This window comes from Ambystoma mexicanum, chromosome 5q (assembly GCF_040938575.1).
Source record: "Ambystoma mexicanum isolate Mex_15411 chromosome 5q, UKY_AmexF1_1, whole genome shotgun sequence".
In the NCBI taxonomy this organism is placed as follows: domain Eukaryota; kingdom Metazoa; phylum Chordata; class Amphibia; order Caudata; family Ambystomatidae; genus Ambystoma; species Ambystoma mexicanum.
In genome coordinates, this window is record NC_090933.1 from 1,268,614,956 (window position 1) to 1,269,585,398 (window position 970,443).

Here is a 970,443-nt window from a genome sequence, read left to right on the forward strand (position 1 = left end):
ACAAAGTCCTGCAGAGAATTAACCATTCAATAATTTTACAGACGCTCAAACGCAAGACAGACCAACTCATCATTGAACCGGGATATATGTAGTGAAGCCACCATTGTATAGAAGTTGGACATTGGTATCATGAATTTTAGTAAGCCAGGACCCATGAAGAGTAAAGACGAGAATTGTGTTGCAGCTAGAATAAGCCGAAATTGCAGAGCTGCATGGAAAGGCTGTCTGGCCTGGTTTCAAAACTGAAGCAGCCAAGGTCGGTTATCTATTCTTGAAAGGCGTGAACGTGCAAAGGATGAATCATCTCGTTAAGTTGCAAAGAAAGAACACCAAGTGTGGCAAGATTTTATTCTTTTAAAGACATTTAAAAACATGCAAAATGGACCCAATCGTGGTCTCCCGTCACGTGAGGCAAGGATGAAAATAGAGTCGACCGTAGAGTCCTAGAACTATAGTGAGTGCCTGCACTCCCATGTATTCCTAGAGACAAGGATACTTTGCAAGGCCAAGTTCAAAGACAATCTTCATGGCAGAAGGCTGGGGAGATGAGGGATGGTGGGCTAATTGAGTGGGGAGATGAGAAACAGGCCCACCTCCTTGCGCCTGGGTCTGGGTATATGTGCTGCAAAGTGAACCAAATGTTCCATACATGGCACAAGCGTGCCAACCAATTGTAGAGGTCCATATAATGAAGGACCTTATAGTTTGAAGACCAATTGAAAACTGTGTACTTAATGATTTTAAGAATGACATCTTTTAGAGGTAGGCATATATTGTCCACCTGACAGTGGGTAGACAATCACAATCCTCGTTCCTATGTAATTAGATGTTCCCCTTAAGCCTAGTAGGTTTTTAATTATTTACCACATAGTACGTCGTCACCGCTGACATATTTCTGGTATATAGATGTGTTTTTGTGAAACAATCGGCGAGAGAAAATTGAGCAAATGTCTGTCGAGGTTTGTTGCAACTCAGGGTTTTAAATATTTGTTATTAAAACAGTATCTTTGCCATCTTCCTGCATCGGTTCGGTTATTTGGACTCAGAATTACTCTGTGGACCCATCCATTGCATTCACGCTCCTAAAGGACCCTACGCTCACCCCATCCCATGACTATGCAGGGTAGGACTGATGGAGTTGTATTTCAAAACATCTGGACAGCCAGAGGTTGCAGGCCCTGCACTATAGGTACATGAGTTTCACATTTGCTCAAACATGGGAAAAACAAACAAATGATTTTAAAACCAAGTTTATTTACAAAAGACAAACAAGTAGCAACACTCCTGATGTTCCAGCTAAGACGTCCGGAGTCCATAAGTTCATTTTAAAGGAAACATGTGAGAAGCCAGTGCAGGAGAACCAACACACACATGCATTTGCTAGCGATGCACTTCCCACGCAACATCTTTGCACCAGCGCATGGGCAGTAGAAAAATCTGGGCATCCTAGAACAAGCTATTAAGTGCCTTCATAGAAGGACTGGGCAAACTAAGCTTTGGTGGCCAAGGCGGCTTTGCGGCACACTGTACAGATGCCCTAAAGATGGTCTTGTGTCCAGTTGGTTCACAAAATGGACTGCTTGTAGAGGAACATGACATGCCAATGTGTTGTCATTGGGCACAAGCAGTGAGGAGAACATATTTAATGTCATTAATCATATATCATCGCCAATAGAGATAAACTTAAATCCACCTAACCCCAGCAACCCTAGGCAGGATTACAAATGTTTAATCGATAGAGGTGGGCAAGAGGTTTTTAAGAGAAGATCCTGGAACAGTGAAGAGGAGGAATAGCTTGAAATGGAAACCTGCAAACACAACCATACAATAATTATTGAGTGCAGTGGCCAAAATATTACCGTACCAACCAATATGATCAAGCCAACATGGGTGCGGGGAGAACAAAAGCCACACTCGCCACAATGGTGTGACCATGGCCCAAATATGGGGCATTACCTCTTTCGCCACTTCATCGCGAAAGATAATTGGATAACAAAAGAATTCCCTCATCCTTGGCTGACACACTCGCTTAGGCTCAAAATGACAAATACCCGGTTGCTAGTAGAGATGCAGGATGGAAAAGGGTCTGGAACAAATGGAACCTCCGTCAAAGACTGCGAGGTTTAAGTTCCAGATGCGTGTTCGCTGGGGCGAAACCTGTTTAGCACGCCCAGAGTGGCAACTGGTACATGCTGTGTGAAAGACATGTGCACCTTACTTTTAGAACGTGGAAAGGGTTACCAGGTTCAGATGACAATTGCGCAAGTCCTATGGACCGTGAACGAGAGTCGAGACCAATTCCTTAGCAAGAGGTGGACTGCTTCATGATTACATTTAAAATTACCAACAGGTTTTAGTAGTAGGTCAAATTCACGGTTGATCACTATAATACTTTTTATATCAGCTTTCCTTCCTCTGAGAATATCGTTACTGATCTTGTATGAAGACTGAAAAGGTGCCAGATAACTCTACCCACTCAAATGCACATGCGGTCCTTCGTTCCCAACCAACCCATTGTGTGACCAGCAGCAACTGGCTAAAACATATATATAACATTAAAAATACCAAAAATATGCAATTCATGAGCCACGCAGCACCCACTTCTGAATTCATCGAGCTTCAAAACCAGGATTCTAACTGGTTAAGATTTTCATCCTTTGGGTGGCCTGGTGAATACACAGACTCCCACCCCCCCCCCCCCCCCACCCTCGCCCGCTTTGGATCGGAGCCTCGTACTCCTATGTCCTCATAGAAAAGTTATGACATTTCTTCAGCTCCTGTACGGTTTTAAAGACAAGTAAAGCTGCAGGTATCCCAGAATTTGACAACTTTTCCCCTGGGTTGGCCAGGTCAATGGTGTGCCTTATACAATCATAGGTCCCCGTTTAAGATACAAGTAGCAGGTATGCAAGCACCACTGGCGTCGGCTTCAGCGGCGTTGGTGCATATTCCATCTCATGCTACAACAGAACTTGTCTGAACTATGTGGGGAGAAAAAAACCACCCAAAGTGGGGTTTACCCACGACAGAAGCAGACAGGCAAAGGGAGTTGAACTATCACACGTTTGTGATCCACCCCAGAAATTGACAGAATTGAGAAATCCAAGACAAAGATTGCCCTTAAGACTCACAAAATCCATTCTAAGATGTTATCAGTTTGTGTTTAGGGTTTGCCCACCAATATTAGTGGGAATGGGGGCAAATTGTTGGTAGAAAAATGCTGGATGCATTAAATCCGCAGGGTGGCTTGTCCAGACATCATATATGCTTTTGTTGGGTGGAACAGACTGCAGCATGCTGTCCAAGCCGACTGGAAGTCGAGGCCGGAGCCCCTGCTGCCTAGGGCTTGACGGTGGAGGCATCACACTCCAGTACGCAGGAGCAACATAACTCACTGGCCTGAAGTTGTAGTAGGGAATGCTGGGAAATAGGACAGAAGGAAGACTGCTAGGTGGGGCCACAACATTGGGAGCCACGCACTTGGTATACGATGTGGGCAGTTCCCACGGCTGATGTTGGGCTCCGCGAAAAGGGTCAATTTGTGGTCGAACCATAGCATCTTCAGAATCCGATCCAGATGTGCCATCAAGATCCGTGTCCTCACTGGCGTCTTGTACTCTTGCTCGCTTGCCAGGTCTCTCGTGATGCTCCGTCTGCTGCACCTGGCTCCGACAATCTTTTTCATCATCGGATATTGAACTCAGGGAGATGGTCGACATGCTGGAGGAGGAAGATAATGATCTCGGATTAATTGGGGTGCTGGAAGAATAGGCAGGACTAGAGGGTGGCCTCACTGGAGCTACAGGTGGTCTGCATGCAGGGCTTTGCAACTCATTAGTGTTCAACACCGGTCCATTTGTGGAAAGACTGTTAAATGGAAGACCATAGTTCATAGACATATACTGGTATGGCTCAAGTGGAAGTCCAGGGCGAGTGCACATATATTGCTGAGATTCCGTAGATTGGAATTGATTCCAAGTAGTGGGCGGGATCCCTGGAAAACCCATTTCAGGCAAGTGATTGAGCAGAGACTGGATCATGAAGGGATTAGTGGCTTGCACATCATTTTTGTCAAAGTTGGAATCTTTATCCTGCATCCTGGATCGAAACCATGGATACTGTGGAGCTTGACTTGGCTGTATTTTCTCTCCCCAGATATACTTCCTCCCTTGGAGGATGTAGGGGGCAAGGTCATGGGCAAATGCAGCATCTTCCTTCCGTGACGCAGGCGTGTTCTGCAGTTTCAGCAACTCCAAGGGGATTCGGTTCACATCAACAGACCAGAAATTTCCTTTAGACTGTGGCTTTGCCGGATCTTTCAGCACCTATAGCAGAGAAATATAGAACCATTAATGCAGGGTGAAAAAATTGGAACATCTCTTAAAACAGATTATCGTGCACTTCAATATTGTTCTGCTAGAAAACAACCTTCAGGTACAGGTAATGCAGCTGCTCTTTTCTTACTAAGTCTTTCTGAATTTTTAACCTAGGAGCAAAAAAATCTCCTATTTTACACTCCTACCTTTTCACCCCATAAATCTAACAAAGATCCACCCGAATGCATCCTATCTGAAGGCACCGCCTGCTAATGGTGCCAGGACTTCCAATAACATTCAAAGATCACAGGTCAGATGGGTCGTATGTGACAGTCCCTTGCCGGAGGATCATGTATGCAGTAGTTATGGAGCCTCTCACTGTGCACCACTAGGTCCATAGGAGGTACCACAGGGGGAGGGTAGGAGGGATCTCCCGGAACACCTATCTTGTCCCGGGCATTACACTTCCCTTTAGGAAATCTCTGCAAGTTAATAGGCTGTTGCGCTTGTGACCCTGCAAGTTGCTGATCTACGTCCTGGCATGGCCACTAAAATCAAGCAATACAGCAGAAAGTCTTACGGATGATGAACACCATGGCGGCATGCCAAAGGGGTCTGAAGCCGTATCAGAATGCGTTAGTCTGCAAAGCAGTGAGCGTGGGTGCTCCCCTCTGCAGCAGGATGAACACACACGAGACATAAAAGCTGGTTGGCGAGTCTAAAGAAGGCTTAGTCCGTGCTGCCACACAGCACAGAGCAAATGCATCATATGGAGAGTAGTCTGGTCCACAATTCAGGTACTCCAATCCCCACACCACACATTACTGCCCTAGCCCCCTATCCCCAACCCCCCACCGCCCCCAACAGATGCAAACACTGCTACACAGGATAGCCCAATGTGACTGGCTAGAGCCCAAAAAAAAGCACAGGTAAGCAGATGAAGGAAGAAAGGGAGGAGAGGAGGTGGAAAAAGGCATTGACATGGAGGCTGGAGAGAGCAAAGTGTTGGTGGAAGGAGGAGTCTTGTTAAGAGTAACACCAGTAATGTAGAGAAGGTTGTAAGGAGATATGGGGAGGAAAGAAAGAAAAAACACCACCAAAGGGAGGGGATTGAAGGGAGACCCAAGGAAGACACCTTGACTCTACACCATGGTCTTTACACCAGAGTCAAGCGGTAGATACCCATCATTCCAGAAGGACTACCAAGCAGTCAGGAATGGCTATTCCATCAGGGAGACAGTTCATTTCAAGTCACCTATTCAGCAGATTAGGTGGGCATTATGGACTTAAAGGAAAGATCCTGATTTTTTTTATTTTATATAAAATGCAATTCCCCCCTTTGGTAGCAATTAGTATTGCAAAATGGGACACCAAATATTAATGTATGTTGTGCTTACAGAGCCCCGATCCATAAACGAGGCTCAGGATTCCCAGTGAATGGTAAACAGTGTCTCACATGAGCTTCAATTTCAGGATACGTCATTGCCACAGTCTGGCAGACCAGGTGGGGGAGCAGCCAGGTCTATTCCAGTGGGTGGTTGTAGCGACCCAGCCTAGGTAAGTGCCCAGATGTGGAGAGGAAATAAAAGATTGGGCCTATAGAAAGTGAGATGGCTTCTAAAGTTCTAGCCACATATTTCTCTTAGGAATTCCTGCAACAGAAGTTAAGGACCCATGTAAAGCTTGTGGCCTAGGGTCTCCTCCACATACCCAGCACGGGCCCCCTCCATTAGTACCATGAAGGGACCACTCTCTGCATTTGTAAATTATGCCATGAACACAATGGACCCTTGAGAGCCACACGAGAGAGGGATAGTTAGGAATTAGCTCTACAGGAGCCTCAGTAAGGACTGTGGCCTCATGGGACTAAGACAGCAGAGGGAACAGAGTGTTAACCCAAGGGTGTTCACTGGTGTTGTGGGGTTTAATCAAAGGCCCCAAACCAACAGAACTGAAGGGCCCAGTGGAAAAATTACCCGCCAGCCTTCAAAAACCTGCACACTAAAAATTGGCCTATTAAGGCAGATTATGAATGTGTGGTTCTGCAGTTCAAATCAAGAAAAAGGTGAAGAAAAAATGTAATCAGACTGCAGATTGGAAAAGCACATCACATGGCTGGCTGAGAGAAATGCAGCATGTTCATTGACACTGCCACCCATCAAAAGGTGGTGCACTGTGACAACTCCGAACCAGTGTTCAGGATAAAAACGAACAGCAGATAATTACAATTTATTTTGTTAATGACTGAAATAAACCACCCTGTACTTTCAGCTGACCTATTTGAAAAAAACAATGCTTTGTGAAAAGAAATAAATCCACCGATGCAAAAGCAAAGTGAACCCTGATAAGTGAAATACACAGTATTTAAGAAATAAAGGCTGACATCGGGAAATGTAGTATGCAAGTTAATTTCAGCCAAGGACAATCTGTGGGTCTCTGAGCAGAAATCACAAATGGCTTCCCCCACTGCAAGCCTGACTCTTGCATCCCAAGTATTCACGACCTGCAGACCACCCACTTCAAACAGGATGGCAAATAGCATAGCCAGTGCACGACTGGAATGTGGGATAGCTGCAATCAAGGGAAAATGAACTGTGAAAAATACAAGAAAAAAGGAGGTATTCAGATCAAAATGGTGGCCCACTTCAGATAACAGGCCAGGATGCCAGATGTCAGCAGGGCCTCGTGACATTGCAGGGCCAGCCTAGCTCATTATCTGCAGTGGAAGATCTCTGTGTAGCTCTTGCATCCCAAGTATTTACGACCTGCAGCCTACCAACTTCAAAAAACAAAGAGGGCAATAAAAACACAGTCCAGGAAGCTCTGGTCACATGCTGGCCAGGAATGCCTCGAGGCAGGAGAGCTCCAATTTGCATACACATGAAGATTTTCCATTATTTTAAAAAGGACTAGTATAACTTATTCATTTTTCTCAGCAACCACAAGTCGTACTACATTCATGTGTCATTTTAAAGATAATTTCCAGGCAATTCTATTGAAATAAAAGGTTTCCACCTGCGTCTTGAGGAACTCTAATGGCAAGCTAAAATGTTTTCCTGGCTGCTCTGAAAATTTCCCAAATGTGAGAGTTGGCGAACTGGTGAAGGGTAAACTTAGGTATTTGGAGAGTAAATTGCATGTTCATAACTATTATACTTCTCATATAAACAGTGGAAAATTGGCACCTGTGCAACATGGTACAGACCCAGCTGCTGTTTCATTGAATTCCCCACAATCAGCTGAAGCATATATATATCTCCTTAGAGAGAGGCTGGATTTACAGTGAGAAAGAAGGGTAACTGTCCAATTCTATTTCTTGCAAGGCACTGCCCAATATTGAAATCTTGATGGTGTCATCACTGGTATATAAAGTGGATGCACTATGAGAGCTGCTCAAAATTGCCAACGGACAGCCACAAGGAAACACCAAAGAAGATTTGCTGAAATTACATCTGGGTGGAGCTATGCATTGCTGCACAGTCCTGTAAACTGACTGGGCACAATGGTGAAGAGCTGGGGACCGCCCTTGGGACTGGTGTGATCAGACCCGTACCCCATCCTCAAAGAGGGTCCTGAAATGCAGCTGGCTTTCCTGAACTTTAAATCAAGGTTTTCAATGTAAGTAGAATTGAGCCATTGAAACCAAAAGGTGGGGGAATCCGTTTGCCTTAAATCCTTTCCCTTTATGGTGGGAAGGGGGAGGCGGGGGCGCAAAACTGTAGATCCTTAGCCTGTTTGACTGAATATAATTGAATTCATTCCCATTTAGCAAAACACTCCGGGGTCATTTTTGTTAACTTTCTAAATTAACAGAGATCATTACCAGTGTACGCTGAAAACTATTGCCTGTAATTAATTTGGGTAATCCAATAGGTCCTGTGTCTGACTTCAAGGAAAATGGGTGTCCTGCTCCCTAAACTAAAATCCAAATGTTTTGTCCAGCTTCCCCAACACAGGCCTTTAAGTGGAGGGGGGGGATCTGAAATCCCATATTCCTAAATCATTTCAGTTTTCTGTCAGACGTCCCCCAACACAGACCAAAGTAAGCGTGCGGTCTGAAAATCAAACAGTTAAATCACCCAGTGCAAAAGTGTGGGGGAAATAATGGCCATATGCATTTGCTTTATTTTTTTATTTTTTAATTAGGTATTTTGGTTCTACAGGAAAATAAATCTTACCAGAGTACCAAAGGAACGTTAAAAAAAACATCATTGGGCATTTCTGACACTCTCCCATACTCTAGATCCACTGGCATCAAGCTTATCGAAATCAGGCGTCCCATGTCATAACCGTACGCCCTTTTAAGTCTAAACAGACTTCATTTTGTCGTCCTCAATCCTACTAAAAATAGCTTTCCGAAACTTGCCTACTGCCAGGGTGACAGAGATCCGTTCTCCCGTGGTGAACACCATCCACCAGCCTTCTGCCGTCATTGAATCATGCTCGTTGATCTCTCCACCGAGGAGACTAGTTCTCATTTCTCTTAGAGCTGGGCAGAACAGTATCAGATGTTTCAAAGTTTCTTTCAAATCTTTTAACTGGCACAGTCTGCACAACATATCGAATCTGCTAGTCCTTGCTCTTGGTTTCAAAATGTCTTGTTGGGAACACTGTTCGACGGAAGCGCATGAACTGGGCTCTGATATAACTATTAGGGAACGTAAGCAAGTATTTTGGTAGTGCATTTAATCTCCTTGTCTCCTGTAGGAATTTACCGTACCATTTGTAGGCCTGTCTCTTTCCGAGTAGTGATCCAGTCCCGCGTATACAGTTTACTTTTGGTCCCATCGGAGTACCCAATCAAACTGTTATCTTCCGTCAGGATTGCCTGACAGATACTCCCCCATTCATCTAGGGTTCTTTCAGCATTTCCCTCTATCACTTTAATACCCCAAAGCCACCCAAGGGGTTGGGTGCTCTGCATTTTCGATACAAGGAGAGGGATTTCCATGCCACTGTTGCGTTCATTGAGGTTAGGCAGAGTTCCATCCCGATTCCTTAGACTAAGCCTACTAAGCCAGCGAAAACCAATCTTCATGTTTACGACTCGGAGCTTGCAGCTCTAAAATCCCTCTATAGATCTGATAAAAGAGCTGCCTGTCTATTTCTGGTCCCGAGTAGGTTATCATGACTAAGATCCCTTAAGTGCCAGTACAGGAATTGGTTAAAGGCTAGGAAAGCACTGCTTCTTCAGAGGGATGCAGAGTCAATGTTGGAGGCTTCCACTAATAAAAGCTCGGTTAGAGTCTGGACCCTCTTGAATAGGGCCTATGGTGGGTCGCAGATGGTGGCGCAAGTGAATATGGTACCAGAAGAAATCTGGATCAGCTTCTATAAAACTGTGTATGCTGTGACCCTACTGGGAAGTGCCTCTACTCATCCTTGCACTTCTGTGGGAGATCAATTAAGTTTTGACTTGGGTGACAACCTTTTCTTTATTTCAAAGCGGTCATCCTCTATAGCCCCGGGTCCTGATGGGCTATCGAATCATAGGATTAAGCAAAATCCTATGGCTTGGGCACATATTTTGTTGACCATCTTTGTTCAAAACGGTCAGGACTGGTCCGTTACCACCCTCTTGGAGAAAATTAATTGTTATACCGATTTACAAGAGGCCTGCCCATCGAACTATAGACCGATTACTTTACTGGACATTCCGGGAAAGCTTTTCACCAAAATTGTTTTGTGAGATCTGAATCTATGGTTGGATGGTTCCCACCATAGAGATCCTAATCAGACTGGCTTTTTGCTTGGTATGGGTGCAGCTGTGAATTTGCATACTTTGCAGGCGATAAAGGGCAGCAAACGGAATAAAGGGCAGCCAGTCTATTTAGCATTTATTGATTTTCAGGCCGCCTTTGATTGGTTTGTAGAGGCCTTTTATTTAGTAAGCTCACTAAGGCTGCTTCCCCGTCCTACCTTCTTTATTGGATCGAAGAGTTCCACTTCCAGACCTCAATCCAGATCAGAGTTCTTTGATGGCAATTTGTCAGAACCAGTGCTAACTTTTAGAGGGTTAAAGCAGGGTTGCCTATTGACTTGTACGTTGTTTAACTTTTTTGCTTCCGATATGCCTGATTTTGTTGAATTAGTCTCCAACCCCCCCAAGGTTGGAAGGAGTTGCGATCCCCTGGTTGTTTTACGCAGACGACCTGGTGTTGTTGGCGAAAACTCCCAGGGGGCCCGAGTTCCCTTCTCTCACAACTTGAAATTTATGTCGACAGTAATCTTTTGAAAATTAACCAGGCTAAGTGCAAGGGAAGTAAATCGTAGAAGAACACGGAAGGCACTCTCTTGGATCTTGCAGACTAAGAAACTTAAGTAGTGCAAGAATATAAGTATCCAAGCGTAACTTTGAGTAACCACCCTAGTGATCCCCCTTATCTATTGGGTCTTCATAAAAAAATTGAAGACCGGTATTGCTCAGGCACGCATCATTCAGGCGCAGTATGGTAAATTCTCACTCTCACCGGCAATTAACTTTTTTAAACAAAAGATAACGCCAATTCTTATTTATGGCTCTGAGACAAGAGATTGCATAGCCGAGTCCTTTTGGCAGAAGTTGTAAGCTCGCTTTTGGAGGGCTGGCTTCAGGGGGTGTCAATGTGTTTGATCCGACAGGAGATGGGTAGAACTTCATTATATGTGGCTTATTGCTGGAAACCGATTTCGTTGTATAGGAAGTATCTTATGATTCCGAATGTACCTTCTATCATTACTGTTTTGGCTAAATATGTGTGGGCTATGCATCATGTTAAAATGGTGAAATGGAAAGCCGGTGCTAAAAATATTTGTGAAAATGGGGATGTCTGAAAAAACACTGATTGTCAACCCGAATACGGTTAAGGGAAAACTGTTGTTACAGCATTCGATCCGGACGAAGTAAAGGTGTCGGCTTCTTAAATTATTCAGGGTGCAGCCCTTCGCGCCCTGAAGAAATTAAATGTAGCTGAACAATATGTGATCAAAATCCCAGATCCCAAACGAAGATCTTTTCATATGAGACTAAGGTTCAACCTTTGATACACTAGAGAGGTTATGTTTATTATAAATATGTGTGATGGTAATTGTCGTTTCTGCTCTGTCGTCACTAAAATAGAAACCTTAGGGCACTTGATTGCAGAATGCCCAGTATTAATGCCAACGAGAGTGAACGTTTTTAAACACTTATTCCCCGATTATCGGATCTTGGATTCGGGCACACTCTGGGAATTGCTCTACAATAGTTCCAACTGCAGAATGAATGTAGCAATGATACATTTTGTGCAATCTCTTAATTTGTTGGAGCATTAGGAAATATGCTCTTTCATGTATATGTCCTATTTAGAAGTGATGTGTTGTTTGCAGTTTATATGTTTTTGAAAAAATATTAAGTTGCAGTTTTGTTAGATTATGATTCCTGTTGTAAATAGGAAAGAGGTATTGAAATGAATGAATTAAAGTGGATTTGTATACTGTATTACTTGAATGTTTTAACATTTGAAAGGCTGTTTTTCAGCTAAATCTAATTAAGAAAAAGAAAAAGAAAAATAGAGTGCTTTTTGGTAGTCCCAGGACCCTCTTCCAAAACAGCCCTTCAAGTTTTGACCAAGTCTCAACTGGAAATGAGAATGATGTTTCCGGTCCATAGGTCAGAATTGGTAATAGCTTCCTACAGTAAAAAGAGACCAAGGGCATCAGTGAGAAACCACAGTACCTGTTCAAAAGAAGCCTTCCTTGTGCGGACAGATTTTTTGCTTTCTTTCTTAGGCCAATCTCTCTTGGAGCATCCCTGTTGCTGGTATTCAGACACACACCCTGGTATGTGATGGAGCTTACCTCCGTTACTTTCCCGCCACTGAAGTACCACAAGTTTCCTTTACCTTGCGTCCCACCTGGTTTCCTGCCGAAAGTCATGAGCCGCGATTCTGTAAACCAAAATGCTAGCCTTTTAAGCGCAGAGGAAAATCGAAATTGCACAGCACTGCATATGTACATTGATTTTGTTCATCGACCAGTGTTGATTATTCCTTGAAGTGACATCTGTATAAAGTACTGTGATTTGTGTTTCCCAAACCAACTTGTGTGAGTTGTTTATATAAACAAAATGTTTAATTGCATGCCACAAAGAAGGTGGAGTGTGTAGTTTTAGTGTGATCTCCATTACCCATCATTCGGATAGATATATTTCCTGTACACCAGCCTGGCTCTTGGCTCATTGGTGGCACAGAGGGGAGGGACCCAAGGGGCATGAGATGACTCGGAAATGAGGCTGAAAAAAGAATTGACATTAAACCATTTGTTTTGCATCTCCTTGAATGGAGATGGAAGGCACTCCCTGTGTTAATGGTGGCCTCTCTAACCATTGCAGCATTTATGCTCTCTGCCAGTACACTCTAGGTTTCCTCCACACACTGATGGGTCTCTGCACTGATTTATTCATTAATGTATTTATTTTTTAAAGGCCTGTCCATTAGAGGTCACTCACAGGGATCTGAACGCAGCAGTGCCCCCAGTTCTTTTAGAAGGGCCAGTCAGCACAGATCCTCATGTCTGAGCCTGTCGCACTTCTAAGCAGTCTGTAAATCTCCATTAGCGACCCGGTTAATCTGAAGAGCATTCAAGCTGGAACCTCTACCCATTCCCTCAAGTTTGTAGATGTAAGAAATGAGCACAAGAAATAAAAGGCTTTCAAATAATTATACTGTAGGGATAGAAGTTTAGCATAGGATAAAGATGGTAAATAAATCCTTTGAAGTATGGCTCTCCATTCGAATGAATTTCAGTGGGGTCTCTGCCCATGATTTTAGCATGATTTTAGGGTATAGAGTTATAAGGGAAGATTTACGAATCCAATACTGAGAGACAACTCCCCCCTCATGCGCCAAATCTTCTTGCAGACCACTGCCCACTCACTGGTATAAGCGGAGGAACTAGCATACATATGCTAGTTCGAACCACTAGACAAGATGTGTGCTCCAGGGCAGAAGGGCAGAGACTCAGGGTTTATGGGGTTTCCAGAGATGTTCAATGGCACACGCTGTAACTAGTCACCTCTGCCTCATCAACGGACGGCACCAAAATCCCACAAATGAACATAGCAAGGGTGACTAGCATAAAGGACCTACCCTGAATCATAAATTAAAGTGCTGTGAAGCGTGCCACTTGACCATTAGATTGCTTAACGGCACAGAGGGGAAAAATCAGTCCTCAATGCTAAACTCAAAGACTGTATTCACACAGGTTAGAAAATTCACTTTTAATGTTGCTGGTCCTACCCCGAATACAACTAGTCAATTTGATCAGTAAGATCTTTGGAAGTCCCAAGTGGATCCCAGAGGAGAGTCAGGCTTGATCCATAAAACACGTGTTCAAATTCTGCCTCAGGTGGAAGATAGCACAATTGCCATTGCAGGAAATGTTGGATAAAGGCAGATTTGGAAAAGGCACTGTATGTGAAGTTCTCCAATTAAGGCACAATCGTGGAGGTACCCCACAGACATTGCAAAGAAAGGAAGTCCACAGATTGCTGGTAGTTCTGCAAGTTCAATGTGTATGGGTTTCCACCGTCAGGCAATGTTTGGTCAATTCCCTTCAATAGCCCCAAGGTAGCTGTTCAGATGCCGGTCGTCTTAGATGAACGTTGCATCCACAGATGTCCAGTTGGTCTACCAGGTTTCGGGGCAGCTCCATATACAGATGAAGCAACATGAGAAACGCAATGGAATAGTCCCAGAGATGAGGAGAACTGGTTCGCATTTAGCCCTCCATCCATGTAAGTTGGCAGCAGAAGTGAAAAGTCTGGCTACAAGGCACATACAGTGCACTGAGGTGTTAATGACTGCTCTGAACCATCATATTTGAAGCAGATGGGAGATACAGCAAATTCAACAATTGGGCAGCTCTGTCATAAATATAATGATCTTCGAAGGCTGGGGAAGAATTCTCGTCATTTAATCCTCAAATCAACACCATTCTGAAAGGGGCCCGCTCAGTCTTCTTAGTCGTTTGAACGTTCTCCCCTTCTTAGACTCCCAACACAAAATGGAAACTCTTCCTGCAGTAGCCAGGTCCACATTGGGTTAACGTAAATGCCACAGTGTAGGCTTGCCAAAAAGCACACCGACCCCTAAGCAAAGTCTTAGGTCTATTGTCTTGGGTCTAAAAAGAAGGGACCACATCAAACAAGGCCTAAAATGCCACTACAGGCTCCCACAGTAATAGAGGGTTGAGTACAAGCGCCTCTGCACTTTCATTTATGCCAAAGGAATAATACAGAGAATCTGTCTAAAGAATTGGACGATTATATTTGCTAAAAAAAAAACGGAGATCCTACATTGGCTTCCATCAGATACCCAGGTATAACTGAAATTGAAAACAAGGAATCGGATTCTGGGTTTACCCCACAACCTGGATCAATCTTCCCCTTGAGCGAAGAATGAAGAAAAGCTGCCTTTGCTTCAGGAAAGGACTCCTCCTTTTCCAATATGATTCTTTTACCATATCACCCTCTCCTGTGACCCGATAACCCCTTGGTCCTTCCGTCTTGATCCTCTAGAAACCCTCTACCATTCCAGCCTATTCCACCCTCCCACAGGAGCTTTCACCCCTTGGTGTTATCCCCATTGAGTTTCCTAAATTGTGGTAGAAGCAGACCCTTTTTGCCCCCCTTACTGCCACGTATGTGCCGCCATCTCCTCACTCTTACCCCAAAACAGTGTAGCCTTGAGCTGCTCTCACTCCACATCCTTTGGCAGTGCTTCCAGCATTTCACAGCCCCCACCCATGCCTCACCGATTCTCCAGCAAGTTTTCACCATCGGGATACAACCAGAACCCTTCACAGCGATTAAGAAGGTCCTCCAACACTCACGCCAGAGTTCAGGAAATCCTGTATAGCTTGCCTCTCAGAGACTCTGAGGCCAATTCATGGAATTAATGTGCGCTGACAAATCCTGCGCAAGTGTGCAAATCGCAGCGCAAGTGCGAAAATCGCAGCGAAACCCACGCACAGCAATTCATGGAAGTCCATGTGCGTGTAAATCCATGGATGTGCGCTAAAGTCCTGCATGGCGCACACTGGCACACACGTCTTCAAACAGCGTGCTCTACGCGCACAGCGAAAGCGCACACAACAAAAGTAGGCGTAACACGCGGAATGGGGAACAACGCGTGAAAATGTGGGCGTCATGGGGGGAAGTACAGGAGGCAAATGCGCGGAACGCCCACACACTCGCCTACAACACATAATCATGGAATCGAACGGGGCTAACGCGTGCGCCAAATAAGACGCGCTATTTCGGAAACACGTACGCCAGCAGGAAGCAGGCGTACGTGGACCCGCGCAGCATAAAAGTGCGTGCAAACAACAAACAAGCTCAGACGCCAAGATAAATATACCGTTCCTCGCAGCAGTGGTCGTGGGATACCGCAAGAGGAGGATAGTCAGGCCCAGAATTTTTACACCCAGAACCAGCCTTTTTGGGATGCCCAATGACCAGGTGTATGGGAGGTACAGGTTTCCACCCCACATAATACTCGACCTGGTGAGTGAGTGGGAGGATGACCTCACATCACCCACCCTGTGCTCCCAAGCACTGAGCCCCTTGGAAAAGGTGCTCAATGTACTGCACTTCTTGGCCACTGGTTCATTTCAGCGGACAAGTGCCATAGTTGGGGGGGCGGGGGTGGATGTTCACAGGCCACGCTGTCACGCTGCCTGCACCAGGTGTTGGCCATCATAACTGCACGCCCATCAGTCCGCAGGCACATATACCTGCCCAGAACACCTGCAGAAAGGCAGGCTGTCATCCAGGATTTTTACGGTGTGGCACACTTCCCCCAAAGTGCTAGGTGCCATCGACTGCACCCATGTGGCTCTACGTCCTCCCAGGGCAACTGAGCACATCTACAGAAACCACAAGCACCGGCATTCCATCAACGTGCAGGTAGTATGTGAAGCCAAGGGAATCATCACCTCAGTATATGCCAAATATCCAGGGTCCACCCATGACAGTTTCATTTACAGAATGTCAACCCTAAACTGGGACCTAGAAGCTGGGCGGCATGGTGATGCATGGCTGCTTGGGGAGTATAAATGCCCCTGCACATGCATGCATGTCAGATACTGAGTAATGTCATAACCCCACTAATGATACCCATCATCACCTCCCCAGAGGACAGTGCCTACTCACTGAGCACCCACATGATGACGCCAATTTGGAACCCCACCACACCATCCGAGGTAAGATACAACACAGCCCACATAGCAACCCGGACATAGTGGAGCGCACATTCGGAGTGCTCAAGTCACGCTTTCGCTCCCTTGACCGCTCTGGTGGGTAGCTGCTATACGCACCCCAAGTAGTGTGCAGGATCATAGTGGCAGCATGTGTCCTGCACAACATTGCAACATGCCAGGGCCTGCCGGTGGACATGTTGGTGGCCCCACATCCCCAACCACAAGCACGGCCGCTGCGCATGGGAGGGGAAGGGCACGTGGTGAGGCAGCCCGTATGCAGCTGGTGGCTAATTACTTCACCTAAAATCACACCCCTGTGGAGTACAACAGCCCTGGCACATACCAGCTGACATCAATGATGATGACATAAGGGACAGTCAACTGTCACAACCATACCAGCCTGAGATTGGTCACCTGGAATTGTTACATTGTGTGCATCCCTACCTGCCGAAAGACAACCAATGCTGTCTCAAAAAAACACACATTTATGCTGCATGAATGACTACCCCCTTGCAAAATACAACATGAAAATAGCGCCAAGTCACCCAACCCCTCCTCAGCTCCGCCACCCAACACACCATGGCATGTCATGCAATGTGAAAGCAAACAAAGCAATGCACAAGACCTGACAAGTGTCACAAAGTGCACTGTCCCAAATGGAAACTGCCCACAGACAATATGCACCCAGTAATCAATAACAAACAGCACACATGAACAAATACTTACCACCAACACAATACAGCAAAACACCATGAAACATTGCAAAAACATGACAGTACTAAGTCCAAGTAGTGGTAGTCTTACAACCTGAATAAGCCAGCACATCGACTCCTTCCAACTGTAGTGTTGCTGCTACGCAAATGTGTCAGTGTACTGCATACAACATGAACTCCATCTGCAAAGGAGAAGGCCTTGTGAAGACATGAGGAAGGAACCTGCAAATTAGGAGGAAGACATGGATGCACAAGCACATATCAATACACCATGCAGTGTACAATACAATACCCACTAGGGATGTACACACAGTATTGACTACAGACTGCCCACACAGCTCATGGGAGCCCAATGGCACTGTGTAAGTCACTGTCACTTGGTCACACCCTTTGCATGCCCATGGAAACAGGGAGCAGGAGGGGTGTGTCATGAACCAAAGCATCTAACCCAAACTCAGGACAAGCCTGCATGTGCCCAGCTGGAATACAGTGGATGCCCATGGGAGCCACACAAGGCAACACACTGTAAAAAATTAATAAAATCAAAAATGGCCATGTGGGGTTTAGGGGGGGACCCAGGAGGTTCGAGGACAGGGTGCACACCAACAACCACCTGCGTGGATGTTGTGAGAAAAAAAAAATACCTCCATGGGCTCATGGCCTGCACGGCTATGCCATTGTGGGAGAACTGCCGTCGCTCTCTTCACCCTCTGCTGCTGCATCAGGAGGTGGTGGCACTATGGGAGGCAGCTAATGCAAAGCCCTGGTATGGTCCTCCATGGCAGCAAGCATGCGGGCCTGGAAGGTCTGATTCTGGAGGATTAAGTGCGGAGATCCCCATGCAGCACCTCACGGGTTGCCTGCACTTCTGCATGCATGGCCTCGCGGGATGCCTGGATCTCCTAACGTGTTGCCTGCAGCTCAGCTGAGAGCGAACGTGTGAGCTGCTCCAGCTGCTGTTCTGCCCTAACATTTCGGGAAGCCTCAAGTTCAAGCAGACTCTGCCTGAGGTTATGGAGTTCTACCCTCTGGGCTTCCCTGTGGCCCGGACTCTATTGATATGGATTCGCGCAGAGTCTCCAGTGCCACCCGTCGGTCCCTGTTGGACGCCAACAGGTCTTCCCTGTGTGATTGGCAAATTGAGTCTGTTGCCTGCTGTTGCTCCATCTGCCTTTCAGGGGGGATAATGGAAGTGGCCACCCTCTCCATTGCCTGAGCAATCATTTCTACTGATGCTGCCTGTTGGGTTGCCATACCGTACATGGAGTTTTCCTATACAGTATTGCCTGGTGGCGCACGGCCACTACGTCGGCAGGCACCACACCTGTTTGGGGCAAGGCAATCTGCACCTTGCTGTGCTGGCACTGCCTGAGGCTGCAGGACAGCATTCCCCCTCTGATCTGCTGGCCCAGGAACAGGATCAGATGCTGTGGAGTGTGAGCCTGCATCCGTAACTGCCAAAGGCGGACCTACGAACACTGACATCCCCATAGAAATTTCTACCCCTGGTGCAGGTGGGTTGGACAGAACAGAATCCCTGCCAGAAGCACTGACCTGCGACAGCACATAAGTCTGATCATCCGACTCAGCACCTGAATAGAGGTCTGGGGAGCTACACCCAGAGACACCCCTCGACAGTATGGTCTGCAGTACCAAAGTGTTTTCACCCACCACACCACGTCCCCCACTGGTGTCTGGTCGTGGCTGAGAATCCTTCTGGGTCTGCACCATCTCCTGAACCTCACCATCATCAAGTGCGTCGTCACCTGCAAAAACATGAAATATAAGAAATGGAAACAGGCATGAGCACCACAGCACACATAGGCCTGACAAGACAGAGATCCTGTACATGGTTTACACATGTCCCACATGACTATAACCCTGGCATGCATGCACTGTCAATGAGTTTGAAGGGCAGTCAAAAAGGCAGACAATGAGGACACCAAGATGGAAAAGCAACATATTTGCAGCATGTTGTGTAGCATTGGCATCAGACATCAGCCTGTGAGTGGCATGTCCAATACACATACATGACATATGTCAGGTAGCATAGTGTCATGGGCGCTACTCCCGAGGGGCCTGGACTGGCCCAGCGCCCTCGGAAGCAGACCCGTCTTCCACTACTCCGAACCCAGCAGACCCCTACAGGGGCCCTTTGGACCATGTCCTGGCGCCAGGCTCATGAAGGGTTTCAGTCCCGGCACCATAGGCGCCGGGCTCATATTGATAAACAGTGTAATAATGCTTGGGTGGACTTACCTGAGGCAGACCATGCTGCATATTTACCCAGAACAATCCAGTCTGGTTGAAGTCCCCAGCCATCAGGGCTGGGAGGAACTATTCCCTCCATTCAGGAACTCTTTTCTTACCTGGGTGGAACCGGTGGAAGAACACACACTGGAAGCACTTCTCTGCTATTTAAACCACGCCCGATGGAAAACACGTGCTTCGCGTTATTCTGCAGCAGCAGCAGGACGCTCACCGAGTCGGCTCCTGCATTCCAGGTCCAGAGTCATCTTCAGCTTCCGCGCAGCAACCTGTGGATGAAGAAAGACAAAGAACAATACATACCAGATCCCGGAATCCAGTCACCGGCAAAACCTGCAAAGAATAAACATAAGGTTAGAAAAGTGCAACTCGCTCGCAGCCGCGCCCGCTTACCTGATCCATCCGTGATTGCAACGGAGCTAACCGCGGCCTTCTCTTCAGCAGCTTCTCTGCACCTGAAAGGCAAAGGACATAATTAAAAAGGGGTTCGGGTGAAGGCAGTCGCATTCATCTTAACTTACCAGTTTTTGCACGCGCAGAAGCGGCCGCATCAACCGCAGCATCCCGGCACCTGAAAACTAGAAAAAGGACATTATTAGAGGTGCCATTAAAAGCGGCCAACGAACATTATACTTACGTGCATCGGCACGTGCAGCGGCAACGGAAAACTACGCCCACAGCATCCCGAGGCCTGAAACAAAGGAAAAGGGACATTATTGAGGTGCCCATCTTTTAAAGCCTAAAGACTACAGTATACTTGCAGGCATCCGCTCGTGCAGTAACGGCGGCATGGCTCTTCGGCATCCCAGCACCAGTGCCACAACTAAGGCCGCAAAAGACTTGAGCCTCAACACTGAACTCATCCAGTGACGTAACTGGAATCCACGCACCCATGCACCAGACGCAGGATGGAGAGCTCAGCATTTATACGCCTAAGGTGAGAGCTTGCCGAGACAAGTAGAAAGCTAGGCTGTGGGAGAAACTGGCGATTGGTGGGAGAAGGAATCCCATCAAACGGTGATTAACCCTTTTTCTTCCACCTGCAGAAAACTTACCCTGCAAGTCAGACATTCGATAAGAGGAAGCCCAGTCCTGAGAGTCGTCCGAGCTCTACGCTTCTCAATTGAAGAAACGATAGCAGCCCAGCCGGGATCAGCGCCTCCATGGGAATCAGGTGAGCGTTACACATAGCCATGATAAATTAGACAACTACAGCGATATGTCAGTGAATGAGTACTGTCACACATCTATGTCACATGGACATGAGAAGATTAATGCAGAATAGGGTTGCAAAATATGCATGTGTAACACACTAACACATCCAGTGTACAATAAGACAGTGATTGTAGGCAGATGTACACATCAATGGTTGGTCACTTCAACATGACAGGAAACAACTATCATGTTCCACATGCAAACAGGCCCTAAAAATACATTTCAGCAGGCCAATACTCCTTCCCCCTGAATGGTCTATTCATTCACATTACCAGGTAACTGAAGTGGCACAATGTGGGGTGTAAACAATGACAGAAGCATGTCACATATGTGGCATTAGGGATGAAAAAAAGCATATGAAAAATGGGATAATCTAAACAATCAGCCTGAATGAACACAGAAAAATCAGAACAATGTTGTTGCAAGATGATAGTTCAAGTGCAACAGCAGTAATGTGGGGCTAATTGGCTACTGTGGGCAGAAGGGATACCGTCATACCCAAATCAAAGGCACGTGAATGTATTGAAGGAAGCACATGAGTGACCCATAACACTCAGGAGTACACACCCTCACCTGGTACTCAACCAGAACCCGTCACCCAAGCAACATACACATGGATTACACACACATGCATGGGCACTCACCAGACAATGCGTCGTAATCAGGTAGGTCTCCCACGCGTTGGATCGGTTCCTCTTTGACGAAGGTCCCAGCAACAGACTCATGTTCAGTGAGTTTGTTGTCCTCTGGTGGAGACCCACCGCCAGTCACCAGAGTAGCGGCATGATTTGAGGCCAACTTGTTCTTTGCTCTGCGTTTCAGGTCATTCCACCGCTTGTAGCATTCATCAGCTGTGTGCCTCACAAATCCAAGGGCACTTACGCAGTCTGCGATGGTCTGCCAGTGTGCCCTACGTTGACCAGGTGTGGTCTTGCACCCTGCAGTCACCACCATTTCGCGGCTATGTGCCAACACATAGGTCACAAGTGCATCAAGTTCGGCGTCATTAAAGCTAGGCTTCCTTGATATGCCGGACTGTGTAGCCGTGTCTGGGGTCTCAGCCTGTAGTGCCAGAGCACCCTTCTTCCTCTTTTTCAAAGGTGGAGCGGAGCCCGAGTGGCTTGCGCCGCTCTGGTCAGTAGGTGCAGAAGCGCCGGTGGACTGGGTACTGGGAGTGTGCGAAGGCACAATGACCATAGGCCTTGGTGCAGGCATTGACTGAAGTGTGATGTTGGCAGGGGCAACGTCGGTTTGATGGACCCGGACAGACACTGTCCCGGCTGAGAGACTCAGAGCTGGGGTGGATAGAGCTGCAGCCGCTCCTGCAGCCTCCCCACCCTGCCTACTTGGGGCAGCAGATGACATTGCTGCCCCAGATCCACGTGGCCTGGTGACACCAACTTGCACCGCCACACGTGGCTTAGACTTGCTGACCTGGAAGTCATCCTGTGCCGGGTCAGGTGCCACAATGGGCTGGCCCAACAAGGGCTGAGCTGGGATGGTGTCAGCCACGTTTCCCTCAACCATGGGGGTGGAGAGGAAAGCATGGGTGTCCTTGATTGGTCCTCCACACATGGGGGTCTAGGGGCACCTTGCAAATCATGGCCACGTCCCCTACCGCGCCCACCACGCCCACCTTTTGGAGGTCGGCCACCTTTGCCTCCCTTACCGCTTGGTCGCCTCCCAACCATGGCACTGATGTTGTTGTGCATATGGGAGTTGCAGTAAACAATTGTCCTGGGCAATTGGGGTGAAAGGGGTAGGGTACTAGATGGAATTCGTACCCTAGTGCTCTAGCAAGGCTGTCTGTGACCCCTGGGGGGGAATATGACGGGGCATGCAACGCACAGGCACCCCGAAAACAAACAGTAACGTGCAGGCAACCCCTCGTAGACCACGTGCATGGAAAAATGAACCCGCACTACGCTGTGGCACCCAGAAACACAAAAATAAGCGTACGCGTGTTACGCGCAGCCTACAATGACCTCTGAAGGGGTACACAACACACGGGCAAGCACAGTTGGTAAATACGTGCACGACTCACTGTCTGCCTGGAAAAAGAATGTGAAAAAGACACGCGTGTGCGCGTTGGCAACACCCCCGCCAAAAGAAGAATTGTACGCTGTCTGAGGGGACAGGATAAAAGAAGTAGTGAACACTGTCAGAGGAAACGGGCCCAAAAAATTTTTTTAAAAAATGAACGCTGTCCTAGGTAACAGGGAGTACGAACTTGAAACGCTGTGAAGTAATCGCGTGTGAACCGACAAGAAGTACAGAATTCACCCACTCGCTCTCCACAAAAAGCACATACAAGGGAATGGGGTCCTACACATACCTTCTAAACCGGCCCACACGTACAATGTCACTTACGCGTGAACGCGCTTAGGCCCTTTCCTCCAATTACATAGTTGACACTCGGACGTGCAGTTCTTGGACGTGTACACATGCACCCGTGCTGAGGGAAACGCCTGCGCGTCACGTCACAGACGTGTAGGCCCTTTCCTCGGATTACATGCATTCACATGCAGACGTGCAGTTTTTTCATGTGCAATGAGCCACTATGCCCACGTCCCGAGGGAACCGCCCACGCACGTCGCTTACGCGCTAAGGGCCTTTGGTCCAATGAAACCGCGTACGTGTGCTGACGCGCGAAGGGCCGTTCCTCGAATTACACGCTGACGTGCAAGATTTTCACGTGCCAAATCACTCCATATCAAGCTGGCCACGCAACAACACACGGAAGACCACGCTCCTGCCCAGAAGGCCAAATTACTGCCCACCCCCCCAAGAGCCCAGAGCACGCTCCCACCTGCCATCTGCCGCTGCCTGCCTGCCAGCTGCCCACGTGCCCTGGTATTTGGTGCCTGCACATCAGCCAGGGTTCCAGTTGCTGTGTCCACCCCTGCTGCAACAGAAGACTCCCGAATGGGATACCATCGCTCCACAGCCCAGCACCAGGACCCAGTTGCCCACCCACGCCTGCCTCGATAGGGTTGCCATGTCAGGGCAAACACCATCTGAGTGAAGGAAGTTGGTGTCCTGGTGGAGCATGTCCTGGGGCAGTGTGATGCCCTCTTCGGAACATCACGCGCCAACAAGGAAGGACAGGAGAGGATCTGGGACGACGTAGCGGTTGCCATCAATGCAGAGGGGGTGGCAACCCACGACATCAAGCACATCAAGAAGCGCTGGGAGGGCTTCAAGTCCAGGACCCTCCACAAGGCCCGGCGCCTCGCGGAGGGGGGCCGGGTCAGTAGGAGTGACATCCAGATGAGGGTCCTGGAACACGTATACCCAATGCTCCACGCCCAGATCTTTCGGAGGAAGACCCGTCTGGAGTTGAGAGGAAAGTGGCCAAGCATTGTTGTGTGAGACAGGGCATGTTGCAGTGTGCTGGTAGTCGGATACTTGCCTGTATGTGTGACATGGGCCATGTATGGAGATGTGTGTGTGCAGGGACATCATGTTCATGCATGTGAGACCAGTAACGTGCGAACCACATGGTTGGTGTAGGAGTTACAATGCAACATGGGGAGCTGTATGGCAAATGCACACATGAAAGCATGCCAGTGTCTGTTCTTGCACATAGTGGGGGTGTGAGGGATGGGTGCTGCCGTCATGTACTTGTATGGTGCACATGTGTGTGTCTGAGAAGTGTGTCTGTGACTTTGATACACCATGGATTCATGGCACATGTCCGTGATGATGTGTACATTCACTCATGCAGTGCGGTCACCGTTGTATGCACTGTGTCTATCCAATGTGTCTGTGGTGTATAAGGCATGATGCATGACCCTCTGGTGATGTGTGTGCATGGGATCAGTGTGAGCCATGATGCATGCGATTTTGAAGGCAACATTTTGATTAATAGAGGCCCTTGTACATGGATGCTGATGTTGATTGCAGGCGCCGTGCCTGTTTATGCATGTGTGTTGCGTGCATTCACCCATGTGTTGTAGAGGGACAGGATGGAAGTGACGTTAGACACTGCCACTCATGTGTTATTGCTTCCTGTCTAGGCAAATACTGTACTGTACCCTGATGCTTGTGTTGTATGTCTCGCTCTATGCGGCGTCAAGTGAAGAAGAGGGCGGAGACGGCGCTGTGGAGCCAAGCAGCGGGGATGCTTCCACTGGGCGGCGACGCAAAGCCCAGCCACCCTCCCAGGACTTGCCATCACCCAGAGGTGAGGGGGCTGGTGCCGCGTCTGCCACTACGGCTGTGGCGGAAGGGCCGGATAAGCCCCCACAGGGGCTTGCAATGGCGGAAGACGGTACGGAGACATCCAGGTTGGTGGTCTCCACAGAGGAGGAGGAGCCCGCTACTGAGCCGCACATGGGGCCTGGTGGGGGTAGTACCACTGGTGCAAGTGGTGCAGTCCAGGGCCAGGGTCAGGAGGCAGCACAGGTCACCGTGGAGGGGCCTGTGCATGTCCCTGTCCTTGACCCTGTGACTGCACCACCATGCACCAGCAGGAATGCCCCCGTCCCAGGCCCGTCCGCAGGTAGGGGAGAGTGCCATGTCATCTGCCTCTCCACTACCTGCGGACGAGGGATCCAATGAATGTATGGGCTCCGTCCAGATTGGTGTTGCGTTGCGCACGCGTGACATTCGTGACGACATGCGTTCTTCCTGGGCGGAGAACGCACGCCATCACGAACAGCAGCGTCCCGGCACTGTTGGGAGGGGCCCTGGTTGGTGGGTTCCTACATGTGACGCGCACTCTGGCAGACCTCTCCTCCTCTGTGGAGACTATGCGCCAGTTGTTCTCCCTGCCGTCTTCTGGCCCCGATTCCACAAGGGCCCCCTGTGGAACTGGCCTGACCAAGACAGCCAGCTTGGTGGAGATCCCATCGCTGCCACAGTCGGGAGTCGGCGGTCCGGCAGGGGTGGACACCGCAACTGGAGACCAGCTGATGGAGGACGTGCAGGCATCATCGGACAGGGCACATGGACACCAGCAGGAGCAGGCTCTAGGTGGGAGCAATGATGGCTCAGGGCCATCGACATCAGGGGGGCAAGCATCGGCTAGAGGGCAGGAGAACCCTGGAATGGATGCGTCTTCCGTGTGGCTGCGGTTGGGCCAGCGTATAGGTGCGGAGCGGCGGCGGGCGGAAGAGGCGCGGCTCACCATGGTCAGGGCAGAGTTCTCCATGCGTCGGACATTGAGGCGGGCAGAGTGCCTCGAGGCGACTCGCAGGGAATTGGAACAGGCCATGAGTGCCTCCCTGCGAGACCTCGGGGCCAGGACAGAGGCCTGCCTCCAGCAAATAGACATGGAGTTCGATGATGCCCTGGCCGAAAACATCACTGAGTGAGCCGCAGGACTTGCCCGTCGCCATTGTAAATAGTTTATAGTGTTAGGTTTCCTTTTTTTCTTTATTTTGGGGCTTTTGGACTATGCCCCACACTTTTGTAAATAGGTTTGTTAGGTAGGTTATTAGATTGGTTGAATTTGTTTGTTGGGCTCATGGACCCTTGGAAATTTGATTGTACATAGTTGGACGTTGGATTGTTTTTGTACATGGATTAATGGATTTTTCTTTTGGACAATGGATTGTACATAGTTGGACAATGGATTATTTTGAACTTTCCTTTGATTTCACCATGGATCAATGGATTTTTTTTTACGTTTCCTTTGGATTTGCGTTGGTGGATAGAGAGTTTGGACTATTTTTCTTTTAGATTTCTTTGTATTGGTTATACTTTTCATATACTCTTCTTTTGCACATGCTTTTCATTTCATGTTTGCTATTTTGTTATGCTTTCATTTTAGTGATTTATTTTTGTACATAATACATTTTCATATTTTAGTTCCATGTGTGGGATTTGCTCATTGGGTTAATGCATGTGAAAATATGGGCTTACACAATCAATGCCAACAAGTGTGTGTCTGTGACGGACATGTGTTGATGTACATAGTTGACTTTTGGTTTGTGTCTTGAGATGGGCATGCCAGTGTGGGTTTTATTGGGAAATCATTGCATCTCAGAAAAGGGGTGGCGTGCTGTGGTAATTTGGTGTAGAAGTGGGCCATGATTGTGCATCTTTATTTCATGTAGGGGGGGGCATGAATGGGGGCCTGCTGGCAGGTGCCCCTCACTGCTGGGGTGTGGGGGTGCAGGGGGACATGTGTGGGACATGAGTGGGGGCCTGCTGGCAGGTGCCCCTCACTGCTGGGGGGGGGGTCGGTGTGCAGGGGGACATGAGTGGGGGCCTTCTGGCAGGTGCCCCTCACTGATGGGGGGTGGGGGGGTAGGGGGACATGAGTGGGGGCCTGCTGGCAGCTGCCCCTCACTGATGGGGGGTGCGGGTGCAGGGGACATGAGTGGGGGCCTGCTGGAGGTGCCCCTAACTGATGGGGGTGGGGGTGCAGGGGGACATGAGTGGGGGCCTGCTGGCAGGTGCCCCTCACTGATGGGGGGTGGGGGTGCAGGGGGTCATGAGTTGGTGATCACTAGTGCAACGTGACACGTGGCCTGGCTGGGGGGCATGGCCATGGTGGACGGGCTGCCTGCAGGATATGTCCAGGGGTGCAGGGTTGTCCCCTGTGGTGTGGGCTGCCTGCAGGGGCCGTAGAGGGGACACCTGGGAGGACCCACACTGCCAATTCACATGTAGGACTCCCCATGCACCACAATGGATACACGTAACCCGCTCTGACAACAAATTTGCGTGTGAAACCCCCGCGCACCCCAGTAATATACATACACCGTTCGCACAGGGCCAATCGCGTGGGAAACTCCACGTGCACCCCAGTAATGCACATAACCCGCTCGCACAGGGCCAATTGCGCATGAAAGTTCCCGCGCACCCCAGTAATACACGTACCCCGGTCGCACAGGGCCAATCGCGTATGAAAGTTCCTGCACACCCCAGTAATACACGTACCCGGCTCGCACAGGGCCAATCGCGTGGGAAACTCCCCGCGCACCCCAGTAACACACGTACCCCGCTCGCACAGGGCCAATCGCGTGGGAAACTCCCCGCGCCTGGGTGTACATGTATTCGGAGGGTTGCGCAGGGAGTTTTACTGGCATTTTCGTGGTTCGGGGCCTGTGCACCATGACCGGGATTTGTGCGCTGTGCATGGTGCATGGGGAGGGGTTGGGGCGTAACTGGCGCTGCTGCTGGGTCGCTGCGCCACTGCTGGTTTTGGATGCTAAAATCCATGAATACGCTGTGCTCGGAACTGGATTTTAGAGCACGCGGCTGGCGCAGAAAGTCCCACGCGCACACTGTGCGCTAAATTCTATGAATTACCCTGTCTGGTCTTTGAGCCCCTGCACTTACTATCCCGGTTAGGCTTGGTCCACAGCCACCAAGCAGAACAGTGCACCACAGCCTCAGATTTTAGACACACGGTCACACCTAGAGATTGAGGCTTAGCAAATGTTCATACTTACTGCCCCTCAACAGCCCAGTCCAACAGAAATGCAGCCCCTGCACTGCATCAAATGAGCAACCTGTCCTATCTCCTCCTTACCTTGGATTACCCACACCCCCCCGCCTCGCTTCTGTTTGGGCCCCCCTCCAGCCCCCAACATCTGTTCCTTTTAGAGGCTGCACATTTTAAAAAGCAGCCTTGCTGTTCCGATAACTCACTCTAGTTGAGATTTAACTAGGTTTATCCTTCTCAGAACGGGATATCAATAAAGAGCAAACACTGGTTGGTTCTGCCGATTTTTGTTCTGGGGTCTTACCCTACCCAATCGTGTGCACATGTGTTTTAACTACAATCATACATAAGAAAATAAAACAAAAAAGAAATTGTTTTTAAAAGGATTAAGCGGGTTACATTTTCAGGCTACAAGTGAGATCCAGTTGCTGCTCCATGAATATCATACTAACCTCTCCCAAGGAGACCGGGAGAAAGCGTCTTATCCCATGTGATTTCATCACAAGGAACATTGTCAGACTTTGCATGGTCGCAATATTGATTCGAATCACATTTTCTTGACAGAAACTTAGTTTGCTTTTTCCCCATAGAGTTAGAGACGCTTCTTCCAACTTTTTATTTTTTATAATTTGTTGCAGGATATGAAGTTTTGTATTAGAAATATCTGCTTCCAGACAATATTCCACACGGTAGCCTTAAACTCTTCCAGTTGTGTTTTTTAATCATCTACCAGGTAAATTAAGGGGTGTATGACTTTGGTCTCATTGTCCAGAGCTTCCTTAGCATTAACTCTAGCACTAAGTTAATGCCAAAGGCCATGACCCAGACAATCTGGCTACCGGCCATGACCACGAGAGATCGGCAATGGGGTGTGTTTTGAAATCGGGATATGTTTGAATGGGAAAAGAAATTCTGCTCGTGCCAGCAACCCGATGTGCTGGACAGCAAACGTTCGCGAGGAGCATCAGCAAGGACCTCAAAGCACAGTTTTGCAAATCTGAGCTGCGTTTTAAGGTGTCAAAATGCAAGTACAACAAATTTAACTGGTGTCTGGGCAATGGGCCTGGCCCTGAGCCAGGACAAATAAGTACTCCGATTTGCTTATTGGGGCATGCGCCATGGCACAAGCCCTAGGTTTGAATTGGAAAAAAAAAACATTCTGCTTGCGGCAGCTACAGCCTGAAGTGCTGGACTTGGTTACAACAAACCTGTGCGAGGACCTGAAAGCATGCTTGCATATCTGTCTTGCGTTTTATTTTGCCAAAGTATCAAAATGTAAGTACAAATAAATAGTGATATAACTTTACTGCCTGGGCAGTGGGCCTGGCTGTCGGCAAGGACATGTGTCTACTCCGATTTGCCTTTTGGGGAACACGGCTTGGCCGAAGCCCATGCAGCCATGGCTAGTCTCCACAATCCATGGGGCAAGCCATCAGCACTGGCCATTGCCCTCATTATGAGGGTATAGTGGACACTGAACTAGGATGCAGGGTAGTTGCAGTAGATAACAGGTATGGTTTGGTGGGACTGGGGTCATAGTCGAGTCTTATGCCCTAGGCAATTGAACCATGACTTGTATTCGCTACTGATAACGACACATCAGTATGCATTGCAAAAAATATATTTGTTAAAGGAGGTTAACAGTTCTTTCATACATGTTAAAAGAGGAATTAACAACATACAGTGATGTAACATGAAACATTTTAATTCATAAAAACCGATGAAATTCACAGAAACACGACAAGTCGCACTAATAAAAACCTATGAAATTCAGTGAAAAAAAAACTGTTAAAAGGACCTTATGGTTAAAGTAAAAGCAACCCCCCCCCCCAGAAATTCGCCAGTTATGGTAAGATAAGCAACCATAGCTCGCTCCACCTCTGTGTGCTGCTAAGACTAACACCCAGGACATGAAAGATGACATCACAAATGTCACCACTGTAATACGTACCACTGTTATTATGCTGCCCAAAGATTTCACACCACTCCAAGGAGGAAAACCAGTACACTGCTAATTACATTACACCCGGATGCAAGTCTTCTAAGGGTTTGTTGTACGAACCGAGAAAAAAATACATTTTCCAATACAGTAATCTGCAATAGATGTACAGAGGATCACTCTTCGGGGGTCTCCACTCTAGCCACCCCCCTCCTAGACCACAAGTCTTTCAGGGAAGCTCACCTTCTGGAAGCAGTCATTGAAGGACAGGTTATGCCTGATGGAGTCCTTCCAGCCTTGATAGTCGCCATTAAAGAAAGGGAAGAGTGTCGCAATGTCCTTCACAATCTGAAAGAAACAAATGCAAAGGTTTAATCCATTTACTCAAATTAGAATATGTTTAAAAGTGGCAAGAGGGGCGGCGGCAGAGGGTGGAATCATCTGGGCCAAGCAAAGATTCACAAGTAGATGGCAGGAGGGTGGAATCATCTGGGCCAAGAAAAGATTCACAAGTAGATGGCAGGAGGGTGGAATCATCTGGGCCAAGAAAAGATTCACAAGTAGATGGCAGGAGAGTGGAATCATCTGGGCTAAGCAAAGATTCACAAGTAGATGGCAGGAGGGTGGAATCATCTGGGCCAAGCAAAGATTCACAAGTAGATGGCAGGAGGGTGGAATCACCTGGGCCAAGCAAAGATTCACAAGCAGATGGCAGGAGGGTGGAATCACCTGGATCAGGCCACGATTCACATGTAGATGGCAGCTGCGTCTGAGAAGTCAGAGATCCAGACAGATCTGAAGACATGCAAAGTGGACCCCTTATAGAGATCATGATTTTGGGAGTGTCATTTTATCATCGACCCCCATGACAGTGAAATACAATCATATGTGTTGTTTAGTTTTATCTTGTCATTTCACGATGTTTACAGTGGGCTGTGGCATTACAATCCACGATACCATGTCACCATGGTGATGGAATGTTGGGTATGAAGAATAGATGGTTGAGAACTAGTGGAGGGAGCTGTTGATCTGGTGGCCCCCCAATTTACCCATGCACCTTTTGTTACTCAAGCAACACTGCGTTCGGTGGGCTTGAATGGCCGGTAATGGCCCGGGACCCAAGTTACGATTAACGCCAGTCCCAGTGCCGTTGCCGGGCTCTGAACACCGAAGGATAGATCCAACACCAGTGAAGCCCACAGAACACAGGATTATTGTCATTACCACCCAGAGGCAAACCCTAGATGTGCTAACAGCAATTCAGAAGAAGAAAATGCCTGTGCTGCTTCATTCACAGCAGCAGCCAGGTAGAGTCAGGGTTGCCATGGAAATGGAAGTCACAGAGCCCCTCTTTCATTTCCATGGCTTACCAGGAAGCCAAGCTGACAGAGTGGAGCGTGCTGAGGAACCAGGCAGAGGAACCCAGTTAAGTTCAGTTGGGTGGGGTAGGGTTTGGATTTTGAGGGCAGGAGGCAGGGGGAGGAGGAAAACAGTACCACCAATGGCGGACGGGTGCGCTGAACACTCGGGTTGCTACAAACCCGGCCTTGAATTAGTAGATTTAGCCCGGGTTTGGAGCAACCCGATTGGCTCCCGCACCCACAGAGGGTGCTAATTGAAGATAAAATAAAGCAATCTGTTGGAAGTCTCCCAGCGTCCAGAGTGCTTCATAATACATTCTTTTATAATAAATAGCAAATAAATCTACTTCCCCAACTTCATTCAATGCAATTCTTCACATGCATAGTCATTATGGATATCCACAAAACGTAACCAGATTAGAAAACGTGAGTCGCAATATGCACCCTCCCAGCTTCCCTATGAGGACTCTATAGGCCACCCTGGAGAGCCAAAAAACGTAGTTAGGATCCAGTATATTCACCTTCCCGATATGCATGAAAAACTCTACAGCAAATTTACAAAGTTGCAAGCAAGGTCAATATCGGACAAGGCACCGTTTTCAGATGGACTTGGGGGCAGGGCTTCAAGTGGGCCTGGGCTACTGGGGGTGGCCATACAATGTCTCCAGCAATGCGATGCATCCTGTACATGGTGGGGCTGGAAAGCGCTGGCTGTAATTACGAACTGCAGGGAGGGCGGGCTATTTGATTCATCACGTATGAAAAGAATGCATTTATGAAAATTAGTCTCGTCTTCTGCGCTGAAGCATCACCTCCGTGAACTGAGGTTGTCCCCCGATCCCCCCCGCCCCCGAGTAGTCGTAGGAGGAAAAAACATTTTTTAAAAATTGCGTTGACTTGCGGTTCCAGTAATAGTCCGTTGTCTACGAGTATTCCTAGGTTATTTACTACATTGGTAGTCACCCTCCCCCCGTCGAATCCTGCGGGTGCGAGCATTATTTCCGTTTTTGCTGCGTTCAGTTTGAGGTTCTTCCTGGTCATCGAGTTGCAGAGGTCTGTGAGGCGGTGGTTGATGTCATTTGGTTCTTGTGTTTAGTTTATTTTCACAATCAGCTGTGTCTCATCTACGTAGTTGTAAGTGGTAAGTCAGTGGGATCGATTGATTTTCATCAGTGGGTACATGTTGATGTTGAAAAATGGAGGGGAGAGGCAGGAACCCTGTGCGACTCTGCAGGATCTATTTTTGGGGTTTGAGGTGAACGGTAGTAGGTAGGTTCTTTTGGTTCGGTTTGTTAGGAACGAGGTAAGCCATTTTAGTGCGGATTGCTATATGCCACATTCCATCAATCTTTTTATCAGTGTTGCATGCTGATTGTGTCAAAAGCCGCTGTTATGTCCAATAGTATGAGGGCTGACTATGCTTCGTTGTCTGCATTTATTTTCAGGTCGTCCCATATCGATCGAAGTGCTGATTCTGTTCCTCCCATTGGTCTGAAGCAAACATGTGATCGGTCAAATGTTACATTTGTTTCGACGTATTTGAGAAGGATTTTGTACACACGATTCTCCAGGATCTTTGCTGGATAGGGCAAATGGGATATCGGTCTATATTTGCTAGGGTCTTGCTGCGCTTTCGCATTCCTTTTTTATCAGTGGTTTGATATATGCTGATTTGTAGGAGGACGGTACTATTCCTCTTTTGAGTGATGGATTCATTACTTCCCGGAAGTGTGTTCCTGGGTTTTCTGTGGTTCAGGATGCCTTTGAAGATATCTGGAGGCAAGGGTCCCTTGGTGATCCTGCAAGGTTGGTGTTCTTGAACAGTGTGGCGAAAGATTCCTCCGATTGGTTCTACGCAGCTGCGTTTTGCTGTAATCTGTGTTTCGTCCAGTGTCTGTGGTCCAGCAGTCGTGGTTGTATTTGCCCGGACTAGGTTGATGGTCTCCTGGATTGAGTTTATTTTTTCTCTCAAGTGGTTGATGTTATCACAAAGTGCTTGTGTCGGGGTGATTGAGATTTTGCAGGAAGCGTTTTTTTTTTATCTGATGATTTTGAAGTGTTCTGTGGATTGCTGGATTCTATTTTTGTGGCATAGTAGAGCTTTTTTGCTTTTAGTACTGTTGCCTTATATAGTTTGAGTTGGCTTTGGTATTTTATTTGGTCTTGTCGGGTTTTGTTCTTTCAGTTCTTCTGTGAACCATTTTGCTGCCCGTTTTCTGGTGCTGATTTGAATGTTTTGGCTCTGGCTAAGGGCCTTGGTGATCCAATTGTTGAGTGTCTTCTGCTGTATCTATGCTTGTTGGTGTGTTCCCTTTCACTTGGGGCAGTTGAGTTTAGAAGGTTTGTAAGGGTCCCTAGATTCAGGTTCTTCCAATTTCCTTTCTTGCTGGTATGAGTATTTCCTTCCCGGCTGGTAGGCGGGTTCGGGATGTAATGTAGAATGGGATCAAGTAGTGGTCACTCCATACCATCGGTGTGGGTGGCGCAGCTGCGCATAGTCCTTCCCTGCAGAAAATTGCATCCAGGTTGTGTCCGTCGTCGTGGGAAGAACCGTTTACCATTTGCTTGAAGTGCAAGGTTTCCAGGAGTGCACAGAGTGAGTTTGCTGTGGACTCGTTTTCTTTTACGAACCATATGTTGAAGTCTCCCAGTATGACTAGGTTGTCGTGGTGAGTTGATGGTATGGTGGCTTCGTCCTCTGGTTTCGTTTCAAAGTTGGGGTTGTAGGAGGGTGGTCTGTAAATCAGGAGAAATACTATGTTGGATTGGTTGTTGAGTTCTATCCTGATGAGGAGGGATTCAGAGTCATCAGCGTTGGTTTGGATTATTCACAATGCACAGACGTGTTTTATATGTATAAATGCGATTCCGCCTCCTTTTGGTTCTTTTTGTTGGTGTGTATTAATTTGTAATTGTCGGGTATTGCTGCGTTCGCGATGGCTTTATAGTGGTCTGATAGCCAGGTTTCTATGAGGAAGTGACAAAGTTAATTGTAGATAGAGATGCACACTACTACTCTTACATCTGTTCAAGAACTCGGTTTTCAAACTATTTCATATGGTGAAGCGATCACTTGAGTTTATACTTAAGGTGCATCCAGTCAGTAAAGTGCTACCTTCACTACAATAACTAAAGAATCTGGGTAGATTCACCGCTAATCACGGTGAATAAACTGGGGCACAGTAAACAAGAAGCAAGTTGCGCTAGTTTTATGCATATATAAACAATTTTAATAGTTCATGAATAGCACACAATCAATTTCTCTGAATGTATTCTGCTTTTAAACCATAATTTGTGTATTTCTAATTGTCATACACAGATTTTTCTTCAATGCAATTATAAACAAGTATTTAGGTACAAATGATTTTCTTTGATCACACAAATGTTTTTGACACATGAAATTCTCATAACACTTTGTGTTTTAAATTTCTAACAAAAGTCCCAATATTTGAGTAGGAATCAGTTATTGGACGTTGGTATAACGGTAGTCCTCTCATCTAACTATGCATTTTCGGGCCCGTTCCGCCCTTCTTCAGGTTTGAATATTGGTCGACTGTTCTTTCAATTACGCCTGTAATCAATAATAAAAAACTAGATCAGTATTCCTAGTTTCTGATTCTATAATTAATTTGTTGAATCATGTGTAGGTGCTAGATTACATTAACCTTAGTTCTGGATTAGAAGTTCAATCAAGGTACTTCTATTCGTAGAGATTATCTGAACACTGAAAAGTAAATACATATCGGTGTCAATGAGAGCTTTTAAAAATGTGACGCAGAGGGACCAGGCGCTGAAAATAGTGCTGGGTCGCCCTGTCACCGCACACAAATCAGTCTAACTTAATGCATTAACCTAAAATCCAAATAAACTTACACTCACTCACTTGTTGGGGTTTCACTGTGGGGGCCAGTCACGGTCGACGTATGGAATCCCGTCTTGTTTGAGAGTTAAGGAGATTCTGTCCTGAAAATATGCGGTAGGTTTAAAAAGTGATTTGCATGCTAACTAGTTATGCCCGTGTTCGTTTTACATTTCGATTAGGATTCCTACCTGTGCAAGGAGACACCTTCTACGTTCGTAGCACTCAATTGTCCTTGGACCTAGTATGATGGCAACAATTGTTTGTCTCCTCTTCCCCCTGCCACCATCCAGCACTATCTTTAATGTCGTCAGGCCTAGTACGATAGTCGCTTTTGTTCCTCTCCCTCCTCTCTCCTCCCCTCTCCCTCACCCTCACCTCTTGTATATTCCGGCTCTATCAGAAATGTCACCAGGCCTAGTACAGTAGTTGCCTGTCTGTTTCCCATTCCCTTGCACTATCTGAAATGTCGCCAGGCCGAGTAAGATAGTTAATTTCGCATTCTTATTTTTCATGGCCTGTAAGAGTGTCATTGTAATTTCCCTGGTTCCCTCCCTTGCCTTGAATCACTTTGAAACATTCTGTATAGGCGCTGTATAAATAAACTATCATATCATATGTCTGTCGTTTGTTGCTGGTTGTTTGTTAGGATGTTAGTAGTAGAGACCTCGGTTGATGGCACTTCGTTGTTCAGTTTATTTCTTTCTTTTTTTGTGTGGAACCTATGTGTCTTTGTTTTTTATGTTATGTCAAAGCATATTTATACGCCACACTATCACCACTTGAGTAGTCCCCTGGCGCTCTGGCAGATCTGAAAGGGAAAGAGGGTGTGGTGGGTTAGTAGGACCGAGTGGGATAAGAGCAAGAGAGCTGTGATGTGCTGTTGGCAGCATCAGCTCGGTTAACACCGTTCGCTGAGCTCAAGTGTGTTTTTCGGTTGGTTGCTATCACATGCTGTTGTGCGAGATGTGTGGTTTGTTTTGTTGCGGTGTAGTGAAGTGTTTCCGATTTGTTGTGCTTGGAGGAGTGGTTGTGTATGCAGAGCGGTAGGATTTTTAGTAGGGTTGGTTAATGGCATCACTAGCTAGATGTGGCGCATGCTAAACTTCCCGATTCTATCTAGATGTGATGCAATATTAGCCTCACAGTTCTATGTAGATGTGACGCATGCTAATCTCCAAAATTCTGCCTAGATGTGATGTATGATAATCTTCACAATTCTATCTTGATGCGAGTCCTGCTAATCTCCACAATTCTATCTAGATGAGACGCAAGCTTATCTTCCCAATTCTGTCTAGATTTGATGCAATGCTAGTATTACAGCCGTCTAGATGTGACGCAATGCTAATCTTCACAATTCTTCTATCGGAGTGTGACGCATGGCTAAATTTCACCTAGACACAGTGTGAACGCCTAAATTCGAGCCACAGCAGTAAGTGCAAAACACCTAGATTTGCGGTATCTCAATAGAGGGAGAATGCCCAAGTATGGGACACAACAGTGAATAACACCACTGAATGTTTGTTACACAGCAGTGAAGGGTATGCTTTACTAGCTGGCTGATTTTGGTATGCTTATGTTGTGTAGGTAAAGAGAGGCAGGGCCTTTTGGAATACAGTGATTGCTGTACTCCCTACCCAGACCACACTTACCTTGTCAGTTGCTACTGGTTGACGATAGGCTACGGGCATCTCAGGTGAACACGGACAAACACGGTCTGGAGCTGCTTCTTGTGGAGCTTTTGTCCTTTGCTTTGGGGTCATCAGCTGCTGGTACTGAACGGGTAAGCGGCTGCCCTGGGTGATTGCTTTAAATGGGTTTATTTCCACGAATCAGGGTAGGTGAGAGGGATGGAGGCGGGAAACCAGGAAGTTTTGCCGCAATAGGGAGCCTGGAGCATAGAGCTCTGGAAGCACTTTTTAAAATAAAAGCCTCAGGTTAGGCCCACAGGCCTGCTATGGCATTGGGGAGTTCATGCACTCAACTGCAGCAGCGAGATGGCAGTTAAGTAATAAAGGGTGGAGGGAGAGGTTGCAGGTGCAGCAGAGGCAACTAGGAACAGAGGGAACGATGCAGAAGGAAAACAAAGAAAGAAGGGGAAAACAGAGGGAAGATGCACAAAATGGTGGAGGGGGCTCAGGGGCTAGGGTGGAGCACCTACCTAGTCATGCGCAGGACGCTAGATAGGGAGAGTGTCCAGATCACTAGAGGTAGTTTGACCTTCCCCGGTGGGAGCAGTCAATCGTTGGCCACAAGGAGTGGGTGGGGGGAGGCAGAGGAGAGGTTGCAGGTGCGGCAGAGGCCACAAATAAAGGAAATAAATATCCAAAGTGATCAAGAAGGAGGGTGAAAGTAATCAAGGGTGGAAGGGGAGAGGTTGCAGGTGCAGCAGAGGCCACTAGGAACAGAGGGAAAGATGCAGAAGGAAAACAAAAAAGGGGGGGAAGACAGAGGGAAGATTCACAAAATGCAGGGGGCTCAGAGGCTACAGATTGGAGCACCTACCTAGTCAAGACAAAGACAGGGACATGCACTACAGCAAGTGAAAGAAGTAAATATATTTTTTACTCAAAGCTTAAAATGTTAAACCTAGTGAAGAAAGAAGTGGGTGGTGCCTGGTCCCAAAATATACCAGAATATATATAAGAGACAGAGCTAAAAGGACAGATTGTACACTAAACTACTATAAATAAAACAAATATATATAAATCAAATATAAATCTTTAATATCGTACACATAAAAGGATTCTAAAATCAACAAATAAACACGGTTTCGTACAATTGTAGTTAAGAACTAAAAAACAAGGATTTCGTCTAATTCCCTCAAATGGTCAGATGACACAAATATTCAGTACATTCAACAAACAAATGACAATGTACTTCAGTTTCTGATTAATATTTGATAACAGTTTATTCTAATCCTGTGCATATCCAGGACATTGTCTCGACATGTTTCAGTTCTTGGAAGGATTACTCAGAGAACATTCTTCAGGAGAATTTATCAAGATTACAAAAATCCAATTTAAAATCATCAGCTAAACAAGCATTTAACAACAACAGAGATGCCCTGCTGGAAGATAAATCCAAGAAACCCAAGGATGAAAGAATTATATGTGTAAACACTTTCACGGATCCTAGTCTAAAAATTAAGAATGTGATTACCAAAGAGTGGAAAATATTTAAAACTTCAAAAGCCTTGTTACCCACACCCATGTTTGCCTACAAAAGGAGTACCACCATTGGTAATAGAAATAAGTGGAAGCAGACTTCAATCACAACCCCAAAAGACTGAATTTACCTACTCTGTGGTGGGTGCCACCTATAAGTGGCCACTACCCATGTGGAACTTGCCGAGTTTGTAAACTGACCTGCAAAAGTAAAGAGATTGATGTAGGACTCTCCAAGCCCTGGATACAGAAAACCTTAAATTGTAACACCAACTATGTAGTCTACCTAATAAAATGCAGTTGTGGACTGATGTACGTAGGCAAAACTATACGCAAGATTAAAGTGCAGATTATGGAACATAGGAGCTGTCTCAAAAATAAAACCGATAATGCACCTATGGTTAAGCACTTTACCCAGGCCAAACATGAATATGAAGATTTTACCTGGGCTGTATTGTTGACACTTACAGGGGGAAACCCACAAACACTAGAGAATAGACTCTAGGAAGGAACAGGAAATTATTTTTAGATTACAAAGTGATACTAGGGGTCTGAATGATTCTGTAGAATGGCACAAAATCCACTAACGAGCATGTATAATTTTTCAACGTTTACAGACTGAATCATGTCCATATCTCTGAATATGTGGTTATCAACTTAATAGAGGACATGTTTTCCAGACAAGTAACACACTAATGATCAAGAGTTTATAACAGGGACTGGTGGTTTATGCATTGAATATCACGACCATTTGCATTTAATGTATTAGATATGAAAGAGTATTAGGTGTAAAAATAAGCGAACACCTATTCGGAGACAGGATGTCATGTTGTGTTAAATGGTTGCTAAGAGATGCTTTAACATGCTATAAAATGTTGCCAAAAAGTAGGCTGCCTATTGATGTTTGAAATTGTCAACAACTGGATGTGAAATGTTTGTTAAAAATACTGACGTTTCACCAGGTGTCCTATTATCACTTCCTGTATAACTACAGAGCACCATTACTAGGATGTAATTCTGGCACCATTGAAGGGTATACTTAGTTGTGATTTTCCTCCTTCTGAAGGTTTTATAACAGGCGGTAGACGTGCTGTATCACTTCACTTTTAGAAGTACGGGCATCTAGTTACTGTAGAATAGTCACATCTAACCGTATCAACACTACGTTACCCGGACGTTTCCAAGATGGCCGTCCTTTTTTCCAGCTCTTTCCGTAATCACTCACGCAGGCCCGCTAGATCTCCATAGTAACTTATGTAAACAAAGTCCGCGGCAGTGCGCGCTGGCTAGAGACGCTGCGGAGAACTCGGACTGGGCACGAAAGGCTCGCTTAGCATCTGCGTACCGATTGATTTTTCAGAAGGTACGTGTATATCTTTTCCAGCCGAGAATTGTAGATTATCTGCATAAAAGTTATTAGAAACGAGTGATGGCAGTGATATTTATGGCCACCGCATTCTCCCTTTTGTTTGCCTTTGTACAGACGTAGAAAAGACACTCGGTCACTAACCGAGTCTCTACAGTTTGCAAACACTCCACGAGTGACACAGGACTGGGTCCTACCAGAGTACCAGGCGGTTGATTTGTACTTTGCTTTCTCTCCACACGGGTGAATTTTTCTCATTAATGGTTTGGCATCTATTGGTATTTGGATGGTAGGTTGTGCTAGCTACTCTGCCAGACTTGGCCCCTGTGTGCCCAGTATTTTTCGGAGTTCCACCGTCAGACCCACACACATTCTCTTGGGCTTTATGTATTTATTTTATTTTTCCACTGTTAAAACTATCTAGCCCGCATGCACGATGCACTTTACAGATACTGTACTTGTATCCGTAAAAGTAGATGTTTACACGGGAGCTCCGTTTGACCCTTTTGTATTTCTACTTTTCTTTTGCAACTCTACACTTAGTGTCCCCTCCGACCGTAGAGGAGTTTTTACATTTCGACCTGTTCATACTAGACACCATATGATCCATGTTTTGTATATGATTGGTTTTTTAAGAGTCTTCGAATCTGAATCACGTCTCTACACTAATTCATGACGAGTAACCTGTCCCCCGTATGTGGAGAGAGTGGAATTACTTTTTTCGAGCTCTCTCGGCTACCACTTAACACACAGGACTACCAATAAGGTGAGCTCCACTGCATTATTAGACTTGGACTATTGATCTCGACTTACTAGAATGCTCGAACTCCGTTTTTTAAGCTCTTGTGAAAATCACTTAAGGTTTTTCATGTATTTATTAGTTATACAGCAACTGCTAAACTGTGTTCCAACTTGATTAACTTACGTTGTGAGCCCCCTGAGCACCACGAAAGGTACTTATTACCCGTTGTTTGGTTCTCCTAATTCCCCCTTCTCTGGGCTTATAGACAGATGCACCTTAGCTATTACTTAGCACCTTATCTGTCCCCTTTCTTTTTATGTTTACAGGTTGTACGTGTACACCATACTGTTATACTCACATAACAGTTGATGATTTTAAATTGGATTTTCGTAATCTTGATAAATTCTCCTGAAGAATGTTCTCTGAGTAATCCTTCCAAGAACTGAAACATGTCGAGACAATGTCCTGGATATGCACAGGATTAGAATAACTTGTTATCAAATATTAACCAGAAACTGAAGTACATTGTCATTTGTTTGTTGAATGTACTGAATATTTATGTGTCATCTGACCATTTGAGAGAATTAGACGAAATCCTTGTTTTTTAGTTGTTGTTCTCAACTATAATTGTAGGAAACAGTGTTTGTTATTTGTTGATTGATTTAGAATCCTTTTATTTGTACGATATTAAAGATTTATATTTGATTTATATATATTTGTTTTATTTATAATAGTTTAGTGTACAATCTGTCCTTTGAGCTCTGTCTCTTATATATATTCATGTATCACCCCTCCCGGGTATAGACAGAGTAGTTGGTTGAGTTCAACACCTGTTGTGGACCACTAACTACCGGGATTCCTTTTTGAATTAAGAGTCCCCAAATATACCAGCCACCATTGGTGGTTTGCGAGTTTTATTGGAGGGTGTAAATATTTGCCTTAAGTATGCGATTGCAACCAAGCACAGCGAGGGGGCCCGAACTAACGAAAATGAGAGGTTTGGAGGGGATTCTTCCACCTTCTGTGAGAAAATTATCATTTTTTTTTTGTACACACCCTGTTATACACACACACACACACACACACACGCACAAGGCCTCCCTTCACATTCATTCAAACTGCATTCACCACACAGACGTGCACCCACCCAGAACATTCTCTCTCTCACACACACACACACACACGCACACATTCCTACCCACTCACCCATCATTCACTCCCCATAAACCTCCCACGTTCACTTGCACTGCAATTTCCACACAGGCACACACCCAACCAGAAAACCCAAACACACATACTATCACATTTCTTCTCATTCACCCACCACTCACTGACACATAGCACATACATACATCCGACATGCACTTTGCACATGCAAAATACACATCACATTTTTTTTTAAAGCCTTCTTAGCTGTTTTTTCAGTTTCAGCAGTCACTCAAGGACACCCTCGGCTCCTCCATGCGGTCTGATCAAAAACAGGAACCATAAAGAGCTTCCTGGTTCCGGTATATGAGCGCAAGGAAGCCAGAAGAAAAAGGGGTTGGCGCTGAACGCGGCATGTGACACGCAACGCATATCACGGTCAGCTCCAACCCCTACTGGGCGCTTTCTTCTTGCGCTGCAAGACCTGGCCAAGCCTTCGCCTTTTTTTTTTTATAAATACGGTGGTAGCCAGGGAGACTGCTGAGGTAGCAAGGGAGACCACAGGGGTCATGGCTACAACCCCTGGTGACCCCTAAATGACATCCCTGTTAAGTTGTGCTTCCAAAGCAATACGAGGTAGTATTAACACTGCATATTAGTTAATGTTTGAAAGGATACTGAGCTCCAGCAGTTTCAGCCTGTTGTAAAAAGGCAACTGGGATTTGATTTCGCATACAGCTCTACATTTTTCTGCTATTAGGAAAGGAAATCCCCCACATAATGATGGTTTTGGAAACCTCAGTAAAAAGTAAGCCTTCAAAAAGATTGTTTTAATGTCTTGAAGGTCGCAGTCTTCTCTGGCCACCAAGCATATCAGTATTAACATTACCAACAACCAGCATCCATCATTGCATTATAGTGAATGGCAAAGCACATGCATGCCCACTTCACAGTGACGGGCCATGTTGTGACTACAGCACGTCACCAAGGGGTGCACGTGTGGTCACATGGTTGAAATCAAATAGAGGCAAGAAGCGTCCCCCTCACCAGTCAGCAACTCACTCCCGCCTCCTTCGCATCCGTTATCAATGGTCACGTATGGGCGGAAGAACCTGCCTCTCAGGCCACCTTAACATTGGGGACGAGGATGGGATACGGCCCTACCCCGAACCCAATCACCAGATTGACTACTTCCCACCACTGAGGGGCTCCTTCCGCCTGCTCCAAGAACTATGTGGTACCGGCAGCCGTGGCATGCGCACCGACTGTACAGGCATCGTGGGGGCCAGGGGCTTCCAACCTTCTGCTCCACACTGCCGGTCATCCTAGCAAACGCCAAAGCTCACTGCTGGCATCAGACGGCCGGAGTTGGAACGGCACAGAAGGGTGCCAGTGCCCTCACCACCATCGGGCCTCCCTGACAAGCACTCCTCCAGTGCCCCTGCTGCAGACACACACCATCAGCCTCCCTGACATGCGCTCAGCTGACTGGCTTCCCCGGCACGCACTTGCTCAATGCCCCTACTCCATGGGCAAAAGCCAGCACTGCCCCCCCCCCCCTCCCCCAGTGTGATGTGGTCACGTGGCGTGACGCCAACTTTCTGCCATCACGCGTAGTTAAGAATAAAGGGGGCGGTCCCGCACCATAGGCAGTGCATGCCAGGAGCCCAATACAGCAAGACCAGAGTCTGTGTTCCTTTCAGGGACGGGTGGGACAAGGCCTGCATGAGGAGGGGCCTGGGGCTATGTAGATCACAACATTGGCGACATGGATGCAGCTGGGCAGGGGGAAGGTTTTCAGACGTTGATATCCCTGGCAACCTAATCCGATGCCCGTCAGGTGCATCTATCATCGGGGTAAGGCAGACGCATTCATTTCATGTTCCTAACGGCAGCGGCTCCACACATGGAGTGCTCGTGCACCATGTGCAACGTTTTTTGGAACCCACAGGGCTATAGCTCACAAGGGCCACAGGGACCCCTTCTCAAAAACGAAATGGAAATATGAGGGAGACATTTTTTTCTTTTTCTCCCTCTCCTTTGTCCACCATCAAGATTTTTCAGTTCCTCCGAGTTGTTATCCGGAGTGGCAGACGTGTCTCACACCAAGGCGTGGCCACCCAGAGGGAGCAGAGTGTGCGTACCGCAGCTGTCGACGTCCCCGAATTGCGCCAGTAGGTGCAGATAGCAGCCTTCTTCCACATAGGAGGTGCCTCTGTGACCATGAGTGATTAAGATGATGTCCAGGCAGCTGGTCAAGGCGCTGCAAACCTCCCCTCGGGCAAGAAGGACTCCACACCAACAAGGGACACAGGCCCCCAATGCCAGAATGAGATACTTCAGGAAATCCCATGAAACTGGGACTGAAATGGTTACTCTGGATAGAGAAGTTGGACAATATTTTAGAGCAACTGGCGAGACAGATGAGGCAAAGATTGAGACCCTCATACTCCACTGGGTCGGAGGTACACAAGATCTTCAGGTCCCTCACTCCCATAGATAACTCGTATCAAACAGCGAAGGACAGCCTCAAAGAGCACTTTTTATGTGGTTATCCAATCAGGACTATGAAAGGTTCATTATGTGCTGCGAGAAGGAGGAGGAGGAGGAATCCCTGGACCAGTTCTATGGCAGACTCCATCATCTGGCAAGTACATGCGTATGGGAGAATGAGTATGCCATGGTGAGAAACCAACTGTAACAAGGGTGCACTTCATGGAAGCTGCACCAACGAGTGCTGTGTGAGCCTGGTCTGTCACTAGCCTGCATTCTGGAGATGGGCAGATCATACGAACTGGCGGAAAGCTGCGCAACTAAAATGGAGGCTGCAATTTGTTCGCTAAAAGTGCAAGACGCGTGTGCAATTGGGCGCCCACAGAAGGCTACTCCGGCTAGGCCCAGATGGAACAGAAGGAGAAATGAAATGCTGCAGCCCTGCCCCAAGTGTGGCTATGACCTTGCGCATGCTGGGGAATGCCCAGCAAAGATGAGTGTATGCAGGCACTGCTGAACAGAGGGTCATCGCGAGGATGTGTAAAGTCCCCAACCCCGTGACAATTCCCAGAGGGCCCAGCAGGATGCCCAGTGATGATACACGCCGACATAGGCAAGTGGCAATTGTCTAACAGGAGGCACCAAGTCAAGAACTGGAGGAAGAAGAGATCATCTCGAGCATAGACTCCATAAAGAAGAAAAGGAGACAACCCAGGTGTACATTATCTGTGGACAGAGCAAAAACGCTGGTACTTTTAGACACGGGAGCGTCGGTGTGCGTGATGGCGACCCACCGCTACCACTGTCGGAATCCAGGGCCAAGATTTTCACATTTGGCAGCACCCAACCAATACCGTTCAAAGGCATTTTCATTACCAAAGTGACCCATGAAGGGAAGGAGATTAGGGCTAAGTTCTGAGCTGCGCAGCAGCAGAGGCCCTTGGAATTGTGCACTTCGCCTTTAGCGTCTATGCCAAAGATATCAATGAGGTTCAGGACATTCTTCGAGGGTGTTGACATGCTACAGGGTGATCCCATCAAGCTGCACATTGATGAAACGGTATGACCGACTGCACTGAAACACTGTTGGATTCCTTTCCATCTCAGACAGCAGGTAGAACAGGAACTGCAGATCCTGCTGAGACTGGACATAATCGAGAGAGTCGAGGTCCGACCCCAAGGGTATCCCCATCGTTGTAGCGAGTAAACCTAAGCAACCCGGGTCGGTACGTATTTGTGTCGACATGAGACTTCCCAATCAGGCTATTAAGCGTGAGCGACACATTACCCAGACTCTGGACAACGTGCTAGGGCAGCTACAAGGTGTTTTCGAAGCTGGACATGCAGTCTGGGTACCATCAGCTTGAGCTCCACCCGGACTCGTGGCACATCACTTTCACAACCCACCAAGGCCTCCCTCAATACAAAGGTTTGAGCTTTGGGGTCTTTTCTGCAGCAGATGTGTTCCAGAACATTATGCGCAGAGCATTGACAGGTCTTAACGGGGTCATTAATCTCAGCAATAACATCAGGACTCAAATCGAGGGTACACGCAAGAGGACGGACCCACCCACTTTTTTCAGAAGGGGGGACTCAATCCCCCCCCCAGCTAAAATGAGAAACATTGAATGTCCTCTTTGAATTTATGAATTAAAGCTAACCTCAGGGATCAAACCGCAGTCGGCAGATTTGCAGGCCGGACACTTCATCACTAAACTATATAACCTGATGAAGAGACAACTAAAGGTGAAATTTTCCATTTCGGTACTGCAAGTAGCAGGGAAAAACATTTATAGTGGTTCTTGGAGTTTAAAAACATGCACACCTTTTAAAGTTTTCAAAAACACTATTCTCTTGGGTTTGTGCGTGTGTTGATTTTATGAAAGGCAAATGCCATTCGTCCTGTTCAATTTGGGTGGTTATGCAAAGCCAATTTAATGAATGTGCACATTTCACCTTGATATGCTAATTTCTGGTGACGTCACATCCCACTGCGTTTGTTGAGTCCCCCCACTTTATTTTTTAGGACTTGACCCCTGGATAACATCTTGCTCCATGTCACGTTGGAAGCTGAACACATGGCAAGACTCGAGAAGACACTGGAAAGCATTCAGCTTCTTGGGCTAACTTTACATCGCAAGAAGTGAGAGTTCCTGAAAAACAGCATCTCCCCAGATGCGCAGAAAATGTGTGACATCCAGGAGGCGAGCCCACCCAAGAATATGTCTGAAATCAGGAGCTTCTTGGGGATAGTGACGTATTATGGTTGCTTTATACCAAACTTGGCGACCCTCTCCGAGCCCCTCAGGCTGCTGACGAGAAAGGACAGTGTGGGAGTGGACTGCCAAAGAACAGGATGCCTTTGATACCATCAAAGGGGTACTCGCGGGAGAGGAGTCCATGCCATTCTTTGATCCAAGGAAAAAAAGTCAGAATTCATTTTAGACGCCAGCCCGGTTGGTCTGGGAGCGGTCCTGCTGCAACAGAATGCGCAGGTTCAGATGCGACAGATTGCATATGCCAGCAAGGCACTAACCAACACCGAGCAACGCTACTACCAGATTTGAAAGGGAGGCTCTTGCCCATCCTATGGAGGATGCCGCCATTTTCGTATATACATACTGGGCAAACCTGTTATGGTAGTGGATGACCACAAACTGTTACTGCCCATCAGGGTGGGGTCCTCATCCAAGCCGACCCAAAGCATCGAACGCTGGATGCTGGCACTGATGGAGTACGGGGTGGTGCCGATATACAAACCTGGAGGCCACAATTCCGCAGAACTACCTATCGTGGCATCCGAGGAGTGGGGGATGGGGAGGGAGGGCAAGAAGACAAGGAACAGGTGGCGGTGGAAGAGCATATTGGCCTGGCCATAGAGACCACCAGACCTGTTGCACTCAGCATTCAGGAAGTGGTGAATGTATCGAACAGTGATGGGTGTTTGGAGGTGGTCAAAGCGGCCATGTCTAGTGGTGATTGGAAAACTGTCCTGTCCAACCCCAAGAGTCTAAGCTCACAACAAGACCTGGAACAGCTGTGGCAGGTGAGACATGAGCTAACGGCAACTGAGGAAGGACCGATACTCCCACAGGAACTAGTAGGTAGGCCGATGGAGTTAGCACACTGTGGCCATCAGGGAGTGGCTAAGATCAAGTCGAGGCTAAGGCTGAAGGTCTGGTTCCCGGGTCTGGAGGCGAAAGTGAATGAGTTTGTTGCAAACTGCATCTGGTGTCAGGCAACCAGCCCAGTCAACAAAGAGCCGAGGATAGAGTCCATGCCTCGCAGCAACCAGCCATGGGATGTTGTCCACGCAGACTTTGGGTCCACGGGGTGGAAGGGGTCTTTCCTTGTGCTGATAGACCAGTGGTCTCGGTATCCCGAGGTCGAGCTGGTTGAGTCCACATCGTTTGACCAAGTAGTGCATGTCTTGGAGAGGATGTTTGCGACACATGGCTTCCCAAGGATAATGCGCTTGGACAATGGACTTCCATGGCAGATTGTGGGATCACACACCGGGCCAACGGGGAGGCTGGACGCTTTATGAGGACATTGAATAAAGTATTCTGTATATCGCAAGGTCAAGGTCTTGAACTAAGGAGAACTCTGCACCAATTCCTGAGGAAATACCGATCCACGCCTCACTGGTCCACAGGTGTGGCTCATTAAATGAGATAGATAGCTAGAGTTTACACAACAGTTATAATCATTAAACATCAACTGTTAGTTAAGACACATTAAATATTTTAATAAAGACATAAAAAATTACAAATTCAATTTTCACTTGATAAAACACTTTAAAAAGGTGACAAACTGTGACCATATAGGTAAGATTAACTTCAATGTAAATCTGATCAATAGTATTCCAGAGAGCCTAAGGTATTTAGTCTCTGGTCTAGTATTGTCCTTATCTAGACAGTTATCGTCTCACAGTGGTTGTATAAATAGCCATTGTATTGTCTCGACATGTTTCTGTTCTTTATCAATTAGTATAGAACTTTCATCAGGAGTATTGTCACTTGGATTAAAAACCCACAAAATATACTTTGAATCTAGTGAGCCGAAGTTTCTTCTGACTGATTGTGGAAAGTGTACACGCTAATTCTGGCGTGTTATCGGGTAGTTGTAACTGTTGGTAAAAAAACAAGAAAGAGAAAAGCTATTATTGCTATAGTCTCATACAGAGAATTGTCTCTAGAAAGGATAAGGAATACCAATTACCTTGTCCAATATGTGGAGTTAACTCAGAAGCGGGCTTGGTTAAAGCAGGATTAGTACTTCTGTAGATGTAGGTACCCAGGTTAGGGGTTTACACCCTGAAAAAAATTGCAATCAATTTAGAATTAGCCTGAGAGGTTGTAAGAAGCAGCCCATAGTGAAAGGGTCACTCCAGTGGTTTTTAAAATTAAGAATTTATTAAAAGGTCTCTGATGTATGATTACCTGCGGTGTGGCCCCAGCAGATGCACTCTTCAGGAGATGCCCCCTATCACTCCTCCCAGAGATAGGACGACCCATGGGAACCATTGATGATGAGAGAACATCAGAGAATAAACAATTATGAGGAAAGCCTCCGCAGGCGTCTCAGGCCTCCAGACATTGCCATTGGGGAGACTGGGTTGGTGCATGTTGGGGGTGGTCCAAATTAAAGGGTCGATGGTGACTGCCGCATATCGAAGGGGAAAAATGACTCAAAACTCAGCTTTTATTCAAAATATTTGGTGAAAAGGAGGGATTAGGAGAACGAGAAGAAGAAGTTCCCCGACTGGAACCTCAAGTGTGGATCTAACACCAGGAGGTAGAGCTGAAGACGTGATGCCAACGTCAGGCGGGGTGGAGGATCATGTCACCGAGGAGGCTGGCTAAGATATCCCAGCCGGGAAAGAAGAAAATGCCCTTCACGATTCAGAGACTATATAATGGGCGACCAGGCTCGAAACAGCCAGAATACGTCACCAGATGTTGCCCATGTTGGGCTGAATCCAGTTTCGTAGGTTACCATGTTTGCCAAGTTTAAGACGGTCAGGGTTACACCGATTACCTTGAAGGTGGTTTGTTTCATCGTCATGAAAAAGGAGGAATGTGATGTGGTCACATGGCGCGACGGCAACGTTCTACCATTACGCGCAGTTAAGAATAAAGGGGGCGGTCCCGCCCCACAGGCAGTGCGCGCCTGGAACCTGATACAGCAAGACCTGAGCCTGTGTGTTCCTTTCAGGGACGGGTGGGACAAATCTTGCATGAGGGGGGGGGAGAGAGGGGCATGGGCAATGCAGATCACAACACCCGGCATGATGTGCCAAACAAAGTACTCTCACCGCTGGACTCCCTGGTGCACTGCAGAATATTATACCCCACATCACAAGGCCATGCCTTTGCGTGGGGCAGAGGCTGCTGCCAGCTCCCCTGACCCTCTGCGGCAGCAAAGGGACATTGACAGCCCATGTGGTTTCTAGAATACCCGGAAAGAGAAGACGCCAACCTGACAAGACAGCACTGCCCAGTTCGTGCCAGGCAAGTGCTCCCCCGTCTGGCTTTCAGAAGGAGAGTGCTCTTGCAGCTGGGCATCTGAAAGGCCAGAAGACGTTACGTGCGTCAGAGGTGATTAACACGGTTCTGTGCACCGCTCCTATATAAAACACTAGGATGAAAAATGTGAAAGACTAGGCAGAAAGCTACGCAATTAATGGTCTCCCTCACATACCCATCAACTTGGGGTCCCCACTAACTGGTGCCCAGGATGTGGACTGAACTGCTGCCATCGCTGTCAGGAGTAACCAGTGCACCAGAGGCCATGACTATGAGCTCAGAGCAAATGGTGGAACAGTGACAAGTCAGGCCCCACCAGACTAGACGATGGACACGGCATGTGTCATATAGTCCTCGTTTTGTTGGGGTTGACAAGGGATGTTATGACTACAGCACATCACCAAGGGATGCACGTGTGGTCACAGGTTTGTAATCAATAGTCAGCGGCATCCTCCTTGCCAGTCAGCCACTGCCTCACACCTCCTTTGCATTCTATCACTGTTAGCGGGAGTGGCTCCCAGGCCACTTTACCAGACCGGAACCAAGATCCTAGTAGGTACATGTAAAATGGTGGAAAAACATCTAAAGTGTGGTAAGTCTATTGTAGAGGTGGAGCCAAGAACCCCCACCCAAAGCTCTGCCCCATGCTGCCTATATGTTGCGAGCCAGAGTGTGAGACACATGCTGTACCAGTGAAAATCTCTATACCACAAAGAATCATGGAAGTAAGCTTCCCATTGAGAAAACCCTATATGTGCACTCACTGATATATGATGGCCATTTGAATGAAATACCGGAGGAAGTGGGAAAAGCGGGCGAGAAAGAAGACTGGGGACGTCACACGAAGCAGGGTTGACGCACTCAGAGAAGAGGCTGAAGAGTATAAACCTTATATAGAACCAAAGGAGGAGGTGTTAAAGATTAGCAGAATTTCAGGCTCCAGATGAAGATGCTCATGCGACAGAAATAATGAAGATATCAAATCTTTTTACAATTGTACAGACGCAGTAACACAAGCAGACAGTATTCTGGAGGCTGGCCATGTTGTAAATAGATTGCAGCAATGCACCAATGTATATCCAATGTATATCCATAGGAATCTATGGACTATGGATGTTCCACAACACACTTTAGCAGAGTCTGGACCCCGTGACATGCTTTTTCAGAGTGGCGCAGTTGGAAAAACAGCGAATGACGGAGGTGAATCGAAGAAAGGCTTGGCTGGCACAGCACCAAGAAGTCAAGGTCACCGTGAGCTTGGATGTTCCTGCAGAAGCTACAAAACGTGTGAAAAGAACAAACTACAGTTTGAGGTGAGGTGCAAGAACATTGAAGACGTCAGAGGTTCTTCATTTAATACAGCAAAATGCTCTGAAACATGGTCTCCAGTCACATGGTCGGATGAAAATAGACAACGGGTTGAGCTGCAGCAAAACCAAAGAGATAGGGTATGCCTGTACTCCCTTTGTTCTCAAGCACAGAGAACATTACCAAGGTCAATGTTCAAAGGGCTAATTGACTGGCAGACGGCAGAGTGATGATAGCTGTCAGGCTAATTAGGTGGGAAGCTATGGTCAAGAGCAGCCCACCTGCACCTGGGTGCCAGCCTGCGTGCTGCTAGCGTGTGTGGAATGTTACAGAGGGGTTCCCTTTAAGCCTATCAATTTCCCAAGTAGGTTTTTGTAGTTTACCACGTAGAAGTACGTCAATGATGAGTTTTTACTGTATAAACTGTTTTTTTAGGAGACTCGTTGAGTGAGAAAATCTAGCGCACATTCATTGTACTCTCCGTTTTAGACAATTGCAAATAAAACAGACGCACTTTGCCAACTTCCTGAGTCAGTCTGTTTGAGTATATTCTGCATCCCCATCTATCACAAAGTATTGTTACCTCGTCTTAAAGGGCCTAGTGTTGGGTACATAGGTTCATTATCCATAAACATTATGCTGTTTGTATACTCCAGGATCTTCACTGCCTTAACATTGATAGCATGGAGTACAGATCTTAATCATTGCTAACAGTGAAGTAAACTGATACAGCCTCTGAACCACATCAATGGGACATTTACATTTATTTGAGATCACTGATAGAGTTGCTCATTGGACGGTGGAGCTCTCATGGTCATCTGACTGTGTATGTTTAGGATGAGAGAACAAAGAAAGATTCAACATATTTGTTGCGGTTAGAGAAGGGACACACAGCACAGCAAGCAGGCATCCGAGGATATTGTTCTAACGCATTAGCAGGCCGGGACCTAACGGGCATGAAGCACCAGTGCGTTGTCTCAGGGATCCATTCCCTGCTGAGCTGCTTTCTTCTTCTTGCAGACATTTTATCCATCAGCAGCGATTATTGGATACTGAGGCTTGAGCCTCATTACTCCATCCTCTCGGGGTGCGTGTGCAGTCGTGGGTTGGGTTTCCTCATGGTCTGTGTGATTGGATACTGAGGCTTGAGCCTCATTACTCCATCCTCTCGGGGTGCGTGTGCAGTCGTGGGTTGGGTTTCCTCATGGTCTGTGTGATTGGATACTGAGGCTTGAGCCTCATTACTCCATCCTCTCGGGGTGCGTGTGCAGTCGTGGGTTGGGTTTCCTCATGGTCTGTGTGATTGGATACTGAGGCTTGAGCCTCATTACTCCATCCTCTCGGGGTGCGTGTGCAGTCGTGGGTTGGGTTTCCTCATGGTCTGTGTGATTGGATACTGAGGCTTGAGCCTCATTACTCCATCCTCTCGGGGTGCGTGTGCAGTCGTGGGTTGGGTTTCCTCATGGTCTGTGTGATTGGATACAGAGGCTTGAGCCTCATTACTCCATCCTCTCGGGTTGCGTGTGCAGTCGTGGGTTGGATTTCCTCATGGTCTGTGTGACTGGATACTGAGGCTTGAGCCTCATTACTCCATCCTCTCGGGTTGCGTGTGCAGTCGTGGGTTGGGTTTCCTCATGGTCTGTGTGATTGGATACTGAGGCTTGAGCCTCATTACTCCATCCTCTCGGGGTGCGTGTGCAGTCGTGGGTTGGGTTTCCTCATGGTCTGTGTGATTGGATACAGAGGCTTGAGCCTCATTACTCCATCCTCTCGGGTTGCGTGTGCAGTCGTGGGTTGGGTTTCCTCATGGTCTGTGTGATTGGATACTGAGGCTTGAGCCTCATTACTCCATCCTCTCGGGTTGCGTGTGCAGTCGTGGGTTGGGTTTCCTCATGGTCTGTGTGATTGGATACTGAGGCTTGAGCCTCATTACTCCATCCTCTCGGGTTGCGTGTGCAGTCGTGGGTTGGATTTCCTCATGGTCTGTGTGATTGGATACTGAGGCTTGAGCCTCATTACTCCATCCTCTTGGGTTGCGTGTGCAGTCGTGGGTTGGATTTCTTCATGGTCTGTGTGGACTTGTCACCGTAAGGCTTTAAGGCTTTTTTCACAGGGTGTTCGCAGTGATGGACCACTGGTGGCAGTCAAAAGGGTTTGCAGTGCTGGCAGTGAATCTGTAGTGTTATATGTGATTTCACCGAAGGTAAAATCAGAGTGGTACGTTTTAGAGTGGTCAAAATACCGAAAAAAAAATGCAGATGTTTTTGTTTGTTTTATTTGGGGTGGGCGTTTCTCTCCCTGTCCCCACCCCCCTTGTTTTTCCCATCCTTTTAACCCCTTACCACATCCCGCCCATTTTAATACCTTACCCTATACAAATATATATATATTTCAAATTTTCTAAATATGTTCGGTAATTTGGCTTTTGGTTCAACTAATCACCGATTTATTTTCGGTAAAATGACTGGGTACCTGTATAATACATATAATTAACTTTTTGTCAGTTGTAAATCTTTGATCCACCGAGCGGTCTCCCCAAGGGACCTACTGCAGAAATGTGTGCGCAACCTGGTAGAGCATAGACTTGAACTCAGAGAGGGAGGGACTCCGCCTTTCATCCGTCTCAAGTCAATAAAAAGAGTAACAGTTTTAGAAGTTCTAATTGTGTTGCCAAGAACAAAGAATTTCATTTGTGGTGTGCGCTATATTAAAGATACCTTTGCACTGCTCTTTAATTTGTATATAGATACAGCTTAAGCAACTTGGTGTAAATATATAACCCAAGAGAAAAACAACTCTCTCCTGGAACTCAATAGGAGTCATGATCTTCAATAGGTAAGGCAATAGGAGTCATGATCTTCAATAGGTAAGGCAATAGGAGTCACGAAGGCCAACCATCCGTTTGGAGTCCCCACCACACAACCCGTTACATGTAGGGATTTTTGGCTCTATTGATTGCCTTTCTACTAGTCTTTATGAACAGAGTGGCGTGTTCCAAATTAAAAGGCGTAACATGAAACATATGACATTGCAACCTGTTGGGAGTTCTTGCCCCAACTCAGTGGAACACTGCATCCACTTTAGATGGGTGAATGATGGTGGCGCTCCAAAATGCAGCAGGTCTGCTCATCCTCTAAACTGCCTCACAAAAGAGAGAGAGGGAAGGAGGCTATAGACTCCACTATACCAATAGGAATTTACTTCGACAGTGAATTGGGTTAAAGGGGGGACAGCAAAGCTGTCTGTGCAACCTGAAAGCAGGCAGGGAAGGCTTTGGGAGTGTGTGAAAGGAGTTCCATTGGCTTAGGAAAAACCTCCTAATGGAAGAAACCATTCCGTCTGGAATCTGCACAGTGCCGACCACAAATGCAACTCTTGGCAAAACAGGGGGTTCTTGCCAACTCGGTGGTACTCATCTCAGACTTCACAAGACTAAAAGGCAGGGTTCTCAGTGGCAAATGATCTTGGAACAGAAGACAGAGTAAAAGATCGCTAGGCTGTATCTTTGATTGCATCTTTGGGAAAGGATGAGTTTCAGTTGTAATCTGTGATTTGTAATAGTAATTAATTGCAATCGAGAAATGATTTTTTCCCCGACTTTTGGTACACTAGGGAACAATTCACTGTCTTGTGTTGGAGGATGTTTTGTTCAGGAGACTGATTGCACTTTGCAAAGTCATTTACCACTGCCTTTTGGAGGTTTATACAGTGGCAACCTAGACATTTTGGAAATGTATACGTGGCAACCTAAAATGTGCACTAGTTTTGATTTATTTTGGTAATCTTTGTTAGGAATTGGTTGATTTTCAATTGTAATCATTCATGTTGAGTATTAGCTTTTTATTATAATTGTGGAGCTTAATTATTTGTACAAGCACTTTTATTAATTAATTCCAACCCTTGCAGCCAACCTTTGGAACAACCTACCAGACCACCTTAGACTGGAAACCAACTACACGCGTTTTCGCAAACAGGTAAAAACCCATATCTTCAAATAAACGGCCATCACGGCATATGCCTCAGTTAGCTTAATTCTATGTGACTGTCCCGTCTGCTCTGTCTAATCACTATCTGTTCCGTCCGTTCTCGTGTCCTTGTTTCTGCGCCCCGAGGCTCGCAAGCTACCAGCGCAATATAAATATTAAATAAATAAATAAAATAAATTAAATATGTCTAGCCGAGTGGACGCAGATTTCAAGCAAATCATTTTCCGTCCAGTAGAACTGCCTTGATGTTGGTTCGATTGTGTGTTTTCTATTCCTGCCTGTTCTTGTAAGAACATTTTCATGTATGCATATATGTATTTGTGCTTTAGTGACTGGCTTGCCCAAATAAAGTGATTTAAACTGTAAAACTTGAAGGCTTCTTTCATGGTCTGTACCACAAACGGTTGGCGACCTCAATCTCAGAAATAACTACGAAGACCGGCAGTATCTTAGTCCGGCTTCTCAGGACTGTCAAAGGAGGAAGGCGAGCCCGGCACTACCTCACTTCCTGGCTTGCCTCATGCTAAGGTGAAGCAGGAAGGTGGCCGGGCGCTACGTCACTTCCTGGCAGGCCTCATGCTAAGGTGAAGGAGGAAGGGGGCCGGGCACTACATCACTTCCTGGCTTGCCTCATCCCAAGGTGAAGGACGCCATCTCCTCTGTGGCACCATTTTCCTGCATCAGTCATGATTTTACAGTGGAACAAAATGGATAGTTCTCAACTAACGATGACCCAACTCAATGGTGGAAAAACATGGTTTACCAGGATTTCCTCAGAAAGGAGATCCTACATGCCTTGCGGATTGTGTGGGACTGGCTTTTATCCACCGCGCTTTAAGGAATAAAGCACTGAAAACAAGGAGTTTGATTTATGGTGCCAAAAAGTTGCCTCCTAATTGCTTGCATGCCCAATCTTGTATGCGGATCACAGCACCTGAGTTTGCCCCTGGTTTAGATCCCCTCACTAGTAAGAGAAAGGAAAACATTTTAAAAAATTCAATTAAAAAATACTCATTCACAAAATAAGAATAAATGTTTAGGCTGTTAATTTCAGCTGATTTATATTTTGTAACTAGCATTTCCTGTTATTCCTGGCTTCTATGCCAAGAAGGACCCCATATAAACCCCTTGCTTGCCCCTCACACCGCCCACCCCTTGCATCTACTTTATCCAGGACTTACTTGTTGCTACATCTCCTTGCTCCACTAATACACTCCAGATTCTCGTTATGTTATGGAAGGGTTGCATAGGATGCTGTGTATACAATAGGGGCTCCTATGTGTTAGTATCCATGAGCCAAGATCTCGCGGGAAGGACACTGGAGTAGTCCGGACTAGCATAGAGAACGGTTTCCAATGGCTTCATGAAGGTGTGTAGCGTTCCTGTCCTTGGCTAGGCCACATCATCAGATAATATGAATCGGAGGTAAAATGTTGATGTTAGAAAGAAATGCTGATAAGGCAGAACCCTGAGGGACACAGCGTGATAGTGGTTCCATGGAAAAAGGAAGCATCCCAAAAGGCTGGGCCGATTTGATAGAAAAGCATAAACTAGTGCGGGGTCTTCAATTCCCCCATTTCTGTCTGGATAAAAGTATATTTAACCGTTCGGCACCCGTTCCAAGGGCTGGAACGGGTGAGAATATCCCGGGGCCTGAGTTAAAGGCCAAAGCATATCTGGGGCATTTAACGAGGCCTCTGGGATCTTATCACCCGTTCTAGCCCTTGGAACCGGTGCTTAACGCTATAAGCACGCGGGTTTCCAATCCAGGGTGTTAAGAAAATTATATTTTTTTCAGCGTATGGGACACTGCGCTCATCCAGTTAATTGAATGAATATACTGGCACAAGATGGCAACCATAGATCTGGAAGGCGGGGCTCCATTTCTATCGCATAGATAAGTGGGGTGGAGGAGGGGACAGGTAAATTTAAAGATAAGGGAGTGTGTAGGGAAGATGGCAGCGTGGGGCGGAGGAAGCAGCCTTAAGGTTCCATGGAATGCAGTCTTGATTCAGTAGATTCAGCCTGCAATCCAAGGAACCCGATTGGCTGATACCCCGCCGCCCCCCCCTCCCCCATTGCCCCAGGTGCTAATTTGATTTACAGTATCCAATACTGCTGAGAGAGGCAACAGAATCCTGGGGGCAGTTCCTCTTCCCTTATCGAGTTTCAAACTGATGACTTCCAAGACAGCTGAACCACCATTTCTGTTCCTCCTTCACAGCAAGAGCACTCCTGGACGGCGTCCATGTTGTTTTGAGGCCGGACATGGATTGAACATTTGTAATAGATTAGAAGTTGGACAAGGCTTCCAGATCCCCTTTAGGAATTGTCAACACTAAGAGGGACCACTGCATGTGTGAAATAGGCATGATCAAAGCCATCTCACAAAGACACATTAATTGCATGTGTACATCCAGATGCTCTGAACAGGACTTGAGGTTCGTGTACATTTTTGGTAGACATGGATTATTTAGAGACCTTGAATATTTGCTAGAGTGCTTTAACTCAACTTAAATGTTACTCGATAGTAGAGTGAAATAATTAAACCGCATTGTGGGTAGATTTAAGAAAAAGGGATCATTTCAAAAGTCCCGTCCTTTCGTAAAGGAGCCAGAAGTCCACTTTCCGAATAGGTGAGCTTGAATACATAGACATTTATTTGATGGAAATAATGGGCCAAGTTGTCACAGCAGGCTTATATGAGAAACAGGACTTGGGAAATATAATCCCCACAGGAATAATGTGTGTGTAACAATTATTTAAACGGTTGTGTATAATTTTTTTAAAAGACCACCAAAGAATTCAATCAATGGTTTGGGGGCTCAGACAGTCCCGTTAGATTCCTGATCTCATTCAATTTTTTTTTCAAATTTAGCTCATTAATAATTTTAACAGGAATGTCCTTTTGCTGACTGGGAGCATTAGTAACGGTTCGTTTTTTAAAGAAGATTTGGCTTGTCCGATAGTTCTCTTTTTGCAGTTGAAGTATTGCATTTATGCTGATTTTGTACAATGCAAATATAATCTTTCCATTCACCTCAGGTTTGCTTTCTGGCCCCTTATTTCTATTGTGAACCAGTTTTCATTGGTTCTGGTTTATCCAAGCATGCAGAGTGAGGGACCAGTTTGTGCAGAATGTTACATTGTTTGAAAGAGAGGAAGGACTTTGCCAAGGAAAAGAGAGGAAGGACTTTGCCAAGGAAAAGAGAGTTGGCATGCACCATGTTGGGCCAAGACATGGTCCTACCACCTTTCCGACACATTTTTCTTAGAACCCAGGACCAAGAGAATAATGTGTTGCTACCAGTGAGCAGGTGGCCGACAAAGACTTAAAAATAAAAATTAGATTTAAACTTTTTTTAAAATACTTTACCCCGATATATCTTAAGAAACTATACATATAAATGATAAACAGGTTACGATCGAAGGCATTATGACCACATTATCTAATAAAGATTTAAGTAGTAAGTGGGTAACTAACAGGACATGTAGCACTGTACCCTCCCACCCCATTCACTTACCTGGGACAGCTTCAGCTTCTTCTCCGGGGAGTTCTGGATCACCAGAGCGATCATGGCCAGGTAAGTATAAGGCGGCTTGGCGTAGCGCTGGTAGGTCTTCTTCCTCTTGCTTTTATTGTTGTTAGTTTCTTCTCCTGGGCATTGGCATTCCGGTCCTTCCCCTCCCCCCGAGAGACCTCTCACCGAAGGCGTGTCCTTCTCGGAATCTAAAGTGCTTGTTTCTATGCGTTGCAAGTTCAGTGCCTTCTCCGTGGTGCAAAGTGCATGCTCTCTCTCGGGAACCATATAGCCTGCCTCCTTGTTAAAGTATGGATATCCAGAATGAACAAAGTGACACACATCGGGCGTTGAGCCTGGGGATGTTTTGAGATGCTGACGAGTACTCAGTTCTGCGAGGCTCTGGTGAATTTGCATGTGAAGGTTTTCACCAGGAAATCCTGGAGCCATGGTGGCAGGGTCTCTCATGCCGGTAAACGTCTGGGTCTAGGAGTGTTGATAACCAACACCCTCTATACCAAGAAGGTACTGGAGTATGGCGGCTCAAATGGACCGGTAGAGGCACCACACCCAGAGTTGACCTGTGAGTGATTCAAAGAAATGCACAACATTAGTACCTTGACACAGGTGAGGAAAAAGAAAAAGACTGAATTAACTGAGGTCACATCAAAGATAAGCATAGATTGCCTATGTCCAGAGCAAGAGATAGGTCACTTCCTCAGGATATAGGACCCTTGCCAGGTCAAAGATCGCTGCACATGTACCACATTGCGAGGTGGACACACAGCAGAGCGTACATATCGACTATCATCATGTAAGATGTCCAGGTATTTTGGTAGACTAAATAGTAAATGTAACAATAAGTAGGGCATACTTGTAAAGGTAGAGAGTCTCCCGTGTGCTACAGGGGTCTGCAACCTCCATCCCGCCAGATGTTTCGGACTACAGCTCCCATGATGCCTCGCCATTGACTGTGCTGGTGAGAGCTGATGGCAGTTGTAATGCAAAAACGTTCTGGAGAGCTAAAGGTTGCAGACCCATGTACTAAGCACTGTGCCCTGCCCCCAGGTCACTATGGTTGAAGGCTCTTATATTCACCTTTTAGCCACGTTTAGATTTGTCAGTCAATCAATATGTTTATTCATCAAATGAATCCATCAAACACATAAAATACAAAGACACACTACATAACAAAAATTACCATTTCTTCTTGCATATAAATACGGTGTCCCCATCTAGAAAGAACATTTTAAAAAAACAGCTCCCTATTTAAAAAAACAAAGAGGGAGAGTAACAAAATACAAACAATTCATAAAGTCCAATACATTTTCGATCAGTTAAAGTGCATACTGTATAATACAGAAATTATAAACGTGCATAAAAGTACTGAAGAGAAAAGAGCAGCCAATTCATAACCACCAATACGGATTCAGGTTAAAATGCACACACATTATCCTGATTTGAAGCATTCCTTTTAGTGCAGTTGGGTCAAAATCCCCTTTCTTTCACACAACTCTTTTCAGAGAGGCTAGTAATGCCCACGCTGTCAGTACAAAGTCGGCAGCCAAAAGAACAGAACTGCTGGTCTATAGGAACGCATGTTGGCCGACCCAAGGACCGGCAACAGAGTTGCCCGTCTAATAGTGCTATAAGCTGGGCAGAACAACAGGAGATGACACAGGTCCTCTGTCTGAAAAACACGCTGTGCATTCTGATACATCCATTTTGCTGCGGTCTCACTCAGTTGTAGACAGTCAAATCTAGCATGCGTGATCAGCCAGCGATCTCCTTTTTAAGAACCTCAGATGAGATCGGGCTGATCTCCTTCACCCGACTAATCACAGCGTGTACTTGGTGGCAAACCCCATGCGATCCATTTTCTCTTGTATTGCCTGGCCCAAGATGCTTTTATAGTATCTCATTTGGCTCATGGTCAGCAAATTGTCAGTAGGGGAAAGTACCCGAATGTTACTATGGGACAAAGCTTCATGAATGAGGACCAGCCACAGGATTTTCTTCCAGTTATCCCTTGCCATTAATGTCCTGATAATAAAGGGGCATAAATTAGCATGTTCATTCGCCCCAAAGGCGAAGCCAAAAGGTTATCTGTGCCATGGCCCATTGGTCCTCCCAGAAATCCGTTCACAGTTCCCTATGGATAGAGATACAGGGAGGGGATGCCCGGGAGTCACAAAAGCCTTCTAAGAAATGTATTCTCCTTAACCTGAATCTTGGGGGCTGTTTGGAAACCCCATAATGGTGCTCCGTACAGGGTCACAGCCTTCATTTGAGCCGAAGAGACTTTCAATGCTACATCCAGCGGCTAGCCCAAACAGCGAGACAGAAAGTGCGAGATCCCTCCTACTTGTTGGCTTACCTTTCTCGATTGTTTTTTAATGTGGACATTACCCGTAATGGACTCAGAGAATCTTACCCCCAGATAATCAAATTCCTTGACTCTGGGGATTTTCTCCCCATTACAAAGCACGGGGTGCATCTACACCAGTCTCTTTCGACGAACACATCCCATTACTGCAGATTTCATGGTGCTTATTTTGAGCCCCAGATTTTCCATAAAGGCAGCGTAGGCAAAGATCAGGATCTGAAGGGCCCTGGCTATTAGCAGAGTGTCATCCACATATGCCAGTACCGGAAAAGGCCTGCCCCCCAGAAAAGGATAATCCACCCTCGTGTCCACCACTACCTTTAGGAGCCCATTAATGTAAAGTGCGAGTCTCAGCCCTCTCCCCTTCCTCTTCTTCGCCCATTAATGGTGGAACCAGATGAGAAGCACTCTTGGCACACTTCCCATCTTCTAGGTGCATCATTAATGTCTACCAGAATGGCACGGTCATGGCCCAGGGCTCTCAGCCCAACCTCCTCCTTCTTGATAGGCATCTTCTGTCACTCAAACTTCCTCCCTTCGCCTGCCACTCCTTCTGCCACCCCTAGTCCCCTTCGCCACCACCGACAGGATGTACCACGTCCCTGTACCCCTCTGAAAACCTTCAAAAAGGTTGCAACCAGCTTCACTTAACTACCCTAAACTCTCGCTCTGCAGTTAAACACTCCTCTGACATCCATCATCTCCTTGAACACTTTGACCTGGACGTCCTCGCTCTCATGGAGACGTGGTTCGCTGCCAGCTCCGTCACTGTTTTTGATACATCCCTCCCTGAGGGCTACAAGATCCTCTTTAAGCCCAGGCCTAACCATTCTGGAGGCTGTATAGCCCTGATCTTCTCTGAATGGATCCCTTCTACTATCATACCCACTCCAACCTAATCTTCCTTCGAATGCATCATCTACAGGCTTGGTATCTCTGCTATCCTCTCGTCACCATCTACAGGACCCCTGGTCCAGTCTCCCTCTTCCTTTCAGAATGGTCTGACTGCACCTCTTCTTTCCTGGCTTTGGATATGCTCCTCCCCAGCGAAATCAATATTCACCTTGACTCTCCTGATGCAGCCACATGACTCTTCTGCAGCCTCTAGGACTCTCTTTCCCTCACCATTTTTCCCTCTGGTCCGAAGCACTCAGCTGGACAAACCTTGTATGCTCTCATCTCAGAAAACATCCCCATCTCCAACCAACTCGCTGCTCCTTTCTCCTGGTCTGACCATGTTCTCCTGTCCTCTCATCTGGATCTCTGGGGTCCCCTGGCTAAGACTTTACCCGCATTGCCAGTCTTCTTCTTAGTCATTCGACCGATGAAGTAAGTGTCATTTGCTGCTTTTGCTGCCACTTTCATTGCCCCTCCAGCCACTGAAACTCACACTGACAGCCCTTGCTAACCTTCACCTCTCCATCTCCAACACCCTGGACATCCTTGCTCCAGTCATGAGGATCCGCATGAAGCCTGCCTCCAAGCGCAACACCTGGTAGGACTCCAACCTAGCCTCTCTGAAACGCAAGGGCAGAGTTGCTGAACGGAAGTCGCTGGCTTCTATCACATCCACTGACAGACTGGCCTGCCGCCTGCTCCAAAGGCAATACAGACTCTCCATCCACTCGAAGAAGAGGGCCCACATCCAAGACTACATCTAAGGTGCCACCAACAACATGGCTGAACTGTTCAAAATCTGCAAGGACTTGTCAATCCTACTGCAGTTTCCACTTCTCCTCTGCCATCCCAGGTACTCTGCACTGCACTGGCCTCCCACCTCAACCAAAATGCAGGACATCCTGTCCTCACTCTCCTCTACTCCCCCCACCCCCCTCCTTTCTCACCTGCTCTCATGCCTCCTTTGGCCACCCCTCTCCCCTTAACTCCCCTCGCCCATAGCACTGGATGAGGTCTCTAAAACAAGTCCTCTCCATGAACGTCTCCTCCAAACAGGTGCTCGCCTACTCCTCCAGAACTATCAAGCACAACATTGCCTCCCTTGCTCCTGCCTTGGCTGATTTCTGCAATCATTCCTTTGCCATTGGCTCCTTGCCACTACCCCTCAAACACTCCCTCCTTAATAAGCGTCTGCGGACCCTTCCTGCCCAGCTAACAAGCACCCTATCTCCATTACCCCTTTCCTAGGCAAACTCTTTAAGAAGCTGGTCATCTCCCAACTGATCCACCACACTGAATCTAGTGGTCGTCTCCATGACCACCATTCTGGCTTCAGTGCAGCAGGAGGCATGGAAACTGCTCTCCTCACCACCCATGAAGACTTGCTCTCAAATCTTGATTCCAACTCTCCTTCCTTTCTCATCCTTCCTCTGCCTTTGATATGGTCAATCAAGCCACCCTTGTAAATCGGCTCCATGGACCTGGTAATAGACAGGGTAACCCCCTGCCCATCTAACCGACCTCTCCACCACACTCTCCACCTGCAGCATCCCTCAGGGCTCCATCCTCTCGCTTGCCCCTCCGACCCACTTAATCTCCACCTTCTCTCCTTATTTCTTACTTCGATAGTTAACAAAGGCGCTGGGGCATTACCAGACTCTGTAATGCCCTCACGGTGAGGGGCTTATTGCCATTAGTACCGCAGCCCGCAAGACCAGGGTACTAATAGCATTTTTTCTGTTCCGAACGCTGCAACGTTTCGGAAACACAAAAAAAATAAAATAAAATTCATAGAAAATGGCTGCCGGGGAAGGGCCGTTCCCATTCCGGCCATCGGGAGCAGACATGCAGGGAACAGAAGTGTTTCCAGCGCTTTTACTCCCGATAAAGCAGAAATTAGAAGGTAAGTGGGGTTGGGAGGGTAGGGAGGGGATTGTTTGCAAAGCAGGTGGTGGGAGAGAGAAAATCCCCAGTAGTAGAGGATGGCAGCCTGCAGCCGTGAGGAGGCTCAGAGCGGGGATGGCCCAGTTTGAGCCTTCGCATTGGCCGAGGAGCTGCCACGACCCCCGCCAGGAACAAAGGAATAGAATCCCAGCTGAGGGATTGGGTAATGGCCCGGCGAGAGCCAATCAGAATTCTGGTTGACCCTCTCCAGGTACTAAATATATATACGTTTTACTCTTCCAGCTACTATACTTCTTAGAAGGGGAGGTGGACTGTATCCCAGATAATAGAAGCTGAGAAACCCAAAATTCCAAATCTACCATTTTAAGAATAAAACAAGGATTAAGATCATCATCCAGGTGATTACTTGCTAAGAAACATGACAGATGTTAATATTGAGAATTTAGATGAAGAATGGTTGGTTGATTATATCTTCATATAATTTCTTTTAGATTTAAATCAAGTGAAAAGATTGAGATTCGAGCTCCTGATAAAGGGAACATACTCCCGAAACACGTTGAGCAAATTTATGTGATAACACAACACAAGGAATTATTGACCACAGTCTATGAAGATCCATTGAGGAATTGTATTGCTTTATTGACTTATTCTGAAAACGAATTGTCTGATTAAGGTATCAACTTGTTTTATGGTATATAAAATAGTTGCACATGGATACTGAAAACATATTGTAACAGATTGGAAATTGAATGTATGATGTAATATTATTCAGAAATAATTGTTTATGGTAAAATGATCATTTGTATTTTGCTATTCACATAATCTTTGTAAAAGGTTATTTGTAGTTATTTAACACAATTCAGGTTTGCGAGGGACGGGAGAGTTCCACAGACTTGTGGACATCATTTGTTCCAAATACCACCTAGTGTCAGGGTTGGTCAATCTCCCTTGCACCCCACTAATTTTCATAAAATATAAGCTAATTTGAACAGAATTTTAGGAGTGCTCCTGACCAACAGGAGAACAGTGCCCTCCATGTGTCCCCGCCCCTTACCCTCTTGTCAGGCTAAAAACCTTGGCGTCATCTTCGACTCCTCTCTATCTTTCTCTCCTCACATCTCGGACATCGCCCACTTTCACCTCCACCTCCTCAGAGGCATTCTCCCTTTCCTCACCTTCCCCCCAAAACTCACTGTCTCCAGAGCTCTGATCCTCTCTACGCTCGACTACTTCAACAGCCTCTTCCTCAATCTGCCTTTATCCTCCCTTCAAATAATCCCTATAATCTCTCCACTGGCTCCGGTGGCTGCAAGGATCAAGTTCAAGACCCTCTGCATCATCCACAAGGCTTTCTGCGGCCTGGGTCCCCTCTACATCCAATGCTCCCTCCCTAAATACCTCCCTGCTAGAACCCTTCGGTCTTCTAGCTTCAACTCTCTGCAGATCAGACGCTTCTCCAAGCAGCGAGTGGGGGGATAGATCTCTTTCCTCAGCAGGTGCCTCCCTCTGGAATGGCCTCCCTGCCCATCTCAAGACTAAAGCTGGATCGCCTTAAGTTCCAGAAGCTCCTCAAGAACTTCCTTTTCTCTTCCTCCTTCCCTTTCCCCCCCCTCCATTGCTAATGCTCCCCTCTGCCTCATTGACAGGATGCCTGATCCTGTTTGAGTCCTACAGGACACCAGCCCCCCCCTGCCCATTCTACCACAGCACCCCGGTCTCCCTGAAACCCCTCACTCCCCAACCTTGCCCTTTCGAGCCTCCTTTCCCCCCCCCCGACTAGCCTGGTGGGGTGTGCATCCCTACTGAGCCAGGTCCACCGCACACTTAGCATGTGGTCCTCTATCCCTGCATCCCGTGGCATTTGCACACCTGGCTTCCCCTTAGTACTTGCCTAGCTCTTCCGTCGCAATTGGCACTACCCTCGCCCTGCGCTTTTTGGTACTGCACTTGGAAGATCCAAATGACCCAAGGCCTAGCAGGACCAAACAACACCCTTTTTGCCTTGTGGCACCTCGAAACACAATTAGCTGTATGGGCAATTTATAAATGCCCGATAAATAAAAAGCCCCATTTAATCTTTTCAGTTACCTGAAGGTATACAACAATCTTTATACAATAATCTAGGATGAAAAAGCACAGCAATTTGTAGAAAAGTCAAAATATAATTTCGGCATTTTTCTTTACAGGACTGAGAATCAGCCTTTTACAATGAACAAATTATAACGTGGAACCTAAATTGACTATGTTACATTTGTACATAAAGCCAGCAACACTGGATAACAAGTAAATTGCATTTTTTGTGACCCACATCAACAATGCAGAATCCATAATGTTGCACCAAATGAGCACAGTTTCTCTTTGTTCCAAAAAAGCAGGCAATGGCAGTAAAACAGACGCTGCCCATTAACAACTTCCATTTGTTACTGGGTCCATTCAGGAATTCACTAAAAATAATTAGAAACATATTCTGAAACCTGGGCCCTCAGTGGACTTGCACAGATTATCAAGAGCCCTCGTCAAACAGGCTCTCCTTTAAGAGATGCCATGTCTTGCAAAGTCATGAAGCCTGGCATCTGTGACAGCCAGCTGGTATATTCACCAAAGAGACTGAGCTGTGGGTATCAGTATAAATAGGAGGGGTCAGGTGGTAAACAACGCTGAATGCGCCTTTACTGTGCATTTGGCACAGCCAAAATTCAGACTCGTAAGACTGAACAGAGGTCGCGGGGTTGTCCCCTGCTCCCCGTGTTCGGTATAATGGTTTTGGGGTGGGTGCTGCAGGGGTGTCCCCCGCATCCAATGGAAGCAGTGCGGCATGGGCGATTAAAAAAATGTACAGAAAAAAACAAGAAAAGGACCCTGTGACGGAAATCCCCACCCACTTTAAGGAAAGGAGACAGGCGAGTGTAGGAACAGTCGGGTGTGAAGATAAGTGACAAGAGGCAACGGTAAGTAGGGATTGAGGGGGGGGTCACAGGTAGGGGCAAAGCTACACAGTGTGATCCATGTGCTCAATGCACTCCGCCATTTTCAGATTAGACATATTCAGATTGGTCAAACGGGATGCACTGTGATCACTTAGATCCGAGCTGCATCAACATTTGCCTCCGAGCAGCCTGATTTCAAGAACCATCAACAGGCCATAGGCCTCTCAAGGGTCATAAATGACCCAGATCTGAAATCTGAAAGGAATGACATGTGCCCCTGCGACAAATAATAGGCCAGACCAGTAGATGGGCCAAAGATCGGTGGACAGAGCACAAATCGAACATTGGGAAGGAGAATCATAAATCACCATTCTATCGACATTTTAAAGAGGCATGACACACTGTGGCACAAATGAGGTGCGTGGTACACCCTCTACCAAGGGGAAGCGACCTATTGAAAAGACTCTCACAAAGGGAACTCTTTTGGATTTACCATCTAGATTCCATTAACCCACTGGGAATGAAAAATTCTTTCTAGGACCATATTTGTAATACAGCTATCCCAGATATTAAGGATTGAAGATGTGCGTTTGCCCCGTAACTGGAATCACTTATAGGGGCTCCATTAGAGTTTTCATTATGGTCTCAATTGTAATTCCGACTAGTGATTATGCTGTGGTTGGTTATTTCTCCACTTGGTGGGGAAAGCCAAAAACATATTTTGTTTGCCCTATTCAATTGTTCCTTTATTTGGTCTATTTCACATTATTTTGTATACATTGTCGTTTATTTTTTATTTTCTATTGTTTCCCGACATTATGGTTTTTCTGAAATGATGGCTTACTGGACTCGGAGGCAACTTTATGTGCAAACTCTTTACCAATCTTTCGTATAATGTCTTACTTATTAGTTTTGAAAGCGTATGTGCTATGACATTAGAACCAGATCTTTAAGCTATAATGATACCATTGGAACTAGGTGCTGCCATTCACGACGGATGTATTGTCCTGAATTTACAACTTACTTGATTTTGCAACATACTAACTGAAAATGTTACTTATGTAATATCTTAAATGTTGAAATGTACACATTGTAGCCCTGTAGAGATGGGGATTACATTTTACAGTATTCACACGCATGAAAATAGAATGCAAGATTATCTCTGTAAGAATCAGATGGCAATAACTTGTGCAACTCGAAGCTCGACTAACCCACATTCCCGACCGGTAATCATTGGATACTACCTTATCCTTTTACTTATGACAATAGGATTACCTATTATACATATTGCCAAGTAGGGTTTAAATCCTATAGACCTACATGACGCAGAGTTTGTTTTTGCTCATCATGACAATAGGATCCGGATACGCTGTCAATTACGGCTTGTGGTGATGTCATCATACCGTATGCGTACCCGGTTGCTACCAACTACTTTCTCTGACAACGCCGGTTGCCTCCCAGCAGCGGCAGTACTAGAACACTTACGGTTGAGGGGATGTAGATACAAGATAGGGGGACAACATGTCTTCATGTGAATTTCTTTTTGACATTAGGTCACAACATTCAGAGTAAAATAGCAATCGGCTAGTCCGCAGGCACAGACTGGAATAACTTCTTCCCCAATATCGACATGCAGCGCGCGCTCCTAGAGGAATGACAAATACATTTGGTTGGACAGTTTCCTTGACCTTCTTGGTTAACAGGAGTAGACAACAGATTACGTTACAAACATTCATGTCTTTAGCCTGTAGACTGAAGAGATCCTTTATTGTAGCGAGTGAAAATAGCTATGAGGGAATTGTTGTCCCCAGGGAACCACTTACATTAACATCCAGACGAGGTGAGAAACGCTCTGGAATCTATCTATCCAATTCTTGGTCAAATCACTAGTAACATACGACTCTAGATATCTACTTTTACAGGGTTACCTGCGACTTTCTGAATTCGGTACATCACTTACCGACAACTTAAATTCTGAGATTGAGGTGATTAAGCTTTAAGTGATCTTACAAATTGTGTATCTCATGAATATTCCTATGCAATAGACAAACATTGTGACTCACTGAATCATATTATCTGTTACACTACAGCAATAAGAAGTAATCATGGCCCCCTGATGAAGAGCATACCAGCTCGAAACACGTTGAGCATTTTATTAAAGAGAATATTATGGACACCACAGAATTGTGTTTGAAGATGCCTTGTTCAATAGGTTTCCATGTTTAAATTGTTTCCATGATCAGATTATGTATGTTAGCAGTCTCATTGAATTATTAACCAGAAAGTGTTACTATTCTACTTCACAAAAATGTTTTTCTTGAAATTATTTCTTTAACTTCATTAATTAATATCTGGCTTTTTTCGCCCAGTGATAGTGTTCAGGGGACGGGAGTTCTGGGGGAACTTTGTTATGTTATTTACCATATGGTGTGTTACCAGGCAATGGAAATATCAATATTTTGATAAATAAGGAAAATAAGTGCATTTTTGAATCTTACATATGGGATTATCTTTCCAGAATATCTTTTGAAAGGATTGACATTGCACTTAAAAAGAAAATCAGAGTGAAAAACACAATGAAAAAGCTCATTTTTATAGTATTCTTTTACTCATGCAAATTCTATTAAATTATATGAATGTAGATATTTCTGTACAGAAAAGACAAGACAAGTCAGTGATTCATATATCCTATTGTCCATGCCAGCTAGGCCAATAGTCTGAAATGGGAATAGAATATTTCAGTGAAATAATCAGAGAATATAAAAGCAAAGATCTGTCACAGGCACATCACATGCGTGCCAAGATTATAACGAGTGCATTTTAAATCTCTGTCTTGTGCACACGGTTTTCCACGCAGTAAGACCAGAGTATTGGCAGCTGAAGTTTCGGTCCTATATCCCTGGCCGCTTGATGCGGTCCAAGATCGCTTGCTTCTTGCTGTGCCTAGATTTTGATGTGTCAGAATTGCCTGCCGCTCATTCTCTGTGAGGGCTGCCAAGCAGGGACGTTGTTTGGGGGTTTCTTGGGGTCGCATCTATGACCCTGAAGTCTACCTTGCTAGCCCTAAATTTTTTTTTTTTTTTTTTTTTTTTTAATTTAACTGAAGCTTCTGGGCTGTGGCCAGTGCCATATGACTGTTTCTGGAGTGGCTGGATTTTGCCTCTTAAAAAAACATGGAGCGCCACAAGTGTAACACTTTGAGCAGTGACCCTAAATACGAAAGAATAGGAATAACAATAATTTGTCTTTCTGGAATTCTATACAATAATTGCTAGACTCAGTAAAGTGTTGAAAGGTTGTGTTCCATCGCTTTCAGTGATGTCACTTTGGGGTGGGGCCAAATTACATCACTTCCTGTGGTGTCAGAGGTTAATGATCGTGTTATGTCACTTCTGCTACCCCTGGTATTTTTGTGAAATGATGTCCCTGCTGCCAAGCTGTGGAATGCCATGCCTATTGCGCTTCACTCTACGGCTGCCCATTTGCAATTTAGAAGGGCCTTAAAAACTACTCTTCTAATTCTGGTCTACTATAGTGCTTGCTCAGTCTTTCAGCATCAGGTTGCCTTTTTGGTATCAGTTGCGCTGTACTTCGGAACAAAAATGTATAACAATCATTTGATTAACCTGAGAGAGCAATCTGGCAAACCAATTAGTACATCACATGTGTGAAATATAATGCTTCAGAAAATCACAACAATTTAATGCAATATATCCCACATGACATCACATGAAATGGAAGGGGAAACTGGGTTTAGAAAGGTACTCCCATTTGGGCTGTCCTCTTCATTAATGTGCCCAAACAAGGAGTACAAAGGGGATTGGTTTAGTGTGATATCACTTTTGGAACACTGTCCAAATCACAAACTGAATAATTAAAAATAGAGAAAGTATACACACCTCTAAAAAGGGAGTGATCTCAACTATAATTTTTGGGCATTTGTTAAGCGCTTATACAACAAATAAATAGCGTTTTAAGGCACCTATAAAAGTCCAAACCCATAGCAGTAAGGGGACAGACTCACAAAGAAGGATATAGAAAGATAAATTGACACCAACAGATAGGAGAATGGTGTGGCTTGCTTTCGCTTGGAATCATTTTGTATTGCTAGTAGACCTTTGTGAGAGGGACGGGGGGGATGTAACCAGTTCATGAGAAGGCAACCACCAGTCTGACAGCCAAAAGAAATGAGGCTAAGGGGAAATATAATTCTGATGGGAGGTATACTCCAAAAGGGCAATAGATTAAACCCCAGCCCTTCTCATTTGTGAAAGTACTGAGAGCGATGTATATAGACTGTACATCCTGGGAAATTAGTAAATATCTCAGAAGCTTACGTGCTACTGGAAAATTTCGATTTGATAAAATAGACCCGAAATGGTGTTTAGGAGATCACCGACTCCCTTTCTGTGGAATGGCCAAGCACAGACTGGGAGCCAAAATCAGTTTACACATGCCTAGTAAAAATCATAGGATTGAAGTCAGTCCCTCCTTAGATCACCAAGCAGAGCCCCGTTACTGGCTCTGAACCACTCAAGGAAAAAAAGGGACAGCATTTTTCAGTGCACTTTCTGGCCATTAGTGCAATCGAAAAATACCATACACGGGAACCTAGCAAACAAACTGAGAGTTTTCCTTTTGCAAGTGACTTAAACGCAGGAATGTCTAGTAACTGGTCTTTAAATTGAGTTTCATAAAATACTGACATCTATTTAATTTAAAAAGGAGTTATTTATTTTCAATAAATAAAAAGGTAGAGTTATTTAGATAGGCGGGGTGTTCAGATCAGATTAAAGTGTGTTTACTAAACGATAAAAGCTTTGTCCTGAACACTCATTCATTCATTCATTCATTTAGTGAATGCGCGCTCTGGGTAAATCAAATGTACATAGGGAGACAAAGTATATATCCAAGCTAAATGCATAATTGACAATTGAATTAACGATCATTGTAGTCATGCTTTATATTGTGATTTCATAGAGAATTATAAAAAGATGAATACTTTGTTTATATTTTAAATTGGTTTGATGAGTGCCACTTTTGAAAAATTGACCTTCTGTGCAGACCTGTGATATTTCTCGTCCCGAAAGGGGAGGGAGACTGTAGGGAATCGATACTATTAAACTAGCATCCAAGGCTCATGAAAGGAATCCCATTTAATAAACAATTGTGTGTGCCTGATTTTGGGTGGGTAGAAAATTTCCCCAAACTAGATGTCACCTGAGTGAGCAACCCGAGGGTATCCTCACTCCTACTGCCATCTGGATCCTCTTCTCAGGTGGCCAGGGAAAGGCCATTGCTTTTGGATCCTGGCCCTGGGGGTGGAGAAGCGAGGGAGGATCACCTGGGTGGAGGGTCCTTGGGGATTGAGAGTGGGGTGCCCACAGGCAAGACATGGTATGCCCCTTTCCCTATTGCTGGCCACCTAACCATCCCCCAGCCTTTATTGGCTACTGTACGACATCTCCCTTCAATTTCCCTATGTACTGGGATGAGGAAGAGGCGACAGAGTAAGGAACACCAACTCATTTCACCACTCTACTACTGGTACAAGGAAGATGCCTGCAGAGGACTATGAAGGCCAGGCATGTCCCTCTAACTATAGTCAGGTAAGTCCAATTGAGAGCTCACACCTGCAACCTGTTAAGTGGTTGCAGGTGTATAAGAGGTGACGAAAGGAGCAACAGAGAGAGCAACAGGTAGGCTTGTGCAGGAGAGACCAACAATGTACTCTTCTCGTACGGTGGCAGATGTGGTGGTTCCGAAGAGGAATCCTGGACACCAGCAGATGTCCCAAAAGACCTGTGGAGCCCAGGACAAGTTGGGCCGTTCGACTTTCACAAGTGGGGAAGCCTCCGCGGGTCGAGAGGGGAGCTGGAGCTGCTGACAAGGAAGGAAGAAGAGAGGACCCAGTCCACGTCCATGGAAATAAGCAGAGCTGCGGAAGTGTGCAAGGAAACAACCAGAGTGCAGCGTCGGACTGGGACAAGAAATAGGCCTGGACACCCAAGATAAAGTGGCCCATACCTTGCCCCAAAAAAGTAGCCCACCCCTCGCCTCACGACCCTTGACCTCTGATGACATCACCGGAAGTGATGTCATTTGACCCCACCCAAAAGTGACATGCTGGGAATCGATCAAACATGACCTTACACCCCTTGACAAAACAGGAAGTGGCATCAAATAGCATTGTTACTAAGTACACTACGAAAAATAGGGTTAGGATTTCACTAATGTGATCTACATTTCATACAAGAATGGATCACCATATGTATCATTAATATCTGTGTATATAGATCTATATTGTCAAATTACTGTGAATGCAAGCAGAAGTCCAAGGCCAAATGATAATATGTTATTTCATAACACTTACGCTTAAGCTCTTTTCTATAGAACAAATATGCACACAATATCACCCAACCGGTGTTGGTACTCATTTATCGACCTCAGAAGGATGAAAGGCTGAGATGGCCTTTCTGGGATTCGAGCTTGCAACCTGCAGATCACACACACATCGCAGCAGTGAGCGCTCAACCCACTGAGCCATCATATCAGCTATAGTAAAATGAGCAATTAGTCTGTAGTGGATACCATTAAACTGGTAACTGAGATTTAACAGAAGACCAGTTCAGTTCATCTGCAGGTCTGGTGCAAAGCGGCCGCATGCTGCAGCAGCATGTGAACGATGCATGCATCATAATTTATTATGCACCCATCATGCATGCAAATCAATCATCAAAACAAGGTAACGTGTTACCTTGCTTGGTTGAATTATGCCGTTGCGGGTGCTTATTTATTTTCTTTAAACAAACGCCCCAGGCGTGGGCAGAAACCAGCCCCCAGGGACTACACATGATTTCGGCCCGGCCACGGGCCGAGTGGCAATTGGGCCAATCCGACCCTGCCGGAGTGCAAGCAGGGCTTGCAGTGACCAGCTGGCGAAGCACAAGGGAAGCCACGGAGCCGCTGGAGGGAAACACCGAACACCGGTGAGTAGAGGCAAATGTCACTTGAGGCGCTACACATAAACAACGAGATGCCGAATTAATCAAATTGAATACCAAATGGAATGAAAACCTGAAGAAAGTTAAATCACGCATATGGAATAGCGAACTGACTGAAAACTTTGTGAGCAAAGCTATTCGCTGATGAAAGTTAAAAGGGAGAATGCCCATTTGAAAGCAACCTAGGAACTAAGAGTGCATGTATGCGAGAGCATGACAGAAAGGTGGGGAATAAATAAGACCACCACAGAGTGAACTTTACAGTGCGGCAATGCCAAAGACTCGCATGATGTGTGTGACACGTGATGGCAAAGCCAAGAGGCTAACCAGGAGAAGCCAGGAGAGTGTGAAACGGCACATAAAGCCAAGAAGCCAACAAGGAGAAGCAAAGTGAAAGTGAAACTGTGCACATGGGTAAATGCAGAAGGACCTGTGTGGGCTGAAGAGCCTACGGTTCCTGGTTATGCGACCTGTGATGGGTGGACCTTGTGGTCTGACAACAGTACCTAGACAAGGGAGCCCTACATTTTGAAAGCCAAAAACATTGTGAAACAAACCAAGACGGAGCACCAGAAGTGAACTGTTAATACCAATCAGAAGGAGGATCAAGCTGACCCAAAGTTATGTTGAATATTGAAAGACTGAAACCGGTACAGGTTGTTAGGATAAACTTTTTGGGAAGGGAACCCCGAGACTTGATTAACTGCAAAGAACCTTTTCTTTTGAACTATGTTGCATCGAACTTGGGGAAGGGAAACTCAAGGATTTGGGGAACTGTGTTAATTTATGAAAGGTAATCCAAGACTTTTGTGGAAGAGCTGGAGGAAGCTGAATTTATTGTGCTGATCACCATTTCATTTGTTATCGCCATCCCTACACATTGTTTAGCTTTAGTTGTGAGGACAAGGATAGGTTTTGGACACAGACATACGGTTAAGTTGAACTCTTTGACTCAGACTTTCCTTAGTTTCTTTAGGTAGGCAAGTTAGGCCTTCTACCATCCCGACATGGTTAATAAACCATTTTATTTCGAACTTTGATTCTGTTGTCTGTGTCTTGCTTCATAATGCCTTCACACCTGATCATATCACATTACAGAGCCATACAACATAGTCAAATTTAATTCAGATCAAAGCCGCCAACTTTATAGCCCTCCAAAGAGGCTCTGCATTCTCACATTTTACCAACACAACAATCCCTTTGTAGAGAGTTGCAGGATGTTGCTAAAGAGGTGATGTAGATGGTGGCCCTGTGATTTGCCAAACACTTTAGCAAACCAATGAAATGTAGCAACAGTCCTTTGAGTTCCTTTGGGTTACTGTTCAAAAGGTGTGGCTCTATTCAATGAGTAGCCCAGCACTACCAATAAACCGACTCACAAAAAGGCTTATTTTTCATTGGCATCCCATGCCTTTTGTGCAATACCCAAATGTAGCAACAATGTTGTTCAGATGGTGCTACGATATAGGAGCGGAGCCCTATATACCAATCAGCAGGTGGGTGGATACTCCTAAAACAGCCAAACACATACCTCCGAAACAACATTGACTGGTTTGGTTTTGTTGTTTTAACAAGTTTCAGATTTCTAAATCATTACTGTTGGCATGGTGGCAAAGAAACATGGGTGAACCTCAGAAGATCTTGCTGCAGTCCCAGTGAAAAATGTACTGGTTTCCATCATCTTCAAACACTCCACGCCACAGCAGGCCTCAGGGAGGTGGGAATTTCAGCTTTTAGGGCACACATTTTCTTGGAAGGTCAGCACAAGATTCTTGGTCACTGGACAGGGTCACAGATGCAACTGGCTGTTCTCATGAGGCCGGTGTCCTCACCCTCTCAGATCACAGCCTGTCATCTCAGGGTAGAGGTTCAGGAGAGACTTGCTTCTGGTACATGCGATTCAGGGGAAGGCGGCACAGGGAAAGTCCTCCCCTGCCCTGCAGCTTGCATAGGGTATTCCCCCGCTTCCTGAACCCTTGTATCTCCCCTGCTCACTCCCTCGGTCTGTCCCCGACCCAGATTGGGCACGTGGCCCATTGTTGTGTGGGTGGACTGAACACTGGTGCTCAGCTCAGCTATTACCATCTGCTAGCCGTAGCACACGGTAGGACTCTAGTGCTGCTTCCATCTGTGCTTGGCCCTAGATATTTTTTTGCATTGCTTAAATCCATCCAGCCACCGAACGGCTTGCAAAGTGTATTCTCCTGCTTCCTGACCCCTTGCTCCTTCCCTGCTCCCTCCCTCTGCCTGCCCCCTGACCCAGATTGGGAACTTGACCCTACTTTACTACAACATTCAGGGCTGCCCCACTGCCGTTGCTGCCCCGTTTGGCAAAGGACCCTGATGCAAAGGACAACTCCAAAAGAGGCAGCTCCAGAACGCGTTATCCTGTGAGGCCTGCAGCCATCAACCAAGATAGGTGCAGTTCGGGCAAGGGGTGCAGCCATACCGCTCCCCGCTAAAGATACCAACCAACCCACTCATCTCATCTTATTCTCCATTTTAGCATATAGTCTGAAGCATACAGCCCACAGTTTGTGCAGTAATCTTATCTCACATTTAGCCTGACTCTGTTGGTTAGATAAATCTCACTTTTAGCCCGAATGTGTGCATTAATGATATTTCGCATATAGACTGTTTTTGTTAGTCATATCTTGCATTTAGCCCGTCTGCTAGTTAGAACAATCTCGCTTTTAACCTCATGGATTTGGTAAACCATAACTTTTAAGTGTTACTGCATTTACGGTTGTACCCCATTTTAGTCCATTCTCCCTCGTTCTAGGTGTCCCAAATCTAGGTGTTACTACACTCACTGTTGTGCATTTACTGTTGTGCCACCATTCCAGGCCATTCTCCCCAACATCCAGGCGTCTCAAATCTAGGCGTTATTGCAGTTACTGCTGTGCCCCATTTAGGCCTCGAATCCAGCCTTAGCAACGTTTGCGAGGGTTTAGCCCCGTCGCACACAGCCCAGCCACTGTAGAATATTCTGCTGGGAAGGAGAGTTCTGCGATCCCTTTGGAGCAATAATTGCTAATTCTTTTAACCTTTTGCGTCTCTTCAAAGTAATTATGTAACCCATGAGCTGCCAGAGTTCCTTCCCACTCCCTGTGCAAGCTGCTTCCTGCTTCCACCCCCTCGTCCACGCCTTTCTCGCTCTTACCCTGTGCCCATGTGGCCAAGTGTTCTGGTAGCATTTATTGTGCTCTCTGTGTGTTTAAAGTATTTACTCTCCTTTTGATGCCGTCCGTGTGCTTTCCCATTCATTATTTTTTCACGCCAGTCCAGTCCCTCCTTGTTCTCGCCTCGCCTGTTCCTCATTGGCCTCTTCCCTATCCCTCATGACCAGAAACCCATTTATCTACAGTGCCCATAGGGCAGCCTGCCCGGGCAGCCCCTTGATTGGGCAGCTTGTGGACCCAGTTAGCCCCTGTTCGCCCAAGGATGCACAAAGGACCATCCCACAGTGACAGACAACCCCCACCTCAGTATTTACTTGATATCAGATATCTACTTCATTGCTGTCTAATATTGCATTTCGCCCAATTGTGCTCATTAGTGTTTCTTGCATATCACCTGATGATGTAATTTAGCCTAATATGAAATGTAATTAGAATTGTGAAGCTTAGCCTTGCGTCACTTTCTAGACAGAATTGCGAAGATTAGTCTTGCGTCACATTTGGATAGAATTGCTAAGATTAGACTTTGATGTTGTGGAGTGCAGGCTGCGTATGCATTGGACACAGGAATCCATTCTCTTGTGGCCCAAGCCCCATCTAGGACAAACTAGGCCCAAATGCTAGGTCAAGTCTCACTAAAATTGGCATAGGCGTTAACAGAGAATATCTGGTTGGCATAACAATGGGCAATGCCATGGCATGAAACTGCAAAATCACTAAAAATCTTTTTCCAAACTCCCCTGCGGTTCTACCCAATGAGAAGCTTTCTAAGAACCAAGTCAGTGCCAGGCTTTCCATTTCCCAGCTGCATAGTGATTTCATTGTGGGCTATTTTGGGCTACTTTATGCAGACACTTGGGCTACTTTTGACAGCAGGCCTGTGTTTTGTTCTCTCTGCCTTTCAACAGCCACCCACCCCATGTCCACTCTTTCTACCCATCACCCCCACTCTCTCTATCCCCACAAACGCCCATTATTTTATTTATTCATATATCGAAGGCACAATTGCTCTTTTGACCACAAAAGAGCATATAATAGATAAGAAATCAGATTTGATGGGAAGCAGTGAGCTTCTTACAATGGGGTGAGTTTGAGGGACGTTCTGACCAGGTTGTGGAGGGGAGTAAATGCAACAGTCACGGGCACAATACATAAGTGGACATACATAGATTAAGGGCAAAGCAACATTAGAAATGCTTAAGCTGTGCTGGAGATGGAGCCATGATGGGTGAAGTGCTAGAGTGGAGGCAGAGGAAGCGAGAGACGCAGACAGGTTAGAGGCATTGAAACAAAGGCTTGCTAGCAGGCAGATGAGAGGTAGGTTAGGATTACATTATTGTGTGTGCTGGCTGGTTGTTGACAAGTCCTCCGAGGTGGCTTTTTTCTTTGTGTATTTTGCCAAAGCCAACTACCATCACCCACCAGCCCTACCCCACCCTCTCCATCATCTGCGAGGTTATGAAAATGTTTTTTTTGTCCCCCCCCACCTTCTCACCACATATATATGTGGGGGAAGACACCCCACAGCTGACCCATAACCCCCACATTTATTAACTTTACCCATTCCCCACATATATATGTGGTGAACTTAGGATGTCGAAATTCAACATTTTCGTATGCGCATTAAATGTATGCGCAGTGATGAGGCGATACCCTCTACACACACTCATCCAACCCCCACTCTCTCTACCCCACCCTACTATCCCTGCACCCTCTACGCAAACCCATTCCCCCTACCCCCACTCTCTACCCACATCCACCTTCTATACTCTAACCCAATCCCCACCCAAACCCCCACCCCCCTATACCCAGCCTCTCTAACATTACCCCCACTCTCTCTACTCCAACCCACCCATGCCAGCCTCGCTCGATTTACCCCCACCTACCCTACCGCCACTCTACACCAACCCTACCAGAACTCTCCAACCCCTCCCACCTTACCCCACTAGCTCTACCTCCACCCACCCAACCCCCACCACTCTACCCTCACCCAACTCCCCCTCCACAACCCACCCACCTCACCCCCACTCTCTACCCTCTTGCATCCTTCCTCAATCTTGCTTTATTTCTTACCATCTCACTTTCAACCTCTTGCACTCTTATTTCCCCTTACTCATCATCGATGGCACCCTCTCAATTATTTCCTCCCTTGCTCTATTCTCCTTCCGTCTCATTCTCTCGCACACCCACATCCCTGATCGCATCCTCCTTTGAAACTTTGCACTCGTCACCTTGCACCCTTGTGCCTATGAAAGCAAAATGCAAAGAACAGCAGTAAACGGCAAAACTATTGGCTTTTCCAATGCTCCTTCATAATAGGAATTCTCCCGATGACTTTTCAAAGGGTCAAGAGTTAGTCATCTATATCTGTTTTTATGTGAATGCAGCATTAAAAATTAATGTAGATTTTATTTGTGTGGACTGTTAAGTCAAATCTGTCCAAGTTTCAAAACACCTAAACTCTACAACCATAAATCAGGGTTGCATTTATTTCTCTATAAATCATTAAAACCAGGGCTATTTTATGAATATTCATTTACAAGTAGCTTTATTCAGATAAAATCCAGTAATCAGGCAAATAAAAACATGACACAAATACATTCAAAATCAAAGTAAAAAAACAAAAAAGGTATCATGCAAAGCATACAATGATACTTCAACAACAGACAACAGCACACAAACTATATATATATATATCAAACATTTACTTTTAAAAACGGTCAATGGTCAACTAAAACTCAAGTTAAAATGTCCATCTATTGTTTACTAATTTTCATCGTCCTTCTGAGATGGGACAAGAACGCCCATGCCACACAAGTCAGCCATAAGGAGATAGTACAATGCTGGGCGACATTGTGCACATTTCTGTTGCCCAAGAACAGGAAGTATTGTTTGATGCGAGTGAGCAGGGCAGACAAAGATAAAATGCAAAAGATATTCTGCAATTTCACTGCACAAGAGACAGCTAGGATCATTAGGGAAGCCTTGCCAGTAGGCGGCGTTGGCTCTTAGCAGGAGACTATTAAAAACAAACTAGTGATCACCCAACAATCTAATTTCCTGTTTCTCAAAGATACTTTTGCATAGAGTTCACACTACAATCACAAGAATTCTATTAGCATTAATCAGAAGTTCTCTGGATTTGCGCTATTCCTTAACGAATAATGCAAAAGAGTATCTTGAGAGTATTCTTTTGTTCATTAGTCATTAGGCTACATCGTGAAAAGAGTGCTGGGGCGTTAATCTGAGACAGACTAATTATCACATAATGCAACCAAGAAATTTTGTTCTAGTCTTCTCTAGTTAAAAGGGCATCGATGATAAATTGAATCAGGGCCACCTTGGGGTTTGACCAATTCGTAGCCAGTGGAAAAGTGGAGCCAGGCATCATTCATCTTCCAAAAACCTGGCACCCAGTTCCACATGCACTGCACAAGTAGGCGCCAAGCTCAGAAGACCCAATCATATTTTCAAAATGTTGTTTTCTCCATTATCTGCGACCCAGAGATGTTCAGGTAGCCCCATAACAAGGCACCATAATGTATCGCTGCCATTGTCTGTGCCTTATAGACGGTAAGAAGCATAGGGAGTTGTTGACCTTGGCATGAGGCCCCAGGGAGTGGCTGACCTTGGCATGAGGTCACAAAGCAGGGGAACTCCCTCCCACCCCCCAGCGAATGGCTCATCCAGAGTTTATTTATATGGGCTTTGCCCGTCATCACTGATGTAAAGCGTATTCCAAGATGGTGAAATTCTTGGACCCTCTTACGACAGCCCCGTTGCTCAGAATTATATTCATTTTTATCATTCTATTACCCCCCCCCCCCCCTCCATAACCCCCACAAAAGCTATAACTGCAGATTTAACAGTGTTTATCTTCAGGTCCAAAACGTTCATAAATTCAGTGTGCACATTGATCAGCTTTTGGTGTGCATTGGGCAAACAGGCTGCAAGAACAGTATCAGCAGCATATGCCAAGATAGGAAAGGCTCGATTGCCCACTCTAGGATAACCCATATTGGAGTCCTCTAAACCCTTATATTAGCCACGGAAGCGGAGAGTGAAAAGGACAGGAGCCAATACACATCGCTATCGGACTCCCAGGTTTACGTCAAAAAAGTCTGTATATTGGCCCTGCTCCCAGTAACGTACAGATGCCCGATTATCCCTATGCACAACTCATACCTCCTCGGGACAATCCATGTTCACGAGCACCGTCCAAACCCCTCTCCTTACTTACCTTGTCGAAGGCTGTACTCCGGCCCATGAATGCCCATAAAATTGATTCACCCACGATATACACGGATTGTGTCACCAGCAAGTAGAGGTTGTGAGCTTGATCCCCAGTACCCACACCAGGTCTAAAGCCAAACTGGATGTCTGAAAATATGGCATTGGTTGATGAATACGTTACCGTCGTAATGAAGTATATACTTTTTATGAATGTATTTCACTGAGCTTAACCTTTTGTCTGTAGTTTGGCACTAGCTGTGGTTGAGATTTATTGGGAGAATGAGGTGTTTAGTCCAGAAACAACAGTAAAAACACACTGAGCAATCCTGTAGCAGGTGCCCCAGGGATCTGCAAACTTTGGCTTTCCAGGCGTTTTGTACGACAATTCCCAAAAGTCTGAATCAGCATAGTGAATGTTAGGGGAGTCGAAGTCCAAAATATCTGGTGATCTGCAGGTTGCAGAGCAGTGCAACAGATAGATAGATCGGTACTTGGTCACCGACTGTGGGTAGTACATTATACGGAGACCGGAGAGAAGTCCAAGGAGACTGAATATGTATAGCAGGAATGGTCTAATATATAGGGGTGCTAGATAAAGTAATCAAAGAGGGGTTGGAAATGAAGGGGACTCCCTAAATCCATAAAAGGTGGAGCGTCAGGGCAGATTGAAAGAAGCAGATGGTAGTTATGTGTAAAATTGAATAGTGAGGGCTCTCTGGGAACCACAGTACCAACTTTTCCAGGACTTAGTCGAGGGTGCAGCCTGGCACCCAGCGCATTTAATTTATTTTGGTTTGATTTTGTAGACTGTCTCCATAATAAATGTCCTCCAAAACGTGATCATATTTCTCTTCTGGTACTTCCATTTGCTGTCAATATTATTCTCCTGGATCAAACACAAGTTGGTCCTTCAAGAGCTTTGAATTGCTTAAATAATTATTTGAAGCATAATAGCTTATGCCTAAACCCAGTCAAATCCAAATCCTCCATTTTAATGAATTCGGGGAAAAGGATTAAACCTAAAATCTCATGGAGGGAAGTAAATTAAAAAGAAAGTCAGGAGCATCGTCTATCTCGGTGATCATATCTGAGACAGGTGTAGTTGGATTACCCTGGCAACTAAACTAGAGCCCAAACTGGCCCCATTATTTGCTTTGATGCAGAAGGTATATTTTACATATTGTAAGTATTCATTAGTACCAGGAAGGAAATATTATGAGAGGAAAGTCCTGCCTTCTATTCTTTATGGGTTAGAACTGTCTGTTCTTGATTGGAAAAAACAAATCCACACATTGAAGACACATTTATGAGAAGTTTGTTGTTTTTTCCGGTAACTATGTGGTCTTGAATTCCATCATAAAGGAGTGGGATTCTGTACTAAATTTGAAAAATCTGGCCCGTGGCTTACTTTTAGCTGATCCGGATGAACTGAAGAAGAAAATAAAGGAGTTCAATTGGCGTAAGGACCAGAACTTTATTGCTAAGTAGAAGTTGCAGCATCAGTTTGGCACAACTCAAACCTTTAGATGCGTTACCGTCATATGTAAACCTCTTTCCTAGCCCTATTTTCAGGTGTATTTGTATGCGATTCGGATTTAATCTACCTGGTACTCTTGATAGATGGGGCACGATTAGGAATATTGCTCAGTCAATGAGATTTTGTACATTGTGCAAAATGGCAGATTTTCAGGAAAACTTAAAAACATCTGTTAATTGTCTGTGAAGCTACTTTTAATATTCAGAGGTTTTTTGTTCAAGCGCCGTGTACATTCTGACAAGTCCCTCTCAACAGAGTTTTGCATCCGAATGTTTAATGGGAGTGAGACCTCGTTGACTTTGGCGCATTGTCTAATACAGATCCATTCTCCTTTGGGGGCAAATGTGTATTCAGTTCAGAAATAGGAGAGGGACTAGTGAGCCCCTAAAATGGAATACAATAATGAATTATTCTTGTATATATTTTAGTACGTCTTTGCGGTTAAAGATTGACGTTTTCATTTAATTGTATAGTTGCCATGATGAAATGTAGAACAATGCTATGTTTTGTGAAGGCATCATGGAGCAAGACACAGACAACAGATTCAAAGTTCAAAACAAAAAGGTGTATTAAAGCAAATGTCAGGATGGTTGAAGGCCTAACTTGCCCTATGCGAAGGTGAGACTTCCCTACCTGAACGAAACGTTTGAGTGAAAGAGTTCAACTTCAAAGTCTGTTGGTGTCCAAACCCTATCCTTGTCCTCGCAACTAAAGCTAAACAATGTGTAGGGCTGTCAATAATGAAAGAAATGGTGATCCTAGATTCCTCTTCGGCTCCCCTTCCCCAAGTTCAAGAAAGTTCCACAAATACTTGTGGTTCCCTCCCCACCTCTCCCAAAGTGCAAGGCAATACGGTTCCACACATCTTCTGGGTTCCCTTCCTCAAGCTTAAGACAATCAAAGGATCTTGAGGCTCCGTCCTGAAGATAGTATTGCAGTTCATAAGTCCCAGGCTCCCTTCCCCAAGACTTCAATGTAGCCACTTACACGGGTGTCAATTTTTCAAAGTTTAACAACTCCAGGCCAACTTGACACTCCTTCTGGAGTCCATTAACAGTTCATTCACAGTGCTCCTTTTTGATTTGTTTCACAATGTCTTTGGTTTTCACAATGGAAGGTTCTCTGATCTGGGTGCAGTTGTCAGACCACATGGTCCACCCATCACAGGTCACGCAACCAGGAACCTCAGGCTCTTCAGCCCACACAGGTTCTTCTGTATCTGCCCTATGTATAGATTCACATTCACTTAGCTTCTTCTTATTCACCACTTGGCTTTATGTGCAGTTTCACACTCTCCTGTCTTCTCCTGATTAGCCTCTTGACTTTGCCACAATATGTCGCACTTCCTATGCCAGTCTTGAGCCTTGTTGCACTGTATTTATTCACAAAGTTCACTTTGCAGTGATCTTATTTTATTCCCCACCTTTCTGTCATGCTCTTTCACCCTTGCGTTCATATTTCATCTGTTTTGAAATGGGCATTTTCCCTCATTTAACATTCATTACCCCTTACCTTTGCTCTCAAAGTTTTCACTCAGTTCGGAATTCAATATTACAAAGTTTTCATTCATTATTTACTTTACCACTTAATTTCCATGCCACCTGTAACTTTGGGTTTGTTCCAACTCAGTTTGTGATGGTCGGCTCACTCAGCATTCATTCTGCTTACATCCAGCCCCTCTGAGCACACGAGTCTCGAGTGAGGCTTCCTTTCACTCACTGGTCCCTGGCGGTCCCGTTGAGTAGTTGAGCTGGACTCTTTCTGCTCCGTTTGCCGGCTTGCCTTCGATTGCGAGCCCCGCTCATACTTTTGATGCCTCTCTGGGATCGCCGGCAGCTCTGCTATGCTTCCTCAGATGATGTGGGTGGTTTGCTTTCTTTTTTTCTGGAATGCAGCTCCAACTGCGTTTCCCGGACCAGGGAGGCTTCCCCGCCCGAGGAACTACAATGAGCAACATCTCCTGGGCTCCACAGGTCTCCGGGGTTGTCTGCCGGCATCCTGGCATTGCTGCAGGACCCACCACGGCTGCCTCCTCATGAGCAGGGTCCTCTGCTGGTCTCCCAAACACAAGCCTCCCTGTTTCTCCTTCTACTGCTGCTCTCTTGGTCTCCTTTGACAGGTTGCAGGTGTGAGCTTCTAATTGGACTTGCCTGGCCATAGTTAGAGGGAAATGCCAGACCTGAGAGTTGCTGGTGTTCACTACTCATAGTTGCCTCTTCCTCGTCTCAGTACTGTCATTGGAGATATATGGGAAAGGGAGGGGAGCTGTTTGACAATAGCCCATAAAAGCCATGGAGGGTTAGGTTGGTCTTCAATAGGAAAAGGGGGATACCATGTCTCGCCTGTAGGTAACACACTCCCAATCCCCAAGGACCCTCCACACATGTGATCCTCCCTCGTTTCTCGACCCCTAGGGTCGGGATCCCAAAGCCATGGCCTTTCCCTGGCCACCTGAGAAGAGGACCCCAGGGGGCGACGCCCTCTGGTTTCTCATGGATTGCATTTTATGAAAATGAAATGTGTGATCATATTTAAGCAATATGACCCGAGCGGCGGGCATTACCGACTCAGGTAATGCCCCGGGGCCCATAGTTATAGGCCCGAGCAAACATGGAATTTGTCATGATATGAAGGAGCCCAGGACTATGCGGTCCCAATGCAGGAATTGAAGCACTAAAGCAATTTGACATACAAGTAAAGATGGGAAACTACTAGCTGCACTGCATTATGGTGCTTGTCCACTTACATTTATGAAACTGGGTGGGATATTTATAGAGAGCTGCCGTAAGCAGCCAGTAGATGGTTTTGTTGCCACTGGTGCAGCTTGATGGCCACGTTTGGACGTTTCTGATGCTGCAAGTTCCTTTTCTCTGCACTCAACTGAATCTTTCGAACTGAAGCGAAGAAGAAGTAACCTGTGAGTGCTACGCGTGCCTGTCGGTGAAGGAGGGACCGCAGGAGGATCTGGTTGGGTCACTCAGCTTGCTGCCAACACTGAGCGCCATCACCTCCGAATCTAACCCAGGAGGTGGCGAGAGGTATGGTGGGCATCTCCCCATTTGGGGAGACTGAGTGACAGTCTTACAAATTCGAGACTGGTAAGGCTGGCAGCAAGCCCAAAGGGCTCTGTAGAGGGTATTGTTCCCGGTGTTGTGTGCAACTCGTTTGGTTTAGAGCAGCGCTTGTCCCATCCCATTTTATACGAGTGTTGTAACGTGGCTATGGCATACGCATTAAAAAGTTAAATAATGCAATGAGCCCAAACCCAACACTAGAAATTGCTTTTCCAGTGGGACAGCATAGCGTCCATATCACTGTATGTGGAAACTGTGACTTCATGCCTACTGTGGTTGAAGAACTCCTGTTGAACAACTGTGGTGAGGGTTGTGAACACTACGGTGGAGCTTGAGAGTTGCTAGAATCCTCCTCTGATGAAGCCCCGCCTGCTCTTTGGAGAATATTGATGAATTGGATTTAGAAAATCTTCCAAAATGTTTTTTTTAATCTCGGATGTCTCTATTTTGGCCCCAGTAGTCTCATATCAGCTCGCAAAAAGGGTTTGGCTTTTGCAGGACTGGAGATCTACTTTTTTGCCATTACGGGATGACAGGAAGGAGGCGACCCTTCACAGGACGAATCATCGCCACTGCTGTTTGGGAGGAGTAACGGCCGATACGGTTTTCCAGGCATTTTGCTGAGGCGAGGAAAGGCGGATTGATTGTTCTCCTATCTTGGGGTATGGTGGCCCCGGGCTGGGCATCCTTCAGGGACTAGCTCTGATGATGGTGTGTTTAATGTCAACAGTTCCTCTAATAATATTTAGGGGGGGGGGTGAACAGATGGTGGACCCCTTTTCCTTACCTGTGCTCTTCCACATTCACTATCTTATGGACAGGGGTCATGAAACCCTGAACTATGAAGTTTCGGGAGCTACGGGCAGCCTGTAAAGAGATGTGTGCCTACATTTGTTTTTCTGTGGCAACTGGCAAGGAGGGAACTACCTGCCGTGGACATGGGACTGTCAATGTTGGCACAGACCCTGGCCCGCACCCATGGTCCCCATAAGAGCCCAGTCTGTCGATTAGGCACGCCAAACAAAGGGGCCATGACGAGTCACATAATGAGGTGAAGGTGGACGATCAAGGGTCCGCTCTGGTTCCGTATGGACCATCAGGGGTGGCTGGAGTAATTCCTAGGCTTTCTCCAAAGACAAAGAAAAGGACAATTAAGGATGTAACAATGGTCAGTCCCCTGTCAGTACATCGTAGGGACTAACATCATGACTGAGCTTCCTGCTGGCAACTCAGGAGCAGTTATGCCTCAGTCGGAGGATAGTCCTGCGAAGCAGAGATCAAACATGCAACCCACCTTAAAAAAAATAAAAAATACTAAAAGAAATAAATGAGAAAAAAAAAAAAAGGAGGAGGAATAAAAAGTGAAATTTGTTAACACAGAGGAAGAGAACATTTTAGGGACTGGCCCTTCTGCGACAGCCGCTTCACAAATGCGGAAGGACCTTTAAAAGAATGTTTAACTCTTGGGAACAGTGCTTCTGGCAAATCTGGAGTCCTAGAGGACATCCAAGTTTACTTTGAGGACATCATGCTGGTTGACTTTCCCTAGGAGGATAGAACAGATATTGTAGGTTTGCACATTAAGTTGCCTCTTGGCTGAATTATTATACTTACTATTCTGAGACATTCTTAAAAGGAAGGCAGTGCCTGAATCCTGGCAACACGCACTTGTAGTGCCCATTTACAAGAAGGGCAATAGGGCGATAATTACAAAGAGAAAACCCATTCGCCCTTCTAGATTTGAGCAGTCAAATGTTTGCTTCAATAGTACTGAAGACCTTTAATGACTGGACTCGCGGGCTGATCGATATAATTTGAATCAATCAGGCTTTCAGAAGGGGATCGGCACGCTAGTAAACGCTTTTCAGTTGTCTATGTTGATTACTACAGTTCAGTCAAGAAACCTATGCACGCCACCTTCTTGAACCATTGTCAGTCTTTTGATAGGGTCGATAGTCGCTGGGTGGTAACCAGTGACCTGTTGGAGATACAATCATAAATAGAGGATCCAAATTCAGTTGAATGGTGAGGGATGGTTGTTGGAGCCCAAGCCCACACAACAGGGAGTTAGACAGGGTTGCGTGCTGTCTCTGGCGCTCTTCAACCTGCATCTCATAGACTTAGGGTCTTGGCTGAATGGGGAGGGAGTTTTCCCACCTAATCTGGGTTATGTGATGTATCGTGCAGAGTCATCACTGATCCCCCAGCCTAAGGTTTCCTCCCATGTGGCCAGGGGGAAGGCAGCTACTACCTGTTGCAGACCCTAGAGGTGGTATTACGAAGGAGGATCACATGGCAGGAGATTGCAGTCAGGGTGAAGTGGGGATTCCCTTAAGAGGCGCGGTAGTCATCCTTTTGTAAGGATGAAGATCCTATAATCCCCAAATATCTGATGGCATGCCGTCACTATGCAAACCCACCCATGTGGAAACCCCAAAGATAGCATACGAGAAACCACCTAAACAGAATACGTTTGCCACTCAGGGATATATGGGTCACATGTGGTAACTGCCGAATGCAATGGTTCCGTCTTGAGTAAAAATCCTAAACTTAATTGTTGTTGCACAGAATGTTCATACGGCACCTGCAGTTTCCTCTTAGCAGTTGAAACAAAGTGACTTGCTAAACCTAGAAACATTATGGACTTCAATGCTCAGCATGTCTATAGTACTGGGAAGAGGAGGGCCAATGGTGATGTCAAACAGACCATGCAGTCCAGTTGTTTCAATTCTGAACAGCTGAGCAGGACATTTACATCGAGAGCACAAATATTGCTGAGCAACAGAGTTAGGAGAAGGAGAGCGGCACAAGTAGAAGCCGAGGTCACCGCAGAGGTTGGCAGATGGAAAAGAAGTCGCAGGAGTTTTCAGAGTGTGCACAGCGGAAAGCAGATTCATAGAAGAACGCTGAGCTGCAAGAAGCCTCGAAGAGAGGAGGGAAGTGCTTCTGAGTGACCGCTCCAGCAGACCGGCGTACCTGAAAGCCCGTAGGAGCCTGGTGAGCTCCCGGTAAGTTCTGCCTGAGCAGCAGCAGCCACCGGAGAGCTGTCGGCAGCACTGGTGGACCGGAGAAAGACAGACAGTGGTGCACGACAGTGGTGCAAGACACTGCCTGCAGTGAGTCCACACCGCAACGCAGTGAAAACCATTGGAGACACCAAAGGAAGCCGTTGAGTTTACCTACAGATAGAGGGGTAGCCCTGGGGTGATCCGTAAGTGAAAAATACAATGCAAAGACAATTGTGAAATCTGACTAAGTAGGAAAGAAGGGCAAACAGTTCCAATTCTCCTCACATGGAACCTGGAACACCATTGTCACCAGCCAAGAGCCTATAAAACAGAGAGAAAATCAAAAAGGGTACAATTCTCCCTATATAGGATAGCGGTTTGGGGGAAACTGGAACCCACATGGTCATTGCCAAAGTAGAGAAACTATTGAAATTTGTGTGAAGTTAAAACTATTCCTGGCAGGCAAGTAAACCAGGAGAGAAACAAGGTGCAAGAAGTTGAATTCCATGCCTGGCAGGCGAGTAGACCAGGAAAGTAAAAAGTTACAGATGCTCTGAAATAGAAAATTCTGTGGTTATAAAGAAAGTTGTGTGTGAAGTTGTAGTCTATTCCTGGCAGGTGAGTAAACCAGGAAAGGAACAGTTGCCTTCAAGGAGAAAACACTGTTGCTATAAAGAAGAGTTGTGACATTCCTCCCCCCTCCCCCTCCTCCCCTAAGTAGTCATTTTTGCTACATGGAAAAACACTGTGGGAGAGACAGGTGCTTTAATTTTGAACAGGTTTTTTGTGGAAGAGACATTTTCTTTAACCATTTGAAAGAAGAGTTGGATAAGAGGAACCTTTTTCATTGAACTGAATAGAACATTGTTGAAACTGAACATTTGTAAAAAGTCTTCCTAAATTGATTCAGGGAAAGGGAACCGAACCCTGATGACAAAGATTGCTTTATGGGGGAGTTTGAACTTTTGCAAATTTTGGTTAATGTAAAAATAGACATTTACCTTATGCACTTTATTGTATGCTTTAGGGTGAGGGTCAGATACATATGGACAGAAGGGTATCTTTCTTCAGCGTTTAAGGTTGGAACATTTTGTTTAGGATATGGACATGTATGCGTTTATCCCATCCCCTTTTAATTTCAATAAATATGTCGAAAGTGGAAGAAACTACAACTTTGCGTCTCTCTCTCATTTCTGGCCCCTCACAGTTCGCAGTCCTTCCTTTATCTTTTGTACCCTGATGATCTGGTCATCTTCAATCAGGCACCTATTGGTCTGCAACGATCACTAAACAAACAGACTCTTTATGAACGCTCATGCTCTTCACATTACCATCAAAAAGACAAAGGTTTTGGTCTGTGGAATGAAGCGGAAAAAAGTCCCTTCAAATGGAGATTGAGAGGCGAGCTCTTGGAGAAAGTGGATAAAAACATTTATCTGGGCTTCACCACATATAGGAGTCTTCAGAAATCCAGCATCAGGAATTGGTGAATAAGAAATGCTGAATATTGCAGCGCAGCCAAGATGCATCTAGAAATTGGGGAAATTCTCCCTGTTGCTGGCAATTACTTACTACAGAGACAGGATTCTCCCTGCCTTGCTTTACAATACGGATATTTATTTGCCAACCCACTGGAACCTGTTCAAGAGCTTTATCTGGCGTAATGCACTTAGGCTCCCTAAGGGTGTACCAGTGATAGTGTCAGGCAAGAGCTGGGTTTAACATCTATGAATGCTTTCTTTGAATGGAAGCTTTTTTTTTTGTTAAAGAAAGGTCAGATACCCCCAGGAGGAGTCCCTTTCTTGGAAGTTGTGGAAGTTGTCGCTACTACAGATGGATAACTCATCCAGCTCTTTCTGCATGGCTGGGAAATCCAGTCTATGCTTATGGGTCTGGATAGATCTGTGGACACACTTGGTATTGAGCCCAGCCAAAGTAAAAAGAGTGGTCGGCGAGAGGGATCGTATTCGGACTTGTGAGGCCGTGTCCAAATATTCTCTCTTCCACAATACATTTTTAAAACCCCATTTACTCCGGAATTGTACGTACCAAAGTTACCATCTCCAGGATGCAGAATGACATTTATGCGGCTACACTAAAATCTTTATGCCATCCATAATATATTGGGGGCTCAAAACGGGATAGACAAAAGGTGAAAGGGTGTGCGGTTCACAGAACGATTGAAACTTTGAATCATTTATTGCTGAGCTCTACTGCAATTACCCTCAGGCAGAAATATCTGCTGCCTTTTGTTAAGGAACACAGACTTCTTCTTGATTTAGACGCATTCTGGGACAAATATTGGAGGGAAGGCGGATTTGATGACACTGGCTGTTTTACGTAGTATTGATGAGATTTTAGTTTTTTATTTGAAGATAACATTTTTTAATCTGTGTTCTAATGTTTGATTTTTTAATGTGTTTAATGTTTAATATTAATGAAACGATATATACACACACAATAGAATAAAAAACAGGAATGTAAAAATGACATGTGCTTTTAATGGCAGGTCTTAAACATGAGTGTTCTGTTTCAGCCCATCCTTGACGAAACAGAGTACCAATGAAAATGGAGCAGTGGTTTGTAAAATATATATATTCAGTAAAAAAAAAAAACTTTGTTAAAAGGGACATTATGGTTAAGTTGCACTACTAGAAACCTGTCAAATTCACTAAAAAAATAAAATAAATAAAATATATACTTTACAAACGTGACATTATGGTTCAAAGTAAAACCAAAAAACCCCTGAAATTCGACAGTTATGGTAGGCTAAGCAACCATAACTACCCGCACCACTGTGCACTGCTAACACTAACAGCCAGGACAAAGAAAACATCACAAATGTCATTGATGACATCACATGTCCATTTACTTTTCAGACAAAGGGATGAGAATGTAATTTTGGCAAAAAAGTATCAGGGGTTATCAGGACATGTGTAATAAAACTACATACTTCATCACGCAATGGAATGTTCTAAAGAACATTCCATTGCAGTGTTCTAGTGTTCTTTCTAGTACAGGAACCTACTCATACAGAATGTAGGTATTGGCTGCAGCATACACCACAGAGGTGCCATATTTGTACTTTCCAAAGTTGTACAATAGAACGGTGAATGATTCTGCATCAGACTTTTCTGGTCTGTGAAACATGTGCTAAGTAGCTAATAATGCATCACTTACAACATATTTCTAGTAACACACACAAAACATAAATAGACTACAATGCATACAAATATGGGGCTTATATATGGAGAGTAAAGTAAGCAAACAAGAGGCAGTATCATTAGCAACCGTGTATAATCTACATGATTGGATTCACGCACAAACATGATTGCTGTGTTTCAGGCCTGCTTCTTCCCCTATATATGTACATCATAAAATGCGATTAAATTCTAAGGAAAGTAGTGTAAGAACATGTGAAAATAGCAATATCTATACATGTAATACCTTTAGAAAGTTAAGTTTATGACTGTCAGTAAATAAACCCACCTGGCCTAGATATGGCAGTGAACAAAAACGAAGGGGATACACATGTGATGTCATCAGTGATGTCATCAATGACATTTGTGATGTTATATTTGATGTCCTGGGTGTTAGTATTAGCAGTGCCCAGTGATGCGGGTAGTTATGGTTGCTTAGCCTACCATAACTGTCGAGTTTCATGGGGTTTTCGGTTTTACTTTGAACTATAATGTCACGTTTGTAAAGTTGTTTTTAGTGAATCACAGGTTTTTAGTAGCGCAACGTAACCATAACGTCCCCTTAAAGTTTTTTATGGAATATACACTTACATCATGTGAATTTGGGAGATATGTACTATAATTCCCTTACTTTATATACATGTAAACATAGAACATACGGAACCCCCTCGCTTATGATATTTGGAAGGCACGGACTGAGCGCCTGTCTGCGGACGGACGCGGACGAGATCAACAAAAGCCAAACAATCAAGGGGTATCTGAAATTGTACTATTGTGTCATATAAAAAATGCACAAGTTTAAAAAAGAACACAAACACATTATAAGTACTAATAAGTAACCAATTCAACCCACACGTCTCACACATTACCCATGCATTTAATTACCATGTAGAATGAAATGGATGATACCATAATAAAAAAAGATATGCCTCCAACGTAATTACCTCACAGAAACTGTGCAGCCTGGAGCGACAGTAGACGCACACAGCACAACGAAGACAAATTACAAGAAAATAGTAAGGGAACTTCATTTTTCTTATAAGCATGTGTTCTTTTTTGCATGAGATGCAGAAAAAATAATGCATTTCTGTTTTGACACAGAAATGTGCAGTACTTTGGAGTGGCTGGAGGAGAATTTTCCACATGGGGAAATGTCGGAAGATAGCGATAGTAATGGTACATACTTCTCTGCATAAGCAAACTAATATTTTATGGGCATTTAACATATTTATTTTTAACAGACCAGGTAAAAAAAAAGAAGAAGAAAGAGGAAAGTCCACCAAAGGCCACAGAGCAAGACAGGCTGAAACAGATAGAAGAGAAAATGGACATACTAAATGAGAATTTTAATGGGTTACGGCAATTTGTGGAGGAATACGTGAGAAGAACAATAAGATCTCACTATCCCACCTGTACCTGTCCCCCTTCTCCATTTCCTAGTGAACCATCCCCAAACCCTCAAGAAGAACAAACGTTTTGACGAAACATCCATCCCTTCATCCCCTCACAATCAGCCCATGTTAAATCCTAATTCCCCTATATTCGCTTCAGTATCTGCTTCCCCCTCTTTCTCTTGATTGATGTAGGTGTGTGTTTTTAAAATTGTTTTACGTTAGTTGTAGTGGAATGGTTAGGATATAAAAAAAAAATGTTTTAAAGAGTTAAAATGGCCATGGAACTCCCTTCCACCTCCCTGTAGGGAGGACCTCCCTTACTGTCAATTCAGATCTAAGACTGTCCATTGGCTCAAGGATCATGATATATAACGCCCCCTGGCTGCGCCACACTACAAATGACTAATTATGTATACACTTGCTGCCAACTGATCGTCGCAGTTATAACACAAGATACTCCCTGTATTTGTTGTATATAGGACTGTATATTTGTATGCTCCAGTACTGTAACCTCGGTAGACCGAATTTGCTACTGTATGTATGTAAACAAGCTTTGCAATCCTCTTGATGCCGCTGCGCCTTGTTACCTTGGGTTAGGTGCGCAATATAAATAAAATACAAATCCAAAATACAAATCAATATAATATGGATGTTCTAAGGGCAATACACCTACCCGTACCAATCGCAACCAAGATGGAACGGATCTTAGAACAGGCGCGGTGTCCGGCATGTCCGTAGTCAAACAAAATGGAGGTGTCCTAAGGACACTGTACCTGGGCGTACAGTCCGCAGAACATATGCGCACCACACCCATAAGTACTGCGAAAAGCGCGCCTGTCTGTAACCGTTCGTCTCACTTGTGTTGCACTTTTAATTAGTTTCAGGACCCGAACACTGTCCGTAGAACACCCGCGCGCATGCGCAAGTCTGTTACTCTGCATTTTGTGTCCAGCGGGCACCCATTTCCTTCGCGGATGTGTTCACAACGTCATCATGCGACCGCACCCAAGCTGAGCGTGTGGCCTAATTTGCGCAGTTTGTGTGCTTCCGCAACATTTCAAAAGAACTTATACAGACATGGGAAATTATTTTACAGTATAAAAAAAATCCCCATTTCACATGTCCCATACAGTGGCCCTACCTTGCAACGTATTGTTTACAATTTTTGCAACGCCTTTGAGTGATCGATATAGTCACGAGGCACACCCCTCCACCTCTATAAAAGGCCACATCCCCGAACTCATCTTCATTGAACTTCTGGCTATAGCAGATAGAGTTTTGATTCCTTTGCTGCTGTAGCGAAGATTAGCCGATCAACCCTAATAGCATCCATGGCTGCTGTTGCTTCATTAGCCTCAGCCACATCCCCAAAACCTCCACCGCCACCACCTCCCCAAGGGCCTGCAGAGGGAAATACGTGTGAGGATGTAGAGCGCGAGGGAGAAGAGGAAGAAGAGAATGAGGTGGAGGAACTCTGCACTACAACTACTCGCCGGGAGTCGTGGGTGTGGTGGTTGTTTATCGTTTTTGGAAATGTACTAAAAGCACGTGCGAACCTGGTCAGGTGTAAACAGAGCAAGTTGGTGCTGAGTCGCGGGAGACCTGGTGCGTACAGCCTTGGTACGACAACCATGAAACGACACCTAACTTCGTTCCACAGTGCGGACATTTGCAAGGTGGTACCATGTGAAGAAATTAGTAGGTTGAGTTCCTCCGCAGCATCCTCTGTGTCCGATCCTCTCACCACGAGAGACACTCCTGTGGGAGAGCGCATCCCTCCAGCTGCCTCACAGCCCATTTGAGATGTTGTGGACCCTTACCTTGCGGTCACAATATTGTGTATTTACTGCGACGCAGTACTCTCCGGGGGGGTGGGGGGGACAGTCTTCAAAGTGCTTTTGAGACTACAGTCACGGAGCACCAGAAGAACTGCTCCCTACCAAAGTAAAGCCCACCCTACATCTTTCTCTCTCCATCTTCCCTTTCTTATCCCCATGGTTGGTGTGCCTTCTTACCCTCATTTACCCTCTCCTAGTGTGTTGTGTGTAAAGAAAAAAAAATGGAAAACTACAAAAAAGGCTCTTTTCAGAGCTGCCTTTCTCAGTTTAACAATGGAACTATCAAGTGACGGGTGTAGGCCCTCGCGGACAGTCGTAGGACGCACAAACATGGAGGGTGCAAGCCAAGCAAAACCAATGCACTTTTCGCTGGGAGCAAGTGGTGGCTCTGTAAAGAGTCGTTTGGTGGTGTTTTGTGTGTTGAAAAAACTTGATTAAAAAAAAAACAAATGCAAAATAGGTGACTATGAACCAAAAAAAGGTTGCAATGCATTTTGTACATTTCGAAGAAAAATCTGATTGCCAGCATATGTGAGATGGACTCCATCTCTGCGAAAAATGAAAGTGCTGTGAAACAAAATGTTTTCATTGTGGAAAGAGGCCATGCCAACATCTCTTAGGAAGGCACAAACAGCCTTATTGACATTGTGCCTCGCTTTCTCCATTTGTGGACCAAATGCAGAAGAACGCAGCCACATTTGTCGTTGTGCAATATATGCGAAAAAACTACTTGGCAATTTGGAAACATGTCCATGACCTTCGCAAGTCCTTCCTTCATTTCAAATTGCAAAGAAATTCCAGAGACATGCCCTAACCTGTTTCCTCCAAAATGAATGATAATTATATCAGGATGACGCTCTGTCTGTAAAGTAGCACAGAGAGGTACCAAGTCCAGCCACTTCATTCCACGCACTCCATGCCAGTGCACTTCCACATGAGAAAATCCAAGATCTGCAGATATACTGCATCTTTTTGCAAGCACCTTCAACCAATGTATCTATGAATCTCCCAAAATCCAGATAATCTGTTTGAGCACACGGAGCCATAGCATTCTCACTAAATTTCTCCGTTCAGAAAACACCCACTGAACTTTAGTGACCAATCCCTGCCTTCGCTCATCCTCATTTGCATGCCTCTCCACCCCAGAAACCCTTTTGGTAATACATGCTGCCTGCAGACTACTGCCATGTCCGCGGACACGTAGAGGATCTGAGCGCAACGACTGTACATTTAAATAGTATTCCCCTTTTCCCCCTTTAAGGCGGGCTCTGAAAAGAGCCGTTTTTTCTTTTTTGGGCAGATGCTTGACAGACACCTGTTATTTTGTATGTTTTTGATTTTTTTTCTTCTTACTTTACTCCTACAATCATTACAGAACCTTCTCCAAAGCAAGCCTTACATTCCAAAAGAACATGGCATTTCCCAAAAAAGATAACAAAACGCCATCTGCTTCAAAATAAGCTGCATTACTGGAAACAATGTTCTCGTGGCTGCAAAAAAACATACCAGCTCGTGACATGAAAGCACATATGCCGCAATTGATTGTACACCTCCCAATACTTTGATAAGGACAAAAAACAGAACTGTTGTCCCATTTTCCTCCAGGGAGTAAGCCAGAAAAAATTTTCGCAGTTGGAAAGAGGTTAATGACTGCTTGCACCAAATCTTCGAACAAAGTATGTGAACTCACGTAGCCCAAATGGCAAACACCGTAGTGCAAAACTACCACATGGGGACTGGTCATCCTACGCATATCTCTGCAAGCTTGGAAAATTTGCGCAACATTGCAATCAGTTGCAGCGCTCCACACCACCTCCACTCCTCTGACATCGAAATTGTGTGCCACATGCCTACTTTCAGAATATTGTTGTAAACCATGGACAAAAATATCTCCGAGCACCAACACCCTGACTGTCTCCACCTCTGCCATCTTCACTACATGCACGGTCTTTTGACACAAATGAACAAAGTGAACATCTGATTGGCTGATGCCTACAGTCCCCTTTCCATGCTGGATTTGCTGTAGAACCCCGTATGTGGCATGCCCTGGCCGCGGACAAGCATGGTGTCTGTGCGGCACGTAACTCTTAGCCTGTCCTTCTACCCTTTCCACATCACTCGCAAATGCATTCCCTCATTGGACACAGCTAAGCAGTCACACAACCATTCACCAATCACATCCAAGACCTCTACATCCAACTGCGTCAGAGTGGCGCACTTCAAATGTACTGTTCATCACTCTGAAAACAAGTCTCATATCATTTCAAAGCACCTACTACAAAAACTACTGTGCAAGTGTTGCGGATTTCTACTTACAGCTCCATGCATACCCACATGCATGATTACAAAGTACAGGTATGCTTTTTTTTATTCAGACTACATGTGCAACTGTTCTCATATCATTTGAAGAAATGAATACCACTAAATCTGCATAGCCAATACATACATACCAAAGCTCCCGCTTTAAGCGCAAGACTTCCGATTTTTCATTGAAAAAGCACACCATTTTTTACTATTTCCCACATAACGTATACGTACATACCAACCCTCCCGATTTACACACGAAACTCGATTTTCAATTAAGAAATGTCACAATTTTTTACTGTCTTCCGCCTAAATTAATGCTACTTCCAATGCATTCGTATGAGAAAGATAAACATTTCCGATTGCTTTGGTGACATCTCCCTCTCATGTGCTCCTGACTTTTTGCATTTCTACAATATGAAAGTATTGACATTTCCCCCCCCCCCCCCATCTACTATAATGACCTATCACTGCCAAACCTCTCTGCTATGTACAACACAGCTGAAAAAAAAAGATTTTCATGAACTTAAAAAATTGTACTCATTTGCGAAGCAGGTTCACTAACATACAGCAACATGTACAGGCTGCACAGTGACATTAAATGTATGCATACATTGTGGGGAGATATCAAATGAGAATTCTCCCACGAAAGCTGAAAAATGACTGTGCATTAACATCACTGCTTTAAACACACAAAATTACTAACGTCTTCCTTTTACAATTGCAGTGAAGACCACTCTCCTGAAAATCAACAGCATCTACACTGCAAACATATCCGAAGAAACCTGATCATTCCACAAAAAAAAGCAAGTACAGCACTACCTTTATATTCTTACCGTTCCTCCAAGAGACTGTGTGGGTTATTTATGTAATTTGCATTCCAAAAAAAAAAAAAAAAAAAAAACACAATAAAATCGATTTCTGAACCATTTTGCCCACAAATCCCCATTTATTAAACAAAGATTAACAGGCAGAATGGCACACAAATCCCTGTGTTTTTGTATCGCAAATGAAATACACCAGGCTTAGAATGTTAGTACTACAAAACAAAGAGCGGTTTTAATTTAATACCATTACGTTTACTATTAATGCTTCTCCTGTCCTCTAGCTCACTTTCTACGCTCATCTGAAGCACAGTGTAGTAACATCCAAATAGAAAAATAGCCTTCCCAACTCAATGCAACTGGCCAATGCACATTTACACACCACAACAAACATGTTCCCCATCAAACTCATACACACATGCATTGTAAAGTAGACCACCCATACCTTCTTTTTTTTTCAACAGACCTCAAAGAATCCCTACCAAAAAGCAAGTCCAGAGAAAGGAATGCAGAAATAGAACAAACGAAAATAAGTGTCCAAAGTAAGCATCCATCTCTACCAGAGTTTGTGCAAACAAAACAGCAAATGCAGTCATTTAGCGAAACAAAAGAAGCTTCAACTACAGAAACTTTGCCTCCTCTATCAAAATGAGGCACGAAACAGAAAACGCTTTATAAGAATTCGGCTACCACTACTTCTAACAATGCTCCTGTAAATCCTGATATAGTTGCAAGAAACCATAGGAAAAAAAAGTATTTTAGCAAAAATGTTTCGCCACAGAGTCCTTCAGAATCTAATAAGAGGAACGAAATCATCCTCAACTCTTAAAACCTACCGTAGAAAATTAATCCTAGAAGCTCTCGTAGACAGTGCAATTCTTCTCAAAAGGAGGTTATTTATTTTAGTGTTAAATAGGATGAAACCACTAACAAAACTAAGAAGTAAACTACAAAAGAAACTTCTCAATAAACAGAATGTCAACAAGAACAACTTCTTAAATAATTGTGGAGGTGAATGGAGTTACATAACAACCACAGAACCAGATTTTAAATGAAGAAGCGTACAAACAAAATCAAACAAACAATTGCCATCCATAGCAGTGGACGAGGATATGAAAAAAAATCAATAGTACTATCATGGAGCAAGAAACACTGCTTACAAAAGTATCACCAGAAAACTCTCCATTCGACTGAACCAGACCGCCCAGTATACAAATGGCCGCGCACGTCAATGTGTAACATTCCTAACAAATCTTTACGCCAGTTCCTCAATCAGTACGTGAAAGGTAAAGACAAAATGAAAGTTCTGCAAAATATGGATAGCTGTCCAGTGCGCAAATACACAGGACTACAAGGACATTCAGTAGCATGCATTTCTGGACCCATTTGTAAAAGCACCTTCCATTATATCAAAATATCAACACATTAATAGTGTATAAACTGTACTATGCTAAAAGTCCAGCATTAGAACTAGGCAATTTAAATACTCTTCTGCATGGTACACCCAAATGCCTACAAAGAGAAGTCGACTGTATCCAGAGAAAGTATTTTGGAAGTGAAAGCCACTTACAAAATGCAATAGTGTTAGAACAGACTAGCAACCGTTCTGCACATGGCAACCTATTACACACATACAAAAAAGAAATACTAAAATTTAAAAGAACATCCGCTAAGTACCAAACCATGTGTGTGTTGCCACAGAACTTTTTACAAAAGTAGCACAAAAAATGTAGACGTAACATACAAAATAGAAGACAATGCAGATTCCAAATGGTTTGAATTAGCTCTCTACCTTTTAGCAGAAAACAAATACGAAATAAGGGAAACCCTAATATGTTGCAGTTACTGCACTACAAAACTTAACAACCAAACCTCTTCACGAGCTATCCCAAATCATTTGGAATTATTCCCACTACCAAAACCCCTGAACAACTCAATTTGTATGAGAGAATCATAATTCAAACAGTACACCCATTTCAAGCAGTAATACGCCTTCAACCAAAAACAGCAAAATGACCTCCCTCTGAATTGGTGAAAGGCATTCGAGGCAAAGTAGTTTATTTGCCATTAGATCTGACAGAAAATGTGCACACTCTAGGAGTGCAACGTCCAATAGAGCATTCTTTAATTGTCTTTGTAAATGGTGTACAAACAAAAGACAAAAAAATGTGGCAACAACTCGTAGACTTACATAAAGTTAGACAAGCCTTGCATTATCTGAAAGACAATGAATACTACAAAGAAATAAATATTGAAGAAAGCTTAAGAGAAACAGCAGAAATAATTCAAGAGTCATCAGAAACTGGTCAATTTGAACTTTTGGATCCTGCTGCAGTATCCACTCTTTTGGACCATTATACAATTCATCCATTGCACTCAAATGAGAGCATAGATGATGCACTAGAAACTTACCAAATGTGACAAACCAAAGGGGCACCAATGAGCATATGGGAAAAAAGTATAGAAGCACGTGCTTTTCCACTGCCATTTCTTACTGGCAAAGGAGGAAGATACGATGATAGACCCACTCAGTAAACCGCATCAGAATACCGCTCATTACGAATGTATTCTGAAGATCCACATTTTGTCTAAATCTGGGAATACATATTCCACCTACTCTTTGAAAGTGAACTAGCAACCCTATGTTACGGAGTTGCACACATATTGAAACGTGGAACCCACTTTCAAAATATGTCAGCCTCGCAATTAATACAAAAAGTGCAACAAAAAGATGAGGTTTTACAATCAAGCATAACAAATCTGTTTGCAAACATGTGTGGTACGAAAGAATACTGGTTCCGACGGCACGTGGATGTACGTTGTATAATCAGAAACCTTGGACCACCCACTTGGTTTGTTACATTAAGTTGTGCAGAATATGCATGGGAAGATTTTCATGATTTCCTACGCATAGTATATCTATGTTAGTTTTGTTGTTTGCTAACACCTGGAGAACTTTTTTCTCTAGATCCTGTTAATGTTTCAAGATATTTCCACCATTGTTTCATTGCTATGCTACACTTTATTTGTATTAAAACTGTTCCTCCCCTTGGAGAAGTGAACACTTCTTTTGGAGAAAAGAATACCAAGCCAGAGGACCAAGCACCACATATCCACATGCTTTTATGGATTAAAGGTGCACCTACCTTTGGTGGGGACAGTGATGCCACTGTTTTGCAGTTCATTCAAAAATATGTCACTTGTGAAATCCCTTCACAAAGGACACAGTGACCTTCATGGCAGATTGTACAATTTCAAAGACACAAATGTGGCAAAGATTGTCGTCGCAAATACAAAAGCAAAGGGAAATACTACACCAAATGCTGCTTTGGTTTCCCCTAGACCAGTTGCATAAACAGGTGAAGTGAACAACAGTTTGACATAGCGGTAAAGGTAAATCACCTAAGAACACGTATTACATAAAAAGAACGGAAGAATCAAAATATATCAATGATTACAATGCAATCATTGCCCTCTTTTGGAATGCAAACATAGATGTGCAGTACATAGCATACAATTCCACTGCAGTTGCATGATACGTTACAGCCTATGGCCATGCACCCAAGACTCTAGGCCCTGGCCACAACCACCGCAGCATATCACACCCATGGTGGCTTATAAATCATTATCACACCCATAGAATGAAACATTTTAACTGCAGCATGTACTCAATTTGCACCCAGGACTCTAGGCCCTGCCTTCTCCTACCAGATAGATATTCGATTGTATGGGTGTGATGAATGTAATATGCAGCGGTGGTGGTGGCCAGAGCCTAGAGTCTAACCACCACAGCATATCACACCCATGGCGGCTTATAAGTCAGTACCGCACCCATACAAATGAAAACTTTAACTACGGCATGTACTCAATTTTACTATTCGCTAACCGCACGCGTGTCCTTACAATAGTTTCAACTAGCCTGCACACAGCACGGACGGAAGTACTACCCTTATGAGAACCCTTCATTTTCAGTAATTACAAACATCCCGGACAGGGCGGGCATGACAAATACATCATTAGCACCTACCGCCTAAACAAATACAGTATTTCACCCATCTCTTACTCTCTGAACCTCCCCAAGCACTCTGACACACCAAAACACTTTCCGAAACAGCATTCTGTCTCTGGTTGGCGGCGCGTTGTCGGCAGATACAAGATGTCGGGCGCATCCAAAGAAGCTGGCGCACATCACGCCTCACTCCAGCCAATCGGCAGACACGTTGCGAGTCATGACGCAAGCCCCTTAGCCAATCGGTATCTTTTCCGCGAAGCTAACTCGAAGTGTGACCGCGGAGCGTACATAGATATCACACATTTTTTCAGGCATACTTTTTGGTCGTTTTAAAGAAAACTACTAGACAGATTGCCATCAAATTTACAAAAGCATGCTTTCGGGACCAAGGTCCTCCTCCTGGCGCAAATTGGTGAAAAGCCGTCCAGCGGTTTGGCCTGTAGGCATGCGCAGAGTTTTGCCCACATTCACTCTATGGGGAAAAAAAGACGTTTTGGAAACCCCCCTATAACTTTTCCCCCCCTTGACCAAACATCACCAAACTTTGCAAAAAATTCAGAGTGGCCCATATACTTTTTTTGCAAAGTTTGATGAGGATTCGTCCAGGGGGAGCAGAGTTATAAGCCGCCCAAAAAGTGCTCTTCCTATGGAAACAGCAACTTAACTATAACTACACGGCCACTAACCTGGCCGTGGTGTAAAAAAAAAAAAATATATATATATATATATATATATATATATATATATATATATATATATATATATATATATATATATATATATATATATATATTGCACTAGCAAAAACCTATGACATTCAATGAAAAAACGTTGTTACAGGGACGTTATGGTTACAGGTAAAACCAAAAACCCAAAAAGTGTGCACTGCAAGGACTAACTCCCATGACAAAGATTCCATCACAAATCTCATTCATGACATCACTGACGACATCACATGTGCATGTAGTTTTAATAGGAACAAAAAAACAAAGGATTGTTATTGTAATGGTGGCAGAAAACTATCAAAGATTGTTGGAAGAGCTATCATGAGATAAGTAGGTCATGGAGGAATGCATTGCTATACACACCATTGTATTACACACTTCTTCACTGTACATGAAGGAACTCATGGGCAAAACATAGCCATTGTCTGCACCATGCCTCATGGAAGTGTAACCTTCAAAATCTTTCCATGTTACATAGTGAAATCATGAATGCATTAGCTTTAGAGTGTCGGTTACTGTAAAAACATGCAAGATGTAGCTACCATTGCCTTTATAACTGCATAATTGCACTACTGCACAGAAACCATAAAGACACCACAATGCATACAAACATGACCATATACAAGGGAATTAAAGTAAGCTAAAAAGGAGCACTATTACCAGAAATTGTTCATAACATAACTGATTATCTTCATGCACAGAAACCAGTGCTGTGTTTTACACTTTCCTCTTCCCCTATATGTATATTATCATATGATGTGAGTGAACTGTAAGGAAAGTAGTGTAAGAACATATGAGAAGGGTGCCATATAGAAATATAGAACCTTTTGAATGTTTTTTTCCTGACTCTTAGTGAAGAAAAGCACCTGGCCTACTTATGGTAGTGAACAAGACAGAGGGAGCCACACATATGATGTCATCAGTGATGTCATGAATGAGATTGGTCATGGGTGTTAGTCCTTGCAGTGCACAATGGTGGCATGAGTTATGGTTGCTTAGCTTACCATAAATGTCGAATTTTGAGACGGGGGTTCGGTTTTACTTGTAACCATAACGTCCCTGTAACAATGTTTTTCCATTGAATTTCATAGGTTTTTGCTAGTGCAACTTAACCGTAACGTCCCTTTCACAAGGTTTTTATAAGTGAATTTCATTGGTTTTTAGTAGGGCACTATAAGCAGAAAGTTGCTTTAGCATAGCTTTTTCTGTAAAGAGGATAGGTATTTGTTACGGCAACAGAACCATAACGTCCCGTTAACAACGGTTTGTTACTGATTCTTTGGCTGCCCTCATGATAAACGTGTGGAAAGGGCAAATTGTCTGGTGTATGTATGCGCTACCCCTTACTTTTCCGAATAGTGTTTGTATCGTAGCAATGACAGATGTACATAGTAAATGTTGTTTAGTGTGTCAGTAGGCTCTCTTTGTGTTAGCAGTGCATGGTAAATCTGAGCCTCACACTACTGGCCGAGAGGACTACAGATGATCAACATGGAGGTTTTCTGGGGAGACTGGTTTGCGTATGTGCAATCACACTGCAAGTATCCGTAGAACTCATTAGTGACTGCATGTCTGCATCTTTCGAATGCACTTTTAAGTGGTTGTGGAAACACACGTGTTTCCGTTCCACACCTAGGCCCATGCATAGGACATCCACTGTATGCTGGTAAAACCGCCCCTGTCGCCAGCCCTGCGGATTCATGCAGTAGTCTACCGCATTTAAAGTACTGCTGCCGACTTCGTGGGTGGCTGTGCAAACCTACCAATGTGTGGCTAAAGCACTCCTAACTGTATAACGGCCACTGGTAAACAAGGAACAGCAACCTGCAGTGTCATGTGGGCATGTTAAATGTCGCATTACTTGGATTTATCTGCTGCTTGCCTTTCCATGACGCGTGAAACAGATACATTGTGTCTGAACTCAGCACTGCGACAGAAAGTATCAAGAGGTCGCCTTCCGGTCGTACAGTTGAAGAAAACATGTAACTGCAGGTGGGACAGTTTGTAGTAAGTCTGCAAAATGGCAAAGCTGGTGCACCTTAGTCACGCACATACTAGTGCATGTAAAGGCAAGTAAGGAAACAGCAGAATATGCAGTGCAAACAATCTTAGTGGTGGTTAGAAAAGAGCTGAAGCTGCATGGGTCGCACAAAATAAATGGCTTCATTACGTGCAGCAAAGCGGTCTTTCACGTTGTTGTAAACATTCTTGTATTCCACAATGTATGTATATCCGTGAATGCTACCCCTACCACTAATGGCGTAACAAAGTGTTTGTACTGCATGTGACGACAACTGAAATGAAAGCACAAGGGACCAGTGGGCAGGCTACCGCCCTTCCAACAATTACGTAGGGTACTTTCATGTACAGCATTTGCCACATCTGCTGCGGGCAACAAGAGGGGCACTCTTGTATGGCAGCAGTGCTGTAAAACAACCTTTACAAACCATATGCCACACTACCAACCCTTACCCGGCAAAGAGCATTGTGCATGTACTGCAACGCGCTACTGTACAGAGGGAAGGTACTTGGAAGTGCGTGGGAACTGTCCTTACAGAAGCATTACAATGACTGGCGCCTATGTAGCTGAGGGCCACCCAAAAATTCTGTCTCCTGGTACGTCCCCTATAGTATCCATGCAGGTGCTGCCCCTTCTGTACCGGACCTTTCATGCCATTGCTTCTGTGGCGTGTGTGAGAACACCAAAATAAATGAAAATTAACTGGTAAAGGAAAAAAAGGTAAATAAAGAAAGCAGCTGCCATAGATCAACAGAATTGCCAATGCACGCATGCAGGACGGGAGGTGTGGCAGTGTGCTATACACTGTCGTTCAATCGGTTAGAAAGGGGGGGGGGGTCGCTGTACAAAGAGGTTTCGTGTTGCAGAGCGTTTTGAAGAGTGCCAGTGCCCAACCCTTACTACAAAAAAATATCACTACTTTCAAGAAAAGCACCAAGCCATTTTAGGTGGGGTGTGCAGAAAGCAGGATGGCAGGCATAGTAAGATGAACGTTATAGCTGGGGGAAAGTATTCGTGCTGTCAAACGTCATAGTCCCATGGGCGAAGTGTGCCATTGGCACATGTCGAACAAAGGTACAAATACACTTCTTTGCAATGTACCGCGCTGTCTGCATTCACTGACCAAATAAATGACGCTGCCAGATCGGTGGCTGCATAATGCGATAGAAAGTTATGCAAAAGATCAAAAACAAACACATGCCCTATGCAGCTGCCGCCTTCATCCTAAATGGCACTGAAACACGTGTAACATGATGTGCAATTTTCCATTCACAATGAACAATAACGTCAGCATGGTTGAGAGAACAAATGTCATTGTCACAGGAGAATATCCCAGCAGCACTCAAGAAGTCACAAATGCTTCTGTTGACGAGACCCCTTCCGACTTCTGGCTGGCGACAGGAGTCATTGGAATAGTTCCACACCATTCTCGGGGGGTATACACGAGAAAAGCACCTTGGCAGGGGGAAAAATCTGCTGCACTGCATTCATCATTTTCTTCAGTTGACGGTACACATGGGAACAAGGCATGGAACCCAAAAAGAAGACTCCAAAGTACACAACCACAACATGTACAGGTCCAGAAGTGGCCATGTGTTGACATTCTACAAGCAATCCGCCGAAACAGCACGCTTCTACACTGGGCCACAAAGCCTCCACTCCCTCCAAACCGAAATTGCCAAAAAAAAGCCTTCTTGGATGGAATACACAACCAGATCGTCCACAAAGGCATCACCCACTAAGAAAACTGAAAACTGTGTCCTGTCATGTTTGCCAGCCGCACTACACTAAGTAATGGAACAAATAATTGCTGGCCTTTCCTGTGACGTACACCCTGAGCACCTGATTGGCCAGAGGCCATAGTCCCATTTCCATTGGCCAGCATGGTGAGAAGCACAGAATGTGGCACGTCCCTTTCTCCAAGTACCGTGAGGGCCATGCGCCAATAAAGCAGGAGGAGTCCTTTATCCTATTGGCATGCTTTCCTGTGACGCACACTCTAAGCACCACCTGATGGGACTAGTCCCATTTCCATAAGCCAGCATGGTGAGAAACGCTAAATGTGGCACGTGCGGTCCCCAAGTACGTCGAGGGCCAGGCCTGAGTGAAGCAGCAGTCCATCTTCCTATTGCTTCACACCCTAAGCATCTGATTGGACAATGCCCACAGTTCCATTTCCGTGGCTTCTGCCCACAAAATCCCTCGATGTGGCTTTCGTGCTGCGTGCGGGCGTTGGTGAATAACTTGCAACCAGGGTCGGGGGGATTTCGTGGTAAGGGGTGGGGCTCTAAAAAAAAAAAAAAAAAAAAAAAAAAAGCCTTTTTTTACGTGCTTATACAGAAACACCTTTTTCGGTTTGTATTAGCTTTTGTGTTTTCTTGTGCTCACATTAGTACAGTAAACTCTTCACCGCCTCCTGTATATGGGCAAAGAAAACTGCATTAATAAAATGCCATTTTCTTGGAAAAACTGCATTTCCACAACTAATGAGGTCATTGTTGCCGAACAACATTTCACGAGCGGATAAAAAAGTATACATGCTTCTGTTGATGAGACACCTTCCTACGTCTGGCTCAGATCATCATCCATGAGCAGTGGCCCATACTCTTCGTGGTATTATGGATGAAAAAAGCACCCCAGCAATGGAAAAACGTCTGCATGACATCCAGCTATCCCCTCAGTCTACGGAACCAATGTAAGGAAGCCAGGTAACCCATATGCATGCCGCTGTAGTGGATGACGAGAACATTTACTGCTGCAAAAATGGCGAGGTCTTTGTAAAGTGCATGCATATCGGTGAAATTGCACTCATACACAGCGTTCCACAATGCGTCCACTCCTTCCAAACCAGAATTGCAGTCAAAGTGTCGTTGCAGGGCATAGGTGTACAGATCTATGACAAAGGGATCACCTATAGTAGCACAATACGTTCATCCACCTCAGTATGCACAGTATAATGAACAACAGTTTCACCTCCTCTTCCTGTTAACCACACCCACACTACCCGATTGGCTAATCCCCACACTGCCATGTCCATTGGACAAGGTGGTGTAAAGGGCAGATTGTGGCACGTGCGCCTCCCAAAGTAGCGCAAGGGCCACACCCCTGTAAAGCTGGAGCAGTCGTCCTTCCCTTTGCACTATCTTCTCTGCAGCTGTACCACATTAGGTTATGTGTAACTAGGCACACGCGCATCCACCAATCGCATCGAAGCCGCCATCATCCAACATGGTCACTCCTGTACAGCACTTGAAATGTACTGTTACACATTTACAGTACAAATGTCGTGCCATTTCAAAGCAAGTTCACTACAAAGTTCAATGAAAGTATGCACGATTTCTCCATCCGCATGCATCCACATAGCCACCCAGGATGTGGCACATGTAATCCTGAAAGTACCGCGTAATCCGCTACCTTTTCATGATAGTGAGGTGGGGGTGTGGGGTAAACAATATCAATCTGGGTAGGGGATTTGGTCTTCCATCGTAGATGTATAAAGGATTTTTTTCTTTTTATTGTACATGCGTGCAACTTTTTTTGTTTTTTCTCTTTATATGCGTTTCCGTTTGCCTCTCCTCACATTTTTACAACATTCTGGTCAATGCTTCTTGCACAGTGTAAAAGAAAACAGCATTGTCCACAAGGCCTTCTGGGGCCTGGGGCCTAAATACCTTCAACTCTCTCTTCCTAAATATCTTCCTTCCCGAGCCCTTCGCTCATCCATCTCCAACTCCCTCAGGGTCAGCCGCTTCTCGAAGCAACGAGTTGGGGGTCGATCTCTCGCCGTGGCAGGGGCCTCCCTCTGGAACAGCCTTCCTGCGTCCCTGAAACTTGAGGAGAACCATCTCCGGTTCCGGAAGCACCTCAAAACCTTCCTCTTTGCTTCTGCTTTCTCTCTCCCTCTCCCCTTCTAAATTCTCGACTGAATCTGCAACTGGGCCACTCTCACCGACCTCGGTCCTGGGCCCAGCCACTCTCCTCTTGCACTGCCTCCCTGGCAACCCCTGCACTGAGGGACTGTCTCTGTATCCCTACAGCCCCCCCCTTTCTCAGCACTTGTCTGCACTACCTTGCACTTGCCACCAGCTGGCCCCATTTATTTACTTACTTACTTGTATTGCACTTCCCCCCTCGCCCTCCCCCTCCCTTGCACTTTTCCCTTCCCCCTACCCCTGCACTTGCGCAGTCTGAATGACACCTGGCCTAGTAGGATCGTTGTCTGTCTTCCCCTTGTTCCTCCCTCCCTGCCTCGTCGCGCCTTGAAACACTTGTGTATAGGCGCGTTACAAATGCCATATCATATCATTGCTAATGGCGGTCAAATAAATGCCATTTCTATGGAACCACTGCATATTTTGCAACCTCATGATCTCATAGTGGGTGGAGAACATGCCAGCAGTCTGCATACATTCACACAATTCTGTTCATAGCACACCTTCCGACCTCTGGTTGGGGACAAATTACACCATCATGGACCCATACTCCTCTTGGTGTTATGCATGAGAAAACGACCTTGGCAGTAGGAAAAATCTGCATCACTGCGGTCAGCAACCTCTTCAGGTGACGGATTAATCGTCCACACGACATGCAACCCAAATGTAGACTTCCATTGTGCACCGCAACAAAGTCAACGTTTGTGACAGACGCCACATATCTGCAAAGACGAACCATCCCACCGAAAAGCGTCCACCCCTTCCAACCCGAAATTACCAGCAACACCTCTTTGCACACAACACCTGTGCAGATGGCGCACAAAAGGTATCACTGAGGACAAGCACTGTGCGTCTCTCCATCTCAACCACCCTTACGACACAAAATGGTACCGCCCCTTCCTGTGAACCACACCTTAAACACCTAATTGCCTATTTCCCATAATTCCATTTCCACCCTGCTCATAATGACAGGATGTGGCACATGTGCTCCCCCCCCCCCCCATCTACAGTGAGGGCCACGGCCCAGTAAAGCAAACAATACTTCTTCCCTTTGCACGGTCATTTTTGCAGCACTCACCCATTGCATGCTGTCAAATTTTCAAACACGCATGCAGCAATCACATATAAAACCTCTGCATTGCACACTGTCATTATTGTACACCACTCTATATTTACCGTTAAACACTCTCAGTACACGTTCCGTTTGATTGCAAAGCCCCTCCACCAGACACTTCTGCTAAACAATGCACGCTGCAGCATCCACAAAGATCCTAAGACGCACCCAGCACACCTTTAGCCATGCACACAACAGTTCAGCCCTTTCCACACCCACCACAACACTATACATCCAGGCAAGCGACCATGTGGGCAATTAACATTATGCACAAACATAACGATTATGTATTATAACATACGTAGTGGCACTTCTACCCAACTCCCCGACACCATAAAACACCCATTCACGAAAATGTGTCACACTGCAGAATCCACAAACATACCACATCCTGCACCACCCCTACGCACTGCCATTCACAAAGTATTGTGTCACTGTCAACCTATGCACAACGGCTTCACAACATTGGGCCTACTTAAATAAATGTGCACACAGCAGAGTAACCAAACCACATATAATCTGTTCTTCAACCATACTCTCTTCCATACTCACATTACGTACACACTGCACCCTGTGGCCACAATACACAACTGCTCACTGCACCATTTCCTGCCGAACACCAAATACTGTAGCATGTTGCAACTATCACCACAACCATGGAATGCACAATACACACTTTGCAACTCACTTGCGGTGCTGTAGCACGTCGACAATGAGCTCCACACCCATTCTCCAAAGATCACCACCCTGTGCCTGATGCACTGTCAAACCTGCATTACTGCAGTGGGTGTGTTATTTGCACACATTCCCCGCCCTGTAATGCAACCATGCATGTCAGCATGTCACCAACTACCACTATGCACATACGCACCACTAGCACCAGCACTCGTAACCAACCTCCACACCGCAATGGATATGCACAGCGTTACATGCAACAGTTACCATAATGTAAACTGTCTCCGCCACCCCTACACCCTCTCATTGACATACTATTGTCTTACCCACTTCCACTCAGAAAGTATTATGTCTCTGCCAACTCAACCACAAAATGTTTACAACATTGCCCATACTGCAAACCTTGTGCACACAGCAGACTATACAAGCACATATAAGCTGCCCTTCAGTCATACTGGCAGTATGCAAACACTGTGCCCAGTGCCCAAACTGGGTGACTTTTCACTGCAGCATCTCCAGCCACAGCGCACCGCCATGGAGCTATGCAGCAACAAATTGCAACAGTTACCATAATGTGCAAACAAAACACTCTCTCCTGCACCCCTGTGCACTTTCAATCATATACTATGGGCGTACCCACTTCCATTCACAAACTATTGTGCCACTGCCAACCTACCCATATTCCGTTTGCAACACTGCCCTATGACAGCTGAAATGAGCTCCACAACCATTCCTTACATGTCACCACCCTCTAACTGATGCCGTCAAAAATGCATTACTGCCGTGGGTATCCTCAAGTCCTAGGTTCTTGAGTGCATGGCCTACAGCCTTCGGCCATGCACCCAATAGTCTAGGCCTTGAAAACACCCACAGCAACACGTCACCAACTACGACAATCCACATACACACCACTGCTACCAGCACTCCTACCCAAACTGTGCACCGCCATGGATCCATGCAACAACAAATTGCAACAGTTAACATAATGTACAAAGAAAAGACTCTCCTGCACCCCTGTGCACTCATTCACATACTATGGGCATACCCACTTCCATTCACAAAGTACTGTGTCACTGCCAACCTACCCACATTCTGTCCACAACACTGGCCCTACTGCAACCAAGCTGCACACATCACACTATGCAAGCACCACCCACTACCTGATGCAGAGTCAAACATGCGGTCCTGCGGTGGGTATGTTGAAGCCCTACGCTCTTGAGTGCATGCCCTACACCCTACGGCCTTCGGCCTTGCACCCAATAGTCTAATCCTTTCACAGACCCACCGCAACTTAATTCACCCATGCATGCCACCATGTGCCCAACTACTGCATTCCATCCGCAGCACACAGCCACCCGCGCTCCCACCCAGCCTATTTCAAGTGCAATTCACTCCCATTCTGCAATTGACCTGCCACCACTAACCACAAAAAGATGTTACCGCAAACAGGTTGTGGCAGAAGCTATGGGGCTGTTATGACAGCTGCCTCCAATCACCACACAAAGTACTCGCCTGTCTAGGTACCCGCGAATTGGCGCAATATGCACGAATACTGCAGGCACTCCTCCGTCTTCTACCACCTTTGTACATGTCACATGAACCACTTCTCACTCCCCCACCCGTTCCATCCCTTATTGCCGCCAACACATTGCATACGGTACATTTTCCAGACCCTTCCGCCGGCGCACTGTCCTCCGAGACACCATGGCAGCTTTCCCAAAAAAATGTTGACGCACAGCACTCTTCCCTCCAGCCCACCACCAGCTGCATCCAAAGTTCTACAACAGCACGCCGCACCGCAAGCTAATGACACTCGGTCCGCAGAGCGAACAGGGAAATGGGTCCGCCAAGTGGACCCAGATATCACTAATCTTTTTGAGATGTACATTTCAGTCGTTTGCAAAAAAAAAGTACTGGTCAGATTCCCACCAAAGACACAAAAGCACGCTTTCTGACCCAAGCCCCCGCTCCTGCCGCAAATTTGGTGAAAATTCGTCCAGCCGGCTGTAGAAGTTCCCCCCACATCAGTCTATGGGGAAAAAAGGTTTGGGACCCCCCCTATAACTTTGCCCCCCCTCTGCACGAAACCACACCCGACTTGGCGAAAATATTCGGAGCCGGCCATATACCTTTTTTGCAAAGTTTGGTGAGGATTCCTCCTGGGGAAACGAAGTTATAAGCCGCCTCAAAAGTGCTCTTCCTATGAGTTTAACAACTTAACCATAACTACATATTATAGATAGGATTGAGATAGCTTAAGCCTAGTTACCAAGCAACAGAGCACTGTACAATAGAGGGTGGTGAATGCAGGGAGAGGACATTGAGGGGATCCATGGAATGGGAAACAATGAATAGAGATCCCCTTTGCTTATGTACATGAACCGGGAGATCTACAGAAATCTGAGAGGAACCGGTGTCCGGTTAAAGGTGCGAATACAAAAGGTTCGAGTCAATAGGGTCGGAAACAAAAAGGCTCGAATTTTTTTTTTTTATATATATATATATATATATATATATATATATATATTTTTTATTTTTTTTTTTGGGGGTTTCCGTATAGGTAAGAAATGTGGTTTTTACCACAGACACAGAGGTGGGGGGTGGGGGGGGACTCCTCCCGCCCCCCAAAAAGAAAAAAATATATTTTAAAAAAAAAACCTTTTGATAAATGACTAAATGGTATTGGTATTTTAGCCCGATGATTTACATACAACTGGATCACAGGGTTTCCAAGTGATCAGACACCTGCTGTTTCCAACAGGTAATCCTGAATTAACCCCTTACTGTGTGTTTAAAAATAATCCACATAGTATAAAAATATATAGTCAGACTATTTGCGTCACAAAAATCACACTTTTCCAAACCAAAATTCAGTGTTCATTATACATCGAAGTCCAAAACAAATAGAATTTCATATTTTCAATATTGCCAATTATTAACAACTTTTAAGGGTAGTGGGCTTATTTTTACTCGGCTGAACTCTGACCTGGCATGTGAGCAATGTGCATGAATTGCGGGAGGGCGCTAAACCGGCAGTGGCTTTTTTTGACAAAGCAGAAAGTGATTTTTTATTGCAATTGGTTTAAATATTTAACTAAATTTTAATGTTAAAGGATATTTGTACCGCGCACTATCACCACCGGAGTGGTCTCCTGGCGCTCTGGTGGCTCTGAAAAGGGAGAAGGGGGGTGAGTTAGTGGGAAAAAGTTTGAAAAGTGCAAGAGAGCAGTGATGTGCTGATGGCAGCCTCAGCCCGGTGGGTCCGTTGGCTGGGCTTGGGGAGTTATACGGCCGGTAGTCGTTGTGTGCTGTTGTGCAAGTCTATGTGTGGTTTGTTTTGTTGTTGCAGTGTAGTGAAGTTTGTGCAGATTGCTGCGTTTGAGGTTTGTGGTTGTGTTTGGTTACAGTTTGAGAGGTGTATGCAGAGGGATGAAATTGTTAGTGGATTCGTTGGTTGCCATTACTGTCCTGGCACATTCTATCTAGATCCGACGCAGACTATGTTAGGAATTCCATCTAGGTGTGGTACATGCTAACATTCAAATTTCTATCTAGATCCGGTGCAGGCTAGGTTAAGAATTCCATCCAAGTGTGGCACATGCCAACATTCACACCTCCATGTAGGTGCGATGCAGGCTAAAGTGGAGGATGACATCTAAGTGTGGCATATGCTAACATACACATTTCTATCTAGATCAGACGCAGGCTAGGTTAAGAATTCCATCTAAGTGTGGCATATGCGCATTTCTATCTAGATCCGACGCAGGCTAGGTTAAGAATTCCATCTAAGTGTGGCATATGCGCATTTCTATCTAGATCCGACGCAGGCTAGGTTAAGAATTCCATCTAAGTGTGGCATATGCGCATTTCTATCTAGATCCGACGCAGGCTAGGTTAAGAATTCCATCTAAGTGTGGCATATGCGTATTTCTATCTAGATCCGACGCAGGCTAGGTTAAGAATTCCATCCAAGTGTGGCATATGCGCATTTCTGTCTAGATCCGACGCAGGCTAGGTTAAGAATTCCATCTAAGTGTGGCATATGCGCATTTCTATCTAGATCCGACGCAGGCTAGGTTAAGAATTCCATCCAAGTGTGGCATATGCGCATTTCGATCTAGATCCGACGCAGGCTAGGTTAAGAATTCCATCTAAGTGTGGCATATGCGCATTTCTATCTAGATCCGACGCAGGCTAGGTTAAGAATTCCATCTAAGTGTGGCATATGCGTATTTCTATCTAGATCCGACGCAGGCTAGGTTAAGAATTCCATCCAAGTGTGGCATATGCGCATTTCTGTCTAGATCCGACGCAGGCTAGGTTATCATTCAATCGAAATCCTATCTAGATGCGACGCAGGCTGACGCTCACAATTCCATCCAGGCGTGGGCATACCAACATCCACAATCCCATCTAGATGCCACGCAGGCCAATGTTCACAGTTCTAAGTATGGTACATGCTAACATTCAAGTTTTATCTAAGTGCAGCGCTTGTTGACCTTGACAAGTATGTTAGTATGTAATGCACAGCAACTTCTACAATCCCGTCATGAATAGGTTCAGTCTGGTGGTCACAAATCTCTCGGAGTATGCCTGGTGCGAGTCTATGGCAGTCTAGGTTATTGGAAGGTAAGATAGGGTGGTTTGAGTTATACATGACAACACTGCCATGTACATGGTGCCCAGATCCCACTTTCCTTTCACTTAGCCCACATAGGGAGGGAGCGAAACTGCCGTTTCCATATTTTGAAAGACACACCCAGAGGGAAGGGAGCTGGGATGGTATTCCCTTCGTGTCCAAGGCATGCCTCAAGTGAAGGGAGCTGGACTACCATTGCTTGCTAAGGCACGCCTTGAGAGGAGGGAGCATGAATGGTGTGCCCTTCTAAGGTGTATAGGGGTAGACCCCCCCCCCAAACTGACTGTATAGGAGACAGACCCCACCCACCTCAAACCGAATGCAGGTAACTTGTCGGGTTGATCAATAACTAATACCGAGAAAATCAAAAATAAACCTTTACAAAAAGGAGAAAAAAAAATCAAGACATACATTAGAAAATATTTAATACTAATAAAATCATTTACATTTGATAGTAAAAAAAAGAAAATTCTAACTTTCAAAAAAATTAGGACACTGAGACCTAAAGAAAAAATAAATATAGCATAAACTTGATCTTAAAAATAGAATACATTGACATTGCATGAATCATGAGCCATAGCCAATGGAGTCAGTGGCCAAACATTTAGATACTTCAACTCTAAAGTTCGGACTTTTGATGAATCCTGAGAGGGCCAATCCCTCATGGATATTATGAATGTAGAGGCAACGCTTCCATACCAGCTCTTCATTATACGTTATACAACATCCAAGGGCGCCAGAAGTTTTACTTTTAGGCTCTGTAATAGCACACACTCTAGAACCCCGTGCCTTAAGGTCTCCAATGTCTTCATACAGAACCTACAAGCAGGCTGCTTCCACCAGAATGTGTGACCTCCTCGCTTGAATTTCCCTGGTGGGTAGCAGATTCCACCGTACCCGGATTAAAATGCCTCTATAGAATCTCTTTGGGAATTGAAGCAATATCTTCGTTAAAGAGCCTCTACATCTGTGCTCATGCTTCAAGTGGCTCAGGGAGGGGTAAGCATGGAAATCCTCGGTGGTCTGAATCCAGTCAAAGTCAAACAAGACTGGCCTTCATAGGATTCTCACTCAAGGTCTCCAAAGTCACACCAATCTCAGTGAGCAACTGTTGAGCGAGTGGTTCAGATTTCTTCCCATTAACTATTGATCTATGCAGACTTTCTTTAAAGAAAAAAACGTGTAACACATTGATTGAAATAATCGTCAGATTCTAGTTGCACATGCAGCCCCAAAAGAAACAAATAAACTATCCTTGATGAAATCCTGGATGCCGACGCACCATCCAACAAAAGGCAGAAGATGTACCATTCCATCCAGAAACAGATTATTTTTCTTCCAGAAAAATAAAAGAAAATGTCCATCTGCCAGGCTGTTATGCAAGTCTATGCAAAGGACGAGCATACTCATCCTTGGCACTTAAGGGGTTAATTTATGGTGTTAAAGCTACAGCGGGGGTGGTGGGGCAGGGGAGAAATCAGTATAACATTGAGTAGTATTTTGCAAAAACACACACACACACACCTCAAAGAAAATAATGTTCCCAAGGCATCGCAGACAGCTTCCTAAAAAGTAAGTATACTAAACACTGCAATACAACTGCCATTACAGAGGCATCCTTCAAGTTGCTAACTATCAGATGGTGCAATTGCGAAGGGTGCAGTGGCTCCTGTGGACAAGCGCTTTGCCTATCCCGACATGAACTTCCCGAAACCAAAACTTTGATCCCGTCTGAGACCATGCGAGTGCTGTTGCCATTTCAAGCTACACACCCGATTACGGAGCACAGGTGGATAGCAAGCAGTGTCCACCTTCACACTGAACGTCCAGATTGGTTTTTTTAGAAGACAGCTACACGTTTTTTGAAGTTATTAATATCATGGCAAATGCATACGTTATTCCTTTTTTAAACTGCCCGAACAACCCTTGGTACAAATTCTCACACTCATGGACATCACCACCCCAATAGTGCTCGCAAGTAGCTCCCACCTACTGGCCATCGACTACAAGTTACAAGTAGGTTTTGCCAACGTAAAGGTCGGAGACCCCTGCTCTAGAGAGTCCAGACCCAGCTGTTCCCGCACCAAACCCCAAGGATGCAGCTCTGTAAAGCAACCCCTGGCTTGTCTACTGAACTACCCTAAGGCCCTAAGAACGCAGCTCTAGAAACCAACCCCTGATGGTTCTGGTGCACTACCCTAAGGGTGCAGCTTTGGAAACCAGACCCTGCCTGCTCAGACACTACCCTAAGGATGCAGCTCAGGGATAGCCTGTAGAGAGGGAGCTAAGTTCCCCCACCTCAAGCATCGCGCCCAGGTTGCCTATATGCTGGGAACCAGAATGTTAAATACGTGCAGTGCCAGTGAAGATACCAATACCGAGAAGAATCCTGGAAGCAAGGTTCCCATTAAGAAAGCCGTACCTGCATACACAACAATAGGACAGCCATTTGTGTGAAAAGTGAGCAAAAGAGCAGATTGGAAGCAAGGCTGACGCACCCAGATGAGATGCAGAGACAAGAGAGCATAGATATTCTATAGGTATCAAGAAAGTAACAAAGATCAATAACATTTCGGGATCGAGGCGAAGATGTTTATGTTACAATAATGAAGTTATCAAGTCATTTTAGAAGTGTACAGATGCAAAGAAACATACGCGGACAAAGTGTTCTTAATGCAAGCTATGTAGTGAATAGATTGCGGCATACGTATAGATAGATATAGAAGTGAATGAACTATAGACGATTCCACTACGCATTTTAGCAGAGCTGGACCAGAAAAAGGAAGTCTTTTCCAGTGTGTCACAGCTGAAAAGCAATCGAATTACAGAAGTGAATCAAAGAAGGGCAAGGCTGGACCAGCCCCAAAAAGCCAAAGCTGCTATGATCAGACAGTAGCTACAAACGTGTGAAAGAACAAACTCCTGTTCAGATGACGGGCACGAAAACAATGGAGATGTCAGAGGTTCATCAAATAATAGTATTTTAAATACACCAAAGCCCAAAACCATGGTCTTCAGTCACGTGAATGAAATTGACAATCGTGAGGAGCTACACCTACGCAAGGAGACAGAGCATGCTATACTCCCTCGTATTCTCCAGAGCAAGGAACATTTCCAAGTTCAAGTTCAAAGCCTTAATTGACGTACAGACCACTGAGGTGATGACATGGCAATTGGTGGGAAGCTATGGGCAAAACCATCCCACCAGCACCTGGAGGCTGCCTGCGTGCTGCTGGCGTATGTGGAAAGGTACTGACGGATGTCAGGGTGCCAACCAATTATAGAGGTCCACGTAGTAAAGAGCTCTACAGTTTATGTAACCAATGGGACGTTGTGTATTTGATTACCAATAGGGAACTATCCCAGTAAATCATGTGTGCAGCACAGTAGAAGGTCAGGGTGTAGACAGCGTGGATGCCCTCACTGCGTGGCCTGCCTCGTACATGGTCAGACCTAGAACTATCTCCTAAATTTCATAAACTGTACGTTACATGCTCGAGCTTTACACAGCAGAGCCATCCCACTACATTACATCTCATGCACGGCACATGGTCAGGCTCTAGACCGCATTCTGTACACACGTGCAAGCTTTAGACAGCACAGCTAACCTCCTAAATCACATGCCCTGCTGGGTCAGGCTGTAGACAGCAGAGCTATCATCCCTAAATCGCGCAACCTGCAGCACAAATGGTCAGAGAAACATCAGAAGCTAAGTCGCATGTCCTGCAGCGTACATGTTCAGGCTGTAGACAGCAGAGAGATACCGCCGTAAAATTTCACATCCTGCATCGTATGCGTGGTCAGACCTCAGCCAACAGCACTTTCTCCCCAAATTGCATATACTGCACCTTACATGCTCAAGCTTTAGACATCAGAGCCATTTCTCTAAAAGAAGACCCCAGGCGCCGCCAGAGAAGTATTAAAGGTAGCCCACGTGGCCAAAACAAACGGCTTTTTCATAGCTTTTGGAACCAGTTCAAAGCTACTCAAACAATTCTCTGACATGCTTTCTCAGACATCACACCAACTGTATGTAAAGTTGTAAATGCAAGAGCACAATTCTGCAGAGAGTGGGTGCTCCGGCAGAAAGGGGGCCTTTCTGCTCCTTCCTCCCTTCTGCAATGTAAATAGCTATTAATGTGTGAGGCTGTATCTCTTTGGCTGCAGGAGGCGCCCTGTGGGGGGAAGCTCACACCATGTGCACATGCTAATCCAGGACGGCCCTTAATATCTGGATGAAAAAAGCATGGCCATTTTTGCCCAGGTTCCATCATGTTGCCGTGGCGCCAGTGTCTGCAGGGGCAGGCCCTTACCTAGCCAGAGAGAGACGTCAGTGGTGTTGCAATGCCCAACTTATTTCCCTTCCCACCCAAACCCCCTGTCACCATCAACATGCTACTCTTCACGTTCCTGCAGCCGCCCCCTCCCCCCTGCTTTTCCCTTTAGCAAAGGTGCTGCACTCTTGAGGGCTCCACACTCCACCATCTACCTTTTCATTTCATTGTGAAGAACCTGCGGCAGGGTTGCAGCATCACTGATACTGAACTCATGGTGCCACCTCAAAACCTGAAAAGGTAGGCCATTGGGGGGCAGGGGAATTTCATTTTGGCCTGTGTGAAAAAATGGCTTGTGGGAGACAGCAGGGTAGACCCCGATGGAGAAACGAGCAGGGACTACAGCCCCTGCCCAGACCGCCTTCTTGCCCTGCCCTCGATGGGTAGAATTCCCAGCAACCACCGAGTACAGCACCTGGGCATGCTAGAGTGAGGTTTGCAGCATCCTTTAGCTAAGAAAGGCAAAATGGGACACTGTGGTCCCAAATTTCAAGCAGCCCTTCCCCTGAGCCAAAGGGTCTTATCTCCCATAACCATTAGCAGGTCGTTTATGGTAATTGGGTGGGCTTTTCATATTGCCCCTTCCCCCGTCATCTGCCGAATCAGAGATGCTTGTTGTGTTGCAAATGGCATACAATGTATCAATTTGAGCAAGAAAGGGATTGAGAGCTGTAATGTGACCTAGTGAAATGACACCGCTCCCCTAACTTTGGACCGCGCCCCTAATTAACTGACTCCCCTCCAAGATCTCCTACCTTCCACTACGCACACATACTCTGCCCCGCACCCCAGACAGCCGCCACGAGCCGCGACTAAGCTCGCCTCTTTAGCCCCGTCGCACTCTCCCACATCAGCGGCTGCAAGCTCGCCTCTATAGCCCCGTCGCACTCTCCCACATCAGCGGCTGCAAGCTCGCCTCTTTAGCCCCGTCGCAATCTCCCACATCAGCGGCTGCAAGCTCGCCTCTTTAGCCCCGTCGCACTCTCCCACATCAGTGGCTGCAAGCTCGCCTCTTTAGCCACGTCGCACTCTCCCACATAAGCGGCTATAGTCAATCAGCTCTTGTGCTCTTCCCTATGGATAATACTAATCTTCTTCCGCCAAACCCATGGAAAGCAGATTGGCACTCAGGAACCAGGCACTTCCGCAGAGGCGGATTTGACGGCCAAAGGGCGAGCGGGGCCCTGTTGTGTCCTGATGACACCTTCCCAATCTCTTCACACCAGCCACACAACACAGGCCCTCATCCCTCCATGCTGGCAGTCAGCCACATTGGAATAACAAAGGGCAGTTTTAGCACTCGCCCGGCTAAACATTTGTTAGGGTTCGTTAGGGCCCATTTCAGTATGATTGGGCCCCCCTTGCCTACAGTTAGATGGGCTGGACACACTCTGTGGCACCCGTGGGTTGCTGAAATACGAATGGTTACAAATCTCTCTAATCTCGTTAAACCATCTCACGGCGCAGGCAACTACAGGGGAGCAGAAACACTAAACTGACACTGAAAGGTTAGTCATTTCTCTGTCAGCAAGGTGCTAACGCAGCAGAGTAAAAGAGGTGATAACACTGCTAGATGCTATCAAAGCCAGTCTGCAACCTGCTGCAAAGCGCACATTTAAAGGCGCACATTTAAAGGCAGTTAAGGTGACAGCAGCCAGAAAAGGGCAGCCTGTAACATGCCCACAAGGCAAAGTGCACATTTAATGCCATGAAAGTAAGAACAATGTTGCTGTATTTGGAGCCAAAATAGGGGCAGCTCCCCTTACCTGAGAATCTTGAACACATATCCTGAACAAAATCACAACAGTGTGGGACTGTTGGACTTACAAGGCGCTGATATATTCTAATTGGACTTGTCCATCAAAAGATATGCAGAACCCTCATTTGCACAATATGGATTGACATCATCAGAAGCGACATCACAGTAAATAACATTGCAAGCAGTGACATCAGTCTTCAGTACTCTAGGACACCATTGGTAAACACATAAGTCTTCACGTGTAAGCCAAGAGAATAACGTGCTGTGCAATATAAAACATATTCACTATTATTAACATGCAACAGCTCAATAGTTTAGTAAACAATGATGGTTTTTCTTCATAGGACCAATTCCAAACTCAATCACTTCTAGTAACACCCAATGTCAGCTGATCAGGCACAGTGAGATCTTTTACCTAGGATCACACATTTACAGTAGTGAAATCAGTTTTTGGACCCAGTCAGTGATTTAAAGCACTTGACTACATACATTACTAGTGATAGGTCACAAATATTTAATAAGGTTGGATTTTCAAAAACAAAATCGAACGAAAACGAAATCACTGAGACACTTGTATAGGTGCGTTATAAATGCCATATCATATCATTTGTTTTTTCTATCAATGCATTGAAAAGAACACAAATCACAGAAGAAACCAACCTGACATTATATACATCGTTATAGAAATAGGTCAAGCAAAAAGACATGTACAGCTTTATTTTCGCCACCCTGAATGCGCGATTGCAGTAGCAGCCTGCAAAGGAATGTGGGCCTAAAACAACATCATTTGGTTTTAAAAAAGGTATTCAAAATGAAAGAGAATTACATATAAAATCTGCCTGAACAATTATTTTACACAGCATGCAGCGTTATACTCCCTGCCCAATTCCCCTTCTAAGAGACAACATTCTTTACCCAGGCTCCCCCAAGTCTAGGTCATCAACCTCTAATCGCTTTATTGAAATGAGGTTGACACATAGCTGAAGCCAGGGCTGCCGGGGAAGCAGTGGCAAAGGCGCTGTACCCCCATGCGCTTTAACTGTCACACGAAAAGCGTGAGCTGGGAAGACTTGGACAGCTGATCCTGATTCAGAGGAGAAAAGTCAGGGCTCATTCCTCCCGAGCTGGATGGGTGCGAGACACAGCCTATGAAATGGGGACAGTACCGCAAAATGCGGGACGGTTGGAGACCCTACAGAAACACTCAGCCCTGCTCCCCGGCCTGGGGTTTCATCTGGGCTTGTTTAGCTGCCACCTTGGTATAAGGTGAACACAGCGAACTCGCACAAAGGGCTTTTTCGGCAACCATGTGGATCTTTGTGGCCCATTTCAATACCACCTCATCCAAGTGGCTGCATTTTAGATGTTTCCCTGTTAATTCGTCCATAGCAGCTGTGACTGCGTATAGGTGAGCAGCTAGGACAAGAACCTGTCCACCCCGCTTCACAAATATGCTCCCCTTTTACCACTTTGCCTCCCACACAGCATTCATTTTGCCCCCTTCCTCACCGGCAATATTCTCTCTACTATCCTACGCTTTTTTTAACACTATGTTATCCCCTGTATGTTGTCCCCTGTTCTTGCCTCATTCCCTTAATCCTTAATTCCTCGCTGAACATTTCCCTCCCTGGTTTAGCCACATCACACACCATTTGCCTTTACATTGCTGCCCCTCCGCTACCCATCCCTCACTCGCTTCCCTCCCAATTCATTTCTCCTTGACTCTTTAGAGCTCCATTATTCCCTATTCTCCTGAACCCCCTGCTCTCCATTTACCTGCCCTTTAATCCTCTTTACCCTGCATTTCCCCTCACTCTTGTGCCTTATTAACTATATTTTGCATTGTATACTTAGTCTTTTACAAAGGAGAAAGAAAATACATTTTTAAAAAATAATAATTCAAAAAACATACACAGCAGAGATAGAAACAGGCGACCTCCCTTAGACTTCGAAAGTCCAATCCCGATATTCAATCAGCTTTCGTCCAACATCAGGCGATTAAAAAAAAATAAAAAAATAACTGGTTCTTTAATAAAGAAAATAAAGCTGCTCATCAGTAATCCAGATACTAGATAAGAAGTCAACCGCATTGCCCATTCTCTGGCCCTCATTCATTCTCTGTGCCCATTCACCCTATTACCCTGACTTGGCTCTGTTTAATCACATTATCTCCCGCCTTCCATCAATCTCTCCCTCAGGCTTGTGCCCTCCTCCATTCTCCACCCTCCTTCCCATCAGTGTTCCTGTCACCTGCTGCTTCTCTACTTTTCCCCCCTCACTATCCTGCCCTTATCCCCCATTCCCATGCACTGCAGATCTGGGGGTAGTGGGTTGGAGTTAAGGGGACGTTCAAGTGCCACAAATAGCACCCAAAAAAAAGGGCAGCCCCGGGTATGTTTTGAGATTGAAAGGCGAACTTCTTTAAGTCTGTGAAGCTCAAGTACATTTCAAGTGTGTGGGTAAGAACCGCGGGAACAAGCACAAAATGGTTCTGCATGCTGTAGGAATTACCCCGTGATAGCACCTCCTGTAATGCCCATACCCATTGCCCATGTTATTGCCCATTGCATTTAACCCCATCATCTCCAACATTAGCTTCAGGCTTTAACAGTCAATATCACCACCATTGACAGCAAACCCTGGTGAGGAGGCCCATCTGTCTCTAGCTAGAACCAGGCCCCCAAACACAGAAAACTAAAACTAAAAAAACTTAAAAAGTTAATGTTTGTGCAACTCCGCCCACACTAGGCTCCATCTGAATGCCCCACGCACCTGGGGCCCTCCGTCATTTTGCCCACTAGGCCCTTTGCCACTGTACTTCAGACCTGCACCCATCAACACCATTTCACATATGCCCCTCTCGCTAGTGAGCCCCCCCCCTTGCTTGTTCTTACAGAGGGCCCTACACCAAGGCAACCGGTGGCGGCAGAAGGGCGCTATACAAGACCACTTAGATTACAATTCTTAATTCAATTGAAGTAAACCGAAACGACAACTACCACAATGCGGTACTTTGTAAACTGAAACCCTAAAACTGGAAACATGGTGCCCAGTGATGGACTTCTCCCCTGGTCGCCCTGGCAATTGAGGGTCGATTATAAAGCTGGGTGCCCCGCTTATCCTGCCCCTAAACACCCTTAATTCTGCAAACGCCACACAGGAGGCTTACAGTAGAAAAGGCGCCTACAAATCATTAGCGCGGGATGATCAAAGAGAAACCAGGCGATTTCCGTGACGGTTTCAGCGAAAACTCCAGAACACACCAGAAAGGCATTGTTTTATAGATAAAATCAACGTCTCCCCTTATATTCAAGTTCAAACATAGTTTGATGAAGCCGAACTCACCGCTTACTTAAGCAAGACACAAATAAGGCTTCTTAAAAAGGCGCTTTGCGAGCCTCGAATATTATAATGTATAATCCAGGGACCTGGTCGTCGGCTGTGAAGCAGCGCCTTAATGTACAGCGCTGCTACAGGCCACTTAGTGCCGGTCTCCTCCTACTGCCCTCCTCGGCACACCTGCATCCAGGGCGGGTTTATCGACCAAGCAAACGGCAGGTGGCTGCTCCAGGTGGCCTGGGAATTGCAGTTCTACTAACATATAGAGACTACATGTCCCATCATGCACTTGACCGAGCTTTCAGGTTCGTAGAGGAAGTCTCCCATCTCACCGGGGCATTCTGTTTTTCGGCATGGGCTTTGATTTGCAATCTTGTACTTTTGTTAAATTGGGTGAAATAAAGGGAATACAAATGACAGCTCCCATCATGCAGTTCGGTGTTATATAAAAGCCCGGGACGGGCAAACTGCAGCACCGGCGATGTCCCGTTATCTTTTTAAGGATGTGTTCAACAGAGGACATCAAAACTATTAACCCTCCCCATGCCACATGACTAGGGAAAGAAATGTTGGCATGAAACTGCGCGGCCCTACTTCCCATTTGTGGGCCCCTTTTATGTTCACCAGGGTTCTTTTATAGGGCAGCGCTCGAGGGCCCACAGCCGGGCAGCTCAGGTATGAGCCTTGAGAAACCGTGGAGACATAGCTCATACCGCGTTGCTTCGCAGCACTTGATCCTTACATTTTAATCGCGTGACGAGTAAAACTACGTATACCAGAATGCAAAGCGGTGTGAGCTTGGCGCGGGGAATCTGAGAGCCTGTTGGACACCAGTGATTCCGTTAAGGGAACCCAAATGCCTTGACACGGCTTTACATCCAATGGGATACAAGGTCTTGCCAATACAAACCTGATCTCGTTTTTTTTTCGTGAGAAAGTGTTGTTTGGGAAATTTATTTAATTATCGTCTGCACTTAAGTGACCAGGGTTGTTGTTTTTTTCTTGTCAACCCACATTTTGTGGAGATTTTCAGTGGTATTAATTTCTTAGCCACAACATATTCTACGACTGAAACAACATTATAGCGTCATTAGGCACTTTCCCCCAAATTACACCACTAACATAGAGGGACACGGGGCCAGATTTAGACACGTTTCCCAGTTCCATGTGTGAGAAACTCATCCAAGCCTCTTCTTCAGGGAACTCCGGGATTTGTAGTCCTCAATATAAAGTGGAAAAGACTACATTGCAAGTCCCAGAATTCCAAGGGAAAAACGTGACCAGATGGCTTTCCCACGCATGGCAAGCGTTCTCTGCCATAAATAAAAACCTAGACGGGTGTGTTCAGTGGCCGACTGCCCATAATGAAATAACAGAAAAGGCGGGAGTCTAGCTGACCATTAAGAGAACGCATTACAATCTAACTGTCCCTAGCAGCCCGGTACAGATGCATTGTTCCCTATGCGTCCCCATTCGAGGCCGCCTGAGACAACAATGGGGGAATCCGGTATTTCAAGGGGTGTGTTAACCTTTCTCTCTCCAGATCTGTTGGACTACAACTCCCATCAGCCCTGGTCAACACGGTCAGTAGTGACAGGTCGTTTGGAGAGTGCGCAGGTTACAGGCCCCTGAGGCAGTTGGGCTCCTTCCGGGCACAGCTTCAGAAACTTAGGTTTCCCTTTGATTTGAAGCTATGAGTGTAAGCAATGTGTTGTAAAGTGTCTTTTGCACTTAATTCTACCTCGTAGAATTCCACTCTTTCTCTGATGTCATGTTTACTTCTGTTCAGAGGGGAGATTCCATTAAGAGCCGTTAGAAGCTGAGTGAAGAGGTGCTGTGTAGGCTGTGTACTGCTGGCTCAGGCTGGTTACCAATAATGGAGCTTCACTCACCTGCAGTGTATGTTAACTTATTACACAATGGTTGCCATGTGTTGCAACATGCAGAGGCCGCTTCAAACCGGTCTCTGGTTTGTTCTTGCAAGGTCGGCCTCTAGAGATGAGCGTGAGGGGCTTCGGTTCTCCCCCAGCACTACCCAATAAGCACCTGATCCGCTGGCAGCATGGTGGTTAGGCATCCGACCTTTTATTTATTTATTTATTGATTGATTGATGTAGCGCAATACAGATGCGCTAAACATGACACACAACAGATGACAGAGAATCAGAATCAGAAAAGAGGGTCGGGACCAGAAATAGAGCAGCACAATAGAATCGTTTTCAGTCCTCGTCTGAAGATGGGAAGCAATGTACGAGCTTGCAGATCCGGGGGGACGAGCATTCCAGAGCCTAGGGGCTGCATGGGGGAAGGGCCCTTTGGCCACACAGGGGAGTTTGGTCCTTAGCGTGGCCAAAAGAGAGGTGTTATTTGCCCATAGGGTTCTGAGGGCAGGCAGCTCATTTGACAGAGGCATTTGGCCAAAAACTCAGGGCCCTGACCATGGAGGCGGCGATGGGTGATGCAGTGTACACGGAACAGTACGCAGCTGCTCACAGGAAGCCAGGGTAAGGCTCTTCTGGCCGAAGACACACGGTCTCTTCTGTGCAGCCCCTTCACAATGCGTACAGCATTCCTCTGAATGACCTGTAACTGGGAACGTTGCCCTTTGGCAATCCCTAGCAGCAGGCTGGAGCAATAATCCAACTTGGCCCCTATGATGGCGCGTGCGATCAGGGCACAGTTAGAGGTGTTCAAGAAGGGCCGTAGCTCTGCCAACAGCTTCAGGTAATAGGACGTTCAAGAGACCAGACCGCTCACCTGCACCGTGGACAGGTCTTGATCCAGGGTGACTCCCAGAGTCTTAACCTTGCATTGGGATTTAATGGGGGCGGCCTGCAATATCAAACTGCCAATACCCTTGGCTTAGTTTCCGCAGTTGGGGAGCAGTTCCTACCACCATGAGCTCAGTTTTGGAGTCATTGAGCCTCATTAGGAGTTTGCCGGTCTGGAAACAAGGGTGCCGATAAACTCACCAGCACCCTTTGTTTCCGGATTGGCAAAATCTGTGTCTGCCTGCTGTGGCCGCTGTGACCAACAGGTCTGGCCCTACCAGGCCCAGTCGCCACGGTAGGCAGACTTTTCACAGGAGCACCGGCACCGTTGCTTTTCCACCCCATGACGATGTCCTGTCTAGATGAATGGTTCATCGTTCAATCCAGCCGGTGCCAGTATGATCCGCTGGCCTTAGTCCAAAGGCCTTAACCCAATAACCTTACACGGCAAAATGGCTATTAGCAGTTGCTGGCACATGCGTGCAGTCCAGTCCATACTGGTCATTCGCATCCGGGAAAGACCGATTGACCAATCAAAATCTGTCTTTCCCGGGTGCTATTGTACTTTCACTGGCCGCACCACCCGCCATTAAAATAGGAAAGGGACTTGGTCCCTTTTCTATGAAGGTGGATATTTTAGAACATGTTTTCTTGGCCGCCGTCATCCGAAAAGGGACCTGGTCCATTTTAATGGCAGCTGCAATTGTTTTTCTTTCTTTCTGGGCTTGTGCTGAGTTGATCTTTGGACGGACCCAAAAAAATAGAAAACTATCCATACCCCGCTAAATCCCAGGGTGTGAATACCTTTGATGCCCCCGCGGGGGGTGCACATGGGCTTTAAGCTTGGCCTGGTGGGCCGGACCGTTAAAGCCCATGTCCGCTCCCCTGCCGAGGCGTGAAAGCTATATTAATTGTCCACAGCAAACCAGGTAAGGAATTAGTCTACAATAGTCTGCTAAAAGAAAATAAATCTTGGAAAACACTACGAACGGGGCATGGACTGATATCCTAGGAGGAAAGAGGGAGATACAATCTTTCTGAAAGGCATCCCAGAAAAGGGACTGCACACTACCACACACCCAATGCCAGTTTCGGAAGTCTTGCACAAACTCTTTCTCCAAACCACTACAACAACCCTTAACTCCTCTCCTTACCCTAAGGTACTTGCTATCAGACTACCCCTTTCCCTCACCTGCCAACTCGCAGGTGCTTCTTTTGTTGCACACAGAGTACAATGTATCTATTTGAGACAGAGGGAAAGGGGGAGGGGAGAGAAAAAGAGAGAGACAGAATGGGGAGAGAAAGGGAGGAGAGATTGACCAATCGAGCCACAATTAAGCTCACCTCTTTAGCACTATCATGTTCTCCCACATCAGTGGCTAACCCAAAGCACTGTAGGCTGTCACACCTTGGGCTCCAGCTTATCATGCTGTCATGTATCTCTGCCAAACCTGTGAAAAAAAGATTGGCACACAGGAACCAGGTACTTCCGACCTGCTCCCACACACCACAGGTTTCGCCTTTGCCTCCCCCACTGTCCCCACTTATGAACCCCCCCTTGTCGCCAAGCATGGAAGTAAAGGAGGCAAGACCCCTAGCTACTGCCAGGTTTCCAGAATAGAGCTAGTCCCCGGGCCATAGATTCTGAGACAGATCAGACCTGTTTAGTCAGCCACAGTGTTCCCGTCCACCCCAATGTCCATGAAGGCAAGACCCCTAGCCACTGCCAGGTTTCCAGGATAGAGTCAGTCCCCGGGCCATAGATTCTGAGACAGATCAGACCTGTTAATGTAGCCACAGTGTCCCCGCCCCCCCCAATGTCCATGATCCACTCTTGTTTACTTGAGCTCACTTTGCACCTTTCTGACAGTTTCCTCAAATAAGAAGCTTGTCAATATGTAAGAAAATGTCTGCATTACACACTAGGGGTGCTAGATCCCCCAAAAACGGATCTATGGTACTGTCAAAAATATCTGCTTGTGTACGACCCTCCCCATGGGATTCCCACAGGTTTTAACAAGGGTCAAACTCCAACTTGGGTCTCAGGGCAGGGTTAGAGTCGCGCCATCCAATTGCGATGCCCAAGACTCCTCCAGCCTATCAGAGGCCCTGAGCCATTCTCAAACCACTTCAAGGGCTTTTATAAGACCCAGCTTCTGTTGGGAGGCAAGTGCAATGTCCCAAACGTGGAAGGAGGTTCAGACAGCGTAGATTCTATTAGCAAGGAGAGCTGGTCAGTTAGTCTCAGCAGTTTCGCCCTCTGGTTTAGCATTTCTGCACACGTGCAATTTGTAGTGATAATTGTAGTTAGCTTTTACACACTTTAGAGAGCATCACCCAGTGAAATAAGGAGCAGCAACAATATTGTTTATTATATTCTGAGTTTATTTCTTCAAAATAACTATGGCCCTGCAATAACCAAAAAAAGACTCAACAGCTTCAAATGAGTTGAAAATTATTTATACTGTTCAACAATTTGTCAAAAACCTCGACATTCAATTCGTTTGGATTGCAAGCATCATATGTGATTTTACATTATCCCATTACACTTCGTCAAATCATTACAAATAACCCTAACAGTATAATGACACACGTTTGGACCTTGTCTACCAATTATTGAATGTTGACTGCCACTTGCCGCAGTCTAGTCATAGGCCGCACATAAATTAAATCAGTGCACCCTATGTGAACCTGACATTGTTTACAACTGATCATTGCTGAATCACAGCATATATAAATATACAATAAATATATCATCCGACATGTGTGAGGAAACAGAGGACATCCTTCCATCTACTCCCCTTGGGTCTTCCTCTCAAGTGACCAGGGAAGGGCCATCGCTTTTGGATCCCGACCCTGGGGTTAGATTTGGGGAGGATCACCCGGGTGGAGTGCCCTTAGTGAGTGGAGGAACAATGCATTTAGGTGCGGCATGGTATCCCCCTTTCCCTTCTCAGAATACATCCTACCCTCCCCTGACCTTTGTAGATTATTACCAAACTTCCCCACTGTTACACACTCCAACTGTCCCAAATTCACATCCCTTTAAGACAGGGAGGAGGAAGAGCAGCTGGGAATAATGTACACTTCCATCTGTGCACACCACTTTGATACTAGGACGAGGCAGAGGACTGTGGAACACCACTTTAAAGGTCCCGCATATCCCATTGACAGAAGTAATTGTGATCAGGCAAATGACTTACACCTGCAGAAACTTGAAATGGAAAATGATAAGCACTATTTGATAGTGTGAAAGTAAGGTGGTGACGAATAAACGCCACAATGTGAATTGTGTAAAAGTCACGTGTTAGCAGAGTCAAGAGACTACCAAGGAGAAACAGGAGTACAGATGGACTAATGTCACAGGTGCAGAGAGGAAACCTGTGTTGGAAAGGAAGTCCAATGAGAATCAATGAAAATTATACTGTGCCAAAGGTTATCGGTTGCGTGAACTGTGATGGTCGGTCCAACAAGTCAAGACAGATTAACCCCTATTTGGAGTCAGCCAAGCAAAATCAAGAGGTTTACCTTGTTTTGCATAGTGTTAAAGTGACTAAAGAGAAGTATACACCAAATGAATAGTTGAAAAGCCTGAAAGGTTACAAAGTGGATTATGAATCAATATTGAAAGCTGAGAAAGTTGAATTAACTGTGAACTGTGTGGAACTTGGGGAAGGGAACCCAAAGGATGTGTGGAACTGTTTTGAACTTGGGAAAGAGGAAGCTGAATGTAAGCCAGAAGGTGGATGAAGCTCGGAACTTTATTTTGAACACTGTTTCTTTGGTTACTGACACCCCTACACATTGCATAGATTTAGTTGTGAGGGCAAGCATAGATTCAGCACACAACAGACTTTTGAGTTGAACTTCATGACACAGACTATCCTTAGTTTCTTCTTAATCACACATTAGCATAGGGCAAGTTAGGCCATACTCCATCCTTAAGAAATAAAACCTTCATTTTTAGAAAAGTGAATCTGTTGTCTGGGTCTTACTTCATGACGCCTTCATGCAGATGACACGTTTTTTTTCGACCAAAGGTTTTTCTCAAGGATAAGATATATTCTTAGTCAATCAGTTTCATGGTAGTCCCATGGAGTGTTTTCCTACCTCTGGGTATTAAGCATGTTATAAATACCCCTTACAATTACAATTTAGTGTACGGAGTGAAAAAGAGAAATAGGAGAGAGGTAAACATAGGAGAAACAAACAAAAGACAGAGAAAAAAAATACATTATGAATGTTGACTGATAAATCAATCCATATTGTCCATTAACATAACCTCTTAGGCCTTCTTGTGTACATGCTCATTCTTGTGTCAACCCTGCTAGCAGACTTCTTCAAACAACCACAATTCATTATCAAAATTCCTAATAATTCTTTGGCTACTTCTCTTGGCCTGTATTGTATGCACATATTATTACTAATTTGACCTATATTGAGTGCCCATTGTGAGAAACCAGAAGGTGTCCCACTCGCTAGTCCCTGGGGATCTCTCTCTCAGGTGGTCATGGCACATCCATCGCCTTTGGATCCAGACCCTGGGGGTGCACCTGTACGGGAGGATCACCTGGGTGAGGGGTCTTCAGGAAGTGGGAGTGGGACACCAGATGGCGAGACGCTGTATCCCTCCCCCTGTAACACCTTTGCCCCATCCTACCATGTAGGATAGGGAACTTTACCCCTCCTTTCCCTTCACAAACACTTCCACACGGACAGCCCACTCTGGGAGAAAACGGACTCAAACACGCTCAGTGTACCTGACATGTCCCGCTTCTATGGTCAAGCGAAGTCAGACAATTACTGACAATCACTCACACCTGACTTCCATTAAATTTCCCCACGCGGATAAAAGGCAGAAAACAAGAGCACAGGCTGAGTGAGGCAAAGAACATGAAGGAACAGCAGTTTCGAGAAGGCAACTGAACAAGGGGAGAAACACGGGAAACCAAAAAGGGTTCACAAGGAGAGAATTACCCTTGACCTTTCCAACAGGAAACCGTTACTTTCAAAAACCTTGTAGATCCAAAAACATAAGGCCAGGAAACCAGGCTAAAGAATCCTGCATTGTGTGTCGGAGATACCAGAGGCCGTCCTGCGTAGCTGACCAAGTCGGGGTGGAGCAGCAGCCGCCGTGGTATTGACCTTGGCTCCAAGAACAAAATAGCGCCAGAGTGCTCATCACAGCCGGTGAGTTGGGTGAGGCCGATGCATGACCAGTCTGTGTTGAAGTCAAGGTTGCAAGCAGCAACATTGTATAACGAGTGCAGGACCGAACATTGTTAAACGTGTGTGATGAAAGACGTGAGTAGGGCTATTTTTCTGATGAATGTTTGAACTTTGAGAAGGAAAAATACAATACCAGTGGCAGAGTGGTCCGGGGCCATGTAGGTGCTCAATCGAAGGTCTCTGTAAGGGTATTCAACCAAAAGGTGGCAGAAACAAAAGTAAGAACATTGTGTGAAGTGAAAAAGAGTGGTCCTGCAATGGTTAAGCAAACCCCATCACACATTCAAAAGTCTTCAATCTTTGATATTAAGAAGAAAACGTAGAAAATTAGATTGCATGGTCCGAGCCCCAACGAAGGAGACCAAATGTGACTATTGTGCTAAGAGGATCCAAGCACGAACGAGGGAGATCCATGGTCCGAGGCGAACGAGAGAAACCAGTTGTGAACATTGTGGTAAAAAGGGGTCCAGGCCTGAAGGAGAGAGACCCATGATGAATGTTGAAAACGAGAACGTGTATATGTGAAAGCTCTGATAAGAAAGAGACTTTGGTACTTATTTGTTGCGACAGGCCCTCTGCAGTAAGAGACTGTTATTGGAAAAGAAGCTTTTGACAAAGGGCCTTGATATCTTTGCTTTGAACTGTATCCTTGTGTCAGAGAAGCCAGAGTGTGTGCGAAGCTTGAATGTGCTGCTTTGCCCCATTTTGGAAACGTGGGGAAGGGAAGCCAACTGCTCAACTATCCTGACATATTATTTCTTGAACATTTATCTTTTTGCATACACCATTGTCGCACACCATTTTGTATTTAGAATTAAGGATTGGCAATAGGTTTATTAGTATAGGCCCTTTTATTTTGACAGACTTAACTAGGACTGCGCTATTTTTATTCGATGGTCGTAGCTTGCTCCCATCTTTAGATTTAGATAGGTGTTCAACCAACCCAATGAAGTTCAATAAACACCCTTGAACTGTGATCACTTGTGTCCTTCTTCACTGTTTGATACCATGCCTTCCTTAAACCATGTGCATGCATTTGTTGCTGTGTAATTCAATCAATGTGTCATTCGCCTTGTACCAGGATTGTTATTGCATTAAGGTACTGTAAGGAATTTATGGTGACATGGGAGCAAAAATCGACCATCAAATGAAACTTAAGGCAGTTCTAGTGGCGTTGTGTCAAGTAAAAATGGCCTATACTAAGAAACCTATTGCCAAACCTTACAACTAATACAAAAAGGGTGCGGGATGGTTTTCAAGAAAAGAAAGAAGTGTTCTCAAATAATATGTCAGGATGTGGTAGCCTGGATCTCCCTTCCCCACGTTTTAGGCATGGGGTAAGATGGGATCTTGAAGAAAAGCACACATTCAAGCTTTCCCAGCATGAGTCAACAGTTCTGTTTGAGCTTATCAGGAGCCTCGATGGCCAAGTCTTGTTTCTCTTGCCTTTGAGGGCCTGACGTATTCAAATAAGAAATCAAATGTTCCTTCAACAAAAAGAAAGTTTGTTTCCTTGTTGCACTTTGGATGAGGTTTCTTCACCTCTGGGTCCCCCCTCTTGCGGGTGCAGACCCCCCTCAAGTTTCAGCCTCCCTTCACTGGGTTCACTATGGCTTCATTTTACTTTCGCGGATTCACTTCCCTTTACTTTTAAATGTCTTTTCAAACAGTTCATAGTGGACATCCCTCAGCCGGGTTCACTCTTATCAACACACTGTTTCTCAGGACCTTAGACTTTGCCCCTTTTCATCGGCATCCCTCGGTCGGGTTCACTCTTGCCACTTCATTAGCATCCCTCTTCCGGGCTCACTCTTGCCAACTTCACATTCACTTTACCTTCAATATTACGGTCTCTACAGTTCTTAGGTCAAAGGCTTTTGACTGTACAGGGATTTTCCTTAACCTCCTGTATGACCACTTTGACCTAACTTGGGGACTCTCCTATGGCCTCCTGGTATCTGTAGTTTCACTCAGATGGGGATCGACCAGAGTCTCTCGAGTTAGCACCCACGTGGTGCCGTGTTACGCTACGGCAGCAACAAAGGACATTACTAAAAAGATCGTTCCCACGGACTATCTCGCAATCAGGGAATTCACTCTGGCAGCGTTACAAGTTGCCTTGGAAACTGTTTGGGTCACGTAGATCTCCTAGTTATCTGATCAGACGTGCCTCGCTTTCACGGAAATCACGCCTCCTTGTTCCTTAAAAGCGGTCAGCCGCGGGAGCTTCGTTGCTGCTAATTGATCGTTACAGCGTTCCTTTTCGTAGCCTTCCTACGGCTTGTTCCATTCGGATCACCCTCCGAGTATCCTGCTTAGTTTTTGCTCTACCGTTACCATACCTTGGCTTCTGTCACCTGTTTTTGCTTCCTGGATTTGTCCTTCGGTACATTTGCCTTGGATTTGAATTCGCTCGCAGTCTCCTTACACTGCCGAGCTCCTGTTTGAGCTCCCCGCTCAGCCTGTTCTCCTGCCAGGTTTTCAGCACATCATTCCCCGCTGAGAACGGATTTCCAGTCTTCAGTTTTCTTCTTACAGCAAGAGCCTTGTTTCCAGCGGAATTCAGTTGTTTAGTCCTATTAGTCCTATTTCCAGCCCTGCCTACTAAATTAAGGATTTACCTTCGTATTTGACTGTGTTACATCCTGTGAAGATGATGTGTACTTTCCACTAGAGTGCAGTACGAACGCTTACCAGTTTTGCACCAACCCGGTCCTAGTGCATCCCTCGTGCCGTTCGGGTTATCCTACCTATACTAACCACCCCATTTCTTATTTTATCCTTTCGTTGTCATCCCTCATTTGGAACTCTGAACTTTCTTCTGAACTGATACGGGACTTCCTCTCAAGGCCTTCAATTCCACTACTTCAGGTACCAGTGATTCTATTGTGTTCAATAATTGTATACCCTTCACACCAGGTTGGCGTTATACTCAAAACAGTTTTTGTATTTTTTGCAGCATTGCTTGGTGGTGCGCTCAATTCCGCTCTTTTGCATTATAGACTACTCTGTCTTGTTTTACATAATAGCAGAGTGGTACGTCGTGAAAAAGAGCCCCTCTCTAAGAGGAAGCCTGATTCTTTTGAAATCAGGGGACCTGGGTTTTCTGAAGACTTCCACGGCTCGCCTCACATCTCGATCCAGGTTGGAATCAAGTACTCCTTCCGGTTCGGTGAGTAACATGCCGGTTCCTTCTGCAGCTGGTTACCCCTCAGTGTAACAAGACCACCATTGACCCATATACATATCTTTTACATTAGTCTAAATTCTTCACAAGAAAACCTTCATCTCATGTTCTGTGTTCAGACCTTTGAAAGTGCTTCGTAATCTACAAATACATTTGCTTTCATTTGCCTGAGCATTAGTCTTTGATCCTCTCCTCGTTTACCACATTTGGCTCTTCGTAAGCCTATACATCTTAAATCACCTTTATTATCCAATGATTGGCTAAAGGTAGTTTTGGGTCAGGGTTGGTGAGACTCGATAGATGCTCTCTGATCTGTATTCTTAGTTGACGTATCGTACTCCCAAAATAGATTTTCTTACATTCACATACTATTGCATATACAACATACTTGGTTTTGCAATTATTCAGAGTTTAGGCCTAGGATACCTAATGGCTTTGTAGCTAACATTAGTGAATGAAGTTGTGCTTTGTTTGTATTTAGGAGAACTCAGAATGTGTTGCTTTGGTAGTTGGTGAAAGGGTGGCAGAAATGCCACGTAAACATTTAGTAGGGTAGATATTGATTCTTTAGTAGCATAATGGCTGTCGGCCGCGTTAGCAAGAGCTCTGCCATCTTGAATTAGGCTTCGTTAGAGGTTGCACCGTCTCTTAATTGAGCATTAGGCAGCATCTTGGAGCTTCTGTTCTGTTCATAAAATTAGATTATTTTCCTCCTTCCTCCCGATGGGCGTTTAGACTGCCAAGGTCCCTGGAGGAAGGGGCAAGCACTGCACAGATAGTAGTTGATGGTGCAAGGCCAAGCTGTCCACAGGAGCTGGGAAGGGAGTCAATTATATCGGTTTCATTCATGATGATAAGATTAGTGCAGCAGCTGTGAAGGGCACATCTTACTGAAAACAAGGCCTGATGTTCAGACTATGCCATGATGTTGAACTAGGTTGTGGTTATACTGCCCCCATTGAGAAGTGGCAGGTCCCTTAGAATTACAGGTGTGAAACTAAATAGAGCAAATACATCCAAGAAATGAATCCCCAAGAGAAGTGTCTCGGCTGTGTTTTTTATAAAGCCACATGATTTCCAAGAGAGATGGGGGAAGTATATGTACTAGGAAAGCACTATCAGGGTCATTACAAGTGAGCTGGTCCGAACCGGCTCATTACGTGTTTGCTGGTAGCGGCTGTGAACTACCGGCAGGCCTGACCTGACCTGACCTGCCAGTAGTCAAAGTCCCTACCGATAGATAATTAACTGAAGCACTGGAACCATTAACAACAGTGCTGGTGCTTCAGTGGCTCCCATCCCATGGAGTCATATGGCACTCCATGGGAATGGGAACTTACTGTCCTGCCGCCGCCCGTAGTATCCCGGTATTACCGGGACATCGGGCAGCGGAACCAGTAAGCTGAGGTTGCCGGTAGGCCACTGGTATTACAAGCACTGAGCACCGGCTCCTCAGTCACTGGCACCCATGCAGCATCGACTGCAATGTGCATCGGACAGACCCCAGGAAAGAGGAGAGTAGGGGCCCTGTCACAACCCTAAAAATGAAAATCAGGCATGCAAAATTATTTCACATCAGAAAAGCAACAAGGTACATCTTACCATCTTCCAAATTATGTTGGGGCCTGAGAGAGTAAGTAGAAGGGCTTTGCCACGTGTGTTTTTTGGGCACGGCTTCAACATGCTAATACTCACAATGACACTGTGGAACGTTCCCAAGTCAGACTACTGATGAGCTAGAAACAGGCTTTGTGTACTTGATCACTTTGTACAAAAGCAGAAGCCTAGGGCCTGGTCAAGTATAACATCCTTGTGGTAACCACGGGATGCTGGTGGAGGGTAATGTCACTGTCGAGGTGATCTCGTCTATGAAGGCGATTCTTCCCCTCTTGCTGGTGAGGTTGATTAAATTAATCGGGTAGAACAGAGAGTAAACTTGTGCTGCCTTAAATGAGAAGTTAATAGAGGTTTTTGTCATTTGGACACCTTTATTTAGGAACGAAAGGTTAATTGGGATAAACGCAGATGAAGTCTATGGACTCCACCTAAAACTCAGAAAGGAGAAATAATTTAAATGTGTCCGTATGGATAACTCGGCGTGTTGCAGCAGCATAACAGTACGACTGAGGTCTCACCTACGATTCCCTGACTTCAGGAATCTTTTCTTGAAGAACATAAGACTATGATGATGGAGCTCAGGATGTCGGAAGGCAAAGGTTGCTAGGGCCTATCTAAAGACAACTGGTCCTCTCAGGATTCAACAGTCTAATACAAAGTTTCAGGGTTACGGTGCCCGGCTCCTTTTTGGCTCAACCTGAAGTCTAAGGGACATAGCACCCAGCCCCTACATAATCTCCAACCAGGAATTATTCGATCCCTCTTGCTCAGAGGTCCTACCTTGGAAAATATATTTTCACCCTTAAGCCGCAGGCACCCTTCTGGGGCTGATACATTTTGATACACTCCTACACAGAATAATGTACACCCTCCTTGCTTAGGGTACTGGCCTTCTAATCGCGGTTCTCTGTCTTGGGCTAATGACAATACCTTTCAGCACACTTCTACCAGTATGTGCTTTTTCACCCTTGCTGAGAATTCTTCAGGCTGGAATATTCCTCCCCACCAGCAACAGTTTGCGCTCCTAGGCCAGAGTCTTCATTGTCTAGTAGACACCTAGGTTGCTATCTCCCGGTTTCTGGCACCTGCCAGGGTTGTGAGATATAGATCTCGGAAAGCTTGCGGAAGGCTTCTTTCATCTTAACCTGGCCTCTGCATGTGACTGAGCTAGAGCTGTCAGTGGTCCTCCAGCTTCTTCTCCTAATCTGGATCTGGACCCTCTCCTTACTGTCTGACCTCCTGCAGCCTTTAGGTCAGTAACCAAGATGGCTGCACTCTCAGTTTCTAACTGCAAGGTTTCATGGCACTTTGATTGGTTTGGAAATCGAATAAGGTTCATGGTTGGTATTTCCTTTTTTTTATTTTTTCAACACTTTATTTATAAATGGTTGGTATTTCCTGATTCCCTTCTGCCTCCAGTCATTGGATTCAATCTGTCTCAATCCCCATTAGTGTTTACAGGGGTTTGCTCTCTCCAACAGTGTCTCCCCTTCTAGCTTTACTTAATTCCTCTTGCTCCATCCATAGTGAGCTAATTTATTCTAGGCTGGTGGAGACTGTGGGCATCAAGTGCCCGACCTCCACGCGTACACACCTGTTTTGCCGGCATTGCAGCTTAATGGAAACTTCCTGTGCCCGCTCCTCTCTCCATCCGTCCACAGTTTTAATGAGGTGAGAGTTTGGTATTCCTATCATGAGTCAAACTGGGAGCTGTTGCAGGCCTCTTGGAAAGGCCTGGTGAGTCCTCACAGATCAGGATAGGGGAGCAATGCATTGTCACCCAGATAACTGTGCTTGATGTGCCATTTGAACAAAAAGCTTTCCTGGGCGATGCATTTGAAAGAGATGTTGATCTCCGTCAAATTCTGGCTGAGAGAGAATGGCAAAACAAACCCCCCCCCGCGGCTTCCCGCAACAATGTGACCTATCCTGCTACTAATGCAGAAGACCTCCTAGGCAATGTCAAGGAGCTCCGGGGGTCCTCCATATACCATCCTGGGATAGCTCTCTACTTAGCTGATGGGTGACCCGGCCCATACAGCCTCTCCTGTTCCCAAAGAAGAATTACCATACAATGTGACTTGGTGACACACCCCCTTACACTTTACTTTACAGTACAGTGCTTCTGTGAGACTTCCAAATACCTTCTTCAAGAAGAGGATACAAGACCTGTCATAGCTGAAATCTCTGCTGTCCACAATTCATGAGTTTGAAGCCACACATTAAGTAATATACCGTGGGCAGACAGATCTCGGTGGGAAATGGTACACTACCATGTCTTAAGACTTTTGGTTTGATGCACAAATATTGATATATGATATGATATGGCACTTATATTGCGCCTGTACACAAGTGTTTCTTGGTACCACAAGACAAGGGAGGGAAAGACAAGACAAATGATCCTTCTAGGCCTTGTTGTAAACGGGTCGTGCAAGTGCGACAACAAGAAGTGCAAGGGGAAGGGAGAGGGGGAAGTGCAAGGGAGGGAGCAAGGGGAAGTGCGAACAGGGCAACTTGACTCTGAGTAAGTGCAGCCAGTGCAGCGCGGCTCTAGGTAAGTGCTAGGAGGCAGGGGGATGTAGGGGTTACAGCTTACAGCCCCTAAGTGCGCGGTAGACCTAGAGGCAGTCCAACGAAGACTGGTCAAGGAGGAGCCTGGTACCCAGTGAGACTCTGAGGGTACGAGGCAACCAATCGGCGCAGCAGAGAGCTAAGTTAGCAGGGAAGCGGGAGACAGAAGGCAGAGGCAAAAGGGAAGGTCTTGAGCTGCTTCCAGAACTTCAGGTGATCTGGAGCAGTCTGAGAGGGGCAGGGAGGCTGTAGAATACTGTGCAGTTGGTCATTTTCTTTCAGTCTTTAGTTAAGATTCCACAATTAGGAAACACAATTAAATCTGCTAAATGAGAGGTATTTAATGGAAGCACATGGTACTACTGAATCACAGGAAATAGTGCATCAGGTGTCTCCAGCAATTATAAATATCTGGGTGGACTGAGGATTGGGCATGCAACATGATGGGGAGGTACTTTACTTTGTGAGCACTGTTAATGTACAGTACAGTAACAATGTGAACTTGGCTCCCACCTATGATCTATGACACAAACAAGGAGAGGCAGGCTCTGAACAGGAAACACTAGTGCCATACAAAGGAGGATTCAACTGACATATTGTTCACCAATGAACCATCCATCGTGCTTGAACATTTCAACAGGATGATGTTTCAGAAGAGAAATCCCCCGTAGAGTAAGCCACATTCAACACAAGTCCATAACAGGGCAGGCATCCCAAAGCATTGTGCTGTGACCCACAGTCATCCTTGATGGGGTAGAGGTTGCAAGAGTTTTCAAGGACAACATTGTTTGAGGGGTGTTAGGCTCACATGAGAAAATGTTTATGCTATGGACTGGAAACCCAAAACCTACAGATAATTAAGGACGACAAGGCCCCAAAACATAACATGCCTGGGGCATTCATGGGGAATCGGTGGTTCTGTTGGGTCAGGATTCTGCTGTATTTGCCAAACCTAAAGCTGATTGAAATGGTCTGGGCACAGCTCAAAGGTTATTTGAAGAGTGTTCACAAACCTAAGAATCAAAGCTGAGCTGCGGGCCGGCATAAGAATCATTTGGGCAGAGGAATTTCTTAAAGAGCTCTTTGCATGACAAATGCCCATATGAAAAAGATGTTTCTAGTGGTCTGGACTGAACTGGGCTGCAATGAACATGAGGGACTAGATCCCCATAATTGTCCTCTGTCACATCCCATGTATAGCAATGGTAATGGAGGAGGCGTAGAAGGAGATTGTGTACTACAGCCCATGCCTCACCCAACATGGCAACAGAAGTGACACTCATCGCTGCAGTTTTTCCCTGTTCCCAGAACGGCACCCTAGCTCCACACACAATGATTCCGGACCACGGTTAGCAGCAGTGGTGGCTTTTGGAGCAGCACGTTGCTACTTTCCTTAGAGACGCTTCGTGAATTGAATACTTTATCTCAGTAGTTTATTTTGATTAACGTCCTCTCTCTGTATCATTAGGTTTTAACGTTCCGGATACCTTGCTGGCGTCCGGCTCACTGCCAATCCACTCCAACAACACAGGCAGACATGGTACGTGTAGACACATACGCGCATTCATCTTACATTCTCCCCGCTCACAGCTGTTTCTTTCACTTTCCATGTTCCCTTCCGGCAGAGCGGAAAGTCATTTCCTCGCCCCTCCGAGGCCAATCTACGCGCCTGCTCCGGACGGCTTCACGGAGCGGCAACTTCTTCCCGACCAGGTGGGCTTTATCACCATCTCGCAGAGGAACTCGTTTCACCCCTGTGCAACCGCAAATCTTCCCAGCAGCATCTAGAGAAGGAAGACTGCCACGCAAACCGAGGTTTCCAGCTCCCAGAGTTTTCTTCCCCAGAGGGTTTCCCTGGACGTCCTGTCCTCTCAGCTCCCATCTTAGTAGACGGGAAGGCAGGGTATCCAGGGGGATTTCTCAATGAAAACTGCTGCGGCCTCTGGACCAGGTCAGTGTCAGCCTCTTATTCCAAATTCTATCGTCTGTCTATGCCTTCCAATTATATCCTCTACCTTTCAAACTCTATATCTTTGACATGCTTAGGGCAACTGCAACACTGTATTCGAACTACACTCATTTCAGTTTCATCATCTCCAGTAATGTGCCTGTTACAAAGCAGCCTCCTTGGACACGCAGGTATGGTTCTTCAGTTAAGCTTTATTATAAGTTGCTTCAAGATGTTATCGAGCGAACCACTGGGTCCCATCACCCAGGCTAGCTTCTCCCAACTGACTCTAGCGAGACCCTTGACACGACATTCACACCCAAACATTCCACTGCAGCACTTAACATTCGCTTGGCTCATCCTTCACATACATATATTGCAAGCACTTCACAACACATCTCCCTTTCTTACACAGGCACCACATACACATGAAGCACATTACCACACATCTCCCTCTTTACACACACTCACAAAATCACACAAGGGAATACGTGGGGAACACACTATCTATGCATCTTTTTAATGAGATATGCAACTCGAAAAAATCTGGAGAGCGTCCCCCCCAACCTACTTCACATCCGTACGTGGAGGGCGACCCCCCCTCTACATTTGCTGACTTCATGCAGCACTCTTCAAACATCTCTGTATGTGCCTATATCCCTAGCTTGGTACGGACTACATTACTTACTTCACTTGTCAGACGGAAAGCGCATCCCTCCAATCCCTAAGGGACATCACACCCACATCCACGGGGACATATACCCTAACTTTACTCACGGAAGGCGCTACCCTCCAACATTGAGGGACACCATACACCCACACTCACACATGGACGGCGCTACCCTCCACTATGTGGGACACCATACCCTAACTTTACTCACGGAAGGCGCTACCCTCCAACATTGAGGGACACCATACACCCACACTCACACATGGACGGCGCTACCCTCCACTATGTGGGACACCATACCCTAACTTCACTCACGGAAGGGGCTACCTTCCAACTTTGCGGGACATCACTCCCACTCATCCAATCATGCCAACTTCACTTGAGGCATTTTATTAACTTCAAGCAACAATATGCTCCTACTTCATACAACCTTAATTCTAATGAATTGTTACTTCACTATTAACATCTGTTAAGTTCTATAAGTCCATAGGTGCTTTGCACCTCTAATCCTGCAACTCCTCAAAAGGTTACATCTAGCTCAACTACATATGCTCTCCATTTCACATCATTTCATGCATACTTTAAACCACTTGCTTCGCTTAACAGTTCTAATAGTCCACAGGTGCATTGCACCTCTAATCCTACAACTCCTCAAATGGTTAGCTATATGACATGTGGATCATCCATTAACCATGCACACATTCTAACTCTTCCTATGAATAAGTTAAACTAACCCACTCTTACTAACTTCATAACACTATGATGCTTAATTACTCTTTCCAAAGGAGAGTGGTATTGTATCATCAAACAAACATCCGGCAACCAGTATCTTCATTTTCTTCTGTGCTTCTCTTCATACGAGTCCGGGAGCTGGTAGCTTGAGCTTCCCCAGTGCTTCGTTTCCGCAGCACATTCTTCCTCTCTGCTTTGAGGTCTAATTCGCTCGTTTCTCTTATTCCCGGTCCTGAGGGACCCTTTATAAACTGTGTCCCTCTTCTCTTACTGACCCAAAATGGCCCTTCTCGTTCCTGCAATCACGCAGTCCAACGTCCCGTCCATGCTACAGGGTCCATTACTCTGACGAGGGACATTGGCTCTCAAACGGTAATACGTTTCACAGTGTTTCTCCGCCATGTTCGCTTCACAGAAGGAACGGCGTTCCTTTCATCGCTGGCTCCTTCAACAGGACGGTGGCGTCACCATTTGCTTCACCTTCGCAGCAGGGGCATCTTCCCTCCTGCTGCTAACGCTGTCCTGGGCAACTGCAGCCCACGCACAGCGAAGCCCAGCAACAGCTTTCACCGACTTGGGCTGCCCTGCTGCCTCATATACAGTCGGTAAGTTGCTGCGTTACTCGTCCCCACTCAGACAGTGCGTCCTTCATTACGGCATCATAACAATTGGAGGATTTGCCCACTCTATGAAATTTGGTCGAGTCTCTCTTCCTGAAAACTGGGAATGCCTACCAACAGCGTCCTTCAAAGCTGTTGGCCCATGCTCACATTCACTGCCTTGACCGGCCCCTACCACCAGTACTTACAGTCAATCTCAACGCAGGGGTACTGCACCCAGTCTTCATCAGCTCTCATTTTTCTCTTGTTCTAGTGACACCAGCACTTCTCTGTACCAAAACTGGTCCCCCACATTTCCTATTGTGGCTGGACGGGCACTGTTTGCCTTTCACTTTACTTGGTATTCTTCTGTTCTGGCTCTGCACTGGTGCTTTCCTTCCACCTCATGGACTATAGCTGGGCCAAAAGATCTATGTGCTGGGGCTTACTCTCACTTCTCTGGACTCTGTCTGGGGCTTATCCTCGCCTTCTTTTTCCCCCAGGTACCTCACTGGGAGTTCATCTTCCATTATTTTCCATTGGGTACCGTGTGTTGGGGACTTCCCCTTCTTTTTTTCCCTGGGTCATGGGACTTACTTCTTTTGGGGGGAAGTGGTTATTCTCCTTCTCAGCTGCTCCCCCCTCAGTAGACTGCTCATCTTCATCTTTTTCTTTGCACGCAATGCTTAGAAGAAATCCTCGTCACCATTGTTACAAAGCACCCTTCTTGGACATACAGGTATGGTTCTTCAGCTAAGCTTTATTATAAGTTACTTCAAGATGTTATAGAGCGACCCACTGGGTCCCATCAGCCAGGCTTCCTTCTCCCAACTGACTCTAGCTAGAACCTTGACACGACATTCACACCCAAACATTCTGCTACAGCACCCAACATTCTCTCAGATCATCCTTCACATGCATACGTTGCTAGCAATTCACAACACATCTCTGTGTTCTGTTATGCTACTGGGTTTTATACCTACTCAGACAGTAAGAATACAATTTCTAATTATAGTAGTTTTAGGGAGAATGGCGACAGTGGTGGAGGGCATGAGGGTATAGTGAGGTGGAGAATTCTCCACTGGTTACCACTGACAAATCCTTGCTATTGCTCAACTAGATTGCGCTGCCTCATAACTCCACCAACCTGGACAGTCAGAATCTCTCTGGTCTTTCTAGCTACTAGGGAGCCTGTTCTTCCTTCTCCTCCTCAGTTATTGCACCTCTATATCCTTATCTAGCATTTCTCCATCCTCCTCACCAGCTGGAAATGGTCCTCTCACTCGTCCCACCTTCTTAGATCCACTGCTCCATACAATACCTATTTCTCTCCAGTCACCTTAGTATGACTCTCTACAGATGGCAACTATCTCCCTCCAACATCCTCAGTATGACTCTCACCAGCTGGTAACTCTTGGCCTCCAGCCTCCTCCGTATGACTCTCTCCAGATGGTAACCCTACTCCTCCATTGAACCTACTCCCTGCAGTCTCCAACTCTATTCTCAGTAGAATTCTTGCTTGCCAATCTCCTCCAAATACCTTCACCAAACGCCTTCTCGAACAAAGTTGTAATTTCCTCAACATTCACCATGTTTATTAAAAATAAGAGGGGGGTGGGATCTGTCCCTATCCTAACAACAGTGTTCCTGCCTACCAAATTAATCTAAAGATGTGTGCAATGTAAGAAGCCTGAGGGTATTCTACCTCCTACTACGCTTGGATACTATACCCAGGTGGCCAGGAAAAGGCCATTGCACTTGGATCCTGACCCTGGGGGTGGAGAAGCAAGGGTGTATCACCTGGGTGGAGGGTCCTTGAGGATTGGGAGTGGGGTACCCCTAGGTGAGAGATGGTATCCCCCTTTCCCTATTGACGATAAACCCAACCCTCCCCCTATTATAAGCCGACTCCCCTCATTTCCCCACATGTGACCCTTAGCATTGGGACGAAGAAAGGCAACTAAGAGTAATGCAGATTACTCCCTTACACCACTTCATTACTGGGATGAGGAAGATGCCTACCAAGAGCTATGAAGGTCAGGCCTGTCCCTTTGATTAAGGTCAGGCAGGGCTTATCAAGCATCCACACCTGCAGCCTGTCAAGGGGACAAGAGAAGACACCAGGATGCTGGTATTTATCCCAGCGAACTTGTGGGTCCTGATACAATTGGGCTGAGTATTTTCCCCAAGGCAGGGAGCCTCTGTTATCCAGTGCGGGCAGCAGGAGCTCCTGAGAAGCCCGAAGCAGGGAGTATACCGTCCGCGTTGAGGAAGCAGCTTTGGAGGTGCCGCTGTGGATTAGGAAGCCCACAGGCGAGCAGGGCTTGTGCCGGTGGGTTTCCCGGCTATGGAAGCCAAGAGGAAGCTGTGGGAACCACTGGGAAGAGGCGCAGGACACTGTTGAGTGTTGGAGGGGCGCTCAGGCACTGGGACATGCCTGTGGGACCGTGAGAGAGCAGCGGTCTGTGAAAGTAAGCAAATATGGACATATTGAATACCGAACTAAATGAAAACCTAACACGGAAACAAATACATGCATATTGAATACTGAATTAAATGTGAATACAACATTGAAACCAATATGTGCACATTGAATACTGAACTAAATGAGAACTTAACATTGAAGCAACACAAGTGCACATTGAACACTGAACTGAGAACAAACAGAACAAACAATATAAAGTGCATGTTGCACAACAATGTAATTCCTAATCTTGAAGTCAAATACATCAAAGGCTGAAGTGAGTCAATCAGTGAACCTTTATAAGTGAATGCAGTGTGACAAGGCCACAGATTGGTGAGAGGTGTTTGACACATGGTGGAAGAACCACGAGGCTGGCAAGGAGAAGCCAGAGGAGTCCAGAAATACATATAAAACCAAGGGGCCAATATAAGGAACTAAGTGAAGGTGACTTGGTGCGCAAGAGTAAGTGCCAAGGAACATGTGTGGGCTGAGAAACCCAGGGATCCTGGTTGCGCGACCTGTGATGGGTGGACTGTGTGGTCTCACAACTGCGCCTAGAGCAGAGAGCCCTGAATGGTGTAAGAGCAGAACACTGCAAGACCGTCCAATAAAACCACTGCAAGTGAACTGGTGAGGGAAGCCAGAAAGAGGGTCAGGTTGACCTGGATTTTGGTTGTCTTTTCTTGTTGGAAAGACTGAAACAAGTATAAGTGGCAGAATGTAAGTCTTGGGGGAGGCACCTTTTGTTTTGAATTGTGTCACTTGAAACTTGGAGAAGTGAGCCCCAAGGATTGATTCTGAACTTTATTGCCTTGAACTGGAGGAAGGTAATCTTAAGACTTTTTCATGGAACCGTCTTGTATTTGGGGAAGGGGAGCTGAAAGAAAGCTATGAGCTGGAAGAAGCTCGGAACTTTAAGTTGAACACTGTTTCTTTTGAATTTGATATTCCTAGACATTGATTAGTTGTAGGGGCAAGGATAGGTTTTGGACACAGACTGACTTAAGTTGAACTCTTTGACTCAGACTTTCCTTAGTTTTGTTCAGGTAGGGAAATCCCACCTTAGTATAGGGCAAGTTAGGCCTTCAACCAGACTTGTTGCAGTTCCATAACATGTGGATCAGGTCCGCGTTATCAGCCCCGCACCAGGTACAGTTCGGTTGCATAGAGGTGTTGAATACAGCCAGTTTGCTTGGGGTTAGGTATGTGCGGTACATTTATCTGTATCAACCGGAATCTGTGGTTTCTAGAGACCTCCCTGGGGAATGATAGTGCTCTGTCCCATTCCTTATCTGTCACCACACGTCCCATGTCTGTTTCCCATTTGGACCTTAGTTCTGCGCTTCGGGGGTTGGGAGTGTCAATCGGGTGGCTATATATCTGGGCCACCGCCCTCCCGCCTTCTCCCAGATTATAAAGGAGTGTTATGTAGGGATCGGTGTCCGGTTCTTCGGGCCAGGTATCCTATTTTGTACGTGCTATTTTACAAATCTTCTGGTACCAGAGGTGTTGACCCGAAGGGATATCGTCCACCGCCCGTAACACAGAGAATTCCCGAAAGGTACCCTCGACATATAGGTCACCCAAGTGTATACTCCTTTCCTCTCCCAGAGCCTGATATTTTCTAGATCAGTATCAGCCTTATTCAGCCCTGAGATTAATGGCATTTCTGGGGAGTACGGTTGCTTCAGTTGCATGACTGTGCCATATGTTCCTGCCCAGGGTCGCCAGAGAGGGTGCATTGCTCAGTAGGCTTGGGGGGGGGGGGGGGCAAATCAGTTCCTTCAATCGTATCGGAAAGATCAGATCATGGACTGTAACAGAGGGGTCTCAGAAGTAGTCTCATCTGCTAGCCATTTGGCCACGAACCTCAGCTGAGCAGCAAGGTAATATTTCTCGGAATTCGGTAGTTGGATACCACCTAGTTTGTACGGTAACACCAATGTGGACAGAGCCACCCGGTGTCTGCCACTTACCCATAGGAAGACCCGGATTATCATGTCGATTAGTCGAAAGAAAGTTTTAGCAATAAAGAAGTGCACATTTTGGAACCCATATAAAAATCTAGGAGGAACAATCATTTTGACTATGGATGCCGTGCCCATCATAGATAGAGGCAACGTAGCCCAGAATCCTATAGATTTACGCAGTGCCGGTAGTGCTGCCCTCGTGTTATGTTTGTGTATCTGTTCTGGGGTATGCCTTATCTGAATCCTGAGGTATCGGAATGAAGAGGTCTGCCATTTTATGCCCACTGAAGGGAGTTCCTCAGCAGTCTTACCTTTCAGACCCGCTAGGGGAAATAAGCAGGACTTGGTTTTACTGAATTGTATGCCTGAAATCTTGGCATAATTGTCAAGGACCTCCAGCATTGTTGGCACATTAAGCAGAGGGTTATTGACGTATATCAGTACGTCATCAGCGTACAAAGAAATTATATGGTCCGTCCACCCCACCCACCCTTACGCCCGCATCAAAAAACTGCTGCATAAAGTAAATCGCAATGGGCTCCAGCCCCAATATATAAAGCATGGGTGAGAGTGGGCAGCCCTGCCTGGTTTCCCTGCAGATGTCCCATGATTCCGACACATATCTCCCGGACTTCAGCCATGCTCTAGGTTTATTATAGAGGATTTTAATCCATCTAACGAACCCCCGGCCAAAGCCGAAGCCCTCCAAAACTGCCACTAGCTATTCCCAATATATACAATCAAATGCCTTGATGGCGTCCAAGGACAATAGTGCATAGCATTCCTCGCTTGTGTCAGTTTGGGCTATTATGTGCTGAAGCCTGCGTAAGTTTATGGTCATATTACGACCAGGCACGAAGCCGTTTTGATGTACCATGTCTCCTATTACCCTGGACAGCCTCTTGGCCAGGATTGTTGTGAGTATTTTAACATCGTAGTTAAGCATAGCAAGCGGGCGGTAAGGGTCGCACCTATCTGCGGGTTTATTAGGCTTGAGCATTGGAACCACTAGAGTTTCCCTCATGCTTTCAAGTAGGGTCCCTCTTTCATAAGATTCCAAGAAGACTTTGTGTAATAGCGGTGTTGGGGAGGGTTCATATGTTTTGTAAAATTCCGGCGGCAGCCCGTCGCTGCCCGAAGCCTTACATGTCACCAGGGATCTAATTGCTTCAGTTATGTCCTCAGGTGTGATGTCCATGTCTAGAGCTTTGGACTGCGTTGGAGTTAATTTGGGCAGTCCAATCTCTTCGAGTGTATCTAATATTTGATCCTGGGGGACTTGGTGTGCATGGGAGTATAGTTGTGCGTAGAAACGTTTAAAAGTGTCATTAACACCCTGTTGAGTATTATGAGTTTCATCGGATTCATCCTGTAATGTAGTGGTTATGTGTCTGGGGTGTTCCTTTTTGCAAAGCCAAGCTAGCAACCGGCCAGGCTTGTCTGCTTCTGCAAGCACTCTATTTGTCCTGGTGACATAATCAAATTTTGTTAGTCTACACCATGCTTCAGCACAATCCTCTCTGAGAGTTCTAAGTTCTTCCTCTCTCTTCGAGGTGTCTATGGGGGCTGCTTCTAGTCTCAAGATTTCCTGTTCCTTCTTGTCCAATTCGCTGCGCAGTAGTTTCCTTATTCCACCTGCCTTTGCGATGACTTCTCCCCGTGTTACAACCTTTAGGGCATCCCATAGTGTACTGATGTGCTAAACACTCCCAGTATTCTCCGTTATATAGTTATCTATGGACTCATGTAGTTCTTCTTTAAATGCCGGATCTTTCAGGGCCTCCACCGGCATTCTCCACATGGGAATGGGAGGTTTTGGGCCTATAGGGTTCCATATTATTAGAAGTGGAGAGTGGTCCGAAATAGTTCTTCCCAGGTATTGTGTATCCCCCATCTGTGATAAGTGTTCCCTTCCCAGGAACAAATAGTCTAGCCTAGTGTGGAGGGCGTGTGGGGACGAGAAGTACGAGTAACCTCTTTCCTCTGGGTGTAATTCCCGCCAGACATCCGCCAGTTCCAGTCCTTCAGTTATGGCTTTCAGGGACGTGGTGGCCGTTGAGGGGCCCTTAGGTGGAGGCCAGGACCTATCTAATGTCGGGTTGTGGACACAATTAAAATCACCCCCCCATATAAAGAAACCGTCCCTGTATTGCGATAATTTAGTGCTTAGCTCTTTCAAGTGCGTTGGGATATTATTATTAGGGAAATATGAGTTCACAATGCATATTTCTATTTGTTCAAGGGTACCCCATAATACCACGTATCTGCCTTCCAGGTCTTTGTTAATCTTAGTGAGTTGAAACGGTACGTGGGGGCTGATCCAGGTGTAAACCCCTCTTACAAATCTGGAATAGGGGGCCCCAAAGCCTTGTCCCACCCAGTGTTCCCTAAGTTTGGCCTCTGATTCGGCCGTGCAATGCGTCTCCTTTAGCAGAGCTATATCTACTTTTTTTCCTATATAGGTAAGATTTAATTCTATTTCTGCGGAGATAGGTGCTTAGGCGCCGCACATTCCATGTTATTGTCCTAATTTGCACAGCCATGGCGGTTTCACAGGGAGTCCAAGATCTGTTCACCTCTCATAAGGTCCTTCAGTTAACATGGTTAAGCTCCCCCAGAGTCCCCGTAGTTGTAGGTTCAAACCCCTCCAGTTCCCAGATTTAGCCCTCCCATCTCTCATCTTTACTTTATTTTCCAGAGACTTACCAACTATATCAACTTCCATCACGACGGATGATTTAACCAAAGAAAACAACAAGTAACTGCCCCAAGCAGTTGCTTCAAACTCGCAACGCTCGGGGGCTCCCGAGCCTCTGGGGCCTCTCCAGGCCTTTCGGTACGGGTGGTGTGCAGGCATTCGGTCTGCACTGTGCCAGGTGGGGCGGGACGTTGGTGATCTCGCAATTGGGCCTTCGTGCTCCTGCCCAATTAAAATGTCTATTCATCGCGCCGTTAAGTAGGATTTCTTAGACGGCATCATGGTTACTTAGTACCGTGGGCACTCTCCTATGCAGTTCCAGTCATTTCTTCATCGGTTATTTCCTTTCATGGGTTCTTCAATGTCATCAGCCAGGTTATTGTGCTCAAGCCACATATTTGCGGCAGCTGGAGTCTCTCTGGAAGATTGCCTTCCCTTTGTACAATACCTTAAGTGTTGCTGGGTACAATAGCATATACTTAAGGTTGGGTTTCCGTAGTCTTGCTTTTATTGGTATAAAGGAGTACCTCGCTCGTTGCACCATGGGGGTATAGTCGGGGTATATGACTATTGTAGCATCTTTCCTTTTAATCTCTTCCGCCTTCTCTCGAGAACCGCAATATTATCTCCCTGTCGCAGAAGTTTAAAATCTTAGCTATGATAGGGCGTGGGTATGACCCCGGTGTTGGCCGTTTCTGGAGAGATCTGTGAGCGCGTTCTACTGAGAACCCTTGGGTGAGTTTACCTGCACCAATTTCTTGAAGTAGCAACGTTTCAACGAACTCAGTGGGGTTCAGACCCTCCATGTCCTCTGGGACCCCGAGAATTCGGACATTATTGCGGCGGGCGCGTCCTTCCGCATCTTCAGAGCGAGATTCTAATCTGGCCACAGTTGATTCTAGTTCCCGAACTTTTGCTTTCAATTCACGTGTGTCTTCACCAGTTTCTTGTAGGGAAGCTTCAGTTTTGGTCACCCTTTCCGTCAAGTTGCGGGTGTCTTGCCTCATCAATTGTATGTCCGACCTGATTTCACCTATTTTGTCCTCCATAGATGTACGTAAGGCTGCAATAGCCTGCAGTATTTGAGTGTCTCGGGGCTCCACTGCCATGGTTGGTGGCTCCATCTCTGGCGAGACTTCCTGCTGTGGTTGTTGCTTCGGCATGGCTGTCGTAAAGGCGTCCATAGTCGTCATTTTTTATCTGTTTTTTGGAGGCGACATGGCCCTGCACAATGGTTCCAGATTTATATAGTGTGTCACGAGTTATAGCTTTATGATCAGAACGGTCAGATGACTGCTGTGGGTGGCCTTTGTTGGAGTGTTGTGCGGTTGTAAATCAGAATCCCGGTACCGATCTAGAGTTCTTGGGTTCCCAGCCTACAAACGTATGTTTCAGCGTTCCACAATCTAGTACAGGTAGGCATGACGGGAGCCTTGCCTCTGGGCGCTAGTGTGGCTTTCCGGTTTTCCCAAAATCAATCCACACTTCTTATGTTCCAGAGTCGTTACTCCCCTAATGAGGTCTTTAATAGCTAGCACTGAGGAGCGGTATTTGGTGTAATTAGGAGTCGTCACTCACCACCCCTGCAAACCATAGTTGGCTAGGGGGTGGCCCCGAGGTGGTGTGCGGTCATGGGCGTGGTCAGGTTGATCCAAGCTCAGAGGCTCGCGCAGTGTATCGTGGTATCCACCAAGCCTCAGACGTGGGCCCATGCCCTGCGATTCTGGCACATTGCAGGTGTTCTGCTGTGTAAGGGCATCACTGTCCTCCTAAATTGACCCAGGCTCACTGTATATGAACCCACTCCCGCCGAGTCTCGGCTGGTCTCCTCATTCCGATCCACCACCTGTCCCCACGCCGGCAGATGAGCATCGTATGATTTGCGGGGGGGCCCGCTGTACTCACTCGCAGTCTTCTGGCCCAAAGTTCAAATATCCGGCGGTCCCCTCCTCAGGTGCCGGAGCTTCTGCCTGCCACACTGCTTTTGCGGGTAATGAACGGTCTGCTCTCTCGCCGCTCCCGTGATATGTTGGAATTCCTTGCCGCTTCAGGCGCTGGTCCGTGATCTCCCTTCCCATGCAGTTCGTCGCGTCTGCACTAAGAGTCCGACGCAGTGCTACTTTCCACTCGGGCAGGCGTCGGGTGTGTAGTGCTTCGGCTGCGTTCAGAAGGGCTACAGGGAGTGGTCCCATCCAGCAGGTCCGCCAGTTCTCTGTGTGTTCGTGCTGTCTCAGCGCTCAATTAGCAGTAGCGCCGGAGGCCGCCATCTTGGGTGTCACTGGTGTCACTGGGGGAGCCCTTCAAACGCTTCATTCATCGCCTTGCAAGTGCCGATTTCTTCTGGAAATGTGGTCGAGTGCGCCAAAAGGGTTCCTCTTCGTTCACATAAATTTATATCTTTGTGCTTTCAGGATAGACGCCGTTATATCTGCTGTTGTAGGATCATGGGCAGGAGCACGGGTGAATGCCAACTTCACTCCATGCGCGTGGCCACGCCCCCCTTATTACCCACTAATTGTGTTTTCTTTCACCTAAATGATTGCTTTAGGGCAAATAAAAATACACAATTTGGATTGGAATATATGTAGATACAATACCTTCCATCTTCTCAAAAGAGTCTGTTATTATAACATCCATAGTTGTATGTGATCTGGGTGTGTTTCCTCAAATTGAATATACGGAAGTAACAAGATTTGGCTCTAGTATATTATTTTAGTGCCTTTTTGAGACAGGGGCCTTTTATAACACCCTGATATGGAATTCACAGACAACCTGTTCAACTGTAATATGCATGGACATAATATTCTTTGTCCTATAGTTGGGTCTACCTAAAGTCGTTTTTAGCAAGAACTGGCTATTCTAAGAAATTCGATTTTTTTTGTATTGAACTTTGGGTTTTTTGGTAAATTAGAACATGTAAGAAAGCAATATTTTTTTAATGGAGTGCACTTTCTTGTACATTCTTTCAAATTGCTAATGAATAGCCTTGTGGTTTGTAGATTATGCCCAATAGAGTATGGCAGAAGATCTGACATTCAGTCCTCTTTTTGTTTCCATACTTGGGCGTATAAAGTAACTAAGAAGCGAGGCACTTTCCTGTAATCTTTTCGCGACGGCGGTGCTATTGAATACAAGTCGGAGAGAGACGTCCTGAAGGAAAGGAAGTCGGCGGCTGTAAAGGTAAGTTTATAATTTGATGCGCGGTATCCAGTCTGGTGCTTTCGAGTGCCGAAATGGGGATTTTAAAGGTTTTAAGATCTGAAGATCGTAGCAAGTACGTGTAATGACCGCGGTTGTTAAACCTTATGCACCATGTGCGGCAACCATTCGAGTATGCTGCATTTTGTAGAATGGATGTGTTGCATCGAGTTTTGCAATTTGAGTGCTGAAAAACTCTTTAGTGTATAACTATAAGAACTAAATTGTATATAACGCGTGCATTTTTTTGTACTAAGCCGCGTTTGTACCACGCAGTGTTTGCTGAACAATTTCTGTTGCGGATACAATGGTGGTGACACAGAGAGTCCTGTGTACCAACATAGATGGTGTATACTAATGGAAATGCGTGTATTCTGTGACTCATAGATATGGGTCTTTGACCAAATAAACGAGGTTGAATTAACCCCGTATATTTAGAATAATAGTAATAGAGTTGAGAATGATACATTAGCGTTGCGAGCACATAAATAAGAGAGTAATAGTTTTATCGGTATGCTTTGTGCCATCATAGGACTATTATTACATCACAGATTGATCTTACTGGTATGCTCTTTGTGTTACCACAAGACTATCATCATATTTTTGACACAGAGGAGGTGTGGCGCAAGCCAAGAGTATCTTTAAGGCGGCTTGCGACTAGCATATGACAAAATTCCAAAAATCCTAAGGAGTATGGTTGTAAGTATAATTATGTTATTGTAAATGGATCTCTAGTCAAGAGCCTGTTTTATGATTAAGTTGGTTGACAAACTATCCTTATGACAGGATATTAAGTGATATATAAGAAGATGATGGCCCTGTGCTAAGTGCCAAGATTCAACTGGGCTATGGAGAACCCCTCTCAATTTGTTAATGACATCTCTGAGTGACAAGATAGAGTGATTAAAAACGCTGTGTTTGGCGTCTGTCAGTAAGTACCCACAGTATTATAAATGGGTGAAACATGTTTCTAAAGAGATTTAAGAGAACTTAGAGTAAAAAAAAATGATTGTGCTTTTTTTTGCATTTCCTAAAGTAGGATGAGACAGGTTGATTCCTATGCCAAGAGGTGTGAATAGGAATAATCCAAATACCTCTCTATCTGCCGTGTATAGATACTACATCCAGAGATAGAGGCCTAATGATTACTTATTAGAATCATGCCTATTTACATTAATAGTACAAATCAAATAACTAGGGAATGGTTAAATGTGTATATTTTTAATATGGTGTATTGTATTTGTATATTTTAGGTGGTGTAACTCACCCTACTTGGTTAAATGGGAATGACTTAATTCCCATATGTGGTCCTTAAGAAGGTTGCTTTATCGAGTGGACGAATCTATGGCAGTCCAAATAGTCAACCGAAACATCTGTAGAGTTTTTGAATCTGTGGAATTGAATAAGGTGGAGGACCATTGTACTGTGAACGAAATCGTATGTTGACCAATGCATTAACAAACCAAGTGTGATTTATACATGTTTTAAGGTATTGAATGGATGGTAGGAGTGAATGTGTGTGAGTTGAATTTGGATAATATTTTGAGATGTTTTTAGAATTGGTATTTTATATTTGCATATGATAATAAATTAAATTTTAATTTAAAGAGTCACATTTATTGGTATTTATGAAAAGATACATGTATAATATGTACCATTCCCTATCCCACTGGTCCTTTTTCTGATTTATTATTAGCAATATAATTATATTCAGTTCAATTAAAAAATGTCTTTCATAAAACACGTCCCTCAAATTGGTAAAGTAAATGTATCTTTCCATATAACACTTGTTCAAAACCAAAACAACTGTTTCTTTCATAAAATATTCTTCTCAAGATGTCAAAATGATTACTTAGGAGGATGTAACAACAGTCTTTTCTGTAGAATACTTTTCTCAAGATATTAATACAAGTGTTTCTTTCATAGAAGGTTTTTGTTTCTCACAAGGTCAAAGTAAGTGTTTCATTCATAGAATACTTTTGTCAGAATGGCAAAAACCAATGTCTCTTGTACAATAGTTTGTCAGGATGATAAAGCAAATGTTTTCTTTCCAAAACACTGTTTATAATGAGAAAGTCTTCTCCTTTACACAACTGCTTCTTTCCTGGTTCACTCACCTCCCAGGAATGGTTTGTACTTTGAACAACTGTTAATATCTGCTTGCAACATATGATGAGAATTGTACAATAATTTCTAATTTCTTCTCTACTTGGTCAGTATTCAAATTGCCACCCCAAGTGTTCTTCAACTTTAAAACATGTCCCGTGGCCCCATCTCCTTTTGCTTTAGTCACTGGTTTAACGTGTATCGATAACGAAGGACCGTTGTTGGGCCAATCTCCCCAGTTATACAGAGTCTCTCCTGGATCCCGCGTCGGTCTCTCACTCCTCTGCCAATGGAACCTTTGCCGTACTGCAAGACGATGTCTCGTCCGGTCCTGCAGCAACTGACTGCCACTGGAGTCCTTCTCCTCCAGTACGTGATACCTCCGGGCGGGTGCCTGTGACCGTCGTCCTCCTTCAGCATGGCTCACCGCTGTGATTCTGCATCGGAGTTCGTCTCCCCCTCTGTGTTCTCTGGGTTTTCCGCTCCTTCTCCTTCATTCAAACTGCGACCACCACCTCTTCTCCTTCTCCACGGTGCATGGCAAGACACACCGTCTTTAAATCTCCCGGACAACTGATGATCCTTAAAACAACTAGCCTGTGTCTTTAGCTTAATGTTGTTCCTGTTACACATTGACTGTTCTGTCTTCTTCCTAGTCTCAGTATCATAGGTGTTATAGGAATTGAAGTCCATATTGTTTTTAAACTTTCCAAGGCTTAATTGTTTCAAAGGCTTGTTGGAATTGAGTTTGTCAGAAACAGGAGTTGTTATGTGAACATCAGTAGTTGTACTACTTGGCTCCACTTTACAATATGCCATCAGTGTTTCAGGGAGATTGGAAGAATCATGTGTTAATGGAGTTACCACTTTGCCCCGATATGTGTCTCCTCCCATTTGATCCTCCCTCATAATACCACCCCCAGGGTCGGGATCAGGTAGCGGCTGCCTTTCCCCTGACCACATGAGATGAATTCACATGAGTCATCACAGCAGTTTGCGAATTGAGTCATCATAGCAGTTACTGCTGCATTACCACAGCATTACTGCACTGCCTAACTATGGTTTTGGGGGTGTGAGGGAAAAAAAACCTCCAGGGAAAATCCTGGAAGTAATTCCAGTACATTACTGCCTAAATGAGTCATTTTGGCAGAAGTACTGCCGGCTGAATTTCTGCCGGTGGTAATTCCGTGAAAACCCCCATTGGAATGGCAGTGGTAGTCCCCCCCCCCTTTAATGGAGTCCTATGGACTCCATATCTAGGGGACTAACACCGCCATACCGCCACTTGTAATCCGGCGATAATTCCACCGGACCAAATGGCGGGAATGGTAATGGTTTGGCAATATTCTTGCGGTAAATCCAGCAGAACATGGCCAAACTCGTAATGAGGCCCTAAGTGAATTAATCCAGTCTTTATATTTAGAAGAGCTTTTTCTGAGTTTCGAATACTATCTGGAGCTGTGCCCTTGTCTGGGTATTATCAGGAGCCCAGGCCCAAATCTTGTCATTATCATGAATGACAAGACTTAGGTCTGTGCTCCTGATAATTACTGCATGCACTAATATTGAATTTCCCCATGAAGTCCTATGGGACACCAAAATGGGGAATACCTGAAGGGTCTGCATGACTATGAATCACATACGGTAACAGTAACTCAGTGCGGCGGTATTACCAAAGATTATACTGCCAAACTCTTAATGAGGGCTTCTATGTTTTAGTGTTGTAATCAAGAGCACAGTTCTAAGGGTGTGTGTATGTTTTTGCTACAGGGGATATTATTACATGTAGACCTCTGAGATGCCCAGGTTAGAAATACATTATCCTCTTTACAAAACACAAATGACCTATAATTAAATTCTGAGTGAGTTAAGGTATCATAAGAAGAAGAGCACTGAGCAACTCTAGGAATTATAGAGACTAAGTAATTAGCATTGCAGCACCAAATAGCAGTAACATAGCAAAAGCTTACAGTCCAAAGACTGGCAATTGTAACGGATCCTACACTGCACAATGGAGTAGACAGATTTATTTTAGAATACTCTTTATTGAACATCCCAAAAGAGGTGCCAAAGCGAAGTTTTACAAGAGCTGTTCTGGGCTAACACAGATGACCTGTTGTAGTTTGCTAGCAGTGTGGAAAAACAGTTTTTCTTTCAGTAGATAACAACGATGATTAATTCTGTGTCTAGTTAATTCTGTGTGCCACAATGTTCTGTGGGCATTGGCTTGGTCCAATATTCCACTTGGCGAAATGCGCAGGTCTTTTTATTCTCAAAGGTGACCTGTTCATTGCAGTGCGGCTGGCTCTCAGCACCTACACGAGTGCACTTCACAGTACCCGCCACTGTGAAATGGCAAAAAAGACTAAAAAAAAGCATCCTATCCCTGTTTGAAGCATAGAAATTCAAGTGGAACAGGACCAGCTAATACTGTTGCACTTTAGAAAAAATGCATGACACAATTAGGAATGGCACCGGCTCCATTTAAGCGCAGGGTGCCATTGTTTTGTGCACATTTTAAAGTGCACTCCAATCCTGGAAGCACTTTTAAATGCACAGAAATGACCCCTTACTTTCACAAATAGGAAAATGGGGTGGCGTAATGTGTGCATAGGGCAAATCATGGATGTGTGTGGGCATCTCATCACTTGCACCAGATTTGAGAATATGTGACCCTGTATATCGGATGGCAGTATTTTCTCTGGAACGGTCTCCCTTTACAGTGTTTTTAACCTATAAATGTTTTTCTGACAGCCATCCGTTCTGAAGAGAGGGTCCCTTGAATGGCCCTTATGACCCATATGCGACTGTCGACTCGCAGGATGAAGAATGAAAGGTGTTTGGCCAGTCACCGACTGCACCAAAGTATCACAGATATGACAGGAGTTATTCTCTCAGACAGCCATTCAAACCGTATCCAGTTGATGGTTTCGGGGAGACAGGGGTCTCATCAATGGATCAGATCGACTGAAAATAAAGCCAGGCACTGATGATGTCATTAGAGACATCACGGCATAGCCGCGTTAGCCATGAAGCAAATATGCATCCATGCATGAAGCTACACAGACATGCACTAGATTTATTACTTGTAGACATGAAAAACATGCGTATAACTCCTGTAGGTAGAAGATGAATACATTTACATAATGCTAAGAACCTTTCCTTTCTTTCGCCAAAGCCAAAACGCAAGTTGCAGAAAATACGTGGACCAAGCTTGCATATGCTTTATTGCAACTAACTTCAAATAGCCATGAAAACACATAGGGAACCTATAGAGTGCCTGATGTGAATCAGGTAGGAAAAGGCAGGCCTCAAATACATGGAAGGGGAGAGATGATCCCTGCAGCACGAGGCACAGAGTTAGTGTTCACAGCCAACAACAAGGGCGGTGGGAACATTCCTGGTTCCCGAGGCAACAAGCAACCTGCAAGAAGTTAGAATAAAATCCTCATAATTGCAGACAGAAAGGCTTTGTATTGCGGTCCACTCTCACGTGACCTGGCAGGACAGGACAATCCCCATTTACTTATGGTGGGAAGAGAAGCTGTTCCCAGCGAGATGGAGTGGAATGATACAAGTGTTGCCCACCAAAACTGCAACCTACAGGCACTCTCCCAGGCTAGATGATCAGACCAGTGGCAACAATAGGGAACACACATCCCTCCATAGTCTGGCCCATCACCTTCAAAAGGCACACCAAGCTCTGTGACCAGAAAGGGCCCCAGGCCTGGGGGACCAGCCCTATCCAATCCAATTTGTGTGGTGGCGTAAAATGTTGCATAGGCCATTGGTCTTCCTGCAACCCTGCAACAGTGTAGTTTGCAACAGTTGGTGGGAAGTCTCAGGCAGAGCCTGATGATACGAAAGGTCAGTAGAATTACTAACCTATATAATTTATATATGTAGTTAGCACAATGTGGCCAAAGACGACACTCCGAAGGTTTTTGGGGTGGACCTGATTTTTTTGACGTCGCCCATGCAAAAAATCATGTGACACAAGTTCAGGAGCTATCCCATGGTTGAGTCTTCCGTTTTTACATTGGGGAGTCGTTGATGGGCATGAGAATCTCTGCCAACGTGGGACATTGTTATTGCAAATCCCCAATTCCTCTGGTACACAACAGCTCTGTGTTTCTGAAAAACTAATATTCTGATAGGAATAATAAAAGTCTGACAAAAACAAAATGAATACCTGAAACTTTGTTTTTTATTAAAGTGTTTAAGGTTACAAAAACCTTAAAACAATACAAAAAGGATGAATACATACATACTATTACAAATGATAAGAGTAAAATGTACATTAAATTCATATCTTCCAATAATTAAAACCTAAAATCAACAACTGAATCTCATTAAGATCATTACTATATCTATCTTATATATATCTACTGTTAAAATTCAGAAAGAAAATGTTCATTATAATCTTCCAGATATAAAATACATTAAAATGTAAAACAACATTTTTTTCCTGACTAGATATATGTCCATGCCTGATCACTCCGTAAAAGAATCATATCAATATAATCTCTATATCCCATTCTGTACAAATCTTTAAGTTTGTCACATCCTGTCAGCAAATGCCTTGAAGTCTCTATATCTAGTTCACAAATTCTACAGAGACGTTCTTGTCATGCAATTTTTGCCCAAACACCTAATCTTACAAAGGTAGGTAGCTGCTCTAAGCGTAATTGTAAAATAAATCTTCTAACCTTAACTCGTTAACTCTGATCAAATAACTAAACGGTTTACCCGGCAAAAAGCCTTGTTTTATGTAATCCACAAATGACATCTTCTTACTCAGTTCATGCAGATTCAAATTTCTATCCCAAGTTAGTGCCTTTTGGCTTAATTTCCTTCTCATTCAAAAACATATGAATTTCTGACAGCCAAGGTTTTAAGATTTTATTAGGATGATTAGCATCTAACACCTCTGAAAAGTTAGAATATATATAGTTTCATTTTCTTTTTCGAGGAGTATTTTCAACATAAAAAGTGCTGCTGCCATCTTTTCCCTAGTCATCAAGGATACAAGGCCCAGCTCCGTACAAATGGCCTCTATCGGAGTTGAATTAGAAAGACCTAAAATAGGTCTCAATAACCTACCCTCCAATCTTGTTAACCATTGTGTTTCCTTATTAGTAAAGATTTCTAGGCCATACAGTATAGCTGGGACCATGCTGCTATTATATACCTTGAATAGCCCTTCCAACGAGTATCCACATCTCTGAGAGGCAAAAACTTTGATTGCATTACATTTCCTTTGGGCCTTCCCCAAAATGTCTTGCGCTAAGGTATTAATACAAAGACAGTCAGTAATCGGGATCCCTAAATAAGTATACTTTCTAGTAACTTCAACCAAATCATCTTTTACTGTCAATTTGAAGTTACATTTACGTTTATTCTGATTGTTAGCTATCCCGGTTCCCACTATCTTGTTTTTCTATTAATAACCAGATTATTTGTTTCAGCATGTTCACAAAAGGCTGCTAGCGTTGCAGGCCCATCAGCGTCCGGTCAAAATGGACCACATCATCCACGTACCACTGCCATACCACTGAGTGTGGACTCACCCGTGGGGGAAAGTTATGCATTTTGCCACAGTATCTTCCAAATCCACAATATATAGATTGAACAATACTGGTGCCATGGTGCAACCCTGTTTCGGGCCATAATTTGTTCTAACAGCCAAACTCAGGATACCCTCCTGGTTCAGCCTGAGCTGCACCATGGTATCAGAACATAATTGCCTGATTAAAAACAAAACCCCAGAATAAAGGCACTCCCTCTCTTTAATTTCTCGCAGAGCGTCTGACGGTTTACACTATTGAAAGGTCTACTATAGTCAATGAAACAAATATATAAAGGAATGTCCTTCATAAATATAAATAGATGAACGTCAGAAATAGTAGTAAACAGAGGTTTGCCAAAGTGCCAACCCCTTTTCTAAATCCTGTCTGCTGTTTACTAAGGATTTTCCTATCCATTATCCATCTGTTGTCACTTTCCAGCAAATATAATGAGAAGATCTTTGCCATGGAGTCTACCATTGCCAGCATTATATAATTTCCCGGCTCTTCACAAGCTCCCTTTTTGAATATTGGTATGAGAATCAATCTTTTCCAGCTTTTAGGAATATAACCTTTATTAGTAACAATGGTAAATATGTTATTTATTATTCTCGCCCATCCCAACGGATCCCGCTTCATCACAATATTGGCAAGACCATCCGGTCCCGGGGCTCTGGACGGTTTAAGTTTCTTAATTACCTCAATAATGTCCTAAATCATTAAAGCAACAAAGTTCTCCTCAGCTCTCATTATCTCTAACGCCGATATTTCTTTATGGAAAGTATCTTCAATGTACCTAACCCATGGACCCTCTGAAATAGGTTTCACTTCTTGCTTGTCCACTCGGGGCTTAGTTGGGATTTAGTATGCACCCCGACCTCGGCCTCCCCAGTACACACACTCTCCTCACCTGAGCTGCTGGAAGTGTCAAGGTCTTGCAGGTGGCGTCTCGCGAGGTAGTCCTTCTTTTTTTTGGGAAGATGGTGCTTGTCACGGAGGGAAGCCACAGTGACTGCTGTAAAAACAGCTGTCCCGCGACTCCCTTCCAGAACCAAGCCAGAAATCAGGGAAAAACCCCCAAGGGGAAAAAACCCTGCAGTGGAGCAGTGACGCTCTTCAATCCGGATTTCAGTTTGGACCGTTGGCAATGGTCGAATCCGAGGCAGAGTACAGTGTCTGTAGCGAAGGGATAGTCCAGATGCCAGGAGTGCAGGAGTAGCAGAGTACGGGTAGCTACGACCAGTATGAGGCAGGAAGGAAGGCTGGACCTGGAAATGGGACCGCTGGATGAGGAAGAGCCTCAAGGAAAGCAGAGAGGCCAGGTAAGGAGAGGGAAGGAGAGAAAGGAAACAAGCAGCAGGAGCCGCAGAGGAGAGAGAGAGAGACCGGCAGGGCACGGCTCTGCGTAGCGGGGGAAGGAAGGTGCCGACTGCGAGGATCCGGAGAGTAGAGAGGGAAGCAGAGGCACCAAACAGCACAAGTAGGAAAGTTTCTGTAAGAAAGCCGAAGCTAGAGGACAGAAACAACACCGCGTGTTAACCCGGAAGCAGGAAAACATCCAGAGGAGGGTTGCAACGCAGTGTCGTGCCAGAAGGCGGAGCCTTAAATACGACCGGCCGCGCTGCGCTGCATCGCTGGAGACGCGGAAACAAAGAGGGGACTAAACTCTACCTCGGCGTCTCCAGCTCCAACGCGGTAGCAACCGCCAATCTCGGCTGCGGCCGGCCTGGCGGATGATATTAGTATGCTGGTTAATTATTGCCCATAATTTCTTTGAGTCTTTTTAATGTAAAACATTGAACATAATCTGCCATTTGGCAGTATTCATAGAACCTGACACTTTCTCAAGCAACACCCAGCTGCTGTTCAGTGGGGATTTTACAGAATTAAAGGGCTTTTTCGTTAGTGAGCATGATCTCTGCAAGAGAACATAAAATACCACAAATATTTGGGTTGGGGTGGAATGTCTTTAATGCAACAATTAAAATACACCACTGAAACGGTTTAAAAGAAAATGTCTGTGTGGATCTTAACTAAACACACCTTTCTGCATAGTTCAGGCACTATACCCAATGTTGCCTCACACCAAGGTTGTTCACAACACCCATGATTTTCTTGAACAACTGCCCAGCATGCCCACTCTGATTGCTCCTTAACCACTGGATATGAATCGATGAAATGGCCTTTTCAGGTGAGAGAAAAGAGCTTGCTGTGAAATATAGCACATTAGTTTATGCATTTCCCTATAAATATAATTATTATGAAGGCTCGCTGATGTACTATGATCTTACAGTGAATGATAACAGTGATTCCATGTCAATAAACCGGAAGGACAGAGGCAAAGCGTTACCCCAGAAAACATACACAAGGAAACCTAAGACAAGAATACATAAAAAGCATATTGTCCAATTAAAGCCATTTTAGTCTCTTTCGGTTGTTTTTGCTTTTCACTGTTTATCAGAAGTTACTCTTTGCACCATGCAAGTCATTTTCTTTGGAGTGTTAAGCAGTCCACTGGGTAACCACAGGATACTCAACTCAGATACCAATAAAGGCCCCACTAATTTCTGAATGAGATTCTACACCGATCGAAGTCCAAGAATTCAAATCTTTGGTGTGAAGCAAATACAATGATGTTTTATGTGAACATATGCTTCACTGAAAGTAATTTTAAGAGGGATAGGGAGGGGAAGGGAAGAGAAAGTAGGGTTGGTAGGAGGATGAAGAGTAGGCAAGACCAGAGGGAAGACGATACAAGAAGGGGACAGCATTTCACAACATGGGATTGTTAATCAATGATTCCAATGCTGCAAGTAGTGTCTTTGACTCAGAATGTCTTCTGTTCACCTGAGAACCCTCTCTGGATTGACGAGTAGGCACGCCTCTTTAGGTCACCAAGAGAGATGGTGTAGTTTTGTTGTACTCGTGGATTGCCCTTTGCCTGGTCAGACGGTTTCTTGGGCCATGCGGTATTCATAGACGCTGCCTCTCTCTGCAAATGGTCTCTCTAACTCCTTGACTTCTTTAGTGGGCTCGCCATGTTTGCTTGTCCCATCGCTTTTTCCGAATCCACCTCCTCCGGGTGTCTGGAGACGGAAGGTGTCCTGTGTGGGAAGGAAGGCAGGAGGAAGGCCGACGATTAAACAAGGACACAAGCTTCTTTCTCAGTTCCATGTCAAAATATCACAGAACAAAATAAAGTTTACCCTAATAACCAAATCATAAAAATGAACCTCACAATTATCAAATGTAGTGCACCTGGTGCAAAATCAGAGTTTTGAACGCGTTGAGAAATAATTACATCACAGGATGCCAAACGTGGATGAACTTATTATTGTTTTTGTTATATATTTACCAGATCTATGCAATACGATTCTTTAAAACAAATTGATTTTCTGTATGAAGATAATATTGACGAACTAGTATTTTAGATCACATATCATTAGTTTCATTATATTGGTGCTGAAAATATTTTTGGGAGTTAAAGTGATTATTGTGTTGAATATCATTGATCGTTTTCATGAACATGTAAGGACCTTAAGTGGGGATTCTTCCCTTGACGTGTGCCACACATTCTTGACAGAGTTCTCTGCAGGACTGTTTTTGTCTTTGGTCTTATTTTGATCTTAAGCTGATCTTAAGCTAAGAGTTATTGTGTGTAAGCAACAAAAACATTTTTCTTAGAATGTTTCAAATTGGTTTACTAGATTCAGTCTACTGGTAAACTGCATCTATCTCAGAATGTCTTTCTCAAAAATAGGTCGTATCACAGAAAACTGTGCAGAAACTTTAGCTTTCTCTTCCGAAGAAGCTACTGGGATTTTATGACTCATTAAAAAAGTAGCATGAGTTATCTACTCAGGAGAAACTGGATAGGTTATAAAACAACTCAGATACCTTATCCAAAAAGATATCAGTCAGAAATTGAATGCTTCAACTTTAGCTCAATATTATACTGCACAGATAATACCAAGAGGCTTAAGGGTGATACTACAATCAACCCTCTGCAAGGATAGCCGTTCTTTCGTTTAAAAGTAGTATCAGAACTTAAATAAGTGTTTTTTAGACTTAATTCTTCTTACTATTGAAGAGCTAGCCACCAGTGTTCAGAAAAGTGATTCAGACATAGCTGCTTTCAAGAACACTTGAGTACAGATGTATTCATATGAGTAATTCACGTTTACATTAGAATCTATTCTAAGTTAGACACTTATAAAAAGGAATTAGCATCCAAGAAAATGTGAAAGTTTCGACGGGGCGCATTAGACAACAAATATGGCATTGAATGTACATGGCAGGCGTTTTATCAGAAAACTACACAACTTCCTAAATGGAACCGTTCTAGTAACACTTCATCTGATGTTTCAAGTAACTAAACAGAAGTAGCACGTAATGTGTCAGGAAGCACAAATTAAAATACTGGAGATTGGCAGGTTAGTCCCTTAGGTCTACTGGTAATGTAGGAGAGATCTGACTTACACTGACGCGCAAGTTATTTTTTTAGGAGAAGAAGGAAAGCCAGTGGGAAAAATAAATCTACCTCGCAGAATACCCACACAGAAGAAAACTTGATTGGTAATATTTCTTAATTTAAACGTAGACATTTCAAAACACACATTTCACAAAAGGGTCTTTCTTTTGTTCTGAGTGACAATTCGACAATGTACACTTTATTCGCGAACCAGACAAGTTAGTGCTGCAATCACTTTTAGAAGGTAGATGCAAGCAAGCATGTGAACCCCAGATGATACAGCCATACTTAATATTGATAGTGAATTGTACACGGTGTGATGAAGTCGCCTTCCTAGCCCTGGGGACCGATAGTGGGCTGATCTAAGGGTTTAATGGCCACCCCAAGCTAGTGGATGCTGGACCGGAAGTAGTTATATGGGGGATTCCCAGCCACCGAACGGGTCCCCACACTAAGACGGGGGGCAGTCACAGGAGAATACGACCCATTTCCTATGAAGAGGCTGGGTCCCTAAGGGGACAATCACAAGGTTATTCAAAACCTCAAGATTGTACATGTGGAGAACCATCAAGGGCATCATTTCATACACACCCCTATCCCAATTCCTATTGCTGCACCCCGGGCCGTGCAAAGGAAGAGCGGCAGGAGCCCCCACACCACACCTACTCCTATTACGGACCACCGCGAGAAAAGAGGGGGGGTTGAAGCTAACTCTTGAGGACACTCAACAAACTGCAGGGATTTCACTTTCACTTTTACAAATCACCCGCAACGAGGACAACACAAATGCAGTAGACATTTTCCCCTACTCATTGGAAGAATTGCAAACTTGCAGTCCACACACCAGAGGAGAAGGTGACCCAGACGCTTCTGGGCAATAACAGTAGTACTACCTGGGGCAGGGGACGATAATCCACACTACCATCTATTTGAATCCTAGATGGAGGCAGGCCTTTATGATTTACATCTGGGCCTCATCACGAGTTGGGCTGGAGCCCTTAAATGCAGTGGTAACGGTATTACTGCCGCATTTAAGGGCTGGCCCTATCACGAGTTGGGCGCTAAATCGGCTGTTTTACCTCCAGCTTTTTTCTGGAGGTGAAAATCCCTATTTTTGTCTATATTACAGCCAGCTGTATTAGCCCGCAGTATTAGCACCGAAGATTCCCCATTGGATCCAATGGACCCATTCAGGAATGGGGATTTACCGTTAAGGCCCAACCCGTGATCCGGTGGTAATACCGCCGGACCGGTCGGCGCTAGGGCTATTACAGTCAGCAGTATTACAGCCGGGAATACAGCCCAACTAATGATGAGGCCCACTAACATGGCATAACCTCACGCCAGCCCCCTTCCACAAGTTTCCTCAATTTCACTAAGAACCACCCTAGTGGAGGAGGGACCTTCCTAGGAAAAGGAGCAAGATCTGTCTAGCAGCGTTGGTTGTTTAAGTAGAGGTGGAGGAGTGAGTTTGGTGAATAGTGGCAAGAGAGAGGAGCACTGAGGCGAGAAATGGAATAGAGAGCTGGAGTTTGATGGGAGCAAGAGAGAGAGGTATCACCTAGGGGAAAAGAGGTGCTGGAGAGCGAGGAGGTTGGAGGAGATAGAATGAAAAGGAGAGAAAGTGGTACTAGGCAGAGGGGATGGCACACCATGAGAAGGAGAGAGAACATTTTGGGGAGGTTGGAAAAGAGATGCAATGAGGAACCCAAACCAACCAGGAAGGGGGAATGAGGTAGAGCCCTTAACATATGTGGCAGGGGGAAAGGAGCTAGAGGAGGAGATACCATCACTGCGCCATAGGAGGTGGGAGAACAGGAAACTCTTCTTACAAAAGAGAGTAAAAAGTTTCCAACAACTAGGTCGGACCAGGGCATGACTTAGAGAGTGTGGGATGAGGTAAGAGACATTGTAATTACTGGGTGTCAGGGAGCTTACATGAGGAAGGGGCAGAAAGGGAGCATCTCGGGGACCCCTGAGGACCCAATCTCAGAGTCAGAGCCTGAACGAGGGAGTCGGTCCTGGTAATGCTCACCCGATGTTTTGTTGTCTTGATCTGCTGGAGGAGACCTATCAACTAATTCATCCCAGAGGTTACCGGCACATAAGGCTCCCCCATCATACTAAATCTACGAGTGTCTTGGGACCCAATGAACCGCAATCTGAAGAGTAAGGCCAGGGTTATCCTTCAGGCACTCAACCTATGGTGGACAGACCCCATTACCGGCTCTCTTATAAAAGACACTCATTATGGGTTTTGACAAAGATATTGCTGGCTATTCATTTGTTTCTCTTGCACTTGTCAGAATAAACTCTCTTCTTCCCTGTGTCAGCCCCTTTGTGCATCCCACCAAGCTACCCTGTCACAATGGGTAACTATGAACAAAGGGGATGTATTTCACTGAAGGGTTCTGAGCACCATCGGATGGGGTATGCTTCTCTCTCATTAGCTATCGTGTCAGTCAGAATCCTAGGGTAAAGATCATCCTGTTGTTAGTAGGTGCTGTCACATAGGTGACAGGGGTCAACATAGGTGGACACCAAAATATCTCAGAAATGAACAAAGGTTTACTAGGGGTATGGTAGTGAACAGTAAGACTTTAAATTAAACTAACGTCAAGATGAGCTTTCTCCACTATCAGGGGCAGTACTAACAATAGTTTAATGTGTTCCTGCACCCTTCTGCGGGTCTACACCTGTGTTTGTAGTCTTAAATTTAAGGGGTTTGTGAGGGGTCAGTAATGCGAGGCGGACAACTGCTTGTGGGTTTATCAAAATATGCCATTCTATTAAGGAAAATATATAAAAGCAAAGCCTTGATTGGCCCACTCTATTGAGGAATTTCCTGCCTAGTCTAAAATCTAAGGGAACATTCTGTAGCATGGGATAACTGGCCCACACTAAACAACAAACACACAAAGAAAATATGTGGCAACGCAATATAATAAACAATATTAACACAGGGCCTCATTACGAGTTTTTGGAGGCAGCCATGCCCTTAATAAGGGCATGGCTGCCTCCAAACTCGGGTCCGGGTTCCTTGAGTGAGGAATTACCGGGCCATTACAACCTTGGAGGACCCAGTAATTCCTCATTCAATGTGCCCATCCCCATTCCCATTTGAGCCCCCATAGGGCTCAATGGGAATGGGGAGGGAGCTAACAACGCGCGCGTTATCAACGGGCCCGTTGTTAGCTCCCTGGTCCATTCGCGGGATCCGCAAAGGCCGTCTGGTCTGACCAGACGTCCAGAGCGGGTCCCACAAAGGAACCTCGTAATAGGGCGGAATGGGTTTAACGGCACCGGCACCTTTACCAGCGCCGTTAAACCCATTCCGCCAGGGTCGTAATGAGGCCCACAGTGTCTGAATGACCTTCTATTCTGGGTAAGGTCCTGAACCCAGGATTCAAAGTCAACTCAAAATGTTCAGCAAAAGAAAAGAAAGGCTTTGTACCAGCTCTTGATAATTCAAAGTCAAAGAAAAAGTTCATCAAACAAAAATCCACAAATACACTGCTATCAAATCTTTGTTCCTGGATGAAAGATCCACTCCCAACTTTCAAAAAAGAAATGGCGCCAATGTTAATCCTCGTTATGATAATTTGTCTCTTCTTCCAGAAGTTTGCCACAGTTCAAAAGAAGGTGTAATATTCCCCAATATCAATAATACACAACTCTTTAGGACTTCTTTAGTTACAACTTTACATTGGTATGGTCATGATGATTTCTTTGTGCTGCTGCTTCCACTTCAGCAACCACACTTCTACTGGTGGTACTATGAGAACAGTCACCTTTTTCCCACAGTACGTTACTAGTTTTAGACCACTGCAAGGTTACATCCGCTGAAAACTTAGTATACCACCACAGTTTAAGTACTACTACCACAGCTCCATACTTTGTATTGTTAGACAGGCTTTGACAAGATACACTTCAACCTCCTCAGGTGGGCAGGGCACTCTTCCTTTTAATTACTTTTTCAAAACGGGGGCAGCCTCTTTGTCTCACCTGTCTGTATGCCACAATAACAACCTATTTCTGCCCATAAGACTCACTTGTCTCTGGCTTCCACTTTATGTCTACTTAAGAATATTCTTTACACTCAGTCAGTTCCCCTTCCCCAGCTTTACTCACACCTTTCTGCCAGCTATCAGCCCAATTAGTATGCGGCACAAAAAATAAAAAAGCTACTTACCCATTGGTCCTTTTCCAAGCCTTACCTGCTGGTAATCCAGCTCACGTTGCACCGCACCCCTCACGCCGGTCCTCGCCTTTCTTCTGTGTTTCTTCAGGCTGCCATGGAAAGGGGGAAGAGACTACACGTAGTGCCTTCTCCCTGTTCCATGACGGCCATTTGTTTTGTTTACCTTTTTTTTACATGCGAGTCAACAGCGGCCATGGGAGAGAAGAAGGGAACTACACGTAGTCCATTCTCCCCTTCCATCATGGCCATTTTATTTCTTTACTATGGCCGCCACGGAAAGAGAAAACAGACTATGTTTTTCTGTCCGTGGCGGCCATTTATTTTTAAGTTTTAATTTTTTTATTTTTCAGCTGCGAAATGCAAAGCGTTTTGCAACCAGAAAAAAACCCACCATAAGTACCCCGGTCTAACCGGCCGGGGTACTAATAGCAATAAGCCCCTCGACTGTGGGCCATTACCGCCTGCGGTTATGCCTGCAGGGCCTTTATTAAGGCCCTCGTTTCGGTTGGGCCTGTAACTATGGGCCCCGGGGGCATTACCTCAGGCGGTAATGTCCCGCAGTCTCAGAACTTATTGCTAAAGTAATTACCTAGAAGCCTTGGTGCCACTCTCTTAACTCCAGGTAATACTTGCACACTTGCTCTTATGCTACTTGGTTGTTAATAACTTCACAGTGCAGCTGGATGGCTCTTTAACACTTAGAAAGACTGGTTTCACTATTAACATGGAATGCCTCTTGGCTTGGGTAATGTGTGTTCTTCTCTTCAACAGTTTATCATCTTTACTTTGTAGAAGTGAACGGTATATTACTTCTAGATACAGTATAAGATTCAGGGCCTCATTACACGGATGGCGGAGAACCATGGCACTATTAGCGCCATGGTTCATGCCGGTAAAATACCGGCATCGCCTTGGCGGAAAGGGGAATTACCGCCCCATTCCAAGGTTGGCGGGGCGGTAATTCCCCCTTCCACCATTGCCCTTCCCCATTCCCATTTTTGCCCCATAGGGCTCAATGGGGATGGGGAAAGCGCTAATTACGGTACCACAAATTGCGGTGCCGTAATTAGCTCCCTGGGTCCCTTTGCGGGTTGGTTTTTAACGGCTGCAAAAAGCAGGCGTTAAATCCCCCAACCCGCAAAGGGACCTCGTAGTAAGGCGGTAAGGATTTACCAGTACCGGTATTTTACCAGTACCGGTAAATCCTTACCGCCATCCGTGTAATGAGGCCCTCAGTCTTTCAGCTGAAAACACAATTACGCACCATGCAACCTCTCTTTAAAGTACATTTTAAGGTTTTAAAGATGAATAGGGAACTGTATTCCTGTGTAAAGGCAAATGATACTGCCGACTTCCTTTGGGACTCACATTTAGGCAATGGGCCTCATTACGAGTTTGGAGGCAGCCATGGTGCTAATGGCACCATGGCTGCCTCCAAACCGGGCTCCATTACCGGGTTCCTTCAATGAGGAATAACCGGGTCATTCCAACATTGGAGGACCCGGTAATTCCTCCTTGAAGGAACCATTCCCCATTCCCATTTGAGCCTCCATAGGGCTCAATGGGAATGGGGAGGGAGATAATAACAGGCACGTTATGAATGGCCTGTTATTACCTCCCTATTCCCCTCGCGGGACCCGGAAAGGAAGTCTGGTTTTACCAGACGTCTGTTCGGAGTCCCGCAAAGGGAACCTCGTAATCGGCACTCCTGTAATGAAGGAGGCCGGTCCCGTACCGGCCCCCTTCATTACGGGAGCACAAGGGTTATAATGAGGTCCAATGTAGGGAACTCCTGGTGGTAACAGTAAGACAACACACACAAGTGATCACAGTTCATGGCTGTTTATTAAAACATTATGCAGGTTGGAAAAACGCCTAACTAAACCTAAATCTAAGATGGGAGCAAGCATCGACCATCAAATGAAAAATAAAGCAGTCCTTGTGGAGTTGTGGCAAAATAAAAGGTCTATACTAAGAAAAACCTATTGCCAATTCCTTACAACTAAATACAGAAAGAATGACGGATAAGGTTTTCAATAAAAAAAGAAGTTTTCTCAAATAATATGTCAGGTGCGCTTTAGCAAAAAAGTTCCTCTCAAATGTTCGGTGGGTGATGCCTTCACCCCTGGGTCCCCCTCTTCCAGGCGCAAACCCACACGAGTTTTTATCAATATTAGGACATTCAAGGACCTGGTGTATTCCACAAACAAAAAGTTCTCTTCAACATATACGTTGGGTGATGGCTTCACCCTTGGATCTCCCTCGGCGGGGCTCGGATCCTCATTGACAAGGGGGGTCCTTCCTTTCCCCTTGTCTTGCAGTCCTTCATGTTTCACGAATCTTCATATCCTTTTAAACAGTATTGCAGGCTTCAGCCCTATGTGTCATCCTCCCTCTGCTGGCCACCTTTTCAAAACACTTCACTGTTTGCAGTAGAGTTCCCTCCTTCCTACACACTGTTCATAGGGCCTTCATGCTTCGCTCCTTTCCATCAGCATGCTGGGTTCTTTCCTTTCAACCTTTATGAAACAGTTCACTATGGGGCTTTAGAATCTGCCCCTTCTCGTTAGCATCCCTCCACCTGGTTCACTGTTGCCAACTTTATCAACTGTGCCTTTCTCAATCACCTGTCGGTCAAAGACATTTGACGGTACAGAGGATTTTGCAAGACCCCTGTATGACCACTTTGACTGTTCCTTCACTGCCTTCCCCAAGGCCTTCTGGTGTTAGTAGTTTTCGACAAACACGGGTTTGACCAGAGTTTCTTGAGTAAGCACCCCCATTGTGACAGATCCCTCTGCAGCTGGTCTCTCCTTTAGCTCTCTTACAGCCTTCTGGTCTTTGTACTTTCCACACAAAACAAATAGAAATCAGCCAGTCTTTCACACGAGCACCGGAGCACTCTGCTGCTGGTCTTGAAGGTTTTGATTGCGTCTTATAGCTTCACAACTGGGCCTCCGTCTGTCAGGCTCGGATCCCTTTTTAAAAAGTTACAATTTCTAACACAAACAAGGTTTTGGGAGTTCTAGTCCTAGAATACATTGGGGTCAATTTTGCTACCACTTTGTTGTTCCCCGAAATGGCACTTTCTGTCTTTGGGAGCTGCAGGAGCCAAAAGGGGATATCTGTAGGAGGTCCGAGTCTTTCCCTCTGCTCCCTCAGAGACCTGGGTTCACTTGCCTGGCCCAGGGGAGGTGTTTAACTGCCAGTACCGCTAGGCAACGCCAGCTGCCCCTGGTCTTGCCTTCTGGAGGGACAGTGTCCTCCCCCACACTGAAATATCCTCTCTGGTAGCAGGGCCAGTGTTTGTGCATTTTTCCTCTCCTCCTCTGGCCCTCCCAGGGTCTCTCCAGCTCACATGGGCTCTCTCCTGCTCTCCAGTACCTTCCAGCATCCCTGACTCGCTCACAATGCTGTTCCTGGCTGCTGCTTGTGTACTCCCAGCTAGAGTTAATTGGAGTAAGGTGTGAATAGTTGTCCCTCCCTGCCTGACTCTACCTAACCTCATTATCGGGACAACATGGAGACTGCTGTTAGGAAAGGTACACCTATTATATGTTTATTCCCTGCTTTACCCCTCTTCCTGAATGCATGCTGTGTGTCTGCAGGTGTGCAGTCATGAATGGAATGCCTGCAGTGTGACTGACTGGAATGCTGAGTGTATGAGATTCCACCCAGGGCAGTTGGTAATAATGTAGCCTGGGTGGTGGGAGCCAGTGGGCTTCCTAGTACTGTACTTCCTATCTACTTGTGATGAAACCTGATTAAAGTAGCGTGAAGATCACAGCTGACTACATGAGTATCCTTTATAAGTACCCTGACTACTGATCATAACAACTGCCCATACAAATCAATTGCCCATTGATTCCTATGGGTAATCTTCATGACTCCAATCCGCCTCTTCCTCGTCCCAGTGGATTTCAATGGGGGAATGGGATTATGGGAGTTGTAGTGTTGTGGAGAGGTGAAATTCGTTTTAAGTTTTAGATGTAATTTAGAGTTCCCCTGCTGTTTTCTGTGTCTTTTCCGTAAGGGAAAGTGCTGGGGGGATGGGATTTTGGTGACAACATCCCATAACATCTGCTGGGATATCGGGTAGGGGTGCATTGCAGTCTCCAAGGACCTACTGTCCAGGTGATCCTCCCTCGCTCGTCCACCCCCAAGGTTGGGCTCCAAGAGCAATGGCCCTCCCCTGGCCACCTGAACAAAGGATCCACGGGAATAACCTGCGTGAAATGCCTCAGGGTTCTCACAGCACACACAGCCTCTTTTTGATGTAGTTTTCAGACTTTATAAATTGTAACTCGTGTCTTGTCAAGGTTAGGTATTTGGAAATGGTTTAGACAGCATTCCCTCTCCTTAATTGGGGACACACAACCACTCCGTTAGACAACAACAGTCTTTAAACAAGAAAACAATAGTTTTCAGTAACTTTGCTTCTCACGCGAGTAAAAGGTCTTTCCAGGTATGCGTGAGTGCTACATTTCCATTGTTAACAATACTCTGAATGCCATACGCGAGTTAATAAGGGGCTGGATACAGTTACCGGCAAGGCTTGCGCAATGTGTTAGAACGTCGTGCTTCACTCACCGGCTTCTCAGACACTTGCTTTGCGGGTTGCACTGCTTTCCCGACTTCCACTAGCACTTTTACTCCTTCTGGCTCGCTGGGGAGCCACACTGTTCTCCTGCACGGCCACTCAGTTTGGGAGTTCCTTTTTCTTTCCGAGACCCTTAGCTTGCCTCTTGCTTCTGGCCTTAGTCTCCTGCACATTCACAGCTATGCAATCAAAGCAATCAGGCTCACATGGGGAAAACGTAGTCTCCTGCACATTTTCCGCTGCGCAGCTTCTGAACTTCAGATTTCTGGAGAACAGGACTCTCTCAGAACTTGCAGATGAATCTGCTGTTTCCACGTCCCAGCGTCCATCTTGTTCTTCCACTTCTGCGTAATTTGCCAGCCTTGCGCTTTCTCTCTGCTTCTACTGCTACAGCCTGCCTTCCAGCTCTCGTTCCAGCTCCTTCTACACCTTCCCTCTGTATCTCTCTGAGAGAGCCTTTTATGCCTCCCAGATTCAGTAACAATGTTCAGATGAGGGCTGTTAAGCTCAATTTGTATTTGTATTTTTATTTTATTTCTTTGTATAGCGCGCTAGGCCAGAGGGCAACCAGGCACAAATCTTAAAGCACAGGGTACAAATAATAGCATTGAAACAATTACAGACAGAAATATAATTCGCAGGTACATATCTTAGGTCACAGGTACACAATTAGCATAGAAGCAGGTACAGGGAAAGTTTAACTTCATGAGCAGAAAAAGTGCCAGTAATACGGGACTAGTGGAGCAGGTGGCTTATGCTGGTAGTAGGTGGGAAGTAGAGACTAGCCAGAGCTTGGCTTTGTGTTTGAAGAGTGTGGTGAAGGGGAGAGTTCTGATGGACAATGGCACAGAGTTCCAGAGTTTGGAGGCGAGGACTGGGAAGCTGACACCTCTGGCAGTCCGCAGGTTGTATTTAGGAATAGTAAGCGATTGTGTTTGGGCAGATCTTAGAGTCTGTGAAGGAATGTACTGCGAACAGCGGGAAGTTAAGTAGATAGGAGCCTGGTGGTTGACACATTTGTAAGTGAGAGTCAGTGATTTGAGCGAAATTCTTTGGGCAACCGAGAGCCAGTGTAGGTTCTTCCTAGTGTCAGAGATGTGCGCTGACCTGGGAATATTGAGGGCTGCTCTGATAGCATTGTTTTGGGCGATCTGCAGTTTGTTGAGGTTACGTTGGTTGGTGCATTGATAAAGTGTGTTGCAATAATCATGTTTTGACATCACCAACGTCCTGGCAAGAGTAATGCAGTTCTGGGTAGAGAGGAATGGGCGGCAGGTTGTAATCAGCTTACAGGTGTAGGCCGAGGCTGCGGCGACTGAATTTGTTTGTCGATTTAGGGACAGTGTGGAATCAAGGTAGATACCTAGGGTTTTGGTCTCTTTAGCCACTTTGATGGAGTTACCAACGGTGTTGAAGGTGCTGAAGGACAGGTCAAGTTTTCTAAGTTTTTGTTGGGTGCCAAGGATGAGGAGCTCTGTCTTGTCGTCATTAAGCCGGAGCTCGTGGTGAGCCATCCATGCTTGGACGACTTGCTATACATCGTTCAGAGCTTTGGCGTCTGCAATTGCCTGACGACTGCAACTGCTACTAGGCTTAATGCATATCTGTGAAAAAATGTAAAAATGAGAGCATTTTTTTTTAAATGTAGAGGGAAACCCTACAACCCCCCACCCCCATCATAACTATTTCCCTTACCCCACCCCAACCCTATATTTCCCAAAAATCTCCCAAAAAATAATCACTAAAAAGATGCAGTCATTTTTCCATTCTGTTTTTTCTCACGATTATTTCTACGGATACCGGTTTAATTGTCTGACTACTACATCTGCATGCCTCTTCCTCGTCTCAGTACCTCTAGGATTCTGGGACTTGTAGTCCCCTTCAACGAAATTAGTTCTTCTACCATTCAAGTTCCTTTTAAGGGTAGATTTAATTTCCCTGAACTGTTTGAGAGGTGGACTGTTAGAATGAGTTGTTATAGAGCAAAATTTCCAGATTTCTTTACACTATGCCCTTGGGAGTAAGGAGGGCGTTTGATCTGGGATACCCAAAAGATATTTCCTTTGGTAAGGCTACTTCAGTTTTTATAAGACTTGTGTCCACATGTCTAGTTGTAATGTGTGAGTCAGGGACATTACAACGACATTAAGCCATTACCACTTAGGTACATTGAGAAAAGTCTTCCTATCAGAGGAAAAACTACTGTGCCTTATCCCACGGAATCTCCAAATCACCCTGGGCCTTGTCTCCTCCCAGTTGATCCACCCGCAGTACACCACCCCCAGAATTGGGATCAGGAAGCGTCTGCCTTCCCCTGGCTACCTGGGAAGAGACTTTAGGCAGGGTTTCAGTGAGGGGTCCGTAGGATTCTTTACAGGCTAGTGTTGCTTTCTTCAGGCTTTCATGAGAGGGAGTCTCCTCTGGGAATCTCCTCTGGGGCTTAGCTCCATGCTGGAGCCTGTTAGCTGGCTCGAAAGTTGGTGCATTAGAGCTGTGCTTCAATTATGGCCTGCGGCCACTGGGAGACTGGAGGCTGCCCTAATGTTTTGCCAGGTTACACACCAGGCCTCTTACATCCTACTTGCCCCAAGGGTCCTGATTCTCTAGCCATCTACTCGGTCTCTCTCTCGCCATCGGTATCTCATGCCAAGGCTTGTTGATAAAGGGTCCTGCCCTAGACCTTCCTCTGTCTCTTCATGTGGACCTTATTCTACCACTCCCCGATGCCCCGCCACAATGTCATTCTTCCACCCTACTAAGGTGATCCCTGTGGTAATGTGGAGCCCACCACTGAATTAGTCTACTACTGCCTTTTCCCCTCTTTGTTGAGGAAAACTCTCCTTCCTGCTTAAAACTATTCAACTGCCCAAATTCTTTCTACCACCTCCTTCCTCACCTCTACTTCACTTCTTTCTACTAATTCCTCTTTCACTTTCTTGATGTCCCACCACTTCTTCTCTTCACTTCATTATGCCACCTCCACCTGCACCTTCCGGCTGTTTCTTCACTCCCCCACCTCTTTCAGCAACTCTGCCACCAACACCTTGACACTCCTTTACTATCTTGTATTCTTACCCACCACTCGTGGTCTGGTAACACTGCTTTCATTCCACCTTTGAGAGTTTCTTTCTTTACCTCATGTCGATGGCTTATAGGCCTAATGTGGGACATGGGGTTTGGCTTGTCCCACTCCTTGGGCAGCCTTCCTATGCCTGCCGAGCCCTGGTCCTATCCTCCAATTGAGTTCCTTTAGCCTAACATGTTATAGCAGTAGAAGCGTGGAGTCTAGAAAGGGGATTTATGGATTGCTCACGTTCTATCTCCTGGTTCCGGTCCTGCTCCTTCTTTCCATGAGTTTATATCAGGTTGCCGTACCCGGCAAGGGGAGTGAAGCATGCTCTGGGGGAATTCTGCTCCACTTGATTCCCTTCAAGAGAAGAAGAGAATAAGGAGGTAATCTGACAGGCCCCTGCCAGCTGCATATGCCATGGCGGTGTAACAGCTGCCCCATAAAGGGGCACATAAGTCACAAGCTTTCATTTAATAGAAGGGTTCCTCGGTGCATGTGCCACATGGTGGACCCTTCAAATAAAAGCATTCTAAAGGGTGTGTTCAGAGAGCTCTTTTGGCAGTCGGAAAACTTTCCGACCCTTACTCAGGAGGGTGGAACCCGGTGCTCATAGCAAGTACCACTTCACATACCTGGTTTATCCTGTTGCACAGTGCCCGGTGACCAAGAGTGGCACCACGCTCCTTGAGCTCACTGCCGAAGGCCAGGGTCGCTATTGATGCAGCGCCCCATTAACTACATTGATCAGCACTCACCGTGAGGAAGGGAAGCAACGCCTGCATACCTCTGCAGCCCAGAACTTCCTAGGAGCTCCCTGTGGAAAGGGGGGAGTGCGGCAGCAATACCGTCGGCTCTGGGCTCACCTGAGATAATATACACTGCTCCGCAGTGAAGAGGATGACTATTGCTGGGCCGGCCCCCTGTTATGGCAGGCCCATTCCGAATCCCCCGGCCGCTTCTGGCATACACTGCCTGGGATAAAAGTCAAGGCTGGGGTCCCTGTTGCTGCAATTAGTGCGGAACGTCTGTTGGTATACCCAGCCCTACAAGGACTCGCCTCCGGGGCCTCCACATGTGCCGGGCTGCCTCTGGCATAAGAAGCCCAGCTAGGAAGGACTTTGGAGCTCCCTCCATACTGTTGCTGCCCTGAGAAGACACCTTTCAACATAGGAACACATCTTTAAGGGGAAACCTGCAGCCAAGTGGACCTTAAGGTAGCCCTGGCCAGGCTGCCTTCCAAATAAGGAACTCTTTGCAAATATTTTTAAATTATAAAGTACACTTATTTATATGTTAAAGGACTATTTATGACCTATTTTTAGATGCAGTTGTTTGGGCATAAGAACTGGTCATAGTGTGCAGAGTGTTTACCCGTTTTCCATAAAATATAAACCTTCTGGTGCACAGGGACTGATTCAAGCCACATACATACGATCTGACCATTAAAAGACAATACCTCAGCCTTCCTTTGTCCGCCTTTACCTGTGTTGGGGTGTATTTAACTTAACCTAGTTTTCCCCTTATCTGAGTTTGCTGTATTCTTACACCTATTGCCTTTCCTGACCCAGCCTTTATCCCAGTCCGTCCCACCCAGAGTGATCCGAGAACTCAGGAAAGCCAGAGACGCTGGAGACAGTTAAGAAGCGGGATTAGGTAATAATGGGCTAGAGCATTGTTTTACTGTGCCTGCCTACACCTGTTTCCCACCATGTGCGAGAGAAACCGCACGCTGCTACAGTTTTAGGGAGGAACTGTTCAGATCACACTTTGGTGTGCCAATACCTACCTCCTTACCTGGTCATTCCTATACCCTTCAAATTCTGCATCTTGGGGTTAGTGCATGCATTTCCAGAGAGACTTTACGTTTTTGTATACAACAGTCATTTGTGCAATTTTTGTGATGTGGGTTTATTTGTTTATACGTACAATGATTGTGATGTGATTTTACCAGATTTGCCACCCACAAGACAATCAGGCTCATGGATCGGCTTCCGGTAGTTAGCGGGGTTGAGAGGATTAAGCCAGAACATTGATTCATGATAGGTGAAGTTCCCTGGAGCACATTCCTCCACCAGGTGCTCAGGTTAATGGAGTATCTAGAATCCAAGGAGTCCCGCATTTCCCTTTGACAGTTTGAGCCAGTCCAGGAGTGCTCCCTCAGCTGCAACAATCAGGTGAGGCAACCCGTGGCGTGTCCACTAGGCTGTAGTGGTTCCCACATGATGTGTGAGGGTTCTGGCAGGTCAGTGCCCTCTCAAACATTATGGATGAGCCACCCATGATCCAGGCACTCTGTGCCACGCATCTAGACCCCACTGCAGAGGATATAATGCTATGGAATCGGGTGCAGAGCTAATGGTGAAATATTACGCCGCCCGCTTCCAGCCAGGTGAGACTCTCAGAATACCAGGTCAAGACCAAGCTGATTCTTCAGCTAGCTTTCCAGCACAAGGGGGTTGAGCCAAACAGCCTGTACCTGGTCAGGCTGCAACAAGTCATGGGTGGAGAAGGATCCCTGCCACTGTTGCTGATACAGCTGCGAGACACAGAAACCACCTTCCTTTCAGGAACTTGCCGGGAGGTAATTAGCCTGGAAAGAGAGATAAAGCACACTGTGTACAGCCTACCCAGTCAAGTGGTCTTCCCATATACAACCCCAGAGTGTGACCTGAGACATCAAGTGGAGGTGTTGCACCAGACCATCCATCATCAGAGGGCACTGGCCAAAATGTTCTCTGGTATGTGGGGAACCTCAAGGATCGGCACTCTCCCCCATTCTATTTAATGACTATATCAGACTTCTTCTTCTTCTTCAATCCCATGGCTTCTGCTATTACTCTTACACGGACGACACCCAGATCATTGTCCGGCTGGACCTGAATCAGTCTGAGACTGCTGCTCGACTGAGGAAATGTCTGGAGGAACTGGGCAGTTGGATGTCATCTGGTTGAAGCTCAACACTAGTAAAACAGAGACGCTGGTTGTTGGTACCTCCTGCCCTCAGCTTTTCTGGATGGCCGATTTTTGGCCTCCCTCACTTGGCCCTCTTCCCACGCCTGTGTTGTCGGTCAGAAATCTGGGGGTTAAACTTTCTGCCTCCTTGGCCATGGAAGAGCATGTGGCGGCAGTATCTAAAACTGGTCTTACAGAAGGTTCTTCCTTTTATCCCCACAGTCTACCAAGCTCCAGTGGTGGCTGCCCTAGTACCGAGTGGCTTGGATTATTGTAATTCGCTTTATCTGGGGCAGCCTCTCTACCTAACCAAGGGGCTGCAACTCCTCCAGAATGCAGCGGCAAGATCTATTCTCCACCCCTCGTTTGGTACTCACATGTTCCCTTTGTTGAGGCAATTGCATTGGCTCCCCGTTGAGGCCCGTTTTGTGTTTAAATCTATGTGTATGGTTCATCGGGCCTTCTACGGTATCGGAGCTGAGTATCTACAAGCCAAATTGTGCCCTAGTCTCCGACCCGGCCCCTACGTTCACAATCAGCTCTTATAGCTGTTCCTCGGTTTAAGCTGGTTCGGTTGGGTGGCCGAGCCTTCTCTGTTGTCCTGTGAACAAAAATCCTGTGAACTACTATCAGGTAACTTGTCTCCATGTCGCACCGTGACTATTTACCTCATATATAGGCCTCCAGGGCCCCTAGGCTCATTTGAGGAGGATATCTCCAGTTTGGTAGCTAGCAATACTAAAGAATCTTCTCAAATAATTCTCCTAGATGACCTCAACTTAGGACTAAACGACCCTGACGATAAACAAGCTCAAGCAATAGCCTCCATGCTTAATGAACATGGGCTATCCCAAAAAGTCCTCGCCCCCACCCATGACAAAGGCACATCCCAAGAAGTCTAAATGAATCCTGGGTCCTACCCCTTCTTAAAAAACAAACCTTAGACCCCTTCATACTCACAAATTACAGACCTAGCACTACTGTCCCTTTCATCCTGAAGATAATCGACAAAGTGGCTTATTTACAAATTCAAAAATACCTTGAGACCAACCAACAATTAGGCTCGCGCCAATCTGGGTTCAGACTCCAGCACGGCACAGAGACAGCCCTAATAGACCTTAAAGCCCAAGTTGATGAACTTAATGATAAAGGAAACACAGCTATTCTTCTACTCCTTTACCTGTCGGCGGCTTTTGACTTGGTGGACCACGCAGTTTTATGCAAACACCTTGCAACAGCAGCCCACTTCTCAAGTGAAGCTATAGCCTGGGTCCAATCATTTCTTGACAATAGAAGCATGAGAGTCTTCTCCATGGCAGCATCTGCAGGCCCAGTGATAACAATATGTGGGGTCCCCCAAGGATCATGTGTCACACCCACTATGTATAACATCTTCACTAAGCCCTTATTTGACAAATTGGATAGGCTGGGTGTCACTTACACAAATTACGCTGATGACACCCAGTTCCTTATTCCCCTTATGGGCAATTTCACAGCAGATACAGCCTTAGTGAATGAGATCTACATCCTCATTCAGGCATGGATGGCCACCCACGGACTCTACCTGAATGACGATAAAACGGAGATCCTGATCCTTGGCTCAGCCAATAACCTAAAAAAACTTAACGACAACTATAGTGCCTTCAATATCGATGGCAATATAATTAAAGTTGCCAAAGATGTGAAGACACTAGATTTTTACCTAGACTCCACACTATCCCTAAAAAAACAAGTAAACTCCCAGGCCTCATCCACCGCCTATACGGGCAAACTCATCAAAGCATGCAGACCCTTACTCTCACCAGCTAGCTGTAGTATTTGAGCCAACGCCCTTATCCTCTCCAATTAGATTACTGCAACACTCTCTATGCAGGTGCTAATAATTACATCACCAACAAACTACAAACACTGCAAAACAATGCACTAAGAACAGCGCTGAACCTCCCCTCCAGAGAGCATATATCTAACTCCAAAAGAAACCATTACTGGCTAAAAATTACTGATCGGATGCTATTCAAAATGGTTACTCTAACTTTCAAATGCCTAAACAATGCAGCTCCTCCATCCCTAACGGAAAGAATTAATAGGAAATCATCTTCACGGCCAGCCAGAATAGCCAACTCCTTCTGTCTCCAAATTCCTAGATTCCGCCTACAAAAAACAGATGGAAATAGCTTCCCTGTAAAAGCAGCCCAGCACTGGAATGCTTTACCAGTTGAGCTAAGAAGGGAGCAATCCTACAATAGTTTCAGGCGCAACACCCGCTCTTGGCTACGCCTCAATTATAATAACTAACCCATTGCCTTACTTGCTCGCTTTCTCCTCCTCCTTCTCAGGCATCAACGATCTAGTAACTGTACTCACACTGTGCTCCTGTATATATCTGTATTTTTATAAATTGTAATTATATATATATATATATATATATATATATATATATATATATATATATATATATATATGCCTCATTTATGTCAAATGCAACTAAGCTATAAGTAATCTTGGCACAATGTGCACCCAGCTACCTAAGGGTTTGGGCGCCCTACAAATAAACATACAAACAAACAGGGAATGCCTCTTGGGTTGGGTAATGCGTGTTCTTCTCTTCAACAGTTTATAGTCTTTACTTTGTAGAAGTGAACGGTATATTACTTCTAGATACAGTATAAGATTCAGCCTTTTAGTTGAAAACACAATTAGGTACATGCAACCTCTCTTTAAAGTAAATTTCAAGGTTTAAAAGATTAATAGAGAATTGTATTCAGTGTAAACGCAAATGATACTTCTGACTTCCTTTGGGAATCACAATTAGGCAATGTATGGAACTCATGGTGGCAACAATAAGACAACAAACACAAGAGATCACAGTTCAAGGGTGTTTATTAAAACAATATGCAGGTTGGAAAAACACCTAACTAAACCGAAATCTAAGATGGGAGCAAGTGTCGACCATCAAATGAAAAATAAGGCAGTCCTTGTGGCGTCTTGTCAAAATAAAAGGCCTTTACTTAGAAATACCTGTTGCCAATTACTTATGTTTATTCATTTATATTGCGCGCCAGACCCGAGGGTATGAGGGCGCAGTAGCAGCAAGGTTATTCACAGCTTAGTTACAGTGTTCTACATTAATATACATTGTATGCATGAGTTGATACTGTTGCAAAGGATACAGTGATACACAGTATGTAGGTAAACATATTTACTTATATAGCAGTGGCACATATTTGAGGTGTTCTGAGGGATGGTGGTAGGGAGTTCCAGTGTTGGGCAGCTTTCACCTGGAAGCTGTTGCCACCCATTTTGGTTCGGTTGAACCTGGGAACTGTAAGAAGATTAGCATTGGTAGATCTGGTAGGCCTGTTTGGGGAGTATCTCTTTATTCTGTCGGCAAGGTAGCGGGGGGCTGCATTATTGAGGCATTTGTGTGTTAGGGAGGCTACCTTAAGCATGATTGTATCGGTGGTGGTGAGCCAATTGTGAGTTCTCCTGGGGTTGGAGATGTGTTCTCTCTTGGGAATGCTGAGTGCTGCTCTGAGAGCATTATTTTGCAGGGTCTGGTTTTTATTGGTTATCTGTTTGTTAGCTCCTACATACTAAATACAACTAAATACAGAAAGAGTGAGGGATAAGGTTTTCAATAAAGAAAAAAGTGTTCTCAAATATTATATCAGGATGGGCTTTAGCCAGGGGTCTGCCTTCCCTGTGTTTTGAGCGTGGGGTAAGGTAGTAGTCCCGTGCATAGCACACGCTTGAGATTTCCCAGCACGAGCGGACAGTTCCTGGGCAAGTATCAGGTTCTTCCTTGGGTACGTCTCTTTCAACAAAAGTCTCCTGCCTCCAGGACCTTGATGTGTTTCACAAATAACAAAACAAAAGTTACTCTCAAATGTTCGGTTGGAGATGCTTTCACTTCCGGGCGCAAACCCACCAGACATTTCTATCAGTTTTTGGAACTTCGAGGACCTGGTGTATTTCACAAACAAACAGTTCTGTTCCAGATATGCGTTGGGTGATGGCTTCACCCTTGGATCTCTCTCAGCTGGGCTCGGATCCTCACTGACAAGGGGGACACTAATTTCCCCTTGTCTTGCAGTCCTTCATGTTTCACAAATCTTAATATCCTTTTAACCTTTAAAACAGTATCACAGGCTTCAGCCCTGTATGTCGTCCTCCCTCTGCTGGGTTCACTCTGGCCAGCTTTTCAAAACACTTCACTGCAAACACCCCTCAGTAGGGTTCCCTTCTTCCTACACACTGTTTATAGGGCTTTCAGGCTTCGCCCCTTTCCGTCAGCGTGCTGGGTTTTGTCCTTGAAACCTTTATGAAACAGTTCACTATGGGACTTTAGAATCTGCCCCTTCTCGTTAGCATCCCTCCACCGGGTTCACTGTTGCAAACTTTATCAATCGTGCATTTCTCAATCACCTGTCGGTCAAAGACTTTCGCCGGTAAAGAGGATTTTGCAAGACCCTGTATGACCACTTTGACTGTTCCTTTGCGGCCTTCTCCAAGGATTTCTGGTGTTAGTAGATTTCAACGAACACGGGTTTGACCACAGTCTCTCGAGTAGGCACCCACATGGTGCCGGATCCCTCTGCAGCTGGTCTCTCCTTTAGCTCTCGCACGGCCTTCTGGTCCTTGTAGTTTCTATGCAAAACAAAGGGGGGTCAGCCAGAGTCTTTCACATGAGCACCCACGTGGCTCCGGAGCACTCTGCTGCTGGTGTTTAAGATTTTGATTGCGTCTTATAGCTTCACCACTGGGCCTCTGTCTGTCGGGCTCGGAGCCTTCTTGTAGTTCTTCAAGGTTCTCCCTCTGCCAGGCTCGGACACCTTTTCAAAAAGTCATCATTTTTAACACAAACAAGATTTTGGGAGTTCTAGTAACAAAATGCATTAGGGTCGATTTTGCTCCCACTTCGTTGCTCCCCGAAATGGCACTTTCTGTTTTCGGGAGATGCAGGAGCAAAAAGGAGATAGGAGGTCGGGGTCTCTCCCTCTGCCCCCTCAGAGGAGTTTAACTGTCGGTACTACCAGGCAACCCCAGCTGCCCCATGTCTTGCCTTCTGGAGGGACAGTTTCCTCCTCCACACTGCAATCTCCTCTCTGGTAGCAGGGCCAGTGTTTGGGTGGTTTTCTTCTTCTCCTCCTCTGGACCTCCCAGGGTCTCTCCAGGTCACATGGGCTCTCTTCTGCCCTCCGGTACCTTCCAGCATCCCGATCACAATGCTGTGCCTGGCTGCTGCTTTTATATTCCCAGCTAGAGTTAATTGGAGCCAGGTGTGAATAGTTATCCCTCCCTGCCTAGCTGTGCCTGACCTCGTTATCGGGACAACATAGAGAATACCCATAGGAATCCATTGCCCATTGATTCCTATGGGTAATCCTTGTGACTCCCATCTGCCTCCTCCTCGTCCCAGTCCTTGTGGATTTCAATAGGGGAATGGGATTATGGGAGTTGTAGTGTTGCAGAGAGGTCAAATTCGTTTTGGGTTTTAGATGTCAATTGGAGTTCCCCTGTTGTTTTCTCTGTCTTTTCGTAAGGGAAAGTGCTGGGTGGGGATGGGATTTTGGTGACAACATCCCATAAAGACTGCTGGGATATCGGGTAGGGGTGCATTGAAAAAAAGGGGATTCCACTCCTCCCACAACAGTGCTCCTCTCTCAGTCTCCAAGGACCCCCTACCCATGTGATCCTCCCTCGCTCGTCTCCCCCCAGGGTTGGGATCCGAGAGCGATGGCCGACTCCTAGCCACCTGAACAAAGGATCCCCGGGAATAACCTGGGAGAAATGCCGCAGGTTTCTCACAGCACACACAATCTCTTTTTGATGTAGTTTTCAGACTTTATAAATTGTAACTCGTGTACTGTCAAGGTTAGGTATTTGGAAATGGTTTAGACAGCATTCCATCTCCTTAATTGGGGACACACAACCACTCTGTTAGACAACAACAGTCTTTAAACAAGAAAACAATAATTTTCAGTAACTTTGCTTCTCACGCAAGTAATAGGTCTCTCAGGGTATGTGTGAGTGCTACATTTCCATTGTTAGCAATACTCTGGCTGCAACAAACAACTTTTACTTGCATAAAGCCATACGCGATGTAATAAGGAGATGGATACAGTTAATGGCAAGGCTCGCGCAATGTGTTAGAACGTCGTACTTCACTCACCGGCTTCTCATACACTTGCTTTGCGGGTTGCACTGCTTTTCTGACTTCCACTACCACTTTTAATGCTTCTGGCTCACTGGTGACCCACGCCCTTCTCCTGCACGGGTGTCTCCGGTCCGGTCACTCGGTTTGGGAGCTCCTTTTTCTTCCGAGACCCTCGGCTTGCCTCTTGCTTCTCGCCTCCCCTGCACCGTCACAGTTCTAGTTCTGCAATCACAGCAATCAGGCTCACATGGGGAAAACATAGTCTCCTGCACGTCTTCCGCTGCGCACCCTCTGCACTTCAGATTTCAGGAGAACAGGACTCTCTCAGAACTTGCAGGTGAAATCTGCTGATTCCACATTCCGGCGTCCATCTTGTTCTTCCACTTCTGTGTGATTTGCCATCCTTGTGCTTTCTCTCTGCTTCTACTGCTACAGTCTGCCTTCCAGCTCTCATTCCAGCTCCTTTCTCTCTCTGAGAGGGCCTTTTATGCCTCCCACATTCAGTAACAATTTTGAAGTGTGGGCTGTTAAGCTCAATTGCCTGACGACTGCAACTGCTACTAGGCTTAATGGATATCGATGAAAAAAACGAAATGTAAAAATGACTACTTTTTTTTAATGCAGGGGAAACCCCTGCACTCCCCTACACCCACCTTAACTATTTCCCTTACCCCACCCTACCCCTATATTTCCTAAAAATGTCCCAAAAATTGGGAAAAAAAATCACAAAAAAGATGCAGTCATTTTTCCATTCTGTTTTTTTCTCACGATTATTTCTACGGATATTGGCTTAATTGCCTGACTAGTACATCTGCACGCCTCTTCCTCGCCGCAGTACCTCTAGGATTCTCTGACTTGTAGTCCCCTTCAACGAAATGCGTTCTTCTACCATTCGAGTTCTTTTTAAGGGTAGATTTAATTTCCCTGAACTGTTTGAGAGGTGGACTGTTAGAATGAGTTGTTATAGAGCAACATCTCCAGATTTCTTTACACTATACCCTTGGGAGTAAGGAGGGTGTTTGATCTGGGATACCCAAAAGATATTTCCTTTGGTAAGGCTTCTTCAGTTTTTATAGGACTTGTGTCCACATTTCTAATTTTAATATGTGAGTCAGAACATTACAACGACAATAAGCCATTGCCTCTTTATGTATGCTGGGAAGATTCTTTCTATCAGAGGAAAAACTACTGTGCCTTATCCCACGGAATCTCATCACCCTGGGCCCTGTCTTCTCCCAGGTGATCCTTCCGCAGTATATCACCCCCAGAGTTGGGATCAGGAAGCATCTGCCTTTCCCTTGCTACCTGGGAAGAGACTTTAGGCAGGGTTTCAGTGAGGGATCCGTAGGATTCTTTACAGGCTAGTGTTGCTTTCTTCAGGCTTTCATGAGAGGGAGTCTCCTCTGGGGCTTAGCTTCATGATGGAGCCTGTTAGCTGGCTTGAAAGGTGGTGCAGTAGATCTGTTCTTCAATTATGGCCTGCGGCCACTGGGAGACTGGAGGCTGCTCTAATGTTTTGCCAGCTTACACATCATGCCCCTTACATCCCACTTGCCCCAAGGGTCCTGATTCTCTAGTCATCTACTCAGTCTCTCTCTCGCCCTCGGTATCTCATGCCAAGGCTTGTTGATACATGGTCCTGCCCTAGACCTTCCTCTCAGTCTCTTCATGTGGACCTTATTCTACCACTCCTCGATGTCCCATCACAATGTCATTCCTCCACCCTACTAAGGTGGTCCCTGTGGTAATGTGGAGCCCACCGCTGAATTAGTCTACTACTGCCTTTCCCCATCTTTGTTGAGGAAAACTCTCCTTCCTGCTTAAAACTATTCAACTGCCCAAATTCTTTCTACCACCTCCTTCCTCGCCCCTACTTCACTTCCTTCTATTATTTCCTCTTTCACCTCCTTGATGTCCCTCCGTTTCTTCTCTTCACTTCATTATGGCACCGCCACCTGCACCTTCCGGCTGTTTCTTCACTCCCCCACCTCTTTCAGCAACTCTGCCACCAACACCTTCACTCTCCTTAACTATGTTGCATTCTTACCCACCACTCGTGGTCTGGTAACACTGCTTTCATTCCACCTATGAGAGCCTCTTTCTTCACCTCACATGGATGGCTTATAGGTCTAATGTGGGACTTGGGGTTGGCTTGTCCCACTCCTTGGGCAGCCTTCCTATGCCTGCCGAGCCCATGTCCTGTCCTCCAATTGAGTTCCTTTAGCCTAACAGGCCGTAGTAGTAGACACGTGGAGTCCAGAAAGGTGACTTATGGATTGCTTGCGTTCTATCTCCTGATTCAGGTACTGCTCTTTCTCTCTATCGGTTTATATCAGATTGCTGTACCCGGGCAAGGGGAGTGACGCAGGCTCTGCGGGAATTCTACTCCACTTGATTCCCTTCAAGGACCAGAAGAGTATAAGGAGGTAATGTGACAGGCCCTTGACAGATGCACATGGCATGGTCATGTAACCCCTAGTTTATCCTGTTGCACAGTGCCCGGTGACCAAAAGTGGCACCACGCTCCTTGAGCTCACTGCCGAAGGTCAGGGTCGCTATTGACGCAACGCCTCATTACATACATTGATCAGCACTCACCGTGAGGAAGGGGAGCGACGCCTGCATACCTCTGCAGCCCAGAACTTCCTGGGAGGTCCCAGTAGGAAGGGGGGAGTGCGGCAGCAATACCGTCGGCTCTGGGCTCACCTGAGATAATACACACTGCTCCGCAGTGAAGGGGATGACTATTGCTGGGCCGGCCCCCTGTTATGGCAGGCCCATTCCAAATCCCCCAGCCGCTTCTGGCATACACTACCTGGGATAAAAGACAAGGCTGGGGTCCCTGTTGCTGCTATTAATGCGGAACTTCTGTTGGCATACCCAGCCCAGCAAGGACTCGTCTCAGGGGCCTCCACCTGTGCCAGGCTGCCTCTGGCATAATCAGCCCAGCCAGGAAGGACTTTGGGGCTCCCTCCATACTGTTGCTGCCCTGAGAAGACACCTTTCAACATAGGAACACATCTTTAAGTGGACGCCTGCAGCCAAGTGGACCTTAAGGCAGTCCTTGTCAGGCTGCCTTGCAAGTAAGGAACTCTTTGTAAATATATTTAAATTATAAAGTGCACTTTATAAGGACTATTTATATGTTAAAGGACTATTTATTACCTATTTTTAGATGCAGTCATTTGGGCATAAGAACTGGTCATAGTGTGCAGAGTGTTTACCCGTTTTCTATAAAATATAAACCTGCTGGTGTACAGGGACTGATTCACGCCATATAAATACACTCTGACCACTAAAAGACCATACCCCAGTCTTCCTTTGTCCGCCTTTACCTGTGTTGGGGTGTATTTAACCTTACCTAGTTTTTCCCTTATAGGGGTTTGCTGTATTCTTACACCTATTGCCTTTTCTGACCCAGTCCTTATCCCAGTCAGTCCCACCCAGGGTGATCCAAGAACTCAGGCAAGCCAGGGACACTGGAGACAGTTAAGAGGCGGGATTAAGTACTAATGGGCTACAGCATTGTTTTACTGTGCCTGCCTACACCTGTTTCCCACCAAGTGCAAGAGGAACCGCTCTCTGCTATAGTTTTTGGAGGAACTGTTAAGATCACACTTTGGTGTGCCTACACCTACCTCCTTACCTGGTCATTCCTATAACCTTCAAATTCTCCATCTTGGGGTTAGTGCATGCACTTCCAGAGTGACTTTACGTTTTTGTATACATCAGTAATTTGTGCAATTTTTGTGATGTGCGTTTATTTGTTTATACGTACAATGATTACAGTGATGTGATTTTACTGGATTTGCCACCCAACACAATCAGGCACCATCTTCATGGATCGGCTTCCGATAGTTAGCAGGGATCAGGGTGAGGGGATTAAGCCAGAACATTGCTTCATGATAGGTGAAGTTCCATGGAGCACATTCCTCCACCAGGTGCTCAGGTTAATGGAGTATCTAGAATCCAAGGAGTCCCGCATTTCCCTTTGACAGTTTGAGCCAGTCCAGGAGTGCTCCCCAGCTGCAACAATCAGCTGAGGCAACCCGTGGCGTGTCCACTAAGCTGGAATGGTTCCTACATTATGAGTGAGGGTTCTGGAAGGTCAGTGCCCTCTCAAACATTATGGATGAGCCGCCCATAATCCAGGCACTATGTGCCACGCATTTAGACCCCACCGCTGAGGATATAATGCTATAGAATCGGGTGCAGAGCTAATGGTGAAATATTACGCCGCCCGCTTCCAGCCAGGTGAGAGACTCTCAGAATACCAGGTCAAGACCAAGCTGATTCTTCAGCTAGCTTTCCAACACAAGGGGGTTGAGCCAAACAGCCTGTACCTGGTCAGGCTGCAACAAGTCATGGGTGGAGAAGGATCCCTGCCACTGTTGCTGATGCAAATGTGAGACACAGAAACCATCTTCCTTTCAGAAATTCCCGGGAGGTAATTACCCTGAAAGAGAGATAGAGGGCATTGTGTACAGCCTACCCAGTCAAGTGGTGTTCCCATATACAACCCCAGAGTGTAAACTAAGATATCAAGAGGAGGTGTTACACCAGACCATCCAGCATCAGAGGGCACTGGTTAAAATGCCACTTTCAATTATATTCAGGCCACCAAGCCATGGAAGAGGCTTTGCACTTCCATCCTCAAGAGTCATGGCAGCCACCAAGGTGCAACGATGAATCACATTTCTCCAGCAATGGCAGTCCTGTCAAAGGTGTGGGCAAGAGAGCCACACTTTTAATAATTAAAACATACCCACTGGATTACACCAAAGTGGGCGAGAGCTTCCAGGCCTTCAACACCCCAGCATGCGCAATGATGGGAAACGTCCGCAAGAGCCAGGAAGCAGAGCACCTGAACCCTCTACAATACTACGCTCTGACCGAATAGAGACAAAGAACATCAAGTCTGCATCACCAAAAATGGCGAAAGGTGCAGTGACACCACAGATGGACAAGTCATCTGGGAACCAGCATCCATCCAGACCGGCTGGTTCAACCCTATAATTAAGATGGGAGTAGTCTCGACCATCAAACGATAAACAAAACAGTCTGAGTGCAGTCCGTCAAATCAAAATGGCCTATGCTAACAAAAACCTAATGCCTGCCCTATCTCTTGTACCTATCTCTTGTACAAAAAGTGTAAAAAGGAGAAATGTATGCAAAGGAAAAATCAATGTTCAAAAGAATAGATAGTTGAACCAGCTCTCCCTCCTCACCCTCACGGAGTAAGGCTACCCTTGTAGGTAGGATGACTCCCTCTTTCCCGCTTTCTAACACTCTAAGCAATTTCAAACTGTGGATTGAGGCCCGCCTGGCCTTCCACGTCAAAGTCTTGTTCTTGACTCAAAATTGTAGTCCAATGTAAAGTTCACAAAGGGCCCCCTCTGCTGGGCTCAGACCTTGCAGCACCCAGTTCACTTAGGTCCTGCTCTGCCAGGCTTACAGTTCACGCAGGTCCCCCTCTGCAGACCTTACAGCACACAGTTCACGTACATCGGCCTCTGCCAGGCTCCGACCTCTCAGGTCATAATTCTACAGAAACGTGCCAGGGCTCCCTTCCCCAAGCTTATCATACTTCAGGTCTCCCTCAATCGGGCTCCGAGCTGTTTTCCAGACGTCGAAGACTTTCGAATGTGCGTGGTTCTTATAGAACACCGTAGGACTACTTCGATTCACAGTTCACGTTTACTCTTGCTTAATTCACTTTCGCTTTATAGCTTCAAACTATTTACCTTTCACTGAAACTTTCAAATAGGCTACTTCCTTTCACCGACCACTCCGTTACTTAGTATCGCTGATCTCACAGCTGCCTTGTACTTCAAAGTTCATTCAAAGGTTTGTCTTTCTTCGCGCCCCATCCACACATGTGCAGCCTTCACTTGTGATATGATGTTGCTACTTCATTCACTTTGACACACACCAGTCTCTCAGTTCGCTTGCCAACTCAGCGGCTGTGTGCGCTTCTTTCTTGTTTTGCTACGTTCAATTCAAGTCCAGGTTAGTACCACGTGCTTGGCCTCACCTCCCCAACTCTGCCGTTCACCCGGGAGGGTCGCTGGCTCTACTCGCTTGGTCCGTTGCTCTGCTCCAGTAGGTGTGCCTTCATCACGGAAGTTCTGCTCGTACTTGTGCTCTGCCTTGCTCTGAGTGTGTCTTGAGGTGTGGCCTTTTATTCATGTGAGGAGGGCTAACTGGTATTGGGTGTATGCACTTAGGGTAAAATGCCTGACTTTGCCTGCCCCTATTAACGGGAAATGTCCAGTATGATATGAGAGAGTTATTCTGGTTACTATCAGTCACCCTCTTCCTCAGTTCCAGTGTTCGTGTAAAACGTGGGGGAAGGGGAGTAGCGACTTCAGAAAATCCTTAAAAATAATAGGATGGGGTAGATGAACAAAAAAAGAGGGTAATACTGCGTCTCACCAGCCTCTGTCTCACCCTCCACTCCCCAAAGACCCATCAGCAAGGTGATCCTCCCGCACTGGTCCACTCCCAGGAACTGGATCCAAAAGTGATGGCCGTGTCCTGGCCACCTGGATGACAAGTCCCAGAGGAATAGTGGGTGAAACACACTTTGGTTTCTCACACTTGACATTTAGACATGCCAACCCTTACTCGCAACTGTCGGACCACTGCCACCACTCTTCCCAACTTCATCTTCCTGTTTCAAGCATCACATGTATGCATCAATGTACAAGCTACTTACACTGTATAAAGGGCAAGCTATTATGACCCTAAGGGAGCAACTTTTGGTAGAAAGGTACAATATGACCTCCAGTCAGAGACAACAGGCTATTTAGTGGTTGGTATTGGGGGAGCCTCAAATATTTTTTGCAATAGATCCTACATATTAATTATTTTTCTATATTTTTATCAAGCAAAAATACATTACTAGCTAAGGTTAAGTGTATACATATAATTATTCTGGAAGGCTAGTGGTGAATTTGGCATTCGGGACTGGGCATGCACACATTTCTTATGTTGCTAAAATGTGCTTAAATTTAATGCATATCAGCCTGGAACCACCATTTGTGCATTTCGTCCTTTTTTCCCTATCCCTTTTATCAGTGCAGTATTTCGAAACAGTAGATTAGGAGTTTATCTTGGAATATAACATATCAAAAAGTAATTTATATGAGGGGGCGCTGTTGCGCGCACACACACAATAGCCGCCTGAAACGTGGGTTCCTCTTGTGCGAAGATCCTGTTTCTAAATTAATCCTGTTTGTTGAGCCACCCGAGGTACCCACACAACGTGCATCTGGTCTCATTAGGTTGATGCACTCCTGGTGAAAATCCTGAGTGAAAACGGTTAGTCCATGGCTGCCCATTCGATCTGCCATTTTTAGCGAGTACAGCAGAGACGCTGCGCCGGGCGGGAGCACCACGCTGAGATGACTCGACCGCGCTGGTAGGAAAATGCATGAAGGCTATCGAGTGGATGGAGACTGTGCGAACGCTTGGAAGAACCGCTCAGGCTTTCCTGCTTCGCATCAGGCTGCTGCGCTGGGACCATTTGCGTATTTGAGAGGGCCTTTATTATCTTACACCACTTACCTGCTTAGAACTGCAACGTCTACTGCAGCGGCAACGAGATCCTGTTGATTGCACAATGAACACTGTGTGCCCTGTCCGGTTGCCGGCGTCGGCAGGGCGTGCTTGACTCTTCCATCGGCGGCCCCCCGACCTGCGGGCCAGCTGGGCGTTCTGGCTGTGGTCGCGCTGGGGCTGGGCGAGAGGACTACGTTCCGCTTTAGTCCTGCAGTGACATACCCCCTCCACCTGGCGTGGAGCAAGAGGCCTGAGACGGTGTAGAGGAGGTCCCAGATATGGCCTGAACCCCTGCCCCCCATTGCGAGTTGCCAGTAAAGTACTCGCCAAGGTATGTGACGTATGAGGAGCAAATGAACCAACAGAGAGCCGCACTGGGACTCTGCCCCATGAATATAAGAAGATCAGTACCGGTTGAAGCAGCCATTACACGACAACCCTGGGCAGCACGGTACCCTATCAGACAGCCGTACCAGCCACTGATGCGAAATCAGGAATACCTGCACATGGTCCATGAAGAGACCCCAAAAGCCATAATGGAAGGCCAGTGGAAATAAGACGAGGACCAGAGCAGCACCAAGAACGAACTGAATTGGCTACTGAAGGCATGCATGCCAGTACTAATAACTGCGAGGATAATTGTAATAGACACTGGGGAGAGACATTGTTAAAACGTAAGGGAAAGGTGCCACGAGACAAGATGGAAGCAACTCCCAGTCAAATGTGTGTAAATAGGCTTGAAACGCAAGATGCTAAGAAATCGATACTGCCTGCAATGCTTAGTAGAAGATAAAGCGGCAAGCTCCAACCATATATCTACCTCAATAAGTCACATTATACAAGTGCGACTCCATTTTGTAAAGGCAGAACCATACCCAGGCGGCCAAAGGCCTGACAGACCAAGTTTCGAAACTCAGCCAAAAGCAAGAGAAGTAGCGGAATCGAAACTCAACAAAGAGAGGCTCATGCCGGGGAATTCGAGGTCAACCAGAGAAGGGGAGGTGTGCATGAGCTCACGAGACTCCAACTACAGAGTATACCAGCCCGCCCGTGAAGGTCAAGATAAGAGAGGCCCATGCAGGTGGCTAAGCGAACAGAGAATTAAATGCACAAAAGGCTGGAAACTGAAGCAACACGTGACCAGCTAGGCGCGAAGATGTACCACCGCCTGATGTCATCCAGAACCCGAGGATGCCATAACATACAGATCCGAGGCCATACCCAGCCAACTAATTGACACATAGCCCTAAAACACTGATTGATGGAAAGGAGGAAGGGTGAATCTTGAGGCACTAGGCACCTGGGTGTCTATTCTGCATGCTGCTAATTAAAATTAAGATTTATGTTTAGGGGTGTAACTTGCCCAATCACAATGGACCATGTAATCTAGGGTCCTGTAGACACTGTAACCAATGAGACGTCGTACTTGTAGTGACGTCAATCACGTGTGTTGTAGAGGGATGGGCGTAGACGGCCATCCGATGAGAGTTATCCAATCCACATGCTTTATTTCCATATACAGATATAGCACCTATACTTAAGTTACCTTTCCCAACCAATTATATTGCGTGATGATTTTTTGTAGAATTAGACGTCAATGATTACGAATTTTGCCCATAAAAGAGGCTGTTTGACTGAAGTTTGGGGAAGTCGGCGCGAGGCAGGTGATCATGATGCTGCTGATTTCCATTTGCTGATGTATTTATCATTAAACGGACTTCCCTTTGCCAACTTATTGAGTCCTGGTTATTGAGTCTTGCTGGAGAATGTGAATCCTGCACTCTGTCCTCACATGGTGCAGCCATCTTGTATTACACGTTCTCGAGGGTGAGTACTGACCAATGGGCCCGTCAGTAATTTCCTCTCCTCGTCGACAACGGCACCCGACGGTGGGATACATGCGGTATACCTGCATCCCTTGAAGTGAGATCCACCTGCCGATTACCGAAGAGAATCATCCTCGAGAAGCGGCACGCTCAGCCATCTCTGACAAATTGCGGAACACGGAGCTGCATCCCCTGGCCATGACACGCCTGTTGAAGGTACTTTTGATTGATGCAGCCCAGGGGTCCTGCGGCTGTGTAGGCCGTGGCATCAGTTATGATATGATATGGCATTTAGTGTTTCAAGGCGAGACGAGGCAAGGGAGGGGTAAAAAAGGGAGGACAGACAACGATCCTACTAGGCCAGGTGTCATTCAGATCGCGCAAGTGCGTGGGAAGGGGGAAAGGACAGTGTAGTACAAGGGAATAAATAATAACAATAAGTAAAAGTAAGGCCAGTATGTGGCAAGTGCATGGGTAAGTGCAGGCATCAGGTGTCAAGGGCTGGTAGGGGGACTGTAGGTATACAGAAACAGTACCCAAGTGCGGGGGTTGCCAGGCGGGCAGTGCAGGTGTGTGACACTGGTGGGTGAGGCACCTGGGCCCGAGATCAGAGGGTGTCCAGGTAACCATTGCATTTCCGGTTACAGCCAGGAGGTCAGCAGAGGAGAGGAGGAGAAAAAGCAGAAGCAAAGAGAAAGGTTTTGAGGTGCTTCCGGAACCAGAGATGGTTCTCCTTAAGTTTAAGGGAGGCAGGGAGGCTATTCCAGAGGGAGTCCCCAGCCGAAGAAAGAGATATACGACCAACTCGTTGCTTGGAGAAGCGACTGACCCTGAGGGAATTGGAGGCAGATGAGCGAAGAGCTCAAGAAGGCAGATATTTAGGAAGAAAGAGTTGAAGGTATTGAAGGTAGTTAGCTGTGATGTGCATTATTTAATAGCAATCTCCCACAGATTACTGTGTTGCGGCGGAGCTGTACCCTAGAATGGGCCGCGGACCAGAGCAGTGTCACTCTGATGGGTGTTTGAAGCAGCGAGCTTGACAGTTTACGAGTGACACTATAGAAGGCCTGCTAGACCCCCACTGAGGGCACAGAGGCGAGCACAGTGCATTTGTATTACCTGATGTCAAGCAACCGATCAGGCCGACACTTCCCCAGAGGGCAGAGATCCTATAATTTGCATATCCTTAGTTGCCTGAACTACGTGTGAGAACGCTGCCTAATTCTAACTGTTCACAAAGCTTAATCCTTCTAGCATCTAGACGTTCACCCACATAGCTATGCCTAGACGGACAGGCGGTTGCGATCTACCATAATGTGGCCATAACGTACACTCAAGTCACTGGTGAAGTATTATACAAACGGTTGCTCGTGGAAGCGGGACAACAGACCCTGAATTCTTCTTATTTTGGCTATGTGGAAGGCCACAACCTATTCAGCTATTCTAATATCTCACGGTCTTGGAGACATGCGCAGGCTGATGAACTAGTGCCATTCACCCAAGACCCCCTAAACTTTGCGCTGTGAAACCTAATCCGGGTGTGGGCCAGACACGACTAGCCTGGCACCTCTCGGAAGCCGAACAAGATCACCTGGAGCCTCTTAGGCAGTGAGCTGGCAACCCCTCTCTGAAAAGTATGACATGCACCGCATGCTGACCTGTGGTTGCTACCTCATGGCCCTGGCCTCACACGTGTCTGCTGACAGTGCGGTTTTGATCTGAAGGAGTTGGACAAGTGGATGTGGTGAGTTGGAGCCAGGGGGGGGTTCATTGGGTGGTGGTGCACCGTATGTTTGGCCTTGGCCCCTTGCAGTCTTTTTTGGTGCCAACCGTTGCCAGCATTATTTAAGTGCCTCCCCTCCGATTGCCACTATACTATTGTTTACTTTAATGAGGCACCTTAGGCATCACCCAAGGTATAAGCTCCACACAACTTAAGCAACCCAGGCCTGCTGTGAACCAAGAACACCCCTCTAAGATACACTGCAGGGGGACGGCCATTACCTGGGTGACAGGCATCAGCGCCTAAGTCGAGCAGAGTTGCTTTCCCGCGAGAAATAAGTGGTGCTGTGATACCTGGCAGGGCACAGTCCATTCTGAGTGACTGTCAGCCCCTATATACTATGGACTGCATGAAGAACAGGGCAATCAGCAAAAACCATGGAAATGTGAGTACTGTGTATGGACCTGCACGAGAAGTTACTTTGACACGTGAAAGCACTGCAGCCCCCGATTTTGTATGCGGATTGGCAAACATTAACCTAATATCACTAACTGAATATGTGCAGATACTGACCCTGTGGAGGGAGTGGATACATACACTAAAACTCCTTTGGTGTACCCCAGCACATAGATCCTTTCGTTCCATGTGAAGTTATATAGGGATCTCGCACTGACTCCCGCTCCGAGGGGGTGCCCGCCGCCTGGGACTGCCAGGCCCTACTGTGTTTGCCAAACAATATCGACCACTCGGACAGCCGCCAACTTCCTATAACTTCTCTCTAGGCGATGCCAAGAGGAGCCAGCGCCAAGAAGAAAACCAGCCTGTGGCTGACCCCCCCAGGACATAAACCGAAAACACCAGATACGACCAACTCCTAACTACTGAACAGAACGGTTTCATGTCAGTTCAACGTGAAACTGGACGACATTGTCGCTACCATCGGTACGCTCAAGCCCTGCGTTGATAAAGAGAGCGCAAGGGTAACGGAGGCGGAGAGTAGGATCAGCACCAACGAGGACTCAATTGGCCAAAATACTCGTGATATTACACTCTTGAAGGGCGAAATGTCTAAACTACGTGGCAAATGTGATGACTTGGAATCCAGGTCTCGCCGCAATAATATCCGTATAGTTGGAGTAGCGGAATCCTTCTGTAAAGGACCCATGGAGTCCCACATGGAGGCACTGTTGAAGACCTTGTTTGGTGATGACGCCTTTTTGGAACACTTTTTGGTGGAGAGAGCCCATCGTACACTGGCCCCGGTGCCCAAATCAGGAGCCCCCCCCGCACCATTGTCGTAAAAAATTACTAAATTACAGAGATAGAGATACGGCTCTCTGTCTGGCGAGGGAGAGGTGACCCCTCCGCGATGAAGGGGACAAGATAACCATATACCGGACTTTGCTGCAGGGGTGCAGGCGCAAAGGAGATCATATGACCCAGTCATGAAACAACTCCGATTGAGGCAGGTCCCGTATGCACTGATATTTCCGGCGTAATTACGGATACAGTATGGAGGCCGTGCACATTTCTTTGAACATTCCACGGCGGCCATTAATTATATAGGTGCCACAATTCCACTCCTGCCACAAGGAAGAGGTCCAGATCAAAATGATCTCTTGCAGCCAGTCATAGACATGGGAGACCCTGACGACTGATTGAATGTAACACAATATCCTTTTTATGTTTGTAATCAGGAATGTGGGTATCTGGGTGGCACCAACCTATATTTGTTGTTAGCCCGATGAGTCGCGTTCGGTTTCGCTGGCCTGGGACGCCACGCACGCACCTCCGGAAAGTTCCACAAGTTAATGAGAGGGTTTCATCATCATGTTGGGGTTGATGGTACAGGTGGGGTTGGGGCACGGAGAAATGTTACCCTTGGCACTATGCCAAGATTTGTTGGGGATGTTAAAAGTTCAAATTTTACGTACCGAATATATCGATGATCCAGAATTTTACAGCACAATACTGGACATGCTGGTCACATCTGATGATGCACTAGAGGTGTGGGGGGGATTTCAACACAATCCGGGATGTGTCCTTGGACCGCTCTTCTGTTGTTCCCCGGGGCCCACAAAAGCTGCACTTGCTCTAAGACACATAATGCAACAAATATCCATAATTGACATAAGGCGTGAATTGCACCCGCAAGAAAAGCGGTTTACTTACTACGCATCTGTGCATGACTCAGAGTCGCGTATATACTACTGGCTCATCAGTTCATCCGTCTTGGATGCAACATCCAGTTGCGAGATTAATGTAACGCTCACCTGACTCCCACGGAGGCGCTGGCCTGGTTCGCGCTGCTGTGACCTCTTCAAAGGTGATGCGCAGGGTTCGGAAGACGGACTGGACCGGGCCCCCAAATCTGGCATGTCTGGCTCGCAGAAGTATCCTTCTGTAGGCGGAAATAGGGGATTAACTGTCTGCGGGGTAATGCAATCAGCCTCCCACTTTCCCCTCTCACCCTCCTCGAAACCCTTCTGTGATTCCTCGTAGCGTCTCACCTTAGGGTCTGGAAGGACAAGCTCTCCATCCTGCTTCTGATGCAGGGGCGCGTTGGTATCCAGTTACTTCACTGGATTTTCGGATTGGTGAGAACCAAACTTGCTTGGCTTCCAGGTAAGTTTTTTGATAAGAGGTTCCCCTTGTGTCCATGCATTAATGTACTAATGCTAGTGTCTTTTTCCCCATAGGGGCCGGGGTACGGAATGCCGGGGAACAGGCACTGACCCGAGATGAGAGGTGAAATCCTTGTAGAAATCAGGTAAGTCTTTAATGAGCGTTTTTTGGTAATGTCTTTTCATTCGCTGATTAATGCTGATGTCTCTTTTTCCCCTTAGGGGCCGGGGTCCGGAAATGCCAGGATGCGGCGCGGACCCAAAATGAAGAGGGAATGAATCAACAGGTAAGTCTTAACATGGAGAATTAGCTTTCCTTATTCCCTTCTCTCTCTCACCTTTTGCTCTGGTCTTTTTCTCCCTAGGCGCTGGGGCGTGACTGCGAATCCGGATGATCGCTGCTGAACATGGAAGCACCCTGTAAAGGTGAGTGGAATGCGGCGTTGCAGCGATCGACGCGATGAGCTTTTAAATAAAAGTCTTCCTTTTCAGGATTGTCGGCGAGATGTCTCCGGGATGCGGGTTTAGCAGGTAAGGACTTTTCCTTATTCTGTTCTCTTCTTCTCTTCCTTTGCAGGTGATCCAGGATGCTGGCAGGCGTGGCAGAAGTCAGGATGCAGGAGCAGACATGGTGAGCGTCCAGCTGCTAGATGCAGAACAACGCGAAGCACGTGTGGCTGTTCGGGTGGGGTTTAAATAGCCTTGGAAGAAGTTCCGTGTATGTATCCTTCCTCCAATCAGGTATGTATCCTTCCCCGACCACGCCCGGACGGTAAATTAGTCCCACAGGTAAAGTAGTTCCTTTCAGGCCTCACGGAGGCCGGGATCCTGCAGCATGGTCTGCATCAGGTAAGTGCACCCAAGCACTTCCATAATGAGCCTGGCGCCTATGGCGCAGGACTGATATCTTTTATGAGCCTGGCGCCATAGGTGCCAGGACACTGTCCAAAGGGCCCCTATATGGGGTTGCTGGGTCCTTCCTTGGGGACTGGATGTCCGCTTTCGGGGACGCAGGGCTTGAACCGGCTCCCCGGGAGCGGGCATCATGACAATTAATCCCTGCACCCTCTCAGACCACTCGCCAATATCCCTCACTCTCACCCTGCGAGACACTGCACCACGTGCCAAACGCTGGAGGATGCCCCCCACCATACTTAGGGATGTATGTGAATCACTCCACATTGAAATAGATGATTTTCTTTAATTGAATGAGGGGTCAGTAAATAATCACGCTACCCTATGGGAGACGTTCAAGGTGTGGGTGCGGGGTGCCATTATGGCAAAGTCCACTGGGCTGCTGAAAACTGTCAGGAGGGACCTGAGTATTGCGAAGCTAGATATGCTTGAAATTGGATATAGCATTACACACAGTAAGGGGACACTTTCCGATATCTATGTAACATTGAACGAGTTCAACAAACTAGCGGACTGAGAAATCCTGTATTTGACCACCCCAGCCCGGGCCCGCAGATACAGGGAAAGCAATAAAGCTAGTAAGGTCTTGGCTAGTATGCTTAGAGCAAAGAGTTACCATGGGCCCCATTGCCAGCATCCAGGCGACACATGAGACGATGATAAACAGGGAGCAAGATATCAAAAACAAATTTGATGACTTTTTAGAAGTCCCTGGGCCTCATTACGACACTGGCGGCCCGGTATGAATGGTGCCGGTAAGGTACCAGCACCGTTCATACCGGGCCGCCACATTACGAGTTTGCTCGCGGGTGGCGGTATGCACGTCTGGTCTGGCCAGACGTGCATACCGGCACCCACGAGCAGACCAGGATGCTAACAACGGACCTGTCATTAACGGGTCCGTTGTTAGCATCCTCCCCATTCCCTATTTTGGCAAAACCCTTGCGACCAGACTTTTTACCGTACATGCCCATCTTGGTCCACCCCGACCAAGCCGGCTTTATCCCTACCTGGTCCACGGCTTTAAATCTGCGACGGCTGTTTGGTGTGATGGCGCAAATTGACCTAAAGGCAAATGCGGTCATTGCGGCGCTAGATGCCGAAAAGGCTTTCGATTCGCTCTCCTTGTGCTACCTATTCTTGGTACTGGGGGGGTTTGGTCTGGGCCAATATTTTCTTAAGTGTGTTCATTTGCTTTATACGAACCCGGGAGCGAGAGTTCTCACTAACAGCACCATGTCATCTCTCTTCACACTAGGTAGGGGTACCCGACAGGGATGTCCCTTCTCTCTGATCTTGTTTGCACTTACTATAGAACCCATGGCGGAATTCGTGCTGAAGAACCATGCGCATAGAGGGCTCAGGATGACAGGACCCCCGCAGACAATATCCCTCTACGCCATGACACCCTGTTATATAGCTGTAACCCGAAACAAAATGTAGAACCTATTATAGCTGACATCCATGTATTCTCCAAATATTCTGGGTATAAGATGAATGTTTCAAAATCTGAATTGTTCCCATTAACCCCCAGTACCAGAGCTCTATCTGATATAAGCGGGTTCAAATGGTCCCCTGTGCATGTCCGCTACCTGGGAATAGTGGAATTCAGAGACAAGCACACACTATACACAGAGAATCATGGGGAACTGTTGCAGAATCTGACCACGAAACTACACCTGTGGTCTAAGCTCCCTATTTCCGCAGCCCACTTCTCCTCCCCTGCCATCACATGGATACAATCCTTCCTGGCTAACAGAACCATACGAGTCTTTTCCACCACAGCTGCAGCAGACCCCACCCCCATCACATGTGGGGTCCCACAAGGTTCCTGTGTATACCCCACTTTGTATAACATATTTACAAAGCCTCTATTTGACCAACTGGATCATCTGGGTGTCACCTACACAAACTACGCAGATGACACCCAGATACTCCTCACTATCTCTGGTAATTACCAAGAAGACTCCGCCCGGATCAACAAAATATTCTCCATCATTCAGGCATGGATGGCCTCCCATGGTCTCTGCCTGAATGATGAGAAAACAGAGCTCCTAATTGTCGGCTCCCCCAACACTCTAACTAAACTTGACCCTTGCTATAATAACATCACCATCAATGGTCATCCCATTCCCATAGCCAAAAGCGTAAAAACCCTGGGTTTCTATCTAGATGCCAACTCCAACCTCAGCAAACACACCAATATGATCGCCTCAGCCGCTGCCTATACCGGCAAGCTCATTAGGGCCAGCAGACCCTTCCTATCACCCAACAGCTGCCTCACCCTTGCCAGGGCCCTAATACAATCCAAACTGGATTACTGTAACAGCCTGTACCTAGGCGCTAATCAATCCGTACTCAATAAATTGCAGGTAATACAAAATAACGCCTTACGCGCAGCCCTCAACATTCCCAGACAAGAGCATATCTCTGCCACTAGGAAAGCCTGCAAATGGCTTTCCATACGCCAAAAAATTGATCTAAAAATCATCTGCCTCACGTACAAAGCCCTCAATCACCTAGCACCACCTTATCTAGCTAATAAACTCACCCTAAAACCTGCCACCAGACTCACCAGATCCTCCAACACTCTTTGCCTACTAGTGCCCAGGTTCCACCTAAAAAGAGCGGGAGGGGTAAGCTTCACAGTGCTGGCCCCCCAACTCTGGAACTCCCTACCGCTTAACATCAAAACTGTCGAATCCTTCCAGATCTTTAGGAAGCAGGTCATCAGATGGCTGCTAAACAAAGAATAACACCACTAACTCTAGACCCGTGCGGATACTGGCTTAGACACTGTATTTATTCTGCAAATTGTATATTGTACGCATTTCATATTATTAACCACTGTATATATATGTATATATTATAAAACTGTACGAAGTATGCCAACTTTAACCATATTCTTAAGCGCCCTTCTACCTCCGGGTTTGGAGCGCCATACAAATAAAATAAACAAACAAACAAATATGGCCGAATAGCCCTACTTAAGATGGTAGTCCTCCCCAAACTACTGTATTGTTTTGGTAACATTCCAGTTTGTCCCGGAAAAACCTTTTTTGCGAAGCTTCAAACACTCGCCACCTCTTTTGTGTGGGGTGGAAAGACGGCCAGACTGAAATGGGTCACATTGGTAGAACCATTCTCGAAGGGTGGCATTTCAGCCCCTGACTTCCCAGGTACAATTCGCTAAACATTGGTTTGACCCCGACGACACAGCCACACATATCCCTTTAGAGAAATATGCTGCTTCCCCCGTCGATGTAAGATCGGTCATCTTTGGACCTAAACATAAAGACTCTTGCGAATTTGACCATGTAAGCACCACTACACATGCGTGGTCCAAAATATATAAGAGGATCGGATTGACAACCCCTTATGATCCGGAAATTCCATTATGGAACTTCCCCAACATCACGCCCACGTTTCACAAGGCCCTTCAGATGTCGTGGGACCCAAGTAAACAATTCAAAATGAGTATATGTTCCCGTGGGGTACATACTTTGAACTGGGGGACTTTGTTGAAACGGTGGGAGATGGGCAGCTCAAAGGTTTTCAATTCCACCAAATGAAGGCTGCATTTGCTTCTAAAGGGCCATTGTTCCCTCTGGAGCCCTCTGCCTACGAATGTATAAGAGCCAGGACAACAGTTGGAGGACAAAAGAAAGGGGTCTCAATGTTGTATACCCTGCTTCAGTCACATTCTAGTTCATGTAACATCATTAAGGAGGTCTGGGAACGAGACTTGGGCATTGAATTAAATGAAACTCTGTGGCTTTGATGTTGTCAGCTCACTAGAACTGTACCCATGAAATCGAGACTGCGACTGATTCAATTTAAAATACTGAATCAACTCTATTATACCCCGGCTAAGTTGGCTAAATTTATGGGCGGCTGCACAGGAAAATGCCTAAAATGTGAATCACCAAAGTCGAATGCATACCATATGTACTGGGCATGCCCCCTAGTGGCAAGATTTTGGGGAGAGGTTACAGAAATCCTTGAGGAAATCACGACAATCCCTGCATCCCCCTCTCTGTTGAAATACTGGTTTGGGGACATTGGTAAGGGGGCAGAGACCACCAGGCGATTGTTTAATATTGCATGTGTTATCGCAAAACGTTCTATTTTGCAGTGCTGGAAGTCCATTGGTGTACCCAGTAGGGAAGACTTCCTTAAGGACCTTTCGATGGTGAATTAATGTGAGGAACAATTTGTATTGACCGTTTCGCAACCTGTCAACCTAAAGACATTTGGACCCCATTCCGACTCTAACTATGTAATATGCTATTGGACGGTGACACTACGCCTCCGACATCACCCTAACCTGTTGTATGTCAATGTGCAAATGTGTATCACAATTGTATCTGAAATGCTGATGCAATGTCTCTGTTGTGGCTCTGCTCTGATGTAACTCTCTTTGAAAATAAAAGTTAAAAAAATGTATATGGTCATTAGGGGGTTTTATAATATAATGTTCTTTGGTCAGTAAGATCAGTCAAACATTCTTATTATGATTACAATACATACCGGAGTTGATAGTAGAAGCCAGGGCAATGTTCAGGAGTGATGGATGTAAATAGTGGAAAGTGCAAGATACATCAGAGCAATGAAGATCACCAGGTTGCAATGAAAGCATTACCTCCCCATGACCGCCTATTCCCAGCCCTTATATACCTGAGGATATACCAAAGCAGGGCATCAAAGCTTTGATCTCTACCCAACAAGAACACCTTGAATATGTGTATTCAAATGCAACCTCATGTAGCTGAGAGACAAAGCACAGGTGCAATATTGTTGACACGACCTTGAATCAAGAGGACATATCTTCCAGATCGTATGTTTATTATCTGTAATAGAATTGGGATGTATTTTATTTATTTATTGGACATCTGTATGGTGCCTATTCATAAGCGTTTCCAGGCGCCACAAGACAGAAAAGGGAGGTGACATATGAAAAAACAGAAGTAACGGCGGTAAAAGGCCTTGTGACATTCTTACTGTGCAAGTGCAGCGAAAAGGAAGTGCATGGGGAGTTGGAAGTAGGGGAAAGGCTGGGAAGGGGGGGAGGGAAGGGAGTTAAGTCCCGTGGAGGGGGGCACAGAGGGCAGATCAAGTGCTGAGGAGAGCCACAAGGGCAAGTGCCTGCGGAAAGGAGGGAGAGGGAACAGCAAGGTGGACCAGAAAAAGGCTAGCCAGGAAGGAGAGTGCTTGGGGGAGACTGATAAAAAAAGGGAGGGGGGCTGGCCCTGGTACTACTCATAGGGGACCAGGCACCAGTCTCATCTGACAGGACATTAGCAATGGACAGGGAGGGTGAGGATGAGGAGAAAAGGAAAGTCTCGAGATGTTTCTGCAAGTTAAGGAGATCTGGCTCAAGTCTGAGGGGGGTAGGGAGGCCATTCAAGAGGGAGGCTTCTGCCGAGGAGCGGGATCTACCTCCCACTCTGTGCTTGGAGAAACGTTTGATCTGCCTACAGTTGGAGCTAGAGGACCAAAGAACTCTAGAAGGGAGGTATTTAGGGAGAGAAAGCTGGATATAGAGCGGTCCCAGTCCCCAGACAGCCTTATGGATGATGGAAATGTCTTGAATTTGATCCTTGCGGCCACTGGGAGCCAGTGGAGGGAATTTTAGGGCTGGCGAGATGCAGTCCCTGGGCTTGAGTCCAAGGGTCTCGCAGCCCTTTTCAGGATTAGTTGAAGAGGGCGAAGGGAAGAGAGAGGCAGATTGAGGAAGAAACTATTGCAGCAGTCCAGCATAGAGAGAACAAGAGCTCTGTAGAAAAAATGTTTTATGCTGGTGGCTTCTTTCTGACATTGGCTCTAGTGAAGAGATACTATACAAGAGAAGGGAGGACCAGCTGACCCCAAGAGTAAGACCAAGAAATGTTAGGCCTCTTCACCTGCCAGGGAAAGCTACTTAAGGCAATGGCACTCTGTCTGAACCTGTGAGTCAGCGAAAGGTCTTTTCATGGGCCTTCAAAGGGAAAACACTTCCTATAGAGGGAGAACACTTAAGGAGATAGAAAATGAAGGATTAGTAACCTGCCCGTTACCCCTGTTGCAGAGGTGAGGCATGAGGGAATCCAGTTGACCCCTCAGCGCAGCTGGCGAGCGACTCATCTCAAATACTTTGTGTGCAACTACTAGGTGTGAGATGATCAGCAGGTCGAGTGGTGTTCATATGCACTAGCGGTCATAAGACACCAAGAGGTCTGGACCAAGACAACCATTCTCTCACGCATACCCCCACACATTTAAGATATATGAACATCGGGGCTACAACAACAGTGATTGTAGGTAGTATTATACATGAATGCTGAAGGTTTGCAGGGTAACATTGCTTGTCTGGTTGCTTTTTACCCCTGGTAGGATCTGCACAGAAGTCTTTCCTCCCAGGTTAATGGACCGCCCATCATTGCGAATCAGAAGGTTGACACCTGGAGCTCCCGGCTCTCCACCTACAAGACAACGCATGGATCAGAAGGTCTTATAAAGAGAGGTAACAAAGCACACGCTGTAAAGGAGAGTGATATGCTGAGAGAGCAACCGCAGGAGCATATTAAAAGAAATGAGAGAGAAATTTAGGAGGTGAACAGAAGAAAAAAGGAAAGGCGAGTGATAGGCAAGCAAAAGAGTAAATGAGAGCACTGCCAGAACTCAAATCAAATATGTAGAGCGCTGACAATGTGTCATTAATAATATGTGAATCGCAAGACAATTTTACATAATTCTTCAATTTAAATGGAATTAGAAATTAAAACAAATTGAGAATTAATCAATAGAAAATATACACCCTCTAAATACTCCGCATTAAAATAATACCCCACATACCATGAATCCTGAAATAGCAATCCCACTTTTCACCCCTACAGAGTCTTTTTTTACCAATGTTTAAATCTCAACCCTATTGCCAAATGGGGTTAATGGCCGCCCCCATATCAACACAGCCATTACCTTTCTGCTTACATAACCCGACTCATTATTTCTAATACACTACATATTTTCTGATTCTATTTCTACATTTCCTATATTATTGATTAAGAAAACGTGTTTGCAGTGTTTTTGATGTAATATTTTAACCAATTTATTAGAAGTTACTCACCATGATTGGAATTGTGATCCTAGCCCTGATCCACATTCTTGCAGACTTATTGGGAAATCGATACCATGGTGCAGAGATTAAAGCAATTTTCTGCCGCAGCAAAATGGAAACCCAGGGTACATGTGTGGCTCAGCTGCAGGAAGGCCCTCCTCCCACGCCCATTTGAATTCCCTTCCTTATTCCTTTTCCTTTCTGTCAATACGATGAGGTGTTCTTTATGTCAGGCTATGAGGGGGATAGAAGGTAAGGTCTTCTGGCCACCGATAGACAGCAAAAGCTAGAAAGAACACTTGAGGCTGTGAACCTGGAAGCTCACTGAGAACCCAAGTCGAGAGGGCTCCCAGGGAACCTTAGGCTGCAAGGAAAGATTTGTAAGTACATTGAGACAGAGACCCTCTAAGTACATCAGGCATTGCCCATAGAAGGTGGCTATAATGACCGCAGCCTAAAAATCAACCCAGCAGGGATGAGATAGAAATAGATTATCATTGGTAAGCCGGTGCTTGAAGCCATGGAAGCTAGCCTATGCCCACTGACTCTGTCACTCTGAAGGCAAGGCCAAGAGACCTGTGAACGACTGTGCTTTACTTCTGGGAAGAAGCTGGTACAGTTGGAGAGCCATTTACGTGGAGGTAACAATCCTGATGAGGGGATTGAGATCCAGAGAGAATGTGGGAGAGGGGGGGTAAAGAGGAAGAGGGCCAGGAGATTGGAGATGGAGAAATCACAGTGGCTGTTGAGAAGGAGACCCGAGAGACTGGGGAGAGCGAGAATGGTCAGACATGCATGTGTGTGTCCCTCCATCACCCTTCCTTCTTTTTTTTGATGTTAACAAGCACATAACCTCGACATTTGGTTTTGTTGCGCCAAATCACTGAGAAGGATTAGGACCAAGCCCTAACAAAAACGGAAAGAACATTTGTTTTCCAAACTTCTCTTCTTGACCCTATGAGAATTGCTTTAATTTGTTCTTACGAAAATCCTAGCAAAGAGCAATTGGAATGCGTCACGTCTGGCCTTTGTTTGTTACTTGTGCGCTTCGGGACAAGTCCCTAAAGGCTCCTTACTTTCTCACTACTTTACAGTGCCTAAATGAGGTCACGTGCAGCTATCATCTGCTTCTTCTACCTGAAATTCCAAATGTAATAATTGTTCTTTCTTTTATAACGCGCTTAATACCAGCAAGTGGTTTCTAAGCACGGCATCGGGATTCGAACCTGTAAAGTCTTGCTTCCAAGACAAATGTGTTGCCCCTGAGCTATCCTTCCTAACTCCACTGGCACCCAACTGGCAGCGATGGCTAGTCATACTGTTGAAGATATACACAACACCCTCAGTCTGTCCTTTGACTCTTTCCCCACCCCTCTCAAGGTTTTACATAATTGCTTGAACTTCAGAAAACCTGCCCTTTAAAATGGACACTTCAAAAATCCTCATCCCAAATGGACTTCTTAATTCGGTGTACTCAGTTCTCCTTACAAATATATTTTTATCCTTGTCATTCTCTAGGATGACAAACTCAGACTACACACGATTAACTCATCAAATCCTATAACCTCCAGCTGAAGTTGGCCTGTAGCAACATGCCATTCCACTTTACTGCTCACTGAGTTTCTCGCCTAAGAGCCAGCAAAGTTATGGTGAAAGGCTATTTTCAGGTGGACATTTTAGGTGAAAGGATTTTTCAGGTGAACATTTTAGGTGAAAGGGTTTTTTTAAGCCAAGCTTTAACTGTGTTTACTAAACATGCTCCAATGCTCTAACCAAAAGGCTGTCAAGACTGTGCTGTATTGACGATCCCTAATAATGGTGAAACCAGGTATGTAGTTGTCTGGCAGTCTTGGCTTGATGAAGCTATCCATAAAGTAGCACTGGCCTGTGAGACAAAGACAATATTCTGGAGCAAAAGGCTTGCATTTTGGCCATTTTGCATTCCCATAATGACATGGTGATGTGCCTCTGAACTGGAGGTGAACTTCCAGCGGTAGGTTACTAGGTGGCGCACTGGCATGTGTGACTTGGCTCAAATGGAAAGCCACAAGGCTGATAAGTTTCTTATGCTCGCCCAACTTCATTGGCTACTGGTTCCTTCTCAAATCAAATTCAAAGTTCAATGCCTTGTCCACAAAACATGCACAAACAAGGACTCTCCTACTTCAGGAAATGTGTCAAGAAATACCAAGCTGCAACACCTCTCAGCAATCCTATGCATTGCAAAATGAGCAATGCATCGACCGGGAGGTTGACTGTTTGCTGTTCAAGCTTCCACCCTATGGAACACTCTGCCCTCACATCTTCCACACAAAAAGAGCTCCTGACACTTCCGATGAGCCTTTAAGATTATAAGGCTCTTTCTTGTATTTAATTCTTACCCCTTACCTCTCCCTGCTCCACTTGCACCCATCTGATCTCACTTCTCTGCTCTGAAGCGAAAACCTAACTGCATGGGTGCCTTTACAAAGATCACTTAATGAATAAACTATCATAAAGACAAGAGGGCGGGAACAGGCACATGAAACCACAAGTAGACAAGGATAAAGGAGGATGGCACAGCTCAAGTGTAAACGCGTAGACCTCATGATTAATATAATCTGATACTATTGAGTGAATTGAACTCCTATTTTGATTTTTGATTAAAAACATTCTTGATTGTATGTATCCTTGAATATTTTTGAAAACAATTGTCGCAACAAAAATTGGTTACCTAAAGACAAAACTGATTTGAATTACTCAAGCTATTTAAATATTGTTTGGAATTTTGATTTCCAATACCAATTGGTGTGCAGGGGACGGGAGTTCCTATTTGACAATAGGAACTTTGTTTGTTTCAATGATATATGTGACTTTCTGATACCAGAGTCCATTTTTTTCTCCCTGGCACCCTTTAAGATTGATAAGTTGTGTGAGCGTTTTTGGCTCCGATTATTTTGTAAAATTAACAAAATTACCTCTTACCCAAAGGTGTGCAGTCTCTCTCGCATATGTTCTATGACACAATCCCATTCATTTGGTGTGGTATCAATTTGAGATTAGCACCCTACTAACTACAGTCTGCCTACTTGTTTTTTAACCAGAAGATGTCATTTTCGAAAATAAAGGCACTTACTACTAAACATGCTAAAACTTTAGCTTTTACAGAAGAAGAAGCGATACGAATTTTGGGACTAATTAAAAGTACAGGCAAACCAACAGTAACACAGGCTAAACCAGATAGAATTATTAATAATCTGGAAAAACTAATCAGGAGAGAAATAGCGCAGAAACTACACGCTACAACCCTTACTGAATATTACAAATCACAAAAAATTCCAAGAGGTCTACAAATTTATTTGAAACCGACACTTTGCAAAGATAATATTGATTTTGTGGCCAGATGGGAACGTATTCTAAATAAATGTTCATTAGAACTAATCCTTCTTACAATTGAAGAATTGGCAGCATCTCTGACTAAATTGGTTACGGAAATAGCAGAATTGAAAGAGCAGTTAGTCTCATTAACTTCTGTGGAAGAACTTAAAAATATCTTGGCGTTAACTAATGAGAAATTAGACGCATATAAGAAAGACATCGAACAGAGGAAATTTCGGAAATACCGCAGAAACACTTTGGATTACTCAAGGGACATAGTATATACGTGGCAGGAATATTATCATCAACAGAATCAGCAATTTCAAAACTTCAAACCTAGAACACCAGCTCCAAAAACACCAAGAAGAGGTAGTAAAAGTACAGATCCCTCAAGTGACGCCTCCAGTGAAGGAAGAGATCCAACGTCCAGTCACCCAACATCATCACCACCCACAACATCAGGAATTATCCCAACACCACAGAGTGAAGAGAATCAATCAGGCACAGCCTCTTTTTTAGAAGACGGCGAACGCGACGGGGTAGGAAGAAAACTAAGAAGCAAAAAGAAAACTCAAACCTGATTGTAAATTTCTCTAACAAAACGTTCACTAAACAACAACTGGATCTCCCGAGTTTAGGATTATCCTTCGTGCCAACCAACTATATGAATCTCTTTCAAGAAGAAGTGAATCTATTCAAATTGATTAGGAAAATAAAATTAAAATTATTTTTTGATTCCGTACCATCGATACAAGAGAGATCAACGACATTTGAATCTCTAGAAATGAAACCAATGAGTACTTTTTATCGCAATGTAAAAAATCCAACCCTGGATTTGTTCTAAACCAAAATGAGAAAAGACTTGAGATCAATGAAATTTGCAGATACTAAACAACGAAACCTCAGGAAACATCAACATAGAATTCTGAAAGAATTATCAAATGAGAGAACGATTGAGATTAAACCAGCAGACAAGGGCGGTGCAATTGTGATAATGGATTCTGATTTTTACAAACAAGGATGCCTACTACTCTTGGAGGATAATAATACCTATATGAGTCTTGACAATGATCCCACAAAAGAAATCCGTCTAATGGTCCAGGAAGTATTGAATAGAACAGTAGAAGAAGGGTGGATAACTGAGAAAACTAAAGAATTCCTTATCAACAGAAATCCTATTCTTCCAGTATTTCATGGACTACACAAGGTCCATAAAAACCTGACAAATCCCCCTTTCAGGCCAATTGTAGCAGCAACAGAAAGTGTCTTCGATCCATTATCAAGGTATTTGGATAAATTGCTTCAACCTATCGTACAGTCTACATCAACCTATCTAAGAGATACTTGTTACACCTCATCGCAAGTGGTCTATATGGGCTCGAACCCGTCTGTGTGGTGCCTTGATTACTCATCCCGCTAGGCGGGTGGTTTCCCTTTCTCCTCATCCGACTAGCAGCGGTCTAGTTGTTGCACGCTCCCATACCGTGCGAACAGACGATCACGTGTGGCATGGAGATCATGTGACCCTTTATACGGAAACCAAGCGACCGGCAATTTGCGTCGCTTCTGCCTTTGGCGCTCCGTGAGTTCGCTACTGAATCTCTCTCTCTCCCTACTCACTTGTTTTCTCTTCAAACTAACAATTCTGATTTACCTGTCTTTTTCGATCCTCTGTAGAGTGTTCTCCCCGGTTTCTCCATCCCCGTTCATCCCGCTCGCCTTCGGTTCCACGGACTACTTTCCTTTGATTCCCGTCTCTGCCTCCCTTCCAGCTGAGTAAGTCTCCCGCTCTTTAGGGGCCCTCGTACCTCTACCGCAGTGTCTTATTCCCATTTATCCCGATCTAGATTCTCCCGAAGCCCACCTACTCCATTAACCTCCGGATATCACTCCTAATCCATCTTCGGATGGTGAGAAGCTTTCCATTACCTCTTTATTTCTTTTCTTACCTGGCGCTCTCATCTAAACTTCCCTCTGCTTCTTCCCTTGTTCAAATCGACAGATCAGATTTCTGAGGTTACCATTGAGGGTTCCTGCCGGAGCTGTCCTATCCACTGCCGTCAACTGGACCACCGTGCTTGAAAGTCGTCCAGGGTTTTCTTCCCATTAGAGGGTTTCCCTGGGAATCCTGCTCCCTCACCCGGGTTACACTACCTCGGGCGGAGGTGTCAGGATTTGTTCAGGGTAATCTTCCTATCTGCTTTGAGTCTTCCGGTTGGAGTCTACAATCGCCAAGGTAAGCGGATGGCTTAGTACCTCTGTGTGCCAAATTTACCATTTACACTCATTGTGAAATTGACAGTCGTGACAGTAAGCGACGCCCATAATAGATACTATCGGTATCGCTCCTGGCGATTGTTATTCCAAATGGAACAACAAATGCAGCAGTTAATGGCTGCCATGCAGGCCATGTCGCTAGAAGTCCAATCCCTGAAACAAGACAATGCTCAACTACGTAATCGTGTAGACAGAGTGTTTTCCGATACCCCTCCGTCCTCTGTGCATTCCCTTATGTACGACGGGGATCCCTACAAATTAAAGGAATTCCTTGACAGTTGTACCGTCTTGTTTACATTTAAGTCTCGCTTTTTTCCGACCGACAAAGATAAGGTTGGATATTTGATATCACGTCTTTCGGGACCAGCCTTGGCTTGGGCAACCCCTCTAGTTACGTCCAACAATGCAATTCTCGATTCTTACGCTGCCTTTACTAATAGCCTCAAAACCATGTTCGGAAGAAAGGAGATAACAGTTGCCACACAAGAACGCCTTTTAGATCTCAAACAAGGAAACAAAGAATTACTCTGGTACATCACACAGTTCAAACAACTCTCCTCTGAACTAGAATGGCCAGATGAAGGCCTACTTACATTATTTCGGAGAGGTCTTACAGACGAACTTAAAGATGAAGTCTCTAAAGTTCCTCGTCCTGCTAATCTAGCCGACATGATCACCCTAGCCATGCAAATTGACTATCGCATGCATGAGAGGGCATATGAAAGGAAGAAAGGGAAAGGAACAACACGATTTCAGTTGGAGCAGTCCCATTCGCTTCAAAAAAGTTTGTCTTCATCGGAAGAACCCATGCAAATTGGGACCATCCGTGGACCTATTATGGCTTGCGAAAGGGAGAGGAGAAAGTCTTTAAAGCTATGTATGTATTGTGGATCTTCGACTCATGTGTTGAAGGATTGTCATCTGGTTCCCCCTCGCCGTCCTTCTTTCCCTAAGTCGGAAAACTCCAAAGCCTTACCGTGAGGGGAAGACCGGTAAGTGCCAAACAACTTTCTTCCCCGTATGCGACCAATATGTCTCTTGACGATTCACTCACTAAACAGTCCATGGTGGTCGTCTCTCTTTCTATCCAGCTGTCTGAAAGGACTATCCCAGGTATTCCGGCGCTTATTGACTGTGGAGCAGCCGGTAATTATATCGATGTAGAGTGGGCTAAGATACACAATATCTCTCAGGTACCAAAGACGTTGATAACTCCGATACAGGGGGTTGATGGCACACCTTTGAGTTCTGGACCTGTTAAAGAACAAACCATTCCACTTATTTGTTCTATCTCGGGTCATATGGAAAGATTGGTTTTTGATGTCATAAGAACGGCCCATTACCCAATCATCCTTGGACTTCCTTGGCTACGACTACATAATCCATTCATAAACTGGACTGCTGGTACTTTATTTTTAGGATCGGATTATTGTGTTCATCACTGCCTTTCCCTCGAATCAGTAGGAATCCGAATACCTTCGGATCAGACCCTCAAACCCACTGTATCCTCCATCAATCATCTTGAGATTCCTGACTGTCATCTACTCTACCGATCCGTTTTTGATAATCCGGATTTTCCTACCTTACCTCCTCATCGCAGAGATGACTGTCATATTGATCTGCTTCCCGATCAACCTATACCTTTTGGCCGAATGTATGTACTTTCTCAAAGAGAAAAAGCCGTATTGAAGGACTATCTGCAAACCCATTTGAGGAATGGCCTCATTTCTGAGTCAGTGTCTCCAGCAGGGGCATCTCTCTTCTTCATTCCCAAAAAAGATTCAGAAGAGCTCCGTCCCTGTATAGATTATCGGGGTCTCAACAAGATAACAACCGCAGACAAGTATCCGATGCCACTCATCACTGATATTATCGAAGCTGTTAGAGGGGCCTCATGGTATACCAAATTAGATCTTCGTGGAGCATATCATCTCATCCGTATCGCACCCGGAGACGAGTGGAAGACTGCTTTCCGCACTCCTTTCGGACATTATGAATACCACGTAATGCCATTCGGGTTAGTTAATGCTCCAGCAGTATTCCATAGATTTATGGACCACTTATTCGCTGACATTCTATTCCGGTATGTGATCATTTATCTCGATGACATTCTCGTTTTCTCCAACAACAAGGACGAACACATCAATCATGTCAATACTGTACTCGAACGCCTTCAATCCAATCATCTCTACTGCAAGGCATCTAAGTGTGAGTTCCACCAAGGACAGGTCACTTACTTGGGCTTTGTTCTATCGTCCCAGGGAATCGCCATGGACCCAAGAAAGATCTCCGCAGTGATAGAGTGGCCCAGTCCAACAGGAGTAAAAGAAATTCAGAGGTTTCTGGGATTCACCAATTTCTATCGGAAATTCATCCCATCCTTCTCTGAAATCATCCTTCCTTTGACCCGTCTTCTCAAGAAGGGTGTCTCATTTGTTTGGGATGAAGCAGCCCAGAAAGCATTTGATATTCTGAAGAAACTGTTTACATCAGAGACCGTTTTGATCAATCCGGATCAATCTAAATAATTCATAGTGGAAACAGATGCTTCCCAAAATGCATTAGGGGCTGTGCTTCTACAGTCCTCTGCTCATGGCGAAGAGAGACCAGTAGCATACCTATCAAAAACCTTCAGTTCTGCTGAAACAAACTATTCTGTTCTCGAGAAAGAACTATTGGCCATCAAACGCGCCTTTGAAGAATGGAGACATTTGTTATTGGGTTCCCCCTTTCCAGTCTTGGTGCGTACTGACCACCAAAACCTCAAGGTTCTCCAAAACGCTTACACCCCTAACAGCAGGCAAGCACGTTGGGCATATTTCTTTTTACCCTATCGAATAGAGTTTGTTTACTGGCCTGGCAGACAAAATCTCAGAGCAGACGCTCTATCCCGCAAGGATTCCCCAGCTTCTTCCTTTCGTCCAGAAAAGATGTTTCCCAACGCTAGTTTTGTCGCAGTTCTGACTGATTTCCTTCAAGAGATACAATCAGCCTCCAGATGTAATAAATCACTCTGTGAAGACTTGGCTTCTCTTCACCAACTATCCAAGGAAGCAGAATATTACTTTCATGGTACTCAGGTTTTGATTCCTATTCCTTCACTACAACTGGAGGTTTTAAAATTCTGTCATGATTCACGTGCAGCCGGACATAGAGGAGTCCTTCCCACTTTGGAGCTCATCCAGCGACATTTCTGGTGGCCAAGTATGAGATCTAATGTCCAGGACTATGTTGCTGCCTGCAGGGTTTGTGCTCATGCTAAGACTCCCCGTTCCTCCCCATTAGGGCTGTTAGCAAGAATGCCTATTCCGGAACGACCGTGGCAGATAATTTCTACTGATTTCATTTCTGATCTGCCACCATCGGCGAAAATGACTACCATCATGGTCACCATCGACTACTTCACGAAATTGGCACATTTTACTCCTTTACGAAAACTACCCAGTGCCCCATCCATGGCCAAGATATTCCTCTCTGAAATCTTTTCTCGCCATGGCCTACCAGAGACAATTGTATCTGATCGAGGTCCTCAGTATACCTCTCTTTATTGGCAACAGATCTGTCACATTTTAGGGGTAAAACGGGCCCTTTCGTCTGGATTTCACCCCCAGACAAATGGTCAAACAGAACGATTAAATCAGACTCTCGAGGGATACTTACAGTGTTTCATCTCTGCAGCTCAAGACAACTGGGTGGAAATGCTTCCGTTTGCAGAATTCGCATACAACAATTCTCTACATTCTGCTCTACAAACCACTCCCTTCTATTGTACCTATGGGTATCATCCTTCATTTGCTCCATCGGTGTCTCCCTCTGGATCCGGCTGCCCAGGTATAGATTCTCTGGTTGCTGATATCCATGAAGGGCAGAAGATGGCCAGACAGTCGTTACAAAAAGCTCAGGATCGAGCCAAGAAGTATGCTGATCGTCATCGACGAGACATTCAGAACTTAACCGTTGGGGATTCTGTTTGGTTATCGTCCAGGTTTCTTCCCCGTCGTTTTGTTCCATCTAAATTGTCTCCCAAGTACTTTGGTCCTTTTCAAATCCTCTCCAAGATAGGCACTGCTGCTGTTCGTCTGGCCTTACCGGTTTCCTGGTCTCGGATTCATCCAGTCTTTCACCTGTCCCAGATCAAGCCTGTAGTACAGGATCGTTTTCATCGTGATGGGGAATCCTTACCTCCTCCAGTTCTCACGGATGATGGTCCTGAATATGAGGTTGCGGCTATTTGTGACTCACGAATCCATCGAGGTCGCTTACAATTTCTTATTGATTGGAAGGGTTATTCTCCTGCTGAGAGAACTTGGGAACCTGCCTCTGGGGTTCACGCTTCTCGTCTGGTACGACGGTTCTTCCTACTTCATCCGGGTAAACCCGGGGCGCCCTCCCGGAGGAGGGGGCATACTGTTACACCTCATCGCAAGTGGTCTATATGGGCTCGAACCCGTCTGTGTGGTGCCTTGATTACTCATCCCGCTAGGCGGGTGGTTTCCCTTTCTCCTCATCCGACTAGCAGCGGTCTAGTTGTTGCACGCTCCCATACCGTGCGAACAGACGATCACGTGTGGCATGGAGATCATGTGACCCTTTATACGGAAACCAAGCGACCGGCAATTTGCGTCGCTTCTGCCTTTGGCGCTCTGTGAGTTCGCTACTGAATCTCTCTCTCTCCCTACTCACTTGTTTTCTCTTCAAACTAACAATTCTGATTTACCTGTCTTTTTCGATCCTCTGTAGAGTGTTCTCCCCGGTTTCTCCATCCCCGTTCATCCCGCTCGCCTTCGGTTCCACGGACTACTCTCCTTTGATTCCCGTCTCTGCCTCCCTTCCAGCTGAGTAAGTCTCCCGCTCTTTAGGGGCCCTCGTACCTCTACCGCAGTGTCTTATTCCCATTTATCCCGATCTAGATTCTCCCGAAGCCCACCTACTCCATTAACCTCCGGATATCACTCCTAATCCATCTTCGGATGGTGAGAAGCTTTCCATTACCTCTTTATTTCTTTTCTTACCTGGCGCTCTCATCTAAACTTCCCTCTGCTTCTTCCCTTGTTCAAATCGACAGATCAGATTTCTGAGGTTACCATTGAGGGTTCCTGCCGGAGCTGTCCTATCCACTGCCGTCAACTGGACCACCGTGCTTGAAAGTCGTCCAGGGTTTTCTTCCCATTAGAGGGTTTCCCTGGGAATCCTGCTTCCTCACCCGGGTTACACTACCTCGGGCGGAGGTGTCAGGATTTGTTCAGGGTAATCTTCCTATCTGCTTTGAGTCTTCCGGTTGGAGTCTACAATCGCCAAGGTAAGCGGATGGCTTAGTACCTCTGTGTGCCAAATTTACCATTTACACTCATTGTGAAATTGACAGTCGTGACAATACTACTCATCTATTAAACATTTTGAATCTGGTCGATCAAATTGAAGAAGTTTGGATATTATTTCCATTAGATGTACAATCGCTCTATACATCTATTCCACATGAAGAAGGACTCGAAGCACTAGAATGGTTACTACTCCAACAGGAATACTTCCCATCAATAAAACCTTTGCTATTGAGCTTACTAAAATGATTCTGTACAATAATTACTTTAGATATGAAAGAAAATATTATTTACAGATATCTGGAACTTCAATGGGGTCAGCCATGGCCCCGGTATATGCAAACACTTTTTTGTTTTATTTTTAGACTCAACACATTCTAGAGAATCCAAGATGGTCAGACAAATTGCTGATGTGGCGACGTTACATAGATGATGTCTTTGCAATATGGAAACGCACAAAAGAACAATTGGCAGAATGTTTGGAGTATTTGAACACTCTCACCAACCGCGTCAAGTTCACTCTTGAGATTGGAACACCATCGGTACATTTTTTGGACACAAAGATCTATCCAGAAAATGGTAAATTGAAAACAACAACTTACAGAAAACCCAGAGATGTTAATAATACCTTATTTTTTACAAGTCATCATCCGGAACATCTGAAAAGAAACTTACCTTTGAGTCAATTGCAAAGGATTAAACGCATTGTCTCTAATGAAGCAGGATACGAAGAAGCTGCAAAAGAGCAACTGACACGGTATGAAGAGAGAGGTTTTCCACAACCAATATTGACAGAAGCCAAAGAAAGATGTCGCATACTAAAAAGGCCTGAACTCTTAACTCAAAAGAAAAAACATGATAAAGATAACCCTCCATTGATATATTTATCACAGTACTCTACAAGCAGCGCACAGATTAAGAGAGTGTTACATAAAAATTGGAAAATCACCAGGTTAGACCCACAACTCAGTACTTTGTTCCCGAACCCACCGCTAATGGCTTATAACACAGGGAGTACCCTACGGGACTCACTAGTCAAAGCGGAGAGAACGACTACAACACAACAAAGGCTATTAACAAAATCCAAGAAAGGGACATTTCCCTATTTAAACTGCAGCCAATGCAACAATGTCCAGAAAGGTCAAATACTTAGACAACCCTACACAGGCCAAAAAATTAGTCTACAACACTATGCAACTTGTGAAAACAAATGTGTGGTATATGGATTAATTTGCCCCTGTGGCAAGTATTATGTTGGTCAAACATTGAGGCGAGTGAAAGATCACATATCTGAACATAAGTCAAACATTAGAACTGGAAATATAAAATCACCAGTGACGAGACATTTTCGAGATCACCATCACACAGTTTCACAATTGAGATTTGTGGTCCTGGAGACCGTTACACGACCAGCGAGAGGGGTTAACCTACAACAAATATTGTCTCGCAGAGAGATGTTTTGGATACATAGGTTTGATGCCCTGGAACCTAGAGGCATGAATGAAGAGTACTCTTTGAATGTGTTTTTGTAAATAAATGACAATATGTAAATATCAATATGTATAGACCACTACATACTTAGAACTGTTCAAAACTGTTGAAATGTGTATATATATATACGTAGATCCCAGCGAGAATTATATTAGGACAACTTGAATTATGTTGTTTTGACTATGGGATAATGGAAAGAGCATTTAAATGTAACGAAATAGTGCTCACAATCAGAGGCACTACGTTTCCCAGAATTCTGTGTAGTAATGCGATTCAGATCACGTGACTCACTTAATTAAGCAATAAAGCAACATAAGGAATTATGGTGAAAATTCCGTGTAGTTAAATGAATAATATCACTTGGCCATTTAACATGACACTCATTAGTGAATTGTTTCGAGTGGAATAGAATTTAGCAATTTAAATCTATGACATGGTCACGTAATCTCTTTTGCGACAATTTACACAGAGAAACTACGCTTCCCATAACCCTGTGTAACCATGTTATTAATATCACATGACTACTTTAGGAACTACTAAGGTGACTACCGCGCGACACTTCACATAGAGAAACTACCATTCCCAAAACCTGTGTAGACATCTGATCAACATCACATGACTACTTTAGGAACCATGCGCGAATGAATTGCTTTTCACTGACGGGAATTAGAAAGAAGTACCAACGGCTAGAGCATGCAGGAGCAGAGGTAAGCTTTGTTCATACAACATTAACAAGATAGCGAATAACATCTAGAAATTATCACTGACTGACACATATTGGCATTCTTTAGAAAATCGAATACAAAAAGATAAGTGATTTTCGAAACTTGGACAACGTGATGTTAAATCCAATGAAAGAACAGATAGACACGAGAAGAACGTTGACTGTACCAGATAGAGCACACTCGCGAATAGGTGAGTGTATAGAACAGTCGATTCACATAAATGGTGATAATATGTTGAGTTTACACTTAGTAAATAAGAGAAACATATATACCGAATTTATCTACCTTTATAGGACAAGATTTTGCACAACCAAGCGTCTGGATATCTGAATTCCCTTGTTACTTGCTGTATCATCATACAGGTATTAACAACATCTTACCTGACTAACAGTAGAACTCCCACTGAGTTACACAATACTAATATTATTTATTAATATTATCCACAGATTCTCAGAGAATTGTGCCACGAGATGATGTTTCCATTACCCCACAGTCAAATGATCTTTTCGAAGACACACAAGACAATTTAGTTGAAAAATGCAATCATGTCTATATTAAATCTAAAATAGGCAGCCATTGAATTGCTAAAATATTTTTGTCAAAAATTCCTTTTTTCAAAAGAAACTTTTTAATTTTTTTGTTTAAAGCATTCTCACTGAAAATATTCTGTTAAAAATGTGATGTATTTTTTTATTTATTTTTTATTTACTTGTTTATAATCAAAAACATTTGATTTTACAAGATGTTGATACGAAAAGCAGAAAAAAGCACGTTTTGTAAAAAATAGATATCATGGATGCAGATAAAAAGATAAAGATAGAACAAAAAGTGGATAACAAGAAACAGAGGAATAATTGGAACCAGAAAACTAGGCACTTCACTGCAGAAACTTTGTGTCTCAACATAAAAGAAAGTCACTGTTCTTTAAATTGCACTTGACTAGTTTGTAGGTTCTGGTTTAGACTCCATGCTGCTTCTAAAATCTTTACTGTGGCTGTCGACCACTTAGTTCTGTCTCCAGCAATCAGACGACACCACCATGTGTTTTCCTCTCGGAGTGGTACGTCATACATCAAAGGGAGCAGATAGGCTTCCCGCAAAAATAAGGTTCTAGTGCAAGTCATAAGTAAGTGTCTCAGAGTTTCCACTTTTCCTGGGTCCAGACAGAATCTGCAAGTACGAGCGTCCGTTTTCGTACGGATTGCTATGATTTCCTGCGTTGGTAATTGATTGAATCTTATTTTCATAAAAGTTTTCTGCATTTTTTTGTTGGGAAATTTTATGCAGTAGCTCATAGGTTGGTTGAGTTTATTTGTTGTTGCTGGTAAATGAGCCAGGAGTTTGTTTCCTATTGTTTTTTCGCCGGTTTGGATCCAATCTGCTTGCGCTATTTTTGTCTTGATTCTGTTGGGGTTCGTGATCAGATCGTCTGCCGAACAGGCCAAATCTGCTAGTTGTTTTGTAAGTTTTTGAACCCAGTCCTTGGTTAAGCTCTATCTGAACCAACTTGTAAATTGGAATGGTATCTGGAAGAATAATTTTCCGAAAAAGACGCATTTTGCTTTGGTCTACTGATGCTTGTTATGATAGTAAGCCCAATTCACGTCTAACAGCAGCAATTGCAGAGGATTTAGGCAGCCCTAACACGGCTTTCCATAGGTAGCCTTCCAGTTTGGTCCATATGGTGTTATCGATGTTCAACGCAGCGTACATGCCGTAGATTATAGACAGAACTACCTTTTGTTTGTAGTATTGGATCACTGGAAGAAGCGAGAATTTACCAAATTTCCGATCTACTAATTTCATTTGGATTGTCAGAGTTTTGGTCTTTGTCCATAGCGCTGAAATGGTCGCACTTTCTGAACTTTTTGAAACTATCATGATTCCCAAGTATTTTATAGTAGACACGGATTCAAGTTTTGTGTTGCTTAAATACCAGTGGTCTTGATGGATCGTTGCTGGACGACTTTTCTCCATCGTCAAAATGTTTGACTTATAGATGTTTGTCTCTTGATGTATTCTCGCTGATGTAACTTGCCAGGTTCGTAAATTGGCGTTGGAGACCTATTTGGGTTTGATCCATCAGGATCAAGTTGTCAGCATATAACAATCTTGAGATTTCAGTATTGCCCAATTTAGGTGGAAAGGCTCTGACTGCTGGTTGCGTATGCTGGAAGTCTCCCATGAAGGCGATGAATAGGGCCGGAGCGAGCGGGCAGCCCTGTTTAACACCACGCTCTGATGAAAATTGGTCCGATAGCATCCCTTGCCGATTTAAGCGTACTCTTAGTTTAGTATCTGTGTGTAATGCGATCACCGGGCATAGGATCTTTTCAGGGCAATTCCATGTTTTTAATTTCGCCCATAGCCTTTGACGGCTGATCTTGTCAAAGGCTTATGTTAAATCGATAAACGCAATGTGGACTGGAGGTGCACCGTTCTTAACATTGTCCTTTACGATATTCAAAATCAAGATGTTTATGCTGGTACTTGCGTTTGTAACACAGCCTGTTTGAAATTTATCTAGACAGGGCGCCGATCTTGCCCAGTTTTGAAATCTAGTTAATAGAAGGGTGGCAAAGATCTTCCCCATGATGTCAAGAAGGGCAATAGGGCGGTAGTTTGCTGGAATTTCTTCATTTCCCTTTTTGAAAATGGGAACTATTACCGCCTCTGTCCAAGTTTTAGGTATTAGCCTAGTGATCGTACATTGCCCAAAGATTTTTGTTTTTAGGGCGGCCCATTCCTCTGGATGTTGCTGTAGATCGATGTTGGTTAATCCATCAGGGCCAGGCGCCCTAGAGGTTTTTAATTTCAGGATTGTTACCAGAGTTTCGTCGCGATCTGCCAGATCTTCCCAAGGTGATGTTGTGCAGCATAGAGATTTGTTTGAGGTTTGCGAGATAGAAGCAAACTGTGCTGAGAAAAAGGTTATCCACGCCTGTTCTGAGACGGCGTTCGAGGGTTGGTTTTTTGTCACATCGTTTTTGTCTTTGATCAGGGACCAGAATTCTCTTGGATTTTTTGTTGTTAGAGTTTTTAGCATTTGCTCTGAGTCATTCTGGTACATTGCTGCTTTATGGTGTCTCACCCAAGATTTGTAGGATCTTGTGGCCGCTTTACCGTAGTCCTTTTGTACCTGATTATTGGAGACTTTAGCCAGACGGTTTAATTTACGCATCTGATTTTTTTTCAAGGCAACTTCTTTATCATACTCATGGACTCCTTTTCCATTGGGTCGGTGACATAGACCCTTTTCCTTCCTATACGGCAACAACAAGGGCATGTAATTTGGTCTACTTGTTGCGTCTATCTTTGTTTTACTGAGTACATCAAATTGCTCGGCGATTTCCTTAATATTAGTTGCTGTAAGTTGAATTCGCAATGACTTTCGCGCTACCTCTACCTCAAAAGGATATATTTGCTTTGGAGTTGATTCGGTCTCGAGAGTCATTATCAGCGGATTATGGTCGCTGAATTTTGTTCTGTATACCTCAAAATAGTCAACAAAGGGGAGGAACGGATAAGAGATGTAAATATGATCCAGTGTTGCTGATGTTTCGGCACGTTCCCAAGTTGGAATTCAGGGTAAATGGCCTCTAGCTGGTGCAACATTGTAAAATGTTCTCGAGTCCATAAAGTCGGTCCAAAGCACACCTCTCAGAGCCGAGGGGCAGAGATTTGGTGCTGCAGCAGTTTGATCAACTCTTGCGTTAAGATCGCCACAGATTATGATGTAGTCAGTTTTCTCTTCAAGAAGAAATTTATCTATGGTTTCCGCGATGGTATCAAGAAATTCCATGTTACTTGTTCTTTGCAGGTTCCAATAGACATTGATGATTCCGAGGTTGGATTTTGTATTGCTTCTTGATATAGATTCTATATGGAGCCACTCAACTAGTAGAGCTAACATGCCATATGATTTAGCCACTTTCTTTTTACGAGAAATGCCCGATCCAATTTTAATTGCCATTAGGAGGCCCGATGATGGTCTTCCAAACAGACCTTTGACTGCAGAAGAGATGTGTATATCGTATCCATCTAGTACTGGTGGTTCCATAAGCCACGTCTCCTGGAGGCAGATAATATCAAAGTCACTCAAGTCAAAAGCATCTGGCTTAGTAAGGTGATCGTGACCCCTCGTGTTCCAAGAACACATGATACTCCTGTTCCGTCATAAACATTCCGATGTTAGAGGTCCCGTGGGCGTCGCTGAATCTTTTAGTTGTTATTCTTGCTGGTTTGGGTTCAGAACCTTTTTTAACCATCTCCAAGGCCCCGACGGTTCATGCTGTTTATTATGGGCCCACTCAGCAGTTTCGTCAGTGACTGAGTGCTTATGGATTTTCCCCCGTCTGGGATTTGAACTCCAGTTACCTTCATGTTGAAATTTTTTCGATGGTTTGTGTTGGTGTTCGACGAGTATAATCTCGATCTGAATCTCCCTCTGCTTAGTTCATGTTTCTCCCTGAAAGCGACTCTTCTACTGCCCACCGGCAGATCTGTAGTGTTTAGGTGGCGTTCCGAAGGGTCCACCGTCGCATTGCTTCGCAGAGGAACAGCCTTTTCCGCACCTTCAGACATCGGGACTTCCTCTATCGAGAAGCCTAATTGGATTAAGGCGGCGCTCACATCTTCGCCACCATCCAAGTCCACGAGATTGTTCCAGTGAAGGTAAGTTTTAGCCTTCCCGTCTCTGTGGTAAGGCTCCACCAATACAAGATCTGATGTTTTTAAAGATTTCAATGCCGGTATGCTGGTTAAGATTTTCAGGACCGTCTTTCTGTTCAAGACAAGGACATTTTTCCCGGCTGCGAGTTGTTGCATTTTAAAAACTCTGGTAGATGTTACTTTAGAATCGCACTGACGCCTTGTCAGGTCAAGAAGTGACGAATTCCCCATTGAGCCTTGCTCATTTAGTTTGGAATTGTCAAGTTCGATTATAGTTTGTTCCATTTCTGAGTTACTGCCAACTGGGGCTTGAGGTGGCGCGTGGGTAGTTACAATCTTTTCCTGAGTCGAAGCAATTGCTTTTGGAGTTTTAAACATTGCTGGCGTTTTTAGATGTTCTTTGCTTTTCTACCCGTTTTGAAGCATAGAGTTTGTGCTTTGGCTTCTAACGGCGTGATTTGCCTTTGCACCTTGTGTTTGTGGATCCTTTATGTTTAAGGACAGAAGATGTTCTAACTGGGGGTTTTGCCTGTTTTCCCCAAGATTTTTTGCAGTGGTTAGTATGGTAATTAAAGATTCAAGCCGGGTAAGCTTTGAGTCCCATTGTTTCTCTTTCTCCATGTTTTGTTGGTTTTGGGCAGTAATGAAACCTTCCAAAAATGTTACTTTTGTATTCAGGGCCGAAGCAAGAGTTAAAGAATCCTTCATTGAAATCGTTAATTGATTCATACAATTTTACAAAGGGTGCCAGCCCCACTGTTATGGCGGACATGATTGTGAGTAAGTCTGGCTTTTTTGTTGGCGTTTCTTTGGGAAGGTGGCCCACCATGTCACTTGATCTTCTATTTCTGACTGGTGTTGAGGTGTCTTTTAGAAAGTCATTATATGAAGACTGTCTTCCAGGTGGAGGGTCAGGTGGAAATATCTTTTGTCCATGCGTAACCAGCACAGGTGGAACGATTCTAGGAAGGGACTTATTCCCCAAATCCGGTTGGGCTGGTATTGGTGACAAAGTCTTTCTTTGGTTATTTACTTTCATTGGTGGGGAAATAGTTGATGGTATTAGAAAATGTTCCTCCTGTCCGGCTCTCTCCGAATGATGTGGGGGGACGTCTTCATCGAGCAGATTTATTGTCTCTGTTTGAGCTCTCCTTCGACAATGGTTGATCCTGTTTCCTTGCACCTCCCTGTCACCTCGGCTGCTAAATAGTGGGGTGGTGGGGTTGCCACACTGGGCCTCAACTGCACTATGAGTGAAATCCGCTATTCTTTCTCTTTGTTGCGCCACTGGAGGTAATTCCAGCGGAACATCGAGCATTTCTACATCGGAAAGTTCGGTGTCTGTTTGTGGTATTCTCTTTGTTTGTTTAAAAAAGAATTCTTTGAGCATGTGTGGTGTCGGAAGATTTTGAAAGGTGGATTTGACTGAGTCACATTTTTTTTGTTTCTGAATTGGAGCCCTTTTTAGTTGCTGGGAGCTATGCTCTAAATGTTCCCCCAGTTCCTTTCCACTCTTTCTTAATGAGGCTCTTTTTTTAATAGCGCCATTGCAATTTCTCTTTTCTGGGCAATGAGCTTGCCAGTTACGGCATTTTGTCTATTTCCCTGGGTTGGGCGATCTGGGGTTGCGTCCGTGAACCCATTCTCAACAACAGGCAAGGAAGCCTGTTGCTGCAAGTCTTGGCTTTGCCACGAGGTGGCGGCGGAGAGAAGCTCCGTAGTGGCGTCGCCTGCGTTTAACACAGGCTGATGTTTGGCAGCGACAGCTTCTGCCTATGAAAGAACTTGGTGGTCTTGGATATCTAATTTCTCAGCAAAAGTAGCGGGTGGCCCCATCACCCTCACCGATGGGGCAAGAGGGACGTGGGAGCCACAAGCAAACGCCGCCACCGGCGCGGCGACCCGCAAGCTGAGATCAGCCGCGCGGGGTCCTACGACTCCGCTTGGCTCACTCTCACTCGCCGTAGCAGAGGCCTGCGGGGTGCCGACGGGCGATGGCGGCGGGCTCGTACTGAGCAGCGGCCTCCCAACGTCCAACCTTGGGTCTGTTTCAGCGAGCCCGGCCTCGGATTGGGGAGGTAGCGGTGCCGGATACAATGTTTCACAGGAAACGTTAATAGAATCCTCCTCCAAGCTTTCACTCGTTGCGTTCTCCAAAGTACCGTAGGAAATGTCGTTTGATGTTTTCTGAGCGGTCCAAGGGCTTACGACCTTACAGGACGCTTTCTCAAGAGGGTTCTCGAGGTGGCTAAAGTTCGTTTGGATGGGGGGCACTGAGGGACCTGAAGGTAGCGCTTTTTTCACTGGCATAATACCAGAGTTAGCGTTAATTTCACGGTTTTTCTTTGCCGTGTAAATTTTACGGGATTCTTTCTGCTTCTCAGGGCATAGAAATTTGCTCCTCAGTACCCTACCAGATGGGCTTTTTACTTGGGGATAAAGAGTGGAAAGTTCTGAGTTATCTGTAACACTTTCAGGTCTAGGAAGTAGGGGTCCGCTTGCAAATCCATGCCTCTTTACCTCTTTGCTTCCGTAGACTGCTTCCTTACCATCCACCAAACAGCCGCACAACAGCCGATGGACTTGACTCCACGGAGCCTAACGCCGCGAGGGTGGATGGCTCTGCCTCTTCAAGGTGTTCAAAGTCACGTGATACGTCACGTGATTAGCACGGCCACGCCTCCTCCAGGCAGCACACGGGCACACGGGAACCAGCAAGTGCTCCTTCCTTGCTCGCAGTGCTGGTGCTGGTGTGCACAGAAATAGACGTTTGTTCGTAAGTAAAAAACTACTGCTTTGATGCAGCAACAGACGCCCCTCGGGCGGATGGCTCTGCCTCTTCAAGGTGTTCAAAGTCACGTGATACGTCACGTGATTAGCACGGCCACGCCCCCTCTAGGCAGCACACGGGCACACGGGATCCAGCAAGTGCTCCTTCCTTGCTTGCAGTGCTGGTGCTGGTGTGCACAGAAATAGACGTTTGTTCGTAAGCACAAAACTACTGCTTTGATGCAGCAACAGACGCCCCTCGGGCGGATGGCTCTGCCTCTTTAAGGTGTTCAAAGTCACGTGATACGTCACGTGATTAGCACGGCCACGCCTCCTCCAGGCAGCAAACGGGCACACGGGAACCAGCAAGTGCTCCTTCCTTGCTCGCAGTGCTGGTGTGCATAGAAATAGACGTTTGTTCGTAAGCACAAAACTACTGCTTTGATGCAGCAACAGACGCCCCTCGGGCGGATGGCTCTGCCTCTTCAAGGTGTTCAAAGTCACGTGATACGTCACGTGATTAGCACGGCCACGCCTCCTCCAGGCAGCACACGGGCACACGGGAACCAGCAAGTGCTCCTTCCTTGCTCGCAGTGCTGGTGTGCACAGAAATAGACGTTTGTTCGTAAGCACAAAACTACTGCTTTGATGCAGCAACAGACGCCCCTCGGACGGATGGCTCTGCCTCTTCAAGGTGTTCAAAGTCACGTGATACGTCACGTGATTAGCACGGCCACGCCTCCTCCAGGCAGCACACGGGCACACGGGAACCAGCAAGTGCTCCTTCCTTGCTCGCAGTGCTGGTGCTGGTGTGCACAGTAATAGACGTTTGTTCGTAAGCACAAAACTACTGCTTTGATGCAGCAACAGACGCCCCTCGGGCGGATGGCTATGCATCTTCAAGGTGTTCAAAGTCACGTGATACGTCACATGATTAGCATGGCCACGCCTCCTCCAGGCAGCACACAGGCAACGGGAACCAGCAAGTGCTCCTTCCTTGCTCGCAGTGCTGGTGCTGGTGTGCACAGAAATAGACGTTTGTTCGTAAGCACAAAACTACTGCTTTGATGCAGCAACAGACGCCTCTCGGGCGGATGGCTCTGCCTCTTCAAGGTGTTCAAAGTCACGTGATACGTCACGTGATTAGCACGGCCACGCCTCCTCCAGGCAGCACACGGGCACACAGGAACCAGCAAGTGCTCCTTCCTTGCTCGCAGTGCTGGTGCTGGTGTTCACAGAAATAGACGTTTGTTCGTAAGCACAAAACTACTGCTTTGATGCAGCAACAGACGCCCCTCGGACGGATGGCTCTGCCTCTTCAAGGTGTTCAAAGTCACGTGATACGTCACGTGATTAGCACGGCCACGCCTCCTCCAGGCAGCACATGGGCACACAGGAACCAGCAAGTGCTCCTTCCTTGCTCGCAGTGCTGGTGCTGGTGTTCACAGAAATAGATGTTTGTTCGTAAGCACAAAACTACTGCTTGATGTATTGCTCCTAAAGAAGAGAGGTTCACTCTCGAAACACATAGAGCTCATGATTAATATAATCTGATACTATTGAGTGAATTGAACTCCTATTTTGATTTTTGATTAAAAACATTCTTGATTGTATGTATCCTTGAATGTTTTTGAAAACAATTGTCACAACAAAAATTGGTTACCTAAAGACAAAACTGATTTGAATTACTCAAGCTATTTAAATATTGTTTGGAATTTTGATTTCCAATACCAATTGGTGTGCAGGGGACGGGAGTTCCTATTTGACAATAGGAACTTTGTTTGTTTCTATGATATATGTGACTTTCTGATACCAGAGTCAGTTTTTTCTCCCCGGCACCCTTTAAGATTGATAAGTTGTGTGAGCGTTTTTGGCTCCGATTATTTTGTAAAATTAACAAAATTACCTCTTACCCAAAGGTGTGCAGTCTCTCTCGCATATGTTCTTTGACACAGCTCAAGTGTATGAAATCGAAGCAAAAGGTACAAGAGTCAGGAAGAAGGAATTGAATAAAGGAGGAAAGAGAGGATTCAGCAAAGAGAAAAGAGATGGAAGGAGAGAAACCCCTTTAAAAGTACTTACCATCTATCCCATAGGGACGAAATGCACGGCGCTCAGTCAGGACTGACAGAACAACTTCCTCTCTGAACTGTAGTTCCCGGATCACACCGCTCCCTCCATGGAATCGTCCCGCACCCCCTGTTCCTGGTTTCAATTCAAATCGTTTCAGAATGACTGGATACCTATGTCAGAAGATGAAAGTAACAGGGCAGTGTAAGAAAATCCTAGAAGAAAGAGTACTATTCCAACTGGAAACACAGTAAACGGTTTAGAGAGCTTTGATGGAACAATGATTTGGGTGTTATTTGATGGTAAAGGACAGCCGAAGATCTGCCAAAGAACATATCAGATATATTTTTAGAATACACTTTTACTCCCTGAGGGGTATCTTGCCACTACTGACAGATAACTATGTTTGTTACCCAACGCAATAGTACTCATTTAATTGACTTCTGAAGGATGCTGAGTGGAGTTGCTAGGAACTGAAATCTGTGACTATGAGCTTAAACACAGGCACCTGTAGTGGATGCATTAGTGCACAGAGCCACAGTCCACATGATTGCAGTCAATGGTGAACTAGAACTAGCTCAGGGGACACCTTATGCATGCACGAGATTCTCTCACTTTGTCAAAGGTGGTAACAAATAACAGACAATTGTTTCAACTAGTACCTTAGTGGCCATAACCACTTTATTGTATGTGCAAAATGTGGCTCTTATACTTTCTGAGCTCAATATCCACCTTGTCTGGTACCAGTGGCTAGACATCGGCAGGACCTTCCACAGCACAGCCAACACCCTCCTAAATGTCATAATCCTTAGTAAAAGTGGCTGCTGCAAAACCATTTTTCTCCAGAGCTGTGACACAATGTCAGAAATCTGACTTATAACCCACTCTTTATGACTTCCAAACTCATCCTGATTACTTTCAGCCTCCTTCTTAGGATCTTCACCTCCCACCCCTGTCCTCTCTCTAACCTCTCTTCTCCGGTGATCCTTCTGTCTCTCTTGCCTCTCGCCTCCTTCTCTCCCCTCCTTGTCTTTTGTAAGTAACTCTTTCCACCACCTCCTTCTATAACTGCCAAATTGCGCCTAACTCCTGCCGCTATCAAAATGGGACAGATTCTAAAACATAAAAAAGGGAGCAAATCCGAGATACTGCACAAATGTGCCAGATATATATGCTGCTCATTAACAGAAGTGTGCATTGAAATGCCACCTTAGAAAAGGAGCGCAAAATGTGTACACAAGATGCACAAAGTGGGGGGAAGAATGCAAACACACCGAATTAAGTATGCAAAGGGAGAGTAACCACAGAAAGTGAGCAAAGATGGACCAAAACCCTAATTCAGAAAACCGGACCATTGGATTTGCTCCAAGAAATGCCCTTCAACGTTTGCTTCTTTCTCAATGTGGAGCAAGTGGTTCAGAAAAGAGTGCAACTGATTTTTCCAACCAAAGAAGGACAACCTGCACTCCAGCCCCAACCCACAGTAGAAGCCCAGAATAGAGAGACAGGAACACTTTCCTAAAATGGCCAATGCAGTAAGCATCATGCTGCTGCAACAACTGATTAGGAAGCAAATGATAAATGGAATGATCGCCATATTTTAACTGGCTCATGGAGGTCTGTGAGGGGTCAGAAATGAAAGCCGGACACTGTCATGTTTGGGCTATAGACTTTAATTTAACTTAAATGGGTTGGGGAAATGCCTCTCTGACCCTATTCTAAACCGAGGTTTCCTACCTAAAAACCTAAAAACCAAAACTAAGGATCTGTCTTTGCCAGGATGTCATAAATCAAAAACAGCCCTTGTGCCCAAACAATCTATCCTGACGCTCATACTAAAACAAAATAATAAAGTGGCAAAGGACATGTCTATAACCTGGTATTTGCAAAAAGTGTTCTGAAAAAAAGTAGAACGGCTCCAATGTAATGTTCTCCAAAATGGAAAAGACCTTAGTTCCAGAGAGTGATTCCCTTCCCCTGGATTCTTCACTCGTATCACAAAATGTCTCTGTGTCTAACAGTTACTTTGTGTCTTTCTTGGCCCACAACAATCTGTTAGACAAACACTGTTCAGCCTTGTACGTTCCTCTTTAACAAAAAGTTCCTTCTTGTGATACAAGTTCCTTCTTTGTTTAACAAACACTGTTTCTGCTTGACACTCCTTGTAGGTTTGCAATTTGCCTGGCATACTCCCGCCAGGACTCTTGATGCACATTCAACTGCCTGGTGTACTCTCCTGACAAGACTTCTTTCGCACTTACAATTGCCTGGTCTTACAGTTACTCTTATCTTCAAGTAGCATATACCTTTCTTATTGGCTTGGTGGTATATCTGCTTGACAATAAATTACTTTACTTTCCGTAATTTCACAATGTTCAAAATATTCTGCTCTCTTGATTTATAAACAATCTACCTTGTCATTTTTGCTTTCTTTAACTTGTTCTATTCTCTTTGGTGCAGTCACCCAGATACGCCCGTGGATTAATCACAGGTCACCCAGTTATCATACTGGAGATGATCAGTCAGAGAGAGGGCCCTTACCACACCTAGTCAAAGTACTGTTAGCCCTGTATTTCTTTGACAAAGGATCCTTCCAGATCACCAGGGGCGTATTGGTGGTCATATCATAATCCTTACAGACAAGGGCCCTATGCAAGTTCTTCAACATGATCTTTACATCTGCCAGGGTTTATATGGGAATGTACCAGGGCAGGAATAATGAGGGCAAATAGACAACATTGCTGGGTACCATGCGTTTGTGTTGCATTGATTGCACCCATGTGGCCGTCATGCCCCTGTGGCCATAGAACACTTGTACAGGAATGAGAGGACTTTAGGAAGTAGATCACTTTCATTTTATGTATAAGCAATACAAATAAACAATACAATACAATCCATGTGGCTGTCTAGCAATCACACAGCCAGTCTGTATGCAATTATATGAATGAAATGTATAATCCTACTCTACATCAACACAATCACAAATCGCTCTATGACAACCCTGAATTACATGGCAAAACTAACGGCCAAGGAATTTAAATAGTATACACTTACTCCCATGGGAAATGATCCACTTTACAAAGTAAACTCACCACACAGCTGAAGTTAAAAAATATGCATTATTGTCTTCTTATTCACAGCCTTATTACATACATAAGATCACGAACATTACATAAATTGTATGAAATTCTTTTCTTGATTTTTCTAGGTTAGATGCACTCAATTCTGGAAAAAAGGGATGCTCCTGTCAGCATCAGCACATAAAAAAGTGTGCATCTGACAGATAAGCAAGAAACATGCCCCCATCTCATCAGATGGGCCATTAAATGCTCACTTATTTATGCCTCTTTTTCCAAAACAATTTACGCACTCTTGCGCACTGGGCTTCTTTTGGTATTTTCTTTGTTATGTGATAAGTATTTGTACATGCACGTTCGCCTGAGTGCATCTTGGTGCTAGACCAGAGCAAGAGAGCTAAAAAAGGTAATAATCTAAATTAAGACAGGGAGGTTTTCAGTAGGCGCCGGAACTGATAATGATTTTCCAAGCTCATAAACAAGAGTGGCAAATTATTCCACAGCTTAGCAGCGGCGATTCAAAAAGAACATCCACCAGGACGAGGTAGACGGAACCAAGGGACTTTGACAAGACGAGCATCCATGGACCCGGGAGGGCAGCTTGGGACATAGGGAGCACATTTCTCCCGTAAATATTACCGCCCTTGTCCGTAGGAGACCCGGTGAACAATTGCCAAAGACTTAAACGTCACGCTCTTAGCTAAAGGGAGCCAGTGAAGTGCCTGCAGTACAGAGAGATATGTGCCCCATAAGAAGATCCAGAAGCTACTCGGGCTGCTAGGTTTTGGAGTATTTGCAACTGATGTATAAGAAAGAAAGTCTGGGCAAAGAGCATTACAATATGACTCAGCACTAAAGAGGTGACTACCAGAGGCCGTAAATGAACTGGAAGATAACCAAGGATTCTACGGAAAATCCTTAAATGGTAGTTCCCAGTCTGACAGATGTAACTGATCTGCACATCCATAGAAAGGGATGCAGAGATCTAAACAATCAGATTTATTACCTCTATGGGGGTCATCACAAGTTGGGCAGTATCCCAGCCGTAAAGTTGCCTGGATGCTGCCCAACACAAATAGCGTTACCACAACTCAGCAAGGTTGTAAATCCCCATTTTATTCTGAGTCCATAGGACTCGATGGGGCATTTTGCCACATGTACCGCAGCGCTAATTGCGCCATGGTAAATGCGCCGAAAATGGGAAGAAAGTCATCAGATTTACCTCCAGCTAAAAGCTGGAGGTGAATCTTCCGGTTTGGGTCTATTTGACCTAAAAGATTTGACCTAATCACATTTGATCAAATCTATTTGAACTTTTTTTCAGTCTAAAATGCGGAGGGAGACCCCCGGCAATCCCACCACTTCCCCTCAACCGAATCTATACCCTTACACACCCCATATATATTTCATTAAATGCAACCGAAAAAAAGGTTAAAAAAAATGTGATCAAATGTTTTAGGTCAAATGTTTTTAGGTCAATTATGCTAATACCGAATCTCCCAACATTCCGCCCAACCCGTTATGAGGCCCTATGACTGGTACAGAAGGAGTCCCCAAAGCAGAAGGACAAAAGGTCCATTGAGAAGAAGCAGATGGAACAGAAGCAAGGCCAACAACCAGGACCTCAGCCTTAATCCCCACTGAATTTGGGAATTTGCCCCCTCCAACAAGATGCGCAATGGCACATCTTTGCATCATTGTGCATCTCTTTGAGATGCCCATGTTTTTAAGAATCTGCCCCATGTGTCCAAGATGGGCTGCTGGCACAGGATATATTTCGGATTTGGATTGTTTGACCGTGGTAGAATCGTTCGCGGCGGAATTGACCGTAGTCAATTTTGTCACAAATATGATTTTACCATGGCCAAACACACCAAACCTGTGTCTCCCAATTCCTCAGTACATCACCCTACTCCCCCTACTTATCTTTTCTCTGTCCACCGCCTCTCCTGACCCTGCAGCACCAGTTCTGTCCCTCTAACGCTGGTTAGATCTAATGCCGCAGGATGCCCTTTTCTTTTTTTTTTCTTTTTTTTTTCTTCTCCCGCCTCCAATGTTCAGGGAACGGGGGACACCACTGCAGCCCCTCAAGGCCAAAAATACTGGACACCCCCGCTCCACATGTTCAGTATTTTTTATAATCGTTCAAATGGTACTGGTTGAATTCGGTGAAATGTACCATTTGATCGATTATATTATTGGGTAATACCTATATTTGTACCATGTTTTTTACTTGTGTACTTTTACATTTTACCGCATAATGCCATTTAGAGTGCCAGATACTCTAAAATGACCATGCCACAAGGTTTCACATGTCCTTTGACCATTTAAGATCCAGAATTGCTGTATATGGAACGCCATTTCCCAGACAAAGCCTCTGGTTTCCTAGGACAAGTGGCAGTCTGTGTGTGTGGCCAGTTGTGGGGCTGGTTCTGTCTGGACCCAGTCCACAATCAAGCCAAGGTGTGTTGGCCAGAGGCTGTCCATGAGACAGCCCTTGCTAGTTTATATGGTGCAGATCCTTGCCATTGGTGGGCTTGTGGATGACTCCAGTCCAAATCCTGGATAAAAGGAGGACTCCTGTAGTCATTTGACAGATCATCTTTGGAGCCAAGACACCTACGAAGAAGTGCAACCTACTGACGACCCAAGGACGACCTGTGCATCTGACCAGCATTGCCTCCAGCCAAGTCCTGGTGAAGCCAAGTCTCTTGCTATGTCCCTGCCTACCAGAACACCATCGGAGTGGCAATCCAGACTGCAGCAATGCTCTTTCAGTCCAGGAATGAGCGCAAGAGCTTACAATTCATTCAATGCCGAGGTGTTCACCTAGGCTCCTGGAGCTGCCACATCACATCCCAACACCATGGCTGGAACACCCCATGCTACATACTGTAACCTCCCTTCCTTACCTCATATGTTCCACAATGACATGTACAGCACTCTGTTGCTTCCTAGCTAGATTTGCATAATGTAAAATCGCAAATACAAAATGCAACTCAATCAATAAATTGCTGAAACAGTAGACTTCCTTGCCATCTCGGCGCTGCTAATAGGTAAATAAATGGCCAAGCTTTGTGGCAGAACCAGCGTGGTGTAAAAGCAACAATGCCTCATCCCACCCTTAACTGAAAGGATGCAAGCATACCGTTTCTCGAGGATCTCGGGGTCTGTGATCCGTGTGTTGGTCATGTGGGTGTGAATGCCGCTGCGTCCGTGCCAGTGTGGTCCTGCTCCTGCACCACCAGCCACCGTCTCATAGTAACCAACCTTAGCGTTACCAAAGGTAATGTTGTTCATGCACCCCTGCAACAAAGAACAAGAGATCAGTGGCAACCTGCAGAAGCGTCAACGTCTAGCTGGTATAGAGAAATGTAAATATGTATATATTTATTTAGTTCTGGATATACAGGGATGAACAATACTCTTTAGATCACAAGAGAATATACAACACATAAGAAATTAGTTTTGACGAGAAGCAGTGAGCGCTTTACAATGGGGTGAGTTTGAGGGACATTTGTCGGGAAGATAGCTCAGCGGCAACGCCCTCGCCTTGGAAGCAATACGATGCAGAGCAACACAGGTTCAATCCCCAGGTCCGCGCTTATAAACCCCTGGGTATTAAGCACATTATAAATAACCAATTACTATTACTATTACCATGTTGTGGAGCGTAGAAAATGGAACAGTCACCAGGGACAATACATGGGTGGACATACAGAGATTAAGGACAACCAACATTGGAAATGTTAAAGTGCAGGTAGGCAACACGGACAGTTATATCAGGCATGATGGATGGAGTGTTAGAGTGGATGCATAGGTAGTGAGGGGTAGAGGCAGTTAGAGATGAAGGAAAAAGGTTCGCTAGAAGGCAGGTGAGAGTTAGCTTAAGAGGGAAACTTGGAAGCAAGGAGGAAGGCTTTTAGTTTGGTTTTGAACAAATGGGTTTGGACTGTTTCTCAGATGTCAGAGGGAAGAGAATTCCATGCAAGTGGAGCAAGAAGAGAGAAGGAGCGGCAGTGAGATGAAGCACAGGGAGGGTGAGATGCCAAAAGGGTAATCGAGGAGGCAGAGCAGAGTTGGATAGAGGGGGATAGATAATGAGAGTCCTGGTAGCAAAGTTAAGATCTTGTTGGGAGGATAGAAAGCATAGCTTGAGAGAATACTGGTGAACAGCTGCTGCAAAGCCCAGCATAACTGCACAGTTCCAATGACCGCCGAATGCAAGGACCACATAAAAAAACAAGAATCCCACCATTCATTCAAACCAAAAGAAGAAGACACAATCTTGGATAGTTACAAAATGTGCCACATAGATACATTTAGGTCACTGTTGGAAATTAATGGCTGAGAATGTAGGTTGTCCATCATTTTAAAGGGTGTATGTTGGAATTTCGACTGGAGAAAATATTGCACATTTTTTTGGGACAAATTGTGGGGCGCCCCCCCCTCTCAGAATAAGAGTGACATGGTACCATGCAGTCAAAAAACATCAACTACAAATTGCCAGTGCTACTTTGAAAGTGAATAGTCTCACAAGCATTCAACAGGCGCGTCTTTATAACACTTGGTTAAGTAGGACAATTAAACTGCCGTACTAAGCCAGTCACAGACGACCAAGTGGCCCTGCCCCCTCCAGCATTCACCCCCCCCCCCAAGGAGGCAGAACCGGGTGAATTTACTGCCAAAAATACACCATACTCTAATTACCCCCATATATCTCACCCATATTTAGTTTTATATCAACATTCTCTGAAAAGTTGTCTTTCAAAAGCTACAGTAGTGGTATGTGTTCAATAAAGCTGACTTTGAAAGCACCAAACCACATGGCAAATCAACTGGATAGTAAAAAAGTATGGTTCCCTTTGGTAGTAAAAAAGATCACAACAGAGAATGTATATTTGCAAAATGATTATAAGGCAATCCAGCAAAACAGCAGGATTACAAATGTATGTCCTCCTTCACACTACAATAAAGGCAAACAATGTGAATGTATTAAAATCAGTGACCTACACTCATTTACCATAAGAAACTATTTGAGAAGTTAACAAACTTGGTGAAAACATCCAGACATCTACATATCATGAAGCGATTGAGTAGTGTACTTGTGAGGCCAATTAACAGTTAGGTCAAGTAATTATAGCATCCTTTAGTGCATCTCGATACAATAACAACTGTGGGCTTGTCATAATGTGCACAAACTCTGACACTACACTCTTGTCAAGAGGGCATGGGGACCCCTCTCAGCCTGGGGTGAGAGGCCTACTAGGGTGGAAGCCAGAGCCAGTTCTCCTGGGAAGGTGGCTGTTTGGTGGGCCCCAGTTCCTGTCTCTTCTTTAAGTGCCTCTATGCGTGTGTGCAGTACATCTCTTGATCCCCCTATAACTTGTGCATGAAAATGCTGACCAGTCTCTTTCTTGTATTTGCAGAAAACCACATATACCTTGACTCGAACTTAGACTTTGCTCAGAGTGGACCGCTTACCTGTAGAGAGTCCGTGGAGCGTTTCCATGGCACAAACCTGTACGTTGTTCAGTGGAGCTGCCATTAGCAAAAGCCGTGGACCCACAATTCGAAAAGGGGGGTGGGGGGCTTAGCCCCCTGCTTATGTATTCCCCAATCTGTGAACCCTTCCGGGTGGGGAAGATAGGGACTGATTAGCCCGTGGACCAAGAGTGGCGCAACCAGTGGGAGGAGGAGGGGGAGGATAACGTTAGGGACAGAAAAGTGGAAGGTGTAGGATGTTCGGGTGAGGTCAGAGAAGGAGCTGGCAGACAAAGAGGCTAGAAGGAGGAAGGATGGTGGAAAGGAGTGGGGAAGTGATTTGCAGAGAAGCTGAGGTATTGGTTCATGAGAGAGCTACAAGGAAGCTTTCACTTTCCACCTAAGCTACATTCCAACTCATGTGACATTGTAGTGTGTGTAATTAGTAATTGATATTGCAAACGTCAATACCCATTTAATGTATTGCACTCTAGCACTTTTGCATTCGTGTAGCATACCACTTTGACAAGCACATGTGTTTCATATGCAGCATCCTTCAGTACGTTTGGTACCTATATTTGTGTTAATCTGGGCCTTTTTTCCCTTGCGTCCTCTCAGCCTCCCTCCATCCCTACCCTGCCTGCACACAGCCAGTGATTGGCTGTTTGATCGGGTCATCTGACCCAGGTCATCCACCACCTGGTCCTCGCTGGAGGAATAGTCTCTTTCCTTGAGCAGTGGCACCACTGAAGAAGCATCTACTTCGGGCAGAACAGCAGTGGTGTGTAAGACTTGACTCCCATTGGAGCAGCCTTATTTCGGAGAATGCTGCCGAGACCATTTCTGGACCTTTTTCCCCTGCGTCCCCTAAGCCCTCCCTCCCTTGCCCGCCCCCAGCCTATGATTGGCTCTTTGATTGGGTCAACTGACCCAGGCCATCCACCACTTAACCAGACCCCAAAGGGCAGCCTTGCCCGGTCAGCCAGTTAAGGGACAAGGCAAAGGGCATCTCCCGGGGCACCTCCATCACCTGTTTGCCTGTTCGCGCTGGACGCCCCAGCCCAGCCAGGCACCAAGCCCTGTCTGTTGCACCCTTGATACTGCAAGAATCAAAAACATTTCCAAGGCGGACCCTTCACCAAATCTCTTCACCCTGTATCTTGTCCCACAGGGCTAGTGCTGTAGGCATGGGATTTTAAGATGTTCCTGAATTTTGAATCTAGCTATTGTTTTGTGCCACTACCCTGCATCTTTGACAACAGGGATAGTGCTGTTGGCCTGGGAATTTAAGAGTATCCTGTATTTTGAATGTAGCTACTGCTTTGTGCCACTACCCTGATTCTTTTCCCACAAGGATAGTGCCATTGGTCTACAATCTCGTATCTAGCCCTCAGAGCTGAGGCGGCTGATCAACCACCATGCCAAGCGGCTCCAAGGTTAGAGGGGCACTATGGCACACCGGAAACCTGGCCACCCCCTCACACAGAACCATCCCTACTCACCTCTGATCCCTCCCCATGCTCACCCCTCAGGGGACAAACAGCACCTACCCCGGCCTTTACAGAAAATCCCCCCGCCCATCCTACACAGGCTTGAAACAAGACCATTCCAGTTCACCCGCACCCCACCTAGTCCCCACCCAACTCCCCCTCCTGACCTCATTACCCCCCTAGCCTGATGCCCACTCCGATCCAACATTGTCTCTCCCTTCGTACCCCTAAGCGCTGCCCAGGCTACCTTAGCCAATACCTCTCATTCAGCTGTCCCACCGACCAGCACACACACACACACCACTGGACCGCAGCATCCATTAAAACACAGACACTGCACTTCCCCAGCCCTTTCATCCCTGCAAACTTCACCCTACCCCCCCAGATCCATGACATCACCCCTCACTTACACCCTCATGACCTCCCCCAATTCACCCAACCCAGTGAAATCACTCTTCAGCATATCTTACAACATTCCTGGCAATAACACCAGATACTCCCCTCCCTACTCCCGTGGAAATCAGCAACCTGATCCCATCTCCGACCATAGACCCCCCTGTTCTCTCCATTTCAAAACAAGAGTCAGTCCCTTCGCTCCTCAAACCACATCACTCTGGCCATCCCCCGTTTCAAACTTGCCAGGCAGGTGGCGTGAGTTTGCTTCCGCCGAATATTAGAAGTGAGCCCTTTTACCCAGCTTTCAATAGACTTCTAAAAACCTGACTGTTTGACAAACAGGATTAACATTCCATGAACTTGGTGCTCTTTCTATTTTATTTAACTTGTCTTAACCATTTTATACTGTGAAGGCAAGCGTCCCCACACAGCACGATCCTCCCCGCAATGAGAGACAATGAAGGACTCTCCCAATAACTGGGAATAAGGCCAAGACAGAGTGCGGGTGAGCGTAAACGGGAGTTTATCAATCAGAATAGGGCATGCAAAGGACTCTGCAAACTCCGAGAGCGCTCTGTCTGACAATAGCAAAGACAGGCGTATATATTTACAAAAAACGTCATAAGAACCTACACACTATAGGGGGTACAAGTTCATGGGGATTGGGTGGCGATGACTAACTATAGGTGCTGCTGTGATGTGGTTGGCTTTGGCTGGAAGACGTCACTGGGCAGCCTCGTGGGTTGGGCTGGGCCTGGCAGGGTGGCAGAGTTCATCCAGGCGGTGTTGTGGGGCCATCGCGGCCAGTGGCAGAGATGAATGTCTTTTCCTGACTTGTTAACCCTAAGCCGTGCACACCGCAGTCATTCAAACATTCTGGTATTATCTTCTTTAGTAAATCTTTCGATAGGTTATACAACAGGTTAATGCAACACAGGAGGAATGCACCTTGTGAGGGGACTGGAGGCAATACGTCAGGGCATGGTTACCAGTGTCCTGTTGACCGGGGTCATAGGTCGAGGGGCTAAGTTTCGGGGCCTGGGACGGGCGGTACATGTTTTTCTGCCTTGTTAGAAGTTGTTATGGATGTTCCGCTGTGTGTTGTCAAAGTGTTGGGTGTCCTGATTGCACAGGGCCATAAGTCTGAGATGGTCCGGTGGGTTGTAAGGTTTACGGGGGGGCGCGTGCGTTCAGGCAGAGGTTTACTGCTGTGCTGTAAATAATGCAGGTGGCGGGTGGTGGCCTTGGGTGCTACAGAGGGGGTTACAAGTCTTTCAAGCGGCTCCAGCCTAGTTGGGGGAGGTAACACAGCGCGGCGCGGTCTCTGCTCTCATGCCTTGGCAGCCCTCGCTGGGTGGGAGGGGGAATGACCTTGCGCGTATTTCACAAAGGTATCTCCCTCGTGTGTTGCCGGTTTAGGTAAAGACATCACAAACATTTGAACATTCGATAATACTTATTCAAAAACACTACAAAACATGCATTTAAACTTTGCTGGATGTGTCTTGATTATACCCAGTCTGAGTACCTTGTTTATACATTTATGTTTTAACACGTACAGTATTTAGTTATATGCATATATATATATATTTGCAGTAAATGAGGTAGAGTTAGGGTTGGTGGAGGACATAGAAAGTAACCCGCCACTTGTGCGTGATGGTAGTGGCGCAGGTGGGGCCTAGACATGCACCTTCTCATGCATTCTTCACATGGGCCCTTTGGATGGTTTACATTCGTTTTCTTGTGTCCTCTAGCAGCATTAGTTCAGTTATGGTACGAGCCCATGGGGTGTAAGTTTTCCAGTCATGCACGTGACAGCCAGATTCCTGGTGCGTGCCGTTATTATTAGTGCCCAACTGCAATGGTATATGCTCACCATCGCTTATATCATGGGGGCATGATCTCTTGTAATCATACATCCTACAGGCTTTTTGTAATATAAGGGGTTTTATGAAAGAGAAAAGCATCCTTTGCAAGTAGTCTCAGCATTAATATACAAAGATTGTCTGGCATATAATCGACCACTTTACTGTTCTTTTCATTTGTCTAGGCCTGCTGGCCGGGTCATTCTGGGAACGAAGATACACTGCGGGAGGTGAACTGTTACAATGTTAGGCTATTACGCTAGCTCATGTCCGTCTTGTTCGTGGGAACGTGCTCGCAGCGGATCTACCAGGGTGCTGCGGTAACAAGGATGATTGAAACCCTCCAAGGGTGGGGGCCGCGCTACAGTGCGCTGAGCTCACACCATCTTTACCAGATAAAAATGGTTTCTAGGCCTAGCTACGTTTTAATACGTGTGGGCACTTAATACGTGCGGGCAATGTCTCCAGTGGGTGAGCCCTCCACCACCTGGGCCCGGGTGGCAGGAGGGGACGCCCAAGAGAGCCATAGTCCTCACCTGGGGAGAAAGTGTAGGCGAGGGGGGTCGTCTTGGACCAGTCCTCCCCTACATTTCCCCCCTTTCGTTACTAAAGTAACGAATTCTTTAAACCTTCTATTCTCCTACATTCTGCCTCGTCCATCACCGCCTCATCCCATGCCGGAGTTCCTTTGATGGGCATCCATGCTCTGCATACCGCTCTTAAGCTCTCACCTCTCCGGGCATATTCATCTGGGGTACACGTTAGATATATGCACCCACCATCTGCTTCTAAATCTACCCAAACTTCCTCATACCATTCTAGTATACGGGGCTCTTTGATGGTGGTGTGCCACAACTTATCTACAATATCTTTATCGTGGTATATGGGCACCAGTTGGTACCTGGGCGAATTATCTATCCCTGTTTGTACCTGTGCTTCTTGCATTGTTTTTATTGTACCGTGTGAGTTGCCCATTGTCACCATCATCATTGCACCATTTGGTACTGCGTTAGCACAGACTCGAAGACCCACCTGGCACAGGCAAAAAAGTAGAAGGAGGAACACAACAGCTGGTATTAAAAATGTCACAGTTGTTCCAAGCCATGAGGGAACCCAGGAGAAGATGTTGTCGAACCAGGTACTCGCTTCTGCTCCACCTTCCATTTTCATTTTTTCTCCTAGGTTGTGGACTGCTTCAATCACATGGGACAGGGAGCCATTCTCTGCGTCTTCAGAAGGTACGAAAGTGCAGCAGGCACTTCCTATTTTTCGGCAAACACCACCGTCCATCGCTGTCAACAGGTCTAGAACATACCTGTTTTGCATGGTCATTAGTCGTAAGGCTCTTAGTTCAACTCTGATGATATTGAATCCTCCTTCAGTGTCGTTCGCCAGCTGAATCAATTCCCAGCGTGTTATCTGGAGCCATTTTGCGTTTGCCCGTGCTTGGACACTTGAGACGAGTGAGGCAAAAAATGTTTCTGCTGAGCTGAATAATCGATATTTGTCTGGGATCTGAGCCAATAGTTCTGATGATGCCTTTGATATGTAATTTGATGCTCGTCTGTTACGGGTCAGCACTTCTTCCTTGTTTCCAGAAGACAGGACATATATTTGTGTCTCTGCAGTTGGTTGAGCCACACTCTGCATGCGTTCCCGTGTCCCATCGACGTGGCTTTCTGGTATCACCATCAGGGCTGAGTGCCGAGTGGCCATTGAGCATCTTCCACTCCATGACTGGGGGAGGTGTAGGTATGCCTGTTTGCCGCACACCCAGTACGTGTCCATCAGGGCCGCTGTCCCTTTCCTTAGGTCTGGGATGGTGAGGGTCTTGTTGCAGTTCTTGTTTATTCCCATGGGGGTTCTCCCTTCTCCTTTAAAGCACAGTTTATAGTCCATTTCGCTCTGTAGTTTGAACGGCTTTTCAATGGCAGTTACCCAAGTTAGCTTTGAAATGTGTTCTCTCCATACTGGTGTACATGTTTCCACTATCCACTGTAATTTATCCGGCGCCACACCTCTTAGTGCTTCCGCTTTGCACAGTACTTCTTCATCCTTCAGCTTATTGTCAGAAAAAAGTGTCCCTTCTATCACAAAAAATGGTTCTTTCAAACATACTACTCCTGCCGTTTTTGGGTAACATGTTTTCTCGTTCTGCAGCATTTGAAAAGTCACTTCGTGTGCCTGGAAGGTGTTCTTAATCCTGCACAACGTGAGATGAAGGAGACATTGGGCATCCACAATAGGCAACTCTTTAGGTAACAACACTTTGGGTGTACCTGATGCATGGGGGATGAGGGAGCAGACATAACAGCTCTCGTTTGTTGTCTGTTTAGCTGTGGCACTCATGTCTGCATACCACTTATTTGTTTGATGGGGGTGTCGTGGGTCTTCCATCTCATCTAGACCTAGCCCATAGTACTCATCGTACTTTCTCCTCCCTGCTTCTCTCTTTCGTCTGTTGTTCTTGTTGCTCCTGTACTTCCCACCCCCCTGGGCAGTGGACCAACTAGACCCCCCTTTCTCTTTCCCGCCCCCCTTGACCCATTCATCATATAATATTTCGTGCATTTCTAGTAGCTTATCGTTTTCTTTCCTGACGTTATCTGGCAGATTGTTTTCTGGGGTGGGGGCAAGCTGGCTGGTGGGGGTGTTATACAACCATGATATGGCAGACGGGTTTCGGTCATTGAGACTGTGGGCATTGTAAGTGGATACCCCTGGTGGAGACACTGTGTTGCTCTGCATTCCACCCTGTGGCTTTTTTCTTTGTGAGGTCACAACACTGGATGGTGTGGTATGATACCCCCACACAAGTTTAGTTCCGTCCCATATCAAAAAATCACCTTCCTTGGTATTGACCCCTGCAGTTGCATTGGGCCCGGTGGTACTGTTAATTGGTTCAGTAGTGTTGTTACTCCCTCCCCCCTCGTACATCTCGATAGAGATGAACGCTATAAACCAATATGCAACCAAGCCGAACATTATCATAAAAAACAATGTAATGCATATTGATAATCCACACTCATACGAATATCTACATCTCTCATATACTAATTCTCTCATTCTATTAATTCTATCCGTTGCAGGCTGCCCGTTAGATGCCATGGAAGCTCCTGTTTGAGATATAAAAGTGCATTAAGTGCATGCATGTAAACGTTTTGCTGGCACCATCTGTGCCAATACATTTGACGGGGAACGGAAGCGGGTGGGGATGTGGGGGAGGGGTATTCACAGACAAGGGTATATACATGTTATAATATTATTATTTCATTAATTACATATCACTCAACAAGATAAAATAAAAAAAAAGAAAACACACACACACAAAAAATTTTTTTTTTTTTTTTTTTTGTAATATCCTTGTCAGTCATTATTTCATTGAAGTCCAGTGCTGACACACACACACACACAAGTCGGTATTTAGACATTTTACTCATTTGCATCGTTTGCTGTTGTCTGTGCCTCCTCATCTATTTCCTCTTGTACATTGCTGTATGCTTTTCGTACGTCGGTCAAGTGCACCCAGTACCTCAAGCCCTTCACCTTTACTGCCGTGGGCGTGCAAAATATTACTTCGTATGGGCCATGAAATCGTGGTGCATTCCACCGACGCACGAAACTTCTGACATAAATTGAGTCGCCTGGCATTAGCTGTAGCTGTAGCTTTTGCTCTGGCTCCGTGACAGATCCTGTTACATTTCCCTCTTCTCTAGTGAAGGGTGGGGATAGTTGCTTCGATATTGCGCGCGCTGCCCTTGTTAATTTTCTTAGGTAGTCTGTGAACTCATCTCCTAATATTGCGGCGCTCCTGTGAGCATCTGAGTGTTCACGCAGTGGAGAGTGTGCTGTGTTCATTCGTCTCCCAGTCACGATTTCGTGTGGGGACAAATGGTGGTCTTTACTTGGTTGATTTCTCAACTCAAATAGTGCCAGGGGTAGACAGTAAATCCAATTTTTCTTTAATGAGAAGCATAGTTTGGATAACCTGCCCTTTAACAGGCCGTTCATCTTTTCCACTACGCCATTACTTTGAGGATGATAAATCGAACACAATTTATGTTTTATACCCAATAACGTGGTAACTTCCTTGAAGAGTTCATTCACAAAGTGAGAGCCGTTATCTGAGCGAATCACGTCACAAATTCCCCAGCGCGGGAACACTTCCCTTACTAGGAAATTGGCGGCGCTTTTGGCATCAGGTCGCGCACAGGGTCCTGCTTCCACCCACCTTGAAAACGGGCACACAACCACGATCATGTACCGTGCGCCATTACACCTTTCCCCCATGTCCGCATAATCTATATGCAGTTCTCTGAAGGGGCCAAGGGGTTTGGGAATTGTTCCCCGGAGTGTGCGTAGGGTCATTCCTGAGTTGTATATTTGGCATGTTGTACATTCCATTGCCAATCGAGACACATGCTCCTGGAGACAGGGCACAAACCATTCTTCCTGTATTTCTGCTGCGATGTGCTGTTTAGTGTTGTGTGCGGGGAAATGTAGCTGTTGAAATGCTACTTCTAGTAGCTGTAGTGGCATTACAACTTTCCCTGAGTTATTTTGCCGCCATAATAGGTCTGTTCCTGATTGGCTGCATCCCCGTTTTGTCCACGTTAGTTTTTCTTCTGCACTAGCTCCTTCCTGCAATTCTAGAATTTGTGATAAGGACATCGTGTTGTACCCTTCTGACAGTTCTTCGTTTGTTGTGTTCTTCATCATGAACTCACCTGTGTCGTATTTTTGAAAATAGGAAGCCTCTTTGGCGGCAGCGTCCGCTGCCGCGTTCCCTAAAGACACAACGTCTGTATTGGATGTATGGGCCTGGCACTTCACTATTGCTACAGCAGTAGGGTTTTGTAGGGCCTCTATTAATTCTTTTAACAATTCTGCATGCTGCACTGGCGTTCCGTCTGCCCTTCTGAATCCCCTACGGCCCCATCTTGCTAGACCTCCATGTACTGTCGTCGTCATGTAAGCTGAGTCTGTGTATATTGTAACTGCACAGCCCTTTGCTGCGTGTAGTGCTTCTATGAGCGCAACCAGTTCTGCTGCTTGTGCAGAGTAATGTGACGGGAGGCGGTACTGTACTAGTGTTTCAAATTCACCTTCCTCTAATCTCACTACCGCCATGCCAACATGCTTTTCTCCCGTATCCATATCAATTGATGCGGATCCATCCACAAAGTACACCTCCCCCTCGCTGAGAGCGTTTTCACACACAACTGCGCCCTCCCCTCCTTCTCCTGTGTGGGTTGTGCAGTCGTGATTTTGCATATCCTCCAATGTGCACGCTTCTGTGGCGGGGTTCACTGTTTTACATCTCACTATGTGGATGTTGGCGCTGGACAATATGATCTCATATGCTGTTGCCCGCTGTGTGGTCAGCGTGCTTTTTGATCTTTCGAGTATTGCAAATAATGAGTGTTCCACAAACAATGTTACAGAGCATCCCATTACTATTGTGGCACTTTTCTCAATCGCGAATGCGGCTGCTGCGAGCGATTGTTCGCACGCGAAATGACCCTGCATCACGGCATCCAAAGTACCACTATAGTACGCCAGGGGCTTGTGTCCTAAGGAGGTTTTTTGTGTCAGTACTGCTGTCATAAGTGTTCCTTTGCAATGGGAAAATAGGTAAAATTCGTGTCCATAATCAGGGTTTGCTAGTACTGGAGCGCTTGAAATTAGCTCTTTCAGTAATTTGAATGATGTGCTCATGTCTTCTGACCATTTTATTTTTACATTCTCCTGTTGTGCTTCTTTGAGTGCTTGCAGGAGGGGCATGGTGTATGCTGCATAGTCTAGTATCCATGCTCGGCAATAATTGCACATCCCCAAAAATGTTTGCATGTCTTTCACCGTCGTGGGCTCCCCTACTGACCTTATTGCCTCCACCCTATCGGGAATTATTCTTTTTCCATCTTTTGATATGAGCTGTCCCAGGTAGAGGACCTCAGTCAGGCAATACTGTAGCTTCTCCCTGTCTACCTTGTAACCCTTGTTGGCAAGTAAAGTCAGGAGCATTGTTGAATCTTTTCTACATGTTGCTTCGTCTTGTGCACACACCAATAAATCATCCACGTACTGAATAATTGTACTCTCTACTGATAGGTTTCCCAAGTCTTCATGCAATATGCGGTTGAATATGCTCGGGCTCTCACAGTATCCCTGTGGCAGTCTGCAATGTTCATATCTTTTTCCCCCCAGTGTGAACGCTGTAAGATATCTACTCTCTTCAGCCAGGGGTATTGAGAAAAATGCGTTTTTCAAGTCCACTACTGTAAAATGTGATGCTGCTTTTGGGATGCTGCATAGTATTGACGCAGGGTTCGGGACTAGAGGGAACTCTTTCTGTATTACATCATTGAGGGGGCGTAAGTCCTGTATCATCCTCCAAGACCCCCCTTTCGCTTTTTTGATTGGATAAATACATGTGTTACATGGTGAGTTTGAAGGCACTATTATCCCTTGTACTAGTAGTGCATTTATCGTTTCTTTTATCCCTTCTTCAGCCTCACGGGACAATGGATACTGTTTGACTCGGGGTAAGATAGCTCCTTGTTTTAGTTTTATTATCACAGGTTGTACTCCATGCAACAGCCCTACATCATGGGGGCCTGTTGTCCATAAATTGTTTGGTACTAACCTCATGTCGTCATCAAAAAATGACGGTGGTTTTCCTACCACTGCCATCAATTGGACGGGGATCTCTCTGGCTTGGATCAAAATGTCACAGGGCATCGCTATTTCCATTACTATCTCACCATCTGCTTCTGTGTCTAAAAAGAGATCCTCATCTGTTACTTCGCGTAGGGCGAGGTTTGCGTTTGTACACAGTACTGTGCGCCACTCACATCCTTCTCTGTCCATTCCAATCACAGCGATTCGTTTCGTTGATACCTGCACAGCGTGCAAATCCAACGACACCACTGATCCTGGTGCTGCATTTGGACACACTATGGGGCGGAAGAGGAATTCTGCTGGAATCCTCCAATCCATGTTTTTTAGCTTTGGGACTATAAGGGCCAGAGTCTTTAGCCCTGCAATGAACATCTCTTCCTTTTGTGGCAACCCTCGTATTTCCTGTGTGGTTGTGTAGGCTTGCACTACCAACATTGCACGCAAGGGGCATATCCCGGGTGTGGAACACACTATTCCTCCTTCCGTAAATGATATGGTCATGTTAAGTTTACTCATAAGGTCCCTCCCCAGCAAATTTATCGGGGACTGTTCATAATACAGTAAGGGTGCTTTTACAGTCTTGCCCCCTATAGTTACATCCAAAACTTCTGTGTAAGGAACTTCAATTACAGCCCCAGAGAACCCCTGCGTCTCTAACTTCCTGTTAGATAACGGGAACCGGCCCTCCCTGACACATGATTTCTCCGCTCCCGAATCAACCATGAATATAAATTGCCTGTCTCCTATCTGCGCCCCTACCAATGGTTCCTCTGCTGCACTGTGGGAGGTAGATAGAACTGGACACGCAAGTGTTCTCTGTGGGCTGTCCTATGCGGGGTGTCTCATCGCCCCCCCTTCATTGAATATGTTACCTGTGACCACTGACATGCCGTTGTAAGGTGCTGGTGCGGGGGCCCCGTTAGCTGCTGTCGCGAAAGGGTTGCCTGGTGTATATTGCATGCTGTCGTTGTTATGCATGTTTTGTGGGTGGTTCTGTGTTCTATAATGGGGTCCCTGTTGCTGGCCCGTGTTACCCTGGCTTGGGTCTCTCAGTTGCTGTTGTCCCATCGGAAGGCCATATGGGCTTCCCGGGTGGGGATGGCCATACTGTTCCACCTCCTGGAACCCGTTGTTTTGTCTACTTCTGCACTCCCTGGAGTAATGCCCCCATCGTCCACAGTTCCAGCAACTCCCCTGAGGGCCCCTGGGACCCTGCCATCCACTTCCTCCCATTCCCCCGTACCCCTGTGGTCCACCTCCTCTTCGGCTCCTGTACCCACCTCGTCCCCCTCGAGGGGTCCACTCTTGCCACTGCGGACCTCCACCCTGCTCCTGCTCGTTCCACTGCCGCTGTCCTGTTCCCGCCCAATTAGTTGCCACCCTTCCTTGTATTGCTATCAGCCCCTCCTCCTCATCTTCTCCCTCCCTGCTGTGTGGGAGCGCGGCTACTGCTGCTGCAACCTTCACTAACTTTGTCTGCACCAACTTCGCCTCGTCTGCCAATCTTTTCTGTGCCACCTCCTTCTCCCTTTCCTTGATTCGTTTACAATGGTGTACTATTATGCTCTGAATTTCCGGCCATCCCTTTGCTTCTATACCTGCTATTTTGTCAAGCGCCTTCTGCACTTCCTTTGGGAGCCCCCTTTTTATAATAAAGTAAAATAAAGATGTCGATTGATACCAGGGCGTGCCCGTTTCCGCTCTCCACATCTCTTGGACCCGAAATATGTAATCCATAGCCTCCTCTCCGTCATTCATTGCACACTGCATCACGGACTGTAAGTCAGGTGTGTCTGGAAATGTTTCGCGTAAGGCGTCCCACACCCTAGCCCGCACTGTGTTAAAGGAGGCCCCATCATGGCGGTCACAGTCTAAGGTTACTCCCGGGAAACCGGCTTTAACCCATACTCTTTCAGCCTGGTCGCCCACCGCTGATACGAGCAGACTTTTCACATCTCCTACAGCTAGGGGTACCCCAGCTGTATGTTTTTCGAAGGCATATATCCACTTACTTGCCCCTCCTGATAACGGGGGCAATAGCTTTAATAAATTAGCTTTATCCATCTGTGCCCATGGGATATAGTTAGGCCTCCCTCCTCCCCTATGTATCAACGGGAGCTGTAGCTTTCCTTTCGTTGTTACCTCCGGACCCGTTTTGGCTGCTGATGTTCCCAGTGATGCCATCTTCCCCACTCTGTTCCTCAGTCGCCCCGCCCACTCATCATCTAGGGTTCGCATAGAACATGCACCTTCCTCCCCCTCGCTTCCCCCTCCTATTGCCATACTCAACCTGTCGCTTTCATCTAGCTCCTCTCTAATATCACATAGTAATTCCTCTCTGAATCCCCCAAGCCTTTCTTCGTTACCACCATCTTCCTCTCGGGTCCCTACTTCTATTATTCGCGTTGGTTCTTCCTCAATCCTAAACAAGATCTCGCCCTTTTTCCACCCCTCTTCGGGCCTTCTGCTTTCATCCGATGCTCTAGAAGTACGTCCAGCTCTGGTGGTATCTAGTGCTGTTCGTTCGCATATGTTTTTTATCCTCGAGATCTCATCTTTTGCTATCGACAGTCTTGATTCTAGATCATCTGTGAGTTTCTCTATGTCCACCCTTTGTGTGCTCGCCTGGCCTCGCTCCCTTGTACTTTCATATGGTGGGGGTGCAGTGGGCCGGTGGGGTGTAGCGGTTGTCGGGGGAGGTACGTACATTGGATCACTGTATCCTTCCGCGGGTACAGGTTTCTTTAATATCGGATATAAACTTATTACCTCTACTGGTGGCGCTACACCTGGCAATTCTTTGATATCTTTCTGTAACACCAGTGGATTGTCTGTAGTAGATGGGAGATCGGGATTTGGTGCTGGCGCTTTAGGCGGTGGTACCTCTTCAAATAGCCGCCAGAGATCTAATATTTCCCTCCTATTCTGCAGCTGTTTCCCTCGGTACTTCATGAAAATGCATGTCATCACCGTATCTAGAACGCTTTTGTCGAATGATCCTCCCTCTGGCCATATCTGGGGTAGCCCCTCTCCTTTCAACTCGGTTACCGATTGGTCGTGATATTTCTTAATCCGCTCCGCGTGCCCTGGAAGACTTTTACAAATATGTGATAAGGGTGTTTCAGCCCCCATCTCTGTGTCCTCCTAGTACTTATGTGTCGCTGTGTGTGTGTGTCTACAGCCACAATGTGAATGTAGTATCGATATTATTTTTTAGTATTCTACTTCACATTCAATGTTATGCTCGGTTGGGCTCTCCCTCCCTTGACTGCACAACACGGAACAGACTGTACACAGTTTCTAACTTGTTCTCTTTGGGGGACACATACAACAGCAACCCATCCTTTATTTTGACAACATCAACCCGGAAATCAAAAGGCACCCACTCACGTCGCTGTCTCAATGTTGCCTTCAAAACGTTTTATCCGGTCACACTTACCATGACCATTTAACAATTATATATTTATAGCCGTTTTACACATTCGCAACATCAAAGTCGTCCCTTGACACATACGAGGTGCACACACCTCTTGGTAACACTCAGTACACCTATTCACACTGTCCTCCCTTTCCTCCCTAGCCGGCTGTTCCTGTCTATCTTACTTAGGGCATATGCATATACTTATAGGTTTTAACCTGCTCTCCCCCCTCTAGTAGGACCTTTGTTCTCTTACTTTTCTCCCAAGTTCGTGCTAATTCCGTTTTTATTCTCCCCCTGCCTTTAAAGAAAAAGAAAAGAAGTAGTAGCGATCACTAATATATTCTCAGTGCCCCCTTTTGCTGAACACTTTTATCTTATATTTAACTTCGTCATACATTCCCAGCACTAGTCAATATAGCACTATGCGGCGCCGCCTTCCACCCCCTTTCGGAGCTAGGTTCCCGTCACTTCTATCTCTTTATTCACCTCGTAATCCTAATGGCCATATGCAAAGAAAAAGAAAGGAAATTTTAGAATGGTCTTTAGTATATCTTCGTACCCCCTTTTCGGTCCCTGTCCTACGCTTCTCTCCCCGCTCCCTTTACAATCGCTCACACTCAGTACTCACGTGCCCGTCTTGAACCGATAGTCTCCGAAACTGGGTCCGTCCAGGCAGTGTCGCCGTCAGCTCAACAGTCAGCCCCGGCTCCGGCGAGCGGTACTCAAAGGGGATTTTTCAACCGGGATCCCGTACCCTTTCTCTATTGAGTGCGCACTTCTTAGTGTACCGGTCGCCGTTGGCGGGCAGAACTCCCGGAGCCGGCTCACCGTGCGTATCCCTTTTCGACCGGAGATTCTCGTGCCAAAAGGGGACGGTTATAATGGGTTTAGGAAGAAATAAAATCACGCTATCGGGGTCACCACTGAAGGCAAGCGTCCCCACACAGCACGATCCTCCCCGCAATGAGAGACAATGAAGGACTCTCCCAATAACTGGGAATAAGGCCAAGACAGAGTGCGGGTGAGCGTAAACGGGAGTTTATCAATCAGAATAGGGCATGCAAAGGACTCTGCAAACTCCGAGAGCGCTCTGTCTGACAATAGCAAAGACAGGCGTATATATTTACAAAATACGTCATAAGAACCTACACACTATAGGGGGTACAAGTTCATGGGGATTGGGTGGCGATGACTAACTATAGGTGCTGCTGTGATGTGGTTGGCTTTGGCTGGAAGACGTCACTGGGCAGCCTCGTGGGTTGGGCTGGGCCTGGCAGGGTGGCAGAGTTCATCCAGGCGGTGTTGTGGGGCCATCGCGGCCAGTGGCAGAGATGAATGTCTTTTCCTGACTTGTTAACCCTAAGCCGTGCACACCGCAGTCATTCAAACATTCTGGTATTATCTTCTTTAGTAAATCTTTCGATAGGTTATACAACAGGTTAATGCAACACAGGAGGAATGCACCTTGTGAGGGGACTGGAGGCAATACGTCAGGGCATGGTTACCAGTGTCCTGTTGACCGGGGTCATAGGTCGAGGGGCTAAGTTTCGGGGCCTGGGACGGGCGGTACATGTCTTTCTGCCTTGTTAGAAGTTGTTATGGATGTTCCGCTGTGTGTTGTCAAAGTGTTGGGTGTCCTGATTGCACAGGGCCATAAGTCTGAGATGGTCCGGTGGGTTGTAAGGTTTACGGGGGGGCGCGTGCGTTCAGGCAGAGGTTTACTGCTGTGCTGTAAATAATGCAGGTGGCGGGTGGTGGCCTTGGGTGCTACAGAGGGGGTTACAAGTCTTTCAAGCGGCTCCAGCCTAGTTGGGGGAGGTAACGCAGCGCGGCGCGGTCTCTGCTCTCATGCCTTGGCAGCCCTCGCTGGGTGCGAGGGGGAATGACCTTGCGCGTATTTCACAAAGGTATCTCCCTCGTGTGTTGCCGGTTTAGGTAAAGACATCACAAACATTTGAACATTCGATAATACTTATTCAAAAACACTACAAAACATGCATTTAAACTTTGCTGGATGTGTCTTGATTATACCCAGTCTGAGTACCTTGTTTATACATTTATGTTTTAACACGTACAGTATTTCGTTATATGCATATATATATATATTTGCAGTAAATGAGGTAGAGTTAGGGTTGGTGGAGGACATAGAAAGTAACCCGCCACTTGTGCGTGATGGTAGTGGCGCATGTGGGGCCTAGACATGCACCTTCTCATGCATTCTTCACATGGGCCCTTTGGATGGTTTACATTCGTTTTCTTGTGTCCTCTAGCAGCATTAGTTCAGTTATGGTACGAGCCCATGGGGTGTAAGTTTTCCAGTCATGCACGTGACAGCCAGATTCCTGGTGCGTGCCGTTATTATTAGTGCCCAACTGCAATGGTATATGCTCACCATCGCTTATATCATGGGGGCATGATCTCTTGTAATCATACATCCTACAGGCTTTTTGTAATATAATGGGTTTTATGAAAGAGAAAAGCATCCTTTGCAAGTAGTCTCAGCATTAATATACAAAGATTGTCTGGCATATAATCGACCACTTTACTGTTCTTTTCATTTGTCTAGGCCTGCTGGCCGGGTCATTCTGGGAACGAAGATACACTGCGGGAGGTGAACTGTTACAATGTTAGGCTATTACGCTAGCTCATGTCCGTCTTGTTCGTGGGAACGTGCTCGCAGCGGATCTACCAGGGTGCTGCGGTAACAAGGATGATTGAAACCCTCCAAGGGTGGGGGCCGCGCTACAGTGCGCTGAGCTCACACCATCTTTACCAGATAAAAATGGTTTCTAGGCCTAGCTACGTTTTAATACGTGTGGGCACTTAATACGTGCGGGCAATGTCTCCAGTGGGTGAGCCCTCCACCACCTGGGCCCGGGTGGCAGGAGGGGACGCCCAAGAGAGCCATAGTCCTCACCTGGGGAGAAAGTGTAGGCGAGGGGGGTCGTCTTGGACCAGTCCTCCCCTACAACTGTCTTTTTACTATACTGCCATCAATTCTATTGTACAAACGCTGTGATACCTGTGGATTTGGGTGTTACAAAAATGCATTAAATAAATAAATAAAAAATTATCAATTCCCCACACGAGCGCCCCAGCCGCCGATCTGCACCCTTTCCCTCCCCCTCCCCATCCCAGTTTCCACACTCCTTTCTCCACCTCATGCAAGGGACACCACCATACTATCCTCTCACACACACGCTCCACCTTCCACCGCCACACCCGCCAACTCCCTAAGGACCCTCAACTCGTGGAAACCTCTTCTCACATATATCAAGAGCAATCCCTGCATCCTACCTATCTCCAAAACAGAGTCACTACACCCACCCTTAATAACCCCTCTCCGCCCATCAAACACTGCACTGTACCCCACCCAACCATCCTCCATTTCACACCGGCTTCATCCACAGGAGCTCCCCCAGGAGGTCTCAGCTCCAGCCCTCACCCACCCCCTCAGCCTGCCCACCTCTGCTGCCCTTTCCTGTGGCCAGCAACCACCGGCCCTAAAGTCGCCCCCCTCTTTCCTCCAACACTCACAGTAAATGCCCATCATAGCAGCAGACTCTCCTGCATCCTAATTTAGGCCAGATCTGTCACCAAAAATCGCCATAACATATACAACTTAGTATCCTCTGACATCCTGTTAATCAAAGAAACCTAGCTCTCCCAGGAATTCCGACCCACTGGGCACAAGGCCTTTCCTCCGGGCTACACCCTTATCGTGCCCAACAGAACCAGCAGGGCAGGCGGAATGGCCACCCTCTACAAATCCCACCTCATCATTTCACACGCAGACGAACAAGCCTGCAACGCAGACTGCAAATCTCTTCTAGTGACATTTCTCATCAGCCCCACTCTTACTCACAGCTTCTTACTCATATACAGACCCCCCGGGCTCAGTGGTCGAATTGGGTGGGAGCGCTGCTCCACTATTTTTTAAAATTAAGTATTACTGTTCCTATACTTCTATTTTAAAAAGAAACTGTTCCGGAATGGTTCCGTTTTAAAATAAAAGTGTAGGAAGAAGTTGAAACTTGCACTTTCAGTGCAATGCACTGAACATTCTCTTAAACAGCAGGCGCATGTGTTTTGGTGTTTGTACTGTGTGTGGGGGGGGTCGTGGCGATGGGGTTTGTAGGGTGCCGGCCGGGGAAGGCCGATAGGGAACATAGTTCCACTACTTCTTTTTGTACACTTCGACCACTGCCCAGGCTGCAACAGAAATGTTGCTGATACCATCAGCGTCTCCTTAGCGGCCATCCTGGTCACTCACCCCTCCCTCACCATGCTAGGAGATCTCAACATATGGTTCGATGTCCAGCATAACCCCATGACCTGAACATTCCTGGGCAACCTGTGAGCCCTCCACATGACTCAACTGGTATCAGGTGCCACATACTCCGCAGGCCACACCCTGGATGCAATCTGCATCTCTTTTTTTTTAAATTGTAATATGGTTTAAAAAAAACCTTTATAACAAGACAACAGTGAGTTAAAATAAACTTTCATTGACTAGATTCAATGCAATTCATTAGATCCTTTTACAATTCAAAAATACAAAGCGCAAAAATTAATAATCCACAATTCATTACAGTGTTAGCAAAGCGGGACGTGCAAGTGACAGTCTGCTGTACCTGTTCTACTTGCTTTACCTCTTTGCTGCTTGCTGTGACGTCATAAGTCTTTCTACACTTGTTGCACCTAACGCCTGGACTCTGCCTACATTCTTTCTTTAACCATCATTTTCCCGCGCTTCGCAAAGTAATTTTATATGCAGACGACCTAGAGACTGTGGGGCTGCCGATCCTTTGATCTGGGTGCTATCAATAACCAAGAGACTGCAGAGAATTTTACCCTTTGATCTTGGCTAACTGCTGCAGGAAAAGTATTTTGAAAAGGCAGACTTAATTCACGCTTTGGCCTATTTCGCGCGTGTCTTTTTTCTTACTTCTGCCCGCCGATATTTACCAACATGAGAGCAGGATTGAGAAGCCAGCCCCCTTGTGAGGACCTACTGGAGTTCACGGCCACGGAAAGTACGGGTTCATGCACCAATCTAGTTGCTTTAGAATCGCCCAACCAGCAACCTATATTGATTCCTATTGCAGCTTTAAATGAACAATGTGAGCCTCGCCCTGGTTATGGAAAGCAGCAACATTAAGGGCAAATTAGTGCCCCAAGGCGCAACCTCAGCAACTGGAGGGGTGGCGCTTAAGGGAAGGGGCAAAGGTAAAATCTTGGGCCCTCGTGTGAATGGGAAAAAGAAAGGAGCTGAGGCTAAAACCCCAGGCCGTTTACCTCCGTTTTCCTCTACTGCTGTCCAACGCTTTATGGGCCACTATCATGTCAAATCCATCGGATCAAGTCCTGAACTTAAGTCAGTGGCGCCAGTAAAAGGAATGGCGATATTGGATCCTTCTATTATGATCAACTAGAGACCTTCAAGCTGATGCCATATATCCCTTTGCAAGCCAAGCACACCCTGTGGTTCCAAACCCTTCATATACTGCAAAGCGGCAAACACTGTCAGGACAGGAAGCAGACAATAGCAAAAAGATAGGGGGTCCCATAGCCGTCTAGGAGAGGACAGCATCAAAAAGAAAGAATCATTCCTAACAGCTACGAGAGAAGGCAGCTTTATCATAGAACAGATGCACACACACCACACAAATCAGCTGTGACTTTGGTGGAATTAGATGATCCATGGACTGAATGCCCGGTTTCATCCTCATACATATCACCACAAGGTCCTTAGGTCCTCAGAGGGAATTCACAATAAACCACTTAGAAAGATGTTTTCTGTCTTGCTCACTGCAGCCCCCACACAGTATGCAAGATGGCTGCACCATAAAATCCCACTTGCCACCGGCTCCATCTAGATAGATGTCTAGGACTTCAAAGGAAAAAGAGTGTCCAATTTTTCATAGCAAACCTGAGTATTACATTTGCAACTCGAGCTGCAGCCGCCTTCATTTCCGGCTCTCTCCAGATTCCAGAGAGGAAAACATTAGATTCTCACCTGAGATGCAGCACAGACACCAAATGCTTTGAAGATGACATCAACAATTCTCTGTGATGTCAGCACATTGCCTCCCACCACTGCAGCATCCGGAGACGGGTCCAGAATAGAGCCCTTTGGAATGATAACTCTGACTGGTACCAGGCAGCCCTGCAAGGAACACGATTTGTATTCATAATTGAGCAGATACTAGGTTGGTTCAGGTGCCAGAGATCTGTGCAATAGTCATTTCAATAAAAAGAAAATATCATTTCCAGTTTTCATGCAAATGTCATGTGTTGGTGCTTTATATGGGTGCAATACATATGCTTGATCCTGCTGGTGTTGCCTTTGATGTCTACGTTAGGTGTATCTTACAAAATAGCATATATCTCGTATGCACTCGGAGGGCGATAAAATATGTTCCTGTGATCATTAGTTTTGTTAAAATAAAGATCTTTCTAAATTATGACTTCTTAATTCCTTTTTTTATATTGTGCTAAACCTTTCACAACATATAAAAAAGAACCACATATTTCATAATACATCATACAAATACAAAAGTTCAAAATGGAAAATCATCATTTGTTAACGCAATTCTATTTCATTTCTAAAATCTCAGATACAAATGAATGGGTAAATACACATTGAGATCTATCTTCTGCTCAAAATGCAACTCCAGACACTAGTAGGCGACATATTTTTAAAGAAATCTAGAGAAATGGAAAAAATGCTTAGATTGTAGAATAGGACAAAGCATAACAAGATGTTCCATGCTTTCCACGTTGGTTTCATCCCAACAAAATCTGAAAAAATGTGACATACTCGAGGTATTTGATCGGATACCGCTTATTTCTCATGTAGGAAGTAAATTCAGCCAGAATCTTAAGAAATTCTTCCTCCACTTCCTGTTAGGTGATTTCCTTAAATATAGCAAACCATATCTATATGTTTCTCACTAACTTGCGAGAACCTGAACAATTTATATTTCATAATTTGGCATCTATTATGTTTCCATTCCATCAACTGTAACTTCTTTTTAACTTTTGAAGGAAGCTCAACTGGCTCTTGCTCATTAGCATCTAGGTTTTTAAGTAGATTCTGAGCGGTCTACACTCATTTATTTAAAACAGGGCAATACTTACTTCATATTTGTCACAATTTAGAAATCCAAGAACAAGACATAGAATTTGGCACTGTAGTAAATAATAGTAAAGACTTCCAGTCAATGTGAGCCTGTAATGAGTTAAGACAGAGCTCAAAACGTATGATAGATACAGGTAATCCCCTAAGGAGCTTTAGGGGTTGTCTCCAAAGCTTGCCCTCCAATTTTTCCTTTATAAACGTTTGTTTCATATCAATTGTTTTCATATGCGATGAAAGAGCTAAGGCTTATCATGATGTTCTTCAAGAGCCCCCGGTAAGGAAATGTTTTGATTAATAGTACTTCCTAAACATTTCCAATTCTTCACCTGCTCTAGTTGCATATTATTCATAAACTGCCTACATTTGATCCATCTATTTTTCGCAGGATTCAAGATTAAAGGATTTAACTTTTTTTAAAATTAACATCTAAATCTAAATAAGGAGTCCAATAGGAGTTTGGTCCATTAATACAATATCATCTGCATAGACCAAGCAACGTTTATGCAGATGACTCAGTTTAGGAGGAAAAGAGTCACAGGGGGACAGGGCATCCCTGTTAAAGACCACAATAAGTTGCAATGGGTTCTGACAGGAGCTCTTATACTCCAAACAAACGTTAACCACCATCTCGGTATGAAAATAACGTAGCGTGTAATTTAAACCATAACCTAGTCCGATTTACCCTATCAAGTGCCTGGGTTAGGTCAACAAAGGCTACATAGCTAGGCTGCTGGTAATCACAGGATTGTTTTTTTATTTTTATTTCATGTATTTATAACGCGCAGGTACAAAGGCCCAGAGGCATAGCTGAGTGGACAGACGTATACCATATAACATAAAAAGGAGTTTCAGGCATAAGACTTCATACTGAAGACCAGAAATCAGGCTGAGATGGCAGGGCTCATTCAAAGCAAAGTGCTTTGAGTCTACGTTTAAACAATCCCAGGGATGCGCAGACCTTGATTCCAGAGGTAGTGCATTCCAAAGGCATGGAGCTATCATTGAGAAGCACCTTCCAATACCAAGGAGAGTTTAGCCCTGGGGACTAGGAGAAGACCAGAGTCATTGGCCCTCAAGGTACGTCTGACTAGGAGCCAGTTTAGCAGTGAGGAAAGATAAATCATGCTCTTTCCAAAGAGACATGCAAGCGCAAAGCACAGTGTGTGAAATATGATTCTTTTCGTTATGGGTAACTAATGTAGAGTTTTTCTGGCCAGTGAAACGTTGTCAGATGCATGCATGCTACAGACCACGCAGGCTGCATTATTGTGGACCACCTGAAGGCGATTCAGTTCACCCTGCCCAAGTCCTTGCAATAGGCTGGAGCAGAAGTCCAAACAGGATCAAATAAAGGCATGAGCCACAGTAGCACAGCTGCTTGTACTGAGGAAAGGATGAATCAAAGCTAAAAGCTTCAGATAATAGGAAGAGCATGAGATGGCATGACTGACATGGGCTTTCGTGTTCAGTTCCTGATCAAGAATGGCACCCGGAGTCTTAACCTTGGGTAAAGATTTAAGAATACAATCAGCCACTTAAAAAAATGTAAACACTGGGTCTAACTTGCACAGCCTTTAAATAGTGCCTATAACCATAATTTAAGTTTCTGAGTTGTTTATAGCTAGCCCATTGCATAACATCCATCTGTGAATATGGTCATAGGCGATGTTGATTGTTAAAGAATCAGTTGCGTGATTGCCAGGGAGGGGAAAGAGACACTGGGTGTCATCCGCATAGTTTGCGTACGTTATTCCCTTTGAATCCAACATCTCAAAGAGAGGGAAGGTGAAGATGTTAAACAGGATAGGTGACATACATGCACCATGTGGCACACCACATTGAAGGACAAATCCTTCTGTAGTCAACTTCTCACTGTGCACCCATGTCGTTCGATCAGACAGAAAGGACAAAGCCCAGCTAGCGGCTTCTCTGGAGAAAGAGGCTGGATCTTGTAGTCTGGTACTAGTGTGGCATGATCAACCAGATCAAAAGCAGCTGTGAAGTCCAGAAGCGTCAAGAGAGTGGACTGACCTTTGTCCATAGACTGCAAGATGTTCTTTTTTAAGTCTAATAAAGTAGACTCAATACTGTGATGGCTTCTGAAACCTGACTGCTTAGGGCCTAGGATGTTACATTAACTAAAATAAGACTGGATTTGTTGTTGTGCAATTTTGCTCCCTCTGTGCCGATAGCGCCTTTTCCTTCTTTCCCTGAGCGGCTTCCTTAAGCTTCCTCACCCTTCCGCTCCATGCCACTTTGTAAACTTTCTCTCACTTTTCCATGCCATGCCACTTTACAAACTGTGTCTTTCTCCCAATCCACTCCAATCAACAGCACGCTGCCGAGTTTCTCTCTCACTGACATGAAACACACCGGGCAGTGTTGCGTTGATGAGCGGTTTCTCTAGATACATAGGATTGAGGTCAGGGTCTCACCACCTGCCCCTCAGATACCCCTGGGACAGACATCAGTCCCAAGGGAATGAGCATTTCACCAGACACCAACAACAGGATGCAGGCTGCCTTGTTGCGGCTCCTTGGAGGCATGGCTACCTAGCCACGCTGTAGCCCCTCACCAACACCGGGCCCGCGTCTCAGCATGCCGTTCTCCTCCATGCTTCAAGTCCTGCTGCTCTCTGCTCCTTGGCCTCTCTGGTATGGACAATATCCCCAGCTCGCTCTCTCCTCTGTGAAAAACCTAACCTTTTATAGTGGAACAAACTGTCAAGTGGAGTCAGGTGTGAGCGATCATGGGACAACTGGTGTTCTCTGTATAGTAGGTTTCCCTCACTTTCCCCATGTTGTTTCTATGGGTAAACTTCACTGATCCTAGTTGCATCCTACTCGTCTCAGTATTTGCTGGAAATGGGGAGGGGGAGATGGGGTGAGATTGGAAATACCCCATGAAGACTGAAGGAGAGTAGGTTGGGGTATTATTGGGAATGGGGGAATACCATGTCTCGCCCATGCGTATCCTCCTCCCAACCCCTCATGACCCTCCACTCAGGTGATACTCCCTAGCATGTCCACCCGCAGGGTCCAAAAGCGATGGCCCCTTCCCTGGCCACCTGAATGGAGTATCCCGAAGGAGCAGGCGGGAGAATACCACCAGGTTTCTCACAGCAGGCACTTCCTTGAAAAGGCTTTACCTGCATGTATGTATTGTAGTTCCTTGTTCTCCCCATCCCCTGTTAATGTGTGATGGGTGCCTACCTGTGATAGCCGTCCCGCATAGAGACAGTAGGATTGGTTCAGTCCTTCTTAGATGCTTACTGTTGTTTTATAATATACTTGAAATCTTTTTATACTGTGCATTATACCATAAGTACTTATTTTTACAAGATAGATTTCTATGTATGTCTTAATAAAGAATATATGTTTTCAGTATATTGGGGTAGAGTATTTTCTAGAGATGTGTGTGTTTGTGTGTGTGGACCAATTGCACTTGGTATTAACCTACTACCTGCATACAGCGTGCTCAGATTTGGTTTCCTGCTTCTTGTCAGATGTGTTAGCCTCCCATTAAAGTCAAATGTTGTAGTGCCTTCAACAGAAGGAAGGACAAAAGGTGCTTTATCCCCTGAACAGTTCGGAAATTGAGCATGAAGTTTCTAATGGATCATAAGTCCACAGGTGCAGATAAATGTATCTAAGTACACTATCAAGAAGATGACATGTAGTGTTTCATGGGGCTCATTACCCACCACCACACCACTCGAGCCCCTATTGGTGTTTAATGCATACATATGGAACAATGTATTCAGAAACACAGCCTTTGTTTGCAGCTATCTGATGAGATGATATGCAAAGTCATATGCCAAATGGAGGGGGAGTTGAATGTCAAACCATCCATTCAGAGTCGAGAACATTTATATTAGTGGAGGAAAGAGAGCTTCTGATGCCTCAAAGGGTTTAAACAGAGGTGCTTGTGATATGAATAAAAACTATCTTTCTCATGGCCTTCGATTCTTAGGAATCTCCCATCTTCATCACAAAAGCCAACGAAACTAGGAATTATTATCCTATCCTTTTCCCCTTAAACCAACACATGGGTGAATAAAACTAACTTAACATGCTTCATAAGAACCTTTATCTCTAAACAAACCAATCCATAGACCTTGTTAGTGTTCTCGTTCTACCTAAACTGAACTATTGTAGCACTATCTTTTTAGGGGTATAAACAAAGAACCCTGAAACTATAAAGGATACAGAAAGAATGGAGCAGCCAAACTGAAGAATAACTGCCCTGAAAGTGCCCATTGGCCCCAGTTAAACAGAGTGGAATTCAAGGCAGCCAAAAGCACTACAAAGAATTCTGGAAAAAAGGACCAAGGACTCAATAACTGGCCCCTCCATATCATCAGCTCAGTCACCTAAAATGTAGCCACTCTGTTTGCCAACAAAGGGCTTCATTCCAAGTTTGGCTGTGTGGTAAAAATCTGGTGGTAACTCTGTTACCACCACATTTTTGGCAGTACAGGATTTACCACCAAAGTATGAATTTATCATTAAAGTGGAGGCTTTATCACTGGCAAAGTGCTGGAGGGAAACCCTCTATTTTAAATCCAAACATGTTACAGATTACCGCAGGCATAATTGGCATCCATAGTAATTCTTCCAAAGGTCCTATGGAGCCCATAAATGAAGACCAACATGGTCATAATGCAGCTGTAATCCGGCAGTAGGTTCCCTGGACCGGGTGACGCTAACAGTAAATGAGTTTGGTGGCATCAAATTCATAATAAGTAACAAACAGGAGAATTAATCCACAGAGGCAATACATTAAAATACCAAGGAACAAAACTCTGAGACATACTTCCTTGACCACTTAGCAAACAACCAAAGTATCCACCTATCAGAAAAGAGCTCAAAGTGATGATAACCTTCAGCCAAGATTTAGAACCATGGAAACCTACTCAATATGGCCAAATCCCCCTTCCCTTTTGCATTAGGAACCACGCCGGCCAGCCATTCTAGAATACAAACAGATCAAGTTTTCACCACCACTGTATTGTCTGACAAGTGACCACAACTAATGCAATGCAGCAGTGCTAACTAATCTTGGCTCCAAGATGATCCAAACTGGTCCACCAACAAGCACAGGCTTAAGTGGACTAATGGCAACATGTTTTTATCAAGTAATAAACAAAGAAATACATTTGGTGACAGTGGCTCTCAGGATGCACTATTGGCTGCAGTTCCAAGTTCCAGAGAAGCAGTGACTGGATGGCTTATCTGGATATGTGCAAGTGTGATAGCATTCCTGTGAAGATAGAGTTACTGATGCTACACAGCACCGTACTTGACCTCACAGAGGTCAATTCAAGTTTAGGAGGCACAGTGGGTGCTTGGCCAACAGCTGCAACAAATCGAGGGAATTCGCCCCTTCTTGCCCCTGTGTGGCAAGGACTCACATTCCCATGAAGAACTCCCTGATGCCCTCCATGTGATAGGATTGTCTTGGGAGGATAGCTCAGGGGCAACGTGCTTGCCTTTGAAGCAAGACGACGCAGAGTTCGATCCTCGGGTCTGCGCTTAGAAACCTCTGGGTAATAAAAACGTTATAAATAACCTATCATATCATGGCTTATATGGACTTACCTGACACATCTGGACGTTGTACGTTCCATGGTTTTGAGAGAAAATGTACTCGTATGATCAACAAACTGAAACAGAAACTATCCCTTTAAATCAAAGCCAGCAATGAGCTGTGCCGAGGACATTAAAAAGGGAGGAGAGAACAAAGAGTAGAGAGGGACAGGGAAGAGCTGTGTGCGTAATACGGCTGAGAGAGGTGGAGCTAGCTTGGAGCACAGAGTCTGCATAATTCAAAATGGCTCAGAGGCGGCTAGTCCAGAAACGCAGAGAGAAACGCTGGGAGACCGGTGTATGAAGAGAGGAAAAGTGCAGAGATACTTGAACAAAGAGCCTGGTTGTGGCTTAACCACGCGAGGATCGTGGTGGGCAACCCGCATGTACAACGACGCAGAGACCAAAAAGAGCAGACGCAGCAACATCCAGAAGGTGAGAACTGGAGAACTGGAGTTACCAGCATATGAAGCAGATGTGGTAGACAGTGCGCCGCAGAATAAGCAGGAACCGGCAGAAGATGCCACAACCCTACAGGTACCGAGGACGTTACCCCAGAGTACAGAAGGTAAAATGGGGAAAGGACTCATTCTAAATCCAGAGAAACTCATCCCAGTAATGATAAAAGAGGGGAAAACAAGTTGCTAAATCAGAACTGTGTTATTGGGATGCAGAGAAACGCAAAATTCTCAGAGACTGAGAGAAATGGAACTGAAGATATACTTCATTGGGAAAGGGGAACGATAACCCAGTACCAAGGAAAGAATAAGAAGGAGATATGAGAGAGAGACATTTGGGGACCAAAATCCAGAAAGGTTATAAGCATAAACGTTATACCTGAAACAACACTTTGGGAAGGAGTGTATGATAAGTATTTGAGAAACTATGGACAACCAGGAAAGGAGAATAATATACACAATACTTGTGAGTCCTATAAGATTGAGGGAAAGAATCCTACTAGGACCCAGAAACTATCTAAGAAAGAGGAAGGAGAAACGGACCATCCCCTAAGGCAGTGGTGCACAACATGCAGCCCTTTAGGACATTATTAATGGCCCTCACAGTCACCTGAGTTTTTTAATGATGTAGTGTTGCGTAGCCTAAAGTTAATCCGTCACTACGTCTGTCATATCAGGTGTGTGCAAACTCTCTAGTCCAGATTTTGACTTTGTATCATGATTTGTGCAGTTTTAAAAGGGCTATTTATAAAGTCTTGCAGTAAAAAGGTATTACATAACAATTTCAACTTTAAAAACTTGTGCACTGATACTCCTACCCCTTTTTCATTCGCATGGATAATAAGCTCAATGTTTGGGACTTGTTTGGTACATTCGGCCCTCCAGCCAAACAAGTTGTGCACCCGTGCCCTAAGGGAATCACAGATACTGATCAAAGGAATAACAAGAGATCATTTGAGAATGGTCTACTAAAGAGAACACTAAAGATCCAGAAAGCATCTGGGCCAAGACACAGTATTCAGAAGAAGGGAGTCATTCTCCTGAGCTCAGTTATTATAGTGGTAGGGTCGGTTCGGCTAGATTGGGACAGCAGAATTATTTATTTGGATTTCTATTCACGACTGGCGAGCACCTTAGTTAGTAAAGTAGGTAGGGAACACCCCATAGCGATAGGGATAGATGAGCCTTATTTTTATTCTTTAATAAAAAACCTTGGTAAAATGTCCCTACAGTGTCCGTGTCCTTCTGATCTGCCACATAGCCCTGTGGCGAAATGCTTAGTGCTATGGAATCCACAGAGTGATTGTGGTGCAAGGAGTGGGTTCAGCTGGTATGTATTTCAGTGCACTGGAGTCGGTCTTTGGGTTGCCACGATGGGTGCTCTCAGCAGGCGGAGATGCTTGGGTGCTTGAGTACTGTGCGAGTACGTGGCTCCACCAAGCTTGGGAACAGGGTTTGTGACAGTCGCTGTTGGTCTCTCAGCAAGTTTCTCAGGCATTGATGGGCTGCTGGATTTTCTCCCTCGAGGGTCCAGTTTTATAAAGCTGCTTGGCATATGGTGCAAGTCTTTGGTTGACATGGCAGAAGAAGGCTCCAGGATTCAGATGGTGTTGTTCCTGGCTATTCCCAATGGGAGGCAAGTGTGCACTTCCTCAAAACCCCACTCTGGAACTTCAAGGTTTCAAGGTCCATGTGAGCATTCAGTAAAGTTGTTCCTCGAAGCCTTGCCTTAGATCCTTAAGTGTGTCTATATGGTTATCTGAATGTGGGGAAAGTCATGGCAGACGCGACTGCATTTCTGCGCTCCTTCGTGGTCACTAAGTGCCAAGAACATTCTTTGAAACTTTAGAGTCAAACACCCAGATGTTTTGTGGTGTGAATCGATAGGTGTGGTGAAGTATCGCCTACTGCCCCTAATTAGTTAAATATGCAAGTACCAATTTCTGGCCCTAATCTTCACCATTACTGTACAGGTGAGAAGCAATACCAGCTGATGCAGCACTACTGCCCCATGAATCTAGGGGTGAGAGACGAGACAAACTAAGGCAGGTTGCAAGAAACAATACTTTATATAGTCAATGTCCATGCCTCTGCCATAAACAATTAGTTAGGTTGTGCGACACTAGTATGGATTACAGTTATATAGCAAAAGGCACAAGTAGTGTGCTATATATAGCATAGAAGGGAGGAGGATTCCGGAATACCAAGAGAGGGACTCACTACACTGAGAGGGCAGATGGAATTACAGGCAGGATAGATGCAGCACACACGTGCAGGGAAACAAATGTATGGCACATGCACAAGGTGAATGTAACATGAACAGACACAAATATAGGTCTCTAATATGGAGGCGAGAAGCGCAGAAATAAAGCCATTTTCCTAGCACAGGAGCCGCAGCAGTCCTAAGAGCTAGCAAGGCCTCGGACAAGATGCTGGATTCATAAAACCGATTTATTTTAGGAGCTTTGAAGCTGCCCAGACAGTAGTTCGTAGCAAGCGCCAAGGTCAGATCCCCAGAAGGGAGTAGTGGATGTGCAGAACACAAGGACTAGATAACCGTTCCCAGGACGAGAAGCAGTAAACTCCCAAGTTAATTAAGTTACAATAAGAGCACAAACAGCCATTGTTGTCTAGATGCATGGGATCAGTATGCCAAAAGACTCTATAGCGGATAGACGAAGTGTGTCTCCCGTGGCCACAAAAGAGTACAACATGCACGTTAGAATTAGTTAAAAGCCCAGTAGATAGGAAGAGCTTCATGCTCCAGCACGGTCCCCTAGCACGTGATCAAGGCATTGGCTATTCATTATAAGCCAAGTACAGATGAGACGCATGCTGAACTCCCTAGAAACAGAAACTATAAACAAGCATGTTCCTTCAACTAAACATTGCGAAAATACAGCTTTACATGCAGCTAAAGAAAAATTGAAAAATTCATAATTCCATTGTGACCTAAGGAGCAGCAGTTTTTTAAACATACAGATTAATTGAGTTAGGCACTGTTCCCAACCTTGTGCCCTGAAAAGCAAATGTCATGGTGGTAATTTATTTAATAAGTCACATCTAGGATAGTGCTGATGCTGCCTTAATAAAATATGGCTATGGTGTTTAAATGCACAGGACCCAGTTGCATAACTTTGCATGCCATAGGATCATTAGATAGTGCCTATGCCTCATCGCCTTTGTATTTACTTCAATATGATGATTTAGAGGTCACCTGTTTTGTGTTTATGGATGTCAGAATATCTGATTAGATAATATTGTGCTCCTTAACTAGCTCATATCAAAGGACATAGCAGCATGTTTCAGCTAGGTTATATATGTAAAGTATCCTAATGGTTTCCCTAGCATGTGATTGGCCATGGGTCAGCTAATATTTCCAGGCTCCCTGTTCCGTTCTGGATGTTCTTCACAGCACATCTAATTTGAATATCCCCATAAAATAAAGGCAAAGGTGCAGTAGAAGCTTTCTTATAACTGCGTTGTCCCTGTTGAACTGGCTTCTTGTGCTCAGCTTTTACTGTGCCTTGCATACCACAGATTCAACCGGGACTGCTTGGTATTCAACAGCTAAAACTGTACTATTTGTTAGTTAGTATAGTTGTATATTCTCGGTTTGGGGAAGTGAATCTGCCAATGTGAAAAAAAGGTTTACATTTCTAAAATTGGGTTTCTTAATATATTTTGCCACTTTAAGAGAATGTTACTTTACCAAGATGGCCCCGGCCTATTTTTTCGATGGACAGGATGGCCGACAATGTTTTAAATGCTTGCTCACAGCACTTAGACCTGAACCTTCCTTTTGTTCCTTCAGAAACAGAGTAAAAGCTTGGCTTTTCGCCCAGCAAAACTAAAACGTACAACTCCTTCCAGTTCTGCGTATCTGTACCGATTGATTATTGCCTCTTTTATAACTTTGTATGCTTTTTCTTTTTGTTTCTTCTCAGTTTGTATATGTGGCCACTGTCTGGCATGATTACTTGATTTATTTAATCTTACCTGTATCCCCAATTCACAGTGTCTACGTGTCTTCTTTCAGACATGCAGACTTGATATGTAACACAAGTCAATTGCTATTTGTTTTGTTTCTGTAACTATTGCTCAATTATAGGCGCCCAGATACCCGAGGGTTAGGCGCGCTCTATAAATAAATAAACTAAACTAAACTAAAGCTTCTCCTACTCTGTTCTTCCATTATTATTTAAAAGAATAGGAGACAGAGAAGGTGGGGTCTGGAGATATTTTGCTGTATGTGCATTTGGTAATGACAATTTGGTAATTGCCCCTCTGGAAGACAAAGGGCCTCATTACGACCCTGGCGGAACGGGTTAACGGGCTCCGCAAAAGGAGGTGGACCCGTTAAACCCGTTCCGCCACATTACGAGGTCCCCTCGCGGGACCCGGAAAGGACGCCTGGTAAAACCAGGCATCCTTACCGGGTCCCGCGAGGGGAAGAGGGAGCAAACGACGGGCCACTCGTAATCGGCCCGTTGCTTTCTCCCTCTCCCATTCCCATTCAGCCCTGTGGGGGCTGAATGGGAATGGGGAAGGTACGGGCCCGGGTTCCTGGAGGGAGGAATTACCGGGCCCTCCAAACTCGGAATGGCCCGGTAATTCCCCATTCTCGGAACCCGGACCCGGAGGCGATTTCGGCTGCAGCCATACCGCCAATAGGGGCATGGCTATCGCCGAGGTCGTAATGCGGCCCAAGCGGTCCTGCAGGGAAAATACAGCCCTGTGACCTCTGTCTGGCAATATCGACTTCCATCTGGGACAACCATATAGCCTTCCAGACCAAGGGAGGCATCATTATCGCCAGAAATTGACCTTCCCCGAAGCTACAGGCCTTAAGATGGAGAATGGTCATTATCTCAAGCAATAATGACGCCTCCTGAGTCTATAAACACATGGGGTATAGGTGCACATGGGGTATAGGCGCACATGGGGTATAGGTTTTGGAGTTGTGATGCACAATTAAAAAATATTAGTTTAATACCAAGGTAAGTAAATGAACAACGCATGATAATACATTAAAAGTGTTATTATTTTGTGGTACTTAAATAACCATGTTATCTTTATAAGGAAAGTATTTTAAGTGTGAGCTCAGCTGAACTTTAACCGTTTTAACATGAGCATGCATTGGGTGTAAAAGTAAACAGATTCACGAAATGGAAACATTGCTACATCCGTTCGTTTTCACTTTGGTGCATTCAGTTTGATGTTGCCTGTCACATTATATGTGCAGGTAAAAAAAATAAAAAGAGGGAGTGTCTTATTGAAACACATCTTGCTGGGAAACTGCATTGCTGATTCTTGAATGAATCGAGATTCTTTCTGCTGTTACCCTGTCTTGTTCTGGAGTAAGGTTGTTTGGAATGCAGTCAATACCAATAGTTATTGACTGCATTCTGATTGGCTTTGTGTACGCAGTCAATCATGATTTCCACGTGCTAATATTCTATATGAACGTCACCTGCAGTGCATATTTGCTATATGGATCATGTGGAACTACGTAGCCTCGATGTTTTACGTAGAGAATAAACAGAGGGCAAGTAATGATCGACAGGTGCTTTGGCTGATGTTCTGTTTGCTCTTGATACACATGCCTACATGCCGAGAGACAGGATGTATGCTATAGACATACAGATCCAATGTCAGGTGCCTAGAACAATATGATCCGGGCCCCTGCAGTCCTTCTGATAGTCATGAATAGGCTTGTGGTCCTGTGCAGGAATTAAGGCCCTGGAGCTCACCTGGTTGAGGGGGATATCCTGGCCCACCATGCAGCGCAGGCAGTATATGAGCGCAGAGAGCGTGATGGCGCGTGGGGCATTGCAGTTTCCAAACACCTCGTTCCCAGATCCGCTGAAGTCAAACAAAGCACTTCCCTGGAGGAAAGAGAAAGCAGTTGGTGATCAGACTTATCCGTGGCTTTTGTTGGGCCAAATGATTATAGTCAGTCTCTTTATCATACATGAAAATCTATAAAATGGGAAATCTGTATCAAACCTTGATCTTATGTTTCACATTTGAAATGCATGGAGCAAATTTGATTTGCTCCATTCTATTGTACGTTAGAAGCAGAAATAGTGGCATAAAGGAATAAGTTACTTACATGTAACTCCTGTTCAACAGCATTGGTATCTTTCATAGATTCACATGCTGTTTGAATATTCCCCATCGGCAGGCAGGAGTCCTCTGGAAGATTAAAGCAGTTTACCTTTACGCTGTTTAAACATAAACTGCTTGTCACTTTAGTGCTCTATTAGAGTCATTTCGGGTCGTATTGCCCACAACCAGTTAGACAGGTCCCCTTAGCACCACCCCTGGAGGCCATGTTTAGATGTGCCAGTATGAGCAAGAAGAACTGTATGAGTGTTTGGAGGGAGGTTCGCATGTCAATCTATGAAAGAGGCAAATGCTGGAGTAGAGAAGTTACAGGTAAGTAACTTACCCTTCTCCAGCATTGGATCTTTCATCGATTCACATGCAGTTTGATTATAAAGACGTACATACATAAACACCACAAGGGCAGAGGTACAGCTCAACAGAAACAGCCAACTCACCTCTGGAACACACAGCTCACGCGAACAGGTTGCAAAGCACTGCCTGGCAGACCTGGGACTCCCTCCCAGAATTCGCTATGAACGTAGTAGAACCGTGTGAAGGTTTTGGGCAGAACTCCGAGTGGCTGCCCTGCAGATGTCAAACAGGGGAACACTAGACAGGAACACTGTAGAAGAAGCCACAGCCCTTGTCGAGTGTGCTCTTGGTCTGTCCAGAAGGGGCCTGTCAGCAATACAATGACAGTGCGAAATATACATCGATAGCCATCTTTCAATGGAAGACTTTGAAAGGGCGTTGCCCAATGCTGGAAGGACCGAAAGCTGCAAACGATTGTGATGACTTACGGAATTCCTTAGTGGAAGCCACATATAACTTGAGGGCTCGGGCTACATCTACGGAATGCAAGGTTTGTTCTGCAGGAGACGAGGGAGAGCCAAAGAACATCAGCAAGATGAAGGGTTTATTTAGGTGGAATGAAGAAGAAAGGGTTTGTGTGAATGGCCACCTTAGAGTGATGAAAAGTCAAGTAGGGAGGCTTGCAGGAGAGAGTTTGTGGTTCACCTATCCGTCTGGCAGAAGTAATGTCAATTAGGAATACGGTTTTCTAAGAGAGAAACTTTTATGAGGCTCTCTGCAGACACTCGAAGGAAGGTCCATTTGTTTTTAGAGGATGACAATGAGTTCTCAGGCTGGAGCAGGAGCTCGGACTGCAGAGAAGGTGGAAACAGCCCTTTGAAGAATTATTTGACCGACCTGTGAGACCAAACAGAAGGAGTACCTGGGGACCGTGTATAGCGCAAAATAGCTGCTAAATGCATCTTTATAGAATAGTGTGCTAAACCAGCATTGGCCAACGAAATTAGGAATGGTAAGATGTCTGCTGCCTGAACGCGCAATGGGTCAAGATGTTGTCCTGTACACCAAATAGTGAAGCGTTTCCATTTTCTCTTGTAACACGTACACGGTGCCCGGACCATTGCCAAGATGTCCCAGCAGTCCAGAGGTTGCGGTACGTTTCCAAACTCTAAGGCAGCAGGAGCCAGGCCATCAAGTTGTGGGATGCTGGGTTGTGGTGTAGCAAGGATCCGCCATCTCTGGAGAGAAGGTCACAGAGCGGGGGTAACCTGATGTAAAGAGCCACTGACAGTTGAAGCAGGTCCAAGTACCTCATTTGCTGGGGCTACCAGAATCATCTTGCAAAGTTGCAGTTTGAGTGCACTGAGAACCAGAGGTACGAGCGGAATTGGAGGAAACCAGCATACCTTCCCACAGGATTGAGAATGCATCTCCCAGACTACCCATCTGAGGAGATCTACTCACAAACATTGGGCATTTCTTGTTGGTCACCATTTCGAGTAGATAGATCTCTGAATGTTGCCACTTGGAGAAGAGGCAGAGAATCTGGTCTTGCTGAAGGTCACAGTCGTGGTAGGATCTGATTTCCCTGCTGAGGGGGTCCAGTATTGTATTGTGGATCCCTAGTAGATAGAAGGGAATCAGGAAAATTGTGTGTGCCAGTGCCCACGACTGCAATGCTTGGTCCTCTGCTGACACAATCAGCAAGCGGGTCCCTCCCTGCTTGTAACTATAGAGCATGGTGGTGGTGTTGTCCATGAAGATGCAAACCACATGGTCCTGCAGCTGAGGTTTGAAGGACTTTAGGGCCTAAAACAACACTTTTCGTAGCTTTAGGACATTGATGTGGAGAGTCTTTTCTACGGGAGACCACAGGCCTCTGCCATGGAATCTGCCCGTGTGAGTTCACCAACACTCCAGAGAAGCTTCTGTTGTGACAGTGATATGATGGTCTGGGAATCAAAAGGGCGCTCTTCGAGTTAAATCATTAGAGAGTATTGCTAAAGGGACATGTGAGATTAAGCTGGTCCTCTCAGGATCCCAAAACAATCCAGAAACTCCTGAAACGGTCGCATTCGGAACCTGCAGTGTGGGATTAGTAGGATGCATGAGGACATCATTCCCAGGAGGGACTTGAAAGAGCGGACTGAAGCAATTGACAGGCGTGACAGCTGTTGGACCTTCGTCGGGATGGATTTCACCCTCTGCTATGAAGTCGTGGCGACACACGCTAGCGTGTTGAGATGTGACCCCAAGAACAGCAAGTTCTGAGATGGACTTAAGCAAGACTTTGCAAAGTTCACAGAGAAACCCAATGACGTCAAGCATAGGATTTTCTCCTTTGTATGTTGAGTTGCTAAAGGAAGTGCAGGTATGGGTAAACATGAATCCCAGAATGATGGAGGTGGGCCACAACTGGAGCAAGACATTTGGTGAAAACCTGTGGTGCTGATTTTAGGTCAAAGGGTAAGGTCTTAAACTGGTAATGTCTTCCTGCTACATGGAATCTAAGAAAATGCCTGTGTCGCTGAACAATGGGTATATGGAAGTGAGCATACTCTATGTCTATAGAAGGGACAAAACATCATTTTTGCAGCTGGCCAAGATGTGCTGGAGTGTCACCATGTGAAAAGGTTTGTGACTTGAGGAATTTGTTGAGTCTTCTCAGGTCTAGTATGGGTCACCAGCCTCCCGACTTCTTCTTTACCAAAAAGTATCTGGAGTACACTGCGGTGCCTCGCAGATGAGCTGGTACGATTTCCATCACTCCATTTGGTAAAGAGGGACTGCATGTCTTGCGGGAGCAAGGGCAGGTGTTTTTCCACCTTTGGAACGAGGGAATGCACGGAAGGGGGCCAATGAACTCCAGAGCGTGGCTGTGTTGAATGATGGATAACACCCATTTGTCAGTGGTGATGCACTCCCACTGCGTGACAAAGTTGGTGAGCCGACCCACTACCGGGGTGTTGAAGTTGTGGATCGGGCTGGAGGCTGATCAGGCTTGCTTTCGAACTTGGCATCTGGAGGACACTCTGCCTCTCAGCTGGTTTCCATGATAGGCCTGCAATCTCCCTTTGAAACCCCTCTTAAGTGTTGCCGGAGTGGCACGTCTGAAGACAGTAGGAGAATCTATAATCCTGAGAAGTCCAGAGAAATCTGGATTTTCCAGAACGAAAGGACTGGCTTCGCCGTTGCGGAGTACCTAATGAATGAGCTGTGTTTGTATCAGACTTGATGGTCTGCAGGGTCTCATCAATTTCTTGTCAAATAAACAATGCCATCTAATGGCATGGCCACCACCTTAGACTGAACTTCTGGATGAAAGTTGGTGGCCTTGATCCATCCCTGACGGCGCAACACAGCTCTGTTCCCCAAATGGTTGAATCCTGTGTCCACGATGTCCACTGCTATGGAAATGGCATGGTCCGACGCAGCCTCACCTTCACACAAAAGCATAAGTGCCTCCTTGCGCTTGTCATCAGGTAGAAAGTCAAGTATTGGATCAAGCTTGAACCAGAGCTCCGGGTCATAGCAGGTGAGCATTGCCATTGGGTTTGCTGCCTTGATTGTTCAAGTGGCTGTCAAAATGGCACATTTGCCAAATGTGTCCAGTGGTTTGCTTTCCTTGTCTGGGGTAGCAATACAAGGGGACAAAGGGTTTGCAGAATGTTTTCGTGCAGTCGCTGAGCAACAGGGTCTGGACTAGGCTGTGAGCGGAGGCATTTAAGTGTGGAATCTCGAGCCTTATATTTCTTTTCAAAACAATCTTTTTTTGGGTGGCGATCTTCCCAAATATCGTCCAGCACAGGGATGGCTACCACTGATGTTTTGATAAAGAATGTCTTAGAGGTAGATCTGCTGACTCGCCGTCACCTGGCACCAGGTCCTCAAACTCGTCAGTTGAGTTAGCGCCTGGAGAGCCATCTGACAGATAATCATCAGTGTCAGTATCCGTGAGGGTGGTAGCTGTTGGAAGAACTGGAACCCAGGAAGAGTATCCAGATGGTGGCAGAGTAACCAAGCCTTCTTCCACAGGAAAAGAACAAGTTTGCGGGCAGTAGGCAAAGGTGAAGTAGGGAGGCGTTGCTGAATCTCTAAAAATAGTGTTTGCGATGTCAACAAAATATCCACAGACACGTCCAGTGAGCCTGAAGTAGTAAGTACTTTGACAGGTCTTGAAAGTGTGTTAACTTGAACAGGTGCCTGCTCGGGACCAGTACTGGGAGAGGGTTATAGTTGAACAGGTATTTGCTTAGCCGGCAGCCCAGCGGGCGCTAACAGAGTTCATGGCGGTGGCATGCTCATAGGCGGGAGTGCATCGCCTTCCTCATCTGAAAAAAGAATCCTGAATGTCCACGTTGGAGTCTGCTCTATGCTGTAGCAGCTGTTCAACATAACATTCACATGCAAAGCAAAAGTCATTCAGTTTTTGATCATCATGGTTCCACATGAATTTTTACTTAACTGCTGAGTTTGGAAGTGATGAAACGAAGAGGTTATGAGAAGACCCTATGGAAGTGTAATTGGAACCAATGGGGCCTTGAAATGTGGCCCAAAATGGCACATTGGCACATTCATGGGAGACTGCAAACTGTGATGAATCAGTAATGATTCCTCCCAGAAACCTGGCCTGGGACTCTTCTCATGTGGACAGGTTAAGGCAGATCCTTCCTTATCCCAATCCTGGAGGTGGTGTACTGTGGGAGGATCGCATGGGGTGGGGGTGGGGACAGGCCAAGAAGACTGGGAAACCCCCCTGTGTAACTTTCCCCGTAATCCCACACTTTTGATGGCGGTTTGCCAAACAGCAGAAGTTAAAAGAACTCATTTTGTTGTTAAGAACTATAAGTCCCCTAATCCCATAAGTACTAGGACTGATGGTGGTTTGCCAAGCAGCACAAGTTAAAAGAACTAATTTTGTTGTTAAGGACTACAAGTCCTATAATCCCATAAGTACTGGGACAACAAAGAGGACTGAAGAGTTATGCTGTAGCAGTAGTCAGGCAATTAAGCCTAACGGGCCACATATGCAGGAACCTGGGAGACATAAAAGGCCCCCTCAAGTGCAGGCAATGAGGAAGAGCTGGAACTGTGAAAGGAGTGTGTGCAATAGCAACAGAGGGAGAAAGAAGAAGTCACAGTGTTGGCAAACCAAGCAGAAGTGGGAGTACCAGAGGGACGATGGAACATGGACACATTAGATTTCACCTGCTTGTTCTGAGAGGGTCCTGCTCTCCCAAACTCTGAAGTGCAGAGGCTGTGCAGCGGAAGGCGGGCAGGAAGACTGCCTTTCCCCACATGAGCCTGATTGCAGTGGTTGCCGTGCAGGAAATGTGTCGGAGACCAAGGCGAGGAGCTGTTGTCAAGCCGTGGGTCTAAGGAGCAAGAAGGGCTCCTTAATCAAGTAGCTGGGCCGAGACACATTCAGCGAGGAAGGGTGTGGGTTACAAGTGAGCCAGAAGCAGTAGAAGCTGTGCAATATGTGGAAACAGGATCACAGAAGCCAGTGAGTCAAACCTGGCATTCCGATTCCTTGCGCGAGCACTGCAGGCAACAGTATCCAGCTTAATGTTGATTCGTATAGAAGCAGAGGTGAGCTGAAGTTGTTCGTTGAGTTCCTAACAAGGGGACAATGGAAAGTAGCACTTGTGTGTAATCAGAAATATCTCTTTTACTCGTGTGAAAGCAAATGCTGCTAAAAGCCATTGTTAAACCCTTAAACCTATGAAGAAGTGGTTACGTGTCTCTCATTCAGCAGAACAAACATTGCAAAGAGTCATTGTTGAACATACAAACCTTGTAAAACTTGAGAAGAGGTGGTTTCATGCGCCCAATTTTAATTTCAAGTCAAGGGTGAACTTCACCTATTTATTAACGACGACCCATTGTTCATAAAAGAAGTCAAGTAAACAATGTATCTGCATTTAGAGAGAGCGCAAGCATTGCCCACGTCAAGAGTGTTCCCTTATTTAGATTGGAAGTAGCCTTTCTCAAGACCATCCAGAAAACGGCCTAACATTTACTGTGAGCCCAATAGAAGTTCAACCTTGCCTAAGTTACAAGCATTACCCGAAGCCATGAGAGTGACAGCAAGACTTCTAGGTAATTACTGAGGCTAACAGTTGGCAGAAGGTGGAGGCAACGCTGGGGAAGGGAAATTTGCTGCTTGTAAAGAATATTTGAAGTTGCCCGACTGTGAGAGAAAGAGACAAGTGGGTCATAAAGACAAACCTAGGACGTTATTATGGCAGGCAGATAAGAGAGGCAAAGAGGCTGCCCCTTTTGAAGAGAGAAATTCAGAGGAAGCGTGCCGTGCCTATTTGAGTAAACATGGACAGACAGCAGATGGACCAGTGAAAGTCAACCTGGACACCTAACAGGATAAAGAACAGTGTCCTTAATGGAAGTGACAAAGGACAGCATCTCGTTAAACGTGGCTGTTTCAATGGGACATTGTTGAGGTTGATGGCGTAATGTTACATTACAATGTGGTATTAACACCTGATCCGGTGTGCCGGATCGGGTGTTATCAGGCCGGAGCCCGCCGCAAGGGACTTTAAAGAGAGTCCTGGGCCGAAAACACCCAATCCAGCACAGCAAAGAGGGTGTTAAGGCCATTTGGCACCCCGGATTACAAAAACAGAAACCCATGGTGTTAAAAAAAAAGGCTTTTTCATTCCTTGAACGAGACACCGGGTGTCCCCATTGAATGAAAAAACTGTCCCACGATGGCCGCTGTCTGTATCAGAAGCACAGCGGCGGCAGCAGAGGGTCCGTCGTTGCCGAAGAAAACAGCTATGTGGGGCGGTGGGTCGGAGGGAAAAAAACATTAAAGTTAAGGGAGGGTGGGGGAAAGTTGGCGCGCGGGCAGGGGAAACAGCCTCCAGGTTCCATGGAACGTGGGCTGAGATTAACAGTTTCAGCCCGCGTTCCAAGGAACCTGATTCGCTTCTCCACCCACCCCGGGTGCTAATAAATAGGCTATGACCTGATCCCCGATACACCTCACTAAGCTCTCACCTGACTCTATATAAAATACTCACCACAAAGGAGCTACCCATCAATTACACATCCTTCTCTCTCCGTACACCATTTTTTGGCATTGTGCACATGCTCTTTGTTTTCTAATCCTCTCAGTATTAAACACTGAATGGTTCTCTTCCTGGTACAGACACATTGCTTTCCACCGCTGCCCATCTGTATATTCTTACTGTTTAGAATGGCAAACAACACAACTAAAAAAGAACATGGATGATTGAAATCAGCAGATCAACTTCTTAGCCGTGATATTCTCTACTGAAGGCATTTGTGCACATTTTGCCAGACAGTGCACTGATGAGCATACACTCCGCTGGTCCCTACTCACCTCCACCTTGTTGATCTGCACTCTTAACCTGATTGGAGAACCATCATCCATGTGATCCTCAGCCTCCACTTCAAGGCTGCCAGTCTGCTCCTGCCAGCGAGCGGCAAATTGCCTCAGCATGTCCCGGACTGCTACCTCTGCATTGGCCTGCGGGAAAGAAATGGGCAATCATTAGCAAATGGGAAACCTGTGTCAAGTTCTTTGCTGCAAAGGGTGTCTGTTCCTACTACAACTGCTGCTGTTACTTATAATAATGCCTACAATAATAGTAGCAAGTGGGCACATGTGAAACTTTCCTGACCCCTAAACTTGCAAGGACATACTGTGAAACAATTGCAAAACAGCTGCCTCCAATTTGTCATGCAAGGAGTAACCTCCCTCTTTCACTGTGGCATCCCCTCACCACCTTGCACTTGTAGTATAACCCTCTTGAGGACAATCTTTGCAGAGGATCCTGTGGGTTATCCACACATATCCAAAATATCCTTTGGGAACCTTGCAGACGCCAGTAGGGTTGTCGTATGATGCGTTACCGTCCTCAACCTTTGCACACTTACGTCCAGAACCATGAGTAGGACTGTGAACCGGTCCTGCCGGTGAGGTGGTGTTACAGTAACTTGAGCACTGCTCAAATAATACGTTAAACAGATCAATCTAGATGTGGAGAGGGATGTGCATCACCAGGTTAGCCTGATGTGGACACCAGTATGGTTCAGATTGGTGCAACCAAACAATAGGATTAAGATCTTGTTTGTATAAGAGTTTATTTGTATTTGGGACATTTTATAAAGCACAAGCATACACCCAAAGGCATCTTGGCGCTATAGAGAACTCATAGAAAGGTAAACGGTCAGTAATTTCAACTGCATATATCGCCTTTCATCGTACACTGGTTTAAACTGGGTTTTAAGCTGTCTTCCATGTACACCGTTTTAAATTTGGTTTGAAGCTGTCTTCATTGTACAATGTTTTCAACTCAGTTTTAAGCTGTCTTCATGGTACACTGTTGTATACTGAGTTTTAAGCTGTCATCTTTTTACACTGTTTTAAACTGGGTTTGAAGCTGTCTTCAGAAGATGAACATAGAAGATAAAGAGTGGACTGTCTTTGAGTTGATTTGGTGCCATGTGGCTGCCAAAATGGTAAATGTTGTGCGTTCATTCCATTATCTGCTGATCTGCCTTGTACAGCAGTAGCTGCGGCATGCGGCATACACATATAATAACTTCTTTGCTCTTTCCTAATATGTTAAGTGAAAGGAAGGTGGGGCACACCCTTGTGGTTGGCTCATGAGATTCCAGAAAACTGGTCTAATATGATAGAAACAACATCTACTCCTAGAGTAAGTACAATGACATGCCGAGATGTCACAGGCTGACTAGCAAGAAGATTAAGCAATGTGCACACTGCTTTCCTCCACTTCCCTCAGTGGAGGGAAATAGCCCAGAAAAATTAATTTCAAGTTTGTGGATAGGATGAGATTTGAGAACCAATGTGAAAGAATATCTTCGAATTGAGAACCCTGCTTTTGGAGTGCTGTTGTGGATGAGTCAGCGGCTGGTGTTGCAGCAATGGAAACTAGAAAGTAGACGCTCACTGGGGGTCATTACAACATTGGAGGTAGCCATGCCGCTACTTGCGGCATGGCTACCCCCATTCTGGGTACCGGGTCCGGGTTCCTGGAATGGGGAAATACTGGGCCATTCCGACTTTGGAGGGCCCGGTATTTCCCCATTCCAGGAACCCATCCCCATTCCCATTCGAGCCCCCATAGGGCTCAATGGGAATGGGGAGCATGCTAACAACGGCCCCGCTAATGACGGGCCCGTTTGTAGCATGCTGGTCTGCTCGCGGGACCCCCTAAGGACGCCTGGTAAAACCAGGAGTCCTTAGCAGGTAATGGGGCGGTAAGGGGTTGACGGCTCCGGCACCTTTACCGGCACCGTTAACCCCTTACCGCCAAGATCGTAATGACCTCCACTGAACTATACTCTACCCACCGGATTGTGGAAATACTTGCCGTGATCCTGACCATAATGTCAAAGGACATATTAAGATGTACAGTGACAAGACATAGCAGGAGCTACTTTGGACTCCGAGGTTGTCTGATGCCACACAGAGAGATACATACACACACCCCTACCGAACATTAACTCTCTGGAGCTCATTCTGGTTGAGTCATAACGGAAATAAAATGTGTAAAAGCCTTGCGTAAGGCTTTTAAGCATTTCATTTTAATTTTAGGTAATTTTCATTCATTTGTATAGCAGAGAGGAGGGGTGGATCTTAAGCTACGATTCCACCGCTCCCTTCCTCTTCTCCAGCATTTGAGCCACTATGCATTTTCAACAGCTGGTGGACTCTATAGGAATCCATTGTAAACACCACATGGCATGTGTACATGGCAGGCACCGTTTAATGTGTTTGCACGGCAGAGTGCAAAAGAGCGGCATACAAGCATATACCACCTTTTTACACTCAGCTTTTGCACTCCGCCGTGCAAACAAGGAATAGCTGTATGGCCAAAGACGAACACCTGGTGGTTTCTTTTGGAGGACCTAAACACAAGAATAGGCACATGGTTGGATGAGAATCCCTTAGGTGAAATCATTATTGCCGGCGATTTGAATGCTGATTGATCATCTCGTGTTTTTCTATATTACAATGTGTTGTCAAATTTTTGCTTGGGGGATCAAGTGGAATCCAGTAAAAAAATAAGAGGCTGTCTGTGGGTAGAATTTGGTTTATGCTGGGGATTATCCCCAATATACAATAGAATGCCTACCTGGAAAGCCAGAGGAGTTCAGTCAATCATAGACATTGGGCCTTATTACGAGTCCGGCGGTAACCGAGGCGGTAAAACCGCCTGGTTACCACCGGACTCGTATTACGATTCCGCCTCCGTCACTCCCGGAAATACCAGGGCATTACGACCCTGGTGTCCCCGGAATTCCGGAGGCGGAATTCGATAAATCCCCATTCCCATTGAGTCCAATAGGACTCAATGGGAATGGGGAAGTGGAAACCCCGGCACCATCTCGTGATGGTGCTGGAGTTTCCATGTCTGCCTGCAGGCGGGAGGTGTTCAACCCACCTGGTCAGACCTGGAGGGAAGATCACCTCCCGCCTGCAGGACTCGTGATCGGGCGGTCCGGAATTAACAGTGGCGGCGGGTTTACCGCCACTGTTAATTCCGGACCACCCGACCTGTAATGAGGCCCTATATCTTTGCCAGTAATCAAGTGATATCATTAAGCAACAACATAGAAGTAATTGAACAATCAACCAGTGATCATGCAATGTTGTGTTTGGTGTTGCCTTGGATTTTAAAGCATGCAGAGCTGGTATATTTTACTGAAGTGGTTGAAGTTACGAATTACTGTGACAGGGTAAAATGGACTCCAAAAAAGATTGTACAATTCAACACAGTGTTGATTCATGACTATGCCTGTTCAAATTACGATAGCAAAGTGAGTATGTACTCAGTAGAGATCGTCAAAGAATACATAGACACAGCAGTTCAACGAAGCAAGATTCTTAGTAATAGGCATTCTATTAATACAAAAGCACATACACATATTTATGATCTGCCAAAGCAAATCTTAGAAAAGATATTCGTGAGATAAAAAGGAGCAATGGTGATATAGAGGAGATAAAGATCTTGGTAAAACAACGGAAACAAACATATAGAAACTGGAACATAGCACTCAGATCTTCAAGGTTCCAAAAAGATGGTGAAAGTATGCTTATGGCAATGAATGAGAGTAACTCTAGGAGCTATTGGTCGATCATTAATAGGATGGAAGTAACACAATCTCACATTCAATCAAACCCGATAGATGGCATCACATGGATGGATTATTTTGGCAAACTGTATAAAAAATCTGCAGAAGTGTGGGATTATCAGAGAGGCTTAGAAACGGTATGGTCTTTGGATACATCCATTGAAAATATAGCGAAAACAATTAGGAAAGCAAAATCGACAACCACTCCAGGTCCTAATCTTCTGTCCTTTGCCAATCTGAAAAGTAATGCGATAATTTGGTCCACAATACTTAATATTTTATTCGGAAAAATATATGTGTAAAAAAGAGGATTCCGTTTTTTTGGAAAATGTCGTATGTCCTGTTGATCTATAAAAAAAAGGTAACAGGTTATGTCCAAATAATTATAGACCCATCAGTCTTATGAATACACAATCCAACATTTTTGATGCTCTGGTGTTGGAAAAGGTAACAGTATGGATAGATCAAAACTCAATTTTTGACTTTAGACAGATTGGATTCAGGAGTAAAATGGGAACAGACGAAGGTGGGCTCTTAATGATGCAACTATTGAGCCATATTAAAATAAAAACCATGAATAGTTTATACATAGCAGCAATGTATCTTACTAAAGCATTTGACCTGGTGGACCGTCCCAATTATGGCAAACTTTAATAGCGTTAGGCATTTATGAAGGGTTACTTAATATTATAATTTCTCTGTATACAGATACAGTCATGAGAGTAAGATTGAACAACAGGGATTTGATGTCAAACTTAATTGAAACCCAAAATGGTCTGAAACAAGGTTGTAGATTAGCCGCAATCCTTTTTAACATCTATGTATCACAGGCAGGAAAGTTATTAAATCAACAAGGTTTAGTAGCGCTGCAAATCGGCGGTGAAGCGATACAGTGTGTGGCATACGCAGATGATTTTCTTTTGATCGTAGAAAGAAAATGAGTAATTTAATCCAAGTAAAACTACTATATTCTTTGCAGGTAACAAAAGAGTAAGGCAATCTTCCATGTCATGGGTTTGCTGTGGTGAGAGAATCAGTCCACAAACATCATTGCGTTACTTGGGTTATTTCTTTACTAGTGTGAATTCTTTTATGGTCGAGAAAAATTTAATGATGGTAAAAGCCAAAGAGTCTATTCATCAAATAAGAGCAATAGAAAGAAAATACGGGAAATTCACACTGGAACCCTGTATTAAATTCTATAGGTTAAAGGTGATCCCTTGACTAACATATGGTTTAGAATTTTGGCCCATTGAGCTTAGTCCATATCTGTGGAAAATGTAATCAATGATTTGGCGGAAAATATTGTATTTCATCCCGAAATGTGTCCCATTAGAATTAATAAGATATGAACTGGGGCTACACTCTCTTCTCAGCATAATGTACACGAAGACATTAACTCTGCTGAGAAAACGTTTAATGGCTGAAAAGGACATTCTTTATTATCACTTAAATGTTGAGACAAAGGCCACTTTTGCGGTAACCTTGAAGGACAACTGTATGAAAATCCTCTCAGATATGGGCCTTTCATTAGCAACCCTGATTAGTAACCCAATAAAGGTGAAAGAAACAATTAAAGGTTATGATTGGATAGAAAACAAGGTAGTAATCTTGAATTCTTGCCTATACAGTGAAGCTATATCATTTTGGAAATGGTCACCAAGGCCCGAAGCATATCTATTAAAATATCCTTCGAGAGCATACAGAAATATGACGATGCGCTTTAGGTTTAATGTTTTAAACACAAATCAGATTTTGAGTATTCATCATGATAAGACGCTGAATCTGTGTTGTTTTTGCAAAGAAGAAGACTCAATAGAATCTTTATCACATCTAATTCTAGTCTGTCCAAATCTTCTGCAAGAGAGAATAAATCACTTTGCAAAATGTGTTAAAGATCAATCTGAAGTAGATAGAGAAAAGCTTTGGGGCGAAATGTTACATGGGAATTCAGTCTCGCTAAAAATAAGGGTAATTGTATATCTAACAAACATATGTTCTCTGACGTGAGTGTGTTTGCCCTAAATGTCTATTCTATTAATAGAGGGTGGGAACAGGGATCTATAATATTGTGAAATGCTGCAGTGACACTGTAGTATATGATTTTAGTTGTAAATGTGACTGAAAATTGTGATTAAATGGAAAAACTTGTAGATGAACAATTAAAAAAAGAGTGTGAAAATGGAAGAATAGTATTAATAAGAAAATGAATTAGATGAGTCAATATAGGTAGAAGAATTTACAAGGATACTAATGTTATGATGGAGTTTTATTTAGGCACCTGCAATAAGTGTAAATATATGCAAAGTAATGCTTATGGTATATTTTATTCTTGTATATAACAATTGTTTGTATTGAATAGCGTTTATATTGAAATTTTGTACAGTTTTTTAAAGGTTTATATAAACCAAAACAATAAAAAAAGTTATAATCATTTTTACTTAACATGATTACTCATGTACGTTTGGTACACACCACCTTTGTGATGACAAAACCATTTTTGTTATTTTTGTTCATGTTTTAATTCACTTGTACAATTAAACGTGACTGTGAATTTCTCCTTTTTACACAATTCCTTTATAAGTTCACTATAGATAGAGTGTGACTTCATGTAGCAGTTTTTTTTTAGTAAGAATTAGGAATATGTTATAGTGATCCCACACCAGATGTACTTATGTGGTAGATGATACTGTGTCCAGTGTTGTCATCTGGTGTATAGTTTCCTTCAAATAATATAACATTTCTGAACATCTCACTATTAAGATTACCCTGGTGTTGTGCACCTTATGTATACACAGCATTTCGTAAATATTGGTCCTCAGAACCAAGGTCAGCGGGTTGCAGCCGAGCCGGAAAAACTAAATCCGCCGCCTGACTTCCCGCGGCCACCGGGACATTACAAGTCCTGGCGGCGCAGGAAGTCAGGCGGCGGATTCGGCAACGTCCCATTCCCGTGGAGTGGAGTGGGGAGACGGAAGTACTGGCACCGGGTCTGGCACTTCCGTGAAAAGTCTGCCTGCTGGGGCCGTTGCGCCCGGCAGGTCTGACTGTGCCGGACGCAACGGCCCATGCAGGCAGACTCGTAGTGTGGTGGTCCGGAAACAAGGGTGCCGGTGAGCTTACCATCACCCTTGTTTCAGGACCGCTTCACACGGAATGAGGCCCATGTCCATGAAAGTTTGTGGTTTTTAACCAAAAATGATTACCATGAAAAACTGAGAATTTCATAAATTGAAGATATTTGTTTTCATTTGTTTATTAAGGAATCTATGTTAGCATTGTGACAGGCCATGTGAGGGGAGGGAGGGAGTCCACCCCAACCATTCCCTGGTGCTCGCACAAGTGTGTACAGACCCCCTCCCCACCTTACCTATAATGATGATGACGGCGAACACAGACGGGGGAAAGCCGCAGCAGGAGGGAGCAGTGGGAAGTCACCACGCAGCAGCGGTTCACACTTTTTCACAGCAGACAGCCGGCTGCCTAACACGCGAGAAAGGGGTGCAGCACAGCCTCCTTGGAACTACACGCCATTCAGAAAAGGAGGCCATATTAAGGAGGCACCCACCAGAGACATTAACACTGAACGGTCCAACAGAAAGACTTATAGAGGAGGGACTCCAGTTCCTCAGAAACTCACTTGCCTTGCCAGAGATGCTTCCAGGAAAGGGGGCGGGGCTTATAAGTCCTTTTTGACCTCCCTAAGCACCCCCCCCCCTTTGAGCCAGGTATGTGATCGGACAGGGTGAGTATCCAATCCTCAGAGGGGGTGGGGTTTTTAAAACAGTGCATGTGACGTGTGTGGTGTGGGTTAGTTGCATGAAGACAGGCGGGGGAGAAGAACGTCAAAGAGGCCAGAGGAGGCGAAATCACTGCAGAAGCTATTGGTGAAAGCGGGTTTGTTGAGTGTTTGTGTGAGAAAGGGAAGAGTGGGAGTAGGATAGAAAAAGTAGGAGGAGTGGAGTAAGAGTAGTGGTGGAGGTAGTAGTGTTAGTTGAGAGTAAAGATAGTAGGTGGCGGGAGTAGTAAGGGGAGGATAGAATTGGTGGAGTGGTAGTCAGTAGTAGAGGAGTGAGCAGGGCACCATATCACGAGAGGAAGACAGTGGTAGTAAAGAGGAGGTGGTAGTAGCAGAGTAAGGACAGTAGGAAAGGTAGAGTGGGAGCAACAAGAGGAGGCAGTGGAGTAGAGTGAGAGGGACTTCATCACCTTCACTGTTCTGGACTCCGGAGTGTTGGCCAGAGAGTCTTGGCCTATTTCCCCTCCCAGTGTCTTCTGTTAAAGACCTTGGGATTAAATCGCTAACTATGACCAATCAAATTTCTGTCAAAAAGCCCATTATAAACTCTGGTCCATTTGGAAAGTGTTGTCTTTTATTCCTCAGAGGTTCCATGCTCCAGTGGTCTCTTCATTAGTTATTAGCAACATTGACTACTGCAATGTTCTCTACCTTGCCCTTCCAAGGAATTTGCTTCACCGCCTCCAGTTATTGTAGAACTTGGCAGCTAGGGTTGTCTTTCGTCCTCCTTTTTTACTTGAGAGAATTGTGAATATTTGCAATCTGATTGCACTCTCAGGTCCAAGCCGGGGGACGGTGGGGCTCCCTGTAGCTGCATCCGTCTGCCCTTTTTGAGGTCATGGGCCACCTTCCCTCTGCTCTCAGTGGAGGAGACTGTAAAGGCCATGTCCATGCTTAAATCTTCATCAGCTTTAGATCCTATTCCTTTTCTGGTGTGTTAACATATAATGCCGACTATTGCCCCTTGGGTGACTCAAGCGATAAACCACTCGTGCCAGTCGGGGTCTATTCCTTCTCAGCTGAAACATGCACTGGTGGTTCCTATCTTGAAGAAGCCGTCCTTGGATCCCGCTTGCCCTGCTAATTTCCTTCTTATTTCATTACTCCCTTTCTTTATGAAGCTTTTGGAGTCTTTGATCTCCCCCCTCTTGAGCTCTTTTCCGGAATCTTCTGTTTTTCAACCCTTTCCAGTCTGGTTTCCATCCCGGTCGGGGCACCAAGAGTGTGCTGGTTTCTTTGGTGGATGACATGGCACGTCTCTCAGATCAGGGTGGAGTGGCGTCCCTAGTTTTATTAGATCTTTCAGCAGCCTTCGATAGTGTCGTCCACCCCATCCGGCATGCTCGTCTGGCCGGGCGGGGATCACTGGACATGTTCTATCTTCGTTCTCTGCTTTTCTTGTTGATCAGGCACAAACTCTTTATCTCCCACCTTTTCGTTTGGTGTCTGTTCCTCTGTCTTGTGGGATCCCCCAGGAATCGGCCCAGTCCTCTATGGTATTCAATGCTTACATCCAGCCCCTGGTTAGGCTCATCCAGTCCCACGGCTCACACGAGTTGGTGGGTGGGCATTCTCTGTTGCTGCAGCTAGATGCTGAAACTCTCTTCCAGTCTGTCTTTGGTCGACTATTGACCATCTATCTTTCCCCCGACTACTGAAGACATTTCTCTTCGTCTAAATTATTACAGAGGGTCTGGGCTTGTAAGCACCTTGAACACCATCATGTTCACCCATGATGCCCTAGGGTGAACATGCGCTTTATAAATTCATGTACGATACGTATAGAACAGTTGTGGACACAAGTGGTAGTAGGAATAGGAGTGGGAACAGAAGTAAGATTGAAGGGTGGAGGTGGAAAGGCCGAGTGAGAGTTTGAAAGGACAGTGATATGGTGGGAGCAGAACAGCGCAAGAGACCAGTATAGCGAAGGGCCAGGAAGGAGAGGGTCTGAAAGATGTGAGCATGATGCTGGGCGAAAGAAGGCACCATTTCCCGTTTCCTGAGACTACTAAGTGGGGATAGGAGAGGGAAAAGCTAGAAGTTCCCTAGGGAGTCAGGTAGCCAAAGTCTTAGAGTAAACTCCTGAAGTGTAGATAAGTGAAGACAGATAAGGGTTACCGATCACTAACAGCCCAGTAGGGACATCTGGGGTTGGGAGGTGGAACCCAGGTCCAGGCAAGACAATAGAGGAAAGGGTCAGCCCTAGCGCCAACCACAAAGGAGCCTTGAAAGCCCAATGAACTTGAGATCACAAGCCATTTTGACCATTTATATTGTAATAAACACCCTTGGACTTTTCTTTAAGAGTCAGTGTGATTTTCTGGGACAGTACTCCCCCTGTCACAGAATGAATGCCTCATTGCAAGGGCTATTATCCGGTTGTAATGGTCTTAAACCCATGTGTATGGGCCCAATCGAAGCAAGGGCCTTTAACATGGGTAAAGGAATGTTACCAGCTGGCAATCAGATGAGATGGGGCAATAATGCCCCAGCAATATTGCTATTGGAATATTCTACCCAATGAGGGTACACATTATGTTTAAAACAAGGAAAGACAATAGTGAAACATTGGAATATTGGGACAGACAACTTCTAATGGAAATGATTGCCCTCTGTAACTGCATTGTCTGCAAGGAGCAGCCAACTTTCCAATGTTCTGCTTAAGCTTTAGAGACCCTTGAAGGTATGGCAGAAGGCATACCTCCACCAATTGTGTCATAGTGCCCAGGTCATCCAATCGAACTCTGACTTGGGTTTTTAAATGCAGACCCCTGAGGATATTCAGTAACCACTCACAGCACCCCCATTTTTCAATTTTAGCCCGCAATTTTCCTCTGTTTACACCATAAGAAAACGCACGGAAATCTACAAAGGTAGCATGCAGCATGGCCCCCCCATTCGCGAAACAACACATCTAGAATCCTCATGTTATGTATCACACTACACCCCGGCATAAACCCAGTTTGAGTAAAATGCAGTACCTGCGTGTTTACCGCCCAGTTCTTTAACACATAAAGTGTAAACATGGAAAAGATTTTCCCCGTAACATCCAAGAGGGAAAGTAATCTATAGTTATTGGGCAGTGCCCGGTCCCCTTTCTTGTACACTGGCACCAGTACCGAATGCTGCCACGAGGTAGGAATGCTTTGCTCACTGCATACTTTGTCAAACAGCATATTAAGTGCAATAGCCCATCTACGTGGATTTTGCTTTAAGACCGCAGTAGACAGGCCATTAGGCCCTGGGGCTCTCGAATCCTTAAGTCTCGTTATTGCTTTTTCAATGTCTTTTTTCCCTTTGTTCAATTGCCAGCCCTTTAGTAAATAGCCAAGTGGTGGAGCATCTACTGCCTTTAGGTACTCTATCCACCTATGTTCTTGTATCGGGTTTATCATCCTAATACTAGCATCAGCTCTTGCCTTAATTAGATCGGCTAATTTTTCTTAAAATTACCCCCCCACCGCAAAGTGGTAATCATATGTTGCCAATGTGCATTCTGTAAAGTGCGTTTCCAACCCTTCAGCCAATGTTTATAATCCCTTTTAATCCGTGCCACCCCAGTCGACCTCACAGTTTCCGAGGTCTCAATACAGTGAATCCTCCTGAGTTTAAACCGCTTGGCCCGTTTTGCATCTCTTATGGCGCTATCATATTTATTAATTGGTTTATCGCAGTTAGGGAGAAGGGCTCTGGCACAGCTGCCTATTTTCTCTGCCACAGACCTAATCCATGCCCCAATATCATTCTAGCTGAGCTGGTTCAAGCACTCAACATTCTCACTAGGCAGATCTGCAATATACTTAGCAACCCTGGTTATTTGTCTGGGGGCTCAGCAAATGCGGTTACCTCCATGATTGGTCGACATCCCGGCTCGCTCATGGGTCTTAATATGAGGGGAGTATAAACCAAGGTCTAGTGCCACTATATGGTGGTCGCTATTATCATTCTGTATTACCTCTAGTTTCACCACCGCCACAAGACACTGGTTATTCCCGAAATAATAATCTATCGTCGACTGGCAATTATTCCCAGTCCACGTATAGGTAGGTGCCTGGGGTATCCTCCTTAGTCCTAGCGTTTAACATTACCAGGCAACACAATCTCATAAACTTAACCCACCTCTTGCCCTTTTCATTGCTTTTATCTTGTCTCATAACCACAAGACCACATTTTCACAGGGAGCACAAAGCATTTCATCTACACATTTAGCATTAAAGTCGCCTCCCACGAGGACTGAATGGTCAAGACAAGGACCGCTATTGGTAACAAGGACCTCTTATATCCGGTCAAGCATTTTGCCAATAATACTTGGCGCTGCAGAGATTATATATTAATAAGTAGCATTTTCCACTTGTTGCCAGGAGAGCCGATCCCCAACTCTATTGCCAACACATTATCTCCTACCCTCATGGGCGACTTACTACATGATCTAATTTTGTGGCTGACCACAATCCCAAGCCCCCCCGAAGGGCGTCCCCTAGGCAAACACTTTTACTGGCAAACACTTGATACACCTGGTAACCGTCCACTACCAGTGCACAATCCAGCCAAGTTTTCTGTAGCATAACTATATCATAGTCAGCCAGGTCACAACCTGTCCCCTTGCACTCAAAGAGGTGCCTAAACCCCCACGTATTCCAGTCTACAATCTTCTGTAGTCAATGTAACTTTAGTTGGTTTCCTTCCTGCCAGGCTTTATCCTGGGGTATGCTTGCCCCCTGTACAGCTTCATAGCCAAGGCGGGGATACTCAGTAACCGGATTAGGGGCAATACTGTAACCAATTTTGCTCCTAACACTATCATCAGACTGTCTAACTTTTCCTATTCTATGTACAGGTTCCGTATTAGGGTCAGGACGTCCAATCGGGGTCTGCAGATTGGTACATATTATTAACTTCAACCCAAGTGCAAACAAAACATCAGCATAGGCACATAGTAGTGAAACAGTGGATGTAGAGACAAAAAGAATCAGCACCTATTTCGTAGTGCTCCCCCATTTGGGTAGTTCCAATTGAGCCATATCAGAGGAAGAATTTGTAGATAACCACTCAGTATTTTCCCAGAGTCGAAGTAGGGTGGATCTGTTCAAGAATGGGCTTCCAACTGTAGGCCGGATCTCTTCCAACTTTACAGAGTTTCCCGGCTTAATAGGACGCGTCACCCTATCCCCTGTGGCTATACTGTACAGACCACATGTCTTAGGCACTCTGATCCCGAACACTCAGACTTTCATGGGTTTATGGTCCCTGGGCCTTTCCCTTTCATGGGATACAATACCTGCTCCCGATTGATATGAATATGGCCCAGGGGCCTTCTTGGGTGTTGCGAGGGGACCACATCCCTGCCTATTAGGGAGGGCTGATGCAGGGTTGCTGTCCATAGCAACTACAGGTATCTTCTTTACACTTTCATTCCCCTGGCTATGATTAATAGACACTTGGGCGCCGGAGGGATCCTCTTGTCTATAGTCCAATAATCCAAGGGGCCCCTATGTGTCACCGACCGCCTCGTACCATCAGCCTGGAATCTGGTTACTTTACGTGGTTTCGCACAGCTTACATTATAGGAATCTCTTTCCAGCGTCTCCTGAGAGTCGGGGCGAGTAGCATAGGGGAGTGTATTCGAAATGTTATTCCCCACTACCACTTTATGCATGGAGAGGGGAAGGGTAATTAGAGGTGTGGGAGTATTCTCCATCATTGAGATTTCCGCACACAGAGCGTCAAGTGCCTCCTCCTCATTCCCTGCTGCGATGTTAACTGAATCTTGAGAATTCCAGGACACATCTGTCCCCTCTGGCGAGTCCGTAATAAGTGTCACTGCCCCCACCCTTCCCAATGCGTGCCTGAAACAGGGGTACCTGGATTTCTGCCTAACGCAGTCTCGGTGGTAAATTCAGAGGGTAGATCTTATGTTCAGCATTAGCATCCATACAAATTGCCATTTGTTGCTTTAAGTTACCTTGGTCCACAGCAATTACAGAGCAGAGTGCCAACAGGGCATACAATTTAGAAGTGAGCTCATTAAAATATTGTATAAGTTCATAATCCTTCCAAAGAGATGCCCCATCACTCGTTTGCCCTACAGCCTCTGAAACACAATTGGTGGCTCCCGCAGACGCCAATTCTAGTGCTAGCGCAACCAAATTGAGGCTTGCAGACAAGTTAGTCACATTATCCGCCCTGTACACTTGCACATTGCTATAAGTATTCCCATGTAGAGATTAACCGAGGTTTAATAGCGACCCATTGTTATCCAGGGACTGCATAGAACATGACATCAATGCCTGAGATACGACCTCCACCCCGTGCTCCTAGTGCATTATTTGTAAAAACATTGGATTCTAAGGACAAAGTGGCAATATTCTGGGTCAGAGGGGTTGGGGAGTCCAAGGGCACTCTATGTGTCTGGGTAGATGTATTACCCACTCCTTAAAACCCCCCAGAAATGTTTGATTGACTAGTAACAGAGCCAATCCCACTTTGCCCCTTGTCTCTCTTTAGACCTTGCCGCGTCTCTGGGCGCTTTCCTTGTCAACGGAGGGCTGCGTCCTAGCTTTCCTCTCACCATCATATCACTCTGCAAACCTTACCTTAGAGCCAGTATAGGCTTCATAGGTCCAACTTAGTAGGTTGCCGGTAAATTGGTTTATAACAAAACTAATGTACCCGGCGTAGGCCCAGTAACCACTGTAGCCAATCAAGTTTCAACTATTTAAACACAGGGTCATTCTCTTTCAAGGTATCCTTGAGCCCGTAACCATTTGCAATGGACAATAAAATTAGTTCAGTTAGTTAAAGTTAAGATTAATCCCGAGGGAATTAAAAACCCCAGCGTTAGCAAACGCTTCCACCCACAGTGAACTGCAGGATTAAAATTAAAAGATAGCAGCCGGTTGTGAAACACTGTCCCACCTGTTGTGCAAACGGCAGAGAGGGGTCTGCTACTCTGGTACACCAGACCTTACCGGTATACAGGATCTGCTTTGCTCCACCACGACACTGCACGTGATCACTCTCAGCAGGTTGATGGTTCAGTTACGGTAAATGGCCTCTTGCGTAAGAAAAATTCAGCAACCCACGACGTGTCACACAGGTCATTAGGCAAAGCTGCCGAGGGCGTTGTCACCCACACCCAGACACCAAGACACTGAGCTGCACTCCGCCACCTTTAATTAATTTTAAAGACGTAATTTCTTTGTCCTTTCTTTTCTTTCCTCTTTTTTGTGAATTTTATGATTGTTTTAGGAGGATAGATTCTAAGAATCTTGTTTGAATTTTATGAATCATGAAACCTTTTTGAAAAGTCTTACTATTACATTTTGTTGAATCTTATTGTGTAGGATCTTAACATTTGTTAAAAGTTATTTGTTTAACCAAAAATAAAAAAAAATGAAAAGAATGCATTTCACTTTTGCAAAACCCTTCTTTTTCAAAGCTGCTTCTTATAGTCCGTAGCTTCTTAATTTATTTGATGAAACTGTACTTTCTTTTAGAGACATTAATAATGCCCCCCTCCTTGTTTGGCAGAGAGTGTCCAGTCATGTGAAACCATTTTATATCGATCCTTTCACTGTTATGCTACATAAAATCGTAATCAATAAACAGTAAAAGAATTTAGAGAATATTAACAATAGAACCTCAGCGTATACGTTAATAGTGGATATAATAGAAGACAATTAAGTACAAAAAAGTTCCAGTGCAATTAGCAAAGAATTCTGAGTACCATGCATCCGCTTGGTCCACAATATTTACATTAAGAACATAATCTTATCATGTAAAAAGTGTTGAACATAGAAAACCCTGCACTCCAAAGTACCGTCACAGTCTAAACAAATGTTGGGTTGTTACCAAATAATCTGCAGGTATGAATGCTCTTAGAATTCCCAGTTCTGGAACCAGAAATGTGGTTAATTTCAAACAGATTAAAACAATACCTCCTATAGGTTCCACATACATGTATTTTATCAAGAAAACAAGTAATATATTTTTTCGAGTGTGGCCAAATTTAGGAAGAATACGAACAAACGTATTAGTGCCAGAAGGAAAACCTACATTTTCACAATTATCAACCTTAGTATGTGTTTTCCTGAATAATCTACCAAACAACCTTATCAAATACTAAAATGCCTGTAATCTTGTATTACCTGTACTGCCATCAATCAGGCAATCCTTAATCTCATGTCTTCCCGCTATTAGCAATCTATCATAGAAGAGGACCATTTTAGTTGCCTCCATCCATCAAACTAATGTGGTTTAGGATGCTCTGACATATATTTTGGGCACTCCGGTGACACTATAAGTGTTCACCATCGCTTACAGAGTGTGATATAATTCCAGAGCTTTTACCATAATGCCATGGTTCTGCAGGCAGTAAAATATTGCCAATGGTACTTTTATAGCTACTGTTGTTAAACAGGTAGTTCCCTAGAATATCCAGTCCAGATCTCCAAATGAAAGCTCAAAAAACTGTTTCTACTAAGAAATGCCTTCACCACATGTGACCACCTTGGAGACCTGCCATGTGCTTAGGCAATTCGTTTGGTGAGCAACCTGTTTTACTCTCCCTGGTTTGATGGCCTCTTTACAGGAACTTCAAAATGGTGGCTCCTGTGTAGTTCTAAGACTGAGTGTATTTTGAATGGGGTGTGTGACGTTTTCTGCAGCCGTGTTCTGTCTGGGTGAGGGGGGGGCATTACAATGTGAAGGGAGTGCTGGGATGTGTTGTGCTGTGCCACATAATGGTGTTGGGTGACCCAGAAGCGAGGATTCATCAGACCCAGAAGTCTTTGTTGAAAACTGGAGGTGTGAAAAGGGTTCTCTCCTGCAGCTTGTCTGGGTCTTATCATTTGTGGATGGGCTCTGGGGAAACCCCTGTATACCGCCTATATGAATCTCAGCTTCCATGCAGGTCAATGGGACTGTGGCACCTAGATGATACACCAGGCTAGGGGGAAGGTGGATAGACTCTGGAAGAGCCCCCATTTACATCACTTAGTGGGCAGCTTCTCCAGGCCCCCACACTCTACGGGTCCTCCCCAACTGATCTGTCCAATGTGACTTTGTCACAGACCTACATATTATTTGGTGATCATAACTTTTCTTCATTTCATTTTACTCATCATGGATTGTTCTTTATTTTCATTTAATGCCCAGACGAACCACCAGGAGCTGTTAGGTGCCGACCCTGGGATAGAATCTGCCCACTCAGTGAGCGCCAAGAATTGGGCTAGTTATGAACAGTAGGCTCAGTGGTACCACTAGTAGCCCTAAACTGGCAATCCATAATTTGCCAAGTAAGCGCCCTCATGTCTATCTTGGGGTTGCCCCCACACAGCCCCGACCTGAATGAAGTACAGCAGTACTTGGACAACACATGCACTACAACGTCTGAAACAAACTGTGGGTGTGCAGAGGCTTGTCATGGTGAACTGGTCTGGCTAGGTGGAAAGACAAACACCTGGCCTGAAGGATAATATTCAAACATCTAGTAAGCAAGTGCAATGGCGGGACTGCATAACCATCACATCCTGGGGTACAGCAAAAGTAAACACAAAACAATTAACCAAAACAGATGACACAAATGAAAGGTACGTCTCGTGCAGACGGTTCTAAAATGAATCTGACAATTACATCAAATGCAGTGGGCTTTCCCAGCCGGTAATGCCCAGAACCCATGAGAGCTTTATTGCAACCCCTAGCAGTATTACAGGGCCGTTCTGGCAAATGCCGAGGGGTATATAGCTATTAGAAGCTGAGGCTAACTCCAGGGTGCCATGGTATTGTTTACAAAAAGAACCCACAGGCCACAGCAGCATGCGTCCCATGGTTTCATACAAACAAAATGGGCAAAATGGATATGGAAGCAGGATCCCTGCAGTGGGCACCTTTTCCAATTCCATGGCGTGAAGTGGTGGTGCCAGTGACAGAAGAGCAAACAGAATGAGACAGAGGGCAAGTGTTGTTCAGAGAAGGTAAGGAGCTATTAGTAGGTGCTCAGGCAGCGGGCTGGGGGGCAATCAGGTGGCATGAGGAAGCGGACAAAAGCATTGGGGCCCAGGTCAAGGCAGACATAGGGAGGCTTGGGGAGGAAGCCGTCAGCAGTGTAAGAAACCAGAAGGTGTCTCACCAACTAGTCCCTGGGGATCTGTCATCCAGGTGGACAGAACACAGCAATTGCTTTTGGATGCAGTTCCTGGGGGTGGACCAGTGCAGGAGGATCACCTGTCACCTGGGTGAGTGGTCTTTGGGGAGTGGGACACTGGATGGCGAGAGGTGGTATACCCCATCCTACCAGGTACGGTACGTAGGAACTCTACCCCCCAACCCCACACTTATTTTCCTACACAAACACATTCACACAGACAGCCCGCTCTGGGAGAAACAGACTAACACCCGAGCAGTATACCTGACGTGTCCCAATACAATTGTCAGGCAAGGTCAGGCAATTACTGACCGACACTCACACCTGACATCCATTAAACTTTGCCACGCGGATAAAAGGTGGAGCACGAAAGTAGACTCTGAGTGAGGCAAAGCACAAGCGGAAACAGCAGTTTCGAGATGGCAGCTGAATGAGGGACGAAAGACGGCGAACTACGAGGGGTTTGCAAAGAGGGAAATTCACTTGACTTTTCTGGAAAGAAACCATTATGTTCAAGAGATCCCGATACTGGACAGCTAAAGGCTCGGAGACAAGTCTGAAGAATCCTGCATTGTGTGTTGGAGGTACCCGCGCTCCTCCTACATGACTAATTGAGTCGGAGAGAGGCAGCCACTGTGGTACCGTCCTTGGCTCCAAGAACAAAGAATCGACAGATAATTCAACACAGCCGGTGAGTTGGGGAGACAGATACAAGACCAGTCTGTGTTGAAGCCAAGGTTGCAAGCAGCAACATTGTATACCGAACGCTGGAACGAACATTGTTACAACGCGTTTGATGAAAGACACGAGTAAAGTTGAACTGCTGAAAGGATACGATATTGTTGACAGAGTGGTCCGGCACAGCGTACACCGCATGCATGCTCAATCAAAGGTCTCTGTAATGTAACCAGCTGAGAGGTGGCAAAAGTGCAAGAGAAAGATTTTGTGAATCAAAGTGGTCCTGTGGCGGGTCAAGAAAAATCCTTCATGCAATTGAAAGTCTTCGATTCTTTTTGATATAGAAAAGGAAAGATTGGAAATTGAGATAAATTTATCTGAGCCCGATTGAGGGATATCAATTACATTGTGTACATTGTGGGTCTGAGCCCGGTGGAGGGGGGCCCGGGATGAACAGTAAATCACTGGAAAAATGTATTGTGCATGTAAAATCCTGAGAAGAAAGGACCTTTGTTGTTTGTTTGTTGCATCAGGCCCTCTGAAATAAGGTATCCCTACATATTATCCCCACCGAAAATATCGCCGTACATATGGTTGTTTGTCTCGCCATAGGCAATATTTTTTGGAGGATAATTTGTGGGAGCAGGGGTTGCGGGGGTGTCCCCCGCACATTTAAAAATAATCTGGGGGTTGCAGGGGTGTCCCCCGCAGGGACCATGGCTCAATATCGTCGCAAAAATATGGCAATATTTTTGGATTGTGATATTTTTGCGTGGATATTAACACATGGAACCCTGAAATAAGTGACTTTGGGCCTCATTATGAGGTCGGCGGTAAGGGTTGCCGCCAGACTCGAAACAATGAATCCGCCGCCTGGCTTCCCATTGCCACCGGGATCTTACAAGTCCCGTCGGAGCAGGAAGCCAGGCGGGGGATTTGGTAAGTCCCCATTCCCCAAGAGTCTCATGGGACTCCACAGGAATGGGGACTCAGAAGCACCGGCACCGTTTGTAACAGTGCCGTTGCTTCCATGACAACTCGGCCTACGAGGGCCGTTGCGCCCAGCAGAGTCAGACATGCCGGGTGCGGTCGCCTCGGCAGGCAGACTTGTGGTGTGGCGGTCTGGAAACAAGGGTGCCGGTAATATTACCGGCACCCTTGTTTCCAGACCGCCACAATCGTAATGAGGCCTTTTGAATGGCAAAGAGACCTTGGCACAGAAGGCAATGATGCTGAGGTTTTGAACAGCATTCTCGTGCAAGAGAAGCCAGAGTGTGAGTTAAACTCAAATGTGCTGCCTTGTCACGGGCTGAAAACGCGGGGAAGGGGAGCCAACAGGCCAAATATCCTGACATATCATTTCTTGAACACCTTTCTTTTGCATAACATTGTGTCCCACACTATTTATATTTTGTGGTAAGGATTGGCAATAGGTTTATTAGTATACACCCTTTTATTTTGACAAGACTCCACTAGTACTGTGTTATTATTATTTAATGGTCATAGCTTGCTCCCATCTTTCGATTTAGGATAGGCGTTTTACCAAACCATTTGAAAGCTCAATAAACACCCTTGAACTGTCTGTCTTACTGTTTGATACCATGCCTTTCTTGCATCAGCTGGGAGCGAACACAAGCTTTAGCTAGTAGATTCAGCCCACGTTCTCATGCAGCTTCTCTGGGGGTTGTGAAATACCTGAGGGTATCTCACCTAGAAAACCTCAAGAGTCCCTTATTCAGGTGGCCAAGAAAGGGAGGACATTCTCTTATCCCGACCCAAAAGGCAGATGAGCGGGAAAAGATCACCTGGGTTGGGGAGACCGGGGTTATGCTCAGGAGAATGCCCAAAGGGAGACACAGTATCTTGCAAGAGGAGAGGAGGGTGAGATATCCGAGGCTTTCATTGGCTGTACTGCATCTGCCTCCCCTCCTCCTGTTATAACTCTCCTGACCCAATCCAACATTCCCTCTGTATGTAATCAACCAAACCCGGATACACTCAAAAAGCATAACTCCCAGAAACACTGTTTCACCAGTCTCCATTCGAATACTCCTAATCCTTCTTCTTCCCGTACCTCGGATTATCATTTTCCGCATTCCCAACATGATCGGAAAAAACACTATGATTCCCACAATCCCCTTTGTTCATGTCACAAACCCTGCCAATTCCGCTTACCCAGCAAACCCTGTCAATTCTGTCCCTCTGTCATCTTTTGACCGCCCAATTTCCTATGACAGAATACTACCAGTGCCACAAATCCCTATGTTCTGTTCTGCATTCCGGACATTCTTGGCCATTTCGCAAACCTTCCCCATTCTACCCCATAGGACACTCGAAACCTCCAACACCCTCATTTTCCAATAGGAATACTTTTTGGTACTGTGATAGAAAACAGACTAACGATGAAACTGTTTACCTGACATGTCCCAACCCAAGGGTCAGGCAGAGTGAGGTAATTCCTGACGATAACCACACACACCTGACAGCCCTTTCCTATCCCCACAGGGATAAAAGGTGGAGCAAGATAGTACACTACGAGCACGGCAGACAGCACGACAAGACGGCTAAGGAGATGCGACAGTTCAAGAAAAGGAGAAAGGCGGCGGGAAGCGAAAGTGTGGTGAGGAGAGAAGTGACCTTGCCCTCTTTGTCCCAGACCCGCTGAACCTTCCTGGAGGAGATCCTAAGACCGCAGACAATAGCACAAGTGTCTTGCAAAAGATGTCAACGGTATACAGAGCGTGTCGACGCTGACAAGCGGGAGCCATGGAAACTCCTGCTACCATGGTACCGGGCTTAACTCCAGTAAAGCAGAAAGCCAAGTGGTTCATCACAGCTGGTGAATTGAGGGAAGAACCGATAAGAGCTGGGCTGTGTTGAATGAGCAATGCAAAGTGACAAGTTTGAACCTATCTTCAAGGAACTGTGAAAAACTGTAAAAGTGTTGAGGGGAGACCAGGTGCAGAGGGAACCTGCACCAAGTGGGTGTCACTCCGAGAGACTCTGGTCGATCCCCGTGTGAGCAAAACTACAGAAACCAGAAGGCCGTAGGAGAGCCATCAGAAGAGGTCAAAGTGGTCATACTGGAGGTCTAGTAAAATCCTCGTACAATCAAGACTTTGATCTTCAAACGTGAGAAAGTAAGGGAAGTGAATCCAGCATGCTGAAAGTAAAAAGGGGAAAGTGAATCCCGGGAATATTACAAGTGAAAGTGAATGTGAAGTTGGCGAGAGTGAACCCGGAAGGAGGGTGCTAACGAGGAGGGGCAAAGTCTAAAGTCCAGAGAAACAGTGTATTGACAAAGGCAAGGAATGTCCACTATGGACTGTTTGAAAAGCTGAGGAGGGGACTAGAGAAGTACACTGCCCCGCTGGTTGTTTGGAATCCAAGCCCGACCTAGGGAGAAAACTAGAGGCACCGTAGGACAGGAGAAGTACATTGTCCCTCTTGTCATAGAGGGTCCGAGACCGAACGAGGGAGATCCAGGGTGAAGTCATCAACGAAAATCCATACAGAAGAGGAACAGTTTTAAAGGGTCAGTACCAGAAGAGGGGGACCCGAGGGTGAAATCATCACCCGACATGAACTGCAAAGAGAACTTTGTGTTTGTTTGTTTTGCGAATACTTCAGGCCCTCGAAGGCAAGAGACTTTCAAGAAAAAACGAGACTTGGCCATCAACGGTCCTGATTGTTGCCATTGGAACTGTTAACTCGTGCTGGGAAAGCTTGAGTGTGTGCTGTGCTCCAAGATCCCATCTTACCCATGCTTCAAACGTGGGGAAGGAAGTTCCAAGCTACAGCATCCTGACATATTATTTACAAACATTTCTTTCTTTTCTTAAAACCTATCCCACACCCTTTTTGTGTTAGTTGTGAGGTTTGGCAATAGGGTTCTTAGTATAGGCCTTTATTACTTGACACAACGCCACAAGGACTGCCTTATTTTGCATTTGATGGTCAACGCTTGTTCCCATCTTAGATTTAGGTTTAGATTAGGCATTTTCTCCACCCTGTATACAGTTAAATAAACTCGCATGAACTGTATTCGCTTGTGTCTGTCTTACTGTTGTCACCATGAGTTCCTCACAGGGTACTAATACAAAGTAACCATAACAATGCACATTAAAAACATAGAGGATCAGGTACAAAGGGTCGGTGGCTTGGCTGAATAGTGCCAAAAGTCTATACATGTCTACAAAACTCCCCCACCTGTCAGATCAATGCAGGAACTAATAGCTTACTGAAACTACTGCCCAATTCTATAGATTATACTTTGCAACTAACGTGTGGCCAAGCATCTGTAATATACTCAAAGGGCACAATGTAATTCTTAACACAACTGAATTCAATCTCAAACATGACACATTAATAGATTCTGTTCTCCACGGATGTAGAAAGCATGTACACCTCCATTCCATAGGACGGAAAGGAGGCTGTTGAATAGATTATATTTAATGGAAACTAATAAGAGCATACTACTAACATATCATCTAACTTCTATACACAGTATTATATTATAGATTTTTTCAGATATTCCAACCAATATTATCTTTAAAGCTCCTGTTCCGTTAGGGAATCTAGGAGGGGCAAACCCTTGGAGCTGGAAGCATCTGCACACTCTCGTTCCCTTGCACAGGAGAAGACATGATATATAAAACTATAGTATGAAAGAGTAGCACCTGATCTAGGAGGGGCAACTTAAGCAGTCCCCAGTCACCTCACAGGGTCGCCACTCTCATACAGCTAAGATCAGTTAGGCTAAGGGAGACCACCCCAAGGACATGGCCATTGTGTGGCAAGCAGAGAGAGGACACCCATGGGGATGGAAAAGCCCACCCCAAGTCCCAGTACAGAACTGTAAGCCAACCAATAGGAGTTGGAGCCATCAGCCATAAAGAGATAAAGAGTTAGGGGCTTATGCACCCCATGCTCATAGGATATGTAGGTAAGGCCACTGAAGGAATGAGCATGTGTCAGAATGCTGAGGAGGTACGCCAGGAGTCAGAATAGCTTCTGAACAAATGATCGATGCTAGGAAACAGGTGCTAGGTACAAGCTTGGGGAGAGACTGCCAAGTGGATAGACAGCCAATGTAGGAGAGCAATGGACTTTGGATCCTGAGAGAGGGAGACAGTGAGAGGCCCAGTAAGGACCCCACAGACAGCCTAACATGGCCTCCTTTCTACCTATGGCTCTGGGCCTTAACGAAAGACGAGGTCCATCATGTCTCCCACAGCAGTCCAATAATCAGGCTTAATTGCAGACTTGAGAACAAGAAGAAGATGGCCTCCCATCACCCCTGAGCTGCACAAGGCCGTTGCTGAGGAAGCAACAAGTGAGAGAGACTGGGACTTTACTGAAAGTCTGAGGCCCAGAGAAGCAATGAGAGCTAATTTTATTTTAGGTTTTTATGTGGATCAACCTGCCACTATTCACGCCATCTGCTTTCTTGCATAAAACCACTAGTAAAGGTCATGTCCCATGCTTAACAAGAACCGATGAACTGGTTGCTTTGAACACTTTGGACTTCCAGAGAGACACTGCCATTTGATCTAATCCAGGGAACTGATCACATCCTGGAGAATGATCATCCAGATCATATTGAGATTGGGAAAAAGAAAAAAAGAAAACTAGAAACCATATGGCAACACTCCCCAACGGAAGAAAATAACTACAAGAAATGATCCAAACTAAAAAAGAAGTCTATAATGAAAGAATATCCAAAGCAGGTTCCAATACTAAGAAATTATTTGTGATCCTGCGAGAACTAGAATCGCCCATACCTCCACTGGATAACGTACCTAAAGACAAGCAAGGGTGCACTAGCATTCAATATGCCCATGCAAATAAAATAAAAACACTGCAAACTAAAATTGCAGTAAAAAAAGCCTCTCTTCCCTTTTTTTAAAATTCCAACTATTACCACTCCCATTGACAAGCCTAACCTAGCTCCATTTAAATTCACTAAAGTCTCCATTGAGGAAACTGAAAAAATGATTGCTTCCCTAAAGCCGTCAAACTGCAAAGGCGACAACTGCCCGGCCCAAATTATGAAGGATGCAGCCAGAGATTTAGCCCCCTTCATCTCTAAACTCATCAACGCCTCCTTCTCATCCAACACCGTCCCAAGTAGCTTAAAAGAATCCTGGGTTCTACCCCTTCTTAAAAAAACAAACTCTAGACCCCTCCATCCCCACTAACTATAGGCCCATCTCAACGGTCCCATTTCTCTTGAAGATAATAGCTAAGAGTGGCCTATCTACAAATTCAGAGGTACCTCGAGACCAACTAACTTTTAGGCTAAGGCCAATCGGGGTTCAGACCCCAGCACGGCACAGAGACAGCACTAATAGACCTTAAAGCCGAAATCGATGAGCTTAACGACAAAGAAAATACAGCTATGCTACTCCTCCATGACCTGTCAGCAGCGTTCGACCTGGTGGACCATACAGTATTATGCAAACACCTAGCATCGGCTGCCTACTTTTCAAGTGAAGCTATAGCCTGGGTGCAGTCCTTTCTAGACAACAGAAGCATGCAAGTCTTCTCCACCTCAGCATCTGCAGACCCAATTTAAACAACATGTGGAGTCCCCCAGGGCTCATGTGTTTTACCAACTATGTACAATATCTTTACTAAACCTCTATTTGACAAATTGGACAGACTGGGTGTCGCCTACACTAATAATGCAGACGACACCCTCATCCTCATTCCCCTTTCAGGCAATTTCACCTTAGATACAGCCTTAGTAAACAAATTGTACACCCTTATTCAGGCATGGATGGCAACCCATGGCCTCTGCCTGAATGATGATAAAACGGAGATACTGATCCTTGGCTCGGCCAGCAACCTAAAAAAAATTGACACTAACTATAGCGCCTTCAACATTGATGCCAACATAATCTCAGTTGCCAAAGAAGTGAAGACTCTTGGCTTCTATATCCACGCTATCCCTAAAAAAACAGGTAAACTCCCTGGCCTCATCCACTGCCTACACTGACAAACTCATTAGAGCATGCAGACCCTTCCTTTCACTAGCAAGCTGCATTACCTTAGCCAATGCCCTCATCCTATCAAAATTGGACTACTGCAATGCACTGCATGAAGGAGCTAATATAAATCATCAACAAACTACAAACATTGCTAATTAATGCGCTCAGAACTGCCCTGAAGCTCCCTTCGAGAGAGCACATATCCAAAACCAGGAGAAACCATAACTGGCTGAAAATTAGCGATAGGATCCTCTTTAAAACTGTTTCATTAACCTTCAAATGCCTCAACAATGCAGCCCCCCCATACCTAAAAGACAGAATAATTAGAAAATCTTCTGCATGACCGACTAGGACAGCCAACTCCCATTGCCTCCAAATACCCAGATTCTGACTAAACAAAACAGGAGGCAACAGCTTCCCTGTAAAAGCTGCCCAACAATGGAACGCACTACCAGTTGAGCTCAGAAGGGATCAGTCTTACTATAGTTTCAGACGTAACACCCGTACCTGGTTACGCCTTAACAACCATTAGAATAATGACTTCAGATGTCTGTTTCTGTGCCTTGCCTACCCGTACCTGCCAACATTTGTAACTTGCTCGTAAACATTCTCTGTACCTGTCTTTACTTGTAACTTGCTTGTAAGTATTCTCTGTACCTGTCCATACCTGTAACTAAGCTCTAAGTATTCTTGTCACGTTGTGCGCCCAGCTACCTAAGGGTTTAGGGCGCCCTATAAATAAATAAACACACAAACATTACTTATATGCGTGTAATTGGTTCCTGGGCATTGGTATGGTTTCCCTTGTAAGACATCACAAGGAAAAGGTGTTTGAAAGACCTTTTGGCGTCTGGCTAATGTCTGATCCTCGTATTAGAGGTTATAAGACAGACTTTAAACACTGCTAAAGAAAAAACATAATTGAGAACAAGAGGACATCTACACAAAACAAAACTAGTGCCCAAGACTAGCCCAGATCCAGAGTTTGTATCTCCTTCTACATCTTCAAAGCAAATTAGACACAACAAACTAAAAAAATTACAAACATTGGTAGGTACTGTGATGAATCGCAGGTATTCATACCTTCAACCCCTGTAGGAGTCTCCATAGGTGTCTGGACAAGTGGGACCTCACTGGGAGAGAATCCCTCTTAGGGGACAAGGACTTGCATTCCTGCAAGGAATCCTCTAAGCCCTCCACCATAATAGCACATATGGGACTATCAGATATTAAGAATATTGCAAGGGCCAGAGACTTGGATGAAGGTAAAACTGAAATAACCCATTATGCACAAGAACAAGGGTCTGTCTCCTTTAGAGGAGACACACAAAATAATGAAGATGAGTAGGTTGAGAGAGGAGAGCCAAGGTGCAGTACGAGCAGAGAGAGAAAGGTGTAAGCAAGGAAAGCCCCCTGACTTTCGAATGAGTCCCGAGGAGCGTAGTGAAGCATGTGCAGTCCGGCATTCACAAGAATCAGGAACCGGAAACGAGAAACAAAAAAATACACCTGTTGTGCCATGGCCACACCAAATCCGTAGTAAGCAGACCGCCTGTCTAACAACAGCAATACCACCCAGCACGGGAGTCTGAGAGATACTATGTGACTCTCAGTCATATGTGGTCGCCACGAGAAAGCAGATTGAGTGCAAGATACGAGAAGAGAACCGCAGCGAAAGCCGAGCAAGAAAGCATCCCCCTACAAATAGAGGTAACGGGAAGAACAGGGATAGTGGGAGGCCTCTGGGGGATCATTATCGAACAATAGAAACTCGTCCCATTCAAACTGGCAAAAAATCAGAGCCATTAAAGTCAAACTGTATTAACGTAATCAGGAGGATAACAAATAAGGCCCAAAGAGAAGTTATTGAGGAGTGGGCAAGAAGAGACACTCGTCCCAGTGAAATATATGAGACATTACAAATAGAAACCTTAAAATGGAAAGGGGACAGAATGGTCCCAAGAGTCACGAATAAGCATGAGAAGGCAAGTGTTCAAAAAGGGGTACAACCCCAGTAAATGGGGGACATAAAGACATTAAAGAGGAGTCTAGAATATCTAGAATTAAAATAATATTTACACCTGAATCAAAGAGTAATAAGGAATGGTACCAAGTCTTGTGGAATACGTACCCCTAGAAGGGAGACCAAGCTTAAGTACATTGTAAAGGAACTCTAAGATCTAGTCAAAAAGGTGGAAAGAGACTATTTGAAGATACCTCCAAGAAGAGAACGATCGAGTGAATAGAGGCATTGACACACCAGTATATTAGAATAGGGGAGGGAATCTGTTAGGCAAAACCTGTGCAGTTCCCTTAGGGAACACTGCCAAAGATTTAGGACTACAGGTGTTAGCAGTAAACCCACTTGGTAGCAGTCTGTACCACCCAGATTTACCTGGTAGCTGTGGCTGAGCAGTCAGACTTCTCTCAAGAAGAGTTAGGCAGTATGCAAAGTATGCACAATAGGCACTCAGAGACACCAATACAAGCAAACACTGACCAGAGCTTTGGTATCAAAGTATATAATTATTTATTTTAAAACACACTGTTTGAAACACTCCAGCGCTCTTATTGTAAAATATTCTAAACACAGTTACTATTGTAATATATACACCCCTTTTTCCTTATTAGATAAATCACAGTAAAACACCACTTATTTTCATACAGAGGTGAGCGCTTAACTAGATGGCACTCCAATAAGTTTGTGAGAAAGGGAGGGAAAAAGACAGAATGTGAAAAGGTACACCAATCTAAGATTCAGGAACACTGTTAGCAAGGCAGAAGAGCAAAAGTCACTGGTGAGCCAAAGTCCAAAGGCTGGGCCCACTCTTAGAGAGAGCAGAGCACAAATGCGCCCAAGATCACACAGTTACACTAGGCTTAGAAAGTCTTGCAGAGGGTTCAGAAAGAGTTTAGAGAGGCTTTAGGAAAGTTTAGCCAGGGTGTCCCAGGCTAACCCAGGTTCGAAAGCCGGGGGCTAAATCTACCCCGTACAGTCGGTAGCAAGGGAAGCCAGGCGGGACACGGTACCTTAAGTGGGAAGGATCCTCCAGCGGTGGCAGTTGTTCCTGGCAGTGGGTGCAAGCCTCGTCGTCGTCCAGGGGAAGAGAAGATCTCGACTTGGAGGAAAGATGAAGGTCGTTGCACTACCAGGGAAGAAACCAGCCGCGGAGTTAGTTTTCCGGTTAAAGGTGGTACCTTTATTCGCGGTCGTGGTAAAACGTGGTATCCCGGTTGCCAGGGTGCTTGGCACAGGCAAGGCGGCCACGAGGTACGTCGGGAAGGCGAAAAGACGGTGAAACTGGTTATCCCCACCAGTCAAAGGAAGAAGATCTCCTCTGTCGTTGGGAAAAGTGGTGAGACGGTCCAGCAGGGCTCCACCGGTGGTGGTGTTGTGGCAGGTCGGCTCAGCTTCTCCCTCGTCGGATTCTTAGGTCCTGTGGCGACTTCTGAAGTTCCAGTCCCCAAAGCCCTGCTTTTATGCAGAAAACCCCCATTCACTCAGCCTAGCTGTCACTCAAACATGCTAAGTGGTGAGCCGGCCGGCTCACCACTTGGGCCAATCAGGATGGAGTGCGACTTGAGTTGCCTAGGCAACTCGGTCTAGGGTGCCTAAATCCCCCTCCACCCCTCCTAAGCACCCCAGACAGAGTGGCACCACTTTGGAGGGCTTCTGTGGAGAAGCCTGCCAAAAAGTGGAACAAAGGGCTCGACTTGGGTTGGAGTCACAGAAGAGAGCACAAACGCCATTTTAGAATCAAGTTTTGGCAAAAAATACCAACCGGAGAATTAATATTAATTAAATAAACCGGCGGTATGTTCGAGGCTACCGTAAATAATTAAATAAAGATAGTAGCCTAAAACAATGGGAAATCCCATAGGAAAATATTCGCGGTAGAATATAAAAAGTAGTATCCACTGCCACCAGCCAAAACTCGATCAGGGGGGACGGAGACGTGCCCCCTCATCTAACAGACCCCGGGGCAATTGAATTGCCCCAGCCAGTACGTCCACAATATGATGGTTTGTACTGGTTCTGTTCAGAATTTAAGACTAGTAAAGTCAATGGTGACTTTACATGCTCTGGGAGACAGTAGTCAGTCCCAGGGTATGGAGTCTATACTGGGTCACTATGACACCCCTGTGTTACTGCACTGAGGGTGCTGTGTAACACACATCACAAAAACACGTGAAGCCCTATGGAGTAAAAGACCCCATAGCCCATTAAACACATCTAGAGTCAAAGAAACACACTCAAATCATGTCCAAGAGTGAGGGTAAAAGAGTCTCATTCTTGGCAGGAGAAAAAAATAAACCCCAAAAATCCAGCAAAGCTGCTGGGGGACTCACTAGGTTAGGAAATTCAGCCTAAACAGAGAATTCTCCCTAACACTCGCCCCCCCCAGACTAAGGGACAGGAGGATTTAATCCACTCCTGGATGAACCTCATACCTCTAATCGATGACATACATCCTAGAGAGTCCATCAGCATTTTGATGGTGACACCCTGACCTGTGCTCAATGGTGAAATCAAACCCTTGCAGGCAGATTGACCATCTCAATAGTTTTGGATTTTCTCCTTTCATTTGCATTAACCATCTCAAGGGTTGGTGGTCAGTCTGAATGACAAAAGTAGAACCATACAAGTATGGCCTAAACTTCTTCAGTGCCCACACAATAGCAAAGCATTCTCTTTCGATTGTTGCCCACCTTATCTCAGGATCCTTCAGCTTACGGCTGATGAAGCAAATGGGGTGCTCCCTACCCTTCTCATCCAGTTGGCTTAGAACTGCACCTATAACTACATTGGAAGCATCAGTTTGTACAATGAAAGTTTTTGGTGGTAGTCAGGAACTCTCAATACTGGAGCTTGGCAAAGAGCTTTCTTCAGTTTTTCAAAGGCCTGATTGCACTCCTCATTCCATTTGACCTTTTTAGGGAATTTTGGAGAGGAGATTACATTCAGTGGAGAAGCTATGGTCGCATAGTTCTCAATGAAATTCCTGTAATACCCAGTGAGGCCTAGGAAGGCTCTCACTTGGGTTTGAGTAGTAGGTGTTGTCCAATTTTGCACAGCTTCAATCTTGCTGAGCAAAGGCCTTATTTCTCCACCTCCTACCTCATGCCCAAGGTATACCACCTTACTTTGACCTATCTGGCATTTACTTGCCTTGATAGTCAAATTGGCCTGTCCAAGAGCCTGCAAAACATGTCCTAGGTGGTTCACATGATCCTCCCAGGAGGGGCTGAAGACTGCAATGTCATCCAAGTATGCCATGCAGAAGTCCTCCATCCCAGCTAGCACTTGGTTCACCATCCTTTGGAATGTAGCAGGTGCATTTTTTAAACCAAAAGGCATGACCTTAAACTGGTACAAGCCAACTGGGGTGGAAAATGCAGTTTTCTCCTTGGCATGGTCTGTCAAGGCTATTTGCCAATAGCCTGACGTAAGGTCAAATGTGCTGAGGTACTTGGCTGCACCATGTTTATCCACCAACTCATCTGTGCTTGGTAAAGGGTGGGCATCAGTCTTGGTTACTGCATTAAGAGCTCTATAGTCCACACAGAATCTCAAGTCTTTGGATCCTGCCTTTGCTACTAACACAACTGGGCTAGACCATGGACTAGTAGAGGGTTCTATTACCCCGAGATCAAGCATCTTCTTGACCTCCCCCTTGATATGGGTTCTCACATTTTCTGACATTCTGTATCCTTTGCTTTTGACTGGCAGACAGTCACCGGTGAGTATCTCGTGCTGTCCCCAAGGGGTCAAGCCTGGTGAGAGTGAGAACAGGGAGGCAAACTGATTTAACATAGATTTGCACTGCTCTTGTTGCTCAGGTGTCAGATCTGAAGAGAGATTGACTCCTTCAATTTGTTCATCTAAAGGTACACTTCTGAGGAGATCAGGGAGAGACTCACTCTCTTCTTTCTCTGCTGTTGAAGCTAGAAGCAAGGCCCCTACTTCAGGTCTGGAGACGTACGCTTTCAGTCGGTTGGTGTGGAAGACTCTAGGAGCTTCCCTGGGTCTGCCCAGATCCACCAGATAGTTGACCTCTCCAAGTTTTCCCACAACTTTGAAGGGTCCCATCCATTTGTCTTGCAAGGCCCTCTGCCTTGTTGGGAGCATAAGGAGAACTAGCTGGTCTTGAGTGAACTCAACCATGTTAGCCTTTTGATCATGCCAATGCTTGACCAAAGCTTGTCCAGCTTTCAGGTTATCACTAGCTTCTGCCATCATGTGTGACATTCTCCTTCGGAGACCTATCACATAGTCAGTCACTCTGACTGGCTTGAGGGGAGGAGCACCTTCCAATCCCTCCTTAATCAGGGCCAACGGACCTTTGACTGGATGGCCATAGAGAAGTTCAAAGGGAGAATAACCTACTCCCTCCTGAGGGACTTCTCTATAAGCAAAGAGAAGGCATGGCAGTAGAAGGTCCCACTTTCTTTTCAGAGGTTCCTCTAAAGCACCTATCATGCTCTTCCTGGTTCTGTTAAACCTTTCTACCAACCCATTGGTCTGGGGGTGGTATGCGGTTGAGAATTTGTAAGTAACTCCACAGGTTTTCCACATGGCTTTCATGTAGTGGGACATAAAGTTTGACCCCCTGTCGGATATTACTTCCTTAGGAAACCCAACCCTGGTAAAAATACCAAGGAGGGCCTTAGCCACAGCTGGAGCTGTAACAGTCCTCATAGGAATTGCCTCAGGGTATCTAGTAGCATGGTCTACTACAACAAGTATAAACCTGTTGCCTGAGGAGGTAGGGGGATCAAGGGGACTAACAATGTCAATCCCTACCCCCTCAAATGGGACTCCCACAACTGGGAGAGGCACTAATGGTGCCACATTCTTGGAGCCAACCTTACCAGAAGTTTGGCAGGTATGGCAGCTCTTGCAAAACTTATCTACTTCTGCCCCCATTTTTGGCCAATAGAAGGAGAGTGAGAGCATTTCCTTGGCCTTCTTGAAACTCAAGTGACCAGCCAAAGGAATCTCGTGGGCTAAGTGCAAGAACTGTTGTCTGTTTTCTTGAGGTACTACAAGGCGTTTGTAGTCTCCAGGTTCAGACTCAGTTGGTTCACTGTAGAAGAGGCCATCTTCCCAGTGCAACCTATACTTCCCAGGCTCTTGCCCATCAGCCTGAGCAGCTGCCTGGTGGCGGAGACCCTCCAGAGTTGGACATTCTCTTTGTCCCTTACGGAAAGCTGTCCTGCTGGGCCCACCTTCTGCCAGTAAAGACTGCAGCTCAGGATTGTCCTCAGGGTCTAGATCTCCAATAAGTTCTTGGCCTCCCACTAGCTCTTCTTCAGAGTCTAGTTCCACCATAGAGGGTTGTACCCCCCTCTCAGCCTCAGCTGGAGGTGGAGTTACAGGTGTAACTGTTGGAAGCACTGGAGTGCTTGCTGCTGACTTTTTCCTGGGAGTCTTGGGTTGCCCCTTTGCTCCTGATCTGGTAGTTACTGCAGTGAGTTGCTCCAGTGGTAAAGGAGTGATCTCTGTCATCATCTCCTGAGATAACCCTCGCAGGGTTTTCTATCTTGCAGGTTTTGTGAGCTCCTGTAACCTTTTACTAGGTGGTCTGGGGGTATGTGACACAACTCCAAGAGCTTTCAGGTCATTACCCAACAGAACCCTACCTGGTACTTCACATTGTACATTGACAGGTATTTTTACAGCCATGTCATTACACTGGATGAGAACTGGTAACTGGGGACACATCTGCACAGGCCCTCCAGCTAACTTGGTGAGGCATTTGGGTGCCTTAGCAACATCCTCTGCCTTGAAAAATTATTCATCAACCACAGTTATGCTGGCCCCAGTGTCTCTGATGGCAGGAGTCTCCCGACCATTCACCTGGACACTGTCTTTATAATACTCTTTAGTATTATCTGGGATAGAATTATACACATCTAAGTTCTGTTGTTTCCACAACCCCAGAGAGACTAAAGAAACACTGGCTGAGACACCAATGGGTTCATCAGCCATCATTAGAAAGTTTCCACTTGCCATTGGGACTTCCTCTTCTGGAGCGAAGGCTAAGGAGGCAAGTTGGGTCCCTGAAGGTTTACCCTTGCATCTGGGATCTCCTTTCACATGGTCAGTAGAGCCACAAACAAAGCATTTACCAAATGCCTTCTGGAATGGAGGCTTGTTCTGACCTCCCTCTGGTTTGGCACCAGAGGAGACACTATTCTGCTGTGGTTTCCCTGGTGGCTTACCCTTCTGGTTTTGTTTGGGGCCCTCTTTGGAATTTGCAGTATTAGAATTCTCTTTGGAGTCCTTTTTAGGATGTTTCCCCTCATCCTTTTTCTGAGTTACCCCAGAATACGTGTGAGTGGCCCTGTTGGCAACCCACAAGTCAACAGCCTTAGCTAGTTTTCGGGAATCTAATTCCTTTGAATCAGCCAAGTGCTGTCTGAGCTCAGGAGAGCAGGCATCATAAATTGACTCCAACATAAAAATATTCTTCATACCTTCATAAGTGTTCACCTTGTAACCCTTAATCCATCCCTCTAAGTTTTTCAAAACTTCACTCACCCAGGTAGCCCAAGGGGTACCATCATGCTTTTTGAGGGTCCTAAACCTCTTAAGATACTGGGAAGGGGTCTTCCCAAATCTAGCTACCAGAGCTAGTTTCACACATTCATACTCTTTCCTATCCTCCTCCCCCAACTCCATTACCACATCAGTTGCAACAGGGGGAAGCCTAGAGAACAACCAGGTGAGTAAGTCATTTCCTGTGATGTTCTGGAGCCCATGATTATATTCAAACAGAGACAACCAATCCAACACATCCAACTTAGGCTCATACATACCAACCAATTCCTTAGGCATCCGGGGTCTTTTAGGACTGGAACTTCTAGAGGAACCAGAGAGAGAAGCATTTTCGACAGATAATTTCTTCATTTCTAGCTCATGCTTGAGCTCCATTTCCCTTAGCCTTAGTTCTTGATTCAGTTCCTGATGTCTCTGTTCAGCCTGAGTATTCAGTCTCTTGAACTCTAGTTCAAGTTTCATTTTCTTTAATTCAGGATATTGAGGACTAAGTGTGGGACTTGGCAAAGGCCCAGTAGGTACAGCAGGTAGAGCAGACAGAGGTCTAGGAGGGACAGTCACAGCAGCCTCACCCTCCTCTTCTGACTCTTCCTCAAGATTATCAACATTTTGATCAATATCAATTTCTATACTGTTATCTACATTTTCTGGCATGGTAGGTTCCTCTGAACCATCATCCAGACTTTGGTTAGCTAACAACCTTTCTATCAATTTCATTTTCTTGCCTTTAGTCAGGGGATTCTTATACTTACAGAGAACTCTTAAACAATCAGCAGTTTTTTTAGCAAGGGACTCCTGACTATAATTTTCCATAGTTGACATGTTAGAAAGATTACTTTTTCAGTGCTAAGCTTTGTGGTTAGTTGTACTAGGGTATCCTAAGCACTCTAAAATGTATACTCAATACAAATCCCACCGCTGTACACCAGTGTTAGGCAGAAACCTGTGCAGTTCCCTTAGGGAACACTGCAAAAGATTTAGGACTACAGGTGTTAGCAGTAAACCCACTTGGTAGCAGTCTTTACCACCCAGATTTACCTGGTAGCTGTGGCTGAGCAGTCAGACTTCTCTCAAGAAGAGTTAGGCAGTATGCAAAGTATACACAATAGGCACTCAGACACACCAATACAAACAAACACGGACCAGAGCTTTGGTATCAAAGTATATAATTATTTATTTAAAAACACAGTTTGAAACACTCCAGCACTCTTATTGTAAAATATTCTAAACACAGTTACTATTGTAATATATACACCCCTTTTTCCTTATCAGATAAGTCACAGTAAAACACCACTTATTTTCATACAGAGGTGAGCGCTTAACTAGATGGCACTCCAATAAGTTTGTGAGAAAGGGAGGGAAAAAGACAGAATGTGAAAAGGTACACCACTCTAAGATTCAGGAACACTATTAGCAAGGCAGAAGAGCAAAAGTCACTGGTGAGCCAAAGTCCAAAGGCTGGGCCCACTCTTAGAGAGAGCAGAGCACAAATGCGCCCAAGATCACACAGTTACACTAAGCTTAGAAAGTCTTGCAGAGGGTTCAGAAAGAGTTTAGCGAGGCTTTAGGAAAGTTTAGCCAGGGTGTCCCAGGCTAACCCAGTTTCGAAAGCCGGGGGCTAAATCTACCCCGTACAGTCGGTAGCAAGGGAAGCCAGGCGGGACACGGTACCTTAAGTGGGAAGGATCCTCCAGCGGTGGCAGTTGTTCCTGGCAGTGGGTGCAAGCCGCGTCGTCGTCCAGGGGAAGAGAAGATCTCGACTTGGAGGAAAGATGAAGGTTGTTGCACTACCAGGGAAGAAACCAGCCGCAGAGTTTTCTGGTTAAAGGTGGTACCTTTGTTCGCGGTCGTGGTAAAACGTGGTATCCGGGTTGCCTGGGTGCTTGGCACAGGCAAGGCGGCCACGAGGTACGTCGGGAAGGCGAAAAGACGGTGAAACTGGTTATCCCACCAGTCAAAGGAAGAAGATCTCCTCTGTCGTTGGGAAAAGTGGTGAGACGGTCCAGCAGGACTCCACCGGTGGTGGTGTCGTGGCAGGTCGGCTCAGCTTCTCCCTCGTCGGATTCTTAGGTCCTGTGGCGACTTCTGAAGTTCCAGTCCCCAAAGCCCTGCTTTTATGCAGAAAACCCCCATTCACTCAGCCTAGCTGTCACTCAAACATGCTAAGTGGTGAGCCGGCCGGCTCACCACTTGGACCAATCAGGACGGAGTGCGACTTGAGTTGCCTAGGCAACTCGGTCCAGGGTGCCTAAATCCCTCTCCACCCCTCCTAAGTACCCCAGACAGAGGGCACCACTTTGGAGGGCTTCTGTGGAGAAGCCCGCCAAAAAGTGGAACAAAGGGCTCGACTTGGGTTGGAGTCACAGAAGAGAACACAAACGCCATTTTAGAATCAAGTTTTGGAGAATTAATATTAATAAAATAAACCGGCGGTATGTTCGAGGCTACCGTAAATAATTAAATAAAGATAGTAGCCTAAAACAATGGGAAATCCCATAGGAAAATATTCGCGGTAGAATATAAAAAGTAGTATCCACAGCCACCAGCCAAAACTCGATCAGGGGGGACGGAGACGTGCCCCCTCGACTAACAAACCCCGGGGCAATTGAATTGCCCCAGCCAGTACGTCCACAATTTGATGGTTTGTACTGGCTCTGTTCAGAATTTAAGACTAGTAAAGTCAATGGTGACTTTACATGCTCTGGGAGACAGTAGTCAGTCCCAGGGTATGGAGTCTATAATGGGGGGTCACTATGATACCCCTGTGTTACTGCACTGAGGGTGCTGTGTAACACACATCACAAAAACACATGAAGCCCTATGGAGTAAAAGACCCCATAGCCCATTAAACACATCTAGATTCAAAGAAACACACTCAAATCATGCCCAAGAGTGAGGGTAAAAGAGTCTCACTCTTGGCAGGAGAAAAAAATAAACCCCAAAGATCCAGCAAAGCTGCTGGGGGACTCACTAGGTTAGGAAATTCAGCCTAAACAGAGAATTCTTCCTAACAGAATCTCCCAATATGAATTAAGTTAGCTAACATGTAGGATCAGGTTTTGGACGGTGGACACTTTTCAGTTTGTACTTCCTGACGATTACCTTTAGTTATTTATATAGGCTGGGAAATCCATCTAGCACTAGGGAAAGGTAGGAATCATTATTATTATTATTATTTGAATAAACCAAATTCACAATGTCCACCAAGTGTTCACCGCCTTCTTCCAACCCACCACAGTACTCTCATTAAACAAAAAGTTAAAAACGAGTTTATCAAGCCTCCTAATACAATTACAGGTGAAGTAAAACCTGAGACACATGTTGATAAAAACAGAAAGGCAACGAAATGAACATCTTAGAGCAAATCAGAGCATGACCTTTTCATGTTTAAGTTTTCAACCATTATGATATGATATGATATGATAAGGCATTTGTAACGCGCCTATACACAAGTGTTTCAAGGCGCGATGAGGCAGGGAGGGGGGAACAAGGGGAGACAGACAACGATCCTACTAGGCCAGGTGTCATTCAGATCGCACAAGTGCAAGGGTAAGGGGGATGGGAAAAGTGCAAGGGGGAAAGGGAGAGGGGAAAGTGCAGTACAGGGTTAGTAATGAACAAGATAAATAATAAGGGCCAGCTGGTGGCAAGTGCAAGATAAGTGCAGACAAGTGCTGGGAAGGAGGGCTGTAGGGATACAGAGACAGTCCCGCAGTGCAGGGGTTGCCAGGAAGGCAGTGCAGGGGAGAGTGGCTGGGCCAAGGACCGAGATTCGTGAGTGGCCCAGTTGCTGATTCAGTACAGTTTCAGTGATTTAGCAGGGGAGAGGGAGAGAGATAGCAGAAGCAAAGAGGAAGGTTTTGAGGTGCTTCCGGAACCGGAGTTGGTTCTCCTCAAGTTTCAGGGGGGCAGGAAGGCTGTTCCAGAGGGAGGCCCCTGCTGCGGAGAGAGATCTCCCCCCAACTCGTTGTACAGGCCTTGTGGACAATGCAGAGGGTTTTTAACTTAATCCTCGCAGCCACAGGGAGCCAGTGTAGAGATTTCAGTCCTGGAGAGATACGGTCCCTGGGCTTGAGGCCAAGGACAAGTCTCGCAGTCCTGTTCTGGATGAGTTGCAGGGGGCGGAGAGTGGAGGCAGGCAGATTAAGATAGAGGCTGTTACAGTAGTGCAGCTTCGAGAGAACCAGGGCTCTGGAGACAGTGAGCTTCTGGGGGAAGGAGAGGAAAGGAAGAAATACCTCTGAGGAGGTGCAGCTGGTAGTGTGACTTCTTAGAGACATCAGAAATGTGAGGAGAGAAGGTGAGTGTGGAGGCGAAGATAACCCTGAGGTTTTTTGCCTTGCAGGCAGGAGCAGGAAGAGGGCCAAGAGAGGCCGGCCAGAGAGCTGCAGGGAAGGAGGGAGTGGGTGTGCCGATGAGTAGAATCTCGGTCTTACTGGCATTGAGGCAGAGGTCGTTGGCGGCACACCATTCCTGGATAGCAGAAAGACAGTCAGAGATGAGAGAAGGAGAGGAGGTGGCTGAATGGAGCCTGAAAATGAGCTGGGTATCATCCGCATAGCACTGAAAGTTGGGGCAGAGAGCAGCGATGCGGTGGGCGAGAAGTGCCAGATACTGGTTGAACAGCCAGTTACAATTACTTCATTAAAGGAAACTCAATTAAGTACCCAGAGGCTGGAAGATTCCACACTATCAATGGGTGGCAACAATTATGTGTTATTAAATGCGTGACTGATTTCACTGCAATTGCAAAGCGAGGACAGGTAGTCATTATATAACAGATGCAGAGGCACAAGAAAGAGGTGACATATTGAACTTCCTCTTACAGGAAGCAAGGGAAATCCACTGAAATGCCTTTAATCGGGCACTGTGTGGGCAATGTTTCAATAGGATGTATACTTGTCTGAAATAGACACACACATAAATATTACTGCCCGAGTTAAGACATTATTGGGGGCTGGGATCATTATCAGTTGGGCCATAATCGTAGAAATAAGCAGTATTTGGAATGGAGCTTATTTTCATTTACATCCTGATTACAGTGTAAGCGGGAACAGCAGAAGACAGACAGATCAGGAGACGACAGACAGACCAACCTGTGCTAATGAAGGTAACTTATTTCAAGAGCAGATTGAACAGATTTCAAATTCCAAAGAAACTGGAGTTTTGTGGGGCTAACGATAGAAAAAATGGGAGCAGATTCCAAATTCATGAGGCAAAAACTGTAAAGGTAGGATTGGAGGGGCCAAGAGAAGGCAGTAAAAAAGTTGTTATATATCTCTATAAATGACATGCAAGCAAAATGCATAATAATTGTACTCCTTATTGGGTGAAAGCAATAATATACAAATGGCCTCATGTCGGTAAATTATGGGAAACAATTCACTGGTATGGTATCATTTCTATGAATTTGGGGATTTGTGAATTACAGTCAGACAGGGCATTCACTGCACATAGTCACATGTGAACACCCTGATAAAACATTGGTGAGGCCCATGTGTACGCAAAGATAATTCTTGCGGAACAGGGCATCCATAATCATAGGTTGTAACTAAATCATATACATTTAATCAATTGCGATAAAAGTGAATTTTGCAACTCAGAATCTCAGTGATAAAAGTAATGACTTTCTGGTGTGAATGCTTCCTTTAACAACTCATTGCTCTAGATACGGTATGATGGCCCCCAAAGAGTGCTGCTCAATAATTTACAAGACTTTCAGCTGGAACTCAATCTTGCGAAACAGACTGTGTTTACTTTGTCACAAATGCCCTTTAACATGATATGATATGTCATGCAGACATTGACAGGCATGACTGGTCCATTCCTTCACAGTGCAGTAATTTGATCTTGTGATGAAGATGTTCTGTTTACCTGTATGTAAGTCATGTATGCCTGCACCACGTCCAACCCATAGACGTCAATTAGCTCATTCACAAGCTGGATTCCCTTCTGATTGGCTGCTACTTGGGCCCGCAGATCAGACAGGTTGTCATGGAGATTGCGGGTTCCACTACTTCCTGGGATGCGGCCGGGGGACATCAAGGCATCGGTCACAGCTAGAAAACAACATAGAAAGTAAACAGAGTGGTTGAGAATAATGTATATGTGGTAGGATGGAAAGCACAAGATTAGCAGTGACAGATGTACCTGACACCACAACAGTTATGCGGGGTAGAAGTGTGTAAAGAGGTTTTGATATTTAGACTTTTAATGATATCTAAATATACAGCTGTACTATTGTCATGCTCAACACCAGGGTCCTGCGATTCTGAAGAATGCACCCAGAGTTCATAGCGATCATGTGGTAGAATAATGAAGACACTCCGATTTCTTCTGCATAAGAAAATGAAAACCATATTGAGGAGTCCTTGATATGGGCTTAATGCCACTGAGGGCTGGACCATTGCTTCTTTCAGAAGGAGGAGGAGGAAGATTGCGCCCTGGAGGAATATTTGGGGAGACAAAGGAAGTGGAGCACTAGACTCCTCAGGTTGTTTCTAAAAGTGCGACCATTACCTCTATGAAAGGAAATTACCCCTTAAATTACCTATAATTTGGTCTTTACCTATACTCTATGTACAGAACCATGAGAAGAAGAGTTACCCTTTATTTACCTTTCTAAGAGCAGCTCTAGAAACATTAGGCATATATACAAACACCATTTTGAAAAAATAAACTAAAGCTATTTGAAGCTTACCTATTTGCCTAGCCTTCTGTTGATTTTGTGATTGAGTGTTAGACTTGGGTTCATACGAACCTGGCCCAGAGGTTCAACCCAGGCCAGTTTGTTCAATGAAGAGGACTCCATGAAAGATTGCTAAGATCTCAGACAGTGCTCACTTACCTACTTGTGTCACCTCAGAGCTATATAGCACTAATGATCATACCAGGAAAGGGGCCCTTGTGAAGACTGACTTAAGGAGTTCCATTTCACGTAGGACCAATGGCAGGCTAGTCCCATAGTCAGGTTTTGCTTATTTAGATCTAGGGGCAAAGCTAATAGACACAGATAATATAGCAAATGTCCAAATCCTGCTAATGAACTCTGGCAATACCACTGACCAGGTGGAGGTGGGTCAGTATATCACTCAGATGATATCTCAGAGGAGGAAACCCTGAGGTGTTGGAGGCATCATGACAGGACCCCAGAGAACGCGGGTAGCAAGATTTTGGTTCCACGTCTCGTCAGGAACAACCAACCATGAGGACTAGTGCAGCAACTGAATCTCAAGAGGGGATTTCATCCGAATTTACTGCAGAGCAAAGAAATGACCTGAACCTATGCAGTGCCTTCCAAAGAGTGAAGAAAAAGGAAGAGAACTGAGATGGCAAGGTGTCAGGGTTCCGTTCAGTTCTTCCTCATCATGTCTTGAACCTGGTAACACAAGAGGAAACATTCCCGTGCCTCCAGCAAATCTGCCTGTATTCCTAAGAACTTGGGACTCGAACTTCAATTACAAAACCCTCAGAAAACACGTTCATCCAGAAGGACGCGTTCCTTCAGAGAACGCTATGGGTTGCCGTGGAAACAATGGCTTCCATTGCATACGGTATGCCTTCAATATTATGGCAGCACGTTGTGCGTGCAGTCAGCTGTTCGTAATATAAACCCCACCCACTATGCACGGCGCTGCTTCTGAATTTGTTCTGAAAGCTTCTACGCATTGTTGTTACCTTGATTCCTGGTTTTTGATTCCCTGGTCTGTATTTCAACTTCCCTTGCTTCATCTCCTGATTCTGCTCTAACTTGTTTGCCTGCTGCCAACTCGGAACGCTTACTGGACTGCACCCGCTTAAGCACGCTACACTTAGCCTGCCTGTTGCTGACTCGGAACGCTTACTGGACTGCACTCGCTTAAGCCTGCTACGCTTCTCCTACCTGTTGCCAACTCGGAACGCTTACTGGACTGCACCCGCTTAACCCCGCTACAATTCGCCTACCTGCTGCCAACTCGGAACACTTACTGGACTGCACTCGCTTAAGCCCGCTACACTTCGCCTGCCTGCTGCTGACTCGGAACGCTTATTGGACTGCAAACGTTTACTGGATCGTCACAAATCTGGTATATTCAACTGTTCATCACATCTTCACTTCTTCTCCTGCCTGAAGACTTCAAAGAACTCTGTGGTCATTAGCATAATGGCACAAGGATCAAAAAACTTTGTTTAGGCGTCCTTGTGCTGGCGGGAATAGTCAAACAAGACTTTTGTACTCCCAGAATTACTTTGCTGCAATCTTCCTTCAGATACACCCCAAGGCACATAACATCCTTCTATCGGTAAACAAACTACTGTTTGAGTCTTTTGCTCTTCCATACCTTGTTTACCCTCAGTAATTGCTACTTAATAGTAATATCTCTCATTCTTTACTTGTGAGTAACAACTACTATTCACGTCTAAGTTCCATCATTGCTTTGAACTGTACATTAATCCTTGGTTTTTCTTTTTGCAGCCCGCTGTGTGGGTACAAGGGTGTACCAAATATTTTCGGCCAATACTCGCCTCAATCTGTCCTTTTGTACTCTTGAGGGGTATATTGTCAGAAAGACTCAATTGCTTCACGACGTGTCAAGCCACCACCTCTGATTTTAGCCCTTGGGCCTAAGACAAGGTCCTTTATTTGTGGAAAGACGTGGCTTACTTCACAGAGTGGACTCAAATGCAGAGAAAATCAGATACCAGCTGCTGGTACCACAAGCCTTTCAGTCCACAGTTATGGAGATTCCCCAGAAACACCTGCTCTTTCAAAAACAATTGAATCAAGAGGTGACTGTGATTAACTTATTCCCTACGTGTTTACTGAAAAAAAGTCTCCCAAGCTCCCATCTGCATTTCACCCTTCTGATGGTTCCAGGCGAGTGCCAGAGATGTCCTGGGCATTCTCCTGGTGAGTTGAGAAATATAAATGAACACCGCCTCATTTTTGCTGAGGACTCAGTAACAAAAGACATCTGTAAAAAGTCTAGTGAGAAACCATCTAGGTGAAGAACAGGAGACGTGGTAAACAGACTTGACCAAAAATGCTAAACTGAAGCCATTTAAAGTATGAGTCCAAGTCATGCTACCACTGATAATGAACTGTTGGCATGGTCCATCTACATTAATTGAGCAAATGAGTTGTTTAAGCTACAGAGTTAAAAACTGGACCAGCTGAAGAAGGAGACAATCTACTATATTAATTTGTACAAAGTGTGGCAAGACAACTGCAATCACACCATGATGACTCACACCCAAAGTTACAACCGAGCAAATCCTGTTGTGGCGTGAAAGATGGTTGGCGATCCCACCAGAATTGCTAGACCAAGCAAAGGAAGGGCTATAGGATTTCACTGTATATTTATTTCCAAGACTGATTTTCTGACCAAACTGGCAGAGAAAAAGAATGTTAACTGCTGTGAACGTGGTATGTCAGAGGGTCAATAGACTCCCTGAGGCCAGATAGAAGCCATCAAAGTGGAAATCACAAAGATGCTGAACTTAAGGTTCAATGAGTAATTCTATCGTGAGTGGACCCTCCCCTATCCTCCGAGTACCCAAGCCAGGTCAAACCTGGCTATTTTTATTGATTTCCAGAAGGTGAATGTATTATCTGAATGTGATGCCCCATGTCTCAAATAGATAAGTTGACGAAGAAGCTGGACACTTGAACCCTCATTTCTAACCTACTGCGGCAAGTACGTTTAGTCTTGGAGGACAATGAAAAAATGGCATTCTCCACTCTGAATTAACCAGCAGGTGGCTAGGGTTTAGGATTGGGGAGGTGCTATAAGGGGTTATTCCCCAGGCTCCCAATCCCATGCATAGTACTCTATGAAAGGGCACAAGTGAAATCACCTACACCCTTGTGTTAGCCCCTAGGAATGCCACTGTAACCCAGAAAACACTTCAAACCTTCCTATCCTTCACTCACCATGAACACCCATTTCCAATGCTTCTCCCTTATAAGAAATATCACATATATTCATGCTTTCATCAGCACTTAAATGCCCCCTAACTGCCAGCTCCTTTTGAATAAATTCAACCTTCCTCTTCAGGCTGATCTCTCCCCCACTCCCAGGTCACTCTCCAGTCCCTAGTAAATCACTACCCCGTCTCCCTGGACCTAGCCCCCATGTCTATTGCTGTTTTCTGTCCCTGGTTGATGTCCTTCAACATCTGGCTACTCATTTTTCAATGTAAGGCACCTGATCACATGTTTGCTAACCTTACTGTATGCATGTTCTGTAAGCATTGTCTTTGCCAACCAATAAATATAATGAGAACATTAGCAGAATTAATGATTTCTTTGGATATAACTTTTAATCCTATAACTTCCTGCTCACACATAAAAATGTATCTCATTTAGAACCCTTTTAATCACAGCAACAAGAACAGTAATGCCAAAACAGCTGTGAACAAATTACCTCTGGAGTTTGTTCCTATAGGCTTTAGGTCTGTACCAGAAGTAAACATGCTGTCCTCACATACTGAACAGTAGATGAAAGTGGACAAGGTTGACAAGAAGCCGAAACAGGCACGAGAGGTCTCATTCGAGAATTGACAGTGACACCACAGATCACATTTTAACCGATCCATGTGTCTTCCATAAAATGCCAAACCAACAGGTGCCATCAATAAATAGGCTAGAAGGTAGAGTTAAAACTCAATACAGCTAGCACGTACTCCACACCCCCACTCCCTCATCCCATCTCTCTCTCTCTCTGCACTTGCACGTTCTGGATGCTCACAAGGCCTAGTAGGTCCCCCTCTATCTTTCATTGTTATATTTGATTTTCTTTCCCATGTTCCCTCTCTGTTGCCCTGTGTGCTCTTTGAAACGCAATTTACTTGATGTATAAGCTCCCTTACAAAGGCACAATAAATAAAATAAATAAATAAAAGAGACTTCAACAATCAAAACCTAATCTGCATCGAGACTGCCAAACCTACCTTCTTCCTGGAACACACCGTCCTTGACCAGCTTAAAGGAGATGAAGACTGCCCCCTCTTCTTGCAGAGATTTGGAGTGCGGGGGCATCGATCCAGGTGTGATGCCTCCAATATCTGCATGGTGTCCACGGCTTGCCACAAAAAACACTGGTCTTGGAACCTCTTTACGAAACACCTGTGACACCCCAGAAAGAAGAAGACAGCACTAGAGCTCACCCCATGTAAACATCATAGTCAGTTCACACCAATTAAAAGAGATGTGTGTGTATAGGTAAAACATTTATTTAGTAATAACATAAGACTAATGTATATTTTGTATTGAGACCAGAGGCCTAGCTGGAACATTCGCATTGACGATTCTTAGGAGATGCTGTTATGCTGAATTAAGTATGTTGCTACAGCTATAAATTCCCAGTGGGTACGTTTAACAACATGGATAAAAAATGTATATTTAAGGATAAAAAAGAGTGCAGCTATTAGGTCATAAAGGATCAAAAAAACGTTAGTTTTACAAAACATAAGATGAAACAAATAGTATTTAGTTTGTCATTCACAGCAGCAATATATGGGTTTGAACATGTATCAAAATGTCACACATTTAGGTGGTACAGAAACAGATCCAAGTGAAACAATATCACCTCAAATTAAACACAAAATCCATGTACTCAATCATAAATGACATCAGTAAACAGGTAGACATTCACAACATACATTGTACTGAAAGAAAATAAACATCAATGATCACATTAATGTTACACTTTTTTCTATGGTCTTTGTTTTTTAGAGTTGAATGGGTAGGATCTGTATTTAATTATTTCTGTCCATTTTGAACTGACATGTTTTGACTGAAATTAAACAGGTACTTGTTTTGCCTCTACCAGGCTGTCAGGGATATAGGACTGTCGTTCTGTCCAGTTTTGGATCCAATCAATGAACAACCCAAACATGTTCCACTTAAAAGCTGCAATAGAAAGGACATGCTACATTTACGTTGGTTCTTCTATTTATTCTAAAAAAACATTTTGGTGAACCCCAAATTATAGACTTTACCTGAGATCCCTGCAGTGCTTCTTGATAGGTGATGTCAGAAGTGGGATAATACGATTAGACTAGGGGTCACCTGATACAGAAATAATAAAAGGTCAGATTCTGGAAAAAGGGGTAGATACTGTATTAGCTTTAGTTTTTTTCTGTAAGCATCTTTCCCTTTCTCCCCACTTATCATATTGGCTCAGAGGATTAGACTTCCAAGGTGCCAATTTTTATCTAAGGAATACTGGAGTGTTATACCCTAGCCCGCAAGCATATCCCATTCCTTCATGTGGTTTTCTTGGATCCTCAAAATCTGTACACCTGTTGGCTTTGTACACAGCGATAGGGACAAAGATTCAACTACTAGCATTAGTAGGTAGATCCAGTTAAGATGTAAATCCCCAGGGGGATCATCCACGGCTTCAAAAGAAAAGGTGAATCGTTCAAGAAGCAGACAAGGCAGAAGATCCCCCACAAGAAGTCTCCAGGAGACCAGAGGATGGAACAGGCAGACCCCTCTTCATCCTCAACTGGGGGTCCAGCAGAACCGACCCACCACCCACACTGGAACCCATTTTAGATAAACTGGTGATGAGACAAGTGGGAGTTCTCTAGCAATTAAACCGAACAAACCAAAACCAATATCCACCTGTCTCATTGCTAGCCAGAGAGGACCCAAATGCCTTCTTTAAGAACTTTGAATGGATAGTGGAGGCAGATCGAGAGGATAAGACCTGCTTGGCCAAATATGTAGCACCCTTTATGATAGGCGAACTTCAGGCAGGCAATCAGATCCTGAATGATAATGGACAGAGCCAATATTAATTCTGGGGATACTGAATCCTGCAACGTTTTTGGCATGATCAAGAATACCACAGACTGCAGTTGAGAGAAATGAGATTCTTAACCGAGGTGGTGGTGGCAGGAAGAGCAGAAGGTGAGCAAGACCTGAGGAGGAAGTGGAAACAGGGCAAGCCAAGAGTTGATGAGGATCCTGGAGAAGGCTCCCAATGGACACTCACACGTCAAGTCAACAAATTGTACGAGAGTGGGGGAGGAGGTAAGATCTTGCAGTCAAATGCTGAGGCGGTGTTTGAGGAGCAAGGGCAAACCAGTGCCTGTAAGCGAAGGTGGAGGAGTTCCCCTCAAGCATGTTGAGGCCGCAAGAAGGTGATCTGGGGCATGGGTGTGTGAGAAAGGCAGGGTGCTCAGAGGTAGACACAGACACAAGGATACAAGTTTCGAAAACCTTTATTTATAAAAATGGGTTTGAAGAATGTCTAACTGGTCCTATTTCTAAATGGGAGTAGTCTCGACCATGAAAATAAAGAAGAAAGAACAGTCCAAAAGTCTGTCTGTCAAAAGTAAAGGATCTGTCTGGGTCAAACCTATGCTTGCCCTCATGTTTTAACTAAACAATCTGTAGGGTAATGGATAAAGTATATAAATGTCTCAAAAGAATATCAGGGGTTTCTTCTCAACTCCCTTCCCCAAGCTTAAGTCACTCGAGATTGCCAAAATTTAATTTTGTTCCAAACAGTTTACAAAAAGTCAGTACAATAGTTTTCTTTTCCAGCACAGTTCATGTACTTCTCTCAGGCTTCCCTCACCTGATTCAATGCTTTCTAGCACACACAGTTCTACTTTAACAATGTTCCTGGGTGGATCTTTCCGGCTTTCCTCACCAGAGCTTAGACCCTCCTTACTCCTTACTTTCAACTCTTTAGTATTTCACATTACAATATTTCATCATCTTCATACATGGGGTTCCCTTCCCCAATCTTCCTGCTTTCCTCATGTGGTTTATGTCGAAGACTTTCAAAATGGCACAGCTTTACTCATTCCCATACTTGACCAGTCTGACACTATTGCATTCCGGTTGTAGTATTTTGTATACTCTGTGACTCTTTCCTCAAACGTGCCTTCTAGCACCACGACAACTTCTACTTTCTTGTCCTCAAGCATGCCTTCTAGCACCCCAACAAGTTCCACTTTCTTGTCAATTCATTTAATCACTCAGTTCTGTTTCATCCGATCCCCGATCCTCATCAGGATATTGCTTCACTAATATACTCTTCCGTAGCCTTTCCCGTCGGCTTTCACTAAAAACATGTCCTTTATTTTGATGAGACACTACACACATTGCCTTATTTTTCATTTGATGGTTGAAACTTGCTCCCATCTTAGATTTAGGTTTAGACTAGGCGTTTCTCCAACCTGCATACAGTTTAATAAACACCCTTGAACTGTGATCACTTGTGTTTATCTTTACTGTTGCCACGATGAGTTCCTTACAAATGGTGTCAGAGTGAGATATGGCTCAAGTGAAATAATTCGGGGACCCTACCACAATGGAGACCCGAGTTCTAGGAAAGACAAACCTGAGGACCCTAATCAGCCTCACAGGAACTCCACCTTTAGACTTGGGGTTATCTTCCACCCTTTAAAACCCCAAGCCATTTTCCCCGACCGGAAATCAATAGAGGGAAATGAGTATCACCTTTGGTGTCCCCAACACCATCTGGCACCAGGGAGAGATAAAATCATGGTCTCTCTAGACTTACAGATGGGTTACTCTACCACCTCAGCCATCTATGTGGTACCTCACAGGAAAATGGGTGTGGAGATATTTTGCATTCTATCTTGTGGAGATGAGATGAAATTCGTTATCCTTAATTTCTCTCATCCTCCTAGAGAATCTAATTGAGGGGAAATACTAGGGACCCTTATATACAGAGGCGTTGCTGGGGGGGTAAGGGGGCTATAGCCCCAGGTCTTTTGGTTGTAGCCCCGGATAGAATCTCAGGGTCTACAACCAAAAGTCTAGCTAGCCCTGAGTCCCGACAATCCCGACATTAATGTAACCCCAGATCTTTTCAAAACCTAACAACACCCCTGCTTGAATATGAACATCTGTGGGAAGCTACCTCTAAAACAAAACCAAAAACCCCAGGTGAGTTTGATAAGCCTCTGATAGAGCATCCCTTCCTCCTACCTGAAGTCCCAGATCCCGTAACATCGGAGTTGGAAACCCTAATGGACCACCCCCTTCCTTGGCAGCGGAAGTACAAAAATCCATTAACAGAGAATCTACTTGCGAATTCATTCCGGGGGAGAAGAAAAGATGTACAAGGTGCATCGAATCCCCACATATTTAGGATAGGGGAAGAGGGAAAATTGGTAGAGGTAGAAAATGAAACATCCAAGGAACCCGAGCTGAGGAAAATACCCAAAGAGAACCAAATATATGAGATCCTGGGGAAAATACCATCTCCTGAAACATCAGGAAAGGATCTTAAAACCCCTTCTACAGAGAATAACATCCCGGAACCCCATCCTTACCATTCAGAGGGGGAAATATAGGACGAACAAATAAGAAGAGGTAAGAAATTCAAATGGGAGGATGCAAGAAGGGCAAAAACTAGAAAACCATAACACCTTGGAATTTCTTTTACCCCCCTGAATAAGAACAAAAGAGGGTCAACATCTACTGTATCTCTAGATGAGTCGGAAACCTCTCATTCGGAACAGTGCCTATTCTGTGGAGAGAACTAATGGAAGCTCAAGAAAGGGAACAAAAGATAAAGAGAGAAAGAGAGGTGAAAGAACTCTTGGACCCATCTTCTGGGAAAACCCTGATTGACCAGGAAGGGGTTAAAAGTCCTAACGGTAACCATCCCCATTACATGCTGGAAGGCTTGGATCAGCATTCTGGATGTTCCATGGTGGAATCTCCACATAAAACACTGCAGTCCAACCAGCATGGGGAAAGGGCAACATCCCAAAAGAAATAAGAAACACCAAAGATCACCAAAAATTTAGGAAATTACTAAAAACCTGGCTCTTCAACAACACAGACTCAAACTGAAAACAGAAACAACAGAAAGGAAAAGGGATGACTAAACTGGTGCGGACACAGGCAACTCTCAGAACCGACTGGGAAGTTCCCACGGCACCTGGACGGGTGATGCCGGGTAGAGTGGAACACAGGCAACACCCATGGAGACAGAGTCAACAACCCCACCCAACACCCGCACTCGCCCCTTAGTTGCCACCAGGTGCCACAGTGTTGTGGAATTGCCGGGATATTGGCAATCACCACACTAGCTGAGTTGTGGTGCATTGGCAGGTGCACTGGCCATATGAGTGGGAAGGGAAGACAGGAAGGGCTGCGAGGGAGGCTGGTGAAGGAGGGGCCAGATGTGAAAAGGACCTTGAAGGCTGGATGGGCCCAGATCAGGACAGAGACGCAGGGGTGCTCCCGAACCCCATCTGTGGAGATTACACAAACCCAGCGCCTCAATTCAGGATAGAGATGCCAACTAACCAACTGCACTAACAATTTCCCCTTCTGCATTCACCTCTCAAACTCTAAACCAAACACATCCACAAACCTACAGCACAACAAACCGCACAAACTTCACTACATGGCAACAACAAAACAAAAACACAAATAGACTCGCACAACAGCACACAACGACTACCGACCGCAAACACCCCAGGACCAGCCAACGGACCCACCGGGCTGAGGTCGCCAACAGCACATCACTGCTCTCTTGTACTTTTCCAGCTTCCTCCCACTAACCCCCCTTCCCTTCCTCTTTCAGAGCGCCAGGGGACCACTCCGGTGGTGATAGTGCGCGTTACAAATGTCCTTTAACATTAACATTAACATGTAATAAACCTGAGTGTATTCACCCAAGCAGACCTCGAGAATCCCTTATTCAGGTGGTCAAGGGAGGGCTGGCACTCTCAGATCCCAACTCTGGGGATGGACGAGCGAGGAAGGATTACTTGGGTAGGGCAGCCCGGGGTTATGCTCAGGAGAATGCCCAAAGGGAGACGCGGTATTTTACCAAGAAGGAAGATGAGGGGGACGAAGTCCGTGAAGTTTTCCTTGGTTATTGCACATCTACCTCCCTTCCACCAAAGAAGCTCCCGTAACAAGGGCCTACTTCCCCTACACTCTGATAAACCAACTAGAAACCCAAACCCTGTTACCCCCAAAAACCTAAACTCCCAAAATCCTTGTTTTCCCGGTTTCCACCCGAATACTCCCCATCCTTCATCTCCACGTCCCTCTGGTTACTCTTTTCCGAACACCCAATCTACTATGATAGAACACTACAGTTCCCACATTCCCCCTTGTTTATTTCAAGATAGTAATCCCAGTCATTCCAGTTCACTTAAAAAACTTTACCAATCTCACCCTTCTGAATTTACCAACCCCCCCAGGATGAAGAATATAATTTCTCATGACATTTTCCCCCCTTTTGACACAAACACTCTCTTACCCTGTGGAAGACAGCAGACTAACTCTAGAGCTGTTTACCTGACATGTCCCGACAGAAGGATCAGGCAGAGTCAGGCAATTGACCAGAATCACACACACCTGACGGCCCTTTCTCTTCCCCACAGGGATAAAAGGTGGAGCAAGAGAGCACAGTACGAGTGAGGCAGACATCACGACGAGACAGTTATCCAGACCAGGCAGATCAAAAGGAGGAGAAAGGCGGCAAATATCGAGAGGCTGACAAGGAGAGACGCGACCTTGCCCTTTTCGACTCAGACCCGCAAAACCTCTGCAGAGCGAATCAAAAGGCAGTGGACAATAGCCCAAGTGTGTTGCAACAGATGTCAACGGTACACTGAGCATGCCCACGCTGATAAGCAGGACCGAGGGAGACGCCTGACACCGTGGTCCCAACCTTGACGCTGAAAAGCCAAGCGGTTCATCACAGCCGGTGAGTCGAGGGGAGAACCGATAATAACCAAACTATGTGCGCAAAGCAGAAATTTAGGAGAAGTTCAAAGAACTCTAACAATAAAGGGGAGACCAGCTGCAGAAGGATCAGGCACCACATGGGTGCTAACTCGAGAGACTCTGGTCAAGCCCGCTTTTGTTGAAACTGCAAATACCTGAAGGCCTTGAGAAGACTATAAAGGAACTGTTAAAGTGGTCGTACAGGGGTCTTAAAAATCCTCTGTACATTCGAAAGACTTTGACCGACAGGGGATTACAAAAGGCATGATTGCTAAATTTGGCAAGAGTAAACCCGGCAGAGGGATGCTGACAAAAAGGGGTGAAGCCTGAAGTCCCTGGACATTAAGATTTGTGAGTGTTACAGAGGACGATTGTGTTGAAAGCCACAGTGAACCCGGCGGAGGGAGGCTAACAGTCAAGAGAGGTCTGAGCCCGAAAGAGGGAGGTCCACGGGTGAAGCCATCACCCAAAGTTCATTGAGAAAAGGAACTGTTATTTGATTTGTGGAATATTTCTGCCACTACGATGAGGAAGATTTCCTCTCTGCTTTAATGTCTCTTTGTTGATGGCCCAAACCCTTTTTATATCACATGTGGTTTCCTCTTCCCCACTGTCTGCCATTGTGGACAGGATCACAGTCCCTTCCCTGGTGGTTAGTGGACTTATCTCTGCCACTGTCTTGAGGGTGACTCCCGCTGGTATTTGCTTGGCTTTGCTTCTGGTCCCAGACCCTTATCTTCTTTGGGTTCCAAACCCGTACTTTCCTCCCTTTTTCGCTAGGCCCACTTGGTTCACTCTCCTGGCAGGTACTGCCACAAGGAAGATTACTCGTATCATCAAGTTTGGTAAACTCGCATTCAGTATTTCCAATTAACTTGTATTTACTTTCAAGCTTTATGCCCCTATCGGTTCCCGCATTACACTGGTTACCTTTTCTGGCTTTGGCATGCTCTGCTGGTTTTTCCTGGGGTCTTGCTTCGTTCTGGAGCATTGTGCGGGCCTTCCCTGTCTCTGTGGCTCCTGCTCCACATTCTTTGTCCCCGCTCGTCGAGCCGACGGTGTAGGTGCTGTTGCAGGATTGCGTTGTCCACCTTCTCAAGGTCCCGCCACTGCTCCTCAGCCTCCAGCCACGTTCCAGACCAGCTCCACGCCACCGGGCAAAGGACTCTGCCGTCTGCTTCTTGTCTTCAGCGGATGACTGCTTACGGCTTCCCTCGAGGGTTCTCTGCTCCACCCTTTGATTTTTCCGGGCTGCATTATCTACCATGCGTCTTTCCTTCTCGGCTAGCCCGCATCCAGGACAGTTCTCTCCATCCCTCAATCCATCTTCGGTTTTTACATTGTTTTGGTCACCACTCCCCAGCGGAGCACTAGAAAATGTTCTCTCGTTCCATGAGTCACTCTTCAGGGCTCGCTGGAGCCACCCCTTTTCAGTACTTGCATTGAGGTTAACCTTTCCTTTTCAATCATGTTTCATTTTACATCTTGGATGGTCTTCTTCATCTCAGTTGGTGAAACTAACCTGATGTTACAATAGCGATTGGATGTGTCAGTCAGAGAGGGTGTGTGAAAGGGTGCTAGAGGTTTCTGGTAGGTTTGAATTCAGGTGTTGTGCCGTCTAACACCCAGGTGGTCCTCCTTATCATCAGTAGGGGAGTCCCTCTCGATGATGAGGTCCTCCCGCATCAAACCACACCTAGGAGGACTGGGTAGTGGCCTTACCTCCCTAGCCTCATGAGAAGGTGCTCCCTACTGGGGGGAAGTGATGGCACCTAGTGAACCGTCACAGGAGACAGCGACAAGGCTTAGCTCTCAGGTAGGTGTAGCAGGTGGAAACAAAGCCCACTGAAAATCTGATATACGGAAGAATATATATATAACTTTATTATGTTACACATATAGAGCTCTATCAGGACAAATATGTACATACACATAATACACAGTAAAAGTCTTGTGGGACTCTCCTCACCCTAATGCCTTTATGTTGGTCCATCTGAGATAGGCACCCAACAGAAAACTGAAGCGGGTGGGGGAGGAAAAGGGATCCACACAAAGTAGAAAAGCAGGTAAAATCCCCTACCGAGCTGCACTTTTAAGCGCAGCGTCCTATAAACACAACCCACCCCTGTTAACTATGGTGGATCCTAGACTGGTACCAAGACCTAACACATATAGGCAGGCATTAGGGAGAAAGAGGAATCAGACATTTTAACTTACCAGTAAAATAGCCCTGCATTAACTATAACCTTCTATAGCATAGTACTAAAAATAATAAAAATTAACACGTTATGTTATGTTATATGGCATTTGTATGGCGCCTATTGCCGTTGGTATGGCCTAGAACCGCTGTGAGAATTAACGACTTTGGGAGGACCGTAGGAAGGATTCTAAAATGCGTGTGTGTAAACATTTCAGAACCACAGCCACAGGCTCCAGGAATTCAGGATACATTTTATTAACAGTTACCTTTCCAATACACTTCAGAAAAAAATATATACACAGTCAACAGAATGAGCTATAGTGTAATAATATATTCACAATGCTAGAAGTGCAGACCGTGACTTAATAAAATCACGAGTAAGTTCTAAAATACCAGTTCTGTGTCTAGAGCTCACTGAACATCTTGTGTATACAGGAAAAATGCCCAGAGCAGGTACGTTTCCCCAGAATCACTTCAGGAGAGTTTCAAGACAGGTAAAAAGTTGTACAGGAATCAATGGGACAAAGCCAATGGCTCTCTTCTTGTATGTATCAAAGTCTTTTTTTACCCTACAGGTGGGGTGTTTGCGGAAAACAACCCCAAGGAGGACGAGAGGAGATTTAGGTCCATAGATGACTTATGTTGACACAAGTCCTACGTGTTTCGGGATATATAGTCCCATCATCAGGGAAAAACCCTCCTATATCATCAACAGTAATGGGAAAAAAATCAAAATTATTGCCATGCATATGTATTTTTAAGTCTCATAGTATATAAGATCTCCAAAGACATAATTAAGGTTAGCCTTACATCACTAACCAGTTTCTGTTACCCTCCTATGCAGGTGTTTCAGACAATACCAAGATTGTCATGCAAAAATACTGGCACGAACTGGAGAAAAACAGAGACAAAAGGCTGAACTTAATTTGAAAGCTTCTCCATGTCACCCATACAGTGTTGTGCTGATCCAATACATGAAAGTCCTCTGTAAACTGCTACTATAAGTTTAAACAAATCTAGAATGCTGTGCTCATGTAACCTTCAAAGTACGCTAAAAAGAAAAAACCTCTGTTAGGGTAGAGCTCATGGGTGCAAAAAAAGTACCTACCTGCATGGACAGTCACTTGCACATGCTGCACTCTCAGAATGGTTGCTTAAGGCACGCTCATCTGTGCTCGTCCGTGGCGAGTCAGGGAGCCAGGGTCATGACCCTAGGCCGGGTGTTCATACTTCTGCTCATCCTCGCATCTCCAGAGAGGAAATACTGCTGCTCGCTCCTTTCTCCACGATATTCCCTGTTGGCTTTGTGCAAGATGCCATACCTTTTTTGCTCCTTACTAACCTAACTAATCTTCACCTTAAGTGTGGAATAATTAATGCTCGCTCATTGACAGCACACTGTTCCAAATGTCATAAGCTTTGATATGATTATGCTCCTGATGTCCTGGTTGTCACAGAGACCCGGTTAGGGGTCTCATCAGACCCTACCATGGATCAGCTCCTTCCGCCAGGGTTTAATATTCTCTGCCTGGATCTGGGATCCCAGCACCGTTGTGGGGGAGTTGCCATTATTTTTAAATCCACGTTCTCTGTTGCCTGTCTCACATTAGATCAGAATATAACACTGGAGGCCATACTGGTTCGTTTTGGTTTCTCTCCCACTGCTGTAGTTCACATTTTGCTTGTTTATCGTCCTCCTAACACTGATTCTAAGTTCCTTGAACTATTCATAGAATTGGTTTCCAACTTGCAACTCTGCTTCTCTGATCTTTGAGTGCTGGGTGATTTTAATCTTAAGCCTACTTTGTCACTGAGCGCCCCTGGTAACAGTTTTATTGCTGCTATGCATGACTTGGCTCTTCCCCAATTGGTGAACAGCCCCACTCATATATTGGGCAACATTTTGGATTTTATTTTTGCATCCGATTTGTGTATTACTACGTTTGCTCCTTGCCCTTTATCTTGGTCTGATCATTTACTGATTCCTTTTTTGTGATAACCTGCCTCTCTGACGATTAGGCCTAACATCTTGGTGGCAGCTCGCCGCCGGTGGCGCGCTGTCCCGCAATGAGATTGCTGCCTCACTGTTGGCTCATTGTCAAGCCCATCCGCTAGTAGACCTGGATTGTATCTCTCAGGCATGTCTGGCAACAGCTGAGTGTCTCGCCCCTCTAAAGTGCTCCGTTGAAGAGCCCGTTGGTCAGAGCCTTGGATCAATGTCTCTCTTCGAGCACTCCATCTGGAGTAAAGGCAGGCCGAGCGGAGATGGCGGTCCACCTATAGTCCCTAAGATATGTTTATGCTGCAGCAGGCCTCTTCTACTTCAAGGCTATTTGTGAAGCTAAATGTGCTTATTATTCTTCAGAAATTGAGGACTCTCTTGATCAGTTTAGGGAGCTGTACATTATTGTGTGCTGCCTCTCTTTGATTCCTCCTGTGGTTGTGGCCCCATACCAGGTATTGTGTGATTTGCTTGCTTCATTTTTTGTGGAACAAATTGGCACCATCCGGAAGCAGATAGGCTCATCTGGTGTGCAGCTGATACAACCGTCCTGTACCTCTCTTGCGCCGGAGCTGGGCGATCAGTGGTCCTCTTTTCCTTCTTTCTCTGATCAGGATATTATGGCTGCTACGTCCAAGCTCAGCTCTGCCTCCCCCGTTGATGCAATCCCTCTTCAGGTACTGAAGAATATTATGCCTGCCATTGCGCCTTTTATTACTCAGGCCATAAATCTTTCTTTCAGTACAGGCACCATCCCTGCTAGTCTTAAACATGCGCTGGTTATTCCTCTCCTGAATAAACCTTTGTTGGATCCCTCTTGCATTGCTGGCACTGTTTTTGACTGGTTCGGTTCATTTCTTCCTGACCGGACTCAGTCTCTCTCTATACTCCCTTCCGTCCTGCCCCTGCCACTCTTACCTGTGGTGTCCCCCAAGGGTCTGCCATTTCACCCATTTTGTTTAACATCAACATTCAGCCTCTGGCCAAACTCATCTCAGCCCACGACTTCCTTTATTATTCCTACGCTGATGACACTCAAATCATTGTGCGCCTCTATCTTTCCTCCGAGGAAAAGGCATCTTGTTTTAGGGCAAGTCATGCTGAATGGTAGCAAAACTGATGTGTTGGTGGTAGGGCCCCCTCTACCAGTGCTCTTTGGACCCCTCAGTTCTGGCCCTCTTCTCTTGGTCCCTTTCCTGTCCCTGTTACCATGGTTAAAGACCTGGGCGTCAAGATATCAGCCACTCTCTCAGCTGATAAGCAGATTAGGGCGGTGTGTCAACAGGGCAAATTGAAGCTAAATATCTTGAGGAAGGTCCTCCCTTTTATACCTGAGCAGCTCAGGACTCCGGTGTTTGCATCCTTGGTGTTGTCTACCCAGGATTACTGTAATGCCCTATATTTGGAGCAACTGGCTTATTTGATTCACCAACTTTATGTCCTTCAAAACCCGGCTGCTAGGGTGGCACCTCTGCTCCCCATTATGGCCATGCCACTCCCATTCTTTTTTGCCTTCATTGGCTCCCGATTAACAAGCAGATCTCTTTTAAATCTATCTGTCTTGTCCACCAAGCATATTATGGTAAGGGAGCAGGGTATCTTCAACAGAAATGAGTTCGATATGCTCTTGCTTAGACGCTATGGTCATCCCAGCTAAGTTTAGTTGTTGTTCCTCTGGCTCAGTGCACTCGAATTGGGGACTGGGCTTTCTCTATTACGGCAGCCAGATTGTGGAACTCCCTTCCCTCCTCTCTACGAGTTATTGAGGACCATCTCCTTTTTAGAAGAGCTCTTAAAACACATTTGTTCTTATGTTCCGGTTTCTCTGCTGACTCCCAGTTCTGTTTTAAGCGCCAAGATGCCCTTGGGAGTACGTTGCGCTCTACAAATCCCATATCATTATCATCATGGTAATAATTGTGATTTTTTTCTATTAATGTTGCAGATATATGAGGGTTTTTCCCTGATGATGGGACTGTAAGTCCCAAAATGCATAGGATTTGTGTTAACATAACTCATCTATGGACCTAAATTATTTTGAAAAATATTCTTAGTTTTGTGTTTGTTTATTTGTAAAGATGTACAAGTTCACAAGGTTGTATGTCTATGTCCTGGGTGGTGACATAATATTAGGTGTACTGACAAGAATAATCATTTTAGTTTTTTGTGATATGTTGGATAAAGCATTTACTGACTGGTTTGTTTTTACCAATTTAGTTTAAACCAGGAGATAATGAATATGTGAGGTGACTATTTGTATTAAAATGTGATAATTTATATGAAACATTGTGCTGAAACATATTAATGGGAAGTAGGACCTTTGGTCCACACTATCTGTTAGTGTGCAAGTAGGGTTCTGGACAGTACAAGCCCAGACATATGTGCTGTGTTATGCAATCATGGATAGCCACTGGTCCCAACCTCTGCCCAGCAACAGACATTCAGGTCGCTGGATGTGAAATTGGACCAGACAATCCCAGCCCCCACATCCGGGCTCAAACACACACCTTCTCTTGGCCTGTGAAAGCAACATCTATACCTGGGAAAGGGATTTCCACATATGGCAATTCCAGACACGAGAGGGCAGAAAGAAGGTCAAAGAACAATATGGCCAAAGGACAGGCAAAAACCATGCCGCACAGCCGTCTCAGAGTGCTAGCCACTCTCAGTAGCCAACTGTGGTAAATGCAGCAGTGCATGAGTACAAAGCATAAAACAAGGTAGAAAAATATCCACTGCCACCAGCACATCCTAGACACATTGTAAATATAACCAAAAAGCCACTGCAGAAAAGGTAATGAGCATGCAAAGAATCCTAAATGCACTTCACTTTAGGTCGATGTGTGCAATTGTAAAAATACAAGAAATTCGTTATAGAGACATAGGTGCTCATTACAGGTTTGCAAGTATTCTGGTAGTAAATCTGCCAGAATACTGGCAAACGGAATTATCGTTACCGCCACTTGGTCCGGCGATATTACTGCCCGATTAAACCTGACGGTAGCTGGTATGAATCCCCATTTCATGAGTCCCATTGGACTCCACTGGGGTTTTTGCTGGTATTAATGGGGCCAGTAATACCGGCGCCTATACCAGTGATTTGTGACAGTAAGGTGGCAGAATGACCTCCAGCTTCCAGCTGGAGGTCATTCTGCCACCTCACTGGCAAACTCTTAGTTGGCCGGTACAAAAACGTGCCGGTATAAGTTAATATCAGCACATTATTACCATACTGGCCAACCAGTAATAAGACCCATAGTCTCTCAGTGTTGATAGTCATGTGGGCTGGTCAGTTTCCCCATGAGAATGAACCAGAGGACAACGGAAGTAAAGCAGAAGCCTTTACTTACCCCCGAAAGATCAGCTCAGGAGTCCAAAGAAGGCAAAAAAGAAAGGGTCTCCCATAGAAATCCATGGCAGTAAAGAGCAAAAAGAAAATCATTCTTAACATGTGCAGCTGATCATCTCGTGTGCTTTAGAGAACATTTTCATTTAGCAGTATTTTTTTGTTTTTTTGTTGTCCCTCTGACCCTAATGCACATGTATAGTGGCCTATGTTGGCTGCGTTTATGTAATATTTTTCATTTTGAATTTCTTTTTTCATTTTGCTTTGCCCCGGCAATCCTAATCAGCAAATAACACAGGGTATTAAGTGAAAATGACATTTTTAAATAAACTAATTTAAAAAAGACAAATTTAAAAAGACTACTTGGAGACCACCATACCCCGATTTCCTAAATATCCCGTCAGCGCAGGAGGGGGTGGGGTCGCCTTCCTGGCTTCCTGGAGATGGGGTGGGGTTCAGAATATTATATTTCTGCATTTTTAAGGCTACACAAAATTGACTAAAACAAACAGTATTTTTTGTTTTCGACCTTCAAAATGAAGAACTATAACACATCACCATACCACAGGCCTTAATCCTTGAAAAGTGTGCCACATGAACTTGTGAAATCTTTACATTTTCCAGTGTGGAATATATTTCATCCAATTTTGGTGTACGAGCATGTAAAAAAATGCAATCACTTTTATGGATTTACAAAGTGAATATTTCGAGTATTTGAGTTTGGCAGAGCTGTTTTTCAAAATGTTTGTGACGTACTATTTCAGGCAAAGGCGCATGTGTGTGGCAAAAATCTGAAAAATCAAAGCAGACAATTTTGAGATAGCATGAGCGAAATGTAACCCCCCTGATGGGTGCGGGGTTCCCTTCAACCATTATCTGGGTTGTGAGGACGCCCCTTCCTGGTGTACATCAAAATGCACGTGTCACAGCTCACTAGGGCTGAAGGTGTGAAATGCATTTAAAGTGCACTGAAAAGTGTAATACACTGGTTCCATGTTATATTTATTATTAGTTATGTGAATTGTATGTGAAATGTAAGTGTTATGGATTTAGGGTTGATGCAGTATGAATTATATGTACACCTATGTATTGTTATTAGCAATGTGGGCATCCATTTTAGCTCTCCTGGTGAGGTCTTCGCCACTACAATGACCTTTACTACAAAATGTTGCCCATTTGACTTTTGTGAGAACCTATCAGGGCTCATGGAATATTGAGGAAGTGGCAGTTGAAGGCAGTTGCAGAGGGGTTGGAGAGAGAGCAGCTGTGATAGTTTGTCCTGTAGTTAAGCTCACCACAGGCTATATGAATATCTTAATGCATATACACTCTGTAGGAGAAAACAAAACCTGTGACCTTTAATATAGAATGCTTTAAACCAGTTTTCTGCCATCAGCTTAGCCCTGTGTATTATATCAGCACCCAACAGTTACTGAGAAGAGATTTACATGGGGTAAAGTGTGTGGCTCCCCTGCCTCACATCTTCATTTCAATCTGACTTCAGTTGTGAAGAGCTAAGGGTTATTTTTTAGAGTTGTAAAAGTGCAGAGTGTTCCAAAGTCTGACTGGACGTCCTGGTGAGGAAAGCACCATTTGATTTGCCTTCAAGTCATGTGATTAGAGGCTGGTCTCAGAGGACGCTTTTTCTTTCTCGCTTCCTCTCTCTAGCTCAGGGGAGATGAGAATTGTAAACACAGAAGCTGCAGTCAAGTTATTTATGAAAGGAAGACGGACTTCAGTACAAACCCTGTTCATAAAAGGTACTAACATTTCTAGGGGATTCCTATAAATGAAAGGCTGCCAGAGACTTTTGATTATGCTTGTGGAAGTTAAGGAATATTTTTGTTCGCAGGGCAACTGTACCTCTATCCCCAGCACTGTGATGTATATGGGGTTTCAATTATTTATGACTTTTGAGCCCACACACCACCCTTCAATGCCAGCTGTATAAGCTATGTGAACAGTGTTCATATTTTCATGGGGCTGCCTGCACTCTCTCTTCCAATTCGTTTTTAAAATGGATTTCCAGACTTCCTTCTGGCAGCAGGGAGTATGTGATATGGTGACTGATTTCTGAACAATGCACGCTGGAACTGCATCTCCATTTTTAAAAACAGCCTGAGGAAGGGACACTTTTATAGGGAGTAAAACACTGCAAAGTACTGATTGCTCTGCTGATTCCTGAATCTTAAGGAGACTGGTATTTAAATGCTGAATGTTTCTTCAAATCTAGAGTCCTAGAAAACAAGTGGCGACAATACCATCTGAGATCACTGAAGCGGCTCCATGAACTTCAATCTGCGCTTAACCCAGGAGAGTGGGCAGTGAGCTATTTCATCCTTCCCTTTCAGCAACTAACTATAAGGCATACTATTTCTTACTCAGAACTCTCTATATCACATACACTGGGGCATTATTACTTGTTTTTTTGTCTACTTGGACTTTTTAATACATTTTATTATATAGGCCCAGTTTTGTTCCGTTACTGATCATCCAGATGTGAATATATTTTAGTCAGATTGATATTTCTATGATCCATATTTGTGTTTCTCCTAGAATCATCTCTCTAAGGAGAGGACAGAATATTATATAAAATCACCACTGTTATACCTGTGTATGTACAATTTATTCGGAGTCATCCATGTGCAACAGTGTGAACGCTGCATATTACCCTTCATGTGGAGGGGTGATTATTTGTATTGATTGGACTTTCCACACCGTGTCAGTCCAGAGGTTTGGTAGTGCTCCCAGAGTTTATTAAAATAATTCAGGCTATTAATTCTGGTACCTATGCTCCTATATGTGAGAGTTGAAGGGCCGGTTACATAAAGACTGAATTTATCTGCCTTTATGGAAATCTCATTTGGCATGAGTTTTTGTATGTGGCCAGATCAGTTGTATGCCAAACATGCTTAATATTTATGGATGAAATGTTACAGAGGAAAACATTGGCCAGTTTCCCTATAGAAAGTTCAATGTAGCCTTAACTATAGAGCAGTAAATGTGAGTTGACTCGATTGTATACATAGAAATGTATACATACATCATACCACTGCAATAGTGTCTGTATAGTTAAGGTTAAATTAAACTTTACATAAAACCAAATGTCCTCTGTAACTTTGTACTCATCCATTAAAATTCCCCAAATTTGGCATGTAACATACCACATGCCAAATTTGATGAAGTTTCGTCAGCTTTGTCATGCCCCAATGTATATTTGTAGTATGGCAACAATGGAAGCCAGCAGTAAATTAAATTGTATTTATTTTATAAGTAGACACATATAAAGAGCCCTACCTTCTCCCACATCCTTCAGCCCACCTTCCTGCCAATCGTCTCCCCGTCGCATTCTCACTTGGAACTCTCAGAGTGACAGAGGCTTCACGTGGCTCCTCTGATCTAAGTCAAACTACAATATGCCACTAGGGCCCTCAAAAGCTAATATCATTCATTTATATAGTGCCTCATGACGGATTACTCCTTCTTCTATGCACTGTATTAATAAATGTAACCATTACTTGATTTATTGGTACTTAATTTATCAACTTCAAAAAAAGGACAGCAGAGTCGTTCCTGCTGGTATGCAAACAAGTGATTGAAGATTGCACACAGCGTGCTGAGTTGAGTACTTCACTCGCTGAGCTATCCTACTGGCAATATTAGCCCCTCAAACAATACACGAGTACAGTACTCTCTGTTGTGCACCCCTGAAATCCCCTGCTATGTTTTAAGGTAGAATGACAGCAGAGGAATGTACAGTGAATGTGAATGTACATTGCAGGGTTACAATACAAACATTCTGGAGTGCATACTAATAATGAGGTTTGCTACTAGAACCACATGTTCCTCTAAGGAGAAGGCCCCTGCAGATAACTAACACTGGTAGATGATCTACTCTCCCTGTCCATCATCCCAGGATTATCTTCAGAATATGCACCCTTTCCTAGGGCTGTCTACATAATCACCGGAAACAATGAGGAGGCCAACTAGGAACATCATGAGCAACTAATCCATGTATCGGTCCTCCCCGGGCAAACAAGGATTCCATGGGAAATTTGAATCTGGAGAACACAGTCATTACAGATGCTCATTGTCACTGGGAGCGGAAGGGTACTCACCGGGGTGATGACAGTCAGATCGGGAAGGTGGCTCCCTCCTGCACAGGGGTGATTACTCAGGATCACGTCCCCTTCTTTAATATCATCACCGAGGTTCCTGATCTGCAAGTTTATATAAAACACAAAGAATGAGATTCAATGAGGAATAAATAAAGTTCGGGGGCTGGATAACATATTTCGGATGGCAGAATGGCAGTTAACACTGCGCATAGCCAGAAAGCTTTGCTATCCAGCAGTTTTTCTCCATGTTCTAGCTCTTTGCCAATCGGGAAAAAATAAATAAATAAATAACAATATTCAGTTATTCGCCAAATTATATTTTGCAATTAATTGGATTGCCATTGGTGACATATAACATAGCATGTACTGTATAAACAGAATAGTCGATTCATTTGTTAGTGTAAGCGCAGAAGGAATTTTCGGAATGTTTTTTGAAAATGTCTTCATGAAATTATTGTGATGAAGATGGATGAACAGAATACTCAAGAACTCCTAACTATTGTTAGACAACCCCAGCAGTTGAGGGTCTGATGACCGCTTCAGGGATCTAAGGATATCAGCTACACTGTCAGGATGGAGAACTCTACAAGGCCCCTTGCTCAAATTCCTACAGTCGCAGGGTTCTAGTACCCCGTTCACTTTACGGTACAACTGGCAGTTCCAGGTATAGCACCTAGCAGGCATCTTGACTTCCCGGTCACAGAGATATGACAGCCAGCAGGCTGCTAGACCTCTCGTGTTTGGTTTTAAGATTATTCTTGGCACAGATATTTTCACGCTCTTGCCGAAAGAGCATTCCTAGGCACCAGGGCTTAGGAGCAACTCACACCTTCTGGCACGTATTCATTTTTCTGCTTGCCAGGTTATTACAGGTTACTTCCTCTTATGAACCCTGCTTTTTGATCCCTTGCCCCAGGTTCTAAAATAAAGCCTCAGAAGACCTGCAACGACTGGCTCATACTTCTCTCTGACCTCTGCCATGGTCAGAGGTATCGCCCTTAGCAGTGTCATGAATAAGTCTATTTTTGCAGTAGAAATAGGTTTTACACCGCCTACTTTCTGCATTTGAACAGCTAGAGTAACACAGAATACATGGGTGGTTAGAATTATGAACAACATACAAGAAACGCCTAAGGGTGCGTTTTCCTATGAATAGATTGGCAAGGCACAGTTTGAATAGTAGGGTTAACATATATATCACTTTCCCAGCACTTAGATGCAGGTTCTATGGCGCCTACATGAAGGTTTGTGGAGTTGTATGCATTCACTACAAACATGTATACCTTTACTATTTTCCACACGTCTCAAATACAAGACCCTTTGCATCATCCACAAGGCTGTCTGGGGCCTGAGGCCACACTACCTGCAACTCTCTCTCTCACTAAATACTCTCCTTCCAGGTCCCTTCCATCCGATTGCTCCAATTCTCTGCTGGTCAAGCGCATCTCCAAGCAGAAAGCTGGGGGCAGATCTCTCTCCTCAGCTGGCTCCCTCCTCTGGCACAGTCTCCCTCTCTCTCTCCGTTTTGAACTGGATCACCTCAAGTTCAGCAAACAACTCAAGACCTTTCTCTTCTCCTCCTTCTCTCTCTCCCTCCCGTGCTAACCATCCCCTCTGTCGCTGAGACTAGCGGCCTGGTCCCTCAAGAGTTCAACAGGGTCCAGGCCCTCTGCCCAATCCCCCCCAGAAATCCCCCATGCACTGTCCTCTCGGCCCACACCCGCCTGTCGGGTACTTTCCCTCCACTTTGCACTTACCTGTTGGACGGTAGATCTCCCGCTTAGCCTGGGATGTGTCCGCCCATGCACTTTACCTGTTGCCTCCCCAACTGGCACCTCTGGCACATCCCTAGCGGACCCTAATTAGCACTTTTCCCCCAACCCCAGGCACTTGCATGCTCCCAATGTCTTAGGCCTAGTAGGATCACTGTTTCTAGTTTCTCATTGTCATTTCATTGTTTATTTGCTACCTTTTCCCCTCCCTTGTGCCTTGTGGCGCTTTGAAACACGGTCTTGGTGTATAAGCCCCTTATAAATATCCAATAAATAAAAGAAATAAATAGCATTTAGAAATAGCTTAGTTAGATATACATTATATTGGATTTATGATTTAGACATTTAACATTGAACACATGAAAGGCTGAGAGTCATTTTGCATTCGATGTAATTTGAAGTCAGGAAACTCCTTTTTTAAATATACCCTTTTCTAAGGTCAGAAAGCAATCAGAAGATGTTTAGCAAATTCAACGTAGATAAAAGCCCATTTCAAATACATGGACGTTTTGTGTTAAGTAAGGCTAATTAAGAAGGAGCTAATTAACACAGGACTCAAGGAAAGGGCCACGAATACCGCCGCAACTTGGACTTCAAGATTCCATTAATTAGCCATCTAAATGTACATAACTGGCATCCAATCTGGTTTAAGAACAGAGGCTCAGAAGCACGTGATCAAATAGCGCCTTGGCAGACAGGAGGCGGTGCAGGATTTGTGAGCGGAGCCAAGCAGATATTGAAACAGATGAAGACATGCTGGCCATGATGAAAGGGGTATGAAAAGCAATTTTCGAAAAGGTATTATTTTAATGCACCCCCATGCTAATTAATTTTTGACACATTTTTTGAAAAGAGAAACATGGAAGCACTTGAAAATTCTTATTTGATTGCCTGTTACACTAGGTTAGTACAGAGACAAGGAAATAACTGGGGATGTGTATTTAATTTGATTACCAAGGACACTAGGTTAGTGGGAGAGACAGACAAAGCTTTTAGCTATATTATTTTGATCAGTAGGTTTGGAACGCCTTACCTCTAATGAACCATTTGAGATGCGCCGGTGCAGGGCCACCTCCCCGCCCCTAGAGCGTGCTTTGCACACATCTGACTTTGCATTGGCACTGAGCAATTCCGCTTGCTGCACCCTTTTGCACGCCACCTACTTTCACAAACAACACTATACTGAACAGCATAAAAGAACACATACCTTGCATCGGTGCTTTAGATAAGATTTTGAGGGGTGGGTATTTTTCTTGCCACTTTTGGAAGTTGGGAGTAAGAGGGGACTTTGGGTAGTAAAAAAAGTATTCTCAGCTGAAGAATTTATCATCAAATATAAATGTATTTGCAATGGTAAAGGAGATAATTGTGTTGTGATCCTGTGAGGATGTGAAGGCGGATGACGGGGGAAAACGGGACGCACGGCCAAAGGAGCCCGCTGTGCCGCGGGCGTGTGCGGCGCCGAACGCGGGCGCTGGGAAGGCATCCCTGTTAAAGGGGGAGCCTTGTCGGCGTCCCGCGACGGTGCCGGCGTTGCGGCTGCGGCGCCGCGGGTGCTCGCAGCCGCAGCGCCGCGTGTGGCCACGAGGACCGGGTTCACTGGCGCTGCGGCTGGGAGACCCGCGAGCGCAGCATACCTTGGCGGCCTCCGGCGGCGAGCGGCGGCGAGGCTCGGGAACTGGAGAGCCCGACCAGTGCCGACCGCTCGGCGTCGGAGGTGCGCCAGACAGCTGGGCAAGGACCCATCAGGGGCACCCCACCAGAACCCCCTCCTTACCTCATGTGGGGCAGACCCTGAACGGTGGCTTGGGGCCTCAAGCAGGACGGGCCTCCGGGAGACATGTCTCGAGGGAGACACATTGTTGGGGGGGGCGGGGCCAATGGAGGGGGTGTGGCTAACAGCAGGGAGGGGAAGCTAGAACCAGGCAGCCAGTATAAAGGAGGAGGGGGGGAGGAGGCAGCACTATTCATAGAGGGTGGGTGCCTAGGGTCCCCACCAATCAGACAGGGGGGAAGGGAAGTAGTCCTCGATTGGTCCTTTTTCCCTCCAAACCCCAGGTATAAAAGGGACTGGCCTAATGGCGTTTTGGTTGCTTTTTGCCGGGAGAAGGAGAGGAGAGTGAGAGCAACTGGTGGGCCTATCCGGGTCCGTGAGAGTAGGAGACACTCAAAAAGAAGAGGAACTCCTGGTACCTTTTACTCACAGTGAAGTAACTGTGGGGTCAACCCTGGAGTTCAACTACCTTGGTTAAGACACGGTGTAATAAAGGTCTACAAAAACTCCACTTCGCCTACTGTCCTGATTTCCACAAGTGGCGTAGTCGGCAGGGTTAGGAGAACGCGATGGAGAAAATAATACAGACACTGTCAGAAGGGCAACAATAGTTACAACAGCTCTTCCAACTTCAGGCCCAGCAGGCGGCCGCTGATCGCCAAGCCTTTCAACAGGCCATACAATTGCAAGGATCCCTGCAGTCCACTTCTCAAGACCAACACCAAGAGACGATAAAACACCTGACGGATGCTGTTACCGACACGCGAAACCAGCCCATGGTCCCTTCCGCAGTGTTGCAAAAATTCAAGGAAGGTGAAGACCCGGCTTTCTTTTTCACCACATTTGAGAGAATCGCCCGAAACGCTCAGTGGCCGGTGGACCGCTGGGGCCAGTATGTTGCTCCCCTTTTGTCTGGCATCATGCAAGGTGCCTACCAGGCCGTTAACCCAAACGGAACTACGCCTTACGCTGAAATCAAAAAGGCAGTACTGGACCGGTTGGGACTTGACGAAGAGGCCTACAGAATGAGGCTGCGCGACACTAAACTCAAACCGGGGGAGAACCCCCGACAACTCTTCTACCGAGTTAAGGACCTCACCGAGAAATGGTTACAAGTACCGGGAACGGGCCTCCCAGATGTCTTAGATAAAGTCATCCTCGAGCAGTTCATTGAGGCCCTACCCCCTCCGATGCAAAGATGGGTCCGACAACATCACAGACCCACCTTATCTGAGGCGGTGAACATCGCGTCGGCCTACCAAAAGGCAGGGGGAACTGGTAAACCCTTCAGAGTCGGGTCTCCCATTCGCAATCCAATGCCACCATTGGAACCCCTCCCAACCAAGAGCCTGCGAGGAGGGTTTCCCAAGTGGAGAGCAACGGAAGGACGCCCGTCTGGATCCGAGGAGAAGAGGAGCGGTCCCGACCCGCGATCCTCCCAGTTTTCCACGGGATACCGACAACCGCAATGTTATGACTGTGGCGAGTGGGGCCATATCGCCCGGTTTTGTCCCCGGAAGAGAGGCACCGAGCCGATGTAGATCGGATTCATGAGGACCGAGCAAGGACCAAGATGCCAAGGTCTCTACGAGATGGACGTCCGGGTAGACGGGAACCAAGCCAGGGCCCTACTCGACAGTGGAAGTCGACAGACGGCGGTACTACCAACCGTAAGTGATTCTCCTTACCTCGCCAATGTTAGTATCCCGATCCGGTGTATACATGGGGATGTAAGGATCTACCCCATGAAATCCATAACAGTAGAGGTGGGCCCTAACATTGCAGAGATGAGAGCTGCCGTCCTCCCCTCCTTACCCGCCCCAGTGGTGATTGGGACCGATCTACCCCACTTCCACCAGACTATCAAAGCCCTAGACCAGGGATGGTGGGAAGAAGCACCCTTTGCCAGGGAGCCCATCCCCCCGAACACCCAGGGACGAGAGAGACCCACTAGGAAAAGAAGGGAATCTCGCCTTGCTCAGTGCGCATCCATGTATGCCACCCAACGGATAGCCTGGAACCCGGAGGACCATGAGGATTCCATCCGGGGAGAAACCCTGACGGACCCTACCTTAACATTGGCCCGCGAAAGAGCCATCATGAATGGGGACCCAGACCTGGCCAAGGGAGCCGGTTTTATATCTAGACAGGGCCTACTCTATCGGGTTTACCAAGAAGAGGGAGGTGCACGGAGGGAACAACTACTCCTACCCAAAACACACAGGGGCATTGTCCTCCAGTTGGCACACAATCACCCTTGTGGCGGTCACATGGCCTCCCTAAAGACACAGCAAAACATTCTAAAACGCTTCTATTGGCCGGGGTCTATGGGGAGGTGGCGAAATTCTGTAAGGAATGTAAAGTCTGCCAGTTGACAAGTGGGGAAAAGCCAGCCAAAGCGCCTCTACAGCGCTATGATCACCATACCCTTTCAAAGGATAGGTATAGATCTGGTAGGCCCGCTCGAGCCAGTCAGTCGTGGATATCGATACCTGCTGGTCGTGGTGGACTATGCCACCCGGTACCCCGAGGCCTTCCCCCTAAAGGGGACGTCGGCTAACCAAATATGTCACCAGCTCATCCCCTACTTCGCACGGGTAGGCCTACCCACCGAAATCCTCACCGATCAGGGTACCAACTTCATGTCAGCTGTCATGCGACAAGTCTGTGAAAGACTACAGATCAGACGTCTACGTACCTCAGTCTACCACCCCCAAACGGATGGGTTGGTGGAAAGGTACAACCAAACAATAAAGAAAATGATGAAGAGGGTAACAGGCCCAGAGGGCAAGGACTGGGATAGAGTCATACCCCTGATCCTTATGATATTAAGGGACACCCCCCAGTCCTCGACAGGATTCTCCCCATTCGAGCTACTGTTTGGAATACAGCCCAGAACGATTCTAGACCTGGTTAAGGAGGATTGGGAAAATATTAAGGAAACATCCCTCACCGAGTACGCTGAGGACCTTAAGAACCATCTGTCCACTTTAAGGGGACTAGCGGAAACCCATCTAAACATAGCCCAAGACCGACAGGAGAAAACGTACAACAAGGGCTGTCGCCTAAGAAAGCTAGAACCAGGGGATAAGGTACTGGTGTTACTACCCACAAGTACGAACAAAATGTTGGCTCGGTGGAGAGGCCCTTATGTGGTGAAGGACGTGGTAGGACCAGTAAATTACCGGATACACCAACCTGACCGAAGTCCATCATATAAGGTTTACCATATAAACCTACTAAAGAAATGGGCCGAGCCTGCCCCGGTCGATATTCTGGCCACCCAGGATACGGGGTCGTTACAAGCGACCGGCCAATTGGATGCGGTGCAGTGGGGTGAAACACTCACTGAACACATGAAGAATGAGATCCTGGAGACGCTCAAACCACACCGCAACACCTTCTCCCAATTACCTGGAAGGACCGACCTAATGGAGCATCGTATCGAAACCCTAACCGGACAGATAGTCCGGCTAAGACCCTACAGGATCCCAGAGGCCCGAAGGTTGATCATTAAGAAAGAGATCGAAGAAATGATCAGGTTGGATATCATTGAACCCTCAACCAGTGCGTGGTGTTCTCCAATCGTGCTCGTACCCAAGCCAGACGGGGCTGTACGATTTTGTATGGACTTTAGGCAACTCAACCTGATATCCCAATACGAAGCCTATCCCATGGCCAGGATGGATGAACTGCTGGAAAGACTGGGTGCTGCCCGTTATCTCAGTACCTTGGACCTCACCAAGGGATACTGGCAGATACCACTACGGGAATCTGACAAAGAAAAAACCGCATTTTCTACACCCCAGGGGCTCTTTCAATATAAAGTGCTACCATTTGGGTTGCATGGGGCTCCAGCCACCTTTCAGAGGCTGATGGACGTCCTCCTACAGCCCCACGACCAATACGCTGCAGCCTACCTGGACGACATCGTGATATACAGCGCATCATGGAATGACCATCTAACCCATCTACGCAAGGTGGTCGGCACCCTGACCCAGGCCGGACTCCACATCAACCCAGTGAAATCGGTACTAGGGTCCCAGGAAACCAAGTACCTCGGACATATAGTCGGTGGCGGCGTGATTCGGCCACAGGTGTCCAAAATCGAGGCTATTCAGGGGATCCCAGTACCAACTAACAGAAAACAAATTAGGGCCTTCTTGGGGTTTATAGGGTACTATAGGCGCTTTATTCCCGGGTTTTCTTCCCTGGCTGCGCCGCTGACCGAGGCGTTGAAAATCGGGGGTTCCCCAGACCTGTCAACCAATCACGCCGCCATATTGGCCGTTGAGGGGCTGAAGCACAGTATATCATCCCACCCTGTGTTGGTATGCCCGGACTTCCGGAAGCATTTTTTTCTGCAGACGGATGCCTCTGGCATGGGATTGGGGGCGGTCCTGACACAGGAGGTGGACGGGTTCCTGCGACCGATCTGTTTTGTCAGTCGGAAGCTCCTTCCGCATGAGTTGGCATATTCCACTATAGAAAAGGAGTGTCTCGCCATTATTGCGATACTACCTACTGGGGAGGAAATTTACATTGTATACCGACCATGCACCCCTGCAGTGGTTGGCGAGACACAAGGACTCCAACCAACGTGTTCTACGGTGGTTCCTGTCCCTCCAACCCTTCGACTTCATTACCTTGCATAGACCCGCCAGCTTTCAGCTGGTGGCGGATTACTTGTCCAGGAGTTCGATCCGGCCCGACCGGCCTGGATCTGTAGTGGGGGTTTGTGAGGATGTGAAGGCGGATGACGGGGGAAAACGGGACGCACGGCCAAAGGAGCCCGCTGTGCCACGGGCGTGTGCGGCGCCAAACGCGGGCGCCGGGAAGGCATCCCTGTTAAAGGGGGAGCCTTGTCGGCGTCCCGCGACGGTGCCGGCGTCGCGGCCGCGGCGCCGCGGGTGCTCGCAGCCGCAGCGCCGCGTGTGGCCACGAGGACCGGGTTCACTGGCGCTGCGGCTGGGAGACCCGCGAGCGCAGCATACCTTGGCGGCCTCCGGCGGCGAGCGGCGGCGAGGCTCGGGAACTGGAGAGCCCGACTCGTGCCGACCGCTCGGCGTCGGAGGTGCGCCAGACAGCTGGGCAAGGACCCATCAGGGGCACCCCACCAGAACCCCCTCCTTACCTCATGTGGGGCAGACCCTGAACGGTGGCTTGGGGCCTCAAGCAGGACGGGCCTCCGGGAGACATGTCTCGAGGGAGACACATTCTTGGGGGGGCGGGGCCAATGGAGGGGGTGTGGCTAACAGCAGGGAGGGGAAGCTAGAACCAGGCAGCCAGTATAAAGGAGGAGGGGGGGAGGAGGCAGCACTATTCATAGAGGGTGGGTGCCTAGGGTCCCCACCAATCAGACAGGGGGGAAGGGAAGTAGTCCCTGATTGGTCCTTTTTCCCTCCAAACCCCAGGTATAAAAGGGACTGGCCTAATGGCGTTTTGGTTGCTTTTTGCAGGGAGAAGGAGAGGAGAGTGAGAGCAACTGGTGGGCCTATCCGGGTCCGTGAGAGTAGGAGACACTCAAAAAGAAGAGGAACTCCTGGTACCTTTTACTCACAGTGAAGTAACTGTGGGGTCAACCCTGGAGTTCAACTACCTTGGTTAAGACACGGTGTAATAAAGGTCTACAAAAACTCCACTTCGCCTACTGTCCTGATTTCCACAGATCCACATTTTCTTTCAATTGAGCAAAGGATGTCTTTTTGTCTTTAAGGTTCTTTTCAGATCATGAATTACATGTGAGGGTTTCCTCTTTGTGTCATGTTCCATGGAGGCTACACATCCATAGTGCTGGCTGTCTGACTACTGAGAAGTCACTGAGATCTCAAACGCTTACCAATTAGTAGACACCGTTAGGTGGCCCCATGAAAGATGGGAGGAAGGTTTTAACTAGAATCAGACGTGTTTTGTCCTGGGAGTGTGCGGGCATTACCTGGAACTGGATGGTCTCCTGCATGGCCCCAAGGTGAACTGGAATGTGTGGTGCATTTGAGACAAGTCCTCCGTCTGGGCCAAACAGTGCACAGGAGAAGTCTAGTCGTTCCTTGATGTTGGTGGAAATGGCTGTTCGCTGGAGGATTCGCCCCATTTGCTCTGCAAAGAAAGAACCAAGAGAGAAACAAATAAAGTATCTCACTTTTAAGAGGCATTTATTTTTCTGGAAGCAACTCCATGCCCTCATGCAAACAGTGATGTATTTTGGTACACACTGGACGTGCTGGTACCAGAGAGTCTGAGCCTCATTCTCAGGCCTCGCCTCTACTTTATCGGTTTCAGAGTTCCTCCTTATAGAACTTTGCTATTTGATTAGAAGCTTTGGGCCACATTCTCAAACCTTTTTTGGTGCAAGTGAAGAGATGCTTACCAGGCCCATTCTCAAAGGGCATCTGAATGAGCGAATTGTTCAGATGCCTATGTTCACCCCTTTTGGCATTTGCACATCTCAGGAGGCGCTTCTGCGAACTTAAAAGCGCATCCCGAATCCAGAAATGAGATGTGCTTTAACATGTGCAGAAAGAAGGGTCATCTGAAATGGGGGAGGTGCAATTCATGACAGGGTCATGTGACGACTCCTATGGAGTCATCACTGATTCCCCCGACAAAGATCTCCTCCCATGTAGCCAAGGGACTGCAGACGCTACCTGATCCTGACCTCGGGGGTGGTATTATGAGGGAAGATCACATGGGAGGAGACGGCTGTCGGGGAAAGGTGGTGACTGCATCATAAGAGATGCTGCAGTCTTCCCTTCCAAAAGAAGAAGACTTCCTCATTCCTAAAATCTTGATGGCATGCTGTCACTATACAAGTCCTTCCCATTGTAAACCCCCTAAACCCATTCTTGGTAAAATCACTTGAGACAAAACATCATTCATACCTCATGCAGTCATAACACACATTTAGCTTCTCCGGTGTCGATTGGTTTTCTGAAGAGATTTTCTGAACAATACACATTGGAAATCATGGAAATACTGTGGATGCCAATTCCCAGAAGATCTTAAGTGCTGAGACGAGGAAAAGGAGAAAGGAGTTAATGACAAAGTCAAACATGCCGACTAGTTGTTTTGGGGAGGCCTGAGTGAGTGAGACATTTAAAGATGGTATCTGCATTAGGATCAAGAGAACTGGAGAAGAATGAAGCAGAGCCAGATATGAGAGAAGCAGAGCCGAGGCAGACAGCAGTGCGGGGAAGAACCGTGCTGGTGAAAGCAGGCACTTCTACTCCACTGCTCGCAAGTGTGACATACCAGTGTGGCGCGAGGCCAGAAGGGACACCACAGGCACAGAGAGAGAACCCTTGAGGAGCCGGCAGCAACGGCAGAGCTGTCGGGAACACGGTTGTGTAGACAAGCGATGGTCGTGCTGGCGGGTGAATGTAACGCTGGCCGGAAAACTGGAAAGAGGTCTGCAGTGCGAGAAAGGTTTGAACGAAGTGGGAGATTCACTGCATCAATGTGCCACGGGTCGGGAACGCTTCAATACACCGGTGAGTCTACCCTGAGCCACTGGGGATCGAGGGGCGTACTGACAGGGATGTGAGCAGTTAAAGGTATTTAAACACCAATCAAGAGAAATACAAAGTCAGAACGTAAACAAATTCCCATACATGAGATGTGATTGTGGGGAAAGTTGGAACAAGTAGTACCTCAAGCCGATGAAGTGGAGCACAGTGAAATATCACAACTTGGCTGAATTAAAGGACAGTGAACGCAAGAAGAAGGCCTGGTGAAAAGGAACACACCAGGCAGTGAACATTGGGAGGCAAGATACCTAGCAGGAGAGTATACCAGGAGATCCAGTAAAGTTTTATCAAGAGTGGAAAGATACCTGGCAGCAGAGTATACAAGGGGATCTGTAATAATCAAAAAGAGGATTTCTGGCAGGGGAGTATACCGAGAGGTCCATTAAAGTTGTATAAGGAAATGTATTTGTTTTTTTCAAAGTATATGGTAAAGAACTATTTCAGAGACACTTTTGTCATCTTAAAAGAACTATTATTTGAAATAGATATTCTTCCTTCGTACCTAAATATCCATGGGAAGGGACCCACCCTCTGGATTCAAGGATTTATATCTGGAGAAAATACTTTTGTTGGATGTATCTATTTATTTTTAATTATGAACACTTTTTGCCAAGCATAAGTTAGAGACATTTCATTTCACTGTTAGTTGATGATTTTAGTGTGACGGTCACATTAATATGGTTTTGGACTCACAGAAAGTATATATATAGGGGCAGAAAGGCCATTATCCAACCCCTTTTATTTTAATAAAGATGTCTGATGTTGAAAACATTACAACTTTGTGTCTGCCTCTCATTCCTGACCGCTCACAGTCATTTCTGACTGGGTCATGATTTGTTTGGAAAATGCGAAGCATTACACAGAGAGAGGCCCTTTATAGGTTTGTCTCTGTGAATTGAACCCCGAGCAACCACATGGTTGCTAGGATCCTGTCATACATTAGTGTTGTCAGGGAACATACTTCCAACACTAATGTATACATCTTTGCACCACCAGCCCCTCCTCAAATGCTCAGGTCACCTTTTAGAACAAGGTGACCTGAGCATTTCTGAAAGTAGCACAAATGAAACGAGGGCGTTCTCTGCGCGGCTTACATTTTTTAAAATCTTGCCTTTGTCTCTTTCACACTGCTGGTAACTATTATTCCCACCAAAATAGGCTACATTTCGTTTTTCTGCAGCTCATGTGCAACTGGCATGATACCTGCTCCCATTGTCTATGTCCCTCCCCAACAGAAGATGTCAGACTTTTGCTTTCTCCGGAGCTCATCGATACTCTTCAGAAATTCATCTGAATTTCCCAAAAGATGGGTACATTTTGTGATGCCCTAAATGCTCCTCGTTGATGGGCATTTCCAGGTATACCACAGCACTGAGAAGGTCTTAATCAAGGTGAAGTTGGTTTGATCAGCTATTGCTTTCAAGTTGAAGCCAAGTGTACTGTGGCGAATAAGAAGGAGGACTTGGACGATGTTGCATGTTAGTTGGTATTTTTATTTAAATAAAAAGAAAAAAAGAAAGCTCCTTTGTAGCCCTAATGCTATGAGGGAGGATGCTCGTCAAAGTCTGAAAATAAATAACCTCAGTCCAAGTCCTAATAGCTAACGGGCCCTACCAGTGAGGAAAACTTAACAAAAAAAAGGAGGCCGTAGCAATATCCTCTGTCTTCACTTCTGCCTGGCCCAATCACTTGGACTTCTTTCCAACAGATTTTAAAAGTTTGTCAATGTCCCAAAAAAACACAGTTCACAAGGATCTCCTTTCCATGGGTTTACAAAGTTCATCAATGACCCAAAACACAGTTCACAACCTTTCTGCAGGTTCTATTAGTAAAGTTTTGATATCTTTCATATGGTATCAATGTTCGATGACACAATTTACTACCTGCCTGCATTTTCTGTTTGTTAAACGTTAATATCTTCCATACGGTTTCAATAAACGATGACAAAGTTTCCAACCTCTGTGCAGGTTCTGTTTGTTATAGGTTTCTATCTTCCATATGTTTTTCTCTTCCTCAGGTAAATAAAGGTTTTATTCATATAATTTCTCCATATTAGACTAGGGGGTTGAAACCCTCCAGGTTATCTTTCTCTACAGTTGTCTTTATTAACGCTCATGGTTCTCAGACCCTCCAAAGTCCTCTGTTCCTCTGACAGGATTACTTTCTCAGGACTCTCAATGGGGCTATCCTAGTCTCGAATGGTACAGTCTCTCTGTTTCTCAAGACTCTACAAAGTCCTATGGACCTCTGATAGGCTTGCTTTATCTCTGTTTGGGTTTATCTGGCTCATGTAACCTTTGCAGATTTCACAGCCTTGAAAGACTCTCAATTTCACAGGACTCTACAAAGTCCTAAAGCCCACTGGTATGCTTGTTGCAACTTTATTCAATTAGGGCGTCTGTCCACTCAGGTTTATCAGGCTCCTGTACCCTTGTCTGCTTTCCCAGCCTGGATTATGACTGTTCATACCTCTCAATGGTGTTTTCTCCTCTGGAGCGTTCGCTTCCCTTCCGTTGCTCGTCTTGGCAGCGAATGCACTTCTCGTGCAGAGCCCAGGGATCTGGGCTCTCCTCTACCGTCTGGTTTCGCCATCAGTTACCGGGCCCCACGCCCACTGCGGCTTCCATGTGGTCGCGCCACCAGATGAGACAGTGCTTTCCGTTGTCGTCTCTTTCCTTAGTTTCTTGGTTGGTTAGGACGCCAGCCTTCTGGCATCCTGCTAGCGATTTGCTCGCTCTTCACGCTATCGCAGGCTTTGTGGTCTAGTCTGGCTCCACCCCTCTAGGACGTCTTCCTGTCAGAGGCTAGCCTCTGAGTAATATTCTTTCCCCTCCCTGCGTAGGAATTTCTACCTTATTCAAAGTTCCTCTTGGTTTTATATACACCATCACAAACAAAATGTGTGTGTCCTCCTTCTTTGACTCAAGTGAGATTCAGCATTACCTAAAGCCAAAGAGACTGAAGAAATGTCATTATTAAGTGGATTCAAAACAAAAGTTACAGCATACTTTTGAATTCTACAAGAGTATCAGAGTTCGGGAGGATATCTCGCGCTCACACCAACAACTTATTATAAGACCTATTATCACTGTTGCTAAATTTCCTCAGGATAGGTTCAAAAAATCCTCAAATTACATAACGCTTGTCAGTTCAACTTATTTTAATTCATCTTCCAAAGTAAAGAACAGCCGACACGTGTTTCAACCTTTGGTCGTTATCAAGGCCTCTCTATGTCAATTAGTTATACCTTCCATCCCTGTATTGTAGACCCTGAAGATCTATGTTCTTAATATACCATATGTTCCAATAGTCTTTATATTCGAAATAATTTAGGTCCAAAATTGGCTTTCACCTTTACATGGGCTAAATCCCAGAACCTCGTTTCGAATATAAAGACTATTGGAACATATGGTATATGGTATATTAAGAACATAGATCTTCAGGGTCTACAATACAGGGATGGAAGGTATAACTAATTGACATAGAGAGGCCTTGATAATGACCAAAGGTCGAAACACGTGTCGGCTGTTCTTTACTTTGGAAGATGAATTAAAATAAGTTGAACTGACAAGCGTTATGTAATTTGAGGATTTTTTGAACCTATCCTGAGGAAATTTAGCAACAGTGATAATAGGTCTTATAATAAGTTGTTGGTGTGAGCGCGAGATATCCTCCCGAACTCTGATACTCTTGTCTACTTTGTACAAACTTTGTGGGAAGTTTGAGGGAGTGATATTACTTGCTGCCGACCCCCCCTTATTTTTTCGAGAGTGGAAAATAGCGCACGCAATTTGATAGCGATCCCACAATAATTGGTATTTTACTTTTGAATTCTAATGTAGCCTTGTTGGGATGGAAATTAGTCTATCCCACTCCCCTAAGCGCTTTAGAGTGAGGTGAATCCCATAGGCAGCCATTTGATCTGCTAGGGCGGAAAAGGACAGTGTTAAGAAACCCAGCCCAAAAACAATATTGCGAGAATTATATATACATAGGTTTAGGGCGCGCATAAAGAGAATCCATTTTGTAGTTACGGTACTATAACGCTTACCTACAGCTGTCCTACAGAAGCGCCCAGTCTTCGGTCTCAAGACCCTTAACACCCCTCGAAGGCTGCTGGCTGGCAAGGACTATGTCTCACCTTCCGTGTACAACGGCGAGTTGTGAAGTGTGATGATCAGCACCAGGTCCAGTTGCTTCCGTGGCAGTTCATGGTCTAGTCCGGCTGTGACTCACGAGCTGTCCTGGTAAGTATTTATCTTGCATTGAGCAGGTAGAAATGCGCAGCGAGGCGCTAGTTCATAGCTGTCTGAGAGTCTTGCTGATTCTGTGCATAGCACGCGCGATGCGCTCGGAATGGTTCCTGCTTGTTCTGTCTCTGTGAGAGGAGCAACTGTGCAAATAATGTTCTTATCTATTATCTACCCTTGTTAGGTACGTTCACCTCTGGAATGCTGCGGGCGCTGGTAGATGTCACTTGTTCAAGGCGATCACGGAAAATGAAGGAAGCAGTCTTGTAAAGGGTTGGTTCAGGGCTAAAGTTCAATCTTAGTCGTAACACTGCTTTCTTTGCTTTCAGGCAGTGTGCAGCAGCGGCGTAGAACTGAGAGTGGGACTCGAGCGAGCGACCGGAATGAATGGGAACACCCTGCAGGTAAGCTGCAAAAGTCTGAGGATCCTGGGCTGTTCCGTGATAGCTGCTGAGGCCACGCTCAAGTGGATGATAAGTGTCACACTGCTGCCGTGGATGCAGACAAAACACTAAGCACGTGGTGCAGCCAAGGGCATTGTTTTATAGCCCTGGGCTGCACCCTGGAACACTAGACCACCAGGGATCTTTAAGTTCTGGGTTATTTGGAGGCCATCTTTGATACCAGTCAGCGGCCATCTTGGTGCAGGCCAGCATATGCCAAGTGTTGCCCACGCCAGCCAGCAACCCTCTGAGTCCAGACCTTACCAACCTGACTATGTGCAGATGTGTTTAACAGTCTAATTGAAGTGGCAGCATGGTTGTTATGTGTACTATGTGAGAGCACATCCTGTCTCCTACTGGGGATCATGACAGGTAGACACGCTCATCCCTTCATGGCCGTGCAGTAAAAAATAGGCTCAATGGAGAAGCCTAGACAGGCCCAAAGTGCTGAGATGTGATGTACATGCGCTGCTAATTCCCACAGATTCTTCCCCTTGTCCCTTCACTGTTGCAATTACTTAGTATCAAAGAAAGGCATGCGCCCTTCAAGGCCGTGAGACAACACCAGGTTTCTTGTGGCACCCATTCATCATAGCCAGGCCAACAGCGGGCCTCTAACCCCTACCCAGGCCACGGAGACTAATGGCACCCACCACTGACCCAGTCCAAGACCCTCTGCATTTCACGGTAGTAAGTGACTCCAGCCCACCAGCGATGAGACTAATGGCCATTGAATATCTGAACATGCACAACCATTTCTCATCTTCCCATAAATACACCCTTTGTAGTACGAGGAACAAGGAGGGATACATTATAGATTAAAACGCGGGTTGTAGCCTTGGGTGCGAGGAATGCGATATACACAGAGCGCAGAATGTGTGGGTGAGCATGATTGTATTTCTTCCCTTCCCCTGGTGCCAGTCCCCAAGCCTCCCAGGTGCTTGCCATAATGATTAAGTAGTAGCACTAGCTTACAATTGTAGCATTGGAATGGCCACATGTGAAGAGCCTGACCTTCACTCCCTGGAGAGATGAGCCCAGCTGACCCACGTGGAACCAGACAGACAGCAGAGATGGGAACCAATAATAGCCTGGCATCCCCTATGGAGCAGGATATTGTGTATGGTCTCACCAATCAGATTTGCGGGTTTAGACCCTATGGATGACGTCATTAGTGATACTGTGAACTTTTCTAATACACTGTACATGATGATTTAGGAATAACATTCTCAAGCAGCAGAGTCCTCTGCTGGTGCCCTTGTCTTTTGCACTATTAAACCATGTTATACTTGCAAGCAATATCTTGGCCTTTTTTTCCCTAGAGGGTGTATTCTTTCTGCATTGACCGTATAGGTACTTGCCTTCACCGGATAATGTAACCTGGACTAGGAGTTCCTTATCGTAATGGGAGTCCTTGTCCCAGAGAGGGGAGTCACTCCCAGTGAGGTCCCACTTGCCCAGGCCCCTAGGGAGCGTCTTGCTGAGTGGACTGACCCCCAATGCCTCAAAGGGGATGGATGGCTCCTCTCAGGGGAGAAGGGGCGAATTGTCCAGATTTGTCACAGTACCCTGCAGCTTTTATTGTGTGGCCTACTTGTTTCTTTTTGTCCCAGATTTACAGAATGTGCTGTCTGCCAATCAAACATGGACTTTCTTCACTACATTCCCCTTGGACCACTGCAGCCTGGGCTGGAGAAGGAAGGTAGGTAGTCAGAAGAGCCTCTGGATCTAACCTCACTCACCCACAGTACCCCACTTACATCACTCACTCACCCACGAACATCAATCACTTGCTAATGTGAGTGTGTGGACACATGCAGATCCCTTTCATGAAATATCCACAGACAAATATGCCCACCCTGCACCAATATCTGTCCCTTTTCTGGTTCAGTGACCATAATGTTGGGAACGCAAAGCCACTTCACTGCTTTGGGCGAGGCTGTATTTCTTGATGCTAAACACTGACAGCAAAAAGGGGACCGTTCCCGGGGTAGAGCAAACTTCGATTTCTATATCCCTGAAAAGAGGTAAAAAGCTCTATGGGAAAAAGGCTAAAAGGGACCCTGGCCCAAGGTCACAGAAATTAAACTGAAGAAGACGTGGTTTAATCTCTTTCAAACAGCGCTCACCTTGTTTTATATATGACCCAGTCTCCTAAAAATGTGGACTAATATATATGAGTTTTCAGATTTGTGTGTAATTGGTTATTGTTTATATTTATGTTGATCTTTGTCTCCTTTAAGGTTTGCACCTACAATTGCTTTACACCATTTTTTTGATTTGATCACAATATATATATATGTCAGGTTGGTAATATATTGAGTAGGTTATTGCCGTTTTTTCAAAGTGTTTGTGGTTTCTCCTTCATGGCGTGTGTCAAGCCCTGGGGATCCCTCCCGGATTTCCTCCTCACCTGTTTCTTCGATGGTGCGATCCCTGGCTTCGGAGTCCTTCTTCTTGTGTGGCTTTGAAGGTTCTTTAGACTTTTCCTTCTTCTGATGAAGGTAGGGTCGAGCTCCCTCGGAGGCCACCGTGACCAGATGAGAATCTCTGGACCAGGGGATCTCCTGGCAGCAAACCCCCAATGCAGGGAAAAAGCCTTGAAGGCACAAAAAACCCTGGATGGTAAATATTCTGGTTCTTCTCGAGAAATAGGTCTCTGGAGGAAAACCCAAAGGTGCTGGTTTCCAAGATAGACGGATTACTGTTGCACAGAAGTCTCTTTTCCAGAAGGATAGTTCATCCAATAGATGCAAAGCAAGTAATAGTCTCTGGATAGGGTGTATGCTCTTGATATCAAAAAAGCATTCCCTAACGAAATCCAGGTGAAAAAACACTAAACAGTGCCACAGAAAATGTAAAGCCTATTGCAGGAGTGCACGAGGAGCGCGAAGATAAGACACAGCGAGCAGTCCAGAGCGAACCGAAAGGAAAGGGTTGGTGCGTGAGGTGCACAAAGGTAAGTCACAGCGAGCAGTCCAGAGCGAACCAAAGAGAAGGTGATAGTAGAGGTGCGCGAGGTGTGCAAAGGTAAGACACAGCGATCAGTCCAAAGCAAACCGAAAGGAAAGGCTGAAGCCGTACAGAGCGCGGCGAGAAGGGTGACAGTGTCGAGAGAGAGCCGTCTGCCGCACCAAGGAAACTAGAAGCCGTATTTGGTACGCGCGCAGATAAAGGAGAGAAAACTTGAAAGAAGGTAAAAGTGAAGAAGCTACCACCCGAAGGCTGGGGTGAGCAGGTAACAGAAAAGAAAGGAAACCACCAGGAGCGGAAAGAGCCGAAGTGCAGGCGAGAGATATACAAGAACAAAGCGGGAGAAACGAAGGAATGGCCGTCTAAGATGGGACAGTAAGAACAGGCACAAAACTACGGAGAGTAATGGCAGAAGCGAGAAGGCTGGAACTCCAAAACAGAGGACAAGCAGGTGAATTCCCCAAAAGACGGATGCAACGCAAGGAATAATTGTCCCCGCCCACCTATATAACCAGACGGCCATCTTGATGGAAGACTAGACCGTTAAGGAGGACTAAGACCTGAAGTGCTATTACAGTTATTTCCACCTTTGCCACAAGCTCCAGGACCAGTGCATGACAGCGTGTGGTAGTTTTTCTTTGACATATAGATTTTGCCAGCATATCCAGTCTTGCTCAGGGGTGTGTTGTCGTAAATATTTTTTGTGGCAAGCCCTATTTAATTTTTGGGCTTCGCTTGTGATTATATGCACGTGGTGAGGTTGATATTTGGGTATATGCACCAGGTGGCAAAGAATGATGCATGGGTCAGCTTGGGATGCTTAGTGGTTGCTTGATTGACTGAATATCAGCATCAATCTAGCACGGTTTAGTTCACCTTATTCAATTAGTTTCAGGTACACGCAAGGGCTTGTTAGCTCAATGAACTTCTTCTTTTACAAATGACCAATGGCTAATGTTTTGTCATTATTAGAGATGGGAGTTTTACTTATGGTGAAGTTGTATACATTCCTTTGTAGCTTGGTTCTAACTAGATCAACTTGTTTTTTTCTCCCTCTTGATTTATACTTGTCATTTGTATCTGTGAATATGTCTTTCTATGAACTTGCTTTTGAATGAAATAATGTTAATTTATTTTTTTGATTTGCATTGTATCACTCACAATTTAAACAGCCTTGAAGAGGACCACATATGGTTGAAACACAAGTTGCCTGTAATCTTATAATAAATCAAACAGATTTTGTAATAATTCAATATTTTTTGGGATATCTATCTCACATATATTAGTCCACATTACCTTTTTTTGGGAGGATGTATGAAACGTACCTGACTGCATTCTGTTACTGTATTACGAATATCATGCCTCACCTGCAACTATGCTTGTAATTGTGTATCCATAAGACCTCTAGTCTCATGCATATCTGCTGAAGTAAGAATCTAACACTTGCTTGTAACAGCGCCTCGATGTCCATGGGCTGCAAGTGCGCTATACAAATGCGAATAAATAAATAAATAAATATATTAAATAAAATTGAGGGTTGGTTAAAAGAGATTAAACCAGCCAAGTCTTCTTCTTGTATTTCTTGATACTCAACCATCCCATCAATGTGTGACACCTCATTAACAACTCCCCTCTTGTCACCGGTATTTATGTAGGAAAGGTACCTACCCTTAAATGAAGCCTGTATATCAGTCAGTCAGTAAACTGTATTTCGAAAATACAATTTCATAAAAGTAAAGGAGCAAAAACATTAAGACATTGGGCTGCCTGAAAAGTGGGGCATTTTCAATAAAATTGTAAATATCAGGCCTTACCCAGCAATCCCATCAACAACATTAAGGAGCAGTCCATCCAACTGATAAAGAAATGGCACACGAGAGGATTATTAACGGATGATGAAGAAACATTTCTAAGAACTGATCACCCTAGGATCCCGACAATATATTTCCTCCCAAAAGTGCATAAACCTTTTGACAGCATACCAGAAGTCAGACCAATAATGAGTGTGATAGGTTCAATCAACGAGCCCTTAGCCAAATACAACAACAATGTTACTGAAAAAGAAGTGCTAAAATCCCTACCTATTTACGGGATACTATGCACACTCTGTCTGTCCTACAAGGAATCATATGGGAACCAAATTATCTATTGGTTACCCTGGATGTCAAAGCACTCTACACTGCAAGTGAACACCAACATGCATTGAATGCAATTGACTATGCGTTTGCACAAATCTCTGCATCTCACTACCAACATCTCACCATGGTCAAGGAATTTCTGGAATTTTCCTTAGCAAACAGCTTCTTTTTGTTCAATGGAACATACTACAAACAAAAGAAAGGCATCGCCATGGGTGCGACCTATGCACCAGCCATTGCAAATCTGTTCATGCACAAATACGAACAGATTCACACTTTCAGGGAAGAAAGATTCAAGAAGCACATCCTAAAATGGCATCGATTTATTGATGATATCCTACTAATTTGGACCGGTGAAAAAGAACTCTTGGAAGAATACAAGGCTTATCTGAATTGCAACAACTTCGGAACAGAGCTGATTGGGACAGAAAATGACCACACCATTGACTTTCTAGATATCAGGATCACCACCACAGATACTGGACTTGAAACCAGAACTTTCATAAAGACTATGGAGATTAACTCAGTCCTCTACTCCACCAGCTGCCACAAAAGAAATGTGATTGAGAACATACCAAAAGGAGAAATAATAAGGGATAGAAGAAACTGCTGCAGAAGCGACTCCTACAAGGAAGAGTGTGGACTAGTCCGCGACAGATTCCTTCAAAGAGGATACAAACTATCCAACGTCTCACAGGCTATTGATCAAGTATCAACGATCCCCAGGAATGAACTGTTGCAGGCTAAACAAAGAGGGAACACCACAGAACAAATGAATGACATCTGTTTTATAACAAAATACAACAGAGATAGCTCACAGATCCAGAGGATACTCACTAGACATTGGCACATTCTAGGAGTAGATCAAGATATAAAGGATTGGATATCAGAGAAACCCAAGATCACCTACTGCCGGGCACCAACACTTTAGAGCATGCTCAGTCCCTCATTCATGGAACCCCTGGCAGGCCCAGGTGAGAACTGATTGACCCACCGCGCTGGGTCTGTGTTCCATAAATGCGGAACCTGCACAATGTATCCTCAAGCCACCACAACCAATAGAGTGCACTTTGACAAGCTTTATGAAAAAAAGATTGAACAATTCATCAACTGTCGCAACAAATTTGTTATATATGTAATAATATGCATATGTGGTTTGAAATATGTAGGCATCACTATACGGGAACTAAGGACAGGGATAAGGGAACACCTACATTCCCTGAAAACCACAGAAGCAAGGTATCCACTGGCCACCCACTGGCATGAAGAACACCAAATGGACAACCAGAAAGATATCAGATTTGTTGGTCTGGAGACCATCAAGCTCGACTCCAGAGGAGGTAATCGAGCCCTGAGACTCCGGCAAAATGAAGCAAGACTCATTTGTAGAATGAGAAATACAGAGCTCGGTCTCAATACCGAGCATGAGCTTAATGTGTTCTTGTAAAATGTATTTGTTACCTAAGTTATACCAACCCCACTATGCCACCTGAATGAAACTATCAACCTAGACCTAGGTCACTACCGGGCACTAGTTCTCAGGACCTTCATCACCTGACAATACCTAATGGACCCCACCATGGACAAACTAGTATTAACTTGGTGACCCAACTGACACCCAGGCGCAAGTCTGGCACCATGACACCAGCTTTACGAACCAGGACCATATGTCTGGGATTTGCACCCCCTCACCTTGATTTAGTTACAGGGATCACTGACATTCTTGCACCAGCCCATATACCATAGCACAGCACACAGTCCACTGCAGAATCCATTGCCAACATTGAAACTCCGCTTGCACATGCCCTGCCTATGTGCACCAGATAACAACAGTTCTAATCCCCATTCACACTGGATGAACCAGGGACCCATGTCCATATCGCATTACCTTCGTTACTATGCAGGGATCACTGGCACATTACTACCAGCCACTTCAACGCAGCCATGCATACACATTTTTGCAGGAACTCCTCCCAGCAGTCAGGCTCCACTAGCCCATGTCTGCTCAATGCGCACTGAGGCGCCTCAGCCGTATTCAGCACCACCAGCAACCAATCAGAAACCACAGTCCAACATCCAATAGGGATGCCGTTTTTTAAACCAATAGACACAGGACTTTCAAAACTATATAATGCTAAGGGGTTTCACTTCTCATTTGTAGCTGAACCCGGAGGCATAAACACAGACTACAGGAGAGGTAACACGCCAACCTTGCTTTGCCTTAATGAATATGCAGGGGTTTTGCTTAAACTCAGTCCCGCACTATTTGGATCTCCGCTCTCGCAGGCAACTGCTTGGGAGGTCTGGCACGCCACAGTGGCTATACTTCAGTCAACCAAGGGGCAGTGGGTGGGTAGATGCCCAGACGCTCACGGCACCTCTGCCCCCGATCCCGGACCTATTGTTTAACTATTGGACCGCACTATGATGCAGAATAAACACGAGCGCCCAACCTACGCCGCTATTTGCACAATCCAATTTCAGACGCTTGCACAATTTGTGATTAGCACCATGGACCCTTCCCACATTTGTCCCCTCCTAGGGCACATTGAGGGAAGGGTCACCGGGCACCAGCGCCCTTATAGACAAACACCCACTTCACTGCCGCCTACAAGCCACGGCCAACACGTGGTTAAACAGGATCGCACAATCACCAGGCGCATGCAGTATGTAAAACGCCTTATGCGTATTAACAACCGCACTTAGGCACCAGCGCCCCCATGTTCAGAACCAACACGGGCACAGCCAACACCACCCAACGTGCACTTAGATCCAAAAAATTACCACATGGATCTGGACTATTTACACTAAATACACGCTCTGCACCACTAGCACATGGGCCCTTCCGACAACAGCCGCTCAAGGCCGTTGGGGGAAGGGTCCCTGGGCACTGGTGCCCTTATCATGCCAACCACCTCGGCAACCCAACTCCCAGTGAGCACCTTACCACTCTCGGGACCGCAAATGAGTAACTCTCCATACCAAATGTGCACCGAACCACGGAACCCCACTTTTTACTGTTTACTATGCTTATTAGCGCAGCCATTGGGCACGAACCTCCTCAACTGTTTACACCATCTCCTTATTCCTAGGTATTGACCTCTGTCAACCATATTACTGGGCGGACCCAGCCCTCGCCAAACTAACTACTCAGTACCTAACTGACTGGCCTGCACCAGCAGGACCCAGGACAATCCCGCTATAGTACCCACCAGGTGAGACCCTTTGCAACTGACTCAACCATGTCCAAATATCTTAAAACTGTTTAGGACCCTTTCCAACCAAACTTACGGAAATCTTTTCTTTTCTCTCCCTAAAACATGTACTTAATACTGTTAATTAAAAAATGTTTGCTTCAAAATGTATGAACCAATCTGCAAACTATCATGTAACTGTATACATATCGCTTTCACTGGGAATTGACTCACCCACACGTAATGTGTTCAAACACAAATGTCACACAATATCAACACAATCTGGTGAATGCCTGATCAGGGGACCACATTGTCACCAAATATGTATTCAATCCTTATGTATTCAAAACTATAAATGGTAGCCTAGAAAAAGACCTGTTAGGTCGAAACACGTGTCGGCACCACCTGGTATGCATCAATTGATGAATTCAAGAGAATAAAAGATCAAAATGGAAATTATAAGCTTTGTGCAACTGCATTTTTCAGGCGCCCAAAAAGCAATGGGGTAAATCCCAGTATAACAAACAGCACACGTGCCGAATGAGTGGAAACTATAACAATTCTCACTGTAAATATAATAAGCCACATGTGTACAGACAAGGGAAAACGGAAGCATCTTGGCAGTATTTAGTGTTCTATTTTCATATGTCCTAAAAATAGGTAAAAGACACTTTCTTCATAGGTTATTTAAGACTGAGCAAAAGAATGAAAAACAACGGGTCCGATTATCCACCATACTCCCATCACAGTAACAGAATGGAGTGATAGCATTTTGCTGGATGCTATTAAAGTGTAAAATGTTTCTAGAATTCCACCTAGCAACTACAGAGGCTAATGGTAAACGGTGGCTCTGAAATCAAATAAAATGCCACTCTAACCTGAAGCCTGTTCTATAGGTTAGAGCGTGAGATGGTCGCAGGGCAGAGAAGCGATGATGGAGAAGGACCAGTCCCCAGAGTGTGATTTGTTGGAGAGGGGGCTGGAGTGAAGATAGTTTGTAGGGGACATTCCTGGGAGGGGATTAGTGTTGGAACCTGTGTTGATAAAAGTTGGGGCTTTGTGGTTGAGAACCCAGTGGGCCATGTTCAGAGACTTGCATTTTATGCATTTGGGCACTGAAAGTCAGTGAAAGGAGAAAGGGCAGGTGTGATGGGTAAATATATTTCTTTTCAAGAAACAATAGGCTATCAATTTGGCCACCCTGGGTCAACATCAGTCCATTAAACCACAAAATGATTATCGAAATTGCAATGCAATGCTAGTTCACATGTCAGATGCTTTGTGAACCAAACCCAGGTTGAGTTGAAGAACTTAGATCCCACACAAAGCATTAATGATTGCATCAACAGTTGCCTCATATAACACCACAAAAGATACTTTTACTGTTGTTGTAAATGTCATTAAAAGGAGCTAGGAGAAGATATCTAACACTAAAATGGACAGACCTCCTTAGCTTGTGGGTAAATGCCAGAGGCGCTGCTAGGTGGGTATCAGGGGGGCTATAGCCCCGGGTCTTTTGGTTGTAGCCCGGGATAGAAGTCCAGGGGCTACAACCAAAAGGCTAGCTAGTCCAGAGTCCCGACAGTCCCGACATTAGCCTAGCCCCAGATCTTTTTCAGACCTAGCAACAGCCCTGGTAAATGCACTGACAGAAGGTAAATTGATTAGTCTGGAATTCCCTAATAGTTCACACTTGGTTTTCCAGCCCTATCAGGCTGCCTGTGTGTCGGGACGCTGGCAGGGTTGTTACCTATTATAATAATTCCAGTTATCCCATTGTACCTGCATTGTGGTCATTGCACTGGCGAAAAGCGAGTGTCCACACCAGGCATGGTGAGTCCCATTCTGGGTCCCCGAGTACGTTGACAGTATAGTGGTAGTGCTCATCTACTACACGGGACAAACAGGTTCTGCGTGGACAGCCCACTGAAGCAGTCATTGGGCAAAGGCTGTTTACTAGGGCTGGAGGCCCATCATGGCTTTTGTGGGTGGAGTGGCATATGCGAGAGGCTGTGATGAACATGAGGCATTACTATGAGGCGCCTCGCTCGACAAGATCAGATGCCTGTGCATGGTGAGCGTGTCTCCTAGCAACTGGAATGTGCTGCACCTGGGGTTTGTGCCAGCAACTGAGGATGTGGCCCCTGTGTCCAGGCATTGTATGCCGATTGCAGAAATTATTTATTTATTTATTTATTCACATTTGTTAAGCGCACAGCAGCCCGTGGGCATTGTGGCGCTGGTTACAGTGGATATTCATATCTTAGTTACAGTGGTCACGTAAATACATATATACAGCATGAGATGGCATTGTGGCTTGTAGCGCATAGGAGCAGATAACATAGTAGTGCGCAAGTATGTACAGTGAGCTAGCAGCTAGTTGAAGAGTGTAGTTTTTAGATTTTTTCGGAAGGCCTGAAGAGAGGTTTCTGCTCTGAGGGCCGTGGGTAACGTGTTCCAGAGTTTAGGTGCCAGATAGGGGAATCCTAGGCCTCCTGCCTTGGCCCTGGTGATTCGTGGCACTGTGAGTTGGTTGGTGTACTCGAGTCTAGTGGCTCTTGTGGATTGTGTTCTGACTAGAGAGTCAGATAAGTAGGAGGGTGCTGTTAGGTTGATGCATTTGTGTGCGATGGAGAAAATCTTGAAGGAGATTTGGTCTTTAACTGGTAGCCAGTGAGCGTTTTTTCTTGCTTGGGAGATGTGCTCTCTTTTGGGAATACTTAGGGCTGTTCTAAGAGAGTTGTTTTAAGTGGTTTGGAGTCTGGCTAAGTTTTTTTTGGATGTCCCCGCTAGGAGGGAATTGCAGTAATCCAATTTAGCTCCTATTGTAGCTCTTGCAATGGAGAGGCAGTTGTCTTTTGTTAGAAACGGCTTTATGGCATTGATTAGTTTGGTACTCAGAGCGGAGGCTGATACAATGGCGCTAACTTGCTTATCCATAGATAGTGTAGCATCAATGTGGACTCCGAGCGCTTTAACTGACGAAAGGAATGGGATGGGATGATACAGTTGACAATGCAGAAGTTTTGATAGGTTGGACTCAGTTTGGCTAGCGTGGATTTTTGTCAGAGAATGAGGATTTCAGTTTTATCCTCGTTGAGGCATAGTCCATTGGTGGCCATCCAAGCTTGGATTGTGGAGTAAATTTGTTGAAGGGTAGAGGCGTCTTTGATATAGCTCCACGTGAGAGGAAGGAGCACCTGGGTATCATCAGCATAGTTTGTGTATGTGATCCCAAGTGCATCCAGTTTATCAAAGAGAGGCTTTGTAAATAGATTGTAAAGTGTAGGGGCGGTACAGGATCCCTGGGGAACACCACAGTGTATGATAGTGGGTTCAGCGTTTGCTAAATTGGAGAACACTTTCATGGCTCTGCCTTCTAGGAAGGAAGTGATCCATGTTGCTGCGTGATTGGAGAAGTGCGCAGCATATGTGAGGTGGTTGGTGAGGGTGTTATGGTCAACGAGATCAAACGCTGCTGAGAGGTCTAGGAGCAGGAGTAATGCAGGCTTACCCATGTCAAGGATGGAAGTGATTTGGTTTTTCAGATCTAGTAATGCAGTTTCTGTTCCATGTCCTTTGCGGAACCCTGATTGCCTCTTACCAAGGATAGAGTTGGTTTCGAGGTTCAGTTGGATTTGCCTGTGGGCAGCCTTATCTAATATTTTAAGAAGAAATGGGACGGCTGTAATTGGTCTATAATTATTTGGTTGGGAGGGGTCTAATGTAGGTTTTTTTAGGAGTGGATGTACCCACGCCTCTTTGAGGCAGTTGGGGACTATACCTGTTTTGAATGAGGTGTTTATGAAGGCAGTGATTAGTGGAGCGAGCTGCTCCGCGCATTCTTTGATAATTTCTGGGGGGCATACATCGCCCTTGCATAGCAATGGTTTGAGATGTTTTAGGATGTCTAAGACGTCTATCTCAGATATTTCAGAGAAGGAGAAATTGGGATGGATGATGCCTGAGCGTTTGTGGTGGGTCTGCTTCTGGTGCTTCTGTTTAGGTAATGCTTTGTAATGGTCAGAGATTTTGTTCTGGAGGAGGTCTATTTTTTTAGCATGGCAGCTTGTATGCTGGAGCACCAGGCTGCATCTTTAACGATTTCGTCTGTGCAAGTGGGAGGTACTGTTAATTCTTTAAAGATGGTAAATAACTCTTTAGATTGTGAGTTGGCCGAAGAGATTCTGTTGTTGTAGGATTCTGATTTGGCTTTGAATATAGATTCTTTGTATTTTTTAGCGATGGTTCGGAAGATATCTTTAGTGGTGTCACAGGGGTTAGCCTGCCAGGTTTTTAGCGCCTGCCGTTTGGAGTTGCGCAGCTTCAGGAGCTCTTCTGTGAACCACGAGTTGGAGTGGAAGGATTTCTTTTCTTTTTTGTTTTCTAGAGTGGCGACTGTGTTGATAGAGTTAGTCAATGTGTCTAATTCCCATTCTGGGTCACCGAGTATGTTGACAGTATAGTGGTAGTGCTTATCTACTACACGGGACAAACAGGTTCTGCGTGGACAGCCCACTGAAGCAGTCATTGGGCAAAGGCTGTTTACTAGGGCTGGAGGCCCATCATGGCTTTTGTGGGTAGAGTGGCATATGCGAGAGGCTGTGATGAACATGAGGCATTACTGTGAGGCGCCTCGCTCGACAAGGTCAGATGCCTGTGCATGGTGAGCGTGTCTCCTAGCAACTGGAATGTGCTGCACCTGGGGTTTGTGCCAGCAACTGAGGATGTGGCCCCTGTGTCCAGGCATTGTATGCCGATTGCAGAAATTATAAGTTACTCACCGTAGTGACTAATGTACTCTTAGTCCTTACTCCTCCTCCATACTGCATAGGCGTCCCTTCCAAGAGATGGGAGACGGAACCTTTTTAACCAGAAAAAAACCTTATTCCCCTTTAAATTTACAGCGCACTGGGGTGTGGCCCAGGGAGCATGCGCTGCCCTGACTCCGCCCTCCGCCGCCACAACTCAGTCCCCATTGACACGTCAACAATAGATTTAACATTGCCTAATGACACCAGTATTATTAGGGGGGAGGTTGGTGAGACGTATATAGGAAAGGGGACTAAGGACTTATGTTAGTCACTACAGTGAGTAACTTATAATTACTCTTATGCCCCATCCCCTTTCCTCCATACTGCATGGGCGATTACAACTGAATGTAGCACCAGGGTGGAGAGGAGTCTTTCCTTAAGCAAATAGGTTCCTGGGAACTGCCTGTCCGAAAGCCGCATCAGATCTAGAGCCATCATCCAAACAGTAATGCTTGGAGAAAGCCGAAGGAGTGGCCCAAGTGGCAACCCTGCTTGTGACTTGTCAAGGGACATGGCGCTGGAATGAGATGGCCGTTGCCTTGGCCCTGACTGTGTGGGGGTGCATATTGGCCGGAAGTGGCTTGTGCTGGCCCTCGTAAGCTGCCTTGATGGCCGAGAGCATCCAGCGGGATATGGAGGCCTTGGAGGCCCGATAGCCTGGTCTTGAACCTCTGAAAGTGACAAACAGGGCGTCCAACTTGCGGAAACCCTTGGTCCTGTCCAAGTAAAACTTCAGGGCACGCCTGACATCCAGGCAGTGCACGACTCTCTGTGCTTCGTCCTTGGGATCTGCAAAGAACGTAGGGAGCACTATTTCCTCGTACAAGTGGAAAGCAAACGGCACCTTGGGCAGAAATGCTGGGTCTGTCCGCAGGACTACCATGTCCCTGTGGAAGGTAGTATATGGGTCAGAGACGACCAGCGCCTGTATTTCGCTGACTCTACGAGCCGAGGTGAGGCCGACTAGTAAGGCCGTCTTGATGGTGACGAGCCTGATGCCTGCGGACGCCATTGGCTCAAGCGGTTTGTGCACTAGGGCACTCAAGACTATGTTGAGGTCCCACACGGGGTGTGGCCTCTTGATGGGCGGGTAGAGCCTTGCGAGCCCCGTCAAATGTTTCTTGACGATAAGATTGGAGGAGGAGAAGATCCCCTCTTCCGAGTTCCTGTAAGCCCCAAAGGCTGCAAGGTATGTGCGGCAGGTGTCCACCTACACACCAGAGTGGGCGAGGTGCGCCGAGAAGGAGAGCACATCGTCCAAAGTACATGCCAGGGGGTCGATTTCCTTGGAGTCTGCCCAGTGGAAGAATCTGTTCCATTTGCTTTTATACTGGGCCCTGGTAGCCTTGCTCCTTGCACCCCGTGTGATATCCAGATTGGCCTGTGAGAGGCTGAGATTCTGCAGCGTTACAAGCTCAGGTACCACGCTGTGAGGGCTAGTTTCTGAGGAACGGGGTGGATGACCATGCCCCCCTGCTGCGCCAGAAGATCTGCTGGGCCCGTGGGGAGATGAATCAGAGGCACCTCCGAGAGGCTGAGCATCTCTAAAACCATGGCCTGGCCGGCAACCCTGGAGCTATTAGAATGATGTTGAGTTGGCGAGACTCCTTGATCTTGCAGATCACTATGTGAATTAGCGGAGTGGGTGGGAAGGCATACGCCTTCATGCCGTTCCACTGAAGCCAAAATGCGTTGCCGAGGGAGCCGGGGCACTGCCCCTGCCAGGAGGTGAACTAAGGGCACTTCTTGTTGTGCCAGGTGGCAAAGAGATCCACCTGGGGATGACTCCACCTGAATGACGCAATCGTTTAGCTGCCACTCGTAACTGTCTGCTCCCAACCTGCTGAGCCTGTCTGCCTCCAGGTTGGCTTCCCCTGCGAGGTGGACTGCCGCGAAGTAGATGTCGTTCTCCAGGGCCCACTCCCACATGCTGATTGCCAGACTGCACAGAGGAGGGGATCTGGTGCCTCCCTGCTTGTTGACGTAGTACATGCTGGTCGAGTTGTCTGTCTGGATGAGGACAACCTTGCCCCTGAGAAGTGGTAGGAATGCTCTGAGCGCTAGCCAGATGGCATTCAGCTCTAACCAATTGATGCGGCCGAAAGGGCTTGCCTGTCCATAGGTTGCAGTCCATGGACCACCATGTTAAGTCTGGGTGGGGAGATGGAGGAACGTTGATCAACTCGGATTGAGAGCCCCGCACTTGGTTCCATGAGGCCGTGAAGTGCAGCTGAATCCTCCTCATCCTCAGTCTTGTGTGTGGGACGGCTAATAGGACCACCGCCAGGAGACCCAAGAGATGTTGATACCCCTAAGCCGAGGGCACCTCTCTGCTGAGGAAGTGGGTGGTGGCCCTTGATTGCTGAGATGAGGCCCAAGAATATCAGAGTCTGCGTGGGTTGCAGAAGCGACTTTTTGAGATTGAGCGAGAAGCCCAGATCGTGCAGTGTGTTCATAAGGGCATGGGAAGAGTGGTGAAGCAAGTCGTCGAGGTATGGGTAAATGTGGAGGCCCTGCGCTCTCAGGAGGGCAGCCACCATATTCATTAGTCTGGTGAAGACCCTGGGGGCCGAGTTGAGGCCAAAAGGAAGGACCTTGTATTGAAAATGGTAGCCCATGATCCTGAACCGTAGGAAAGAACGATGGGGCTGCCCAATCGGGACGTGTAGGTACGTGTCCTTCCGATCCGGGGAGAACATCCAGTCTCCCTTGCACAATGTCTCCGCTATAAAAGCTGGTGTAACCATCTTGAATTTTTGCAGAGGTAGGGAGAGGGTGAGGGTGGAGAGGTCCAGCACAACTCTCAGGCCCGCCTGGTTCTTCTTATTAATGGCAAAAATCCTGGTAATCGCTGGGAGGCTGGGACTTCCTCCACTGCCTGGCTCTCTACGAGCGACCGGATCTCCGCCAAAAGAGTTGCTGTCCCAACCTGTGGGAGTGGAGTTGGGGAGGGAGGAGATGCTGGGATAGGGAGGCGGTACCCCGTGGATACTAAGGAGAGGATCCAGGGGTCCATGAAATTCTGATGCCAGAAATGTGCATGGAGAGCAAGCCTGTCCCCCACTGGAGACACGTGGACCCGAAGGGGCGTGTCATGCCTTCTTTCCCTTGGAGGCTGTCGCGGAGGGGGACTGGAAAAAGCCCTTAATCCCCCCCCCCTTTTGTTGCTTGCGCTGGTTCTGAGACAGCAAGCGGTCCGGCTGCCTGTAACTCCGTTCCTGGAAGACGCTGAACCCTCCGTACGTACACCCCCTGTCGGAGCGCTGCTGTGACTGGGTGTACGACTTGGGCGTGGTCTTAGTCAAGATGGATAAAGACTTGGCCGTTTGAGAGCCGTTCTTCTTTTTGTCCAGCTCTTCATCCGTGGTGGAGTGGAAGAGCCCCCCACCCCCTCGAACGGTAGATCTAATATGCGTTCCTGGACATCCGGGTTGAATTTTGTCACCCGGAGCGCGGCTGTCCTTCTCATGTCTGTGGCGATACAGATGGCACGACCAGAGGTGTCAATATGGGCCACGGTGGATTCCATGAGGTCGTGCACCACCAGTTGGCCTTAGCCAGCCCCGCCTTAAAACGTGATTGGCTCTGAGTAGGGAGTTCCGACAGGAAGTCCGCAATTTCACACCATAAACTTTGGTTAGCGGCAGCCAGCATGCCATCGGCGTTGGCCTGACGAAGATGCAAGGACGCAAGGGAATAGAGTTTCTTCCTGTACACCTCCAAGATCTTCTCCTCCTTGCCTAGCAGCGCTGTAGAGGAGGAGCCTGAGGACGACTGAGGCTTGGAGTATAATGATACTGCAGCGATCACAGAGGAATGTGTGTTACGCTCACCTGGTATCCACAGGGATGCCACCCAGCCAGCTGGTCGCTGATGCCCTTCCTGATGGTTCCCCTGTGGTCTCGGTGTCAAGGGATTTCTGCCTGGAAAATGAAGACTATGTCAGGACTGTGCGACCAAGGTAAGCAGTTTAATCCCCCACCTCCTTATATTTCCAGCCCCTCCAGGTTCTCTTCTCGCCTGGTTTCCGGAATCGGTGGGCTCTCCGTCCTGCTCTCTGGGCAGGGGCGCGTTGGCTTTTGTGGGCGCTGGCGGTCCAGTTACTTCACTGACTGCGGCCCTTGTAGTGTCTTTCAGGTAGGTCTTATTGCAATGAATGGCGTCATATTTCTTGCATGCCTTTTGTCTCTTCTAATGTCTCTTTTTATCTCCTCTAGGGGCGTGGAGTGTCCACTCGGAGAACGGGATGTGCTGGTTCTCACCGGGAGATGATGGTGCGCTATAGCGCTATGATGCGGTATGGAGGCGCTTTGCGTAGCGCAGCGATGCCTTGTCCTCACTGACCTGTGTTTTTCCCTTTTCGTAGGTCGCGGAGAGTACCCAGCGCAGATGGGGTTTCCGGGGCAGTGCCGGTCGAGAAGTAACCAGCCAGGTAAGTCTTTAAGCGCTTTTATGGTTGTAATGTCTCTAGTACCTCCGTTAATAATGTCTTTCTCCTTTTCTCAGGTCCCTCGATCCGGGCGGCGAACTCCTCCAACAGAGATGCCCAGGAGATGTGAGCAGAGATGGATGAAGATTGCAGGTAGGATTCTGCTGCTAACAATGTTTCTTAGTTTTTTCTGCAGGCCCGGAATTCGTCGGGTGCGCGAGAAGCTGGACACGGTGAGCGTCACGTTGCTAGAAGCAAAGTACCACGAAGCGTGTGTTCTTGTTCGGGTGTGGTTTAAATAGCCACTGTAAAGTAGTCCAGGTAAAGTAGTCCCTAGGCCACCACACCCAAAGCACTAGACCGCATAGCTTGGTTCTAGGAACCCATCTATGTGGATGCCTCCATCTTGGCTGAAAGCCTTAATAAAGTAGTCCCTTAAGCAGATGCCTCTCCCAACTGATGAGCCTGGCGCCGAAAGCGCCAGGACTGGCCCCAAGAGGGCTTGAAAAGTGGAAGTCTAGCCTTATTAAAGATCCAAGCCCTGATTCCACCTGGCTTGTGGGCTTGCCTGTGGGGGTCAGGGCTGAGGGTCGTGACAGTGTGGCTGAGGATGGGCCGAGATCAAGAGTGTATCCCCCTCCTTCTGCCTGTACTTGGCGTCCAGGCGTCGATTGACCGGCTGGGCCGACTGGGGCTTGAGCCAACCCTTCTTGGCCAGGGAGACTACATCGGTTTGCATGGAATCCCTGTTTTGGCAGAGGGGCATTGCGTGAGGACTTCAGCCAGAATCCCCTCTGCTGGCTGCTCAAACTCGGGTTGGGGTAGGCCCTGGTACTCCGCCAGACCTGCAAGGCATTCGTGGACGGCCCTGGCTAAGGATGGCATGTCAGGATCCCCGTCCTCGTCCGTATCCTGTGGATCACGGGGATCCTGCGGAGGTGGAGGAGTAGCTACAGCCGGAGGCTGGGGTACAGGGACCACGGCCAGAGGCTGAGGAGGAGGCGGAAGCTGGTGCGGAACCTCCTGTGGAATAGGCTGGGGAGCCGGAGGCATAGTCAGGAGGACCTGCCTGATGGCGTCCTTGAGGATAACTCCCATCCGAGGTTACTTCATGAGCCCGAGGAACCTCTCGAAAGAACCACTCTTCACTGCCTGTAGAGGTGGCAGGAGGTACTGAAGGGGTTGCCGGTTGATGCTGGAGCCGCAGCATACCCTGCCCGTATGGACGCAGTGGGAAGCAAAAGAAGGATAGGCTGTAGGCCACGTACCTGGTTGGGGCCAGTCCCACCTTGACACTCGTTCTTCGCCGAACTCCTGGAATGGCGTCAGACTGGTGCCTCTGTCTGGCGCGGCGGCCATCTTGTTGAGATGCCTGCCACGTGCCTGCGACGTGTTGCTCGGCTCACTGGGCACAGCCTCCTCCAAGACTCTTGCGTGTGGCTCATGAGGCCTACCCTGCTCCTCGGGTCTAGGCCCGGAAGGTCTGACACCCTCGACCCAGGGGTCGGTAGAGCTGCGCTTAGGCGCCCCCTCGGACGTATTGCTGGTACTAGGGCGTAGCCCCTCGGCCATATTGCCGGTACAAGGACAGAGCCCCTTGGATGAAAATCTGGTACAAGGACCTTTCAGTCCCTCAACACTACCACCGGGAGGACCCAAGGATCCCTCGGCCCAAAGGCCGGTAGCTGGAGCAGCCTCGGTGCCTCCCACGCGGGAGAGCCCTTGGGAAGGAGTCTCCTTTGCGGGGTGCGATGGAAAATAGCGGCCCTACCTTGGGCCTGGCTCGATGTTTCACAAAGTTCTTGAGGTCCTCTGGAGGTGACTTCTGGAAGAGCTCCCTCCACCTGGCTAGTCTGTTCTTCAGCGCTTTCGATGACAGCGAGCCACACGGTGTACAAGCTTGCCAACCGTGGTCTGGGCCAAGGCAATGTAGGAATGAAGTTGGAAAGAGCCTTTTTTGTAGGATGGACACCTGCTGAACCCTGTGGAAGTCGACATGCGCTGGGGAGTGTTAGGCAGAATCCTGTGCAGTGCCCTTAGGGACCACTACACACAATTAAGACCACAGGTGGCAATACAAGTTTACCTTTGGTACAAGCCTGTACTGCTATGTCATAGTGGTAGCAGTGGCGGAGCAGCCAGGCTTATCTCAAGAGTATATTAGCAGTAGCAGAGATTACACAAAGGGACCACAATTACTGTGAATCAAGCTAACACTGACTCAAGGTTTCAGATAGAAAAATATAAGTACATTTATTTTTAAACCATCAGTTATAAACACAACACTTCTATTAAACTTTAAACAAAACCACATGTTAAATATACTACAACTAACCAATTCACTTTGTACAGTATGTCTCAAGGTAAGTACCCTATGTTTGAATGAACCGATGTTATGAACAAAACACGATACCGTGGACACGGTTGCGATCACTTTTTGACAGGTCTACTAAATAAACGGGTATCCGTGACATGAAATGCTACCGGGGCAAGAACACACTTAGCACCTGAGATACCCAGAGGGAGTTGGAGGCAAAAATAACAGGCAATATTTTGGTTAGGCAGACAGAATCGAGAAACACTCGGAAACAGGAGTTCAAAAGTCAAAGGGCCGGAGCCAGGTTCAAGTGACACGGGAGACCTGTTGTCGAAGATCGCACTGTTAGTTCACGATTCAGCGTTAGCCAAGAGTACTTTCATACTGTCAATGTTGGGAAGCAAAAGTTATAAGAAGGTGGGAAGACAAGGGCGAGCTTTGAGGATGAAGAAAAGGGATTCACCCAGTTTCCTCAAGCAGAACACAGTACCTTATTCCAATGGTGCAGCTGGTGCCCTGCAGTTGTTCCTGTTGGTTTCCCGCAGACCCACGATTCCTGGAGCTTCGTTGTGAAGGAGGACGTCTGAAGGAGGTCTGCACCACACAGGGATGAATCCGGCAGCAGCAACAATGAATAAAAGATGCACTCCTTAAAAACAGGAGAGGCTCGTTAGGTGGCTATCCGGACCACTACAGCAGTGTGCAGCGATTACGACCATGAAGGAGACCTCTGGCTGAAGAAGATGAGCTGGTTATCCCCACCAGGCACAAGGGAAGAAGACTCCGGACTGGATATCCTCTTAGTCATTGAAGGGTAGATCGCTCAGGACTGCAGCAGGGCTTCACCGGGACGGGGTAGTTGCAGCAGCCGTTGTTCTCTCCGCTTCTCTTCGGTTCCTTGTAGTTCCAGTGGTGACTCTGACTTCTAGCCCAAGAGACCTGCCTTTTATGCGCAAAACCCCCATTCACACAGCCTGGCTGTCAATCACGCAGCAGGGGGGTTGTCCAGCCGGGACAACCACCTCAGCCAATCATGGTAAAGTGCGACTTGGGTTTCCTAGGATACCCTGTGCAGGGGCGGACTACACCCCTTCCCCACATTCAGTCTACCCAGACACCCAGGCGCCAAGAGGAGGGCTTCTCTGCAGAATCCCGCCAAAAGACGGTGAACAAAGAAGGCGAACCTAGTTTGCTGCGCAAAGTAAAACACAAGAAGGACTTTAACAAAAATAAAATGGTGAATAAACCCAACCGGAGCCAAAAGAAAGACGATTTGGTCAAGCAGGTTCAGGCTTAAGGCTGCTAAAATAGCCAAAAGCATTACCACGTTTATCTAATATAATCGCGGTAGAAAAGTTAGGGTAGATAACACTGTCACCAGCCAAGTCTAAATGTTAAAAGAGCGAAACAATGCTCAGGGAGGTACAGACAGAAAAGGGGTACAGATTAGCCCTTTCCAGTACTCCATGTAAGATGGGGTGTACTGGGTCTGTGTAAAAAGTGACTAGGTAAAGTAAATGGCAACTTTACCTTTCTCTGGGGGACAGTAGTCAGCCCCAGCGAAATGGAGTCAGAGGGCAGTCTTAAAGACAACCCTGGGTTACTACACTGAAGGTGCTGTGTAACCCACACAAGAACAGGGGCACATGGAGTGTTGTGCTCCAGTGCCCAAGATCACACAATGAGTAAAAACACATAGGCCAAAACACATGGAAGAGTGGAAAAAGGATGTACACTCTTACAAGGTGGAAAAAATAAACTCCAGAAATCCAGCAAAGCTGCTGGGGGACTCACTAGGTGAGGGAAATTAGCCATAGAAGGAGAATTCTCCCTAACAGGGAGGGGCATGACGCCTGAGGACAGAGTACCTGAATGATAAAAAGACAAAAAAAGACAAAGAGAACAAGTATTTGCGCGTGGAATTACATGGCCGAAGCCAAACCCAGGAGCGCTGGTGAATTCGGCCCGTTCCCGTCGACCCGGAAAAGGGGACTGAGGTGTGGCGCCGGAGGGCGGAGTCAGGGCAGCGTATGCATCCTGGGCCGCACCCCCGCGTGCCTCTACATTTAATGAGGAAGAAGGTTTTTTCTGGTAAAAAAGGTTCTATCTCCCGTCCCTTGGAAGGGACGCCCATGCAGTATGGAGGAAAGGGGACGGGACGTAAGAGTATAACCCATTTACGTAAATTGCACATGAATCATTCTGTTAGGCCCACTTTATGTTATATTAACAATGTGTCCAAGCACCATAATCACCAGGGCGAGAGCGACCATTGACTGGGGGCATAGAGCAGTGCAACCAATAGGGCTTGGATTTTATACTTGGGACAGAACAGACATGAGCCTCTGCACAGGCTACAGTCGTGACTGAGAAATCTTAAAAGAAAGGAGAGCATCCAGAACTCTCAGGAAGCCGAACAAGGAGTCCACATTTAGAGGATGGCTAGGGCTGAGGTTTGCAGTTGGTGCTGGCAGTGGCTGTGGTAATGATGGCAGCAGGTGCACACAATTTCTATGTGTGGTTTTTTGTGCGTGCATGTGTCTGCACGACTCTGCATGTACAAATGTGTGCGTGTGCATATTTGCAGTTCTCATGTTACGACTCGGGTGATTGTTTCAGGAAATCAACAAGATCAGCTGGAGGTATGGATGAGGTAAAAGATGCAGCAGATGTTGGATGATTAGCTTGTGTAGATGTTTAAAGAAAGGATTACATATGTATATATGTATGCACATATACCATTTCTATAGCAGAAATCTAGCAAGTAAGCAGCAGAGTACTGCACGAGTGAAGAACATATAAGATGAGAGAGAGTAGGATGTCACCTCTACCTACTGCTGTGTCTGAGGGTGGTCATGAGGACCAGATGCCACCACCCGCCGTGCAATACTTGGCCGCAGAGGAGGTGCACAGGGTACCCCCGACTACCCAACCTATCTCTGGATCTAAGGCAGGGAACTCGCTCAAGTGGTGCAGCTTACATACCCCTCCTTCTTTAAAGGGTACCCCATATCATGTATGATCCTCTACCCAATGTTACCTTCAAGATATGGTTGTACTCTGTGGTCGGTAAAAGAATGAAAGACATTGAACTGGATGACCCTCTCTGAAGCAGGACGGATGTGTCCAGAGCAGAATTGGCACCTCTGCTGTCAACTGGCGAGAAAGTGACTGTGTTGTACTAGGGACACCTATGAAGTGGGCATTGACACGATATGATCATCCAGGTGGGTGAGCACTAGGATTTGAATTATGGGTCTGAGGTGGCGATGAAGGGATAGATTGCGGGTAGAAGTGATAACTAGTACCAGACTGTCTCTGTCCTCCTTGCAATGTGTGTTTTGAATGCGATGTTGCAATCAATGGTGAAATGGAGGGACTTGCACTGGTTGTGATTTGTTGTTCCATCTCTGCCAGACAATTCTGGACTTGGTTGTTGAGTGCTAAGGAGGATGAACTCCATCTTTGTTGGGTTGAGTTTCAAGTATGCACTGAACATTGAGGCTTTAAATAGGCAGAGTTCAAGTTGGTGAATACTGTTGAATACTGTTGAGGCAGATGACCTCCTCCTCAAAGAGCTGTTAGTCATTCATTCATTTACTGGTAGATTTAATGTTGAGGTGTGTAGTTGATGGTGTTATCAGTCAGCACACAGTTGAGATAGTTATACTGGTTGACTCTAGGTTTTGGGCTGGAAGCGGATGCCCCAGTGATGCTGTCTTCTTCCAGTGTAGTTAGGAAATATGTTCTTTTTGCTGCTTTCCCTCTATAGACATCTATGGAAACCCCCAACTTTTTGCTATTGTTTTGTACCTGTCTCGACCTTTGAAGGCAAGTGAAGACTTTTTCTTCACTTTCCTTCTAAGCCCATCTGTTTTGAGGGCACTGGCCAGTCCCTATGACTATCACTCTGTTCCCTGTTGTGATATTCTCTGTTTTTTCTTAAATGGCGCTCTTTAATTTTGTCAGGATTAGTCAGGCGAGTACAAAGGCAGCAAATATGGCAAGGGAAATGTGCACCCAGGAACAACGACTCAGGTATGCTAGAACCCAGGAGTGCAAATAGAGTGTGACATCAAAACCAATATATGAAAAGGGATGTGGGGTAAGCACCTGACCGCGAGGAAAGTCGGCAAGCACCTTACCCCCAATTGCTGTTACAGGTACTGACAGCGCTAAACCCACGTGGAGGGCCAGCAATGACAGGATCTGTGTACTAACACTCTTGATGGTATTACATAAGGGAACTTAAGAACTGTACTCACGAGGACGAGATACACCTCTTGAATGTCAGCTAGCCCACGAATCCTGTTGATGAATCTGGGACCCAGAAAAGGCTATAACAGCAATGGGAGAAGTAGGGAGGTCCAGAGGACAAGGGCTGAAGGCAGCCGGAATGAGGCAGGCTGCCGGGCAGGGAGCCCAGAGGACAAGGGCTGAGGCTGGGAATCAGCAGAGCGAGATCCGCTGCAATGTAGAGAGCCCGGCAGGGCAAGGGCGGAGACTGGAAGGCAGCAGAGCGTGATCCGCTGCTATGTGGAGAGCCCGCAGGGCAAGGGCGGAGGCTGGAAGGCAGCAGAGTGAGATCCGCTGCAATGTGGAGAGCCCGGCAGGGCAAGGGCGGAGACTGGAAGGCAGCAGAGCGTGATCCGCTGCAGAAAACTAAATACCTAAGTTGGAATAGGGATTACAAATTAGTGGGGAAAACATAAGCATTCACACAGGAGCTAGCTACCACCGCACACCACACCTAATGATCAAATGGGAAATGGATGCAGAAGTGAAATGGAAAACATGGAATGGATCCTCTAGAAAGTAAGGATCAGGAGCAGGGAAAAACGAAATAACCTATGCAAACTTCTCCCTACCCCTTCAAGGAAAAGACAGGAAACTAAACTAAGAGGAAGGCTAAGGCAAATGGGTAACAGCAGCAAAGGACAGAGTCAAAGAAATATAGAACACAGACAAACTGGGCTGCATCTAAAAGGGGAAAGCACTGAGAATTGCTGCCTGCAAACAGGGGAAGACAAAAAGGGAAATCAAGGGAGCAGAAATCAATTAGCGCATGAATCCGAAATTCAGGGCGGAGGAAACAAGAAAACAGGAACAAGGAAGTAGGTACAAAGGCAAGGAACCAGGGACCAGGGACTAGTCAAAAACAGGAACACTGCAAACGATGACCAGCGCTGGACTGAAGTGAGACTGAGGCTTTTAAAGCTGTTTAACGAGCACACGCCTCAGGTGTGCTGACTGCTGCACCTGCAGCCACAGGTGTTGCCTATCCTCCACCCAACCTTGTCCTGCAAGGGTGGAGGTGGAGCAGTGGGCCAGGCATTCTGGGAAGCACAGTCATTTGGTTAAAGAAGCATGCTGGCTGCCAAAAACCTGGAATGGATCCGGAAGGGAAGTAGTTTGGAAAATAGGGATTTAGCGCTCCCAATTCATTACAGCACTGTGGCATTAGGTTCGGAGGAAATGTCCAGCAAGGAATAAGCCCCAAAACATGCCCCCAAGTGGCGGGAACGGGAGCGAAGGGAGCGAGTCGTGACAGTATACCCCCTCCTACGGCCCTCTTCGGGTGCCCGCCACCCGTACGAGACTTCTTCTTTCCATGATGGGAGTGCTTTTTCTTTGGAGGTGGCACTGATGGAAATGGTGGCATGTGGGCAAAGGCAGATGGGCTTCCATGATAGGAGTGTGTTGTCTTTGGAGGTGATACTGATGGAAACGGTGACTTCTGGTGAGGAAGAGACTCATGGTTCGAAGAAAGGCATGAAGAACTTGCAGGAGCTGGAGCAGAGTTGGAAGGTCCAGGAAGCTCAGTCACTGGGATTGGACCCTTGTAAGTCTTTGAGGAGGGAGGCAGGCTGGTGCAACTTGCCTTAGACGATGGTAGAAGTTCTGTTAGCCTTTCCGCCGAGAGCGGACATGCGGGAGGTGAGGAAGTTGCTGGCTTCAGGAAATGTTCATGTTCAGCCATTAGAGAAGGTGGCGGCTGAGGTAGAGGCTCAGATCCTTTTCTGTCATCCATCTGGGAAAAGGCTTGTGGTTGAAAATGATTAAGGTTTGACTGCACATATTCTACGCCTTGGATGCCTGGAAGTCCCATGGGTTGTACGAGGCTGGTACTCCTGGTGACAGTCGTGTAGCCACCTTGTTTCACGTGGGATACCACAGCAGGGATGTTTGGCATCCTGATAGGAGTGATAGACGCAGTACTTGGTATTTCAGGCAGACTCGCAGAAGGAGCAATAACAGACGCATCTTGAACTGCAGCAGTCGTTCCCTTCCTTTGGCTACTAGCACCCGACTGGTGCTTCTTGGCGGAATTCTGTTGCACAAGTCCTGTAGGTAATACGCCGGTCTGCACCACCCCTTGTGCACACCCAAGTGAGTGGTTCTGACTCACCACTTGGTCCAGCTTGATGACTCTGAAGCGGGAGCTGGCAAAAGTCTCAAACTCTGATGCTGCATCTTTAGGAGGCACTGATGCTAAAATGAAGCAGTTGGAAGAATCGTCTTGTGGAAAAGGCAGGCATTCTGGTGCTCCTCCTGAAGCAAAAGAAAGGCAGGCTAGACGTTCATCGACTGTAAATGGTAGGGATTCAAGAGGAATCGCTGGCGCAGAAGAAAACACAGCCGAATCTTTTGATGTAGACAGGTATGCCTCTGATATTGGCAGCGAGGCTATGCAGGATACAGGTGTCTCATGAACTGAAGGCAAATACTCAGTATACTCCGGGACTGAAGACATGCTCTTTTGATGGACTACCGGAGGCTCTAAAGCTGAAGGATGATCTGCAGGATGAGTCACTGTAGCTGAAGACAGGCAGGTCAGGGGAAACCTTGAGGCTGAAGGCATGCAAGCTGGAGCAATCTCGGTTGCTGGATACAAACATGTCCAGGTCTTTGGGACTGGCTCTTGAGTAAATGGCAGACATGGCTGCGGTTCATTGGTTGAAGACAGGTGTGCCAAAGATGACGGCAGGGCTGTGGATTGAATTATAGAAGAGTCAATGGTTGTAGGAGGACACACAGAAGTCTCAGGAGTTGATAGACACATTAGTGGCTCAGGAATGGAGGGCACCTTTAGGGCATTAGACTCCTTGGCTCCAGTAACCAAGGACTGAACCGTACCCTTGCGGTCCTTTTCTTTAGTGGGTGACACAGAGTCTCTTTCTTTGTGGAAGTCAAAATCAACCAGTGGAATCACCATAGTAAAGTCTCTGTTAATCAGGATTTCGTCAATTGTCCATTCCTCTGTCTTAGCTTCTGAAAGAGGCAGATTAACAATCAACAGTTCAGGAATCGCCTGCTGGTCTTTTGGTTCTGTATCCTGTGGAATGAGTTCATCAGAACATGAAATCTGTACTGTCTCTGACTGTTCGTATTGATCAGAATTGGCAGAAGGAAGAGTGAACCCAGAGGTAACGTTGTTTTCCACATCAGCTTTAACATCTACTTCAGTCTCAGCAGCTGTATCAAGAGCAGGGCCTAAGCCTAGGGTAGTGACTGAATCTGTGTATGCCACCATTGTGGATTGTGTTTGGGAATCAGAGGCTTGTATGTGTGCTAGCTCAGAATTATGAAAAACTGCTACACAGGGTATTTTTGGTAAAGGAGTGGCTTGTAACTCTTCGGCTAACTGCAATCCCTGATAAACAGCAGAACAATTGTTAGAACCCGTGCCTAGATTAAGCGCTGTGCTAGACGAAAGACCTTCACTCCCAATAGATCTAACATATCGACAAATATCATGGTTTACCAAAGTCTCTACACTCAGGGGCTGAACAGTGTTCACTTCCTCCACATCAACAGATAAAGTCTGAGGTGTATTCAGTAAAGAGTGTAAGGTTTTATTTTCCTCTTGTGCAGAAATGAGTTTTTGTCTTAACTCCTCAAGTTTAGCTCTTAGCATGCCCTGCATTAACTGTACATCACTATCAGTAGGCACAGGGGGAAGCATAGTGGCATCAGGACTGGATCCTGCACTAGCAATCTGAATATGCATCGATTGTACATTGTCCTCTACTGCTTGCAGGTTCTGTGATTTATAGTTTGTCTTTCCAACTTGGTCTGTGTTTCCCTTAAACAAACTATTGACTTTAGACCTCTTGGCATTAGGGACTACAGTCTGTACCTGTGCAACAGAGTATGCGTTAGACTGAGTGTAGAAAACAGAAGTTATGCAAGAAATCCCTCCATTCTTTATGTTGGTATCATGAAACTGTTCTATCTGAGGTGAAGCACAACTGGAATCATGGGGTTCAACAACAGAGGTACTCTCGTATAATAAGTCTAACAGTGTGTTGTTTTCTGCGGCTAAGGCTTGTGCTGACATAGAATCGGGATCAAAACCAAAGATAGAACTAGGAGCAGGCCATGTAGGATGTGCCATCCTATGGGAAAAATACTTTGCACGTAAATGCCCATTCGTGACAAGGAGTTCATTGGAGTCAGGACTAGTGATTTGATTGTCACAGGTAAATGTAGGGGAAGCTTTCTGTACAAACTTGTTAGAGGCCTTGCTGCCTTTCTTTCTTAAACTTGCCATATGGAATTTTGGGCTGGTCATACTGTCAGGATTAGTCAGGCGAGTACAAAGGCAGCAAATATGGCAAGGGAAATGTGCACCCAGGAACAACGACTCAGGTATGCTAGAACCCAGGAGTGCAAATAGAGTGTGACATCAAAACCAATATATGAAAAGGGATGTGGGGTAAGCACCTGACCGCGAGGAAAGTCGGCAAGCACCTTACCCCCAATTGCTGTTACAGGTACTGACAGCGCTAAACCCACGTGGAGGGCCAGCAATGACAGGATCTGTGTACTAACACTCTTGATGGTATTACATAAGGGAACTTAAGAACTGTACTCACGAGGACGAGATACACCTCTTGAATGTCAGCTAGCCCACGAATCCTGTTGATGAATCTGGGACCCAGAAAAGGCTATAACAGCAATGGGAGAAGTAGGGAGGTCCAGAGGACAAGGGCTGAAGGCAGCCGGAATGAGGCAGGCTGCCGGGCAGGGAGCCCAGAGGACAAGGGCTGAGGCTGGGAATCAGCAGAGCGAGATCCGCTGCAATGTAGAGAGCCCGGCAGGGCAAGGGCGGAGACTGGAAGGCAGCAGAGCGTGATCCGCTGCTATGTGGAGAGCCCGCAGGGCAAGGGCGGAGGCTGGAAGTCAGCAGAGTGAGATCCGCTGCAATGTGGAGAGCCCGGCAGGGCAAGGGCGGAGACTGGAAGGCAGCAGAGCGTGATCCGCTGCAGAAAACTAAATACCTAAGTTGGAATAGGGATTACAAATTAGTGGGGAAAACATAAGCATTCACACAGGAGCTAGCTACCACCGCACACCACACCTAATGATCAAATGGGAAATGGATGCAGAAGTGAAATGGAAAACATGGAATGGATCCTCTAGAAAGTAAGGATCAGGAGCAGGGAAAAACGAAATAACCTATGCAAACTTCTCCCTACCCCTTCAAGGAAAAGACAGGAAACTAAACTAAGAGGAAGGCTAAGGCAAATGGGTAACAGCAGCAAAGGACAGAGTCAAAGAAATATAGAACACAGACAAACTGGGCTGCATCTAAAAGGGGAAAGCACTGAGAATTGCTGCCTGCAAACAGGGGAAGACAAAAAGGGAAATCAAGGGAGCAGAAATCAATTAGCGCATGAATCCGAAATTCAGGGCGGAGGAAACAAGAAAACAGGAACAAGGAAGTAGGTACAAAGGCAAGGAACCAGGGACCAGGGACTAGTCAAAAACAGGAACACTGCAAACGATGACCAGCGCTGGACTGAAGTGAGACTGAGGCTTTTAAAGCTGTTTAACGAGCACACGCCTCAGGTGTGCTGACTGCTGCACCTGCAGCCACAGGTGTTGCCTATCCTCCACCCAACCTTGTCCTGCAAGGGTGGAGGTGGAGCAGTGGGCCAGGCATTCTGGGAAGCACAGTCATTTGGTTAAAGAAGCATGCTGGCTGCCAAAAACCTGGAATGGATCCGGAAGGGAAGTAGTTTGGAAAATAGGGATTTAGCGCTCCCAATTCATTACAGCACTGTGGCATTAGGTTCGGAGGAAATGTCCAGCAAGGAATAAGCCCCAAAACATGCCCCCAAGTGGCGGGAACGGGAGCGAAGGGAGCGAGTCGTGACAAATTTACAGTGAGGTGCGGTAGGGATACAGTTTTTGTAACGTTGTGGTTACCTGCATGAAGTTTCCACGACCAGGCTGGTGGCAGTGGATCTTTTTCTACTGTTTTTCCTTTAATTGTCTTGTCCCCTTTTGCATTTTACCACTTAATACCTTTAAGAGTACCATATACTCTAAAATGGCCCTGCCTTGAGATTTTTGCCTGTCCCTGTGCCATCTTGAATTTTGGCTTTCTTCCTCCCCCCCTGTTCCTCAAGGCCCGATTTGCCAAATATGGTAAGTTCTTTAATGGGGAAAGCTCTAGCTTTTCCATACAAAGCGGTCATGTTTGTTTGTGGCCGGATGTGGGGTTGGGACTGTCTAGTTCCAGTCCACATCCATGCCAAAGTGTGTCTGTTGCTGGGCAGATATGGTGGGAAAAGGCTATCCATGATTCCACAGCCTCTGCCAGTTTGAATGATTCAGGTTGATACCATTGGTGGGCTTGGGCGTGACTGCAGCTCGAATCCAGGATAAAAGGAGGACTTTTGCAACCATTCAACAGGTCGTCATTGAAGCCAAGACTCAAATGAAGAGCAGCATCCTGCATCTGTCTGAAGACCCAAACTCACTGTTGAAACCAACCACCATTGTCTTCTTCAAGCATCCCAGCGAGGCCCCTCTCCTTTGCTGATCACTAGAAGGCCTTCATCTGTGCTTCGACCCCTGGAAGCCTTCAGAAGTGTCCCAGAACTATCCTGGGCTGACTGGACCTCTTGTGGGATACCTCGCTGTATCGTCGTAGTCCCGAGTTCAGACTTTGTAAATCTTCATGAAACAAGTGGCCTCTCCCTACACTTGCAGCTCTGCAGCATGAGGAGGGGGCCTATAGGACCAGCTTCTTTATTTCAACCCTCAGGAGTGGTCTTCGGCCATTTCTTAGAAGTGACCATCGCTGATCTCCATCTGCATTGTATCCTGGGGGGTTCTCTGAGGTCGTCAGCAACATGGTGGTCTTTTCATCATCATGCCAGGGTGGTCCAGCTGTCCAGGAACCACCTTGCCACAGCGTGGAACCGCCAGATAGCCGGACCTTAAATCCTGATTTCGAAAGTGACCTCTGCACATGAAACCCCTGGACTTCCTTTAATGAAGCCAAAACACAGAGCAAGAGGCCCAGCTATTCCAGGAGCTACCAAAGTGGTCCCTGGGTAAATCGGAGTACAGGGGGTGGGTAAACATACCTGTTCCTACCCTCCTTCCTCCATAGGGCTTAAGTTCTTACCCTAGCTCTCCCTTGCCTGAGCCTGATCGGTGGAGATCAGGTCAAGGATCTTCCCCAGGGTTTCCCCTATAGTGGTTGGATTGGGGGAGGGTCTGTTGAGAAGTTTTCTCCAATTGTTCTACTACTTTGAAAACATACTTAAAAAAGACTTAACAAAAGCCTCATAGAACTGCATTCGAAACTGTGACTCCTCCCAGCCTAGCGAAATACTTTTTAAGGTGCAGTGCCTTATTTTATGAGCCTGTATGGGATACATTACTCACCGTAATCGTATTTCAAGGGGATTGCGTCCTCCGACGTATTCCATATCTATGACAGTGATGTCCACAGCTGTGCTGCTTCAGAAAACATTTTCGGCGTCTGCGTCCTGCGCCGTTGACGTCGATACACCGTCCTCAAGGACCTCCTCCGACGGCCAACGTCATCCGATGTTACAAGTAGGACGCACAACGCCCACAGCCTCAGTTCCGTTTTTTTCTGCGAACCTATTGGAGATCTCGGTGCGCCTCGACTCTTTGGAGTTTCTTCTGCGGTTCTTCGAACCCGTTCATTTGGTATTTGTTGTAAATCCTTCATCCTTGTGAAGATGTCTACCGCGTCTTCCACCCTGCGTCCGGGGGTTCAGAAATGCGGGGACTGCGGGTCCAAGATGTCGGTGACAGACTCGCACAACGTCTGCCTCTGGTGCCTCGGGGAGGCCCACGACACGGACGACTGTGTCGAATGCCAGTCGCTGACGTCCAAGGCCTTGCGGGAGCGGAAGAAGAAGTTGATGGTAGGTAGGGTGTCCAAGCCCCGGAAGTCGAGGTCCACGGGCCTTTCAACAGATGATTCGAGGGGTGACTCTCCGTATCGTCATCAGAAGTCCGGTGGGTCTCGGTCCCGGAGTTGGTCCCGCCACTCCTCTGCCTCTTCGAGGCATGCCCGGAAGCACCGTCATCGGTCGCCTTCCCCGTCCTCTTCGGAGGACTCCGCCCGTCACAGAGTCGCTTATCCATCCAAGCATGCAACGCCTGAGGAGTGGGCTTATTTCGGCAAGTCCATGCTGGCGATTCTTGAATCGCAGGGCACTGGTCCGGCCACGCCTCCGAGTGGGGTCGGCCGAGTCTGGTCGAGAGACACCACCTGCACACCTTCGGGCTCGGGTGGTCAGCACGATTCGCAGGAGAGGTCCAGCTCGGACAAGGGGAATCGTTCTTGCCATGCCCGTTCCAGGTCCCGGTCCTCGACGCGCTCGAGCCTGTGTGCACCGGTGAAGTCTTCTAAGAAGACGTTGACGCCGGTGGTGCTGAGGTCGTCGATGGACTCCCTCGAGGCTCCGCCTTCGAGGAAGTTGTCGACGCCGTTGAAGCCTCGGTTGTTGAAGGACACGCTCGGGGCAACGGCCTCGGGGTCTGTGTCGAAGCCGTCGATGCTGTCGGCGCCACACTCGACGTCGCTCCACTTGACGTCGAAGCTGTTTCACTCGACGCCCTCGATGCCTTTCGAGGCGGCTTTGTCGGGGGTTCCCCGTGGCACGGTGGAACCGCCCAGGAAAATTTTGGCTAAGGCTAAGCATGTCTCTGTCCCTTTGTCTCTTCCTCCTCTCCAACCTTTGGAATACATTTCTGAGGTGGAGGAGGGATCTGATGATGGGGAGGTCCCGAGCTTGGTTCCGGATGCCCTTGTGTCGGGGCACAGTCAACTTAAGGACTTGAGACAGTCGTTACACGACGCCAGTGGTCTGGACACCTCCGCAGGTGGAGTTTGGGAGGCCTGAGCCTGGCACGCATGCTGACTCTTCCTATCGGCGCCTTATGTCGAGGGTCACCGAGTACCTGGGTTGGTTTGCCCCACCTGGTGATTTTCAGCAGGATGACCTGACTGATATCTTGGATCAAGGTCCTCCAACTGACCCGGTGCTGCCATTTCACATGGCTTTGCAGCGAAGGGTGGCTGCAGCTTGGACTGCTCCGGAGAGTCTCCCGGCAGTGAGCAAGTCCTTGCCGAAGAAGTATCGCCCGGCATGTGGCGACCCCGGCTACTTGAATACTCACCCTACGCCGGAGAGTTTGGTGGTACAGGTGGCTACGGCCCCTGCGAAACAGGCGTCGTACCCTACTATCCCTGCAGATAGGGACGACAAACGTTTTGATGGCTGGGCGAAGGTCTTTTCTTCGGGGGGTATGGCGCTTCAGGCGGCCAACTCCGTTTGTGCCTTGTCTCTTTTCACACACACTCTGTGGAACTGTGTTTCGTTGGCAGCTGATCATATCCCCGAGGGGGATGAACGGGATGGTTTCCTGGCTATCATGCAGGATGGCAAGGACGCCATGTGTGAGGCCGTTCAATCGGGTCTGGACATGGTTGATTGCGTCAGCCGGTCCATGGCGGCCAGCACCGTGATACGCAGGTTTTGTGTGGTTGCGGAAGTCGGGTTTTGCTCCTGATGTGCAAGCTCGACTCCTCAACATGCCCTTTGACGGAGTACATCTTTTTGGCAACAAGGCTGACGAAAGTCTTGAGAGGTTGCAGACCTCGAAGGCTGCAGCGAAGCCGCTAGGCACTGCAATCCGCCAACCTCCGCCTTTTCGTCCTAGAGGACAGCAATGGAGGGGAGGTTCCTTTCATTACTACTCGTCCTTTGGTAGATCGAGAGGAGCTGCCAGTCAAAGGGGCAACCGAAGGAGTGCCAGAGGTGGAAAACAAGGCACTTGAGGTGCAAAGGCCGCGCGAGCTGTTGCCTCTTTGCCATCAGGCAACGCTGCAGCCGCCTCTGCTCAGTCATGAGGCCATGTCCCATGGTTCGCCGGTTGGGGGAAGGCTGGCGCAGCATCTGGTAGAGTGGCGTGCCATTACTTCAGATGCGTGGGTTCTGGAGATCATAGCCCACGGCTACTGTCTTCCTTTCCGGCAGAGGCCTCGCGACAATCCACCAGGGAATCTCTCTTTGAAGAGTCCAGATCCGCTCCTCGCGCAGGAAATTCAATCCCTACTGGAGAAAGGCGCCATAGAACTGGTGCCTGTAGCGGGAAGGAACAAGGGATGGTATTCCCCTTATTTTTTGATTGCCAAGAAAGACAGGGGTTTGAGACCCATCATGGACTTGCGCGGTTTGAACAAACTCCTCAGGAAGGACAAGTTCAAGATGGTTACTCTCTCTCAAGTCCTCCAGGCCTTTCAACATCAGGACTGGTTGGTGTCTCTAGACCTCAAGGATGCTTATTTTCATGTGCCGATCCATCCGAAGCACAAGAAATACCTGAGGTTCACAGGTGGCGACTCGCACTTTCAGTTTCGGTTCCTGCCGTCCGGATTGACCTCCGCCCGAGGGTTTTCATCAAGCTCATGGCAGTGGTGGTAGCGCATCTCAGGCAAGGGGGGGATTCACGTCTACCCCTACCTGGACGATTGGTTGATCAGGGCGCGCTCTCCCGAGCAAGTCCTGGATCATCTGTCCGTCACGTGCCACTCCCTCCACAGGCTGGGCTTCTCCCTCAACTTAAAGAAGTCCCATTTGACACCGACTCACCGGCTCCAGTACATCGGAGCAGTGCTCAACACATCCCTGGGGCAGTGTTTTCCTCCCCAGGTGAGGGCTCACCACCTTCAGCAGATGGTGAACAAGTTTCAACTTGCCCAGACGCTCCCGGCGTTCGAGTTCTTGAGGTTGCTCGGCCTCATGGCATCCTGCATTCTTCTGGTGCCAGAGGCTCGACTGCGGATGAGATCTTTGCAGTGGGCGCTCAAGATGCAGTGGTCGCAGGCCTCCGGCAGGATGTCAGAGCTACGTTCAGGTGCCGTCCTCGGTCGCCCAGGACCTTCTTTGGTGGGCTGTCGAAGGCAATCTGATGAAGGGGGCTCCGTTTTGGCTACCCTGGCTGGAGGTGACAATCGTGACGGATGCATCCCTCTCGGGATGGGGAGCTCATGCCAACGAGCTGACAGTCAGCGGTCGTTGGTCTCCGTCAGAGTCCAGACTCCATATCAATCTGTTGGAGCTGAGGGCCATCAGGCTTGCCCTGAAGGCTTTTCTGCTGACTATGCGAGGGAAGAATGTCCTGATCCTGACGGAGAATACAGTGGCGATGCACTACCTCAACAAAAAGGGGGGGCATGGTCACTTCCTCTGTGCAGGGAGGTGATGCAGCTCTGGTTCTGGGCCATACGGCAGTTCATCTGGCCGGAGACGAAAACGAGATGGCGGACGCTCTGAGCAGGCAGAGCGCGATCTCTCACGAGTGGGAGTTGGCTCAGGAGATTCTCCTGGAGATCTTCGCCCGTTGGGGGACCCCTCAAGTGGATCTCTTCGCCTCCAGTGCCAACCAGAAGTGCGAAAGGTTCTGCTCGCGGGAATTTCCTCCAAAAGGAGTCTTAGGGGACGCATTTGTGGTGGAGTGGTCCTTCCCACTGCTGTATGCGTTTCCTCCAGTCCCCGTCATCCCGCAAGTACTACGGAGGTTACCGAGGTTCGGTTCCCGGATGATCCTCATTGCTCCGGCGTGGACCCGGAGGACGTGGTACCCGGACCTTCTCGACTTGTCCATCTGCCCTCCACGTCGTCTTCCCTACCGAGACGATCTGCTCTCACGGAGGGGGGGGGGAGGGTCAGGTTCTCCATCCAGAGGTCAGATCCCTCAATCTTCACGCTTGGCTTCTGAAAGGTTGAGGTATAAGGATTGGGACCTCCCTGAAGACGTGATGGAGGTGCTGCTTTCGGCCAGACGGCCCGCAACGAAGTCCCTGTACCGTTGCCGCTGGAGGAAGTTCTGCGACTGGTGCAGGGTCCAGAATGTGGATCCTTTTTCTTGTGACATTCCTGTGGTTCTGTCTTTTTTGGTTTCTTTGGCCCACAGAGGCCTGCAAGTGGGTAGCATTAAAGGTTACCTGGCGGCGCTGTCTATCTTTAAGCGCTCGTCTGAGGAGTGTTCTTATTTTAAGATTCCTTTAATTTCGCAGTTTCTGAAAGGGCTCACTAATGTGTTCCCTCCGTCGCCTTTCCAGGTGCCCGATTGGGATTTGAACATTGTTCTTAATTTTCTTATGGGTGCTCCGTTTGAGCCTTTGCATTCTTGCCCTTTGAGACTGTTAACTCTTAAAACTGTGTTTTTGGTTGCGGTTACTTCCGCTCGCAGTGAGTGAGTTACAGGCACTTTCAGTTAGGCCACCCTTCACTGTGTTTCATAAGGACAGGGTTGTCCTTCGAGACCGTCCTTCCTTTCTTCCGAAGGTGGTGTCGGAGTTTCATTTAAGCCAGAAGGTTGTTCTTCCGGCATTTTATCCTGCTCCGCATCCTGGTAAGGACGAGGAGAGGCTCCATAGGCTTGATCCTATGAGAGCTTTGAGTTTCTACATTTCTTGCATGTCCCGGGTCAGAGTGGACGATCAACTCTTTATTGGTCATGCTGGAAGGCGTTTAGGACAGGCTGTGACAAAACAGACTTTGTCTCGCCGGATTATTCTGGCTATTTCTGAGTGTTACCGCTTAGCGGGTAAGGACCCTCCGGCTGGCTTGCGGGCCCATTCTACCAGGGGTGTGGCTGCCTCTACTGCCCTGCAGAGGTGTGTCCCTATTCGTAACATCTGTGATGCAGCCACTTGGGCTTCGGTCCATACTTTGGTACGTCACTATTCCCTTGATTCTATCCATGGGCAGGATCTGGCCTTTGGCAAGGCGGTCCTTTATTCTGCAATTTGATTGTGCATTCTAAATTTGTATTTCTAAATTCTTTTCCCACCTCCTTATGTTGGTACTTCTTTGGGAGTCTGTCATAGATATGGAATACGTCGGAGGACCCAATCCCCTCAAAGAACAAGTTACTCTCTTACCTGGTAATGTTCTTTCGATGGGATGGTCCGACGACGTATTCCATTTCGCTCCCTCCCTGCCTTCCCCGCTACAGAATTTCTTGTGCAATTGCAGCTTATGTTTCTGCAAGGATTTGTGTCGTCTGGCTGACAGAAGACTGGTGCCACACGTTCTGGAAAAAAACTATAACTGAGGCTATGGGCGTCATGCGTCCTACTTGTAGCATCAGATGACGTCGGCCGTCGGAGAAGGGCCTCGAGGACGGCGTATCGACGTCATCGGCGCAGGACGAAGAAAAAGTTTTCCGAAGCAGCACAGCTGTGGACATCACTGTCATAGATATGGAATACGTCGTCGGACCATCCCATCGAAAGAATGTTACCAGGTAAGAGAGTAACTTGTTCTTCTGGTTCTTAGATTTACATGCTCTTCATAGTCCGACATCTAGTGAAAGATTTGTTTTCGAAACTCAAAAACAGACGTCGACAGGGCACGTTAGTAATAGTCTCATCGGGGAGTCTCACCAACTGGACTGTAAACATGCAGCCCCAGCAAAAGTTAGACCCAATCCGGAGAGCTCCTGCACGCCCACAAACTGGGAGAACTGCCCGCCAACACTGACGCTTAGAGTCCCAAAGTTATAAGCGTCAGCTCGGCAAGGATACGTACAACACGTATGTCGCGCCACTGAACTTCAGCCTGTCACATGACCAAGAAAGGAATTTTAAAAAAGCCCTGCACACTGCGGGAACTGCCTGCTAATAAAAATGGATCAGCTGGCAATAAGTAAAGTGGCTGCAGTAACTTCACATCAAGAACCTTGTTTGCCCCTGACTCTGCAATATCCCAATTGGCCATACCTGGCTACAAATCACAATGGCCCGGAGAGCTGACAGGCGACGCCGACTCCCCTAGAAGGACCCCAATTAAGGTGCGCTGCTCCTGTCTGGCCCTGTCCGGCCATGGCCGGTGTCCTGACTTCCCCACCATGCCTACACTTGGATCATAATATGAGTGCAACAAACTGTATATGATTACAGCGTCTGCAGCTATACATAACCATACGTCCAGCCAACTGCTGCCTGCAGGCGCTCATAGTAGCTTGTGCCTTTTAGGTAAGTGCAGCTACGCCCATTTTACCATATCTCGTAACTTTGTTGTACTCCTGACAAACCCACTCAGGTCCCTCGCTCCAAACTCATGACTGTTTTCTGCAACCGCAGATGGTTGTCAACCATTCCCCACTCGCTAAGAATCCGCTCAATCCACCTTCTCCCCTACGCCTCTGCTACACCGGCAACTTTACTACCTAAGACTTCTTTTTAATTGCTGTCGTACTCAACATACTTTGCTGCACATGACGTGTACAACTGCAGCAGCCCCACTCCGCCGGTGTGGCTTTGCTAGCGTACTACCTACTTTTTCTGTCTGTTCTCCATGCAACTGTCATCTTCGCAAATGTAACACCAAATGTCAAATGTCTATCTTTAAATGCCATTGTAATCTGTCTCCTATCTCTCATGGCACATTCTGCTGATGAAGCCCCTTGCCTCTCTGCTGCGGCTATGCTTCCATGTGTCACTTTACCTTGTATGCTCCCCACTTATATATGCCTTACTATTCTATGCCTGTTAGGTTTCTCTATCCCCTTTATGCAGCCCTTATCTTGCAACATCAATGTTATCTTCACATCATTCTATACTATGACGGCTCACATTCCAAGATGCTACCTCTGCTACCTCTCAAGCAATATTACTGAATGAGGTGAGGATTTGCAAGATTGTGGCCCATACCAATTTTTACCTTTTATGCTTAACTGTACACCTGAAGTAGCCCCTCGCACCATGAGGCGTGGCTTTGCCAGATTGTGCACCCATACCAATTTTTGCCTTTATGCTTACCTGTACACCTGGAGTAGCCCCTCGCACCATGAGGCGTGGCTTTGCCATATTGTGTACCCATACCAATTCTTGTCTTTTATGCTTACCTTTGCACCTGTAGTAACCCCTCCCACAATGAGACGTTGCTGCAACAAGGTATGCCTTCAAGATCCACGTGCATGTTTATAACCCTTATGCCTTGTCTTGCACTTTGTTGACTGTCTTTTCACACTTACTGTAACTAGTGCCTCCATGCCTGAGGATTTTGTGCGCTGCTATAAATGCAAAAATAAATAAATAATACTATCCCTAGTGTGATGTGTACTGTACCCATGTTCCTTCACGCGTCAAGGTCCCTCCGATTGTTTGTTTCTGACATGAGGTTGCATGAAGTGTAGCGTGAGTACAGATGTGATAAAGCAGAAACAATGATAACCCAGAAAACATCCATGCGCCTTCAACTCCAGTAGGGGAGGAAGGGTGGGCGCATGTGAATATAAGCAGATACAAGTACCAGAAAGACGATTATGGTGAGTAATGTATCCCTTCCGGACCTTGTGGATCTGATTAGATCACATGCTCTGCATAGATTAGCGAGCAGTATCTGAAGAGAAGGAGGTGGGAAGCGAGAAGGTACAGTGGTAAAGAGATGTTTTAAGACAGCTTGTCCCACCTGTAAATCTGCTTTAGAGTGTGTGTCAATGCAATCATGCTGTGTGAACGTATGGATGGAACTCCATGTAGCAGCTTTGCAAATGGCGTCTTTAGGGGCGTGTGCAATGAAAGCTAAGGTAGCTCCTGTACCTCTGGTAAAGTGAGCCCTGGGGGTGAAAGGTAAAACTTTCTTGGATAGGGAATAGCAGAGCTGTATGCACTTAACTATCCATCTGTAGATGGCGTTCTTGATATGTGATCACCTTCTCTTCCAGATTCTATGGAAACAAAGAGTTGGTCTGTTTTCCTTAGAGGATTCGTTTTGTTCACATAGTTCCGTACATCAAGTGTATGGAGGCTTCTTTCTGCTGTGTTAGATGGATTTTACAAGAATGTAGGGAGTTCTATGGATTGATTAACATGGAACTTTGAAATGAATTTAGGAGAGAACCTAGGATACGTTATAAGGACAACCATGTCCTTGTGTATAATAAAAAAAGGGTCTTGTACTGACAAAGCCTGTAGCTCACTGACTTGCCTTATAAAGGTGATGGCTACTAGGCATGCAGTTTTGTAAGTAAGATGTTTTAGGCTGGCCTTATGAATAGGCTCAAAAAGTGGACCCATGAGCTTGGAGAGCACAGCAGTGAGATCCCAACCCGGGGGGTGGGGGGAGTTTGAATATAGGGGGGTATAGCCTCTTTACCCCTTCCATCAAGGCCTTAATGAGAGGAACTTTCCACCAGGACACCTTCACCTGTGAAGTGGTGTAAGCTGATAGGGGCGCCAGATGCACTTTGATGGAATTCAATACTAGGCCGGAGTCTAGTAGGTAAAGCATGTAATGTAGAATGTTAGCTGGAGAACATTCTGTTGGGCTCAGTGTTTGTGACGTGCACCATATCACAAATCACTTCCACTTACTGGAATAGCAGTGTCTGGTATTGGGTTTACATGCCTCCTTTAGGATATCCATACACCTTTGTGGAAGATTTAAGTGGCCAAACTCTATGACTTCAGGAGCCAAGCTGCCAAGTTCATCGACTAAGGGCGTGGGTGGAGGGATGCTCCCTTGTGTTGTGTTAACATGTTGTATGGGTATGGGAGCTTGATTGGGTCGCACATCACCAGTTTGAGCAGATGTGGAAACCAAGGTTGTCCCGCCCACATAGGAGCAACCAGGATTAGACATACTTGTTCCTGGTGCAGCTTGTGCACTATTTTGCTCAGGAGTGATGTCGGGGAAAAAGGTTAAGCACATTTCCCTGACCAGTTCATCCACAGGGCGTTCCCCTTGGATCCTGGTTGGGGAAACCTGGACGCAAAGTCTTGGCATTTTGCGTTTAGGCTTGTGGCGAACAAGTCTAATGGGGGGTGGACCCATTGTGAGAATATTCTGACTAGAATATCTCTGTCGAGTTGCTACTTGTGTTATTCTGGTATAGGGTTTCTGCTTAGAGTATCTGCCAGAGAATTGAGTTCCCCCGGAGCATGTTGTGATGTTAGGAACATGTTCCACTTGAGTGCCTACTACAATATTTTTTGGATAGCTTAGACAGACTTTGAGAGTGTATGCCTACTCGCTTGTTCAGGTACAACATGGCAGTGGTGCTCTCTGTGAGGACCTGCACTGTTTGACCTGTGAGATGTTGCTGAAAGGCATGAAGAGCCTTGAGGACTGCCAAGAGTTCTAGGAAGTTGATATGTCTTTGGGCAGCAGCATGGGTCCACTGGCCGTGGGCTGTGTGGAGGAAGTGAACCCCCATCCAGCGAGTGAGGCGGATTGCTGGTGCTGGTGGAATGCAAAAGGGTTTTCCTTTTAGCAGGTTGTCCTTGGACCACCAGCAGAGGGCCTGTACCAGGGTTAGCGAAACAACCACTTGATCGTCCCACTGACCGCTTGCCTGAGACCATTGTTTTGCTAACCATTCCTGCATTGGGCGCGCGTGTGGAACCAAGTGAACGCATGAGGCCATCATCCCGAACAGAGCACATTGCTTTGCATACCGTTATCTGGCGATCGGCCTTGTAGTGAAGTCCTTGCAACAGCATGTTTTGTACTCTCTCGGTTGAGGAGAAAGCCAGTTCTTCTTTTGTTTTTAGGATAGCCGCTAGAAATTGTTTTGTTTGGCTGGGAACTGGGGCGAATTTGAGGAGATTCCCTGGTGATTAGCCAGTCGTCCAGATAAGGGTATACAGGGATTGACTCTCTGCGCAGGTGTGCTGCCACTACTGCGAGCACCTTTGTGAATACTCTTGCTGCTGAGGTGATGCCGAAGGGGAGTACTTGGAACTGGTAGTGCACTCCCGCTTTCTTGAATCACAGATATTTTCTGTGCGCAGGGAGTATTGAAATATGAACGTATGCATCTTTCATATACAATTTTGCCATGTAGTCCCCCCGTTTTAGGACTGAGATTACCTTTTGGAGCGTAGTCATGCGAAACCTTCGGGGTTTGACATATTGGTTCGCTGGGTGCAGCTCTAATACTGGGTGCATGGAAAGGTCTTTCTTTGCACATAGAAGTATGTTGAATAAATATCCTTGTTTACCTGGATCGCTGGGACGATCTCTATGGTGTCCTTCTCCAGCAGAGGCTTTACAACAGAATGCGTTTTTCTTCTGTTGACATTTTCCTGTTTCTTGGCGGGCGGTACATTGGTTTTTGTACCAACTTGATACAATACCCGCCTGCCACGTTTGACAACACACACTTTTCCGATGTTATCCCTTCCCTGGTGAAGTGTGAAATTCGGCCTCCTACTGCAGTGGCATGGGAGGGGACCTGAAGCAGTGTGTCATTGCTTGGGAGCGGTGGAGCCTCTCCCAAGTGAGGTTCTGCCCCTTCCACTGCCCCTTTTATTTCCTTTTTGAAAATTGGAAGAGGAACCTTGACCTAGTGATTGGCCACAAGACAAGGACTGCCTGCCCTGAATGTAGCCCGAGGAACGTTGAGCACCCTGACCCCAAAACCTCCTACAGTTTGAGGAGCCCCGTTGAACATAGGGCTTGTTCTTCAACTATCCAAAGGATTTGAGAGTGTTGTATTCCTCCTTTGCACTCTTGAGGGCGTCTTAGACGGCTTTCCTGAATAACACATTTGGCTCCACCAGCACATTTAAGAGGGTTGCCTGAGTTTATATCTTAAACCCTGATTGTCTGAGCCAGGCGTGGCGCTTTTTGAGCATTCCCTCTGCTATGATGTGTCCTGCATTATCTGCTGCATCAAGGTTAATCTTTAGGATGGAGTTTGATATCTGTTTGCCTTCTCAGATAGTTTTTAACAAATGAGCCCTTAGGGGTTCTGGGACGGCTTCGATTTGGTGTTCCAGGTCGTCCCATTTATGGCAGCCATAACTAGCTAAAAGCGTAGTTTTGTTGGCGATTCTGGTCTGGTATGTGGAGGAGACCTTTCTCCAGAAAGTATATATTTTGTTGCTTTCCTTGACTGACGGGGCCTCTGCCGACACCATGGGAGTGCCTGCCCTCTTTCTGGTGGTGGTGATCACTAAAGAATCTGGTTTAAGCTGACCCCTAATGTACAGGGGGTCAGTGGGTACCAGTCTTAATAGTTTCTCTATTCTGGGGTTGACCACCCTTGTGAGACTAGGCGCCAGTAGGGATGGCTGGACGCGTCTTTGTACGGACTGCAGGAGCGGAATAAACTGGGTGGCGGACCTTTTTGTCTACCAGTAGGTTTTTCCACAAAGTCTTTGTCGGCCTATGCTTCCTGAGTGTCAATATTAAAGTGTTGTGCCACCTTCAATAGCAGTTCATTGTACTGTAGTTGGTTGGCAACAGGTGAATCTGCTACCGGTTGGTCCTGGTGGTCTGGTGACTGGATCACGTAAATGTCGTCATGAAATTTGTCTTGGTCTTGGCTATAAAGGTCTCCTTGAGACCCTGGGTCGTGTGACCCTGAGGGGTCGTCTTAGTACAAGTCCTGAGAAGGGTCTTGGTAGGTCGAGGCTGGGGTGACTAGAGCAGAGGTGCTAGGCTGTGGCTCAGGATAAGACTATTTGGCAGGGGGCTGCTGTGTTGAGGTCCCTGGCTGTGAGGCATCTTTAAGGGTTGACAGTTGGTCTGTGTGTCTGTCCATAAAGTCCACAAAACCGGACATCCTTCTTAAGATTTTATTGAACTGTTCAGTTACATAGTCGCACGAAGGTGGGAAACCTGACATGATAGGGGTGGTCTGGGAGGGAGTTTGATCTTTGTGGTGCATAGCCCCTGAGAAAGAGTCTACAGGGGGGGCAGCCTGTGTGCTTTTCGGCACTGACGTGTTTCTTAATTAGCTCCTGCATTTTCAGCAGTTCTTGGGGGACGCAGAAGCGCCTTTCGCCACCTGTTCTTTGGCACGCGAAAGGAGGGACTTTTTGTGTGTGGTATCCGAACCGACCTTTGGTTTGGGAGGCCTGTCATGAAGCGAAAGCATATGCAATGGTCCAAAGGACAGTGAAGAACCTCAGGCTTTCTCTGTCGACACCGCATGGGCTTCGACGCTGGTCGGTACCATCGAGAGTCGGCTGTGGGGTATGTTTTTAGTGTCTTTGTGCTTGTGTGTGCCCTGGCCGCCGGGTGTCTTCTCCATCACAGAGCCTCCGGCCTGTTTCTTGGAGTCGGGGCCCCGCACATGGGGTTCTAGTGAACCATGCTGGACTCATGACCCCGATACTGCCCTCGCTGGAGTCTTCTGTCACGTTGATGGAGGCCTAGGCCTGCATGGGGTGAGCAGCCCAGTGTTTACAGGATTTACAAACTTTTTCGGGGTGATCCCTCGGGAGACAGTAATTGCACACTCTGTGCGTGTCTTTCCACAGGAATCTTCGGTGGCAGGTAGGGCAAAATGTAAAGGGAGTTTTGTCCACTATTCTTTACAAGGGCAAATTGGCAAGAAAAAGGGGAAGGGGATGACAGAATATGCATTCTCTAAAGAGGTCAGTATGAAGAACTCCCCCCTCTCTCCCTACTGTGTAGGCCACGTCTGGTCATTCATCAGTCAGTCGTCGACGATGAGGATGTTCGTCAAAAGCCGTCAAGCATTCTGTTGGCTGTGTGGCAAAGTGAACAATAAAGGAAAGAAAGTCTACAATTAAACGTTCAACTTATTAAGGGCATCAGCCTGGAAGAAAACTCTGCATTTGCGACCAACTCTGATGGCGGAAAAAACAATATCTGAGGCACCACGACGCGTGAAGGACCATGGGTACAGTACACGTCACACTAGGGATAGTATTACTAACACGCCCTGTCGACATCCGTATTCGAGTTTCGAAAACAAATCTTGGAATACTCTGCGACTTCCACTAGATGTCGGACTATGCAGAGCAAGTGATCTAAGCAGATCCACAAGCTCTAGAAATGAGGTTTCTAAGGTTCTTACCTTGTTATGTATTTGCTTTCTTTGCTACACTACAGTTGCTAAGATTGTTTTAACTATGTTCAAAAGTAGTGTTAGTGCTCTGTAGCCAAAGTACACCAAATGTGAATGAGTGTATAATAGTATTGAACGTTTATTGTGTTACTGACCTCTGTTTTTTTTATTACTAAGAGTTGGTCTAAGGCCTCAATAAACAATTGCATGTTTATACATTGTGGCCAACTTGCGTTATTAGGAGTGTGTGAGCTTAACTGAACCCGTTACGACTCTCAAACTCCTAAATCTGAGTCTTGCCGCTCAGTCACACTACCTTGATAGACGTTAGTTGTTTTCCCTGTTTACCAGAATAGGGTAGCCTCTCAAAATCTGATATTTTTGAAGGAGTGATAAGATGCTTGGTTGGTTTGTGCTGCCTTAATGGTTCAGCTATGTGTGCTGGAGCATGATAGCTATAACTGTGTCCAGTCCAATAGTAAAGAAAGGTGGCACATGACAATTAGGATTTTGGTGAAAACCAAGAAGCGAGGATAATCTCATTGCATGAGTGTAGACGTTTCAAATGATAATGCAGATAGCCAAAACAGCACAATGAGACTTAATCATGCCTGCATTGGTCAGTGGAAGTACTGCAAGAATTGTCCTTGTAAAATGGGCAGTTATCAGGGACATATGATAAGGCAATAAGTGTCAGAGGCTGGTGGCAGTTTAATGGGTGCCTTTGATGCAAGGATGAAAGCAGTGAGCAGCAACATGCTCCAGGCATTCTCCTTTTGTGACATTCTGCAGCATGCTACATGTCAATGCCTTGCCAACTAGGTGTATCAATTACCTAAGCCCTTTCCCCCAAGGAAGGAAAAGTGATACCCTGTTATAAAACCATTTAACCACATCCAAATGTTGATTTGGATCAGTTAATATCATCCGATGGACTACACAGGACAGATCAAGACTTTTTTGAAAACTCAAGACAAATGTTCCCCCCAAACATTCCACCGCCATCCTTCTCACCTGCAATACTCATGAAACGGTGGGAGAAGATGGATAACTGGATGGCGTCCAATTCTGTGGAAATCGTCCTACTGCATCCACTCCCAATGTTAATCTTGACATCGCCGAACTCCGTAATTGAAGCTGTGCAGTCTGGCTCCACTAATATTGTACTGATGGACAGAGACAATAAGTGGAAGGGACACATCAGTACATGGACTCACAAGAAATGGGGGGTTAACCCAATTATAAGCGGTGTGGAGCAATTCTCCAACAATAGAGCTGTAGGGAGTGAGACCAAGATAATAAGTCAAGATTGGAGGCATGAAATGGAGCCAGAAAGAAACCTATTAGATTGATGTATAAGAGAAGCTACAGGTAGCAAGATCAAGTTTGAATAAGGAAGTAGAGCTTCAATAAGTGACACCTGATTAGCAGCATGAATGTTAACTGGATGGAGAAACAATAGGCATGAAATGAGCTAGAGGAAAGGAGACAGTGATTAGCAGCATGCAAAGGAGCTCTAGAGTGTAGCACCCATATCAAGGTGTGTTGTAGACCTTGAGAGGCCAATGCAAGTTTATAGGCAGGGGTGCAATCTAGCCTAGGACAATGGTAGGAACTGGAGATTGGGGAAGAGATATCAGGATTAGATGCATGAACTATAGCTGTTTGCAGTGACAAATGTTTAGAGGAATGAAGAAACTCTGGAGAGGATAGTTTCTAAATAAAAGTGAAGACGAAGTAAAGAATAGATTAAAGGCAAAAAATGTTGAAAAAAAAAAGTCGAATTGTTTTTAATGACGTTTTTTATTCTAAATGGGAGAGTTCCCCCCAGCCCCCCTCCTTTTTTTACATGCTAGAGCCAAAAAATAAATGTAAATTAAAAAATAAATTATTCAACTTTTTTGTCATTTTTTTTTTTTAGATTAAGACTTTCGACTTTTTTTTCTCAATATTATGACTGCACACCGCGCTGGAGCAAGGGGTCTCAAGGAGAGAGGCAGGAAATGGAGCTGGAGAGAGTGAGAACAAAATTCAAGGCTTGAACTTGACATAGAAGAAATAAAGCCAAAATTAGAGACCTGAAGTAGACTTGAAGGAAGTGACACCAGATTTAAGGTATGAAGCAGATTTGAAGGAAGTAACACCATATTAGAGACATGAAGTACACTTGAAGGAAGTGACTCCAGATTAAAGGTATGAAGCAGATTTGAAGGAAGTGACACCATATTAGAGACATGAAGTAGACTTGAAGGAAGAGACACCAGATTAGAGGCATGAAGTAGACTTGAAGGAAGTGACACCTCTAAGGAAGGCATGGTATTAAACAGTAAAACAGACACAAGTGATCACAGTTCAAGGGTGTTTATTGAACTGCAATTGGGTTTGAAAAAGGCCTATCTAATCCTAAATCTAAAGATGGGAGCAAGCTACGACCATCAAATAATAATAACGCAGTGCTAGTGGTGTCTTATCAAACTAAAAAGGGCCTATACTAATAAACCTATTGCCAATCCTTCCTTCTAAATACAAAGGTTCCCAGTCAATTGGTCGAAAAAATTTGGTCGACAGGACAATTGGTCGACACCATTTGGTCGAATGCCAAATGGTCGAATTTTTTTTTTTTTTTTTTTTTACACTTTTTTTTTTTTTTTTTTGGGGGGTCCCCCCCCAACCCCCTTTTTTTTCTATTTTTTTTTTTTCGACACACGAAAACCCACAAAACACATATATATATAAAAAAAAAAAAATTCGACCATTTGGCATTCGACCAAATGGTGTCGACCAAATGTCCTGTCGACCAGTTTGCTGTCGACCAATTGACTGGACACCAAATACAAATAGTGTGTGAAACAATGTTATGCAAAAGCAAAGTGTTCAAGAAATGATATGTCAGGATATTCAAGCCGTTGGCTCCCCTTCCCCAGGTTTTCAGCACGGGACAAAACGGCACACTCGAGCTTCGCACAGTCTCTAGCTTCTCTAGCACAAGGGTGCAGTTCAAAACCTCAACATCATGGCCTTCTGTGCCAAAGTCTCCTTGCCATTCAAGGTCTCTTTTCCAGAGGGCCTGATATAACATGACAAATATCAACGTTCCTTTTTTCTTAGGACTTCACATGTACAGATTCTCAGGTGATTTTCTGTTCAACCCGAATCCCCCTAAGCCGGGCTCCGACCCACTTTAACACAAAGCTTTCAGTTGATCTCTGCCAGGCTCAGTGCAACTTTATCTACTTTGCCACAAACCTTCTTTATTTTATCAACATCGAAGACTTTCGAGTGTGAGCAGTGTGAGCAGGATTTAGTTTGACCCGTCGCAGGACCACTTCGATTCACAATTCTCGACAAATCTTTCACTTTTCAGCTGGCTACCTTAGAGAGACCTTCAATTGAGCACACATGCGGTGCAAGACCACTCTGTCAAAGGTATCGTATCTTGGTTTCAAAGTTCAATCACTCATCAGCAGTTCAACTTTACTTGCATCTTTTATCACAAGTATTTCAAACAATGTAAGTTCCAGCGCTCGCCATACAATGTTGCCACTTGCTGTTAGGCAGAAACCTGTACAGTTCCCTTAGGGACCACTGCAAAATATTTAAGACTACAGGTGTTTGGCAGTAAACCCACTTGGTAGCAGTCTGTACCACACAGATTCACTTGGTAGCTGTGGCTGAGCAGTCAGACTTCCCTCAAGAAGAGTTAGGCAGTATACAGAGCATACACAATAGGTACAGAAATACAGTAGCACAAGCAAACACTAACCAGAGCTTGGGTGTAAAAGTATATAATTATTTATTTAACACACACTTATAAAACACACTAGCACCAAATTGGTAAGATAAGTTCAAAACACAATCACTATTATCATATGCACATCCCTGATTACTTGTTGGACAAGTCTTAGTTAACACCACTTATTTCCAGACAGAGGTGAGCGCTTAAGGTTCGATGGCACTCCAACAAGTTAAATAAAAAGGGAGAGAAAAGCAGAATTATGGAAACATACACACTTAACACTTTTTAAAGAATCACAGCAAGTTTAGGAAGGCACAGTCTACTGGTGAGAAAGGAGGTCTAGGCGCCAGGCCCACTTTCAAGGGAGCCAGGCGGAAGATGCCCAAGATCAGAGTCTTTGAAGTTTGTGGAGGTAGTTCGAAAAAGGTTTAGTTCAGTTCAGAAAAGTTAGCTAAGGTGTCCCAGGCTAACCCAGGTTTGAGAGACAAGGATTTAATACACCTGTTCAATCGGTTGCAAGGGAAGCCAGGCGGAACACGGTACCTTAAATGGGGAGGATCCTCCAGCGGGGGCAGTTGTTCCTGGCAGCGGGTGCAAGTCGCAGCGTCGTCCAGAGGAAGAGAAGATCTCGTCGTGGAGGAAAGATGAAGGTCGTTGCACTGCCAGGAAAGAAACCAGCCGCGGAGTTCTCCGGTACAAGGTACTACCCTTTCGGTTTGCGGTAGTGGTGAAAACGTGGTATCCCGGTTGCCGGGGTGCTTGGCACAGGCAAGGCGGCCACGAGATGCTCCAGGAAGGCGAAAAGAAGGTAGACTGGTTATCCCCACCAGTCGCAGGAAGAAGACTCTTCGGGCTGGAGATCTCCTCTGTCGTTGGGAAAAGTGGTGAGAAGGTTCAGCAGGGCTCCACCGGTGGTGTCGTCGTTGCAGGCCGGCTCAGCTTCTCCCTCCTCGGATTCTTAGGTCCTGTGGCGACTTCTGAACTTCCAGTCCCCAAAGCCCTGCTTTTATGCAGCACACCCCCATTCACTCAGCCTAGCTGTCAATCAAACATGCTAAGTGGTTAGCCGGCCGGCTCACCACTTGAGCCAATCACACAAGAGTGCGACTTGAGTTACCAAGGTAACTCAGTCCAGGGTGCCTAAACCCCCTCCCACACCCCCTGTGGTACCCAGACAGAGTGGCACAACTTTTGGAGGCTTCTGTGGAGAAGCCCGCCAAAAAGTGGAACAAAGGGCTCGACTTGGGTTGGAGTCACAGAAGAGAACACAAACGCCATTTTAGAATCGAGTTCTGGAAAAAAAAATACCAACAAGCGAATTAATATTAAATAAATAAACCGGCGGTATGTTCGAGGCTATAAGAATTTAATAATTAAAGTTGGTAGCCTCGAACAATGGGAAAATCCCATAGAGATATATTCGCGGTCGAATATAAAAAGTAGTATCCACTGCCACCAGCCAAAACTCGATCTGGGGGGACGGAGACGTTCCCCCTCGAACAACAGACCCCGAGGCAATTGAATTGCCCCGACCAGTATGTCCACAATATGATGGTTTGTACTGGTTTCTGTTCATAATTTGGGACTAGCAAAGCCAATGGTGACTTTACATGCCCTGGGAGACAGTAGTCAGTCCCAGGGTATGGAGTCTATGTTGGGGGGTCGCTACGACACCCCTGGGTTACGGCACGGAGGGTGCTGTGTAACCCACATCAAAAAAACACATGGAAAGTTAAAGGAACACCTCAAATCATGCCTAAGAGTGGGAGGAAAAGAATCTCACTCTTATCAGGAGAGAAAAAAATAAACCCCAAAAAACCAGCAAAGCTGCTGGGGGACTCACTATGTTTGGGAAATTAGCCTTACAGAGAATTCTCCCTAACACTTGCAACCTTGGCTTCAACACAGACCGGTCTTGTATCGGTCTCACCGGCTGCGTTGATTTCACTGACGCTGCTTTGTTCTTGGAACCACTGACATTACCACAGCTGCTGGTGATTCTCCCCGCCTTGATTATGGACACGGGAGGGCCCTGGGTATCTGCGACACACAATGCAGGATTCTTCAGCCTGTTTTTCTGATCTTACGCTTTCCAATCTTGAGGGTTCATGAAAGCAACGGTTCCTTGTCGAAAAGGTCAAGGGAACTTCCCTCCTTGCGATCCCCTTCTGTTTTGCCGTCTTTCTTCTCTCGTTAATCTGCCATCTTGGAACTGCTGTGTCCTTGTGTATTTTTCCTCGCTCAGAGTGTGCTCTCGTGCTCTGCCTTTTATCCATGTGGGGAAGCTTAACGGAAGTCAGGTGTGTGTGATGGTCAGTAATTGGCTAACCTTGCCTGACCATTGTATTGGGACATGTCAAGTATACGGCACAGGTGTTAGGCCTTTTTCTCTCATAGCGGGTTGTCCGTGAGAAAGTCGTGTTGTAAAGGGGGTGGCAGATAGAGTTCCAAAATATCCTACTTGGTAGGATGGGCTAAAGGTGTTACAGGGAAGGGGATAATGCGTCAAACCATCCGGTGTCCCACTCCCCTAAAACCTCTCACCCAGGTGATCCTCCCGCACTGCTCCACCCCAAGAACTGCATCCAAAAGTGATGTCCATGTCCTGGCCACCTGGATGACAGATCCCTGGACACAAGTGGGTGAGACACCTTCTGGTTTCTCACACACCATATTAGAGGCATGAAGTAGGTTTGCATGAATTGACACCAGATTAGAGGCAATACATAGGTTTGAAGGAAGTGACACCACATTTGATGCATGAAGTATACTTGAAGGAAGTGAAACCAGAATAGAGGCATGAAGTTGACTTGTAGGAAGTGACAACAGATTAGAGGCATGAAGTACAGATGAAGGAAGTGACACCACATTAGAGGCATGAAGTAGACTTGAAGGAAATGACACCACATTTGATGCATGAAGTAGACTTGAAGGAAGTGACACCAGAATAGAGGCATTACGTTGACTTGTAGGAAGTGACAACAGATTAGAGGCATGAAGTAGAGATGAAGGAAGTGACACCACATTAGAGGCATGAAGTAGACTTGAAGGAAGTGACACCGGATTGGAGGCATGATGTAGAAATGAAGAAATTTACACTACATTAGAGGCATGAGGTAGACTTCAAGGAAGTGTCACTAGATTAGAGGCATTATGTAGGTTTGAAGTAAGTGACACCAGATTAGAGGTATTACGTAGGTTTGAAGGAAGTGACAACAGATTAGAAGCATGAAATCAAGTTAAAGGAAGTGGCCCGCGTTACAGGCATGAAGTAGAAGGAAGTAACACCAGATCAGGGGTATTAGGTAGACTTGGGAAGAGGCATGAAGACTTGAAGCAAGGGAAACAGATAACATACATTTAGTAGTTCTAAATGAAACAATACCAGATTAGAGGTATTTAGTAGATCAAAATGAAGTGATATCATATTACAAGCACTTTGTAGATCTAAATAAAGTGATAGCAGATCAAAGGCACTTAGTAGATCTAAGGAAAGTGACGCCAGGCTCGGAAACAGTGAACTGGAGATAGGAACATCTATGATAGAGACATGAAGTGGTAGTAGATCAAGTAGAGACAGAAGTCAGACAGAAAAGGCAGAGACCCTAATAATGGAAGGATTACGTTTAACACACTCATAGCGTGAAGCAGGAATGCAGACACTGACATCTTAAACCTAGGTAGTGTAAGGAACTCATGGTGGCAACAGTAAAGACAGTTCAAGGGTGTTTATTAAACTGTATAAATGGGTTGGAAAAACGCCTAATCTAAACCTAAATCTAAGATGGGAGCAAGCTACAACCATCAAATAAGAATAAAGCAGTCCTAGTGGCGTCTTGTCAAATAAGAAGAGCCTATACTAAAAAAAAATGATTGCCAATCCTTACAACTAACTTACAAAATAGTGTGGGATAATGTTCTCAAGAAAAGAAAGAAGTGTTCACCAAATGATAGGTCAGGATGGTATGGCTGGGTCTCCCTTCACCACGATTTTAGCACGGGTCAAGGCAGGACCTTGCAGCACAGCAAACTCCTAGGCCTCACCAGCACAAGGTTACAGTTCCTTTCATCGATGCCAGGACCTTCTGGGGGCCAGGTCTCTTTCCTGCAAAAGTCCCTGTTAGAAGGCCAGCTGTACCAAAACAATAAACAAACAGTTCCTTTGTCAATCTTTACACGTTGGGTGACTGCTCTTCGCCTCTTGGATCCCCTCAGCCTGGCTTTGATCCTTCTTGCAACATTAGCCTCCCTCAATCATGCTCACTACGGCCTTTCCCTCAAAAAGGTATCATTTAACAGTGTTACTGTCCTTTTCACCAACTATCCATTGTAGACATCCCTCAGCCGGGTTCACACTTGTTGTTACAATGTTCTTCACTAATTACTCTCAATTCACAGGCATCCCTCGGTCGGGTTCACATTTGCCAGCATTGTAGACATCCCTCAGTTGGGTTAAAACTTGGCATCACAATGTCTCCTCACTAGTTGCTTTCAATTCATAGGGATCCTTCGGTTGGGTTTACACTTGCCACAGTTCCACTAGACCTCTCAGGTTCTCTTCCTTCCTAAGTCTGGGTCTCAGCCTCCAGTCAGGCTTCACATCACATGATGTTCTAGGTGTGTTATTGGTGACCCTATTTTGTGGGCATCCCTCAGTCGGGTTAACGGTTGCCAATTCTCACAACTCACTTGGTGTTCATCATGTCTCAAAGACTTTCTGCCGAACGAGGGATTTTACTTGACCCTCGTATGACCACTTTGACACTACACAAAGCCCCCCTTAAGGCCCTTTGGTCTTTATAGTTTCGCTAGCAAGGAATACCATATGGAGTCCTTCGAATGAGCACCCAAGTGGCACCAGACCACTCTATGTCTGGGTCCGAATTCACTCACAAAAGACCTATTATCTTCTTTCTGTATATACAATGTTGCTATTACAACCTTGGACTCAACACAGTCCGGTTCGCTATCACTTGCTTCCGACTCACCCGCTGGGTTGAACTCGTTGGCGTTTCCTTTTGTTGCTGGAGTCAAGGACGGTACCACGATTAGAACCGTTTCCCCCCACCCTGGCAATCAGTGCGGGAGGGTTCCACATACCGCGAACATCCGATATGCCACTCGCCAGCTGCGACTCCCGGTCTTACGTTTGCTTTCCAGGAGGCTTTGCGGGTCTGGGTTGAAAAGGGCAAGGGCAATTCCCTCTTGGTCACCCTTTTAGATCTCTCTGCCTTTCTCCTCCTCTTGAACTGCCAGTCCGGAATGGCTGCTTCTGGGCGTTTGGCCTTGCTCGAAGTGTGCTTTTGTGCTTTGCTTTTTATCCCTGTGGGGAAGGGAAAGGGCCATCAGGTGTGCATAGTTACTGTTAATTGCCTGACTCTGCCTGACCCTTGCTTTGGGACATGTCGGTGTCCCACTTTCACTCCCAGAGGACCCCTCATCCAGGTGATCCTCCTGCACTGGTCCACCCCCAGGAACTGGATCCAATAGTGATGGCCATGTCCTGGCCACCTGGATGACAGAACCCCAGAACCCCGGGGTGTAGCAAGTGAGACACCTTCAGATGGCTCACATACCCTTCCCCTATGCGAGCTGGATATGCCTGTACTTTGTCCAGGTTCCTTGTTGTTAAGACCTGGAAGGGAACAGGAATGAGAGATGTTCAGGAACTCTCGCATATTCCACTGATTGGTTTTGATAGGTGTAGATAGAGGTGGAGTGGTTTTATCAGTCTCTCTACAATAACCTATGAATTGGGTTTCAAGGGCTGTTTTGGGTTTCATTGGCTCAGAGTTTTCCCAGTCCCATTTTGGAGAGTTTTGGGAGTAGTAGTTCGCCTCCCAGGATCTCTGGGGTAGAAATCTCCAAAGTGGAGTGGAGATTCCTGTAAGAGAGTAGAGAAGATGGGGAAGACCCACCCAAGAATAACTTCTTCGGGGAACCCGGGAATTATGGCTGATTATATTTTGCAGGATTCACCCCAGATTTCAATGTGTACTGGTATTTTAGGGTAAACTTCATTGTCTCCAAGTACACGTGTCACTCCAACTTGGGCCGCGTTGTCTAGGTCTTTTGTTTTAACTAAATCGTCCCATATAGTGGTTTGCTTACTACCTGAGTCGATCAAGGCCTTTACTTGCCTCCCATTCACCCAAGCCTTTTCATATGTGAACTCGGTAGGAGTTTGGCATAAACAAATGCTAAAGGCCTAAAGTTCTTCCTCGGGTTCCTCCCACTCTTCGCCCTTCAAACAGCCTATTTCCATGGGTTTTTCTTTTATATTATTTGGGAAGATTCTAGCAAGATACCCTGTTTCTCTACAGGAAAAACAGAACAGAGGAGGTGGTCTTCTTTCTTTTAATCCCTCCATCCTGCGTTCATCCTTAACCTTCTACTCTCTCTCATGGTATCCCTTCTTTGATCCTATGGGACCCACCTTGTTTATCTACTCTCTGAGGTTGAGGTCGATGGACGGGCTTATGATATTTTCGTTCCATCGATGGGCCAAATGGAAGTGGTTAGCTGCATCCAAGTGTTTTTGTGCAGTCTCAATGGCCATGGCTAGGGCAGGTCAATTTAACTGAATGATGAATTTTTGCAAAAAAGGGGTAAGGAATTCATAAATTGTTCTAAGGTAATCATCTCTGTCAGTTCTTCTAAGGACTTGTTATTAGTCCATAGGGCCACCGTTTCTTTGACACGTTCACCCAGCTCTAAAGGAGATTCTCCTAGGTTTAGCCTAATGGCTCATAATTTCTCAAAAATTGCAGGTCTGCCCCACTCTTTTCAGCAACCCTTCCTTGATGGATAGAAAGGTGGCTCCATGTGCAAGGTTAAGTAGTTGATAGGAAGTTTGGAGTCACCTTTAAACAAGGGACCAAAATAGCATCTTTTAAAGTTCTCTTCCCATCCCAGTTGTTCGGCCAGGCCTTTCGAAGTTTAGAAAACAAATGCCTAAATGTTTGCCTTCAAGATATGGTTGAAGTATACCCTGTGGTAGTAAGGGCCTCGCCTGTAATTCATTAATCTAGTTAGGTTTTCTTGGAGTCTATTTCCGGCCTGTATCTGATGGGCAGCTAATTGGTTGATGACATTGGCTAGGTCGGCCATTTCTTCCGGGGGTGTAAGAGATCCTTCTGTGATGTACGAATCAGAAAAGAAACAACTCTCAATTCCCTCGGAATAAGGTTTCAAAATTCTCAGAGTCTTCTATTCTGAGTCTGTCGAAGGAGTGGACTGGGGTAAATTAATTTTTATCCCTGATAGTCCAGCGACGGAAGAGGACTGGATACCATGGAGAAAAAAGGCTCGTAGGGAGGGGGATTCAGAGCACTAAGTATGATAAAAGAAAATACAGGCCAAACTTTTAGGATTATTCAGGTCCAAGAATGTATGTTGTAATGGGAGAGAGGAAGGGTGTCTAGCAACACTTGAGTTTTATAGAATAGATCCTGTTGCCTAGGTGGGACAAGCAGTTGAGAGGACAGCTCCTCTTCCGTTGTGGATACCTGGTCAGAATCTAAGAGATCAACTATTTTATTTTCCCCTTCTGGTGGTACCACAATTATTAGCATGGGTTTCCATTTTTATCAGTTGAATCATATCCCACGCTAACACCATATGTAAGGAACTCATGGTGGCAACAGTAAAGACAGACACAAGTGTTCACAGTTTAAGGGTGTTTATTAAACTATATAAATGGGTTGGAAAAATGCCTAATCTAAACCTAAATCTAAGATGAGAGTAAGCTATGAACATCAAATAATAATAAAGCAGTCCTAGTGGCGTCTCGTCAAATAAGAAGGGCCTATACTAAAAAAAAAAACTATTGCCAATCGTAACAACTAAGTTACAAAATAGTGTGGGATAATGTTCTCAAGAAAAGAAAGAAGAGTTCACCAAATGATAAGTCAGGATGGTATGGCTGGGTCTCCATTTCCCACGTTTTTAGCACGGACAAGGCAGGACCTTTGACCAAAGCACACTCCTGAGGCTAAGGATAAGTCTTGCAGTCCTGTTCTGGATTAGTTGCAGGGGGCGAAGAGTAGAGGTAGGCAGATTGAGAAAGAGGCTGTTGCAGTAGTCCAGTCTGCAGAGGACCATGGCTCTCGAGACAGTGAGCTTCTGGGGGAAAGCAAGAACATGTAGAATACCTTTGAGGATGTGCAGCTGGAAGTGGGCCTTTGTGGCAAGGTCTATGATGTGAGGCAAGAAGAAGAGAGTGGAGTCAAAGATGACACCAAGGGTTTTTGCCTCACAAGAAGGCGAGGGTAGAGGGCCCAAGGAGGGTGGCCAGAGTGAGAGAGGGCAAGCGGCATCAGGGGTCGCAATGAGAAGGATCTCTGTCTTGCTGGCATTAAGGCAAAGATCGTTGGAGGCGCACCAATCCTGAATCGCGGATAGACAGTCAGGAATGAGCGTGGGAGGAGAGTAGGCTGAAACCTGAAAGAGAGCGGAGTGTCATCTGCATACTACTGAACGTTAGAAGAGAAGGTGGGGATCAGGTGGGCCAAAGGGGCCAGATATGATATGATATGATATGATATTTTATTTGTATCGCGCTCATACACAAGTGTTTTAGAGCACAAATAGGCAAGGGTGGGGAACAGGGGAGAATACTACACAACACAACAACGATCTTACTAGGCCCAGTGACATTGAGAACGCGCAAGTGCATGGGAAAGGGAAAAAGGGAAAAAGTGCATGGAAGGGGGAGAGTGGAAAGTGCGGAGCAGAGGAGAGCAGAATAAATAATAATAAATAGAACATTGAGGTAATTAACAGTGGTAGTGCAGCCAGCAAGTGGCAAGTGCTGTGATTAAGGCAGCAGACTGGGTAGTCTGATAAGTGCAGAAAAAGAAGAAAAAATGGGGGGGGCTGTATGGGTACAGATACAGTCCCCAGTGCAAGGGGTGGCTGGGAGGCAGTGCAGGAGGGTGGCAGGGTGAGCAGGTACCTGGGCCCAGGGGACAGACGGTGGCCAGGTGTACAGTGCCAAAAGAGAGCAGATCAGCAGGGGAAAGGGGGAGCGAAGGCAGAAGCAAAGAGGAAGGTCTTGAGGTGCTTCCGGAACCGGAGATGGTTCTCCTCAAGTCTTAGAGTGGCAGGGAGGCTGTTCCAGAGGGAGGCCCCAGCCGAAGATAGAGATCTACCCCTAGCACGTTTCTTTGAAAAACGATTGACTCAGAGGGAGTTAGAGGTAGAGGAGCGAAGAGCTCGAGAGGGGAGGTATTTGCGGAGGGATATCTGAAGGTATTTTGGACCCAGGCCCCAGAAAGCCTTGTGGACGATGCAAAGGGTTTTGAGTTTAATCCTTGCATCCACTGGGAGCCAATGGAGTGATTTCAGAGCTGGAGAGATACGATCCCAGTGCTTGAGGCCAAGGACAAGTCTCGCAGTCCTGTTCTTGATAAATTGTAGAGGGTGGAGAGTAGAGGCCAGTAGATTTAGAAAGAGGCTGTTACAATAGTCCAACTTAGAGAGAACCAGGGCTTGGCAGACAGTGAGCCTTTGAGGGAAGGAGAGGAAAGGCAGAGTACCTCTGAGGAGGTGCAGTAGGAAGTTTGACTTTGTAGAGTCCTCAAAGATATGGGCGGAGAAGGAAAGTGCGGATTCAAAGATGGCCCCCAGGTTCTTAGCCTCACAGGTTGGGGTAGAAGGAGGGCCAAGGGAGGCCGGCCAGAGAGTGAGGGAAAAGGATGGAGATGGTGTGCCGATGAGGGGGATCTCAGTCTTGCTGGCATTCAGACAAAGGTAATTTGCGGCACACCAATCTTGAATGGCAGTTAGGCAGTCAGAGATGAGAGAGGGTGAGGAGGTGGCCGAGGGGAGTCGGAAAATGAGTTGAGTGTCATCAGCGTAGCACTGAAAATGTGAGCAGAAAAAGGAAATGCAGTGGGCGAGAGTTGCCAGGTATTGGTTGAAGAGCCAGGGTGAGAGGATAGACCCCTGGGCAACCCCAGAGGTGGAGAGGAAGATAGATGATAGGAAGAACCCCAGTTGGACCTGGGAGGGCCGATCAGAGAGGAAAGAGGTCAGCCAGGCCAGAGCCTGATCAGTGATACCCAGGTTATGACGGAGACGATCGAGCAGGATGGTGTGGTTCACTGTGTCGAAGGCAGAAGAGTGATCAAGAAGGATGAGGACAGAGGGAATGTTAGAGTCCAGGTTGGAGAGTAGATCTTCACGGATGTTCAGGAGAGCAGTTTCCGTGCTTCTGGCCGCTCTGAAGCCAGACTGGTGGTCATGAAGGCAGCCAACAGAATCTGAGTGAAGGTTAAGCTGAGAGATGGCCAGCTTTTCCAGGAGTTTGCCCAGAAAGGGGGTAATAGAAATTGGGCGGTAATTAGTTGGACAGGAAGGATCAGCTGTGGGTTTCTTGAGAAGAGGATGCACAAGGGAGTGCTTCAGAGGGGACGGGAAGAATCCTGAGGCAAAGGAGTGGTTGCAAAAATCAGCAGGGGCCGGGGCGAGGGTGTCAATGTGGTCCTTGATGGTTTCAGAGGAACAGGGATGAACCTGTTTTGACGAGGCTTTCATAGATTGGACTTGTCTAGCGACCTCGTCAGGGGAGAAAATAGGAAAGGAAGAGAAGGACGGTTTGGGAGTATTTAAGGGGGGGTCTGCAAGCACAGACTGAGAGGGAATGGGAGGGGTAGCGGAGGAGAGGGTGGATAGGATGTCCTGGGTTTTTGAGATAAAGTGTGAGGCAAGGGCATTGCAGAGAGCCTGGGAGGCAAGAGGAGGGGTGGAGACTGCCGCAGGGTTGGCAAGCTCCTTGCAGATTTTAAAGAGGTTGGCCGAGTTGTTAGATGCCGCAGAGACACAGGCTTGAATGTGGGCTCTCTTCTTAGTGCAGACAGAGAGTCGGTATTGCCTTTGTGGCAGGCAACAGGCCAGTTTGTCAGAGGATGAGCAAGAAGCCCTCCATGTCCTCTCAGCCGCCCTACACTTACGTTTAAGTGTAGCTAGGTCAGAGTCATACCAGTAATTACACTTGGCTTTTGACTTCAAGCGGATCCTCATGACAGGGGCAAGAGCATCAAGAGTATCAGAGATAGAAGTGTAGAGAAGGGACAGAGTTTCGTCGGGGTGTGAGTCAGCCAGAGGAGGAGGAGGGGGAGAGAAGGTAGCAGCGAAAGCCTCAGCTGACACACACTTCATTGGTCGGATGTCCGACAAAAGTAAGCAGCAGTGTTGGGGTGGGGTTGGCTTGGGGGGAAGAGAGTGAGAGATGGGAGGAGAGAAGGCAGTGGTCACTCCAGGAGAGAGTAAATGCAAAAATACACCCAAGTTTGACTATCAGGTAAATGCAAAAATACATTAGATAGACATTAAAGAGCCAGGGTGAGAGGATATAGCCCTGTGGGATCCCACATGTGGAGAGAGAGGTGGTGGAGAGAAAGGACCCATGTCGGACCTGGGAGGGACGGTCCAGGAGGAAGGAGGTCAGCCACACAAGAGCCTGATCCGTGATGCCCAGGTTCACACAGAGTCGATTAATCAGGGTGGAGTGATTGGCCATGAAGAAAGCAGAGGAAAGGTCAAGGAGGATGAGGACAGGAGGAGAACTGGAATCGAGGTTAGAGAGCAGATCTTCATGGGTGTTCAGGAGAGCAGTATCCATGCCTCTGGCTGCTCTGAAGCCAGACTGATGGTCATGGAGGCAGCCAATAGATTCATTGTGGAGGGTAAGCTGGGAGATGGCTAGCTTTTCCAGGAATTTTCACAGGAAAGGAGTGATAGAAATCGGGCGATAGTTTGCCAGACAGGTACGATCGGCAGAAGGCTTTTTTCGGAGGGTGTGCACTAGGGAGTGCTTGAGGAGAGAAGGGAAACATCCAGTGGCGAAAGAGTGATTGCAGAAATCGGCCAAGACTGGAGCAAGGGTGGCAATGTGGTCCTTGATAGTTCTGGAGGAGCAAGGGAGCACCTGTTTGGATGACACTTTCATAGATTGGACTTGTCTAAAGACATTGTCAGGTGTTGTCAGAGAGAAGGAGAAAAAAGAAAAGAGAGGGAGAGGAACAGGAAAGTAAGGACAGGATGTCTGGGGTTTTAGTGGTGAAATGAAAGGCCACAGCCATGCAGAGGGCCTGGGAGGGAACAGGAGAGGTGGAGACTGCAGTAGGATTGGCCAGCTCCTTGCAGATTTTAAATAGTTTGGCCGTGCTGTTAGAGGCCGGAGAGCTGCAGAGATGCAGGCTTGGATATGGACCCTCTTCTTGGAGAGTGCAGAGTCTGTATTGCTTTTGGAGCAGTTAGCGGACCAGTTTGTCAGAGGATGTCCCTGAAACCCCCCACTTCCTCTCTGCCATCATGCACTTGTGTTTCAGTGGGGTGAGGTTGGGGTCGTACCAAGAGTTGCACTTGGCGGTAGGCTTCAGACTGATTCTCGTGACAGGGGCAAGGATGTCCAGAGTGTTGGAGATAGAAAGATGCAGCTAGGGAGGGATGTGTCAGGGTGCAAGTCAGCTTCACTCTGGAAAGATCAGGGCCACTCCACCGCTGGGCTGGTTTGTTCTGGGCTCGGAAAGGATCTTGTAACCCTCAGGGTGGAGAGTGTCAAAACACGTGAAAGTATTCCAAGATGGCGGCCTTTGTGTGAGAACGCGCTCGGCGGTTCCTCCTCTTCCTAGGCCGTGACAACAAGCCATGAAATTAGCATCCAGACGAATGCGGGATGAATTTTGCCAGTTTCGGCATGATAATCCGCATATCTAATTGGCCTGGGGGCATTGGGTGTCTGCGGGCTGAGCGGGGACCCAGTGCGGTGCTCGGTGCCTGCCCGCCATCAGAGGACCGCACCTCAGGAGTGAGCAGCGTCCACAGCGGAAAGGGGTCCCCGAGCCCCCGCCCGTCGGCGACGAAGCTGAGGGCCTGAGTTGGGACGTGGAGACGGCGGTGGCAGACGGAGGCCCCACTCCCCCCGAGTTTCCCCCCCTACCCTACGTGAGGAGGTGATCCAGCCGGGTAACCCGGCGACCGCTCGCGGCGAGCGGACGGGCAGGGCGAGAGGAAGATCCAGGAGGTCCTGTCCCCCGCCCGGGCGCCAGCGGGCCGCAGCGCTATCATCGCGGGCCCCGCCAGGGCTTGTCCTGGCCCGGCGGGAGGTCCCTGCAGACATTACAAGCCCAGGGGAGCGCGGAAGAGTGCATACTGCACGGGGAGGCGGCTGCTGGCGCCGAGCGGCGGCAGCGTGTCTCCCCCACTTCGGGCACCCACCGGGTGGGGTGGAGCTCGATCACAGAGCGGACCCCGAGAAGAGATCCTATGGGAGTGCGCTCTGCCCAAGCCCAATTCACCAGTGATTCGGAACTGGCATATCCTCTGAGCAGTAAATGAGGGGGGGGAGCGCATGCAGCGGGCCCGGACTGAGAGGAGAAGGCATCACCGCGGCGGCGCATTGCCCGCGGCTTGAGCCCGTACTCGGGCGCCTGTGCACGCCGCTCTCCCGCCCCGCCCCCTCCCGTCCACTCCGAGGGGACATTGGATTTGGAAGCCGCAGCAGGATTCTTTCGCTCCATTAGTGGTGCTCCATAGCGGCCCCAGCACCACCACCAGGGCCCCTCCTAGGTTTTGGGGGGCATACCCACAAGGACCTCCCTAGGTAACCCTTAACAGATTGTCCACCGGCCCATCCATGTCAAAAGCCTGGACAAAGTCCTCAACTCACTCCTCCCCGACTCAGTGGAAAGAAAGCTGCAGCAACTCAAGGACGATTCCTTGAAATCTGAAGAAACTTTGGACAGGGTGGGCCAGACAACTATGTATCTCGAGCAGCAATGCAAGGATTTGGAAAACAGATCTAGGAGATCCAATGTGAGAATTAAGAACCTATCAGAGACTATTGGTGAACCAGACTTAAAGATGACGGTGGGGCAACTGTTTGCTGAGATCCTAACTGAGGAGGGGAGCCCAGAGATTGGGATTGATCGCATCCACAGAGTGGGTCCAAGGAAAGAGACGGAGCCGGGAATGAGGCCTAGGGATGTTTTGGTGGCTGTAACTTCCTACGCACAGAAACAGCTGATATTGAGGAAGACCAGGCAGGGCCCGCCTGTAAGAATTAATGGTCAGGAAGTGCAACTCTATCAGGACCTGGCTCAATCCACCTTGCTTAAAAGAAGGATAATGGGCCCGGTGGTCCGCCACCTAGCTGCGGCTCAAGTGAAATATAAATGGACGTTCCCATTTGGTCTTCTATTCACCTGGGAGGGAACACAATATAGGATTACCTCCTGCGAGGAAGGGGAAAGAATACTGAACATCTCGAGTGAAGAACAGGGTGCCCACCCGAGGCGGCTGAATAAGCTCAGGGGACCCCCCCCGGCGGGGGAGGTGGGAGACAGTAAACAAGAAGGGTCAAGATAAGAAATCATAATAACCCGGGGGCCGCACCATCGCCGCCTAGGGGCCCAGAATATATTAACAATCCTCAACAAACAGTAAAAATAAAAAGTATCAACTGGAGTAGAGGAAAGCAACCGACTCGTCTGGCCTAGAAGCAGGCCGAGGAGAGGAGGAAGCAGAACGTCAATGGAATCTGTAGTGGGGTTTAGGATCCCCCACGACATGTTCACAAGGGGTAACTCGAGCCGGGGACTCTGGACACTCCGTCTCAGAGCATATAGCAGCCTCTGACCTCAAAGTTCTTGGTTTTGATCTGTTGGGGGCGGGGAGACAGGAGGGGATCGCAAGTCGAGACGACGAGACGACTACATGGCAGACTGCAAGGCACCATGAGAAAAGGGGGCGATATCAAAGAACTTGTTACTCAACCATCCCGTGTCTGACAAAAACAAACTTCAGGTGAAGATACTATCTCAGAATGTGAGGGGCATGAACACTCCATGTAAGAGGGCCAAACTGGACAGGCAAGCCCGAGCTCAAAAAGCGAATATACTAATGTACCAGGAAACACACATTAAGAAAAGTGAAAAGCACTGTATGAAAATAAAAGGGGGCAAAGCAGGTCTACCAGTCAAACACTGGGAGCATGAGGGCCGGGGTCATGGTGGCGATAATGGACACCATGAAAGCACAGATTCATGATCACAGGGCTGACGCCGAAGGGAGATATGTTTTTCTGAACATAACGGTGGAAGGGCTTACCCTGGCGTCGGTCTATGCCCCCAACGTGGGTCAAGAGACGTTCCTAAAGGAAGTACTGGGTGCACTGGAGGACTTCGCTTTGGGGGACATCATTCTGGGAGGGGACCTGAATCTGGCCTGGGACCCCACTCAGAATAGGACAGGCAGAATGTGCGAGGCCTCGAGGGCCCCTTCCGAAGTTCTGAAGAAGGCTTTTATCTCCCTCTCTCTCTACGACACCTGGCGAGTACAGAAGGGGGAACAGCAGGGCTTTACCCACTTCTCCCATGTTCACACCTCTCTATCGAGAATTGACCATATCTGGGCCTCGACGGCCCTTCTTGGTGTGATCAGAGAGATTGAAATAGGCCCCATCGCCCTCTCCGACCATGCCCCAGTAATTTTGTCCCTGTCATTCAATACCGGGGAGGGCCGGGTGTGGACCTGCCGATTCCCCTCTGAGCTTCTGTTGGACCCAGCGCTGGTGGAAGAAATCCAAGGGAGGATTGATACATACTTTAACGAAAACGACACGGGGGAGACGGCGCAGGAATTGGTCTGGGATGCCCTTCAAGGCGGTCCTGAGAGGAGAACTGATAGCCATGAAATCCAAAAGGGAGAAACAACTGGCCCAGTGGGAGAGGGTCCTTGAATCCCAGCTGCGAGATGCACAGAGTGAGGTGGCGGCCAACCCTAGCAGATCTAAGAGGTGGGCCATGCAGCACATCAGGGCCAACTGGAGCTCCTACACACTCGTAAAGTGGGACAGGCTCTGCTGAGAACGAAACAGAAATATTATATCCTCGCCAACAAGGCAGATGCACTGCTCGCCCGCCAGCTACGTGAGAAGACCAGGGAAAGAACAATAACGGCACTGGTGAACTCCTTTAGTAACTGCTAAACGACAAACAGTGAAATGGGAGAGATCATGAGGTCCTTCTATCAGGACCTGTATACTACGTGTAACCCTAAGGACGTCGATCAAGACCAATACTTCCAGGGGCTATCTCTGCCGCAATTGAATGAGGAAACTCGAGAAGCACTCGATCGAGACATCACCCTGGGGGAGGTGTCGCAGGCCATCGGACAACTCACCAGGATCAACGTACCAGGCCCAGATGGGTTCACCAATGCCTTTTACAAGAGATTCCAGCATGCGCTGCCCCCCAGGCTTACAAGACTATCTAATTCCTTCAAATCTCGGGGTGATATAACGCCATCTATGAACGAGGCGAAGCTCGTGCTCTTCCCAAAGCCCAGAAAAGACCCCACCCTTCCGGGGTCATACCGTCCGATTGCTCTTACAAATCTGGATGCAAAACTCTTCACTAAGGTTCTAGCTAATACACTATCAGCACACTTGTCATCTCTGGTGGACGAGGATCAGTCAGGCTTCATTCCCACCAGGCAAGCAGCGGACAACACGAGGAGAGTGAGCCACATAATTGAAAAGGCTGAACACACAGGTCTGGAGACCATACTGGTGGCCTTTGACGCAGAAAAAGCGTTCGACCGAGTTGAATGGTCGCAACTCTTTCGCACAGTGGACCGCATGGGCTTTGGAGACTCATATATGAAGATGATCAGATCGAACTACAAAAGCTCCTCTCTAAGAGTTGCCGTCAATGCTTATCTGTCTAAAGCAGTCGCCCAGACGAGAGGTACGAAACAGGGGTGCCCACTCTCCACCCTTCTCTATGCTCTGTTTTTAGAACCCCTCCTGGCGAAGATACGACACCGAATTGTGGGCGTACGGATGGGAGGGCTGGAGCACAAAGCTATGGCGTTCGTTGACGACATGCTTCTGGCTTTAACGGATCCCGCTAGATCTCTGCCTGCACTCATGAAGGAACTGGAGGAGTTTGGAATCATATCAGGCCTCAAGATAAATAAGAGCAAATCAGAAATCCTGAACTTGTCGGCCGACCCCCAGACCATCTCAAGCCTGCTCCAGGAACAGGGAATGAAATTAGCAAAGCACAGCATTACTTATCTTGGGATCAAACTTACCTCCAAGGTCGGGTAGCTGTACAGGGCAAACTACCCGGAGTTGCTCACACACCTCCAAAAACTGCTTGCGAGATGGACACCACTGTCCACATCATGGTGGGGCCGCATCGCTGCGGTCAAGATGACGATTCTCCCCAAGGTTCTCGTTTATTTCCAGGCCCTCCCAATCCGCTTCCCCAGGTCATTCTTTCGCTCTCTCAATAGGATGGCATAGGCATATGTATGGCAACATAAGAGGCCGAGGGTGGCTATGTCAACCCTGACAGCTGCTCTGGCGGAGGGGGGCCAGGCCTTCCCGCCCTTTAGAAGGTATTACGAAGCGGCGCAGGTGCGAGTCATCAAAAAATGGGTGGCAGAGTCCCCACAATCTAAATGGTCGAAGCAGGACATAGCAGTGGCGGGAGGGCCGCTGGCGAACCTCTTGTGGTCCCACAAGAGGTATAGACACCCAAATACCCGACTACGTGAGATAATTGATGCTCCTCTGGGAGAATGGGATTCTGCAGTAAAAAGGGGGAATTTAACGACCCACCCATCACCATTTACACCGCTTTTTTATAACCCTGACTTTCCACCGGGGATGAACCCGCATGCCTTCAGGTCATGGAAGCAGGCAAATAACATTCGGATTGGCAATATGTACAAAGAGGGGTCTCTCAGATGGTATGAAAATTGTGCTCAGGAGCTGGGGGTGACAAAAGCGGAACAATATCAATATGTCCAAATGAAGCATTGGCTATCTACCCCGGCAAATGAAGAAGCAGGAACGAGACCCCTCACGAAGTTCGAAACCTACCTGATATCAGACTCAGGAAAGCGGAAGCTAATATCCAGCCTATATTCCCACCTAAATTCTCAAGGGGAAGAGGTTAGATGGCTGTACATGCGGAGGTGGGAGAGAACACTGGGGAGGGAGATCCCACGGCCACATTGGGAAGAGGTCTGGCGGGGTGTTGCCACAATGACGAGATCCATTCACCTGAGGAAAATGTGTCAAAAAGTTCTGCTACAATGGAATCTGACGCCAAAGAGATTGAAAGAGATGTATCCGGAATTGGATGGACTATGCTGGCGGGGATTCCGTCAGGAGGGAGATTGAGACACATTTGGGGAACGTGCCCACATATCGTCCACTTCTGGAACGAGGTTAGGACTCAAACGGGGAAAATGATCCTAGGGGCGGAGTCTGGTTGACGTTTATCTGTGACCCAGCCCAAAAGTCTCATACCAAGCACCAGCGGAAAGTTATCATGGTCATGGTGATCTCGGCCTGGCTGGTGATAGCTCAAGGATGGAAGCAATGGACGCCCCCAACACAACTCCAGTGGTTAAGAAAGATTTGGCACTTTATAACGATGGAGTGGATGACTAGTAAGCTCCAGGGCGCTGCCGAGAACTTTCAAACGGACTGGAGTCCAGTCCTCCAGTACTTGCAGAGTGACTACATGCTCCAATGGTGCCCCCACAATATTCGTATCCTCAATCTGTTCTAGAAGGGATGTGAAGTATTAACTGTATCAGACTGGTAGCCATTTCGTAGTCGTCTTGATATTTTGGGGAGGGAGGAGTGGGGGGGCTCGGAGAACGGGAGGGTGTTGAGAAGGAGGTGATTTTGATGTTGTTGTTGTGCTTGACATGAAAACAAATAAAAAGAGTTTAAAAAATAAATAAAACACGTGACAGAGCTGGCCGTGAACCATGTCTCGGTGCGAGCGAGGACATCCAGGACAAGGTCTTTGAGGAGGTGGCAGATGTCGGAGAAATGTTTGACAGCACAGCGACAGTCGAGAGTAGCTACGTAGAGCAGGTTGCCACATTTGAAAGACTTCCGGGGTGGGGTGCAGGGGTGAGGCACACCCAGTGGAGGCTGTAGAAGGACCCGAGAGTGGGCAGAGGTCATACGGAGGTGGCATAGGGGCCAGAGCAGAAGGGGAGGTAGGTGCCAGAGAGGCAGCGGAGGAGGAAGGAGGTGGTAGAGGGACCAGAGAGGTGTTGGAAGAAGTGGCAGGAGAACGGAGGAAATTGATGAAACGTGGGAGATGCCTATCAAGAAGGAAGAGATTGGATTGAGAGCCCTGCACCATGACGGTACCATATGGGAGCACAGTTGCAGTTCCACCAACTACTTAATGAAGATTGAGTCTGCCATTCCCTCTCTAACCTGTGTGCATACATTGTCAGTAACAGACTATACTTGCACTGCATGTCCTACCAAGTGTATCCTTAAAAGTCTATCCTTCCAGCTGTTTCCATCTTAATGTACCCTATCACAGTTTTCACTTGTTGTAGAGCACTCTTTATTTATTAATATATTTATTAATTATTTTCCATTTGTAGGGCGCACAAAAAACAGGGGGCATTGAGGCGCGGTTACAGGTACCAGTTACATTTAGGACCTCATCACGAGTTGGGCGGTAACCCCTGCGGTATTACCGCCAGGGCTATTAGCGTTACCGCCAAACCCCCGGCACTATTAGCTATGGGTCCAATGGGGAATATTCGGGGGCTACCGCTGGCGGTAATAGCGCCAAAAATCGGCAAAATCGCAGCGGACTTGCCCCCAGCTCAGAGCTGGGGGTAAATCCGGCAAGCACGTGATTTGGCGCTCCCTTATATGCGGCGGTAAGAGTGTTACCGCCGCATTTAAGGGTTACCGCCAAACTCGTGATGAGGCAGTTAGTGTTGGATCGTTTACAGGCAAATTGACATTAAATACATACATACAGAATACCTACATCACATACTAGGGAGTCATGCTGGGTTATAAGTAAGCAGAGCAAGTGAAGAACAGTATTCAAAGTGGGGAGGGGACGCAGAGCTCAGAGTTTATCCGGTAAGGAGGACGGTGCGCCACAGGTGGGAGTTGTGCTTAGTTAAATAGCCAAGTTTTAAGCGCCTTCCAGAAAACCCAGTAAGGCTTTTCTGCTCTCAGCATGAGAGGAAGCGAGTTCCATTGTTTAGCAGCACTGGACGGAAAGCTGTATCCTGTATCCCCCAGCTTCCTCCAGCTTCGGCTTGTTTCCCTCTAGGCTGGGCTAGTCTGTGGGTATACAGCGTTCTGGTAGGTCTGGATGAGAGGGTTTTGGAAATTATTTGGGACAGATAGGGTGGGGCAGATTTAGAGATGCATTTGTGGGTGATCGATACGGTCTTGAACATGATCCTCTCTTGGGTTGGGAGCCAATGAGCAGACCTGCAGGCGGCGGTGATGTGCTCTGTTTTAGGGATGTTGAATGCCACTCGAAGGGCATTATTTGGGATCGTCTGTAGTTTCTGTAGGTTTTGTGCTGACATGCCAGTGGCGAGAAAATTGCAGTAGTCAAGTCTGGCACCCATACACTGCTCATGCAATCATTAGGCAGTTGTTTGTGAAGAGGAAAGGTCTGGCAGCATTTATCAATTTCGTGGTGTAGGCTGCTGACGAGGAGATACATTCACTTTGCGAGACAGTGAGAGTGAAGCATCAAGGTATACCCTAGTGTTTTCACTACGGGGAGACCGGAATCTGGGTGCCGTCAATGTTGAAGGCAGCATAGCTGGGATCACATTTTTTTAATGCTGTTGTTGGGCCGACAAGAAGCATCTCGGTCTTCTTGTTGTTCAGACAGAGTCCATGGGTTGTCATCCAGGCTTGAATTGTTGTGTATGCCGTGCATAACATGTCAGAGTCATTGGGGTAGTTTCCCGGTAGGGGATGCAGAATTTGCGTGTCATCAGCATTGTTTCATACTGTTAGGCAGAAACCTGTGCAGTTCCAGTAGGGACCACTGCAAAAGATTTAAGACCACAGGTGTTGGCAGTAAACCCACTTGGTAGCAGTCTGTACCACCCAGATTTACCTGGTAGCTGTGGCTGAGCAGTCAGACTTCCCTCAAGAAGAGTTAGGCAGTATGCAAAGTATACACAATAGGCACTCAGATACAACAATACAAGCAAACACTGACCAGAGCTTTGGTATCAAAGTATATAATTATTTATTTAAAAACACAGTTTTGAAACACTCCAGCACTCTTATTGTAAAATATTCTAAACACAGTTACTATTGTAATATATACACCCCTTTTTCCTTATCGGATAAGTCACAGTAAGACACCACTTATTTTCATACAGGGGTGAGCGCTTAACTAGATTGCACTCCAATAAGTTTGTGAGAAAGAGGGGGAAAATATAGAATATGGAAAGGTACACCACTCTAAGGTTCAGGAACACTACAAGCAAGGCAGAAGAGCAAAAGTCACTGGTGAGCCAAAGTCCAAAGGCTGGGCCCACTCTTAGAGAGAGCAGAGCACAAATGCGCCCAAGATCACACAGTTACACTAGGCTTAGAAGTCTTGCAGAGGGTTCAAAAAGAGTTTAGAGAGGCTTAGGAAAGTCTAGCCAGAGTGTCCCAGGTTAACCCAGGTTCGAAAGCCAGGGGCTAAATCTACCCCTTACAGTCGGTAGCAAGGGAAGCCAGGCGGGACACGGTACCTTAAGTGGGAAGGATCCTCCAGCAGTGGCAGTTGTTCCTGGTAGTGGGTGCAAGTTGCGTCGTCGTCCAGGGGAAGAGAAGATCTCGACTTGGAGGAAAGATGAAGGTCGTTGCAATACCAGGGCAGAAACCAGCCACAGAGTTTTCCGGTTAAAGGTGGTACCTTTGTTTCGCGGTCGTGGTAAAACGTATTATCCCGGTTGCCAGGGTGCTTGGCACGGGCAAGGCGGCCACGAGGTAAGTCGGGAAAGCGAAAAGACGGTGAAACTGGTTATCCCCACCAGTCAAAGGAAGAAGACTCTCTGGCGGGAGATCTCCTCTGTCGTTGGGAAAAGTGGTGAGGCAGTCCAGCAGGGCTCCACCGGTAGTGGTGTCGTGGCAGGTCGGCTCAGCTTCTCCCTCGTCGGATTCTTAGGTCCTGTGGCGACTTCTGAAGTTCCAGTCCCCAAAGCCCTGCTTTTATGCAGCAAACCCCCATTCACTCAAAAATGCTAAGTGGTGAGCCGGCCGGCTCACCACTTGGGCCAATCAGGATGGAGTGTGACTTGAGTTGCCTAGGCAACTCAGTCCAGGGTGCCTAAATTTCCCTCCACCCCTCCTAAGTACCCCAGACAAAGTGGCACCACTTTGGAGGGCTTCTGTGGAGAAGCCCGCCAAAAAGTGGAACAAAGGGCTCGACTTGGTTTGGAGTCACAGAAGAGAACACAAACGCCATTTTAGAATCAAGTTTTGGCAAAAAATACCAACCGGAGAATTAATATTAATTAAATAAACCGGCGGTATGTTCGAGGCTACCGTAAATAATTAAATAAAGGTAGTAGCCTAAAACAATGGGAAATCCCATAGGAAAATATTCGCGGTTGAATATAAAAAGTAGTTACCACTGCCACCAGCCAAAACTCGATCAGGGGGGACGGAGACGTGCCCCCTCGACTAACAGACCCTGGGGCAATCGAATTGCCCCAGCCAGTACGTCCACAATATGATGGTTTGTACTGGTTCTGTTCAGAATTTAGGACTAGTAAAGTCAATGGTGACTTTACATGCCCTGGGAGACAGTAGTCAGTCCCAGGGTATGGAGTCTATACTGGGGGGTCACTATGACACCCCTGTGTTACTGCACGGAGGGTGCTGTGTAACACACATCACAAAAACACATGAAGCCCTATGGAGTAAAAGACCCCATAGCCCATTAAACACATCTAGATTCAAAGAAACACACTCAAATCATGCCCAAGAGTGAGGGTAAAAGAGTCTCACTCTTGGCAGGAGAAAAAGATAAACCCCAAAAATCCAGCAAAGCTGCTGGGGGACTCACTAGGTTAGGAAATTCAGCCTAAACAGAGAATTCTCCCTAACACTCGCCCCCGCCCCCCTCCAGACTAAGGGACAGGAGGATTTAATCCACTCCTGGATGAACCTCATACCTCTAGTCGATGACATACATCCTAGAGAGTCCATCAGCATTTTGATGGTGACACCTTGACCTATGTTCTATGGTCCAATCAAAGGTTTTTCTTTGTAAGCTACATGACCTACAAACCCTTTGAGGAACATCAGTCTTTTTAAAGTTATAGGGGATCTGGTTGACCAGTCCCTCAGAAGTTGGTACAACTTCTGAACCTGTGTTAGGCTTTTTCAAGGGGTCCTTATAAAGGATTCCCTTAGATCTAGAGGGGCCTCCAAGGTTCCTCACCATCTCTCTTGTGGGAGCAGGTTTGGTCTTAGGCCTCTTGGTTGGAGGGGTTAGGGTTAGGCAATGTACCTGCTTCCCCTTCCTCTTAGATCTAACCTTACCTACTTTAGGAGTTTCCCCCCTAATACTAGGATTTGAGTTGGGGTCTTCAGTAGAAGGTCCAACAGTCTGAAGGTTTTTGGCCTTAGACTTTTCTTTCCTGGTTTTCCACCAGCATTGAGAATTACCAGTTCTCTCAGGCCTAGGTAAGGGTCCAGTAGGTCTATCCTCCTCTTCCTCAGAAGCAGGGGGGGTCACAGACTCTGTAACTGGGGGAACAATGATGGAGCTTGGTTGGGGCTCCCATTTCCCTAATGTACTAGCCTGAAATGAGCCTGGGTTGGAGGTCAACTTACTAACACCAGGGCTTGTAGTGGGAGTCTCAGTAGAGGTTCCCAGAGGCCTAGAGTGGTCCCTTAAGGTGGCCTCTCTAGCCAATTTGGTTAGGTTCTGGTTCTCCATACTGGGAGGCCTGGGGGTATGTGACACTACTCCTAGAGTTCTCAGGTCATTCCCCAACAGGACCTTCCCAGGCACCTCAGTCTGAACACTGACAGGGATCCTCACTGTCATGTTGTTACACTGAATGAGGGCTGGTAGAATAGGAACCATTTGGACAGGGCCTCCAGACATCTTAGTGGGACCTTTGGGTGCTTTTGCCACATCCTCAGGTTGAAAGAAGCTTTCATCCACTACTGTTCTGCTGGCCCCAGTGTCTCTCCTGGCAGGAGTATCTTGGCCATTGACAAGAACACTGTCCGTATAATACACCTTAGAGTTAACAGGTAGGGAGTTATACACAACCCTATTCTGGGGACTAACCAGACCCATAGGCTCTAAGTTTACAGTTGCTTGAAGACCCAAGGGTTCTTCAGCAAAGAGTTCAAAGTAGGCACTAGCCATCTGTACTTCATCCTCAGGAGTGAAGGCTAAGGAGACTGTGCTGATCCCTGCAGGTTTACCCTTGCATCTGGGATCCCCTTTGATATGGTCAGTAGCCTTACAGATATAGCATTGTCCAAATGCTCTTTGAAAGGGTGGCTTGTTCTGACCTCCTTCTGGTTGTTGACCAGAAGATACACTAGCCTGATTCGGTTTACCCTGGGGCGTACCCTGGTTATTTTGTTGTTTGTGGCCCTCTTTGGTATGGGAGGTATTAGAATTCTCTGGATTCACTTTAGGTGGCTGCTTTCCCTCATCCTTTTTCTGAGTGACCCCTGAATCTTTGTGAGTGGCCCTATTGGCAACCCACAAGTCAGCAGCCTTAGCTAGTTTTCTGGAATCTAATTCCTTTGAATCAGCCAAGTGCTGTCTGAGCTCAGAAGAGCAGGCATCATAAACTGACTCCAACATAAAAAGATTTTTCATACCTTCATAAGTGTTCACCTTGTAACCCTTAATCCATCCCTCTAAGTTTTTCAAACATTCACTCACCCAGGTAGCCCAAGGGGTACCATCATTCTTTTTGAGGGTCCTAAACCTCTTAAGATACTGGGAAGGGGTCTTCCCAAACCTAGCTATCAGAGCTAGTTTCACACATTCATACTCTTTCCTATCCTCCTCCCCCAACTCCATTACCACATTGTCAGAATCCAGTTGCCCACGTCGTGTAGCCGAAGAGTTCTTCCACCCGATGGAACCCTCTGGCCCCAGGAATGGACAGCCAGAGCGATCAATCAGAGGAAAGAACGGATACCTGATGAGACCCAAAGGACGCAGGAGTTGTAATGTAGATGACGCAAAAGTTGTAATGCAGAAGTCAGGGTGGTACGAGTAGCCGAGGACAGGCGTTGGATCTGTAAGTGAGGAGTTAACACAATACAGATAATATAACAACCGTCCTTCTGACCAAACCCGAACACAACAGAAAGAATGCAATACGTTGATCCCAATTCTGATAACAACCCCTAGGCTTACCGTTACTCCGGGGAGAACCAGATGGAACCAGGAAGAGAAGAACTCTGAAGTCCACAATGCAGAATACCAGCAAAGCTCAACCACCTATCCCGCCGGCACGAGGACGCCTACTACACACTATCTAGTGTGCGTCACAAGGAAACCCCAGGTTGGAAGTTCAAGTTCCAAGTTCGACAATCCAAAAGTTCAAGAGTTCCAAGGTCCACAATCCAAAGTTCAAGAAAAGTTCCAAAGTTCCTCAAAATACCCAGATGCAGTCCAGATGATTGATGATCCAGAAGACAACCGAAGGGTAACCAAAACAAATGGGCGAAGGCTAGGAAATCCGTGAGCGATCCGAGGTCGAAGAATGATGCGGGCAGCAAACAAGAACAAGGCAGTCCAAAATCCAAAGCCAGGTAAACGGTCCGGGTCGAGGCAACGAGGTAATCAGAAATGCTGGAGGGAAGGGGAAGGGAAAGGGACAGAACCGGGATGATAGGGAAAACTGGATACAAGGTACAAGATACGAGGCGCCACCAATTCGCAATCAGAAGCACCGATCTGGAGCGTAGGCGGAGAATATAAAGGTGAGGTCACATGACAGCGTTCCGCGGCTTCCAGCGTCGACCGTGGGAAACGCTGAGAGGACGCCAGCGTTGCCATGCCAACTTCCAAGCCCCTGGTTGTAGCGTTCTTAAAGGGCTATGCATCCGTTTCTTGACACTGCTTACACGCCGGTACATGACAGTTTCCTCCCTCAAAGGGGGTGTCACCCCCCGAGCAGACCAGAAACGAGACAAAAGGGCCGGAGCATGGATGTTTCCCACAGGTTCCCACGTACGGTCCTCGGGACCATAGCCCTTCCAATCGACCAGATAGAGACGTCTGCCCCTTCGGACTTTGGTATCCAAGATCGCACCCACCTCATATTCATCAAAACCATGCACCCTAATCGGAGGTGGATGAGCAGGAAGTCTGGTAGATGGGTGGCATGGTTTCACTAGAGAAACATGGAATACCGGGTGTACCTTCCATTTTGCAGGAAGAGCCAATCGGAGGGCCGCAGGGTTAATAACCTGCAGAATGCTGTAGGGACCCACGAACCGAGGCAACAGGGATCTTCGACCAGGCAGGCGTAGGTTTTTTGTGGACAGCCAAACCTTCATCCCCGGTCGGTAGTTAGGAGCCGGTGAGCGATGTGCATCTGCCGATGACTTAGTACGTGACTGGGCCTGTAATAGTTGACTCCTAACTATAGTGTGGGTATCTGATAGGTTCCTAAGACAACCAGAGGCAGCCGGATTTTGTAATGGCCAATCAGCAATACTGGGCAAAGAACGGGGGTGCTGGCCATATAGTGCAAAGAACGGAGATACGCCTGTCGCCGTATGCATAGAGTTATTGTAGGCGAACTCGGCCAGAGGTAGAACAGAAACCCACGTATCTTGGCGTTGGTGGGTGAGACATCGTAGATACTGTTCCATGGTGGCGTTAAGCCTCTCAGTTTGCCCATCGGTTTGTGGATGGTATGCACTAGAGTACCTGCCGTCTATACCCAACGTTGAAGTCACGGCTCTCCAAAAACGAGAAGTGAACTGTGGTCCCCGGTCAGTAACAAGAATGGAAGGCAGACCGAATCTTCGGTAGACGTTCTTCAAGAACAGTTCCGCCAAAACCGGAGCAGAAGGAATCCCCTGGCAGGGTACAAACAAGGCTGATTTAGTGAAATAGTCCACTACCACCCATATGGTGTCGTAGCCGTCGACTACCGGAAGCTCCACTACGAAATCCATAGAGACCATAAACCAAGGCTTGTCTGGAATAGGCATGGGTTGAAGCAGGCCCACCGGTTTGCCCGGTTGATGTTTGCACTGTGCACAAACGGCACAAGAAACGATGTATTCCCGAACATCGTGTGACATGGAGGGCCACCAGCACCACCTTCTCAAAAGGTCAATAGTTTTCCCAGTACCTGGATGTGCCGCTACCGCTGAATCGTGACACCATTGTATGGCGGTGTGTCTTGTGTCGGAGTCAGGCACATATATTTTACCCTTCTTATAAGGCAATGAATTGATGACCTCCAACCCCAGGCTAGAAATCTCGGAGGGAGTAGTTCTCACCCATTCTAGTATCCTTGTTTTCAGAGAGGGGCGCAAGGTACACCCACACACCACTTGATTGGGTAATAGAAGAGCTCCTTTAAGCTCGGATGGTTCAGGGACTCCATGGATGCGGCAAAGAGCATCAGCCTTCGAATTCAGAGAACCAGGGTGATAGGTAATGGTGAAGTTGAACATGGCGAAAAATTCATGCCACCTGGCATGACGTGCCGTGGTACACTTCACTGATTGCAGTGCCAAGAGATTCCGATGATCAGTAAATACTTGAACTGGTTCGGAAGACCCCAAAAGATGATGTCTCCATACCATAAAGGCGTCTCTTACAGCCAACAATTCCCGTTCTGTGATCGTATAATTTTTTTCGTAAGAGGTGAGTTTTCTGGAGTGATACGCAACAGGATGTAAACCAGCGGACTCGGGGCAAAGTTGGGACAGGATAGCTCCCAGTGCTACATCTGAAGCATCTGCTTCTACAATGAAAGGCAAAGAGGGATCCGGATGTTGAAGGACGGGAGCCGTGGTAAAAGCAGATTTTAAGGCCTCAAAAGCCTGTTGAGCTTCCTCGTTCCATTCAAACAAACTTTTAGTGCTGGTAAGTTTAGTAAGTGGAGAGGCAATGGCTGAAAAGTCTTGGATAAACCGCCGATAGAAATTTGCAAAACCTAGGAAGGATTGCAGAGCCTTCAAGGTATCAGGACGAGGCCACTCCAATATCGCGGTGATCTTAGACTTGCTCATTTGCACTCCCCGGCTAGTGATATCATAGCCTAGGAACTCTACCTCGGTTTCATGAAACCTGCACTTGTCCAACTTAGCATACAAGTGGTACTCTCTTAGACGCTGCAAAACGTTGGAGACCTGGATGACGTGAGTGTCCACCGAAGGAGAGTAGACCAAGATGTCATCTAAGTAAACGACTACGTACTGGTCTAGCATGTCATGAAATACGTCGTTGATGAAGTATTGGAAGGTCGCCGGAGCGTTACATAGGCCAAAGGGCATAACACAGTATTCGAAGAGGCCATATTTGGTTTTGAAGGCCGTCTTCCACTCGTCGCCTTCGCGAATCCGGACGAGATTGTAGGCTCCCCTCAAATCCAATTTAGTGAACACCTTAGCTGCACCCAATTGGTCCAATAAGACTGAAATCAAAGGAATCGGATACTGATTTCTGATCGTGACGGCATTTAAAGCACGGTAATCGATACAAGGACGCAGGTCCCCCTCCTTCTTAGGGACAAAGAACATGGGTGAGGCAGCAGGTGAGCGGGAAGGACGAATAAAGCCAGTACTCAAGGATTTGTCGATATATTCCTTCAGAATCACGTTCTCTTTAGAGGTCAGGGAATATATGCGCCCCGACGGAATCTTAGCTCCAGGAATCAGCTCGATAGGGCAGTCATAGGGCCTGTGGGGTGGAAGTATCTCTGCCCCACGTGCGTCAAATACGTCCTGATATTTCCTGTACACCATAGGAAGGACAGTGTTAAGTACTGCCCCCACAGTACGGGTAGTTTCAGCGAGAGCATGACTTGGATTGGTGATCTCCGAACTGATAGTGAGGCATCTCCTTTCGCAGTAATCCGACGGAAAACATACCTCCCCAGAATGCCAATCCACAGAGGGATTATGTAACCTTAACCAAGGTAAGCCAAGAATGAATTTAAACTGTGGTGCCGCAATGAGATCAAAGTAGATGCTCTCTTGATGACCGCAGTCAGTGATCATAGTGAGGTCAGTAGTCCGCTTCGTCACTAACCCAGAGACCAAGGAAGAGCCATCTACCGAATTTACCACTTCAGGACATGACTTGTGCATAACTGGCAGACCCAACTCCTGAGCATAAGTGGCATCCACGTAATTCCCTGTGGCACCTGAGTCCAGGACCATCATCACGGCCCATTTCTCAGAACCGGGAGACGACAGGGAAACAGATAGACAATAAGGACTGTATATTGTAGGGTCTATCGAAGAAACACCCGGCATCTGGACCCCTTCAGTCACCGGGTTTTGGCGTTTCCCTGTTTCTTAGCGGGTTTTTTGGTACATTCTCGGAGCAAGTGGTCTGAACCTCCGCAATAGAAACATAATCCATTCTTTCTCCGGTGTTCCCTAACTTCAGCCGAGAGAGGAGTTCTAAGTGCCCCAATCTGCATGGGTTCCGTGGATCCAGCGGCAGGTAAAGGAACGGAGATAGCAACAGGAGGAACCGTTCTCTTTTCACCCCTCCGTGCTGCTTGTCGGGAATCGATCTGGAGAACCAAATCCAGTAGTTCCGAAAAAGCAGTAGGTATCACCGGAACGGTAGCCAGTGTGTCTTTTAGGGAGTCGGATAGTCCTTTATAGAAGAGAGAGGCCTTCTTCTCTTCGGGCCAATTTGTTTCCGCCACCAGCTGATTGAGCTTGGCTAGATAGGACAGGAGAGGTGTACTGCCTTGTTGGAGACCAAGTAGTTCTAAATCCGTAGCTTGTGTGGCATAACGTGTGTCAAACACACGACTCATAGCCTCCATTAGGGCGTCACAATTGTAAAGAAGATGACTGCCCTCTTCCAACAACGGATTAGCCCAGGCAGCCGCGGTACCCCCTAAATGAGATAACAGAAACGCCGCCTTGGTAGTGGAATCTGGAAAAGAGGCAGGACGACACAGAAAGTGTAGTCTACATTGGTTCAAAAAGGTCCTAAAGGTCTTGGGGTCTCCACTGAAGCGTTCCGGTGGAGCCAAAGGGAACTGGGCAGTCATAAAAACTGGTCCAGCACCCTGTTGGGATGGACCAGCACCTGCCCCAGAGACACTAGCCAAAGGTGGGGCAGCTGCCCCAAGGGGTTGGAACCCTGCTTGCAACTCATCAATGCGTCGCTGCGTGGCTGAATGAGCCGCAGTCATATCATTACGCAAATCGGCCACCAATTGTAGAATAGTGGACAGCGTCTCATTGGTATCCATATTGAAAAGGCTTCTGATTATGTCAGAATCCAGTTGCCCACGTCGTGTAGCCGAAGAGTTCTTCCACCCGATGGAACCCTCTGGCCCCAGGAATGGACAGCCAGAGCGATCAATCAGAGGAAAGAACGGATACCTGATGAGACCCAAAGGACGCAGGAGTTGTAATGTAGATGACGCAAAAGTTGTAATGCAGAAGTCAGGGTGGTACGAGTAGCCGAGGACAGGCGTTGGATCTGTAAGTGAGGAGTTAACACAATACAGATAATATAACAACCGTCCTTCTGACCAAACCCGAACACAACAGAAAGAATGCAATACGTTGATCCCAATTCTGATAACAACCCCTAGGCTTACCGTTACTCCGGGGAGAACCAGATGGAACCAGGAAGAGAAGAACTCCGAAGTCCACAATGCAGAATACCAGCAAAGCTCAACCACCTATCCCGCCGGCACGAGGACGCCTACTACACACTATCTAGTGTGCGTCACAAGGAAACCCCAGGTTGGAAGTTCAAGTTCCAAGTTCGACAATCCAAAAGTTCAAGAGTTCCAAGGTCCACAATCCAAAGTTCAAGAAAAGTTCCAAAGTTCCTCAAAATACCCAGATGCAGTCCAGATGATTGATGATCCAGAAGACAACCGAAGGGTAACCAAAACAAATGGGCGAAGGCTAGGAAATCCGTGAGCGATCCGAGGTCGAAGAATGATGCGGGCAGCAAACAAGAACAAGGCAGTCCAAAATCCAAAGCCAGGTAAACGGTCCGGGTCGAGGCAACGAGGTAATCAGAAATGCTGGAGGGAAGGGGAAGGGAAAGGGACAGAACCGGGATGATAGGGAAAACTGGATACAAGGTACAAGATACGAGGCGCCACCAATTCGCAATCAGAAGCACCGATCTGGAGCGTAGGCGGAGAATATAAAGGTGAGGTCACATGACAGCGTTCCGCGGCTTCCAGCGTCGACCGTGGGAAACGCTGAGAGGACGCCAGCGTTGCCATGCCAACTTCCAAGCCCCTGGTTGTAGCGTTCTTAAAGGGCTCCGTTTCTTGACACTGCTTACACGCCGGTACATGACACACATCAGTTGCAACAGGGGGAAGCCTAGAGAACAACCAGGTGAGTAAGTCATTTCCTGTGATGTTCTGGAGCCCATGATTATATTCAAACAGAGACAACCAATCCAACACATCCAACTTAGGCTCATACATACCAACCAATTCTTTAGGCATCTGGGGTCTTTTAGGACTGGAACTTCTAGAGGAGCCAGAGAGAGAAGCATTTTCGACAGATAATTTCTTCTTTTCAGCTCATGCTTGAGCTCCATTTCCCTTAGTCTTAGTTATTGATTCATTTCCTGATGTCTCTGTTCAGCCAGAGTATTCAGTCTCTTGAACTCTAGTTCAAGTTTCATTTTCTCTAATTCGAGATATTGAGGACTAAGTGTGGGACTTGGCAAAGGCCCAGTAGGTACAGCAGGTAGAGCAGACAGAGGCCTAGGGGGGACAGTCACAGCAGCCTCACCCTCCTCTTCTGACTCTTCCTCAAGATTATCAACATTTTGATCAACATCAATCTCTATTCTGTTATCTACAGTTTCTGGCATGGTAGGTTCCTCTGAACCATCATCCAGACTTTGGTTAGCTAACAACCTTTCTATTAATTCCATTTACTTGCCTTTAGTCAGGAGGTTCTTATGCTTACATAATACTCTTAAACAATCAGCAGTTTTTGCAGCAAGGGACTCTTGACTATAAGTTTCCATAGTTGACTTGTTAGAAAGATTACTTTTTCAGTGCTAAGCTTTGTGGTTAGTTGTACTAAGGTATCCTAAAGCACTCTAAAGTGTATACTCAATACAAATCCCACCGCTGTACACCAGTGTTAGGCAGAAACCTGTGCAGTTCCCTTAGGGACCACTGCAAAAGATTTAAGACCACAGGTGTTGGCAGTAAATCCACTTGGTAGCAGTCTGTACCACCCAGATTTACCTGGTAGCTGTGGCTGAGCAGTAAGACTTCCCTCAAGAAGAGTTAGGCAGTATGCAAAGTATACACAATAGTCACTCAGATACAACAATACAAGCAAACACTGACCAGAGTTTTGGTATCAAAGTATATAATTATTTATTTAAAAACACACAGTTTTGAAACACTCCAGCACTCTTATTGTAAAATATTCTAAACACAGTTACTATTGTAATATATACACCCCTTTTTCCTTATCGGATAAGTCACAGTAAGAGACCACTTATTTTCATACAGAGGTGAGCGCTTAACTAGATTGCACTCCAATAAGTTTGTGAGAAAGAGGGGGAACAATATAGAATATGGAAAGGTACACCACTCTAAGGTTCAGGAACACTACAAGCAAGGCAGAAGAGCAAAAGTCACTGGTGAGCCAAAGTTCAAAGGCTGGGACCACTCTTAGAGAGAGCAGAGCACAAATGCGCCCAAGATCACACAGTTACACTAGGCTTAGAAAGTCTTGCAGAGGGTTCAAAAAGAGTTTAGAAAGGCTTAGGAAAGTTTAGCCAGGGTGTCCCAGGCTAACCCAGGTTCGAAAGCCGGGGGCTAAATCTACCCCGTACAGTCGGTAGCAAGGGAAGCCAGGCGGGACACAGTACCTTAAGTGGGAAGGATCCTCCAGCGGTGGCAGTTGTTCCTGGTAGTGGGTGCAAGTTGCGTCGTCGTCCAGGGGAAGAGAAGATCTCGACTTGGAGGAAAGATGAAGGTCGTTGCAATACCAGGGCAGAAACCAGCCGCAGAGTTTTCCGGTTAACGGTGGTACCTTTGTTTCGCGGTCGTGGTAAAATGTGGTATCCTGGTTGCCGGGGTGCTTGGCACGGGCAAGGCGGCCACGAGGTACATCGGGAAAGCGAAAAGACGGTGAAACTGGTTATCCCCACCAGTCAAAGGAAGAAGACTCTCCGGCGGGAGATCTCCTCTGTCGTTGGGAAAAGTGATGAGGCAGTCCAGCAGGGCTCCACCGGTAGTGGTGTCGTGGCAGGTCGGCTCAGCTTCTCCCTCGTCGGATTCTTAGGTCCTGTGTTGACTTCTGAAGTTCCAGTCCCCAAAGCCCTGCTTTTATGCAGCAAACCCCCATTCACTCAGCCTAGCTGTCACTCAAAAATGCTAAGTGGTGAGCCGGCCGGCTCACCACTTGGGCCAATCAGGATGGAGTGCGACTTGAGTTGCCTAGGCAACTCAGTCCAGGGTGCCTAAATTTCCCTCCACCCCTCCTAAGTACCCCAGACAGAGTGGCACCACTTTGGAGGGCTTCTGTGGAGAAGCCCGCCAAAAAGTGGAACAAAGGGCTCGACTTGGGTTGGAGTCACAGAAGAGAACACAAACGCCATTTTAGAATCAAGTTTTGGCAAAAAATACCAACCGGAGAATTAATATTAATTAAATAAACCGGCGGTATGTTCGAGGCTACCGTAAATAATTAAAGAAAGGTAGTAGCCTAAAACAATGGGAAATCCCATAGGAAAATATTCGCGGTTGAATATAAAAAGTAGTATCCACTGCCACCAGCCAAAACTTGATCAGGGGGGACAGAGACGTGCCCCCTCGACTAACAGACCCTGCGGCAATTGAATTGCCCCAGCCAGTACGTCCACAATATGATGGTTTGTACTGGTTCTGTACAGAATTTAGGACTAGTAAAGTCAATGGTGACTTTACATGCCCTGGGAGACAGTAGTCAGTCCCAGGGTATGGAGTCTATACTGGGGGGTCACTATGACACCCCTGTGTTACTGCACGGAGGGTGCTGTGTAACACATCACAAAAACACATGAAGCCCTATGGAGTAAAAGACCCCATAGCCCATTAAACACATCTAGATTCAAAGAAACACACTCAAATCATGTCCAAGAGTGAGGGTAGAAGAGTCTCACTCTTGGCAGGAGAAAAAAATAAACCCCAAAAATCCAGCAAAGCTGCTGGGGGACTCACTAGGTTAGGAAATTCAGCCTAAACAGAGAATTCTCCGACACTTACGGCTAAATTTGCACTAAATAAAAACCGGCAAACGGTATCTAGTCATAGCATTGAATGCCAAAGCATCGAATGCCTTACCATCTAAAAAAAAAAGAGTAAAAAAAAGCATTGAATGGTAAGGCATTCGATGCTTTGGCATTCGATGCAATGACTATAAACCCCGGCAAACATACATACACATAGGGCCTCATTACGAGGTATGCCGGAAGCCATGCCGCTATTTGCGGCATGGCCGCCGGCAAAACCGCATCTGTGTCCGTGTCCTCGGAATGAGGACTTACCGGACCATTCCAAGTTCGGATGGCCCGGTAATTCCTCACTCGATGACACGGACACGGTTCATCCCCATTCCCATTTCAGCCCCGATAGGGCTGAATGGGAATGGGAGAGGGAGCAAACAACGGGCCATAACGAGATGGCCCGTTGTTTGCTCCCTCTTCTCCTCGCGGGACCCGGTATGCACGCCTGGTTTTCCCAGGTGTGCTTAATGTGTCCCGCGAGGGGACCTCGTAATGTGGCGGAACGGGTTGAACGGCGCCGCAGCCTTTTACGGCGCCGTTTAACCCGTTCCGCCAGGGTCGTAATGAGGCCCCTAGTAAGATATCTTTTTGTTCAGAACTTCTGTAAACAATGGACTTTCCCTTGTCGTGTCAATGAGTTCTTTTCTGGTGTGCTTGTTCTGTTATATGCATTTAGAGGGCACGAAATGGGGCAACCAAGTACAGGTACATGAATGTTTAAGATGTTTGGAGAGAGACAACAAAATGCAAAACCAATATGGAGTCATCTAGAGCAGGTACATTTCTGAGATTTACTCAGTTCAGATGTTTTTGGAAAACAGTCTTACTGCAGATATTTCAAACTTTCACTGCCTGGACTTTAATGATTTCTTCTGAAAATTAGAATGCATGCCTACTTCCTAAGGGCAGTGAACAGGTTAAGGACAAAGTGTTGTTGTTCTAGCTCTACAGATGACATTTCTGATAGAAACCCAATGTCCCCCCCTCCAGTGCGACAGATTCATATTACCTGTTCTTGTCAATGATGATGCCAGGGCCGTTAATGGTGTGGTCACATGACAAGTCCTCCAGGAGATATACATTGGTATCCAGGTAGCCGTCCTCAAAGTAGCATTTCGTGGCCTGTGGAACAAGAAGTACAGTAGGCATTATGATATCGTCCGACTCAACAAGAAACCATAATTGCTAAATATAACATATTTTGGCTTTTCTTTGCAAACTAGATTTTGCTTAAAAATGTTTTTATTTATTTTTTTCAAAAACGGTTTTTATTAATTTTTAAAACAAACAAACAATACAAACCAAACTGGCAGCGCTTTTTGCAACAATCACATGAACATCAATTAGTCAAGACCATTGCTCCCCCAAACTCTCACCCCTCAAGAGCTTGTTTGTCCTTCACTTTCCGTATCTGCTACGTGTGGCAGGGTATCACCTCCTTCTGAGTCTGCAGAATCTGTTATTGTTCCAAACAGTCCTGCTATTAATACTCTCCATGCCATCAGGGTACCCACTTCTTCTTCCCCACACATGCTACATGCCTCCTGCCATACCACCGTTTCAGCCTCCGCCCATTTCTGCAATTCCCGCCACCATACCTCCACCCGTGGCTTATGACACTGCTTCCATCCCATGGCAATCCTTCGTTTTGCGAGCACATATGCCAAGTCCTTCAATTTCCCAACATGTTTAAGCTTCCGTGGTCTGGGAAACCCTCCCAATAGGCAGGCCCAGGCCGTATCTATACTGAGCGTGACCCCTTTGTCCGCTAGTTTTTGCGCCACTTCTCCCCAGAAACTCTCAATCACTGGGCAAGACCAAAACATGTGTGTCATATCAGCATTCTCCTTATCGCATTTTGGGCACGCCTGTCGTCCCGCATTTCCGAACTTCGATATTCTCATCAGGGTCATGTAAGCTCTGTGTGTTATATACAACTGTATTTGCTATAATCTAGCATTTCTTGACACCTTCTTGTGGTATCCCATAGCACGCTCCCACATCCCATCCTCCATCTGTGCTCCCACCTCTGTTTCCCAGTCCAACCTCAAATGCGTCAACTCCTTCCCAACCCGGGTCATCACCATCTCATACAATATAGAGATCTCATGCCCCCTTCTGATATGTCATATATTGTCCCCATAGTGGCGTCTGGTTCCTCCGCCAATACAGTCTCCGGCCAGATTTTATGAATATTCTGCACCAGCCTTAGGTACGTGACATACTGGGCCCTATGCAAGCCCGCCTCTTCCCCTAGTCCTTCAAAATCCCTAATGGTCCCCTCTTGCCAAGCATCCCCCAATGTAACCAGCCCGACCGACTCCCAGTAGGTCCTGATTATCTTCCTTAGTTGCTTGTCTTCCCCTGCCAAAGCAACTAACGGCACCTGCGGGCAACACGGATACGGGTCCTCCATCATTCGACATACTCTACGCCATATCTTCCACCCCAGCAACATCATTCCCGGGCGCTCCTTCATTTCTGAACTAGGCAACCAAATAATTTCCTTCAGGTAAAACGGAGTGCAGACTTGTCCAAACAGCCTAAATTCGGGAGTTACCTCATCAGAGAGCCATTTGACCACATATTGCAACTGACCAGCTACAATATAGGCCTCAAAATTAGGCAGCTTAATAACCCCCCTCTCATAGAAATTCTGCAACTTCCATAGCGCCACTCTATTCCGGGTGCCATGCCATAGGAAGTCTCTGCACATGCTATTCAGCTTGACAAAAAACGTCTTAGATATCATATACGGAATATTACTGAAAAAATGTAAGAGCCTAGGCAGGACCACCATTTTAAGCATCGCCCCCGTCCCATCATCGCCAACGGCAACTTCTCCCAAAACTTCATGCTTATGCGGATTTTTCCCACAGCCACCTCGGTGTTATGCAAATGTTCCTCCTCTACCGTGTGATACACATCTATTCCGAGGTAGCGGAAGGGACCAACCGCCCATGGTATCAGCAACACTGGCAACCGCTCCGGAAGGGTTCCTCTGTAGCTACCCAATGGGAATATGCTCGATTTTTGGGGGTTCACCGCTATGCCAGACAGTTCCGCATACCTTTCCATTACCTCCAGAATATATTGAAGATTTTACTCCGGATATTTCAAGTATAATAACAAATCGTCAGCATACAGGGATAATAGGTGTTTCTCTCCCCCTACCTCGATGCCTATCATGTCATATTTTTGCCGAAGGTACACTGCTAGGGGCTCCAGGGCCAGAATATATAACATCGGGGACCAGGTGCACTCTTGTCTGGTGCCTCTGCTAAGTTGCCACCTCTCGGATATCACCGCTCCTGTACGTACCCTAGCTAGCGGCTCACTGTACAGCAACTTCGCCCACCTAATGTAGCCCGGTCCCATCCCGTATTCCTTCAGGGCCTCCAGCAACCACGACCACCTGACTGAGTCAAAAGCTTTGACTGCATCTAGGGACACAACCGCCATTTCACCCTCACTCTTGCTCCCCATTCAACCACCCAGTGGAGTCGCCTATGGTTGTGGGTTATATTCCTGTTGGGGACATAACCTGTTTGGTCCGGATGTATCAATTTACTAATAACTCTCTGTAATCTATTAGCCAGGACCGCCGTCAATATCTTGCCGTCCTAGTTCAGCATTGACAAGGGCCTGTAGGAGCCGCAGCTATGCCCTGGTTTGTTGGGCTTAGGGAGCGGTATTACAATCGCTTCTCTAAATGATTCCGGCAACCGGCCCACCTCAAACGATTCATTAAGCATTTCTAGCATGGGGGGGGGAGTACCTCCTCTCTATATGCTTTATAAAATTCGCTAGGAAATCCGTCCGCTCCCGGGGTCTTACTGGTGGGCAGCTGCCTCACCACCTCCTCCAATTCCTCCAAAGTAATCGGTGCATCCAGCTGTTCTCTTTCTTCGGCACTAATCTTAGGTAATCCAATCTCTCTTAAAGTTTCCCTTATCTCCTCTCGGCTGCCCCCCTTTTGTCCTCAAATAGAGCCCTGTAATAATCCAAAAATGCCTCATTGACTCCTTCTGACTACCTCTCCATCCTCTCTGGTCATCGTCCTAATCGGGGGTCTAGGGGTTTCACTCTTGTATAGCCACGCCAAGAGGCGGCCTGTTTTATCCCCACCTGCATGTTGCCTCTCAACATACTTCTTATAGTTAAGGTTGCAGAGCCTTTCCCAAAGTTCCGCACACCGCTGCTGTAGTTTAAGTACTAGCTCTGCATCCCCCCCTCCACTATTGAGTTCCCTTTCCAGTTCGTCCTCAGCTCCCCCTAACTCTGTCAGGACCCCACCCTGCAGGCCCTTTGATTTAGCGATGGCAGCACCCCGCAACACCACCTTAAAGGCTTCCCACAGCTTGCCCGCCGAATCCACACTGCCAGTGTTCTCTTCGAAATAATGTATAATCTCATCTCTGATATCCTCTCTGGAGACCGGTTCCTTGAGCACCTCTGCCCGGAGGCGCCACGTCGGTATCCGCGCCCTGGGGCGGCAGTACTGCCACTCCAGGACCAGAGGCGAGTGGTCCGACAGGACCCTCGCTTTGTATTCTATTTGGGTGGTCTCTACCACCACATCTGGCGTGGCAAAAAAATAATCAAGTCTCGTATGCAGTTGTTGCGGGGCTGAGTAATGCGACTACTGCTCCCCATTAGAATGTTTCAGTCTCCAAACATCTGCCAGCCCGAAGTCGTCGAGCAGCGTCTGCAATGCCCTGGCTGCTGGGGTTGGCCTATCAATCTCATCATCAGATCTGTCTACCCTGGGGTTCAGCACACAATTAAAATCCCCTCCCCAAATAACCGCCCCACCCACACACGTACCCAGGTTGGTACACAGAGTCCTAAAATATGCCGCCGTGTTTTGATTGGGGGCATACGTGTTTACAATGCACACCTCTTTATTCTCCACTAGCGCCTTCAATATAACCATCCTCCCCTCTGTATCCACCACCTCCTGCGTAAGTTGGAGTGGAACGTGCGGTGCCACCCAGACCAACACTCCCCTAGCGTAGGCAGAATACGAAGAACCCACTACAATACCTCTCCACTTCTTCCCCACCAGCTCCAACTTTTCCCGCGTCAGATGCATCTCCTGCAGCAGTGCAATATCAATCTTCTGTCTTTTCAAATGGATCATGATCTTGTTCCTCTTTAGGTAACTATTGAGTACCCTGACATTCCACGTTACGATCTTAAGATCCCCCATAGCTCATAAGTATCCTCCCCCCTTCCGTGCAGCCTATCCCACCTGCCTATACGATACAGATACAGCCCTCTAGCTCTTTCTTGTAGCCTCATGTACAAACTCGAACTCCCCATAACTATGTGCACCCCAAACTCCCCACTTCCCTCCCCACCCTCTACCCATCCCTTCCCCAACACCACACTCCCCAACTGCTGCCCAGCTCCATCCATGGAACTCAGGCACCCCCACATCTAGCCCTGCAAGCACCAACCAATGCCCAGAGCTCAGTAGGGTAAAGTCGCCCTAATGGCCACTTAACTAAGGTTACTAAGTGGGGTAAAGAGATCCGCTCTGCGAGGCTCCCCAAAAAACAGCAATAGTCACAGTGCTCATAACATATTGTTTAACAGTCTGACCTTCTCTGCCTAAGGCTGCTCAAATGACTATCATCAAGACCCGGAGTCCTACTCCGCGCCATCTTGTAGCGCCCTCCTCGTGCACTACTTATCTCCTCCATCTCCTCTTCCCGTCCGAACGTCAGGCTCCTGGGGGCATTCCTGCGCGTCGAGCCATCCCATGGCGTCCTCCGGAGTCTCAAAAAACAAAGTCCTGTGTTTGTGAAAAACTTTCAATTTCGCCGGATACAGCAACATGTATTTATGGCCTGCCTCTCTCAATCTCCGCTTTACCGTCCCAAAGTTCGTACGGCTACGCTGCACAGTCAGGGTATAGTCCGGGTAGGCCGTTATGTTTGCCGCCCCTCGTGTAATCGTTCCACCCTTGCGGAAGTGTTCTAGTATCCGCTCCCGGTCCCGGTAATTAAGGATTTTGGCAATTACTGGCCTAGGCGGGTTTCCCGGCGGCGGCTTCCTTGTCAGAGCTCTATGCGCACGTTCCACTGCGAATCCCTGAGATAATGCTCCTCCGGGTATCTCCTGCAACAGCATAGATTCGATGAACTCCGTGGGATCGTGGCCCTCTGATCCTTCTGGCAGGGCCACAATGCGAATGTTATTCCCTCGGGCGCGTCCTTCCGCCTCCTCGGCCCTGTTCTCCAAGTTGCCCACTCTCTGCACCAGGGCATGCAATTCGGCCTTATGGGAGGCACAATCCGCGGTGTTCGGGCTCACCTCTTTCTCGAGGGTCTCAGTGCGCTCCGCCAGAGACCTGATGTCCTGTCGAAGTAAATTCACCTCTTCCTGCACCTCACCGACCTTAAGGTCCAATGCCGTTTTCAGCTCAGTAACGGCCAGTTCAAGTTTAGCCTCCCAGGCCACTTTCAGGTCCGCAATCGCAGCCAGGACCTCTTGGTTAGTGCCCGTTACAGGCATGCCGCCTGCAGGTGACTTATCCTTGCTCTTAGAGCTTTCCGGACCAGGGGACGTCTTGGCGAAGTCGTCCAACGTGGGCTGCTTCGCCTTCGGTCTCACCGTTCTATTAGACATGATTCTGCAGCCATACAGGCCGATTCGCGTTAGTATCCCAACATAGGGGGCCTGCGTTCCGCGCAAGTTACAAGTGCGCACAAGGTCCGCTCCTAAAGCCTGACCACCGTGCGGCCTGCTCCTTCCTTTGTTCCGGTCGTTAATCGGCCATTTTGTTTCGTCTTCCGTCTCCGGCGCTCCTTATCTTTTTCGCACAAAACTCCACCGCCATTCCTCCCACGCCTTCCAAAAGTTCACCAAGCACAGTCAGTCCGTTCACACGTTGTAATGCACTATTTCGCCAGGATCATTTCAGGATCTCGGGAGCTCCTCCAGATCGCGTCCTCCTACATGGCCCTCGTAGCCACGCCCCTTCAAAATGTTTAATACCAATCTCAGCCGCAAATTTTTAGCACTCTCTGGTTTGTAGGAAAGGATTGGTTTTAGTTGGAGTAAGAAGTAAAGTCACTGAGATCTGCTTAGAAGTCTTTTAATCAATTATTTTAGCACATACGAATAAAGCAAATACATTGAAAAGGTGTGATATAAACAAGAGTATGTGCAGAACAGGCCAAAGTAGAATACAACACCGGCAACAGCTGAGACTTAGAGAAGTGGAATTTAGCAGCAGACTGGATTACTGGATTACTTAAATCGCATTTAACTTGTGAACCTTCCTTCCCCTGCACTCTCTGCTTTCCCCCAGCTCTGTCCATCTCGCCTCCCCTAGCACTCGCTTTTCCTCACGGGTCCTTCTGCCCTGACTGGCACTTCCCCCCTCCGCTCTACGCTCTCCCCTGCACTTCTCTTACTGCACTTGCACGTTCCGAATGTCACAAGGCCTAGTAGGATCATTTTTGTTTTGTCCTCCCTCTTGTCTTGTTGCGCCTTGAAACACATTGGAGCTCATTACGACCCTGGCGGCCGCGGTATGAACGGTGCCGATAAGGTACCGGCACCGTTCATACCAGGCCGCCACATTAAGAGTTTGCTCGCGGGTGGCGGTATGCACGTCTGGTCTGGCCAGACAAGCATTCCAGCACCTGCGAGCAGACCAGGATGCTAACAAAGGGCCCGTCATTAGCGGGTCCATTGTTAGCACCCTCCCCATTTCCATTGAGCCCTATTGGGGCTCAAATGGGAATGGGGACATACTGGGTCCGGGTCCCGAAAATGGGAATTGCCGCTTTGGAAACCCGGGTTGCTAATAGCCATTATCCCCTGTTCCTTGGGCTGGAATGGGGGATAACGGCCCGGAAAACGGCCCGGACCCCTCGTTATCCGCTCTTGCTTCAATCGGGCTGAAAACTTGGGCTGCCAAGCCGTTATCCCCTGTTCCAGCCCAAGGAACGGGGGATCAATGTCATATCGATATAATGCATGGTGGCATCAAACGAACCTCACTCGTACAAAAAGTAGCATATGCAAATTATTTAATAAAAGAAAGTTGGGTACGCATGCCACTTGCCGGCTATGGAATTACAGCTTTGCAAAGGAACAGAAGACGAACATAGGAACATGGTTCAATTATTTGCTCATTGATGCATTTGCCAGCTGGGCAAAGTATGGAACAAGTTACTTACCTGTAACTGTTGTTCTCCAGCATGGGTCTGGCATGGATTCACATGCTCATGAATATTCCCCGTCGTCAGGCTGGGAATCCTCGGTAAAGAAAAAACCAGTATCAGTTTCGTTTCTGATCTGTCTTTCGTAGCAATAACCAATCACTGGTCTCTGCGTCATACTGACCACAGCCAATGACTGCCCTCTACCTAAGCACCGCCTCTGGCAGCCATCTTCAGATTTGGAAGCACGTGAAGTGGCAGTATGACCAAGTGAAGAGCCGCAGAGGGGTAGGCGGGAGGGTTCGCATGTGAATCCATGCCAGACCCATGCTGGAGAACAACAGTTACAGGTAAGTAACTTGTTCCTTCTCCAGCATGGGGTCTGGCATGGATTCACATGCTCATGAATAAAGAATACATAGCAGTACACACATGCACAACCACGGGAGGTGGCAAAGGCTCAACATTAAGCATTACATCAAACCCAACATTAAGCACCTTACCTCCTCACCAGGCTCACCTCAGGCGAACAGGTTGCGCAGCACTGCTTGGCCGACCCTGGACTCCTCCCTGGAATCCCGATCGACGCAGTAGAATTTCGTGAAGGTGTGCGTCGACCTCCACGTAGCAGCCCTGCATATGTCCAGCAGGGGCACACCAGAAAGGAACGCCGTGGTGGCTGCGATCGCTCTGGTGGAATGGGCTCTCAGACGGCCAGGCAGCGGTCGGTTTGCCAACCGATGACAGTACATGATACAGCCGGAGAGCCATCTGGAAATGGAAGCCTTCGAGAGAGCCTTCCCCTGATTGACAGGTCCAAAAGTCACAAAGAGTTGTGACGTCTTCCAAAAACACTTCGTGCGGTCCACGTAGAACTTCAGCGCTCTAGCCACATCCAGCGAGTGCAAAGTCCTCTCAGCCGGCGACGAAGGCGACGGGAAGAACACAGGCAACACCAAGGGTTCGTTGAGATGGAAGTCCGACGGTACCTTGGGCATGAAGGAAGGGTGTGTCCTGAGCACTACCCTCGTGTCGTGAAAAGTCAAGTACGGGGCCTTGCAGGAAAGGGCCTGGATCTCTCCCACCCGTCGTGCGGAGGTGATGGCCACAAGAAACGCTGTTTTCCACGACAGAAACTTCAACGGGGCCGAGTGCAGAGGCTCGAACGGAGGTCCCATGAGCTTGGTCAGCACCACGTTGAGCTCCCACGCCGGGGCCGGGGCCTTCACCGGCGGGAACGATCTGAACAGTCCCTTCATGAACTCTTTCACCAGACGATGAGACCACAAGGACGTCCGGCCCGTGGTTCTGGTGTATCGGGAGATCGCAGCAAGATGAATCTTGATGGACGCGTGTGCCAGTCCAGCTTTGGCCAGCGTCAGCAGGTACAGCAGTACCTGGGAGCCGTAATCCGTAGAGGGTTAATCTTCTGTGCGTGGCACCAGACAGAGAACCTCTTCCATTTGTGTCCGTAGCATTTAAGAGTCGAGGACGCCCTGGCCTTTACAAGAACCTCTCTGCAGTCGGCCGGTATGTCGTATCCTTCAAACTCTAGCGCTGCAGGAGCCAGGCCTGCAAGTTCAGCGATTTCGGGTTGTGGTGGAGGATGGCGCCTCCTTCCCTGGAGAGTAGATCCGCGTCCACCGGCAGCTTGATTGGCGGGGACGCTGATAAGTCCAGAAGGTCCGGGAACCATATCTGCCTCGGCCACGCAGGTGCGACGAGGATCATCCTGCACCGTGACCTCTTGAGCTAGTTGACGAGCCGGATTAGCAGTGGCAAAGGAGGGAACGCGTAGAGGAACAGGCCCTCCCAGGGGAACGAGAAAGCATCGCCCATGCTCCTCACCTGGGGAAACCTGCTGGCGAACCTCCGGCACTTGGAGTTCGTCGCCGTCGCGAACAGGTCGATCTGGGGTCTGCCCCACCGTCGGAAGAGGCGATCCACTAGATCCTGCCGTAGTTCCCACTCGTGGCACGAGCGCAGCTCCCTGCTGAGTGAGTCGGCGATGGTGTTTTTTATCCCTGCCAGATGAAACGGCACCAGAAACATCCTTTGGGCGACGGCCCAATGCCACAGGTCCTGCGCCTCCTTGGACAGTGCTGGGGACCTGGTTCCGCCCTGTTTCCTGATGTAAAACATGGTGGTGGTGTTGTCGGTGAAGATCCTCACCACCTTGCCCTTGAGGGACGGAAGGAAGGACCTGAGGGCCCAGAACACTGCACGGAGCTCCAGGACGTTGATATGGAGGGACTTCTCCGTCGGGAGCCAAAGGCCTCTCGCGTGCAGATTTTCGGTGTGCGCTCCCCACCCTTCCAGGGAGGCATCCGTGGTCACTGTCTCCTGGTGGTCTGGGGTCTGGAAGTCCATGCCCGCCGTCAGATGCGCGCGGGTGCCCCACCACCGGACCGCTCGGCGGAAACTCTCGTCGAGAGTGATTCTTTCCTCGAAGCCGCCCGTCGTTTGGATCCAGCGTGCGTCCAGGAACTCCTGCAACGGGCGCATCCGGAGCCTGCACATGGGAATGAGGAAGATGCAAGAAGACATCATTCCGAGGAGGGACTTGATGGACCTCACCTTGGCCGTGTCGGAAACCAACATCCGCTGTACCTTGCCCAGGATGGACCTGGTCCTTTCCTCCGACGGGGAGGCCAGAAGGGACACTGTGTCGAGCTTCGCTCCCAGAAACAGTGCGTTTTGCGCGGGTACCAGGTGGGACTTGGCGTAGTTCACGGAGAATCCCAGGTCCGTGAGAAGTTGGACGGTCCTCGCCGTGTGCTCCACGGCGAGCTCCCTCGTCTTGGCTCGGATGAGCCAGTCGTCCAGGTAGGGGTAGACGTGGATCCCCTCGCGGCGCAGCTGCGCCGCCACCGGTGCAAGGCACTTGGTAAATACCCTGGGTGCCGACCGTAGTCCGAAGGGGAGGGCTTTGAACTGGTAGTGACGCCCTTGGACCACAAACCTGAGGAATTTTCGGTGCCCCTTTAGGATGGGAATATGGAAGTAGGCATCCTCCAAATCCAACGACGACAGGAAGTCTCCTTCCTCCAGCTGACCCAGGACGTGCTGGAGGGTGACCATCCGGAACTTCTGCGCCTTGATGAATTTGTTCAGACGTCGCAGGTCTAGGATGGGGCGCCATCCTCCCGTCTTCTTCTTCACGAGGAAGTATCTTGAGTAAACTCCGGAGCCCCGAAGCCTCTTTGGGACGAGTTCGATGACGCCCTTCCTGAGCATCGCCTTTACCTCCAGGAGAAGCTGAGGGACGTGAAGCTCTTTCCTGGCCACGGGGGGGACGCGCGGGCACCTTCTTTGAAACTCGAGCGCGTGTCCCCGGGCTAAGGCGTCCAGCACCCAACGGTCGGTGGAGATGGACTCCCACACGCTGACGAAGCTCGCCAGCCGGCCTCCCACCGGGGTGCTTCGGTGGGGGCCCGACCCCACGGCCGGTTCAATCCTGTTTCGACAAGGCTTTGCCGCCTTGACCTCCTTGGCGACGACGGCGGGGTCCGCCGGACTTGCCTCGTCCTCTGTTGGCCTCCTGAGACGACGAGCGGGCCGCTTGACGGTAGGTGGAGAAACCGCCGCCGGAACCTTTGGAGGCACCCTTGCCTCCGCTGCTCCGAAAGGGCATCCGTCGTTGCTGCAGAACCCCAAGGGCCCGGGCCGTCTCAGTGTCCGCTTTAATGGCCTGGAGGGAATCGTCCACTGTTTTCCCAAACAGGTTGTTCCCATCGAACGGCATGTCCAGGACTCTGGTCTGTACGTCTTGACGGAAGTCCGTAGCCTTGAGCCATCCACGCCGCCTAAGGCACACGCCGTTGCCCAACTGGCGAAACCCAGTGTCGGCGATGTCCGTCGCAATAGTGATGGCGTGGTCCGACGCCACCTCGCCTTCCTGTAGGATCTCCAGGGCATCCGCCCTCTTGTCGTCCGGTAGGAAGTCCAGCAGGGGAGCCAGTTTGTACCATAGCTCGCTGTCGTAGCGGGCCACGATAGCCAAGGCGTTGGCCGCTTTAATCGTCGTCGCTGCCGACGAGACGACCCTGCGTCCCATAGCGTCCAATTTCTTTCCCTCGCCGTCCGGTGGGGAAGTCGATGTGGAGGCCGCACCCCCCCCCGCTTTCTTCCTGGCCGCCGCGGAGACGACGGAGTCCGGGCTAGGCTGCGCCCAGAGGCACAGGGGGGCCGCGTCCGGGACCCGGTACTTCTCCGTACCCGTCGCTGCCGTGTCAGTCCCCGTATCATCCCCTCGGGTGGACGGGGAGGAGGGCTGGACGGGGCGCGACGGCTGAAAAGGAGGTGGAGGGTGAATCCTTCTTTTCTTGTGCGGGGGAGCGCCAGAAGGTCCCGGTTCAGGATCCCCCGACGGGAGAGGTTCCTCCATCGGCAAAGGTAGTCTCGTCCTTATCTCTGAACATAAGGACTGTATAGCCAACAAAATGGCCGCCGAGTTGTCTTGCGGCGCTGGCAGAGGGGAATCCGACGGGCGATCAGGGGCCCCGTCGGTACCCTCGGCAATGTCGTCGTCACCTGCGTCGGGATCCATCCCGACGGGCCGGTCTTCTTCCACGCCAAGGCCGTGGCTTAAGACCTCGATCAACTCTTCCTCTGAGGTTGAGGCCGAATCTACGACGACGCCCTGCCCCCCCTTTTTCTTCCCCGCCGGGGGTTTCACGGGGGTCCTATCGATGGGCACAAAAGAGGACTCCCTCCGAGGTGGCAGGGAGACTCTGAGCCCCGAGGTCGCCACCACTGGTGTAGCCTCCACAGGCTGAGCCAGGGCCGCCGCGACTGTATCGATAGAGGGCTTGGCCGGATGGATTAAGGCCTTCACCACCTTAGGTGCGCTCACCGCCTTATCCTTGAGGGGGGGGACACTGCCTCGCTCCCCCTCCGATGGGGCCTTCGAGCTCGACCGGGGCCTCTCCAGGAGATTCGCCGGGTGCTCGCCCTTCCTCTTACCCGACCCAGAGCGTTGGCTCGTGGCTGAAGGTGCCGGGGAGGGTGCGCCCTGCCTGGCGCCCGTAGAGCCCGACCGTTCGGCGCTCCCGGTGCCAGCTGACTCGCGGTGCTTGGCCTTGTGTTGGACCCCCGTCGCCGGGGCGTCCTCAAAGGTCTTAGAAGACCGCTCGGATTTCTTCCTCTTCTTCTCGCCTGACGGGCTCTTCCCTTCCAGCCAGTTGGCGAGACTTTGATGGCGGTCCTTCATGGTCCGCTCCGACATGTTGCCGCAAAACGCACAGTCCTTCTCCACGTGCGTCTTGTCCTCATGTAAGCAGTAGAGACAAAAGGAGTGTTCGTCCTCCTTAAAGACGTTCTGCAGCTGGCATCCAGGGCAGATCCTGAACAGCTTTCCGGGCGTCGAGCTTCCCTTCTCCTGGGCCATGTCCGGGCCTGAGAAACTTCTGGAATCCTCCAAAAGCGTAGCTCGACGAAATCTTCACCCTTGAGGGGCGCAGACGAATCCGACACGGGTCCCCGTTGATCGGATGGAGAGTCGGTGGAGCTTGATCCTCTTTTGACCGAAAAAACGAAGTTTTTGAGAAAAAACGTGAAAAAAATAGCACTAACGCTCGAGAGCAATAGCACGAGGATCCCAACACATGAACGTGCGGTAAAAATCTGAAGATGGCTGCCAGAGGCGGTGCTTAGGTAGAGGGCAGTCATTGGCTGTGGTCAGTATGACGCAGAGACCAGTGATTGGTTATTGCTACGAAAGACAGATCAGAAACGAAACTGATGCTGGTTTTTTCTTTACCGAGGATTCCCAGCCTGACGACGGGGAATATTCATGAGCATGTGAATCCATGCCAGACCCCATGCTGGAGAACTGAAGATGACAACATTTTAACTATGACACTGCAATGAGTAGGGGCATTTTCTGAAAAATAATTTGCATGGTGGCAACAAACTCAAATCTTGCATCTAGAAATATAAGCCAACTGGATCGACAGCAGGTGCATTGGCTATCATTGGCTTGCACAGTCCAGAACTCATCGTCGTAGCTACAGTGCTATTGAGGTCTCATCCTTTCAGCACCTCCTTCTTGGCCTCCAATCCATGAGCTAAAGCAACTGGCGAGCAACATTTTAGGGTGGTGTGAGCAATATGCTGCTCCCGAGCTACATGTTGGGGATCACTGATCTACATCATCCACACGGCTTTCTGGGGCCTGGGACCCCTCTACATCCAACTCTCTCTCCCTATATACCTCCCTGCTAGAGCCCTTCTGTCATCTAGCTCTAGCTCTCTGCAGATCAGAGGTTTTCCAAGCAGAGAGTGGGGGTAGATCTCTCTCTCCTCTGCATGTGCCTCCCTCTGGAATGGCCTCCCTGCCCCTCTCAGACTCGAGCCGATAGCCTTAAGTCACAGAAGCTTCTCAAGACCTTCCTTTTCTCTTCGTCCTACCCTCTCCCCCTGCTCTGCTAATGTCCCGGTCTGCTTCTTGACTGGCTGCCTGGTTCTTTCAGAATTCTTCAGGGCATCGCCCCCTGACCCCCCATTACAGTCTATTCCTGCACTTGGTCTGCCAGACCGTCCCCCTCTCAACCTGCACTTTCCCTTTCCGGGTCCCTCCCTTCGTACTTGCCTGGCTGGGTCTGCACCCTTATAGCCTTTCCAGCCCCTTAAATCGCACTTAACTTGAGGACCTCCCTTCCCCTGCACTCTCTGCTTTCCCCCAACTCTGTCCACCTCGCCTCCCCTAGCACTCGCTTTTCCTCACGGGTCCTTCTGCCCTGACTGCCACTTCCCCCCCTCCCCTCTCCCCTGCACCTATCTTACTGCTCTTGCACGTATCGAATGTCACAAGGCCTAGTAGGATCATTTTTGTTTTGTCCTCCCTCTTGTCTTGTTGCGCCTTGAAACACATTGGGGCTCATTACGACCCTGGCGCCCGTGGTATGAACGGTGCCGGTAAGGTACCGGCACCGTTCATACCGGGCCGCCACATTACGAGTTTGCTCACGGGTGGCGGTATGCACGTCTGGTCTGGCCAGACATGCAGTCCGGCACCTGCGAGCAGACCAGGATGCTAACAACGGACCCGTCATTAACGGGTCCATTGTTAGCATCCTCCCCATTTCCATTGAGCCCTATGGGGGCTCAAATGGGAATGGGGACATATTGGGTCTGGGTCCTGAAAAGGGGAATTACCGGGCCCGCAAAAGTCGGAATGGCCCGGTAATTCCCTTTTTTCGGGACCCGGACACGAGTTTGGAGGTAGCCATGCCGCTAATGACGGCATGGCTACCTTCAAACTCGTAATGAGGCCCATTGTGTATAAGCGCATTATTAATACTCAATAAATCAATAAATAAATAAATACATTTGGAAGCGATCTTATTAAAAACATTTGGGAGATTTTAAGGATTTTAGGCCTCATTCCAAGTTTTGGTGGTGTGGTAAGAACCTGGCAGTAATTTCATTACTGCCACGTTTTTAGGTGGTAACAGATTTACCGCAGTTTGTATAGCACTGCCAACTCCCGGCTTTGACCTTGAAGTGGAGGATTTGCCTCAAGCATCATGTTAAATCCCCACTTGTGCACGGGTTCATTATAAATGCCATATAATATCATATCACTTTAAGGTAAAAAAAGGAAATCAGAGGAATTACTGCAGCAGCATTAACGTGAGAGGCAATTCCGCCAAAATCCCCATGGGGTCCTGTGGACTCCATAAATGGGGATAAACATCGCCCCTCCAAAAACATGTACTCCATGGTAAACATACAGGACAAAGTGGCATCAACAGTAATCGAGTAACTGGTAATGAGGTCCTAAGTCAATTTCAGGTTTATGATAGATTTTATAAACCACATTAGGATGGATTCTATTAAATATTTTGTCGAGTGTAAATTGTAATGTATTAATGAAGTAACTTGTGGGTCACTTCCATTTGATTGTCGAGTATGGAACATGTTTTATTTTATTGTGTTGTATGTTTTATGTCTAGTATACCAGAAATAAACAGAACAGAAGAAGTTGGAGTGTGGTCTCTGGCTAACCATATGCATGAGATAATAACAGAGAATGTGGGTGGACAGATGTCGGAATATAGTGGTGACAGTGGATGATAGTGAATCTGTACTCGGGCAATCCTCGTTTTGCTCTTCAGACACGTGTAATGACCTCAGAATTACTCACCCTATTACACAAACTAAAAGTTCTTGGAGATAGGCAATAACATACACTTAGACCATTAGTTAGAAAATAAGTGGCTCTTTACATGCCCTTTTATCACACTTTATAAACATACATATAACTTTAAAGTAAATGCAATTGATTACATATGAATAAATGAGACAAAACAAACATAAAAAGTATACATCACCGTTGGAGCAGTTGTAGGACAGAGCTTCATCTCAGCCACAACAACACTACCCAGTCCCGAGGCAGGTAGGCAGAGAGATCATGGATCAACTAACGTGGTCCTCCCTCTCAGCAAGAGTGCCACACCCAGGGTTCCAATTCTCTTTCACCTCAATGGGACATTCTCTTCTTAAGGGGGATGAATCCCCACCCCTCATAGCTTGCAGACTTCCCCCGGCCGAAGGACAGAAAGAAAGCATGGGAGGCAAGACTGGAAAAATCCAGACAGTGGAAAAACCCAGCTCGTCACTCGGCTCATTCTTGAGCGAACAATACGCAAACTATCCTATATAGTGAACTCATCTACTTTGCGCAAAATATTGCAACTGCTGCAAAAGTCATGTCTGGCTCCTAACTGAGCTCACAGAGATGTAGACTTTCACTGCGGTCTGGGAGTGAATTTCCGAAATGGCTGTGCACCGGCACCATATTATTTGGCTCATTTTCACACATGTACTACACTCGTGCAAATGCAAAAGGGTAGTCAGAAAACGATTGCTTTTGCCGATTCAGTCATCAAGTGAGGCGCTCAGTTGCATGTGGCCGTTATTAAATTAGATATACGATTTTGTGGTGATCTCATGGTATATTGAGACCGGATGACAAAGATCCCAAAATGATGTATTAAGAGAAGGGAGAAGATGGAAGATCCCTGTCACTTTGCTCATGGTTCAAGAGCATTTTGTGGTTGACCTTCAACCTGGGAGTAAGACTGGTGGCTGAAGTATTCTCCCGGAAGACTGTAGAGGCCAAATGCGGTCCAGAGTGTGAGGATCACGGGAGGAGTTGTCAGTGTGAATGGTTAGGACTGTGCATTGAAGAACAATGTGTTGCTGCACAGTGAGCAATTATGGCGTAGAAGGATAGGCAGTAGAGTAAAACAACAATGATGGCTTTAATCTTATCATAAAGTTCAAAATGTTATGCTTGGTGTTAAAAGGTAATATGTTCTGCAGGATAGACGGGTGATTCCTCTAGTAGGAGTGAGGAAGAGTTTTGCAGCTGGCAAAGGGGAGGTTACATTGCGATTACTGCTTGCCAGGACTAGAAGCAGTAGTTAAAAATGGTGGGGGAGTGTATGGATTGCCATACAAGTGAAAGCAGATTTCCTTTAACCCAACTATCCCCTTCACCCTGAGAAAGGGTGCTCCTACACATCCTTGGTCATATAAATGATAGAGGTGAGAGAGTTGGGTCAATCATTGTTCTCACAGATTTGTTTTTATAATGGTCGGAAGCTGCAGTAGTGACAGAAGTGACAATAGGAGTTGCAATAAGGGTCTTTGAAAATGTGTTTTGGTGGGAGGTGTCATGGCAAGCAGGATCCCCAAAGGGCTAGAGATATAATTTAGCGGTTAACAAACAGTTTGATTGTGATTCGCACACCAGGGTAGGAGTGAGAGTGAAACCAAGGTTGAATATGTCTTTTTTTTTAAAATAAAGCAAGAGCCAGGGGAGTGGAGCAAGTGCAGGGCTAATTAATAAAACTGAGTGCCACTCTCTATCAGGCGTGTTACCCTGAGGTGAGGGTCAACAACAGTTAGTGATCAGAAGAAGTAGCTCAGAGACAGCCAGTAAAACAAAGCCACACACTGTTCTTTGTGGTTTACTGTTCATGGAACCGATTCATAGGAGAGTGACTGTTCGTCTCAGTTGTATATGACTGCTAATGTCTTCTCCATGTCTCCCGGGTGGAGTTTTAGGCCATCATTATTTCAACACCCCACCAGGGGTGATGGGGCGCCAGCACTCCATTCCTTTCTCTGTTGCTCTTTAGTATCGTTGGTGGGCTTGATTATCCCACAGGATCCCCAGTACAGCTCCCACTTAGCCAGTGTATTGTCTTAATCTACTGGCTTGTCTGTGGTCTCTAGGCTTGGGACCTAGCAGTCTTCAGCAAAGGACCGCATTAACTATCTGAACCTGTGTACCTTGAATTTTTTCCATCATGACGTCTTACTGGTCCATCCTTGCACCTCTATTAAACCTCCCTTCCTTTTGGCTGCCTTGACATGGCCACTCCTAGATTTTCTCACTCACCCTCACTGTCTTCCACCTTTTTCTTTCTGCTCTCCTCCCAATTCACATTCTGGATCTAATGATACTGGCTCTGTTCCTCCCCAGCAATCCTTCTCCTTCTTGTCTCCTGTTCTCCTTCTCCTAGACCTTCCAGCCTCCAGTTCCTTTCTTTCCATCTGTTGCCTCCTTTTTCCTGCTCTCACTCTCCTACTCGAACTCCGCTCTGACACTACTACGTCTCCAAACTCCCTGACTTTCCCAAAATGTGAGCCAATCTTTTATAATGGTTTGACCCTAGACACCTGTGCAATTTATTATTTGGACTTGGAGATTCATCTCTTAGGCTCAGCCCTGCCCCACCCCCTCTCCTGCTGCTTGCTTTATTACAATTTATCGGTGGCTTGCCACTCAGTGAGCTGCCATTACAAACAAATAGAGGCACTATCATTGAAAAAGGCAGTCCTGTCATGGCGGCAGCCTAATTTAGCCATGGGTCCCTCCGTTGTGTGTGAACACTCTCCTTTCTCCCTGTTCAGTGTCGGTAAATGAGAGTACACGGTCCGCTCCGTAGTTCCCAGCCCACTCTCTGGGACACAACCACATGCATGTCACTCTTCTTGTTTCTGTCTCCTGCTTGGGGTCTGCAAACCACATCTACAAGCAAACACTGAGTTTCTTCTCTTCTTGCGGTCCATTACCTGTTCGGAACCAGAGGATGGGAATGGGGAAAAGCACCTGGGAGGTGGCATCACAGAGCATGTGGTGCCTCCTGGTCCACATGACCCTCTTCTCGTCCTCCAGCATGGGGCTTCGTTACAGAGGGTTATCCAAGCAAAATTATAACAGACAATTGCCTTCAACTAGTTTCTCGAGGGCTGGATGAGTATCTAAGGATTGATGGGTGTATAAAGGTAAAGTCTCCTTTCTACCACCCAAGCATAGTTAAAGTGTAAAGAGGTTTAATTGGATTATTAGGGATGGCGCGATGCAGCAGTAGGGAAAGTGAGGTGTATGGGAGAGTTGATGCACAGCAATTTGCTCCCCAATCCACTACAGCAATACTTCCCGTTGAGGTTTATTCATGGCAGTACACTAACATACGCGTATTCCCTGTGTGCTTAAAAAGGCAAAGTGTGCGTCATGGAATGGGTTCTTTGTGATTTCTACATGGCAATTTTCTTTGGGATAATTTACTTTGTTGCTCATTCGGAGTTCGCCAGTGTGGTAAAAAAGTGACAGTAACTCAGTTATCTTCACCTTTCTGGCAGTAATGGTATAACGTCCATTTTTACCGCCCTGACAAATTACATGTTTTGGTGGAATTACCACCAGCATAATTACCGACTGATAAATCTGGCTATTTTTGGAGGAAAGGTGGAGGATTTACCTCCAGCATCGAGATGCAGCTCCAGCATAACTAAATCAGCGGAATTACAACTCGGTAATTACGCCAAAAATCCCACATGGAGTACTATGGGCTCCCTAAATGGGGACTAACACCACCATACCACCACTTGTAATCCTGTGGTAAATCAACACTGTATGCTTCTTTTCATGTAAATCATAAACTCCCAAATTGCTGGAAATATTAAGACTTCTATAAAAATGGGCATTGAATTGTCTGGCTTGTCATAAACACTAACCACAAATAAAGACAAAATGATGGAAAGAGTGAAGACTTAAGGATAACTAAGGAAAGACAGAAAACACAGATGCATGAAAGCAACCACTGGAAATGTAAGGATGCAGATATTGATGTATAAGAAGAGAATTAAACGACATACAGAGGGAGTCTGTGTGCACGGTTGTTGTTTCTTACCGTCTCTACTTTAGCTGGCTTGCCACTGGGTGTCACTCTGGTTTCACAGCGGATCCCGGTGCTGCCGGTGCCCCTCACTCTGATATCATCAACTATGATCATCCGCTCTGGGATTGTGAAGCCAAACTCCTTTAGGTACCTGACAAAAGCAGAGCATACACTGAATCAGAGACGGGTATTCCGAAGAAGCTAAGACAGGGGTCTGCAACCTTTGTCTCTCAGGATGCTTTGGACTACAAATCCCACCATCAATAACTAGCAAAAGCAATTGAAGTTGTGGTCCAAAACAAATGGAGAGCCAAACGCTATCAACAACTGATAAAGTCTGACATCTGCTGATCAAATGTCCTCCAGAGGTTATTAGAAGGGCTACTTAATGTGTAGGCAGAATCAAATGATCTAAAAATAAATAATAGTAACACAAAGATATTGGGATTATCATACACAACAAAAGCAATCAGCTTCTCATGGAGCGTTGATACAATTTGCCTCAAAGTCACAAATCATTGTATATACCTTGGCATACCGATCTTCAGTCGCCCAAACAAAACTGCTATGGTTGCCTATTTACGAGCAAAACCTGAAATAAATGAACCTAAGATGCGGAAAGTACAGGCCAATAGAACCCCTTATTAAATATTATGATGCAAAAGCAATACCATAAATAATGTATGGTCTGGATACGATATTCTGGGTAGAATGGATTCGTTTGAAACCCCTTTATGGTGAGGAATTTACGCATGCCCAACAGCTTGCCTATGGCGGTTAAAGTTATGAGCTGCGCTTACTAGCATTAAGAGCTAGATTAACCCGGAGTGCTTTGTTACTGTTTAGGATAATAGTATCCCCCCACTGTGACTCCTTGTTTGTTGAACTAAAAGCTTTGAATATGAGCAAATGTAATGTATTTTTAAAGAATTGGTGTTTTAAGTGCAATGAGGTTTTAAAAAGCGTAGAGTGCATTCAACAATCGTTAGTTCATGCTCCAAACTTGGTTACAGAAAACCTCTGGGAGGCAGACTACTGGCAAATCATTAGGTAAATATAAACTGCATCAGGATCTGTCCCATGAGCATAACAAGTGGGGGATCTTATCACAATACCTTAAGAAATTTCTTAATGTGATTTGGAGGCAGCGGTTTATGCGTCTTGGGTTCAATTTGGTATTAACACATGGAATTCTAGACATTAGAAATAAGAGTGATCTTCCAGGCTCTTTGTGCAGTTTCTGTAAGAAATTGGCAGGTTTGGGATCTTTAAAACATATTTTTGCTCAAAGCTCGTTAAATGTCGGCAATTGTATTTTGGATCATGTGTGTGTAACTTGAGGCTTTATGATAATGATTTGCTTTGGTAAAATATCTTCTCTGGCTCATGGATATCAAAAATAATTGCTGCACTGAGATTTTTTAATTATCTTAATTTCCTTACGCTATCATTAGGATCTATAACTAGGCTTCTATAGTTTTAGTTGAGAAAATCTTAGGGTAACTTTAAAATTAAGACATGATTTACTGTCGTTTGCCACTGATATGCCTTTTTCATGAAATGATTAATGAATTTTACAAATGCTTTGTATATCTATGAAATATGCAAATGAAATCTTTTTTATGAAATCTAAAGTGCAGATACTTGATATGAAATAAAATGTTTGTATTGTTTTGGGAAAGGCTTAATTTAAACCATGACACAATACAAAACATTTTTTAAAACTGTCAATGGTACAAACTGAAAATGTAACAATTAAGCAAATTAGCTTTTTGTCATCTTTGTCCTGCAAAATAAAACACGATTTCATCATTTTCTACCAAGCAAACCTCAAAGTTATTTCTCAAGTATCAGAAAAGCTACTAGGCAAACCACCATTCAAATATCAAATATGTTTCCACATGGAATTTGGTCCTGCTTTTTCCTTCCATTAGTACATTTTAGAGCAGGTAGCCGGAAACCATTGGCTCTCCAAGTGTTTTGGACGACATCTCCCAACAGCCCTGCCCGGCAGACATAATGGTGCAGGATAATATGAGTTGGATCATTTACTGACAATATGGGAGCAGAGAACCATGTGAGAACAACTGTCCATATTTGTATATCTAGTGAAAGATCCTAACCACAAAATAACAGCTAAAAAGTAACAGAATTCCCTTTTCTATCAACTGTAGTGTCTGATTCGACAATGGCTCATACGCAGTGTTGCAGAAGTTAAAACAAAACATTCTGAGACAGTAGAATCACAAGCCAGAAGAGTTACCCTAAATTATGCTGGGTTTGTCAAATAACAGGACATATAATCTTGCTAGGACCACTGATACATTTGAGCGTGGGTTACCTAAATGAAGGGATGAAAGAGTGTCCATATTCAGGGAGATTTATAAAGATGGCAAATTCTGTCACGGCTCACCGGCCGTGGAAGCTATGGCGAAGATAGAAGAAGGACTAACACTTCTGGAACGCCGTACGCATTCTAGTCTTTCTGCCTTTAAAAGGCCCAGAAGTTGCTAACACACTTGCGTTGCAACTTCCAGTGCTTCGGGACGTGTTTTCCAGCGCTTCGGTGTGTTTGTATTCCTGCCGCGCTCCGGCGGCTGTCTCTCCTCGTTCCTGCTGCTGACTTACCTTATCTCTCCCTTGCCTCTTCCTTCCGTGCTGCCTGTCTTGAGCATTTCTCCTCGGTGCTCGCTTCCCTTCTTTAGCCATGGCCCTCTCGTTCCTGTGCTCACCTGCCTACTCCTTCAGTCTTTTGTCCGTGCATTCAAGGAATTCTGCTACACGACCTTGTCAATCTCTCTCTCCGACTGGATCCTTTCATGGACACCCTCTTTGGAACCATTGTATCATCCTCATCACAACAGTGCATTCTGGGATTGGTAGTGCTCATCCGGAACATCTCTTAATAACTGCCAGGGTTTTTCGGCAAGGCTTTTCCCTGGCCTGGGGTGGGATCCCTGGGATCCCCACTGCCAGGCAAACAGCATTTCTGGTAAAGTGGCCTCCGGTGGAGCTCATACCCATTACTCCAAACAGGGGGAACGGATAAACAAGAAACCCAGCGATACCTGGAGACAAAGAAGAAAGGAGATACCGTCAGACGACTCCTGGGACACCGACACAGACGATTTCTCCGCTTTTAATACAGATTCAGGTGAGGAGGGGGTTGGGGAACCGGACATTATAGTTCAAACTGAATCTGAGAGATTGCAACGCCAAAAAGAAATGGCCACCTTGGAACAATACCAGGAAATGGTAAACGCCATTCAGGCTTTGACTGCTGAAGTTCAGTCCCTAAGAGCAGATAATACGGCACTACAGCAACAGATCCAACAGGTGGGACAACAAGTTCCACAGCGGGATGACACCCGAGGGGAATTGCCACCCCTCCCCCTGTCATGTGGGAAATATGATGGAGACCCAAAAAAGATAAAAGAATTTTTGGACACATGTACGATCCAATTTACCTTTCGTCCCAGAACCTACGAATTAGATAGAACAAAGCTTGGGTTCTTCATATCCAATTTGATAGGAAACACCCTTGCATGGGCCACTCCTCTGGTCACTAGTTCAGATCCTGTCTTCACCAGTTATGTCACATTTGTGCAAAGATTCCGAGAAAGGTTCGAAAGACCGGAAGTGTTGTATTCCACTTTCGAGAACCTACTGGATATCCGACAAGGATCATCAGATGTCCAGACATACGTCACAAAGTTTCAAAAGATAGCGGCAGAAGCGGGATGGCCCGAAACAGCACAACAGACCATATTCCGAAGAGGACTCCATGAAGACATTAAAGATGAGCTGGCGAGAGTAGCCAGACCAACTTCTTTCCAAGAACTGGTATCCTTGGTTCTACAAATAGAATTCCGCATGGCAGAAAGGAAGGCAGAAAGAAGAAGGCCATGCACCTTCGTACCGGTTCCTAACTCTCCCTCTGTACCTGAAAAAGGATCCATGGAAGAGCCGAAGCAAATCGCAACAACTAGAGGTCCGCTCTCCACTAGCGAACACAAGAGACGGAAGGACCTGGGCTTATGCATGTATTGTGGTTCAAAAAGCCATTTATTACGGGATTGTCCGGAAGTACCTCCTAGAAGACAGGGAAACGAAAGACCCCAACCTTAAACAGGGAAAGGGAAGGGGTGAATATCGTAAATCCCTGTCGCATAGCACAGCCTCCGGTCTTGGACAGTTGCAGTTTAATGGTGATCAAGATACAGATAGAATGGGAACCAAAAGGTTCAGTGGAGTGTCTAGCTATGTTAGACTGTGGAGCAGCGGGCAATTTCGTGGATGATAAGTGGGCCAAGGATCAACAGATACCTAGATGCCCAAAGATAAGGTCTATACCAGTGGAAGGTGTAGATGGAACCCCATTAACCTCAGGAACCATTAGCCATGAAACACAGGAATTAAAGATTAAGATGGCTAACCATCAGGAATACCTTACCTTTGATTTGATCAGGGCGGCACATTTTCCAGTAATACTGGGAATACCCTGGTTGAGAAAGCACAATCCTCCCATCGATTGGAGTCTGAACACGGTGGATATCAGATCCCAGTTCTGCGATCAGCATTGTTTGATTACGGAGATCTCACCGGTCATCCAAGCTACACTGCATCCTTCTCTCAGCGTCAACATGATACTGGTGCCCTATCAGGAGTTCACAGACACACAACCTCATCTTTTGCCACCACATCGCAAAGAAGATTGCACGATTGACTTGATTCCGGAAGCTGTTCTTCCCTTCGGCAGAATGTTTCCATTGTGTCTACCCGAAAAGGAAGCCCTAAAAGAGTACCTGGCCACCAACCTAGAGAATGGTCTCATTAGGGAGTCGTCTCCATCAGCAGGGGCTTCTCTCTTTTTTGTTTAAAAAAAAGGAACTACTGAATTACGACCGTGTATAGATTACAGAGGTCTAAACAGTCTTACAGTGCGGGGATGGTATCCTATGCCATTGATGAAAGACATCATCGAAGCCGTCCAGGGGGCTCGAGTTTTCACCTGTCATACCTACACACTCATCACTCTCTCACCAGTCTCGTCCCTGCATTGCTCATGCCCCTTCCCTTTCACGTACACCTAGTCGGCGGCAGCGGCTCACCGCAAAATGTTTTGGCTCACCTGGCAATTCAGGTCTGTTACGGCCTTTTCTTCATTGGCACCTGCCATGGCGTCTTTCCCCTAGCCACCGGCATCGCACAAGAGCGTGGAATTCTCTGCGTCACGTGACCAGGAAGAGATCCCTGTTTTCATCACGGGTCACGTGACTCTCACGTGCGTTTCCACGCTCTCGCATCATGTGATCACATCTTGCATTCAAATAGAGCAAGAGAACGCGGAAGAAACGCTTCGCAGCTGATTCTACGGGTCTCTGTTTGGCGTTTGTGCATCTTGTTGAACTCTTGTTACTCTCGACCTTGGAATGGTTCACGGACTGCCTTTGGTTTTTCCCCTTGGATACTTCCGCATCTCTCTGCCTTCTGGAACTCGACTTATTGCATCGTTATTCGGATTGGACTTGGATTAACCTCGGATTGTTGTACTTCTGGCCCTCAACCTTGTTTGTGTATCGGACTACTTACGGATCAAGTCACACTGTATTTACAACAACTCAGGTGTGTTACAGAGTGTCCTAAAGACTCCTACAGCCTGCTGCTGCCGCCTTCTCATTTGAAGATAGCTGCCCTTCACGCAGAACCCCTCACACAATAGGTAAGCCTTGGTTTGCACCCCAGTTAACCTGTGCATTCGATTTAGCCTCTGTATATCACTTAACCAAATCTTTGACTTACAGTGGTCCAGGGGTTCTTCCGGCGTTCCCGGTTCCAGGCTGACGACATTCTACACCTGTGGCCTCAAAGATTGCACGACTAGTGGTTTCACTTCTGCTTGTGTGGTACTTGGGTACGGAGGCAAATCTACACGACCATCAAGTCATAACATCACCAAATTGGACCTGAGAGGGGCCTACCACCTCTTAAGAATCCGTGAAGGGGATGAGTGGAAGACGGCCTCCCGGACACCACTGCGACATTACGAATACAGAGTAATGCCCTTTGGGTTAGTCAATACACCGGCACAGTTCCAGCGATTTATGGACAGTGTTTTTGCAGACATGCTCTACTCTTCGGTTGTCGTTTACCTAGATGACATACTTGTCTTTTCTACCACTCTAGCAGAACATCGCGTCTTGGTTACAGAAGTCTTACATCGATTAAGAAGAAACAGTCTGCTAGCCAAACCAGAAAAATGTGTCTTCGAGGCATCCACTGTACCTTTCTTGGGTTTTATTTTGTTTGCTGATAACATATAGATGGATCCAGCCAAGACAAATGCTATCACCAATTGGCCTGTACCCTCTACCATCAAGGAAATCCAACGATTCTTAGGACTCGCAAACTTCTATCGAAAATTCATCCCTAACTCCTCTGAGATCATTTTACCTATCACCAATCTACTGAAAAAATGAGTGAAGTTCGTTTGGGATTCCTGCATTGAACAATCCTTCCAACTTTTAAAAAAGTCCTTTGTAACAGCTCCAGTCCTTAAGCAACCAGACCAAACACAGCCGTTCATAGTGGAAGCCGATGCCTCCCATGGTGCCATTGGGGCAGCACTACTACAGAAGGAGGAGGATGGCTTGGAAGATCCAGTGTCTTATTATTCACGCACATTAACCCCAAGCGAACAAAACTATTACGTCTTAGAAAAATAACTTTTGGTCATTCGTCAAGCATGTGAAGAATGTAGACATCTTCTACAGGGTTCTATAGTCCCATTCTAGGTACGCACAGATCATCAAAACCTTAAGGTACTGCAAAAGATGGAATGCCGCAATTCAAGACACGCCAGATGGGCGTATTTCTTCTCAAAATTCGACTTTGTGATTACCTATCTCCCAGGAAAGGAAAACACTCTGGCCGACGCCCTTTCTCGCAGTGTAAGCAAAGAGACAGGAGAACCACCGGAACAGGAATTAGTGTTGGCAGGAAAGACATTAATTAACACCGTAAACACATTTCTACGACAGGTACAGGCGGTACAACAGAAAAACAAGATCTCAGGAACGGACTTAATCTTGAAGGGCGGCCTTCTCTCTAAGAAGGATGCCTTGTATATACCTACTCGAGACCTACAAGTGCAGGCAATGTCCTGGTGCCATGATATTCCTTCAGCAGATCACAAGGGCCAAAGAGCCACAATAGAATTAACCTCTCGTCAATTTTGGTGGCCTTCCCTGACTAAGGACGTAAAGGAATACGTAACTGCCTGTCCTGTGTGTGCTCAAAACAAATACGATTACCACAAACCTTTGGGACTCCTACATCAAGAAACACGGCCCGAAGGTCCCTGGCAACATATTTCCACTGACTTCATAGTGGATCTATCGGAATCTTGTGGACACACAGCCATAATGGTCACAATCGATTCCTTTAGTAAACGGGCTCATTTCTCTCCTCTAAAAGGACTCCCTACTGCCAGTATTACTGCAGAAGTTTTTCTAAAGGACATAGTCAGGCTTCATGGTCTCCCCACCAATATAGTCTCAGACAGAGGCACTCAATTCACGTCTAAATTCTGGACTTTTCTGTGCAGAACCCTAGGAATCAGGAGGTCACTTTCTTCAGGGTTCCACCCGGAGAGCAATGGGCAAACAGAGCGTCTTAACGCCACTCTGGAGCAGTAAATCCGGTATTTTTGTAACCAAGAACAAGACGACTGGTTCCATCTTCTGCCCATGGCCGAATTCTCATATAATAATACAAGGCATACTTCCCTAGGTATGAGTCCTTTCAAATGCACCTATGGTTATGACCCAAAGCATATCCCGCTCTCTGGAATATCGCCTACAAATACACCTTCAGTGGATCACCTACCGGATACCATACAGAGGTTGCACCAAGAATCATACTCCAATCTCGAGAAGGCCCGACAGGACTGCAAAAGATGGGCAGATCAAAAAAGAGGTCCTACTCCTCAGTGGGAAGTAGGGAGCCGGGTGTGGCTGTCTACTAAGTTCTTGCCCAGATGGGCCCATCCAGGAAAATTCGCACCCAGGTTTCTAGGACCCTTTTGTATTTCAGCCAAAATCAATCCGGTGGCTTAAAGGCTGGACCTTCCATTGAGCCTCAAAAGAGTCCATCTCGTCTTTCATACCTCACTCCTAAAACCATATACTAAGGATCTTCATTCCCGAAGGACAAGAAAACCACCCCAAAAAGTAACAGATGCTCCTGAGGAATATGAAGTTTCCAGCATTCTTGATTCCAGATACAAGAGAGGAGTTCAACAATACTGTCCCGCTCACCTGGTCTCCACGGGGGCGTGCTCGAAACAAGATTTTAGCCAATTGAATGGAGCTGGTTTTGGTTTTCCCCTCCTTCCGATTTTCCCTTCCCTTCCTCTGGCTCACCTTGGTTTTTTAATGGGCGAGCTCTCCGTCCTGCACACTCTGGCAGGGGCGCGATTTCACAGTCTTTCCAGGATCTAGTTACTTCACTGATCCGATGGAGATTGCCGAAGTTGAAATGAAAGGCCGGCGTAAGCAGGTAAGTCTCTATTCCAATAACTCCCTGAAATAGCTGTTTTAAGTCTTTGCTCGAAATATCTAATGTTCGTTCTTGTCTTTCAGGTGCGGCTTTAAGCGGCTTTCGGATGATGGATGACTCTCCTGACGATGAGCAGGATTCCAGCTGGTAAGTATAGCGCTGTGCAGGGTGCGCTAATTGTTCGCAGTATTTAGCTTTCCTTGCTGTATGCGACTAACCTGCTTTGTCTGTTCTGTTCGGCAGGTGCAGCGCAGTTCCAGGAAGATGATGGAAGAGCCGCTTGACGGGTTGAGTTGTGGCGCGATGCTGGAATGATGAAGAACTGCTCTATGGAGTTTCTAGAAGTGGCCGCTTTCAGGTGAGTAGCTAACCAGGAGGGTACCTTCAGTTCTGCTCTTCTATAGATGTGGCGGTCCGTGGGTAAGCAGAAGGCGAGATGAGGATGTTCTGCAGTTAAGGCCTTCAATGCTTTTCTAACTCCTGTTCTTCTCTTTTCTCTGGTGCCGATGGAAGGAAGACTCGGGACGGGCGTGGCAGAAGGGAAGAAAGAGCTGAGCTGACACGGTGAGCGTTACGCTGCAGGAGTGCAGAATAACACGAAGGGTGTTCAGTTTGCTGGGTGCGGCTTAAATAGCTTTGCAAGTAGTCCCAGGAAAATAGTCCCCCTTAACCGTATCCTGTCTCCAGGTAAAGTAGTCCCAAGCCACACCCTGTAGTGAATGGCGCAGCCTCTCAGAGCCAAGTATATGGCCCATGTATTTAGCACCTACCATGAGCCTGGTGCCACCGGCGCCAGGTCTGAGTCCAGGTGAACCTAGCTGGGGCCTGGGAAGTGCCCAAGGAAGCCAAAGTCCGGGATGGGCTCACCAGTTTCGGGGTTTTAGGAGCATGCACCATGACAAATACCTGGTCTTTTGGAAAGGTTATCCTAAAATGGAGTGCACGTGGGAACCTGTTAGGAACATTTCAGCTCCTCGTTTACTGCAGAAGTTCCATCGCCTTCATCCCGGAAAGCCGGGGGGAAGAAACGTGAGAAGGGGTCATACTGTCACGGCTCGCCGGCCGTGGAAGCTATCGAGAAGATAGAAGAAGGACTAACACTTCTGGAATGCCGTACACATTCTAGTCTTTCTGCCTTTAAAAGGCCCGGAAGTTGCTAACGCACTTGCGTTGCAACTTCCAGTGCTTCGGGAAGTGTTTTCCAGCGCTTCGGTGTGTTTGTATTCCTGCCGCGCTCTGGCGGCTGTCTCGCCTCGTTCCTGCTGCTGACTTACCTTATCTCTCCCTTGCCTCTTCCTTCCGTGCTGCCTGTCTTGAGCATTTCTCCTCGGTGCTTCGCTCTTCTTTAGCCACGCCCCTCTCGTTCCTGTGCTCACCTGCCTACTCCTTCAGTCTTTTGTCTGTGCATTCAAGGAGTTCTGCTACATGACCTTGTCAATCTCTCCCTCCGACTGGATCCTTTCCTGGATACCCTCTTTGGAACCATTGTATCATCCACATCACAACAGTGCATTCTGGGATTGGTAGTGCTCATCCGGGACATCTCTTAATACCTGCCAGGGTTTTTCGGCAAGGCTTTTCCCTGGCCTGGGGTGGGCTCCTTGGGGTCCCCACTGCCAGGCAAACAGCATTTCTGGCAAAGTGGCCTCCGGTGGAGCTCATACCCATTACTCCAAACAGGGGGAACGGATAAACAAGAAACCCAGCGATACCTGGAGACAAAGAAGAAAGGAGATACCGTCAGACGACTCCTGGGACACCGACACAGACGATTCCTCCGCCTTTCATACGGATTCAGGTGAGGAGGGGTTTGGGGAACCGGACATTATAGTTCAAACTGAATCTGAGAAATTCATAGTGCGTAAAGGGCTGAGGACGGTTACTGGGCCTCTACCATGCTCGACAAGGATTAAGTGGCAAATATTTACAGCGCAGCAAGCATATGAATTCCAAGTGATCAGCGTTCTTGTCTAATCCTCATGAAACTCCTGTAATACAATCCATGATTTTGATAATTAGTGATCTGCACTAGCTAGTCATGCTTTGTAAGCTCCAAGCAAGGAGAAGTTCCATGGGGTGAGGATTAAGGTCACTCCTTAGATGAATAGGAGAGCATAAACTGCTTCATTAACAACCCTGTTGACGCTCATACAGTATACAGTACAGATGTCTAACATGTTACAAAATATCTCAGACTAGAATAGTCTCTTTTAAACCTGAATCTGCATGTATATATCCCAGAGAGAGGTCAGAGGTCACAAGCTTTCTCGATATTGCACGCAAGCGCGTGGCAGAAATGTGCAAAGTAATAACCAGTGTCATTGTCATTTCCTTGTTGTAACTGACACACCTACCACACACTCACATTGATATACATGCTATTGATATTGCAGATCTGATCACGAACTACACACTCAACCCCATCTTCTTTATTTAAACCGGACTCGTAGCCAGCACACTACACAACGTCTTTACATTCATAAACCCCTGCATACAGCATTCTATTGGCAAATGCCACTCGCAAGGTGGCCTCGTAGTCTTCCAGTGATTCACAAACCCACCTATCCATGCTTCATATATACTCATTCACCTTCATTGAACTCATTTAAGGGGCAAACACAGCATTTCTTGATGAAAACTCTGACCTTATTCCCTTCATAGCAATCAACTTCTACTGTAGCATCTTCCTCTGAGACTAACATCCCAGAACAACCCACAAACAGGAACATAAAAGCACCATTTGGCCTCAGCTCCTTAAACAGAAATCAGCACATCACTAAACCCACTCAGAACAAAGGCACTGCCCTCCTTATTTGTATACCATCAACATCAGTCCTATGCCTACTGACCCTCAACATGACCTGGGCAAGTCACTTTGCCACCCCATTCCATATCCACCACTCTCCATCCACCAACCACAGCCAACCGGTACCATCCAAACCTCAATATCACGCCTTTCAAGGTTTCCCAGTCAACTAAGCAGAGCTGATTTTGCTAATCTCGGTCCACACTGACATCCGTTCCCAACACCCACCTTGGCACCTTCAGTCACCCTACAAACCAACGCCGATGCACTTGCGCCCTTGATGATGCACACCATTTAGGAGAAACAACTGACTATCAAAAGCAAACCCTTATACACAAATCCCACTCCTACGACTATCCTTACACTCCGAACCAGCCAGCAACAAAACACCCTGGCTCAGCAAGAGCAAGACACTACCAGTGCATGTCAGAGGCCTCTTATAGAAGCTGGGCACTGTTCAAAGCTGTCAAGAAATCATTAATTACCAGATTTGCCAATCCCCCACTGAAAGGAGAAATGCAACCTCATCAATGCAAAAACTGTCCAAATCCGAGAGAACATTCTCGGCATCAACCAAGTCTCCTCCATTCCATCTTGCAGCACCGCCAGACCGGCGCAAGAGCACCAACGCATTAAATGCAGAGGATCAACACAAGCTCCTTCCTGCACCCTACTCTGCACACATATCTCCCCCTACCCCAGTCTTGCCCACACACTCCAGAATATGTCATGTCCAATCGGCAAACATAGTATAACACTTGCACTGACATGCCAACACCAGGCTCACATGGCCCATCCCTCTCACATTAGAAAAGGGCACATACACACGTTTTGCGGCACCGCTATTAAGAATCCCGGAAACTCTTGCTTACCTTAAGTGGTACGTATCCTCGTTGTCCCAACCTGCAAGTCAATGTTCAGCCCTAGCGACCTTCTTCACCTTTGGTTTGGCACACATTGCCACATAACTACATAACATGCATAAGGCAGTACCTTGCATAGTCACAACTGATACTGCTTTATCACCTTCTGGCACACAATGGGTTGATGATGAGCGATGGCAAAGTACCATCTTTGTATGTGGCTGTGTGGATTCTAGTTCGGCCACTTTCTGAGGGTTACTTCAAAGTTGGCCGGTGCTCTCCCCTTGGGGAACCACGCAGGGATGATGGAAACTGCACTGTGTTGCATTGGCTTGAAAGACTTGAATGTCTTCTGCAAATGTTGCCATTGTTTGTTTAGTTCCGATTGCACATAAAATGTCTAATAGTTAGATGCCATTTTGATGACACTTGTTTGGTGCTCCCCTGCACTTTTGCATAGCTCCTGGCTAATTTAAAACAGCCATGGCTTGCCGGTGTGACACCTAAAGGTGAGTGGGGGGGGGGGGTTATACAAAGGGTCCACAATAAGTAAGGTGGAGGGAAACAAATGGAAATGGAAGAAGAAGGTGAGGAGATAACCTATGCTGGCTCGTAGGAAGGGAACTTGTGCATACTGCAAGGCACATGTTACAATCAAACACTTGCTACAAGAATCAGGATACTGCGCTGCAATGTTATCTTGCCATCTCTGCTACTGGGCAACAAATGTTGTGGACGGCCCATCAACTACATTCTTGCAGTGCCAAGTAGAGGTCAGGGGGATTCCCACCACCCAAGGACATAAAAAGGCTCCGGGCAGAGTAGTTGGGAGACCTTGCACCGCAGGCGCTACACTGGTCCACATTATACCTCAGACCCCAGCAACCCCTAAATAGCCATGTGGATGTCCAGGATGCACACCTACACTGCTCGTTATCTTTCTCTATGGCTTGACTCCCTGTAACAGCAGACCCCAGGTCCAACTCCTTAAATTCACTGGCTCATATTTCCCATAGCAGCTTTATAAATATACTTTTACATAAAAATGCCCTTCAGATGGTGAGTTCATGAACGCCTGACAAGTTGGCTAGTACTATGTAGATCAAAACATGTTTTTGGTCTTGCAGTACAGGTATCGGATGCCATATATCACTTCTGAATATCCTCCGACAGGCTATGCGCCCTGTGGTCAGTAGTCACTTTAGGAAGATTTAAACTGACCTAAATTGATCAAAATACAATACATTACTTGAACAGAAAGTGAACCTCATTAAATTGAGTGATTGTTTCATAGACTGGCATGCAAGCTAAAGTCACATGTCTGAATCCTTGCTAAGCCATCTGAGCTCGTCATCTTTCTGACGCCGATACCTCAAGTTTCATTACATTGGGCAATAATGACACCAGTTATTACAGCGCCTAGAAGCAGGAGGAGTATGGTATTTGCCACTACATAGAAAGTGACTGCATTGCAACTGTATTTGTTCTGGGTCATTGGCAGGCACTTGTCTGTTGAAATAACTTCTATATTTTGGCGTATAAGTTTAAATCATGTAAGTATTGGCCACACCTGTGCAGAATGTGTCGAAAATGCAGGGATGGTGCATTCCTGGGTCCTTACCTAAAGATGGGATAGGGCGCCCATGATGAAACGTCTTGCATGAAGACAAGAATCACAATCTCACCACCTTAATCTCCTACACAGAACTCATCTCAGTGGCTCACCTGGCAGTGAAGGCGGCCTTAAAATCTCCGGCTTGACAAGAATCCTGCGAGGCTGCGTACCCCTTGGAGGAGCACATGAGGGCGCAATCGGTGCGTTCATAGCGCAGGTGCAGGAACGCTTCAGTTTCAATCTGTGACCTGAGGTAGAAATGAATGATAATGAATAAAAGCAAGAACGTAAGAGCGCATGTACCAGAGACGTGACTATGCCCTGGTCACATCACAGTAGCCCACTAAAGGGTTACATCAGAGCTGCAGACACCCCTTCCCTGTTCATAGAACACCATTCCAGCTCTAACACTGAAAGCAAGACGTGCACACCGATACCATAACCCAGCCAAATCCTTCAGTCCTCCCCCCACCCATCTCCTGTAGAAGTCATCGTTATACCCAAGCAGCAGCTCCCAAGCCCCATAGAGCTGAGGGCCTTATCCCAGATACCTGATCCCCTCTCCCACGTACTGGTATCTAGTACAGATAGAGATGTCCTCATGGTATCCTATTCCCACATCACCATCCCCTGCCAACAAATAAAACTCCACATCAGGAAGCAGCTGCAGTCTCGTGATCCCCTGCCGGGATGCTACCCCTATCCCTGAGGCCACCCCCCTCAACGTAATATGCTGCACAGACACAAGTGCACCCTTGAGTTGTGCTTCTGCCGCTTTGTCTCCTTTAGGTACAACTCTCATAACAAAGACTGTGTGACTTAGGATACACAGAACACACGAGCCACAAAGATATTGGTCATATCCTTTATTCACAAGCAACAGGATTAGGGTCCCATCTAAAACACAAGTGGAATAATTATACTAAAAGTGTGGGGGATGCATTTACTTAAAAGGGACCACTGCTACTTGGTGGATTCTCCGTTCCAATAGGCGATCCCTGGGATATAGCAACTAACTTGTTTCTTGGCCCTTACTTGCCCTCATAGGGATATAGGGCCCTGAATGCTTCTTGACTTCACCGTTCCATGGCTATAGCAAGCACCTCGCTTCTTTACAACCATCATAACAGCAAGTACTTCTCCCTCACTGCTTTGCCATAGATTTTTTCACTCTATTTTATTTTATTTCTGCTTATTGGGCAATCAGCACACCAGTAAAACACTTCAACACCAACACCACTCATACACAGCTTTAAAATAATACATTTCATTGCAGCTTGGTCCGCTCCAGGGCAAATGCATCACCAACGAAACAGGAAAATGTGAACAAAGGAGGGAAGGCCAGGAATGGCTGAGAGGTTGAGAAAGGAGTATGGTGTACCTAGTAATAAATATAATATTCAAGTAATATCATTAAACCTTCCCCTCCATGCCACTATTGCTAATCAGCAACTCCACTCTACACCTAGCATCACCTAGCTGTACTTGGACCTTGTGGTGGATCAGTCCTCTGCAAAGTTCCCAACTCCCTTCTAACTCTCATCAGAAAGTCACCAGTCGCAGATCGGTGAAGGCATAGATTTGTTGTTATTTGTAAGACACCACAAGACTTTCAACATGTCACGCTGATACCTTCACCCAATCTCTGCAAGTGACTTCAGAGTGTCCACCCATTCCCTTTTAGCCACTGGCCCTCATTCCGAGTTAGGACTAAGGCATGGAGTAAATAGCTCCATGGTTTGCAACCATGGAGCTATTTACTCCATGGAATACCGGCATGGTGAATGGAGTAATTTCCGGTCCATTCCAAGGTTGGATGGACCGGTAATTCCCCATTCACCATAGCCCTTCCCCATCTCCATTTCTGCCCCCATAGGGCTCAATGGGAATGGGGAAGGAGGTAATTACGGCACCGTAAATTACGGTGCCGTAATTTACTCCAAGGTCACTTTGCGGGTCCCGTAATTTACTCCTGCTAAAAGCAGGAGGTAAAGAGGGACCCGCAAAGGGAACTCGGAGTACGGAGGTAAAGGATTACCGCCATTGGTGCCCTTACAGGCGCCGGTAATCCCTTACCTCCAACCTCGGAATGACCCCCACTGTCTCTCCAATTGGGTCCAGAAACCATAGATTCCTTACCTGCACCCAAGTTACAATAGCTTGATCCTCAGAAGCATCTCACAATCAAACAGGACTCAATGGTTCTTTATAGCTGTATTACCTCCCATGGCACTCAATGAGAAAGCACGGACAATGGATTTCAGACACAATGCCTGGTTTATGGTAACCGATGCCCCTCCAGAACACTCTGCCAGTTCATAGTCCAACAAGATCTACAGAGCTATATGTCATCAAGTATTGGCATGGGACCCCCAGGACTCTGTCGTAAAATGCCAAAGATTGTCCATCCGCTCCGGCCTGGTATTCAGGGAACCCATGCATCATCTATGCTACACCGCATCCCACCAGCTCCTGCAGGCCACCCTCAGTAAATTGCATCCATACTCTGTAAGCGGTCACCAGTTGGCTGGAGGTCTTATTCATTGCTCCGTAATCTGCCTTTGATTGCCTCCAGACAAGTTTTCATAGCTGCAACTGTCCTTTCCATTTTGTATAGCATCTGTTGGGGAGTTGAAGTGCCAGTCAGAACCTACTGTATACGCTTAAGGATGTCAACTGCAACAGTCAGTGAGCCCATCTAGGGAGCAGAGTAATTACTTTTTTTCCTCATCTTATGTTCGACAAAGATCACTGTCCAAGACGCCCCCAAACTAATGACGTAAGTTAATGATCATGTACTGTAGGCGAGGCATGGTATCACAAGTATGACACTGGGCCTCATTACGAGTCTGGCGGTAAGAAACAGCAATTACCGGCATGCTGGTACTAGCGTGTCCGTGTTGCACTGCACCCGTAATCAACGGGTGATTACAAGTATGCATGCACGTGTGTACCGGCATGCAGGTAACGGGAGTGCCGCCATGCCTGCAAGAACCATACCGCCCCCTATAGCAGCATCAGTGAATGCGCAGAGACCTCCACCGGCATCACTGAATCCGATAAGAACGGCACCGTTCACACCGGTACCGCTAATGCCGGTACTGGTATCACAGCCACCGGAAGCAACGTCATTGCGCCGGAACGGGAAATGTGCCGGCAGCCATCTTTCAAAACACAATCCATTGCCATCCACTGCAGACAGGACCTGTTCCAGAAAACACACGACCCTGCCTGCCAGAACATGTCTAAGGCAACCAGAAAAGGTAACCTTCGCCTGCGAAAACCCAGGTTCAGTGATGATGAACTGAACATGCTGGCAGATACACTCGTCGAGCATTCCGACATAGTGTTTTGCGCTGGCCTGCGCCGTGCAGCGCAAATCAGGAAAAAAAACATATGGGAGGAGGGGGCCAGGAAGATTTCTGCCGTGGGGACCACCCCACACAGCGTGAAGGACTGTAGGAAGAGATGGGATGACCTGCGGCTGCGAGTGAGAAACATCCTGTCCCCCAACCGCAGCCACGGGCAGGCAACAAGTGGCGGACCTGCCTCACCCATGAAGTTGACATGGTGGGAGGGGACATGTAGCTCCGTCATGGATATGGAGGCAATTGAAGAGGTTGGCCATGCAGAGACGGGAGTCCCATCATCGGACGATGACGGTGAGTGACCCTTTGCGCAATACAGAAGTCAACACACACACCTGATGTACCAAGTACAAAGTTGAACTCCAAATGGGAAGTAGATGGGAGCAAATACATGGCCCATCAGCACCACCCAAACACATCCCTAAATCAAACACCACATCACGGCCACAAAAACACACAAGCAATCCCAATTCCACAAACAAAATGACCACACAATGGCACACACAAACAACACATGCATGCATACGGACACATTCACATCCCTGTTGAGATGCTGGCATCACCACCGTCCCATGAAATTGCATGCTGCACGCCTCTCCCCAACCAAACAGCACATGGCATACAGCCCCTGAGCCATGGCTATAGCACGACACCCCTGTAGGCCACCCAACAGACACCATGGACATCATGGCAGTCCCAGTAGGATGCCAATACAATTCCCCCCCAATCCTGCAAGCACCATGTGTGCCCCTCAAACATACATGCAACGATGCACATGACCCAAATTGTACAAACATTGATGCATGCAGGATGTAAGTTCTCCCATAACTGATGCCCTGCTTCTCCATCCCCCACAGGCACAGATCCAGACAGCGACGCCGAACACGCCACATCAACAGGGAAGACATCTGCAAGCATGGGCCGAGATGAGGATGACGCCACCAGGCCATCAACCTCTAGGGCTCCAACGCGCAAGACATGGACACAAAAATCACACACCAGTGCCCAACAGGGTGCACACCCCCAAGACCAGGAGGAGCAGGCACCTGCCTTGAAACACTTGTGTACTTGCGTATAGGCGCGTTATAAGTGCCATATCATATCATATCATAACTGGCACCCAGGAGCACCATGCCGGGGACATTTGTGCCATCAAGGCTCACTTGCTACAAGATGCAGCGGCCAGAAAGGTCGTACCAATGAGGAAACCCCCCACCCCCCAAGCAGGCACCCCCTGCTGACGATGACCCTACCACAGTGGCCAGTGATGTTGAGGGTAGACATTCAACGGCCACAAGCTCCATGGGCGAGGTGGACGCCTTAGCACAACATAGCACTGGGGAGGACGATGGGCCTGAAGACAGACACACTGCAGGACCTACCATGTTGGGGGATGGCCAACACACCCCAAGCGTGCAGGATACACCACAGTGGTCCCCTGAACACGTGGCTGGTGCCCACAGCACTGAGGAGGAGATGGCTGAACATGGTTTCAGCACCGTTATGAGCATATCACCACCTCTCGTACAACCTCCCATACAACCATCTGGAAGCACAGCCATACGAGACATCGAGGGACGACTGAGCCGAATGGAGGCCAGACAGCAGGCCATGCATGACATGGTCAAAGAGCACTTGGCCGAAGGGGAGGCCACACGCAGGGCTAACAGGGAGAACACACAGGCAATAATACGTGCAGTGAACCGTGTGGCGAGGCGGGTACATGAGGGCATCTTAGCCTTGACACAGACTGTCGACTGTATGGCTGGCAACATGGTGCAACCACCATCGACGAGCACTACACCTGCAAGCTCGATGCAGACGAGCCCTGTGCGCATGTCCCTGCGTAGTCTGCATCAGTTGGAACCACATACCCCTCCATCCAAAAGGGGGCGACAATAGCCAGGGACACTGGGACGTGCAATGTGGCAGTCCTGTTGAACTTAATTGGGCTGAGGGGGCGTGGGTGTGTTGGGGGGCGGGGGGCATGAGTATGTGGGGGTGTTGGGAGGCGGGGGGCATGGGTGTGTGGGGGTGTTGAGGGGTCATCGTGAGTAGTCTGTATCGTAATGCGGGTGCAGGGTTAAATCATGTACACAGTACCATTACATTAATACACCTGTTGTGTGAACAATTTTTACATGACTGGCCATTGCTTCTTGAGTGTTTGTCAATTTATTGTTCAACAGTGACCAGTGCCCAGAGTCCCCCAATCCCAGTGCCTAGTGTCACACATTACCGGCACCTTCTGTGACCCAGTGCATCAGAAATATTGTGCTATCAATGTTTGGGGTACAGTACGTCCCTCACGTGCATCGCGACATGGCCGATGTGCAGCATCTTCTTCATCATCATCCTCTTCACCCGATGATGTCTGGTTCTTGACAGGTGGCAGAGGTACGTTGCACAGGATGCACATGTTGTGCAGCATGGCACATGCCAATACAATCTTGTCAACCTTCTCAGCCCATAAATGAGTGCCCCACCCAACCTGCTGAGGCAGCAAAACCATGCCTTCAACAGGCCAAAGGTCTGCTCTATCACCACACGAGTGCGTGTATCTGCATGATTGTAGACCTCTTCGTGCCGGTTCAGTGGATGCCTGTCAAGGTAAGGAACCACGGCTTCAGGGGATGATCAGCGTCACCTGCATTGGAGCAAATTAATTGCGATTGTGAGTATTCATGCCATTCCATGTATGCACCGCCTGTACATTGTTCATGTCTATATGCAATACATTTCCAATGTCAGCTATTGGCATCACATCTGCACAAATATCAGGCCTGTATACTACTCGGCAAGCCATGGTGAGGGGCATGGATGACGCACAATACTAAGGGACATTGACATGAGATACACCACTCACACAGATGAAGTGTGAAGGTCCATGATGTACTCACATGTGAGGGGTGTGTGGCAGGAAATGATACCAAATGCATGTTGAGCACTGTGTGATGCATTTGGCTGATGTCCTACATGATACAGGTGGGTTTGACCATCATGCTTTCAATGATTCGATGATGCCATGCACATGTCCCTCAACACCTTTCCCTATGTGACCATGGCACAATGTGATTGGTGATATGGTCCACCAGTGTAGGGATTTGTCCCTTTACTGATGCATGGTGCCAACTGGCTGCTGGTCAAATCTACCCAATGGCCCAAGAAGCCGACAAGTTGCATATGCATATGCCCCCACCCCTCAAAATGATCACCATGGCCCTGTGGTCAGACTTACCCAATAGCCAGGCACGTAGTGCAGCATGTCGTTCCATGTAGCGGGGGATTGTGGAGTTCGCAGCACCATTGAATCATGTGTGGATCCTGGGTATCTGGCACAGCAATGTCTTATCATCTTGCTTGCATTACACACCATCTGGACATTGATGGCGTGGTATTGCTTCCAATTGCCGCACACCGCCTCCATGGCATGCCAGACTACCAACTCCACATGGGTGCAGTGAGGGCACCAATGACATTAGGCATGCCTGCCAATGCATGTAATGCAATTTTGGTGTCATTCACCTCCTGTGCAGTCCGCGGTGAGATATGTAGGCACTTGCGTGCTTCAGGAGTGCATCCAGCACCTGGTTCAGCACACCGGAAAGGCATAGCTGCGAGATGACATGAAGCTGCCCTACTGTGTGCTGGTAGGTGCCTGTGGCCAGGGGGTGGAGCACACACACTACCTTCAGCAGTGGTGGCATGGCGCTGCGGATGCTGATCAGGCTGACCAGGTCATCATGAAGGAGATCCACAATGGTGTTGATGGTGCCACTGTCCAGGCGGTACAGAGTGTGGATCTGTGCAGGGGTTAAGTTGAATGGACTGGCCATTATTCAAGGGATTGATGGCTGCCTGTGGGGAACCACTACCTGCACTGGTGGTATTTGCTGGGCCAGTCTCACCCTCCTCCTTCTGCATCACCTCTGTAGTCCCTGGTGTACTGCCTGCTCAATGAGTAGCAGTGCAGGCATGTCCTCCAGCCCCTCTTGGCAACAGCTAGTGGAATCATTTTGTTCTTGGAAGGGGTGTGGTGTGTGGGTGTACTCCATTTGTGCTGGGCCAGACTCCATTGCCTACACCTGTGCTGATTGTGTGCACCGGTGGCAGGTCTGAGAACAGCAGATTGCCATTAACGCCTGTCCCGCGATGCCGTGTTAACGGCATCATGGTGGCCCTTCTTACCGGCATCTGGATGCCGGTAAGTGCATGTCTGTGCAAATCGTAATGTCCTCTTCCTTGCACCATGCCGGTGTTACTGGCAAGGCGGCCGCGTGTCCTTGCACAGTCCGGTACGGTGGTGCATGTCACAGCGGGTCCCTGTCGATGCCGGTAGGACCGTCATGGCTGGTTATGATAGCCCGGTCTGGTAAGCGTTGCCGGTATTGCCTTACCGGTATCATTATTACCGGACCGCCAACCTTGTAATGAGGCCCACTGACACAATGGGTACAATTTTTAAAACCTTTATTGAAATGGTTGGGGTTGGAGAAACTCCTATGCTGCCCTATAGCTGAGATGCGAGTAGTCTCGGCCATCAAAAAATAAGGAATGCAGTCCTTGTGGCCTGTCAAATCAAAATAGCCTATGCTAACAAAACCTAATGCCTGCCCTATCTCTTGTACAAAAAAGTGTAAAAAGGAGAAATGTATGCAAAAGGAAAAAACAGTGTTCAAATGAATAAAGTTAGTTACCAGCTCTCCTCCCCATGTTAGACCTCACGGGGTAAGGCTGTCCTATAGGCAGCATGACAGGTATCCAGTGTTCATAACGAAAATAAAATAACAGCATACTTTGAAAACAACATCTAAATAATGGCAAAAAGTCGAATTTTAAAGTAAAAGTATATATGGGGTGGGGTAAGGGATTAAAAGGGGTGGGGGTAGTTGGGGGGGTAAAAGGGCAGTAGAAATGGGGGCTTTCGGTGGGACACCACAAATAAAAAATAAATAAGTAGTTGCACTTTTTAAATTATTCATGTGTCGTTTTTAAAATATGTTTTTATTTAGGGTGTAGTTGTAAAGACATTTAAGTCTCTTTTCTTTGCCTTCAAAAATAATGTTTCATCAAAACAGTTCTCATAGGCCCTCCTCTGCCGGGCTCAGACCTCTCAAATAAACTTCAACACAAACAGCAAGCGGGCTCCCTTCCCCAAGCTTATCTCACTTCGCATCTCCCTCTGTCGGGCTCGGACCCCTTTCGGATGCAATCCAACACAAGCTTGCAAGGGGGTTCCCTTCCCCAAGCTTATCTCCCTTTGGGTCTCCATCTGTCGGGCTCGGTCCCCCTTGGATGTCGAAGACTCACGAATGTGCGTGGCTTCCTTCTCAGACCACAGCAAGACCACTTTGACTAAATGTTCACAGTTCAACTTTCACTTCTTTATTTCACTTTTGCTGTTCATCTGCCTTATCGCTTTAATAAATCACTTTTCACAGACTTTCGAATGGGCTTCTCTCTTTCACCGGACCACTCTATTACTTAGTATCGCTGTCTTCCCAGCCGTCTTTTACTTCAAAGTTCATTTGCAGGTCTGCCTTTCCTTGCGTTTCACTTTAATGCGTGCAACCTTCACTTGTGATATTTTGCTGCTATCTCAAACTTTTTACACACACTGGTCTTTCAGATCGCTTTTCCAACTCACCACTTTTCCTACTCACTTTCCAAATCTCCTCTTTCTGGCCTTCTTCTTTTGGTCCTCTCGCAGTTCCTACGGCTAAGGTGAAAAATCTAGGGGTGATCCTGTCGGCATCTCTTTCTATGGACGCCCAAGTATCACCTGTATGCCAGATTGGCCACGTTCATCTTAAATTACTGAAGAAGGTGCTCCACATGATACCAGCCCCACTGCGTCCGCTGGTGGTTGCGGCTATGGTGCTGAGCAGATTGGATTATTGCAACTCTCTCTACCTGGCATAGCCTCAGGACCTGGTGCAACGACTCCAACACCTGCAAAATCTTGCGGCACATGTGGCAACAGGTTCTCCCTATGGGGCTCACATTTCTCCAGTTTTGCGTTCCTTGCATTGGCTCCCGGTGACTCAACGTATTGGATTTAAGGCGCTTTGCATTGTCCATCGGGCTGCATGATCAGGGAGCAGAATATCTCCACTCTAAATGTATCTGCTACCTTCCAAAACACTCCTTGCGATCAGCGTTGGCAGGTTTTCTCTGCGTTCCACCTTTCTGGTGCACTAGTATTGGGGGCAAGGCTTTCTCTGTAGCTGCGGCACAGTTATGGAATGACCTTCCGCCGGCAGTAAGAAAACTGCCTAACCATCTGGCTTTCAGGAAAGCCTTGAAAACGTATCTGTTTTAGATTATCGCTGTTGATGGCCAGTGGCTATCTGTTCCTCCCTCTATAGCGATATGATGCCCTCGGGCGGCCGTGCACTATACAAGTTCTCATAACATAACATAACACTGAAAACATGATAACCTGCCTAAAGAGGCCCCCTAGTATGGACTCACAAATGTTACTAATCAGGAGTTATCCGTGATTTTACAGGATCAACGTTCAACATCAGAAGCTCTTGGAGAGGAACATTTCCATGCAGCCCCAACTGTAATAACCGACCAAATCGATCTACTATCGACATCCATCGATAATAATCATTCTTTATTAAATCTTTGCATGAATTTACATCGTAATTCATTGGGGCCAACATAGGGAAATAACATCTTAAATTCTTTGGCTTACTCTTAGAATCAAACAAATAACATTGTTGGAACACAACTGTCAGCCACACCAGATCTGCAGAGACTGCTCTTATCATCCAGCTCATCCACTCAGTATGATAGTGACTCAGAGAGTACGGATATGGAAGCTGAGAAACAGAGATTATGGGTTGATGCAGGTTTGATGTCTGCTGGGGCGCTTGGGGGCTCGAATACAACCTTCCCCTAATGCAATCAGAGCCTCTATAGACTCTCTATAAGTACTATGTACCAATATGGCTAACGAACAGCAGGAAATTAAATTAATGCTGGCTAAAATGGTCGATCGGGTCTTGAATTCATGTGATCATAATGTGGAAGTGCAGGATATGTGTGTTCCTGCTGATGATTCTGTAACTGATTTATTAGATTGTGTAGAGATTTTAAATACTCAATCAGTTGCTACTACTAATTTTATTTTAGAACCACCTTGTACTAATATTGATCTTACGAGCAAGCGCAGCCTGTTTTAAGGATTGAACATGGAACTCTTGATTGTGAGACGTCCTTAATGGAGAAAAATGTGTCTGAAACTTTATTAAAGGACACTTCCTCCCAGCCTAAACCTACCAAAGGAAAGACGAAATTAAAGTGTAAAGGAAATGCTTTGCCTTATGCATCAAGGAAGGTGCCTCCTAATTCAGAACATAGTGGATATGAAATAATTCAACTATGACGGAGCCCCTTATTAATACGGCTAGCAATGGACTGTCAATGGAACCAACGAGGGTTACTAATGCTCTGCCTGACAGCAATATGTGCCAAGTATATCTCTGAGGTCCGATGGAAAGATGGCTGCGTTTGGGTGGCAGTGGTGCACAACTAGAAAATAAATCACTGCCAACTACAAACATTCCTCGTATACATAATGTGATTAGCAATGAATCCATAACATCATGTATTGGGGATAGGATTCGTGATTCTAAAGGGAATACAAATGTTCAAAATATTTATGCTTGTCTGCCCACTTTGTCTGCCTACCTTTGGGTAGAGGTATAAAGTTGGAGGAACTCATGCCATTATCATCTAGCCCATTTATGAATAGAAGCTTTATCATGAATCTCCTCCACAGAATACCAGCATTTAGGAATATACGCAGAACAGACATCACAAGGCGTGTTCTTCCAGCTTATACAGCAATTGATGACTAACACTTGTTGTAACATGGATTGTAATAACATAATGTCAGCAATCTCCACTGATGGGACGTCAATATCCCCGCTTCCCTCCTCCACCTCCTCACCTGTTGAATCAGAGTCTTCTTCAATAGATCTGAGAGTTCGATGTGCTCTGTAGTCCTTTTCTTTTTTTTCTTTGTTGCGGATATCTCCCACGAGAAGAAGCCACAGTGAGAGCGATAGAAACGCCCTGACCGTGAACCCCTCCCGGGAGGGACTGGAAAGGGAAAAAAAGCCAAGTGTAGGCAAAAACCCCGGGGAATCACAACGGCAGGTGGGTATCCTGAAGGAGGTAGTAGCAGCTGAACTCAGCGGAAATCAACAAATCTCAGAAATAGAAATTGAGGAAAGAATAAACAAGAAACAGGAAGTGTAGGAAATTCAATAGCTCCTACTACAGGAAAACGGAAAAACTGCAGGCAAACAAAACGGTTCATATACCAAAGAAAAAGAAGAAAAATAGAGAGAGAAGGAGGTCCCGGGAATCGGAACCCGAAAGGACGAGCAGGAGTAGAGAGAGGAAAGCTCAGCGGAGCCAGAATACAGCGTATAGCAAACCGTGGCAGCAAAAGAATGCACAGCTGACCGGAAAGGGTTGCAACGCACAGAAGGAAGATAGGGTGTGGCTTAAACAACGCCACGTTCGCTTATGCGGAAAAAGACTAGACCGTTAAGTGGACGTGACGCGAAAGACGTGACAGGAATTAGGAAGTGCGTAATCGGAATCGGGGCCACAGGCGCCAGGTAGGAATGCGTTGCATGACACATTAATGCTTCAGCAAATAAAATTGGGTCCACGCATATGGGATATAAAACAACCCCATGGAGGCAAGGTTCCTGTAACCATTCCAAATGTCACTCTACATGAATCCCTGGAAACCAAGCACAATTACGATGGGCTTCATGGGATAGGTGTCACACTTCGCAGTGCGCACAAGCGCTTGCAGGACTCCTCCATGCCGCATGTCATGCGCATCCAAATACACCCTGGTGCAAGGCGTAAGGTCGTCACCCTTCCTTGTGGTGTGCGGCGCTTTGTGGCACCGTTTTTTGCCCGATGGAACCTGCAGGGGAGAGCAAGGCTGCATATGCTGTAAATGGGACTACAATTCCCATGCTGCCTGGTTGTTTGTCATATGACCATTTCACAGTATTGCTGGATGCTCTCCCTAATTGTGTCTGCCTTCATAAACAGCTGTGGGCTATTCCTTGCTGCTTCTGTTTGAAGTTTCTACATGAAGTTCTGTCTTCATTTGGTTTTTGGATCCCGTTTTCTCGCGGTTTCCGGTCTTTCTTCTTGCTGTTCTGCGCTCCAACCATCTGTGTAATAGGACTCCTGGTGTGTCATACGGGCTGCATTGCCCTTTGTTTTTGTCCAGAACTCTGCCCGCCCGTGTACCAGGACTTTTGCTTCTTCATTGGACTGCTCTGCCCTTCGCCTTGCTTCTGACGCTGCTCACTCGTATATCAGGACCCTTGCCTGTTTAATTGGATTGCTTTGTCTATTGCCTGTGTTCCGTATATCCTACCTGAGTACCAGAACTCATTCACCCTTTCTACGTGCATAAAGGACGCTACGCTGAGGTTGAACCAACCCGGAAGTAGAGCGCTCCACATGCCGCCCGGGACTAGTACCCTTACTAACCCTCCTCTTTATTATTTTATACCTGTTGTTGTCTTCTTTAAGAAAAAATCCAGTGCTTCTTGTGGTAAGACACAACGATTTACTTTTGTATCAGCCTGGTTCCCAATTTAGTTGTTACAGTACTATTTCCTTTTTTTGTGTTTATTGGTAGGAGGGCAGCCTGTGTCTCTTGTAGCAAGTCTGGGGGAAGACATATCAGGTATACTCTGCAAATCTCTGGATCATATGTATTTACTTATCACTTGTTGCTTATGATCTTTACCTTTCTTTGCAGCTGGTTACGTGGCGGTGTGTTCTCCCGCTCTTTTAAGTGATCGGGACCTTTTTTACTGTTCATACAGTAGAGGACCATATCATTGAAAAGAGTAACTTCCTTCATAGAGAGGAGGCTCTGGTAGAAGGCTCCTACCCGAGCTCTACAATCAACTCCCAAACTTCACTGACGTGGTATTCAGTCTCGGGCGTTCACCTTTCGGTGAGTAACAATAGGAGGGGTTTTAATTCTTTTTTAGGAAAACCCCTGGGTTTGAAGATGATAACCTCATATGATATATTCCTTTTGCAGGAAACTTGGTTAATTGAGGTTTTTTTTATTGATGGGTTTAACATCATTTGTACTCCTGCAAAACAGAATATACATGGTTGCCTGATCCGAAACCCTTCCGAGTGGGTAAATCTTGTTCTTATGTCTTATCGACAGTTCTCTATGACGGGAGTCAGTCACAAATATAATCATAAATGTATATAAACCCCCAGGAAAATAATTGTGTGATGAGAAGAAAGCTGAATGAATTACTAACCCATTGGTATACTTACCATCCATTAGGGAAGGTATTTATTGCAGGTGATTTTAATGAGCATATGTTTCCAACTGAGGGGAGTGATGGGACTCTAGTCACTAATGATGGAACTAGTTTAAGATTAGGCCCCATTGTAAAAATATCTTGCAAATTAAAAACAAATAGCTGGTGGCATTTTCTTGAAACATATAATCTAGTCTGCCTCAATCTTAAGGCGACATTGATATTTTATTTCTATCGCGCTCGTACACAAATGTTTCAGAGCGTGTCAAGGCAAGGGAAGGGGAAAGGGGAGAACAAAACAGCGATCTTACTAGGCCCAGTGACATTCACGAATGGTGCCGGTGCATACAGCTTCCCCATTCGCATTGAGCCCTATTGGGCTCAATATTAATGCAGAAGATTTTTTTCCAGCGCCCTGGAATGGTTGTAATATCCTGGTAATTGCCCATTCCAGGGCAACAGGGAAAAAAAAGACTCCGGCAGCAGCCGTGCCTGCATTACAGGCTTGGCTGTCTGCCAGGGTTGTAATGAGGCCCAATGATTTTAAATTGATTTTGAGTCAGTTATCTTATTATGACAGGGACATGAATACTACACTGCTGCAATCTTCTGATCATTTCAAGTTGTGTAAATTGAATAATGTGAAGAAGCGGAGTGGCCGTAGTCCATTTGATATAGACATCCATCAAAGGAAAAAGGAGTCTCAGTACGAAAGGGCTATGAATTAATTGAGTTCTCTAAACCTGAACGTGTTGCATATTTAGCATCTCTGGCAACTAAATATAAAAACTGGGTTAGACAACATCAAAGTTCGCTGCACAGTGTAAATTGGAGATGCATGTTGGTGCAGATAGAAATAAAAATATCAATCAATCAATTTGCTTCATACAAATGATAATAGACAGTTTTGGCTCTTCTTTAGATCATATCTTGCAGGTTTATCTGTACTGGAACTGAATCCTATTTCTGAGAGATCTTGATTATTGTATATGGGGCATTTATTCCATGGCCCATCACTAACTGAACTGTTTATTCCCGTTTGCCCTGGGAATTGGAGAATCTTGAAGGGATTCGAAGTAGATGATATTGAATTGGTAATTAAGAACCTCAAGAGCTCCCGGCCCTGATACAATTCCAAACGTTGTATTTAAAGCTAATCCATCCAAATGGGCGGTTATCATGGCTGCGTGGTTTGGTAACATATTGTCGTCTCGCAGGATTCCTGATAGCTGGAGGGAATCCATAATGATTGCTGTTTATGAAAATGGCAGTGTGGAAGAGCACTCCAACTATCGGCTCGTAGATATGTCTGATTCCAGCGCCAAGATATTTGCAACATTATTGTTAAAAAAGCTTAATATATGGGTAGAGAATATGGGACTCTTCTATACATGCCAAACTGCCTTTCGTAGAGGTTATAGCACATCTCATAACAATTGTGCTTTACAATACCTATTTGCCGATTCAATTTGTCACAAGCGTAAGCTCTGTTTATGAGCTTTTGACACTGTATCCCGGCCAAAGCTTTGGGGCATGTTATCGCAATGGGGTATTGACCCTGTAGTTCTACATTTTGTCAGGGCTTTCTATAGTGATACGGTGGTGTCAATACGGCTGTCACAGGATGGACATTTATCTCGGCAAGTGAAAACTAATGTTGGCTTAAAACAGGGTGTCTATTTGCATCCCTGTTGTATAATCAATATACCTCCTACCTGAATAAGCATTTGGGAGATATAAGGAATTTTGCTCATCGTATTGGTAGCCATTTAGTACCTTGGCTGATGTATGCTGATGATACTATCCTTATAGATCTTACACCGGTTGGCTTGCCGCATTTTATCAATGTCCCGGCCAAATATGTAAAAAATAATGATTTGTCTAATAATACGCTAAAAACCCAAGTTATGGTAGTAGGTAGCAGACTGAGATATAACGGTCCATATGTGTGGAAACTGAATGATATTAAACTTGAAATTGTAGGCTGTTATACCTTTTTTGGTTTCCCTATTAGTATATCACCGACTAGCTTGTATTATGGTGATCTTATATCAGCCCGTATGCTGAAAAGATGGCTATAATCAAGCGGTTTGTGGCAGATTCAGGAGGGAATAATATTGAAGGTTTGATAAAGATCTACCAAACTAGTATTATCTGATGAAATCCAAATAAAGGAGAATACATTCATCCGGAGATTGTTGGGGCTCCCGAACTCGGCGGCATGTATACCAATCCATACAGAATTGGAAATGGAGTTCTGGGAGGACCAGTGGGCCTAGTCCCCGACTTTATGTTGGGTCCGGTTGTGGGCAAATTAATATGCCTCCCTTTGTAACTTCATTATACGGTCTGTGTTGGGCAGGGTGGGGTGGCAAAGAATTCCATGGCTTGCCTACATTTTCAATACCTCGGGGAGGCCAATCTTAGCGCTCCTTTCCCACCTGTTGTATTAGTAACTAAGGCTGAGGGGAACAGCCATAAATCTGTGTTGGGTGAGGTTGTCTCGAGAAAAAGAACACTCTTAGGGTCTCATTACATGGTAGGCGGTAACCATGGCGCTATTAGCGCCATGGTTGCTGCCGGTACCGTACCGAGTCCGCCATGGTGAATGGCGGAATTACCGCCACATTCCAAGGTGCGTGGGGGAGCTAATTCCCCATTCACCATGGCACTTCCCCATTCCCATTGAGCCCATATAGGGCTCAATGGGAATGGGGAAGGCGGCAATTACGGTACCGCAAATTGCGGTCCCGTAATTGCCTCCAAGGTCCCTTTGCGGGGCCGTTCCTTAACGGCTGGTAAAGCCAGCTGTTGAGGTCGGGTCCCGCAAAGGGACCTCATAGTAAGGCAGTAGGGGATTACCGGCACCGGTGCCCTTACCGGTGCCGGTAATCCCCTACCGCGTTCCGTGTAATGAGGCCCTTAGAGTATGGAAATAAATCTGGCCAATTTCATACTATGATCAGTAGGCCCTCTGTGATTCAACCATATTTAACCTGGAGTTCACACAAAAAAGATCAGTGGCTAATAACAAGGGCGAGGTTTGACTGTCTCCTTCTGCAAGGGAACACAGCTAATTGGAAAGGGTTTTCAGAATCTGCTGGTTGTCCGGTGCGTGGACATCTGCGTGAAGACTTGGCTCATGTATTGCCATTCTGTATTGGATATGCAGGGATATGAAGAGTAACTTTGATACCGGCCCTAAAGAAGGCAGAGATCCGCCACTATAAAGAAGCTCTTACATTTCTTTTGAGTGCAGACTCTGTTTTCACTGATTGGGCCCTGCTCTCCTTTCTGAAGAGAGCAATGTACTTTAGAAAGGGGCTGATGAGGCTCCAGGGAGAGGGAGGTCATTAATGAAATGGTGGAATGTTGGAGGAATTGTTTTTATAGTGTCATAACAATTTTTTTCTTTTTTTTTTAAGTAATGGAATTATTGGATTAATGGTCTTGTAACACCTCTGAATATTTTGCTACTGTGGCCCGATTTAGGAATGTATGATATGGTCTTTTGCACTTGATTTTAAGGAATTATTTATGAATTGTGATATTTTATGGATGTATGTAATATTGTTTCTTATGTTTGATGGATCGTTGCATCCGAATAAACTTTGACTGACTGATTATCCTGGCATAAACCGTTGGCTTCAAACTGTTGCCAGAGGCATACATGGGTTGGTTAGATAGATTTGAGGGTAAGATACTCAGATCAATATTACAGGTACCCAATATTACAGTTGAAGTTATGGTTTGAATTAGGTCTATATTCACTTTGGGCTCATTGGTTACTGAAGAGGTGTAAATGATATTATGCCTTATCAATACAATTATCAGATGATAAAACACTAATGGACCTTGTGGCAGATAGATTACTTAAGGACCCTTCAAATACTTTCTTGAGAACATTGGAAAATTCTGTGCTATCGTATTTTGACAATATTAACTTCATGAAGGATACCATTCACGAAAGGCCGGATTATCTAAGTGTACTCAAGAAGAAAATCTGGGCATGGGATAGAGCTGATTCTATGGAAAAACCACAAAACAAAAGGCGTTATTATGAATATACACAACGGGGGTTTGCTATAAAGGGTTTGTGTTCCTACCTGTTGAAGCCATGTAATCCTAAATTAAGGGAATTCATTATCTACCTACGATTAAATATTTTGCCAACCTATGAGTATGTGGGAGGATGGTAAGATGTCCCATATGTGGACCATATATGAAGACTGTGTTATGTCTCTGTGGAAACAAATCGTCACCTCTTAACCCAGTTTTCCAGATTGGAAATACAATATCAGAAGGCTTATTCATCTATGGTTGCTAAGATTCAACATATACAGCTAGATCAATTTTTGAGTACACTTTATGGAGCCACCTCACTGGTAATTACTGGGGCGGGCTACTATGCCTGGAACGAAGCTGTGAAATTATTGTTGGGACACTAATTGATGGTTATAGAGAAAGTGTGCTCATGCTTATATTATTGAATGATTAATTGTGCAGGATATATTGTGTATTATAAGGATGAAATGAAATGATGTTAAAGCTATGTTTTAGTGAATTTATATTTGTGATTTTGATTTTTGATTGATTTCATTAATTTGATAACTTATAGTGATTGTAATGTGTTTTAGAATGAATGTGTATAAGGTTTTTCTTTTAACCAATGCACAATAAAAATAAAATGTAAAAAAGAAGAGCCGCCACCCTTTTGTCCGAGGGCCTGGCGCTGCAGTATTGGGTGTTGAGTCTTGCTCCGAGATAGAGTGCCTGTTGTGATGGAACCAGGCGCGACTTTGGGAAGTTTATGGAGAAACCCAGTTGCTTTAGACACTGGATGGTGGCTGCGGTATTGACTTCTGCCAACGGGTAGGAGGATGCTCTCACCAACCAGTCGTCTAGCTACAAGTACACGTGAATGCGCTCCGTCGCAGTGAACCACCACCGGCGCAAGGCACTTGGTAAACACCCATGGAGCAGAACGCAGGCTGAAGGGAAGTGCCTTGAATTGGTAATGCACTCCTGCCACCACGAAGCATAGGTAGCACTGATTTGGGTGGCGAATAGGGATGTGAAAGTAGACGTACTCGAGGTCGAGGGACGCCAAGAAATCTTTTTGCTGCAGCTGGGACAGCACCTGCTGCAGTGTGAGCATATGGAACGTTTGTGCATTTAGGAATTTGTTGCTCATCCTCAGATCTAATATGGTCCTCCAACCCCATGACTTGCTGTGCAGTAACTTTTTCCTTACCTGGAAGTAGCGGGAGTAGACTCCTGTGCCCACTTCATCCTTCGGAACCTTCTTCACTGCCTCTTTTTGTAGCAGAGCTCGCACTTCCTGCAGCAGGAGGTGTTGCAACATTTACGGCTTATGTGCAAGAGGAATGGCCGGTGGATAGTCTACGAACTCCAGCGAGTGGCTCTGCTGGAGGAGGGATAGCACCCATTTGTCGGTTGGGATTTTTCCCCATTTTTTGACAAACCTTGACAGTCATCCTCCCACCGGGACTCTGAAGCAGGAGGATCGGGCCCTGGGCTGGTAATGGTTGTTTGCTGGCCTGGCCCCTAGATTGGGAGGAGCCACGGTGGCGCTGCAAACTCCTATAGGATTGGGACTTCCTATACTGGTCCAGTGATGAGTACAGGGTCTTGTACGAGGTGGAAGAATGGTAAATTGAGCGGTTATCCCGTGAAGTTCTACCATAATGCCCTCATCAGGGGGTGAGACGCTGATCGGAATATCATCCGGTTCCCCATCACCTGGGACAAAATCCTCAAATTCATCAGTGTGGGATGAATGCGAGGAAACCAAGTCCTCCAACTGGTTGTGATCTGTGTCCGTCCCTGTATCCGTCAGCTACTGTGTCCTTGACAGGTGTTCACTCCTCCCGACGGGTGTGGGGGGGCCTGGGATGTCATCCTCTTCACTGGAGGGCCCAGGGACATCTACGTGAGGCCGTCTAGGAGGCACCAGAACCGGGCTGCTGCAGGCAGCCTTTGTTGCAAAGTTGCTACCAGTGTGGTCAAAGTAGATAAAATGTCTAGTGACAAGTCTCTTTGGGAAGGCAGCAATGAAGCCGGCTGCATTAAAGGCAAATTGTCCTGTGCCTGAGATGAATGCAGAGGTGGCAAAGGAGTCAGTAAGGTCAGGTGTGGCTTAACCCGCAGGGAACTAGATTGCCTCCTGGAAGGCGATGTTCTGCGTGATGGCAAAGATGCTGGTGGCATGATGGCCTCCTCCTCTGGTTCCTCTATACCCTCCGATAAGGAAAGACTTGGCTCTGGTAAGATAATACCTCCTGGTAGCATGGCCACCCCAAGGTTAGGGTACGATACCCATGGACAAGCCGTCAATGCTGACACTTTGCTGGTCTGGGTGTCGGCGACGTTTGTCACAATGGCAGTAGTAACAACCTCATGGGAAGATCTACTTTTTCCTGTCAAAGGGGTCATCAATGAGGGCATCACAGCAGTCGACATGGTTGCTGTCGACGAGATTCTCGTTGAAGGCCCATTCGCGGTCGTCGCCATTGACTGTCTCGTTAGCAGGGTGCTGGTGGACGGCCTTGAAAGCTTTAGGGTAGACGATCTTGAGAGAGGCTTGGTCATCGACGATTAGGTATTTGCAGCTGATTTTGATGACGTACAGGGTAGCTTTCTCTGCCGAAGACGAAGAGTGGCCACCAGACTTCGACATGGATTTGGCAGATGGAATCGGTTCCTTGGGGCGATGGAAAAGGCTTTGGGCATGGACCTTTGGTGAAGACCAGTCCTTGTGCGAGGATCTGGGCTCGTCGTCAGAGGTTTCCTTATGCTTCCTCTTGCTGGTGACGTGGACCTCATGCGACTTAGGCCTCTTACTAGAGGTGGTTCACTGGGCCGTCCTGCCCTGCTGTAATGAGGCATGGCTCCGTACAGATGCTGAGTCAGAGGCCCCGCCGGCATCATTGAGCCATGTGACGAGACAAGGATCCTTCAGCGCCTTGTTGGAAAATGACTAGGAGATTTCACAGTCCTAGATGATGTGATGAGGATGAAGACAGTAGAGGCAGTCATCGTGCTGATCTTCCACATAGACATTTTTCAATCTGCAGCGGGCACAGGCCTAGAACAGGATCTTCCTCCTGGATTCGGCCATGAGGTAGGCCCAACTATGCAGACGAAACTTCTTCGAAGATTACCCATGGCGGGAACGGTCCACGGATCCGGCACCTTCGGCGCCAGCACCAGTCGTCGAGAAGACATCGAAAAAGATTAATCTTTCGTCGAAATAATGATAAAAGTGAAATTCTTTTGCAGATAAGTTGAAGAGAGAATATTTGAGGACTCCTTACATTAACGTGCAGCAGAAAATCTGAAGATGGCCGACAGTGGAGGAGTTAAGGGAGGTGTTCCTATTGGCTGTGGGCAGTATGACCCAACATGACTGTACTAGAGCACAAAAGTGACTGAAAGTTTTCAGTTTAAGTTTAAACTGCTCTATGTTACTGAGGATTCTCAACCTGACGACTGGGAATATCCACAACATGTGAATCTATGAAAGATCCAATGCTGGAGAACGCCCAGTGACACTACCCGGCTTCTGTCTTACTTCCTTCGCGTCATGCATGACTTGAGCTGCTTCTGGCTTCTTCTGGACACACACCCTTACAAGGTGTAGGTGTTTTCATCCCCGCCACGCAGGCATCGAGCTCCTCTTGCTTCTGAGACCCTGAGACCCTCGGCTGTACGCCAACTATCAACCATGGTCCCTGGCACGCTTCTTGCTGCGCAATCTCGGTAATCAGGTTCACATGGGGAAAACCAGTCTTCCTTCTCGCTTTCCGTTGCACAACCTCTGCACTCCAGATTTAGGGGGAATCTTAGGACAGGCAGCTGAGATCTGCTTGGTCAAAGTCCCGGCATCCCTTCTTTCCACCAACTTCTGCTTGGATTGCCAACAACGTGCTTCTGCTCTGCTGCTGCTACTGCTGCGACTTTTCCAGCTCCCACTTCATCTCCATCTAATGGCCTGCACCTGAGGGGGCCTTTTAAGCCTCTCTGCTCCCTTCAGGCATGGGTCATTATACTTAGGAAGTCGCCTACTCCTGCAACATTGCTCTTGGGCCCTCATCCTTGTCCTAGTACTTAGGGGATTATGGGACTTGTAGTCTCAACTAACAGAATTAGGTTTTCTTATCAGCCTTTTATTTTTAAATGCAGATTTATTTCTCTTAAATGCATTTAAGGAAAGGTTATAAGAGTTTAATTGAAAAGGAGAAGGCAGTTAATTTAAGCCATCATTTATAGGTTTCCTGTCTCTGTACTTCTGGGAGTAAGGGACATTCTTGACCTTGAAAGTCTCAACTGGTCTTTCTTTCCTAGGGATATTTAAAGATGTCCCGCCAGCCTTACCCACATCAACAGTTTAATGTGTGGTTCAGACACATCATAACGTCAATAAGCCATTACATGTCTTGGTACCTTTAAAAGGTCCTTCCCTTTTAGAGATAAATACTGTGTCTCATCCCACAAGATCTCCTCACCACCCAGGGCGTTATCTCCTCCCAGGTGATCCTCCTGCAGTACACCACCCCAAGGTCAAGATCGGGAAGCGTCTGCCTTTCCCTGGCCACCTGGGAGGAGACTTTAGGCAGGGTTTTAGTGAGGGATCCGTAGGATTCATCACAAGCCTCACTTCTGAAGCACTTGGGCTTAACAGCATCTCGCTGGGTATACATTTTCAGCATCCACCACAACCGTGGCACTGCAGCATCTCACCTGTACCGGGGTTGCCTCTATGAACAAGAGTCCATCCAGATGATTAAAACATTCTCCAAAATCTAGAGGGTTCTATGCCAATGAACTGCACAGTCCTGTGGGAGCTCAGAGCAGGCCCCTGCTGTTTCCAGGTAGCACGGAACTGATGGGAAGAGAGGGCGTTTTCCTGGCGCTAGGCTCCACTCCCACACGACACCTACTGACACACTTCTACTAGCGTGTATTTCTCCTGCCTTGCTTAGGGTTCTTGTTAAGCTGTGATATTTTCATCCACTAATGGTGCGCCTTCCCAAGCCAAGGTTTCCTTAAGTTGCTCATTCTCTGTTAATGACTCCTGCAAGGGTGTGGTATATAACCCTCGGTAGGGCTGTGTGAGAAACCAGAAGATGTCTCACCCACTAGTCGCCAGGGATCTGTCATTCAGGTGGCCAGAACACGGCCATCGCTTTTGGATCCAGTTCCTGGGGGGTAGACCAGTGCGGGAGTATCACCTGGGTGATGGGTCTTCGGGGAGTGGGACACCAGATGGTGAGAAGCGGTATCCCCTTCCTTGTAACACCTTTACCCCATCCTACCAGGTAGGATATTTAGGAACTCAACCACCACGCTTTTACAACACAAACATTTTCACACAGACAGCCCGCTATGAGTGAAAACAGACTAACACCCAAGCAATATACCTGACGTGTCCCAATACAATGGTCAGGCGAGGTCAGGCAATTACTCATCAACACTTACAACTGAATTCCATAACACTTCCCCACATGGATGAAAGGCAGTGCACGAGAACACACTCTGAGCAAGGCAAAGCACACGAGGAAACAGCAGTTCCAAGATGGCAGTTTAACGAGAGAAGAAAGACGGCAAAACAGAAGGGGGTCGCAAGGACGGTATCATGACTCCCTACAAGCGCTGGTCTTGGTTGCGCCATAGGGGAAACATTCGGTGCAGTGTCATTACACCTTTTTCCTCACCCAAGAGGGCTGCCGTATTGCCTCCCACTCAGACGGGTTTCTGCTTGCCAGTCTTGGCGGAATCCTTTGCTCTGCGCTCAGCGAGCCTGTCTTATCTGCAGCCGAAGTCAGACGTGCTTTGCGTCGCTACTCCTTACTGTGGCGCTCCGAAGTTCGAAACTAGGTACTCTTTGGAAGTTTCTACTGAGAATCTTTTGATCCTTCGCAAACCCCGTCCTGACACTATCTCTCACCACTTTCCTGCCTTTCTTCCCCAGCTCTAGGCGTGCTCACTCGGACATCTCCTGTGTTTACCTTTTTCCCCGCTCCTGCGGTAGAACCCATGGCAGTTACTACTATCCGCCCTGCTCGGTAAGCCTGGTTCACACCTCCTCTCTCTTTCCACTATGCCAGACAGACTTACCGTATTCCTTCTCTTCAACTATAGGGTCTCCCTTCAAGTCCTCTCATCCATTCCGGGGTTCCCCGCAGAGTATAAGACGGCAACAGACAAACTCTAAGGTTACACCTCTACCTTCCTACATTCTACCTTACCTCCAACTCTTCACTCTGTAACTTCTTCTTACTTCCTCTTCAGCCTTCGCCGGAGAAGACCACAGCAGAGAGCCACCGATACTATGACTCACCTTCGAGCTCTGCCCGCTCTCGTCCTGACAACCAGAAGACAACGCTCCCGACTCCAGCTATCAGGGTTTTCTACCCCAGAGGGTTTCCCTGAGGTCTCTGCTCCTCGAGCGCTCATTACTGTTAGTCAGAGGACTAGGGGTTTCGGGGGATTCCACACAGACGACTGCTGCACTTGATCCAGGTTAGTGGGAACTGAATATTAATTGGAAATTGTGCATCCGCATGACAGACGGAAGTTCCCTTGACCTTTTCGACAAGGAACTGTTACTTTCATGAAACCTTGAGGATCGAAAGGGCAAGAACAGGAAACCAGGCTGAAGAATCCTGTATTGTGTGTCAGAGGTACACAGGGCCCTCCCGCGCCAGTAATCAAGGCGGGAAGAAGCGCCAGCTACCGTGGTACTGTTCTTGGCTGAAATCAACACAGCCGGTGAGTTGGGGAGACCGATACAAGACCAGTCTGTGTTGAAGCCAAGGTTGCAAGCAGCAACATTTTATGGCGAGCACTGGAATTAACATTTTTAAAATGTGTGTGATAAAGTACGCAAGTAAAGTTGAACTACTGATGAGAGATTGAACTTTTAAAACAAGGTACACCACCTTTGACAGTGTGGTCCGCTGCCGAGTGCTTGCTCAGTCAAAAGCCTGAGAATTGGCAAAGCGAAAAGTGAGAAAGACAGCATGTCAAGAAAAGAGCGAGTATTTGTGAATCGGAGTGGTCCTGCAGCGGGTTGAGCAAAATCCTGCGCACAGTCAAAGTCTTCGATTTTTGAAGTAAGAAAGCTTAGCAAAGTAGGTGAAGTTGGTCCGAGCCCGGCAGAGGGCGATCAATTGAAAGCTTTGTGTCAAAACGGGTCTGAGCCCGGCCGAGGTGGAACCGGGGTGAAGCGAAAATCACCCGAGAGTTTGTACATGTGAAATTATAAAGGAACTTTGATGTTTGTCGTGTTTCATCAGGCCCTCTGAAGCAAGAGACCTTGAATGGCAAAGAGACTTTGGCACAGAAGGCCATGATGTGGAAGGTTTGAACTGCATCCTCATGCTAGAGAAGCCAGAGATTATGTTAAGCTTGAGTGTGCCACCCTGTCCCGTGCTGAAACGGCTTGAATATCCTGACACATCATTTCTGAACACTTTTCAATACCATTGTTTCACACACTATTTGTATTTAGAAGTAAGGATCAGAAATAGGTTTATTATTATAGGGTCTTTTTATTTTGACAGACTCGACTAGGACTGCGTTATTATAATTTGATGGTTGTAGCTTGTTCCCATCTTTAGATTTAGGATTAGAAACCCAATTGAACTTCAATAAAAAACCTTGAACTGTGGCCTGTTGTGTCTGTCTTACTGTTTGATACCATGCCTTCCTTACAGTTGTCTACAACTCTGAGGTTGTCCTTGCTGGTGACTGAGATATAGTCAGCAAGCTATTGGAGATTTATCTAAGGCTGTGTCTCTCTCTTACTGGCTCCTTTTGGTTTCCTCTTGCCTACAGGTTCTTAATTCTGTCTGACATATTCCCTGTAGCGAACTGTCTGTTTGTATTGCCTATGCCCACTCCTTGTCTCGTGAACAGCTATGACCTGTTTCCATGTATGTTATCTCGGAAGCATTGGTTTCCCTGCTTAGGTTCCTCAGCTGGTTATGCTAATTTCTACAGATTTTGAGATTGACTCTCTAATTACCCACGTACGGTTCTTGCATAATCCGTCCTGAAGTTTCAATAAGGTCAGGGTTTGATTTTCCTAACCATGAACCTGCTCCAGGGCATGTCCAGGGCTTACAGGTAGAACAAGAGTGTTTTTTGCTTGTAGATATGTTGCCAGGGTGTCGATCGCTGGACGCACTTTTGGTTTGGGGTGCTGGGCTCTTGTGTTCTATTGCTAGGGGGAGTGGTGTATTTTTACGACAAACACATTTTTGGGATATGTTAGGGTGGTTTCTCTGGCCTCCATCTTCATTTCTGTGCTGGAATTTTGTAGATTCTCATCAGGAGAGGAGGTGAACTAAGTGAGGCATGGTCATTCTACCAGATGGGATCTGATCTGATCCATTACTTTTTGTCAAAGTATATGAAGGCTGGGTAATGTCCACTTCTGGTAATAGGAGCATTTGGTTTGGTGCATGTGGCATGGAATGTGGAGGGGCTCTGAGGAATCACATGTATGCAACATGCAGACAACTCTCCACACAGCTTTTGGACAACCCCTATTTCCCAGCCACATCTAGGTCTCATCTCAAAGGGGGACCATGCAGAGTGACTATGTTACAACTGAGACCCACATCTTGATTTCCTAAATATATGCTTCCAGCACCCAATCTGATGCAGTGAAACCAGATTGTACCCCTGCGTCCCATTCATTTTCCTCCACAATCAACTTGGGAAGAAGATGGGACCAGAACATGATGTTCAGCAGCATACATTCTACAAATGAAGAACAAAGTGGATGCTTACACATAAGCGGATGCGCCTCCAGCATGGGTCCTCCCATGCTTCCTGGCACCACCATCGGTCCTCTGCAGTGATACCGGTCTCATTAATGCGTCGAGTATCTATGCTGAATGCTAAGTGATTGTAGTGTCTACCCTGATGTTCTCCTTTTCATATCCTTCTAGTGGCTTAGATCCCCCAAAACAGCTCCAACTTCCTGATCCAACGCATGAAAAAACAGAATCCTCGCTTCACCCTATTCCTACTTTCTAACACCATATAGCCACCTCAAAACTCTGCTGAAATCTGCTTATTTCATGCTGAGATGAACAGAATTGTCTGTACATCTAGAGAGCAGACCCATCTGATTGCTTACAGAGATAAGGGCCTCATTCTTGATCCCAGTTATCATAGCCAGCAGAGCTACCAGCCCAGTGGCTTGATACAACTATGTGCCTCCTGATCCCTGGTCTTTAGCGTGAACACTGAACAGTGGGATCAAAATCACAGGACCTTGCAGGCCTCTTTTGGAGCTAATTCAGGCTCCTTGCAACCTGGCCTATATTGTTGTATTGCCTTTATTGAGAAGTTAAAAGCTCTGCAGAATGATAAAATGACCCAGACATTAAACAAAAGTTAAACTGATCATTCCAAGGACATTTGATTTATCACCTGCAATTGATGAATTGTACAATGAAGTCTCAAAGGGCAAATATTCTAAATATTAATGCTATGGGGCTCTTGTTCCTTGAGGGTAGCCTATAAAATGCATGCGTATAACATAATGCATAAGTAAAGATTTGATGCATACATTTTACTCCACACCACATCTTCATTGATTTGTATCGCAAAGAAGGGGCACGGATTGTAATTCACAATTCTGTTTGCCCGTTCCTCTCCGTCATACAAGTACTCACTCCATCTTTTATTCCAGCATGGCATTTTCATGCTGGCGTAAACACTGTGGATTCCTATTGAATCTGGCTGCATTTTACACCAGCAAAAAGCAGTCTGATTCCATAGGGGTCAATTGAAAACGTTGCCTGCCAGGGAGGGGTTCATACAATTTGCACTGCGGTGTGCAAAAGGAAGTGGTAAATGTGATTTTGCCTCCAGTTTACAAATGATGAAAATTCTGCAGAGGTGGCCCATTTGTACAAACGGAGGCAGTCCCCTCTGTGCAAAATATACGGGGTCTTAGAAAATGAGCACCTATGTGTTTTGTGTAGCGCAATGTTCACCATGGGAATGGCTTCTTAGCACTAAACTAGAGAAGCTGACTCAAAACCTGTACTGCATATAGGAGACTTAATATGTGAACAGATCTTGGATCCCTTTCTGGAACGCCCCGACTTTGAATGCATGCAAAGCAATAAACTGCCTCAAAGTGCTTTGTAATCTCATTGCTTCTAAATCGTCTACATGTCAAATGTGCATTGATTGCTCCCTTAGTCCTGAGCATAATTGCTCCTAATTCAAATGGGGGCTACATGTCCAGAACCACTCTTCAGCGTGGATGGGGAGATCCAAGCCAGAGTCAACAGGTTTCACACAAAGAGAAGCAAATGTAAAGGAAGAGCACAGACAGATTATGAGTCTAAGTGGGGCTTACAGTATTTGAGTCAACAACGGCACTCACCTCTGAAAGCCTTGTCCCTCCAACTCTGCCACACACTTCCGTCCTAGCGCAGAGATCCTTTCGTCTAGAAGCGGGTACGAGTCCTCGGCATATGCCATCGAGCAGGGCTCCTGGGCCTCATGCACCACATCTGCCAGTGCCATGCCGAAAGCGGAAAGGATCCCACTGTACCTGTAACAAGAGCACCCAATCATAAGGCCTTCTGATTTACAACACCTTGTTAAAAGTGTATTGCTGAATCTAAAAATGCTGTCCTTTTACAACCATGGTATTCTTACCCACCCAAGTCACTCAGTATGGAAAAAGCATACCATGAGGAGATGCACAAGTACCTTTATCTTTTAACTCTTAAATCATTCCACTATGCAAAATAGACATTTTAAATAGTATAATTATGACTTTGCATCATTCCACCAAAGATTACTGACATACACAAGAAAGTCCAGTTTCCCAACAATCCCTTTATTCTATATATTGCAACAAACATACTTTGATAGCGTCTGTCAGTATAAGGAAGCTAAATGTAGCCCTTGACCATGTCCTATGGCAAGTGGCCTATAAAGGTGAATCATCTGGAACAAGAGCTTCATGTTGCAAGGTGGGACGAATCCAGAGAATGGGGAAGCCACCCCATTTGGGACTATGGAGGTGAACCCGCTAAGCTTAACACCCCCTAGATAGTAGTGTTAGCGGGATCCCACTGGGGATGACGCCCCTCCGTAAGAGGTAAAGAGATTCTCAGAAAGGGATATCACTTATCCTCCCGATTGTCAAGATCCCAATATCGTTGCTGGCTAGATGGGAGTTCAACTGTGTGACGGCATGGCTCTTCCTGTAAGAACAGCTGGTATGGTATCTGACTCTCTGTGTCCACCATATCCTCCACGAACGAAAGGACAGTGCAAAGTCCCACCCCCTTACAGAGGGAACGATAAGTAGCCAATCAGGATTGGACATGGAAGGCAGCGAAAACCCGCCAGGCCCAAGAAGCGCAGGGTTCACCTCCTGGAGAATATGCCAGGCGTGGTAGAGTCGAGCGCGGCTGAGCCCATGGATGGACCCAGCCCCTGCTGAACCAGGAGCCGGAAACCCCCAGGCCCAGCAGAGCACACACTACCCAGAATGCGGACAACTGGCATACTGAGAACCCCGCCGAAGTCCCGCAGGAAGCCAGCAGAAAGAAAATGCAAGCTCCATCCGATGCAGGACCTCTGCAGGCGGTGCCGCACTGGTCAAACTCCCAGAGAGTCCAAAGGAGCACCGCACAGAGAACAGAAGTATGTGGTGGCTCAGGTGAACTGGCAAAGGGGAGGAGAGACCTGATACCCCAAGGTGGTGTAAGAGAAACCAAACTCCAATGCGGGGGGGGGACAGATGTGAGAGCCTAAGGCAGAGTAATAGAAACCAAAACCCCAAGGTGGGTGAGAGACCCAAGACCCCAATGCTGGGTGAGAGAAACTAGACCCCAAGAAGGGACGAGTGAAACCAAAAAGCCAAGGTGGGGTAAATACCAATAACTGCCTACCAGGAGAGGACACCAGGAATCCTCTTGGGAAAGAATACAAGGGGAACCATTTTATATATGAATTACTTACATATATAAAGATCACGTTTTTTTAGCATAGGAATCTCAAACTTTAATTAACTTTAATTGCATCTCATGCCACTGATGGCTATCGAGATTTTATGTAAAATAGTTTGTTTTTTTCTTCCTAACTACGGTACTAGTGTATGTAAAAATCTAGCTTATGCCTCTCTTTCATCCTCCTTTCATCTTCCCTACACATCCTCAAATTTCCAATTGCTGTTCCCTATATGAACGATACATATGGTTTATACATGAAAATCAAGATTCCCATCGCAAGCATCTGAATCTACAAACGGCCTGCTCCGAAAATTGAGATGAAGATCGAGATCTTTTAAACAAATTGCAGATTTGTCTCCCTTCTCACTCTAACTGTTTTCAAATTGACTCAGATCCCTACCTTTTCGTTCATGCTCCTTACATCTTCCTGTGATGCAAATCTTAAATTGCTGGAGCGGAGTGGTGTGTAAGTGGTAATTGTGACCATAGTAATTTATTTGCTGTTTACCTTCCAGAGGAGGAGCCCTGTGAGCAGTGTGTCACCAACGAACAAAATTGATTAATAAAACCTTTTGAACTGGCGCTTGTGTGGAGGCATTTGAATTGATTGACTATACAACAAAACATGGCAACAGTGAAGGAGAAACAGCCTTCAACAAGGGGGGGGAGCCTGTGGTTGTTAGTGCCCAGGTCATTGGGGCGGAATCAAAATGCAGAGCCGGCCGACCAGCCCTTTGCTTCAGAGCCTAGGCAATGCGGAGCGCAGGCTCAAAGCAAAGTCCAGTTTCAACATAGCATGAAAACCCTATTCACAGACATGGGGTGGACCCTCAGTTGGGGGAGACAAATTCTATGACTTAAGGTATTCATTTGAAAAACACCAGGGGCTCTGGGACTGGAATGAAAACTTTAGTCACCTCGGTGCACTGAAAAGCTATTCCTTTGTCCCGGACATAGTATACACTTACATGAAGGCTCAACCAAATCTGGACATTTGCCCCTCCAGCGAATTGCAGAGATTCGTTCTCCTCTTGCGCATTAATCGCTTGCCTGTCCTGAATGTTATAGGCCCTTCTCTCTCACTAAGCGAACAGGACCATTTCTGTTGCATCTGTCCTAACAAATCAAAGAGGGAAACAGCCAAACACGTCATGACAGAATGTCCAATTAGGGATACTGTAGACAGGCACCAGTTCGGTAGATATATGCACCACCGGAAGTCTATTCAGGACCCACTATTCTGGAAGCGTTGCATTAATACCTACAATAGGGGGCTTCATATGGCCTTGTTTACAATCTGGAAGGCAGGCAATGGTTAAGTTACTAACGTCCCCACATGTTAATGAGCCCCAAGAATTAACAGGAAAAGGTACAGATACTGTATGTTCTTATCAGAGACGAGAACTATTAATCGAGTGGATTAAATGAATGAAATGAAACGTAGTGAAATTAAATGAAATAAATGAAATGCAATATAATGACCTGAAATGAATTGAAACTGAAGTTGAAAGAGTGTATGTTTATTTATTTTGTTACCTTCCCTTCTCTTTTATGGATTTTATTATTATTGTGCTTGGACGCTTATTAACCTATTTTAGCTGTTTGATTAATTGGATCAATTAAATTTATTGCTTCATTATTATTAGGTATTTGTATGTTCCACTGTATGTATTTGATGTTAAGTACAATAATGATATTTAATGTTTTATATATGTGTAAGGTTTTACATATAAACGGGTTATAGTGATTGCATCGAATGTCAAAGCATCTAAAAAAAAAGCAACGGAAAAAAAAGCATTGAATGCATTTTTTTAAAAAAAAAGAAATTTCCCTAACCCCCGTTTTTTTACCCCTTAAAACCCATTGCAATTAAAATAGAACCTTTACCTTTTAAAAAAATGCATTTGATGTTTCTTTTTTCGATGCATTTTTTTCGATGCTTTTGGCATTCAATGCTTTGTATTCGATGCAATGACTGGATACCGTATAAACTATAACACATTAAACACATACATAAATTGCTGTTTTATATGTGTCCTTAAATAGACACGTCTTATATGAAGAATGTGATCGTCAGCACTGACATGCCATCAAGACTGAGATCTTCATTGTTAAATCAGGTGAAAATGTTGTCCAATTAAAACAATGGATAATGAAAACACGCATCAACAACACTCGCGCTTCTGTGGAGCACTTTATTTTCCCTCTGAATGACAACATTCAATAAACCTCTGCAATACCACACCCACAAAGCACTAAACCCTCATAAACCACTCCCCCAACCATGTTAAGTGAATCTGGGAATCAAGCCCTGCCTTCGTCTATAGTAAAACAGAGGGATTGCTTCCTAAATTCAGTTAAAATATAACTGTTCGCCAACTAGCTTGTGCTGCGCTTGCCAAGTCTGATTATTTCATATTTTTTCAAGCACTGACCCTTTTCCCCTGCCACTCGGTCATGATAGTGATCTAGTACAGATACTCTACGGCTACCGTGCCAACATGCTCCTCAGCCTAAGAACAACCCTACTCTCTCGTTATATCATTTTAATACAGTTTTCAAAAAAGAATCTCAATCTTCTGCTCTCGCTATCTGCATTTTTCGATGTGGCTGACGTTCAGAAATGGTAAGCCTTGGCTCCAGCAATGCATAATTGGAAATATATATACATTTTTGGGTGCCAGGCAGAACCACACTCAGGAAAATGTTTTGGGAAAAAAATAGATGGATTTAAGCTTAATCAACTAGCAATTTTCTTCCAGTGTTTTCTGCCCAAAATGGCTCTAATTTGGCATAAAGTCATGGTGTGGTATGGGGTAAGCGCTTCGGCAAACGTTGCACATGTTCCTTATTGAAAAACCAATGTAAAAAATGAAAAACACATCTTTTTTTACCCTAAATATCTTTTCAACCTTAACACTGATTTGCCATGTTTGGGGGCTGCGGCCAGGCAATTCATTTGAAAAATGTCATGCTGAATATTTGCATTTCCTATGGATGATAGGTTTCACATTAAATATGTAGTATCTACACATACATAGATACATATGCATACTTTCATATACACAGAGACAGATACATTACTGAGCCAGCATTAGTACTCTGAAGTTAGGGCCAAGTTGGACTCCACGTAGAAAGAGTACTTTTTAAAGATGCTAATAACTTTGGGGTCATTGAACGCTTTCCCAAAGAATATGCATCCAATTCTGCATTTTAACGTTTGTTGACGTAGTACATGCTGGTCGAGTTGTCTGTCTGGATGAGGACAACCTTGCCCCTGAGAAGTGGTAGGACTGCTCTGAGCGGTAGCCAGATGGCGTTCAGCTCCAACCAATTGATGTGGTACTCCTGCTCCTGTCGAGTCCAGGTGCCATGGACTGAAGTATCGTCCAGGGTGGCTCCCCGGCCCTCGAGAGAGGAGTCTGTGGTGATGGTGGCCTGCGGAGAGGGCGGCCGAAAAGGGCTTGCCCGTCCGTAGGTTACAGTCCAAGGACCACCATGTTAGGTCCGGGTGGAAAGATGGAGGAACGTTGATGATCTAGGATTGCGAGCCCCGCTCCTGATTCCATGAGGCAGCTGAATCTTCCTCATCCTTAGTCTTGTGTGTGGCATGGCCAATAGGACCGCTGCCAGTAGACCCAGGAGATGTTGGTACCACCATGCCGAGGTCACTTCTCTACTGAGGAAGTGGGCGGTGGCCCTCTTGATGGCCGAGATTTAGTCCTTCGACGGGAAGACCTTCTCGGAGCACGTGTCCCATATGATGCCCAGGAATGTCAGAGTCTGTGTAGGCTGCAGCTGTGACGTCTTGCGATTGAGCAAGAAGCCCAGATCGTGCAGTGTGTTCATAAGGGCATGGGAAGAGTGGCGAACCGCTTCCGGAGATGTAGCCCTACGAGCCAGTCATCGAGGTATGGGTAGATGTGGAGGAGAGGGCTGCCACGGCATTCATGAGTCTGGTAAAGACCATGGGGGCCGAGTTGAGGCCAAATGGAAGGACTTTGTATTGAAAATGGTACCCCATGATCCTGAACCGTAGGAAAGAACGATGGGGCTGCTAAATCGGGATGTGTAGGTATGCGTCATTCAGGTCCAGGGATAACATCCAGTCTCCCTTGTCCAATGTCTCCGCTATAAAAACTGGCGCCACCATCTTGAATTTTTGCAGGGATAGGGAGAGGTTTAGGGGGAAAGGTTCAGCACAATTCTCAGGCCCGCCTGGCTCTTCTTCTGAATGGCGAAAATCATGGAGTAAAAGCCAAAGCCTCGTTGGGAGGCTGAGACTTCCTCCACTGCCTGGCTCTCTACGAGCGACCGGCTTGTGAAGATACTGGTGGGGGGTGCCTGTACGTCCGCTCTCTATATGGTAGAGGAGAGGCACAGAGGACCCCAGCCAAGATTCTCAAGCGGTAGCAATGGACGAGCAATCAAGGCCTAGCTTCTCAGGAGGTGATGCAGGCTGGTTTTTAAGTACAGTGTAGTCCCCGAACCCCCACAAAGGAATGTCCACACACTGTATTACTGAAAACACAGTCTTTATGTAATTAATATTCAAAGGTATGTACACGATCACAATAACGCACTTTGTACTCGGAAATCAACAATGATAAATATATACAATTCTAAAGTGGTACCACCAATGTTATCAAATCTCATTAAAGTGCATCAACTGTACGGTTAAAATGTCACACAGATCAATAACGAGGCAACCAGCAATAGAGATAGGAAGGAACGTAAGATGGTTGAAACAATAGGCAGAATGCAGGCCTATACCGATAGACACAGTTCTGTGTGGAGATCCCCCCACCTGGGCAACCTGTAAAATAAATATATATAGCACAAGCCCAGTCCATATATTGTTCAATAACCTTATTTCCTCCTATAATGTTTTACCCCCCCAATGTACCTGGTGGAGTAGAGTGCTTCAAAGACGCGTCGAAGGATCCCTCTTGAGTGACTCCCTTTAAAGCAGGAGCCACGGATCGTCGAGAGGCGTCGAAGATGGTGAACTTGTCGTCGACGGCGGCGATGAGAAGTTCAAGGGTGCCAAGACCACAACGTCGATCCAGGCGGTGCTCGTCAGCGACGTCCTGCGAGGATGAGGTGTGCGGGGCACCTCGGCGATAGATTGTTCAGGACTGCAAAGAGTTTCAGAAGAACGGTGGCCCAACAAGGGCGTCGAGTCGTCAAAGTCTTTTGTGGCCTTCAGGTGGCGGGAAACCCACCGGCGGACTCTCCTTGGCGCGTTGGTCGTCCTCGACTTTCTCCGGCGGGACAAAGTGGTCGACGTTGCGGACAAGGGAGTCCTTGGATTCAAATGTTCTTAGGCAAAGGGAGCGGGCGGCTCCGGTCGTCGGCTGCACAGCGTCAAGGGGTCCCCACGGCTGGGCAACACAACTTCGACGGGCCTCCAGCGGTTACACAAACCTGCGAACCCTGGTCGACGGCAATGGACTTCGACAGCGGCGAAATCCGGGTGCTTTGCTTCGTTCTCCTCAGCGGTCCTGTCTCGGGTCGGCAGCCTTTCGAGGGTCTGACTTCCAGGGAGCTTTGGCGAAGATTAGCGGTGCTCGATGGTCCCTCAGAGCACGGGAAGAGGGCGCCTTACCAGGTCCTCTCTCGGATCAGTCTTCGACGAATTCGGCAGCTTTCAGATCAGGTCGAAGCAAATACAACAGCAAGTCTTCTTCTTCCAGCTGGGCGTCGAGGATCAGCAGTTCCAGTTACTCTTCAAGTGTAGGCACAGCTTCTGAACAATTTCCAGTGGTGAGAGGTCCCCAGATATACCATCTTGTCTCTCATGCACACTGCTGGGTCACTCTCAGCAGCCAATCATACAGAAGGGCATTCATGCAGTCAGTCAGCCAATCAGGCACACAGTGCATTCAGGCCATCCTCCTCCCTCTCAGACACTCACAACAAGGAATGTGGATTGGGACGAGTACCCAGCCATTCAACACTACACACTGCATTCTGGCCAGTTTCGGGCAGGGCTGTCTCAGTCTTTGTCTCTCATACCAGAAACCAGACAGCCACAACAAGAAGTGCATATTGGTCACACACTCCATTCACCCAGGTCCCACCCACAGGAGGTACCCACAACATACAGTCACTGGGAAGGCTCCAGTCATTCTGGACTGGACTTCACAACAACACCATATATGGAACTTCCACCCAACATCAATTCTGATGAGCTACAAATGTCCTCTTATTAGGGGCTGTGTGGGTGAGGACAATGAAATCCAGACTCTAAAGGTTCCCACAATACAGCTTCCTCCCCTTGCTGATCAGAGTGAGTCACCCTAGATGCATATGCACTTGCTCATGCTAGCCCCTTAGCCAATAAATGGGTGAAAAACCATGTACTTATAAAAAATATACACATATTTTAATGTTTATCAAAAAGACATCACATTCACAATACATTTGTCTTAAAAATGACACATCATTGTGATCCAGGCCCATTATGAACCACATATATCTGTGCATACATTTTACACTACTGGCATAGAAGCTGACACTTCAACAACCCTTTCCTATGCCTAGAAATGGGGTTTTTGTATATTTCAACCACCACTGTTACTCATGCCCTCCTTGATTTCTGTGGGCAAAAAGGTTGTGTGGTTTTTCGCCCATTTATTGGCTAAGGGGCTAGCATGAGCAAGTGTATATGCATCTAGGGTGACTCACTCTGATCAGCAAGGGAAGGAAGCTGTATTGTGGGATCCTTTAGAGCCTGGACTTCCACCCTACAGTCAGTCAGGGGAAGGGGCAGAGTCAGGGCTTCCCAAGACTTTGGGAAAATAAGGTAATAGGTAATAGAAAGAAAGAGGCCACAGGGGCCATCTTGTTTTCCATCAGGAATCAACTGATTCCAGTGGCAGGGCCTGGGGATCCCAAAATGGAGGATACTCAGCGCACCTGTCAAGGTCAGCATGGAGCTGCCACCAGCCCATACCCTGCTCTGCGGGCCACCAACAGGTGCCCAAAAACATACACTAGGGGCACAGGGTTGTACCCCCACCCATGGGTGCCGTAAGGGTATCCCATGGGTCTGTTCACCAAACCAAAAGAGAGAGAGCTGCACTGCCAGGAGTCCCACATGAACTCCTGCATGGAAAATATGACAGAACACACGATAAAAAGGCAGTAAAGGACAAGGATACGGAGGCCCTGTCCCTCCGATGCATTTCCAGCATCACACGGCTCTCTGCCAAACGAGTTGCTGTCCCAACCTGTGGGAGTGGAGGGGAGGAGGGAGGAGAGACTGGGATAGGAAGGCTGTACACCGTAGATAGTACGGAGAGGATCCAGGGGTCAGCGAAATTCTGGCACCAGAAATGTGCATGGAGAGCAAGCCTGCCCCCCACTGGAGACACCTGGACCTGAAGGGCCGTGTCATGCCTTCTTTCCCTCTGAAGCTGTCACTGAGGAGGGGGACTGGAAAAGACGGCGAGCGGTCCGGGTGCCTGGATCTGCGTTCCTGGAAGCTGCAGAATCCTCCATATGTACGACCCCTTTTCGAGCGCTGCTGGGTTTGTGTGTAAGATTTGGGCGTGTTCCTTGTAAGAATGGATAAAGACTTTGCTGTTTGTGAGCTGTTTTTCTTTTTACCCAGCTCTTCATCCGTAGAGGAGTGGAAGAGGTCCCCCCCTCAAACGGTAGATCTAGAATGCGCTCCTGGACATTTGGGTTGAATTTCGTTGCTCGGAGCCAGGCCGTTCTTTTCATGTCCGTGGCAATACAGATGGCATGGCCTGAGGTATCGATATGAGCCACTGTGGATTCCATGAGGTCATGCGCCACCAGCTTGTCTTCAGCTAGCCCTGCCTTAAAGTGTGATTGGCACTGGGTGGGGAGTTCCGGGAGGAAGTCCGCAATTTCCCACCATATTCTTTGGTTGGCGGCGGCCAGCATGGCATCTTCGTTGGCCTGACGAAGGTGCAAGGATGCGTTGGAAAAGATGTACTTGCTATAGGCCTCCAAGATCTTCTCCTCCTTGCTTAGCAGCGCCGCAGAGGAGGAGGCTGAGGACGATTGAGGCTTGGAGTATAGTGATGCCGCAGCGATCGCCGAGGAGTGTGGCTGAGGATGGGCCGAGAGCACGAGTGTATCCCCCTTCATTTTCCTGTACTTGGCGTACAGGCGTCAATTGACCGGCTCGGCCGAGTGGGTTTTGAGCCAGGCCTTCTTGGCCAGGGAGACTACATCGGTCTGCATAGGAATCCCCGATTTGGCAGAGTGGCGTTGCGTGAGGACCTCAGCCAGAACCCCCTCTGCCGGCTGCTCGGGTTGGGGGAGGCCCAGGTACTCCGCCAGCCCAGCAAGATGTTTGTGGAAGGCCCTAGCTGAGGATGGCGTGTCTGGATCCTCCTCCTCATCCGTATCCTGTAGATCTGGTGGCTCTGGAGGATCCTGTGGAGGAGGCAGAGTAGATGGCGCCGGAGGCTGGGGTATAGGGAGGAGTAGATGGCAGTGGAGGTTGCAGAGTTGGCTGTGGAGCCACAGGAGACGGCTGCACTGTGGTGCTGCTAGCATAGCGGGAATGACTTCCCTGATGGCGTCTTTGATGATAACCCCCATCTGAGGTGACCTCATGAGGCCAAGGAACTTCTCAAAGAGCACCTCCTCACTGGTCAAAGAGGTGGCAGGGGGTGCTGACAGGTTAGAGAGGGTTTGCTGGAGCCGCTGCATACCCTGTCCATATGGACGCAAAGGAAAGGTGCCCTGCGCAAATGAGGGGTAGACTGTAGGCCATGCACCTGGTTGAGGCCAGTCCCACATTGACACTCGTTCTTCGCCGAATTCCTGGAATGGTGTCAGACGGTTGCCTCTTTCTGGCTCGATGGCCATTTTGTCAAGCTGCCTGCCACGTGCCTGCGATGTGGTGCTCGGCCCGCTGGGCCCGGCCTCGTCCAAGACTCTTGCGTGTGGATCACGAGGCCTACCATGCTCCTCGGGCCTCGGCCCGGTAGGTGTAACACCCTCGGCCAGGGGGTCGGTAGAGCTGCCTTTAGGCGCCCCCTCGGACGAATTGCTAGTATTAGGGCGTAGCCCCTCGGACGTATTGCCGGTATTAGGGCGTATTCCCTCGGACGTATTGCCGGTATTAGGGTGTAGCCCCTCGGCCATGGTGCTTGTAAAAGGGCAGAGCCCCTCGGGTGTAAACCCGGTAAAAGAACCTTCCGGTCCCTCAACACTGCGCCCGGGAGGATCCGAGGATCCCTCGACCCGAAGGACGGTAGCTGAAGCAGCCGCGGTGCACGTGCCGGTAGAAGGACCTGGCCGGTCCTTCCTGCGCGGGAGGGTTCCTGGAAAGGAGTCTCCCTTGCGGGGTGCGCTGGAAAATATCGGCTCTACCTTGGGCCTGGTTCGATGCTTCACAAAGTTCTTTGGATCCTCTGGAGGCGACCTGGAAGTGCTCCCTCCACCTGGCTAGTCTGTTCTTCAGCGCCTTCGAGGACAGCGAGTCACACGCCGAACTTGATTGCCAACCGTGGTCTGGGCCAAGGCAACGTAGGCAGAGGGCATGGGGGGTCTGAAGTTGGGAAGAGCCCTTTGCAGAATGGACCCCTGCTGAACCCTGTTGAAGTCGGCCTGTGTCGGGGAGGAGCGTGACGCCTGAGGACCGAGTACCTGAATGATAGATAAAACAAAAAAGACAAAGGGCCTCATTATGACCCTGGCGGTACAGAGTGAACGGCACTGTAAAAGGTGCCGGCACCGTTCACTCCATACCGCCGCATTACGAGTTCCCCTCGCGGGACACGGAAAGCACGTCTGGGAAAACCAGGCGTGCTTACCGGGTCCCGCGAGGGGAAGAGGGAGCAAACAACGGGCCATCTCGTAATGGCCCATTGTTTGCTCCCTCTCCCATTCCCATTCAGCCCTATAGGGGCTGAATGGGAATGGGGAAGGACCGTGTCCTTGGAGGGAGGAATTACCGGTACTTCCGAACTCGGAATAGCCCGGTAAGTCCTCATTCCGAGGACCCGACCATGACGCGATTTCGGCGGCAGCCATGCCACCAATAGCGGCATGGTTACCGCTGAACTCATAATGAGAACCAAAGAGAAGAAGTATCCACGCGTGGAATTACATGGCCGAAGCCAAACCCAGGAGCGCTGGAGAATTCAGCCTGTTCCTGTCGATGCGGAAAAGGGGCTTGGGGTGTGGCGCCGGAGGGCAGTCAGGGCAGGCCGCACCCCTGCACGCCTCTAAATTTAAAGGGGAAGAAGGTTTTTTCTGGTGAAAAAGGTTCCGTCTCCCGTCCCTTGGAAGGGATGCCCATACAGTATGGAGGAAAGGGGACCGGACGTAAGAGTAAGGCTTAGGCAAGGCTTATCGAAAATCCACCCTCCCATCGAAGGCATAGGCGACCCCATAGAACTCTCTCCTCTCCCTCTTTATGGAGGCGAACATGGGCCATTGCTTGTTGTGGGGATGTGGTAAAGTGGTAGACTGTGGGTGGGGTAAAGGCTGAGTTTCCATTCATGAGATGAGTGTGACAACCTGCTGAGCAAACCTGGAACTGGACACATGCACTTCAGAGTACAGTGATGTGCGGCATTGTAAAAATACAAGAATTCCAAAAGAGAGACCAGTTCCCATAGTACTGACAGTCTTAGGGACTATTCAGTTGCCCCATAAGAATGAGATAAATAAGCAGCAGGCTTTAGTTACCTACAAAATCTCAGGACACAGTTCAAAGCAAGCAAAAGAATGGGGGTCCCATGGATATCTATGGAGGGAAAGGTGCAAAAAGAAAAGCTTTCCTAACAGGGGTATTTAATGCCCCCCACCCCTCTGGTTGTTGGATGTAGAACATGGCCATCATGTGTTTGTATCAGACAACAACGGTCATGCAAAGCAAATAGGAACACCATAAGAAAAGAAAAGGTGGCCATCACCTCCAGGACTTGCAGGATGGGTCTCATCATCGAGACCCATCCTGCGAGCAAGGCCTCCATGGTCAGATGCTGAGAGATCAGGCAGATGAAAAGAAATCCCACAGAAAGTATGGGCGGGTGGATCTACCAGTCTTGCTCCTCCAAAACAGAGGAAGAGACTGAAATTGACATTAACTCGAGCTGAGTCTTCTGGTGCCAGTGAGCCGCCAGGTGAAGCTGTATGACTCACATCCTGAGGTGTGCAAATGGAACCACCAGCGCACAGGACGACATGGGTGCAAGAATCCATTAGGACCAAAGCTGATGCCCTCTTGTGGAAATTAGAGAGACTGTTGGAGATGACTTGGATCCTATTCAGAGGCGGGAATGGCTTGCCTACTTGACTGGCCCGCGGAAAGCCAATGGGCAGGAGCCTCTGACAAGTCTTCCATTGACAGAGCCTCCACCGCCGAGGGCAACGCAGTACTAGGATATTGTGTAGGAAGGAGCAGTGGGACGGTGTATATTCAATCAAAGGCAAAACAGAAAGGTGATGGCTGGAAGGTTTTGAATTAATCATAACCACGGGCAAAGCTCTGGGCAACCCTCCAGACCATCGTTTTTCAGCCTGCCAATCCATTACAAAAGGGGAAAAACCATATGCCAGCCATCACCTTTCTGTTTTGCTAAAGTCACCCCGAGTGGGACGGGTATGCCCAGACATGGGTCCCGAGTCTGCCGGGGCTAGAGACCCAAGCTACTCCTCACTGATGATGCCCAACAAGGATGAAACCTGTCTGGGGATGCTTGTGGTCTCGTGCAGAAGGGATGTGATCTAGGAGTTCGGGCTGGACTGCCCCTTTTGGGGTAGGATCAAGCCTGATTTGCATATGGTTTTTCCCCTTCTGTTATGGCTTGGCAAGCTGAAAAACGATGGTCTGGAGGGTTGCCCAGAGCTTTGCCCGTGTTTATGATTAATTCAAAACCTTCCAGCCATCACCTTTCTGTTTTGCTAGTCACCCCGAATGGGATGGGTATGCCCTGACGTGGGTCCCGAGTCTGCCGGGCCTACAGACCCAAGCTACTCCTCACTGATGAGGCCCAACAAGGCCGAAACATGTTTAGGATTGCTTGTGGTCTCGTGCAGAAGGTATGTGACCTAGCAGTACGGGCTGGACTGCCCCTTTTGGGGTGGGACCAAGCCTGATTTGCATATGGTCTTTCCCCTTCTGTAATGGCTTGGCAGGTGAAGAACGATGGCCTGGAGTGTTGCTCAGAGCAATGCCAGTGGTTAAGATTCATTCTAAATCTTCAAATTCACATCAAATTCAGCTCATGTTTAACTTCAGAATAAACGGTAGCTCCTGTGATCTCTGCTGGGTAGCAATACACAGCTCTGGTTCTGCTAAGATATGCGTTGTCCGCAGTTTACAGAGCTTCAGAGCTATTTTACTGCATATGTTTGCACTCGCTCTCAGGGGCGTGGCTAACTGCCATGTGAAGAGGACGTGCTCTGGGTGCGCTCCGTTCGATGTGACCAATATAAGCTGTTTTCTTACCTAAAGCGAGAACCTCCGAAGCCCGCACTCCTCCTCATCGAACGCTGCTACCTTCCTGCACCTGTTGGCTGTTTTTCCGAGCTCGTAGGCGCCCTACCGAGACCGAGCGGCCACACGGAAAATCGCTGCTGACCCGAGCCAAAATGGCGGCTCCCTCGCGCTGAGATACGCGGCACCCGGACCGCGGCGCCGCGCCAGCTGAGCCGATCGGATACGGTGCCTATGATCCTGCCAGACCCGCGCTGGGAGCCAACGGGAGACATACGCGACTGGATGCCCAGCCGAGAGGAGATGCCCTTCGGCCACGAACATTGCCTCCAGAGCTGCTGACGGTGCCTCGAGTGGCCCCCCCCGCCCAGCTCCTCCTCACCAACCCGCGCGGGGGACCGGAGATCAGGGACTGCTCCTGGGTCCCTCCGACCTGACCGATCGGTGGGGGAAGCCGACGGAGGATACACGCGACTCAGCACGCGGGCCGAGGGCGGTGCGGCCTGGGCACTACACGCAGCCTGCCGAGAGCGGAGCCCCTGGAGGGGCGGCTGGAAAGAAGAGCGGAGGGCCCGGGCGTCGTTGAGCCCACGAGGTGAGCGGGGGAGGAAGCCCATCATTAGCGGGATCTGCCTGCATTCCCCCACCCCCTTTGCCCGCCATACCCACCGGGCGTAAAACCCCGATCAGCACCGACCGCCCCGGGCCCACGCTAGTGCAGACAAAGATCCGGCAGGCCTTCCGCCATGTCCACCAAAGGGCCCAGGTCCAAACAGCGCCAAACCACCATTGATACCTTCACGGCTGGGGGACCCATGGCTTCCGAAACCTCTAACGGCACAATCACAGATGCACAGCCTGACCCTCCGGGTACGGCCACTGAACCTAGCAATGCCCAAATCCTTGAAGCCATTAAATTGCTCCAAACCACTATGGAGCACAAAATCGACGCGGTGGCCATAGACCTGGGCCTCCTACGCCATGACGTCTGCTCCTTAGCCGACAGGACTGATACACTTGAGGCTCAGGTGCGCGAAAACACTGAAACCAAAGTGGTGCTCCTCAAAGATGTTGACGAACTGCAGCAAAGAGTGAAGAACTTGGAGGAGAGGGCCGAGGAGGCAGAAGGGCGGGCACGCCGGAACAACATCCGCCTCTTGGGCCTGCCGGAGGGCACTGAGGGATCCGACCCCACGAACTTCGTGGAGAACCTAATACTACAGGAGATTGGCGCTGAGAAACTGTCCCAAGGCTTCACGATTGAGAGGGCCCATCGATCCCTCACTAAAAGACCCCCCCCTGGCACCCCACCCAGACCAATAATAGCGAAGGTTCTTAATTACAGAGACCGTGAGACCATCCTGGCCTACTCACGGTCAGGCGGCCAGATCCTCAGAGACTCGGCCAAAATATCCATCTACCCCGACTACACCTTCCAGGTCCAATTGAAGAGGGCTCAATTCATTCATACCAAAGCCAGATTGAAGGCCGCCGGACTGCGCTACATGCTCCTTTATCCCTCCAGATTGAAAGTAATACGCAACAACAAAGCCCACTTATTCGACACTCCATCTGAGGCCCGAGACTGGATGGACAGGGAGCAGATCCCTGACATAGAGGTAAAGGGACGACGACCGCGCTGAGCCACACCAAGATGGCGGCGCTCGGGCCCGAGGATCCCCATGGGCCCCTCCACGCAAGTGCCAGCGCAACACAGCTGAATAGATTTTTTGCTGCGAGGCACCGGAGTCGAACACTCTTCCACCCCCGGAATCTTCCTTTTTTAGGGTATACTCATACCCGCCCGTAGGGCACCAGGCGACCAATGTACGGTCTAACGGAGCGGAAACGGGACAGTCACAACGAGGGAGACCTCGCTCGACCTGTTATTAGTTTGGGTTGTTTAAGGTTACGGGGGGGAGGGAATACGGGAGTTGGCACGAATGTTAGGTGCCGGAAAAGGGAGACACCTAGACCACTGACGTCCACCACACACAGCCCGCAGACCACACAGCCCCTAGGCCTGGCGACCCCCAAGCTACCGAGTGGGGGGATGGGAGGAAGTGGCTCCATAGTTAAGCACCTCTATCTAAAAGCACCAGGACCACTGATACCCTCTGCACGCCTCTTGCCACTAACATGGCCCCCACCTGCACCCCAAAATAGACGCTATACCCCCAATTACCCATGGCTGATACAATAAAAATCATCACGTGGAACGTCAGAGGCATGAATAGCTATGTGAAACAACGTCGCATCCACGCATACTTGAAAAGATGCAAGGCCGGGATTGCCATGCTTCAAGAAACACACCTATCTGCTGATAAACTAAAGGCACTGGCCAAAACTTGGCGTGGGACCTTGATAGGATCATCCTACTCCTCTTATGCGAGAGGAGTCCTGATATGGGTTGACCCGACCATCCCCTTCAGACTAATAAGCACAAAAACGGATGATGAGGGTAGGATGGCACTGGTGTGCGGCACCATCGAAGGCAGAGAGGTATGCCTAATTAGCACCTACGCACCCAACCATGACGCTACAGCTTTCTTCCATTCCCTATACCCAAGGCTCAGCCCCTACAGGGACAGCGTCATGATCTGGGGAGGTGATCACAATTGCACTCTAGACCCTCTAAAAGATAGATCGGATGATAAACATACCCGCCCGTCCCCCCCGGCCAAGATTCTGTCCAAACTGACTAGCCAGCTGTTACTCCGAGATCTGTGGAGAGAACTGCACCCTGATCAGCGAGTTTTTTCCTTTTACTCCTCTCCCCATGCTGTCCATACGAGGCTGGACTACTTGTTTGTAAGCCAAGAACAACAAGCTATGTTTGGCGACGCCCTTTACCTGCCCAGGGTCCTGTCTGACCATTCCCCGCTGCTGGCCACCTGGGTAGTATTCCCGCCTAGACCCCCGGTCCCTACCTGGAGGCTTAGGGCCGAAGCCCTCCACGACGCGACTTTCCGGGAACACATAAGTGACTGCACCGAAGGCTACTGGGAACGAAATTTGAATAGCGTCAGATACATAGGCACTGCATGGGAGGCATACAAGGTGGTCATGAGAGGTGAAATGATTGCGTCCATAGGTGGAGCCCGCAGATCTATCACATCCTCTCTAGAACGCTCGGAGGGGGAGCTGGGCGAATTGGAAAGCAGGGCTGACTTAACCCCAGAACTCATACAAAAAATAACCGACCTAAAGCAAACCTGTTTAACACACTGGGAATCCCTGGGTAAATTGAGTTACGCTAAACACATTGAAAGAACCCACGCCCTGGGAGACAAACCCGGGAAACTCCTAGCCTGGCTGTATAAAAGAGAAACCCCCCGAACTCCCATTTGCCAAATTCTTAAGCCAGATGGCACCACGGCACATACCCAAAAAGAAATCAACTCAGTCTTTTCAGATTTCTATCATAACCTGTACTCCGAGACCCCGCCCGTGGTCGATGCCAGTATTGAGGATATCTTGGACATCATTGAGCTGCCTAAATTGGACTCACAGATGGCTGAAACACTGGACGAGCCCATCACTCCCGACGAAGTAAAGGTAATCATTAGATCCCTCCCTTCTGGGAAAGCCCCTGGTACCGATGGCCTCCCTGGCGAGTTTTACAAAACTTACGAGGAGGCTCTGGCCCCCCTGCTGACCCAGGTGTATAATGAAGCTTATGAGCGCGGCACCCTCCCTGACACCATGAGGGAAGCGCTTATCATCCCCCTCCTCAAGCCTGGCAAGGAGGGTACGGACTGCGGCTCCTACAGGCCCCTTTCCATGTTAAACGTTGACAGCAAAATCCTTACCTCCCTCCTAGCGAACAGATTGCGTAGGGTAATACCACACTTAATCCACCAGGACCAAACGGGCTACGTGCCCGGGCGCTCCATAACTGAGAACCTGCGGAGATTGCACCACGTTATATACAGCACGGAAATGAGGCCCCAGAAATACGCGGTTGCGTCATTAGACGCCACCAAAGCCTTCGATTCAGTGCGATGGAAGTGGCTATATGCCACCATGGTAAAAATGGGAATAGGACCAGTTTTCTTGAAATGGACCAAATTGATTTACACCAACCCATCTGCCAGGGTGCGGACCAACATGACATACTCTGATTCGTGGTCCCTCCATAGGGGCACCCGCTAGGGATGTCCACTATCCCCGATGCTATATATCATCGCCAACGAACCCGTGGCCGCATACCTCAGACAGGAATACGGTGATGGGGGCATTGAGATTGACGGGATAACCCACCTGGTCTCCATGTACGCTGACGATACCTTGTTATACTTACACAATCCCGAACACCTCTTGCCCTACATTCTCGAAACCCTAGAATGCTTCCAAAATCATACGGGAATTCGGATTAACAAAGACAAGTCCTGCCTCTACCCGCTAGCTGCACTATACAGGGAAGACTTCAGATCCCTGCCCCCCTTGGATCTTCAATGGCAGTTGACCTCTTTTAAATACCTGGGAATCACCATACACCGTAATCCTCACACGGAACACATCCTCAACACGATCAGAGCTAAAGATGCCCTAGCAAAATCCATGGACTTCTGGGGGAAGCTTCCGCTTTCCATGGCCGGGAGAGCTGGTCTCCTAAAGATGGTAGCACTTCCACGCCTTTTACACAATTTCACCAATGTTCCCTTCGACATCCCCCCCTCCTTCTTTAGAGACATTAATAAATTATGCAGGGGGGTAGGCACAGGGTAGCGCTGGAGACGCTTCAAAGACCCTACGAAAGGGGAGGTCTGAAAGTCCCCAACTTTGAACTGTACTACCTTGCAAGCCAGCTAAGACACGTGATGCGATGGATGGCCGATGAGATCACTACAGATACCAGACTTCTCCAACCAGCTCTGACAGGCCTCCTACTCAGAGACCTACTCTGGGTCAAAGAGGACACCCTAAGGCAGTACCCATACCTAGCGAAGCTCGGAATTCGGCTCTGGAGAAGGGCTTGCAGAACATTGGGGTTCCCGGATCCGTACTCCCCACAGATCCCCATAGCAGCACTCATGACCCATCACCCATGGGGCCAACTGGAAACGCGAGCACAATGGGAGCCCTGCGGGGTGGCTACCCTTGGGGACCTGGTTCAGGATCATGAAATCCTACCGTTCTCTGACCTCAGCGAGACCACGGGACTACCTGCAGGACAATTCCTGCTCCACAGAGCAGTGATCCAGGCTATGAAAGTCAGATGGCCTGTGGCGGCCATTCTTGCAACGGATGACGGGATTATAGAGACAATGTTGAACACCGCCGAGGGAGGCCACGAGACCTCGCGGCTCTATGAAGCCTTAATGTTAGGCACGACCGGGAATGAGCTCAGGAGCAGAGGAAAGTGGGAACACGAACTGGGCCTGGAATTTGACGACAAAGATTGGGAAGGAGTAACCCTCTATCACAAGAAAATCTCCAGAAACGCCCGCTTACAACTTATACAACTATGCATCACCAACAGGGCTTACCTAACTCCGGAAACTATATCGAGTTTCAAGGGCGCCGCAATCCAGCTATGCCCTAAATGCAATTAGCCGAGGGCGGGAATGACTCACATGTTCTGGGGTTGCCCAGCGATACGCTCTTTTTGGACACAGGTACGGGAAAGGGTGGCAAAAGCAGATATTGAACTGGAGGTGCATGACCCTGTGGCCTGCATCCTGGGCAGATACAGCCGTGACCACAAAAACAAGCCCCTAAACAGACTCAGAGACTTAATTTATATCACGGCGAAAAGACGCATAGCCATGGGTTGGAAGAGCCCCAGAGGTCCGATCGAAGCGCAATGGTGGAACGACCTCACAAAGTGGATAGCTGCCGAGACCGGAGCATGGGAAACCGCTATCCATGAACAAAGGCTGGACTCCAGTGAGGAATTACACCGCTGGGTGTCGCTGACCGTGCCTTTACTCCACCCCAGAGCGGTGGACGACCCCTCAGATGGATCGGCCAGCCCTGACCTCTAAACTGGCTTAATTTTTGAGCGGTGGAGTTGACCGGGGTCCTGGGGGCGGGGGAGGTGTGGAGGGTGGTAATGGGGAAGTTATGGACGTGTAATACATACACAATACATGATAAGTTTTGTGGTCTGTTAATTTGTTGAAAATCAATAAAGAAAGTTTAAAAAAAAAAAAAAATGTTTGCACTCGCTCTGCCGTTGGCACTGGCCTGCAGGTCATATTTGACTACTTGGGGATCCAAGCAGAGACCGTCTGCTCTATTATCAATACAGACCAAAAACAGGTGTATTACTATATGCGTTTCTCTGTAAACATCCGTACAAACGGAAAAGATGGGGCCCGGATTGTATGCTATTGCTTACACCCGAGTGCCACACAGGTGTTTCTAGTTAGGGTGAGGCATGTGGGTGCTATACTGGTGGCCTTGGTAGAGTGCCACGCAGTCTTAGTGCTCCTTAGTAAAGTCTACATTGCTTCTTGGTACAACACAAGTGCTATTATGTCGTTGCTTCTACAAATTGCCAGTATAATTGCCGGTAATTCCAGCACCAGCAATTTTACCGGATCAGCAAAACACAAGTTTTCCAGTGGGGGCACTGATTTACCTCCAGCCAATAGCTGGAGGTCAATCAAGCCTCTAACGGGAAATGCATGTCAGAATCACCAACACCGGTATCACCGGTGCCAGTCATTTCTGGCAATTCCCTTCCATGTAGCCCTTTCCGCTGCCTGTAATAACCCAGGATATCTGGTGGCGGAAATGGTAGGGGATGTTTGCCGGTATCGGAATTACTGGCGGGATACCGGCAAACTTGTAATAAGGCCCTCTTTTACTAAATGTCTCACAGGTCTTACTGAGGTACCTGCTGTGCTCAGTGATGTTTAGAGGTATGAGGAAAATAGAGTGAAGCATTTCTGCCAGAGTAACTCTTATTGTGTAAGAGCTGTAACAGCATCTGAAGAAGCTTGCGCCTGTTTCTCCTCCTGAAATGAGCTCCAGCCGGGCAGTGACTTTGTGAGATGGGTGTTGAGGAAGGAATGAAAGGGTTCTCATGAAGTTAAATCTATGCATAGTGGGCGCCATGTTATCAACTTTATCACCCTGTACTTTTACATTAATAAAGGAACCGGACATACAGTTATGGTAGTGCGGTTCGGTTTGTGAGCTGATATTGGTTACTTGTCATGTGTCACATGCCCGGCTCTGTCTCAATTCTTAGGGGCAACACACAACCCGTGCTCGACAGTGCAGTGAATGACTTGGTCACATGGCCAGCTCTTCCTCCCACCTGCCCAGCACAACTCCATCAGCTGATTCTCCCAATAAATTACTTAACCAGCCAAATCTAGGCATCCTCACTGCATAGGACGAAGACAGGACATTATCTGTTTGCGCCTGTTAAGGCCTAAGAGCTAAAGCCCCTGACTCTCTTGCCTTGATAAGACATCACCATTTGTCTTCTACAGCCACAGGACATCCCCAAGCTCACAGGGGACATGCGCCCATAAACACTCACCACACTGAAAACCCTCTAAACGTCATCCACATACCGCTCATCTCCACACCACCTCTGCCCCTCTTGCGCCACTTGAGGCGTATTAACCCTCACTCAGCCGCTCTTCACAGAACCAACATCGCAGACCTCATCACCATACACTAGCTGGTAGAGATCTTTATCACTAAGAAATGTTTCTCTCCCACGTGCTAGGCATCCTTGTTCGTATCAAGTATAGCATCCAACACGCAGACACCATGGGGAAGATAGGAGCAGGCTTCACAATCATCCACAACTCTATCTGAGATTGTACGGGCCAGAACCATGTAGCAATGGACGGCAGTGAGCTTCTCACATGGCACCTCCACTATAGCACTAGCCACTGTGAAGAATCCTACGGATCCCTCACTGAAACCCTGCCTAAAGTCTCCTCCCAGGTGGCATGGGGAAACAGACACGTCCTAATCCTGACTTTGGGCGTGGTGTACTGCGGGAGGATCACCTGGGTTGAGTCAAGCCCCAGGGTGGTGAGGAGATCCCATGGGATGCGACATGGTATTTTTTCCTCTGGAAGGAAAAATCTTCCCAAAGTACCTAGAGTGGAAATTGCATATTGTCATTTGAATGTCCTTAACTCACGTTAGATCTCGAGTTGTGGACCTTGATGTTGTACCAAAAGAAAGATCCTTTTTGGTATCTAAAACTAAACACCTTTCTCAAACCCAAGGGTACACTATAAAGGAATGTGGAAATGTTGTCTTCAATAAACTAGCTTCCTCTGCAAAAGCTAACATGCATAGCCCCTCTCTTACCAATTTTAAGGGAATTAAACCTACCCTTAATAAATTATGTAAATATGCTAAACCCTAACTTTGTTGAAAGAAACTACAAGTCCCAGAAGGACTGACACAAGGAAAAGGGCTGAAGAGGCATGCAGATGTAGTAGTCAGGCAATTATGCCTAGTAGCCATTGCAGCAGTCAGGCAATTGAGGCTAATAGCCTACATCGGAAAACTATTACTGAACCTGGGAGGCATAAAAGACCCCCTTAGGGAGAGAAAGGGGGAATGAGTGAAAGGAGCTACAACATTGGCTGGAGTGCAGGCTGCAATAGTAGAAGCAGAAGGAAGACACAAGGCTGGCAAACCCAGCAGACGTGGGAAAACAAGAAGGACGACGGAACGTGGAGATAGCAGATTTCACCTGCCTTTCTGAGAGAGCCTGTTCCTCCGAAACTCGGAAGTGCAGTGGCTTAGCAGTGGAAGACGTGCTGGAGAAACAGATTATCCATGTGAACATGATTGCTGTGGTTGCCGAGCTGCTGGTGTGTCGAACACTGAGGCAAGAAGCGTTTGTCAAGTCGAAGGTCTTGGAAGCAGAGGAGATACCCAAGGTGTGTGGCCGGACTGAAGACTCCTGTTCAGGAGAAGGGTGTGGGTCCCTAGCGAGCCAGAACAATAGAAGTTGTAGTTGAAGTCAGGGAAGCAGTGCAACCCGCAGAGAAAACGCTTTAGAAGGCAGTGAGTGAAGCACAGCGTTCTAAATTCTAAAGCATTGCGCAAGCCTTGCCGGTCACGGTAACCTGCTCCTTTTCCACTCGTGTAAGTAAGATCTTCAGTGAGTAGAAGTGGACCACTGTATTCATAATCACTTGCACAATGGAATTGTAAAACACGTGTATAAAGTAAAAGGGTGCTTGCTTGCGTAGGAAACTAACACTGTTAAACCCATTGTTCCAATAACCGAAGATTATAATTGTTCAAGGAGTGGTCACGTGCCCCTAATAAAAAGAAGGAAACGCTGCGAAGACCATTACAGAACACTTAACGCTGACAATACCAAAATTACAATCTTTACCGTGGGAAAACTACATTAACGAATGGTCGTGTGTGCCTTATTGTGATACCCAAGGAGACCTGAACTCTATCATTTGCTTCTATGGGAATACAATTACACAACCACTTTTAAAGCTTTAAAACTACATCAAAGAGTGGTCGCGTGTGCCTCATTGTGGTTTCTCCTGAAAGACAGAACCTTATACTTTGTCTACTTTTCATTCACAAGAGTACAAAAGACTGAAGAAAAGAAGCATTGCCTAAGCCAAGAAGTACCCCCATATTAAGAGTGAAACTAAACTGAACCTTTCTCAGAGTTTAAAGCAATCCAGCATTAGTGTGAATTTAATAACAATCAAAAGGCCTAAGATACAAGTTCACAAGTATTACCTGAAGCAAAGAGAGTGGCAACAAGGCTTCTGGGTAATTGTATGGACTGATAGCTGGGAGAAAGGCAAAGTTGAAGTTGGGGAAGGAGAACTGGCATCTTTTAAAAACGATCTCAATGTCACTAGGCCTAGTAAGATCATTGTCTTTGTCCTCCCTCTGTTTCCCCTCCCTTGCTCTGTCACGCCTTGAAACACTTGTGTATAGGCACGTTATAAATGCAATATCATATCATATCATATCATATATTGAAGCAGACTCAAACTGTAATGCCCAAGACAGTCGCAACCAGAGAAAAGCGAGTCTTGAAGGCAAGCCCAAGTTGTTGTGGTGGCAATTAAACAATAGAGCAGAGATGCTGCCCCTTTGAAGAAAGCTGTTCGAGGTTGAACTATCTTGCTGTAGTCTGTCTAAAAATCATTGAAGCACTGAAGCTGTGGCAATAGTCTAAAACTTTGAAACTAAAAGAGGTATATCTGGTTGTCAATAGATGCTATGTTGTAGTTTTCGAACTACTGTGGGACAAGAGGTGTCTGTTCTCATGGTGAAGCAAGCGGAAATATCATTGTTGAAGTAAAAGTAGCAGTATTGGGAAGGCATCCTGACAAACATACCTTTTTGACATTTTCTTTGAACTGTGGCAAGTCTACCTATGGGAGTGATAAAGCATTAACGCCAGGATTACCACTGTGGTATTTCTCCAGGAAGTGAAAAGTGGATGACTTTACCCAAAGAGGAGATTTGTTACCAATGAAACCTTTGGTTGATGAACTTTTGTTTTGACTTAAAAATCACCAAGAACTACGTTAAGACATTTTCTCTGCATTGTCCACAATGCCTTCTGGGGCCTGGGGCCTCAATACCTTCAACTCTCTCTTCCTAAAATCTTCACTCAACCGCCTCCAACTCCTCAGGGTCAGTCGCTTCTCCAAGCAACGAGCTGATGGTAGATCTCTTTCTTCTGCTGGGGCCTCCCTCTGGAACAGCCTCCCTGCCTCTCTGAAGCAACTCAAGACCTTCCTCTTTGCTTCTGCCTTCTCTCCTCCTCTCCCCTGCTGATCTCCTGGCTGAAACTGAAACTGCACTGGTTACCTGGCTACCCTCTGATCTCAGGCCCAGGTACCCTCCCTGCCAGTTGCACACCTGCACTGCCCCTCTTAGCCCCCCTTGGCACTGTTTCTGTATCCCTACAGCCCCCTACCAGCAATTGACACCTGATGTCTGCACTTACCCTTGCACTTGCACTTGCCACCAGCTGGCTGCACCTTTTATATATATTGTCTTTATTTATTTTACTGTTTATCCTATGTACTATCCTATGTACTGCACTGCCTCCTCCCCCTTTTCCCTCCTCCCCTGCACTTGCACAATCTCAATGTCACCTGGCCTAGTAAGATTGTTGTCTCTGTCTTCCCTCTGTTCCCCCTCCCTTGCCTCGTCCTGCCTCGTCGTGCCTTGAAACACTTGTGTATAGCCGTGTTATAAATGCCATATCATATCATATAGTTTAACATTTATTTCATGAAGTGACCTTCAATCCTGGGAAAGGGAGATGACCCAGGACATTAGGTCATTGAGGAAATTGCATTTTGTTTATGTTATGTTGAATTGCAATCCTCTTTATTTATGTATTTGTCGTTTAGTGTGAGGGCCAGTTAGCCTGTATTAGAGTGTGTTCCCTTAGCTTTTAGAATAGGTAGGGAATTCCTCAGTAGAGTGGGGCAAGTGAGGCGTTTTGATATATTTTAATTAAAAATAAAATGGCTTATTTTGAAAGATCTGCAAACAGTTGTACACCTCGCATTCCTCACACCACCATCCACATTTTTTATCGCCCACCTCCCCATTCTGACAATCAAATGTTTTCCTTGGTGACTTCACCTTACCAGGAGCGTTAACCATTACAAGCACTGGGGACACTCTAATCTCACGGAATCAGTGGACATAAAACAGCTTGTATTGTACCCGACTCATGTTAGGGCCAACATACTCAACCATGTCTTCTACACTTCTCTGCTAGTCATACGTCTCAACCTTATCCCACTTGACCTGACAGGCCATGTCGTGGACCCCATTCAACTCACAGACACTCCCACCAATAAAACAAAGGAAAGGGGAAGCCCACTATGTCTTCACACCGCCCATTGAAGAACTTCCCCATAGAAGCTCTGGAACAAAGTTTTGCAACACTATCCTCGGTTATCCAATCAACCCAGACGTTGATACTATAGCATTAACCTTTAACCGACCATGACTTAAAGGGTAGATATACAAGCGCCCATGAAGTCACGTCACACCAGGACAAAATACTCTAACCCATGCTACAATCAGGAACTGCCAAATCTATCATCCAAACACAAGAAAAAGGGTGGCATAAAACACACAAACAGGAGGACCTCCTTACCTTAAAAACCCTATGCAGCAAATGCCAGCATGTATCACCGAGCCTAATCCACATATTACTCCACAAACATTGCAGCAGCTAATAGGAGCAACACCCTCTTCATGGCAGTCATAATAGGAGCAACACCCTCTTCATGGCAGTCATATACTACTCTAACCCACTACCCAAACCCGTAATCCCAGGCTCCACACGAGAATGTAACACAATAATCTCATCATTGCTAAATAGACAAAATTAGCCAAAATGCCAATAAAACTACAGCCTTATTAAAAACTACAGCCTTATTACTCAATAAATCATCATGCAAAACAGAACCATGGCTCAACTTCAGGCACCTCGCTCCTATGTCCCAGCATCATGTACAAGGAGGACATTCTACCTGCCAAACAGATCAAAAGAACTGCCCTCATTCCCCCCTCACATCCAAGCGGTGAATGCATCCTTCAATCAAGGTATTTTTCAAAGCAATCTAAATACTGGACTGATGCGACCATTTCTCCAAAATCCTCACCAGACTTGGAAAACCTCACCAATTACCGGACGATCGCTAGATTTCCAATAATTGGCCAAATCATTTAGCAAGCAATGGCCAACCAACTCCATGATTGGTTCAACCAACGGGGTCGGCTCTGTGTCTACTAATTGGGATTCAGGCCTGCCTGCAGCACGAAACTCTACCATCCGGGTCCTAGATTAAGCTATTGGTATCATGAACAAAGGAAATGGGCCACATTAGGACTCCGGCGTTAAACCATGGTGCTATTAAACCATGGTCCATGCCGGAGTCCGCCATGGCGGAATGGGGAATTACCACCCCATTCCGAGGTTGGCGGGCAGTAATTCCCCATGCCGCCATGGCCCTTCCCCATTCCCATTTTTGCCCCATAGGGCTCAATGGGAATGAGGAGGGCGTCAATTACAGTACCGCAGATTGCAGTACCATAATTAGCACCAAGGTCCCTTTGCGTGTCCAATCCTTAACGGCTGGAAAAACCAGCCGTTAAGGTTGGGACCCGAAAAAGGGACCTCGTAATTAGGCGTTAAGGGTTTAACGGCGCAACACCTTTTACGGCGCCGTTAACCCCTTAACGCCTGGGTCGTAATGAGGCCCAAAGTCTTTTGTGATGAATCCAATGGAGTCACCACTGATTCCCCGGCGGTAACCTCCTACCATATGGCCATGGGATGGTAGTCGCTACCTGATCCTGACTCTGGGGGCAGCTACCTGAGGGAGGATAACATGGAAGGAGACAGCCTCCGGGAAGATGTAATGACTCCATTGCATGAGACATTGTATCACCCATTTGCCATTTGAAAATCCCTTGATACCCAATACCCTAATGGCCTATTGCCATTCATCTACACCCCCTTTAGGGAAAATAGAGAAACCTTTTCCCAAAACCCTCTAGGCCACACTTCCATTCCAGGTCTAGCATGTAAAAACATCAAAACTACCTTTTCTAACTCTAGTTATCCACCATATACAACTGGCTCGTTCAGAACTGTTGAAAGTGATTTTCCAAGTAACCTTTATCAATCGACATCAATGGACTCCTTTTCCCACAATCACCCAAGTATTGGGACGAGAAAGAAGGAAACAACTATGAAGAGCAGACAGAGCCTCAAGCTCAATGAACATTCTAGTTGTTTTCGGAATGCACCTGTGTGTGGGACGTTTAAAGATCGAAAGCAAACTCTTGGAGGCTGCTGCTGTTTGGGAGAAGTTATTGCACCTCTCTACGAGGCTTGTGGAGTATGGAAGAATGAACAGGTGTAGCAAAGCCGAGCAGCGCGCCACAGAGGGAGCAGAGAAACGCTGCGAGGTTGGGACACGCTGCAGACACACTGGGAGCCAGTGGAAGACTCCTGGGCATTCGGCAACCGAAGAAGGCAGCGCTTCACCTACCGAGACCTGCAGAGGCAAAGCCAAGAGAGAGAGACCGGAATGATGCAAGAGCAGTCCAGAGTGGAAACCAGGCAGCAAACCTTTGCCGCATAAGCACGAACGGGACAGAAAACGGCAAGCAAAGCCAGTAAGTCAGCCCAGGCTTAGTGGGGACACCAGGGCGTTTCGGCAACCATGCCAAATACAGACTATAACCCTTAAAGTCAGAGAAACAGAGATAACAAAAAGACTGATTGAAGAAGGCATATTTCAAGTAAGGACCCTAGCCAAATATGAATGTGTGGAATGCAAACATAGGGGGAACCCAAATCGAATGATGAATCAAGGAGGTGTGATATACCAAACAGAGTATGTTCAACTGTGGAAGTAATAAAGTAACCACGTGTGATTATAAGAAGTCCTTGTAAGGAACTCATGGTGGCAACAGTAAAGACAGACACACGATCACAGTTCAAGGGTGTTTACTGAACCTTATATGGGTGAGATGAACACCTAATCTAAACCTAAATCTAAGATGGGAGCAAGCTGCGACCTTCAAATAATAATAAGGCAGTCCTTGTAGCGTCTTGTCAAATGAAAAGGGCCTATACTAAAAAACCTATTGACAATCCATACTACTAGTTACAAAAAGAGTGTGGGATAATGTTTACCAGAAAAGAAAGAAGTGTTCACAAAAAGATAAGTCAGGATGGTATGGCTGGGTCACCCTTGCCCACGTTTGAAGCACGGGATAAGGTGGGACTCTCGAGCATAGCACACTACTGGGCACACTACTCGGCCTCGACAGGACGAAGTTCACAGTTCAGTTCCACAATATCAAAACCCCTTCAGAGGCTATGGGCCTCATTACACGGTAGGAGGTAACCTTGGCGCTATTAGCGCCATGAATACCTCCTTACCGCATTCCGGGTCCGTGTTCCCGGAATAGGGATTTACCAGGTCATTCCGACCTTGGAGGACCCGGTAAGCCCCCATTCTGGGAACCTTTCCCCATTCCCATTTGAGCCCCCATAGGGCTCAATGGGAATGGGGTAGGGGCTAATAACGGCCCCGCTATTAGCGGGCCCGTTTTTAGCTCTGAAGTCCCTCAACGTGTCCCTTCCTTAACGCCTGGTAAAACCAGGCGTTAAGGAAGGGACCCACTAAGGGACCTCGTAGAAGGGCGCTAAGGGATTACCGGCACCGGTGCCCTTACCGGTGCCGGTAATCCCTTAGCGCCTACCGTGTAATGAGGCCCTATGTCTCTTTCCTGCAAAAGTCTATTGCCTTAGAAGGTTTGCTGATTCAAAGTAACAAACAAACAAAAGTTCTCTCTGTGATCTTGCACCTTGGGCAATTGTTCTTCGCCTGGAATTCACAAACAAAGGTTCTTTGGTGTTTTTGCACCTTGGGCGATTGTTCTTTGCCCCTAGGATCCCCATCCGCCAGGCTCGGATCCTCCTTGCAAAAACAGCCTCTCAGATATTTCTCGTAATCTTTAGGAGCCTTAATGTCCGTTTAGACAAACACCAAGGTGACACTCTCGTTGATACACTGTTCTCGGGTGTATTATTCTTCACCCCTTTTCCGTGGAATGGAAAACAAATAAACAAACAAAAGTTCTTTGGGTGATCGTTCTTCGCCCCTGGGATCTCCCTCTGCCGGGCTCGCATCCTTCTTACAAAAGAATGCACCTCCCTCTGTCGGGTTCACTACGGCCTTTGATCTGGCACTTTGGGCGATTGCTCTTCGCCCATAGGATCTCACTCCGCCGGGCTTGGATCCTTCTTGTACCAACCCGCTCCTGGGATCTCCCTCTGTCGGGCTCGGATCCTTCCTGTACAAACAGGCCTTCTTCAACATACTCATTACGAGTATGGAGGCAGCCATGCCCTTAATAAGGGCATGGCTGCCTCCATACCGGGTTCCAGGTCTGGGTTCCTTCAATGAGGAAATACCGGGCCATTCCAACCTTGGAGGACCCGGTAATTCCTCATTGAAAAAACCCATCCCCATTCCCATTGAGCCCCCATACGGCACAATGGGAATAGGGAGGGAGCTAATAACAGGCCTGTTAATAACCGGCCCATTATTAGCTCCCTGGTCCCCTTGCGGGACCTGCTAAGGACATCTGGTCTGACCAGACGTTCTGAGCGGGTCCAGCAAGGGGACCTCATAATAGGACATCCCGTAATGAACGGTGCCGGTCCCGGACAGGCACCGTTCATTACGGGAGCGCCAGGGTCGTAATGAGGCCCCATGTATTCCTAATACAGTTCATGTATTGCTCAGTTTTATCAGAAAGCAGGGTTTGTTTCTCTTTAGCTTTCTTTCGGCATCCCTCGTCAGGTTCACACTTGCAATTATCACAGTTCACAATCATAGTGGAAAGCGGGGTTCCCTTCCCCTAGCTTTCCTCTGGCAACGGGTCAGAGACCTTCCATTGTACAAGGGATTTGGCGTGACCCTCATAGGACCACTCTCCCGCCTCACGCCACCCTTTCCTAGGACCTTCAGATATTGCAGTTTCAAAAACTGGCCCCGGTCAGAACCTTTCGAAATGAGCGCCCACGTGGCGCCGGACCCCTCTGCACGTGGACCTCAACTGGGCTTTTTTTAAAGTTCAAACATACACACAAGTCCATTCTTCTTGCGTTCAATACTTTTGGCTTAACACAATTCGGTGTGATATCAGCCTTCTCCGACTCACTGGCTGTGCTGAACCCGTTGGCTTCTTTGTTCTCTGGAGTCAAGGATAGTACCACGGTAGCCAGCTTGCCTCTCCGCCTGCGTTATCAATGCGGGAGGCCCCCGTGTTCCATTGTCATCTGCTGCTTTGCACGCCAGCTGTAACTCCCGGTCTTACAATTTCCCTTCTTGAAGCTTCGCGGGTCTGGGTTGAAAAGGGCAAGGGCAATTCCCCCTTCATCGTCCTTCGAGGTCGCACTGCTTTTCTTCTCCCTTTGTACTGCCGGTTTGGTGTAGCTGTCTCCTCGTGTGTTCGGCCTTACTTGAAGTGTGCTTTCGTGCTCCGCCTTTTATCCCTGTGGGTAAGGTAAAGAGCAGTCAGGTGTGTGTGATTATTGTTAATTGCCTGACTTTGCCTGATCCTTGTGTCGAGACATGTCAGGTAAACGGTCTTGCGTTTAGTTTGCTATCTATCACGGTGTGTGAAAGTGTTGGTATCAAAAGAGGGGAGTGGTAGACCTTTGAGGTATCTTACGGGGTAGGGTTTGTGGAACACGCGGAAAATTGTAAGTTATTCACCGTAGTGACTAACATACTCTTAGTCCTTAGTCCCCTTTCCTCCATACTGCATGAGCTTCCCTTCCAAGGGACGGGAGACTGAACCTTTTTCACCAGAAAAAACATTTTTCCCCTTTAGATTTAGAGGTGCGCAGCCCTGGGAGAATGTGCTGCCCTGACTCCGCCCTCCGGTGCCACACCTCAGTCCCCATTGACGCGTCGACAATAGATTTAAAATTGCCTTATGACACCAGTATTATTAGGGGGGAGGATGGTGGGACGTATGGAGGAAAGGGGACTATGTTAGTCACTACAGTGAGTAACTTATAATTACTCTTACGTCCCGTCCCCTTTCCTCCATACTGCATGGGCGATTACAACTGAATGACCCTCCTTAAGCAAATAGGTTCCTGAGAACCGCCTGTCTAACAGCCGCATCAGATCTATACCTTATACCTAACACCATACCTCATAAATAACCACTCACTGGAACAAACCGACCCAACGAACAAATCAAGAAAGGACGACAACCGAACAAGCAGAAGAAGAACAGAGAAAGCTAGAGGGAACAAGAACACGACCGACACCCTAACCCCATATATCACCAAATCAAGAGGACCCACCCTTCATCAGCCACAAAATCTAGAAGAGGGACCTGATGAAAACAAAAACCCAAGGCTTAACCTAGAAGAAAACCAAAACACCAGTCAAAAGACCGATAATAAAGCACAAACCAAATTATACCATAAAAATTCACTGCAACCTAATCAATGCAAGATCAATGTCAAAACACTCACAGAGATCTTCGACCTGCTCTGCGACAACGGTATCGACATCCTATTAATCATAGAAACATGGCCAACTTCAAATGCCTACTGTTAAACAGGAAAAAAAAAGGAGGGGGACTCGCATTAGCATTCAAAGAACACCTGCAAATAAAAACAGACAAACCTCTAAACATCATGAACTGCAAATCCATGATCATACACCTATAAGTGAACCCAAAAACAAACATTACATTCATACTGGTTTACAGACCGCCGACATACGGTGCAAATTACGTTGACAACTTCATAGAAGCCATCACCAACATAGCCATCCAACATGAGAATCTGATAATCCTGGGGGACCTCAACATATGGTTTGAAGAAAAACACACCAACTCACAAAACTCACTAATCAGGCAACTAACAACCATGAAACTACAACAGCTGGTCAAAGGGGCAACACACTCACCAGGGCACACACTTGACGCAATCTTCGGCAAGAAAACACTTATCACAACTGCTCCACCAATACAAATACTTTGCAGAGACCATCTCATCATTCCATTTGTGATCACGCTACCAACTAAAGTTATCAACCAGCCCCTCAAACTACCAACCACCACAAAAAGAAACTGGAAAACCATCAAAGCAAGCAAAGTAATAGAACAACTGGAGCTCACAAAACTACCCACAACCGAACTGGAGAAGGCAGACCTAGACGGGAAAATGGGCCTACTTCATAAATGGATTGCTGATACAATAGAAAGCCTCTCCCCAGAAAAACCATTTACCCCTTCAAGAAAAAGAGCAATGGCAAAATGGTTCACCCTGCTACTAAGCAACATGAAAAAGAACAAGAAGAAGCTGGAACTGGAATGCAGGAAAGAATAGTACCAAGATAAGAAAACTCAGTTCCAGAGACAAATCCGATCGTACAAGAAGGAAATTCAAAAGGCAAAGAAAAGGCATTATGACGACAGAATCACCAAAGCCTCCAACACACAAAAAGAAATGTTCAACATCATAAACGAAATGTGAAACCCACCAGGTTGCGACAACACTCCAATACCTTCACAGAAACTATGCAACAACCTAGCAGACCATTTCAAAAACAAAATGGAGTCAGAACACAAACTCCAAAACTGCCCGCAAATATCAGTAGAGACATTCGTCAAGCTGGTAAAACATAGCTAGAAAGCAGGCTCGCCTATGGATCCCTGCCCCCCAGACATCTACAAATTAATCCTCACACAAGGAACGCCATCTGAATATTACATAAATCTCTTGAGTCTGTCACTCCCAACAGGGACCGTACCACAATCCTTGAAATCAGCATATATTAAACCACTTCTTAAGAGCACAAGTGGTGATGTGGAAGACCTCTCCAACTACAGGCCAATTTCAAACATCCCCTACCCGGCAAAACTCCTAGAAACCTATGTATACAGACTAACCCAAGAACATGCAGAAAAACGCCTTTCCATGCTGTTAACCCTCCCCAGCCTATGATGTCTGAAATAGGTATGATGTAATGCCTTTATGTGCTATCATGATGTTTGCCTATCTCTGCGCAATCTGTGCTGTACCTGTCTTAACTTTCTCCCAATAAACAAAAGTTTAAAAAAAAGAAAAACACCAGTTGCTAGACCAAGCACAAGTTGGCTTCAGACCTGCAAGAGGAACAGAATCGGCACTCCTATCCTTCTGGGACGACCTAAAAACAAACGCTGACTCCAAAACAACCTCTGCCCTGATTCTCCTTGACATCTCGGCAGCATTCGACACAGTAAGCCATGACACCCTGATAAAGAGATTAGAAGATATAGGTATAGCGGACTTGGCACTACTCTGGACTAAATAATTCCTAGCAAACAGAACAGAAACTGTATGGATAAAACCGTTCAAATCTACTCCACGAGTTAACGACTGTGGAGTACCACAAGGATCCTCACTATCACCACTGTACTTCAACATCTACCAGACTCTGCTAATCCAGATTTTTAACAAATACAACCTTACGTGCTACAACTATGCAGATGACACTCAAATCATCTATAAAATCGAAGACACACAAGCAGATCACTCAACTTTAGGAGGATGTCTAACAGAAATCTATGACTGGATGAATGCCAACAACTTGAAAATCGACCCAGGAAAGACAGAAATCATGCTTATATCCAAAAACCAAGAGAACAACACTTACATACCGTGGGCGATAGAACTGGGAAGCGCGCCCACACCATCAAAGGTAGTCAAAAACATGGGAGTCCTAATGGACAACGCACTAACCTTAGAGACCCTAAACGCGATAATTAAGAAATGCATCGTCCTCCTTCACTCAATAAAAAACAATCCTACCTTTCCTGTCCTTCAGCCACAAAACACTGACAATCGTCGCCCTCATCATGTCAAGAATCGACTTGGCAACAGCCTCTACCTCGGGATGTCGCAACACCTCCTGAAAAAATGACGCTTCCAAAATGCAGCAGCTAGACTCCTCCTCAAACTATCTAGAATAGATGACATCACACCAGCGCTAAAAATGCTACATTGGCTTCCAATCAAACAACGTATCACATTAAAAACAATGTGCATAACACACAGGGCAATCAGCGGACAGGGAGCAGAATTCCTACAAAAGAAAATAACAATCTACAAGCCAATGGGACTCCTCAGATCAAGCAATGACATCCGCTTGGAAACAAAGCCACATGCCAAGAAAAAACTAGGTGGCGCTTCGTTCTCCCACCTGGCGGCAAAAGCCTGGAACAACCTCCCGAAAGGAATAAGAAACACCAAAGACCACCTAAAATTTAGAAAACTACTAAAAACCTGGATCTGCAACCCCCCTCCCCCTGGACCAGACAGAAAAATCTGAAACCATCAAACAGGAAATTCAAAAGAACCCATGACGTCACAGACAACAACTAGAACCAACAATGGGGAAACTCCCACAAGAACTAGGGAAACAATGCTAGCTGGAACCGACCACGAGCGACAACCCTATCAGGACGCCAATGCCACATTTAGTTAGAATTATGAATAACAGCTCACGTTGCATTCTAAACAAGATTGTGAATGTTAGCCAGGATCCCATTTAGATAGAGTTGTGAATATTGGCTTGCGCCGCTTCTAGACAAGATTATGAATGTTACCCAGGGCCTCTCCTAGATATAATTGTGGATATTGGCTTGCATCGCATCTGGACAGGATTTTGATTGTTGGCTGTCACCACATTTAGATGCAATTTTAAATATTAGTCTGCATCGGTTCTTGACAGGATTGTGAATGTTACATAAGAATTGTGGATGTTGGCTAGCGTCACATCTGAACAGGATTGCGCCAATTGGCTCGAATCACCTCTGGACAGGATAGTGAATGTTAGCCAAGGCCACACTTAGATATAGTTGTGAATATCAACCTGCGTCACAACTAGACTGGATTGTGAATGTCACCCAGTGCTGCATGTAGATGGAAGTGTGAATGTTGGCTTGCATCACATCTAGACAAGATTGTGAATATATCCAATGCCGCACGCACCCAGATAGAAATGTGGAGATATTCACTTGCCACATCTAGAAAGAGATTGAAATCAGCACGCACCGCATCTAGAAAGCAAGGCCAATAACCAACACACTAACAATCCCTCCCTTCTGCATACACCTCTCAAACTCTAAACCAAACACAACCGAAACACTTAAGCACAGCAAACCGCACAAACATCACCACACTGCAACAACAAAACAAATCACAACAGAACAAAAAACCTTCTCACAACAGAACACGATGGCTACAAAACGAAAAACACCCAAGCTCAGCGGACGGTGCTAACCGCACTGAAGCTGCCAACAGCACATCATTGCTCTCTTGCTCTTTTTTCCCCGCTCGATCCCACTAACTCACCCCACCCCCTTTCCCTTTGCATATCTGCCAGAGAGCCAGCGGACCACTTCGGTGGTGATAGTGCACAGTACAAATATCCTTTAACATTAACATTAACATATGCACACAACATCTGGAAAACTATAAACAGGATGGAACTGGATTATGGCTGTGAACAACCCGTGGATTTGTGCATAACATTTTGAAAAAAGACACACACATGTACAGAAATAATTTTCAATCTAATTCTAGCGTGCACACAATATGCAGAAATGATGTGGGTACAGAAGTGAAAAGTATAACCAGCAAGCAAAGGAAATATCCGCACAGACACACACACACAGACAGGCATGCACAAACACATGCACACACCATTCCATTACCAACATCTCACAAGTAGGGCATGCACACAACTTGCAGAAAACACACAAACACTATAGTAAAAGGATTGGAAACTAGAATGAAAATACTGTGACAATTCCAAGGAGATCATCACCTCTCTCCAAGGGAAGCCACCCCCTAGGGAACTATGGAGGTGAGCCTGCCATGCTTACCACCACCCTAGGGGATAGGGTAAGCAGGATCCCTCCGGTGGTGACTCCCCCTCAGAGGATGGAAGCACCAACAGGGGTATGCATCTCCCCAACAGGCACTAACACCTGTGTAGGGTATGTAGGGATTGGATTTTGCGATGACCATGTATTCCCTTTACTAATAGGAGCTTACGATCTAGAGCCCAACCTTCTTTTTCTTTACTAATAGTTGACTTGGCTTCTGACCCTAGTTATGCCCAATCTCCTGTGAAGACTAAGGAGAGATTAGTAAACCAGAGGTGCTCCTGCCCCACTCTGCACATACAAACCTAGCGAGGCACTTCGCCATCTGCACTGTGGCTCTTGCATGAATGTGCAGGAACCAGGAAGCAGTCTTTCCTTCCAGGTTCCTGTTCATGCTACACAGGAGCTGAAGCACTGGGAGGAAACATCTGGACTGGGGCAGAAGGTAAGTTAAGTTAAATACGTATGCATGTGTGTATGCTTGTACTGTGTGTAGTGAGTGAGTGTATGATGATAGGTGTGCAGTTGAATGAGCGAGTGCATGATGTGTGTGAATGGTGTGTGCGTGTGTGTATGTATGAGCATGTGTGGCAGGAGGGATGAGGGGCAGGGAGGAGGTTGTGCAACAACAGCATTTTAAAAATGTTGTTGTTGCACAACGCCCCTCTCAACCAGCCAAAATCAGCTCCCTTATGGGGAGCCGGGTGACCCACATGGGGCAGGCATGGTATTTTTTTACTGGGCATCTATGATAGATGCCTGCTTAAAAATACCATGCCTGACCCTGTGCCCTACAGTGCCTTGCATGCGCACATAATCACATTGTGTGCATCTGAGGTGCTGCGGGCCCAGGGGCCAGACACACTATTTTTCTACTGGGCATCTACGATAGATGCCTAGTAAAAAGTACCATGACTCACAATGATTGTGTGCGTGCGAGATGCTGAGGGACTAGGAGGCAGGCATGGTATTGTTTACTGGGCATCTATAATAAAGCAAACATGGTAACTGTTATTATATAGCTAGACTAGCAATTTAATGCATCCAGTCTATACATTTCTTACTGTGGCATGACATTTTGTATTGGCCATCTTCAATAAAGGAAGCATGGGAAGTGTTATTACATGGCAAGACTGGCCTTTTTGTGTAGTCAGTCTAGCCATTTCTTTTTGTGATATGACATTTTGTATTGTGCATCTACTGTTCTATCCCCATTTAGGTGTCTCTCCCTCTATCCAGGTGTCCCAAATCTAGGTGCTACTCCATTTTACTGTCTACTGTTCTATCACCATTTAGGTGTCTCTCCTTCTATCCAGGTATCCCAAATCCAGGTGCTACTGCATTTTACTGTCTACTGTTGTATCCCCATTTATGCATCTCCCCCTCTATCCAGGTGTCCCAAATCTAAGTGTTACTGCATTTACTGTTGTAATCTCATTTAGGCATCTTTCCCTCCATCCAGATGTCCCAAATCTAGGTGCTACTGCATTTTACTGTCTACTGTTGTATCCCCATTTAGGCGTTTCTCCAGCTATCCAACTGTCCCAAATCTAGGTGCTACTGCATTTACTGTTGTAAGCCCACTTAGGCCTCACTCTCCCTCCATCCAGTTGTCCCAAATCTAGGTCCTACTGCATTTTAATTTCTACTGCTGTAACCCCAATTAGGCATCTCTCCATCCATCCAGGTACCCCAAAGCTAGGTGCTACTGCATTTTGCTGTCTAAGGTTCCATTCCCCATTTAGTTGTTTCTCCCGCTAGCCAGGTGTCCCACATTATATGATATTTTATTTATAGCGCGCCCATACACAAGTATTTCAAGGTGCGATCTAGGCGGCTGTTGTGTTTTACTGTCTACGGTGGCCCCCATCAGATGCAGCCCCCCTCCCCTTACTCCAGGCACCTCTCCCACTGCTCAGACCTTCGTTCCAGGGAGACAATACTACGACTAGCGAGACCAGCCAATCACACTGGACCAAGAAAAAGAACATTGTGTATCCAAGCATCAAGCATACAGTACGTATACCTTACACCATGTTTGTGGACATAGGCCACGGCCACCTATCCATGCACCCTAGAATGCCGCTATGGCTGTGCTATTACAGCTTAGCTGCTCACATAGCTGTCTACACTGAAACCCCTGACGTACCACAACACCTCTGCCATTAGTATACAGCGACAACCTACAAAATAAAATTTGGTCTAGCTGGGCACACATCAAATCTTAAGCACTAGCACTCTATCCTAAACCAACAGCAGCACCTACCCACATGCCTGCCCTCCCGGCTGAATACTGGAGCCTAGCCAGCTCACCTAAATCCTATACTGGCAAAATACACACATGCATCTTTTAATTTAAACTCTTAGAACCTCCTACACATTGACTGCGGTCACTGAGGGCGTTCCAACCACAAAGCACATTGAGGCCATACAAATGGGGAAAGGGCGCTATATAAATGACAAATATAATACAATACTATACAATCTTTGTTAAAGCAAGACTGAAAAGTGTTATGAGGTTGTTAGAAAGGCATTTAAATGCAGTCAGTCTAGCCATTTCTCACTGTGGTATGACATTTAATACTGAGCATCTTTGTTAAAGAAAACATGATACATATCATTATGTAGGTAAACTGGTATCTTGGTGCAGCTATTCTAGCCACTTTTTACTGTGGCATGACGTTTTGTATTGGGCATCTTTGATAAAGCAAGCATGATAAGTGTTAATATGCGGCTAGACTGACATTTTGATGTAGCCAGTTTGAGCATGTTTTCATACTGTGGCATGGCATTTTTAATGGTAAAGCCAACTGGAATATGCTCTTAAGTGGGACACTGCCATATATTGGCAGATCAAGCATGGACATGTTTTCTTATAGTATCATTACTGGCATTATGTGCAAAGCAAACATGAGTATGCACTTGTATGGGAATACTGGTATATATTGGTACAGCCAGTATGCAAATGTATGGGCACAGCCAACATGAACATGTTTTTGTACTGGCATATCTTGTGGGTGAAGACTTCATGAAAATGTGTTGAGGAAATGCTCCTGTGCACTGTTGGTGACTTGCATCTATTAAATGTTGCCATGTGTTACTCTACAAAACCAATTGCAAACTGTTTGGCTTTTTAGACAATTTTTCAAAGAAAGTATGCTATAAAAATGCACCATTTTAAGCCATTATTTTAAAAGTAATCTGGGGCTGGAGGGCAGTGTGAGGGAGATCCTTGCCCAACCCTCTTGATTGGTTCAAGCTCTCCTGCCACACTCAGTCGCTCTGGCATATGTACTGGAAATATTTACACAGCTCCAATTAAAAAATTCACCAGCCACCACTGGGATGTACAGCTAAAAACTGAAAACTATGAACAATTCTATAGGGCCAACATGAGATTTCTGCAACCGTTGCTAAAGAACCAAGGGAGCAGTTTCCTCCTTTCCCCATCTACTCTGTCCTTGACTATCAGTTGAAACTGAGGTACAATGCAGTCTCATGCTGAGCGCACAGTGAATTTTTGAAAATGCTGAATTTGGGTTACCATTTTAGGATGTATATTAACTTGATGCAAATTTATTGCTTTTGTATTTGTAGATGTTCTCTTGAGTATCCAAAAGTTAAATTAATTTTTTAATGTTTTATTTATTGTTCTTTTCTTCCCCAATGTAATGTCTGTATATTGTCTGGGAATTCATATTATAGTGGTGTTTTACATGTATGTACCTTTCGATTAGTTGGCTCTCCTTATGTTGTTTCTGAGCATTGTACCTTGGGTTTTGCATTTGTAAAATAAAAGATTTATACCTGCAAATGTACTGTTTTATACCTACTCTGAACATACTTAATGTCAATTTGATTTTAACCAGCTATATATGTATATTTAAATCAGTTTGGTGTGTTGACCCTTATTTGATGTGCCAGCACCCTGCGCCCCCTTGTTTTTTTTGCCCCCTCTAATGCTTATTTCTAGTGATGCCACTGGAACCAGCTCACCTGGAGGAGCATTCCCTAGAACAACCAATTACGGAGTAGACTGAGTAGGCAGCATAGAGCTTAACAACGCGAAAGGAGAACTGGCCGGAGAGACAGAATGCCAGTGTCGACGGACAGCACTCTGGCATGCAGCAAGAGGGTGCAACGAGTCACATCCAACAGCCAGCCAGAGCAGTCCTGAGGAGCTGTGAGAACGAGGGAGAAGCTTAAGCGACTCTGCATTGACCGAGCTACGACAATAAAAGGAAAATGTCCCGGAAGGTCGACATGGAGTGCAGCTGAAAAGTCTCATAAGCAGTTCCGCGGCGAAAAGAGGGAAAATAACGCTGGGTGCAGAAAGAGAAAGCATGCCGCAGAGGAGGCGAGTGAGAAGGGGAAAGGCTCTTGCGCACAGAAAGACTGAGAACACCTCAGAGTGGGGAGTGAATGAGAACACACCAGATTTGGGAGTAAGTAGGAGAAGAGCTACAGTGTGGGGAGCGCTGAGATTTCCCCAAAGTGGGGAGTGACAAGGAAAAGAGCCCCAGAGTGGGGGAAGAAGGAGAGAATCCTGGAGTGGGGAGGAACAAAGATTGAAAGAATCCCAGAGTGGGAAGAGACTTGAACATCTAGATACCCTTCTCACCAAGAACTATCTTTCTTGAATTTAAACTATGTACAAAGGCCTTTACTAAAAAGCGTCCGGTTTAGGGTCAGAAGCCAACAGCAATCCCTTCCAGAGTAATAGTTCACAAAATCATTCTTTGTTTTTTTTTGTTTTCTTTTGGAAGATAGGGAAAGTGGTTAGGTTAGAGTTGAATTTCGAACAGGGACTTTTATTACTATAAGACATCCTGACGGGCACCTTTTTGTCTTCCTTTTGTCATAGAATAGAGTTTGTGCTTGTAGATTTAGGGAAAGATTATTTTGAGTTGACAAAAATAAAGCCCTTGAAACAATGTCTGGTTGTCCAAGTCCTGATTCTGGCCTACCACAATACTGAGAACTTAACAACCACACATGTCATACAATAGTGAACATGTGGCCGGTGTGAAGAGCCATGAATGAGACTCGGACACATGGGATTCATGGGTTTAGTGAAAACTTTTATTAAAATAAAGGGGATGGGAAATGCCTCTATGTCTCTGCTCTAAGAGGTGTTTCCCTACCAAAAGCCAAAACAAAGGGTTTGCCAATATCAGAATGTCCAAAGCAAAACCGTGCTGTGTTCAAAGTACTATTCTGGCCCTCATATTCTAACAACATTAACTTTAAGGTGAAACGGGTAATGTCTTTGGCCTTCAGTAGTGTATAAATGTTAAAAAGGAAATACGTAACTCCAACACAAGGTTCCAGAAGGATAGATTTCCTTATTCAATAGGGTGGTTCCCTTCCCCTGGATATCTCTTCACTCTGCTTTATGTTCAAGAATATCAGTTCTTTAATTTTCGCTTGATCCACAACACAACTGGTATACAAAACAGCTGTATTTTGTTATGCTACCTAGTGTACTCTCCTGTCAGGTTTTCTCTCCTCATTAATGTGTTTCTGCAGTCGTGTGCAGTCCTTATGCATCTTTATGCACCTTTATCTCCTGCCCAGGCTTTTCTTATACCTGTATTTTCCTTGCACCTTTAATTTGCCTGGTATACTCTCCTGCCAGGGCTTTTCTCGTGTCGGTTCTGCACACACTTCCAAACTTGATAGTCTCTTATATTTGCTTTATCTTGTATTGTATCTGCCTGGTATACTGTCCAGCCAGGGCTTCTCTTATATGTGTATTGCATAGAATCACAAACTCGAAAATCTCTTATGCTGGTTCAGTTCTCCACTTTAAAGCAATGCTCACTTGCTTGTTATCTTTCATGTGTTTCATTAACAATTATTCGGGTTTGGCATGGCTGCCAGTAGGCCCCAGTGCCCCCGCTTCCCTTGAGTGGAACCCCGGCTCCGCTAGCGTGTTCTGTTTTTCCCATGGTAAACCAGTGGTGGTCATTCGCATTTCCTTCTCTGCCTTTCGTGGTTCCAGCTGGGCTCTTCTGTGTTTCAGGCTTCAGTAAGGTAGAGGCTGCCTTCCATCACCTGCAAACGTCCAGGAGCCTTCTGTCGGCTTCTGGCATTCCCACATCGTGTTCTCGCTCGCGGTCAACTTCCCTTTTCCTTGTTGACAAGCCGTTTGGCTCCATGGTACACTCTTCAGCCCCACAGCCTCTCGGTCAGTATCGAGATGAGCAGCCTTCTCCCACCACCAGCGTGCCTCTGTCAGCTGCCTTTCGTATTTCAATTTCTCGGCCGCAGGTATGCGCTCGCAACAACCAGAGCGGAGCTTGTGCTCTTGACCTCCATTGATCTGCATTACTTGGCTCATCTTCTTCGTCAAAGTATTCTCATATTTATGTGAATGGCAGCCCATCCTTGATTGCATGCCAGTACAAACTTCATGGAATTAAATTACTCCACAGATGGCAGTATGACCCTGCCAGGTTAGCGAAAATGTACCAAAGTGCTGACCGCCACTGCAGGGGCAAATGTGGCACTAAAGCAAACTACTGGTACATGTGGTGGAGCTGCGCAGCCGTAAAGGTATATTGGAACAAAGTCCTCAGCTGGATTAGAGACATAGAAGGTATTACCAGAAATGGAAATCCGATGCTGATACTATTTGGACTGGAGGAACAAGATGATAGGTTCATTAAAATACCTAGGATGACTCATAGACTGCTCTTAGAGCCTGTCTTGTCACATCATGGAAAAGAGATAACCTTCCAACAAGAAATGAATGGATTGCACTGGCAAAGAACATATATCACATGGACAGCCTTGCACGTCAGTGGACATAGCCTGGACTGACTTCCGCACCAAATACATTGACCAACACTAGTAAGCAAGGACCCCTGATGAAAAAGGTACCGCTTCGCTTATAACGCTACAATCTAGGATGTGCGTTTCAGAGTTAGCCAACCTTTTACGAATGAAAAGCATACTATGGGCCTCATTACGACCCTGCAGGTCTGGAAAGAACGGTGGCAGCAAAAATGCTGCCGCCGTTCTTTCCGGACCGGCTGATTCAGAGTCCTGCAGGTGGGAGGTGTCACTCCCGCCAGGTCTGACCTGGTGGGAGTAACGCCATCCATCTGCAGGTGCAAATGGAAACACCGTCTCCGTCATAGACGGAACCGGTGTTTCCATTGTCCCCATCCACATGGAGTCCTATGGGAATGGGGAATGGGTTCGTAAGACCCCGGTGATTCCGGGAATCACGGAGGCAGAATGGTAATACGGGTCCGGCGGTAGCCTGCCAGTTTTTCCGGCACGGTTACCGCCGGACTCATAATGAGGCCCATATATGTCTTCACCATCACACTCCACGCCAATGAGTGAACAAACTTTACACCTTTTGAGATAGCCTTTCCAACGCAGGGGGTGGAAAACACAGGTTAAGGGAAACAAGGATGATGCTATGGTTACACAATGTTTGAATTATAATGTTCATATACTATTCATATCTTACGCTAGTGTTGATTTATCAACATAATGTCCAATGTACAATTCCTGTTTTCTTCTGTTGAAAATAATAAAATCAAGTTTAAAAAAAAAAGGCAAGTCAGATTTTGACAGCTTGCATACAGATCTTGTGAAAAGGTTTTCATTCCCATTCCTGGATGGATGAGGGAGGTTTGACCTTATTCCATTAAGGCATTGCGCATGGATGGGTTATCCTCAAAAGAAAAAGGGGGATACCATGTCTCGTCCGATGATGCCATGATACTCTGCCAGAGGCTGTCTCCCCCAATTTGATCCTCCCTCATATATCCGCCCCCAGGGTCAGTATCAGGTGGCAGCTTCTGTCCCCAGGCCACATGGGGAGAGGTCACCGCCGGGAAAGGAGTGATGACACCATCGGATTCATCACACAATTCAGCCATGCACACAACCTACTGTACAAAACTAAGATGCATGGAACCAGAACATGCATGGGCATCATACAGTACTAAAGAGGATGCACTTTCCCAAACTCCCGCCCTCTCACCGCCATCATAGTAGAACAGCAGGAGAAGAACCTGATATGGAACCTTATGTGTTTTGCGTATACCACATCAAGTGTACGAAAGACGATATGCACTCAGACAACCGTATTGAATGTATCCTCGCAGTGAGAGAGTGGAAGGATATCGTGTGGAAGGATGTCAGCACGCACCATTGGACATCATGTAGTGCTTACTGAAATCTGACGAGGGCAGAGTGATGTCATGAAGAAGATGTACGAAGACATACTGAAACGATATGAAAATACATAAGCGTGACGATGCAACGGAAGTGACAAGAGAAACATGCTGAAATGATGAATTAATCATATGCAAAAGAAAATAAAGTAATTTACTGACAAATTAGTGTAAATAAGCAGCAACGCAAGGTAGATGAGACATATAGAAGCTTGCTATAGAGGAAAATATAACGTGGCTAGGACGCCCATGATAGGAAAATGGACGTCGGCTCATGTAAAGATTCAATCCAGCTACCTCAGAAACAGACCAGGGGTGCAGAGTCAGGAGACGCTGGAGAATTAGCTTCACATGCAAAACGAAGAGGAATCTATATTGGCCTGGGATCAAGGATGCTACTTGAGGAATAGCTGCAAAGCACAAAGGGAGGCAGATGGATAAGACATTGACGTGAGACATATTTCTCTTAGATTAAAGAAGAAGAAAACATTTACAAGAGCAAAGTATTAGACAATTAAAAATGGAAAAGGCTCTTACAAGATGGAGTGAGCAGGTCTCTAGAGGCCAAAAGGAGCAATGACACCCAGCATATTTCAATCAAATAGCAGTAAATAAGAGGTTGAAATGGACACATTTGTGGACTCTTCACACATGATTCAGAAGTCAAAAACAAGGGCTATTCATGAAGCTGTGGATGAAGATAGTGATGTGCTTACGCACCCTTGAATGTCCCAGAACAGAGAGCGAACTACAAGGTTAACAGAGGGGAAACTTTGGCTCATGGTCAGACTGATGAGAGATGACGGACTAATAGGGAAAGTGGGGAGTAATCTGACGTGACTCAAGAAGCTAGGTTTCATTTTGCTTACATGCTGCTAGCCGAGCCGAAAGTGCGAGGTTGGGTGGGAATGCCAACCAATCAGAGGGTGTATGGGGCAACCTGCTATACAAGGTTGCATAGACGGTATCTGGTCATTGCATTGAATGAAATAGCATTGAATGCCATACCAGAGAAAAAAAGCATTGAAAAAAAAAGCATTGAATGCTATTGCATTTGATACAATGACCATAGGACGCATAGACCAATCTGCTTCCATTTTGTCTGCTATAATCAGTATTATACGTATTTAGATGTAGTTTGAGGCGTGCCTTACAGATAAGAAGCAGCTAATGGTCTACCAACCCCTATGTATTCTATAAGTAGATATGTTCCCCTAACAAATACCTCCCTCCCGTCAATAGGTTTTACAGTTTGCCATGTAGGATGACGTCATAGATGACGCATATTGGGTATAAAACCTCTGCGTAATCAAGTTTGTGTGTGAGTGTGCAAGTATCAGTCCGATGCCTGCCAGTTTGCCCTGCTTTATTAAAATGAGAATAAAGTAGTACTTTGCCATATTCCTTGAGTCTGTCTGATTATTTGGTCTGGCATCTTTATTGGTAATTCCATCTAGCACCAGAGATGCTTCAAGGTGCTAGAGCACACTGCCACCAAATTGACTTACTACAAATCTAAATCACACAATGTGATATGTGCACAGCAGGCAGAAATTGGAAAACAACTTTGCTGATAACACACACAGACACAAACATGTATGTAACATTGGTGGGTATTCAGGAATGCGCACAACACATGAAAAACATAACACGTTGCATGGAAATGGAGCATGCATGCACACACCCACCCACCAGTTTTAGCACACAACCGAAACACATCATTTGGGAAGTGGCACAACACAATGAAAACACACAAACACCTACGTAAATGTAAAACAAATGCTGAGACTGACATTTCACTTATGTATACCATAACAACATAAACAAGCAGACATAAGGGCATGGCAAAAGTCATTACACGCTGACAGATTAAAAAAATGGAATTTGATGGAGATAAAATCCTTGTACATGTATTTAAGATTACCACCTGCATTTAAAAAATGTACAAATGTTTTAAATGCTGGCATTATGGTTATTACAAACACTCAGTCCAAATGACTATTTCCCCAATACAAACTAAATATGACTCCAAATCACACCCAAACACACCACACCACTCTAAAACAACAGGAAACAATCCTATGCTACTCCTAATCTCCATCTGCACAGTGTTTGACTCCCAAAACAAAACAAGCTTTGGAAGTCCCTCACCTCCAAGAACACTGGCCCAGGAACCACCAATCCTTCATGAAAACCCTTAAAACATGGCTATTCCCTTTCTTATCGGCCTGAGGAGAACATACATCAAGCTGTGGCTTGGACACCTTAAGCATTGAAGCTTTACCCAGCCATGTAATAATAATGGGCACTGCTCCTGGACGCATAGACACAGCATCACTGTCGGACCACATCTCTGGCTGTAAGGCAAGCCACCTGGTAATGCCCAAAGTACACAAGATATTTTAGGCAGGATCTAGCTAGCTGATTGAAGCAGCACATCTTGATCATAAGTCTAACATATTTTACACCTACATAGAAAGGCAATAGATGCAGCAACATGGACAGAGCACATGCCTGGGCCTCACACAAGACATACAACATGATCCACGTAGGATACACACAACTTCAATCCAAATACCCATACTCTGGGCTAAAAATCTCTGAACTGGCCAACAGCTCAACAGGGTCATTGCCAGTGGCAGATGTGTACTATGCAGAGGCCACCTGGCATAACATGAACTAAAGGATCTGTGTTCCTGAAGGATACATACCTGTGAATGAAAACGGTCTTCATACCCAAGGATCGAGCAATTGCACATGCATGCTGCCCGCCTGCTCCACCAAAGCACGCCAGAATGTGCCGGGAAGTGTCGTGGCCTTTGGCCTAAAAGAGACAAGAATGAATGTGTTATCACATAAATATAAGAAGTTATGAAAACCAGATGTTCATGGCACGAGCAGATCACTTAGTGTGCTCACCCGATCCCAATGCCTGGGGAGGACTCTGGAGATCAAGAGAGCCAGTCTAGCAGGGCTCTCCAGCCAGTGGAAGATGACAGGGTTGGGAATTTTCAGAGTCTTCCAGCACAGTCATATACTCTTTCTCGCCCATCAGCTGCATGTAGATAACACCACTGATGTAGAAAGTGAGGACGCATTCACCCTCCTTCTTAGCTCAATAAAAACAAGCCAGAATTCCCATGAAGAGAGCCTGTACCAGAGTTATGTCACTGCATGGGAGACACACTTATTTACAGGCATTCACCACGGCACATTGTAGAGATAATTTTGATATATGTGTATCTTTTCACTAAGCTTCCATCCCTAATTTAACACCCCCTTGTATACAGTCTGACCCCACAATTCTGGTACAAGGGACAATTTGTTTGATTGAAACGCGAAATTATTTAAGTAAAATAAATTGGAGGTGGTCCTTTATGCGGGGGAAGTCATCAAAAAACATCATCAGATACATATTGTATGGGATTATTTATCGAATTAAACTTGGCATGTCTGTGACAATCTCGCTAAATATAATACATGCATTCTGTCACACAACATGGAGTTAATTTTGTTTGGCCCCACTTCTTCAAGGCAGTCTTGGCTTATAGAACCAAGCATTACATTATTTCTTCTTAAGCTGACTCTGCCCAGTCCTTAGGGTTTCTTCGGGACTTGAACCTTCATTCGAAGCAGATGTCTGAAAGAAAGCTCATCTGGCCCAATTCCCACTTCGCCGCCTTTGTAAGGTGAAAGGTTTCCTTCCCACTGGACTCTTTCGTTCTGTGGTTCAGTCGCGTGTACTGTCCTACATTAATGGTGGGAATGCTTTCATGAGTAACGTTCCTGACCAGTCTATCAGTCTCTGTTGCCTCCTAGGCTACTTTTTTTTCAGGAGCTCAAATGATAACTGGTGACCACGAATTCAACCATATTCTGTAGTTGTAGCCACTCTCCAATAGTAGCCCATAAAATCCAGTGTTTTAAATAAACTGGGATGTCTGACTTTGCCCAAAATGTGAGTTGAATCTCATGATCTAAGCCCGCGTTCCATGGCGGCCATCTTAGTTTCTTTCGTGTCAGACAATGGGTTGTGTGCTTATCGCAGTCAGGTATTTCACACACAATTGCTCTTAGCATGTCGGGGGTTGGCCCCTGAGAGCTAACAATAACATTATCCTTTCACACAGACTTCACTGGTCTTTAGAGGTGCTGGTTGCCAGCATTAAGGCTCTTGCTTTGCTCGGGCACATAACTCTGGCCCTGAGCTGTTACGGTCCAGTGAAGCCCATGCAAACGGTTATTATTGCTTAATGAATGTTACACCAACTGCATTAACTTTTTTCTAAATTACAACTATTGTATCAAACATGTTCTTCTCAGGGTTGTGAGAAACTTGTTCTCTCTACACTCTCTAGTTAAAAAAACGCATACTCAGCGGCAGGACTTTTCTGTGGCAGTCTCTTATTTTTGGTATTACTTGGTATTCCTTGCCCATTCCTTTGAGATTGCCCTCTGCACTCCTAGCCTACACGCCTACTAGCAAGGTTTAAACACATTTTAATTTCTTGCATCTCTGACTTAACTTCCCTTATTCCTGCTTCCCTTCTTTTGTCTTTTCATGTTGAATTAAGTGTTTTATGACATACTACGTTCTCTAATTTTCATCAAACCCCCCACAAATACCCATGATGATCCAAAAAACAAAAACTGAATGTTCCCCCTTTGATGAGTTCTATGAATGTTTTTATCTTGGTCGCCTACTCACAGTCACATCGAGCATAATGTACAATAATGTATAACTTGGTTTTCAGTGCTAAAGGAGACTAGTTGCTGGTCCTATTTATATGGGCGTCTGTGTGTAGGGATAAGTGGATGCCAACCCGGGATCTGCATTGAAGCTGCGAGAATCTCCAGCTTTGACGAAAGCCTCCTCAAACATCAACAGGCCACGATCAGGCGAGCCTAGAGGTGTTAGAGTGGCATGGCAAATGAAGACTATTTCTTTTCCACTGGGGTTACCAACTAGCCAATGAATGGATTATATTCTGGTGGGATAACATTGAGTAGCAAAGATCGAAATTAACAATGGATAAGCAGGAGCTAAAAGCAGCTCCTGGGTATCCAGCATTAACCCATGATCAGGAGCTAATATTGGGGAACGAGCAACAAAGGGTTCTGCAAATCGGACTTTAAAATAAATTAGTAGCAATCATAATTGTGACCATTATTTATGTACCCTTATGCTTTAAATGTTGTGTATATGTGTCCTAATGTTAATTTATAGATGTCCCAAATGCACAGAGTTAAATTGATACAGGTGTCCTTGTTCAGGATCAGCTGGCCTGTGGAGCCAAACATCACTCCTGGTAGATGTTGGGGTCAAGCTAACAAGTCTCTTCAAGCAACAATTCTACAAGTGTCAGGACTTATAACCTTAATCGCTTAACTAAAATACAGGGGCTCTTCTCCTACATTTCCGTCATAAGTACAGTTTCGTAAAGGAACAAACTATTAGTACAGCATTCAGAATGGACAACAAAAGGCAAGGGTGTAGAGGTGTATGGTCCTTTCATGAATCCCTAAACTTATGTTCGGTCTTTGGGCCAGCACGCCTGCGCACTTCAAAACTCAGAGTCTCAGGGTTATAGCTGTGGCTCGCTTCTTGACATTGAATCCTGAGGGCTATAGTGTCTAGCAAGCTCCTTAACTTCACAGTCTGAGGGTTAAAGCACCCAGCAAACTACCTTTTACACCTACCAGCAAATATTTCTTCCACCCTTGCTTTTGCATACTACCTTGACACTTTAACCGGCAAGTATTTTGCTCCCCCTTGCTTAGGAGGGAGCACAATTGTTAGGCTGCATTATTTTAACCCACTAGTCCAGCCACGACCTCCTGAGCTTTTGCCTACAAGAGGCTCTTGGTTCTCCTTCCTGGTTTCCGTCTGCTACCAGGATCCGAGTTATAGCCTCAGTAAGATTGTAGTTTCTTTTCTCTTTCTGGGTCTGGTCACTTCCGGGGTTGGAGATATAACCTCAGCATGCTTGCAACTTCCTCTCTGTGACTCTGGCTACTTGTAGGGTCTTGTTCTTTCCCTGGGCCTGCCACTCTCTCAAGGTCTGTTTTTTTCCCTGCATCTTAGGGTCTGTCACAATCATGGGCCTGTTTGTCCCTCAGTTCTCTCATTTTGCAAACAGCAGGGTGCTCTTCTCATCATGATATGATATGATAGGTTATTTATAACACGCTTAATACCCAGAGGTTTCTAAGCGCAGACCCGGGGATCGAACCTGTGTTGCTCTGTGTCATCTTGCTTCCAAGGGGAGCACCTTGCCCCTGAGATATAGTCTTTCCATGAACTCTCTGAGTGCTCTCAGTTATCCTTGTCTTGTAAAAGCCTTTGGTCTTGCTACTCTCCCAGTCAAGCCTGCATGCCTGCGTCACTTCTTCCAGAATGAGTAAACAGAACTTGCATTATCCACACCCTTATTGGCTGGGGTGGTCAGGTGGTCCCCTGATGTGATCTTATTTGGACTAAGGAATTGTACTTTAGAACTCAGCGGTGGCTATGTTTAATTCATGCCATGTGTACTCTTGATATTTGTTTGGTATGCAGCCTGTTTCCCCCTCTGCCTGGTTTACTGCCTCCTTTGTAGGTAAAAGGCTTTAAGCTTGGGGAATTCGAGATCTCTGGGTCCAGCTTGCTTTCCTTTCCAATGGGCATTTTGGAAGTGCATATTTTGTAGATGAAGGAGAGTGGGGGGTGGGGAGGGTTGGTTTTCCATTTTACTGTTGTAGCTGAGTGAGGGGCGGTACTTTGATTGCGTGTCGGGGTACATTTTCTTTTCCCTCTAAAGCTATTTGGGTACCCCGTGTCTCCGGGGAGTGGGGATGTTGGCTCCATTCAATGCAACAACAAGCCTTACATGTTAGATATTGGAGTTCTGGGGTAGGGGAGGGCTTTTGCAGCCTGACTGGGCCCCAGGAAGAGTGGAGGCACGCCGGATGTCCCTTATTTACCACCTCTGGGTAGATGTTTACTATGTTTGAGGGCATTCCATGTCCTAAGAGTACCTTGGGTACCTGCAGGAGGCCCATGAAATGTGACGTACACATGTCACTTATGCACTTGCATATGGATCATAACAGCAATATTTCCAGAAAGTTGATCACTAGCAACTACCAGAGACTTGTATAAAAGAGTATGTAGACCTGGATCAATGCTTCATAGCGGTTTTGTTAGGGGGTTTTACAAAAGTTCTGTCTGAGACAGCACTTAGGAAAGCCCACCTTTGCTGAACAGGGTTACACTACTTAGGGCTAAACAGATCCACACCAGGGTTGGGTAGAATGGTGAGCAGCCAGGCTTAGTCTAAGGAGGGCAAATGGCTGTAGTGAAGTACAAAGAGGCTACACTTAGTCCCAGAAAACACTGATGCACTTAGAAGTTATATAACAAATAGTTATTTCATATGTACATTAAGGCACAATGTTGTACCTTTCAAGTCAAGTAAGTACTATAACACAGCAAAACAATAGAACACTTGCAATATTCTTTGGAGAATACATCACAGTTGTGGTCACACTTGAATAGCTTTTTCAGTACCGCATCACATAGTAAAACCATCTGAAAGATATATACAAACTTTTCCAAACTCTTAAAGCTTTTAGTAACTGTGTTTCAACCAGTCTTAAAGAGTCCACCCCTATTTTATGAGAGGCTCACAATGTGCAGAGTCCAACAGGATCTCTTCTTGATTTTGCAGGTAAATAAAGGTTATGTTTGAAAGACAAGGAAGTTGAGAGTTTTCCTTAAAGGGCTACCCCAAGGACCAATGTCCTAAGGCAGGATTAGAGTACAATGGGTTGTCCACCCCAATGGAAATCTATGGAATCCTGGAGGGGTGAAAGCTATCTGCAGAGTGAAACAAGCAGACTCCAGGTAAGTTTACCAGGAATAGGACAGTACCTTCAAGAGAAGAACACGGTTACTGCAGGACGCTTCCAGCAGTGAGGCGACAGCAGAACCAGTCACTGGTTAATCGGTCTTGGCAATAGAAGAAAGGGACTTTGGTGGATCTGGCAACAGCTCTCATGCAGACGGATGTCCAGCAAAGGATCTCTGCCGTTCTGGCTTGCTGGCGCCTTTTTCAGGCTTGGATGAAGGATGCTTGTTGCAGCAGCAGACTCTTCTCCTTTACTTGGTCCTCATCTCTGGTGAGGGGTCTGTGGGGAGCCTGCTTGAGTCATTGCAGGCTTAGGAGGATACCCATAAAGTTCCAGGCGAAACCGCGCTTCAGGCAACGATGCACAGTAATGCAGCACAGGTCCCTGGGTATTGGTGAATTGCAGGCTGTGGTGGTTGCAGCTCTTCCAGGGATGGCACAAATTGTAGTTCATCTAGGGACTGGTTGGGCCCACCAGTCGCATGGAAACAGCAGCGGTTAATCAGCAGGCTCTGGCAGTCACTGGAAGTTGCTGGTGGCATCCTTTTTTTGTGCTTCTTCTTCGGAATCTTCTGTTCCAGTGGTTGACTCAGAGCTTCAGCTCCAGGACCTCGGGATGTACCCAGTAACAACGGCTAAGTCCACCAATCATGACCCATGCACGATTCAAAAATGGGGGTGGTTGTCCAATGGGGACAGTCAGCCTCGCAGTCTAAACTGGTTTCAAGACAAAGAACAGGGGTGTTTCGGGCACCTCCCCCACCTCCTGTCCTGCCAGTCACTCAGAGACCCTTTGCAGGCTGTCCTTTGGAAGTCCGGTGAAGACAAAGGGACCAGAGGACCCTCCCCGACCCAGAAAGGTAGAAGAAGACATCAGAAAGAACAAGTCATCTTGTTCAGGGCTCAGAAAAGTACAGCCACCATTTGGGTAAATGGTTTCCCTTGTGACCCTCTACCGCAGCTGTGAAGACAGCCTGCAACAAAAGTCCACAAAAAGTCATGCAAAAAGGTACACTGCAACCAGTCTGAACAGAGAACTTGTCACAGTAACCAGAAAGGTACCCGAGAGTCGGGAAAAGGGATACATTGGATCCCCTTTGCATTCCACATAAGGTGGGGTGTGCTGATCTCGCAAAAGAAAAAACAGGTAATATAAAAAGTATCCCCCTACCTTGGTCTTGGTAAATGTGAGTTACCCAAGGGAAAATAAATAAATACTAAAGGGGAAGCTCTGGGATCTCCCAGCAACACTGCACAAAAAGTGCTGTGTGCTGCTTTAGTAAGATGTAGATTGCAGAAAAGTTGGAGGGAAGCATGATTGCAAAATGAAAGACCAAAAAGAGGTAAAAAGAGTTCCCAAAAGCAGAGTAAAAGAATGAGTGAGTGCGGAGAAAAGTTCCCACTCACTCAGGAGAACTAGTCAAAAATCCATTGGTCCAGCAAAAGGTGCTGGGGGACTCGCAGGTGGAGAGAATTTCACACAAAAAGGGAAATCTACTCCAACAGGTTTCCTTCAGTCTCACGTGTGAGGCGGAGGACTCCTCTTATTTCGACTAATATCTGGATTCCTCTGCTGCTCAGCTGCTATTCCTGTTCTGTCCATTAAAAGCAACTACTCGAAATCTCCCTTTACCACCAGGTGGTGGTCCATTGCCTCGCACATGGCCTTTTATATTAGAAGATAATGCATTGGTGCCAAGCTTAGACTTAAGTCGTTCAGCTGCCAAATGTGTCATCCCTGAGCCTACGGCCATGACTTATCTATCAATAAATCACACACATTGGGGGTCATTACGACCCTGGCGCTAAGGGATTACCGGTACCGATAAGGGTACCGGTAATCCCTTAGCACCCAATTCCCATAACGGCAGCTGGAACCAGCCGTTATTGCAGGGATACGGTACCGCAATTTGCGGTACCGTAATTACCGCCTTTCCCCATTCCCATGATGCCCTATGGGGCAAAAATGGGAATGGGGAAGGGCCATGGTGAAATGGGGAAGTACCGCCCCGTCAACCTTGGAATGGGGTGGTACTTCCCCATTTCACCATGGCGGACTCGTTACAATACCGGCAGCAACCATGGTGCTAATAGCGCCATGGTTTAGCGCCAGTGATGTAATGAGGGCCATTGTTAGGGTTGGTGCTCAGGTCCATGCTGGCAGAGTAGAACACCCTGAAAAGTGCCTCAGCATGGTGCAAACTGGGGGTGAAGAAGAACTTACTTTCCTGGCGAAGGCAATGGTCCTCGTGGGGCCTCACCAAGATGTACCACTCTATGCCATGTTTATGGAGAAAACAAAGCAGGACTTTTCCTTTCCAATTACCCGGCCCAAGCAACAGCGCCCCCAACTTTCACTAAAGGTACTCTAATACATGGAACATCTCTCCAGTGGAAGATGGAACTGTTGAGGGAAAACAAAGGAATGAAATGGATAGAGAACAGAAGTGTGGCAAAGTGGGTGATACCTGAAGATCTGAACTAAGGAAAAAGAACAAGGAGCCGTCAGTAGGCTTGCCGGTCTATGGGCCTGATTCACAGAGTGTATTCTGCCCTATACAGAGCCCCATGTCACCTAGGATTCCCATTCAACCTCTTCCTTTCTAAGTCCACTCCCCTTACCAAAACACAGCTTCCCAGCCTGGCCCAGTACCTTCTGCCATATACAGAGCCCCATGCCACCTCCACTCCCCTTACCAAAACACTGCTGCCCAGCCTAGCCCAGCACCTTCTGCCATATACAGAGCCCCACCACACCTAGGTTTCCCATTCAACCTCTTCCTTTCTAAGTCCACTCCCCTTACCAAAACACAGCTTCCCAGCCTGGCCCAGCACCTTCTGCCATATACAGAGCCCCATGCCACCTCCACTCCCCTTACCAAAACACTGCTGCCCAGCCTAGCCCAGCACCTTCTGCCATGTACAGAGCCCCAACCCACCTAGGTTTCCCATTCAACCTCTTCCTTTCTAAGTCCACTCCCCTTCTCAAAACACAGCTTCCCAGCCTGGCCCAGCACCTTCTGCCATATACAGAGCCCCATGTCACCTAGGTTTCCCATTCAACATCTTCCTTTCTAAGTCCACTCCCCTTACCAAAACACTGCTGCCCAGCCTAGCCCAGCACCTTCTGCCATATACAGAGCCCCAACCCACCTAGGTTTCCCATACAACCTCTTCCTTTCTAAGTCCACTCCCCTTCTCAAAACACAGCTTCCCAGCCTGGCCCAGCACCTTCTGCCATATACAGAGCCCCATGTCACCTAGGTTTCCCATTCAACCTCTTCCTTTCTAAGTCCACTCCCCTTACCAAAACACTGCTGCCCAGCCTAGCCCAGCACCTTCTGCCATATACAGAGCCCCAACCCACCTAGGTTTCCCATTCAACCTCTTCCTTTTATAAGTCCACTCCCCTTCTTAAAACACTGCTTGCCAGCCTGGCCCAGCACCTTCTGCCAAATACAGAGCCCCGTGCCACCTCCACTCCCCTTACCAAAACACAGCCTCCCAGCCTGGCCCAGTACCTTCTGCCATATACAGAGCCCCGTGCCACCTCCACTCCCCTTACCAAAACACTGCTTCCCAGCCTAGCCCAGCACCTTCTACCATATACAGAGCCCCACCCCATCTAGGTTTCCCATTCAACCTCTTCCTTTCTAAGTCAACTCCCCTTCTCATAACACAGCTTCCCAGCCTGGCCCAGCACCTTCTGCCATATACAAAGCCCCATGCCACCTAGGTTTCCCATTCAACCTCTTCCTTTTATAAGTCCACTCCCCTTCTCAAAACAGAGCTTCCCAGCCTGGCCCAGCACCTTCTGCCATATACAGAGCCCCATGTCACCTAGGTTTCCCATTCAACCTCTTCCTTTCTAAGTCCACTCCCCTTACCAAAACACTGCTGCCCAGCCTAGCCCAGCACCTTCTGCCATATACAGAGCCCCAACCCACCTAGGTTTCCCATTCAACCTCTTGCTTTCTAAGTCCACTCCCCTTCTCAAAACACAGCTTCCCAGCCTGGCCCAGCACCTTCTGCCATATACAGAGCCCCACCCCATCTAGGTTTCCCATTCAACCTCTTCCTTTCTAAGTCCACTCCCCTTCTCAAAACACTGCTTCCCAGCCTGGCCCAGCACCGTCTGCCATATACAAAGCCCCATGCCACCTCCACTCCCCTTACCAAAACACTGCTGCCCAGCCTAGCCCAGCACCTTCTGCCATATACAGAGCCCCACCCCACCTAGGTTTCCCATTCAACCTCTTCCTTTCTAGGTCCACTCCCCTTCTCAAAACACAGCTTCCCAGCCTGGCCCAGTACCTTCTGCCATATACAGAGCCCCATGCCACCTCCACTCCCCTTACCAAAACACGGCTGCCCAGCCTAGCCCAGCACCTTCTGCCATATACAGAGCCCCAACCCACCTAGGTTTCCCATTCAACCTCTTCCTTTCTAAGTCCACTCCCCTTCTCAAAACACAGCTTCCCAGCCTGGTCCAGTACCTTCTGCCATATACAGAGCCCCATGCAACCTCCACTCCACTTACCAAACACTGCTGCCCAGCCTAGTCCAACACCTTCTGCCATATACAGAGCCCCACCCCACCTAGGTTTCCCATTCAACCTCTTCCTTTCTAAGTCCACTCCCCTTACCAAAACACAGCTTCCCAGCCTGGCCCAGCACCTTCTGCCATATACAGAGCCCCATGCCACCTCCACTCCCCTTACCAAAACACTGCTGCCCAGCCTAGCCCAGCACCTTCTGCCATGTACAGAGCCCCACCCCACCTAGGTTTCCCATTCAACCTCTTCCTTTCTAAGTCCACTCCCCTTCTCAAAACACAGCTTCCCAGCCTGGCCCAGCACCTTCTGCCATATACAGAGCCCCATGTCACCTAGGTTTCCCATTCAACATCTTCCTTTCTAAGTCCACTCCCCTTACCAAAACACTGCTGCCCAGCCTAGCCCAGCACCTTCTGCCATATACAGAGCCCCAACCCACCTAGGTTTCCCATTCAACCTCTTCCTTTTATAAGTCCACTCCCCTTCTCAAAACACTGCTTGCCAGCCTGGCCCAGCACCTTCTGCCATATACAGAGCCCCGTGCTACCTCCACTCCCCTTACCAAAACACAGCTTCCCAGCCTGGCCCAGTACCTTCTGCCATATACAGAGCCCCGTGCCACCTCCACTCCCCTTACCAAAACACTGCTTCCCAGCCTAGCCCAGCACCTTCTGCCATATACAGAGCCCCACCCCATCTAGGTTTCCCATTCAACCTCTTCCTTTCTAAGTCCACTCCCCTTCTCATAACACAGCTTCCCAGCCTGGCCCAGCACCTTCTGCCATATACAAAGCCCCATGCCACCTAGGTTTCCCATTCAACCTCTTCCTTTTATAAGTCCACTCCCCTTACCAAAACACTGCTTCCCAGCCTAGCCCAGCACCTTCTGCCATATACAGAGCCCCGTGTCACCTAGGTTTCCCATTCAACCTCTTCCTTTCTAAGTCCACTCCCCTTACCAAAACACTGCTGCCCAGCCTAGCCCAGCACCTTCTGCCATATACAGAGCCCCAACCCACCTAGGTTTCCCATTCAACCTCTTCCTTTCTAAGTCCACTCCCCTTCTCAAAACACACCTTCCCAGCCTGGCCCAGCACCTTCTGCCATATACAGAGCCCCACCCCATCTAGGTTTCCCATTCAACCTCTTCCTTTCTAAGTCCACTCCCCTTCTCAAAACACTGCTTCCCAGCCTGGCCTAGCACCTTCTGCCATATACAAAGCCCCATGCCACCTCCACTCCCCTTACCAAAACACTGCTGCCCAGCCTAGCCCAGCACCTTCTGCCATATACAGAGCCCCACCCCACCTAGGTTTCCCATTCAACCTCTTCCTTTCTAGGTCCACTCCCCTTCTCAAAACACTGCTTCCCAGCCTGGCCCAGCACCTTCTGCCATATACAAAGCCCCATGCCACCTCCACTCCCCTTACCAAAACACTGCTGCCCAGCCTAGCCCAGCACCTTCTGCCATATACAGAGCCCCACCCCACCTAGGTTTCCCATTCAACCTCTTCCTTTCTAGGTCCACTCCCCTTCTCAAAACACAGCTTCCCAGCCTGGCCCAGTACCTTCTGCCATATACAGAGCCCCATGCCACCCCCACTCCCCTTACCAAAACACTGCTGCCCAGCCTAGCCAGCACCTTCTGCCATATACAGAGCCCCATGCCACCTAGGTTTCCCATTCCACCTCTTCCTTTCTAAGTCCACTCCCCTTACCAAAACACAGCTTCCCAGCCTGGCCCAGTATCTTCTGCCATATACAGAGCCCCATGCCACCTCCACTCCCCTTACCAAAACACTGCTGCCCAGCCTGGCCCAGCACCTTCTGCCATATACAGAGCCCCATGCCACCTAGGTTTCCATTCCACCTCTTCCTTTCTAGGTCCACACCCCTTACCAAAACACCACACGCCAAATAACAGGTGCTAATCACAAAATGATTTTCATTATTTAAAAAAAGATGCAGCAACTTTGTCAATGTTTGCTTCTCTATGTGAGTGCTGAGCGGCGAGAGGAAGCCCATTAAAAGATACAGGTTCGATTTCTATAAATGCTAAAAAGTTCTGAAAAATCAGCAATATGACACTGTAGAGATTCTCCCATAAACGGGGTAGTCTTACCATTGCTGTAGTCAATAATAAATGTGTTACTCGCTGTAGAAACTACATAGCCCATAACCCCTTCCCTCCATACCCTTGGCATGTCATCCACATAGAAAGGGGACAGGATCAGAGCATGATGAACAGTGGCATTAACTGAAAAAAGAAAAATGAGAAGGGAAAATGCAGGCACTTCCCCATCTCAAGACCTCCCCTACACATTTGTATTAGAGTGGCAACACTGGGAATCCTATTAATGGGGATGGTGGGAGAGTGTTTGAGGGGCTGGCACTATTCTCTATGTGTACATTAGTAACCATAGTGAGCAACATCTACTTGCTCCTTTCAAAATACCCTACAATAGATTGGGAGGATTATAGAAATAAAACTGTAGTGCAAACGACAACTTAACGAAAAATATGTTTGAGCACCGTTTGGGTTTAGCTGGCTCAGCCCAAGTGCCCCCTTGGCAAGGGCAAAGCCTTTAGGAGAACAATCTTCCTGATCTTGCAGCAACACAAAAAGCAAGAAACTACCCACCTCGTAACTGAAAATGCATAGGCTTTGAGGTCTGGAGAGGAGCTTCCATGTGTCACAAGTGATGGTTCGAGGAGGGCAGTGATTTACTATGTCCCAAATAAAACTCACAACAAGACTGTAGAGACTCCTCCCTGCATTAGAGTCTCGAATGGTAAAAAGGACAGACAAGGAAATCAACTGGTTGAAAATATGAAAACACTTGAATCAGGAGTAGATGCAGGCCACCACTTCCAGCCCTGTCCCTCTTCCAACCTGCCCCACTCAACAACTTTCATCTAACCTATGCAAAGAGATTTGATAGAGGCAGTGCCCCAGGAGTCTTCAGGGGGCGGCTTCTACTGTTTCTTTATGGTTCCAAAGAAAGGCACGCATGAGTGTCCAACTATTATCGATCCTTCAAGTTTCAACACCTTTCTTCCAACTGAGAGGTTCAAGATACCCCTGTGCCGATTGTAGCATTACTTGAAGGGGGGAATGGTTATACATGATAGATAATATGGATGCGTCTATGCACATTATCATTTGGACACCCCATCAAAAGTACCTTTGGTTCTCACTGGGAAGTCATATTTTCCAGGTCCAGGACCACCATTTGGATGTCAGTTCTGTCTTCAAAGTCTTTACTAAGGTGATAGTGCAGTTCACAGCTTTTTGGAGACAGCAGAGAGTTCCTATGTACCCATACCTTTACAATTGACTAATTCGAGTTGCTGATTTGCCTGGAGCCCAGCTGATTACCTTCCACGGCCTACAACCTCCCATTAAGCATCCAGCCTTTGGGGGAAACCTTCGGCACACCAGGCGCTGCACAATGGAGCTGTTTGATGTCAGAAACCCATCCGCCTGACTTCAAAATGGCAGACCTGGTCAATAATCCCTCAGTCAATGCCATGAGCAGGATTTGGATAGTAAATCAGGATAGAGTGTGGAATGAGTCCTGTCATCTGGGTATCTCAATATGAGAAAACAATACACCTAAAGTATATAAGGGGGAACCGGAGCGAGGCCAACCCCATGAACAGAGGGTGTGATACTAGAGAGGGGCCAATCCAAAGAATAATTGATTGACCAGGGTAATCAGAAGCCTATTTGGAAAGGTATCCCTGGAGAGATATGGAGTGACCAAGGAGAAAATGAGAGCCACAAGCCTATATATAGCCTGTGGGCAATTGACTAGAGGCAAGTCATAATACATTGCTGCAAGCCTGCTGAGGGCTACATGTCAGCTACCAGCTTATACCATAAGCAAATGAGTCAAGCTGCTTCTTACTTTCCGAGGCCCATATCTAACAACTTGCCCAGAGCCAGAGAACAAAGTGAACAAATCGTAGTCTGTTAAGAGTATAGGCTGTCGCCAACGAAGGCGACTACAGACTGATGAGTGACAAGAACACATGACCATGAATCTGGCAAGCAGGAAGAAATACTTGCTGGTACATTAAAGGTAATACCGTGGCAAGGGGGGAGGAATCATTTGTGGTAAACTCCAGGCAAGCCAGAAGAAGAATTACTTGCTGGAAAGAGCGTGCTGACACAATGTTAAGAAGTCTCGGAATGTGACCCGTGGCCAAATGAAGAAAATATATGCACCAAATAGGAATCCTCCAACAGGAAGAGAAGGCAAGAAGCGTGCTGAATGCTCTATCCCTGGTAGTGAGCCGGGTGCTAGAACCCTGAGACCATGTACATTACATTAGGCAACCCTGACCAGGACAGGCATTCCTCCTTAGACCAGTTTGAGTTATCCATCCTGATGCTTAAAGAACCGTATTGCCTCTTGGCTTTTAGTTGACCATGGCTTCTATAGGTGTTCCTCCAATCTCCCTCCCTGTGTTGTCTTGATAAAAAATGTGTTGAACTAACATTCTGTTGAATTTATTCTCTTGGTCCCACTTGCCACAGTCTGAAACATAGGGCTCTCGGAGAAAAGGGTAGTCAAAGAAATCAGAGTGCCCAGGCGTGGTCAGGTTCTAGGCACTCAAAACAAATGGAGTGCGGATCAAAGGCAGAAAAAATGTGATTGCAGAACACTTGAACAAATTGTTTTTTTAACCAGGCACAGAGTCTTATGAACAATCCTTTTTCCAACAGAAAGCAGTGTAGATTGGTGGGAGCGGGTTTAATGTGGGAACGTGATTTCATCTTTGTTAGCACCCTGAGCGGGCGTCGCACCCGTTCAGGTTGCTCAGAATCTGGGCCGAGCTTCATAGTACAAGCCCTTGTTCCGAGCAAGCTGACATCTGCTCGCTACCACCCAGCTATTTTCCCTCCCCCCGTCCGCTTGCTTATTTCTCCCCACTCTACCCTCCCCACCTCCCTCATAAGTGAAGGGATTGCTGAGCCACTCCGTTCATGTCCACCAGACATCCATGGACATGGAAGAGGGGTTCCGATCTGAGCTTCGCTTCCATTTCCATGTCCATGTAAGGTTAGTATTTCTTTGAAACAATGATATGTGCGCTTGCAGCAACTCATTATTTCAAATAAATAAATTGCTAAAATAAATTGCCATTGGAACCCTGGGACATAAACCCAGCGTGCTAATATCCATAATCACAGGTTCCGAGGGCCATACCGGGCGGTAATGTCCCAGAGCCTTTGTTAAAGGCCCTTGCTTCACTGTAGACCATTAACTTGGGACACGGGCAGTTACCTTAAATGAATGATTCAGTAAATGGGGTAGGAAGGATTCCGTTAGTAGGGTATTCCTAGGGAAAGTTAGGTTGTAATTGGAGGCCACCCAAAGGAAAGCTTAATCTAGCAGAGCAAAGTGAGCCTATTTAGGGTGGGCAAGGCAAACCAAACATAGTATTACATTAATATGGTGCTGAACAGGAACCTCAAGGGAATGAACAAGACTACGAAAAGATGCTGGAAGGTACCGGAGGATTTTAGAGAAACATTAAATAAGCCTATGAGGTTTACCCAAACAATCTGCCCTAGGCAAGGGACTATGCCAGTTAATATAAAGGCAGGCAGATGAAGTTAAGAACACAATGCAGTAGTCAGACCCATATTGTCATGATAATGGTAATCTCCCATAATGTTAAGTAAAAAAGCAGACCCTTAAAAAAAGTGTGTGTCGTCCTAAGGAATTTGAACCATAAGATTGAAACTGACAAATTCCCTCTTTCAGACATTTATGAAATGATATGCACCTGAAAAGGGGTAAGAATTGCACCAGCCATTATCATAATTCTGCATAATGAGAATGTGTATTTCATCCTAAAGCTTTGTCACAATTCACTACTATGAATGTGTTGTCCAATTATGGAGCGACACATCAGTTCTAAATGTGTATTTGTACTAAGGGCAAACCTGGTTGCATTGCTCAATTGGCCTGTAACCTCTTCACTACACGCCCAGCAAGACATTGTGAACACATTGCACCATAATTTGTACTGTATGAACCAATTGTTCTTGCTGCTTTCATTCTCAAAAAGGGACTATTGACTACTACCTGAATTTAAACAATGCTCTGCAAATCTATAGCGAATTACCACTGATGAAAGGAGATATCCCATTTCAAAGAGCAGAATATTTTTGCAGATAAAGAACTAAGGCCCAAAGAGATAAAGTTGTTTGCCCTGAATCCGGAAGCCAGAATTGAAACTCGAGTCTCTTTGTTCCAAAACCACCAATGTATCATATCCATTGCATCACATTATTAGGGTATCTGGTCTTTTCATCGAGTGCAAATCCATCGAAGTCAGTTCCATCGAATTTTATTCAACGAAAATCATTTCCCTCGAAATGCCTTTTCTTTGAATAAAATTTGATGGATATGGATGGATTTTACTGTCAGGGCAAGGATTAGATTTAGGGTGAGGGCAAGGGTTAGAATTAGGGTTGGGGTTGGGGCAAGGGTTAGAATTAGGGTAAGGGGTAGGGCAAGGGTTAGAATTAGGGTTAGGGCAAGGGTTCGAATTAGGATTAGCGTTCGGGCAAGGGTTAGAATTAGGGTTGGAGTTAGGGCAAGGGTTCGAATTAGGGGTAGGGTTAGGGCAAGGGTTAGAATTAGGGTTGGGGTTAGGGCGAGGTTTAGAATTAGGGTTAGGGCAAGGGTTAGAATTATGGTTAGGGCAAGGGTTAGGGATAAGGGGGGGTGGGTGTGGGGGTTGGGAGGAAACCCCTCCCCCCAATATACAAAAAAACATTAAAACGTTACAAGGAGCTGGCCAGTGCCGACATTTCAGCACTGGACAGTTCCATGTAACGTTTTAACGTAGAAAATGAAAGCATTGAAATGCTATCTTTTACATTTAAAAGTACATATATATTCGATGGAAAGGTTTCGATGGATATGTACTTTTAATGTTAAACATAGAATTTGATGCATTTATTTTCGACGCATATTTTTCGATGCATTGTCTTTTCGATGCATCTTTTTCGATGGATTGACCATAAACCCATTATTAAGGGTTTTAGAGGTTGAATCCTACTAGTCATACCTGAGTGAGGGACCTGATTGGGCGGCACATCGCCTCATTGGCCACCCGAATGAAGCCCATGGCCACTTCCTCGACAGTCAGCGGTGGCCGCACCACATGGCTTGAGGCGTCACGTGCTTGTGCATCCAGGAAGGTATTCACTTGTTTTGTGAGATTTTGGAAGGTGTGCATGGCGTCCTCCTTGGAAAGCGGCTGATCTTCTGAGGGGCCAAATATTTTGGGGAAAAACTCTGGCATCAGGCGGCCGAGACAGAGGTTTGCATCTGTCACTGTCAGCGGACCCCCTAGAACAGGCAAGCAAAAAGGTTACAAACCAAGTAGGGCTACAGAAGTCACCCACAGCTGTTGTGCTGTGCATTCATCTGTAGCAAAAGTCCCAAAAAGGGCGTTTTGGAATTGAATATAATCCACTCCCTAACCCTTGTACTTTAAATTCACCTAATGCACTGGAATATACATAAAATAGGGAAATCAAAGACAATGAAGTACATAACGTATGCAGGACAAAGAAAAAATAGTAAATGTTAACATACATGATTCATACACATCTCCATGCAAACACTTTGTGGGCTCTGTTGCCATCTATTAGTCTTGTGAGTTCTGTGATCTGACTGACAAGGGGCCATTTGTAACAATGGGTTATATGGGATTTAAGTCTTATCTTACATCGATTGCATCAACAATATTAGAGCATAAAATGTCAGAGGCACAAACTCATCCTGTGTTGAAGATTAATAAATTCTCGAATTCATGTGGTGCTAGAATAGAGATAATGCCACCCTCCATTGTGGGTTCGTCTACTATGAAAATGTGTCATGGTGCACAGGAAATGGTGCCACTTGAGCACTCGAAAAGGGGGTGTCCATTAGCTTAAAGGCCTGCATAGCCACACACTGCTGTGCTATGGAGTCCACACTGAATTTGCAACCCGCTTGGTGCTCTGGGCAGCAAAAACATGCACCCCCAAAATGAATGCTGGTGTAAGGTGAAAGAGCCAAAAACCGAAAGACAAAAACAATACGAAATATGCCAAATAATCAACGCACCATTTTCAAGGTTTTATTACATGCAAAAGCATCGGAGGTTCCCATAGAAACAAGCTAACACAGAGCTCGAGTTACATCTTTTATAGCGGAAAAACACAAATAAACAAACCTATGCATAATAATGATTACAACATGATCCTGCACTCCCCATTGGATAACACCCATATACCATTCTAATTATCCCTAGATCCCCTGTCGTCCATTACCCTATGGTCACACATTATATAAAACACATTCCCCCAGACACGTGACCTGCTACATCGTCATTGTGAAACTCAGGAGTTGATTGACTACCAGGTACATTGTCACCATAATACATTCCTTCAACAAGTAAATATTATTCACCATCACGTGATGTGCACTCCTCCGTCATAGCCTGATCAAAGTGTGAATAGCGAGGTCAACTCTGCTTTAATAATACAATGGGCCGCCTCATTATACCAGACACTGTGGAACGCACAAACAGCTTCCTGCCCTTGTAGATAAATGTATTAGCATCACCTCTGCACCTACCATCCCAAATCACGGTACAGCCCTAGCACATCTCCTCTCTTATCTCCCTGGGAACCCAGGTGCCCATGAATGATGTGATCGGGGCACCACTCTTATCTTCGAATTTCACTTACTTATTAATCCCTAGTGTGCGGCGACAGTAATTCAAATAAGATGACCGCTCTTTGGGTGAGGGCAGTAGTGCTCTAAATCTTCACCAGGCCTCTTGGCAACACAGAACCACATGTCCTGCTCACATGAATTCAACCTTCAAAAGACGCATCCCTACCGTTCCTCCCTGGACCCAACATTCCTTTACCATCACCTCCGAGATCTGCAGCTGGACTCAATTAACTGTTATTGGCACAGCGCTGCTACCTATGGCCTTGACAGCATAACTTCTCTCTGGGGGGATGGATGGGGATGTGTCTCAGGGTCAACTGGACAGAGCCGCAGCTCCACGTTAGGCCTGTTTCTCGTACTTTCACAAAATGTATCCAGTAACCTGCTCTAAAATCCCAAAAGGCAGAACTCCTGCTACCTTAGTCTCCGGACCTCGCCTTTACCGCAACACTTCTCTGACTCCATCTCACACTCCTACCTATGTCAACTACCTACTTGCACATCCCTTAAAACAAAACACCATACACTACCTCTAAAGGCAAAAATACATCACTCTATCTTTAACCTCTTTATCTGCAACCTGAATAAATTGTTGCTCTTTCTGTGTGGCTATATGGTGTTTCTAATATGTGTCAAAGCTAACTTAAAATTGTGAAAAATCTGAGGGTGTCTTCACACCTATTCCCCATGGCTCCTCTTCTCAGGTGGCCAGGGAAAGGCCACTGTTTTTGGATCCTGACCCTGGGGGTGGAGATGCAAGGGAGTATCACCTAGGTGGATGGGGAGAGAATGTCTTTAGGCGGGGCATGGTATCCCCTTTCCCTTATAATAATAAACCCTACCCTCCCCCTACCTTCATAGGTTGTTGCAGTTCTTTCCTCTCATTTCCATTCAGTCATACCACTCTAGTACTGGGACGAGAAAGAGGCGACTAGGAGTTGTACACACTAACATTCAGTTACACCACTCTGGGACTGAGACGAGCCTGGAAACTATAGCGAGGGTCAGGCATGTCCAGAGAACCTTAGTAATTGTGGTCAGGCAATTGAACTCAAGGGCGCGCACCTGCAACCTGTTAAAAGGTCACAGGTGCATAAAAGATGAAACGCCTGCAAGGAATGGGAAACCAACAGGAGAGATGCCGGGCTGGGAGAGACGGGCCTCAAAGGGGAGAATTCCTGTCCAGAAGGAGGCTGCTGAGGATGGTCCCGCCTGGAGGCCAGGACGCAGGCAACTCTCATGCCAGGGCCTGAGCAGGCTGTGAGAGGGTCAAAGCTGACAGAGCCTCCTCTGCCTGGTGCCCACAGCCGGAGCTGTGGGGCACAGAGGACTCCCAAGTGCTGCAGGCCACAGGTAGCATCCGTAAATGATGAGCGGAGCTAGCGACAGCCCACAGCAAGATTTTCATCAGGCAAGCGGTGCTCGCAGAGCTCTGGAGAAGTATGCGCGGAGCAGTGGACAAAAAGAGAGAGGACACCCAGAGGAGCCGCAGAGGACCGGTGAGTGAATCAGAGGGAACACTCATACTGGGGCGCTCCTGGGGCTACCACAGGGCATATGTTAATGCCGGATGAACTGAAATATGTGTGCAATTGAAAGTGAACCCAAAGTGAGTTTTTTTTAACAATACAAGCAAACGTTGAACTATACGTAAAGGAACTTGAATATAAAGCAAGCATTATTGAATACCGAAATAAAGGAAAGCTTTGATAAGCCTACAAATGAAATGACCAAGCTAAAAGAAAGCTTTGATAAGCCTAGGAATTAAATGAAAGTATGTGTGAAACACACGTAATGAACACTTAAAGACAAGGAATGACTCTTTATGAATAAAGTGAAAATCAAGTAATGAGCACTTCGGAAGATTGTGAAAGCAAGGTGCTGGAAGAGAGTGAGCACCACGGAGTGAGATTGTGTGGAAGAACACACTGTGGCAAAGCCAAGAAACTGGCTACCAGAGCACAGATGCAGTGACAGTGAACCCTGTGTGGGCAAGAAAGCCTAGGGTTAACGGTTTCATGACCTGTAATGGGTGGACCGTGTGGTCCGAACACTGTGCCTAGACCGAGGATACTCTGTCTGGAACAGCCAAGGAAGTTAAAGAATCTTGCCTTGTGAATATAGATTGCTGAAGTGAATGCAGAAGATAACAATCTGTATAAACGATTGAAGAGCCTGAGGGATTGCAAAGTCAACCTGGAACAGGTTTTGAGAATTAAGAGACTTGAACTGATTGTGAGTTGACAAGGGGGACAAGCTGACGTCTTGGGGAAGAGAAACCCAAGTCTTCTGCAACTGTGTTGTTGCCTTAGAGAAGGGAACCCTCAGGCCTGCGCATAACTGTGTCGTTGCCTTGGGGAAGGGGAAACCAGAGGCGCTTTTGGAACTGTAATGTCCTCTTGGGGGAGAGAACTCCAAGGCTTTTTGGAACTGCTTTAAACTTGGGGAAGGGAAATTAGAAAGTAAGCCAAGAGCTGGAAGAAGCTCAGAACTTTATTTGGAACACTATTTCTTTTGTTGCTGGCATCCCTACACATTGTTTAGCTTTAGTTGTGAGGGCAAGTATAGTTTTCGGACACAGACAGACTTTTAAGATGAACTTACTGACTCAGACTATCCTTAGTTTCTTTAGGAAGGTAGAATTCCACCTTAGCACAGGGCAAGTTAGGCCTTACACCATCCTGACATTTAAGAAAATAAAGGTATTTTGTTTCAACCTAGAATCTGTTGTATGAGCCTTGCTTCATGATGCCTTCCCAAAATGGATACATGAGCGTTCTGCTCCGCCAAGCAAGAACTGCTAGCACTAGGCCGTTCTGCTAATATGTTTTGCGCAGTCTAAATTTCTTTTCCTGCCTGGGACGTTGCACTTGCATCCCAACACTGGAAATAGCAACGGTGAGGGTGGGGCCCGCGACTCCCGCTTTCTGACATGGGGGCAGGTAAGCCTATTATGGTGTCAGCCAATCTTTATTGTGAATAATTAGTAATGCACAATGCCATAAAAACAATCAACGCCTCCGCTGTAATAGCGACCAGTTCAAACACAATTCTAAAATCACCATTGACGATAAAGCAACTATAAAGAGTATATTATAATATTGAGACCAATAGTCAGTCCGTTGATACCTCAGTTCCCCAAATAACACAAATTGGCAAATGACTCAGTTGCTTACAAATGCCCCTTTCTGATTTCCACTACACTGTGACCACTATTCCCATGCTGGGCCCAGGTACTGCGATAGTGCAAAAACTACAGCAGTATCTGCTATGGATATAATGCCCTTAGCTTCCTTACCATACCTCTAGGAAGAGCAGCACTAAATACGTACTTTTGAGTTTAGAGGTTTAGACCAAAAAGAAATAGGTGCCTAGTGGGCTCAAAAGCCTATCCTCCTAAGCAGAGGCAGTCAAACTGATCCCTATTTTGCCACTGGTCTACCACCACTGACAGCAGATGGCTGATGAATAGCTTTGTGTAAAGTATTCAAGTTACAGGCCAGATAGTCCTCACCCCCATGTTGGGACTTATTCTCAAAAGAGAACTCCTGCCTGCGCTAGCCTACAATTGACTTTAACTGTTGTTCACACAAACCGTGCCCTTTCCACCTGCAAGTTTGACCTCATTATACTACCAAGACTATCCCAGATTCTTAGTAAATGGGTTTTCACATATGAAAGCCCAACAGACCCTACACACCTGTCCACTGCTACCATATCAGACAATGGCTTTCTGCACAGCTCTGTGTGGAATTAACCCACAACCGTGCCCAAAAGAGGAGGGACCTAATCATGAGCTGTTCTTCATTAGCCCTAGTCCCAGTCTCAGCAGCCCTACTCTCCGCCATGTTAGATGAGGGCCAGATTCCACCTAGTGGGCAGGGCCTGAGTCCACCTCTAAGCACTGTGGTCCTGTTGTGAGTAACATACAGCATTGCGTCCCGGGTGGAGTGTTTCAATGGTGCAAACATCAAATCCATGGCATGTACATGCGCGCTGGAGCCCCAAGAAGTGATTCACATCACTGTTTATATATGTAAATGATCACGTCTATCTATCCTCCCATCACACTGCTCCAGCTGGTATCCTTCAATAGAAACATTGTGCTAAACTAGCCAAGCCTGTTTTACCCCATGCCCACCAATGGACATATTGTTTCACACAATGAGGTACAAAGACTTTTCCAAGACATATCTCATTACGATGTCAGCGGTAATTCGCCGGTGCCTCTGGCGATTGCCGCCGACCCCGAAACACTGAATCCGCCGTCTGACTTCCCAGTGCCATCGGTATTTTACAAGTCCCGGCGGATCGGGAAGTCAGACGGCAGATCCAGTAACTCCCCATTCCCGTGGAGTCCATAGGACTCCATGGGAGTGGGGAGACGGAAGCACCGGCGTCATTGCTAACGGTGCCGGTGCTTTTGTGATGACTCTGCCTACCGGGGCTGATGCACCCAGCAGGGTCAGGCCTGCCGGGTGCTACGGCTCCTGCAGACTCGTAGTGTGGCGGTCCAGAAACAGGGGTGCCGGTAAGTTTACCAGCACCCTTGTTTCCGGACCGCCACACTCGAAATGAGGCCCATAGACTGCCCTAGTTCACTGAGCCAAGGGATGGATCACTCTTTGTAGCTGCTTTACAACCCAGAGCCACAAATTCATAATGTTCTCATTCGTTTATACCTCACATTTGTACTTGTCCCAAAGTGTATACTAAGATCCAAGAACAACCTTCCATTCTATATCATTTTCAACCAGTTTTGTCCTTACCCTTTCGGTAGCAAGTGGGACCTGGATGCGCACCTGCAGATTCTGGACCAACCACAAACAAGCCTGATCTGTAAGTGATAAGAGAGGATACTTAGCATTAACGTAGCCCTATTTGAAGAAACCCAAGATGACCTCCTTGTGCCCAAACCGTCAGAGTTTGCCTGTCTTCACCGACAATAAAATAGTGTCCGTTTTCATGAAGGAAGTTATTTCCACCTTAACCACTGTTCCGATGAGCATTCGACGTTGCCCGCAATGTGGATGAAGTGACATTTTGTGTAAATTATAACAATTTATTTATATTTTTATTGGCATTTATGTGTACGCCAACACGCAATGTGATGCGCTGCACATCGCTTTACATGACAAACGATAGACAAGACAAGATACATATATTTAACAATAATGCTGCCAAACGTTTGGGTTTTACCGCTTGCGGGAACGCCATATGTTGATGGCTTTTAAAATGTTTTGGACGCGCTAATAAAGGCTATCTGCTAACATTTGGGCTCCGACCCTTGTATGATGAAATTGAGACTTCGAAGAGTGCAACTCAACACCTGTTGTTCCATCAGCAGAATTTTCATATATTTAACATTGTGCACATAAAATTTGTGGGGAATATTACTGGTACATTAAGAGTAGGCCTTTGGTGGTTGTGTAGTTACTGTAAGTTAACAGTGTGTTGTACATCCATGTAGACTGTAAAACCACAAAAGGCTTGTGACAGACTTGCATTGAAAGACGTCCTCCAATAGGTCTAGCTCGACAGTAATTCTTTTTCTAGTTTTTTGCGGAAAGTTATTTGACAAAAAGCCTATCGGTCAAAGTATGCAATGAGTCAGTGTTGACACCTGGTCCAATAGGTTTATGTTAGAATAAGGCCCAAAATTAGTTTATGTCGACAACAGCTAGACAATCGCCCTTCAGTTATAGCCCGTGCAAGGCATGTTCCGGCTGCGAGTATCACAAAAGGACTTTGTCGACGGCTGGTGCACAGTGTGCATTTGTCTGAATTCGGACTGCAATGTTATCATGAAGTGGCCTCCACAGAAGACACAACACATGATTAAGGCTCAAACATGTTTATTTGGCCTATATAGAATGTTGGGCAACTGAAATGGGTCAGAATTATCATGATTTCCATCATAGACCTTTTGCCAGAGCCACACCTCCACCACAGAGGTGGAGGTTAGTCTTGGCGACCGAGATTAGTGCAGTGAGTTTGATCTCTGCTCTTAGTGCCAGAGAAACGACTCCGCTGGAGCAACCTTGGGCACCTTGTGGTTGGCAGATTTGTGGGGTGTACACTGAGTGTTGAGAGTGAGTTTCTGCTGAAGGCAGAACATGCTTTAGGTGATCAGGGACCTGAATGTACAGCGCACTGCTCTAACTTTAGTAGTAACTATTAGTGATATCAGTCACGAGAGACTGCAAATTCTTTTAAACAGTGGGGATATAATGCCTACGAGTGTTTTCCACTTAGGTAAGCTTGTAATACGGAAGCCCCGTGGATAGGGCATTAGCGTAGGTTTACTTTGGAGTGGTCTTGCAAGCCGACTGGAGCACAGAAACCTCTAGGGCTAATATGTGGAGCCATTTCTACAGCTGTCCTATTTGGAGAAAGCCTCCCACTGTGACATTCCATATTTCAGTGGAGATGTTTGGATCAGCGCTCAGGTAGATTTATGGAAGATGGCATGAAATGCCCAGGCAGATTGAGAAGTAATAGCAAATGTGGTCCGTATGAAGGATAAATGAATATTGGGAGAGTTGGGCATGCAACAGAGTATATCTGCTGTGTGGCCCCATAGCTTTATGCAGTTTCTTCCACCAGCAGATTATTTCTGCCTGGCGCATGATCACTTATTTGATAAACATTTAAATCATTCAATTAAAATGCCTAGTTGGTCCAATTAAAGACTGAAGAAGTGAGTTTTAGGAGGCCTACAACCCTATGAAGCCTGAATCTTTACATGCCAGGCTGTGTTCTCCTCCAACATGGCTCTGCATTGCTATGGGCACAAAGAGGAAGGTGGCTGCTAAGGGGTGCATTCTAAGATCTTCCTGATGCAGAGTTCCCTGGCACTCATATACATGCTGCTGAACGTACCCTCCACAAAGCCACGGCAAGCAACATACCTGAAGAAGAGCATGGAGCCTCCACCAGCCGCCACTGTGTTCACGTCCAGCTGTGGCGCCTGAATGCAGATTCCAGCTGTTGTAGCTTCAAAGACATGCTCATACTCGCCAGAGTATCGGCTGACATCCGTTGATGTGCCTGAATGGGGTAAGATGGTGACCAAAAAACAGATCATATGTTTCTATACTTGATTATCAATTTCTGATAGCCATTATGACAATAGTTATATTTGGTTGGTTCTATATGAAGTGCCTGTGCAATTTCCTTGTATGTACTACACCATCTACCTTATTTTTGTGCTTTTCAGTTTCCTTAAACAATTTTGCTATGTAATTTCTTGTTTTACAGAATTGTACTTAATATCTAAAAGAAACTAATTAGGATGGTTTCTTCAAATAAACAACTTACTTGCCTTTGGTTGTGTTCTTTCTGATGTATATGTTGCTACTGTCAAAGATTTCCCTTTTTAAATCACATCTATAGTGATCTGAAAACTTTAAAAAGTCACCTGGAATCATTGCGTCATTTTGCGCCAACCCGGGCACAGGGTTAATTATGCCCCAGTGCACAAGCCTTATGACCTTGGTTATACCCACTTTCTACTGGCCACAGACACTGAGGAAGGATAGAATCAGCATTGCTACTATAAAAACTGTTTTCTGGTATTTGTGTCCAAAAAGGTATGCCGACTTTGCCATTGTAAACACACATGTCAATGGTGCCTTCCCCCGTGTGCGCTCACACACATACATTAACACAACACTCACTCATGCACACAACTACTTTTTCCAAACACTTATCTTTTTCTTCCTCAAGTGATGTGGCTCTGTGCACTGTGCCAGCTCCTCATCTGTCCCGCAGAAATGTTGATAGCCAACTTCCCTTTCTGTGCCTCGCTTCCGCTAGGCCAAAAGGAGGACAGGAAACCGGCATCAAGATAGATACCCTCCTGGCCCACTATTGACTGGGCTCACATGGCTGTATGCCTCTGTGTGAAATGATGCCATACATGTGGCCCTGCAGACACCAAGTGAATTTAATATCAGTGACAGCCTGTGCATAATTGGATGAATTGCGACCCACTGCCCATTATGTAAGGGCCCCGCTGACCCTTTTCAATGCAAATGTAGCTGCTAGGACACTAGCAGAATAAGCCTGTATGCAGGTCCTTCTGTGCCAGATCGCACAGAGAGTGAATTTGTCCCTTGGCCATATCAGGCATCCTCAGTGAAGGGTATAGGAGATAAGGAACGTCGCCTGTGTGTGCCTGTTGGGGCCTGATACGACCAAGGGGCAGACTCGCTACCTGCATTTCACCTACAAAGTAGTCACTACACAACTAATTGCCAAAGCCATCACCATGTTTTCCTTCCTCTACAGCCCATCATCAACCTCGCTAGGGTTCGAACAGCTAAGCACGCTGGGCAGCCGCGGCAAGCTACTCTGGCAAACCTCATCAATATCTCACTTACCCCCACCCAATACCACAGACCACAAGCACACGCCCCCTCATGCTGATCAATGCTCACTCAGTAGTCGCTCATGCTGTCGAGGTCGCCAACCCCATCTTATACAACTTTGATGCCCTCTTCGCCACCAAAACATGCTTTCCCCTATCTTTCCCCCATGTTTTCGGCATCCTCCTATGTGCCAGGAATTGCAACCAACATGCCAACTGACAAGCATGGGCAGTAGGTAGAATGACAATCATCCACAGGAGCAATTGGCAATGCACTCTCCCCAAAAAAGCTTGTCTGAATCACTCCGCTGCTGGTTCCTTTTATCACACAAGGAATCCATCGCCTTCCATCTCACCTTCAGACCACCTCACAGGAGTGACGCTTTCATTGATGACATCTATTTCTCCCCTTTGCCAAATTAGCACACACTAATAATGTCCTTTTCAGAGATTTTAAAGTCCCTCAGTCTCACTCTGAAAACGTGCTATTCACACTGACCAGATCCATTGACTATGAGTAAATTGTGCTCTTCGACACGCACAACAAAGGCAACAACCTAGAACTAGTCTTAACAACATCCACCCTCATCGCCTGTATATTCCCTGTCCCACTCATTTGGAATGACAACACTGCCATCCCGCCGTTAATCACCAACTTAACCACAGCCCACAAAGGTCAGGCTAAACACACCTTCAATTAGAACCACTCATTCAAAACCTTCCCAGTCAATGAGTTAGAAGCAAACGTCAGAATGTCTCTGTCCTCCTAGATTTATTCAACAACACCTTCATGAAACTGGTGGATAATCATGCCCCCTAAAAACCAGCAGCGCAAAGACCGAAACATCCGCCCCTTGGTAAAACGCTGACCTCACCTCCAACCAATGTTCAATCGGAGCCTTAGCCATCAATGGAGCAAAAACCGTAAACCTGGAGTACTCATCGACCTCAAATCTCTTTGTGCCAACCATAGGATTCTGATCAGATGCCAAAGTTTAGTACTACTCCACCACCATTGTACCAGTCTATAACAGGAGCAAAGCAATCTTCAAAGTAATAAAACATTCTACCCAGCCCTCACCCGATCCTGAGGTTCCATAATTCAGGAAAAATATGTAGGAATTAAAGCTTGAAAAAACAGACAAAATCCGACAAACCTTTGAATCAATTCGTCCATTCCACAGCAACCCAGCATGCACACTCCCTCTCTATATCAAATTATCTCCCCTCTCTCCTGTACCTCTCAAAAATGGTTACCTCCCTCAAACCTACCTCCTACTCTGATGATATTATCCCTGCCTCCATCATTAAACAACTTATGGACCATATACTCACGTACTCTCTCAATGAAGGTTAATTCCCAGACACCCTCAAGACTTGTCTTATAGACCTTCTTTTGAAAAAACAGACCCTAGACCCAATGACCTGGCCAACTACTGGCCCATTACGAACATCCCGGTTATCAGTGAAATCTTGGAAAAAGAAGTAACTACACAATTACTCAAAAGAATCGAACAGCTACGCCTGCTACGTGGCTATCAGTCACGGGTCTGCCCGAAGTGAAGCTTCGAGACAGCCACCATCAAGGTGTGATCGATGCCCTCCAGATCAAGGATAAGGGTGGCACATGCCTCCTTGTCCATCTTGACCTCTCTGCTGCATTCAACACCGCTAACAACTGCATCCTCCTTGCTGACAGGATGGGATTCACTGGCACCATGCTGAAATGGTTTACCTACTACCCCTCGGGCAGACATCAGGCCATCCAGATGAACACATTGCGTTATAACCTACTCCCATTCTCTAACCGATAATCTTCAACCTTTACATAGAGCCTCTGGGCACCCACCTCAAAGATCCTTATAGAGCTATCCACCAATATGCAGATGATACCCAGCTATACATGAGAGCAAATCAGATAAAGGACATCTGTCGTCTCTTGGATTGCCTAACCATCATCCAGTCCTGGTTGCTGACTGCCTACCTCAAAGTTACTAGTTACCCCTCCAAGATTGAATTGATCCTCATCGGTACCCGTCTAAACAATAATTTGCCCTACAACGGCTCAATGATATGTGCCTAGAAGGATTTGATATGCAACTCTCGAATTTAGCAAAATCCTTTAGCCTCACCATTGACTGCAGCCTGTCTTTCCAGAAACACATGGCCAAGATGGCCTAAACGGCATGGCTTCAAATCTCCACCCTTTTAAAAATCAAACCCTCCATCCTGCCGCAGGACGTCCGGACCATAGTGCAGGTCTTAGTGGACTCCCAACAAGCCTTCACCACCCCGCCACATGCCTCATTTCAGGTGTGTGGAAATTTGATCAAATCACCCCATCCTACGCAAACTACGCAGGCTTTCTCTCCACACCAAGATACTGTTCAAGACTGCATGTATCATCTACAAAGCAGTGACGAGTAGCAGACCAGCATACATAGCAGCTAAGCTCCACAAATCTGTTGGCAGACACTAATCACCCAGCAAGTTAATAAACTGGCTAGAATAACAAGGCCCGCAAAGAGAGGACCCCCAAACAGTTCCTCTCTTGTCATGCATCCACGCTCTTGAACTTGATCCCTGTACCAGCTCTGAATCACTACATCATTCTCCAATTGCACATACCTCCCAAAAGGTGGCTTATTCAACAATATCTGACCAAAGACTAGTCCTGATGGGCACACTGACTGACGAACAGACTGCAAGTCACAGTGCTACTGTTAAAAGACGCCAACCCAGATTTGGGTGGTGGACAGACAGGGTCAAGGATTATTTCTGGCAAAAAGCTTGAGAGAAGAGGCAGGATTTCTATTTTGTGATGGGTGATTCGTCCCTAAGTTCCCCAATGATCGCCTTCCATGTCATTCACATGTGGTCATCATATGAAGTGATGCAGATCTCAGGTTCCTAGTAGGTATTTCCTGATGCATGGCGTGAGGTTGTTAGAACCAGAGGATAACAGATTTGTGCTCACTCAAAGTAACTTAAAGAGTTTTCCTTGCTCCATGGAAAGTCATTGTAAGGCTTTTTAGGGCAGGAGTGATGAGATACCGTGGCTTCAGTGCAAGGAGTCGTCAAACAGCTTTGTTTTGCAGGAGGTCCAAGTGACAAATCAAATTGTTGTTTGAAACTATGTAGGAGACGTCACAAACATCTAGTCTTGTCAGGTTCAAGGTCTGGGCAAATTCAATTTTCTGGGGTACTTCCCAGCATGACATGATTGTTGGGCCACTTAGCTCATTTGTGAAGTGCACAACAAGGTGTTACCAAACAGAGATCGTGGGTTTCTTGCCTTCAGGAGGGGCAAAGATGCTGTGCCCCATGTTGCAGAGTTAATTAAAGGTATGTTCCGATTTGACAGTGTTCAAGGAAAGATTGTTGTTAATTGCCCAGTCTTGACACTGGGGGCGCAGAGTCACCAGAATCCCATGGGAGAAAGCGCAAGGTACCGCACGGGAAGGAGAAAACCTGTGGCGGCAGAGAACCTTGCAGAAGAGCCGTGGGATCCGACCAGTGAGTGCACCAAGAAGGGGGAACATCGGGTTGGCAGGCACATATGTAAAACAGGAAAGGAATTTGAATGAAGTGAAAACAAATATAAGTACTTTTGAAAATCGAACAAAGTGAAAGAAAATCAAAGTACTTTTGAATACCAAACTAAGTGAAAGCAATTATAAGTACTTTTGAATACTACACAAAGTGAAAGTAAATATAAGTACTTTTGAATACTGAACGAAGTGAACGCAAATATAAGCACTAGTGAATCTCGAACAGAGTGAATGCAAGTTTTGAGCATTCTTGAACATTGAGCAGAGTGAAAGAAAGATTGGGAATCTGCCTGATATAAAGAACTATTATATGAGAAGCCTAATAAAAAGAACAGTGCTTTATATGAGAAGATATATGAGAAAACAAGCATTGGCAACAGCCAAAAGGGAGAATTCAAGGAACTGTATGCTATGAGGAGATACACATTGACAATAGCCAAGAGAGTGCAAGAAAGTGTAATAAGTATTGTGGCCAACACAGCCAAGGTATAGTGTCAGAAGAGAGTGACACTGGAAAAGAAAACAAGTGCATTGTGGCCAACCAAGCCACGACACATTGTCAGAAGAGTGTGACACCAGTGAATTAATGGTGTTGGTAAGCGGCCAAGAAGGGGTATTGGTTGCGAGACCTGTACTGGGTAGACCATGTGGTTCGACAACTGCGCATAGACCGAGTGCCCCCCTTTGTATGAAAAAGCCACGGAAAGCACCTATGAAGAAGTTTCTGTTTTACAATAACTTCATATGCGTTTATGTAGTCAACAAACTGAACTGCCTATGTGAACTGGTGAAAAGTAACACTATTATTTGAGCTGGGAAGTGTCCCAGGGAGTTGTGTTGTCTGAAAAGCTGGAAGATTTGAACTCTTGGGGAAAGTAACTTCTATGCCTGTGGAACTATTTTGAACATGGGGAAGGGAAATTGATTACAAGCCAAGAGCTGGAAGACGCTGTGAACTTTACTTTGAGCACTATTTGTTGTGTTGCTGACATCCCTAAACATTGTACACAGTTAGATGTGAGGACAAGCATAGGTTCTGGACACAGACAGACATGTTTTTTGGACTTCCTGACACAAGAATATCATTTGTTTTCTTTGGTTAGGGGAATCCCACCTTAGCATAGGGCAAGTTAGGCCTTACTCCAACCTGCCTTTTGAGCTAATAAAACTTTGTGGGCAAAAACATGAACCTGTGTCTGCTTCATGATACCTTCACACTACCAACACAATTTGTATAGGTTTCCACTGAGACACAGCCATAGAAAAAAAGAGCAACTAAGCTTATGTGCCGCGTGTGCAGGCCCTGCAGGATATAATAATGTAATTATGAACACTGGTACAATACATTAAGGGCCTCATCAGGGGTTGGGCGGCGTGGCAAAAATGTGGTGGTAACGCTATTACTGCCACATTTCTGCTCTGCCCAATCCCGAGTTTGAGTGGAAAGTAGGAGGTTTACCGCTGGAGGTAATAGCGTTGTTACTGCCCCATAGAGTCCTATGCCTATCCTTACCACAAATTGCATTAACCACAGTGTTAAAACAATCATTTCAACAATTGAAGCAAGATAGCCAGGAGGCAATTTTTCCTTATCTACCTTACCACAAATTGCAGTAACGCTATTTTCGTTGGCATTATCCCAGTGGATTTACTGCCAGGATACCACCAAGGTTGTGATGAAGCCCAAAATCAACTTCCTACCACTAGAAATAAAATGACCATGGGGCACTGCATTAGCCATCCCATTCCAATGGAGACAATTCTAACAACTTACCTCCCATGTCAAAGCCAATCACTGGCTGGCCATCTTCCGGGCGATATGTGGTGATCGCATACCCCACCACGCCACCTGCGGGACCGGAGAGTATTGCACGAGAGCCACTAAAGTTTTCCATGGGTGTCAGTCCACCATCCGATCGCATAAAGAGCACCCGCACATCCTGTAAGTGTGATTACAACAAATGGGCACACAAATGAATATAAAGAACAGACTTTTGGAGAAACACTGTATGTTCTACCATATATCTATTGACATTTAATAGAAAAATATACTATTGACCTGTACTACATTGCACACAATTTGTTAAAAGCTTATCTAAGAATTTGTGGGAATAGGGCTGAGGTGGGTATTGTGTAATTCTTAACGTTGCACAAACGGAAGATGGTAATGGGAGCACATACATACAAGCTAACAGATAGAATCACACAACTTCTGGTACAAAAGCACATGAGATTGTTCAGTCACCAAAGAAGGTCGACGGGTAAGCCTAATGTGCTCATCAGACCTCTCTATCGTCCCCACTCCAAACATAAGTTCACTTGTGGACTGGCTGAGATAAGCAAATACCAGTTGCGGTCACTGACCTGTGGAGTACACCAACGGTCTACACTGTCACCTTTTCTTATGAACATCTACATGGCACCCTAGTATCACCTGCTACAACTACTCAGACGGCACACAAATAATCCACAAACTTCATACGAAGCAGTCATCAAACCCTCCAGATAGAACCACATGCCTTGCACAAGTGGGTGCATGGATTAGAGCAAATAGACTAAAATTGAACCCTGCCAGAACAGAACTGATGCTCTGCAATCCCGCTCCTTCTAATACCAACTCAGCCCTCTGACCTGGAGAGATGCGCCCTTGACCAATACCGTCTTCCATGGAAAGGAATCTCGGAACTACAGTGGACAATGCTCTCACAATCGAACTGCAGAGGAGAGCATTTTTGAGAAACTGCTTTTTTTAACTCAGCACTCTACACTGCATCACCTTACTTAACATTCACTCACAGAACCATGGCTGTGATATCTCCAGTGATAACTAGACTGAACTATGCAAACAGCCTCTATCTCGGACTCTGAGTCTATCTGAAGAGAAAACTACAAAGAGCCCAACATGCATCAGCCAGACTACTCCTAAGATTCAAAAGGTTGAAATACTTGAAAAACAGTTCAAATCCCCTCGGCATAACGCATCACTCCTACCAGGAAAAGGGGTCATTATCTTTCAGAAGAAGTTCCAGCACCAGACTGCTTCCCAGACACTAAGGTCCAGTAATGCTTTACTAGTCCTGGTCTCCAACTTCAATAGGAAATGATGGGAGGATCCTCATTCTCCATACTGGCCACAACACTCTAGAACACGCTACCTAAACATCTTTGCATGGAAGAGAACCACCTGATGCTCAGGAAACAACTCAAGACATGGCTCTTCCAACTAAAATGAATTGGAGAAATAGCACTGAACCAAGAGCTACAAAATAAGTAACTGCCTGATCCCTCACCACACCTAGTACATGGATAGTGTGTCTAGCCAGTCTCTCATATCACTTTACACTGTCAGACCAACTTACTATACCACCCCACTTTGCAAATAACGCTCACAACCCTCTCCTCTTACCTTTAAGATATATGGTAGTCATATCTGAAAAATTAATTTATCCCAGCTAAATAGGCTCTTTAACCCTCAAATTGAAATCCTACTTAGCATCCAATTCCTATATATCAAGCCACGAGAACCTCTGAATACTGTGATGAATCTAGAGATGTCACCACTATTTTCCCTGGGAGAGTCTCTCCCCAAAGGCCAGGGAATGGCAGTCGCTACCTGATCCAGAACCTGAGGGTGGCTGCCCGAGTGAGGTCCATGTGGGGGAGGAGACAATCCTAATGGGAGTAAAGTGGACTAGCTAGATGGAACGTGGTATTCCTGCCAGTCAAAGGACCTTAAAGCACCATCCTATAACCCTAAGAAAAATCCCTCCCCTAATAGACTCATGAATTGTACCCTCTTACCATTCCCCATACTTGGACGAGGAAGAATAAGAATCACCTCAATGAAGATCACTTTCTCAGTACTGTGACGAGGGAGAGAAATGGAGGAATGATCATCGGTTCTAATGGGAACCACTGTCAGCAGTTTAGTCTATTTCCAACAACCGAGACGAGAAAGAGGCGAGGTGCAACAATAAACACCCCTAATGAGAACCACTATTAGCGGTCTAGTCTTTCTCCAAATCCTATTGGCCAGAGCAAATATAAAAGCAAAGAAAGACTCAGGAAGTGTGAGAGGGGCCCTTCCTGGGCAAACCATGTGGAATGAGTGAAGCCATTCCAGAGAAGCCAGAAGAGGGTAGACCAGGATGCTTGCTTGGGGGCAGTGGAATCCCTGACAGAGCCAAGGAGGAGAGACTGGCCCAGCAGAAGTTGAAGGAGCTGCCCAGCTGACGAGGAGAGCTGGGGCTCACAGTCTGCTTAACCTGCACAGACCCAGGAGAGACTGGACCAGCTAGGGTGGCTAACTTTACAGAATGGTTTTGCAGCACACTTTAGACGTGGTAGCACATCAGAAGCAGCCTGCGGTGCGCGTGGATCCATGTGATACCATCCACTGTTTTGGTAACATTAGTGGCAGTGGCAGATGACATTTTAACACATACACAGCACAACAAAAACTGTAGGACCATTATACACGCATGACACTCATCTGTTAGAGCTCTGTCCAGGCCCTGTGGGACAAGATATATGCAAACATCCAAATTTGCATACGCATTGACAACATAAGTGACTTCACAGAAAGAGCACTGCAAAAAGTATCACCATTGATACTTAGAGACACCAAGGGAAGTGACATTATAATAAGTTGCCACGAGTAAATTGAGTGTCAAATAACTGTGGTGGTAAATGCAAGAATGACACTATTATTATTATATAGGTAGCCACTCTATAGCTATTAGAACCATGAGTGGGGATTTTTTTTTTTTTTTAATAACAGCTTATAATAACAGAATGGTATAATAACAAACTATGAACTGAATCAGTTACAGGGACTCCAGATAAGACAAAGTCAGATTATATGATTTGCCCCAGATCACAGCAGTTGTCCACATATCTTTCAAGGTTAACTTGACGTAGATATTTATTAAGGCTTAGTTTATAGAAATGCCTTGGAGAAAATGCATGCAACATAACAAACGAGCATGTCACAATAAACTAACATTACACTATATAACATGTCAGAGAAACATGTTGAGCAAAAGGAGTATGACTTTAGCTTTGATTTCCCCATCCTGCATGGAAGGTCACAGTAGCACTTTCCCCATCCTGCATGGAAGGTCACAGCAGAACCAGGCACACTAATGTGAGACAAAACATTCTCACTTTTAAAACCATAGTCTTATTTCAAACACAGCACGCTGTATTATGCACCCTTCTCATCTCTAATCAACCCATTCACGTTTTTTTAGGGACAAATGTCCCTGATAATATTCCCCCTCCCTCCAATTAATGTCTAATTGCTGCCATTGTAATGCTCAGTTGACACAGAGCAACATGTTACGATGCTGCGCACCCCGGGAGAGCCGCTCTTTTATGCTGAGCTTCAACTATCACACGGAAGTGTGAGCTCAGGGCAGAAAAGGCTTTGATCGGGGGGGAGGGTTAGAGCAAAGTCGGGACTTTTGGCGTCCCGCACAGTGTTGCCTGCAAATCGCGGCACAAAACCCAACAATGCAGGTAAGTCCTGCTAAATTATGGGCCAGTTGGGCATCCTAGGTCCAGCAGAGGGAGAGATAGCCACCGAGCTGAGGAGAAAAGCTGGGACCCACAGTCTAATGAGTTCTCCAGGCTGGCAGCAGAGCTCCTTCCCTTAACCAGCTGGCGTGAGGCCCGTTAGAGTCTATGGAGAGAAGGAGAAGGAAATAGCCAGCCAGCTGAGCAGGAAAGCTAGGACTCCCAGTGTACTGAGTACACCAGACTGGCAGGATAGTTTGTTTCCTTACCCTGCAGGGGTGAGGCCCATTAGAGTCCACAGAGAGAAGGAGTGGGATAAGCAGCAGAAACTGAGAGAGCTGCAGAGGTGGGTATGCCTGCCAGTCGGTAACACAGGTGAACACCACACTAGGGGAATACATGCTGCGGCAGACAGCAGAGGCCGACCCAACCTCACCAAGGTGAGTAGGAGGCGCCAGTTGTCTACTGCGAGCAAGGGAAACGCTGGGGGAACCGCGCACCAAGGAGACAGACACAGGGGCAAGACTGCGCTTACCAGGGCACCCACCAAGCCAATTCTACTAAACAGGTGGACAAGTGGCGATGCCAAAGGCAATCGGTAAGCCCATGGGAAGTGAACGGGTTACCGGGTGGCTGGCGCACAAATGCTGTAACTTAAAAATAGAACGAAAGGAAAGAAATATAGACGGGTAAAGCTCATAACTGGTGGAAAACCCAAAATACATGAAGGGGAAGACAAAGCCTGTGAGAGTCCAAGGGAAGAAAATATCCTGTTTGGCCTTGGCCTTGTGAACCTTTGTCAAGATAAGTGACAGTGTTGGGCAGGTTAGTGAACCCGGCCTGTCAAACGTGAGGGAAAGGGAGTCATTTCCCCCTGATACAAAGCTACATGCTACAAAGCATTGAACGTTTTAGATATAAAAGTCCTAGCAGGATACCAGGTGATGTGTGTCTGTTGTATAAACTGTGAACGAAAGTGTATAAAGAGAAGGAAAGGTCATTGGGGAGAAAGGTGCCTTTGAAACTAGAAATAAGGAGAAACCTTGGGGATGGGAGCAAGATCCTCATGCTATGTGAACACTCTAAGGGGAGAGAGGAACTCCTCTTGGAAACTTGGTGATTCTTTTGAAACTGGAGGTTAAATGCAAAGAACCTCGGGAAGGAGGTTCTCCCTAGAACTGAGAACTTTTGTCAATGAGGAAAAACATGTTTGTTGCATTTTGAACTCTTATGTTGAACAAGCAACCAGGGGAAGAGAAATCCAGGGCAAGGGAACCACCCTCTGGAACAAGCAACTCTATCCTGTTGGAACGTTTGTTTTGGAGTTACGCATTTTCCTTTTTGAGCATTTATAAAACACGCATGGCCAAAGACATTACCCTTTTCACAGTAGAGTTTATTTTGTAAAAGTGCACAGGGCCAGAATAGAACTTTGGACATGGGATAGTTTTGTTTTGGACATTCTGACTTGGACAGATCCTTAGTTTTGGTGGTATCTGTTGGGGAAATACGTCTAGAGCAGGGTCAGAGAGGCCTTCTCTCAACCCCCTTCACTTTAATAGACATATTTAGCCAAAACCATGAACCTCTTGTGTCCGAGCCTCATTCCTGGCTTCCATAAGACACTGCTCAAGTTGCTCTTCCCCCGTGCCACATGATAATGGACAAGACCGCAATCACACAATCCAAGGAAGAACGCTACAGCCATGACCCAGGATACATTTGCGCCCCATCCCCTCCGGACACCCCTTCCGTCCCTCAACTAACTCAGTATTAAAACCTTTCAGCCATACACACCTTCACTCCCCATCAGACCACCCACTAGGTCTTATGTACTAAAGAAATCCCTACTCATCTTCTATCCACAACCCCAATGATTGCTGCTTCGCCACCAAGGGGTGACCTGCCCCAGTATATACCCACTCCCAAGAATAGAGTTTCCATATCAGCACACAGGTAATGGGTATTTCCATGCTGCACTCATCAACACAGGTGTTTCACCTGTGCCTTCCGTCTATGCTACTAACACTCCTTCACCTGTCTTTCTTATAGATCCACGCATAGCGAGGCCAACATTTTTAGCAAAAGGTTGCTGCATAAGATCACTTTACCTAGACTTACCTTACCCGAGCAGTATGTTTAAAAGAATTACATTTGTTTGGCCTGTAACGAGAACATTCTGAGCAGCCAGTCTTTACAACCTGTCTTCAAGATATTAGTACATGGTTGAAGTTTGGTCTCCTGTGACTCCCCCTTCTAGATAGTCATGCTCAGCACATTTGGTAGCTGACCTACTGACTACACCAGGTGTTATTTGCCAATACGGATGCTTCCATGGAGTTGCACAGACCCGTGACACACACAGATGTCCTATAGTGTTACTTATTGAAATATTCTCTTCTGTCTCTCTTGCTATCTCTTCATTATCAAAGAGAAATAGATCTAGTGCTCAGCCATCAGGCAAAGGCAATTATCTAAATGATGAAATGGGGAACACTACCCATCAGCCCAATTTTCTCCAATATTGGAGGAATGGTACCTTGTCCTATTAAAGCAGGAGCATCTTCCCAAGTGCTCTAAAGGTGGTATTCTTTAAAACGGAATTGGTTTTACTGAAATAGTAGAGTGAACCAAAAACAACTCAGATCTTTCCCGCTCTAAACTAGTGCAATTCTCGTGCATGAAGGAAGTATCTGTGTAGCTGAGAAGCATGTATTCATGTCCTGTTGTTTTTTTAGTACTCTCCCACATACAGGAAAGCTGCAGACAATTACTCAAAGCTGTTTTGCTATTGGCCATTAACGTTTCAAGAAAGGACGTCATACAATTCAACACCTACAAATGTAAAAGATATTACATTCTTTAGAAGTTAAAATACTTCCTGTCTACATATTTCAAAAGTCTAAGAGTGAAATAGAAAGCGGCTCTGCCCCTTGGATTTGGAAGCAGGAGGAAGAACACAAGTAAAGGAGTAAGGAAGGAAATGAGAATGGTAGTAAAAAAAGAAAGACAGAATGGGGATAAGACGGAAAAAAGAAAGATGGATAAAAGGAAAGAAGAAAGGCAGGAAACAAGGAATGGGCATGAAAGGATAAAGGTAAAGCAGAAAAGAAGGAATTGGCATGAGAGGGAAAGAGGAAAAGGGTAAAGAAGGAATTGGCATGAGAGGGAAAGAGGGAAAATGGTAAAGAAGGAATGGGCACGAGCGGGAAAGAGGAAAAGGCAAGGAAGAAATGGGCATGAGAGGGGAAGAGGAAAAAGGTAAGGAAAGCATGGGCATGAGAGGGAAAGAGGAAAAAGGTAAAGAAGGAATGGGCATGAGAGGGAAAGAGGAAAAAGGTAAAGAAGGAATGGGCACTAGAGGGAAAGAGGAAAATGGCAAAGAAGGAATGAGCCAGAGAGGGAAGAGGAACAAGCTAAAGAAGGAATGGGCGGGAGAGGGAAAGAGGAAAAGGTAAGGAATGAATGGGCATGAGAGGGAAAGAGGAAAAAGGTAAAGAAGGAATGGGCAGGAGAGGGAAAGAGGAAAAAGGTAAAGAAGGAATGGGCCAGAGAGGGAAGAGGAACAAGCTAAAGAAGGAATGGGCAGGAGAGGAAAAGAGGGAAAAGGTAAAGAAGGAATGGGCATGAGAGGGAAAGAGGAAAAGGGTAAAGAAGGAATTGGCATGAGAGGGAAAGAGGGAAAATGGTAAAGAAGGAAAGGGCTTGAGCGGGAAAGAGGAAAAGGTAAGGAAGAAATGGGTATGAGAGGGAAAGAGGAAAAAGGTAAGGAAGGAATGGGCATGAGAGGGAAAGAGGAAAAAAGCAAAGAAGGAATGGGCACAAGAGGGAAAGAGGAAAAAGGTAAAGAAGGAATGGGCACTAGAGAGAAAGAGGAAAATGGCAAAGAAGGAATGGGCCAGAGAGGGAAGAGGAACAAGCTAAAGAAGGAATGGGCACGAGAGGGAAAGAGTGAAAAGATAAAGAAGGAATGAGCACGAGAGGGAAAAAGGGAAAGGGTAAAGAAGGAATGGGCACGAGAGGCAAAGAAGAAAAAGGTAAGGAAGGAATGGGCACTAGAGGCAAAGAGGAAAAAGGTATAGAAGGAATGAGCACAAGAGGGAAAGAGGAAAAGGGTAAAGAAGGAATGGGCACGAGAGGCAAAGAAGAAAAAGGTAAGGAAGGAATGGGCACTAGAGGCAAAGAGGAAAAAGGTATAGAAGGAATGGGCACGAGAGGGAAAGAGGAAAAGGGTAAGGAATGGGCATGAGAGGGAAAGAGGAAAAAGGTAAAGAAGGAAGGGGCACGAGAGGCAAAGAGGGAAAAAGGTAAAGAAGAAATGGGCACGAGAGGGAAAGAGGCAAAAGGTAAAGAAGGAATGGGCATGAGAGGGAAAGAGGAAAAAGGTAAAGAAGGAAGGGGCACGAGAGGTAAAGAGGGAAAAAGGTAAAGAAGAAATGGGCACGAGAGGGAAAGAGGCAAAAGGTAAAGAAGGAATGGGCATGAGAGGGAAAGAGGAAAAAGGTAAAGAAGGAATGGGCACAAGAGGGAAAGAGGAAAAGGGTAAAGAAGGAATGGGCAGAAGAGGGAAAGAGGAAAAAGGTAAGGAAGGAATGGGCACGAGAGGCAAAGAGGAAAAAGGTAAGGAAGGCATGGGCACTAGAGGCAAAGAGGAAAAAGGTATAGAAGGAATGGGCACGAGAGGGAAAGAGGAAAAGGGTAAGGAATGGGCACGAGAGGGAAAGAGGCAAAAGGTAAAGAAGGAATGGGCATGAGAGGGAAAGAGGAAAAAGGTAAAGAAGGAATGGGCACAAGAGGGAAAGAGGAAAAGGGTAAAGAAGGAATGGGCATGAGAGGGAAAGAGGAAAAAGGTAAAGAAGGAATGGGCACGAGAGGGAAAGAGGAAAAGGGTAAAGAAGGAATGGGCATGAGAGGGAAAGAGGAAAAAGGTAAAGAAGGAATGGGCACGAGAGGGAAAGAGGAAAAGGGTAAGGAATGGGCATGAGAGGGAAAGAGGAAAACGGTAAAGAAGGAAGGGGCACGAGAGGCAAAGAGGGAAAGAGGTAAAGAAGGAATGGGCATGTGAGGGAAAGGGGAAAAGGTAAAGAAGCAATTGGCACAAGAGGGAAAGGGGGAAAAGGTAAAGAAGGAATGGGCACGAGAGGGAAAGAGGAAAAGGGTAAAGAAGGAATGAGCACGAGAGGGAAAGAGGGAAAAGGTAAGAAAAGAATGGGCATAAGAGGGAAAGAGGGAAAGAGGAAAAAGGTAAGGAAGGAATGGGCACTAGAGGCAAAGAGGAAAAAGGTATAGAAGGAATGAGCACAAGAGGGAAAGAGGAAAAAGGTAAGGAAGGAATGGGCACGAGAGGCAAAGAGGAAAAAGGTAAGGAAGGAATGGGCACGAGAGGGAAAGAGGAAAAGGGTAAGGAATGGGCATGAGAGGGAAAGAGGAAAACGGTAAAGAAGGAAGGGGCACGAGAGGCAAAGAGGGAAAAAGGTAAAGAAGAAATGGGCACGAGAGGGAAAGAGGCAAAAGGTAAAGAAGGAATGGGCATGAGAGGGAAAGAGGAAAAAGGAAAGAAGGAATGGGCACAAGAGGGAAAGAGGAAAAGGGTAAAGAAGGAATGGGCAGGAGAGGGAAAGAGGAAAAAGGTAAAGAAGGAATGGGCACAAGAGGGAAAGAGGAAAAAGGTAAAGAAGGAATGGACACGAGAGGCAAAGAGGAAAAAGGTAAGGAAGGAATGGGCACTAGAGGCAAAGAGGAAAAAGGTATAGAAGGAATGGGCACGAGAGGGAAAGAGGAAAAGGGTAAGGAATGGGCATGAGAGGGAAAGAGGAAAAAAGTAAAGAAGGAATGGGCACAAGAGGGAAAGAGGAAAAGGGTAAAGAAGGAATGGGCATGAGAGGGAAAGAGGTAAAGAAGGAATGGGCATGAGAGGGAAAGGGGAAAAGGTAAAGAAGCAATTGGCACAAGAGGGAAAGGGGGAAAAGGTAAAGAAGAAATGGGCACGAGAGGGAAAGAGGCAAAAGGTAAAGAAGGAATGGGCATGAGAGGGAAAGAGGAAAAAGGAAAGAAGGAATGGGCACAAGAGGGAAAGAGGAAAAGGGTAAAGAAGGAATGGGCATGAGAGGGAAAGAGGAAAAAGGTAAAGAAGGAATGGGCACAAGAGGGAAAGAGGAAAAAGGTAAAGAAGGAATGGACACGAGAGGCAAAGAGGAAAAAGGTAAGGAAGGAATGGGCACTAGAGGCAAAGAGGAAAAAGGTATAGAAGGAATGGGCACGAGAGGGAAAGAGGAAAAGGGTAAGGAATGGGCATGAGAGGGAAAGAGGAAAAAAGTAAAGAAGGAATGGGCACAAGAGGGAAAGAGGAAAAGGGTAAAGAAGGAATGGGCATGAGAGGGAAAGAGGTAAAGAAGGAATGGGCATGAGAGGGAAAGGGGAAAAGGTAAAGAAGCAATTGGCACAAGAGGGAAAGGGGGAAAAGGTAAAGAAGGAATGGGCATGAGTGGTAAGAGGAAAAAGGGAAAGAAGGAATGGGCTGAAGAGGGAAAGAGGAAAAAGGTAAAGGAGGAATGGGCACGAGAGGGAAAGAGGAAAAAGGTAAAGAAGGAATGCAACGAGAGGGAAAGAGGAAAAGGTAAGGAAGAAATGGGCACGAGAGGCAAAGAGGAAAAAGGTAAAGAAGGAATGGGCACGAGAGGGAAAGAGGAAAAGGGTAAAGAAGGAATGGGCACGAGGGAAAGAGGAAAAAGGTAAAGAAGGAATGGGCACGAGAGGCAAAGAGGGAAAAGGTAAAGAAGGAATGCAACGAGAGGGAAAGAGGAAAAGGTAAGGAAGAAATGGGCATGCGAGAAAAAGAGGAAAAAGGGAAAGAAGGAAGGGGCATGAGAGGGAAAGAGGTAAAGAAGGAATGGACACGAGAGGGAAAGAGGTAAAGAAGGAATGGGCATGAGAGGGAAAGGGGAAAAGGTAAAGAAGCAATTGGCACAAGAGGGAAAGGGGGAAAAGGTAAAGAAGGAATGGGCATGAGAGGGAAGAGTGTTAGGGAGAATTATCTGTTTAGGCTGAATTTCCTAACCTATTGAGTCCCCCAGCAGCTTTGCTGGATTTTCTGGGTTTATTTCTTTCTCCTGCCAAGAGTGAGACTCTTTTACCCTCACTCTTGGACATGTTTGAAGTGTGTTTCTTTGGTTTGCCTTGTGTTGAATGGGCTATGGGGTCTTTTACTCCATAGGGCCTCATGTGTTTTTGTGAGATGGGTTACACAGCACCCTCAGTGCCGTAACCCAGGGGTGTCCTAGGGACCCCCCAACATAGACTCCATACCCTGGGACTGACTACTGTCTCCCAGGGTCTGTAAAGTCACCATTGACTTTACTAGTCTCAAATCCTGAACAGAACCAGTACAAACCATCATATTGTGGACGTACTGGCCGGGGCAATTCCATTGCCCCGGGGTCTGTTAGTCGAGGGGGCACGTCTCCGTCCCCCCTCATTGAGTTTTGGCTGGTGGCAGTGGAAACTACTTTTTATATTCAACCGTGAATATTTTCCTATGGGATTTCCCATTGTTTTAGGCTAATACCTTTATTTATTTATTTATTTACGGTAGCCTTGAACATACCGCCGGATTATTTCTTTATTATTATAACTCCGGTTGGTATTTTTTGCCAAAACTTGATTCTAAAATGGCGTTGGTGTTCACCTCTGTAACTCTGACCCAAAGTGGAGCCCTTTGTTCCACTTTTGGCGGGCTTCTCCACAGAAGCCCTCCAAAGTGGTGCCACTCTGTCTGGGGTACTTAGGAGGGGTGGAGGGGGAATTAGGCACCCTGGACTGAGTTACCTTGGTAACTCAAGTCGCACTCCGTCCTGATTGGCCCAAGTGGTGAGCCGGCCGGCTCACCACTTAGCATGTTTGAGTGACAGCTAGGCTGGGTGAATGGGGGTTTGCTGCATAAAAGCAGGGCTTTGGGGACTGGAACTTCAGAAGTCGCCACAGGACCTAAGAAGCCGAAGAGGGAGAAGCCGACCTGCCAAGACGACACCACCGGTGAAGCCCTGCAGAACCGTCTCACCACTTTTTCCGACGACAGAGGCGATCTCCCGCCGGAGAGTCTTCTTCCCTTAACTGGTGGGGACAACCAGTTGCTGCATTCTTTTCGCCGTCCCGAAGCATCTCGTGGCCGCCTTGCCTGTGCCAAGCACCCCGGCAACCGGGATACCACTTTTTACCTCAACCGCGAAAGAGGGGTAAAAATCCTTTGTGACCGAAGAACTCCACGGCTGGCCTCATCCCTGGTAGTGCAACGACCTGCAGCCTTCCTCCCCGTCGAGATCACCTCTTCCTCGGGACGACGCCGCGACTTGCACCCACTACCAGGAACGACTACCACTGCTGGAGGAATCTTTCCACTTTTAAAGGTACTGTGATCCGCCCGGCCTCCCTTGCCACCGATTGTACGGGGTAGATTTAGCCCTCGGCTCTCGAACCTGGGTAGGCCTGGGACACCCCAACTAAACTTTTCAGAACCGTAGTAAAACCTTTTTCTCTCACCTGCAAAGACTGATGACATTGTGTGATCTTGGGCACATTTTTCGCCTGGCTCCCTCTAAAGCGGGCCCCGAACTAATTCTCCTTGTTCCACCATTGACTGCCTTTGCTAACCTTATGTGAAAAGTGTTTTACCTTACTGCTCTCTTCATTTCTGCCTTTTCCTTCCCTTTTGGTAATACTTGTTGGAGTGTCATCTAACATTAAGCGCTCACCTCTGTTTGGAAATAAGTGGTATTAACTTAGAATTGACCAACGAATGATTAGGGATGTACATATGAGTAATAGTAACCGTGTTTGACTTTCTTATCTTTTCTAGTGTGCTGGTGTAATTTATGAGTGTACCTTTAATAAATAAGTTTATACTTTTACACCTAGCTCTGGTTAGTGTTTGCTTGTGCTACTGTGTCTCTGTACCTATTCTGTATTCTCTGTATACTGCCTAACTCTTCTTGAGGGAAGTCTGGCTGCTCAGCCACAGCTACCACAGTGAATCTGTGCGGTGCAGACTGCTACCAAGTGGGTTTACTGCCAACACCTGTAGTCTTAAATCTTTTGCAGTGGTCCCAAAGGGAACTGCACAGGTTTCTGCCTAACACTGGTGTACAGCGGTGGGATCTGTATTGAGTATACACTTTAGAGTACTTTTGAGATACCTTAGTGCAACTAACCACAAAGCTTAAGCACAAGAAAGAAAAAGTCATTTTTAACCTGTCTACTATGGAAAGTTATAGTCTCATGACTAAAGGAAAGAAAATAGAGCTAATAGAAAGGTTGTTAGAAAACCAAAGTCTGGAGGATGGTCCAGAGGAACCTATCCCTCCAGCAATTGTAGAAAGCAGCAATGATCTTGATGTGGCACAAAGTATTGATGATCTTGGGTCAGAACCAGAAGAGGAGGATGAAACTGTTGTGGATAGTCCCTCTAGGCCTCTGTCTGCTCTACCAGCTGTACCTACTGGACCTTTGCCAGGTCCCACATTTAGCCCTCAATACTTTGAACTAGAGAGAATGAAACTTGAATTAGAGTACAAGAAACTTAATGCTCAAACTGACAAAGAACTAAGGCTAAGGGAAATGGAGCTCAAGTATGAGCTAGAAATGAAGAAATTGTCTGTTGAGAATGCTTCTCTCTCTGGCTCCTCTAGAAGTTCCAGTCCTAAAAGACCCCGGATGCCTAAGGAATTGATTGGTATGTATGAGCCTAAGTTGGATGTGTTGGATTGGTTGTCTATGTTTGAGTATAATCATGAGCTCCAGAACATCACAGGTAATGAGTTACTCACCTGGTTGTTCTCTAGGCTTCCCCCTGTTGCAACTGATGTGGTAATGGAGTTGGGGGAGGAGGATAGGAAAGAGTATGAATGTGTGAAACTAGCTTTGATTGCTAGGTTTGGGAAGACCCCTTCCCAGTATCTTAAGAGGTTTAGGAGCCTCAAAAAGCATGATGGTACCCCTTGGGCTACCTGGGTGTGTGAAGGGTTGAAAAACTTAGAGGGATGGATTAAGGGTTACAAGGTGAACACTTATGAAGGAATGAGAAATCTTGTAATGATGGAGTCAATTTATGATGCCTGCTCTCCTGAGCTCAGACAGCACTGATTCACAGGAATTAGATCCTAGGAAACTAGCTAAGGCTGCTGACTTGTGGGTTGCCAACAGGGCTACTCACAAGGATTCTGGGGTAACTCAGAAGAAGGATGATGGAAGACAGCCTAAGAAAGACTCCAAAGAGAATTCTAATAATCCTAATTCCAAAGAGGGCCCCAAACAAAACCCTAAGGGTAAGCCACCTGGGAAACCACAGCAGAGTAGTATACCTTCTGGTGCTAAACCAGAAGGAGGTCAGAACAAGCCTCCATTCCAAAGGACCTTTGGGGCCTGTTATGTTTGTAAGGCTACTGACCATGTGAAAGGAGATCCCAGATGTAAGGGTAAACCTTCAGGGGTCCAACTTGTCTCCTTAGTCTTCGCTCCAGAGGAGGAAGTCACTATGGCAAGTGGAAACTTTCTACTACTGGCTGATGAGCCCACTGGAGTCTCAGCCAGTGTTTCTTTAGTCTCTCTGGGGTTGTGGGAACAACAAAATTTAGATGTGTATAATTCTATCCCAGATAATACTAAAGAGTATTATAAGGACAGTGTCCACGTGAATGGTCAGGAGACTCCTGCCCTCAGGGACACTGGGGCCAGCATAACTGTGGTGGATGAATCATTTTTCAAGGCAGAGGATGTTGCTAAGGCACCCAAATGCCTCACCAAGTTAGCTGGAGGGCCTGTGCAGATGTGTCCCCAGTTACCAGTTCTCATCCAGTGTAATGATATGGCTGTGAAGATACCTGTCAGTATACAATGTGAAGTGCCAGGAAGAGTTCTGCTAGGAAATGACCTGAAAGCTCTGGGAGTTGTGTCACATACCCCCAGACCTCCTAGTAAAAGGTTACGGGAGCTCACCAAGTCTGCAAGAGAGAAAACCCTGCGAGGTTTATCTCAGGAGATGATGACAGAAATCACTCCTCTCCCACTGGAGCAACTTACTGCAGTAACTACCAGATCAGGAGCAAAGGGGCAACCCGAGACTCCTAGGAAAAAGCCTACAGCAAGCACTCCAGTGCTTCCAACAAGGACTCCCCCGAGGTTGTCCAAAGTTACACCTGTAACTCCACCTCCAGCTGAGGCTGAGAGGGAGGTACAACCCTGTGTGGTTGAACTAGACTCTGAAGAAGAGCTAGTAGGAGGCCCAGAACTTATTGGAGACCTGGACCCGGCTGACCATCCTGAGCTGCAGTCTTTACTGGCAGAAGGTGGACCCAGCAGGACAGCTTTTCGTAAGGGACAAAGAGAATGTCCAACTCTGGAGGGCCTTCGCCAACAGGCAGCTTCTCAGGCTGATGGGCAAGAGCCTGGGAAGTATAGGTTACACTGGGAAGATGGCCTCTTCTACAGTGAACCAACCAAATCTGAACCTGGAGCAACCCAATGCCTGGTAGTGCCCCAAGAGGACAGACAACAGTTCTTGCAACTAGCCCACGAGATTCCTTTGGCTGGTCACTTGAATTTCAAGAAGACCAAGGAAAGGCTCTCTCTCTACTTTTATTGGCCAAAAATGGGGGCTGAAGTAGATAGGTATTGCAGGAGCTGCCATACCTGCCAGACTTCTGGTAAGGTTTGGTTCCAAGAATGTGGCACCTTTAGTGCCTCTCCCAGTTGTGGGAGTCCCATTTGAGAGGGTAGGGATTGACATTGTTGGTCCCCTTGATCCCCCAACCTCCTCAGGCAACAGGTTTATCCTTGTTGTAGTAGACCATGCTACTAGATACCCTGAGGCAATCCCTATGAGGACTGTTACGGCTCAGGCTGTGGCTAAGGCCCTCCTTGGTATCTTTACCAGGGTTGGGTTTCCTTAGGAGGTGATCTCTGACAGGGGGACAAATTTTATGTCCAACTACATGAAAGCCATGTGGGAAACCTGCGGAGTTACCTACAAGTTCTCAACCGCCTACCACCCTCAGACCAACGGGTTGGTAGAAAGATTTAACAGAACCATGAAGAGCATGATAGGTGCCTTAGAAGAACCCCTTAAGAAGAAGTGGGACCTTCTACTGCCATGCCTTCTATTTGCTTATAGGGAAGTCCCTCAGGAGGGAGTAGGTTATTCTCCCTTTGAACTTCTCTATGGCCATCCCGTCAGAGGCCCCTTGGCCCTGATTAAGGAGGGGTTGGAGAGTGCTCCTTCCCCCAAGCCAGTCAGAGTGACTGACTATGTGATAGGTCTCCGAAGGAGAATGTCACACATGATGGCAGAAGCAAGTGACAACTTGAAAGCTGGCCAAGCTCTGATCAAACATTGGCATGATCAGAAGGCTAACATGGTTGAGTTTACTCAAGACCAGCTAGTTCTAGTTATGCTTCCAACAAGGCAGAGGGCCTTGCAAGACAAATGGATGGGACCCTTCAAGGTTGTGGGAAAACTTGGAGAGGTCAACTATCTGGTGGATCTGGGCAAACCCAGGGAAGCTCCCAGAGTCTTCCACACCAACCGCCTCAAAGCCTATGTCTCTAGACCAGAAGTAGGAGCATTGCTTCTAGCTTCATCGGAAGAGGAGGAGGAGAGTGACGCTCTACCTGACCTCCTGAGAGGCTTACCTTTGGACGAAAAGGTTGAAGGAGTTAATCTCTCTTCAGATCTGACCCCTGAGCAACAGGAGGAGTGCAAAGCGATGTTAAATCAGTTTGCCTCCCTGTTCTCGCTTTCACCAGGCTTGACCCCTTGGGGACAGCATGAGATACTCACTGGTGACTGTCTGCCAGTCAAAAGCAGAGGATACAGAATGTCAGAACATGTCAGAACCCACATCAAAAGGGAGGTCAAGAAGATGCTTGATCTCGGGGTAATAGAGCCCTCTACTAGTCCATGGTCTAGCCCAGTAGTGTTAGTACCAAAGGCAGGATCCAAAGAGTTGAGATTCTGTGTGGACTATAGAGCTCTTAATGCAGTCACCAAGACTGATGCCCACCCTTTGCCAAGGACAGATGAGTTGGTGGATAAACTTGGTGCAGCCAAGTACCTCAGCACACTGGACCTTACGTCAGGCTACTGGCAAATAGCCCTGACAGACCATGCCAAGGAGAAAACTGCATTTTCTACCCCAGTTGGCCTATACCAATTCAAGGTTATGCCTTTTGGACTGAAAATGCACCTGCAACATTCCAAAGGATGGTGAACCAGGTTCTAGCTGGGATGGAGGACTTTTGCATGGCATACTTGGATGACATTGCAGTCTTCAGCCACTCCTGGGAAGAACATGTGACCCACCGGGGACATGTTTTGCAGGCTCTTAAGCAGGCCCATCTGACCATAAAGGCAAGCAAGTGCCAAATTGGTCAGAGTAAAGTGGTCTACCTTGGACATGAGGTAGGAGGTGGAGAAATAAGGCCTTTGCTCAGCAAGATTGAAGCTGTGCAAAATTGGACAACACCTACTACTCAGACCCAGCTGAGAGCCTTCTTAGGCCTCACTGGGTACTACAGGAATTTCATTGAGAACTATGGGACCATAGCTTCTCCTCTGAATGTGATCTCCTCTCCAAAATTCCCTAAGAAGGTCAAATGGACTGAGGAATGCAATCAGGCCTTTGAAAACCTGAAGAAAGCTCTCTGCCAAGCTCCAGTACTCAGAGCTCCTGACTACCACCAAACTTTCATTGTACAAACTGATGCTTCCAATGTAGGTATAGGTGCAGTTCTTAGCCAACTGGATGAGAAGGGTAGGGAACACCCCATTTGCTTCATCAGTAGAAAACTGAAAGATCCTGAAACAAGGTGGGCAACAATCGAAAGAGAATGCTTTGCTATTGTGTGGGCACTGAAGAAGTTTAGGCCATACTTGTATGGTTCTACTTTTGTCATTCAGACTGACCACCAACCCTTGAGATGGTTAATGCAAATGAAAGGGGAAAATCCAAAACTATTGAGATGGTCAATCTGCCTCCAAGGGTTTGATTTCACCATTGAGCACAGGTCAGGGTGTCACCATCAAAATGCTGATGGACTCTCTAGGATGTATGTCATCGACTAGAGGTATGAGGTTCATCCAGGAGTGGATTAAATCCTCCTGTCCCTTAGTCTGGGGGGGCGAGTGTTAGGGAGAATTCTCTGTTTAGGCTGAATTTCCTAACCTATTGAGTCCCCCAGCAGCTTTGCTGGATTTTCTGGGTTTATTTTTTTCTCCTGCCAAGAGTGAGACTCTTTTACCCTCACTCTTGGACATGTTTGAAGTGTGTTTCTTTGGTTTGCCTTGTGTTGAATGGGCTATGGGGTCTTTTACTCCATAGGGCCTCATGTGTTTTTGTGAGATGGGTTACACAGCACCCTCAGTGCCGTAACCCAGGGGTGTCCTAGGGACCCCCCAACATAGACTCCATACCCTGGGACTGACTACTGTCTCCCAGGGTCTGTAAAGTCACAATTGACTTTACTAGTCTCAAATCCTGAACAGAACCAGTACAAACCATCATATTGTGGACGTACTGGCCGGGGCAATTCCATTGCCCCGGGGTCTGTTAGTCGAGGGGGCACGTCTCCGTCCCCCCTCATCGAGTTTTGGCTGGTGGCAGTGGAAACTACTTTTTATATTCAACCGCAAATATTTTCCTATGGGATTTCCCATTGTTTTAGGCTAATACCTTTATTTATTTATTTACGGTAACCTTGAACATACCGCCGGATTATTTCTTTATTATTATAACTCCGGTTGGTATTTTTTGCCAAAACTTGATTCTAAAATGGCGTTGGTGTTCACCTCTGTAACTCTGACCCAAAGTGGAGCCCTTTGTTCCACTTTTGGCGGGCTTCTCCACAGAAGCCCTCCAAAGTGGTGCCACTCTGTCTGGGGTACTTAGGAGGGGTGGAGGGGGAATTAGGCACCCTGGACTGAGTTACCTTGGTAACTCAAGTCGCACTCCGTCCTGATTGGCCCAAGTGGTGAGCCGGCCGGCTCACCACTTAGCATGTTTGATTGACAGCTAGGCTGGGTGAATGGGGGTTTGCTGCATAAAAGCAGGGCTTTGGGGACTGGAACTTCAGAAGTCGCCACAGGACCTAAGAAGCCGAAGAGGGAGAAGCCGAGCCGACCTGCCAAGACGACACCACTTTTTCCGATGACAGAGGAGATCTCCCGCCGGAGAGTCTTCTTCCCTTAACTGGTGGGGACAACCAGTTGCTGCCTTCTTTTCGCCGTCCCGAAGCATCTCGTGGCCGCCTTGCCTGTGCCAAGCACCCCGGCAACCGGGATACCACTTTTTACCTCAACCGCGAAAGAGGGGTAAAAATCCTTTGTGACCGAAGAACTCCACGGCTGGCCTCATCCCTGGTAGTGCAACGACCTGCAGCCTTCCTCCCCGTCGAGATCACCTCTTCCTCGGGACGACGCCGCGACTTGCACCCACTACCAGGAACGACTACCACCGCTGGAGGAATCTTTCCACTTTTAAAGGTACTGTGATCCGCCCGGCCTCCCTTGCCACTGATTGTACGGGGTAGATTTAGCCCTCGGCTCTCGAACCTGGGTAGGCCTGGGACACCCTAACTAAACTTTTCAGAACCGTAGTAAAACCTTTTTCTCTCACCTGCAAAGACTGATGACATTGTGCGATCTTGGGCACATTTTTCGCCTGGCTCCCTCTAAAGCGGGCCCCGAACTAATTCTCCTTGTTCCACCATTGACTGCCTTTGCTAACCTTATGTGAAAAGTGTTTTACCTTACTGCTCTCTTCATTTCTGCCTTTTCCTTCCCTTTTGGTAATACTTGTTGGAGTGCCATCTAACGTTAAGCGCTCACCTCTGTTTGGAAATAAGTGGTGTTAACTTAGAATTGACCAACGAATGATTAGGGATGTACATATGAGTAATAGTAACTGTGTTTGACTTTCTTATCTTTTCTAGTGTGCTGGTGTAATTTATGAGTGTACCTTTAATAAATAAGTTTATACTTTTACACCTAGCTCTGGTTAGTGTTTGCTTGTGCTACTGTGTCTCTGTACCTATTCTGTATTCTCTGTATACTGCCTAACTCTTCTTGAGGGAAGTCTGGCTGCTCAGCCACAGCTACCACAGTGAATCTGTGCGGTGCAGACTGCTACCAAGTGGGTTTACTGCCAACACCTGTAGTCTTAAATCTTTTGCAGTGGTCCCAAAGGGAACTGCACAGGTTTCTGCCTAACAAAGAGAAACAAGCTAAAGAAGGAATAGGCACGAGAGGGAAAGAGGAAAAAGGGAAAGAAGGAATGGGCACATGAGGGAAAGAGGAAAAGGGTAAAGAAGGAATGGGCTGAAGAGGGAAAGAGGAAAAAGGTAAAGAAGGAATGGGCACGAGAGGGAAAGAGGAAAAAGGTAAAGAAAGAATGGGCACGAGAGGGAAAGAGGAAAAAGGTAAAGAAGGAATGGGCCAGAGAGGGAAGAGGAACAAGCTAAAGAAGGAATGGGCAGGAGAGGAAAAGAGGGAAAAGGTAAAGAAGGAATGGGCATGAGAGGGAAAGAGGAAAAGGGTAAAGAAGGAATGGGCACGAGAGGGAAAGAGGAAAAAGGTAAAGAAGGAATGGGCACAAGAGGGAAAGAGGAAAAAGGTAAAGAAGGAATGGGCACGAGAGGCAAAGAGGGAAAAGGTAAAGAAGGAATGGACACGAGAGGGAAAGAGGGAAAGGGTAAAGAAGGAATGGGCATAGGAAGGAAGAAAGCAAGGAAAGAAGCAAGGAAGGAAGGAAGGGTTTAAAAACAGATGGTGTTTAAGTATTTCAAGAATCAAGTGCACATTCTTACACACACACACAGGAAACTGTTCAACCCATGAGAAACCTCTGCTCTCCCTGACCTACAGGATATGTGTACAGTGACCAGAAGCTGGCAATACTCTACTGTCCAGAGCTCATCTTTGGAGTGTGAAAGGATATTAACGCATAAGAACACCCATGGCTGACCCAGCGAACTGCAAAGGAAATGCAAGGATGCAAAGACAGTGGCTATCTGCAAACGTGCATGCACGGCTTGGCTATGCACCTGTGAACATATGTAAACATGTATGTTTGTGAACTTAGGTCCTTGCAAAGTCTGACGGCCACTTTCTCCGACAAAGACAAACAACCAGTCAACTCATCAACATGCCTGGACTATATAACAAAGCCCACCTGTAACTGGTCCTGGAATCCGGTACAGAACCCATCCAGGTACCTGCGGATGCAGGGGGTGAGGTAGGCATCGGCACAGGCGGTGTAGCCCCTTGGCACAATCCGGACCATGGGCATGACCTCTGAGGACAAGGACACGTGGTGGAAGCCCATCTCCCGGGCCAGCTCGCCAACCTCCAGCTCGTGTGTTGGCCACCTGTCAGGGGGGTTACAGAAAGGCAGTCAGAGGGACCCGCGCTGCCCAAAATCACCCTCATGAAATCCGAGCTCCCCATGATGTTTATTTGAAAGTGTGTTCTTCTGTTGAAGAACGACTTAAACACCGGCACGATGCATTCCCACAATACCACACGGAACAGAAAGAAAGAAACAAAGCAGAATGCACCGGCAGTTCTGCTACACTCCTTCTGGTGGGTAAAAGCCAACATGGCCTTGGCCAAGATGGAACACTGAAGAGTGATGCCTCCAAGGTAAGAATGAATTAAAACACACTGGCATTGCTATTGGCAACCCTCCTGACCATCTATTCTTTAGCCTGCCAATACAGAAGGGGAAAAAGCACCTGCTTTGGCCCAGTCCTTAAGGGGCATTCCAGGTCGACTCCTTCTGCACAAGACCACCTGCTACTCCAGGCATACTCTGGCCTCGTCTCATTGGGCCTCTCGGCATTGCAAGCTCGGGACCCATATCTTGGCATACCTGATCCTCCAAGGGGGATGCATGCAACCATGATAGCTTCTTGTGGATTAAAGTCCAGGATGGATTACCTGAAATGTACGTAATCATGACTGCCAGTGCACCTGGGAATTGAGCTCAGCCTGCCTCCATGATCAGAATTCCATCCCCGGGAGAAGCAGTACAGGCATCGCTGGCTATGGCAAGGGTTATGAGGACTCTGAATGAGGTGGCTTCTGGGATTCTCCAGCTAGCTTCCAAACTGTGTACATGTGGGTGAAAATAATATGCGCTGTGGCTGGTGCGGCGCGTCGCGTTGCTCAACGGCGCGGACTGGCAATACAATCCATGCCCGCTTGCAATATGCGTATAAAAGCATGGCCATTAGGTTCTTATTACAGGCTAGATGTGGCATTAACCTGAAACTATTCTGTAATCAGTCATTACGCTTCAGTTGTGACGTCACAGTGCCTGCAGTGAGCAGAATTACAGCTGTCACTGCTGTACTCGATTAAATTGACAAGCTGTATACATTCCTTGTTTGTAAAATAGTTTTCCTTGACCCTTCACAGCCCCTAATTGACACTGCCTATGGTAGAATGTTTCATTTGGGCACAGCTGGAGTTTAACACATGTAACCAACAATTTGCATGTTATTACTTATTTTAAAGCGGGAAATAAACATGTTTTTTCAATGCATTTTATTAAGCTGGTTAAACTATTTTTCTGCTGCATGTTAGCTTATTTTTTTGCCAAATTGTATTTATTCTTTTGACACTTACAGAAACAATGAATCAAAATACAATAGTTCTAATGTAAAGTATAACACTTATATGAACACATCATAACAGTCCAATCTATAAAGGAAAGTAACAGAGAGAAGGAGGGTGAGGAGGTGAATAAAAGGTTAGAGAAAATGCAAGAGAGAAAAAAAAGCAGATTTGCTTATTCAGTCCAGATTCCACATTCATTATATGGACCGGCAAATGCAAGATCTCGTAGATTAGAGCAAGCAAGAGGCCAAGTATTATTTATTTATTTTATTTATTTATAGCATTTGTTACACGCCCAAACCCACGGGTATTACAGCATTGGTTACTCGAGAGATTCACTTGTTACAGATTTAGGATTCTGGTTACATGCATACATACAGCTACAAGGATTACGAATCTGGTTGCATACAACAATCAGTTACTGCATGTTAGGAAGATTGACGGTGGTAGTTGAGGCCTTTATCAAATTTGCTATTAAAGAGGATGACAGTATGTGGCCATGTATTATAAGGAATAAAAGACCCCCACAATATGTAAAAAAGTTATTGCAAGTCACTGAGGAGTTCTGCGACCAAACTGAGGAACAAGGCCGTCATATCGTAGTGGGGCAACTTTATAAAACAGCTCGCAATTGTGTGGACCTCAATGCACTGTATAGACGTTCAAAGAGTGGGGACACATTGACGCCAATCGTATCTCCAAAGGGGTCTTCTGAACGGGCTTCGGGGCTGTAGGCTAGCACGACACCCAATGGGAGTTTAGTGGGCAGGCTAGTCTATTGGTAGATGTTAGGAAAGATTTCATATTGTATGTAATTTTCCCTCCATGTGGCAACCCCCAAATTTTTTGCTGCTGTTTTACACCCTGATCTAGACTTTGCCAGAGAAGCGCAGCCTTCCGCCGCACTCCTCTGGGCTTTCGCTCAATTCTTATGGGGAAACTGACATGCCCTTAAGACAGTCAGTACGGGGAGACTTTGTTTCCCTTAGTCCTTTTCTCATGTTGCAGCTTTTGTGCAACATAACACGAGAGGGCACTGTAACCTAAGTTACCGCACTCTTGGCTCTCTAGTCATTCCAAAGGCCCTAGAAACCTCTCGCTGGACTTATTATGAACTGTGCAAGTGTTTCACAGACAGGACTGGTGGCAGCTATCGTTTCTTTTGTGTTTTGAACCCTTTTTTGCCATGTTATCCGCGCTTACCGCATTTGGCACAAGTAAGGGGCCTGGCTCCAAAATTGCCATGCCACGAGGTTCTTTGTCCTGTCCGCTGACTGTCTTGCCCCTTCACCTTCCCCCAGGTCGAGCCGACCCGGGGCAGTCCTTATTTGGTCATGCACTTTCTCGCGAAACACAACGCTTTCGCGGGCTTCTGCATGCCTGGTGTGTGCCTCCAGGATGTGGGCTGGGATGTCTGGTCCCAATACACATCCTGGGTGCCAGAGAGTCTGGAGTGTCCTGAATGCCTGGGACCACCGTGGTCTGTGATAGGTCCACATATGGTGTGAGTGTTTGTGAGCAGATCTCCCATTGGGTCCTCTCCTGTTTTGGCGCGAAGGGAACTTTGGATAAGAGGAGGCTGGAAACACCACTACCATGTCGATCTCCTGAGTTCACACTGAACAAGGGATAAGGAGCCAAGTATCCTGCAACAAGAAGCTGAGTCGAGGAACCACCGGTGACCCGCTGAAGGTTTGGCACCCTGAACTGCTGTCGTCCTGCGAGACCCCTCTGCATCTGATCGTCCTAGAAGGTCTGCGAAGGTGCTTCGACCTATTGGAATAGTGGGATCAACTATTCCCGGCACCTTCAGCAAACCCTGCAAGTAAGCCTCTCCGGAAGTGTCCCTGGGCCAATCAGTGGGCTGACCAGTTTATGCAGGATGCTTTGCTCTGTCACTGCCGCCGTTTCGGGGAAGCCATCGAAACTTGGTTTACTGCTTGCTCTGCGTCCACGGGACCCTCACACCGAATTTCGTACACGTGGCATTCCCAGGTCTGAAGTGAGACAAGTGCGCCCGGACCAGAGTAAACGCGGTTGTCGTGTTGCCCTGCTGCGGTAACAACCTGTGCACGTCCACTGCATTTGGGACACCCTCGACCCTGCATCCTGCTTTTCAGAATCTACACAGTGTCGAGACATCCTGATCCTCGCAGCTGAACCTGCCAGCAACGTGAACTGAACTGGAGAAGTCTGGGTCTGCCTGTGTCAGGGACCGGTGAGTAGTCCATACCCCAACCGGTGGCCCCTTGTGCAGGAGCCCGTTTCTTTTCCACTGCTGTTGCGAAATAGCAACTCTATCCCGTACTCTCACCCTGCCTCTGCCCACAAGTGGAGGCCTTGCTTGAGTAGTGGGGACTTGTTCTGCATCGCTTCATTCACCTTCCTGAACTGTCTGATATCCTTGAAGAGGCCCTCTTTTTGTCCAGTGGCACCAGCGCCTGCGGGTACTTTGAGCATAAGGCTCCTCTCTTCGTAGGGCTCGGACTCCTCCTAGTTAGGTGTATTTCAGATGCCGAACTGGGTCTAAAGATTACTTGCACTGCCGGTTTTCCTCCCCATCTAGTTGGTCTACATATTACGTGCTCCTAACTCCTTAGACCCCTCGGTCTTGTATATATATTGTATTGATTGTGATGTGTTGGTTTACTTTAGTATTATTGTGATTCTTTGCTATGGTCGATGTTACAAAGGCCTTGCAATAAATGTGTCTATATTTTTAATATAACACCTGTCTGGAGTAATTTGTAAGTGTCCCTGCTTTGTGTGCTCATTGCGGTCTTTCAGTCACCCTCACCCCTCTTGAGACTTAGTCTTGACCGCCGCCATCGCTACCCTGATTGTTGTAGCTTGTCCAGAGGTTACCCAGTTCCAAGAAACTAGGCTGGCCTTCTGAACCTCTGCCCCTCCAGGTCAGAGTTCAGAAATCCATCTTAACAGTAGACACCCCCATTTGGTGTTGTACTGATGAACTGGCAAGGTCTGCTAAGCAGTACCTTGAGCTCACCTACCCAACATGGACGCTTCTTTGTGAGAATGCTCTGGCTTGCAGCATGACTCTTCTTGCTTAGCAAATTATGTTCTGTTATACCATAACTTTGAGGTCACGTGAAATGCAGTAAGCTTGGCAACACTGAGAATGTTTTCTTAAAAAGAATGTAGGCCTCCCATTCGGGTAATCCACAAATTGAAACCATGACGAGGCAAGATGACCACTTATAGAGGAAAATGCGGCCTTCATGCCAATTCTATACTGGCTAAGATTGTGGAGTAGGCCTGAGTATTAGGGTAACTCGGCACTAGTTACATTAGGATATGAAGTTACTTGTTACATTACGAAAAAAGAGGTACAAAGGAACAAAGTTACATGTAACAATGGGAAAAAGAGAGAAAAAAGGGGGGACAATGCAGTGAGGGAATGCAATAGTCTTTGGAGCAAGACAGTCAGTTAAACAGTCACGTCTTTAAGCTTCTGCAGAAGGTCCAGTAGGCCTGTTCTTTTCTGAGAGCTAGTGGAAGATTGTTCCAAAGTTTGGCTGCCATGACTGGGAAGTTAGTGCCAACTACTGAGAGGAGCTTGAAGTTGGGAGTCTTCAGGAGGAGAGAGTTTGAGGATCTCAAAGGACGGGAAGGGGCGTATTTCGCTGCGCATCCCCTTGGACAGATTTTCTCTTGTCCACCAGTGAAGGCTTTGTACCAGTGTTGGCGAAACGGCCACTAGATCGTCCCACTGACCACTTGCCTGAGACCACTGTTTCGCCAACCATTCCTGCATGGGACGCATGCACAGGCGCGCGTGGGGGACCAGGTAAATACATGACGCCATCATGCCTAGCAAACACATTGCTTTGCGTACCGTTATCTGGCGACCGGCCTGATATTGCGGAATTTGCAGCAGTATATTCAGAATTCTTTCCTCTGATGGAAAGGTCCACCCCTCTTGCGTGTCTAGGATAGCTCCTAGGAACTGTTTGGAGGTACTTGGCACCAGACTTGACTTCTTCTCGTTTATTGAGAAGCCTAATTCGAAGAGGAGGTTGATCGTCCTTTGAATGTTTGTTCTGCAAATTACTGGGGTCTCCCCCGTGATGAGTCAGTCGTCCAGGTAAGGGTACACTGGGATTGCCTCCCTGCGTAGGTGTGCTGCTGCCACCGCCAGTACCTTGGTGAATACCCTTGGAGCCGAGGCTATCCCGAAGGGCAGTACCTTGAATTGGTAGTGCCGACTGTCCACCTTGAAGCGCAAGTACTTTCTGTGCGCTGGGAACATGGAAATATGAAAATAGGCATCTTTCATGTCCAATGTTGCCATGTAATCCCCCTTTTTTAGGAGGGGGATTACCTCCTGGAGAGTAGTCATGCAACATTTTTGGGGCTTGACATACTTGTTTGCAGGCCGTAAGTCCAATACTGGGCGCATTGTCAAATCTTTTTTTGGCACAAGGAAGTAAGTTGAATAAATACCCTTGTTTACCTAGTGTCCCGGGACTAGTTCTATCGCGTCCTTTACTAGAAGATTGACGATCTCCTCGAGGAGGATCTTGTGGTGGTCCAAAGAATGTATTCTTTGTCGTGGAGGGTGGTTTAGGGGACGCTCTAACAGTTCTATGCAGTATCCTGCAGACACTGTGGACAGCACCCATCTGTCTGAAGTGATCTCTTCCCAAGCTTGGGTGAAGTTGGAAATGTGTCCCCCTACTGGAAATGTGTGAGAAGGGACCCTGAACGGAACGTCACTGTTTAGGTGGAGGCGTGCCGCCGCCTCTACTGGGGCTGCCTCTACCCTTACCACGTCCTCTCTTATTACCCCTGCCATAACCCTGGGTAGACTGCTGGCTGTTGTTGTTCCATTGTGTACCCTGCCCCTGGGAATAGTTAGACCCTCTCTGGGAATTTTGTCCGCGTGGGCGACGAAAATTGCCATTCCCTCTCTGGTTAGGGGGTTTATTGGTTAGTTGGCCTAGGGATTTGAGTGTCTCATACTCGTCCTTGGCAATTTTCAGCGCATCCTTGACCGCCTTTCCAAACAATAGATCCGGCTCCACCGGTTTGTCTATCAATGAAGCCTGGGTTTCGGCTTTGAACCCAGACTGTCGCAACCAAGCATGCCTTTTGATAACAGTACCTTCTGCTATCAATCTGCCGACGTTATCCGCCGCATCAAAGCTTGCTTTTAAAATACAACCGGACATGGCTCTTCATTCCGCCGAAACTCGTGCCAATTAGCTCTTTAAGGGTTCTGGGCTGGAATGTATGAGTGCCGCGACTTCTTCCCACTGGTGGCAGTTGTAACTCGCCAGCAGGGTGGTGGAGTTGGTAATCCTTGCCTGGTAGGCGGAAATGGAGGCTACTTTCCTGCCCAAGCCATAAATCTTCTTGCTCTCCTTGTCGGGAGGAGCTTCCGACGATGACAAGGGTGTTCCCGCCCTCTTACGGGTGTTAGTAACTACCAGGGAGTCCGGTTTCAGATGCCCTCTTATATACAGTGGGTCTGTTTGGGCTGCCCTGAAAAGCTTCTCAACTCTGGGGTTTACCGCCCTAGTGAGATAGGGATTAACAAGGGAAGGGTCTATCCTCCTTTGTATAGACTTAAGGATAGGGATGGCCTGGGCAACAGGTCTCCTTTCTCCCACTAACTCCTCGGCAAAATCCCTCTCTTCCTGAGCACCATGGGTGTCAATGTTGAAGTGTTCTGCCGCTCTGGACAGCACTTCATTCAAATGAGGCTGGTTATCGACAGGGGAGTCGGTAACCGGGGGTTCTTTATCTACCGGGGAATCTAGCCTGTAGGTTTCTGGGTTGTCCTCCTCATCCCCATAGAAGCCTGTCCCAGTTTGTTCTTCCAACATGCCCAAATCTGGATCCTCATAAAGGGATGGATCTCCCTGATATTGAGAATAGGGCTGTATACTGAAGGGGTCTGAAGTAGGAGCTTCAACCCGGGACTTCTTACTTGGGGGTATAGGAACCTTAGAGCCTGAGGGAGTTGACCCGTTGGGGGTAAAAGAGAGAAAGTGTTCAGGGTTTTTGGCATAGAAATCTGCCAATGATGACATCCTTGACATGACTCTGTCTATGTCATCAGTATACCACTCTCTTGAACTGGAAATGATTCTTTCTTGAAGTCCTTTCCCTGTCTTATCTAGACTAGACCTACTGGTTTGAACAGGGGTCTTTGGGATAACAGAAGACCGAGACATGTCCATCTGTTTAAGTGGGGTAGAAAGTTTTTGAGGTGTGGAAGTAGGCTGAGACTGCTTCCTCTGTTGTTTTTCACCTTCCCCGTGTGTGGAATAGTGTTTATCCTGTTTTTTCGCCCCTCCAGAGACTTTCGACGCCTGGCGCCGAGGTTCAGGGATAGTGTCCCTATCTCTGTATAGTGGAGGTTGGGACTCGGGAGCAGCCGTTGCTCGGCCTGTTGACGCCGACTCCTGGAGTGCGGACTGGGGATAGAGGTCGGTTTCGTCTTCTGACGATCGAACCTCCGTAACCTTGGGGAGCGAGGCACTTCTGGCAACAGTGGATGGTTGCCTGGAGTCATGTGGCGATCTAGATCGATAACGCCCAGAGGACACCGAATCGGACCGTTCTGTATGGGCCTCTTTCCGAGTACTCCGCGTGCGCGTCAAGTCTCGGTTGGACTTCATGTGTTTTGTGGAAGTGCTGTGGGTAGCGCTTGTGTCGTCGGGGGTCTTCCCCATAGCTGCCCTGCCGGATGACCTTCCGAGGTCGGGGACTTGCGCTTGGCTGTCAATTGACGCCACGTTGCCCTCGCCGTCCGAAAGCAACGCGTCGCTGCCATCGCTGAAGGTGCCCTCCACTGCCATGGCCTCTTGACGCCTGGCGTGGTGGGCCCAACGCTTGATCCAACGGTCCTTGAGTGATTTCCGTTTGAACCTACTACACGCTCTGCAGTTAACCTCGGGGTGGTCCCTCGGTAAGCAGAGATTGCACGTGGCGTGCCCGTCAACCCAAGGGTACTTGAGGTTGCACTTGGGGCAACATTGGAAAGGGGTACCCTCCATAAGCACCTTGTGGCAGCGGGCTAATAAGTGTAGGAATATATAGGAATGTACCTATATACCAAAAGAGTGTAAGTTGGTGGTCTACCAAATCGAATGCTGCAGGGAGGTCTAGCATCATTAGGAGGGCAGGTTTGCCAGTGTCTTTGATTGCATCAATTTGTATTTTCAAATCTAGTAGGGCAGTTTCGGTTCCGTGTTTGGGGCGGAATCCTGACTGGCGAGTGCCCAGGATATTGGGCCTCATTACACGGTAGGCGGTGAGCCATGGCGCTATTAGCGCCATGGCTCATGCCGGTAAAATACCGGCACCGCCTTGGCGGAAAGGGGATTTACCGCCCCATTCCAAGGTTGGAGGGGCGGTAAATCCCCTTTCCGCCATTGCCCTTCCCCATTCCCATTTCTGCCCCATAGGGCTCTATGGGACTGGGGAAGGCGCTAATTACGGCACCGCAATTTTGCGGTGCCGTAATTAGCTCCGAAGTCCCTTAGCGGGTTGGATTTTAACGCCTGCAAGAAGCAGGCGTTAAATCCTCCGACCCGCAAAGGGACCTCGTAGTACGGCGGTAAGGGTTAACGGTCACCGTTGCCATTAACGGTGACCGTTAACCCTTACCGCCATCCGTGTAATGAGGCCCATTGTCTTCCTCAAGATACTGTTGGACCTTGATGTAGGCAACACAATACAGGATCTTCAGGAGGTAGGGAGCCGTGGTAATGGGCCGGTAGTTTGTCGGGATGGAAAGTTCAAGGGAGGGTTTCTTAAGGAGCGGTAGGACCCATGCTTCCTTCAAGGAAGTTGCCACTGAGTTGGTGGAGAAGGATGCATTGATGATGGCTGTGAAGTGGGGTATGAGAGTCTCGGCACAGTCTTAGATGATTGGGGCTGGACAGGTGTCGCCTTCGCAGCGTGATGGTTTGAGGCTCTTGACAATCATGGTGACGTCCATGTCAGAGAGAGGGTAGAAGCTGAATGGGGTGATGGAGTGGGTCAGTAAGGGGCTGGGTGCTGTGGGCGATGGTGGTTTGGTGAGCATAGCAAGTTGTTTGGCGATGATTTTTCCTTTGAGGGTGTTGACTTTGCAGTTAGGGCGTCATAGAATTTTTCGCACCAGCTGCTGTCTACTGTTAGGTCTGACTGGGAGGGGGAGTCTAGTTCCCGGAGAATTGTGAAAAGTACCCGGGAGTTGGATGGGGCATTACTAATTCTGGAATTGTAGCTATTGGCTTTGGCAGCTTGGATTTTCTTTTTGTAGTTTTTGGAAAGTGAGGAAAAGAGGGCTTTGGATAAGGGGAGGGTTATTTTATCCAAGCTAGCTCGCCAGCACGCTTATTGACGCGTATTTCAAGGAGTTCGGGAGTGAACCATGCATTTTTTGTGAGGGTTTGGCTTTCCTGAGTTTGAGAGGGGCAAGCGTGTTGACTGCTTGTGCAATAGATTGCATATAGAGGTCAACTAGTGCTGCTGGGTCTGTTACCGAAGGAGGGGGGTGCACCATAGTGGCAAGTAGCAGAACAAGGTTGGTCATGTTGAGATTTTTTGTGCCCCGGGCCATACATTCAGGTTTGGCAGGGTGAGCTGGTCTGGGGCTTTTTTGAGTGGGGGATTCTGAAGGTAATAATGTGATGGTCCGACCATGGGCAGGGGGAGGTGACGGGGTGGGGATGTTACAATTGAGGTCGCTAGGCCAGTCTAAGGTGCGGCCTTGGTCATGGGTGGGCTTGAGAGAACATTATGAGAAGCAGGCATGGTTAAGTGCCAAGGCTACGCTGGTGGCCAATGAGTCTGTTGGGTCGTTGAGGCCTAGGTTGAGGTCTCCAAGGATGAAGACTTTGGATTTGGGTTTGAAGTAGGTGAAGATACTTTGCATTATGTTGTCTTCGAAGGTGAGGCTGGAGCCAGGTGGACGGTATATAAGGAGAATTGTGATGGAATAGGTGGGTGACATGAGTATCTTGGTGAGTAGGGATTCACAATTTGGGATAACATTGGTTTACATGACTCTGATGGTGAGAGTGTTTTTAAAGAGGAGTGCAGCACTGCCTCCTATTTTCAAGGATCTGTCGCATCTTAGGATGGGAAATCCAGGAGGGATGGCAATGATAAGGGCTGGGCCTGCAGAGGGGTGGAGCCAAGTTTCTATAATGGCAAGCAAGTTAAGGTCATTGGAGGTTATGAGGTCAAGGATTTCAGCTTTGTGTGCTGGGACTGATCTTGCGTTGATTAGCGCGCAGTTGATGGCTTTGCGGATGGGACTGGCGGGCGTGCATGTTTGCGGAATTCGCAATGGTTGGGAAGCGTGGAGAGGAAGGCGTGGGATGAACTGGGTGTGAAATCTGAGCAACCCATTCCTCGTGAGAGTCGGAGGGGGCGAGACGATGGCTGAGTTGGGGATTTCAGGTTGCGTGGGGCCTGGTCTGTGGATTTGCAGTGGGCCGATTGAATGTGAAGTGTGGTGTGGGGTGCACGCGGTGAGCCGAGTGCACAGCCTGAGGAGACTGATCCTTGTAAAGATCGGCAGGTGCGTAACAATGGCTGAGTCAAGGATTTCGGGTTGCAAGGTGCCTGGACTGTGGGTTTGTGATGGGCCGATTGATTGCAAAGCATGGAGTGTGGTGCACGCAATGAGCCGAGAGTGCAGCCTGAGGAGGCTCTTCCTCGCAAGGATTGAGGGGAGCATGGCGATGGAGCCAAGAGTGTCGAGCAGATGGTGGGGTAGGAGGGGAAGTCTTGGGGAGTGAAGGATGAGCAGCAAGGTGCTGAGTGGGTGAGGCACTAGGGCACTTACCTGCAGATCGAGTGGAGAGGGTGTCCTTGGGGTTGACTGGACTTGCGTGGAGGGAGTAGTAGTAATTTTTGAGTTTCCGGCTTTGGCCTCAGGTCTGTTTGTTGTTGTTACAAGTCCACAGTGATGTGGTTCAGCCGAAATTGAGAGGTGAGGGCTGTACCGGGACGGCTCCTTTGTGCGGTGCACAACACTGTGCCCTTTGTCTGCGTGGGCTTTGCCGCAGGGGGTTCGGCACGTAGGTTTTATCGCAGCGTAGTCAAGCGCCGATGCATAGTGTAGCACGTCGTGGAAGTGGATCGAGCAGCGTGCTCTGCGGACATGTCCGTATTGTCAGGACAGGACAGCATCGCTTGAACATTTTGTATTAGTGTGCCTTATAGAAAGATGTATGCGAGGCCAATATTCCGTGGGTTTGGTATTGATACTGTAAATGAAGCTTTGTCGGAAGACCCTTCCAATGCGTTTGCAGTAGATCAAGATGCCCATAGGACTTGGCTGAAAAGAATTGATTTCCTGTAACTTTCACCTTGCGGGTCTCCATGACAGAGGTGCACATCCTCATACTATATTGTGTGTTTTGGCAGATGGTGTGTTACCCTAGGACAACCACATTGTAATATTATATAACAAAAATGTAGGCTTAAGTCTGGGACCCATATAGTATATGTACTATATATGTGTTCAGATATTAGAAAATCAGATATACGCAACTACTTTATGATTTTTTAATGATCTATACGTGCACTTTATATGTTCTCGGATAATGGAATTTTAGGTACATGGTAATAAATAATTACTTTTACTGTCTTCTGAGATTTGTATACTGGTGATTTTACTGTGTTGGAATATTGGTTTTTGTACTTGGCGTTCATGGCGCTGAGCCGAAATAAAGCATTTTTGACTGTCTGACTGTTCGACCATACTGCAGCCATGATACCCAGTATTCTGGGGGAACGGGGCGCAGTACCTCTCAATGTGCCGCTCTTTTCTGGGACATTATGTCTGCTACTCACGGGGTGCCATCCCTTGTGAAATGCCTTCTTTTCACAGGAATTGCAGAACATGGCCGGGTGCAAGAAGAGAGCGGCTTTCACGGTATCCAAGGAAAAGCAGAGTCCTGGATGATTTTCTGTGAGAAAACGCACCATTGGAGGATGGAGGGATTTGAATTAATCATAATAACTGGCACCGTTGCGAGCAACCCTCCTATCCATCGTTGTTTTAGCCAGCCTGTCTTGGGAATTCCTGCCTTGCCATGCTGGAAGTGAGCAGCCAAAACATTCAAAGTTGCCCTTTGTCTGTTGTTTAAAAGCGGTGGCGTTGCATATCACAGCTGTGATCTCCACTTGCATGTTTTGACAGTACAGGTATGACCTGCTCTGTTCTGTAGCTTGGAGCATGCGCAGACTTGGTTTAAACGAAGTGACGTAATGCTCTGGCTAATCTGAGCGGTTCCAGAGCGAAGCCTTTCAGGGAACGTGCAATGCTTATCTCACCCTCTGACGCATTCTTATCTGCGTTCTGGCTTCAAGCCCTCCACCGCCTTTGCCCTTGGACATTCTCGCTATGGTAGTCCAAACTCATAAGGCAACGCCACAGAGCCGCCAGGCTTCAAGGTTACACGGACACAGGTCTAGTCCAAGGCCTAGCTAGTCGCAGACAAGCACAAAATATAGGGAAGTCCACACAGTATATGTTGTGTCAAGGAATCACACACACTTAAAACCGTGAGGGGAAGGCTAGTGCAGGTCACAACCGCTAAGACCACTTTACAAGGCTGTAAATGTTATGTTATGTTATTTGGTCTTGGCCCGCGCACTGCTGCCACTTATGGGGTCTCTTGGAGCCCTGGCGGATCTGAAACAACAGCAGGGCGTGGGGGGGTGTTAGTGGCATTGAGAGGGAAAAGCGCTAGAGATTTGATGTGCTGTTGGTAGCTTCAGTTCGGAAACAACGATCATCTGTGCTGGTTTGTGATATTTGTTGTGTTGTGCTTGGTGTGTGTAGTTGCGAGGTTGTCTTGGTTTCTTGTATGGTGTTGTGTGTGGCTCGTTGTGGCTTGTGATGGTCTTATGTGTAAGCAGAATATGTGAGATGTTTGGGGTTTTGAGGACAGTTGTGTCGCATTCTTCTAGGTTCAATGCATGGGCCACCGCCGAGCTCATTCAAATCCAATGCATTGGCTACCCTTGAGACACCTATGAATTTTGTACCTTCGCAACCCCAGAATTACATCCTACCTCAAAACACTGGTGACCCTCTACTTATATCCAAGCCCAACACAACGAACATCCTCAAACACATGCAATGTCAACACACTGGACACCCTTGAACACATCCCAATCCAATACATTGCCTAGCCCCAAATGTGTGTGCAGCAAGGCACATTCTCATGGATTTCCCTTGTTTTGCTGTGGATGGAATTTGTCGCTTAAACGTTTGCTTCAGTTTGGAGTGTTAAAGAGACATGTTTTTAATAGCTTCCTGAGGCTGAGGTGATCCTCTGTTGTTCGTATTTCCTTTGGGAGCAAGTTCCAGAATTCCACTGCTATGCAAGACACTGTTGATCCTCTCAACTTTGGGTTAAGCCGGATGTCGTTGCTGAATCTTAGTGTTCCTGCTGGTTTAGAGATGGTGACATTTTCCTGTATGAATTCTGCTCCTTTGCCATGGATTGCTCTATGTGTTATGCAGAGCGTTTTGAAGAAGATTCATTTATGACTGGAAGCCAATGCAGCGTTCTTAGAGCCAGTGTGATGTGTTATGTTCTGGTGAATTTAAGGAGTAGTCTTGATGCTGCGTTCTGTATTACTTGTAGCTTTCTCAACAGGTAATCTGGCATTCCCAGGTAGATGGCGTAGGCTATTCTTGACATGACGAGGGAGATGATGGCAAGTGTTCTGTGTGTGAAGGCGAAGAAGGGAAGTATCTTCTTGATTGTGTGCAGTTGAAAGAAGCATTTCTGAACTATCACGATGACTTGTGGTCCATTAGAGTTCCAAGATTTTTTACCATTTTCGCTGTTTGGTGAGTGTCCCTGCTCGGTCTGCCATGGAAAGTGCTGGTTGTTTGCCAAATCGTTGGGTGTAGTCATGATTTCAGTTTTGTGTGGGTTGAGTTTAAGCCTGTTGGTGCTCATCTATTGGTTTAGTTCATTGAGACAGTCCGTTAGTGTTGGGTTTTCCTCTTCACTGGCATTGATTTTATAGATGATTGGGGTGTCTGCATAGTTGTAGCTGTTGAGGCAATGTCTTTTGATGAGGTTGATTAGGGGTCTCAGGTAAATGTTAAAGAGTAACAGCAACAGCGACAAACCCTGTGGGACTCCACATGTTGTTTTCCGAGGTGTTCATATGAATGGTGATACCCAGGCTGCTTCTGTTCTTTCTGTCAGGGATGATTTTAGCCAGCGGAAAGCTGTGTTGCTGATGCCAATATCTTCTAGTCTTTTGATGAGAGTGCCATGGTTGATTGTGTCAAAGGCTGCTGAGAGATTGAGTAGTATAAGTGCCAAGTTTGTGTTGGAATCAGCAATGTCTTAGAGATCATTCCAGATAGATAGAAGAGCAGTTTTTATTCCTCTCATGGGTCTGAAGACTACTTGTGCCTGATCTAGCAGATGGTTGTTTTCCACGTATTCCAAGATTTGTGTGTAGACATAGCTTTCTATTAGCAGATTTGAAATTGGTCGGTAGTTGGTAAGATCTTCCATGTTTCCCGAGGTGTCTTTAAGGAGTGGCTTGATGTAAGTCGATTTGAAGGCTCCTGGCACTGTTCCTGTTGCTGGTGAGAGGTTGAGATAGTATTCAGCCGGTGTTCTCTGGGAGAGGATGGCTTTGTAGATGTCCGGTGGACATGGCTCTGCTGGGGATCCTGCTCTGCTGCTTTTGCTCACTAGGCGGCTGCATTTATCTGTTGAGCATGGGGGAGGGGGTTTAGTCTGGTCTGTGGCTCCGGTGTTGGCTGGATGAGGTGTTTTGTTTTTTGGCCTGCTTTGTATGATTTTCTGAATGTTGGTGATTTTGTTCTTAAAATAGTCGGCAAGGATCGGCCACCAGGGGGCGCATGGATGGGAATACTTTCCGTGTAGGCTCCACGCAAGAGTCCCGAAAAGTGGATTAAGCCCCCACCACGAGACCCCCCGGCCACAACTTTGACGGAAATAGGTGTTGGAAGTGTTCAGGACATACTGGGAGAAAACCCGGATTGAAACAGAGTTTTTTTCGTGGAGAAACCCCCTTTGCAAGATTGGGCACGCGAAGGAAGGGCAGGCCTGCGAGATCCCGCCGCGCCCTGCAGCGTCCGCAGAGGCATGATACGCGTGGAACCAAGGAGAATTCAGTGACACACACCGCTTCCTGGGCCCACCGACAAGAACAGGCGCATGGGTAAGCAGCCCCTCACCCCTGTGTCCCGGGGACCCGGAGGGAGCCCGACTGAGCACCGGGTGCACCCGTGGGAAGACTGCTGAGGAGCGGGCCCAGTTTACGCGGTCACCGCTGTCGCTTCATGCACGAGCGTGCGCCCAGGTCACACTAGAAGGAGACGAGCGGCTCCATCCGCTCGAAGCTGTCCCGGCCCTTCACGAGTGGACTCTCCTCCTACGAGCAGGGAAGGTGGCGGGCCCTCTCCCGAGTCGCAACTTGGCTGTGGGGCTGCGCAGGGCACCTGGACCCCGGAGAGAAAAAGCAAGCCGATACGCCTCGGGTCCTATCAAGGGCGCTAGAAGATTTTGAACAGGTCACGAGAGAGGGTTGGGCCCCTGACAGTCAGGGCGTGTGCCCTCCTCGGAACCCACGCATACTCCTGAACCTGCAAGATCTGGGGACGGTAGCCGGCACCCCGCCGGGGGCGCACTGCGCAGGCCTCAAACTGAAATATCTCTTTCTTGGGTACTGCCCCAGAGCCTCATGTCGTCCTACACCACAGAGAGCTCCCCAGTTGGAGAAGCAAGAAGATCTGAAGGGCAATTAGTTACATAAGAGGGCTAGCTGTTTTCGGAGCTTTTAATATCATCCCCCAAACACGCTTAGCCACTGGAGGATGGAGCCCGCATACACAAGCGTATACCTCTCAATAGACCATTCCGAAGGGGCTCTCTGTGTATGGCTGTGACCCCTGCACCTCGCCATTGGGGTCCCGCCACCCATGGAGCATAAGGGCAAATTGGCGAAATATCGGTTTACACCAAACCACGACTCCCTGAGTCCACCCGCCGAGTCCAAGATGTCGACTGTAGGATCTGACGCCGCTGCCACTAAGGCAGATGTTGCTGACCTGCTTTCCGAGATGAGAAGCATGAGAGCAGATATAGGCAGCAAAATCGATAAAATCACACTAAGAATGGACAAAATGGACGACAGGCTGGAACAGGTCGAGCACAACCAAACCTCTCTGAACACGTTGGAGGCTCAAATGGATCACCGCATCGCAGAAATAGAACACAGGGAAGAACAAATACGCCTAAAGATTGACGATCTCGAAAATAGGGAGCGCCGCAACAACATTCGTGTGTTCGGCGTTCCCGAAAAGGAAGGCGAAACCGATCTTGACCTAAAACAAACCCTACACAACATTCTTAAGCTCTTATTTAGGGATGAATTAGTGGATGAACCGAAAATTGACCGCATCCATAAGGCTGGAGGCAGACCAGGAGGCCTGAGATCAATACTGGCTCGTTTTCACAACTACGCGGACAGAGCTAGGATCCTAGAAAAGGCCAGACACGCCCCACAGCTTTCACTGGGCGAAGCGAACATCTCAATCTACCAAGATCTATCATCGCTCACGTTGGCAATGAGGAAGAAATGTTCCCCAATTACACGGATGCTGAAGGACAAAGGTATCAGGTACCGGTGGGGTTATCCGTTCTCACTCACCTTTGATTGGGAGGCGTCGACACACGAAACTAGTTTCGGAAAAGGACATTGCGGACTGTATAGCGGTCCTGTCGGATCCCCAGGCAGAAGGGCCCTCCCTTGCTGAATGGAAAGGAGGTGAGGGTGAGTGGCATGTTAAGGGCGCGCGGCGCAAGAGGATTCAGGGATCGAGATAATTCCGGAGAATGAACAATTCACAAGACATGGAACACTGACCCGTATTCCAGGCTGTCACGTTAAGCAGCACATGGCAAAGGTACAATGGGGTGATTGGTATGGTTGAAGCTGAGCGCTCGGGCGCTGCCCGCGAGAAAGCGGAGGGTTTTCGGTATGTTGTTGCGGGGAGCTCACGCGCAGCATGCGCCAGCGGTGCACCCGACCCGGGGTCAGACTTTAGATCTAACTGTTTGATTTCTGTTACGCGTTTGACAAACGGGGGCCTGCATGTTTAGGGTGCCTAGGTGGAAAGGTGGGGTAAAATGGACACTGGAATGATGCCTAAGAAGGGGGTCAGAATTGACACTTGTATGTTGCTTTTGCGGTGTATAGATTGCACGGTTGGGGGCTCACTGTTAAATATGTTTACGTTAGGATAGGACCGCTTGTTCGCGGTTTCGATTGGTGGTCTGAGGCCGACCGGGTGATGTCAACCTGGACGGGCCGGACGCTGAATGTTGGGGGGGAGGGAGGAAAGGGTGGGCTGGGAAGAAGACCCACGATCCATGAGAAGACGGACCTGGGGGGCGGAAGTACACAAAGTGGGACCATGAAGGGTCAGGGCGTGAATTGGAGGGGTCTCTCCTTGGCCTCTTCAGGACTCGCGGAGACCAGACGCACGAGTAATGAGCCATGCATTGCATTACCGAGCACGACACGGACCATGATGCAGACGGCATGATCGCTTAAGCACTCACATGACGCTCAAGATGGCGCCTACACTCTTTAACGACACACTACGAATATGCACACTTAATGTGAAGGGACTAAATTCCCCCACAAAACGATCCATGGTGGCCAGAGAATTCAGGAGGTCAAACGTAGATGTCCTTTTTCTGCAGGAGACACGATACCAAAGGGGGGAGGAGAGGGTGATTCCATCGCATGAAGTGGGTCCTTCTTACTGGAGTTCTGGTATTTCAAAAAAAGCGGGAGTGGGGATTTTAATTCGCAGGGGCCTTAGGATGTCAACCCTTGAGACTTGGTCAGACAATGAAGGAAGGCCGCTCGTGGTTGTGGGAAACATTTGAGGCACAATTGTCACCCTAGCCACGCTCTACGCACCTAACCAAGGGCAGAAGAGGGTCCTCCTCAAAATTACCGAAAAGGTTTTTAGTATGGCCAAGGGACACATAGTGCTAGGTGGAGACTTTAATACATGGATGGACAGCTCTGTGGATAGACAGACTAGGTCTGATGCACACGATCCACCCACCTCCCGAGATGAGGCTGAAATCAAACTAACCCTGGACCTATATGGCCGCACTGACAGCTGGCGCCATTTGCATCCAGCAGATAGGGGCTTCACCTTTCACTCCCTCCCTCATGACACACTCACACGCATTGATTACATTTTCCTCTCCGATGGCCTCCTGCGAATACTTCGCGCCGCAAATATACACCCCACGGCATGGTGGGACCACGACATGGTTACGGTCAATGTATACTGCAACGATCTGGCCCCTCGGAATACTAAATGGAGATTTAATTACTCCTTATGGGCAGACTCGGTTTTCAAAGAAACTCTTGAAACTGAGATTAATCAATTCTTTGCCACAAATGACACGGGAGAGGTTGGGAAGACGTCTGTATTGGAAGCAGCCAAGGCCACTTGGAAGGGGGTGCTCATTAGGGAGGGGGCCGAAAAAAAACAGAACGTGCACTGATGGAAAAGAATATTAGGGAGAAGCTCTCCACAGCCCAAAAGTTAGCACAGTCCTCCCCATGTGAGAGACCCAAGCATCTTGCCGAAGCTAAGAAGCTCAGGGAGGAGCTGAAAATACTTATCGTGGGCAAGACAGATCAAACCCTACAATACCTCAAACAAAAATATTATGAAAAAGGCGACAAGACAGACGCCCTCCTGGCGGCTCGTCTCGGTACACAGAAGGCAGAGAGGTGGGTCGATCCCATCGAGAGGACAGACGGCACCCTCACAGACACGACAGCAACATCCCCCGAAGGCATACAAGAAGCATTTGCCTTCTTTTATGAAGACTTATATACATGTGACCCTCCCCCTCCTCCCGAGAGTATCGACACATACCTCGAAGAAGTGCAGATCCCCACGCTCTCATCCGTGGAGGCCGAATCTTTAGACACACCAGTCACAGAAGAGGAAGTCTCGGATGTCATAAAACACCTGAAGACGGGAAAGGCTCCTGGGGATGATGGTTTCACACCTGGGTTTTATAAGACATTTTCTGCACTCATTGCCCCCTTTCTTGCATCCTTGTTCAATCACATCTTCTTGGAGGATAGGGACCCCAAATAATGTAGCTCATATCGTCCTGTCTCTCTTCTCAATATTGATGCTAAGGTATATGCTAGAGTCATTGCGGCCCGGCTTGAATCACACTTACCTCGGCTAATACACTGCGATCAAGTTGGCTTCATTATTGGGAGACAGGGAGCGGATACCATGAGGAAAACACTTCACCTAATTCATGAAGCACAAGGAATGGGTGGGGATCCGTCTCTTCTGTCACTGGACACCGAGAGGGCTTTGATAGAGTGTCATGGGAATTCTTAGAAAGGGGTTTGGTCTGGAACGGGCTCGGGCCGGAGCTTCGCCGCGCCATGAAAGCACTCTACGCATCCCCCACAAATCAGTAGCAGTGAACGGGGGCTATTCACGCTGGTTTCCCTTGGAAAGGGGAACAAGGCAAGGCTGCCCACTGTCGGCAATACTATTTGTATTGTCCCTTGAGCCGCTGGCGCAGAGGTTAAGGAACGATTGTAAGGTTAAGGGAATCATAGTGGGTGATCGCGAGTATAAACTAGGCCTCTACGCTGACGACATATTACTACACCTAACTGACTCCCCGAATTCTGTCGCAGCTGCGTTCGATATAATCGAGGAATATGGCGAACTGGGCGGCCTGAAAATTAATACTGGAAAGTCAATCCTCCTCCCAATTGATAAAAGTAGAGACTCAGAGTCGGAGCGCTTTGCCCCTCTGGGTGTAAAAGTCAGCTTCTCCACACTCCGATATCTAGGTATCAATGTTACACGTGACTTGGATTCCCTATATGAAGCTAACTCCCCCCCTTGTCACTTGTCCTTCAAAACGACATCCAAAGGTGGTCCAGACTTACCATCTCCTGGCTGGGCCGTCTAAACGCAATTAAAATGGTGATTCTTCCCAAAATACTTTATCTGTCCCAAATGCTCCCCATCAAAATGCCCCAAGAATACTTTACGGATACTAGAAAGTCCCTCTTAACCTTCCTGTGGCAAAATCAAAAGCCAAGGGTCCCCAGATCTTTGCTCCAGCTTCGAAAAGACAATGCAGGGGTTGGCCTCCTGGACATAGAAACATATTATAGGGCAGCCCAACTGCGTGTGCTTGTCCCGCATGTCAGGCAGCAGTCAGAGCCGCAATGGATAGCCTTGGACAATTATCATCTCCGCCCTTTCATTCTGGGTGAATGGCTGTGGGTTCCAGGTTCCCAGCTACGCAATAGTGTCAAAAATCACCCCATTATTGGAACGATATGGGCAATATGGAAGCCAGGCAAGAAAATGTTGGGACACCTCTGGTCGCCAGGGATCTGGGATGCAATCCCAGACCCAGGGAGCAATGACACCTGGTATGACGCTGAACTGGAAAGGGCTGGTCAACTCTGGAGGAATGGCACCTTCATTACTATTCAGGAGCTTCAGAAGGCACTTGGCATAGGCTCGCTTTCAGTCTTCCTCTACCTTAGACTCAAGGGGGTGATGACAAGGGCGATATGGAAACATCAGCTACAAAGGGACCTCACCCCGTTTGAGAGAATTCTCGACACCTGTACGACCTCTAGAGGTTTCATTAGTGCAATATACTCTGCGCTGATTGAAGACGATATTACACCATCCCTCAAACTCAAGAACAGATGGGAATCAGATATGGGGAGGCAGATTTCACAAAACTTATGGTTACAAATTTGTAGACGAACGGCAAAATCATCTATATCCTGCCAATACAAATTGCATACCGTCAAGTTGATGTATAGATGGCAGTATGATCCGACACGGCTGGCCAAAATGTACCAAGGGGTAAGCCCACAATGCTGGAGGGGCTGTGGGAAGCGAGCAGACTACTGGCATATGTGGTGGGGATGTGAGGTGGTCCAAGCTTATTGACCAAAATGCTACTTGCGCTCGGTCCAAGAGACCACATATCCCCAGCCCTTAAAACACTGCACTGGTTTCCAGTAGCCCGTGGGGTGGCTTTCAAAACCTTATGCCTCTCCCATCGAGCACTGCATAAAACTGGACCTCAATATCTTCAAGACAAACTAATACCTTATCAACCCACTCGCACCCTAAGATCAAGCTCAGCCGGCCTCCTAGTAATTCCCATGACAAACTCAGTCAGGCTAGGCGGATCATCACTCTCAGCCCTGGCTCCAACCCTGTGGAACTCGCTCCCACCCCACATTCGCCTAACTGAGGACTTAACGTCCTTCCGCAAACTACTGAAAACTTGGCTCTTCCCTTAAAACCAAACTAGCATCATCACAATAATACCGACCCATCAAACTACCTGAAGCGAGAAACGACAGCTAAATAAACTCGAAAATAAACTAGAAAGACAAACAGACCTAAACGAGTAAAATAGATCAAAACAGTGAAACGGATAATAGGAATGATTCACTGAGAAACTTAGGAAATCTGAACCAATGAAAGGGACATAATGAATCTGGAGTGAGCACAGTGAATGACATAAATGAAATAGTTAGAATGGAGGAAGCGTATAGTGTGTAAAGCGGTCGAGCCTATTGAGTCGATGTAGTGAGGTATGAAGAGCGAGTGAGCGGATGAGAGGGGAGAGCGGATGAGTGTGGAGAGCGAATGAGTGTGGAGAGCAGATGAGTGTAGAGAGCGAATGAGTGTGGAGAGCGGAGGAATGTGGGAATGGAGGAATGTGGGGAGCGGATGATTGTGGGGAGCGGAAGAGTGTGGAGAGCAGAAGAGTGTGGAGAGCGGAGGAGTGTGGAGAGCGGATGAGAGCGTGTGAGTCTGGAGAGCGTGTGATTGTGGAGATCAGGTGAGTCTGGAGAGCGGATGAGTCTGGAGAGCCGGTGAGTGTGGAGAGCAGCGTTGGATTGAGCAGTCGGCCAATCGGCCCGTGGCCGATAAGAATTGGAGCTGACTGGAATGTGGGCCGGTTTTATTTAGCACTTAGGGGCCGCCGATTTATCAGTCATGCACACACGCACACATAATAAATCAATTGTGGCCATTAGCATTTCCACTCTCAGCTGCCTCTGCTCTCAGCCTGATGGTGCTGGGTGGGGCGAACACCGCCACAGTTTTTTTGGCACCGGAACTCATCATGGCTCTCTGTGCGCATCGCACGGGGTGGAGGCATTTATCAAAGAAAGTTTAACACTTAAAGTGTTAACTTTCTTTGATAATGCAATCCATTATCCCGTGTTGTGTCAGTAAGCCAGCCATCCGCGGCCGCCTCCGCCTGCATGGCGCCAGGCAGGAGGCAGCCTGCCGCGCTCTCTCAAAACAACAAATTGCGGGTGGGGGAGGGTTGGGAATAGGTGGGGAAGGCAGGGAGAGGGCGTGGCGGAATGAAGCAAAGTTCAGCTTCTGTGTGCGTAATCAGAGTCCACCGTGTTTCTCAGGGCGAGGACGGCGATTCCGTGCCTAACTGGGCATTTAGACAGACTGCTCGCCTGGGAGGGCCCGTTGGAGATTCTTGTAGTAGCTCAGTAAGTGCTTAAAGGGGTGCCGCAGCGTGGGGGTATGCTGCTTTTGAAAAATGTTGTATTACAACCTCTCGCTTGCAAATGTCTGCATTGTCTGGTGAGAAAGCTCAGTGGGTTCATGTGGCTCCTTCGACGTTCTTTTTGCGACTGTTTCAACGTGTGAGTTTCTCTGAGATTTTTGAGTAAAGGGCAGCCAGGTCCCATGCCCAAAAGAGTAGACTCATATGTTTATCCTTAGTTATAACAGCATTCGATTACAATGCCCATTATAAAATCTCTAGAGCAGCTAGATTGGCAGGACACAGTCGAGTCCATAATCCGGGCATGAACGTTGGTCAGCCTGTTAAAATGTATTAATATGAATAGGATGAAAACCGGTGAGTAGTGGTTAATGGCAACAACGTTCTAGCGCAGAGAGGGTTCAGATGGGCACAGGGAATGCTCTGCTGCCAAGGATTACACATGGGCAAAGAGATTTTTTGTTGTGAGGGTTACAGATGGACGCACAGATTACCCTATTGCCGAGTGTAAAACTGGGCACAGAGATTATTTATTGGCGAGGGTTACAGCTGGGCACAGTAATTAGGCTATTGCTGTGGGTTGAAGTTGGCACAGACATTAGCCTATTGCCGCTCGTACAACTGGGCACAGAGTATATTCAGCTGCCAAGGGAGAACGCTGGGCACCGAGGTGGCTCTGCTGCCCAGGTTAAAGAGGGCAAGGGGGTTGCTCTGCTGCCGAGGTTAAAGAGGGCACATGGGTTGCTCTGCTGCCGTGCTTTGAAACTGGAGACAGGCTGTGGATTACAGTTTGGGATGCATTTAGTGATTACCCTCCCAGTTAACGATTGTAATGGCAATTTGTACGAGGCACCGTTAAAACTGGCGATATTCTTGCGTATACGCATGTATATTTTGAAGAAGAACTGCCGTCGTAGTTTAAGGCCAGAGTACACAGGATGTTATGGCATGGGAGGCACGAGGCGGTGGTTAAGCTGTGGCACAGTGACATACATTACACTCTAACATGGAGGGCCAGAAGGTGATCCTGGTTTATTATTGATTTTCAGTTTATCTGTTAGGCACTGCATGTGAACAGTCATTTCATAGCTCCCCAAGGGAGAAGCAGCGCAGGGGGAAGGGATGAGGGTGGGAAGTTATCATGAAAACCTTGAAATAATCGGATCAGGTGCAGGGGGAGAGGAAAGTGCTTCAAAAGGGCAGGTAATGCAATGTGTAAGTGTCGGCAGATCAGTGCAGAACAAATCAATAAGTACAGACGAAATAAAACAGAGCAAAACAAAAGGGCAGTGAAGTACGATATCTGAAGGAATTGGGGCAGCAGCAGAGAGCATTCAGCCAACAGGGTGCGCAGTCCAGTCAAGGGGACACCTGCCAACTGTTCTTCCTCTCCTAAGGCTGTCCCGAATAAGGCCCTTTCTTAGCTGGAGGTGGTTCTCCTCCGATCTGAGTGATGGGGCAAGGCCTTTGTACTTCTTTCTCCGCCCGGCCTTTGCTTCACCCAGAAAGAAAGAGTGGGAAGGCGAGATCGCAGCGGTTGGGGCGTGCCGCGGATAGATTTTCATGTACCGGGCCCAGCGAGGGTAAATGGCATCCAGGGGAGCGGTCATCTGTGTGCCCATTGATGGTGGTATAGTGACCAGGGTGTGGGCACAAGAAGGGTGCCCATCTATAATTAGGCACCTGCCTCCTCCCCATGCTTTGCAATGCATTAAGGATTGTTTGTTTGTCTGTCCTCCTGTGTGTTATGCAGCACTTAATGTCAATTTCGCAGCAATATGGACACAGAAGTACGTGCATTTTATATGGTGTTCTTGCGCTTATGTGCCTACAAGTGAAGTGTGACTCCAAACATGCACTACACTTGACCAAGAGGTCCTTCACCAATTTCCTGTCCTCGCTCTGTATAGGAAGTTGTGTCCAGCTCGCTGCTTAGGGAAATTCACTTCAGCACAGGGGTCCACGGTTGCTCATGTGAGGCCATGACACAGAGTCTGCTTTCACTTGTAGCTCTTTTAAAATGCATGTATTTATATGCAATATAATGCAATATGCAAATAGTGCTAGCATGTTTGAATTACAGAACCATTTCAGAACCCAGTGGTCAGGCAAGCAAAGTCAGGAGCTGGGCAGAACAGAATCAGGACACGTCATGCGCCAACTATATAGTCTGATGACGGACAGACATTTTTGAGGTTTAAACACACATATTTTGAGGAAGCTAGAAGCGCCTTGTGTAAGGGGAGAGGAATTGTAAAAATACTTAAATGGATATGTTACGAGAACCCAGACTCTGTGGCTCAGTGTAATAATAGCAATTCCATGCATCTGGATGCTTCACGGTAATATTGCCTGTTATTATTATCCAATATAATGGTACTCAATTTATCAATCTTGGAGCCGCAGGTGAGACATACTGTCCCTCTGGAGATGTGGGTTCGACCAGCGCTCTGTTGCATGCACCCTGAAAAGTAGATGCACACAGGCGCATGCGGCCCAATTTGCACCAGACGTGCAGATGAACTTTACTGGTCTGCCCTTAAATCTCAGTTACAAGATTAATGGTATCAACACCACACTACAGAATAATTGCTGATTTTACCATAGCCGATATGATAGCTCAGTGAGTTGAGCGCTCACTGCTGCGATGAGTGTGTGATCTGCAGGTTGCAGGTTCGAACCATCTCCGCCTTTCATCCTTCTGAGGTCGATTTTAAAAAGTACCAACACAGGTTGGGTGATATTGTATGCATATTTGTTCTATAAAAAAGAGCTTAAGCGTAAGTGCTATACAATAACATATAATTTGGCCTTGGACGTCTGCTTGCATTCACAGTAATTTGACAATATGGATCTATACACACAGATATTAATGATACATATGGTGATCCATTCTTTTATGAAATGTATATCACATTAGTGAAATCATAACCATATTTTTCGTAGTGTACTTAGGAACAATGCTATTTGATGCCACTTCCTGTTTTGTCAAGGGGTGAAAGGTTGTGTTAATTCCACCCCTGCACCTCAGAGCTGTGGACCCTGTCACAGACCTGTATGCAAAGTTATGTTATTTCATGAGTTGTGTTGTAATGTAACAGACACATGAAACCTCCATAAGCAGAATTTTCTGGAAAGTCATGAATTGACGGGATTCACGAATCACGGATGATGGTTTGAGGGCCACTTTTCTGAGGCGCCGGGTGGGCCACTTTTTTGAGGCGAGGGGTGGGCCACTTTTTTTTTATGTCCGGGCCTATTTCTAGTCCCAGTCCGACCCTGGTGGAGAGCGGAGGAGTGTGGAGAGCGGATGAGTATGGAGAGCGTGTGCGTCTGGAGAGCGTGTGATTGTGGAGATCGGGTGAGTCTGGAGAGCGGATGAGTCTGGAGAGCGAGCGAGTGTAGAGAGCGGAGGAGCGTGGAGAGCGGAGGAGCGTGAACAACGTCTGAATGTGGAAAACGCAGAAACAAGGATGGAGTGGCGACCGAATGTGAAGAGCGCAGAAGCGTATGATGCAGTTGAGTGTGGAGAGCGACTGATTGTGGAGAGCGACTGAGTGTGGAGAGCGGAGAGCGGAAGAGTGTGGATGAGCGTGGAGAGCGGACGAACGTGGAGAGTGGATGAGCGTGGAGAACGGAGGAGTATGGAGAGCGGTGGAATGTGGAGAGTGGAGGAATGTGGGGAACGGATGAGAGTGGAGAGCGGTAGAATGTGGAGAGCAGAGGATTGTGGGGAGGGAAGGAGTGTGGAGAGCAGAGGAGTGTGGAGAGCGGTGGAGTATGGAGAGCGGAGGAGTGTGGAGAGCGGATGAGTGTAGAGAGTGGATGAGTGTGGAGAACAGATGAGTGTGGAGAGTGGATATATGTCAAGAGTGGATGAATGTAGAGAGCGGAAAAGTGAATGTGTAGTGTGGACGAGTGTATCGAGCGGATGAAAATGTGGAGCGGACGAGTGTGTGAAGCAGATGAATATGTGGTGCTGACATATACATAGAGCAGATGAGTGTGTGGAATGGATGGACACCCAGAGCAGACGAGTAGTATTGTCAAGCCTACGAGTAGTATGTTGTGCCGAAGAGTGGGTGGACCGGATGAGTGCTATGGAATGAACGAGTGTCCAATCTGGACGAGTGTGTTGACTGTTTTGGAATGCAGGGAACACCTGAAAAACATACATCAAACCACACCCCACGCTTACTCTCTCCCTTACACCACCACTCAACTAGAACACAGAGATACTATGACACCATTCGGTATAACTGTTCTCATATCTACATCTCCCGCTCACTCCACATCACTCTAAGTAAACATTGCTGGTTTCACACCCCCCAGCCAGGCGTTCTCCTCAGGCCTAACGCAGCCACACTTGTTCTGGATAAAGCCAGTCAGAGCGAACACATACTCCTGATCTCTCAACCACCACACCTACCGCTAAGAAGCAGCTACCACTTGAATTCCACACCAGCTGCACACATACCTGGTGCGCACACGCACTTTTTGGACTCTCTCTACTCTCTCTACTGACCCGAACTTCGGTTCCCAAGGGTGTTCAACCCACCAGCGCCTTCAGACCATACCAATGGTATATAAGGCGCTATATAAATGCAAAATAACATAAAATAACAGAAGTTCTCAGCTGGATCAAGGAATTGGATGGAGATGTATGGGAGAAACAACCACTCCTGATTCTGTTCGGCCTGGTTGAAACGGACGACACGACCTTGAAAGCACCCAAAATGATATAAGGCCTTCTAATGGCCGCAAGAGCCTGTCTCACCATGGCTCGGAAGAGACCCAAGCTCCCTAGCAAAACGGAGTGGTTGGGGGTCGCATTGAACATATACATAATGGACAATCTGACTGCGGCCCTGCAGGGGGATCGCACCACAGTTGAGAATGCATGGTCTGAATTTCGTGCTAAGTATGTCACATAAACAGAATGTGTGCAGAGCGTTACTATACCCAGAGATAATCTATGCGATGATTCATGTTGTCTGCTATGTAGATTTCACAGGACATTTTGTGCTCATGTGTCCCATGTTGTGTATATGAAAACGGTTCTAATGTAACATCTGGTGTCTTCTAGCACGTCAGTCGGCGGCATGAGAATTGGGGTGAGGGGGACGGGGTGTAAGCAATTGGTTTCTATATTGTTATTGGAAATGTATGTGTTCCGCAAAGACCTTATACGTTCTATACATGGTTGCTGTTTTTTGCAATAATCCTTTGCTGTCTTGTTGGTGGAAAGTGCTTGTATATGATTATCAAATTGCTATCTTTTGAAAACTAATCAAACTGAAATTTGAAGAAAAAAAAAATAGTCGGCAAGGTTGTCGCATGGTTTTTGTGCAGGGATTGGTGTGTTGTTGCACATGGATGGGTTTCTCATCTCGTTTATGATGTTGAACATTTCTTTTTGAGTGTTGCCTGCTCTAGCGATCCGTTCATCGTAGTATTGTGTCTTTTTTGCTTTGAGTATTTCATCTTTGTATAGTATAATCTGTCTTTAATCTGTGTTTTTTTGTGTAGGTAGTTGCTTTTCCTCCATTCTTGTTCTAGTTTAACGTTTGGATTTTCAGTGCTTTAAGATGGGGCATAAACCATCTTGCCATTGTTGTCTTTCATGGTGGGGAGAAAGGTTTTTTCGGGTGCAATGTGATCTATTGTTTTCATGACCCATTTTAGGATTGCGTCTGTTCTTTCTTCTATGCCGATTACGTCTACAGTGGTGAGTGACAGTTTTGTGGCTACTAGTTTAACATTTAAGTCTGCAATGCACTGTTAATGGTTGACCAATTTAATTTCAAGGTTGGAGGGATATTAGAGAGCTTGTTGTGTGTCCTTGATGGAGATTGGATCACAAAGGGTATAATGAGGTGTTCACTCTAAAGTATTGGCATTGGCGGTGCAGTTGTGGCCAGGTTTTTATTGCCTAGGATAGCATCTAGAGTGTGGCCTTATTTGTGCGTTGCTCCTTTCACCATTTGTCGTACTTGCATTCTCGCTAACTGTTTGGTTAGTGTTTTGGGTGAGAGTTCTCTTCTTCATACCAGATGTTCCATTCTCCACGGGTGATTAGGTGGTGGTGCTTAATGGCCATGTTGGTGACAGCTTGCACAAAGGTGTCTACGAATGTGGCGTCATAGGTTAGTGGCCTTTAGACGAGTTCAAACGTTAGAGTGGTTTGAGGGTCTGAGACTAGGTGTATGATGAGTGATTCACAGTGTGGGATGTTTAATGGTTGAGCTGTTGTTATTTTTAGGTGGTCCTTCTAAGCCTTCTCTGTTGGCTTGCTTGATTTTTAAGTTGTTGGGTAAGCAGTAGTGCACTATGATAGAAAATTAGTCCAAACAAAATAAATTGGGAACGTTTGGCATACCCCTATGAGATGGGGGGCTTGGCGGCTCCTGACTGCGAGCTTTGTTACCTGTCAGCACAGATTCATTATGCAGCGCTTTGGTTTGACAAGCAAGTTAATGCACCACATTTCAGACTGGAACAGTTACAAGTGGGCTCCTCACCCTTAGTGCTGCTATACTCTGGCCTGGTGGACAGATGTATAATAGGCCAACCTATATTGTGGGAGAAACGACTCTGGAAAGCTGTAGCCAAACCTGTTTAGGTAGCAGTGACAGGCGGTCTAGGCTAAGTTCATCAGAGTGGGTGAGCTTGTAAAGGATCCACAATGAGATCATACAATGGACATCACAAATTACACTTAGACAGGATGTATAAAAATATAGTTATTTAATTATGGCCAAAACACGCTATAGGAAAATGACTACAAGCAGATAGATGTATCACACAACACTATTAAACTAAATACACATATACGTTTTTCTTTGGTTGGAGTTATCGGTGTCGGGGCTCCCTCTCCACTGCGCACCTCCTATACGCTTGTTGCAGAATCTGCCTGAGGCCTAGATCCTGGGTTCCCAATTGGTTGAAAGATTTGTGGGGATGACAAATCCGTGGATCAATGTGGGCGCTGGTTGGCTAAGGTAGTCCATAGGGTTGCAGTTGTGCAAATGGTTTGTATTCATGGTCGAGTCAAATATTTGTCGTTACATGTGTTTTTTATTTCTTGGTTAATCATCACCAAAGAAAACATCATTACGGCAATGATTGCCAATTTTTGACATGGTAAAGTGCAAACAGCCGACGCGTGTTTCATCCTAAGTCTTTTTGAAGGCCAATTGAGTTACGAAGTAGGCTCAGGTGAGCTATGATCAGGCGCTTGGTCCGTAGTCTGGGTTCTAAGGTGCTTCGTTAGAACCCGACAACGGACCAAGCGCCAAACCCGGCACCGAATTGGCTATCCAGCCCCTCTGGCACGCATACCTGGGAGGACCTGACCATAGCTCACCTGAGCCTACCTCGTAACTCAATTGGCCTTGAAAAAGACTTAGGTTGAAACGTGCGTCGACTGTTTGCACTTTACCATGTCAAAAATTGGCAATCATTGCCGCAATTATGTTTTCTTTGGTGATGATTAACCAAGAAATAAAAAACACATGTAACGACAAATATTTGACTCGACCATGAATACAAACCATTCGCACAACTGCGACCCTATGGACTAACTTATCCAACCAGCGCCCACATTGATCCACGGATTTGTCATCCCCACAAATAAATACATATATACATTCATTTGGTTATAATGCATAATACAAATCAGATACTCCTGCAAAGGAAAGGTTAGACAAGTATTATGCACAAAAAGGTCCAGAGAGATGATCCCTAGCTAAAATTGTCCAGCCCTAAATTGCCTGGGGCCCTGTGCCCTATAGTTCAGGATACACTTCCACAGAACTTAGGATGCAGGAAAAAAAGCAGGTAGGGTCTCTGGGGTCCAGTGAAGGGTTCTTAGCAGTCACGATAGACTAATGCACAAAAGTTGCCCCAACAATCAGAAGTCTTTCATAGGCAAGCAATGGCAAAGTCAAAAGTGTTAGAAATAGGTTTATTATAAACCCATTCACTTATAATGGGAGTATAGGTGTAGGTTAGAAACTTTGTAACTTACCCCCTTACTCCAAATCTTCCCCAGGCTTGCCAAAACAAAGGAAAGGTGGCCTACGTTGCTTTTTCCGCTGAAATCCACGATTTTCAGGGGTTGCAGGTTCGCGTTCCACTCCGGTTGTTGTATTTTTCTGGTGCAAGGACACTAGGTCAAAGAATACAGAAAACCTCGATGCAGCACCCCTCTCAAGACTGGACTCAAGTCAGGTAAGCAGGTTTCAGAATGGTGCACACTGTTTTTTTATTTTGTATTGTTTGTAACACACAGGGCTTAGCCTTGAGAAAGACCTTTGCAGGTCAAAACACGTGTCGACAAATTTCTCTGGCATTTGAATACGAATAAAACACCAATCCAAGAATCATTTGACAATTACCTTTGTTTTGGCATTTGCACCATCGATATTGTTACTAGTTCACCATTGTTTGTTGCTTTCAGAGTTTGAGCTAGAAGCGCAATTAACTAGTGGAACGAAAACTGTTTTTCACTGTGCACTGCGATGCAAACATATTCAGTAGCCGCGGTCAGACTTTCCCTTCTATCTTGGGTCCCCTTTGTGCTAGGATGCCGAGATTTCGCAGGAGGTAGTCTCGCCGGGCCAGCTGAAGGGCCGCCAAGTTTCAGGCCAAAACTCGGTACAGTGACATCGGTAGCACGGTAGCCCAAAAACGAAGGTGGTCGGCCACACGACGGTTCCAGGACACTTCTGAAGGCTGTCTTTTGCATGGCACCGAGCACACATCTGGAATTAACGGTCCCACCTCTTCAATGGTCGTAGCACCTTTGCAGGACTACTAAAGATCAGGAGCAAGACAGGGCTCCTCCAGGACAGCAGCAGAAGTTGGCTGCCAGGCCTCCTTCAGTCGGGTCTTGGGTCTCTTCACAGGTCTCACAGCTGGATAGGATACTTGGCTCCTTGAGGTTTCTCCAAGATCTATGATGAATGGGTGCAGAGGTTTTCTTTTTATCCTAAAAGCCAGGTAAGAGCTGAAACTCCCAATAGACAATAGCAGGACTAGCCCACACACACACCCCAGCAGTGGTCCAATCAGGCCCACTGGCAGGAACATTCATGCATTTCACTCAGACACACTGAAACCAGTATGTGGATTGGAGTCAGACTGACCCAGCCCACATCCTGCCTGCAAACACACACAGCCCTCCAGTAGCCAGACAAAAGCTTCTGCTTTCCCAGGCACTGGAAGTCCTTATAAGGATTTTCTTGGTCTAAAATGGAGTTACGCACAGCAACTTCAAATTGGGATTGAACCCATTTATATGGATTACTCTGAATGAGATTAGTGCTAATGAAGCACAAGCTTTACGGACCCTGAATGTTTAACCTGGAAAAGAGTCAGCACGCATTAATGCACCGGATGTACTTCATAGATAGTAACAATCCATACATCAAGATTTAACTCTGCATTGGCAACGTTTTCAAATCAACATAAATAATTTGACACGATGCGAGCCTTGAGAACGACATGATTGTCGAAACACGTGTCGGCTGACACCGTTTGAAAATAAATGACCTACATTTATGTATTCTGAATGTTTATGACATGATTACTTACCAAAAATACTATACTTGAATCAAACTAAGGAAGAGCGCGATCTGCGAGTCATTCACCATTGAACAAATGGCAGAACGAGTAGTGCAGAGTTATCATCCAAATCGATCACGGGAAGTGTTTTTAAATTCTTATTGCCTGCCCAAATCATAGGTCTCCTCGTTATGCATCACTCAGAGTCTCTATTTCCCACACTGTGGGGTGAGGGTGTGCTCAAGGATTCCTGGGGTATGGGGTCTCTCTTCTTCTCTGTGTAGGCATGAGGGGCGGAATTGACAATTGTACATTTGACTTTCCCCCCGATTGTCTGGGTCGATTATGTCGACAGCCACATCCAAATATTGTTTCCATGCTAGTCCTGATTTAGCAGCTAACCTAATGTAGCTGCCCTGGGGTCGGGAGAAGGCCAGACCCATAGGAATCAGTTTCCACTTTTGCTTAGGGCTTCCGACTTCCGCTAGGCTGAATAAACCAAACCTAACAGACTGGGGTGTATGTGAAAAACCCAATGGCTTTTCCCTATCAACCCCCTTAGTATCCTCTTCTGGAGCGGATAAGGAGGAGTCAGTCATTGCTGTTGAGTCCAGACCTGGAGAGTGGACCAGAGAGGGAGGAGGAGTCCAAAGTGAGACATGATGTCCCCCTTTCGTTTATACCTCATATTCCCTCCACTGTCATACACCGTTATAAATCCTATACTGTTATCCCCTCCCCAATGCCAACAGATACCAAGATCAAAGGGAGGTATAAGAGATCCAGGAAAAGGAGAGCACATACATCACCCTATGGTTTACAGCAGCAAAACTGTTCCCCTTCTCCTAACCACATTTCTTATGATTTTTCCACAAACACTAAGAAATACTACAACTCCCATAATTCTTCCCTGCTGTTTTTCCCCAATACCACTGGGACGAGGAAGAGGCATACTAGAGCTGTGAAGATTACCCATAGGAAACAATGTGCCATGAATTCCTATGGGCAGTCTCCATCTTGTCCCATTGACGAGGACAGGCAGAGTCAGGCAAGGCTGGACAACCAATCACACCTGACTCCCATTAGCCTTCCCAGCAAGTATAAAAGGTGGAGCACACAGGCACACCCTGAGCGAGCTGGAGATGCTGGATGGTGCACAGAAGTCGGAAGGAGAGAACAGCAGCTGGAGAAACCCTAGAGGGATTGAAGGGAGAAGGACTGCCAGAACACTGAGCCTGTGAGTATAGGCGAGGCTGCAGTGTGGCGAGGGAGCTGTGACTCCAGGGAGAGAAAACAGGGGCAGCTGGGGTTACCTGGCAGTGCCCAAGCCAGAGCTCCTCCCCTGGGTAAGATACTGAGGTCCAGGCCACTGAGGGGCAGGTGGTGAGACCCTGACTTCAGGAAACATCCCATTTAAAAGCCTACTGCTCCCAAGATCACCAGGATGCTGTTTGAGGGAGCTGGTGAAGTAGGAGCAAAATATGACTATTGCATTGTGGGACTTGAAATCCAGAATTTGACAATCAAAGATATTTTTGTTGAGAGGCGGCGCAAGGTGAGACACGAGAAGGAGCAGATCTTCCGTGGCAAAGAAGAACCCATTGGAGCAGGACAACCGATCGAGGGACCAGAGTGAAGGGCAGGGAAACCCAGAAGATCCCTGCAGGAGGTCATTGCCCCCGGGAAACCGTGAAAAATACGCAGAGAAAGCCAAATCCCAGACAAGAAGAAGCCTGCATTGTGTTTCAAGGACGCCAGCGACTTTCCCGGGTGAACGGCAGAGTTGGGGAGGCGAGGCCAAGTCTGTGGTATCAACCTTGACTCATGAATCAAAGCCACAAAGACAAGAAAGAAATGCACACAAATGGTGAGTTGGCGAAAGTCATGAAAGGCCAGTTCGTGTCAAGGAAAGATTGAAGCCGTAACAGTGTATATCACGATTGAAGTTTGCGCACGTGCTGATGAGACGCGAAAGAAAGCAAATGATTAGTGAACTTGAAAAGTTATCGATAACTGTGAAGCCAGTGATAAAGAGTAGCAGAGTGGTCCGGCGAATGGAAATGGCCACTCGAAAGTCTCCACAAAATGTTTGATGTCCTGTTATGAAGCGGCAAAGCTAATGAACTCTGAAATGCACAATGGTCAAGATTAATCCTGTCGAAAAGGGGAAATCAAAAGGTGATTGCTTTAAGAGAAAAATTTCTTTGAACCTTTCTGATTGTGTTATGGAACTACCAAGACCAAGAGACACTGAGGAAAATAACATAAGGGAGAACTGAATTGAAAGTCGAAGTGGTCCTGAGGAGGTCTATGGAAAAAGCCTTGCAGATTCGAAAGTCTTCGACATCAGTGAAAGGTCCAAGCCTGACTGAGGGAGACTGGGAACAGGAAATAAGTTAGGGGAAGGGAACCCCTAACCAATGTGAATAATACTTGTTGAAAGGAACCCCTGCAAGTGCAGTGATTGCGAGGTCCGAGCACACCTGGGGGAGATCTATTTTGAATCAGGTACTTTATGTTGAGCGGTCCGAGCCCAATTGCAGGAGACCATATGTGAAGTGTTGATGTGTTGAGGGATCCGAGCCCGACAGAGGGAGACGTACGTGAACTTTTGATGAACTGTAAAAGAACTTTTGGTAAACTGAAAATAAGTGACTTTAACATGGAAGGCCAAACGGGCCTCGACCCACGTTTTGAAATGCATTTTTTTGATAACCTGAGCCAGAGTGTGTCATCCTGTCTACGGGGGCCGCCTTACTCTGTGCTGTCGAATGTGGGGAGAAGAGCTGACCCAGCCACCTTGATCCTTTATGTTATAACACTGACTTTCCTTTACAAACACATTCCCCTTTACACAATTTTTGTATAAGAGATAGGCCAGGCATTAGGTTTTGTTAGATAGCATAAGCCATTTTGATTTGACAAAGACTGACTAGGACTGTGTTATTTTTATTATTTGATGGTAGAGCTATCACAGCTATAGGGCAAAGTAGGAGTTTTTCCAAACACCAAGAATTTAATAAGGGTTTTGGAACTTGTCAGCGTCATATTTGTGATACCATGTCTCCCTTACATGTAGCACAATCATGAAGCTTGGCTGTTGGAGTAAGACGTTTCACTAGCATGCAAACCAACCTTTAATCAGGTTGTTCATATCACACTTCTGACACGACTTGTGGTAAGTACGAAATAGGAGAGGGACAAGGAGGCATTGTGAGTGACTGCCTTTATTTTTCACAAAAAGACCGGAACTATCCATGCGTCTAATATTCTAGCGTAAAGAGAAGAAGATGTCCAGAAGGGTGCTCATCAGGATGTCGATACAAATCCAGAGAAAGTCCTAACCTACACTTTGTCCCTACCACTGTTATAAAGAACCAAATAGCATGTGATGAATCCAGTGAATTTGTCCCCTTCCCACAAGGGGGAGCCATCCCCTTTAGGACTAGAGTGGTGAGCCTGCTATGCTGGGACAGGGCAAGTGGGAACCCATTGCGGGTGACCCCTACCCTGAGAGGAGAGACAATCCCTAAATAGGAATGTATGTTATCCTTCCTTCTGTCAGGAAACTACTAGATATGTTGGTTATATGGGGTTTAAACTGTATACTAACTTGCAGCTTCCTCCACAAATGGCTGATACAGTTTGTGACACTTTTCAGGACCAGTCCACACCTCAGAGGTCAGAGCAAAGAATAGATGCACCCCCTGGTTGAGTGGAGGATAAAGACTCATTCAACATTGCTGCATGAAAGGATAGAAGCCCACGGAGCTACAGAGGCGAAGAGACCTCCTCCTAGAGGTGTGGCAAAGAGAAGCCAGCGCACACCCCGGCATGGCGGATCGAGCTGCAGACAAGCCAGCAGAACTCTATTCAACCCTGTTTATACAATGACCGGAGAAGGCTGGCTCACGAGAGTTTCAAGGAGTTGACAATGCCTAAGGAGTGAACGAATGGCATAATGAGGAACTGACACGAATGTCCCACTGGAAGACAGTGGAAATGGAGCACCAGCTCAGAAAGATGTGTCAACCTACTTGAATGCCAACCCAGAGGTGGAGCAGCACGGAGACAGATGGTAAGCGATCACTCCAGGGAACCGGGAGGAAAGCAAAAAGGCCAGCCAGACCCCAAGGTGGGGGTGAAAGAAACCAGACCACAAGGCGGGGTGAGATAAACCAGACCACTAGGTGGGGTGAGAGACAAGATATCTCTAGGCGGGCAAGAGCAATGAAACCACAAGGCGAGTGGAGAGACCCAAGAACCCAAGTCTGGGTAAGAGAAACAAGACCCCAAGGCTTGGGTGAGAGAGACCCGTGACACCACGTGGGGGAGAAAAACCCATACTCCAAAGCAGGGTGAGAGAAATCCGTCCGCAAGCAGGGTGAAAGAAACTGAACAAGGCTGGGAGTGAGACCCGAGGTTCCAACGAGGGGTAAAACCCAGAGTGTACCACAAAGTTCCTTGCTGGGGAGGCCAAGGAGAATACCTTGTGTGGACTTTGGAACCAGGCAGCCCCAGTGGTAGAAGAAAACCAGATACTGAAACAATGTGCCTCACAAAACAGAGGAGAAAAAGACAAATCAAAAACGTACACGTACCCAAGCTTGAAGAGAAAATTGGGGATCTGATTTGACACAGCTGTTGGAGTTCAGAAGGCCTTGGGTTTTGGTTCTCTTCATCCTGCCTTGGTGTATGTATTCTGCCACCCTGTCTTATGGTATTGTGTCTCTCACCCCACACTGGGGAGTGGTTTGATAACCCCGCTTTGGGGTTTGGTTTCTCGTGCCCTGCTTTGGGGTACTGCTTCTCTCGCCTAACTTTGGGATACATTGACTGTCACCCCACCCTGGGGATTGTTTTTGGTCACCTCGCCTTGGAGTTTGGTTTCTCGTAGGCCGTCTTGGGCTCTGGCTTCTCTTGCCCCACTTAGGGCTGTAATTGCTGTCACCCCACACTGGGGTATATTTTCTGGCACCCCACTGTGGGCATGGTTTCTTGCAGCATGCCTTAGGCTCTGGCTTCTCTCGCCCTTCCCCGGGAGCCACTGCGTACCTTTAGCTTTGTTGTGGTGCTGCTTGGGCAGACGGGGAAGTTTTGGTGTAGGCGCCGTTGGTTCCTCTGTGTCTATGCCGTGGGCGGAGCTTGTATCTCTCTCTCGCTCTCTCTCTGGTTTCTTGTGACTCTACGGCACCTGATCCTTGATCCACCTGTGTTCGCCCGGCTTGCGTTCTATGCTGCTCCTGCCTGGGTGTTACCGGTTTATCGTCAGGCAGGCTTGTCGCATTCCGAAGGCTTGGTCTCGGGCTGGCCTGTCACACTTAGTGTGAGCTGTCTTCTTACTGCCCCTCCTCCCAGGGGGTGGGTTTCTTCATCTGTTCAGTTCTGTGAATCTCTCTCTCTCTAGATCTTAGCATTGATTGGCTCTTTACCCCCCTGTCACCGGGCCGGATTGCCCAACTCCAGGTGACCTGTGTACACAGAGGGTCAGACACCACATCAACCATCCTTACAGGTACTTTCCAGTCATTCAACCTTTTAAATCCCATGTAACCAACAAAGGTACTATTGGAATCTTGGGGACGGGGAGGATAACTGCTGTGCCTTCTTAGGGGTCTGCTAGGGTGGGGGGGGGCTCAACACCTGAGGGATCCTGCTTGCCCTTTCCACTGGAGGGTGCTAAGCTGAGCAGGCTCAACTCTCTTGTCCCAGAGGGGATGGTTTCCCCTTGCGTAGAGGGGACAAATTCCCTGGATTAGGCACAACTCCTTTATGACTTAACAGGGAATGTGCCCTTGGACAATCAGTTGGCTGAGAGAGTTTGATAATCTCCAGGGTTTCTGACACATCAATTGCTTTAAAATTTAATAGTTTGGGCAGGGTTGCGGTGAGATATGTGAAGCAAGAGGCCCATTTTCACGTCAATCAGGGCCAGCCACGCTGTAAGGTGTTTACAAATGCTGCGGTTGATCTCAGTGATGATATCACAAAAGAATGACTGAATTTGGTTACACCATTCCCAAGAGGATTTGATGGATGTGGGCAGTGCATATGGATTTTCGTATTTGCCAGGAATTTCAAAAAAGCTCTTTGGTGAAATAATTTGCTACTGTAATTTGCTCGGAACACACAGTATTTTTGGCCTTAACATTGGCCAACTTCTAAGTCTTGTATGCAGCTTTTAGGGCAGAGCATTGAGTAGCGTTGAAGTTCTTCAAAATAAAATTTCAAATGTTCAGCCTTTCCGAGGGAAACCCTCAGAGTGTCACATTCAGCTGTGTACCAGCTGTTCTGGTTGGAACAATTTTTCGTAGTCTTGGACATCCGATTACACATCATCAGTGAGGGGTAGCATGTAGATGGATGGTTTTCAATGTTCCCATAAACGCTGGCATAGCTCTCTCAAACCCCCAAACCATTGTTTTACACCCTGTGAAGCCAGTACAGAAGGGGTAAAACCAAATGCATATCGGGACTGGTCCACCCTAAACCTTTTAGTCCAGTCTGACTTGCTTAAGCAAACATCTCTTCCAATGTTTAGGCTAGACTACCCTTTTTGGGACAGCACCATGCCTGATTTACATATAGACTTCAATCTTCATTAACTGTATGGCAGGCCAGAAGACAATGTGTTGGAGGGTTGCTCAGAGCTATGGCAGTGGCCCCGATTTGTTTGAAAGCCTCCAGCGATCTCCCTCCTTTCAGTTATTTTCTGTGTCTTCACAAAACATGTCAAATACAACTCAGTGTGTTTGTAGCCCACTGGGTTCCAATAGAACAAATAAATTAAGAGTAAGAGTGACTGTTTCATAAACTGCGGGTTAGGAGAAAGAAAGGGGAGGCAGAAAGGTTGTCACTGGCACAAAACATTACTCAACACAGTGGATTTGGAGATGGCGTTTCAAGACTTAAATGGTCAATGTTTGTGTTCTCTTAGCTTTCTCTAAAGTGTTATATAAGATGAAGGTATTTTGAATGGATTTGTAATCCTGTTTGATGTTATGCATGTCTACACAAGTTGTATCTGCTAAATTCTAACCCAATATAAAATTGAAACACTGGCTGGATTCAGGTGTGAGTGATGATGGAACCTTTGTTGATTAAGAGATATATTTAATGTGTTGTTTATCTTTAGACCAATAGCATTCAGATCACTAGAAGCAGCAGCATCAACTATGGCTTTAGTATACAATAAGACCAGAAGACTGATACTGTTGAAGATCAAAGGGTGGTTCCCCCATGTGGACAGGGAAGGGAAGATGATGACCATACTGCCTTTAAGCATCTACCATCGTTGGTTTTTGGAGACTCAGGGTAGGTAACTCACATGTAGGAGTGCATGAGTACTACTGCCAGGCTGCGGATCCCTTTGGTTAGCACTCCTTCAAGATCCCTCTTCAGTCTGTTCAGGTCTATAGGCTGACACAGCTCAATGGATTCTCCGGATGAACCTGAGCAGAAAAAGTATAAAAATTAGTCCATAAATGTGTAAACAGTCATATTCACTGGCATGTCATTAAGGAAGGAAGGTATCTTATTAACTGTAAACCACTCTAAAATAGGGGCTTTGAATAAATACTGATTTTTCAGTCACCTTAAGGGAATCTTTTACATCAAGGACATTCATAAATGAAGGTCACCCATCACGAAACAGAAACATCCATCAGAAAACCGCTGTCCCTTGCAATGTAGGAGACAGTGCATCCCCCATTAACGCTCACCATGAAAGTAAAATGGCGGAATCCACTGACTGCAATCATAACACAACAGGCTAGAGCCGTCAAACTTCTTACAACATTTTATATAAGGCGAGATTCATGCACCACAGATTGCCCATCGCTACTTGCCTATTGTGACTCAACAAGATAAGAGACCGGTGCACTATAAGATGGGGCACCAATCCGTTAGCCGCTATCAAGCACTACAAGAAGTGACACTTGTCCATCAATGATTGTCACTCAGAATGTGCCTAGCTACTTTGCACTGGCATTCACTATTAGAAGACTGACCCACCTATCACTTGCCGTCACTTACCACAAAAGGCAGGTATTGGCAGGCACATATCACAAAGTCACAAAACTGTCAGTCACTCGATACAAGAAAAGCAGACCAATATGTCATTGGAAGGCAGTCACCACAATATAATAGGCCCAACCTTCACTGCTGTCAGTCGCCAATAGAGGACAGACCCATTTGTCACTCACTGCAATGCCCCCAAGTGGATCTTCGCATGGCCCCCCAATACATGACTGGTCCTTGCCTTCAACAAGAGGTTAGACCTATGCAGTAGTGTCTGTCGAAAACCAAAGATTATAGATCCATCCATCTCATACATTGCTGGCAGGAACTCACCACAAGAAGACACGGCCATCCATGCGCTGCCTATCATTCGACACAAGAGGGTAGACCCATCCATCAATTGCTTTAATGCCCCATAAGGGAGATATGGCATGGCCCTGATACATTACTGGCTGCCATCCACCCTATTCAAGGGGAGACCTTAGAAAAATAACACTGATCTTATTCAAGGACACCAAATATGGGCCAGGAAATAGTAAATAATCTTTTAACATGTGCAACCCAACAGGATATCTGGGTTCTGTAGAGGCTAACAGTGACGCTGTTGAGTGAAATATGCCAAATTCAGTGACATTTTCTCTGTTTGATATGTGAAGTAAATGTCCCACTTTGACCTACATATTGACTGCCATCTATTTCCCATATCTATAATGGATTTATTACATTGGCATTAAGCCTGCCCTTCTAGCCATTAGGCTCCCCTTTACCATTTTAGCTTACCAAGTGGGCACCTCAATACAGTAGGGGTATCTTTGGTGGATATTGTCTTCTGATTATAATCAACTAAAATGCATTAAAAATTGAAGTAAGTGGCTCTTGTAAGATCTGTTTGCTTTGGTAAACATTGCCACAGAAAAAGGTGGTAAAATGTGTAGGAGTCGCCGCTTACTGACTTGGGACCATTGCGATCTTGTCGGAACAATAAAAAGGAACATTCTTTGCTCCCTCTCTCGCAGCAGAATAAGGCAAGGGTGGGAATCAGGGAGTCATTGATGCAGACACAGGGACTCCACAGTGCAATTAGGAAGTCCATATTTTGTACTGCAACTGCTGGAATACAACTTCAACGGGAGTACAGCTGCGCTTCCACCAACAAATTATTCAAGATTGGGTCTGCCTATTCCTCCGGTATTGTGCACCCCCTGCCTGTAATACGCGGTATCTCATTTCATATCCTTCCAACTTGACACTTAATGTTCTCTCCTTCTGATTGTGTCCATATTTATGAGCACTACTAATGTATCCCCTTATATGGCCCTTGGTTGCATCGCAGCTAGATCTGGTCTATATAAAACACAACACACTAGCAGTAAGCAGTGTTACATTACCGAAATGTGCACTATGAATTTAAAATGAATTTAGTTGAACAATATATTAATAAAAGGAACAATATTGCTTCTGAGCAATATGTGTTAAAGGGAATGATACTTCTCATGGACCATTGAGTGACCCGTGAGATTTACTCTGCTGAAGGTTTCGAGGACTATGGTCATAAATGAGTGTGTCCGAGGGTTCACACACAACCTGACAAAATCCCTCCTTTCCTTCCTTCCTAGCCCAGGCCATGCTAGATAAGAACTCACCAATAAAGGTCTTGACAGAGCCTTTCCCCGGCAGCTGGCAGCCATTGCGGTGAAGGATCACTCTCTCTTCCACCTCAATCACCTCCTCGTAGAGAACAGTGGGCATCACAATCTCCTGCAGAAATTAGGACATTAAACTACATCAGGGAAGTGTTTACCAAAACTATTCTCTGAGTTTTCATATAGAAAATATGTTAGCAGAAACAATTATCAGTGTGGGGTGTGAGGAATAAAGGCTGTGGAGTAGGGGTTGGGGTGAGCAAGTGGGCAATGGGGCCAGGCTAGCAGCTGGACCCTGCGATCAGCTGACAAGATGTTCCGTGAAAATTGACAGCTCTGTACATTCCAGAAATTTACGGTGAAGGGAGGCATTATGATGTGTGCTAGCACAGCTTCAAGTGGGCAGAGACTAGCTATGGTGGCCCCCAGCAGTCTCCAAACACTGCACCTGAAAACTGCACCCGTGCCAGGGCATTGCCGGGGCTCCCTCTATCACCCATAAGCAGCCCATGCAACTTCTCCAGTGCAGTGCTTCGGGACACATGTGGAAAGCGAGGGGAACTGGGCGATTTGATTTACGGGCGCACGCTCAAGCAGAACAGCCTAAGTCTCACATACACAATGTGACAAAGCTGAGGCCATCGTTCCTTGTCCCCTAAGGGGGAGGCCTTTACAATAGGGCCAGGGAGGTGCGTCCACAGTACAATAGTCCCCCTGGGGGTGGTGCATTGGGGACGGATCACATGGGAGAGGAAGCCCCTTATGGGATAAGGAATGACCATTCCCAGAGAGCACCGTATCCCACTGCCTTAGCAGACCCTCTCTCCTACCCCAAATCAAGTTCTCCCTCACTTTCTCCAGGCAGTGTTAGTATCAGTTATTGTAAAGCAAAACCACTTAATATGATAGAGCTGACTAACAACCCTGAGCGAGAAAGCTGGGCAGGCGCCGACCCGGCGTGCCAGGAACCGAAACAGGAGATGCTGTGCACAGAGCTGAGCAGGAGAATGAAAGTAGGAAGACGAGCTCCTTTGTACGCTGCCCGAACGAACCTCTGTGCGTCCTGAAGCCTGGGAACCTGCCAGGAAGTGAAGCCCTGTCCTGCAAAGTTAGAAGGGACTGGCAGAGTGGCCGCCAACAAGAAACGGAAGAGAAACTGACCGCCGACCATAGCAAGCAACCAAATGCTACCAGAGCCACAGAAGGAAGCACCACTGCCCGGAAGGCGCACACCACAGAAATAGGTACGCTGGCAGAGCTGAAGGTGCTGAGGGTCCGGGAGCAACAGGAACAAGAGAGTGAGAGGGTCTGGGACCACGGGAGAAGGTGAGATAGTTCAGAAGGGGGCATATGTTTGACAGGAGAGTAAACCAAGCTATTGCATCCATACAGTGCAAGACTGGGACCAGCACCCATATGAAGATAGGAAAGTGGGAGAGTCTGGGACCCTGAGAGAAGACGGGAGAGTGCAGAAGGGAGCATATGCTTGGCAGGAGAGTAAATCAAGCTATTGCAACAGCAGACTGCAAGTCTGGGACCAGCACCCACATAAGAATATGAGAGAAAGGGCGTCTAGGACTGTGAATAGAGCAGATACGCTACAGAAAGGAGCACATGCTTGGCAGGAGAGTAAACCAAGCTATTGCAAGAGCACAGTGCGAGTCTGGGACCTGCACCCATCTGAAAGCCGAAGAATAAGAGGGTCGGAAACCCTGAGAGATGTAAAGAGAGTCCACAAGAGGACAAATGCTTGGCTGGAGAGTGAACCAAGCTATTATGTTTAATCTTCGCAAGTCTGGCACTCGCACCAAAAAGAGAGTTTGAGAACAAGAGGATTGAGGACCCTGAAGATAATAGAGACTGTTTTGATGAAAAACCCATGCTTGGTAGGGAAATACACCAAGCCGATATTATAAAGAACTGTGAGTCTGAGACTTGCACCCTTATGAAGACCTAAAATACAGTGACATTTACCTGAAAGGATACAGGGTCTTTAGGACCCCAAAGAAAAGGCACATAGAACCACAAGGAATTCAGGGCAAAAGCGCAAATCCCTAGAAGTCTGGGACATTCACCTGGTAGAACATTTCTTTTTTCTTTTGGGCCACCCAAGACATTGGGAACTTTTTTGTTGGCAAGAGTTATTATGAACACTTTACTTTGGAAGAAATCAACCTTACACAGTTCATTTAAATGATTAGTCTTAGGGACAGCGATTGGGGTTTGGACATGACGGTAACATACATATCGTTCTGACATCATGAAGCATTCCTTAGTTTTCTTTGAAGCAAGAAACCCCTTCCTATTATTTATGGATAAGACGCATTTTTCAAACCCCTTCGTGATGAACCCTTACAATAAACTAAATCTGTCTGAATGCTTTGTGATTTGCAGACATTTTAATGTTAGGGTGAGTGCTGTGACAAACAAAATGAACAGATGTGTGTTACTTTCCCAGAGGGGGTTCATGCTTTAACTACTAGTACAGGCGCTATGTAAAATTCTCTGGTCATTTTTATGTTCTCAAAATGCTCTTTAACTTTATGGAAATTACCAGGAATCCACATTGGTGCTATTTGTCCACCTCCCCTTTCTCATGCGTGATTCTTTTTACCGAACGAGGAGAATGTATTCACAGACATATTGTTCATGTTCTGATTGAGAGAGTGGTTCACTTACTAAACCCAGGTAAATGAATTAACAATATGCAGAATGGAAGCAAATACAATTTGAGAACATGCAGAGTGATCCAAAGTACATATCTGCAGGGTCTCATGCCATTGCTTGGCACAGGTGGTGTCCCCTTTGGGTTACACCCACCATTCAGACCACGCCACATTGTTAGAACCCCTGTTCGATTACAAATCCCACTTAAAGATGTATATGCTGGTATGGTGTTCCAGGGTATTGGGTGTGGCTTGCTTTCTATGTTTTTTCCTTCTTACATTTTTTATTTTGCACCAACTTGGAGGCTTCGGAATCAGGATATCTGGTTTTGAATCCATCCACAGTCACTTACCCACCTGGCAGAGTGTAGGCCAATCACATCTTCTCCCTATGCCCCAAATCCTTTATCAGCCAATATTTGGAAGATCGTAGACAGAGACTGAGCAAACATGGGCAATGAGCTTGTACATTGCCTCGTCTGGCTAAGCACCTGCCCAGACAAAATCTGTGAGTCATAGGTTTGAATCTTCAAATCTTCGGGTCTCAGCAGTCAATATTTCCATGGTTGGATAACAATAACACCTACCAACCACATCTAAAGTAATGACTTTAATAGTGGTGGGCACTAAATAAACAGCCACAATATAAACATTCTCTGTAATCATTCCTATATAATGCGGTGGGCCATTGTGGTGGTTTATCCTGGAGGAACTTATAAGCATTTTGGATTGGTGGGTCGAACTGCATAGGACAATTGTTCATTTTGCCCTTCATATGAATAGGTTCATCTACACCACCCCACCCCTTATAGATTTTAAAGAAGGTAAATAAACATTTCTAGCCCACAATGTTACTTACCTGTGAGAAATCAGCCTCATGTTCTTGTCAACTAGAGGTCCTTTATTAGCGACCACCCCTCCTGTTTGTCATCTATTCTCAGCAGGCGAGAGCAAGCAAGGGCTTCTAGAAAGGCTATTCATTGGCACACCATCCAAACCATGAATCTACTAAAGATTAAAGATTCTATGTCTCCTACACCGAGGGTCGTATGGAGAAAAGTCTAAGATATGTATATGTCCTCTTTGAGGTGATCACACATGGGAGGTGTTGTGTAGCTATCCCATAATAGCCAACAGATTCATGGAATGGTCGAGAGCAGAGGCACCAGGTGTAATCATTTATTTTTTTGTTGCATCTAGACATTGCTAGCCATTTGTTCTAAGAGTTGAAATGGACAAGGCATGAATGATGGGAGGGAAGAGCATGGCTGCTACCTAAGCCCCCTACGAGAACTGTGATGGTTTTTGGAAGTGTAGCACTTTTTGATTTAGAGATAGGTGTGAGAGGTCAGAGGTCAGGCATTAGGTTGTGGGGAGTTCTGTCCTTACTTGTACCAATGCATTTCAATGGGATGTGGCAGGAAGCTATGCTATGCGATGCTATCCTATGGTATACTATACTATGTTATGCTACATTAGGCTCTTTCATACATTTGCCTCTCCCTCTGCCTCCCTCTGCACTCATCTCCTCTGACATGCCAAAAACCCTGAGTGGTGCAGATTAGACACCCCATAGCAAGGCAAGGGGACACGTCAGACCTTCTCTAACATTTGCTCTCTACAACTACAGCATGAGCAACATATATGGCAGATGACATAGTGTTTCTGCAAATGCTGCTTTTCCATGTTCCAACACAATGTACCTGTATAGCTTCGTCACAAGGTCGCAAGTAAGATGCTGACAGTTATTGTCAAATGTCTGCAATGACATGCCAAGTAACACCCCCATTGTGAAATTGCTATAATATATTAATATATTAGTGATTGCTTAGGATATGCTATATAACCTGCGCTCTAAGGGAAGGCCCCTCAGAGCTCCATGTATTGACTGCCTGGACTCTGCTGTATTTTCCTGCTTATCAGCTGCCCACTCTGTATGCTGTGTATTTGCTATCTAATACAAGAAGCTTGGTTTACCATCAGTCTGTGTCTAATCTCCTTATTTTCTGCAAGCTGGGGTTGATGCCTAGGGTGCTCTTGTGAACGGGCCCGATCTTGGCTACCACAAATGTTATCGAGGGCTTAATATCTCTGGTGCACATATAGTCCTTCCTAGTCTCAACATCCTCCATTGACACACTCCCAGACAGTTAATCACTAAGCTTCCTATTGATCTATAGCCCGCCTTCCTACAGCCCCCACTCTGCTGACAAATTTGCTTATGCTGACGCCATCCTGTCCATAGATCGCCAGCTACTAACTATACTTGGAGATTTCAACATCTGGTTTGAGAAACAAGACGACACTATTACAAAGTCACTTGGAGCAAACCTTGCTGCATTACACCTAAAACAGATGGTCAAGGGTCTCACCCACATAGCTGGACACACTCTGGATAGCATTTATTGTAAACAAAATCACTGTCTGCTCCCCATTGTACCTCCCTCGCAGGCCCTTCAAAAGAACCGTTGACCATGACCAGACAGTGGAAAGAAATACACATCAACTCCCTACTGGAAAGACTAAAAGCAACCAGATCTACCATGCCCACAGATGGACCAACAACCGCATTGGATGCAAAACTCCACCACATTCACAACTGGTTAATTTCTGCGCTGGACAGCATTGCCCCTAAAAGCCTTTAAAAAAAAGAAACAAACCAAATAATTCACCCCCAGATTAAAAGCAGCGCACAAGTCATGCTGTTGGCTGGCATGGCTTGTCGGGTCTAGTAAGTAGGAGCATTAGTCCCACCCCGCGCACTAAGGAGAAGAATCATGGGGCCCATGCTGCACCTAATATGCGCACAAGTTGTGCTGTTGGCTGTTAGCGGTTGGTGAGTGTTGAGCCGAAGAGATGTGAATCCGGTCTAATAAGTAAGTTAAGCCTCTTGGTGTTACTGAATGGTAAACACAAATAATCCTGCTTATTCAAGCCTGTTGATTTGTATGAGTTACTGGGGGTAGGGAGACAGACTTGTGTACAGCCCTACGACCCATTCCTTGCACCCAAGTTCCTTACCTTTCCAGTGTACCACACTGAAACAATAGGGTTGCAGGTCTAAAAACCATCGCATGACTCCAGGGTTAGAGTCCTTTTGTTGACTTATCAATACCAAAGGTGAGCGGTCAGGGATGAGTGTGAATTTTCTACCTAGAATGTAGTACCTAAGATGGATAATTGCCCATTTGATGGCAAGGGCTTCCAGTTCTCATGGGGGACGAACAGGTAAGAAACTAGACCAAGTAAGGCAGAAGACCTCGGAACAGGATTGGAAGAAACAAGAAAACACAGTAATACAGAGAGCACAAAAGCAGTCACAAGGCTAATACTTGCGAGCGTAGCACAATCGGGTAAAGGACTGCGTTGAAACGCGGTTTGTAAATGTCTGTGGGTCCCAGATATAAATCTGCGAGCCAAACAAGGCTTGCAATGCAAACTGACACTGTCGGAGGGCATTGACGACTGCACATGTGCGAAGCGTCGAACACGGACATCCGCGCATGCACAGATCCGACAATATGGCAGCGCCCAGAGAGCCTCAGGCAGGGACCCGATGTGCCAGTGAGTGGTGCCATCGTGGATAAACCCTCCATGTCAGGGTTCGTTGGATCCGATGAGCCCGCCACCCTACCCAGGTGAGAAGTGTAACATACGAAAGCAGAAAAAAGCAGAAGGTGATAATTCTGAACAACAGAAAGCAAAGAGAGGTTGCGAGCGACCCGAAAGGGTGCAAGAGGCACAGTAAAGTAAGAGAGGTGTGCAAGTGTGCATGGCAAAGTGAAAGAAGTGTGCAAGAGGCGCTGCAAAGTAAAAGAAGGGTGCAGGAGGCACGGCAAAGTAACAGAAGTGTGCAAGAGCCATGACAAAGTGGAAAGTGTGCAAGAAGAACGGTAAAGTGGAACGTGTGCAAGAGGCACAGACAGACAAAAAGTGGAGAAAAAAAACAAAGGCAGGGTGAAGGAGGCACAGGAAGCAAAAGGTTCCAGAAGAAAAGTATAGGTTGTAAGGCGAGAGGCCAGAAATCAGAGTGTAAGAAAAGAGGGGTGAGGCACGCACTCCAATTCCTGGTCAATATACTACCTGAAAAAAGAAAAAGAATAAATGGGTTAAATCCCAAAGTGTCCAATTCACTGAGTTAGATCCCAATTGTTGCAAAAATATTCACAGGGTTAGATCCCAATTGTTGCAAACATATTCACAGGGTTAAATCCCTTATGCTGCATTGGTGCTGCTGTTCTCCTTCTTCAAATATCAAATCAGAGTGGTCGCGCATGGCAAGAGCAAGAGCCCTGCGTTCTCGAAAGTCTCTGATACTGCCCTATGAAAGAACTGTGCTTTGAGAGGTGTATCCTGACAAGGTGAACTTTTAAGTGAACTTTTGTTTGAGGCAAGAGGTGCCTAGGCTTGGGGAAGGGAACCCTGAGAAGCCCACAGAAAATTGTGAAATATATTGTTATAAGGAGAAAGGCCTAGGCTTGAGGAAGGGAACCCTGAGAGGCCTAAAGGAAACTGTGAAAGGAACTGTGAATCTTTATTTGAGACAAGAGAGTCCTAGGCTTGGGGAAGGGAACCCTGAAAGGACTAAAAGGAACAGTGTCTTTTCTTTTGGAACCAGAAGGGTCAGACCGTGGGGAAGGGAACCCCAAGAGACCCAGAGACATTGTGAACTATATTGACTTGCTGCAAGAGCCCTACCTGGAAGATTCCGAGGGCCACCCTTTTTCGTTAAACTATTTTTTAAACTGACTGAACTAAACCAGACAGTAAGGCTACCTGAAACCAGATGTGGTTCGCATTTCTTTTTGAGCCACCAGTTTTTTTTAAGAAGACCCCACATCACATTTGTTTTAAGAGTGAGGGCAAGCATAGGTTTTGGCACAGATGGACTTTGGTTTTGGATTTACGAACATCAACGGCCCATAGGAGCATCAGTTCAGGGAACAATCCCATTACAGTTAGGACCAGTTAGGCATTACACCAACCCTACAAAGTTTTATAATAAAGGTTTTCAAACTGTTACTTTTGAGCCTGTGTCTCTCTTGATGCCATGAAATCGGTACCTTGATCTGTCAATATTGCTTGTTGAAATACCACCCGAGAGAAAAAAAGGGAGTTCATGTTTTAATATTTGCTGTGTGCTGTTAGTTCTTAAAGGGAAGGCCTCAGGGTATCTCGTGGGATAGTCAACTATCACCAACACATACTTATTGCCCAATTCCGAGGTTTCAAGAGGACCAATAATATCCATTCCAATCCTAGAAAAAGGGATCTCAAAAATGGGCAAGAGATTCAAAGGAGCTGGTGGTGGAATATGTGTGCTGGTCCATTGACACGTGCCAAATGTCACATGCTGGTAAAGGATTTGATGTCTGCATGTATCCCTGGCCAATAAAACGTGTTACTTATGTGGCCTTGTGTCTTAGTTTGACCCAAATGGCCTCCCGTTAAATACAAGTGGGCTATTTCGAGTACTACTTGTTTATGGCTTTGGGGAACTACCAGCCAGGTTTTTGTTATGTCCTCTGCTGTTGTTTCTCCTCTGTATAAGAAGAAGAAAGGGCCTACTTTTCCCCTTCCTTTAGGTTCAGGTAATACCCGTAAGAAGGCATCAGCTAATAAAGGGTTGTTCCTCTGGGCAAAGGCCAAATCGGGAAGGGTGTCAGGTTTTTCTTCACTGGCTCTAGGGGTTACAGGTGGTTTCGGCCTTTCATCTGCTTTCCCAAAACCCAGGTAACCCCGTTCAGTCTCCCCCTTTCTCACATTCCTCCTTAAGTATGGCAATCATGGCTCTTTAAAGTACCCCTTGGGCTATTTGATCCCCAGGTTGGATCGTAAATGCCTTTTGCTTGTGGTTCTCTAATAGAACATTTATACTTCCTCTAAAGCCTGGATCAATACGCCCAGCCAGGACATCAAGTCTGAATTTCCAGGAAAGTCCTGACTTTGGAGTCAGTCTGATGTAACACCCAGGGGACGGTATTAGAATTAGATCAGTCAGTATCAACCTTCTTTACCCTAGAGGGACTATTTCTTCTTGACTACTACAGATGTGGAACCTTTTGTGGCTACAGACAGGTTTGAGGCTCTGTTACTCAACCTATCATATTTTAGGATCTCCCAACATGTTTCGGTTGAGCTTCATCCCACTCTGACACTATATATGAGACAGGCATGGTATCAAGAGATGACACAGATAGATAACCTTTATTTTCAATGATCAGGATGGTAGAACACCTAACATGCCCTAACTCTAAGGTGGGAATGTTTCCTAAAGGAAAGCAGACTAAGGGAAGTCCAAGTCTGTCAGTCCAAAACAAAATACTGTCTGTGCCAAAACCTATGCTTGCCCTCACCTCTACAGAATAACATGGTGTATGGGATTTGGCCAAATCAATAGTGTTCAAAGTAAGTTAATGTGACAATAGATCTCTTCTGCAGCTCCCTTCCCCAAGTTCAAGGCACTCAGGATTATAAAGTTCCACGGGTTTCTCAGGATTCACTTGGCAAAATGGTCACAGTACCTTTTCCTTGTAGATTTCTTTGGTTCTCTCCGGATCCACTTTCCTTGGACCCAAAAGGTCTTTGGTGAAAAAATAGTTTTCTCCACACCGAAACAAACAAAAAAGATCAATTTAGAAAGACCAAATTTAATCGATAATTCGGTCTTTCTAAATCGATCCTAAAACCCCTCTCACCCACCTCAAACTCCACCTCCTATCGCCCCTTCCAGGCCCTGAACCTTACTTACCTTGCTCCGTCGACGATGTCCTCCTCTCGGCGTGCGGCCATTTTGGGAATGACAGCTGTTCCATGAGACGCACACAAGTGCGCGCAGGGGCTGACAGGCGCGGTCCGGCGAGGGACGTTGTGGAAGCAAGGTAAGTGTTTGGGTGTGTGCTTATGTGTGTACATGTATGTTAGGGAGAGGTGTGTGAATGTATGTAGTGGAAATGGGAGGGGACGGGGGCGCAAGTTAAAAAACACATTAAACAAATGTAATGAATGGTGTGAGTGTGACGGGAAAGTGTGGTGTGGGATTGAAAGGGGCGTGATGGGAGCCGGCGTGAAAGTAGGTCTGGGGGGGTAAAACCCCCGAATACCTTAAAAACCGAGGGCACAGCGAGGGTCGGGCTCAACGTGATATTACAGCATTTTGAAAGCTACACCAAAACGACCAAAAACATCAGTCTTTTTTGGTGTTCGAGTTTCAAAATGTGGTAATGTCATATAGAACCACCCTCTGGTTCACACTTCTTCAATGGGTCTCTCATGCTTCCCTCGCCCTAGCTAAGACCCCCTTGGTTACTTTCCAAATCACCAATGTTCAACTGGTTCAAAATTACATCCTTTTAAACACAAAAGTTCAACTCACAAAAGTTCCATTGGCAAAGCATCACACTTTACTTGGTTTCTTTTAGAACAACCTTCCCCATTCTGAACCAAGTCTTTTTAGCTTTTAACTTCAGCAGCTCATGAAATTCCTTTCTTTCAACTGGGGCTCCCCTGGTTGTGGCACAGTTGTCAGACCGCACAGTCCAACCATTACAGGTCGCACAGCCAGGTGCCTTAAACTTAAGTTGTATCCTCTTTTTCTTATAGTGGGGTCTCTCCAGCCATCCTGGATCATTCTCTCACCTGGTGGCCACCCCATTGCTTTTCGAACACTCTTGGCTTTATTTCAATCCTTTCCCATCAACTTTGGGAATTTATCTCCCACTTCATTGAACGCTTAGCTCACCCTTTTTAGGATTTCTATTTTGCTCACTGCACATAGCTCCCTTCTTTGCAGACGCTTCCTTCTTCCTCACAGTCTTTCGAGAATGTGTAATAATACATGCAACCACTCTGCAACTATGTATCCTTGCATTACCATTCATCTGTTTCACCCAACACATCTTCAGCTTTACGCGATCGAGCTGCAACTTTGTATCTCACTCACTCGCTTGCTTAACAAACACTGGGCTTTCATTGCGTTTGACTCACTTGTTGTGTTTTCTTCATTCTGGCGTCAATATACTTGCCGTCTGAGGTCAAGGTCTCACCACCCCCTCAGACACTCCTGGGATCCCGTCCTGGCCCAAGGGAACGAGTATTGCATTTTACCAAGGTCAAAAGGGATCAGCACGCCTTCCGGCTCCCTTCTTCAGACCTTTCCTTCTCGCTGGAGATGCAGGTCTCTAGCCACGCTTTTGCAGGGTGCTCCCACATGCAAACCCTCAGCGTCTCAGCATCCCAGTTTCTCCCAGCTGGTCCTGGGCAGCCACAGCTCCTCAGCTTTCCTCCCAACTCGTGCGTTTTGCTAAATGCTAGTGTTCTTTTTATACTCTCCTGAGCGCTTGACAGGCTACAGGTGGGTATGGTTGATTTCAATTGCCTGACCCTGCCTGGCCTTGTTAATGGCACATGTCCAATGAGGATATTGGGGTGCCTCTATCGGCATCTTCTTCGTCCCAGCACCATAGTGGTGTTTTACATAGGAAGTCTGTACTCCACAGGACTTCCTCTTCTTTGTCACAGTACTTGATTGATATCTGGGTAAACGAAGATTGTGTGCCTTGATTAATTGATTGATTGTTTATTTATTATGCACTTATACAGCAAGAGTTTCAAAGCGCAACCATGCAAGGGAGGGGAAAGCAAGGGAGAAAAAGACAACAAGCTTACTAGGCATGGTACAATCAGGTGTGTAGTCTAAAAGAAAGTGCGTGGGGGGAGGGCAATGGGAACAGGGGTTCCCAGACCACCAGAACATGGGTTAAGTGTTGGGCGGTAGACCCACAGTGGGCGTAACCAAAAGTGCAGGAGTGCAGAAGTGCTGTGGTAGAGCTTGGCCCGGAGGCAAGCGTAGGAAGACTGGCGAGAAAGCTAAGGACCTGTGAGACTCTGAAGGTGCACCAAACAGCCAGTCGCAATACTGAGCAGGGAGTGTAGAGAAAGCAAGAAGGCGGAAAGGAGGTGGCTAGCAGTGGAGGGGAAGAGCGAAGGAGGAGGCGAAGAGGAAGGTCTTGAGGAGTTCCCGGAACTTTTGGTGCTCTGGTTCAAGACGGAAGAGGCAGGGAGGTTGCTCCAGATGGAGGCACCTGCTGATGATAAAGATCTTCCCCATATCTCTGCTTGTAGAAGCGGCTCACTCGCAGAGCATTGAAAGTAGATGAGTTGAGGGCTTAGGAAGGAGAGTATTTAAGAAGAGAATGTTGCAGATAGAGTGGACCCAGGGCCCCAGAAGGCCTTGTGGACAATGTAAAGAGTCTTGCAGCCACAGGGGGCCAGTGGAGGGATTTCAGCACCAGAGAGATGCAGTCCCTGGGCTTGAGGTCAAGGATAAGTCTTGCAGTTCTGTTCTGGATGAGTTGAAGAGGACGAGGAATAGAGGCAGGGAGGTTGAGAATGAGGCTGTTGCAGTAGTCCAGCCTAGAGAAGACCAGTGCTCTGGAGACGTTGAGCCTCTGGGGGAAAGTGAGATAGGGTAGAACGCCTCTGAGAAGGTGCAATTGGAAGTGGGACTTTTAGAGATGTCCGAGATGTGAGAAGAGAAGGAGAGAGTGGAGTCGAAGATGACCCCCAGGTTTTTTGCCTCATTTGTGGGTGCAGGCGCAGTGCCAAGCAATGCCAGCCAGAGGGATAGAGGGAAGGTGGGTGCAGGGGTCCCGATGAGAACGATTTCTGTCTTACTGGCATTGAGGCAGAGGTTGTTTGCAGCACACCATGACTGGACTGCGGACAAACAATCAGGGATGAGCGAGGAGGAAGAGGCTGAGGGTAGCCTGAAAGAGTGCTGTGTGTCATCTGCATAACACCGAAAGTTGGAAGTGAAAGTGGCTGTCCTATGGGGCCAGGATGGCCATGTAGACATTGAAGGTTAGATCCCTGGGGTACACCACAAGTAGAGAAGGTGATAGAGGAGAGAAAGGGCCCCAGTTCCACCTGGGATTGGCGGTCCGAGGGAAAGGAAGTAAGCCACGACAGGGCCTGATCAGTGATGCCAAGGGTATCACGGAGACATGCGATCAGGGTGTTGTGGTTTACTGTGTCGAAGGCAGAGAAGAGGTCGAGTAGAATGAGGACAGAGGGGGAGTTGGAGTCAAGGTTTGTGATGATATAGCCTATGAAGGCTGACGGGGGTTGGGTAGGCCACCGTCAAGGTAGGGGGATACCATGTCTCAGCATTGGGTATTCACTCCCCAATCCCTGAGGACCCTCTACCCAGGCGATCCTCCCTCGTTTGTCTGCCCCCAGCGTCAGGATCCACAAGCAATGGCCCTCCCCTAGCCACCTGTGTCGAAGATCCCCAGGGAGTAGGTGTCAATTTCGAGTTTATCTTCCCCAGAGTCACTGAAATCTCCCTCCTCACCTGTGTCAGATGATTATGTTTCGTATTCTACCTTCCGGGATCTCCTCCAAGTGTTGAAGTCTCTTGTTTTTTTTCATGAGCGGTGGACTGCCTCGAAAAGAAGCCACTGTTACAGTCTATCACAGACTGCACCCTCATGATACCCTCGTGACAGCCAGATGAGGAAAAAGCCAATAGGCACAAAAAATCCCAAAGAGATGATGAGAGGTAAGTAAGGTTGTCCGTTTCCTTCTGGAGCAGAAGAATGCAGGAGAGACTGCGGTATCCAGAGATTCCAAGGTAGGCACTCCAAAGTAAGTAATGAAGTTCATAGGAGTAAAGGATGGGATATAGGCTGGACAAAGCCCCAATGTGACATGACTCAATAAAGTAAGATCCCCGAGAGAGGAGGGGGTTCCAAGGCTTGCGCACCACAAGAGGAAATAGAAGCTGCCAGAACAGACGTGTGGGGCGCCAGTAAAGAAAACAAAAGTAGAACACTGCGCGAGACGCGGAAGACAGGAAAGCCGGAAAGAAAGATCAAGAGAGAGGCTGATGAAAGGACGAGCAACGCCAAGGAAGGGGCACGCTGAGGAAAGAGAAGGGTTCACGTGTGTGAACAAAAAACAGAACACTTTGCATTAGGGTAGCAGTCAAGTAGAATACTGCAGTTGCAACGCGTCGGCCCGCTGCAGAGGAAGTGAATATGAACCTCCGGCGGGGCCAACAGGTCAGAAAGACTAGACCGCACGTTTTCAGCGTGACAGGACCTTCAATGGCGGTGACCCGCTTTCCACCTCTGCCATAGCTTCCATGCACCTGGCTGTATGACAGTAGGTTGGGAAAGATACTTAGGTTTTTCACGCCTAGCAGACTTACAAATCGCTATTCCACCTAAAATGGTCCCATTACGTCTTCCATAGTTAAATAGCATCTGGCAGATCAGCTTTTAGAAACAGTAAGCGATTATAAGTACTTAGACCAAGAGGTAACCTCCTGTTTCTTAGATAGAAATTTAATTGAAAAAAAGAACCATAACAACCAAAAAAGCTGTCAAGCGTGGTGCTACGCTTAGAGGCTTACATTGAAAATGGGTGGCCTTTCACTTATGCCTATACTGACCATATACAAACAGAAATGTATCCCAGCGATCACTTATGACCTGGAAGTAGTGATTTCTAAGACGGATGCACCCCTGATGATTAAAATAAGAAGGGGCATTTGCTTTATGAAAATCATGCATGCTGTAAAGGGGGATATAAAATGTATCTTAAGAGAAGCTATCCTGATGAATAAACCTTTGGAGAATAAGAGGTTCTGTGGGATCAAATTAATGTTTTTTGAAGAAATTGGTTTTGCTTACAACACTGGGGTTCCATGGAGATCAACCTACATCATTTTAAATAAAAAGTTTGGGACTGGTTTCAAAACTGGATGTTAACTCAGTGTAAACACAAACTACAGGAATGTAATAGATAATACGAAGGTAGACAGTGCACCGCCCTTATCTCTGGTGAAACCTTCACAAATATTTTCGGCAGAAGAGTACAAGACTTACTGGAACATGGAATCCAACCACATGGTTATGGAGAAGTTGAAATAGGAATGTTGGGAAAATTCAGTGCTAAAATGAAATATAAAGGATGTAGTTGCGCAGCAGAAGTGTCCGTAGGAGAAAAAGGATCATACTTGTTAGGATGGGATGAACAAGCAAACCGGGGTATTCACAAGCAAATGCACATGAACCAATAGCAATCGCGGAAGTTCAAGACAAGTGGGAAAGTGAATTCCCAGAAGTTTGAACACTGCATAAAATGGAAAACTGACTCGAGTCTGGTAACACACAAGGTACGTCCCGTACCTCATCATTTGCGAGAGAAACTGGAGGAAGAATTAGACATGCTATTACAAAACGGTATCATTGAAAGGGTGGCAGCAACAGAGTGTTTGTTTCCAGTGGTACTGGTAGCCAAGCATAATGGAAAACTGACAGCTGTGTGGATCTCAGGGACCTGAACAAAAACATTCTAGTGGATCAGCATCCCCTACCAGTGATCTCGGAGGCCTTGGCACTTTTGAAGGATGCTAAGGAATTTACAGTAATTGATCTTTCTGCAGCGTATTATCAAGTACCACTGGCACATTCCAAGAGCTTACATCATTTATTACACCTGAAGGAACCTTCAAGTACTGCAGGATGCCCTTTGGTTTGGCTTCGGCGGCCGCTGTCTTTCAGAGGGTTATGGAAAAGGTCCTTGGGGGTGTAAAGAACATCATAATATTCCAGGATGACATTTTGGTATACGCATCATCAGTAAAGGAACACAACAAGAGGGTAAGAGAAGTACTATAGAAACTGAAAAAGGCAGGACTGACAGTTAAGAGAAACAAATGCAAAATTGGAGTGCAAACTGTGGAATATTTGGGACATAACATTTCGGCAGAAGGGATTATTCCAAAGCACAGTCTGGTTGAGGCGATCAAGTTGGCTCCACAGCCTAAGGACAAAGAACAATTGCGTTTGTTCCTTGGACTATCGGAACACTACCACAACTTTGTTGAGGACTTTGCAATTTTGTCTATGCCTTTCAGAGTGTTACTTAAAAAGGGTGTAAAGTTTGCATGGTCCAAAGAGTGCTGGGTAGCATTTGAAAAAATCAAAGAGAATATATCTAATGCTCCTTCAGTGGGAAAATGTTCAATTGAAAGTAGAACCTTCCTGAATGTTGATGCTAGTATTTTAGGACTAAGGGCCTCATTACACGGTAGGCGGTAAGGGTTTACCGGTACCGGTAAGGGCACCGGTACCGGTAAACCCTTACCACCTTACTACGAGGTCACTTTGCAGGACCCGACCTTAACGGCTGGTGTAGACCAGCTGTTAAAGTTGGGACCCGCAAAGGGACCTTGGTGCTATTACGGTACCGCGATTTGCGGTACCGTAATTAGCCCCTTCCCCATTCGCATTGAGCCCTATGGGCAAAAATGGGAATGGGGAAGGGCCATGGAGAAAGGGGAAATGACCGCCCCGCCAACCTTGGAATAGGGTGGTAATTCCCCTTTTCTCCATGGTGGTACCAGTATGGTACCGGCGGCAACCATGGTGCTAATAGCACCATGGTGTACTGCCAACCGTGTAATGAGGCCCTAAGTGTTACGCTCACCTGGTCGCTGCGGGGACATTGGGGCATGGCTGGAGCCCTCCCAGGACTTGGATCCCTTGGATTGACTCTCTCCCCCAGCTGCTGCGAAATCGAAGTCTCGGGATGCTGGTACTGCCCCTGAGAGAAGATGAGAGGCAGTGAGAGTGGAGTGGTGGTGTTGTGATCCCCCTCAACCCTTTCGTGCCAGAATGAAGTGAGCAAGAGTTTGCCCATGCAAGCTCACCTGTTTTAATGTAAGGATGAGCTCTCCGTCCTGCTTTCTCTCAGCAGGGGCGCCGTGGATGGACCTAGTTGCATCACTGGTCCTTATCGTGGAGGTCCAGACCGGCTGCGACCTGTTCCGCCTTGAAGGTAGGTGTTTATAACAATGATTATTGTCCGTATTCTTTGTGGTGATTTTCCCCACTGATCACTGTCCTTAATGTTATATTGTCCTTTCCTCTCTCTCTAGGTATGAAGATGGCCCACGAGTGCGTGGTGATGGAAGAGAGTCCAATCCGTAAAACCTACAAGTGGTAAGTTGAATTTCCGGATGATGCACCAAGTTCGCGAGTTGCGCTGCCCAGCGTTTAGAGTTTATGCAATTGCTAACCTTGTGCCCTCTGTCTCCTTTGCAGGTGATGTCAAGCGATTCCCCGAACTCCTACCGGCTGCCAGATGACAAGATCTGCGAGGAAGCTGCGCCGGAAGATGGCCCTGTGTTGCTTGGGAGTTCGGGGCAGGTAAGTGCAAGGCAACACCCGAAGTCGATTCGAGGAGACAGATAAGAGACGTGCGGCCGCTGCTGGGTTAGAAGCGACTAGAAGTGCTCCAAGCGATGGCGATGCTGATCTCAGGTAAGATGCGCGCGGTGCTGCAGAGTCAGAAGCGGGTAGCAGAGATTCCAGCGATAGCATGGCTGACCTCAGGTAAGATGCGTGTGGCAGCTGCAGATTGGGAAGCGGACAGCAGTGCTTCCAGCAATGGCGCGGCTGATTCCTGGTAAGATGCTGGATGGGTTCCGTAGACTGAAGATGCTCGTGCTGAACAGGTAAGGATCTGTAGACAGCGGTAAGCTTTACGCTGCACAAGCCAGCCCCAGCCGCTCCCTTTAGGGCCCACCTTGTGGCCCCACCTTGCCACTCCCCCTGTTTTCTGCACGTGCCTTTCATGCATTTGTATGGCCCCGCCCGGCCTAGATGCACGTGCCCTGAGAATACTGTTTGCAGAGCACACTTTGAAATGAGCTTGGTGCCAGAGGCGCCAAGACTGGGTCCATTGGGACCCTGCAGGAGATAAAGTGAATGGCCCTTGACCAGTGGCCATGACACTAGGGGCCTCATTGAACCAAAGGGATGGAAGTGAGGAGAAACAAGTGGTGGCATTTGCCTCCCGGCCTTTGAGAGATTCAGGAGCTAATTACTCAGTTGTGGAGAGGAAAACATTAGCGGTCTTCTGGGCATATCTGCACTTTAAAGTTTTCGTTTGGGAGCAAAAACGTGTGGTAAGGTCTGACTACAAACCATTAGTACAGATGATGGCCAACATGGAAATGAGTAAAGGTTCTCCAAGGATATCTAGATAGTTGTTAGGCTTGCACGGTTATGATTTCTGTGTTAGTTACTTACCAGGTAAGAAAAATGAAGTAGCAGATTGCCTTTCAGGGATGCCTGCAGGGTCAAAGGTGCAGGAAGAATGTCAGCATGTGGATGAGTCAACTGTGGCGAGCATTGAGGAAGGAGCAATATGTGAAGATGAATGGGAAAATGCAACTAAAGATGACATTGTGCTAAAATCAATTATAGAATGGACGGCCATTGGATAGCTCGACAGGGATTTTTTAGATAAGAAGTTTGAACCATTTTTTCAAAGAGAAAGGGGAGTTGTCCTTGGTAGGAAACAAAATAAGGAGGGGAGTGAAATGTGTGCCTCCTGAGAATATGAGGAAAAGGTTGATCGAACTGGTGCATCACGGTCATTTGGGGGTGAACGGCACGAAAAGGAGAATACGTCAGAGTTATTGGTGGCCAGCCATGGCCAAGTTAATTGAAAGGGAAGTAAGTGACTGTGTAGAGTGTGCTTTGAGTGACAAAAGCAAAGTTGTACGAGAAACCCTTTTAATTCCGGTAGAAGTGCCGCCTCAGCCTTGGCAACGAGTGGCAGTGGAGGTAATCCGTCCCATTCAAGGCTTGGGGGAAGATCCTAAATATGTATTGGTGATGGTGGATTATCACTCCAAGTGGACAGGTGTGAGGGAGGCCACCACATGTGAGCTAATCAGATTCCTAGATAATGTTTTCTTTAGAGAAGGGTTTCCCAGCACACTTGTGACAGATAAGTGAGGGCAATTTATATCTGAAATGATGAGGAAATGTTTGTGAGAGTACAGTATCAGACATGTGAGGACAGCTCTATACCACCCCAAGCGAATGGCTTAGTGGAGAGGGTGAATAGGTTTACTAAAGGAGAGATTCAATTGGCGCTGAGAGCGGCTTTACCATAGAAGGTGGTACTGAGACAGTTGGTTTTGGGTTATTGCACCACACCACACTCAGTAACAAAAATGTCTATATTTGTTTCATTAAAAGGACATGAGCCAGGGACAAAGGTATGTCCACGTTGGATGGGGGTTGCAACAACTGTGTGGGTGGATCATGAAGAAGTAATGAAAGTACTTCAAAAAGGGCAGGAAAATTATTAAAGAGTGTTTGATGATTCACGTGGGGTGAGGGATTGCAAGTGGTCAGTTGTTGACATGTTTTGGATCAAAATTCCTCGCATGGGATCAAAATGTCTAGAGAGCAAATTCTTGGGGCCAAAGAAAATGTCTGCCGTAAAAGAAGGGTGGTGATTGTTGAGGGTGACGAGGTGTGGTCCAAGGGAAGACTGTCTCTGTACAAGGATGTAATGGGGAGTAGTGATGAGAATGAAGTTTTAGGGTCAGAAACCATTAATGCTGCAGGACAGGAGTTTGATGTTAGACGTCTGGTGGTAACGAAAATAAGTTGCGGAGGAAGAAGAATGCCAAATCACTGTGAAGATTTCGTTCTGTAGCTCATTGGTCGTGTTGTTACAGATTGGTGGAACATCACAAATGTTCTGTGGTTATCCTGTGGGGAAATTTCTCAAATGTTAAAATCTTGAATACTTTATCGTAGGGTGCTCATCAATATGCGCCAGTTAATCATTAACGTTTCAATCATTATCATTAGGATTTTGTGGGGTGGGGATATGGTATGCTCTGGGGTTCTCTGTAATCACATGCACAGTAGAATGTGTCAGGGTTCCAGCTCTTTAGCTCTCTGTACCACATTCTATAATGGAGTGTGTTAGGATCCTAGTGTTGGGATTTGAAACATTTCAGTTGTTGTCAGAGTTAGCAGCACAAGCTGTGACTCTCTGGGCCTTAATAAAAGAAGCTTGTTTCACGTACCCAAGACTCATCATTTCAATATCTTACATGATATGGAACAATCCAAAAATACACTAGGATCAACCTGAATAAAGATCCCATGTGTGTATACTAGAGCTGGTCAAGCCCGGCGGTGCTAGGACCGGCCCAATACCCACCTAGGGCTTTAACCTGCCCCCCCCTCCCACTCTCGGGCCAGTGCCTGCACAGCGCTTAAACACATTTTAAATGACAGCAGGTGGCTCAGTTCTGTTGCTAGCCGAACAACAGAACTGAGCCCCCTGCTGTTCTGCATTTTGCACAGGGCTCTGGCAGACCATCCAGACCATCCATCCAGAAACCATCAATCTGCCCACCTGCTTCTGCTCAAGGTCCTCTGCTCTGGTACACCGGCATGGGAGACAAAAGATGCTCTGTCAGTGCACCCACATTGTGAAACCAACTGCAGTAGAATGTTCATGAGAATCTAGTTGTACATCTTATTTCCCCCGCTGTAGCCCAAATTATAGTGAACTTGTCGCTTCTTCCCACTCTGCTCTCCCTTTACTTCTCTTTCTCTGTGGACCTTTACCCTTCTTGCTTTCTGTCCTTTTTACCCGTACCGACATAGTATATTCTGGCTCCTTTGCCCCCTCACATTTCTCCTAGATTGTGAGGTGTGTTATATAAACAGTTAAACATTAACATAACTTTAAGAGTTAACTTGGGAGGTACATGTAGCGATCTGCATAATAACTAACATAACAATAATCAGTACAGTCTGCAGTTCTAAGCCATTCCCAGCCGGTGACTCAGACACTGGCAATATCCCCAGCAAGGCCGCTCGAGACACTGACTATAGGGCATGGTCAAACCAGGTCACCGTTTTTGGTGGGATGCACTTACCAGGTCAAAGATCTTAGGTCGTGACTGGTTGCCAATGTGCAGAAGGTCCTTGAATCCCTTAGTGATGACCAAGGCGATTCTCTCTCCCTTCCGCTCCAGCAAGGCATTTGTCGCCACTGTTGTTCCCATTCGGATCCACTCAATCCTTGATGTGTTGATCGGACGATCCCTAGGGAAGTGAGTTCCACACTCCTGGAGACAAACACCAACACAATTTACAACACAGCAACCATAGTTCAAGATCCTCTACATGTACATTATACCATAAGGAGGAGTCAGAAAATACAGCTGGACTTGACCTTTGCTCAGTGAAACGAAATAAAGTGGCCTTTTTGATTGATTGGGACATTCAATGACACGAAATATGGAGGCTTTTTTGATTGATTGGGACATTCAATGAAAAGGGATACTGGCAAAGACATAGACCTTCTACTGTATATGTACGGGAATGCCCAATCTAAGTACCAGGGTTATGGAGCCATTCACCTCTAAGTCCTTGGTTGAAATATGAACCAAGGTTGTATTGCGCAAGATTGGTTTGGTGGTTTGATCTTTAATCTGTTGGACTATGTACCCGGTGTAGGGACATTCAGACTTCATCTCTCCACTGCCGAAATGTATGTGTACACACTGTGATGAATCCAATGGAGTTATCACAGATTCTGTGGCGGTACCCTCCTCCCATGTGGCCAGGGGACGGCAGCCACTACTTGATCCTGACCATGGGAATATATCTATGAGGAAGGATCACATGGGAGGAGACAACTACCGTAGAGACACATTGGGCCTCATTACGACCCTGCCGGTCTGGAAAGAACGGTGGCGATAAAACCGCTGCCACTGTTGTTTCCGGACCGGCTGATTCAGAGTCCTGCAGGCGCACATGGAAACACCACCTCTGTCATAGACGGAACCGGTGTTTCCATGGTCCCCATCCCCATGGAGTCCATTGGCTCATACCTCTTCCAGAAGCTACGGGATGTTCTGCTCCTGACAGAGAACCAGAGGCATCCGCGGACACCTGCGTTGGAACTCCAAAGTGTGTCCTTGTGCGAGAACGTCCAGAACCAATCTTTCGGTGGTGATCTTTCTTGACTCGCTGACGAACCGCGTCAGCTGGCCTACCACCGCGGTGCACGTGTGGGGGCCACATGTCCTGGCCGGTTCAGGCTTGCTTAGGCGCCGGCGTCCTGCCTTGCGGGCCACAGAGACACTGTCCTCCGCTACTGTAGGACTGGGGGCGGCTCCTGTAGGCTTCTTGCATCGGAGATCGGGAAGGCTGTCTGTACGACGTGGAGAACCCTTTTGAAGACCTGCATGATTTTCCCCTGGAGGAGCGAAAAGAAGAACAGCAGTGCTGCTGGAGGTTGCTGAGGGAACCGGCCGTCTCCGTATCCGTCTTAATTGCATGGATCGACTCGTCGACAGCCTTTCCAAACAGGTTTTTCCTGTAGAAGGGCATGTCCAGCACCTTCGCTTGGACCTCCTGATGGAAATTAGTAGCTTTCATCCATCCCTGTCGATGAAGGCACCACTGTTCCCCATTTGCCGGAGCCCTGTGTCGTCGACGTCCACTGCCACTGTGATGATGTGATCTCACGCCTCCTCCCCTTCCTGGAAGAGAGCAAGGGCTTCCATCTTTTTATCATCGGGGAGGAAATCCAGGATCGGTCTTAGCTTGCGGTGTAAATCACCTTCTTCCCATGCATTTCTCCTCGCTGTCCGGAGGGACCGAAGACGATGATGACCGGTTAGCCGGCTGATTCCTCATGGCCGCCGACACCACCGTGTCCGGCGATGGTTGCAACCTCAGGCACCTTGGTGTGGAGTCCAGCACCCTATATTTCTTCTCCAGCCTATCCCGCTTGGCTGGAGCTGTGCAAGGGTTCTTCATGAGGGCCAGTCCCTCATCCCGAATTTCATCCAGAAAAGGCACCGCCATGATCGTCTTCCTCTTGGCCTCACGCCTTTGGCACCAGCTGGAATAGCTCGGAGGCCCCGACGATCATGGAGTTGAACAAACCCACCTCATTCGGTGGGGACACCCTGTGTGGGGCTTCCAAATGTGGCGATTCACCATCCTGCTCGACTATGTCTTCGTCATCATCCGTTGTTGTGGCCATATCTGTTCCTGTACCCGTTTCTGGGTCTGCTGGAGGAGTTGGGGCCCGACGTGGTGGAGGAGGTTGATATGGGGGCGTCAGATGACGCTTCCTCTTCTTCGGCAGAGGCTGATTGGGGACCGGCGCCGGAGGCATTCTCATCCAGATCTCTGACACCAAGGTGTGTAGTCGATAGAGTCGATACAATATCCAAGGAAATGTCCCTCGGCTGAGAAGGTAGAACAGGAAAACTAGGCATTGCGCCCTTGCCGCCGCCCTCATACTCGTCGTCCTCGTGGACCATATGCAATGACTCCTGATCTTCGTCGTCCACGGATGAGACCTCCATAGTTTGGACGACAACCTGGGAGGGTGTAACGGGGCTTCCTCGCCCCTGATTTTTTCCTCCCTGAGGGCTTTGAACTTGGTCCTGGGCCGGTTTCACTCCTTCTGCTGTGCCAGCAGACTTTGCCAAAGTCTCTGCGGTGGTGTCGTGCCTTGGGTGCAAGGACGCTTTCTGCGCCGTGGGAGCTACCCTCGTAGGATCAGTGCCCATAGCTGCTGCGGGAGTAGTAGCCGTCGACAGAGTCGCCGACAAGGTATTTGCCTGTGTCGGTTGAGTCTGCTTGGGCTGCGCAGCCTTCTTCTCCTCTGTCTACAGCTTCTCGTATTTCTCGCGTAGCTTAACTTAGTCGGGATAGATGAATTCCTCTTTGAAGAGGAGCTTGATGGTATGCTGGCAATGGAGCTAGAAGGTGATGCAGAATGCGCCCTATTCACTTTGAGACTTGCTTCAGCGGCGAACCTGGTGCACTCGGGCTTGCAGATCTTGGCCATATCTTGGGCCCCCACAGTTGAGGTGCCCTCAAAGGACTCAGAAGACCGCTCGATGTACCGGCCGGTCCTGGATGAGGCATGACCCTGCTCGGAGCACGAGTCAGAGGCCTTGTTCGTGTTAAGCCATGCCACCAGGGTACTATGCCTGTCCTTCGTCATTTTCTTAGAGAACCTGCTTCTAAATGACCACATAATGCCTACACAAAGACACAAAAGACACAAATGGTTCAATGAAAAACACAAATCTGCAAATCCGTCCCAAACACATACCTCCTCTAAGATGCGCCTTATACCCTCCGTGGGGGCATCCTTGTAATTTGCTGGATCCTCCGACAGCAGTTTCATCACTCTTACTTTGCCACTTGGGCATCGGGAAAACACATCAGTGAAGGTGCCACCCCGATCTATGGCAAACTGGAACTTTCCTTCATCTGCCATCTTCAGACACTACAGGCTGCAGAAGGATGAAAAGAAGAGAGAAGAAATAGGTATCAGGATATTTCAGCTACAGATCAGGTTCACACTTCACATGGAGCAATTGGCAAACTCCTGGGCAGACAGATAGGGCACTACCATCCATCAGGATTCCGATTAAACTTGTCTGCATTCCAGTGCATAGCAATACACCCGGTGTACTGTTGCTGAGCTTTTAATGGCCAGGTATGCATAATTATTTCGGATGTCAACACATTCAGTAAGTATCCCTCAATAGCCACAATGGCTAGTAAATCCCCAGTGTATTCCAGGTGTAAACTGTCTCTCTGCCTAGATGCTTTGCTTCCTCCTGGAATTGGGACCTGAGAGGTTTAATCACAACACAGGGTGTGCACCTGATCCTGCTTCAGGAAACGTGCAGTGATAAGTTCTCTGAATGTTTTGACTCCAGAACATTTTTGGATCTGGTTGCACTACATAAAACAGGACCCAGCTCAGGAAATCCGTTGTCCTGCTCCATACAGGGAAACCAATGGCAATTCCGCCAGCATCAGATTTTGCCCTTTTTAAAAAATGTTTTTTGTGGTTAGTTCAACAATTGAACTTTTCACAAACAGACATAAAACAAAAAAACAAATTACACACATTTAAAAAGAAAAAAGCTATTTCATCACATCAAAATAAGAAATTTCAAAATACAACATCAAAACATTAAAATAGTGTTAAAACATTTAAGCCTGAAGCAATTATTCACACTTTCCCCAGGAATTATTCTACAAGAAAACACAACACAGCAAATCGCCAGGTGTTAGAACCATCAAAAAAATGTTTGCCATACAATACTATTAGATACAATTCTAAAATCATGAATAAGATGAGCCACAAAAAATTAGAGCAATACGTGAAACATTTTTGGGATGTTAGTAGCATCATTGGCCTTTTTTACACCTGAAAAAAGCAGGAGGAATCCATATGGATCCCTTGTAATTGTGACCGTCATGTTTTTACTTGGCGGCCATGTTTAACATCCAGTGGACCACTCACATGGTCGGCTCCATCAGATTCACCAGCACAACCATCATGAGGCTCTTTCTGCTTTGGACTATCCTTCCATAACCTGTGGTTGTTGTTGGCCTACAAGGAGGGATATTAGCCGAACTGCAAGACGCAGAAAACGAATTAGAAACAGCGTTAAGAAGGGGAGGTAATACCAAGGAAGATAATGAAGCAAGACTCAGGCTGCAACAGAATTGTGCTGGGTATTGGGATCGATTGTGTAACCTCAACTACAAAAAGTACATAGAGGGGGCAGCATGTAGGGGGGGATAAACCCGGCAGGGCCCTGGCATGGTTATATAAAAGTGAGACCCCGAGATCCACAATCAGAACAATAACGAAAGAAGATGGGCGCATAGTGGACACCCAAGAAGGCGTTAATCAGGAATTTGTAGACTATTACTGACTCCTGTACGGAGACAAAAAGAGAAGCGATTGCAGGAAAATAAGAGAAACACTGGAGGACATAGGGTTGCCGTAAATTAGCGCAGAGGTGTGAGAGGAGCTAGATGCTCCGATTACTCTAGAGGAATTAGAGGAGGTAGTGGTGCAACTACCCACCAGCAAGACTCTGGGGGCCGATGGACTCCCTAGTGAATTTTATAAAATGTATAGAAATTAGGTGCTCCCCCCACTTTTAGCGATGATAAATGAGGCATACGAAGTGGGAAGGCTACCAGAGTCCCTTAGAGAGGCGATCATCATACAGCTGCCTAAACCCAATAAACCTGGTAATGATTGCGGCTCATATAGACCGCTGTCAATGCTGAATCAGGATAGCAAAATGCTAACAGCGGTTCTGGCAAACAGAATTAAGAGGATTATTAATAAATTAATACAGACCAGACCGGTTATATCCCTAATAGGAATATATCCAACAACCTCAGACGACTCCACTGAGTCATTGAACACGCGAATGGGGACGCGGGCGAAATGGAAATTGTATCGCTGGATGCAATAAAGGCCTTTGACTCTGTCAAATGGCCCTGGCTGATTGCGTCCCTGACCAATTATGGAATAGGACCTGGGTATCTCAAATGGGCCAAACTATTATATAGCACGCCGCTAGCCAGGGTTAAAACAGGAGCAGTAATATCAGAGAGGTGGCAACTCAGTAGAGGTACTAGACAGGGATGCCTTTGGTCCCCTATACTGTACATCTTAGCCCTAGAACCCCAGGCGATATACCTGAGGCAGCAGTATCACATGATAGGCATCACCATAAAAGGAGAACCGCACTTAGTCTCCTTGTATGCAGACGATATACTGTTGTATCTACTTTACCCTGAAGAAAACCTCCAATATGTCTTGGAAGTGATGGAGCGATTTGCAGGGCTGTCTGGCATAGCAGTGAATCCTAAGAAATCTTGTATATTTCCTCTGGGCAGATACAAAGGGATCCTGTTAGATCAATTACCTGTTTTACAGATACCATGGGAGGTCAACACATTTCGATATTCTGGGATAGACATCTATCATACGGTGGAGGCAGAGCACCAACATAACACTGAGAAAGCGATCAAGAGTATAGAAAATAGTATGAAGTTCTGGGTAAAGCTCCCCTTTGCGATGATGGGTGGGGGGGCAATGCTGAAAATGGTGGTTCTTCCAAGACTAATGCATTATTTTGGGAACATCCCATACCTGATACCAAAGCGATTCTTTGCTAGGATACATGGCATATGCAGGGAATTCCTTTGGCAGGGGACCAGGAACAGAGTTGCCCTTTGGAAGCTACAAAACTTCCACGAGAGAGGGGGTATAAAATTGCCGAACTATGTAATCTACTAAATAGCAAGCCAGCTGCAATATGTAGCAAAATGGCTCTCAGAAGAGCCAACCTCAGAATCCAGGCTGTTTCGACTGGACTGTGCCCCATTTTTCTTGAAAGAAATGATGTGGCTGCCCGGATCGGATATGGAAGGGCGCCCAAAGATGATGATACTAGGGTGGGAGATATGGCGTAGGGCCTGTCAGGTAATGGAGAACCCATCCCGTGTTCCCCCCCAGTGCCACTAGTCGCACTGTCGGGGAAAGAAAAGCAACTAAGGATGATGATCAGGAAGCAATGGGAATCGGTGGGGATAGCAACAATGGGAGACGGTTTATAGTCATAATGTCGACAAAAAAATGTCGACAGACAAAAATGTCGAAAAAATAATGTCGAAAATAATAATGTCGACATTCTATACTTTTAATGTAAAAAGTCATAATGTCGAAAAAAAAATGTCGACATTTTTTTTTTTGACATTATGACTATAAACCCTTAAAACTATCAACACCTCACCCAACACCCCCCTGCCACCCCCCCCCCCACACCCCCCAACCACCCTTTCACCCCTCATACTCAACACATACCAATTATTTATTTATTTATTTATTTATTTATTTAATAATTAAATAAATAAAAATTGTATTTACTATGGGGGGGTCCCCCCCCCAACCCCCCCTCACCCAACACCCCCCTGCCGCCCCCCCACACCCCCCCAACCACCCTTTCACCCCTCATACTCAACACATACCAATTATTTATTTATTTATTTATTCAATAATTAAATAAATAAAAATTGTATTTACTATGGGGGGGTCCCCCCCCCAACCCCCCCTCACCCAACACCCCCCTGCCACCCCCCCACACCCCCCCAACCACCCCTCATACTCAACACATCATATATATATTTATTTATTTATTTATGCATACACTAAATTAATGTCGAAAAAATATCGAATAATGTCGACATTTTTGTTTGTCGACATTATTGTTTTTCGACATTAATTTGTCGACATTTTGACTGTCGACATTATTGATGTCGACATTATGACTGCACACCATGGGAGACATATGGCAGGAGGGGAGGATAAAAGACTTTGAGATATTGAAGGAGGAAACGGGGTTACATACGGGACAATATATTACATATCATAGAGTGATGCGGCAAATCAAAGAGACATGGTCCGAAGTAGTACTAGAAGATCGACCGAACGCCACCATAGATACGATATATGACATAGCGGAAGGTGGACACGAGATATCCAGGATATATAAATTGATGATGACCAAAGTGAGGAGTAAGCGGTACAACTGAGACAGGACTGGGAGGAGGAAGTGGGTGCCCCAATGAGTGATGGGATGTGGGAGCGAGCACAAGGGTACCATAAGAAAGTGTCAAGGAATGCAAGGCTACAACAGATACAATTACATATAACCCACAGGACCTATATGACACCCCAAAAGATAGCCAAATTTAAAAATACAGGACAATCATGCCCCAAATGTGACAAAGAAAACGTCGGAATGGTGCACATGTTCTGGACATGTCCATTAATTGAGAGATTCTGGAGAGAAGTAGCACATAGGCTGGAAGAAAAAGGGATTAAGTTAGTGGTGGAAACAGCATGGGCATGCCCGATAGGAGGGTTTCCAAGACCACGTAAACTCAAGCATGTAAGTAAACTAAAAGACCTGGCATACATACTTGCAAAGCGTAGAATCGCTATGGGATGGAAGGCATGCCATAGACCAAGAATAGAGGTATGGTGGAAAGACCTTCAGAAATGGGCAGAAGCTGAAACTGCAGTATGGCAGGAAGCTAGTAAATCTGTAGGGGAGAAGGAGGCTGAAACCCTGATGGCCTGGAAACAACTAATAGCCACGTTATTTGGGCCCACGCAAGACAGGTCCAGTGATCGGGACCCAGCAGAGATCACAGGAGAGGAATCCCTACTGCAAGACGAAGAAATAGAATATGAGGGAGACTAGGCTCGAACGGGGGGGAGGGAACGGGAGAAGCAGTGGACATGGATGGAGTGATGTAAATTCAAAATTTTATTATATGCACTGCAAGTTTGGTTTGTGTTGTTTGTTGAAATAAAATTAATGAAAATTGTTTTAAAAAACAAAAAAAACCTGTGGTTGTTGTTCACTAAAAATATAAGAGTCAGGACCTCTAGAAAGAGGAGAGCTGAAAGTCTTCTCTAACCATCCAGTTATCGGCCTAGGATAGGCTACGTGAACTCTTGGTTGGGCATACTAGTGTGGAAATGTGACTGATTAGAACCCTTCCCTTAGAAGGGTTCTATTAGATTAGAACATCTAGTGCTTCTACCACAACTTTACTGATAGGCACTAAGGCTGGAATAAACCAAGGAGGCTTCATATCAGGAATTCTATCCAAGCGTGGATAAGTGAAACCAGACCTTTACTTGCAAACATTCTTACAGGTAAGGGTTTATTGCCATATCTGGCTTTTGTAGGTCGTCAAAGGATACAATTTGTTTGACTGCCCCTTCGATAGCATTCCATCCGTTTGTACAACAACCAGGGCATTAAAGAAGACACAATATTCCATAAAGAAAACAGTGCATTGCATGATCAGTCAACCCGCTAGGACCACCTTCTAAGATATCTCAGATACTGTAGACCCCAACCATCCTTCTACCAGGGGTGTTGCTACACACCTAAGGCAAGGGTGAGTGTAACCTGAGCTAAAGAGATAGTGCAGGTCTGCATATTTTTCGGGACATAAAGGCCATGAGACACTCGGTATTCCCTTTCTGGGCAAGCCTACAAGAATTTGTTGAGTGCATGCGTTCTGGAGTTGTGTTTCTCTCACTGATCCTCCATGCCTGGTGTATGTGGATGACAACGTTGGGCGAGTGAGAGGTGTGCATGGTTCCAAGAGTTTCTTTCAATTAAAAGAAAAATAACATTAGTTGAACCAGTCGTTCTTGGAGCTTGTTCTAGACTACGGACAGGTCCCCACCCATCATTTGCCTGTTTTTTAAAAATATTTTTGTTAATTAACATACACTAATCCGAACAAGTAATTTTACTGGAAAAATGAAATAAAAGGGAAAAACGTGCTCAGGACAGAGGACAGCCAAACAAGATTCCATATACCTAGCTAACAATTGTCCTCCAGCAAATTAATATTCTAGGCTTTCCCCTTTAAGCATCATACAGTCACACACAAAGGATGACAATGGGAGAGGCTGGGGATATCATTTGTCTTGTAGGAAACTTTAGCCAGCACCATTCTTTTCAGATAACATTTGGAAACAAATATTCACACCTCAAGTGTTATCGCTTTACTTTATTTATATAATTATTTGCATTTGTATTGGCTAATTACATAACACAAAACACAAATATTTGCCATTTTCATTTTGCAATGACTAAGTCCCCCCTCCCCTCTTGGATAGCCCATTCTGTCTGGGTTGATGCTGAAGGTCTAATCTTTTTACTCCTCCAGCCCACCCATAATGTATATGCCCCCGCCGTGAATAGGAATAGTAAACGAGAATGCCGCCGCTGGCATTCTAATATTGGCATGAAGACCCAGAACAGATTTTTAATAGTACCACATCTTTGAAACTTCAGAGCTGTACCTGTGTCCCCTTCCAACCCTCAGCCTTGTGTATCCATTTGCACTGTACAGAGATCCCCGGCTCTTGAGCTAGGTCTACAATTAAAATAAAATAATTAATACCAAGCTCTATTTCTCATTTCACTATGTTTTCACGTATATTATGATCAGAATTTATATTATTCTGTTACTTCAGGGTCAATGGGTCCAAGTTGCAAGCTGCTAGCCAGGAATGAAGAGACTCCTTGCCAACTAAATTCTACACATACACACAGACCAACATTTCTTCTTCGCCAAGAGTCAATGTTCGGTAGCCTGGTTAGCCCATATCTGAAGAGGGCTCTTTTGCCACTAATGAGGCTTATTGGCACCAAGCAAATTTGCCAGTGGACCTAGCCCATACGAACATCAGCAAGACATGGTCTGAATCTCTAGAGGCAGGTTCTCTGTGGTTTTCTAAAGGGCAGATGCTATGTTATGTTATCTTGCATTGATAAAGTGTCTCCTGTCATAGTTCATTGGTATGATAGAACATTCTGTAGTGGTAGTGAGAAGCAAAGTGGGGTAGATTGTTGGGGATGAGGGAGAGGGATAGATAAGATTCTCAGGAAGGCATGAGAAGGAAAAGGCGCAGGAGCTCTGTGTACAACTGGACCAAATTTATAGTGTGACCAGTGCCCCAGATAGATACAGAATTGGGAGCATTTTACTCCCTATTTCTTAAACGTTGGGTGTAAAATGATTTTTTAGGGATTAAAAATGGATGTCCTACTATCAGAACACCATAACAGAAGCCAACAAAAAAAGCACAGCCCTCTTCAAAGAGGTCAAGCACTGCATCAACCCGCTACCCGACCCTGCCATACCACACTCCATTGAAAAATCCGCCACCATCAACACCTTCCTCATCGACAAAATCAGCTGGTTTCGCCAGCACATAGACACCTCTACATCCACAGACCCACCTCACGTCCCTTCTCGTGAAATCTCCATACCCTGGACAACATTCAAGACACTCTCTATAGAGGACCTGGTAGAACCCATGCCCGCCCTCAAAGCCACATCGTATATAGACAATATCCTCCCAGCATCCTTCCTCAAAACCCTCACTGCAGAAGCTTTCCTTCCCTATACGGAGATCATCAACAGCTCCCTAACTCAAGACACCTTCCGATCGACCCTAAAGAGAGGACAAATCCTCCTCTACTAAAGAAACCTACTCTGAATCCCAACAACCTAGGTAACTATTGCCCCATCACCCATCTTCCCTTCCTAGGTAAGATCATCGAGAAAGCCGTAGCAGCGCAACTACAGCAACACATCAATTCCAAAAATCTTCTCCAAACCACCAATCCGAGATCAGACCTAGACGCAGCATGCAGAGGGCAACCATACAGGTGGTCGACGAGGCTCTCAACATCCTTGACAATGGCCACCACTGCCGGTATACTTTATAAAAAGCGGCCGAGAGGTCAGGTAGAACCAGGTCTATTCGACCTCTCGGCAGTTTTAGACACAGTTGTTAGGGAGAATTCTCTCTTTAGGCTGAATTTCCTAAACTAGTAAGTCCCCCAGCAGCTTTGCTGGATTTCGGGAGTTTGTTTTTTTCTCCTATCAAGAGTGAGACTCTTTTTCTCCCACTCTTGGACATGATTTATGGTGTTCCTTTGACTGTTAATATGTTTTATGGGCTATGGGGTCCTTTACTCCATAGGGTCTCATGTGTTTTTACTATGTGTGTTACACAGCACCCTCCGTGCAGTAACACAGGGGTGTCATAGTGACACCCCACCATAGACTCCATACCCTGGGACTGACTACTGTCTCCCAGGGCATGTAAAGTCACCATTGGCTTTACTAGTCCCAAATTATTAACAGAAACCAGTACAAACCATCATATTGTGGATGTACTGGTCAGGGCAATTCGATTGCCCTGGGGTCTGTTAGTCGAGGGGGCACGTCTCCGTCCCCCTGATCGAGTTTTGGCTGGTGGCAGTGGATACTACTTTTTATATTCGACCGCGAATATATCCCTATGGGATTTTCCCATTGTTCGAGGCTACCAACTTTAATTATTTAATTCTCATAGCCTCGAACATACCGCCGGTTTACTTATTTAATATTAATTCGCCGGTTGGTATTTTTTGCCAGGACTCGATTCTAAAATGGCGTTTGTGTTCTCTTCTGTGACTCCAACCCAAGTCGAGCCCTTTGTTCCTCTTTTTGGCGGGCTTCTCCACAGAAGCCTCCAAAAGTGGTGCCACTCTGTCTGGGTACCACAGGGGGTGTGGGAGGGGGTTTAGGCACCCTGGACTAGTCGCACTCTTGTGTGATTGGCCCAAGTGGTGAGCCGGCCGGCTCACCACTTAGCATGTTTGATTGACAGCTAGGCTGAGTGAATGGGGGTGTGCTGCATAAAAGCAGGGCTTTGGGGACTGGAACTTCAGAAGTCGCCACAGGACCTGAGAATCCAACGAGGGAGAAGCTGAGCCGACCTACCACGACGACACCACTTCCCAACGACAGAGAAGATCTCCCGGCTGGAGAGGCTTCTTCCCCTGACTGGTGGGCACAACCAGTTTACCTTCTTCTCTTCGCACCCCAGACCGGCTTGTGGTCGAATTGCCCGTGCCAAGCACCCCGGCAACCGGATAGCCACTTACCACTGGACCGCGAATAAAAGGACCGCTCCTTTTACCTGAGAACTCCGCGGCTGGTTTTCTTCCCTGGCAGTGCAACGGACTCCTGTCTTCCTCCCCGACGAGATCCTCTCTTCCCCCGGACGAAGCTCCGACTTGCATCCGCTGCCAGGAACAACTGCCCCCGCTGGAGTATTCTCACCACTTTAAGGTACCGTGTCTGCCAGGCCTCCCTTTCTAAAGAGTAATAATAACCCCTTAACCTTCTGGACTGGGCTGGCAGCCTTCACCCTCTAACTGGTCCCTTTCTTTTGGTCCAGCTCTTTTTGAACCTTTGCAAGACTCTTGTGCACTGCAACCGTGTGACCTTGGACACATTTCGTTTTGATCCTCTTAAAGTGGATCCGGCCTACTGAACTCTAAACTCACGGTTTTACTTTGCCTTCCTCTCTTGTCGTGTTCTTAAAAAAAGTGTTGGGATCTGTTTCAATTTATACTCTGCTTTTCTCTCCCTTTTTAAACGAATTATTAAAGTGCCATCTGCGTTAAGCGCTCACCGCTGTCTGAAAATAAGTGGGGCTTTACTAAAGAATTGTCTAATATTCTTTTGAGGGAGTGTATATCTTTTAGTGACCGTGTTTTTGAATTGCTTACTATTAGTGCCTGTGTGTTTTTCTAGATGTTGTTTTAAATAAATAATTATATCTCTTTTACACCAAGCTCTGGTCAGTGTTTACTTGTTCTACTGTGTTCTTTTTGACCTATTGTGAATACTCTGTATAGTGCCTAACTCTTCTTGAGGGAAGTCTGACTGCTCAGCCACAGCTACCAAGTGAATCTGTGTGGTACAGACTACTACCAAGTGGGTTTAATGCCAAAGTAGACCACCAGGCGCTCACGGACACCCTACATCGGAGCATTGGAATCAGCAACTTTGTCTTTCGCTGATTCAAGTCATGCCTCGCCAATGGACAGCAGTTTGTTCAGATGGATTCCTCTAGATCGCCAATGATACCCGTCACCTGTGGAGTTCTGCAAGGTTCCATCCTCTTCCCAGTGATCTTCAATCTATACATGGAGCCGCTGCAAGCCCTCCTAGCCATACACAACGTCCACATCCACCAATACGCAGACGACACACAGATATACCTCAAGATCAACTACATAAAGGACATTCAAAGGCTCAAAAAAACCTGCTTCTCACTGATCCGGTCTTGGGTATTCGGTGCATACTTGAAGCTCAACCCCTCCAAGACCGAACTCCTACTCCTCACCAACAACACCGAACACCCACAAATACAGACCTCGATGTTGCGTAGTAATACGCCACTGTGCACATGCGTGAGCGGGAACGAGGCTCACGCATGCGCTGTAGAAAATAAATACGGCCCGCCGGCAGTTCGCGCCGGGGACCAGCCGGCAACACATCTCCGGCGTGTCTCCTTGTGTGAGTGCGGCGTGCATGAGTGCATGACAGCGTGGGGCCCACCAACGCCCCCACGCCTCCCAACACTCGCTATCAACCCTGAACCCTGAGGGCTTCACATTCAAGCTTGCCTCCTGCGCCAAGTCCCTCGGGTTCCACATCAACAAACACCTCTCCTTCAAGATACACATAGCTAAGAAAACTCAGACAGCTTGGTATCAGCTCTCCCTCCTGCGGAATCATCTTCAAGGCTTGCTGCATCATCTATAAGGCAGTCACCCTCAAGTCACCAAGCTTCCTCGCAGAGAAACTCAGGATCTCCAGTGGACAGCACACCACCAGAAGCCAAGACACGTGCAGAGATGAAATCCACTGCTGCAAAAAGGATAAAGACAAGAAAACAAGCCTTCTCTGCCTACGCCCCAAGACTATGGAACCTCCTGCCTGTCAGCATCAGACTCGCCCCCACGCTCCTAAAATTCAGAAAAGAACTAAAGACCCACCTCTTCAACCCCTAGGCCATCACATTGCCCCCCGCCACCTGACAAGCTAGACGCGTCTGCCCCTCTCCTCCCCACAACCCTGTACAGCTATACTCCGCCTCTGTGCCCCTCTGTATCCTACCCCTGCTGTACATGCGTTAAGTTGTTACCTCTGCAAAGTGCTCTGTTGTGTATCTGTATTGTTGTACACCTCTGTGAAGCACTCATTTCTTCTCGAAGATAGCTCAGCGCTCAATAAATACCATAATAATAATAATAATAATAATAATTTCCCAGAGTTCCCTGTAGGCCTGTCCTCCCTAACCCTCCCCTGCTCAAGACTCTGCACAGTGTCAAGCTAAAGGTATTTTACACCAGTCTCTCAAAGAGGAGTCTCAGTCCTTCCAGTTGTATGCAAGGAGGGTGGCTTTCTCCACCGGCCCTCTCCCGGTTCCATGGGGAGTCGTCTGCCTTCTTTTATCATCACCCAGGAAATCGCTCTCCAGAGGCCTCCGGAAACCTGGTGTTGTTTGATGGCAGTGCCCCAGAAAGGTTTTGAAGTGGAAGTGCGTTACTACATAATTTTTTAACTCAGGAGTAAAGTGAATTTTTCAGGGAGTAGAAATGTTAAGTCCTATTCTAAATTGAGTATTTTGTGAACAAATAAAAATGTTGTAACTGTGAAACAGAAATGAGCTCTTAATGTTGACACCAGCAACATGAGACAGGGGCCTAGATTCTTATCCGATTGCCACTCCCACCCACCAACCCCCACCCCCACACTTAAGGCAGGAGACATCTGTACCATTGAACGGGCAGTTTAGATTTTACTCTTTCACTTACCTACAGCACAATATGGAGCCAAGGAATTTTCAGTTCTCTGTCCTCCATAATAGCTCTGTTTATTAATGAATGGGTGTATGCAGTGCATGGATATGTGCGAATGGCTGGATTGTGGAGATGGGCAGAGACTCTACGTTGGCCCACAGAGACCTTTATCCGGCTAAAGTACCAATTCTGCCCTAGATTTCGGTAGAAATGTTTTTGTAATACTTATTTCTTTGCATCTAGTAATTCATGAACATTAAAAGATACATTATTACCTCTTCAGATCATGGATAAATAATACTAGGCGACTCATTACAAGTACGGCATCGCTTACCGCACCACCATACTGTAATTTTGGCGGTGAGGCAGAGGATTTGAGGATTTTTCTTACAGCAAAATGCTGAAGGTAAATCTGCCACCTTACTGCCCAAAAATTGGCAAAATTGACAGAATCAATGCCGGCCGTAAATTCTGCTGAAATCCCTGTAGAGTGTTATCGACTCTAGAAAAAGGGGACTTACAACCCCTAGCACCAATTGTAATGTGGCGAAAATCCGCCGGACCATGCAGCGGTAGAGGTAATTCCATTCGGCGGTATTCTGGCAGATTTACTGCCAGTATACCGGCAAACTTGTGATGAGGCTCTAAGACTTTCTGTTGTGGTACGATGTATACCTCTGATAAACATATCCATAAAGCTGTGTGGGTGAAACATAGGGGACAGGCTCCTATGTGTCTGTGTCCTATATTTTGTTGAGAGCATTTTTATGGGACTCACCCACTTGGCCGCAGCCATTTTATTGAATTTGGTAAACCACCCATTTAACAGCATTTTGTGCTTTTCTTTTAGAATGACAATTTAGTGTACAATATATAGATTTTGTTTAGCCTAGTGGGGGAGTTGAAGGGGTGGGGCATGTGGGAGTGGAGTATGTGGAGCCTAACCCCTAAAATAAAACAGAGTAAAAAAAATGCAGCAAAGTGACCCTGGGGATTAGGCCAGATCCTATGTTTACTCCCTGTATTCTTCATTTGGAGCATTTTATTATTTTAGGGAATAAAAGTGGCTGTAATGCTCCTTATCTGTAGACCTTTTTTGATGGAAAAGTCTGTCCCTACTCGTACCTGCCCACTTCTTCATCCTATACTGCCTTCACAGCCTGCCTTTCTACTGTGATGAGTCCAAGGATGTCATCACTTCTTTTACTGGGGGTACCCCCACTTATGTGGCATGGGGACGGCAGCCTGATCCTGACCCTGGGGGTGGCTATATGAGGAACACCTGGGGGGAGGTAACTCTCAGGGAAACCTGATGGCATCAGTGGAGGAACTCACATAGCCTCCTTTTCTTTTAAGGGTGCTTCCCCAGTTTGCCCATGCCTTAATGACATGCTGTTACCCCCATTTCCCACCTCAGTGTATGGTTGGTATGTCTAATCTCCAAACTCCCACTAGGGAGAATATGTCAGCCACTAAGATGAGGAGGAGGCAGGGAGTAGTGAGGATTACTCCCCTGGAACTCGACCATCTCCACCGAGTTATGCAAAACCTAATTTGCCATTTAAAACTACTGGAAATTCTTTTTCCAACTCAGTACATAGGTTACCAAACTTACTATCTAAAACCACTGAAGACACTTCCTCCAAGTCTACCTATTAGTTATCACAAACTGACTTTCCTTTTTCTAATGCTGGCAATAGTGCCACAAGAGGAGAGTATTGAAGATTACAAAAGGCCGGAAACACACGCTGCGCACTAGGTGTTAGGAGAGCATATTGGCAAGCAGGACATTTAAACAGGGAAATCAGCTGACGAGTAGAGCCTGCCTGGAGAACTCCTGTCTGCTCGTGTTGACCGAGTGAGTGCCAGGTGTAAGCGAGGAGTTTGGTAACCCGCGGGAACGCCAGAGCAGGAATGACAGCTTCTACACCGGAGACATGGTCGGATTGGCCCCTCGGCCTTTTGGCCCATGGCCAGGCCGAAATCGTCCCTTGAGAGTGGGGGCCGGTTTCTGCCCATGCCTGGGCCGGTTTGAAAAAAGAAAATGTGAAGATATTTTTTTCTATTTTTAAAATGTTTCTTTTTTTTAAAAAAAACTTTCATCCTTCTTAGGTCGATAAATGAGTACCAACACAGGTTGGATTATATTGTATGCATATTTTTTCTATAAAAAAAGAGCTTAAGCATAAGTGCTATACAATAACATATCATTTGGCCTTGGACGTCTGCTTGGATTCACAGCAATTTAGTGTACTTAGGAACAATGGTATTTGATGCCACTTCCTGTTTTGTCAAGGGGTGAAAGGTTGTGTTTCATCGCTTCCCGGGATGTCACTTTGGGGTGGGGTCAAATGACATCACTTCTGGTGATGTCATCAGAGTTCAAGGGTCGTGAGGCAAGGTGTGGGCCACTTTTTTGAGGCAAGGGGTTGGTCACTTTTTTTTGGGTGACCGGGCCTATTTCTTGTCCCAGTCCGACCCTGACCGGAGACCAGCCTCCACGCTAATGGAGCCCAGGGAGACGCGTAGCAGACAAGCGGGAGCTGCAAGGAAGATGGGAACAACAAGGCAGAGGCAGCAAACCCGAAAGGAGCAAGTGGGATGCTGACAGGCCACTGCAGGTTCACCGGTGAGTCTGACTAATGGAAGACGGCACACTGGGGCATACCGACAATACTACCAAAAGGAAACGTAAGTAAATGATATGATTGACACGGAACGAAGTGTGCCATATGTTTTTTCTTTTTCCAATTACATTTTATTGATTTTGATAAAAGCAAAACAAAACACAACAGCAACATACCTTACAAGAAGCAACTAGCACATACAATAAGAAATCATACAGAATGCAACTGAGGTTACAGGTGCAGAGACTGATCAAAGGTGCATAGACTGAACAAATCAAGCATGCGGGAATAAAACAAAACAAAAACACAACCATGGGGGAATGGACTTCTTTGCAGAGGGGAACAACACCATTAGGGTACATGGGTAGCAGCTGCCTACAGCTGGGGACATGGAACAAAGGTGCAAAGCAAATGAGATAAAAGGAGCGGTACACCAATGGAACATCCCTGTGGGCCCAAAAAGCCTAAACCATCGTGAAGGCAGCCATGCTATGGGGTTTATGATGGATCAACGGAAAATCATTACTTTCCACAAATTTGATAAATGGACGGCAGGTCATAAGATAGGAAGACACATCCCTGTTGTTAGCAGCATCAATTTATCCAAAGCCAAAGAGAACCAGACCCTACCCCACCACTCACTAATATCGGGCGAAACGTTTCCCTTCCAGTCATGCGCCAGGATAATCCAAGCTGCCACCAAAAGGTATGAAGCCAGCTGGGCACCTTTACTAGAAAGCCGATACACCCCGTCTGGAACCGAATTCCCCAACAAGGCAGTTAAAGGGTTCATGGGCAAATCCACTGCTGCAATGGTCTTAATGTGGGATAGTATTTCCGTCCAATAGTGCTGCAGAAAATGACATGAGCACCAAACATGAATGAAAGTGCCCATCGCCAGCAGGAAGATGTAGTGGTAGGATGCATGTGGTGAAGGCGTTCTGGAGTAAGGTACAACGGGTGAGAAGCTTAGAACTGTTTTCTTTCAACTGAATGCAACAGGTGGACTTAGAGGCTCTAGACCAAATATTAAACCACGTGAAATCATCAATATCCCCCCCTATATCTGCTGTCCACTGGTCCATATAAGCATGAGGGGGTCTAAAGCGTTTATTACTAAGGATCCGCTACAGAGTGTTTATTTTTCAGGCAGGGGTGTGTGAGAAACCTAAAGGTGTCTCACCCGCTAGTCCTCGGGGATCTGTCATCCAGGTGGCCAGGACACGGCCATCGCTTTTGGATCCAGCTCCTGGGGGTAGACCAGAGTGGAAGGATCACCTGGATGGGGGGGTCTTCAGGGAGTGGAAGTGGGACACATGAAGGTGAGACGCGGTATCCCCTTCCCTGTAACACCTTTTCCCCATCCTACCAGGTGGGGCACTTAGGAACTCAACTCTCCCCCCTTTCCACAAACACTTTCTCACGGGCAGCTCACCGTGAGCGACAACGGACTAACACCACAGCCGTATACCTGACATGCCCCAATACAATGGTCAGGCAAGGTCAGGCAATTACTGATCATAACAAACACCTGACTTCCATCACACTTCCCCACACGGATAAAAGGCGGAGCACGAATGCACACTCTGAGCAAGGCAAAGCAGACGAGGAAACAGCAGTTACAAGATTGAGAAATACGAGGAGAAAGACGGCGAGACCAGAGAGGGTTGCAATGAGGAAAGTGCCCTTGACCTTTTCAGACCGCTACTTTTGTGAACCTTGGATAGTAATAAACCTAAGACCAGGACCTAAAGCTGAACAAACCTAAACTGTGCATCGGAGGAACCCGGGGCTCTTTCACATCAATAACCAAGGAAGGGAGGAGCGAACAAAGCAGCGTGAGTAAAGACAGCACAGCCAGTGAGTCGGAGAGACTGATAACAAACCAGCTTGTGTTTGAACCAAGGTTGCAAGCGGCAACATTGCATGAAGATATCCAAAGAGGACAGTGTCTGTGACATATGTGATGAGCGACGCGAATATAATTGGAAACCAAAGGAGTGACTGAACTTTCGGAGGCCAAGAAAGATACCGTAGACAGAGTGGACAAGTACTCTTATTAAACTATTACTATATAGACCTCTCATGGTGACAGCACTGTTCGAAGAACAACTATTGCCCATCCTGGGTAGCTGTTCTAAACAATGAACAGCCTTTCTGGTGATGGGTGATTTTAACCTATGGGCAAACAATCCTAACGATCACAATGTTCTATCATTGATTCAAATTCTTCAGTCCATAGGTTTTGACCAGCATGTTAAATCCTCAACCCATAAAGGTGGAAATACTCTGGACTGGAACCTATCAAAAAATCAGAAAGTAACCGAAATTCTGATAAAGAACTGTATCTGGTCCGACCATCATTCCCTCTCTTTGGAGGTATATCTACCTTCAAACGTAAACCTCCAGTTGGGCAAAATATCGGCTCTTACTAGGGACTGTCTGAGGTTTACACAGGAGGCTTTTAAGCCCTTAGGGGCCTCATTACTATGTCTTTGGAAGATAATATCTCGCTGGCCGATTTCATACACGATTTTAGATCAGCAACTAATCAGATAGATTAGCTCCCGTGAGGCTTGTAAATCAGAAAATATCGATGAAATCTAATCAGTGGTTTTCTTCAGATGTTCTTGATGCTAGGACAGCTAAACGGAAAGTAATGCGTAAATGGCGGAAACCTCCATCCAGTACCTCTGTGTATAGTTATAAGCTTGCAGCCAGGCTTTTTAAAGCCACAGTTTTTAAATCTAAATAAACTAATTTTAATGAAAGAATAATGATGGCGACATCGAGATCTAAAGAATTGTTTTTAGTACTAAAAGAGGTAAGTGGAACCGTGGCCGAATCACCTATCGTCATTGATGACGCTTGGTGTCAGCGCATACACGATGGGTTCACCCAGAAAATCCTTCACCACCAGCAAGGTATTAAAGCTCAGATCAGGTTGGCAAAGACTCTAGAGGAGGCGATACTCTGCCCTGACCCCCTCTGTATAGAGCAACCTTCATTTGTCTTTGACGAGGTCTCAGAAAGAAAGGTTACTGACATTGTATCTAAGATGAAACCAACTTCATTTAAGGGTGATATCTTTCCTGCCTCCCTTTTTAAGGACTCTATTACGATCCTTGTTCCAGGGGTCACCAGATTTGTAAATCGCACCTTTCAGGAAGCACTTGTCCGGGAAAATATTAGAGAGGCCTGGATCACACCTGTCTTGAAGAAGGATAAGTTGGATCCAGCTGACCCAGGAAATTACAGGCCTATTACTAATGTCCCTTTTACATAAATAAATATTGGATAAAATAGCCTGCTATCAATATCAATAATATGTAGAACAACAAGATATCCTTGATTCGAGACAATCTGGTTTCTGTGTGAATCACAGGACCGAAATTGCACTCTTAGATTTGAAATCCAACATTGCTGAAATAATTGATAGAGGTGGCATGGCTCTACTCCTATTATTGGATCTGCCCGCCGCTTTTGATTTAGTTGATCACAATCTGCTGGCAGACAGACTGATCAAGGTGGGAGGCTGTGCACCTACTGCGGCCAAGTGGTTTAAATCTTTCTTAGGTCCCAGAATTGCTAATGTGGCTAAGGGAAATGCGCAATCATCTAGAATGTTTCTTACTTGTGGTGTGTCTCAGAGGACCTGCTTGTCACCATTATTTTTTAATATCTACGCCAAGCCACCATGTGATCTTCTTGCCACTCTGGGGGTTCAATTTGCAAATTATGCAGACGATACTCAGGTGGTGATCAAATTAACAGGGTCATACAATACTGACCTGAGAAGAGTAAATGAGATTTTTCGGGCAATACAGTCATGCATGGCTGCAAACTCTCTGGCCCTGAATAACTCAAAGACTGAGCTACTTATTTTAGGCACCCAGCAGAAGCTGAAAAATCTTGGTCAACAATATAAACATTTCTTGATCACAGGAAATGTTATTCATGTTTCTGAATCAGTTAAGACACTAGGGGTCTTCTTTGATTGATCTGCATCTATCATTCAAGAAACAGGTATCCCATCTTAAGTCCTCATGTTCTTATTACATTAATCTTTTGTGGCAGATTCAAACCTACTTATCTGAGGCAAATAGAGCATTAATTGCAGCAGCAATTATTAATACGAAATTGGACTACTTTAACAGCTTATTGGTTGGTACTTCTTAAACCAACTTAAAGAAGCGGCAAGTGCTCCAGAATGATGGAGCAGTACGAGCTGTTTGTGGATTTGGACATAGATCTCAGTTGCAATGGCTTACTGTTCACCACAGAATACAGTTTAAGGGTTCCTTGATGGTGTTTAAATGTTTTAATGATGAAGCACCTTTATATCTTACAGAGTTCAGAAAACTATGCCTGTGTGCATCCTACGCTCCAATAATCACACCCGACTCTTGCAGCCTCGTTTATCACTAAACAAATTAGGTAGTACAAGCTTTAATGAATGGGCAACTGCTCTTTGGAATGCCCTACCCCTAGAACTCAAAGGCTGTATATCGACAGCACAATTTAAGAAACATCTTAAGACCTTCCAGTTTGATATTGGAAAAGGGTAAACCCTTGTAGGCTCTGTTTCCTTCCTCCATGATAAAAACAACTAGCTGATCTCATTTCTTTGTTCTTTGTATGTCTGTCTTGTGAGCGTCCTGAGGCCTATGGGCGAGTAGCGCAATAGAAGAACTAGATAGATAGATAGATAGATAGATAGATAGATAGATAGATAGATAGATAGATAGATAGATAGATAGATAGGTAGATAGATAGATAGATAGATAGATAGATAGATAGATAGATAGATAGATAGATAGATAGATAGATAGATAGATAGATAGATAGATAGATAGATAGATAGAAGTGGTCCTGCAGCGGCTCAAGCTAAACCCTGTGCACATTCGAAAGTCTTTGATAGTTTAATGTGAACTGCAATTGGTCCGAGTTTGGCTGAGGGAGATTAATTGGATAAGAGGAAGGATCTGAGCCGAGCTGAAGGGGATCCGGGGTGAACAGTGAATCCCCTGAGAAAGAACATTCTCTGAACATTGTTAAAAGGGGATCTGAGCCCAGAAGAATGGGGATCCACAGTAACGATCCTGACAGAAAAGGGATTGGAGCCCGGCTGAGGGGGATACAGGGTGAATCACCCAAATTGGATACTTGTAAGAAGAAAAGAACTTTGTATTTTGTTTTTGTACATCAGGCCCTCTGAATCAAGAGACTTTTAAGAAGTAAAGAGACTTGTACACAGAAGGTCCTGATGCTGTTAATGGAACTGTATTCTCGTGCCATAGAAGCCAGAGTGTGTGCTTTGCTCAGGTGAACCGCCTTTCCCTGTGCTAAAAACATGGGGGAAGGGAGGCCAACGGCTCGAACATCCTGACGTATCATTTTGTGAACACTTCTTTCTTTCGTGAACACTACCTCACACTATTTGTAAATTAGCAGTAAGGAATGGCAATATCACTAAACAAATTTTTAGTATAAGCCCTTTTATTTTGACAAGACTGCACTAGGACTGCATTATTATTAATTGATGGTTGTAGCTTGCTCCCATCTGTAGATTTAGGTTTAGATAGGCACTCAGGGTTTATCACACCCTTGTGAAAGTTCAATAAACACCCTTGAACTCTGGTCACTTGTGTCTGTCATACAGTTGATACCATTGTCTTCCTTACAGGGTTTTCTCACAAAAAGACCCTCAAACTTAGTGGTGTTCTTCCTCCCCCCAATTGCCATTTTGGAGGACGCAAGCCAATGTTGCAACTGCAAATAAGTATATTTAACCAGTGGTCGAAGTGTACGAAAAGAGGTAGTGGAACTATGTTCCCTACTGGCCTGCACCCGCTCCCCACAGACCCCATCGCCAAACCCTCTCCCATGCACAATAAAAACCCCTGCTATTTAAGGGAACGTCCTGTGCAGTGCACTGAAAGTGCAAGTTTCAACTTCTTCCTACACTTTTATTTTAAAATGAAACCATTCCGGAACATTTTCTTTTTAAAATAAAAGTATAGGAACGGCAAAACTTAATTAAAAGAAGTAGAGGAGCACCGCTCCCGACTGCTCCCGGCCACTTCAACCACTGTATTTAGCCACCTCTGAAATTCGACCACTGTATTTAGCCACTTCTGAAAGAAGAAAGGACTGTTGGTATTCATGGAATGACTGTGCCCGCCCACCAGCAAATAATTGGCCAATCCTCCACAGACCACCGATCGCCCAGTGCAAAAAGGCCATGAGTGCAAGACCCAGTGGAAAGGCCGGGTTCCGGAGAACCAGGGTAAGCAGGGAAGGTGTCTTAAAGATATTATACTGTCTATTAGCTCCATCCCAAACCATCACAGATGCCTTAGTGGCTGGTAACGTACATATAGGGCAACATCTGTGTGCATGGGGAATCCAACACCACTAGTGTAATGGTGCCCCCTAGCCCTCCCTCTCAATCTCTACCCAATGCTTTTGAATACCAAGGGCTCTCGAGTTCAGAAAAGGGGAAAGCTTAGTAGCATACAAGTAACTTCCTAGGTCAGGAACCCCCAACCCACCATTGCTCTTAGCAGCCAACATAGTCTGCCGAGATACCTGGGGAGTCTTCCTAGCCCAAATAAACTACAGAACTTGAGCCTGTAAATCTCGCAGGGTCTTCTTTGGAAAGATAAGAGGCAGGGTCTGCTTCATGTAGAGCAGCTTAGGCAAAAGGGACATCTTTACAGATGTGATCTTACCCAGCCATAAAATCTCTTGGGGGGCCCAACGCGCCAGATCATCCTTGAGTTGTCTGCAAAGGGCAGGGATAGTACTAGAAAACAAAAGTGAGTGGGACCTAGCAAGATGGATCCCCAAGTAATTCCACGAATCCTGGTTCAATTGAAAGTTAAATAGAACTTCAGGTCCTCAACCACCCGCTCCGACTCCGTTATATTCACAATCTACGATTTGGAGTCGTTTATTTTAAACCCGGAGACCTGGCAAAGCAATTCCAGGGCAGAAACTATATGTGGTAGTGACGTAGCAGGGTTGTGCATAAAAAACAACAGGTTACCTGCGAAGAGGGCTAGCTTATGGTGAGTCAGGCCGATCCGCACAACCTTTATAAGAGCACTGGACCTAATCTACAGAGCCAAAGGCCCTATAATTAGTGCAAAAACAAGAAGCAACAAGAGGCAACCTTGACGGGTGCCTCTGGACAGGAGAACCGGGTCAGAAAGGGACCCATTCAATTTGAACCAAGTTGTAGGGCGTACATAATTCGTAAAAAACCACTTCGCTAAATTTGGTCCAAAGCTGTGCAACACCTTCCTGGCTTATGAACAGTGAACTCTATCAAAGGCCTTCTCGGCGTCGACCGACAACACCGCCAGGGGTGTTGCGGTTATGTGCCCAATCAATAACGTCCACTGCTCTACGGATATTATCACGGGTCTATCGACCCAGAATAAAGCCGATTTGATCAATGTGGATTAAGGACGGTAGGACAGAGATCAGCCTGTCTGCCAGCACCCTAGAATAGATCCTGGCATCGTAGTTGAGCACTGCTATGGGTCTGTAAGAGATGCACAAAGATGCGCCATTCCCCCGTTTTCAGTAATAGCGATAATGTGGATTCACCGATGGATGGGGTAACCACGCCCCATTAAAGAAAACCATTGAATAGAGTGATTAGGAAGGTGGTGAAGTCCTTATAGAAGGCCACCGAAAACCCATCTGGGCCTGATGCTTTATTCGTTGCCAGACCTTTAACAACCCGTAAGACTTCCTCTGGGGATATTGGGGCCTCCAATCTCTCACGGTCCAACTCCAAGACCCCGGGGAGAGTGGCCTCGCGTAGAAAGGAGCACTGAAGATCTGCACCCAGGCTCTCCGCCTGAAACAGGTCACCAAAGAACCAAGAGAGAATATGATGTTTAGATTCCTCAGATGTATGCAACTCTATAGCATAGTCTGTGAGGGACTGGATAGTATTACGAGTGACAGGACTTCCACTTATAAGCCAAAAGACGCAAAGACTTGTTGGAAGCATTGAAATAATAGTGTCTAGTCTGGAGCAACTGATAAGAAATCTTAGAAGCCTGAAGCGCCTTCAGCTCAGCAGTGGCCACCTGAAGCGGTCTATACAATGCTCTAGAACTTTGCTGTCTATATTGAGCCTCCAGAACCCGAATCCTCCCTTTGAAATATCAACCTGATGGGCTACCAAAGCTTTCTTCCTCTATAAGTCCTGGGAAATAAGTTCACCTCTGATAGTAGGTTTAATGGCCTCCCATATCGTTTAAAAAGCCATGCCAGGTGTACAATTCTCCTCGAAAAATTGGGAGATTAGGACGAAATAACCACATGGAAAACCGGGTCTCAAAAAAGGGAATAATTTGTCCTCCACTGATATGGCCAGTGAGGTTGATGGGGGTGCTACGGAAGTCACATCTGAACCGGGGAATGTTTGGAGACCGAGGCCACTTTTATCGTGGACTCCAAAATCTGACTGAGGAGGGTGTGTGAAATTAAAACATAGTCCAATCTAGAGTACAAGTGATATACATGCGAGAAAAAGGAATAATCTCTTTATGTAGGGTGGAGATGTTGCCAAACATCTACTAACTGTAAATCAGTCATAGCTTGGACTAAAGATGGGGAGCGGCTCGATGCCACCGATCAGCAGCACCGGGATCTATCGAGATCCTCATCTACAGTGAAATTCCAGTCCCCACCCATAACTAAATCACAACTCTGAAAATAAACCACCTTAGGGAGCAGATCAAAATAAAACTGGCCCTGATGCTGGTTCGAACCATATACTGAAAAGAGTGTGAGGGTCCTCCCAGCTACCTCCATGATAAATCCAATATAACACCCTCCAGGGTCTCAAAGTATCCCCAGTTTAGAAAAGAGAATTGACCTTGCCATCAGAATTGCAACCCCAGCTTTGTTGTCAAGCAAACAGGTGAACAATTGGTGAGGGAACCAAGCCAATCTTAATCTCGGCCAGTCCCATCTCAGAAAGTGTGTCTCTTGCAACAATGCAATATCTGCGCCAATATCTGCGCAGTTGAGTCAGTCTGGCCATTACACTATGCCTTTTCATGGGGGAATTGAGGGCCTGGACGTTCAGGGAGATGAATTTAAGTCCCATTAAAATGAAGCTCTATATACTCAAGAAACAAGAGTGAGATTGGAAACCCAGCCGTTGCCCCTGGAGGGTGAACCAAAATGGGCTGGTAGGGGTGCTCCCACTGAAACCCACTTAGAGAACCCAGGAAGCCCGTCCATGCCTCACAAGCCTCCACAACCCGATCCAGCGAGAAGAGAACAGCTTGCATGAGCTTACTTGTGATTGTCAAAATGAAGTGAGACCATGTAAATAAACAAAAAACAACAAACAAAAAATAGAAACAAGCTATCAAAGTCCCCAAAAGAGGGACATTCAAGTGCAACACCTGTAGAGGGAAGCGAGCGCCTACTGCAAACGCGGCAAACATAGCCTACATTGAACTATAAACCTGCCAAACTATGTGAACTAAACCCAGCAGAAATATACGGTTCTAAGTGAAAAGATATTTTTTAAAATATCTTTTCACTTAAAGAGTGAGTTAGAAAGACTGCTCCGTGACCGCACAGAGCGGTCTTTCTAAATTCAATTGTCACGCCAAAAGACCTTGACAATGCTGGTTTTCCGATCCAAAAATAAAATTGGTCAAAGTAAATCAGTCTTTTTCTCTTGAGACCTTTAAAAAAAGGTCTTTTCACATAGAACCAATCACACTATACCTCCAACTCCAGGAGGGGGAGACCTAGGCCACAAGAGAACCAACATGCTGCAATAAACAAGAGCATCGTGGCTCAGGTGGGTTCCACAGAGTTAACGCTCCTTTCACAGTGGTCCTGCGCTGGGCCTGTAGCCGCCTTCGCCTGCTCCATCTGGATTGTACTGGAGACCAGTACTGGAGCTGGTCTGGATCCTCTGATGCCTCTAGGAGTTGAATCTCTGAAGTGGGGATTTTCCAAGTGGTCACCGCTGCCCGCAATGTGGAGAACTGATGCGTCACGACATCGATGGAAAAGGCGATTTTGAATGGGTACGTACCCTCATCTGTAGGAGATCTCTTTCATTTGCAGCCAACTCATCGGGCCTTAGTTGTCGATGCTTGAAAATGGTTGATGGGGCCACTTCTTGAAACAGCTGATCAGCAGACCCCCTAAAACTGACATGTTGTTGCCCCCTAGCTTTTTTCCTTACATTTAAAGTAGTGAAGTCTGGTCAGAACATCTGGAAACAACCCTTTCTGCTGCTGGAAGTTGGAGAAGACTCTGTAGGTTCAGTCCAGAGTAAGATCAACCCCCTCTGAGTCACCCAACATTGCCTCAAACAGATCCCTCACGTAGACTTTATGCTCTGAGTTAACCACCGCAGTAGGGATTCCCTGAATCCTGACATTGTTCCTTCTGGATCTGTTTTCTGTGTCCTCCAGGTTATTCTCCATGGAGTGGAATCTGGCCTCCAAAACCTGAAATCGCTCCTCCAGCTGCGCTGTTCATTGGCCCAAGAAGCAGCACCCAAATCCAAAATAGATTTCCTGATCTCTTGTATAGAGTCCTGCATGTCTTGTTGAAGAAAGAGCAGCAGATGCTGGATATTCCCCTTCGTGGCTGGAGTCTCCTCGTCATCCTGGTCTGGTCTGCGGAAAGGCAGGGACAGAAAGACTGTTGGGGGCCCTTTAGAGGCCTGAAGCAGAGCATTTATCAAAGAGGACCCCACACCAGTTTTAGCTTTGTACAGACTCATTCTCATTCCTTGTAGACCCCACCCCAGAAGGGGAACACTTGGAAATGGCACCAAAAGAGAGATGAGAGATGGGAGATTTCCTGAAGGAGAGATAAAAGATGGAAGATGCTGATTCAGGCCGTGAAGTAATCCTCGTGGCACGAAAGGTGTAAGGAGACCCCCCTCCGTCTCATTAAATTCAAAGAGAGTGTGCACCAAACACTGACATTAGCACATACAGGGGGCATAACAATCCACGTCTCCATCGATGGAAGAATTAATTTCCTGCAATCCTTCCTGTGATTCCTCTTCTACTGCCAATACCCCTTTAGGTTTTATATACATGATGCTCCAGGTGTGGTTGGTATAGGAACCTCATGCACCCCTGAACCACTGTGACCAGAGAGGGAGGGGGACACTGTGGGAGGTCCGGCAGGAACAAAACACTCTAGGCAGCCGCAGTTAATTAGAGTCCAATGGGACTGCTCGAGGACCAAACACCCCAGGGCAATCCTGCCATGATGTGGAGTTCGCTGAGGGAAGCAGGTAAAGGAAAGGAGGGGAGGCAAGTCCAAGATCTGCCGGGGAGAACACACTTCAGGAAAATGCTGTCGGAAAATAGATAGGTTGAGGTGGGGGGGGAGGGTGCAAGCCACCCAGTGTAACTGCTGTATTGAGAGCCTCCCCTTGCCCCCTACAATATATCACGCTCCCAGTCGGTAAGCGTGTCCCGCAGCAGCCGCGCTGCAACCCGCAGCAGTGAGGGGTCAACGGGAGCCAGAGCCAAGGAGGGCAAAGCGAGCAGTCATCCGCTCTAGACCGCCATTGGGAGGGACACACAGTAGAGGCCCCCACTGCTCGAACAAGACACGGTGAGGCAAGCCTCAAATCATCACAGGACGGCCATCTGAGTGTCAGACCAAATGCATGATGGCCCCAAACCGAGTAAGAAAGTACACGGCAGCAGCTGTTCTTCGCCCAGCAGGAGCGAAAAAAGGATTACTGAGTGCTAAGGAAGCTCCACTGGGTCCAGACTAAATAAACAAGGCAGGAATCATCGCAGAGTACTTTGGAGCTGCAGAGCTCGGGAGATTCACTTCTCCATCAGGCTCCAGCCAAGCCACGCCCTTTGTGTGCCATATGTCTTAAAGAAACAGTACATTATAATAATAATAGACTGTCAAGTTTGCAAGTGTGCACAGTACACATATTGAAAGTCCTGGCACAAGAGTATACCAGGCACGCATTTCAAGTTACAAGTTTATGAAACCAAGGATATGAGAAAAAGTGGTTTGAAAACAAATTAAGCCCTGGCAGGAGAAGTATATCAGGCATTCGCAAGTCAGAAGTGTTTATACATAAGACAAGCCCCGGCAAGAAAGTGTGCCAGGTAAGATCAAGCAGGACAATATATGAAATAAGTTTACATGAGAAAAGCCTGACAAAGATAAAACAAGAGATACCCAAGGAGTGTGAGTAAAACACATCCAGAAGCAATGTTCCCTCTAAGCTATGCGCATGTGCGCTTGCCCAGCTTCCTTCTGGGTGCCGCTCAGAAGATTTTTAGCAGCGCACCCAGGCAATTCACACCTATGCAAAAAGATTTAATAAGGCACAAGCCACAGCAATTACCTGACATTTTGCTTTCTCTTAAGATAATTAACTAGTCATGATATTCTGGTGTAACTCATTTACATTACCCTACTATGCAAGTGTGACCTTTAAAACATAAAAACAGAATGCGCCCACAAGAGGTAAAAACGAATATGAAAAATGGGCTCCATGAACAGAAAAATCTAACTAAGATATGCTTGCGCACATTAACCAACTGCTGCTCCCTCCCCGCCCATGAATCCTATGCTTTAGTCTACAACGTGCTTACTCTAACCTCTACCCCAAAACATATTTAGATATTACCAGACAACCTTGACTCTTCCTCACTTGGCTCTGCGAAAGGTTACTAGACATGTACCTGCATCTACTTATTTTATGTTTGCTGTAATTTGAATAGTGTTCATGTACCAGAACTTCTGTTATTCATCATGCCTTATAAAAAGTTCCTTTTTGGAAGGCCTTCCAACGACTACCCTGGCACCCCTGAAATGTGTCCTGCATGCTGCAGCACGACTCATGAAAGGACTCTGGAAATTCAACCCTGACCCTCCTCTAACTGCACTGGCTCCTACTGCAAGCCTGTATCATCTTCAAATCCTGTTGCATCATCTACAAGGCTGTCGCCCTGAAATCCCCAAGCTACTTCACTGAGAAACTCAGCATCTCCAGAGGCCTGAAATCCACCAGAAGTAAGGAAATGTGAAGGCTTGAACTCTTGACGGTGCAGGAAAAAACGAGAAGAACAGCCTTCTCAGACTACGCTCCAAGACTCTGGAACCTCCTACCATCAACATCAGACTTACCCCATTGCTGCTACTGTTCAGGAAAGAGCCCAAGACCTTCCTTTTCAAAGAATGGCTCCTCCGTAACACTTAGGCCCACACACTCTCCACTCCCCATCGTACCTGAGACTCTGATCTGCCCCCCACTGTCTCCTCCCCTGGTTGTTTGTAGATCTCTTGCTGCAAATTGGCTGCCGTTGCTCTCCCCTGTTAGCTCCCTGCTCCCTTGTCTCTGTTTCCCTCACTATGTTCTTCCCACTACGATTGTAAAGCACTCTGTTGATTCCCAAAGCCAGGTCTGCGCTCAATGAATACGCTAATAATATTAATAATAAAAGCATCACCCACACTATGTAACCTAAATATCTCAAATAGCGGATACTGACTGTAGATAAACAGGCTACTGGGATGTGTAACCTCATCCCATGCTTACTATTTTTAGTACATATGTCACGCAAGTGCTTTGAAGTGGTCCCTTGCATGTTAACGCATTATGAAGTTCAAATATTAATTTGCTCTCCAAGAATTTTGACTAGACCAATGTCATGCTCAGACTCTCCTACTTTAGCATTGCTAACATTATCCTATAAATGGAGAGAAACATTGCAATATCACTTACTTGGCCTGCAACGGATAATGGGTATGGCCTATGCCATGTATTACTCGTCTATAGTATTTTGGCAACAGATATTCTGACAGTAGAATGCTTTTCACACAATCTGCATCTGTTCTAAGTGTTCAGAGTTGCATTGGGCATAGACCTTAACAAATGATATTGTAATTCGATGTTACACCATAACGATTTCACTTATCTGTTGTATAATCCTACCCAACAATATAAGGGTGGAATAAGTTGCAAACAATCTTGTATGCTCTGCAAAATAATTGTGAACCTGCAGATTCATGCCATTTTCTTAAAATGCATATCATATCATGGTGAAACACTAAATATGCTCTGCTTGCCAAGTATTATGGGTATACAAATATCCCAGTGAGTGTTTTACTGCTACAATCCCTCCCATTTTACAGTGGCCTGTCAACTAGTGTTGGAGGTATGATATGATATGATATGATATGGCATTTGTAACGCGCCTATACACAGGTGTTTCAAGGCGCGACGAGGCAGGGAGGGGAGGAACAAGGGGATGCAGACAACGATCCTACTAGGCCAGGTGTCATTCAGATCGCGCAAGTGCAGGGGTGGGGGAGGGGGAAAAGTGCAAGGGGAAGGGGAGGGGGAAAGTGCAGTACAAGGTAAGTGGCGTAAAGTAATAAATAAATAGGGCCAGCTGGTGGCAAGTGCAAGGTAAGTGCAGAACAAGTGCTGGGAAAGGGGGGGGGGCTGTAGGGATACAGAGACAGTCCCGCAGTGCAGAGGGGTTCCAGTGCATCAGTGCAAGTGGAGAGTGGCTGGGCCCAGGACCGAGGCCGTTAAGAGTGGTTCAGTTGCAGAATCAGTGCAGTTTCAGTGAAGGATATTAGCTGTTCAGCAGGGGAGAGGGAGAGAGAAAGCAGAAGCAAAGAGGAAGGTTTTGAGGTGCTTCCGGAACCGGAGATGGTTCTCCTCAAGTTTCAGGGAGGCAGGAAGGCTGTTCCAGAGGGAGGCCCCTGCCGCGGAGAGAGATCTACCCCCAGCTTGTTGCTTCGAGAAGCGGCTGACCCTGAGGGAGTTGGAGGCGGATGAGCGAAGGGCTCGGGAAGGAAGATATTTGGGAAGAGAGAGTTGAAGGTATTTAGGACCCAGAACGCCTTGTGGACAATGCAGAGGGTTTTGAACTTTATCCTCGCAGCCACTGGGAGCCAGTGTAGAGATTTCAGTCCTGGAGAGATACGGTCCCTGGGCTTGAGGCCAAGGACAAGTCTCGCAGTTCTGTTCTGGATGAGTTGCAGAGGGCGGAGAGTGGAGGCAGGCAGATTAAGATAGAGGCTGTTACAGTAATCCAGCTTCGAGAGAACCAGGGCTCGGGAGACAGTGAGCTTCTGGGGGAAGGAGAGGAAGGGAAGAATACCTCTGAGGAGGTGCAGCTGGTAGTGTGACTTCTTAGCGACGTCAGAAATATGAGGAGAGAAGGAGAGTGTGGAGTCGAAGATGACCCCAAGGTTTTTTGCCTTGCAGGTAGGAGCAGGGAGGGGGCCAAGGGAGGCAGGCCAGAGAGCTGCAGGGAAGGAGGGAGTGGGTGTACCGATGAGTAGAATCTCAGTCTTACTGGCATTAAGGCAGAGGTCATTGGCGGCACACCATTCCTGGATAGCAGACAGACAGTCAGAGATGAGGGAAGGAGAGGGGGAAGCTGAGGGTAGCCTGAAAATGAGCTGGGTATCGTCCGCATAGCACTGGAAATTAGGGCAGAGAGCAGCGATGCGGTGGGCAAGGAGTGCCAGATACTGGTTGAACAGCCAGGGAGAGAGATTAGATCCCTGGGGGACACCACAGGTGGAGAAAAAGATGTCGGAGAGGAAGGACCCCAGTTGGACCTGGGAGGGTCGATTTGAAAGGAAAGAGGTCAGCCACGCCAGAGCCTGACCAGTGATACCCAGGTTTTCACGGAGACGGTTGAGCAGGATGGCATGGTTGACAGTGTCAAAGGCAGAGGAGAGATCGAGCAGAATGAGAACACACGTGTTGGAATCGAGGTTCAAGAGCAGGTCTTCACGGATGTTCAGGAGAGCAGTTTCCGTGCTTCTGGCAGCTCTGAAGCCAGATTGATGGTCATGAAGACTACCAACAGATTCAGCATGGAGGTTAAGCTGGGAGATGGCCAGTTTCTCCAGGAGCTTGCCCAGGAAGGGAGTGATGGAGATAGGGCGATAGTTAGCAGGGCAGGAGGGGTCGGAAGAGGGTTTCTTGAGAAGAGGGTGCACAAGGGAGTGCTTGAGGGGGGAAGGGAAGACTCCAGAGGCGAAGGAGTGGTTGCAAAAGTCAGCCAGGGCAGGTGCCAGGGAGTCGATGTGGTCCTTGATAGTTTTGGAGGAACAGGGGTGAACCTGTTTAAACGAGACTTTCATAGATCGGACTTGTCTGGAAACCTCGTCAGCAGAGAAAAGTGGAAAGGCAGAGAAAGAGGGAGGAGGGGTGACTGCAGAAGGGCCAGGGGAAGAGCCGGGAAGGGAGGGAGGGAGGTGAAAGGAGGAGAGCGAGGACAGGATGTCCTGAGTTTTAGAGATGAAGTGAGAGGCCAGTGCAGTGCAGAGGGCCTGGGAGGGGACAGGAGAGGTAGAGACTGCAACAGGGTTGGCCAGCTCCTTGCAGATTTTAAAGAGTTCGGCGGAGTTGTTAGATGCCGCAGAGATGCGGGCTTGGATAAGGGCTCTCTTCTTGGTGAGAACGGAGAGCCGGTACTGCCTTTGGAGCAGGCGGCAGGCCAGTTTGTCAGAGGATGAACATGAAGCACGCCATTTCCTCTCTGCAACCCTGCACTTGCGTTTTAGGGTGACGAGATCCGAGTCATACCAGGAGTTACATTTGGCTTTGGGCTTCAGGCGGATTCTCATGACGGGGGCAAGGATATCAAGAGTAACAGATATAGCAGAGTGGAGCATGGAGAGGGCTGTGTCAGGGTGGGAGTCAGCCGAAGGGGCAGGGGGGGCGAGAAGGTAGCAGCGAAAGCCTCAACTGACACACGCTTCATGGGTCGGATGACCGAGAAGGTGGGTGGCAGTGAAGAGGGTGGCTTTGCCTGTGGAGTAGGGAGGGTGAGGTGGGAGGATAGGAGAAAGTGATCACTCCAGGAGAGAGGAGTGGAGAGAGGGACGGAGAGGGGAAGGTCAGAAGAGATCAGAGCATCAAGAGTGTGCCCAGCAGAGTGAGTAGGCCCAGACGGGAGAATAGAGAGTGAGAGAGAGTCGCAGAGGTCACGAAAGAGACCAGTGGGGGGACTGGAGGCATCAAGGTGGATGTTGAAGTCGCCAAGTAAGAGGAGTTGAGTGGTTGAGGACAGGAGTGAGGAGGAGAGGTCAGCCCACTCAGAGAGGAAGGAGGAAATTTGACCAGGTGGCCGATAGATAGTAGCCACGGTAAGAGAATGGCTAGGAGAGAGAGAGAGTCGGCAGACAAGACATTCAAAAGAGGTGTAGGTCTGCGTAGGAGTGACAGTGGCAGGAATCCACTCAGGGAAGATAAGGGCAACACCACCCCCTGCACGGTTAGGCCTGGGCACCGGAGCTGGGGAAGGGTACTGGTGAAAGGGCATAGGAGAACATTCCTTGCGGGTGATGAACAAATCAGTAACTTTCAAAAACCAAGTCAGTTGTTTTGGCAGTATAGTGTAGAAAATGTGTTTGCTTGCTGGAAGAAAGGAAACTCTTGTATCAGTCTAGAGAACTGCACTTTCTGTTTCTTTCTATGCTCAGCTGCTGAGGGCATTTCAATGTAAACATGTGTTCTGAGTTTACTGACTGTTGCATCCCCCTGCATCTTGTTTAACTGATAATAATGTTAGCAGAGGGATTCCGAGTTACAGAAGAAGGCTCTCAAGTTCTGTACCTCTGAGCATTGATGCTATTAACCTAAAAGGCATAAATATGTGATTTACTTTAACAGTGCTCTATAAGAAACCAAGTAAGCATCTTGTTGAATTATGTCTTGGCTTTGTTAAGCAAGGGCGGGCAAAACTATAGGCTGTATTATGTGCTGCGTCATTTTACTTCCCATGTCAGAGTTACAAGCAAGGTTCTGATAAGAATGTGCTTTCCAATTGGAGTGAAATGATTTTTCAGGGAGTAAAAAAAGTAATTAGCTTTGCCAACAGGAATACTTTATGCTTATTAAAAGATGCTCTTTGGCCTTAAAATGTGTCTTTAGATTGGTCAGAAAATATTATTAGAGTTCCTTCCTATGCCACTGCTCTACTGACCACTGATTCGAAAAAATATCAGTGGAGTTTTGTGGGCAGAAGCCAGGGGTTGGTTCCTAGGTGTTCATTGTTTCCCATTTTATTGGGCCCATTTTTTGGTTTTTAGGGATTAAAAATAGATGGTGTATATGTCTCTAGGCTGTAAGGCTGGTTTTGAGTTTGCACCTTTTATGCAGATTAGTGAAGAATTGCAGTGGTTTGGAAGGGGAAATTCCGTTCCGAACTCTCTTCGGAGATGGTAGCGCACTAACTATTCATACTTACAAAGTGGCTTACCTCATGAGTCAATTGCACACATGGAAAATATAGTGCGCACGAAAGGCAACCAGTTCTGCACTTGGAGAAAAATAATTAGAGGGAACATTGCTATCAAGCAATATTTACATATGGTCTTTTGCCTTTTGTAATGGCTTGGCAGCGAATGAACCTTGGTCTGGAGGGTTTCCCGGAGAAATGCCAGAGGTTAAGGTTAATTTTAAACCTTCCAGCCATCACCTCTTTTGTTTTGCTTAGCACATTGGAAGACCTGCACCCATATGAAAGTCGAAGAATCAGAGGGTCTGGGACCCTGAGAGATACAAAGGTAGTCCATGAGAGGACATGCGCTTGGCAGGAGAGTGAACAGAGATGGACATATACTTGGCAGGAGGGTGAACCAAGCTATTATGATCATCCATCAAGTGTCTGTGACTCGCACCCAAAAGAGAGTCTGAAAATAAGAGGGTTTCGGACTCTGATGACAAGAGACTGTTTAGTTGAAAAACCCTTGCTTGGTCGGGAAATACACCAAGCCGGTATTATAAAGAATTGCACATCTGGGACTCACACCCTTATGAAGATATAAAATGGCATGTAATTTCCTTGAGAAGATACATGGTCTTTAGGACCCAAAGGAAAGGAAAGCAGAACCAGAATGGATACAGGGGAAAGGAGAACCCTAAAACCTGGGACTTTACCTGGTAGATAATTTCCTTTGTCTTTTGGACCACCTGAGACATTGGTAACTTTTCTGTTGGCAAGAGTTATCATGAACACTTTACTTTGGAAGACACCATCCCTACACAGTTGATTTTGGTTATTAGTGTTAGCGACAGAAGTAGGATTTTGGGACACAATAGCAACAGACCTTTTGTTTTGACATGACATATTCCTTAGTTTCCTTTGAGGCAGGGAAACCCCTCCTAGTATTTAGGGATAGAGAGGCAATTTTCCTACCCGTTTATTGGTTAATAAAGGTTTATAGCCCAAAATGCACCACTTTCCTTTAGGAGCCTTCCCTCTGCACCATTACACTATTGAAGGTGTTGGACACTGAAGAAATATCCCAGGGTATTGGACATTGAAGAAATATCCCAGGTTATGTTCTTCCATCCCTGGATTCCCCCGAGTTTCTATAGACATTTGGTACAACTGCTTCCTTGACTTAAAATGTAATAAAACCATTTATCTGAGCGACATTTACTTTGCGTCACATGTGTGTCATTGATTGACCTCCCTACACTCAAAAGGCAGGTAATCTACTGATGTCTTTATTCTAGGCAGGCTTCAGAAGGGGTGGGTGCACAGGCGGGAATCCAAATGTAGTTACTTTCGTAGCAAGCTTCTGCTGGCAGCAAACAGCTCCTTTATGGCACAGCACCAGTCGCCCACCCCTGCAGCATTTATTTGCCCATAGGGTGGCCTGATTTACCTCCAGCCGAGAGCTGGAGGTAAGTCAGGCACCTCACCAGCAAAAACAACCAGAATTACCGGCACCGGTATTACTGGTGCGGGGAATATCGGCAATCCCCCATGGAGTCCTATGGACTCCATGGAATGTAGATTAACATACTGTTGCTGGCACCTGTAATCTGATGATAATTCCGGTGGATCAGGTGCCAGTAATGGTATTACTGTTTGCCTGTTTCCCACCGGATTTACCTTCAGGATACCGGCAAACCCATAATGAGGCCCATGGACTCTCAGATGACATTGTCAGCATGGTTTATTTAAATACGTTTCCCTAACACTATGGGACTTCCCTACCTAATAAACTAACTGAGGTGCTCGTCAATCTGTTTTGGAAGTCCAAAATTAAAGAAGTTCTCTGTCAAAACTATTCTAACTGACCCTGCCACTATTTCAACAAATGTATACTTGAGGAATTACTCCCTTCCGCTTGGAAACTGATAGTAGCACTCTGTCCTTTAATATAGAATTTTCAAATATTTGTTTTGTAATTATTTTTTTAAAACATTTTTGTAACGCCCAGACTCAAAGGTATCACAGCGTTTGTACAGGGTCAGGTGAGGATCGAAGACAATTCAGGCAATGAAGAGGAGGTGGTAGAAACCTCAGATAGTCGATAGTCAATAGTTAGAGGTGAGACAATAGTGCTATTTATTAAAATGCCATGTTTTCCGCAGTCTCTTTAAGGCTGAGTAAGATGGTTATATCTTCTCGTTATTTGCTTGATCAGTCTCTGTAGTTCCTCCCACGACTTTGAGGAGTCTATTTTTCCCTCTTGGGGTCTCTTTTGCGGATTTATCAGGGATTTCAATTCTTCCACTGTATCTTGGTGAACACAAGGGTCTTTTCCTCCTTAAATGAATATGGTTTATTTCAGCTGGGGCTTTACAATGTTATCTCTGAGACACCACTTGTAATTGTTTCTTATCTAGGATTCTTGAGTTAACACCTTGAGTGGATCCTTTAGAAGCTACCTTCTTTTCCCAGGATATGTTTTGAGCTTTCACATGGGCACGCTTTATATTTATCTCAGATTCTTTTCCCTTTTTCCAGGGTGTGGTTTTCACAATATCACACTTTCTCTCAATATTGGCTTTCTCAATAATCTCCCCTCTTGGGTTCTCACTCTGTCTCTTGCCTTGTTGTAGGTTAAATAATATTTTTGAGTTTATACTGAGACAAGTTGGAACCACAACATAATGATCCCCTGCTGAAGGACTCCTGTGACTCCCGTACTCCCTGTTATCTTCCTTTTCACTGGTGAGCGTGAGTCGGGTACCTCAGAACTTCTCTTGACAGTTATCCACTACTGGCGTTTTCCCGTCTCGGTTAGAGGCTTTCTCGTGACTTCCCATTCTCTGTTAGCTTCTCGCCTCCCATCGATTCTTCGGTCCGGTGACGTGAGATTGGACTGCTTTTGCCTTCCCTTCCACAAAGGTCGCAGTCGCGTTTTCTGGACAGAAATCTCCCTGCGGTCTCACCACCATTGGCGTTTGGGCTCATGACTGACTGAATATTCTCGTCTCGGGTCTGCCGCAGCGTTCGTGTTTCACTTGTTCTGCGAAAGCGAGTTTGAAACTCGCAGGCTCTCGGATTCCTGTTTCATATAGGTTTCAGCCTTCCCGTGACGACGTCGGCTCTCCTCTCTCTCTCCATTATTCAAGATTGCATTATAAGGCATACTCATCTGACTGGTATCTCTGTTGGAGAACATCTTAAGTAGGCCACAGCACTTGTCACTATAGGAAGTTCCTCATGGGAACGGGAGTCCTTGTCCCCTAAGGGGCAGTCTCTCCCGATGAGGTACCACTAGTCTGTGCCCCTAGGGAGGGTATTGTGGAGTGAGTTCACCTCCCTAGCCTCACAGGAAGGGGTTCTCCCTTGTGGCGAAGGGATGAATTTCTTCTATTCGTCAGAGCAGGTATACATTGAGTAAAACTCCTGAAACAGGGGTTTCAATTTTGTATTTACAGCTACTATGCACTGGTTCCTTCTCAGTACATCTTGTCATAGTCGTGTCCAAAGGCAACAGGCGGAATCATAAGCAAGTAACTGGATTTCTTTACTCTTCTGAGTGAGGTCATGATACTGTGATGACTCCAAAGTCATCACTCCTTTCCCATTGGTGACCGCTACCCATGTGGCCAGGGGACGGAAGCCACTACCTCGCTACCTGATCCTGACCCTGGGGGGGCTATATGAGGGAGAATCACATGGGGCGGCAACCCTCAAGGGAGTGACATGACATCATCGGGTGAGACACGGTATCCCGCCAATCAAGGGACCTTAAACCCCCTTCCTACAATACTAAGAAACAATCCCTTCCCTAATGGACTCATGGGTTGTACCTATCCTACCATTCCCCTATAAAGTACTGGCATGAGGAAGAATAGGAGTATCCTAAATGAAGATCACTTTCCCAGTACTGTGACGAGAAAGGTCCCCAATGACTCACAAGAGAGTTATAAAATCAGTACGGTGACGAGGAAGAAGAATAGAAGAATGAGGATTACATGAGGATTACATGCAAGAACCACATACAGAAGTCTAGTCTTTCCCCTAATCCTATTGGCCAGAGCCAATATAAAAGCAAGAAAAGACTCAGGTAGTTTGAGAGAGGCCCACCCTAGAGGACCTGGCTGCAGGAAACGTTTGTTGCAGAAGAAGGGGCTGTTCCAGAGGATGGAAGTGGGAACCCTTACACCCCAACACCTTGCGGGGACCAGGGGATGACTGGAGGAACCCCAGTAACTGCAGTGGCCCCCAAAAAGGGTGTGAACCCCTGGGCACCAGCACAGTGCCAGAGGGAAGCTGGAAGCTCCCTCACTGGAAGATTCCTCCAGCTGAGAGCAGAGGAAGACGCTGGCTGTGAGAATCTGTCCTCTCAGTGCTGCCCATGGAACTGCTGTGTTGCTGATAAGACTGTGGAACCAACTCGCTCACAGAGAAGGCCAAGAGAAGAAGACTGCGCGAGCAGGTCTGCCGCGAGGATTGCACAAGAGGAAGAAAAGGGAAGTCTTCCCGACGCACGTTGATACTGGAGAGCAGCCCACACGCCGCTCAAGCACAGAGAAGCACCTTGCAGGCAACAAAGCAGGCAGGTGGAAGTCACAAGTATGTTCATATGAGTAAGTCCTGGCAGGGGAGTATACAAGGCAGATGCAATTTACAAGTGTGTTCATTTGAGAAAGCCCTGGCAGGAGAGTATACCAGTCAGATTCAAGTTGCAAGTGTCATGAACCGCCGACTGCGTCCATTCTGGACTTCGTGGTCCCTGACCCATAGAGGACTGCATTCCGTGATCCTTCCAACATGGCCGTTTGGTGTGGAACGCAGCTTGCCAGCCTTTACGTGCTAAGTTCAACTTCCTACAAAACAGTCACGCCCCCGCGGCTCTGCGCATCTCAGCGCTACCGCTATGTATAGTCTGACGTGTGATGCCGGAGTTCGCTGGAGGCTTCCTTCCGAGTCCTGTTTCCCGATTCCTTGAATTAACTTCCTTCCCTTTTCCTTCCTCGAACTTACCTTCAATCTTCTTCCTGGATCCTCGCCTGTGCTCGGGTCACGGCGTTCCGTGCCTCCAAGCTCGGACATTGTTTCCTTCCTGGTTCCCGGTCCTGGACATCTGAATGCCTCCTAGTGTAGGACTGTTATCCTCACGCTGGAATCCGAAGACCAGCACAAGGGCCTGTACAAATCCCGGACCGTGCGAAAGAAATCATCCAAGAAGGTCGCAAGCAAGGAAAAACAGGTGAGAAGGGGAGAGACTTGTGACAGATTGAGATGCCTAAAAAACGATACGAATACAGAGATGGAAGCCACGGTTCAAGACTTCATGCGAGGTATGCAGGAATTAACCACAGAAGTCCAGAACCTTAAGGCAGAGAACGCTGCTTTAAAGCAGCTAGTCTTGTCTCGTGACTCTGCAACCAAAGAAAGTGTCTTGTTGGGAGGAGTAGTGAGCAAATATGATGGCTCTTCAAAGACCCTTTGTGCCTTCCTTGATTCATGTTTGGTGCATTTTACCTTCAAGCCCTACTACTTTTCCACCCCAAGAGAAAAGGTGGGGTTTATGATCTCACACCTCACTGGTAACACCTTCACCTGGGCAACCCCCCTAGTCAATTCGGGCGACGCCCTCCTGGATGATTATGATGGGTTCGTGGAAGCCCTAAAAGCCATGTTTGATGGCCCAGAGCTTGTTTACAGCGCTCAAGAAAGAATACTTGAATTTCAACAAGGATTCCAGGATATGCTTACTTATGTGACCCGCTTTAAACAACTAGTAAAACAGGCTGATTGGTCCCAAGAAGCCAGTTTCACCCTGTTTCGAAGAGGCCTAAATGAAGAAATAAAGGACGAGTTAGCCAGGGTAGCTCGCCCAAGTTCCTTCCAGGCCCTCATGGACCTCTCCCTACAAATCGACTTTCGAATCCAGGAAAGAAAGGCAGATAAAAGAAAGTCTAAGTCAACATCCCAAAAGGCTGCCACAGACCATCCATACAGACCAGAGCCCGCTGCATCTCCAACCTCGGATCCAGAACCCATGCAACTAGGGGCCTTCTGTGGACCCATTACCCCACAAGAAAGGATGCGTCGGATTCACACTGGGCTGTGCATGTACTGCGCTTCCGATAAACACCTTGTGAGAGAGTGCCCTAACGCTCCACCACGGCGTTCGGGAAACGCCAGCTCCCGATCCTAGATGGGGCACAGTTTCGGGAGAAAGGTGTACGCTCCTCATCAATTCCTTCCTTGAACTCTCCTGGACAAAACAAACTTGTGATTCTACAGGCATTCCTATTGCCTTCTAAGAAAGAATCCTACCCCATCCTGGCATTAGTGGACTGCGGAGCCATGGGCATATTCATAGATCATGATTGGGTCACTAGTCGCAATATTCCCCACGAAACACGAGATACTATGCAACCTGTTGAAGCTATTGATGGGAGGCCCTTATCTTCAGGACCCATAACCCTTCAAACCAAAGAGATTCTTCTTTCTATAAACCACCACCAAGAGAGGATTAAATTTGATATCATCAGATCTGCCCACTATCCTATGGTTCTAGGAATGCCCTGGCTACAGAAGCACAACCCCTACATTAACTGGACAGCAGGCTCCTTATTTCTTGGTTCAGAACATTGTATGTCCCATTGTTTGTCCCCAACCACTTTACCAAGTTCCTCTGAAGACTCTCAAGAAACTCAGCAAATGTCGGTCACAGTCTCTAACATTATCCGGATTCCCTAGGCCTATCAGTCATACTCAGATGTGTTCTCAACAGCATTTGTTCAAGCTCTACCACCCCACAAACCTGAGGATTGTGCCATTGACACTGAACCTTCAACCGTGATTCCCTTCGGAAGAATGTTTATTTTATCCAAACCTGAAAAAAGGGCCCTCCGGGAATACCTGGACACCAACTTGGAGAATGGAACTATTTGACCATCCAAATCACCAGCGGGCGCTTCCCTTTTCTTCGTCCCTAAGAAGGATTCCAAGGAGCTTAGGCCATGTTTGGATTACCGTGGCCTTAACCAATGCACTCTTAAGGACCGTTACCCATTGCCTCTCATCTCGGACATCCTGGAAGCAGTGAGAGGTGCAGTCATCTTCACAAAACTAGATCTCAGGGGTGCCTACCATCTTATTTGTATAAAAGAAGGTGATGAATGGAAAACAGCCTTTAGAACACCCTTTGGCCATTTTGAATACTTGGTCATGCCCTTTGGACTTTCTAATGCCCCTGCAATTTTCCAACGTTTCATGGATCAGGTCTTTTCTGATATGTTGTTGCTCTTTCGTCATTGTATACCTAGACGACATACTGATCTACTCCAAGGACCATCTGAAACACGAAGAGCACGTAAAGGCAGTTTTACAACGTTTGCGAGAACATAAGCTCCTGGACAAACCCGAGAAATGTCTTTTCCATGAATCAACTGTTCACTATCTCGAATTTGTTCTTAGCCCAAAAGGGATTGGAATGGATTCTTCCAAGGTTGACTCCATTCTATCTTGGCCTGTTCCAACCACTGTAAAACAAATTCAATCCTTCCTGGGGCTTGCTAACTTCTACAGGAAATGTATACCCGCATTCTCTGAGATTGTGCATCCCATAGTCACACTATTAAAGAAAGATACCCCCTTTCAGTGGAATTCAGCCCAAGACTCGGCATTTCAACGGTTGAAGTCGGCGTTCACACAAGCTCCCATCCTAGCTCAACCTGACACTGACTGACCCTTCCTTGTTGAGACTGATGCCTCCAACTACGCCATCGGGGCAGTCCTGAAACAAGAACTTGGCGACAAGTTAGAAAACCACATCGCCTATCTTTCCCGCATCTTGACTGACTCCCAGCGAAACTCATTATTCCGCCCTGGAGAAGGAATTGTTAGCCATTCATCAAGCCTTCACTGATTCGCGTCATCTCCTTCTGAGAGCCAAACACCCGGTACAAGTCCGTACGGACCATCGGAATCTTCAAGTCCTACAATCCCTGGAGTGTAGAAACAGTCGCCAAGCCCATTGGGCCTTCTTTTTTGTTCAATACCAATTTCAAATCCATCATTTTCCTGGAACACATAACATTTTAGCCAATGCCTTATCCAGACGTCCTGATTATGAACCCCTTGAGGACCGGACCTTTCCTAAGATGTTTCCCAACACAATATTTGTTGCTCAAGCAGTTACTCTACTGGAGGATATTCAAGTCCAAACTCAGTCCTCTGAATCCTGGAAGGAGTTTAAGATGAAACAATAGGTGGAATCTCAAAATAAAAGACGGATACCTATTCAAGGATAATCGGCTGGTCATCCCTACTCCTGGGTTGAGACAAAAGATCACAAGCTTATGCTATGATACTCTCCATTCAGGACACCGTGGCATCACCAACACCCTCCATCTTATACAAATACAGTTTTGGTGGCCAAGGATGAAGGATGACGTCAAGATCCATGTCCAGACTTGTGCAGTCTGTAATCAGAACAAAGATGACAATAAAAGTCTAGCAGGCCTCCTACACCAACCAGCACTACCAACAAGACCCTGGGAAATCATTGCCACAGATTTTATGGTAGAACTACCTTATTCCAGAGGCTACACGACTATAATGGTTACCATTGATTTGTTCACACATATGGCTCATTTTACGCCTCTATACAAACTACCATCCTCATCTGAACTTGCTGGGATTTTTCTAAAACACATATTTCGGCTTCATGGACTACCTTCATAAATCATTTCCGACAGAGGACCCCAGTACTTATCCCAGTTTTGGAAACAGCTATGTCGTATATTGAGAATTCAACGTGCATTGTCTTCGGGTTATCATCCACAGACCAATGGAGCTACCGAACGAGTAAACCAAACCCTGGAACAGTATCTTCAATGCTTCGCCACCAAAGTCCAGGATGATTGGTCACTCTTGATACCTGTGGCTGAATTTGCATACAACAATTCGGATCATTCTGCCATCAAGACCAGTCCTTTCTTCTGTAATCAAGGATTTCATCCTTCAGTCCTACCATCCGTTCTCCCACATCCTACCCCAGTTCCTGCGGTTGATTCCTGGATTGAAACACTAATCAATGTGCACAAAGAAGCAAAAGAACACATAGAAAAGGCCCGAAGAGACGTTAAACAATATGCTGATTCCAAAAGAAGGCCTGGGCCTTCCTATTCAACAGGCGATAAGGTCTAGTTATCCTCAAAACTCCTTCTTCGTCACCTACGACCAAATAAATTGGCTCCCAGGTATTACAGACCTTTTTCTATAAAAGAAATTGTTAATCCAGTGGCCTTTCGACTCCGACTACCGAGGAAAAGGATTCATCCAGTCTTCTCAACTTCTCTGTTAAAACCATATGTTCAGCAGTCTCAAACTGCTCCAAGATCTACCCCAGTGATTGTCGATAACCAACTTGAATATGAGGTCTCCAGAATATGTGACTCTAGGTACCGACGTGGTCAACTACAGTATTTGGTCGAGTGGAAAGGGTATCCTCCCAGTGAGCGCACCTGGGAACCCGTTTCAAACATGAATGCGCCCCAGCTGATACGAAGATACCACCTCATCCATCCAGGCAAACCCGGAGGAGCCGGGCTTCAGAGGAGGCATACTGTCATGAACTGCCGACTGCGCCCATTCTGGACTTCGTGGTCCCTGACCCATAGAGGACTGCATTCTGTGATCCTTCCAACATGGCCGTTTGGTACGGAATGCAGCTTGCCAGCCTTTACGTGCTACGCTTCCTACAAAACAGTCACGCCCCCGCGGCTCTGCGCGTCTCAACGATGCCGCTCTGTGTAGTCTGACGTGTGTCGCCGGAGTTCGCACGGGACTTCCTTATGAGTCCTGTTTCCTGATTCCTTGAATTAACTTCCTTCCCTTTTCCTTCCTCGAACTTACCTTCAATCTTCTTCCTGGATCCTCGCCTGTGCTCGGGTCACGGCGTTCCGTGCCTCCGAGCTCGAACATTGTTTCCTTCCTGGTTCCCGGTCCTGGACATCTGAACGCCTCCTAGTGTAGGACTGTTATCCTCACGCTGGAATCCGAAGACCAGCACACGGGCCTGTACAAATCCCGGACTGTGCGAAAGAAATCATCCAAGAAGGTCGCAAGCAAGGAAAAACAGGTGAGAAGGGGAGAGACTTGTGACAGCAAGTGTGTTCCTAAGAGAAAGTCTTGGCCGGAGAGTGTACCAGGCAAGGTGAAGTTCAACAGTGTGTAAAGTACATCATATCAGGAAGTCCTGATAAGGGTACATCAGGAATAGCCAAAAACCGTATTGAAATCATATAAAGAGGAGAAGACACCTGGCAAGATAGCACACCAGTATCCTACCAAGATCAAAACAGCAAGTTATTTTGCTGAACAAGGGAAACTCAAGGAAACGGATGTCTATAAAAGTTTGAAGCACAGTGAAACGGAATCATAGGGGAAGGGAACAATCGCTTAGATCTTAATAACGGTGAAGACTCGTCATTCTTTATACTACAGGCTTGGTGTATTTCCCTAGCAAGCATAAGTCTTTCAACTAAACAATCTCTCTTGTCTTCAGGGTCCTCAACTCTTTTACACTCTCTTTTGAGTGCAAGTCCCAGACATGCAATGGATGAACATAATAGCTGGGTTCACCCTCCTGCCAAGTATATGTCCAGCTTGGTTCACTCTCCTGCCAAGCACATGTCCTCTCATGGACTATCTTTATATCTTTCAGGATCCCAGACCCTCCTATTCTTCGGCTTTCATATAGGTGTAGATCCCAGACTTGCAATGTTCTGTTGCAAGGACCTGGATTACTTTCCTGCCAAGCATATGCTTTCTGTAGTGTATCTGCTTTGTTCAGGGTCCCAGACTGTCTTTTGCTCGTATTCTTATGTAGGTACAGGTCCCAGGTTCACACTGTATGGGTGCAATAGCTTGGTTTACTCTCCTACCAAGCATATGCTCTCTTCTGCACTCCCTTGTCTTCTCTCAGGGTCCCAGATCCTCTATCTCTCGTGTTCATGTTGCTCCCCAACACCTCACGGACCTTCAGCACCTTCAGCACTACACGTGTACCTGTCTCTCTGGTGTGCCTCTTTCCAGTGAGCAGTGCTTCCTTTTGGGATCCTGCAGTGTTCGGTTGCAAGCTTCGGTGGGCAGTGTGCGCGCTAATCAGTTTTCCTTCGGTTTCTCATTGGCAGCAAATCTACGAGCCGTTTCTACCTTTGCGGAACAGGGCTTTGCGTCCCGGGGGCTTCCCTGGCATGGGGACGACCAGAGGTTTGTTCGGGTAGTGCACTGCTTTCTCGCTCACGCTCAGCTCCCTGCGCAGCGTCTACTGCTTCAGTTCCCATTACCTCGGGGCGGCATCTGCCCAGCTTCCTCGCTTGAGGACTGCTCTCCTTATATTGTTTTCCCTCTACCTTTTTGTATTTCTCTGGCCCAATCGATTAGGCTGAAAGACTAGACCATTCATTTGGGTTATCTGGAGTAATCATCATACTCCAGATCCTCTTCATCACAGTAGCTATGGTAGAGCTACATGGGAAGCATTGGGTCTTTCCAGAGTTGTTAGTCAGCTCTATCATATTGAGTAGTTTAGTCTTAAAATAACAGATATTAACACTGCCTGGGGAAAGTGAGGGAGAACTTGATTTGGGAAAGGAGGGAGGGTCTACTAAGTCGGTGGGATATTGCTTCCGCTCCTATGCAACATCACCAAGGGGGACTAACTATTGTACTGTGGACGCACCACCCTGGCCCCATGGGAAAGGTGTCCCCTTAGGGGAGAAAGGACGATATCCTCAGATTTGTCACACTGCCCAGACCTAGCATATACTACTCAAGAGAAGGTAATGGAATTCACGCAAGGAACCCAAGATCTCTTAACCTAAATCACCCACTTCAGACAACTGGCCTCTGAGGCAACATGGACGATGAGATACAATTTACAATTTTCCACAAAGGGTTGTCGGATGAACTTAAAGATGAACTGGCCTTTTTTTCGAGGCCAGCTAAACTACATAACCTTATTACACTGGTCCTTCAGTTGGTTTATTGTCTACATGAGCGCAAAACAGGAATACGTTTCATAATAGGTCTTCAGTTCCCTTTTCCCACAGTACCGACCACTGTGATATGTCTCACAAGTCTAACCTACCCAAACTAATGCATGTGGGAACTGCCAGAGGACCGTTATCTGAAGCCGAATGACAGAGGAGATGGCAGATGGGCCTGTGCATGTATTGTGGGTCTCTGGGACAACTGGTGTGGAATTGCCTATAGCCCCTCCTCGTCATTCAGGAAACGCCAGCTCCCGCTTCTAATGGGACCAGGGAAAGGGTTAAAAGAAGAGGCCCTTCCTTAACCATGATTGCTCAAGCTACAGTTTACAATGACACCCTTCTGGTGGAGTTGACCCCTATACATGGGGGTGATACCTGGAAGCTGCCGTCGCTTATTGACTCCGGAGCAGCAGGCATATTTATAGATCAGGAATGAGCACATTCACATCTGTTGCTAACCTGTCCTAAATCTGAAAAATTGTTGAAGGAGTGAATCGTCGGCCGCTGGTATCGGGACCAATCTCTGAAAAGAACTCAACCTCTAATGATGGCAGTGACAGCACATCTGGAGTGCCTATCCTTCGATCTCATCACAACCGTGCATTTTCCTGTCATATTGGGTATACCCAGGCTAAAATATCAGAATCTCTTTATCAACTGGTCTGCTGGCACTCTTTTTTTTAGGTCTGAAAAATGCATGTTGAAGTGCACATTGGATTAATCTGCGACTTGTCTTCCTTGGAACCATCACATGGAAGACAGAACGACGGTTGTGCACAACATAAAGTCCATACCAACTCAATATCTTGAGTACTTGGAGATCTTTCAGAAGCCATGAAAACATACCTTCCCTCCACACCGCAGTGAAGACTGTAGCACATACTTAACAACCAACAGTACAGTACCTTTTGGACATATGTGTGCGCTTTCAGAAAAGGAAAAGAATGCCTCAAAAGAATACCTAGAAGAGAACCTACAAAAAGGTTACTGGGCCTAAGTCACCGGAAGATGCATATTATTTTTCGTACCGAAAAAAACTGCAACAGAACTTGTTCCACGCATGGACTATCGAGGTATTAATAACATCACAGTGAAAGTTAAATACCCCTTAGCTCTCATACAGGATTTTCTTACAGCCCTCCAGGGTGCGTCCATTTTTACCAAACTTGATCCACGGGATGCATGTCATCAATGGGAAACCGGTTTCCCATCTCAGTTCGGACTTTACGAATGCCGCGTTATGACCTTCGGCTTTGCCAACGTGTTTTTTCTGTGGTTTATGGCCATATATTTCCTGATCTACTGGGCCATATGTGATGAATCCTGCAGAGTACTCACAAAGATCCTACCTAAATTCTCCTCTGAGGTGGCCAGGGTTAGGCAGCCGCTACCTGATCCTGACCCTGGGGGTGATATTAGCCAGGAGGATCACCTGGGAGGAGAAGGGCCCAAGGGAGTCAGGAGGACTCAGTTACGTGAGACGCAGTATTTGTCTTCCTCAGAAGCTTGTTGTCGTAGAAGACTTTCTTTCCTAAAGCTAATTGTTTTGATGGTGATGAAAATTGGAATAAACAATCATGTATTGGGAGTAAGACTCCCATCTCACAAAGACACCCATATTTATGGGGGTGAAAGCTTCTGTGATCAAGAGGAGACTGTTTAATACCAATATCAAAACCTTAGCCTCTCTGATTCTGAAAATTATAATTCCCCAGTAAATCAGAACCATTCATTAAGTCCTTGCAAATCTTCTTTAGAGGGTGCTTTGAAGGATAGAAAGGAAAGTAGTATATTTGAAAACAACATTCAAAATAGAAAAGGTGAGACCATCGGGGGCGCAGGGAAACCTGTCCTCCGAAGTTATGGCTCCTGCTCCCTCCAGCATGAAAAGAGATGAAATAGAGCAGAACCAAGCTGCCCCAGCTCTGACAACACGACCGAAAGTGCTGAAGAAGGGGTGCTGAGCCCCCAGGTGAGGAATGGAGGCAGGGTCAGTGCCAGCACCAAGATCCACAGACCCGCTTGGCATGGGCCGAAATGAAGACGAGGACAGCAGCAGGGGCCTTCTCCCTGCACACGGAGCCAGGACCTGGTGAGCCGCAGAGGAGTGGGGGGGAGCGCGCAGCCAGAGACCTGCCTAGTCCACACAGGTGCCTCCCAGAGACACCGTACAACCTGCACAGCAGTAGGTCGCAGTCAAGCGGCGCACAGGTCAGCCACAGCAGGCGGTGAGAAGTGCCTTGCATCCCAGCAGACGGGGGAAGAGAGGCAATTTGAGGCGCACGGCGTGGCTGGAGTCCCCGGACCTGGCAGTGAGTGTACTCAAGTGAAGAGGAAGTGGGAGTGCCCCCCAACCTGCTGCATAGCGGCTGCCCAAGTCCAAGGGGAAAGACACGGATTTGGGCACCAGTTACTTGGGGCCAGGGGCAGTTTGCCTACATGTTATGTTCTTACCCTGACAGTGGGAGTTTTGAGTCTGCCAACATTGCTGCAGGCCCCAGTGAGAACAGTTCTTGATTGCCAAGTGAAAGAAGGGCACCATCGATGAACCACAGAAGTGGCTAGGACCTCGATCGGGCTACTAGCACATCGAGAGGGCACCCAAGAGAAAGTGAGTGCCGATCCAGATGTGGAAGAGGGCAGTGAGACTTGTCAGGCAGAGTGAAGAGCGCATAGGCAACTTGGACGCAGACCCCAAGGATTGGAGGGCTTGAGAGTGGAGTCTTCAAGGGACACACCCCTGAGATTGCAGAGGAGAAGTTCGCGTTTGATGGTGCCCCTGACAGCAGAGGCAGGACATATTCCAAAGGACTTGGGTGACGGAGCCAAGGACAATGCAAACTGGGAGGCCCGATGGAGCTGCAGGAGCGACGCCAGAGGGGTGACTGCTGGGGAGATGGATGTGTGGGACTTTGCTATGAAGGATGACATTGGAAGTATTTTGGTGGAAATTAAAGCAGTCTGAGGAGATTTGCAAGCGTCCCTGGCAGATCTTACAGGGAGGGTAGGCATGGTGGAAAGCAAGATAGAAAGTCTGGAAAATAATCAACTCAATGCCGACATGGTTCAAATGCGCCTGGATGACTGAATGACAGAATTGGAGTTATGTGAGGAGGAAGTTACCCTAAAGATGGTTGACCTGGAAAGCGGGGAGAGGAGGAATAACATCGGCATACTGGGTCTGAGGGAAGCCCTGTGGAAACCCTCTCACAAGTGGCGCGCAAGGTGCAAGACATCATCAATCTACTGTTCGAGGCAAGAGGTGCAATTAGAAAGAGTGCACAGAGGTGGTAGGCCGCATTGGTAACGGCCAAGCTCCATCATTGACAGGTTCTCGAGGTACAAGGACAAGGCTGACATGCTAGCAAGAGCGTGGTTGAGGCAAGACTTGGAGTATGAGGGCTCCTGCATTACAATCTACCAAGACTTGCCCCATCTGACATTATCTCGGAGAAGTGACTGCCGGCCGCTCATGAGGTGGTCAAATGAAAAAGGGGTCAGAAATTGGTGGGCATTCCCATTTGCCTTACACTACGAGATGGCCGAGATATCGGATCACATCTGCGGACTATTGGATCACATCCGCGGACGAAGCAGAACAGGCGTTAAGCTACCTGACCTCATATGCAGATACCATGCCAGATCAGCAGGCAAGCCCAGCCAAAAAGAGAGGGAAGCAGGAGTCACAGCCGAGCCCTCCCCAGGCATCGGAGAGGACAAAGCGGGCGCAAATACATGCATCTCAATGGCCTGTCTCCACGTAAAACCTCATGAGTGCACCGGTGAGGGGAGGAGAAAAAGAGTATACGTCGCCACCGGAATTAAGCTACGTAGTGGGAAGACTGTCTGATTCTTGTCAGAATGTTGGAGGGGAGAGTTTGACTGCCTCCCCAAGTCACCCTCAGAGGGAAGGAGGATATATCGGTAACATTCACTGCAGGTTGCAGTTCACAGTTTATGCAATTTATACAGTTGAATTTATTTATTTTCGGGCAGTTTTACGGGGAGCATGTGTAAGCGATGGACTTCACCATGGGAGGCACCATGTATTCACAGTAAGGCAATGGAGGGCAACTAGTAATGACTATGGGATGGTTGACGCAGGTGCGGATACAGGTGATGGGGACTAGTGAGGAGGGTGAGTCTGGTCGTAGGGACCCTGAATGTTAAAGGAATGAATTTGCCCACAAAGAAGTCCTTAGTAGCGCGCACATTTCGCAATGCAGCCCTAGATGTACTGTTCTTGCAAGAGAGCCAGCGAAGAGGATGGAGTGGGAATAATACTGCACAAACATCAGCGGCTACAGAAGTGTGTGGTTACGAAACTGATGGGGAGCACTTGCTTATAATACAGGGTATTATGGACATGGTGAGGGTAGTGATGGACAGGGTGAGGGTAGTGATCGGCACTTTATGCCCCTAACCAAGGCCAAGCTGTATTTATCCAGGGTATCCTAGATGCAATATTGGCCACTGCAGGGAGCTTTTCATTATAGGCTGGGACTTTAATTCATGGGCTTGCTCCTCCCTGGTGGGGAGCAGAGATAGGGGCACCTGGGTCGTGCGATCGCAGCGGCAGAGTTGGTAGACATGCAGCATCTGATGCACCCAGGGAAGGAGGGTTACACTTTCTTCTCCGCCCCCCACACCACCAATACAAGAATTGATTACTAGAATTGATTACAAGGACTAAGGGGGAGGGTGATCAGCAGTGTTATTCCACCAGTGGCGTGGTCTGACCACGATATGGTGGTAATAAAACTAGATATAGGAGGACTTAAAGAGCAGATAGCAGATGGAGGTGTACTAAATCCCTATGGCAGAACCCACTTTTTGCTGAAAAACCTGCAGAAGATATTGTTGCATACTTTTGAGATTAATGACTCAATAAGAGGGATTCTAATGAGGGAGGGGTGTGTAAAAAGAACGAATGGGGACTGCGAGAGGAGGTGCGTAGAACAGAAATATCCAAAGGAACATCACGGATGCACGCAAAGGGGCAGTATGACAAGGAGGTGCTGGAGGCACTACAGAAGAAGAGTGCGGAAACTGAAGGCCCTTCGGCTGGGGGGATACCCTGTGTAAACTAAAGTGCCCCTGCTACCATCCAATATCAATGCTCAATGTAGGCTCAGGCGGGTTATGCTCTACTCAGCATTCATGCTGAAAAGGCATTCAACCAAGTCGAGTGGGGTTCCTATTTGCAGTGCTTCTCAAGGTGGGTTTTGGAGAAAGAATGCAGCGTGCAATTGGGGCAATATATGCTGTGCCAAATGCAAAGGTAGTGGTCAATGGAAAGACGTCCCGGGCCTTTCATCCCAGCAGAGGTACGAGGCAGGGATGCTCTCTATCCCTCCTGCTTTTTGCTTTGTCCATAGAACCACTCAGTATTACGGTGAAACAGGATTAGCAGGTAGCGGGCATCAGAGTAGAAGAGGAGGAATATAAGCTCAGTCTTTACGCTGATGATATTCTACTCCACCTTTCCGATGTGGCTACCTCGGGGGGTACTCTGGTTGTTTTCTGAGTACCGACAGGTATCAGGGTTCAAAGTCAATATGGATAAATTGGTTCTTTCCCTCTAGGTTAAGAGGTGCAGGAATGCGAAGGAGGATGTGAGTGCCCTCTTCATTCCAATTGAATAGGATTGTATAAAGTACCAGGGAATAAGGATACCTAAGGACTTAAATGATTTGTATATGGATAATTACCCTCCCACTGTTGTGTACGCTCTTTGGGGACATAGAGGGGTGGTCAAGGCTCACCCTGTCGTGGATACGTAGGTTGAATGCAGTCAAAATGATGTTGCTTCCCAAGGTGTTATATTTTTTATCAGGCGCTGCCCACTGCAATGCCATACGCACACTTTACAGAGATGAAGTGTCGGCTTGACAAATTTATATGGCAGGGACAAAAACAGAGGGTGCACTTCAGGGTGTTGATACAACCAAAGGAGAAAGGAGGGGTGGGGTTGGCGGGTATTATATCATAGGGCAGCACAATTTTGGGCGCTAATCTGGCACTTACGAGCAGATACGCAGACACAAGGGGTGCAAATTGGGAATCACTTATTGAGGACAGTTAAGCTAGGAGAGTGGCTGTGGGCGTCCCCCGAAAGCAATCCCGCAGTCAGTACACAGTCAGTACATGGGCATCGCATCATAGGCCCATTGTGGGCAGTATGGAGAACTAAAAGGGAAATGGCCGGAGCCACGACATGGCCTTCACCACTAAGCCATATATTGGCACCCCCAATATGGGACAATAGCCCAGATCATGCCCGGTTTCAAGATTGGTTTGAGGCAGGGCTGAAAAGGGTGGGGCAGGTAGTAAAGGGAGAGGAGTTTGTGGGCCTACCTGTGCTGGAGGAGGGCTTGGCAATAGGGTCGCTATCAGTGTTTGAATACCTCTAACTTAAAGGAGCATTGATGACCTTGGAATAGAAAGAGGCCTTAGAGAGGGAGTTGATGGCCACCAAGGTGATCCGGAGTACGGATGTCTCTACGAAAGGCTTGATCTCCAAATTGTACCAGTACTTACTAGCAGCTTGTGGGTGACATAGAAATACAGAAGAGGAGATGGGAGAAAAATATGGGGGTGGACTTGGATGTGGAACAGTGGAGAATGTTGTGTAAGAATTGACACAGAACGTCAAGTTCCTGCCAATATAAATTGCACAGCATTAAGTTGTTATATAGATGGCAGTGGGACCCTGTGCGGTTATCAAGGATGTATGCAAGGATAGACCCCAAATGTTGGAGAGGGATGTGGCCAGAGGGCAGATTATTGTCACATGTGGTGGGGGTGTGAGGAGGTGCAGAGCTTCTGGGGTGGATAAAATCCCTGGACAGAATAGAGAGAAACCTCGACCAAAGGTTGGTACTGTTTGGAGTGGAAGTGCTTGATGGGGAGTGTAGGAGGCTACCGCATATGGCCCACTTCCTTCTGCTTGCCGTGCGTGCTTGCCTGGCGGTGGGGTTGGAAAAGGGCTCAGTTCCCTCGTGAGTGACAATGGGCCTAGAAAGACCGAGATATATATATATATATATATATATATATATATATATATATATATATATATATATATATATATATATATATATATATTCTTTCCTCTCCAGTACACCATATAGCCTTACTTGCAACATGGTATCTCAATTGGATAGAGAGAACACATGACGAGAGCAAGCACAATCCCTGTTTTGTGAAACACAACATGGAAGTGTAACTGACAGAAGTATCACGCAGGTGGGCAATCTGCATAAAGAAAAAAATGAAATTCATTTGCTGAAAGAATTGGGAAAAAATAAAAATACATTCAGCAAGTGGTGGGAGGAACACTCCTTGCAAAATTATGTGGATGTCAGAAGAATTCCACGGGGTCTGCGAATACTGATTTCGCCATCATTTGAAGAACAGGACCCAGAAATGCTAAAAGAATTGGGGGACTCAACGAATCTATGCTCTGGACAATTTTTGAACATCCAGATTAAATATGCACGGATCGACAGGCGGAAAATATTGGCAAAAATGCAAGAAATAAGCAACAAACTCTCCCAAATAACACAGAGTGAAGAAGGGAATAAAATTAGAGCTAGTATTGAGGAAAGTCTTCAAATATATGAAGAAGAGATTACATTGCGTAAACACAGGAAATTCCTCCACGATAAAGAGGACTATGAAAAGGGGACAGTTTATACATTTGCCCGCCGGTTCGACCATTTAAGAAAGAACTGTCATGTCTGCTGGTTTGAAGGACTTCCAACGTAGACGCATTGCTCTTAGAACGACAGCCAGACCGTTCTATTCACGCTGGCGTTTGTTTGGGAGGTTGCCTGGGAAAGAGCGCGGGCCCCAAGGACGTAGTGTCTAACGCTCAGCACGGCGTCCTGGCAATCACGTGATCCTGAACATCGAATGTATTTAAATCTGCATCTTGTGACGCTCACTGCTTCTGATTGAGTTTCAGTTTGAAGCTGTGACTTGGATACTTCTTGCTACATTGTATCTGCTTCCTTGTTTGCGGTTTCGCCAACCTTAATGGATTTCATTCCTTGAAGTTACCTGAGAATTCTAAAAACTTTTCTTGGCTTACGTGCTTCGCTGTGAGTCCCTGGCAGAGAATTCTACACACTGTTGCATGCTTCGGTGTGTGTCCCCGGCGGAGAGCTCTACACACCATGGCGTTATTTCCTTGTGGGTGCATTCTGGAACTCCTCTGCGTTGGACATCAGCCCTTCACCCACCATTCTGTTTTTTATTTGCTTACCTTCCGAATGTAGTCTCCCACTTTCAGTTTCTGTTTGCTTTCCACTGAACACTGGTTATCACTGCAGCCCTCTCGCAAAACGGTTTGTACATTCAACGACTGCTACCACAGTTAACACGACTACAGATCCTAAGGTTCTTCATCGGGTGGTGTTTTCTTCACTTCCCTTTGCGTCCTTGTTTACCATCCGTGCACAGAACTTTATGAACACTATCCAGCAGTGCACCAACTCAGCACTAACGCGGCCCTCGTTCCGTTCGGGATTAGATGCCCTACTAACCTTCCCTCCTTGCCGTTGCTTGCCTGGACTATTTGGAAAAGTTATTCCTTTACTTGACCCTCTTCCATCTTTCTGTACTGCGTCTAGAAAAACCATCAGGTTAGTCTGGGTTCCAGTTGGGTAGTTCAATAACTGTCCACTTGTGTGAGGGTAAATTCTGAACCGTGTTTCTTTTTATAGAGCCTAGTGGTTCCCTTTATTGTGTTCAGTGCCCTTCTTGTTGATTCATCGCTCTAGTTGTAATACAATTGCTAGAGGGTTACATCAGTTTGAAGGTCTGCAATCAGCTGGAAGGGAATATCAGTTGGTTTGCAGAGAATTCCGAATTGTTGGTCAAGACGATCTGTATCCTTTTGTGATTCAGGTGGGTATAGTACATATAATTCTTGCCAACGGCTAGCAATCTGACAGGAACATGATGAGTCAAAACATCCAGAATAAATCTATGACGACAACCCCAGTCTGTAGCGAGATAGCTTCTACTTCTGATACAGATTGCACTACTAGTGAGAGTGACAACCACCCCAGGAAGACTCATTTTTTAGACAAAATGAGTATGTTGGGACTTGATGGATGCAACAATCCCAAAAAAAGTGCAGGAAGAGGTCAGGGAAAATCACAAGGACATGGAGCAAAAAGAAAACAAGGAGGGGACAAAGGAATAAGCAGTTTAGAGTCAGATGGAAATACAAGAACTCGCTCTGGGAAGAAATCAACACAATTAATTATACCAATACAGACAACAGTATCATCAATTTGTCTACATATCAGTTGTCTGAAGAACAAACTAAAGTGCTTCAATGTGGGTTCAACTTCTGCCCAACAGCAAGCTACGATTATGCCAAAACAAGGGTCGATTTTTATAAATACATGTGGAAAAAAAGATTTAAAAAAATGTTTTCATGTCACTCCACCAAAAGAAAAACCAAAAAAGACGCAGCTAGGAAAAACAGCAGTACCCATTGAAAATCTAGAGGGGTTATTAAACTTGGCACAACTAGAATCAATTGATCCAGCTAATCAAAACAATACAGAAATAACATTGGAAATGCTCAACATTGATACAGACTGGTTCATTGATAGCAATATGACACCTAAATCGAAATGTAACCCCATATTCCAACTGGGCAGGCATATTGAGGCATTCCAGGATCTGGTGATCCATGATCTCAAAAAAGTAAGATCGCAAAAACAAATAAAGTCAAATTTATCATTTAAGGAAAAGCAGGTCCTACAAGAACTACAAAATGTGAAGGACATTGCCATCAAAGCCTCAGAGAAGGGGCCATATATAGTCATCCAGAACAGGGATGACTATATTAAGGAAGCCCATAGAAAACTTATGAACACTAGTTGTTATGAAGAATTATCCATCAATCCAACAGAGCAGATTACCACCAAAGTAACATGTCTTTTGAACAAGTGGTTGCATCAAGACATTCTAATGGAAGATGACTGCAATTTCCTTTTGAACAAATTCCCAAAAATACCGACCATTTATTTCCTGCCTACGGTGCACAAAAATCTCACATGCCCCATTGGCAGGCCCATTGTTACACTGAATGGAGCAGCTCTAGAAAATATGTCCAAATACATAGACCAAACTCTTCTACTCTTGGTATTTACTTTACCTTCTTACCTACGTGACACAAAGGGCTTCCTAAGCAAGATCGATGGAATTACATTTGAGAAGAATTACATGTTTGCTACATTAGGTGTAGTTTCGCTTTATACCTCCTTTGAAAACAGTGATGGCAAGAAAGCATGCAAACATTATTTGGACAGCAGATCACTCAACTTCTTTGCCCATGGCCAAATGATTATGGAAATGATTGACTCAAGTTTAACAAACAATGTCTTTCTGTTTAATAACAAGTTCTATAATCAGTTACAAGGTACTGCCATGGGGACGGGCTTTGCTCCATTTTATGCTAACTTAACAATAGGCTGGTGGGAAAAAAACAGTAGTATGGCCAGAAATCAATAGCCAATACACTAATCAGGTGGTATTATGGTTAAGAGGTATTGATGATTTGTTTTTTCTGTGGAATGGAGACAATACAAATTGGTTAAATTTTGTGAAAATCTTAAATGAAAATAATTTGAAATTGAAATTCACAGAAACACACAGCTGGAAGTCAATCATCTTTCTGGCTGTTGTAGTAAAATCAGATCAAAATCAAATCATCACTGAGCTTTACCGCAAACCGACTAGCTAAAATATGCCATTGCTTGCGAGTAGTAATCATCCGACCCCACTGAAATGGAGTATCCCTTATGGGGAGTTGGTGAGAATCCGGCGCAACTGCTCAAGTTTAGAATGTTTTGATAAAGAGTGCAAATACACCATAATCAACTTTACAAAACAAAGGTATCCGAAAGCCATACTTGAAAGAGGGTATCTAGGAGCCCGGAATTTGAGTCGAACGACTCTACTTCTAATAAATCGAACACCAGAAGAAATAGAAAAAGATAACATGAATTGACTCATTCTCATATATGGCACACATTCTAATATTATACACAAGATACTTCAGCGACATTGGCATGTACTATCAGATGAAATGTTTTCATCCATCTCGAGGAAAGAGCGAATATTACTTTTAGAAAATCTTGTTCCATCAAGGATTTACTTGTCAGCAGTTATATGCCCCTGATAACCAAAACAATAACATAAATGATTTCTTTAAGTGTACGAAGTGCAAGGCATGCCAACATGCCGTGAACAGAACCACTTATGTACATCCGATTTTAGGCCATACGGTTTAATTAAAGACGAGAATGACATGCAACACAGAATTTATGGTAAATGCTCTCATGTGCTCCTATGATGTTTGGTATTTTGCGAGCACTATTGGTAAGTTAAAACTTAGAGTGTTACAACACATGAGAGCTATAAAGAACTTTGATGCATCGTACCCGATGGCAGTACACTTTAGAGAAATCCATGAAGGGAAGATTGACAGTCTGAGATTTTTTGGTTTGCATCACGTGAAGGGAAACCATGAGGGGCAATCGAGAACTTGAACTTCGAACAAATGGAAACAAGGTTTATTCTGGACCTCAAGACCAAAAAACCAAAGGGACATAACATTGATGAGGAATTGTACACGTTTTTGGGAACTTAAAAGTATAAGCCAGAGGATTTATTCCTACACCATATGTCCTCATCTTGATGAAGTACTGTTAGTGCGTACAGGTTTTGCAAAAGATTGCCTTTTATTACAGAATATGAATTTGAACTAATTAGCTGCTAGACTCCTTTCATGTATGTGGTATTTCACTTCAGCACTTTAGCATTTTAGCATTTTAAGATATTTCTTTTATGCTTTTAAACAATTTTTTGAAAATGTGGAATACACCGTCTCGTTGTGGTCTTTTAGTTGTATACACAGTTGTCTCGCACCAAAGCACATTGTACCGAAACCTGAAAGTATATTGGGGAACCTGGGGTCAACAACTGTTTACCCTATGAACTAAGCCAGCACTATGCACTTTTATTGTCGGCACTTTCTTTAAATAACTGGAAGGATGATGCCCTTGCACCAGATAAATTATGTGCATAAAGTTTGGATAGGGAGGTTTTTAGGGACCCCTTGTAGGGAATCCGACAATTATTCTTTCAAATCTCCCAATTGGCTATACATAGATCAACCAAAATTGAATAAGAGAATTTTTAGAGTAATTGCATTTAGCACTTTATCATCATAATAATAATTATGGCGGCTATAATATGTATGCACTAAGCACTTTATAAATACAATTGATGTATTTTGTAATAATTGCACTATGCTCTTTATTGTAGAAATAATAACTGTGGCTGCTATAATATCCATGCATTAAGCACTTTAAAATGAAGTAATTTTAAAGAATATTCAATTTTGGAGTGATTGGGGCATAATTTGGAGCTAAAAGGAACGTGGTTGACATATTTGCGCAACTCCCTACCTGGTGTTATGTGTTTATGCATAGGGTTTTTGTACCCATGACTATATGCCACAAGATGCATGTTAACCATTACAAAATGGCCACTATGGTTTCTATATTTTACATTGTGCACAACAATTTGTGTTGTATATTGGTGAAAGAGAAAAGAGACAACTGTGGAGCCTAGACCATAGTGATGAGGTGTTTGTATATGTATCACCACTGGGTGGCGTGAATTTGCGTATGTGAACAAGCAGCGAGGACGCTGCAAAATGCGTCGTACTGTGGTTCTCTCGTTTTACTTTTAAATGGTGAAGAAGTTAATAAACTGGTCATTATGAGGAACTGATTTTTGTCTGGAAGGTTTTTTGCATTTTGGTGCAGCCTTAATTGTTGACTGCTGATCGGCTGATCGGGTGGAGTGCCCTCAGCCGGAGACATCTTGCTGGCCTGTGTTACAGCTTTTCCCCACCAGGGAGTCCCGGCAGAATGCCAATACCTCTCCGAAGGGAAAAGCTGTAACGCAGCCCAGCCAGAACTCCAGGACGGTTGGAGGTGATCTCCCCGGCCTTGGGCATTCGTCTCCTATGTGGGTATACCGTCTCCAATCTCAGCAGAAGTTCAAGGGAGCCCTGGCAGGGTCCCCATCTTTTCCGGGAAGGAGAAGCTGTACTGCAGGCACACCAGATCCGCAGGATAGTCGGGGGGTTATGTCCCCGGACTTGGCGGCTGTCTCCCATGTGGGTTGACCATCCCCAAGTGCAGCGACAGTTCCAGGGAGCCCCAGCAGGGTCCCTATCCTTTCCCAGAGGGAAAAGCTGTAACGCAGGCCAGACAGAACTCCAGGATGGTCGGAGGTGATGCCTTCGGCCTTGGGCACCTTGTCTGCCATGTGGGTCGACCGTCTCCAAGTCCAGCGGCAGTTCCGGGGAGCCTCGGCTGGATCCCCATTCCTCCCCGGGGGTGACATCTGTAACGCAGCACAGCCAGAGTTGCAGCCTGGGCTTGCGGACAGTCAACCCACATGGGAGACAGCTGCTCCCAGGGAAACACCAATGTTATGCTGGCATGGGGTGCAATTTGTGGCATGACCCTGCATTTGTGTCCCAGCCCAGACGTCCCACTCCAGCCCACACCACCAATAATCCAGCCCCAGTCCCACCCACCCCACTAACAATGGGCCCTAACTGTAGAATAATAAAAAACAGTACTCACATAACGTTGCAGCTGCTCAGGTAGAAAAAGCTGTAAATGAAACAAATAATATTTGTTAGCTATGGTCACCCCAGCAAAAACAAATCATAACTACTACTCTCCAATCACGGCCCCCCTTTCAAGCCATCCCTGGTGGTCTACTGACCCTCACCCCCCAGTAAAAACACATTTGCCCCTTCCTAGGGGCAGATTGCAGGATTGCAATAGCAATCCGCCCCCAGGGAGGGCTACATCAGAGCCCCCCATCCATTTGGGGTGAGGGAGAGGGTCACCCGCCATTTCATTACATAAGTCGCTGGTGGTTTAGAGTTCCCCCCACACCCACCAACAACATTTTTGTTTTTGATATTTATTTTTTGTTTTGCCCCGACCCTAGGGGCAGATGGCCACACTACTGTGCCCATCTTCTCCCAGCTTGGGCAAAACGTACTGGCCCATGCTTGAGGGGTGCCTGTGATAAGATTTCTGGTGGTCCTCTCTCCCCCACCACAAATGGATAGGGGACATCTCATGTAGCCCTCCCTGGGGGCAGATAGGGGCAGAATGCTGCCCCCAGGGAGGGCTACATGAGGCCCCCCCATCCACTTGGGGCGGTGGGGAATTTAGAGGGCCACTCCCTTTCATTATATAAAATGCCTGGTGGTCTAGTGGCCACCCCACCCCCACCCAAAACTTAATTTCTTTTTTATTTTATGTTTGCCCCTTGCCTAGGGGCAGATGGGCACATTACTGTGCCCATCCATCCCCAGGGCCTCTCTGGCCCCCATGCTTTGATGCTTTGGGAGCCAGAGGGGGAACAGGCCCACTTACATAGTAAGCAGTCCCCTCTACCCCCCCCCCCCCACTTCACAAACAGATCCCTGGTGGTCTAGTGGCATTGCTGGGCACAGATCGAGCGATCTGCGGCCGATGCACCCCAGCAATGCTTCAAATAATGTGTTGTTGGAAAGGGGAGAGTCTCCCCTTTCCAACGACACCTCCCTCGATCTGAACGGCACAATAATACCGGAGATAGAGGGAGAGAAAGGTGGAGACTTACCTTCCCCTTTCACAGCCGCAGCCGAAAATGGCTGCCGCATTGAAATTTACTTTGTTTCACGTCATGCGTGCTGATGTGAAACTGAAGGAAATCCAACCCCCGGGCCTTGAGGAGGAACCTCCTCCTCACATAGCCCGGGGGTTGGATATCACTTTTGTGCGATACCTGCTTTGCTTTGCAGGGATCGCACAAAGTGACATGCCAGCAAGGACGAGCTATCTCATCCTTGGCAACACAAACGTAATGCAAAGGATGAGATAGCTCGGCCTTGGCACTTATGGGGTTAATTGCATCCAGTGCCACCACCGCATAACCTTCTGACCACATTTGCATCCTGTCTGACTGCCATAAGCCTCCTCAAGTTCCCATACGTCGCTCTCTCAGGAACATATTTCATCTGGTCTGGATGGATCAATACCCCTATGACCCTCTTCAGCCTCTCCGCCAGGACCGCCAAAAGGATCTTACTATCTTGGTTGATCAAAGATTTCGGCCGATACGATTCACGATATTGCCCCGCTTTCCCTGGCTTCAAATTCGGGACAATAATAGATTCTTCCATGCTGGGGGGTAGCCGCCCCTCCTCATGTGCCTCCTCAAAGGTTTGTAGCAGCCTCAGAGCCACCTCATCAACTAATTCTTTATAAGTGGCCATCTCTTCCTGGCATCTGGGCCGTGGGCAATGCCCAGATCACCGCCCTTGGCTCCTCTATCGTGAGCGGATCTCCCAGCACCTCCGCCTACTCCCTGCTTAGGGTGGGTAAACCTATCTCCGTAAAGGTTTCCGTGATCTCCTGCCCCTTATCCACCCCATCAGCCCCATATAAATCTCAGTAAAATGTACAGAAAACTTAGTTAATTTCTTTCTGCAACCTCCATAACACCCCGCACTCATCCTCTACCTCAGTGATCTCACCACGGTTCTCTGCTCCATGCTAGCAGCCTGCCCGGTTTATCTCCCTGTCCATGTCATTTCTCTGTGTATTTTGCATAACTATTTTACCTAATCATTGCCAGTGTTCCAGGCATTCCTGTCTTTTTTTTTTTAACATGTCTTTATTAAACGGTTCACAACGTTACAACATCAAACCACAATGGTATCACACATTATTGCAATTAATTTATTGACAATAATACTATAAGGCACTTGCAACATCAGAAGGCTCACGGCCACTAGCCCTCCCAACTCGAATGTTCATGTGCATATCCCCCCTTGATTTGGGGTATCGTCGCGTGCTTCCATGTAGGCCATGAAAGGGTCCCAGATACTTTTAGGCCTGTTCTGTAGCCCCAGAGGGCTGCGTAATCCCTGTCTGTGTCGCTCAGCCAGATTAGATCTATCAACCATTTATTCACCCCTGGTGGGGATTCATTAGTCCACTTCATCAAAATGCACCTTCTGGCTGCTATCATGCACGTCGCTACAAGTTTGCGATATCGCTTTGATACCCCAGGCGACCAGCCAAACATGCCACACAACATTGTACATGGAACAGGCTGCCCCAACATCTCTGTCATGACCCCGAACACTGCCTCCCAATAGGGTCGCAGATTAGCACACGACAACAACATATGTATTGTGTCTGCTAGTTCTGTGTTACACCTTGGGCACTTAGGTGATTTAGTGCTGTCGTACATGTGTACCTGTGCAGTTGTGATATATGCCCTATGAAGAGTTTTAAGTTGAATTTGCTGCAACCTGGAGCTGAGGGCTCCCGTGTGCGTGGCACTACACATCGTCGTCCACTGTTTCTCAGTAAAGGTCTCACCGATGTGTTCTTCCCACCTCCTTTTGCAGGGGAGGGAGTTGCGGTGTGAGTCAGCCTGAATAACATTATATGTTGCTGAAATCACTCCTCTGCACCCAGGAGAACCCTGAAATACTGCAGTCTGCGTTGGAATCCACTACCCATTTTATTAACAAACTCTTCCTGAGATACAAACACCCCGTTCAGGTATAAGTCTTCCATCTGCGTGATCCCCGCCCCCCACCCCCGATCCCGTACTATAGCCTCGTCACAGGTCGGTGCCAAAACTTCTATCTGCCATGGCGAGATGCTTGGGTCAAACAGGAACCCCACCCCATGTCTTTTCAAGGTCCTCCTCCAGGCATGCACCGTACAAGCCACTGAGTCCTATCTACATTTGTCCACAACTTTGCATGAGATCATCACCCCCTGTATTGCGTGGGGATGCACCGAACTCGGCTCTATACGTACATGGGGTGTCGGTGGTGCTCCCGGCATCCAAAACTGAGCAAAAGACAACTGAGCCACCAGGAAGTACGCCTCGACGTCTAGGGCACCTATACCCCTCTTTTCCAATGGCAGTGCCAACACCTCCCATCCTATATGTGGGGCCCTTGGGTGCCAGGCCAGCTTGATCAGTTGGGAGCGCACTTCTCTGAGGTAGCCCAGCCCTGGCCATACCGGTATGTTTTGGAATATGTAGAGGAGCTTGGGGATCACTACCATTATAGCCACAGCGCCCCTGCTCATGAGTGTGAGTGGGAGTCCACACCATCTGTTCACGCTAGTTTTCAGGGACTGTAAGTAGCTATTGTGATTGTGCTCTAGTAACAATTGGGCTTCCCTGCTGACCTTAACCACTAGGTATGTAACGACGGTCTGTTCCCACCCAAAACCTTCGGTATTTGGCGGGCAGGTGGTATCCTCATTCAGGGGGAACATGGATGATTTAGATCGATTAAACCTGAGTCCAGAGGATTCGCTGAATGCAGTTATTTCCTGTGTCAGTGGTGCCAGGTTAATCATTGGGTCCTTGATGTAGATAATTGCATCATCTGCATGCAGCGGGACTAGTTTGCTGGCCCCCCCCATTGATAAGCCCCAGTGGCCGTGGAATTTCCGCAGCCTGCTCGCCAGCACCTCGATTGCAATGGCAAAGATTAAGGGCGAGAGGGGCACCCCTGTCTGGTCCCCCTCCCAAGCCTAAACAGGTCCGACCACGTGCCTCCAATGTTTATCTGGGCGCTTGATCCTGCGTAGAGCAGTTGCACCGCATTCAGGAAATACGCAGGGATACCTACCTGGGACAGCACTTCGAACAGGAAGTTCCATTCAACCGAATCGAACACCTTTTCCATGTCCAATAGTGCCGCCACTGCTTGTGCGGAGGGATCTATCTGTGCCAATATTACGAACAGTCGTCTAAGATTTAGAGAAGTATACCGCCTAGGTATGAATCCGGACTAGTCCCTATGAATTATCTGCATAATATGCGGGAGCAGGCAGTCCGCCAGCACTTTCGCAAATGTTTTTGTGTCTAAATTCAACAGGGAGATCCGGCGATAAGAAGAGCAGTCCCGGCTTAAGAATCAGTGTTATCACTGCTTCTCGCATCGTGAATGGGAGTTGTCCCGACACCAATCCCTGCTCCCAGACCTCCAGCATATATTGAGCGACCTCTGGGCCCCATTCCTTGTAGAACTCGGCTGTTATTGCAGTCGGTGCCCGGCGCCTTTGAGGAGGGAAGGGCCCTCACTGCACCGAGTATCTCCTCGACTATAAGGGGGTTTGCCAGCTCCTCAGCTGTTTAAGCACTAAGACTAGGGAGTGCTGCTGCCTCTATATACATTCTAATCTTGTCTTCCGGTGGGGCGCCTCTCAAAACATACAGGAATTTGTAGTACTCGCGGAAGACCTCTGCAATCTAACCTGGTTTCACCACTACCACCCCCTCCATTGTTCTCACCATGGATATCTCCCTGTAGCCGCGTTCGTGTCTCACCAATGCCGCCAAGTGCCTCCCTGGTTTCCCCTCCTCCCCATATCTACGGGCCATTGCTGGTTGAGCAAAGTATTTCACCTCCCTGTCAGCTATGTCATGGAAGCGGCCTAATCCCTCCCTCAGTGTGGCCAGCAAGCTCAGTGTATTCAACCTGTCCGCTTCCTCCTCCCTGCGTTTTATTTCACGCTCTGTTTCATTTAGTTGTCTGCGAATCAGTTTTAACACCCCCATTTCAGTGGACGTACATCCTCCCCTCAGCACCATCTTGAACGCCTCCCACGATGTCCCCTTTCCTGACACCGTGCCTGGAGTTTCTTGAAAGTTATGTTTTACCAAGCTGTGTATTTCTCTCTTGAAAACTATGTCTAATAATGCCGCCGGCTTGAACCTCCAGTGGGGATGGGGTGATGCTGTATCTAAACGCATGGACCATAGTACAGGCATTCCTGTACAAGCTTGATAAGGTTCCCTTCCACATCATCCTCCTTTGGATAAGTTTCCTCCAGTTGGTTAATTGTCGCCTCTGATTCCGCTAACTTCTGCTCTAACTCCCTTTGAATCCCCCCAGCCTTTGCAATATGAACTCCCTGTATCCCCACTTTGACAGCATCCCATAAATGTCTCCGGCAACTAACACTCCCCTCATTGATACAGAAATATTCACCTATTTGTTTCGCCATGTGATCCCGGAAGGGCCCATCCCACAGGGCCTCCACTCGCAGTCTCCACATGGGTGCCAGGGCTGGTTGATTGCTCATCACCCATTCTAAAATCAAAGGAGAGTGATCAGAGAGCATCCTGCCCTCCTATGAGGCTCCCACAAATTCCCCAATCTGATCTGCCCCTGTGACAAATAATTAATATGTGTATAAACTATGTGCACACTTGAGTAATATGAAAATTCCATCTTAGTTCCCAACAGCCATCGCCAGACCTCTCGCAACTCCAACTCCTCCAGTAGTGTCTTTAAGACTTTTGCTGGTGGGGATGGTGTGCCTGCTGTCTGATCGGTCCACTGTTTGGTCTAAAGTACAATTAAAATCTCCACCCCAGATCCATGTCACCCCTCAAAAAGGGGCCAGCCTGGCGTACAAGGAGCGGAAGAAGGTAGACGCACAATGGTTGGAAGCATAGGTGTTTATAAAGGCACACCTCTTTTCTATCCAAAAACCCATGTACCAAAACCATCCTACCTTCATTATCTGTGCAAACTTCTACCACCTGAATAGGCACTGTTGGGGCTACCCAGATAAGTACTCCTCTCGTGTAAGTGGAAAAGGCTGACACATATCCCACCACTCCCCATTTTTGAAGGCCCGGGCCTGTTCCTCTACTGTGAGGAGTGTCTCTTGTATCATCGCTAGCCCAATTCCTTTTTGACATAGATACAAAGCCACCCTGACCCATTTAACATAATTGTTCAATCCCCTGACGTTCCAAGAGGATACTCTCAGCAACTCAGCCATTTAACCATTCCTTGACCTTCCTTCTAACCCTCCCTGTCGCAGGCACCCAGTGCCCTCTCTTCCGCCCTCTCCCAATCCTCCCAGTGAAACTCCTGGCTTTATCTGTCATACAGTGCTAAGCCGTGTTGCGACCAAAACGAACTGGACTGAACTTGAACTAACCACCCGTCTGTAGAGGTGTAACCACCATTTATCCCACCCCCTCTTGTGGAACTTGACAGCTGGATACCGCCCAGTATCTACAATTTCTACCAAGAAACAAAAGGACAAGTCGTGTAGGCCAACTTCCAAGAGTCACTGGTCTCCAGAGTCCTAGATCAAAGAAATAGAAATACAGCATTACATGCTACTCAACGTAGCCCCCAAACAAGGACACCCTCTGGTATCTGTGCAGCCTATGCATCTCGTGATTCGTGGCTTTCCTCCTCTTGACTGTGTGTCAGGTGTTGTTTTTCTTGTCCGCCATAGGCACCATCCGGTTAGCGTCCATCCAAGCATTCACCTCCTAGGGAGCATCGAAAAACAGGGCCTTTCCTTTATGTATCACTTTTTGCTTTGCTGGATATAGGAGCATGTATTTTATGCCCTGCTTTCGCAATCTTTCTTTCGTTGGGACAAACTGGCCATTCCTTCTCTGAACTTGCAAGGTATAGTCAGGGTGAATTGCTAGCATAGCCGATCCTCTCCGGATCTCACCTCCACCTCTGGAGAAGGCCAGGATCCTCTTTGAAGTTTAAGGTTCTCCGGAAGGGGGAGGGGTCTCCTCACCAATGATCTGTGGGCTCTCTTTACTGTAAACCCTTGTGATAATGTTCATAGACCAATCTCTTGGAGCAACATATTTTCAACATATGTGGTGGGGTCGCTGCCTTCCTCTCCCTCCAGCAGACCCAGGATACGAATGTTGCTCCTCCTTGCCCTTCCATCTGCATCTTCCTCCCGTTCCTATAGAAACCATACCTTTGTCGTTAGATCCTGGACCTTCTCCTGCAGTTCCTTCGTGGTGACGGACATATCTTCTACTCTCTCTATGGTCTCCCCCACACTGCCTGCCAAATTGTGCACATCTTGCTGTGGGAGGCCAATGTCACATTTGATCTCGTCTATGCGAGACTCCATTGACGCTCTCAGGGCTGCAGTTTCAATATCAAGCTATCGGTTCTCCTGTCGTCAGCCTCTGACTTCCTGCTGCCGGCAGCTCCTCGGAGTCCATAGGGGCTTGCCTTTGCTCTCCCTTCTTTGCAAATGTGTCCATCTTCGTTTGCCTTGGCTTCACTGGAGTTTTCTCCCCTCCAGCATGTGTCCTCAGAGTGCTCTTTAGGGCTCACACTGGATTTAGTTTCCTACACAAAATCCTAACTCTCCAACACCTATAGTTGTGGCCTTTGCATTGTCTTCACTTTGCCAGTTTTGAAAATGCCTACCTCGTTCTCTAGATATTCAGCTCCCCAGCTCAAGTCAGTCCATGGGGGTTACAGGTCTAAACTCTCAATGCACCGTCTTGCCTTGGGGCACTTCCTCCACCAGCTAATCAGTAATGGCTGTATGATCGATCCACCAGATCGTCTACTGTCCTTCAGCAGAGGATGGCCTCTCCGCAGGCTACCCCCTCTTTTAATATTATGTGATTTCTGGAGTTCAGCGCAGACACCCCCTTTAGTGAGGACCTAAGGGCTCTTCAAAGTCTAAAAGTCTATGCTGGTCTTTCCGCTCCGGGAGGAGGGTCGCTTCCAGGCCATCCCAGCAGTGCCTTTATCTAGTCTCTCTTGATGGGCATCAACTATGCACCCTGACGCTGTCTCCTGCATGTTCGGTGCCACATGCACTCTGTTGTTGCTCCTGCCTCTCCTTAAGGCGCCCACTGTCTTTCCACAGGATCAGTCGGGTCTACTCCACCTTCAAATCCTCGGCGCGTCGCTCACCTGCCCTCCACCGCCTCCAAATCAGGCCATCACTTCCCGGGGCTGTGAGCAATCGGGTCTGCTTTTCTTCAACCTCCCGATCTGCGCTGGAGGTGCGGAGTTACTACTGGCCAACGGCCTATCTGCCGCTCCACCTCTGCAGCGAGTCTTCCTGCTTGTAACCAGAGTCCCCTAGACGTGCCCGTCATCTTGGATCTATTTGGCTCAGTCGCTCTTCTCCGCTCCCACCTCCCGGCAGTCCCAGAGGATCGTCTCTCGATCTGGAGATCCGTCAGATCCCTCTTTGGTGTAAATTCTTACTGCAGGCATGTTTATCGGGCTAATAAGTGCACAGAAAGGGCATCAATTCAGGATCCCGCAGGGAGCTCGGTGGAGCATGTCTTCCTCACATCCCAGCTGGCCATGCCCCTCCAAGCCAGGACAAATATGAGATGGAGATGCTGACCGGGTTGCTGCACGATCAGAGAATTGGAGTGGGCGGCCTTCCTTGGCAGGTATGGTCATGACCTCGGGCTGGACTCCTGACCCGGTAGAAGAGCGTGGACCCCCACTGCAAGGGACAGGACACTGTGCCATGGTGTACTATGCTTAGGATTTCTAATCCATATTCCTCAGCTACCCGGGGAGAGGATGGCTAAGGTTGGTTGGGAGGGGGAGAGTTTATCTGTTTTTTGTTGGGAAAAAGGAACATAAAATGGTCAAGTTGTCGGAATGTGAAAACATATGGTTTTGCTATGCATACTTGTGTTATGTGATACTGCTAATAAAATAAAATTAAAAAAAAGAAAATAGAAAAGGTAATTTGCACATTGGGGACTTCAAGTCCCACAATGCCCAAAGTACTGGGACAAAGAAGAAGGATGCAGAGGCACTGGACTGCAAGTTGCAGTCTAATTGTACTAATGACCCACACCTGAGGGAGACTGGGAAGAATATAAGACCCCCTCTGGTGCAGGCCATAGACAGCAGTAGTAGGAAGTGGAGTGATCGCTGTGACTCCACGTTGCTGTTGCAGTTGAAGTTGAAGGAAACTAGATATGCCACATGCTGCTGTGATTTGCAGATCGAATTCCGGCTCTGAGATGGTCTCTACCTCCAAAGACCCTGTATGCAGAAGTTGCGCTGCAGGAAGCTTTGTTTGTGAAAGCTTTCCCTCTGAGGACGTGAATGTGGCTGGAAGCGTGAAGTATATAAGCTTTCCACATTGGGAAGTGGACTTCGGTGGCAGGCAAGCACCTCAGTGTCGCTGGAGCGAGGAACGCTCCATTCCTGACCGGCGTGGGCTGCAGTAAACAGAAAGAAGCAGCTTGCCGGGTTGGGTGTAGCAGAGAAGGTAGAAGATGCAGAGGCAGCAGAGCGAGCGGACACTCGTACGATACCTGGTGAGTTTTTCTACTAGTGTGTGACCCCAGAACGATCCATGATGGCCCGCTGGCCAAAATTATTGCTTTTTAATACCGAACTGATGAAAAGAACCTGAAGTGGCAGAATAATAATGCTTTTGAATTATCGAACTGATACAACACAGCAAAAGTGACAGAATAGGAAATGTGGTAACAATCAAGAAAGATATTATACTGGTAAAGGCCAGAGACATTACCAGAGTCAAAAGAGGGAAATATTCAGGCAAGTTTATAAGGGCAATTAAGAAACAAGTTGTTTGTAAACCATATTGAACGAGTGAGAAAGAAGCAAGTGTTGTAAAAGACCCAAACAAGCAGTGTCCAAGCCAAAGAAGAGAGAGTTGGAGCAAAAGCCATTATCAGCAGTTGGTTAATATAAGAGTGGGAAAACAAGAGTGGCAAGGGAGCTGTCTTCCTGATAGAAAGTATTCAGGAAGAAAGGAGCATAACCTGCACTGCATGTGGCAATCACAAGTGTGAAACAAACAGGGCCAATGTTTTTCATGTCTTCCGAGAAAAAGTAGTCAAAACTGATGTTGTGGAAAGTCAACTGACTTTTATAAGTTGTTTGAAGTAAACTTTACCACAAAAGTACTTCTAGTACTGTTAGAAGTTTTCATTGGTCCTGGCAGGCGAGTATACCAGGGCAGAGATTTTGTAGTAGTAGACCTAGCAGGCAAGAAGTCATTTAAGTACTGTGTTGTGGTTAAAGACTATGGACCTCATCACGAGTTGGGCGCTAACCCCGGCGGTATTACCGCCACGGCTATTAACCCTACCGCCAAACCTCTGGTGCTATTAGCATTGGATCACGGGTTTGGCGGAACAGTAAGTCCCCATTCCCCATTGGGCCCATTCGGCAATTTCCCATTCCCCATTGGGCCCAATGGGAAATGTTTGGCGCTATTACCGCTGGCGGTAATACCGCCTGCAGTAATAGCACTGAAAATCGGCAAAATCACGAAGGATTTGCCCCCAGCTCAGAGCTGGGGGGAAATCGGCCACGCCTGTGATTTGGCAGACCCTTAAATGCGGCAGTAATAGCGTTACTGCCGCATTTAAGGGTTACAGCCAAACTTGAGATGAGGCCCTATAAAACAGAATAAGTGGCAAGACTACTAAAGATAATGTAAGCTGTTGTTGAATCATCCTGACAAATCATTATTGCGGATGCAACTATATCGTGAACTATTGTGGGATCATCCTGTTAAAATATATTTTGTTGATACAGATGAACTGTGGAAATATTCTTGCTTTGCTTTCTAAGAAGAAGTTGTGTGGAGCCCTCTGCTACAAGCGGGGAGATAAAGAATTGCTGAATGATTTGAATTGTTGGTCAAGGTCCAAAGGAGAGACTTTTTGAAGCAAGAAGAACCTTTATCATTAGAACTTTGTTGCAAGACGGAACGTTCCTAATTTTGAACTGTTCATTGAAAACATACCCTGGGAGAAAAACCACCCTCCAACTGAGTGCTACTCATGTTCTAAATGCCACATCATATCTTATTCCTAGGAGACCTCAACCTAGGTCTCAACGACCCAACGGACCCGCTTGCCTAAGCTTTGCTAATGCCCTAACTAATCTTGGTATCATGCACTGCGTATCCTCCCCGACACACTCAAAAGGTAGATGCCTTGACTGGATAGCAAACCTCAACAACCACATCACCATCACTTCCAACACCCCTTGTCCATGCTCTGACCACCTCATACTGGCCTTCACGCTACCAGCAACCAAACATGCTCCACCACCCCCACCCACACTGCCGCCCACGCTAGCACGTTGCGCCAAGAAAATATCCAAAACACTCCATCACTCCTCACTTAACCCCCTTTGCCCCCAAAAACCTGAGCTCCGAAGACCCCCACTATCTAGCAGATCTGTATTCCATCACCCTCATAAAGGCATAAATGCAGTAGCCCCGCTTCTCCAAAAAAAAACCAAGGTTCTCCGCAGACCTACAAAGACTGCGGGCAAAAAAAAGACAAGCAGAAACCGCTTGGATAAAAGACCCCTCAGAAACCCAAAAATTGGCATTCAACAATCTAGCCAAGAAATACAAACAGGCCATCACTGAAGCAAAAGCTCAAATCTATAACGCAAGAACAGATAAAGCTAATTCTAACTCACAAGAACTTTTCAAGATCCTTAGAGAACTGGAAACACCCACCTCCCCACCAAGTCTTATCACCAAAAACGAAATTGGGTGCACCAGCATCCAGAACGCCATGAGAACTAAAATATGCACCCTGCAGCAGGAAATTGAAAACAAACAAACCAGGATTGGTCCGGTGAACTCTCGCCCCCCCCCTGTTCGCCGACCCCTCAGTGAAACTTCAGACACCTGCCCCCCTCCCTTCCGGTTCAGAGATATCTCTGAACAAGAAACCTCGAACATCCTCAGAAACCTTAAACCAACCAGTTGCAAAGGCAACATATGCCCAGCAGCAGTCATCAAAGACTGCTCTGACATCCTACTCCCATTCAGCACTAAATTCATTCATGCATCCTTCTCCACTCAGCAGGTCCCGGCCTGCCTTAAAGAATCATGGGTCCTACTCCTCCTGAAAAAACCTTCCCTAGATCCAACCTTACCCAACAACTACTGCCCAATCACCACAGTCCCATTCCTCCTCAAGACCTTAGGCAGGGCCGCCTACAACCAGATCCAACTCTACCTAGGAGCTAACCACATTTTAGGCACATAGATGTATTTACAACAAGGCCGACTGGGCCCAGGCCTAGGGCAGCGGATTGTCAGAGTAGCAGCATTTTATTGCAGTTTGTATTCAATTTACTGTTTGTCCTTTTTTTAAAACATAAAGCTAATTTTGTTTTATCGAGTTTGGCTCATCTATAACACTGTGAGTAATTTTGAGCTGTTAGCAGTCATTCCACTTTGACAGCTAAAGTCTTTGATGGTTAAACATGTGTACATGCTTGATATTTGCAAAGCTTTACGGTTAGGGTCACTTCTCTTTAAATGAGTACCAAACCCATTGTGCTTTCGGTATTTAGTGATTCAGTCATACAACTCTCACATAAATATATGACAGATTTAAAACTCTTTGGTCATTCTTATCTCCAGAATATGCCCTTTAATATGCAAAAAGCCAAAAACCTCACTGGTTTTATTGGTGCCACTTCACATTATCTTTGGATTTCTTTCTAATCAATAAACAAATACACTGTGTTAAGCAACACATTTTATATTCAAATACATGACATGCATTTTTAAACCGTTGAAAAAATTAGGATTTTCCGTTCATAAAAGTAAAGGTTAAAAATAATGCATCATTTTACAATATTACGCATACCTATGCTTAAGGCAAGCACAGAGTTCCAACAGGTGGCACTAAAATGATGTTCAGAAGCAAGCATACATTTCCCTCCACAGCGCCACATTTCAGAGGTCTGTGGCCACCCAAAAGGTGCAAGCATGAAATAGATCATAGAAAAGTTAAAATGTCGAAGAGTAAATCTGAATGTGCAAGTACATGAAGAAACCTGTGAAAGGATACCTAAAGCCATAGAAGGGTGAGAACAAAAACTGTGTGCCAAATGTTTACACTGTTTCACAGCTGTAAAGGTGTCCTGTAAATATATCCATTCAGCCATTTATACAGAAGCTGCTCAGTGCTAAGCAGGCAAATGGCATCCCTGCTGGGTTTATCATGTATCTTTGATGACATTCTGCTGCACGCTCAGTACTACTAGTAGAACCAACTACGAAGTATGTCACACAATGCATAACTATGATGCCTATATGAAATTGGTAAATTAATTATATTTTAAATACAACGTAGGACTTTTACTGTGAAACAGTACTTCAAACGACAGCAGGACATCTATATCTATACCCAGACATCTCAGAATGTCCCTCTACAGAGTTAACAAACATTTTAAATTACCTTAAACGCAAGCTGGCAAGACCCATAGCCTAAACCACACCCACAAGGGTAATATTGTACTGGTACGCCGCCCACTACATTGCTCAATTTTACTTTTGGAGTGTTGGGTATTTTGAATAATTGCACCAACAGCAATGATGTAAACAGTAAGTACCACTTAATTTGTTATAAAAGGTGCCTGCATTGTGCAGCTACGAGGAATGCTGTTGCTTCCCACACATGAATGTTCAGGGTCACCCTTATCCATTACTAGACCGCCAAAGAGTCCAAGCTCCTTCTCCAACTGTCTTTACTCTACTTTATGTTTATTCCCAGCAGAGTTTACAAATTTAGCTTATGATTTTGCCATATTTTTATGGCGTTCCACCCCAAGGTATTGGAGGTACACCGGCTGCAGCAGGTAACTTGCCTTATTTCCATTTTGCCCTCTGCTAATACCAGAACTGTAACAATGCGAAGGGGGTTTATTGAACATTTTTATAAGATGTGTCTGTACCGCATGCATGTATTTCATATGTAAACTTTACCATTTGACAAGACCGGATGTAGAAATGTAGTTATGTTGCATTAATAATACAGACCATTCTAGGTGCTTCTAATAGAGTGACAGCAGGCAATTTGAAAGGGAACCAGATATTAGCATTGAAAACAGAATTCCTCATTCCAACCTTCTCTCACTTGTGTCCAGTTGGCCGACAGTTTACGTTCTTATCACTTCCTCTAAAAGATAGTTTTCTGACCAAACCGAAAGTAGACAATTACCCGTAACAATTACCTCTGGTGCACTCAACTGCAGAACACACTGCCTTCTCCAAATCTTGGGCAGCAGAGATCAGAAAACCTGCTTTCAAGTAAAGTAGCATAGAAGATGACAGGCTTGAATTAATAGAGAGGCAGCAATAACTTTATAATCACAGCAACGTTAAAAACGTCCTTATAATGTTATGGAGCCAAAATGGGGAACAAAATAGGGGTAAAGGGGAGTAGTTTGGACAACGGACAAAGTTTGTTGAAGGGGCGGAATCTGGTGAAGTTGCAGAGTCTGGCAGAAGTGGCGTGAAGTTTGGGGGTGGGAGGTGCTTGGACATATTTGGTCCTTGGGCAGCAGAAACCCTAAATACGCCACTGCTTAGGCATGCGACAATCAGGCTTTCGACCAGGCCACAGCACTGAGTCTGCAGTATTAGACCTGAAAATCCAAATGGACGCCTTCAAGAATGAAGGCACACCAGCACTACTTCTATTGCTAGACTTATCCGTAGCCTTTGATTTAGTTAATCATAAAACCCTCTGCCACAATCTCACATCAGCCGCCAACTTGTCACAAGAAGCTACACAGTGGATAGCTTCCTTCCTAGAACTGCGCTCCATGAGAGTCTCCTCCAACACAGCAGCCCCCCATCCCCAAACCCTGCAGGGTTCCACAAGGTTCCTTTGTCTCCCCATCCCTCTATAACATTTTCACAAAGCCACTATTAGACCTCCTGGACAACCTCAGCGTTCCATATACAAACTACGCTGATGACACCCAAATACTCCTCCCCCTCTCTGGGGTGTACAAAGAAGACTCCAGCATGATCAACAAGATCTACACCACCATACAATCCTGAATGGCGACCAGCCACCTATGCTTCAATCTATGACCGAGATCCTGCTTGTGGGCTCACTGCTGTGCTAACAAAAATTATCCGACAGTTTGCTTCATTCTGGATATATGGTATCCAAAGCAAGACTTCAGAGGTGGTAAAAACATTGGGTGTACACTTCGATTCCTCCCTCTGCCTCAACAAACATGTCAACTCCATAGCCTCCTCAGCTGCCTACACAGCCAAACTTATCAATGCAGCTAGACAATTCCTCACCACAGAAAGCTGCATGACCGTCGCCAGGGATATAACGGGCGCTAAACCGGACTACTGTAAGGCGCTATTTGCCAGAACCTCCAAACAAAACATAAATAAACTGCAGACTATCCAGAACAATGCACTTCCTGCCACACAAAACATTCCCAAAAGAGACCCATCACTTCAGCCAGAAGAAAGGCACTCTGGCTCCCTATACGGGAAAGGATTATCTTCAAAATCCTTTCCATTACCCACAAATGCCTGAGCAAAACTGGCTAATACCTAGCACCGAAAATAGAAAGGCCCAAGTCTATCAGACCAGACAGACCTCTCTAAATCCAGACTTGCTCTACCCAAAGTCAGAAAAGCCAAAGGAGGGGGTGCAAGGCACTGGAACAGCCTACCAGGAGCTTAAAGCAGATACCTTGTACTGGGTCTTCCGCAAAACCCTGAAAACGTGGTTACTTGCCTAACTGGATCCCTCTGCACAATATATCCAATGTACATTCTCCCCTTGTGGCCGTCCGTACCCTGTTGAAGCACTTGCATGTAACTGGTTTGTAAGAGCGCCCTGATGCCTGAGGGTTTAGGCGCTTTATAAATGTAAAAAAATAAATAAATAAACCCTGTTTGAATCTGGGGAAGGGGATTCCACCCAGGTTACACAGGGAAACAGTTAGCAGGTTTTTTAACATAACTGTTATTTCTGTTATATTTGAATTGCCATACATTACCTTATTACGTGTATTGTATGTATACGTGTGAGCCACATATTCCCTTTGTTAGAGTGTTTCCTTTAGTTTATTTTGATAGGCAGGGAAATCCTCGTCAGGGTAGGGATAGTGAGGCATTTGTCAAACCCCATTTTGAGTTAATAAAATGGCATCTTATGAAAAACCTATACAAAGTTGTCTGCCTCACATTTCTGACCCGTCACACATACCACCATCGTCTACTTAGATGATATCCTGGTGTTTTCTGCTGAATCCTTACAACATACCACCGATGTGAAGGAAGTGCTCCACAGGTTACAAGAGAACCACTTGCTAGTCAAGCCGAGAAAAATGTGAATTCAGAGTTTCCAAAAGTAGTAATCTCGGTTACCGTCTTTCTAAAGAAGCATTTTCAATGGACCAGGGCAAAGTAGATGCCAGAGCCTACATCAGTCAAAGAACTACAATGCTTTTTCGGAATCAACAACTACTATAGTAAATTCATTGCTCATTTCTCCCAACTCCTTATTCCAATGACAGCCCTCTTAAAACAAGACTTAATTTTTGAATGGAATAACAAAGCCTCTGAATCCTTCCTGGAATTGAACAAGGTCTTTACAATTGCAACCATCCTTCGACACCAGATCTTGTGAAACCCTTCATAGTGGAAGACGACACCTCCAGTGCTGCACTAGGGCAGTCTTAAAGCAAGTCCAAGAAGACTGCCTGGGACATCCTCTAACGTATTATTCGCGTAAACGAAAAAGATTGTGCTCTTGGTGGACCAATTAATCAAGCAAGTTCAGAATGCACAGGATGCCCTATGCAGAGATGTTCCTAATGGGCGTTTTCATACTCACCATGGAATTCGGTATTATGGTGACACTCTGTATCTACGGAGTACCCACCTCCAACACCTAATCTCACAACATGATACACCGGGAGCTGGACATAGAGGAATAAAGGGTACTTCGGATTTAATAGAGATACTTCTGGTGGACAACCTGGCCCTCTGACATACAAACATAAGTAGCGTCATGTACAGTCTGAGCTCAAGTAAAGACACTACACCATCTCCCTGTTGGTAAGCTTCATCAACCGGACATACCAACCATGCCTTGGCAACAACTATCTACAGACTTCAACGTCAGGCTTCCACCCTCCAAAGGACATACCATGATCATAGTGACTACAGAGAGGTATTCCAAGCTTGCACATTTTACAGCCTTTCCCGAACTATCCAACGTAGGGACCATGGCCCTAGCCTTCCTCAAGGATATTTATCGGCTGCATGGACTACCTGACAGTAAAATATTGGACAGGGGCTCACAATATACTTCTCTTTTCTGGAAGACCCTATGTAAAATACTAGACATTCATTGGTTGCTCTCTTCAGGATACCATCCGCAGACCAATGGTTTTCAGGAATGCCAAATCAGACTCTAAATCAATATTTCACATCTTCTACCCAAGATAACTGGCATGAATTGCTTCCATTAGCCAATTTTTTCTACCATAATAGCACTCGCCCAGCCATCCACGCAAGTGTTTTTTTTCACATAAGCATCACATCCTAAGATGTTTCCTGTTGCCTGTCCATCTCCAGGGGTTGTTCTGGCGGTTAACAGGCATATTTGTTCTATCCAGGAAGGTCATTGCACTGCACATACCCGCATCCAATACTACAATCAGAGCAGATTTCCGCAGATCCTCTGAACCGGAATATGCAGTGGGTGATAAGGTGTGGTTAGCCGCTATGTAAAATGCCTTTCCCCATCTACCTTTGCACCCAAGTACTTCGATCCCTTAACCATCCTAGAGAAAATCAACTCTGTCACCTTCAAGCTCAAGATCCCTCCTTCCTGGAAATGGATTCATCCTGTTTTTCACATGTCTCTGTTAAAAACATTTGTGACCATTGCATTTGCCAATCAGTTCACGTCACCTCCACCCCCCTTACTGATCAACAACCAGACAACATATGTAGTACAGGATGTTTGTGACTTCAAGATCTCCAGAGGTAGTCTCCATTACCTCATTCACTGGCAAGGCTACAGCCTGATGAAAGGTCTTTTCAAGCGATTGCAGATGTTAATGCAGCCAGACTGGTGCGCAACTTCCACCGTCTTCACCCATGGAAAACAGGTCCCATGGGCTGTCACAGGGGTTTGGGAGAGGGAATTGTGATTAATCCACTTATTCCCCAGCGATGACCTCCTCCCATGTGGCCAGGAGACGGCAGCTGCTACCTGGTCCTGACTAGGGGTGTCATGGTATTAGTTTTATGACGGTACGATAACCTTCCTGCCAAATGACGGTATATCATGGTTATCGCGGTATAGCAGGTGGAGTTCTTTATCTTAATATTTTCTAAAAGGTCACAAATTGTCAGATTTATCATCACAAACAAAACCAGGCACCCAGGGCCAGAATTTGGCTTTTCAAGATACTTTCTACTGAAATGCCACCCCTTGCTTCCACCAAACACACATGTGGAGAGGAGGAGGTGAGGGGGAGGCCTGCTGCGACTGGCAAGGCAAACTGAATAGCTTTTCTTAAGTGGTCATTTTGGCTTTTAGCTCCCCTACTGGCTACTGGTGAAGATGAACATGTTGCCATCTTTATAACCTGCATGCCACAGATCAACGGAGACTGATGGTAGTATAAGCTTGTGCGCATGCACACACACGCACACGCACGCTCTCTTTACGTTACAGCCTTTAGTTTACTTGCGGGCCAAAAGGTGTTCATGTAATCACGGACATGTTACCCTTTGGTATGGCAGCAGGGAATACCCACAGAGATGAGTGAATTTCGAAGTGTGACTTATTATATGTAAATTCAATTATAGAACCAGGGAAATCCCCCATTGTCATATGTTTAGCAAACATTATCCATTATAAATCTATAAACCCCAAAGCCACCAACCCAAAGTAAACCCTTTCCCTTCATGGCATTTATTCTTCTTATTGCTAACATATTGATTTTGTGTCAGGCACGTGTAGTTTATGGAATGGCATTAAAAACTGCTCCAACTAAAACTACTTGGCAGATGGCACATCCAACAGTGCAAGACCAAGACTGTGCAACACTTGCTTACTGCAGCCTTTCCAAATCAGATTGAAAAGCACACTTAACGGTATAAACGGTATACCGGTATAAACAATGTGACGGTTATTATTGTTCAATTGAGTGGTTCACGGTATCTTTAACGGTATACCGTTACATCCCTAGTCCTGACCCTGGGTGTTGTAATATAAGGAAGGATCATGTGGGAGGAGACATTTGCCAGGGGGAGGTGTTGACTCCACTGGAAGAGATGCGATATTCCCCCCCTTTTCTCCTGAAAACTCTATGGTCCCGAAACTTCTGATCGCATACTGTCATTCTAGGCCAAATCGCCTTCATGCCTCCAACATACACCACACGGTCATAATATCTCCTGCTTCTGGTGTTTTTTAAATACAACTCCTAAACAATCTTATTTTAGAACTCCAGTAAACTTGAGGGACTTCAACTCCCATAAAGCTTCAACTACTGAGATGAGGAAAAGGAGGAAGGTGCTGATGCAGATTGAAAAAAAAACAAAGTTGAATGTGCAGACTAATTGTTTCATTAAATCACAAATGTGCAGGACATTTAAAAATGGCATCCACACTACAACAGAAGACAAAACGGGAGTGGACTGTGCCGGAAGAAGTGGAGAGAACAGGCACATCTATGTGGCAGCTTGCAAACGTGAGAATCACATACTGACGTGGCGTGAAGGAAGGAGAGGTGCAGCAGGCATCTTTGGACGACTGCCGGAGTACTGGGAGCAGCAGTGGAACTCTCACTGATATGGCCGTGCCAAAAAGCAGCATTCTCCAGTCCAGGTCAGGGTGAGAAGCCGGCAGGAGTGGGCAGAGCTGAAAGGAACACCAGAGGAAGGTCTGCAGTGCACAGGAGACCGTACCAGAGAGGAAGCTTCCTCGCACAGAAACACTATGGGTTGGGAATGCTGCAACGTACTGGTGAGTCGGCCCAGAGGCATTGGGGACTCTGGGACGTACCGACAGGCATGTACACAAGTAAAGGAATTTTGAACATTTGAATACCAACCAGATTAAGGGCAACGCCAACACTTGAACAAGTCACCATGTATGAGATGACAATGTGGGGAAAGTTGGAGCAAGTGTTACCCTAAGCAAATAAATACCAATGAGATAAAAACAGCAACACAATTTGACAAGTCCCCATGCATGAGATGTCAATGTGGGGAAAGTTGGAACAAGTATTAATTAAAGCAAGCAAACAGAAACACAGCGAAGTGATACAACTGTGGCATACTTAAAGGACAGTGACATTGAGAGAAGTCCTAGTGAAAGAAGTACACCAGGCAATTGACATTTGTTGAAGGAAGATGCCTGGCAGAGAAGTATACCAGGGGATCTACAGGACCCCAGAGAAGGATTCCTGGCAGGTGTGAGAACCCTAAGGGTATTTTCCCAGTCAAGTCTTGCGAATCCCTTATTCAGGTGGCCAGGACACAGCCATCGCTGTTGGATACTGTTCCTGGAGGTGGACCAGTGGGGGGGTCACCTGAGTAGGGGAACCCAGGGTTATGCTAGGGGGAATGCCCCAGGGGAGATGCGTTACTATACCGGAGAAAGGGACAAGGAGGACGAGGTCCCAGAAGCTTTTATAGGCTGGTAAATCAATCTCCCTACCTTCCGATAAACTTACCTTTCGAGAATGTACCAGCCCCTCCACCTCTGTTAAATCTATTTCACAACTCGTTGTATTAAAAAAACGTAATCCCCAGAATCCATGTTTTACCGGTCTCCATTCGAATATTCCCTATCCAAATGTTCCCCATTATTCTCCTACACATCGCTCTAATTATTCTTTTCTGAAACCCTGCAGTACTATATTGACAAAACACTATGATTCCCACACTCCCCTTGGTTCATTTTCAGATTCTGACCATTGCTGTTTACCCCGCAGACCGTACCAATCCTGTCCTTCTGATTATCATTTTCCGAGATCCCAATCCACTGGAAAAGAGTACCCCGTCTGGGCCGACTCATTCTGCAGGGCACACTCTTGATGCTCTGATCTCTTCTGACCTTCCCCTCTCTGTCCCTCTCTCCACTCCTCTCTCCTGGAGTGATCACTTTCTCCTATCCTCCCACCTCACCTTCCCTACCCCACATGCAAAGCCACGCTCATCACTGCCACCCTCCTTCTCGGTCATCCGACCATGATGCGCGTGTCAGTTGAGGCTTTTGCTGCCACCTTCTCGCCCCCCCTTCGGCTGACTCCCACCCTGACACAGCCCTCTCCACTCTCCACTCTGCTATATCTGATACTCTTGATGTCCTTGCCCCTGTCATGAGAATCCGCCTGAAGCCCAAAGCCAAATGTAACTCCTGGTATGACTCGGATCTCGTCACCCTAAAACGCAAGTGCAGGGTGGCAAAGAGGAAATGGCGTGCTTCATGTTCATCCTCTGACAAACTGGCCTGCCGCCTGCTCCAAAGGCAATACCGGCTCTCCGTTCTCACCAAGAAGAGAGCCCTTATCCAAGCCTGCATCTCTGCGGCAACTAACAATTCGGCCGAACTCTTTAAAATCTGCAAGGAGCTGGCCAACCCTGCTGCAGTCTCTACCTCTCCTGTCCCCTCCCAGGCCCTCTGCACGGCACTGGCCTCTCACTTCATCTAAAAACCTCAGGACATCCTGTCCCCACTCTCCTCCTATCAGCTCCCCCTCTCTATTCCCTGCTCTTCCTCTGGCCCTTCTGTAGCCACCCCTCCTCCCTCCTTCTCTGCCTTTCCCCTTTTTTCTGCTGATGAGGTTTCAAGACAAGTCCGATCTATGAAAGTCTCGTCAAAACAGGTTCACCCCTGTTCCTCCAAAACTATCAAGGACCACATCGACTCCTTGGCTCCTGCCCTAGCTGACTTCTGCAATCACTCCTTCGCCTCTGGAGTCGTCCTATCCCCCCTCAAGCACTCCCTTGTGCACCCCCTTCTTAAGAAACCCTCTTCCGACCCCTCCTGCCCAGCTAACTATCGCCCAATCTCTATCACTCCCTTCCTGGGCAAGCTCCTGGAGAAACTGGCCATCTCCCAGCTTAATCTCCATGCTGAATCTGTTGGTAGTCTTCATGACCATCAGTCTGGCTTCAGAGCTGCCAGAAGCATGGAAACTGCTCTCCTGAACATCCGTGAGGACCTGCTCTCGAACCTTGACTCTAACACCCCATGTGTTCTCATTTTGCTCGATCTCTCTTCTGCCTTTGATACTGTCAACCACACCATCCTGCTCAACCGTCTCTGTGATAACCTGGGTATCACTGGTCAGACTCTGGTGTGGCTGACCTCTTTCCTCTCCAATCGACCCTCCCAGGTCCAACTGGGGTCCTTCCTCTCTGACATCGTTTTCTCTACCTGTGGTGTCCCCCAGGGATCTAACCTCTCTCCCTGGCTGCTCAACCAGTATCTGACACTTCTTGCCCACTGCATCGCAGCTCTCTGCCCCAACTTTCAGTGCTATGCGGATGATACCCAGCTCATTTTCAGGCTACCCTCGGCCTCCTCTTCCCCTTCCCTCATCTCTGACTGTCTTTCTGCTATCCATGAATGGTGTGCCGCCAACGACCTCTGCCTTAATGCCAGTAAGACTGAGATTCTACTCATCGGCACATCCACTCCCTCCTTCCCTGCAGCTCTCTGGCCGGCCTCTCTTGGCCCTCTTCCTGCTCCTACCTGCAAGGCAAAAAACCTCGGGGTCATCTTCGACTCCACACTCTCTTTCTCTCCTCACATATCTGATGTCTCTAAGAAGTCACACTATCAGCTACACCTCCTCAGAGGTATCCTTCCTTTCCTCTCCTTCCCCCAGAAGCTCACTGTCTCTAGAGCCCTGGTTCTCTCGAAGCTGGACTACTGTAACAGCCTCTATCTAAATCTGCCGGCCTCTACTCTCCGCCCTTTGCAACTCATCCAGAACAGGACTGCGAGACTTGTCCTTGGCCTCAAGCCCAGGAACCATATCTCTCCAGGACTGAAATCACTACACTGGCTCCCAGTGACTGCGAGGATTAAGTTCAAAACCCTCTGCATTGTCCACAAGGCCTTCTGGGGCCTTGGGCCAAAATTCCTTCAACTCTCTTTTCCTAAATATCTTCCTTCTCGAGCTCTTCGCTCATCCGCCTCCAACTCCCTCAGGGTCAGCCACTTCTCCAAGCAACGAGTTGGGGGTAGATCTCTCTCCGCAGCAGGGTCCTCCCTCTGAAACAGCCTTCCTGCCTCCCTGAAACTAGAGGAGAACCATCTCCGGTTCCGGAAGCACCTCAAAACCTTCCTCTTTGCCTCCGCTTTCTCTCCCCCTCTCCCCTGCTGAAATCACTGAAACTGCACTGAATCTGCAACTGGGCCACTCACCGATCTCGGTCCTTGGCCCAGCCACTCTTCCTGCACTGCCTCCCTGGCAACCCCTGCCCTGCGGGAATGTATCTGTATCCCTACAGTACCTCCTCCCAGCACTTGTCTGCACTTACCTTGCACTTGCCACCAGCTGGCCCTTATTATTTATCTTGTATTCTACTAACCCTGTACTGCACTTTCCCCTCTCCCTTTCCCCCTGCACTTTTCCCTTTCCCTCTACCCTTGCACTTGCGCGATCTGAATGACACCTGGCCTAGTAGGATCGCTGTCTGTCTCCCCTTGTTCCCCCCGCCCCTGCCTCGTCGCGCCTTGAAACACTTGTGTATAGGCGCGTTACAAATGCCATATCATATCATATCATATCACCATTCCCAGCATCCCTTATGCTCTGTTCTTCATCCTAGTCATTCCCGTCCATTGTACAACACTTCACACAATAAACAACAGACTAACCTGTATGAACCTGAATACCTGACATGTCCCAACCCGAGGGTCAGGCAGAGTTCGGCAATTGATCATAATCACACACACCTGACGGCCCTTCCTTTTCCCCATAGGGTTAAAAGGTGGAGCAGGAGAGTGCAGTACGAGCAAGGCGAGAAAGGCGAGCATAGCAAACACCACGACGAGACGGCTAACATGAAGCAGTTCAAACTAAGGAAGAAGGTGGCGGGAATCGAGAGGGTGCCGAGGAGAGAAGTGACCTTGCCCTTTTCATCCTAGGCCTGCGGAACCTTCTTAAAGGAAAGCCTAAGACTGCAAACAATAGGACTAGTGTCCTGCAGCTGATGTGAGCGGTCCACAGGGCAAGCCTATGCTGATAAGGCAGATCAGAGGAGACTCATGCGCCCGTGGTACCGGCCTTGACTCCAGAGAAGCCAAAAGCCAAGCAGTTTATCACAATCAGTAAGTCGAGGGGAGAATCGATAAGCAATGGGCTATGTTGAGTGAGAATCGCAAAGTGGCAAGCTTTGAACCAAAGCTAACTAGCTTTAAAGGAACTGTTGAAAGTATGAGGGGGAGACCAGCTGTAGAGGAAAAGCAGTACCACGTGGGTGCTAACTCGAGAGACTCTGGTCGAGCCCCATATTGAGAAACTACAGAAACCAGAAGGCCATAGGAAGGCCGCCAAAAGGAACTCAAAGTGGTCATAAGTGAGGGTCGAGCAAAAACCCTGTACAATCGAAAGACTTTGATCCGTAAATTGGTTAAAAGCAAGGGAAGTGAGTCCCGAATTGTGAATGAAGGAAGGGGATGTGAATCCCACAAACATTTGAAACCAGTAGAAAGTTTTGAAAGGCAATAGTTATCCTGGAGGAGGGATGACAAAGGAGAGGGACGAAGTCTAAGAGTCCCACGAAAACCCATTTATGTTTAATAAACATTTCTGAAACTGAGAAAACTATACCTTTGTGTCCGTCTCTCATTTCTGACCCCTCACAGCATGCTGCTACGGGTCCTGGCGGAGCCTGGAGCCTGTACGCTCGTTGGAAGGGTACACATCCCATCTGAAAATGGCAGACACATACGTGAGCGCAACGTGTTGATGTCAGCACGATGCAGGGATCGTTGCGTCGGTTTCCCCAGGAACTTAGTTGCTGCAGTCAGCCGCTCCAGTGCGTCTCAAAGCTCTGTGCCTTTCAGAGAAGACATTTCCCGCTAAGGTTCTTACCCGTTTCCCTCCTTCCTGCTTCTATTCTTTTTCCATGATCCTGCTACTCTGCTCCGTTCCTTGCCCCTTGCTTAATCATCCCTAGCTCCTCTGAGCTGATTGGACTTTTTACTGCGTGCCGTTTGTCCCTCAATTGTCTACCCTCCCGAGGCTGAGTCTGTACAGCGCATTGCCACCCTGTGCTGACAGCCTGGCTTCTGGGACGGGCATTGGCATCAGTGGAGACAGTGGGGCGATTTCGAAGGTGCAGACACTGCACACACATATCTTGAAATAGTGCCACATATTTACATTGTGATTCTGGAAAGGTGACTGCAGTCCAAGACGATTGCCTAGCATTTTTGGTATGCTATCACACTGTGAAAGATTCTAGACTATGGTCTGGTCCCTGATGAATACTGAATAACCTACTAATGAGGTTCCCATTGAGTTGGCAGAGCCTGTCATTACATGTGTGTGATATCGGCAGAGACGTACATGAATGGCCAGTGCTTGCTTGTAATTGCCCAAGAAGATCTATTATCTGAAGTCACAGATTTGCCGACTATCAGACCTGAGCATTTCCAATCTCTTTGCTCGTGGAGTTGGGGTTCCGAGTGCCTACTTTACCAACTTCACTTTGCATCTGGTTTCTGTTACCCCTGAGGAAGGCCCCACATTCAGAGTTTTATGGACTGAAACATGTAGGGTTAGGTTGATGGGATTGGGGCATTCATTTCTGTTAAGGTCATTTGGTGTGGTCATAAGGGCTATTATTATTTGTGAGATTTTAGCGTGCAATTGTTTGCACCTCGTGTGTGTTTTTTGGTCTGTGTATTGTGTGTTTTTTCTTATATTGTTTTGAAGATATATTTTTCTACATGTCTTTTAAATATGTTGTTTATTATTGATTAAAGATTTTTCTTTACTTGTATTTGGTACACTGCATCTCCTGTGTTTACTCTCCCCGTTAGTTCTCTTAATTACCCCCACATTTTTCCTTTTTTGTATGGTATTTCTGGGAGGGACAGACCATTTCTTCAAAAAGCCTCCGCTCTTACCGGTGGCTGACACTGGCATACAAAGGCTAACACTTGGCCAACTTTGACCAAACAAGACGCACACTATCATGTTAGGACAGCCTTTCAGGCATTGCCCTCTTGACCTTTGGGCCAGTCCAAGCTTCTCAGTGTGCCTTGTTATGAAATGCTTGGTCTGCCATCTTGGATTGGCTTTCATCTTCCGTTGCTTGTAGAGCTGAGTGCCATTGTGAGTTATGACTGCTTCTGTCTAATTCTCCTGCACTGCTCCATTCACGGTGAGCAGCCCTACAGATAAGGAGTGTATCAGCTGCTTTTACATCCTAAAAATAGGCAAATATTCCCATAAAATCAAAATAGGGAGTAAAAATGCTCCAAGCAAAAAACATGAAAGAGACACACAGGAGCTTGTGCCCTTGCTTTCACGCACACAGCTAGCTCCATGGATATACTCGGACCAGTGTTACACATAATCCCAGAGGAAGAAACTACTATTATTAATGCCTGATATGAAGAGATAAATTGTATTTTTAATGTGCATCAATAACTACGTGCTAAGAAATAATTAGTACAAAAACATTTGTTTTACATTATAAACATTGTTACTTGATTATAAAATACTCCCTTTCGGAATGGGACTCACTTTTTACTCCCTAAACAATCATTTTACTCCCAACTTTAAAAAATATGGAGTAAAATATTCCCACTTCAAAATCTTATCTGGAGCACTAACTGTGAGCAATCGTGATTTCCATGCGCTGGCGGGAGACCTCCCACTTGGCTTGCCGCTGCACCTGTGAGTGCATGATCACTGTTCCTGAGTTTCCCCGTTTTAAAGGGACAAAAACAAAGCATGATGTAATGTGGTGGTCCCCCGCCCCTAACATGGTGAGACGAGCCAGGGGATACTCCCCAGGGCTCGTAAAATCTACTCGACCCCTCATAGAGTCTAGTAGCTGTTATGGAGGTCAAGAACCAGTAGTATGGTGCTCAACCTTGCTGACGAGTACAATTAATGTTTGCAATAACTGTCAAATAAACGTATCACTGAGGATAGCTGGCCTCTGGGTGGCAGCAGTGTGCCAAACATGAGGTGCGTTTATGGTGACATGCACCATTTTAAAGGAAGTGCTGGTATATCATCCGTCATCATGTGTCGAGTATATTTCACTTAGGTTGAGTAGGTCAACAGAGTTAATTGATCTGCAGGTGTAAAAGGATATTAAAGTGGCAACCAATCCCCAATTCTACCCCACCACCAACTTTAAGTGTCAGGCCGGGGCCTTTGTCACACTTGCTTGATTTACCTGAAGTATCTGACACCACTGATCCTCAGGTCCCTCTCCAAAGTCAGACCTTGGGGCTGGAGGCAGAGCCAATGGTGGGATTGTGTCCTAAGGCATGTATGACTTTTTGAGGGATAGTTAAAACACACATTCAGAGGTTTAGAAAAGTCTTTCAGGGAGCCAGCACCGCCAATGTCACTTGAACAAATGTCTAGGGGAGCTGAGGCACTTCTTGAAGGTAAGTAAAAAAGTCTTGACAATGTTAGAAGAGAGTATTTTTGAAAAAGAAATCACTGTTGGGCCACAAGCTGGGAGGCTTGTGGAGGGCAAAGCTGCAAGCAACTCTACAAAGGGCAGCCAGGGCAAGTCTCAACTCAGACCAAGCAAGCTACACACACAAGAGGTAAGCACCCCTTAGTTCACAGTACCTTACGTCTGAAGAAATGGGTCTAGCTGGCTTCTGTTTCTGTTGTAGTTCCTGCAGGTCCTGTTGTTCCTGGGCCTCAGTCATGGGGAAAAGAGGGAGGACGTCTGGGGGCTCATGCACTACGATTTGAAGGTCAGCGGCAGCAATGGGCAGAGTTCAGATCAGCACCACTTTGCGGTTTCAGCTTCTCTTGAATAGCACCACCGCGGTTCTTGGACACCTTGTGGGCTCTCCTTGCTTCTGGGGTCCAGCACTCTGTTGAGGTGGCTCAGGCTTGGCAAGTCCTGCTTTTAGGGAGTCCGGAGGAGCTTCCTGGAGCTCAGATACAGCTTAAAAACGACACAATCTCGTGTTCCAGTCCCCTGGCAATCGGTTCCTGCAGCAGCAATGGAAGTACAACCAGCAGAGAGTTCGTCTTGAGGTCCATTGGTCCCACCAACCCAAGGGGAGAAGTCATCCTTTGCAGGGCTTCTCTAGCTGAGGCGAATACAGAGCTTCAGCAATGCAGCAGGGCTACACTGGGAAAACCAACGGTCCAGGAGTTGCAGCAAGCTTCTCTTCCAAGTTCTTCTTCGGATTCCTTTGCCTAGTAGTCGAATCTCTGCCTTTCTTGCAAAAGACCTCGTCTTTTATGCAAGTCTCTCCCATTCATCCGCAGCCTGTCAGTCATACAGGAGGGTGGCTGTCCTCCAAGGACAGCCAGCTGGCCAATTGCCTTTGGGTGCATTCCTGTAACCAAGATGGCAAAGCACAGGGAGTTTCGGGCACCTCTCTTGCTTCCTGCCCTGTCAGAAACACTGGAGCCAGAGGCGGGTTTCAGCAATGACGCCCACCAAAGACAAAACGAACAAAGGGCCCAAACCTGGTTTGGCGCGCAGAGTTTATCTCAAGAAGGACCTTTCCAACAAGAAATGGCAAAAAAAGAAGACCGGGCCATTTTGACAAAATGGGCACCCATGGGTGCAATACTGCAGCTGAGGGTTCAGCCTGCAGTAAAAACGCACAATGGTAGGATAAAGTAAAACACTGCTACCAGCCATTAATTGTAAAAAGGGTAACATAAAATTGTTACATGAGAAGGTAGACCAAGGGGATATTAAGTAACCCCTCCAGCAGTCTATGTAGGATAGTGTGTGCTGGGTCTACAGAGAAAAATGTAAATAAAGTCAATTTCATTTTACTACTCTTGGAAACAGTAGTTTATCCAAGAGAAGGTATATAAACCTTTGCGAAATCCAAAGGACTTCTCTGTGGCAATGCACTGAGGGTGCAGTGTGTCACAATGTAAAAGGATGATGCCTATGGAGTGTTGCAGACTACAAAATAAACACAGAAAACACATAGGGCCTCATTACGAGAATGGAGGTCATGAAAAAAGGAAGGCGGAATGGTAATACCGACTTCGTTAACGGGTCCGGGGCATTACGACCTGACAACCCGCCAATACCGCCACCGCCCGTACCATGTCCCTTCATACCGGCTTGCGTGTGTACACACGCCCCTTCGCGGAGGAAATGCCGGGATGCCGGTAATAGGAGGACATCACAACTCACGCGGGCATGCAATTACCGGCATCCCGAAGGCGGTAATTAGGGCCTACACGATGGCGGCCATACAGGCATCGCGGACCACCCGTAAACAGCAATCTGCAATCAAGGAAACTGCCACAGGTGCACACAATCACCACAGGTGGAGTCAATGGAGCCTGTCCCAGTATAAAAGGAGTACACCCACACACAACACCCCTTCCTACACCAAAATGATACCACTAGCTGTTGCAAACATGGGGCTGGAGGACATGCCTATACTGCTACAACTACAGCAACAACAGCAACTACAACAACTACAGCCACAGCAACAGGCAGCACAGAGGAGACGCAGGAGGAGAAGGAGGTTGAGACAGGGCCAATAATTGCCACCAGTATAGACAGTAGTACCTCGTAGGCAGCCACCAATCCCTCGCATCAGACCCAGTCCATTCAATCTAACCCCTGAGCAGATCCACACTCTGTACCGGTTGGACCGGGACACCATCACCACCATAGTGGACATGATACACAACAACATTGTCAGCCTCATAGAAATACGCACTGCCATCCCCCTGCTAGTAAAGGTGGTGTCTGTGCTCCACTTCCTGGCCACAGGCACCTACCAGCACACAGTGGGCCAGCTGCATGGCATTTCACAACCACTATTTTCATGCATGCTGACCCAAGTGCTGGATGCCCTCCTGAAGCACACTAGCACCCACATATCCCTACCACGGACTGCCCAGGAGATAGCCGACACCAAAGTAGGCTTCCATGCACTGGCAGGCATGCCCAATTGTGTTGGTGCCCTCGACTGCATCCATGTAGAATTGGTAGTCCCCCATGCCCTAGAGGCGGTGTACCGCAATCGCAAGCAATACCACTCCATCAATGTGCAGATGGTATGTGACTTCAACAAGATCATCACACATTGCTGCACCCGATATCCCAGAACGACACATGATGCCATGGTGCAACTCCACGCTACCCCGTCACATGGAGCGACATGCTGGACCACGTGCCTGGCTGCTTGGTGAGTTGCCTGACTGGCCCATGGCAGTGCATCAGGGTTGTGATGTGTTGGGATGCATACTTCACCTCGGTGGGAAGGGGTAGGGTGCATACACCACCTGGATGGGAATGGGGGCGGATGCATACTCCACCTGGGTGGGAATGGCCGGTGAGTGGAGAATGCATACAGAGCTAAACACTCCTGACTTGAACCTCCCAACCCAAACATTACACATCACTGGCACACATTGGACCAATGCCGTATATCAATGACAACATGTAAGACGCACAACCTGGCTACCATGGGTATGTCAAGCAATGCATGACTGAATATGATTGCAACTGTGCCAATGTGGCTAGTGTGACCATGCACAGTGTAGTATACAGAGCAAAAATGTGAGGCAAAACATCGTCCTGCAACCAAAGTACATTCACATCAGCATGCAAGAATTCCCCCTGCATCATCTGTACAACGCCATCCAGACTACCACACCATATTGCAGTATAGGATGCATCTAAATAATATTTGTGCATACGTACAGAGACATGTGCATGTCGACAGCAAATAGCTGCGGCCATGGCTGTGAATCCTGAAGGTGGCAGCTCAGAGTGACTCACATAGACCTATTTGTATTCGCTTGCAGGTGATGGAGGATATCCCTTGAAGCCGTGGCTACTTACCCCTGAGCGGAACCCGCGGAACAGCCATGAAGAGGAGTACAATCGGGTTCATACCCGTACTCGTGTTGTGATTGAGCAGACCTTTGGCCTGTTGAAGGCGCGGTTCCACTGCCTAAGCAGCTCTGGTGGAGCACTGCTTTATAGGCCTGAGAAGGTGACAAAGATCACCATAGCCTGTGTCATACTGCACAACATGTGCGTCCGGAGAAATGTACCACTGCCACCTGACATTGATATGCATGCAACGGGTGAGGATGATGAGGATGAAGATGGAGGAGAAGCAGCACTTCTGCCAGTACGTGATGCACATGATGGCCGTGCAGTACGCTAATCACTGATTCGCGAATACTTCTGACCCACAGGGACATCGATAGATATGTGTCATTGGCACATTGTACACTGGGTCCATGTGGACATGCACACAGGAAATGTGGGGAGTTGGGCACTGTGCACTGTCATGAATTAAAAGGATACACACGAAATGAACAATGTCCAGGCATTGAATGATGTTTCACACAACGGGTGTATTAATATCAACTACGGAAATGTACTACCCCCCCACAACACCAAAACTACCCATACCCCCAATGAAGTCCCAAAACCCCCCAATGAAGTCCCAAAACCCCCCAATGAAGTCCCAAATCCCCCCAATGAAGTCCAAAAACCCCCCAATGAACTCCCCCTAATACACCCAATCACCACTGACACCATCTGACCCACTCCCATTGTTCTCCCACACTATTTTCTTGATTTCTTGTTGTCCGGGGGCAGCATTTCTGAGTGCCTCGCACTCCGTCTTGTTGGACGCACAGGGCTGGAGGGTGCAGAGGAAGCGGATGTGGAGGATGGGGGTGTGGTGGATGCGGTGGAAGCCATGGTGATTTGCACGGCTGGTGCGGGTTGTGCCTGCTGCATATGCTGCAGGATAGAGGTGAGGTCCTGCGTGACGGCCCCCAGACTGGCTCGCATCATCAGCACAGAGGCATTGACGGCAGCTGTATTCGCCGCTATGGCATGTGCTATCTCACGCCTCGTGTCCGCCCCCTCCGCAACATATTGTCGCACGAGGTCCAAAATTGAGTCTTGTCTAGCCTCCACCCTTGCTAGCCATTCCTCAAGGTTGGTGGTGGGAGCAGCAGTGGTTGAGGGTGCTGCCACCGGGCCTGCATTGGCAGTGCTGTCCTCAGGGAGGGTGCTGAGGTCCGAATCGTGTAGTAATGGATCTGCACTGCTGCTGGTGGGTGAGGGTTGCGTGTGGGGTTGGGGGGGTGGACACGAGACTTGGGGAGTGTGGACATGCCACATGGGTTAGCCCATCCTCGTCCACATACTCCTCCACTAAAGTTTCAATGTCACTCAGTGGGGCAGTGGCTGCTGCCTCGCCCACCGAACTTGTTGCTGCCGACATTGTGCCACTGGCCTCGCCTTCCACTGGCATTACCAGCTCTGTGGTCCCGGTGTCAGGCGTTGATGTGGGGCCCTCATGTGCAGCCGTGGCCTGGGCACTCGGCCTGGGCTTCGGTGTGGCCTGCGAGGCTGCCCCAGACGTGGTCTTGCCTGTGGGAGTAGTCTTGTGCCGGGACGTGCATGCCCTTGTGGGTGTTTCCTCACTGGCATCCTCTCTATCGGTGCCTGGGGGGGGGGGGTAGAAGAGATGCAGGGCATCAGTGATGGTGTTACATGCAAGTTGCATTATATGGTGCTGTAGAGAATTTCATTTATCATGCATTCATATTTTACAGGTGTGTCACACAGGGTAGCATGAAGGGGCCCTTTTGGCATGTGCCGTGACGTCTCAGTGCAGTGATGCTGCATGGCAGGTGGCATGCCGTTGTATTGGGCTTTGTGTGATGTATTACATGGGCACGGTCCTTGTGTGTTGGTAATGGGAATGGCACTCAGCATGCATTTCAGTGTGGCAGGGTTTGGGCCTCCATCTGGACAAGGATATGTTGATGTGTGTGTTGGGACATACATTGCCTTGCCTAGACTCTCTTCCACATCACTTGCTGTACGTCATGGTTTCCCCTACTGGGATCTGCAGGGTCACTCACCTCCATCTGCAGATGTTGCGGCACCCATCTCCATCTCCCCAAATCCCTTGATGGACTCCATCTGTATGAAGGTACTGCATGTCTCCTCCCAGCGTGAAAGTTTTGTGGGTGAGTGGGGACCCCCGCCTGTGGCCATGGCCTCCCTCCTATTGCTGGCCGGGATGTTCCGTACCCTGAGGTGGAGGTCATCCCACCTTTTTTTACAGTCCTTGACTGTCCGTGGGGTGGTGCTGACTGCCGAGGCGGGGGTTCGATTTTCTGGTAGCCTTTGTCATTTTCAATAGATAGGCCCTGGTCTCTCCTCTGTAGCAGTGGTGGTTTGTGAGGATTGCAATGGATTGTGTTTTTAAAGATGGCCGCAGTGCATTTCCCGTTCCGACACAATGACGTTACTCCTGGGTCCGGTATTACGAGCCCAGTATTAGCATGATGTTATTACCGGGTCGGTATTAAGGGGTGCCTCCTAGGCAGAGGCGGTATCAGCGGGTTCCGTGATGGCACTATCGGGGGGTTGGAGGGCCTTTAGCGCCATGGCAGTATGGCCATTACCGGCATGGAGGTTCGCGCATGCTCGCGCACTCATAATCACCCGCTATTAGCGGCGTCATACGAGCACGGATCCGTTAGTTCCTCCATGCCGGTAATGACCCCGTTTTACCACGCTTCTCGTAATGAGGCCCATAGTATTAAACGTAAAAAGTCCCAAAGTCCAGCAAAAGAGCTGGGGGTCTCTAAGGTGAGAGGAATTAAACACTAAAATGAACATTCTCCCTAACAATAGGGGTCAGTGAGATTGTTCTCAGCTGGTTCAAATCGTACCTTGATAATTGCCAGCAATTTTTACAAATACATTCCTCCAGATCACCAACTCTGACAGTCATCTGTGGAGTCCCGCAAGGAATCGTCCTCTCACCCATCATGTTCCGTCTTTACACGGAACCACGTGGAATCCTCCTCGCTCCACACAACATTCACAAAAAAGCGGTGACATGCAGCTCTACTTCAAGATATCCTCCATTGAAGACATCCACAGGCTCAAGGCCTGCCTCTCATTGATCCAGTCACGGTTGTCCAGTGCTTAACTAAAGCTCAACCCCTCCAAGACTGAATTCCTACTCCTCAACAACAACACCGAACCCCCTGACATCCAGACCTGGCTCTCTGCTATGCACCTCGAGGGATTCACACTCCAGCTCACTACCTGTGCTAAAACCCTTAGGTGGACATCAACAGACCCATTTCCTTCAAACAGCACATAGCAAGGAAAACATGACAGCTTAGCGCTAACTTTCTTACCTGTGGAAAATTAAGTCCTTTATCCCAGAAAAGAACTGTTGTCCAAGCCTTGGTCCTCTCCCACCTGGATGGTGTCAATGTCTTTCTGAAAGGCCTTCCTACAACTACCCTGGCACCCCTGACATGTGCCCTGTATCCTGCAGCCTGACTTATCAAAGGACTCTGCAAATTCAACCACATCCCGTCCATCATCGGACTGTACTGGCTCCTGTTGCAAGTCTGTAATATCTTTAAATCATGCTGTATCATCTACAAAGCTGTCACCCTGAAGACCCCAAGTTACCTCACAGAGAAACTCAGCATCTCTCAAGGCCTACAATCCACCAGATGGAAGGGCATGTACAGACTTGAAGTTCGCCATTGCAGGAAGGAAGGAACCAGAAGACAGGCCTTCTCTGCCTACGCCCCAAGACTCTGGAACCTTCTCCCTGTCCCATCCACATCAGACTTACGCCCTCGCTTTTACAGTTCAGGAAGGAGCTTGAAACCCTCCTCTTCAAGGAATGTCTCCTCCCCAACACCAAGATCTGCAGACCCACCACTCCCCACCCTGCCTGAGACTGGGTGATCTGATTCCCACTGTTTCCCCCCTGGTTGCTGCTGGGGGGATAGGTGGGTGTGCTGTGGAGCAGCAGCAGATGAAGTCGTAGAACTTCAGTGCTCCTGGAGGCCAATAGAATACTGCTTAAAGTTGCTGGCCAGCGAATATAGACGTGACAACTGCGCTCAGGAAGGCACCGGCACCAACCTGGTGGGTTTCCGACAAGCTCTGTGGTCGAGAAGAGGGTGATCGAACAAACTGCAGCTTGCGCCCAATAGGTCCCGGAGTGGCGGCCACCATTTTCCCCCTGAGACTCTGCAGTGAGGCGAGGCACCCGCCGGCCTGGCAAACTGCCAGGGGTCGGCGGATAGAACAGGAGTTGCGGGGGCTAGGACGGCGGGTAGCAGAGCGGCAGGTGCGGGTAATCGTGTATGGCTGGCGAGGTCGGTACACGATTGCCATTTAACTTTGAGACCACTGAACCCCTGGTATTCATGCGGATGGATTTAGATGGTAAAAACTCACATTGGTGCAGGTGCACCAGGTGTCCTATAGCCCTTAATAGGCGGTTGGCCAGGATCCTCGCTAACACCTTTGCTTCCCCATTTATTTATTTATTCATATTTTTAAAGCGCCCATCAGCCCGAGGTCATCGTGGCGCTGTTACAGATATTCTTGCTGGTTACAGAGGGAGGAAAGCATAGTATTTATACAGAATTTGCATTTAGTTACAACTTGGATTTAAACTTAGTCGTTACATAGAGTTTGCATTTAGTTTCATCTTAGAGTTAACAAATAAATTGTGCTTGCGGTGTGGCTAGAGTTTACAGATGTGGAAGGCTGGATGCCAGTGTTGTGTGAGGCTAAGTGAACAACGTGGTTTTAAGGGACTTGCAAAAGTAATATAGTGAGGGTTCTGCTCTGATCGCGTTAGGTAAAGCATTCCAGAGTTTGGGCGCTAAGTAGGGGAAGCCTATGCCACCTGTGTAAGCTCTTTTTATAATGATACTGATGTGTTGTTTATATAGCGCCTTAATCCAAAGCGCTTTATACAGCACATATTTACATACAATATCACAGTTGGTTATCGTGCTGGGTTCTTTTAGGGTGGGCAGAGATGTTCTTAGTTATTGTTTCTGATAGGTATGACGGTGCTGAAAGATTAATACATTCATGTGTAAGGGTGAGGATTTTGAAGTCGATCCTTTCCTCGACTGGGAGCCAATGGGCGTCCCGTCTGGCCTGAGTTATGTGGTCGTTTTTAGGGATGTCTAGGGCTGCGTGGAGCACATTATTTTGTACTGTTTGGAGCCTGTTGATGTTTTAAGTGGAGGTGCCTGCAAGAAGGGCATTGCAATAGTCAAGTCTGGCTCCTATTGTAGCTCTGGCGATGGAGAGACAGTTTTGGGTGATAAGAAAGGGTTTAATAGCGTATACAAGTTTGGTGGTGAGGGCCAAGGCAGATGAGATGGCGCTGACCTGTCAGATAGTGTGGAGTCTATGTAGACTCCAAGGGTCTTAACTGCTGTGGAAACTGGTATGTTGGTGTTGTCAATGGAGAAGTGAGTGTATTTTTGGTTAAGTCTGGATAAGATTTCCTTGGGGCCTAGGATGATGATCTCGGTTTTATCCCATTTAAGCAGAGACCATTGATAGCCATCCAGGCTTGAATAGTGGCATATATCTGAAGGAGAGCTTCTGCATCTTGGTTGTATTCACCAGAGAGGGGAAGGAGGACTTGAGTATCGTCGGCATAATTCGTGTATGTTATACCGAGCGTGTCCAACATGTCGAAAAGTGGTTTGGTGAAGAGGTTGTAGAGTGTAGGTGCGGAGCAAGAGCCTTGTGGGACTCCACAGTCGATGGTGGTGGGGGCTGCGTTGGCCTGGTCAGAGTACACTTTCATGGCCCTTCCTTGAAGGAAGGAGGTTATCCAGGAGGTGGCTTAATTTGAAAAGTGGGCTGCGTTTAATAGATGGGAAGTGAGGATGTCATGGTCGACCAGATCAAACGCTGCAGAGAGATCAAGGAGGAGCAGTAGGGTGGGTTTGCCATTATCCATTATTTTGGTGATTTGGTTCTTAAGATCTAGGAGGGTGGTTTCTGTGCCATGGTCCTTGTGGAAGCCTGATTGTTTTCTGCCTAAAATGGCGTTGGATTCCAGGTAGTGTTGGATTTGGTTGTGGGCGGCTTTGTCAAGGATTTTTATGAGAAATGGGATGGTAGTGATGGGGTGGTAGTTGTTGGGGCATGCGAGGTCAAGGGTGTTTTTTTTAATGAGCGGGCGAACCCAAGCTTCATTTAGTCTTTGTGGAACAAGTCCAGAGGAGAATGAAGCATTGATGAATGCTGTGATGATAGGGATCAGGGAGTCTGCGCATTCTTTGACGATGGTCGGGGGACAGATGTTGCCTATGCATGTGGAGGGTTTTATGTGTTTAAGGAGGTCCGTGACTTCCAACTCAGTGATGTCCCTAAAGACGAAGAGAGGTATTTTGAGTGAGATGAATGTGAGGGGAGGGCGGGGTGGGCTATCCTGTTTGGCAGGGCTTTGTGCTGTGTTAGTATTTTTTCTTGGAGCATCTTAACTTTGTTGATTAGTGCGGCCTGGATGCCTGAGCACCAGGCTTCGTCCTTGGTGATTTCGTCAGGGCTCGTGGTGGGGGTGATGAGGTCTTTGAAGATTGAGAATATTCTTTTGTTTTGGAGTTGGCTTTGGTAATTCTCGGGTTGAATGATTCAGATTTAGCTAGGAATATGGCTTTTTTATATGAGGATGAGATATCTTTGCATTCCTTTAGAGTGGATTGCTTAGGCGAGGATTGCCAATTGGCTAGAGCTCGGAGTTTATTAGTGCGTAACATAGATAGTTCTTCCGTGAACCATGAGTTACAGCGCATTGATTTTTTTTCTTTTTTGTCTTCTAGGGGAAATATGCACTCAATGGCTTGGGTAAGGGCATGGGCATAGTTATTGGCCAGAAAGGTGGGGTTGTTCATAAATGGAGGTTTAAGTTCAGGGATATCAAGGAGAGGTGCTAGGTTAATTTTAGTTCGTTTTTTAGAACTTCTGACTTTGGTGGGTGGAGTATATGAGAGCCGCTTGCGAGTAGGAGTGGTTGGAATAAAGAAGAGAATACAGTGGTGGTCTGTCCATGGGAGGGCTGAGATATTAGTAATGGATGTGGAGCAGTTGTGTTCTATGATCAAGTCAATGGATCAGCCTTTTGCAATGAGTAGGAGAATTGATTTTGTGGTCAAACCCCATGTTTGAGAGTTCTTTGGCTAGTGAGGCGGCTGCCTTGTCCTTTGGGTCATGCAGGCCTAGGTTGAAGTCACCGAGCACAATGGTTTTGGTTGAGTTTTTTAGGTTATTCCCTATGGTCTGGAGGGGGTGCTTTTGAAAGTCTGGTGGTGAGCCTGGTGGCCTGTAAGTGATTACAATGTTGATGGTACAGTTGGGGGAGAGTGTCAGTTTGGCAATGAGATCAGTGTTGTTATCCAACTGTGAGTTGCAGAGTCTAATGGAGAGGGTGTCCTTGGAAATGAGGGCTACGCATCCACCTTTGGATGTCTTTCTGTCCTGTTTTAGGATAGTATAACCTTGAGGGAGAGCAAGGGAGACAGAGGGGCCCGATGCCTCATGGAGCCAAGTTTCGGTGATGACTAGTATGTCAAGATTATTGGAGATGATGAGGTCGTTGATCTCCAGTGCATGTGCTGAGCGGGAGCGGGCGTTGATGAGTGCGCATTTAAGTTTGATATAGGGCGATGGGGGTGGTTGGTGGAAGTGCGTGCTAGAGTTAAGGCCAAGGGGAATGATGGCTGGGTGTTTAGGTGGATGGTCCAGATTAGAGCTGAGTGTGGGGATTTGGATGTGTTGGAAAACTGTTGGCTGGCATGAAGAGTGTGCGTAGGCTGTGTGGAAGTGTGAGAGCTGATCCTGAGGTTTCTGAAGTAGGTAGTGGCTGGGATGCTACGGTGAGTGATGTGCAGCTTGGTGCGTGCTCTGAGCCTGAGAAGCCTATGGGGGATGAGGGTGTGGCCTTCAGGTTTGCTGGTGTGTAAGCTAGGTTGGGTGTTCTGTTGGAGGGTAGAGGTGGTTTGGCTATGGGCTGGTGATGGTGAGAGTTCTATGTGAGTGAGGGACATACTTCTGATAGTCCAGAGGGCCAGAGTGATGATTGTGATAGAGAGAAGGGTAGGGCGGAGTGTAGGGCACTGCGATGGAGGCGCTGGCGGGCGAGTTCTGCAAGGTTGCATTTGTGCAATAAGGTGGCAATACTAGGTCAGGTGCTAATGCAAATCCAGCTAAATGTTTTCAGAATCCGTAAGCATTGTTATACATGTCTATGCAGTCATGCATGGTCAGAGAGATGTTGGGTGTGGGATTAATACTGGTGCAAATAGGTTAATCAACAGTAACAATCAGGTAGGCTAGACCATAAACAATACAGGGCTAATGCTGTTAGAATAGGATAGGCTGTGGCAGAGCTATGTCTTGCCGGGTTATCGACGTGGCTTGGTCTGGCATAGAGAGTGGTGGGCAGTAGCTGGCATATAGTCTGGTGTAGGGCGCGTGGGCATTTATGAGTGAGGCACACTTTTCTGGCGGTTTTCCCGGTTTAGGAAGGCCCACTATGCGTGCTACTCTTTAATTCTCAGGCAGTATACCATCTTGCTTGCTTTGCTGGAATAACCTGTGTAGCGGTCCCACCACCACTTCCCCCAACTTCCACACCTCTACTGGAAAGCCATTCGGTCCCGGGGACTTCCAGACTGGAGCTGGGACAGAGCCGCCTCTATCTCCTCCTTAGTTATGTCATCTTCCAGGACCACTCTCTGCTGCACCGACAGTGCGCCAAGACTGTCGGGTCTAGCACCCTTGGTCTATCCACCCAGGCTGAACCCCTGGTAGCCCTGTATAAGACCTTATAGTATGTCGCAAACGCCTGTGCAATCTCCCCTGCCTCAGTGAGCTCCTCCCCATGTCAGACTGTACCATTTACATGTGGTTATCACCCTGTTCCCTTTTTTTCCAGGAACGCCAGCAGCTTCCCCGCCATTTCCCCCACTTCACAGATCTGGCTCCTTCTATACCAGTGCACCTGTTTAGCCGTATCTAATGCTAAATTCTTAAGCGTTTCCTGTGCTGTCTGCAGCCGCCACAGTGTCGCTCCCGTTCCTGAGTCAGCGAATTCAGCCTCCGCTTCCTCCACTACCCCTTCTGACTCCCTCACCGCTAATGCATTTTGTTTGTGCCATGCCACCACCCGGGAGATTGCTTACCCCTGATGAACCATCTTAAAACTCTCCCAAACGATAACCGGCTGTCCACAGAGACCTCATTAATTGTGAAGTATTCCTGCGCATTTTGCGATAGAGCCTTTGCTAATTCAGGGAAAGCCAAGTAGTATTAATGTAGCCTCCATGGGGGTGGCGGCGCTACACACCCACTCTTTAGCACAATGTGCAGTGGTGAGAGATCTGAGATTCCCCTAGCAAAGAACATGGCGGACAGTAATCTATGGCTGTCCTCTTGTGGAATGAAAAAAGAATCCAACCTGGACATGGAGGAGTGAGCACCGTAGAGAAACGAAAAGCCCCTTTCTTCCTGTGTGCAACCCTCTCCAAACATCCATCCACCCCATAGCTGTGGCAAATGCCCCCAATTTGGTGGTCGCCTCTGGATTCCTGCTACCCACCCGGGACCTATCCGGCTCTGTATTCATGACATCATTAAAGTCTCCACCCAGGACCCACACATCAACCTGCGCCTGCAGTGTTAGTTTCTGAAGATCACTAAGCAACTCCTGCATTAAAGGAGGAAGTGCATACACTGCCACCATACCCCAAATGCCCCCTCCCACAGTTCCCCTCAGAAAAGCACAAACCTCTCCCTTGGTTCCGACCGTGCCTCAATGAGAGAGAATGGCATCTGCTTATGTATTAGTATCATAGCGCCTCGTGACCCTCTGGCAAAACCCACCTGAAAGGCAGTCCTATCATTAGATCTTGCAAAGAACCTACAGTGCACCCCTGCCAAATGTGTCTCTGGAGAGCAGGGCAAAGCTTAGCGAGTTCCTATTCAGGAACTGGAGGACTAGCCTCCGGTTTATGCTGGAACACAGCTCGTTACCATTCCACGTTAAAAAAGTGACCCCCTTATCCTGTGCTAGCCATGTGTCTGATCCTGTGCCCTGGGAAGCCCCCTACTCCTTGGAGGACCCAGGGGAAAACCCCCCTCATTCTTGCCAATACTCCCCCGGCCCCAGCCAAGCAGTATGAATCAAGCATAACCCAAGAACACCAGACAACCACATAGGAAACATCCCCAACTCCCCCCTCCCTGCACTTCTCCCCCTACTTAAACACCTGTCGCCAATGGCCCGTGCGAAACCTGCATGCGCCAAATAACCCAACCATGAGCAGAGCATCCGCTTATACAGCAACAACCAACTGGGCCTGTCCCAGACCTCCCATGGTGTGAAGGCCTACTCATTAAAGTTGTTACATCATGTGCATTTGAACATTTCCCAACTGCACCAGTGCCCGGCACCACCTGCCAGCCATAGCTCATCCGTCCTCCCCTTTTGGTCTGGGGTCCAGTCACCTTCTTCCAGGGGCATCAATTCCTGTGTAAATAGTGGGGGAAACCCAGGCAACGTCTCCGTCTCTGACCCCTGCCTCTCCTTCCGTTGTGTTGGGGCGTTTGCTGGCTGGATATTAGTTTCATACCACTCCCACGCCTCCTGTGGTGCGTTAAAAAAGAGTGCCTTCAAACCGTGGTATATTTTCAGCTGTGAGGGTGAAAAGAGGGTATATTGGATTCCATTGGAGAGTAGTTTCCTTTTTTTAATAGAATCAAAGGATTGCCGTGCCCATTGCCATCTGTAGAATTGGGACCCTATCCCTAAAGTACAGCTTTCTTGCGATGACTGTACATGGATGAGCTCCCGGGACCGGACTGCTCGTGGGCACCCGATGGGCCCTCTCTACTGAAAAAAAAAAATTGGAGAGTTTCTTTGGTGCCATTAGTTCCGCTAGCCACTGCTCTAAAATGAGCTCCATGCTAGGTCCCTCCACCTTCTCTGGCAATCCCAGGATACGGATGTTGTTTCACCTCGATATCCCCTCGCTATCCTCTGCTCTGCTTTCTAGAACCTTGAGTTTCTGGGATACCACAGTCAATAGTTTTTTCCATCTTCTTTACGGTGTCCTCTATGTCGGATATCCGCTGCTCCGCCTCACCTACCCTTGAGGACAGCTTGCGGATGTCCTGCCGCAGGAAGGAGACCTCCGAGGCCAGCCCATCCTATTTTCTCTTCCGCTGAGGACCGGGACTCAGAAATGGCCCTGATAATGTCACTTAGTGAGATGGCCGGGTCCAGGGCCAGGTTCTCTCCCCTGGCAGCGCCACCCGTGGGAGGCTGTGTTGTGGCGGGGTTGCAGACCACAAATTGTTCGATCCTGCTCTGTTGCGATCCTTTCTTGCATCTCTCTTTCACCATGCTTCCAGGGGTGGGGGGGACCCCTTCCCTGGCAAGGTATTCACCAATCCCATTCCCACCCCAGAGCCTCAGCCTCCTGACACACCACTAATTATGCAGGTCTTCCCGCTCCACTCGGCCCACACCCAGGCCTCTCTTCCCCCACAGGGAGCCGTTGTCGTTGCAGTGACGCTCCACTCATTCCACGCACAGACCACCGCCGCTGTGTCCCCTCGGTTGTCCCCCAGTCCGGGCACGCCTGGTGCTCCCAGATCATTGCCCTCCACTTTTGTAGCCCTGCAGAGGGCTTTGCTGATGGTATCCCGGCTTTTATGCTGGAGTCCACAGCCCCACTCCTCCATGCCTCTACTCACTGATCTCCACGCTAGGGACTGCAGTCTGCCAGTCCCTTCTACAGACTCGGATGTTGGTGCCCACCATGGGCGTCCTTCTTGCTCCGTGCAGCTCCACCGCACAGTGTCTGCTGGCCAAGGTGCCCCACCAGTCAGCCTCTGAGTCTGACACCAGTGATATTCGAGTGACTTTTGCTTATAAAACTTCCTTTCAGATAGTATACTATTCCTATTACCAGTGGGTAGGAAGGCCTAAATATTCCCTGATTTACTGGTTTAGCCATAAATGTACTAGGTCATTCTTCCAACCCACTTTTCTTTCAGATCCTACAGAGCCCAGAGACCATGCAAATGGCAGCTGTGAGTGGTATAAAACAGTCACATAAATCATAGCAAGTTTAGGTTGTATGGCCACAAATTCACTCATGGGAAGCTCTACTTGCAAAAAGCCCCAGGTGATTCATTTAAAAAAAACGGCACACACTTTCATTCATAACAAACAGAGCCACAACACTGAGGGAGGCCTTGATGTGCTCTGGTGTTAGCAGCGACGCTAATTACTTGGTGTAATACTGTCATGCTGTAAAGAGCAAGGACACCATCAGCATAGTTGCCCAGCGGCCCCATGCTGGCATGCCTACCCTCCCAATTTAGGCGGGTGGGGGGGGGCACCCGATTTTCTTAACAAAATGCAACCAAATGGGAAAAATTAAATCTCCTACTTTCCGTGACAAAATCTCCGTTCCAGGTGTTGCAAAATGTTGGCATGTATGTTAAAATGTTAAAGGTATATGTATGCCCATGTCACTTGTAGTTTCAGTTTTCATATGTAAACATAATTCAATATATTCATCAAAGACGGGTTCCCAACTCCACGCAGATCTGCACGCCAAATTATACTTGTGAAAAACGAGTTACTGAACAATTAACACAGTTTCTTACTTGTGCTGGTCTTGAGGGCCTCCCCGGTGTCGTGGGGAACTCGAACACAAAGTAATGCAAAAAGCGCAGACTTTAAAGAAGGGAAAGCAGGGAATGGATAACCAGAGGAATGTGGCCTAGTCTCGCGAGGTATGTGACTCTGAACCTATTAACTGTGCCGCTTGGCTGAATCCGGAGAAAGGCGACAGGGCACGTGAACGCCAGCGTGATTCTGGCCCCCAAGCGTCAGTGTCACCTTAAATACACAGACATAGAAAGAAGTACTCCAGTGTCTGGATCAGGGCTTATCCAGGCTGGGATTTTCTGCCCCATGAATGACTGTTTAAGAGGAAAAGCAAACTGTATGCAAACAAATGCAAGGAAAAGAAGCATTGACAAAGCCAATAGTTTGGGCTGATAGGCAGGGCCATCAAATAAACAGTTCCAAGTAGTTAGCACTTTACAACAGGAAAAGGAAATGATCCCTCTGTCCCCCCTCCCCCCAGGCTCCGGGATGGGAGGCCAGCCGGCCACAGGCTTGTACTGTTAAGCGTGGTCCAGGGAGGGGGGAGGGGATTGTGCCGTCGAGGACATATCCGCCATATACTGTCTCAGAGGATGCCAGAAATCAAGAGGGCGGCTGGAGGCCGGTAATGTGGAAGCGTACCTAGTCTTTCTTCGCTCCGATGTGTTCATCATTTCCAGCCATTTAGTAACAGTGGGCGGGTTAGATCTCCCCCAATGTCTCGCTACTAGGTACCTAGCCAGCACAGATGCCATACGTAAGAGTTTCTTCTCTGAGCGAGTGCCACCTTCTATCAGTGCCAGCAACCAAAGTTCGGGAGAATACGTTTGTGGCGAAGGAAGCATTACATTCATTGACGAATGAATGCTGGACCAAAAGAGCCTAATACAAGGGAAAGACCAAGCGACATGGAAAAAGTTTGCGTCTGTGTTGCCACATCTCTTACATGCAGAAGATCTCCCAGGGAAGAACCTGCCAAGGGCGGCGGGCGAGTAATAGGCCTGATGAATACATTTGAACTGAACCAACCTATACCGGCAATTTAAGGATATATATCGGGTTTGCATGCCAATTGCCTTCCATTGATTCTCACTCAAAGGCACTCCCAGGGCTGACTGCCATATGCGCTCGTGCCTGCGATTACCACATGCAGTCCCAGCCTTGATCGACTTGTAAATAGTGGAAACAAGCTTACCAGATGCCTGTGGTTGTATGATAAAGCTCAAGGCCGGATGAGGAGAGGGAGCTCGGGGGAATTCCAGCCATATACCCTTAAGTGTGCTTCGAAGCCTGTAGTAATAGAGTAGAGACACTGAATTATGCACTCCTCTGGATTTAAGTTCCTCCCAGGACACCATCTGGTCATTATGGACTAGATCACACAGGGCCTGCACCCCCAGTCGTAGAAAAAGTTCCTTGAAGGATTTTTCATGTGTGAGTGGGATCCCAACTATATTGTACATCTGGAAAGAGGGCTGGTATCGGGAAGTGGATTCAAGCAGCTGACAGATCCTATCCCAGGCTTTATATGTCACAGCTAGCGGTTGAATCTCCCCCTTCGGAATGGGATCCCTGTTACCCCACAACAACCCCATGAGTGCGTTAGGAGAAATGATTGCCGACGCAAGGTGGTTATGTGGAATCTCAGGGCCCGGAGAACTCCAGCCAGAGATATATTGTGCCTGTGGCGAAAGATAATATAAGAACATATCGGGGCATTCCAAGCCACCCTGATCATACGGCCGGCCGAGAGTTTCGTATGCCACCCTAGGTTGTTTACCAGCCCAGACTAATCTCGTCATCATTTTCCTGACACGAGCCCAAAAGCATATCGGAGGCCAAAGTGGAACGTTGTTAAAAATATATAATAGTTTAGGAAGGATGACCATCTTAGACAATGCAATACGGGCCGCCTGAGACACAGGAAGTAGTATCCAAGACACAACCCTCTGCTCCAGTTCCTCTAGGGTTTGTATGTAGTTTTCCCTATATAGGGCGGCTGTCATGGTGGAGACCCTCACCCCTAGGTAACGTATCCCATGTGGGCACCAATGAAAACCTTCCCCCACATCAACTTGTCGCACTGAGGGTGTCAGGGGGAGGACCACTGATTTGGTCCAATTGATTCTAAAACCAGACAGCTCACCAAACCTGACCACCTCTTGAGTCAGGGTGATATCCTTGTAAATTTTGCTGAGGGTGTTTAACATACAAAAGGATGTCGTCAGCGTACAAGGATATCACAACTCGGTGCGTGCGCACCACCACGCCCCTGTGCGCGTGTTGTTCCCGGATGTGACATGCCAATGGCTCCATTGCGAGAGTGAATAGGACAGGTGAAAAGGGGCACCCCTGGCGGATACCCCGCGCTGTGTAGATGTGTTCCGAGACAATACCGTTAGTACATACTGCTGCCTTGGGGGCGGTGTATAGTATTTTAACCCACTCTATGAACGTCAATCCGAACCCAGATTGGCGGAGCACTTCGAAAAGGAAGGACCATTCGATAGAATCGAAGGCCTTCTCCGCCTCAAGCGCCGCTATGGCAATTGGGACCTCTGGGTTAACATTGTGCATTAAGGTGAATAAGCGACTCAGATTAAACTCAGTGGAGCGGCTAGGGATAAAACCAGCTTGGTCTGGAAGGACCAAAGCTGGCATGTGGGGAAGGATACGGTCAGTGAGTATTTTTGCAAGGATTTTATTGTCAGTGTTGATAAGGGACAATGGTCGATACGAGGACAGTTGTCGGGGGTCACGCCCGGGCTTAAGAAGCACTGTCACCAGGGCTGATCTTGTGGATTCCGGGAGCGAACCGCTTGAAAAGGCACTGTCGTACATACTGAGTAAATGGGGAAGCACCAGGACCGCGTACGCCTTATATAATTCCGCTGTTATTCCGTCCGGCCCAGGAGCCTTACCATTCGGAAGAGAATTTATAGCCTTGCGGATTTCCTCCTCTGTGATAGGATCATTGAGCAGAGCGCCCTGCTCCGGATCCAGCCAGCCCAGTGCCACCTCGTCCAGATATTGGGTCAACACATCATGCCCCAAGTGTGGGCGCGACGTGTGTAATTGACTCTAATATTCACGGAATTCCGTGTTAATTCTCTGCAGGTCTTTAATCAAGGTTCCATCACGCCCCACAACCTCGGACACAACGGTAGATTGATGCTCCTTCCGATGCCAGGGTTTTGCTCGGACGATCCCCTTCACCATATCTTTGTGCTTGGATAGGATGCCCTATGTATCTCTCCTCACTGGTGACCAGTCAGAGTAATTCCTCCCTGAGGGCCAGCAATTTACGACGGAGCTCAGGGCTGTCAGCTTCGCCCTACAGGTTCTCCTTTTCCCTGATCTTGCCTTCGAGGACATGCATAGATCTTCTGACGGCCTTAAGCACCCCACCCTCCCTAGAAATACAACAACCTCGCAGGTAGACTTTAAATGCTTCCCAAACTGTACTCTGATCTGGGACAGAATCTGCATTAAATTGAAAGAACGTTTGGATAGCTTGCCCTATCTCCGACTGGAAGCCCACGTCTTCCAGGGAGCGGGCCCTGAATCGCCACCTGTGATGACCTGGGGGATCCGTGAGGACAGTGATGCACACCAGAACAGGAGAATGATCAGAAAGGGTACGAGGGAAGATAGAAGCCACGACAGTGTTCTTAAGGAGCTGGGGAGTGACCATAACATAATCAATTCTTGAACAGCTACCATGTACCCCCGAGAAGAATGTATACTCTCTGATGTCAGGATGCAGGGATCTCCACGTATCATACAGGGCATGATACTGGGAGATGGCGGCCAAGCTTTAGCCACCAGAGGGAGGGAAGTTTGACTAGTCGCTGATCCATCCAATTCCAGCGTGAGGGCCAAGTTAAAATCACCAGACCACACAATCTTGAAACCCGGAAATTTATGAATGTGCGCCACACACTGATGGAAGAACTGCGGGGAGTCAGTGTTTGCCGCGTACACATTGATGAGCAGCATCTTAATACCATGTAGCTCTCCTGCCAGAATCACAAATCTACCCTCATCATCAGTAAATTGCTTGTGTAACCTAACTTGCAAGGAGCCGTGGATGTAAATGGCCACCCTTCTGGAATGGGATGTGTAGGATGATTCATACCTATGGATACCCCACCCAGCAAGCCTAGGAAGGGGGGCCCCCTTATGAAGGTGGGTTTCTTGAATGCAAAGTACGTTAACCCCATGGTTCCTGCAGAAATTCGCAATCAAGCAGGACTTCTTAGAATTGGCAAATCCCCTTGTATTCCAAGAGAGAACCGAAAGTGTCTGTTGCCTGCCCCCTGCCCATCATATGTGTGAGCATATCAGCCGGAGGGACATTGTGATGCTGAGTATTGTACATGCAACAATTACTGACCCGTTTTGTCTGCATGGGTGGTCAAAAGACCGATTGAGCGCTGAGGTAACCCAGAACGAAGAACAACCCAGCCAGAGCCCTGGCTCTCCCAACCCCCACATCCTCCCATGCCAGAAACCAGAACCTACCGGCAACCCTATCCCACCCCGATCCCAAGTAAACCCCATACTTAACAATCAAACCGCAGTGCCTGCAGGTAATGGTGGAGCGCTGTAGGCGGCCAGCGCACTCCAAAGGTCTCAGTCATTAGGAGATGTCTCTAGGACCCGACCTCGCGGGTCGGCGATCGCCATTGCGACTTGTCTAATCGGCACCGCTGGAGTGAGAAGGAGAGCGTCCCAGACGGCACACAGAGTCCGGGAGGACTGAGGCAAAGCGCTCAGCGGCCTCAGGGGAGGTGAAGAAAACCACAGACCCGTTATGTTGAACACGAAGCGTAGCTGGGTAGAGCATTGTATATTTGATCCCTTTTCGTCTGAGGACAGTTTTAATAGCTTGAAACGTTTTGCGCTGATCTTGGACCGCAGGGCTGAAGTCCGGGAACAGTCGGATCACGGATGAGCCCCATCGCAATTCACCCTTCTCCCTCGCAGAGCTGAAAATGATATCACAATCTCGATAATTGAAAATTCTAGCTATGATCGGACGTTCCGGGGCGCCGGGGGAGGCCTCGCCGCAAGGGAGCGGTGCGCTCGCTCTACCATGAACGTCGATGTGAGTGGGGGATGGTCCAGGATTTCAGTAAGGAGTGTTTCCGTGAACTTCTCAATATTGCCAATTGCTGTGGATTCCGGTACTCTGAGCATGCGTATGTTGTTCCGTCTGGAACGCCCCTCTAAGTCCTCGTTCTTGGCCGTGATTGTTTTAATAGCCTCTTGCAGGTCCGCCACCTCACGCTGCAATGTGGAAAGTTTGTCTTCGCCCTCCCCTATGCGCTGCTCCGCTTCAGCCATGCGCCCGCACAGCTTATCGATCCGTATGGTCGAGGTGTCCACCTTATGGGTTAAGGAGTCTATTTTTGCACCCAGGCTGTCAGTACTGCTCTTCAAAGCAAGCAAAGTTTGGTTCAGGGTCGCAACATCAATTTGGGATGGGGGTTGGCTTGAGGAGGTAGATGGCGGCCTTGAAGGTTGGTTGGCGCGGGCAAATTGCTCCATTTTGGCCTGCTACTTGTGATTTCCCATAATGGGATGGGTGGGGACTGGGAGACACAGAGCCAGCAGCAGGTCGGGAGCGCAGATGAGGTTTAATTCCCCACGATCTGCGCAGTTGTCTAATGCAGAATAGGCCCCTCAGGGTCCCACGAGACAGGAGCCCGCAGTACCGTCCCGCGCAGCCCAGGCAATCAGGGTCTTATATACTGTGTCCCCCGCAAGACGAGCCAGGTGTGCCAGTAGCGAGTCGAGTGCTGATCTGCCAGAGAGAGATGGTTCCAGGGGCTCACAAGCCCAGTTCCAGTTAGAGCAGCTTCCACGTTCATATCAGTCTGGAGTTGGGAGAGCACAGCCAACTGGGGTGATGTTAGCAGGAGGGCGCCCTCCTAGGAGGATCCGACCCAGGGGGCGTACAGAACAATGTCCAGGGGAACAAACATTTTTCTGAAACAGTGAATGTCCTCCCAGGGTCAGGCCCCCTCCATAGGGGCAGGACCAGGCGACTGGAAAGTGATTAGAAGCGCACCCCAGCAAAGGAAAAAAATAAATAAATAAAAAGGAGGGGGGAACCAGCAGGAAATGGGCCCCCCGCTAGCCAGAGGGACACGATGGGGCGCGCCTCACCACCTCAACCCCGGGTGTCCAAGTAGCTCCAGCCAGTATGCAGGTCCAGATGATATCAACCAGTCTTCAAAGTGGGTTGAGCATTGGCCCGCCGCAAAGTGAGCCACACACCCAACACCAGCAGCGACCACTGAGCAGATCCAAGGGGTCGATGGCGGCTGGCCGGCAGCTACACTCGCCGCACCTTATCCAGGGAGGAGCTGAGGACCCGCCGAGGGCCCTTAGTGCCACTTTCCACCACGACCTGCAGGTGAGTCCCTCCCAGTCTCCGGATACAGCGGCGAGCAGGCAACGAGCTTCTGGAGGCAACAGGGGCAGTGCAGCACAAGGAGGATCGGCCAACCAGAGTCCAGAAGGCCGGGGCCGATCCCGAGCCAGCGAAGTCCCAGACAGCCTTAACATGGCGCCGGCCAGCCCGGCGCAGAATACCAGAAGGACACTCCAAACAGGTCCGGCCGCAATTCCAGCAATCTGGTGCAGCCCCAGGCTCCACAGCCGCGGGCAGCAAGGAAGAGGAAGAAGCGGCGAGGACCATCCCTCTCCCGCCCGCAGTTTAACACCTCCAGCAAGGCCGCACCCGGCACCCCCGCCCGTCCGTGGCACTCAACACGCCCACAAAACCCAGAGCAGCGGGTGCCCCACCATTTCTGCAATCATCTGGCGATCGCCCGTGCGAGAGCGGGCCGCGAAGGTACAGGATATCGATCGGGATAGAAAGGCCTTGGCTGGAGCCTCTCAGGCGGCAGCCATCTCAGGCAGCCGTGCAACAGCAACCCCCAGCCCCTGTTTTTCCTGCATGGTTGACCCACTTTTTACCTCAGCAGTCGTGGTCGTCAAAGGATCATCGGGGCTGTGCATCCCAAATGTGCCCCTCCGAGGCCCTCAAGGTTAGAGTGGCCCAAAGCGGACTGTGTAGGCTCCTATGGGTGGTGGCAACTCTAGATAGACTGCAATGTCCCGGTGCCCCCTCCCTACAGGAAATCCCATGGCCCCAATATTTCCCCGGGACCTTTCCCTTCTGTAGCTCTATTTTCTTCTTCGCATTCTGAGACTTGTAGTCCTAGTTTAATGATGGGGAAATCCAGCTCTACAAGTCCCAGAATGCAGGATAAAAACAAGGATGGGACGGCCATTTCTCGATTGGGAATGGGGCATGCTGCCATGTGTATATCCAGTGCGAGTCCAAAGCCTAAAAATTGTGTAAGTGGGATGTTGACACGTATGATCATGGCCACCGCCTGCCTGGCGCACTGGGCCAAGGTTACACATGACCCCCCTGAAAAATCAGCGTTTACCTGAGAAAAACAAATGTTATGTTATGTTATTGGGACTTGTACCACACACTGCTGCCATTTTCCAGGGTCTCCAGACGCTCAGGCGGATCTGAAAAGAAAAGGGGTTGGGTGGGTTAGTGGGGATGAGAGGGAAAAGGGCAAGAGAGCTTTGATGTGCCGTTGGTAGCCAGTTTGGAAAAGCCGGTCACTGTGTGCTAGTATGATTGTGGTGGATTGACATTTGTATGTTGTATGCAGGGGTTTTCATTTCAGTGTGTCTTGGGTGTTGTGGAGAGATGGGAGTGTTACGCTTCACTCACCTGCTGCATATGGTAGCAGGTGCCCATATGCCTTTAGAACGGCAGCAAGACCGTTCTACAACAAGTGGAGTCTGTTTTCCAAACTCCCCACGAAACGCCACTGTATTCCGGCTCCTAAGGTCACATGACCGCTCTGAGCCTCACAGTCATGTGCTTCGGCACGTATTTAGGTCCTTTCCTCAAAGTGCCAAGCTGTTGCTGTTACCTTGTTACTCGTTGGCGGTCGGATTACGCTCGGACCGCGTCTAGCCTGATTTCCTTAGGCATTCTGTTTCCAATCCATTTCCAGACCTTCGTTCATGAGAAGGTACTCCAAAGACAATTCCACCTCGCAGAAGACGCCTGCAGTTGTCTGCGTTTCCTTGTGGAGTTGCCTCGCAGAAGACGCCTGCAGTTGTCCGCGTTTCCTTGCGCAGTTACCTCGCGGAAGACGCCTGCAGTTGTCCGCGCCTCGTTGCTGAGTTGTGCTGCCAATCGGCAGACCGCGAATCCTCGCGGATGTGCCGCCTGTCCGCTTCAATCCGGGGTTGCTTCTATTCAGTACCGGATGGTTTCTACATTAAGTCAGGTACCTAACATATGTCTGTTCCTGTGTGCTGACATTACTTTCAAAGCGGAGGAAGTGACTCTATAATTTCCATTATTACTAAACTCTTCAGTTCTATCCCGGTTGGGAATGATTCTTTTCAAGTAACATTAAGGGTGAATATTATTGACTGTGTGAAGACTGAGAGGCCAGAATCTTTATTTCAAAAAAAGTTACAAAGGGTGTTTTTTCTGGTGGCCGACAGTCCGGAAGGATGTCAAGGAATACGTTAGATCCTATCCTGTCTGTTTACAGACCAAGGTCCCTCGAAAAGCACCTCTTGGAGAATTGGTAAAGATGCCGTTACCCTCTCGCCCCTGGCAGATAATATCAACAGATTTTATCGTTGACCTTCCTCCTTCAGGGGGTTGTTCCACCATAATGGTAACTATCGATACACTAACCAAGATGGCTCACTTCACTCCGCTGGTAGGGGCACCATCGGCAGCACGAATGGCTCGCATCTTTATCAGTAACATCTTCACCTTACATGGTTTACCCGAAACCATCATCTCTGACAGAGGGTCACAATATACTTCGCGATATTGGAAGGTTGTCTGTTCACATCTCGGAATTTCTCGGGCTCTCAGTTCAGGTTATCACCCTCAATCTAATGGCCAGACTGAGAGACTAAACCAAACTTTGGAAGGCTATCTCCGGAGCTATGTATCAGCAGCTCAAGACAACTGGAAGGAATTGCTGCCAATGGCCAAATTCACATACAATAACTCATACCATTCTGCCATTAACACAACTCCCTTTCACTGTATGGATTCAATCCTACATAATTTCCTATAATGAAGAAATCCGAAACCAAATTTCCAGATGTGGACTCCTTAATGCTTCAGATACATCACGGTCATCGCGCAGACTTGACTGCGTTACAAAATTCACAAGTCAAAAGAAAATATTTTGCAGATCGACACAGAACTCCAGCACCGGTGATCAAAAAAAGGGGACTGGGTATGGCTATCTTCTAGATTTCTCCCTCGACATCCAATACCATCAAAACTTTCTCCTCAATTCTTTGGACCTTTTCAGGTTTTATCGGCGGTTGGTACAGCTGCTTATAAACTCTGACTCCCTGTCTCCTGGTCTCGGATTCATCCTGTCTTTCATAAATCACAACTAAAACCTGACAATCGAAGTACTTTCCACCCTGTGGTCTCGGTTCGTCCTCCCCCAGAGATGTGCAACTCCGGACCAGAATACGAAGTCAAAGAAATCTGTGACTCTAGATATCACCGGGGTCGGTTACAGTATCTAGTAGACTGGAAGGGGTATTCTCCTGCCGATCGTACGTTGGAACCTGAAACAGCGATCCATACTCCTCGCCTAGTTAAGAATTTTCACCACAAACATCCGTCTAAACCGGGAGGGAGCAGGCCTAAAAGGGGGCATACTGTGATGATTTCAGATACATACTTCGCCTTCCGACCTACTTCCAACATGGTCGCCGCTTCTAGACCAAGAAATAGCCCGTGCCGCTGTCTAGTTGATGCTGATTCCAAGATGGCCGCCGCAGCGGTACCCATCTCAAGCGTGCTGTTCGGGCTAGCTGTTCATTCCCAGGAAGCCTCTCAACCTTCCATCATCACTTCCTGTTTCCCCACTTATAATCCAGCGACACCAGAAAGAAGACGCATTGCTACTCTCATAGGAGCCGGCATACGATTCGTAAGTTTGTCTTGTTAGGATCACGAAGGTCTCTCTCTCCAATTCAATCCTTTTGTCCTTGTTTACTTACGTCCTTATTTCCTATTCCTCTCTATTTTCTTAGAAGGCAGAACTATACCTTTCATTGTCATTTCCGGGATCGGATCTGATCGATCTACGTCTGAGCACGCATAGACCCTGTGCCTTGGAGGCACAGCCCACGCCTTTCTCTACGCCTCCCTCCAGGGAGCTACTAGGTACTCATCTGTTTCCCATCTTTCCTTTCGGTCGTCTCTCGACGATCAGAGTTCCGCATCTCACTGTCAATTCCTTCTCTTCAGCGATACCCTGCTGGAATTTTTCAGACGAACCTTATCTTTCCAGGCTGGCTCACAAAGACTTGGAAATCAAAGGGTAGGCTTATTCCCTTGTCTATTCTACTCTTATAGGATTAGAAATCTCCACCCTAATGTTCCGGTTTCCCTTTCCATAACCTTAGTGCCATTCCACCTTTTGCAAATCTCACGGAGATTCCCTACCTCTTCGTTCTCTTCATGTTAAATGCATGGTAAGATCTAAGAACCTTTAAATTAGGACTCTGTCTTTCCCAGCAGAATATTAGGTTTAACAGTGTTCATTTTCTACCCACTTGCTGTAGTTCAATTCCGAAAGGAAAGCGTTAAACCTGCCAGAAGAATAACCAGACCAGCCTTCTTCACCAGGTCAACTCACTTCTTCGCCTGGTCTACGCTGGAAGACAACGTTCACTAGTAGCTCTTCTAGGGTTTTATTCCCCACAAGGGTTTCCCTCAGGGTTTCTCGAAGGGCAAGCGTCTTGCAGGCCCTTCGAGGAGTCCTCAGGGGAATTCCTACTATTCTTCAAGGGTTCACACAAAGTTCCTAGAAACACCAGTTCTTCTTCCAATACCTGTTTCTGATACACAGCCCAGGTAGGTGGTCTTTTGTTTCTTCCCAGTGTTATTTTGGAACAAATTCGTAGTGCATTCATAACAATTAGCAACGCCCGTTTATATTTTCTGTTCCTAGTACTCTGGGCAAGAAACATAAGTACCATGGATCCGCAACAGCAGCAAATCCAACAGCTGATTGCTGCTGTTCAATCCCTCACTACTGAAGTACAGCAGTTGAAACAGCAGAATGCCTCCTTAAGACAGGTCCAACAGCAAACAGCCCAACAGGCTGCAGTCCCTCGTATTCCACACTGCTCTGACGTTCCTCCAGGACCCTTACCTGGAGGGCAGTTTGATGGCAACCCACATAAGGTTAAGGAATTTTTGGATGCCTGTACTATCCAATTTGCTTTTAAAGCAGCTTATTTCCACACTGATAGAGATTGTGTGGGATATATGGTCTCACAAATGACTGGGCCAGCATTGGCTTGGGCCACACCATTAGTCACCAACAATAACCCTATTTTAGACTCTCATAGAGCATTTTGCAATAGCATTCGCACCATGTTTGGCCGACAAGAGATCCGAGTGGCTTCACAAGAGCACCTGTTAGATCTAAAACAAGGGAGTTTAGACATATTGGCCTATATAACAAAATTCAAGCAGATGGCAAGCGAAACCACCTGGTCAGATGACGCCCAGGTCACACTATTTAGAAGGGGTTTATCTGAAGACCTCAAAGACGAGATATCTCGGGTTCCACGTCCCACAATACTTACTGAATTCATTGCATTGGTAATGCAAATAGATTACCGTATGAAAGAAAGGGTAATAGAGAGAAAAAAGGGAAGGAATACACGAACAACGTTCGCTCCTTCTTCATCTCGCCCACAGTCTAATGATGAACCGATGCAATTAGGTAAAACGGCTTGAGGTCCCTTGACTCCCGAGGAGAGAAACCGAAGGAGAACCTTGGGTTTATGTATGTACTGCGGTGCCAATAACCACACTGTACAGGAGTGCCCAATTACACCACCTCGGCGTTCGGGAAATGCCAGCGCCCGGCCGTAAGGGGAACCACAGTATGGGAACCTATGCCTAATCAGGGTTCCTCACAAACTTCATACTTCTCCTTCTGCACTAGCCATACCAACTCTCACATGGTGGTACTCATGGTTTCCTTCTCCATAGGAGAACGTTTGCTGCAGAACATACCGGCACTAGTAGACAGTGGAGCGGCCGGAAATTTCATTGACGATCAATGGGCCATTTCACATGGTGTTCCTAGATCCACTAAATTAAAACCCATTCCTGTGGAAAGTGTGGATGGTAGCCCTTTGATTTCCGGACCCATCAACCATCTCAACCCATCAAGAAATTTGCACGTTGGATATCATTCGGGCAGCCCATCATCCGGTAATTTTAGGGTTACCGTGGTTAAAGAAACACAACCCGTACATAAACTGGACAGCTGGATCTTTCTTTCTGGTATCTGAATACTGCATCACCCATTTGGGGTCATTACGACCCAGGCGGTAAGTACACCAACTTTAGCACCATGGTGTAAACTATGTTTACACTATGGTGGATGGCGGATTTACCGCCCCATTCCAAGGTGAGTGGGGCAGTAAATCCCCATTTCCCATTTACCCTTCCCCATTCCCACTTTTGCCCCATAGGGCATAATGGGAGTGGGGAAGGAGCTAATTACGGCACCGTAAATTACGGTGCCGTAATTAGCACCAAGGCGGTTTAGCGCCATGGATTTTAACGCCTGCTGAAAGCAGCCGTTAAAATTGGAACCAGGCGTTAAGGGTTAACGACGGCGTTAACCCTTAACGCCTGCGTTCTAATGAGGCCCATTGTGTTAAAGATCAGCAAAGGGTGATGGTGGACTCGGCTCCAGCTCCCTTAAACAATCAGTGGATAACCTCTCTTAACCATGTTTCTGGTCTTCCAGAAGTCTATCACAAATACCAGGAAGTATTCTCTATCTCTGAATACACTCAACTACCCCCTCACCGTAGGGATGACTGTTCTATTGAGCTAGTTCCAGACCAACCACTACCTTTTGGTCGAATGTATATTTTGTCTAATAACGAAAAAGAGGTCCTCCGTGAGTATCTTAGAACTCACCTAAAGAATGAACTGATCACTGAATCCACCTCACCTGCTGCTGCCTCTCTATTCTTTGTTTCTAAGAGAAACTCGGCTGAACTTCGTCCATGTATAGACTTCCTTGGTCTGAATAAGATCACAGTCCCAGACAAATACCCAATGCCATTAATACCCGACATTCTTGAAGCTGTCAAAGGGGCAAACATTTATACCAAATTAGATCTCAAGGGAGCTTATCATCTGATCCGAATAAAACCGGGTGACGAATGAAAAACGGCATTTAGAACTCCGTTTGGGCATTTTCAATATAGAGTGATGCCTTTTGGACTATCCAACGCCCCGGCTATTTTCCAGAGGTTTATGGATCACATCTTTTCAGATCTACTACTTCAAAATATGGTCGTTTATCTAGATGATATCTTGATATTCTCTTTCACTATCAAAGAACATCAGAAACATGTGGAAGAGGTGTTACGGCGGCTGCAACAAAATCATTTGTATTGCAAGATAGAGAAATGTTCCTTCCATCAAACTCAGGTTACCTACCTAGGGTATGTCCTTTCGGCCAAATGAATAGCAATGGACCCTGGAAAGGTTTCCGCAGTCCAAGACTGGCCCACTCCTACTTCTGGCAAAGACATTCAACGCTTTGTTGGATTCGTAAATTTCTATCGAAGGTTTATTCCCGAATTCTCAAGATTACCCAGCCTTTGACGAATTTACTTAAAAAGGGAATAAAGTTTACATGGTCCCCGACCACAGACCAGGCATTTAACAAACTAAAAGAGTTGTTTTCCTCAGCCCCTATTCTCTTAACACCGGACCAATCCCGCAGGTTCATTGTGGAAACCGATGCTTCACGGTATGCCCTAGGAGCAGTCCTACTTCAACTAGACAACTCTAACCAAGAACGTCCTGTAGCGTATTTGTCCAAGACACTTGCTCCTGCTGAACTTAATTATACTGTTCTAGAAAAAGAACTCCTAGCTATCAAGCGAGCGTTTGAGGAATGGCGTCATTTACTCTTAGGGGCTAAACATCCAGTTGAAGTCAGGACTGATCACCACAACCTCAGAATTCTCCAATATGCTCAAACCTGTAATAGTCGCCAAGCTCGCTGGGCTCATTTCTTTTCACCATACAGGATCACTTTCTCATTCATTCCCGGACGGGATAATTCGAAAGCTGATGCTCTTTCACGCAAAGAACACCTTCCCAATGAACTCTTCAAGACAGAACCCATCTTTCCTCTGATGGCATCGGGATTACATACCACATCGGATTTTCTGTCACGACTCAAGATCCAATCCAAACACATTACCAAGAACCAGCTATCACGTGCAGATAGAATGGCTTTGACCAAGGAAGATGATTGTTATTTCCATGGAAATAAGGCATTCATTCCCACTCGACCCCTCCAGAAAGAAGTTTTAGACATATGTCACTCTTCACAGACAGCGGGACACCGTGGATTCCTGTCAACTCTGGAATTGATCTCACGTTTTTCATGGTGGCCGACAGTCCGGAAGGATGTCAAGGAATACGTTAGATCCTGTCCTGTCTGTTTACAGACCAAGGTCCCTCGAAAAGCACCTCTTGGAGAATTGGTAAAGATGCCGTTACCCTCTCGCCCCTGGCAGATAATATCAACAGATTTTATCATTGACCTTCCTCCTTCAGGGGGTTGTTCCACCATAATGGTAACTTTCGATACACTAGCCAAGATGGCTCACTTCACTCCGCTGGTAGGGGTACCATCGGCAGCACGAATGGCTCGCATCTTTATCAGTAACATCTTCACCTTACATGGTTTACCCGAAACCATCATCTCTGACAGAGGGTCACAATATACCTCGCGATATTGGAAGCTTGTCTGTTCACATCTCGGAATTTCTCGGGCTCTCAGTTCAGGTTATCACCCTCAATCTAATGGCCAGACTGAGAGACTAAACCAAACTTTGGAAGGCTATCTCCGGAGCTATGTATCAGCAGCTCAAGACAACTGGAAGGAATTGCTGCCCATGGCCGAATTTACATACAATAACTCATACCATTCTGCCATAAACACAACTCCCTTTCACTGTACGTATGAATTCAATCCTACATCATTTCCTATAATGAAGAAAACCGAAACCAAATTTCCAGATGTGGACTCCTTAATGCTTCAGATTCGTCACGGTCATCGTGCAGCCTTGACTGCGTTACAAAATTCACAAGTCAAAAGAAAATATTTTGCAGATCGACACAGAACTCCAGCACCGGTGATCAAAAAAGGGGACTGGGTATGGCTATCTTCTAGATTTCTCCCTCGACATCTAGTACCATCAAAACTTTCTCCTCGATTCTTTGGACCTTTTCAGGTTTTATCGGCGGTTGGTACAGCTGCTTATAAACTCCGACTCCCTGTCTCCTGGTCTCGGATTCATCCTGTCTTTCATATATCACAACTAAAACCTGACAATCGAAGTACTTTCCACCCTGTGTTCTCGGTTCCTCCTCCCCCAGAGATGTGCAACTCTGGAACAGAATACGAAGTCAAAGAAATCTGTGACTCTAGATATCACCAGGGTCGGTTACAGTATCTAGTAGATTGGAAGGGGTATTCTCCTGCCGATCGTACGTGGGAACCTTAAACAGCGATCCATGCTCCTCGCCTAGTTAAGAATTTTCACCACAAACATCCGTCTAAACCGGGAGGGAGCAGGCCTAAAAGGGGGCATACTGTGATGATTTCAGATACATACTTCGCCTTCCGACCTACTTCCAACATGGCCGCCGCTTCTAGACCAAGAAATAGCCCGCGCCGCTGTCTAGTTGATGCTGATTCCAAGATGGCCGCCGCAGCGGTACCCATCTCAAGCGTGCTGTTCGAGCTAGCTGTTCATTCCCAGGAAGCCTCTCAACCTTCCATCATCACTTCCTGTTTCCCCACTTATAATCCAGCGACACCAGAAAGAAGACGCGTTGCTACTCTCATAGGAGCCGGCATACGCTTCGTACGTTTGTCTTGTTAGGATCACGAAGGTCTCTCTCTCCAATTCAATCCTTTTGTCCTTGTTTACTTACGTCCTTATTTCCTATTCCCCTCTCTTTTCTTAGAGGGCAGAACTATACCTTTCATTGTCATTTCCGGGATCGGATCCGATCGATCTACGTCTGAGCACGCATAGACCCTGTGCCTTGGAGGCACAGCCCACGCCTTTCTCTACGCCTCCCTCCAGGGAGCTACTAGGTACTCATCTGTTTCCCATCTTTCCTTTCGGTCGTCTCTCGGCGATCAGAGTTCCGCATCTCACTGTCAATTCCTTCTCTTCAGCTATACCCTGCTGGAATCTTTCAGACGAACCTTATCTTTCCAGGCTGGCTCACAAAGACTTGGAAGTCAAAGGGTAGGCTTATTCCCTTGTCTATTCTACTCTTATAGGATTAGAAATCTCCACCCTAATCTTCCGGTTTCCCTTTCCATAACCTTAGTGCCATTCCACCTTTTGCAAATCTCACGAGATTCCCTACTCTTCGTTCTCTTCATGTTAAATGCATGGTAAGATCTAAGAACCTTTAAATTAGGACTCCCTCTTTCCCAGCAGAATATTAGGTTTAACAGTGTTCATTTTCTACCCACTTGCTGTAGTTCAATTCCGAAAGCAAAGCGTTAAACCTGCCAGAAGAATAACCAGACCAGCCTTCAGGTCAACTCACTTCTTCGCCTGGTCTATGCTGGAAGACAACGTTCACTAGCAGCTCTTCTAGGGTTTTATTCCCCACAAGGGTTTCCCTCAGGGTTTCTCGAAGGGCAAGCGTCTTGCAGGCCCTTCGAGAAGTCCTCAGGGGAATTCCTACTATTCTTCAAGGGTTCACACGAAGTTCCTAGAAACACCAGGTCTTCTTCCGATACCTGTTTCTGATACACAGCCCAGGTAGGTGGTCTTTTGTTTCTTCCCAGTGTTATTTTGGAACAAATTCGTAGTGCATTCATAACAGATATCCTTATATACTCCACTTCATATCAGCAGCATATATGTCATGTCTCTCAAGTACTACAAAGGTTAAGGGAGCACAAGCTGTTTGTGAAAGCTGAAAAGTGTGTTTTTCACTCTCAGGAGGTTGAGTTCCTGGGTTATGACATCACAAGCACAGGAGTCCGTATAAGTAACTCCAAAGTCAAGGCCATTCTGAACTGGCCCATTCTTACCAATACCAAAGCATTGCAATCCTTTTTAGGATTCACCAATTTCTACCGTCGCTTTATTAAATCCTTCTCTCAGACGGTAGCTCCTTTAACGGCTCTCACCAGTGCCAAATTGTCCTTTGCCTGGAACAAGGAGGCACAGAGGTCATTCGATGCACTCAAGGAGGCTTTTACTACCGCCCCGGTTTTGCAACATCCGGACATTGATCTTCCTTTTTACGTAGAAGCAGACGCTTCTAACGTTGCAATTGGGGCCATTCTTTCTCAAATCTGCCCAGACAGTAATGAGGAGCATCCTGTTGCTTTTTTTCCCGGAAGCTGAATCCATACGAGTGTAATTACACTGTCACGGAGCGAGAACTCCTAGCGATCAAAGATGCACTACAGGAGTGGCGTCACCATCTATTGGGAGCTAAACATCCGGTGACCATATATTCAGATCATCGTAATCTACAAGCTTTCAAAACCATGAAATGTCTAACCGCACGCCAAGCCAGATGGCATGCTTTCTTTACCCAGTTTGATTTTCAGATCACTTACCGTCCTTCACGAGAGATATTTAAGGCTGACGCAATATCACGTCTTGGTAAAGACAAAGTCAAGTCGGAACCACATCCGTTGGTGGCAAAGCACGTAGTGTGCAGTTGTTCCGCTCAGTCAACATTGAAACACGAGCTACAGGAGTGGGTATCTCAACATCCGCAGGAAGTAGTTTCATTGAACTTGGATGTCCAGAAGGGCTTTCCATTTATGCAAGGGCTCCTGTATCTACCTAATGAGGACACCCGTTCTAGGGCCATGCGCTGGGGACATGACTCAATAATGGCAGCTCCTCCGGGTCAAAAGAAAACTACAGTCGATGGTGATTACGTCGATGGTGTTGGTGGCCTTCCATGTCTAGAGACGTGATTGACTACGTCAATTCATGTTCTGTATGCGCTCAGTGTAAAAATCAACCTGGCAAACCCATGGGATTAATGCAGCGACTACCTATCCCCCATAAACCCTGGTACATGATTTCTATGGATTTCGTGGTTGAATTACCAGTAAAACAGGGTTTTAACACAATATGGGTAGTGGTGGATTACTTTACCAAATTTGCACTATTCATACCTTGTAAGGGTTTGCCCACTGCCGCCGTGCTAGCAGACCTTTTCTTGCGACATGTTTTCGTTTCTTTGGACTACCTACTATCATCATTTCAGACAGGGGTTCCCAGTTTTCCTCCCATTTCTGGAAGGCTCTTACTTCTGCTCTGTTAATAGATGACAGAATGTCTAGCTCGTTCTATCCCCAAACGGATGGGCAAATGGAAAGAACAAACGGTATCATGGAGCAGTACTTAAGATGCCTCTGTCTGCTGTATCAGTCTACTTGGTTGTCCATGTTACCGTCAGCCGAGTTTGCATATAATAATTCACTTCATTCTTCCATTGGTATCACCACCAATGGAAGAAAGATGTACGGCCAACATCCTAGATCCATTCCATTGGATCCTGACCTGTCTACAGCCAATCCGGCATCCAGTTTTACAATACGAGACATATCAATGTTACATACACGAATCAGGCATCAATTGCACCGCGCCCAACAAAGTGCCAAACGATACGCTGATGCCAAGAGATCCTCTTCTACGGTATATCAGGTGGGGATGAAAGTATGGTTGTCAGCTAGGAATCTGAAGATACCAGGCAAGAAGAAACTCCTCCCACGATTTATCGGTCCTTTTGCCATTACGAGGATTATCAATCCTGCGGCTGTCTGCCTGGAATTGCCTGCTCGCTGGAGAGTCCATCCTGTGTTCCATGTCTCCTTGATCAAACCATGCAATCCAAACACTCGGTTGCCTATTAGACCATTGGCCATAAAAGTCAGAGGTTCTGATGAATATGAGGTAAAGGCCATTCTCGATATGAAGATGCGTGCTGGTAAACCGCACTATTTGATTGATTGGAAGGGGTACGGTCCTGAAGACCGAACATGGGAACCGCTTGCCAATATACATGCACCAGTGCTGCTTCGTAGGTTTCATGCCAGGAGGGGTGTGGAGATGCCTTTGGGGGATGGTACTGTAATGCTCCACTCACCTGCTGCATATGGTAGCAGGAGCCCATATGCCTTTAGAACGGCAGCAAGACCGTTCTACAACAAGTGGAGTCTGTTTTCCAAACTCCCCACGAAACGCCACTGCCTTCCGGCTCATAAGGTCACATGACCGCTCTGAGCCTAATAGTCACGTGCTTCGGCACGTATTTAGGTCCTTTCCTAAAAGCGCCAAGTGCTTCTGATTGTTGCTGTTACCTTGTTACTCGTTGGCGGTCGGATTACGCTCGGACCGCGTCTAGCCTGATTTCCTTAGGCATTCTGTTTCCAATCCATTTCCGGACCTTCGTTCATGAGAAGGTACTCCAAAGACAATTCCACCTCGCGGAAGACGCCTGCAGTTGTCCACGTTTCCTTGCGGAGTTACCTCACGGAAGACGCCTGCAGTTGTCCGCTCCTCCTCACTGAGTTGTGCTGCCAATCGGCGGTCCGCGAACCCTCGCGGAGGTGCTGCCTGTCCGCTTCAATCCGGGGTTGCTTCTTTTCAGTACCGGATGGTTTCAACATTAAGTCAGGTACCTAACATATGTCTGTTCCTGTGTGCTGACATTACTTTCGAAGCAGAGGAAGTGACTCTATAACTTCCATTATTACTAAACTCTTCAGTTCTATCCCGGTTGGGAATGATTCTTTTCAAGTAACATTAAGGGTGAATATTATTGACTGTGTGAAGACTGAGAGGCAAGAATCTTTATTTCAAAAAAAGTTACAAAGGGTGTTAACAAACTTTCAATCCTGAGGAATTGCTGATTACCCCTGGTGGAGATGCCAAGATTATTTTGGGTTTTGTTTTGTGCACAGAACTAAGGACGCTAACCGGAGTGCACCTACCCGACTCTAGATTCGACCCTTGTTCCATTCAGGATTAGTTTCCTACTAACCTTCCCTTTACTTGTCGTCGTTTTTTATTTTGGAATCATTTGTACCTTCTGTTCACCTCAACTCTACAAAATACTCCTACAGGTTAGTGTAGCGATAGTGGAATATTAAAGAGAAATTGAATCATATAGTTACTTACCTTATTTATGTTTGTGTATACAGATTGGGGAGTGTGCCTTGTTACTCACCCTTTCAATTGATTCCTCGCTCTGACCGTGTTATTTTATCAGGCAATGGGTGAAATCAAGGGAAAGGTTTTTGCCTTGAGGATAATACAGTGAAGGTCAAGAAGAAGAATTCAGAGTCATACTGTATCCTTTCATGCTATTCCACCTGTATCCTTTTTTGGTGTATTAGTTGGTCAAGTTGATTCAAGGGTAGCATGTCAGGGAGAGAGAGAGTTTGTAGTTTTGGTGTCTTGTGTCAGAGGTTTGTGACAAGTTAGTTATGTAATGGTGGGGGATATGCTGGGTTTTAGGAAGTTAGAGAGTTATTAGTAAACAATGCAACACAATGGCTCCCCTCAAAATCCTCCAAGTACAACACATTGGCTATCTTCAATTCTCATCTAGGTGTGGTGTGTTTGCTATTCTCCTAGATCTATTGTGGTCTACGCCCTGGCTAGATTCGCTATCTTCTAAGTGCAGTGCATGGCTACCAACGGTAAAGCAATGGCTTAACCTACAAGTCTCATCAGAAGCAGTAGAGGACTATCCTTCAGAGTTTATCAAAGCGCAGTACACAGACCAACCTTCACAGTTCTTCTGGAAGCAATACATAGGCCAACCTGCACAATTCATCCAAGCGTAATGCACCGGCTGACCTTCGCAGTTCTTCTAGAAGCAATACATGGGCTAACCTGCACAATTCATCCAAGCACAGTGCACATGCTAACCTTCACAGTTCTTCTAGAAGCAATACTTAGGACAACCTGCACAATTCATCCAAGCGTAATGCACAGGCTGACCTTCACAGTTCTTCTAGAAGCAATACATAGGCCAACCTGCACAATTCATCCAAGCGCAGTACACAGGCTGACCTTCAAAGTTCTTCTAGATGCAATACATAGGCTAGCCTGCACAATTCATCCAAGCACAATACACAGGCTGACCTTCACAGTTCTTCTAGAAGCAATACATAGGCTAGCCTGCACAATTCATCCATGTGCAATACACAGGCTGACCTTCACAGTTCTTCTAGAAGCAATACATGGGCTAACCTGCACAATTAATCCAGGCGCAGTGCACAGACTGACCATCCCAGTTCTTCTAGAAGCAATACATGGGCTAACCTGCACAATTCATCCAAGCACAGTACACAGGCTGACCTTCACAGTTCTTTTAGAAGCAATACATAGGCTAACCTGCACAATTCCTCCAAGTGCATTCCACAGACTGACCTTCAAAGTTTTTTTAGAAGCAATACATAGGCTAGTCTGCACAATTCATCTACGTGCAATACAATGGTAAAACAAGGAGCACAGTGCAAGACAGCATAATGTTAAGAGTAGGTGGTAGTAATATAGGAATGGCAGGGTTTTACCATAGCATTGTAATGGCTGTACTCTCCCACCATGAAGCCATATATTACATTTGGGACATACATCGCATTTACCATACTACCTGGGCCCTTTTGTCCTCAGCCCACTGTTGGGATTGAACCTCCCAGATAGCGCAAATTTGCAATAACCATAACCACATGGACAGTATTATTTGAAGAGTATGGGGTAAGTTATACCCTTAAAAATTGAGGAGTTACATGAGAAAAACAATGCCACACATTGTACAGGAGAGATGTCTCGGTTACGCAAAATATGTTGCAAAAAAATGTACTGCAAAAAACCTTCATAGTGTTTCAGGAAATAATGGGCCTCAATGAAGGTTTGGCGGTAATTTGGCTGTAAAAGCACTGAATTACCACCAAACTTGTTTACCATTACTGCCACTCTGTCCCCTGGGCTTACCATGGAGTTGTGGAAGGTTTGAGGGGTCAGAAATAAAAGGCAGGCACAAAGTGGTAGTGTTCTCTGACCCTCACTCTACAAATGTACAACTAAGAAGCGTTAGGAAAGAAGAGTCTCTGACTTATGTTTAACCAAATTGTTCAAAGGTGAAACAAATAAATAAATCCAACAAAAATGTTTTCGCCAAAAGAGAAGTCCTTGGATCCAGAGGGTAGTTCCCTTCCCCTGGATTATTTCAGGAAATATGGTGAACAATGTCTTTTTCCTTAAGGAGGGCAAGAATGTCTCTTCCAAGTAACTGTTTCTCAGAGCTAGGAAAAGTGTTTCTCTTATGCAACTGCTTCACAGATGGCAAAGTGTCTCTTTTGCATGACTGCTTCAAAGATCGCAAAGTGTCTCTTGGATGGTAAAGTGTCTCTTTTACTCAACTGCTTTAAAGAAGATTTCTTGGCATACTCCCTTACCAAGGAGTCTTCCATAGTTTCCTCATATCCCCTGGTATACTGTCCTGCCAGGTATCCCTCCTGGGTTCAATAGATCCCCTGGTGTACTCTCCTGCCAGGTATCCTTCCCCTAAAAGGCTCAATGTTTGATATATCCCATGTATCAGGTCTTCTTTCAGTGTTATCCAATTCTCCTGTATCTCCTAGTATAGCACAGCTGTATTCCTGTATCGTCTATACTTCACTTATTCTGGCTTTAACTTATCCCAAGCTTCCCCATATGGATCTCTCACATATGAAGACTTGTTCAAGTTCTGTTTCTTTACTTCTTCAGCAGTAATATTTAACTCCTCCCCAAGCTTCCCCACCAGTACTTATTTGTTTATGGCAATGTTTACTCCAATAGTCCCCATATGAACTTTTCATATATGTAGAATTGCGTAAATCTTGTCTGATTATAATCCCACTTGCTCCAGCTTTCCCAATATTGACATTTCAGGCATGAGGAATTGTGCAAATTCAGTCTTTTTAATTTACTTGGACAGTATTCAAAATAATCTTTCAATTGTCTGTGTACCTGTTGGTACGCCCGGAGTTCCCACTCTCTCTGGGCCAACTCACTGGTGTCTCGTGGTGTTGCCGTTGCAGCAAATTCACGATGCAGGAATGGCGCCCCCTGCTTGACAGACCCGCTTTCAGTTCTTTCTTCGTTCTTGTTTCCACTGCCCGGTTGCTGATGAGTGGCAGCTTGGGAGCACCTGCCTGCTTGAGCCCGTTCTGCTCCCAAGCATCTGCCTTCACTGGCATTTCTGCTTCTCGCTTCGCTCAAGCGTGCCTCCTCTCTCCAACTTCTGATTGCCAGTCGTTTCAGTACGTGAGACACTATAGGAGTTGGAGTCCATAGGATCAACAGGACTTTGAGATTTTGTTTGGGATCTTTACCTAATACAACATCATCAGAGGTAGGAGATGTGTTTTGTGTGTTATGTACATATGAGGCATGAAAGGCTTTCATTCTAGAATGGTTATTAAGAAAGGTTTGAGATTTGTCTCTGGAGGGAATTGTATAGTGACGTTGTGCCATCATGGATTTCAGGAATTATAGGTTCCTCCCCATTTAAAAAGAAAGACTACTGTGTTTCTCCCGATGGAGTCACCACATCTCATAGACAGCCATCGCCTCCCATGTGATCCTCCCTCATAATACCACTCCCAGGGTCAGGATCAGGTAGTGGCTGCCATCCCCTGGCCACATGGGAGGAGATTTTAGGCTGGGGATCAGTGATGACTCCACACGATTCATCAATACCCTTCCCCTAAAGATCCGGCCTCCCTTCTAGGGTCATTGGTTTGATGTGAACCCACAGTCAAGTAGAGCTTGATGATTATATTGATGGAATTTCCACCACATCGGTCTGGTAATCCACATATTGCCCAGTTAACTGTGACACCTTAATCTGTACACTGTCTATATGATCTTGCCAATTAAGTCTATCATCCACCATCAATCCATAATAACAATAGACCTTTACTTCTTTTACTCTCGCTGGATTGATTTTCCAGATGAAGTTGCGATATGAATTTGCCGCCACTCGATCTAAACACCATTATTTAGTTTTTCCGGTGTTTATTTTAAGTGAGTTTAAATCTGGATATTCTGATAATTTTGCTAGCAAATTCTGCAGGCCCTTCTGAGTGCAATCCAACAAAGCAATGTAATATGCATATGCGAGCCATTGGAGCTTCTCATCTCCAAATTTGAGGGAAGTGATTTGGGACTATGTAGTCCTGTTCCCAGATGTTCCAAATATAGATTGAATAAGGTGGGGGCCAGGATGTAGCCTTGCTTAAGGCCGGAGTTAATATCAATCCAATCAGTGGCTGATCCATTATCAGATTTGCATGTTACCTGTTTGCCTTTCTGAGTCCTCTCAGGGTAGAGCGAAGGTCTGTCCTCCTGGGTAGCTACCCTGTACTTCGGTATCACGGAAAACAAGGTGACTCCTCTGAAGGAACAGCCCAATAATGGAAAACTTACGAATGAGAAAAAACCCTTTAGATGAAGAGCTGTTCTGGAGATCAATCGGACAAAACACGGCAGGCACAGCACGGCAGAAACTGGAGGCTGTAAACAGCTTGAGCAAGGCGGAGACTGGAACGGAATAGGAGCGGAGCACAAGGAAGAAAGGAGTAAGGTAACAGAAGGGCAAGGGAAGGAACAAGAGTGTCAGTGCAACAAAGGAGTATAGTTGCGATGCGCTGGCTTACCGGCTGTGTTGCTGTTTTACTGAGGAGTGAGTGCAGGAACAGCGGTTCTGGTTTCCTGACATCAGGAGGTGCGTCCTTCAAGCGGCGCCATGTTGGAATGGGCAGCCATGGCTAGTACGGTGCACTATATTAGAACGGGCAAGAACCTCTTCCATCTATGCCACAATTACAATACGATTGAGTACTGACATCATTACCCCTTCCAGATGTGGGGGAACCGGACTTCCCAGGGAATTTAGCATAAAATTGTTTCACCAAAAGAGGAGCATGCACATCTTTATCTTTTTCCCCTTAGGTGCTTTCCCAGGGTGCCTAGCCCTTCCGATCGATAAGAAATTCCAATTGACCTTGACGGATTCTGGAATCACAGATTAGTTGAACTTCATATTCCAAAGGATAATCCTTAAGAACAGGAGGAGGAAGAGGTGCTGTATGTCTGTCGTAGAGAAGACACATGTCTGTAGGGTTTTAAGAAGAAGACGTGGAAAACTGGATATGTTTCCATGAAGAAGGTAGATGTAATCGGTAGGCCATTGGACTGATTACTTTGTGTATAGAAAACGGACCAAAATAATGAGGAAACAACATTTGGAATGTAGATGCAAAGGTAGATATTTGGAAGACAACCAAACCTTGTCATCTACCTTGTACAAGGGAGAGGAGGCCCGGTGGACATCAGCATAATGTTTGATGGACTTCTGGGCATGTTATGTAAGGCCAATCGTTGTGTTTCCTGTAGTTTCTTTACCTGGGAATCCAAGTTTGAAACATTAGAATCTTTGACTTCTGTGAGAGGTAGCCATTTAGGGTGAAACCCATAAGAACAAAAGAAAAGACTCATACCCAAGGAATAATGTAGAGCATTGTTGTATGCGAATTCAGCCGTTGGAAAAAGGGATGTCCAATTATCTTGAGTAGCACGGTACCTCCACTTACGGGCAGGTAAGAACCACTGTAACTCAGCCCCCGTACTGCGATTTTCACAGGACTTGGCTGGTCAATGGAAGAAGGCCCAAGGCCGCTTTTCCTGCTGTCAGCCTCAGTATTTGATTTGCTGGGGTTGCAGGTTCGAGCAGATCTCCTTTTGGTGTCTTTAGTTGGTGCAAAGACTCTCGGATGAAGAATGTAGAAAAACACGATGCAGGACCTGTCTCAGGACTGGACTCGACTCAGGTAAGCTGTTTCGGACAGTGGTCACTGCAGCATGGCGACGCAAAGCACTTGTCATGGTCAGACTTTCTCTCCTATCTCGAGTCCCCTTGATGCTAGGAATCAGAAATCTCACTCAGGTAAGTCTGGCAGGACAAGCTGAGGGTCCCGCAAGATCCAGGCCTCAACGCGGAACAGCGACGTTGGCAGCATGGTAGCCTAAACTCAGAGCTGGTCAGCCACAGGGCAGTATCGGGACACTTCCGAAAGGCTCTTCTTCGCAGGGTACCAAGCAGATGTCAGGAATGGATGTTCCCTCCGTGCCAAGGGTCGCAGCTCCCTCACAGGGCTGCTGAAGATCGACAGCAAGGCAGGGCTCTTCCAGGACAGCAGCAGACGTAGGTCACTAGGCCTCCTTCAGACAGGTCTCCAGTCTCCTCAAGGGTCTCACAGCTGGACTGGAATCTCATTTATGTTACTCCTGGATCTCTCAGAATGGGTGCTGGAGTCCTCTTCCTATCCCAAAAGCCAGGAAAGAGCAGAAACTCCCACTAGCCAATAGCAGAACTCATCCCAAACACACTGTAGCAGTGGTCCAATCAGGACCATTGGCGGAAACACTCATGCATAATACTCAGACACACTGAAACCAGTTTGTGGATTGGGAACAGACAGTGGTAGCCCACATCCTGCCAGTACACACACATAGCCCCCCACTAGCCTGCCATAAGCCTCTACTTTCTCGGGCAAAGAAAGTCCATATGAGGATTTTCCTGGTCTCACAGGCCAGGAAGAAGACTGAAAGACAAGATGGCCAAAAGACAAGCGATAATCCTCATGGAATGGCCATGTTTGGTCACTAGTCACAGTTGGTAGCCAAACGCATTAAACGCGGTAAGGCTAAAACGAAAAGCACACCTAGAGTAACCAAAAATCCTCTGATTGTTAGTCTAGATTAAAAACAAAGGAGTACCCCGTAGTACTGCATTGTAAGATGCATTATACAATGATATAAAGTTACCACAAGTGTTACAAGTTACAAAAAGTAGTAACAATGTAACTAGATGAAGGGAAACAATGTTTCCGAGTAATGACAGCCTGAAGGACATGTCAGTTTCCCCATAACAGATGAGCAAAAGGCAGTGTAGTGAAGCTTAAGGCTTCACTGCACTGTAAACACTACAGGTCAGGATACAGAATAAAAGCAAAATGTTTGGGGGGGTCCATTGAAAGGGAAGGAAAGGTGCAGTAAAGAGTAATCTTTGCTAACAGTCACTGGTTAATGCTTGATGCCCAGGGGCTGCCTTTAGCTCCTGCTTATCAAATCTTAATGTTGTTCTCTGGGGGCGAGGGGGCGAGACACATTCAATCTGCAAAATAAAGCAAGCATTTGCCTGGTATTTATTTGGGCTTCAAACCCCCATTCTTTTTTGTTGTTGCTTTTGGCACATTTATGGCAGAAATCAATGCTAGGGGGAAAACAGAGAGGTAAGTGGCGTTAGAAAAGTGACTATGTGATTGACGTGGTAACAGGCAACTGTTGCAGCAATTTCATGAACCACTAAATGTTATTTCTTGTTACTTTTCGCCAGGTGATCCAATAAGGGCTTCTTTCTAATCAGATGTTCAGAGACATGAAGCTGCTTGCCTGAGACTTCATGCAAGGAGGAACCAAGTACAATGATCTTAATTGCTTCCTTTGCCTACCCTTGCAGAGTGGGGCATATAGGCCTGATACAGGACTGCTCTGCTAATCACCCCTCTAGCTGATGTATATATCAGCACTGTGTTGCTGTGCCTGCCGGCAGCCACAATAATGCTGTTGTTGCTCTGTATTTTGTTTCCTTTTCCCCCCTCTCACACCACCCCAAGTAGCAGCACTGCAGTGCTATGCCTACCTGAAGCTCCAACAATGGCATAGGCTGCTCAATCTTTTTTGTTTTTTATTCTCTCACCAACAACACCAAGCCACCCTGACCAACCCCTCGCTCTGACATGCTGCAGCATAATCTTGATGCCAGCAGAGGCACATGGCAGGCTCAGCTATTCTTTGTATGTTTTGTTCCCACCGCACTTGCCTGCCCCTGATCCCCCTCCCCACTAATCTCCACACCGCAATAATATCCCCATCCCACTACTTCCTTACCCCAGAACCAGCAGCAAATATTGTCCACCCACCAGCCCCATCACACTCAGGGGGCTTTCAAATCTTTGGAGGACTGTAACTCATTCAGTATCTGGCCCCAGCCCACCACCACCCCTTCCTCTGAATCAGTGTCCCTGGACCTCTGCAGCATGTCCAGCTCTGCCATCCCCCACCAACGGATATCCTCCATCCAATACACCAAAGACGGACCCTGAGGCTTCTTCCAAGCAATAGCCACCCGCCAACATGAACTGGGCCAGGCAGTGCCTTGTCTTGTATCATCTCTCCCCATGGATCAAACCCCATAACAACATTCTCAGGGCGCATTTGTAGCTGGCGTGCAGTAAATCATTGGCCTTTGATACCACTGCCTGCCAGTAACAACTGACCACTGGGCAATCCCACAGCAAGTGCCAGAACCCCACTGGCACGGACCCACACCTAGGAAGGACTTGACTCAGAATATCATTCATTGCATGCAGCTTAGCCGCGGTCACATATACTCTATGGAGGACATTAAATTGCATAAGTTGAAACCATGCGTTTCTAGAGACCTTCCTAACTTGATCCCTATTTTCCCCCAGTCCACCTCTGAAATCTGTGAACCCATACCCACTTCCCATTTGCTCTTAACCATTAGGTCCTGTTGGAGGAATTCTGCCTGTATCGCCTAGTAGATTCTAGAAACCCTGGCCCCGCCCTCCCCCTGATTAAGTAGTACCTGCATCAGCGAACTTGTCCTAGGCTCTCCTGGTATATCGTTCCACATGGTTGCCAACCATCTGACCACTGTCTCATAAGTGATCCCATATAGAGCCGACCATTGTTCAAACATCATCAGTCTAGCAGCCTCGAATAGATCCCCCAGAGTGTGGCAGCCCTTGTCCCTCAGTTCCGAGAACCCCACCTGTTTCCACTGCAATGAAATCCAGTCAATCATCTTCATGCTTGCCATGGGCTTGTTGTACAATAACCGCAACCACCGTCTGAATTATCCCTGAGCCCAAAAGCCCTCAATACTCAACAACCACTGCCACTCCAGAGAATCAAAGGCTTTCATCGCATCAAAGGATGCCAATGTCATTTCCTCCTTTGTGACTCTGACCTGATGCATCACGTGGTGCAGGCGGCATAGGTTCATCGTCGTATTTTACCCCCTATAAATCTGCACTGATCCAGGTGGATCAGTACTGGCGTGATGCCACCCTCGATAATCTAGTAGCTAGAACCTTCCACAAAATGTTCGCATCAACATTGAGCAGCGAGATGAATCGATATGATGTGTACTCCAGGGGGTCGTTCCGGTCTTTCAATAAAACTGCTATGATCGCCTCCCTCATTGAGGCTGGGAGAACACCAGACTCAAAGGCTTCATTGTACACGTTCTGAAGGTGAGGGTCCAGAAAGTCCACGTACATACAATAGAATTCTACCGGCAGGCCATCACTTCCAGTGGACCCACCACTGTACCCACCATTATATCCCACCCTACTACTATACAAACTATAACCCAACCCACTACTCTACTTCACCTTACAACAGTCTTCCCCAACCCCACTCTGCACTACTCTACCTCTACCCTCTCTCTCTCTAATTCCACCCCAGCCTACCCCTACCCAACTCTACACCACACACTCTACCCCACCACTCTACGCCGCCCAACTATTATAGCCACTCTACCACACCCCTCTACTCCAGTCCATTCTACCTCCATCTACTCCATCCCTCCTCACGCCACTCTACCCAACCCCATTCTACCCACCTCCCTCTACCTCTATCCACTCTATCCCTACTGCCACCTGTGGTGGGTGGGAAAGAGAAGTCGGACACAGCTATGACATTTTTAGGGTTCTTTTATTTAAACTATGAGAAAAGGCCCAACTTTGCCTATGACGAAAGGGATTACCCAGCCAATCTAAATAATAAAGGTGCTTGTCTGTCGTCAGAAAGTCCAAAACAAATGTCCTTGGTCCAAATCTCATTCTACCTGACCCTTCCACTAATATGAAGAACTCAAAGTAGGCCAAAAGAATGTCTCTTCCCCTGGTCTTTTTTGTCTCCTAGTATTCTCTTTATAAAAATGTCTCTTTCAAACAAACGTTTCTTAAAACAATCTTCTTGGATATTCTCTTGATATCTCCTTTATGTGCTCTTGTAGCTCTTCCAAAACATTCCTGAATCTTGTACTCGTTTTAGTGATAAGCTTATGACTGCTTTCCTTGAGACACACTCTCACATTTCTGTTTTTGATCATATCTTTCTATCACAGTCTTCAAATTCAACTTTTACTAGGTTTGATATGGCTTTATCTAATTTTAGTCTCATCCTCTCCTGGGTTCTCTGTATTGGAGTATTACTTCTCTTATACTGTTCACGTGACAGTCTTAACTCACAACACTATTACACGTTTCTGTGGTGTGTTCTATGCACTCTTCCACCCGGTACCCATGGGGCCTTTCCCCTTCTTCCCACTGTATTTGTTTCCAGTCTCTCTTTACTTCCAATACAGGGTTATTCATTACGTTCTCTATTGGCTTCTCCCAACTCCAGTTAGGCTTGTTTAGTGTTAGTATATCATCCTTATGACTGGGATGAGTTTTTCTACTCATACTGTTGCCCCAGTGACATCCTGCTTCTCCCGTTCTCCCCAGTACCTTTGTGTATGCAGGGGAACCTTGCCGGGCTCGGCACTCGCTCGGGTAATCGACTTCATTGTCTGGTTTCTCGTTCTTTAATTTCGCCGGTGTTCCGTTCTAGGCTTTCCTGCAGGCTGCTGCCGTGTACAGACGCTGGCGGTAGGGAGCTGCTAACGCTCCCGGGTTACGATGATCTTGGCATTGTTAACCGAACGCCCGCCCACCACGAAACAGTCGAGCGTTGCACAGGATTCCTTTTTTTATGCCAACGGCCTCTCGGTTGTTGGTCTCACTGGCCGGAGTCCCAAGTTGGCATTCTTCGCCTTTCTGAAATTCGTTGGCTATGTGGCTTGCTTATGCTCTGTCTCTTCGAGGCGCATTTACGCACCATACACCCTCTTCCCTCATAATCCACTCATCCCAGTTAAATACACTTCTCTTCTTAAAGAGACATCGTCCTTTCCTTTTGATGACTGGTTCGCTTCAGCATTGCCTGCAGCCAAATGTAAGGAGGCAACATTATTCTTCATAGCAGGCAGTCCCATATATGCTGATATGGTGTTTGGTCTAGGGAGTTCTTCATGGGAACAAGAGTCCTCCCAGTGAGGTCCCACTGGCCCAGACCCCTAACAAGGGTCTTGCGGAGCAGGCTTACCTCACCAGCCTCAAAGGTCGATCAAAGAGGAGAAGATTGACCTGAGGGCCTTGGACCAAGACGGTGCCATTCAGGTAAACATTTATGATGAGGCTTACCTCACCAGCCTCAAAGGTCGATCAAAGAGGAGATGATTGACCTGAGGGCCTTGGACCAAGACGGTGCCATTCAGGTAAACATTTATGATGACCTTAGAGGAGTGGAAGAGGGCCAGGAGGGCCTCCGAACGGGTGCCACCATTAATGGGAGAAGAAGAGAAAGGAGAGAGCACAGAGACCATATGAAGAGTCCATAGGTCTGGCGAGGGAACGACAAAGAGGATGTTGGTGAGGGTCTGTCTGGAGGAAGCACTGATATAGGTGTCAGTGATAGGGAGGACTGGGTTGGAGAACAGGATATCCCTTTTGAATTTCTTCCTAATAGACTTAGTGAGGGAACAGGATAGTCGAAAGAGAAGCAGTTTGAAAGGATAGGAGAAACAGAGAGCATCATAGAGTAGTTGGGGGAAGAGGAGAGAGGAAGAGGGGGGGAGGGGAAAGGTGGGGGGAGACATTAGGGGAGGACACGAGGAGGGTTTCAAGCAGACGAGACAGAAAGGGACAAGACAACAGTGGACGAGTGACTAAGTAGACACAAGCTCAGATGGAAGAGCAGGCAGAAAACAAGGCAGTCTGGTAAGCAAATCAGGTTACCTGGGCATCAGGAACGGAGCAGTCAGTAAAAAGAAAACCTAGAGGAGGGTGGAGCACAGAAGAACACAGAACAATATACAAAAGGACAAAGCAGTCGACAAATGTAAACCTAGAAGAAGGAAGAATTCAGCAGAACACAAAGCAATACAATGCAGGGAAGGGGGAGCGGGCACACACACGCTGCGGCGCGAGAATACAACTTTTTCACAACTTGCTGTGCCACAGAGCACCTGTCCTCACCCCAGCACCAGAGAAGTTGGCGTTGCCTGATGATGGTGGGGATGGCCTGTGGCAACAGAGGGAGTAAACACATGTTGGTGCATGCTTACCTGCTGCCTGGGCAGGGGTTCGGGCCCTGGGTCCTCCTGGTACAACCAGGCCCAAACAGGAATTGCCCTTTTCTTTGACTGCCTTCGCTTTGGACGCCCGAGCGAGAGACATTCTTGATCTAAGAGTTAAGAGCATATAGGAAGAGGCAGGGCTAAGAAGGTGGGCTTAAGTAGGGAAAAAGAGCAGCAACCAGAAAGGCAACAGGTGGGTGGGGCTTAGGCCAGGTGACCTAGATCCACTTGCACCTGCTCCCCTTCTGCAAAGGAAAAGAGGCTGGAGGGCTGCTTAAGTAGGGAAAAAGAGCAGCAACAGGGAAGGCACCAGGTGGGCTGCGCTTATGCCAGGTGACCTAAATCCACTTGCCATGTTCCCCTTCTGCAAGGAAAAGAGGCTGGAGGGCTGCTTAAGTAGGGAAAAAGACAGGCAACCAGGAAGGAACCAGGTGGGCGGGGCTTAGGCCAGGTGACCTAGATCCTCTTGCACCTGCTCCCCATCTGTAAAGGAAAAGAGGCTGGAGGGGTGCTTAAGTAGGGGGAAAAGAGCGGCAACCAGGAAGGAACCAGGTGGGCGGGGCTTAGGCCAGGTGACCTAGATCCACTTGCAACTGCTCCCCATCTGCAAAGGAAAAGAGGCTGGAGGGCTGCTTAAGTAGGGGGAAAGACAGGCAACCAGGAAGGCACCAGGTGGGCGTGGCTTAGGCCAGGTGACCTAGATCCACTTGCACCTGCTCCCCATCTGCAAAGGAAAAGAGGCTGGAGGGCTGCTTAAGTAGAGGAAAAGAGCGGCGGCAACCAGGAAGGCACCAGGTGGGCGGGGCTTAGGCCAGGTGACCTAGATCCACTTGCCATGTTCCCCTTCTGCAAGGAAAAGAGGCTGGAGGGCTGCTTAAGTAGGGAAAAAGACAGGCAACCAGGAAGGAACCAGGTGGGCGGGGCTTAGGCCAGGTGACCTAGATCCACTTGCCATGTTCCCCTTCTGCAAGGAAAAGAGGCTGGAGGGCTGCTTAAGTAGGGAAAAAGACAGGCAACCAGGAAGGAACCAGGTGGGCGGGGCTTAGGCCAGGTGACCTAGATCCACTTGCACCTGCTCCCCTTCTGCAAAGGAAAAGAGGCTGGAGGGCTGCTTAAGTAGGGAAAAAGAGCGGCAACAGGGAAGGCACCAGGTGGGCTGGGCTTATGCCAGGTGACCTAAATCCACTTGCCATGTTCCCCTTCTGCAAGGAAAAGAGGCTGGAGGGCTGCTTAAGTAGGGAGAAAGACAGGCAACCAGGAAGGAACCAGGTGGGTGGGGCTTAGGCCAGGTGACCTAGATCCACTTGCAACTGCTCCCCATCTGCAAAGGAAAAGAGGCTGGAGGGCTGCTTAAGTAGGGAAAAAGAGCGGCAACTAGGAAGGCACCAGTTGGGCGTGGCTTAGGCCAGGTGACCTTGATCCACTTGCACCTGCTCCCCTTCTGCAAAGGAAAAGAGGCTGGAGGGCTGCTTAAGTAGGGAAAAAGAGCGGCGGCAACCAGGAAGGCACCAGGTGGGTAGGGTTTAGGCCAGGTGACCTAGATCCACTTGCACCTGCTATTAATTCCCAGATAAGTAAGATTGGCACGGGTTAACAAGAGCAGGCCAAGATGTATTATTTAAATATAGGTGCTATTATGCTCTGTGTTTGTAGTTATACGCATTATTCACAGATAAGTAAGATTGACAGAGGTTGACATCTCCTGGACTGATAACACGGTGTGTGCGAAGAACATAAGTGCTGTTAGGAGTCAGGGTATTAGTTTCAGGATATATAGATAGATAGATATAAACATCTCCTGGTCTCAGAGCGTGGTGCATGTCTGGTCGAGGACAAAGTAAGAGCCAAGTCATAGCGAGCATAGTAGAGCATAAGTGTTCTTATGTCTCAAGTTCGGAGCAGTGGGCATTGGGATTGTTGCATGGTTTGGGTAGCACAGTCAGCTTATTGGCGCAAGGGAGAAGCTAGGCCATTGTTGCGGAGCCAGCGGCTTCCTAGCATTGAAACAGACGATCACTAGAGCCGGCTTCCGTGTCCTGACTCTTCTTACCTCCCAGTGTTGATGCGGCTCCAGCCTATTTTGGCCAATGGTGGTGGGTAAAGTGGCCCAAAGCAGTCCCTTACCCAATTTAGGGAAAGAGCCAGGTTTTTAGTGCTTTCCGGAAAAGCCATGTAGTCTTGGCTGTGTTGAATATGGGGAGGCAGTGAGTTCCACAGTGTTGGTGTCAGGGTTGAGTAGGCGGACCCTCTAATCCTGGCTGAATTGGGTGCGGGAACCACTAGGAGGAGGGCCATGCTTGACCTTGGGGTGCGGGATGGGAGGTCAAGCATAATCTTTTCTTGTAGGCATATGGGTCCGGCTTTGTGCACCGCTGAGTGAGTAATGCACAGGATTTTGAAGGTGGCCCTTCATCCAATTGGGAGCCCCTGTAGGGTACGGGGAGCAGGTGAGATGTGATCCCCTCATCCCAGTGCAAGAAGCATTCTGGCAGCCGCGTTTTGGACTCTTTGGAGTTGGTAGGCTGGTGCACCCAGGTAGATGGAGTTCGCATAGTCAAGTCTGGACATGACAATGGGCATAATTGCAGACAGTCTATTAGGGTAGGTGAGGTAAGGGAAGATGCGCTTCAGAAGCCTAAGGTGGACTGACAGGATTTAGATACATTATTGATGTGGTGAGACAGGGTTAGGTTCAAGTCCATTGTGCAGCCATGGATTTTGATGGTGGTGCAGGTAGGCGGGGTAGTACCGAGGGAGAGTGGCCATGGGGACCGTTGCAGAATAAAGCTGTATTGCCCCACACCACAACCTTTGATTTCCCTGGGTTCAGAACGAGATGGTTACTTGTCATCAATAAGCCAATATCTGTGAGACATGCTGCTAGGTCAGGCCTAGAATCGGAGCTCGATTTGGGAATTCTCAGGATGATTTGTGTGTCGTCTGCGTAGTTATAGCAGGTGAGATTGTGGGAGTAGATAATCCCTGGCAAAGGGGTCATGTAAAAGTTGAAGAGAAGAGGTGAGAGGCAGGTGCTTTGGGGTACTCCAGTGTTCACTGGGCATGTGGTGGAGAGGAACGGGGTGAGGGGGTGATCTGCTGTCTGTTATCGAGGAATGAGGCAATCCAGTTGAATGCTGAACCTCGAATTCCTTGAGAGTGTTGTCAGTCAAGGAGGATCATGTGCTTAATGGTGTCCAACGCTGCCGCGAGGTCAAGAAGAACGAGTGCTGCGTATCCTTCAGAGTCTGCAGAGACTTTGAGGTCATCCCAGATTGAGATCAGTGTAGTTTCTCTTCCGTGGCGCAGACAGAATTCTGATTGCGTGTGGTCTAGTAGGTTGTTTTTCCACTAAGCAGTTGAGCTGAGAGTATGCAGAGCAGTTGATGAGCTTTGCCAAGAATCGGGTGTTGGAGATGGGCGTATAATTGATTGTTTGGAGAGGGTCGAGTGATGCTTTCTTTAGCAGGGGTTTGACATGCGCGATTTTGAAGGGTTCTGGGAAGATGCCGGAGGTGAGGGAGTCATTGACTATGTACCGTACCAGTTCCCCTGCACAAGTGGAGGTGAAAATGTCTTTGAGGCGAAAGGCGTGTCAATGGGGGGAGCCGGAGGGTCAGCTGCTAGATAGTAGTTTGACGTATTCCTCACTTGAGATAGGGTTAAAAGAGCAGAAAGAGGGGGTTTCTGAGGGCAGGATTGTGGATTCTTGAGGATCGGATATTGGGCGGGGGGTGAGGTTGGAAAGTTTGGCATTAAGGGTGGCCGTCATGTATAGGGCTGTACTGTGGAAGTGTTCAGAGAGGGAGTTGCAGAGCGTTTGCGTGGAGGTGGTCGGGGCAGAGGTGCAAGAAGGGTTCAGGAATTCCGTGATGATCCTGTGGAGCTCTTTTCTGCTGCTGCGGCAGCACAGGATTCTTTTATTGTAATAGGATTTTTTGGCCTTTCGGATATTGGATTTCTAGTTTTGCTGATGGTAGACCAACACTGACGTGCTTAAAGGGGTTCTGTAGGCTCCCCATTTGCACTCGAGGGAGCAATCGATTTTGAGTTTTGAACGCCTTCAGGTGGGGGTGAACCAACTTGGGGGTTGGTCCTTTGCAGGAGGGAGTGGAGTTCGAGGGGGTGAGAGGAAGGTGTGTGTCGTTTAACTAGGATTCAAAGGACTCGATGAGTATAGTTCTATCTGTGGCTGGGAGTGCAGGGAAGGTGCGTAGTATGGCTTCAGCCAGGTCAGGTAGTACCTTGACCTTGTTTCAGCATTTGAAATCACATAGAGGGATGGGTATCCTTGGGAGGCGGGGGCGGTGGCGGGAGAGAAAGGTATGTCTGATTGGTCTGTCCAGATGAGAGGTTTAGGGGAGGACAATGACACGAGGTCAGAGAAGCCAAAAATCGCATCAGGAGTGTGGCCTGCAATGTGGGTGGGTCCTTTGGTATTCCAGGTAAGGTTGTGTGCTTCTAGACTGTTGACCAGGGGTTGAGTCATGGAGTTATTGGGCACGTCAAACCAGATATTAAGTCCCCCAGTAGGGTGAGTGCTGGGTGGTTAACTAGTGTGGTTTCTAGTGAGTTGCAGAGGCGGTTGGAGATATCCAGGAAGCCTGGAGACGAGTAGGAAGCTGTGTGAGAGAGTGGGCAGCAGAGAGAGTTTGACTAGAAGGGATTTGCAGTTCACTGTGCAGGGTTGAGTTTCGGTGAGTGTGATGGAACTGCGAGGATTGGGGAGGATGGCTACTCCGCCTCCTCTGGAAGGTCTATTGTGGGAGATGCGTGAGTAATGAGGAGGGAATGCTTCATGTGCATTGGTTTGAAATTGCCTGATAACCATGTTTCAGTGATGAAAATGAGATCAGGATTGTCGGAGGTTAGGAGGTCAAAGATGCTGTGTCTCTTTTTGCCCACAGAGCGGTCATTGAAAAGGAGGCAGGAGACTTGGTGGGAAGTGGCGGGGCAGTGTTTCCCCAGGTGTCCGGGGCTGGAAGAACTTGTTTGGTCAGAGTGGCCAGTGGGCAGGTTTAGATCACAGGGGATGACTGTGTGGGCGGTAGGACCAGGTCAGTCATTGTGACTGGAGGGATGGTGTTGGTTGGTTGAGGGATTCTGTTGGTGGGAGTGGGGAGTGTGGAAGGAGAATCAGGAGTGGTGAGAATGAATGGGCGGTGGCCAGACTTTGCGAGAGGAATGGCGTGGGATCAGGGGTTGGAGGGGGCTAAGTGAGTGGAGCCAGTGTCGTAGGTGGCATCGGGCTTGGAGCTGTAGGGGATTCATGCCCAGGGAGAGGGTAAGGTGCAGATGTAGTGAGGGAAAGGTCGTGTTCAAAGAGAGAAAATGGGGGCATGGGTAACAGGGTGGTCTTGACAGAGGGGCTAAGAAAGGGCAGGAGGGTGGACCGATGCACAGGTGGCAAGGCATGAGAGAACCACCATGTTCTATTTGATAACTACTGCTTCTAGGAGGACCGTAATAATGGTGCCTGGTGTTACCTCCTGCGGCACAGTAGGCCAAAACAAAAATGCAATCGTTACCCACAATGTCTGATCTCTAATTCCTGGGAACCAACTCAACAAAGCCATTACCCCATAAAGAAACAAAGTCAAATATACAGGTATCCCCCTTATCACGCTGTCACTACAGTATGCATGCAAACGCGCTGCTTCTCTTACCAGATACAAACCTGGAGTCGAGCATACTACCTTGCACTGGGTACTGTATCTGTACCCATACAGTCCCCCGCTGCACCCCCATTTTCTTATTTCCACGCACTTATCAGATGCACGATCTGAATGTCACAAGGCCTAGTAAGATTGTTTGTCGTGTCATCCCTCTGTCTCCTCTCCTTGTCTTGTCTTGTGGTGCCTAGAAACACTTGTCTAATGGCGTGTTATAAATACCAAATCACATCATATCATATCAAGATGTCCTGTGCCTACGTTAACAAGTTGCTTTGACAGATTAGTCCATACCTATCTTTCTTCTTTGGCTACAGCACTTGTTAACTCTCGGCTCGACTATTCTAATCGTCTTCTTGCAGGTACATCTAAACATAATTTGAGAAGTTGTCAAACAGCCCAGAATGGGACAGTAAGAGCTGTTGGCAATCTTGGCCCATGAGGCCATGTCTCGGATTCAAGGAGAGCATTGCACTGGCTTCCAGATAGCCAACGCATCTCACATAAAATGCTCACTCTAATATCTAAATGTATGACGGACAAGGCTCCCGGGTCTCTTAAGAACCAGTTGTGTTGGGCACCAACTGGGCACACTCTTTGTTCTAGTAGAGACAACAAACTCTTTGTACCAAGACATAATTTGAAGAATTTTGATGGCACCTGTTTCCACGCCTCAAAGTTATGGAACTCTCTCCCCCCAGATCTAGGAAATCTTCCAAGTCTCTCTAGTTTTAAGAGAGCCCAGTTTCCGCAAAGCTTGTCATTTCGGGCCAAAAGCACCCCACTCAGTGACATCGGAAATTGAACGATTCCCTATTGCTAGACGAGTGCATCAGGACGGAAATTGGCGAAACAATAACCAACTACTTCAAGGAGAACACGACTGATGACTCCCCCATCGATATTATCTGGGATGCTATGAAAGCAGTGGTCAGAGGGTCCCTAATCAGCTCAGGGGCAGAAAAGAGATGGATCTCGAACATTGCTGCAGCTAAACTGGAGGAAAAGGTAAAACACTGGGAGGCGTGTGATGCTGGAAATGTATCAGAGGGACAGGGCCTCTGAATCCTTGTCCTTTTCTGCCTTTTATCGTGTGTTCTGTTATGTTTTCTGCCCAGGAATCCATTTGGGACTCCTGGCAGTGCAGCTCTCTCTTTTGGTTTGGTGAACAGACCCCTGGGATACCCTTATGGCACCCATGGGTGGGGGGTACAACCCTGTGCCCCTAGTGTATGTTTTTGGGCACCTGTGGGTGGCCCACAGAGCAGGGTATGGGCTGGTGGCAGCTCCATGCTGAATTGGACAGGTGCTCTGGGTGTCCTCCATTTTGGGATACCCAGGCCCTGCCATTGGGATCAGTTGATTCCTGATAGAAACAAGATGGCCCCTGTGGCCTCTTGCTTTCTATTGCCTGTTGTCTTGTTTTCCCAAAGTCCTGGGATGCCCTGACTCTGTCCCTTCCCCCTGACTGGCTGTTGGGTGGAAGTTCCATATATGGTGTTGTTGTGAAGGCCCAGCTAGACTGACTGGAGCCTTCCCAGTGACTGTATGTTGTGGGTACCTCCTGTGGGTGGGACCTGGGTGAATGGAGTGTGTGACCAATATACACTCCTTGTTGTGGTTGTCTGGTTTCTGGCATGAGAGACAAAGACTGAGACAGCCCTGCCCGAAACTGGCCTGAATGCAGTGTGTAGTGTTGAATGGCTGGGTACTTGTCCCAATCCACATTCCTTGTTGTGAGTGTCTGAAAGGGAGGAGTGTGGCCTGAATGCACTGTGTGCCTGATTGGCTGACTGACTGCATGAATGCCCTTCTGTGTGATTGGCTGCTGTGTGTGTGCCAGCAGTGTGGATGAGAGACAGAATAGTATATCTGGGGACCTCTCACCACTGGAAATTGTTCAGAAGCATTCAGAAGCTGAGTCTCCACTCAAGAGTAACTGGATTTGCTGATCCTCGACGTCCAGCTGGAAGAAGAAGACTTGCTGTGGCATTTGCTTCGACGGAACTGAAGGTTGTCGAAATCGTCGAGGACTGACCCGAGAGAGGACCTGGTAAGGCGCCCTCTTCCCGTGCTCCGAGGGACCATCGAGCACCGCTGAATCTTCGCCGAAGCGCCCTGGAAGTCAGACCCTCGAAAGGCTGCCGACCCGAGACGGGACCGCCGAGGAGATCGAAGTGAAGCACCCGGACCTCGACGCTGTCGAAGTCCATTGCCGTCGACCAGGGTTCGCAGGTCTGTGTAACCGCTGGAGGCCCGTCGAAGTTGTGTTGCCCAGCCGTGGGAACCACTTGACGCCGTGCCGCCGACGACCGGAGCCGTCCGCTCCTTGCCTAAGAACATTTGAATCGAAGGACTCCCTCGACCGCATCGTCGACCGCTTATCCTGCCGGAGAAAGTCGAGGACGACCAACGCGCCGAGGAGAAATCCGCCGGTGGGTTTCCCGCCACCTCACGATCCCAAAGACTCGAGCGACTCGACGCCCTTGCTGGGCTCCCGTCTCTACAATCTTTGCGGTCCAGAACTATTGTCATCGAGGTGCCCCGCACACCTCCGCCTTGCAGGACGCCGACGCCCCGACGCCGACGAGCACCGCTCGGACGGAGCTGCCGCCTCTTCGACCACGTTCGGCCTCGTTTGTCGACGGACGTTCGACGCCCCGTGCCTCCCGCCTGAAAAGGAAGGCATTCAAGAAGGGCCGTCGATTCCCCGTCGCCGAACAGCGAGTCCCTCGACGCTTGTCGACGCCTTTTCGAGGAACTCGACTCCACCAGGTACATTGGGGGGGTAAAAACATTATAGGAGAGAAATAGACTATTGAACAATATCTGGACTGGGCTGGTGTTATATCTCTTTATTTTGCAGGTTGCCCAGGTGGGGGGATCTCCACACAGAACTGTGTCCAGTAGCAAGGGCCAGTATTCTGCCTATTGTTTCAACCCTCTGTTATCTCTCCTCTCTCTATTGCTGGTTTCCTTCTTATTGATCTGTGTGCCATTTCTACAGTATTGTGAATGCACTTTAATGAGGTCTAATATTAGTGGTACCACTTTAGAATTGTAGATATTTACCATTGCTGATTTTCCTGAGCACAAAGTGCGTTATTGTGATAAGTGTACATAACCCTTGAATATTAATTATATAAAGACTGTGTTTTCAGTAATACAGTGTGTGGACATTCCTTTGTGGGGGCTTGGGGATACACTGTACTTAAGAACCAGCCTGCATCACCTCCTGAGAAGCTAGGCCTTGATTGCTCGCCCATCGCTACCGTATTAGAGAATCTTGGCTGGGGTCCTCTGTGCCTCCCCTCTACCATATAGAGAGCAGAAGTACAGACCCCCCCACCGGTCTTCTTTACAAAGCTGGTGGCAGCGGTGGGATGCTTATGGTTTTAAGACTCAGTGTATAACCGTGCCACTTACAAAATATCCGCACTTTATTAGATTAAGGTTTGGGTGTGTACCAAATAACTGCATTACAGGCAATGGAGCCCATTGCAAATGGTAAATTGACTCGGATGAGCTTAGAGGCTCTCCAGAGTGCTTGTGAAGCCAGGGAGTTGGACTTTGTGGATAAGTCTAGGGCTGAGCTGATAGCTGCCCTGGTGGACTACCAGACTGATGGTGAAACCCTTGATGAAGGGGGGGATGCAACCAGTGAGGACTCTGCCCCTGGGGTTGTCGCTGAATCTGTTTCTGGGAATGCCACCATTCCTGCTGCCTCTGTTCCAAACCCCAGCAATTCCATGGAACTTGAGTTATTAAGGATGAAATTGGCCTTTGAATATCGCAAGTTGGAAATAGAAGCTGAGCTTAAGAAAGAGGAGCTGGCACAGCAAGTGGAACTCAAGAATAGGGATCTTGCGCTCAAAGACAAGGACACTGAATGTCAGAGAATCCAGCTAGAGAGAGCTAGAGTGGAGACTTCAGCTAGACCAATTGAGAGTGGCAGGTCCCCAGCCACCAAGTTTATGAAAGATTTGGTTGGTGTGTTTGTGGAGGGTTCAGATATCCTCCAATGGATTGAAGCGTTTGAAATGGCTTGTGCAATTCATGATGTAGATAAAAGAGATTGGGCTAAGTGTTTGTTAAGCAGAGTGCCTCAAACTGGATATGACTGTATTCTGAAGCTGAGTGTGGAAGAAAGGGGTCAGTATGAGTGTATGAAGTCTGCTTTGATTGCCAAGTTTGGCAAGACACCTGCCCAATACCTTAAAAGGTTCAGGGAATTTAAGAAAAGAGAGAATGTGTCTTGGGTTGACTGGGTGAGTACTGCGCACATGAACATGATGGGGTGGATTGATGGATACAAGGTGAAAACTTTTGTTGAGTTGTCCCACCTCTTGTTTTTTGAGCATTTTTCTGAAGCCTGTTCACCAGAGCTGCGTCAGTATGTGGCTGACCAGAACATTTTGGACCCCTTTAAGCTGGCTAGGTTGGCTGACAAGTGGGTCTCCCACCGGGTGTCCCCTAAGGACTCCAGTGGGAAGGACAAGGACAAAGAAAAGGGGGCCTCTCAGAAAGCTGAGGAGTCCCAAAAGCAGTCACAGTCGGGTAAACCAAAACCTTCCTCTCCTAAGACCCAAAAATCTAGTGGGGATAAGTCCTCTGTGGGTGGGAATAAGAGTAGTGGTCCACCTGCTGCAAAGCAGGCTCCCAGTGGTTCCAGTACCGTACCCCGCACTCCTGGCACTTGTTGGGATTGTGGGGCTCTGGATCACAAAAGGGGTGACCCCAAGTGTAAAGGTAAGGCACTTGGAGTACAGGCTGTCAGCCTGACCTACCCTTACCCCGTGTCTGAGGTGGAGGCCACTGTCCTCCCCTCCTCTACAGGAATCACATTTGGTGCTCCAGTAGAGATTTCCTTAGTGTCCCTTGGGGCCTGGGACCAGTACGCAGAAGTACTGGCGACTATCCCACAGAACACCCGTAGATTTTTGAGAAGTGTCCTCTTGAATGGCCAGCCTTCTACTGGTTTGAGAGACACTGGGGCAAGCATGACAGTGGTGGACAGGACCCTGCTCAAGCCAGAGGACTATGAAGGTGCTCCTCTGCAAACCACCAGGTTAGCTGGTGGGCCTCCCAAATTATCGCCTGTAGCCCTAGTCACACTCATGATTGGAGACAAGACAGCAAAGCTTCCTGTCCTGGTTCAGGACAATGTCCCTGCTAACATTCTGTTAGGAAATGATCTAGTAGAGTTGGGGTTGATCTCGGATGGTCTTCCCATGACTGCTGCTGCAGTCACTAGGTCACAGGTGACACCGGGTCTGGCTGTGAGTCAGGTATCCGAGCCAAAGGCGAGGCCTAAGGCAAGAAGAAGGAAGACCAAGAAGGCCACCTCTGTGGAGGGAACACCTTCTCTTCCTGCTGTTCCGACAGCACCCAATGGGATCCATGCTCCGGACGGGCTGGGTCCAGCGGAAAACCCAAACTCAACTCCTGTGGGAGAAGAGACAGAAGACTCTCCTGTGGGAGAGGTTCTCAACCCGGAGGATCATCCCGACCTTCAATGCTTGTTAGCTGAAGGGGGACCCTCCCGGGCAGACTTCTGTAAGGGACAGAGAGAGTGCCACTCTCTCGAGGGCCTGAGGAAACAGGCCCTGTCCCAGGCACAAGGTGAAGTGCCTAGGACATTCAAGATTTATTGGGAGGGTGAGCTCCTTGTTAGTGAGCCCACTAAGCCCGAACCTGGTGCCCGCAAGAGGTTGGTGGTACCCCAGGTTTACAGGCCCTTCCTACTGCAGTTGGCGCATGAGGTGCCCTTGGCTGGTCATCTTGGGACCAAGAAGACTAAGCAGAGGCTCTCTGCCCATTTCTACTGGCCACGGATGGGAGTAGAGGTGGAGTCCCACTGCAGGACCTGCCCAACTTGTCAGTTGTCTGGCAAGACTGGAGGCAGGGTCATTGCCCCACTGCAGCCATTACCGGTGGTTGGCACACCATTTGAGAGGGTGGGCATCGACATCGTCGGTCCCCTTGACCCTCCCACTTCAGGTGGACATCGGTTCATCCTGGTCTTGGTAGATCATGCCACCAGGTACCCTGAGGCAATACCCCTTCGGACTGTTACTGCCAAGGTGGTTGCCAGGGCTCTCCTGGGCATTTTCACCCGTGTTGGATTCCCCAAGGAGGTTGTCTCTGACCGAGGATCCAACTTCATGTCTAGTTACATGAAAACCATGTGGAAAGAGTGCGGGGTAACCTACAAGTTCTCCACCTCTTACCACCCCCAGACCAATGGTCTGGTTGAGAGATTTAACAAAACTCTCAAGGGCATGCTAGGTGCTTTGGAAGAGCCCCTAAGGAGGAAATGGGATCTCCTCCTGCCATGCCTGCTGTTTGCTTACAGAGAGGTACCTCAAGAGGGTGTTGGTTTCAGCCCCTTTGAGTTACTCTTTGGACATCCCGTGAGGGGGCCCCTCGCCTTGATCCGAGAAGGCTTGGAAGCCACCCCTCCAGGTCCCGCCAAGCAAGTGGGGGACTATGTGTTAGGCCTCAGGCGGAGGATGACACAAATGATGGGTCAGGCAACAGCAAATCTCAAGGCCAGCCAGGAATTGAATAAGTACTGGCATGACCTGAAAGCTTCGCAAGTGGATTGGACTCCGGGACAGGAAATCCTTGTGATGGAGCCTACCAAGCCTAGAGCTTTGGCAGACAAGTGGACTGGACCCTTCAGGATCATCTCCAAGATGGGCGAAGTCAATTATCTGGTGGACATGGGAGCCTCTGGGGTAGCCCCCCAGGTATTCCATGTCAACAGGCTCAAGCCTTTCCACAGGCGAGCAGAGGTCTCATGTCTCTTGCTAGCTTCAGGGCAAGAAGAGGATGAGAGTGAGCCCCTTCCTGATTTGCTGCATAGCAACCCTCAGGATGGCTCAGTGGAGGGAGTACAACTCTCTCCCGATTTGACAACAGAGCAGCAGAGGGCCTGCCGGGCTTTGCTCCAGCAGTATGCCCCTCTGTTTTCACTGACACCGGGCCTTACACCGTGGTGTAAGCACGAAATTGACACTGGTGACAGTGTGCCTGTCAAAAGCAGGAGCTATCGTATGTCAGATACCGTCAAAAACCACATCCAGGCTGAGGTCGCCAAGATGTTGGATCTGGGTGTTATTGAACCCTCCACCAGTCCCTGGTCCAGTCCAGTGGTCCTTGTCCCCAAGGCAAGTTCCCCGGCGGGTACCAAGGATTGGAGGTTCTGTGTGGACTACCGAGGAGTCAATGCCGTCACCAAAACTGACGCGCACCCATTGCCCAGGGCTGATGAGCTCGTGGACACTATAGGTGCTGCCAAATTTGTGAGCACCTTTGACCTTACCTCAGGCTATTGGCAAATAGCTCTGACGGACCATGCCAAGGAAAAGACGGCATTCTCCACACCTGAGGGACTCTACCAGTTTAGGGTCATGCCCTTTGGGTTGAAGAATGCCCCTGCCACCTTCCAGAGATTGGTCAACCATGCGCTCAGTGGGCTGGAAGCCTTTTGTGTGGCTTACTTAGACGACATTGCCGTCTACAGTTCCACCTGGGAAGAGCATTTGACACATCTGGATAAGGTGTTGCAGGCCTTGAAAAGGGCTAACCTCACTATCAAGGCCACCAAGTGCCAGATAGCTCAGGGGAAAGTTACCTATCTTGGTCATGAGGTAGGAGGGGGTCAAATCCAACCTCTCTCCAGTAAAGTACAGGACGTACAGAACTGGGAGACTCCCACTACTCAAACCCAGGTGAGAGCCTTTTTGGGCCTCACTGGGTACTATCGCAATTTCATGGCAGACTATGGAACCATAGCTGCACCCCTGACAGCTCTAACTTCACCCAAACAGCCTAGGAAGGTTAATTGGACTGAAGACTGTCAGAGGGCCTTTGATGGCTTGAAAGAAAGTCTGTGTAGGGCACCTGTGTTGAGTGCGCCTGACTACAGCCGACCCTTTATCGTCCAGACGGATGCCTGCGACACCGGAATTGGAGCTGTCTTGTCCCAGTTAGATGACAAAGGGAGAGAACATCCTATCATATTCATCAGTAGACAACTCAAGGGTAGAGAACTTAGGTGGGCTACTGTTGAAAAGGAATGTTTTAGTATAGTTTGGAGCCTTAGGCGTTTTAGGCCCTACCTTACGGGGTCCACCTTCAAGGTCCAAACAGATCATAAGCCCCTGAAGTGGCTTATGCAGATGAAGGGTGAGAATCCGAAATTGCTCAGGTGGTCGATTAGCCTACAAGGGCTAGACTTCACCATAGAGCACAGACCAGGGAAAAGTCACGATAATGCAGATGGCCTTTCCAGAAGGTATGTTGACCGTCTGGATGAGGGTGTCTATCCCGTGGGAGATTAGACACCCTCCACCTCAGTCTGGGGGGGGCGACTGTGATGCTGGAAATGTATCAGAGGGACAGGGCCTCTGAATCCTTGTCCTTTTCTGCCTTTTATCGTGTGTTCTGTTATGTTTTCTGCCCAGGAATCCATTTGGGACTCCTGGCAGTGCAGCTCTCTCTTTTGGTTTGGTGAACAGACCCCTGGGATACCCTTATGGCACCCATGGGTGGGGGGTACAACCCTGTGCCCCTAGTGTATGTTTTTGGGCACCTGTGGGTGGCCCACAGAGCAGGGTATGGGCTGGTGGCAGCTCCATGCTGAATTGGACAGGTGCTCTGGGTGTCCTCCATTTTGGGATACCCAGGCCCTGCCATTGGGATCAGTTGATTCCTGATAGAAACAAGATGGCCCCTGTGGCCTCTTGCTTTCTATTGCCTGTTGTCTTGTTTTCCCAAAGTCCTGGGATGCCCTGACTCTGTCCCTTCCCCCTGACTGGCTGTTGGGTGGAAGTTCCATATATGGTGTTGTTGTGAAGGCCCAGCTAGACTGACTGGAGCCTTCCCAGTGACTGTATGTTGTGGGTACCTCCTGTGGGTGGGACCTGGGTGAATGGAGTGTGTGACCAATATACACTCCTTGTTGTGGTTGTCTGGTTTCTGGCATGAGAGACAAAGACTGAGACAGCCCTGCCCGAAACTGGCCTGAATGCAGTGTGTAGTGTTGAATGGCTGGGTACTTGTCCCAATCCACATTCCTTGTTGTGAGTGTCTGAAAGGGAGGAGTGTGGCCTGAATGCACTGTGTGCCTGATTGGCTGACTGACTGCATGAATGCCCTTCTGTGTGATTGGCTGCTGTGTGTGTGCCAGCAGTGTGGATGAGAGACAGAATAGTATATCTGGGGACCTCTCACCACTGGAAATTGTTCAGAAGCATTCAGAAGCTGAGTCTCCACTCAAGAGTAACTGGATTTGCTGATCCTCGACGTCCAGCTGGAAGAAGAAGACTTGCTGTGGCATTTGCTTCGACGGAACTGAAGGTTGTCGAAATCGTCGAGGACTGACCCGAGAGAGGACCTGGTAAGGCGCCCTCTTCCCGTGCTCCGAGGGACCATCGAGCACCGCTGAATCTTCGCCGAAGCGCCCTGGAAGTCAGACCCTCGAAAGGCTGCCGACCCGAGACGGGACCGCCGAGGAGATCGAAGTGAAGCACCCGGACCTCGACGATTTCGACAACCTTCAGTTCCGTCGAAGCAAATGCCACAGCAAGTCTTCTTCTTCCAGCTGGACGTCGAGGATCAGCAAATCCAGTTACTCTTGAGTGGAGACTCAGCTTCTGAATGCTTCTGAACAATTTCCAGTGGTGAGAGGTCCCCAGATATACTATTCTGTCTCTCATCCACACTGCTGGCACACACACAGCAGCCAATCACACAGAAGGGCATTCATGCAGTCAGTCAGCCAATCAGGCACACAGTGCATTCAGGCCACACTCCTCCCTTTCAGACACTCACAACAAGGAATGTGGATTGGGACAAGTACCCAGCCATTCAACACTACACACTGCATTCAGGCCAGTTTCGGGCAGGGCTGTCTCAGTCTTTGTCTCTCATGCCAGAAACCAGACAACCACAACAAGGAGTGTATATTGGTCACACACTCCATTCACCCAGGTCCCACCCACAGGAGGTACCCACAACATACAGTCACTGGGAAGGCTCCAGTCAGTCTAGCTGGGCCTTCACAACAACACCATATATGGAACTTCCACCCAACAGCCAGTCAGGGGGAAGGGACAGAGTCAGGGCATCCCAGGACTTTGGGAAAACAAGACAACAGGCAATAGAAAGCAAGAGGCCACAGGGGCCATCTTGTTTCTATCAGGAATCAACTGATCCCAATGGCAGGGCCTGGGTATCCCAAAATGGAGGACACCCAGAGCACCTGTCCAATTCAGCATGGAGCTGCCACCAGCCCATACCCTGCTCTGTGGGCCACCCACAGGTGCCCAAAAACATACACTAGGGGCACAGGGTTGTACCCCCCACCCATGGGTGCCATAAGGGTATCCCAGGGGTCTGTTCACCAAACCAAAAGAGAGAGCTGCACTGCCAGGAGTCCCAAATGGATTCCTGGGCAGAAAACATAACAGAACACACGATAAAAGGCAGAAAAGGACAAGGATTCAGAGGCCCTGTCCCTCTGATACATTTCCAGCATCACAAGGCGGAGTTGAAATCTCGCAGCTCCAGAAACACAGAAAGAGCCCTAAGGAAAGCCATAATAGCACTAGAAATGCACTGGGCCGACCGGACAGCCAACTCACTAGCCTTCACGAGACAGTTCTATTATAGCAAAGGGAATAAGGCGAACAGAGTATTGGCGCAAAAACAGAAAATGGTCCACAGTAGGAACAATTTCCTTAAACTGGCAGGAGCCGACGGTAAAATACACTACTCTGAAGCAGATAAAATCAACAAACTGGTGAGACATCATAAAGCTATAATGTCAGGGCAACCCACACCGCTAGACAGCCTACCAGAGTACTTGCGAAATATTCGCCTTCAAAACGAAGCCCAGCTAGCATCCCTAAAATCCCCCATCACTACCGAAGAAATCATTGAAGCCATTAAATCCCTCAAAACCACTGCGCCGGGCCCAGACGGTCTATCCGCAAACTTCTATAAAAAATATGCGAGCATATTTGCACCGCAAATGTCGACCCTATTCAACTCCTTCCTGTCATCGAAATCGGTCACCAATTCAATGGCAGAGTCGCTCACAGTGCTGCTACACAAAGCTGGGAAAGACCCTGAGTTGGCTGCCTCCTACCGCCCGATCAAACTACTGAACAATGATGGGAACATTTTCGCTAAGGTCCTAGCCAGCAGACTAGGGGCAAATCTTCCGAGCTTGATAGACCGCGATCAAACGGGATTTATCTCGGGGAGGGGGACCCATGACAATATAAGGCGGACGATAAACATCACTAAAAGTGCTCACAGGCTGGGCGTGGGAATGGCAGTCATATCCTTGGACGCACATAAAGTCTTTGACTTGGTGGACTGGGGGTACATCCGGGGTGTGCTAGAGCACTACGGCTTCGGCCCAAACTTTATCACCTGGGTAATGGCCAATTATCAAACTCCCACCACACAATTACAGGTCAACGGCACCAGGTCCGAGGCAATATGCATATCTAGGGGCACTAGGCAGAGCTGCCCACTCTCACCCCTGATTTTCGCTCTATCCATGGAGCCTTTCGCAGCAAGAATTAGGCAGAACATGAGGATAAAGGGGATCACTGTGGGAGACCACGAATATAAAATCGCTTTATATGCGGAGGACGTGCTAATAACAGCATCAAACCTGGCATCGTCTCTGGGGGCCCCCTTGGAGGAAATCAAGGAATTCGGAGCTATTTCCGGGTTCAGGGTCAATTTGGACAAATCCTCAGCCCTAGCAATTAATCTCCCCAAGCAAGAAAGAATCAGCCTTAGCACCCTAATGCCGATCCCGCGGGCGAAAGGAGCAATTGAATACCTTGGGGTACAAATCACTAAAGACCCATCACGCCTGTACTCAAGCAACTTCCCGCAGTTAATCAACAAACTCCAAAATGACTTAAGGCGATGGAAGGCCCAAGAAATCTCCTGCTTCGGGCGGATCACAGCCATAAAAATGAATATAATCCCCAGGTGGCTGTACTACTGTACAGCATTACCGATTCACATCCCGGGTCCCGTCTTGGCATCTTTGGAAAAGAAAATACAGGAATTCGTCTGTGGGGGTAAAAAGCCCCGAATCGGAAGAAGAATCATGATGCGGGGGAAAGTGCAGGGGAGGCTGGGGGTACCCGATGTTGCCAGATATGCCCTAGCTGCGCAGCTGTCACATGCATACTCCTGGGTCCAGGAGACGGACCTCCCGAGGTGGAATCAGTTAGAGGAGGCCTGGTGCCCGGTCATCCCATCGGAGCTTCCACACCTGCCAAACATAAAACCCCAAACAAATAGTGGTTCCCTGTCCGCAACAATCACAATCGTTCGCAGTTGGAAAACCGCAGCCTGGAAATGGGGATTCCGGGATGCACTGGGTCCTCTTACCCCCATCTGGAACAACCCCGAATTCTCACCTGTTAGGTGCTTCGTGGGACACCATACCCAGATTGCATTTATATTTCATTAGTGATTTTGACATTTATCATACTGCGCATGTGCACATTTTAAATGTATCAACCTAAACACAAAGTAACATTTAAAGTAACACATATCCCATTCTCATTGACTACGCTGGATACATGCAGCATGGCCAACAAAGACTCCCTTCTCATCACTTCACTTAACTACAAGGAGGCCATCCTCCAAGCCAAAAAAGAGACATATAACCAACATATATCTCAAGCTGAATCCAACACAAAAGAATTATTTAAAATTCTCAAAGAATTCGAATCCCCTTCGCTTGTCCCCAATTCCTGCATCAAAGATAGTACCTGGTGCAATAACATACAAAACGCACTTCTCAACAAAATGACTACTCTGCAAGCTAAAAGAAACGCCAAACAAAATACCCTCCACACCTCTCCCACTACTAAAACTATGCCACCTAAAAAGACCATCCCACCTTCCCACAAGCCATTCAGCTTCACAGCTCTTACCATCGCTGAGGTTGAAAAAATTATTAATACCTTAAAACCGTCGAACTGCCAGGGCGACTCCTGCCCGGCACCGATCATTAAGGAATCGGCACATGACCTTGCTCCTTTCATAACCACGTTCATCAATGCCTCATTCCAATCGGGAGTGGTCCCTAACAATTTGAAGGATGCTTGGGTTATCCCCCTCTTAAAAAAACCGACACTAGATCCGGAGACCCCAACCAACTATAGACCCATTACTACGCTCCCATTTCTTCTGAAAATACTAGACAGACCAGCCTACCTTCAGATACAGAAATATCTGGAAACTAACAATCTTTTAGGCACCAGACAATCCGGCTTCAGACCCAAACATGGGACTGAAACATCCCTCTTAGACCTCAAAACCCAAATTGAGGACCTAAAAGATAACGGCAAATTGGCACTACTACTCCTATTGGACTTATCTGCTGCCTTTGATCTGGTCAACCACCAAATCCTTTGTCAACATTTAAAGTCAGCAGCCCACTTTTCTGATAGCGCCACCAATTGGATCAGGTCATTTCTAGACAATATACACATGAGAGTCTTCTCCCCTACTTCCTCAGCTGACCCAGCGCCAGTCCCCTGTAGGGTCCTGCAAGGGTCATGTGTATCACCCACTCTCTACAATGTATTCACTAAACCCCTATTTGATGGTCACCTACACCAACTACGCCGATGGCACCCAGATACTCATTCCCATCACAGGTGACTACATTGTAGACTCAAACTCACTAAACGACGTCTATCATGTCATCCAAGCCTGGATTGCACAACATGAGCTCTGTCTCAATGATGATAAGACAGAGCTCCTCATCCTAGGCACTCAACAAAGGCTAAACAAGTTGAACCCCTTGTTCAGGTCTTTTAATATTGATGGCAACTCAATCAAAGTATCCAGAGATACAAAAACCCTGGGAATCCACTTAGATTCCACGCTCTCACTTCACAGACAAACCAATGCAGTTGCTTCTGCATCAGCTTACACATGTAAGCTTATCACAGCCTGTCGCCCATTCCTCTCCTCGCATAACTGCACCACTCTCGCCAGGACATTGGTTATGTCCAAACTGGACTATTGTAACGCACTGTACCAAGGCACCAACCAGTGTAACCTCAATAAACTCCAGATTACTCAAAACAACGCCATTAGAGCAGCCCTCAACATCCCTAGATCAGCACACATCTCTGGAACTAGGAAGAACCTTCATTGGCTTTCAGTCTCCCAAAGGATCTCACTCAAATCACTTGCCCTTACCTACAAATGCTTACACAACCAAGCCCCTACCTACCTAGCTTCGCGGTTCACTCAATACATCCTGCCACAGGCACTCAGATCAGCCCATAATCAAAGCCTTGCCATCCCTAGATTCAAGCTCCAAACAGCTGGTGGGGTTAGCTTCCCCGTCTTGGCAGCCAAACTTTGGAACACAGTGCCTCTCTCTATTAGAAATCTTTCATCTCTCAACCTATTCAAACTCAAGGTTAAACACTGGTTAGCCACAACAGACGTCCAAATACCTTCTGAATAGCTGACTTCTCAGAGTAGTATGCCCGTTTAATTTGCATTTGATCCTGTATGCCTATGCTCTGTACTATTTTCCTGTACATTTTGTATCTATTACGTATGCTCTTGTATTGCTGTAACCATTGTTTGAAGATATGCGCCCGGTTGCCTACGGGCCTGGTTTGCGCTATACAAATAAAATAAATACAAATACATGTAAAATTGCAACATCACGTCAACTTCGCCTCTCCCAGTCACCAATATGGCACATGCAACGTGAACCCCTCTTTCTCATTGGGACCTTTCCTAACCACTGCAACACTAGAAACAATTGGGCACTTCTGTAATATTCTACAGGACAGTACACATAGCACAATTTACTGCAATATACTGGAGATGCAATTCATGAACTGCAGTTCATGCTAGAAATGACTGCAGTTTAGCTGAGAATACTCTAGTAAACTATAATATGTGCCATTAATTTGTAGAAATACTGCAGTATAAAAATCATACCTGTTTTCATCCCAAATCACTGTTAAATACTAGAACTTAGTACAGTATTTATTTATTTCCCATTTGTAAAGCGCCTAAGCCCTCAGGCCCTTAGTATACTACAATGTAATGTGGAACATATGGACAATCAAAGGCAGTAGAAGCATGTGACATCAGGGACAGAGAATAAAAGTCCCAGAGTTCAAAAAGCTGAAGTTGGCGAGCAGCTCCATTATGCTGTTGAGTTATTAACACGCATGTTGCATAGCATGTCCAAAGGATGGTTAATCAAAAGTGGGAAGGACGCATAAATATGCAGGCTGCTTGACACCATGACTAAAAATAGTTGATTTTATTATACTGTTTTTCTTTCTCGATTTCTAGGCAATTTTACTAGGTGTACATTAATCTGTGTGCTGGTAATTGTAGGTTTCCATTCAGGATGTGGAAAATAAAGCAAGAATCATACTCTTTTTACTCAACTTTCTTTCTCCATTTCTAGTACTGGTCAAGGACTTAACCACCAACTTCCTAAAAATGGTCTCATCACTGATAACCTCAATGGGCCTACGGTCCAAAATAAACGTGTAGGTTCTAAAGATTTAACGATGTGGCCCAAACGTGAAGGCCAATTCGCAGCTATAGTTTGCACCAAAATAAATGATTTTGCTGTGACTATAAAGTGCTTCATCGCGTCTGAATGCATCTCAATGAAAAGTTCAGGCTGATGCGTCATTTCAATGTCATTATACTCTCATTAAAGTCGTACAAGGTCACGCATTAACAGTTCAGTGTACTTTCCTGTGTGTCAATAAGAGTACGACACGTGTCTATAAGGTACACGCCCTCTGGCCCCTCGTGCTTTTATTTATGAGACGCTATTCACATACAGTGACGCTGGCCTTAAGCCCGTCATTTCCGGCTGATGGGCGGGCCATGCCTCTGAAAAGACACCGCCTGACTTATCAAACCTACTCAATCCCGACACCACCCGGTCTTGCTGGATCCCACTTTTTACCCTGGGTTCTCACCTTGTCTCCTCCTGGCCACCGTCCCCACTCGAGTACAGAGCCTGTCCATAAAGAGAGAGCGAGCGCAGGTACCCGCCACGCCTCCCACCGCAGCCAATCGGAGAGCGAGCGTCTCGACCAGCTCCGTGATGATTGGTACATTTGGAATGTCATGCCGCCTAGCTGCTCTCGCATGCCAAGGGGGTTTCTGGCTGCTCCGGGCGGTCAATGGGGGAGGGGGGGTATGGGGGAAAGGGATGGGGGGCGATGACAGTAGGCAATTATGGGGGTTTACCGACGTATATGAGCAGGATAGGGCCGCAGAAAGTTAAATATAAGTCTCCCTAACAGAATTAAACCCATGTATTCTTGTGTAACAGTGTAATGAAAACGTGCTGGTTTTGGGAATGGGACAATGCCATACATCAAGTTAAAACCCTCGTGGCCTTCTTTTATTCCGAGGGCGATGACTCAAGTACCATCAGCGTGTAATAATAACACTGATTAATACAGAGCTTAGAAGTTGCCCATCTGCATGAAGCACTATAAAAATCACCAAATTAAAAGCTGGCCATGTGTATGAATACCTTTAAATGATGCAAGTTCCTTACAGTATGGAGACAATATTTGCAATAGTTATTATATTACCTTATCCTTGCAAAACCTTGCAAAACCTATGAAATGATGGTAACTTTAACATGCACATGGGATCTCAGTAACTACAGTCAGCACTACAGATAAGGGGTGTATCGGTCACTTTTGTTCCCAAAAAATTAAAGTAGGGAGTAAAAATACTAGCAACAAAAAATAGGAAAAAGACATGTGGAATCTTACACCCCTGCTTTCACCTTAGCAGCTCCATGGATATGTTTGGACCAGTAGCGCAGGTAGTACCAGAGGGATAAACCACTATTTTAACTGCCTGATTGGAAGAAGTAAACATGTATCTTTTAATGTGCATGAATACTAGCTGCAAAGAAACACATTTTATAAAAACATTTCAGTTTTTCAGTAAATTGTTTTTTTACTGGTTTATAAAATACTCTGACTGGGAATTGGACTTACATTTTTACTTCCTAAAAATCCTTTTGCTCCCAACTTAATAAAACAGGGAGTAAAATACTCCCACTTTCCAAACTTATCTGGAGCACTGCCTACAGTAGGAAGAACAAAAGCGTTTCACTAGACACATGTAAATACTGTTGGCTTTGTCATTAATTGTTGCTACAATAATTGTTTTCTACCTTTGCACATACATTTTTTCACAGTAAATAAAACACACATAAACAACCGTAAGTGCAATCCCTTCTGCCTTCAACCCTTCATTTTTTCCAACTCCTGACCCCTGGCTAAAACATAAGGGCAGCAACAAACTTAATGTGTGCCAATATTGTACTTTTCATACTTAAACTGTTTTTTTTGCCTCCCAGTAAAGCGCATAGTTTGGTCAGGTGGCTCCATGTCACCTCAGAACGTGTTTCCAGTCCTGTGTTTTTGTGCAACAGATCAGTGCATTATGGGAGTCTTTTGTTTTAACTGGAATCAGATACCAGAAAACAATGATTTTGCAAGCTTGGATGAGCTTGGTTAGCTGTTGAACGTAAACATTAAACAAGACCGTGGATATGGCAGACCCTTCAGGGACACCACAAGTGAGGGAGACTACCGAAGAAAGAAAAGGAGACAGGGAAAGAGCTTGACAACGGTCAGTAAGAAAAGATGTGAACCAAGCCAGGACGGTGCCAGAGAGGCCGGCCTCTGCCAGACGATCCAGCAGGACTACATGGTTCTACTTGTAAATGTGCTTACAGTACCACTGATGTTGGACTCAAATTGGGGAACATCATTGTAGGGTCAAATTCAAGTGTAGCAAAGAATGGTGAAAACCTGGTGGCGGCGTGTGTGAAACTGTTGTAAGAGAATTCTGATGGTTGTAATCATGAGGCCTAATTGTCATGGAATTGTGAAATTGAAACATCCTAAGAATTGTTCCTTTGACCCATTTACCCACTCTGCAGGTGCAGCCGAAGTAAATGTAAATCAGTATTAATTCTCATCCCCACATTGTATAGCACAGGGTTAGATGGAACACTTGATGGATAAACACACTCTGGCTTGCGAACACAGGCTGCTGGCTCTGCCCTCCAGAGCCTTCTTGGTTTATTCAAGTCTGAGTCACAAGTTCACAGGTTTTACCTCTCAGGTTCCCATCACCTTTAGTCGGGTGGCCAGGGCACGCCCATCGCCTTTGGATCAAGACCCTGGGGGAGGACAAGTGTGGGAGACTCACCTGGGTGACGGGTCCTCAGGGTGATGGGGAGAGACACCCGATGGTGAGACGTGGTATCCCCCCTTTTCCAATACCCATATACAATCCTATTTTTCGGCACATTCCAACTTCCCAGATCCCCCCTTTCCTACACAAACGCTGAGCCGAGGAAGAGGAGGTCTAAGGTTGAAAGGATTACCACCCAAGCAATACACTGGACATGTCCCTCTAACGAGATCAAGCAGTGTCAGGCACTTGACTTTAATCACGCACACCTGATACCAATTAATTTACCCCACATGGTTAAAAGGTGGAACACTGAGACACACTTTGAGTGAGGCGTGCACGAGAAGGAGCAGTTCCTCTAGGGCTATGATGAACCAGGCGGAGAGCAACAGACCGAGGGGTTGAACCGAAGGGACAAGAAGCCAGAGACCCTCCCCCGGCGAGATCTCGTTATTTCCGAAAGGTCGTGAGGATTGCGCACGACTGCCCAGCTGGAAGGGAGAAAGAGTCTTCCGAGTGCTAAAAGGTTACCAGCCACCCTGCTGGGTGAATGGCAGAGTTGGGGAGGTGCAGAAGCGGCAGGGGTAACAACCTTGACTCCTACATCAAAGGCGTGAAAGACAGAAAGCATCTTAACACGACCAGGGATTTGAAAGAAGCCAAGAAAGCCCAATCTGTGTTTAATTGAAATGCTTGTAAAAGTATCCATGGGATGAAAGTTACGCGAGCGCCAATAAGCTGCGAGCGCAAGTGAATCCCTTGTTAAGAGCTGTGAATACGAAATACAAAGTGGCGGAGTGGTCCGGCGAAGTGAGATTGCCCAATCTCAAGTCTCTGTGAAATGTTTTAAAGATGCAGAGGCAGCGGGAAGCGAGAGAAAGAAAGTAACCACAAAACAGCATGAAAGAAAAGACTTGATCTAGGTGTAATTGATATGAAAGCAAGCCATACGTAGAAGAGACTTTGGAACTGAAGGAAAATATGTAAAGTGTTTAATGTAATGTCACACACAACGCACAATGGACGGGGTCTGCAGTGGCTCTCCTACCTGAGGAGTTGGGATATCACACTGCTGAACGGGCTGGTAACAGGTGACAGGCCGGGGGCCTCAACATGGCACTGTGGTAGAAACAAGTCCATGTTAGACTATTTTGGAGACAATAACCCTCTGATGAAAAAAGTCCAGTCCTTAAGCGTCACACCAAGCAAATTTAGTGATCATGCTATATTTATACTTGAGCGGAACTTAGTAGTCGGAGATCCTTGGAATGTGGGATGTGTTGATCCGACTAAGTTGGACCAAGGCCAATGTAGAAAACTCTCTAGATGAATTTTCCCTCGGAGGGTGGGGGGGTTTGGTTGGCGTGCACTAAGGGCAAAAAAGAAAACTACATTGAGGAATGGCTTACCCAAGCAGCACATACATCCAGAGCAAGTGATCGAGTTCTCTACTTGATCGGTGAGAAGCAGAACACGGTAGCATTTGATATTGATTTTTAAAAAAAATCTTTCTTTTTGGTATTTTCAAACAAAAAAACTAATTACATTACAAAACTGTGCCACGTGTCACTCTTCCCCCCCCACCACCTTCCGTACTTAGTAATTTCTTGGCATGCATGTATATGTGTAAGAGTTGACATGTAGCAGTTGCGGGGCGACGAGGTTGTATGACCTGAGACTGTGACTTGGGGAAGGTGCGGCAAAGCTCAGTATGATGCTGTCAACAAGTGGTTGATGTAGGATCCCCATATATCCAGTGGTCTTGCGTGCAAGGGCAAAGTTTTAATGAAACTCGATTCCATATCGTGGCAGTATGCAATGTCTTGTAGCCAGCGTTGTGTTGTGGGGGGTTGTCCCATCCCCCAAGTCATGACTATGCGTTGTCATGCCAATACTAACAGTAGACCTACTAATCTTCTCACCGAGTGTTGTAGGTTCTTGGTGCACCCCAGCATAGCTACTGTAGGACTCTGTGCGAGTTGTACCCCGATTATCGCTGAGGTCTTGACCAGCACTTCTCGCCAGAATTGGCAAATTGCCAGGCACTCCCAGGCCAGGTGCAGGAAACCCGCAGGGGTCGCACCACACCTCTCGCAAGCTGCTGTTATAGTTGGGCGTTGTCTGTGTAACCTGGCTGGTGTATGGTACACCTGGTGGACAAAGTTGAAGTGGATAAGTTTGTATTTCGAGTTCAGACTTGGATGTCGCAGCTGATCGACCTTTGAGGATAGGGCATCCAGTTTCAAGTCTAGGTTTCCAATTCCGGCTTTCAGTTCCAATAGGATTTCTCGAATGTCGATGCCTGGGTCCTGGGTAGCATCGTTGTTTTGTTCTATTGTTGACTCAAGGGGCTCAGACGATGCCCGTGGACCCGGGGTCTTAGCCGTGGCTCCGGGCTCGAAGATAAGTTCCCGCTGCAAATTGTCTGATTTCCTCATATTTAGTGCGTGCTATTGATGGGATATGAGTGTCCCGGTCTGAGGAGGTTGTGCCCAGTTGAAAATAATTGTCTTGATGGGGCACTGCTCTAGATGCCAGCGGCGTCCGAGGGTGTAGCAGGTTGTTGGTCAGTGGTCAGGTCATGTATTGTTCCGAGGTCTAGGTGTTCGCTTCTTTTGGACTGACTCCCGGGTATGCTGTGGTCTCCTGCCTCTGCCGGTAGTCTGGGGACAGGAGAGGTCTCAATGAATTAGCAGCCTTTGTATTATCACCCTCTCGTAGATTGTGTGCAGCCTCCTTGAATGTCCAGGTGGTCCGGGTCGGGCTTTGATGCCACATTGCGCCCTCTTCCCATAGAGGGGTTGGGCACTGAGTGCTGTCTCTTTAGTGCTGTGTTCACAAGAGGTAGATCCTGCTCATACTGTGGCTAATTCTGGTGCTGGGGCACTTGGGTGAGGTCAGATTTCCAGCCCCTGGTTATTCTCCTGCCTTTGTGCTGTGGAGCTGGTTTGGCGCGTATCCGAGGTGAGCGGCCGGGGGAGAAGTTTGCAGGCCGTTGGCTGACAGGTATGAGCAGTCAGGTGCGGAGGCCGAGACTGCTTCTGGTGTGATGGTGGGTTAAATCCAGGGATGTTTGCTTCTTTAGTCCGCTGTGGCCATGTACTAGCCTACTGTGTGATCTTTGGCCCAGTGCGTTTGTTAATGGGCGTGTGCGTTATTGTTGGGCTCCCCTGGCATATTGTCCAGGTTCAGTCGGGACTTATGTGTTCTCAACGCCGTCCTTGTGTACTCTGTATTGCAGTGGAAAGGGGCTAGGTGGGGCTGATTGATCCACTGGATTCCATGGTGGATTCTGCCCACAGCAGCGTTGTGTAGTGTGGTGCCCAAGTGCTGAGATCGGTTCAGTCCGTCTCATACAGGCCGGTACAGGGGGGGCTGGGTCTGGGAGCAGAGAGCGGATCAGGTCCCGTGAGCTGGTGGAACGCGAGGCACGACCCAGTCCCGATCGCTGCTCTCAGCAGCCTCTGCACCCGTTCCGGTGCCTGTGAGCATTTCGCAGCATCTCGGGGGCTGTGGCTAGCAGGCTGGTGAACAGTTGTGGGGCTCCGTTTTCCTTGGATGTGCGCCTCGGCCAGGGGTGTTCGCTCAGCAACGCCGTTGGGGAGTTACTGGCATTATGATCCCGCCAGCCCCGGAGCAGGAGTACGTCAGCCCTTGCTGCTGCCTCCAGTAATGACCCCTCGTGGCCAAGGGAGATCTTAGCTTGTAGGGCCGGGAGCGCCTTACCTCAGCTCTGGCCTGTGAAGGGGCGCTGTCAGAGCCGTTGCTAATTTCTGTGGCGCTTCTCTCGCATATGTTCACCGTGATGGGTGGCAGCAATGTTGGTGCCGTGCTCCGCGTCTTCGTTCTTCTGCCGGGTCTTAGCAACGATGATGTCTGTGCTGGAAACGCTGAAGGGTGTCTCTGACTCTCACCTTGGTGGCACCATCCGGCCGTAGTCAGCTTAGCGAGGTGCATTATCTGCCGGATATTGTGATTTTGGCGCCTTCAGGCCCGCTCACCGCTCCCTGCTGTAGTTTCAGCTGCATACGTGTATGGAGCATCGCAGTTCAGCCCCTGTGCTGTGGGACGTTGTGGGACTTTTCACCTCTTCGCAGTTGCACCAGGGAGGTCACAGAGTCAGAGCAAATTGGGTCAGGATTTTGGGAGCTCGGCGGGGAGCTCACGTAGGAGCGGCCATCTTGGTTGGGCTTGCTTGCGCCCTGCATTTGATATTTCTATACGTAATGAAAAATGTAATAAACGTAACTTTACCAGAAAAGTTAAAGCAAGTCTCAAGGGCGAAGGCTCAACAGTGGTAGCCGGGAAGCTTGCTAGGATAAACAATGAATATCAGCGTTGGTTGAAACAATATCAGCTGACTAAGACCAGGAGTAATTGGGAACTGGTATGTATATTTAAAAAGAGAGACAGTGTAGCAATTTGGAAAATGCTGTTGGTGAAGAATCCAGAGGGAGGGAAAAGGTTGATAAACCCGATCTCTGGAGACGTCTGGTGCACATTTAGAAGAACAACATTTTTAGATCTGACACCCCTGGGGGCTCGTACACATACAGCAACCCCTTGGCCGCTAGACCTGAAAGGAAAGACCATCGGAGAAGCAATTATTAAATTGAAAAGCTCTAGATCTATGGGACCAAATGGTCTTGCTAACGCTGTTCTTAGAGACGACCCGGATAATCGATCACATGCGCTGCAGATATTGTTTGCCTGGGTATGTAGGGAGAAAAAGGTGCCATCCACATGGCAACAATTTGTACGTGTCCCAGTATATAAGAAAGGAGATTGTATGGATGTGAATAATTACAGACTGTTGTCCATGTTGAACGTCACTGGCAAACGTTTTGCTTCCCTTGTGTTAAAAGAATTACATAAGTGGGTATTTAGTATTTATTTTATTTCTATAGCGCACCAGGCCCAGGGGCAACCGGGCGCATCACTTAGATACATGATGAAAGCAGACATGGCAGTACTTACAATGTTTACAGGTATATTACATAGTTTACAAGCAAAATAATGACAATAAGAAGGCAAGCAGAATGTATATACAGGGGTACGTCAAAGTACAAGTTAAGCAGTAAGTCCAGTGTTAGATGTCTTGGGAGGACAGCCAAACTTTGGTAAGGTGTTTGAATCTCAGAAAGGAGGGTTCTGCTCTCAGCTCATTAGGGAGTGAGTTCCATAATTTAGCTGCCATGATGGGGAGCTGGTTCCACCTGATCTTTGGAGATTGAATCGTGGGATGACAAGGCAGTTGGCGTGGGCCATTCTGCAAGGTCTAGTGGAGCTGTGTAGGGCAAATCTGTTAGCCAGGTAACAGGGAGCTTGGTTATGAAGGCATTTATGGGTAGGAGCCAGAGATTTCAAGGAAATTCGGTGAGGGATTGAGAGCCAGTGAAGGTTACGTCTAGTGTCAGCTATGTGTTGGTGCCTGGGAATGTTAAGGCCCGTTCTGATCGCATTGTTTTGGACAATTTGTAACTTATTTAAGTTACAGCGATTAGTGCCTAGGTAAAGGGCGTTGCAGTAATCAACCTTTGAAAGTACAAGGGTCCTAGACAGGGTCACACAATTAGCTGTAGAGAGGAAAGGGCGACAGGCAGTAATAAGCTTACAAGTATAAGCCGCTGAGGATGGGACTGAGTTGGTTTGTCTAATCAAGGATAAGGTCGAGTCAATGTAGATCCCTAGGGTTTTTGTGTCCTTAGCAGTTGGGATAGTATTCCCATCAATGGCGAAGGACTTAAATGCAGGGTGAAGTTTGGTAAGTTTTTGTGGCGAACCAAGAATGAGGAGCTCTGTCTTTTCATCATTTAGACAGAGTCCGTGTTGAGCCATCCACGCTTGGATGACCTGGTAGATGGCGTTGATGGCGAGGGAGTCAGTAGTGTAGTCACCTGTGATAGGGATTAGTATCTGGGTGTCGTCAGCGTAATTGGTATACGTGACACCCAGATAGTCCAGAATATCGAAAAGGGGTTTAGTGAACACGTTATACAACGTGGGTGAGACACAGGACCCTTGAGGCACGCCACAAGAGACAGGAGCAGGTGGGGCGGCTGCTAGTGGAGAGAACACGTGCATTGATCTATTGTCTAGGAAGGAACTAATCCAGGTTGTAGCTTTGTCTGAGAAGTGTGCCGCTGATTTGAGGTGGTGACAAAGAATTTCGTGATTGACAAGATCAAAGGCCGCCGAGAGTTCAAGGAGAAGTAATAGCGCAAGTTTGCCTTTGTCTTTTAGATCTTCAATCTGCGTTTTTAAATCGATAAGGGCAGTTTTGGATGCTAATAACATTTTACACACATTCCAAACGACTTTTGCCCAGACTCAGCCACTTCTCATAATGGTAGAGTGCTGGACTACTTAATGCAGGGTGCACGCAGCAATGACCCACGTTTATCGACTTTAAGTCAACATTCGACCAAATCTATAAAAACATTTTATGGGCTAAACTCTGTAAGCTCGGCTGTCCCATATAGCTGTTAAAATACTTATAGAACTACATACTGAGAATTTGGGGCTGAGTTCATTTGGACAATGCGGGTGCGCTCTCTTCACCTATGGAATCAACAGGGTAGTTAAGCAAGGATGTGTCTTGGCTCCCCTGCTGTTTAACTTGTACATAGCCAACCTTATATAACGATTATTGAGTAGTGCAAACTGTCTGCCAAAGATAGGTAGCTGTCCGATATTTTGCCCGGCCATACTCTATGGATTGGATGCTCATCCTATGCAGGATTTGTCGTGGCTGGATAGGATAGAGGGCTTCTTCTGGCAAAGTCTATTGGGCCTGCACCCCTCTTGCCCTATCCACTTTGTGTGCCTTGAATTGGGTCTAACTTTACTACTGGGAATGGCACTTAAAGCTAGAGGTTGGCTGTACATAAAATCACAGTCCACCCCACAAGTGTAAATTGATGACAATTCTTAGTGAACAACACAGTGTTAAAGAGGCAGTGGCAAAGGGCAGACACTACGCAGCCTTGAACAAGGTTTTGTTTAAAAAGATTGGGTGGCTACCGACTTTCGGGGCTGTGAGTTGTTATTGTACTTTGAGACCCTTGTTTGAAAAAAATCTCAACAGATGGGACTGGTGCAATAGCTATTCCCATCTAGCCAACCTAAAGTGCTACGACACAGTAGCTAGTGTAACACACCTATATAGGAAGACGCAGCACTATTTATTATTATGTCCAGACCCTGAACGGAGCGGAACTCAGTTGGGCTTGGGCGCCGAGGCACGGTACTGTCGCATTTGTGGGCTCCAGCAACAAAGGGAAACAACCAAACATGTACTTATGGAGTGCATGAATTTGGGTCCTGTATAGATGTGCAACCTGGGCGGGTTGGTCCATTCGTATGAGACAATCCAGTCCAAATATTTTTGGGACTATTGCCTAAATACGACTTGTACTTCCGCCCAGGTGGCCCTGTGTCGGGTATGGATGACTGTCAAGGAACTGTTGTCCCACACAGACTGAATTGTGAGATGATCCCTAGATGAGAACCACACACAAGTAGTCAGTGCACAATCTAAACAAGTCGGAATTGCATATAAATTCGAACTGGAGCTGAGTTGTGATCGGGCAGTACAGTGTAAACTGGTCCAATTGGGTAAACGCCTACGGGCCTGCCTACGGACGTGAACGAGGCCGTGCTTAATCACGATGAAATAAGGACTTTGTATGGACCACAGGGAAGAAGGATATGGTCATTTTCTTTTACGTGTATATGAAATGAATGTGTATATTTATGTATTTTAAATCAAATGTAAAGTAGAAATGTACTTTCGTTTTTTTAGGATCTAATTTGTGTAAAACTCAAGGAGTTAAATCCCAATAAAGATTAATAATAATAATAATAATAAAAGGGAATAGACTATTTCAACAGAGCAAAATACAGAGGTTTTCAAATAAGAAACGCATAAGGGCATTAGGTATGAGTTTGATAATAGAGGCATTTATTCCCAAGTTTGCACGTCAATGTATAGGACCCTTTAAAGTACTCTGGATAGTCAATTCCTGGCAGTACAATTATAATCACCAGGGAACTGGCATGTACACTCAGGGTTCCACATCTCATTACTGAAAACTGTACAGACGCTCGTTCTCGCAGGGAGTTTACCCACATCCTGTCATTGAAAACTTCTCAGAGTATAAAGTACAGAATGCGCTAGACTCTCAGATATGAAGACGTCAGTTACAGTATTGGTAGACTGGAAAGGGGAAGGGAATTAGAAATGATCTTGGGAACCAGCAGAATTTGTTGATGGTTCTTGTTTAATCAGCAGATTCCATCAGAAATTCCCAAGGGGGATTCCAAGATGGCCACCGGGGTGTGAGGACGTGCAGCCCTGTGCTCCGTCCCGGGCCGACAACCTGTAAGAGGATTCAATTCAGCACTACAGCTAAGTTAACGCCTAGTCTAGAATACTGAATGAAACCCCTTATTGATATATCTTTAGGTCCAGTTCATGCGTTCTGGATGACTACCCCTATATAACACCCCTCTCTTGGAATCCCCCTGACCCCACTGAGCCAAGAAGTAGTTCTGTTTTGCAAGTTTAAAAGGTTTATTTGATAATTTAAAATAGATATATCACACTTTATAATAAATTAATACTTGAATATCACCCTTAATCTGATATGTTAAAGATTAACAATGGAGAATCTGGCACTAGCACACTTCTTTATAATCACTAATGAGTTGACATGAAATGGATAAGGTAGCACACTGGTAAATAGGAACAAAAGAAGAAGGTGGTACAAAATGCTTTATAGAGTTCAAATGGATGCAAGGTTGAATGAATGAAATGCAGTATAGAAATACTCAATATGATTTCAACAAAACAATGTAATCACTTTTCTCTGGCAATTCCCTCCCCCCCCCTTGATGCAAGGCAAGGAAATGGAAGGAAACACACAGTTCTCAGAAATGCAATCAAATGTGATTCAGTTCAATCCCAGCAAGCTTACAGAAAACAGATAGGAGTTTTGAAAACACAGGCCCAAATTGCTTTGATATGTGCTGGCAATGAATGAGAAATATGCTGGAAACGCTTTTAATTCCCTTTCAGAGGTTCAGGGTGAGTGGTATCTAGTTAATATTAGTCCAGGCTCACACTAGCAATGATGCAGGGATAGTTAGCAGGTTAAACGAATTTCTGGCAAATGGAAGGCAAGCAGCAGCAGTTTTTACATGTGAAGAAATTCGCAAATCGCGGTAAAATTCGCGAATGCGTGTTCCGCGATTGCGGTAAAACTATAAGGGGTAGGAATGCGGTTCTTGGTGCGATTCAAAGCTACGATTCTAAGCTATCAGAGGAAAGTTACTGCAAGTCTCTAGCCCAAACGGTCGCGGAGATATGAGCGATTTAATAAAGGTCGTTTTTGGGTTTGCAAATTTCAAAAGCTCAAAATGACAAGTGCAGCTTGCAACTAGAAATGACAGGTGACAGCTAGGAGGCAGTTCTACTTAGGTTAAATAGATTGAATTAGATGAATTTAAACTAAGAGATTGGTTCTACACAGTTCTGCTGGGTACTCACACTATATTCTTGAATTAAATGGGCCTCATCACGGATCTGGTCAGGGTTTTAGACTGGACTCTGGTCTGGTCTGGTCTGGCCTCTGCACTTCACAGTGATCTGGGTCAGCTCTCTCTGCTGGTCTGGGTCTCTCTGGGTACAGCACTGCTTTCTCTCTGGTCTGGTCTCTTAGTTCTGGATAGATTGAAGTCTCTAGTTTGGCTTTCTGGAGGTTGATGGAGGTAAGTATGGATTTTTCCGGCAGAGCGTCCCGCTGCAGATGGATTTTGAAGGTCCCTATCTGTCCTGTCTGTCTGCTTTTATGTGTTTAGAATGTGGGTGTGTTCTAGCATCACTGACCCTACCTCTCTCTCAGCTTCTAATTGGTCAAACTTCCATTTATCATTTGATTGGGGAATGAACTGTGAGTCAGAGTGATGTCATTTTACAGCCTGCAGAAAGTCCACTCCTCCTGTCAACTTACACACAAATCTAGATTTGAAACAAATACATATTTGCAGAGGTACATATTGTTTTAAAATCATATGCACCCATCATGCATTACAGGAGGTATACCCTGTTCAAACTCTGCTCTTCCTGGGAGCTTGCATTCAGAAATGGCACATATTTCACTTTTTAACTGATTTTGCAATTTCTGACATTGACCCAACTTTACATACATGTGTGCAGGAAGTAGGGACATTAACTGATGAAGTTTCAGATTTTTAACATGCATACAGTTATAGTAATATCCACTTTTCCGCTAAAAACCCCCCTGAACATGCCACCGGGTCGAAAAACCTCTTAAAATGTGGGCAGAAAAATCACAAGGATTATGGTATCATTTATAAAATTTTCACATGTCCGCTCTATGAGTTATTCATCTTTTTAAAGTTATGTTCTGGCTCCAAAGGGGTGTGGTTTCCCAGGTCACATGGTATAGAAACCAGTCTTTCCAGTTTCTGCCAAGCCAGCTTGCTCTCACAGGCAGTGCTCCTCCCAGCTCCTGCCAAGAGGAAGCTACAATTTACGACTGCGGTAATAAAAACCTTTGCCTGAGTGAAGAGGGCTTTGTTCACTCTCTTGCAGAGCACAGATAATTCAATTATCAGATAGATGGCATATCCTTAGTGTGGGCAGCAAAAGGAAGGTTGGCCTGGGAACACAGTGGTGACTCAAGTTTCCCTCCTGATGGGGGTAGTTGCCAGGCAGAATTCAGTTCCTTAAGCCATACTTTCAGCTACTGTCATGTTATTTGTTGCTTTTTAAATTAACTTGCAATTTTACACATGCAGCTAGAATGCTGATTCTAAGTGCAAAACTATGACATTTAAACAATTGCAACCTATGTGACACTCAAAAGTAGGTCACTCAGTCAATTTAAACATTTAGATTTTAGTGTCTTTAAATCCAGTGCAACTTAAACTGCTGACTCCATAGCTCAGCTAGTTTTGTTATAAGCATTGTTCTGGGCTCTTCATTTCCCAGATTTTGTAGGCACACAAAACTCCATTCTACCAAATGTCTGCTGGTGTTCAGTGAATATTTTGCACATATTGCAATGTTTGAAAATAGGCATTTTGACTTGCCTTCAGGGAAACAGAGTGGTTTTAAAACGCCGGCTTTTGGATAGTGGTGAGTACTGGTACTGCACCCATTTTTGGGATTTAAGAAATGAATTCCCCACAATTCTAGGTTGCATTTGGCAATCAGCATTGCCATTCCCAATGGTTTCAGACTACTGTGTGGGTAGTCCAATGGTGGTTTTAGGCAGTTTCCTTCTGTGCCCATAACATCGGCAAAAATGAATGGCAGCCTATTCTTCCTGCATTTCCCTGTGCATTTTCTGGGAAGCTCTGGCCATCATGATGTTTACATGTCAGTACTGCACAGTTTTGAGGTAGGGCTCGGATGCATGGGTAAATACATCCCACAAGCCCCCCTCTTGCGATGGCCATTCTATTTCACGAATGGGACTCGCAAGATCTGGGATGTTTCCTCATCTTCTTCCAATAGATGGCACAGTTCAGCATCTTTTCCTCCATCCGGTCGGATCGATCGGTTCTCCTCGCCGGTCCTGATGGGAATATTGGGCGGTACCCCGAGCCCGTTGCGTCTCAGCTCCCGGTCTCCGGATCGTCCTCCTTGGCCCGTCTCAAGGTTTTCTTTCTCCTAGGACGACAAAGGAAGAGCGGCAATACCTACTCATAGACGTTTTTCCACCACTGTTGAGATAGTGGGGCAGCATATGCATTTCATCATAACAAAACATTACATTCTTATTTTGAAAAAATAAAAACAGTATAACTAAGAGACAGTTTCATGCAAATCACAATATTTTAGAGACTAGATGTGGTATGTTTTATGATTGGAACAGAATTAGTCTGAGACAGTACCCGCTATGATTCCAGAGGATTCCTCCAGTTGTTGCAGAGCGTGCCTGGGATGGCAACATTTCAACTGGTTTATGTGGACCCACTTGTCTTCCCCCTCTGCCGAACCGCCTTTGGGGATGCGAATCTTGTAGGCCACAGGGGAGATCTTATCGACGATCTCAAAGGGTCCCTTCCATGTAGGCAAAAATTTGCGCTGCTTGGCCTGGTTCCTTTGGAAGTTGTATAGATAGACCCGGTCTCCCACCTGATATTCCTTCCTGGAAGTTTTCAGGTCATAATGGGTCTTCATGCTATCAGCCGATCTTTCTAGATTCCGCTGAGCATAAGCAAAAGCATGTTGAAGGTGTTTCCTTAAATTCTCTACATACTCATGAGTAGTGGAGGCATTTATCAGTGTCTGCTCTTGGGTCCTATAGAGCAAATGCTGAGGAAGCACCATCTTGCGTCCAGTCATCAACTCAAATGGTGACATTTTGGTTGCAGATGAAGGGGTAGATCTGATAGCCATTAGGACCAGAGGTAATCGGATATCCCAACTTGGCCCAGAATCTGCCACAAACTTCTTTAATATGCTCACAATTGTCCGGTTATATCTCTCTACTGCCCCAGAAGAAGCTGGTCTATAAGCAATATGCAGCTTTCTCTTGACCCCCAGTATCTCCCACATCTTTGTCATTACTTCACTGGTGAAGTGGCTACCTCTGTCTGACTCAATCCTTTGAGGTAGACCAAAACGGGAAAAGATGTGGTTAATCATCAAGGCAGCTGCCGTTTCTGCCTTGCAGTTTGGGGCTGGGAGACATTCCACCCACTTGGTAAACAAGCATGTCACAGTCAACATGTACTTATTCCCCCTAGCCGAGCGAATCACAGGGCCTACAAAGTCGATTTGTAAATCTGACCATGGCAGTGTCATACCCCTCTTTTGGAGAGGCGCACGGTGCGTGAGGGATGTCGGCTGAAATTGTGCACACACAAGACAACCCTTCAAATATTGGTTGAGGTCCTGGCCCATGTGTGGCCAGTATGCAACCTCTCTTAAGATTTCCAGTGTTGTGTGAAACCCCCTATGACCGGCGGTGGCCGCATCATGGGCGTGACTTAACATCAGGCTTCGGAATGAGGTAGGAACCACCCACTGATCGTGGCCAGCTTTGGATTTCCTTACCAACAAACCGTCTTGGATCCGGAACATTTTTGGACATTTCATCAACACTCTTAGGTCCTCTTTCCCAATGTAATCGGTATCCGTCAGGGGAAAGTTCTCAGGGTCCTCAAGGTGCTGGTAAAATTTACCAATTATTGGATCCCCCTTCTGAGCGGTGATCAAATCAGCATCAGGGGTCTCCTTACTCCATTGTGCAATTGAGAGGTCGTTGTGAGCATTTGTCTGGGACCTAGTGATAGCGGTGACCTGGATTTCCCCCAACAGGGACTCAATCTCAATTAGATCCCCTTGGATGGCTCCGGTTTTGGCCAGCTGATCAGCTAAGTCATTTCCAGTTTTGTCTGGTCCCTCTACTTTGGAATGACCCTTGATCTTTTTCCAATAGATGGTCATCCCATTCGATGTGACCAGATCATCAATGTTTTGGATCAACTTCCCATGTTTCAAGGGTTTGTTGTTAGCACATAACATGCCTCTGGTTTTCCAATTAACCAGGTGTTCCACGAACCCGTTCCGTACATAATCCGAATCTGTGATTATGACCAGTTCGTGGAGTTGATGCTGGACAGCAGTGAGGATGGCCTGATGCACAGCCATCAATTCTGCCACCTGACTACTTCGGGGACCAATTTTGTATCCAGCGGAGGGTTCTGGGGACTCATTCACCCATGCATTCCCTACGCCAGCCACCAGTTCTTTCTCCCCATCGTTGTCAACTTGGTAAGAGCATCCATCCACATAGACAGTGGGCATTCCCTCACACTTGTCTTCTTCAAAGACTTTGTGTGGGGAATTAAGGTATGCCTCCATGTTGTCCTTTATTTTTAGACTTTCGTCCTCGAGACAGTTTTCTCTGGCACAATCATGCAAGTCAGCCAGACCTTGCGCGAGGGGACTCCTCTTGTTTTGGCCATATCGGACCTCCACAGGAAAGCCTTGCATTGACAGAATCCAGGAAGTAATTCGGGAATTACTCACATTTCCGGCCCGGATTCTGTCACTTTGGAGATATTGCAGAGGCTGGTGTGGAGTCTCCACTATTATGTGTTCCCCCTGGATAAACGGGCGGTAATTCTTCAATGCCCACACCGTTGCCAGGAGTGCCTTCTCACAATCGTTGAATTTTTCCTCCACAGAGGATAAAGTTTTGCTCGCATAGGAGATTACTTTATTGACCTTGTCATGCTTTTGATATAATACTGCCGTCAAGCACGTATTAGAGAACCCCGTCTCCAGGAAGAACTCCTTGTTTCTGACAGGGTAAGCTAGGCAGGGCGCTTGTGAGAGGCTTCTTTTGAGTTGTTTTACTGCCTCGGATTGTTCTGGACCCCATTCCCACTTGACCCCCCCCTTCAGGAGATGAATCAGGGGTCTGGTGATCTCTGCGTAGCCCTCAATGAACTTTCTGCTGTAATTAGTCAGTCCAAGGAGGCTCCTTAGTTCTCGCAGAGTTGTGGGGTCTTTCAGTTTCTGAAGTGCTTCCACTTTCTTTTCCTGGGGACAAAGACCCTGAGGAGTAATCTCATGCCCCAAGAAGTTAACACGGGTTTTACACCACTGTGCTTTCTGAAAGGAAAGTTTTGCTCCGGCGGCCCTCAACTGTGTCAGAACATAACGGATCTCCGCTATGTGTTCCTCAACAGGTGAGCTTTTGATGAGGACATCATCTACATAAGCCAGGTTACCCCTTGCACCCAAGTCGGGCATGGCCTTGTGTAGAAAAATGTTGAATTCATTGCCGGAGTTGAGGTATCCGAAGGGAGTCCGGGTCCATGTGTATTGCTGGCCCCCAAAGGTAAAAGCCAGTTTGTATTGGTCCTCCCTACTGACAGGCACAGTCCAGTATCCATTGGTCAGGTCTATTGCAGTGAATACCTGTGACCCCTGGATCTGGGCCAGCCCTTGGTCAATGTAGGGCAGTGGCCATCGGGAAGTATGGACCCGTTTGTTGAGCTCCCTGAGGTCGGCGCAGAGTCTCCACTGGCCGTTTGGCTTCAATATTCCCAGCACCGGATTATTGAAGGTGCTGTGGACGGGACGGATTATTCCCCGGGACTCAAGGTTCTTAATTATTTCAGTAAGGGACTCCATTGATGCGAGAGGCAAGCGATATTGCTTCACAAACACAGGAGTCATGCCAGGGTCCGTGGGGATTGTTGTTGTGTGGATGTCAGTGCGACCACAGTCATATGAGTCTACCGCAAAGAGATCTTGGAAATCCAAGAAAACTTGTTTCAACTTTTGCTTTTGTTCCAGAGTCACACAGGCATCAGCTAGATTGACTCTCTCTTCCACCATCTGCCTGAAGCCTGGAAAGACTTCTGGTTTGGCTATCTCCGCGGCCTCCTCCAGCTGGGTGGAGAAGTCCCTGGTCAGAGTGCTGATTTGGACCGGAGGCTTCAGGTGGGCAAGGCAGCCTTCATGAACCTGGAAAATCACCTCATCCCTCCTGAAGTCACACGTCACATCTTCTTTACCATACGGGCAGGAAGTGTACACCAGGAAGTTCCCCCCATGCCGGGTAAAAATCCTGTCTGGTGTTGCGTTGTCATCACTGTCACTGTCAAAACAGTCCTTGGGGATTGGTCCTAACAGTTCATTACCTAAATCAATGGAAAAATGTCGGTCATCAACCGCCATTCCAACAATGGTGCCTGCGGCTAGAGTAATACTCTTTAAGTCGCTGTTATCCACCTCTATTGGAATGGTGTCATGTTCTATGTTGACTAATGGAGTTGGGTTTACCCCCAACCCTTGCTGTTGGAGAGAAGCATTTAGATGTATGTAAGCATCAGGGTTTTTCAACTCTTGTCCCCTTTTAACTTTCACTTCCAGGGAGAATTGTCGGGTCCTTTCTGGGATGGTGACTTCCTCTTTAATCTGAATTTCAACTGCATAAGGTAGTAATTGAGCTGACCTAAATGCTTTTTCTGGATCATCAAAGCCCATGGGATTATCCGCTAATCGGGACCAAGCTTTGAAGTTTATTAGGTCCAAACTAATGGCAAAGAGATTGAGAATGTCACTGCCTAAGTAAAAGGCGGCAGGGACGTCTCGCACGACCCAACAATTGTGGACTATGCTCTTGTTGCCAATGGAGATTTTGAGCATACACCTGCTTGGCAGGAGATGTTTGGAATTAGGTGCTTCCAGGTCCATTTCCCATTTGTCTATCAGTTTGAAGGTGGGAATGGCTGGATCTTTTGGGAGTTGGCGAAACATGGCTTCGCTGATGAAGCTCTTACCGTTGTTCACACACACTCGAGCGAGAACAGAGTCCTTCCCATCATTTAACTGAACAGGGATGAACAACTGCTCTTCAATTTGCTGAATATCAGCCAGGCTCTGAGCTGATTTCACATCTTTCTGGACTATAGGAGTGTGAGTTTCTGATTGTGGATTAGTATAGAATCTCAGAGTGTTTCCTTCCAGCGTGGAATACCACCTTAAATTGGAAGGAAGGTTGATTTTCAGAAATAGAGAGGACCCCCCATCACCAGTCTGTTGTCCTACCGCTATTACTGTCACGTCTGGAATCTGGTTGTTCTGGAAGTGAAATTCTACTTGGTCAGATTTTTGTTCAACCATGTGGCAGGTGCCGTTTAAACTAACATGGTTAACACTCTGTTTTAATTTTATTGGTCGGCTAGTCTGGGTCCAGAGGACCTTGTTTACACAATCTATTAGGGGTGACAACCTTCTCAGGAGGTCATTCCCTAGTAAACAAGGGGTGCCCTCTGGGGTCACAACTATGACCGGGTGTTTCAACTTATGTCGCCCAATTTTAATGTCCAAATCTGCAGTCCCCTCAACGGGAATTTCCTTCCCGTCAAAGTTCTGGAGTTGTCCAGGAAGTGAGGTGAGAGGAATTTGGTAATTCTCTCCCCTTCCTGCATTCAGTTCATCAAAGGCCCTTCTGGACAGAAGGGTAGCTTGAGATCCAGTGTCCACCAGTGCCGAGATTGTACCCTGCCCCTGTACTTGTACCGGGGCATAATATCTTCCCTCCTTCTCCTCAAGGGGGCACAGATAATGCACATTTTTGGACAACTGGTGGGCTAATTTTCTGGTTTTGGACATCGCGAGAAAAGAATTTTGGGCAGAATTCTGTGGAGAGCCTTGGGAATCTGAAAGAAAAAGTTGGCAACTGGAGATCAGAGCCATTGTGGGTTCCCCTGGTTCCGGTTCTGGGCTGCCCCCCCCTTTTTGGAGGCAGTCCCCAGGATGGGTTTGAACCAGGGGATTTTCTTGCTGTTGGTTCTGGGATGAGATGGTGGGCGGCGGTAGCTCAGTCTCCACATCTCCCCAGTCTGGATTTGCATTCCTAGGGACCCATTTTTCTTTGGGAGGAGTTCCCCCCTCTCTGAAGGAGAAGATCCTTTTCTCAGGATCCTCTGAGGATCCCTCTCCCTCAAATTGGAAGATCTGTACCTCCTCCTCAAACTGAGTCTGTTTGGGTCTTTTGTTTCTCCTACCCCCCCTCTGCTCCTTAGGAGGCAGACTTTCAGGGGCAAGAGATTTCGTTTCCGGTTCCTGGGTTTCCAGGGGCTGTTTACAAGTGAGGAAGGAAGCTTCCTCCAAGGCTTTACACCCCCCTTCCCTTTGTGCCTCCTCCCTGGGAACCGGTGAGTTATCGGGGTGCTGCCCCCGTCATTGTTCTGGAGCACCAGGTCCAGAGTTGGGTGCGTTCTGCGCCGGCACGCCCATCTGAGGGTTCTGCTGAGCCCTCAGTATGTGACCCAGGTCCCGCGCCATGTTTTGAACCTGGCGCTCTAACTGGGAAACCCGCTCAGGCTGATACGGGGCCCTGTTTTCTCCCCTGGGCTGATCCCGGGAAGGGTAGCTGTCCCTCCTCTGGTAATACCCCGGGTTGGGAAGATTTGGGTACCCCTCCACCCTTGGCCTCCCCTCTCCCGGATTCAGTGGTCTGGGCTCAGGGAATTGGGGAAAGAAGGATGGATGGTTTTGGGGCTGGAAGTCGGGTGGATATCTGGGGAAAAAGTCCTGCCCAGGGTTTGGTAAATTTCTGCCCTCCTGTGGGAAGTTTGGAGGGAAGTTCCCTGGGTTAGGTGCTTGTCTGGATCCCCCCCCTTGGGCTGGAGGAGTCCACACATAACCCAGGATGGGTCGATTTCCCTTGTAACGGGGACTTACATAATCAGGAGAGCGAGGGACCCCATTTGTGGGGCTGCCTCCTTGGCTCCCTGTCTGTGACTGACCCGAGGACCTCCTGGGCCTAGCATTATTAGGTGCAGGCAGGTTTTTAGGCCCCCCCATCTCCAAATCCAAAACGGGGGTAACCTTTACCTCTGCCACCTTGGCAGCAGCAGGGGTGCTGTTGGCTTTGGGGTTTTTCTGGGCATTACTTTTGCTATCTACCGGTTTCTGCACCTCATAGATCCGGGTAGCCTGTTCAATGACCCAGTCTAAAGATCTTTTCTCGTGAAAATCCCTCACGAGCTGGGTCATGATATATTTGGGCAAGGCATGGAAAAACGTATTTATAAATTCCCTGCTGTCCGTGCGCACCCTTCTTGTGGTCTGTGCAAAAGCACGCTTTAACTCCTGCACAAATTCTTGTGGGGCCTGATCCTCCCCACATTGCAAATTGTAGGCTGCCTTGCGAGCCTCTTGAGGATTTCTGTGAACAGAAAAATGTTTCAGGATGGCCGCCTTATATGTGGACCATCTTAAATGATTTTGGTCCTCCAGCCCCGCAAAGAAACTGGAGTATTCCGGGGAGAAGGTCCACTTTACATATTGAATACAGCTTTGGCTGTCCTTCATATGGAAAGTCTCCATCATTTGCTCAAACAACTCTAAGTGCTCCCAAACAGAATACTTAGCGTTCTTATGGTAAGGCGTGATGACGCTCCTGATCGCCTTAATCTGCTTTAAAGGGTCCTTAAGCAAGGCCCTTTTTGCCTTATTGGCCTTTTTGGTTCGGGTAACCCTTGTCCATTCTTCCTCGGACTCAGAGGCACTGCTCCCAGAGGTTCCCGTCTGTTCTTCCAGGTTTTCCCGGATTCTGCGAGCCTGGGAATGGCTGGCAGAATGTGGGGACCTGGTCTCCTGTGTCCTGCGCAGTTCAGAGGGGTCTTCAGATTCCTCCTTGCTGCCAGGATTTGATGGGTACCCCCTCCACTGACCTAACTGGGCAGAGGTTTTCAGGATGCCCTTAATGGGCCTACTCTCCTGGGGTTCCCCATTGAACTGTACTGTACTTGGGTGCCCATACCCGGATGCCCACCCCTCCATTCCTGAGTGGTTCTGGCCTATGAGCCCCATACTCTTAGCTGGATAGTAATCTGCCATCCCTGTGGCCCTGTGCTCATGTGCGCCAGGGAACATGGGGGTGGCAGAGTCCAGGGACTGAGAGGTATGAGGGCCTCTGGTACTAGGGCTCCTGAGGTTATGCTCCGGAGTTTCCCTTTCCCAGCGAACCTCATCTCTATCCGCCCCTGCTCCCTGTTGCAATGCAAGAGCCTGCATTTGTGCCTTCAGTTCTTCAGTTAAGGCCTTACTGGACTCTATCAGTCTCTCCTGCATCGCTACCTGTTGTTGGAGCCTTTCATTGTGTTCACAGAGGGCCTCGTTTTCCCTCTGTGCTTCCTGGTTGGTCCTGGAGAACTGGGCCAGTCTTTGCTGCAGGAGGGTTACCTCCTGAGCTGTGTCCCTATTGGCCTGCTCCTTTCTTGCTAGAGCATCCTCCACCCTCCTGGTGTGCTCTAACAAGTTCTGGTGTTCTTTTTGGAGATCACCCAGTCCCTGGTGGGCCAGGTGATTTTCTTCCATTTTTCTTTTTAAATGGCAGACTTCCTGGCCTAAGGCGTCTCTTTCCTGACTAAGAGCCTGCATTTGTGCCGCCAGGTCGTCCCTTTGCCGTTGAAGGGCACCAGCTTTTTGGCGCTCCTCATCAAACTCTGCCTGGGTATCCAGGTCTTTCAAGATCAGCTTGTTGCTCTCTACCTTCACTCTATCTAGATGACTTTGCAGGGTGGCTACCTGCTCCGTGCATGCCCTGTTAAAGTCTAATTGTTGCTCCAGCTTTTTCTGGCTCTGCAGTAAGGAGTCCAAACTATCTTGGTGCTCCTTCTGCAGGGCCAGAAATCTGGTATCCTGTTCTGACTTTTCCTTTTGCAGCACATCCATATCCTCCCTCATTTTAGTGATGTACAGTCTGCTGTCATTTTCTGACTCCTGGCTCCTCTGCAGCCTCTGCTCAGAAGAGACCAGGTCAGATTGGACCTTCTGTAATGCCAGCAGTTGCCTACTCGCCAGATCTTGGCCTTCAGCACATTTGTCCTGCACGGCTCCCATATGTAAATATAAATACGCCGCTACCCTGGCAATCTTATTGTGTTCATCTTTGGCTTTAGGAGCCATATATAGTTCACTCAGGGCCACATGTAAGGGACCCTGATCTCTATATATATCTGACCCTGTTTCAGTGACCTGTTGTGTGATGGCCTGCAACCACGCATCCTGGCCCTGTTCGGTCCATTCACCTCTCACAAATAGCTTATGCAAGAGGTGCTCTCTGGCTATTTTCATGTCTACTAAGGTCGTCATTCTAGAGATTGGTCTCTGTCCTGACTTACAGAAGTTTGTATTTTATTTTTGCAGAACAGAACTTTTCTTGGAGTGTCCCTTTTGAGGAATGCTTCACAGCGTAATGCAGCGTGGTGATCCGACCGGATGTATGTATCCCGTCAGTTAGCACACTGTATTAAGCTGCACAAGTGGTAAATCTAACCCAACGTCTCGGCTCGAGCCCCCAATTTGTAAGAGGATTCAATTCAGCACTACAGCTAAGTTAACGCCTAGTCTAGAATACTGAATGAAAACCCTTATTGATATATCTTTAGGTCCAGTTCATGCGTTCTGGATGACTACCCCTATATAACACCCCTCTCTTGGAATCCCCCTGACCCCACTGAGCCAAGAAGTAGTTCTGTTTTGCAAGTTTAAAAGGTTTATTTGATAATTTAAAATAGATATATCACACTTTATAATAAATTAATACTTGAATATCACCCTTAATCTGATATGTTAAAGATTAACAATGGAGAATCTGGCACTAGCACACTTCTTTATAATCACTAATGAGTTGACATGAAATGGATAAGGTAGCACACTGGTAAATAGGAACAAAAGAAGAAGGTGGTACAAAATGCTTTATAGAGTTCAAATGGATGCAAGGTTGAATGAATGAAATGCAGTATAGAAATACTCAATATGATTTCAACAAAACAATGTAATCACTTTTCTCTGGCAATTCCCTCCCCCCCCTTGATGCAAGGCAAGGAAATGGAAGGAAACACACAGTTCTCAGAAATGCAATCAAATGTGATTCAGTTCAATCCCAGCAAGCTTACAGAAAACAGATAGGAGTTTTGAAAACACAGGCCCAAATTGCTTTGATATGTGCTGGCAATGAATGAGAAATATGCTGGAAACGCTTTTAATTCCCTTTCAGAGGTTCAGGGTGAGTGGTATCTAGTTAATATTAGTCCAGGCTCACACTAGCAATGATGCAGGGATAGTTAGCAGGTTAAACGAATTTCTGGCAAATGGAAGGCAAGCAGCAGCAGTTTTTACATGTGAAGAAATTCGCAAATCGCGGTAAAATTCGCGAATGCGTGTTCCGCGATTGCGGTAAAACTATAAGGGGTAGGAATGCGGTTCTTGGTGCGATTCAAAGCTACGATTCTAAGCTATCAGAGGAAAGTTACTGCAAGTCTCTAGCCCAAACGGTCGCGGAGATATGAGCGATTTAATAAAGGTCGTTTTTGGGTTTGCAAATTTCAAAAGCTCAAAATGACAAGTGCAGCTTGCAACTAGAAATGACAGGTGACAGCTAGGAGGCAGTTCTACTTAGGTTAAATAGATTGAATTAGATGAATTTAAACTAAGAGATTGGTTCTACACAGTTCTGCTGGGTACTCACACTATATTCTTGAATTAAATGGGCCTCATCACGGATCTGGTCAGGGTTTTAGACTGGACTCTGGTCTGGTCTGGTCTGGCCTCTGCACTTCACAGTGATCTGGGTCAGCTCTCTCTGCTGGTCTGGGTCTCTCTGGGTACAGCACTGCTTTCTCTCTGGTCTGGTCTCTTAGTTCTGGATAGATTGAAGTCTCTAGTTTGGCTTTCTGGAGGTTGATGGAGGTAAGTATGGATTTTTCCGGCAGAGCGTCCCGCTGCAGATGGATTTTGAAGGTCCCTATCTGTCCTGTCTGTCTGCTTTTATGTGTTTAGAATGTGGGTGTGTTCTAGCATCACTGGCCCTACCTCTCTCTCAGCTTCTAATTGGTCAAACTTCCATTTATCATTTGATTGGGGAATGAACTGTGAGTCAGAGTGATGTCATTTTACAGCCTGCAGAAAGTCCACTCCTCCTGTCAACTTACACACAAATCTAGATTTGAAACAAATACATATTTGCAGAGGTACATATTGTTTTAAAATCATATGCACCCATCATGCATTACAGGAGGTATACCCTGTTCAAACTCTGCTCTTCCTGGGAGCTTGCATTCAGAAATGGCACATATTTCACTTTTTAACTGATTTTGCAATTTCTGACATTGACCCAACTTTACATACATGTGTGCAGGGAGTAGGGACATTAACTGATGAAGTTTCAGATTTTTAACATGCATACAGTTATAGTAATATCCACTTTTCCGCTAAAAACCCCCCTGAACATGCCACCGGGTCGAAAAACCTCTTAAAATGTGGGCAGAAAAATCACAAGGATTATGGTATCATTTATAAAATTTTCACATGTCCGCTCTATGAGTTATTCATCTTTTAAAGTTATGTTCTGGCTCCAAAGGGGTGTGGTTTCCCAGGTCACATGGTATAGAAACCAGTCTTTCCAGTTTCTGCCAAGCCAGCTTGCTCTCACAGGCAGTGCTCCTCCCAGCTCCTGCCAAGAGGAAGCTACAATTTACGACTGCGGTAATAAAAACCTTTGCCTGAGTGAAGAGGGCTTTGTTCACTCTCTTGCAGAGCACAGATAATTCAATTATCAGATAGATGGCATATCCTTAGTGTGGGCAGCAAAAGGAAGGTTGGCCTGGGAACACAGTGGTGACTCAAGTTTCCCTCCTGATGGGGGTAGTTGCCAGGCAGAATTCAGTTCCTTAAGCCATACTTTCAGCTACTGTCATGTTATTTGTTGCTTTTTAAATTAACTTGCAATTTTACACATGCAGCTAGAATGCTGATTCTAAGTGCAAAACTATGACATTTAAACAATTGCAACCTATGTGACACTCAAAAGTAGGTCACTCAGTCAATTTAAACATTTAGATTTTAGTGTCTTTAAATCCAGTGCAACTTAAACTGCTGACTCCATAGCTCAGCTAGTTTTGTTATAAGCATTGTTCTGGGCTCTTCATTTCCCAGATTTTGTAGGCACACAAAACTCCATTCTACCAAATGTCTGCTGGTGTTCAGTGAATATTTTGCACATATTGCAATGTTTGAAAATAGGCATTTTGACTTGCCTTCAGGGAAACAGAGTGGTTTTAAAACGCCGGCTTTTGGATAGTGGTGAGTACTGGTACTGCACCCATTGTTGGGATTTAAGAAATGAATTCCCCACAATTCTAGGTTGCATTTGGCAATCAGCATTGCCATTCCCAATGGTTTCAGACTACTGTGTGGGTAGTCCAATGGTGGTTTTAGGCAGTTTCCTTCTGTGCCCATAACATCGGCAAAAATGAATGGCAGCCTATTCTTCCTGCATTCACCCTGTGCATTTTCTGGGAAGCTCTGGCCATCATGATGTTTACATGTCAGTACTGCACAGTTTTGAGGTAGGGCTCGGATGCATGGGTAAATACATCCCACAAACCGCAGCACTGGGCCCACCCATGGTGGGGACACCTTTGGCTCCACTGAGGTGGAGGGACCCAGTATAGAAACACAAAGAAGACGAGGAGTAACTTGTACACCCCCTCCCCCGGCACCTCGGAACTATGGAGTGAGTGAGAGATTGCTCGATTGAGACAGAGAGTGGATTGGAGGCAGGTGCATCTCCGACAAGGACCGCGAGCAGGAGCTGCAGAGAGACGCAAGAAGGGGGCTGAGCGGATCCCGGCCTCCTGCCCACACTGAATGTGAGCCCTGCCACGCTGGCTGAAAGACTGGGGGCGATAGCGCTGGAAGTGGCAGAGACTGGTGTGAGAAACCAGAAGGTGTCTCACCCACTATTTCCTGGGGATCTGTCATCAAGGTGGCCAGGACACGACCATCGCTCTTAGATCCAGTTCCTGTGGGTGGACCAGTGCAGGAGGATCGCCTTGGTGAAGGGTGTTCGGGGAGTGGGAGTGGGACACCGGATGACGAGATGCGGTATCCCCTTCCCTATAACACCTTTACCCCATCCTACCAGGTAGGATATTAGGAACTCTTCCCCCCACCCTCTCTTTTACAACACAAACACTTTCACACGGTTAGCCCGCTATGGGAGAAAACAAACTAACACCCAGGCAGTATACCTGACGTGTCCCAATACCATGGTCAAGTGAGGTCAGTCAATTACTGATCTTTACACACACCTGACTTCCACTAAGCTTCCCCACATGGTTAAAGGCAGAGCACGAGAGCACACTCTGAGCGAGGTAAAGCACACAAGGAAACAGTAGTTTGAACGAGGGAAGAAAGGCTGCAAAACAGAAGGGGTTCGCAAGGTGGGAAATTCCTTTGACTTTTCGACAAGGAACTGTTACTTTCCAGAAGCCTCAAGAACAGAAAGTGTAAGACCAGGAAACCAGGCTGAAGAGTCCTGCATTGTGTGTCTGAGATACTCGGGGCACTGCCGCGTCAATAATCAAGGCGGGAGAATCAACAGCCGCTGTGGTACTGTCCTTGGCTCCAAAACAAAGCAGCGTTAGTGAAATCAACACAGCCAGTGAGTTGGGGAGACCGATACAAGACTGGTCTCCCCAAGGTCGCCAAGGAAGCCAAGGTCTCAAGCAGCAACATTATAAGGCGAATGCTGGGGCGAGTGCTGGAATGAACATTGTTAAAAACGCATGTGATAAGAGATGCAAGTAAGTTGAACTGCCGATGAGTGATTGAACTTTAAAAGCAAAATACAATACCTTTGACAGAGTAGTCCGGCACCGCGTGGGTTCTCAATCGAAGGTCTCTGTAAGATATCCAGCTGAGAGTGGCAAAAGTGAAAGTGAGGAAACGGTTGTATCAAGAAGAGAACAAGTAATTGTGAATCGAAGTGGTCCTGCGACGGGTCGAGCAAAATCCAGCGCAAAGTCGAAAGTCTTCGATTTTGATGAAGTAGAGAAAGTTTGGAAAGTAGATACATTTGGTCCGAGCCCAGCGGAGGGAGACCAATTGAAAGCTGTGTGTTAAAGTGGGTGTGAGACCGGCGGAGGGGTATCCGGGGTGAGCAGTAAATCACCTGAGGAGAAGTTATATATGTGAAATCCTGACAAGAAAGGAACTTTATTGTTTGTCATGCTACATCAGGCCCTCTGAAATAAGAGACTTTGAATGGCAAAGAGATTTTGGCACAGAAGGCCCTGATCTTGGTGTTTTGAACTGCATCCCCATGCTATAGAATCCAGAGAGTGTGCTAAGCTCAAGTGTGCCAAGCTCGAGTGTGCCGCCTTGTCCCGTGCTGAAAATATGGGGAAGGGAAGCCAACAGCTTAATTACCCCGACATATCATTTCTTGAATACTCTTATTTTGTATAACATTGTTTCCCACACTATTTATATTTAGATGTAATGATTGGCAATAGGTTTATTAGTATAGACCCTTTTATTTTGACAGACTCCACTAGGACTGCGTTATGATTATTTGATGGTCGTACCTTGCTCCCATCTTTAGATTTAGGATTAGATAGGCCTTTTTCAAACCCAATTGAAGTTCAATAAACATCCTTGAACTGTGATCACTTGTGCCTGTCTTACTATCTTACTGTTTGATACCATGCCTTCCTTACACAGGCCGGTAACAGCCCGACACAACCGCTGGGCAGGTGCCTGGCTGGCCTGCCTGAAAAGAAGTCGCCAGCCTAGGTTGTGTGTTGGAAGCTGCCGAGGAGCGCCCACCCCAGCAAAGAGCCCAGGCGAGCCGAAGGAGTCTATATGCCCAGCGACCACAGGAGTGCAGGAGTGGGAACGCCAGTACTACCAGTTGGAGGACATTGGGCCCTGCTACGGGTGAGGCGGCAAGCCCAACAGCACGCTGCAGGTAGCAGAGACAGAGGAGGCAGGCCGGTGCATAGAGCACTCCCCGAGAGATGTAGAAGCAGCATCCGGCCGCTCACGCAGTACGCCGGGTGCGCAAGGCCAGACTGAGCGAGTGCCAGCACCAGAGACCATAAGGTGCAGAGCGGGGAAGGCCAGGGATGAAGATGGGGAGGGACCGAGGCTATAGACACTGGGCCGGGAGTAAACATATGAAGGCCCGGGACTCTGGGAAACACCTGGAGCGATGCCTGGCCATATGGGACTACAATCCCCCCTGTGAGAAGCAGTGACATAACGCCTCAAACAGGGTGCAGGGAGAGGAGATGCAATTACTGATACCCACTCCACCAGCCAAGCGCAGCGAAGACTAAACAGGCAGAATTCAGGGTGGCAGAAGGTCACAATACCACAAAGGTACTCGGGAGGACCAGCAAATACCATCCAGTCAGAACCCGGGAGGTGGACGCGGGGGTGAGGAGATGCCTGGCCAGAAGGAGAAGAACACACCGGCTCGGCCAAAACAAAATCTCCAGCACCACGAAGGACACCTGGAGAACTATCAGTTGCAGCGCAAGGAGAGGACAGCAGCCACAAACGGGAGCGCCCAAGAACTTCCTGCTGGTAGCATACCCTCAGAGGAAAAAGATATGGCTCTTAACAAGGACAATTTGAAGGAATGCCTTAGAGCCCTAGGCGGGAGGATGATGGCTACCGTCCTCCCCATTCCAATAGGGCTCAATGGAATGGGGAGTAAAAGTTTCCAGCCCCTGGCAATAATGAAATACAGGGTCCGCCAGGGTTGTAATGGCCCTGTATTTCCCCATTACCAGGGGCCGGAAAAATTCACAAGTTTGGCGGCAGCCTGCCGGTTTTACCGGCAAGGCTACCGCCAAACCTGTAATGAGGCCCATTGGCTCCTCGGGCTTTGTCTCGCGCCAAAGCCATCAATTCTTGCACCATATGATTACAGGAATCCAAGTCTACGTTTTGTACTCCCAGGCCGCAGTGGGACGCTTCTTGCCACACTGTGGTTTCGGCTAGCATGCATCTTTGGAGGTCGCTCCACCAAGAACTTACCCTTGGGTCTGTGCGTGCTTTCCATCCCATTGCTATTCTACGTTTCACCAGGATTACTAACATGTCTCGCCTGTTTCAGGCGCACAAAAATTACAAGCAGACAGGCTGCAAGAGTACCCGTATCTAGTATTATGCCTGCTTTGGCCAAGACCTGAGCTAACCCTTCCCAATAATGTTGGATCGTTGTGCAAACCCAGAACATATGCACCAGGTCCACGTTTGCTCTGCATTTCGGGCAGGGCCTGTTCCGTCGCCTTGCTTAACTTGACGATCTTCTTCAGGGTTAAATACGGCCGATGAGTGACATACAACTGAATCAGTTGGAGCTTTGCGGTTGTAGATACCTTTTTGTCATATGCTATTACCTGACCCCAGGCTGCATCTGTGAGTTGCTCCTGCAAGTCCTCTTCCCAGCCACACCTGGTTTGTCCAAGCATATCTCCCTGCTGTGACATTAGTAGCTTGTATATTCTTGACACTGTATGTCCACTCTCCGATATATCATATAGTGTTTCTATAATCTCGTCCTCTTGTAGTGTCACATCCATGCCTGGCCATATCCTCTGCACTCCCCTAAGGAGCTCAGCATGTGTAATGTGTTGCCCTATGTGTATGCCCATTTCTGAGGTGAGTGTGCTAAAGTCCATCGGTCTACCCTCTCGTAACAGGTCATCCCCCGTCACCACCCCCATTGGTTGCCAATACTTCCTCACATTTAATCTGAGTTGTGGGTCTCCTCCTTTGAGTGTCACCAATGGGACCTAGCGGAAGTAGGGTGATTCCCTCTCTAGGAAGCTACACGCCCTCTGTCATATCACTCTGTGTAACGCCAGAAGCAGCGAAGGTCCAGGGACATGCATCGCCATAGACCATATCACCTCCTTCAAAAAGAATGGGGTGCATATTTGCTGTAGTAACAAGGTGTCTTGGGTCTGCTCATCCGACAGCCAACTTGTGACGAATTCCAGTTGCCATGCCACAAAATATGCTTCGAAATGAGGTGCTTTAAACCTTGGTCATATGGTATCTGCAACTTCTCTAGCACCATCAGGCATCTCGAGTTGTGCCATAAGAAACCACGACATATAGTGTCCAGTCTCTTGAAGAAGCTTTTGGGTATATTGTATGGGACATTAGCGTAGAAATGGAAGAGCCTAGGGAGCACCACCATCTTCACCAGCGCTGCTCTACCCATCAGCAAGTGCGGCAGTATGGCACTGAAGGCCATTGATTGTTCTATTTTGTCCACCGCCTTCCCCTTGTTCTGCAAGTGTTCCGTCTAAGGATCATGATAAATATTCACCTCAGATATCTGAATGTGGACACCTCCCACTTAATTGGCATTGCAGGCAATGCGCTTAAGGCCCTCTCCCTGTATCCTGCTAGAGGGAATAGGCACGATTTCTGTGCATTAATCGTGATGCCCGATAAGTCTGCATAGCGCTCCAACACATATAGAATATATTGGAGCTTCATTTCAGGGTGCTGCAAATATAAAAGCATATCATCCGCGTATAGGGAAATTAAATTATTACTGCTCTGTGTATCTAGGCCCGCGTCTCTAAATTCCTTCCTGAGATACACTGCTACCGGCTCTAAGGCAAGTGTAAATAGCATAGGAGACCATGGGCAGCCCTGTCTGGTGCCTTTCTCCAACAGCAATTGGTCTGATATGTAAGTGCCTGTTTTGACCCTTGCTATATAGCAATCCTACCCACTGTATGTATGTTGGCCCCATGCCAAAGGTTTTTATGGCCGCTAGTAACCATGGCCATCTGACCGGGTCAAATGCTTATACCGCATCTAGCGAGGCCACAGCATATTGGCGTGCACTGGCATGAGTATGGTAGATGACATGATGCATCCTCCTAAGGTTACACGCAATACTCCTGCTTGGGACATATCCTGACTGGTCCGAATGTATACGTTTAGATATTTCCGGCTTGAGCATGTTGGCCAGCAGGGCGGTAAGTATCTTCCTGTCTTGATCAAGCAGTGATAGGGACCTGTAGGATCCACAGTCGGTGTCAGGCTTGTTGGGCTTCAGTAATGGGACGATAATGGACCCTCTCAGCGACATTGGTAGTATGCCTGTGTCTAGGGCTTCATTCAGCATTGCTAATAACGGAGGGTGACATCTGCTCTGAATTCTTTGTCAAATTCACTAGGCAGTCCATCTGCACCTGGGATTTTACCAGTCGGCAACCCCCTTATGGTGGATTCTAACTCCTCGATAGTTATGGGAGCCTCGAGTCTACCCTCTGCCTCTGCATCTAATTTGGGGAGATCTACCGGCGCCAGAGCTTCATCTATTTCTGTCAATTGTTTTTCAGACATCTCTGCATACTTTCTTGCATCACACAGGCCTCATCACTTCCCCCAGTAATCTCACGTATCGTATCACGTTTAAACTCGCTTTTGTAAGCGAGACCAGTAAGCGTCCCAGCTTGTCTCCTTCCGCGTGCTGTCTTTCTACATGTTTCATGTAGCTCGGGTTACCTAGTCTCTCCCAATGTCCCAAACATTCTTGCTGCAGATGGGTAACCTCCAGAGCCTGCTCCTTTGTAGTGTCTCACAAGCCCTCCAGAGCCCTCTAGTCTAGCTTCAGATGTGCTTAAATCTCTTTCTACCCCGGCTTGCACATCCTTGGTTGTGGCTAATGCAGTCCCTCTAATTACTACTATGAAAGCTTCCCACAGTGTGCCAGATGAATTTACGCTCCCCATGTTGCTTCTAAAATAATCTTTCACTGCCTCTCTTAAGTGTCCCCTAAACCCCGCATTTTTGGGGGATTTGCTTCTAAGTTTCCAGGTTGGGATGCATCTTTATATATCTTTAATGACTTTGACCGGAACTGACGTAACCACGCATATCAAGACCCTCCCCCACGAATGCAGAAAATGGTGAGCCCCGGATAGTACCACTATACGCGGATGATATGCATTTTCTATCTAGAGTAGTTTGTCTCTTTACTGTCAGGTGCGTTTCCTGAAGAAGTGCAATATCCATTTTATGGCATCTCAAATATGTCATGATCCTATTACTTTTAATATAACTATTCAGCTCCCTGACATTCCACGAAACTATTCTAATGTCCCCCATCCCAAATACGCATCCTTAGTTTTCTGGACAGCCCGATACACATTCCATACATTACTTTTGTGGATCTATTGGCTAACTCCCTGCTAACTACCCCAACTCCCATTCCTCCCCCCATCCCCATAATTGCCCAGCTCAAAACCTTGTGCTCAGGCATCTCTGCTTCTCTCCCCGCACCAGTTGTGCTCTGGTGCCTTGAGTGCAGCAGGCGGATACTCTACAACTAGTATCCATGAACAAATCCGTTCTTAGGTGAAGGACGCTGCTCCGCAGTACGTTCCCTGTCGGGACACCGCAGCCGGCTCATGCAATTTTGCAAAGTGTTAGTGCCTGAATCATTTACACAAGGCTGCGTCCTCATGCAGTCATCAGCTGTGTTCGGCCGCATCTTTACGGATCCCCGTGCACTTTCTTGCATGTGTCTGCCTCTGCTGTTGTCTGGTCGACCGCTTCGATTGGCAAGTTTTCCGTGTCCATCCATATGTGCGCTTCCTCAGGGACATCAAAGAAAATGGATCTGCTTTTGTGTATTACTTTCAGTCTTGCTGGGTATAACAACAAGTATTTCAGGTTTGCTGTTCGTAGCCGTCTTTTGACCGACGTGAAGTTCATCCGCGGTCGCTGCACTTGCAAAGTGTAGTCCGGGTATGCGGTGATGTTGGCTGATGCCCGCTGTATAGTGCCGCCTTTACGGAAGTGCTCAAGAACTTTTTCCCTATCTTTATAATTTAGAATCTGGGCTATTATGGGCTACGGTGGAGCACCTGGTGCTAGTTTCCTCATGAAGGATATGTATGTGTGCTCTTTTGACTGTAAAGCCCTAGGTGAGAGTACCCGGACGAACTTCTTGTAGCAAAATGTTTTCAATACAGTTAGTGGGGTTTGCGCCCTCTTCCCCTTTGGGAATTCTGATGATTCTTGCGTTATTACATCTGGCTCGTCCCTTTGCATCTTCGACTCTTCCTTCCACGTTCTGCACTTGTTGCTGCAGGATTGTTACGTCCCTTGAGGTGTCCTTTAGGACGGCTGTGTTTGCCGCTACTTCCTTTTTGCCACAATTCCTGTGCGTTCTGCGTGCGTCCAAACATTTTGCCTCAGGAGGTTTACATCCATCTTGGATTCCAGCGCAATCTTCAAGGCCGTTATGGCCTCCAAGACCTGCTGGTCTCCTTTAGCTTGGTTCGGTTCTCCCTGTGGAGTTGAGATACCAGGTGTGGTATTCTTTGCCAAGTTCGTTGGTTTGGTAAAAGTGTCTAGTGTAGGTTGTTTGGATTTGCTCTTTTGGGACTTGGACGCCATAATTGATGCAGACGCTATCATGCTTGCCTCTGGTTCGTTCCACTGAACGGCCACAGATGTTGGGTGGAGGCTTTTTACAATGTTCTGGGGCAATAGCCTGACTGTCAAGCTCCGCCACAGCTCACCGTCGTAGGGTATCACTATCAATGCCAACTGTGATGGTAGTTTGATGTTGCCCTGCACAAGGCATCCATTTATGCTATTTGGTATTGTACCCTCCCTGTTGCTTGGTATGGTATACTCCGGGCCAGTTGTCTATTTATTACTGGACCTACACGTTCATATATGCCCTCTGAGGCATGTATCAGTCCTAGTCTTCTCCTCCGGGGTCAGTTAATGCCTACAGGAGGTTGGCATTAGCCAGTAACCGCTGTTGGTATCAGTTTCCCCAGTGTCTCCACAGCCAATGTCACCTTGCTTCTTGCTCAAGTTTAGTATCTGTTCATTCATGCACGTCTATACTGGCACATGTGCTGGGCTGGACATCTTGTTATGTTGGTGTAACAAATTGATGTTGCGGTTTACCCTTGCTGCCTGGGGTACATCAGTTGTGTTGGCACTGGTCTGTGGCTGGTACCCGTCAGCCTTTTGCGTTCATAGGTAGAGTGTATTAATGCGCTATGGCGTGTGTCCAATGCCCAGATTTATCTCGGACTTTGTCTGTCTTAATGTAGGGTTGTGCAAAACGATATGAAGCACTGCCGTATCATGGGCCCTAAGCTCTGTATATCCTTTGTGCGTTGCTAGGAGGGGCGGCTTCCTCCACGGTCCACCTCCTCATTATGCTCCAGCACCGGCTTCCTCCTTGGTCTGCCTTCACGCTGTGCCCTGGGGTCTGTTCCCTCCACGGTCCACTTACCATTCTGAGCCAGAGCCAGCTTCCTCCACGATCTGCCTCTGCGTTGTGTGTCGGGCCAGTTTCCTCCTTGGTCCGCCGCTGCGCTATGACCGGGGCCAGTTCTCCCCACGGTCCGCCTTTCCGTTATTATCCGAGGCCAGCTTCCAACACGGTACGTTTCTGATATTTAGTTATAAACATTCGCTGCACGGGGCGCTCAATCTCATGCACCGGAGCCTGCCAGCACACCGGATTCTACTTTATTGCTGCCCCGTAGCTGGCAGTGTATTCCACCGGCCCACTCCGCCTGCACCTCGGCTCACCTCACTGAGTATGAGCCCCTGCTCACGCACTGGCCGTCACGGGCGCCATTTTGTTTCCTTCCCTAGCGCACAGGTTACTTTTTGTTGATGGTGCGGTGCCGACACTCGCTTCTCGGGGGTAGCCGCACCCGCTTCCAATCTTCCCCGTGCCAGGATTGGACACGCAGGAAATCCAGAGCTGGGACAGGCCGGCTTTCAAATTACTGTCCTGAAGCTGTCTTTGTGTGCCCCGGTATCTCTTGTAAGCAGGGCTATTGTTTCCAGTTACCGCTGGCTGGTTCGCGTACTTCGCTAACCCGTGCTTCGTTAATCCATATACCGCCGACTGTAAACCTTTCCCAGTTGTGCCGCCACACTTCACACATCCAATGGAACGCTCGTTAGAGGCTCACGCTCGCTGGGGCGAATATTACAGGCAAGGATCATAGCGGATCATCAGGAGCTGAAAGAGAAGCGTCCTTACTGCATGGCTGCCTAGCCACTCCCCCATTGGACGCTCAAGGTTAAGCAGATTCAATACAAATGGACTTTCCCCTTTGGCTTGCTGTTTACTCTCGATGGCAAACAACATCGTCTAATGACGTGCGCGGGAAGACAATCGCTGCTATGCATGGTGGACAAATGGAGTGACTTTGAGCAGCTCTCTGGGCTCTCCCCTCCCCCCTGAGGTACACGAGACAATAGGACTGGCGACAGGTGCAGGGGATATCGGAGATCAGGGGAGCTTGTCTAAGAGGATCACGACAGCGTACTGGGGAAGGGTCGTGATGAGGCCAGGTCCAGCCAAGATTGGGGAATCCTTTTGAAGGAAACTTTCCAGGCTGTTAGCAGAGGGGAGGTAGAGAGGCAATAAGTGGGGAGGACTAGTAGCAGGCACGGATGTGGGTGAGGGAGGGGAAGGAATCTTGGAGTAAGTGGTAGGCGTGGGGTGCCACGAGGTAGGGGATGTCCCAGGTATAAACATGGATCGGAGCCGGGGGGATCATCCAAGGGGGATCTTTAAGTCCTCTGCTCCGGACCTGGTGAGGGAAAGGGGGTGGGGGAATGAGTTGATGGGTGGGCAATAGTTGGGGGTGTAGTTTAAGTTCACGGGGGAGGGTGTGAGTAGGGACAGTGGGATTGGGACAGAAGGGAATTCACTGCACCAGGTGTGCCGGGTTTACAGCACATTCAGGTGGGAGCATAGCCGACACAGGGATTCATTCATTCTGGGGAATGGCACTTAAGATCCTATCGCACAATGTCAGTGGCTAAAGCCCCAAAGAAACGTATAAAAGTGGGGATGCAAATTGTACGGGAGCATGCGAATATAATAATGCTACAGGAAACACACATATGGAAAAGGGAGACCATTATCAGGTTCAGACATTTCTCACAGTTATATCAGACCAATGTGCAAGGGAAAATGGCAGGGGTGCTAATAGGACTTAAAGATTCACTCAAGGCGCAGGTGCTCCATGTTCAAACAGACGCTCAGGAGCAGTACCTATTCATACAAGCAAGGTTGGGCCACAAAACGGTAACCCTGGTGACAGTATATGCGCCAAACACAGGACAAGACGGGTTCTTGAGGGAAGTGGTGCTAAAACCAGAAACATTTGCGGCGGGTGAGGTAATCCTCACAGGGGACTTCAAAATCGCTTGGGACCCGGAAAATGACAGGAGTAGGGGATTGGGTCGGGTGGTATAGCTCCCTCCAAGGCGCTACAGGAAGGCTTTGAGAACTTGGCCCTCTGTGACGTTTGGCGAGTTAAGATGGAGGCAGAGAAAGGGTTTACTTGCTTCTCCCATGTCCACCAGACTTTATCTAGAATAGATTATGTGTGGATGTCGGACTGTATGATGGGGAGATTTGAAGACGTAGAACTGGGAGTGATTGCCATGTCGGTCCACTCACAAATGATCGTAACCCTGCAGGGCTGGGGATGGCTATAGGACTGTGGTTGTGGACCTTTCGCCAAGGAATACTTCAAAACGGAGTAGGAATTAGGCAATAAAATAGATGAGTACTTTGAGAGGAGTACCACGCAGGGTATGTCAGAAGAGGACCTCTGGGATACCTTTAAGATGGTAATACGGGGGGGAACTCATAACACTAAGGGCGTAGAAGTCGAGACAGTGAGAGGCAGTGGAGAAGGAACTGGAATCCCAACTGTGCAAGGTACTACAGTCAATAGCTAGAGCCGCGGGGAAGAAGAGCAGGGAGCTATATAAGAGATTGAAAGAGGTGCAAAGCCAACTGAAACTCCTTCAGGGTAGGAAGGCAGAGAGAACCCTGCTGGGGATGAAACAGAGGTATTACATCCAGGCCAATAAGGCAGATAGATTGTAATCTAGACAGTTGAGGATGAAAGAGGCTAACTGCACCATCATATGCATTAGCCAACCAGGTGGCACAATGGTGACAAGCTCAGAGGCCCTAATGGAGCACCACAGGGATCTATAGCACCCTATATGCCTCTGACCATCCAGACCCAAAAGCGTTAGAACAATACCAGAGCCAGCTGCCCCTGCCTAAACTGTAACCCTTTGTTAGGCAGAATCCTGTGCAGTACGCTTAGGGACCACTACACAAGATTAAGACTACAAGTTGTAGTACAATTTCACCTTTGGTACAAGCCTGTACTACACAGAAAAAGTGGTAGCAGTGGCTGAGCAGCCAGACTTATCTCAAGAGCAAATGAGCAGTAGTAGAGATTACACAAAGGACTACAATTACTGTGAGTCAAGAAAACACTGACTCAAGGTTTCTGGTTAAAAAGGTACCAATGAAATACGTGAGCAAATTCCCGGACAAGAAAAAAAGATATTTGTTTATGAAAGCAAGACTAAATTTACTACAAACCAAACAAATACTCGCTATTCGAAACATGGTGGAAAACCAAGTATGTCGACTATGTTAAATCTCAGACACTGTGGAAACGATTAGACATTTAATTCTAAACTGTCCCTGCACGAAACAAAATAGAATCACCTACCTATCACCGCTGATCACGAATCATTGGATGATTCAAGAAGAAACTTTGTGGAACAGACTCATCGCCGGCGAAGCCACTCGGTGAACAATGGCCATGACAAATCTACTCGAAATGGCTTTCAAACAGATAAACGAGGCCCAGCCCACTGAACCTACTGTAGCAGAGTAAGGCAAGTGGGCTTATAGTCAGACGACCTCGGAAGTCTCCTACAAGCACTCTAACAAGTCGGATCTGTGGAAAGCCATTCTCGATGAAACCATTTTCGATGAAACCAAGAGGAACAAACTGCAGGACAACACTCTGCCACACTCTTTGACAAAATTACAGGTTTTTTTCCTGAATATAAGTCAAATAAATAAATTTTTAAAAAAATTTAAAAAAAAGTAAAAGTACATTTATTTTTAGACCATCTGTTCACAAAACACTTCATTTCTATTAAATTAAAACCACACTTTAAATACACTACATGCAACCAATTCCCCTTGTGCAGAACAATTCAAGTTAAGTACCTTTGGATTTGACAGACCGGTATTGTGAAACAAAGACGTTGGCGGGGGTTGTTACACGATCACTTTTTGACAGTAATGACAGTTCGGTCTTATGAAAAAAAAGCGTACCCGCGAGAAGAAATGTTACCGTAGTTAAACACACCTAGCACATGAATTAACACAAGAGAATTGGGGATAAAAATCATAGGCAATACTTTTGTCAAGGCAGATAGAATCAAGAGACACTTTCTAAAACGTAGATAAAAGTCAATAGGCCTGCGCCAGTGTCAAGCCTATCGCTCTACTAAACATTTATGCGAAAATGTACACAGGCGTCTTAGCGGCAAGACTGAATCCCATACTACCGACCCTGATTTGGACGGATCAATCAGGATTTATCAATGGACGTCAGATGTGGGACAACAAGAGACAGATAATACATCTGGTAGAAAAGGCGGCCGTGCAACAGGTCCCCTCAGTGTTGATCTCACTCGATGCTGAGAAGGCTTTTGACCGTGTGGAATGGCCCTATTCGTGACTATGGAATGCATGGAAATGTGCTCTAAATTCATGAAAATGGTTAAAGCCAACTACAGTCAACCTTCGATGCGCCTCTCAATCAACTCCCAGATATCCCAAAGCATAAATATCATAAGAGGAACCAGACAAGGATGCCCCCTGTCCCCGGTCCTATATGCAGTGTGCCTGGAACCAATGCTAGCCATAATTAAGCAAACCCTACTTATTCAGGGTATCGCACTTGGACGGGTGTGTTAAGTAGCACCCTGGAGCCGGAAAGCAGATGTAAACAAAAATTCCCTTTATTCAGGTTTTACGAAGGTACACGTTGTCCGTGCAAAATAATAAAACAAAGTTCACAGATAAAATGTTCCAAGCTTATCGTCTTCTGCTCGGCCTTCCGCGGTGCAGGTGGGACGTGAGTACGGACTTCCTCGTGGTCGGGAATTCACTGTGCTAATACACCCATTGGGACCCGGCAGGGTCCTCGCTCCATTCCTCGCAGTCCTCCGGCTGGGTACACATGGAAAAACAGAGAACGCCAAGGTTTCAGTCAAAGCCATTTTTAAACCTCCCGCAACTCCTCCCCTCTGCAGGTTTTCCCAATCTCTCTGATCTCGTTTGATTCGATCCCTCCCTATTTCCTCCCCCGACCCGTGGCGCCCTTCCTGACCTCCGCCCGGCCAATTGTTCTCCCGGACCCTACCACCATCCTCGTTTCCCTGCATCTTTGGAGGTTTTCGTTTTATGCACATAAGGTAGGTGGTGTCCGATTACTTTTTACTTTTCAACCCTTCGGGCGGGTTTTAACCAGGTAGAGTGGGGAATGATGGGTTCTGCAGTCCTCCCAGCATACTGTGTTGTCCTCGGAAATGACTGTTGCTCGAAATACTTTGTTGCCTCCAAAACTGAGTTTATGTAGGAGTTGCCTTTCATACTTTCCGCTGTAAAAGGATAAAAGGAAGCATTGCTCCCTTTGTATGCACTTATAGCCGGACTGCCGTGCGGTTGTTCCTGCACTCTATTACTTCCCGTACTACCCAGACCTACCATAGTTGTTCGTTCTGTAGTTTCTAGTTGCTCTACTGGGCAGGCTCCCTGGTGCCCATCAGGCCCATCCTCACAGGAGGACATAGGATAGTGGTGTTTGCATATGACATAATGTTATCCCTGACAAGAGTGGAGATGTCAATACCTACCCTAATAGCGGAACTCACCAGGATGGAACAGGTTGTAGGGCTGAAAATTAATATGTCAGAAGCAGAGCTGCTTAACCTGGGTCTGTCAGAAACACAATTGACCGCTTTGCCCGAATACTCTCTGTTTGCAATTGCCAGGGACAGCGTCAAATATCTGGGTGTACACATAGCCATCTCGATACCCAAGATATACGAAGCAAACTGCCCGGGGCTTCTTGCTCAAATTAAAACGGACCTGGGGAAGTGGTCGCCCTTGCAGATCTCGTGGCTGGGCAGGATTGCCACGATCAAGATGGTGAAACTCCCCAGGGTGGTATATCAATTTCAAGCACTTCCCATCCGGGATCCGCAACCCTTCTTTAAAGATCTCCATAAGATGGACTTGCGATTTATTTGGCTCAACAAGAAACCTTTAGTGGCCCTACAGACGCTGATGGCGCCCAAACATAAAGGGTGAGTGGGCCTGCCAAACCTTTTTAAATACTATGAAGCCACGCAATTACGAGTAATCAGAGAATGGCTAATGGGGGGACATGACAAAACCCCGGGTGAGGATGGACAAGGCTATCACAAGCACACCTTTGGGAGGGATGCTGTGGCTACACAGGGGAACAGGCCTCAAAACACTCGCATTAGCCAAGTCATTGCAGTGATATGTGACATCTGTGACCGATTGGTGGACCAGGGGGAATATCCATGCGGCAGTCCTCCTTCACACCTCTGTTTTGGAACCCTCAATTCTCCCCGGATATGACACGTGGCTCATTCACCCAGTGTCATAAGGTTGGTTGCACAAACGTCAGGGGACGTGATGACCGGGGCAGAAATAAGACCTTTCGAAGACTGTAAGTGACAGATGGGTCTGACCGAGAATGATAGACTGGGGTACTATCAGGTACGACACTGGCTGATGCACCCTGAGAGGAAGAGTGCGGCCAGCCGGGAGCTAACGCCTTTTGAAAAATGTATTACCACACATACAGGGGACAAACAGATGGTCTCAAAACTATACGCGAACCTAGAAAATATAGAAGAGAACAAAGCCTGGGAGTACATGAGGAGATGGGAAACAGCCCTAGGAGTGAATATCCCGAGCGATCACTGGGAGAACTTGCGGGGAAAGATACCGAAACTAACCAGATCAACCCAACTCAGGAAGGCATGGTCTAAAGTTATGGCACAATGGCACTATACCCCGGAGAGGCTACATGGGATGTACCCCAACATCTCACAGGAATGTTGGAGGGGATGTGCAGAGAGGGGGGACTAGAGACACATGGTGGGAGTGCCCAGAACTGAATGGATTCTGGAAGGAAGTGGGAGCCCAAATACAGTCAATGGTCCCTTGCCCCTTGACCCTTACTCCGAGGGAATGGATGTGCAGTCTCTTCAACCCGGAATTCTAACTCCCTTCTAAGCACCAGAGGAAAGCCTTTATGGTAATGCTTATAGCTGCCTGGTTAGTGCTGGCTAAACGGTGGAAGCAGAAAGAGTCCCCTACATGGTTAGAACGGTTACATAAGCTGTGGGGAATACTGGCGATGGAGTGGATTACCTATAGGGTGCAAGGCGATGCCGGCAAGTTCAGACAAGACTGGGGGTTAGCCCTAGAATATCTTAGAGGGGGTGATATGAAACAATGGTGTCCACAGAATCTGCGCATATTGGACATAATGTGAAATGAATACAGTCATTGGAAATGGGTGTGGACCTGCGGGACCCTTAAAATAGTTAAGTGTGGTGATGGAAGGGTCGGGGGAGAAGGTAGGGGTAGCTATTGTTCTTCTTAATAAAATGTCAATAAAAATGTATTTTAAAAAGACGAAATTGCCAAAGGAACTAAAATAAGTGGAGAGGGATTTTAGAGTAAGGGGTACTGTTAGGATTCAAGAAAAAGGGGCTAGGCAGAGGTGGCTTCAAGTGGTAATTGGGCACAAAGGTAGTAAAGAGACCAATCAGTAAAACGCCCCATCAGGTTCTGAGGATCCATTCTTATACTTCAGTCACCATTCGAAGATGACCCCCCCCCCGGATTAGACTTTACATAGAGAAGGACTAAACCACTGGAGATTTGACATGACTATTATTAAGTGGGACTAGCATTAGAAATGTACTTTGCAACATTCTTTGGTGGATTTGCCTCCGTCCCATTTCAAACCTTTGAGGGTTACTTTGTTTGTTTTCGTTTGACTTATTGACGGCACATGCCGCCTCCCTGTTCCCTCCTCGAAGTAGGAGCTGTGAAAGGTCAGGAATGAAACTAGGACACAGGTAATTCATGATTTTGGCCATAAACCTTTATTAAATGAAAATGGGTGTGGAAAACACCTCTCTGTCCCTGCTCTAGTGGTATTTTCCCTGCCTAAAACAAAACAAATGGGTTGGTCCTTTGCCAAGATATCCAAAGTAAACTCTCCCTGTGTCCAAAGTACTATTCCGAGCCTCACATTCTAAAAGTTAACTATAAGGTGAAAAGGGAAAGGTCTTTGGCCTTGGAAGGTGTGCAAATGTTCAAAAAGGAAAATGCTTAACTCCAACTCAAAGGTTCAGGGAGGATAACGTACATAATTCCAGAGGGTGGTCCCCTTCCCCTGGATTTCTCTTCACTCAGGTTTGTACTGGGTTCTTTAAGTTCCTTTAGATCCAATATATGTAATCTACAAAGTAGCTTGGCTGATAGTTTGACTCTTGATAGACTACCTGATGTACTCTCCTGCCAGATTTCTTCTTACTCCGGGACATCTCTCAATTACACTCTTTAGTTGCTTCCTGATGTGTCCTTCTCAGGACTTTCTCATGCAGTGAATTTTATAAATTGTCCAACTTGGTTTTACCCGGTATACTGTTGAAGGCAAGCCCTTGCACGTTCACACCAGAAGAACAACAACCCGCTAGGGAAAAAGGCCCAAGACACCACTTGCAAAGATATTCCTACAAAACAGAAGTGCATCAGCAAAGAACTCTGCTGCCGCTGAACGTTCTGCCAAATTGGGGGTCTGCAGTAAGCTAAAAGGGCACCTGGCGTCATCTATGTCATTACATAGAGTGAAAACCTGTGAGGCTGGTTGGCGAGACCCTATACATGGGTGGCCCACTCCACATGGGATGCTAGGCCATTGGTCCCAACCTTTGTGTTGATCTCCATCCATGTGGGTACTGCTGGGCTTGTCATCCTCAGTAGAACAGGGCCTAATAAGCAATTAGTTACTTTGATAACAATGCTACTCTATCACTGTAATGGTGCACCTGGCAGACGCAGATATGGGCTCAGGGGCAGAGCCGAGGTCATACTAATTTGCATACTTCACACATTCCCAGATGCGCCAGCAACCTCACAAGGTCTTCCACCCTTGATATGGGCTATAATTTCATCCCTCCCAGCACCTTGCAGCACAAATCATGTTACCTAAATGTGAAGGTGAGATAGTCTGGCTTTCTGATCTTTTTGATCGATCAGGGATCTTACAGCTTTATGGTCAGTGGTCTGGGCCTGGCTGGCACTGTGGTATGTGGCGGTCTTGGGTTCAAAGCATAGGAGAGCTGTAGCTCTGAAGCAGGGATGTCAGGGCTCAGGGGCCCTACTATCTCTTATTGTGGGATGGTAACTGCAAAGAGGTGCTCTGCCCCCTTCTCATGGCCTTTCAGAGCACATTCTTCCTGGGGCGCAAAGGCCTACAGCCTCTGAGACAATGAAAGGCTTGTAACTCCCTGAAGCTCACTTGTGGTGTGGGTTATGTCTGTGCTAATAATTTAGGCATAATACTAACATGTTTGGTGCTTTCGCTGTGCTTGGGCCTACGTTCCAAAATGGCTGCCAATAACTAAGATGGCGTTTACACTTGCCTCTACTATATAGCTCCTAACGCATGTACTACATGATCGTGCACTCTCCTGCATGCACATCCCTGTCCCCCCGCTCTCTCGAAGTGCGGTCTATCATTTGTTTCTCATTCAGAATCGCCTAGGGGGGTGGAAAGACCCTCTCTCCTTCCCAACATTCTCCCCTTTATTTAATTCTACATTAACGAATTCTCCATGCTATCTCCCAACAATGGTCCTCTTCCAATCTCTGGATCCCTTGTAACCCTTCACCTTCCAAATATGGTGGTGATTATTCCCTAGGAACCCGTGCTCTACACACATTGTGCAAACTTGCTCCAGATCGGGCATGCTCCTCAGGGGTACAAGTCAAATATATACATCCCCCATCCCCAACTAAAGTAACCCAATGTTCTGTATAGTTCTAAGGATCTGGTGGGGGTGTTGTAATAGTGTCATGGGGATGTAAGCGCTGCTCAATTCGGACCATGCAAGTCTTATTGGGGTCATCTGTCTCGGTACTGTGTTCTGTGGTACCGTGAGGTGCGTTGGTTACCCCAATTGAGACCATCATCATAGCGCTATTATGGACTGCTTTGGCACAGCATCTGAAACCCAGCTGACAGTTGCAGAAGATGACCAATATGAACATAATTACGGATATCAAAATCTTCGCCATCTCTCCCATCCAGGACGGGTCCCAGGAGAAAATACTATCAAACCAGTCCTCACTTTGTATTCCAGCTTAATTTTTCAGGCATACTCCCAGGGTGTGTACGGCTATTATTTGCAAGAGGGAGCCATTCTCTGCATCATTAGGAGGCACGAACGTGCAACATGAATCACCAATTTTTCTGCACACGCCTCTTTGCAACGCCATGATGAGGTTAAGAACAAAGCGGTTCTGCATCGTCATACATCGTAAGGCCAGCAACTCTACTTTTATGGCGTTGAACCCTTGTTCCGTGTCATTTGCCAGCTGTATCAGTTCCCAGCGGACAATTTTTCATTTTAAAGAATATTTATTCAGCAACACTGGTCAAAATTAGTTGCCGCATAGTGAAGTACATAAGTGCCAACCTTCCCGATTTAGGTGGGAGACTCAAGATTTTTCAGTGAAAAATATTGCTTTTTTTCATGGTCTCCCTCCTAAAATAACTAGAGCCACAATGCATTCCTATGGGAAATGTACATCTCCCGATTTCCATGGGGAAATTTCTCTCCCGGGTGCGTCGGAATGTTGGCATGTAGCTCATCAAACTGGCCCACATTAGCCAAATAAGTACCCCACTGTGGCCCAAAAAACTGCCCCACACAATCATTTTGCGTCTTTGATTCGGCCATGGGCTTATTGCCCTATAATGATCGTTTATGATATGATCGTTTATTTATGTAGCGCCCATACACAATGTGTTTCAAAGCGCTTCAAGGCAAGGGAGGGAACAAGGGAAAATACAACCACATTCTTACAGGCCATGAACAGTAAGGATGTGAAATTAACTATCGTACTCGGCCTGACGACATTTCAGATAGTGCAAGAGCTAAGACATAGATAAGGAAGGGAGGGGGAGAGTGGGAAGGAAATGGAAACAGACAGGCGACTACCGTACTAGGCCTGACGACATTTCTGGTAGAGCCGGAGAAAAACAAAAGGTGAGGGAGAGGGGTGCAGAAAGGGAGGGGAGGAACGAAACAAGCGACTATCATACTAGGCCTGACGACATTTCAGATAGTGCTGGAGGGTGGAGGAAACAGACGAGGTTGCTATCATATTAGGTCCAGGGACAATTCTGATAGAGTAAGTGCATAGAAGAAAGTAAGGGGAGGAGATAGGAAAAGGGAGAAGGGAAAGGAGGAGAGAAAAGAGAGTAAGCAGTCAAAAAGAGTGGAGAAGCAAGAGTGGATAGCGAATACAATTGCAGAAGTCAGTAGTAACACATAATGTTGCAAGCCAGGATAAAAGATGAAGATGGGAACAGCATGATTCAGGGCCGCCATGAATACAAGATGCAAAGGAAGTCCAGCATGAGAGTTGAGAAAGAGTGACGTGCCGTGAATGTATGAAGTCCATAAAAGTAAAATCCAGCATTGGCCACAAGACAGTGATGGTGAAGGAAGGCACCAGGTGGGCGGGGCTTGCTAAGTGGTGAAAAAGAGCAGCAGGCAGGAAGGTAACAGGTGGGCGGGGCTTAGGCCAGGTGACCTAGATCCACTTGCTCCTGCTCCCTATCTGCAAAGGAAATGAAGCTCGAGGGCTCCTTAAGTAGGGAAACAGAGCGGCAAGCAGGAAGGCACCAGGTGGGCGTGGCTGGCTAAGTGGTGAAAAAGAGCGACAAGCAGGAAGGCACCAGGTGGGCGGGGCTTGCTAAGCGGTGAAAAAGAGCGGCAAGCAGGAAGGCACCAGTTGGGCGGGGCTTGCTAAGTGGTGAAAAAGAGCAGCAGGCAGGAAGGCACCAGGTGGGCGGGGCTTAGGCCAGGTGACCTAGATCCACTTGCACCTGCTCCCCATATGCAAAGTAAAAGAAGCTAGAGGGCTCCTTAAGTAGGGAAACAGAGCGGCAAGCAGGAAGGCACCAGGTGTGTGTGGCTTGCTAGGCGGTGAAAACGAGCGGGAAGCAGGATGGCACCAGGTGGGCTGGGCTTGCTAAGTGGTGAAAAAGAGCGGTAAGTAGGGAGGCACCAGGTGGGCTGGGCTTGCTAAGTGGTGAAAAAGAGCGGTAAGTAGGAAGGCACCAGGTGGGCGGGGCTTGCTAAGTGGTGAAAAAGAGCGGCAGGCAGGAAGGTACCAGGTGGGCGGGGCTTAGGCCAGGTGACCTAGATCCACTTGCACCTGCTCCCCATCTGCAAAGGAAAAGAAGCTGGAGGGCTCCTTAAGTAGGGAAAAGCGGCAAGCAGGAAGGCACCAGGTGGGCGTGGATTGCTAAGTGGTGAAAAAGAGTGGGAAGCAGGAAGGCACCAGGTGGGCGGGGCTTGCTAAGTCATGAAAAAGAGCAGCAGGCAGGAAGGCACCAGGTGGGTGGGGCTTAGGCTAGTGACCTAGATCCACTTGCACCTGCTCCCCAGTCCGAGCCTGCTCAAGTCCCCATCTTTAGCCTCCCACCCACCCCCCCACCACTCACTGATTCCCAGGCACGGAGCCACTCTCCATCCTGGGCTGCAATCTCCACAAGCCACCCCGGCAGGAACTGCCATGCTGGACCTTTTGGGAACCGAAACCTCAACTAGGCCCCATGCCAAGCAGAAAAGCCTTGGAACCAGAAAGCCCAACACCCATGCACCCAGTAGCACAGCAGGGAGTTTAGGGAGAAGTACATAGCTCTCAACCATTTGTGTCGCCAAGGCAGGTGAAAACACCAGATTTTGTTATTGGCGGGTGAGAGCCCATTGAAACGAATGGGCGTGCAGGAGGCTTGGCGGTCGAGTAAGCTGTTTACAAGGTGGGTGACACGCATAGCTCTCAACCATTTGGGTCGCGAAGGCGGGTGAAAACACCCGATTTTAGTTTTGGCGGGTGAGACGCCCATTGAAATGAATGGGCGTGCTGGAGGCTTGGCGGGTGAGTCAGCTGTTTACAAGGCGGGTGACACCCGCCAAAAGCGTGAGAGTTGAGAGCTATGGACACGCGCCAAAAGCATGTGAGTTGAGAGCTATGGAAGTATACAATACAGGTACCATCCAAGTTAAACACAGGTACCCCTCCAAATCAAGCAAGAAGAGGGAAGACGGAGTAGCAGATGGCCCAGCCACACGCTCAAGATCCTGACAGAAAGGCAGGAAAAATAATAAACGGGCACATTGTGGGTGACTAGGTGTGTTATACTGGCAGTGCAGAGGTGGGGCTTATATTTTATAGTTAAAAAAATGGAATGGATTCCCGAAAAGGAATTTGCACTGAAGAGGCACGTGGAGGTAATAAAGTTGAATGCAGCTTTTATTATTTAATGTTTCATGTTTTTATGCTATTTTATTATCTGTATTCCGAGCCTCAATTATTCCTTTGATTGTTATTTGCGCAATAATTCATAAAACTTTTGAAAATAAAAAAAATATTCTCCTGGACTAAAAATCACTGGTTCTTAATATGCTTCCACCAACATGGCGCCATTTGCGGCACAATCTTGAGAGCTACTCTAGCGCTCTAGTTTGTATCAGAATGAGGTGTGTTAGTCGAGTGGCATCAGAACTACTCTCGCAAGCCGGAAGTCCAGCCACGCACACAGAATGCTGGGAATGGTAGTTTAGGGTTTCCGTCCCTGCGCGCTGTTGCTCTGTGGACTGGATTTGTAATATATTTCTGGCGCCCCCGAGTTCCCGGGGATCCGCGTAGATTGTACCATGGCCGGCATGGAGTTGCTTTCCGACCAGGGCTACCGGGTGGATGGTCGGAAGCCGGGCGAGTTACGCAAAATCCAGGCCCGAATGGGAGTCTTTGCGCAAGCGGACGGCTCCGCGTATATCGAGCAGGGCAACACGAAGGCTCTGGCCGTGGTATACGGGCCGCACGAGGTGAGAGAGAGAGAGAGAGAGAGGGGGGCAGCGTGGGCACGGGTAGCCTTCGCGTGAAGCATCACTCATTTGCTACTTGCAATCCCCAAGTGCGTGAGTGACACTCACGCACTTGGGGATTGCAAGTACCATAATGATCATACATGCCTGCATTTAGCAGCATCTGGGAGGGAGGTAGTCCCAAAAAAAAACAGAGAATTAATTTTAATGCAGCAAATAAAGCCGTGGGGCCAGGGTGAATTCACTTCAAGGCTCTGCACGGTGTCTTCTGGGAGGCAGGAACTGGGGAAGCGGTACGCTACTTTGAGAGGGGGTGGAGGGGGAGGGCTACAGCAGTTGTAGCACTGCCGTGGTTAGGCAGCTATAGTGGGAGAAATGCCAGATGGGAGAAGCGGCGGATTAGCTGGAGGGGGCAGAGCAATAACCTGGGCATTTGTCCAATAGCTATGCCGTTGTATCCAACATTACCCATTTTGTCAGCCCCTTTCGTTTCCCCTCCAGTAAGGTGCTGCATGAGACATTTCCTTTGATTTGGCATAACAAGGCCGCAGATTTATTTTTACATATACATAACCACTGTAAACAGGTATTAAAAATTAGTTCCAAAAGGTGTGGCGACTGCTCCTCGTCCTGCTTCCCCCTTTACCTCCATATTGTTTGCAGGCACAACTCCCCCAAGGCCTTCGAGTCTGAGAAATCGCCTGCCCCTGCAGGTCTTTGCGGACTGGCGGAGCGCCGTTTGTTGGGGGGAAGTTGAGCCCCAATTGCTACCGCCAGACACCCCCGCCGTTTAGGCTCCCAGGAGGCGCTGTCTAGAATGGGCGAAGCCCCTTCCGGTTTAGCAATGGCTCATTCGGAGTCTTTGTCTTATCATAGGTTGCCACAACCCGCCATGCCAAAGGTGGGTTACCGCCCACCGTGGCTCCCCCTTTTCCTATTTTGTAGTTCTAGCAGTTCTGAGTACACCTTGCTGCCCGGTGCAACTCCGTCTATCCTCCTTTGACCAGGGATTTCACCTTTGCCCGTTGTGCCTGATCTAGGGATACTTCAGTCCCCTCCCTCTTTCCGTCATACTTTGACCTGCTCTTGCACAACCGGCTCCCGGTTTGACCACCGCTTTGAGGCCAACTGCCTTCCCTTTCCTCAAACCATCCCTTGGTAGCCCCAACTCTCTCAACCCTCCGTGCCTGCTATCCCCCTGCCCCTGCAGGTGATTCTGGGCTGAGAGAGAGCCATTTGTTCGAAGAAGCGGAGCCCTCGTTGCCACCACCAGACGCCCCTGCCGTTTTAGGCTCCCAAGAGGCTCTGGCCCGACTCCGTTTCTTGCATAGCCCAACCACCTCCTTTGTAGACACCGCTCTCACAACCCTCCATGCCTGATACCCACCTGCCCCTGCAGGTGTTTTGGACTGAGAGAGCGCAATTTTCTCGAGGAAGCGGAGCCCTCGCTGCCCCCACCAGACGCCCCTGCCGTTTTAGGCTCCCAAGAGGCGCCGGTCCGACTCCGTTCCTTGCCCAACCGTCTCCTTCGTGGACACAATTCCCTGCACCCTCCGTGCCTGATACCACCTTGCCCCTGCAGATGTTTTTGGGCTGAGAGGGTGCCATTTGCTCGAGGAAGAGGAGCCCTCGTTGCCACCACCAGACGCCCCTGTTCTTTCAGGCTCCCCAGGGGGGCTGGTCCGACTCCGTTCCTTGCCTTGTCCAACCATCTCCTTCGTAGCCACGACTCTCTCAACCCTCCGTGCCTGATACCACCTTGCCCCTGCAGATGTTTTTGGGCTGAGAGAACACCATTTGTTCGAGGAAGCGGAGCCCTCGTTGCCACACCAGACACCCCTGCCTGTATTTGAACAGAAAACAATTTGTTATCCACCCAATGCAGACATGAGGCATACTGTGGACACTTGTAGGCTGTGTCCCAAAAGCATTGCCTCGTGGATAGGTACCTTCCCTCATACATAAATGCCTTTGTCAGCTGAGTGAATAATTGACCACCCTGTCATCTTAGGGAAATCTTGGTTGGTGCAATCGCTACCTGTCCGTATGGATCATCTCCCCCAAGGACTGCCTCCCGGAAAACCCTTTCGAGTGGCTCCTGAAAACCAACCAGCCTATTATCCCTCGACCTTCCTCATAACTACTAAGTACTCCCATATCTAAACAACTTCAGGCCATGCTACAGCCTTCTGCCGAATTGCATTCTGGTATTTGTAGTCTCGTTATCCAGAAGTGGGGCTTATTTGTATCCATACAACCTATACTATTAGCCATAATTTTATTATCCACCCGCCATGTTTCCGCTAATCTTTCAGTAATTGTGCCTCTTAAAAGAATGTTTAAGTCCCGTGGCACGCTATCCTGCCCTAAAGACGTAGAAACCCACTTTAAGAAACCTTTACTCTGTCCAGATGCACCCTAACATTTTTCTTGGATGTTGCATAAAAATCCAGACACGCGAGTTCCGCATGTTGCTGTGCTATGGCAAGTGTACTTAACTATTCACCTCCCGCGGGAGGGACCAGTGACTCACTACGCGCAGCAGTGCCCCCCCCCCACGCAACAGTACCCGGGGCTGTCCCCCCAATTGCCTGGCCATATGCCCCCCCTGCCGTAAAGCCAAGCCGATCAACCCAGGAGATATACCCGCACCCATCTCTCAAACCCAACAGTTGTGGGCTGTGTATACACCTAAGGGATACGCCAGGCACAATCCCCTGGCCATGCACCCTTCTTGCACCTGCTACCATCGATGGCTAGTAAATACCCCAATATTCCATGGCCTTGTGCGTACACCTGTTACCAACAATGTACAGTAATACCACGGGCAACCATATCCCGTGGCCATGCACTTACACCATGTTTGCACCTACTAACATCAATGGTCAGAAAATCCCTATTCGTAGCAAGTATTCCCTATTATTCGTGTGGACATTACTGGAAACCAACTCTGATTACTTCTGTTTTTTGGAAAAACCAATCCCATGCCTGTGTAATGAAAGAAAATGTCTTCACTGCAAAGCCGCCATTTTTCCATTTCCAAAACAATAGAGAGCACCTTGACCAATGCGTAGCAGCTGCATGCAATCCGCCTTACTTAGAAATGCACATGGCAAATGCCTAAACGCATTCTGGGACTTAGTCTTGCAGGTATACAGGGCACTAAACCCCGGCCAGAGGCATGACTGCGTCTGGCATAAATTAATTTACCGAATAAAAGCCAATCTGATACCAATCCTGTGCCCAACTACCATTCCCATAATGCACCAAAATGGGCTCAAAACCTTAAACGCAACCCCTAAACACGGCCACTGACCCCATTTCATTTCAGCCCGCAAGTATTGCAGCAGTTCTTTAAAGCTGTGCCCGTACCTGGACCTCACTTGTAAAGGCACAACATTGCCACACCAACCTTAGGGGTTATCCGTTCCTTATGCAATCACGGTCTCCAACCATACCAGCGAACACTGCGCCTATACCATACTGTGCATTGCCCATTGACCCTAAGCGAACCCTCGTAAGTGAAAAGCTCGCCCTGTTTCGTTCCAAATGCACATCACACCTGCTTATACCGCTGTAAGTAGCGAACTGACCAGTTATATTACAACCCCAATATCTATCTTGATCCCCTGAGCTACAGAAACATGGGGGGAGAGGCCACCCCTAAACGCAAAATCGCGCCTTAAAAACACTAGCGTACCGGTGCGTTACAACTGGCCTATCATAAAATTCCCCCGCACTTTGCTATTACGTCCCTGCTATACTTCTTAGCCCACATTTGTGCCCATGTCGCACCATCATGCAACTCAATCCTACCATCTTGCCTCGTGGTGCTCCGACACCAGAGTCCAGCCATAATGCTTAATAACAACATTTTGTCCCCGCTGTCTCGTGATGCACCCCCTAACGTTGGAAAGAGGCATGCCATAATCCTTGCAGCGCAACTGGGTGCTACCTGCCTCGTGGCGCTCCCACACATAATGTAAGGCGTCATTCAATACTGTTTATAGTGCCCTTTTGTAGTCCCTGCCCAGAGGCCTCCCCCATCCCTTGGGAAGAGTCGTATCTGCTTGTCCCGCCGTTGCAAACGTCAGATCTTTCCTTTTCGTACCGACAGTTTAAATAGTTCCCAAGGAGGCGTTTGACAGTAACATGTGTCGTAAATTGTGCAATTTAACGACTACCGTACAGTAACTGGTCAAAACTGCTAGGCGCACAGTGAAGTAACACACCATAGTAGCTTCTACGCATTGTCACTTTCGTGACGCCCCTCCCGTGCCTGCAATACTAAACCAGTTGACCACAACTACTACTGCCCGCACAACCGCAATGGAAGAATTCATGCCCGCCTTTCTAGAACCTCTTAATAATTGTGTATGAACTATGTTAGGTTACTCATACCGTGTTTAATACCCAGGGGCTTCTATGCGCGGAACGAACCTGGAGTGCTTTGTACCGTCATGCTCCCAAGGTGAGCACGTTACCCCTTGAGCTATCCTCCTCCTTATAAAGTAAGAATGCCGCCTTAAAACCAAATTGCCCCGAACCACCACCGGTTTAGGAGAACAGTTTCTTATCCATTAGGCCACCGGGACCACTCGTGTGTGACAACCCACCCAGTGCTGTGTTAACAGAAACCACCCGCCTGATCTGCGTGTTGCGGACAACCTCAGCTCGCAACTCCAACTTTCCTAAAATGTGTCACCTGGGTGGGCATTAGATCGGTACCCACGTCCGACCCCTAAGGTGCCATATGTAATTTACTCCGCAAGTTCTGCTGCAGTGCTTATTAATGTGCGAAATCGGACCACTACTCCCACAATTATTCCTTAGTTGTATACTCCTACTTAGTTCCACAACGATTGCCCTAACGCAGCTTCGCCCGACTGAGCTGTTGGACTGGACACCCTGCATCAAAAGCACCTAAAACCTTAAACCCCTGCGGCAATTCCCATAAGATCGACCGCCGACCAGCTCCCTTATTGTCGTTTAATACGAGCGCGTACCCCGAGGGGGACAGACACCCCGGAATGACGTAGACCCAGCGCGGAGATGTCATGACCCAAAACCAAGCCCGAGTAACATTTAGGTTTGCTGTGTTGCAGCACAAAAATCAATCGGGCTCGCCGCCACACGACCCCACTAGGACCCACCTAATAAAGAGGCCATCCAAACCGCTGACGCTGCACCTGGAAACATAACAACGGGTAACTCGAGTAATGAGGGCAGCCTGCTTCTGCTCTATGTGCCCGCGAAGAAAACAATAATTTGGCACGTATATAGCGCTACGAACCCTCAGGTATCTGAGCGCTTCTTATTATTACCCATGGTGCGTGGTGCTCATTTATCGACCTCGGAAGGATGAAAGGCTGAGTTTGGCCCCGCCGGGATTCGAACCTACGTTAGCAGGCTCTGCACCGATGTCAAAGCGAGCGTTCTACTCGCTGTGCCACTTGAAACAGATACTTTACGACGCGTTTCTTCTCGAGTGTATGTTCCCATTGCCAAACGTTTCTAAAATTCCAGCCCTTTTCCTCTGAACACAGGAACACTTTTTCGATTTATCTCAGTAGCACAGGGGTTATGAACTGAGGAGACCGATCGACACGGAATTAACCCCATATGCGCCCGCCGCCGCTTCAAAAGCCCTAAAACTTAAACCCCTGCAGCAACCCACCTAACCTCGATCGCCGACCCGTTCCCTTACTCTCCTAAATACGGAGAGCGCACCCAGCTACTTCTGAAGCGACAACAGCGCATATATGGCGCTATATCCACCCCGCTCCTTACCCGACGCATACTCCTAGCTGGAACACCATCCACTCCTTCACTGGAAATCTCCTTGCTGGAACACCATTCCACTCCTTCACTGGAAATCGCCCCAACATCACCACTCTTCGTCTTTCTGGGTCGAAAAAAGGACTCCTGCAGCCACAGCATCGCGGGATCACAGACTCACAAACAGCAACCGAAAACGAAGTCCTCCACTTTTGGCGGGCGCCCAGCTGCTGGAAGAGCTGCAAGTGCCCCTGCGCCGGGCGCCCGCCGCTTTTATGTCCCAAGCCCCGCCTCCTTCCTTTGTTGCCCTTCGCGGGCTTTCCCGGGCTCTTGTCGCCCTCTCCTCTGGCTCCTTTGCCGCCCTCTCCCCTGCCCCTGGGGGGGAGGGGCGAGAGAGCGTCCAGGAGGAAGGCCCCTGCCCCGGTTATCGGGGTGCCTCCTCCACTTGCTGCTCTCTCCGTTCGTCACCTTCAGACTTTGAATTGACAGTATGGGGAACATTAGAGCCCTGCCCGCCCCCCCCCAACTGTTAGCATGCATTACCAAGGATAAGCATTTATTTGACAGAACCTTGCCTAAAGATGCTGAGGGCCCTTATTTTATTTTGTATTTAACGTTTATGAACATTCTTGGTCTAAGTGGATTGGGATGTATAGGCTTTATAAAGTGTGTCCCTACCTGGTTAGCAACAGAGCGAACATAGGCATTGCACTCGGGGGGTTACAAGTAAAGGAGTGGGGGGTAACGTAACGGGCGTATGTTCATCTTGGCGCTATTGACAGTTAACAGAAGTGTGTTAATGAACTTAATGATGCTCGGATGGATTGGGGCTTCAGGGCTGAGAAGAGAGAACAGCCATTGGCTAGATCTTCTTTGAAGCTGAGGGTGTACAGGTCATACCTCTTCCCGTATGCAGAAATGGCAATTTCATTTGCATCGTACCAGGGACGTCATTACACCAAAATGCCAGGGGTAGCAGAAGTGACATCACACGACCCTTGACCTCTGATGGCATCACAGAAGGTGATGTAATTTGATCACACCCCAAAGTCACATCTTGGGAAGTGATGGAACACGACCTTTCACCCCTTGACAAAACTGGAATTGGCATCACATAGCATTGTTTCTAAGTACACTACGAAAAATATGGTTACGATATCACTGTAAAGTGATATACATTTCGTACAAGAATGGATCACCATATGTATCGTTAATATCGGCGCCTATAGGCCCATTTACAAAATTATTGTGAATGCAAGCAGACGTCCAAATGATAATGATGTGTTATTATATAACACTTACACGTAAGCACTTCATATACACCAAATATACGTACAATATCACCCAACCTGTGTTGGTGCTACATTATCAACCTCCAGTAGGATGAAGGGCGAAGTTCACCTTGCTGGGAGCCGAACCTGCAACATGCAGAGCACACGCACATTGCAGCAGCTAGTGCTCAACCCACTGAGCTATCTTACCAGCTCTAGCTATCAGAAAACGAGCCACTCAAGAAACACAGAGCCACATGCTGCTGGCCACAGCTCAGGAGCTTACATTTTAGGGGTAGCAAGGGAGACCTCGGGGTCGCACATACTATATTTTCTATATTTCCCGTGAATATGAGTAAGCCACCAATTGTAGCAAGGGGGCCTTAACAAACAAAAAATTAAATTGGGCTTTTATTTATTTATTTACATTTTTAAAGCGCTCATACAGCCTGCGGGCATCGAGGCGCTGTTGCAGTACTTGTTTTTTTTTAGTTGCGTAATTGTTTTTTTTTCCTCTTAGTTGCGTATTTATAACGCGCTTAAATACCCCGAGGTTTCTAAGCATGGACCCGGATCGAACCTGTGTTGCTTCGTGTCGTCTTGCTTGCAAGGCGAACATGTTGCCGCTGAGCTATCCTCCCGGGACGCGCTCCGTGCTGGAGGCCAGCTTCTAACCACAGGATGGGGTTACGAACTTCTGCTGTTCATTGTTGCTTTCAATTCAAATACTTTTGTGGATGCAAGTTTGCATTCAGGGAAAAAGCAGACATGTCTCCAAGGATACTTCCCAATGTTAATGACATTTTCCAGTTTATTACTGACGAGATCCTAAAAGTCTAGGAAAAATAAATGCATGCATAATTCTTCGGCTCTCTCCATGATCATCTACAGCCACAAAATGGGGGGAAATGTAAAAGCAAAAGTTGAACGCATGAAAACTGCTTTGCTTCTTTCTGACCACTCAGTTCCAGAAAAAGTCTGTTATTGTCTGTTTTCAGACAGCTCCTGAGTGGCCTGAACTTTCTTCCATAAAGATATAAATCAGATGTGTTCTGGTTTCTGTCAAGTCACCTGACCTATGCACTGCCCGCTGCTCCCAGGTGGTGGGTAAATGATACGCATAGAAAGAGAAAAGTGACTTATTAACAAAGATTTTCATGCAGAGCCGGGCCCGAAATGACAAACATGTGCGTGAGTAAGGATGTGCTCAGTGTAAATGGACACCCATGGTGGAAACGTGTTTGGTAACATCTATTGGTCATCCAGATTTTTGTAGCCATTAATTTTAAATTAGCATTTTTCTTGTACCATCATTTGACATGTATGTTACAATGGTCCGCCGAGACATTGCAAAGAAAACATGTCTGACAGTGTTCAAGAAAAAAGAAGTTATTGAGATTCATAATATGTATTTGTAAATGGCAAATATGTCTCCAGATTCATCTGCCAAGATGAAACAAAACAGTGATGTAGTGGGTAGGGGTGTACTGAATAGTAAATGTATTATTCAGGCAAATGCTGAAAGGTTTGGCTTAAGTATTCATCTGGAGCCGAATAGTTTTAACTGGCTATTTAGTGTTGCAGGTGCAAAACGGTCTGAGTACCAAGGCATATAAAGGCCGTGCATGACAGGCCACAACTTAAACACGACTTCAGTGAAGGAAATGCATAGTGCTTATAAATAGACCATAGCTGTAACTACATTTTAGAAGGGGATTTTTTTTATTATTGCTTGCTTTAATTGCCTAATAAGAAATCCGTTGGTAAACGGGGGCCGTATGCGAATTTTCAGTCGAAAACGTTCCATCGGAACTCCAATTACTTTAACATGTTTTTCTCGCGTTTTGTTCTGCAAGGTGGGTCCTGAAGGAGACATTATAGGCACTGCAGTGTGTGGGGGGGGGGGGTAGGAGGGAGAGAGCGCTGCTTTCAGTGAAGTTGTTTAAAACGGCAGGTTTTCTCTGAAACAAATTAGTGGGCAGGCAAATTGTGCATTTTCAGGCCTTGCAAATATCCACAGAATGCGGGATTGTGCACATTTACATACATCTCCACCTAATCCTCTGACTAGCATTATGCATAACTACATAGCAGCCCCATGCCGTAGATGATTTATGAAAGCGCAGGTGTTTGAGTAATGCCAGTGGCTATGGCCTTTAGCATACCTGTTAAGAGGGGCAAATGGGAGGTGATTAGTAAGGGTAGGTGTGCATCTTGTTGGTGGGGCAATGACTAAAAATGACGTTATAATTAGCAAGTTTCTTTCAATCCTAGGAGTACAGTTCTACATCTCGGTTTTGGGGTTGGAGTGGAAGATAAATGAGACTTAAGTCAGGTCAGGGTTTTGTCTTGGGATGAGTTGGCAGGGAAGTCTCTAGGCCCAGCAGGCACCGGACCCAGGTCTGGCCATACGCGTCCCACCCGGGGTGACAATAGCAAAACGCAAGAGGTGATGACTGGAAAGTTTATAATTAATCTCAACCTCTAGCTTTGCTCTGGGCACCCCTCCAGATATTGTTCCTCAACTGCCAAGCCATTACAGAATTTGAAAGACCATATGCAAACCAGGCCTGAGGTTAAGCTTCATTTTAAACCTTTCTGCCATCCGCCTCTTTTATTTTGCAGTAGTCCTCCCGTGTGGAACAAGTATGGCCAGACGTGGGTCCAGTGTCTGCTGCACCTACAGACCCAGGCTACTCCTCACCGATTTGGCACAACAAAGCCGAACCATGCTTGGGATACTTGTGGTCTCGTGTAGAAGGGATGTGACCAAGCAGTTCTGGCCAGACCTCCACTTTTGGGGTGGCACCAAGCCTGTTTTTGTATATGGCCTTTCCCCCATGGCAGGTGAAGAACAATGGTCCGGAGGGTTGCCCAGAGCAATGGCAGAGGTTAAGATTTATTCTAAAACTTCCAGCCATCACCTCTTTTTCTGTAAATTACTTGCAACAACTCAGGCTGGCTATATTTAATGACCCACACTTCCTTTATGATGAACGTTTAAAATGGCTATAAACCACATACATGAAATGGGAAGATGCTGTGGCAGAATGTCAGACTTTACGTGTAGGTGGGTAATTCTGATTTCAACCTTATGTTGGTGATAATGTTGGTAATGGGGTGACAGCATGTTTTCTAAATATTCCAACTACAGCAAATTGGGTCTAATAAAGTTAAAGGAAAAATGTTTTTGTGAATGGCTGCTGAGGCGTTCAGTTGCATATAGAAATAAGCGCTTATGAGTGCAATTAAATCCGCATTGAAATTCATAGACTGGTTATTACTCAGTGGATGGCCATTATAATTGAGAATGTTTGGACAATCAGACTTAAACATTCTTGCAGGTTTCACTACTTGAGGGGATCACACTACAGAAGACCAGCTTGTTATGCATACTTGCTCTGACTGTAGGACAGGTATCAAGTGGGAGATTCCTTCCAGAACCGGATGACCTAACCAATAGCTTTGAAAAGTAGGCACCATTTCCATCACCCTTTACTCAATACTCAGTTGGTTTAACAATCGATCCCTTCATCATGGAATGAGGTGTTTGACACTAGGTGCAAGGCAAGGCGTTTGCAAGCTGTATGTTCAAAGGAATGGGTCAGTGGGTTAATAGCGAACATCTGTGTGCTGTCTACTGGTTGCCAGAAGCATTGAGTTCAACGCCCTATGCCTGCTACATCAGGCTTTCCACTCAAATGGACCAACATTTCTACCAAAAAATGGTATCCGTACATGACGAAGAGCAATCTTTGGTCTATGGATCACACTCTTGGTTATTCCCATTTTCTTTAGTAATGTTTTAGGGGATCGCTGTCTATGCCACCTCTGCTCCAGCAGATGACCGTTTTAAAGGCTTTTTCGAACGATCAAACACGCCGGTTTCCTGCATAGTAATCCCAGATCACCAATGGTTTTTGAGTTTTCTTTAGTGGGTTCGGTGCATTTAAGGCATATACTGCAGTGTACAAACCCCCAAGTCTAGAAGAACTAATCCATGAGTGGCACGGGGGAAGGATCCATCCAGCGGTCTGAATGGTACTTAATTCATGTAATGGAAAGTTGTCTTATGTAGAGCCACGGATGCCGTTTGGACGTCCTCCTATTGCATTGTTCTGGACCAGAAGAGGGGATGGGTGGCTGCAAATCCTGAGGACTTTATGGGTGGAGGCTGGTGTCTGTGTTGGTGATGTTGGGGTCTGGTCTAGTCAGAGTGACGGGCCCAAGCTCGTTTATTTACCATTGCTTGAATCCCATTGTATCTGGTGGTCTGGAATGGGTGTGTGGGTTGAGTATGTAGTGGGGGGAGGGGTAAAGGAGCTGCAGGACCGTGCATAGAGGGCGCTCCATGCTTTTGTGGTGGTCGGGGCTGTTAGCGGGTGTTAGGCTGCAGTGTATGTAAGGTGGAAAACCTTTTATTATGGAGGGGGAGCTGTACCTGGGCTGTAAAACCTAATCTCAATAAAAACATTGTGGGCAATTAACATAAGCGTCTGTTGCTTGTGCAAGTTGCAACGGGTGATGTATGACTGGAAACGGTATTCACTGCATACCATGTCCACGAAAGAGGCAATTTAATTAAGCCCCGTCGGTACCTGTATGAAGTAGGTCATATTGGCTCAGGCCTCCAAATGGCACTTACATGAGTGTACTACTAAGTAGTGTTAGCAGGGATTGAAATAAAGATTGAATGAGCAGGAGCTCAAAGCAGTACCTGTGTATCTGGCATCACGCAGTAGACAGGATATCCCTCAGGGAAGGAAGAGCCAGCACACAGTGAGCCCCATATTTACCTTCTGAATGAGTTGCACACTATACCTTTTGTCTATTAGGTATGACCGAGTATGGTTTAAACGTCTTCAGATTCCAAATGCACAGAATGATTGTCAGAAAAGTAGGTTTGTACGCACCATTTGGCCTAAAGTATCTCATGGTAGCTGTTGGACCACAGTAAGAGCTAAATAGCTCCTAGGTCCTGGAAACGTGGAAGCCTGTGTCGGGGCGTTCATGTGTTATGCATTGTGTGAAAAGTCCAATTCAGTGTTCCAACTCCTTAATTCCTTTTTACCTATCCCTTGACTGGAGGTATGTTTTGTCAAACCTGTACTTCTGCACACTGGTGGTGCCCTTTCCAGGGGGGGGGGTGGGGTTGGAAAATGCCACTCTGCAAGTGCAAAACCAGGAAGTGGAATGAAGTTCATAGAGCTAAAGAAGCAGTGGGGGGAAAGCGGGATGACTATAGAGGGGGTATTTCACCCGCATCCCCATTAGTACAAGTGAACAATGGAAAAAATTATGTATACACGTCCAACAAATAAGTCAATATTTTGCTTTGGGATGTTGCGTGCCAGATGTTTCCATAATTCAATGCGTTTAACTTGTTTATTTTGCATAGATCCACATTTGTATTCCTCTGGGAAGTATGGCTATTGTGAATCTCTTTTTGCTTCACTAAATGAAACTTCCTCTTCTGCCCTTCCTCTCTCAAACAATCTTTGGCAGATCCGTGTGTCCCGAAGCAAAGCTCTCCACGACAAAGCCTTGATCAACTGCCAGTTCAGCATGGCCACCTTCAGCACAGGGGAGCGCAAGCGGCGGCCACATGGAGACCGCAGGTCCAGTGAGATGACCCTGCACCTAAAGCAAACCTTTGAGGCCGCCATTCTGACGCAGCTTTACCCCCGCTCACAGATAGATATATACGTCCAGGTGTGTAGAGGGCGGGTGGACCGCTTTCATAATATCTGTGTGGAGGGAAATTGGTCTTAAATGTGGCTCTTGCGTTCTATACTTAGAGAAATTTGAGCCCCTCAGTGGTATGTTTTTTGGAAATGGCTTTTTTATGTGGTAAAATACTCTTATGCTTTCTCCTTACACCCACATAAGTTTCTTGTTTCTACTCCTATGAACTGGAAAAGTGATCCATGCTCTGCGTCTTGAGCTTACTCAGTCTCTTACAGCCTCTACAGGGCACTGATGGTAAGGAATAAACCTGAGTACCATCAGCCTAGTCAGTTGGTGCTCTATCCAATACAGAAGTGGTAAACCAATAGAAGTTCCATTTATTGGAAGAGGCAGATTTTCAAGTGATTTCAGAAGGTCACAAGTTCTTGGCGAGTAGGTAGAGGCTAGATGCCAGAACGGCAACAGCCTGTCCTGCTGAGTGTGAGGTTTATACGTGAACATGGCAAGGAGGTTTCCTGAGCAGAAGTCTAGTGAGTGTGTATATGAACAGTTGACGAATATGCGATGAGGTAGACTGGCCCAAGCTTGTAGAAGACCTACTTGTTTGATGCACAGGGATTTGAATTGAATACGTTTGGTGACTGGTAACCATTGTAGGGAGATGCGATGTGGCTGCTTCTGTTAAGGTGTAGTAAGAGTTGTGCAAATCAGGGAGGATGAAATGTCTATGTATCCAGTATTGCTGTGGTCTCTTCTAATCGGGATGTTGATCCGTTACATTGGGAGTAGCAGGAAGATGACAGAGGCAAGTACATAAACTCTACAGCAGGCTTGTGCTCCTTTTATTTGAGGGGCACTGCAAATTCTGCATCCTGGATTCCCAAACCATTTGGCTAGAGGTGAAGCCTTTTGGGTAACTGCAAAACTGAAGGTTCTGCCATTACAACTAGGGAAGGACAATATACAGATCATGTTCGTCGTGGTCCTAGCCAGTTTTGTATGTGGTCTTTCCTATTTTGTAAGGCTGAAAAATGATAGCTTGGAGGGTTACCCAGAGCAATGCCAGAGGTTAAGATTCATTGAAATTCTTCTAGTAAACACTCTTCTATTTTGCCTTTGGATAACTGCCATAGGGAAGTGGGCTAAATGGAGGAAAGACCTCTTTAGGCACATTTGCTTCTTAAACATTTTAGCCACATGCTCATACATCAAATTGTGGATCCCAATCATGCAAAGAATCTGGATGTTGGTGACAGTCATTTATTTTCTCCCTGCGTACCTTGATGTGTGTGATTGTAAAAAATGGAAAACGAGAATAAGGGAGTAGATCAGTTGTGTAAGGTGGCAGAGGTTTATGTTATCAAAACCGATCCACACCCTGTGCTCAACAAATGGTATGGTTTGTGCTTTGCATTGGAAATGGGGGTGAGTTACACAACTTGGCTTCTACTACTGGGAAGGGAGGTGATTCGGGATAAGAATACCAGAAAACAAGAGTCAACAAGAGGGTGTGGTGGCTGAATGCTGCTGACCCATCAAGGAGAATATTGTTTCCTTAATCTGCATGTGTTTTTGTCATTGAGGATAGTGGTTTGACCTAATTCATTGCTATGTGCAAAAACCATTCTATTTGTCGTTGTGGTGAAGCTGTTGGACAGCGATAGACTCCAGGTGTTTGGTTTGGAATGGGGGTTGCATATTGGATTGTAGTTCTTTAAAATAAAATAAAATAAAAACATTATAATAAAACATTTAAATATAAATGATTCTGTCAATCCCAAAGATTTACTGTGAAGATAGCTTCTTCAAAAGGTCAGTGGGAGGGATCCCAATTCAAGGAACAGTTAATGAGGTGGGTGTGAACAAATGAAGAATAGAGGGGCGAGTTCTTTGAGAAACCCTGGTGGACCCGAGTTCAGGGAGGTGCCTTACTTCCCGATTGTGGTAAGAGAATAGCGATACTTGTTAATGTTTGAGGATATAAGAGTTTAGGAGGGCGTTTTAGTTGTAACAATTTTTGTGGGTGACAAGTTTTTGAAAATAGTACATTAATGGATTCTTTTCCAGTGGATGTGACCATGCACAGTTTGAGAGAATAGCTCCTTATCCTTCGAACGAGCATTTATATTTGTTTGATTTAGGAAACTATGCATTAAATACTTAAATCTGGGTAATCTAGTGAGGGGCCTAACGTTAAAATAGAGTGAAAAAAATGGATGCCACAGCTATAATAGGTGTTTAAGTACTAGAAAACCTGTGGCGAGATCAGAGAACAGGATGCATGCAATCTTATGTTGTCGTTCTGTTGGTTTTAATGTTGATGCTCTATTTTTGATTATCTGTATGTTGTAAGCTAATCGGGTGTGAAAATAAACTGTAGTTTCTGCATCTGGCCTTGCCAGGTAAGGAAAAGGTAGAGCAGAATGCAAGCAAATGTCCTGTGTTGAGTCAATTTTATTGACTGGGTGACTTTATATAGCACTATTGACCCAACTTCCTAGTAAAACAAGAGCAGTTTCAGACAATCTATATTCGAGGACTGCCTCTGCAGAGCAAACTGAAAAAGGGGTAGAGTGTTCCAAGCTTTAGTCAACCGCAAATGTCTGCCTTCCTTGGAGCCCAGAGTAAATGCTGGAGAAGAGATACTAAGTAGCACTATGCAGAGATCAAGGGGTGTGATTATTGCAAGTTTATTAATCAGATTGAGGATTATAGAATGATGAGGCTACATGGAAGTATGATGAAATCGGAGGTGATCATCCCAAAAACCCTGACCTAGACCCCTTCTCATGTGGCCAGGGAAAAGCAGCTGCTACCTGATCCTGAGGATGGTATTATGCAGGAGTATCACATGAGATTTCCCTAATGATCCTACAGTCCTGGTTGGCTTATTGTAAAATAGATGGTTCTGTTTTTAAAACAATGAAGAACTTTGTGGACTTCAAATTTGCAAAATGCTCTTAGTACTGAGATGAGGAAGAGGGGTCCAGAGATAAACTGAGCAGTCTAGTGGTTGTAATGACCCACATTTGAGCGGGACCTTTAAGCCTTTCAGGTGCGACTAAGCGGCAGGAGGAAGCAGAGGTTACAACTGCCTCTTTGCTGATAGTGGGATGCCGTGCAGAGGTGGCGGCAGATGTTGGGGTTCCTGGAAGATGCAGCGGGAAGCGGTATTGAGGCCAGCTTTCCCAAGAGAGATGGAAGCTCTCTGTGTCCTGCATCTCGCCCCGGTGTGAGGTTTTCACCGGAGCGCGCTTGGAGCCGTCTATGCTCCATGGACTGTGCGAGCAGCGGAAGGTTGGCCGGAGCCGTCAAGCACCAGGAAAGTCCTGACGAGTGAAGAAACAGAAACTGACAGTCAGAAGGAGGAGTCTGGATATACCCGTGAGTTGGCCTGATAGAGGTGTGTGATGCTGGAAATGCATCGGAGGGACACAGCCTCCGTATCCTTGTCCTTTACTGCTTTTTATCGTGTGTTCTGTTGTGTTTTCCGCGCAGGAGTTCAGGTGGGACTCCTGGCGGTGCAGCTCTTTCTTTCGGTTTGGTGAACGGACCCGTGGGATACCCTTATGGCACCCATGGGTGGGGGGTACAACCCTGTGCCCCTAGTGTATGTTTTTGGGCATCTGTGGGTGGCCCACAGAGCAGGGTATGGGCTGGTGGCAGCTCCATGCTGAATTTGACAGGTGCGCGGTATCCTCCATTTTGGGATATCCCGGCCCTGCCATTGGGATCAGTGGATCCCTGATGGAAAACAAGATGGCGCCGGTGGTCTCTTGCTTTCTATTACCCATTACCTTGTTTTCCCAAAGTCCTGGGAAGCCCTGACTCTGTCCCTTCCCCCTGACTGGCTGTTGGATGGAAGTGCCATGTATGGTGTTGTTGTGAAGGCCCAGTCAGACTAGCTGGAGCCTTCCCGGTGATGTATGTTGTGGGTACCTCCTGTGGGTGGGGCCTGGGTGAATAGAGTGTGTGACGAATATGCATTCTGTGTTGTAGGTGTCTAGTATCTGGTGGCTGACACAATGACAACCCTGCCCGAAACCGGTATGAATGCAACTTGGAGTGTTGAATGGCTCGGTACTTGTCCCAATACACATAACTTGTTGTGAGTGTCTGGAGAGAAGTGAATGGCCTGAATACCTCGTGTGCCTGATTGGCTGCCTGCCTGCATGAATGCCCGTAGTCGTTATTTGGATGCTTGAGTGTGACCCAGCGGAATGAATGGGAGATCAACAGTATATCTGGGGACCTCTCACTGCTAGGAATCGTGTTCAGAAGCTGAAGTCCACTACGACGAGTAACTGGATCAACTGACGCTTGACCTTGAAGCCCTGCTGGACGAGAAGAATTGCTGTTGCTCTCCTTCACAATCTGAAAGCGGCTGTGCCTCCAAGGACTGACCCAGAGAGGACCTGGTAAGGCGCCCTCTTCCCGAGCTACGAGGGACCATCGTGCACAACTGATCTTTGCCAACGTTCCCTGGTAGACAGACCTACGACAGGCTGCCGACCCGATACGGGGACTGCTGCAGAATTCCAAGGAGAAGCACTCCGACTGTTGTCCACCACTGTCGATGACCGCCGTCGCCGACCGGAGCCGCGGTGCTCCCGTTTGCCTTAGAACTTCCATTGATCATCGGACGCTCTCGTCTGCATCGTCACCCGCTTGTCTCCCGCTGGAGAAGGCCCGACCGTCGACGCGCCGAGGAGCATCCACCGGTGGGTTTCCCGCCACCTACAGACCGCAGAGACGCAGACGACTCGACGCCCTTGCTGGGCCACAGTTCTTCATCTCTTTGCGGTCCAGAACTATTGTCACCGAGGTGCCCCGCACGCCTCTTCCTTGCAGGACGCCAACGCTCTGTCATCGACGAGCACCGCTAGGAGCGAAGCTGCCACTTCCTTGCCATAGTTCACCCTGTTCACTGTCGGATGTTCGACGACCCGTGACTCCTGCCTTAAAGGGAGGGCACTCAAAAAGGGCCGTCGATTCCCCGACACCGAACGTCAAGTTCCCCGACACCTCTCGACGATCCGTGGCTCCCGCCTGAAAGGGAGGCACTCAAGAAGGATCGGTCGGTGCATCGTCGGAGAACTCTACTCCACCAGGTACATTGGGGGGTAAAACCTTAACAGGAAGAAGTAAGACTATTGAACATTTGGACTGGGCTTGTGCTATATATCTTTATTTACAGGTTGCCCAGGTGGGGGGGATCTCCACACAGAACTGTGCCTAGAGGTAGGGGTCAGTATTCTGCCTATTGTTTCAACCATTGCGTTCCTTCCTATCTCTATTGCTGGTTTACTCGTTATTGATCTGTGTGACATTTTAACCATACAGTTGAGGCACTTTAATGAGATTTGATAACATTAGTGGTACCACTCTAGACATGTATATATTTATCATTATTGACTTCCAAGTACAAAGTGCGTTATTGTGATCGTGTACATACCTTTGAATGTTAATTATATAAAGACTGTTTTCAGTAATACAGTGTGTGGACATTACTTTGTGGGGGGCTCGGGGACTACACTGTACTTAAGAACCAGCCCGCATCACCTCCTGAGAAGCTAGGCTTTGATTGCTCTTCCATTGCTACCAAATAGAGAATCTTAGCTGGGGTCCGCTGTGCCCCTCCGCTACCATATAGAGAGCGGAAGTACAGACACCCCCTACCTGTCTTTACAAGGTGACCCCGGGGTGCTCCGAAGTAGACCGCTGTGTAAAAATACACCTTTTGAATATCGAACGTTTAAATTAAAGCAAACTAGGCGCAACTCTCCAAAAGAGACATAGAATAGGAGAATATTGTAACCCGCATTGCCAAAACCAAAGAGGGGCAATAATAAAAACAAAGGGAGTTAACATTTTTATAAAAAGAGTATCCAAAAAGGAGACAATATAACCTGCATTGGCAAAGCCAAAGAAATCTGAGTGACATCAAGGCAGTTTGAATGTAGCAATCCCAGAAAAAGATGCCCTGTGGGAGAAAGTTCTAAACTACATTGCCAATAGCCAATTGGTAGAAAGAAATCGGAGACTGTGGAGTAAAGCCATCCTTGTAGAAAGGAGCAAGGGGAGAGAACTGTAACCTGCATTACCTAAACCTGCATTAGCTATAGCAAACAGATCAATGTGAGAATCGTTGTCCTTTTGTACAAAATGGTTATGGAAGAAGTTGTAAGCCAATTGTGTAGACTTACCCAAGAAGCCTTTATTGGTTTAACTTTCCCTATTGAAGATTTAAGTGTGGAAAGTTTGGCACAAGACTTACCACAAAGTATGAGTTGTAGTAGTTTTATACTGGCAGGCGAGTATACCAGGAAAGGGACAAGTAGTGGTTAGTCCTGGCAGGTGAGTGGATCAGTAATAAGCTGATTTGAAGTACTATAAATGCAGTAGAAGGTTGTGGTGGAAAAGATGTGGCAATTTCACTACTGTCTTGATGAACTGTGGTATAACCATCCTGACTAAAGTATAACTTTCTGAATGAATCATCCTGACTGACTAAGGTAGGGGTTGCTTATGAAGAAGAAATGCGATGTGATTAAAAAGTGATTGGCCTTCTAAGAAAATTTACATTGACTTTTCAACTTGATGTATAAAGAGAGGCTTTTAGGTTTGCCAAGCAGAAGGTTGTGAACACTCTAACAATTGTCTTAAGAGTGAGAAACCTTTTTGGAACGGAGACATATTGGATGAAACTAACTCTGTATTCTATTTGGATTGGAACTTGGCTAGTGAAAATAGCTTTCCTGAAATTGAACTTTGGTTTGAAATATCCTCAATTGATCCAGGGGAAGGGGATCCAACCGTGGTCACAAGAATTTCTGTTTAATTTTCATGTTTGAATTCATGTTATTTATAAAGTTCATACAGCCAAATAATTCCTGTATGATGTTGATGTATGTATTAGTGTGCGGGTCATATACATATGTTGTATGTGTTAGTGTGAGGGACAGATACTCTTGCACATTAGGTCACTTTCCTTTAGCCTTATCTTGTTAGGTAGGGAACTCCTTGTTAGGTTTGGGAAAGATATGCGTTTCTCACCTGTAATTAGAACTCCACCTACGTGTCAATCTCGCATGTCTGACCCCTCACAGAAGGTAAGCAAAATCAGTTTAAAGGGAGAGTTTTGAGAATAAAGGAAATGATAGGCAAGGTATAGGGATGGGGTAAGACTGCCGCCCTACCTGTTAAAAAGGAATACAATCTACATCCCATTTTTGGCACTTTGTGAAGACGTCTAGGTTCGCAATGAAGCTGAGGCACGTAGGCTGGGGTGAGAGGTGCCCCATCCATAATGGGCGAAGGGGTGTTGACACGCAACCTGTTCTGCACGAGCCAACCCAGTGAAACACTAAGTGCTCCCCCATCTGCTGCCATCAGCTGGGGGTGCACTCCAGGGCTGGCTGTAACTGAACTGGCAAAGGGTTTCCCCATTGACAGTTCAGTAGTACCCCGCCACGCTTGCCGAATGAGCCTTGCCAGGCTGGCTGTTTTTGCTTCCCAAGTTGTGCATGACCCGGTCAGGGTGCAAGCAGATTTTGTTAAGATTGTATGTTTTACTTGGAAATAAGAGTCCAGAATCAAAGCACTAACCCTCAATGGAAAAGTCCTTAATAAAGAGCCTCCTGCATTAAGCAGTTGCAAGCTTTAACACTAAATGGCGAGGCATATTATGGCCATCTGGTGCTTTACCAGTGTATTCATGCAAGAGAAAGAGCTTTTTAACATATCAGGGAGATTTGTGTTTTGAGGTTTGATTAGAATCCTCAAAATAGTTTTCTAAAGCTCTGGACCTATTAGCCCTAATCATTAAAGATTGGTGACTGGCGGGGCAAATACCCATGGTGGTGGTTAAAAACGGTGTGGCTTGTCTTTCGCACTGTCATGGAGCTGCACTGGGAGGAAGAGGTGGCAACTTTGAGGGAAGTAGGGGTGGGTTGCTGGACGACGGGTATATCTTTTGGTGTTGGGGAGGGTTAGAACCGTACAGAAGGGAGGGTGGCAGGATGGCAGATTTTATCTCAAATTTCTATTTTGTTTTGTGGGATGCCTTGGGGAGGAGGGACCGTGATTGGTTTTGTTGTGTTTATAGGTCCTTAATTTTCCCAACCCTCCCCTTGCAATGTGTGGGAGAAATAGGGGTCCACAGGTGGTGGGGAGGGACATGCACATAACATTCTAGGAGGGAATGTATGAACACCTTGCTGTTCAGCGTGCTATCATGGGGAACGTGAGTTGTCCAATGTCACTTAAGGACTTGTCAGTGGAATACATCAGTGTAGTTGATGGCAACTTATCTATAATTGTGTGTGCACTAGACTATTCCCTTGGAGATATGTTAAGCATGTTGTTGGCCATAGCTTAGATGTCATAAAGAATCCAACGGTGTTCAGGAATGTTGTCAAAGGGATTTATTGCAGTTCAGGAGGTTTGGCTCAAACATTTCCACCCATCCCCCACCTTTCCCCCCACATTTGAAGCACAAGAATATTGTTATTAGACCCATTAGCGGTGAGTGATGAGTTGGTGCAGGAGGAACGACGGATTTATTTTTTACTAAGCTGAAACTTTTCAAACTTTGTTTGTAGATTCTCCAAGCAGACGGTGGCAACTACTGTGCATGCGTGAATGCCGCAACCCTCGCCATCATGGATGCCGGCATCCCCATGCGTGACTATGTGTGTGCCTGCTCAGTGGGTTTCATTGAGGACACGCCACTGGCCGACTTGAGTTACGTTGAGGAAGCAGCTGGTGGTCCACAGGCAGCCCTTGCCCTACTGCCGAAAACTGACCAGATTGCCCTGCTTGAGATGAACTCCCGGCTGCATGAGGACCATCTCGATCGTGTGATTGATGCTGTCAGCAAGGCTTGCAAGGACATCTATGCTGTGCTGGACAGTGTGGTGCGTGAACACCTCCAAGAAGTGTCCACGCTTTTGGCAGAATGAAGCTTTTTGTTTTTTTTTTTTATAAAAAAAATAAATCTTATTTCTATTAAAGGGTTTTCAAAATACAACGTTCCACCAATACAGGATATTTAATTTATTTTGATAGGCGCTTATTGTACTGTATGGTGAACTATCCTACCCAAGACCCAGCTGTTAGCTAAAGTCTGCTTTTGTCTCTTTGCAAACAGTCTGCATATTCTACACAACCTGCCAGGCATCATCCATACAGTGTTCATTGCTTTCTCCTTCTAGCAAGCCCCTTATATAAACTGCATTTCATTCATACCAACAATGAAATGACCCCACACGAGGACTAATATGGTCCTATCGGTTCCTGCTCTTTACATAGCCTCTTGTGTGAAGGTATGGATGGAAAGAGTCTGTGTACTTTTTTTGGGGTGGGTCTGGGAATGATATGCCAAATACCCATCTGCTCGCAGATTGTGGTTCTGTATAATTTGAATACCAGCATGCAAAATATTCCACTCTGCATCCATCCCAACCATCCATCTTTTCTCTTACCTGTGCACATATTTCATGTTTGCCTACCTCTGCTCCCCTTCACCCTTCCTCTTCAATGATGCTCGGGTCTGGATACTCCTGGTGGGGACCACTTCCTGGATCTGGAAGAATCTCAGCGTAGTAGGAACACAGCAGTGACTGGTGCAAAATTAAAAAACTTAATGTAACACTCTTGCACCCATGATGTGGGCCTTCCTAAACTCTGGTACAGATTACCACGTCACCTGTTCACCCCCTCATTTTATCATAGTCAATGTAAATATGTCAAACATTTTGTTTTCTGAAGGGGGTGTTGGTCATTTTGATCCCATTGCATTTATGCATGAAGGTCTGGGAGCCCCTCTACCGAGAGCGAAAACGGCCAAATAACCTTTTTCTTTATGGTTCTGTTCCCACTATGGAAGGTCTACAACCACGTTTTAGCTCACTGTGCCTTTTCACAGAAGAAAAATATCCATTTGCATATCAGTCTGGTCCCACCCACCTGGGCTGTGTAATCCAGACATGGACCCCTTGCTCACTGTGCCGTAGGCTTAGCTTCACCTCGCTGAGGAGGCCCAACGAGGCCGAAACACATCTGGGGTTGCTGATGGCACTCTTGTTCAGGGGAGAATTGCTTAGCGTTTCGGTGCTGGACTGCCATTGTGGATAGGACCAGACTGATATGCAAATGGATATGCTATAAGGTATGGGGTTGTCAGACCTCTTGGGGCTGCTCCAATACCAGCTAATAGTAATCAAAAAGTAGGGGGCGGGGAGTGCTGCTTCCCTTAACAACAATGGGCTTAATTATATGTAACTATTATTGGAAAATCCCGTACAGACAAGCGGTCTCTAGTCATGCGTCAAAGAAATAGCTACGGCTCTTAAAGGGATTTTTATCAAAAGAAATGATTCAAATAACCAAATAGAAAAAAGTCCTTGAAGTGTAGACCAGTATTGCATCTTAGTGAAACATTACAAACCATTATTTGGTGTATGGTGACATCCTGATTTGAAAACATGTCTTCGTATCGTATGTCTGAAAAAAATGAGCTCTGCAATATTAGAGTATCCAATGCACTGAACTTCAGATTATACAATTGTTGAAAGCATACCATATGCTGAAGTAAAAAATGCCAACTGTATGGCCATCGGTTTCGATCCATTGGGGCTTTCTGAAGGAAAATTCACAATCCCTTTATTGCATTGAGAGTGAACACAAAACAAAGGGGGTGAGAGTAAAGGCAATGTTAATATGAGGTCATACAATATTAGTTGCAACAACCGAAAAATTATAAATAAATCAGAAGTAATAACATTAAAAATAGAGTGGAACAAGAACTAAAAACACAAAGACAATTAGTAACTGGTGTTATGTGGCTCAAGGAGCACAAACAAAGAATATTTACTTCATCATATTAGACTTTTTTCATGCATCTTAGTTACGGAATCCGATAAGTATTGGTCCATGAAAAATACGCTCTCTACATCTGTAAATCATTAGTGCCACATAGTCCATATGTTTCCCCACATTCTTTCAGAAACACATCCAACAGATAAAACAATTCAATTACCGTCCAGGGTCTCTTTACTACTGATATGCAAATTCATATCTGTCTTCTGTGAAGGGTGCAGTGAGCTACAACGTGATGTTGACACTCTGCGTTTGTTCTATGTCGAGGGGCTCCCACACTCTTGTGATCCTATTGCATGACTTGTTTACTTACCGGCAATCGAATATACATGTTTTCATGATGACTATCTTTCCCTCCATATGTAATCGCTGCATGTTTTTTTTTTTTCTTTTTCTATCCATTTTAAAGTTTACACACACTTCCCACTACTAAAGTTATTGGTTTGACCAAATTGGTAATTTGCTCATTTGTCGCTGAAAGACTAAAGCCAGTAGATCCATGTTCAAGGGTCATACCTCGGATCTCTTTCAGTCTGCTAAGAGTTTCCATTCAAAGGCTTGGATCTTAGTATAGGACCACCACACACACACACACACACACACACTCCTCTGATGTGCCAGTTAACACCTTAGAATAATTTTTTTGTGCTTGCCTGTAACCATCACAGTGTCCAACAGTTTACCCTTTGCAATATCGTTTTGCCTGGTTGGAAGCCGCAGGTAAGATTTATTTATTTGAATGTATTAAGCACTTTGACCAAATTACAAAAGGAGAGCAACAAATAACACAAAAGAATGCAATAAAAAGTTATCCTGCTGCTGTATTTGCAACAACTGGGTAGTTAGTTTAACTTTCAGCAAAAAGGAGAAAGAAGCAAGTGTTTGGGTAGACCAACAATACAGGAATACAGTTTAATGTATAGTGGTCAGAAAAAAGCAAGAACTGAGCATAAGGAGAATAGGGTGCGTGGAGGCCAAAAATAAATAGAGGTGGACTAGTTCAAAAAGTAAACCGAAACAAGAAAATAGAAAGAGGGCGCGCATGAACACATTTAAAGACCATACATACATAGCAAAACCTTTAGGGAGGTCTGAAAACCAACTAAGGACAGCCAAAGAAGCAGTAATATGAGAAGTGGGCGGGAGAAACTATACAATCCGAAGTACCATAGTTGTGTTCTACTGGACTGTCCCAGCGTGTTTTCCACATTGGTCCGATTTTTCATGGATCATTGTCACTTGATGCATATGATCTGTTTGGTCAAATGTGTTGAGGGGTGGGGCCCTTTTTTCTTCATGAATTATCATTCGGTTAATTAAGAAATTGCCCTGATAAAGGAAGTTTTATGTCTAAAATGCATTACCAGCTTTGATAAACATTTTATGGAATTCCCATTGAAAATGTGTAGGAGGAAGGACTTGAGAACGACCAAGGTCGAAATGCGTGTCGGCTGACCATATCAAGGAATAAAACACTTCTATAAACCTATCTGGAGGACTGCATAATCAATTGACTATCAATAGATGGCTCAATAAATCTGGAGAAATAGAGTGTGATTCACCTGGATCCAATTAAATTTTTGCTACAAATGTTTCAAAGCTCTAGTTGAGTGGGCTTTGTGGAGAGATGGATGCAGCATATAACTATCAAAGCAAGAACAATGGTTAATAGTGCACTAGTACTATTTTCGAACCCATGCTTTGATTTGTGTATTGTATTATTTTCCTTATGGGTTAGTGGTACTTGGTCCTTCCAGGTTCCTTATACAATCATGTAGTTCCATATGGTCAGTTGCAATAAGTGGCTGCAAGCTTGCTCTGCATCTATTGCGTTTGGTTAATGAGAGAAAATTGAGAAAGGCTCTAGACCGTATGTTTATGCATCTGTCCTCTAGCTACAGAACTGTGTAAGCATGTTCTTCGTGGTTGCAGATGTGTGTCCGTGTAACTTCATGCAGGGATGCGAGTTTGCTTTGTGGCTTACGTTGCTATGTTGTGTCTCTGACGTTGGCACAGATGGATATTTATCATTAGTCATACGGGTCCAGTGAGGCACCTGCACCCAGGAAGATGTCAGCTGGATAAGGTTTGAATGGTTGTCTGGGAGTGTATGTGATTGCATATGTAGATGTCACTGCCCCTCCTGGGGGCTGGCCAAACAGTGACTGGCATCTTGCTTTTCTGGCTCTTGGGACTGTGATGCTTATTGTGGGTCAAGAGGGGCATTCAAGAGACACACTTTTCAGCCCCCCCCCCCTCTTGTCGACCACTACACCAAACCTAGTCACTGTTGCTTTTGGTATCCATATCTTTGTTATTCCTCCAAGATGTCCATAGTAATTTGCATGGTCATCAAAACTCCATGTTATGCAACTGCTGTCCACTTCTGGGTTACACATACCCATTTCGCCCAGTACCTCTTGTTGTCCACGGGATCATCAAATGTTATCATCTTGGTTGGGAACATTAGGCACTCCTTATCTGTATCCTTACTTTATTTCTTTCTTCCATCTTATTTATTTTAATTTTTATTTGTAAAGCGCACTACAGCCCACGGGCATCGAGGCGCTGTTGCAAGCAAGTGTCTTAGTTACAGGAATAAATGGACATGCTCATGGGTTACAGGGAGCGTGATTTACACATAGCAGGTTTCAAATTACATAGGTGCTGGTTACAAAAGGGGCGAGGAACACAGTTGGCCGAGGGGCCAGGTTATACAAACAACCATGTTTTAATGGCTTTCCTGAAAGCAGTGCGAGTCAATTTTTCTTAGGTGGGTTGGTAGGGAGTTCCATTGTGATGCAGCGATAAACTGGAAGCTCCTGCTCGTGCCCTCAGGGTTTTAGGAACAATGACCAAGTTGGAGTAGGCAGCTCTTGTAGGTCTATCTGAATGGGATTTAACCAATCTCTGGGAGAAATTACCTCAGAGCTGTGTTGTTGAGACACTTGTGAGTGATTGCGAGGGTTTTGAAGGTTATGCGCTCCTTAATAGGGAGGCAGTGGACTAGTATTCTGGTTGCAGCGATGTGTTCCTTCTTGGAGATGCCAGTGGCCGCCTGGGGGGCATTGTTCTGAATGGGTTGACGTTTTTTGATGTTCTTTGCAGCAGTGCCAACTAGGAGGGCGTTACAGTAGTCTAATCTGGAGCCAATTATCGCCCTGGCAATGGTGAGGCAGTTCTATTTGGACAGAAAGGGCCTGGCTGTGTTGATCAATTTTGAATGGTAGGCCGCGGCAGATGCAATCGCGCTTACTTGTCTGCTAATGGTGAGGTTGGAGTCTATGAAGACTCCTAAGGTTTTTACTGCCTGAGAAACTGGAATAGATGTGTTATCAATAGTGAAGGCCTTGTAGTTCTCGGTAAGATTTTTTTTTAAGGTATGAGAAGCAGTTCGTTTCAGGCGCAGCCAGTTTTCTGCCATCCAGGTTGGAATTTTAGTGTATATGGAGCTTAGGTTTTCATTGTCAATGTCATAGTCTCCAGTGAGGGGGATGAGCACCTGCATGTCATCCGCATAATTGTTGTATGTTACGCCTAGCTCATCTAGGTATTTGAATAGGGCTTCAGGAAGAAGTTGTAAAGGGTGGGAGTAATGCAGGAGCCCTGTGGGACCCTGCATTTGATAGTATCTGGGTTGGCGCATGCTTGTTCTGAAAAAACTTTCATGATTCTGCCCTGGAGGAAGAAGGCAATTCATGCTGCAGCATTAGTGAGAAGTTGGCTGATAAGAGGTGGCAGGGGGTGCTGTGGTCCATGAGATTAAATGCCGGTGATGAGTCGAGTAGTAGGCGGAGTGCTGGTTTGCCAGCATCCCTTAGGTCATCAATTTGATTTTTAAGATCTAGGAGGGCAGTTTCTGTCCCGTGGCCCGATGGAATCGTGATTGCCGAAGACCTAGGAGTTGATTAGCTTCCAGGAAGTTTTGAACATGTTGATAGGCTGCTTTGTCCAAAAGATTTAAAAGGAAGGGTACTGTAGTTCCCTGGGACATTTGGGTCCAATGTAGGTTTTTTCCAATAGCGGACCCACGCTGCTTTGAGGCACGAAGGGACAATGCCAGATGTGAAGGATGCATTTATGAAAACTGTCAGGAATGGTGCTAGAGTGGATGCACAGTCCTTGATAGTCTGAGCTGGGCAGGTGTTCCCTTTACAGTTAGATGGTTTAATAGATTTTAGGAGAGCAATTACCACTTCTTCATCAACTTCTTTAAAGGAAAAGGAAGGGGGTTCATGGGTGGAATCATATTGTATGTCAGCCATTTGTTGACTTAAGGCTTGTTGATGGGTGATAATTTTGCTTTGAAGAAGGTTGAGTTTGTCAATCATGGCCGATAGGATAGAATGACACCAATCTGTATTTTTGGTGATGGGCGGTGGCTCCGGCGCAGGTGATTCCAGCTCCCTAAAGATTGTGACGATTTCCTTGGAGCTTGATTTTGCATTGGCAATTCTGGTGTTGAAAGCTGATAGAAGAGGGTTCCCACAGTGTGGTAGTACTTTGTCAGTGGTTAGTGTGAAACAAGTGGCATGGTGGTCTGACCATGGAATTGGAGGTGATATTCGGGGTACAGTTATGGTGTGCCACCCAATCTAAGGTACAACCTTTTATGTGGGTGGGCGCTTTCACTGATTGCTGGAATCCTAAGGATGTTACTGCTTTGTTGAAGGATGTGGCTTGAGTGTCATTGGTGTTGTAGAGCCCCAGGTTGAAGTGCCCCAGCAGGAGAACTTTTGATGACTCATTTAGGTTTTTAGATATGGCGTGCAAGAGGGTGTCTTGGAAGTTAGTGGAAGGGCCTGGAGGCCAGTACACTAAGTGCGAGGTAATTGTACAGTTAGCAGATGGGTTGACTTTGATGCATAGGTAGTCATGTTGGAGCCTATGTCTCCTCCTGGCATTTTTCTGAGGGAGAGGGACTCCTTGGCAATAAAGGCAACCCCCCCCCCCCCCCCCCCCCCCCCCCCCCTCCTCCTTTTTGGATGGGGCGAACCTGCCTGAAGATGGTGTAGCCGCGTGGGAGAGCCATTGATAAGGCCGGACCAGAGGCTTCATGAAGCCATGTTTCGCTGATAAATAGAAGCTCCAGGTTATGGCTCGTAGTGAAGTCGTGAATATCAAGGGCATGAGCTGGGATTGAGTGTGCATTGATAAGTGCACAGGAGAGCAAGAGTGGTGGGGACATTTTGGGATTGGGGAGGGTAGCTGGCATCGTTTTTGGTAGTTTGGGGAGGGCCCTTGGATTGTGGACAGAAAAGGTGTCAGTTATAGGCAAAACAGTGGGCACAACCTGCAATACAGTCGGAGGCACTACGGTGGGCACAGGTGTGGCCATCCTAGGCACTAATGTATGCACAGCCTTGGTGTTGCCACCAGGTACAACCATAGGTAGAGCCTGTGTAGTAGTCATAGGCGCAACAGTGGGTACAGCCTGGGTGTAAATAGGAGGCGCAACAGTAGGTACGGCCTGCATGGCAGACACAGGCATTACAGTAGGCACAGCATCAACAACAGTGAGCACAGTTAGTGGATCAACAACAGGTTCAACAGTAGGTACAGCATGGGAGTCAGTGAGAGGCACAACTTGAATGGTGGACCCCGGCATTACAGCCGGTACAGTGAGTTGGGCCCCTGCGGAACGCTGCATTGAGTTTGATTGTCTATGCAGAGGGGATCTTTTGGTGGTCTTGGTGAACATATACTATGGGTCCCAGTGTCTCCAAGAATAAGCATCAGCAGTGCTGCTGAGGGGACCCGGAGAAGGTGGAACCTTGGGAAGGATCACCCACGTGGCTGTGAAGGGAATGCCCAAGTTACCGCGGGTAGCATGCGGCAGAGGAGCCCAAGTGAGCGGTATGTCATAGGCTCTAGAGCCTAGCCTTTGGTTTCTCACGTGTGAGGGTGGGGGTGCGGCGGTGAGTGGAGCATAGTAGCAGCGAGCCCTCAGACGCTTGTTCCTAATGGTAAGCCTTGAGTGACTGGGATAGGGGCAGGAGGGATAAGTGGGTGAACCATGCTGCACCTTTTGATGTAACTTTTCCTGCATGGTGGGCAGCAAGCACCTTCTCTGAGCTGCAGAGAGTGAGCTTGGCCTTTTCTCCTGGCCTTCGCTACTATCTTCACCATTTGTATTTTTATCGACTAGTACTTTCATGCCTATTGTTTTCTCTGTTATTTTGTGGCATTGAGTGATGCAGATCTTAATCAGGCATAGTGCGGCTAGTACCAATATCAGTGCTCCAAGTAATACTTTTAGTCTTCCGTCCATGAAAATGTATACGACAGCCAGCTTTCATCTTTTCCCGGACCTTTTGCTTCTTCCTCCATTTTGGCGTGCATTTTCAACAATCTGGTAATTACTTCTGTGAGTGTGCCATTTGCTTTATCATTTGCAGGCCGACAGGTCCAGCAAGAAGACCTGATCTTGGTGCAAACTCCTTCCATTGCTGTGAGAAGGTCTACAACATATCTATTCTGTAGAGCCATCAACCTTACTGCTTGGAGCTTACTGCTGAGGATCCGCTTGAAGCCCAAATCCAAGTGCAACTCTTGGTACGACTCAGACCTCGTTACCATCAAATGCAAGTGCAGGGTTGCTGAGAGGAAGTGGAGGGCTACAGGGTCACCCTCTGACAAACTGGCCTGCCGCCTGTTCCAAAGGCAGTGCAGACTCTGTTCTCACCACGAAGAGAGCACACATCCAAGCCTGCTTCTCTGTGGCATCTAGCAAATTGGCTGAACAATCCTGCTGCAGTCTGTACCTCTCCTGTTCCCTCCCAGGCACTCTGTACGGCATTGGTTTCTCATTTCATCACTAAAATGCAGGACATCCTGCACACTCCTGGCCTGCCTGTGGCCGTCTCTCCTCCTCCTTCCTTCTCTTGTTCACGCCCCAACAATGTTTCTAGACAAGTCTGATCTATGAAAGTCTCGTCAAAACAGGTTCTTCCCTGTTCACCCAGAACAATCAATGTCCACATTGGCACCCTTGCTCCAGCCCAGGCTGATTTCTGCAATCAATCTTTTGCCACTGGAGCCTTCCACCCCTCCCCCTCTTAAGCACTCCCTTGTGCACCCACTCCTAAAGAAGCCCTCTGCCGATCCTTCCTCTCTGGCTAACTATCGCCCGATCCTCATCACTCCTTTCCTGGGAAAACTCGTGGAAAAGCTGGCCATTTCCCAGTCAATCTTCACACTGAATCTGTTTGTTGTCTCCATGACCACCAGTCTGGCTCCAGAGCATCTAGAAGCACGGAAACTGTTCTCCTGAATATCCATGAAGACCTGCTCTCTAACATTGATTCTAACCTTTCTTCTGTCCTTCTTCTCGATCTTTCTGCTTTTGACACGGTCAACCATGCCATCATGCTAAATCACCTCTGTGATAACCTGGGTATCACTGATCAGGCCCTGGCCTGCCTGACCTCTTTTTCTCAGTGATCGATCCTCCCAGGTCTAGCTAGGGTCCTTCCTCTCTTTTCTTTCTCTCTCTACCTCTACCTGTGGTGTCCCCCAGAGGGTCTAACATTTCTCCCTGGCTGTTCAACCAATACCTGGCACCTCTTGCCCACTGCATCGCTGCTCCCTGCTTCAACTTTCAGTGTTATGCAGATGACGCCCAGCTCTATTTCAGGCTCCCCCCGGTCGCCTCTACTCCTTCTCTCATTCCAGACTGTCCGCAATCCAGGAGTGGTGTGCCGCCAATGATCTTTGCCTTAATGCCAGTACCACTGAGATCCTCATCGGAGCACCAGCTCCCTACTTTCCTCTCTCTTTCTGGCTGCCCACTCTGGGCCCTCTTTCTACTCCTACCTTTGAGGATAAGAACCTGGGGGACATCTTCGACCCCACCCTCTCCTTCTCTCTACACATCTGACATCTCTAAAAAGTCAAACTATCAGCTGCACCTCCTCAGAGGTATTCTTCCTTTCCTCACTTTTCCCAGAAGCTCACTGACTCCAGAGCTCTGGTCCTCTCTAAGCTGGACTACTGCAATAGCCTCTTTCTAAATCTTCCTGCCTCTACTCTCCGTCCTCTACAACTTATCCAGAACAGGACTGCAAGACTTGTCCTTGGCCTCAAGCCCAGGGATCGTATCTCTCCAGCACTGAAATCTCTTCATTGGCTTCCAGTGGCGGCAAGGATCAAGTTCAAGACCCTCTGCATTGTCCACAAGGCTTTCTGGGGCCTGGGACCGCACTACCTCCAACTTTCTCTCTTCCTAGAAATCTCCCTTCTCGAACGTTCCGCTCATCCGCCTCCAACTCTCTGAGGGTCAGTTGCTTTTTCAAACAGAGTTGGGGGCAGATCTTTCTTCGGCTGGGGCCTCCCTCTGGAACAGCCTCCCTGCTTCTCACAAACTTGAGCAGAATCGCCTCTGGTTCCGGAAGCATTTCAATACCTTCCTCTTCGCTTCTGGTTTCTGTCTTCCCCTCGCGTGCTGTTGACCTGTCTAGTCCATGAATTGGTCACCTTGCCACCCTCTGAACTTGGGCCCAGGTCCCTGCATTTCCAGTTGCACCGCACCCTACCTCTTGGCTCCCGCAGCACTTGTGATCTGTATCTGTAACCCTACCGTCCCCTCTCTCTACACTTATGAGCCTGCCGCTGGCTGCACTTTTTGATTATCTGCACTTCACCACCACCCTAACCACTTTTTGGCACTTCTCCCCATCCACATTTATAAATGTCATATCATATCTTCTTTTATTAGGTTTAAACCATTTACAGTTGAGTTTATGGTCTGCATCAAGAACGCGGTTTCAGACTCATAGTTGTCAATCTATCAGACATAAAATTGATGTCCCGGGAATTACAGACACTTCAGAAAGGACTTAAATACGTTCCCATATACAGCACTAATTTATTCAACATTAAGGTTGACTTATTCAAGTTCACATGCAAGCTCAAACTAAACACTTTTTTCGCTGAGCTACAACCTAGATAAAAACACATCAGACATGGACAATGACGAATCGGAGGAAGGATACACTGCATTCAAATAAAAAAAAGTACATTCTTACCCCGTATAGCAGAACCCTCGATTGCCATTTTTCAGAACATGGTATTGGCTGATTTTAAGCGGCTAAAATTTGGTAAGCCTAAGTATGTCTACTTGAACAGGGGTGAACATTCGCACATTAAATCTCTGTATACTGACCCAGGTATTACCATTCACCCAGCTGACAAAGGAGGGGCATTAATCATAACACCACATATTATAATAATGAGTGCAACAGACAACTGGAGGACACATTGGTGCTCACCTGTGGACACTGATCCCACTCAAGACATCAGCAGAGGCTAGAGGACATTCTGCAGAGAGCAGAAGAGATGGAAAGGATAACGGACAAAACCAGATCATTCCTAACTACACCTAATCCAGACGGCCCCATATTCTACTTGCTTCGCAAGATTCAATCTCATCAGTCCCCCCACCCCAGGGAGACCTATTGAGGCAGCTATGGGAGGGTTGCTACAACTATAGGTCACCTATACAGATTACTTCCTACAACCACTGATTCAAAGTACCACCACCTATGTGAAAGACACCACAAACTTTCTACAAATTTTAGAAACCGTAAGCTTGACAGACGAAGACCTACTATTCACAGTTGACGTTGCAACCTTGTGTACACCAGTAGTCCACACGACTTAGTGCAAGAAGCTGTGGAATGGATGTTATTACAGGCTGAGACCAAATCATTAATTAAGGTCTTATTAGATTTATTGCACAAAATTCATACTTCAAGTTCAGGAATCGACATTATTTAGACATCTGGCACCTCATGGGTCCACCATGGCCCCTGTATATGCCAATTGCTTCATGCAGAGGTTTGAAGCATCACACATTTTACAACAACCTGTTTGTCGCAAGTATTTGAAATTATGGGTATGATATAGCGTCCTGTTTGTTGTTTTGGAACAGCAAAAGAGAGACTACATGCTTTCCTCACATTTATCAATGCCATTGACCCGCGCATACAGTTCACTTCAGAAATTGGTATGCCCCATGTCAATTTTTTGGATGTTCAAGCTAACGTTCTGCGCAACACCGTCTCTACCACATTGTACGCAAAGGAAACCGATCAGAACAACTTGCTGCCCCAAATGAGTTCCCACCCACCCAACACACTAAATAACCTATTGTATGGACAACTGTTGAGGGTAAAACGGATCGTAAGTGATCCAGAGCAGTGCAGAAAGGAATTTGCTAAACTATTCAAAAGATTCAAAGACAGGATATCCCACTTCAGATTTGGAAGGTCGCTGAAGAGAAAGCATCTACTACCAGACCGATACTGTTACAGACTAAACCTGTGAAGCGAGCCAGATATTGGTTTGCACTTATCATCTATCTCCCAATGAACCATGTCAATTGTTTCTTTGTTATAGACCTCCAGGCTCAGCCAGCTCCTATTTAAATGCCCTTGATTCCTTTCTGGGTAAGGAAGCACTCTCCCATCCAAATATGGGTATCCTGTGCGACCTAAACATTTGGTGCAATAAGCCCGAGGACTTGGATAGCACTCATCGTAAAGATATTCTGCAATCGCATGATCTTCAACTCCTGTCTGCAACAGTGACCCATATTGGTCGTCACTTTGTGGCTCCTGTGCTATTTAAAGGCATAAACCCCACCATCAAGAAAACATCCCTGTTACCTCGTCTGACCCCTTTGTGCTGAGTTTCACCATACCGGTTGGTCATGTACTGTGTAGGAAATTCTTGAACACAAGTGTACAATTCTCACGCCCAAAAAAATATTGATTTTATCTCCAGTGACAAGCTATTGGGTGACTCAATTTAATCCTGCTGAGTTAAAATTGCAGTGATTTATTTTCTTTGAGAAATTAATTTCCTGTCAGGACTCTTCTCTGTTTCTTACCTGAAAATCAACGTAAGGCATTGTTTGCGGCGAGTAGAAATGTTACCAGCCCTACATGTACTATTTGTAGCTTACCTATGTCACTCAAACTGGTTAACAAATTCAATGTCTGTTTTTTGAAAAAATAAATCTGATTAGGACTAATGTCGACTCTCAGCCTATTGTCCAACAGGCCATTTTGCAAATATAAAGACAACTTCTATGATAAAGTCAACATTACCTAAATTTGCATTTTCTCAGATTAACTTAGAAACAGTTGCCAATCTTATATGCAAACTTAAACCAACCAATTTCAGTTATAATCCTATCCGAGCATATTTGGCTAAACAACATGCACCTACTCTTATGGGGATCATTCAATCATTTAAAAATGTCTCCTTAGCCCAGGGTTGTGTTCCACTTGACTTAAAAAAAATCATATCTTACCCCACTTTTGAAAAAACCTACATTGGATCATAGGTTTTTGTGAAATTACTGCCCAATTGCTGGCCTTTTATGGTCTGCTAAGATTTTGGAGACCATTTTGACTATGCAGCTCCAGAGTTTTCGGGTAAAACATAGCATTCTGGGTATACATCATTCGGGATTTAGACCGGTTCATGGAACCGAGACAGCGCTTATCTCCATCTGGGATGACCTTTTAGGAGCTACCGACGAAGGCGATGTCAGCATACTTTTCATGCTTGACCTGTATAAAGCCTTTGATGGGTTGATTTTGACATTCTCATCTCAAGATTATCTCTGCTGTCTCAGGTGTCTGATGATGCTTTGAAATAGTTTATTTCTATTTTTAATGGCCGTTTCCGGCATGTTAAGGTAGATCCATAGATGTGTGACTCACTACCAGTTAGCTGTGGAGTTCCCCAGCGCTCCTCTTTGTCTTCACTCTTGTTTAATGTCTCCACACTTGTTTAATGTTTACAACCACCTATTGTTGAGCATCTTCTCTTAATTTGATTTACAATACCACTCGTATGCCGATGACGCACACATTTATGTCCAGCTAAAATAACCTTCAGAGACGATTGATCTATTCTGTTAAAGACCCTCTGATTATCCTCGGTTGTCCCTCGGTCCTGGACCCACCTAGCTGCGAAAAATTGGCTCTTTGTCCATTTTCAGGAACAAATTGAAAACCTATCTTTTTGCTTGAAGCCCTGTAATGATTCTGTTCATCAGCTATTTATCATCTGCGCCCAGATCGCAGAGACTGTTTGGATCCTTTTTTGGGTATGCGTGATATAAATTCCAAAATCAAATCATGAAGACCACACCACCCCTACCTTTTGTATCTAAATTCTCTCTACAGAGTCAGAGAATTAAGAGAAGTATATTAAAACATTAGGACATACGGATGAATGATGAGAGAATGAGCTGACGAATGATGAAATAATTAAACATTTATTTCCAGAACCTCCTTGTTTGCTTACCAGAGTGAGTGAGAACTTGAGGGACATGTTAGTATGTACAAGGGAACGAACACCAGCCACAACACCAACAGGAAGGACTGGTACGTAGCCTTGTCTGAACTGTGGCAATAGCATCAGTAAAGGTCCATTTGTATTGAATCCACAGACAGGAGACAAAATTGTGTTCAAAGATTTAGCTATGTATGTATCAGAAAATTGAACCTACTGTATTAGATGTCCCTGTGGCATCTATTACGTAGGAGAAACCTCAAGCAAAGTGAGAATACATGTCATGTATCCGCACGAAGAACAGTAATTCATCAGTGCCAAGACACTTTAATAAAGATGAACATTCTGTCGCACAGATGAGAGTCCAGGTCCTGGAGGTAATCAAGAAAGATTTTGTGGAGAGATCGGACAGAGAGAACAAAGAGAGGCGTTTTGGGTCCACAGACTGGACTCCCTAGTCCAAAATGGGATCAATGAAGACTTTAATCTACGTTGTTTTCTTTAAATATCAAAATGGTGACTATGCAACCACATGACAGACAGCACTTTCACTCAGAATATGTAACAGATGGTTTCTGATGTTTCATCCAACAGTATGCATTAACATTGTTTTTTTAATTCATAAATGGTGATCTAGTGAACTCACGAGGAGCATGACCTTCCTACTGATATGCAACAGAAGGTGCTGATGTTCTTTACACATCAGCATTTACCAATGGAGAGTGTTTGTTTAAATTGACACATGGCATACATAGTTAGAAGAACGCCATGATGAGGCCAATGTTTGGTATGCGTTAACATAGAGTTCTTCTCAGAAATGGTGATCTAGTGAACTCAGGAGAATCATTGCTTTCAAACCAATATACGACAGAATGTGTCTTGTCTTGCACAACTGTATTTACTGATGTAGAGTTCTTTTGTTTAGATTGGCTCATTGCATGCGCGGATAGTGGAATACCATGATGATGCCAATTCAGGCTTCTGCGAATTTCCATAATATTGTGTTATTTTACAAATGTTTTGAGTATGGGGTATGGGTCTAGGTTGGCATATCAGTAAACAGCACTGACTAGGCGTACCTTTTCTTCTTTTTCACCACTTTTCCTTAATAGAACCAACATTTCGGCTTTACAAGGCTAATATATCGCCGGCAGAGGGGTCATTGTGTGGTTCTACATGACCCACACAGATTTGTTGTTTCTGATGAGATGACGTCCCAATTTTCTTTTCCTGTCTTTTCTTTCATTATTTTGTACTTGGTGCATCTAGATACTACAGTATTAGATCAACCGCAGTGTTGTGGTGGTTGGTCTTCATAAGGCTATGGAACAGTACACACTTCACTCTGCAGATGCACCCCGCGTTCAGCGCCTAACTATTGCGAGCATCAAGTAATGTCTTTTCTGGATAATGGAAGTGATTTATGTAGCTTGGACAATTGGGATTTTTTTAATTAAGTGGCCTCTCTTCTAGCATTTGAGTTACCAACCTTTCCAGGAGTAGCTCTGCAGATTTAAATCCTTGCACTTGACGGTTTATGTTTCAAGCTCTGACTACAAGGTACAGGATAGTTTTTGCAGATCCTAACAAGTTATGGCTTATTAATGTTATAATGGATGACTCCCAACCATGTGAACCGGTAACCGATTGCACATATCTTAAACAGCGCAGGATGCATTGCTAAAACCCAAAAAATTGCTCTGATGAAGGACTTTTAATGTCTGAAATGCATTGGCATTCTGGTCAAATTGCCTCAAACATTAGTTGATTAAAAATCACGTTTGTCTTCTTGTACCACACGGAATCACGTCTTTCTTAGCGACTTTACAATACAAACACTATACTTATGTGACGCGCATTAAAGAATGTTGACTAGATAAAGGGTGTGCAGCCCTCCCCGTCAGTTTTCTAGCCTAGGTCTGGTTGTGGCATATATGGCAGTGCCTTGTGCAGAGCCACCTTTTGAGATGGTATGCACCCCATATGTTACTGACTTTATTACCACTTGATGAATGTAATACGAGTTATTCTACTTAAGTGGTGCCATCACACCCCTCTGCCAGTGATCATCTGCAAAGAAAAGCATGTTTATACACCATCCCACCAAAACGTATCACCTGGATGTCAGTCCTTGTCACCTTCTGTGCAAAACGTTCCATCATCTTCGCAAAGAGAAGTGGCGATGGAGGACATCCTTTCTAGTTCCCTTACCCGCAACAAACGTGCAGAGAGGACAACGTTGGCTCTTATTCTTGCTGTGGGTTTATTATATATAGCATCTATCCACTTGATCCAGTTGAGACCCATCCCCACCATGACCTCTCTTAGAAAATCACAATTGACGCTGTCAAAGGCCGTTTTGGTGTCTAAATGGAGGAGTAGTGCATGATCTTTTTCTAACCTAGTGGTCTCATCAATGAGGTGAGTTTTCTAATATCAAATATCTGATGTCTCGCTATAAAGCCATTTTGATCCAAATGGATCAAGCTCTGAAGCATGCCCTCCAGCCTCACCGAAAGGATCTGAGAAAATATGTTTTAATCTGTATTCAAGAGCGCGATGGGGTGTTGGGACCCACAACTTTTCGGGTCCTTGCATGGCTTATGGATTACACTAATCATGGCTTCGTTCATTGTACCATATGTCAAAAAGGAATTGAGTAGGCTAGTCAGTGGCTTAACTAATGACCTCAAGAATGTCTTATACAAGTGGTTTGTCAGACCGTATGGTCCTGGGGCCTTTTTAGGCTTCAGAGCTTTAACCGCACAAATGACTTCCTCGATTTGTAATACGGCTCTCTAGCACTTGTCTTTGATGTTTTGTAATTTGCCTCAGTGACGCTGACCTTAGATATTCTCTAGGAACGTGCTCTTTCCCTTTATCTGCAGTATATAGCTCCTTCTAGAAACCCAGAAAAGTACAATAACATCAGCACCACATTTATAATTTCCCCCCTGAATCTTTCAGTGCTACAATCAGACTTTTGGATTTTTTGGCCTGCAACGCTTCGGCTAGCATTTTACTGGGCTTATTGCACCCTTCGCAAAACGTACTTTTCAAATTTAACAAAGAACGTTCTGCCCTGTTGACCTCCATCGTGTTTAGTTGCCCCTTGAGCATCATTAATTGTCCTTGGACATGCGTAGACCTGCTTCCCCTGTACTTTCATTGTACCTCTGTCAACTCCTAAAGCAACATGACTTTTTCGTCTCGCCTCACTTTAGCCAGATGGGTGCCCATGAATAAAATCGTGCCCCTCAGCACCACTTTGAGGGCATCCCAATTGGTATTAAATAACGTTTCTTCCAGCTTATTGTATTCCAAATTTTCTCTAACAGTAGGGTCTTGCAGAAAATATTTTGGTAACGACCATAAGTGTTCAGGTTCTTTCAATTGTGGAAGGTCTAATTTCAATAACACAGGGATATGATCAGACAGTGTGAAGTGCCCAATATCAGTTTCCACCACATTCCTCTGCAAGGTCTTCGCCAGTAAAATATAATCTATTCTTGTGTAGGTCTTGTGTGCATGGGGAAAAGTAACGTGACAAACCAGCCACACATCCAGGACCCACTAGGAGATCCAGCTTCTTGGAAGAGCTGGATTTTCGAACCTGTGAAGTCAAACTGTCCCTTGGCTCGTGCAGCGCACAGCATTTTCTCCTTGAGAGAGTAAGAGTACATCCTGAAGGGGATGTCTCTTGGCTTGGGTGAACTCTCTGTGGTCTTGGAGGATGGGGAAGGAGGCCCACTCAGTGAGCTCTGTCCAGCTTTAATGCATCTGGCAATTCCTCCGGGCATAACAGGGAGAACAGTCCTTGAAGCATTTCCTCTATTCCCTCGCTTTCTGCCTCTTCTCGCAGGGATGGCAATCTGATGATGTCTCTTCGTGACCTATTCTCAAGCTCTTCACATTTATCATCCAGATGCGTGATTCATTGCTGGAGCCCCTCCACCTCTACCGAAGTCTTGGGGACCTGCATCACCACTTTGGCTAAGGATTGCTCAATTTCATCCACTCTTGGACAATTTCCTTCCGGAGTATCTCCATGCTCTTAGCGACACCTTCCTTCAACTCAACATGCAAGCTGTTAAGTCCTCTTTGGTGAAGGATACCCAGAGACTGGGCCTCGCCACACTAGCGTCAAGGGATCTCCTTGCTGGATAGTGTGTCCTGATCTCGGTGCGCACTTCTAGGTCAACATCAATTAGACCTACCAGGCAGATACGTGCAGTGGTGTTGCATGGTTTCTCCAGCGCGTCGCATATGGGGAAAAGAGCTCACCAGCAGATTGGGTGCCGAAAACCACCCTAGAGGAGCAGCGTCACCTCAACTGTCGATGAGGGTCACATATCCATGCCCATGTTCATGATGAGCAGCTCTCTAGGCGCGGACAGCGCCCATGTCAGCCTTAAGCGCAGTCGCTTCCAAGGGCGCATACACTATCCGGATTCAGATCACTGCTTGTCTCTCCCTGGCTCACGACAAAGGAGGACAGAGGGAGCCTCGCCCTCGCACCTCCCTGTCTCTAATCACGTTATCAGCACTGGAGGACCGCTCCAAGCCGTGCAGTAAGATGGCTGCGGCCGACCATGTCTGGCCACCGATCGTGACTCAATACAGCTGATCTGCTGCTGGGGCAGGAGACTAGGCATGCTGCTGTCGCCTGGCAAAACGTAACTTGCCTTCACATTTTAACGGCACTTCTCACTGGCGGGCAACCGCATGGGGTCCATGGTGCTGGGTGCCTCACAGGAGTGCAACCCACCCATCTGCCATCTTGGCTCCTCCTCCGACATGTGAGTATCTTAAACAGCATTCCAGAAAACTCAATAATTTAAAAGATAATGTACTCTTGCAAAAACAAAATTTCTGTGTAACGTATGTTTGCTAGATCCATTTCAGTGTTTCTAATGCATTAATGTGTACATGTGCACATTTGTCATTTTCAACGGCCAACGCAAAGGTGGGAAAACAGGTGGCACTTAATAACCCTTTTCCCCTTTTTCTTGAGTGGATCAGTAACCGGACTCTGCTTGGTGATGTAATGAGGAAATTACTTGAATTACATTATGTTTCTGGGTATGTACATAGTGACATGTTATTTTGGCTCCCAATATGTGTCTGATCATTGCACAGAGGAGTAGTAAGGATCTTCCCATATATACACCATTCTGATTTATTTTTTCAAATCTGTAATTCCAGAAACACATAAGCTTCTGATATGTTTGCTAATTTCTCAGGATGTACAGTCAAATCCATACCCCGGCCCCTCAGTAATTTCACAAGCACGAAGGGCTGTGATTGAATCTATTCCTCTTTATAGTATTGCTCCCCTTTGGCTTATTTTTCCTTAATGCTATGCTTACATAGGAATTTATTTTTGGCTGTCTCGCACAGGTCGGCACCCTCTTAAGCACTGGTTCAATTCTCCGCCTCTGGTAACGCGTGTGAATCAGTCAGCCAGATAGGGTCAACTTCCTTCCACAGCCTGGTTTCCCTCCTTTCTGTTGTGAACTCTCCACCTTCCCATCATTGAGTCAGTGAGTCTCACTCAGTCTCCAGAATCCACGGGTTTGGACTTAGAGTGGAAACCACTCCGTTTTGAGGTGTGTATCATTTCTCTAATCTAATTGGTCAGTGTATGTGATGGAGCAGTGTTCATACCATGGCCTTGCACTAAACCATCCCCTTCATACTCATTGGGCATATTAATGAAGAGGGCCGTCTAATGCGAGTGGCTTTTAAATCTAGCTCCCTCCCATTTTATTTGATGTCATCTTGGATAATTCTACATTAAACAATCTTCTGAAACCTCATGTGCCTTATTACTAATCAGTTCAACAGATTGCTCTCATTCAGGTGAGTCAAATGATGCAATTCTCGGCACATGTGATGTGTGTGTTACAGATTTTTCTTTTTTGTTTTCTGATACTTTTACACAAAAATTCCATTCCCAGCTCAGTAAAATGGGCTCACCGGCACGGATGCCAACAAATATGAATCACAGTCGCACACTGTTTTCTCTGCAAAAATATTCACATTTGCCTAAATTGCATAATAAACCATAAATCTAAAAAATGATGTTTTATTCAGCTGGTAGCTTTTCACTTTGAACATTATCTTCAAAAAAGTAGCTTTCTACGACCTAGCAATAAAAAGTTGTTTACAAAATTGCGATTTGATATGTAATTTTTAACTACTAAATTTCTTTATTTACATGTCATAGGATACATTTGAATATGAAATTGCATCTCCAGTTCCTTGCTGGTAGCCATATGGTGTCAGTTCCTTTAGAGCACTTATTGGGGATTGCATTAATAAGATACCAGATTTTGAAACTCTAACTAATGCTTCTAGTGTGGAACCAAATATTGATGATTGTTCATTTGCCTTCAAACAAGTCTCATGCAGTGATGTCTTGGAGATGGCGCACACGATGAAACCATCCTCATGCAAGGGGGATGCTTTTCATGTGTCACACGTTTTTACCATCTTTTGCTCCCTGGTTCACAGTTTTTATAAACTGTTCCTTGCAGGAAGGTTATGTTCCAGAGTGTATCAAGGAAGCATGGATATCCCCCTTGCTAAAACAGGATAATCTTGATCCCAATGACCTGCTAGTTACAGACCCATAACAAATGTCCCTTACCTGTTGAAGGTTATTGATAGAGTGGCCTGTAATCAGTATTAGAAATTGGTTGAGCAACAAGGAATCTTGTGTTACTCACCGATCCAGCGATTGGTTGATAAGGTGCAGCAAGGTTCGGAATCCTGATCTTCCGGCTTGATTGAAAAGCCTGGGTTTGTAGAACCCGGGCAGCCTCTCTTGAGGGAAACTCTTTTCTGTGATATTCCCCTTTGCTGATTGAATAAGGCAGACAATCGGACTGATCACCTAAAAGAGCGGGGGGGGACAGAGTATGTGGTGAGGTATAACCACCTGTTCCCCCCCCAGAGAAGATGGTATTCGAGTGGGCCACAGAATCTTATTCCTACAAGAACCAGATAAGGAATATTCCTAACAGGATGATTCTATTGGATAGCAGGACTACAGTATGACTGTAGAATAAACAGAGGATTCTTATCGTTCTTTAGAAGGTCAGATGTCAAGAGTGTGTGGGGACCGCCCGTGATGCAGAACGACGACGGCAGGATAAAATAATAGAGGAAGGTTAGTAGACGAAGACTTGACCCGGGCGGCACGAGGGATTCACTGGAGTCGGGAGGTTGCACTGACTGCAAAGCGTCCTGAGGTTGATGCCAATAGTTCCAAGAAACCAGATGTAAGGCAGATTCAATCCGTGGAAATACAGGCAGAGGTTGGTACACAGGTTTTCCAAGAGAATGAAGATGTTAGACAGATGCAATCTGGGTTTGTGCAGGCAGGGCTCGGTACACGGGAGTTTCAAGAGAAACAATACGTGAGGCAGGGGCTGTCCGTGTATGCTAAGCAGGTACACAGCAGTTCTGAGACAAACAAGACATAAGGCAGAAGCAGTCCGTGTATGCGAAGCAGGAGATAAAAGTACACAGGATGAAGAGGATATTCGGGAGTTCATTTCAAACAGAAGCAGCGTTCGGCGGGTCAATGACGCTTATAAGTCCTTGCTCAGAACGAGGCACTGGGCGCCCATTGGCAGCTTGGGTCACAAGTCTCCTTGGTAACAGCTGGCTGTTGTAGCCATTTCCACGGCAACCTCCAACGCCGGAGGAACGGGGCAGAAAAGTGTAGAATTCCTTGTTGAACGGCTGGATAAACCTTGCGGTTATCAACCCTAATGGGTATGTGTATTCTAGAGTTGATAATATGGGCGCCCACCACGCAACTGGTAGACCAGAATGCCAGCCACCTCGTACTCCTCCTCGCCAGCCACCAGGACCGGAGGCGGCCGAGGAGGCAGACGGACATCGGGAGACAAGGCTTCAGTAAAGATACATAGAACACAGGGTGCACCTTCCAGAAAGCGGGTAAGGACAGGTGCAGTGCCACAGGGTTGATGAGCACTGTAATCTCATAAGGACCCACAGATCGAGGGAGAAGTGATATCTTACTTGAGATTCTGAGTGGAGAGCCTCCACTCAGTAATCGGGGGCCAGAGTCCATTGCATATCAGTGTAGTTTTTGGCCCTATCTTGCGCCTTGACAAGATGGTCACAGACATCCTTATGCAACAAATCCATATTACGGAGGCATGCATGAGTAGCTGGAATGTCAATAGGCAGAGTTGGGTCCAAGGGCAAAGACCGGGGGTGCTGTCCATAGAGAGCGAAGAATGGAGAGACACACAATGCCGTGTGTACCAAGTTGTTGTAAGCAAACTCAGCGGGTGACACCATCGACAACCAAGAGTCCTGAAACCGAAGACTGAGGCACCGAAGATATTGTTCAAGGGTGGCATTGACCCTCTCGGTTTGTCCGTCTGTCTCCGGGTGGTAGGCAGAGCTGTACCGGTTGATCAGAAGAGACGAAGTAAGGGCCCTCCAGAACCGGGAGGTGAATTGGGTGCCTCAGTCTAATACGATGATAGTTGACAACCCAAAGAACTGGAAAACATGTTTCAGAAAGAGACTGGCCAGAGCCGGAGCCGTCGGGAGCCCCACACAGGGAACAAATATGGCCATTCAAGAAGTCCACCACGATCCAAATTGTGTTAAAGCCCCGAACAGGGGGTAAATCAACTATAAAATCCATACAGACCATATACCAAGGCTTGTGAGGCACTGGCAAGGGATGCAAAAGACCCACATGTCTGCTTCCGGAGGACTTGCATTGGGAGCAGACTGAACACGTAGAGAGCTAGTCAATAACATTGTTGGACATGGAAGGCCACCAGGCCCAATGGCGTAACAACTCTAGGGTCTTCTGCCGACCAGGGTGTGCTGCGATGACAGAATCGTGAGACCAGGGGAGTACCCAAATATGTGCTTCTCCGGGAGGCATGAACACGCACTCTGGATATAAGGTAATCCCTGAACGACGTCCAGATTGAGGTTCAGACTTTCCTCAGGATGTGAGGAAACCCAATCCTCAATGAGCAACCGTAGAGAAGGCTGAGGAGTGCAATGGTATGCCACCCTGTAGGGAAGTGGCAGTGAATGACCCCCGGGGTCATTGTGGGTTTCCGAATGCAGGCGAGACAGGCTGCCTGCACACGTGTGGACGTGGGCTGTATAAGTGATTGTGAATTCAAACTGAGAAACAAATAGGTGCCAGTGAGCCTGCCTAGCAGTGAGGTATTTCATGGATTTAAACGCCAGGAGACTGCGATGATCTGAAAAAACAGTTACCAGATGGCGGGCCCCCCAACAAATGATGCCTCCACTCACAGAAGACCTCCTTGATGGCCAGCAGTTCCCGCTCTATAATGGTGTAGTTTTGTTCGTATTGTGTCAACTTCCTGGAAAAGAAGGCCACAGGGTGTATTTCACCTGAGTCGGCAACATTGAGAGAGAAAAGCCCCGACGGCTGAACCCAATGCATCGGCTTCCACCAATAAGGGCACGACCGGGTTAGGATGCTGCAACACTGGGGCCGTAGAAAAAGACGCTTTTAAAGCATCGAATGCTAACCGTTTCTCTGGGTTCCAGAGTCCCCACAAAAGGTTTTTTTAGAACTAGTCGGTGCCGTCAGGGGAGCCGAAATGGAGGCGAAGGAATGAATAAACCATCTGTATAAACTTGAGCATACAAGGAATGATTGGAAAGCCTTGGTTGTTGTGGGAACGGGCCAGCCAAGCATGGCTTTGACCTTTGAATGGCTCATTCTGATGCTGTAATTGGTCAGGTCATAGCCCTGAAACTCTTCTGTGGCGCTGAAAACACATTTCTCTGCCTTCATGAAAAGATAAATTTCCCTCAACCTTTAAAGTACTGAATAGACATGTTCGATGTGCTGCTTCATCGAAGAGGAATAGACCAAGATGTCATCTAGGTAGACTACCACAAATTGGTTGAGGAAGTCATGGAATGTCATTCATAAATGCCTGGAAAGTGGTAGAGGCATTTCACAAGCCAAAGGGCATGACCTGATATTCAAATAACCTGTACCGGGTTTTGAAGTCAGTTTTCCATTCATCCCCTTTTCTCATGCGAATTAGGTTGAATGCACCCCTAAGATCGAATTTGGTGAATATTGCAGAAGACCCCAGTTAGATCAGCAGAACTGAAATGAGAGGAAGGGGATATTTATTCTTCACGGTGACCGCGTTCAGTGCCCGGTAGTCAATACAAGGCCGAAGGTCACCTTCCTTCTTCGGGACGAAGAAAAGGGGAGATGCTGCAGGTGACTTGGACGGTCAAATGAAACCAGTGGCCAGAGATTTGCCAATATAGTCCTTTAGGACCTGGTATTCAAGCAGTGTGAGGGAGTACACCCGTTCTGATGGTATCTTGCCACCTGGGACCAGGTCTGTAGGGCAGTCATAAGGCCTATGAGGCGGTAACATCTGTGCTCTTCTTTTGTCAAAGACATCCCAGAAGGCTAAATACTCAGTCGGAATGCGAGGTCCTTGGTCAGTTGTAACTGGACCAATGAGTGCCAGGGAGGCTACCATAGCCTGACATGAGGTCCCGGGGAGACACTCATAGATTGGAAACAGCTGTCATTGCAGACGGGTGAGGGAAACTGTACGACCCTTAAGGACCAGTCGATAGCAGGATTGTGGTGTTGTAGCAATGGAATGCCTTGAATGACCCTAAATTGAGGTGCCTTGATCCGATCGAAGGATATACTCTCAGCATGTCCTTCCTCCATATGCATGTGGAGGAGAGACGTTTGTTGGGTGACCAAGCCTGATACTCGAGAATTGCCATCTACTGCATGAACTGGCTCAGGTTGAGATTTAGTTGTAACTGGAATGCCGTTGGCTATAGCATAGTCGTAATCCATATAGGCCCCAGTAGCCCCAGAATCAATAATAGCAATAGCCATGGCTGGAAAGGAAACATCAGACACAAGAGTAAAGACTACTGGAAGACTGACTGGGCTAGAGGGTAATGTCCCGTAGGAGTCCAAAGAGAACACCTCCGGCGTAGGGACTCGTTCTACTGCCAGGGTTTTGCATTTCCCGCTTTCCTAGCAGGTCTTTTGGGGCAGTCTTTGAGTTGATGTTCAGCTGATCCACAGTACATGCCCAATTGTGTGATCGGCGGTGCTCTCGCTGGGCAGGAGTCAAAGGTCCACGTATAGCCACTACTTGCATAAGCTCAGAAGCAGAGGGTTGGGGGGCCAGTCACTTCATAAGAAGGGATGGCTTGCAGTAGGGGTTTGCATTCCCCTTTTCTTTCTGCCTTGCGCGCGTCAATCTGCAGGACCAGATCTAACAGTTAACCAAATACTGTGGGAACAACAGGGACAGTAGCAAGAATGTCCTTGAGCTCCTCTTATAGGCCTTTATAGAAGACTGCAGATTTTGTCTCCTCAGGCCAGACTGTTTCGGCGGCTAGCTGGTTAAACCAGGTGAGCTATGTAAGCAAAGGAGTATTTTCTTGTCAGAATTTCAGGAACTCCAGGTTGGTTGCTTGTGATTTATAGCAGGCATCAAACACCCTATTCATGGCTGTGATAAGTGCATCACAGTCATACAGCACGTAGCTGTTTGCTCTAGGAGGAGATTGGTCCAGGCTGCAGCAGTAGCCCCGAGGTATGATAGAACAAATGTTGCCTTTGTAGCAGAGTTAGGAAAGGCTGAGGGATGACATAGAAAGTGCAGTTTACACTGATTGATAAAGGTCCGGTACTGTTTGGGGTCACCAGTGAAACGTTTCGGAGGAGCCAAGGGGAATTGAGTAGCCATAAGGACGGGGGTTGGTTCCTGTCTATGTAGAGGAAAACGGGAGCCAGACGCAGTAGCCCCGGAAGTCTCACCCCCTTGACTGCAGGCATTCGACAAGTCCAGACTGTCGATCCTATGACGCAAAGCGTCATGTGCTGCCGGAACTTATTGGTTCGCAGATCTGCCACCAATTGCATCAAGGTAGTCAAGGGGTCCGCAGTATCCATGGCTTCTGTTTCTGTTACTCACCGATCCAGTGATTGGTTGACGCGGTGCGGCAATGTTCAGATCCTGATCTTCTGACTTGATTGAAGAGCCTGGATTTGTTAGAACCCGGCCTCCTCTCTTGAGGGAAACTCTTTTCTGTGATATGCCCCTTTGCTGATTGAATAAGGCAGACAAAGGGACTGATCACCTAAAAGAGCGGGGGGAAACACACTGCCACGGTACCAGCTGAAAGAAAATAATCCACAGGTCAATAGCTGTTACAGATTCAATGAGAAGCCAAGAGTATGTGGTGAGGTATTGAGGTATAACCCCCTGTTTCCCCTAACTCCTAGGGAAAATGGTATTCGAGTGGGCCACAGAATCTTATTCCTATAAGAACAAGATAAGGAATATTGTTAACAGTGAGGATGATTCTATTGGATAGCAGGACTACAGGATGACTGTAAAATAAACAGAGGATTCTTACAATTCTTTAGAAGGTCAGAAGTCAAGAGTGTGTGGGGACCGCGCGTGATGCAGAACAACGACAACAGGATAAAATAATAAAGAGGAAGGTTAGTAGCGGAAGACTTGACCCGGGTGGCATGAGGGACGCACTGGAGTCGGAGGGTGCACTCGCTACAAAGCGTCCTGAGGTGCACAGAGGTTGATGCCAATAGTTCCAGGAAACCAGACGTAAGGCCGATTCAATCTGTGTAAATGCAGGCAGAGGTCAGTACACAGGTTTTCCAAGAGAATGAAGACGTTAGACAGGTGCAATCCGGGTAGCTGCAGGCAGGGTTCGGTACACAGGAGTTCCAAGAGAAACAATATGTGAGGCAGGGGTAGTCCGTGGATGCTAAGCAGGAGTTGGTACACAGCAGTTCTGAGACAAACAAGACGTAAGGCAGAAGTGGTCCGTGTATGCGAAGCAGGAGTCAGTACACAGCAGTTCTGAGAGTAATAAGACGTAAGGCAGAGGCAGACCGTGTATGCAAAGCAGGAGTCGGTACACGCAAGTTCCAAGAGTAGAGATCCGAGATACACGGGATAAAGAGAATATTCAGGAGTTAACTTCAAACAGAAGCAGTGTTCGGCGGGTCAATGATGCGTATAAGTCTTAGCTCAGAACGAGGCACTGGGCGATCATTGGCGGTTTGGTTCACATGACGCACGGTGAACGGGGAAGTCATGGAAAAGTCTCCTTGGTAACAGCTGGCAGTCGTAGCCCGTTTCCATGGCAACCTCCAAAGCCAGAGGAACGGGGCTGAAAAGCACTGATTTCCTTATCGAACAGCTGGATAAAACCTGCGCTTTTCAATCCTAATGGGTATGTGTATTCTAGAGTGGACAATACGGGCATGGGGCGCCAGAGCCTCCTTCTGAGCTGTGACATCTTGCCTATAGGCCAATCAGGCTTTCGGGGAAAAAAAACATGGTATAAAGACTGCATTATTTTATTATAAGTCTAATATAGCCCAGATTATAGACAAGGGCAGTTTAGCACTGCTGCTGTTGCTCGACTGGTCCACCGCATTTGATTTGGTGAACGACGAGATGCTGGCAGACAGGTTGATATATATAGGCAAATGTTCAAACCTTGCTGCAAACATGTTCAAATCGTTCCTTGGTCCAAGGTTGGCAAGAGTGGCGAAGGGTGATTTCCAATCACAGCAGGTTCCACTTAATTCTGGTGTTCCGCAGGGCTCATGTTTGTCGCATTTGCTGTACAATGTATACTCTAGACCACTGTGTGATCTCCTGGATGGCCTGGGTGTTAAATTTTCAAATTATGCAGACAACACCTAGATCATCCTGGAGTTATCAGTGTCGTATACAAACGATCTAGCAAGTGAGGTTTTTGGTGCCATCAAAATATGGATTGCAAGAAACTTACTTGCTCTAAATTATAAAAAGACAGAAATTCTGATGATCTTAGGTACTGATTCTATACTGAAAAATCTTGATCCCCAATACAGTGCATTTATCATTGAAGGAAACATGATTCGGGTCTCGGAACATGTAATAACTTTGGGGGTTTATTTTGACCCCCAATTAAGCTTCAGAAAGCTTGTTTCATACTTGAGCTGAGCTCCTCTTGTGCCTACACAGCACATCTGCTTTGGCTGATCGCCCCTATTTATCAGAAGACAACAGAGCACTAATCGAAGCCGCTCCGATAAACACAAAAGTAGACTACTGTAATAGTCTTTGGGTTAGAACAGCTTAAACCAACATTAAAAATCTTTGAGTGATTCAGAATGGGGCGGTCTGTACAGTTTGTAGTATGGACCGGAGGGCGCATATCTCTGAGGCCTACCGGAAGTTACACTGGCTCCATGTTTAACAGAGAATCTACGTTAAAGCATCTAGCATGGTATATAATTGTTTGCTGGTGTTGCTTCACCTTCTTTCAGTTCCCAAATTACAAGAGAGCACCAATCGGGCACACTCTACTTTCAAATAAGGATGACCTTCTGATTCAGCCACCCATTGTTTTTTAAGAGGTTTGGAGGAATTGGCTTCCATTCCTGGGCTCCAACCTTGTGGAACATCTTGCTGCGTTCACTGAGATTGATTCCCTTAATTGCATAGTTTAATAAGGGTTTAAAGACATACTTGTTTGACAAAGGAGATGAGTGAGAATTATTGAGAACAATGTTCGTTTTCCTCTTTGATTGTTCCCTGTTGGAAGTCTTGTGAGCGCCCTGAGGCCTGCAGGCGTATTGGCGCAATGCAAAGAATCTATAGAAGAGGACAGAATAGAGCTGCTCATTATTGACTGCTGACAAGGCTGGTTGTCACGGTGAAAGTTCTTTGAGGTTTAGTTTTAGTTTCTCACAGGCATATGTTACAGCTATGTGCCCTTGAACGATTACAGCCACTTGAGCCAAACTCCAAGTCTTCGAAGATGTACCCTGGAAAGATACGTTTGATGGGTAGATCTGATTATGTGGAGAGCACATCTCTGCAGGCCAGTTCTCAGGGCATATACGGTATGTTTTAAGGAGTTTTTTTACAGGCCCTGTAGCAAATGAAAGCTGTACATGGGCAAAGAAAAAGTGGTTAGGGCGGGCACCGCTGAGTTTCTTTTTGCATTCGTATGGCTACTAGTTAATTAGAACAGGCGATTAATGGCGTCACCAAGTAAACCAGTATACACTATACTGGGTGTACCGAAGAGTTGCATAAATGTCTGATGGGAAAGAATTGCCATCAGACCTTGGGTCGCCAATTGTAGTGAAGACTACTGAAGGAAATTAAATTCATTCATATTAAGTAAATAGATACGTTGTAGAAAATTGTGCCTGAAGGCACAAAAATGCTCTTGAAAAAAATGTATCCAAAACAAAACTTTTAGTAAATTGATTCTTTACTTCATTTGTTAAGAAGAAGCAGAAATGATGTGCCAATGCATTTCGGACCTATACTTGGTCCTTCATCAGGGCGAATTTCTGTAGTACAAGGAAAAAACATACACAGAGAAAACAAGAAAAAACAGTCATAACGAGTATTTACATAAACCAATTTCATTGCTAGCCACAAATGACCATCTCAAATAAAACCAAAATCTGCATTTATATCTGTCCTTGTCACTATTTCATCATAATAATGTTACTATTATCCTCATAATATTTCAATGCATATCAAGCGTTGAGTTACGCCATAATTTTGCAAAAATTCAGAAATATCGGAAATAACTTAATAGTTTCTATATGCAATCTCGAGAATTCCGAGAGTACCCAGATGTGTATCTGTGAAACATTCTAGTGTAATCATTTTAATGCGACCCAACATCTTGCATCATCATACAAACAATAGTCATCCCGTTTAAGAATGCCAATTTATGCTTACTACATTGTAATGGTAAAGAAACACATACCTGCTTGTATATATTGCTGCATTAAAAACTATTGTGGCGCATGCGTTACTAATCTTGTTGCACGTGCTGTTTATTAGAGGTCTTCATTCCAATGTAAATCCACTTATAACAATCCCATCTGTAAAGCAGGTAGGATGATGCAGTGGTAAGATATCTAAAACGTACCTAATATTATTTAAAGGAAACTAATATAACACTGTGAAAGCTTACCTCATAACATGCTAAAGCTATCTTCATACTATAGCAAGATGGTGATGGAAGTCATTAGGGCTGCCAGTAACGTTGCTGAAAGCTAGGTACGTGTATGCTTACACTCCATGGAAAAACCAACAGAGCGCAAAGAGTCCCGCCTGTCGAACAAAGGAAATCTAAGTGTCAAAATGGTATTTACTAACTAGCCTTACACACTAAAATGGGCATAGATACACATTAATGATTAACCTACCCCGTAGTGTCGAGTTGAAAGCAGAGACACAGTAAGACGCGGTTTTAATCTGGCCGCGAGCTGTTAGTGAATAAGTACGAGCGTTGTCATGGAGACGCTTTTGTTAGACGCGTGACGTGGTTACGTGATCTTACGCTGATGTTAATCAGAGTCATGGCAACGAGTCAATGCTGTCTGTTGCTAAAGAGATGTGTATACAACAGCAATTACAAAAAACTAGGAACTCTGGGCTACTAGCAAGGAAAGCACCAGCGCGAAGTTGCAATTGCAGTGAAACAACAGTAATAAACTAATAGAGCGCGGGCGTTATCTGTAAGTACTCATTATGCAATGTTTACCTAATGGCGTGACAGTGCTCTTGTGTCGATATATACAGTGACAACTAGACTACGAGGTGTAAAGAACGGCTGATAATAATTAGAGTAACTATGATACTGTCAAAAATGTGCGTGGGTGCATACACAGTCTACAGTAAACAGTTACTTTTTTTTGCAATACTTATGACAGAATAAAATAAAATCAGACAAGGTAATAAACAAGATAAGTAACTCTAATGGGGTTACCTAAACCGTGCATTAAGCCACGGAAGTTGTTATACAGATATAATAGGAAATAAATTACAAAAATTACAGAATAGTGCAGATCAAATAATAAACATTGCATGACATATTCAAAACATCCAAAAAACCATCAGTACCAAACCTATTTACGCAGAATGCAAAAAAAAGGGTACAGATAAAAAAAGCATATAACTCATCCTGATTTTCAACATGTGAGTACTAATGAGTTAAATGCAAATGTTACACAAGTATGTCTATCCAAGAAGAGACGGACTACACGGGTAATCAAAACTAAACCAATCATTACTTGCAGTTACTTACAATATTATGCCACTCTCATCAATATTACTCTCCTAGCTCCACACCCCTATGGCATGTTTAAAAGTCTCTCATCAATATTACTCTCCTATCTACACTATCTATCCACCCCTATGGCGTGTTTAAAGGTCTTGTATCTGACTTGACAACAGCTAGTGTAATTAGTTACTAAATGTATTTCCTGTGAAAAAAAGAAAAAAAGTTAAGACAAGGCAAAATCAACTGGATGATAACTCTTTCATAAAAAGCAATATAGATTAAGTTCATCATTAAGACCACGTGGTGATACCGTATCGAGTCTCTCGATCCAATATGCTTCACGTTGCTCAAGTCTTTTTGTGGCACTTGTGTTGATGTTCTTCAGTTGTACTACTTCGAGAATTTGGAATCGCATTTGTGCTATCTGATGCTTAGCTTGATTAAAATGTCTAGCAATTGGTGAATGTTGGTTGTTGGTTCTAACATTTGATTTATGTTCGTTCCATCTTACTCGTGCCTTTCTGCTGGTCTGTCCAATGTATAATAGGCCACAAGGGCATTTGATGCAGTATATGACTCCTTCTGACAAACAAGTAGAGTGGTCCTTGATTTTTATTATTTGTCCAGTTCTGGGGTGTGTGACTGGGCAGCCTTGAAAACAAAGATTCAAGCAGTGTCCAAGTTGTATAACCCATCCTCTGGGTTTCATTGCCTTGAAGCAAAGCAAGCCATCTCCCTCAGTAGCTGCTGGGGAAGGTCAAGAAAATGGCACTTTGCTTTCCAGGCATAGGCTTGTTTCATTCACAAATGCAGCCTTTAGCAGTCATTTTATTCCCCCAATGTAATTGTCACTTTAAACAGTGCAGAATTACATTTCCTTTGCAATCAATATCCTATCAAATATTTACTTTTTATGTACATTTAATTTTCTTCTACTGATTCCTAGTCGTATAAGGAAATAAATAGAAAGAAAATACAGGCCCAATTCGTGTTTTGCCTTTATGTAATATGCTGTGCTTTAAAAAGAAGTGTGCTGGTTACTTTCTGGTAACTGGAAAGATTGGTTTTGGGCCTTGGGATTCACTTTGGACAAATACACTTATTGTAGATGTGCTACTGACCTCACAACACTTCCTTTGTGTGTCTTTTTCAGATGCTTTGCAGGATGTAGTTCACATGTTGATTTTTAAATGTAACATTTTGCTTTGCATCCTTTTCTTTTGCATAGATGTTTCCACATGTATTGGAGCAGCAAATGCTACTGTGCATGAGGCATTGGTCATGTGTGTGAAACCAAATCAGTATCTCTATATCTCCGTTGTCAATTTCTCCAACTGCTGACAGTTAAAAGACCATTCTGAAACACTTGGAGACTTTACAGAAGGGCAAGGGAATGTCTGAAATTGTACATAATAAAACAGTTTGACCACAACCGGTTAATAAATTAAAGGGATACCAGGATGACAACAGACATAAGATTTTGGGAAACACAAACACTGTTGGCAGCAAAACAAACAGGAGTTTTTCCATATTTGTAACATAAATCTCAAATGGAGCTGTGTTTTCACTGCGCATAAGTGATAAACTGATTCAATTAAGTCATTAGGCCTCACGCCAAAGAAAATGTCATACAATGTGGGTTATTCTGTGTTGGGGACATGACAAGCTCAGTTTGTGAATGGATGTTTGAACACAAATCTGTGTCAAATCAGGAAAATCTTTAGGGGCACACTATTTCAATCTGAATGTCCACAGCGTAGCACAAATAAAGTTTGGAATGAATCCGACATAATGCTACATGGTGGCGATGGAGCACACGGTCAGAAACCGGGAGAGACATTTTGTCAGAGTGTTAGTGAACTTTGCGGATATTGAAATTGACTAACCCCAGATGGCAACGCATACAATCTGGCGCCTGTATTCATGAGGCACGCAGGTAAGATAAACTGAAGGCTACTCGCCACCACTACTAAGAAATGAGGCACTGCGACATTGTATTGAAAAGGCATGGAGAAGCCCAACCTGGATGCACCAGTCAAAACAACACACAAGGCTTCTCCCCTCAGTAACAGATGCCACCCCCAGGATCACAGACACGTCAATACTTGCACACATTATAAAAAAAACATTTTATTTTGTATATCACAACAGTTAAAACGAATGCCATAACGGTGTTCAGTGCACCTCTGCCCTTTTCCGTTGTAGATCAAGCACTGTGCCAGTCGATTCATTTCAATTCTTCTGTCTCGCAAAAGATTGGCCATTGCATTTATTAATACAATCCTTCCACATTTGTGACCCAGGTATCAAGAGGCAACCTAACGTGTTTCTTTCCTAGCAGCGTTTGAGACATCTGTCAAGTGGCAAACCTAGGTACAGAAAACTAAAAACACATGAAGTACTGAGACTCCTTCTTGTGCTGGGTAAATGTTATAGAACCATTACAATATGCTGCAGCAAAGGTAGTTAGTTGTACCTGGTGAGATGGTCTTTTTTTTATTTTTGTTATGTATTGAAGAATCTGTGATCCTTGGGTTGCCTCCAGTGCTCAAGGGTCTGTTAGGGAGAAGCTTATTTGTGTTGTTTTGTTAAATGCTGCTGGCCACATGCAGAAACCTCAGGGGTGGTGATCTCCACTTGAGGATAAGGAAGTGTTTGGCAGAATTTATGGGAACTTTACAAGAGACTATTGGCCGGATCAGCATTGCTTGAAGAAAAAACGAAGAAGGTATTTCAAGATTTTGTTTCAAGTTGCTTGTGTGCCTTTAACTCCTTACTGAGTTGGTTTGGTGAAAGGAACTACTAGTTCTTAAACATGTTGTGGGCTATGAAGCAGTTCACTGAATTAAATGATCACTGGTTGCATATCAAAATAATAGCGACATAAGAGCAGTGCATATGTGGCAAGGAGTCTGTTTCCCATTATCGATTCCTTATTAGCTTTTCCATATAACAGGTATTTATGCACCAGGCCCACAAACCTGAAATGACTGTGAGACTACACTGGAGACTGTCTGCGCCTGTGCAGTGCCATTCTCCCGAAGGATTCTGGGGGCGGGGTTGGAGGGAATACGCCCAAGGCAATGACTAAGATGGCCTGTGTGCATCTCTTCTATTTAGCAAAGATCAAACGTTGGCATGTGTGTCATTCCCCATCATGTTTTCTCCACCCTCACAACCATGGTTAATGTCCGGTGAATGTATTGGGATTGCTCATGCTGAGCCGTAGGAATTCGTCATGCACAAAGGCAGCCATGCATAGGTTATGATGTGTGAAGTCACAGGCTGAGAACAATAAAGCGCCTGCATCCTAGCGGGTACAGCCTGCAGGGGTTTAAATGATCTGATGTCTCCATGCTAGTCTCGGGAGGCCAACGTGCTCGCCTTGGAAGCAAGACGACACGGAGCAGCACAGGTTCGATCCCCGGGTCCGCGCTTAGAAACTTCTGGCGGGCGAATGCGCCAGTGAAGATGGCATGGCGGGCGCCGCCCCTTAGTGGGGGCGGTACAGCCGCCCTCCCCCCAACGGGACTATTGGTCAGGGGGGCGGGAGGGAGAGAGGCACACGTTAGCCCGCCCCCCTGAAGCGCGCGAAACATGAGGGGCGGGGCGGGAAACCAAGGAGAAGTCAGCCCATAAAGGCAGGGGCATTGGAAAACAATTGCACATTCTCCCTCGGTTTCCCGCCTCACTGGACCATCGTTTCGTTTCCCTCCCAAAATACAGAATGTTTGGTAATAAATTGTCTTTTGTTTTACAGGTCGCCCAGCGGAGTTACATTGCGATCCCTTTAACGAAGCACTGACAGACCCATAGGGGAATGATCAGCCAATAGATTAGATGTACGGCGCTCCAAGAGCAATAGGCTTGGGGGAGGCCCTGGGAAAAAAGGGGAGGGATGTAGGGGACTTGGGAGCCAATTCCAAGACCAAAATTGCGGGGGGGGGGAACGAACAACAAACTCAAAACAAGGGCAGCAAGGGAAGCCGGTTGGGGGGGGAACAAGAGGAGACTACGTGGGGTCAGGTAACGGTGACAAAATAACAGCAAGGGGAAGTCTTCACGAAGGAGGGGGGCATGAAGGGGAGGGAGGTGGGGGATCCATGAAAGGGAAGAAAATCTGGGGGGAAAGGGAGCCAGGACATGGAGGGCCAGAAAGGACAGGGAGAGGGGGCTTGGCGGGACGCAGCAAATGGTGGACCGGGGGAATGGAGGAGCCAGTTGGGAAAGGAAGGAGGGATAGGGTATCCGGAAGAGACATTACGCTGGAAGGGGGGCACTGGGTCAGACTTCACTGGGGGGCCTTGGGAGAGAGGGAACAGGGAAGTTCTTGTGGGCTCGGCAAGATGGAAGGGAGACCTGGGGGTTGCATAGCATAGATAGAACTGGGCTTCCAGTACTAGCAGCAATTGGGGGACTTAAGGGGGGACAGAGTAGAGTTAGAAAGGCCAAAATTTAGACGGGCGTTGCAAAGCGATGACCAACTAGGCAGGCAGAAAGTGGGGGCCGGCACCGGAGGGCGGTGTCGGCCTTAACTACGGATATGGAATATGTGTAACGTTGGGGCACTTGTGGTGGTGCCGGTATAGGAACCTGAACACTAGCGAGGCACCGCGTGGCTGCCGGTTTTATCTAGACCCAGACCCAGGACACAGGGTAAGTGTCAGGGGAGGAGCGGGGGGGTCGGGCATTCCCAACTAAGACCTAGAGAAAAGGGGGGCATAGGGAAAACACGGGCATGGGAAATCAAATCAACAAACGGCCGGGGTAGAGAGAGGTTATTAGCAAGGGCCGGGCTCAATCTGAGGCGTCCACCGGACGAGGACGATAAGGCGGAGGGGGGGGGCAAGGGATACCTAGTTAGCCGCACATTGAGTAGTATACCAGTGGCGGTGAATTACGGATCGCCTGTAAAATAACTCCAAGACTTTATGCAAATAAACCTGCTGAGGCATTGTAATCTTCCAACCGTAACAAAGTGTCTGTGTCATTCTTTGGTTCAACATGTGATGTATGACATATGCCGGGGTGCAGGGAGGGAAGAAGGGGGGGGAGCGAGGGGACAGGACAAAGAGGGGGGGACAAGGCACTGGGATGCCCACGCTATTGGTATTAAGCGCGTTATAAATAACCTATCATATCATATCATGCTCAGCTTTGGCATACTACATGCCACGGTTGAGACACCACAGCTTGCGAAGACAAGGCCATCTAGCAACCCTCCTAAATCTGGAGACACCCCAGATGATGAGTGGTATAAATCAGGCATTGCCATCACAAGCTATTGTCACTAAACACTTGTGTTGGTACTGTGGGAACTGCAACTCTCCCCTGACAACTGTCGTGCACAAGGCCAAAAATGCAAAAACTATGGCAAGGTTAATTTCGCCAGCATATGCAGATCAAAACTGAGAATTCATTCTGAGTGAACCACTGATGTCCCCCAAATATTAGTGTTGCGAAGACATCAAAGGGCACTGGTAAGTCTTATAACATACGTTTATACAACCTGTATGACCTCATCGGAACCAGAGGTGCATAACATTCCATGCCATCCAGCTTCACTGTGCTAGGTGGCTCAGGCTGCTATGTGAGCAGCAACATCATAACACATCTCCCTTTCTTTTTAATAAACTCCTTCACAATAAGATGTTTCACACGTTACCTCTCTTCACTGTGGCAACTCTATTCATATTCCAAACCTGGCCACCGGCCACACGCACAGCACCCTTCAACACAGCTACAACTCTTACTGGGTCGGAATACAACAGATCACCCTTCTTTCTCACAACTCCTTTCTTTATCCTTACCAAGTCACCACACTCCACATGCAATTCCTTCCTTACTCTCCTCTTGTTTTCCCGCATGACCCACTCACTCTTCTTCTTTTTGAGAGATCTTCTCACCTCGTCGACAACCACATCAGATTCCCTGCTTCTGCCTAACCAAGGCGGGCACGCCATGGAATAAGGTTTTCGACCTCTCATGAGCTCGAATGGACATAGTCCGGTGGTGGCATGGGTGCCATATGTAACGCCCACATTCTATTCTGAATAGTTGCCAACTTTTCAAATCCACACTCTTCCCCCATGCAAATGCTTTCCATCACACATCTGTTGAGCCTCTCAACAACTCCATTAGTTTCTGGATGGTACAAAGCTGCCCTCTTATGACTCACACCACATTTTTCTAAATACTTGGGAAAACATCCACAGTAAATTGCGTACCATTGTCCGTAAGAACACTTCCTGGGAGACCCTCACTTGCAAAAATCTCCTGCAATACTTTAACCATACTTTCTCCCGTTATCTCCCTCACAACTCTAAAATCCGCCCACCTAGAAAATAGATCAGCCACCACAACAACAAATCTTCCCCGACCATATCCCAAATCAACAGGTCCTGGTATGTCCATGGCTATATCATTCCAAACCCTTGAAGGGACTCCAACATCCACTAGGGGTTGCTTCTTAGCTTCTACCCCCTTACCACTTCTGAGGCAAAATTGGCACTCGCCCAACCGAACTTCAACTTCCCTGTCAAAACCAGGCCACCAGTAATCCGTTCTCAATACTCCCTTGGTCTTTGCAAAACCTATATGACCACAGTGCGCCAAATCAATAATCCTTCCCCGAATCCCCTTGGGAGCCACTGCCCTTTCCCATCTAAACAATATCCCATCGGCAACCGACAATTCATCTTTTACTTCCCAAAAGGGTTTTTCTTCCTCTAATAATGCTGCTTTGCTTGGCCAAACTGCAGACTCAACATACAATATCACCTTTCTTAATATCACATCCTTCCTTATCTCCTCCAACCACTCTTCCTTGGATACGATACCCTCTGTACTTACAAACACCATCTCCATGTCATCATCCTCTATCCTGTCCCGGGAATGAACGTTTACTCTCGACAGACTGTCCGCTAATATGTTTTCTTTCCCAGGAATTACTTCCATAACAAACCTGTGGGCCTGCAACCTGGTAACCCATCCAGCCACCCTGCGTGATATTTTGTCCAGACCTTTCATCTCAAAAATAACTTTCAACGGTTTGTGATCTGTGCGGATCACAAATTCCACACCCCAGACAACATTTTTAAACTTCTCCACCGCCCAGTAACATGCAAGGGCTTCCTTTTCAAGAACCGAATAACGTACTTCGGCACCTTTCAAACCACGTGATGCATGAGCTATTATAATTTCCGATCCATCATCCTGTCTCTGTGCTAGAACAGCACCCAGGCCGCCCTCACTTGCATCCACCGTAATTATCGTCAACTTCCTAGTATCAAAACATCCCAAAGGTTTCGCCATATCAATTTCTTCCTTGATCCTGGCAAACTCTACGTCACACTCACGGCTCCATACAAAATCCACACCTTTCCTCAATATTTTTCTCATCTCCATGACCTTTGCAGCATAATTCTCTACAAACTTCTGATAAAACTCCGCCATGCCTAAAAATGAACGAAGTTCACTCTTGGTCGTTGGCCTCTCAATTTCTTTTATGGAGTTGATAATGCTTTCCTTGGGCTTCACCCCTTCAAATGATACCTCATGACCCAGGTAATCTACCTTGGATACTGCAAATTTGCATTTCTCTTCCCTCAAAGTGATGCCTCTATCCTCAAAAATCTTCAGGACAGCATACAGATTTCTGTCATGCTCCTCCAACGTCTCACCGCATATCAGAACATCATCCTGGAAGCAAACACTCCCTTTACACATCCAAGCAGCCGATCCATAATTTTTTGAAATACTGATGAAGCTGACGCCAGCCCGAACGGCATTCCTCTAAATTGAAATATACCCTCATGCGTTATGAAAGCTGTAACTTTCCTACATTCTTCCGTCAACTCGACCTGATGGTATGCCGACGCCATATCAAGTTTTGAAAATACTTTCCCTTCGCCCACCATGGTTAACATCTCACCCATGTTTGGCAAAGGATGCCTGTCAACCATAACGCACTTGTTGAGCTCCCGCATGTCTATGCACAACCTCAAATCACCTGAACTTTTCTTTACTACAACAACCGGTGACACCCATTCCACGCCTCCTGCTCTCTCGATCACACCCATTCGTAGCAACTTCTTGAGCTCATCTTTTACCCCTTCTCTTAAAGATAACGGTACTGACCTAAGTTTTGCAACAACTGGCAAACTACCCCTTTTTAGAACAATCTGGTGTTGAAACCCTTTCACTTTCCCCAAACTTTTCCGAAAACTCCCTTATGCTTTATCACATACTTGTTTGATTCTGTGCACGGCAATGACACTTGGAGCACCTGTTCAGGATGATTGGGGACCAAACCGATACCCAGACTCTTCTGTTCTCTCCATCCTAATAGTGATTGCCCCTTCTTAGTGACATATACTTTGCCTTTACAACTCCTTCCCTTGAACTCAAACTCACTCCACTCATCTCATAACCCAGCAACTCAATTCTGTCTTGATTGTACCCTCCGGGACTGATATCCGGACGAATCAAACGATTTACAACTCCACACATCTCCTTCTCAAACACATTTTTGGACACTAAAGTTATCTTCGAGCCTGAATCTGCCATCATAGACACATCACGACCATTCACATTCACTGTCGCATATGGTCGCTCACAGTCATCCTGATCGCCACCCATCACAACATTAACAGTATTAACGATGACATTTGGCACTGGAAGCATCACTTCTTCGTCCAACGATCTGCCGTCCTCTTCTTCATTTACATAAAGGACTTTTCTTTGACTTGACTGTCCAAACTGGTAGTTCTTACAACAGTTCGCAAAATGACCTCTTCTCTTGCACTTTGCACATGTTGCCTTACGACCAGGACATACAATGGATGAAGCAAAATGCGTCCCACTAGCACATCGAAAACATAGTCTATCCTCTCTTTTCTCATATCTCTGCACTGTCTCCTGGTTCTTCTTCTCCTCACCCCCAATTTTATTCGACTGCTTGCTCCTTCCTCTTCTTTTGCTTTTATTATCTCCTACATTCAATACTTCACTTTTGCCTTCCTTAGGATCATTAGTTTCACTTTTTGACAGTTTCGCAACACATGCCAATGAGTGTTCCACTCGTTTCGCCAAATCTAATACCTCATCCAGGTTGGGGTCATCCTTCAACCACATCTCTTCGCGTATTTTATTAGATCTGCAGTGCGTCATAAACTGGTCACGAATGTGTTCGTCGAATGTTCCTTGGAACTTGCAAGTCAATGCTAAGTGTCGCAGGGCCGTCACATACACCTCAACTGACTCACCCTGGGCCTGCATCCTCATGCGGAAATTATATCGTTCCAGTATTGTGCTGGTTTTGGGGTTAAAATGCTTGTCCAGCTTCACTAAAGCTACGTCGAATTCATTCCCAGCATCACCCTCACTACCATCTCCTGTTGGCTGTGGAAGAGTCTCATAAATTCTTTGGCCTTCATACCCCAAGAAATGCAACAATAGTGCCAACTTCCTTTCGCTAGAATATGACGTTCCGCCAGCAGCCTTTAAGTAATGGGCAAATCCTTTGCGCCATTGAGCCCATGGTATCTTTGCAGCTCCCGGTATCGGCATAAATATCGGTGGTCCAGCTATCCCTGGCAAACCTGCCATAGTTAGTTCTCAGAAAGAACACTCCTCTTAGGGACACTCCAGACCTGTCTTCTGCCTCGCTGCTCGTCCTTCTCTCTCTCTCTCTGTCTCTGGGGAATGTTTCCCTCCTCTGCTTGCCCTGTGCTCCCCTCCTCTGTTTATCCTCTCCGCTGAGGAGCTGGCGGTTGTCTCTCCCCCCTCGTGCACAAGTTCTCACTATTTCGCTTTTCACCAAATGTACAATTTGTATGATTTTCGTCCTCAGTGCGACAGCGGCAGATCCTACCACTCTTGACCCTTCTGTGTGTGCCCAATGCACAATGAATTATATACCAGATGCACTTTCTTCCTCTGCTTCAGGGTTGCTAGCAGCTGTGTGGTATTCCACTGTTAAATGCGCTTACACTAGTCACTGCGTGGTAATTTTCCTCGGCTCACTCACGGCTCTTCTCCGGAGAATGCGCTTCTACTAGGCGCTGCGTGGTAATTTTCCTAGGCTCACCCACGGCTCTTCTCTGGAGAATGCGCTTCTACTAGACGCTGCGTGGTAATCTTCCTCGGCTCAACCGCGCCACGCTTCTACCAGGCGCTGCGTCCCTTTTCTTCTGTATCTTTGCATACAAGCCAAAGATACATTTAAACCCCACGGCGGGCCTCTGTAAACACCGTCCGGGGTGCCAGTGAGGGCCTACCCCACACAACTAGGACGCGGTGCAGCAGGCGCAATGTAAACACGATGACCGGGTCAAAGTCAGTAGTTCGCAGGGCCAGGCGGGAGGCGCACTTACTTGATGGGGGAATGCTGCCAGAGTTTTGGTGGCCGCTCGACGCTGGGGCAAAGCGGAGTGGCCAGCACACAATGGGGCTTCAGTTCTTCAGGACTGGCCTCAGTTTGGCTCCAAACTGCCACTACCACGCTGGGGGGGGCAGCGGAGCGGCAGTGTCTTCAGGAAGGTTGCTGGGGGTCTTCAGTCATCCCATCCTTCTCGCCATTGTTGTGAAGACATCAAAGGGCACTGGTAAGTCTTATAACATACGTTTATTTAGGTTAATAAGGGAAAAAGACCCCCAACAACAACAGGGGCTCCCTACAGTGACACAGACAAGATTAACTGACAAATTTAGAATACTGAGATACATTGCAACCTGTATGACCTCATCGGAACCAGAGGTGCATAACATTCCATGCCATCCAGCTTCACTGTGCTAGGTGGCTCAGGCTGCTATGTGAGCAGCAACATCATAACATCATAACAATTAGCTACCCCACTGCGGAGCCATTACCCGCTACTCAGTCTGCATCAGCCTGCAATAACGAGGTTTTCTATGTTTACGCAGTCTAAGAGCTCCTCAGCAAAACTGGGCAAGCTGCCCCATACCCAAAGCCAATGAATGGACTGTTGGTAACGGATATTATTGACACCAATAACTTGGTCGTCCCGTCCCACCTCCCAAACAAATCAAGATTTTTACTTTCGGCACTCGCTCTGCAATTTCCTTGCCTAGTGTTTTAATACTAATGAAGGCACGCCAAAACGCTCATACCAGAAAAAATACAACCCGCCAGGGAAAAAGACCCAAGAAACTCTTGTGCTTTGAAACAGAATTGACACTGTATAAGCGCCTAACAAATGCACAATAAATAAATAAACAAGTGTTTACTTTTACAAAAATAGGTGCATCAGCAAAGAACTCTTCTGCCATGGAACGTTCTGCCGAAAAGCGTACAAGCAGAATCTTATAAGGCGACACAGCATCATAGGTGACATCATTGTATACAGTGAAATCCCGCGTGGCTGGTTGGTCCAACCCTATACATGGTCGGCCTGCTCCTTAGGGGATGCCAGGTCATTGGTCCCAGTCTGTCCATCTTCCATCACGTGGGTTTTGCTGGGCTCATCGTCTCCAAGAAACCAAGGCCAAAGAAGCAATTAGCTACATTTGTGAACAGTCATTATACAGTGCACCTGGCAGGCTCGAAGACTGGAACAGGGGGAGTCTTGCCGTCTCACTAACCCACACATACTTCACTCAATCCCAATTGCGTCATCCGCTCCCAAGGCTTCCACCCTTGCTTTTGAACTATCATTAATCCCTCTGTGTATCTTGCATTACAAACCATGTCATTATGAAATAAGGGACATACTCTCAGATCTTTATGGTTGATTGGTTTATGGTCGGTGGTCTGGTGTCAACTGGTATCTTGGAATTCAGAGGTCTCGGGACTGGGCCGGTTGTAGGAGCTATAACTCGTAGTTAGCTGGTTTGAGGTCGGAGGCCTGCTTTGGCCTGTTTGTGATAACACGTACACCAAGGTGCCTAGTAGTGTCTTGTGGCCTTGCAGGGCACATTTTTTGTAGAATAAACATATTGACAACAATCTTACAACAAAGAAGGGTTTCTGTGGAAGTCGGCGGCATGGACCTCTCTCATCAGCACTTAGGCCTGTCCAGATTTCCCCTTCAGGCTCGTGGCCTGTGTCTAACACACTAATTATTGCATGGCCATGCAGGCCTCGTGCTTTGACTGTGCCCACTAATATCTATAAAAATGGCATTCGCTTGTTTGCACGCACTATGTCTAAATGTCTAAATCGAATACAATATTATGATTGTGTGGGGATTTTTAGGGCGCCCCGTCCCCCCTGGTCTGTTACAGTTCTTTCAATTGGGCTTGGCTCACCTTAAAGCGCTGGGGGATGGGCTTGCCCCCTTGCCAACATTCCCCACTTTAATTACTTCTACAGTAACAAACTACCCTCACGCATGCGCTCGTTCTCCCTTCTCACCACCTCCTCATATGGTGGGTTCCCTTTTCTGGTATCCAGGACCTGCTCACGGACCATAGGCTCTCCTGACCGCGCATACTCCAGAGGCATGCCTGTCATACATCCCCCATCGCCTGCCAGATCCACCCATACTTCCTTATAATTCTGAGGGCTGGGGGGTGGAACATTAATGGTGTGATACAAGCGATCTTCTTCGTCTCCATAGGGAATGGGGACCATGTGAGGGATGGGATGGTCACTCTGTATATGACTATCTTTTGTATTGCGAGGTACCTTTGAAACTCCAATTGACACCATCATCATTGCACTATTAGGCACTGCTTTGGCACAACACCAGAGGCCCATTTCACAGGTGCAGAAGATGACCAAAATACACACGATGACGGGCTCCAGCATCTTCACGATGGCGCCCAACCAGGACGGAGCTCAATCGAATGCAACATCAAACCAGCCGTTTCTGTCATGACCTTGACCCCAGACTATGGGACTCGGGCGCCATGGCCCCCGCCTCAGTACTTTAACAAGGCTAGAAAGGCCCACGTCAACCCGTTGCAGGTGCCTTGAACGCAATCCTGGCGCCGTTGGCATCAGGCTCACTTGGCAAGTATGGGTTCCAATGGACAATGGGTGAACATGGTTGCCCCCACAAGGATTGTCGAGGAACTGCAACAAGCAGTCTAGCATCAGGATGGAGTCCGCCCCAAAGGCACCTGGGATGCCTGCTGGGTATTTAAACCACGCCCGACCCAAGGCACGCACTTCGCGTTATTCTGCTTTTGCAGCATGATGTCATGCCTGGGCCACTGGCGCCCTCATTGGCAACCATCATGGACGATATGGTACTCGTTTATCTTCATAATACTTTTTAAACAACCCCTATTCACATTTTGGTCATTAATTTCCATTTGTACGACATTGGTACTTTCCTTTTTAATTCAGCTAACTACATGTACCATAATGCACCTTGCTTCAGCTATCAATTCCTGGCCATTCACATTCGTCTGTATTGGAACCACAATCCCCAGAAGCCCTAGCAATCAGTGCTGCTTCCACCATCTCAGGACCAGAGAGGGAGGAGGCAGATTATCTTCAGGTGTGCTGCTCCAGGTGCTGCCAATTAGCCTGCCTCAGTTCAGAGCAGGGCTGTATTTAAGCATCTGCCTGCAGGAGCTCAGTCTCTTGCATCAGGAGTCCTCCCAGTCCCTTTTTGCCTTGTGACTCGAATTTGTATGCTGTTCCTGCTGCTGCATTTTCCTGCTTTGATCCAGTGCTTTTTCAGGGCTGCCTGCCTTGCAGCCTGCTACACTCTGCTGCCTACATCCCTAGCCTTCTGGGCCCTCTGCCTCACAACCCTGCTCCTCTGGGCTCCCTGCCTTGCAGCCTGCTACACCCTGCTGCCTACAGCCCTAGCCTTCTGGGCTCCCTGCCTCACAGCGCTGCTCCTCTGGGCTCCCTGTCTTGCAGCCTGCAACCCTCCGCTGCCTACAGCCCTGGTCCTCTGGGCTCCCTGCCTTGCAGCCTGTTACACTCTGCTGCCTTCAGCCCTAGCCTTCCGGGCTCTCTGCCCCACAGCCCTGGTCCTCTGGGCTCCCTGCCTTGCAGCCTGTTTCACTCTGCTGCCTACAGCCATAGCCTTCCGGGCTCCCTGCCTCGCTGCCCTGCCCTCTGGGCTCCCTGCCTTGCAGCCTGCAATCCTACGCTGCCTTCAGCCCGGGTCCTCTGGGCTCCCTGCCTTGCAGCCTTCTACTCTCTTCTGGTTTCAGTCCTGACCCTCTGGTCTCCCTGCCTCGATGCCCTGTTCCTTTGGTTTTGGTCCTTGCTGCCCTACTCCTCTGGGCTTTCTGTCTGCCGCCTACTACAGCTCTCAGTCCTGCTCCTCTGGACTCTCTGCCTTGCAGCCTACTACAGTCCTCTGCAATCCACTACAGTTTTTCTGCACCTTGTGCCATCCGGTACTGCAGTCCTGCTTCCTTGTTTGCAGCCCCCCTATTTCCTGGCTGCTGCTCCCTTGTTCTCTTCCTTGTTTGCAACCCCTTGTTCTTGATCCCTGTCCTTCTCTTCCTTGCATCCTCTGTCCTCTCCTTTAGTTTACCCATTTCTATTGTACTGTTTTTTCCTTCATTCCCTTCTGCTAGATTTCTCTTAGACTTCCTTTTCCCTGGTTATTTCTATTCTTGTCTCTCTTCTGTCTTATGTTGATCCTTTGTACAGAGCTTGACTGTTGGTTTCCGGTAGGCAACCTCTGCCCCTTCCCTTGTCGCGTTTTCTGTGTTACAGACACCCACAGCTGTTGTTCCCAGACATGAGCATTCAGAGTGGGCCCCTGTAATAGCAATCTGTGCAGAAGGCTGGAGTTTCCAAAGGTCCGTGGAACACTCATTTCCATTTCTGCATACACCCCAAGAGGGAATCCAGTTTTGTTTGTATCTTTGTATTTCCTGCCCCTTTCTGTTCACAACTACAGTTGCCTACTTTTCTTTCTTGTTGAGTTTCCTACTGTGTGTACTTATCTGTCACCTTACATCAGCACAGCCACCCAAACCCTACCTGGGGGCCCTGTGCCACTCTTGACAGAGTGCCATTCTTGACACGTGACTTTCACCGGGTCCTGCTCAGCATCCTGGCCTACACGGGCGAGAAACTTTAAAGAACATTGCTATCCTTACCTATTCAGCTCCAGCTCCTCCATCCAGTTGGAGTCTTCGGGAACTTTTCCATCGTTCTCCTGTTACATCTCTAGGACAATAGAGGCAAGAATCAGAAGCTACTCACCAGCTCTACTGGAAGGCCTCCACCATTCTGAACATCATCCTCGGCGTTTGGTCCCAATACATCGCCGCTTCCAGGAATTCTCAGCGACCTGTGAAGAACAACAGCACAGGTCAGTCGACTTGCAAGAACGCTTTCAGCACCGCATCTAGCCAATCCTTACCTTCTCGAACTCAGCCGTCAGCCTCGGCTCTCTCCATCAGCCTCTGCAAGACAAGAGAAGAAGGTTATTGGAGCATTCATCATTATAGACACTACTCAAAAAATACTAAAAGACTTACCTGCAAGGTGGAGTCGCAGCCGGTCTGGACTCCAGGCTATCGCCAGTGAAGTAACTCGGTGGATCAAGCCAACAACGACGCACCCCTGACCAGCATGGCAGGACGGAGAGCGCAACATTCCAAAAATCAAGGTGAGCGAAGTCCCAAGGGGAAACCACAAGGGGAACGCAGGGAGGTGGGTCTCTCAAGGGAAGGAGAAGTCGCTAAAATCCACCTCCTATCTTCTAGAACTGATTCCTGGCAGAACGAAACCCGGAGAAGGTGCAGTGATCCCAGACGTGTCCCAGACCAGTCGATAGGCGCCCCTGTGGATACAAGGTGAGCGTTACAGTTTCCTTGTATTTCTCCTTCTTTCTTCATGCAAACCCCTAGACCATGCACAGCTGCAATTATGTGTGACAATGACCCGTTCTCTGCCTCTTCGGGAGCTACGAACGTGCAGAAGGAATCGCCAATTTTCCGGCACACGCCTCCTTTCATTGGCGTCGGCATATCGAGGATGTAGCGGTTTTGCATTATCATCAGTTTCAGGGCATGCAGCTTGACCTTTATGATGTTGAACCCATGCTCGGTGTCATTTGCCAACTGGACCAGTTTCCAGTGTATGTTAGGGCCAAAGGGCTAAATCCAGCAGTGGTGGCTTGACACGTCATGATGCAATATTGGTACACCCTGGTACCCAGACAGCTGGCTGCAAGAGAAATTAACCAAGTATTAACATATGACTCAAGACAACGAAATATCTAAGCAAGGTGATGAGCAGATACTCACAAGCAAGAAAAGTAGACTGGGACTGACAAGTTCCAAGCTAGATTGGTGAGTATCCTGAAACAAGAGAGGTGACTATTACCATGAGTACAGGATAGTAAGACAAAGGAAGAACCAGACAGTAGTGTGCTTACCAATAAGTGGTCTGGATGGATTCTGAAGATGAAGTTGTTGTAATGGAGTGGCTGTCCTGGAAACACAATGTCTTGTTTCCTATTCCCGCCAGCACAAGGGCACCTAAAGAGTCTTTGATCCTTGCACAGTTGCGCTAATGTCTTTTGATCCTTACGCCGATGCGCTAATGTCCTTTAAGTTCCCTTGAGTCTTTGAGCTGTAAGAGAGGGAAGACGTGACGATGGTTGGAGTTGAAGCAGGCCAATAGAAGTTCTGTTTTGGCAACCAGCAGGTAAGACGTGAGGAATGAGACTAATGCAGTCCGTGGACGTTCTGGTTTGGCAATAAGCAGGTAAGACGTGAGGGATGAGATTAATGCACTCTGTGGACGTTCCGGTTTGGCAGCAAGCAGGTAAGACGTGCAGGGATGAGGCGAATGCAGTCCGTGGCCGTTCCGAGTTTGGCAATAAGCAGGTAAGAGGTGAGGGATGAGACGAATGCAGTCTGTGGACGTTCCGGTTTGGCAGCAAGCAGGTAAGACGTGCAGGGATGAGGCGAATGAAGTCCGTGGACGTTCCGAGTCAACAACAGATAACAAGTAGGTAAATGACAAGAACGAGGCAAGGAAGGTCACAGAGCAGACCAGGGGTTCGAACAGCTTGAAAACAAGATAACAAGATGCATAGGCTTAAATACAGACCAGCTGACCGCACGCACATCGCGCCGCCGTAGGCTTGAACGCCTATGTGACTGCAAAGGGCGCCAGCGTCTCCAAGGCAACACATAGCGTTCTCTGAAGGGACGCGTAAACAAGGACGAACCAGGGTTCTGAGGTGAACGTAAACTGTTATATCTACTGGGGATTCGGGAATGTTTGTTCCTGTGTGAGACCAATCTATGACCAGACAAAGAGGAATCAAATGGAACCCTGACAGTTTCCTCCCCCAAAGAAAGATCCCCGGAGTGAGAGGCCAAGAAACTGGACAGGAGGAGAGGAGCATGCACGTTTGACTCAGGTTCCCAGGTAGGCTCCTCTGGACCATATCCTTCCCAATCAATGAGAAATGAACGAACCCCACATATCTTCTTTGTATTCAGAATAGCTTTAACATCGTACTCCTCCACACCCTTGACCATCACTGGTGCAGGACGAGAAGGGAGGCGGGTGCCTGCGGGGCATGGCTTCAAAAGGGAAACATGAAAGACTGGATGTATCTTCCACTGGGAAGGTAACTCTAAACGGACCACCAAAGGATTGAGCACTTCTTTAATAGGAAAGGGACCCACAAAACGAGGTACCAAACATCTACGACCAGGCAAATAGAGGTTCTTAGAAGCTAACCAGACCAGCATTCCGGGTTGATAATCAGGGGCAGGAGTCCGGTGCTTGTCAGCATAGAGTTTAGCTTGCCGTTGGGCGGCCTCCAAGTGATCAGAGACCGTCTCCCTGAGGGAAATTAAGTCACAAATGCAACCCTGAGCTGCCGGATTGTCAGTGGTAGGAATAACATCCACAGGAATTGACTTGGGATGTAGACCATAAAGGGCAAACAACAGAGTGATGGCAGAAACGGGAGGTAAACTGTGAACCACGATCAGTGATGATGAACTCTGGCAAACCAAAACGATGAAAAACGTGCTGCAAGAACAATTCCGCTAGGACCGGAGCAGAAAGCATGCCTTGGCAAGGTACGAATAAGGCCATCTTAGAAAAGTAGTCTATGATCACCCATATGGTATCACAACCTCTGACAAGAGGTAATTCTACCACAAAGTCCATTGAAATCATTAGCCAAGGTTTCTTCGGGACAGGCATAAGATGAATCAATCCCATTGGTTTGGACACCGTACCTTTGCACTGAGCACAAATAGCGCAATTCCTGATGTAATCCGACACATCCTTAGTCATAGTAGGCCAGAATGCCCATCGTTTTAATAACTCAAGAGTCTTGCGTCTACCCGAATGAGCGGCCATTAAAGCATCATGACACCACTGAGAGCGAACACACAGGTTTCAGGTGCGGGAAGATAAAGCCGCCCTTGTACGTATGACATTGAGTGGATGACTTCCATCTCATAGTCATGGAGTTCAGGAGGACTAGTCACCATCCAGGATTGAATCAAACCGTTCAAAGAGGAATCAACAGTACAAGAACAAATGACAAACGACGGCTGTAAAAACTTCCCTTCCCGGACAGGCGTCTGTCCACCTTCATTCAATCTTGATAAAGCATCTGCCTTAGAATGCAAACTGCCGGGACGGTAAGTGATTTGGAAGTTGTACATAGAAAATAATTCATGCCAACGTGCGTTGCGTGCGGTGGTACAGCGTACTGATTTAAGAGCAAGAAGATTACAGTGGTCGGTGAAGACCTGTACGAGGTCTGGCGAGACCTGGCGAGTCTTGGAGCTGGTTAGTGCAGTCAAGGGAGCTGCGATAGCAGAAAATGAGTGGATGAACCGCCTGTAAAGGTTTGCAAACCCTAAAAAGGACTGAAGGGATTTAACATTATTTGGGACAGGCCAGTCCAAGATCACTTTGACCTAATTATTGCTCATTTTAACACCCTCATTGGTGATATTGTATCCTACGAATTCCACCTGATCAGCATGAAAGACACACTTCTCCAATTTGGCATGGAGACTGTTTTCACGCAGTCTCTGTAAAACCGTGGGACGTGTTGAACATGTTCTTTGTAGATAGGGGAATATATGAGAATATTGTCAAGATAGACAACCATGAACCGGTCCAGTAAATAAATTGAAAACATCATTGATGAAATACTGGAATGTAGCTGGGGCATTATATAAGCCGAATGGCATTACCAAGTATTCAAAAAGACCGTACTTTAAAGGCTGTTTTCCATTCATCACCTTCTCTGATTCTCACCAGATTATAAGCTCCCCTTAAGTCAAGTTTGGTAAAAAACTTGGAAGAACCCAGTTGATGCAACAGGTCTGAAATCAGAGGAATTGGTACCGATTCCGGACTGTGATTGTGTGCAGTTCTCTGTAATCGGTACAGGGGTGTAGGTCTGCCTCTTTTTTGGGAACAAAGAAAAGCGGTGATGCTGCTGGAGACCTAGAGGGACGGATGAATCCCGTACTGAGTGCTTGGTCTAAATACTCTTTTAGCACTACATCCTCCTTTTGCGTAAGTGAATAAATTCTACCAGAAGGAATACGGGCCTGTGCCAGTAGTTGTCACGACCCTCAGCCCTGATCCCCACTGGCAAGCCCATTGGCCAGGTGGAATCAGGACTCGGATTTCAAATAAGGCCTGGCATCCACGTCTCAGGCCCTCTTGGGGTCAGTCCTGGCACCTTTGGTGCCAGGCACATACACAGTGAAAGACAACTGCTCAGGGAACTAATTTATTTAGGCTTTCATCCAACATGGAGGCATCCACATAGCTTGATTCCTAAGAACCAAGTTATGCTGTATAGTGTTTTGGGTGTGGTGGCCTATGGACTACTTTACCTGGAATACTTTGCAGAGGCTATTTAAACCACACCCGACCAAGACAACACACTTCGCGTTACTTTGCCACTAGCAACGTGACGCTCACCTTGTCCATCTTACTCACGAGCCTGGGAAATCAGAACCTGCAGAAAGACAAAAGAACATCGTTAGCAGCAGCATCTTACCTGCGATCTCAATCCTTCACTGCTCGCAGCTCCTGGGTAGCTCAGTTGGATCTGCGCTCCGCCCGGACCAAAGGACCTGAAAAAGGGAGAAAAGACATAATTAAAGGAGGTATAAGAGACATTTCAACCACAAATTGCTTAAAAGACTTACCTGGCTGATCGCCTTTCGGCCGGCATCGCTCCGGGAATCCACGCGCCCTGGGAGCACACCGCAACCTAATAAAAATGGAGAAAACACAGGTCAGCGAAGACAAGACATCGCAGAGCTGCGCAAGGCGCTTACTTACCGCATCATAGCGCTTATTGTGCGTCATCATTTACCGGCGAGGCCCAGCTTAGCCAGTTCGCCACGCGGACACTCCGCACATCTAATGGAGATAAAAAGAGACATTATCAAACAGAGAAAGGCATGCAAGAATAACAACTCAATAAACAGCAATAAGACCTACCTGAAAGACATTACTTGGGCCGCTGTCAGTGAAGTAACTGGACCGCACACGCCAGCGAAAGACAACGCGCCCCTGCCCAGAAAGCAGGACGGAGAGCCCGCCAACTTCTACAACAAGGGGAGAAGAGGGCCCAGAGGGGCTGAAGTCATACAGGAGGTGGGGGGAAAACTTACCTTGGTCGGCCAGTCCTAAACACAGTCCTCCTGTATTTCCAGGTGGAACTTCCACCGAGAACCATACCAGCGAATCACTGAGAAGGATACCAGCGACCAACTGGCTGGGTGGCGTCCCCGTGGATACCAGGTGAGCGTAACAGTAGTTCAATCGGACAATCATAAGGACGATGCAGAGGTAGCTTTTCTGCCGCCTTTTTATCAAAAACGTCCCTGAGAGAATCATATTCTTTAGGAAGGAGCACTGTAGTGATAGCCACAATCGTACATGCTGTATCCAGGAGCATGGAACTAGGATTTTTTGATTCAACCGTAGATACATGACAAGACTTCTGACATTGGTCCGAGGTAAATTCTACAGAACGTGACACCCAATCGATGATGGGATTGTGTTTAGTTAAACAGGGCAGACCGAGAATCAGCTTGAGTTGGGGAGCTGAAATAACATCAAAATGGATGACCTCTGAATGATTGTCACCAATTGATAACACAAGATCAATGGTTTGTTCTGTCACAAAACCAGAGATCAGAGATGTACCGTCCACTGAATTAACTAACTCTGGTGTTTTCTTTGAAAGCAACGGAATGGAATGATCACATACAAATTGTGCGTACACATAATTTCCAGTTGCACCTGAATCAAGAATGGGTTCAACAGACCAGGTTTTCTCAGATGGAGAAGACAAGGTAGCCAAAACCGAGAAAGGTACCGAGGATCTGAGGTCCATGACAACTTGACTCGACAAATGGACCAACAGATAACAAGTAGGTAAATGACAAGAACGAGGCAAGGAAGGTCACAGAGCAGACCAGGGGTTCGAAGAGCTTGAAAACAAGATAACAAGATGCGTAGCTTTGAAATTACAAATTCAGAAGCACCGCCGGGGGCGGGGCTTAAATACAGATCAGTTGACCGCACGCACAACGCGCCACCGTAGGCTTGAACGCCTACGTGAATGCAAAAGGCGCCAGCGTCTCCAAGGCAACACATAGAGTCCTCTGAAGGGACGCATAAACAAGGACGAACCAGGGTTCTGAGGTGAACGTAAACTGTTATATCTACTGGGGATTCGGGAATGTCTCTTCCTGTGTGAGACCAATCTATGACCAGACAAAGAGGAATCAAATGGAACCCTGACAGTGTACAATTTGCAGCCATTTTGCGTTGGCCGCTGCCTGTACGCTGGGTATCAGTAGTGAAGCAAAGAAGGTTTCAGCTCAGCTGAAAAGTCGGTATTTATCTGGGATTTCAGCAAGCAATGTGGATGAGTAGGTAGTTTGATCTCTTCTTCCTCCGCAGCTTCTCATATTGTCCTCTTCCAGGTAGGATGTGAAACTCTGGCGGTGGTAACAGGTTCTGTTCTTCAAACACAGGAGAAACAGTTGAGGCTGTATCGGATATTGGCCCCCCTTGCAAATGGTTTCTGGGATTACCAATAGTGCAGAAGGCAGCGTTGCCAATGAACAGTAGCCCCTCCATGATGGCGTGAGGTGCAAGTACGCTTGTTGGCCGCAGACCCAGTAGTAATCCATCACTGCCGCAGTGCCTCTATTCAGGTCTGAAATCAGGAGGGTGTTATTGCAGTGTTCGTTAGAGCCGATAAAGATAGTTCTTTCACTGTGGAAGCAAAGTTCATATGCTTCTTCTCGGTGCACTTTTACTGGCTTTTCCATTGCTGCAATTCATGTCAACTTTGTAATGTGCTCTGTCCAAATTTGTTTGCAGGTTGCTTCCACTCGAGACAGGAGCTCCTCTTCGTAACCTACGAGGCCCTCTGCCATTCAGCTGCCATTCAGCTGAGTGTGGTCTCTTGCCGTCTGTTGTTTATGTATTTAAGTCCTTGGATCACTTGATATGGTTGCTGCAAGCATTTACTGTCTCTCGAATTATCGTTATATTGCAGGGGATCTGGATACATTAGCTCTAGTCACATGTTGTGCACCTGGAAGGTGCCCTTAATCCTACATAGCGCAAGATGAACCAGTCACTGTGCCTCTATGATTGGTACTTCCTGTGGTACTAATACCTTGGGTGTTCCCGACACGTTCAGGATTAGTGAAGATACATAACAGCTTACATTCGCCGTTTCTCTCCCTACCGCATTTATATCCATATACCAACTATTGGTCATCTCGGGATGTCGCACATCTTCAATAGCATCAAGGCCTAGCCCATGGTAGGCAACATATTTTGCCCTTCGTGCTTGCCTTTTCATTCTTTTATGTGGCCTTACATGTTTTGTCTCCACACTTCTAATGCTAATATCATCATTCATGCTTATTTTATGAAAAACATTCTCAAAAATAAATGGGAAAACATGTTCTAATATCATACTCATACATATAGGTGTACTTGTTGGTCTGCTATAGCCGTTACTACGCTCATCACTATTGTTATACATATTTACAGTAATTTTGATGATGTGTATGTTCCCCCTCCACCCTGCTCTTTTATATGACCTCCCCATGTAAAAGATGCTCCCCAATAAATTCCCAATATAAACATTAGAATGGTAAATAGTCCTGCACTAAAATGCATGCCACAAATAAATGAATATGAACACCTAATAACAATCTTATAGCTAACACGTTTTCTAACATACAGTGAAGTTTCTGAAGCTGGTGGTTCCATCGTCTTCTCACCTAAAGGAAAAAAGAATGCACACAAAAGATAGGGTGGGGAGAGGATGACAAAAAGAGAAATAGAGGGAGATAGAGAAAAAGTGAGAGGGATAGCGAAAACAAAACAAGCGAAAGAGAGGGATAGTGAAAACTAGAGAGATAGAATGAGAAAGGAAAAGAGAGAGAGACAGAAAGAGAGAGATTTCATGAAAAATGTATGTTTAAGAAGCAGTGCGTATGCACAAATAGAATAAGGGCCAAAAGGAACTGTACTATCTGGCGGTATACTTGGTGCTGAGATGGAAGGGCAGTATCAGGTGCAACTAAGGTGGTTGTGTGATGTGTGGGGGTGCCCTGCGGGCATCATAAAGGTGGATCCAGTAACAAAGCACCTTTACTTTCACAGCGAGGGTAGCATGAAATCTGGGGTTATTCCCTCACATCAATAAGTTCTCTAGGCAGCAGTGGGAGGGCGAGCGGGGAGCTTTTCCCTGTAGTGTCTGCAGTGTTCGGTGCATCCTCTGGTCGGGTTGGTGCAATCTGTCATTAGATATATTTAAATGCACAGGTTCGGGTAGTCGGATACTCTTTAAATTCTTCACCTAAAACCACTGCCACCCTATGGGCCTCTTATGCCCTCCTGACAGGGGATATGGGTGTGTGCATGCATCGACCAGTAACCACCTCATGGGGTGATAGATGGTGGTCCTTGCTGGGTTGTGTGCGTAAACTGAAGAGGGCCAAGGGTAAGCAGTGCACCCAGTTCTTCTTCAACGTGGTGCAAAGTTCAGATAGTTGGCTCTTGAGAAGCCTGTTGATCCTCTCCACAACGCCAATGGCCTGGGGGTTATAAATTGAACACATCCGGTGCTTAATGCCAAGTAGTTGTGTGATCTCTTTAAAGAGCTCATTGAAAAAATGTGTGCCATTGTCAGACCAGAGCACATTGCACACACCCCATCGTGGGAAGACTTCCCGAACAAGAAATGTGGCTGCACATTTGGCATCCCGGTGTGCACAAGGCCCTGCTTTGACCCACCGTGAAAAAGGGTAGACCACAACAATCAAATATTGGGACCCATTGCACCTCTCCCTCATGACTGCGTAATCTATGTGCAGCTCGCGGAACGGCCCGGTAGAGCGGGGCAGAGTGCCTCGTAAAGTTTGTAGTATCATGCCTGTGCTGAAACTCTGACGTGTGGTGCAGTGTATGATCATGTTAGTAAGGTGCTCCTGAATATTGGGCACAAACCAGTCCTCTTGTATGTCAGCTGTAATGCGTTGCTTTGAGCTGTGAGAGGGGTGGTGGAGTTGGTCGAAAGCTATCGTTAACAGTTCCTGAGGCATTACTGATTTACCAGTGCACTCCTGTCTCCATAACATATCAGTCGGGGATTGCGTGCACCCTCTTTTTACCCATAGTTCCTTCTCTTCATTTGGTGCTTTGCCTTATAATTCAATAAGCTGTGCAATAGGCACTGCTGGATATGGGGGGTTCTGCTGGTTATTTGGAGGCGTGATCACAACGAACTCGGTGGGTGTGGGCACCGGGAGATACGTCGCCATTTTGGCCGCTGCGTGTGTGTTATTGGTGTGGGCGACGCATTTAACGACCGCCACTACAGAGGGTTGGGACAATGCAGAGATAAATATGTCTAGCAGTGCGGCATGTTCTACTGGGGAACCGTTCGCTCTCCGGAAGCCCCTCCTTTTCCACCGTGAGAGAATGGCATGCACATTTATAGTGATGTATGCCGAATCTGAATAAATGGTCACGTAACACCCCTGTGACGCCTGCAGCACTTCAATGAGCACTATAATCTCAGCTGCCTGGGCCAAGTAATGTATTAGCAATCTTTTCATGATCAGTGTCTCGTACTCTCCTGCCTCGAGGCACATCACTGCTGCGCCCCGTATACCTCTGGCCTGTTTCTTGGTTATTTGTTGCTGATCCATCAACGCAAAAATAACCTCCCCATCCTCCAATGGGCTGTCTCTTGCCTTGGGATGTCATCTTCCTCCCCTTCATACAGTCATGTATCACTAAGCCCTCTTCGGTACACACTTCTGTCAGAAAAGTGGCAGGGTTCACGGTTTTGCATCACACAATATGGATGTTTGGGTTTGAAAGGATAATTTCATATGCTGAAGCTCTCTGTGTGGTCAGGGTAGATTTTTATCCATCTAGAATGGCGAACATTGAATGCTCCACATACAAAGTGACGGAACATCCCATCCCGATAGTGGAACTTTTCTCAATCTCAAACACAGCAGCAGCGAGTGCTTGCTCGCAAGCAGACTGTCCTTTAATTACTGAGTCTAGCATGCCACTATAGTAGGCCAATAGCTTGTGGCCCACTGTACTCTTCTGAGTCAACACTGCAGTCATAAATTGGCTATTAGATTGTGAGAATATGTAGAATTCCTGCGTGTAGTCGGGGGTGGCGAGTATAAATCATTGAACTTTTGTATCATGTCTGCTGTCCACTCAACTTTGTTATTGATTTGTTGTGCTTCCTTGAGGGCCTCCAGGAGTGGCCTGATATACGCTGCATAGTCTAAAATCCATGCTCTGTAGTAGTTACACAAACCTAAAATGTTTTGTAAGTCTTTCACTGTGGTGGGTCGGGGGATGGCATGCACAGATGCTGCTTGATTTGGTATGATCCTTTTGCCATTTGCTGATATTAACTGATCTAGATAGAGCACTTCCTGCAGGCAATACTGTAGTTTCGCCTTGTCAACCTTGTACCCCTTACAGCAGAGTAGTTGCAGGAGTGTGATAGAGTGTCTCCGGCAGTGCTGCACACTGTCACTACAGACAAGCAAATCATCCACGTACTGGATGATCGTACTGGATACTTGAAAGTTTTCTAAGTCAACGTGCAATATTCTGTTAAAAATGCTTGGGCTCTCGCAGTACCCCTGAGGCAAACGAGTGTGTTCGAAGCGCATTCCGCCATGGGTAAATGCTGTTAAATCGGAGTGCAAAGGTATTGAGAAAAAGACATTTTTCAGGTCCACCACTGTGAAGTGGGTCGCCTCCTTGGGGATACTATGTAGAATGGTGGCGGGGTTAGGACAGGAAACTCATTCTGTACCACATCGTTTAGGGGGCGTAAATCCCAGATCATCCACCAATTTCACAGGGTAGATAGCCGTATTGCATGGGGATGTGGATGCCACTATTTTACCTTGATCGAGCGGGGCATGTATTGTGTGTCTGATTCCCTCCTCTGCTTTTCTTGATAGTGGGTACTGTTTTACCCGAAGTAGCACTGCCCCTACTTACTGTTATGTGTAGAGGAGTTACTGTAGAAGCCCAACATTGTGTGGATTGGTGGTCCACAACCGCTTAGATGCTGTGAGAAACCTGAAGGTGTCTCCCAGGCTAGTCCCCGGGGATCTGTCATCCAGTGGCCAGGACACGGCCATCGCTATTGGATCCAGTTCCTGGGGGTGGACTAGTGAAGTAGGATCACCTGGTTGGGGGTCCTTGGGGAGTAGGAGTCGGACACCAACGGGTGAGGCGCGGTATCCCCCTTCTTTCAACACCTTTTCCCCATCCCACCATGTAGGATATTCCAAAAGACTGCCCCCCTGTTTTCCGATACAAACACTTTTGCACAACACGGAAGACAACAGTTTAACACCAGAGCCGTTTACCTGACAGGTCCCAATATAAGGGTCAGGCAATGTCAGCAATTGACCTAAATCACTCACACCTGACGGCCCTATGCCTTCCCCACAGGGATAAAAGGTGGAGCACAAGAGCACATGATGAGCGAGGCAGACAGCACGATGAGACAGCTATCCAGACCCGGCAGTTCAAAAGGAGGAGAAAGGTGGCAAATATCAAGAGGCTGACAAGGAGAGACGCGACCTTGTCCTTTTCGACTCAGACCCGTGGAACCTCAGCAGAGGGAATCTTAAGGCCGTGGACATTAGCACAAGTGTCTTGCAACAGATGTCAACAATACACTGAGTGTGCCTAAACTGATAAGCCGGAGCGAGGCAAACTCCTGTTACCCTGGTACCGGCCTTGACTCCAGATCCAAGGAAAGCCAAGCAATTCATCACAGCCAACTCCAAGACTGCTCACCAGTCACAGGGTGTCTGTAGCTCAAAGTGCTACTGTGTTAATTGTTTCTTGGTCATACAATTCTTCATTACTGTCTGCCCCTCAACACTCTTGCCTGTAATGTTACCCTAATTCTGCTGTACAGTGCTCCACTGCTTATGAGCTAGGTCTGCGCTATATACATTCAAATAACACAACAAATAATCACCTTTCCGATTCCTGTGAAAACCCCCAACCTGACCACTGTGCAATGCTGCACCTTAACACCAGCCAAAGCCCTATCCAACGTCATCCACAAACACATATAGATACCTCTGCGCAGCCTCACCTGGAGCCCTACTTTACAGCCTGATCCAGACACATCCATGCACAACTCCTATCTAGACCCCACTGTGCACAAACCTAGTCCATATACCCGTTTTCCCAGCCCGATCCATACCTTTTTCTATAACACCATCCAAGCATCCATCAAAGAAATCACTATGCAACACACTCTTAAAAAAGGTACATGAAGGCACCACAACAAAAGAGGCCAATCCATGGCACCTATATAAAAGTCCTGAACCCTCTAGAAGATCCTATCATGCCCTTTTTACAAACCCGAACCCAGACCCACTTCCCAAAGGAGCATCCAGCTCGCTGATTCTATACAGCCCGCCCAAGCCATTTTCTTTGCAAAGCCTCATTAACCCTCTCCAAAGTGCTATCCAAAACCCCTCTGTCAAGGTCCAGATCTGTCCCACTTATAAAACCCCATACAAAACCTATCCAGCATAGTTCTATCATGAGGTACCTCTACAAGGCCCCACAAAAAAGCCTCTGAAAAGGTCAGATCCTGGTGTCTTCTACAAACCTCTATCAAGAACACCTATACAAATGTTCCATCCTGCCCCCACTCTGCACAGCCCAAACGCACTATGACTAGGTCCAATACAGGTGCCCTCTCTACAAAGCACCAAAGGTGATGCCTTCTCTATAAGCTCCAAATCACCTCTTACAAAGTACAATCCTGATATATTCTCTGCATTGCACCTTTCATAACATCTCTAACAAGGGGTTGTGTAGAACCCTCTACTACAAAGCTCTATCCAGCTACCCTTCTTCAAATCCGACTCCTACACCCTGCCACCACCCAAAAGTGCCCCTACAAAGACACATCCTTTGATGGAGGTAGTTAGCATTCTTCTCTACTAGGACCATCCTGACCCTCTATGTGCCCCATTTACAAAGTCCCACACAGATGCTACACATTCACATTTCAACTTACAAACCTGTTGCTAGTCCCGTGGAGACTGCTCTTTTTCCGAACCCAAACTCAAACCCAAAATGTAAGTTTACTACAAAAAACAAATCCCATATGTCTCCGGCTCTCTGTACAGGACAAATATCTTAGTTTGCACTCTCTGCACAGTATAAATACCTATGTTTGCCACTGCAAGCGGCAAATACACCCTCTGACCGGACAAACTGCTCCTTTATACTGGAGCATAGGGTAGTCTGTCATTTTTCACTAATGTAAGAAACCAGAAGGTGTCTCACCCCCTAATCCCCAGGGATCTGTCAACCAAATGGCCAGGACACTGCCATCGTTTTTTGATTCAGTTCATGGGGGTGGACCAGTGCAGGAGGATCACCTGGATGAGGGGTCTTCGAGGAGAGCGAGTGGGACACCGGATGGTGAGACACAGTGGGCCTCATTATGATGCTCGCGGTACCCGTTCCGATATAACAGGCACAGCTGCCGCGGTATCATTTTATTTTCGGCACCCACGAATGGCAATTACCGGATCATTATGGCCTCGCCGGACACGGTAATTGCCCATTATCGGGCGTCGGAAGAAAAAGCTCCCCATTCCCATTTGAGCTTTCAACTTTTGAAGAAAAGCTTCTGCAGCGCTCCCATCCTACGCCAGCCAGACCAAAACAAGCCTTTTATCGTTGAGACAGATGCCTCTGCCGCAGCTATAGGAGCTGTTCTACTACAAGAGCATGACAACGCGGAACATCCAATATCTTATCTGTCAAAAACTCTCACTACGAGTCAACAGAATTATTCCGTAATTGAACGTGAACCTCTGGCCATGAAAAAAGCCTGTGAAGTCTGGAGACACCTACTACCGGGGTGCAGTCGCCCTTTCATAATCCGGACCGACCATAAGAATTTACAGGTTCTACAGTCAATGGAGTGCATCAATTTCAGACAAGCCCGATGGGCGCATTTTTTCTCACAGTATGACTTTAGCATCACTTATATTCCTGGAAGCCAAAACACTTTGGCAGATGCCCTGTCCAGGAAGTCTTTTTCCTCTCATGTTGCCTCGTCCTGCCCTGAGAAATTGTTTCCCAGGAACCGCATTGTTGCCACTATCTCCTCATTGTTTCAACAGATAAAAGAAGCTGTCTCCTCACATCCAGAACCCCGAGGCATGGTAAAAAAGGATGGTTTATTCTTGAAAGATCAGAGGATCTGGGTACCATCCAAACCTCTCCGGGAAAACATATTGTCCTGGTGCCATGATCACAAGACTGCAGGCCATAGGGGGCAGGCGAGTACCTTGGATCTGATCAGAAGAGCCTTTTATTGGCCAGGGTTGTCTGAAGATGTTAAACGTTACGTAAGGATCTGCAGAGTCTGCTGTCAGAGTAAAAACAACACAAGGAGACCCATAGGTCTGCTGCAACAAGATTCCATCCCGGAACATCCGTGGAGTCACATATCCACTGATTTCATTGTGGACCTACCTTTGTCACAAGGATGTTCATGCATAATGGTGACTATCGATTCCCTCACCAAGATGGCTCATTTCTCTCCACTCCCTGGTATACCAACTGCTGATGGTATGGCATTGGTTTTCATTAAAGATGTGTTTCGACTCCACGGTCTCCCAGTCAAAATTGTATCAGACCGAGGGAGCCAATACGTCTCCAAATTCTGGAAGTCTCTATGCGCCGCTCTTAATATCCAGCGCGCATTGTCATCGGGATATCATCCCCACACTAACGGGCAGACAGAGCGTTTAAACGCCACCTTGGAACAATACTTGCGCAGCTACGCCAACTTGGAACAAGACAACTGGGTGGATATGTTGCCGACGGCGGAGTTCGCCTATAATAATGCCAGTCATTCCGCAAGCAGAATGTCTCCCTTCTATTGCTCGTATGGATTTCATCCCCGAGCCATCATTCCCCTTTTCCCCTGCAAACCTGCACTTCCGGCGGTAGAGGAGGTACTAGTCCAAATAAGGGAAACACAGGACAAAGCTAAGTTGAACCTCAGAGACAGCCTCCAGGCCTACAAGAAGCAAGCCGACCGGCACCGGCAGGTAGCACCTGACTGGAAGGTGGGCTCCAAGGTGTGGTTATCTACTAAATACCTTCCCAGATGGTCTCAGCCATCTAAGCTGTCCCCCAGGTTTATTGGTCCCTATCCCATTACTGCTAAAATCAATCCATTGGCTTTCCGCCTAAAGCTGCCACATTCTCTTAGGCGGATTCACCCAGTGTTTCACGCATCACTTTTGAAGAGTGCCGAATAGTAACAAAGTGCTCGTCCTTTCCCGACTCTCTCTCACTCACCTGATACACCCGAGTATGAAGTATCCAGGTTGCTGGACTCCAGGTACCGCAAAGGGCGCCTGGAATACCTGGTGCATTGGAAAGGTTTTTCCCATGCGGAGGGCTCCTGGGAACCCAAAGCATACATCCACGCCCCTGTCCATCTCCGGAGGTTTCACCGATTACATCCCGGTAAACCGGGGGGTCTCGGCCTTGGCGGGGGGCATACTGTCATGCCCCGCATTCCCAGCTGGCGCCTTTGGCCCTGTTGCCGCTTACGGGCTTCCTGATTGCCGTCACGCTTGACGCTGCGTTCACTAAGCGGTCTAGTCTTTCTCCGCTTGGTGGACCGTAACGTTATTTAACCACTCCTCTCCCTTGGTTCAGCGCGTTGCAACCTTCCACGGTCAGCTGCTTTTCCTCGCTGCCGCGGTCTTGCTACACGCTGTTTACCTCTTGCTCCTCGAGCCTTTCCCTTTGTATTTCCTTTCTTTTCCCGGTCCATCTCCGGTCCCCGCCTTCAGTTCACTTCCTCCTTCCTCCTTTCACTCCCTCGTTTCCCAGCTTTCTGCTTATTGTTTGTTTACTATCTTTTCCGGTGTTGCTGGAGTTTACGTATCCCGGTGCCTCCTGTTGCTGCCTTCTCCCATCTCTCGTCTGCTTTCCACGAGCCCAGCTGCCATCAGGATACCTGCCGGTCCTAGGGGTTTTTTGCCTATTCTGGCTTTTTTCCCCCTTTTTGTCCCTCCTGGGAGGGGGACACGGTCAGGGCATATTTACACGCTCTCACTGTGGCTTCCTCTTGTGGGAGACACGCTTAGCCTCGAAAAAAAGAAAAGGACTACACGGCTCACCGAGCGCTCAGCCCAGTAGAGGAGGACTTCGACTCCACAGGTGAGGAGGTTGAAGAGATAAAGAGGGGAACTGAAATTGTAGTAGAAGCCGGTGCTGACAGTAATGGGCCAATTTGCTTAGAGAGTCGACCGTGACCATGATGGCAGTCTTACCATGCGAGAACGGGAGATCTACCACAAAATCGATTGATATATGAATCCAAGGTTGAGGTGGTACGGGTTCTTGTTGAAGCAGACTGAGAGGTCCAGATGGCTGATGTTTACTTATGGCACAGGTGGGACAAGTGGCTACATACGTCTTGACATCACTGGCTCAATTTGGCCACCAAACATATCGCGATACCAGATCTAATGTAGCCTTTTGGCCCTTGTGACCAGCCAACGGAGTGTCATGACACCAGGACATAACTAAGGTCTGTTGCTCTTTGCTGGGTAAATATAAGGCATGATCTCGGAAGTAAAGTACTGATCTTTCCTTTAGTTTGGCCTTTAAATCCTGGGATGGTCTGTTGAGAGTGAGACTGCCTCTGGTATCATTTAGGAAGGTATTGGCAATGATCCAAAAAGTCTTGTTAGGCAGCAATTTTTCAGGTCTTCCAGGGGATTCAATATCTGTACCCTGGCTGAGGGATAAAGCGTCCGCAAGAACATTTTCCTTTCCTGGGATGTACGAAATATCGAATTCAAACTGGGAGAAAAAATACGCCCATCTGGCATGTCTGGCGTTTCTGCACTCCATTTGTTGAAGTATCTTCAAATTTCTGTGGTCTGTACGAACAGTAAATCGATGTATTGCTCCTTGTAACAGGTGACGCCACTCTTCACAGGCTAGTTTAATGGCCAATAGTCCCGCTCTATCACAGAGTCGTTCCGTTCACTGGAAGTAAGGGTGCGTGATAGATAAGCCACTGGGTGTTCCTTACCATCTGTATGTCTTTGCAACAATGTCGCTCCTATCGCTCCATTTGAAGCGTCGGCCTCTATTATGAAAGGATGTGCTTGGTTTGGTTGTATTAATATGGGAGATGAGGTAAATGCTTGTTTTAGTATGAGAAAAGCTTGGTCAGCTTCGGATGACCAATCGAATTGTACCCCCTTCTTTAGGAGAGTTGTTATGGGAAGTACCAAATTTGAAAATCCCTAAATGAATTGCCTGTAGAAGTTGGCTAACCCCAAAAACCGCTGAATATCCTTGACATTCTTGGGTATAGGCCATTGCAAGATGGCCTTTATCTTCCCTGGATCCATGCGAATCCCCTCTTTTGACAAAATATATCTCAGATAAGATACTGAAGAAGAGTCAAAGATACACTTCTCTGGTTTGACGAAAAGTTGGTTTTGCAAGAGTCTTTGGAGCACTTCCCTTACATGTTGATGATGTTCTTTGGATGAGTTCGAAAACACCAAGATGTCATCCAGATATACCACTACTGTGGTAAACAGAAGATCTGAAAACAGTTTATCGATGAAACGTTGAAATATGGCAGGAGCATTCACCAACCCAAAGGGCATTACTTTGTACTCGAAGTGACCTAAGGGTGTCCGGAATGCGGTTTTCCACTCATCACCAGCTCGAATCCTAAGCAAATGGTAGGCACCCCCTAGGTCAAGTTTTGTGAAGATGTTAGCTCCTTCAACTGCCTGTAAGACCTCCTTTATTAGAGGCATGGGATACCGGTCTTTGATGGTTAATTGATTTAATCCTCGGTAGTCAATGCATGGCCTAAGTTCGGAGGATCCCTTCTTAGGGATGAAAAACAAAGAGGCTCCGGCTAGGGACTTGGATTCTTGAATGAGTCCATGATGAAGGTTGCTGTCCAAGTATTCCTTGAGAGCCTGACGTTCGGGTAAAGATAGCAGGTACATCTGTCCAAATGGTATTGAAGCTCCTGGCACAGTCTCAATGGCACAATCTTCGTTTCTGTGAGGAGGAAGGGTATGAGGTTGATGATCCAAGAATAATTCCATAAAATCCAAGTAATGGGAAGGAATCAGATGTATTGAAGCAGCTGACAAAGTCCCCGCAGAGTTAGACTGCGGATGAGAGACTTTCTAAGCAAAACGATGATGTGAAATTAATGGTATTGGCTGCCCAGTCGATGGTAGGATTATGGCGGTGTAGCCAAGGCATACCCAGTATTACGGGGAAATGAGCAGCTCGGATGAGATCAAATACCACCATCTCCTGATGTTGGAACAGTTTAATGTTTACAGGCTCGGTTTCATACCCGATGGGACCGGAGGACAAAGGAGTGCCGTCAACTCTTTCCGCCGGGACTGGCTGCGACTTTTTGCAGAGGGGTAGACCGTTCTTCTCTGCCCACTGTATGTTGATGAAATTTCCAGCGGCACCACAATCCAACATGGCTATCACATCCCAAGGTTCTGATTTACTACTTGTGAGTCGGACTGGAAAAACCATCAAACGTGTATCGTCACTAGAGGGTACCGGCAAGTGATTCACACAGGGAGTCGGACATCTTTCCCCGGACCTTCTCCTGTTCCGGTTCGGGGGGTAGTGTTTCCCTGTCGCCGAGGGGGTACCTCTAGACAGTTTCGTAAGAGATGTTTCTGGGACCTACAGTACATACAGAGACCGAGATCTCGTCTTCTCCTTCTTTCTTCTGAGGTTAGTGGGCCTCTTGAGGCTCCTATTTGCATTGGTTCTTCTCCCTGAGGAGAGACCGTACGATTACCCTGGACAGGGGTATGGACGATGGGCATCTGTGTAGTAGGATTCCTTCTCCGTTCTTGCCTCCTTTCCCCTAAACAGAATTCGATTTGAGAGCAAGAGATACTAGATCCTGAAAAGAATGTGGCCTAGCAGTTCTGGCTAATTCATCCTTTATATCTTCATTAAGACCCCTGCGAAACAGAGTTTGTTGAGCAGAGTCCGGCCAATCCGAATTAGTAGCAAGTCTCATGAAAGAATAAACATAAGTTTGCACATCCACATTTCCTTGTTTGAGATCTATTATTTGTTCATAGGATGAGAATTGGACCTCAGGTCGATCGAATCGTGTTTTGAACAATTGAGTAAATGCTGCATAATCATTAGTAGCAGGGTCAGACTGGGTTATAAGAGGGGTTGCCCAGGCTAAAGCATTGCCGGCCAAGTTAGAAACTAGAAAACCCACCTTTGCTCTGTCGGAATCAAATGCTCTCGGGCGAAACGTGTAATAAATCAAACAAGAGTCTAGAAATTCCCTTAGGGATCGTGGATTCCCATCATACTTGCCAAAAGGCAAGGGGAGTGGAGGTAGGTCTCCCCGATTCTCCCTATTCTCATCTCGAGTATTAACCTGCTTACGTACGGTTTGGTTCTCATTCCGGAGGGTTTGTACTTCAGCAGTTAATCCTTGTATGGCCCCTACCAGTTCATGATACTGTTCAAGTGAAGCCATTCTTACTTTCGGGCGTTGCACGCTGTCAGAATTTCCACAATCCTTCCTCCCTTCCTCCTCACCTTTATCGTCCAGAGCGTCTTCTTGTGGTGCAGTCTTTCTTCTTCGGTGTGTTTCCTTAGACTTTTTGATCTTCTTTTTATCGTGTAAGTAAGGTCGGTCTCCGCTGGAAGCCACGCTGTCGGGAAGTAAACCCCTGACCGCGAGGCCCCCCGGGAGACCGTCCTCTAACAGGGAAAAAGCCTCCTGGTTGAAAAAACCCTGTAATGGATCCTTCTAGATGTCACACGAAGAAATGCTGAGTGTCTTCGTACGAGGTACGTGGTCCAATAGAGGAGGATGACTGAGAGAATCCGGAACAGCTCCTCTACAGCAGATTGGAGCTAAACAGGTAAGGAAGGAGGATACAGCTGGAGGAGTCGAAGAAAAGTCAAGGAAAAGGAGAGCGGAGGAGCCGGAGCAGAGGTGGATACCCGATGCGAAGGGTACACGGACAAGGAAGGAAAGAAACGGGAAGACGGGTAAGTAAGGACTAATAACAAGAAAAAGCGCGCTGGAGGAGCGCGAGGACAGACCAAAGTTAGGAGCGGCGATCGAAGGAACGATCGCGGAAGAGAAACGAAGAAGAGAAAAACAATGGAGCGTTAGCTCTGAGAGTGAAATACACTAGTGTTGGCAGGACGGCGAAAAAGTAACCGAAGGTGCAATGCTTCGGACTATCAGTAATAGACTCCATGTTACTGATGACTGTTGTAGAGATTGCCACTAACCTGATCGAGCCTTGACGTGACGGAAACAGCAGCTGCAGAAAGGAAAGATCACCCTGAAGTCCCTGCTCGCCCCTATCACTAGGAAATATGGACCAGTGAAGGGTAGCACGAACCCCAGGGAAACCCTCTGGGGTAAAAAACCCTGATGCCGGGGAACGGTCTTCTTGGATGGGTGACGCGGGAGACCCTGGACGATCCCTCTTGGAAGATTGATTCTTCTTAAGCCGAAGCGGGAGGAAGGAATTCTGCAGGCGAGAGAATAAGAGGTAAGTGGGAAAAGGATAAGAGGTTTGAAAGTAAAGCTTGAAGGGAAAGAGAATGCTCACTAGTATCAGCGGTTCTGAGAACGGCATCCTTCGCCTTGAACCATCCGGGTGGCTGTGAGCGTTGGACTCCCCAGGAGGACGAATGCACTTAACAAGGAAAGAAGGGTGAGTAATTGCACAAGAAAGAATGAACGGGAATTGAATTAAAGGCTTGGAACTCACTTCCGTACAGCGGACTCTGGTCTTGAATCGGGTGGGGTGTGTGGAAAAACTTCCGACCCGTAGTAACGGGAGAATCAATGGGAGAACCTGAGGGCCCCAAGGCGGGAAACAAAGGACGGGGTTCGGTACTACGAGGGAAGAAAAGAGGTTTAGACAAAAGAGTGAACAAGCATATCAAAGAAGTAGAATGTCCTAAATAAACCCTTCCGAACTTACGGAGCATCACATACAACAGAAGCGACGCCTCGATGCAGTGTTCTGCTTCCCTTAAGAGATGTCATGTGGTCACTCACGTGTTTCTGCCGGCAACGTGAAACCACTAGACCGTTGCAATGGTTACCTACAACCCTATTGGGAGGACCCAGGAGCAGACTTCCACACAGTGACCAGCGATGTCGGACTTGCCAATGCCGAAAAGGTGTAACACTCCAATATAAAGAGCGGGCGGCCATCTTGGAAGAACAATAGACCGCTCACTGCAGAACGTTGGAAAAAACGTGATGGCACTTTCAATGGAGTCTCCAGGAATGCCATAACTTCCATCGGGGAAGCATGACAACCGACCATCATCTGATCCACTTCTCCATCCCCACTTCCACCAAAGCCACTAAACCCAACCCTCCTGCACCACCAGCACTAGCCAGGAGCGCCTACAAACTAACCAAATACAAGCTCCTGCCATTTCTGGAGGTTCCAGCCCTCAAACATCCTTTTTCCAACGACCCCCTGGTTCTAGCTGAAACGTATAATCGTACGCTGAAAAAAGCAGTTGATGCCATAGCGCCTCTAGAAAGAAAGCTAAAGTGAGAAAGCACTCCAACTCCTTGTACACCTCAGAACTTCAGGAACTACGCACCGTCAAGCGCATCACGATTTCAAAGTGGCAAACTAATCCACTAGACACCATTAAGGAAGAAAACAGCAAAATGTCTACCCAATACAAAATAAGCCATTATTCTAGCCAAATCCACAACCTTCAACACGAGGATTAAGAATGCCTACCCCTACCGCTAGCACCCAAGTCATTGTTAAAGATGAATCATGGTGCTCTAGCATTCAAACAGCTATGCTCAATAAAATTGACCTCCCTCAGAACAAAATTCGTTCTCGCCATAATGCCTTGCCCAGATCGGACCCACCCATCCCACACACTAAAAACACCCAAACCCAGGAAAAGGCACTTTTCTCCTTCAGAGATGTTTCAGAAACCGAAGTATTAGCCCTCTTTAAACACATCAGACCATCAAATTGCAAAGGTGACTTATGTCCTGCCAATATCATTAAAGACTGCGCAGACACTCTAGCCCCATTCTTGACAGCCTTTACAGATGTATCTTTCGCAGCCGGCATTGTCCCACCATGCCTGAAAGAGGCATTGGTTCGCCCCCTCTTGAAAAAACCATCTCTAGATCCGTCCTGTCCCAACAACTACCGGCCCATCACCACTGTGCCTTTCTTGCTAAACATCCTTGATAAAGCGCTTACACCCAAATACAGCAATTCCCTGAAATGAACAGTAACCTAGGGAAGAGGCAATAAGGTTTCCGCCCGGGCCATGGAACCGAATCTGCCCTATTAAAACAACTGTCGGAAATAATAGACGAAGGGAAACCAGCTCTTCTCCTCCTTCTGCATTTATCTGCAGCTTTTGATCTGGTGGACCAGAAGACCCTCTGCAGACATCTCACAAATTTAGCCCAATTCACCCTCAAAGCCACTTCCTGGATCACTTCCTTCCTCGAAGGGAGAGCCATGAAGGTTTTTTCAGATCAGGCCTGCGCGGGACCCACCACCATTCGCTGCACTTCTCCCACCTTATACAATTTATTCACCAAACCCCTCTTTGACAAGTTGGACGCTCTCTGCATAGCGCACACAAGCTATGCTGATGACACCCAGGTCCTCCTCCCACTCTCTGGCTCATATGAAAGAGACGGAGAGACACTGCACAAGACCTATGCCACCATCCAAGCATGGATGGCAGCCAACGGACTCTGCATCAACGGGGATAAAACCGAAATCCTCTTGGTCGGCCCCAAGGAAACGCTCAATAAACATTACAGCGCCTTCACCATTGATAACACACACATCACTGTCTCACCAGCAGTCAAGACTCTAGGGGTGTACCCTGACTCTACTCTCTCCATGACACGCCATGTAAGCACCGTTCATCCTCAGCCTCATTCACAACTAAACTTATTAATGCAGTTGAACCCTACGTGTCCTCTCAGAACTATCTCTCAATAGCCAGAGCCACCATTGGGGCAAAACTTGATTACTGTAACGTTCTCTTTGCTGGCACGTCTGCAAAAAATCTCAACAGACTACAAATCATTCAAAATAATGCCCTCAGAGCTGCACTGAACATTCCCAAAAGGGAACATATCTCCCAAGCTAGGCGTGATGCACACTGGCTCCCCATCAAAGAACACATCATATTCAAGCAAGACCCTAGCCATAACCCACAAATGCCTCTTACTCACAGCCCCTTCTTACATCTCAGCAAACGTTGTCAGAGCTAGCTCTTCAATACCCAAACGATCTCACTACTCCAACCAACTAAAGATCCCTACCTTTAAAACGGCCAAAGCGGGAGGCTCCAGCTTCCCATTTGTTAGGGAGAATTCTCTGTTTAGGCTGAATTTCCTAACCTAGTGAGTCCCCCAGCAGCTTTGCTGGATTTTTGGGGTTTATTTTTTTCTCCTGCCAAGAGTGAGACTCTTTTACCCTCACTCTTGGACATGATTTGAGTGTGTTTCTTTGAATCTAGATGTGTTTAATGGGCTGTGGGGTCTTTTACTCCATAGGGTTTCATGTGTTTTTGTGATGTGTGTTACACAGCACCCTCCGTGCAGTAACACAGAGGTGTCATAGTGACCCCCCAGTATAGACTCCATACCCTGGGACTGACTACTGTCTCCCAGGGCATGTAAAGTCACCATTGACTTTACTAGTCTTAAATTCTGAACAGAACCAGTACAAACCATCATATTGTGGACGTACTGGCTGGGGCAATTCGATTGCCCCAGGGTCTGTTAGTCGAGGGGGCACGTCTCCGTCCCCTCTGATCGAGTTTTGGCTGGTGGCAGTGGATACTACTTTTTATATTCAACCGCAAATATTTTCCTATGGGATTTCCCATTGTTTTAGGCTACTATCTTTATTTAATTATTTAAGGTAGCCTCGAACATACCGCCGGTTTATTTAATTAATATTAATTCTCCGGTTGGTATTTTTTGCCAAAACTTGATTCTAAAATGGCGTTTGTGTTCTCTTCTGTGACTCCAACCCAAGTCGAGCCCTTTGTTCC

General features: G+C 46.7%; 3 protein-coding genes across 6 annotated transcripts; 1 reads left to right on the top strand and 2 right to left on the bottom strand.

Annotated features, from left to right (window-relative positions):
• Positions 1-2,717: 2,717 nt before the first annotated feature.
• On the bottom strand, positions 2,718-124,962 carry LOC138498704 (forkhead box protein H1-like). The gene is made up of 4 exons (XM_069622351.1): positions 124,812-124,962; positions 58,550-59,127; positions 30,313-30,417; positions 2,718-4,325 (listed from the first exon to the last, which is right to left on the bottom strand). Exons 2-4 carry the CDS (start codon positions 59,012-59,014, stop codon positions 3,153-3,155), a joined length of 1,743 nt encoding a protein of 580 aa, XP_069478452.1. The 5' UTR covers positions 59,015-59,127; positions 124,812-124,962; the 3' UTR covers positions 2,718-3,152.
• A 39,117-nt stretch (positions 124,963-164,079) lies between these two features.
• On the bottom strand, positions 164,080-829,059 carry OPLAH (5-oxoprolinase, ATP-hydrolysing). Of its 4 annotated transcripts, none has more exons than XM_069621803.1 (28): positions 828,962-829,059; positions 730,970-730,999; positions 672,389-672,572; positions 669,180-669,371; positions 648,741-648,855; positions 646,406-646,529; positions 606,429-606,624; positions 585,473-585,638; positions 578,688-578,826; positions 576,546-576,613; positions 570,116-570,399; positions 553,290-553,402; positions 505,917-506,087; positions 477,876-478,013; positions 463,935-464,073; positions 444,552-444,664; positions 406,520-406,671; positions 354,238-354,398; positions 344,757-344,858; positions 326,295-326,469; positions 321,237-321,421; positions 281,402-281,548; positions 273,366-273,500; positions 260,442-260,591; positions 238,234-238,391; positions 232,021-232,181; positions 208,598-208,695; positions 164,080-165,236 (listed from the first exon to the last, which is right to left on the bottom strand). In XM_069621803.1, exons 3-28 carry the CDS (start codon positions 672,554-672,556, stop codon positions 165,078-165,080), a joined length of 3,909 nt encoding a protein of 1,302 aa, XP_069477904.1. In that variant the 5' UTR covers positions 672,557-672,572; positions 730,970-730,999; positions 828,962-829,059; the 3' UTR covers positions 164,080-165,077. The 4 variants fall into 4 exon arrangements, with proteins under 4 accessions (XP_069477904.1, XP_069477903.1, XP_069477906.1 ...); XM_069621802.1 differs by lacking the exon at positions 828,962-829,059 and adding an exon at positions 774,752-774,838; XM_069621805.1 differs by lacking the exon at positions 730,970-730,999 and having other exon boundaries at positions 828,962-829,030.
• A 48,300-nt stretch (positions 829,060-877,359) lies between these two features.
• On the top strand, positions 877,360-899,454 carry EXOSC4 (exosome component 4). The gene is made up of 3 exons (XM_069621806.1): positions 877,360-877,686; positions 890,241-890,447; positions 899,027-899,454. Exons 1-3 carry the CDS (start codon positions 877,516-877,518, stop codon positions 899,384-899,386), a joined length of 738 nt encoding a protein of 245 aa, XP_069477907.1. The 5' UTR covers positions 877,360-877,515; the 3' UTR covers positions 899,387-899,454.
• The last annotated feature ends 70,989 nt before the right edge of the window (positions 899,455-970,443 follow it).

What these genes read in the sequence shown, in the direction of transcription:
- LOC138498704 (XM_069622351.1), bottom strand. Translation starts at nt 59,014, where the DNA reads ATGAGAGACCCTGCCACCATGGCTCCAGGATTTCCTGGTGAAAACCTT. An exon ending in AGAAGCTGAAGCTGTCCCAG is followed by an intron (nt 30,418 to 58,549) that starts GTAAGTGAATGG and finishes TGTTTCTTTCAG; the next exon opens with ATTGTGAAGGACATTGCGAC. An exon ending in TCAATGACTGCTTCCAGAAG is followed by an intron (nt 4,326 to 30,312) that starts GTGAGCTTCCCT and finishes TCTCTGCTATAG; the next exon opens with GTGCTGAAAGATCCGGCAAA.
- OPLAH (XM_069621803.1), bottom strand. Translation starts at nt 672,556, where the DNA reads ATGGCAGATGAAGGAAAGTTCCAGTTTGCCATAGATCGGGGTGGCACC. An exon ending in ATCATCATTGACAAGAACAG is followed by an intron (nt 406,672 to 444,551) that starts GTAATATGAATC and finishes TCTGTCCATCAG; the next exon opens with TACAATATTAGTGGAGCCAG. An exon ending in CCGTTTCATGAGTATTGCAG is followed by an intron (nt 354,399 to 406,519) that starts GTGAGAAGGATG and finishes CTTTCTTTGCAG; the next exon opens with AGCAAATGGGGCGAATCCTC.
- EXOSC4 (XM_069621806.1), top strand. Translation starts at nt 877,516, where the DNA reads ATGGCCGGCATGGAGTTGCTTTCCGACCAGGGCTACCGGGTGGATGGT. An exon ending in TGGTATACGGGCCGCACGAG is followed by an intron (nt 877,687 to 890,240) that starts GTGAGAGAGAGA and finishes AATCTTTGGCAG; the next exon opens with ATCCGTGTGTCCCGAAGCAA. An exon ending in AGATAGATATATACGTCCAG is followed by an intron (nt 890,448 to 899,026) that starts GTGTGTAGAGGG and finishes CTTTGTTTGTAG; the next exon opens with ATTCTCCAAGCAGACGGTGG.